General features: G+C 35.8%; 6 protein-coding genes, 1 long non-coding RNA gene and 3 pseudogenes across 19 annotated transcripts; 5 read left to right on the top strand and 5 right to left on the bottom strand.

The window, feature by feature from the left end:
• Nucleotides 1-19,155: 19,155 nt before the first annotated feature.
• On the bottom strand, nucleotides 19,156-27,310 carry LOC126954375 (28S ribosomal protein S5, mitochondrial-like; annotated as a pseudogene).
• Nucleotides 27,311-78,156: 50,846 nt separating this feature from the next.
• On the bottom strand, nucleotides 78,157-99,455 carry NPY1R (neuropeptide Y receptor Y1). Of its 2 annotated transcripts, none has more exons than XM_050791833.1 (3): nucleotides 98,860-99,455; nucleotides 80,050-80,899; nucleotides 78,157-79,948 (listed from the first exon to the last, which is right to left on the bottom strand). In XM_050791833.1, exons 2-3 carry the CDS (start codon nucleotides 80,746-80,748, stop codon nucleotides 79,496-79,498), a joined length of 1,152 nt encoding a protein of 383 aa, XP_050647790.1. In that variant the 5' UTR covers nucleotides 80,749-80,899; nucleotides 98,860-99,455; the 3' UTR covers nucleotides 78,157-79,495. The 2 variants fall into 2 exon arrangements, with proteins under 2 accessions (XP_050647790.1, XP_050647789.1); XM_050791832.1 differs by lacking the exon at nucleotides 98,860-99,455 and adding an exon at nucleotides 86,676-87,791.
• NPY5R (neuropeptide Y receptor Y5) lies at nucleotides 97,844-106,661 on the top strand. 4 transcript variants are annotated; one of them, XM_050791826.1, is made up of 5 exons: nucleotides 97,844-98,553; nucleotides 100,291-100,330; nucleotides 101,833-101,960; nucleotides 102,052-102,124; nucleotides 104,535-106,661. In XM_050791826.1, the coding sequence occupies exon 5, from the start codon at nucleotides 104,544-104,546 to the stop codon at nucleotides 105,879-105,881; it is 1,338 nt and encodes a 445-aa protein (XP_050647783.1). In that variant the 5' UTR covers nucleotides 97,844-98,553; nucleotides 100,291-100,330; nucleotides 101,833-101,960; nucleotides 102,052-102,124; nucleotides 104,535-104,543; the 3' UTR covers nucleotides 105,882-106,661. The 4 variants fall into 4 exon arrangements, with proteins under 4 accessions (XP_050647783.1, XP_050647786.1, XP_050647784.1 ...); XM_050791829.1 differs by having other exon boundaries at nucleotides 104,532-106,661; XM_050791827.1 differs by having other exon boundaries at nucleotides 101,833-101,964.
• Nucleotides 106,662-226,596: 119,935 nt separating this feature from the next.
• Nucleotides 226,597-229,400, bottom strand: TKTL2 (transketolase like 2). Its single transcript, XM_050791806.1, has one exon. The coding sequence runs from the start codon at nucleotides 229,234-229,236 to the stop codon at nucleotides 227,359-227,361; it is 1,878 nt and encodes a 625-aa protein (XP_050647763.1). The 5' UTR covers nucleotides 229,237-229,400; the 3' UTR covers nucleotides 226,597-227,358.
• A 19,430-nt stretch (nucleotides 229,401-248,830) lies between these two features.
• On the top strand, nucleotides 248,831-273,637 carry TMA16 (translation machinery associated 16 homolog). 2 transcript variants are annotated; one of them, XM_050791840.1, is made up of 8 exons: nucleotides 249,021-249,176; nucleotides 256,771-256,868; nucleotides 261,048-261,160; nucleotides 266,846-266,883; nucleotides 268,093-268,177; nucleotides 269,338-269,486; nucleotides 271,493-271,535; nucleotides 273,413-273,637. In XM_050791840.1, the coding sequence occupies exons 2-8, from the start codon at nucleotides 256,836-256,838 to the stop codon at nucleotides 273,591-273,593; spliced, it is 642 nt and encodes a 213-aa protein (XP_050647797.1). In that variant the 5' UTR covers nucleotides 249,021-249,176; nucleotides 256,771-256,835; the 3' UTR covers nucleotides 273,594-273,637. The 2 variants fall into 2 exon arrangements, with proteins under 2 accessions (XP_050647798.1, XP_050647797.1); XM_050791841.1 differs by lacking the exon at nucleotides 256,771-256,868 and having other exon boundaries at nucleotides 248,831-249,176.
• Nucleotides 273,638-278,802: 5,165 nt separating this feature from the next.
• On the bottom strand, nucleotides 278,803-1,107,687 carry MARCHF1 (membrane associated ring-CH-type finger 1). 5 transcript variants are annotated; one of them, XM_050791815.1, is made up of 8 exons: nucleotides 1,106,823-1,107,687; nucleotides 834,627-834,701; nucleotides 591,103-591,251; nucleotides 442,542-442,592; nucleotides 368,132-368,211; nucleotides 339,639-339,819; nucleotides 300,978-301,125; nucleotides 278,803-283,062 (listed from the first exon to the last, which is right to left on the bottom strand). In XM_050791815.1, the coding sequence occupies exons 3-8, from the start codon at nucleotides 591,211-591,213 to the stop codon at nucleotides 282,764-282,766; spliced, it is 870 nt and encodes a 289-aa protein (XP_050647772.1). In that variant the 5' UTR covers nucleotides 591,214-591,251; nucleotides 834,627-834,701; nucleotides 1,106,823-1,107,687; the 3' UTR covers nucleotides 278,803-282,763. The 5 variants fall into 5 exon arrangements, with proteins under 5 accessions (XP_050647772.1, XP_050647773.1, XP_050647769.1 ...); XM_050791816.1 differs by having other exon boundaries at nucleotides 1,107,490-1,107,687; XM_050791812.1 differs by lacking the exons at nucleotides 834,627-834,701; nucleotides 1,106,823-1,107,687 and adding exons at nucleotides 367,087-367,854; nucleotides 720,793-720,884.
• LOC126955373 (uncharacterized) lies at nucleotides 426,780-480,767 on the top strand. Of its 3 annotated transcripts, XR_007725912.1 has the most exons (6): nucleotides 426,780-426,900; nucleotides 437,095-437,195; nucleotides 440,597-440,665; nucleotides 445,671-445,811; nucleotides 478,456-478,569; nucleotides 479,827-480,767. It is a non-coding gene; the product is annotated as an uncharacterized LOC126955373 (long non-coding RNA). The 3 variants fall into 3 exon arrangements; XR_007725913.1 differs by lacking the exon at nucleotides 426,780-426,900 and having other exon boundaries at nucleotides 435,689-437,190; XR_007725911.1 differs by lacking the exon at nucleotides 426,780-426,900 and having other exon boundaries at nucleotides 435,689-437,195.
• LOC126955364 (14-3-3 protein theta-like) lies at nucleotides 667,201-672,039 on the top strand. The gene has a single exon (XM_050791839.1). It carries the CDS (start codon nucleotides 667,523-667,525, stop codon nucleotides 668,318-668,320), a length of 798 nt encoding a protein of 265 aa, XP_050647796.1. The 5' UTR covers nucleotides 667,201-667,522; the 3' UTR covers nucleotides 668,321-672,039.
• LOC126954374 (endoplasmic reticulum chaperone BiP-like) lies at nucleotides 916,758-922,778 on the top strand (annotated as a pseudogene). The gene is made up of 2 exons (XR_007725604.1): nucleotides 916,758-916,844; nucleotides 917,523-922,778. The product of XR_007725604.1 is annotated as an endoplasmic reticulum chaperone BiP-like (transcript).
• Nucleotides 926,153-927,254, bottom strand: LOC126955369 (acidic leucine-rich nuclear phosphoprotein 32 family member A-like; annotated as a pseudogene).
• Nucleotides 1,107,688-1,153,433: the final 45,746 nt, after the last annotated feature.

Genomic DNA, 1,153,433 nt, shown 5'->3' with positions numbered 1-1,153,433 from the left:
TTTAAAAATTAATAAAGTTTTATTTTTGTATCATGAGTAGAAAACTGAATAGGAATACAACAAAGAAAAGCAGCATGAAGAAAAAACATGAAGAGAATTAGAAAAATAAAAGCAGAAAAACCAATTGAGAGAGAGAAAAAACCAGACATAAGAGGAAATCTGGAAAATAAAATTGATTAAGTGGGCTATGTATCACTGCCCATGGTGGCAGTGTTGATTGGTTTCCCACTTAGACCAACCCCTGTGTTCCCTGCTCTCATGGCTCATCCCCTAGGATAGAGATAAAAATTGCCAGATACTAACCTTTGTAGATACCCTGGCAGTTAGGGCATGGGCATATGCCCCAATATTGGCTGGAAAGTCAAGACATACAGAGATATCTGAGATAAACTCAGTCTTCCTGCTTGGCAGCAATGATGTGGAAGATTGAACCTAGCATTTTGGCAGTCATCTTGCATGACTGTTCAAGTCTAAGGATGAAACAATCTGAAAAGAACTATGAAAAAGCCTCACTTCCTCATGACACTCTGTAGCCACTAAATTAACCAACCTTATAGTTATCCAACCTTTGGTTTCTTGCATATATGTATACACACAAACACACACACACACACACACATATACACACACACACACACATATATTCATTGCTTTAGCGTTTTTGTTTTTTTTTTTTTTTTTTTTTTTTTTTTTTTTGATAGAGCCTTGCTCTCTCACCCAGGCTGGAGTGCAGTGGTTTGATCTCCACTCACTGCAACCTCCTCCTCCTGGGTTCAAGCAATTCTCCTGCCTCAGCCTCTCAAATAGCTGGGATTACAGGTACCCACCACCATGCCCAGCTAACTTTTATATTTTTAGTAGAGGCGGGGTTTCACCATATTGGCCAGGCTGGTCTCGAACTCCTGACCTCAGGTGATCCCCCCACCTCGGCCTCCCAAACTGCTGGAATTACAGGCATGAGCCTCCACACCCAGCCTGCTTTAACCTCTTTTAATTAAGTATTCTGTTAGTTGCAATGGAACCACTCATTTTCCCTGTTTTTTTTGTTTGTTTCTTTTGTTTTGTTTTAATTTTTTTTATTTTTATTTTTTGAGATGCAGTATTGCTCTGTCACTCAGGCTGGAGTACAGTGGCACGATCTGGATTCACTGCAGCCTCCACCTCCCAGGTCCAAGCGATCCTCCCACCTCAGCCTCTTGGGTAGCTGGAACTACAGGTGTGCACTACCACGCCCAACTAATTTTTTTGTATTTCTTGTAGAGACAGGGTTTTGCCATGTCACCTAGGCTGGTCTTGAACTCCTGGGCTCAAATGATTCGCCCACCTCAACCTCCCAAAGTGCTGAGATTACAGGCATGAGCCACCACACCCAGATGGAAAGAAATTTTAATGAATACACATATTCACAGCAAATCTACAAGGTAGATATCATCATCACATTTTATATTTAAGAAAATTCAGGCTCAGCAAGGTTAAATTTCCAAAGGTATACAATTAGTAAATGGCTAAATATGGCTATGAGCCTCTAACTCAATATCTGCAGAATTTATGTTCGTCTTATACCGGGCTGTCGTATTAAAAGCAACAAAGACATTGAGAGACAGAGAAATGGAAAGAGGCTCAATGGATTTGAAATGAGGATAGTTCAAGATGATATGGTTAGGTTGTATGCTTCAGAACCTTAACAGTTATTATTAAATATTGTTTAGCCATTATTCAAAGCTCTGTACATTAATAATTTTCTAATGCTTACTTAAAATAATGCAACAAGTGCAGTTTAGCAGCAGACATTATTCTCTGAGCTTCCTGTTAGTTAGAGGAGTATTACCCAGTCTATACAAAATCAGATGAAGGGAAAGGCCAGAACTTTCTGTAGCAAGTTCTCCACCACTGCTGTTAAAATATTTTCAATAATGTCTTTGACTTCAGCAGCACTTATAATGTCTAAAATGCTTTCACCTAAATTACCTGTCTTAATGATCACTGAATAATAAGAGTGAAAAAAAATAAGGCACCAAGAGGTTAAACCCCAGGGCTGTGTAGCAAAGTCAGTGCATACAGGGACTCCCAGTGGCCTTTCCATGTGGCAGGTATTTTAGAGTTGTATCAAATGTCATGTCCAAAATGGAAAATGTTTTGAATCATAATAATCAATTGAATAAAGGATGGCAAAAAGGAGGAGGAGGAAAAGAAAGAAGTCCAAGACTGATGAAATATAAAAGACAATAAAGAGGAAATAGGCATCAGGTAGTCATTGGCACAGAAATGTGGTCGAAGTTGGTGGTAGGGAAAGGCACTCTAGAAAGATCGTTAAGGTCAGGAGGAGTTGATGAGAGACAAATCTGGATAGGCTTGGAAGCATATTTCCTTTCCTCTTTTGGTAGTTTAGCCAAGACCTGGTTCAGCTGCCATCTATAAAGAGATGAGGCTTGGGATGATGTCAGCATCCCTGGCAGGCAAGGTTGTTCCCAGAGCTTTTGGTGGGCAGACCTTGGCCCTTGGTATACATATTGCTTTGTGCTATTTCTGGACATCCCTTGATATCTTTCTTGCTTAGAGAAACTAGATGTTCCCAAGTCCTACTTAGGTAATCTATAAATAGGCAACACAGTGTTTGAGGTGGACTCATTCTCACTGGTGAAAGTGCTCCCCATGGTGTGTTCAGCTTTCTGTCAAGCCTGCTGATCACAGCAAGCGCCTCTCTGCTAGCACCTTGTCCATGGTACATGCAATATATCTAACCCCAGTCTATACTATGGAACAGAAGGGGTTGTTCCATAGCATAGAGGGGGTTGCATGCACTCTGCTACTTCCCTGCTTGTAAGTTTTGGCCCAATAAACCCTATGGTATCCCTGCAACATGTGATCCTAGTGTGCATGTCTGTGATCCCCTTGCATGATAGAAATAGTGACAAATAATAGATGACACCCTTAATATAACATGACAGAAAAACAGAAAAATCTGAAAGCTAGCAAAATGGTCCACATGAGCCTATTGCCTACACTGACAAGTGAAGATTGATAATTGAGAGAAAGTTGACAGAGGATATTGTATTAGTCCATTTTCATGCTGCTGATAAAGACATACCTGATACTGGGCAATTTACAAAAGAGAGAGGTTTAATGGACTTACCGTTTCACAGGGCTGGAGAGGCTTCACAATCATGGCAGAAGGCAAGGAGGAGCAAGTCACATCTTATGTGGATGGCAGCGGGCAAAGAGAGAGAGAGCTTGTGCAGGGAAACTCTGCCTTATAAAGTCATCAGATCTCATGAGACTTATTCACTGTTACAAGAACAGAATGGGAAAGACCTGCCCCCATAATTTAATTGCCTCCCACCAGGTCTCTCTCACAACATGTGGGAATTCAAGATGATATTTAGGTGGGGACACAGCCAAACCATATCAGATATATGTGTATATATATACACACACACACACACACATACACACACACATATACATATACATATACATATACACACATATATACACACACACATATGTGTGTGTGTGTGTATATATATCTGATACTGGGAATAGAAACGTTTAGGGGGTTGCATGCACTCTGCATGCATATGTGTATATATATATAGATCTATCTATCTATTTATATCTGTGTGTGTGTGTATATATATATCTTATATAACTTTAAAAAACCAATCCATCACATGTAACTTCAATTATGTAGTCTATGGTAAAATTAATGTCTCTCTATTTTTATCATAAATTTGAGGAGCTTTACCCTGGTCATTGATAACCCCCATGAATGAAGAAAAGAAATATTACTTTAATAGATATCTCACTATTTCTGTGATCTACAAAAATTCACATGTCAAATTTTTTGTCATCTTTTTGAATACAAGTTTGTTGACAATCTCTAAAGCCCTAATCAGGCCTGTCCTGGTGCAAGAGTGAGATTCTGCTTAAATAAATTAAGATCAGAGTAACTCTTTCTTTCTTTCCTCAGAGTGACACAGTCACTGTCCTCAGGAGGCACATACCCTGGTAGAGAAGACAGACATTAAAAATCAAAACCATCTCTAAAGGCCAGAAGTACAAACCATTACCACAAAATTATGCCAAGAGAACATTTCCTTAATTTGGAACTCAGAGAATGGTGCAGGGTGGTATTTTATTTTCCTCATAGTTTATTCGACATCACAAAATCCACCTTAGATGTGTATTGAGGAGTCTTTTCTTGTTAATTTACTTAATCTTCTTCCTGGGTCTTTAAGCTCTTCGATCTCCCTCAGGATCTTGGATTGTAGTCAATTATTTCTATACTTTTCCCCTCTAGTTGATCTTTGGGAAGAGTAGGTGGATCTTTGGGAAGAGTAGGTCCTTCAAGTCTCTCAGGAGGAAATATCTGAAAGAAAAAAATTCTTTCCAATGTGAACTGCCTCTTGTTGCATAACTCTCTTATATCTGTTAACACAATCTTTGTCTTTTTGCTTTTGTATCAGAGGAAGGAATTTATGGTAGGAGAGGAGATCACTTACCCAATATAAGCATGTATTTCATTACAAATGAAATAAATGTCATGAGGGCAAATACTGCAGAGACCTGACCTAGTGTAGTGGATACTGTAGTGTGGTATCCAGTTACTCTTTCAGGATGGAAGCCCTGGTTCTCCCAGTGCTGAGAATGCTGCTTCATTTGAAGTTGCTATGAGTGCTTTGCTACTTCTCCACAGGGGGAGCAAGAGAGGAATATGATTGGCATTGAGGCAACTCACTTAAGACCGTCTTGCTACTCTTTGACCCAATTTTGATAAACAGTGAAACAGTCACAGCCTGAGAAGGACACAGACCCCACAAGGATGAGTATATGTGTCACAATAGATGCCTCACCATGAGATAGCCTGGGGTGAGGGAATGTCAAATAAATTGTAGAGGAGGGAGACAATGAATATCAGATGCAATCCTGAGACCTGCTGCAGCAGTAGGGACTGTAGTTTGTCACTCTTATCAATTTACTCCAGGAAAAGAGGCCCAACAGAACCTGTATATTAACAAGTGGATAAGATTGACCCAAGAAGTGGTCTGCAGTGAATGCTTCAGTGAGCTGCATTCTTACAGCTCAGTGTTTCCTTTTGCCCAATTCTGCTTCATTACCTTCTCTTATTGTTGGTGAATAAGAATAAACCAAGGCGCTAGAGAAGAAGGGACTAGAATAGTTCAGTCTAAGGCAATGGTTCTGAATAGAAGTAATCCTCTCATTCCCCCATGGGGACATTTGGCAGTTTTTGGTTGTTAAAACTGATTGCTATTGGCATTTAGTTGAGTGGAGGCCAGTATTGCTGCTAAACATCTTATGATGCACCGAACAGCCATCCACAAAAAAGAACTACAGGCCAAAATATCAATAATGCTGAAGTCAAGAAAACTTGGCCTAAGGGAATGATTTATGGAGAGGGCTCTGAAGTGGGAAGGAGCCTGGAACATTTGAGGAATTAGAAGCAGCCAAGTGTATCTGGAATAGAGTATTCCATGAGAATGGAGGGCTGGAAAAAAAAGGTGCAAACTAGGTAGTGTAAAAGGAAGTTGATTTTTATGTTACTGGAAAGCTGTTGAAAGTTTCTACTCTAGTAAGCAATATAATCAGATTTATGTTTTTAAGAAATAACTGGTAATGAGTGATGGACTAGAGAGAGGAGAAGAGAGTGTGAAAATATCATGTGAAACATGGTGGTTTGGTTAGCCTGATGGCAGGGGAGATGGAGAAAAGCAAAAGGATTTGAATGATTTATGAGGAACAAGTAACAAACTTAATTATAGATTGGCGAGGTAGCATGTTATCACATTTAAGTGAACAGGCTCTGGAGCCAGAGAACATGGGTTCAAATTCCAACTTTGCCATTTACTAGTTCTTCAACTTTGAACAGTTATATTTGTTGTCTTCGTGTCCTGGATTTTGACCTGTTGCTATGACTATGACATGAGTTAATTTTTGTAAAGTGCTTAGGAGTACCTAGAGCATGGTTTGTGCTATATAAGTCTCTCAAATTAATCAAATAAATCAGGATGAGAGATGAGACTCTTGTTTTTGTTTTTTTCTTGGGGCCCAGAGGGATGAGCAGGGTCATAAGAGAGGCCTCTGTTACAGAAACATTAGGAAAATTTAGTTGTTAACATGGTCAAAGCTGCTGAGATGTCAAGAAAGATGAGAACAGAATTAGACAATAGTTTTTATAAGTAAATCTTGACTATATTCTTAAAAATTGAGGTCTATACTAACAAATTGAGTTACTTTACTATAAACCAGGAACTACTAGTAAATATCGCTCCCTAACCTTACGTTGCAGTGACTAAGATGTTCTAGGCTTGATTTGTCTTCTTCCCAAGAGGTAATTAAGTGGTGAGCTAATATTAATTCAATTATCTTTTGCCACTTTGTGACATTAATTATTACTTGTCTGTGTCATCAAACAATCTAAAGAAATTCTACCAATAACATTTTAAGAATTCTATGAATCTGAAGACAGTTTTAAGTCTCTATGTTAATTATCTTTTTCTTACTAATAAACAATTGTTTTAATTTTTCCTTTCCTTCAGATGTATAACCACCTTATGTCACAGGATCCTTGGGGTGTTGCTTTTCCAGCCAGAAGCCTCTGTGGCCAGTGGTATCTTTGCCCAAGTTTTGCTCAGGCCCACTGGGCTTATTCTGCTTACTTGGCCTGGTAGGCTGCACTTGGCTTTTGCTACTGACCTGGATCCCATGTCTTCCAAGGATGAGGCACAGAGTAATGAGGGGTGTCTGAGAGAGCAAGAGCAGGGTCCAACCACTGCACATAGCCAGACATGCCAGCTGCTATGGCTGGACCGGCAGCTCCAGGAACTGGCTTCATGCAAGCATGCAGGTGGATCTGATGCTTTGCAAGCAGCTTCCACTATGGGCACCCATGTCTGGACAAGGGGAATGTGGAGGCACCTGGAAGCCTGGAGATGCCAAAAACTGCAAAGCCCCAAATAGAATGTCAAAACCCTGGCTTGGGAAGCCCCTATGTCTGGGCTTCTGGAAGAGCCATAGCTCTTCTCTCCTTCTAGTCACCCGCAATGTAGCGAGCAAGGGGGGTGTATTTCAGCCCTGTTTGTATTATAGCACTTTTAGTCCCCCCATTCAGCAGGTCCCAAGTTCTTGTCCCACTTCCAAGAAGAATGAGGTATGCAGACAACTGGAGGGTGAGCAAGGTGAAGAGGTGCTTTATTGAGCAACAATACAGCTCTCTGGAGACCCAAAGTGGGTAGTTCCTTTCTGCAGGCAGGTTGTCTCAACAAGAGCATCCCTCAGTGGAGAGGAGACATGGAATGGGTAGTGCCTATCTGCAGGCAGGTTGTCCCAACATCTCTGTGAGTCTGGCTGGGGCTGGGGTTTTTGTGGGCTTCAGAAGGGAAGAAGTACATGGTGATTGGTCCATGGGCAACCATGGGTGGGCCTGTAAAAAGCAACATAAATTCTCACTCTGGGCAGTGGACTCCACCCAGAACTGGCAGCCCCAGCCGCTATCCTTCAGGCTGTCCCTGGATTAAAAGAAGGGTTTCACCAAGGACCCACTCCTTTCCACTCAGAAACCTGTCTGCCTCCTGCTGCTAATCAACATGTAGTCTCCAGAACTTCAGCTGTCCATGCTGAGGGGCACTGCAGGCCCACACCCAGCCACCCTTGGAGCCCCCTTGGCCTCCCTCCCATGCTCATTGGTGCCCAAAGTTCAGAAGGGGTTGAGGCGGCAGGGAACTAGAATGTCAGTGCCATGCTGAGCACATGCACACCTGGCCAGGTCAAGATAGCACCCGGGCTCAGCCACAACTTTGCTCTGAAATCAGAGTGGGCAGGTGCCAGGAGCAGGGAGAGGCCAGGGAGCAGGAGCAGGCACTTCCGAACCTGAGGGAAAGGGGGACTTTCTGATCCCTCAAGAGTGCAGGGATGCCAGGGTCCGCAGCCTGGGAGGGTGGGGCTCCTGCACTTCCAACTCAGAAAGGGGCAGGGCTCCCTCCTGTTCCCAGCTCCTGCATGTTTCCAGCTCCAGTCAGCTCCATGGAGTGTGCAGCCCCATCCATACCTTCCCAGCTGCAGCTGGCATCTTCACAGTGGCCACTCCACAGGGTCTGCAGTGGCCATCACTTATACTCTGCAAAACCAGAGTATAATTGTAACCAGTGTATAATAATTAAGTTATACTTATATATAAGATATACTTATATATTATAGTTCTGTTTTAGTCCATTTTCACACTGCTCTAAGGAACTGCCTGAGACTGGGTAATGTATAAAGTAAAAAGGTTTAATTGACTCACGGTTCTGCATGGCTGGGGGGGCCTCAGGAAACTCACAATCATGGCAGAAGGGGAAATAGGCATGTCTTACATGGTGGCAGGTGAGAGAGACTGTGTGAAAGAGAAACTGTCAAACAATTCTAATACCATCAGATCTCATGATAACTCACTATGATGAGAACATCGTGGGGAAAACCGCCCCCATGATCCAATCACCATGAACCAGGCCCTTTCCTTGACTTATAGGGATTATGGGGATTACAGTTCCAGATGAGATTTGGGTGGGGACACAAAGCCAATTCATATCAACTTCTAATATATTTTTTGAAGTATAATTATATTAAGTTATACACATATTATGTATAAGTTATATATAACATATACATGATACAAAAATATTGTTATACATGTATTATGAATAAGTTATATATAACATATCATATGTGATACAAAAGTATTTATTGCATTATTTTAACACGGTACGTTTTAAAAAATTGTGAATCTTTCACCTGGGTGCTTGGAAGCAAATCTAAATGTGCAAAGGTGTCTATCTACGGAGACATAAAACAAAGATAAATTCGAGGAGCAATTATCAAAAATTATAATGCTAAGAACTACTTAAGTAGCCTAATTTCACTTGAAATTTCTTAGCACAAAGAGTTAATAATCCTTATGATTTCCAACTGTTTATTTGGAACATGGTTTTTCAAAGCAAGGTAAAAGATTTATAGGAGCATTGTCTCTAGCTATTTCTTTACTTCAACAAACGCATTTGGTTGATTGCATGATCCATGGAAGTTTTTGTTTGTTTGTTTGTTTTGTTTGTTTGTTTTTAAAGAAAGCCATCAAGGGCTTGGAAAGCTTGTTTTATGTACCACAGCCCTAGAATAGAAAGAAAGAAAGCCCAGTGATAAATTTGAAGTGTTAATTGGGTAGAGAAAAATAGAAATTGTTTTGCTTGTATCAGGAATATAATTCTGGAATTTTGTAAATTTGCACTAGTGAGAAAAAGAAAATCACTTTTAATATCCCCTGAGTCTAAAGAGGTTCATCATAGCACAGGCTACTCATATGTTGATTTTGCATAGATTCTATAGCTTAACAAATGTTTTCATAAATATTATCTTAGTTCTCAAAAGAAACCAATGTTGCACATACAAGTCATTATAGCTACTTTACAGATGTAGTAACCAAGAATCACATGTGAAAGTCACATAGTTTAGTACATATTTGAATTCATTTTAATTTTAGTCCCTTGACTCCAGGGCCAGAGTTACTTCACTCCATTCTGATTCTCATTGTTTGTGTTTTCTTCATTTGATTCAAAAAGCTTGAACCTTCTAAATGAAGCCCAGTGACCCGATTAGGTCACCACCACCAATTCTCCTTATGTTTTTGGAAACATCTCAGAACTAAATGTACTAATCCAAGGCCAGTTTAAATTCATGTCCTTGTGATTCTATTTTCAGATAATTTTTGTTTTCCCAAGTGGCAAAGATACTGTTTACATTTTAATTCATCTTCCAGAAAGATATCTCTACATTGTATATGGGCAACATTTAGCCTGTGATGCAGTACATGAGACATGGTGGCAAAATGTTTCCTTACCAATTGCATGGATTGAAAAACCTATGTCTCAGTCCTGGGCAGGTGACAGACTTGCCACTTATACACAAAAGTCCCGGGAGTGAGATAATGATTATGCAAGACTAAAGTGACTCTTATTTTTAGGGTCATTTGAAAACCTGCCTACAGAGGACAGGGCCGTATCTCCTTTAACATTGCATATCTAAGCTAATACAGTGCCTGGGACAAAATGCATGCTTAGTAAATTCTTGTTGAACAATTGAATAAATGGTTTTAATCAGTCTCAGCAGTCCTCCAGCACTCATAAAAGACTACATAGCCTTTAACATCCAATTCAGCAATCATTCATTCAGCCAGTCAACAAATATGTAATGAGTACCTTTATGTTCCATACTGATACAGGAAGGCTGGGCTCCTGGCCAAATCCCACCCTTAAGCCTGGAACTGTGGTCCTATGTGAAAATAGCTGATCCTCCTTTTCTGCCCAAATGTTGCTTTTTTGGCCTACCATGCCCCGATCCTGTGCCCATAAAAAGACTTCGATTTACATCCATGACTGCATGCATCAGCCACTTGTGTTGCTCTGCCAGCTGAAGTTTTTTTATGGGCACAGGATGGATGAAAAAGGATTGTTCCCTTGAACTTGACCCCTTCATGGGCAGGAACTGGAGTAGCTCATTTCACTCAGCCTGCCGCTGGCCACACCTCACAAGAGGGATTGTGCAAACAAGAGAGTGCAAGAACCAGAGGGAAGGAATGCTGAAAGTGGCTGGTCACTCTTCTCTGGCGGAAGCAGGGTCTATGTGAGCCCTGCCGCAGCATCCAAGCCCCTACCCTCTGGGAACCTGGGTTCTTCTCTGGCATCCAAGAAGAATCGGGTCACACAAACGGATTGAAGGGTAGTGTATGTGAAGGATTTTACTGGGCAATGGATGTGACTCTCAGCCGAATGGGGAGTCGGAAAGGCGTTGGTGTGGGAAACAGGTAACCTTTCCCTGAAACTGCACCATCTGAAGTTAGCCATGTCTATCCATAGTCTCCGATGCCCAGCTGCTTATTTCCCCAATGTTCACCAGCTTGTATCCTCGATGTTAAGCAGCTTGCATCCCCAACCACTTGCATCAGCCACTTATGTGGCTCTGTCAGCTGCAGTCTTTTTATGGGGACAGGACAGGGGTGGCAGTCCAAAAGAGCAGCGTTTGGGTGGAAAAACAATGTCAACTGTTTCACTTAGGGTCGTAGTTCCAGGCTGAAGGGTAGGATTTAGCCAGAAGTCCAGCCATTCTGTATTAATAGTACTTTAGGTGCTGGAATAAATACATGAAAAATAACTCATTGAATTTATATTGTAGTGGCAAGAGGCAGAAATGAATAAGACAAAAATAAAATATTTAAAATATTAGATGATGAAACAAGATAAGGACAAAATAAGTCAAAAGATGGAGATAAAAGGGTTGGTTTACAAGTGATGGGCAGAGTAGCCAAGAACATCTTTAATTTGTGAAAACTATTATTATCTTCATTTCATATTTTTAACTACCAAACAGGGTATCTTAAAATTCACATATATTTCTATTCCATTTTATAGGCTTATAATTGAATGCTGATTTTTAATAGTACCATATACACACAGAAATGTCATAGGATTTGTCATCTACGAACTTCCATTTCAAGGGCTACCCTCTAACAACAGTGAAGGATTTGTAGGACACACATGATACACATTAGACAGACTCTTGATGTTGGGATGGTGTTCAGATTAAAGCTTCAGAAGCTCACAGACCCAAAGAGACAAACCAAACCCTCTGAAAATAAATAAAAGTGGTTTACAGACTTTACAGAAAGTGTTTCAAACATAGAAAATCAAGTCATATAAATGTATCAGATAAAATTTATTTTCTAATTGAAAATCTTGAGCTTCCAAACAACTGCAAAAATAAAATAAAATGAGGTTTTACCTAGTAGTTATTTAGAGCATAGCAATGATTTGGCTGAATATTTCTACAACACCAGCAATCAAACTGTATGAATCTACTTGTTGAATCATTGTAATCAGCAAAAATTGGTATTGTAAGGCAAGTTTAGAAAATAGGACTTGAAAGAGAAACTTACACAATACAGAAAGAACTATATGAAAATATCAATTAGAATAATCAATAAAACAATACTTGTGAGAAGTAGATTTTAAAATATAATATAGCCAGGATCAAAAGGGAGGAAAAACAGATGCCTTTTTTCTTTTTCTTTTTTTTTTTTTTTTGAGACGGAGTCTCGCTCTGTAGCCCAGGCTGGAGTGCAGTGGCGCGATCTCGGCTCACTGCAAGCTCCGCCTCCTGGGTTTACGCCATTCTCCTGCCTCAGCCTCCTGAGTAGCTGGGACTACAGGCGCCCACAACCGCGCCCGGCTAATTTTTTGTATTTTTAGTAGAGACGGGGTTTCACCGTGGTCTCGATCTCCTGACCTTGTGATCCGCCCGCCTCGGCCTCCCAAAGTGCTGGGATTACAGGCATGAGCCACCGCGCCCGGCCAGATGCCTTTTTTCTTTAAGCATTTCTTACTTTCATTTTTTGGTAGGCAAGCAGAGTTGAAGACATTTACTTTACAAATTGGCGAGACAAAGGTTCTTCAAAGTTCTCAACACCTTTATTTATTGACTTAAAAGATTTAAGTGTTTATCTCTCTGTACAAACATTTACTGAATCTTTTCATATACATTAGGTTGAATCATATGAAATAGCTGATATGCAAAAAAGGCTATTTTATACAGGCCTATCCCATACTTTTATAACATGAACATTATAGATTTTTTTAAAAGAACGTTGTGAAAAATGAATATAATGGGCAGTTGTTTGTGCATTCCAATGAATAGTCTTTCGAACTGTATAGGTTCCTTTAGAGTTCAGTGTACTGGACTACAAAGCTTCAAACACAGTATAGGGTAACAAAAACAAATAGTCCAGGTAAGTGAAGTCAAGTGAACTTCCTGGGTTTTTACTCATCCTTTTTTATGTCTACACATCCTTTGCTTCACATATATTGCCTATTGAAAAACACTTCACATATATTGCCTATTGAAAAACACTTCACATATATTGCCTATTGAAAAACATCTTTGCTAATTAAAGAATCCTTCCTAGGTTAGACACATCTGCACTTTCCTCTCTACCCTCACATTTTGTTTTCAGAGAAGGGGGAAAGATCGTGTTCTGCCCGTTACAGCTTTCACCTTTATATCACACTTTTGAAAATAACTTAGATTTGGCCGGGCACGATGGCTCATGTCTGTAATCCTAGCACTTTGGGAGGCTGAGGAGGGTGGATCACGAGGTCAGGAGATCGAGGCCATCCTGGCTAACACGGTGAAACCCCGTCTCTACTAAAAATACAAAAAATTAGCCGGGCGTTTTGGCAAGCACCTGCCGTCCCAGCTACTCAGGAGGCTGAGGCAGGAGAATGGCGTGAATCCGGGAGGAGGAGCTTGCAGTGAGCTGAGATTGCAACACTGCACTCCAGCCTGGGCCACACAGCGAGTTTCTCTCTCTCAAAAAAAAAAAAAAAAAAAAAAGAAAATAATTTAGAGTTTAATTTTGAACAATTTGTTTAATCATTTTGAAGAATTAAAAGTCTTGTAAAAGAATCCAGAACTTGGACCGGCACAGTGGCTTCACACCTGTAATCCCAGCACTTTGGGAAGCTGAGGCGGGTGGATTGCTTGAGCCCAGGAGTTTGAGATCAGCCTGTGCAACATGACAAAACTCCATCATTATAAAAAATCTAAAAAAACCCACGAAAGTTGTGCATCGTGGCATGTGCCTGTGGTCCCAGCTGCTTTGGAGGCTGAGGTGGGAGGACTGCTTGAGTCTGGGAGGTAGAAGCTGTAGTGAGCTGTGATCACACCACTGCACTCCAGCCTGGGAAACAGAGCCAGACCCTGCCTCAATTAAAAAAAAAAAAAAAAAGAATTCAGAATTAAAATTTTAAAGTTCCGTCTTCACTATTCTGTTCATGGTTATTATTTACTTAATTGTTTCCCTTCTAATTCAGGCTACTTAATAAACTCACTTTGATTAGCATTCATGGTCATAATATATAAAATATACAAAAAATTTCAAATGTGTAGGGAAAATTTTGATCATATTGTTTTAACAAAGAATGCATACAAATATTATTCTAGGCCAAATATTATTCTAAGCACTTGGGTTATATGTCTAAACAAAGCAGAAGTTTCCTATGGGATTTCCAGGCCCTCATGGAATGTACATTTCAGCAGGTAATATTTTCAAATAGATTTTAGTAATCCAAATATTTAATGCCAGATGATATTTTCGTTTATTGTACTGGAGACCTGCTTGATAACAATTTTTAAAATACAGCAAAAGAGAAAAATCACCTTGCAAAAAGTCAGGTTTTACTAAAAATACCATGCAAGATATGATGGCAAGATAAAGGAAAATCTACTAAATATCAAAAATCATGTCAATAGGGTTTCAACACAATAAACTAGGTTTATGGAGCAACAAGTATAAAAAAGAAAAAGTATTCTTTAGTGTAGAGGCTCTTCCCAAAAGGCACAAAGAGTATTACAGATTTGGTAGAGATATGAAACAAGCAGGAATTAAATATTACCTTTAAAAATCACTGGACAATTCTAAGAATAACAATGAAGTAGCAAGGGAACCTTTAAAATACAATTTATCAGGGATTAGAAACATTCAAAATGCTTATTTTATTATGTCGCAATGATTAAAACTAAGGCATTCAATCTGAGGGGAGCAAAATTAGAAAGAATAAATTTTTTAAGAAAAGAAAACTTTCCTTAAACTCACGTTGTGTCACTAATAATTACATAGCATTTAACAAATAATAATTGGTAAAAACATATAGTAAATGCCATAACGTTGTGCCAATTTAATTTCTAAACATGGCTGATTAAATAAGAGGGAAATGACCACTTTTGTCAAATGTGTCCTTTGATAGTAATGTGATATAAAATTTAGGAGTTCACCAGAGAAACAGCCCTATCTCTCTACTGGAAGATCCCTTTCCTGGAAGATCTCATCCTAAATGTCTGAAAATCTAACTGCTCTGAAGACCCATAGCACTAGGTAAAACCCACTGGTTAAAAACAGAGAAAGAAAGAAAGAAAGAAAGAAAGGGCATACAGCATCCTTTAAGTAACTTTTCTGAGACTTGCCCTGCAGCCCCAAAATCTCCCTCTGCTTCAATACTATCAATACTATCCAAATATATCTAACACAGACACTCCTTTGATAAACCTATGGTAAGTTGGAAATATCATAAGTTGAAAATGCATTTATTTTATTTTCATTTTTATATATTTCTGAGATAGGATCTCACTCTTTCACCCAGACTGGAGTGCAGTGGTGTCATCTTGCCTCACTGCAGCCTCTGCCTCCCTTGCTCAATCGATCCTCCTGCCTCAGCCTCCCGAGTAGCTGTGACTACAGGTGTGTGCCACTGCACCTGGCTAATTTTTGTAGAGACTGGGTTTCATCATGCTGCACAGGCTGGTCTCAATCCCCTAGGCTCAAGTCATCCTCCCGCCTTGGCCCCGCAAAGTGCTGGGATTATAGGCGTGAGCCACCACATCCTGCTGAAAAGGCATTTAATACATCTAACCTATTAAACATCATAGCTTAGCCTAGCCTGCTTCAAAGGTGCTCACAACACTTACATTAGCCTATAGTTGGACAAAATCATCCAACACAAGGGCTATTTTATTATGAAGTGTTTAATATCTCATGTAATTTATTGAATACCATACTGAAAATGAAATACAGAATGGGTGTGTGGGTATCCGTAGTATAGTTTCCACTAACTGTGCATTCCTTTTGCACTATTGTAAAGTTCAAAAATCATAAGTTGAACAATTTTTAAGTCGGGACCATCTGTACTTGACCAGCAGTATTGCAAACTGTGAAGCACATGTTTTCATGTTTTACTGTTTTCAGATTAAAGAGAACTGTAGGGATGGTGGTATTTATCTCCTACAATTCCAGCTTGTACCAAATGATTGTCTTATTTTATTTGCAGGTTATTAATCTGCCCTTTTTTTCAACTCAGAGCATTTTGTACTTAAAGTAAATATTATAGGGCCTATAACTTTTCATTCTTGAGGGAATTTTAAAAAAATGTTTCATTTCATTGCCTCAATATCTTTTAAATCTTCAAACATCACTCACAATGCTTGCAGTTCATATTCTGAATAGGATTTTTTTTAAAAGCAAAACTTAGAGCCTGCCATATTTATTTGGTATTTTTTCAATTACATATTTTTAAATAAAATTTAAATTTCAAATGTGGAATGATTGGAACTTATTGTCAAATGGAATTTATTTACCTCTGAAACCATTTCTTTTCTTTCTAAAAAAAGTTTGTATGTTTATTAAATTTATAGATGGAGTCCCCCTCTGTTGCCCAGATGGGAGTACAGTGGCACTATCATAGCTCACTACAGTCTTGAACTCCTGAATTCAAGGGATCCTTTACTTTAGCCTCCTGAGTGTCTGGGATTACAGGCACATGACACTATACTCAGCTATTTATTTATTTATTGAGAAGAGGTGTCTCTATATCGCCAAGGCTGGTCTTGAACTTCTGGCCTCAAGTGATCCTCCTGTCTCAGCCTCACGAGTCACTGGTATTACAGGCATGAGCCACAATGCCCACCCCACTTCTTTAGCATCAGTTTATTTTAAAAATAAGAATTCAAATATAAAAATTATGTTGCACAAAGGTTAATTCAACTCTATCTTTTAAAAAGTTCCCTTGGAAATTAGCGAAAAGGAAAGTCATAGCTTCTAATTTATCTATTAGTCACTTGCAGCATATTTTCTAGTGAACACATATTTGAATCTCAGATCATGATGAACAGACAGAGAATTATGAATGAATTAATGAAAAGAATGCACTAAAGAAAAAGTTGTACTTATTGAACACTGAATTTTATACGAAAACTTCAGCCAGGATGGTACCCAGATTGCTTTTAACATATTAGAGGACATTTGGCTCTGTTAGAAGTGATGTATCCTCTGGTGGTGTTAGAACTACATCCAATAATGACTTGTTTGTTATGGTTCAAAAGAAACAGTAGAGTGCTTTTGATTGTGCTTTCATAAATTTATTTTGGGTTTACTTCTAGTAGCACTGCCTTAAATTTTATTTAGATCATCACAGACCTTATATATCTTAAATTAAATTATTTTACTTCTAAATATCACCCATGCCTTTTTACTCTGTAAGGTGTTACTAAAACTGCAAACTTGTCACTTAGGAGGAGTAGGATGACTTCATTTAATTCTATTGAGATCCATGCTTTCTAAACTCCTTTTACATTTTTTTTTTCCCTCAAATTTTGTTGGTTTATGTTTACAAAGAATTCCTCTCGATTCTCATTTCTAAAACTAATAAAGCTAATTCACAAACACTAGAAATACTTGGGTGACTGATGGAGTTTAATTATACCAAAGGAGCAAAAAAAAACCACCTGAAGCAACAGTGGTTAATAACTGGTGAAGAACAGTGCTAGCTGGAGCAGGCAGAGTCTGGGACTTGCTGATTCAGCCGTGTGAGGAACAGCAGGCATGCTAAGCAGGGAGAAGGAGCACAGCTGCAAAGAGCAATGGTGCTGACAACGGATGATTTCAGGTCTGTGCTGTGCAGAGGAAAAGTTGCTGGCGGTCCAGGAAACCCTTGTTCCCACACGGCAGCAATTCCAATCTTCAGGATTATTTCTTGATTAAAATATAAAGCAGTAAAAAGGTAAAAGACATGCAAATTTATTTTTATTTACTGTCTAGTCAATAATAGCTTTTTACCCTGGAGAAAATAAATGTTGACTTTTTTTCTTTGTTTTTAAAGAAAATGGGGAGACAGCACCTTCTACACTGATCACTTTTAGATCCGTATTTTGTGATATTCATCAATGTACCCTCATCAGAGCATCTGCTACTCTGTGGAAAGTTATAAATAGAGTAGTCAATTTCCAGTACAAATATTGCAGGCCATTCTAAGGCGATTTTTTTTTTTTTTTTTTTTTTCAGATAGAGTCTCACTCTGTCGCCCAGGCTGGAGTGCAGTGGTATGATCTTGGCTCACTGCAGCCTCCACCTCCTGGGTTCAAGCAATTCTCCTGTCTCAGCCTCCCAAGAAGCTGGAATAACAGGTGCCTGCCACCATGCCCGGCTAATGTTTGTATTTTTAGTAGAGATAGGGTTTCACCATGTTGGCCAGGCTGGTCTTGAACTCCTGACCACAGGCTATCCACCTGCCTTGGCCTCCCAAAGTGCTGAGATTACAGGCATGAGCCACCTCGCCCGGCCTCTAAGGTGATCTTATCCTATAAACTAATCTCCAGCATTTAACAAAATAGAACAATACTGGTGTATTAGTTCATTCTCATGTTGCTATAAAGAACTGCATGAGACTGGATAATTTATAAAGAAAAAGGTTTAATTGACTCAGTTCAGTAGGGCTGGGAGGCCTCGGGAAACTTACAATCATGGCGGAAGAGGAAGCAAACATACTTCACATGGCAGCAGGAAGGAGAAAAATGAGAGCTGAGCCAAGGGGGAAGCCCCGTATAAAACCATCAGATCTCAGGAGAACTTACTCATTATCACAAGAATAGTATGGAGAAACTGCCCTCATGATTCAATTACCTCCCATGAGGTCCCTCTCCCAACACGTGGGGATTACAATTCAGATTACAATTCAAGATGAGATTTGGGTGGGGGCACAGAGCCAGATTATATCAACCGGCAAAGTATGGCCTCCAAAATAAAATTCCTAAACTTTAACCATGTCCCATTATTTCCATTTTCCTATATTTTCATATTCTTATTTAAACATCAACTCAAATGGTTCTTCCTCCTTGTAGTCCTCTCTAAATTCCCAAGTCAGCATTATTGCTATCCCCGAAGTGTTCCTGAAGCTTAGTTTGCATTTCTATTATAATATTTATTTAATTCTGTCTGTATTATATTATGAAAAATCGACTCTTACAAAAGTAACAAATTACTGGTCTTTGTCAATACCTAAGGTCATTTTCACGCTTGTCTAACTCAAGGATGTTTTCTCAGGATCTGATTTTATTTATCACCTTTGCTCTATATCTGTACTCAACAAAGGCGTGTTGGTAATAAATTGTTTTAGCAACCATTATGTGGTAGTAAAATAAAGGATTGATTTCTTTAAAGCCATAATTATTTATTTATAAACAGTTTAGAGGTTAAACTTTACTCAAACAAACAAAAAACCAGGCGACATTCTGGGGTGTGAGGGGCTGAGTCTCTCCTAGGTGCTGGGTAACACCAGGCACTGGCTGCACAAGGCCAGAGAGGTTACATGGCAGCTCTCTAGAAACCCGACCGCACAGAGCTGCTACATTCCCTGTAGAGCATTCACTTCTTCCAAGTCCAGTTTTGTATGTGGAACCTCATCACCTGGTTCCTTTTTCAAGGTCCCCCTGGGAAGGCAACCATGATAGGCAGAGGGCCACATTCCTCTGGGAATTCCACAATGTGGAAGCCCTTCTTACCTACCAGCTGTTGATGGGTTTCCTAAGAACCCATGGAAGAGGCCCCAGGTGAGGGGGAGCATACTGATGGACCCAGAGACCTTGGCATACATGTCTTTGATGCCAGCGAGCTGGCATATGGTGATGATGGCCCTGTGGCAGCAGACATCATAACATCTGGGTTGTTTCTTCATCTTGATACGTCTCCTTTTAAATCTTAATGAAATATCATGGAATACTGTAGGGTCTTCATATCGTTCTATATAACGCAAATAGTGAATTGCTCTATTCTTTGCTTTTCTGAAAGCATCTTTCCGTTTAGTGGCTTTCCCAACAGCAAAACTTGAAGCTCCTTGTCCATTCCCCACAGCATCCAGGACACCTACCAATCTCTTTCTTCCCTCTTTTGCTGTCCTATTGAAAACATTTCCTACCTCAAGTATCCTGGCATCATAATTATCATATTTTTCTGTGTTGGGACCAGGGTCAGGGGGCTAAGACGGATGCCTTCCCACAAGTTTCCACTGCATCCTTGCTCTCATTTAATCTTCATCTTCCTCTTCCAGTCCCATTCTTCTCTCTGCTGGGTCATGTTGGCCTCCTCCTTCTGTTCTTCCTTACTTTTTTGGGCAATGCTCTGTACTGCTCCATTTTTAATAAGAGGGACATTCAGACCAGGCCACAGAAACCATAAGGCCTTTCACTAATGATCTGACCCCTGTTCAAATCCTTTCTTCTCTTCTTTTTAGTTCTGTTGCCTCTTCCTTTTCTTGCTCCAGCACCAGTCTCTGCTAAAACACCTTTCCACAGCTCATCTGCAGTGGAATTTCCTAGACAGTCACCTAAAAAGCATAGCAACTACAACATCGATATCAAATTCCTGAGGAACTGAATTGAAAACTCAAATAAAACTGGTCAGCAAACAATTATCTGCTCTGTTACGAACAAAAGAAAAAAAAAAAAAAAGGAAGACTGTGATAAAAGACAGCATTTCCAAATCTTCTCATCAGTGTATAATGTTAGTAAAACCACGAAAGCTGATTGTTCATGTTGGAAGTAAGTCTCTAATCCTTGGAAGCAGTACTGACCCAGAAAGACATTTTTGAAAAGACAGCGAGAGAATAAGAAGAAAGAAGAACTTTTGATATTGTTCCAATTGGTGCAGATATTGACTAAAAGGAAGGTTCTTATTTGTTTTGAAAATGCATTTCTAATGCATATCACCATGAATATTATAGATAATAGTTTTATATTTTGGCAACAATGGCGTCATCTGGAAATGATGGCGCTCCATAGTCAAGTAATCTGTATGTGATTACAACTAAGTGATTTGCAGAAATACCATCGTGACAGCTATCACATTCCTATGCATCTTATTATTCTTTCTTCAAATGTTTATTGGTTCCCTTGTATCTAAAAACTGAGGGCACAGGGTGCAAACAGACTGATAAATATATATGCTCCTAGGAGAAGTTGCAGATGTAATCAATTTTGCTTCTAGAGATAGAGGAAAGCCTGGGAAAAGTAGGAGCAGCCTAATCTAGTTTCACGAAAGATTACAGTTTAATGAGTAGGTGGAGATGGGTGGGGAATGAGAGATTTTCCAGACAGAAGAATGAGTGCAAAGGACTGAGGAAGGTAAACATCGGTAAGGTCAGACCTACTGAATTTGCTGAAGATCAATGGTGGGAATTGCAGCTCGGATAAGTATGAAGATGTATCCAAATGTGGAGGGCCTTGTATTTGAAGCTAAGCAATGGGACTTTAACCTGCTGGCTGGTGTATCTCTTTAGTGGGTATAAGAATGAACTAAAGCTTGTTAAAATGCCCAATTCTGAAAAATTCTCATTCAGTAGGTCTAGGATGAGGTTCAGAAAATCATTTTTAGCAAAAATGCTGGGTGACATTTTTTAAGATAGTCTTTGTTCAAAAATTAGCTGGGCGTGGTGGCCGGCGCCTGCAATTCCAGCTACTCAGGAGACTGAGGCAGGAGAATGGCATGAATCTGGGAGGCGGAGCTTGCAGTGAGCCGAGATCGCTCCACTGCACTCCAGCCTGGGCGCAAAACAAAAACAAACAAACAAGCAAACAAACACACAAAAAGATAGTCTGTTCGTACCTTAAGGAAACAGCAATTGTGGGATGTTGAGGCATTCTAACCAGAAGCACAACACTCTGCAAGATCATTTGGGGTGAGGAAAAGAAGGAAATTGGAAACACTTGTTTTGATTGGAAAGAACAGTTTTTTTGTAAAACCCACGGTCTGGGATGAAGGAGACCTGGATTCCTGCTTTGCCTCCTTCACTGATGAGTTCTGTTTCTTAAGAGCTGTTGTCAAACTTATTTGGCTCTCATTTGCACCTTCTTTCTAAGTAGATAAGTATTAAGGGTAAAGATGCTTTAAAAATATTTATGCTACTCAAATGGAGGCTTTATAAACAATGCAAATGTTACAGGCTGACCAGATCTAGGATGTGACCCAAATTAGAAAATACAAAGTATTAGTGGATGCCATGATTTGTGAGACAGCCACTGGAGTGTCCTTCATAGCAGAGCTTGATGTTTGGAATTTGAATATAGGTTCTCAGACCAAAAGAAGAAAGATATGGTTAGAACTTACCCTTGGTGTTCTCTCAATGACTTACTTACTATTACAAATGAAGAGTTAACGTGTACGTAAGAGCTCTTTGCCAGGAACTGTTAAAGCATTTTACATAAATTATCTCATTTAATTATCCCATAGCCCTGTACATATAAATATATCTTAATTTTTTAGTTGAAAGTACCGGCATGAGAGATGCCAGTACTATCCCAAGGAAGCATTAGTAGTTAGAAACTAGAGCTGGGATTCAAACTGATGCTGTCTGACTCCAAAAGCAGCACTTTTAACAACACCTCGCTAAACTAGATGAGTCTCCCTTAATTTGGACATACACAAAAAATAGATTTGTCATAGATCACAGACAGTCACTTAGATTTTGGTCTAATGTGTAATTCTCAGTTTCAATGATCTCTGCAAAGGTAATATTAGTAGGTTGTGAGTTATGCAAATTGAAAATATCATCTATCTCTTGTACAAAAATAAAAGCTTTGTCAAATTTATATTCACACATGTTGAAACAATGCATTCAGAGAACAATGCATTCATTTTATGTGGGAATTTAAATAGGTCCATGTGGAATAAAGATTAGACCGGTGTTCTCATGCACAAATTACTAGAGTAACTGGACTAAAGTCAAGAAACCTGATTTCTCACACTAGCTCTGCCACTAAACACCTGTTGTTGTTCTGAGGTAGCAAGTTATCCTTTCTTTTATTTTACTTTTTTTTTTTTTTAACTCCCTTATAATATCACAGGACTAGACTAGGGAGCCTCCAATATCCCTTTCAGTTCTAAAATTTTATGCTTCAATAATTATGAATAAACATGTTGCCCATCCCTTGAGTTAAACATGAATGATGAATCATCTCACATCTGAAAAATATGGCTTTAATCTTATGTGACACCTCTGGCTCACGGTATCTCAGGAAAGCCCTACCAATCACATTTGGCTGCTTTGCTTATGTAGTTTATGACCAGAATTGGTTTGCTTTAGATAACACACTCTTGTGCTGTGCCACTGTTGCTAAGATACAGTTTTGTAAATAAATGTTATTTTAAATATACATCCTGGTGTGGGGAGAAAGAAATGTGGAAAGCAGTTGGCCAAAGATGTAAGCTAACTTTCGGGAGGACTGAGACAATGCTTTAGATAAACCTTTACAGGATCCACTTTTCACCTCATCCTAAAATTATTTTGCTTGACCCTGAAACTAGGTGAAGGGAGGTTAAACATTTGGGGGAAAGAGTGACCAAGTCTAAGGTTGCTAACAACGATGAGTTGTTTTGTAACCCTAGTGATCTGTCCAGTTTGAAACGACACTGATACTGTTGCTGCAGGGCTCTGTGAGCATATATTTTTTTTTTCCTCAACATTTCTGTCACAACCTTTCCATTGAAAATAAATAAATGAGAGAAACAGAAAGAAAGAGAGAGAATTTGATTGTTATCACTTACAATAGATTTTAAAAGTCCCCATTTTAGGAACCAGTATTGAAGGCTGAAGGGATTCCAACCGGGCGCCCCTGCTCCAAAGAACAGTTGGCATGCAGGCTGCCTAATAAAGACAACAAAGTAAGTCGTTCCCCATGTGCTGAGCTCTAAGGGGGGCAGAAAAGCCTGTCACTCCCTGATAACTCCTCCACCACTCCCTGAAAACCCACCATTAGACACCCACGTCTTAAAGCCCCCGTGACTCCTTGCTTAGGAGCCACTGCTGAAATGTGAGCACCTCCAGAGGAAAGAGGAAGGCATAACCACGCTCCAGCTGACGCTCAGAGGGGGTTTTCTGGGCAACTAGCTGTCAATAGGAGAGAAGGGTGGTGAGAGAAGAGCGGTCTGGAGGGTAGCTTGCTCGCCAGGCAAGGGAGAAAAAGAGCTGGAAGTGTACCGTGGGGTTCCAAAGTCATGTTTTGTCTGCCTCAACCATTTTGTCAAGGCCAGCCTAGCTGGCCTAATTCGTATTTGGTTTTGCAAATGAAGCCAGATCCATTTGCCTGCTTCATGTCGCTTTTATGACTCTAGACAAGATTCTTATTAGCCACATTCAATGACTGTACCTCTTTGCTTCATTTCCCAAAACCGAGCCAACTGTCCTATCTCTCAGCCTATGTATACTCAGGAAATAGAGCTTAATTTTATGGTTATTAATTGTAAGTCCTTAAGCATCTGATAAGCTTCTGTGAGGACACTTAAAGTGTTGCCCTTACTGCAAAAGCCTTGATATGTCTTTGTAACTCTGACTAATTCAGAAGGGCCACACTGAGAAAATGTTCATCATCCGCTCACTCACTGACAGCAGCTCACTCTTCAGGAACTCTTCCACAAACAGCTCTTCTCCTTGCGCTCCTGGGGGTCACTGCCTTCTATTCCATGTCCAACTTCTTCACCAGGCTTTAGGTGTCTGAGTCACAGGCTGGACTTCAACGTTTTAGTGTCACCTCCCCACCTTCCCCATCCCAGACATCCCCTGGTTTGGTCCCAGTCCGTCCCTTTTCTTCTTTCCCTTTCCGCTGACTCAGGATCACTTTGTTTTCCTGTTTATCTCCCTTCTCCAGGTTAGCAAAAGAGAACAGCAAAGAAATTACCCTGCTGGCAGATAAAAATTTAACTTGGAAATTACTGACATCTGGACTGCCTGGTTACTATAAGGACACACAAACCATGTACTTCGCCTGTATGTGTCTGGGGAAAATGCTGAAAGAGAGTATTGGGTATAGGATTGAGATTGTTTTAGAGAAATGGAAGTAAAAACAAAACAAATGACCAGACTATGAGGAATAGAAAGCTTGCCAAAAAGAGACACTAAAAAAACAGGTGAACATAATAATGACAACAAACTCAGGAGTTCAAGGTGTACTGTCTTCAAATAGTCCTATAATTCTGAAGATTAGAGTACATTATGTCTAGCCATTTCTTAGAATTTTCAATAATCCGTATTTTATGGCTATGCAAATTTTAAAGACAATGGTTTGATGTCAGACAAATCTATGGTGGAAATGTTGCTCCACAATTTACTAGTTTTTGTGATTTGGGGATTTTGAGCTCTCTGAACCTTATTTTCCTTATCAAGAAAATCAAAATCAACTTCAAATAGTTATTACGAAGAATGAAAGAAATGAGAATGCAGAGATTAGCACATGCCTGGCACCTAATGAGTAGGCAATAAAGGATAGCTGTTTTACGTGCAATGTAATTAAATGCCTATTGAGCCCTTTAAGTGCCAGGCACCATCCTAATCATTACATATGTATTGCCTCATTTAATATTCATATTACCTTATGAGGTAGAGACAATCATTTGTACATTTCTTTTTCAGATGAGATGGTGGAGAAATATAAAGTTAAGTCATTCACCCAAGGTTACACAGATGGTAAGTGGGAGAACTGGGATTTAAGCCCAGGCAATGGGCTCAAGAACCCACACTCTTAACTACTATTCTTTAAATAAATATGATTGCAAAATCTTAGAAATGAAAGACACTGGAAATAGTTCAGTACAACCGATCATTTACAGATGAGGGACATGGGCTTCAGAGAGTGAGTCTGAGTCATTAGTGAGTGGCAGACCCAGGAGGAGCCACTCTCCTGTCTCTTGTGTCCTTGCCTGTGGCCTCCCTCTGCACTGAGAGAGCTTTCCCCACACATGATAGACACTCATTGGGTTGTCCAAGCATTTTCAAGAGTGCGAACAAAAGAGTATTTATTTTAAGGAAAGGTTTTCATATGATTTAGATAGTTTATATAAACTGATGAAATAAACCTGACCTGTTGGAATTTCATCTGTAGCATTAGAAGAAAAAAAAAAGAATCAACAAAACAGAAGGAAATGGAGAAAAGAGGAAGTTAACAGAATTCAAGCTAATTTTGATTTTTCACCATGTCTCCAAATATGGGAAGGTATGGCCATTGGATTTTCATCCTCAGTCTATCACTTACTAGGACTTCATCTAAAGACAAAAGAGAGGGTACAGGAATGTTTACATTTTGGGACTCATTTTGCCTACATGTAATTTGGGGGATGTGTGTTCAGTTCCCTTAGTTAGTCTCCAGTTGGCTGTGTAATAAGACTGCAAGGGGTCTTTTATAAGAGTAGCTCTGAACCGTTCACATTGTGTAATTTATTCTTGATAACCATCCTGGGAGAGATGCAGTGGACATTAAATTATCTCCTTTTGTTGGAGAGGAAAGTGAGGCTCAGAAAGGGTAAGTGGTATACATGCCAAGTCCCTAAATTGACATTTTCATCTCATACTTTTGGAGGATAGTTTCACTGATCACAACCGCTTTCTCTTTCTCTCAAGCATAGTGGCCTATGCCCCAGGAATGTAGCATAATATCTATTTACATCTATCTCTACATAGGCAGGTGTAGATTAAATTGCTATACAATTGTCACAGCATTTGTCTCCATCTTAATTATAATAAGAACGGAAAACTAATAAAGATGAGAGATTTTTTTCTTCTAAAAAAGACTTTTAAAGTTATGGAATTAGAACATAGAGTTACTGTAGACCCAATCACCACAAGTGCTAGCAATTGTCCATGTATATACAGAGACTTAAAGGCAAATTGAGAGGCAAGCAGTTAATTATTTAAATGCTGTAGAGCTATGTAGCAGCCCAGAGACAAAGGTTAAAAGGAAAGTTTTCAATCACAACTTTATTATGTATGTATACACCATAAGCTACACTTAGACATAATCCACCTTCAGACCTCTGAGCAGCAAATTATATGGGGAAGGAAGGAAGACACAAGTTTGAATGATATCAGCCCAGCAAGCTAGACAGATTCTCTTGGTAAAGTATCATAGATTCAAATTTCAGATCAGTCTTTCTTTTCCTCCAGAGTTCTGAACAATTTTTGACAGAATTGCCCTATTTACTAGTTGCTTAGTTACAGGTAAATAGTTGCTATCTGAGACATCGAGTAACATTCAAGATTGTTTGGGACCCTTAAAATAGTCTTGTTTTAGTATGACAAATTAATTATTTAATTATTATTATAATTATTAAAATTATATAGTATATATTATTATTATATTATATTATTATATATAATTAATAATTATTTAATTTTTATGGCATTTGCATTAGTTAGGTTACAGGCTACATTGTTTTACTATGAATACCTTAAAATGCTTAAAACATTTTCTTATGTCACAGATACTATGGGTCAGGAATTCAGGTGGGAGACAGAGGGGATGACTTACCTTGTTTCAAGATCTCTGTGGCCTCAGTTGAGAAAGCTTGTATGTCTGAGGGTGAGTCAAATGTTGTGGGGCAACCTGGAGGTTTCTCTACTGACATAGTTGTACAGTCTGAGAGGACAGAGGCTTGGTTCAGTTGGAATTGTCAACCAAGCATCTTTATGTGGCCTTGGACATAACACAACAGGGCAGCTGAGTTCCAGTGGGGAGCATCTTGGGGATGAGCATTCTGAGAAAACCAAGTAGAAGTCACAAGGCCTCTTCTGGCCAAGCTATGAAAGTCACATAGCATCACTCTGCTATCCTCCGTTGTATAAGAAGTCACAAAGCTTTTGAAAAAAGAAGACATAGACTACATGGACTTCACCTTTTGATTCCATGTTTTCAAACTTTCACAGGGTCGTTAAACAAATAAACACTTCAGTGGTGAGCATTCCAGGCCTGTGAGTGGTCTTCTTTCTTCATCCTATGGTTTCTTCCACTGTCAGTGTTTTTCAGGCATCAGAAAGCAGAGAGTGCAGAGTAAGCATCCATAAAGAGATGACCAGGAAACTGCATACTTCAGATTCTTTCATACTTCATCAGCTTGAATTTAGTCCACATGGGCTCACATCACTAGAAAAGTGCCTAGGAGAATAGTATGTAGCCTGCGGGGAGTGAAGGTGTACATGTTCCCTTCTGTTACTAAAAGTAAGAAGGAGAGAAGAAATACTGGAAGCAGGAAGCCTCCATCTGCCCCTCTGACTTCTCTCTTCTCCCGAATTCCACACACACATGCACCATTTTTTTCTATGTATACAACACACTCTCCCTTTCCCACCAGTAGAGACAACTCAAGATTTCATCCTGTATCTCCATGCAGCACAAAGTCAGAATTTCTGAGTGATATTCCATCGTCTTCATCAGATCTGGCTCTGGCTTCTTTTATCTGGCAGACTACAAACAAAAACCAAGCAAAATGTGCTGATGGCAGAGCCTCATATTTGGCTCTAGGCAACTCACTTGTGGCTATTATAGACCCTTACATGACTCCAGGCAGGTTTAGGGAAAGGGTCACTGGAATTAGGTTTTATATGAGAACTCTTGATTCACGAATACATTTCTAAATATTTTTTTCAGTGTTGTTTCAATTTTTGAAATGACAACCACTTCTGGCTATTACACAATAGAGAAATAAACTACATTTTAAAAATCCAATACTGTTGTATGGGTGTTTTAGTTTTTTCTTTTTCTTTTGGTTTCTGTTACAGCAGCTTAGCTTTTACCCAAATCAATACAGTATGTATCACAAAATTACTTGAATTTTCTACATGTATTTTAGTTTTAAATTTGAAGATGACTTCTTAAACAAGAATATATATTTGAGCAATTTAGGATTCAGTGAAGCAGAGTCTATTTTGCTTATTCTCACTTATCTTGTTCAATGATCTCAACAGACGCTACAATACAAGCACAAAGAGAAGAGCAGATGGCCTGGAAAAAGAATCAAAGCAAATTTGGCATTCATTGTTACTGTAATTGCCACTTCTTTTTCTTTAAAATGAGAAAGATTATTATAGTTAAGTTTTGGAAATTTTCCTACAGACCCAGTGAAATCCAGGGGTGTTCCAAGACAGAGATTAGAAGAAAATCCTCTTGTCCTTGCCCACTCTTTGTCCCACTAACTAATGAAGCCACCTGAAATTGCCTGTGGAATAATTAGGTGAGGACTTTGTATTCATGAACTAGCTTCTACAGCCTTTAATCTACCCCTGACTCTCTCTCTAGGAACAATCCAGACGTTGGCAACATGTGACTGGCTTAGGTTTATTTTTTGAAAGTATTTAAGAATTTTTTTTTTAATTCTTTCTTTATAAAGTCTTCTTAGGTTTATTTTAAATTCTAGGATCAAAATGATATAGTAATACCTCAGTTAGCCATATTACCTGGGTAAAGGATAGTCCTGTTAACTGGAGGTGTTTTGGTTTTGTTTTGTTTTGTTTTGTTTGTTTGTTTGTTTTTGAGGCAGAGTCTCGCTCTGTCACTCAGACTGGAGTGCAGTGGGATGATCTCAGCTCCCTGCAACCTCCGCCTCCCAGGTTTAAGCAATTCTCCTGCCTCAGCCTCCTGAGTAGCTGGGATTACAGGTGTGTCCCTCATCGCCCAGCTGATTTTTTTATTTTTAGTAGAGATGGAGTTTCAACATGTTGGCCAGGCTGGTCTCAAACTCCTGACCTCAAGTGATCTGTCCACCTCAGCCTCCCAAAGTGCTGAGATTACAGGTGTGAGCCACCACACCCAGCCTGGAGTTTAATAAAATGAAACAGGTTATTTTCATTTCAAAAAGTGTCACTGAAAAAATGTTTAGAAATTCATTAGTGAATCAAGGTTCCCGTATGAAACCTAATTTCAGTAGCTTGCCGTGTGTAAGCTTTCTGTCTCTACTGATGCCTTTTGGTGGCATAGGCATCTTTGTTCTGAGCAAGATGCTATTAATGCTGAGAGTACTAATGCTCAATTTTCCCCACTTCTACAGGACTGTCATTAAAGCCAACCTAGACTAGCCTTACCCTAAACCTACCTAGAGTAGTGTATGGGTCTGTCGCTAGCGTGGTTACGTAAAGCGCCAAGGCTCCTCATCATAAGCAATTTATTCTAAGAAAAAAAAAGGGTATCAAGAAGCGTAGTTCAAGTTCTGAAAAGGAGGGTGTTTCTAAACACAGTCCTCAGATTGTCCTTTAATTTGGTCTCCATGAACACACACCTGAGTCCACAACAAGGCAATTGCAATAAAAATAGGAGAAGAAAGAAAGAAAAAAGACCTGGACAGTGTGGAGCACGTGTTTGGATTTCAAACATGAGACGATGCCAACACCACAGACATTAGCACCCTTCACACTGGCCACCTGCAGCTGCTGCCTGGGCATTAGTGGACATTAGTGTCAGGAAGGACTGCCTTAATCTTTAGAGGATTTGTGTCTAAAAATATTAGGAGCATTTTCTCACATGGAAATTTAAAAAAATAGTAATTCCAAACTGCTAAATACATGTAAGTAAATTTAAATAGAAATTCTGATTTTTGCCATAAAAACTATAATCATATTTTTAAAACAATTAGCATCAAATTATTTACAGAAATTTTTCTGATGCCTATTTTTTTTTAGTTTCCTAAGCATGTGTTTTCCTTCCTATTCGCTAGTCTAGGTTGGCTTTAATGGCAGTCCTGTAGAAGCAGGGAAAGTTGAGCATTAGTACTCGCAGCATTAATAGCATTTTGCTCAGAACAAAGATGCCTATGCCACCAAAAGGCATCAGTAGAGACAGAAAGCTTAGACAGGGCAAGCTACAGCAGGAGAAGAGAAGCTTAGCAGGCACCACAGGTCATCAGGAGTACTAGTTTATGTAGCATACTTGGGAACCTCTCTGCAGTCTACAAGAACTATTCAGGAGGAATTTGTGAGGAGTTTTGAGTTTCTGCAGAGCAGTTGAGAAAAGAGAGAAAAATGGGTTTTTAATAAGAATTGTGAGTCTATTTTTACTTTCAGGTTGCTGTGATTGGGGGCATCTATATAAATCTGCATAAGATATGTGTGTGTAATAGAAGATAAAGTATGTATTGCAAATAATTGAGTCCTGGTGATTGAAAATCTTGAGATATCGTAATCAGAAACCTTTGAACATTGCTTGTATTATAAATTAGCCTCAATGTATAAAAAGAATGCAGAGGTGATTGTATTTAATGTGCAACCTGCCATAATGTTCTGAAAGCTATTTTCTCTTATATTCAATTTTCCATCATTGTGTTTTTGTCCTTGTTGTTTAAGGCTGCCAAGAATATTTCTGGTTAACATTTCAATTCAGTTCAACAAGCATGTATTAAGCACGTACAATGTGTCAGTCAAAATTCAAGGTTTTGGTATGTAGATATGAATAACAAATAGTCTGTATGTTGTAAAACCTCACAATGAAAAGATACACATAAAAAAATGACTAGAGACAGTATAACTAAGTTTAATCATATATAAACTGAACAAGTTGAAGCAGCCACAATAAAGTAGCAACATATAAAAAGAATACTTACTTTACTTGAGAGATGTGGGGTTTCAATGAGAAACTATTTCTAAATGTAGGTATTGATTGATCTGTCCTGGGTGAAAAATAGAAGTCAGCCAGGCAATTAAGTAGGGGGTGGGATCCATGAGACTGTGAACAAAGTGATAAGGGTGTAAAAACATTTGGCCAATTGAGAAACTCAGTGTACCTAGGTGTCATTGATGCGAAGGATGTGTGGACATTTTGGGAGGTAAGCTTGAAAGGGTAAGCAGGGAGTTTAAAATAATCCTGAACATATGAGAAGCTGCTCATATTAGTAGCATATTAGGATTTGTATGTGAGGTAATCCACCTTGCAGTTGTTTGGAAGGTAGATTTTAAATGATAACGAAGACACCATCACAGAAATCTAATCAAGAAATGACAGGCAGGGCGCAGTGGCTCATGCCTGTAATCCCAGCATTTTGGGAGGCCGAGGCAGGCGGATCACGACGTCAGGAGATCGAGAGCAGCCTGGCTAACACAGTAAAACCCAGTCTCTACTGAAAATACAAAAAATTAGCCAGGCGTGGTGACGGGCGCCTGTAGTCCCAGCTACTCGGGAGGCTGAGGCAGGAGAATGGCGTGAACCCGGGAGGCGGAGCTTGCAGTGAGCCGAGATCGCGCCACTGCACTCCAGCCTGGGCGACAGAGCGAGACTCCGTCTCAAAACAAACAAGCAAACAAACAAAAAGAAATGACAAACCATTTCAAGTATGGCCTTGGCACTAAGGTAGAAAGAAAAGAAAGAATTAAAGTATTTCAGAGGTAATGCTTGGGGGAAAGGAGAAAGAAAATTAATTCTCATTTTTTTTTCCTGGCAATTGATGGTTCCACTAAGGGAAAATAGAAAAGCTAAGTGGAAAAGCAGATTTGGGTTTGTATGCAGGCAAAGGCTGGTGGTGGCAGACATGGAAGGCAAATTTGCAAAGCTTGTGAGAAGTCTATGTGGAGATGTCAGAGTCATCAAGGAATGAGCATTTAAAGAGAAGTCTAGGAAGGAGAGCGATGTGTTATTATTGATCTTACTGCATTTCATGTGGATCATCTTACATACTATGATCTTCTGTTATCAAAATGTAAAATTTCCTTACTCCATGGACTATTGAGTATGAAACACTATATCATGCTTTTGTAATATGAGTGAGAACTAAGTAAATGGTATTATAATGAAAAAGTTTGTTTTAGAAGTCAAAAATGAAAGGACAATGGCTGATAATGGATTCTCCAATAGCCGTATTTAAACATAATACTTCCTTAAAAGTGATATTTTCAATTATTCTATGCAGTCTTTTCATTGCTGAAAAGCAATGTTGGATTGCGATTAAGGATGTTTTCTAGAATGAACTGTATGATTTATTCTTAGTTCAGCCTCTTTCTAGTTGTGTGATCTTGAGCAATTCATGTAAGCTCTTTGTGGGTCAGTGACCTCATATGCAAAATGATGTTAATTTGTGGATACACACAGGATTTTTGTAAGAATTAAATGAGATATTTCAGGTTAAACATTTAAGAGGTGTTGGCTTGTTCAAAGTGTTCAATAAGCATTATCTTAAATGATCAGTGGTTTTTGTTGTTATTCTGACATGAACTCCCAGAATGATCTCAGAATTTTTTTCTGTCTACAGCAAGTGAACCCAAAGTTGGTACATGACCTAAGTAGAAACTGCATTCATTTCGAGAGAAGCTTATGGAAGATGAATATGTACCTTTTTTTCTTCTGGATAAATACAGATCTTTTCCAGTGTTAAGAAAAGTAAAAAAGTATATTCAATATTTTTTAAAGTATATTAAGTTAGGGGGAAATTTAACTCTTTGGCATTACGTTGTACGTAATGCCAGCCTGTGATCTGTGTTTTTTCCTGCAATATTGATTCAGTTCTAGTCTCACTAAACCACTTATGTGAAGGATAAAAGGGACAGATCAGAAAATCTGAAAAAAGAAACATTTCTAACTTCAATGCAACTAATAAGCCTTAATTGCAAGAAACTGAGGAAGGCATTTGTTCTTTGGACTTTCTTGTGATGCATTCCTAAGCAGAGCAAATTTGCTTGGAGAGTCAACTCACCATACGCAGGAGAGGATATGGGCAGAAACCTGCAGAGTAGAGGACGGGAAGGGAAATTCAGAAAACAAGAGGATTAAATAACGAAAAACACCAAATCAAAAGTTTCAAGTCAAAAACAGAGAAATAAGGCCAGGCACGGTCGTGCATGCTGGAATCCCAGCACTTTGGGAGGCCGAGGCAGGAAGATCACTTGAGCACAGGAGTTCAAGACCCGCCTGAAAAACATGGTGAAACCCCGTCTCTACAAAAAAAATTTTAAAAACCTAACAGGGCATGATGGCACTTGCCTGTAGTCCCAGCTGCTTGGGAGGCTGAGTTGGGAGGATCACTTGAGCCTAGAAGTGCAAGGCTTCAGAGAGCCGTGATCATGCCACTGCACTCCACCGTGGCTGACAGAGCAAGACCCATTCTCAAACAAACAAACAAATAAACAAACAAAAAGAGAGGAATAGTATCCCGACCCTTTCCCTCTCCTCACCTTCCAAAAATCCCTATTAGTGTTTCTTGTATTAAAAGAAAAAATGAGAACTGTGAGAAAATAATTTAAGAGAAGTATCACCCCTGCTGTGTGATGCTCAGTGCAGCTTCTGGACAGTAAAAAAGACCCACTCCCTCTTAATATTTTTAGATATTTATGTGCCTCCTTCTGAATAGTCAACAATTCTTTCTTAAAGCTTTGTTTATGTCTTATAATTGTCTTGAAATAAGCACTGTTTAATATTACATATATATGTGTGTATATATATACATATATATATATGTAATGCAACAAAGCAGCCACTCACATCATTTTCCTTTCTACATACACATATAGTATGTGTTCAATAGATTTATACCTGATTGAAACTTTACTAGAAAGATATGAAAGATAAAAGTGACAAGGTACAATGTGAAAGGGCAAAAATATAAGAGGACTCTAAAGGCCCATTTCAATCTCTTTAATATAACTTTCTACATAATACAGAACAATCAGATACATATTTTAGAGAAAACAGCATACAAAGCAAGGAAAAGAAAACACCATATTGCACATTTTGCTCCCGGGAAACCACCCACACTCTTAGAATTAAAAATACGCCCTTAGGGCATTTTTGCCAAAAATAATTTATCTTTCTCCATGTTTACATGTTGAAAGAAATATTTCTACTATTTCCCTCTACTTTTGACTTTTGACACAAATTTATACTTATGCAACCTAACCCTAATCTAGCCTCTGTTCTAATGCATTTTTTTTTTTTTTTGGTTGGCAAAATACAAACTTAATATTTATTGTCTGTGGTCTCACAGAAAATTGGTCTAAGTGGAATCAGGGTGTGTTGGCTAAAGATAACATCCACACAGTGACAGCTTTGGCTGCCAGGTAGTTATGTCCTCAGGTTGACTAACATGTCCTTATTCTGACTCCACACTCCTCGGAGAGACAGTAGGATGGGAAGAGCTAAGGTCACGCTTTGGATCCATCCACTTACTGTCAGGGTGGGAGTTGGAGTGGGAAGCATAAGGGGACACACTCAGGACTTGGCAACCTTCAGAAAGTGTGGCTATGGGCTGAGCCACACCTCCAGATTATCTACTACAAGCTCTAGCCAGGGTTTATTTATCAACAGGACAAAAAAGGATTCAGGGAAGGAAACTGTTTAAAGAGATATTCTTGGGATGTTATTTTTTAAAAGAGTCGTGGCATTGCTTTACAGGTTCAAGGACATGGTATTGGGACAGTGACAAAACAGAAAATCCAAAGGTATCTTATCGCAGCTACAGGCTAGATTATACTTTATCACAGGTCAAGGAAAGCCAGGCTTAGCTTGGATGATGTTAGTCCTCTCACAAGACTCCTGCAATTTAAAACAGAAAACAATAGTTTTGAATAACTAGGTTCTTCTATCACATTTCACTGTGCTTTTCTGAGCATGACGTAGGCAAATGTGGCCAAAACAAGATACCATGATTACTCTTTTCTGTATCCAATCTTTCTCAAATAAGTAGCACTGGATAGAAGATACTACCAAAATTTTACATGCCTCCAAATGCTTCATTCTTACTAGCAGATCAATAGTAATGGTAGCACAAATTTAGTTTTTTTTTTTTTTTTTTTTGAGACGGAGTCTGGCTCTTTCGCCCGAGCCGGAGTGCAGTGGCCAGATCTCAGCTCACTGCAAGCTCCGCCTCCCGGGTTCACGCCATTCTCCTGCCTCAGCCTCCCGAGTAGCTGGGACTACAGGCGCCGCCACCTCGCCCGGCTAGTTTTTTTTTTGTATTTTTAGTAGAGACAGGGTTTCACCGTGTTAGCCAGGATGGTCTCGATCTCCTGACCTCGTGATCCGCCCGTCTCGGCCTCCCAAAGTGCTGGGATTACAGGCTTGAGCCACCGCGCCCGGCCTCAAATTTAGTTTTTAATAAAAGTAATTACTGTAGTCTTAGTTGCAGTATTGTATTCTATTGAGTGATGATAACTATAGAAGAGAAGAAATGGAGTATTTTATGCTTAACTATTACTTTTAAATAAACATTCCCAGCATATAAAAATCTATAATAGTGTGAACAAGCTTACTCTAAAATTTATATAGAAAATTATAGGCCTAGAATAGATCATTCAATCTTGAAAAAGAAGAATAAAGTGGAGGAAACACTCTACTTTATATTAAACTTTAGTATATTACGACAACTTATTTTACGAATAGTTTCATAAGCAATTCAGTAGAGGAAGGACAGTCTTTGAAAAAAGTGCTGGAACTATTGAACCTCCATAAGTAAAACAAAAACAAAGCAAACATTGACCAAACCTCACACTTTAAACAAAACTAACTCCAAAATAGATCACAGAAATAAATGTAATACATGAAACTATAATTTTTTTAAAAGTTAGAAGAAATTCTTCAACTTGTTTTTTATCATTTAACAATTTTATTTTCTAACTGTGAAAATATATGGACATACAATTGGTTTTGTATGACTCTGGCATATTGACCTAGCAATATTTATCAATTTACTTATTAATTCTCCATGTAGATTCTTTGGAAATGTCTGTATGTAGCAATCATATGGTCTGTGAATAATGACAGTTTATTTATTTCAAATTTTCATGCCTTTTATTTCTTTTTGCTTTATCATCCTGGCTAAGATATTCAGTACATTGTTGAATGGAAGGGATGTTAGGTGACATCCTTATCTTATTTAAGATCTCAAAGTGCAAGATTTTAATATGTATTATTATTTTTTATTTATTTCAACAGATTTTTTGGGAACTAGTGATGTTTGGTTACATGAATAAGTTCTTTACTGGTGATTTCTGACATTTTTGTGTACTCATCACCTAAGCAGTGTACACTGTATCCAATGTTAGTCTTTTATCACTTATCCCCCTCTCACCCTTTCCCCTAAGTCCTCAAAGTCCATGGTATCATTCTTATGCCTTTGCATCCTCATAGCTTAGCTCCCACTGATGAAGAGATGATGTTTGGTTTAGAGATGATGTTTGGTTTTCCATTCCTGAGTTACTTCACTTAGAATAATGATCTCCAATTCCATTCAGGTTGCTGAAAATGCCGTTATTTCGTTCCTTTTTATGGCTGAGTAGTATTCCGTACCACTCATTGATTGATGGGCATTTGAGCTGGTTTCATATTTTTTCAGTTGCAAATTGTGCTGCTATAAACATGCATGTGCAAGTTATCTATTTCATATAATGACTTCTTTTCCTCTGGGCAAAAGGAGTAGGATCTAAAGATCAACTTTTAGCTCTTTAAGAAATCTCCACACCGTTTTCCATCGTGGTTATACTAGTTTACATTCCCACCAACAGTGTAAAAGTGTTTCCTTTTCACCAAATCCACGCCAACATCTATTAATTTTTGATTTTTTTTATTAGGGCCATTTTTTCAGGAGTGAGGTGGTATCCCACTGTGATTCTGATTTGCATTTCCCTCATCATTAGTGATGTTGGGTGTTTTTTGATATGTTTACAGGCCATTTGTATATCTTCTTTGAAGATTGTCTATTCATGTTCTTAGCCCACTTTTTGATGGGATTGTTTGATGGGATTGTTTGATTTGTTTGAGTTCCTTGTGGATTCTGGATATCAATCCTTTGTCAGGTGTATAGATTGAGAAGATTTTCTCCCTCTCTGTGGACCGTCTGTTGACTCTGCTGATTATTTCTTTTGCTGTGCAGAAGCTTTTTAGTTGAATTGAGTTCCATCTATTTATCTTCGTTTTTGTTACATTTGCTTTTGGGTTCTTGGTCATGAAGTCTTTGCCTAAGCCAATATCTAGAAGGGTTTTTCCAAAGTTATTGTCTAGAATTTTTATGGTTTCAGCTCTTAGATTTAAGTTTTTGATCCATCTTAAATCAATTTTTGTATAAGGTGACAGATGAGGATCCAGTTTCATTCTTCTACATGTGGCTTGCCAATTGTCCCAGTGTCATTTGTTGAATAGGATGTCCTTTCCCCGCTTTATATTTTTGTTTGCTTTATTGAAGATCAGTTGGCTGTAAGTGTTTGGCTTTATGTGTGGGTTCTCTGTTCTGTTCCATTGGTCTATATGCCTTTTTTTATACCAGTGCCATGCTGTTTTGCTGACTATGGCCTTAGAGTATAGTTTGAAGTCAGGTAATGTGATGCCTCCAGATTTGTTCTTTTTGCTTAATCTTGCTTTGAGGGCTCTTTTTTGGTTCCATATGAATTTTAGGATTTCTTTTTTCTCGTTCTGTGAAGAATGATGGTTGTATTTCGATGGGAATTGCATTGAAATTTGTAGATTGCTTTTGGCAGTATGATCATTTTTACAATATTGATTTTACCCATCCATGAGCATGGGATGTGTTTCCATTTGTTTGTGTCATCTATGATTTCTTTCAGCAGTGTTTTGTAGTTTTCCTTGTGTAGGTCTTTCACCTCTTTGGTTAAGTATAGTCCTATTTTTTTTTTTTTTTTTTTTTTTTTTTGCAGCTACTGTAAAATGAGTTGAATTCATGATTTGATTCTCAGCTTTGTTGCTATTCATGTATAGCAGGACTACTTATTTGTGTACATTAATTTTGTATCCTTAAACTTTGCTGAATTCATTTACCAGTTCTAGGAACTTTTGGTTGAGTCTTTAGGGTTTTCTAGGTATACGATCATATCATCAGCAAACAGTGGTGGTTTGACTTCTTCTTTACTGATTTGGATGCCCTTTATTTCTTTCTCTTGTGTGACTGCTCTGGCTGGGACTTCCAATACCACGTTGAAGAGGAGTGATGAGCGTAGGCACCCTTATCTTGTTCTAGTTCACCGGGGAAATGCTTTCAACTTTTTCTCATTCAGTATAATGTTGTTGGCTGTGGGTTTGTCACAGATGGTTTTTATTACCTTAAGGCATATCCCTTCTATGTGGATTTTGCTGAGGATTTTAATCATAAAGGGATGCTGGATTTTCTCAAATACTTTTTATGTGTTTTGAGATGATCATGTGATTTTTGTTTTTAATTCTGTTTATGTTGTATATCACATTTATTGACTTGTGTATGTTAAAGCATCCCTGCATCCCTGATATGAAACCCACTTGATCATGGTAGATTATCTTTTTAACATGTGGTTGGATTTGGTTAGCTAGTATTTTATTGAGGATTTTTGCATCTAGGTTAATCAGTGATATTGGTCTCTAGTTTTCTTTTTTTGTTATTTCCTTTCCTGGTTTTGACATTACGGTGATACTGGCTTCATTGAATGATTTAGGGAATATTTTCTCTTTCTCTGTCTTTTGCAATAGTGTAACTAGGATTGGTACCAATTCTTCTTTGAATGTCTGATAGAATTCAGCTGTGAATCCGTCTGGTCCTGGACTTATTTTTGTTGGTAACATTTTAATTACTATTTCAATCTCACTACTTGTTATTGGTCTGTTCACAGTTTATTTCTTCCTGGTTTAATCTAGGAGGGTTGTATCTTTCCAGGAATTTACACATCTCCTCTAGGTTTTCTAGTTTATGTGCATAAAGATGTTCATAGTAGCCTTGAGTGATCTTTTGTATTTCTGTGGTAACAGTTGTAATATCTCCCATTTCATTTCCAATTGAGCTTATTTGGATCTTCTCTTTTTTTCTTGGTTAATCTTGCTAATGGTCTATCAATTTTGTTAATCTTTTCAAATAACCAGCTTTTTGTTTTATTTATCTTTTTCATATTTTTTGTTTCAGTTTCATTTAGTTCTGCTCTGATCTTGGCTATTTCTTTTTTTCTGCTGGGCTTGGGTTTGGTTTATTCTTGTTTCTTTAGCTTCTTGGGGTGTGACCTTAGATTGTCTATTTGTGCTCTTTCAGAATTTTAGATGTAGGTATTTAATGCTATGAAGTTGCTATTTATGTAGGTATTTAATGCTATGAGATTCTATTCTGCTGTATTTCGAGGATTTGTTTCAAAATTTAGAGCTTCTTTTAGCAGTTCTTGTAGTGCTCAGTATTTGTCTGAAAAAGACTATCTTTCCTTCATTTACGAATGAGTTTAGTTTCACTGGATTTAGTTTCACTGGATACAAAATTCTTGGCTGATATTTGTTTGACTTAAAGGCTACAGATAGGACCCCAATCCCTTTGTCTTTGCTGTGTCTCAGAGGTTTTGATAGGTTGTGTCACTATTATTGCTCAGTTGAAAGAATTTTTAAATTTCTATCCTGATTTCATTGTCCATCCAATGATTTTTTCAGGAGCAGTTTGTTTAATTTTGATGTATTTGCATGGTTTTGAAGGTTTCTTTTGGGGTTGATTTCCAATCTTATTTCACTGTGGTCTGAGATAGTAGTTGATATAATTTTGATTTTCTTAAATTTGTTGAGACTTGTTCTGTGGCCTGTTATATATGTTATGTATTGGAGAATGTTCCATGTGCTGATGAATAGAATGTATGTTTTACATTTGCTGGGTAGAATGTTTTCCACATATCTATAAAGGGTGTAGTTTAAGTACATTGTTTCTTTGTTGACTTTCTGTCTTGATGATCTGTCTAGTGCTGTCAGTGGAGTACTGAAGTCCCCCACTATTGCTGTGTTGCCTATCTCATTTCTTGGGTGTTGCGGTAATTGTTATATAAATTTGGGACCTCCAGTATTAGGCACTTATATGTTGAGGATTGTGATATTTTCCTATTGGACTAGTCCTTTTATCATTATATAATGTCCCTCTTTGTGTTTTTTAACAACTGTTGCTTTAAAGTTTGTTTTGTCTGATACAAGAATAGTTATTCCTGTTTGCTTTTGGTGTCCATTTGCATGGGATATATTTTTCTACCCCTTTACCTTAAGTTTATGTGAGTCCTTATGTATTAGGTGAATCTGTTGAAGACAGTAGATACTTGGTTAGTGAATTCTTATCCATTCTGCCATTCTGTATCTTTTAAGTGGAGCATTTAGGCCATTTACAGTCAGTGTTAGTATTCACATACTAACACTAACACTGATGTGAGGTACTATTCTATTTATCATGATATTTGTTGTCTGAATACTTTGGTTTTTTTAAATCATTGCATTATAGATTAAAATGTTGTTTTATAGATCCTGTGAGATTTATACTTTAAGGAGATTCTATTCTGGTATATTTCGAGGATTTGTTTCAAGATTTAGAGCTCCTTTTAGCAGTTCTTGTAGTGCAGGCTTGGTAGTAGTGGATTCTCTCAGTATTTGTCTGAAAAATACTGTATCTTTCCTTCATTTATGAAGCTTAGTTTCACTGGATACAAAATTCTTGGCTGAGATTTGTTTGGTTTAAAGGCTACAGACAGGACCCCAATCCCTTCTAGCTTGTGAGGTTTCTGCTGAGAAATATGTTGTTAAGCTGATAAGTTTTCCTTTATTGGTTACCTGATGCTTTTGCCTCACAGCTCTTAAGATTCTTTCCTTCATCTTGACTTTACATAACCTGATGGCTATGTGCCTAGATGATGATCTTTTTGCAATGTATTTCCCAGGTGTTCTTTGGGCTTCTTGCATTTGGATGTCTAGATTTCTAGCAAAGCTGAGGAAATTTTCCTTGTTATTTCCTCAAATATGTTTCCCAAACTTTTAGATTTCTCTTCTTCCTTGGAAACACCGATTATTCTTAGGTTTGATTGTTTAACATAATCCCAAACTGCTTGTAGGCTTTGTTAATTTTTTTAAATTCTATTTTCTTTGTCTTTGTCAAATTGGGTTAATTCAAAAGCCTTGTCTTCAAGTTCTGAAGTTCTTTCTTATGCTTGTTTGATTCTATTGCTAAGACTTTCCAGTGCATTTTGCAATTCACTAAGAGTGTCCTTCATTTCCAGAAATTGTGATTATTTTTTATATGTGCTATCTATTTCACTGGAGATTTTTTCATTCATATACTGCATCACTTTTTTTATTTCTTTAAGTTGGACTTCACCTTTCTCTGGTGCCACCTTGATTGGCTTAATAGTTAACCTTCTGAATTGTTTTTCTGGAAATTCAGAAATTTAATCTTGGTTTGAATCCATTGCTTATGAGCTAGTGTGATCTTTTGGGCATGTTAAAGAACCTTGTTTTGTCATATCACCACAATTGTTTTTCTGGTTCCTTCTCATTTGGGTAGACAGGCAAAATTCTTCAAGCTTTAGGCAAAGGTTTCTGAGACTTCACACCAAAAAGCACAATCCATAAAAGGAAAAACTGATACATTCGACCTCATCAAAATGGAAAATTTGTACTCTGTCTGCAAAGGCATTCTTAAGAAGATGAAAAAACAGGTTACAGATTGGGAGAAAATATTTGCAGATCTGACAAAGGACTAGATTTCAGAATATATAAGGAACACTCAAAACTCAACAGTAAATAAACCAAGTAATCTAATTAGAAAGTGAGCAAAAGAGATGAACAGACATTTCACTTAAGAAGATATACACATGGCAAATAAGCCAATGGGTTATCTCTGCAAGTCTATCAGAATGACTAAAATAAAAAATAATGCCAACACCAAATGGTAGTAAGGTGAAAATGAATCATTTTACAGAGAAATAATCATATGTTTGGTCATACAAATGATCAATACAGGGAAAATGGGATCATTCATACAATGTTGGTGTGAATGTAACAAGGTACAACCAAAATGACAGTTTGGCAGTTTCTTATAAAACTAAATATGCAATTACTGTACTACTCACTAATTGCACTCTTGAGCATTTGCTCCAGAAAAAATATAATTTATGTTCACATGAAAAACTTATACACAAATGTTCATAGCAGCTTCGTCTATACTAACCCAAAGTAGGATACAATGCAGATATCCTAAAATAGGTGAACGGTTAAACAAACTGTGGCACATCCCTATCAGAAAATGTTGCTTGATAATAAAAAAGAATGAAATATCAATACACACAACTCCCTGAATGAATCTCCAGGAAATTATGCCTAGTGAAAAAAAAGTCCAAACAGTTATATATTATATGCTTTCATTTCTATAATATTCTAGGAAATAAAAAAAATAGAAATGAAGACTAGGTTAGTGGTTGTCAGTGGCTAGGGATAGGGTAAGGGAGAGTGAGAGGGACATGGCTGAAGTTATAAAAAGGCTACATAAGATATGATTGTGTCATGGAACTGTCCTGTATCTTGACAGTGGCAATGGTCACAAGAATCTACACATGTGTTAAAATACACACACTGGTGAAGTGTGAATATGATTGATGGAATTTCAATGTCAATTTCCTGGTTGTGGTATTATACTATAGTTATGGTAGATGTTACAGTAGGGGTAACTAGACAAAGGATATGTGGGATATCTCTGTATCATTTCTTATAACTGCATATGAATCTCAATTATCTCAAAAAATCTTTTAAAAAAGAATAAAACACATTTCCTCAGAGGAAAATCTATAGCAATGTTCTACCAAAAGAACACAGAAAGTACTTAAATTGCAGTTATACAATATAAGGTGCATTTATATAATAACCAATATACTTTGATAAACTGGGTGCGTTGTATCTAAAGTAAAAGAAAACTCTATTTTTGAAGATATGTAAGTTTTATTTTAATTAGTAATCTTCCTGGTCAAATAGTGAATTCTGTCTCCATCTGTCATTACCACTTGTTGTTTCCACAATAAGTGGACAGAAAGTTTGGATACTAGTAGTCACTCAGAGATTCAGAACCTCACACCAAATAAGAGAATTAGCAATGGAATTATTTGTTCATCGATGGACCTGCCTCTTCATGTGCCCAGGTTCTAACTGGTGACGGGCCAGATGGTTTGTAATTTTTACTTTTCTTTCAGATCCTGGAGCATTTTATTAAAAGTCTCCAAAGTTGGTGCATCTCACAAAGCTCATTCCTGATTATTAGAAAATTATTTTCATCTAGGATGGGGCAGGAGGGAGGAAACTGTCTTGAAACTTACAACTTTTTGTTTGAAAAGTGAATAAAGAATAATAAATGGAGATTTCAAAGCTCAAGGCAGATATTAATTTATTTAAATATTCTGTATTAGAAACTGAGGAAACTATGGGAATGAACACTCAAGGAATTGAAGTATTCCAGTCCGTGTTTGTGTCGGGAGAGCAGAGGAGACAGTGAAAGGAGTGACCAGATCATGTTGAGCATGAATTTATTCCAGAGCAATGCAATTATATTGCAGGGCTTTGATCAGGGATTTGCACTGTTAAATTTGTATTTTAGTTGAACATATTTTTAAAAGATCACTTTGTCCAAAGTTTGGATAATGAATGGAAGAAAGCCAAGAGTGGATGTGGAGGTTTTTGCTGTAATCCTAGGAACAAAATGATGACAGAAATAAAGTGAGCTAGCTTCTCTACAGTGCTTAAGAACTTAGAGGCATTAAAAAAATATATAACTGAACTTCAGTGTTAATACTCAAATAAAAACAAATTTTTTTACTTCTTTTAAGATTTTTGCAGACTAATGTGGTGATCCTTTTGTTTGTCCCTGCTTTATAGAATTGTGCTTACACGGTGCATCTGGCTTTATTTTAAAGGCATTTAAAATAAGCAGTATTTCGCTTTTTATTTTTTACTTTGTAGAGATAGGGTCTCATGTTGCCCAGGCAGGTCTGGAGCTCCTGGCCTCAAGCAATCCTCCCACCTTGGCTTCTCACAATACTGGGATTACAGGCATAAACCACTGCACCCAGCCTGGGCAGTATTTTAGAACATTGTGCTAAAAAACAGTGTTTGTGAAATACTTTTGAAGCATGCAGATTTCATTTGTTACTCTAGGTAATCTTTATTTTATCCCTGACACCTGACCAAAAAAGAAATGTATGCCTGAACCGTAAGATTAAAAGCATTTGTAAAACTGTCCTCATTTACTTATGCTTTTGCTAATGTTCTATATTGAGGAACATGGTAAGAAACAATTTTATGAAGCTCATTGATGAACTTATTTTAAAGATGTTCCTGGAATTGTTGTTTCTTAAAATATGCAGCATCCTTCTTGAGGAGGATGTATTAGTCTGTTCTCACACTGCTATAAAGATACTACCCGAGACTGGGTAATTTATAAATAAACGAGGTTTAATTGACTCACAGTTCTACATGGCTGGTTAGGCTTCAGGAAACTTACAATCATGGCGGAAGGGGAAGAGACGCATCTTACATAGCAGCAGACTAGAGGGAGTCGTGCGTGACAGCTCCGGAAAAACTACCATTTACAAACCATCAGATCTCATGAGAATTCACTCGCTATCACAAGAACAGCATGAAGGAAACCACCCCCCATAATCCAATCACTTCCTTCCCTCCACACGTGGGAATTATAATTAGAGATGAGATTTTGGTGGGGACACAGAGTCAAGCCACATCAGAGGACCTTGAGAGAAATTGTTCACTTTTCTCAGTACAATAAATGAATTTCTCCTAAAAAGTGGTTGCTTTTATTTTATAAACTCTAAATCATAATCTATTTTTACTGCTGGAGATTTTCATGTCTCTTCTATCAAATATACAGAAACTTAAGGAACAATTACAATAATTATACTACTTTCTACTAAGTAAGTGGGCTTGAGTCTGTTTGGGCAGGGATTCCTGAGTCCTGTGTGCCCAGAAAGTAATACAAAAGAAGGGGCATGAGCAGGGTGTGGTGGCTCATGCCTGTAATCCCAGCACTTTGGGAGGCCAAGGTAGGAGGATTGCTTGAGCCCAGGAGTTCCAGACAAGCCTGGGTAACATAGAGACACCTCTTTTCTACAAAAAAATAAAAAATAGCTGGATGTGGTGGTGCATGCCTGTAGTCCCAGTTATGTGGGAGGCTGAGGCAGGAGGATTGCTGGGGCTTGGGAATTCAAGGCTGCAGTGACCTATGATTGTGCCCTGCACTCCAGCCTGGGTGACAGAGGGAGACCTGGTCTGTTAAAATAAAGAAAGGAATGAAAAGAAAGAAAAGAAGGGAAATGGAGGGGAGGGGAGGGGAAGAGAGGGGAGGAGAGGAGAAGGGAAAGGAGGAGGAGAAGGAAGAGGAAAAGAAAGATAGAAAAGAAAGGCAGGCTTGGACTCCATGTGGGCATATTATTTCAGCCTTTGGACTCCTTGCAGTATGGGAGGAGCATGGCTAAAAGAGTTTCCTTTATCCAGGGAAAGGCCTGTTAGCAGCAATGTCCCAGCAGCTAAACGGAATGAGTGCTCCAGTCTTGTAGGAGAGACCGTCTGACTGGCATACCAGAGCATGCACTACAGAAACAGATCAACACCAAAATTTCCAAAACATGTCGTCAGTGACAGAGAAAACAGACTTTCTGGACTAATATCCACACCTCTGAAAACCATGGCAAGATAACATTACTGGTTCAAATCCTTAGTGGAAAATAAACAATGCCTGAAAATCTACGGGACTTTGACAGACTTCCTAATAGAAATCTGAAGCACTTCACTTTTTTGTTTTTAAACCTATTACTTGGATCCATTGGTCTAGGTATTAGGAAAGTAATCTGGATGTAAGGTTAAAAGGCATGCCCTTTAAGAGGTCATTTGTGTTAGAAGTTTGGAACATAATTTATAAATCTCATAATAAGCTCAAGTGGATGCTGGTTTAAAAGGATGAGTGGGTGTATTTAATCCACTTAATGTGAATGCTTAGCCTTAGGTGCATAAGGTAAGTTCGGTGAGAAGGAGAAAAATAGTCCCTCATGCATGAAAAAGAATGAATATAGGCCAGGCATAGTGGCTTATGACTGGAGGCTGAGGCAGGAGAATTGCTTGAACACAGGAGGCGGAGGTTGCAGTGAGCCGAAATCGTGCCATTGCACTCCAGCCTGGGCATCAAGAGGAAGACTCCATCTTAAAATAAAAGAAGAATGAATATAAATGATGTGCAGTAGGTCAGTAGGTCTGTGTTCTTTAGAAGGTGGTGTTCTTTAGAAATGTAAACTAATTTGGGTAATGTCCTACTCCACCACATAATTCAGACAAAGCAGGAAAAGCTAAGGCCATGGATATTTCTACGTAGCCCCAGAAAAGAAAACTAGGGTCAAACAAACCAGCCTCCTTAAAATTTTGAAATAAGGCTGGGCGCGGTGGCTCACACCTGTAATTCCAGCACTTTGGGAGGCTGAGACGGGTGGATCATGCAGTCAGGAGATCAAGACCATCCTGGCTAACACAGTGAAACCCCATCTCTACTAAAAATACAAAAATAAAAATACAAAAGTAACTGGGCGTGGTGGTGGGCGCCTGTAGTCCCAGCTACTTGGGAGTCTGAGGCAGGAGAATCTCTGGAACCCGGGAGGCGGAGGTTGCAGTGAGACGAGATCGCGCCACTGCATTCCAGCCTGGGCCATAGAGTGAGACTCCCTCTCAAGGGAAAAAAAAAAAAAAAAAATTGAAATTAGAGGCGCCCTTGAGATTTCTCATAAAAACCCAGGATTCTCCCTTGAAAAATACACAAGATGTTTATATACACATTCAGGGACTGCTACCTCCCTGGAGCTATTTCCAGGAACTCTTAACATTCCAAGGAGTCCAGTTTGGAGCCTCTGATCATCCATTATCTTTCAATTCGAGTATTACCATCATAATTCAAGCCAATCTTAAAACTCTCCTCATCAATATTATCCTCTCCTAATCTCTTCTGTTGTGTTTATACTTCCTGATGAACATGCCAGTATCCAGCTTAACGTTTTAAACACTTTTCCCTTTCCTACTTCCTAAACAAAGTGCAAACTCCTTAGCCCATTGTCTTATCTCCCTATAAAGCCCACTTTCCTATCTGCTTTATATGTTGGATATACATAATAGAACTTCTCCATCTCCATGCTTGTACTTAAGTTGTTTCTTCTTTCAAACCCTTCCTTTCCATTTCTGCCTATTGAGCTGAAGGCTCAATTCAAACACCCACTACTCTTTAAAGTTGCCTTCATATCTTTTTCATCACTCTCTCTATGCTTCATGGATTGAGTTTATGTTTTTCACATAGTTTGTGGTATATATTTATTTATACTGTAGTCATTAATGCACATGATTTATATCCTTTTAAGACAGGCCAGGCGTGGTGGTTCACACTTGTAATCCCAGCACTTTGGGAGGCCAAGGCAGGCGGATCACGAGGTCAAGAGATCGGTACCATCCTGGCCAATTTGGTGAAGCCCCGTCTCTAGTAAAAATACAAAAATTAGCTGGGCGTGGTGGTGCATGCCTGTAACCCCAGCTATTTGGGAGGCTGAGGCAGGAGAATCGCTTGAACCTAGGAGGCAGAGGTTGCAGTGAGCCAAGATCGCACCACTGCACTCCAGCCTGATGACAGAGCAAGATTCCATTAAAAAAGAAGAAGAAGAAGAAGAAAAGGAAGGAAGGAAGGAAGGAAGGAAGGAAGGAAGGAAGGAAGGAAGGAAGGAAGGAAGGAAGGGAGGGAGGGAGGGAGGGAGGGAGGGAGGGAGGGAGGGAGGGAGGGAGGGGAAAGAAAGAAAAAAAAGATAGTCAATGCATTGTGTTTGGAATGTATTCTTGTGTATCTTTCTTACCCACATTTTATTTAATTAATAAAATTTGATTGATACCAATCATGTTCATGGTATAAAGTTATTAGCAAATTGTACATGGTCCTTGCTATCATAGAATGTACAGCTCAACAGACAATAAATTAGCAAATAAATAAATACAAAATGTAAAATGTCATGAAATAAAGAAACAGGTTAGTTAAAAAAATAACAGAAGAAGAACCCACTTAGAATGATCAAGAAATATATCCCTAAGTAAGAGACGTTGAACCAAGAGCTGCAGGATGAGAGGAAAGCTGCTATACAGAGCTTAGAGAAGAACATTCCATACAGGAGGAACTGCATCAGCAGAAACCCTGAAATAAGTAAAGAAAACTCTCAAAATGCTCTAGGAATGTAATTAGGACCCAAGTGGCTAAAGCGTAACCAGTGAGAGGATAAATTGTACCAGATATTGCAGAGATAAACAAGGGCCAGATTACTTAAGGTTTTACAGTCCATGAGAGGAATTTTTAATTTTATGCTACCTGTGGGGAGCCCAGGGAGACATAATTCAATTTGTAGGTAAAAGCTCAAGGAGGCTCCTATGTGGAGAATGAACTGAAGATGCCATATACAACAGAGAACCAGGAGAACTAGTTATAAAGCTAATGCTCCATGAAGTAGTAGAGATACAGCGGCAGCAATGAAGAAAGTGCATAGTTTTCAGTGGAGGTAAAATTCACAGGGCATGGGAATGGATTTGAAGTGGGGAAGGAGAGAAAGAGGAGAACCCATTATGATTTCTAGAAGCTAGATGATTAGTGATTAACTCCAGTCTTCTGGAAGATAAATGGGCTTGAGGAATTAATAATTCTGTTCTTGGCTTTTAAAAAAGTCACCAGAAGTTTCTAAGAAGATTATGGCTTTAAGATGACTGTCGATGTACTCTGCCGACCTGGGTTCAGCTGCTGAGTGACAGCCTCACAGGGGCAGCTGCTAGAACCTTAGGACAGGAAGGCTGGAGAGTGAGAGTCTGTCCAGGCCCTGCTAAGATCCCAGTTGAGAGTGTTGGTACAGACTTGTTCCCCTCCAGATAGGACAAAATCCTTGAGTCTGGAAATTCTTGGAGAAGATCAAAATGCTGGGATAAAACTATGAACCAAAGCAAGGGGAAGATTTTTTTCTGAGGGTACCTGTGAGTCTCCCTGGCATCTGGGGAGAGAAGAAGAAGAATGTTGGGCAGAGTCCCATCTACCTGCGAGCGTGGAAGAAGAGGAGTGGATGTGAGATACACAAACTGTAGTGTCTACTATGGCAATGAATCTTGCAATACACATATTCAATTTTTAAGTAAGAATGTTATATGATAAATAATGGTTTTTAAAATAGAAAAGTCATGTAAGGGGAAAGATTGACAAAATCAAGACTATGTAGAATTACAAGTATAAAATCACCTCAATTAAAATCTAGGTCATCTAGAATTAAAAGTATCCAACCACCTTAGCAAGACCTCAGCAACTGCACTACTAGTATCTCCATGTTACAGATACAGAAGCTGAGGTGTAGAGAGAGTAGATAACTCGCCTAAAGACACATAGCTACTGCATGATGAAGCTGGTTCTTAAATTCAAGCAAACAAAACTTGGGTACAAATTGTCTGCAGTGATAAAGATGCCCCAGGTTTTTCAGTTATAACTGGTAGCTTTAGAAGGGAAGTCATTTGATCTTGCGAAGCCTCAGGTACATCACCTAGAAAGTGTGGCATGGAGATTAGATGATCCTTTGGTCTCTTCCTACTTCAACATTTATTTCATGGGAAGCACTTATTTATGTCCTTATGTAAATCAACACTTTGTTAAGAATCATGATCCATTTAGGGTAGATTCAATAAAATTAGCATTTCTTAAATTGGGCTTTTTGCCTTCGAATTAAAAACAAAAATTTAGTCACAATCTATAGCATTGAAAAGGATTTGATCAACATTGACAATCTTTAAATGAACCATAACATGTAGAAGTTTTTCTTTTGTGGCTTGAGACTAATGTACTTTTTAAAAAATAAATATCAGGCAAAGTAAAATGTGAACCACTATAAAGGTCTAGGTACCTAAATTCATTAAACTGATACCTACATGTACGAATAATGGCCTAAATCAATGGAAAAATATACTTAGTATTTAGTGAAATTCTTGTGATGCTGATAGTGGAAATGAATGTACCTTGGCTTTCTGATAGTGCTTTACTTAGGCTAAAAAATAGCACATAAAACAGAAGAAAAACACCAGCTGCACACTAATAGGAACAATTAATCATGATATTAGGCCATAAAATAACCTGCAATGTGTGTGTATTATTTTTACTTAATTAACTTCTTCAAGAGTTAGCTTTTAAAAACTATTTGGAAATAATTATAGTTTCATAGGATGTTGCCTTTTAACAAGTCTTCTCCAGTGTTTACATCATGTATAATTATTATACTATATCAAAATTAGGAATTTGACATTGGTATAATGTGTGTGTATTATTCTATGTCTTATGAGTTTGTCTTAAACCTTAGAAAAATACACCTTCAATTCTTTATAAGATGCCTTTCCACATATGCTTTTGGCTGAAATTTTCACTTTGAGCTAAAATTTTATAAAGATAAAGCCTGTGCTTGAATAATGGGCTTACTTCATGCTCTTGTTGCCATATTTAGGACTTGCTTGAGATATTTTGAGCATTAGCTAAATTATATCCTCATTTGTTCAACAGCCAGAAATTTATTCTATTTTTATAGATAAAGTTGCTACAAAGAAAAGAAGTATTTGACAAGTCCATTAAAACATTAGAAAAAAATAGTACTTGAGAATGCACCTACTAAAATCAGAACAAGTGTTTCAGGCCGGGCATGGTGGCTCACACCTGTAATCCCAGCACTTTGAGAGTCCAGGTGGGCTGATCAGCTGAGGTCAGGAGTTCAACATTAGCCTGGCCAACATGGTGAAACCCCATCTCTACTATACATACAAAAAATTAGCCAATCAAGCATGGTGGCACGTGACTGTAGTCCCAGCTACTTGGGAGGCTGAGGCAGGGGAACAACTTTAACCTGGGAGGCAGAGGTTTCAGCGAGCCGAGATCGTGCCACTGTACTCCAGCCTGGGCAACAGAGCAAGACCCTGTCTAAAAAAAAAAAAAAAAAAAAAAAAGGTGTTTCAAATGCTAAATACTCTGATTTTAATTTTTTCCCCTCTAGCTGCTCTTTGATGTTGTCTGCTTTACCATTGTTTTAAACACTTCTTCTGGACACCCTGGTTTCATGATAAGTTGATTAAGCTTATTTTATTATGTTTGGTCTCTAGCTCTGGTAGAAGAGACAATGTCTGAGTTCTCTTCAACATGCAGAGAGGATTGCTGACCTTAAGGTCCCTCCATGGTGTGGTTTGGAAGGACCACAGGCATACTTCAGATCTATCACAGGTTCCTTTCCAGACCACCACAATAAAGTAAACATGACGATAAAATAAGTTGCACAAATTTTTTTGGTTTCCAAGTGCACATAAAAATTATAACACAAGGCCGGCACGGTGGCTCATGCCTGTATTCCCAACACTTTGGGAGGCTGAGGCAGGTGAATCACCTGAGGTCGGGAGTTCGAGACCAGCCTGACCAACATGGAGAAACTCCGTCTCCACTAAAAATACAGAATTAGCCTGGCGTGGTGGTACATGCCTGTGATCCCAGCTACTCGGGAGGCTGAGGCAGAAGAATCGCTTGAACCTGGGAGGTGGAGGTTGCAGTGAGCCAAGATCGCGTCACTGCACTCCAGCCTAGATGACAGAGTGACACTCTGTCTCAAAAAAAATTTATAATACACTGTATTAAGTGTGCAGTAGCTAAAAAACAATGTATATACCCTAATTTAAAAATACCGTATTGCTAAAAAATGCTGACAATCAACTTAGCCTTCAGCAAGTTGTCAGCTTTTCCACTGGTGGAGGGTCTTGCCTTGATGTTGTTGATGGCTGCTGACTGATTAGAGTGCTGGCTGCTAAAAGTGGGAGTGGCAGTGGCAATTTCTTAAAATAACACAACAATGAAATTTGACACCTTCATTGAATCTCTTTTTCATGAAATATTTCTCTGTAGTATGTGATGCTGTAAGTTGCATTTTACCCTCAGCAGAACTTTCAAAATTGGAGCTAATCCTCTCAAATCCTGCCACTTCTTTATTAACTAAGTTTACGTAATATTCTAAATTTTTTGATATCAATTAAACAATGTTCACATCTTCACCAGGAGGAGATTCCATCTCAAATAACCATTTTCTTTGCTCCTCCATTCAAGTTTTGTTTGTTTGTTTGTTTTTTGAGATGGAGTCTCGCTCTGTCACCCAGTGCGTGGCGCAATCTTGGCCCGCTGCAACCTCTGCCTCCTGGGCTCAAGCAATTCTCCTTCCGCAGCCTCCTAAGTAGCTGGGATTACAGACGTTCACCACTATGCTCGTCTGATTTTTGTATATTTAGTAGAGACAGGGTTTCACCACGTTGGCCAGGCCGGTCTCAAACTCTTGACCTCAGGTGATCCATCTGCCTCTGCCTCCCAAAGTGCTGGGATTACAGGCATAAGCCACCACACCCAGCCCTTGTTCAAATTTTCTCATGAACTTGTAGCAATTCAGTCACATTATCAGGCTCCACTTCTAATTCTAGTTCTCTTCTTAGTTCCAACACATCTGCAGTTACTTCCTTCACTAAAGTCTTGAATCCTCAAAATATTCTGTTTACATGCTGTAAACAGAGGTGCTGTCATCCAAGCTTTCTTGTTTTATTTATAGAGCACAGGCAGAGTAGATTTAGGATGATTCTGAAGAGGCCTAAAATTTTTGGAATTGTAAATGAACAGTGACTTTAAGTTAAGGTCACCAGTGCATTAGCCCCTAATGAGTGAGTCAGCCTGACCTTTAAAACTTTGAAGCCAGGTATTGACTTCTCCTCTGTAGCTATGAAAGTCCTAGATGGCCTCTTTTTTCAATAGAAGATTGTTTGCTTCCACTGAAAATGATTTTTAGTGTTGCCATGTTTATCAATTGTCTTAGCTAGATCTTCTGGATCACTTGCTACAGCTTCTACATCTGCACTTGCTACTGCACCTTGCACTTTTATGTAATGGAGATGCCTCCCTTCCTTAAACTTCATGAACCAACCTCTGCTAGCTTTCAACTTTTCTTCAGCAGCTTCCTCACCTCTCTGTCATCATACAGGAGACAGAGGGTCTTGCTCTGGATTAGCCTTTGACTTAAGGGAATGTTGTGGCTAGTGTGATCTTTTATCCAGACCATGCAAACTTACTTCATATTGGCAAAAAGACTGTTTTGCTTTCTTCTCATTTATGTGTTCACTGGAGTAGCACTTTTAATTTCCTTCAAGAACTTTTCCTTTCCATTCCCAGCTTGACTGTTTGGCACAAGAGGGCTAGCCTTCAGCCTATCTCAGCTGTTGACATATCTTCCTTACTAAGTTTAATCATATCTAGCTTTTGATTTAAAGTGACAGAAGTGCAACTCTTCCTTTCACTAGAACACTTAGTGGCCATTTCAGGGTTATTAATTGGCTTAATTTCAATACTGCTGCTTCCCAGAGAATAGGGCGGCCCAAGGAAAGGGAGAGAGACAGGGGAATAGCCAGTCAGTGGAGCAGTCAGAACATGTACAAAATTAAGTGGTTTAGTTTGCCATCTTATGTGAGAGTGATTTCTAGTGCCTGAAAACAATTACAATGGTGACATCAAAGATCACTGACCACAGATCATCATGAAGGATATAATAAGAATAAAGTTTAAAATATTATAAGAATTACATGACAGACACCTAGTGTTCACATGCTGTTGAAAAAAATGGTGCTGATAGACTTGTATGAGGCAAGGTTGCCACAAACCTTCAACTTGCAAAACATGCATTGTCTGTGAAGTCCAATAAAGCAAAGCATGATAAAATAATCTATCCCTTTATATTGGAGAAAGGGCTCAGACTGAAGCTCTAATTCCAACATTAGTATCAGTTCATACTGTGCTACTTGGGCTTTGCTGAGCCTCCATTTCCCATCTTTAAAAATGTAACTTATACATTCAAGGGTTTCTAAGATATGTTCTACTTTCAATTCAATAATTCTGTGTTCTCCAATTTAGCTGGGACATGAAAATTTAATCCTGTAGCCAACAATCCCTAGTGTAGGATGTTATCAGCAGAAGCACAGTTTCATTTATTTGAAAGGATTCAACTGATATGCTCCAGGCATCAATGCTAGCCTGGATGACTGACAAGAGAATCTTTTCAGCTATGACCATCTGGCTTAGCCATGTCCCTGACCTTTGCACACTCCAGGCTAAGCAGTCTTTGCTAGGCTATGAGCTATGTCAGGACATGAAAAACAACAAATTATAATTCCGCTGCTCAGTTGTGAAAAATCTAGGATAAGGGATGATGTGACATGCAATGGGAACATGAGACTTGGAGTCAGACATTGGTTTAAATCCTGACCCACCTCTTACTAGCTTATGTTTATAAATAGATAAGTGGATCTGGACAGAAGGAGAACCAGGGTAGATGAACTCTGAACAGAGTTCTAAGAACAGACACAGAGATGGTTTTACTCCCTGCTCCATTTTAAACTTCCTGGACAGAGGTGCTCCTGGACCCAGAGGTGTGATTTCCAGCCAACAAGAAGCCAGAGGCCTGAGAGCAAATCCTACCCTTAAAAAGTGAAGTCAAGAGAGGATAGGATGACCTCACAGAAGCTGAGTACAAGCAATTAGCACAAATGAGCGTCAGAATCATAGACCTTCAGATTTGGTAGAAAACTAACAGATGTAATTATCAATATCCTACAATATCCTGACCAGTGATGGTCTATTCTCTGCTTCAGTATGCCCAGTGGTGGATAATTCATCCTCTCCCAGGAAAAAAACAAACAAACAAACAAACAAAAAAACCTTTAATTTTTTTTGCCTTCTGAAATGCATTATTTTCTGAGGACTGTTTAACTTTCATATATTTTTCTTGTGCCAGGGTTTGAGTAGGAAGTATAAGAAAGAACAGAAGAAAAAAAACAATAGCATCTCTTGCTGAAACTTGGCCTGATGGCTTAATAGTATCACAGTTTCCTGTGTTTTATTTTCAGGAATAATTTAACCTTAGAATGCATGAATTGCTATGGAGAAGCGAATCTTTGCGAACGTTTTCTTTGAACTTATTTTGAATTTCATCACTTTAGAGAGAACTATTTTATATTGCTTAAAAATTCACATTATTGTGACCAAGTTTTGGAAAAATGCCAGAAAAAAATGGTTTCTTTTTTGTATCTATTTCAAATACATAGTTCAATGTTTTCTCTAAGCTCCTGCTTAAAGTGTGAAATTGTTCCCGCAGCTCTGGTAATGCTTCTTAAATGTCTTATTAAAAACAAAATGCAGAAATATATTGTATGGAAAAAAACTACCTTTAATAAAAATAGCTAATCTTAGATAGAATCGGACCTACAGTGTCTATATAATATTTGCAACCTTCCAGAATAGTTAATGGGAATCATTTTCATTTTTCCTCAAACTGGAGTGCTCTTTAGCATTATTTTCTCTTTTCTTAAACACATAGGACTTATATTTGAGGGCAATTAGAACTATTAGAAATGCAGTAACTGTATTTCATAGGAATAATTTGTGCTCTCTACAACCTGATTGCCACTATATTTTAATATCTAACATACAGTCAATAGAAACTTGCTTTCACTATTCAATTATTCAGTTTTTATATCCCAGAAAGAGGAAACACTATTAATTCTCCACGTATGCAGTTACAAAACAGGGTTATAATGAGGTTGAAGGGTCTTACTCTTTTCTTTTTTTTTTTTTTAAGTTGAAGCCTCACTCTGTTGCCCAGGCTGTAGTGCAGTGGCACAACCTTGGCTCACAGCAACCTCCGCCTCCCAGCTTCAAGATATTCTTCTGCCTCAGCCTCCCAAGTAGCTGGGACTACGGTGCATGCCACCATGCCTGGCTAATTTTTGTAGTTTTAGTAGAGACAGGGTTTCACCATATCAGCCAGGCTGGTCTCGAACTCCTGACCTCGTGATCTGCCCACCTCAGCCTCCCAAAGTGCTGGGATTACAGGTGTGAACCACTGTGCCCAGCCAGTTCTGACTCTTAAGGAATCATCCATCCAGGAAATTAAAAATATTTCAAGAGGAATATTTATGGATACCAGTCTAAACAGTGCTGTTTATCATCGAGTCACACAAAAGCCTACCATTTGAATCTGACTAATTTTTTCTAACAAAAGTGATGAATGTTAAGACAGGAAAACAGAGCAGTGTAGTGTTTAAGAGGGCAGACTCTGGAGCCAGATGGCTCTGAATTTGGATGTTGTCTTCATTACAACTACCTACGTGACTATGAGCAAGCTATTTGGATTTAAACCTAAGCATTTAATTATACACTTAAAGATAAGCCTAGTAACAGTTTTTAACCTCATTAAGTTCTTGTGAAGAATAAATAAGATAATAGACACAAAATATCTTCTATGACACCTAACACAGAGGAGATGCAATAAATATTAAGTGCTGCATTGATCTATTCTTATGCTGCTAATAAAGACACACATAAGACTGGGTAATTTATAAAGGAAAGAGGTTTAATTGACTCTGTTCTGCAGCACTGGAGAGGCCTCAGGAAACTTACAATCATGGATGAAGGGGAAGCAAACACGTCCTTCTTCAAGGGGCGGCAGGACAAAGAAGTGCCGAGAAAAAGGGGGAAAGCCCCTTATAAAACCATCGGATCTCAGATCTCATGAGAACTCACTCACTATCATGAGAACAGCATGAAGGTAACTGCCTCCAGGATTAAATTAAAATCACCGGGTTCTTCTCATGACCCTTGGGGATTATGGGAACTATTATACAATACAAGATGAGATTTGGGTGGGGACACAGCCAAACCATACCAGTGCTATTATGTGATTGTTTAATACTGCATTCTAGAACTATATATTGTGATTGCTATATTCCAGGCCTTGTGAAAGTACTGGGGATATGAACATTCAAAATTCCTGGTTTTATTGGTTCTCCAAATCTAGAAGAGATGAACGAAACATAAACAAACAGCAGTATAATGGGAAAAATGCAATGGCAAAGGGACATGAGTACACTGCCTTGGGGAACCGAGAGAGGCATCACACATAAGATAGTGTTAAGATGCAGAATTTTATAAACATTTCTGATCCTTTTCTAGCTACGACAGAGGCTCTATGGATAAGATTTCTGGGAATAAATCATATGCTTCTAAAATCTACTGTAATTTCTTCAGGCTTTTAAGGATGCTGTCCAGGCATTATTCCAGTGATTATCATCAAAGCAGATGATTCACAGCAATTCCAGAAGTGTCAGGAAATTCTATAGAATCTCTTGGGTCCCTTAGCTGATGGGAGGATATATGTCATCTCACATGATGTAGTGGGTTAAGTGTGGTCTCTGGAATCAGGCTCCTGGAGTTGAATTTTGACTCTTCCACAAGTACCAGTTTGCTGTATGCAAAATACTGAGCTTCTCTACCTCAGTTTCTTCCTCTGTAAAATGGGGAAGCAGAATAACAATTTTATAAAATTTTGTGAGGATTGAAGAATACAGGTAAGTCACTTTCAGATGTTAAGTGATAAATGGATGCTAGCTTTTATTGCATATGATTAAAGAGCTAAAAACTATTCTCATTTCAGAAAAGTTTTCATTTTTTGTTTGGTTTGGTTGGACCATGACCCACTAATCAAAATAAAAAGATGCAACTCCTGGTGAAAAGGAAAAATCTAGAGGTGCTAGAAGGAACACCTCTATTTGTTATTCTGTTCTTTCCTATTTCCCTAGATGGTGAAGGGTGAAGGGTTCTGTAAGTGTCAAACAAGATAAGGGGCTAGTTTCCATTTACATTGTTGTGATAGCTCTATTTTCTGTGTGCTCGTTCATAATGTTCTTATTTAATGTGTCAATATGTTTTAGTCCTGACATAGTGTGCTCTTGGTTTTATGACCAAATCTGTAGCCATGCTGTCCATAGTTTTATTTTTCATATTTTAATAAGGATCCACTGGTTTATCCTTTCATTAGGCTCTTCTTGTGAAAAGATTTATGTAAGAATCAGTCAGAGCTAAACAAACAACCCCCTAGCTACCCAAGTCAATTAAAAAACAAAGGAGCAAGGTCTTAGAAAGGAAGATATGTCATCCATAGAAATATTAATAATAAACTCTGAACACAGGAAGTGGTGGGAGTGTAATTCATACTAAAATAAACATGCTGATTAATTAAAATCTCAGTCACCATGCCCTGCCTGCAGGCACTTCATTGTTAGTGTTACCAGGAGCAAAGCTGTATTGTTATTCTCTGATTTCTAGAGATTATTGTAAGGGATGTCTTACTATAATTGGAAAAGCAGCTCCAGAATCACCAACTGCTCCACACCACATGACAATGAACACACACACAAACACATTTGATGCGTACTAACAATTTTATATAAATATAAATTATATATAATAGATATAAATTATATATATTAATTATATTATATAATAATTATAATATAATTATTATATTATATGATATAATAACATAATATAATATATATTTATATACAAATTATATATAATATTAATTTCATATATAATATGGTATATATTATATATAAATATATATGTAAATATATATAATATATTATATATACCATTTTATATTTATATACCAATTTTATGTATATATACCATTTCAGCAGTAGACCAAACATATTTTGTTTATCCTTTTTATTTCTTAACCCTAAATATTTACCATACTCAAATTTGATAGCAATAAACATTTCACAGGAGGTTTTCTGCTCAAGCAGGCTTTTTAAAACCTGTTCAATATTTTGAGATATAACACAAATACAAAAAAAGTATAAAGCATGGTTGAAGAATGTCATGAAAATTATAAACAGAACACCCAATATGAGAAATAAAATATTGCTACATTCATAGAGGTTTTCTATATCACCGTGTGTCTCTTCCCAGATTCGATTCTTCCTTTCTTTCCCACTTGAGACAATTGGCTTGATTTTACAGCAACCATTTTCTCTATAGTTTCCTAACTATGTGCACATCCCTAGTAATGTAGTTTAATTTTGCATTAAAAAAAATTAATTTGGGCCGGGCGCGGTGGCTCACACCTGGTATCCCAGCACTTTGGGAGGCTGAGGCGGGCGGATCACGAGGTCAGGAGATCGAGACCATCCTAGCTAACACGGTGAAACCCCGTCTCTGCTAAAAATACAAGAAATTAGCTGGGCGTGATGACGGGCTTCTGTAGTCCCAGCTACTCGGGAGACTGAGGCAGGAGAATGGCATGAACCCAGGAGGCAGAGCTTGCCGTGAGCTGAGATAGCGCCACTGCACTCCAGCCTGGGCGACAGAGCAAGACTCCATCTCAAAACAAACAAACAAATAAAAAACAATCAAAAATATTAATTTGAGTGGATACATACAAAATATATTCTTATATGTTCTGGTTTCATTTATTCAATATCATCTTGGAGGATTTTAGAATATGGCCAGGGTTTATTTTATTTTATTGCTATGAAAGTTCCAATCTATGAATATATAATATTATTTAATGATTCTACTGTCTTTGGACATTTGGATTGTTTCCAGTTCAGGATAATTAGAAGAAATGATGCTATAGACATTCTTTTACATGTCATATATTCTGGTCCACATAGGAGGAGACTGTATGAGTTTTATTCCAGGGTTTGTAATTGTAGGATGATAAGATATGCATATCTTCAGTTTCACTAGCTAATTCCAAACTAAGATACAGGATAGATGTGTATTTTGAGAACGCTCCATAGGTGATTCCAATCATTATTCTTGTTGATAATTACTCCAAAGAGTAACTTTCTGACAATGTTAATTTTAAGTGCCAAATCTACCACACATTAGTTTATGACTTTGAAGATGTTATAGAAACGTTTAGTTTTCTCAACTCAGCTGGTTTATACCTTAAATGTCAGTTGAATGAACCTGAACTGATACCTGAACAGGAATGAATGACACCTACCTGAAAGGGTTTATGAAGACTGGTAGGCATCACTAAATCTCTCATCCTCCTTTAATCTGGGTTTTCTGGTCTGTAAAATTGAGCTAATAATTACTTAGTACAAAGAGTGGCCGAAAATATCTAAATAAAGCAAACCATATGGAAGCAGTTAAAGAATTGCAACATATTATTTAAATATAAGTTATTTTCCTCTAAAGAGCTATCAGGTCAAGGAAAAGCTGGGAGCAAGAGATAGTGAATTATTTAGTACAAGGAGTGAATGCAAACTTTCAGGGACTTAGTGTTAGTTTCTATGAGAAACTGAAAATGGCGTCCAGTGCACCTTCTGAGGCACCATCTTCTTGTCAATGTAGCCATTTGTCAGGTAATATAAATAGCAGCAGGAGATATGGGCATGTTATTTTCTTTTCTTTTCTCTTTTCTTTTCTTTCCTTTTCTTTTCTATTCTGAGATACGATGTCACTCTGTCATCCAGGCTAGAGTGCAGTGGCATGATCTGTCCTCACTGCAACCTTCACCTCCCAGGTTCAAGAGATCCTCCCACCTCAGCCTCCTGAGTAGCTAAGACTACATACAGGTAGGTGCATGCTACCATGCCCAGCCAATTTCTTTTTCTTCTTATTATTTTTATTTTTGTAAAGATAGGGTTTCACCATGTTGCCCAGGCTGGTCTCGAACTCCTGGGCTCAAGTGATCTGCCTGTCTTGGCCTCCCAAAGTGCTGAGATTACAGGTGTGAGCCACTGAGCCAGGCCATGATATTCCTTTAGCCCTAACACCAAGTCAACCATTCTATTGGTCTCCCCAGTGCAACTAACTTATAGTGTCTGCCCGCTTGAACTTCACCTAGTTTACTTGGTTATTATTTAGCAAACAAAGTGTCTTGGACAGCAAATTGGAATGGAAAAGACTTGTTGAGCAAAGTTAGGTGCAAGTCAAGACTGTTAGAAAAAATAACCAGCTTCTTACTGACCCAAGAGAGCCTCTTCATTCTGACTAATAAACTGGCATCTGTTTTCAAGGATGATTGTTTGCATAAAAAAGAATTTCTGCTTGAAGAAAATGAAAGCGTACTTGGGTATGACATGTACCTCACCTTCAAATATCTAACTTACACAATAGACACCCGTAATAATACATCTTCCTCAATCAACCTAAATGTATGTAACTGGAGTTTCCAGCACTGTCCTGGGTGTTATTCATGTGCCAATAGCTGTATTGAAAGAAGAAACAGTCCTTAAATAATTGAACTTAGAACCAAAAAGCTAAAAAAAACATGATTCTTAAATGTGGTAATTATTTTTCTAGCACTATGAATATTAGCCAACATTTTATTTACACTTATCTTTGATTAATGTTAGTTCCTTCCTTAGCTAAAATGTTTCTAGTTTTATTGTGTTTAAAAATAACTTTTGATGTGAATGCATAAACTATGTATAACATAGGCAAAGAAAAAACAAGCAAAAGACTAATAATTTTGTTGTATGTTATATGAACTGGACAGATTAAGGTTCTCTATAATTTTTTCTGTCAGGTAGTTGTAATTCTACCTCGTTTTTGAGGTTTGGTTCAGGTGTTTTCAAGAAGCTTCCTTCAGTCCTGTCTGAGCTAAGTACCTCTGAGAACATCATGAATATACATTTAGGGTTATGCTCAACATATGCTACATGAGAAATGATATATTTCTGTAAATTTCCCCCATTGAATTTAGTGTCTGTCCAAAGTAAGGACAGTCTCATTTCACTGCCATCATCTTCCACAGAACTTGGCACCAGCTGGTTTATACCTTAAATGTTAGTTGAATGAACCTGAACTGATACTACCTCTTGCTGTAATCCATTTTTCTGCTTCAGAAAAACTGAGAGTGAGATGAACATATTCTACTAAATAAAGATGGGATGAGAATTCTTAACTTCATACTTTGCTGTTTTTCCCTTACCGACCCTCCAGCCAAGAATACTGTGTTAAACTGTTCAGAAACCCAGCAAAGCTGGCTGGAAAGAGAACATTATGTCCAAACCTCAGGAAGCATGAAAAGGAAATAAAAGAATTTCTCTAGAAGTATAAAGTTGGAAGTGTTAAGATGCCTTGGAAGCCAGGAACAATTGAAATATTTTCAAAGCACAAAGTTTCTGATTTCCTCAAAAGGAAAATATTTGAGTAAGACTTAACTATATTCTAGCTTCTAATATATTAGCTTACTTTATTTTCACCCTGTATTTGGCTGACTTATTTGCAGACATTCTAGTAATAATGAGATATTGAGAGTATTATCATGGCTATTTAATTATACTTTGTATTTTCTCTCAAGATGTGACTTTTTAAAGTTTTTATACAGTGCTTAGTCATATTTAGGCACACGTTTTCCCCTAAAGAAATACTCACATAAAAAATTTTCAGAAAAACTTGCACTTTTTTCCAAAATTATTTTGTGTTCTTTATTTAGTGTTAAATATAGGCTAACCACAGTATCTTGAGATTGAATATTTAAAAAATAGACTAGCATTATGGATGTGCTCAAGCGGAAAGCTACGTATGCAACTTCAAAACTTTCATTTGGCTGTCATTGGAAAGGGTAATATTTTAGTTTTCAAGTAGACATGCTTTGGAGTCACCCAGATGTGGGACTAAATTCAACTTCTGCAGATTAATAACTGAGACTTTAGGGATTCTATGCAATCTCTTTGAGACGTACCTTTCTCACCTATAAAATAATAACACTGTATATATATGGCTTGTTTTGATGTTTTAAATTCTCAGTTGGTAGCTATTCATATACCCTCTATGAAATTGTTTTTGTTTTTGTTTTACTATTCACTTGATGTCAAGGGATTTATTTGTCCATAGGATTTCTTTGTCTGCTTTCAAATTGGATATTTTCTAATTTCCAACCTATTATAGGAAAGACAGATCACTGTCTTCATTTTACTAACTGTCTTACTAACTGCCATGTTTTCAGTTTCCTTCCACCTCACCACAAACTCCTGGCCTCTGTGATTCCATGCATAGTATAATCATTGAATGTGAATTTCACCTTGCGTATAGTCTGTTTGGGTAATTTGCTTTCCTCTCCTCTACTTCATTCATATCCATATACATTTATGAACATCATGTTCTCTTTCCAATTGCAAAATGTCCTTTATATGGCCTTTAAATGCATTGTCCATTTTGAAAATTAGGTGCACTTTCCTAGGCAGCTCCTCCATACTCTCCACTCCTTCCAGCCTGACTCAGTCTTACATATGTTCAGCTGGACTTGGTTCTCTTTGGCCACAATTTCACCTTCTCCATTTTCCCCAGTCTGTCCTTGTATATGTCACAGAGTTCTTCTTACTTTGCTATAACATGCCTTTATATGTTTATTATTTATTTATTTTTGAGACAGAGTCTCACTCTGTGACCCAGGCTGGAATGCAGTGGTGCAATCCAGGCTCACTGCAACCTCCACCTCCTGTGTTCAAGTGAGTATTGTGCCTTAGCCAGCCGAGTAGCTGGAATGACAGGCGTATGTCACCATGCCTGGCTAATTTTTGTATTTTTAGTAGAGACGGGCTTTCACCATGTTGTCCAGGCTGCTCTCAAACTCCAGACCTCAAGTGATCCACCTGACTCGGCCTTCCAAAGTGCAGGCATTATAGCTGTGAGCCATCGCACCCTGGCATTTGTCTTTATTTTTCAGGACACTTTCTCATATACGATTTGTTGTAGGTAGAACATTTTATCTGCATAGAGTCCCTGACCAGGTCTCCCCTTTCTGTTAACCCAAGAGTCTTACAAATTATAAAATTTTGGAGCTGATATCTATCTTAGATGTCACTTAGTTTAATTTCCTCATTTTGCAAATGAGGATGCTGAAGCCTAGAGATGTGCATAACAAACATTGTCTATCTTTTCTTTCTAATTACAATCACTCCTTGAAGGCAAAGACTACATTTTACGCACATCCCCATGTGTCTGCAAAATCTAAATATGCTTTGGTGTTGAGAAAATAATAACTACTATGGAAGGTTTTGATATCATTGTAGAGTCAAAATACCAAAACACTGCACCTGTAATGCTTAAAACCAACAGCAGAGAGGACGTAGACTTTTGCCTCTACCGTATTTCTGTTTGTCCCCTGCCATCTGTTAGGCCCTTGGATAAACTCAATCCCCGTAAAGGACAGTGTGTGTTGTATGTGGCAAAGAGACCCTGGGCTCTGAGGCTGGACAGATCTGGATTGAATTCTACCACTTTGCCAGCTTGTGGCCTTGGTTAACTAACTTAACCTCTCTGGGCTTTAACAAGAACCATAAGGCAAACTTGAAGTGAGAATCAGATACAAATTAGAAAGGCATCTACCACATATGTGCTGCATAACAGTCAGCTATTATTATTAAAGTCTATTTGATATAACTAGGGGAAATACATGCGTAGGATAGATACAATAATCTCCAAACTTGTCTTCCTAAGGGAAATAAGCAGTACAACAAAATGAATGGAACTAGAGAAACTTACTTATTTCATTAATCTTTTGAAGAGCCATAAAATATTAGGGCTCAAGATAAAAATAAAATAAAGGAGGTGGGGTTGGGGGCCCAAAGGTGATGCTATGCCAAAACAACAGAAAAATTCAGTTATAGAAAGCACTTTTCTTCTTTTTTATTTTGCTATTTGGACAAAGCAAAAATATTTTGCATGATTGCCTTTACTCATTTTTTTTCACTAGCAGTTTTGTTTATGTGGAGCATAGACAAAAATAAATCAACTGTATGATGTCATTCAATTGCTCACTAATGTAGAGGTATAGAAGAGAAATCCATGGAATTTGCAGTCACATGGACCTAGGTTCCAATCATCACTTCTTATTTGGAATATTATGAGATAGTGTAGAAATAAAAGCATCTGGCAAAAGAACTTGAGTCAGATACATATTTTACTGTAATTTTCAAAAGATATTTAAATCAACAAAGGCTTCTCTTCTGTTTCCTTTAGGAGTGTAAGATGCAAATGCAAAATCTAACATGGATACAAGTCTGTAGATCTGTGACATTGTCTCCAGGGGGTATTTAGTGCATGCCCAGTAAATGCATATGAGGCAATAATACAGCAGCTTTCACTGGAAGCATTAAAGCATTGCACAGAATTTCTTATTAATTTTCTTTTGATCAAGTTTAGGGAAGTTTAGAAAATAAGAGAGGAAATCTGGTACACTAGAAGTGGCACAAGACTTAGAGTCAAACACATGCAATTCAATTCCTGCTTTGCTTTTTATGAACTCAGTGAGTTTGGAATGCTGTTTAATCTATCCAAAACTGTTCCCTTATCTTTGAAATTAAGATAGAGAAGTGACTTTACAGATGTTTCATGAGGATCAAATGAGATGACATACATGAAATTTTTGGCACATAGTAGGTGCTCAAATTTTAGTAGTTTTCTGGCCTTCTATATCTTTTTCTCCCCTGTAGAAATAATTGTGAAAATAAAATTCATTTTTATGATAATTAAAATACCTCTTACATAAGTTTCCCTCCATGAAACTTATATTTTAAAATTAAATTATAAGAGGCAACCCAAAGAACAAGAGAAAATATGTGCAAAGCACATGTCTAATGAAAGACTAGTATCCAAAATATACAAAGAACCCTAGAACACAAAAGTATCAAGAAAAATAACCCTATTAAAAAATAGGCAAAGGAGTTTAATAGATGTTTCTCCAAAGAAGATATATAAATGTTCATTAAGCATGTGAAACTACGCTCGATGACATTAGTCACTAGGGAGATGAAAATTAACATCATGCTGAGGTGATAACCACTTCACACCCACAGGGATGAGCATAATCAAAATGACAGACAATAGTGGAGAAATTGGAACCCTCATGCATTGCTGGTAGGAATGTAAAATGTGCAGCTGCTTTGTAAAACGGTTTGGCAGTTCTTCAAAAATCTAAACATAGAGTTAGCAGACAACCTGGCAATTTCACTTCTAGGTATATATCCAAGAGAAGGGAAAACATATGTCCACAAAAAAAAGTATGTAAGAAGGTTCATAGCACCCTTATTCATAATAGCTGAAAAAGTGGCAACAATCCAAATGTCCATCAACGTACGAATGGTTAAACAAAATATGGTGTATCTATACATAGAAATACTATTTGTAATAAAAAAGGAATGAAATATTGATATGTGTTACCACATGGATGAACCTTGTGAATATTATGCTAAGCAAAGTGAGGTAAGTTACAAAAGATCACATATTATATTATTTCATTTATAAGGAAACGTTTAGAATAGGCAAATGCATAGAGACGGAAATAGGACTACTGGTTGCCAGGGAGTGGAGGGGAAAAGGAACCAGAAGCCATTGCTAGTGGATATATTATTGTTCGTTGGTTTTTTAAATAGATTTTTTTTCTTTTTTACTTATTTTACTGTTTTTGATTTTTTTTTGTTTTTTATAGACAGGATCTCACTGTATTGCCCTGGCTGTTCTGAACTCCTGGCTTCAAGCAATCCTCCTGTCCCAGCCTCCCAAAGTGCTGGGATTACAGGCATGAGCCACCACACCTGGCCTAGACTATTTTTTAGTGCAGGTTTAAGTTCACAGCAAAATGGAGTACAAAGTACAGAAATTTCCCATTTACCCCTTGCTGCCCCATATGCACAGTTTTCCCACTATCAAAATCCCACACCAGAGTGAAACATTTGTTACAATTGATGAAACTACATTAACATATCATTATCACCCAAAGTCCATAGTGTACATCACAGTTCACTCTTGGTGGTGCACGTTCTATGAGTCTTGACAAATGTATAGTGACATGTATCCACCATCGTAGTATCTTACAGAGTAGTTTCATTGCCCTAAAAATACTCTGCACTCTGCCTATTTGTCCCTCATTCCCTTTACCACTGGAAAACACTGAATTTTTTCCAGTCTCCATTATTTTGCTTTCTTCACAGTGTCATATAGTTGGAATCATACAGTATAAAGCTTTTTCAGATTGGCTTTTTTCAATTAGGAAAATGAATTTAAGGTTTCTTCACATCTTTTCATGGTTTGATAGCTCATTTCTTTTTAGCACTAAATAATATTCTATTGTCTAGCTATATCATCGTTTATTCATTCACCTTCTGAAGGACATCGTGGTTGCTTCCAAGTTTTGGCAAGGAAGAGTAAAGCTGCTATAAACATCCATGTGCAAGCTTTGTGTAGACATAAGTTTTTAACTCTTTTGGGTAAATACCAAGGAGTGTGATTGTTGGATCATATGGTAAGAATATGTTCAGTATTATAAGAACTTCCAAACTATCTTCCAGTGTGACTGTACCCTTTTGAATTCTCACTAGAAATGAATGAGAGTTCCTGTTGCTCCCCATCCTTGCCAGCATTTGGTGTTGTTAGTCTTTTGGCCGTTCTAATGGTATATGGTAGTATCTCTTTGTTATTTTAATTTTCAATTCTCTAATGACATATGATATTGAGCAACTTTTCATATGCTTATTTATCTTCTGTGTAACTTTTTTTGGTAAAATATCTGTTCAAGTATTATACATTTTTACATTGAGCTATTACTTTTCTTGTTGAGTTTTCAAAGTTCTTTGTATGTTTTTGATTACAGCCTCTTATCAGATATGTCTTTTTTTTAAATTTTATTTTAAGTCCTGGGATCCATGTGCAGGATGTGCAGGTTTGTTACATAGGTAAACGTGTGCCAAGGTGGTTTGCTGCACCTATCAACCCATCACCTAGGTATTAAGCCCAACATGCATTAGCTATTTATCCTGATTCTCTCCCTCCCCTGACTCCCTGGCAACAGGCCCCAGTGTGTGTTGTTCCCCTCCCTGTGTCCATGTGTTCTCATTGTTCAACTCCCACTTGTGAGTGAGAAGATACAGCGTTTGGATTTTTGTTCCTGTATTAGTTTGCTGAGGATAATGGCTTCCAGCTCCATCCACGTCCCTGCAAAAGACATGATCTCATTCCTTTTTATGGCTGCATAGTATTCCATGGCATACATGCACCACATATTCTTAATTCAGGCTATCGTTGATGGCATTTGCATTGATTCCATGTCTATGCTATTGTGAAGAGTGTTGCAATAAACATACATGTGCATGTATGTTTATAATAGAATGATTTATATTCCTTGGCTATATACCCAGTAATGGGATTGCTGGGTCAAATGGTATTTCAAAGTGGGCAAAGAACATGAACAGGCACTTCTCAAAAGAAGACATTTATGCAGTCAACAAACATATGAAAAAATGCTCAATATCACTGATCATTAGAGAAATGCAAATCAAAACCACAATGAGATACCATCTCATGCCAGTCAGAATGGTGATTATTAAAAAGTCAAGAATCAAGAGAAACTGGTGAGACTGTAGAGAAATAGGAACACTTTTACATGTTGGTGGGAATGTAAATTAGTTCAATGATTATAGAAGACAGTATGGCGATTCCTCAAGGATCTAGAACCAGATAAGTCTTTTGAAAATATTTCCTCCTAGGTCTGTGGCTTCTCTTCTCATTCTCTCCTTGCTTTTGCTACTTTTATTTTAGGTTCAGGGAGTACATGTGCAGGTTTGTTACATGGGCAAATTGCATGTTGCTGAGGCTTGGTGTATGAATGATCCCATCACCCAGGTAGCAAATGTAGTATAAGTAGCCTTCCAACCCATGCCTCCTTCCCATCCTCCCCCATGAAGCAGTCCCCAGTGTTGTTGTTCCTATCTTTTTGTCTATATGTATTCAATATTTAGCCTCCACTTCTAAGTGAGAACATGTGGTATTTGATATTGTGTTCCTCTATTAGTCGGCTTTGCTGAGAGTTTTTATTATAAATGGATGCTAGATTTTTTCAAATGTTTTTTCTGCATCCATTAACATGATCATGTGATTTTTTAGCCTGTTGATGTGATAAATTACGTTAATTGATATTCAGTTGATATTCAACTATACCCAGTTAATTGATGGTGCTATTGAGTTCAACTATGCCCTTACTGATTTTCTGACTGCTGTATCTGTCCATTTCTAATTGAGGGATGTTGAAATCTTCAACTATAATAGTGGATTCATTTCTTTCTCCTTGTAGTTAAATCAGTTTTTACCTCACATATTATGCTACTCTTTTGTTAGTCATATAAATGTTAATTTTTTTATGTCTTCTTGGAGAACTGACATTTATCATTATATAATGGCCCATTTTATGTCCAATAACTTTCCTTCCTTTGAATGCTGTTCTGTCTGAAATTAACATAGCTACTCCTGCTTTACTTTGATTAATATTAGCATTGTATATCATTCTCTATCCATGTACTTTTCATCTATGTATCTTTATATTTAAAATGGGTTTCTTATAGACAACAAATAGTTGGATCTTGTTTTTTGCCCACTCTAACAATCTCCATACTTTAACTGGTGCATTTAGATCATTGATGTTCAAAGTGATTCTTGATATTGTTGGATTAATGTTTGTCATAGTTGCTATTATTTTCAGCTTGTTGCCCTTATACTTTGTCCCAATTTTTTCCACTTTTTTTTTTTTTGCCTTTGTGGTTTTAATTGTTTATTTTATATAATACCATTTTATCCTCTCTCAGTATGTCAGTCATGATATTTTAATTGTTTTAGTGGGTTTTTAAAACTATTTTTAGTACTGTAGTCTTTTTTTACTATTATAATATTTTTTTCTAGAATTTATAATACACATTTACAACTAATCTAAGCCCACTTTCAGAAACACTATACCACTTGTATTAGTCCATTCTTGCACTGCTATAAAGAAGTACCCAAGGCTAGGTAATTTATAAAGAAAAGAGTTTTAATTGGGCCACAATTTTGCACACTGTACAGGAAGCATAATGACTTTTGCTTCTGGGGAAGCCTCAGGAAGCTTTATACATGGCAGGAGGCAAAAGGGGAGTGATGCACTTCTTACACAGCAAGAGCAGGACTTGTGGGGGAAAAGTGTTCCACACTTTTAAACAATCAAATCTTCGAATAATTCACTTACTATCACAAGAAGAGCACCAAGAGGATGGTGCTAAACCATTAATGAGAACTACACCCACATAATCCAATCACTTCCTCCCAGTCCCCACCTCCAACACTGGGGATTACAATTCAACATGAGATTTGAGTGGAGACACAGATTAAAACCAGGTGATTCCACCCCAGCACCTCCCAAATCTCATGTCCTTCTCACATTGCAAAATACAGTCATGCCTTCCCAACAGTCCCTCAAAGTCTTAACTTATTCTAGCATTAACTCAAAAGTTCAAAGTCCAAAGTCTCGTCTAAGACAAGGTTAGTTCCTTCCACCTATGAGCCTGTAAAATCAAAAACAAGTTAGCTACATTCAACATACAATGGGGGTATAGGCATTGGGTATACATTGCCATTCCAAAAGGGAGAAATCAGCCGAAAGAAAGGGACTATAGGACCCAAGCAAGTCCAAAACCCAGCAGAACACTTATTGAATCTTAAAGCTCCAAAATAATCCCTTTTGACTCTATGTCTCACATCTAGGGCATACTAATGCAAACAGGGGGCTCCCAAAGCCTTAAGCAGCTCTGCCCCTGTGGCTTTGCAGGATCCAGTCCCAGTGGCTGCTCTCAAAGACTGAAGTTGAGTGTCTGCAACTTTTCCAGGCACAGAGTGCAAGCTCCTAGGGGACCTACTATTCTGGGATCTGAAGAATAGTGGCCTCTTTCTCACAGCTCCACTAGGGAGTGCCCCAGTGGGGACTCTGTGTAGGGGCTCCAACCTCACGTTTCCCCTCTGCACTGCACTAGTAGAGGTTCTCCATGAGGACTCTGTCCCTGCAGCAGGCTTCTGCTTGGACATCCAGGTATTTCCATCCATCCTCTGAAATCTAGGCAGAGGCTTCCAAGCCTCAACTCTTCTTACATTCTGCACACCTGCAGGCTTAATGCCACATGGAAACAGCCAAGGCTTATGGCTTACATCTTCTGAAGAAGTGGTCTGAGATGTACGTGGGCCCCTTTGAGCCACAGCTGGAGCTGAAGCAGGTGGAATGCAGAAAGCAGTGTCTAGAGGTGGCGCAGGGCATTGGGGTCCTGGTTCTGGCCCACAAAACCACTGTCTTCCTAAGCCTCTGGGTCTGTGATGGGAAGGGCTACTGTGAAAATCTCTGAAATGTCTTAGAGGCCTTTTCCCTATTGTCTTGCATATTAGCACTTGCCTTCCTTTTAGATATGCAAATTTATGCAGTTTGCTTGAATTCCTCTTCTGTAAATGGGCTTTCCTTTTCTACCACATGACTAGGCTGCAAATTTTCCAAACTTTTAGGCTGTGCTTCCCCTTTAAATATAAGTTCCAGTTTCAGGTTATTTCTTTGCTCATGCATATGAGCTTAGCTGTTCAAAGCAACCAGGTCACATCTTAAATACTTTGCTACTTAGAAATTTCTTGTGCCAGATACCCTAAATCATTATTCTTAAGTTTAAAGTTTCACAGATCCCTAGAACCGAAGCACAAGTTCTTTGCTAAAGCATAACCAAAGTGACCTTTGTTCCACTTCCCAATAAGTTCCTCATTTCCATCTGAGACCTCATCAGCCTGGACTTCATTGTCTATATCACTATCAGCATTTTGATCACAATTTAACAAGTCTCTAGGAAGTTTCAAATTTCTCTTCATCTTCCTTTCTTCTTCTGAGCCCTCCACAGTCTTACAACCTCTGCCTGTTACCCAATTCCAAAGCTGCTTTCACATTTTCAGGTATCTTTATAGCAATGCTCCACTTCTCAGTACCAATTTTCTATATTAGTTAATTATTGCACTGCCATAAAGAAATATCTGAGACTACATAACTTACAAAGAAAATAGGTTTAATTGGCTCACAGTTTTGCACACTGTACAGGAAGCATATTGGCTTCTGCCTCTTGGGAGGCCTTGGGAAGCTGTTACTCATAGAAGAAGGCAAAGGGGGAGTGAGGTACTTCTTACATAGCAGGAGCAGAACTCTAGGGGGGGTGGGGGGAAGTGCTACAGACTTTTAAACAACCAGATCTTGCAATAACTCACTCACTCACTATCACAAGAAGAGCACCAAGAGGATGGTGCTAAACCATGAATGAGAACTACACCCACATAATCCAATCACCTCCCACCAAGCCCCACCTCCAACACTGGGGATTACAATTCCACATGGGATTTGGGCGAGAACAGAGATTTAACCATATCACCACTTCACAGGTAATGTACCTTGTAATAACAAAATAATTTGAATTATTTCCTCCCATCCCTCGTATCATGGCTGTCATTCATTTTACTTGTATATAAGCATATATAAGCATATATATTATATATATACAGAAATTATATATATATAAAATCAAATAAATTTTTGCTATTACTATTTTGAGCAAACTGTTATCTGTTAGGTCAATTGGGAATACAAAAAAATAAAGTTTTATTTTACCCTAACTTATTCTTTCTTTGATGTTCTTCCTGTCTTTATGTAGATTTGAGTTTCTGACTTGTAATATTTTCCTTCTCTCTAAAGAATTCCTTTTAACATTTTTTGTTTAAGGCCTATTTTGATTTCTGATGATTTCTCTGTTTGCCTGAGAAAGTATTTATTTCTCATTCACTTTTGAAGGATAATTTTAAAGGGTACAGAATTCTAGCTTGGTAGGTAATTTTTTCTTCTCAAGATTTTAAATATTTTGCTCCACTCTATTCCTGCTTATATGGTTTCTGAGAAGTCAGATATAATTCTTATCTTTGCTCCTCTATAGGTAACATGTTTTTCCTCTGGTTTCTTTCAGAATGTTTTGTTTATCTTCTATTTTCTAAAATGTGAAATGATATGTCTATATATAGCTTTTTAAATATTTATCTTGTGTTCTCTGAGTTCCTGGGTCTATGGTTTGGTATCTGTTACTAATTTGAGAAATTCCTTATTGTTATTGCTTCAAATATTTCTTCTGTTCTTTACTCTCTTTTCCTTCTCATATTCCCATTTTGCTTATGTTATACTTTTTATAGGTGAACTGCAGTTCTTAGATATTTGTTCTTTTCACAATTTTCTTTCTCTTTGCTTTCCTGTTAGGTATTTCCATGCCATATGTCCAAGCTCAGATACTCTTTCTCAGCCATGTCCATTCCACCAATGAGCATGAAAAGCATTCTTCATGTCTCTTTGTGTTTTTGCTCTCTAGTATTTCTTTTTTATTCTTAGAATTTTCATCTGTCTGCTTGCATTGTCCATCTGTTCTTGCATGCTATCCACTTTATCCATCTGAGCCCTTAGCATGTGAATTATAGTTGTTTCAAAGTATTGGTCTGATAGTTCCAATATCCCTACCATATCTTAGTCTGGTTCTGATGCTTGCTGTCTCCTCAAACTGTGCTTTTCTGTCTTTTAGTATGCCTTGTAATTTTTCCTTGATGGCTGGATATGAGGTGCTGGGGAATAGACTTGCTACAGAAAGGCTTTTAGTAATGTAGTGGGAAGGTATTGAGGATGGGAAAGCATTCTATAGAACTAAGATTTGTCCTCAGTCTTTTAGTAAGCCTTTGAACTGAGAATTTCAGAAGCGCTTCTCAGTTTTCTCTCTCACGAAGTGAAACAGGATGACTACAGGAGGCAGGAATTGGATATTTCTCTTCTGCCAGGTCACTTAAGTGCTAATAAAACTGTAACAGCTTACACTATAGTAAAATAGTGTCTCTAGAGGGCAGACCTGTTAGGAAGAGCAGAATGCTTTGGTCTATTTCAGAGAATTGGTTTCTTTTCTCCTCTCCCTGCCAGAAGCACATGGAATTTTTCTCCAATATCCATTGTGATAATGTAGTTGAACTCCTAGGGGTAAAACTCACAAAAGTGGGGGGATCTCCCTATGACTGGTTTCCCTGGGAGTTTTTAATGCTCACACTTGTCCTGTTGTAGGAACCACTCAGGTCTCCTACTCAGGCACTGGTTGGTTCCAATGGAGGTTTCTTCTTAGGGATTTCTGCTACAGTGAATTGTGATTTTTTTTTTTTTTATATTGGTCTGTCTCTCTAATTTTGGGGGCAGCAGATTTTCCTTCTGACCTCACTTTTCTGAAAGATCTAAGAAGAGTTGTTGATTTTTCAGTTTGTTCAGGTTTTTGCTTGTTAGGATAAAGTGACAACTTCCAAGCCCCTTACATATGAGACCAGAAACCAAAACTTGGAATTTTTTTTTTTGGAGTAGTGAAAATTCTCTGGAGCTAGATAGGGATGATGATTTAACAACTCTGTTAATATTCTAAAAACTACTGAATTATATACTTTTAAAAAGTGAATGTATGTCACTTTTTAGTATGCCAATTGAATCTCAATAATAAAATCATAGAACAGATTAGCCAGAAATACAAATAACATTCACAATTTTCACTCCTGATGACAAAATAAAAAGATGCTTGAGAAATGCTATTTAGGACAAAAGTAGTCCTATAATAAAATGTATTTAAATGCTATGTCAAAAAGCACAGACCATAATATAATGCTGTTAGGTGACAGGGCCGTAGTGTCATTTCATCAATTACTTTGCTTCAGTATGTTTTTTGACTTGAATAAAATAGTGTTCACCATTAGTCAACAATTTCAACTGATAGCCCTTTATGTTATCTCCCAGATAATATTCAATATTTAGAAGTCAGATAGGCAGCAATGTTTATTCTAAAACTGAATTCATAGATGTTTTTCTAGTCTGTGGGCTAGAATATGGGCCCATGTAAAGTAATACTCTAGACTCCAAAGGAGAGAAAGTTGATCAAAACTAGTCAGGTTTCAAAGCCCCAGCCATTTACTGGGAAAATGCTCCCAGAAGATGACTCTGGCATTGACTTGGAAACTAGAAGAATAAGGATGTGTAAACCAAAATGACAGAGAAAATAAAGACCTGCAGCTTTGCAGTGATAACTTTTGGATGGAACAGATTTGTGTCTCAATTCTGCAACTATGTCTAAACAACCATGATTAGAAGTTTGTCTTAGATCTCAGAGGGTGACATTAAAAACATCTCTTATTTTTTTGAAATTATTAAGGCTCAGAACAGACCTGGCCTGCAGATGGGGTCATATGTGGATCCAGTAATGGAAAGATACGAGACGCAGAGCTTGAGGAATTCAGGCAGAGGCTGGCGTGTGGGGAAGAGTTTTAGTGTGTGCTGGTTAAAAACTTATTGTTATATTAAGACTCAGGAACCAAACTGCCTGGATTTGAATCCTAGTCCTATCTTTTACTAGCTGAGTGACACTGGGCAAGTTATATAATCTCTCATGCCTGAATTTCCTTATCTGTGAAATGAGAAAAACAAAAGTACTACTTCGTAGGGTAGTTTGTGATAAGCACTACAGATATAATAGCTTTGATAAGAGATCAAGAAATGAAGAGCAATGAAAACAAACTCACTGTAGAATTATATAGGCCATATATCTATATATACAAATATATATATTCTTAGCCACATAATGTGTGGCCTGTGCACACACGTGTACACAAAAATATATTAATAAACGAATCATGGGATAAACACAATTTGAGAAATCTTACTAATTTGCCCTGGTAAGTCATGTTCTCATTTCACCAGCTGCTCTCACCTGCTCAGACACTTAAGTCCAACATGTTTGAAGGACCATGGCAATAAGCAGACAAAGAAAATATGGAGACTATCAAAGAATTCAGGACTCATTGAGAAACTACCTTAATTCCAGCACAATCCTTGATTGCTGAGGAAAGCAACCCTGGTGTGATCAAACACTTAGCAGTGCCCATAAACTCTGAATTGCAGTAACGACACAAGGCCAGACATTCCTGAAGCCCCAGCTTAAACTGCCTCTTTCCACCACTATTATTGTGTAGATATTTAAATTGTCAAAGTCTCTATTTGACTGTCAACATTTGAAATTACAGTATGTATTTATATTTCCTTGAGAATTTGTGGGATAAATTTCAGTATAATATGTACTTACACTTTCTTGGAATATGTAAAAACGAAATAAGAGAATAAAGTTAACAGCACAGAAATAAAATTAATGCGAATAACGAAATTCTATTTTTAAGCAGAATTGTTTAATTCAGAAAGGGAGATAACGGGTACATATAATCAAAATGACCATTTTCTCTCAACTCTTCTACTTCACTGCATTCCTTCTGCAGCTAAAATCAGAAAGAAGGTAGATGGCAGTGTTACGCCCTAAGATTGTAACTTGTAAAGAGAGAAGAAAATAATTCTTTTCTAAACTGTTGCAGGTATAGTTCAGTCATTAGTTTAGTAGCATTGGACAGACCTGGGTTTGATTCCTGCTCTACCTATTATTCAATGTGTTCCTCATACAGATATTTCAACTGGAGCTTCAGTCTCTTCTTATGTGAAGTGGCAATAACATTAGTCCTCACAGGTACTTAAGTACCTGACACAGTACTTGGCACATACTAGTTTAAATATTCTAGCTATTATCAATTTACTTAAAATTCATATAAGCCATATTGTAATTATACTCTTCTACTAACTTAATTTTTTTTGTTCTTGGGTTTAAGAAAACCTAGTGGTTCGTTCCACAGTCATGTTTAATATGGCCTTTTTTTTTCTTCTTGAACTGCAATGCATCTGTAGCTGACCCTTGACTTTATTAGTAGCTCATCAATATATTTGGACAAAAGAAGAGTTTGATGTTTGGTTCATTATTTATGTGAACTCAAGGAGTCGGCAGCATACACAGCTGAATGAGAATTCTAGAAATGGCCTTTTCAGCAAATGTATGACAAAGAAGCACTTACTTATTAAGATTCTTCCCAAGTAACAACTTGTTTCCATATTATCTAGACAGAGAAAGAAATAAATTCCCATTTGTCCCCAAAAGCAGAAAAAACATCAAGTTGTTCAAAAATTCAGGCTTGGGTAAGGAAAAATTATATTTTCTAATAAGTATTACAAGGTAATTTTATAATTTTATTTTTTTGAGACGGAGTCTCACTCTGTTGCCCAGGCTAGAGTGCAGTGGCATGATCTCAGCTCACCACAACCTCTGCCTCCTGGGTTTAAGCGATTCTCCTGCCTCAGCCTCCCAAGTAGCTGGGACTACAGGCGTACGCCACTACACCTGGCCAAATTTTGTATTTTTAGTAGAGACATGTTTTCACCATATTGGACAGGGTTGTCTTGAACTCCTGACCTCGTGATCCACCCGTCTCAGCCTCCCAAAGTGCTGGGATTACAGGTGTGAGCCACTGTGCCCAGCGGAGTTTTTTTTTTTTTTTTTAATTTGGTTAACTAAAGGACATTCTTAGGCTATAATTTGATTTCATATTACCATTCAATGTAAAAAGTGTGATATTTGTTTGAGTTACAGGACTGATAATGCAAATTTCTAAAATCTAAAATGCCCTTTTGCTTAGTTTAGAAATGAAAATAATACAATAAAAGAGAAAACATCTTCTTGGCAAAGATTAACTTAGGAGGAAGGATCCAAGAACACTGCAGGACATGAGTTCAACATGATTATCAACAAGAAGGAAGGAAACTTGGTCATTAATCATTTGTTTTGGAAATATATTTTGAAAATGCTTCTAAGTCTTTGCACTGTGCTATATGCACTGGGGACAGTCATGTTAAACAATTCTTGCCTTAAAGAAGCTTACGATCTAGCAAGAGAGGGAGACTGAGCCATTAATGGCTATACTACATCAATGGTTATAACCATTGTATAGCCATCGATGGTTATATCACATCAGTGGTTATGTTTCATTAGCAAGCAGATACAGGATGCTTTGGGAACATCATGGGAGGGAAGTCATGGGATGAGAAAAAATGAAACTGAAAGAGACTCCTCAGAAAAAGCAAAAACAATATTGATTTTAATAAAATGTCCCCCCTTTTATAATCAAACACATTTAATACTTTATCTGTATAATACATTGAAGTATGTCTTGTTCTTTAAAATATAGTTTCTCCAAATGATTCTGAGGCTCAATCATGATTACAAGATACATGAAATTAGGCACATTAACATAACACAACTATTAGTAATCTTTACAGTGCATTATTTATAAGACGCCACAAGTCACACAGTTTATACATGTTAAAATGGGCTATATGAAGTATTCTCAGTTTTTGTGTATTTTTTCCCTGCTAGGTGAAGTGAATATTCTTTTAACATTGTACTTGGTGTTATCTCCTTTGAAAGATGGACATTGAAAGTTAAAAATCAGTCACTATATAGGCACTGCTGTAAGGAAAACACCTTTTGTGTTTCTATATATTGTAAGTGGAAATGCCTTTTGAGTACATATTTATGCCAGAAAGCTTGACAAACACTGAACAGTCTGTTAAAAAAAAGAAAGGAAAATCTCTTGACCATCAATTCAAATGAATATAATTTAACTATTTGCAGCAATACTAATTTACTTTATTAATTACTCTGAAATGCTCTTGTTGTCAGGTACCAAAATAGTTTTGAAGTTAGGGAGCTGCTTTCTCTCTTCATTCTTGTGGGTGCCCTAATTCCCTGTAATATTTGCAGCTGAGAAGTACGTATTTTTATTCATTTTTAAATTTTCATTTAAGTGACAATCAATTGGGAGCAAATTAAATCCTCCCTTAAGGTGAAAAAAAAAAACACAAAAAACACAAAAAACACCAAAAATCAGAAACCTCAAACCACTTCTGACTGACTTCAGACCCTCCTTTGGCTCCTGAATGCTGCTTTTGCATACTGTTACTACTGTAACACACTAAAATGATGCCTATCTTAAAATAAGGACGGCCCAATCTATTGACAGTCTAATCTAATCTAATCAAGATGACCCAATCTAATGGCAGTATTGGATGGCAAGTACTTCTGAAGTCGGTTAATAGTAATACTTTAAAGAAATTTCATTCCAATAAGTACAATATAAAAGTCTTTATAATATATGCATAAATTCACAAAAAGCACTTCAAAGATGTCTAGTCAAAACTATTTCCAGAAGACCCCAAAGCCCACACCTTTTGTTCCAAATGTAATTATGACAACTACAACAAAAGCAGTAAAAAGCAAGACAAGAAAATCTTAGTCATTTTCAAATGATTTCAACCCCATTCCTTGGGAGAACAGGTAGTCAAAATATGTTGCAGGTTGTGCTTGTTTTTAAACAGACGTCATCTGGGACCATAGGCTATACGTAGTTTCAGATTCTTTCATTATCATCATTGTTGATTTTTTTAAATGCGACAGGGCTTGCTTGCTTCAAAGAAGTCTTGGAAACATCCGTGTGCATGGTGGACATGGCTATTGTTTCATAATCATCATCCCGAGACCGGAAATCACAAAAGTTAAAGAAGAACTGCAAGTCTCTCTGGAAGTTTTTGTTCAGGAATCCATAAAATATGGGGTTGACACAAGTGGATATCATTGCTGTGAGGTGGCAGAGCAGGAATAACAGATTGTGGTTGCAGGTAGCAATGATCTGATGATTCCAATCAAACACAGTGTTAAAGATGGTAAGAGGTAGCCAGCAGACTGCAAATGCTACCACAATGGAGAGCAGCATGATATTGATTCTTTTGGTTTCACTGGACCTGTACTTATTGTCTCTCATCTTGTCCATCATGTTGTTTCTCCTTTTTAAGCGTATATATATCTACGGAAGAAAAACAAATTTAAATAGAAACACTCATTTGATGAGGAATTCTGTGTAAAGAAGGTAAAAAATGAAAATGATAGAAAAAAAAGTTTTCTTACCTTGAAGTAGCAAATAAATATAAAACAAAGTGGACCAAAATACTGCAGCACCAAGAGGAGAGTGGTATAAGACAACCTATGAGAGTCCGATGGAAATTGATCAAAGCACACGTATTTGTCTTTGTACGCATCAAGTGTTACATTTTGGAACGGCTCATCAGTCATTACTTGGTAGATCAGGAAAGGCAGAGAAGAAGCCACAGCAAGGACCCAAATCACAGCAATACCTACATAAGCATGTCTATTATTTGGTCTCCACCCTCGAGGGTTGATTATCAGCTGATGTCGTTCCACAGCAATGAGAACCAGAGAGAAAATGGACACAGTGATTGAAACACATTGCACAAAAGGATTCAACTTACACATTGCCTCACCAAAGACCCAGTGGTCCATTAATGTGTAGACAAATGTAAAGGGGAGACACATGATGGCGACAAGCAAGTCTGAGAAGGAAAGGTTCACAATCAGGATGTTGGTAACATTTCTCATCTCCTTTTGTTTCAGGATGATTATGATCAAGGCCAGGTTTCCAGAGACACCAAGAATGATCACAGCTCCATAAGCAAGAGCTAAGGTAAATATCATGGCCAAGGGCAGATGACAATCATCATTTTCAAAAGCCAAAAGCTGGGCATTCTTCTCTGAGAAATTAGAGTGGACTGAGTGGTTTTCAACCTGGGAAAATAATGTTGAATTCATTTTGATTGGTTTGGTTGTTATGGATTATTTTAGACAAATGGACAGTATGTTTCTTCAAAGCAGGTCAACTGTTCAGCTTATTCTTATTCCCCATATTGGAATCCATTTACCAAAATTATTCTGAATTCTTCATTCCCTTGAACTGAACAATCTGTAAAGAGAAAATGACCAATTGCATTACTAATTTTATTGAGGGCAGTCAAAATGAATTCTGACTCACAGAACTCTTTAAAGTGAAAACACTGAAATAAACAAAATGTAATCTTGTAAACATCTTTCTAAAATAGCAGAAATAGTGAAAACACACTGAATAAAGAAAAAATAAAATTTTTAATTGGACTTGCTTACAGAACAAGTCTTAGTAAAACATAGTGGTCTATAAGTCAGTGAGGAATATATAAATCTTATGCCCCAAGTCTTACATAAACAGTAACAACAGCACATTCCTAAACATTGTAAGAATATGAATGTATAAAAACCACTTAATGAACAGATTAAAACATAAGAAAAATAAACAAAGCAAAACAAAATAAATTACCTAATTCTTCCATATGCTATAGAAATGGAAGAATTAGTGTCAAGGTCAAGTTGTAGCAATAGCTCCACCATACATACACTGGACTGCTTTTTAGGGCAGATGCTATTCAGCACAAGTATATTCAACAAAAGATGATCAATACAGTGAAACATCAAAAAACTTTGCCATGAATGACTATTGAGAGACTACACAATGTTTAATCTGGAAAATACTTAGTAGGAATGGTATAGATGTCTTCTCGTATTTTAATGGGTACCATGTAGAACACAGCGTTGAGCTTAGAATGTTACATCTAATTATATGTACAAGTTAAAAGTAGGGCCAAGAGGTGTACATTATTTTTTTTAAATCACATCATTATGAGGAACAAAAGTTTAATAAAATGGAATTACATGCCTGGAAATCTAGCAAGTGTTCCATATACAAAAGTTGATAACCACCATATGAAAGACCATTTCAGACAGTTCCTGTACTGTGTAGGAGATTCTAACTTTAAGAGTCTGTTATTTTATTAATATGTTAGAAGCTTTCAAGGATTTCTAAGGTATTATTTATGTAAGTATCTTTCCTACCCACCAGACTATATGTGTGTCCAGTGCAAAGATCTAGGTTTTAGTTGTAATTTTGATTTTTCACAGTATTTTGTGATATATTTTTCTCTTATTAACACAAATCACAGACTTGTAGAGTTTTAAAAAGTTTGACATTATTTTAAAAACTCCTTTCAAAAATAAGTCTGATGTTCCCTAGATTGCTAATATGTGAGACAGGGTTTCTTATGTTAATTAACAGGCCATCATGCTTGTATTAAGAAACTGAATTTCATTCTTTTCTTTCTCAAATAAGACCAATAAAGAAAATCGTGCAGAGTTACTTCCATTGAAAGAAAGATAATAAACTTAATAAGCCAGAAATGCATTTGCCTTTTACTTAATGCCTCTAATGAACCTTTCCTTTAATTTTTTTGCTTTCTAGAACATGTTTTTTTTTTTTAATTTAATATTATGAAACCATGATTTGGCCTTATAAAACTTAAGAAGAATAAAGTAAGGGTTGCTATAATGAAGTCAGAATGAAAATATTAAATAATGGTAATGGAATGATTTCAGGTATGAATGTGATTAGAAACGTGGCTCTCTCTTCCTCTATGCATCAACCTGTAATGACTCCCTAATACTTATGTGATAACCACACTTTTTCTTTCAAGAATTCCAAAGGCAGAGAGAATGATCAGTGATTGTCAGAGTTTGAAAACAATCTCAAAGGAGCAGTAATAACTTCAAATTATTTGGAAATCTCTTATTTTAAAAATTCAAGAAAATTTAGCATCATATTTCCTATTTAAGTTACTAAAGAGATATTAAACATGACTTATGAATTAATTATAAGTTTCCCTTCATTATTTAAAGTAAAACTAGCAGAGCAGGGAAAAGCTTTTTATCCTTGTCACCAAGTACCAACAAGTGAATGAGGACCCTGGTTTGAGACACATGAGAGAGAGAATACTAAGTACATTCCGCAGCCTGACACATTAAGACCTCTGCATTATACCTTTTCCACACTTTACTCTAATAATCCCAATGTGAATGTGAATACACTGTTCTAGGCAGGCGAGTCTGTTCACAGTCTACCAAATATAGCTCTGCATCTCCACCTCTGCCATTTTTATTGCTGGGTGTTCTCTCTCTCCCACCATCAATACAAACTCTACCCATCTTTCAAAGCACCATTTAGTTCCTAGAATCCTTAATTGGCTCCTCTCATTTTTAATATAACATCTTTGATGTAGGCATTGTGCATACTTCATAGCACCTTGCAAGTATAAGATTTAAAATAAAACTGTGTTGACTGATATAACTGATGCATGGTTGGAATAGTAGGTTCTTGGGTAAATTAATCCTAGCATCAATAGCTCAATTCCATCATAGTCCTTGAACATGCAAAATGTATGCTAATCACAACAGCCGTGCTCCTAGGTCATGTATATAGGGGAAAATATTACCCTTTATGTAAAAAAATTATTTCTGAAAGAAAATTTATTCATTCAACAAATATTAATTAAACATTTATTTCATGTTAGGCATGGTTTTACTGGAGAGAATGTAACCTTTTCACTGAGTTTCTAGTCTTATGGGCAGAGAAAGACAAGAAGAAAATTAGTAAAAAATATAGTATGCTAGATGATAATAAGTATTATGAAGTAAAACAAAGCAAGAAAGAGGGACTGGGGTTGGGTGAGGTGGTTAACACCTGTAATCCCAGCATTTTAGGAGGCCGAGGTGGATCGCCTAAAGTCAAGAGTTTGAGATCAGCCTGGCCAACATGGTGAAACCTCATCTCTACTAAAAATACAAAAATTAGCCAGGCGGGGTGGAGCACAGCTGTAGTCCCAGCTACTCGGGAGGCTGTGGCAGGAGAATTGCTTGAACCTAGGAGGCAGAGGTTGCACTGAGCCAAGATCAGGCCACCGCACTCCAGCCTGGGCGACAGAGCAAGACTCCATCTCAAAAAAAAAAAAGAGAGAGAGAAACTGGGATTTGGGGGAGCTGCAATTTATTACTCGACTGTAAAAGATGGCCTCTGACTGTCTGAGAAGAAGGTATGTAAGTTAAGACCTGAGAGGAGTGGTGAGTAGGGAAGCCACACAAGTATCTCGGGGATTGCATCCCATAGGGAAAGAACAAACATCCCTAAGGCCTGTGTGTAACTGGTGTGCTAAGTAGCAAGGAGAAGTGGGATAAATAAGGGAGGGACCCTTAGGAAATTAATTGGGAAGGCTAAAGAGGCGGGTACAGACTTCAGGGCCTTTTTTTTTTTTTTTTTTTATGATCTTTGCCTATAATCCTGGGAGAGCTGGGGAGCCTCTGGTGAGTCTTTGGCAAAGGTGTGAAGTTATATGACTTTGGATTTAAAATTATTATTCTAGCTGCTGTTTTCAACACATTTAAGGAAAGAGAAGAAAAGGGGAGATTCATTAGAAAGTTAGTGCAATAATTTGGCAAGAAATAATAGAGACAGAGACCAAGATGTATACCATGGAGAGAAAGAAACAGAAATATTCTACCCACTGACTGATTTGGGCAAAAATGAATACATATAAGAATTCACACAGACATTAAATTATTGCAAAGTACAGGCTACAAACATAGCTTTCTTACAGATGAGTTCAGGTAAAAGCTCTAGTCTGACACTTTTGAAACGGTATTTAATAGGCATGCCCAATGAGGAAGCATTTTTCTTACTAGGTAGAAGTTAATTTAGCTATAGAGAAAATGAAAACTTTATTTTTTTTAAGGTGTTTTCAAGCCTGTTTTACTAATTGTACATTTGGTAGTTATTCCAGTGTGTAAACCAATTCTGCATTGGATAAAATGTGTATTTTCAGTGTACCTTAGTATAATTTCAAGAAAGAATAACTGTCAGGAAAGAACAATACTAAGAGATAATTTACATACCTTATCTTTGCAAAATAAAATAATTTGGTATTTACTATTGTAATCTAATTTGTAAAATAAGCTATGCAGCTACAGAAACTGCAAAAATTAAAGACTTAAGTCTCAGTGTAGCTGCCATGTGCATATAGAGACAAAACAGAGACATTACATACATCACCAATTGGCAAATTAGCCCCCTGCAGAGGGAAATTTCCTCTTCTTTCTTTCCAATTAGAATGCTGGCCTTTCATTGCTTGCTCTTCGCAGGGCTGTTACTACTTGAAAATACAGCTCCCTGATCATAACCTGCTGCAGACAAATTTTTTGAAATACTCAGGATTGGCTGTTCACCTCACTTGTGTTGGAAAAGAAATGTCAGCCTTGTGACATACAGCCTCCCAAAGTTACTGGTAGCTTATCTAAATGAGTTACATAATTCTCTGCTCCTTCCTTGCTGGGGAGGGCTTGTTCAACAGACTGCTGCCTGAAGACAATAAAGACTAATAAAGTAGTAGTCACCCAAGAGCACTCAGTTTTTAGTCCTGGGTGGGGAACCGGGTCGGGTTAGCTTCCCGCTGCCTCGCTTGCTTCGCCAGAGAGCCTGCCCAGGGTCGAGGACTAACAGCTATTGCTTTTCTGTTGCAGACCTGACAGACAAGCTCCACATGTCCCCTGCCTGTGTGTGCCATCCCACCAGTCATGCCCTCTTATAGGATGGGGAGTGTGGGAAGCAATGCGTGCTCTAATATGTGTGTGTGTGTGTGTTAGTGTGTGTACATGGAAACACTCTCTTCTGCTCCTCTCCTCTAGGTTTTTCCTGTGCTCCAGAAGTTATCAAACAACGAAATGGGAAATGGGACATGTTCAGTCAAAATTCCTGTTGGCACGCTTACCCACCCACCTTTTTCATATTGTGTAACAAGGTGAATCGCCCGAAATTTACTCCATTCCTGACTCCCTACTACTCTCTCTCTCTCTCTCTCTCTCTCTCTCTCTCTCTCTCTCATCAGGAAACCTTTCTACTAGTGATAAGAGACTGGCAAAAGAGAAAAGATACAAACAACCAAAAACAAGCAGATACCAAACCCTACTCAATTCTGTCTTTGGCCCAGTATCAGACCTTAAAACATTCGCATCTCTCCAGTCTACCTGGGAACCAACGGCACACCCTATCAAGTCACCTCCACCTCCTGTGCATTCCCAATCTCCTAACCCAGCCATGTTCCATCATTGCTTTTCTAAAAGAAAGAGCTAAAGAGTTCCCCGATTAGAACTCCGATGATTAAAATCTTCGGGTGTCCACCCGGGCGCAGCTCCACACTCGAAGCGCTCAGTATTGGGGAGCACGGCTCCACTGCAGCCCAGACGCGCGGAATCCGCAAGTGGGGGTGGGCTTGCGCTCTGGGGTCCGCGCCGAGGGCTCCTCCCACCTCCGTCCGCTCCCAGCCCGACGCCTGCCGCGGGACCCGGGCGACGGCGGGCGACGCACCAAGCCCACCCTTCTCCGGCTCATCCCAGCCAGTTACTCCGCGAAAACTCCGGTGCGGCTAGAGCCAGCGCCTCCAGTCAGTCCAAGACACATACGGAAGATGAGCGGGTGCGGGATAGACGAACTCGGGCACCTTCCCAGTGCCTTGACCTTTTAAAGAGAACCTGGGTAGAGGAAAACTTGGATACCCATCCAGAAATTCCCCGGGAGCAGGTGGTGGGAAAGCCCGAACTCCGCGTAGGGGACCCTCTCCTTTCACCCGCGTCGACCCCATACCCTTCGGCAGGAGCCCGCGAACGGTCCGGTGATTTGGAGCAACCTGCGACCTGCTTGCACTGGAGACCACACCTCGGTCCCCCAGAGCCAGTTTCGGACACTGGCGTCGTTTTTCTTCCCCGCTCATCCTTCACCTTGTCAATGAGAGATTTCGCAAAAGTCTCTGGAAAGGCATAAACTCGCAACTTACCCTCTTTGGAATTTGTCTTGTTCGCTCCTGCTTATTGAAGAAGGAAGGGTGGGAATGGAAGGGAGTAGAGAGGGGAAGATCCTCTGGTATCTCTCCTGCTCAGATCCTAAAGATTGGTGAAGCTAGGAAGAGACGCCCCCTTAAAGCCGAACTCCACCTCATCCCGGATCACGTGACGGCGTCCCGCGAGTAGCGCCTGAAGCTCCCCCCGCCCCACAAACACCTCACAAAGGTGCACACCTCGGGGAAGCGTTGCCTAGGAATTTTGGAAAGAAAAGCAATCCAACAGAAGCCACACATTATTCGACACAGACGCCCCGCGCAGGGGAAAGGAAGCCCTTATCCCCACAGTCCTTGACTCCGGGGAAGGGGGAAGGCAGGGCAGTTTCCCAAGGCTTGAAAAAGTCGGTGCCACTGTGGTTTTCTTTGTTTGCAGGTCAGTGCCATCTTGTGGCCGAAGTCGTACCCGGTTGGAGAGCTCGAGCGCCAGCCCAAACCGGGAATCAAAAGGCTCGCTGGGAAACATGAAATTCGCCACAATAATGGCACTAATATTTTATTTTGTGACGCTCAAATAACTCTCACGCCAGTGCCGAGAATTTGTTTTCCTCAGTTTATACGTGAATTAAGAGAAGAGCTTTAAAAAGTCAAGGCAGACAGTCGGCCCTCCTTTCTTTGGCCCACTGAGAAAATGCATTAAGTCAGATTTGTTCCCAGCGCTAAGTAGCTTTTTAGTTTTTTTAGGGGAGAACCATGAACTGAATATTTCCCTGGTGGTCGAAAAGAGTCAATGCAATTTTCTCGGTGATTAGTACTACAGTACTGAACATTATGTAGAAAAAAATAGAACGTACACCGAGTACGTTGAAGGCGGCCAACCCCATCATGGTGCCCGATGATTCAGGCCAGTTACTGACACACTGATCTGAGATGTTTTACCTGATTCTATTCTAGTTTCAAAAGTCAACGTTGTAAAACACACACACACACACACACACACACACACATATTATGTAGACGATGGACTGATGCAAATGAGTAGAACTTCTTCCAAATAAAAGTGTTAAAAATAAGAAGTCTTTCTAATAAAGATAGAGGGCACTGCCTAGAGAATTTATAAAGATTACAAAACAATTCTAATGGCAGTCTTTCTTCTAATTAAAATCAAAATAAAATTCCAAGACAAATGGACTCACCTGAACTTTATACTGTTAAAAAAACTTTTCTTTTTCTGATTGTTATGCTGAATAAACATATTTAAGGTTCAGTATAAGCTCATTTATATAGATAGTGATGAACACAATCTCTGGATGTTTTTCCAAGAAAACTTTCTAAAATATGTGTCACTAGACATATTTTTATATAGTTGGAAAGGGATTGTAATCAAGAATTAAAATATCATGATTATGTAATGACTACTATTAGTGTATAACAACAGATAGAAGCATACATATAAAAATCTCTAATAGTTAAGCAGAGTAAAATGACAACAGATTCATTTATACACACACACACACAAATATATATATATATATATATACACACATACACACATACTTTTTTTTTTTAACCAAGGATGAAAACTTAAGGCCCAATTTAGGAATTTCAACTCTTTCAGGGAACAATAACTAATATTCATTCAGGTTTCTATGCATCCTCTGCCTACTCTATTGCCTGAAGTCACATTCTATTCTCAGAAGTAAGTTTTCCCTGTGGTTTTGATCACCAAATCGGCTATCTTTAGCCTGCTCTAAGAATTACAAATGACGTAATTTAATTCTCTACTAAGAATATATTTTTATGTAGAAACTTTTATTATGTCAGCAAATATTTTGGACTTGAGAATATAATTTGGACTCAGGTGCTATGCTTTCTCTATTTCCCAAGAATACTAATGAAGGCATGTCTGTAAGAGGTCTAAACTATTATGGCCATTGTATTTTATCATTTTATTAACTCAATTTTTATGAAGTGTTCTCCCTAAGGAAAATCTGTGAAACTGCATTCTTGAGTTATTAATATCAAATACCAATCTTTGAAAGATCACTGATCTCAAAGATTCTTTTCTATGACAACGTTATGGTACAAAGAGAAGTTCTGAAATGCTCAATAGCAGCCGCGGGCGGTGGCTCATGCCTGTAATCCCAGCACTTTGGGAGGCCAACGCAGGCAGGCAGATCATGAGGTCAGGAGTTCGAGACCAGCCTGGCCAACAAAGTGAAACCCCGTCTCTATTAAAAATACAAAAATTAGCTGGGTGTGGTGGTGCGTATCTGTTATCCCAGCTACTTAGGAGGCTGAGGCAGGAGAATTGCTTGAACCCGAGAGGCAGAAGTTGCAATGAGCTGAGATGGTGCCACTGCACTCCAGCCCAGGCAACAGAGCAAGACTCTGTTTTGGGGAAAAAAAAAAAAAAGAAATGCTCAGTGGCAAAATTATATAATTCTTTAGAGATATCATGTACTAGGATTCTTTCCAATGTGAAAAATAGAGAAATTAGGAATAGTCCAATGGCCAAATGCAACATAAAATTCTCCAATAATGTGGTCTTATAGAAGATTTAAAATATGCAAAGTAGTTTGAATTTCTTAGAAAATATTTTTTAAAGACTTTCCTCATTCCAATTTTAAGATCATTTATTTTTCTACTCTTAAGTGAATAATCAGCTGCATACTTTCCTATCTGGGATTCAAATTAGATAAAACTTCATCTTTGCTAGGGAGAAGTTTTTCTTCAATCCTGTATATTTCTTTCTGTAGTTTCATAACAGCCTGACCTATAAACCAAGGGGAATGGTATTAATGACCTATTCTCATGTTCTCTTGGACAACAGTCTGGCTCTGTCATATAAACTGAGGGATAGGATCTACTCATTAAATTTCTGTAAATCTGAGTTTTATATTCGAAACAGTGGAACAATATTATGGCCTGGCTCGGACTTTAAATTCCATGATTCAGTAACTGTTTAAATAAAAGTATGACGATATGCTTGCTACTGGAATTGAAACACACTAATTACTTTATTTGTCTTCTGAGGAATTTCTGCTACAAGGGTTAAAGTTTCTGAAATGCTATGAGGCCTTGATACAGGTAAATTATCATGAATTGTCACGCAGAAGAAGCTTAATAGGCATAAATACTACACATGAAAACTAAAATGTAGATGACATTGATAAGGGGGAAATTCCATGGGGGTAGAACTATGATGAAGCATGTCAGTGAATCAGTTCATCTTCTATGAATTGATTGTATGTCTGGATTTTCCTTCTTTCTGTGACTTACCTGCTGCATTTCTTTGGATCTTTGATGCCCAAGAATGTAAGGAGCAATTTTATTGTATGGACCACCAAGAAAAAAAAATGTTTTCAGTAAAGCAATGGCATACTATCAATAGCAAATGAATATTAAAATGCTTTTTAAGCCCACATCTTTTCTGTTTTGTTTTGTTTTGAGACGGAGTCTCGCTCTGTCACCCAGGCTGGAGTGCAGTGGCCGGATCTCAGCTCACTGCAAGCTCCGCCTCCCGGGTTCACGCCATTCTCCGGCCTCAGCCTCCCGAGTAGCTGGGACTACAGGCGCCCGCCACCTCGCCCGGCTAGTTTTTTTTTGTATTTCTTAATAGAGACGGGGTTTCACCGTGTTAGCCAGGATGGTCTCGATCTCCTGACCTCGTGATCCGCCCGTCTCGGCCTCCCAAAGTGCCGGGATTACAGGCTTGAGCCACCGCGCCCGGCCTAAGCCCACATCTTAAAGCCAATGAAATACAGTTGGTAAAGAGTTTTGACTTAATCAGCACAATCAAATAGTCAGTACAATCATTTTATTCATCTGACTTTTGGAGAGCATAAACTAGCAGAAAAAAAAAATGATGATTAATTTAGTTAAAAATGTTAGTATATAAGTGCACAGACAATTCAATGATCTCCTTTGTGCTGAAAACACGCAATACTCTTTGTGGATTTTCTCTTGATCTTGATTTGAAATGTGAATGCCTTTCAGTAAAGTTCTCATTTCACTACCTGGGCTGCATATTTCGGGGCATTTTTAAAAACTCTGTCACAATGAGGCTCTAGACAAGTAGGATCTTAAAATTTAGTAAATAGCCAAATCTTTTTCTGCATGCCTCATATGGTCTGATACCCTTTAGACATTCAAAAAAAAGTGTAATGTTATATTACAAAACCATAACATTATGTTTTTACTATATGAGATAATGAAAGGAGCTTTGCCACTGTTACTATTACTGTTTTAAATAATTATTATTAATATTCCTTTCATATCTTCTTTTGAAGAGACAAAATAAAAATAGTTGGTAAAAAGAATAAGTATGAATGCCACCACCACAGCTCTCATCTTCTGTGAGAAACATCTCTAACTGTTCCTCCTGCCCCTGACTCCCACTCCCCAAAATCTCAAGCTTGGTATTAGGCTTTCTCACAGCACAACACTTCAGATGGCCAATATCAATAGATCAGACTTGGCCTATGAAGAAAAGCTATGAAGGTATAATTTTTTCTAAAGAAAGGAGAAAATTAGGCTGGGTGCGGTGGCTCACGCCTGTAATCCCAGCACTTTGGGAGGCCAAGGCGGGCAGATCACCTGAGATCAGGATTTTGAGACCAACCTGGCCAACATGGTGAAACCCCATCTCTATTAAAACTATAAAAATTAGCCAGGCGTGGTGGCAGGCACCTGTAATTCCAGCTACTTGGGAGGCTGAGGCAGGAGAATCACTTGAACCCGGGAGGCGAAGGCTGCAGTGAGCTGAGATTGTGCCACTGCATTCCAGCTTGGGCGACAGAGTGATACTCCATCTCTAAATAAATAAATAAATAAGGGAAAGTATTTGTTTGTTTTTTGGTACACCTACATAATAGCACAAGCAGGTGCATGCAAAAGTGGTATGAAATGTTCTGAAGCATCATTTTGCTAAGGTAAGTATCCTCCTTTCATTCCTTTGTTTAAGGTCTAGCTATTGCTTCCTTTGCCAAGACACAAATACATCTAGGAAGAGTACACATATCTAAGGATGGTCAGTGGTATAACATGACCCATCTGATCTTATGAGATTGTTTAGCTGCCACTGTCCACTAGCATAGCATGTAGGTTAAAACTCAACTGTGCAGATTATTGCAACTGCAAATTCAAAACCTCATTAAGCCTTAAATATTACCCAGAAATGTGTTGGCTTGGGTGATTACCAATCTCTCTCCTCTTAGAAGCTATTTTGAAATTCCAACCCTCTCCCAGGCTCCTACTTCATACCTTCAGTCTCAATGGATTCCTTCTTTTTGGGATAATTTAAAGGCCATAGGGTATTTACCCCCTAACTTTCAAGTCCTTCCTTTTGGCAATAGATTCTCCAACCCAGCTGTTTCAACCCCAGACTTTGAGTCAACCTATCCCACTGAGGTTTCTCAGTTTAGACCCCAAGCACCATGTGACAGACAAGCTATCTCACTGCGCCCTTCTGAGCTGCTGTCCCACCACGCAGTCCATGAGCATAAAATCCATGAGTTGTATTCCATTAAGTTTGAGGAAGTTTTGTTAAACAGCAATAAAATAACTATAATACCTGTTTAGTCAATAATTCACTTTTCTTAGCTTAGGATTAAAAGAAAGACCAAAACAAAATCGCTCATCTCTTTCTCATAGTAACTCCCTCACTGGAGTCACATCTTCCCTAGCTGCTTCTCTTTCCTGGCAAGCTTCTTTGAGGATAAGGTACATATACTGTCACCTCATTTTTTCCTCAAATATGACACACCTGAAAATGCTTCTGCCCAGGACACTAATAATCAAAGCCAGTGAACACGATTCAGATTTTCTTATATTTATTCTTTATGTAGCAGCGGACTCAAATGAGCATCCACTGTTTCTGGAATCTTTTTTTCCTTTGACTTCATCAACTCCACACTTCAGGCTTTTCTTCATTGGCTGTTGCTCAATCATCTCTCTCAAGATCTACTATTTCCGTCTACTTCTTAGGCGTTTTTCTCCCTAGGATCCTGTTATGTAGATGGGCCAGAGATGACCCATGGGTGATAACCTAACACGGTCCGCATACTGTTTGATTCTTCACAGCAGGCTAAGGCCCTTAGTCCAAAGCCTTCCAGCACCACTTCAAAATCTCACACATCTAATGGTTCTAAATATAGTCAAAAATAAATTAATTTTAGCCCATTTAGAGCCTACCTTCTTAAATGCCCCCATGAAACTCCACCCAACATCTGCTAACGATAGATAAGACAAATCTTGTAGCTGTGAAAGACACCAAACCACAGCTCCCTTCAGAGGTCTCTGACTCAGAGACTCCCCACCTTGTGGCTGAGTGACAGCACCCAGACATGCAAGTCTCCTCTCTACTTTCCCCTTCTGCCCCTTCTAGGTGGTAGCCCCACATCATTGTCTCTAGAAGTTCTCTTGCTAGGAGGGGCTACTCCTGTCATGCAACCTCCTGCAAGTGCCACCCAAATAAACTTGTGCTTTTAGTGGTCCTGTTTCTTCCTTCACCAACCCCCAAATTACCAGAATTCACCAGAGATCCCAATCTGAATCTACTCCTTTTTTTCATTCTTACCACACAGATATACCCTCTGCCATCAATTACGTGCTTGCATGTACATAACCCTCAATCTTCACCAAAAGTACAGACCCCTCTCAGGTTTCCTTGGACAGTATGCTTCTCTTGTGCTTCTCTGCTCATGGATCTGATCAGCAGCGTCATTCTCCCTCAAGCCAGAACCTAAGAATCGTCCCATGTGTGTATTCCCCTCTCTCTCACTCTCACTCACAAATCCAACTGGTCTCAGATTGCCGGTGATTTTATCTCCTAAATATCTCTCATGTGTGTTCTTTCACCTCTATCAAGCTCTACTTATTTCTCTGCTAAATGGTCTAAATCTATCAGCTTTTTTCACAGCCCTCCAGCCATATCAACTTCCCATCTTAAATCTTTTAGCTGCTTTTCATCCAGATGTCTCAAGTGAAGGACCAAAGACATCCTTTTTAATCAACATTTTCAGTATCATCCTCCACCCTATACACTGCAGTCATACGAAACCATTTGCATGATTCTGAATACCACACACTCTCTCACCTTCATGCTATTACAACATTTCTCGCTTCTCCATCCCCTCCATCTGCCTGTTTAGCTCTTACTAACCCTTCACATTTCAGTTCAAGTGTCTTCTCAGCTATAAAACCCTCTGTTACATCCCCAGTTTATTTTTAAGAACGAATTACCTAGGAATATAAATAAGAAATCAACCTAGAGTTTATTTCAGTTGCAGAACTTATCACATTGTATTGCCATTAATTATGTAGTTGCACATATCTACAACTATACTCTGATCTCTTACTGACAATGACTGTTGTTGTTTTTTTTCATCTCTTAAACTTAAGAGCCTGGAAGGGTATCTAACACATCATAGGATACTGAAGAGGTTTTGTTGAAAGATTGAAAAACTAGGACTAGGGTAGGACTACAAAAATTTTGAATATCACAAATCAAGCCCATTTGTTCATCTCAAACATTAAAAAAGTGTCTTCAGCATTTGCAGCTATGATGGATGATTGCTACTTTATGCATATACATTTTATGCATAGTTCGCTTACTAATACACTCCTTCTGATGATCTGCCTCATATTTTTGGATATTCTTATGTGTTAGCTCTGCATCATCTATTAGGTATAAACTTGAATATGGACTCTACTTCCTTTGAAACTGCTTATAATGTCTACTTGAGGAACGGTCTCATATTTTTTCTACCTGTTCAATAACATATTTTAATAGCTGTATTACCTGTGAGAATGGTAAGACTAAGAATGTGGTAACATACATTTTGAAGAGCATATAATTCAACTTTTGATCCTGGGCTTATGCTTTGAACAGTTCTGTAAACATTCTTTTTAAAGACTAAAACAAACCAACATACCAAAAATAAATAAATAAACTTTTTCCCTTTCATTTCCACTTAAATATAGTAAAGCTATATTTAGACTTATAACTAGATTTAAAATATTAACTACAAAAAATAGATAGGAAATGGAAACATTTTAAAAAATATTACAGGATACTTATCTTTTCTCAGAGGAGTTTTGAACTACAAAAAGAAATAATCGTATGGCCTATATATGGATTTACATAATAAAATGTTATATTGTCAAAGGAATCCATGCTCTCTTCTTCTTGTATATATATTTGTGCTGCAAAACTGAAAAACAATATAATTAAAGAATGAAGTAGTGATATGTAAGACAGCCATAACTTTTTGAAATGAATAAATAAAATATAGTTAACAGTAGCTGCAGGGAAGAGAATGTGCCAATAATAATGGAAAACTTTAACATCAGTATTTTCTTTGTAAATTTTAATGTAAAGGGAAAATAAACAATGTCTGTGGCTATCAAATATTTCTGAAGATCTAAAAAGATGGTTTTTCTACACATATGTTTGTAATGCATGCTCATTAATGGCATACAGTCGTAAGTAGTCAGGTCTCAACGGGGACTCCAGATCTTCGATTCAAAATATTTCATTTACAGACAAAGAAAATGAAGACTGAAAAATCAAGTGCCTGTCTAAAGCCACACCACTAATTTGAGATCAAGCCTGGCTACAACTCAGTTATTCTGATAAGTGTCTATTATAAAAATATGTATGTGACATATGAACATATAAAATACATTTGTATCACATCTATGTGTGTATGTATTTTTAACATGGATATTTGCTAGTAAAAAGAATTATACATTCTTTCTGCAAATCAGTCACTGCTTTATGGTCAAATAATTAGAGCATCAAAAGGATAAATAAAGTGTTGCTTAAGGAGCACAGTATTTATCAGAAGTCAATAAAATATTAATGATGCCCCTGTAGGACCTCAAAATTGTTGTTAAGTTTTCTGGGAAATGGACTCAATGTACACAATACTTTGGGCAAAACTTTTTTTCAATAGTTTTTTTTCCCTGAAAGTAATAATAAAAAAAATCATGTATTTTAAGTTCTAAATATTGATTTGTATGACAAATCATTACTATTTCAAAGAAATCAATGCAGCATAGAGCATCATAAAATATTTTGATAACACATCTTTTAAGCATTAAGGATTTAAATTTACCCTGATAGGAAAAGTGGATGAAGAAACATTTACTCTTAAGGAGTACAATGAAATCCTCAGAGAAATAAATGCATGAAGTAAAATAATACTGTTTTCTCTAGTTTATTTACCCATACTTCTTCTATAACTAATATATCAAAATCAAATATCATTGGAGATTATACCAAAGCACTTTAGTCATTGCTTTCCACAAATGGTAGCTGTTATTAAAATGCAACAGTAGCTTTGACAAAAACCACAGTCATGTGCCTCAGCAAAATGTTACCCCAGGAATTGTTGGGCGACTGTTTTATTGTTCAATAATTTTTCTTAGGAGTCCCAAGTGACCTTTAACTTTTACCTTTCTTTCGTAACTGATAATTAACTGTAATAACAGGGCAATAGCCAGTTTAATTTTGTAACATGCACAAAATCCAACTTAATTTCCCAAACGAGCATTTTATAAATAGTGAGTAGGAAAAATACATAAAATAGAGGTGGACATTACTATTTCTGTTCTGATATTCCCCTCCACTTAAAAGTTACTCCATAAAATAAAAATAAAATTATTATGTTCTACAAAGAGTAACGATGATCAGTCTCGAATCCCTCCTGGGAAATTTAAAGGTAAAAGCACCCTCATCTTCATATCTTTCTCTTTATGTAGCATATTGCCTAAATTTGTACATTGATAATGTCCTCAAAACAAAAATCTCTTCATAACTTGTCCACTCCAGATGTCCTTACTACTGTGTATTGTCACATGTATTTAAAGAAGAAATGCCAGCTCCCTTTTTGAGACTTGTTTGTGGGTGCAGTGGGAAGGGAAAATGGTCAGGTTAATTACAATCTCTGTGTCAAAGGCACGTGGCCTTTTATTTTCAATACTCTAATAACAGTAACTTCATCCTAAAGGCTCATATCATCAAAATAGAAAACAAAGTTGTGGAAAAGAAAAAATAAGATTTGTTTTATACTTTTAATATGCAAAAGCCTGTAGCATAGACCAGTGTTTTGAAAGACAGTCACAATGGGGTTCACTTGGAAGTTGTTTTAAAGACAACGTGTATTTGAAGTGTACATGTTATGACTGTGCAAGAGATGGAAGGATAGAAATTTATGTGGCAATTTGTACTGCATTAACCGCAGAGACGGTGGAATTAAGAAAGTCTATAAAACAAGCCTTATTTCTCAAGGTTATTCCTTCTTGACACTTTCATCCCCTGCTCCCTACTGCAGAATCCCAGGTGCCTGCTCAGAAGGCCTATTCTGTTAAGCTTTTGGGGAGAATATATTAATATTTCAGAAATAACACACAGAAGAATAAAACAGGAACTGTGTTTCCTTGAGTTCTTTAAAAGCTCTTGGATGGCTCTTTGACTGATGAAATGGCAATCTATATAGATCCCCTGAGTATTGAATGCTAAAATTCAGCAGAAAGGGCGCACAAAACATTTTCTTTGACCTCTGGTATAACAGTGATGGCTGCCCCAGATGTGAGAATTACAAGTCACAGTGCTCCCAAGGGGTACAGTTCTCTTCGGTTTATAAAGAGCTAGTCCCACAGGACTCTCTACTCAGCAGGAGATGCTGTCTGTTACATAATAGTTCTCAGTATTAAAGGGTACAATAGCTATACCCTTTCTCATGGTAAAGCTATGTCCAAAGACACACAGACCTCTACCCAATCTCTCTTTTCTCCTTTCTCTCTCTCTCTCTCTCTCTCTCTCTCACACACACACACACACACACACACACACACACACACAGAGAGAGAGAGAGACGCGCGCGCGCGCACCTAAAGTACCTGCCAACTAATGATTAGCTAAAAATAAAGCAAACCTGCGCAATACAGATTTGGAAACATTAGAGATGGAAATCATGTTGAGAAGGAACAGAAGGATAGGGTTTTTTCTTCTTCTTTTGTGTGGGCTTTTTTTCCCGTCTTTTTTTTTTTTTTTTTTTTTTTTTTTTTTTTCTTTTAACCTATGACAATTCATTTTTAGCCCTTCGTCTTCTCTTTGCTATTGAATATAGTCTTGAGCAGCGTTGATTTCATTTCAGTTTCACTCCCCTGCTCTTGCCACTTGCCCACACCCACAGCTGCCACTCCTTGGAGTGGGGAAACTTCCCTTCTATTCTGCTGGGCGCATCCCCGCAGACTCCCTTGCCTCTCCTGGACATTGGGTGAGCCTCCCCACCGCCACTCTTCCTTACTTCAAAAAGGTGCAAAGGAGGAGCAGTGTTCTGTTTTTCTTTTTTTCTTTCTTTCTCCCCACCCCGCCCCCGACAATGATAAAATCTGAGACTCGAAGCTTGTTCTCAGGCATACTAAGCACTTAGGGGCACAGCCATCCTCACACCAGTTCAAGACTTCTCAGAGTTCACTACACAGGGCTGGGGGCTGGACTGGCAAAACTCAATTTGCCCATCAAGTTAACTTGGTCGGCCTGGGACCCGAGGCCAGGGTGAAAGGGCGACATCCCGGGGCCCTGTGGCTTCTCCCTAGAGCGCCCAAACAGCGGCGTAGGTCTGGAATGCCCCCGGCCCCCGGATTTGGAAGAGGGTGGCGCGGAGCAGGCGCCCTGGAGCAGGGTCTCGGGGGTCCCCGGAACAGTCACGTGTTCTCGAGACGCCGTTAAACCCCCGCCCCCTCTTCCCCACCGCCGCCTCCAGGTCCTGCTCCTGCTGTTGCCGCCGCCGCTGGGGTACAGGAGCTATCGCGCTGGGCCGCGCTCCCGGGAGCCCAGGGCCTGCAGTGGCCGGGGCGCCCCGAGGTACGGGCTCCCGCCCCTCCCTGCCAACCCCTTTCGCGCCGGGTAGGCCTGCACCCAGGATCCGTGGCGGGTCCCCGCGCGGGCTGCGAGTCTGCGCTGGTCCCTGGGAGCCCGCACCCCTGTCTCTGGTGCCAGGGCGTTGTCGGGGGTCCTAAGAGGGCGGGGTTGGGAAGGTGAAGGGAGTGCGGCTGGAAAAATGGGGATTAGGGTGTCGGAACAGACACTTGTCAGGAGTGAAGAGACAGCGCAGAGGGTACTGGGCTGAATTCTTTCCTACCGAGCAGGTCCCTCCAGTTCCCAACTCACCCGGGTGGAGCAGGCGCGGGCCGAACCCGGGAGGAGAGTGTCGGGGATCTGCGAAGGAGCCTCCTGGGGAAGGGGCGGGGGATGGACAAAGCGCTGCCCCAGGCTAGACGCACTCTTGCTGCAGCCCGGCTGGTCTGGAGCTGGGAACGGCAGCCCGCGGGGTGCCCGGGTCAGGGCTCAGCTCTAGCGGGTCTCTGGCGAGGCCAGGGGCGCAGCCCGCGAGGCGCCACTCAAGCCGTCCAGCTGCCGCGCAGTCCAGCGCTGACCTGAGCCCGGGAGTCAGCTGCGCTCCAAGGTTTGCGCTCCTATTTGCGAGGTGTCTTCATATGACAAATGCGAGAATAGCAAACATCCATAGAACTCGAATTCCAGAAACGGGAATTCTTTTTTCCAAGTTCACAGACCTTTAGTTAATCTTTTAAAGGAACTGAGGCGTTGTGTTGGACCAAAGCCAAAATGGTTTTACCATAGACCATGGAAAATAGCCTAAGGCTCTTTCAGAAGAATCTTGCAGTTCGAATGCAATTTTAGATTTCAGATTTCTCAAGGGAAGAGAAACTCTGCTGTTAGAATTTGGAAGGGAGGGTGGTGCATGCCTGTGTGTTTGTCAGCTGAGCAGAGCTGTATTTATCTTTCCAATTCAAATTGTGCCAGATTCTGGCTTTAAGAACAAACCATGGGAATATTTGAGAACATGGAATCATGCTGCTGTTCCATGAGCACAGCAAAATAGACAATAGTTGATATTGTATCATTGCAGGAGGAAAAGAATTACATATATTTTATTCTTTTGTGTGATTGTCATCCTTTGTGAGAGTGATGTATATTTTCATAAGGCAAGAAATTATTCAAACAAATAAACCTTATTTAAATGTACAAGTCAGATTTTTAATATCCTTTGAATTCCCTGAAGTTCCTCCTATTATTCTTAAGAACACTTTCTTAAAATACTTTCTTAAAATACTTAAAATCTATTCAGAAGGTTTCATTTGTCTAGGTGTCAGATATAGAAGAGTTTATAAGAAAATTCCAGTAAACCTCTGAAAAGACATTATTTTTTATAAGTTGCCATAGTTTAATAAAGAACTTTTATTTTTCACACTTTTTACTCAGAGATTAAAGTTCTGTGTTTCAGCCTGGAAATTCTGATGGTGGGAGATACAACTATTATAAAAGAGAATGAGTAAATATAGTAATTAGGTATGACAAAAATTTCATCCTGTCGATATCAGATTTCTTGTCAAATAATATTCCATGTTAAAATATTCTTTCTCTGGCTATATTTCATAATTTCTGTAGCAATCTGAGAAGATTCACACATATCATTACTTTTATAATGGATGAAATATATTGCATAAGAATGTACAGCACTCATAATAACACTTGTTGAGAAGTAGAGGGTTGTTAAACATATTTGCATTTCCATTGTAGGTCTGCTGACTGTGTTTTTCAGGAAAAAGGAAGGGAAAAGGTAAGTTTAAGGAAAGAAATCTTGCTTTTTTGTTTGTTTGTGTTTTCATTTTAAGAGGGTTCCTGTACCTTAGATTTTCGACTTAAATCTGATTGGACAAAATTTTCCTAATGTTTAAATTATCCCCTGGCTACCAGGAGGCACTTTAAAAAAACTACATATCCACCACCACCCCTCCCCCACCCCTCCTCCGCGCCTCCAGCGTTTGCAGCATTCATCATTTAGTTGTAAGAAAAAATTCTTCCTTCTTTGGAACAAAGATTCACAAACATGCTCATTTTGTGCAGACTATATATTAGGTATTGTATGTGTGTATGTTTATGTGGTAGATGGTGTGGGGTGGGGCTAGAGGGAGAGCAGGAGAAAGTTGACTACAGTCGCACCAAAATAAAATGAATAAATGAATGTGGAATGAATGAATGAATGCTAAAAGATAATTTTTTTAATTTGCTAATCAGTCTATCAGTAGCTACATAAAGTATTCATTATATTCGGCAATAATACAAGTGTCCATGCTATAGTGAAATAATATACTACTGTCAGTCAGGAGAATGCCATTCATTTATTAATTCATTCATCATCCAATTTGAGGCCTTTTACATCTCAGCAATCTACAGTTACTCAGGGTGTGAGCTTGAATTAATCCATCATAGAATATTCTTGGCATAGCACCTTGCATTACTCATCTTTATGCTTAGAGCAGAGCAGAGCACCTAGCAAAATATATGTTCAGTAAATACTTCTTGAATGAATAAAAGAAGGAACAACTAATCATTCTTAGCTATTCATTAATAGAAGGAGTCTACCCTTTAAAATTATATACAAATTATGTACTGTCTTAAAATACTCAAATATTTTAGGGAATGAAAGAAGCATCCTCAGTTTTTTCTCCAGTGTTCAATGAATACTCAAGATGGCATTTATTTCATCTTCTTACTAAGGAGATGTGGTTTTATAATTTAATGCATTCAATATTTTATGTGCATGTATTTAAAATAAAAGTTTTAATAGCAGACTGCACAGTCGTGGAAGCAGATATACTTCTTTTTTCGTTTACATTTTTTAAATGTTTTGTCAATATATCTTGCAGTTTTAGTTTCATGTTGCTTGTGTGATAGCCTTTATCAATGAAGATATCCAAATGAAAATTTAAAGTGCTAAACTCTCTTTGTTGTCTATCTAGGTATCTCCTCCTCATTGCATTTTGGGGCCATTTAAAACATCTATAATTTCAATGGTTCTCTATAAATGTATATATAGAGATACATATACACACATATGTATGTACACACAAATTTATAGTCATACTCTATCCTGAATTTTCCCACATTGTCAGGATGATTCATTTCTGTTATTTTAAAGCAAGGGAAGTTAAATTGCTTTTCTAAAATGATTGGTAATGAATATTTACTTTAGCATCCACTATGTGTAACATGCTTTATTAAACATTATTTCTAGAATGAAAAATAATTAAGACTTTTATCTCCATTCGAATATAATAGAGAGATCTAACCACATGGATTGGAGAAAAATCTGAATTTTAGACTCAAAACTATGTTGTTTCTATTACCACAAATTGTGCTGCATCTTCTCTTTCTTCAAAAAATTTTGGACAGCAATTTTACACTAAGTAAGTAAGTATCATCCACAGTTCCATGATCCAAAAAGGCACAAAGCCACTGTAGAAGGGGCCGTCTAATTTCTCTCTTGTTCTTGCTTAGGAAGTACAAGGAAAGGCTATCAGTAACAACTGGCCTACCACAAAGTTAGAAGAAAAGGATTGATTCAAGAAAGGTAAGTCAAGGGAAGAACAACTAAGCAAGATTGCAGTTACAAGCAGCCTGTACACATGATAAATATAAATAGGATCATGAATAAGCTGAATTGAGCCAGAGGGTCATCAGAACTCAGGAAATTAGGCAAAAGCACCAGTCAAAGCTGTTTTGATTATAAGCTTGCTGACCTATCCAGAGTAGGTGCTGAGAGGCTGAGAGGCAATATGATGAATAATATGATTCAGTAGGTCATGAGAGTCACTTTTGTACCAGGTGTTCTTTTTCACTGAGGCAATATCAATGTAAATTGTTGGCTAGGGTCTAAGAATGAATGAATGCAATCCTCAGTCTTTGAATTAACTTATCCTTTAAAAGGATGTAGTTAGCTTCCAGAAAATAATTTGGTCAACATAGAATCACTTGTAGAAGTTGTGAAAAACTTATAACTTTTCTCATAGCACAAGGATGACTCTGTTATCCTGTTTGAAACTTGCTATATATAGAAATGAAGTTAAACTTACTTGTAATGAATGTATGTACACAGTAGTATTTGCCATTTGGAAATTTATTGAACTAAGACCTATAGGTCCCTCATAAATTAAAGATAACAGTTTTTACTATTAATTTAAATAAATGTATTTTTATAGTTTTAGTATAATTATTCAATTATAGATCTAGAAATAAGTAGATCAACATATATTAATAGGTAACAAAAGTGTTTTTTAAACTATGTGTATATCACAATCTCTATGACAGTGTATTTATTGGAATTAATTTGCTTGCTGGTTTGTGTTTTCTGTAGGAAATTCTTGTTTAAAAAAAAAAAAACTTAAAGTGGCCAGGCACACAGTGACTCATGCCTATAATCCCAACACTTTGGGAGGCCAAGGTGGGAGGATTACTTGAGGCCAGGAGTTTGACACCAGCCTGGGCAACATAGGCAGACCCCATCTCCACAAAAAAATAGAAAGATTAGCCATATGTAGTGGCATGTACCTGTAGTCCTAGCTGCTTGGGAGGCTGAGATGAGAGGATTGCTTGAGTCCAGGTGTTCAAGGTTACAATGAGCTGTGATCACACTACTGCACTCCAGCCTGGGCAACAGAATGAGACCCTATTTCTAAGAAAAAAAAAAAAGTGTTTTGTTTTTTTTTTAAATGAGAGGAAGGGGTCCTTTTGCCTCTTACTGGTATGTTATGGGCAATTTAGTGCTTCATCAGGCAGTAGCATCAAAAGTCTAATATGTAGAGGTAAACATGTAATGCCATTGAGGTATGACATTAATTTAATTTGAAATGAAAAAACTTATTACTGGAAGTTATATTAATATCACTTCTACATTTACGTTTAAGGTATAATGTTTTCCTTGAACAATGAATTGATTGACTCATTCATAAGGCAAAATCTATACACAGTTTTTAAATTAATAAGCAAGTGAAATTTGTTTGTTTGTTTGTTAAAAAAAAAAAAACACCAACAGCACTGCTAGTCCATCAGTGGTTGTCCTAATCAGAGATAATCTGGCATATCCCAAACGATTGAGGATTGGTCACAGAAAGATGTCATCATTCAGCATTGTATCTACACAGTCAACAGTACAGCTTGACAAACAGATTTAATGAGTGCCTACTATATGCTCCTAGGTCATGAGATAGTAATCCTATTCTCAAGGCGCTTAAATTTGAACGTTGTATGAGCTAGGTGATATTTGTTACTAGAGTTTTGTTTGAATATTTTATTCTCTCATAAACATTTACTTAATACCTGCAGTGGTAAAATTACTCTGCCATGTATTGGGAAGGATTCCAAAGTGAGTAAGAGATAGTTTCTGCTTTCCCATTGCTTGTAAATAAACAAGGTAGACGGCTAGGCATTATAACGCAATGAGAGCAGATTATGATATGTAGCATCAGACAACTGTAAACAGAATGTTAACAGGAGTTCTGAAGAGGAGATCATGTCCAGCTGAGTTGACCAGGACAGGTGACTTTTAAGTTTGGCCTAGATTGAGATAGAAATGAATAGAATTTTTATGGTAAGATTATGTGACTATACTATGTACCAGGTATATTGACTTGGAGAATAATATTAATCAGTGATTGTAAAGCATATATCTTGAAGTTCTTGTCTACATTTGCTTTTTCTTTCCTTACGTTATTTACTACACAAATTTTAAAAATACAATCTATTATCTTAACATAAGTTAATACATCTTGGAAGTAATGATAAAATTAAACTTACTATAATCATTATTGGCTGATATTTGCACTGCACTTGGAACGAGTTAAAGATTTCATAAACTTTCTTAGGAGATTAATAAGGTCATGGGAGCCGATTGTAAAATTTAGTTTCCGTCTGAATAGATTAATTTAAAGTAGTCATGTAATTTTTTTTTAGGTTGATGACAAATGTCTTTTTATTCCAAGCAGGACTATAATATGGATTTAGAGCTCGATGAATATTATAACAAGACACTTGCCACAGAGAATAATACTGCTGCCACTCGGAATTCTGATTTCCCAGTCTGGGATGACTATAAAAGCAGTGTAGATGACTTACAGTATTTTCTGATTGGGCTCTATACATTTGTAAGTCTTCTTGGCTTTATGGGGAATTTACTTATTTTAATGGCTCTCATGAAAAAGCGTAATCAGAAGACTACGGTAAACTTCCTTATAGGAAATCTGGCCTTTTCTGATATCTTGGTTGTGCTGTTTTGCTCACCTTTCACACTGACATCTGTCTTGCTGGATCAGTGGATGTTTGGCAAAGTCATGTGCCATATTATGCCTTTTCTGCAATGTGTGTCAGTTTTGGTTTCAACTTTAATTTTAATATCAATTGCCATTGTCAGGTATCATATGATAAAACATCCCATCTCGAATAATTTAACAGCAAACCATGGCTACTTTCTGATAGCTACTGTCTGGACACTAGGTTTTGCCATCTGTTCTCCCCTTCCAGTGTTTCACAGTCTTGTGGAACTTCAAGAAACATTTGGTTCAGCGTTGCTGAGCAGCAGGTATTTATGTGTTGAGTCATGGCCATCTGATTCATACAGAATTGCCTTTACTATCTCTTTATTGCTAGTTCAGTATATTCTGCCCTTAGTTTGTCTTACTGTAAGTCATACAAGTGTCTGCAGAAGCATAAGCTGTGGATTGTCCAACAAAGAAAACAGACTTGAAGAAAATGAGATGATCAACTTAACTCTTCATCCATCCAGAAAGATTGGGCCTCAGGTGAAACTCTCTGGCAGCCATAAATGGAGTTATTCATTCATCAAAAAACACAGAAGAAGATATAGCAAGAAGACAGCATGTGTGTTACCCGCTCCAGAAAGACCTTCTCAAGAGAACCACTCCAGAATACTTCCAGAAAACTTTGGCTCTGTAAGAAGTCAGCTCTCTTCATCCAGTAAGTTCATACCAGGGGTCCCCACTTGCTTTGAAATAAAACCTGAAGAAAATTCAGATGTTCATGAATTGAGAGTAAAACGTTCTGTTACAAGAATAAAAAAGAGATCTCGAAGTGTTTTCTACAGGCTGACCATACTGATATTAGTATTTGCTGTTAGTTGGATGCCACTACACCTTTTCCATGTGGTAACTGATTTTAATGACAATCTTATTTCAAATAGGCATTTCAAGTTGGTGTATTGCATTTGTCATTTGTTGGGCATGATGTCCTGTTGTCTTAATCCAATTCTGTATGGATTTCTTAATAATGGGATTAAAGCTGATTTAATGTCCCTTATACACTGTCTTCATATGTAATAATTCTCACTGTTTACCAAGGAAAGATCAAATGTGGGGTCATATAAAATATATTTATGATAACTATTTATGTATAATAAATAGAAATTTTGTTAACATGAAATTTAATTTATGTGAAAGATTTCTGGATTTGAATGTCAGTTCATAATATATGGAAGATAATTTTATGTTATAGTAGGATTAATTTATTTAGTTGTGTAGTCAGTGTCAATCCAATCTGTAATTTCATTTTAGAAAGTTGTATTACCTTCCACTTCCATGTTGTCTTATAAACAAATGAATTGTATTTTTTGTTGAAACTAAAAGTTATGTGTAACCAACTCAGTACTTTTGTCCAAAAATATAATAAGAAAAAATTTTTCTTGAGGAACTTTTAATTTCAAACTTGAAGAGTATCTACCAGCTATCTATATTCATTTCTACTCCGCAGGCTTCTTAATGTTTAGTTTGTGAAGTACAGAAAAAATTTAATATGCCTAGAAAATCATAACTAAATGACAACTGTATGCCCAAATTATGATTATAATCTTCAACATTAAGTACAGTTTTGAAAGTCCTGTAGGAAAATGCTATTGCCTATTGAGAATTGGTCAAATTGTCAATTTAACTCCACTGTCCTAGTAATACACGAGTAATTTACCATATAAAGAATTTTAAATCCTTTCCAGACTCATTATACAACATTAAACACTACCAATAAAGTTGTTTTCATATACATCTTTTCTATTCTAAAATGTGAAGTCTAAATGGTATCTGTATTTCCAATTATTAAATAATTTTGAAGAATATTTTAAATGTGCACAGATAATTAATTTTTTGGCCAACATATAGAATGATTAACATACTTTATAAGCCACATCCTCTGTTTTGTTCAAAGGTTAGGCTGTCTACTCTGTGGAGTCTTGCTATGCAGTCTTTGCTTTTCTCTGTTTTCCTCTTTACTTTTTATTCTAAGGGATTCTCCTTTTTTCTGCCTAATAAGAATGTTCCTCACTAATATCATCCCTTTTCTCTGCACTGTGACATAGTAGAGCTATGTTAATCAAAGTTTGCTTTTGGAAGGGAAGATTTTATGATTAAAACTTTTTTCTTCACTCAGTCTCACCATGGACAAAAGAAGAAGGGAAAGGGGAGTAATCTGGAGACTAATCTCATTTAAAAGCAATTGGTATTTGCACTTTCACTAGCACAATTAATTTCAAGGTTTGATGTTAGTGGCTGAAGGGAGAAAAATCTCACTGATAAGGGCTAATATAAATGCATAGGGAGGTGTTTTATCCTGTTAGAAAAACTTACATTAGCAAGTACACAATAACTGTCAAACTTCACAGGTTTTATGGCTGTTGATAGATGAGTTTAGTTAAGCTGGATAAACTAATTTGGAGCTCTTAAACTATTGAACTCGAAGCAAGAAATTTTTCTTTCCTAAACAGAAATAACTGAATGTTCTTAATAATTGAAAGTTGAGAACTGTGGATGGGTTGGTGGACAGAAGTCATTAAGATTTGGATTAATGGTTTTAGAAGATTATTATGAATAATGATTTATTTTATAGACACTTGCTTAGTGAGTTAAACAATTTATGTTCATTCAAGTCTCCATTGCTCAAAGGCTGATTATCTTTTTCCTATTCTCTCCTGGTGTCTGACTTGATTACTTGTTCAATAGCATCTTCACAAAAGCATGGCTAGGGGAAATGAGATGAAATTATAAACAGTCACCCTCTTTACTTTTTTGCAATTATTTAGTAATATTTAATTCAGGAAGAGATGTTAAATTGGGCATTAGTGGTTATTTAACCAGACATGGTGGCTCACACCTATAATCCCAGCATTTTAGGAGGCCAAGGTGGGAGAATTGCTTGAGCCCAGGAGTTCAAGACTAGCCTGGGCAACATTGGGAATTTTGTCTCTACAAACATTTTAAAAGTTAACTGGGTGTGGTGGCTCATGCCTGTAGTCCTAGCTGCTCAGGAGGCTTAGTTGGAAAGATCGCTTGAGCCCAGGAGTTGGAGGCTGCAGTGAGCCATCATCATGCCACCGTCCTCCAACTTGGGGAACAAAACAAGACCCTGTCTCCAATAATGTGTGTGTGTGTGTGTGTGTGTGTGTGTGTGTGTGTATTCCTGCCAGCTATGTTGCCCATTACTGTGAATAATAAAACACTAGATTAAAAAAATAAAAAGCTGGCAAAAGCACAAAAAGCAATTCAATTAAATGATGAAGAAATATATATGAGGATTATTTTAACCAACAGATATCTATTGAATATCTAGTGTGTACTAGGGATTCTTTTACATAACAGACCAAAAAGATCCCTACTCATTTGATGTTGGCCTTCTGGAAGGCGGGGAGTCAGCAGTAGGAAGTGAACAAGCAATAGCAATAAGAACAATAAAATGAGATATATAGTAATGATACACTATATAGATACATGTATTGTTTGCAAAGGCTACCAAAACAAAGCACAGCAACATGGGTGACTTAAAACAACAGATGTTTGTTGTCTCACAGTTTTAGAGACTAGAAGCCTGAAATCAGTGTGTCTGTGGGACCGTGCTCCATCCGAAACCTGAAGGAGAGCCTTTCCTCGCCCCTTTCTGGCTTCTGTGGCTAGCTGGCAATCTTTGGTGTTCCTTGCAGCTGCATAACTCCAAGCTCCGCCTTGTCATAGGATGTTCTCCCTGTGTCTCCGTGTTCCAGTCACTCTCTTCTTATGAAGACACCAGTCATATGGGATTGCCCCCCAACCCATCCACACTTTAGTAGAACATCATCTTAGTTGAAATACTTACATCTACCATGTCTTTATTTTCAAATGAGGTCACATTCTGAGGTATTGGAGACTACTATTTCAGTATGTTTTTAGGCAGGAGGACAATTCAACCCAATAACAGTGTATTAGTAGTAATGATTAGAACCTTAATACAATACAGAGAAGGGTCAGAAGTCATGTGCTTGTGGCATGAGGGATAAAAGAGATGGATGCAATTTCAAATGGGATGGTTGCATACTTTCATGGAGAAGATGACTTTTGTGCAAAGACGTGAAAGGGGTGAGGAAGTGAGCTGTATGACTATTGGGGAAAAGAGGACTGCCGGCAGGAGGTAAAGCCAGTGCAAAGACTTTGAAGCAGGAGCACACTTTGAGTGTCAAATGAACAGGAAGGATTCACTGGAGCAGAAGTGCAACAGACAGAAATGAAACAAAGAGCCGATTCAAGGACAGATGTTACAGGTCCTTGTAGGTATTTGTAAGGATGCTGAATTTCACTTTTGGTGAAATGAGGAGTTATTGTGGATATTGATCAGAGAGAAGACATAATCTGACTTACACTAAAAAGATAGCTCTAGTTATGAAAATAGACTGTGTTCCTCTGACTTCATTTGTGATATTCACCACCACGGATGCTTAATGCTGGTTAGTTCACTGGGGGTTGCTAAAATGGTGACGTTTTAATTCTATTATTTCTTTCACATTTATTAGATTAAATACATGAATGAAAAGATACATTCTTGTATCTATTATTTGGTTATGCAATGGTACAGTTCTTTTAGGAAAGACGGAATAAAAGTTTGATACTATCTCTTTATTTACTAATTGTTAGAAAGTGATCAACGCATGGGTGTAAACACATTTGATTGGCTTTAATGCATTGCCTTTATTAGCATTATTGAAGCTCAAATAGTTCCAATTTTGGCTGATAGGAGCCCATTCAAGTTACCTCCAGGTCATTACATTTTTTTGGTTCAGTATTTATAATGTTTACCTGTGGAACAGTCGGATACAGTAGAAGCTACTTAATCATGACAGAAGAAGGAGTCCATTATGTGCATTCTAAATCATAAATGATAATGGGAAAATTTGAAAGAACGAGAGTTTCTCAACTATGGGATTTTAGGTTTCTCTCTTTTTCTCTCAATAGGTTTCCTAAAGGGGTTGAACAGAGCTAGTCAGCATAATATTGAACCTGGATAATCCTGAACACTTTTAGTAATTTTATTATACTCCATATAATTTGTTTTAAAGTCAGGCTAATGCAACAGATGCAGTTCAATGTAAATTAGACACGTTCTCAAAAGTGTTAAAAGCTAGGACTGTTTAGTAGTGGATAATAACTTTTACAGGTGAGATGGTGGCCAGTCTGGCACTAACTACTCTCAAATTCACTGTAGAAGTGTTTGTGAGGATGGTGATAGAAAGGATGACAAGATCGATATTACAATTATATTCTTTTACATTTTCCATGAAAATTCTTGTTCCTAGTATTACATCCTAAATACAGGTTTATAATCCTTTATAAATCATTGCTGATCTCACCTGAACTCATAAGAGGCTAATTATGGTCTTTATTTATCCCACTTGGCAGGTATTGTCATGCATTTTGCTATAGAAACATTAATATTTTTGATTACAGACAGCTACCCCAGACCATACTGGGGGTAGTAAATAATATGTAGCATATATACCCATATTATATTTATATCCAATATGAAGTTATATTAGTATTTTTCTAAATATGCCTCATCTCAGAATTTTAGATACAGGGTTATGGATATACAATCTATATATCTACTACTTACTTATTCCCCATCAACTACACTTTAGTAATTACTTTCTTTGGACTTTTTTATTCCTTGTGTATGTAGGTAGGTATGTATTTTTAAAAAGTATCAGGAGATCTGTCATATAAGTCTAAATTTTCTAGTTCCAAAGTTCATACCATTTTCTTAGATGCTAGCTTGGAAAACCTTCCATCTAAATTCCCTAATCCTTGAGATAAGAGGTCTAGAAGAGCAATAGTTTTTGGCAGGCATGGCAACTCTGATTAGTCTTGGGTGCTTGGATACCAGGTAGCAGGGACTGCAGAGGCCTCTGTGGTCCCTGCAGGTGGAGGTGATATGAATGATGTTCAGTGCCTCCCTGAAATGATGTTCTTTGCCTCTCTGGAGGCAAAGAAGCAAAATCAGAGCAGCACTGGTGTGGACCTTGCTTCAGCCCATTTTCCCATCTAATCCAGGAACAGCATCTAGTCTTCCTCTTTTCAGCAAGTGAATTGAAGCCTAACAATTAGAAAACATTATAATGATGATTGGTACGATACAAATATGAAGTGTTATTTTATCATCATCGTTATTGTTGTCATCACTGTCATCATCGACAATGGAAGCTTATTATTTGCCAGACACACTGAAGGCACTTTATGTGAGTGATCTCATTTGCACCCCTGCCTTCAAGGACAGTGTCATTGGTGCTGCTGTGGGTCAGTGTTTCCTTAGTGTGTTCTTCAGAACTTCGGGTAGCCCATGGAAGTATTTTGGGCCGTTAAAGTCACTAAAGACACCAATAGGTGCTATTTAAATATCCACTAAAATAATATTTATTTAATCTCCCTTCTTTTAACAGAACAGTTTTGAGAGTTCCCATGTGCACATTGAGTGGAAGTTAGGATGGTTAATATAGCCCAGAGAGCCTGCTGGTGACACAGTAACTCAGCTGATAAAGCACTCGGCAGAATGCTGTAAACCACAGTGGTACTTTTGACCATTATACAGTTGGTAATTATTTTAAGACTTAGGCTTAGGTTGTTTAACGTGGACCTCTGTTGAATAGGAAACACAGGGAACTCATTATTAAACTATATTAACTTATTAAACTATAAGTTAATAAAGAGGATGACTGTGGTGACAAATCCGCAAATCTGTCTCAAGATGCTGTACAACAGCTTTAGAAATTCCATTATCTAATTTAAATGTTTATATAGCATATTAAGATACTTCTATACCTAAAAAAAATCGTTAAATGAGAAAATAATTGGGCCTATTTGGTATTTGATTTATTGGGAAAAAAGATTATCCGAATCCACAGTAAAACTTTGAAGAGAAGCACTAACCTGCTAAAATATTGAATCATTTAGAATGGAAATGCAAAAATATTATAAAGTTGAATTTATGAAGTACAAAATGAAACAACCACAAACATCAGATTGTGAAAGTAGGTTTTTGAGGGTTTTTTTTTGGTATATTATTAACTTCATCAATGCTTAGGTTCATCAGAATCTATAGTTTAAAATACATATACCATCAAAAGATACTATTTTTATTTGGGAATTTGTGAAGTTATTTCAATTTATTTTAAAGTAAGTTAAGTATCATGTGTATGTGCAAAAAAAAATCAAAATCTCTCTCTCTCCCTACAGATACAGTGAATATTGTTAAAGGTAAATGAAAATAAGATCTTTCCCCCTAAAATTAAAAAAAAAAAAGAGAATATATGAAACAGCAGCTTGGGCAGTCTCTATAGACACCTTTGTTGTATGTTTGTACATAGTGTAGAGCCAAGAGTTTGGTGGCAATTCAGGAGAGAGAAAAGAAATAGGCAAAAGAGGTTCACTCTGATCTTGGACTTTATAATTATTTGTTCTTGGTCTTTGTTCAAGTCTGCTGACAGCCTTCCCACACTCAATGCTAACCAATTTGCAGTCCTCTTCTCCAATTAGCTGGTCTCACCTCTCTTTTTTCCTAGAGTTAACCAAGCATCTTTCACTGAATTTGTTTTTCTATCACTTTTTGTACACATTTTCCTTTTTTTCTATTGTGTATCCTGATTAAAATGGTGACAGATTATCTCCTACCCTAACTTTAATGATTTTTTTTAAAGGACAATTTGGTTCTTATTAGAGTTTTCTTTTTTGACTTATTAGAACATGATGGTGGAAAGATTTGTTTCTTGTTTGAACCTAACTCTGTTATCATAACAGGTCTCTGTCAGAAGCTTTGCCACTTTTCAGATCACTGTATTTGTCTTCCCGGGGTTTAGGCAGCAGGTGCCTAAATTTAGATTCTTCTTTCAATTCCTGAGTCCTTTAAGTTATATATGTCCACTTTTTCTGCCTCTGTTTTACCAAAACCCAAGTTTTTTTGTTTCTTGTCCTCCCACAAGACAGACAATTTCAGATGCCTATATGTAGCTGTGATTTTCTAATCCTGACATGTAATCAAAAGAAATAGAAATGGGAGACGGAGGGATGTCACAGGTAATTCAACAAAAATATTTAGCTGACTTTGCTATGCCTTTTTCACTTTGGAAAATTTACTTTTTTTGTTATCATATTCACTTAAGTTCTTGATAAAACAGGTGTTTACTACCCTGAATACACACTATTCCAGGATTATAGTGATAAGTGGCAAAGAAATGGTTTCCTAATCACTTAGGTGGGTGATGAAGGGTTTATGGTGGTCAATACAATAAACTGGTATTTTCACTGTATCAATTTCAGGTGGCCACAGAAAGCTTTGAAGTGCCTGATTTTAAAAAGTCATTTCCATTATTCTCATTGTACTCTTATTCCAGCAAGCAGGTGAAGATCTATTTTTTATAACAGCTTTATTGAGACATAAGTAATATACTGTAAAATTCACACTTTTAAAGTGGTTAATATATAGTCACAGAGTTTTGCAATTAATACCCCTCTCTGACTTCAGGTCATTTTCATCACCCCAAATGTCCCTGTGCCCATTGGCAGCCACTCCTCATTTTCTCCCTCTCCCTTCCCCTGGCAACCACTAATCTAGTTGCTATTTCTATGAATTTTTATTTTGTGGACATTTTATATAAATGGAGTCATATAATATGTAGATTTTTATGATTGGTTTCATTCAATAGTATATATTCAAGTTTAATTCATGTGGTAAAATGAATAGTACTTCATTCATTTTTGTTGTCACTTACTATTTTATTGCATTGATACACCACATTTTATCCATTTTCTGCTGATGGACATTTGGGTCATTGGCATGAAGTGGTACCATCTGTAGTTTTGATTTGCATTAAAACTATTTTTTTTTTTTTTTTTTTGAGACAAGGTCTCACTCTGTCACCCAGGCTGGAGTGCAGTGGTGCAATCTCAACTCACTGCAACCTCCGCCTCCCAGGTTCAAATGACTCTCATGCCTCAGTCTCCTGAGTAGCTTGGATTACAGGTGTGTGCCACCAGGTCAGGTTCTTTTTTTTTTGTTTTTTTTTTTTTTGTTTTTTTTTTTTTTTAATTTTTAGTAGAGATGGGGTTTCACCATGTTGGCCAGGCTGGTCTTGAACTCCTGACCTCAAATGATCCCTTACACCTCAGCCTCCCAAAATGCTGAGATTACAGGCATGAGCCACCACACCCGGACTGATTTGCATTTCTCTAACGACCTGTGATGTTGGTGAGCATCTCTTCCTATGCCTATCAGACATTTGCATATCTGCTTTAGAGAAATGTCCATTTATCTTTCCATCGTTGAGTTGTAAGAGTTCTTTCCATATTCTGGATAAAAGTCCTTATCAGACAGAGGATTTGCCAGTGCTCTCTCTCATCCTGTAGGTTGTCCTCACTTTCTCAACGGTATTCTTCAAAGCTCAAAATTGTCTAATTTTGATGAAGTACAGTTTAGCTAGTTTCTTTAGCTAGTTTCTCTTTTCACTTGGGCTTTGGGTATCATGTCTAAGATGCCATAGCCTAATCCAAAGTCACAAATTTATTTCTAAGTTTTCTTCTAGAATTTTAATAGTTTTAGGTCTTACATTTCTGTCTATGATTCAATTTGAGATACATTTTGTGTATTGTTTGGCAGAGGTCCAGCTTCATTACCTTGCATGTTGCTATACAGTTGTCTCAACATTTTTAAAAAAGACTTCTTTCCCTATGGAATTCTCTTGGTACTGCTGTCAAATATTAATTAATTATCAATGTAAGGATTTATTTCTGGACTTGGAATTCTACTCCATTGATCAGCATTTCTACCCTATGTCAGTACCACACCATCTTGATTACTGTAGCTTTGTAGTTAAATTTTGAAACCAGGAAATAAGTCATACAACTTTATGCTGTTTCAAGATTGTTTTGGGTACTTCTATTTGCATATCAATTTCTTGCTCTCTTCTCTCATTCTGGAACTCCTATTATGCCTATATTGATCTCATAGTAAAATGAGTTTGTTTTTGAAAATTCTCTATATTTTAATATATTTGTTATTTTCCCAAGGTCATTTTTCATCTTACTATGAAACGATAATATTCTTTAATTCTAATGCTTTTAAGTATTGTCACTTTTAAAGTCTTTTGAATATTTCCTTTGATTTGTGTGTTAGATAAGCTAGATGTTACAGAAGCATATCATTTTCTCTTTTCTGGTAATCGCAAATAATTGTCATAATCATTTCCTGCTCAAGCCCAGCTTGCTGGTATGATGACAACAACAAAAGTAGCAAACTAAATAATAAGCTCTCAACTGTGTGTAACTTGTGTAGAATTCTTTTCTTTTACTAGGAAAATTAGCCTCTGCTTTTCCCGTACCACAGGAAACTGTGGTATGGGTAAACAACAGCAACTACTACATCATAAAACAGGTGAAGTAACAGGAACTTCCCTGAACTGACCGAAGAACCCATGAAAATTCTCCAGGACCCAGAAATACGTGTTTAGATTTACTTGTTTGTTGTTGTTATTGTTGTTCCTGTTTTAACTCCAACTGTCTTTTATGTTTTTTCTACTACCCATGGTAGAAATAGTGCTTCCTATTTCAATGCTAAAATGTACATGTATAGATCCACTATTTTAAGGTGATGCCATTAAATATAGGGAGTAGCAGAAATCGCCAAAGCCAGTTTACTTCCCTCTAAGTATGAACAAACCATATATTCAAAGAGATGGATGTATACTTTCAGTATTCTGTAGAAATCAGTTGGAACTGTTACACTGACACCACTTATTCTTCACTCTCCTTGTAATTTTTTTGGTGCTAATCTTTTCCTCTAAGATCAGGTTAATATTTGTAAAATGCTATTTGAACATACTTATATATTATATATTATAGTGTCAGTTTTCATTCATGTCACTTTACTACCTAATATTAGGAATTTCTGATTTCACAGTCTTTCCTTACAAAAGAGTTTGTTTCAAGTGATTTTTACATTTGTTTAGGTGTTTTGATTATTTAGATATAAGTATGTAATTCTAACAAAAATCAATTTTCATTCCAACAGAAGGTTTAAAGAAAACTTTTCTTCTTATAGTAATCTGTGGATATAAAGGAAAATATGTAAAGTCTAACCATATAAAACTGCCATTAATCAATCATTTTGACCTACAAAAAATGATCATAAGCTTCAACCTATAAATAAAAGCCTGGAAGGTGTCCAACACTGGTAAGTTGTAGAGGCTTAAGACTATTCTGGGAAGGAGATTTATTTTCTTCTACTTCTTTATATTTGTATAATGTTTCATTTATGTTTATTGGTTATAAAAAAAGTTAAGCTATATTAAAATACTATAGCATTCACTTTAAGAATATGTGTGACAAGATGGAGCTATGGAATCTCTTGAGAGCATTCCACTAAAATGTAATCCCCATGAAGGCAGAGACTTGTCTAAATTATTCATCAGTATATCCTTAGTGTCTATTCTGGTGCTTGGCTAAGCGAGTGATAAATAATTAAGTGTTGTAAGATCAAATCTATGAACAAACATATAACAAGCCTTCTCAAAGAATTAAATATATTTTTAGAATCAAGAGGGTTCATGAAGCACTGGGGTCTCAGTCATAAAATGTTATGAATCTTCAATCTTGGATTCTGCCACTGAGGTGATTTAATTATTGTCCATGTATCTGCTTTTCTTCTGAGTAACTGTCAGCTCTTTATGAATTCGGTCTTCTCTATATATTATACTCTCCTGTTTCACTATTTTCTCCACTTGCTATGACACTCCTCTCTTCTCAAAATCAATTTTATCTCAGGATCCTAAATTTAATATCTGGCATTTCTTAATTGCACCCCCTTTACTTTGCTTATATTGCTAACTGCTTCATTTTGTCACAATTGGGACTAAGCATAGTACCTGCCTAGATAAATGGTATTTTTAGACGCTGTGGGAAGTAAAAACGGTCACACACAAAAATGATGTATCAGACAGTTTTTATGGCCATTGGTCTAGAGATAGGAAGTCCAAAGTGTAAATCCAGGGATGAAGAGAGAAAAAGCTGCCTAGTGGAAAAGTCCCTGTGGCAAGGAAGAAACTTTGGAATAATGATTACACTGCATGGTATTTAGTTTTCTACTGGTGACTGTGCTGTGCTATAATGTTGCATTCCTCCTCAGTATCACCTATCCCATTTTCTCCAGAAAATCTACAACACTTAATAGTCTTGTTTAAGTGGCTGTTTTAGGGGATGAATGAAGTGGGATGGAGAAGGGGTAGCAACTAGAGGAGCCCAGAAAAACGGTGGGAAGACAGACGAACCTGGGAAGCAGTCCTCAGCACATCTTCACTTAGGAGCAGACCTGATGTGCGGGAGAAACATTTCCCCCCACCTGTGAGATGAGAGTGGGCCTTGAAAGAGTTATACTTAGGATTTAGTGCTCCCTGTGTTTATTATCTCTGAAGGTGACACAATTGTACTCACCCCTATGTCCTATTTTGCTTCCACTTGCCCAATTCCTTCTCATTCCTGATGTTCTCATTGGGGAAAATAAAAATAAAATTTTCTGCCAGTCCACTGAATTCTCTCCACAAAGGTAGAAAATAAGCAATTTCATTATTAGATAAACATTAAACCACATTGTAACGCACATCACAGGCAATTTGCTAAAGCAATTGTAAGAACAGAAAGAAGTCACCATTTTATAAAAATAGGCAGATGCTGCCGGGCGCAGGGGCTCACGCCTGTAATCCCAGCACTTTGGAAGGCCGAGGTGGGCAGATCACGAGGTCAGGAGATCGAGACCATCCTGGCTAACACGGTGAAATCCCGTCTCTACTAAAAATACAAAAAATTAGCCTGGTGTGGTGGTAGGCGCCTGTAGTCCAAGCTACATGGGAGGCTGAGGCAGAAGAATGGCATGAACCCGGGAGGCGGAGCTTGCAGTGAGCCAAGATTGCAGCCACTGCACTCCAGCCTGGGCAACAGAGTGAGACTCCGTCTCAAAAAAAAAAAAAAAGGGCAGATGCAACCCATTGCATGTATGTTCTCAAGACAAAGGACAACTTGCCCACTGGTAAGAGGACTTGACAGAACCATTTGCTCTACATAGTTTATCCTAAATTTGCTTGGTACTGTGTGGACATCTGTGTTGGCTGATTGTCTTTATCCAAAATGTCTTATTCTGCTATGCTATGCTATGCTATGCTATGCTATGCTATGCTATGCTATGCTATGCTGTGCTGTGCTGTGCTGTGCTGTGCTGTGCTGTGCTGGTAATTATGACTGAGAGCCAGGAACCTAGTTAAACTCCTATAGACAGGAATATAGGGGTACTATCTTCCCTATGTGTACAATTCAAAGACAGGGGTCCAAGTTTCTTCAGGAAAAACACTCTTGAGTAATAAAACTGTTAGGATGCTTTTAGCTTTTTGGAAGATTTACATCCAAATAAAAAAGACTGAGAAAGAATTTGCAATTACTTGTTTTTAAAGAAAATGATGTAAGAGAAAAGAAGGGATATCTTTCTTTTTGGCACCGAAAAAATCATGTTTGTCGTTGTTTTTGTTTTTAGATTTGTTTTCTCCCTTACACTGTACAACACTGGTTTACAGAAGGAAGCAATTTTGCTCCCTAGGGGTGACTTGACAGTGTTGGGAGATATTTTTGGTTGTCATAACTGGGAGGTGGGAGGCTACCAGCATCTAGTGTGTAGAGGTCAGGGATGCTGTTAACACATCTTACAGTGCATAGGACAGTCCCTTGCAACAAAGAAATATCCAATCCAATATGTCAACAGTGCTGGGATATACTTATATAACTCTTTCAAGGGCCACTAGCATCTCATATGTGAGGGGAACTATTTCTCCCCCACATCACATCTGCTCCTAAGTGAATATGTGCTGAGGATTGCCTCCCAACATGGTCTGTTTTCTGACCATTGTTCTGGGCTCCCCTAGCTGCTACACTCTCTCCATTCCACTTCATTCATCCCCCAAAACAGCAAATACACTTATATTTTTGTTCCAGTCTAATTATTAACAGCACCCACTTTTTATATATTTACATATGTTTGCTGTACAAAATATATATATATTTGCTGTCCCAATGTAATTATTTTATATATATACTACATATATAATATAGTATAGTCATCTTGTCTATAAGCCAATTGCCAATAATTTTACTGTCAAGAATTATCCTCAGAACACTTATGCCATTAACAGAGCCTCTCAGAATGTTCTGGTGAACATTTAAAAAATGACTTTCTGCAGGAGGGTGGGAATGCCCTGACTTGGAGTGCTCGTGATTTATGTAATATACATACTTCCAACATGGTCAATTTCAGGCTATCATTTAAAGTTCAGAGGATTTGAAAACAGGGCTAGTGGTGGCTCTGTTTAAAGATCTCAGAGACCCATTTTCTGCTTTGTTGTTCTGCCATCTCTAGGTGTGGCATTGAGCCTTCGTCTCATGAGCAAAGATGACAACTAGAACTATAGTCATCACTGGGGCAAAGAGCATGAGCCAGATAGCTTTTAAAGAAGACTGACCCATAAGACTTTTACTTAGGTTTTGTGGTAGGTTAGATTGTTGGGCAGCAAATATTCATTACCCATCCCTCTTCATGGGAGTAGTTTATTCCCTTTTCTATTGATGTTGTGCTTGGCCATGTGATATGGTTTGGCTGTGTCCCCACCCAAATCTCATCTTGAATTGTAATCTCCATAGTCTCCACGTGTCAAGGGAGGCACACAGTGGAAGGTGATCGGATCATCGTGTGGTTTCCCCCATGCTGTTCTCATGACAGTGAGTGAGGTCTCACGAGATCTGGTGGTTTTATAAGGCAGTTTTCCCTGCTCCGGCATGCTTCTCCTCTCTCCTGCCGCCTTGTGAAGAGGTGCCTTCTGCCATGATTATAAGTTTCTTGAGGCCTCCCCAGGCATGCAGAATTGTGAGTCAGTTAAACCTCTTTTCTTTATAAATTACCCAGTCTTGGGCAGTTCTTTATTGCAGTGCTGAAATGTACTAATACACCATGTAACTTGCTTTGGCTTCATAGCAGACAGAAAATATTTCTCTGCTCCTTGACTTTAGATTTGACCATATGACTTGCTTTGGCCAGTGAAATATTAGTGAATGTAATATGAACAGAAGCTTGAACAGTGCCTGTGTAATTGGGTTTGTTCTCTGTCTTTTGTCATGAGAAGAACATGCCTTAGAGAACTGCTGGTTCAGGATAAGAGACACAGGCAGCTGACCTGAACCCTATCCATAGCTTATAGCCAAGCCCGGAAGTTCTAAATCAGTTCTATATTAGTTGAATTCCAGGAGACTTCACAGATATGTGAGTAAGAAATGTATGCTTATACTTGTAACCATGGAATTTTAGAGGAGCTTGTTACACAACACTGTTTTGGCAATACCTGACTAATCCTGTTTGCCACATTCAGTCTAATGATTACTCCTATCTACTAGAGAGGCTGTTAAGTGGAAACTTTTCTCTGTCATACACTCTTAACAAAAAATCAGAGTTTTAAAAAATTACTAAAGGAGGAGGGTAATGGATATTTAGGGCAACTAACGATGTCTATTACAATGTTAGACTTTGCCTTTTTAGTAAGCATCTATCCTCCTCATTATTGAGATTCACAAAGTGATCAGAACAGTCTTTTATAGGAGCAAGTGTGTCTGTCTTCCTTGGTATTTTTAATTCCTGAGTAATCTGTTTATTGTCACAATCATGTTTGAAACATCTCTTTAAACTGCTAGTTCCTGGGTTATTCATTTAGTCAAATGATAGAAATAAAATCATTGGATTTAACATTGTTTCCAAAGGGACCTATTAAATCTGCCAGCTTAGAGACAGGAAGAGGCTGCAAACAAGAATGACACACAAGCTGGCATTTGACTCATGGTGCTTGGTTTAATTGTAAGTGTGTATGTGGCAACTGGAGAACACAATAAAGTCATTATACTTTTTTATTGCAGCTCTTGACCAAAGCAGGGAACTGGGGAAATCTAGTTTAGAGTAGACAAAATAAATACAAACTGTACAACCTACCTCCTTGCTCCAGCAGATCCCCACGTCACATGCAATAAGCTGTATACTTTCACAACCCACCTTGGATGGACTTCCCTAATGCTAATCCCATTGAAGAATGGACTGAGAAGAAAACAGTGAAATGGAAAATGTGGAATTCAGAAGTGGAGTTGGAGTAAGAGGAGAAGATTGGGGTCAGTAGTCTGATTATGACAACTAGAAAGCTGAATTCCTGATTAGACAAAGGGCATAAAATAGATTAAAGATTGCAGCTAGTTTGGCAAAAAAACGAGACTATATCTTACAAAAAAAATTTAAAAACTAGTCATGCACAGTGGAGCTTCCCTGTAGTCCTAGCTACTTGGGAGGCTGAGACAGGAGGCTCACTTAAGTCCAGGAATTCAAGGCTGCAGTAAGCTCTGATCACCCCACTGCACTCTAGGCTAAACAAAAGAGAGAGATCTCATCTGTAAAAAATAGATAAATAAGCAAATAAATTTTAAAAATTAAAAAAAATGTCAGCTGCCCAAAGAAGCTAAGCTTTCTTACTCTAAGAGACCTGAAATATGCCAGCACCAAAATCACTTAGTTTATCTAGTTACATAATCCATTTTTAAATTTAGTACACTATGTTTTCCTAATTATCCTTTATTATCAAGAATTTTCTATGGGAAAATCCTCAATAAAACACTGGCAAACCGAATCCAGCAGCACATCAAAAAGCTTATCCACCACGATCAAGTCAACTTCATCCCTGGGATGCAAGCCTGGTTCAACATATGCAAATCAATAAACGTAATCCATCACGTGAACAGAACCTATGACAAAACCCACATGATTATCTCAATAGATGCAGAAAAGACCTTTGACAAAATTCAACAGCCCTTCTTGCTAAAAATTTTCAATAAACTAGGCATTGATGGAATGTATCTCAAAATAATAAGAGCTATTTATGACATACTGAATGGGCAAAAACTGGAAGCATTTCCTCTGAAAACCAGTACAAGACAAGGATGCCCTCTCTCACCACTCGTATTCAACATAGTATTGGAAGTTCTTGCCAGGGCAATCAAGCAAGAGAAAGAAATAAAGGGTATTCAGTTAGGAAAAGAGGAAGTCAAATTGTCTCTGTTTGCAGATGACATTATTGTATATTTAGAAAACCCCATAATCTCAGCCCAAAATCTTCTTAAGCTGATAAGCAACTTCAGCAGTCTCAGCATACAAAATCAATGTACAAAAATCACAAGCATTCCTATACACCAATAACAGAAACACAGAGCCAAATCATGAGTGAACTCCCATTCACAATTGTTACAAAGAGAATAAAATACCTAGGAATACAACTTACAAAGGATGTGAAGGACCTCTTCAAGGAGAACTACAAACCATTGCTCAAGGAAATCAGAGAGGACACAAACAAATGGAAAAACATTCCATGCTCATGGATGGAAAGAATCAATATTGTGAAAATGGCCATATTGCCCAAAGTAATGTATAGATTCAATGCTATCTCCATCAAGCTACCATTGACTTTCTTCACAGAATTGGAAAAAACTACTTTAAATTTCATATGGAACCAAAAAAGAGCCCTCATAGCCAAGGCAATCCTAAGAACAAAGCTGGAGGCATCATGCTACCTGACTTCAAACTATACTACAAGGCTACAGTAACCAAAACAGCATGGTACTGGTACCAAAACAGACATGTAGTCCAATGGAACAGAGCACAGACCTCAGAAATACCACTACACATCTACAACCGTCTGATCTTTGACAAATCTGACAAAAACAAACAATGGGGAAAAGATTCCCTCTTTAATAAATGGTGCTGGGAAAACTGGCTAGCCACATGCAGAAAGCTGAAATTGGATGCCTTCCCTACACCTTATACAAAAATTACCTCAAGATGGGTTAAAGACTTAAATGTAAGATCTGAAACCATGAAAACCCTAGAAGAAAACCTAGGCAATACCACTCAGGACATAGGCTTAGGCAAAGACTTCATGACTAAAACACAAAAAGCAATGGCAATAAAAGCCAAAATAGACAAATGGGATCTGATTAAAATAAAGAGCTTCTGCACAGCAAAAGAAACTATCATCAGAGTGAACAGGCAACCTACAGAATGGGAGAAAAATTTTGCAATCTATCCATAAGACAAAGACAGGAGGTCAGACACACCTCATAATAACTCCCCTCCCTTTTATGGTTCAGATGCAACAACTGACCAGCATTAATGTTAAAACAGAGATCATAAGATTCACAGAGTAGACTCTTTATGGCAATGAAAAACAAGTTATAAATAGGACCTAATGCCATGCCAAGCAAGGGTTAAGTCACACACTCCTACACTTGAAGAATAAACTATGTTCTGACTGCCGCAAGATTTTTCTTTTTCTCTAGAAGTTAAACATGCACTGGCCTCGTGATCAGCAACATTAAAACAATTACAACTCATCCAGTCACAGACACTGACAAACTGTAACCCCTGTTTCATCAGCCATAAGTATAGCTTACTTTGGACAGGAGACTGACTTCAGTCACTTTCTCCTGACCATGGATTGTTTTTTATAAGAAATAAAGTCTTCTTTTCCAAATGTATAAATTGTGGGTGTTTTTTGTTGTTGTTGTTGTTGTTTTTTTTTTTTTTTTTTGTAAGTTGACATACATCAGCGCAGCTTGGTGATTTCACAACTAATATGACTGTCTTATGGATGTTAGAGATTTAACTAACACTTATTTCAACATGACAGTAGGTGTCTGTATACTTGTTTGGAAAAAACACAAGCCACTTTTTTGCTTCGCTTTCACACCACCACCACAGCAATCATCAACACTGAAGACTTCTGTGACCCATTGTGTGGGGTTCTCTGCACCACCAAGTAAGCAACCAATTCTGCAGCAGAAATCAGCTCGGTGGGCTGGGCGCGGTGGCTCAAGCCTGTAATCCCAGTACTTTGGGAGGCCGAGACGGGCGGATCACGAGGTCAGGAGATCGAGACCATCCTGGCGAACACTGTGAAACCCTGTCTCTACTAAAAAAATACAAAAAACTAGCCAGGCGAGGTGGCTGGCGCCTGTGGTCCCAGCTACTCGGGAGGATGAGACAGGAGAATGGCGTAAACCCGGGAGGCGGAGCTTGCAGTGAGCTGAGATCCAGCCACTGCACTCCAGCCTGGGCGACAGAGCGAGACTCCGTCTCAAAAAAAAAAAAAAAAAAAAAAAAAAAAAATCAGCTGGGTGTCCTCCAATTCAATTCTGATTCTATCTACCTGGTGATAGCATCAGATCTGGCAAGTGAGGGCTCAGTCCTTGAGACTGCATCTCACCCCTTCAGACACCAGTCACAAGTCTGGGCTTCCAGAACTTCTGACCCACCAGCTTCCAAGATGGGGTTCCCATAACTCCCTCTTTAGGTTTGATTAATTTGCTAGAATGGCTCACCAAACTCAGGGAAACAGTCGCTTACACTTACTAGTTTATTATAAGGAATATTATAAAGGACACAGTGCATAGCAGGAAGGGCTGAGAGCTTCCATGCCCTCCCTGGGTGCGCCACCCTCCAGGAACCTCCATGTGTTCAGCTGTCTGGAAACTCTCTTAGCACTGCCCTCTTGAGTTTTTATGGTAGCTTTTTCACTTAGGCATGATTGAAACATACAACCATAGGGAAATATGATTGGACAAAAGGGTACGAACTAAACCCAGTAATGCCTGTCGGTGCAGATTCTTTTTGGCCTCTCTGTGCAGCATTTTTTTCTTCTGGGATATGGGGCAGGACACTCTCTGGCAGGTGAAAGGAGGATAGGAGAGCATCAGAGAGAGATTCTTTCTATTGTAATAAGGGTTATGAGAATTAATAAGTGTCTAGTATAATGTCTGATATGAGCAGGCCCCAAATAAAAATTAACTACTATTAATGGCATCAGCAATAATAAGACATGTCTAAATCACGTAATAGCAAATAATGATGAAAACCTGGCTCAGGCTGTATAATCATCTAGATGTGTATTTAAATCTTAGCTACACCAATTACAAACTATGTAAACACATAGAATATATTCGCACCTATGGCAAGTTACTTAACACCTCTGAAAATAAGTTCCCACATCCATGTTGTAGAAAATAATACAAACTTTATCAAGTTAAGATGAAAGTTAAATAAGATTCTGTGTATAAGGAATTTAGCCCAGTTTCCAGCATATGAAAAGCCCACAATTGATGATAACAACTATTGTATTATGACTGTTGTTAGACATTGTAAAGGCTAAGTAAACTAGGGTATAGAAAGCTCTTAAAAGGATACCTTAGGTAGTAAGTGCTAAAATTGCAGCAATCGACACTTATCACCACAAATATAATTACCATCACTACTACCTCTACTACCAATATTATTAAAGATTGACTTAGCAATTCCAAACTTCTAAACATCAGCATTGAACAGATGATTACAATGAGTGGCGGATATGTATAATACAAAAATATTCCCCAAAATTTCTAGTCTCTGCACACTCACCTTCATCCTGTAGACTAACTTCTCATTGACAAATGAATCTTCCCTAAATGCTATTTGTTTTAAGTCCAGATACAGAAACAAGATTTCATATGTTGATCATCTAAAAAATAGTACTTGGACTTTTCTACAAAAAGTTCAAACCTAGCTAAGCAGGTGTTCTTCCCCAAACCCAGCAAGACTGTGATGATTACTATTCAGAAATTCGAAAGCCCACACATCTTTTTTTTCTTCTTCTTCTTTTCAGTATCTTTAACCTGCTGGTGGTCATATTCTCTGGACTTCAGTAAGCTTCCCTGCCTCTTATTGAATAATCTAGGACCTTCACTTCCTGAATAGTAGTAGAAACACATCCATTAACTTCACTCATCAAGAAACACTGAATTATTTTCCTCAGAAGCAGCTAGATTCAGTATCTGAGAGAAATACAGAAGACTTTTTCCTTTTTCATGCTGTGAAACTAAATTCAGTCTTCATGACCAGGAAGTTAGAAAAGGACTCACTCTTGCGAGTGACTGAAGGGGAATATAGCATCCTTTGAAAGAAATAACATATTCCAGAGGACACAGAAATAGTTTGAGAGGTGGGAGATGTAGTTTATTTTTCTGGATCCTACATGATCATCTGTATAATCTGATTTAAATTCTGCACTGTTGATATATGTCATATTATTTTCTTACCAGTATACTGGGATTAATCAGAAACGAAGAAAGAGACAAAGGTGAAGATGAACTAGGTAATTTAACATTTGTTTGCTGTAGTTAATTGCCATAACAACTTAATCAAGAGTTATCTTCATTTTAGAGATAGGGAAACAGTGGCTTATAGGACTAAATTACTCACATATATCAACATCTGGATAGCAGCAGAGACATAATTTGAGACTCTGTTGTCTGAGGTCAAGGTCACTGCTCTTTTTGTTCCATGCTATACTGTCTTAAAACAACAACAATAAAATAACAAAAACAACAAAAGACCTTTGTTCCTCTTGCTCTAAATAAAATAACTGACTTTATCCACCTTTGCCTCTATATACACAAATATTCTTTAGTGACTTTTGCTACTGTTTTTTTTTTAAACTTTTATTGTAGGTTCAGGGGTACAAGCACAGGTTTGTTAGATAGGTAAACTCATGTCACAGGGGTTTGTTGTACAGATTATTTTGTCACCCAGGTACTAAGCCTAGTACTTAATAGTTATTATTTCTGATCCTCTCCCTCCTTCCACCCTCTATTCTCAAAACTTGATAACTGGTATCTAACTAAACTAAGAACTTCTGCACTGCAAAAGAAACTATCAATATAGTAAACAGACAACCTACAAAATGGGAGAAAATATTTGCAATCTATGCATCTGACAAAGGTCGAATATCCAGCATCTATAAGGAACTTAGACAAAAAAAGAGAAAAAGAAATAACCCCATTAAAAAGTGGGCAAATGACATGAAGAGACACTTTTCACAAGAAGATATATAAATATAATTCATTTCCTTAAGGTTTACAAACAGGTGGTAAATAATCCAAGACCACCCTACCCCACTCAACCCCACCACACATGCCAGGGTTACACTATTGGAGAAAAACCCATTGAAACAAATGTAACATCCAGGCCAAAGAGGCCCAACTCAAGCTCCATTTTGTAAGGGCTGTAGTTTAGCTGAGTTGCTAATTCCTGGGCATGAGAATCTTTATTGCTATTATCACTTGAAGCCTGTGTCTGTTTGTAATACCTGGAGGGGTTCCTTATTTTGCAATTTTATGCTATCAACAGAAAAGATTTATTGAGAGGAGCTGTGTGAACCAGACTATAAATTCAGATCCTATTGCTCTACTTTTATTTGATACTCACACAGACAGAAGGCCCTTTCTTAAGCTGAAAACCTATAATGGAAGTTTATTACCCTGTGGGCCAGATAAAATGCACAAGAATACGTCTGGTTTAGACATCATCTTTTATATACCTATCTTTTATATATGAGGACATTCTTTTTAAAAATCCTTTTATTATTAATGAAACATAGTTAAATGTATTACACAGAAAGAATGGTGTTCTCCCTAGGGTGTTCAATTATAATGTTGTCTAGGAAATGGTTTTTAATATTTGTATCAGTTAGTAGGTAATAAGACTTGTGGTAATTTTTTTACTTCTTTTTTTATATTATTTGAATTCTTTAGAATGAGCATGTATTATATATTATTTTCACACAATCCATATGAAGTATTCTATTATAACAATATATATGGGACACACAAAATTCTGTCTCTTAAAATGTGTTATGCTATTAAAACAGTAAGTAGAAATATTATTATCAATTAGATTGCCATGTTATAACTGTATAATAGTAAAACTTATAGAGTACGTGAATGACCTTACATTGAACTGAGAAAGTCCCATTCCAAAAAAATAACGAAGCAGTTGCTTCCAAACAACCCTTCATACATTAGTTTCCTCCCATTTGGGCATGGCTGCTAGATAAATGACGCATGCCTACTGACAGTCACATAGCATCCAAACTCACGTTACAGCAAAGCATGATATTAAAGTGTTTGACTGTATTTATCATGTTAAAATAATAATTTTGTTCGAATGGTTGAGGAGTAATGATGTGTATTAATTTATCTGACAGACTGCCTCCTCCACCCCATACCTCTAGCTCAGGTCTTTATTAACTCACATATGTGCCCCAATCCCTACATCAAGTAGTAGTATTTATTTACCTACTTTTTGTATGAAGCAGAACCTGTACAATGAAGAGAGCTAAGAGGCCGAGTTTATCTACACAATAAAGGGTTGACATGGAGGGAGAAGAAAGACAGAAAACCATACAGGTGGGTTTAAATGAATATTTGGAGAGCATCTGAAAGACGCTGTCTTCATATACATATTACATGTATATGATATATATTTACATATGTAATAATATATATAAATATTACAAAGTACCTGTAAAACATATCTAAACTCAGAGTGGAAACGAATGAGTTTTGGAAGTATTGTTAACTATCAATTTGTTGCCTTTTTTTAAATATCAAGCTTTTATCAAATAAGTGTTAATATTTGTTTCTAATTATTTTTGGCTTTCTGGCCTGTGCCTTTTCTAATACTATTCTATGTAAAGACTGAGTCATATGGACTCCAAACATATCTAACTTCAAATTCAATATAAACGAAAAAGTTTTGTGGTATCAGTAATAGATCTTTTTAAAAAGAGAAAGGGGGCTGGGCATGGTGGCTCACACCTGTAATCCCAGCACTCCGTGAGGCCAAGGCGGGCAAATCACCTGAGGTCAGGAGTTCGAGACTAGCCTGGCCAACATGGTGAAACCCTGCCTCTACTAAAAATACAAAAATTAGCCGGGCGTGGTGGCACGTGCCTATAATCCCAGCTACTTGGGAGGCTGAGACAGGAGAATGGCTTGAACCCGGGAGGCGGAAGTTGCAGTGAGTAGAGACCGTGCCACTGCACTCTACCCTGGATGACAGAGCAAGACTCTGTCTAAAAAAAAAAAAGAGAGAGAAAGGGTAACATAATTAGTAGTGCATAATACCTTTATTTTGGTTCCCTTTAGTCCCTCTTCTTCATTCATCTACTTTGCTAATATTCTATGATGACTGCAATACTCCATGAGAACAGTCACCTTGATTTTTGGCTAATTTCAGAGGCTCTAAAATTTCTCTGTTTATCTCTTATAGTAGAAAATATTCACAAGCCGTTCTTCTGTAGTTCAAAATATTGTTCATAATTTTCTGCTACAATGCTCAGTTTAAGACCAAGAAGGCCAAAAACCTTGTGATTGACAATAATAGTCATTACCAGCCTGGACTAAGAAAGTACTGCGTTTTCAAAGCACAAGGACTAGCCCTTATATCAGCACAGAGGTACCATGACAGGGCTTCCCTAACAGTTTACATTGAAAAGAGAAATAAATTATTTGCTTCTTGTTCTTTTTTAAAAAGTTCTCTCAATGCTGTTTATGGTCATGAACTTTTTTCTCCAATTAATTTCTGCATGGTACCATGTGGAAATCTGTTGATAGTACTCATAGCTAACAATACTTCCAAAACTCATTCGTTTCCATACTGAGTTTAGATACGCTTTACAGGAACTCTGTAGCTGAAAATCTGTGTTTGGGTTTGGACTTTATCAATTTTTGAAAAGAAAAGAGTATACATAGCCATTTCAATAGCTGTTTCTTTCTGTAAGAAATACATAATATAAAGATGTATTGAATTCTGCTGTTTTCTTAAAACCTTGACTTGCAGAATAGGTACTTTTCACAGAAAAAAGGAAAAATACATTTCTCCCTTCATTTACTATTGTTTTCAGGTGATTTTCTCCAGCGATAAACTTTAAGGTTTCATAAAATAAATATTAAATCATACTAATTGCATTATTTTCATTATTTTTCTTTTGAGGCAAATGAATTACCAATAGGGTTTTCAAAGTGCATTCCACAGATGAGTAATATGTCTAACATTTCAATTAAACTATTATGGTTGAAAAATTAAGTATCTAGTTCAAAAGTTCAACAGAACATAGATAAATCAGTTGCTTACCATGAGACTTGTTGCTAAGTGAGGATGTTTTGTCAATTTGGAAAAAGAGAGCATCAACTATTACTCTATTAGAGTTTTCTTGGTTTCCTTGAACCTTTCATCTCAAATTATTCTTGTGCTTTCACTCTTTTAAAAACAGTCCTGCTGGCTTTAGTTCACTTCTTTGGCTTCACAGCTTCAAGGAAGATTTTAAAGACAGAGGTCACATATCACCCTAGCAACCTGGTTGGAGAGAAGCGATGTTTCCTAAAATATTATAAAGCAAATCAAGCATCTGGCTGATTTATTAGATAGAGCTAGCCACTTGTTCTTAACTGGTCATGTTGTCCTGGTGAAAAGTGAACAATGCCAGGTCTTAAAGGTGTTAAATGTGTTTCCTAAAAGCATTATGTGCAATGGCAAGATCAGCTCTTTATTCTCAAAAGAGTACATTAGCAAATAACTATTAAATTAATATGAACTATTTGTGTGTGTGTGTGTGTGTGTGTGTGTAAGCAGGGTTTGGCAAAAATCAAGTAACTGGCAAAATACTCAGGCCGAATGTGAATTGGCACTGTTTGAGAATACGTAAAACATGTAACCTGGTAAAAAGTTGCAAATTGAATAATTATGTTGCAGTCTCAATATGGACACATACTTTCTTTTTTCATTATTAAAGACAACAAACAGTCACCTAAGGTGGCTACACACAGGCATACTCACTACTAATAAAGAGATACCATGTTTTCCTCTCTCCTGCCATGTGTGGGTTTTCCTGTCAGTGAGGGCTTCCAATCCTGGATTAATACTTTTCTTTTCATCTTTCTTCTGCAATTTCTAGATCAACACTGGAACCAAAAATTTTGCACACTTCTATACCAACTTACCAGAAAATTAGAAACACTAAGCACAGTTATTGAAAAGTAAGCACATTTCCCAATGTTGTATATTGTTCTTACTCCTATCTTTTTTTCTCTTTATTATTAAATTTCGGCTTGGTCCAAGAGAAAGAAGTAAATAAACAAAATTCCAAGGCCAGGCTCGGAGGCTCATACCTGTAATCCCGGCACTTTGGGAGGCCTAGGCGGATAGATCACGAGGTCAGGAGTTCAAGACCAGCCTGACTAATATGGTGAAACCCCGTCTTTACTAAAAATACAAAAATTAGCTGGGCATAGTGGTGAGCACCTGTAGTACCAGCTGCTCAGGAGGCTGAAGCAGGAGAATCACTTGAACCCGGGAGATGGAGGTTGCAGTCAGCTGGGATCTCGCTATTGCACTCCAACCTGGATGACAGAGCAAGAGTTTGTCTCAAAAAAAAAAAAAGAAGAAGAAGAAAAGAAAAGAAAATTCCAGATAGATGACAGAGGGGTTTGGGGCTTGTGACAGCCATATTATTGCAAAGCTATCCGACACCAGCTCTCTGGTAGCTCTCTGTGCAAATCATTCCAAAGTGATAATTGTCAAAATTTTCCCCCACTCTAAGGGAAGCATTATGTTAGGGCATAATCTCCACTGAATTCCAACAGCAACTCACTTTTGCCCAAAAGCCAAATGGACTCTTAACCACCATCTTATCTAAATAGCTTCATTACTGATAGAACATGTTAGAAAAGAGGACAATGAGAGACCCACAGAATTTAGCTTATTAATAGTAAAATTTAAGAACGAGTGCCCATATCCTTGCTTTGTAACTGAATGCAGGTTCAGCCGCTCACTGCTTGAGAAGTCAAATAACAAGGACGAGATTCCATAGAAAGGAAGTGACTTTATTTGCCAAAGCTAGCAATGGGGAACTGGTTCAGGCTCCTGCCTTAATGGAATTGCTTTAAACTTGGGGCAGAAAGGAAGAGCTTAAAAAGGGCAGTTTGGCATGAGGGAGATGCAGAAGGGGGCGAGGCAGTACAGGTCTAAGTGACTGGTTCTGATGACATATCTTGAGTTATCGCCCCATCCGCTGAATAGGCTGGTGCCATGGCGGGCACAGCCAGGTTGTAAATTAACCACAACCTTGAAGTGATCTTCTGATGGGGGAGAATTTCATAGGCACCTGGGTTGTTTTAAGATCTCCTCTCTGAAACTTTGAAGGAAACATATAGTTATATAAGCTAGGGGTGTAAGGAGTGCCTGGTGCACAAGGAGCAAAGGTTATAATCACATTCCTGAGAGCTAAGGTGTGAGTACGCGTGAAAAACAAGAAAAGGAGAAAAAAGAAACAACTATTTTTAAGAAAAAAGGGTGCTTGGTTATACTTCTAGGTAATTACAATGTGATTGTTATGATGTTGCAGGTGAGAATGTTAGAAGAAAGATTTTAACAGGAATTCAAGAACATAATAAAATTGTAAACAGCATATAGAGCCTATTTTCTCTGTAATCTAAAGACCAATTGCATGATCTGTTGGACTAAGGCTCCAGTACTCATTTTCTGTCCCTACCCACCTCCCACAACTCAATTTTTTTTTCTCCCATATGTTGGTGTTTTTTTCTGTGACTGATTCTACAAACCCATAAAAATATTAAGTGATGGTTTAAATATTGTCTGATAACTCTCATGCACTTCTCAAAGGACTGTAATACCACAGCCTTGTAGTAGTATAATTTGGCACTATGTTTCAAAAGACTTTAAAAAATTCATTCTCTTTGACCTAGAAATTTTACTTCAAGGAATTTTCTAGTAGGGAAACAATCAGGAATGTGCACAAAATCAGCTATAGGATATCAACTGTACATAATTTTAAAAGTGTAAATGATCAAAATGTCCATCAATAAGAGATTGCTAAAATTAACTCTGATATATTAATACAGTGAAATAATATGCAGACAATAAAAATATATTGTAACAATATAAGGTTATCTCATATTATTGCATGAACAAAACGAGTCATAGAAAAAATACAAAGTATGATTTTTTAGAAATAATTTTTAAAAATCTGCTCTCCCTGCCATCTTGGAACCTGTGGCAGTCTACTGGAAACAGGACTTTTAAAACATTTCTGGAAAGCTATAGTCCAATGCCAAGGCCAGTTTTCTTGACTATAAATAGGGGTTCTAAAACCAAAGGGAGAACACAGCTCTTCTTAAAACTGCAGGTGGTTGTGCCTGAGATGAAACTGAATTCTACTTGGGCAAGAGATGTGCTTATGTATACAGAGCGAATCACAACACAGTGACGTCGGTGGTAAACCAAACAAAACAAAAGTAATCTGGGAAAAGGTAACTTGTGTCCATGGAAACGGTGGCATGATTTGTGCCAAATTCTGAAGCAATCTGCCTATTAAGGGCACTGGACACAGAATTCATGTGAAGCTGTACCCCTAAAGGTTTTAAACTGGTGAAAAGTAAATCGAAATCCATAAAGGGGGGATTTGTGCTCTGGTATTTTTGTTAGGTGGCTTTTAAAAAGTATTGCTCTGAATTGAGTTGTTGTATGCTTAAAATGGTGAAGATTGTTCAGCATTTTCAGAGTATAAGGGAGTCAGAGCTATATGAACTATGTGAATGATGATTCAGGGGTGATTACAGAGATTTAGACGATAACAAGTGTTTTAATGTACCTTAGTATAAGGCCTTATTGCATGGATTGCGGGAGATAAGTAAGCTTTGGGGAAAGTGCAAAGGGGACCGTCTTCCTCATTATAATGAGAGTTAGTGAAAGAAGCTTAAAAGTGTCTCTTAAATTACCTTGTAAGAGTATGTACTTGTTCAATATAGTTTGATTGGGAAACTGAAAAGCAAAAATGGAAATTAGAAATAATTTAAATGGAGATTATATTGATGGTTTTTGGCAGCTCATTTGGATAGGCTAGGGCAAGATATCCTTGGAATTTGTGACTGGACAAAGCATTCCAGTATATGACATTTGACTTGGAATAAGTAATGCATAAACTGAAATATCAAAATAAAACCATATAATTTCATCTCAAAAAATGTACGCACATATATACAAATCAAAGCAGCAATAACTAGAAGAATACACATTCAAAGCCAATAGCAAGCAAAGATTTGGTGAGATTATGGTTGAGATAGATAGCTAGATATGTCATATGCTGTTGTTTAATTTTCCTGACGGAAAAAGCATTACTTAAGTAATCAAATAGGACATTCAGTTGCTTGAGGTTTTATGAGATGGGGTCTCACTTTGTCACCCAGGCTGGAGTGCAGTAGTACGATCTTGGCTTACTGCAACCTTCACCTTCCAGGTTCCAGTGATCCTCCAACCTCAGCCTCCCAGCCCTAGCTGGGACCACAGGCACATGCCACCATGTCTGGCTAATTTTTTTGTAGAGATGAGGTTTTGCCATGTTGGCCAGGTTGGTCTCTAACTCCTGAGCTCAAGAGATCCATCTGCCTCAGCTTCCCAAAGTGCTGAGAATACAGGTGTGAGCCACTGTACCCGACCACTAACTTGCTGTTTTTAAATTAGCTAATAAACATAAGTTATACCTCTTGTAGGTATTTACATTTGAAAAGTTTTATCACCAACACATTACTAGTCCTTGACTAAAAAAGAAAGCAATTATCGAAAGAGATCAAATTCCATCTTATTCACCCTTTGCCTCAGGAAATAAAAAATGAGAAATTTGACCTACCAGACTAGTTCAGAAAAGTTGCCAAATCTTGTTATGGGACATGTAGATGAAATATAATGTATGCTAAGCTAAGGATAAGATTTGTTCCATCCTTGTCAATACTAGTGTCAGAAAATGTAGTTACCTACCTTTTTATTTACTTATGTTCAGGCTAAGATAGTTATATTTGAAGAGAGAGGGGAAAAAAAGGCTCAAATAGAGAGAGAGAAAAAAAAGAAAGCTCAAACCTGGGTAATCAAACTTTGTCTATTCCTAAGAGGCAAATGCAGAATGCCAGGGAAACAAATTATAGAAATATAGGAAGTGATACCACTAAACACTATTAGAATGACCAAAATCTAGAACAATGACAACAGCAAATGTTGGCAAGGATATGGAGTAACAGGAACACTTGTTCACTGTTGGTGAGAACGCGAAATGATACAGCAACTTTGAAAGACAGTTTGACATTTTCCTACAAAACTAAACATATTATTACTATATGATTCAGCAATTGTACTCCTTAGTATTTATTCAAATTAGTTGAAAACTTATGGCACATAAAAACCTGCATACTGATGTACCTAGATGTCCTTCAGTAGGTGAATGCGTAAATAAATTGTAGTGTATTCAGACAATAAACCATTATTTGGCACTAAAAAGATATAAGTTATCATCATGAAAAAACCTGGGGGAACCTTAAATGCATGTGACTAAGTAAAAGAAAGCAATCTGAAAGGGCTACAGACTGTATGAATCCAACTATATGACACTGGAAAAAGCGTGGAAACAGTGAAAATATGGTGACAGAAAAAACATAAATGGTTGCCAAGGGTTAGAGAGGAGGGAGGGATGAACAGGTGGAGCAGAGAGGATTTTTAGGGAAGTGAAACTATTCTATATGATGTTATAACAATGAACACATATCATTATACATTTGTCAACACACATCGAATGTATAACACCAAGAATAAACGTCGATATGAACCACGGACTTTGGGTGATAATGATGTCTTAAATGTAGTCTTGTGATTGTAACAAATGTACCACTGTGGTATGGGATTTTGATAGCAGAGAAACTATGTATATGTGAGTAAAAGGAGTATATAAGGAATTGCTGTACCTTCCATTCAATTTCACTGTCAGTCTAAAACTGTTCTGAAAAAAATCTATTGTATTTAAAAATACGTATATATAAGGAATATTTTACAATGCTGACAGCACGATTTTAATTCTTCAAGTATAAAATAAACAACATAATAAAAAAGAGAAAAGAGATGAGAAAAAATTGAGTTGGAATTTTTCTCCTAAGGATAGATGGTTTCATAACTGATTGTTATCAAATATTTATTTGTTCTCCGAGGCCATGCGTATGTTTGTCTTTGGTGGATTTTATGTTGCCAGATTGCTTCTTACTCATTGACTCATCTTCTTTCATGTTCTTTTGTAGTTTTCCATGTATTCATGCTGCTTTTAGCTTGGCTTGTCTGATTTCTATGTACTTTCATTACCGCTATTCTTCAATATAAAACAAATGGTAAACACAAACTCTGAGACCTGAAGACTTGGGGCATGTGGCTTCCTGGAATAAATGTCTCATTATAAAGCGCTCATAAAAAATCTTCCGTCCAAAATCAACTATAGCTTTAGGTTTTCCAGCACATAGAAAAATACAGAAAACCAACATTACACTCAAAGTAAAAACGACAGTAGTAGTAGTTCCGGCATAAAAATATTTGCTGATGCCTACTGTATTTGTCTCAATGGAAAGTTCAATTCATTTAGCAGGCTATTCTTTTTTAGAAAGCACTAACATGTCAGCTAAACAGAGACTATGATAGTGTCAGAGGTGTTTGGCAGAGCGACTCCATCTTGAATATGAGCTGTGTAAAATAAGGCTGAGACCTGCTGGGCTGCATTCCCAGGAGGTTAGGCATTGTTAGTCACAGGATGAGATAGGAGGTTGGCACAAAGTAAGGTCACAAAGACCTTGCTGATAAGAGGATGTGCTAAAGAAGTTGGCCAAAACTTACCAAAACCAAGGTGTTGACAAAAGTGACCTCTGGTCATCCTCACTGCTCATTATCTGCTAATTATAATGCATTAGTATGCTAAAAGATGCTCCCTCTTCCCCGCTCCCTGCCGTGCCATAACAGTTCAGAAATGTCGTAGCAACATCAGCAAGTTACCCTGTATGGTCAAAAAGAGGAGGAACCCTCAGTTCCAGGAATTGCTCACCCCTTTCCCAGAAAACTCATGAATAATTCACCCCTTGTTTGGCATATAATCAAGAAGTAACTATAAGTATACTTTGTTGAGCAGTCCATGCCACTGCTCTGCCTCTCGAATTGCCATTCTCATGTTCCTTTACTTTCTTAATAAACTTGTTTTCACTTTACTCTATGGACTCACCCCAAATTCTTTATTGCACGAGGTCCAAAAACCCTCTCTTGGGGTCTGCATCCATATCCCTTTCAGGGAGCAATATGATGCTATTTATTACATATATAGGAATAACTGACTTATTTCCTCTTTGTCTAAAAAGATTTTTAAAAAAACCCCAAAGATTTGACATTCTAGACTATTTCACAAAAATTGTCAAATCCTATTATAAGATACATAGATGGGATATAATAACAACTTGGCTATGGATGATAGTTGTTATATCCTTGCCAGTGTGCTCCCATACGTTTGGTATTTGTAGAATATTCAGTGTAATGGTGCACACTCCATCTTTCTGGCTCCCTCTGCCTGTCTTGTGACAGCATCTGCAGAAAGTAAGTAGGCACGTTAAAACGAAGGAATGATCATCAGCACTGAGTGGAGTGAGAGTTGCTATGGACCTTCCTAATACTTTAGAGACCGGCAGACTAACTCAATAAACCCCATGCCAGCCAGTTAACTGTAGACCAAGGGAAGAATCTGAAACAGTCAAAACAGGCAGTATAAACCACTTTATTGAGAAGCTTTAATCTAAAGGACAGTGGAGAGATGAGGCATGCCAAAGGATTATATGGGACCAGAAGAGAATTTTTTCAAAGATGAGAAAAATTACAGCAAATTGGCATGATGATGGGTATAATTCAGTCAGAGAGGGGAAATCACGTAGAAGAAAGTTGAAAGAATTGTTGAAGCAATGTCTTTGAGCAGATTAGAGTAAATGGAATATAGTGCATAAGTGGTGAGGTTAGCCTTAGATAAAGACTCATCTGTAGAAACAACAGATAAATGACAGAGCCTATACAGGACAGACTGAGGCTGGCTACATACTTTGTGATCCAAATACAAAATGAAAATGTAGGGCCCTGGCTAAGGGAAGTCAATCTTTTCCTCAGGAGCTGGCTGTCCCAACTACAGTGGATGGGCATATTAGTTAAGGTTCTACAGAGAAGCAGAACAAGTAAATTGTGTGTGTGTGTGTGTGTGAAATTATGGAGCATAGAAAGTCCAAAATCTTCCTTCCCAGGCTGGAAACCTGGAAAGAACTGATTCTGCAGTTCAAGTCCAAAGGTAATCTGCTGGAAGAATCCCCTCTCACTTGTGGTGAGTCAGTCTTTTGTGGTATTGAAGCCTTCAACTGATTGGAAGAGATGCACACATGCACATTATGGCAGGCAATCTGCTTTAAAAATCTACCAATTTAAATGCTAATTGCATCAAAAACGCTCTTATAGAAACGTTCAGAATAATGTTTGACCACATATCTGGGCATTTTGGTCCCACCAAGTTGACATATAAAATTAACCCTCAGAATGGGTAACCCCTGAAGAGACCACATCTTTTCCCCAAGATGTGCTCAGGACTTGGATTAGGAGTGGGCGAGAGGCCCCTGCCTAGGTGACTGTTGCATGAACTGTCCAGTTGCCATACCAGCTTTCCTTGCCTTGCACCAAGATGCCCACAGGGATGTGCCTGACCCTGACCCACCCTGCACTAGGGCCCAGGTCTTCTTCCTGGCATGGAGGGTGACAGCAGAATTCAGACCATCAGTCCAACCGAACCTGCAGCCCTATGTGGAGGTTGTCAGGGGACGGGAAGGCTGGGGCAGAGATTGAGTGAACAAGAACCCATTTGGGCGAGGCAGAGCAGCAGTACAAGGCAGGACCTGTGAGCTGTTTCCAAGTCCCTCAAGGCTGCTCTGTTGTCATATTGGACTTCACACAAAACACAAATTCAAAGACAAAAGTATTAAGAATTGTTATTTTAAGATGGGATCCACAGAAGATTAAACCCTGAACATAGTGCCTTCTGAGTCTGGGTCCCTATGAGATTGCACTGGTCCCACAGCCATAAAGTGAGTGCAGTCCCTTCTGATTATGGGTCCATAGGTGATTGTGCTGGTACCACAGTCATAAACTGTAACCCAGGCCAGATGGAGATAGGTAGTATCTTAGGGAAGCTTGAGGAATTTTTGATCACTTTTATTTTCTCAATAAAAAGAGATGATCAACTAAAGAAAGAATTGGTGGTGGTGCTCTTAGAAGACAAAAAGAAATTAAATTATTTAGGAATAGTAGAAGAGAGAGGAAATGAACTAGAGAGAACAGTTCAAGGGCCCTATGTGTATTTAAGTCATGAATTTAAAAAAAGACCAAGCCACAAGATGGTGTGATTTTCTCCAGCTACATTCAGATGTGTAGGTGCAGCAGAGAGGGGTATGTGAAGAGTTGGATTTAACTGGAATTGGAATTTTTTCCCCAGGAAAACATGATGAAGGAAAAGAGGGCTAAAGAGTTGAGCTTGTATATAAAGAAGTGATTACAATGTCAGAACATGGCCAAAAATAACCCAAAACCAAAACAAAAAAAAGAAACAAACTCACAGATTTCTTAGTAAATTTCAGACATTTTGTTCCTGATAGATTATCTTCTATCATTATATCATTGATATCATTCATTAGATCATTAATCTTTAAAACATTATTTGATATTGTATTCATTCATTTCACTGAACAAATATTTGTTGAGTACCTATTAGGTGGCAAGGACTTCAGCTTCAGCTGTTGCTCATTCACAGAGGTTTGGACTTTAATGGGGCAGGAAAATCACAATAACCACAAATAAATGAGTAGGAAAATTTCAGGTAATGGGAAGTCCTTCAAGGACAATGTAACTGAGTAAGAAAGTACAGACTGAATGAGGTTGGAAAGGATACTAAATCAAGTGTTTAGAAAAAGTCTTTCTGAGATGACAACTGAGCTGAAACAAGGATGAGAAAATACACACTCTCCAACACACACAAAGTTAATTTGAGCAGAGGATGATGAGATAAGGCTTACATTCATAACAGCAGCTGAAATACAGTGAAGCAGATGGGAGTCATTCACTATACAGTCTATGCCTAGCACAGTCTATGTGAATGGCGCCCTTCAGAGATTTGCAGTGCACAACCTGCACATAGGATCCTAAATTAAGGGAACTTAATGTTCAAGTGGGTGTTATATAGCAAATCCTCTGCTGAATTATCTCATCCAATTGCAAACACATAATTAATGTACACGTAGAAATCACTACTCTCAGCCGGGTACGGTGGCTCACACCTGTAACCCAGCACTTCAGGAGGCGGAGGCGGGCGGATCACGAGGTCAGGAGATCGAGACCATGGTAAAACCCCGTCTCTACCAAAAATACAAAACATTAGCCGGGCGTGGTGGTGGGCGCCTGTAGTCCCAGCTACTCGGGAGGCTGAGGCAGGAGAATAGCGAGAACCCAGGAGGCGGAGCTTGCAGTGAGCCAAGATTGCACCACTGCACTCCTGCGCTCCAGCCTGTGCAACAGAGGGAGACTCCGTCACACACACACACACACACACAAACACACACACACACACACACACACAAGAAATCACTGCTCTCTCTGTATACATAATATATATGATATATATGATATGCTAAATGTAAGTATATACTGAATATCATATATATTTAAATTACCAACAGATGTGGATTTCCATTCTTCAGGAATTGGAGAACTTCTTAACCCCGTGAGGTTAACCTGTTTGTTTCTGTTTCTATCTGGTACCTATTTTTCTCTTCTTTTGTTGCTGCTGCTGATTTGTGTACGTGTTCTCCACTGTTCTGTCACACATGTCTGTGCTTGAATGCCATTTACTTTTAGCAGAAAGCTTATTTAACACTCTGTAAAAAATACCTGGTTTCTACTTCTACAATTACACAAGGTTCATTTTAAAAGAGAGTCATTAACTATTGTATTGTCTGTGGGGCTCTGATTTTCTTCCCTGTGCTCTGCAAAATACCTGTCACCAGTTTTATGTACGAACACTCTGCTTGGTGGTCTCTACTCTGAGTGATGTCTGTTCTTTCACCAGATGCCCCAGTGTTCTCTGGTCTTTCAGCACTGCTTCCCTGGGAAGAAATTTTATCCTCTGTTTCATGATGACAAAGTATAATTTTCTGATTGGATATCGACTGAAAAGGAATCTCCATTGGGCAAAAACATGAATATCATAACAGTTATAATACAATGTAATTATTCATATTCTAAATTATATATTCTCATGGATTTGCCTGTTTAATTCCTTAATGACCATCGTATCACAAAATGAAAAGAACCATAGACTAGGAATCAGAAGGTCTGTGTTCTAGAATTGTTGCTGATGCTTATTACCAAGCTACTAAACATTGTTGATTATTATTTTTTCTCTTTAAACAGGTGTGATGATCCAGATGTAGTCTACCGTGTTCTTCTGAAGACCAAAGAGATAATGTGGGTACAGATGGTTTGTACACCAAAAATAAATAAATAAACAAAGCCACTTTGTAGACCTAAGGCATCATTATACAGGTAATTTTTCTGATAGTGTCTCTGTAAGACATTTATTTTAAGATCATAATTAAGAAAAGTTATAAAAGGATACAAGTGAAATGATATCTCTGGCCAAAGATAATTATATGGAATATTCAAACATAACACTATCACACAAAAGCAAAAAGATTTTGCCACGGAAAACCTTGCCCTTGCTGTCCAGGAGATGGGGTTAAAGATATTAACAGGAATTGATCTTTTTGTGAATATGAGTCATGAGAAATTGAACTGTCCTAATGTACTAATGACTTAAAAGTTTATGAACTGACCAAAATACATTCTTACACATAGACAGAACATTGTGGCCTTACAAAGTACTGAGGTTATGTAGCTACCTTAAAAAACACCCAAGCGGAAGAAGCCTTACTGTCTTGTTTAACCCCTGTTTATTGAAGAAAGGAAGTTTCATTAACAAATTGTTACTAAAATAAAAAAACTTCAATAAAAAATTAATATGGAGAAAGGGATTTGGAAGGATCACGGAGATGACAGGAATTCAAAAGGTAAATAAATGAGTAAGAATAGCTCATTTTAGAAGTGAAGTGATCCCATTAAATAAAATGAATCTAAGAACTTCCATCAGTTGGCATTGATTGGAGAATCAGCAGATAGAAAGGGGTTGCTGTATTCATTGTTACCAATTCTGTTTCCTTGGTTTTTACTTCTATCTGGGATTCTCTATTTTTCCTACTGCCATTAATATGCTGGTCCCCAAGGCTTCCCCTTAGTATACAAACAGCCCTGCCTTGATTCCTTTAGCCTAAATCCGAGTCTATGAAGCCTTAGTCTAAACTGAAACCAGTGTTAAATTTGGACTCTCAGAAATGTCACTCCCACCAGATTTCGTGTTCTTGACACCGTAGGTCACAATCCAAGCACAAGCTCCTAATTTCTCCTCTGACCCATCTGTCATTTCCACTCTGCCTAACAGATCATTCATTTACATGCTAACCCTCTTCACAGGATACTACCTTTACTATCTAGATTTCGTAGGAAACATCTCTCTCCAAAAACACCACATTCCCTGTAGCCATCTAAGCAGAAAATGTCCTTCCTCCCAATCTACCAAATCTACCAAAATATCAAAATGTGGAGAATTTTTAGTCTGAATAAATTAGAAGCCAGAGGGTTTTTAACAGAGAAGTGATATGGTCTATTAAACGTTTTGAAAGAGCCACTCTGAGTGACATAAGTGAGTAAACACAAAAAGGAATATATTTCAATAATCCACGTGATTGATAATGGTCAGTTGGACTAGCATGTTAGTGATTAGAGGTGCTTAAAACATGGTGAGGCCCTGAATATTTTTAAAGGTAGAACTGTCAACATTTGATGTTGAATTGGAAGGGGATGTAAGAAAAGAAGAGGCAAATATGTTTTGTGTGTATGCACACCTGAGTGTGTGTTTATTTCCTAATCAGGAGGGTGAAAGAGGGTGTCATATTAGGCTGGAGAAGACGAGGGAGGGAAGAGGATTATTTAGTAGGAGTGGTGGTAAAGAAGTTCAAAAATTCTGCTTTGGACATGTGAGTTTAAAATGCCGATTCGATATTTATGAAGAGATTGTTAAAAGGAAAGAGAGAGACTGAATTGTCAAATCTGGGATTAAAGGAAGAGTTTGGAGCTGGATACATAAATTTAGAAGTTTTCTGAACAGAGGTGGTATTTAAAGGCTTGAGACTGGAGATTATTCAGAGAATAAATACACCTAGAGAAGATTAGCAACGCAAATACTGTACACACAAATGTAGAGAGGATGTGGTAGAATGACAAAGGATACCAAGAAGGAGCAACAAAGGAAGCAGAGAGAATCAAGAGAGAAAGGCGTTTTGAGAACAAGTGAAAAAAAGCTTCTCAAGCAGGAGGAAACCATCAGTTGATGCTGACAAGTCCAAATGAAGATAAAAGGACAAATATTTCCAGGAAATAGTTCTTTGGATTTAGGAGTTCTTGGGGTGGGCAGTTCATTTCCTGCATTTAATTGAGGATCTTTAGAAAGCCCTGTCACCAGAGAAAGATCAATGTTTTCCAAATTTCCAAAGAACCCATGTTAGATGAAAATCTGAATATGAACAATAGTCAGCCATAACAACGACAGCAAAGATAGATAACATAATTAAGAATAAACAAAATAAGAAAAGTATAGGATCTGAATGAAAATAAAGGCTTTACTGTGGGAAGAATAAGGGCCCTCCAAAGATGTCTATGTTATAATTCCTGAAACCTGTGAACAAATTACCTTGCTTGGCAAAGAGGACTTTGCAGATCATATTTAAGGATCTTGAGATAAAGAGATTATTCTACATTATCTGGGTAGTCCCAAAGTAATCACTACAGTCTTTAAAAGAGGAAGGCAGGAGGATCAGAGTCAGAGGACATGTGACTCCTCTGAAAGAGGGCAGAGGGATATGGGGCTACTCAGAAGGAATGCAGTCAGCCTCTAGAAGCTGAAAAAGATAAAGAAATTTTTCTCCCAGAAAGCTCTGCCAACTCATTTTAGACCTCTGACTTCAAGAACTTCATGGTAATACATTTGTTTATTCTCTAAGCCACTGTACTTGTAATTTCTTGCAACCAACAACAGGAAATTGATACAGATTTTGAAAGACTTGAACCAATAGTAAGAAATCCCTTATCATTCATAGAGAGATATCTGTATATGCCTGGAAAGGTTTTTGGAAAGACTCCCAATTGGGTAGTAAGATTTGGAACAGCCTTAGGGAAGAACATTTTACTTCATCTTTCATCCTCCTGTGCTGTTAGAATCTTTTTTAAAAAAATTAGCCATCTGTATGTATCACTTTTTATACATTTTTTGAACATGCCTCCAATGGGATGAAACTTAAACCAATTCATTTCTAGTCACTGCACTAGGTAGTTTCACCCACCATTAGTGAATCAGAATGCTTCTGCCACTGTGAAGGACAAGAAGGTTTTGAGAAAGAAATGTGTGAACAGTTGGTTTGTCCTGCTGCCCTTAAATGTAAGCAGTCATGTTTTATACCTTAGTATAGAAACATACAAAACCTAGAATCATAGAAAAAATGTAGCTACTCTGCCATCCAAATAATAACGAATCATCAAATGATAGTATTTTCTTATATTTAGAAATTATAATAGCTTTGAGGCAAATTTTGTATATCTACCCGTTATTATTCATTTCCTCCTAGAAAAATGATTTAAATCAGGGAGGAGAAAAGAATGATAGACCAGCTCATGAATAATAGCTCAAGGTTTAGATAAATTAGGATTTTGATAGAGAACTGCTGTTATTCAGTATATGGTATTTTACTTGAATAATAACTGGGTAATGTGTGAAAAGGCATAAATGTGACTGTTTAGCAAGCAGCATGTTTTACTTAATGCAAATCACTAAGATGCAAATCCCTTTTGCAAACCCTCAGCATGTCTGCTTCATTATAAAATGATGCCACTGACGATGATCAAAGCAATAACTGTGTGTATGACTGAGAAGAACAAGATGCAATCAACCGGGCTTTCCTATTTGGGGACATTTACAAAACTAATATTTGCTTATTGTGGTAGACAGTTGTTTCTTGCTTTTTCAACCACAAACTATTCGGATTGCTGCACATTCACTGTTAGGCTACATATTGCTGTTCTTTCTCAGAAGGCCACACATGATATCATTTGCTGTCATACTTTCATGTTTCCTCAGGTTACCACACTTTGGTTCTATATAACAAATTACATAGGATGGTACAAGACTTCAGTCTTATTCAAGAATATCATAAATTTAACCAATTCGCCTACTATTACCTATATTCCCTAATAACTGTTTTTAAAATTCCAGAGCCTAACAAATTCTTTCTAATAAATACAATTTTGGCATTCTATCCTTACACACTAAAATGAACATTTTCTTTCTACATAAAGAAGCTTTATAATATTTTATAAAATTGGCCTAAAATAATAGACATGCTCATTTTTAAAAATGAGAATTTCACTTGAATAGAAAGTACCATGTGCTTCACTACTCTTTCAGAGAATTTAAACACAAAAATGTAAGCTCCTTGGAAACTTAACATGTATATTGCAACCAAAGAATGTCTTAACTCTTTCCTGTTAATATTAATATTTTTCATGTTCCCAGAAGTATTCATTTCTAGCTAAGAAATTCAAATGCTGTAAAGTAGGATTTAAAGGTTATTAGATAATAATGGAACCTGAAATGTGAATTCAGAAGATAACTACTACATAAAGGTAGTGATTTGGCCCTTAAGTGATTGTAGTTTCTTCTTCTTTTTTTTTTTACAGTTTAATTCTGAGAGAGTAAATAAAGAAACTGGTGCCATGTTCACTCGACAGGGATTTTCAATGATGTTCATTTGACTTTATGAATTTGGGTTTGCAAAACAGGCACTTAGTACTTTACCTGTAATTAACAGGTATTGTCATCAGGAAAATCAAGGCTGTGCCACTGATAGCATTTACTATAAAAATTCTACAACTTTATGACCTTGGTTAATAGTAGTGTATAGTAGTCCTCTCTTATTTGTGGGGAATACATTCCAAGACCCCCAATGGATTTCTGAAATTGCAGAGAGTACCAAACCCTGTTTTTTCTTATGCATACACACCTATGATAAGGTTTAATTTAAACATTAGGCAGAGTAAGAGATTAGCAATTATTAATATTAACAAAACAATAATAATACATATGCTTTAATAAAAGTTATGTGAATGTGGTCTCTCTCTTTTTCTAAAAATATCTTACTGTTCTGAACACATGCTTTTTCTTGTAATGACGTGAGATGATACAATGCTCTACGTGATATCATGAAGTGAGGTGAATGATATAGGCATGGTGACCTAGCATTAGACTACCAGTGAGCTTCTGATCATTCTTCAGGAACAAAATCATCTGCTTTGGATGATTCTGGATCATGAAGCCATGATGATGTTGATGGTTGAATGTCAGATGCAGATGATGTTGGTGGCTAACTAGAGGGTAGTGTATATGGGAAGGATTCACTTCCTGGGCGGGACGGAATGGGATGGCACAAAATTTCATCACACTGCTCAGAACAAAACAGAATTTAAAACTCATGAATTGTTTATTTCTGGAATTTTCCACTTAATATTTTCAAACTGCAGCTGACCCTGGGAAACTGAAACCATGGGAAAGTGAAACCATAGATAAGGGCTGACTACTGAATTGTATTTGCAATTTTTGCTAAATGAGTAGATTACAGCTGTTCCTGCCATGAAAAAACTATGTAACTATGTAAGATAAAGATAAGGAATCATCATGATGTTATGAAATACAAAGAGACAAGAAACAGATGCAAACTAGTATGCATCACTAACCTTTTTCCTATCTGTTTGTATTCCATAACATCATGTTTTGTATCTTAGGTATATACAATAAAATTTATTTTAAAGAAGAATTTATATGTTCTCCATTCACCAGTATTAATGAAAACAGGACATTTAACAATTGCCAAATATATAATTTGTCACAAAATGATACTGAAATGTGGAAGGTTTTAAACAAACATGGTTTCAAATGTAATTTTTTCTTAACATTATTATTGCTAATGTGATAGTTAATTATTGTTAATGCAACATTCTATAAAGGTGCTACTTTCTTTCTCTGCTCACTTGAAACAACAAAATATTGATGACAACAGCCATTTAGGCTTCTCGTCATCAATGTATTTATGAAATGTGAGCCCTATGCTATGCACAGTATAATTCACTAAGCATAATTGAATAGTGAATGATACAGAGAGGGGCTGACAGTTTAGAGTCCTCCATGTTAAGGAAACGGTGAAAACTCCACTGGATGTCATGGCTTCCACTCTCACCTTTCATTTCTGTTTGTCTTCAATTTTCCCGGCCTCCAGTGTTGGAGGATGCGATGAGGTATTATCTGCTCTTTTTGCTTAAAAGTCATTTGGCAACTCCCAGTCTAAAGAGACAGCAGGTGTTACAGTGTCCAAGGCCTACTCAGTCAGTTTTCTGGGATGGTGAGCTGTCTTTCAAAGTGAAAAAGAGAGAAAAATAAGTCTTGTGATAAAGCTCCAAATATGTAATCCTGAATGAAGCATGTTGTATTTCTAATCAGAGGGAAACTTTGAAGCTACTTGGCCATTCGTTTAAACTTTAGATCTTTGTCTTTGAAGCTTAAAAGGAAGGTAGTTTCTAATCTATGATGTATTATCCACTTTATTAAACACAAAATTTTACTATATTTCAGTCTTTTAATCAAAATTTTAATCATGTTGATATTTATCAATGTATTCATTCATGCATCCTATCAACAGACATTTATTTAATGTCTGCCACATGGAAAATATTGTAATAGGCACTAAGGATACAGAGTATAACACAGACCTGGGTCCTACTCTTATTAAGCTTTTCATTTTACTCAATTATAGATATTAAACAATTCTGTTTTGCTAGACATAATATTTCTCTTGGCTAGAATCTGCCTTGAACTCTTGAGATGCTGAATCTTTATGACTAGAGGGCAAAACACTTGTTTTCGTTTTTTACTTTTGTTTATTGTAGATGTAGGATCTTGCTCTGTCGCTCAGGATGAAGTGCTGCTATGTGACCTTAGTTAACTGCAGCCTCAGACTCCTAGGCTCAAACTATCCTCCTGCCTCAGCCTCCCAAGTAGCTGGGATTATAGGTGCACACCACTATGCCTGGCTTTTTTCTTTTCTTTTTTTTTTGTGTGTGTGTGAGACGAGGGCTCACTATGTTGGCCAGGCTGGTCTCAAATTCCTGGGCTCAAAGTGATCCTTCTGCCTCAGCCTTCCAAAGTGTTAGGATTATGTCAGCCACTGTGCCTGACCATAGTTTTCTTTATTAAAAGGGTCCCAAAGTAGGGTTGCTTGGGCCATGATGTGTTATAAAATTTAGCTAAGCAGATATTTCAGTACAGACAATCTGTTTGATGGTTCTGATATGTATACATTTCAGTTATTATGGTTTAGTTAAACATTACTAATTTCTATCAACACATTTCATATTTCAGTTACCATGGGATATTAACTGTAATTGCATAAAGCACCAGCTTCACCGCTAGCTCTTTAGTCTACATATCTCTACCGAAATAACAGATGTACATCATGATCAGTGGCAAAACACACCACTCTCAAAGTCTGTTGGTGATTGGTTATGGCACATCTGTTATTTGGTTCGTGTTCAGATAGCAAGGCAAGTAGTTTCATTCCTTCCTTAATTTTCAGTGATAAACACACATGATATTTTACAAAAAAAAAAAAAAAAAAGAATGATTGAAAAAGGGAATGGGCCAATAAAGACACAGGTGCAGCAAAGAAACAAAAAGTGATAATACTGGGAATGAACTTCAAATCAAACATAAGTGCAGTCATAGAAGAATTAGCTAATTATAGACATATTGGCACTGATGCAGTTTGAAAGACTCTAGCTATGTAGCCAGAGGAACTTAGTAAGGTAAATGTATCAACATAAATGAGGAAGGTGGTATGGTGACATGTCCCAGTGGATGGGACACTAGCAACAAACTTTTCATTAAAGAATCTTCCAGAGATAGAAAGCATAAAGAATAGAACGTTGGAAGTTGATTCAAATTTAGAAGGAAGTATGACAATTTGCAAAGGCATAGAAAAGATGCTGGCTTTCTGTCATTATACAAAAAGAAGGCAAGCACATTTCAAACGGCTCTTGCTAAGTTTTTTACAAAGAACTAAAACCCATTACTTCCCAACATTTCTAATGTTTTAAATTATAGTGTATTAAAAAATAATAAATACTAGTTTTACTGTGTTTTTCTTACATATCTGTAACTGACAGTAAAAAAGCATCTTTTAAATGTTTTGATAAAAAGCTTTCAAGATCAAGGCTTCTGCTTGAAGTTATTTTCATGCTCCTGCATGACTCTGTAAAGCAGAGATTGCCTGTACGGTATATACCATATCCCACTAGCTTCACAAAATCTATACTGCATGCAGGGGTTGGTCCAAGAATGGTTTAATTACTGGCAACCAAACTCAGAACCCATTTTCCTCTTCAATGACTAAGCACCAATTATGCTTCTCAGTCCTTCTGCAAAGACAGGCAACTTCACCATTTTAGTAGGCATATGACAAAATATGTCTGAACCATAGAAATGAATACAGTTTAATTGGTTTTCCAGGCAATTCCTCAGCTCCTGTGTACAGATAATTAAACAATCTCAGCCGGTCTCTCAACATTTCCAGTCACAGGTCATAGGAAAAGGACACTGCCCCAGCTGAGATCCTTGGTTTTTAAGAAAAGCTAGCAGAAAGAAGAAAGTTTTCAAATAACACAAAAATGTGATAGATTGCCAGCTATCATTGCAGAAAAGTTCTAATAATATTTAGAGAACAGCAGAAAAATATATTTATTTCTAGGTCCTAAGGCAAAACTATCTTGATTTTTTTAATGTAGTGTAATTAAATAAAAGGAAAACCTAGGCAATACTATTGAAGACTTAGGCATTAGCAAAGACTTCATGATTAGAACACCAAAAGCAATTGCAACAAAAGCCAAAATTGACAAATGGGATCTAATTAAACTAAAGAGCCTCTGCACAGCGAAAGAAACTAACATCAGAGTCAACAGGCAACCTACAGAATGGGAGAAAAATTTTGCAATCTATCCATCTGACCAAGGGCTAATATCCAGAATCTACAAGGAACTTAAACAAATTTACAAGAAAAAACAACTCCATCAAAGGATATGAACAGACAATTCTCAAAAGAAGACATTTATGCAGCCAATAAACATATTTTTAAAAAGCTCAGTATCACTGGTCATTAGAGAAATGCAAATAAAAACCACAATAAGATACCATCTCACACCAGCCAGAATGGCAATTGTTAAAAAGTGAGAAAACAATAGATGCTGGTGAGGCTGTGGAGAAATAGGAACACGTTTACACTGTTGGTAAGACCGTAAATTAGTTCAACCATTGTGGAAGATCGTGTGGCGATTCCTCAAGGATCTAGAACCAGATATACTATTTGACCCAGCAATCCCATTATTGGGTATATACCCAAAGGATTATAAATCATTCTACTATAAAGATACATGCACATGTATGTTTATTGCAGCACTATTCACAATAGCGAGGACTTGGAACCAACCCAAATGCCCATCGATGATAGACTGGATAAAGAAAATGTGGCACATATACACTATGAAATACTATGCAGCCATAAAAAAGAATGAAATCATGTTCTTTGCAGGGACATGGATGAAGCTGGAAGCCATCAGTCTTGGCAATCTAATACAGGAATAGAAAACCAAACACCACATGTTCTCACTCATAAGTGAGAGTTGAACAATGAGAACACACAGGGAGAGGAACAACGCAAGGGTTGGGGGGCAATGGAAAGGACAGCATTAGGACTAATACCTAATGCATGAGGTGCTTAAAACCTAGATGATGAGTTGATAGGTGCAGCAAACCACCATGGCACATGTATACCTATGTAACAAACCTGTACATTCTGCACATGTATCACAGAATTTAAAATTTTTTTAAAAAAGAAAGTCAGCTAAAAAAAAGTCTCTTAGAAGACATACTCTATTCATAATTTATCATGACTTGAATGCATCTTTTGGGGCTCAGAAAATGATATCCCAAAGTATGGTGTTTTGACATGCTGAGTATTTGAACAAAAGGATATCAGAAGACCCCTGAAGCAGCTTCAGAGTCAAGGTTTCTCTGAACATCTCCCGTCTCTCACCCTTCATTCTCCCATAAAGTGAGTCAGAGAAATAAGACTTTCTCTTCCTCAAGGCAGGTCATAGAAACTAGAACCCTTTTTCCCCAAAACAAGCCATAAAACCTAGAAACATTACTCTAAGTTTTCCCTGTCTTTCTGTTTAGGAGCTAGCCATAAAGAAATTCTCTGACTTACCCTTGTCTGATAGTTGTTAATAAGACCCTCATTCCGGGGGTCCTGCCCGATACCCAGGAGGGAGGAATGCTACAATAGAGATGCTAAGAAAAATCTGAACAGACAGGCCTTGTTGAGTTTCCCTCCTTAGTCTGTTAGCATTAGGTCATACCCATTTGTCCAAACACATTTCTACATGGTTGTCCATGTTTCATGGAACCGAATCATAAAAATAGACGGTTTTCCCTGAGTCTTTGTGCCTTCATTTCCAAAACTTCCATGTTATGTAAAACTTTGATTAAATAAATCTCTTATGCTTTCTTTTTGTTATTTAGTCTTTTGTTCTAGAAATGTCAGTTGTGATCCTTATGATAAATAAACACGGAACATGAAAGTAGAAAACACTAATATCTTTTAATTTACATTTCTTTTGGTTAATTCTTCATAAAATGGAGTAAAAGCAACATATTTCTATTCTCTATCTAAAAGACATTCACACAATTCAACTTCTGACATTTCCAAAGATATATCACTTAAAATGGTAGTAAAAACACCATTTTATTGAAACAGTTGCATTTATTTGCCTGATTTTGAATGTGCATTTGGATGTGCAGCCTTGAAACAGATTATATACAAAACAACTTCCAATAGTGATTTGATGGTGGAGGTCACATATTTTAACTTATGAGGCATGTGGCTCATTGCTATACTTTGAGAGGCCTGGAAATGAGTTGTACTAGATGATGGTTGCATACGTAAATAAACAAGGCCAGAGCAGTTCAGCACAGCATCAAATCACCAGTGAACGGATACTAAAAACCTTTAATCACGCAGCTCCAATTTTTCAAAAGCAGCAGCTGGAACGAGCACAAGGCCTCAGGTTTGCTCTCATTTAATATGGAGTAAAGAAGTCTTTTTTTTTTTAATAGTAAGTATTCTTACACTGCATCTTAGGTAATAAAATACAAACCCAAGTAAGTGAGCTATACTTTTGAAACTCCTTTTAATGCTAATATTCTTTCAGAACTGAAGAGTAAAGAAGCATTTGGGATTAAATTATTAAACATCAGTGCAAGTGCAAAAATGTTTTTCAGAATATAACATTTATAGGCTATACGTATTAAACAAATTCTTGTTTTTATAAATAAAAATTAAGATAAAATATGTAAAAGTCCTTGTTTATACTAGCCAAATTCATTACAATTTGAAACTCCCTTTGTTAACAACAGTAGGTAGCTTAAATAAGAAGGACTGTAGGAAATAGGAGCAATAAGAAGACCCAAACTACCTTTCCCACTAATTCAATTTCTTGAAAAAACAAATAAACAGGAATATTTTTCACTAAGGACTTACTTTATGTCAAGCACTGTCAGGCCCTTTGTCCGTACATTCATCTGGTCCTCACAATAATCCTGTGAGACAGCATCTTTTTCTATATATGACAACTAACAATCAGCATCTCAGGGCTTCCCAAAGCATGCAGACAGGGAGTAAGCAGGTACCCAATATTACAATCAAGATGTGTCGTACCAAAGCAAAACCAGACCTGATCAGCAGATAAGTAGTAAAAACAGATATTACTTAAGACTATTACAATAGGGGGAAAGAGACTTCAGTATGAAACTGGGCTCAACTCTGACTACAGCATGGGCATGTGGGAATATATAGTCAAGGAGCAGGGTGGAGGTGACTGGATGAAAAATTACTAGGAGGTAACATCAAGAATAAGGAGAATTCTATCTAAAACAATCTAACAGGATTCTTGGTAAAGATTAGCTTGGGTATTCAGGATATCACCCAGGGAATGATGAAGGATGAAGACCCTGATTAGATATTGAGGATGATCAGCTATCAAGGGTGGGAGGTTCTTGCTAAACTGACAAAGAAAGGTTCTTGCTAAAACTGGATTTTGTAAGGAAGTATACAGATGGGCCTAGGGGAAGGCTCAGAAGCCTAGCTAGAGTTGGTTCAGGCAAAGAAGCTTTGTCAATGGCACTCTAAATACTGTGGCCTTCCCCATATGCTAAACTTTGTTCCTACTCCAATAATCCAAAACACAATGGTTTTTTTTCCTATCAAATCAATTGTAAATACAAAGCCACAATTTCCCTTTTGTCATTGAAAAAGCTCTCATTTCTCACCTATGTTCTTTCTAACACTTCATGCTACTATCACTATTTTATGATATTAGTTAAACATCTATATCACTGCCTTTTGTATTTCTAGGTTACCCTAAGGGTATTTTATTATCATTTTCTGAGTATTAATAAGGCCAATTGAGATAATCAGGATACAAGTGTTTTGAAAATTTAAAGGTAGTAGATGAGCTGGGGTCATAATTATGCTTCCAGTATAGAAAAACAATTTCCTTAACAAATTTTGAAACTACTTTAGAAGAGTGTGTAGCCATGTCCTTCATTCTGTATCAAGAAAATCCATTGTAAAGAAACTATCTGTACACTAATCATCAGGAGATCATCTGCTAAGAGCGTAAGGGCAAATGCAAATGAAAAATAAGAGCCTTAATTCCTCCAGGTTGAAAATAAGAAAAGACATGATTTTTCTCACTTTTCTTAAAGCATTTACTTTAGAAAACTTATCATTGAAACTATATGTAAATTGTTTTAAAGCTAATTAAGCCTCTTGTCAGGTTTATTACTCAGAAATATCTATCTCCAAGACCTGGAAATCATCTCTTTAACATACAATCATCAAGAAAGATTGTGGCCCTATCTCCCTGTTTCTGGGATGGGTGAGAGCTTTATACTTCTACAGGCACTACAGTCTGAGTTGCAAAACTCCCTTGCCATAAAGATATGAAACTTTTACTTTTTTCTTTGCATAAAGCCAATTAGCTAACACAGATGATCACCCCAATTAACAAGTAAATATAGGATTAACTGTGTGTGACAAATGGTGCTGTCAAGTCCTCTTGCTTGAGGAATAGTTATGTTTATTTTGAGAACACGTATGTATGGGTTGTATCTGCTTGGCTATATACGAGTGAGATTTCTTTCTATCTTGGCAATCTCTTTGATGATTGCCTAGGATATGCACCACATTCTGGTTTAATGTTTATTCAATATTACAATTGTATTCTTTCTCTTTCACCATTATATAGAGGTTTCCAGAGTTAGAAAGAGATTTTGTTTTCAATTACATTTTTCCAATAAGAGAAAATATATCCTTCTAAAACTTGAGTTTTGAGCACAGAGAATGAAGACCATAAAGACAATGAACATTTCACCAATGGAAATTTTAAAAGATGGGTGTAACTTACTTGTTACAGGAATTCATGGTGAATTATTCTTTTTGGTATGAAAGAGGTGTGCTTTGTGCCTTTTCAGAAGAATATCAGTTCAATTTTTCCATAAAGCATTTAAATTGCGTGAATGGATGTATTGGTGTGGGGTTATGAAGGGTTACATGTTTAAATACAAAATAGTGAAAAAAACTGGTGATTGACAGGATATAATAAACTAGGGCAGTGTTCATGAGCGTTCATTTTCTAGACTTCTAACCCATAGGGTGTTCTGTTAAAACACATGGGGGAGAGGAGGCAAAGAAGTTTTGGAGACTGCATGTCATACCCTATTTTAAAGGTTCATACTATTAACATATTTCTTGCAGTGGAGGTATTTGTCTCACTTTGTTTGATCTAATTTTCTCTAAATTTACTTTACCTTTGAGAACATTTTTATAAACTATTTCTTAATACCCCCTGATGCTAATGTTATTCCGTAGAACATAGCCCTACGCTGTGAGGAGTCACTGAAGGTTTTTTAAAATATTAAAACCCACTACATCATTGGAACATATTTTGGGAAATGCTGATGTAAGGCCAAAACTGAAAGTTCAGATTTTCCCAATCCCATTTAAGAGTATGGAGAAAAAAGGCACATTTGATCAGTTTGCTTCGGAGTTTAGTGTACGGCAACAGAGCAATTCAAGGTTTTTGGTTAATGAGGATTAACAAACACAGCTGGAAAGCCTCTGTTAATCATTAAGAAAAAGTAATCTGTAAAAACAGTTTTAAAAGTGCTTTTCTTTCCCTGAATTTTTGAATTGTGACTATTCTAAGGAAAATGAATTTAACATTAATCCTTGGTGAGTAAAATTGCCATAATCCTTTTCTATAATTAAGTGAATTATTTTTAAACACATCTACAGCTTATGCAAGCATTTTCCCAAGCTAAGTAGTAAAACATAAAATCCCTTTATGCCGAGGTAAGTTGTTTCCCTGAAAGTTTATAGTCTTCAGAATGAGAGCCAAAGCCCTCTACCCCTATATTCAACCTGGACACTGAGAACTGGATCTACGACCTTATAAACACTTACAATAACATGAGTTTGCTATTTCCTTGTTTTTGTTGGCATTACTTTATTTTTCCTGGAGTCTCTTGCTTAAGCAAAAGATTTTGTTCATGACAGGAAGTTCCAGTGCAACAATCAATTTCTGTTTAAGCTTCCCAGTTTGTGGTATTTTGCTACAGCAGCAGCCCTATCAGAAAAAATATGCCTTCCCCACTCCGCAATACTGCCAGCGTTCTGTGGCATTGGTGCTCTTTCCCGCAGTAAGCAATAAACTCAGCCTTTTCTTAATGATAACTCATGCTACTTATATTGGAGATGCCAGCATTCAGCAGGAGCCCACTGGATTTGCCACTCTTTTAAAATTGTCAAGAAGAACTTTTGAATAAGATACTATGCCGTGATTTTTTAGTAACGAGAGAAATGTGCATGATTCTTGGAAATGCCCAACAGTTACCAGAAACATCCAGAAATGAGGCCCAAGAAATGGTTGGCAGCCAAATATCTGATAGGCTTGAGCCATACTGTGCAGTCTGAAATTTACCCTGAAAGCAATGAGAAATAATTAAAGGATTTAAACCAGAAAAGCAAACAAACAAACTAAAAAAATCCTTCAATTCTATTATAGCTGCCATTAATTTCATTTGGAAACTTTTTATAGTATACCATATGCCTACATATATGAAAAAAAAAGTTTGCCTAAACTCTTTTCTCAGAAAAATTAAATTGTCATGTCTATCTATGTCTCTATCTATCATCTTACAACTCAGGCAAAGTAAAAATGAGCCCCAGGTATATTAGATGATTCAAAATACAGCTCTAGTGAAAATGAGGACACTAAAGTCAGAGATGCATGCGAACAATATGAAAAAATTGCTTTGTAACATGTGAGACTGAAAAAAAGAATTTAGAAATTTATATTACATTATATAAAAATGTGTTCAAACATATATGAATAAATTAATAAATTATATCAAATAGTAATATATTTGAGTATTTTAAGTATTTTATCTATATCTGGACAATAGATATAGATAAAATTTACCTATCAATTTTCAACGTTTCTGGTCAACACTTAAGGCTGGCCAAAAATTTACTTGGAGGGATCTTATCTTTGGGAACATAGGGGATCAGAGTATCACCTTAATTACAGGCTTATGCTATTGGTGGGTAGATACATAGAGACAGACAGATATTAATCACAAATTCTAGCAGATTCACAAATATACTTACTCTATAGGTAGGGTCCTTTATTTCTTTATATCACAAGTGATTCTTCTCTTCCAGATACTGAGAACGAGGAAAATAAGTGAAATTTAATCCAATCTACCTGAAGATTAGTCTATTTAGATTTAACTTCCTTTCTTCAGAGTAACTGCCAAACCTTCCTCATTTTCTACCCCCATCCTCTTGCTCCTCCCCAAAATGGAGTCTCATGTTTGTTTCAGGCAGGAATGTACATTGACACTACGCCACTGAGGGAGAGGAAGACCTCAGCTTTCTGCTAATCTTCCAGGGCACACTGGCTGGTATCTCTAGAAGCACAAGTGGCTTGATCCTCTCCCTGAGTGTTCTGCTAGAATCTATTAATCATACAATTAATGGTCTACACTTCCTCAGGTTGGTTATTTCCCTCTGACCCTTCTTTAATATTTGGCCTCACTTTCAATGTTTCTAACATTGAAGATATATGGTGAACATAAGTGCCCTGGGATATCATTGAACCAAGAGTTAAGAAATCTTGTTTATCTAATAAACAATGAAATAGCCAAAAGATGGGCACAAAGAGAAAGAGTCTGGGTTTAAAAATAAAACATATTTAATTATACTTTACATTTCATAATAATAAAACATTCCCTCTCAATATATTTTTTAAAGCATACTTTTAGTAAGTGGAATAATAGTATGGAATAACCAAAGTGGATCTTTTCATAAAGGAAAATTCACATTACCAAAAGCCCAATGAGAATCATACTATGGAAAGAGGACAGGATTAGAAAACTAGTAGGTAATATCTCATGAATTGTGATGAATATATTTCAAATAAAATTAGCTTTCAAAATTCTGCTGAAGTGCTACTTCCCAGAATATGGAGTGACTGTAATCTTGTTTACAAGATTACTATGTGGTTTACTCAGGAGTATACGTAGGACTGCATCATCTTGACCACTGATAACTACATGGTTGTTTATATGGTTGCTTGAGACTCTTGCAGAGTTGTGCCTTTTAAAACTAAAGAGTTGTTAGCTTCATTTAAAAGAAAAAAAAGAAATTATGTGCAACTCAAAAAGATTTGGAGCAAATATCATGTAAAATATAATGAGGGTCTTTCCTCCATTCCAGGAAATTTAAGAACATTTTTATATTCTATGGTGAGGTCTTCTGAAACTGGAGCCTATAAAGCATTATTTCTAAAGTAGTATATTTCAATAGATGACTTTCTTAGATAATCTGTTTTTGTTTCCTTAATTTTCTCAGTGTTTCAGTACATAAAATACTACTAAATTTATATTCTAGGAAGCTTTCAAAAGTATTTTAAAACATGTTTGACAATTTTTAATGTGAATGATGTTATTTCCTAATGATATAGAAAGTCCTGTTGACCTTGTGATGTGAAAGCACATTATTAGGTTCCAAATTAGTGATCTGTTTAAACTTGATACTCTTGAAGTAGATGAGAGTCTGGTTTTAGGAGGGCCCCAAACTGAGGGCTAAAACTTTACAAATGAGGCTCAACATTAGACTATCCTGGTCTACATAATCCAGTTTAAACTTCTTTAAATTATGGCTTTTCTACATTTCCCCCAAAATCCCTAGGCATATTTCTTCACTTTTAGGTAATGTAAGCATAAAGTAAGGAGAAAATGATATCTTTGGTGAATGTAATTAGGAGGTGAAAAGTCCACCAATGTGTTAAGATTTGAAACAACCTTTATCCAATACATATTTTCCACATTTTGGTATTTTAGAACCTAAAATTCACAAGTAGACACTTGGCAAGAAAAAAGTGACAACATACACTTCCTACCCTAATACTTGGGTATGTAATACATCTTTTGTGCCTTGTACATAATAGGTGCACAATAGATGTTTGTTGAATGAATGAATGAATAAATGAATGAAAACATTGTCTATGTAGGTTTATCCTAACTTGTAGAAAGCATACACTAATGAATTCTACCCTTTCTAGGCATAGTTATATCTCTTACTATGATCTTAGGATCATATCCTTTAAGTGAAATTGCTTTTCTAAATCTAACACAATTATGATATCAAGTGATCAACAATGAGATCTTTTGTTTTTAATTCCATGACAAAATAATAATTATTTGATAAGGAAATAATTACTGATCCTTAATCAAAAAGAAAGAGAATTCTGATTTGGTGAGTTTTCAATAAAGCTTATTAAGTCTACAAGGAAATACGGAGTTGGTGAAAGCTAGAAATTGGAATCTACAGTCAGTTGCCAAAGAGCTTATTTTATCTCTTAATTTCAGTAAAAAAAATGAAGCTGGCAAAGCCAATATTAAACTTGTTATTGAGTCCAAAAATTACTATACAGTGTTCATGAGGAGACTACAGCAATGCTTCCAGACTCAAACTGCTCTTACATCAAATTTCACTGAAGACAGATTCAGCCTAATTCATGAGTATATTGAATTAGCATGACTACATGCTTTATTCAGGTCCCTGAGGAGACTGAATTTATCTGCTTAGTGGGAAGGTCAACTGGATGGGAATTAATTAAGGAGTATTGGAAATGGATTACATTGTAAGCTTCCATATAGAATATAGAAGAAAAGTAAGACCCAGAAGGTAAACATCAATAGGTAAGAGAAAAGGTGCACCAGGTTCTCATGGATTAAAGGTAAATTTTAGTGAAAGAGAACAAATATATTTTCTGAGGAAAAAAGGATATGGAAGTAAATTAAAGTACTTATGAACTTTAGCTAGTCATAAGAAAGATAGGCTCTTGTCTAACGTTTAACTCCATCAGTCTTAGCAACTGCCTGAACACATGAAACTTTACAAAAAAACTTCCATTTCCTAATTTTGGGAACTTGGCTATTATATGTTTTGGCAAATATGATTTGAGACTAGTATTTTAAAATTATTCTTTTTCTAATCTTTATGCCTCTAAGACCAACTATTAATAAACAAATATTACAAACTTAAACAGCTAGTCAAGCCTTTAAAAGCATATATAACATTATTCAAAATAAAAGTATTGAAGAATGAAGCCTGAGCAACAAGGCATAAGGAGCTAATTTAAAATTAAGATTCGGCATCTATGTATAACTTTTGACAGTTTTGTTGTTGTTCTTATTTTTTCTATTAAATACAGTACTCTCTTCCTTCTTTTTTTTTTTTTTTTTTTTTTTTTTTTAGATGGTGTCATGCTCTGTCACCCAGGCTGGTGTACAGTGGCGTGATCTCGGTTCACTGCAAGCTCCACCTCCCGAGTTCTCACCATTCTCCTGCCTCAGCCTCCCGAGTAGCTGGGACTACAGGTGCCCACCACCACACCTGTCTAATATTTTTGTTTTTTTAGTAGAGATAGGGTTTCACAGTGTTAGCCCCGATGGTCTCTATCTCCTTGACCTCATGATCTACCCGCCTCGGCCCCCCAAAGTGCTGGGATCTCTTCCTTCTTTTTAATAAAAAATGGAAATTAGTAAAAAGGGGTAGATTTAGAAATAATCCAAATTTATGAAGAACCTGAATGTTTGAAATATTTTGGGGTTAATTTCGCAGTTAGAAAGGAAATTCAAAGAATAGTTTATAAAATTCAAACCACATTATAGCATAGACTTTAGAATCAAACAGAAATAGCTTTGCATTCTCGCTTCATTACTTAATGACTGGGAAAATTTGTACAATTTACATATTCTCAGTGAGCCCCGGTTTTAAATGGGATATCTTATTGTGTTGTTGGGTAAATAAATATGGGGAAAGTGTATTTAATATCATCATATAAAAGTAGCCCCTAGTAAGTATTTTATTATATGGGGCATCTTGTTTCTGTATTTAATAGAAAGAAAGCTTTAGTTATTTTTAAAACAACTGAACTCCAACAAATTTACAAAAATAACCAACGGAGGAAAGAATATTGTATACCTTAAATCAGAAAATTATTTTAGAGCCCTGTTTTACAATTTTTATGTGTATTAATAGTCTTTTGTGAAATATTAAGTCTCTAAAAAGAATTTTCCATTTTTAAAACAACACTTATTAACATCTTACGGAACTTCAGAATACCCAAAAATGCAGTTTAAGAAAAGCGAATTTTGAACATTTGGAATTCTGCTTGCCAAATGTTACAAAAATACTTAATTTTTAAAATACATATTTAAATTATATAACTATTCCATTGGTGCTTCAGTCACACCCCTGGGAGGAAAAAGATTATGGATAAAAGCAAGGTACTTGAGGATGTTTGAGACTATTAGAGTTAGAGTACATTCAAATGAGTCCAATGAGTGGACTTTTTTACAAAGACATGAGGAAGCTTTAGAGAAATCAGTTAGAGAGGAGTCAGTACCCCACGGCTAGCAATAGCAAAGAGCTATTACCACACCCAGGCTTGAAAGTGCAAGGAGAGGAAGTAGACCCTTATGAACAGAACTAACCTAAGATTACTGAAGGGGAGCCTTTGGTGGAGGAACAAAACCAACCTACAGCAGTCTTAAAGGGAAAGAACCACAGCAATAAGTACCTAAACTGTAATAGCTTCGAACCTGACAGTATCATTCATCGTGTGTCATTGGTTTAACCCGACTAGAAGCCAGACAGTGAAAGACTCCACTGATGCAATCCTTAAGAGTCAACGTCCTAGATGCTAAGCAAGGTGCAAATAATAATAATAACAATAATAATGTAGAATGGATCTATAAAGGCATGAACAACATCACCTCTAATTGTAACATTTCTGTTTTATAGGATATAAAGTTTTGTTTGATGGCAGGGCACAACCCAAATGAACTTGAATAGATGAAAGCCAGAATTTTTTGTTATAGCCCTAAGTGAGAGAAGACTGCCTGGCAAGGCCACATGGGAGTTTGCACCTGGAGAAAGGTAACAGCAAGTTGGAGTCGTAGGGTGCAATTTATGTAGGGTAAGTGGAGTGGCATTAGCTAAGCTCCTGTGGATTGCTTAATTTGAATTATTCCATGGGCTTCAGGGTAGAGGGGTTGTCCATAGTCATGTGGTAATTTTCAAAAATATTTTGAATAATTTGTTATTTATATACTCATCTACTCTGTAAAAATAGATCGAAATGACTAAAATGCAATATAGCGGATCATGAATAAAAATCCATATTTTTCTAGCACTTGTGAGTTTATATTTGGAATTTTTAAAGCACTTTAATCACTATAGAATTGATTTGTAGACTTTTTAACTTGTAAATTATAAACATTTATCTGTAGCATTAAAATGCTTCCAGAAATATTTAATAGTTGTACATATTATTTTGTATGACTTCCCTCTAATTTATTTAATACATCACCTTATTAAAACATTTAATTTAAGTTATTCCTACTTCCTTTGTTTTAAAAAATATAATGCCATGGTGATGCTCTTTATATGTGAATCTATTTGAATATCTTTGATTTTTTATAATACATTTCTATAAGTTACCATTTTGGGTGCTCTTTATTCATTTCAGTATGTCTGTATTTCCACCTTCCATCATTTTCTTTTTGCCTTAAGAATTTCCCTTGACATTTTTTATAGTGTAGGTCTGCTAGTGATGAAGTCTTTTAACTTTTGTATGTCTGAAAAGGACTTTATTTCACCTTCATTGTGATTGGATATAGTATTCTAGGTTGACAGGATTTTTTTTCTTTCAGTTTTTAGGAAATGTCATCTCACTAGTAGCATTTCTGACAAGAAATCTGCTGTAACCTCTATCTTTGTTTCTTCATACACAGCATGTTGTTTTTTGTCTGGCTGTTTTTATTATTTTCTCTTTGTCATCATTTTCTAACAATTTAAAATGAGTCCTGATGAAATTTTCTTTGTATTTCTTGTAAACAGGTTTCATTGTTCTTGAATTTGTAGATTCACAGTTTTTATTAGATTTAGAAAAATTTTGAGCCGGGCGCGGTGGCTTAAGCCTGTAATCCCAGCACTTTGGGAGGCCGAGACGGGCCGATCACGAGGTCAGGAGATCAAGACCATCCTGGCTAACACTGTGAAACCCCGTCTCTACTAAAAAATACAAAAAACTAGCTGGGCGAGGCGGCGGGCGCCTGTAGTCCCAGCTACACGGGAGGCTGAGGCAGGAGAATGGCGTGAACCCGGGAGGCGGAGCTTGCAGTGAGCTGAGATCCGGCCACTGTACTCCAGCCCGGGCGACAGAGCAAGACTCCGTCTCAAAAAAAAAAAAAAAAAAAAAAAAATTTTGGTCATTACTTTTTCCATTTGTTTTTCTATCTCTTGCTTGTACTCTTTCTTTTCTCCTTCAGGCACTTTGATTACATGTGTATATTCAGTTGCTTATTTTCTATAGCAATGTAGTTTTTCTTTAGATCATATTATATTGGGGGCAAATGACTCATTTTTAACTTAGCACTATCATGCGGAATCATTCTGCTTCAGTCATAAATTCTGCTTTGGGATGCTCACATCTTGAATACACTCTCTGAGTGAATAGCAATACTGCAAACTAGGAACACAGGAGAGTTTATAGAATCAAAGCACATTTCCTCCTAGCCACTCAAATTTGATTCTGCTGATGGAGCCCTTCCTGTTAGTTTTCCAGTCATCTTTTTGTTAATCAAGCCAATAAACTAGAGTCAAGAGTATGTCAGTCTTACCATTTGCAAGAAGCTGGAGAACCAGTATCAAAGAGGAAAAAATGAAATCACTTCTTTAATGCTCTGAAAATAGAGTTCTCACTGTGAAATTTCCTCCAACTTAAGGCACAGTCTGAAGGTGAGGCTGAGGAGTAATGTATCTAGTTATTTTTGTGGGGAAAGGGCGTGGGCAGTGATTATTAATAAATATGTGTGAATTATGTTTTCAAAGAAAGAATTTCCTATTCAGAAAAATGTTAATCCTATTTTGTAGCAACCAGAAAACCGGATTTGTAAAGTGTTAGTGATTGATATTTAAGTTAATTCTAAAGCATACCTTTAAGATCCCAGCTAGGTATTTTACCTAAACTTCAAGCTTTCTTGATTTCAACTCTAAGCAGCTGATGGTTATTTATAGTTAATGATTAGTTTGCAAAACTGAGAACAACATTCTTTTGACAGTATTCCTTTATTTACAATTGCCTTCTTCAGGATCATTAAGAAATAATGATTTTAAAATGATATGTTCCTGGGTCTCAATCCATATCATGGCAGTGGGGAGGGGAGGTGGAGAAGGACTAAAATCTTTAGTGTTTTAAAAAGAACCACAAATTATTTTTATTCACCTTAAGTTTTGAGAATTTATTCCTGAGTTTTTGAGATTGCACATATATTAATTTTCTTAGAGAAACATACATTTTAAATCATTTTAAAAGCCAAATAAGCACTATTTCTTACAGTAAATTAAATAACAATAAATTCAACACTGTTTACTCAATTCAGATAAAGACATAACTGTTTCCAATTTTGAAATCTTTTCTCAGAAAGTAAATTACTGAGTTTCTAAAGCTCAAAAATCCACATTGAATATATTCACTAATAAGAATTTGTTTCTCCAGTCTATCCCTAATTAAATAGATTAACTTAGCCATTCTCTAAATTTATCTATCTCTCTTCTTTCTTTTAGAAAACATCACTGTCAGCCTGAGGCTCTCTCGGTAACATTCATCATACTCATCCACTTTGGCTAATAAAATAGGCTTAAATAAAGATCCTCTCAAAAGCCTATGAATACATATTTTTTTTTCAATTACACAGCTTAATAATTATCAGTAGCACAGCTTTTCATTTGAAAAATAAAATAAATTTGTTCTGTCAAGCATGAATCATTTTCTTAGGAGTGAAAAAAGTGATTTTAAAGTTAACTTGATGAATTTTCATTATACTAATGTGAAAACTTCTCATAACTTAAAATAAGTTTCTTCTTACCAAACCTTTTAAAGATGAGCTCCACTCCCATCTTTATAACAAGTAAAATTTGTGTTTCTAGGCAACCTGCTCAAGCTGTCTGGCTCGCTTTGTTCTCTTCCATTTGGGGACAAAAGAATTTGCCATTTTAGTGGACTCTGTGTTATACATTCCCACTTTTCTTCAAGATGTCCCCTCTTCATGTCCAAGGCATTCATTCCTGAGCCACTGGGGACATTGACTGCTGAGGGTTCATAGTTCAGTCTTTTTTAAGAAATCATTCTTAACCATCCTATGTTACACTCCTACCCAAGGTCAGCACTCATTCAATGACTGGGTCATGTGAAGTACAAAGTCCCCACTCCCTTTTCTTGACCGAGGACAAAACTGAAGGGCAACCAGTGTCCATGTCATGTGGACTGCACTGCAGCTTAATTTTTCTCTTATCTGCCCCACCGTCTGTCATCATTCACATTCAGGTATTGTTTCTGAGAGCACATCCCCATAAACCTATGGCACACAATTTTTTTTCCTCTGTTTTCTAGCAAATCTAACCTAAAAACAGATATCTTGTGATATGTGTAAAGATTTTCAAAATAATTGTGCCATTTGTTAGTTGATAATTTTAAACATTAAAATGTCATATTTATAACTGAAAATGGATCATAGACCTAAATTTAAAACCTGAAATTTTTAAAGTGTTAGAAGAAAATCTTTGTAATCATGAATTTTACAAATATTTCTTAGATACAACACCAAAAATATAATGCATAAATGAACAAATTAATAAATTAGTCTTCATCACATTTTAAAACTTCTGCTCTTTAAAAGAAACTGTTAAGAAAATGAAAAGATAAGCTCCAGATTGGAAAATAATCTTTTGCAAGGCAAACATCTGATAAAACTCTTGTACCCAGAATACATGAAGAACTCTGAAAACTCAATAAAAAGAAAATAAAGAATTGTATTAAAAAGTGGACAGAAGATTTGGACAGACATTTCACCAAAGAAGGTATACTACAAATGACAAATAAGCACTCAAGAGGATATTTAACATCATTACCACTAAGGAAACAAAAATTAAATACTTAATGAGATATCACTGCACATTTATTAAAATGGCTAAAATTAAAATGACTGGCCATAACAAGTGTTGGTGAGAATTTAGAGGAACTGGAACTCTCATACACTACTGGTAGGAATATAAAACGGTACAAACACTTTGTAAAACAATTAAGCAGTTTTCTTGATAAGTTAAACATATGCCTACCATATCATTTAGCAATTCTACTCTAGGTGCCTACTTAAAAGACAAAGAAAATATGTCTGCATAAATACTTCTGCATTTGTATTTACAGCATTTTTATTTGTAATGGCCAAAAGCTGGAAACAACTCAAATGTTCATCAACAGATAACTGGCTAAACAAATTGTGATATATCCATAAAATAAATCCATATTACTCAGCAATAACAGCAATCAGTTATTGATACATACAACATGGATGAATATCAAATTAAATAAGCTGAGTGAAAGAAGGCAGTCAAAATATGTATATTTTAGGATTCTATTTATATAAAATTCTGTAAAATGCAAACAAATTTATAGTGACAGAAAACAAATCAGTTTTTTACTGGCACTTGGGGGGCAGCTGCAGGAGAGGAATTGCAAAGGGACACAAATACTTTTTTTGTCTAATTAATATCTTTATTCTTTTGGTTAGGCTGATAGTTTCATGGGTATATACAAAGCTTATCAAATTATACAATTTAAATATGTACAGCTTATTCTATGTAAATTTTACTTCAGTAAAGCTGTTTTTTTAAAGACCATATTTAGCCCTGTGGTCTGCTCCCTGAAGTGTATAATGAATGCTGAAAAAACGTGAAGGAAAAATTCTGCAGTTCTGTGTACTGTTATACTGGAAGAAGTTGAGAGATGCAATTTGCGGTGACAGGTTCAACAAATATTAGAACAGCATGAAATGAGAAATTATGTGGTGAGCAAAAATTGTGTTTAATAACATAGTGCATTAAGAATGGTGAAAATGTTTTAGCCTAGAAAAATATTGACAGATAAAATAAGTTATGGAATCAAAATGTTCCTTCAAAATGTGATCTCAACCCTTTGATAAAGGATTACTGAAACTTGTAACACATTAATTTAGAGTGTCTTATGTAAAAGAAATCAAATACTATTACTTTTAAGGTTTAAAAGCAATAAAGGATACATATAATCTATGATTCCCTTCCCAGAACAACATGGCTAGAAGTGAATATAGTGGACTTGGCCTCAAAGCTTGATTCTGGCCATTGGTAGCTGTATAAATATGAGCCAGTCAGACTCACTATAAACCACAGTTTTCTCATCTATATAAAACATGAGATTAATAAAACCTAACTCAAGGTTGTTGTAAATGTATGTCTTTCTGTATATAGACGTTTTGTTTCATAGTAGGCATAAACAAATGAAATAATCCCAGTGCACTCTTCTAGCTTGGAAAGTAAATATGTGGTGTGATTTTTATAGTGTTAATTTTTTCCTAAATATGTGTTCGTCAATGTAATTAATATTTAGCTTTGCTACAGTCAGCCAATAAGTCTTGGATCTTGGTAACTTAAAGGAAGCAACATTTATTTTACAAAGTCTTATGCAAACACTTTGAGGGATCCAGGCTGCATCCATCTTGTGATGACTAATATAATAAAAAAAAAATTTTTTTAATTTTTAAAATTGGTCTCATGGAGGTGGTGAATAGAATGATATCTTAACACCTGTCCTCTAAGGCCTCTCCAGCTGGGAAGAAGGAAGGTAAAGGTAGGGAGTACATTAAAGTGTTTAGCTTGAAAGGAATTTGCATTAGTTTCTCTCACATTTTATTGGTCAGAATTAGTCACATGTCCTGACTAACTGTAGGAGGCTGGCAAATGGTTTCCTTGCTTGTGTTCAAGAAGGAAAGAACTGGGTTAGCTGGGTACTAATAGTTTTGATCACAGTATAACACTGGGTTTATTTTTAAATGCCAGGAATGCCATTTCTAAAAACCATGCTTATTGGTGTAATGGTAATATGTACACGTCCTGATGCATACAGCAATACGCCAAGACACCAAGTTGCAGCAGAGAAAGAGTGACAATCACAGGACCACCTAACTAGGAGATGGGAGGTGATGTGGTTTTGTTCTGTGTCCCCACCCAAATCTCATCTTGAATTCCACTCCCATAATCCCCATGTGTTGTGAGAGGGAACCAGTGGGAGATAACTTGAATCATGGGGGTGGTTTACCCCATACTGTTCTCCGGGTAGTGAATAAGTCTCATGAGATGTTATTCACTACCATGAGGTGGTTTTATCAGGAGTTTCCACTTTTGCATTTTCCTCATTTTCTCTTGCCACCACCATGTAAGAAGTGCTTTTCATCTCCTGCCATGATTTTGAGGCCTCCCCAGCCATGTGGAACTGTAAGTCCAATTAAACCTCTTTTTCTTCCCTGTATGAAGTATGTCTTTATCAGCAGTGTGAAAACAGACTAATATAGTAAATTGGCACCAGTAGAGTGGGGTGTTGCTGAAAAGATACCCGAAAATGTGGAAGCAACTTTGGAACTGGGTAACAGGCAGAGGTTGGAACAGTTTGGAGGGCTCAGAAGAAGACAGGAAAATGTAGGAAAGTTTGGAACCTCCTAAACTTGTTGAATGGCTTTGACAAAAATGCTGATAGTGATATGAACAATAAGGTCCAGGTTGAGGTAGTCTCAGATGGAGATGAGAACTTGTTGGGAACTGAAACAAAGGTGACTCTTGTTATGTTTTAGCAAAAAGACTGGTGGCATTTTGCCGCAGGGGCAAAATGCCTAGAGATCTGTGGAACTTTGAACTTGAGAGAGATGATTTAGGGTATCTTGGTGGAAGAAATTTCTAAGCAGCAAAGCATTCAAAAGGTGACTTGGGTGCTGCTAAAAGTTTTCCATTTTAAAAGGGAAACAGCATAAAAGTTCAGAAAGTTTGCAGCCTGACAATGCAATAGAAAAGAAAACCCCATTTTCTGAGGAGAAATTCAAGTTGGCTACAGAAATTTGCATAAGTAAGGAGGAGCTGAATGTTAATTCCCAAGACAATGGGGAAAATGTCTCCAGGGCATGTCAGAGGTCTTCAAGGCAGCCCCTCCCAGCACAGGCCCAGAGGCCTATGAGAAAATGGTTTCACTGGCCAGGCCCAGGGTCCCCATTCTGTGTGCAGCCTAGGGAATTGGTCCACTACATCCCAGCCACTACAGACATGGCTGAAATGCGCCAATGCAGAGCTCAGGCCATGCCTTCAGAGGGTATAAAAGCCTCAAACCTTGACAGCTTCCATGTGGTGTTGAGCCTGTGAGTGCACAGAAGTCAAGAATTGGGGTTTGAGAACCTCTGCCTAGATTTCAGAAGATGCATGGAAACTCCTGAATGCCCAGTCAGAAGTTCCCTGCAGGGCAGGGCACTTATGGAGAACCTTTGCTAGGACAGTGCAGAAGGGAAATGTAGGGTCGTAGGCCCAACACAGAGTCCCTACTGAGGCACAGCCTACTGGAGCTATGAGAAGAGGGCCACTGTCTTCCAGACCTCAGAATGGTAGATCCACTAACAGCTTGCACCGTTTGCCCAGAAAAGCCACAGACACTCAACGCCAGCCCGTGAAAGCAGGCAGGGGGGAGCCTGTACCCTGCCAAGCCACAGAGACAGAGCTGCCCAAGACCATGGGAACCCACCTCTTGCATCAGCGAGATCTGGACGTGAGACCTGGAGTCAAAGGAGATCATTTTGGTGCTCTAAAATTTGACTACCCTCCTGGATTTTGGACTCGCATGGGACCTGTAACCTCTTCGTTTTGTCCAATTTCTCCCATTTGGAATGGCTATATTTACCCAATGCCTGTACCCGCATTGTATTTAGGAAGTAACTAGTTTGCTTTCAATTTTACAAGTTCATAGGTGGAAGGGACTTGCCTTGTCTCAGATGAGACCTTGGGCTGTGGACTTTTGGGTTAATGCTGAAATGAGTTAAGATTCTCGGGGACTGTTGGGAAGGCATGATTGGTTTTGAAATGTGAGGACATGAGATTTGGAGGGGCCAGGGGCAGAATGATATAGTTTGGTTCTGTGTCCCCACCCAAATTTCATCTTGACTTGTATACCCATAATTCCCACGTGTTGTGAGAGGGACCTGGTGGGAGAGAATTTGAATCATGGGAGCGGTTTCCCCCATACTGATCTCGTAATAATGAAAAAGTCTCTCGAGATCTGATAGTCTCATCAGGGGTTTCCGTTTTTGCATCTTCCTCATCTTCTCTTGTGGCTGCCATGTAAGAAGTGCGTTTTGCCTCCCACCATGGTTCTGAGACTTCCCCAGCCATGTGGAATTGTAAGTCCAATTAAACCTCTTTTTCTTCCCAGTCTTGGGTATGTCTTTATCAGCTGTGTGAAAACAGGTTAATACAGGAGGTAACCTCAAATGTATTTCCCCAGGGAGTTTGGGGCTAGGGATTTAAAGGATTTTGGAGGGGATTGAAATGTGGAGATTGTTAATTGGTCAAAGAATGCAGAGTGAAGTCATGGGACAGGAAGATGAAGAAGTTATATTCTCGTGCTGATTCCGTACCTCTGTAAGTCTTTAAACTGGTTGGCATCAGCTATTTTGCTGAAATTTGGGATCCACAAAAACACCTTCAGCAACCCATAAACAAATTCTTATGATTCTAATGTCAAAGATCCTGTCTATAAGTACAATGTGAATGCAAATCAATTCTTAAACGGTTTTATGATCCTATTGCCAGCAATCCTACCTATGGGAACAATCAGTATCTAGTGCTACGTGACTTCAGCAAGAAGGAAGTGGGCCAAAGTGCAGTTTGATTAATGTTTCATTATACCTATATTTCTGCCCAGGACCTGGTGTGCAACTCCTGTCAACCCTGTAAGGATTAATTGGCATGAAACAAAGTGTACATGGCTTACGTTCTCTAACTCCTAATAAATCATCGCATTTTTAAAAAAAATTGTTGCTTGCTTAAAATATGAATTTAATCTGTGTCTGGCAGAAAGAGATGCTGCTTTACTTTGCCATTACTGTATTTGCTTGAGTATATCCGGCTATCTTTCAGGGAACACATGGATATATCTACTTCTTACTGTCTCCATGGCTAATACTCAAGTCCATGAAATCTCCATTATGTCTCATTAGGAAGTCGGTAAATGTAACCGAACTAACTATCCCACTTCAACTTTTGTCCCCCAAAGTGCATATGCACAGCAGCCATGGTGACCTTTTATAAACCTAAATTGGGTCATGTCACTCCTCTGCTCAAAACTCTCCAGTTCCATCATACTCAGATTAAAATTCAAACTATTTACTTCAGCCTATAGAATCCTGCATATATTTCAACCACATCATTGTGTAAACCTGCCAACTCCTCTTGCAACTTTCTACCTGATACATGTGTGCTTATATTTGCATACATGAATGCATACATAAATACACACATACTCCTCAAAATCCGTTATTAGTCACAGTTCAAGATACAGAAATTAGAAAATAAATGATTAGATATCTAAAATGGTTTTGTGGTCTTAGAAACTTTAGCAAGAGAGAATTCTCAAATAATAACATTTTATTGTAACTGTGTATTTATTTTGTCTCTCCCAATAGACTGAAAGCTTCCAGAAGTCAAGAACTATGTCTTAGTTGGGCGCGGTGGCTCACGCCTGTAATCCCAGCACTTTGGGAGGCCAAGGCAGGCGGATCACAAGGTCAGGAGATTGAGACCATCCTGTTTAACATGGTGAAGCCCCGTCTCTACTAAAAATACAAAAACTTAGCCAGGAGTGGTGGCACGTGCCTATAGTCCCAGCTACTCAGGAGACTGAGGCAGGAGAATAGCTTGAACCTGGGAGGCGGAGGTTGCAATGAGCTGAGATCATGCAACTGCACTCCAGCCTGGGCGACAGAGGGAGACTCCGTCTCAAAAAGAAAAGAAAAAGAACTATGTCTTATTAGAGGTTGTATAGTGCTTAGCTAAATACTTAAACATGATGGGTGACTAAGGTGAATGATTTAACAAGTAACAAGATATACATTAAAAAACAAGATATACATAAAAAAACAAGATATACATTAAAAAACTGGAATTCTACATGCCATTGGCAATGGTAACATAAAGACTGTAAGGTCTATATCTTTTCAATGACAGGTCTCAACGACCTTTCCTTCCTTCAACATCTGATGAGCAACTTCTGTCTATTCACTTAGTGATTTATTTTTAATTAACTCTTTGTGGTCTAGAGTCCTTAATAGACTGTAAATTTGGGGGAAGAGGAATCTTACATTGTCTTTGTTTGTATCTTGTAAAGCAACCTCCTCTAATGAACATTATATATAATTGCTTTTCAATATCAGTAAATATCAGGTAATTGCTAGGTTGAATGGGCACTAGCCATGCAAACCTGATTCAGAACAAAGTGTAGTCTCAGATAGAGTTTAGAGAGTAGCAAGAAAGCAAATGGGCAGCTATTACAGCTTTTACTAGAAACATCTCCTGAAAATAGAGAACTAAGGCCATTTTCAACAGCATTCAAGGTTCAAACCCCATGGCCAGTGAATTAGCTAGAAAATTTCAGCCTAAATTCAGATTTTCCTTTAATGTATTGATTTATTTTATTTGCAGGCTTAGATTTATTGAGGAAAAAATGTGGGTGTGTAAACAGTGAAATGACTTGATCTGTTATTTATTGCATATAATTGCATACCATTCACTAAAAACACAATACCAAAAGTGCAGTAAAGGAGTTAAAGTCAGGAAAACATTTGTTTTTTAAAAATGAACATGAAAACCTAAGAAAATTATTCCTGGTATGAGTCACGTTTTTGAAGTACAGATTTTTGTCCCATGAAAAGCTGATTCATTTCCATTACCATGATGAGCTAAGGGGAACATGAAATTGCCACGGGTTGATGGTTTCATTTAGGGGTCAATTTTGAAACTAATAGACATAATGTTCCTTTGTCCTTACTCTTGTTAACATTTACCAGTGAACTTACATCAAGTTTTGGGATATATTGCCTCATATTTTATCAGGAAATGACATGTCCATGAAACTGAAACAGAACAAATTGTATGCCTTTGACATATTTCCCAAAAGTAACTAGTGAATACAGAGACCATTTCAACTAAACATGCTTGTCTTCCTATTGAAAAATGTGGCAGAGGCTGCTGGAAGTTTGTTAAAATCCATTGTCTTCTTTCTTGGCACCAAACAAGATTATTTCACTGCACTCGGATTTGGCTGTGTGAATTGGGTTCTACCCAATGCAATGTCATCAAAGGTTAATTAGTCACATTCATTGAAGGCTCATAAAGTCTCCTACATTTGTCCCTTCATATTCTCTTCCCCTTCCAGCTAATAGGATGGCAATACCCTGGGTGACCTTGGATGCAACATGTCAGTGATGGCGGAGAAGCTGTCAGCCTTGTCAGTGAATAATTTCGTGAAGGAAAGGCTCTGACTTTGATACCTGCCTTGTACTGGTATAGGAGAAAGAAATAATCTTCTTGTTCTTTAAATTACTAACTTTTGGAGGTCTATTTTTATTGCAGCTTAGCCTACCCTAACTAATATTAACCTTGGACTTGGTATACAGATAAATGTATGCATGTGTGTGTGCGCACACACGGGCCTATCTTGTATCAGTTACAATTATGAATTGAGAAGAAATGTAATTATTAAGAACTTGAATTGTGAGATCCAAAGAAGAAAATGATGCATCTTCACAAATGACTTCAACTTCTCAAGGGATAGCATCAAGAATAATTTTTTAAAAATGTGTTTTATGCATATATCTTTTGGTTGGCATAAACTAATATAACTTACTTCTAAATATAAGGACGTTAGGAATTTAATGATAAATACTTTAGTAAACTGTATCCATACATTTTCTTGAAATTAAGGGTTCCTTTCTCATTAAGTTCTCTATTTTCTTACTAATGTGGATCCATTAAATTGTGGCAACCCATAAATATTTGATTACCACAGGTGTCAAGCCTCAAATAACACCACTTTGATGTACTAACAATCCCAAAAGAATAACCTTGCTATTACATAATAATAACAGTAATAGCGATATGTTAAAAGTAGGTGTCATAGCACTTGCTACTTACACAAGATATAAATTTACTTTAATCTTCATACTAAGTTGAAGCTTGATATTTTTATTCACATTTTTCAGATGAAAAACAAAGGCTCAGACAGAGTTAAGTAACTTGTCCAAAGCCATACAAAAAGTAAGTGGTGGAACTGGGATTTGGAACCAGACTTTGACTCCGAAGTTTATGCTTTTAGTTCCCCACTATACCATCTCAGAAAGTGAAGTACTCAGAACAATCACTTTGTCGATTTTCCTTGGATGTTATGTTTTATAGATGATTCCATGTTCTATCATGGCACTAATACAACTTTGTATTGCTATGCCATAACTGGACCCTTAAATTCCTAGCTTTATATAAATCTCTTTTAAATCAAGAAGAGAATAGAATAATATAATTGCTTAATGGTGGAGAAAAATTGCCTTTAAAGCTAAGATAATTACACCTTTCAAAATGTTAGAACTGTAAGCTGAAATTCTTGGTTCTTCTACATCTACCATGGAAACCCCATGTAATATTATATCCATTTATATTTCTACAACAATAATCTGAATCTTTATCTTCAACTCCTACTTTTAACCTTGGTTTCATAACATAATTCTCAATATTTTCATGAGTTCCCTCTCGAATTTATATTAAAATATTTAACTCAACAGCTCTTTTATTATTTAACTTTTATTTTAAATTCAAAAGTACATGTGCAGGTTTGTTATACAACTAAACTTGTGTCATGGGGGTTTGTTGTACAGATTATTTCATGATCCGGTATTAAGCCTAGCACCCATTAGTTATTTTTCATGATCCTCTCTCTCCTCCCACCCTCTGATAGGCCCCAGTATGTGTTGTTTCCCTCTATGTGTCCATGTGTTCTCATCATTTAGCTCCCACTTATAAATGAGAACATGTGGTATTTGGCTTTCTGATCCTGCATTAGTTTCCTAAGGATAATGGCCTCCAGCTTCATCCATGTTCCTGAAAAGGACATAATCTCATTCTTTTATGGTTGCAAAGTATTCCATGGTGTATGTGCACCACATTTTCTTTATCTAGTCCACCACTGATAGGCATTTAGGTTGATCCCATGTCTTTGCTATTGTGAATAGTGCGGCAATGAACATACATGAACTCAACAGCTGTTAAAACACACAATTCCTCTAAGAAAATGATTACCCATCCTGACATTTATGTCTCCAATGAAGGAATTGATTTATTTGTTCCTTCATGTTACTTAGTTTGTATTTTACATATACTAGTTATCAAAATTTGTAAATTCTAACTTACTTTTATGCATGATCCACCTCTCCTAGTCACATAAACTATTTTATGGGTGTATTATTTGTTTAGGAGGAATTAATTTTAAAAATTCAAAATTCAGTGATTTGTTTATTAAACCACAAATATACTTTAAGAGATAACGTTCTCTCAGCTAGGTAGGAACCATAGCTCCATATTCATTTTTTATGCTTCCAAAAAGATCTGGTGCAATGACCCAAATTTAACTGGGTCATGACAAATATCTGTCAAGTAATAAATTGCACATAAATCCATTAATAAAGAACGCTAGTACTAATAGAAAAGATAAATTCTGAAACAAGAAAGGGCAATTATGTGAAAAACCTAAAGTGTGCATTAATCAAACCCAGTGGCAAGAAGTAGGTAAAATCCATCTTAAATTATGATTTGGAGAAAATTTTACTGATAATGTTAAGGTGATGAATAATCATCTACCAAAAATATAGCTAATGCACCAAATGATGCACTCTTGGGAACTCTAACATTTTGCAAACATGAGATTGTATGATAACAGGAGTTTTGGAGACAAATAAAGAATAGCGAAAATGAAAAGCATTGAATAAGTATTTGTCAGTGTTTATCCAGAAGGATGCAGATGACAGACACTCTTTACTTATTTGACAGACAAGAGTATTAAAGTCATTTTTAGAAAAATGTTCTCAGTGAGGAGCAAAGGCAGTTCTCTAGGCTTAATCAGGTAAGATTATTCATCCTCCCATGCTCAACTTTCTGATATCTTCTTTCATTTATCAGGTACCTTAATGCTGACAATTAGGTACTGTAACTATTGGATTTGAATATTGGGATCACTGGAAGAATTACAGGTATCACCTTCTGTTGTAATACGTTTATTAGTATACAAACAGGTAGTTTAGTGTGGCGCGTGCTGTGGAGTCCATTTATGTGAAATTCTGATTTTATTATTAAGAAACTATGAAATCTTAAACAACTTACTTAATCTCTCTGATTTCCACTTTCTTCATTTACAAAATGAAGAAATGGGATTAATGTCTTAAATTTATAGGCTTCCAATAATTGTTTTTATAAAAAGGACTGCATTATTAAGTAGGACTGTCACCCTGACCGGTCAAGATCTTTTCTGACAGGCCACATCTTTACTGTGATGTGGCTATTCAAAGGGAAAACTAAACATTTCTTAGGAGGAATATGTTTTTAAATGGTTTGAACTCATTTATTTCTTGCTTACAAGTATTTAATTTGATGCTTATAGTTAAGGAACACATTTCTTAAAATTAAGTTTTTATTCGAAATAGTAACCCGGAATGGCACGGTGGCTCATGCCTGCAATTCCAGCACTTTGGGAAGCCGAGGCGGGGGGATCACCTGAGGTCAGGAGTTTGAGACCAGCCTGACCAACATGGAGAAACCCCGTCTCTACTATTAGCCTGGCGTGGTAGTGCATGCCTGTAATCCCAGCTACTCGGGAGGCTGAGGCAGGAGAATTGCTTGAACCCAGTAGGCGGAGGTTGCAGTGAGCCGAGATCGCGCCATTGTAATCCAGCCTGGGCAACAAGAGTCAAACTCCGTCTCGAAAAAAAAAAGAAATAGTAACCTGTAGGGAAAAGAAAGAGAGATCATACTGTTACTGTGCCTGTGTAGAAAGGGAAGACATAAGAAATTCCATTTTGACCTGTACCTTGAACAATTGCTTTGCTGAGATGCTGTTAATTTGAAACTTTGCCCCACCACTTTACCCCAGCCACTTTGCCCCAACTTTGAACTCACAAAAACATGTGCTGTATGGAATCAAGGTTTAAAGGATCTAGGGCTGTGCGGGACATGCCTTGTTAACAAAATGTTTACAAACAGTATGCTTGATAGAAGTCATCGCCATTCTCTAGTCTCAATAAACCAGGGGCACAATGTACTGCCAAAAACCGCAGGGACCTCCGCCTTGTAAAGCCTGGTATTGTCCAAGGTTTCTCCTCATGTGATAGTCTGAAATATGGCCTCGTGGGATGAGAAAGACCTGACCATCCCCCAGCCCGACACCTGTAAGGGGTCTGTGCTGAGGTGGATTAGTAAAAGAGGAAAGCCTCTTGCAGTTAAGATAGACGAAGGTCACAGTCTCCTGCCTGCCCCTGGGAACTGAATGTCTTGGTATAAAACCTGATTGTACATTTGTTCAATTCTGAGATAGGAGAAAAACCGCCCTATGGTGGGAGGCGAGACATGTTGGCAGCAATGCTGCTTTGTTATTCTTTACTCCACTGACATGTTTGAGCTGAGAGAAACATAAATCTGGCCTACGTGCACATCCAGGCATAATACCTCCTCTTGAACTTAATTATGACATAGATTCTTTTACTCACATGTTTTCTTGCTGACCTTCTCCTTATTATCACCCTGCTCTCCTACCACATTCCTCTTGCTGAGATAATGAAAATAATAATCAATAAAAACTGAGGGAACTCAGAGACTGGTGCCGGGGCAGGTCCTTGCTATGCTGAGTGCTGGTCTCCTGGATCCACTGCTATTTTCTCTATATTATGTCTCTGTGTCTTATTTCTTTTCTAAGTCTCTCATCCCACCTGACGAGATATACCCACAGGTGTGGAGGGGCAGGCCACCCCTTCAGTAATCTATCCTGCAGTTACTAGATTGATACGTCTTCTAATAATAGCAAATGTCCACCTGATTTTCAAGCACAAATGATCATTGTAAGAAACTGTGACAGCTGCCACAATTGTGCTATTGTCTTCCTTTCATAACTTCTTTTGAAAACAAATAAGAAGGATCTCATTCGTTTTGAACAGAAAAAAGAAATTTGGTTCTGGATTTGACTTAGCTGAAACCCAGCTCTATTCCAGTATTTTCCTTGAGTTTAGGTGAACTCTAGGGTCAATATTACAAGTTTTGACTCTATCATGCTCTAGAATAAACCTAAATTTTTAGGGATTTTCAAACTAAGAACCAAATGAAATTAAGTACATTGTCTAAATTTTCTCCTTCCCAACAAGATGTGGATGAAATAGATGTTATATCTGAATAGTTCATTTCACTAGGCTATAAAATCAATTATCAGGATAAAATAAGAAACAGAAGATAGGAAACTGAAATATAAACAAAGGGTAAGCTCAAGACATTTATAAACAACCTCCCAAAAGTTCTTTAAAGAGGAGACTTCCTAATAAATGGTTTATTTTTGCTTATTTATTTATTTTATTTTGAGATGGAGTCTTGCTCTGTTCCCCAGGCTGGAGTGCAGTGGTGCGATCTGAGTTCACTGCAATCTCCGCCTCCCAGCTCAAGCAATTCTCCTGCCTCAGTCTCCTGAGTAACTTGGATTACAGGCTCCCACCACCAAACCCAGCTAATTTTGTATTTTTAGTAGAGACAGGGTTTCACTATGTGGGCCAGGCTTCTCTCAAGCTCCTGACCTCAAGTGATTCGCCCGCCTCAGCCTAAAGGGCTGGCATTACAGGCATGAGCCATCGTGCCCGGCCCAAATAGTTTATTTTTGATGGGCAAAGTCAATTTGCCTACATTCGTAACGATTATAACTAACAAGCAGACTCCTGCTTGGTCTATTTTTGGCTGAGATCCACATTATTTTTCATGCTAGTTTACCCCCGAATATAATACATTATACATTTCACCACTTTAGGCCAGGCATGGTGGCTCACACCTGTAATCCGAGCAGTTTGAGAGACTGAGGATCGCTTGAGCTCAGAAGTTTGAGACCAGCCTGGGCAATATAGTGAAACCCCATCTCTGTTTTTTTTTTTTTAATGAAAAAATTGTTGTTATTTTTGAGATGGAGTCTCGCTGTGTCGCACAGGCTGGAGTGCAGTGGCACGATCTCGGCTCACTGCAAGCTCTGCCTCCCGGGTTCATGCCATTCTCCTGTCTCAGCCTTCCAAGTAGCTGGGACTACAGGCGCCCGCCACCACGCCCGGCTAATTTTTTGTATTTTTTTAAGTAGAGACGGGGTTTCACCATGTTAGCCCGGAAGGTCTGGATCTCCAGACCTCGTGATCCGCCTGCCTCGGCCCCCAAAGTGCTGGGATTCCAGGCGTAAGCCATCACACCCAGTCGAAAAAACTATTAAAGAAAAATAAATTTAAATAAATTTAAAAATTAAAAAACACAACATTGTATAATTTTAAACAATGCTATTGTTTAAACAGTTTTAAACTTCCACTGTAGTGGCAGTAGACACTCTCCTATTCTATAGCATCTCAATAATTAGCTAGAGGGTTGCTTTTGTGACTTCTATATATTTTGTTTAAATTTTCGAAAAATGTTTGCCCATCCCTGTGATTGCATCCCTTATTTCTTTAAATATTTCCAACAAAATTATTCTGTATTCCTGTATTCTATGCCAGACTATCTCAAATCTGTATTCTATCTCTGAAAATTTCCACATCATTAGTTTATATCCATTGTTTCTGGCTTTGTTGACTTTAACTCTGATAAGCTTGTCTTACCCTCTGTCTAGTAATGATTTATTTTAACCTGAAGCAGTCCAACTGGCCATTGTTCCTTCAAAAGTGAACTTAATCCCTCTTTTGCCTCTGGGGAGACTGTAATATGACTTTTCTCAGTGACCATAATTTTGTCTCCTTTTTGTAGAATTTTTTCAAAAAATATACATATATCTCAAATCAATCTCATTTATGCGGCCGTTCTCTCATTATTGTCCCCCTTGCTTGTCTCAGAAAATATCACCTTACAAGTCCCATCTATGTACACTTTCTGTATTCATATCTCATCACAGCAACTCAAAAGCAGAGAATCAGAATCTGGTCCCTGAAGGACTGGAGCCCCTCTGAATATGTTTGGCCCCTAATGAGATTGCTGCTTATGTATTACTTTTCTTTTCCAGTTTCACCTAAGATCTTTAGTTTCCCAAAACATTCAATATCTGCAATCTAAACTAAACATTTAACAAGTAATACAGATTATATAAATAAAATCTATAAAGAACTAATGCTATTAAGATTAACTTAGATGATTCTAGGGTAAGGAGAGCAGAGAGCCGACTGTCTTGTACAGCGCCTCATTAAGATTGGCCTCCCAATCAAGAGAAAATGTAGGCCGGAAAGGTGTTTTTCAAATGTGCAAAATTTCTGGGTATCAAAAAAGATTTGCAAACTTTATTTGTTCCATTCCCATCTCCAGCATAGTGGAGTTTCATTTAAAATTGCTTACATGTGGGCTAAGTATGGTGGCTCACACCTGTAATCCCAGCACTTTAGGAGGCTGAGGCGGGTAGATCAGGAGGTCAAGAGATCAAGACAATTCTGGTCAATCAACATGGTGAAACCCCATCTCTACTAAAAATACAAAAATTAGCTGGGCATAGTGGCACACGCCTGTAGTTCCAGCTACTTGGGAGGCTGAGGCAGGAGAATTGCTTGAACCCGGGAGGCGGTTGCAATGAGCCGAGATTGCACGACTGCACTCCAGCCCAGGTGACAGAGTGAGACTCCATCTCAAAAAAGTAATAAATAAATAAATAAATAAATATTACTTATATATGTCAAACTTGTGTTTAATGTCAGAAACATTATGATCATATAATTCCAAACAATATAGAAATTAAGGTTATAATGGTCTTTAGTTTAACCCCTACTATTAAACATGTTGAAGTGTACAGGTATACTTCATTGTTAATATATTTTTATTAATGTGTTTTTGAACGGCATAAACCCTACACTTGAAAAGAAATTTGGAAATTATAATAGCAGAGACGCCTTGGGATAAAGGGTCTTGACTATGCTGCTCATCCAGGGGAATATAACTTGCTTTTGAGAAACAAGCTGCCCCCTCGTCCATGTCCACTATGCTGAGGCAATCACTGGAAGGTACACTGCCCTAGAGGACAAAGTTTCTCTGGGCCAGAAGTTCCCAACCAGATGATCCATCAACAGGACTGAGGGTGCCCAGGGCAAGCACCAGCTCATGTCATCACCCTCACTGAGTCCCAGGTACATTTAACCATTGAGGGCCAGGAAATTGACTTCCTTCTGGACACTGGCACGACTTTCTCAGTGTTAATCTCCTGTCCTGGACAGCTGTCCTCAAGGTCCGTTACCATCCGAGGAATCCTGGGATGGCCTGTAACCAGGTATTTCTCCCACCTCCTCAGTTGTAATTGGGAGACTTTCCTCTTTTTACATACCTTTCTTGTTATGCCTGAAAGTTCCACACCCTTATTAGGGAGGGACATATTAGCCAAAGCTGGAGCTATTATCTACATGAACATGGGGAGCAAGTTACCCATTTGTTGTCCCCTACTTGAGAAGGGAATCAACCCTGAAGTCTGGGCATTGGAAGGAACAAACTCAAGCTCCAGCCTTAAGACTTGCCACAGAACAAAACTTCTCTTTATACATTACAGAGAGAGCAGGGATAGCTCTTGGAGTCCTTACTCAGACTCGTGGGACAACCCCACAACCAGTGGCATACCTAAGTAAGGAAATTAATGTAGTAGCAAAAGGCTGGCCTCACTGTTTATGGGTAGTTGTGGCAGTGGCCATCTTAGTGTCAGAGGCTATCAAAATAATACAAGGAAAGGATCTCACTGTCTGGACTACTCATGAGGTAAATGGCATACTAGGTGCCAAAGGAAGTTTATGGCTATTAGACAATCACCTGCTTAGACACCGGGCATTACTCCTTGAGGACCAGTGCTTCAAATACACATGTGTGCAGCCCTCAACCCTTCTTCCACTTTTTTCCCAGAGGGTGGTGAACCAATCGAGCATGACTGCCACCAAATTATGGTCCAGACTTAGGCCGCCCAAGAGGATCTCTGTGGCTCACTCCTGTAATCCCAGCACTTTGAGAGGCCAAGGCTGGATGATCACTTGAGCCCAGGAGTTCAAGGCCAGCCTGGGCAACATGGTGAGGTTTGGCCGGGCGCGGTGGCTCAAGCCTGTAATCCCAGCACTTTGGGAGGCCGAGACGGGTGGATCACGAGGTCAGGAGATCGAGACCATCCTGGCTAACACAGTGAAACCCCGTCTCTACTAAAAAATACAAAAAACTAGCCGGGCGCGGTGGCGGGTGCCTGTAGTCCCAGCTACTCGGGCGGCTGAGGTGGGAGAATGGCGTGAACCCGGGAGGCGGAGCTTGCAGTGAGCCGAGATCCGGCCACTGCACTCTAGCCTGGGCGGCAGAGCGAGACTCCGTCTCAAAAAAAAAAAAAAAAAAAAAAAAAAGAAGTCCCCTTAGTTAATCCTGACCTTAACCTATATACTGATGAAAGTTCATTGGAGAATCTGATACAAAGGGCAGGTTATGCCATAGTTAGTAACAGTACTTGCAAGTAAGCCTCTTCCCCCAGGGACCAGCACCCAGTTAGCAGAACTAGTGACACTTACCTGAGTCTTAGAACTGGGAAAGGGAAGAAAAATAAATGTGTATACAGATAGTAAGTATGCTTATCTAATCCTACATATGCTTGCTGCAATATGGAAAGAAAGGGAGTGCCTAACCTCTGGGGGAACCCCCATTAAATACCACAAGGAAATCATGGAGTTACTCCACGAAGTGCAAAAACCCAAGGAGGTGGCAGTCTTACACTGCCGAAACCATCAAAATGGGGAAGGAGAGAGGAGAACAGCAGCATAAGCAGCTGGCAGAGGCAGGGAAAGACCAGCAGAAAGGAAAGAGAGAAAGAGGCAGAAAGTCAGAGAGAGACTGAGAGAGAAAGAGACATACAGAAAGTCAAAGAGAGAAGGAAAGAGAGGAAGAGACAACGAAGGAATCAAAGAGAGAGAAAGAGATAGAAAGAGTAAAGAAAAAGCAGTGTAGCCTATTCCTTTAAAAGCCAGGGTAAATTTCTGTCTACCCAGCCAAGGCATATTCTTCTTATGTGGAATTTCGACTTATATCTGCCTCTCAGACAGTTTGCAAGAAATAACAAGCTCTATCCTTACTCTACAATCCCAAATAGACTCTTTGGCAGCAGTGATTCTCTAAAACTGCCAAGGCCTAGACCTCCTCACTGTTGAGAAAGGAGGACTCTGCACCTTCTTAGGGGAAGAGTGTTGTTTTTACACTAACCAGTCAGGGATAGTACAAGATGCCACCGGCATTTACAGAAAAAGGCTTCTGAAATCAGATAATGCCTTTCAAACTTTTATACCAACCTCTGTGGTTGGGCAACATGGCTTCTCCCCCTTTCTAGGCCCCATGACAGCCATCTTACTATTACTCGTCTTCAGGCCCTGTATTTTTAACTTCCTTGTCAAATTTGTTTCCTCTAGGATGGAGGCCTTCAAGCTACAGATGGTCTTTTAAATGGAACCCCAAATGAGCCCAACTAACAACTTCTACCAAGGACCCCCTGGACTGACCCACTCGCCCTTTCACTGGCCTAAAGAATTCCCCTCTGGAGGACACTACAACTGCACGGCCCCTTCTTCACCCCTATCCCCAGCAGGAAGTAGCTACAGTGGTCATAGGTCAAATTCCCAACAGCAGTTGGGGTGTCCTGTTTAGAGGAGGGATTGAGAAGTGAAGCCAGCTGGACTTCTGGGTCAGGTGGGGACTTGGAGAACTTTTCTGTCTAGCCAAAGGATTGTAAATGCACCAATCAGCAATCTGTAAAAACGTACCAATCAGCACTCTGTGTCTAGCTAGAGGATTGTAAAACACCAATCAGTGCTCAGTGTCTAGCTAAAGGATTGTAAACGCACCAATCAGCACTATATAAAAATACACCAATCAGAACTGTGTCTAGCTAAATTATTGTAAACACACAAATATCACTCTGTAAAATGGACCAATCAGTGCTCTGTAAAATGGACCAATCAGCACTCTGTAAAACGGACCAATCAGTAGGATGTTGGTGGGGCCAAATAAGAGAACAAAAGCTGGCCACTGGAGCCAGCAGTGGCAACCTGCTGGGGTCCTGTTCTAGGCTGTGGAATCTTTTTTCTTTTGCTCTTCACAATAAATGTTGCTGCTGCTCACTCTTTGGGTCTGCACTGCCTTTACAAGGTGTAACACACACCAGGAGGTCTGCAGCTTCATTCCTGAAGTCAGCGAGACCACAAACCCACTGGGAGGAACAAACAACTCCAGATGCGCCACCTTTAAGAGCTGTAACACTCACTGTGAAGGTCTGTGGCTTCACTGCTGAAGTCAGCGAGACCACGAACCCACCGAAAGGAAGAAACTCTGGACACATGTGAACATCTGAAGGAACAAACTCCGGACACACCACCTTTAAGAGCTGTAACACTCACAACCAGGGTCCGCGGCTTCATTCTTGAAGTCAGCAAGACCAAGAACCCACTGGAAGGAATAAATTCCGGATGCACTTTGACTCACAGTCCTTTAAAGAATCTGAAAAGATGGACCTATTCTTCTCCTTAATGAGTATCACTTGCAAACAATCCACACATATTTTCAAATGAGCTTTAACTAACATAAAGGCTTTAAAAATTAGAGTGTATATGAAGTGCCAGGTAATCTTACACTGCCCCATGGTCTTCAGAGGCTGCAGCAAGACTTCCTCCCACTAAGTCATGATTACCAGCAAGAGAGTTGCGTGGCTCAGGAAGCACCCCTCAAAAATCTGGCCTGGTTTCCACCCCCAATTCCCATCTGGCTCTGGATACTTCCTGACTCTTCACTGTTTACAGAGACTTTGAAGTGTTTTCTTTTAGTAGTGCTTTCTCTTCCAGAGTACACTTAAATCAGTGGCTCTCAGCCTTTATTGTGCATAGAGATCACCCTAGGAAGGTTTTCCTTAGTACATTTTTTTTAAAAAAGGAGACAAGCAAACAAACACTTCAAAAAGGAAAGGTAAAATATTACTGCACTTGTGTTCTCCACTCTTACATCTGTTTTCCTTCAAAAACAAAGCCACACACTCTCCTTCCTTACTCTGCTACCTGATTCCCAGACATTCCTGATGACGTTGATAGTTGCTTTAAGGCTTACAAATTGCACACCTTTAGGACTCTTGTGTTATTCTGTTTTTGCATTGCTACAAAGAAATACACAAGACTGGGTAATTTACAAAGAAAAGAGGTTTAATTGGCTCATGGTTCTGCAGGCTATACAGGAAGCATGGTACCAGCATCTGCTCAGCTTCTGGGGAGGCCTCATGGAGCTTTTACTCATGGCCGAAGGTGAAGCGGGAGCAGGCATATCACATGGTGACAGCAGAAGCAAGAGACAGAGAAGCAAGAGAGAGATGCCACACACATTTGAAAACCAGATCTCAGGAGGACTCACACACTATCAAGGAAGGCACTAAGCCATTCATGAATGATTCACCTCCATGAGCCAAACACCTTGGGTGCTCCCACCAGGCCCCCCTCCAACACTGGGGATTATATTATATTTGGATATGGTGGGGACACATATCTAAATTACATCAACTCTGCTTCACATTCTGCTCATAAATGGAAGGGACATAAAGATGCGCATGAATTTTCCTTTAGAGTCACACCATTTTCCAGGTCACACATGATAAACGCACTCCAAACCCACTCTTTGTTACTCACTTCTTTAATGTGGACCTAAGCTCTGGTGTAAAGATGAAAGTAGGGCCTACTTCAGATAGGACCACTGTGGGTCAGGTCTGGTTCTCATGCTATCATTTTCCAAAAAATTAGTTTATCCCCTACTATTTTCCAAAAAAATGATACCAGGAGGACCAAACCTGACCCACAGTGGTCCTAAGTGAGTACTTAAGTACTCACCCACTCCAAGTTTCAATAATATTACTGAACAGATACTGTGACCACAGCATGATTTACCTGCATTCCAATTTATTTATTTTGAATGGAGAAGTTAACATTATCTTGGTCTAATAATTGGAGCCAATTATCTGAAGAGGCTAACCCTTTCCTGATGATTCTGGAAAACTTATAGAAAAATGTTGCTTATTGAGCTTAGTATTATAACCCACAAGGTGAGATATTACAAAGGAGCATCTGTCAAGCTCTGATACTCTCATAAATTGATTTTCTTTATATTAGAGAGAGTTATATCTAAGCAAATGGGACCAACAGTTTCGAATCAGAACACCTCTCCATCACCACAGACCAATTTCCATTCTTCACACTGCCTTTTTGATATTTCTTATCAGTTGATAAGTCAGTATAATACTATCTCATGAACAGATTAGAGTTCCCAAGATTTTATTTTATATACCTTAGTTTTCAGGATCTGTGTTTTCCTGACTTGTAATTTAATCAATCAATTAGCTCACAAGCATGATCCAAGATGAGTTATTTCTGAAAAGTTTCCTAAAAGTAATTCAACCTATTTGTAGTTTGTTGGCTCTGGTACATTTTATTGAGATCACAACTTATTTTTGAAAATTTTATTCATTTAATGCTGCCTCCATCTATGTGTTTAGCCAATCCTTTGGACCTTTTCAACAGAATACAAAAGTAGATAAGTTCATAAGTATGATTGTATAGAATGAAATGACAATGTGATTATCCACCATTAGGGATTTTTGACATTAGAATCTGATATAAGAAAATACAAAGCTTTTTCTACAGTACTAGCAAAATAATTATTTTTAGAAGTAAAATAATATTTGCAGGTCAGTATTATTTGAATGAAAGACAAACCTGGTTTTCTTTGAAAGTTTCTATATTACATTCTTTCTTACATAGCTCAGTTTTTCCCAATTGAAAATATTATCAATTGGGAAAATATTCCCAATTGAAAATATTATCAAAATATTCTTGATAATAATTGAATGGCTATTATTTCTATATAATAAACAGTATAGAAAATACAGGAAAAGAAGCAAATGTATTAACCTGAGGTACCAATGTCCTCCATACTACATTGGGAAAAAGTACTTCTTGACTGTATCATACTGTCTAATACAGTTTTTTAAGTTGGATAATATTAAGAATAAGGAACTCTGGTATCTAGAACTGATCAGAGGCTTTGAAATCAGAATATGCTGTCTTCCAATAATTATTTATTGGATAGACTTGAGCAATTTATTGTATCTCTTTGATTCACAATTTCTGTATCTATTAGAAGTAGCTGTTTTGGTTGTGATAAGTTGTTTAGAGATTGTAGAACATGTTTGTAAAATGATGAAATAATTCTCATGTCTTTGGCGTTTTATGAGATTTTTATGACATTTTGTAATAATGTCTACTGTATTATGAGTATTTAATCGGTAGTGTGGGTCATTATTACGAGATAATGTTGAGACTTACACTGTCCAGGGGAAAAAAAATATCTTTCAGAAGTTAAAGGCTTTTCATGTCTGTGTTATTCTCAAATTTAAAAAATCAAAATATAGATAGATTCAGCAGCAATCACGGAATGATTCTTTTATTTAAATAACTCTACTAAGAGATATGCAGAATAAATAAATACAAAACCAGCATGATTTCCACCTTAGGAAACTTGAGCCATAGAAGACAGAACTCATCAACAGAAATAACTGTTATAAGGTAGAACATTAAATGTCATAAAAGAATATATAAAGGACTACTTAAGATGAAAAAGTGTTTTGGGGCCAAGATCAGTAAATCAAGTTTCTTATAAGTAGACCCTGAAGTTTGGATAGAATTGCAACAGGTACATATTATTGGAAGAAGCATAGCCAGAAGTTAATACCACATTGCAAAGTCATCATTAGAAAGATGATGTTAACATAGGTATCATGCATTGTCCAGATTGATGATCAACTCAACCAATGCCTGGTGAGTTAGGAGAGCTACGAGTCATGAAACAAGGTGGGAAAGGTAAATTAGAGTCAGATTTTGTCAGACATTGTTAGTGAGCTGAGTTAGAAATATTTCCCAAACACAATTGGTCTTTATTCCCACCGAATAGAGAAAAACCTAAACGGTATTATGGTAAGTACTCTCCTTCTGCCTTACCTGAATTGCACCTACTCTGTAGTGAAGAAATAGATTATTAGTAGAAGTTCTCTATCCTGCCCGTAGCTGAGCCACACTCACAATTGTTAATGCTTTCAGGCATTCACTGTCAGTAGGCTCTCTGGAAACTTCCTCATTTCTATAGCACATTGCTCTGGACAGAGTATTAGAGATTTATGTCAAATCTTGAAATCATCTTTTAATTTGGTCCTAATTATTTTCTATGGCACAGACATTATTTAGGATATTCATATGAAATTATAGTTGTTCCCTAACTTCAATGTAGAAGAAGTTTCTCTTCCAGTTTTTTATTTCGGGAATTTTTTTTTGTTTTATTTGATTAGTCTTAGTTTTATTTATTTACTTCCATATGGACTTTTTTCTTCCACTTAAAGTTTTGGTAGTGGGGTTGAACAAATGCACTACTTTGCCATTTTATTTTATTTTATTTTATTTTATTTATTTATTTTTTTTTTTTGAGACGGAGTCTCGCTCTGCCGCCCAGGCTGGAGTGCAGTGGCCGGATCTCAGCTCACTGCAAGCTCCGCCTTTCACGCCATTCTCCTGCCTCAGCCTCCCGAGTAGTTGGGACTACAGGCGCCCGCCACCGCGCCCGGCTAGTTTTTTGTATTTTTTTTAGTAGAGACGGGGTTTCACCGTGTTAGCCAGGATGGTCTCGATCTCCTGACCTCGTGATCCGCCCGTCTCGGCCTCCCAAAGTGCTGGGATTACAGGCTTGAGCCACCGCGCCCAGCCTACTTTGCCATTTTAAATGGAAGTCAAATTTCTTCCTCTTTAATTAAATCTATAGGAGATTTGGAAACATGCTTAGTAAGCTTATGGCTGAGTTTTTATTTTATCAACTCCAAAGCATAAAAGAGAATTTTTCTTTCAGTGTGTTACTTTTTATGAAATGAAGCATTCTCAGAGTTTCTAAGTTAAATTAAGTCAAACTTTCTTTTCTCCCTCTGCATCGGGTCAAAGGTTTTTAATAGATTGCCTAATTAGTCTGGGAAGGAATTATTCCAACAGTTACAAAGATCAGTCGTATAATCCGAAGTGATCTAGCTTTTACCATATCACAACTTACCTGTGGAACACCCTAATTTCCATAGGAAGTGCAGTTCACAACACATCTCACTTCAGGATAGCACTCTCTCCTCTAAAGAAAAAGAAGTTCTGTTTTATTAAACCTGATAACATTTTCCGTGGTTTTTAGGATTTTCCCAGTGTGCAAACCTCTTGGTAGCAACTTTGGTAACTGGGTAAAGAGAAAATATTATGATTAATCTAAGACTCTTCAAGTAAACCTCTCCTTGGGGTAGACTCCTGGCACCATTGCTAAAACTGTATGGAGCTATGTGGGAAACCCTAAAGTGCTATAGCTTAGAGGGGTTTTACATATAACCAACCAGTTACAGTTTGTGTGTGTGTGTGTGTGTGTGTGTGTGTGTAACTTAAATCAGAGAAATTAAATCACCTGGTCAAGATGGGCAATGGCTAATTATTGAAGAGACAAGACTAAAATCCAGGCTTCTGTGCCTGTTTTCATTTCATCACTCACCACTCATAAGAGTAAAATATCGCGCTCACCATTTGAGCCATCTTTTCCCTGGTGAATTCCCACAAAGAGATTAAACATCTTTTTTTTTTTTTTAAGCCAGACATTTTTAAATGTTTGAAATATCTCTATAAACCATGTGAGCAATTTGGAGCTGGTAACAGTGGTTGCTTCTAAAGAAGGGAACTAGTTGACTGGAGCAGGAAGAGATAGGTGGAAAATTTATTTTTGCTGTATACCATCAGCCTTCCATATCCATGGGTTCTGCATCCATGAATTCAACCAACCACAGATCAAAAATGTTTGAAAATAAAACAATAAAATAATAGCAATACCAGTCCAGATGCAGTGGCTCATACCTTTGATCTCAGTGCTTTGGGAAGCCAAGGTGGGAGGATCACTTGAGACCATGAGTTCAAGACCAGCCTGGATAATGTAGTGAGATTCAGTCTCTACAAAATTAAAAAAACAGAAAATGCAACAATTAAAAAAAAATAGTATAACAATGATTTCCACAGCATTTAGATTGTATTAGGTATTATAAGTAATCTAGAGATGATTTAAAGTATATGGGAGGATGCATGGAGGTTATATGTCAGTACTACACCATTTTACCTAAGAGACTTAAGCATCTTTGAAATTTGGTATTGGGGGGTGGGTGTTTGGGTACCAATCCCTCAAGGATACTAAAGAACAACTGTACTCATTTCATATTGTTTGAATTTTGTGAAGTAGTTCCTCACTAACGAGCCGGGCGCGGTGGCTCACGCCTGTAATCCCAGCACTTTGGGAGGCCGAGGCGGGCGGATCACGAGGTCAGGAGATCGAGACCATCCTGGCTAACACTGTGAAACTCCGTCTCTACTGAAAATACAAAAAAATTAGCCGGGCGTAGTGGCGGGCGCCTGTAGTCCCAGCTACTCAGGAGGCTGAGGCAGGAAAATGGCCTGAACTCAGGAGACGGAGCTTGCAGTGAGCCGAGATTGCACCACTGTACTCCAGCCTGGGCCACAGAGCGAGACTCCGTCTCAAAAAAAAAGTAGTTCTTCACCAACATAGACACGTTAAAACTGATACAGAACATGTGTTTATGTGTGTGTGTATATACATATATATAAATAATAAATATATATATAATAATAAATCTATATATATGTGTACACACACACATAAATGGAGAGAAAGGAAGAGTAAAATCCGATCTTGCTTAGCAATGTGCCGGGTACCTTGTATGCATTACCTTCTTTGATCCTCGCAGGAACACTGGAAGATTTGTGTGTGTTGTGATGTGAAAGAGGTTAGGGCACTGGTCTGTGATCCTTTCTTCTTTTGCCTTAATTGACTGGGGGACACCCCTGGGGCAATGAAAAGGGTCAGATGACCCTGTATAATCTCCTTGTCAACACGTTAACAGAACCTCTGAGTAAAAAAATTCTGAGTTAATAATATTGGCCAGGAGGAGGATGTTTATCTATGGAATGTTTTTAACAGGATGTTTCTGGTTAAGTAAAACATGGTAAATAAACCCCAAATCTATAGGCCTGGTCTATGGAAAATGTCACATAAACTGGAATATAAAAATGGAGATGTGCTGTTTGTGGTAAACCCACAGTACTCTACTTTGAAATCTCATATATTATTAGGCATCAGAGAATATGTGTCTGATGCAGGAAGCAAAAACTTGGGGAGTCAATGTGAATATCACAGAATTCTCCCTGTGTTGACTTAAATCTTTCTGCCCACAGGCCCCTTCTCGCTTCAGGGTCTCTCAAGGAAACTTATTAACCACTAGACAGCTCTCATATGAGGATTTGCAAGTAGATATTAGAGAGAACCATCTGGAAATGGGCACTCCTCTAATTTTTAGTGAAAAAGAACAACAAAAAGGGTAGTACAAATGGGTGAGAAATGACAGGAACTACATAAATAAGCACCTAGTGAAAGCTGACCATTCACATCATATGACAAAGGATACTATTTGGTCTTTCAAAATATAAAAAGACAATATTTATTTGTGCATGGCTTGTGAAATCCAAATGTTGAATTAAGACGGATATATCATCATCATTATTGCTGCAGCTTATTAAATTCTTGCTTGAGAGGTTGTAGAATATAACAAATATGAGCTTAGCCCCTGGAGCCAGACTGACTGAATTGGAAAACCTACTCTGCTACTGATTAGCTGTAAACTTGGTCAGGCTACTTAGCTTTTCTGTGCCTCATTTTTCTCATTAGAAAAGTGGAAACAGTATCAGTAGTACTTAGTTCAAAGGGCTGCTGTAAAGATTAAATGAGATAATATATGTGAAGGACTTTGAAACAATGCCTGGTACATAGTGCTTTATAGGCATCAGCTATCATTATTCAAAGTGTTACAGCTGAGGTTCAAGAAGATAAACATCTTGTAAGAACTTGGTCAGTGAGAGTCAGAATTCCAATCCTGCTTTTTTTCCAAAATAATATGTTGCTATAAAATATAATTGTATATTGAAAGATTTAGGAAATATTTTAAAATTAGAACTATGCTTTACTCTCTGATCCCAGAGAGAATTTTACATGTATCTTTATTCCACTTTTGGAATATACTGTGGCTTGGTTTTGTTTTATTTTTCAATTTTCTCTACCCAAACTGTGATTTCAGAGAAGAATTGTAGTACATTCATCTTTGTGTTACCAATGCCTAGCATAGTGAAGGTTAAGAAGTGGTTCTTAATAAACTTCTGCTAAATAAACACTAAGGGTGGCAAATAATAATAAAAATGTACTGTTAGGTCTATAATTTTTCTAATGCTTCAAATCATATTACTCGAATTTTTATATTTTAATATGCGTGTCACACTTTAGCATGTCTTTGATAGAACATTGCCAAACATTTTAATGATATTTAGTGGCAAATACAAAAGACATTTCTTGAGTTGTACTTCCTTCAATCTAACCATAACATTCCTCTTAGCAAATGTCACTTATGACTCCTAAGACACTTACTCAGATTTATCTCTTTGATTGATCAAAGAAACATGTTATCTAATGTCTAATAAGCATATCTTCCCAGCAACTGAGATTTTGAATTCCTCAGCTCTGTTATGGTAATTTAACCAAGGCTGCAACTCTCCTCAAAAATGAAGAAATGAAAATAAACATGGAGATTCCTTTCTTTACAGAAAATGTTCTCATGAAAAGAAAAAAATAGAATATTAATATAGCAGGTTTTATTCGTGTTATTCAAATCTCAAACTAGTCATGGCAGCTTTCTGTTTTATGTAAATTGTATAGGCACATACACAAGACAGATATCCCTGAAAATGTATAGCATTTCAAACTACTAAAAATGGGAGAGTACTGACTCCCTGGTGAAAACAGGAAAACATGGAGGAATTAGATGGCAACTATGTTGGTAAGGACAAGCTAATATGAAATGCTTCGGCATCACAGTTCAACATTCCTCTTACTATTGCAGAGCACTTTAATTCCACAAATTACTTACCTTTTCCACAAATCCAGTAAAGCTCTAATAGTGTTTAGGGGCCTTGATGTACAAAATCCACTCTTATTTGACTCTTATGCCTATAAATTGACTTTCCTGGTTAAACAATTTCCCATAACCTACAATTTCCCATTAACCAGAAAGATGTGCTTATTGGATAATCAAAATATAAGCAAAATCTCTGATTAGAAAGTGTAAGCAGACTCCATGACTAAGTGGAACACACTGATTATTTTAAAGTGAGATAAAAAAAGAACTTTTAAAAGCTCTACAAATCCAATCCTCAAATGTCCCCATATTAAGCCTAACTTGGGCATCAAAGTATTATATTTTGGCCTTAATTTCTGTGTTTTCAGGTGTTAGAAGTATTAAAACATAGTTCAATCTTTCTCTAGTTAGTCATATATATTTAGTGTATGTATCTAGCTATATAAAATTAATCATGTTATACCTGCTTATCAGGGCTTATTGAAGATGGGCTATTCAGGAATAAAGTCAAGTAAAAAATAAAGAACTTCTACTTTACTGGGTCAACACTTTGGGTATAAAAATATTTTTGAAAGGTAAACTTTCAGCCACCTATAAGCCTTTATAGCATATAACCTATTTATTTTGTTTTGGATTGCAAAGACATAAGCTTGCTTACTGTATATAAATGTAAAGAAAATTTCAGCAAATAAAAACAACAAATGATTAAGCCACTATTTCTCCAAAATGCTTTTAGATAGTTTTTGTGCAATAGAATATGTATATCTTATTACTTTAAATCAAATGGAAGCTCCTAGACAAATGTTATATTATGAATCTATAGAAAGCCTAACATTCAGTAAGTATTAAAATTAATGAGACAGGACAATATATTTTAATTTAAAAACAGACAGAAAGATTTGTCACATGTTTAAGAATATCTTACCATCTAATGTTGAGCAGAATGAGTATCTCGTAAAACATGTATACTTTTCTGATAAACAATGTCCACAATCTAGTTTATTTTACTTTTCAGTTAGCTGAATGATAGGAAAAAGTGAATGCAATGAAGAGTTATAGAATAATAACAGGTTCCTTGGCTCATACTGATCAATTGGAGTTACAAACAAAACAAAACACCACACCATTAGCAGTACAATTGAAAGCAGATATTTTCATATCACATAACAGGTATGGCAAATATTATTTATGCCCTTAACTGCCTTGAAATTATTATGGCTACTATTAGCCATTGCAATGATTTTTTAATGCAGTACTTTGAAAAGCATACATTTATTTTAAAATATTTTTATTACTATATTTCAATATTTTAGGTTTCAAACATGATTCTGAGAAGAAAACTACAGGTTTTACCAGACTGCAAAGGGTTCCATGTGTGAAGGAAAAATAGCCCTTCAAAAATATCCATGTCCTAATTCCTGGAACCTGTGGATCTGTTACCTTGTATGGCAAAAGGAACTTTGCACATATAATTAAGTTAAGGATATTGAGATGGGAGGAGTGTCCTGGATTAGTTATCCCAGTGAGCCCAATGTAATCACAAGACTCTAAGAGAGGCAAAACTGTAAAAGTCAGAAAAATAGATATAATAATGGAAGCTGAGGTTGGAGTGATGGACTTTGAAGATGAAGTAAAGGGCCATAAGCCAGGGACTTGGGGCAGGGCTAAGAGCTGGAAAAGGCAAGGAAACACACACTTTTTTAGAGTATGCAGAAGGAATGCAGCACCTTGATTTTGGCTCAATGAAACCCATTTTAAACTTCTGACCTTAAGAACTGTAAGATAATATACTTGTGTTGTCTTGACCACTTAGTTTTTGGTAATTTGTAATAGCCGCAGTAGGAAACTAATATATCATGGTGTCAAAGAGTAAAGAACACCCAAGTGATTTTGCTCGATGCTGAAGGGTAATATTAATTCTCCCATAACTTAGAAGAAGCAATTCAATATTTTCATGCAGGAAGATAGCCTTGGTTAAATGGAATAATACTAAGAACAAATGCTTTGTTTTCTTGGAACCATTTTAGTACCAAAACATCTTTAAGGTTTTAGTAGTTTATATTGGCCTCACACCAAAAATAAAAGAGTAGATATATTTTCTAATATTTGGGAAAAAAGATCACCATTTAGATCTCAAACTGGATAGATCTAATACCTAGCATTTACACAAATGACATTCTTTACTCAAATGCAATTGTTTTTCCTAGAAAACAATTTTAAAACCTTGATAATCATTTGAATATAATTATAACAATTTTTGGCAGCTGGAAAAATTCCACAGTGATTTGATGCTTTATCTATGCTCATTCGAAATCAAAATAATAACTTATGAAATGCAAAGTCTATGACCTGAACTGCCCTTGTCACTCTTTCAAGTACATTGACTAATACATATATAGCTACTTAATTAATACAAACCCACAGGCACCACTTTGGAATAACATATTACTTGCCCTCACCATGGTAATATACACATTATAAATCTATATTGGGTGATAAAATTGACATATTGCTAAGAATATTATTTGTATTTTAGGTTACTTTGCATAAAAGTATACTGTTGTTTTATCCAGTTGATAATATAAAATAAAATCATCAATTGCTTTTACAAAAGCAGCTTGAAGAAATAGGGTAATTTTGATAATGGAAAAGTCCTTGTTTCATAAGCTAGTGTAGCTCTTTATGGAAACAATTCAAAAACAACTCAATTCTTTGTAAACATCTTCATAAGGCTAGAGCTACTGTTGCAATTTAAATCACTTCAAATCACACTGTTTTGATAACTCATTCCTGGTAGCCAAATATTTTTTTTAGTTCAAAATCTAGAAAGGGAATTACTCTTTAATGACATGGGTTAACAGTATGTGTATAGACTTTGAAATCATTCCAATAAATCACAGGTTCCAATTGGCCTAGTCATGTAAGCCTTTTTGTATTCAAGGTAATTCAATAGACCCCAAGTGCACTGTATGGATTCTACTTAGATAAAAGTTTAATTACACCCTTGCGTGGTTTTGTGTCAGTGTGAGAAATCTGGTGGCTTTGGGAAATGTTTGTATTCATAGCCAGACTTCCTAGTTAGCCATTAGTGCTTGAGCAAAAGCCTTATTATCAATTTTATATGATTGTATTTGATCCTTGGTGCCTAGGAATGCATCAGCGCTCTTTATGCAAATTATGAAAACTCTATTAGCAAGGTCAAGCATGGGACACATCAGTCTGAATCATGGAGTATTGATATCAAAAGTAATGTCAGCAATCAACTGATGTTTTCATTTTTACAGATTAGGAAACAAATGCACAGAGGTTAAGAGGCTTCTGTATATGAAACTAGTTAACACAGGCAAAGTTAGAAAGCAGAGTTTGGCCGGGGGTGGTGGCTCTCACCTATAATCCTAACACTTTGGAAGGGAGACTGAGGTGGGCAGATCTCTTGAGCCTAAGAGTCTGAGACCATCCTGGGAAACAAGGTAAACCATGTCTCTATAAAAATTAGCTGGGTGTGGTGGCGTGCACCTGTAGTCCCAGCTACTTGAGAGGCTGAGTTGGGAGGATCACCTAAACCCACGGAGATGGAGGCTGCAGCAAGCCATGGTCATGCCACTGAACTCCAGCCTGGGAGACAGAGTGAGACCTCATCTCAAAAAACAAACAAAAAACACAAAAAGCAGAGTTTTCTGCTTGTGATCACATATTCATTCCATTAGATAACATTAGCTTATCTATAAATCAACTCAGTACAATTTATTTGGTTCAGTATAATCACACACTATTAATATTACTGTCATCATTACTCAAACACTGAGTGATGGAAACAAAAGAATAAAAGATATTACAAACTCTAAGGAGAAAGAAATATGTACATAAATAAATTGTATTTATTTGAGATCAGTGCCATGATAAAAGTATTGGGGGTTCAAAGAGGAAGCAATCAGCTCAATTCAGGCAGGTCAGTGATAGCATCACAGAAAAGTCAATTCCTGAATGGAGTTTGAGGAGAGATCTGTTATTTGTCAAACCCAATGGGAGAGTATTTCTATCAGAGAGAAAAAAGAAAGAGCATCCACTTCAAATTGTTTTTCTCCCTTAATGAGAATATTTTAACAATTAATCACTAAATATGATGTTTGCTGTCATTTTTTCATACATACCTTTAAGAAAATTAAGAAAAATTATTTCTATGTTACTAATAATTTTTCTTACAAATAGCCATTATTTGATTAACCTGTCAATATGCCAAGGTTGAGAACCCCTGACCTAGCATAAGATCTAGAAGCAAAAAGAACATATCCCTTTCTGTGAACTTCTCCTGGCTCCCATACCTCCAATAGCAGAAATTAAAGAGGAAAGCCAGGAACATCTTATACACCAGGTAAATCATCCCTTCTCCTGGCCTCCATGACATAATTGGCAGGAATCAAGTGGGTGTCGCAGAGCCTCTTATAGAAGGGAGACCCAAAGATACAAGACTTTTGAGAAGACTGGCTTCTACCTCACTGATAGAGGCTGTGGAAAGGGGGGCCCATGCTCAGCATGCTCCTAGTAAAAGGGACCCATCCCCAAATCTCATAACCCCAGTACCGCATTCCACTTGAGACAGAGTTGATCATTTCATAAATGTTATGTGACTACCTAAGTCACTACAAGAAGCCCAAGACTTCTGAACCAATCCTCATCCCTTAGGTTCTCATCCTCATGGAGTTCTTTACATCCCCCTCTGGAGCTCATTATGAGCTCACAGAAAAGCCTTTATCAAATGTACCATAGCTAAGTTACACTATGCTGCCGTACAGCTTTTGAAAGATGCTTCTGTCTCCAGTGTGAGAGTGCCAAGTCAAGACCCACAGGTTGAGTAGTGGGGTCCAGGCTGGATTTCAGCCTCCCAGTGCCCTCTTGCATAACACCTTTGGGCAGAGCACAACCCCTCAAACGTATGTGAGGCTTGCATCTTCAGTCATTGTATTAGTCCATTGTCATGCTGCTCTGAAGAAATACCTGAGACTGAGTAATTTTATAAAGAAAAGAGCGTATTTTAAAAAAGGTTTTATTAATTTTTTGAGACAGTCTCACTCTGTCTCCCAGGCTGGAGTGCAGTGGCACAATCTCAGCTCACTGCAACTTCTGCCTCCTGGCTTCAAGCGATTCTTGTGCCTCAGCCTCTCAAGTAGCTGGGACTACAGAAGCTCATGACTATGCCTGGCTAATTTTTGTATTTTTAGTAGAGACGGGGTTTTCCCTTGTTGGCCAGGCTGGTCTCAAACTCCTGGCCTCAGGTGTTCTGCCTACCTCGACCTCCCAGAGTGCTAGGATTAGAGGTGTGAGACACTATGCCCAGCCAGGAAAGAAGTTTAATTGGTTCGCAGTTCTTCAGGGCTGGAGAGGCCTCAGAAAACTTACAATCATGGCAGAAGGGGAAGCAAACATGTTCTTCTTCATATGGCAGCAGGAAGAAAAAGAATGAAAGAAGTGCAGAGCAAAGTGGGGAAAAACTCACAAAACCATCAGGTCTAGTGAGAACCCACTCACTATCAGGAGAACAGCCTGGGGAAACTGCTCCCGTGATTCAGTCACCTCCTAGGAGGTCCCTCCCTTAACATGTGGGGATTACAATTTGGATTATAATTCAAGATGAGATTTGGGTGTGGACACAGAGCCAGACCATATCAGTCATTTTTCTGAATCTTACCTCACCTTCTCACTTTAAGTGACATCTACTGAGGATATTGCTTCTCCTGCATTTTTTTGAGTGCCTGGTTTCCTCTCCCTTACTTTTTGAATAATGCTTAATATTTGCAATAAAGTAGTGTAGATGCTCACCAACTGAAGACCACAAAATCACAAGAATCAAACAAAGTTGGGTTTATTGTTGCAACAGGAGAGACCATAAAATTTGGGGAAACAATGGGATGTGTCATTAAAAGGATATTAGGAGGAGATTGTTATAACATTTGGGCTAGAGTGGGACCAAGCAGGTTTACCTCTGAAATGGGTATTATAAGAAAATGGAGGTTATTGTACAATTGTGTATCTTAATATTTATCTAGGAAGTAAGTGAAATGAAATTAGGCTAAGGCTGTAATTTTTTTAAAAAAAATTGGCAGTTGCTCATTTAGCATGCAGTGTGGCATGCTTAGTTATTTTTGTGGTTTGCTCAGTGTTCTTATTTTTTCTGTGCTCAGACATGATTAAGAAATAGTCTTGTTTTTCTCCCTCAATCACAGTCATTCACAGTGACCTTGTCTGATGTGAGTATTCCATGCAATTGTTTATGTTAATGAAGAAACACCATAGCCTTGCTGTGAGTGTCAGATCATCAACCTAATAGTTGTCAGAATTGCTTCTTTTCTTTCTCAATAGGCATCCTTGTCAGTTTTTTCTCCCTTAATGAGACTATTTTAACAATTCATCACTACGTATAATGTTTGCTGTCCTTTTTTTATAGATATCTTTAACAAAATTAAGAAAATTTATTTATATCTTACAAATAATTTTTATTACAAATGTCTGTTATTTGATTCAACCTGTCAATATGCCAAGGTTGAGAACCCCTGACCTTATATTTCACATAAGATGTAAAATATCTCTACCCAAAAATACCTGTAAGACTGAACAGAGAAAAACTTGAACAGACCGAAATATGTGGAAAGCTCTACCAGTTCATGGACTGTTGTGATGCATATTCTCTCTAAATTGACTTATAGATTCAACAAAATCCCTGTTAAAACTGTGTCATTAAAAACATTTTAAAGAAATAGACAAGTTCATCATAAAAATGTTATAGAATCATAAAAGATCTACAGTAGCTAAAACAATTTTGAAAAAGGAGAGCTCTTATAGTACCAGATATCCAGATTCAAGACTTACCATAAAGCTGTAGGATAGGGTAATGCCAGGCAAATAAACGTTCGATCATTTGAGCAGAATGGAGAGGTCAGTGAACAAAGAAACCCCTTTTTAGGATATGTTACTTTGTTGCAGCTGGAAATCTGTATGGGGAAAGTAAAACAAAGCAAAACAAAACAGAAAACACCAGAAAAGACCCCACTCATCTACTTTTTCATATTAAACATAAAAATTACTTTGATATGGATAATAGACCTAAAGATTCAACCCAGAACCATACATCTTCTAGAAGAAAACAGATTATCTTGGAAACTTAGATTTGGCAAAAATTTCTTGGGCAGGACACAATCAGCATTAAACAAATAATTTAAATTAATTAATTAAATTCCTTAAAAAACTAAAACATCTGCTCTGCAAAGCACACCATTATAAAAATGAATGGACACAGACTAAGGAAAAAGTTTTGTAACACATATGACAAAGAACTTGCACATAAAGAACACCTACAAACCAACAGTAAAAGGATGACCATCCCAGTTTTTATTTTTATTTATTTATTTATTTTTTTTAAATTTATTTATTATTATTGTACTTTAAGTTGTAGGGTACATGTGCATAACGTGCAGGTTTGTTACATATGTATACTTGTTTTTAAAAGAAGTTGAAGATTTGCACACTTTACCATGGAAGAGGTATTAATGCTCTATAAACACATGAAAGTTTAGATATTCAATATATTAAGGTGCTATATTTGGGGATAGCATGTCCTCAACCTCATCTGGTACTTGACATCTTTAGTCATAGGAATCTGTAAGTTAGAACCACAATAAGGTACCATTTCATACTCAGTAGATTAGCTAAAGTCAAAAGGAGTAACTCCACTGCCTATTGGTAAAAATATGGAACAATTAGTAATGGCATCTCAGATTTCCTTGGAAACTATTTCCCTGTACTCTCAGACCATGTGTATCTGGTAAAGTGGAATCTAACTGAAGACTTCTGCAATAGAGTGAAGACTTGGGCCTGACCTATTAGAATAACAGTAACAGATTAAGAAATATTACTTAATGCAAGCTGGCTCAAAGTCAGTACAATCAGCTCTGAGCCTTTGTAATTCTTGGGAAAGAAATGCGGGGATTTTTTGTTTGTTTTTTGTTTTTTGTTTTTTTTTTGTATTGGCACCTAAACTGGTAAATGTAAACCTAGAGCAATTGGTGGTTATTGTGATCACCACCCTGGAAAAGTACTTATAAAAAGAAACTTAGCCAGGTACGGCAGCTCATGCCTGTAATCACAGCATTTTGGGAGGCTGAGGTGGGAAGATCACTTGAGCCAGAAGTTGGAGACCAGCCTGGGCAACATAGGAATACCCCGGTCTCTACAATACTAAAAAAAATTAGCTGGGCTTAGGGTCATGCACCTGTGGTCCCAGCTACTTGGGAGGCTGAGGTGGGAAGATTGCTTGAGCCCAGGAGGTAGAGGCTACAACGAGCCATGATTAAGCCACTGCACTCCAGCCTGGGTGACAGAGTGAAACCTTGTCTTAAAAAAAGGAAGGAAAGAAGGAAGGAAGGAAGGAAGGAAGGAAGGAAGGAAGGAAGGAAGGAAGGAAGGAAGGAAGGAAGGAAGGAGAGAGAAAGAAAGCTATCTCAGAGTTGCATGGCACCAAAAGATGGAAAGAGACAGAAAATTTTGGCCCTGAATCCACCAGTACATTAGCTTGCTATACCCATGTACTCATCAGTTAGGAAAGTCAAAAATTCCCCTTTTCTTCAAGCCAGTTTGAATTTCAGTTTTATTTAGAACTAAAAGAATCTTAATTAAAACAGAAGTAACCAGATTATATTTTTACTTTGCCAGTAAATGACAACAAAAAGTCTAGGATTATGTTGGAACCAATCTCTATACTATATTGTTTTTTTGATGCAAGACTTGAGGGGGCAGGTATTAATTGCTTTCTGCTTTATAAGTTAAATATTTCAAAAGTTTCTTCTTAAAATATATGAGCTAAACAATTATATTTTAACATTCAGTATATCAAATTAAAATAGTCAGATACAACTTTCAGAGCTAAAGTATGATGTTATCCTTGGAGTAAACTAAAAGAACTAAAGTATAATAAATAATAAATAATCAATGATGTTGTCTTTGTAGTAAATTAAAAGAACACATTGGGCTGAATTTTTAATATTAGAACACAATAGTCTTTTAGTTCATTATACATATCCTTTAATAATCTGATACTTCTTTTAAGTTCTAAATCAGGCATACAGGCCCATCTCAGATAAAAAAATATCTTTTAATAGACTATAACAATAATAGCTGCATTTGTTGAAAGCCTATTATTTTTTAAGCATTTATTCTCTTTAAATGCATTATTACATTTAATCCTTACAATAATCCCATGTTATAGATTCATTTCATTGAGGTCATTGTAAATATGAGGAAACTAAGAATTAAAAAAGTTGTATAAATTCCTTGTCACATGCTAAATACCATACATACATGGACTTTGGCTTATCTGACTTCAGATTTTGAGCTTCTAATCATTTCCCATATATAAGTCAAACTTGCAAAAAGAAAAAAAAGAAAAAAATGAAATAAATCTAGGCCCTAAGAGTAAAGTAAAAGATTCCTAAATTTAGGAACTACAGAAATAAAGATACACTGGATGAAAGAAAGCCCAGTTCCCAATTTCTGTAGCTGGCTTTGTTCAGTTTTAACAGATATCTCTCTTAGAACATATAATATGCAAACATAAAATCTTTTAAAATATCAAGTGATTATATTTTTTGCAAATTCATTGGAAGAAACAAAGTTCAATTCTCACTTTAAACAATAATTTTAAAAATCTAAATTAAGGTTTGTTATAAAAAACATCTGATTATTGGAGAGAGTTTTGGAAAATATTTGTACGGTCTTAGATTTAGCAAAACGTGGGGAAAGGTAGACTTTCTAAAACAAAACAGCCCACCCAGAAGTCATACAGTACAAAATAGACATATTTGATTGTATTAAAATGTTCAACCACATTTATTATTTCTTTTCCTTTTTTTTTTTTTTTTGTTTTGTTTTTTTGTTTTTTTTTTTTTTTTTTTGAGATGGAGTCTCACTCTGATGCCATGCAGTAGTGCAGTGGCGCCATCTTGGCTTACTTCAACCTCCGCCTCCCGGGTTCAAGCGATTCTCCCAGGTCAGCCTCCTGAGTAGCTGGGACTACATGCACGAACCACCACACTTGGCTAATTTTTTGTATTTTTAGTAGATACGGGGTTTCACCCTGTTAGCCAGGATTGTCTGCATCTCCTGACCTCGTGATCTGCCTGCCTTTGCCTCCCGAGCTGCTGGGATTATAGGCATGGGCCACAGTGCCCGGCCAGCATTTGTTTTTTCTAATTACGCATTGCTGTTAATGCTTTTACTATCATCTGCACTATAAATGTTTTCCAACTCTATTGTTTGTCTTTTAAATGTGTTTCAATATTTTTAATATACAGAGAGCCTATAAATTAATAATACAAATAGAAAAAAGAGAAGCAAAGGATTCACAAAATACTTCAACAGACAAGTCAAGGAAGATAAAATCCAAACATCAACAAACATAAAATGTTTTTCAATTCTCTGGTAGTAAGAAAAACACAAAATAAAACCATAATGACATAATATTTTTTAACTTATCAGACTGGCAAAAATTAGAAAATGGAAAACATTTTCTTCTGGCAATGGTTCAGAAAACAAGCACTGGGAGAGGGAGTTGCTAAAATCATTTTGGAAAGTAATCTGCCAGTAACTGTTAATATATGAAAAGACAAGCAGCTTTTGATTCAGTAGCCCCATTTTCCCTAATTTCAGTTACAGAAATACAAAACACCTTTATATGAATATATTCATTATATATATGCATATTTTGTATATGTATAAATATATTTATATATAAGTATATGTATATACACACAAAGGTTTTTTTTTTTTTTTTGGAGATGGAGTCTTGCTCTGTCACCTAGGCTGGAGTGCAGTGGTGTGACCTTGGCTCACTGCAACCTCCACCTCCCAGGTTCAAGCAATTCTCCTGCCTCAGCCTCCTGAGTAGTTGGGACTACAGGCACATGCCACCACGCCTGGCTAATTTTTTGTATTTTAGTAGAGATGGCGTTTCACTGTGTTCCCAGGCTAGTCTTCAACTCCTGAGCTCAGGCAATCTGCCCGCCTAGGCAAAGATGTTTTTTGTAGCATGAAAGCACTTGAAAGTTTACCAATTGGAAAATGCAAAATAGATTATGTTATACCCATGCCTTGGAGTATCTTGAAACTATAATAAAAAATCACAAGTTATACTGTATCCATAGCCACTGACTTCAAGAGATGTTTGTAGTATATTGTTTTAAAACAAAACCAAATTAAATTTCATGTATTATATACTAAATAAGAATATCTTGTGAAAAGGCCATTTGTCTGACTATGGAGAAGAACTTGAAAGGAGTAAAAGGCAGTTAACATTGGTTATTACAGAGGGATGAGCTAAAGAAAGGTTGTGATGTGTAAGATCATGAATTTTTTACTAATACAATTCTGTATGATTTTTGTCATTTTAAAATCTAATATAGAAAAGCAAAAAAAAAAAAAAAAAAGAAGCTGTAGTAGTGACATAAGGTCGATTTTAATGCTGAAAATGTCAACCTGACATGTAGCTACTGCATAGTGAGTACAGTGTTGTATGTGACTGCAGAATGAGTCATACAAGTGGCTCCAGGGACCTTGCCGATTTTGCACTGTGAGTGGGCCTGTGGCAACTGCAAAGCATTCAGATTCGAAAATTGTGGAATACTGTGTCATCTCACCTCTAGCTTTCACTCTGAGACCTCCTCGTAAGGAAATGAGTGTTGATATCTTTAGGGACAGAGAATGAATGGGGAAGAGGGAAAAGTGATGAAGCAAAGATGTGGCAAGTCAGTCAGGAGATGATTTGATCAGATCAGGCAGTTCCTAAGGGAAGAGTCTTTAAAAGGGGGAGGGCTGGCTCTTCTTCAGCAATGCAAGTTAGGATGAGGCTCTTCGGTCTACCTTTCAACAACAATAACTGACACATGCTGCTTACTTTTTGGCAGACACAGTTCTGAGAGCTTTATACATTTGACTCATTTAATCCTCCAACAAGCATATTAAATTGGTCTTATCACCTCTGTTTTACAGATGAAGTAATAGTGAGACAGATGAGAGAGAGAACTTAACAGTTTTATAGTCTCAAAGCTGAATATTCTTAATATAGTCTTAATTACATAAAAGTATACCTCAAATATATAGCAGGTTTAGTTCCATACCACCACAATAAAGTGAGTATCACAATGAAGCAAGTCACATAAATGTTTGGTTTCCCGATACATATAAAAGTTATGTTTACACTATAGTGTAGTCTTTTAAGAGTCAAATAGCATTATGTTTAAAAATACTATGTAAATACCCTAATTAAAAAATACTGTATTGCTAAAATACACTAATCATCATCTGTGCTTTCATCTTTTTTCCTGATGGATGGTCTTGCCTCAATGTTGATTGCTGCTGATTGATCAGGGTGGTGGTTGCTGTAGGCTGAGGTGGCTGTGGAAATTTTTTAAAATAAGACAGCAATGAAGTTTGCCACATTAATTAATTATTCCTTCTATGGAAGATTCCTCCGTGGCATGTGATGCTGTTGATAGCATCATACCCACAGTGGAACTTCTTTCAAAATTGGGGTCAATCTCCTTAATTCCTGCTTCTGCTGCTTTGTTAACTAAGTTTATGGAATATTTTAAATTCTCTCTTGTCGTTTCAACAATATTCACAGCACCTTACCCAGAAACAGATTCCATCTCAATAAACCACTTTATTTGCTCATTCATACGAAGCAACTTCTTATTCATCCAAGTTTTATTATGAGATTACAGCAACTCAGTCGCATCTTCAGGCTCCACTTCTAATTCTGATTTTCTTATTTTCACCACATCTGCAGTTACTTCCTCCCATGAAGTCTTAAACCTCTCAAAGTCATCCCGGATGGTTGGAATCAACTTCTTTCAACTCTGTTAATGTTGATATTTTGTCCTTGTCTCATAAATCACTAACATTCTTAATGGCATCTAGAATGGTGAATCCTTTCCAGAAGGTTTACAATGTATATTGTCCAGACCCAACAGAGGAATCACTGTCTATGCCAGCTATAGTTTTACAAAATGTATTTCTTTTTCCTTTTTTCTTTTTTTTTTTTTGAGACAGAGTCTCACTCTGTCGCCCAGGCTGGAGTGCAGTGGAGCCATCTCTGCTCACTGTAAGCTCCGCCTCCCGGGTTCACGCCATCCTCCTGGCCTCAGCCTCCAGAGTAGCTGAGATTACAGGTGTTCGCCACCATGCCGGGCTAATTTTTGGTATTTTTAGTAGAGATGGGGTTTCCCCGTGTTAGCCAGGATGGTCTCCATCTCCTGACCTTGTGATCCGTCTGCCTCGGCCTCCCAAAGTGCTGGGATTACAGGCGTGAGCCACCGCGCCTGGCATACAAAATGTATTTCTTAAATGATTTGACTTAAAAGTCCAAACGACCCCTTGATTCATGGGCTGCAGAATGGATGTTGTGTCAACAGGCATGAAAACATCGTGAATCTCCCTGTGCATGTCCATCAGAGTTCCCTGATGACCAGGTATGTTGTCAATGAGCAGTAATATTTTGAAAGAAATATTTTTTTCTGAGCAATTGGTCTTAATAATGGACTTAAAATATTCAGTAAACCATGCTATCAATACATGTGCTGTCATCCAGGCTTTGTTGTTCCATTTCTAGAGCTGAACAATAATAATGACACAATCTATCAAAACATCTGGGATATAGCAAAGGCACTGCTATGAGAAAAGTTCATGCCTACATCAAAAAGTCTGACAGAGCACAAATAGACAACCTAAGGTCACACCTCGAGAACTAGAGAAACAAGAACAAACCAGACCGGAACCCAGCAGAAGAAAAGAAATAACCAAGATCAGAGCAGAAGTAAATGAAATTGAAACAAACAGGAAGAGATAAATGAAACAAAAAGCTGGTTCTTTGAAAAGATAAACAAAATTGATATACTGTTAGCAAGATTAACCAAGAAAAGAAGAGAAGATCTAATTAAGCTCAGCTGGAAATGAAATGGGAGATATTGTAACTGACACCACAGAAATACAAAAGATTACTCAGGGCTACTGCTACGAACACCTTTACGTGTCCAAACTAGGAAACCTAGAGGAGATGGATAAATTCCTGGAAATATGCAACCTCCTAGATTAAACCAGGAAGAAATAGAAACTCTGAACAGATCAATAACAAGCAGTGAGATTGAAACGGTAATTTTAAAAGTCCAGGACCAGATGGATTCACAGCTGAATTCTATGAAACATTCAGAGAAGAATTGGTACTGATCCTATTGAAACTATTCCAAAAGATAAAGAGGGAATCATTTTATGAAGTCAGTGTCACTCTAATACTAAAACCAGGAAATGACATAATAAAGAAAGAAAACTACAAACCAATGTCCCTGACGAACATAGATGCAAAAACCCTCAACAAAATACTAACTGAATACAACAGCATATCAAAAATAGAATAATAATCCACCATGATCAAGTGGGTTTCTTCCAGGGATGCAGGGATGGTTTAATACATGCAAGTCAATAAATGTGATCCACCTCATAAACAGAATTTAAAACAAAAATCATATGGTCATCTCAATAGATGCAAGAAAACCAATTGACAAAATCCAGCATGGCTTTATGTGTAAAACCCTCGGCAAAACTGGCATAGACCGTACATACCTTAAGCTAATAAATGCCACCTATGACAAACTTACAGCCGACATTATACTGAACCAGGAAATGTTGAAAGCATTCCCTCTGAGAACTGGAACAAGAGAAAAATGCCCATTTTCACCACTTCTATTCGACATAGTTCTGGAAGTCATAGCCAGAGCAATCAGGCAAGAGAAAGAAATAAAAGACATCCAGATTGGTAAAGAGGAAGCCAAACTGTCACTGTTCACTGATTATATGATCATATACCTAGAAAACCCTAAAGACTCCTCCAAAAAGCTCTGAGATCTTATAAATAAATTCAATAGAGTTTCAGGATACAAAATCAACTTACACAAATCAGTAAGACTGCTATACACCAACAGTAACCAAGCTGAGAATCAAATCAAAAGCTCAACCCCTTTTATAATAGCTGCAAAAAATTAAAATAAAACAAAATACTTAGAAATATAACTAACCAAGGAGGTGAAAGACCTTTACAAAGAAAACTACAAAATGCTGCCAGGAGAAATCACAGACAGTATTAGCTAGATTTTCCGAATGATCTGCTGCAGCTTCTATATTAGCACTTGCTGTTTCACCTTGCATATTTTTTTTATTATTATTATACTTTAAGTTCTAGGGTACATGTGCATAACATGCAGGTTTGTTACATATGTATACTTGTGCCATGTTGCTGTGCTGCACCCATCAACTCGTCAGCACCCATCAACTCGTCATTTACATCAGGTATAACTCCCAATGCAATCCCTCCCCCCTCCCCCCTCCCCATGATAGGCCCCGGTGTGTGATGTTCCCCTTCCCGAGTCCAAGTGATCTCATTGTTCGGTTCCCACCTATGAGTGAGAACATGCGGTGTTTGGTTTTCTGTTCTTGTGATAGTTTGCTAAGAATGATGGTTTCCAGCTGCATCCATGTCCCTACAAAGGACACAAACTCATCCGTTTTTATGGCTGCATAGTATTCCATGGTGTATATGTGCCACATTTTCTTAATCCAGTCTGTCACTGATGGACATTTGGGTTGATTCCAAGTCTTTGCTATTGTGAATAGTGCCACAATAAACATACGTGTGCATGTGTCTTTATAGCAGCATGATTTATAATCCTTTGGGTATATACCCAGTAATGGGATGGCTGGGTCATATGGTACATCTAGTTCTAGATCCTTGAGGAATCGCCATACTGTTTTCCATAATGGTTGAACTAGTTTACAATCCCACCAACAGTGTAAAAGTGTTCCTATTTCTCCACATCCTCTCCAGCACCTGTTGTTTCCTGACTTTTTAATGATCGCCATTCTAACTGGTGTGAGATGGTATCTCATTGTGGTTTCGATTTGCATTTTTTTTTTTTTGAGATGGAGTGTCACTTTATGGCCAGGCTGTAGTGCAGTGGCACGATCTCAGCTCACTGCAAGATCCATCTCCTGGGTTTGAGCAATTTTCCTGCCTCAGCCTCCCAAGCAGCTGGGACTACAGGCGTGTTTCACCCCACCCAGCTAACTTTTGTAGTTTTAGTAGAGACAGGGTTTCACCATGTTGGCCAGGATGGTCTCGATTTCTTGACCAGGTGATCCGCCTGACTCGGCCTCCCAAAGTTACCTTGCACTTTTATATCATAGAGATGGCTTCCTTCCTTGAACCTCATGAATCAATCTCTGCTAGCTTCACAGTTTTTTCTGCAGCTTCCTCACCTCTTTCAGCCTTCGTAGAATTGAAGAGCATTAGGGCCTTGCTCTGGATTGGATTTTGGCTTACAGAATTGTTGTGGTTGGTTTAATCTTCTATCCAAACCACTCAAAGTCTTTCCATATCAGCAATAAGGCTGTTTCACTTTCTTATGAACCCTGTGTCCACTGGAGTAGCACTTTTAATCTCCTTCAAGAGCTTTTCCTTTGCATTCCCAACTTGACTGTTTGGTGTAAGAAGCCTAACCTTTGGCTTATTTTGGCTTTTGAAGTCCCTTCCTCACTAAGCTTAATTATTCCTTGTGTTTTATTTAAAGTGAAAGATGTGAAACTCTTCCTTTTACTTGAACACTTGGAGGCCTTTGTAGGATTACTTATTGGCCTAATTTCAATATTTTTGTGTCTCGGGATAGAGGCCCAAGGAGAGGGAGAGAGATAGAGAAATGGTTGGTATGTGGAGAAATCTGAAACCAAAAAACATTAATTGATTAAGTTCACCATCTTATATGGGTATGGTTTGTGGTGCCCCCAAACAATTACAATAGTAACATCAAAGATCACTGATCACAGATCACTATAATAGATATAATAATAATAAAGTTTAAAATACTGTGATAATTACCAAAACGTGACACAGAGGCACAAAGTGGGCACATGCTGTTGGAAAAATTGCACCAACAGTCTTGCTCAATACAGAGTTGCCACAAACCTTCAATTTGAAAAACAAAAAACAACAACAAAGTATCTATGAAGTGCAGTGAAGCAAAGTGCAATAAAATGATGTATGCCTGTGTGTGTGTATATATATATATATATATAAAATGACGTAATATAATATGATAAATTATATATAGCCTTAATTATAGTCTTAGTCTTATAGCTCATAAGCAGTAGAGTAAATTTTACACCCAGATTGTCTGGCTAGCTCTCTCAACAGCTACATGCTTCTTATACTTCCTAGAATATGTTACTTTATGCCTCCGAATCTAAAAGATTTTTGCTTTGTATAGAATATACTTTTTCCCTCATCTAAAATTATCATATTCTTTCTCAATCTTTTTACTGCCTGATTAACATTCATTTCCTGACATTTTTCACAATACCTTAAGCAAAGCTTCCAATATACTACAGCATGTTATAGTCTTAGGCTAAACCACAATAATATGCAATATTTGACTAATTTTGGCCAACAAAAATGGAAATTTTATGTTTTGATTTAATATTTCTTTGTGTTTTACAGATGTTACCATAAATGTATGGTTCCTCCTGAAGTGAGTTCTACCTCAGTGCCCAAATCTTTTTTTTTTTTTTTAATCTCTCTCTCTCTAAAGCCAACAGGGTATTTTGTACATAGTACATGTATTCATCAGATGATTGCAGAGTGTAAAAGTAAATGAATATATGGAGAAATTCTGAAGTCAAGAGGCAGATAAGGTGATAAAAAGGAGGTGTTAAAACACTTTATTTGAGGGTATAAAAATTAAAGGTACAGCTATCAGTGTATAATTTAGCTAAATCCCAAAAAACAGGTGTCAACATTGGTCATAAAGCATATTTTGCTATTGCTCTCTTATGATTAATGGTAAACCCATCTGTTGATTGCTAAGGGATTTATTTTCTATTTCTATTCCAAAATAGCCATGCTGAAGGACACAAGTCCAGCAATTCTAAATGGTTAGGAAATATGTTATACAATCTAATTCAAGTCATTATTTGAAAATGGAAAGTGATACGAGTCTTAGTCTTATGGATGCTTAGAAAGTGCACTTAAGATCAAAGCGAGGACAGTGAAAGGAAAGCTTTTAGGAGAATGCTTTAAGATTGAAGACAATACTGTAGAGCTGTGTTCCATCTTCCACTGAATACATGTATGGCTGAGAAATAGTTTTTAAAAATATTGTATGTGGCTTACCTAAGAAGGAGTTTTAAAGATAAACGTAAGCCAGCACCAACAGCTATATTCCCTTTATTTTATGAGGGAAGAAATAGATTTTTAAGATATAAGTGCAAAGCTGGAAAGGGTCAAGAATGAAGACGACTGATATAATGGGCATAAGTGACATTTGGAGTTCTTAGATTGTGATTTGTAAACTCTACAGTTTATGAACAAATCTGTAGAGTATGTCACCGCTGCTTCGTGGATAACCTGGAGTCTTACACATTTCCTTATCAATACTTCCTCAGTATACTTTCTATACCTTCCTATTCAACTTTCCTCTGTAAATTTAAATATCATTATTATCTTGTTGCTATCTCAAAGCTTCTATGATGTTAATCCTTTTCTTTCTTAACTCAAAGCCACTCCTTCTTTCAATGCCTTCATCTCTAGAAATTTTATAGCATTCTCTCACCATTGATTTCTAAGCCTGTACCATGCCTCTGCCTCCGCTAATCTTAAAAAGCCATTTTCATAAGCCTATTACTTTTTACGGGATCTTCTTAGTAGAAAAAATTCTCAAAAGTCTTGTCATATGTTATTGGCTTAATTTTCTCTTCACTTCCTTCATCCTTAGCTATTGTATCTGAATTCTACCTTCCTTTTGCTATTGCATCTGTTCTCTTGAAGGTTCTAGAAAAAGGAAGGGATAGTTAATGGAGTAAGGTCCCAAGAATATAAAAAGTAATAGAAGCACACACACATACACAAAAATTAGATAGAAGTAAGCCTTGAAAAGGAGAAAGGGAGAAAGTACTGCTGAAATTATGGGATGTCCCTCAGAGAACAGAATGAAGATAAGATGTTGGCCAAGCTGTGTCCAGATCAGAATATTGCCAGTCAATATGCAATGATGCCATATTGGGCAGTAGTACCACAGTATCTGATCTCTGTGGACCCAGCAAAAAGAAGCCCAAACAGCCAATGTCTTGACTGGAAATTCATGAACTTTATATTACACAACAAAGAGAAGCTATTATCGCTGCAACTGAATTTTTTTTTTTTTTTTTTTTGAGACGGAGTCCAGCTCTGTTATTAGGCTGGAGTGGAATGGCGTGATCTCAGCTTACTGCAACCTCCACCTCCCAGGTTCAAGCAATTCTCCTGCTTCAGCCTCCTGAGTACCTTGGACTACAGATGCATATGCTGCCAAGCCCGGCTAATATATATATATATATATTTTTGACCTCCCAAAGTGCTGGAATTACCCGGCCAGGAGTGGTATGTTGTATACATATGATAGAGGACATGTCTTTACGGTATTAATTTCAAGTATTCTGATTGTGTAGAGTGTGGAAGAAAGAATAAAAGAAAGGATAAGAAATGCATGCAGTATTTAAATTGTAGATGAGAGATATTAGACTGAAGGCTCCCAGTGTGTGAAAGCCTCTATTATTTGCTGTCCTGAAGCTAGGAACACAAGTCCAAAATCTCTTTCTGCCAGTTTTCACCATAGTAGCTAAGAACAGGGATGGATATTTTTTTTCTTAAGGACTGTAAATTTATTAAGGTTTCTTGCCTTTCTTTCCACCTGTACCAAGCCAGTTTGCCTGGGAGGACTCCATAGGCATTGGTCCCACAGGAACATTGATCTTTGTTCTTTAAAATATCTGTACTTTAACATACCTGACTTGATAATCACCATTCTCAGATATGATACTCCATATTGGGGTGGATGCATAATTGATTTGTCCAATTATTACTTGATAAGAAGGAGGACAGTTTCTTACCAAATATATGCAACTAATCACCATAAGGTAACTTACCACAAAAAAAAAAAGGAGATCTACTTCAATTTTCCAATTCTAGCAGGAGAGGGTGTCATGAGAATCAGATATTATTTCTAAAATGTTTCACTGGAATTTGTAAAATCAGTGTTGATTAGATAGCTTAAGAAGAAAGAGAAGTAGCTTCCTTATATATCTAAAAAAAAAAATTGTAAAAACAAAATAAACAATACTCCAAACAGATAACCATAATACATTTTCCCCCATTAGTTCATTTAGTCATTAATTGTTGTCCTGAGGGATCATGAATTAGCAGTTACATTATATCATCTACTTCTTGTCTAGAATTGAGTTCTGGGTATCCTGATTCAGTCCACTGATATGTTTGAAAGTTGTCTAAACGATATCTACTCAGAAGTCTGTCTTCAAGAGTCTGTTATCTGGATAGTCAGTAGTTTAAGTACCTAATAGAGTCCCTTACTTAAGTCTCTAAAAGTATTTTTCTTGTTGAAGAAAATATCTCTGACTTTTAGGTTTTGGAGGAGACTTCAGGCAAGCATCAGGTTCAAATGAAAACTGTCTGTGGATGATGGATATTTAAAATGGCTGTAGTTAATTTATTCTTAATAACAGTTAAATTAGAGAGGTCGAATGAGGGTTCAAAACAAGAATAATGCAAGTGACAAAAAAATTGTTTCCGAGACGTACAAAACAAACAACAGCACTCTCCCAAGATCATAGTTAGACAAAAATATTCCTAAGGTTGATAATTAAGCCTATTTTCAAGCCATCGAATATCTCATCCGCTTTACACAAATGTATGAACATGATTTTTATTAAGAGAAAAATTCAAGATATGTGATAGAGTGATTCCAAGACTTAATTTTATAGATCAAGGATGTAAAGCAAAAAAGATCCAATAAGTCCAGAGTAGGGCCTAGACATCTGTATTTCTCTCTAACTCCAAGGGTAAGTCTGATATGTATGCTCAATGGAGAAAATTGAGAACTACTGTCTAGAAGATGTTATATTTGAATTAAAAAAAATTACCATCAATTGACATTTTAAATAATAACTGAAATTATGACTACTATTTATTATCAAATATTGGGCAAAATAGGAAACAGTAAGCTATACAAAGACTGGACAAATATTCCAAAGAGTTTTGATAACTGTTTCTCTTGAGGTTGAAACATATTGTGGACAGTGAGGACATTAACCACTCTCTCTAACCTTCCAAAAAGCATGCAATTTCTTAAATATTGATATTAATAATATTTCACCTATACAAAGTTAGGTCAATGAAGGCTGAGAATCAGTAACTATTCCCATGCAACTGTTACCATAGTAACATATCAAACAAACCAAATGCTTTCCAGTACTTCTATTTATAAGGTGAAAAAAAAAATTATTTTCCAGGTGCTCTTTGGGCTATCTCAAAATATTTTCAGGTATAAAAGATATCCTGACAATTGCATTTATTTTTTATGTATTTAGAATCTGATTTGAGGAATGCAGGAAAGAAAATAGAAGAGGAGATTTAGACACTTGATTAAGATATGGTCTGATAAACAATACTTGGTTACATATTTAATAAAAGTTATAATAAAATGCTTTTAAAAAAATGGGCTCCACAATTAAAAAGAATATTAGTTCTTTTATAATTGAAAATATTTTCATATTGTGGACAAAGGTGTTAATCTATAGCCCAAGGAAGAAGCAAGGCTATAAAAATTGAGCAAACTTTGTAAAATTTTAACACATTTTACAGACTTTTATTCAGTCTCAGGTATGATAAATCAAGGGGAATAAAATTTACTTTCCAAGTTTTCTTATTATGTTTTGCTATCATTGTTTTATTTAAAAAATATATATCTAATGATTATGTATTAATTAACACAACTTTATATCAATGAGGTTTTAAGTTACCTAAAGGTCTTAGAAATTATTTTTATGCTGACATATGACAAAATATGATTAGTCTTGAAACAATGTTTATCAGAATAATAATACAATTAAGGTGCATAAAAACTTACATTTTCATAATCAAGTAAGCCTATTTAAGTTTATGAAAAACAAACTCAAAGATAATAAAATGTAAGTTGGTCTTAAACTTAACATCGATTAACCAGAAGACAGTTTTTTAGTTAAAACAAAATTGTTAGACTGGGCTTATTTGCTTACAGATTAATCTTAAGTTAACTTAGCTTGAATCCTTAAAACATTTCTAAGATAGTTTTTGTAAGAAAATAAATTTTAGGGACAGAAGTGAAAGAAAGAAGCTCAGGAAGGGGTACACAGGACTTCAATGGTAATGTTATTTTTTTTCACTTCTGTCCCTCAGTGGTCACCATTTTCCTCACTTTTGTGTATTTTATTTTCTTGCTTTTCTTTAGGGTTGTACCACATAGAGTTGCAGCTCAACTTATGTTTACTTTTGAACATTCCGCAATTTGTATTAATTAAATAATGCTGTATTCATTGACTTTTATTTTGTTCAACGGTACTGTTGAGATTCATTCAAGTTCTTTCATGCAGCTGTAACTCATGCATTTTATTGCTATGTAGCATTCCACTATATAAAGGTATCACGATATATTTATACATTTTACTGTTGATGAACATTTGGGTTTTTTTTTCAGTTCTTTATATTACCCAGTGCTACTACAACCATTTTGCACAACTCTCCTGGTGCACATGTGCAAGAGCTTCTAATGGTATGTGTGTGTCTGTGTATACACAGATGTGGAATGTTGGGATCTTCAGTGTTATATATATATATGTTATGTGTGTATATATATTTAATTAAATATTAATTAATATTACTTAAAAAAAAGAAAATAAATTTTAGACCTAAAATTTTTTATAAGTTTAATATCTTTGTTTTCTTGAAACTTTAGGAATATTTGATTTATATAAGCACTGATTTATCTCTATAAGCCCATTGAAATACAATTCCTTTAAAGTTACTTATAATCTAAGTTATTAATATTCTCATACATAGGAGAATTTTGGCCATAGGTCAAGAGACACAAGAGACAGAGAAACAATGGGATTCACTGATTCAGATATCAAAAAGCTGTTATTTTTCCTGTTGAAGCCCAACTTCTTAATTTATTTGAGATTAAACTAGGCAAACAAAAAGCACACAAAAGAATTGTGAACTAGTCATCATAGTCTCTAACAAAACAGTGAACATATCTCTATATGTCCATTAATCCATTTGTAGATCTCACCGAATGGTCATATCCATGACCAGCTTCATCCGCGTGCAACCTGTGCAGTAGTGCAGACTTCTACACTAGGTGTAATTCTCTGCTCTTGCTGACTTGAAATTCTTAATATATTTAACAAAGGGTTTTGTATTTTTATTTTGCATTAGGCCCCTCAAATTATGTAGTTAGTACTATTATTTTTCTTTTTCAAAATGTCTTGGTAATGTTCAGGCATTTATTTTATTACAAAAACTTTAGAACCAATCTATTTTCTCCTCATCCTTACCACCCTAATACACCTTACCCACTCCCCACACATCCTTTTGGTATTTTATCTGACTCATTCATTTGAGAAGAATTGGCATTTTTATTATTTTGAGACTTTCCATCCTAGAAGTAGTTTATTTTGACATCTACTCAGATCTTATTTTCTGTGTGCTTCAGTAAAATATTATACTTTCTTACAAATAGAGTTTGTACTTTGTTAAAGAAGCTATTTACTCTTCTTTTCATTATACTTTAAGTTCTGGGATACACGTGCAGAACGTGCAGGTTTGTTACATAGGTATACATGTGCCATGGAGGTTTGCTGCATCCACTAACCCATAATCTACATTCAGTATTCCTCCTAATGCTACTTCTCCCCTTGCCCCCAATCCCCTGACAGGTCCCAGTGTGTGATGTTCCCCTGCCTGTGCCCATATGTTCTCATTGTTCAACTCCCACTTACGAGTGAGACACATGCTGGAGAGGATGTGGAGAAATAGGAATGCTTTTACACTGTTGGTGGGAGTGTAAATTAGTTCAACCATTGTGGAAGACAGTGTGGTGATTCCTCAAGGATCTGGAACCAGAAATACCATTTGACTCAGCAATCCCATTACTGGGTATATACCCAAAGGATTATAAATCATTCTTCTATAAAGACACATGCACATGTGTGTTTATTGCAGCACTATTTACAATAGCAAAGACTTGGAACCAACCCAAATGCCCATCAATGCTATTTACTCATTATCCATACAATCTCCTTACAAATTGACACTTGAATAGAAAAATAAATGCTTGATTCAGGAGCCGGGCACAGAAAAGTTTGTGAAACAGATTTAAGAAAGTAGGGTGGGAGAGTGGAGAGGAAGCAAAGGAAATAAATTTTCTATAGTTGTTTCAGTACAAATTCAATGTTCGAAAAAATAAAGAAAAGCCTTGTTGCTGAAATAGGATGACTTTTATGGGCTGGATTCATTTCCCAAGCCAGCAATTTGTCATCTCTACTGGTACAAATGAGCCCCAATAAACTAAAGTTGTGGAATTAAAATTTTTCTCCTCACATACTCCTAGAAACTTTAAGGTTACATTTAATTTTTAATTATTATTTTAAGGATGTAGCTTTGGTCATATTACTAATGTTTCCTTTTACGATTCAGTTGTTAAACATATTTTATTACATCCAATAAAATTAAAATGGCATATCACATCTGAAAGGGATAAATTAATTCTGACTAAAAGAAGTAGGTTTTCTAAAGTCCAGGGCACTCTGCCCTAGACTGTCCTAGATTGCAATAGCAGTACATTTTGTCCAGTACATGCACTTAAGATTTCTACTATTAAGAGAGCAGTTTTTTACCTAATTTATGGAAATTAACATAAAAAAATAGGAGGGGATATTGGACTGAAAGTAAATATAAGGATTAAAACAAGTATATTGATTGTTATCTTTTAAATGCTCTATACAGTATAATCCACAATATATGGAAGTTAGGTTAATGTAAATCTAGTAAGTTCATGGAACAAATGCACACCATGAGAGATAACCAGGAATGTTACTGATAAATAAACAAAGCTGTGGTGTATCAGTGACAAGTGGGAATCTTATACCCACATGAAAAAATGCACATAGCTGTACATTATCCAGGAATTTTGTCACAAATCAAGAAACAGATGTCTCCTGTGAATCTAAATAAATAGTAGGCAAAAAAGAAAACAATCTACTGGTCTTTCAGAAATACATAGCAAATTTTAACTTCCTCTGTCTTATCATATAAAGTAAAATTTCATACTATAGACACAAATGAATGAAAGTCTTTTTTTTTTTTTTTTTTTTTTTTTTGAGACAGAGTCTCGCTGTCACCCAGGCTGGAGTGCAGTGGCAGGATCTCAACTCACTGCATCCTTCACCTCCCGAGTTCAAGCGATTCTCCTGCCTCAGCCTCCTGAGTAGCTGGGATTACAGGCACCCGCCACCACGCTTGGCTAATTTTTGTATTTTTAGTACAGACAGTGTCTCACCATGTTGGTCAGGATGGTCTTGAACTCCTGACCTCATGATCTGCCCGCCTCAGCCTCCCAAAGTGCTAGGATTACAGGCATGAGCCACCATGCCCGGCCGAGTGAGAGTCTTTACCAGATTTCTTCTCCTTAGTAAGACTGAAAATGCCTTTCCTAAGTCTTGAATATTCCATTTCTACAATTCATAGACAGATAAAGCATAGAGACTTGTCAGAACTTGTAGACTGCATGAATCAGGTGCTACCATCTTCAGTATTCCTTGCTGTTGTTCCTGGCTTTGCTCCCCTGAGATACTCAGCAACAATGGTTTGACAATAGTTGAGTGACGGGAGAACAGACTTTACTAAAGAAAAATTGTGATCATTGCCACCATTCCAATCTGTATGTAGAATTCATAACATGTTTTTATGGGTTAAATTAACTTAATAATTACAGGATTCATTTTTAACCACTATTAGGAGTAAAACAAGGAAAAACACTATGATTTACTGCTGGTTCATAGCGACTTCATTTAAGGAGATTTTGCCAGAACCAATATTTTGAAGTATTGGTTGGCACTGTGACAATTTCACAACTGGCAGTGAATGATAACATTAAGAATGGTAAGAAGTATGCCTTTATTTTGAAAAGTAGAAAGGGGGTAATTATGAAAGACAATATTGGGAATGATGACAGGGGTATTCGCAAACAGATCAATTTTAGAAACGAAAACATAGACTTCAGGACCTGGAAATAGATGCACTTAAAATCTTCCATGCCAACATACCAAGATTCTTCCAAAGTAGACTTACCTCAGTTTGAAGACAGTGAACTTCACTTACTAGAAGCCCTTTAATGAGATCTCTTTAGTTTAACTTCCTATAGGACTTTTAATAGTATGATCTCTCTAAATGGAAGATTAAAAAGAACTATAACCCAGATGTAACAGCATCAAGATGCAACTGAATTTTTGTGGAAATTGTCAGTCTGGTTTTAACATTTATATGAAAATTAAAAGACCAGCAATAGCCAAGGCAATCTTGAAAAAGAAGAACAAAAAGTAGAGGAAATGGAGAGCTTACCTGCTGAGTATTAAAACTTATTATAAAGCAATGATAACTAAAACAGTATAATATGGGCATCAGAATAGGCAAATAGACCAATAGGACAGAAAGAGATCTACACATGCACAGTCCTTGATTTGTGAGAAAAATAACACTGTGGTGCACTGAGTGAAGGTATTTTCTTTAAATAGTGCTATGCAGTTGTGTCAATATGAAAAAAAAATTGCGTCTTGACCCCGACTTCACACCCCACACAATGATCAATTCCAGATGAATTGTAGATTTGTATGTAAAAGATAAAAATATAACATTTGCGAGGAATACATAAGAAAATATATTCAATAACCTTGGAGAAGGCAAAGATGTTTTAAACAGATACAAACAGTGCAAACCAAAGAGAGAAAAATGATAAATAGGACATCAAAATTAACTCTTCTGTTCATCAGAAGAAGCTCTTAACAGAGTAAAATGGAAATACGCATAGTGAGAGAAGATATTTGAAATACCTATATTCCAATAAAAGGTGTATATCCAACATATATATTCATAAAAATTAACAATATACAAACAACCTATAGGGAAAAGACAAAAACCAAATGTTGTGGAGACTGAGTTGTCACCTGAGCTTTTCTTTTCTTATTTTTTGTTATTTATTTATTTATTTATTTTTGAGACGGAGTCTTGCTCTGACGCCCAGGCTAGAGTGTGGTGGTGCAATCTCAGCTCACTGCAAGCTCCGCCTCGCAGGTTCACGCCATTCTCCTGCTGGGACTACAGGCGCCCACCACCATGCCCAGCTAATTTTTTTGTATTTTTGGTAGAGACAGGGTTTCACCGTGTGAGCCAGGATGGTCTCGATCTGACTTCGTGATCCGCCCACCTTGGCCTCCCAAAGTGCTGGGATTACAGGCGTAAGTCACCGCTTTTCTTTCTTTGTTTTTTTTTTTTTTTTTTGAAATGGAGTCTCCACCTGTCATCCAGGCTGGAGTGTAGTGGCAAGATCTCGGCTCACTGCAACCTCCGCCTCCCAGGTTCAAGAGATTCTCCTGTCTCAGCCTCCTGAGTAGCTGAGATTACAGGAACGTGCCACCACACCGAGCTAATTTTTGTATTTTTAGTAGAGACAGGGTTACACCATGTTGGTCAGGCTGGTCTCAAACCCCTGACCTCAGTTGATCCACCCGCCTCGGCATCCCAAAGTGCTGAGATTACAGATGTGAGCCACTGCACCCAGCCTATTTTCTGACATGAGAGTATAAATTAGCATAATGACTATGGAGAAGTTTGCAAGAGTAGCAAATAAAAATAGAGTACCCATTTATGTAAAAACATTTGGCAGTATATCCTAAAGATGAATATATGTATAGCCAATGAAAGTAATTCTCCTTGATTTGTATAACCAATAAAAATAAGTTAATGTGTTCCCCAAAATACTGGTACAATAATGTTCATAGTAGCACTACTTGTAATAGCCCCCAAATAAATATACCCACATGTTCATCAACAATTTAAATAAATACACCATGGCATATTCATCATCTGAAATACTATACAGAAGAGAATATAATGAACGTCAAATATAGGTTACAATATGGAAAATTCCATAAACACTATATTGAGCAAATGAAGCCAGACATAAAATAGCATATACTGCATTATTCCACTTACATAAAGTTCAGAGCCAGGCAAAGATAGTCTATAGAGTTAGAAGTTTAAATAATGGTTATCTTTGAGGAGGAAGGAGGAGGTAATCCACGGACGGGGGCAAGAAAGTGACTTCCAGAGTGCTGTAATGTCATAATTCTTCAGGCAGGTATGAGTTAGATAAATGTATTCACTTGCTGAAAATTCACTGAGCTGTGCACAAATGATTTGTGTATTTTATTGTTTGAATGCTAGACATCGAAACAGTTTATTAGTTTTTTAAATTCAAAAATACATGAAAAGATTTAATGTACATGGAAACAACACCATTTCTGTGAGGGCGGTTTGGTCAAAGTTAAAGTATTCCAACATCTTTGCATTTGTCCAGAAAGAAGGTAAAAGTACCAATTAACCAAATCAGCAAACTTCTAATAAATACATTTTAGTTCTAATAAATAAAATTCACTTGTAGCTGGTTGAATTAGATTTGTAATATAATGAACACCTAACACATATTTGGCATTAATTCCTTACCTAGAGAGTAGTTGCAGAGGTTGGGTATGTGTGCATAGACTTGACCCATGCCAAGGCACTAGAATAAATTTGCATTTGTTCCCTTCCTTTTCCTCTTCTTCCAGAAATTGGTCACACTGGTAAAGCTGGAGCCACACTATTGCTATTTTGTAACAGTTTGTCTTTATAAAATTAGTATTTATACTGCATAAAAAATCTACTTACATAGAAAACACAGTTCAGGGGGAAAATCAAATATGTGGAGGCAAAGAGGTATAGTGGAATTGAAAAATAAATTTTAGGAACAAATAGACAAGTAACATTTTCTTTCTGAGAGTAAGTTTTCTCATATGTGATGATGGGGATGATAATGAAATACATATTTCAAAATTATCGTTACAACTATATGAGATACATAACTTTAAATTCAGGCTCTACAACTTGCCAGCTATGTGACCTTGGGGAAGTTTTGAATACATAATTTATCTGCACTTTGGCTTCCTCATCTCTAAAATGACAATACAGTACCATTTACTATTCATTTAGTTATTTTCTTTGAAACACTTAAGTATAAGAAGTGTGATAGGCCAGGCGCAGTGGCTCACGCCTATAATCCCAGCACTTTGGGAGGCCAAGGCGAGCAGATCACTTGAGGTCAGGAGTTCGAGACCAGCCAGGCCAACGTGGCAAAACCCCATCTCTACTAAAATTACAAAAATTAACAGGATTAACACATATGTGAATGAATGTCTGTGTGTATGCTAAGTTTCATACACATGCTTAGGATACTTATTTACTTTTGAAATTACTAATCTGTAATTCATAATATAGATTTTTATTAATCCGCATATTAAAATAATTTTTAATTGGGAAAATACATTGTGTCCATGATATTGGTTTGACCTGAAATTGTATGCATATCACTCGCCATTTGAAGCCATGAGATATAAGAATCTGGACATCTAAAATAAAACAGTCTTATTTTAGAGAATCCATACTCCAAGTCTAGAGCTCTGTGTGGTCATGCATCTTCAGGGAAGGAAAACATCCTTTCAGGCCGGGAGATTTCCCATTAGGTCCGCACCCATTCTAGTGGTGGCTGCCCATGCCATAGTGGCTGCTGCATAATTTCGAATTTTACAAAATCTACTCATGCCCCTCTTGGAGCAAAGATTTATCCAGGGTGTTGTGCCCCTCTTGGAGCAAACATTTATCCAGGGTGTTGGTCAAAGTGCCTCACCATAGAGAGTGGCAACTTACCTGAGCTTACAATGCATTGCATGGCTGCTTTTCTGTCTTCTTGCAAATAAATATTTGTATATCTGTCAGATTTGCTTCTAACCGTTTGCATTCATTCTAATGTATGACATAGTGATAAGGTTCTCTAAATTTCAGAAATACTTGCATATGCAAAATACAGATACAAGTACAATGATGCACCAGCTTTAACCATGTTCAAAACTCAAGGAACATATAGTCTTCCAGCCAAATGAGAGTGATTTCTCCTCTCTCCTCTGCCCCTACCAACTCTTTTCTGGTCTACAACTACAGCTAGCGAGTTGTAGCGGTTTGGAGAAAGGAAGGGAATAGGAAACTGAAGGCAACAACACATCCTTTCCTGAGGTTCAGCAGCTGCTAACCATAGCTCTTTACTCAGGTGAAGTAAAGCAAAAGTCTTAATATTAGTCAGGACAAGCATTGCTTAATATGTTAAGCTGGACACATTGTAATCACTGAATCCAGATTGGATTTTTGTGACGTAAAGTAGCTATAGCACTTTCTACTACCTAAGAGCAAATGGGAAAGTCACAGGATCTCTCCAACTTTCCATTCAGAACCACAGTAAGTTTACCCACGTTAAATTCCCTTTAAAGGGATAGAGGGAAACAAAAATAAAGTTTTGTTTTAATCTTATCATAAATCATTTTTATGAACTTATTACAAAAATATTTCAATATTACAAATATTAAATTTATAATAGGTAAATATATTGTGCAAAGAATTATGTTTCTTCTTAGGATAACCAGTTTGATTGCAGTTACTCAACTCTGGTATATACAATCACAAAATAGTTTTATTTTTACATTAACCTCTATCATCTGTATTCTGTTGAAACTTCCCGTATCCCACCCATTTTATATAAATTACCTTTAATGTTGTCTATAATTTCATAACCGTTTCAGTCATTTTCAGTAATTAAAACAGCTTTATTGTATTAAAATTTAACTATACACCTTTTAAAGCTACAATCTCAGTTTTCCCTCTCTCCCCTGTTGTTATGACAGTGAGAGTTGAAGAGAGTTTTCTCACAACTTTTCTCCATCTTTCTTTCCAATAGTTTCTATAGTTTCTCCAAATAGATTACTGCCCACTCTCTGTTAAACAACCCTGTGAATCTATGTAAAAACTCAGGAAGGTTTAGAGCCAACTGATCCCAACTGAAGGGTTTAAGAGTAAGTAAATACTCTTTAACAGTTGGTGGTCCTTTTCTGGGGGACACTTTTCTATTGTTCCCAAATTGCAGGCATCACACAGAATTTCTGAGGCATGTACCTCTCTACTCTTAGTGTGGTGCTCTCTGACAAGCCTGCAACCTCCAATCTTATTAACACTCTCTAGTCAAATATAGAGGTGGCCTTGAGGCCTGGGCCTCAAGGGGTGAGCCCTTATCCCCTCCACATGTCTATACTGTCACCCTCATCTCTCCCCAGTGCTCTCACCCAGGGTTTGCAAACCTTTACTCTAAAAAGTCAGGTTGTAAATATTTTAGGCTATGCAGACTATATGGTGACTATTATTACTACTCAACTCTGTCACTGTAGCTCCAAAGCAGCCACAGACAATACACAATTGGATGAGCATCACTATGTTCCAATAAAACTTTATTCATGGACACTGAAATCTGAATTTCATATGTAATGAAATAGTACTTCTCTTCTAATTGTTTCTACCATTTCAAATGTAAAAACCATTCTTATCTTACAGTTATATAAAAACAGGTGGTGACAGATTTTGCCTACTGTCAGTGTTTGCCAACCTGTTCTGCTCCAACCCAGTAGTTCTATCTATTGTCAGGAAACCAAACCCATGTCTAAATCAACATCCAACCTTGCAACGAAATACCTATCTCCCCTTCTTGGTGTTAACGCCAAACCTCGTGAGCAATTCTCTTATAGAAACTCTCCCCTAGCAATGTCAGTAAAGAGAATTGGTTCAGTGCCTCCTCCCCTCTCTTATGGGAGGATGGAGAAGATAGTTTTCCTCTAAGAACAGTACACTCTCCCATTCTACCACAAAAATGTGGCAGGACCTTTCTTCCACATCATGACAGTAAAGGCCACCAAAACCGTTAAATACTTCTCAACTTCTCAAATCAAAACCCTTTCTGATTGGACTCTGGAGAATTTGGTGATTCCTGTAAAGTCCAGCAAACTGAGATAACTAAGACTCAGTGAGTATTTCACATTACTCTTACATAATTTTAAAATCAGAAATATTGAGTCTTACTTTTTAAAAAATTATATTTTTTTCCCAAATAGGGCTCTCCATTGAATTTCAATGTAGCTTAAGAGCCATTGATACATTTAAATAAGGTAACATAAAATCAAAGTTCAGTGTACTGATTCCTTCTTTTGCTATCTCTGAGGGTCATAGATATCAGGAAATGACTAGGGAGCCATTCACCATGTAAATGATCAGTGTCACTCTCAGATAACTGCAGCCTTTAGAACTGTAAACACAAGCAAGGCAGCTGCCGGTGTCCACAGCTCTCCCTGGAATATCACCAGGTTATTGATAATTTAATAGACCTTCACAGCAAAAACAATGAATAGAAGGCCAGAGTTAAACCAGTGATCATGTTGTTCATCAAAACTACATCTTCATAAACTTTAGCAGTCAAGGGTTAGCATCTGTCAGGATGATTCTCTCCTAAGACTCCCATGGACACTTAAAAGATTTCAGGACAGATTCAAAGCTAGAGAACATTCAATATAACAAAACCGGATATGATTCTTACTTGAAGAATTGTGGACATAAGACTCACCTGCTATTTCTTCTCTCTGGAGCTCATAGCCTATGGTTGATAACCCGTGAAACAGAGTCTTTACAGGAGAGATTACTAAGGGCTTCCCCACCCTGCTACAAAAAATATATATAATTTCTGGTGGTGTCTGAGATTCCATTAGACATAAAGAACCTGATACACTGTCATTATTAAAGGTGTGCTTATGCATGTTTGGTTGGAAACAGATCATTTTACATGCCCACTTTCATAGCATGTACAGAACACATGCCAGTAAATACAATTAAATGGATTTTTTGTGTGTGAAATGTGGGGTAAACATATTTTACTTATTTGCATTTTCTAAATTTCTATAATGATTTTATATCAACTTTTTATTTCTATAAAGTAATTTGTAAATCTTATGAAAAACAGAGCAATTTTCACAATCATTTTACAAAAGAGGAAATCAGCTTAGAGAAAACAGGTAGTAGTAGATGAGAAGAGCCTGGTTTCTCTAATTCCCAGGTTAGTATTAATATTTTTTGACTCTATTATTCCTCCTAAGACAATGATTGCTGAGACAAATTTGTTATGCCCCCAAAGAACTTAATGAGGGTAATAAAAATAAGGAAATAATTACTTGACATAGACACAGAGTAATTTTAATTTAGTGTGGAACCTTGGGTCCGTCTGTGATTTGCCTGGACTGGTACTTTCTTGTACTCCAAGCATATATTTACACACTCACAGCCAACAGTCAGGAGTCTGCTTAAGGGATGGCTTTTTAGTCCATACAATCTTCTCTAGTGACTTATCTCCAGCTTCAACCTTTTTCCAGGTTTGCTTCTGGGGGACATGACTCTCTCTGCTTCTCATTTAGACACAAGTTCTCCCTTATTTAGGATTTCATCAGGAAGAAATCAAATCTCACATACACAGCACAGACTAAAGTATCTGATTTTTAAATGCTTTATTACATTGACTTTAGTATCATTAGTAGATGAATATAATCAGATTAATAATCTGGTTTGGCCACAAGGAAAAAACAAAACATTTCTGAAGCTTCACAAAACTATGTGTGTAGTGTGCAAACTAGAACCAGTTATACTTTCATCTCTTCACAGAACACCACAAGCAGTGTGGTGCATCATAAGAGCTTTCACTGCTGCACCATCACCTCCAAACTGTAGAGGGGAGATGAAGGCAAACTTTGGAGGAATTTCCAAGGCAACTGCAGTCAAATATTATTTGTAAAACTGCAGGTATAGGATGGCATTATACAAAAGCTCAAACAGCCTTCAAAACTTTTGACTATTGAAGTCTAAAATTAAATTTCAATTTTTTTAACTTACAAAGAAATCATACTCATTTAAGATATAGTTACCTCTACCTTAATCCTCAACTCAATCAGATATTTGTAGTCTTATCAGAAATATTTGTATTAGATAGTTGTTTTATTTCCTATTCTATTGCTTACAATTTTAAAATCCACATTAATAACTCAGAGTAACATTTATACATAGATTAACAGAAAGGTAAACTTTAATTTCCAAATTAGGAATGAAGAAAGATATTAAATGGCTTTGCTTTAAAAGAAACAGTACAACTGTATAGGTATAAATAATGGTTTTGTAACAATAAGCATGAATTTAATACAAAGATACCAGTGCTTTTGGACCAAAGCCAATAGACTTGACTTTTTAGAAATAAGCTTAGTTTACTTCATTAAAATAAGTGTTACGGCTGCTATAATGTGTCTGGTACTGATTCCAAACATATCCAGCAATTCACTAGTTTTCCCATGTTGAGGCACTCCTGACACTGCCAGCTGATGAACAAGGATATCAGGCTCCCTGGAGACAGCTGCACAAACAGCTTCTCCAATGCCACCTTCCCTGTAGTGATCCTCCACTGTGATAACTCGGCCGCCTGTGGCTTTTGCACTGGAGATGATGGTGGCGGCATCCAGGGGTTTAATGGTAAATGGGTCGATGACACGGACAGAAATACCTTGTTGAGAAAGATGGTCAGCAGCTGCTAAGGCTTCATGGAGAGTAACTCCAGCTCCAATTACTGTGACTTTATCATTGACACTGTGGCGGACCACCTTGGCCTGGCCAATCTCAAAATTTTCTTGTGGGGTATAAATAACTGCAGTTTCTGGTTGGCTGGTTCGAATGAAGCACATTCCTTTGGTATTGGCAGCTAGATAAACAGCATGCTCTGTTGAGATGGCATCACTTGGATAGAAAACAGTGCAATTAGGAATGCTTCGGAACATGGCTAGATCCTCCAGGGCCATTTGGGAGGGTCCATCTTCTCCAGAGGATACCCCACAGTGGGAACCAATAAGGTTGATATTGGCTTGAGAAATGGCTCCCATTCGGAGCTGATCAAATGCTCTAGTAAAAAAGGCAGCAAAAGCACTAGCAAAAGCAATGGTTCGACCACGTGTGGCACAGCCTAGTGCCACACTTACCATGTTTTGCTCAGCAATAACACACTCTATGAAACGCTCAGGATGTTCCTTCCTGAATATCTCAGAAAAGGTGGAGTTCATTGTGTCACCACTCAGAACAATAACTCTTTCATTTGCACGGCCCAGTTTAGCCAGAGCCAAACCATATGTTTTCTGAGTAGCTATCTTGTCACCAACTTTGTAAGCAGGTGGGGAGGTCATTTTTATATCTGTGATGATGATTTGAGGTGAGTCTTCCACAGGCGGTTTTGGTCTGGGATTCTCATTGGTCTGTATCTGACTCTCAATTAATTTGACAATTGCATCTGCTCTTTCTTTTGGCACTGGCTTTCCATGCCAATTTTCTGCATCCTCAATATTTGGAATACCCCGACCTTTGAAGGTCTTGGCAACTATAGCAGTAGGTTTGTTCTTCACTTGACTTGCTTGCCAAAATACTTGGCACAAGGCTTCCACATCATGGCCATCCACTAAGTAAGTATTCCATCCAAAGGCCTCACAGCAATTCTGGTAGATGTCTGCGCCATGTTCAAGGGGTGCAGGGCCACTTTGTCCCAAGCGGTTCACATCGAAGACCGCCACGAGATTGTCCAAGTTGTAGTGGGAGGCAAAAGTGAAAGCCTCCCACACAGAGCCTTCTGAGGATTCGCCATCTCCCATAAGGCAGAACACCCGGTAACTGGCCTTGTCAAGGTACTTGCCAGTATAAGCCATTCCACATGCAGCACCTAATCCCTGCCCTAGGGACCCTGTTGCCATGTCAACAAACGGCAGTCGGGGAGTAGGGTGTCCCTCCAAGTCACTGTGAAGTTTCCTCAGGTTCAGCAAGTCAGATTCACCGATGTCACCCACCTCCACCCAAGCAGCATAGAGGATGGGAGCAGCATGTCCCTTGGAGAGGATGAACCGGTCATTGTCCGGATGTTCTGGGTCTGTCTGTTTATACTTCATCGTGTGGAAGAAGAGGACAGACACGACCTCCGCTGCACTGCAGCACGACGTGAGGTGGCCAGAACCAGAGGCACACGTGGCCCTGATGGAATGGATCCGCAGGCGGTTGGCGGCGTCCCGCAGCACCTGCACAGTCTTCACATCGGGCTTGGCGTCGTTGGCCATGATCTCTCTTTTGTCGGTTTGGCAAAGCAAATGGCGCCGCAGCACCCCCACAACCCACCGGAGCAGTGCTGTCACGTGACCGCCCCGCCCTCGCCTCGCCTCTGCCTGTGCCTGGAGGCCTGAGCTCAGTCACCAGCGGGGGCGCCCACAACGCAGCTTCCCGTGAGACCCAGGAAGCGGAAAGGTCGCGGTCGTCTGCCCCCTCTGAAGTGCACCGTTCCCCCTCTCTGTCCAAGCCCAACTGAATGGATTTTTAGTATTTACTTTGTCACTTGCATGTTCAACATTAGTAAGCATAATTAAATTTCTTTTTACCTTTCCCTGTGTTATAAATTCAAAACTGGACATTTTTCTGTGTATTATAGGAAGCTATTTGTGAGGCTGTACTTTTTAATGCATTAACACTATATCTGAGACATCACTCTTTTACATCAGAACATTAACAGAAAGGATCCAAAGTCACTTTCAGTCTGACCAGCATGGCAATGCTGTCTCAACAGAGACTTTCTCAGAGAAACTAAGTATCTGAATCTCAGACTTATGGAAAGAAATACAATGACTAATTTCACCAAAATGTACAGGAAGAACAAATCTGAAACCACCCAATGGCAGAATAGAATTGCAACTCCAGTGTGCCCTAAAGTACTATTTCTGTGTTGAAATAATTAGAAGGCTAGTAGGCTGAGGTAGCTTCAGCTCACTGAGTTCTTACCTAAGAAAAGGAAACCCAAATCAGTGTAAATGATAAAAAGGAAATTTAAGCTTAATCAATCAGAAACTGCCAGCTAACTTCTAACTAGGGACTTCCCACTGGGATGACCCAAATAAGGCTAGTAACTCCGCTTTAACCAATTAAATATCTTTCCCTTGTTTCCAAATTCACCCTATAAAAGCCTTCTCCTTGGCTTCTTCATCAGGAGCTACCAGATTCATGAATCACTGAATGGTTAAATAAATGCTTTAAAATTTTAATGTGCCTCAGTTTATCTTTTAATGACTGTTACTACAAATCATTTTTAAAACAAAGTTGCTTTAAAAAACTAAATTTGTGGGCCAGGCACTGTGGCTCACGCCTGTAATCCCAGCACTTTCGGAGGCCAAGGCGGGTGGATCACAAGGTCAGGAAATTGAGACCATCCTGGCACAGACAAGGCGAGTAGCTGGCCTTGTCAAAGTCCTTGCCAGTACAAGCCATTCCACATGCAGCACCCCTACGAACCCTGTTGCCATGTCAACAAATGGCAGTCGGGGGGTAGGGTGTCCCTCCAAGTTGCTGTGAAGTTTCCTCAGGTTCAGCAAGTCAGATTCACTGATGTCACCCACCTCCACCCAAACAGCATAGAGGATGGGAGTAGTAACAAATCATGTAGTAACAAATCATAGAGGATGGGGTTTAGTGAAACTCCGTGTCTACTAAAAACACAAAAAAATTAGCTGGACGTGGTGATGGGTACCTGTAGTCCTAGCTACCCGGGAGGCTGAGGCAGGAGAATGGCGTGAACCTGGGAGTTGGAGCTTGCAGTGAGCTCAGATTGTGCCACTGCACTCCAGGGTGGGCGATATAGCAAGACTCTGTCTAAAAAAAAATAAATGAGTAAAAAACTGAATTTGTGCCATTGAACTCTTCTAGCAGGCCAAGGTTATGGTTTGTCATCAATAAAACAACAATTTTTTAAAAAAACTACAATGATAATATATCATACCTTCCCATATTGTGATGTTAAACCTCTTAGTTTCTTGAGCAATAATTCTTACCTTAACTTCACATTAAAATCAGGGCACACAAGAAAAACAATGCCTGGTTCCATCCCAGAAAAAAAGAATTTGAATTTCTGGACCTGGAGTCTGGGAAGCTATGTTTCTAAAATACACCCATTGATTCTAATGTGTAGTCAAGGTTAATAACATAATCTGGATATAGTCTGAGACCAGTGGTTCTCAACATTAGTTGTAGTTTAGATTATCTGGGGAGTTTTAAAAACATCTCATGTCCATGCTGCACTCCAGACCAATTATATCAGAATTTCAAGGCAATAGATCTAGGCATCAGTAATTTCAAAATCTTCCCCAGGCAATTTCAATGTTCAGTCAGGGTTGTAAACAACTAACTCAGGGGATGTTGTTATCTTTATACTTATTATCCCTTGCATTATATCTCAGAAAAATATTTCAAATGTTATTTGCTATTTCAACTAGTTCTATCATTTTAACTGCTAAGGACGCATATTAGAATAAATGGTAATAATATGAAACTAACAAGATTTTAAGATTTGTTGCAGGAATGTTGGCATTGGACAAGTTCTTAAGAGGTCATCGTGTATTCATAACTCCCCACGCGCTTTGCAAATTAAAGCTTGTTTATCTTTTTAGACAAATAAAGGAGGAGAAAATACAAGCAGACTAGAACTAGTAGTAAAGAAGATGAGAATTAGAGAAAGAATAATAATCACAGTAACATAATAGCAAACTACTACAGGCTGACAGGAAAGTAGTTATTATAAACATGGGTAGCTCACTATTATTCTGGCCAAAAAGAACTTGAATAAATCCACACAATTAGTAAACATGATAGCATAAAATGATTTATGAGGCAATGTTCACATGAATAAAAACGTGGGAATGCTTAACATTTCTTTCCAAGTTCCCACAGTCTTTCATTCATTTAAAACATTGCACAGTTATTTCCTAAAGTATTAAATAAAAAAATTTTAACATTAGCAAAGGTCAATTTTATTAAGAGGAGAATGTAGTCTTGGGGATTTAATACCCTAGATAGTATGTGTAAATTTCCTTCTATCATTCTGTGAGACTGTGTGAATTTTTTATACTATATAGAAAATAATATTTTATAAATTATGTGTAAAATACTTATATTCTGAGGTTTTATAAAAGCAATTCTGGAAAGATATAGATATACATATGCTTTCATATATTTATATATAAAAACATATCAATATATGTAACATATATTAATTTTATATAAAATTAATTTTATATTAATATATTATATAAATAACATATAAGCTGTTAAAATTATTTTCTTTAAGCATTTTAGTCTTTTAAATTTAAAATATATTTTAAAATATACAATTGAAAATAACTATATAAATACAGGTAGAGCATCCCAAATTTGAAAATCTGATGTTTGAAATGCTCCAAAATCTGAAACATTTTGAGCACCGACATGTTACTCAGGGGAATTGCTCACAGAACATTTTGGATTTGGGATTTTTCTGATTTGGAATGTTCAGCTGCTAAGTATAATGCATATATTCCAATTTTTTTAAATTGAAATCCAAAACACTTCTGGTCTTAAGCAAATAATTTAAAATAAAGAATACTCAACTTGTTTGAAGTATGCACAGTTTCATAATGCAAAATTACCCAATATGGCTGGGAACACAACTTCATCAAATAAATCAAAGACCTGATACCACCTTCTCCCCTATTTAGAAGAGGCTTTCACTGACAAAAGGTCAGCCAAAAACTTTTAAACCAGCATGCCAAAAATGTAGTTGTCTTGGAGAAAAGTTCATTATTCATTTTAGAGATCATTTTGGAAGCCAGTCGAAAGTGTTCTGCAAATAGGAAAACATTATTCATTTATTATTAATCTTGGTTTATCCAGACAAAGCAGAGATTGGCAAATTCAAGTGCCTACTGAGATAACGAGTTACCATGAGTGCTTGGATGTCAGGTACAAGAGGGTTAGAGGGGCCTGCGTCAAACTGAAGAATACAAGACCACCTAAAGGGATTTAAAATTGAAAAACATGTAAACATTTTGTTGAAAAAATAAAATATACGTTCAGGCTGCCACTTTTTACCCCAACTTTTTTTTAGTCTGTTTAAACGCAACAATTATTTTTGTTTTATCTTTGTTTAAATTTTTCACTTAATTTTCTTCTCATAGTATCTAAAAGTATTCATTATAGTGTGTACTTCACATGAAAACAAAACCTAGCAGGATTACCAATACAAGTGGCTATGAAGGAAAAACATAAATAGTAGCAATTGATAAGTGTAATTTCTACTGGGCTGCAGCAGAGAAAACAGAGCACATAATTACTGATTACTGTGTAGGTCTACACCTATTTGTGAAAATATACGTTTTGCCATGTGAGGGTGAGTAATATTTAGGAGTTGGGAATGCTGAAATTTTACTTAAATCTTATTTAAACTGTTAAGTTTTGTTACAATGGAATTATATAAAATACATAAATGCTGAATTCATCTTTTGTTTCTACTGTTTAAATCTGGTTGGCTTTGGAAGCTAAAGTATGGAGCAAATGAGAATAAGATTCTTGTGTAAGGCAGTAAGTTCCCTGGAAAGAAAAATGTGCTTTATCTTCCTGGATTATTGCTTTGAAAATTTTAACAGATGCTATTATGATGCATCTGTAGAATGCTATCCCACTTTTTCCATAGTTACAAGTCCTTATTTTGGGGTGGGGAGAGAAGGGGCGGAAGAGAGAGGTGGCAACAAATTTAAGAAACTTGGCCCACCTCCCAGTCCCAGGAGAAAATCATAATTAATCTAGGACCAGCATCACAATGCCATTCCCTTTGGCTAGTAATGGGGGTCAGCACGTGTCCCAGTTCTGGCCAGTAAGATGTAGGCAGAAGTCTGCTTTGGGTGTAATAATTCTTGTTTCTTTCTTTTAGAGATGGGGTCTTGCTATGCTGCTCAGGCTGGTTTTGAACTCCTGGCCTCAAGTGATCTTCCTGCCTTGGCCTCCCAGCTGGGAATATTTTCTATTAAAGATTTTCTTTCTGGTAAACAGGAGAGAGTACAAGAAGAACTGTGATCTCTTCTTTTTTTTTTTTTTGAGATGGAATTTTGCTCTTCTTGCTCTGTCGTTTAGTAGACAGTGTTTCACCATGTTGACTAGGCTGGTCTTGACTCCTGACCTCAGGTGATCCGCCCACCTCCGCCTCCCAAAGCGCTGGGATTACAGGCATGAGACACCATGCCCAGCGATTCTTTTCAACCCCTCTACCACCACCACCAGAGGATGTGCTGGAGCTACAGCAGCCAAAAGCCTAAGGATAAGGCCGGGTGCTGTGGCTCACGCCTGTAGATCAATTGTTAACCACTTTTCCTGTAAACCTAAAAGAAATTAAAATAAATAGTGCAGGCCGGGCACAGTGGCTCATGCCCAGCAGTTTGGGAGGCTGAGGTGGGCGGATTGCCTGAAGGCAGGAATTTGAGACCAGCCTGGCCAACATAGTGAAACCCTGTCTCTACTAAGAATACAAAAATTAGCTGGGCAACATGGCGCACACAAGTAATCCCAGCTACTTGGGAGGCTGAGGCACGAGAATCGCATAAACGTGGGAGGTGGAGGTTGCAGAGAGCTGAGGCCATGCCATTGCACTCCAGCCTGGGTGATAGAGCAAGACTTCATGATTAAAAAAAAGAAGAAGAAAAGAAAAAGCCTACAGATAAAAGTTAATGTTTAGTGTGGTAGACTGGAAAAATAGAATGTATGAGTTCTTCATAACTTTGTGGATCCACAAGCCTTGGGACCATCTTCTTCTAGACTCCTTGTTAAGAAAAAAATTAAATATTCCCACTTTATGAATGAGTTTCTATTGTCTTCAACTGAAAACATTTCTGAGAGATACAAAAATAGATCTAAACAAGCTCCCATAAGTCTAGTAATCAGGGGGAAAAAACAATCATGAGGGCTCACAGTAGAAGAGAAGGGGCTCTAGAAAATGTAGTTTACTTAGTATTTTTATTCTCAGTGCCTGGTCCCACCCACACACCTACAACTTTGGTCTTTTTTGTATAATTACTATTGCTATGTTGTTGTTGTTATTACATTGACTATCTCTTCAAAAACTAGGATTTTTAAACTTGGTACATGGGCTTTATGTATAGAAAACACTCAAATGCTTTATCATATTCATTTGCTAGGTGGTTGGGTATGATGGAAATGTGAAAATGATATAGCTGGATTTATTCTCATATAGACTAGCTATATTTTGTGGAGAAAATGCTTTTCCTTCCATCCAGATAATAACCTTGAAGTCGATTACAACCAAATCTCTTACTTTTGAAAACTAAAATATAATAACAAATGATAGCAATAGTAATTTTTAAAAATCCAAGGTATTAGACTTATATTTCTGATTGTAAATCAGCATGATCAACTTTAAATATATGAGAGGAATTTAATTCATTCTATAAACCATTTTTATTAGATACCACTATTGTATGCATTAAATAGTGGATTAGTACTTGCGCCATGTCCCACCTAACTCCTTCCCATCCTCAGGTCAAATTTAGCCCTTTGTTGAGATTTTATTTTGGCTAGAATATTTTAGCAAATGTATTGAGCCACAAGTAACAAACAATAACATTAATAACATTAATCCATTTAACCAACAAATTAATGAATTTTGGCAAATATTTATTTCTATTTAGCTATCATAACAATCAAAATATAACTTCAATATTTCTATCATCCCCAAACATTCCCATATTCTTTTCCATTCAGTTATTCTTCACCCTAGGCCCTACCGATTTGCTTTCTGTCTCTGAGGTCCTGTTCCTTTTTGTTTTTAATTCCTTCCCCTTCTGAACTTCAGTTTGGATAGTTTCTATTGCAGTGTCTTAAAGTTCACTGAATTTTTCTTCGGCAGTGTCTAATCTGCTCTGAAACCCATCCATTGAATTTTTTATTTCAAATATTATACTTTTTATCATTAGAAGTTCCATTTGGTTCTTCTTTATATCTTGCTCTCCTCATAATGTTAATCTCCTTTTAATTCTTCTAGTATATATATATATTTCTTTTCTTTTCTTTTTTTTCTTTTTTTGAGACAGAGTTTCACTCATGTCACCCAGGCTGGAGTGCAATGGAACAATCTTGGCTCCTGCAACCTCTGCCTCCCGGGTTCAAGTGATTCTCCTGCCTCAGCCTCCCCAGTTGCTGGGACTACAGGCATGCGTCACCACACACGACTAATTTTTTGTATTTTTAGTAGAAACAGGTTTCACCATGTTGGCCAGACAGATCTCGAACTCCTGATCTCAGGTGATCTGCCTGCCTCTGACTCCCAAAGTTGCTGGTATTACAGGCGTGAGCCACTATGCCTGGCCCTTCTAGCATATTTTAAAAAGATTTTTTTAAGTCCTTGCTTACTAAGCTTATTATTTTGTCTCTCTGTTTCCATTAACTAATTTTTCTTCTGATAATGTGTTACACTGTCCAGTTTTATGACATATCTAGTTTTTTAATTAAATGCTTGACATTATTTGGGGAGGTTGGATTTTATCTTGTATATTTTTAGAGTGTTGGACTTTGTTCTGACAAGCCACTTGTTCCTTTTGAATATTTTAAGTCTGTTAAGGCAAATGTACGGTATACTTTGCTCTAGTGTTAGTTTAGCTCCCCTACAAAAGCGTAATCTCTCCAGGGTTTCCACCGAATGCCCCAGTGTGTTCAATCCGGCTCCTCCACTCTGACTGGCTAGGACTCAAATGTGGCTTAGCCCTCTGTGAGTTCTGGGAACTGTTTGGTTATTACCTTTCCCAAGTTGTCATTTTCCTGGCCATGTAAGATGTATGCTTTATGCAAAGGTACTCTAAAGATTTCTGGAGATCTTTGTGCAGTTTTCCCCTTATAATCATTCTGCTTTCAAAATGCTAGCCAACATAGGCTTCCTGAGCTCCAATCTCTGTTCCCTTATTTGCCATGCTGTGTGTCAGATGCCCCTCCCTGTAGCACTGTCTGGAAAGGGCTTCTAAGAAGAAAGCCAGAAAGATAGTGTTTTCTCTCTTTCATAGACCACGATCCTGTGCTGCCTGTTTTCCAATATATGAAACTTTGTCTACTTATAAACTTTATCTAGTTTTCTAGTTGTTTATGGCTGGAGGGTAGATCTCATTCCAGTTACTTCATCATAGCCTCAGAACAGCATTTAAAATGTTTTGAATGTTAATACTTTATACTGGGCATATATTCTCCAGAAAACGATATCCCAACTCGCGCTACTCCTTATGTCTAGCACCCCTCTGATTCACACATTTATATTACTTCTTGACCCCAGAAGACTTTGGAATTTCCAATTACACCAATTATTACTAACCTTTATGGAGTAATTTTTAAAAGATGTCCCTCAAAGCATGATCTAATGAAATTTTAATTGTTAAGAACTATCAAAAAAATTTCACTGTTATGGTTAGTTAAATTTTCCAGAGAGATTTAGTACTGCTCTGATAAACCCCCAAACCCTTTGCATTTGATTGATTTTAAATTAAATTCTCTAAAACATGTCAAATAACTGTCCTTCTTCTTATAAAGGGAATATGGAGCATTAACCTTTTCTTTGATGACTAATGGTCATCATTATGAACACTGGCTATTAAACTTTACTGAAATTCAATCAGATAAATCAAAATTACTATTGAGGATGGTGCTTAAGGAAGGTTATTCAAGCATCTTTGTTCAGAATAAATGTTCAATTTTTATTACTCTACTGTAGTGTATTTTTCAGGGTATGTAGCTGTGGTAACAAAATAACAAAAAAAAAAAAAAAAAAAAAAAAAAGGAAGTAGCTCAAGCAAGGTTTAAGTTTATTTTTCCTTCACATAAATGCTCAGAGTATGCTTGGAAGTCAGGCAGCTCTGCTCAAGTGGGTTTTACAGGGTCCTAGATTGTTTTCATTGCTGCCTAGTCATTGACTCACGTGTTGGCCTCATCTGCAAAACTGAAGCCAGAAACCACTTGGGCCACCACAGAATAGAACAAAAAGATAAAACAAGGGGACAATCTATTTCTTTTTCAGGAAGCAACCCAGAAATTGTAAATTTCACTTCTCATTCTCTGTTGGTGAGAACTTACTTGCCTAGCCACACCCAACATAAAGGGAGTTTGTGAAATGAAGCAATCTGGCCACTGCTCTGCTGAAACTTAGGAGGTTATAATACTAAGACAAAAGGAAGAACCAATACTGTTGGACAAGTTATAATCTCCACCACTTATTATTTTAACTTTTAACTTTTGGTTGTGCTTTGTAGACAAATAACCACATAACATTGTTTATTTATAGCATTTACAATCTTCAAAGCAATGCTCTAAAGTAGAGCTCTAAAGCTCTACATGCTTTAGAACCACAGCAGATTTTTTCACTGAATAGTGAAAATTTATTCATTTCTTTATTGCATACTTGATAGATAATAACCTTATGTAATGCTCTATGGAGGAGTTGAAGATGGTTCTTGCTCTTCAGATACTGGACTTTAATAGGGAAGACAAGGTAGGTACAACACATGATTACAGTAGATGCCAATAGGTGCTAAATGTTATACCAGGGCAGAGAAACAAGTGCTTACTCTCAGATAGTGACCCGGAATATGTCATTGAAAAGGTAGTACTTCCACTGAAGATGAGTACAGTTGTAGAATGAGTACAATTTTTGTTAAATATGAGAAGTCAATGCAAAGTTATGAGAATAAAAATAATTTCTAATCTGAAAGGAAGGAAAGATTCATCCTGAGAACAGTAGAGAAAGCAGGAAGATCAATTTTGAAAAGGCCTTGAAACACAGCCAAGTAAGTTGTTTTGCTATGTTCTCTTGCTTTTGGGGTGAGGGTGAAGTACCATGGAAATGTTTTTATCATTTGAGTGTCTTGATCATAGTAGTGTTTTTTAAAATTGTTTTGGTAGTGTTAGGAAAGATAGGTCTAGCTGAGAAAAAAAAGGGAAGATAATTTTATTGCAAAAACACACAAGTCAGATAATAAAAGACTACAGTAGGGGGTTCTTTGTCTTGTAAGTTCCATAAGATTTTTTAAATGATAGTACTGAACATCAAATTTAATGCAAGCAAGTGGAATTACTTGACAAGACTGAGAAGAAGGAGTGAGGAAGGTAGTGGATGTGCTCTGATGAATGTATTGGTTTGCTAGGTCTGCTACAACAAAGTGTCACAAGTTGGATGACTTAAATAACAGAAACTTACTGTCTCACAGATCTGGAGGCCAGAAGTCAAAATTCAGTGTATCAACTCGGTTGGTTCTTTCTGAGGGCTGAGAGACAGATCTGTTCTTGATCCCTCTTCCTGACTTTGGATGGCTGCCTTCTCCCTATGTCTTCACATCATCTTCCCTCTATGCATATCTCTGTGTCTAAATTTCCCCTTTTCATAAGAACATCAGCCATATTGGATTAGGGTACACCCTAATACCCTCATTTTTACCTTGATAACCTCTGTAAAGACCCTAAAAAGACCTCTGTAAAGACCTCCAGATAGAGTCACATTGTAAGATACTAGTGGTTAAGACTTCAACATATCTTTTGGGGGGATGCAATTCAATCCATAACACTTGGCTTGTAGCGGCATAACTGTGACGTTTACATGGAGTTCTCCCTGTGTACATGTGTGAGTCCAAATTTCTTTTCATAAGGACACCAGTCATATTGGATTAGTGGCCTACACTTCTGCATTATGACTTCAACTAATTATATCTGCAATGACCCTGTAAGGCTCTTTGTGACCCAAATAATGTCATATTCTGAGGTACTGCGGGTTAGGACTTCAATATATTAATTTAGTGGGAGAGGTGGGGGAGGCACAATTCAACCTACAACAATGAAGATTCGCCTAAAGTATTCATTACTCTAAAAAACTCAATACATTTCAGGAAAATATATCACTTATTCATGTATTCATAATGATATGTGACTTATAACTCCTTTTAAATATGACAATGAGAGAACAAAAACATTATCAAACTCAATTTTTATTGATTCTGCTACTATGTATATGTGGTTAAGACAAGCTATCCTAAAACAAAATTTAATAAAAAGGTCTTAACAAGAATAACCAAAATTTCCTTCTTTCTACTTCAAAGCTTCCTTTCATTAACATCGCTCTTAAAAGAGAAATAACACTTGCGGCCTGATCTCAATGATCAACCCGTATATTTTGGTTTGCATCAACACATCTCTAATACACCACTTTATTGGTGCATTATTGTCACTGTACTCATTAAATTCAGCTTTTCTCAGTCCTCCTCATTTTAATTGGAAAAAAGCTAAAAAATATATTGTTTTGAAAAATTCAAACACTGTAAAAGAATACAATGAAAGGTCCTTTCCCGAGCTCCCTACCTCAATCCTAATCTCGTAAACTGCAAAGAGCATATTGTAACTCCATCCAGATGTTTTCTGTGCATGAATGGGCATATATATTTCTTCATTCCACATTTTATTGTAAATGGGATTTTGCACATTGTTTTATAACTCATTTTTTTCTACCCAACAATTCTAGAGCATTTTTCCACACAGGTACGTATCAATCTAACTTACTTCTTTAAAACAGCAGCAGATAATTCTTTGTAACATATTTAACTTGTGTAAGGAGTTAAACATGTTGCCAAGGGGATTTGATAGCTGAGCAAGGAAAAAGATACAACCACCAGATGGCACTAGCACACAGTTTATTTGAGCAGAGACTGACAGATTTGACTGGGGGTGAGGGTGGGAGTTGGGGTGAGGACAGGGCCATTTTCTCAGTGATAGCATGATACCTTCCAAAAGATAGGGTGCAAAGGCGACTTTCCAGAAGGGACATAGAGGAAGGTCTGAGGGGAAGCATTTAGAGGGGGTTATGTGTCTAGGTGATGTCACTCAGCAGCATGGTGGGAGTCCCTGGGCAAAGAACTCTGAGAGAAGCCGTGGCCCCAGCGTGTATCTAATCTATGGGACCTATGGCTAGCAGATGTTGGGTGCAGTTTCTCAGGATGTGCAAAGCAGGCAGGCTCTGAATGGCTAACAATCTGCTTTTGGGGGCTATATTTTAAAACGACTGGATGTGTAGAAATGTAAGTTTGGCAGTAGCAGGTTTTTGAGTTAACAAGTCCCCGCCTGCTGTGAAGAAGTAAACAACACAGAGCCAGGGGCCATCTTTAACTCATTTGTGTAACAACTAGCTCCCTATTGAGAGGCACTTTACGATTTTTCCCCAGCCAAAATAAAAAAAAAAAGAAAAGAAAAGAAGAGTCACAAACAGGTCAAAAGAAAAATTACGAATTTATATATGACAAAAGTCTAATTTTATAAGTATAATCAGGACTCATAGAAATAAGAAAAATGATAAATTAGCACAGCTGTCTCCAAAATCAACCTTGAAAACTATAGAAACAGGAAGAAATTGGCTGTTGGAAGTAAAATGAAGATTGCAAAAAACCCCTGAGAAGAAGGGAACTAGTGACTAGAAGGGTGGGAGGCAGCCAAAGACCACAGCAGTCGCATGGGGAGGAGGATGTCCCTGGAAGCTTGGGAGGCTCTGGAGAGGTTGTGTATAATTTTAGCTCTTGTCTCTTGTACTTCACCCGAGAAATGGGAACCTTTGCTGGCCTCCCAGTGTTGTGAAGCACTACCAGAGGAGCACAAGGCCAGGCTAATAAGGAGCTGATAGAAACAGGAATAGGATGAATTGTACCCTGGAATGTTCAGGCCTCCAACTCCTGTCAGCAGAGGTTACTGCTCCCTGGAGCTCTCTCCTCTGAAACTTAACCCTTCTGCTTTCCTCAAATTCTCAAAAAAGGGTTCAGTTGAGAATGTGTCTTTGAGCACTTCCCTAATACACAACACAGAGCAGTATAGCTGATTTCATCAGTAAATTAATGTGATGCTACAGGTCCAAAGAAACTAGGTACCTATATTAGTCCATTTTCACACTGCTATAAAGATACTACCTGAAACTGGGTAATTTATAAACAAAAGAAGTTTAATTGACTCACAGTTCTGCATGGCTGAAGAAGCCTCGGGAAATTTATGATCATGGCAGAAGGTGAAGGGAAGCAAGGCACATCTTACATGGTGGCAGGAGAGAGAGAGAGAGCGCGCAAGCACAGGAAATGCCAGACACTTATCAAACAACCATGTCTCATGAGAACTCCTTCACTATCACAAGAACAACATAGGGGAAACTGCCCCCATGATCCAATCTCCTCCCAACAGGTCCCTCCCTCAACATGTGGGGATTACAATTTGAGATTAGATTTGGGTGGGGACACAGAGCCAAATGATAACATTCCACCCCAGCCCCTCCCAAATCTCATGTTATTTTCACATTTCAAAACCAATTATGCTTTCCAAACATTTCCCTGAAAACTTAACTTATTCCAGCATAATCTCAAAAATCCAAGTCCAAAGTCTCATCTGAGACTAAGCAAGTCCTTTCTGCCTATGAGCCTGTAAAATCAAAAGCAAGTTAGTTACTTCCAATATAAAATGGGGGTACAGGCATTGGGTAAATCTTCTCATTCCAAATGGGAGAAATTGGCCAAAATAGAGAGGCTACAGGCCCCTTGCAAGTCTGATACTCTGATACCCAGCTGGGCAGTCATTAAATCTTAAAGCTCCAAAATCTCCTTTGAATAAAGAGATGGAAAATACAAAACAAAAATACAAAATATAAAACATGATGCAAGGCAGTGTACAGCTTCTGTGGCTGTTTTCACAAGCTAGTGTTGAGTGCCTGCAGCTTTTCCAGGAGCACAGTGCAAGCTGTCAGTGGTAGCAGGAGCACAGTGCAAGCTGTCAGTGGATCTACCTCTCTGGGATCTGGAGGATGGTGACCCTCTTCTCACAGCTCCACTAAGCAGTGCCCCAGTGTGGAAACTGTGTGGAGGCTCCAATTCCACATTTCCCTTCTGCATTGCTCTAGCAGAGGTTCTCCATGAGGGTTCTACACCTACAGCAGACTTCTGCCTGGACATCTAGGCATTTCCACACATCCTCTGAAATCTAGGCGGAGGTTCCCAAACCTCAACTCTTGTCTTCTGAGTACCCACAGACCCAACACCACATGGAAGCTGCCAAAGCTAAGGGCTTGCACCCTCTAAAGCAATGGTCCAAGCTCTACCTTGGCCCCTTTTAGCCATGGCTACAACTGAAGCAGCTGAGATGCAGGGCACCATGTCCTGAAGCTGCACAGAGCAGAGGAGTCCTGGGCCAGGCCCACAAAGCCATTTTTCCCTTCTCACCTTCTGGGCCTGTGACACAGAGCCAAACTATATCTGTACCTGAGGAGAATAATTACAATAAAAGAAGCTTAAAACAAATTGAATAACACATAGCACATGAAGCAGATTTATTGAAAGAGATGGACCAATAAGCAAGTACCATATATATCTGCAAGAGTAAGGAAGGATATTGATGATAGAATAAAGAAATAAGAAATTACTTTTAAAAATTATAAGTATTTATTTTAAAAATGAGATAGTTAAAATGTAGATGACAATAAGTGGGATATACAGCAAGATGATTACATCAAATAAGAAAATAGTAAATCAGAAGATCAATAGAAAGTCTCCCTAGGGCAGCAGAAATAAATAGATGGAAAATACAAAACATAAAAATGAAAAGGGGGCACTAAAAGTTAGGGAGGATAGTATTATCAATGCCCAGATAGTATAAATTGCAAAAGCAAATTGAAAGAGCCACAGATTACCAAAGATGTAACAAAATACCAATACCTAGAAATATAAAGTAAAACTGAAGAAGAGCAAAGACAGAAGATATTATTAAACAATTCCACAAAGCTAAATTATAAAGCAAACACCAAGGTAACTACCACAGAGGTGAAGAAATATTGCTGGCCACCTATAAAAGTATCTGTAAAAAATGTAATGTAATCCATTTTGCCTGATTTTAAATTTTATATAAATGAGATTATACTGTGCATATTTTTGTGCACTGCTTCCTTTACATTATGATAAAAATTTATCCAATCTGTTTAGTGTACTTGTACTTTGGGCATTTCATTGCTATCTAAAATTTACCACATAACACTGTTATTATAAATAACACTACTGCTATTCTTGTATATGTACCCTGAGAGAAGTGTGCCAGAGTTAGTCTAGGGTATATACCCAGGAATGACATTGTTGCCTTAGAAAATGTACACATTTTAACTTTTAGATAATGCCTAACTGGTTTCTAAAATTGTTAAACAAAAGTTTGCTCTTTGAAGTCAGGAATAAGACAATGTTGCCTGCCCTGCCTCCCTTCCTTTTCTTCTCTGTCTCCTTCCTTCCTTCCTTCCTTCCTTCCTTCCTTCCTTCCTTCCTTCCTTCCTTCCTTCCTTCCTTCCTTCCTTCCTTTCCTTCCTTCCTTCCTTCCTCCATCCCTCCCTCCTTCCCTCCCTCTCTCTCTTTCTCTCTCTCTCCTTCTCTCTCTCTTTCTCTTTCTCTTTCCTCTCTCTCTCTCTCTCTCTCTCTCTCTCTCTCTCTCTCCTTTCTTTTGAGATGGAGTCACTCTCTTACCCAGGCTGGAGTTCAGTGGCGGATCTTGGCTCACTGCAACCTCTGCCTCCCAGTTCAAGCAAATCCTCCCACCTCAACCTCCCAAGTAGCTGGGATTACAAGCATGCAGCACCATGCCTATCTGATTTTTGTATTTTTAGTAGAGACAGGGTTTCACCATGATGGCCAGGCTGGTCTCACACTCTGAACTCCTGACCTCAAGTGATCCGCCTACCCTGGCCTCCCAAAGTGCTGGGATTACAGGCATGAGCTACTGCACCCGGTGTATTTCACAAATCTAAAAAAAACTAGGCTTGTAATTTTAACATAGGAAAATATTTTATAATTTTCAAAAAATTAAAAAAAAAAACCACACCTTTGGCTCTCCTGGTCCTCAATTATGTAGGTTTTTGTTCTTGTTTCAATAGTTTATGCTTTTTATTCTATTCTACCTTCTTTTTTGACCTTATTTTGTTTTCTTTTCCCCTAACCCCTTGACATAAGGATGGCTATGTCAGGGGTTTTCAGCTTTTCTTCTTTTCTAATATTTATACTGAAGTCTCGAATATTTATACGAATGGAGCTAATTATTACTTTAGGTGCATCCCACTAGTTTGGGTATTTGTTACTTTTGTTATTATTCAGCCCAAAACTATTTTCTAATTCCCATTATGATTTCTTTTTTAGTTCCTGACTTATTTCGAAGTACAATTTTTAAATTTCTCAATATATGACAATTCTCTAGTTGTCTCCTTGTTATTGGTTTCTAGTTTATTATGAAGTGGTCAGAGAACATATTCTATAGATTTAAATCCTTTCAGATTTGTTTAGACTTGCTTTCTGACCCAATGTATGATCAATGTTGTTAACTATACCACACATATTTAAGAACACATGTATTCTTGTAAGAACTGGAAGCACTATTCTGTGTAGATTTGTTGGGTCAAATTTTGTTGTGGTCAAGTCTTTTCAGTCATTGGTGATTGTTTATCTGCTTGTTCTATTATTTACTGAAAAATGGCACGCTAAGATTTCCACCAAGGCTGTTGGTTTTTCAACTTGAAACTACATCGGATTTTCCATTATATATTTTTGGGCTATATTACTAGATGCACACGAATTTAAAATGGAAACTTTTTATCATTATTAAGTGATATTTTATATCCACCATATTACTTTTTGACCTAAAGTCTATTTCGTATAACATTGATATATGTATACCAGAATTCCTTCAGTTAGCATTCACCTAGCATAGCTCTTTCTAATTATTTTTCTATTTTCGTGTATCTTAGATGTGTCTTATAAACAGCATACAGTTGGATGTTTTCAATACAATCTGATTTTTTTTTAGTTGGGGCAGTTATTTCATAATTACTACTTTATGGATTTAAATCTACTGCCATTTTGTAAAATTTTCCTTACTGTCTTTTATTTCATTTTTTCTCCTTTATTTTCTTAGTTCGAATTACCTGAGTATATTTTAATCATTCCATTTATTTTATTTTCTCTACTTGTGTGTAACCAGTACAAAGTACCCTATTTCTTTTAGTGTTTACCCTAGAATTATGCATTTGTACTTATTGTATCAACACCTAATGTTAATCAATACTTAATCCTTACACATACATACAGCACATACATACACACACACCTCAGTATATTTGTTAAAGTACAGGAAAATACCTCTAAAGATGTCTCCAAATCATCTACAGTGGTTATTGCATGGGGCAAGGGGGAAGTTGGAGGGGAAAAGTGGGGGGATTCATTTTGCTTATCACAGTGGTACATATATATATTAAATAACAAAAAATTAGCCATCATTTTCATCTTTATTCTTACTCTGTATAATTCATGTTTGCATTTGCTACAGTGTATTTTGAACATATACAGTATATTTTTAACATGTCTACAATCAATGTTATTTAGGGGTTGAATCTGAATGAGGAAAATATGAAGATTTATTTTCAAAACCCAACTAAAAATAAAAAATAAAAGTTTCAAATATATGGCTTATTGAGTTGTTGGCATTTTGAAGTTTAGGAATGGGATAGGAGTAGGTGGGAATTTTATGATCACTAAAGCAATCAGTTACAGCTAAAATAGCCAGAAGGAACATTTAATATTTAAAAGATTTGCAGTAACATAGAACTTAGGAGGGTGATCGCCACAGGGCCAGACTAAGGGAATGGGGTAGGGTGGGTGAAAGATGGCTTCACAGGAAGTGGCTGAAGTATGGAGCTAGGGTGTAAATATTCTAGATTAATTGGAGTCTTTCACAGAGTACAGTCATGTGCATGTAACAATGTTTTGGTCATGGACTGCATTACAATGGTGATTCCATGAAATTATATCCTATTTTTACTGTACATTTCTTATGTTTAGATACACAAGTACTTACCATGGTGTTACAATTGCCTACAGTATTCACTAGAGTAACATGCTGCACAGGTTTGTAGTCTAGGAGCAATAGGCTATACCATATAGCTTAGGTGTGTAGTAAGCTATACCATGCAGGCTTGTGTAAGTGTGCTCTATGATATTCACATGACAAAAAAACAAACAGCAAAACCCCCATTGAAACATTTCTCAGAAAGTATCCCTGACCTTAAGTGATGCATGAATGTGCTGCCTCCACAGTATATATTCAAAGGTGACCTTCATTGTGTAGATTCACATGAATGGACTTTCACCCACTTAAAAAAGTCGTGTGAAAATATCTTGCCCCTAGATTCAGGTATCTTCTGGACACACTCTTGTTTACAATTTAAACTATTTCAAAAAATTGATACATCTGTTGATTAAATACAAGTATTTGTGCGGCAGGAGAATAGGGTCTGTAAGCAGGGAACCTAGGACTGATTTGTGCTGACGGGATATGCATAACGGGGTATCAGTTGAAAGGCTACTCCTCTTTCAACCCCTCCCTTTTCTGCGTGGCAGTTGCTGCCTGGCAGTTCCAACTCTTCTTTTTCTGTGTGGCAGTTGAAAAATGAAAGTGCTTCAGACTGGTCCTCTCCCTCAACCAATCACACTTGTGACAGACCAATGGGAAACCTCTAGAAGGTATTTAAACCCCAGAAAATTCTGTAACCCGTGCTTTTGAGCAGCTTGCTACAGCCCGCTCCCACCCAGTGGAGTGTACTTTCATTTAAAATAAATCTCTGCTTTCGCTGCCTTTATTTGTGCGTTTTGTTCAATTATTTGTTCAAAACTCCAAGTACCCAGACAACTACCCTCAACCGGTAACAGCTGCACACACGTATCAAGGCACACCAGCTTCACCCTGCCTGGAGCTTCTTCCCATGCCTAGTTTTCTCTTACAGTTCCGGTCTCTGCTAAATTATCACTTCTAAAAGAGGACTTTATAGAGACCACCATGTGTAAAACAGCTTTTCTACGTGCCCTACCAGCTAATTTTTATTAGAGTATTTATATTATTTGAAATAATATTATTTTTACATGCCTCCCTCCCCTGGAAAATGAGCTGAGTGAGGAATACTGTTGGAGTATCCCCAATACCAGGCACACAGTAGGCATTCAATAAATAGTTTTTGAATGATTGCATTGTCTACGGAATTCTAACATGTATGGGTGAAACAAAGACTCTCAAAGAAAACAAAAACTGGGTTGGCAGAGGCCTTGAATATGAGGAAGTGGCCTTTCCGGATAAAGAAACTAAGACCTGGCAGGGCGTGGTGTCTCACGCCTGTAATCCCAGCACTTTGGGAGGCCAAGGCGGGCAGATCACCTGAGATATGGAGTTCGAGACCAGCCTGGCCAACATGGCCAAACCCTGTCTCTACTAAAAATACAAAAAAAAAAAAAAAAAAAAAAAAAAAAGTAAATAATAATTTAAAAAATTAGCCAGGTGTGGTGGCGGACGCCTGTAATCCCAGCTACTCGGGAGGCTGAGGCGGGAGAATCGCTTGACCCCGGGAAGAAGGAAGGAAGAAAGAAAGGAGAGAAGGAAGGAAGGAAAGAAGCAAAGAAGGAAAGAAAGAAGAAAAGAAAAGAAAAAAGAAAAGAAGAGAAAAGACAAAACAAGAAGGGGGCAGGGCAGGGCAAAGAAAGACTCAATGGGGGAAAGGACTTGCCCAAGGTAATCTAGTACCTGGAAAAGCGGAAGGCAGGAGCCTGTGCCGCACAAGAGCAAGGGGGAGCCAACACCCAGCAGCCCCTTTGAGAGGGTCCCAGCCCCTAAGATGCGGGACACCGCAAGAAGGAACCTCTTGTCTGGAGAGGCAGCTGCGCTCTGGAGTCCTGCTCTGGGACAGATGGGCGAGCTCCGCTCTCGGGGCCGGAATGCTATGGGCCGGAAGCCTGGAGCGTCTGCCAGCCGGGTTCCAAGCCCCAGGCTCGCAGTCAGCGCCAGGCCGAGTTCAGCCTACCGCCGCAAGCTCCCTCCCGCCGTTCCCGACAAGCACGCAGGTGCCGCTGGCCTTTGGGCTAGGGCTTAAAAGCCCAACACGGGCGAAAAAGATGCGGTCTCAGTTGACGGGGACGCTTTAGAGAAACGGACTCGCCTCTCCTGTTCCGGTTGGATCTGCGCCGGCTTCTCAGGCCCCACGTGGGATTCGACCCGGGTGCTCTTGTGAGCTGCTGCTCCTGCGGTCGGTGAGATTACCTGGGTCTAGAGTACGGAGCTGCTCCGTGGCCACGAGGACGTCACCATGGTGGGCCCCCTCCTGCTCCCCCGAACCGCTCGGTTCGTTCCCCGGAGGGATCTTGTTGAGCAGGCACAGAGGGAGGGTGCAGTTTCCAGAACTTGGGAGAGAGGAGGATTCAAAGTGTTTATTTGAGAGAGTGTGTGGGGTAGGGGCGAAGCCTCTGTGAGACGAGCCCCAGGCCCAACGCCTGGACCTTAGAGTTCCGCGTCCGAGTGCTGAAGTGCCCAGATGTCGCCTTGCTCCTCTTTGCCTCGTGCTTAACTTCTCGCTAGTCATTGCCTCCTCGGGGGAAACCCGACACCTTTCCACTGAAACGCATCGGGGAGTTTGGCGAAACTCCGGAGGTCACTGGCCCCACACCCCTCTGCCCCTCTGGCCTAGGTAGACTCAGTGTGGGCTTAGTGGCCTCTTCCTCGGCGTCCTTTCACCTCCCGTTAGTGACCCATTCCTGCCCTTAATTCCGCCTTTACGCCCGCATTCCCTCCAGGGCTCTGAAGCAGTTTTGTTGTTTTTGTTAAAAATTGAGTAGATACAAAAGAGTGTTTCTAAGACACATTTCAAGTGTAAAGATTAGTAGTTTCAGGAAGTCTCGTTTACCCATTATGTAGTTTTAAGAAATAAAACATAGCCTTTGAAAGCCCTGTGTTACCTTCTTTGAACCTGTAACTTTCAGAACCTTAAGAAGCAAACATTATCTAAGTTTTGTAATTATAATTTCACTGCTTTTCTTTATATTTGTATTCTGAAATACAAATGTTGTTTCTTCTTGCCTGTATTTTACTTAATCGTTGTGTTCTTGAGAATAATTCTTGCATAGAAACAGGCTTTATAAATATTTTTCAATTAATTTGTAATAAAAGCAAAATTTAAAACGTTTATAATCTGGTCAAAGGTTATGATACTGTGCCCACAATGTGACCTCTTTCTTTTCATTTTTTCTCTTTTCATTGTACGCCAGTCATTTTTGTCTTACAGTTTGGGTCTTTCGTTGTTTGTTTCGTGAGTTTTTTGTGCTTCATCTATTTATTTTAATGCACCACTGAGGCATATTTTGTATTTTGTTTAGATTGTACACATTTGTGTAAATTCAGTGTTTGCTTGTCACTTTGCTTGTGGAATTTCCAACTCTTTATAGTGTTAGTTTTTTCCCCCTTTTCAGAGTGGAATGTGAAAGCAATTACATCTCATTGTGTTTGAGGGGCTGGGGAGGTTGATTGGTATTTGTAGTTGTCCTTGACTATCAGAGCTTCACCTTTTTATCAGGCTGTATAGTAGAAGTATGTTGCTTTGGCATAGAAGTCAAAAGAGTGGCATATAAACCTGTTTTCATTGGCTCATTTCTGGCTCCGTCATTTTTTTTTTTTTTTGATACAACCTCATTAGTGGTTCTGCTGCATCCTCTTTCAGTACAGCTCAGAATGTGGTCCCAGAGGACAGAGATGGGCACCTGGTTTTCCCTGAGTTGCCATCTTGGCAAAATTACTTAACCTCCCATCTGTCTAATTGGGATAACAGTAGTACCTACCTCACAGAATTGTTGTGGAAATTAAATGTAAAGTGCTTAGTCTAGTGCCTGGCACTTAGTAAATGTTATTGTTGTTAACTTTAGTTATGTAAATATATAGTAACAGTACAGCTTATAGTTTTCCAGCCTTGTTACTTTGCTCATTAATGTTCTCTTATTGTAAATCTTTGCTGGAGCTGAGCAAGTTCATATCTTTTTTATATCAAAATTTACTTTATTATACTTAAAGAATCTTTTCAAATTAATCCATCCCACTCAACACTTCTTTATGCTGCATTAAAAAGGTTTTTAGTGTTTATTATTATTATTATTATTGAGATGGAGTTTCACTCTTGTTGCCCAGGCTGGATTGCAGTGGCACAATCTCTGCTCATTGCAACTTCTGCCTCATTGCAACTTGCGCCTCCTGGATTCAAGTGATTCTCCTGCCTCAGCCTCCCGAGTAGCTAGGGTTACAGGCGCCAGCCACCACACCCAGCTAATTTTTGTATGTTTAGTAGAGACAGGGTTTCACCACATTGGCCAGGCTGGCCTTGATCTCCTGACCTCAAATGATCTGCCCGCGTTGGCCTCCCAAAGTGCTGGGATTACAGGTGTGGGCCACTGCGCCCAGCCAGGATTTTAGTATTTTTAAGTATGGCTCATACTATACTTAACTAGGCCCTGATGGGTATACTCCTTTTTGTATAAACCTGTCATACAGCTTGTGTGTGCTGCTTTTCCTCCCTAGCTAGACTATATACCGTTGAAAAGTGTGCCATCATCCTCCCAGCATTTATCCATGCACATTACTGTGGGGCATTAACTGTTACTGACTACCTTAATGGTAGAGATTGTGTGTTTTGGAGCCTACATCTATAAATATGAGCTACAACAATAAATCAGCTTAATAAATCTCATAGAGATTATCTGTTAGTGAAAACTTGCTCCTGAAAGTTAGTAAAACTAAAGAAAAACATTAATGGAAATCTACCTAGTATACCAAACTTGTTGAGACAATATTGCTTGTACATGGTTTAAAACACTAAGAAATGGTTGCTCATTAAAATTTTATTAGTTTCATATTAACTGCTATAGTAAAGTGATACGTATTTAGTGGCTTAAAGCAACACATTCATTTCCTGAAACCTCTGGAGGTCAGAAGTCCAAAGATGAGTCTTCACTGAGATAAAATTAAGGTGTTTTTCAGGGCTCTCTTTCTTTAAGGGGCTCTAATGAATTTTTTCCATTTCTTGAGGTCATCTACATTCTTTGGCTCCTTCCCTCCTCAAATCCAGCAGCATAGCATCTTTAAATTTTCCTCTAGAGGAGGTTACATTTTCTCTGACAGTGATCCTCCTGCCTTCCTCTTACATGGACCTTTAGGATTATATTGGGCCCACCTGGATGATTTTCCCCATCTCAAGATCTTAATCAGATCTGCAAGTCCTTTTTGTCATATACGGTAATATATTCCCAGGTTCTGGGGAAATCAGGGCATGGATATCTTTTGGTCGGGGGAGGGCAGAGCATTATTTCATCTGCCACAAAAAGACTTTCTCCAACTCTCTTGCCTAATGCCCTGGTTCTGTTGAGAAACAGCCACTATTAACAGTTTCTTAGCTATTGATTCAGATATTTTATATGTATGTACCAGCATATATGTATGTTCCCTAACCTCTCTTTTTACATAAATTGTATACTAGACACCTTAGTCCCTTGCTTTTTTGTCTTACCTGATCTTACAGATCTATGTAAGTACACATAGATCTACTTCTTGCTTTTTAAATAGTGAACATTCCATTGTTTGCTTCTGTAACTTATTTAACCCGATCTGTGATGGACCTTTAAATTGTGTACACTATTTTGCTGCCACAGACATTGCAGTACTGCTGCATTGATTATTTGTCCTCCTTTTGGTACATGTGTAAGTATGTCTATAGAATAAATTAATAGAAATAGAATTTCTTGGTCAAAGTTGACCAAGAAATTGACCAAGAAATTCTATTTTTATCTTGATGAGTACTCTCTTTATTTTTATTTTATGTTATTAAAAAACTGTTTTTAGAGATGGAGTCTCGCTCTGTCACCTAGCCTGGCATGTAGTGGCATATTCATAGCTTGCTCACTGCAGCCTCAAACTCTTGGGCTCACACCTCAGTTTCCCCAGTGGCCAAGATTACAGAGGTACACTCCCTCACTTGGCTAATTTTCTAGATTTTTTTGTAGAGACGGGGTCTCACTATGTTGTCCAGGCTGGTCTCAAACTTCTGGCTTCAAATGAGCCACCCACCTTTGCCTCCCAAAAGTGTTGAGATAAGGGCTATGAGCCACTGTGTTTAGCCCTGATGGGTACTATGAAATTGCCTTCCAGAAGACTGTGCTGGCTTGCACCCCCTTGAACTATGAGATTACAAATACACTCACACCTCCACTCATGCAATGTGAATTATTTTTTATCTTTGTTAGTATTACACACTAGTAATTCTATTTCATTGAAGTTTTCATTTTTAAAGTTTTTCCAGCTTTTAAATAACACTTGTTTTTACTCTTCTTGTAAAGAGTGATATACCAAATTTTTTAAAGATTACTATGCTTTTTACAGTTGTCCCTTGGTATCAAGGGGTATTAGTTCAGGACACACTCGAATATCCAAATCCATGGATGCTCAGATCCCTTGTATAAAATGGTGTACTTTTTGCATATAGTATACTTTAAGTCACACTTAACCATACCTATTACAGTGTAAATGCTGTATAGTGATTATATTGTTTTTTAAATTTGTATTATTTTTATTGTTATATTGTTATTTTTTATTTATTTTTCTGAACATTTCTGTCCTCAGTTGAATAACCAGATGTGAAACCTGGAGGGCCAACTGAATTTATTTACATTTTTTGAGTGCTTGAAATAGTTAATGCTAATCTAAAACTTGAACACACAGCAAATGTTACAAATAAATAAGGAGCTCAGTTAAGCTTTTGTGACCTAAAGGATAAATTATTACCAAATGTTATTTTTTGTCTTATTTTGTTACATAATATACACTTTAAGAAATTTTCTTTTTTTGTGTGTGTGACATCTGCTTTATGTTCAGCACTTGGAACCTAGGCTTGCTAAGAAGTCACTATTTTCTAAATCACTACTAAATCTGATCCAAAAGTACATTTGGAGATCACAAAACTGACTTATGAAGGCTTATGAATGAAACATCCTAATTTAAATACTTAAGAAATGTATATAGTTTATTTATCCATTCTTTCTCTCTGTTTTTTTTTTTTTTTTTTTTTTTTGAGTGGGGGTCTTGCTCTGTTGCCCAGGCTGGAGTATGGTGGTGCTATCTCAACTCACTGAAACCTCTGCCTGCAATGTTCAAGAGATTCTCCAGCCTCAGCCTCCCGAATAACTGGGATTACAGGCGTGCACCACGCCTGGCTAATTTTTGTATTTTTAGTAGAGATGGGATTTCACCATGTTGGCCAGGCTGGTCTTGAACTCTTGACCTCAAGCAATCCGCCTGCCTCAGCTTCCCAAAGTACTGGGATGACAGGCTGGAGCCACCGTGCCCGGCCCCATTATTTATTACTTGATAAGGGTTTTTGAAAGCTGTAGGTCTGTTGGGGTGGTCATGGTGGTTGGTGAATTGACTCAAGACAGTGCCTTCTTTCTTGCTGTATAACTTTGTCAGTGAAAAGAGTGCCTCTGACAGGGACTGGCACAGAGTTTGTGTTCATCTCAGTGTGTAGGTAGTCTACTCGCCTGTTCCTGTTCAGGGCCAGGCCAACAAGAGAGTCTGTTTCTCCCAGGAGCAATTAATACAGTAAACCTGTCAAACTGATTTGAGCTACGATCTTGTTTTTCACTTCTTACAAAAGACCCAGAAGGATAAACATGAATATGTGCTAGAATTCCAGTGGCTGTATGCCTGTACCTTGTTATAGAAAAGATAGAAGGCAAATACTATTGCATTTAAGTTGGAAAAACTGATCTATTTTCTGTGTGACCTAGCAAAAGTTTTTCAAAGTGCTTTTGTTTCAAAGTTTTCTTCAGTCAGAAGGAAATTTTAAATGAGGTAAACATTTTTATTTTTATTGTAGAATTGTATCACTAAAATGGATCAGGCCAATCACCTTTATTTCTTTATTGCCTCCCATCTGAATATCCTTGGGAGACTCTACACTTACCTTTATCTCTGGAAAGAACTTGTCCTTCCTTGATAGTTACATCTTTGTTTCATTATGATCCCAAATATGATATTCTGGTCTTTGATAGAAGTCTCACTTAGTGACATATTAATTTCCTATGTTATTATTCCAGGTAGACCTAAATGGGGTTGCATGTGAGAGGAGTTTAAACCACACTACTTCTTCCTTCTTACTACGTTTATTGTCTGCTTTTACAGGAGTAAAACAATTATAATGTGTGACATCGTCTCTTTAAACTGTTCTTTCAAACTTTGGTTGGGCCATTCTTAGTGAAGTTAAAGATAATTAAAACCAGTCTATGTGTCTCTTTCTACAGCTTATTTTAATGCTTCTTTTTTCATATGTTATTTAGGTTTGCTAGTTCTCACCATTTTGCCATTAAAAAATACCAGTATGCAAGGCAATCATTTTTCAACTTGTTGATTTTAGATGTTCATTGTTTTGTTGCGAAAAGTGTTTGATTATCTGTATCCAGAGATATACAGTGATGCAAGTATTTGTTGATGTTGGATCAAAATCTGTACTGAACAGTATTATTTCATATTGTCTCTTTTGTTCTGGGAACAAGGAAGATATTTTGATTTGATTTTCTGATTTAAACATTAACTTCCATATTAATTAGGTGGTAGATTTATTTTGTAGCTGGGAAATTGAGAAACGTTTAATAAATTTCTTGATTTTTAAATCTCAAGTTACTTTCTCAGGGAGGCCTTTCCTGACTTCCCAGAGTGAGTCAGGATCCTGTGCTTTCGATCCATTTTCTAGCCAGCACTTACTAAGTTAGCTATTCCTGAGAAAACTACATTGTAAACCCCATGAAGGCAAATTCATGTCAGTTTTTGATCTGGAAGCCTCAGTGCTTTTCCTAGTACATGGTATATTTAGTGTGTGCTCAGTAATTAAAAAAATATATACATAACAAATACTATTGTGAGGTTGAGGTGTAAAGAGTGGCAGTAGAGAATGTGGGAGAAGAAGTTTATTCTGACTAGATGTTAGTAGGTAAGTTTGGAATAACATAAGTTGAGCTAGATGTTAGAATCTAAAATGAAGATAAAATTGAAGTCTGCATTAGATAATTATTAACATATTCTTTTAATGTTAAGGAAAGCACTATCATGAGCAATTTTATAAATTACTTTTATATTTTATACCTCACACTATTTTAAAGAACATACTTCATATTTTTAGTTCATAGTAGCCCATTGTACAGTACAAAGTGGATGCTCAGTAAATGCTCACTGAAGGCAGCATCCCACTTTCTTTTACTCTCAAACTGTGGTTTGCAATCTCAGGACATATTTGCAGTCTCAAATGAGCTGCTATTAAGGAAATAACACACAAATGTACAGTTAATGCTGGGCAGTGCAGTACATTATTAGGTGCTGAATGGTAAATGCTACCAAGAGGGAAGGGCTACTGAGATATGAAATTATTCTTGGAACACTTCAAGGAACAGTTGAACTTGACCTTTAAGTGGTCTTTGAAGATTGGGTGGGGTTTAGAAAGTCTTATATATGGAACCATTAAAGTCTTCTTGGAAGCACTAATCATTTGTCATTGACACCTGTCATTGCATCATATCTATCTGTTAAAGAAGGAAAATGCTCACCAGTGCATTTCACTACTATCTTTGCAGTGAAGATTCACTGCAAACAAAATGTGTAGATTTGCTTAGTCCATCCCATTTCCATCATGTCACTGGTGTAAAATTGGTACATCATTTACTGTAATTTACAGTCATTCACGGCATAATGACATTTGGTCATCAGTGGGCCACATATATGATAGTGGTCCCATAAGATTATAATACCGTATTTTCACTTTACCTTTTCTGTTTAGACATGTTTAGATACACAAATACTAACCTTTGTGTTATACTCGCCTACAGTCTCAGTACAGTAACATTCCGGACAGGTTTATAGCCTGGGAGCAATAAGCTGTGCCATAGAGCCTATGTGTGTAGTAGGCTACACCATCTCGGTTTGTGTAAGTACACTTTCTATTTGCATAAAAAGAAAATCACCTACTGACTCATTTCCCAGAAAGTATCCCTGTTAAGTGAGGCATGCCTGTATTTGTATGTTTAAGGGTATATGGTGTTTACAGTATTGCACTATAAGCTTTCTCAGTTGTAGGCATGGGTTTGGTCTTACACTTTAAAAAAAAATGTATCTATGTACACTTTGTGTCCCTCAAGTGTGTTTTGTGAAATGATCTTTTATGTCTCTCCTTTCACTGAGTAGTCTAAATGGCATTTCTGTCTCTGGTTGAGCCTAGACTATGGCTCAACTTGATGGTCTTTTAGGCAAAGTTCTTTTTTGCTACTTATTATTTTAACAGGAATATTTAAAGCGTATTGCCCCTAAAATGACTCTGCTATATTGTTTTGAATAAACTATTTATGTGTTTTTTTGTTACTTCTAGTTATGAATCCAAAGAACAGACTTTCAGACTAAAATTTTTTAAGCAGTCACTAAAGATTATAGGGAAGAGATACTTTTAATGCAGGTTTTCCGACTGGACTATTTCTGTGGTGCCAGAGCCTTTTTATAGGCGTAGGCATTCAAAACAGTCTGTTAATTATTTTATGATAGAGTTTTACTTTAGTTTTTCCCTGTTGAAACATTTTTTTCCAAATTTTAATGTATTGAAAAATATGAAAGTGTTTTGAAATATAGTAAATTTTATTGTATATATTTGTGTCTCATTATATATTCATATCCTGCCTTGAGGCAACCTTTTCCAGAATACATTATTATAAGGAATCATAACTTACAGTTGAGTCAAAAATAAGTTCATTTCTTTATATCTTCTTTTTTTTTTTTTTTTTTTTTCTGAGACGGAGTCTCCCTGTGTCGCCCCCGCCCGGGCTGGAGTGCAGTAGCACGATCTCTGCTCACTGTAAGCTCCGCCTCCCGGGTTCACGCCATTCTCCTGCCTCAGCCTCCCGAGTAGCTGGGACTACAGGCGTCCACCACCACGCCCGGCTAATTTTTTATATTTTTAGTAGAGATGGGGTTTCATCATGTCAGCCAGGATGGTCTCGATGTCCTGACCTCGTGATCCACCCGCCTCGGCCTCTCAAAGTGCTGGGATTACAGGTGTGAGCCACCGCGCCCCATCCTATACCTTCTTTGTACTAAGTCTTGAAGGTTCTTTAGTCAAGATCATCTAAAGCTATGAGGGCATTTTTCTATTCAAGGGATATCAAACTTTTTTTCCCTAAAGGAAGTTTTTGAGTTTTTAAAGGAAATTTTTTGCAGTTTTGAACATATTGCTGGAACTTCATGGCTATGTATTTTCAGTTTTAGCAGCTTCAGAGAGTTTCTATTTTCTTCCTCGGGATTTTCGTGAATTTTTTTTCATATTTTTAAGCATTTTTAAAAAATGATATGTGGGATCAGATCTCTTTTACAGGATGCATCTTTGCTTTCGATTTTTGGTTGTGCATTAGTTATTTATTCCTTTGTAAAAAGTTACCGTAAAATTTAATGGCTTAAACCAATATTTATGATCTCACTGTTTCTTTGAGTCAGGAATCAGGCATGGCTTACTGGGCTCCTCTCCCTCAAGGTTTCTCACAAGGTTGCAGTGAAAGTATCAGTTGGGAGTGTGGTTTCAAGGCACAGCTGGGGAGAGTCTACTTCTTTTTGTTGTTTTTGTTTTGTTTTGAGGCAGGGTCTGACCCTGTTGCCCAGACTAGAGTGCAGGGGTGCCATCTACACTCACTGCAGTCTCCACCTCCTGAGTTCAAGCTATCCTCCCACCTCAGCCTCTCGAATAGATGGGATTACAGGCACATGTCACCACACTCAGCTAAGTTTTATATTTTTAGTAGAGATGGGGTTTTGCTATGTTGGCCAGGCTGGTCTTTAACAGGTGATCCCACCTGGCTCGGCCTCCCAAAGTGCTGGGATTACAGGCATGAGCCACCACGCTTGGCTGAGGATCTACCTCTAAGCTTGCTCTTGGTAGGATTGGTAAGATGGTTCTTGGTAGGATTCAGCTCCTCGTGGACTGTTGAACTGCAGGCCTCACTTCTTCACTAGCTGTTGTCTGGAGGCCTCCCTCAGTTATTTGTCATGTGGCCCTTCCATATGGCAGGTCACTACATGACAGCTGGTTTCCATGAGAGGGAAAAAGATGGAAGCCAGAGTTACTTGATAACCTAATCTCAGAATTGACATTTCATTGCTTTTGCTAAATTCTCTTCATTAAAAGTGAGTCAGTAGGTCCAGCCCACATTCAAAGGGAGGGGATTCCGTAACGGAGGCGTGAGAATCAGGAGGTGGGGTTTATTGGGTCCATCTTAGAGGCAGCCTGCCAAATGTCCTGAAAGGTTTTACTTGATTCATGTTTGCTAGGTTCTTTAATCTCAAAAATTTCTCATTACACCTCCCTTTCTCCTCTGCACCTGCCATGTGAGCAGAGAGATACGTAAGAGTACATATACTCTGTTACATGATGGTTCTACTTATTTTCCTATACCTGTAACCAACTTCCAGTGATAACCCTAAGATTCAGATGTGGATATATCTTCTTTTATCAGAAAGTGAGCAGAGCACTCAATGAATGTTGAAAGAATGAATACATTTGTGAATGAGGAATTTGCGGTTATTTTAAATAGTTCTGCCTAGAAAGTTATACAAAGGAAGTAATTTTGAGCTGCATCTTATCAAAGGGCAAGTAAAGTATTTTGCAGGCAGATGTAATAACAAACTCAGTCTCAAGAAGTTATGAAACAGCTTGGTATGTTCCAGAATGGTGAGAAGTTCAGTAAGAATGGGATGAAGAATCTTTTATAGAAGAGCATGGGAAATAGTGGTGGAGAAGCAGGTTGGGGCTAGATTGTTTCTGTGCTAAAGACTTGGGACCTAACTGTGAGCTAGTGGAGCACTTTAAGCAGGGGAGAGGGACTTTACTATGTTAGTGTTTTATGAAGACAGACTCTGTAGCTTTGCTGAAAAAAGGACTAGTGGGGAGAATCTAAAGACCATCCTGATTATGAAAGATTCTGAGGACTGAATTAAGCAATTGGCAGTAGTTTTGAAGAAGATTTTAGAGCCACTTGGCCTTTTTCTGGACTAGGTATGTTGGAGACTGCCAGCTGTCCCCTAATGTATTCTTTCTGTTTTTCTATATGAAAGGTTCTTTTTCTCACAGAATAAGGATTATATTACTACTCTCCCTTATGTAACACTGTGAATAAATTTTGGTCAGTGGGATGTGAGCAAAAGGATCTGTGACTTCCCAGGTCACGTGCTTAAAAAAAGGAGATGTACCTTCAGATTTTTCTTTTCCTACTTCATACTGGCTTGAGTGTAGACCTGGTATTAGGCTGTAGGTATAGCCTGAGGCTAGCAGACAAAAAAATGGAAGGATCCTGAATCCCTAAGGGCTTTGTGGAACAGAACCTTCAGCTCCTACTTTTAACAATAAAGAACCAAACTTGATCTGGGTTATGCCATTATTTGGGGTTTTTTATTACAGAGAGCCAAATCTGATTCCCAAATCATTATAGGTGGGGTAAGATACAGGATTATGTAGGAATAAAAAAAACCTGAGATGTCTAGTTTAGAGGACCTAATGAATTGTGATCTGATTAACTGGCATAGAGCTTCAGCGGGAAAATGATATGATTTCCCTTTTGGATATACTAATTCTGAGATGGCTTCTATTATTTTCTGTATTCCTAATTTGTACAGGCAATGAGCCCAACTTTGATTTTACATGATTCATTGCCCGCTTTGTTCCATGTGAAACATCTACAATCAAATCTCTACTAGTAATCCAAGTCCCTTCTACCCCCTTAATTTTCTTAACTGTAACATTTCTGGCTGTGAGTCTCCTCACTATCTATATTCCCTGTATCTTCTTTGAAGACGGAACATGTTGTTGAAGAGCTGAGTTTATTGACTCCTTCTGTGCCTTTCTTCTGTCATTGGAGAGCACCTCTGAATATATCATTTCTGTCATTACCATGGCAACAGATTATTAGAATTACTTAATAAATCTGGCTTATCTCCTGATTTTTCTTGTAATGTTTTTGGCTTACTGTATTTCTGTCATATTACTGTTTTTGAAATTTATTTGTAAAGAAGATTTTTGTGACTGGAGGCACTTACATATCTGACTATATGTGTCATGTGTTTTCATACATTTTAGCCTAAAGCACCAAAGGGAAAAAGTGCAGGACGGGAAAAAAAAGTCATCCATCCATATAGTAGAAAAGCAGCTCAAATTACGAGAGAGGCCCACAAACAAGAAAAAAAGGAAAAGTAAGTATCTTTTCATCATTTGTATTATTCATTGTTAAAAAGCCCCTTTATACATTTATCTTTCAAACGTGTCCTTTCGCAATATTGTCTCCCTTTCATAAGTATTTATTGAATGTGTTCTGTATTCAGAGGGTAAAACTGAACAAGGACTCTACTCTTTTAGAGCTTACCTAAAACAGAGAAGTAATTTACGTAGCAGTAGGTGATGAGTGCCATGTAAAATTTAAAAAGTTATGAGATGGAGAGTGAGTGAGAAGTTCTGTTTTACATGGGATAGTCATGGAAGCCTTCTCTGAAGAAGTTATGTTTGAACAGAGTTGAAAAATGTGAGGTCTATATATAAGGCATATAGGTTAAAGTGTCCATGAAACATATAAGAGGAGGTATGGAATGGATAGTTAGATATGTTTAGTCTAGTATTCAGAGAATAGGTTAGGGGTATTGACACAAATGTGGTAGCGATCAGCATCCATGTGGGATTTCAAGCCATGAGATTAGATAAGATCAGTTCACCTAAGGAGTAACTGTTGATAGGGAAGAGAAGTGAGCCAATTACTGAGTCCAGTGGCGTTCTACCGTTTAGAGGTTAGGAAAAGAAGGAGCATTCCACAAGTGAGACTGAGAAGGAAGAGAAAGAAGACTGTTTCTGAGATTCCTTAAAATGAAGTGAAGTTCAAATAAAAATCATCATTTTGACTATTTTAGAATAGCCTTGCCATTTTCGTGAATGTTAGATACATTTGCATACTAGATAATGGAAACCAGTATATTTTAAAATGTTGATTCTTTGCTTAAGATAAGCCTTATATAGTAAAGGTTAGCTGTTTCACAGTGATTTGACTAGAAGGAATTAAGTGTTATGATAGCAGAGTCAAATTTTCTTTATTTTCTCGGGGGTAGTTTTTTTTGTTGTTGTTTAACAAATATTTACTATGATGATAGCAGTTTTGCTTTAGCACGGTAGTTTTCAAACTTCAGCTATTTGTGCATCACTTTTATGATTTTTACTGTATCTTTTTAACATGATTTATTAGTACTGTGATTTTACAGTTTCTGCAGTCATATATATCAGTATTTTGCAAACTTAAGTACATGAAATACATCTGTAGAGCTTATTAAAACTGTTTGTTCCAATCCCTAGAACTTTCTATTCTGAAGGTTTGGTTTCTGGCTTAAGGGTTTCCATTTCCAACAAGTCTCCAGGTAATGCTGGTGCTGTTGCTGCTGGTTTAGGGACCACACTGTGAGAATCACTGACCTATACTATTATTTATTTTCCCTTAAATACCATTTTTTTAAAAAAGGAGATTTTTTTCTCTCTTAAAGTCAAGTAGATACTATTACCTGCTGTAAATGGTCTGAGTCTGAGACATGACTTTTGTATATGTTTGGTGAAAAGATCTGGTGAAGGTTGGAAGAGTGGTAAAATAAACCCACACTTTTGTCCTTAATGTAAAGTGAAAGGATCAAAATAAAATGGAGGTGGGGGAAGTAATTTGCTTACCATTTTATTAAAGATTGTTTAATTCTGTGTCTATGAACTGCTTACCTTACATATAGTACCAGTGATATAATGTGCAATATTTTAGCAAGTAACTGCTTTAGAATATGATTAAGTACTTGGTTCACTGTCATTGTGACCATGAGCCTAGAATGTTTGTATGTTGTCAAGTATATTCAGCATGTTGTGTATTGATTTACAGAATTAGCATTATAGAAAAATTATGGAAGAATAAAACAGAACAACACGCTAATCTGATATATATATTGTCCTAAGAAAATTCTGTTTATTGGCCAAGACTTTTCTTTTAGTAATGCAAAGCAGAAAAACATCAGTTAATTTTTCTGCTTGGACAGTGTTCTAAACAGATCGGATTTTTTCCCTTTTTAAAATTTATTTTCAAAAAGTCACTCTCTTAATAGTGAGTGGCTCTAGAACCAAATACACAATTTTAATAGTACTTAACATTATTTATGTTATGAAATCATAGGCTTAGGCCACCATAAATGTCAGTTTTTTGAGTAGCAGCATCAGTAACCACGAGTGGGAATGTGGTCACAAAAGGCATGTTGAAATGCTGTTGATTCCCTGTCCCATTTCAAAAGATGATTGGTGACAAGATACCCAGATGGTCGGGACAACTTTAAGCAAGGTGATTGAAGAAGGTACCAACAAGACAACTTGAAGTTGGGTACCTGTGGCTTCTTAGAAATGAATAGCAGTTACCAGATGTTGTTTTAGTAACTGTGCTGTGTAAGAAATTCTGCTACAATTTTGCAGCTTAAAACAAACACAGTTTCTGGATTAGGTAGGAATCCCATTGCCACTTAACTGGGTGTTTCTGACTCAGCATCTTTCACAAGGCTGCAGCTAAGCTGTTGTCTGGGACTGCATTCATCTCAGAGCCTGCTAGGGAGAAGTTCTGCTTCCAAGCTTCCTCACATGGCTGTTGGCAGACCTCAGAAAAGATACTGTAGGAGTGGATAACAATGCTAGAGTAAAAGTTCAAGCATATTCTTTATCTTCAACATTTGAAAAGCTCTGATTTAGGACTGTATGACAGGAACTAGGATGGTTTGAAGACTAGCACATTCCGAACAATAAACAATTTACAAGCAGCAAGTGGCTCTTTGATATGATGTGATTTTTGTTTTATGATTTTTCAGTATAGCAACATTTTGGCAAATAATTCTAGATAGCAAATGAAAATGACTCCTAATGAAAGATTAACAAAGGAAACTAAGCATGATGGGTAAGAATCTCAGAAACAACTACCTTTGAGAATTAATCTTACTGAGTCTCTTGAAAAATCATGTTTACACATTGTCTTAAGAATTTTTTCATATTTACATGCAAGTATCATTTTAAATCTCAAATCTCTACTTTTCTTCATTGCAACTGATACCACTGTAAGTTCAGGTTCCCACTGAGTCCATTCAGAATTATTGCAACTTGACTTCTAACTAGATTCTTCCCTCCAGCCTTATTTAAAAGCAGCAAATTCCTCTCAGAAGCATTCTCCAACTTTTTATGAAGTGTTCTTTGTTTTTTAAAATCGACTTTGAGGTATAATTCATATATAATAAAGCAAACACATTTTAAGTGTAGTTTTTGGGTTTTGACAATTGTATACATTGGCGTAGCCACCCTGATCAGTATATAGTACAATTTCATCTTCCTAGAAAATTCCCTTGTGCATCTTCCCAGTCAGTCCTCACCCTCTACCCCTAGCCTCAGACAGCCACTAATTTGCTCTTTATTTTGATAGGTGAGATTTATCTTTCTAATGTTTAGTATAAATGGAATCACGCTGTATGTGGTCTTTTGTGCCATTGTCTTTCACATAGCATAATGTTTGTGATACTTATCCATGTCATTGTATGTATTAGTTGTTCTTTCCTTTTATTGGGAATATTATTCCATCCTCAGGCAATTTATTTATATCCATTCACTGGATATGCAACTTGTTCATCCATTCACTGTCTATGTTCGTTTGGATATATTTTAGATTTCGGCTATTATCAGGGGTCTGCAAGCTAAGGCATTAGCCACCTGTTACTATGAAAAGTTTTGTTGGAAAAATCAATGCTGGTTCTTTTTGTGTTTTCTATAGCTGCGTTCATGCTGTGGTGGCAGAGCTGAGTAATTGTGACAGGTACACGGCCCCCAAAGCCTAAAATGTGACTACTTGACCGTTGAAGAAAATATTTGTCAACCTCTGCTATTAGGAATAAAGTTCATTCCTGTAGAACATTCATGTACAGGTGTTTGTCTGGACATATGTTTTCATTTTTCTTTTACTTCCTAGAACTATAGTTGTTGGGTAGATGTTTGAGTTTATAAGAAATTCAGTTTATAAGACGTTTGGTTAACATACTTAAGATGTTTGCTTAAGTATACGAGAAATTGGGTTTATAAGAATTGCTGGATCATATGGTGTATTTTTAAGTATATATGAAATTACTTTTCTCAAAGTGATAGTACCATTTTACATTTTCACCACCGGAGTATGAGTTCTATTTGCTATATATCCTCTCTAACATGTTATATTGCAGGGGTTTTTTTGTTGTTGTTATTGTTGTTCTCTCTTTAATTTTAAGCAATCTAGTAGGTGTGCAGTGGTATTTCAGTGTGGTTTTAATTTTCATTTCTTGATGACTAATGATGGTGAGCATCATTTTAGGTTCTTTTTGGTCATTTGTGTTTTCTTGATGGAGAATCTGTCCAAATCTTTTGCCTTTTTGGTACTGGGTTATCTGTTAAGTAGTAAGGACTGTTTATATATTCTAGATACAAGTCCTTTGTTATTTGTGTTATGGATATTTTCTCCTATTCTGTAACTTCACAAATTTTATATAGAAAAGGTTTTGGCCTGGTATTGTGGCTTATCCTTGTAATCCCAGTGATTTGAGAGGCCAAGGTGGGAGGATTGCTTGAGGCCAGGAATTTGAGACGAGCCTGGGTGACATAGTGAGACTCTGTCTCTACAAAAATAAAAGTAAAAAAAAGAAGAAATTAGCCAGGCATGGTGGTGTATAACAATAGTCCTAACTACTTGGGAGGCTGAGGCAGGATGATTGCTTGAGCCCAGGAGTTTGAGGCTGCGGTGAACAATGATAGTGCTACTGCCTGAGCTACACAGTGAGGCCCTGTCTCTAAAAATAAGAAGAAGAACAAAAGATTTCATTTTATTTCTCCAGTTTTCTAGTTGAGTAAAATGGGAGGATAAATCTGGTTTGTTTACTTCTTTGTGGATAAAAGCCATGTATACTTCCTGCTTTATACTAAGCCTCCTCTCATGGCTAACATTTTTCTTTTACCATTCCTGTAGTCCCTTATCCTTTTTATTTATTTTTATTTTTATTTATTTGTTTATTTTTTAATCCTGAAAAACTTCTCTGCATGTTCAGGTCTCAGCTTAAAGTTTACTTCTCTGGAAAACCTTCCCAAATCCTAAAACATGTGGTAGGTGCTTTTTAAATATGCTTTTAGAGCTCTGTATGCTTCTCTGTGTTTTTATTGCCCTTAGATTGTAAGGTTTTTTAGGACAGGGACAGTGGATTTTTTGTTCATGGCTGTATCCCTTGGGGCTATCAGAAACTAAAGTCTAGCAAAGACTTGGTATCCAGAGGTCTGCTGAATGAATAAGTCTTTAGAATATCAGTAATAGGAGGCATATATTACCTATATACTCACTTTCTGAGAATAAATGAAATTTTCGTTTGTTGTAATTCTTTTCAAATACATTGAAAGTAACCATTCTGTTTTGTTCTTATTAAAGTTTAAAAGATGATAGTAGGGCCTTTTAGTCTTAGTGGCAGCACTCCGTCTTCCAGAAGGTTCACATTACTCTTGTGCTCAAGTATTCTGCATATTACAGAACCCATCTGAACGTTCATAATTCAGAAAAGCTTTCAGTTGTGTTTTCAAAACCAGCTTGTTCTATAGGCTTCCTTTAGACATTGAGGTGCTTAAAAAACATTTCTGATAAAAATTTTATTCTGGTGATTCAAAAGAGAAGCATGGTATTTAATGTTTCTATTAACAAAATTATTTTCAAATTTGTAAAGAATGATCTTTTAATTAGAGTTCTTTAGGCAGTTTTTCTTTTTGTTGTTATTGTCAGAGTTTTAAACTTGCTTTGGAAATTTTCTAACACATATTTATATACCTTTCCTTCAAAGATTGAAGAATGAAAAGGCCTTGCGTCTCAACCTTATTGGTAAGTGGGTTTACTTATTTGAAACTCTGGCTAGAGTATAGGGCATTTCTGCCCTATACTTATTTTTGTTTTTACTCTTTTAGTGAAATACTGTTTTTATCAGAGTGAATTTGATCAGACTTGATCTAAACAAAGCAAATCAGTCATTAAACTTTTGGAATAAACAGTGTTAATGATTTCTAGCTCAGTTTTCCAGAAACTGTTAGTTTATATTTATCTACCTACTTATCTGTCTACACATACATTCATATCCATCTGTCCATCTATCTGAAGTTTAACTCTACCTCCCTAACCATTAGAATTATGAAGGATTATGGCCTAGGTAGAAACAACAATTCCTGTTTATTTAATGATGTAGACATACACATCTTCAGTTTGTATCTCAGTGTCATGTCACTGTTTTTTTGGTCAGATTTATTGCTAATCATTTTTTACTCACAAGTCTGAGATTTAAATACTGACTGTTAGGCTTTTTGTATTAAAATGAAAGGTATTTGAACCCCCATCAGTGCTTCATCAGGTAACAGAATAGTATTTTTAAATGGGATCTCAGTATACTGGGCAAAGTGATTTTTTTTGATCTGTAATCTTGAGAAATGTCACTGAAAGTGACCCTGATGGTCAGGTTTACTCATAAGGATGAATTTTGTTGGCTTTTTGGTAATATATATCAATTACTCTACACAATACCTGGTAGCTCTTGTGTGCTTAATGTAGGTGCTAGCTTTGGGGCCCTGGACAGGTCATTTAACATCTCTCATCCACAAATGGGGGTAATAATAGTACTAATTCTCATGGGATTATAAAGCTGTTTACATAGTGCCTACAGCTTATTAAATACTCAGGAAATATCATTCTCATCATTAATGGAGTTCTCATTATTTATGACAAGCTATCCTTTGCTTTTAAATACTTAGAAGTTCAGGCTTGAGTAAATAATTACTTTCCTTTTTTGCATCCATATTGGATAAGAAATCTATACAGAAGAGCATCCATCTCACTCCTCTCTCTTCTCTAAATTAAAATCTGACAGTTTAATTTGTGACAGATTGGTTTAATTAGCTTTGAGCCCAAACAAGGCTTTATGTTTAACATTGACGTAAATTTTGGTTCTGTTTTAAACACATTAATATTGAGAATGATAATGAATATTTACTTGCTTAAATGATGACTTGTGGGGCAAACTGTCTTGGTACTTATTGTTTATAGGTGAAAAACTGCAATGGTTTCAAAACCATCTTGATCCCCAAAAGAACAGATATTCAAAGAAAGATGCTTGTCAACTAATTGAAAGGTAAACACTGGGCATATTATGAGCAAAGGGTCAGAAAAGGCAATTCTCCAGCCTGTTTCTTTAAGACACAGAGCTCTGTTATGGATTTTCAGGAGAGCAAATGGGCTTTGTTATCAGGAAGACTTTGGATTCATTTCCTGTCTTAGTCACTATAGGAGGTTCGTAACCTATTTGGGTCTCAGAGTGGTAGTTAGGCCAGTTTCTTGGGATCAGGATGGGCTTCCTGAAGAAGTGTCATCTAAACTGGCAACTGAAAGGTAGGGGTTAGCAGATCGAGGCAAGGTAGTTTGAAGAACCCCTAGCCAGAAAAAAGAGTAAAATGCCCAGAAGTGAGAATAAAGATAACATATTTAGTGATCTGCCAGACATTTAATATGACTAAAATAAATTCAAGGAGGAAAGTGTGGCAGGTACAATAAGTGATAACTAGCTCATGAAAGACCTCAGATGTCAGTCTAAAAGTTGGGACCTTATCCAAGGACATTAGGAACCATAGGAGGCTTTTACAGCAAGCAGCTGAAATGATCCTACTTAACATTAGAAAGGGCACATTGAGAATGAAGAAAACAGACTGAGAGGTTCATGACTCTGGCCAGGAAACCGTTGAAAGGTTGATGTAACAATCTAGGCAAGAAATGATGGTGGCCTTGGCTTGGCTCATAGCATGATAAAGAGAAGTAAAAGATTCCAAAGATATTAAGAAAGTAGAAGTGTCAGTGTTTAGTGAAAACTTAGGATGTGTAGTAAAAGGGATAGAGAGCAGTCAAGGAAGTCATCAGATTCCTTGTCTGGAGAACTATTTCCTTGGATAGGGAACCCAGGAGATGGAGGGGGTTTAGTGGGGGGTAGGTGGGGACAGGGTGATGGCAAGTTCAGTTTTGATGTGCTAACGGTGAAGCCACTAGGGGACATCCAGATGGAGATGGTGGTTGAATGTGAGGGTCTGCAGTTTGATAGAAGGCTGCGATTTGGTCACTGAAGTTAAAGAAATGGTCGTGTTATCCAGGGAATGGGTAAAAGAGGTTTGAGGACCTGAGGAACTTAGAGAAACATGAACATTTAAAGGCCACACGAAGGCTGGATACTTAGTTTTCTGTTAAGTCATATAAGCCCAATACATAGACTTTGTATGTAACACAAATCATTTTCTTATTTTTCAGGTACTTGAATCGATTCAGCAGTGAGCTGGAGCAGATTGAGTTACATAACAGTATCAGGGACAGGCAGGGGAGGCGGCACTGTTCCCGGGAGACCGTCATCAAGCAGACCATGGAGCGGGAGCGGCAGCAGTATGAAGGATATGGCCTTGGTGTGCTCACTGATTTTTTAGTTTGCTTTTACATGACATAGCAGTATCAATTTGTGACTGATTTCAAAGGTTTATTTTAGCTCTTGTTTATTTCGTTTGATTTTCTTTCTTTGATGTCTTTTTCTTTGTGAGGGTTTAGAAAAAATTTGGATTCTTTTTTTTTTCCTCTACATTCCCAACAAAACTACCAAGTTTGTGACAGTGACATCATGTCTTTTTACTGTGATAGTAATACTGATTACTTTCACATTTATCTTATCAACCCTAACTTGTCTCCAGAACTCCAGATTTGCAGTATCACATATGGATTTCTCAAGCTCTCTACTTGCATATCTTTTGGGCATCTCAGACTTGACATGTCATGAAACAAAGGCCAGCTTTTCTCCTAAAACTTGCAGGTTTCTTATTCCTGTCAGTGGCATCACCACCTGCCCAGTTACTCAGATCAGAAACACTTTCATAGTCCACATCCAGCCCTTCAGCAAAGTGTTTAGAATCTGATGACTTTGATGACTACTACTACCACCTCCCACTTCCTTGGTTCAGGCCATTATCATCTCACCTGTACCATGGTAATAGCCTCCCAGTTGCTCTCCGTGCCTCCACTCTTCCCCGCTAAAGTCTGTTCAACATGTAGCAGCCAGATGAGTTGGCAGTATTTATCAGAGCACATCCAAAGTAAACCATTTGTTGGTGATACAGCTAGAACTGAAACTCAGATCTGCTATGCTGCAGTGCTTTTCCCAGAATCAGGGGATGGGTCTGGTGAACAGACTCTGATGAGTTTGCAGGTGTCAATTTCCCTGTAGGGAAATTGTCACCAAATTCTGTTTTGATAAGATTTTGAGAAGACTAGATATAACCATCCCCTCTCCCCTCCTCATGTGATGTAACTATTTCTGATTCATTAAGGTTCCTTTAAAAACTTTTTTTGTGCTTATTTATACCTTTTAACACCTAGCCTCTCATACTGTTATTCTCTGAAACTATTGTAAAAGTCAATATACAGTTGTAGCAAACATGCTTATTTTATCTTCTTTATTACTTGATACTGCATTTCATTTAACATTGTATTGAATTGGCCAGATATTTGCGGCAGCCTTCCAATTTTTGTTGTTCATGCCTCTTGTATTTCACCAATTTAAGTGTGATCATGCATATTGGGTTATGATGAACTTTTGAAATATGGTAAGGAACTACCATATACCTGGTTTTTATTAAAAATGGGTTTAATGGCTCACGCCTGTAATCCCAGCACTTTGGGAGGCCGAGGCGGGCGGATCACAAGGTCAGAAGATCGAGACCACGGTGAAACTCCGTCTCTACTAAAAATACAAAAAATTAGCTGGGCGTGGTGACGGGCACCTGTAGTCCCAGCTACTCAGGAGGCTGAGGCAGGAGAATAGCGTGAACTCGGGAGGCGGAGCTTGCAGTGAGCCGAGATTACGCCACCGCACTCCAGCCTAGGAGACAGAGCGAGACTCCGTCTCAAAAAAAAAAAAAAATGGGTTTAAGTTTTATTGAACTTCTTTAAGCAAAATTTCTTTTTTTAATTTAAAACAGTATTTTTTTCACATTTGGAAAAGTGTGATTTTTTTAAACATTAATTCGTGCACTCCTGAGATAAATTCTACCTTGTGAAGGTAGATTATATGTTTGAAAACATGGTACTTTTCACCAAGAAAAAATATACAACCTGTCATATTATTTTAGTGAATTGATAGTTATACTTTGCCAGGTACCTTTTATTGTTAAAAAAGGACAGGGTTTATTTTGTTAATAGCTTTGTTTTATTTCATGGATTTTATGCTAGAATTTATCATTTAATAGGATTTTTCTTAAGTCATCTTCAACTAACCCCTTTTGCAAATTTTTCATGTTAATTGCAGCAATACTTTGAAATTTTGTTTTCTTTTGGATATTCTTGCTAAAGATTATTATTTGTTGTATATAAAATTATGTGATTTAGAAAACATTGCCTCATGGAGATAAATTATCTTTTCCAGAGATTCCTGACATCCTAAATGCAAGTAATCTGAAAATGTTCAGGTGAGTCTGTCTTGTATTGTTCCCTTGAAGCTGTGTGTAAAGTACTTGACAGTTGAACTTTCTTCCTGGGAGTCTAGACGGTAAAACTAAAAGAAAATCAGGAGTTTCTTTTAACCTTTTCTTTTTTATCAGACCAAGTAAGAATTTTCTGAAGTTGGGCTTACAAACAGTTGATCTGCACCGACCAGATAGTGACCTGGTGTGCTTTTTGTTTTACGAAATGGTTTAAGATACATTGTTATAGTACCTCAAAGTATGTGATCTCACTATTCCTCCCCAGTTCTTATTTTCTTAGAAAAAGAAATAGCAGCAACAGATGTGATGGCTCAGAGTCACATCCCAAGGCTGTTCTGTAGCAGCCTCTTTTGCAGAGAAGATGGTTATAGGAATGACTCCAGGGAACTGGTTAAGTCATCAAGACCCGCTTTGTCCAGTGGTTTCTAGTTGTACTCTTTTGTAAACTGGGAAACTACTGAGTAGGATTTCAGTTTTATAGGTTTTTTTTTTTTTTTCTTTTTTCAACTTTGATTTTAAATTCAGAGGTACATGTGCAAGTTTGTTACAAAGGCATATTGTATAATGTTGAGGATTGGAGTAAGAATGAATCCATTACCCAGGTAGTGAGCATAGCACCCAGTACGTGGTGTTTTTACCTCTTACCCCTTTCGCTCCTTTCGTTTGTATTCCCCAGTGTCTATTGTTCCCTTGTTTATGACCTTGTGTACCCAATATTTAGCTCCTACTTATAAGTGAGAACATGTAGTATTTGGTTTTGTGTTTCTGTGTTAGTTCACTTAGGATAATCTGTAAAAATCCTAGAAGAAACCCTAGTAAATACCCTTCTTGATAGCACCCTGGACAAAGAATTTATGGCTAAGTCCTCAAGCAATTGCAATAAAAACAAAGATTGACAAATGGGACCTAATTTCTGCATAGCAGGAAAAACTGTCAAGGGAATAAACAACCTATAGAATGGGAGAAAATATTCTCAAATTGTTTGCATTCAACAAAGTTCTAATATCTGAAATCTATAAGAAGCAAATGAATCAACAAGGAGTTTTTTAGTTTGTAAACATAGATTCTGTTTTATTAATCATTTTGGTCTTAACTAGACCATGTCAAAGGGTCTTATATTTAATGTTAATTGAAATTAGGTAAATTTAAATCCAGTCATTGTCTATACTTTTGAATTCGTTGAAACTAAATTAGCTTTAATAGAATTCATCTATCATGTTTAAGGTGCAGTTCACTTTTGAGCCTATGTATAGCATGTATTTACAATTTAAGTATATGGAGTTTAAGATTCTTTTTATACCTTAATTTTATTTTGAGTGTAATCTTAAATATATAACTATGCTCTTTATTTCTAAAACAACATATCTTCTACCTCCTCCAAAGACAGAAACAAGAAAAGAGATGAGTATAGCCTTCTGGTTAAGAGTTCAGTTCCCAAAACAATATTCACATTACTTCTAAAGTAATTAATAAAATACTGAGGTTGAAAAACTGAAAATTTTCCATTATAAGAATAACAGTTGATTACTGAAACTTAACTGGGATGTACTTCTGTGTGTGAAAAGGAAAACCTCTTCTGACTGTATTTTGGAGATTTGTCAGGTATGATACAGTTCCTACTTTTGATTGCAATTCTTGATCTGGGTAGCCTGAGAGAAGGAGATACTCAGGTTAGAGAGGATGAAAGAATAGAAGAGCTTTCTAGTAATTTGCGCCTAATATTTTCCTTTAATGCTTTTGAAGTTTTGAATATGTAGGATCCTCAGAGTTTTGAAAATTTATTATCTCCTGGTTTTCCACATTAACTCTTACCAACACTCTGTACCCCCCCCTTTTTTTTTTTTTTTTCACTTTTTGTCTAGGGAATGGGACTTTGATCTGAAGAAATTACCGAACATTAAAATGAGAAAAATTGGCGCTAATGATGCAATTCCCAAGAAGTGCAAGAGGAAAACTATTATAACTGTAGACCAAGATTTAGGGGAATTGGAACTAAACGATGAATCAAGTGATTCAGATGAGGAAATGACTGCAGTGGCCTAATTGTCTTCACTTGAATTGAAAATAAATAATTTGAGAGCTTCAAATTATATTCATTGATTATGGTACCTAATTGTCAAGATACAAGATTTTGATACTGACATTCTCTTATATAATGAGAGTTTCATTTGCAGTTTCAAAAATGGTGTTACGATATTTATTTTAAAATGAAGACTGCTTTTCATTTACATTAAGTTGTTAAAATAGATAGATGTGATCTGCAGAAGTTGTTTAATCTTTTTCATCTGAATTTCGGGCCGGGAGGGAGCAATATAACTAAGGACAAAAAATGTTTTGTTTTTCTTGTGTATTTATGACCACCTACTTTTATGTTTTGTGAAATGGACAGTAACCTGTTTCCTAAAAGATTCCTGTGGGTACTTTTTGAGTTGTGATAATAGCAAAATTGCCTTTCAGTAATAATATCACACTAATGCTTCTTTTAAACATTAAACCTATTTTCCTTTTTTACAAAATAAGGGAAAATGTGATAAGAAGTTTGTATACACTGCCGGAATATAGATTATTATTTATCTTTTGAACCAGAGTTAAATGGTAAAAGAAAAAAAAATCAGTGATGATTGTTGTGTTGATCTCCCACAATTAATTTATCTTTTGACAAAGGGGATAAAGAGTTTCAGTTTACCTCCTTTTAATTGTATATTATTTTTTGCTTTTTTATTGTGAAAAGTGATAGGTTTTATTTGTGGAGAGAGAATTAAAGATTAGAGAACCAGTGATTTTAATTATGCTACTTTTTCTTAGAGATAAGTTGACATATAATTCAGTATTTTCAGTGTCATGAAAAACATGAATGTTGTACAATTTTCTTCCTCAAAAAACTTGTTAAATGCAAGTATCCTTGGTATGTTTTTAAAAGAGAACAATGCAGGTGTATTTGAGTATTTTCAAGAGAAGAATAAAAACATTAATGCTGTATTAGGTTAACCAGATGTCAACTAAGCCTTGTTAACAGTTAAAGTATTATAACTACTTTTTTTACTTCTGAAAATTAAAAATAAAATTTATTTCTGCAATTTCACTTCTTACAGTCCTAATTATTTTTTTTAGTGATGTAACTTACGTTGATTAGTTAGTAATCTGTGTAAAAGTATGTTTTTAGGATTACATGAGTAGTTAATGTCTCTTTAATCATTGAAAAGTTTCCTCCTCTCTTGCTTTTGGCTCATAGTCTTAAAATGGTTGTAAAAACTGAGTCGTAAGTTGCATTAAAGAGAATAAGAACTGCTTTATCTGGACTGACACTTAAAAGTCCCTACTGTTAGATGAATAACTTGTGAAAAATGACAGATTGTCCTCCTCCTTAAACATTTGTTTCTAGTTTCCCCTGTGTTGTCAAAGCAAAGATTACAATTAACAAGCTACACTGCTGGGAAACTAGGATAGGTAAGTATTCGTTGAATGAATGCATTTACCATTTAGGACCATAATAATCATGTCACTCCTAGTTGGATCAAAGCAGCCTCAGAGATAACTTGTCTTTAGAGTGATGCTTAAGATGTCCTTACTCCTTGCCTGTTGAACATGTTCTTTCTGGGGTGATAACTTATGCTCCTTTCATCTAGACCACTTTTAAGTCAGTGGCATCTTTCTATAAGACAACGTCTACAGTTCATGGCCATGGAACAAAGTAAAGGTAACTTATTTTTGTAAACTAGGGACTGGCAAACTTTTTCTTTATAAAAGACCAGAAAGTAAATATTTAATATATTAGGCATTATAGGCCAAATGTAGTTTCTGTTGCATATTCGTGTGCATATGCGTGTTGTTTGCTGCCTTTTAAAAATATAAAAACCGGCTGGGTGCGGTGGCTCATGCCTGTAATCCCAGCACTTTGGGAGGCCGAGGTAGGTGGATCACTTGAGGTCAGGAATTTGAGACCAGCCTGGCCAACATGGTGAAACCCCATCTCTACTAAAACTATAAAAATTTGCCGGGTGTGGTAGCACACTGTTATCCCAGCTACTGGGGAGGCTGAGGTGGGAGAATTGCTTGAACCCGGGGGTCAGAGGCTGCAGTGAGCTGAGATTGTGCCACTGCACTCCAACCTGGGTGACAGAGTGAGACCCTGTCTCAAAAAATAAATAAGTAAAATAATAATAATATAAAAACCATTCTTAGTTAATGGCCATACAAAATAGGCCGGGGGATTGACTTGCTTGTCATAATTAGCTGACCCCTTGTCTAAACCAATGAACTGAACTTCCATGGACATAAGTTAGTGATACATTTCCAAGTTCAGAGCAGCTGACTCACATCTGTGGTCTTTTTCCCTAATATCCTAGTTGCTTCCTTGCCATGATTACTGACAGAGGTGTCCCTTTAGGACCTTGCTTACCTCAAATAGAAGCTTTTTCTATTCTTATTTTCCGTGTGCTTCAGGGGCAGGAGATTGGGTAGGTGTCCTTTTTGCTCTGCTGCCACTTCAGAATAATTTCTCCCTTAAGTTTTTGAAGTTCTATTCTTGCCTCCTTTCCTTACTGTCTTACCTCCCAGAAGAACCTTCTGCCCATTCATAGAATGCTTTAGCTCGTGACCTAGTTTGCTTCTCCCCTGTAGCAATCATTTTAGTGATTCCTTGTGGATGACAAATAGTGGCTGGCAAATATAACAACACTGTGAGTTTTAAGTTTTCCGGTCTTTTTCTCCATCCCATCAGAGGCCTCTCAATGGTCACACCTGGATCCTCATCAGCAGCTCCACTCTGTAGACCTGATTTTGAGTATTCCACTCTTCATTCACTGTCACCGCCCCTCTTCATTGCTGAAGTTCTGCACTTTGACCTCACTCTCATGCATCATCTATCTTGTTGAGCTTAGCTTCAAGTTCATAGTTGCTTCCCTGCATATACCCTCAATTCCTTTGCCCCTGACTCTGTAACAGAGTTATTTCTCTTTCAGAACCCAAACCAAGTAATAGCTATGTTTCCTTCATGCCTGTTCTCAAGCAGCTCAACATCGCTGAAGAATATCAAACAGACCATTTTCATACTGATGTTTGCAAATCTCAAGTGAATTCTCAGTACCGCTTAGTGATCTTATTATGTTCCCCAACTAAGTTCATTTTCTAACTTTGAGATAATTATTTTACTACTTTCTTTAATTTTTTTTCTAGCTTGACTTGAATACTAGCCTTCTCAATGTTCAACCTTTTTATACATCTTTGAGAAAATATGAATTACCACTTTCTTTTGATTTAATGGATATATCTTTTTTTTCCTTTCACAGGCAAATACTCCTACTTATGTTCTGTTTCCCACTCCTTATTTTCTCAGAAACCTGTTTTTTCTAAGTTTTTTCACACAATTTCTCAAGCCAGAAATCTGCCTGTAAAATCATCCTTGATGCCTTCCCGCAATATAATTTAATTAGCGAGTATTTGTGATTCCACTTCCAAAATGAAAATCAAATTGGCCCTTGTCAGGCAGTCTCTACTTTTCATCCTTACCAAAGTCACCATGTCTTGCCTGTCCTATGTGCAGTAGCTTCTTAACTGGCCTTGTTGCCACTGTTCTTGCTCCTGTTGCCAGCACCCGGATGGCCTTGTGTATGTTCACTTGATCCAAGCTGGGCAGGGTTTTGCCGCGGATGACCTGACTGTGCCTTGGAAGACTGTCCTGTATCTTCCCAGAACACGGAGATATGGAGGATATCATTTGCCTCCCGATCTGGGAAGAAGATAGTGAGACAATTTGTCATCACCTGAGTTCTGATGACCTCCGAGACTCCACCTCGAGACACTGTAGCCTAGAGCTGCAGCCTATAAAACTAACGACTCAAGATTGGTGCAAAAGTAATTGCCGTTTTTGTCTTTTTTTTTTTTTTTAAGTAATTTTAATGGCAAAACTGCAATTACTTTTGCACCAGTCTAATATAATACTTAGCTGCAAAATGGACTCAGCATCTCAGCAACAGAGTGCCCTTCCCCTTATGTAGCATTATCAGGTCATCTGGCCCCTGTTCTGTTTGTGTCTTTCTGTAGGACAAGACATATAGGAAGGCCACACCTTTGCATTTTACTGCCTCTGTAAGTACAGTTGACCCTTCCTATCTAAGGGTTCCTCATCCTTGGATCCAACCAAGCACAGATGAAAAATAGTCTGAAAAAAAAGTATGTACTGAACATGCAGACTTGTTTCATGTCGTTATTCTTTAAACAATACATTGTAACAACTATTTCCATGGTATTAGGTATTATAAGTAATCCGGAAATGATTTTAAGTATACAAGAGGATATACATAGGTTATATGCAAATACTACACCATTTTTATATCAGGGATTTGAGCATCCATGAATTCTGGTATTCAAAGGAGGTCCTGGGACCAGTCCTCCACACATACTGAGGGATGACTGTAATAGAGTCTTACAAGGGCTTGTTTCCCTACTGGCCGAATCCATCAGCCTTGCTTGACATTTCCCATTCAGGATTTTGGTACTTATCATTCCCTCTGCCTGTGTTGCCATTCTCTGAGCTTTCGCAAGGCCAACAATAAATGATTGTTCTCTCTTCCTTTAGGTCTGAGCTTAAAAGTGTCCTCTCTATCTAAAGCATCCTAGCCCCACACACTTGCTACGCTTGGTAATCTCTATCACAGCACCCAGTTTAGGATCATTGAACACATAATGGCAGTGGTTAATGATCTAGGAATGTTTGCTATAATTTCTGGTGGTGAGGGAGGGTGTTAAGTTCAGATTTCCAGTTTGGGTGGAAGAGTTGGCTCGTATAGTTAGCAGACTGGTAGAAAGCCCTGTAGATCCTTATAAGTTGGACATTTGGAGAGTGCTTTGTGTTTTGCTATCACCAAGCCTCTTAGATTGTAATATCTTGCTTTTAATGTTTATTATCCATGCAATTATCTGAATCCACTATTAGCTCTTAATAGAAAAATGCTGTTATATTCTTATTTGTCTATATCCAAGACTTATTCTTGAGAAAATCCCTCTAGATTACACTGTGATTTCTCTTAAACCTTTTTTTAAAGCAGGTTTGAAAGTCCACATTGTTTATTTTCATTGGTTTCCCTCTGTTTGTGTATTTATTTCTTTGTACCATGTCATGAGTTAGTCAATGTAGGTTTGCTTTAAAATAATATATGTTCAGACCCTTGTAAAATCTTAAATCAAAAACATGTGTGTTTGGACGTTGCAAATACAAATAGTCTGTTAGGCAAAAAGTGTGGAAACCACAACCAAGGTTTGCATCACTTGTTTAATATACAAAGTCTTTCACAGATAGTTATTTTCTTTTTCTTAATTTGCTTTAGTACACGATTCACAAAACAGTAAATTGTTAATGCAAGAGAATTATGTAAAACCAAAATAGTACAAATGCCTAATTTCAAAAACTGCACACAGTTAAAATAATTTTTCCTTCTTTAATGCAGTATCCAATTTCAAAATGGGCTTTCTTTAGATGTGGAGGAAACACTGCAGCCCAAAATAACAGTACTTCCTTTCAACTGTGTTGATATGTAAAATAGCACCATTGGGCTGACTTAGGAAAGAAAAAAGGTTTTCATCTTTCTTAATTAAAGTATTATGTAACAACTATAATAATAATGGTATTAGTAACTTTTAAGAGCTGTACTCTGTTCCAAAAGATTCATTTTCAAGGCAAGGAAGGGTAAACTATATGGGGCAGATGGAAGAATCTTCCCACCTCAGCCCCAGGGCCCTTATAATTTCCCTTAATGCTGTCATTGCTCTAATGAGCTAATTTTCCTGCCAAAGAATAGATGTTTTAAAGAGTACCCAAGGACCTTTTGTAAAACAAGATAAAATATAACTATGAGGTCGTCTCTCTGGGACTATAATCGCGTGTAGAAGCAGCGCAGAGTGAGATTGACTGCTGGGGTGTTTCGAAAGCCTCCTTCAGTCTGTACCTATCTTCCTGCAGGTTACACATTGCTGTATCAGGTTGTTGGGCTCACTTTAGTTTAGATTGTGTTCATTTTTATTTTGGTTTTGTACTTAAGCTTGCCTTTTGGGCTTTACTTTTAAAAATATTGGAATTTCTTTCTTTTACAGTGTAATCTTTGCTCCTGTACGATAAGAGTGATAGTTCTTTAAAAAACTAACAGCATCAGTGTCTGGTTTATGGTATTGATAATACTGAAGATTCATGATTATAAAGAGCTAAGGTTTTTAACACAACGGTAATTTCATTCTTCAATTTTAGTCCTTTTTTTTCAGTTCCATTTTATTTCTTCCATGAGCAGGTAAACATGCCTCAAAATTGGCATTCTGTAGAGCAGTTTTCCTTTTTGAAGGGTATAGTCAGTCCACAAAAAAAGCACTGCCACGAAGCTAAATCGTTTTATTGTTTGAAAGGGCAAATGTTCCATTGCCACACAGAATGTAAAAATAAAATAATCAACATTAGATTTTAAATGCAGGTAGTTATTTCAGATGTTTGAACCATAAACAACCATTGCTGAAAAGCTTCTTAAAAGCTTGAAATTCAGAACTTCAGGGTTTCAAAAAGTCAGAAGAAGAGCAAAATCAAGTGTTGACTTTTAACCTGCCAGGAAGCTACATTATTTTCTCATTTCAACAATGTCCAAGCCCATAAAAGTTAATTTCAAGAATTTAGATATAGTTTTAAAATCCCATGTCCTCTTTTACTATTAATACAATAATGCTTATCTTTGCTTTTGATTCTAGAAATGTTTTCTTAGTGTTAAGTGTAGCCCTTAATAGATGAGGCTTTATTTTAGCCAATCATCCTCCACTGTGAAATCAACCCTGCAACCTATCTTGTTTAGGTTCGTACAGAATTTAAACAATATTTTCCATATTAATTAAGGTAAATGACTATTTTACTTTCAGAGCAAACAAAAGAGAAATCAACATTTCTTTGTTTGCTGATATCTAGATGTTTTTCTGTAGATAACATATCTGTAAACAGCATGTTGCCATTACTAACCCACAGGGAAAATGGATTAGTAAGAAGCTTGGGACAATTAACACGAAAATTGCATTAAGGTTAATCCCTTGGATGTGGTGCCATGGTTAAATCACCCACAGATTTGTTATTCATAAATATATTTATGTTAAATATTTAAAATGGGAATTTAAGAGGAATTTAATATACAGTTTAATTTAAGGTCCACATGTTTTTTAAAACATTACTTATATCCTTATTTATACAGAATTTTTGGTTAAGTTACCTCGACTTTGTTTTCCCTATGCTTATAACAAGTTTTAAGAAAGATGAGTTTTAAATCTTGTGTTTCCTGACTGAATACCTTAACGTTTTCCCCGCATATATACATGAATACACACACGCCATACACACACACAAAATTGACATTGTTTACCTTTTGTTTATTTCTAGGAATCAAGACTATTTGGACTCAATGTCAGCCACTACTAATATTCATACCATCTTTCTCCTCATTTAAAGGTTTTTTTTTTTTTTTCCTTTTTCCTATGATCTGTGAAGAACAAGCACACTGATAATTACAAAGTGCATCCATGTGATACCCAGATTTGTGCAATGTAATACTCATGCTTTGGTTCTTATGGCCATCATTGCCTTTTCATGTTAATAAATAATGACAGCTAACATAATATGACACCTTTTTAAATGTAGGACATCTTTCTTTGACAGGCTACTATATCTATAATCATTAACTCACTGTAATGCCATTCACACATCAGTTTTACATGAATATGCAAAGAACACAATAATCAACTGTCAAACCTAAATAATTAATTACTTATCACAGAATCTGTTGACTATTTTTGCTTTCTAACTGAGCAAGGGAAATCCTGTCAGCTTTTATAAGTAAGGTCTAGATTCTTAGTCATAATTACTCATCTGTCAAGTTGACACCTCATATGGATGAAATAAGCCTTACACATTTGATTCAATAACAAAAATAGGTAATTTTATTCCCCTATCGTAAGTACTTCATAGTAACAAACAAATTAATTTCACAACTTTGCTACAGGCAGATTATTTTATCTTTCTATACTTTTGGATTTTTACCCTTTAGAGATGTGAACTTCATCTGACTTTAAAATGAGGATACTTAACTTAATTTAGTGCTTTTAAAAATCATAACTTTTATGAGACTTTGAAATAAAAGAAAGAATGAAACTTTTTTGAAATATTCAACTGTTAAATAAAACAGAAGCTTAGTCTCTAATTTTACGGCTGTGCTATCCAATATAGTTAATTCAAGTTGAAGTGTGCTTTTAAATTACAAACTGGATTTTGAAAACTTGATTCAAGAAACAGATGTAAACTATCTCAATGTTTTATATTGATGACATGTTGAAATAACATATATAGTGTTAAATTTTTAAAAAATCAAAATTCACTTTTACATTTATTTTTACTTTCTAAAATGGGGCTACTGGGAAATTAAAAATTCACATATGTGGCCTGCATTTGTGGTTATTGTGTTTCTATTGGACAGCACTGTATTAGAGGAATCAGAAAAAAATATAAGACCTGATAACTGAGTTCTGTGGGTATTTAACAGAGGTAATTACATCTGAACATCTTCCGAAAATCTTTTGTTCATGACTTAAACATAATTCCAAATATCAATGTCTTCAAGTGTATATTGCATCTATTTAAAAAACATGCATCTGTCAAAATAACCGGACTCCACTATAACCATAAAAATCTGTTAGCTGTCAAAACATATCAAAATACGCATCCTCCAAGTTCGCTTCCAATGTGACTTAGGGATAATGCAGACAATTTCAGGCTTAAAACCAAATATGTTTGTTATTTCCAGATGAGACAGTTAACATTACAAGGCCCTAGAAATAATACACATTGCAATTCAAGTCTGTATTCTTGAACTTTTCCCCTGTTACTTTGAAGAGTATCATGGGTCCATTTAATCCTTGATTACTGCCTAAAAGCATTCATTGCCCCAGTAGTTCTTAATTGTCTTAGAAATCATTCTCTGGCAAACTTCACATTTCCATATCATATTTCACGCTATACTTCATGGGATCCTGGGCATTTGGTGTGTTTTCCTCCTTTCCTCTTTGAACAAAGTCAGGAAAAATGTGTCAGTAGGAGAAAGGAGGAGCTGAAGAGAGTAAATAATTCAAGATCACTTCTGTCATTTGTAGTGGCTGAGGGCTAGAAAGATATTCTTCGGTGAAGGAACTCCCAACAGGTTCCATCAAACTGATACAACTTCAGGGGGGCCACCCTCTGCAGATGGCAGTGAATTTGTACCTGTTTGTGATACAGGCACTACCACAGCATCCTTGATGTCTGTGTTTACATTGCATGAGAAGTTCTTCTCCAGTTTTTTGGCAGTGTCTGGGCAATTTTGTACAAAGATCACACGGTTGTAGGCCTTCAGCCTGCGCCACAACTGAACGTAGACTTTACACTGGACGTACATGAAGACAAGACCTCCTGTGAAGCCAATGGCTACCACAACCAGTTTTGTCCAAAATGGCCATTCAAGGACACCTTTGAAATAAAAAAGAGAGAATGTTATCACCAAGTTTTCCTCAGTGGATTTGGTCATTTTTTTTCTATGCCCCTTCAAAAGCCCATGCCTGCCTGCTAGATTATGTTAACAAGGAATATATTGTTAATAACTAGAAAGAATTATAACGTGAATTGCCTTAATTCCTTTTGAGTATCCTACATGTACTGTCAAAATTGTATATCAGGAAATTTTCTCACTGTCAAATCTCTTATTTCTCCTAGCATCAAGTACCTATCATAATTATGAGATAATATGTTAGATTTTGGACATTTGGACACTGACATTTATTCCTTATAGCTAAACCTTTAAGGAAGACTGGTGAACATAATGGAAGAATCAGAGTTTAAAATCCTTTTAAGAGGATGAGGGATGGGTACATGCATGGGTTTGTATGTATAGGTCTTTCCACTCTCATTTCTTTTAAAATTTAAAAGGAAGGAATGGAAGAAGGGAGATGGGGAGGAATGAAAGGGAGGGGAAGGAAAAAGCTGCCACATTTCATCAGAGAGAGAATTCCTGAGTACAAACGTGCAAAATATTTAGGATTTTAGCCATTTGTTTCATAAATCATATTTTATCATTGAGAACCATCACACTTTTATAGATGTCTATATTTTCTCTTAATTTCCATCATCATTACTAGAAATAGGCTTTCTTTTGTAAATATACAGTTTTTAAAATTATTTCACAGGTGTTTCAATGACTACAACAGTGAGTATTTAGGCAACACATAATTATGAATGTTAAATATATGAGGGTCAAGAGTGTTAAATATATGAGGGACAAGTGGTCCTCTTGGCCACATTACGATAGTGTGGGGGACAATAGCTGTCTTCCCGTAAGTGAAAAGTTGTGAAGGAGAAAAATATAGCTCAGTATGGCTCAATACGGTGCACTAGGAATGGATGGTAGAAATGTGTAAAAACCACGGTAATTGAGAGTCTATGATTTGACTTTGGATTTTTATGTACTTATAACAGTGAATAGAGTTATAAGAAATATCGTATCTATATTTTGTAGTAGTGACATTGCTTTATGCTTCTAGAAGCAAAGCAGAAGTCATGCCCTGTTTCTGTCATGATGAAGCACTTTGTACCCTAAGATTAACCAAAAAGAACAGGGTTACCTTGTCAATTTCTGGTCCCAAAATAATGAAACATTGAGTATTTCTTATATCCCCAGACCCCGACAAAGACCATTTTATTCTTGACTTTTATTTAGCTCATGTTGCAAGATCTTTCTGGATATGATCATCATGTGATAAGATTTTGTTTTTTCTCCATGAACAAATTAATGCAAACTTAGTAATCATGGTAATCTTCTTTATATTTTTCTTTAAATACCTGTTATGTTTTTCACTTGCTTGTCCAGCTTTTCTGAAGTCTGACTCTCTTGAACCTTTGCAAGTAAACTCTCTTTCTTTTCAAAATGCTTTGGCTCTGACTCTTCCTTTGAAATTTTTTGGGAAAAAAAATGTTCTCTGATCTTAAAAGGGATTGTAAGAAAACATGAAAAGCCTCTCACTGTTGTTGATGTTTCATTAATTTGTTGCTCTGTTTGGCATTGTCAGTTTAAAATAAATTTCTATGCCTCTTTGAGTAATCAAATCTGAACTTAGTTTTCCAGTAGATTAAATATATGCAATCAAATGTATTAGAACCTTTACCGGTAGCAAAGGTAATTTTTTTTCTAACTCCTAATATGCAAGGACTTCTTTATGACTTGAATAATTCATAATAGTCATCATCTTGAATATTTACTTAATCCTAATGGAAATAATACTTCAAAATATCATTGGCCAAAGCTCACACAGGAGAAATAAGAGATCATTACAGTGGCAGGTGTAATTAATAGTCAGATAATCTAAATATCCCTAGATCTATTAAAGAAATTAAATCAACAATAACCTTTCAGAGCAGAAAGCACCAAGCTCAGATAATTTTACTAGTGGATTCTACCAAACATTTAAAGAAGAAATGATATCAATGTTCTATAGTCTTTTCCAGAAAATAGAAGAGATAATATTTCCTAACTAATCAGGTGAGACCAGCATTAACCAATACTAAATTCAGCAAAGACAATTACTATGAAGAAAAGTTATAGGCCAGTATCTCTCATGAACAGATACAAAAATTCTCAACAAAGTGTTAGCAAATTGAATTCAACAATGTATAAAAACAATTATACACTACAGCCAATAGAGATTTATTCTAGGTATGCAAAGTTGGTTCAACATTCAGAAATCAATGTAAACACATCAATTAGCTAAAGAAAAATGTGAATATATCAATAAATGCAGAAAACACATTTGACAAAATCCAACAACACTCAATCATGATAAAAACTAGGAATGGAATGGAATTTCCTTAATGGGATAAAGAACATAGAAAACCTATAGCTGACATCATAATGGTGAGAAACTAGATGCTTTTCCCCTAAGATCAGGAACAAGACAAGGATGTTCCTTCTTACCATGCCTATTCAGCATCGCACTGGAAGTCCTAGCTAATGCAATAAAACAAGAATAATAAAAGATGATTGGGAAAGAATGAATAAAACTATCTGTTCACAAATGATATGATTATGTATAAAATCTCAAAGAATTGATAAAGTTTTGTTTTTTTTAAATAGGTGATTATGACAACATTGCAGGATACAAAGTTTTACAAAAGTCAATTGCTTTCCTATATATAGCAACAAACAACCAGAATCTGAAATTAAAAACACAAGCTAATTTACATTTGTGCCAACAAAACAATGACAACAAGAAAAACCTTAGGTGTAAACCTAACAAAATATGTACAAGATTTATGTGAGGAAAACTATAAAGCTACGATGAAGGAAATAAAAGAATATCTGAATGAAATAAGATGTTCCACATTTATGGGTAGGGAGACTTAATATTATTAAGATAACTATTCTTCCCAATTTGATCTACAGATTCAATACTATCCCATTCAAAATTCCAGCAAGGTATTTTATGGATATTGACAAACTGATTGTAAAGTGTATATGGAGAGCAAAAGACCAGAATAGCCAACACAATGTCGAAGTAGAAGAACAGGGTTTTTGAAAACTGACACTATCCTTGATTACTACCACTACGGTGATCAAGACAGTGTGGTATCAATGAAAGAATAAAGAAATAAATCAGTGAAACAGAATAGCCCAGAAATAGACCGATACAAATATAGAAAACTGATCTTTAACAGAGGAGCAAAGGCAATTCAATGGAGAAGGGATAGTCTTTTTAACAAATGGGTGCTAGTATAACTAAATATCTGCATGCAAATAAATGAGTCTGTAAACAGACCTTACCTTTTTCACAAAAATTAACTCAAAATGGATTATAGACCTAAATGTAAATTGTGAAACTATACAACTTCTAAAAGATAAGAAAATTTAGGTGACCAAAGTATAATCTATGAAAAGAAAAATTGATCAATTGGACTTTATTAAAACTAAAACCTTTTGCTCTGAGGAAGTCACTGTTAAGAGAATGAAAAGCCACAGGAAAAAATATTTGCAAAACACATTCTGAAAAAAGGATTTGTATCCAAAATATACAAATAACTGTTAACATTCAATAAGAAAATAACCTAATTACAAAATGAACAAAAGATCTGAAGAGGTATGTCATCAATGAAGATAAACAGATGGTAAGATTATTGACATATGTGATCAGAGAATTGCAAATTAAAACAAGATATCATTATATACCTATTAGAATGGCTAAAGTTTAAAAACAGAACACTGAAAACAATGTTGGAAAGGATGTGGAACGACAAGCAGGAATTCTTATTCGTTGCTGATAGGCATGCAAAATGGTACAGTCACTTTGGAAGATAGTCTGGCCGTTTTTTACAATGCTAACCACAAGCTTTTCAAATGATACAACATTATATTTATTCAAATGAACGAAAACTTATGTCCACACAAAAACCTGCACACAAATGTTTGTAGCAGCTTTATACATATTTGTTCAAAGCTGGATAAAGCAAGTTGTCTTTCAATCTGTGAATGAATAAACTGTGATACATCCAGACAATGGAGTATTACTTAGTGATTCAAAAGAAATGAGCTATCAAGCTACAAAAGGACACAAAGGAACCTTAAATGCATACTGCTAAATGAAAGAGGTCAGTCTGCAAAAGCTACACACTGTGTGATACCAACTATATGACATTCTAGAAAAGGCAAAACTGGAGAGAGCAGAATCGGTGTTTGCCAACAGTTTAGGGGCAGAAAGGAAGGGATGAATAGGTGGAACACAGGGACTTTTTAAGGCAGGGACACCATTCTGTATGATTCTGTAATGGTGGACACAGGACATTATGCGTTTGTCAAAACTCATAGGACTGTGCACCAAAAGAGTGAACCCCAATGTAACTGGACTTTAATAATAATGTATGAATATTGGCTCCTCACTGGTAACAAATGTACCATGTTGAGGCAAGATGTTAATAACAGGAGAAACCTTGTGTATGTGCAGGGTGGTATGTGGGAACTCTCTCTTTATCTTCTTTGTAATTTTTCTGTAAACCTAAATCTGCTCTAAAAATAGTATTTTATATGTAATATATTTATATATATATTTATATATATTAGCTCCTTACTTGAGATTAGTTCCATGAATTCATCTCTGTGCCTAGGTCAGATGATAGGATTTCTTCGAGTAAGAGATGGGTTTGTGAGCATTTAAATATTTGGAAATTGGTAATGTATGCATGATATATTTATGGAAACTTTATTGCACAAAAACATTCCATTTCTTTTTAACCATGCCCAAGGGAGTTTATTGTGCCTAAAATTTGCTGCAGCCCTGCACAATAAATGCTCATGACCTATACCTCTATTTATTTTATCGTCATCCTCAGCTTCCTGATTTCTCTCATCCAGTGCCTTTCTTAGTACACTTTTTCCAAAGTCCTATCTGGGTAGCTGTTTTCCAAACACTGCACGCCCTAATACAGGTTCAAGCTTTAGCACATGCTATTTCCTCTGTCTACAGTGCCGCCCTCTTTACAATAAACTTCTACTAATCTTTCAGAACCCACTCCAGGGAGAAAAGGGTGCAGTCTGTCATGAGGTTGGCAAACACAGCATTCGTGCCCTAATTACTGCCAACACTCTTTCCTGCTAATCCCTATGATAGATTTACGGTTCCTAACACCACAATCTAGGTCAACTTCTGGAGTTGGCATGAGAAAAAATCTTTTTGCCATCTGGCCCAGAGGAAGAAGATGCTTTTTTACAATATTGCAAATTCCCTACATCATAGTCCAGGAGAAACCTTATTAATGTTAACTAATTAAATACTGTTGTTTGGAGTGAAATAGAGTAACTCTGAACTTAGTAAAACTAGGAGAAAGACTGATGGTTTCATGTCTCTCCCTACCCTAGTCACTATTTAAAAAAATTAATTAGTGCACCATGGAGTTAAAGTCTTTGAAGGAACAGATTCAATTATCAATAAATACTTAAGAGAAGATGTTAAAAGATGTTAGAAAACAAATCGTCAAGAAAACAGACCTTTGATTTTAGAAACTTTAGAGTACAAAAATGGACTATACCAGGCATTTATCATTAATCAGTGTCTGTTAGTTATATACAAATGTTTCCGTGGTCCCTTTCTCCTATAGACTTCTTTGATCTGAAGGATAGGAATTTAAAAAATAAAAGTATGCTACCTGGATTTGATTTATTTATACAGATGTATTTGCAACCAACACATGTTCGATAACTGTTGTTATCTAGTGATAATAGTGGTTTTTGTATTATGTATTACAATACTCTCCAGAAACATGTTCACTTTAGGATAAAAAATACAGAAATAATTACATAGAATTATGAGATGAATTGCTTTATACTTATTATAAATTTCCCAAGTAACTTATAGACAATCAAATATAATACTTTAAGGTAGTAACAATAATTTTTGACCATTAGTGCAAGTTTTAAAAAATGTTGTTTTACTTTGGCAGCACTAGTTCCTCATCTAAAAATTTGACAGTGTTGTTCATAATGAAACATATATTCCATACTTTTAACATATTCTACGTATTCCTACATATATTATTCATTTTTGGAAAAAAATTGAGGGGCAGTATATAAAAGAATCATTTTTCTTATAAAAAAGTTTTTAAAGAAAATATCAGGCTGATAGAATAAAAATTGTTTTGTTCTTGATTTTTCTGGTGTTCCAGCAAAATAACTGAACTAAAAATTCAGAGTTCAAAGACCTTTAAAGACCATCTATTTCGATTCTCCCTTCTTCTCCCCATTTTGCTATTTCATGCCAAAGGTGAGATTATTACCCAATGATCTTGACCTAGTAATCTCTGATAGTGTTGAAATTTGATTTGTGTATTGCATGGAAATAGCAGTTAAGTTGCTATTTTTGTTTAAAAATACTCCAAGGCAAAGTCTTTATAAGTGATTTAAGGAGTTCTGAAGAAAAATCAGGAATATGTGATGATTCTAATAGTCCCAGGTAAGTGGCAGCACATATTTATACACGGCTGGACTCCTGTGTCCATTTTTCCTGTATGCTAAGTAAAACAGCAGTATCGAATGGTAGTTAGAAATAAAAAGAGCTAAATTATTCTCTACACAGAGAGTCCATGCATTTGAAATATAGAAGGGCTTTTTTTTTTTCTTCTTCCTACTTAGCTGTCTTCATCTACGCAAGAACAATCATCTGAAACACTGACTCAGCGTAGACCATAGGTTCACCACTGGGGAAAATTTTGTTCTCTGGGGGACTTTTAGCAGTGTCTAGAGACATCGTTGATCGTTGTACCCAGAGTTGGGTGCTGCTGACTTTTATGAGAGGCCAGGGATGCTGCTAGACATCCTACAATGCACAGGACAGCACCTTCCAACAAAGAATTATTCAGTCCATAATGTCCATAGTGCTCAGGCTGAGAATCCCTGCTGTGGAAGACAATAACTTACGTCTCTTTATTGGGAAATTTGCAGAAAGGATTTGGAATATGAGCAAGATATCTTGCAGTTCTCCAAATTCAAAAAGGATTTCTGCTGTAAGCTATTATATTAAGCAGTAATTTCAATGTGTTTAGAAAGCTTTAACCACAGACAGGCTGGAGATGAAATGTGCTGTATTTCCCATTTTTAGGGAAATTCTCATGGACTACATCCAGCTTTCTCCTCTGCTTAACCAAACTAGCAGCTGTTCCTCATACATGCCTGGAGGTTTCCCATTTCTGAGCCTTTGTCTACGATCTTCTTTCTTTCTGTGTTTTGCTTCCCTACTTCTCTGTGTCTACCTGTCCGACAAAACCCATCTTAGAGGTCATTTCCAGCTGGAAATAAATTTTCCCACTGTTCCAATTCCATGTTATTTCTCCACGTGCAGTATGAGCTCACTTTCTAACATAAGCATTTTTACTTGGTCATGCTATAATCTTGACGAGCACAGAATCTGTCTGAGCTGGACTTTGTTTTCCATAGTTCCTTGCTCAGTAGATATTTCAAGGACTAATGAAAGCTCTTACAACCCGTCTTCACTGTCAGTAAAACTATGCTTTAGATGGTGGACAACCTAAAGTCAAGTCCACTCACGTTTCACCTCTCTTTCCAGAAACAGTGACCAAAGCACATAATAGACCTGGGAATCTGGGCCAGGGGAAAACAGTTGCCATTTTCTCTGCCCTTTTTGGGAGACTCAGCCTGATCCCTCCACTTTCCTTCACAAGGTATCTCTGAATCAGTTTCCCCTGCCCACGCCATCCTTTACTATGTTCCTGGGAAGTCAAATCTCCCACAAAACCCCTCCATTAAGTTTAGAGTGCAGAGCACCCCAACCCCCACATACAAAAGCCATTTTGAGTACAAACTCACTGTACAAATGACCATCTCTAACAGACAGCCTGCTCTTCCTCTTGCCTTCAACTAAGTGGACACAATTTTTGTTTTCTATGAAATAAATTACTGTTGAGTAGTTATAAGGATTGTATCTCGGAAAACTCACTTGAAGGACATCTTGAGAGGAGATGCTAAAATGGGGCTAAATGGATTTTTCAAGAATGTTTTCATCAGGAAATGTACTTGCCTCCTTTTATTGAGACACAGCCAATTGTCTTCTGACATTCTATTAGACTAATCAGTTTCTATGCTGTCGTTAGCAAAGACAAAAGAATGTACACCACAGAAAAGGACAATGGTAGAGAAAGGAAGGCACTAAATCTTTTCCCTGGGCATCCTATGTACAATTCAAGGTATCCTTCTTCTCAGTCATATATAAAGCTGTATCCTGCACTTCAAAATGCCAGGAGCACAAAGTTGTTTCTATTTGCCAATTTTGCAAAGGAATTTGGAAAATCTAACTTAGGCAATTCAAGCATCTGCTCATTTCTCTCGGGCCCAAGAACCCATCTCTACTGCTCTTTGTGTCTGGAATCCTTCCGCAGGAGCTTCTGTAGGTTTAGTAATAAACTCTCTGCCCATCTTTACCTCTCAAGCATTAAGGGGAAACATTTCTTGGAAATTCTTGGACAGCAATGAAAAGAGCAGGCATTCTCTCTACCACCATTTTCTGAGGAAATTTTAGAAAGCTACTCTAGTCTCTCATATTAACTTTGATTCATTCACATTCTATATTATCATGTTAATCCCACAAGGATGATCAATAAGTGCTCAGTCTCAATATTGTTGTTGATTTAATGATTATTAAAGTAAATTCTTCCAGGGCTCCTTTTTACAGTTGCATCTATGTGATCTGGTACTTGCAGGCTGCGGCATCCTCCAGGCCATTCCAAAACAATCAACATGTGAATAGGTTTTCCAGGAAAGGCTTAAGATAGTTTGTAGTCTTGCCCTTCAATGTGATATTGAAAAGTTCACAAATTAGAGTTAAAGGGATCAAAATGCTGCAGCCTTAAAGTCTGGTGCCACCAGAACCAGAAATTTCAGTCCATAGTTTGTAGGGAAATTTATATTTAAAGAGTGAGTGAAAACACTTTAGACAAAGCAAAGCAGATGGACTTCACAACTCATTCTAGACTCTTGGGAGTCTGACTCTGGACAAGATTATTATTATTATTATTATTTTTTAACTTTTTAAAAAAAATTTATTTATTATTATTATACTTTAAGTTGTAGGGTACATGTGCATAACGTGCAGGTTTGTTACATATGTATATTTGTGCCATGTTGGTGTGCTGCACCCATCAACTCGTCATTTACATCAGGTATAACTCCCAATGCAATCCCTCCCCCCGCCCCCCTCCCCATGATAGGCCCCGGTGTGTGATGTTCCCCTTCCTGAGTCCAAATGATCTCATTGTTCAGTTCCCACCTATAAGTGAGAACATGCGGTGTTTGGTTTTCTGTTCTTGTGATAGTTTGCTGAGAATGATGGTTTCCAGCTGATGCAGCCATAAAAAAGGATGAGTTTGTGTCCTTTGGACAAGATTATTTTTAGCAAGGCAGAGAAGGATACTGGGATCTCCAGGTTAAAAGTGACAGTATGTAAAAAACTTGAATGAAAAGGCAAAAATAAATAAAAAAGTAAAATTTATAATTTTTTTTTTCACACACACACAAAAATCCCCCACATCTTCTTAATCCTGTACTCTATTGGAGTCGGGTCAGGAGACACAGATTGGGTTATCCAAGAGCATTTCCCCACCAGGAACCTGAGAATTAAGCTTTAGTTATAAACAGGACCTGTGCAACAGACTGACTTTTTCATCTCTTTCCTGGCTAAGGAATAGCCAAATCCCCAAATGATTCAGACTTCTGGTTAATTTCTTTGCAGCCCATACCCTAAGAGGATTTCCCTTATTATGGTTAATGACTTCTCAAGAGTGGTTTTCCTGTGCAAAATCTCCCATTGTTTTCGAGGGTTATGGATTTTATTCCGAAGAACCCTATTCCTAAGAATCTGCTGCAGTCTTTACATCTTTATCCACCTAAACTCAGATAGCTGTTTCATTTCCTTGAGGTGTTAGGCCTGCTCTGTTATTTTCTTTCGTCTCAATTTCTTTATCTTTGATAGCTTGTTTCAATAATAGCCCCTGATTGGCTCACGCCTCCCTGTAATCCTGTCCTGGGGTATCCCATCCCCTAATGATGCTGGTCTTGGTTATATGAACTGCTTTAGCCAATAGGACAATAGGAAACACAACTCAATCAGAAACTTTAAATGTGTCTGCAGATGGTGGTTTCATGCTCTCCTGATGCTTTCTTTGTTGAGACAGTCTCACTTTGTCACCCAAGCTGGAGTGCAGTGGTGCGATCTCAGCTCACTGCAACCTTTGCCTCCTGGGTTCAAGAGATTTCCTGGCCTCAGACTCCTGAGCAGCTGGGACTACAGGTGTGCACCACCATGCCCAGCTAAATTTTGCATTTTTAGTAGAGGCAGGGTTTCATCATGTTGGCCAGGCTTGTCTTGCACTCCTGATCTTAAGTGATCTGCCCTCCTCAACCTCCCAGAGTGCTGGGATTACAGGTTTCAACCAACAAACCCAGCCTGGGATGGTTTGTTATATAGCTAAAGCCAACTGATACATTACTTAAAATTGGAGGTAATAGTATCTACCAATTTCATAGGGCTGTTAGTGTGGATTAAACAAATTAACAGTGCCTGACACATAGAAGGTGTAAATGTAAGTTTTCGTTATTGTTATTATCTGTGTGATTTGAAGGCTACACACCTTCGGCTGATTCAGCTGTAGGTTAAGAGCGGAGCTTTCACAGGTGTCTACCAGTGAGATCTTTCTAACTTCACTGTGTTGTGAGTTTAGGGTGTCCCAGCTTGACTGAAGGTAAGCTTCCCTCCAGAATCACAGAGGGAAGAAGTCTAGTTAGTTGTCAGCCAGGCCACTGGCGTTTAGTAATAGTGTGTCTCTGGGCATCTCTTGCAGTTACAATTCCCTTCGTCAGGAGAAATGCTCAGAAATCCCATCAAAAAATAAACTAAAACATCCTTAAATGCTTAAGGAGCAATTATGTATACTGCATTTGTTAGGAAATATTTCTGCCACCTTGCAGACCACAGTGACAATGGCTTATCAGCAGGGTTTTATCTACCAGACCCTTTTAGACTCATTGACTTTCCAGAAATACTGTTTCTCTGAAGATATATTTCCTTTGGTAATAGAATGGGGTTCCCATTCCTTTCCCCTGAAGGCACAGGAGCATACCGGTAACATCTCACTTTTCTCTTTAAGTCAAATTGGGTAAAGCAGGAGCTCCGGGTGGGCATTCAAAATACAGCTGGAGATCAGGCAAATCGCTTATTTCCTCATCTATAAACAGTGATCTCTAAGGTCTCTTCCAGCTTTGAAATTTGATTTCTCAGAGTATTCTGCATATGTTATATAGGAGATCATGCGACTGGAGACACCTGGAGAATGTCTAAAAGCTTTTTTAAATCACCAAGCAGCAGAAGAGAACCTGGTTCACTTAACAGCGACAGTGGCAGTGTGTGTTTGCAGAAAGCATCTCACTGTAAGTTGGACTATTTTGGCTGGGTGCTTAGGGTATGCAGAACTACAAAGTGTGTGTATAAGGAAGGGTGTGTGTGAGTGGCTGTTGGGGCCTTGGGGTCTGCAGAGGGGAGCTGGTTTTCTTCTTTACTTTTATCCTGGTTGCTTCTCTCCAGTTGGGTAGATTATTAAACAACAACAAAATTGTTTCCCATATTTATAACCTTTTTCTTAACTTGTTTTAATGACAATACTCACCGTGAGTAATTACGTGTCATACATGTACATTATTTATATAGACAGGTTTCAATCTGTTTGATGCAAGGTAAAGTTCATGTTGTCTGAATAATAAATCATAGAAAGAACTTTTAGCAGCTACTCACTCCAACCTTGGTAGTTTTGCAAATGAAAAAAACTGAGCTTCAGAGTGATTAATCATTTTATTGAAGATAACTAGGCTGGGCACTGTGACTTATGCCTGTAATTCCAGCACTTTGGGAGGCTGAGGCAGGCAGATCGATTGAGCCCGGGGGTTCAGGACCAGCCTGGGCAACATGATGAAACCTTGTCTCTACAAAAAATACAAAAAATTAGCTGGGCGCAGTGATGCCCACCTGTAGTCCCAGCAACTTGGGAGGCCAAGGCAGGAGAATCACTTGAGCCCAGGGAGGGGGACTGAGGGGAGGATGTTACAGTGAGCCAAGATCGCACCACTGCACTCCAGCCTGGGTGGGAGGAGTGAAATCCTGTCTCAAAGGAAAAAAAAATAAATAAATAACTAGTCAATGACCAAGGGAGAGCTAGAACCCTGGCCTTCTGACAACTAAGTCAAGCCAGCGTCTATTCATTTTGGGTTGTTCTCTTTCTGCTGGAGTCAGTCACAGCCAGTGAACATTTTTTGAGCCTCTACTAACACCAAGTATTTTCTAAATAACAGGCAAGGCCTCTGCCCTGGAGGAAGTTGGAGGCCTGGGAGTGAGTCAGCCATGAAAACAAAGTCAATTTGTTATGCTAGTCCCTTATGTATACATTGAAACACTTCTGGGGCAACTTTACTATCTATATCTACAGTCTCTTTAATATTGTAAATTGTTGTAGCTGTTTTTAGTTTGTATTTTTGTTGTTTATACATGGATAATATACTGAAGAATTCTTCTAGACTATATAAAGGTAAGGCAAGAATAACAACTGTTGCCCAAATTAAACTTAGTGATAGGCTTATTTAGGGTATTAAAGCTCCAAGTACCACATATTTGCTATTTTTTTTTCCTGTCATCACAGGGGAAAGAGAGGTGAGGGCTCCCTGTGGCATCATGCCTATTTAATCTAAAAGAACAACCATTTACAGACATATGAGGAATTTTTTTTCTTTCCAGGATCGTCATTACAGTTCAAAAGATTTTGCTGTTTTATATTCAACCTCAATTCTGGCTGAAAAAGGACAATTTGTTTCTTTTCAAATATTATAAATGTTTTTCAAGATGGATTTAAAATATGTTGACTTCTTTTAAATTATGCAGTTTTTCCCTACAACTTTACAAGTAAATTCAGGATCAGCACTCACAGTCCCAATGCCACAGGAAGATTAAAGAAATAACAATTTATACAGATGCCCACACTCCCCTTCAATATGCACATTGGAAAGCAGGTTTAAATATAATTTGACAGGACATAGGCATGGGCAAGGACTTCATGTCTAAAACACCAAAAGCAACGGCAACAAAAGCCAAAATTGACAAATGGGATCTAATTAAACTAAAGAGCTTCTGCACAGTAAGAGAAACTACCATCAGAGTGAACAGGCAACCTACAGAATGGGAGAAAATTTTTGCGATCTACTCATCTGACAAAGGGCTAATATCCAGAACCTACAAAGAACTCAAACAAATTTACAAGAAAAAAACAACCCCATCAAAAAGTGGGCAAAGGATATGAACAGACACTTCTCAAAAGAAGACATTCATACAGGCAACAGACATATGAAAAAATGCTCATCATTACTGGCCATCAGAGAAATGCAAATCAAAACCACAATGAGATACCATCTCACACCAGTTAGAATGGCAATCATTAAAAAGTCAGGAAACAACAGGTGCTGGAGAGGATGCGGAGAAATAGGAACACTTTTACACTGTTGGTGGGACTGTAAACTAGTTCAACCATTGTGGAAAACAGTGTGGCAATTCCTCAAGGATCTAGACCTAGAAATACCATTTGACCCAGTCATCCTATTACTGGATATATACCCAAAGGATTACAATAATGCTGCTATAAAGACACATGCACATGTATGTTTATTGCGGCACTATTCGCAATAGCAAAGACTTGGAATCAACCCAAATGTCCATCAGTGACAGACTGGATTAAGAAAATGTGGTACATATATACCATGGAATACTATGCAGCCATAAAAAAGGATGAGTTCGCGTCCTTTGTAGGGACATGGATGCAGCTGGAAACCATCATTCTCAGCAAACTATCACAAGAACAGAAAACCAAACACCGCATGTTCTCACTCATAGGTGGGAATTGAACAACGAGATCACTTGGACACAGCAAGGGGAACATCACACACCGGGGCCTATTGTGGGGAGGGGGGAGTGGGGACGGATAGCATTAGGAGATATACCTAATGTAAATGACGAGTTAATGGGTGCAGCACACCAACATGGCACATGTATACATATGTAACAAACCTGTACGTTGTGCACATGGACCCTAGAACTTAAAGTATAATAAAACAAACAATAAGTAAATAAATATAACTTAAACATAAATACAAATGATTCCCTTTATGAAAGTCACTATGGTTTCCATTTGAAATTACCCAAGTTTTAGAGCTGTCCCGCTGGCAAGCAGCTCTACAGGAATTACCACGGACACTGCTGCTTGATCAATATCTTGCTTTCTATTTTGCTTTGGCTCTAAATGCCAAATATAAAAATCATGTCATTTGTAGTTTCCTTTAAGAAATGGACCCTTGATTGTCATTAAGAGTCCACTGGAGGTTACTGTCTGGAATCTCGCACCCACCCACAGCTGAGAAAGAAAAAAATATTTTGAAAACAATTCTAAAAAAAAAATAAGAGGTGGAAAAGCTTAGGTACCAGACATTCACACTTCATCATTCCTAGTACGACGTTGACCGGACTACCTGCCTGGTCCCAGAAACAGTGTTCAGCACCGGGGAGAGGGCGTGGTGAGCCCCCACCTGCTCTGAGCAGGTGAAGGAAGACAGACAATTAAATAAGCAATTGCAATGGCATGTGGTTAAGTCTCACTGTCAGGCAGAGCTTCCCTACCTGCATGATAGAATCATCTAAGGGGTGACTAAGTATAAACCTCTGGGGATAAAGTCCAGCTTTGCAGCATTAGGAACATGACACAGGTAATCTACCATGCAGCAAATGTGGAGAAGCCCTGGGGAGGGTAAATGCAGGATGCTATGTGACCATATGGTAGGGCAGTGACTCTCCATCCTTAGCTGGCATCAGAATAACCTGTCGGCTTCTTCAGTACAAACTGCCATCCTCCACCATCAGGGTTTCATAGGTCTAGGGAGGTAGGAGGTAAAAATATGCATTTCTAGCAAATGCCCAGGGGATACTGATGTTGCTGGTCCCAGGACCATACTCTGAGAACCACTGTGGTAGGAATAGTGATCCCACTTCAGGGAACTGAAGTGAGTTTCCCAGAGGAAGTGATGTTCAAGGTAAACTGCAAAGGCTGAGTTGGGATTAGGAAGGTATGTGAGAATATATGAGTGTTTAAGAGTGTGTGTGGTGGCGGTGGACAAGAGAAGCTGGAAGCAAATGTTTTACACAGACAGGAAAGCTGAGCAAGGGCCTGGAAGTAGATTTGAGGAGCTGAATGAATGTTCGGCCTAGCTGGCTTCAGCTAGGTCACGGGGGCAGCATAGTCCCACTGAGGAATTTGGGTTACCTTTTAATGGTTAAGTGGGAATAGGATGTGATTAGATTTGTGTTTTTGTAAATCTGCTGGGATTACATTATTGAGAATGGGGTTGGGTTGAAGTTGGGCAAAACTGGAGAAAGTCTAGTCAAGAAGCTTCTGCAGTTTTCAAGTTAAAAATACGATAGTTTCCACATGGATGGTAGCCATAGGGAAGGAAAGAAATGGACAGATTCCAGAGGTATGCGAGACAGAGTAAACAGGATTTGGTGGTTGATTTAAGGTAGAAGAGGGAGGAAATCAGAGTGAAAGCTGGATATCTGGGTTTGGCTACTGGGTGTTAGTGGTGCCTTTTCCACAGGTGTTAGTGAGAAGTGGTAGGGGATTACGCATTGCGACACGCTAAGACTTTCAAACAGAATCGTTCAGAAGATCGGTGGATGTATGGGACTGGAGTACAGTGGGAGCTGGAGATGAATTTGGGAACTTACAGCATTGACATGGCAGCTGAAGATAAAATCCAGGGGGCCTACAGAATGAGCAAGGAGACAGAGAAAAATGGAAGAAAGCATAGAGCCATGAGTTTCGGAGATATTTTTATGGCTGAAGTTGAGACCATCATGTTCATTGTGGGGTAAATGATTGCTATTCAGTCACATGCCTTAGAAATGTGGTTGGATAAAATAAATGTAAGAGAGGGGTTTTCTTATGAGTGTCTATGAGGGTCTATGTATAGATGACATGAGATTGCTTCCTCTTCTTACATCTACGAGAGGGGCTCTTAATTTTCTTTCCTTCCATGTGGCTCGAGAAGAGCTCTGCAGTTTACTACAAAGAGACCAAGTGAGGGTGACCACTGGGAGAGCAGAGAGACTACATTACCTGGAAGAAATTTGTGGTTCTCAAATGCTGAGCTCTAAATGTGTCATCTAATCTAAGGGTATCATGTCTGCCCTTGATTGCTAGGAAAACACTAGAGTTCTAGGGTAAGACACTGGGTGAAGCGAGGTGGGGATGCCTCTTTGTTTTTCCATCCATATGTGATTGCAGTATTTACATTTACAGCACACTGTTTTTTACTTGGCTTGGACCAATATCTATATCAAGAGAGGACACAGGATTTAAAAAAGAAAAACAAAGTTCTACCCTCAGGGAACTTATTTAATAAGGATGTAATGTAACATTTTAAAATCAAGACTCTCTGAAACAGTACATTATGTAGTTGCAAACAATGTAGTTTGATATTAATGGTATGTAAATGAGTTCATATGGAATACATAAACACATAAAAACAAGCCACAAAACCCCACCCTACCTGTTTTTCTAGCATTTAGACTCGACACTGTAGTGCTTTCATTTTCTTCCAGAAAAGGACAGTGGCACCTGAAACGCTGTCACCATTCCCTCTCTGACACACATAAACCCCATGCACAATTCCTATCGTGGCTCCTGGCCTTCCCTTTATCCCCGCAGCCGCGTTCGGCTTTTTGCAATGCTCAGAACGGTGCACACTGGCGTGTGCTGCTGCCACCTAGAGGTCGAATGTGAGAATGGCGCCTCCCCTTCTGTGTTTATGAATCCACACACAGAAATACAGAAGTAACCAACCTTTCTGGGTTTTAATCTCTTCCTTACTTTTTCTTTCTTACCTCTTCTCATTCTTTTGTTCTTTCATTTTCTTCCATTTTTTTTTTTTGCGGGTGGAGGGATGTGCAAACATTTTTCACAACATTACAAACTCAAAATGTTACCATCTGAACAATGTCCTTTCTAGAGGCATCAGTGGTTGAATACTGTTTCCTGCCGGGGTGTGGGGATGGTTCTCACTGTTTTACCGCTACGATTTGGGCTGGATAAGGTATGAAAACTTACAGGCGCAGTGAGAAACAGAACTGGGTCCTTTCACACATGAAAATAATATTTTATAGACATTGTGCTTTCTCTTTTAAGTGGCCTATCCATTATGAGAATATGCCTTACTGATTTTGAAACATTTTTCTTTGCAGACTTGACACCATCCTTCACAATCAAACTTCACATGGCTAAAATGTCAAACCATGGTGCTAACCCACTCTATCAAACTATATAGTACTAACTAAAGAGCTATAAAACATTCTCTACTAGAATGCCATCTCCTTCATGCTTTAAAGGAGAGATGACTAGAGTGAATTAAATAAAATGAGAAACCCTTCATTTTCACAGCCATTTGCCTTTTCAGGTCTGGCAGAACTTGATCCTTATTCAGCTCCCAAAAAGCCCGAAGTGGTGTTTGCCATTTGTATGTAACTGCCACTAAGTTTTATATGGATTTGATGAATTTCACATCTCAGCTTGGGACTACATATAGTTAATGCTTTTTAATCAGAGTATTAATCAATAACATGATTAGGGAAGGATCAATGGCAAATACCAGCTTTTCTAGTGTATCATACATGTTGAAGGCCTAACCCGGGGAACGACTGCCTATCCACCTCTGAGAATTGCCTTTAGGATCCAAGAGAGTAAGAAAGAAGAAGATGTGCTCTTACCATTGTCATTGCCTTGCTTGATTTCCTCCGCTGTTCGATCTATCAATACATACAAAGACCAAACCACACAGGTGATCGCGATTACGTGGAATGTGACAGAGCAGAATATTTTCCTCCTTTCACTTGTGGTCATCTGTAGTTTCTCCCACTGCAATCAGAAACCAAGGACACAAAACTGAATTGCAAACTAGGAAATTTTGCTCCCCTTTTATTTACCAGACATTGATCATGAACGGAAGAAAAACAGTAATTATCTGCAATTTCAGATGACACTATAATATTTAAATAAGTCTTCACGTTTAGAGAGATATGAAATTATAACCTAGAGAGTTACATATAGCTTAAATTCGTGTGTGTGTGTGTGTATATATATATATATATATATATATATATATTCCTTACTGATTTTGAAACATTTTTCTTTGCAGACTTGACACCATCCTTCACAATCAAACTTCACATGGCTAAAATGTCAAACCATGGTGCTAACCCACTCTCTCTCTCTCTCTCTCTATATATATATATATATATATATATATTCTTTTTGAGACAGGGTCTCACTCTGTCATCCAGGCTAGGGTGTGGTGGCACAATCTCAGTTCACTGCAACCTCTGTCTCCCAGGCTCAAGACAACCTCCTGCCTCAGCCCCCAGAGTAGCTGGGACTATGGGTATGTAACACCATGCCTGGCTAATTTTTGTACGTGTTTGTAGATATGGAAGTCTCACCATGTAGCCTAGGCTAGTCTCAAACTCCTGGGCTCAAGTGATCTACCCACCTTGTCCTCCCAAAGTGCTGGGATTATAGGCATGAGTCACTGTGCCCGGCCTAACTTAAATACATATTAATTTACAAACAAAAATAATTTTCTATTCTCCAAATGAATTAAATCAAGTCATTTCTGTTTTGTAAGCCTATAGTTTCCTCCTCTATACCAAGAATGAGATAGCTTTAATACTGAACAATTAAAAAATTTCTTTTCAGGATTCTGCCTATCACTTCCTTGCGGTACTAGGTAATACGTAGTAATAAGCAACACTGTCTTCTTGGATTATCACACAACTGGACATAGTGTTACATTCTTGAATGTATACATTTAATAAGTATTTGAATGGCTGAATGATATCTGCAAGAGAAAGTCAACATTTTCTGTTCACAACTAGTCTAGAAAAACAAATTTTATCACTTAGGTGATACAAGAAAATCTGCTGAAGCCTCTTTTAGAGCCACCTTACTTGCTGCTACCGTAAGTGTTGTAACTATTGTGGTGACCGCTGTCCTTTAATCACACTCCTGAGAAAGCTGAGGGCTGCCCCCTCAGTCTGGGAGAGGAAGAAGGCCACAAGGTTTATTGAAGTTATGGTCTCTATAAGGGAATATCTCTCATATTTACTTTGAAGAAATAGCCTCTCAAAATATATTTTAATGTCTTTGTAGCTACAATATCACTTCATTATTATGTTAGGAATTGTATTTTTATTTTTCTTTGCATTCTTTCCATAAAAAATTACAGTAATGTTATTAGAAGTGACCTGACATGCCAAGCTTTTAATAATCTAGGATTCTTTATGTTATTATGCCCTCACTAAAGCAAAATCTTTAGAACTTCAGAAGACCCCATTCCTTTCCCACCCGACCAACACATATGTAGAATTCAATGCGCAACTCAAAAGCAAGATGGTGTACATTGTGGTACATAAAATGCTACCCCTGCCACCAGCTTTGAGATGTGGATAAAATCACACACTCTCTCTGGGCCTCACTGCCTCATCTTCATGAGGAGCAGATTTTGACAGAGGCTGTGACAGAGAGGTGGAGAAGAGTTATTCTTCACTTCTTTTGTTAACAAACTAATTTCATTAGGGTTGGCATCGTGCCCAGCTTAAAGCTGCCTTTCCAACCTTTCTTGGCACAGGTGGACATTGATTACTTTCCAGCAATGAGATGTAAGCCGATATCTAGTGGGACAGTAAGTTTTTGCCTTTTTAATGTAGGTATTGTCCTTTGATCTTTTCTTTCATTTTCTGCTCTTTGCTAACTGGAATTCATAATTAAGTGGGAGAGTGTCAACAGTCATCTTGCAATCTTGAGGAAAAGTCTTGAGAATTAGAGATTTCTCAGCCCAACCAGCAGCTTGCCTTTGGACATCCTGTTGTCTTCCTGATTAAGCCATTATTTCCCAGGTCTCTGCCACTTGCCGTCAAATGCAATTATTGCTAAAAGAATTAAATAGATACTTCCTAGCTTCTCTTCCAGTCTAAGGAGTAAGAGCCTATAATTTCATTTGTAAGAGAGCACAATACTTGAATTCTGACCTTGATGCTCTAGAGCAGTTTAAACATTTTAGAGAAAGATATATTTTATTTACAAACACTATCCCTTCCTCTCCTCCTACTGGCCAGTCATCACATAATTATCCTTGCAGGAGTTTGCCAATTACAAATTCATACTTTATCTTGTACTTTGTTTTTTATCGAACTATATTTATATATTACTCCAAGCATAACAATGGGTAAATATTAATGTGATTAGGGAATAAACAGATGTTTCAATTTAGACTGTATTTTGAATTAATCAATCTTGAACTGAGGAGATTTTAATGTTAATTGAGTTTTATCAAAACCTCATATCTGTGCAAAACTGATTTTTTAAAAATCCTGTTTTAGCTTTGATTTATTGTAATATTAATCTGAATAACACATATAATCATAGAATATTATTAGGCAATAGCATTTTGCAATTTAATAAATATTCCTTGAATTAATTCAGTATTTAATACAGACAGATAAAAAGTGGAAGATGGTGCAGAAAAACAGCTTCACATTTTTAAAGTTTCTGCATTCCAAGTGGATAGAAAACTTGCAGTAACAAAATATTCATATCAAATCAACCCTCAACTATAAAGTTGACTTAAAATACTCTTAAAATTGGGACTTCTTCTATCTATGGAGCAATTTAATTAAATGGCTGGAACACATTATTAAAAAGTAAGGCTCCTCAAATAGAAAAATGTCAGTGGAGCTGACAAGAATGGACCAAATCATTCGTAAAGATTCTCCTAGTTCCAGACAATAGAAGCTCTGAAGTCGTCACTTCTAAATCTCAGTACCATTCTAAGGAGAAATGAAGTGTAAGGGAACCATCCACATTTTCCACTTTATAAATCCTTACAGGAACCATTTAGAAACTCACTAGACAGCACACAAGTAAATGTAATGCCACAGCGCCCTCTTCCTAACGACTACATTACTGCATACAATATTCAGTAAATAGGGCTGGCAGAAATCAATGTACATTATAAACCTTCCCCTTCATATTGTCTTTTCAGGTTTGTTTACAAAATTTCAGTATATTTTGCAAGCCTTACTAAGAATGAGAAATGGAGAAGATAAGGATACAAATCTTAACAAAGCTGTCATGAAAGTGCCTTCGTTTAATGTTTGTGATGCTGAAATTCAGTAGCAGTTCACAAAAGATTTCCTGATAGGCAAGTTATAACCTGTGAAACTTTCCACAGCATTTCTACTCCCCTGTCCTGCTTTAGCAAATAACGTGTGACTTATGACCCCGTTACCAGGAGTATATTGTTACCAGGAGTTATACTGTTACCATGGTTACACCTCTAGAGAAGGTTGTTCCTGAGAAGATCTTCTTCAGGTCTCCAAAGTGTGGTCCCTGGTCAGCCTCAGCAGTGCCAGCCTCACTCAGGCACACTGCAGGCGCCCGCCACCACGCCCGGCTAATTTTTTGTAAATTCTTGAGCTCTACCTTGGAGATGACTCTATGTTAGTTTTTCCCACAGGACCCTCAGAAAATACAAACTATTGGCTTGTCAGTGATGAAGAAAGTTTCTTTTGCTTATTGCTTGGGCCTGAGTCGAATATTTTATCCTCAAGTCTCTCGGTGTTGAGAAGACGTGTCTCTCCAAGTGGTCTCGAGGAAGCTGGTGGAAATGGTAAGACGGCAACTCCCTTTCCCGTTTCCCAAAGGTCAGGGAGAGGGAATGCACGACAACACACACACCACCATACTTTTCACAAATGTTTACACTGCCGACTCCGATCTGCCCTTCCTTAGTCTTCAAGTTCTGCTTTATACCTTGAAGATGGACGATGAGCTAAGATTGGGCAAAAGTAGTTTCACAACATCTTAGCACCTCCTGCATAGGTAGTCCTGAACCTCGCTTTGGACTTCACAGCCCCTGGGTCTTTGCTACTTGTTTTACTGTTCTTGCCTTTGATTTTTTTTTTTTTTTTTTGGAAGCGCCTAAACAATAGAAAGAAATCCAACAGAACTCTAGTATTCACTTAGTAAAATATGACTATGTGTTTTTTCTGAATTGTAGCATAACTTGATGCAAACATTGTTTCTGTGAAATTGTCTATGTGATGAAGCTAAATCAAACTGCATGACAGGGCCAGGTTTTCTAAATCAAATTACCTGCATTATATTCTGTCCTAAAATATACATTTACAAGTACTGCCCAAAGAAAAGTGTTGTTTAAATCTTTGTACCAGTGAAGAATAAAGGCAGTTTATCTGTAACATAAAATGCAGGCCAGGCGCAGTGGCTCACGCCTGTAATCCCAGCACTTTGGGAGACCAAGGCTGGCGGATTGCCTGAGCTCAAGAGTTCGCCACCAACCTGGGCAACACGGTGAAACCCCGTCTCTGTTAGAATACAATAAATTAGCCAGGCCCGTGGTGGCAGACACCAGTGGTCCCAGCTACTCGGGACGATGAGGAGGGAGAGTCGCTTCAACCCGGGAGGCCAAGGTTGCAATGAGCCGAGATCGCGCCACTGCACTGCAGCCTGGGCGACAGAGCAAGATTCCGTCAGAAAAAGAAAGAAAGAAAGAAAGGAGAAAGAAGAGAGAGAGAGAGAGAGAGAGAGAGAGAGAGGCAGGCAGGCAAGAAAGAAAAGCAGGAGGAGGTAGGGACTACTTTGCCAAATCCATTTCGTCTTTTTTTTTTTTTTTTTTTTTTTTTGACAGTTCACCTAGGGGTTCCGCTTCGGTAACAGTTACGTGACCTAGAGTGATCCCTCTATAGGTGACAGACCAAAAAAATCACCACCAGGTGGCGCAAAGCTAGTACAGTAGCTTTTTCTTTTTCTTTTTTTGCTTTTTTTGATACCGCCAGACCCAGGAGCTCCCAGCCGGCCTGGTGTGCAGGTTCTTCCTGTCATTTTGCATAAATGCCAAGCCACATTTTAATTGTTTACATTTTTCTGGCCCTGCCTGTCATATTGGATTTTGCTGCAGACGAGCGAAAATAATACCTGGAACCGCAAGTGTAAAGGTTATCACATTATTCACATGCCTTAGTAAGATATGTTGTGCTAGAGGATAATAAGTAAACCTTTTACAAGTCCTTGGACTTGCTATGCTGGAGAAATTTCTAGAGGACCCAATCATATGAAGCAGTGGTTCTCAGTGTTTCCAGTAGCAGATGCAGCACAGCAGATGCAGCAGCAATCAGGAAACTTGTTAGAAACCCAGTATTTTGAGCCCCACACCAAACTCACTAAATCAGAAACTCTGGCGATGGGGACCCTGTAATGTGCTTTAACAAGCCCTCAGGTGATTCCGATGCAAGCTAAAGTTAGAGAACCACCTGCCTAAAGAATGACACTTAGCAGAGTTGCACAGTGACCTCAGTGGAGTTTCCATTAGAAGTAGTACTTGTCACTCCCTGTCATGAACTAATTAGCAGTCCAGGAAAGGGTAATCAACAAATGAATTTGGTTTTCTGGCTGTGATTTAAATATTTCAGGTTGACTGAAACCAAATTACATAATCAATTCATTTATTTGAACTGAAACGATTCAGAGTTAGCTCATTAATCACTAAAGCAAACTTTCATTTTTTGTTTTACTTTTCAAATTAGTGTTTAGGTAACATAAAAGCCTATTAAAATCTAATTATATTAGTAACAATTTCAAATACTCTGGGAGAGAACTAAACAACAGACTCTTAATTATGAGGAGTAACTCTTGAACATTAATAAATCTTTAAGTTCAGAAGTATGCCTACGGTAAACAATTTCCTTCTTAAAAATGTACTTTAAAAGACCAGCAGAAAAATTTGACCTCTGTAGACCTTTAGTGAAATTTGCTGCAAAACTGATGATAGGGAGGAAACAACAAAGCCAGGTAGGTGGTAGGCAGCTGGTAAAGTTCACTAGTTAAGGCACTCACTATTGGACACAAGTCGGGAAGTGTACCCAGGTGCAAACTTGTTCCTTCCTCAGAACTACAGTGATATAGTGGCCGTGTCCCCTCCTAAATCTCATGTTGAATTGTAGCTCCCATAATTCCCAAATGTTATGAGAAGGACCTGGTGGGAGATAATTGAATCAGGGGGATGGCTTCCCCCATACTGTTCTTGTGGTAGTGAATAAGTCTCACGAGATCTGATGGTTTTAGATCTTGAGGTCTCTCTCTTGCTTCCTGCCATGTAAGACATGCCTTTGACCATCTGCCATGATTGTGAGGCCTCCCCAGTCATGTGGAACTATGAGTCCATTAAATCTCTTTTTCTTTATAAATTACCCAGTCTCGGGTGTGTCTTTATGAGCAGTGCGGAAAGGACTAATACATACAGATAAGCATGTACACGCAGGCTTTCTTACTAAGAGTCAAAACCTCAGATATAATAGCCATAAATTCTCTATGAGTCTATCTTTTCCTTAAAAAATATATTTTTCCCCTAGTTCTCTTCCATGATAGGTCCACCAGTGATAATCATTTGACAGCTTTTGTACATGGCCCAATGTGAGGGGACACTCTATTTTCTGGTTAAGTGCAGCTCCTCTGTCTCTCCTGATAATAGTACAAGAGGAAAGGTCTTGTACTGCACCAAAGATTAGGATCTGCAATCCAAAGGAACTGCAAGTAGAAACAGTGAGGAATGGGCCATGTGTCCAAATGAACCTGGGAGATCAACAACCCAAATATAAACAGCAAATTAACAGCTACCGTCTTGGGACAGTGTGTACACATTCTGGTTTAGAATTGGGGGAAGTAGTTACTGAGACCCAGGTTTGGGTAAAGATACCACTGCAAGCAAGTGGCAGTCTTACTGAAAAATTGTAATAAACAGTTCCACAAAGAGGCATACCTAAGACCCTGAAATCAACGGCTTCATTTTGCTGCCACTCAGTTTGAGTCTCCTTTTGCTTTCTGAACTGACGGGTAGTGGGAGTCTTTTCTAACTAGAAGTGGTTTTCAGTGTTAGCTGTCTCTCAGAATCATTTGGGGCATCAAGTTCCCAATAGACACACTCAGGCCTCGTTGAATCCATCACTGAGGAGTGAACCGTGCAGATGTGCGGTGTATTCTGTCTGTGATTCCACAAGTGATTCAGAACGAGGGCTCTGGGGGCCGGGCGCGGTGGCTCACGCCTGTAATCCCAGCACTTTGGGAGGCTGAGGCGGGTGGATCACGAGGTCAGGAGATCGAGATCATCCTGGCTAACACGGTGAAACCTTGTCTCTACTAAAAATACAAAAATTTAGCCAGGCGTGGTGGCGGGTGCCTGTAGTTCCAGCTACTTGGGAGGCTGAGGCAGGAGAATGGCGTGAGCCCCGGAAGCGGAGCTTGCAGTGAGCCGAGATCGCGCCACTGCACTCCAGCCTGGGCGACAGAGCGAGACTCCGTCTCAAAAAAGAAAGAAAGAAAGAAAAAAAAAATGAATGAGGGCTGTGGGTTCAAATTCTAGCTCTGCCACTAAGTACTGTGTGACCTTGGGTGAGTTATTTTAATTCTCTGTGCCTCCATTTCTTTATCTGTAAAATGGTGATTAGAATAGCACCTACTTTGCAGGGTAGTCTAAGCAACTTAATACATGTAAATGCAGAACACTATCAGGCACTTAAAATGAATTCAATAAATGTTAGCAGTTATCACAACCTGGAGCTTGCAGCACTACATCCAATTAGACTTCAATTGTCCTTACTGTCTACATTAATGCATCATGTTGATAACATCTCTGAGGAATGAAGATGAGATTTGTTCAGGCAGAATTAAGTCAGCGAAAGCACCCGTTCCCCACATCTATTTTCTAATTACAAATATATTTTTCGGAATATTGAGTCTCATATCAGGAAAATACAATCTGTTTTTATTAACTATGTGAACAAAGATAAGAAGGGTTATTACAAAAGTTACTTTGCATATACTAGGTAGAAACAGCTAAAAGACGGCATAATGATAGCTTCATTTCTGTAAGAAATGGAACAAATATCATTATAGGTTTTAATATATGCCCCAGTAACTTATCATTCTTTTTGTCAAATTTAAAATGATATCTTAAGGTTTCATGTTTCCCAAAGACATATTGCTCTGGGTGACAGATTTCACAAAAGGTTAAAGGAACTCAAACATTCCAAATAAACTGAAAGCATGAATGTGGGTATGTGGCTTGGAATTATGTCTTCCATGGGTTTTGCAGGACATGAGAAGCAATCTGACTAGAAACGTCCTGAGACTGCCCCAGGGATGCTATTCTGACAACCTTAGTGACTGCAAAATCCAAGAAGCTACCCAAGAATGGATACACGAAAAAAATTGCTCTTTTCCTCAAAAGCTAATTTACTTGGATCTCTACACATGAAGACTCTTACTTTTCAAAAACATTTTTGAGGTTAGCTGATATAGTATTTTATCAAGAAGAGCTCACATTGCTTTGCAGTATTTAGACTAGTACTTGAGACACACCAGTTGAGTAAAACATAGAGGTGTGATAGTAGGGAAAATGCAACTTATAACATAAATCCAAGCATTGTTGAAATATCATTTTTAAGACTTTAGAGGCCGGGCGCGGTGGCTCACGCCTGTAATCCCAGCACTTTGGGAGGCCGAGGCGGGCGGATCACAAGGTCAGGAGATCGAGACCACGGTGAAACCCCGTCTCTACTAAAAATACAAAAAATTAGCCGGGCGCGGTTGTGGGCGCCTGTAGTCCCAGCTACTCGGGAGGCTGAGGCAGGAGAATGGCGTGAACCCGGGAGGCGGAGCTTGCAGTGAGCCGAGATCGCGCCACTGCACTCCAGCCCGGGCGACAGAGGGAGACTCCGTCTCAAAAAAAAAAAAAAAAAAAAAAAAAAAAAAAAAAAAAAAAAGACTTTAGAAAAAGGTGCATTTACTTAAAGTAACAGTAAGAGATATATATTGTACTGATATGCTTGTCATGTTAGTTTACAATGTGAGGAATATGCTAAGAATTGTGACTCAGTGGTGCTGCTGGATGCATGAGAGAGGTGTTAACAACTGCCAGATGAGAAATTGTCCAAATGCAAAGGTATTAGTAGAGTCAGAGGCCAAGGGAGCATAGAAGATGTTGGAAAGAGCAATGGAGAGCAGAGAGAACTGGGGTAGGAGCAGGAGGCCTGGGGTGGTGGGGAAGGAAAGGAGTGCAATGTGGTAGTTAGGTCAAACAGGCTAGAAGCTGCATGGGCGGAGAGGCATTGGAGCAAAGTGACTAAGAACTCAGACTCCTGGGATAGGGAGACTTGGATCAAAGACCCCTGTCTGACTTGGGTCAAGTAACCTAACCTCCTAATGCCTCAGTTTTCTCATTGGCAAAATTAGGGATGACGATAGTGTCTCTTGTATAGAGTTTGCTGGAATTATATGGGATAATCTAGTTAGTACATAGTAAGCAGACAAGTAAACCAGGCATAAATATTCTAAAGATAGTGTGGTCAGTAAATTCAAAGCTACCAAATTATTTTTATAAAACAGGTAAGCCATTTTATATTCAGTCAACTAAACTATGATTAAGAATTTCTCTACAAATATATGTGTATTACATGTTACATGCATGTATAAATATATATGAGCCTGACGTTAGATTACCAAAATAATTTTTCTTATAAACCTTGTCTTGATCTCTCACTGGTTTCTTTCAAGATTTTCACCACGGATGGGATTTCCTAAAAGTTTCAAGCAAGGTATTTGTAATATAGAAAAAAAGGTGCTGAGTAAAATCATCCACTAGAGGGAGTAATGATATCACACATAACGATGATTTGAATGGAAAAAAGAGAAATGGAAAAATGTTTATTTTATATATCTGTCCTGAGGGTAGATAAAATATGTGGGATTTAGGCACGTTTGCAGTGAAACTGTTGGGATAAAAGTTAAAATTGCAAATTCCTAAGCTTTGTCCCAGATCTATATCTGGGGGTGTGGCCTACGAATCTGCATTCCTGGCAGGCACTCCGAGAGATGTTTATGTATGCTGAAGTTTGACAATTACTTCCCTAAGGAAGGAAAAGTTCAGGGACATATTTTAGAGTGGCATTGTAATATCTGACGGTTTTTCAGAGTGAATATACTTTCACCTCCTTCCATATCCCCCCCAAAACTCACCTAAATCTGAGTTAATATTGCCATGTAAGAACACAAATTACTTGAAAATTTAATTAATAGATGCATTTAAAGAAACTTCCTTTAAAAATATTGAATCAATACTTGGTTGTCTGTTTTCTCTTGGAGGTTATGGTGAAAGATATTTTATCACACACTCTGAAAGAGAAGTCAATATATTACTGCTTCAGGCATGCTGAACCAGCAGAAAATCTACTGAGCTTTGTCCACGAGGATACTTAATTATGGATTGTGGCTTCATAAAGAAAACAAAAGGAGTAATTGGGTTATATTTCACAGTGGCATAGTCTCTCTTCCCTAGAGATTGAAACCCTTGCCAAGTGGACTCTTGGATGACACTGCCGTTCATGATGCTCTCCCTGGAAGCCCATTTCTGTTGTAGGCTCTTCCCCTCTTTCCTCTTCAGTGAACAGCTGTCGCACATGTGGAATCTGCACAGGTCTGTGGTCACTCTCTGTGCCTAAAGCGATCATAGCCTTGCCGTTTAGGAGACAGTGCTCATGTACTAAACAGAAGCACAGACACTGGGAAGATTAAAAGAGAAAAGCTTTCTAAAAGACGCAATTTTACCCCGTCATTTTCTAGTTGAAGAAACTGAGACCCAGAGCACTGAGCTGACTTACCCAGTGAGATACACGAAATTATTAGATTTTTTTTCCATTCAGGAGCTAATTATTAAAGCATCACAATGTATCGGACATTGTTGTAGGATGCTGGGGAAGAAGATAGCCAAGATTTCTGCTTTGATGAAGCTTATATTAGGGTCATAATTGTGGAATTTTGTGTAGTTGTTAAGATAGGGAACTGCGTAATTTTCCATCAATAAGAGATAATAGGTTTTGATTTCATAAGTGCTTCTGTCCCTTTCTAAATTCTCTGTTGTGTGTGTTTAGAAATGTCTTTCTAGAATATTCCTTTGGGTGGCAGCAAATAAAAAGAGGATCTTTTTGGAACCCTCTATTTGTATCTACCCACAGTAAGCTCATCTACTGACAATCCATTGTCGATGCTTATTCTCATGGGTCAAAAAAATTCTTACACCCTATTTCCACCCTTTAATAGCAGTGTCACATCTGAACACTGTATTTAATGTAACTGGGTTGATTTTTTTTTTTTTTTTTTACTCTTGAGAGTCTCATATACACTTGAAATAAATCATATACATATGATTTATATATAAATAAAACAGAGAATATGTATTTATATATATATATATTCTACTCCAGTTTAAATGAGAGCCAGTGAAACTTTAAGTATTGGTTCCAGTTTTGGATATAATAGTCCTTTAAAAAATAATGTTTTAGTTACTATATCTAAAAATCCATTTTATCAGTACTTTGATATCAAGCATGATTAATTGGCTCAATATATTACATTTGAATTTGTTTTTGGCATCATACTGACTCAGTGTTTGTTAAGAATTTTGTCCTAAAACTGAAGATTTGTTTTAAAAGAGAAGATTTTTGGGGGTATATAAATTCCTTAAATTGGTTACAAAATATTGTGTGCATTTTTTTTTTCTGGGGAAAGATCCATGATTTTCAATGGATTCTCAAAGAAATCAGAGACATCCAAGTTAAAATCCTTGCTTTAAACGGCTCTCCCTTGAATTGATTGAATAGTGATAGCGCTGGGTCAGGGAAGGGTTGGAGGTATATATAATCTCCACAGGCAGGAAATGAAACTTGTGGTGCAGGGACTTGATATGTTTGGAAATCAAAAAATGACTTTGCAACCACAACTGGCCAAATTTCCTCATTTACAGCATTTAGGATGAAATCCCAAATGTTGATTCTCATCCTCCTGGGTGATGGGAGAAAGTGTAAACTGCTTATTCGTGTTTACATGGCAATATTCAATTTTGTTTCATTATTTTGCTGTATAAGCTGTCCTATCCTATCATCTCCAAATACAGTTTTCCTCTAATTAGAGAGCAGTTGGTTTGAACCAAAGAAAGCTTCAGGGGGACTAAGAATCTCATTTAGTTCCAAGGATACCAGAATAATTTGTCTGGGTTTTTGGGAGCCCATGCCAAGCGGGTCCGTTTGTTGCAATGATTCCTGAGGCCCTTATGCTCTCTACGTGAAATTTCTTGAGACATAGGTGATAATTTTTCACATTCTAGAACAGATCCCATTTTTCTTCCTAAAGCTTAAGAGTGAGAACAGAACATGAAAGGAACTCATTTAAAAGTTCTTTAATAGCCTGTCGGTTTTCTTTCCTCTCTCTTTGGAAACCTAATAAAAATGGGTTAGCCTTACTTTTTTTTTTTCTACATCCTTCATTCCCACTTATTTACTATTATGATTATTATTTATAAATCTTTATGTTGAATACTCTTTCACTGCAGATTTCTCTGGTATTATTGGATCACAGCAAGGGGTAGAAATTAAATGTTAAACCAATCTAATATTATTCTAGTAATTTGTTCTTACAAAAAGCAAGGAGGTAAGGTTCAGCATTCACACAGAAAACGGAACAGGAAGGTTTAATATTCCCATTTAAACATCTCCTTTCTATTGAAGAACATAAAATTCTTCTGATACTTGAGCTGACCATGACAAAGAGGGGAAAAAAGGAAAAATTTGGGTTCTGTGAAAATACATGGAGTTGCATGGAATAGAGATTTGTCTGAGGAAACTGAGATGACTGTCTGAGCATGAGGTGGAAGGGCACAGGTGAGGGGGGAAGAGTGGGTGGGACCAGATGATGAGGACCCCTGATTACCATCTGGAGCAGGGAAACATGGGGTGTGGAGCAGGCATGAATGGTTCAATGTGCAGGCAGAAGGAGAAACTGTTCTTCCCAGATTTCCTTCATGAAATTCTTTCAAAAGGAATAATTTCTTTATGACTTTTTGGGGTAGAAAGCATGATTACAAGGGACACAAATGTAAGCTGAACTCTTTGGTGTGAGGCAATAGGAAGAGTTTTTCTGTTGTTCTGAGGAGATGCTTGAGCAAGTGGAAGAGATGCTTCAGAGAAGATAGAAGGTTCTCTGGCTTCAGGCTGGGTCTTCTGCTACTCAACTTGGTCAATGCTGAAGTGAGTAGATTTAGGGACAAAAATCTATGAAGTAACTGATCTTTGAACTCAGGTTTACATGAACAACTGAGGGACAGCCTGTATACAGAGAGTCTGCAGAAACAGGACGATGAGCTGCAGGCACTTGCAGAGAGCACGTGACGGGTGTGGATTGGCTCAGGCCATGGTTTTGAAATGTGGGCTACGTTTAAGCAGATCTCTAAGGAGTAAGGTAAACAGTCTATTCAGTTGCCAGGGTTTCAAGAAAGGCTGTTCTTGAGCTGTGTGGAGAGTGCACGAGAGAGAGGGTGAGCAGCTAGGGTCTACAGACCAGAGAATAAAAAGAACTGCTATCTTGACAGTCGGTCTTATTAAATATGACTTCTACTTCAGAGAACATTGATCCTCTCACAGATAAACTCCCTTAACTTCCTGTCCTCAGAATAGATACATTTATAACTGCATCACACCCTTTTCACTTCCTCCTCTCTTATTTATGAGGACAAAATGTCCCTGTACAGTCCAAATTCATCATTCTCCATGACCTGTGATCCTTTGATTATATTTTTTCATTTATATTTAATTTCTTTCTAGCCCTATAGCCCCCTTCTCTTCAGCATTAAAACCTATTTCTATGTCTCTTTCAACTTTTACAATAGCTTTTTTATTAATTGCATGTTCACTGTAGAAAATTTATAAAACATAGAAAACTAAAATAGAAATAAAATTATTCATAATCTCATTTGCAATGTATGTCCTCAATCTTTTAGTCTTTAAGTATACATACAAATGTACTGGAATGTAAATATTCAAACCTTTTTAAAATGAAACTTTAGTTTTTGTACATTTTCATTTCTTTGGGGCACTAGCAGAATGCAATGCAGAAATACAGGGAGTGGTTGGTGATTCGGAAAGTAGAAAGGAAGGTTCATTTTGAACTAAGAAGAAGTCAAAGGATGGAGGAAGAAGAAAAAACCACATCCATGCTGGGAGCCTGGATGATGACAATGAGAAGCTGCCCTAGCAGACCGAGGTCACATTGCTCAGGAAGAACTCGGAGAAGAGATCTAACAAAGAACCACTTTGAGAAACGTAGTTTAAATGACAGGAACCACCACTGGATTTGAGTCACCTCTCAAAGACTGTCCTTTATTTCAGAACCTCTGATTATCTGCACTTATGTCCTATGTCTATTATTCCTCACATCAGTGGGGTCCAAGGGGACTTTAATTTATCTCCATCTGTCACTTCAGTCTTTGGCTGCCAAGCAGGGGAGTGTCCCCTTCCTTGCCATAGTGTCTCTCTCAGCATTAATCTGAATAACAGTGTGGACAATGCCTTCTACAATGCCCCACGACATTTGTACAGATAGGAAGAGTGTCAACCCTGGAAATCTAGTGACATGTCTGTTAAAATGTCTTGCCCATTTTTCTTTGTTACATAGTGTTTTCTTATTGTTGAGTTCTCAGATTTCTTTATTTATGTGAAATATAAATTCTTTATCAGACATATGATATGAAAATATTATTTTCCAATATGTGGCTTGTCAATTTATTATCTTAAAAGTAACTTTTGAAAAGGAGATGTTTTTAATTATGACATAATTTAATATATCAATTTGTTCTCTTATGTTTCTTGCTTTTGGTGTCATATCCAAATATCTTTACCTCACCCAAAGTCATAAAAGTTTTCTCCTTTGTTTTCTTGTAGAAGTGTTTCTGTTCTAGGTTTTATATTTATAGGATACTTTTTTTGAGTTAATTTTTGTATATGGTGTGACATATAGATAATTTTTTTTACATTTATTAAAAAGACCTTCCTTTCCCTACTGAATTGCTTTATCAAAAATCAGTTGACTGTGTATGTGTGGCTCTATTGCTGGATTGTCTATTATGGCCCATTAATTTACTTATCAGTCTTAACAACTATACTACCCTGCCTTGACTTTGGTAGCTGTATGATATGTCTTTAAATCAGGTATTATTCCTTCAATTTTGTCCTTTTTGAAAGTTGACTTGGCTATTCTAGTTCTTTTGCATTCCATTTGAATTTTATAATTAGCTTGGCAATTTATTTTAAAAATTCATGCTGTGAATTTTATTGGTATGGTAGATGGGGTAGAGAAACCCCGTCTCTACTAAAAATACAAAAATCAGTCAGGCGTGGTGGTACATGCTTGTAATCCCAGCTACTCCAGAGGCTGAGGTAGGAGAATCACTAGAACCCAGGAAGTGGAGGTTGCAGTGAGCTGAGATCCCGTCACTGCACTCCAGCCTTGCATCAAAGCCAGACACTGTCTCAAAAACAAAACAAAACAAAACCCAACACTCCACTGTAACTGCTCTTGCCAAAATTACCAATGACTCCTAAATGTATATTTACTGTCAGTCCTGTCTGCAGCACCTGACACTATTGACTATTCCCATGTTTTTTAGATTTTGATTCAAGAGTGTTAGTCTGTATTTGTTCTTTGCACCTCTCTGATGGCTGCTGCTTCTCATTCTCTTTTGCTCCTCTTCTCTACTTGCCCCTGCCTCTCAGTTCCCAGGCCTTCACCTTCATCCCTAGTCTCATCATACTCTCCCACTCTTTCTCATCGCTCTCTTGCTGACTCTTCTGAGCCTGAGGCTTCCAGAGACATCCTGATGACTTCTTTTCTCACACTTCTCAGTCCAGACTCAACCTTTCTCAGATTTACCACTCATCTTGTTGGCTCACAGCCATCCCAAACCCATGTGTCCTGATGGGACTTTTTATGTTATTTCTCCAGATTTGCACACTTCTATGTTCTTCCCCAGTTAATAATTAAACCCTTCACCCCATCACTCAGGTCAGAAAGCTGAATATCATAAACCATTTCCTCCAGCACATCCTTCATCTTTGGCCCTGGCAGTAACTAAACTTTAGCTCAGAAACTAAACCCTGCCAAGTGCTTTTACTCTGTCATCTCAGCTGCTACTTAATTGAGTCCATCTCCTTTTCTAGCTTGCATGTTGTGCCTGGCTCACTCACCTGGACACTTCGTTCTCCACACATTACTGTGGAGTGATGTTTGAAAACTACAAATACATTAATTCCTTATCTAACACCTGTAACTGTCTTTCCATTTCCTTCTGGATAAAGTTGAAACTCTTTAGCAAAGCTTCCTATATAATCTGATCCTTGCTTTTGATTTAACCTTTAATATTATCTGTCTTAATAATATTAATGTTAATGGTTTTATATTATTAATTCTCACAACCTTTCTGTGACGGACATCCTATTATTACCTCCGTTCAGATAAGAAAGGGGTGGCTAAGAAACTTGCCTGCGGTCATCGTTCTCTCTGGCAAAGCCAGCTATTTTGAATTTGTGAATGGTTTATCCTCTGCGTGTTTAAATGTACTATTTTCTTTCCTAGGATGGCTTCAACTCTCTCTATATCACTGGGAAACATCTAGTCACCATCCAAAACCAGTTTCAACTACTCCTCCCCGGGAAACATTTTCTAATACACCCAGGTAGAAACGATCCCTCCCTACCCTGAACCACGGTGGCAGCATAGGATCGTGCTTACAACCGTAGACTTGGACATCACATTGATTTGAAACTCATTCAGCTCCACCAGGTGAAAGCTGAGACCTCAGAAGATTTATTTAGTCTGTCTAAGCCTCAGTTTTCTCATTTGTTACACTATGATGAGAATACCTATTTCATGTTTCCCGGCAGGATTAAATGAGGCTACGTATGTAACAATGCACATACCACAGTGCTTGGCACTAGTAAGCCATGTGTGAATTCTGGCCGAATACTGTAGTCATTAACATAGCGGATCTTAGAATATAGTTGTCACAGTAAATCTGTGCCTTTATCGAATTTACTTAATCATAACCCAGAAGGCAAATTTCCCTAGGCTCTCAGTGACCTGATATCCTCTGTATTTGCCAAAACATTTCTATGGATATACTATAAATCATTTAATTGACCAAGTTTCTGTCTTTGCTTTGACTGTGAAATGTTTTAGAAGCAAATTATCTTCCCACCTAACTATATACAGGACCTGTAGTACACATTGTCCTTATGTTTGCCTTATGAGTTCACTTCACTCTTTTTACCACAACCTCCTTAACCATTCACCTTACTGTTTGGTATGTATTTCTATAAACAGGCTCAAATCTTTTGTGCGTTGTGATGGAGTGCTAGTAATTTTTGGAGGTTATAACAAGAGAGGGCTGAACTCGGCAACCTAAAAGCCTTTGTTGACTGACTGACGTTTGAATGCCTGATCTGTCAAATCACAATAATGGAAAGAAAATAATGCCAATTCCTCAATAATGGATATGATAATTTGTACTATTTTATATGGATAAAATTCTTTGATTTATTGAAATAAGAAAAGCAGCTGAAAGGAGCTGAAGTATGTTTTATCTAAACATATAGAAAGACCCATAAAGAAACTTCACTTAAGGCCACGTACTTGTGTTCTCAAATCTTTAGGAATCATGAAATGAAACGCGGCTACCTTTTATGTGATCAGTTTCTGAACAAAAAGTTAAAAGAAAAAAAAGTCTTGTAAATATTTTAAAAACTAACTGAAAACCCAGACCAATGGGTGAGTGACTAAGAATTACTTCAAATTACCATGTAAGTTAAATGTAGCCCGCAAGGTGCATTGCCAGCATTAGGTTTTAAAAAGCTCTTTCAATCTTCAAACTTCAATAAGGATCTTAAGGAAGCCCAGTTTTCTTGCTAATAGTGAGCCAGCAAAAAAGAGTCAGATGTTTGTTACTATCCTGTCATTGGGATTTTCCTTTAAATCAACCACTCAGCAGTGCAGATCTCTGGGGAAAAACTTTTTTTTTTTTTCATGATATCTATTTCTGAATTCAAGTGTGATACTGTCATAGAGTCTCACAGAATTTTGAAGGGACCCCACTTCCATGGAAAGAACTCCCAAAACTGGGCCTTGACTCTTAAAAAGAAGAAAAATATACAAGTGGGTGATATTAATCTCAGAAAATACTTTGTCTTTCCAGTGATTTAATTCCTCAAACCATGAGAAAGCTGTTGATTGCAATCAATTTACATAGAAATTTGTCAAACTATGCCAACATTACGACTGCAGCTTCAAAAAATATAGCTGCCTGGAGTAAGCAGCCCCGAATCTCCTGTGAATGCAGAGGCAGGCCATCGATGCTATGGGGTTCTTTTAACTTTAATGTTTTAATATACACATCCCTCATGCCAAATTCTTTCACTGTAATGACATGACATCTTATAAAAAAGTAACAGGTTTGTGCATACAGGAGACATATTTCACCCTGTGCGTTTTAAAAGATGATTGTGACTTAAGGTTTGCAAAAGTGGAAATGGTTTTCTAGCGGGGAGACATCAGCGAGGTGGGTTGCCTTGACAACGTGGGTTAGCTGCATCAAGAAATCCATGGCAATACAGGACCTTCTTCTGTTATGTCAGGATTGCAAACAATCTACCACATTAGGTTAAAAGAAAAGGAATTCCACAGCAAGGCAGTATTATCTGACCTATGAAATATTAGTTCTCACTTTTTATCATGAACCTTGTTAGAAAAGATGAAAAAATCTAGGTGAGCAAGACAGTCAGGAGAGCAGGAGTAAAGTGGGTTTCACTCAAAAGTCTGCTCTCCTCTCCTCTAAACCGCTTCACCCCCAGAAGGATTCCAGGAGTTCTTGCATATTCTCCGAAAGTCGATCCTGCTAAGAAAAGATGTATCTTACCCCGATTCTGTTGATTTCCCCAGCAGTCGACACAAAGCTTCTCTCTGGGGATTATCCCTTGGTCCTATTGCATATTCTTAAATAATGAGCATAACTAAGGATTGCCACAACAAAGCTAGTTATTAGTTAAATAGAAAACAAAACCTGTTAACATATGAACCCTGTAGTCCAATTATCCTGGCGGGGCTGAGGAAAGATTTATCTATAAAGCATCAAGCCTCGGAGATGAAGCCTGTTATTGAAAACCTACATTATTGAACATGCTTGTTTCCTTCCCCCAGCAAGCACCCCTTTGTGGCACTGTTCAAAGTTCACAATTTTGATACTCTGCTTCTAAACATCACCATAAAGCAATTTTGAATGAGAGCTTAGATTTTTCTTTTATAAAGGATTCTTTTAAGGAAATGAGAGCAATGCTTTTCTTTGGCTTAAACTGCAGTATGAGTTTCATTTTCAACACTGTCACATGCTGCGATCCATCAGATATTATCAGAGGTGGTCCCCAGTGCAGGAGACATACTGTGTGTCTGGGCTGCCCTTCGCTTTTGTCTTTCCCGGCTTGAAGATTGTGGAAGTGAATTGGGACTGGAGGGACACATATTAGGAGCAAAGGAACTGCCTCTGTAACAACCAAGTTGAGAAGCACCAGGGCAAAGTCCCATGAGTTCAGATAGTATGAATCTGCACACGATGATGGCTCCAACCTGTGCAGGGCCAAGGTAACCTAACTGACTGTGGTGTTGACTATGAAAGCTAAGAACAAAGAGAGTCTTTGTTCTAACTGGCATTTATTTTCTTTCTCCTGGGTGATAGGATGTCTAATAGATGGACCCACCATCTATAATAAAGGCCAGTGTTACTCATCAGATTTTATGTCTGGTGGAAGCACAAACCATCACTCTAAGCCTATGAATAGTTTAAAGGGTACCAGTGGTTGAATGAAAGCCTTGTTTGCTAGAAGTATCTTTAGAAATGATGAGTGAACACACATAGCATCAACAATGGCTCACTGACTATATACCAGGCAGAAAAATAAGCTTATTTGGGAAATTTGCCAAAGAAATAATCATGTACAGCTTTTGGTTCAGTCCTAAATATTAGAATTTCCCATTAAATCAATAAGAATGCAGAAAATCAACACAAGTATAAAGCCATAATTTGTGCTTTACTACATTCTTTTACCTTACAAGTTAATAGGTTCACAACACACCTTGCATACAAACACTCTTAGGGACAACATGAACCAGGAATTTAATCTAAGAAAATAGAACCCATCTTGATGGGTGCAGCAAACCACCATGGCACATGTATATGCATGTAACAAATCTGTATTTTCTGCACATGTATCTCAGAACTTAAAGTGTAATAGTAAAAAATTCTAGCTACAGCATATTCAGTGAAGAATAAAATCTCTTCCACAAATAAATAATAGGGAAGTAAGAAATGAAGTGTGGCAGCATAATTCCATATAAAAACAAAGAACCATTTTTATGCCAATGATGTCTAGCATCTAACTGAGACTTTCTTCTTGATATTTTCAGAATGACTGAAAAATGTATTATTAATCATTCTCTCCCTGAGTCAATGCTACAAAACACGGTCCTGTGCTGGCACCACTGGGAACATGGTAGAAATGCAGAATCTTGTGCCCCACCTTATGCGTACTGAATCAAGATGATATGGTTTGCCTGTGTCCTCACCCAAATCTCATCTTGAATTGTAGCTCTCATAATTCCCGCGTATTTTGGGAGGGACCCAGTGGGAGGTAATTGAATCATGGGGGAGGGTATTTCCTGTGCTATTCTTGTGATAGTGAATAAGTCTCATGAGATCTAATGGTTGTATAAAGGGGAGTTTCCCTGCACAAGTTCTCTTGCCTGCCACCATGTGAGATGTGCCTTTCACCTTACACAATGATTGTGAGACCTTCCCAGTCGTGTAGAACTGTGAGTCCATTAAGCCTCTTTCTTTTGTAAATTGCCCAGTCTTTATCAGCAGCATGTAAACAGACTAATACACAAGACACACAAGACTTGATTCTTTTTTTATTTCTATTTTTTGAGATGTATGCCATGTACCTAGAGGAAAAGTATCATTTTAACAACCACATAGAATTTCACTGTATGACAATCTCTTGCTCTATTCCTCTGCACGCTTCTTTTCCATTATCTCAAGATAATCATTTTCAAGTATGTTAAACAATGCTCCCAATATTTACCTCCATCTTTTTATATAATGGTCTTCTATTGCTATTGACAGCTCACTAATATTACAGCTTTTCTTTTGATCTCATTATTGTTGATGACTTAATGCTTAGCCATACCATTTCTTACTCCCATTTCCCATAACATCCCAATATAAGTGTATGGCTACACTGGTTATATCAATATAAGAAATTATAACTATATAAAATGGCATTCATTAAGTAAATTAACTGTTACTCTAGAGCAGTGCTTTTGAAAGTGTCATCTAGGGACCCTGAGACCCTTTCAAGGGATCTATGCAGTCAAAACTAATAATAATTCTTTGATTTTTATTTTAACAAATTTGGTTAAATTTGGTTGGAGTGTTTCATTGAAATCAACTTAAGCTGGGGTCTTAGTTTCTACTATTTCTCCAAAGTCACCTGATAAGGCCTGTGATTCAGAAATGTGGATGAGGAGGCACTCTACGGAAGACTGAAGATATAGGCTATGTGGAAACGAGGAGATTATTTTTCTTACAGAAATAAATTCCTGAGCTTAGACTTCTTCAAAAGACTCGAGCCTACCCATTAAAGGTGTCTGGAAATATTTTTATGACAATGAGTCTTTGGAGCACACACCTTCTTCAGGAACTGAGTGGCTGAAGTCATACTGAAAATCAGGGGCAGCCAGCCCTTTTAGGCCAGTATACCTTGGGAAAGGAATACTTATCTAGCTGCAGGGATTATCTTCCACATTTAAGGCATACAGTTGCACAAATTGGTCTGTGGCTGTCACAGGGAGCTGTGATCCAAGGAGGACCAGAGACTCCTAGACGTTTCTTTTGGGCCTGAAGCTAAGAATCCCACAGTGAACTCCAAACAGAAGCTGCAGTTGTTCAAGGTTGCTTAGTGCCGGAAAACTAAGGTGAATCAGGCGCATCAGGCATCTAAATTCCAGAACTCAAAAGGTAGTGTCTCTAGCAGTTGGGGCCAAGTAGGTTTCTCCTCCTTCACTGAAATGGTATGCTTTGGTGCTCCTGGTGTCAGTCACTGCTGAGTTTTTCACTTCTGCTTCTTCCATTTCACGGTTCTTGAACCAAATAGTTATCACTGGATCATCAAGGTGGAGGGTTGATACTGCATAGCAATCTGTGTACATGGTCTTTTGGAACACACATTTAAACACTCTAAGCTCTTCCACGGTAAAAATTGGATGACCTCAATGTGCACAGCTTGGTTTTGCTGACATGAGGTTGTTTGGGAATGCTATAGTTCAATCAGCCGGGTCACGATAGCCACACTGTAGTGTCTCTGTCTACTCTGTGTCCTTTTAGTTTTTCATATATTTGAATTCTAAATAAGATTATATTTTGAAGTGGGAGGGGGATTCTACTACCTTAAACAGCTTTGAAAACCACTTGTAATCTCAAAGACACGAACAAAAATTCTAGAACTATCAAAAATGCTAAAAAGCTGAAATTAACTTATAGTTTAGACATACTGATAGTTAATATTTATTCTCATCATGTTCCAGATATGATGCTAAGTGTTTTGCATGCATTATCTTATTTAGCTCTTTTATGAACCATCTAAGGGGGTACATATTCTTATTATCCCCATTTACACATGAGGAAATAGAGGCATGGAGAAATTAAATAGCTTATCTAAGGTTATAAAGCTACAATGACTACTTTTAAGAACCCAAACCTTAGCCGCTGACTCTAGAGCTCAAGATTTAATCATTACACTGGTCATGTAGTAGACTAAAATTATGGGCTATTGGATTACTTTGTAAGAGAAGTCTTTAAGGTAAATATTTTAATGCATATATACAATGATTTATTAGTTTATCAGGTACACTTATACAAATGACTGCCTGGAACAATTAGTACAGCCCTTTAGAAAGTAAGCATAAGATAAATATTGTTCAAATATGTCAGACAAGGCTACCTGTTTTTATTAACTTTTAAAAATGAACTCCTGAAGAGGTTTTGGTTTAACTATTTTTCTATCTTAATCGTGCTCACTTTATTAATTTGCTCAGCAAATTCTTTATAGATAATCTAGATTGTAAACTTAAGCCAGCATAACCCTTATCTGGATGGCCATACATTCTGAATGACTGATATGCAAATTAATCAATGCATTGAACACCCACAATCATCTAGTGCTTGAGAAATAGCTCTTTTAAAATGTGCATGCTACCTTCTTGTTGGCCTTAAAGTGGATTCAATGCTAAATATTGATTTTGTAAGAATAAAAGAATGAATCCGCTACAGTGTTGATGATGGAGGGATGGGAGAGACAATAATACCATTATTTTCTAGGACTCTACAAAGTACTTTTACTGACATCATTTTATTTGACAGAATCCCCCAAAGTTGAAAAACTAGGTATTATTGCCAACCCTCTACCTCCTTTCCCTGTCTTGAAATAAAACTGTCTTAAGTCACAGGACTCACCGAAAGCCAGCAAACAACTACATGGTGGGGAAGGTGAATCCAGTTCTTCCACACACTAAATCTAGATTCTTTCCACTGTATTTTACTGTATTCCAATAAGAAAATATTTGCAGAGTTATACGAACATTTCTACCTCACAGAGATCATACATTCTTGGCCTGGGGACTGAATCTAGCCTTCAGACCTCTTTTCTTTTGCCTGAAGAGTTTTTGAATTTGAATTACTTACTATTATTTTAAAAATGGTAAGAGATTAAATCTGGGATTTTCACTTCGTTTGCAAAAGAGTTTTGGTAACAGTCAACTAGAATTTAGTAGGAACATCCCCCGTGAGAGTAGGCACATCTATTTCAGAATGCTACAGACCTCACCACTCCTTACCGTATCCCTCAGTTCTGTTATCTGCTATTTTTCATCATAAAACCAGATCTCTTCATTCATTTTTATTACCTGTCTGGTTCCTGATATAAAGTAAATTGTCTGTGGACTAAGCAGATCTCTACAGACACTGTTAGTAATTTTCCTCATCCAACTTGGGCAGGGTAATCTTTATGCATCTTTCTAGCCCTGGTTTCCTACAGTCAACAACCTTTTTATCTTAATTTTCTTCATTAAATTGTTCCCCTAATGGAACAGAGAGGCAGCTTTGAAATTGAAGATTTCTTCAGCTAAAAATTCCCACAAATTTCCCTTGTGTCATACTTTAATAGTTGGAATTAGCCCTGTCTGGAATTACTAGAATCATTCCCCATACCATTTTCAAGTCTGTTTCAAATTATTTTGACTAACTCATTTTCCAACTCCCTCCCTCCATCTCTGTCCTGCCAGAATGTAAATTATCTGAGGTCAGAAGATTCTTATCTTGCCCATCACTAAAATCTTAGGGCCAGGTACAATGACTGGCCACATGGCAGGTGCTCAGTAAATATTTGTTCACTGAATGAAGAAGGTAAAAATGATGAATCACAAGTGGATGATACTGGAGCCCTCTCAGTGTGGTCTTTCAGACCTAGTTGCCTGCTGTGTGGTCTTCTATATGAACAGAGTCCTCTCTGCTCAGCAATCTTTTAGGAAATAATTCATTTCCTAGATGCAGAAAAGGATCTAGCTCCGAAATTTCTTAACTTTTTTTATTGATAAAAATACTCCTTCAAAATATCAGTTTTTGTATTGAACTAACATTTACAGAAAACCTAGCCTTTAAGAAAACAGAGTTATCTTTCTTAGGTTAACTAAACTGATTTGCTTAGATTTTAAATCTATACTGGGTTTTGTCTGTTTGTTTGTTTTTTCACTGTGCCAAGTTGAAAATTGCTTTCAGCCCATCCAGCCTCTTTTCTTGGGGTCAAAAATCTTTCATGTATGTCTCAGGGCTGCAGAAGAGCTTTGCTGTCACTTGGTTTTGCTTTATTGTGACCTTTACTCACTAGCCAACAACTTAAAAGGAAAAAAGAAAGTGTAGCGAAGGTACTTACATCTGGCTTGCAGTCACTTTTCAGGATGCCTCCTAAATGCTAATGGCCTCAAACATTTTCCTTCTCTCTCTTCTCTTCTTTCTTCTTCCTTGTTTTAACTCGACTATTTTAATTCTACCTTTTAAATTTAAAAAAATAGAGAGAGAGTCTTTCTTGCTTTTCTCACCATGGTTCGCTTTAAAGGGTAATGAGAGATTAAGACACAGGCTGTTTCTTTGTCACTCAGATCTTGGACTCCCCTCTTACACAGCATCCTATCCTGCACCCCTAAGCTACTGTAGACATGAAGCATTTTCTCTATATCTTTTACAAATTCTTCTGAACATTTAAAATGCATTTGAATGTGAGGTCTCTTTCTTCCTTTTTTTTTTTTTTTAATAAATTGATTCTTCACTTTGCTTTTCACAAAATCACAGGATTTTAAGTTGGAAGAAACTTTAAAGATACCCTACCAGTCTCCTTGTTTTACAGATGAAGAAACTGAGACAAGACTCAAAGCAGTTAAGTGCAGAACCAGAATTAAAACCCAACCTTCTGACTCCTAGTCAGAAGTACTCTTTCCTTTAGTGTTGAAATTATTTCTTCTTTTTATTAAGCTATGCTCCTTATATTTTAGTTAAAAGATGATTTAAAACTATTTATCATTCCCTAAGTGTAGGGCTGTTTGCGCCATGGGAAGGGAGTACAAAGTCCTTGGGAGGAAATTCCTTATAGTAGAAGCACTGTTGTGTTCTAGGTAAACCTATTTTTACTTTGTTTCATATTTCCATGTGGAGGGATCTCTGTCAGAATGACAAAGTTAGCCCATCACTCACTTCTTCACCATCAAGAATGAGGAAAAAATACTGGGTATGCATTCCTCAGCATCTGTCTACCTCCTGCCCTGCTTTTCCCACATATTTTATAATCTCTCATGCTATATATTTCACAGTTCTCCTCTGTGGCTGTCTAGTTTGAAATACTCATATGAAAGATAACAACATTGGAATAATTAGGCTATGAGTAGTATGTTCATGTGGGAAACAACAGAAGTGAAGCCACTGATGGTGCCATTCAGAGAAAAATACGGACCAGAAGGAGGCTTACTTGGGAGAGATTAATTATCTTTTAGCATGAAATCTTTCAGCCATCTGCCTTATTTTAATGTTGATAATCTCACACTTGCATGTTGATGCATGTACAAAGAAGCTAGGCACCATCAGTCCAGACAGATACTATCAAAGTATTTCTTATTTCTCACATACTTATCAATCCAATAGGAATTTGGTTCAATTTAAAATATTATCTTCAGAAAAGCCATGTTGATTTCCACCATCTTACATTTCAAAAAATTAAACTAAGAAGTTAGAGAAAATGTCTTTTGGTATTTGATGTTAAGACTTGAGAAATTAGAAATGTTACTTATTTTGGTACACTGATTTTGTATCCTGAAACTTTACTGAAGTTGTTTATCAGTTCCAGGAGGCCTTTTGAAAGTCATTAGAGTTTTCTAGGTCTAGAATCATTTTGACAGCAAAGAGAGATAGTTTGACTTCTTCCTCTCCTATTTGGATGCCTTTTATTTCTTTATCTTGCCTGGTTGCTGTGGCTAGCACTTCCAGTACTATGTTGCATAGGAGTGGTGAGACTAAGCATCCTTTTCTTGTTCCAGTTCTCAAATGAACTGCGTCTAGCTTTTGTCCATTCAGTATGATGTTGGCTGTGGGTTTGTAGGGCTCTTTAGATGTAGATGGCTCTTATTATTTTGAGATATGTCCCTTTTAAGACTAGTTTGTTGAGGGTTTTTGTCATGAAGGGATGTTGGACTTCACTGAAAGCTTTTTATGCATCTATTGAGATGATCACATGGTTTTGGTCTTTAACTTTGTCTATGTGGTGAATCAAATTTACTGATTTGCATATGTTGAACCAACCTTGCATCCTAGAAATAAAGTCTCCTTGATAATAGTGAATTAGGTTTTTGATATGCTGTTGCATTTCGTTTGCTAATTTTTTTGAGGATTTTTCCATCTATGTTCATCAAGGATGCTGGGCTATCGTTTTCTTTTTTGTTGTGTCTTAGCCAGGGTTTTTATCAGAGTGATGATGTTATCATAGAATGAGTTAGAGAGGAGTTCCTCCTCGATTTTCGGGAATATTTTCAGTTGAATTGGGATCAGCTCTTCTTTGTATAGCTGGTATTATTTGGCGGTAAATCCATCTGGTTTGGGGCTTTTTAATTTATTTTTATTTTTTTATTACTGATTCAATTTCATAACTTGATATTTATCTGTTCAGGGTTTCCATTTCTTTCTGATTCAGTCTTTGGAGATTGCAGGTTTCCAGAAATTTATCTTTTACCTCTAGATTTTATAGTTTGTGTGCACAGAGGTGTTCAAAACAGTCTTTGGACATCTTTTGTATTTCTGTGGGATTGGTTGTAATGTCACCTTTGTTGTTTCTGATTGTGCTTATTTGGATCTCTGTTTTCCTTTGTTAATCTAGTTAGTGACCTGTTGATCTTGTTTATCTTTTCAAAGAACAAACTTTTGGTTGCACTGATTTTTTTGTATGCTCTTTCGGTTCTTAATTTCATTTAGCTCTGCTCTTAGTTCTTTTTTTTCTTCTTCTAGCTTTAAGGTTAGTTTGTTGTTGTTTTTCTAGTTTCTCTATGTGTGATGTTAGATTGTTAATTTGAGATTTTCCTAATTTTTTGAAGTAGGTGTTTAGCACTATAAACTTTCCTTTTAACACTGCCTTCGCTGCATCCCAGAGATTAAGATATGTTGTGTCTCTGTTTTCATTTATTTCAAAGAACTTTTGATTTCTACCTTAATGTAATTGTTTACACAAAAGTCATTTAGGATTAGGTTGTTTAATTTCCATGCAATTGTTTGGTTTTGAGACATCTTCTTGATATAGATTTCTATTTTTATTTTACCATGGTTCAAGAGTAGGCTTGGTATGATTTCGATTTTTTTTTTTTTTTTAGTTTATTGAGACTTCTGCTTTATGGGTCAGCATGTAGTTCATCTTGGAGTATGTTCTGTGTGTACATGACAAGAAGTGTGTATTCTGTAGTTGATGGACAGAGTGCTCTGTAGATGTCTATTTGGTCCAATTGGTCAAGTGTCAAATGTAAGTCCAGAATTTGTTAATCTTCTGCCTCAATTAACTGTCAGTGGGGTGTTGAAGTTCCCTACTATTATTGTGTGGATAAGTTTTTTTCTTGGATCTATAAGTACTTGTCTTATGAATCTGGGTACTTCAATGTTGGGAGTGTTTATATTTAGGATAGTTAAATCTTGTTGTTGAATTGAACTCTTTATTATTATGTAATATCTGTCTTTGTCTATTTGTACCGTTTTTTAAAAACTATTGGTTTAAAATCTGCTTTATCTTATATAAAAATAGTGACCCATAATCTTTTCTGTTTTCCATTTGCATGGTAGATAATTTTCCATCCATTTATTTTGAGCCTATGTGTGTCGTTACATGTGAGATGGGTCTGTTGAAGAAAGCAGACAAATGAGTGTGTTTTCTTTTTTCTTGTTTTAAATACAACTTGCCTTCTAAATGGGGCATTTAGACCATTTACATTCAGGGTTAATGTTGATTTGTGAGGTTTTGATCCTATCATGAGATGGTTAGCTGGTTGCTTTGCAGTTTCTATTGTGTGGTTGCTTTATAGGGTCTGTTTTATAGGGCTGCTTTGTAGGACTATGGACTTAGGTGTGGCTTTGTGGTATCAGGTATTGTTCTTCTGTTTCCATGTTTAAAAGAAACTACCATCAGAGTGAACAGGCAACCTACAGAATGGGAGAAAATTTTTGCAATCTACTCATCTGACAAAGGGCTAATATCCAGAACCTACAAAGAACTCAAACAAATTTACAAAAACAAACAAACAAACAAACAAACAACCCCATCAAAAAGTGGGCAAAGGATATGAACAGACATTTCTCAAAAGAAGACATGCATGCAGCCAATAGACACATGAAAAAATGCTCGTCATCACTGGCCATCAGAGAAATGCAAATCAAAACCACAATGAGGTACCATCTCACACCAGTTAGAATGGCAATCATTAAAAAGTCAGGAAACAACAGGTGCTGGAGAGGATGTGGAGAAACAGGAACACTTTTACACAGTTGGTTCGATTGTAAACTAATTCAACCATTATGGAAAACAGTATGGCGATTCCTCAAGGATCTAGAACTGGAAATACCATACGACCCAGCCATCCCATTACTGGGTATATACCCAAAGGATTATAAATCATGCTGCTATAAAGACATATGCACACATATGTTTATTGCGGCACTATTCACAATAGCGAAGACTTGGAATCAACCCAAATGTCCATCAGTTACAGACTGGATTAAGAAAATATGTCATATATACACCATGGAATACTATGCAGCCATAAAAAGGGATGAGTTTGTGTCCTTTGTAGGGACATGGATGCAGCTGGAAACCATCATTCTCAGCAAACTATTGGAAGAACAGAAAACCAAACACTGCATGTTCCCACTCATAGGTGGGAATCGAACAATGAGAACACTTGGACTTGGGAAGGGGAACATCACACACCAGGGCCTATTATGGGGAGGGGGGAGGGGGAAGGGATGGCATTGGGAGTTATATCTGATGTAAATGATGAGTTGATGGGTACTGACGAGTTGGTGGGTGCAGCACACCAACATGGCACAACTATACATATGTAACAAACCTGCACGTTGTGTGTTTAAATAAATTAAAAAAAAAATAGAACTCCCTTAAGGATCACTTATAAGACTGGTCTAGTGGTAACAAATTCTCTTAGTGCTTGCTTGTTTGGAAAATATTTTATTTGTCCTTTGCTTGTGAAGTTTAGTATGGTGGGATATAAACTTCTTGACTGCAATTTCTTTTCTTTAAGAATGCTGAAAATGGGCCTCTGATACCCCCTTGCTTGTAGGATTCCTTCTGAGAAGTCCATTGTTAGCCTAATGGAGTTATCTTTTGTATGTAATATGACATTTTTCTGTGTCTGCCTTTAAGATTTTTAATTTCATGTTGACTTTGGACAGTCTGGTGACTACATGCCTTGGTGATATTCATTTTATATAGTATCTTGCAGATGTTCTCTGGATTTCTTGTATCTGGATGTCTACCCCTCTAGCAAGATTAGGGGAATTTTCTTGAATTATTCCCTAAATTATGTTGTCTAGGTTGTTTACGTCCCTCCTTCTCTCTCAGGAATGCCACTAATTTGTAGGTTTGGTTGCTTTATATAATTTTATATTTCATGAACACTTTGTTCATTTTTACAAATTTTTTTCTCTATTTTCATCTAACTGGGTGAGTTCAAAACACCAGTATTCAAGCTCTGAAATTCTTTCTTCTGCTTGGTTATTAATACAGCTTTCAATTGCATTTTGAACTTCCTCAAATTAAGAAAAACATCTCTACAGCTGAGAGAGAAATATATTTAACTTAATAAAAATTTAAATGTAAAATTAATTTAAAACTCAATCATAAGATGATGCTTTGGGGAAATCTTTAGTTGTAATTGTGTGTGTGTGTGTGTGTATGCTTCTGACTTCTGCACACTCTAACTTGATGCTTTTTGTGCTTTCCATATAGATCATTGGAATATTGACTTCATCATTTTAAACATAGTTTATGTTTCAAAAACCAGAATAAAAGAAGCTCCATTTTGTGTATTGTTAGTTCTTGTGTATTCTTAGTTCTCGTTAAAATAAAAAACGGATTTTTCTCAGAAGTGGATCTGTATCCTTTTACAGTTAAGAATTTACTTTCATATCTGTAATAGTAACACAGAGTGACATTCTTACTAAGCAAGTGAGGTTGTGTTTTCCCAGCAATAGTTTTCAAAGAAAGAAACAATTAACAGAATTAAAGTAGTGTATCAATCTACTAATAAGGAAGTACTAAAAATAAGTTCCATTTAATCTATCCAGTCAACAATTATTATTCAGCAGTTGTTTATTTAAGGCTACTTTGTGACAGCCTGTATCAAATCCTGCTCTGTATTCCCAATTCTCTCCCCAGTAGTGTCCTGGATATTTAACTGCTAAATAACACTTTTTGATTAGTCCTGGTTTTGTGAAGCACAGAGAACAAAAGAGAGAGACATTAAATTTTCTATGTGTTTATAACATTTTTGGCTTTATTTTTGCTTTGCATATCTTTAGCTATGAATTGTCTTACAAAGATCAAGCATATGATGGTGTACAGCTCTCTCTTTGAATTGCCTGTACCATTTCCTCCGCAGTTACAGAAAATTCTTTCATCTTGTTCCATCCTTCTGCAGTAGACTATATGCTCCCTGAGGGTAGGGTTTTATTCTATCTTGTTCACTACTGAACATGACTGGCATATAGTAGATAATACAGTAAGTTGAGAGAATTAATAAACTGGGCATGATTGGAGGTCTCTCAGAACAATCATTCAGAACATAGTTTGCTGGTGATGTGAACTGAACTCTGACTAGAGGGAGAACTATGTTTATGGATGGATGGTTCCCAAAAGAATAAGCTCTTTTGCTGCCCAGAGAAGAATATTTCTATCTGAACAAGCTACTCTATAATACCAATCTCAGGTGAATTTCTTTGAAATTTCAAAAGACAAATTGACCTACTAGTATTTTATTTAAAGGCAAAAGATACAATCCATGTGATAAATCCCAAGTTCTATTAGAGTAAATCATGAGACACCTGTATTTTTCATCTCCTAATTATTTGATACATGTTGGCATTGTAATCTATTCACACTGGAATATTATCTTAGTTGAAATACCAATTGTACTTCTAAGAGCAAGAATTGTCCTTCTAAGAGTTAAGGAAATAAAACAAATAAAAACATCAAAACAAAGACAAAAAATTAGTAACATGATTAATGCTCCAATCAAGTTGAAATACTTTTAATAATTTTTTGTTATTTTTTAGTCTACTTATTTTGTCTTTTTCATAGCAAACAGCTTAAGTAGCCTACTGGACTCTTCTTTTTTAACGAATGAAGCAGTGAGAAAGTAAAGGGAGGGGCGTTTGACTGTAGACAATACCACCACTGGACAGTGAGAAATTTGTTGTGGAAAATTTATCTGGCTGATTTGAAGAATATAGGTTTGAAAACAAAATCATTTCCCTAGAAATGTTCCCTAGAGTATTCTCAGTCATTTAGACTTCCCTTAGGCATCATATAATAATAGAATGGAAATGAGTATGCATTGTGAATTGTATGAATTTTTTTTTTTTTGCAAGCATTGCAGGAAAGCTTTTTTTAAGCTATACTACGGCAGAAATTTTCATTGCTTTCAGGCTTATATATTTGTGAATAAATGGAATAGCAAATCTGCTCCACAGAATTGGGTTCCTATGATAGGGAAATAGCCTGAAGACATCAAAACTTCATTGCTCAGGGCTTTCTTATCATGTAATCCCAAGTACTTTAAGTAAAATTGAGAATTAATTAAAAAGAATGCCAAAGATAACTCAAAGAACCATAGAATGATTTCAGAATGTCCATGCACACTAAAACTCTTGCCAATGATCAAAAGAACAGAAGTTCATCCAGAATTGTCTTTTGTAGACCCTTATTTATTTATTTATTTGAGATTTAGTCTTGCTCTGTCACCCAGGCTGGAGTGCAACGGCATGATCTTGGTTCACTGCAACCTCCGCCTCCCAGGTTCAACCGATTCTCCTGCCTCAGCCTCCCAAGTAGCTGGGATTACAGGCACTCGCCACCACACCCGGGCAATTTTTTTGTATTTTTAGTAGAGATGGGGTTTCACCATGTTGGCCAGGCTGGTCTCGAACTCCTGACCTCGTGATCCACCTGCCTCGGCCTCCCAAAGTGCTGGGATTACAGGTGTGAGCCACCGCACCTGGCCCTGTAGACCCATTTTTGTAAGCCCTAACTCTTGGTGTCGATGTTGTTTAAAGCAGAAAAGGAGTAGCTACATTAAATGTTGAATAAGGACTATTGGAGAAACAGAAATGACAGCTGATGCTCTGAGAACAGAGAAGAAAGAGAAACAACAAACCCAGATAGAAAGGCTTTTAAAACATAGCAGGATGTAGAAAGCAGAGTGAAATTAAACAGCCTTATATGTATTTCAAGATATAGAAGTTGTTAATGTTTTCCACCTGAAAAATAATTGGTGTGAATACAATGATATACTTGAGATATGAGGAAAATACATTGGGTAAAATATTCTTGTTTAAGAAAGATGACTTCAGAAAAAAATTTTTTAGAATGATTTGTTTTAAAAGACTTCTATCAGGAATGATTTAAGTAAGAATTAAAGTTTTGATGTTTAAAGAGAGAATGTCTCAGCTATTTGGTGGTAGAGTAGCACAGTGCAATGAGAACATGCTTTAGAATCAGGGAGCTTTGAGTTGTGTGATATTGAGCGAGTTTGATATGATATTTTATTTTTCTCCTCTGTAAAAGGGTCTTGATATGCCTACACAAAATAGGATTGTAATGAAAACTGAATTAGTTAAATGATATATGCTAAATATTTGGCCCATAGAAGGAATTCAGTATGTGGTGGTCATGTCAGTGAAATAGCAAATTCCCCTTAATGGTAAGAAAATTATGCATTTTGAATTTATTTTTGTCATTAGGCAACATCATTCAAAGGGTGCAGGAAGATTCTAGCTAGGAATCTGGTCTTATCCCTTTTTCTGTTCAATTTTAAGGTTATTAATGATAAGACATCATTAATAATAATCATCAAATAATCAATAACAAATTTGGGGCAGTTAACCTGCTATGGTAACTTGCACCAGTGCTTGGCTCTTTTGAAAGATGAATGCTACATCAAATTAAGGCAAGGAAGGAATTAACAGTGTTTGTTAAAGATAGTTCTTCATTTTTAAAAATAGGCATGTCAACTACAGCACTGTAAATAATTATAGTGGAAAAGTAGAAATACCAAGATGACTACTTTTTTTGACATAGTTAATTCACACAGAACTTATATTCTACGAACTTTCCAATTTTCAACTATTTTTGATCTACAAAAATGGTTAGTGTATATGGCTCAACATAAGCATTACTAAAGCAAAGATAATTTACTCATTATCTTATTTTATTTCTACAAATGAGACAAGAGATAAAAAGATGCATGGAGTTACATATCCTGTATTGTACATTTGCCAAATAGTTTCTATATAGAAAATAGAAAAAATATATTTGGGGAGATAGAAAGCTATCAGTAGTATTTGCTATCCTCATAAACTTGGTTTCATATTTAACATTTGATTTCACCCAGTCAGGAGTAACTCAAATATGAACTCCATGCAATTCTTCAGCTTCAGAATAGGAAATTAGTTTATGCTTCCTAGTTGATCTTGAGTGCATTTTCCAATTGCACTGAGTGGTCACTATGCTTTCTTTGTGTGTGACATTTTGACTTTTCTGAGCCCTCAGAATTATTTCTGACCCTGGATAACTTAGCAGATTAATGAGACTTTTATTGAGTGTTAGAAAAGTAGCTGGGCTACTGACTTAAAGATGATGAAGATTGCTTTTCCTTGAATAAGCACTTGATTTTATTTTCACTTTAAAGATTGTCTTCTGGAAACATTAAAATACCTTGATGAATTTACTAACTAGATTTTGGTGGAGTAAGAGTTGCAATTAATGAGTTAACATTTTGCTGATATCTTTAGAAACTAACCATTAAGCCCCAAGGTTTGCCTATGAAGATTTGCACCTTTCTATGCAGAATTGTACCTTTCTACTTTAAGAAGTCATTTAATCTAAACAGAATCTCCTGCCTGCATGGCTAATGGCAGAAATTCAACATCATTAGCTAAATTAATTGTTTCATGTGGGTTGTTCTTTAGAATGTTATAAACTGTAATAGAATTACCAAATTGAAGGCAATTAATTGGATGTACTTCAAATATATTCTAACCAAATGCTATACCTAGCATTCTCTGTAACTGTTTAGAAACTACCAAAAGAAAACTGTTGATGAATCTTAGTGCCATCAAAATAGCCCAACTACAACAGTTTTAAAACGCCTCATATCTGTATGGTTTGTATCACCTCAGAATGTGATGACTCAGGTTGATGACTGAGAAGGTCATCACCGTGATTACTGCCTCTTAAGTATTATTCCAGTGCCTCATATTTTTAAAGGAGAAAGTGAGATGTTGGAATACTTCCTCTAGGTTTTTAAAGCCTATGCATCATGGAGGGAGGAATAGAAGGCATGTTCCTCATGTCTAGGACTCATGTGTTAGAAAAGAAGTTGAAGATTCAGATCCCTACACAAGTGCCACAGAGGTACACAGATGAGTGGAGATGGCACACCGTCTCAGGATCAGAAAGAGCGGGAAGGCTGAAAACTGTGAAGAATTTGAAAGCAAGTCCCTTTTCAAAGGGGCTAGACACCACTTGACTCCACTGGTTGTTGTCATATGGGAATGTGGTTCCAGTAAAGCCAGATACTGTGATTTTTCAAATAAATTCACATATATGGAATTGCACATGAAATAATTACATGCTTAAATGCTGGTAACTAACCCATGGCTCAAATAAAATACATCTGTGGGTGCTGGGGAAGCAACCTTTGGATCAGATTCTAACACCCCTATACATATACAAGTGCTATTAAAAACAATGTTGAAATGCTGTCCTTCATCAATGCTTAATATATTGATATATTAATAATCAATAAAAGAAAATTATTATTCAACTTAATTATTCAAATTAATCAAAGAAGATTTTTTTAGAAGAAACTAAGATATTAATCAACAGATAGTAGGTACATAGGTGCCCACTAGATTGCTGTGACACATTCATTATCATGAATTGTTTTTTTTTTTTTTTTTTTGAGACAAGGTGTGGCTCCATCACCCAGGCTTGAGTGCAAGTGCTGCAATCATAGCTCACCACAACCTTGAAACCCTAGGCTCAAGGGATCCTCTTTCCTCAGCCTCCTGAGTAGCTGGAACTATAGGTGTGTGCTACCATGCCAGGTTAATTTTTTTTTTTTTTTTTTTGGTAGAGACAGGATTTCACTTTTTTTTGCCCAGGTTGGTCTCAAACTCCTGGGCTCAAGGGATACTCCTGCCTCAGCCTCCCAAAGTGCTGGGATTCCAGGTGTGAGCCACTGTGCCTGATCCATTATCATGAATATTTAAAAAGATAGAAATATTTGCTGCCTTTCTCTGGTTTATTAGTGTGTTTGTTGAGGGAAAAAAAAAAGATTTCCTGAGAGAGTCGTAAATTATTAGGAATGGAATATTAATAAAGGATGAAAGTTATATTGAAAGGGTATACTAGATACTACAAAAGCTGGCAGTGTAATAAAAAGACTTTTCAAGTTTCTTCTCAGCATCATGTTTTTTAATTAAACAAAAAATGAGTAGTGGTGATAGATACAGTAAAGAAGAGAAAATTAGAATATGTTATTATCCTAGATTGTGGCCCTCAAATTAAAAGAGTGTATTTGACAAAGTTGAAATGAAAATTTCATGTAAATTTAAGATGAGAAAAAAATGAAGAAATATATAGATTCTATGAAATAATTTGTATTTCCCTGAGGACTAAGAAAAGACATTTAGAAAATCATGGAGTACAATATGTCATTTAACTACCGCAGACAGTGTTCAGCATCTGTCCAGCGGACGAAACAAAGGGCAAGGAATCAAGGTCCATTTCTATTTCTGGCATTGACACCTCTGGGCCCTAGAAAAACAGTGTTACCCTGCAGCACTCAGGCCACCCATTGTTAAGAAAAGACCATGCATATCCTAAATGAATTCTATGCGTTATTTTCGATGGCTATAAACCATTTGTAGATTTTAAAAACTGAGGCTACCACAAAAGCAAGGAATGTGATTCTCTCTATATACAATTTACAGAATTAATGAAGAATTGCAATGGTTAGCCAGCAATCAGGTATGTACTAGAATATTCTTGTTTGCATTTCAACTCTGCTCATTCTGGAACCCATTGTGTTTCTTTCCAGGCAATGTCCTATAACTTTTGCTTGGCATTCAATTTAAATAAAAAAAGCAGCTCTAGGATGATTCATTATTTAAACTGTGGTCTTAATATTCTCCCTTGGAAACTGAGGCAGCCGTATATGTGAGGCTACAGTTAGGCAAGAAGATAAATAAGTTACATGCTAAAATCCAGAAGTCCAGCTATCAAACATGAATTATATAAAGTTCATCGTCCTTGTTTGTATTGTTTACAAGTTGTTCTTCAGCGGCTTTGAGTGAGACACTAACTTTGTATCTGACTTACAGTCTTACCTTTTTTCTTTAGAAAAATATAACACAAATGAGGAATTTGAAGACAAACATTATAGATACAAAATACACTTACCTCTCTCTTACAGCCTGATGCACAATATGGAAAATAGTATCTTTTATTTCTACCTACTCTAATTACACATGAGGCATTAAACCAATTCCCAAATAAAAGCAAACATAAATAGTATACACTTTATAGAAGAAATCATTCTCTTCTATTACCTAATAAATAACTTGTAAGAAATTTGATGAGTCGATGTTGCTTAAGGCAATGTATCATGTAACCTTCTTGGGAATTGGCATCCGTAAGCACAATACTATCATAGTTCTCATCAATTCAATTACATTGAATTACAAGTACATTTTGCATGCATATACATATATACATCTATTATGTACGCACACTTTTAAAAAAGCATTGAAGGTAATATATCAATCAGAAGCTATATAAAACATTAGTGCTATAAAGACACATGCACACGTCAATTGCAACTATTCACAATAGCAAAGACTTGGAATCAACCCAAATGTCCATCAGTGACAGATTGGATTAAGAAAATGTGGCATGCATGGAATACTATGCAGCCATAAAAAAGGATAGTTTGTGTAGGGACATGGATGCAGCTGGAAACCATCATTCTTAGCAAACTATCACAAGCAGAAAACCAAACACCGCATGTTCTCACTCATAGGTGGGAACTGAACAATGAGATCACTTGGACTCGGGAAGGGGAACATCACACAGGGGCCTATCATGGGGGGGGAGGGGGGAGGGATTGCACTGGGAGTTATACCTGATGTAAATGACGAGTTGATGGGTGCAGCACACCAACATGGCACAAGTATACATATGTAACAAACCTGCACGTTATGCACATGTACCCTACAACTTAAAGTATAATAATAATAAATAAAAAAAAAATAAAAAAAAAACATAGAAGAAAGGAAGGATTATCTGCAAACCCTTGGATGAATTTTGTGCAATGAGCTCAACACAAGACACGTACCCTTAATGCATATTAGCATATTAGAAGACTCTTACTGGCAAAGGGAATAGATTTCTAAAACAAGTCTGCTTTGCAAATGGTCCCTCCCAAACCAATTCCTATTGATACTGTACCTTCCGGAGGGGTTTGAGCTTGGTCTCCATTATGAAGTCATACTTGCAGAGCTCACAGCAACGTGTATCTGAGCTCTTTATCCACTGGTGGAGGCAGGACTGGTGGACAAAGCGCAGTGTCCCAGTGCAGCGACAGGGTGTGATGAGGGGGCTCTCTTCATCCCCTTCGCAGTGACAGATTCTGTGGAAAGACACAGCAGCCAGCATGAGATTTCCCAGAGAACACTTCTCACCTGTGTTGTTTCTGCCCTTGCTTATACCAGGGCTGTTAGAAACAGCAACCTAAGATTCAGAACACTTGGACATTTCACTCCAACTTTAATGCTGGAACCAAATCTATGACCAATACAGATTAAGCATTCCTAACCTAAAAATCCTTAATCTGAAATGCTCCCAAATCCAAAACTTTTTGAGCACCAACACAATGCCGTAAGTAGAAAATTCCATTTAGTCAAAACATAGCAAACCCAAAGTTTATTCACTACTCCGAAGGGAAAAGTAAAATTACCTTCAGGCTATGTGTACAAGGTATATATGAAACATAAATGAATTCTGTGTTTAGACTTGGGTTGCATCCCCAGGATATCTCATTATATATGTGCAAATATTGCCAAATCAAAAAAAAAAAAAATCCCCAATCCAACACACTTCTAGTCCTACCCAAAATATCTTATTACATACATGCAAATATTCCAAAATCCCCCCAAAACTGAAATGGAGACACTTCCAGCTCCAACCATTTTGGAAAAAGAACACTCAACCTGTATTAATTGACTTTTACTTTTATGGTCATTGCTGGACTCAAATCATGTAATAAGTTGTGCATTACACACCAGCACATCAACAATGCACTGTCATTTCATTCATACATGGAAGTCAATTTTAATAGCACCACTATTGTGCTATGTCCCCAATTTAATCTATTTAATAGGATACTATGTATGCGCTTTCATATATAAAAGTTACGAGTTTTAAGTATTCTAAGGAATATTATAGTTTGGTAAACTTTATTGTGTTACTTCAATAATATCAGACCATGGCATAAAATTTATTAAATATGGTATCTTACCAATGTGGAAAAGTTCTCAAAAAATTTTAAGGTATAATGAAGGAACGAAGTTAATACAAGAAGTCTTAGCTTGAAAATATTACAGATATGTTCTTAGGAAGATGCACACCTATTTGGTCACAACAAATGGTCTAAACTGTCAATAATCATCATTGTCTAAAAAAATCACAAAAATCACTGATCACACAAAATTTGAGTACAGCAAATCTTATTGTTTAAAAATGCTAATAAATACATCTACCAATGAATTGAGTTGAATCAGTTTCTGAACTACTATGAATTCTAGTTTCACAGATTTGCAGTCTAAAATCATTTTATCTCATATTCAGGTTTTAAAAAGTAATTTATTTTTCTCTTTGGATAAGACAAGTCTCCCATAACTTTAGCTGGTGAATTCAAATCTCAGCCCTTTAATAATCTGAATGATGTAACCAGCAGTTAGACATTGTTAATAACTTTCATTAGAAATGTTGCTTTAAATTTGTTAAACATAGACACTCATATGTTTACTGTAGCACTATTCACCATAGCAAAGACATAGAATCAATCCAGATGCCCATCAGTGGTGGACTGCATAAAGAAAATGTGGCACATTTACACCATGGAATACTATGCAGCCATAAAAAAATGAAATCATGTCTCTTGCAGAAACATGGATACAGCTGGAGGCCCTTATCCTAAGTGAATTAACACAGAAGCAAAAAAACAAATACTGCATATGCTCACTTATAAGTAGGAGCTAAATATTGCATACGCAGGGACACAAAGATGGAAACAATAAACACTGGATATTGTTAAAGTGGGGGAGGGTGGTGGGAAGTAAAGTTTGAAAAACTACCTATGATGTACTATGTTCACTACTTAGGTGAAGGAAACATTAGAAGACCAAACTTCAGCAGCATGCAATACACCCATGTAACAAACCTGCGCAGGTAGCCCCTAAATCTAAAACAAAATTTTACAAAATGCAACATTAATGTTCAATGTAACATTTAAACTTAAAAAAGAAAATCTACATAATTACTTTTTTCACCTAAGTTACAATGGCAGACTGGAAGAATGTATGAATCACTGCTACTGTTCTTTCCTTTACAGTGTATAAAGTGTGTATAGATATAGATACATCAGCTCTCTCCCCAGGGGAAATGAAATGGCTGCTCACTCAGATAGTGCAGAAAGATACAGGAACTGAAACCCAACACTCCCGGAGACCTCAAAGTAAAACAGTATGACAGAGTACACCAGGATTTTGAATGAATTTCTTAAGTAAAAATAAAGTGAGCAAAAAGGAACACTGCCATCTAAAGTTCTGGGGTGGAAGTGCTGGGATGAGAACACAGGGAAAGTCAATATTAATGTCCCCTTCCCCCTGAACTAATTTAGGAAGCAGCCGCGTTGGGTGTAGCACTACATATGAAAGGCCAATGTGTTAAGGAAAATTAAAAATTATCTGAGTGCCTATTTTTAATATAATAACCTGAAATAGCTTCTCTCCAAACCTAGGCCTCAGAAACTGGACTTGTTACACTTTGTATCATGCTTGTTGCCAGTTTAGTGTCATAGCATAGATGTTCAGTAGATGTAAATTGAATAGAATTGAATTCAGTCAACAAAATGACTTACTACAAAAGCAGTCAGTAAAAGTAAATAGAGGCGTCTCCAACACTTAAGTTGTAATATTTACTTTTGGAGCCACTAAAATCTAATGAATTATACACAATAAGAGTTTGATATTTCTTAACTCCTTGGACATCCATCTCCTGCCTCCACAGAAAGAAAATCTCTTCAACCAGGGGTCAGTAAACTATGACCCAATTCTGTCCACTGAATATTTTTAATCAATAAAGTCTTATGGGAACACAGTCTTACCCACTGGTTTATGTATTGTTTAGAGCTGTGTTTGCAGAGTAACAGCAGAGTTGAGTAGTTGCTGCAGAGACCATCTGGCTGTAGAAACTAAAACATTTACTATCTGGAAAATGATTCAATTCAATATTTACAATCTGACCCTTTCAGAAAATGTTCACAGATCTCTGCCTTAAAGTACACATGTGATTCTGAGTTAAAGACAATGTATTAATATTATTGACAATAATAAAAACAAATTTTACAAAATGAATCACTCTAACCTCTGCAATTAACAATAAAACTCAAGTAAAGGTACATAGAGAAACACACAATAAAAATGAAAACCCTGCTTGGCCTGGCATTAATTCCTGTTGCTTCCAAGAACAAAATTTCTTATTTGAAAAAAAAAACAAAACAAAACTGCAGTTAATGCTATCAGATCTAAGTTCATCACTAAAAGAAGATTGTGTCAAATGCTCTATAGGTACGAAAAATATTTTGCAGTTCTGATTTTTTCATTGACTTTGAAAAAGTAATTTATTCATAAACTGCTTTAAACAAAGACCCCACTGATTACTGAGTTCAAACTGACCTGACCTGTTTACTTTCATCCAGCTTCTTATGTCTCATAAAGTTGTTTTTAAAAATTTCTGCTAAAACTACTACCTGAAGCACCACTAACAATATCATTTTGTCATAAAATTAAGGTTATTTCCCATAGGGGAAATAAAAAACTTGGTTCATTTTTCATTCCCATTTCACATGATTTATTTTTACATATTTTTAGCATTTTGAAATTTTTCCAAATTATCTGGCTGAAGTTGAACCCCAGGAGTCTTTTCAAACCATGTTGAGATTGTTCTAAATGAATTTAAAAGCTAAATATCAACTTCAAATATCTACTAGAAATAAAAATAATTTGATAGTGCCATTAAAGAGAGAATTAAATAATTCCTAAATTGATATACTTCACAAAAATCACAATCACTGAATTATAAGTGGAAACACAGTAATGAAAACATAAACACGCTTTTCTAACAGAATAATTGTGTAGAAAAGCTGATTTCAATAATGTAATAAAATTTCATTGTGAAATATTCATAATTTTGGTACATTTTTACCTGATGGGAAGTTGGGGCTTGGGAATTGAATGATTCTATAAAATTATTGGTGATCCACATTGGTATCTGTCACCTAGTGACAGTTACAAGCTGAATTCACAGATGTTACTGGCATTTTAGTATTTTACCAGTCTGCTTGCAATCTAATTAGCATATGTTGAGACTTTCACCATTTATGACTGAATAAACTCTTACTTTTACATAATTTCTAGCTATCTGTGAACAGCAGACCACATAATGCTATGCAGCAAATTAAATTTTAGATTGGTGTGTGTGTATGTGTGTGTGTGTGTGTGTGTGTATGCTTCACATCTCTTGCCTTAATGTTTCAGTTTTAAGAAAAGTAGGGTTTTTTTTTTGGTGTTACATATCTTCAAATGGTCTTTAGTATTCCCTGTCCCCATCCTTTGCCAAGGTTTCCTGACACTGGTAGAATCATATTTTTTTCTTCATAAGTTTTTTTTAAAACTCATCACTTAAAAAAAAAAATCTTTGTGAGGGCCATAGTATTATGCAACTCTGGAATTGTTAAATTCACTCAATAGTCATTTCATTCACGCACATTTTCTTGGTTCTTGCTATATGCAAAGAAAATCAGACACCTCAGTGTCTTTCATATCTTCTTCCTTTTCTTCCCCACAACTATGTCTTAGTGGCTTTGAATTGTCAACAGAGACACAAAGTATCTTTAAGACTGTTTCCTTCCATTAGGAAATCATTCTTAAGATATGCAGTTATTTAGATCCTCTTAATATACTGCCACTCTTCAAGAACTCTATCACCAATCATATAAACCCAAACTGCTTCACCTTCTTTTCATATGAGCTTGTACAATTTGAGTTTACCTTACCTATGCAGGCATATTTTCCACGAGTCTCTGACATACAACCACAGTAGCATGGTACAGAGTTTAACAGCTAATAAGCTGTGGGTTTTGCCACAAATAAGTTACTGCTGTGCCAAGATCTTGATTCCTGTCAGCTTAGAGAGCAGTTTTGAGGTCTTGGTGTGTTGTCCGTTCACCCTGGTTGACTCACAAATGTTATCATGTTTTGCATGTTTTAAAAAATGTTGGGAGACACTGGTGTGGCTATTGAAAATACAATTAGCATTATATTTGTTGTTCCGCCCATCTATACGTGTTAAATTACTTAATCTCTGTGTTTCAAGTTCATCATCAGTAAAATGGGAGAATAGTGATCACAGACTGTTAGTAAGAATTAAAGTAAATGATCAATTAAGTGATAATTATTAATAATCAATTATTTCATATGATTATTAAGTGTTGTCATTTAATTGATCACTTAATTTAATCCTTATTAATAGTCTATGACCACTCTTGTCCCATTTTATAGCATAATAGTCTACTAAAAGCAGTCTTTTTTAAAATTAATGGTCAGATGATTATTTCCTGAGTGTACTGCATTCTCTATATTAAAGTCTGTCTCTGAGAATTTCCTCAAGTATGTTCTTCATACCTTTGATATTTTCCCTCCTTTAATAACACCTCATCTAAATTAAGACTCATCTAAATTTCAGACTCACATTCCTAATTAAACAGCCCCTAGTTTTTCCTTCTCTATAATGCTCTCTCCTATTTCTTGAGCTGCCATTGCTCTTAAAGCATATACCACACATATAAACAGTCTCTGTTGTTTGTTAACTGTTTCATTCATGCAAGTTCTGGAATTATGAGCTGAATAAATTCATGTTTAATAATTTTGTGGAGGCAGGATCTTTCTGTGGATATGTATTGATATTCAGAGTAATTTAAGTTATGAGAATGTTAAGAAGTCAGGATAAAGATGGCAAAGCACTAGACCATAATGGACTGGCTTTCATTAAGCTTCTATTTAAACATTTACAGAACATAGACCAAAAAAAGCCAGCTTAGTCAGAGGATATGGCAATTCTCAGAAGTTGTTACCAATGACCAGTGTTTTGTTTATGTTTGGGGAAAATTCACTTATAGTGAAAGTGAGAAATATGTGATCCTTTTATATACCATGAACCCTTTAATTTGCATTTAAGGAACTAAACTGAGGTGTAACAATTTTATACCCTATCTGAGCAACAGAGGAAGTCAAGCAAACTGATCTGCAGTAGAAAGGAGAAGTAACATACTTCATAAACAGAGAACAAGATGGACAGTAGTTAATATCATTCCGACTAACAGCTGTTTCCAGCTACTCTTACTGACATGGAGCCAGCATGCATTTTTGTACTTAAAACAAAAAGGTATTATAAGCCAGATTTCAAAGGTTTCCTTAACAAAAATGAAGATAGATATCCTAGGCCATCATTCAGCCTGAGATTTAAAATACCTTGAAAACTCAAGTTAAAAATACATTTATGATATAAGAATAAAAATATTTTACTAACAGATAATATTATTTTTGTAATCATAAGTTTCATCATTCTGAATATGTACTCTTTTTTTACATCTGCAGATGAGTGACAGTTCTTCATACATATGAGATTTTTAAAAAGTGTTTTGTTTTCTCAAAGGAATATTTTCAACTCAAAAAAGCTGCTACATAGCATGACTTCCTGAGTTTAATTTCATGCCCTAATTTGTCACCATTGACTTGGTCAAAACCTCAGACCATCTGCACAGAGCTGTAGGGAATGATCAACAACAAAGACAATGACATGGCAATGTCCCTAGCTTTCCTAACTATTTCTGGAGCTGATCCAAGAGTCGCAAGTAATCAGCCACATTTTTTTTTTTCCCCCACCAGACATCACAGTGATGGAAAACAGCGGAGAAGAAGATAATGATCACCTTGCTTGGTCAATAATGAAAGCAGAGGAGGCCAAGTCTTATTTGAATTCATAGACATTGAATTCTGAAATGGATTGGGAAGGTGCTATTGGAATTGCTTCCCCTGGGTGTCTCATCCCCTCTGGAGATGGTTCGATGCCACTGATACTAGGATTTTAAATTCTGCTTGGGACTGAGGATTCCCACTGAGATTCTATTCTCATCTAGCCTAGTGGTTCAGTCTTATAGTGGGCCAGAGGCTCTTTGAAGACTTTCTGAGAGGTCTCCATGGGCTCTTGAAATACATTAGATTCCCCCATTCCCTCTATTGACGTGTGTAGCCCTAGGAGTCCCAGTCAGTGTATCTAGCAATAGAATAGATCTTTCTTATTTATCTCAAGATCAGTTCAGACTGTCCAAATCCTCCAAATCAGGAGAAATTAAAAGCTAGATTGTGTCTTTTAGGATAATCCCTTCCCTGTTAACCATCGCTTTACTGCCCTCTCTATACTCATTGGTTAGCTTAGAGGACCATGTATTTCTGCATAAAGGAAATGAATTTCCCCAGTGCCATTTATCTTTCCAGATCCTACCTTACTATTTTGATGACTTGTAGATAAGTAAATAGATAATATATATTGAATGAATATCCGAAGGTTATGATTTTCTCTACATTTGCATATGTCATAAATATTCATTTTGTATCAGCTTTGAGATCTTTTGAGGTATATTTGTAAGACTGACAAAATTAAACTAGAGATATTTCTAAGCAAGTGTGCTTAAAGTTATTAGGCTAAATTTTTGTTAGCTGCATACGTTGAAGTAAAATGGCAAACAAAGGGACAGATAATAAAAACTCATTTGGCTTTAATATGTAGATATAATCAAAGAAATATATGTGGTCAGATACAGAAGAAGGCTTTCATATATATATAATAACAGAGCTATCAGAAAAATTATGCAGTTATAACCTTTTACTCTTTTTCTTTTCTGCATGTGGCAGAAATTCTTAATTCAAACTGATTTTCTGATCTTTTTTTCTTTTGTGATGGCTAAGTCTTTGAATTTTTGTAAGCTCATCCTCAACCATGACTTCCTTTCAATTTTGTCCACTCATTAATCTTATCTGGCTGAGCATTACATCAAAGAAAGTCTCAAGTTGCCATGGATAATTGACAAAGCAGGCACTTTATTTACAGATAACCAAAAATGCATTGAATTAGAAACATGCCTTTGCATATGAATTCTTCTACAAAGGCAAGTAAGTGAAAAACACTGATGTTTTACAGCAGTTCCAACCACATTGAGTGAAGAATGATCAATTTTTATTCATGTATTCACTCATTCATTCATTCACTTAACAAATAATTTGTTGCATATTGTATATATGCAAGGTTTTATAAGGTTCTATGATAAATATAAAGATGAATTAGTTTCAGTCTTTTTCCTTTAAGAAGTTTATACTATGACAGTTTATGCATCAGACAACTGCAAAATTAGGCAGGATGCATTTAAAATGGGATGTGTGCCATATCAAGTGCTGTTATATGCAAAGGAGAGAAAGATCATCTCAGATCTGGGGTCAGGGGAGGGTGGTTAAAGTTTAATGGAAGGCGTGGCATGGGAATTGGAATTGAATTCAGGGTAGAATCATGGCAGATGGAGAAGGATGTTGGTAGAATACACTAGGCATAGAAGATGTTTTCAGCCAACGCTTAGAAGTAGGATTGACTGGGTAATTTGGTAACATTATGTGGCCAAGTATGAAAAGAACATGAAAGTTCTTACTCCAACTAAATACAATATTTAGTACATATTTCGTATATTTCTTTATTATATACAATGGATACCACATTATTATATAATAATATAATTAATAATACAATTTTAATAGTGAGATATCATGCTGAAAAATAAAGATTACACAGAGTCTTGTATTTCCCTCAGCCAGTGCCAACACACACACACACAAACACACACACAAACTAACTTTAATTGTATTTGCTTGGAGTAGGAACCTAACACACAATTTGAATAAAAAATTAAGATTACATTTAAAAAATGGGCAAAGGAACTGAAAAGACATTTCTCTAAAGAAGACATACAAATGGTCAACAGTTATATGGAAAGGTGTTCAAAATCACTAATCATCAGAGAAATGCAAATCAGAGTCACAGTGAAATGTCACCTCACACCCATCAGAATGGCTATCATCAAAACACACACACACACACACACACACACACCCAAACCCAAACAAGATAAATGCTCCTGAGAATGTGGAGAAGTTGGAACCCTTGGACACTGTTAGGAATAAAAACGTGCAGAAGCTCTTTAGTTTAATTAGATCCCATTTGTCAATTTTGGCTTTTGCTGCAAAGAAACTACCATCAGAGTCAACAGGCAACCTACAGAATGGGAGAACATTTTTGCAATCTACTCATCTGACAAAGGGCTAATATCCAGAACCTACAAAGAACTCAAACAAATTTACAAGAAAAAAACAACCCCATCAAAAAGTGGGCAAAGGATATGAACAGACATTTCTCAAAAGAAGACATTCATACAGCCAACAGACACATGAAAAAATGCTCATCATCACTGGCCATCAGAGAAATGCAAATCAAAACCACAATGAGATACCATCTCACACCCGTTAGAATGGCGATCATTAAAAAGTCAGGAAACAACAGGTGCTGGAGAGGATGTGGAGAAATAGGAACACCTTTACACTGTTGGTGGGATTGTAAACTAGTTCAACCATTATGGAAAACAGTATGGCGATTCCTCAAGGATCTAGAACTAGATGTACCATATGACCCAGCCATCCCATTACTGGGTATATACCCAAAGGATTATAAATCATGCTGCTATAAAGGCACATGCACACGTATGTTTATTGCGGCACTATTCACAATAGCAAAGACTTGGAATCAACCCAAATGTCCATCAGTGACAGACTGGATTAAGAAAATGTGGCACATATACACCATGGAATACTATGCAGCCATCAAAAAGGATGAGTTTGTGTCCTTTGTAGGGACATGGATGCAGCTGGAAACCATCATTCTCAGCAAACTATCACAAGAACAGAAAACCAAACACCACATGTTCTCACTCATAGATGGGAACTGAACAATGAGATCACTTGGACTCGGGAAGGGGAACATCACACACTGGGGCCTATCATGGGGAGGGGGGAGAGGGGATGGATTGCACTGGGAGTTATACCTGATGTAAATGACGAGTTGATGGGTGCTGACGAGTTGATGGGTGCAGCACACCAACATGGCACAAGTATACATATGTAACAAACCTGCACATTATGCACATGTACCCTAGAACTTAAAGTATAATAATAAATAAATAAATAAATAAATAAATAAATAAATAAAAGGAATAAAAACAGTGCAGCTGCTATGGAAAACAGCATGGAGGTTTTTCAAAGAATTAAAAATAGAAATATCATATGAGCAAGCAATCCCACTTCTAAGTATACAGAAGAATTGAAATCAGGACCTCAGATAGGTATCTGAACTCCCATGTTCATTGCAGCATTATTGACAAGAGTGAAGCTATGGAAACAACCTAAATGTCCATCAATTTATCAATAGAGAAAGAAAATGTGGTATAAGCCGGGCGAGTGATTCATGCCTGTAAACTCAGCGTTTTGGAAAGGCCGAGGCAGGAGGATTGCTTGACCTCAGTTTGAGACCAACGTGGGTAACACAGTGAGACCCTGTCCTCACTAAAAGTAAAAAATAAAATAAAATTAGTGGAGTGTGGTGTCATATGCCTGTAGTCCCAGCTACTTGGGAGGCCGAGGCAGGAAGGTTGCCTAAGCCCGAAAGATTGCAGTTGCAGTGAGCTTTGATCATGCCACTGCACTCCATCCTGGGCAACATAGTAAGACCCTGTCTCCAAAAAATGTGGTATATATACACAATGAAATATTATTCAGCCTTAAATAAAGAAGGAAATACTGCCATTTGCTACAGGATTGGCTGTTCATTGGATGAAACTTGAGGAAATTATGCTAAATGAAATAAACCACTCACAGAAGGATAAATATCACATAATACAACTTATATGAAATGTATAAAATAGTCAAACACAAAGAAACAGGGAGTAGAATAGTGGCTGCCAAAGGCTGGGGAGAGGGGAAAATGGGAAGTTGTTATTCCATGGGAGTAATTTTTGATTACGCAAGACGATGATTCAGTTCTAGAGATCTGCTGTACAACACTGTGCCTATAGCTAACAGTAAATACCGTACTCCACACTTAAATTTATTAAAAGGGTAAATCTCCTGTTAAGTGTTTTTTTTAACCACAATAAAGATAAATAAAGTATTTGCCCATAAAAAGTAAAATTATTAGAAGGATTAATTTGGCATGTTAGATTAGAAAGAAAAGGGAAAACAGGGAGAGACTATTACAATAGTCAAAGTCAATAACAATGAGAACAAAAGCCAGTGTCATAGTGTGAGAATGAAACGGAAAAAGAGAACAGATATTTTATAAACTTAGAGTTGGTAGAACTTAGGCATCAATTTGGGAAAAGGAAAGGGGACGAGCTATGGAGGAAGAGAGCAAAGGATGGACCAAGCTGACTTTAGGCTTTCAATTAAGCTCCTGGGGATAGATGCTCAAGAGTCATCTATTGGCTGGGTGCTGATGGCTCACACCTGAAATCTCAGCACTTTGGGAGGCCGAGGTAGGGAGATCACAAGGTCAAGAGATTAAGACCAGCCTGGCCAACACTGTGAAACCCTATCTCTACTAAAAATACAAAAATTAGCCAGGAGAGGTGGCACGTGCCTGTAATCCCAGCTGCTCAGGAGGCTGAGGCAGGAGAATCACTTGAACCCAGGAGGCGGAGGTTGCAGGGAGCTGAAATTGCATGACTGCACTCCAGCCTGGGTGACAGTGTGAGACTCTGTCTCAAAAAAAAAAAAAAAAAAAAAAAGAAAAGTCATCTATTTACAGGGCCTCTGAGCATTTGTTTGCCCCCACAATTACCACTTGAAAACAATCATGCTCATAATTTGATTTTTGACTTAGTTACTCAGCGTGGAGACAGTAGTCTTGAAAAGAATAAGGAAGTAGTCCAGACTTTCTCAGAGCTGCTACTCTGTTGGGTTTGAGATAGTTCAATGAATGATCATATTTAAAAGATATTTCTCAAAATAGCAGTAAAATTACAAACATATAATTTGTTAGGTTGGTGCAAAAATAATTGCAGTTTTGCCATTACTTTTGCACCAATCTAATAAAATGTGGTTCCTTCCTCTTTCTAATTTACATTTTCCCAGTGTGTAGGGAATCCAGAATGATTCTGACATAACTTAATTACCCCAATTATTATTATTATTATTTGAGATGGAGTCTTGCTCTGTCGCCTAGGCTGGAGTGCAGTGGTGCAATCTCGGCTCACTGCAATCTCTGCCTCCTGGGTTCAAAGGATTCTCCTGTCTCAGTTTCCGGAGTAGCTGGGATTACAGGTATGCACCACCAGACCCGGGTAATTTTTGTATTTTCTTTGTAGAGATGGGGTTTCACCATGTTGGCCAGGCTGGTCTCAAACTCTTGACCTCAGGTGATTCGCCCTTCTTGGCTTTCCAAAGCGCCGGTATTAGAGGCATAAGCCACCACGCCTGGCCCTTTCCCAGTTATTTACCTTTCAAATAGGACAAAATATAATTTTCTGGAACCAAATGAAAATGCCTTACAAAAATAAAATTACAAAAGCTTATTTATTCAGAATCCTGACAGAATGGAATTTCCAGTTAGGCAAAACCACTGAGACTTTTTTCTGATACCTTTCATTCTCCAAAAGCTGTGTATGAAGTGTAAACTCTGTCATTGAGTGATATAATGCAAAACACAGTATAATCTTAATTTAAAAATTACATTCATGGGAAAAGGTTACAAGGAAACATCAAAATCGAAATAGTGATGCTGCAGTTAAGTTTATATTAAAATAGTAGTTTTCTCTATTTTTAAATTTTATTTCTAGTAAATACAAACTAATAATCAATACAAATATTAAAATACAAAGATTATATTTTTCTAATTCTACTTCACTTTTTTCTCATTCTTTAATTAATAGATTCATGAATAAATTTGATAGAGTTATATATCTGAACGATTTGGAAACATGCCATGAGTTATCAGTAGATACTGAGTTGGGTCTAGTTCCCTTCCTGTCCAGCTTCCAGAGTAACTTTTGTAGCATTTTGTTTCCATAGTAACCAAAAGACTTCTACATACTGTCATTTATGTTTTTACAGAAATATAAACTTGCAGGTGCCAACCCTACAATTAATTTTATATCCCAATATACTTAGTCATTGCAAGGACAGAAAAGTATTTTCTGCTCCCCTCCTCCTTCAGATACACTGATATTCTAGGAATATATTGTATTATCTGAATTTTAAGTATATAAAACATATTTCATGTCAGCTATGGTATACATCTATACTCTATGCAAGTGTGTGTATTTAGACATTCTATTTAGGTATGTGAGATTCTGCTACAGTTTCCCAGAAGATAAAACTGGTTTACCTTATCATCTGCCATTGAAAGCCAAGATTGCACCACTGCACTCCAGTCTAGGTGACAGAGCAAGACTCTGTCTCAAATAATAATAATAATAATAATTGGGGTAATTAAATGATGTAAGAATCATTCTGGATTCCCTATACACTGGGAAAATGTAAATTAGAGGAAGGAACCACATTTTATTTGATTGGTGCAAACGTAATGGCAAAACTGCATCATTTGCATTTTCAAATCCCTGCATTTGTAGGTTTGTTTGACTCTTCTCAACACTCTTCACTGTCTGTTGAGCCTTTTGCAATGCCTGTCCTTCATTTTGTCTCCTTGTCCTTTCATTATCTTTTGACCTTTATCCTTCTTGGTCAAAATTTTTCATTATAAAGTACAGTCATGCCATGCATCCCTTAATGACAGGGATATGTTCTGAGAAATGCCTCGTTAGAAATGCCATCATTGTGTGAACATCACAGAGTGAACACACACAAACCTGATGGTGTAGCCTACTCTACACCTAGTCTACCTGGTAGAGCCTGTTGGTCCCAAGCTACAAACCTGTACCACATGTTGCTGTACTGAATACTGTGGACAGCTGTAACACAACAATAAGTATCTGAGCAACTAAACATAGAAAATGTACAGTAACGACAAGTGTAATAAGCAGTATCCTGTATAGTGCGCTTACCATGAAAGGAGCTTACAGAACTGGAAGTTGTTCTGGATGAGTCAGTGAGTGATGGGTGAGTGGCTGTGAAGGTCTAGGACCTTACTGTACACTACTTTAGACTTTATAAACACTGTACACTTGGATACACTCAATTTATAAAAAATATTTTTCTTCTTTCAGTAATAAGTTCACCTTAGCTTACTTTACCTTTTTTATTTTATACACTTTTTAATGTTTTTAAACTTTTTGACTCTTTTGTCATAACACTTAGCTTAAAACAGAAATAAATTGTTTAGCTGTTGAAAAAATGTACTTTCTTTCTATTCCTATTTTACAAGCTTTTTCTATTTAAAAATTTTTTGGCTGGGCGTGGTGGCTCATGCCTGTAATCCCAGCACTTTGGGAGGCTGAGGCGGGTGGATCGCCTGAGGTCAGGAGTTCAGGACCAGCCTGGTCCACATGACGAAACCCTGTCTCTACTAAAAATACAAGAAATTAGCTGGGCGTGGTGGCGGGCGCCTGTAACCCCAGCTACTTGCGAGGCTGAAGCAGGGAGAATCACTAGAACCCAGGAGGTGGAGGTTGCAGTGAGCTGAGACCACACCACTGTACTCCAGCCTGGGCAACAGAGCAAGACTCTGTCTCAAAAAAATTATATATATATATAAAATTTTAATATTATAAAATTATTTATATTTAATATAAAATTAAATATTAAATATATATATTTAATTTTACTTTTTAAGCTTTTAAAATTAAAAACAAAGACAAAAACATACACATTAGCCTAGGCCTACACATATATGCAGTCTGTCCTTGATGAAAACACACATACATGCACACACAATATACACATATACACACAAACACATATGTGCGTATTTAGTATGTCAAATAATTTTTAACAGAAGCTCAGCAAACAAATGCTCACCTCCTTTATTCTGCTTTGTGTTTTTACTGTCCTTTCACAGATTTGTTAGGTTCCTTTTCCCTAAAGCCCTCTACCTATCCCCATGCACAGTGAACACACTCTATTGCAATTGATTGTTTTATTATCTGTATTCTCTACTTCAGTGGTTTCCAAACTTTACCATGCATCAGACTCACAGGGAGGGTCAGTTAAAACCTAGATGGCTAGGTTCCACACCCAGCATTTCTGATTCAATAGATCTGGATTGGGGCCTCATAATTTGCATGTTTAAAAACTTCCGAGGTGATTTTGATGCTACTAGTCCAGGGACTCTACTTACAGAATCATGGATTTAGAGCTTCCCCCGCAAAGTGTCATTTGAAAATGAATTGCAATTTTCCATACCAATGAGAAATTTGAGGTCATCCCAAGATGAAGGCTGTTGAAAGCCACTGTATTTTCTACTTCCATCAATAAGTGTGTCAAGTTTGAGAACCACTGTCCTATATTTTAGATGGCTTCAGGAGCTGAAGGAAAATAAATTTGTACCAGTTGCTAGCCCCCAGCTTTCTTTTTTGGTGTGTCTAAATTATAAGAGACACACTCAAGGAGACCTCCTGTTCCATATATATTTTTGCTATACACGCACACGCACACACACACACACACACACATACACACGTATCTTTTGGGCATCAATTTGTTCACCTCAGATTAGGCTAGAAATCAGTGGTTCTCAGCTTTCGGTTGCTCATTAAAATTATCTGGCATGCTTCTAAAAATGTACCCACGCTGAAGCACCACTTTCAAGCCATCTGGAGGGAATCCTGGCAGCATTAAAAAAAAATTCCCAGGTGAGTGTAACACGCAGCCTAGGTTGAGAACCACTTGGTGAGATGATGTCTCTGGGCTTTTCTAGCTCTAACTGGTGGACTTTTGAGACTGTGGGATGCTGATTGGAACAAGGAGTCCTCTGATGTGCGGGGCATTTTGACAGTATATATGGCTTCTATTTCATTCTGGTAATGATTATTTTTTCCTTATTCCTCTTTTTTTTTTCTCCATTGTGACCCTCTTACTGTGTGGCAAAACATTTTAATTTGGTTACACCCCCAGAGAGTCATGATCTAATTTAGATAAAAGAGTTTCTAAAATAAAGACATCAGAATTTGTTAAAGTGGGCCTCAGAGGGGCCGATAAGAACAAGCTGGTAAAAATCAGGCAGAACATGGAGAGGTTTTGATTAGCACTTGTTGGGTAACCTTCAGGGAAAGAAGAAAGTTCTCAGTTTAACGTCGACACTAAAATCTATCGCCAAACACAGACACTTCTGAATGATGACATCTTCAGTTCTGCATAAACCTGGAAGTGAATGAAGGAGAACTAATATGCTCCTGGAGTGCTTGTATCTGACAGAGGTGGGAAGGAGGATACTGTGCCGTGTGTAGGGCTGTCAGGGTGCTAAGAGCAAAAGACAACTCGTTGAGGTCTCTGCAAGGGCATTTTAATTTCTGAACCAAATTAGATACCGGTATTTAAATTTACCTACTTAAATACCAACTGCAGAAGATCTGAAATAAATATACAACTACTCTGCAATAGTTATAGGGAAGATGATAACCTAACTGTGGTAATTAGAAATGGAGAAAATGTTCAAGCTACATATAAATTCTCAGCTATATATCCTGATTTGGTAGCAACAAACACTGTACCCAGTATTCATGTTTATACACACAATGTTTATTTTCTGTTTGTATAAATGTATAGGGGATCTAAATTTAATGCACACACAATAGTTTTAAAAATGAATTGTATGTGTGAGAAAAGAGAGAAGGTGTTTCTTTTTTTTTTTTTTAAGACAGAGGAGGAATTTCATATTGCTAAACAGATACAAATTTATTAAAGGAAGCACATAGTTCAATGTAACTGTAATTCTGGACACATATTGTTCTTAAATTAAGAAGTAGATAAACTCTATCTAATTAATAATCCTTCCTCTTCAATATTTTGCACTTCTATATGATTGGATATTCAACAAACTAGAAATTATCAAGGAAAAGATAAATGGAGCACAATATAGCCTCATAACATGTAAATACTGACCCATATCTGAATGAGCATCATACTTCCATCTATTTTTGCTAGAAATTTTCTGAGATTAGAAAATTCCTGGTTGATATTCAAATCTACTTTAATATGGTTTTTAAAGCAATGTCTATTTTTCTTAGTTTCTATCTAAAGGCACCACTTGTTAAATAATTGGCCCTCAGAATACATGCTATTTCTAAAAATTGGAGTGACATGTTTAGCTAAATTAGAAACTAATTAATCAATCCATTTGGTTTTGGTCATGTAAGATAATTTGCCAGTCAAGATAATCAGTATTATTGATGATACTGTCATTTCATCCCTGGAAAGATTATCTCCCAAACTGAAAACAACCAGAAAAAAAAACCTGCTAAGAACAAGGCATATCTTTAAAATATATAAAGAAAAGACAAAATGCCATTTCTACAATTTTTTCAAGTTATTTTTCATAAGTTGTGTGTGTGTCAGTGTCTTAATTCATTTTTTATCCATTCAAAGTACAAATTACTGAGCTGAAATGCTGTATAAAATAATACTAAACATTTATAACATAAAATGTGGCGTCATAAACAATTTTTCTTCTCTTTGTTGGAGAAATGCTTACTCTGCAAAGCACAGTAGCACAGGGTATATCTGAATATCTACTGACAACTGCAGTGATAAAAAGTATTCATATCAAGGAAATAAATTAGTTTGAAAACATTGAATTATGCTAGTAATGTATTCATTTGCAAAGCACATACCATTTTTCTCATTTTATGATCCTATAAATAAAGAGAGAGCCATTTTACCTTTTTCAAGTCTGACCACTCCAAGTAGAAAGAAAAGTTGGAAGCAAGATGTCCTGACTCTACGTTGAGTAGTCCCAAGGAACTCAGCTTTGGCAGGTTACCAACAAAGTTCACACCTATATTTCCTACCAACTCAGATTTTATTAAAATCAACAGGAGAATGGTTGGTCTTTGTTCTGACAAGACTTAGCAAAACCAAGGCAAAAACATAAGAGAATAAATCTGAACTTTCCTAAGAGTCTGTTACCTCTTAGAAATGAATGCTTCATTCGGTTGCTTAGTGTAACCTTTCTCACCTGAATACTGAAGACTGAACAGCTTATCTTTCACCTGTAGAACAGACTTTGACAATAGAATGTCAGTCTCATTTTTGTACAGAAAAAATAATAGGGAGAAGTAACTGAATAAGTAACAAAAGCTGAAAAAATATCTATTACTGAGTGAATATAAATCTAGGACCAACAGGTAGAAAACATGAGTCGGACTGATTAAATATTGGATATTAAATATTAAATGTGACAAAGAACTTTCTCACATTTAGAGACTCTGAAAAGAAAAAGGCTGCCCCAGGAAACACTATGTTCAAGGATGTGATAGATGATAACGTGTGCTACTGTTCCAAGGGTTTGCCAAGAGCCAATGGGAAAGTGACCTAGACGATATAAACTCAGTCTTCCCAATGACTAAATTGTCTGAAAGATTAAGGTGAAGGGAAGTGTAATTTTTTTCTCTAAATAAATGTTGAGAGCAAAGCTACTCATTATAATATAATTTTACTCAAAAATTTTATTTATAATGCACATTTTTCTTTGTTATGAAATTTCAGGTTCATCTGAAGATACACACATGAAACTGGGGAAACAGGAAATCTAAATGTTTTATGATACCACTCCCCTAGATTCATGTTCAGCTGCCTTGCTTGGTTGTATCTGCATTTGAATGATGTATTGCAGAGGTAAATTACACTTCTTGCAGTTTGTGCTTCCATACACCCTTAGTTACCAACCTCGACAGGGCTTTCACCCATGTTTATCTATCTTACTATGTTTAGCATTGCTGGACTTAGCAAAAACATACAGGATGTCCAGCCTAGTTAAATTTGAATTTCAGATAAACAATGAATACTTCTTTAGCATGAGTACATCCCAATGAAAAATTCTTTGTAGTTTATTTGAAACTTCACTGGATGTTTGATCTTGCAACCAACTCCCTTACTCTGAACAGATGACCTTAGAAGGCCATCAAATGGAAACATTTAAAATCTATAGACCTGCATATATCCACATTTTTAATTTTTCTCTTTTACTTCTATTGCAAAAAAAAGTCATACCTATTTTCCCTTCCATGGCCAATCTTTCCACTTTAGGTCCTATACCTTCCTACCTTCTCTGTGGGAATTTAATAAAGAACTGAGCCTCTCAATTTTCCAAATCTTCAACGGCTCTCTGTTTGACTCAAGGGTCCCCTAAATTAAAAACAAAAACAAAAAAGGCCTCTGAATTTACCTCTCCCTCCACTTTTCATACTCTCTCTTTTCTTTGCAGACTCCTCAGTTTCTGTCTGCCTTTTTGGCTGTTCTGTTCCTTCCCTCCGTTGGCTTCTTTCCCCTTCCCGGGGAATATTAAATGCTGCTAGTTAGAGCTCTTCAAGACCACATCTCAGTTTACAGAATTCCCATGGGGGATCTTGACAGTCACCACCTAGCTACTCAAGACTTCCTCATCTTAATCTAAATCAAGATCTCACCTCCGAACTCTAGACCTTGCCTATATCTCCCTCCTGAATATCTCTCTTTGGATATTTGTCTTGCACCTCAAACTCTCACGTCCCAAACTGAACTCATCCTCCCTTTTTAAATCTCTCTCTCAAACAATGTTCACTCTTGATAGTACATGGTGTGGTTACCTACCCAGTGTTCTAAATCAGAAACCTGAGAGTCGATTATGTGTATGTAATTTGTGACCAAATCTTGCTTGATTTAGTTTCAAAAATTTTTAAAAATTCATTCACCTCTTTTTATTCTCATAGCCACTGTCCTCTCTTCCTTGGGACACAGCCATGGCTTTCTAATTGATTGCTTTTGTCTTTGGTCTTGCGTCCACCAATCTATTTTCCAAGAGCAGCCTAAGTGATTTTCCAAAACACAAGTCTGATAGTGTCATCCTTTTGCTTTAAAGGCCTGCAGAAACTTTATTTTTGTTGTTAGAACAAAGTCCAAATTCCTAACTATGGTTGATAAGGAAATCCATGATTTGATTCCCCCACCTCCACTCCCTGGCTCTCTACTAGGCTACAATGAAATCCTCGTATACCATATCTCACTCATCTCTGGGTGTTCAGACAAGCCATATCATTTTCCTGGAACAGGTTACCCCTTCCTCTTTGCTTGGCTTACTCTTACTTCTCATTTGGATTTCTCCGTAGTTATTACTTCCTCAGGGAAATGCCCTAGTAGATGAAAGTTGTTCCTTTAGTTTCATTCACAGATTTTTTTTTTTAACTTTTACCTGTTTAATTACTTGTCTTAGCAACTGAAATATAAGTTCATAAAGGATGACACCATTACTGTCTACTTCCAGCTTCTAAGACATTGTCTTGACACAGAACGAATTAAAAAATAAATAGTTATTTGCCATATAAATGGATAAATAAATGAAAACACAGATATGATGACAGAGCTAGAAGGGTTTGCTTTAGGCACAATTTCTTAATTAAAAAATGAGCTAATATCCAGAATCTACAAAGAACTTAAGCAAATTTACAAGAACAAACAAACAATCCTATCAAAAAGTGGGTGAAGGATATAAACAGACACTTCGCAAAATAAGAGATTTATGCAGCCAACAAACATGAAAAAAAGCTCATAATCACTGGTCATTAAAGAAATGCAAATCAAAACCACAATGAGATACCATCTCACACCAGTTAGAATGGCGATCATTAAAAAGTCAGGAAACAACAGATGCTGGAGAGGATGTGGAGAAATAGAAACGCTTTTACACTGTTGGTGGGAGTGTAAATTAGTTCAAACATTGTGGAAGACAGTGTGGAGATTCTTCAAGGATTTAGAACCAGAAATACCATTTGACCCAGCAATCCCATTACTGGGTATATACCCAAAGGATTATAAATCATTCTACTATCAAGACACATGAACATGTATGTTTATTGTAGCACTGTTCACAATAGCAAAGAGTTGGAACCAACCCAAATGCCCATCAATGAGAGACTGGGAAAAGAAAACGTGGCACATATGCGCCATGGAATATTATGAAGCCATAAAAAAGGATGAGTTCATGTCCTTAGCAGGAACATGGATGAAGCTGGAAACCATCATTCTCAGCAAACTAACACAGGAACAGAAAACTAAACACCACATGTTCTCACTCATAAGTGGGAGTTGAACAATTAGAACACAAGGATAGAGAGGGGAACATCACACACCAGGGCCTGTTGCAGGGTGGGGGGCTAGGGGAGGGATGGCATTAGAAGACATACCTAATGTAGATGACAGGTTGATGGGTGCAGCAAACCACCATGGCACGTGTACACCTATGTAACAAACCTGCACGTTCTGCACATGTACCCCGGAACTTAAAGTATAATTTAAAAAATGAGAATATGCATAACATATATGAAAGCTATAGCATAATGGTACAAAGCATAACCTCAAATTCACCATCCAACCCAAGCTGGAGCTAGAACATTCCCAGGAGTTATCACTTACCTTTGGGCTCTTCCTCTTTTAAAGAAACCATTAGCGGAATTCAATGTTCCTTACTTGTTTTACCCTGTAACACCAAATTCCCATTATTGTCTCCATGGTTTCTGCAAGTCTACTCTGTTAGCATTCACTGATTAGGAAGCTGTCCCAAAAGGTCTGTTTGAGCACTGCCTGAATTGTTCTGAGTATTGTGGAGGGCACAAAACAGACGTAAGACAGGACTCCTGTGCTCAAGGAACTTTTTCTATAGGGAAAAGAGAGCTAACACACATAAAAGTAGAGAATATATGACACTGACTGGAAGAATTATGAGATTTCCAAGAAAGAAAAGATCACTGTGGACCCGACTAGCTTAGAAAACCTTTATAAAGAAGGATAAAAATGAAGTGCATATTGAAGCATGCCTAAATACGAGCATTTGGAGACAAGGAGTGAGACATTTAAGAGGGAAAGAACTACATTTGGTGGTGGTGTAGTTGAGCATTACTGTTTTGTTTCACTTATTTTTCTTGCTCATAATTCTTTTTTCACTTCTTCTGGTACTACTGCAGTTCTTTTTGCTGTTGAAATTTCCTTTTCCCAATTCATAAGATTTAGAGGGGTTGCCGATGGCTACATTTTAAATCCAGCCTTCCTATTCAAGGACTTGGTCCAAGCACAAAACCCCATGCTCCTGGTGACAGTGATTGACTCAAAGATGGGTATGTGACCCAGGGCAGGCTAATTTTATGCCTTCCCTGGGATCTCATGTATAAGTGCTTGAAAAGAACATTTCTCTTTTCTGTTAGGCCACTGCTGATAAAATGTAAGCCTGAAGCTACGTCTGGCCAGACTATCTCTTCCCTCTTCTAAATATAGGAAATTTGCCTGCAGTTGGAGGAAATGACTCTCACAGAGAAGGAGAGAGAGAGTGAGAGAACCACATTGTTTCTGGAGTTCCCGAAGCGATCTGTATACTTTGTTTTACTGTTCGTGTGGTTAACATACCCCTTTCTTGTTTAAGCTCATTTGAATTGATTTCTGTTGATTTTATCCCATTAGAAAAGTACTTAACAAAACAGCTAGTGGGCTAAAAAGTGGATGTGGTGGAGATGGAAAGTGTAGAGAAGGACTGGAATGGGACACTGGAATTGAGAAAGAAAGCACAGATCAGACACCAATATCCGGAGGAAGAAATGACAGTGCTTTGTTGGAGACTGGACACATCCCATATGGAAGGAATAAGATCAAAAATGGAAAATCCAGGAAATTTGTGGACTCACTGATAGAAATGGAAGTAGTTGAAATGAGGAAGTGGATTTGAATGGAAGCAATAACCAAACCATGACATTTGAGTTCCTGGCAGAGGTGGGACTTTGCCAGACTATGGTTTTGGTGACATAACCCATCCTATATTGGTCCGACAATGTGAAGTACAGGAATGGAACCTAGTCATGCTCTGTGTCATCATTCAAGGGAATATGATAAAAAAACTACAGATATTTGGCTTTTCAAATACATTCTTTAGATTCTTTTCTCTCCTTTCTCTTCCTATCTAAAGCATGGGAATGATTTGTAGCCTAGATTAGTGTTTCTCAAAGTGTGGTTCCTGCATCAGAAGCTTCAGAATCACCTGGGAACATCTTAAAAATACAAGTTCATGAGCCTCACCCCAGAGTAAGGGCATCAGAAACTCTAAGGGTGGGTCCAGGAATCTGCATTTTAACAAGCCCTGCAGTTGACACTGATGTTCACTAAAGTTTTAGAACTGCTGGTGTAGAGTATTCTTTCCATGTTGGCTCTACAGCAGGTGAGGCAATCCAACATACAGTGCTATGATTTTGCATCCTAAGAATTATTCCCTTAGAAAAGTACATTTTCCCTAAAGCTATTCATTCAAAAACTATGTGTTGAGAATGTGCTATCTGCCAGGCATTGTTCCAGGTACTTTGGATTTTGCAGTGAACAAATTTGACACCGTTAATAATAATAATGCCTATATTTTAGCAATTAAAAGTTATGCTATGGAAGTGACTGCCAGGGGACCTGAGTGTTGGTTAGGAGGTCAGGAAGCTGTTCGTAAAGAAATGGCATTTAAACTGAGAAAGAATAGGAATTTCTCTGGAGAAGAGCCGAGGAGGTAAGGTAAAGCCGCTCTAGGTCCTGAAAGGGGTACGCCTGAATGCTTTCAGGGAATTGGAAACAGACCAACATGAAAAGGTCATGGTTAATCATGGGTGGTGGAGCTAGAGAGGCAGATCTGATAGAGTGATCAACAGGGACTTGTAAATATTAAAGATTTTGCACCTTCCACTGAGGGCAATTTACAGGCCACAAAAAAGTTTCAATCATAGGCTAACGTGATCTGATTCATGCTTGTTTACCTTTTTAATTAAATGCAATTCCTTTTTTAAAAAAGCAAATACTTTTCCACTGTACTGTGGAAATAACTGTGGGCATAATAGTATGATGAGTTAAATTCCCTCTAAGATATAATGGGCTGATAGAGGTACTTTCTCTGAAAAAGGCTGTGATGAAGGAGGGAAACAGAATAGAGTGTGCCTGTGGGGACCAGATGCCAGGAACAGAAAAGGAAGGCTTATGAACTTCTTTCTTTTTGTGGTTGTGGCTGAGGCTGCTGCTGCTAGTCAGACATAAGACTGCATGCCTGAGAGTGCGAGTTCACAGGCAATTGCTGCTTCTCTCAGGGGTTACTGTTTTGCCTACACAGAAGACCCTGGTGCTCAGGCTGTATCCATTTCTAGAGATCATATGTATCTTTTCTCCTACACAAGATCTTTTATAGTGATTAAATTCACTTTCCAGGCATCACTGCTACCTCCTTGAGAATAATTCCCAAATCTATATGTCCTTCCTGACCTTGAATAGATTTTCAATGTTTAATATCTTTAGTATCCTGTGCTAACACATTGTGTTAAAAAATGCACACATGCCATTGTTTAGTGTCAGGCTGTGTAGAGTTCACTAATTATTGAAAAATTATACATGCCCAACTCTGACTGCTCTTCTGCAGTTCAAGAGCATGTCTCATATTGTCTGCTGGAGAGCTGACCTTGGAATGCCATTGTAACCACAAATAGCTTGCCTGTAATTGAACTATGTCTTTCCTAAATCAACTTGCCTCTGTCTTCTGCCTCTTTTCATTAACATCAACATTTACTGTCGTCCCAAGTTCCAAGATTTGGAGTCATCCTTGACTCCTCTCTATCTTAGGCTCTCACCAAATCCAAACTCTGAGATTGTCCCCATTCACTTGGTGGAATGCTAAATTGCCATTTGTTCTTCCCTTTCCTTATCCATTATTGTTCGAGTATTCTACTCAACATACAGGATACTTCCATCTCCTAAATCTAGGTTCCTTTATCAGAGACACTGGTGACTATACTGTATGTGTGACTTCATTAAGCCTATTTTATTTAGAAAAGGTCTTTCTGTATATACACACACACACATACATACATATATATACACACACACATACATATATATATACACACACACACATACATATATATATGTATGAATAAACAGCTCTGAATATGTAAGTTTTCTTCAAAATGTCTTATTTTAAAGAATTTTTTTTTATCAATGTATGCAAACTTTCCAATCTAGTCATATAAGTTCATGTAGAATTCATACATTCAGGTGTCAGTATTCCATCCCTGTGGTGCTAATGGTATTTCCCCCGCCTTGAGTTCTAATGTAAATTCTATTTTTCTCAGCCCCAGTCCCTCTTTAGGGGTTTTCTAGATCATCCCAGATCTCAGCAAATCTTCTTTCTTCAAATCCTGCAGTATTCCTCTTCTTACATTCATCCTGTACTATCTTATACACTTTTTTTTTTTTTTGAGTATGTGTTCAACCTCTGCCACTTAGATAATAAGCCACTTAAGGGAAGAATCAGGTCTTTTGCTACTTTATATCCTCAGCATCTACTATAATATGCTGCCTGTAGCATTCGCTTAGTTGATATATTTTGATGGTAATCTTTAGCAGGCAATAATACCTATAGACTAATCTATCTCACTTTCATTAATAGAAGTCTAAGTTAAACATCCTGTCTGAAAATGTTTCTTCAGAGTAGTGCTTTTAAGTTAGGAGAACCAGTCATTATGACTTTAATTGCAAGCATTATTTTTCTCTCCAATTACCATTAATCCTACAACTAGCTTCTTTGACTGTCTTTCATTAGATTATGTTGGAAGCTAGATTTAGGGAATGACAACAGATGGTTGCAAGTGGGAAATTTTCCATTCAGACTAGAAAGAATGGCTTAGTCCATCCCCTAACTTTTCAGCAAAGATACATATAAATCATAATCAAAAGATTATAAGAAATTTACATTTATAGATAAATTACATGGTGACAGTTTCTTTGTAAATTTCCTTTAAGTCCTTCAGCACATTTCATATGGCCCTGTACAGTTGAGCCGTCTCCACTTCTCCATCCTTCTCTCTACCACCCATCCCCCCATTCACCACAACCTAGCTGCAACAGCAAGCTTTATATTCCCTGAATTGCCAAGCTCCTTCCCACCTGCAGTGGCAGCCCCTGTTTGGATGGTCTTTCCTGCTTCTTTCCTGATCAGTTCCCATCATCCTTTGAGCCTTAGCCTGCTTGTCACTTACAAAAACTGGGAGTTTTTGTCTCATCTCCCACAGTAGGTTAAGTTTCCTTGCTATGTGCTTTCATAGTTCTTATCATGATTATAATTATATATCAACTGTAAATTAATTTGTTTTGGGTCTCTGTTCCACATTAAACTATAAGCTGCAAGATGTTAGAGACTATACAAATCTCATTCACTAAAATATTTTCAACCTCTAGAATAAAGCCCAATGCATAATAGATGCTTGAATACATAAATGAATGAGGATTTTATGAATGACTATCCGATAAAACTTTCAGAGAAACAAACCATTCTTATATTATTCACACGTAGAGTTTAATTCTTCTCATTCCTTCCCTGAATGGACATGAGCACACTTCTCTGGGTCATGTAATTCACATGAGCATGCATATATATTTTATGAAGTAACTTCTGCTTTTATAAAAACAAAGCAAAACATACCAAGTATTGCGCAGTGAAAATCTTCATTTGCTCCCTTACAGAATCTAAACAGCTTAAATGATTAGGTATCATATGAAAATGTAAAAACATATTGTTTTGTTTGAAATTGTTTCATTTATGCACACTAGCATGGATATTCCTGTAATTCTTTTTATGTAAGGTTATTTTGAAAATGTATGCTGTTGGGTTAAAAGGAGCAAGAAAACTGTCTCATAGCTAAAAAATATCCACATGCTGAAACCTTTCAGTATATGTTTATCAGTAAAGTTAATGTGGTCCCCTTCCCTGCAGGCTCTTGCAACCCCACTGATATGTCCCTGACCTGTTTCTGTGTCCTTTGAGTCTTCAGTTACCCTGCTGAGTGGGACAATTGGAGAACAAATTAAAGCCAACTGCAGAGAAGATTATTTTCTGATACAAAAATCTGACCTTAAATAACTCAAGCCTTGAATATCTTTCTGTCAGGATGCCAGCAGTTCACCAAATTTGCATTGAAAAGTCTAACATTTCACACAGTCTCACTCTTAATTCCCCCCACTATTACTGTCCTAACTAGAATGAGTGCAAGACTCACCTGAGTCGGCCCCCTTACCAGGATAAATCATTATTCAGTTAAAAGGAAAGGGATATCTAATTGCACTTGGTAACAGCTTTCAAACCCATGTTTGTATCTGCATTATTCTTTTCATACCCACCTTTTCTTCTTTTATATCCAATCAGAAAAAGAACAGTGTAAATAAACGTTAAAGTTTTGAGGGTAGGTGTCAAACATGCACCTAACTCAATGCAAAAAGAACCACATTTGGATGACATCAAGTCTTTCTCTACAGTGACTGACCTGCATACTTCTAAATTATCAGACCCATCGTCATAGGTGGCAGGAGGCTTCCGAACAGGGTTATTCACCTGGAGCCCTGCATCATTCATGTCCTTGCTGCCTTCTGGAACTCCCAGCATTTCAGTGCTGGAATCTGTTTCGGAAAATGTCTTCTTTATTATTTCATTTTTCCTAAGACTTTGCAAGAGCTGAGGATCTCTGTGGTGATATCTACCTTTGCTCTTCTCATAATTCCTTGAGGATCTCTTAATTTCAGAGGATCCTTGAGTCAGAGAAGTGCTGCATTCTTGGCACCTTGTACCTTTTCCTCTGCGGAGACTTAAAGAGCAGCTCTCACATTCGATCAGCTCTTGTTGCTCTTTACCTTTGGATCCCAGATCAACAAGCTCAATTCCATTAGGAGTGGAAGACCCAGCTAAGTTTTCACATGGCTTATTATTATTTCTCCTCCTTCTTCTTGACAGTCTGAATTTAACCTGGGCTCTTCTTTTTGCCTGAATCCAACGACTCTCATCTGTGGAAGATGAATCTGAAGAATCTGTGTAAAGCTCCCTCCATCTGGGGCTTGAGATTTGAAGGTGAAAGTCATTTTTTCTTCCTCTTATTTGTTCTTCTGCAGCATGCTCATATCTCTCAGAGGCTTTTCTCCTCCTCCTAGGTCTTTGTTTTACTGATTTCTTACCAGACTCCTTCCTAGCAGAGCTCAGCACCACGACAGGGGTGCAATACTCAAATGACTCTTCTGACATGTCATGCAAGATGGCAGATCTAGACAGAGCAGCAGGCAAAGGATGGGAAATGGGAATGGAGAGGAAAACCATGGAAAAACAGAGAGAGAGAATGATGAAAATGACAGCATGGACCAGAAGTAGATAAATAAAGAACAATTGAAGAAAATGAACTAAATGGAAAAAAAAATAGCCAGTATAAATTTTCTATGGACCATGTAAAGCAGAAGCAAGAGACACACATTCTCAGAACAAAAATCAAGAATACAAATACTGATCCAAAGAATATTGATTAAGATAATTTGTTCAGCACTTACCTGCAGATGTCCTGAGTGGATGGACAGACAGACAACCTTGACTGGCTCCTGGGAGCTGTCCCTGTTGTTGGGCTGCTTGCCTGGAGAAACAAGTTAGATAATTTGGCATCTTGGTTAAGGTAATACATGGTTGATATCTTGCTTTTTTTCCACATATTTAAAAAATTACAACAAACGTGGCTGCTGGTCATGTTGCTTATAATGCAGAACAGAGAATATAGGAAGTTAGAGGTTCGTTTTGCAAAAGTAAAACTTATTTGAGGAACCTGGAACAGCTGAGACGCTGTGCTATTTCGCTGTTACTTCATTTACGAGAGAGGAAGATGATTCCACAAGTTTCTATTCTATTTACTGTAATCATTTGAGTGAAATAGCTCAATTTGCTTTGGAAACAAATGAATAATACTTGAAGACCCTATGACATAAGGACTAACGAACGATTCTGTGACAAGGATATTAACAGTCTGAGGAGTCTAATCAAATAGCTATTAGGTTGTTAGATACTTTCTGAAGCTAACATCAAGGCCCCATGAGATAAGATATTTGAAAATACTTTGTAACATTTAAAAGCCTGAATTTATTGCTATTAAAATTTCATTAATGAAACTAATAAAATATATCCCTTGCAACACTACTGACCTTTCATATCTTTAACCCTATAACCACACTAAGTCTGAGAATAAGAACGCCTGAAACATCAGATTATTAGCATAAAGTTGAGTGCATTTCACTAAAGTCCTACCTTTGAAACACAGTATTTTCTTCATTCTATTTGACTTTAACCTGTTGTGTTTAACATAGATCATGATGATAAATAAAAACCTAGAATGTAGGGATAATTTTCTGTGTTCCAGACGTTGTGCTGTAACTTTATTTACTGTCTCTTTAATCCTACAATAATCTCACAAGTGGAAAGTAATAATAACTAACAGTTTTGAGTGGATAATATGTGCTTATCACTGTTCTAAGTCATTTCCATATATTCATTAATACTCACAATAAATCTTTGCAGTAAATACTATCACTACATACATGTTACAGTTGAAGAAACTGAAAAATTGGTGCTGCTTCTTACTAATAGGTGGTAAAGCTGAGATCTGGACCAGGTATTTGGTTCCACTGTCTGTGGAGATCTGGGTCCAGATTCAGGCCTGCTTGACTGCATAGATGAAATGCACAATTTCATCACCAAGAAAATAACAGTAAAGGTAGAAACATTACCCCAATTTCAAAGTCATTCTAAAAATTCTCATATTAGAAATATATACTCACTATTCTGAAATCCAGAGAATGAGGAACAAATGCTAACTCAAGAGATCAGATAATATTTGAAGAGAAGGTATAGTAGGCTAAATAATGGTCCCCCAAAGATCTCAACATCCTAATCTTTGGATAGTAAATATTTTACCTTTTATGGTAAAAGGGACTCTGCAGATGTGATTAAGTTAACTATCTTGAGTTAAGGAGATTTATGCAAATTATACTGGTAAACCCAATGCAATCATTAGGATCCTTATGAGAGGGAGGCAGTAGAGTTAAGGTCAGAGAGAGAAGATGAAGAATATGAATAGAGGTAAGAAAGGAGGGAAGATACTACACTGATGGCTTTCAAGGTGAAAAAAGGGGAACCCCGAGGAAGGTGGCATGGGGAAGCTTAAAAAGGCTAGAAAATGAGTTCTAGAATTTCCAGAAGGAATTCAGCCCTACTAACATGTTGATTTTAGCCCAGTGGGATCCCTATTTGGCTTCTAACCTCTAGAACTATAAGATGACAAAGCCCCAGGGAAATGCAGATGCAGAGACTACTGGGTCCCAGGTCATGATGTATTCTGGTAGTGGCTCTGCTCTCAAAATGGTGCCATGTTGCAGCAGGTTAGGTCCCAGGAGGTGGGAGGGGGGATCCCTATGATACTAGTTACAGGAAATTAATAAGGAGGTAACGATTCAGCTAATCTTAAGAGGCAAATAGGAATTATTTAAAAAGATTAAAAATATTCAAGGTAGAGGAAACCATTTGTTAAGAGACCTAAAGACACTACCAAAAAAACTCTTGGAACTGATAAACAGATTGAGTAAATTTGCAGGATACACATCAACATACAAAAGTCAATAGTATTTCCAAACCCTGCTGAAACAAAGTAGATGAGAAAGAAATCAAAAAAGAAATCACATTTATAATGGTGACCAAAAAAAAAAAAAAAAAAACCTTAGGAATAAATTTAACTAAGAAGGTGAAAGATCTCTACAACGAAAACTACAAAACAGTAATGAAAGAAATTGAAGAGGAATTAAAAAATGAAAAGATTCTGTGCTCACAGAATGGAAGAATTAATATTGTTGAAATGACCATACTATCCAAAGCCATCTACAGTTTCAATGCAAACTCTACCAAAATATCAAGGAAATTATCCGAAGAAATAGAAAAAACAATACCCAAATTCACACAGAACCACAAAAGAGCCAAAATAACTAAAGCGACGTTGAGCAAAAAGAACTAAGCTAGAGGCATCACACTACTTGACTTCAAAATGTACTACAAAGTCATAGTAATCAAAAGAGCATGGTATTGGTATAAAAACAGACACACAGAGCCATGGAACACAACAGGGAATTCAGAAATTATCCATGTATTTATAGCCAACTGATTTTCAACAAAGGTGCCAAGAACTCACATTGGAAAAAGGACATCTTCTTCAGTAAACAATGCTTAGTAAACTGGATATCCATATATAGAAGAATGAAATTAGACTTCTATCTTTCACTATATATAAAAATCAACTCAAAATGAATTAAAGACTTAAATATAGACCCAAAACTAAAAGACTATTAGAATAAACATGGAGAAATTGTTTCAAGACATTGATCTTTTAGAAAAGATTTTATGGGAAAGACTTCAAAAGCACAGACAACAAAAAAACAAAATAGACAAATGTGACTACATCAAACTAAAAAGCAAAGCTTTGTCCTTGCTTGTGCAAATGATTGTTTCCTCTGCACAACAAAGAAAACAATCAATGTAGTGAAGAGACAGTCTGTAGAATGGGAGAAAATATTTGCAAACCATACATCCAATGAGGAACTAATATACAGAATATACAAGGAACCTAAACAGCTTAACAGCAATAATAATAATAATCTGATTGTAAAATGGGAAAATGATTTGAATAGACATTTCTCAAAATAAGACATACAAATGACCAATACATATATGAAAAAGTGCTCAATATCACTATAATTAGAGAACTGCAAATCAAAGCCACAGTGAGATATTATCTCACTATCCTTAGGATGTCTATTATCAAAAATATAGCAAATGGGCATGGTGGTGAATGCTTGTAGTCCGAGCTACTTGGGAGGATGTCCGAGCCAAGGTGTTTGAAGCTAGCCTAGGCAACATAGTGAGACCCCTGTCTGTTAAAACACACACACACACACACACACACACACACACACACACACACACGGTAACAAAACAAAATTCACCAGAATTTGTGAGGATGAAAACAAATGGAAACTCATACAGTCTGGTGTAACCTGATAGTGCCCAATAATGGGGTTCTGATGAAGAAAGCACATCTAACGTAGAGTAGAACAGGGATTTAATGTCAGCTTGCCAGAGAAGGAGACGCCTGTCCAACACAAGGTGAGTGTGAGTCAAGTGGGGGGTGGCAGTCCAGGCAAGGACAAGGATGTGTCAAAACAAACAGTAGAGAGAAGATGTCTTGGTATGGGATCTACAGAAAGTTTGTAATGACTGGGAGAAAGGTGTTGAGTGAGGTAAGAAGTGGTACATAGTCAAGATGAAAAAGTAGATGGAGGTTTTGAATGTTACATTGACATGTTGGGTTGCATCCTGAAAAGAATGAAAAGTTACTGCAAGTATTCAGCAGCAAATAGAACTGATTAAATCTGGGTACTAGAAAGCTCACTTTGGCAGCTGAGAATTGGAAGGTTCAGGGTAGGCTGAAAGCAAAGAGCAGAGTTAGGATTCCATATATTCAGGATGCAGTGAGGATAGAGAAAAGGGATAGTTTGAGTAATCGAATCCCAACAGGTTGTTTTATTTTAAAATATGGTAAAAATAATTTGAAAGATCAACTGAAAAAGTGACACAGGAGAAAAGATCCAGGAAAATTATTTAATAAAACTCAGTAGGTTCCAGAAATGAGAGTACTTTTACCAGACATCTAAATGTAGTATGATTCTAGAAATTAACAGAATATGAACGTGGCACAGGGAAAGACACATCATTAGAACAGAACTGAGAGGCTAGGAATCTATCTGTCTATATGTATCTTTCTGTTTCTCGGTACAGACAAAGTTGCATTTCTAATCAGTGGGAAAAGGTAGGTTATTAAAAAAATGGTGTTGAAAAAATGACTAGTCATTTGGAAGAATGCAAACCTGAGTGTACTGCTTACAGTAAAGTTTAGGCAAATGCAAGATTTAAATATAGAAAAAAAAATCAAAGTATGAAAAAAATTTATATTTAATTAATGCTTATAATATGGCAGAAAAATTCCTTTACTTATGATGATGTAAAACAAAATGTAATATAGGAAAACACAGATAAATATGATGATTAAAAAAATAAAAACTTCTAATTTATAAAAAGGAAACACACACACCCATATACCGAAACCGTCCTGGACAAACCAGAATTCATAAATAATGCCATATTTTATTACCTATATGATAGCCAAATAGCTAATTTCTCTAGTATTTCGAGATCTTTCGCAGATCAAGAAGGAAAAGTTGATCAGTTTTACAGAAAAATGAGCAAAACAGGTAAGTAGTTCACAGCAAGGGAATTATATATGGCCAAAAGCCCTGTGTAAAAAGATGATCAGTCTCAATAAACAGATAAATGTAAATTCAATTAACAATGGTTTCCATGTTAACTTATCAGATCAGCACATTTTAAAGAGATTGATAATACCCAGTGTAACCGAGGTGGGGAAGCCATGCATTGCTATATATTGTTGAAGTAACTGTAAATTGGTACAACTTATTTGGAGAGATATTTGATAAAGTCTATTAAAATAAAAAAAGTGCTGTAATCCCAGCACTTTGGGAGGGCAAGGCAGGTGAATCACGAGGTCAGGAGTTTGAGACCAGCCCAACCAACATGGTGAAACACCGTGTCTACTAAAAATACAAAAATTAGCTGGTCGTGGTGACACACACCTGTAATCCCAGCTACTCAGGAGGCTGAGGCAGGAGAATTGCTTGAATCCAGGAGGCGGAGGCTGCAGTGAGCTGAGATTGCACCACGGCACTCCAGCCTGGGTGACAAAGCAAGACTCTGTCTCAAAAAAAAAAAAAAAAAAAAAAAAAAAAATTATATGCCATTAAAGTTGGAAATTCTACTTACGGGAATTAATTTTGCTGAAACATTTTTATAATTGTACAAAGATGTATTTACAAGATTGTTCATTACAGCATTATCTGTAATAGCAAGAGGTTGGAAACTACCCATGTTAATTAATTATTTACAATGAAATACATAAGCCATAAAAAGAATGAGGTACACCACACACACACACAGACACAGACACACACACACACACACACACACACACACTTATAGAATATATTTTTAGGAGAAAAATCAAGTTTCAAAATTGTATATAGTGTCATCTTGTTAGGGTAAATAGTGCTTTATTGATAACTGTTTGTGTATGCACAGAAAAAATTTGGAATGGTACACATCTAGCCATTAGCAGTGATTATGTCTGTGAGGTGGGATCATTGGAAATCTTTATTTCTCAGGCTATATATTTCGTAATGTTTAAAATTTCTAATTTAATAATGAGAAAAGTAAGTCCTTGGTTATGTTGATGATGTCATAAATGACAACTACTAACATCAAGAAACAAGATTTGTGTTTTGTTCTCCATTATTTAAGTGATAAACTCTTTGCTTAAAGTCTTTGAGTTCCACTTCACCTTTCAATTAAAGGTAGTCAATAATAACATCAACATAAAAGGATTGTGAGGATAATAGCATGAAATCATTGATCTGACAACTGTTTTGTAGAGTGTCTAAGAGTTGTAATAGGACACTATTCTTGAAATACTATAATTCTTTTTACTAATTCTCAGTAAGTCATTTTTTCTCCCCACACATGAACTCAATGGTATTCTCCTGTTCAGAAGGAAGACATATAACAGCCTTAGACCAGTAACTCTCAATCCTGGCTAAAAATCAGAATTGCTGGGAAGTTTTTAAAAAATACCTTTGCCCAGGTTGATCCTCAAATCTCTGAGGAATGGACCTGCGGCACAACACCTGGATGTTAGTATCCTTAAAAGCTGCTCCAGTGACTGTGACGTCCATCCAGAGTTAGGAACCACGGGTTTAGTTAGATTAAAGGAGATCCTATCCTACTTAGAATTTTGTATTAGGTTTTTTTCCCCTGAGATTTCAGTGAGAGAATATTTGTGAAAGCTGGATTTTTTTAAACAAAGAAAACTATGTTTTCTAAATTCCCAATTTTTGCTTTATATTTCTATAAAAGATCTTGGAGTTCTGGGTATAATTTTACTACAATCTATAGCGAAAGGAGACAGAAGGCATGACTGAAGAAAAATTTGCAGCATACAGGAAGACTGGGTCTCTGCTTGCCACCACTTGCTGCTGAAGAGCAGGACAGGAGGAGAAAAACAAAGAGTGAAATTCCACTGCCTTTAGTCTCCATTTATCCACTCTGGGTTGAATGTGGTTTGGGCAGAGGGTGTCAGCGTGGAGAAGGGTATCAGGAAGACTCACCAGGATATTTCTGGGGGGAAAACTAAGAGCATGACTCTTGTTCCTCCCTTCCTGGGAGGACTATGTGCCTTTCAGGCCAGCTTCTCAGCCAGCATGGGCAGTGCCTATTGTGGCACCAGTGTTTTAGGGTAGGAGTGACTGAGGCAGATGGACCTGAGATAGTTCCCCCCGCCCCCAGCCTGATGGGGGTTTAGAAAATCTAGACATTTTCTTCTGCCTTTCTGGGTTCTGTAAAAGGCAGCTGAGATTGCTTGCCCGGGAAAGTAACCAGGGGTCACCAGAGTTAAAGTTAATGTGACTTTATAACAGAAAGCCACAGAAAACACTACCCGGCCAAGACACTTGGCATTGTCAGTGACAGATGAAATGGGCTGGAAGGCCAGGGCCTGGCTTGACTATGACAAGAGAGCTGGCCACCAGGTCCGCCAGCCAGGAGCACCCTAGCAACAGGTCTGGGAAAAACCTGGAGGGCAGAACTCTAAACAGAAGTCGCTGCTCCAGTGTGTCAGAAAATGGAAGGGGAATGAGAAGAAACCCTAAAATACTGAACGTGATTAGCTTCTAAACTGGTGGAAACAGATCTTTTGAAAAAAAAAATCAAGCATTTCCCACATCTACAGTAATAGGAGCTCAATAAGAAAAGACTGAGATCACTTTTAGAAAATCACATGCTTTCCTTCCTTATGTTGTGCAAAGTTTACCACACTACCCACTGAGGGTCATGTAACATTCCTAAGTAATTCCACGTAGCAGACATCTGCACTGTGGGCTGACTAAAATATTTAGTTGTAGGAGAAAGTTATCTTGATGCGGAGTCTATAATTTTAAAGGAAGACTCAGGCCAGACAGCTAAACATGAAAGAGGGCGGCACGGCAAGTCACCTAATGCTCCTTTTGGCACACTAGAATTTGGAAGGAACCTTAACATCTTCTCAAAAAGGGGAAGCCAAGTCTTCCTTTGACAATTCACACCATTAGGGGAGTGGCTTAGAGCAAGGCTAGGCCCTTTTAGCAGGTCAAATCGGGAAGATGCAACTAATAATGCAGAATCTAGCCTGTCTTGAGAGGCCCTAGAAAGCCAGCAAGTGGCGCTACACTGGTGTGCAGAGGACAAGCTCAGCCAGGAGACATTTCCTGTTGAAACCTACAGTTGGAAACAGAGTTGGAATAATGACTGTCATCAGGGAGGGCGAGGCAGGAAATCTGGTTTGAAGTACCAGCCCATGTCACCTTCTATTTTTCAACAGAAATTGCCATGCATTCCTAGTAATATAGACAAGATCCAAGAGAAGTTTTGTCGGCAGTGCAGACTGAAGCACTGGGATCAGGAGATGATAAAGCTAGTTCTGAGAGCAAGGACCATCTCCCGGGGTAATGATTAGGGACCATTACGCAAAGGAGGTGAGGATGCATTCTAGTACTCAGGCTTCCTAGTAAAATGTAGGCATTCTGGCAGCTAGAGAAACAGATTCAGGCAGTTGTCTCTGGTACCCTGGGTCACATCTTCTCAGTCCACTTCTTGTATGAGCTGCAGCACTGGTGAACAGTTCTTAGTGTCAAACAATGTTATGGTGATAATGTCCTACATTGTATGAGTGCCATTTATCTTCTACTTTTTATTCCTGATTCCATGAGAATCCACGTGTCTGGCACAAGCCTAAATGGGAGGGCATTAACACTTCTAGGGACAACTCTCAATAATGGGGTCTGAGAGCTTGTGGATAAGAGATCCATCTCATTGACTTTCAGGTGGAAAATTCTGAGAGATACTTTGGATATTTCTCAGGCCTCCCTTTGGAACCAATTAACTTCATTAGTTACAATGGAATTAACTGATTACTAAACTCCTTACTAATTTCATTACTGTCTTCAAAATGTACCCTTAAATTAACTTTTTTCCTCATCCTTGTCTCCTTTTCCCTACCCATTCATTTATAATCCCGGGGCTAGTTCCTAAATCCCCTACCTGCACCAATATTCTTGTCACAAGTAGTGCTTTGAGGAGAACCCAAACTGGACAGAGAGGCAGTTGATACCAGAAATAGTGCCAGAAAGCAGATCCACAAGACAGAATTTAGGAGCTAGATCACTCATGGTCAGGCATACCAGGAACCCTTTGCTGTTGGTGAATGGGGTGGTGATAATGCCTCGTGAACTGTAACATCACAATTACTGGGTTGGACAAGGTACAAGTGGGTGGGGAAGCATGCAGTAGCCCAAAAATATGTGTAGGAAGGGCCAATGGTAATTATAAGGCTATGCAGTTGTTAACTGTTCCAAGGCTTTGGTTAACTGCCTTGGAAACGTCTATGAAAGAGAATGGCAAGTTCAGCTGCGCCAACTATCAACCAAGAATGCTCCATGAAACCCTGTGTACAAGTGTAGCCCCAAGTGGAGAGGTGTAATTCCCAGGCAATCCTCAACCAAGAAAGGTCAGGCATTGGAGGATAAATGCACTAACACATTCCTTCAAGTGGTCAATTCTTGGAGACCTTCTTTACATTTCTTAGAAGATTCTGCTCAATCAAGCCCTGTTGCCACATCAGTGACTGCTGCACTATACCCTTTTATTGACTTCTCCTCCTTTACGGTCTCACTGCTTTTTCTCTCTCACTCGTACTGCCTAGAAAACATGTCCCAAATAAACTACTTGTAAAAGTTTTTGTCCCAGGTTCTGCTTCTGTGAGCACATAAACTTAGACACTAGAGGATTAGAGTGAGATGAGGTCCTCAGGTCCACAGGGCAGGGCTTGTGCTGTACATTTGGAGTATAAATTGGTTGACTGTTGCCATCACACCTAATGGCCTGGACTATCTCCTATGCTCTTGTAGCTTTGTGTATTCCCCATTACCTGAGTGTCCTAGTTGTAGGTCTAGTGTCCAACCTCAGTCTCACTGCAAACAGATCCAGCTCCAGAACCTGGCCCTTCTTTCAATTCAATGCATTTAATTGTTGAGAAATAGGAAAATATTATTCTCACAGTTCTCATTGCCTTCAACTTTTCTCTTTTTTTATCTGTACTGAAGATTTCAGAGCTTTGAGATTCATCCTCTGAAGTTACAACCCCAGTCATTTCATTTTGCTTTGTCAAAAGACTTCAGTGGTTTCTCCTTATCTAACAAATTAAATACAAAAAGACCAGTTTGGGATTTTAGAGCCTCTATATTCTGGATCCCATCTACTTTTCTGGTTTTAACTTCAGCAATTCTTTCAAATTCCAGGATTCCAGCAAAACCTAGCTCATTTTCTATTCCGAAACATACCCATTCTTTTATTTTTATGCCTTTACTCTATAGAGAAAACAGTAAGCGCATACTCTTGGAATTTCTCTCAAGGTCCAGTGATGTTTCCTAGCTTTATGTATACCCATTTTTCTTTAACTCCATGGGCCCTTTTCAACTTCTACTATGGTGTTAATCTTGCTCTAGCATTTATTTTATCACCTGTATTACTGTCTAACCATTTCCAAATTGCCACAATGTTTTATAGTTAATCTTCTTTTGTGCTTCACTACCACTTTGAGAAAAAAAGGCCACAGTCATACTCATTTTGGAAATCTTCCTAGTGTCTTATGTGTAGCAGATAGCTAAGAAAGACTTGTGCGGTTGAATGGAGTGTGGTAATAGTAGAATTGAGTTGAACTGAACTTGGTAATAGTTGAACCAAGTTGAACTGACCTTGGTAAATCCTATCCTGATTGCAGTAGAGATAGAGACAACAATCGCATCGCAGCGAACGAAAAAGAAAGGGCTCCACTCTCCTCTGTGGAAGTGGCAATTCTACACTGTAACAAAACAAATGAACTCAGTGCAAAGTTTTATATAAGTCATGAGGCTCTTTCTTTGGACTTCAGAGTCAAAAAACATATCAAACGAAAGTTGGATCTTCAGCTTTCTTGGTAAAATACGAATTTCTATTTAGGAAATACCATACTTTTATTATGTGGAGAAGAGTATATCCTTTAACAATTTTGAAGCTGCAAGGGTCTGTTTAAAAAGAAAACACTGTAATTGAGGATAAAATGAACTAGTGTCTTTTAAATACATGGCCCTATTCAGCAGCAATGTATTGTTTTAATTCACTAGTTGGTACATTACGAGAGCTTGGTAATTTGTTCATCCCTTTAATAGGTGTGAGATTGAAATGGGGCTGGGAAGGGAAAAATAACAATTGGCTGGATGAGCAGAATAATATGTTCTTTGAAATGAAGCATTCTTTGTAATGGATGTTTATTTCAGATGATTACATTGTACAGTGCATTCAAATGGGAAAAACAAACAGGAGGCCAGCTGCACTAATTTTATCAAAGTTATTTATATCAGCAGTATAATTAAAGGCAGTAATTTCAAATTAGGTTTTCTGAGAATCCATTTATAGACAACACAAGGCAACTTGTCTTAGTGGCATCTAGGCCATGATTGTGCTCTAGGGGCAGTGTTAACTACTGCCAATTGGCCTTGGCATTTTGAAAATTAATTATGGTTTCAAAAGATTCTAAAGTGGTTGCTGCCTGGTGCCCTGACCAGTTTAGATCCAATCCACTAGGAGAACTCAATATATAATTTATGAGTGTGACAAAGAATAATCATGCATAATCATTTACAAATGGCTTCTCTTATTTAGTAATACGTTAATTATACTCTGTGAAGAATGATTTTAGAACTTCAGATGGGAAATGCTGCTGCAAAAGCTTCTTTTTTTAAAGCCCCATTAATATCTGTGATAGTTCATGAGTAACAGGTTCAAGAATTAGGTATTAAATGAAATATTAAAACTAGTTCTAGGGGGCTGGGCACTGTGGTTCATGCCTGTAATCCCAGCACTTTGGGAGGCTGAGGCGGGTGGATCATGAGGTCAGAAGATCGAGACCATTCTGGCCAACATAGTGAAACCCAATCTCTACTAAAATACAAAAAATTAGCCTGGTGTGGTGGTGTGCACCTGTAGTCTCAGCTACTCGGGAGGGTGAGGCAGGGGAATTGCTTGAACCTGGGAGGTGGAGGTTGTAGTGAGCAAGATCATGCCACTGCACTTCATCTTGGCAACAGAACGTGACTCCATCTCAAACCAAACCAAACCAAACCAAACCTAGTTCTAGGGAACGGAAATAGGCCAAAAATGATCTGAAAGAGTCTTTTTGGTTGTGAAAAATATATTTAATGACTAAAAAAGATAAATTTTTAGCATGTGCTTATGCAATCTCAGGACTAGATGGAAGTTCATAAAGAGGACCTGGTCTAAACCTCATCTGATACTACTATTCCACTTATAATTATACTATTATCTCATTTATAATATTTTCAATAGGTGGTCATTTGGCCTCTGCTTGAGGCCAATGACAGGAAATTCACTATCATCTGAGAACATCTCTTGCATTTTTAGAATGCTCCTAGTATTTTACTGAAGTCAGTATTTTATCATCCTAGTATTTTATTGAACTCAATTTCTTTGTGGTTTCTTGCACTACTCCTAGTTTGATCTCCAAAGTCACACAGAATCTGCTTAATGTCTAAACTCTTTCTTCTATAGCATAGCCCTTTACTACTTATTAATTCACATATATACCCTATTCTTGCACCCCACACTTGACCCTCTTTCTACCTTATATTAGTTTAGAGTATACATTTGGAGCAGCGAGTAAGTAATTTTATCAGAAACAAAGAATGTGTGTGACAAATTGGTTAAGAAAGATTTTAGAAAATGCTGGGCCTTAGATGTCAGGTTAAGTATTGTTCAACCTTATTTGATATGTAATCAGTGAAGGGTTCTGACTTGGAGATAAAGATGATGACAAGTGTTCTTTAAAAAGAGTAGTCTATAGGAAAAAAAAACCCTAAAAATTTAATTTATAATAGCACTAAAACCATAAAATACATACTAACTCAGCAGTGGGAGAATAGAGTGTCCAGAAATAGATCCACACAATTATGGTCAATTAATTACTACAAAGCTGAAAGACAATTTAATGGGGAAAGGAACATTCCTTTTTTTAAAGATGGTGCTAGAATAAACACATAGCCACATGCAAGAAAATGAATCTCAACCCTTACCTTGCCAGATGTTAAAAATTTACTTGAAATGATTAATAAACTAAACACAAAAGCTAAAACTAAAAAACTCCTAGAAGAAAACATAGGAAAAATCTTTGTGATCTTGGAGTAGAAAAGATTTTCTAGATGAGACACAAAGAGCACAAATGATAAAATAAACCGTTGATAAATTAGGCAATATAAACATTTAAAAAATTGTTCTTTGAAAGATACTATAAAGGAGAAAATGCAAAGTGCACATTAAATAAATACTTTGTACCCAAAATATAGAAATAACTCTTACACACTTATAATTCAATAATAAACAGACAACCTAATAAAAATGCTCTAAAGATTTGAGTATCCATTTAAATATATATGTAATCCATCACATAAACAGAACCAACAACAAAAATCACATGATTATCCCAATAGAGGCAGAAAAGGCCTTCGATAAAATTCAACACCCCTTCATGGTAAAACCTCTCAATAAACTAGGCATTGATGGAACGTATCTCAAAATAATAAGAGCTATTTATGACAAACCCACAGCCAATATCATACTGAATGGGCAAAAGCTGGAAGCATTCTCTTTGAAAACCAGTACAAGACAAGCATGCCCTTTCTTACCACTCCTATTCAACATAGTATTGGAAGCTCTGGCCATGGCCATCAGGCAAGAGAAAGAAATAAAGTGTACTCAAATAGGAAGAGAGGAAGTCAAATTGTCTCTGTTTGGAGATGACATGATTGTATATTTGGAAAACCCTATTGTCTCAGCCCAAAATCTCCTTAAGTGGATAAGCAACTTCAGCAAAGTCTTAGGATACAAAATCAATGTGCAAAAATCACAAGCATTCCTATACATCAATAACAGACAGAGAGCCAAATCATGAGTGAACTCCCATTCACAACTGCTATGAAGAGAATAAAATACCTAGGAATACAACTTACAAGGGATGTAAAGGACCTCTTCAAGGATAACTACAAACCACTACTCAAGGAAATCAGAGAGGACACAAACAAATGGAAAAATATTCCATGCTTATGGGTAGGAAGAATCAATATTGTGAAAATGGCCATACTGCCCAAAGTAATTTATAGATTCAGTGCTATCTCCATCAAACTACCAATGACTTTCTTCACAGAATTAGAAAAAGAAAACTACTTTAAGTTTCATATGAAACCAAAAAAGAGCCTGTGTAGACAATCCTAAGCAAAAGAACAAAGCTGGAGGTATCATGTTACTTGACTTCAAACTATACTACAAGGCTACAGTAACCAAAACAGCATGATACTGGTACTAAAACAAGTATATAGACCAATGGAACAGAACAGAGGCCTCAGAAATAATGCCACACATCTACAACAATTTGATCTTTGGCAAACCTGACAAAAACAAACAATGGGGAAAGGTTTTCCTATGTAATAAATGGTGTTGGGAAAACTAGTTAGCCATATGCTGAAAGCTGAAATCAGATCCCTTTTTTATACCTTATACAAAAATTAACTCAAGATGAATTAAAGATTTAAATGTAAGACCTAAAACCATAAAAATCCTAGAAGAAAACCTAGGCAATACCATTCAGGACATAGGCGTGGGCAAAGACTTCATGACTAAAACACCAAAAGCAATGGCAACAAAAGCCAAAATAGACAAATGGGATCTAATTAAACCAAAGAGCCTCTGCACAGCAGAATAAACTATCATCAGAGTGAACAGGCAACCTACAGAATGGGAGAAAATTTTTGCAACCTATCTATCTGACAAAGGGCTAATATCCAGAATCTGAGGGGGCTAGGGGAGGGATGTCATTCACAATAGCCAAAAGGTGAAAGCAACGCATTGTCCGTCGATGGATAAATGGATAAACAAAATGAGGTATGTGTACGTATATGTGTATCTGTATCATCAATACACACATAATATAATATTTATTAGTCTTAAAAAGAATAGAAATCTTGTTACATGCAACAACATTTTTGAAACTTCAAGGCATTATGATAAACAAAATAAGCCATTCACAAAAAGTCACATATAAGGCTATGATTTTACTTATATAAGATACCTAGTGTAACTGAATTTATATAGAGAGAAAATGATAGCTCCCAGAGACTGGAGGGCAGTGGGGGATGGGGAGTTTAATGGGTATAGAGTTTCAGTTTTTCAAGAGGAGAAGTGTTCTGGAATTTGATTGCACAACAATGTGAATGTACTTACTACTTAACTGTAACTGGTTAAGATGGTAAATTTTACTTTATGTGTATTTAACCACAAATGGGACACAGAAAATCAGAGCAGGAAAGATGAGATTTATTTCTTCGAGTACATAGCTGAAACAGTAATCCATATTAGGTTCTAATTTTTATAGTCCTTGATACAAATAATTATGTGAGTTGAACTGTCCATAATATAAAAACAAGCTGGATAATTAGAAGAAGCACATTGCTGGTACTGTGACCAGAGAGAAGTTTGATCTTTGTGTGATTCTTTGAGAGAAACAGTGATAAACATTTGTGTTCAACATGATTTTTATAATGTGTAAAGCAAGGAGTTTCCAACACATGTCCATTATTATATTTTGATGGCATAATGTCAAAATAAAATTCAGTGTAACAGAAAAATTTTTACTTTGACATTATGCCTTCAGAAAATAGTAATGAACATGTGTGTTGGAACGTTTTTGTTCTGTTCATTATAAATTATGCTTAGCTCCCTTCCCCACCTCTTTTAAAAAATCTTCCCTGCTTGTCTACCAGGTCTTTGTTATACTATTTGGATTTTCAGACAGAGTATACTACAGGAAGAAAGAGAGGTGGAATACATTTCTCTACAAATGAAAAGTTTGGAAAGAAAGTAAGATCTAATAAGGAGAAGAAATATGGACAGAGTGAGACTGGTAGCTGTGATCAGTTTTCAGAGTTTTGTGGATGCAACAAAGACGAACAGCTATTGTGTTGGTGAAGAGTTAGGGGATGGAGATGAGGAAAGTGTATCTTTAGGAATTCTTATGCCATGTTCTTTGGCCTTGATTCCAACTTCATCTTCATCCCTGCCCTCATCTCACAGACCACTCCAAGAAAACCTTCATCAAAGAGTTTGCCAATGCTTTCAGCATAGGAATTGCATTTTTAAAATGAGATTCTGGGTTGAGATTGGACTTAAATTGGAAGCAAGAAGACCTGGATTTACTAGGTTAGATGATTACACATTAAAAAGTGGTTATACAGGAGAACAAACTGTGGGATCTAGAGTTCTCTTTGCTATCTAGCTTAATTCAGGAATCAATTTTAGAGTACAGCAGAAAAAGCTGGACATCAGATAATATACTATAAATACTGTCTCTCAACAGGATTGTCAATAAGGAGTTAAATGAGTTCAGAGTTTTATATGCCCAGTAATATGCTTCCATGAAGTTATATCCATGTGACTAGTTAAGTGTGGAGTTAAAGTCAGACAACTTCTTATGCATAGTGAAGATTCTATCAAAAATGTGCAGTGGCAAATCATGATAAGGAAGTTGGTAAAAGATATACACATAGTCAGGGCTAAGGGCTATCAGAAGAAACTTCTGAGGTCCATACAAGTGCAAAGATAAAAGGACAGTTAAGATATCAAATTTCAGGCCGGGCGCAGTGGCTCATGCCTGCAATCCCAGCATTTTGGGAGGCCAAGACCGGTGGATCACGAGGTCAGGAGATCGAGACCATCCTGGCTAACACGGTGAAACCCCGCCCGCACTAAAAATACAAAAAATTAGCCGGGCCTGGTGACGGGCGCCTGTAGTCCCAGCTACTCGGGAGGCTGAGGCAAGAGAATGGCATGAACCCGGGAGGGGGAGCTTGCAGTGAGCTGAGATCGGGCCACTGCACTCCAGCCTGGACGACAGAGCGAGACTCCATCTCGGAAAAAAAAAAAAAAAAAAAAAAAAAAAAAGATAACAAATTTCAATACTATGGACGATAGCCATGGATACTTTTAGCTTGGAAAAATTTTAAAGTACACCCAATCATATTTCTATCATGTCATACAAAAAAAAAAAATCAGCAAACCAACTACACCTTATTTACCAGCCTGATCCATTCTATTATGTCCACCAAGTTAGATGAATTGCCAACTTCATGCCTAAGTGACTGCATAAATTGGATTCTTATACAGTATTATTGACACTTTAAGTCATAGCAAAGTTTTAATTTTATTAGTTAATGTATTTATCTTTAGGGTAATAATTTAAAGTTGGGCCAGTTATTGGTTAAGGCCACCTTTCGGTTATTGAAATATTATCTATCACAAAGAGAATATTTATTTTCCATTTCAAACACCAAGGGGTTAAAAATTGGCAATGAGATAAAGAATTAAAAAAAGACTCCATAATATTAGTCTCAGTTTTCACACTTCCTTCACTTATAAATTCTGTTTTTTTATGATTTTAACATAAAACTTCATTTTCATGTCAACCTATAAGTGCAGTCTCTGTTGTCTCTAAAGTCATTTTTAACATCTGGCAAATATAATACATTTACTTAATGTTACAATATGTCATTCTTACATTTCTTACATGCTAATTTCTAAATAGTGTCTGCTATCAGAAGCTAAAGAACATTTAATACCAAAGTTGTTACTTTATAAAATCTGTCACTTTTCCAGAATAAAATGACAGTTTGATTTTGATTGGCAGAACATAGGGAGATCAAAGAAGAATACTATATGAGGGAAAAAAGAAGAACTAAAGTTAGTACAATTCCTGTAATTTAGTTCTTATGACTAATAATAGTATAAAAATTATGGATATTTTCAGGGAAAAAAATAAGTTTCTAAGGGAAATGAACTCTTGTGATATTCAGAATATCTTGGGATGTATTTGTTCTGAAAATCAAGCATCTACTCTGTAATTACCACATATAAGACCAGAAGTAGGAAGTTACAAAGAAGATATTAATTCCTGTGTTTATACAGGAGTTAATAAATATATTTAAGTTCAATGCAAAGCAAATATTTGTATGCGAGGAACAGAATGTTCCTTTCTGAAGTGCTAAGAGGAGTAGAACATTTGTTAAGGAACACAAATCTGATGGATATATTTAGCAGTACCAAAGAATTACAAAAGGCAACTTTCTATGTTAGTCTTGTTCTCTTTGATTTCCATTTATCTCATTTCTTATTGTTAGGTTTTATCTTCTTCAGACTGGTGCTAGAGATTAATGAGACAAAGAAGAAAACTGGTTTATCTATGTTGGAGTTAAATATTAGTCAGACTTTCCTAATTTCTTTGTTTTGATGGGCACTGGGTATAACTTCTCAGGATGTTGAACTGAAGGTCAATGTAACACGTATGTCTTCTGTCCACCAATGGAGACGTTGTGTTACTATTTTTGTGGACATCTCACAAACCTCCATCTCCACTCCTACAATGCTAATGCTGCCTCATTATTCAGTGATTGTATGGTTAGGCAAAATTCCTGATCTCTGAGCCAAGATGACAAACAATTAGTAACGTGACTTTGCATTTGGATACATGACTCAACACATTTAACTGAGCTTAAGTACGCAGGTGCTCATAAATATGTGGCAGTGCCAGTGACTGGACTTATTTTTGCCTTTCTCTGGAAGGTAATTTGAGACCTGATTTTAGGTTTCTGTTGCTCCCCAGGGGAAAAGACAGACTTACACATTCTTTTTTTTTCTTTTAATACAGATAATGAAGAGTTGGTTCTTTTTTATTAACGTTCATTTTCTTTAAGTTTCCCCCAATTTTAATAGTCAGTGTTGATATTTTCTGAAGAGTAGTAGATTACCTGAATTTACTTTCCAATTAATATGTGTAATTGTCACTGTTTGCTTAAAAATGTGTGTTTAAAAGTCACTTCAGTTCTGGGTGAATCTTTCTCATTGAATTTATAAATCAATGGCTTGCATTCTAGTTGGCTTGATTGCATATTTGTCTTTTCATTAAGGAGACAAGTTTGCTAGATTTTTTTTTGTAAACTTCTTACCATAATAACTATTACAATTAGATTGTTTTGTATGTTCTAAAATGAAGGGATGGGTGATTAATGAAGCTTAGAGGATATACTATTTATCCTTCTGGTTTGTTCCTCCAGAACTCCAGATCTCCTAAACATGTTTTGGAGAGCTAAGGTACTATGTCTCTATGAGTCTGTCAAAATAATCTTTCTAAAAGCACCTGTATCTATGGAGTGCTACAATAAAAATTACTTGACTACAATGAATGGAATTATTTATTATAATTATTAGGCAATAGAGTGAAAGGATTTAGATTAAAATAAGAAAATAGAAATAAAATCCCCTTAATATGGGATAAGCACTAACTGAAATATTGTATTATCCCCATACATACATATACATATGTGTATGTGTCTGTGTACATACACACACACACACACACACACACATATATATATGTATATATATGTTAAGAGTCAGGGTTGGCCGGGCACAGAGGCTCACGCCTGTAATCCCAGCAATTTGGGAGGCCAAGGTGGGTGGATCATTTGAGATCAGGCATTCGAGACCAGCCTGACCAACATGGTAAAACCCTGTATCTACTACAATTACAAAAAAAAAAAATTATTCAGGTGGTAGTGGTGCACGTCTGTAATCCCAGCTACTCAGGAGACTGAGGCAGGAGAATTTCTTGAGCCTGGGAGGCGGAGGTTGCAGTGAGCCAAGATGGCACCACTGCACTCCAGTACGAGTGACAGAGTGAGACCCTGTCTTAAAAATAAAAAAGAAAATAAAAAGAAAAATATTCAGGGTCTTGCTATGTTGCCTAGGCTAGTCTCAAACTCCTGGCTTCAATGATCCTCCTGCCTTAGCTTCCCAAGTAGCTGAGGTTATAGACATAGGCCACTGCTTACAGTTCCCTACATTTTAATATTTTTTTCTTAAAAATATTAAATTTAATATTTTGTTTTTCCCCTTATTGTTAAAAATGGAGATGTCGGGGTACAAGAAAGAAACACATTTGTATAATTAAATAATTCCCAAATATCAACTTTGAAATAGTCAGTTAAAAGTGAAAACGGCTATTGTTCCTCTTTTTGTAATTTCCTAGGGGATGTTTTGAATAATTAGCAATGACTTCTATTATTTACATTTCTTTAAACATTCTTTCCTTTATTTGAGGAGGAAGAATAAGCAAAATTTTTGATTTTTCAAAGCATGTTTTAGGTTTTTTTGTTACAACAAAAAGAAAATGACCAAAGAAAACATGTGGAAGAAAATTATATATATTAGTAATAGAGGGAATGGAATGGAGACAGGAGTAATGAAGAAAGGAATGTAAGAGTACAAATGACAATATTATTGTGTAATTGTTTTCCTATGCTTTCTTAAACTTCAAATGCATTTTTCTTACTTCAGTAGTGCTCTTATAATGCCCATGCTTCTTCAAAATTTTTTTTAATTATAAAATTAATAACCTTTAGGTAAAGCTAATGTTTTTACATATTTGTTCATGCCACGTTTTTCTAGGCATGTTTTAACCATTTTAGGTAAAATATTGTTTTCTCAAAACCTATATTATTTGAGAAGGATGTTAGAATAGAAGGTCCCCCACTCATTTTCCCTCATAGCAACAATAATTTCCCAGCCATCCTTGGCAAAAAGTACCTTTGTGGAAGCCTTGGAATTCAAGTAGGAGTTTCTGAAACCTCTGTGGAGCCCAAGACCTAGGAGGGTCATTTTGAGGGGGTGGATTCAGACTTAGGCGCCAGATTTTCCTAAAGTGAGACAGGCTTACCCACTTTGGTCTTGACTATGGACACTTTAATGACCCACTAAACCAGCTCCAGCTCCTCTCAGCTATGGTCTGAGATCAGTTCTGCTAACGCAAGGACCTAGAGGGAGACACACCCATCTGAGTCCCTGGGTCAGACTTGCCAACCCTGGTCCCACAGCAGATCCTGAAACTGAATTCAAACCCCAGACCCTCTCTGCTATGGTCAGAGAGCAGTTCTACCTGTTCAGGGATCTGGAGGGAAGCATAGCCTCCATGTTCCCACAGGAAGGCCAGCTAACTTAGGTTATACAGCAGATCCTGAAAAAACCCAGAAAGTCAGCTATAGTTCATCTCAACTGTGGCTTGACAGCAGTTCTGTCCACGAAGGGACCTGAAAGGTCCATAGATGGTTCCAGTGTCCATCATTGCTCCTGTAAGCTGGCCTGCTTAACTTTGGTCCCACTGTACATCTTCAAAAGTCCCTATAATTCAGGTCCGGTTCCTGTAAACTGTGGGATAAGAGCAGACTTACCTTCACAGTGACCTCCTAAGAGACATACCCCAGAGATAGGCTGAATGACTTTAGTCTCAGCTGTAGACCCTGAAGCAACTCTGTGATCTGGTTCCAATTCCTCTCAGTTACAACCAAGGCAGTACTGCTTGCCCAGGGACCCACCCAGTGACATAGCAGAAGCCCTCCCAGGAATGTGGAGGAAGCCACATTTATCCATAAACCTGGTAATATTCCCATTGTCTTCAGACTCTAAAGTGGACCCTCATTCTAGTACCAGCCCTAGAGACCAAGGTCCTGAAGATAGTTCAGTCCACCTAGGAACCATATAGATAGGACCCATCCATGTCCACCAGAACACTGCTAACAGGTCTGCCAACAACAGACTCCATTGCACACTCAGTAGCAACCATGTGACCTGGCTCCAGCCCCATACAACTGCAGTCCTAGAGGCAATCCCATCACACCTGGAACCTAATAGGAGAAAGCCTTAACCTGCCAAAACATGTCTGTAAAGACTAGAAAAGGGTCTTGCTCCTTTAAATGGAGACTGCAACAAAAGAATCTACAGATAATGAAGAACCAAGCAAACATGACACCACCAAAAGAAACACATAAAGTTCCAGCAACCAAGTCCAAAGAAATGGTGATCTATAAATTGCCTGAAAGATAATTCAAAATAATCATCTTAATGAAGCTCAATGAGGTGCAAGAAAACAGGCAACTAAATGAGATCAGAAAAGCAATGCATGAACACAATGAGAATTAATAAAGGTAAATAAAGATATAAATATATAAAGCTGAAGAATAGAAAGACAGAAGTAAAAACTCAATAGAGAGCTTCAGCAGCAGACTCAATCATGGAGAAGAAATAATTAAAAAGCTTGAAGACAGATCATTTGAAATTTGCCAATTCAAGGAACAAAAGAATAAAGATAAAAAGAGTCAAGAAAACATAAGGGTCCTCTGGAGCACAATCAATAATATTAATATACTGCTTTTAATGTTAATTACTTTTGCACCAACCTAATACAAATAATAGATGTTCCAAAAGGAGAAGAGAACAAAAAAGGAGCAAAAATATTATTTAAAGAAATACTGTCTGAAAACTTTCTAAATCTTGGAGGAATATGTAAATCCAGATTCCTAAGCTCAAAGGAGTCTAAAGTTCAATCCAAAGAAAAATACTCTGAGGCATCTTGCAATCAAACATCAAAAGTTCTCATAGAGAGAATCTTGAAAACAAAAGGAGATAAGAGACTGGTCACATTCAAGGGAACCTCCATTAGGTTATCAGAGGACTTCTCAACAGAAACTTGCAATCCAGGAGGGAATGAGATGTTATATTCAAGAGGCTGAAATGAAATTTAAAAAAAACCCCAGAAACCTGGCAACCAAGCACATTATACTCAGCAAATCTCTCCTTTGGAAATGAAGGAGAGATAGACTTTCCTAGACAAAGCTGAAAGTGTTTATTACCATTATATTTGCCTCATCAAAAATGTCAAAGGAAGTTCTTCAAGTAAAAAGAAAAATATGCTAATTAATAATATGAAAACATATAAAAGTTAAAAAGACTCAGTAAAGACAAATATATGGTCAACCTCAGATTACCTCAATATTGGAGTTGTGGTGTATAAATTACTTATATCTCTAATATAAAGATTAAAAGACAAAACAATTAACTATAGCTGTGAGAATTTGTTAAGGAATACACAATATAAAAATGTGTAAATTGTGATATCAAAAACCATAAAATATTTGTATACAGGGAGTAAAAATGTAGTTTTTTATGTGATTGAAATTAAGTTATCAGCTTAATATAACCTGTTGTTAAAGATGTTTTATGAAGTATCATGAAAACAACACACTTAAAACCTATAGCAGATACACAAAAGATAAAGGAACCAAAACATGCCACTGCAAAAAATTATTGTACCACAAAGGAAGATAGCAAGAGAGGAAGAAAAGGAAAAAAGATCCACAAAAAATCTGAAAACAATTACTAAAATGGCAGTAGTTAAGTCTGCGTCTATCAATAATTACCTTGAATGTAAATACATTAAATTATCTGATGAAAAGACATAGTGGCTAAATAAATAAAAGAATAAGACCCTATTCTATGCTGCCTCCAAGAGACTCATTTCAGCTTTAAGGACACACATAGACTGAAAGTGAAGGGATGTGAAAAGATATTCCATGCAAACGGAAAAGAAGACAGCAGGGGTAGCTTTACTTGTATCAGAAAAATAAACCTTAAGCCAAAAAATGTAAAAGTAGACAAAGAAGGTCACTATATAATGATAAAGGGGTTAATTCATCAAAAGCATATTACACTTGTAAATATATAATATATGCACAATATTGAAGCACCTAAACATAGAAAGCAAATATTAATAGATCTGGAGGGAGAGATAGACAGCAATATAATAATAGAAGGGGACTGTAATACTCCACTTTCAACAATGGATAGATCATCCAGACAGAAAATCAATAAGAAACATTGGACTTGAACTACACTTTAGGTGAAATGGACCTAACAGATATATAGAGAACTTTCTATCTAGCAGCATGAGAATACATATTTCTTTTCGAGCACACACAAAATAATCTCCACGATAAATCATATAGCAGGCCAGTAAACAAGTCTTAACAAATTTAAAAAGACTAAAATTGTATGTAGTATCTTTACTGACCACAATAGTATAAAACTAGGAAATTATAATAGAAAGAAATTTGGAAAATTGGCAAATTTGTAGAAATTAAACATACTTCTGAACAACCAATGAGTAAAGGAAGAAATAAAAAGAAAAATAAAAAAGAGTCTTGAGACAAATTAAAATAGAAACACAACATACAAAAAACTATAGGATATAGCCAAAGCAATTCTGTGACAAAAGTTTATAGTAATAAATACCTACATTTAAGAAAAATCTCAAATAAATAACCTATGTTTCATCTCAAGACACTAGAAAAAGAAGAACAAAATAAGTCCAAAGTTAATAGAAAGAAGGAAATAATGAAGATCAGAGAAAAATAAATAAAATAAATATTGGAAAAAAATAGAAAATATAATTAAAATATAAGAGTTGGTTTTTTAAAAAAGACAAAATTGACAAACCTTTAGCTAAAGTAATAAAAAAATAGAAGGTCCAAACTTCTGTTGTCCACAAGAAAGGGAGCAAATTCAGAAAAGCATTCGATAAGTTTTGATCTACAGGAAAGAATATTACCTAATAAAGTTTTTCTATTAACATAAAAATAAAACTTGAGATTTTTCTTCTTTCTATTAGGGATTCAACTTTTTGAAATTTATCATTTAGTTAATAAAAATGTTTCCAGGCTAACTATAAAGAAAAATTATATTTCTTGCTTAAAATATAGGAAAATAAGAGTAAGTAGAAATGTACCTTCATATAGTTCCTAGTTTCAAGATATTAGGCTTGATTGTTAGACAATTAGTGAGACTAATTTTAGACATGTACAGAACACTGTCTAAGGATTAGAAGTTCTGTGTTCAATTTATTAATATTCTGAATGTTGGTGAGTCAGCAATTTTAAGACATTGTTTCTGAAACATTTGAATGAATTTGATGCATAAAACTAGGCAGGTTAAGCATTTTTGCATCTCTTCTAGTTAATTGTGAAGACTTTATTCACCTTGCCATTCTATAGCCTACTAATAGTACCCACCTTCTATAGCAGCGGTAGACAATTATAGCCCATGAGCTAAAAAAAGAAAACTGGAGAGGAAAGAAAATGTCGTTGGGGAAAAAAAACCAAAAAAACAAAAAAACAAGGAGCTGAAAATTATCATGGAGAAGAAGAAGGAGAAGAAATATATAAAATAACAGAGCATATATAAAATTATAACTCTAGTATTAAATAGCAGTTCAAAGAAGAATGGACATAAGATCAAAAAATAACGTGGGATTTGGATATTTGAAAAAACTAAAAGTAAACATGCAAACGCACAATGACAACAATTTTTAAAATCCCTTTCTGTCCTTCCCTGTTATGCCTCCAAGGTATTGCTACAGACACAATCTTTGGGGAAAAAAAAAATCTTAAAGGGGCAAGGAGTTCACTGCAAACTATTTTCCCAATATGATAATGTTTTTTGCTTTTCTAAAAATAATCGTGGTTGTTGAAGGCAAGCTACTATTTAATTTGAATGCATAGCTTGAGATCCAAGGCTTATGTGATGTATTTATTTTTTCTAAAATATGCTGAGCTTAACTTCATTTCTGGTAAATTATGTACCTGATTCAGCACATTCCTGAGAATGAGTTTTTCTTTGAGCACAATATGCTCCATTAAACTGGATATTCCATTAAAATGAATAGATTCTCTGCACTGAAATAGGCTACTCAAGCCCTCACATTGACTTATATTATACTAAAAGGACATTTTCCAGGAGTATTTTTGGAATCTAGCTACTCTAAGTTTACCGTCTTTTAAACCCACTGGAATGCCTAATGCTACACTGAAAGAGCAATTCATAGGCAGAGAGTTGTAAATCAAAACACATTGTACAAAAGAAAGGCTATTGGAAAAAATAATCGGTGATTTCTATGTGTTTTGTTTCCAAATCTATGAACCAGAGAGATTGATCTGGTGAAATTTTAAACAGATTTTAGGACATAAATAGCATCTGCACTGTAGACTCTCAGCCTCGCTTGCCTCCAGTAGCTGAGACTGTAGGTCCATCTGCAGAAGGACCCCAAAAGCACTTCATCACTTCTTAGTCTGATAGTTTTAATGAATAACAATGAAAGAACAAATAAGCAAAACACAAAAAAACCACATGGGACTTTTTCTCAAGTGCAGCTAATTGACCCCTGCCCCCACTACCTTCCATGATGCCCTGTGGAGTCTCTCCTTGTTCATGCCCCGTTCTGTCATTGTGTGCTTGATACAATTGCTGAAAGGCTAAAATCTAGTTTCCACCTCAAGAAACCTAGAGAGGACCCGAGTGAGGGTAAGGGCAAAATGAGCAGCTGAATAAGCACAACCCACTTCCTGATTATTAGGGACAAAAATATGTACTACCATTTACATTTATGAGAAGGTGATTTCTGACTCAGAAGTCCTTTCATAAAGAAGATAAATAAATAGTCCTTGGTAGATCTTTAGGATGTAAGCTCTGATTAATGACAAGGTATGGTAGGTGTTAAAGTTAGTATGTTACAGTACAATGAGTGAGTAAACAGAAGACTTTAGAAAAGGTCATGGCACGTGGTGTTTATAAACACATGTACTTTTTGAGGTCACACTGAGAAGTGTGAAGGTGATATTTAAAAAGCTGTATGGAAATCTCTATAACTAAACATAATCAAGCATTTATGTCTTTTAAAAGTAGTTATTAAACTCATAAACCTAATACAACTAATAAAAAGGATAAAAACAGAAAACAAAGTCACTTTATAAGTTAAATGTTAGAAGAAGTAAATACTTATACAGTGAAAAATACTAAGGTATTCAAAAAATATGAGACTTTGTGGTATGGACTTTGGAGTCTGACAAACCTGTTTGAATTCCTGCTCCTCCATTCACTAGTACTATGGCTCTCAAGACTCCTGAAAGTTACTGAATTTTACTGAGGCTTAGTTTCTTTGTCTGTAAAATAAAGATAATACTGCCTGCATTATATGTGATGATGAAGCTTATATTAAATAAGGTGTAAAGTATCATAGTACATGTACTATGTTAGTTCTCTTCTTAAGATTGTTGCTGAAAATTAAATTCCACAGAAAAATAATACAATGCCAATTAAAACCTTTTCATTCAGTTAATTATTTATTTAATCTGAAAACTGTTATCTAAAAAATTTCATAATAGGTAATTCATTGTCTTCATAGCATTTATCACTGTCTAAGATTACCATGTGTATTTGTTAGTCTTTGGTCAATTTGTCTGTCTTTCACCCTAGAATGTCCCTGAAACTGCCTATTTCCTGCCTTTAATCTCAGAGTCTGGAACAATTGGATATGTTGTAGTTGTAGAAGGGAACACTAATGTTGCGCTTATTGTATGCCACGAGCTTAAAATATTAATTTGATTTTCATTAATGACTAGATGAGGTGAATATGCCTATATTCCTATTTTACAAAAGGGAAACTGAAGTAAAAAGAGGTGCCATGTCCTTCTAAAGCCACACAGGAAACAGTATCCCAGTCTGATACTTATCAGAGTAAGAACTGAAGAAGTTTAGTTTCAAAATCAGTGATGTAATCATCACATTATATTACTCTAATATGTTTAGATGAACAAATGGACAAATGAATGAATAGTTTGTTTTGGGTGCCATTTGAGACCAGGTGAAAGTGGTCCTTGGAGTTCATTGTTATGTTTTTGGATTTTTGTTTGCTAGTCTGTGTACTTAAAAAAATTGCTGTCACTATATTCTATATATTTGTGGAATTTTCTCTTAGAACATGCAAACAATATGATCTGAGGGTTTAACTGCTTCTAAAACAGATTTTCAACCAGTCCTAGTACTTTCTGTTTCACATTTTCTCCTGGTTTCAAAGATCCATCCTTTTACCTTCTGGGAATTCCTTGTAAGCTGAGTGTTTGTTTTCCTATTGCCACCTTAGGTGTCTGCTTTCTCCACTGCTTCTTTAATTCCTGAAGCTCTGTCTTTCAAGTACCATAACTTTTTTTTAAATTTTTTTTACTGCAATAGTCTTTCTTTATACCTAAAAGTTCATTTAGTCACACTTTAGTGGCATTTTAAAGGAAAGTGGAGATAAGTAGATGGGGTCAGTCCCACCATTTTGAACAAAAAAATCTAGATTTTATTATTGATGTCTTTCCCTTTACACTATCTTTACATCTAAGCCATAATTAAGTTTTGTTACTTTTTCCTCCTTAGTCTCATAGTCTATTCACATTGTCCATTTCCACTTTTGTTTTTTTTAAAGTTAGTCCAAGGCATTATTTTTGGACCATGTGACATCAACAGTTTCCTAACTGGATTATTTTCAATGTTACTCCATTTCCCTAAAGACAACGTCATGGCCTTTCACTGTGGCCAACTAGGCTCTATGATCTGGCCCCTGGTCATGCAGCCTCTTCCCTTTTTCTCTTAGATACTATGCCTTACTCATTCTGAACTATTTTTAGTCTCCTGATTTCTTACTATGGGGCTTTTGCACATGCTCCCTCTTTTTAGAATGTTCTGCCATCATCTGCAGATGGATAATGCCTATTTATCTTTCAGACGCCATCTCATCTAGGAAGGCTTCTCTGAGTCTCGGGCTTTTTTAGATGCCTCTCAAGTTGCTCCCATAATATTCTGCATTTACTTCTAATTCAGTGCTTTTCACAACAAACTGACATTATCTGAACAGATGTTGTTGTCTTCCCTAACTAAAACACTTCTATAGCTCCCCATTTTATTTAGAATAACATTCAAACTCTTTACCGTGGCTGGCAAAGATACATGAGCTACGTCTTTGTGATGTCATCGATGATTCTCCCTGTATTCACCATGCGCTAGCCATACTCGCTTCTTTTCTGTTCCTTCAACACACTGAGACCTCTCCTGGAAAAGTGACTTTGCATTTACTCTTTTTTTTCTGACTGTGCTGTCTCTGCTCCAGCTCTTGGCAGAGTAGCTTCCTTTTACTCATCAATTAACTTCATCTCAAGCCCTTGTTATTTGCTCTATCTAAAAGTCCCCGTTTCCAGTAACACTGTGACATATAACCTTGCTTGTGTGCTCTATAGTACTTATTCTCAATTTCTTACATGAGGTCAGGAACCTTGACTGTATCTTTCAACATACCTTTTATTTCTTCTAAATGTTCCATAAGAATTTAGAGATGTTTCACTCTTTAATTAAAGGGGAAGACACCGGGTGATGTCATTTGTATGCACATTTCCAAGTAATATTTTCTCATCCAACTTTTAATGTGCACCAGTTGCCCACCTAAAGTCCAAATGTGTTAATTCAGCAAACACTACAGACATATTTATTGAGCTCCAGTTATGTTCCTGGTGTTATTCTAGGTATTGGGGATATAACAGTAAATAAAAAGGAGTTCCTTCCCTCATGGAGTTCATGTATTATCAAAGTGGGGAAGGTTGGACACAGGAAATTTAAAAAATAGAAACAAGAAAATGCATCAGGTACTTATTATTCCCTAATAAGTACTATTAGGGAAAATTAATCAAGATAAGGGGATGGAGAGTCATTGGTGATGGAGGTCACTATTAAACAGAGTGGCTAAGGAAGGCCTCTCTGAAGAGGCAACTGAAGTCAGGGAGTGATTCATGCATTGGAAAGAGCACTCTAGGCAGAGAGAACAGTGAGTGCTCTTGTAAGTAGACATGAACCAGCCAAGAAGACATGAACATGCTCTGATATGATTGGAGCAGAGCAGGAGAGAGACAGAGTGAGAAGAAAACTGTTCGGAGAAATGCCAGGGGCCAGGTTATGTATATCTTGTAGCATGTGGTAAGAATGTTGGACTATTTTCCTGAGTTTGATGGAAACCCATTGAAGAGCTTTGAGCATGGTAGTGACATGATCGGATTTATATTTGAAAATTTTCTCAATTGTGTAGAGAATAGAGTTTATGAAGGTAGAAGTGGAAACGGGAGACTAGTTATGAGATTTTTGCAACTGTAGCATGAGATATAGGAGCTGCATCTATGGTGATAGTGATAGAGGAGGTGAAAAGTGGTTGGATTTAGGACATATGTTGAAGGACAAGTTTATGTAATTTGCTGGCCAACTGATTATGGGACAGTTTGAATGTCAGATAGGAGAAAAAGAAAGGAAAAAAGGTAGACATCAAGGTTTGGTTCCGAGGAACTAGATGAGTGGATTTAAAGATGAGGAGGACTCAGAGCTAAATGAGGATTTTCTTTGGACATTTGAGTGTGAATATTAGAGTTTGGGTTTGGAAATATAAGTTTGAGATGGCTATTTGAAATCCAAGTAAAGATGATGGGTATGTAGCTGGATATATAATATTGGAGTTCTAAATTTTGGAATCACATTATATAAATGGTGTTTTAAACCACATAATTGATATGACAACCTAGGAATTGAGTATAGATAGGAAAGAGAGGCAAAGATACATCCCAATGCACTCTGATTTTGGAGTTCAGAAAGGTAAAGATAAATCATTAAGAACCACCATGAAGAGAAATCGGTCTGGTGGGAGGAAAGTCAACAGTGTGAGGCCTTGGAAGTCAGGTGACAAAGACAAGGCACTTGGAAGAAAGAGAGAACCATTATGTTAAATATGTGGTGACATAAACACTAATAACTGTTTGGCAATGTGGAATTCATTGTTAACCTTGATCATTGAAACATTATGGTAGAAAGCCTGACTAGAGGATGTTTGAAACATAATTGAAATAGAAATCATGTCAGCAGCTAAAGAGAGTTCTTTCCAGGGAAATCAAAATGGAAAAGTGCAAGAAAAAAGGAAAATTTGGGGCAGACGAAGTTTATGTGATGTTTTAAAGTTCTGCTTTTGAAGCAGTTCAGAGATTGTAAAACCTACTCAAGAACATTAAATTCTCTCATTTTTAAATTATAAAATATATTAGGTATACAACAGGACAGAGGCCTCTATTCCTCTATTTCTTCCTGAAATTTTGATAACTTTTACTCTATATTTTTTAAGACTAGGTTATTGGTGCATACAACTTAAGTATTAAGAGATCTTTTGGGTGAATTGTTCTCATTCTATAGTGTTCCTCTTCATCTTTGATAATTATTCCTGCTATAAAGTCAATTTTGTCTGATGTTAGTATATCAACTCTAACTTTCTTTTGCCATTTATTGACCTGTTATTTATTTCTTCCATCTATTTACTTTTGATCATCAGTGTCTTTCTTAGACTTTAGGTAAGTCGCTTGTAAAATCTATACAACTGAATTTTGCTTTCTTGAGTCACTTTTACAATCTGTCAATTTAATCTCTGTTTAATGACAACCCATTATTAAACACTGAGTTTGATTTGTATACTTAAACTGTGATTAGTCATATAGATTTCTATTTATTTCTATTATCTTTTTATGTTCTTCTTATTGGCCATAAGAAGAATGGCCTCTTTTTTTTGCCTCTTTTCTCTTTCTGCTTTCTACTATCTTGACCAAATTTAATTTATGTATGTCTCTCCTTGTCACCCTCCCTCCCATTCACATGCATTTGGAAGTTATATATTCTATTTTTATGATTTTAAGGCTACTCTTTACATTTCTAAAGGCATTCACTGATTTCTTGCTGAATGCTTATCATTTCAAATCTCTTATTATTTTTGCTACTGTCTTATAATAGATGATTTATTTTTAACTTTACTCTTTTGTTTAAATTATTCATTCATAATTTCTTTTTGTATTTCATGACATTTTGTACTTACTTTTCTTCTTGAATAAACTTTTAAATTATTTTAGTGATAATCTATGTAGTGAATGCCTTCAGAATTCATTTTATTTTCTCTCTTGAAAAATAATTTAACTGAACTATCCTAAACACAGGAGCACCCAGATTCATGAAACAAGTTCTTAGAGACCTACAAAGAAACGTAGACTCCCACACAATAATAGTGGGAGACTTTAATACCCCACTGTCAATATTAGATGGATCATCAAGACAGAAAATTAACAAAGATATTTAGGACTTGAACTCAGCCCTGGATCAAGTGGACCTGATAGATATCTATAGGACTCTCCACCAAAAACAACAGAATATGCATTTTTCTTGGTGTTACATGGAACTTACTCTAAAATTGATCACCTTATTGGAAGTAAAACACTCCTTAGCAAATGCAGAAGAACTGAAATCATAACAAACACTCTCTGAGACCATAGTGCAATCAAATTAGAACTCACAATTAATAAACTCACTCAGAATCACACAACTACATGGAAATTCAACAACCTGCTTCTGAATGACTCCTGAGTAAATAATGAAATTAAGGCAGATATCAAGAAATTCTTTGAAACTAATGAAAACAAAGAGAAAACATACCAGGATCTCTGGAATGCAGGTAAAGCAGTGTTAAAAGAGAAATTTACAGCACTAAATGAACACATCAGAAAGCTGGGAGGATCTCAAGCCAACATTCTGTCATCACAACTGAAAAAACTAGAGAACCAAGAGCAAACAAACCCCAAAGCTAGCAGAAGAAAAGAAATAATGAAGCTCAAAGCAGAACTGAAGGAGATAGAGACACACACACAAAAACACATTCAAAAAACCAATGAATCCAGGAGCTGTTTTTTTTTTATTTGAAAAAATAATAAAATAGACCACTAGCTAGACAAATGAAGAAGAAAAGAAATAAAAATCAAATAGACATAATAAAAAATGATAAAGAGGATATCATCACTGACACCACAAAACTACAGACAACCATCAGGGAATATTATAAATACCTCTATCCAAATAAACAAGAAAATCTAGAAGAAATAAATAAATTCCTAGACACATATACCCTTCCAAGACTGAACCAGGAAGAAGTTGACTCCCTGAATAGACCAATGACAAGTTCTGAAATTGAGGCAGTAATTAATAGCCCACCAACGAAAAAAAGCCCAGGACCAGACAGATTCATAGCCAAATTCTACCAGAGTTACAAAGAGGAGATAGTACAATTTCTTCTGAAACTATTCCAAACAATTGAAAAGGAGGAACTCCTCCTTAACTCATTTTATGAGGCCAGCATCATCCTGATACCAAAACCTGGCAGAGACACAACAACAACAACAAAAACTTCAGGCCAATATCCTTGATGAACATCAATGCAGAAATTCTCAGTAAAATACTAGCAAATAGAATCCAGCAGCACATAAAAATCTTATTCACCATGATCAAGTTGCCTTCATCCCCAGGATGCAAGGCTGGTTCAACATACACAAATCAATAAATGTAATTAATCACATAAACAGAACTAAAGACAAAAACCACATGATTATCTTAATAGAGATGTAGAAAAACTTTAGATAAAATTCAATATCCCTTCATGTTAAAAACATTCAATAAACTAGGTATTGAAGGAACACACCTCAAAATAATAAGAGGCATTTATGGCATACCCACAGCCAATATCATACCGAATGGGCAAATGCTGGAAGCATTCCATTTGAAAACTGGCACAAGACAAGGATGCCCTCCCTCACCTCTTCTATTCAAAATAGTATTGGAAGTTCTAGCCAGGGCAATCAGGCAAGAGAAATAAATAAATAAAGGGTATTCAAACAGGAAGAGAGGAAGTCAAGTTGTCTTTGCCGATGACATGATCATATACCTAGAAAACCCCATTGTCTCAGTCAAAGGCTTCTGAAGCTGACAAGCAACTTCAGCAAAGTTTATTTATACAAAATAAATGTGCAAAAGTCACACCCATTACTATACACGAACAACAGGCAAGCAGAGAGTCAATCATGAATAAACTCCCATTCACAATTGCTATAAACAGAAGAAAATTCCTAAGAATACAGCTAAGAAGGGAAGTGAAGGACCTCTTCAAGAAGAACTACAAACCACTGCTCAAGGAAATAAGAGAGGATACAAACAAATGGAAAAACATTCCATGCTCGTGGATAGAAAGAATCAATATCATTAAAATGGCCATACTGCCCAAAGTAATTTATAGTTTCAATGCTATTCCCATTAAACTACCATGGGCATTCTTCACAGAATTAGAAAAAAGCTATTTTAAAATTCATATAGAACCAAAAAGGAGCTCATGTAGCCAAGACAATCCTAGGCAAAAAGAACAAAGCTGGAGGTATCATGCTTCTGGACTTCAAACTATACTACAAGGCAACAGTAACCAAAACAGCATGGTACTGGTACAAAAATTGACACATAGACCAATGGAACAGAATAGAGAGCTCAGAAATAAGACTACACATCTACAGCCATCTGATTTTCAACAAACCTTACAAAAACAAGCAATGAGGAAAGGATTCCCTATTTAATAAATGGTGCTGGGAGAACTGGCTAGTTATATGCAGAAAATTGAACCCTGGACCCCTCCTTTACATGTTATACAAAAACTAACCCAAGATGGATTAAAGACTTAAATGTAAAACCCAAAACTGTAAAAACCCTAGAAGAAAATCTAGGCAATACCATTCAGGACATAGGCACGGGCAAATATTTCATGACAAAATCAATTAAACCAAATAGCTTATGCATAGCAAAATAAACTATCATCAGAGCAAACAGGCAACCTACAGAGTAGGAGAAAATTTTTGCAATCTATCCATCTGACAAAGGTATAACAGCCAGAATCTACAAAGAACTTGAACAAATTTACAAGAAAAAAAAAATCATTAAAAAGTGAACAAAGGATATCAACAGACACTTCTCAAAAGAAGACATTCATGCAGCCAATAAACATGTGAAAAAAAGTTCAATATCATAAAAGATCATTAGAGAAATGCAAATCGCAATGAGATACTATCTCACACCAGTCAGAATGGTGATTATTATAAAGTCAAGAAATAACAGATGCTGGTGAGGTTGCAGAGAAATAGGAACACTTTTACACTATGAGTGGGAATGTAAATTAGTTCAGCCATTGTGGAAGACAGTGTGGCGATTCCTCAAAGATGTAGAACCAGAAATAACATTTGACTCAGCAATCCCATTACTGGGTATATAACCAAAGGAATATAAATCATTCTACTATCAAGACCATGGAATAATGTACAGCCATAAAAAGGAACGAGATGTCCTTTGCAGAGACATGGATGGAGCTGGAAGCCATTACCCTCAGCAAACTAATGCAGGAAGAGAAAACCAAACACCGCATGTTCTCACTTATAAGTAGGTACTGAACAATGAGAACTCATGGACACAGGGAGGGGAACAACACACACTGGGGTCTGACGGTGAGGGGAATGTGGGAGGAGGGAGAATCTTAGGAAAAATAACTAATGTGTGCTGGGCTTAATACCTAGGTGATGGGTTGATAGGTGCAGCAAACCACTATGGCACACGTTTACCTATGTAACAAACCTGCACATCTTGCACATGTACCCTGGAACTTAAAAAAAAAAAGTATCAAGAAAAGAAAAAAAATGATTTAGCTGGATATTTCATTTTATATTAACAATTTGTAAAATCTTTTCATAATAATGTGCTGTTGTCCTCTGGATTTTATTGTTTTCATTGAAAAATATGGTATTAGTTTATTTAGAGTCAGCCATCCTTCTTCTGTTTTGCTCTTCCTCATTGTCTTTTGTGTACTGCATTCACTACATTTCTCTAGTCTAGATTTTTACTCAGAAGGTAGAGATATTCCTAAATCTAAGGATTCATGATTTTCATGAATTTTATTAAACACTGTTATCTTAAAAGTGTACATCTGATCTTTGACAAACCTGACAAAAACAAGCAATGGGGAAAGGATTCCCTATTTAATAAATGGTGCTGGGAAAACTGGCTAGCCATATGCAGAAAACTGAAACTGGACCTCTTCCTTACACCTTATATAAAAATTAATTCAAGATGGATCGAATACTTAAATGTAAAATCTAAAACCATTAAAACCCTAGAAGAAAACCTAGGCAATACCAGTCAGGACAGGCATGGGCAAAGACTTCATGACTAAAACAACAAAAGCAATTGCAACAAAAGCCAAAACTGACAAATGGGATCTAATTAAATTAAAGAGCTTCTGCATAGCAAAGGAAACTATCGTGAGACTGAACAGGCAATCTACAGAATGGGTGAAAATTTTTGCAATCTACCCATCTGATAAAGGTCTAATATCCAGAATCTATAAGGAATTTAAACAAATTTACAATAAAAAACAGCCTCATCAAAAAGTGGGCAATGGACATGAACAGACACTTCTCAAAAGAAGACATTTATGCAGCCAACAAACATACGAAGAAAAGCTGACCACCACTGGTCATTTGAGAAATGCAAATGAAAACCACAATGAAATACCATCTCACACCAGTCAGAATGGCGATTATTGAAAAGTCAGGAAACAACAACAGATGCTGGAGAGCATGTGGAGAAATAGGAACGCTTTTACACTGTTGGTGGGACTGTAAATTAGTTTAACCATTGTAGAAGACAGTAAGGCATTTCCTCAAGGATTTAGAACCAGAAATACCATTTGACACAACAATCTCATTACTGGGTATATACCCAAAGAATTATAAATCATTCTACTAGAAAGACACATGTACACATGTTTATTGCAGCACTATTTACAATAGTAAAGACTTGGAACCAACCCAAATGCCCATTAACGATAGACTGGATAAAGAAAATGTGGCATATATATACAAAGGAATACTATGCAGTCATGAAAAATAATGAATTCATGTCCTTTGCGGGGACATGGATGAAGGTGGAAGCCATCATTCTCAGTAAACTAACACAGGAACAGAAAACCAAACACCTCATGTTCTCATTCATAAGTGGGAGTTGAACAATGAGAACACATGGACACAAGGAGGGGAACATCACACACCGGGGCCGGGTCGGTGGGTGGGGGTCAAGGGGAGGGAGAGCATTAGGACAAATACCTAATGCATGAGGGGCTTAAAACCTAGATGACAGGTTGATAGGTGCAGCAGTCCACCAAGGCATATGTATACCTATGTAACAAACCTGCACGTTCTGCATATATATCCCAGAACTTAAAGTAAAACTTAAAAAAAAAAAAATGTAATTGTTTGACTTTCAAAAAGTTGCTTTGTAATGAGAAACTAGTTTATGATCACTTGGAAGATTTGTATAGTTTTATAAAACTCAATTAAAACGTCTGTTTCAATGACCTGTATTTTGCCAGACTTAATCACAGATGGATATTAAACTTGTCAGAATTTCTTCAATTCTCATTCAAGCCTGTGAATAAACACCCTGTATGACACTTATTTTGAGCCTATTAAAGAATCCAAATTCAAAAAAATTCCCATTTTTCTCTGACTCATGTTTCTCCATTCTTTCTCACCTATTGTGTAATTTCAAATAGACCTAGGTTATAATTTTTCACTCTGATTCTTCCTCTGTAGACACAACACCTTCAGTTCATTGAGGTATTATATTTCTTTTGGTATTTACACTTTGTATTTCTAAATATATGATAATCTTGGTTTCATTATCACTATTTTTTAAATTGGATGCTGTTTCTTGACTTGTTACTGTGGAAATTAATTGAGTTTTCTTTCTGATTCTTCCTGAACTCTTCCCTTGCCCATCCATCCCTTTCTTCTGTTCTCCAAATAAGATTGTATAATAATTTTGGCTACACAAATATTAAGTCACCTACTATGCTAACTTTTTGCTACTAGCTGTCTTTTTTTTTTTTTTTTTTCTTAATTTTCTATGATCTTTCCTGAAATTCATCCCTCATCTTTCTAGAAGTTATATTTCCTCTCCACATTTGAATACATCAGAAAATCTATTAATTTTATTTTTTTCACAGTACTTTCCTCTGGAGCCTTCTGTTCTTCTGTGATCTGAAATTTTGGCTTTTTAGGCGTGATTTCAAGCTGTTGCTTTGCCCTGACAACTTTCTTTGTCATCATTCTGGGGATTCCCTCTGTGTCTCTCCTATTTTGGAAGCCCTTTTTCCTGAATCCAGTATCTTCATTTTTCTAGATGCTTTTCTTTGTTTTTAAAAAATACAGCTGTCAGTATCAGAGAACGGGATGCAAAATTTTGATACTTTAAAAAGTTTTTAATAGCTTTATTGATGTATAATTGACATGCAATAAACAACATATTTAAAGCATACAATTTAATAGGTTTTGGGAAATGTGTAGATGTTTGAAACCATCCACATAGTCAAGTGAGTGAGCATGTCAATCACCCACAAGTATTCTCTTGCCCATGCAGTGTACCTTCCTTTCTCTCCCTTTTCCCCTTGCAACTGCTAATTTCTTCCTGTTACTTAATACTACAGATTAGTTTGGATTTTCTAGAGTTTTATACAAATCTAATTATATAGCATAGGACAGACTTTAATTTTTGAAAATATTTTTATGCTACCCTGTCATTCAATTGATGGTTGATTGGATATAGAATTCTGGATTAGACATAACTTTATTTCAAAAATGTGAAGTAATTCCTCCTTTTAAAAAAACAATTCCAGGGTTATGAGAAGTTAGGAGCCATCCTGATTCTTGATTCTTGGAATACAACTTTTTTTTTCTTTTTTGGTATGTGTAAGATGTAGCATTTGTTTCTACTGTTCATTTTGCTAGGTACACAGTTGGTCCATGCAATCTGGAAATTATGTCTTTAAGTTTTTGGATATTTTCTTCAATTATTTCCTTGATAATTTCAAATCATGAAATTTCACATATTGTTTTCTTTGTTCTCTCATCCTGGAATTCTTATTATTTCCAGTACTGTTTTTATTTCTCATTTTTATTCATCTTATTTCAAGTATTGATTTCTTTGTTCTCTCATCCTGGAACTCTTATTATTTGGATTCTTAAACTCCTGAATTAATTCTTAAATTTTCTAACTTTCTCTTCTGTTTTCTTTTTGTCATACTTTCTGGAAGTTTTCTTTTACTTTTTTTTTCCTGAAACTTCCAAATTACTTTTTATTTCTGCTCTCATATTTGTAATATCTAAGCACACTCCTTTCTAGTCCCAGAATCTTCCCTTTCAACCCACTGTGACTTTAGTTATCTCTCCTTGCTCTAAGTCCATCTGTTACGGTCTCCCTCTGTCCCTGATAGAAATTTTCCTCAAATATCTGTTGATCTCTGGATATTAGTTGTATTACAAATGAGTCACTCAAAAGCTGATTAGGTCTATGTGCATCTTGGACTAGTGATGGCTTTCCCTCTAGGGTACTCAGGCCGGATTGTTTTTGGGGAAAATGTTCTCAATTCTAAATTTCTGCTGTTATTCTCTCTGTTTTGTCAGTTCACCAAAAAAAAAAAAAAAAAAAAAAAAAAAAAAATCCTACAGTCTCTTGTGTGGAGGCACACAGCTCTAAGGCCGGCGTTCCGAGGCGAATATGGGAAAGAGGATTCAGGGTCTCATCACCACTAAGGATGAGGACTGTCTGCACTACAGTAACCTCGCCCCTTCTTCAGAGGGATTGTGTTTGTTTGCCATGGGTTATTATTGGCCTGGGGAAAAAGAAAAAGTTTCTTCACTAGGGGATTCCCAGGTCATGCAGACAATACAAATTTAACCTCCTAACTGGTATGTAATGTAAGTCTGTGATTACATTACTCAGATAATTTGTTTTTTCTTATATACACAGAATTCAGGCCAAAATAAAAAGTCAAGCTTCTTTTTATCTCTCTGTGTGGATAGTTGGATTTTTTTTCCTAGTGGATACTTACACAGAGACGACAGTATTTTCAATCATTTGTTTTTTAAGTTGAAGGGTGTTCAAGTATACATCCCACTAAGGCCCATTGCTTTATCTTCTGTTTCTGCCTGGGCACTGACACCCATGCCGTTGGACGATCACAACTGACCACCCCCCAGGGCAGCCACACTGTCAGCTCTCAGGCCAATTTCTCTGGCTTATGTTTCTCTCTTCCTTTCTGACTCCTGGAGATTTTTCTCTTCTTTTTCCTAGCACAGCTGAGCATGAATAAGGGCATTTGTTATATTTTTATCTAGCATTTCTATGTTTTTATATTCTGCATGATTTTGGATCATCTTGTCTGCAACATTGCTAGTCTCCAATTGTCTTATTTTCATCTTCGCAATCATGGGTTTTACTGGCAAGGGAGCTGAAGCTTGTGGAGGATAAATGACTAACCCAAGAGCGAGAAATAGGTGGCAGGGCCAGGACCACCTCTCTCCTGGCCTGGTGTTCTCTCCAACATGCTGTGTCCCCAGATCTCTTCTATGTCTGAAACTTTCTGATTTCAACATAGACTAATATGTATTAGCTCATACTAATATCTATGATCACATATTCGGAAGTGAGAAACAAGTATATAAAAACTGATAGAAGCTAAAAATCTTTAGACTTTAATATTAACCTCTTACTACTAGATTGTTTATCAGAACTTTGAGCTATTAACACAGTTAGGTCAAAGCTTTCATGTACTTGACAAAATGGGGTAGCTAAAAAAAAAAGAAAAAAAGAAAAACAAAACCTGAAAAAAACACCAAAAAGCTGACAAATGCAATCAGCTGTGATACACGAATTTGCATTGTCTAACTGGAGGTTGGACACTGAAAAATAAACCAACAGAGTACTCTCACTACCCTATTTTTCATAGGCAATAGAATCTAAAGCCACTTTAAATGCTATAAAAGCCTGACAAAATGTTTAAGAAACCAAACAAGAAGAAGTTAAAAGCAAAGAACATGTGTAAGGCCATCTCTATGTGCCTTTTCCTGAGAAAATAATAAATGTACTCCTGCATGTAATTTTCACAGCATATATAATGATTTTGCTGAGAACAGATTCCTCAGTACATTCCCAGATGTATACAGAAGATCAAGTTAATGAAAAGATACTTTGAAATACAGTAACTGGATACTATTTTAAAATAAATACTATTTTAAAATAAAATTTAAAAATTCATATTAATGATTTCCAAAAACGTTTCTAAGGCAGAGAGGCTCCTTTTTCCAAATTAAACATTACAAAGAATGCTTAAATATAAAACAGATGAAAGTTAAAATGTTTTCTTTGAAGAAGTGGAGGAGACTTCCCCATCACCTTAGCCAGTCAGTGCCCCACCTACAGAGAACTCAGTTGTCTTCAGACTTACTTATGGACAAGCCAGATTCTGTACGGAGGTGATTTGAATCTAAAAATCATGTTTTAAGTTCCTAACATGCTAGAATAAAGACGTTGTATCTGCAGGGTCATTTTATCTAGTGGGCACATTATATACAGGGCTTAGGACAGGATAAATCAGTGTTATAAATAAACTCTCAAAGATCCTTCCCATTTTATTATAATTTGTCTATAAACATATTAAATTACTTTTTAATAACTATAGGCTAGAATAAAGACATTCTATACGCAGGGTCAATTTATCTAGTGGGCAGAGTATGTATAGAGCTTAGGGCCTACGATATTTTCAAAGGCCCAATAAAGTATTTCAATTTTAATTTCTTTTAAAAATTAGAAAAATTAATATAATAAAAATGAACATATAATAATGAACCCAGATCAGATTATATTTAGCTATATGTTAAACTCATCATAAAATAAAATTTTAATATTGTTTTTTGGAGGAGGGGTCTACCAAGGTAAAAGTGTCTAAGGCACACAAAGGTTGTAATTCCCACTGTGTCTATCTTAATGTTGGTTACTGGACACAATGCTATGGCTCTGATTACAGCAATTTCAGAACAGTCCACAGAATTAAGGCAAATTGATTCTGTCTCTGAATTTTAGTATACAGAAAAATTCCCATGTCACTCTTGATGTCATAATATTTAGTAATGTAGACTAAAATAACTATACAAATGCAAATTACAATGTTTTTTAATTACATAAAAGGATCTTTCAAGGATATAATTGAAGAGAGATGCTGAAAATGCTGCTGAAAATGGTATCTTGCTTTGGGTGAGAACTTCATTAGCTACAGCCTACGAGTTCAGATGTTCTTACAGCAGGATGACTTAGAGGATCTGTCTAGTCCTTCCATCTGAAAGAAAGATTTTTTTTCAATGTGCATTTTTAGGCATTAAAGATGACTGATGATGTTCTTCCACTAACACTATAATTTACTTTTGTTACAACAATTTTTACACGTGATAATATTTAGTGTTCATGTGAAGATATTGATGGAGCGTGTATAGCACTTAAGAAAATAAAAAACTGTTAAGGTCAACTGTGAACTAGTCCCTTTTATTCATCCTCTTCCCTTTTGTTGTGAAATTTTGTTTACTTTCATAACAAAGAATAGTGAAACCCTAAGTAGAAATCTGACCACTGCCATCTACTGTCTCAGTCAGAATAAACCAGTGTTATAAACTCTCAAAGATACTTCCCATTTTATCATAAATTTGTCTAAAAACATGTTAAATTACTTTTGAATAACTACAGGCTATTAGTTTTACTACTCCATTGGGTAAACCAAGATAATCTCTCAGAGGTTAGAGTTTTTGGATGAATGTTGAGGAGGATACTGTACCCAGTGGGTTAAAATGTGTAACACTTCTATGCCCCTTCAGGCAATCACTAACGTTCATGCCACATGCAGATATGCTCACTAAAATCTCCTGTGGGAAGTTGAAAATGTCTTCTTTAATTACTGTTAAGCATTTTATATACATCATCACTCTAAATATGGAGAACAAACCTCAATAGAAGGCCCAAGTTATTAATATCATTCCTTCTGTCTAGTTTTAAAGTACTCGGTTAACCAGAGCATCTGAACCATTTGTTCACGAGTCTTCTGAAAACCATAACATGTGTCATTTGATATTCACATGGTTTGGTAAAGTTTTGACCTTGATAACATACAGCTTTATAATAATATATATATATTTTCCCCATTACATGAGCTTCATCTTGTAGGTGATTCTGCAACTGATTTTGAAGGAGTATTTGAGCAGTGAAAAGTGCATTTTATTTTATTGCTCCTAAGCAATTGTTCCACTTTTTAGTTACATCCAACCCCCTCAAAAGTTCCCAGTGTCAGTGCTGTTTAAATATTGCAGCAAGAGGGATTATTTCATGCACTTATTATCAAGAATTTTTTAAGGAAGTACATGTTCAAACAGACCATTTGCATCTCCATAAATTTAAAACAATCATTTTAAATAGCAATAGCTCATTTTTCTTGAGTTGACTGCTGTGTTTCTCTCAATGAATGGATAGAACATTTATCACGGTCTTCATTGTCCAGTTGATTTTCAGGGAACAGTGGGATCAGACAGAAGATGTCTTGTCATGAGAAATTTTCAGATTTTTTTTTTTTTTTTCTGGCCTATTTTCAGGAGACTTCAAGGTTCTGCTTTACACTTCCTGTTTCTAACCACAGTTACATGTTCCCATTTTAAAATGTAATTTAAAAACAGTTTAGAATTCTAGCTTAACGAAGGTAAATAGAAATGACACTAAAACTGACAAAACCTTGCGTTTTTGATGTTTTTGTGTTACACGTGGACTTTGAGGACTCTAATCTTTTTGAGAGAAGGGACCATTTTAATCTTGTATCTATACCCTGCTTTGTTGTTTAATTAATATTTGGTGGCTAAAATAATATGGGAGAAATTTTATCAGCAAGAAATTTGTTCAAGAGCATTTTCTTTTAAAGCTAGTAGTTTGTTGGACAAAAATATTTTCTAAGAAATCCAGCAGTGTGACTGCTCACAGATATTCTGATAAGGCACATCATAAAGTTCTTTTTTAAAAAAATTATTTATAATTTCAACTTTTATTTTAGATTCAGGTGAAAGGTGAAGTTCTTGAACTCCAGGTGGCAAAAAGAAGTTGTCCTGGAGAGTGGCATTATCGTGAATGACTCAAGCTGCATTCTTGGCTGAAACTGCAAGGCTAGAATCACATGACCCACCAACACGTGAAAAGTATCACATTTTTAAATCACTAACTACATTTGATTCTTTTCCTTTACAGTGATGGCTTTGACAACAACAAAAATACCATATATATTAGAAGATGTTGAAAATAGTGTTCTACAGATTGAACATGTGAATCATAAAACCTTTTATCGACATCAAAATAAATACATTTATTTTCCTTAATCCTCAGTTAAGATTGGAATTATGTGAGAAGTCTCTGGAATAATGGAATGTTCTGGGGGAGATCTCTGTCAGTTTTAGGGAATTTTACCTGGTTATACCATTGCATAATGTCCATTATTATACAAACTTTTTTTTTTTTTTTTTTTTTTGAGATGCAGTCTTCCTCTATTACCCAGGCTGGAGTACAGTGGCATGATCTCAGCTCACTGCAACCTCCATCTCCTGGGTTCAAGCTATTCCCCTGCCTCAGCCTCCTGAGTAACTGGAATTACAGGTGTGTGCCACCACACCTGGCTAATTTTTTGTAATTTTAGTAGAGACGGGTTTTCGCCATGTTGGCCAGGGTAGTCTCCAACTCCTGAGCTCAAGTGATTCACCCACCTTGGCCTCCCAAAGTGCTGGGATTACAGGTGTGAGCCACAGCTCCTGGCTGCCAAACTTTTAAATTTAATAAAAAGTATGATTTTTGTGGTCCTGCTTTTGAAAAAGCAAATTTGGAAAGATATGTGTTAGAGTGAATGTGTGCATGGCCCCTATCACAATCTGCCAGCTATTTCTCGTTAGAAACAATATTGGCACTTAGAGATTGAAATATGCTGTTTACTTGACATCAACATATGACCAACTGATCGTGATACAGTTATATGACTCTCTATGATGTAGACTACCATTCTTTGGGGAAACTTCACTGCAGTTTTGTGGGCATAGTCCAAACATCCAGTTTCACAAACTTCACTGCCAAGCTGGCAATGAATTAGTGAATTTCATTCAAGGGAACTGCTGGGATCCTAACCTCAGTGAGGCAGACAGCTAAGTGCTAATAACAGAAAATGAGTAAGAAAGACATAGTAAGTACCTGCCCTCAAGAATGCTCTTATATGTGAAGTGGATATATAAACAATTAATGAAAAAATACTATTTCATAATAAATCAATAGGATCATTGCACATATATGATAGAGACTAACACAAAAGAATGACTCATTCTAAGAAGGAAGAGGAGGAGATGGAGATAGAATGGGCAAGGAAAAGTTAGAGTATATAACAAGTGGCGTGGTCTTTAGGAAAGATCAGGACCTTACCAGATACATGTGGGATGGAAACTGTATTGATGACAGATAAACAGCAGAGCATGTTAATTATTCTTGAATCACAGCATCAAAGAGCTGGGTGGTGGGACTACAGCAGGCTAATCACAAATAAGGTAAGTTGAAAGCATAAATATGGCTTGGGGTAGTGTCTCCAAAAGGCAAATCCAAATATAGCAGAATCCAAGAAAAGGAGCCAAGGACCACAGTTATCAAAATTCCCTTTCCTACCTACTGCTAACTGAGAGACCTCTGGGAGTGATTTGGGAGGTAGAAGAGTCAAAGAAGTCATTATTCTCCAGAGGCATTTGTAGCTAGATGTGTGGGCCGACCAGAGATTCACAGTGGTTTTCTGGCAAGTCCTTGAGATCCATCCATTTCAGTTCTGCACTTCATGGAGTTTCTGAGAACTTCTGGCAAATTACAGCTGCTTTTCGAAGCCTTTGAGAAGCCCTTCTTTGGTGCTTCAAGCTGAGTGCAGTAATATTCAGCGGAAACTTCTCAGATTTTCATTCCTGTGGATCTTCCAGGGTCGACATAAGCCTCAAGTTCTTGCATTAAATACTTTATACCTGGAATACGTACATTGGTCTTTCTTTTTCTGAGTGAACGCTGACTTGGCTCTGGTTTTATTGTCTTGTCTCATTGTATTCCTAGTTATCTTTTATCATTTGACCTTTTGTTAGTAAGAGTGCTTCTCAGAAATAATTTGAGGCAAAGTGAGAATTTAGGCTTGCTCAAGCCAAACAACTAGTACCACTATTAATTCGGAATCTTGTTAATTCTATTCTAGGTATTGAAATAATTTGAAATTTGAAATGTTCTGCAAGTGATGTGAGGCACCAATATTTCCTGCTAACACTTAATCCTTGGGCTTAGGCTGGAAGAAACATTGAAAGCAGGGTATATTTTCCAGGACTCTGAGAGGGCAAGTCCTGAACTCTTACTTCCGAAATTGGTAAACACCTCTAGGGAAAAGTAGACCCAAATGCCAAGGTCCTCTTTTGAGATGTTTGAGATGTTTATTTTATTTTATTTTATTTTTATTATTATTTATTTATTTATTTATTTATTTATTTATTTATTTTTTTTTGAGATGGAGTCTCGCTCTGTCGTCCAGGCCAGAGTGCAATGGCGCAATCTGGGCTCATTGCAACTTCTGCCTTCCCGGTTCAAGCAATTCCTACCTAAGTCTCTCAAGTAGATGGAATTACAGGCACCCGCCACTACACCCGGCTAATTTTTGTATTTTTAGTAGAGATGGGGTTTCACCACGTTGGCCAGGGTGGTCTTGAACTTCTGAGCTCAAGTGATCCGCCTGCCTCGGCCTCCCAAAGTGCTCAGATTACAGGTGTGAGCTACCACTCCTGGCCTGAGATGTTTATCTTCTTATGGATCATTGTCTACTATTTTCTCACCATCTTACTAATTCTCCAAAGCCTGCAAAGATATTATTTTTATAATTTTTCAGCTTTTAAGTTGTCTTTGGAAGGAATCATGATCCAAATTGTGTAGTCTGTAATGACAAGCCACCATCAGTGACTTCTTACAAAGTGTATCTCTTTAATATCATTTATTAAGCACAAATTGCTCATCAGACATAATAATAAATTTCAGTTAGGTTAAAAAGATTAAAATTTAAAATATGATATAAAATTAGTGAAAATTAAAGATATTTTTAGTTTGATAAGTGTTTTTCTAAGTCAGGCATAAAAACTAGAAACCAGGAAGAAGGGGCCATGGGGAGAGAGAGATTTTTTTATATAATAATTAAATATTTCTGTTTATTAAAAAATAACATGAAGTCAAAAGACAAATTATAGACCTAGAGTAAATTTTATATATATATATATATATATGGAAAATATATATGGAAAGATTATTTTATATATATATATGGAAAATTTTATTTATATTCATCATCTATTAATCCCTCAATTGCACTTTTATTTTTTGTATTTTCCTACTTTGTACATTTTTTGCATTTCTTTCTCTTTCCTTTCTGTTTTTTTCTTTCTTGCTTGCCTTCTTGCTTTCTTTTCTTTTCTCTCTTTCTCTGTATATATATATATATTTTTTTGGTCTAAGTTTATTCTTTCTATAGCCTTACATTCATGCTTTATGGATTCAAAGACTTCTTGCCACCTACTGAGGATATGGAATCATTTTCTGAAAGATTATTCACTAATTCAATGCATATTTATTGAATGCTTACCATCTGTCATACAAAGGTTTTAGGAGCCAGGAATATAATGGTTATCGAGAAACATGAATGTTTTTATTTTCGTAGTAAATCACTGTAAGGGTTCCATTTTTTTTTTTTTTCTGAATCTTCAAGTATTTCCTTTTTAGCTTCTGATAGTGCCTAGCAATGGTGAATTTGTTTTTATTTATGTTTATTAATCTTTGACCATGAGGATAGCTAGGCTGACCTAGGAAGTGGTAATGGAAAGACCATGAAATTCATTGATTTCACCTCCTCTGAGTTCATTTGCTTGCTGCTTCAGCCCTTTCCCTTGCATTTGACTGGATAGTGATGGAGGATGTAGCTCCTTGTCCAGTTCCCTGCTTTAGCAGTTGGATGCAGAGGGTATCTTCTCTTAGATCTAATACCTAGACTCATAAATGGATGAGATGAATGAAAAAAAAAACTATTACAATTTATTGTTACAGAGGTCTTGTGCCTTATCTCTTTCTATGGCTACAGCCATTTCTCTGTAAATCTGCCTTTTATTTTCTGGAAAATATAATTACTAGTAAGATGTGCAAAGGCTGAGATGGATTAAGTTGAGTGAATCAGCACTCCGTCTACTTCAAAAGCAGAACACTCACAGCAGAGGAATAGCTGCCAAAATTTCGCTTTAGTAGAGATTTATAATTCGAACAAGGGATCTGGTAAAGGAAGAGTATAATAGCTATCCCACTTACTTTCAGAAAGAGCGCAATGTAAGTGTTTTACTAATTGCATTTTTTTAAAAGTATGATGTTATTCTGATAGATTTTTGTGTCTTTGTAGATACTTTCCTTGTAAGTAGTGATGGAGTGGGTCATATAAATGGCTAACCAGGTGCCATTATCCCCTTAGGGTTAATTTTTAATTTCTTATGCTATATTTTCTTATATGTGTTTTCATTGGTATTTGTAAGTAAATGTATTGGTATTTAAGTATGCGTGTATTAAATTTGCAAAACTCTGAATGGTATGTAATCAAGCAGGTCATGGCATAATTTTGTTCCCAGACAATTACATATTTACATAAAATCCGCATAGCAATCTAGTTTGAAAGACAAAAGGTACTATTTTTTTCTAAAAATAAAATGAGAACAGGCAGTATTTTCTAAAGATTATCTCAACAGTCTTTTAAAACTTTTATTTTCTGTTCTTTTTAAACATTTATTTATTCTGTATTTTAGACGTAATCAAAGATTATTGTTCAGATAAAGAAAAGAAGAAAATAAAACTCACCTATTTTGTACTGTGTAATACGTTTGATTCGTTTACTCCAGGGTTGTTTATACAAAGAGGACCAAGAGTGCAGGCTCAGGGCTCTGATACCCTAGTTTCAAATGTGTCACACTAACCATGTGATCTTGGGCATGCATTTTAACCTCTCAGTTCTATAATTACTTTATCTGTAAAATTGGGATTATATTATTCACCCCATAGAAACAGTTAATTGAGATGAGACGTGTGAAGATCTTTGTTCCCTGTAAACTATGCATTTTTTATTTTAATTTTTTATTTGTAGCTTTTATCTTAGGTTTTGGGGTACATGTGAAGGTTTGTTACATAGGTGAACACATGTCATGGCGGGGGGTAAAAGGGATTCCCCAGCACAGCACAGCTTGGTATGAAGCTCTTTAAAAGTTCCTGGCACACAAGAAGCACTTAATAAATACCAGCTCTTGTTATTTATCATTTCCTTCTTAAAAATAAGTTATGCAACGTTCTGTTTTATAAGACTCCTTTTTACTTAATAAAATAGTATAGATACCTTATATAGTAAAATGCTGTTTTACAACATAATTTTAATGGATGCATAATACATATTGTTTTGGTCTATCACATTTTATTTAATAAACTCTTGTAGTTGATTTGTTTTTAACTACCATTAAAGACTATATTAGTTTCCTATTACTGCTTTCACAAATTACCACAAACATAGTGGCTTATAACAACAGACATTTATCACCTCAAAATTCTGGAAGTCGGAAGTCTAAAAGGTGTGGGCAGGGCTGTCTTCTCTCTGCAGGCTGGAATCCAGCTCCCTGTCTTTTCCAGCTTCTTGGTGTTTCCTGCATTCCTTGATTCACGCCCCTTCCTCTTCAAACTGCATCACTCCAAGCTCTGGGTCTTTTTGTCACACGTACTTTTTCAGACTTTGATGCTCTGGTCTCCCTCCTCTGTTGACTCTTGTCATTACATTGTCCCTGCCCCTCCACTGCCCTCCTTCCTCCCCATAACACAGGACAATCTTCTCATCTCAAGATTCTTAATCACATCTGCAAAATCTCTTTTGCTATGGAAGGCAACATAGTCAGAGGTTCTAGGGAGTAGGAAGTGGCTATCTTTGGAGGGCTATAATTCAGCCAACCACATACATCAAACTGAAATAAATATCTTTAGAGAAACTAATTTGCATGTACTCCATTATTTCTAAGAATCTGTTTCTGGACAGAGAGATACTGATTAAATAACTGCCATTGATTTTTGCTCAATATTAGCCTGTTAAACATTTAGCAAAAGCCTAATTGAGCAAGTATTATCTAATTAAATCTAAGGATGTTGACCAGGATTTTAACGCAGATGCATTTTAATTTAATGTTAAACAGTTTGGAATCTCCAGATCTTTTAATCCGCTTAACACTAGCCTTTTATTTTGTTGTTCTTTTTCTTTTTTGGCTTTTTATTCATTTAGCCATGTTCCAATAACAAAAACAGAAGAACTTCTTTAGTTTTTTATACTCAAACAAAACACTAACAGAAGAAAGAATCCTATTAAATAAGATTTGTTTTTATATTAACCCTAAAATGACCATTTTAGGAAATGCAGGTGACAAAATAGGTGAGATGCTGTAACATCTAAATAAAGAAGAAATAAAGCTGTGATTTTCTACATAAATTAATAAGTAGCTTATCATAGGAGGCAAGAGTTTTCTTAAAGTACTTGCCATATACCACAGACTTGATGTATAAAATACTAATTTTGGAATCTGTCTAAATATAATTCATGAATTGGAGTTGCAGAATACAAACAGTATTGTTTCAAATCAAAGAAACATGAGGAAAAAAAAAAAAAAAACCCCAAAATCAAAACTCCCAGTCCTTTTATGATGATAAACCAGCATGGGTTTGTAGCCACCTCCTTCAAAATCAAACTTGCAAAAATCAAAGAAAGGAGTAGGAACATGAATTCCACGAGTTAACGGAAATAACAAACAACAACCCAACTTGGTCTACCCTAGGCAACCCCCCAGGCCTTGAACTGGTGAATCTGGTAGGTGGTAGAGGGAGGCCCCTAGTGATCTTTAAAATCCCTTCAAGCTCCTCCTCTTCACTGCCTTCAGACAATCTTTACTTTCCCTTTCACCATCAAAATCACCACCAACACCTGGAATATAGTTATTTATGAACAATCGGGGCTATAAAAACATAACAAAGCAAAATGCAAACAACAAGGAAACAAAAATGGGTAAGTTATTCAGGTGATGGATATCCTAAAAGCCCTGACTTCAACACTATGCAATCTACCCGTGTAACAAAACTTCACTAGTACCCCACAAATTTATACAAATTTTAAAAAAAGAAAAAAAAAGTGATGGGCTGAGAAGTTGATGAAGACAAGTGGAGCTGACCAAACTGCAGCAGGTATCCTGGAGCTTGCAGCCTCTTCCTTGGCCCATTAGATTAGTATCAAAGAAGACAATCTCCTCAGTCAGCTCTTTCTTCAAAGCGGAGGTGAAAAGGACCAGTGACTTTGCCTGGGGAGTGGCAGCAAACCGGGGTTATCCACAGTGGTTGGGGGATTGGAGCTTTCTGCCTTGGTGCTCTTCTCCACCCCTAGTGCCAGTGACTGCACAGAGTAACTGACACCTCCAAGGAAACAGGGGCTCACAAATCAGACACTAGATACCCCCTGAGTAATGCCACTATTGGTTAAACTGAACAATATACACATTTGAAGCACAATAATTAGACTTATAATTTAAATAAGTATAATATGTGTATTTATGCTTAGGCAGGAAAGATTAAGATTCCAGCAATATGAAATCAGGAACTTAAATCATATAATTGGTAATATTAAACATTAATATGTTATGGTTGAAATAAAGAACATAATAGAAGGAAAAATACCAGCCTGGATATACTTGAAGAATATGTTAGTAATTTGCAAGATAATGTTGAAGAAATCTTCTAGATGAGAGCTCTAAAGATATAGAAAATATACACAAAATTTAATAAAAATAAACTTAACAAACGACAGAAGGCTCCTCAAGTCGGAAGAGTTGACAGATGCTAAACAAGAGGAAAACAGGAAAACCCTTACCTAGCACATTTAACGAAATTTAAGAATATCAAAGACAGTGAGGATATTCCAAAAGCATTCAGAGGGAAATTACAAATCTGTATAAAAACAAGAATCAGATTGCCAAACATTTTGACAGTAGCAGGATGTAAGAATAATGAAGTAATAATGTTAAAGTATTGAAGAATACCCAGCTGGATAATTCCTCAATTTGAAGGCATAAAATATTCTTAGGCATTTACGATTTCAGAATTTTTGTTAAGCTCACATAATAAAATTACTCTTGCAGTAGGTATTCAAGTAAGTGAAAAATAAATAAACAAATCCCAAAGGCACTACAAATATCAGGGGACCATGGGGTAGCCAAATGCTTCAGCAACATATTGTGGAGGAGAGAGAGCGAAAGAACAAGCACAAAATTGCTAGGACCTGATTAAACTAAAAGTTCATTAATAGCAACCGAAAATTAAGTTCTTAAGTTCTAGAAAATATTAACAAAATTGGAACTGGGCAATAACAAAGGGATATGTCTGTGCTAAGGTAGTGGTTTTATCATAGGGAATGTGTAGATAGATATTAGTAAATTAGTAAATTTAAGTAAATTTGGTCATGATTCGTTCCCATCTTATTTCATTCCTCTCTGTCCCTTTATATATCACATTTTCACCAAACTGGCCTTCCATGGTACCAGCTTGGAAGACACCAAGCTCCTTCTCGCCTTGGAATCTTGGAGTTTACTGTTTCCTGCTACAACGGCTTTCACCATGTTTAGTGCTTTCGTAAGCAATAAACACATTTCTCTTTAAAATATCTCTTCCCTAGAGAAGTCTTGTCAATTCATGCTATATTTAATACAAACAAACAAACAAATAAACAAAGATGCCTATTTTTCCCAGTATCTATCTGTGCCAACATTTGATTTTTCAGCAACACTTTACATCATGTAATATTATTTTGTTTATGTTTCTACTCATCTATGTCAGAAATCAGAAGATTGGCCGGGTGTGGTGGTTCATGTCTGAAATCTCAGCACTTTGGGAGGCCGAGGTGGGTGGATCACCTGAGTCAGGAGTTCAGGACCAGCCTGACCAAAATGGTGAAACCCCATCTCTACTAAAAAAAAAAAAAAAAAAAAAAAAAAATTAGTTGGGCATGGTGGCAGGCACCTGTAATCCCAGGTACTAGGGAGGTTGAGGCAGGAGAATCCCTGGAATGCAGGAGGCAGATGTTGCAGTGAGCTGAGGTCGCGCCATTGCAGTCCAGCCTGGGCAACAAGAGCAAAACTCCATCTCAAAAAAAAAAAAAGAAAAAGAAAAAGAAAGAAAAATCAAAAGATTAAGTAAATATACTATAGTTCTTCAGCTGACATCAAGCAGCATAGCAGCAAGAAGATAATTGTACAGTTTTAAAGTCATAAGAGGCTGTGCATAGTAGGTAATGCCTGTAATCCAAGCACTTTGGGAGGCTAAAGCAAGAGGATTGCTAGATGCCAAGAGTTCAAGGCCAGCTGCGGCAACATAGCAAGACCTTATTTCTACAAAATAAATAAATAATTAAAAAATTAGGAAGGCATGGTAGCAAATTAGTGCAGTCCCAGCTGCTTGGGAGGCTGAGGCTGGAGGATGGCTCGAGCCCAGGAATTTGAGGTTACGATGACCTATGTTGGATCACTGCACTCCCTAGGTGACAAGGTGAGACCCTGTCCCAAAAAGAAATAAATAAGTAAATAAACAAAATGAGAACTAAACTAGGTCTACTGAAGGAAAGAAAATAAAAGAAAAGCGAGAGAAAAGATTAAGTTCATATATAATTAAATAAAACAGATATAGACACTCAGATTGTATTAAAAAAGATTTGACAATAAAAAAGGAAAATATTAACCACAAAAAAGCCAGGGTAGCAATTTTAAAATCGAAGAAAATAGAATTTGAGGCAAAATATCACATGAGAAAACACTGATGTTATATACTGAAAAAAGAAAAAATAGAGTAAGAAGGTATAACATTATAAGAATTTATGTGCCTATAATACAAGCTCAAAACGTATAAATCAAAACCTTTCAGGGAGAAATAAGTAAGTTAACAATTGTCATTTGAGATTTTATACACTCTTGTCAGAAACTGTGATCAAGCAGACAAAAAATAAGCAATTTATTCTCCACATAGAAACTAGAGCAAAAATTTAAAGATGTAAATTAGATCATGTCATTTTCCTATGGAAATTCTATAGCTTCCCCCCGTTATCAGAATAAAATCCAGAAAGTTCTGCAAGTCTCTGTGTGATCTGGTCATGATTTATTCCCATCTTACTTCATTCCTCTCTCTCTCTTTATATATCACATTTTCACCAAACTGGCCTTCCATGGTACCAGCTTGGAAGACACCAAGCTCCTTCTCGCCTTGGAATCTTGGAGTTTACTGTTTCCTGCTACAACAGCTTTCACCATGTTTAGTGCTTTTGTAGGCAATAAGCACATTTCTCTTTAAAATATCTCTTCCCTAGAGAAGTCTTGTCAATTCATGCTATATTTAATACAAACAAAGACGCCTATTTTTCCCAATACTTCTCTGTACCAACATTTTATTTTTCAGCAACACTTTACATCATGTGATATTATTTTGTTTATATCTCTATTTGTCTATATCAGTCTCTCCCACTAGTGTAAAAGCTCTATTGAGGACTATGACTTTCTATCTTTTGCACATTTAAACTCCAGCAGAGTGCTGGACACACACTGGACATGTCAACATATTACTAAATTAGGCAGCATGGCAGAGGAAAAGATGTAGCTTTAGAATACCAGATTTCCAACTTGCCAGCTGTGTAATTTTACAACTCTTCTGGCCTCAGATGACTCATCTGTAAAAGCACAGTTTCTCAACAACTTAGCAAGGTTGGAAGGATGAATTCATTAATGAGTGAATTCATATGAAAAATTCCAAGAACAGTGCCTAGAATTTAGCAGATAAATTGATGATGGTAATGAAGAAGATTGGGTTCTGGACTCTTCCTCCTTAGTTCAGTTGCCCTTGATACAGAGTTATCAGTGCAACTGTAAGCTAAAACTGTCACAGATGGAATTCCTTGGTTCTCTGTTCTTCCCTATGTCTTATACTAAAACATGAGTGTTAGATTCAGGTCAGGAAGACACTTGAACTTCATTTTGATTATTATGACAATGTTATCAGGCCTGCCAGATTAAAGCAATTGCCATCTCGGTGTTGTTGCTATGCCCAGGAAAGTGGATGGTATACATTATGATTAAATAACACAGAATCTGTTCTGCCTCTTGCATAGAATTAATTTTGGTATAGCTTCCATTTCATTAGAGGAGCACTTTAAAACAGGTCAAGTGTAACCAAGACTAAATTGAAAATGCATTATTCTATTTTGGTAGGCCCTCTAAGCTGATACATATTTAATGTAATTTTATAAGGAAGTTCAAATGTCAGGCAGACTCCTTTAAGGAAACAAATGTCTTAAGTCTCACACTAGGTAATTTTAGAATAAACATTCAGTATATCTCCTCTACTATCCTGGTGCATTTTCTGGACAGAAAATAAGCTATTTGTGTGAGTTATGTGGCATAAAGCTGATAGTAGTACATTGAATACTGTTCTCTTCATTGCCTGTGTCTCTTGGGGATTTAGTTTATGCTTTCAGGAATACCTTGTATTTTTCAACATTTTCTTTCTCAGTATTGGATTCTTAGAGTTATGGAGGTTAATAAAATTTAAGTTCCTGCCTCACTGTTTATCCACATATTAACAGTTTTATTTATCAAGTTGTTCAGTCAGCTAGACAACCACAGTAATTTTTCACCAGGTGTAATAGCAACTTCTTGTAGATAAAAGAATTTTATTTGATGGTTTTAACAAATATTTCATTTCCATGAATGTCCTGATTTCCCAAAAATGAATGCATGAACTACTGTGCTGTGTACTTTGGGCATTTGCATTTGTCACCATGGTGTGGAATTTGGGCAAGTGGGATGAAGCATCCAGTGGAGTTGTAAGTTGTGGCCATTAATCATTATTTGCAGTGTTTGGCTCTCAAAACATTCAAATCAGTTGAAAGAGGAGAGGCTGAAATTGTTTCCTTTTCTGGTAGAGTGTTTTGGGAGAATCCAAAATGGGAATTTCTGGACCTCATGTTTGAACTGGTGTTGTGGATCTCAGCAGATCACTAGATTTTTTCAGCAATATTTTACCAGCTAGGAAGACACCTATCTGTTTGATTCTTTTCCAGAAGAAAATCTCTGAGTATGTTCTGTTTTCATTGTTTTCCTATTGCCAGATCACCCTGTCTAGAGCCTACTGCCACTTACTCTTTTTAGCAGCAGATGGCAGCACGTGGCCCCACATCTTCATCCTGGTAATAAAGACAGAAATCTGAACATCATCTTAGTCCTCTCTCTTGTCTACCCCTCAAACTCCAGAGTCTTCAACTCCTTACATGAGTGACCTTTTAAAGCAGGGGCCCCTTACCTCTGAGTCACAGACTGACAAAGATAAAAGGTTGGGGACTGCTGTTTTAAAGAATATCTCATATTTATCTCCTCTTCTAAAACTTCCATGATTCACCTGGGCCAACTGCAATTGCCTGTTAACTATCTCTTGCTTTTTATCTTTTTTTTTTTTTCCCCCTAAATTGACTAACTACAGGGCTCTTACTAAAACTCAAGTCTTTTCACATTGCTTTCTTGTTTTAAATCTTTTAATGTTCCCAATAACTTTCATAGTAAAGTTCTCCTCTTTAACTTAGTTCAAGTATCTTACATGATATGGTCTGTACTTATTTCAGGGTTTCTTCTCTGTTACTTTTCCAGATGCAACCGTTTGATCCAACTACCAGCAGTTCCAGAACATCATGCTCTTTTGTTTCTCTATAGCTTTGCTACATTTCTTGTTTTAAATCTAATATTAATTTATTTTTTAAAACTCATCTTAGGCTTAACCCACCCAGAAACCCTTTTGCGGTGCCACAGCCCAATTTGGATCCCTCTTCTTTGTGACACTGTAATATCTTCCTTGTGTCTTTTAAAAACATTCAGTACTATTTCTTTGAAGTTGTAGGTAACTAGTACTTGTGTCTTTGTCAAACCTAATAATCTTTCTCAGTATGACTCCTCCCTAAGCCTTCTGGGGAATTCTGCTCCCTGGAACACCAGCTCTTGTTGAAACATACTCTCTTTGGTATTCTGTGGCTCATCACTCTCCAGATTTGCTCCTCTCTCTCTTGCCACTTCTGAATTCTTCCAGGCTCCTTGTCATCCTTCCTCTGTGGAAGGAGTGTTTCTTGCCATTCTATCTTTAGACTTCTGAACTTTTTTCCTACATACTCTACCTGGAATATCATTTCTTATATTTAGAACCACCACTTCTAAGGGATAAATCCTGTATCTTCATTTTTAATCCAGACTTGTGTTACATGATGCTTCACTATGACTTAAAACACTTTCACGACACTTACTGAAGTTCACCATTATGTATTTCTATAATTTATTATTGCCTGAATGACTCATTACACTGTAAATCATATGGCTCACCATTGTATTCCTAGTTGCCTAGCACTGTGTCTAATACATACATACACATATATTATTGAGCAACTAATAACATAGGTAATACATTATTACATAATATTAACGTATTTAATAAATATGTTAGATATTATTTATATATAATAAATATGGTGCATTAGGTGCTCATTAGATGAACGCTAACCAGATATTAAAGGGAACTAACTCATTTGTGAACAGCATCTATAAATAGGTAAACAGTATCTCCATATTTTAAAGGGCTTTGCTATCACATGTATATAGGAATTGCTAAGATATCTCCTTTTTCCTGACTAGTTTTCTGACTTTTTTATACCATTAACCATTTTCAGGCTATATAAAGAAGGAAAGATTGATAGAAAAAAGGGGCTATAACGTGTGGTTGGGAGAATGTTTCTATCTATCTCAAGCTAAGTAAGGGAAGCTTTCAGAAAACCTTGAGCAGAGTTTTCAGAACTGACATGTACAGTTACACAGGTAGTATACTGCATCCTAGGGGTTATATTCACATCACAGACTGACATAGTTTGGCTATGTTCCCCCCAAATCTCACCTTGAATTGTAGTTCCCAAAATCCTTATGTGTCATGGGAAGGACCCGGTGGGAGGTAACTGAATTATGGGGGATGGTTACCCCCATGCTGCTGTTCTCATGATAGTGAGTACTCATGAGACCTGATGGTTTTATAAGGGGCTTTTCCTCTTTTGCTTGGCACTCTTCCTACCGGCATGTGAAGAAGGATGTGTTTGCTTCTTCTTCCACCATGATTGTAAGTTTCCTGAGGCTTGCCCAGCCATGCTGAACTATGAGTCAATTAAACCTCTTTCCTTTACAAATCACCCAGTCTCAGGTACTTCTTCATAGTAGTGTGAGAACAGACTAATACAGTAAATTGGTAGCAGTAGAGTGGGATGCTGCTGTAAGGATACCAGAAAATGTGGAAGCAACTTTGGAACTGGGAATAGGTAGAGGCTGGAATAGTTTGAAGGACTCAGATGACAGGAAAATGTGGGAAAGTTTGGAACTTCCTAGAGACTTGGCGAGCTCAAAAGACAGAAAGATGTGGAAAAGTTTAGAACCTCTTACAGAGACTTGTTGAATGTTTTTTACAAAAATGCTGATAGTGATATGGACAATGAAATCCAGGCTGAGCTGGTCTCAGATGGAGATGAGGAACTTGTTGGGAACTGGAATAAAAGTGGTTCTTACTAGGCTCTAACAATGAGACTGGCAGCATTTTGCCCTTGCCCTAGAGATATGTGAAACTTTGAACTTGAGAGAGATCATTTAGGGTGTCTGGTGGAAGACATTTCTAAGCAGCAAAGCATTCAAGAGGAAACAGAGCATGAAACTTTGGAAAAATTGTAGCCTGACAATGTAATAGAAAAGAAAAACCCATTTTCTGGGGAGAAATTCAAGCCGGCTGCAGAAATTTGTGTAAGTAATGAGGGGCCAAATGTTAATCACCAAGAGACAATGGGAAAAATGTCTCTAGGGCAAGTCAGAGACCTTCATGGCAGCCCCTCCCATCACAGGCCTAGAGGCCTGGAGTAGGGGAAAATGGTCTATAGTTGAGTAACACATTATTCCAAAACTTGGCGGCTTAAAGTGATGACAGTTTATTTTGCTCACAACTCTGCAATCTGGACATGACTCAGTAAAGATAACCCTTGGGGCTCTGCTTGGTATCAGCTAAAAATGATTGAAGGCTCAAGGCAGACATCATGTGGAGGCTGGCTCACTCACTCAGTCACTCACACGTCTACCCGCTGGGCTGGGGCTGAAACAGCTGACGCTCCTTGGGCATCTCTCTCTCTCTGGAAACTGTGTGATTTCTCCAGCATGTGGGCTTCAGGGCAGCCAGCATAGACTTTATGGCTCTCAAGGTATGTACCATGAAAGGTAAGAGTTGTATGACCTTTTGTGACCTCACCTTGTGAGCCACATAGTATCTCTTAAGCCACCTTCAGTTGGTCAAGGAAGTAGCAAAGGTTCACCTAGTTTCAAGGAGAAGGGAACAAGGGCCCTCCACTTAATAGAAGAGTGTCAATGTCCCATTGTAGGAGGGTTATATGTTGGGGCAGGGTTATATGTTGGTGTAGCAAGTAAAAGGTGCTTTAGAAGGATCATGAAATATCAAGTGGAATGTATGTTGCCCATGTCAGAAAGAATTCCAGTTTGGACAGTCTCAAGAAAAAAACAAAAAACGAAATAAACAAACAAACAAACAAACAAATAAAACTGCTACAGAAGTGCCTCAAAAGAAAGCCAGCATTTGGCTACATGTCATGCTAACTCCTCAACACCAGATTTTGAGAGGACTACCATTTGTTCTTTTTACCAGGCTAGAATTTTCTTCACAAGATTCATTTCTATTTCATTTATTTCAGTGCCTCTGGGCATTACTCTCTTCCCTTTGCTCCTCCAATCTATCCTATATATTGCTACCAATGAATCTACTTTTTTCTAGTATTTTATGAAATTTTCAAATAAAGTTGAAAGAATTACACAGTAAACAACAGTATATTCAACATCCACATTTCTGAAACTTTTCTATTTTATCACATATTTATTCAGCTATTCATCCCTTTATCCATTCATGAATGTATCTTGTTTCCATGATGCATATCAAAGTAAGCTGCACAAAAAAGTACACCTCATTCCTAAATAATTCAGAATGCATATCAATAACTATTAAACAGCACTGAATATTTGTGTACATTTCTTTTGTTAGATAAAATTTACATATACAGTAAGTCCTGCTTAACATTGTGAATAGGTTCTTGGAAACTGACTTTAAGAAAAATGATGGACAGTAGGTCCTCAAAAAACTCCCTTCATTAAACATCATTTTGTTACAACATTTGTGACAAAAAAAATCTGGTTTTATTATACATTTTTTTTTCATAAAGTTGCAGTTTCCGAGAACATTTTGACAGCAGTTAAGTGAAGACTTAATGTAGTGAAATGCATAAATCTTAACCGTGTGACAAGTTTACAATGCCTCATATTATTAAGCTCCGTTTTAATTATCCTATTCCCCTTCTCAAGAAACCCAAATAGTTTACTATTGACTAGCAAAATAAGCCTCCCAATCTTTTCTTAATACAACTGCATTCATTTTCCAATTGTTTATTTTTGTTTTTATTTTTTTAGACAGAGTCTCACTCTGTCACCCAGGCTTGGAGTGCAGTAGTGTAAACTCGGCTCACTGCAATCTCCGCCTCCTGGGTTCAAATGATTCTCAAGTCTCAGCCTTCCAAGTAGCTGGGATTACAGGAGTGAGCCACCACACCCGGTCAATTCTCCAATTATTTTTAAAATCACGGCCCCATTTTTTTCGATAGTATTGGTCCTACATAATCTGTAATGCCAATTTACACTTCTGTGTGTGTCACACTGAAGAAAAGTCAGAGAGGACTGTGGAGGTGGTTTGGCATGTTGAACTGTGGACAAGTAACTCTGGGAGTACAGCACCTGGTTACATATGCAGGCTCTTCCACTAACTTTTTTTGGGACTGAGGGTAAATTACTTAGTATATAAGTCTTAATTTCATAATCTTCAAACTGTAAAACTATCTAGAGGGATTCTTGTCAAGTTTAATGATAACACGCATACAGTACCTACTGGAATGCTTAACACACAGTAAGTGCTTAATAAATGATATATAACAGATGCTTACTGAATGATCTTATTAATATTAGTAAGACATAACAAAGTTCTAAACTCCAGAAATTTTAAATCCGATTTTTTGTTGGGTTAATAATAAAATAATTTTCAATATCAAATAATGTTTTTACCTCAGATATAATAAAAAATAATTTTATTATGCACTAAGCAGCAAACAAAGCTTCTTGTTATATTTGGGCAAAAAAGATCTATCTACAAATTATATGTTGTTCTGTTTCTTCATTTGGATTCACATGGGAGTGAATAAACATAATAGGGAATAAGATAAGGGGAAAGTTGGATGGAGGGACCAAATTTCTGTTATTAGCTTGATGCAAAAGTAATTGCAGGTTTTACCACTGAAAGAAATGGCAAAACTCACAATTACTTTTGCACCAACCTAATAACATTTTTCTTCAAATCTCCTTTAACTACCTTAAATATATACTTACCAAACTATTTTTATAATAAGCTCTAATTTTCTAAATATCTACTTTGAAAAATTTCATCTCCTAGCTAAAATGTTGAACTCAGTACTTGACAAATAGTATTCAAAAAACATTAAATATTATTACTGATGTCATGTATTTTTCCATTAAAAAACAAGTCAAAGAAAAGACTCAAATGACGTAAGAAAAATGTTCTTTTATACAGTGTAGGCCCATGCAGAAAATGAGTGTGATATTAAAATTAACTCTGCAAAACTTAGAAATACGACAATCAAATGAAATATTTGTAGAGTCATTAAATAATTGCAACAATTTTTGTTATTTGTAGTCATCTTGTTAAGTTCTCAGAAAAAGTAAGTTTTTGCAAAAGAGATCTCTTCTATTAGAAGTCTCTCCAAACCATGTAACATTTACCTTGAAGTGCATAGATTAGTGATTTTCAAATTGTTTTTGGGCTTTTCAGCAAATGTGTTTTATCTAATTTTGTAGATGGGCAGCCACAAAGAGAAATTTTTGTCTTTCATTTTTTCTTACTTTAAACAAAATCATTTAAAAATATTGGAAATATCAAGTTGGGGAATCAAGAAAGCACTTAAATATGCAACTGTGATCATTGAGTTACCTGTCTAATCCCCCAAGTTCAGTGAAAATTCTAAGAGGTAAGAAGTCAGATCCCAGATCCCTTTTTTTTTTTTTTTTTTTGAGACGGAGTCTCGCTCTATCACCCAGGCTGGAGTGCCGTGGCGCTATCGTGACTCACTGCAAACTCCACCTCCCTGGTTCAAAGGATTCTCCCACCTCAGCTTCTCAAATAGCTGGGACTACAGGCCCCCGCCACCACGCCTGGCTAATTTTTGTATTTTTAGTAGAGACAGGCTTCACCATGTTGGCCAGGATGGTCAGAAGTCATATTCTTTTAATGTAGCACAAACCAAGTATAAAAGATCTTTGTTGAAAAAATAAATAATTTATTAAAGATTGGTTTTCTCACTCATAGGTGGGAATTGAACAATGAGAACACTTGGACACAGGAAGGGGAACATCACACACTGGGGCCTGTTGTGGGGTCAGGGGAGGGGGGAGGAATAGCATTAGGAGATATACCTAATGTAAATGAAGAGTTAATGGGTGCAGCACACCAACATGCCACATGTATACATATGTAACAAACCTGCATGTTGTGCACATGTACCCTAGAACTTAAAGTAAAATAATAATAAAAAAGAAAGCCTCCAATAGTTATTTCCTATTAATGTAACTGAAGGATTTTTCTTCTATAACTTCCAAACTGTATAGAATAAATATGTATTGATTTTATAATTTAATAAAGTTTTTATAAGAATGGAAAATAATAAAGATTGGTTAATTTTTTTCTGGTAGATTAAAGACCTGTGATGAACCAAAAAGTAATTAATTCCTATATTTTCATTTTCTAAAAGTAAAACTAAAGAGCCATTCAGTCTGTGAATTTCAATCTGCTGTGAGGAAGTTACCTTTACAGGTTTTAGGTAGAGTGAATACAGAGTTCTCCTAGTTCCTCCTCTCTCTGGTGAGAGGAGGAAGGATGCATTCTGATAACTTTCCCTTTCTTATTTCAGTAGAAAGACACTAAGGGAAACAATGCACATGGTTATTGAATTCCAATTGGTCTATTTATCTGTATTTATTTGTCACTATTTCTTCATATAGCTTTGGTTGTAAATTTTAATTAAATGAGAATTGAATGAGGGAATATATGATGTGACTCTGCAGTAATTAGTGCAATAGAGATTTGACAATTATCCAGTTAATCTGATCAACAAAGACAGCCCAATTGGGTAGTTAATGTCTCAAAGTGGATTTATTTGGCCTAGTCAATCCAAATAGACTATGCACATTAATTATATTAACAACACAGCTGCCAACATTATCCTCACTGTAGGACACATGGAAACAGCTCAAAAATGGGGGGTGATAAACCACACACAAAATAAATATTGGATGATAGTGAGAGCCTCCAAAAGAAGCAAAAAAGCAGGACTCAATTGTAACAACAAAGAAAAAAAAAAGCTGAAGTTATAAAAAATTAAAATTGATCATTAGTACTTAATAATATAAGAAATAAAATGAGATAAGAAGAAGAGATGGTGTAATCCTATGAAGACCATATCAACATCTCATCTTTGGTTTACATGGATTAAAGATGATTTTAAAAACCTTACTTCTTCACTTCTAACAACTCAAACATGCATCTTTAATTTACTTGAGGTATTTGAATTAAAATATGTCCAAGCCTTTGACTGATCAATCTTTGTTGATGATAGATCTAAATGTGGCTTATTGTCATAGTTAGAATACCTGCAAAATAAAATTATTTCTTAAAATGATAGGTGAAAAACTCAAAGATACAACCTCCAAACTACTATGTTAGATAATATGAATTTAAAGAATGTTTGTATAGTTCATCAGCCTCACAGATTTTTTTTTTTTTTAAGATACACCAATTTGGCCTCAGAACAACTTTTCTTGAACGGAGTTTTTAATTCAGAAAATCCAGAAGGAGAAAGTAATGATTGCTAAAAGTATCAGTAGATAGCATTCATTCCTCTCTGAGAACTGTCTCCTATTCCACCTCCCAAAATCCTAGAAAACTATTAATGATGGATAGATAGACTTTGAATGTATGCTCTTATTTCATCAGAGATTCATTATACTGAATTATTGAATATCTGCAAAAATTAGAAATAAATGAAATGGAATCAGTCTCATTTAAAATAAACTCCTTCCGTTGGAAAAGCAACTGCAATAGCAAAGTTGTTTCAGTTTCTGCTTGGGATAATGGCAAGGAATGAGTTCCAGTGGCAAGGAATGAGTTCCATCCCTAGCACCACAAAACCATGTTATTCAATACTTTTGAGTTATTATGAAATCCAAATACTGACCCACATTAGCTTTATTGCTGGTCTGGAAAAACAACTTCCAACATTACCACAATACTACAGTCACAACAATTAGAAATGTTTCTTTAATTCTCTGGGGACCATTTATGGTCAATAGTTTTTAATCTTCAGTATTTCTTGTTAAGAAAAAAATTACCTTAATTCAAGCAAAGCTGAATGTCAAGTATTAGGATGTAAGAACTTGAAAGCATCATCACATATTGTCCAGATTTGGGTTATTTTTCTAGCTGTATTGAAAATATTTAGGCACCATTCACTTCTTCCTAGAGAAAAGTTTAACATATTTTTTAGAGAAGTAGTGTCTGTCTGATAGAACTTTCTGTGATGATAGAAATACTCTATAGCTATATCGTCCAATACGGAAATCACTAAACACTTCTAGCTACTGAACTGTTGAAATGTGGCCAGCACAATTGAAGAACTGATTTTTTAAATTTTATATAATTGCAACTAGTTTGAATTTAAATACCCACCTGTGGCTAATGGCTACCATACTAGATAGTGCAGTTCTAGAGTCAATAACTAACTACTTGTTACTGTAAATTCACCTGCATGGAATTTTTTTTTTTTGCCATCCATCTCCTAAGGCAAATCCTTTTTCATCTTGACCTTCGGGGAGCAGACTCTTGGAGAAAGACTTGTCCCATCATGTACGGGATGAGTAAGAATTATTCACAACATCTGGCATGTTTAAAAGACATGAGATCCTAAATTCATGTCATAAGTCTACTAGATTATATTATAGTAAAAAAGGAAATTACAAAACATATTAAAGTGCCCTATGGAAGAGTTTAAGTTAAATTAAAATGGTCCATTTTATATGTCGAGATTGCCCCTGCCAGTGTTTCTTACTATCTTGGCTCTAAGCTCCTGCTCTGCCTGTCCTCACCCAGTATGTGGTTGGCATGACCCCTTTACTGAGGTTTTTGGGAGGCTGTCCTTGGCTGGGGATTGTGTCAAGAGATCTGAGCTGTCTACACTCCTGGTGATAGGCCAGAGTTCTTCAGCTAAGAAGACACAGAGCATGAAGACTACATGCCAACAGAAATCCCGTGTCCCACTGTGTTTGATTTGTGAGCCAAACTGCAGCCTCGTTTCTGAATTTCAACTCCACAAGTGTAGTTTTTCAACAAAAAGTATTTTCAATTAAAATTGTTTTGACCTTGGACTTCCCTCAAAAAAGAGTCTTCCTCTTGTTAAGAGATGTTTACAGTGTCAATAGAATGCAAACTTATTAAACATTCAAAGAAGTCTATATTTGTCTGTTACAGTGCTGGAGGAGATAAAATGTTATTGATCCTAGCTTCTTCGTGGACATTCTGTTCAGGGCTTTAGTCACTGACAATAATTAAAAGTGGAGTGAAAAGAAGTCCTTAGAAACCATGAAGCCAAATGTCGTTGTTTGAGAGATGGAGCCCTTCCTCACCAGCCATCCAAACATTGTTCACACAAAAGTACGTTAAAAAGTGGTTCCCATTCTTCCAGTTACTACTGAAAGGTTGAAGAAGCTGAATGTGGACTAATGCTGAAAGAAACCAGCAAATAAATAAAGATTACACAATTTAAGGACCATCTTACTGAAGAAAAAAGGAGGGAATATGTTTCATACCCTCCTGTCCCTATCACGGCCAGAATACAACAGGAAGCCTTAAACATAATTTAACAGGCTAACCAAAGCTAGCTAGGATGGTAACAGATTGCTTAACTTGCTAGGCTCCTATCATAAGAAGCTTGAAACGCCAGGCAGCAATCAAAGCTTTAGGTTTATTGGACTCTTATTTTGTTCTCATTTGGGAGTGTTACATCTCCTTCTGTGAACCAGAAGTTATAAACCTGCAGAGCCCAAAGTGCTGGCTGTGGGAAGCGCAGATTCCCCAGGGGGACCACTGGGAGTGGTGATAAGCAGGGTAGCTTTTACCTGTTAGTTCTTGGGCCCAAGTATTATAGGTATATAAGGCAAAGCATCAATTTATGGCTGTGGATTCAAAAAATATGCTGCATCCTGAGGGATTTAGCTCCATTTTCCCAGGTTATCTTTTACAAGCTGAGGCCTCTCAAGCATCTTCAAAAGGCTATAGAATTGTTGTGTCAGGCTGGCAGCATCTGGCTGGTAGGGTATGTGCTAATCCCAGTAAATGCCATGATCATATATTCACTGCCACACCAGGTTTTGCTATAAAGTGAATCCCTGGGTTAGAGACCATGTTAGGCAGAATCCTGTCCCATGTTAGTAGATCAGATACTGAGACCTCAGATATTGGTGCTGGATGTGACAGCATGAGAAAATCTGCCACATAATGGTGACAGGAGAAACACATATGTCCCTCAAGAGATATACTAGGACATCTCTTTCCCTCGCACTAGTGTGGCTGTGAATGGACAAACATAGCAATTATGGCCCGAGAAGGGAATGGCAGCCAGGGACTCAGATTTCTCAGGTAAGCTACTTAGAGCAGCATAAGTGCTGGAAAAGGTGAAAGTAATCTAAAATGAATGGGCGAAGACAATGGTGAGTATCAGGTATGACCTGTGAACCAAATGCAACAATGAGGGCTGTGTTTCATTCCACTTAACCTCTTTTTATACGTTTCCTACAAACTGTAACTAACCAAAATCCTAGAGAAGCTATGTTGAGGTGAAACAATGTGATACTTAAGTGGATCTCAGTGGTCCAAGCAGTCATCAATGGTGGAGGTTTTTCCCCAAGCAGATGTTTACTACTGGCCAGTGTCCCCATTACCCAGCTGCTGTGTGGCTGATGATCATAGCTGCCCCCTTCTCTGTAGAATCACCTTTGGCCTAACAGGAACTTTCTCAGCCAAAAGTCTGCACACTCTCCCACACCAATAGGCCAATAGTTGCTTGACAGAGATGGGGAGACTGACTGCTTTTCCTCAAGAGAGGGTTAACATGTGGTGCAATTTGTCTGGCAGAGCTTCCCTACAGGATCAGCTGAGCTTGTGTGTATTGTAACATGTTCATGGACTGGCATGGCCCAAGGATCATTGCTCATAGTTCACAGATCCCATGTTAAGAACTTATGCATTATAAGTTAACAGAACAAAGCAGTCTCTATTCATTCATTCGACATATATTTGTTGAATGTGTCCTACTTATCAGTCACTTTTCTGAGACTGAGGAAGCAGCATTGAATGAAGAAATAGTTATTGCCCTCATATAGGTTAAACTAATTAAAAATATATAATACTGCAGATTATGAGAAAATTTTTAAAGAAAAATAAGTAGCAAAGGAGATAGGTCCTCACTGATAAAGTGATATTTCAGTAGAAGTGTAACAGAAACAAGGAAACCGATCATGGTGCTGTGTGGGGAATGAGCACTCTGGGCAGCAGGAGCATGATGGGCAAATGCCCTGAAAACAAAACCTGTGCTTGAGGAACAACAGGAAATCAGTGTGTCTGGAGATGAGTTATTAAGAGGAAGAGTGAGAAGAAAATTAGCAAGATACCACAAGGCTGGATTATGGCTCCTTGGCCCATGAAAGAATTTATGTTTTATTTCGAGTAATATAGAAAACTATTAGAGGTTTTGAAAAGCACCAAGATATTACCTAACTGATATTTGGAAAGGATCATTTTGGCTGTTGTATGAAAAATAGACTTACAAAATATAAGAATGATTGTTTCTGCCATATCACCATTTAGCTTCTCGGTCTGTTCCCGGCAGAAAACTGGTAGGTCAGGCAAATGACAGGAGACCACGGCAAATGTAACCAAGTAGAAGCACTAACTGAAGCTGCTGTGTACTGTATGTAATATCTTTACTACAGCAGAACAACACAGTATCTGGCATGTGGTATGAGGCTATTAATCTACTAATGTGTTATTTTCAATATTTGTCATAAATGTGGATCAAAAGCAGTTTGTATTCATCTGGCATAGACATTAGTATACAATCATGGTCTTGCTCCAGGGATATTTTACAAAACAGATTGGAGGTAGATTCAAATGTCCAGTGGTTGTCAAATATCAGAACAGTCCACTGTATTGACGATATCATCAGGTACAATAAGGTCTAATGAGCAGGAGGGGCCAATACTCTAAATGCTTTGTTAGAATATCTGTATCACAGAGAGTAGGAAATAAAATGAACATATCTTCAGGAGCTAGACAAATCAGTGAAATTTTTAGAAATTCTGTAGTCTGCTGCATGCTAGTGCATTTCTTCCAGAGTTAAGACCAAATTTTGCATTTTACTTCACTATCAAGAAGGACCCAGAGTGTTTGGTAGAACTTTTTGAATTTTAAACACAGCATAAACCACATTTCGGAATGATGCCCCTTTATTAGATGACTCAGAAAGCTGCAGTTTTGAGTGGGGCCTAGAATGATAGAAGGTTCTGCAGCAATATCAGCTGCAATACAAGCACCCTTGATGCCAGAGCAATAATAAATGGCAATACTACTAGAGGTACCATGATAAATAAAAATGCAATGTGGGCTCTCTGTCAAGCTTTGAATGCACAACTGCAGTGAAAAGCCTAGTGTTCCGGATCAAGGCCATACTATTGCAGCATAGTTCTTTCACCATTTAGAAAGCAGCTCCTGACAAGCTACCCGGCCATAGGAAGACTGAAGGCCTTTCTGTGGACATCAGTTGACCATATGACTGGAACGATCCCTCGTGAGCTTAATAACACATGTTATATTGTCCAGTAGGCAGAACGGCAATTTACTGAACAATGGAACTTTCTCTTTATTAGAAAGCAGGGCTCCTACTACTTGGGAAAGCAAAAAATATTTTGAAATTTGGGGGAATCCACTGTTGCATATTTTCATTTACCCACACCCAGGTTTAACTTCAAATAAGTGATTACAGCAACTACAGAATGATCAGGTTCAAAGGACAGAGATACTTCACCAGCAAGCCACTTAGACTAACAGAAGTGATCATCAAGAATGAAGAATATTTGGAATGAGTCAGAAGAAGGATATGATGAATCAGATATAACTTTACAGCTGCAAGCAGTGAGAGCCCATTTGGCTAATCAATGTCTTTAAGTTTCTCCTCAGAAACAGTGCCCAATCATCATCAATCCATGACAGGATGAAATGAGTTCATATGGATCTGGGTGGCTCAAAGGATGGACGATAGCAGGTGCTGTGAGTATTCCACCAAAATCCCTTTGGGTCCCTCTCAGTACACATCTCCTTTGACTTCTGTGCGCTTTTGTTTCTAAAGTCCTACTACTGCAATTCTCTTTGGAAAACTGCCCTTTGGCTTCTTGGACAGTTTACCTGCATGTAAAGAGAATCAAAGTGACTGGGAGTTTTTCTCACCCTGAATGACCCTGAGCCAGTGAATGGCAAACACTGGAGGATGAAAACCTTGCTCCCTTGCCTCAAGAGGGGACAAAGTGAAGTGCATTTTACATTCCAGCATCCCCATGCAGGAGCAGAGAACTTCTGACTTCTTTCTCTTCCCTTGGTTGCCTTTCTTACTCCTTGGATGTCTTCTCCTAGGAATATTCTCATAGTGAGTCATTGCAAAAAATTCTCATCTCAGGATCTGCTGTGAGAAACCTGACCTAAGACAGATGCCTATTATTTATTTTTGTGGGAAATTTGATTACCATTTTGAGTCTGGAATTCATGGCAGAGATTTGAGCTAAAAATATCTACTGGATAGTTGTTGGGCTATTGATTATATATAAAGTTATGAAGCTAAATGAGATCACCCAAGGAGTGAGTGTATATAAATAACATGCCTCAGGACCTAAGAAGGTCTCAGACTTTCTTATCTTCTCCCACCCAGACTTCAATAATTAAACTAAATGTATACCCATTTCCTCAACTTTGGTCTCAGGACAGACCTTAACTCAGGCTCTCTGAAAGTTCTCAAATTAGTCCACCTTATTCCTAGTTATTTCCTAATTATATATCCTACTTTACTTCATCAACCTATTAAACCTACCCTCTAAAGGTATGTAGTCTGAAGGGACAGATGATTTATAGGTCCATTGTGTTAGCAAACCAAAATGGATCTCTCAATAAATCAGAACATTAAACACCTATTTAGAGGTGCAAACACTTGGCTCAGGTTTTCAGCTGAAAAGAATTCTCAGTATGTTTTACATATAAGAAACACTTTCACCTTGACCTTGCTGGAAAATACCTTGGGATCTTAAAGACAAATCTGGAAAAATACGGAGAGATGAAGATTAACAGAAGTAAAATTAAAGTATATATTGGATCAGAAGAAAACACCTATTTAAAATGCTGTGAACCATATAATACCTTATACACAGTACATCATCAAAAAATATTTGTTGAGTAAATTGTACCGACTATCCCATGCATCTTTATTTATTTCAGAATTAACTGGTGTGCACATTTTATAAACTTTACCTTAACAATGTGTAAGACATTTTAAGGTAGAGACTAACTGAAGAATTGAAATGACTCTCTGTCATGTAAATGAAGTCTAGTGAATGTAATAGGAAATGATGGAAACTAAGTGAAATATCATTTTGTTAAGGTAGTGGCTTTTGAATATCTTCTCATAAACAGATTAGATTTTGTGAGCTGCTTCCTACACACACCAAAAAGCGAAGGATTTTATTTAAAAGAAAATTCTGTTGACTTGAATTGGAAGTACAAGCCGTTCTTTCCTTTTGACAGTTGGTTTTTGAAAGGTTTTTCTTGTGAGATACATATTATATTGTTGCTAGTTAAATCTAATGATCCTTCACCCTAGAAGAAATAAAAGGCCTGATTTGGCTGACTTTTCTTCTTGAGGAGCCTATTTGTGAGTAATATGTGTGTTAAAAAGCAGTAACAAGCACTAATATGAAAAAGTATTAAAAAATTAAGTGATGGATAAATGAAAGCTGCCTTTTTCACATCCAAAATATTTTGATAATCTCACATATACTGTATTAAACTTATATAACTTCTCTGTAGCTTTTGGATCAACTGTAACATATCCCAGGCACACCAACCTTACTTGAATTAAAAAAAAAAGAGAAAGAAAGAGAGAATCATAGGTGTAACTGTCTTATATTTACTAAGACAAACTAGAAATATAAATTAATAAAAAAGTAAATGTTGCAAGGACAATAAAACTCAAAGTATAATTGCTATTGGATAATATATGGTACAAAGATCCAGAGGTAAAAATTTAGGATATATAATGTTTGATGTTCACTAACAATTGCACATTTATTATTTATCCCATGTTTGGAATTTTTTACTTTCACAGTAGCAAGATCATGTTTATAAGACACAATCCTGAATGACAAAAATAATCATGTTGCATTTTATACATACTCACCAAGAAAAGTCTCAAGGACCTTGATGGGTTCTAGATCAGTTTCTCTATTTCAAAGCCAGATAACACTTCAATGACTGGTGTTGAACACCAAGACTCTCATGAATTTCCCTGGTAGGTGACACTTCTTCACATGTGCTGTCAAACTCACTGAGCTTGACAATCTCACACAGATTGAGGTTGTATGCCTTCTATGAGTAGACTGAAGATAATGCATTCTATTAAGATTCCATCTCAAAAACCTTTACAAAGTATTTTATATAACTTCCTCCTTATGATCTATGTTTTCTAGCTCCCATGTCTTGGACTTATAACCCTTTAAACAGCCTTCCTTGAAAGTTGATCAATTCACACCCATTCTTCAAGTGCCTTTTTACATACCATTCTTCTAAGAAACTTTCTCTGCTGCTACCCTGTCCCAGTTAGATGGAGGTGATGGCTCTCTGAATTCCCATAGCTTCTGTCTCTACTTCTTTTTTAAATAGCGTATTAGGGGTTCCATTCACCAGGCCCAGGCTCAGTGACTTTCTGAGAGAACTCAAGACAGAATATATTCATACTTACGACTGTGATTTATTACTGTGAAAGGATACAAGGCAAAATCAGCAAAGGGAAAAGGCACAGGGAGTGATGGAGTAAAGTCCAGAGGAAACCAGGAGCAAGCTTCCAAAAGTCCATCCCAGTGGGGTGTGCTGGGATGTGCTCAATGAATTTGATGACACATTTGAAGAAGTGTTGCCACCAGGGGAGATTGTAAGAGACTCAGTGCTCAAAGTTTTTATTGGAGGCTGAGTGTGTAGGCAACCACATGTACCAAGACTCCAGACTCCCAGAAGGAAGGCATGTGCTTAGGATAGCTATGTTGTTTGCAGTTCAGGCACAGTGAATCATCCTTAACAGGTAGGGTGAAGCACTACTCATGGAATCTAAGTTTCCAGATGTCAGCCAAGGGCTAATCTTGCCGCAGGCTATTCTCAGGATAGGAGTCTCACACCTGTTATGTGAACTCTTCTGTGCACTGTTAGTTACCCAGTTTCACCGTAAGCTCACTGAGGAATGGGAAAGGAATTTTTAAAATTATTGCTCCATAATTCCCAGTATAGAACAAGATTTTCGATATGTGACACTCAACAAATATGGATGATGAGAAAGTCTGATTCATTAAAGAACTGCAAGAAATGGGCAGGAAAGGAGACTTAGAAATATAAAAGATAATTTTGCAATTGCATTCTAGACGGAGTCCTCTGTACTCTCTGTGATTTTCCTGTGTCTAAGGACAGTAGATGGCATAAGCAGATAAAAGGTAAGGAAGACACCCATTATGAGTAATACTATTACTGACTTAAGACAATCTATTACTTATTGTTAAATATATGCACGCTTTTTATGGAAATAGGAATATGCATTTTTTCAAGGAAATAACTTCAGATTATTAACATCTTCCTTAATCCTGTGTACTCTGCATTTTGTTATTATTACACCTAGAAAACATTGCATATATTATAGACAATGTTCCAATTTATTGGCTTAAAAATATATTTATTGAGCACTTGCTTGAAGCCATCACTGATAAAGAAATATTAAGAACCCCATACTAAAAATAGCTAATACACAGGGCAAACACTGTTCTAAGCACCACTGTAAGAGGTAGATACTAATATATATACTCCTTTTACAGATAAACTTATTCGGGATGTTAAATAACCTTCCTAAGAGTGACTCTGCTATCCATCCAATCACTCCATTATACTGACTCTCACACTCTAAAAATGCTCACAGCCTTCAACACAAGTAATTATTTTGACAAAATTAAGGAAAAAATCTTTGCTCCAATGTTAAAGTTTTCCGTTCCAATACTTTACAAATTAAAGAACTTCAGTATTTCTAGATTTGGCCACTTCATAATTGATAAATTATGTAGTCAATGAATAGTTTTTCACTTATCAATTTATGAAAAAGTAGTGAGGATTCAACAACATATTTAGCATTGTGACTCATTCTGAACATAAAAGGAAAGTTAAATTGGTTTAAATAGGTAAAGTCATGTGCACTGAAATCTGTTTATCCTACCACTGTTTGATGGTTGAATGTTTGTGGTTCGATTTAAGTGATGTTTAAGAAAAGAGTTTTTCATTTCTCTCCAAATGAGATGCAGTTTTATAATTAATTGTCTCCCACACAGAAGTACAATTAATACATACCAGACCCTGAAGAAGAACTCATAGAAGGGAAACTAGACTCTTGATTTTTCTATTTCTTAAAACATTAAAGACTAAAACATGATAAACAAGCTGGATTAAGTAAAACTCAAAGAGCAGTTTAGAAATGCAGATATAATTTCACCCCTAGATCATGAAAAAGCATTTGGTGTGACAAAGGTGTTGTCAGTACTGTTTACAAGTTTTTTGGTCATTACTTATTCAACATTAGTATTCAAGTTGAGACAGATGACAGAGTGCTTTGGTTCGGGCAAAGCTCTCCATTGTGAAACTAGGGTGATAGATATTTGAAAGGCCTTGTTTTAATTTATAACCACTTCAGAAAACCTCCTCCAGGTGACTGATATTATCATGGCCCCTATGTCATAAAAGAGGCAACTGTGTCTCAGGAAGGTAAAGTGAACATCTCAGGGTCATGTAAGCAGGAAGCGACAGAGCAGTGACTTACAGTCAGATCCTTACTCTCCAGAGTTAGTGCACTTAATCAGCATGGAAAGAAAAAGAAAGAAAAGAAAGAAAGAAAAGAAAAGAAAGAAAGGAGGGAAGGAAAGAGAAGGAAGGAAGGAAGGAAGGAAGGAAGGAAAGAAGGAAGGAAGGAAGGAAAGGAGAGAGGGAGGGAGGAAGGAAAGGGAAGGGAAGAGAGGGTAAGGGAAGGGAGGGGAGGGGAGGGAAAGGGAGAGGAAGGGAAGGGAAGGGAAGGGAAGGGAAGGGAAGAGAAGGGAAGAAAGAAGGAAATTATCTCTTGCACACAGCATGGTAAAAGAAAAAATAGTCTCACTCATTTTCTTGAGTAAAATCACGTCCTTTTATCATAGTAAAAGCTTAAAATAGTTAAAACCATGAAGAAATCACATTTGTGTTCTGCTCACAGATAACAATTACAGGTTAAACATAAACATTTATGTGAACTCATGAAGTGTAGAAATCAACAAAACAAGAAAATGAGTACATTTCACCTACTTTTGAAATGTTACTTGATCGACTTGCAGATCTCCCTGGGGATTTTTCATTCTGAAAAATAAAATTGGAAACATTAATTAAAAGCAGGTATGGCACTTTCACCATACTGGACCACTGAGAAGAGAAATCACAGCACAGGGAAATTTGTGAATGCTCTCTACATTGTTTTGACTAATACACACACTGATTGCTTACACAGAATGCTTTTTTCTTTTATGAAATCATATTTCTCTAATATATATTAGTGTACTTTTAAAAATGCTTCAATTAATATCTGAGTATTAATCAGGTTACAAGTATTTGTTTCCAGGAAATAATTATTTCTCCAGAAAAATTTTTGAAATTCTTTGAAACTAAAATTAGACAGTAAAAGTGTAGTCTACTATTTCCCCTTTTGCCCTTGCAACTAGGCACTTCTGAGTAAACTCTGGTTTTCAACATCATTAAATATTTTGTGCTGGGTATATGGTATATACATCCACCTTGTATTCTTCTAAACTGCATTTTATTTATTTTTTGTTATTTTACATCTTTGAAATTAAAACATTTACTTTTTAAAATTTAAGATGCTTCTGGTTATATATTTTCAACTTAAAACTTAAAACTTTTATAAGTATTTATATCCTCAGTTCTTTCCTCTGAAAGAATTTTTATTTAGCAGAAAAGAGGCATGAAAAAAGCTTTTGAAGAAATGTTTTTTAAAAGGTCATATAATTTTAAAATAGAAATGAACCTTAAGTAGTTAGGCCCTCCCATTTGAAGTCCAGAGACATTATGTTCCTGAAAATTATATAGCTACTTTTTCTACTGTGCCAATTATGGTGGATAATCAACTGGAAAAAACAGAGTTTATAAGCATTATGCATTTTACATGTAGAAAGAGATCAAAGATCAAAGTACATCTCTACTTCTGTAGGGAAAATGTTAGAAGAATCATTTCTGAATACTAAACGTTTATAAAGGATCTGACATAACATTGTCGTTGAAATAATTTACCAATGTAAGAATTCCATTTCTTTCCTTTTTTTTTTTTTTTTTTTAAACTTCTGGACTCAGCCCCAAAGTGGGCCTGAGTAAGCAACTGCAATGCAACTTGACATAGGCCATTTTTGAGAACTAAGTTGTTATAACAACCTTTGGGGCCGAAATTGCCCGTGATGACTACTTGAGACAGTTTTAGAGACACAGTGATGACAGGATATGGCAGATGTGTTATTGCAGAAAAACAGTGGCTGCATTCACTGCAAACTGTCACTGTGTCATGTGCAGACTTACAAATATTCCAGCTGAACAGTACTTTTTCCTTTACATGCAACATCCATCTCATACAACCACTGATGTCACTGTGAAGCATGTTATTACAGACCGAGATGAGTCACAACGATATGGTTAGTTACACCTCATAACAGCTCCATGCTCCAGCTGGAGATTAATGTGTACGCTACCGCAGACATTTTTCCCTGATTAGCTCCACTGGTGATGGAGAGAGGCACTTTTCTACTGACATCTCAACTCCTCTTCTAGAGACTAAAAAACAAAATCAATCCATCTTTCCTTCTCAGTGAAATTTAGGATTTTGACACCTTATTGTGTAGGACAGAGTCACATAATATAATAGGCTTTGGCAGATAGTGGTAGCAGTGGTTATTTTGTTACGTTTTCTATATTTACATGACATTTGAGAACATGATTAAGAACTAGAATTGAAAGGTGCTGCCACAGGAATCATGCAAAATAGGAAATTTAATTTTGCACAGGATTACTTAATTTTTCAAACTAAGTGGGACTTCATGGTGTTTTGAGATAAAACAAGAAAGGCCAGATTCACTTTACAATTGTGTGAGTTCACCACAGAGATATAATAAGAATATTATTTCCACACTCTCTGCCAGCATCCACCAATGTAATGGGGGGAAAGCATCTGACTGATTATTTGATACCTCAAAGGATCTTTTAACTTGAAATGGATTGGCTTTATTTTCTCCCAATATAAGGTCAGGCATTGAAATAAACAAACTTAGGCAAAGGTTAACATTTTTGCCATGGCTACATTCTCTGTTGTTTCTATACCAGTACATGGGAGAGGAAAGGGCATCAGAAAAGTTAACATGTGGGAGGACAGTGGTGTACACTGTGCTGTGCCGGCAGTGATGTCAACTGAGAGACTGTCTTGCAATGAGACCTCTGGTGATGTGCTAGCTCTGGCAGGAGTATATTGTTTGACATTCCTGGACTTCAATTTCCTTATTGTAAAATGGTGGGATAATATCTTAGAAATCTGTGTAAGGAACAAATGAGTTATAAATGAAAACATTTTATGAGTTGTGAAGGTATGACATTTCCACTATAATTCAGATGTATAAGAAACACTGAGGCCGGGCGCGGTGGCTCACGCCTGTAATCCCAGCACTTTGGGAGGCCGAGGCGGGCGGATCACAAGGTCAGGAGATCGAGACCACGGTGAAACCCCGTCTCTACTAAAAATACAAAAATTAGCCGGGCGCGGTGGCGGGCGCCTGTAGTCCCAGCTACTCGGGAGGCTGAGGCAGGAGAATGGCGTAAACCCGGGAGGCGGAGCTTGCAGTGAGCCGAGATCGCGCCACTGCACTCCAGCCTGGGCGACAGAGCGAGACTCCGTCTCAAAAAAAAACCAAAAAAACAAAGAAACACTGAATGAGCTTTCTTTAAAAATCATGGTGATCAACATAGGTCACTATACACTTCTTTTTTTTTTTTTTTTTTTTTTTTTTTTTTTTTTTTTTTACATAAATATCTTAGTTTCTGTATCTTTCAATTCTGCCTCTGATTCTGGCACATAAAATTTAAAAATTTAAAGTTAAATCATTCTCTGCCCAGGGGGATTAAGAAAGTTGGTTTGCCTTGCTTTTGACGCAAAGCACCAGAAGCACTTCCTCTCTTGGAAAACATCCAAAGCAATCTGTCCAATTTGCTACTAATTAATTGGGTGGCTTGTCCCATTGCTATTGCAATGTCATAGTCTTCTTTGCAGATTAGTCAATATGGTTGTCATACCTCATTACAATCAGTTTAACTACTTTACCTTAGATTAAATATGAGCTGTCTCAGAATCTCAAAATCTAACATAACTTACTGGCACCCAAATTATAGTGACCTTGTAGGTCAATCAAAGTTGGAAGCAACAAGAGTTCCTAACAAGTCTGCGTGGAATGGACGGGATCATTAAGCAGTAATGTTGGATTTCATCACGTCATTCACAGTATACAGACAGGGAGAGAGACTTCCAGTTTCGTAAGTTTTATTGAAAATATTTTAATATTTTCAAGAAGTTTCTAATCATCGGTTTGCTATGAATATGTCTGATATTAATAGTTCTGTTTTGTGATTATTATTGTTTTTCAAAGTTTATCCTACTAAACATGGTTGGATTCGTTTTACTAGCAAGGAAAAACGATTACCAAATGAGAAAATCATTACCAAGTTTTGTTTTAATGAATTTTTGATGTTATACTCTAAGGAAAGTGACACAGTTCCTTTAAAACGAAGTGGTCTTGGCTGGGCGCGGTGGCTCAGGCCTGTAATCCCAGCACTTTGGGAGGCTGAGGTGGGTGGATCATGAGGTCAGGAGATCGAGATCATCCTAGCTAACACCGTGAAACCTGTCTCTACTAAAAATACAAAAAACTAGCCGGGCATGGTGGCGGGCACCTGTAGTCCTAGCTACTCGGGAGGCTGAGGCAGGAGAATGGCGTGAACCCAGGAGGCAGAGCTTGCAGTGAGCTGAGATCACACCACTGCACTCTAGCCTGGGCAACACAGCAAGACTCTGTCTCAAAAAACAAACAAACAAACAAACACCGAAGTAATCAGTCCTAAGAATACACAACATGACTGGACATGTATGAATCTAGGTATAAATTTTCTGTGTACTATGTCATTGACTGAGGGACATAATGGACATAATAAAGTTTAAAAAAGTTTTTTTTAATGTAACCTGGAAAAAAAAAATTTCTGCAGAAAAAAGACACACTAAGACATTCCTACAGGGACCACTAATCTGATATTATTCTGCAATTTTATTTCCCCCTTTTTTTCAGGTTAAAAATCCCAAGTATTTGAAAGGAGAAAATAAGGTAATTTGGAGGGTCATCTGAAAACTTTTAAGTAGACAGTAGAGCAATTTTTGCTAGGGTAATTATAACTTGGAATAGAAGAAAAGTCTTAAACAATGTTGTTTGTAAACGAAAAATAAGCAAGGACATGGGGAAATTGAATACTGCAATAAAATTTGATTAAAAGATATATAAAACATCTCATGCCTATTAAGTGATAAACATTTAATGTCTATGAAACATTTAAAAATTATTTGATCTTAAATAATACTTTAACAAATATTTCCAAGTAGAGATTTTACAGAGTATTTTTTTCAATATTGAGCCAATACAATTAGAAATCCAATTTTGAAAAGTGACTCATAAGTCTTAATCACCTTAAGATACTTTTATATAATACTTGGTCCAAAGGAATGAAAACTGAAATAGAGCCAGAAGCTATAGAATATATAATATTAAAACCTATAGAATGTTGCAAAAGCTGTATCCAGATAAAAGTTTATAAATGTTTTCATTATTAAAGAACACAAGAATGTAATAAAAGAAACATAAAAGCTAAAACTAATTAAATTGATTTAAGTTAGAGAAAGGATAAAAAGATTTTCTTAAAGAAAGTCTTTGAAAATAATTGCAAAATAGATGAACTTCCTATAAGACTTATTGAGGGAAAGAGAGAAAAAAATATGACATGAGAAATGATACATAATCACAGGCACAAAAAACTATATAAAAAGAATGCTACATGTAACATTATTGTAACAAATATGAAAACCTAGATGAAATACATTATATTTCAGTAAAGCAAAAACTCCCAGAATTTGTTCAAGAAAAAGAGAAAAACATAAGGTAGTTAATCAAGGAAATATTCAAAAAGTAAATAAAAGTCTATATGCTTCTAAAATGAATAAGGACGTTCTGATTTTACAACTAAGCTGTATTTTACTTTAAAGAACACATAATTCCAATATTATGTATACTATTATTGTCACAGAAACATAAATTTCCCTAATCCATATTATTAACATGGCATATATGAAACTTCAGATGTGTTAAGATAGTACTCCCTACCCAGCCAAAAAAAAAAAAACCAGTAGGAAAAAAAAAGCGGGGGGCGGGGGGCGGGGAAGAAAGAAAAAGAAAATTGTGCTCCAATCTCATTTGGAACTACAGATGCAGAAAATCTTTAAAAATAATGTATATTTCAATAGTAGCATATATCTTTGATACATGAGCAGTGTATCACTAAAATTACCAAAGAATAGAATAAATAGAATTTATCTATTTCAGGTTTTAAAAACTCAGGACACCTGTCAACATAATCTATTAGATTAATACATTGAAAGAGACAAACATTATGATTTTATAATTAAATTCTGAAAAGATATTTGACAAACTCTGGCAGTCTTATTCTAACGTAAGCTCTAAGTAAAAAAAGAATTGAAGGAAACCCCTTGTAGTAACAAAGACAATATTCTAAAAAAATACAAAATATAATTCTAATTGTTAAAATACAGAAACTATAAAAATTGAAGAACATCTGTTAGAGCTTCTTGCTATTATTATTCAACTTGTCTTAGAGTTTTTAGCAAATACAACAAGGAAATGGAAAACTTTGTGGAAAAAGTATTGAAAAAGAAGCAATAAAACAATCCTTTCTTATTAATGACATAATATCTTAGAAATCCCAAGTGTCTCTGGTTAAGAATCAAAACTGCTACAGTTAATTAGACTTTAGTAGAGTAGTTAGATATAGGACAATTATACCATGGCAGAGTCTACTAGGTTTCCTAAAATCCATTGTCTTTTGCTTATGCATTAATGGAATAATAACGGAATATATGCCTTCACAGTGGCATTATATCTCCCAGCCTTCCTTTGGTTGTAGGTTGCCTGAGGTCAAATTCCTTCCAATGAGATGTGATCAGAACTAACAACTGTCAATTTCCTGCCTGTCACATGAATCTCCCATACAATTTCTTACATGCTTTTTTCCTACTGCTCTATGCTGGGATGGACACTATCAGGGCAAGGCAGGAAGCCACATATCAAAGAAGGTAGAGCTGAATTCTTGTGGGTCTTTGAGTGACCATATAATGAAAAGCCTTCTGCCAACTTGGAGTATATACTCTAAACCATCATCAGAGAGAAAAAAATAGTGTATTTCTTGTAAGCCATTACATTTTTGATTTATTTATTATAATACTGTGTCTACTCTAATGGAAACACTATGAAATCAACAGCTTTCTCTTAGCAATAAATATCTAGAAATGTAATAACAAAAACAAAAACTGTAAAACACTTAGGAAAACTTAACAAGGACATGAAATTTTATTCGAAAATATATTCTACAAAATATTACTGAGGAGTATAAATTGTGATCAGAACAAATAAAGTACTATACTTTGATGGGAAGATAATTTTCTAATATATAAACCCACTACAAATTGACATATGAATAGAATGTAGCTACAATTAAATTTCCAATAGAATTTATTTCTTGTTTTCTGGAGAAGAATGGAGATAGATAAAATTACCTTAAAGAAGAATGATCTTAAAGAACATATACATAAAAAAATACCTGAGAAGAGCCAAGAAAATAATGAAAAAAAAGGAGAGCTTCTTATGCTAGGCATTGCAAATATTAAAAGTCACTATCATTAAGTCAATATGGTATTGGCATAGAAATTAAGCAAAAGATCAGTGTAATCAAGAATAGAAAATCCAGAAATATATGTAAGAATCTCACATATAAAAATATTTCTAGTCAGTATTGAGGATAGTTGATATAGTAAATGTTGCTGGACAACTGGCTACCTCTGTGGAAGAAAAAATCAGACCTCTATCACTTAGCATGTATAATCATGGAGTCCTGATGGAACAATGTCTTAAATGTTAAAGATAAAAAAACAAAACAAAACAAAAAAACCAACTTCGAAATAAGCCTAAATTACGAATTCAATCTCGGGATGGGCAAGATTTACATAGCTAAGACACGAACCGGAAACTATATGTCATTGGTATATTTGATTATCCTCTGTTGAGAAATATACAAAAAATTAAAGTGAGTAAACAATTGCATTAGTAAACCATGAAACACAAATGACTGATAAAGTTTAATTTCTAGAATATGCAGTGGTTTTGTCTATTCACAAAAGAGGCAACAGAAAGGAACCCAATAGAAAAAATAAATGAGCAGAGATAGAAACAGAAATTCACAAAAAAGGAACTACATATTGTCAATAAATGTATGGCAAGATGCTCAAAATCATGAGCAGTCAGAAAAATGTAAATTAAAGTAGCAACAAGACTTCACTTTTTACTCATCACTCTGAAAAAATTTAAGAGTTATAGCTTCTGTTGCTGATGGCAATAGGAAGAATGAATACTCTCAAAAAATGCTAGTAGAAATGTGATTTTCTTCTGCAATATCATTGAAAAAACATCTGGCAACATATATTGAATTAAAAATATTACTTCATGCAATAATTTCACCCTTGGGAATCTCTTTCAGAGAAATACAAGCACTAGTACATAAAAATATGTGAATGAGGACACTTAATACAACTTTGTTTTGAACTAAAAAAAGAAAAAAAAAAAAAAAAAAAGAGAATCCCAGCAATAAAGATGGGACAGTTGTTAATTTAATGTCTCAAAGCTTTAAACCCACCCTTCTAGCTTCTGTTCTGGGCTAGGACTCCACAAACCACTTTTCTGTTGTGTCATGTGACTCTGTTCTAAGCTCTGCTTATTGGGGAGTGGGGGTTGAGGGGGGTCACAGGGAAACTAGAAGGCTAGAAAACGAAAACAGAATTTGCTCCATCTATTTGATTTCTATAGGCTTCTTGTGTTTGCATCATCCTAGAAATGCTTCTTCACCCTGGGAGTTAGTTGCAATCCCCTCCTGTAGCAGCAGCTGGCAGCTAGATACACAGTTTCTAACACCCCAGAAACAGGCTCATTGCACTCTTTTGAAGACCAGCTGTTGGATTCTTAGAATTCCAAGAGGTTTGAGTTCCAGTTCCATGGGGCCCTCCTCCAAGCTTTTAATAATTTTAATTTCCTTCCCCTGTTCACTCAGACCTAGGGAGGATGGCTGCTTCCTACAACTCCTGCCTTTGCAACGTCTTTGTGTCCTTATTTTTTTTCCTTTCAGTTACCTAGTTAATGATCTTTTACAGCCAGGGAATATATCTTTATACTAAATTATCTGTGTTAAAACAAAAGGCGTCATTTCTCCCTCTTGACTAACAGAATAAACAATGCTCATCAATAAAGAATGGTTAAGTAATTTATAGTAGAGCCAAACATTGAAAATATCATGCAGTCATACAAAATGAATTGGATCTCCGGCATTTGAGAGATTTCCATAAGATAACTTCAAGAGTGGAAAGTAAAATAAGAAGTGATAAAATACGATTCTTTGTAAAACATACCAGGATAGAACTCTATAAGTATATATGCATGCACAGGTTTGTGTTTAGACATGCAGTAGTATATGACTATATAAGCATGGAAAAAGTCATGGAAAGTTATGCAAAAACTATATTAATATAAGTTATTGGGTAGAGAGGTGGGAGGAAGGAAGAGAGTCCAGCAGGAGGGGAATGAAGAAAAGAGAGGAGACGGGGGTCAGGGAATCTTAAAAAGCAAAAGAGAATGTTAAGAGATCTGTGTAAAATTATATATGGGTATGATGTGCATACAGAAATTATAATGCAAATATGAGGTTATATATACCATTGGCAAATGGTAATGTTCATGATATATTAAGGTAATCAAATTACAGAACAACGTATAGAGGACAATTCCATTTCTTTCAAATAGATTATGTATAGAGAGTAATTCCCTTTCTTTAAAAACAAACAGAACTCCTATATATTTCTACATATTTACAGATGTATGTTTGAGCAGAAATATGTTAATCCAATCTTGGCTATTAACACAGCAATCTATGTACAATGGTTACCTTTAGTCCTTAGCATGGTGGGATTGAAGGGAAGCAGGCAGGCTCATGGGAATAGTCTAGCTTTTTCTTTAAACAACTTTGTGTATAAAGTTTTAGTTGTTTTAGGCCAGGCAAGCTGGCTCATACCTGTAATCCCAGCACTTTGAGAGGCCAAGATGGGAGGATAGCTTGAGCCTAGGAGTTCAAGACCAGCCTGGGCAACATAGTAAGACCTTATTTCTAATTTTAGAAAACAAAAATAAATTAAATTTAAAAGTTTACTTCTTTTTTATAATCTTTTAAACAATAAAACATCTAATTAAGAAACTCTGAAAAACAAAAATGGCAAAATTAACCTTACTCAACAGAGTATATATCATAAAGGTATATCTATGTGTGTTGTATGTATGTGTATGTAATAAAAAAGAACTGCAAGAAAGAGGTAATGTTTATATTCTACAAGATGATACAGGACCTGGAATATAAAGGCACAAATTATTTATTTAGTCAAGTGGGATCGGTGGAAAAATCACAAGATTTGTAGTTACAACACTTGCATTAGAATTGCAGCTTCATAACTAACCATGTGATAGGAAGAAAATCTCGGGCCTTCTCTACCTCTAACTTGCTGAACTTGCAAAATGAGTATAAAGACCCTTGCATGTTTACCTCATAGAATTTCTGTTGGAGCAAACATGGTAAACTTTGGAAAAGTATATTTCAAATTGTAAAGCACTGTATAAATATAAACTAGGGTTATTACATTTAGATGTGCTAGAAAGATAAGGACAATCGCTTGTAAGTTGCCGCATTTATTATTAAATTTTGCACTACATAGAATTTTCTACAAACACTCCAAATTGTCTTAAAAATGAACATGTCATTCCCTAAATATAAAATTTAATGGGTAAACTTGCTAATCTCTTTATCTAACTTCAGGATCACTATGAAAAGTCTAGCAATTGTGACCAGAAGGCTATTTTAAACACCCCTTAGGACTTTTCCCTAAGTACAAGGCCAATACTTTGAGAAGTGGTAACCATTAAAAGACTATCTTGTAAAAAGAAGACAGATATCACAAAAAGCCATCTGAATTTTGGTACAGATATTAAGCTGGTGCAAAATAATTTCTGTTTTTGCCATTACATTCAATGGCAAAACTGCAATTCCTTTTGCACCAACATAATGTATTATGCACTTACATATTTATTAATCATGAACATGAATACAAGTTGTATTTATAACTGGGCAGCCCAAACAATTGTATTGGCTAGGAAATAATATAAAAACTATCTAAAGAAGAGCTCCCTTTTCTCCCTAAAAAAATATTATTCAAAAGCATGTCCTTGCTCTACACACTTATAAAAGACTCTCTGCTGATAAATGAGTTGCCATTCTGAACAAGTTAGTAATTGTAATCCCTAGCAGGAGAACCAAAGACTTTTTTTTTGTAAGTTTGCACACTCTTGTACTGAAAATGTTTCAAATGGACTCTAATTTGGGTGAAAAGAAAAAGAATATAGTAAAATGATCATTGGTTAAATTGTCAAAGTACCATAGAAAAAGCCTTGAGGAGTGAATTAACACATCTTTGTAGTTATGAAAGGACAGAAAATAGGCACATTCAATGATTTCTAAAATGCAGAAGGTGATGATTTTACTTCAATTGTTTGTGTGAAAGGGTGATTACTTTTTTTAAAGTAATATATAAAGTCAGGTTGGCATAAGCTTTTAGTGTAACACTTGTTGAACCTTTATAAAGGATGGTATATGAGCAGGTTTATTGTTTTCCCAAAATTCTGTTTTATATGACTATGTTCACATGAGACCAAAAAGCTTGCCACACCTCTGGTTGACCAGATGTAATTTACACATGTAATTTACAAAATCCTTCTTTCACAGTAGCCTTCTTACTTAAGATCACCCAAAGTAAAATCTGCCAGTAGTTTTCATTCCGTAAATTTAATTTTCCAAAACAAAATGGAAAGACCCATTGCTTATTAATTGACTGTTCCTTCCTATAAGTGCTTAACATTCCACTGAGTTTTAAGATCTTTATTTTTTCTGTTGGAAATCCCAGTTTCAGTAATAATTAAAGTATCATGTTCATTTGCATTTCAAATGTTATTTTCACAGGTGTGCTAGATATCTCTTCCACTAGTCCGTGTAGATCCATGTCCCACTGTTCCCCACCCTGCTCTGTGCCCAGGAGGCACACCAGGTTGGATCTCACCAAGGCTCCTTTGCTCCTGGCTTTCAGTTTCATTACACCAATAAGAATTAATCCAGAGTCCGGGTAGGAGATTACAGGAATGGAAGAGGGTGAGTTTAGAGTAATTATCCCTTCCTTGAGGGATCACCACAAGCTGACTTTGTCCCACAAATGAAGGTCTCAGTATTTGTCAGGTAGCTTTCTGCAAAAATGCCTCTCTTTCTCTGGGTTCTGGAAAATGCTCCTTCTCCTTGCTTTTTCAAGACTATGGGTGATAATCACCCACTGCTGTTTCCACCCATGGGGTATACAACTTTCCCTTATATTTTCAATATATTTTGCTCATACTCATTGCAAATTGACTATTAACTCTCCCCAAATTATCCAATTTGGAAATGCCATCTGTTTCTTTCTAGACCTTGATGGATAAAAGTCATCTTCAGTATTGTGTAGTCTTATTGTTATTATTATTTTTTGCTATTTTTGTCACATTAATATCTTAGAAAGTTACTCTGGAGGTATAATTGTATTTTATCAATCAGACTCTGCGGTGACTTAAAAATCTATCAAGTAGGTTTCAAACCACTTTCTGCATAAGAGGTATATTGTTTCCTTCTGTGGGTTTAAGATTGGAGACATATTTGTAAAACAGACCACACATTATAGACCGACCATGTAAAATCCGCTACATGGTGGAATGTTTTCATTAGTATTTTTCATCCTCCATGCTATTAAAAGCACTTTAATGGCCATATTTTTTTTTTTTTTTAAGACTGTCAGGGAATTTGCAAGCTAGGTTTTTTACTAAATTCTGGAACCGGATTTAAAACTTCTAAAACTTTCATGGGTCACACACACAAGTGTGTGCATATGTGCAATGGCTTTCTTATGAAAAACTAAAAGTTGTGTGTCGGTGCCTATCTAGACAATACATCTGTTACCTGGAGGCATAAAATTTAAAAATACTAGATGCTTTGTGATTCAAACAAAATAAATGTTTAGGCAAATTTATGATTCCCATAAAGGGTGGTAATTCATCCTTCATGTAGAAGTGCTTCACTCACTTGTGAGGTCGTTACTTCAAGCCTTTTTGTTCCAGACTCTTACCTGAATTCTCTTCTTGCTTCTCACTCTATTATTCAACTCTTTGTTATTCCTCCCTTATGTCAGTAATATGTAAATAAATGAGATGAAATTTTAATCTTTGGACGTATACATTCTGGTTCTATAAAACAGCTGAGGATACATATGAGAATTTCCTGGTTGAACAAATAGACACAAGGACTTAAATATGGATCAGAACAAAGTGCCAGGAAAGCTGATATTGCCTGTGTTTCAGGTTTTGCCCTCAGTGTCACTCACTTATGGTTGGTCCATTTCTGACAATCCCTTGTTATATAATAATATTGGCCTACCAGGAAGTCTGGAGTCACAAGTCTTAAGACAACATTTAATGGAGCTCTTCTAAGAGCCGGAAAAGCAACCTTAGTTTGCATGAATGCGAATTTCATGCATCATAAAAAATCAACACAGCTGAATTGTTTCTAAATTACGAATCCTATTATTTCGACAGCAGCTTCGACTCATCTCCTTTCCTTTTATCATTTTCTGCCTCTTTTCATTATTTAGAGTATTCCCTTATTAAGCTAATTTTAAAAATAAAAAATCAAATTTAACTTGCACCCTAGATAAGAATTTTAGAATTCTTGTCCATTATTATTGGATTAATTATTGGACAAATAGTAGAAGGTAGGAAAATAAGTCGCCACTTAAGGGCCTAAAGAAACATCAAATTTAATCTTTTTACATATCCGCTCTCTTAGATCCTAGAGGAAATAAATAGGAATGTCACTGGAGAATTATTATTTCATATAGTATTTTACTAATAAATAAAAAATTTGCCAAAATGCCTGGGTCCAAATCCCATCTATACCACTTGTGGTACAACCCCAGGCAAGTTACTTATTCACTCATAACTTCTGTTTATGCATCTGTAGAATCCTGATAATAATACAGTCCTCTCAACGTTGCTGTAAGAATTAAGTAAGTAAATGGGATTAAGTGGTTAGCATGGAACATAATGTGCTAAACAAATGGTAGCATAACTAATCTTGTATTTTATGTGAGCTTTACATCTTACCTATATACAGCCTGTATGCCATTACATTAAAGGCATAGCTGTTAGAAACAGAAGTTCTGAAGGCATTTCTTCTAAATGTAAAAAAATTAGTTTCAGAAATATGCTATAAAATATTTACTAATAAAATTAAAACCACCCCCTTAGATCTCACCTATGGATAGTGAGAGAGGTGTGAGACCCCAGTAGGAATAACGGCAGTGTGGAACAGGATGTCTGCCTCAGACTTTCACCTGGATGATACAACCAAAGGTTCAGTGAACCTTGGTCACTTCTAGAAAAGTCTTCATAAGTTGGCAATATATAATGAAAATATGTGTCTATTGTAAACAGGTGGGAGGAAATGAAGACATCAAAGAGCAACACATAAGCTTATAATAACAAATAAGCATAACAAAAAATTTGCAGTAAGATTGTACATAGTTGAAATTATAAATCAGTTCACCACCCACAGTCTATGAAATCTTGGGCCAGTTGATTTATATTTCAGTGTCTCACGTTATTCTTTCACTGGGTTTTTAATATTTAGAAATATTATACATACAGGGTTCAGTAGGATTTCTGGCACATATTTCTGTAAAGAGCAAGAGTTACAAGAAGTGGCTTGGAAAGGGAATATTTAACCATTCAATATCCAAGAACCCAATTCTCCATTACACACATAGAGACCATTCCAAATATATATGCAATGAAGTTAAAAACGCTGTGTGTGCTATGCAAATTGCTATGCAAATACTCTAGCTCCGATTCTATCTATCTTACTGCACTCAAACTTCTTTTAAATAGAAATCCTGGCTACTCATTGTCCATAAATAGCTATTACTGCTAATGAAATCAGCTTGGGGTAAGTTTATATGTATTATTCTACCACCATTACTTAGTAAACTATTTCTCAATGGAAGAGCCTATATTTCAATTACATTTATTCTCTTTAACACAATACCTGCCTGGAATATCACAGATGTCTCATAAATTAAGTAGGACTATAATTCTATATGTTGGTTTCAGAGACATATTAGCATAGTCATTCTTGAGAATAGTAGGCAGGAAGCATATGACAATTCACATGCTATTTTCTTTTTCTTTTTCTTTTTTCTTTTTTTCTTTTTTTTTTCTAAGACAGGGTCTTGCTCTGTCACCCAGGCTGAGTGCAGTGCATGGTTCACTGCAGTCACCACCTCCAGGTTGAAGTGATCCTCCCACCTTAGCCTCACAAGTAGCTAGGACTACAGGCACATGTCACCTTGCCTGGCTAACTTTTTAAAAAACCTTTTTGTTTTTTGTGGAGGCAAGGTTTCACTGTGTTGCCCAGGCTGGTCTTGAACTCCTGATCTCAAATAATTTTCCTGCCTCAGCCTCACAAAGTGCTGGGATTATAGGCATGAGCCACTGCACTCAGCCTACACACTGCTTTATTCACAAATAATTTATTTGATTTTATTTTTCTTGAAAAAAGTCATATCTGTTTTTTTAATTGTCTAATTTAGAAGCCACAAAGATAAAACACCATGGAATGGATTTTGGTCATAGTATATTATAATCCGGATTTAACATACAATATTATCAACTCTTCCATACGGTGCTATTTATGAATGTTTGACAGCAGTATTGGATTAATCAGAGGCAGTCATACCTTGACCTAGGATGATAAACTGAAATTTTATTTTATTTTATTTTGAGACGGAATCTCGCTCTGTCACCCAGGCTGGAGTGCAGTGGCACTATCTCAGCTCACTGCAAGCTCCGCCTCCTGGGTTCACACCATTCTTCTGCCTCAGCCTCCTGAGTAGCTATCAGCTGGGACTACAAGCACATGCCACTAGATGAGCTGAAATTTTTAAAAGAGGTTGCAAGAACAGTGGCCTGACATGCTCTCAAAGTGTTACCTGAACTTCTAGTATTGTAAGCTATACTGAGTCTGTATTAGTTGACTCTCCCCAGGCAAAGGTATTTTCTTTTGTATATTTGTGCTTCTTTGGGTTTATAAAGTGTTTCTATGATTTCTACCACCCAGATGCAAAAATCTGAAGGAGCTGAATTTTAATCTCAGTGGAAATTACTGAGATCCAATATATGTACATACTATAATAAAAAATTATGAACTAATGACTATTCAAGACATCTGAATTTCTCGTAATAGAAATACTCACTAGGGATAAAATAAAATAAATAAGGCTAGCATATCTGCTGAAAATGCTCTGCTTCAATCTCAAAAATATAAAGGCATTAAGGCCTTTGACCACAAGCAGATTTTTAAAACATGTAACGAATTTTCAAACACCGCTCTACGGGATGAATTAAAATCAACACTTCCTAGATATCTAGATATAATAATACAGTCCAGGAAGCAACTAACTTTCTAAAATCTTTGACAAACATAAAAAACGTAAAGTACCGAATTTTCATCAAGATAATGCAAGAAGATGGATATATGTGCTGTCATCAAAATATTGGTGGTCCAATATAAAGCAGTGTAAGTAAATTATTGTTTATTACCGGGAAAATCCATATACTTATATAACTAGCTTTCTGAAACTCCTAATGGAAGAACAAAATGGAACTTTTATGATGGTTCTGTACTTGGCAACATGTTCCAGGAGGCATCTTAAATCTGGTAAATGTAATTCAATTTATGTAAAAAACAAAACAAAACAAAACAAAACAAGTATTCAATGTGTATGATAATTCGGATTTAGTCCTAATTTTAAAAATAAGTTTCAGAATACAAAATGCACAATATTATGTTTATTTGTACCGAGTAACTTGCAAATTGTTTCTTGAGTATATGCAAGGGTTATTTCATGACTTTCCAGATGAAAATATTGACATTCTTAGATGTTGATGCTAGACAGAATTACAGTTAAGTTAAAATTAGGCATCCCGCAAACCCGACAAATTCATTATTCCTATGAAAACACAAGCAGAAGCTCAACTTATAAACAGGTATAGAGAATTAATACTGTTAAATTATTATTGATATGCTCCTTTTGCCGAGGAGTACAGAGGACATACTGTGGTGTTTGTTATTGTAGTGGTTTTGACTCACTTATACTATAGTAACTCCACACCCACTACTGGTGCTTCAGGGGCCAGTGCAAAAATCACCTGCGGGCAGCTGGCAGGGTTGGGAGGCAGCCATCTGCAAAAGAGGGTCACCTAACAATCAAAAAGCACACAGAACTGTCAAAGTTTGAGTTGGTTGTTGAACAGCAACTCTAGTTCCACAAACTCTTACAAATCTAGAAAGATTTTATTTGTTGTTATTCCAAATAGGCAAATTAGCAATCTTCTTGTTAATTGTTACATAAGAATAAATATTTTAGGTTAATAATATACATTAATTTATAAGGTCTCTAGAAAATCTTAAGTGTTCTAGAGTGGCATAACATTACAGTTTATTTCAGTGAGAAGTTCAGATTTCAAGAATTATAAAAACGGGTGATAAAAATAGTGGCACAGCCCGGGCAACATGGCGAAACCCCATCTCCACAAAAAATATGAAAAAGTTAACTGTGTGTGGTGGCATGTGCCTGTAGTCCTAGCTACTCAGGAGGCTAAGGTGGGAGGTTTGCTTGAGCCCAGGAGGTGGAGGCTGAAGTGAGCTGTGATTGTGCCACTGCACTACAGCTTGGGCGACAAGGTGAGACACTGTCTCCAAAAAAAAAAAAAAAAAATAATAATAACAATGACATAAAAAGAAAATATGAACAAAACAGTATGGTAATATAGAAAGTAATGAATTCAAGTGATAATGAATTATACATTTTCCATTCAATAAGTGCTTTAAAATTAATTTAAAAATAAATTCTGTAGCTTTTCATAGTCTATGCTTATAAGTCAGTATAGAACAGCATGTCAGGGCACAGAATCTCAAGTCAGAAAGTCCGCAGCTGTAGTGTTGGATCTATTATTTGTCAATTAGTTCTGCAATCTTGGAAAACTTACTTAACCTTCCTCTGCCTGTGTGTCATTAGATACCTGCTTTGAAATTGTTAAATGAGATATTTTATGTAGAAGTTTTTAGTCTAACATACAGTTAGTGTCCGTTTTTGTTAATTTTTACTAAACTATGTTTAGGATGACATCTTATGATTTCCAATCATTTTCTAATAATGCAAAGTTGTAATAAATTGATGATAAATATAAGCTACTACTTATCTTTACCATTTTTTCTTTTTAGTCTTTTTTAGAACAGTTTTAGGTATACAGATTTCTCTTATATCCCCCATCCCTACATATATACAGCCTCCCCACTATCAAAATCCTGTCCCATTTGTTACAATTCATGAATGTACGCTGACACATCATTATCACCCAAAGTCTCTGGAGTTCACTTGTGGTGTTGTATATTCCATGGACTTTGACAAATGTATAACAGGTATCCATCATTGTAGTATTATATGTTAATAGTTTCACTTTCCTAAAAATCTTCTGTGCTCTGCCTATTCATCCCTCTCTCCCCAGCCTCTGGCAACCACTGATTCTTTTACTGTATTCATAGTTTTGTCTTTTCCAGAATGTCATATAATTGAAATAATAAAGGATGTAGTCTTTTCAGATTGACTTCTTTCACTTAGTAATATGCATTTAAGTGTTCTACATGTCTTGTCACGGCTCACCAGATCTTTTTTTAGGTACTTAATAGTCCATTGTCTGGATGTGCTACATTTATTTATTTATTCACCTACTGAAAGGCATCTTATTGTTCTTAAAGCTTTGGCAATTATGAACAAAGCTGCTATACACATTCATGTGTAGGTTTTTGTGAGGGCATACATTTTCAACTCATTTGGGTGAATCCAAAGAAGCACAATTACTGAACTGTATAACAGTATGTTTAGTTTAGTAAGAAACTCACAAACTATCTTCTAACTTGATGGTGCCATTTTGCATTCCCACTAGCAATAAATGAGCATTCCTGTTACTCCACATTCTGCTACATTTGGTGTCGTTAGTGTTTTGGGTCTGGTCATTCTATTAGATGTGTAGTGGGATTGTCGTTTTAATTTGCAATTTCTTAACGATATGAAATGTCAAACGTCTCTTCATATGCTTATTTGCCATCTCTTCATATCTTTGGCCCATTTTTTGTGAATTTGTTCATTTTCTTATTGTTGAGTTTTAAGAGTTCTTTGTGCATTTTGGGTCACAGTCCTTTACTAGTTATTTATCTTGCAAGTATTTTCTCCCAGGTTGTGGCCTGTCTTTTCATTATCTTGACAGTGTCTTTTGCAGAGAAGTTTTAAATTTTAATGAAGTCCAGTTTGTGTTTTCATCTTTCATGAATCAGGCTTTTGGTATTGTATCTAGAAAGTCACAACCAAACCCAAGGTCATTTATATTTTCTTCCATTTTATCCTGTAAAAATAGTGGCTGCAATTATCCTGTAAAAAATAATTTTATGGTTTTGTGTTTTACATTTAGGTCTTTGATGCATTTTGAGCAAATTTTCTTGAGAGGTGTGGGGTTTCTGTCTAAATTCATTTTTTTTTTTTTTTGCCATGAAGATTTACAGTGATGCTTGAACCATTTGTTGAAAAGGTGTTTTCTTTCTTTTTTTTTTTTTTCTTTGAGGGAGGGTCTCACTCTGTTGCCCAGGCTGGAGTGCAGTGGCACAATCATGGCTCATCGCAACCTCAACCTCCTTGACTCAAGTGATCCTCCCACTTCAACTTCCCAAGTATCTGAGACTACAGGTGCATGCCACCATGCCCAGCTATTTTTATTTTTTTACTTTTATATAGAGATAAGGCTTCACCATGTTATCCAGGCTACTCTTAAAACTCCTGGGTTCAAGTGATCCTCCCTCCTGGGCCTCCCAAAGTTCTGGGATTACAAGCGAGAAAAGACTACTTTTATTCCATTTTATTCCCTTTGCTCCTTTGTCAAATATCTGCAGCCTGTATTTATGTGGATCTACTTCTGGGCTGTCTGTTCTGTTTCATTGATCTATTTGTCTACATTTTCACAATACCACACTGTAGCTGGGACTGCAGGCACATGCCACCACACCCAGTTAACGTTTTTGTATTTTTTGTGGAGATGGGGTTTCACCATGTTGCCCAGGCTGTGCCACTATTTTTATCACCCCCTTTTTTTATTACTGTCTTGATTGCTGTAGCTGTAATAGGAAGCCCCAATGTCAGGTAGTGTTAGTGCTCTGAATCAATATTTTGTTGAATATTCTTAGAATCAGTTTGTTGATATCCAAAAAATAACTTTCCGGGATGGTGATTGGAGTATATTTAAGCTATAGATCAATCAGGGAAAAACTAACATCTTAACAATATTTTCTCATAATGAACATGGACTATCTCTCTATTTAGTTCCTCTTTGATATCTTTTCAGAGCTTTGGGGTTTTTTTAATATTGACTCCCCCTTTACTTTTGTTATATTTACACCTAAGTCTTTTATTATTTTGGGTGCTAATATAAAAGGTGTTGTGGTTTCAACTTCAAATTTAACTTGTTAATTATTGGTATATAGGAAAATAATTGACTTATATATATTAACCTTGTATCCTAAAACCTCACAATAATCACTTCTTAGCTCCAGCCTTTTTGGTTTTGTTGATCCTTTCAGATTTTCTACATAGACAATCATGTTTTATGAATAAAGACAGCTTTATTTCTTGCTTCCTGATTACATAATTTTTTTTCCTTTTTTTGTCTTATTGCATTAGCTAGGGCTTTCAGTATAATGCTGAAAACCAATGGTGAGAGTGACATCCTTGCCTTGTTCCTAATCTTAGCAAGAAAGCTCTGAATTTCTCACCATTAAGTATGAGGTTAGTTTTATCCCACTGAGGAAGTTTTCTTCTATTCCTAGTTTTCTGGGAATTTTTATCATGAATGGCTATTAGATTTTGCCAATTTTCTTCCGTATCTATTGATATGATCATACAATTTATATTTTTTAACCTGTTGTGGATTATATCAATTAATTTTTTGAATGTTTAATCAGCCTTGCATACCTGGGATAAATCCCACTGGTCAAGACATATAATTCTTTGTATACATTATTGGATTCAATCTGCTTATATTTTGTTGAAGGTTCCTCCATCTATGTTCCTGGTTTGTAGTTTTCTTTTTTTGCTTCAATGCCTTTGTCTGATTTTGGTTTTAGGGTAATGCTGGCCTCATGAAATGAGTTAGGAAGTGTACTCTCTACTTCTATCTCCTGGAAGAGATTGTACAGAATTCGTATAATTTCTTCTTTAAATGTACATTTCACCAGTTCACTCATCTGCTTCTGGTGCTTTCTATCTTGGGAGATTATTTATTATTTATTTACTTTATCTAATAGATATAAGCCTAGATTTTTTGTGTAATGTCTTAGAAAGTTATTAACTATTGACTCCACTTATTTAATATATATGCCTACTCAATTTTTTTTATTTCTTCTTAAGTAAATTTTAATAGATTTTTTTCTTTAAAGAAATTGATCCATTCCATCAAGGTTATAAGTTTGTGGGTGGGCATAGAGTTGTTTATAATATTCCTTTATTAACTTTTTGACATCTATAAGATATGCACTGATGTCCCCTCTTTCATCTGATATTAGTACTTTGTGTCTTCTCTCAGACATTTTGGCATTTGGACCACCAAAATTTCTGATGAGAAATCTGCTGATAACCTTATTGAGGATTCCTTACATGTGAGAAATTGGTTCTGTCTGATTGTCTTTAAAATTCTCTCTTTGTCTTTGTCTTTAGAAAGTTTGATTATAATGTGACTCAGTTATTAGTTGCTGTGAGTTCATTCTACTTAGAGTTCATTTAACATCTTAGATCTTTATATTAATGCCTTTCATTAAATTTGGGAATTTTGGGCCATTATTTTTTCCAGTTTTCTCTGTGCTCTTTTTCTTGATAGTGTCCTAGTTATCCCTTAGTCTCTGTTTACTTTTCTTCAATATTTTCTTTCTGTTTTTCAGACTCGATAATTTTCATGGTCTTATCTTCAAGTTTGCTGATTCTTTCTTCTGTTTGCTCAAAACTGCCTTTGAATCTCTCTAGTAATTTTTTGTTTGTTTGTTTTAGTTCTTGTACTTTTCATCTACAGAATCCATTTTTGGTGTTGTGTCAGATTGCTTAGCTCCATATTGCTATTTCTATTTTGTTTGTACATTGTTTTCTTGACTTTTTCCATTTCTCCCTTTAACTCTTTGAGCATCTTTAAGACAGCTCTTTTAAAGTCTTTGTCTGTCAGATCTACCATCAAGATTTTCTCAGAAACAGTTTCTTATGGTTTGTTTTTTCTTTAGAATGAGTTGTACTTTTTCATTTATTTTTATGCATTCTGATTGTTTTGTTGAAAAGCAGACATATGAGTGTAATTGTGTGGTAACTCTGGAAATACAATTCTACCTTTTACTCAAGATTTGCTTTTTTTGTTTTTATTTTTTGATTGTTGTAAGTTGCCTCTATGTTGATGATCAGCCTGAAGAGTAAGCTAAAGGTCTTCTCAGGTCTTTTAAAAGCTTGTTTATTTTTTCTTCCACATACAAAACATACAAAAATTCATTTCAAAGAACAAATGAATTTGTTCTACTAATTGTGGTTCAGTGAGTTCTTAGCATCACAGATCAATAAAAGTCAATTATGTGTTATTGCTTCTCCCTCTCCCAAGGCCATCCCCTATTTTCACTAACCATTGTAATAGTCTTCTTTGCTAAATTATTCTCCTTTTTCAGATTTCTAAAACTTACAGTACCCCAGGGATTAGCTCTTAGATTTATTATCTTCTCTATGTATACTCATTTGTGGAATGATCTCTTCCAGTTAAATGACTTAAGGATAAACAATAGGATAAACATTTCTTAATTCATAACTCTGATAAACATTATTTTCAGTAAAAAAGAGTAAAGTAAAGCCCCCTATGACCAAGCACATCCCTCTACATATCCAATTCATTCTCTTCATAGTAGCTGGAATCATTTTTTAAAAGTAATTCAGGCCACTGAAAAACAGAAAGCCTTATGAGCATTAGCAACTGCAACATTGCGTAGTCAGCATTAATTGGAAATGACATCTATTGTTGACAACAATACAGCAACACAGGCCAGATTTATCTTCCCATATGGAACAGCTGAAAAAACCAACAAAATATAAGGAACAATGGCTTTCAAGACAGTGTACAACAAAGGACATTGATTCTGACAGATGATAGACAAATAAAGTGAGGCCTACAATTATCCCATCTTGCTGCCTGGAGAAAGTTTCCAGGGCATGGCATAGTGAGGGAAAACCCAGGCAGTGATTAGCAGGTTCCCTCAGCTGAGAAGATAATTTTGAGAGTGTGACAAAACCAAGGAGGCTAGATGTCACAGAGCTTAGTACCACAGAGGACAGTATGGTTCAGTGAGGGAGCTCCAGAGATCTGCAGGGGATCTTCAAATATTTAGCTGAGTATTAATCATCACATATATGTGAAGAAACTACCTAAAGGAATCACTCAAAAGGATTAGTAGACACAGTGCCTAGATATCACACAAAACCAGGAATAGTGTCTGCTATTAATCACCTGAATGGGTAATCTTATAATTCACAAGGAATTGGCTGAAGTATTAAGTTTTTCCTAGTAATGGAGTAAAATGACCCATGAATAAATGCTACCCTGATATGACCTAACAAATACTAAAAGCAAGACCTGAAAGGATTAAACTGTTTTCAACTAACAGCAAAATCCCAGGACAAAGCTCAACAACAGTTTTAGGAATATAAAAATATCTAATATCCAACTAGGTAAAATTTACATTGTTTGGTATCAAATAAATAATCACTAGGTATGCAAAGAAACAGGAAATATGTCCTATGACCTATACTGAGAAGGAAAATCAATCATTCAAAACTTATATATAAATGACACAGATGATAGAATTAATATATGATTAGTTATTAATCATATAATATTAATATATAAAACTAGAGAGATGAAGGAGATAAAAAGAGCCTCACCAAACTTCTAAAGATGAAATCTACAATACATAAGGTAAAAAATGTACTGAATGGTAGCAACAGTAAGATTAGATGTTCAGGGAAAATAATCAGTGAACTTGAAGACATAGTAAAAAACACTTAAAGTGAAACACAGACAGAAAAAAGATGGAAAAAAGAACACTGGTAAACTGGAGGATAACTCTAAGCAGCCAATTACATATGTAATTGGAATCCTTAGTGAAGAACAGAGAGGAGGTAAAGAAAATTATTTTTCAAATTTGATGATAATTATAAATACATTGATACAAGACAGTCAATTAACTCTAAGCACAAAAACATGAAGAAAATATACCAAGGCATATCATAATTAAATTGTCTCAACCTACTAATAAAGAGAATATATTTAAACATCCAGAGGACAAAAGATACATTATATACAGAGAAGCAAAACTAATATTGTCAGCAGACTTCTCATTGGAAATAATGCAACCTAGAAAACAGTGGAGCAACACTTTTACAGTAATAAAAGAAAAAAAAAATCTTTCAGCTATACTTTTACCCAGTAAAAAATATCTTTTAAATATTAAGCAAAATAAAGGCATATTCAGACATACAATAGCTGAAAGAATTCACCCCAGCAGACTTACACTATAAGAAATGTTAAAGAAGCCAGGCACGGTGGCTGCTGCCTGTAATCCCAGCAATTTGGGAGGCTGAGGCGTGTGGATCACCTGAGGTCAGGAGTTTGAGACCAGCCTGGCCAACATGAGGAAGCCCCGTTTCTATTAAAAATACAAAAATTATTCGGGCATGGTGGCAGATGCCTGTAATCCCAGCTACTCTGGAGGCTGAATAGCTTGAGGTAGGAGAATCTCTTGAACCCGGGATGCAGAGGTTGCAGTGAGCCAAGATTGCATCATTGCACTCTAGCCCGGATAACAGAGCAAGACTCCATCTCTCTCTCTCTCCAAATCTCTCTCTCCCTCTCTCTCTCTCTCTCTCGAGAGATGGAGTCTTATATGAAAATCTTCCAAGTAGAAGGAAAATAATACGAGATGGAAATCTGGATCTATACGAAAGAATAAAAAGCACTGGAAATTGTTACTATTTTTAAGGAAAAAAAATCCCAAAAACTTCAATCTAGCCTTCATTTTCTGTTCACGAATTAACTCATAATGAATGATTGCTATAAATGTAAAATCTAAAACTATACAACTTCTAAAAGAAAACAGAAGAAATCTTCGTAACCTTGTGTTGGGCAGAGATTTGTTAGGTGAAATACAAAAAGAATAATTCATAAAAGAAAACAATAATAAGCAAATGGCCTTTATCAAAATAAAGACTTGATCTTCAAATGATACTAGTAAAAGTACTAAAACACTGAGCAAAAATGTATGCAAATCACATATCAGATCAAGAAATTTTGTCTAGAATATACAACGAAATTTTAAAGCTCAATAATAAGAAAATAAACAACTCAATTTAAAGATGTACAAATATTTGAACAAACTCTTCACCAAGAAGACATATGGATGTCTAATAAGCACATGCAAAGATGTTCAACATCATTAGCTAGGAGGAAAATGAAAATTAAATCCACAGTGAGATACCACTATATACCCAGTGAAATGGCTAAAAGTAGAACAAACAAGGAAAGAAACAAAAAGACCCGACCATTAAAGTGTTGGCAAGATAGGAAGAAATAGGAATCCTCACATACTGTTGGTGAGAATGTATAAAGAGACAGATACTTTGGAAAACAGTTTTGCAACTTCTAAAAAGTTAAAGGTATATCTACCATATGATTCATTCATTCTATTCTTAGGTATTTATCCAGTGAAAATTAGAGCATATGTGCAGACAGACTTGTACACAAATTAGCCCAGTAACCTTCTTTATAACAGCAAAACACTGGGGCAAAAACTAAATACCTGTGACATTTCTACACAATGACGCCTTATTCATCAACAAAAATGAATGAACTGCTGACACACAAAATAGCATTGATGATTCTTGAAATAATCATGCTGAGTAAGAAAGCTAGACCAAAAAAGTGCATGCTTTTTGTAATGTTCCAATTCTAGGGTAGGATGGTCAAATTCAGAACACTCAAACTAGTCTACAATGATAGAAAGTAGATCAATAATTGCCTGGGGATAAAGGCAGTGGGGAGGGGAAGGGTAGAGGAATTGTACAGGGAATGGAGGAAAGTTTCTAGGGGAAGACTATGCTCATTATATTGATTGCAGTAATGATTTCACAGGCTTATACGTATGTTAAAATGTATCATATTGTATACTTTAAACATTCGCAATTTGCAGTATGTCAGTTGTACTTCAATAAAATTATAAAAATAAAACAAATCACTCTTCTGCTCATAGCCCTATAACGTTTTTCCATTTGTTTTAGAATAACATTTAATGTTCCTAGTATGAGTTAAAAGATTCTACATGACCTGGCTCTTTGCTAGTGTTTTATACTTTTTACTATTAACTTCATCTAGTCTTCCTTTTGACACTGAACATAAGCATGTTGCTGGTTAAAAACACTTGTTATTCTCTCAGCTGCATAAACCTTCCCTATAGATATTTATATCTTGCTTCCTCATTTTCTTTAATTCTTTAATACAATGCTACCGCCTCAGAGAAGGCTTCCCTGGCCACACTGTTGACAGTAGTCCTCACACACTCAGGACACATCAGTCTTCATCCTTTTACCCCAATCCATCTATCTCCCTGCATCTTAACACCACCTGGTATTACATTAAATCGTTTTTTATTTATTATTCATTTCCCCATTAGAACGTGAGAGCTACAGTTATGGAGAACTTGTCTGTTTTGTTCAGTGCTATAACTCCATCTACTGGAACAGTTTCTAACATATTATACAGTCAATAAAGATTTATTGATACAAATATCTAGACACAGGCTGTCTTAGTTGGTTTGTGCTGCTACAACAGAGTAGCTGAGACTAGGTAATTCATAAAGAACAAAAACATTTCTCACAGTTAAAGAGTCTAGGAAGTCCAAGATTAATGTGCTGACATCTGGTGAGGACATTTTTGCTATATCCTGACATGTGTGAAGTTTCTTGTATAAGAACCTTAATTCCATTAATAAGGGAGGAGCCCTTATGGCTTAATCACCTCTTAAAGGCCCCACCCCTTAAAACTATCAGATTGGCAAAACCTGAATTTCAGGGGGCCGCATTCAAACCACAGCGAGTGCTAACCCTTGCTTCTTGTACACTATTGTACTGGAACAGTCCTTGTTACCATTTTTAAATTTTTCCTTCCATTTTTTTCTTGAGATATGTTGATATATATGTTAGGATTGGAGTCTTAAACTATTGATACAGGGTTCCCTCCTTCATAGGGGATATATTCCAAGATAGTGGATGCCTTTAACTACAGGGAATACCAAATCCTATATACATCATGTTTTCTCCTATATGTACATACTTATGATAAAGTTAATTTATAAATTGGGCAGAATAAAATATGAATAACAGTAACAGTAAAATAAAACAATTATAAAAATATGCTGTTCACAATTTCATGGATAGAAGATTAATTCTTACCATAAATCTTAGCAACCTCCATATATATATATACATTTTAAATTTTCCTATTAAGTAGAGAACTTTCATCATTTTACTTTAAGGAATTATTTTATGAATTCTTTTTGGCCTACCCTAATTGCCAGTATCATTACCCTTATTTTTGGAGGCATTATTAAGTAAAATAAGGGTTACTTGAACACAAGCACTGCATACTACGTCAGTTAATCCGATAGCCAAGAAAGCTACTAAGTGACTAAGGGGCAGGTGGCATTGACAGCATGGATATGCTAGGAAAAGTGATGATTCACGTCGCAGGTGGGATGGAGCAGGACACTGAGATTTCATGTCGCTACTCAGAACTGCAGGCAATTTAAAACCTATACATTATTTATTTCTGGAATTTTCCATTTGATATTTTTGGATCTCAGTTGACTTCTGGTAGCTGAAACTCTTGACACTGAAACTGTAGATGGGGGGGGGGGCAGGGGTGGGGTATTGCATTATCTCCAGCCTAACTTTTTCCAGAGTGCAAAGAATCACACTGAAATGGGTAGTGATACCTAAATCCAGTAGAATATTATGATGCCTAAGACATATAGGGCTAAAGTCCTAAGATAGTTTAAAGAAACTAAGAGCTGTAAAATAAATGTAGATGACATGAAATTATATCACATGTAAGAAATACAATAAAAAGTTATAAAGTATTCACCAGTATGTTTTTATTCTAATATAGTCAACAGATAGTTATTTTATACCTGTGAGTCAGAAATTCTTTTTCATTAAAAATAAAGTCTTGCATAAAATATAATTTACTTTCTTCATACTTTTTAAATTCCATATCATTTTTTAGTTTTCTCCCTTAATACCCTAAAGTGAAAAGCCTAATAAATTTATGATGGTCCTAACACATTCAGGTTCTCTGGTGGAAAGTTCTACCATCAATTGAGACTGATTGAGCAAAGCCAGAAATGCGTCAGGGAAAGCTCATTTGTTTGCCAGGCCTCAAAGTAGAGACCTGGTGTCTAAGTGTCCTTTAATTAGGTGACTCCTATGGCTATGCTCATTTATTTAAGTCACTTCTCAGCACTCACAGCTTTTTTCAATTGCTTCTGGAAGCAGTTTAGGCTTCCTGGTGGTCTGGATGTTGGATGCGTTGAAGAGGACATGGTAGGGTTATATGCTCTTCTGAAATCGGCAGGCTGCCTTGTAGGTCTGGTCCTAACAAACAGGTTTCAGTTCTCATTCTTGTTGCTTCAGAAAGGGCTAGAGGAAAGTCTTCTCAAATTGGCTTCAATTAGTGTGGGCAACAGAAAAATGTAGAGGATACATTTTAATCTAATTTCAGGCACTTGGAGTAAACATCAGTTTTTCTCAGTTTATGGTGGAAGTTTCCACCAAAGAACCAAAACCTTCTTTGGGGTCATTTGAATTACTTGGCAGAACAAAGATGAGTACTTATGGGTTTGGGGCTCTGTTTCCCTCATGCTTTATTAAATCTTAATACATATATTTAGCAACAGAGAGCTTTTGCTATTTTGTGAGAATATTTTCATTATTATTGCCTCTTACGTGATACTACACGTGAGAGCCTACATTTTATGTAATAAAACTTCTACAAAATGAGTAGTAATGTATTATCAGTCACCTGGTACACTCACATTAAATACCAAAATATGCCCGCAATGTCTTTATGTGCCTAATAAAGGGCTATTTTTCTTATTCAAAATTATGTTTTAAGCAACACTTTATGTTGGGTGATTAACATGTTCCCAAATAGCAGTTCTCACTAATGCAAAGCAGAACAGAATTTCATTCTTCTGTTCAGGATTTAGACTGAGTAAAAATACTTCACTGTCATAAAGACAAAAGCCACAGCTGGATAGATGGCAGAAAAGCACTCATTAAACTTTAACACCTAAAGCATATTTTAAACTACAAATTACTTCAAACATCATAAATATCCTAACTTCTTAGGCGAGCAACTAACCTCTACTTCCTTCCTACATTGTTTTTAAATGAGTGGCAGCTGATGCCCAGAAAAGCAAGACTGAAAAGAAGGGAAAAAAATTCCTTAAATCGATGGTTAAAGTTTCAGAAGATTTTATTCTTTTTGTCAAATTCTCTTCAAAAGTTAGCAATATTTGTCTTATGAAAGAAAATATTATTCTGTTATGGAAACCAAACACCTCAATACAATACTCAAGGAAGTATAATTTTATAGCATTTTGGCTTTCATTTATTTACCTAAAAATTTTACACATGGAATACATACTTGTTCATATCTTTGAAATATTTCACAACCTTTTCAACACATTGAGTGGTGAAGGGATTTTATACTCTTCCTCCCACGTGGTATATTATAGAGACTCCTCACAGAGTTGCCAATGAATCAGACAATCCCAGTGAAATACAGAATCACTGGACAAGTCACAAAAGGACATAATAAACTAGTTCAATGTCATTATGCAACAAGTTATTATTCACAAATTATGAAGGCTGATTATTATATACTAGAAAATTCGGTATGATGAAAAGGACATCCCTGCTCTTGACATTTATGTCAGGAAGAATGGTAAAATTGTATGTGTGGTAAGGGTTATAGAACAGTAATTTCAAAGTATGCCATATCTTTAATAAAAGAACACTAAACTGAAATGTCATGAACTCAAAAATACCCTCCTCTTAAAAGTTTTAAAGAACACTCTTCAGTATTTAGCAACTAAAATAGTATAAGAGATAATCATGTAAAATTCGTTAACATGACATTCAGAATAAATTCTGAGGAGGAAATAATTTTAGGAAAAGTTTTCAGTTATATTTAATCACTCGAACTTCTTTTATATGCTAATTTTCAGAAATAATCTTTACTTCACCGTTTTATGTTAAGATCAAGGTACATTTTATTTAAAATATAACAACAATCATCACTTGAGAACTTCACAAAATCTTGTCCTATTGTAAAAAATCTATTTTTCTCATTACACACCTTTCAATGGAGTAAAATTCTCTTTGAGAGGGCGTTCTACCTGTAAGTCAAAATACTTGAATGATGGTAAAAGAAAGTGACAAACTGTGATCCATTTTTTTCTTGTGGCAATCACTTTTTGCCATTTACTTACCAATATGTAAATTACCTGATCATTATAGGCACACTGCATGATTGAACTAAACTTGGTTCACAGTTATTTAAAATGAGAGACTTGATGATTATGCCAGCTGAGAGCACAGTTTTAGCTCTTGATAAGACAAATGGCGCTGTAAAACTACCTGTCTCCATCCCCTGCCCTCCTAATCCCTCAGCCTCCCACTAATTTACTGCTCTAATCTGACCTCATTCAGTGCAGGATACATGTTATTCACCATTATATGCTTTAGTCCCAGTACAGGTCTTAGCTTATATCATCCTTTCTGCTGTCAAGAACTGTGAACGTAGTGAGATTTTACCTTACTTGCAAGCTATCAAGTTAGTCTGCCAGTTTCACTGATGGGGGCAGAGGACACAAGACTCATGGGTCAGAGATAAGGTCAGTTTATTACTTATAGCAATAGCAGTAGCCTGAGTATCACATTGTGCTGGTTCTTCATGGCCCAATCCCCACTGAGCAATGGGTACAGGGCCAGGTGATGTCTATACATTAAGTGGGTTGTGTAACTGGGGGGAAGTCTTGAGTTTAGGGAACCAAGTTAATTACAATGGCCAGTAAGTATGCCTGCCCTTTACTGTGTACTTTGTCTCCCTTCCAAGGATCTTCACTATATAAATATTCTTACAAAGGTAGTATGGAGGACAAACAGATAGCACTATGTTAGCAAGATTTGCAGGAATGTAAAAGATTCACAGAGAACTATATTTCAACATAGTTCCATGTTAAGGTAATGCATTTGAGTTGTTTTTACTGAGTTGGTGAATAGTAGAATGAAGAAACTCTAGAGCTCACAGTTCACATAAAGCTATTCACCTTGCTACTCAAGGGCTATCAGAGGATACATAGTGGCAACCAGATGAAAGGAGATTTTTATGTCATCTGCTGCAAAGAAGAGCCCTTGCCATTTTTAATAAATAATATCTGTCAATATGGACCTCTCCTTTCTTCCACTTACACTCTTCAGGTTGCATGTTGTCCTTCTGTGATACCTTCTCTATTGTCTCCTTATTGTCTATGTGGCTCTTTTATCTACTTGGTCTTCATAGCACAGAGTGTGACGTAAAAATACATAGCTTTTGAGGTCAGAAAACTGGGTTTTAAACTCAATTCTTTTCTACTAGTTATGCAACCGTGGGTAAATAATTCAAAATCACTATCAATTTTCTTATATGTAAAATTAGGGGGCTAAATTTGGAACACTGTTCTGTTACCCCTATTATTCTTTTACTTGTGCTTTTATGGTTTAATTGATTAGGAGTGTTATTGATGTGTTAGTACCTGTATGTGTACAGGCCGAGTGCGGTGGCTCAAGTCTCGTAATCTCAGCACTTTGGGAGGCCGAGGAGGTCAGGAGTTCAAGGCCACTCTGGCCAACGTGATGAAACCCCATCTCTACGAAAAATACAAAAATTAGCCGGGTGTGGTGGCACACGCCTGTAATCCCAGCTACTCGGGAAGCTGAGGCAGAATTGCTTGAGCCCAGGAGACGGAGGTTGCAGTGAGCAGAGATTGTGCCACTGCACTCTAGTCTGGGCGACAGATGAGACTGTATCTCAAAAAAAAAAAAAAAAAAAGAGAAGAAAAGGAAAAAAAAATTTGGAAACCTAACATCAGCGTGTTTAAGCAACTGCGTGTTTGTTTGCCCAAGACCACAAAGCTGATAACACATATTGGTTTCCTTCCAGTGTCACAGACATTTCCCTCACAGGAAATTCTGTCTCACAGGAGATCTGGCCTGAAATAGAGAGGATAAGGAGTGTGTTGTCCTTTTTATGTTATCTATGTTCTTTCTTCTTTAAGCTTCTCTGATATCTCCAGCCAAGTCACAGGGTTCCCTAGCCATTGTGAACTGAGGCAATATTATTTCTACTTATTTCTAACACATTTTAATGTTTTCTATTATAACGATATATATTTATTTATATAAAACAATTTGTTGTTTTAATTTCCTTCACAAAGTTGTGCAACCTCTACTAATTTGCTTAGTCTCACCATCTGAAGTTTTCATTTTTGTGTATGCCTTACAATGTATAGAATAAAGTAGTACAGTAGCATATGCATTTTTAAATGCTCTTTTAAAATATAGGCACATTGGGGGGTATGTCTGCAATTTTTTTTACAATGGTGCGTAACCAAAAATCATGGGGACCACTGGCTTAGGGAAATACTCTATGGTCTTTACCAAATCCACCAGTTGATCTGTGTTCTTCAGTTGTGCTCACTTTCTTCTAATTCCTCTTCCTCAGACTGAGTGATGTCAAACAAACATGACAGTCAATTATTGACTAGAACTAAAAGGGATTAACTCTTCTCCTTTCCCTTTCTCTCCCTCCCTTTCCCTCCTTCCCCCCTCCCTCCCTCCTTCCTTCCTTCCTTCCTTCCTTCCTTCCTTCCTTCCTTCCTTCCTTCCTTCCTTCCTTCCTTCCTTCCTTTCTTCCTTCCTTCTTTCTTCTTTCTCTCTTCTTTTCTTTTCCTTTTTCCTTTCCTTTTCTTTTTTTTCTCTTTTCTCCTTTCCCTTTCCCGTTCCCCTTCCCCTTCTCCTTCCCCTTCTCCTTCCCTTTCCCCTTCCCCTTCCTTTCCTTTCGTTTCTTTTCCTTTCCTTTCCTTTCCTTTTTTTCTTGAGACAGGGTATCATTCCATCACCTAGGCTAGAATTCAGTAGCATGATCGTGGCTTACTGCAGCCTCAACTTCCTGGGCTCAAGCCATCCTCTTGCCTCAGCCTCCTGAGTAGCTTGGACCCCAGGTGCACACCACCATGCCTCCCTAAATTTTTTAATTTTTTGTAGAGACAGGGTCTCATTATGCTGTCCAGGTTGGTCTCAAACTCCTAGGCTCAAGTGATCCTCCCACCTGGCCTCCCAGTGTGTTGGGATTATGGGGATGCCCAGTGCTGGAATACCAAAGATTCTGAATCTAAGATGGGAGATCTAAGATAGCACCTACAAATCTGTATTTTAAACTGTCTCCCAGATGATTTTTTTAGGGGCCAAATGTGGACTGGTTTTTAATTAAAGAATATGTAGATGGGACAAAATACCATTTTCAAGTTGGGAATAATTTCTTCATATTGTCTGGAATTGGATTCTTTGAACGGTTGAAACTAGAAAATTGACATTTGAATAGTCAAACTATTTTTGAATTTTAACATCGAATTTGAACCTTTTAAGTGAAATTAATATAAGAAAAGTATATACTCATTGTAAATGAACAATGTCTACATTTGTTAAGTAATAAAATATATCAATTAAATTTTTGCTATATAGTCTGTTTAGTAATATAAATTAAATGTGTCTGTGGACTATAGAGTAGTCCTCACGTAATTAGAACTATGTTTAGCCTAAATATAGATTCTTACTAGACTCTCATACCCCACTTTTTGAGATTGAACCATCTAGACATCAAGACATGTATTGTTAGCTCTAGCGACTTTGGAGAAAATCAGACGACTCCACGCATGTGGAACGAGTGCTGGGATAGGACAGGGGTTTTGCCCAGAGGGAAGTGGATGCCCCATCCATCTATAATGCTGGAGCAGGAATGACTGTGCCTTGTGCTAGTTCAGAAAAATCCCTCTCCTCTGTCTCATGTTAAGTGGAGAGTTGGACTTTGTACCCTGAGGAGAGTACATGGGCAAGGAGGATTGCAATTAATGGATGTCAACCGAGGAGTGATGAGGTTCAAAAATTTGAAAAGGAGAGCTTTATTTCTCACATAACTTGTAGCATGGTCTTTCTGATAGCCAGGAGTTGGAAACAGATACTTGGGAGGAGGGAAAGGGAATAAAAATTTATGCTGATTGGGGTGGCCAAATATACATATTCAATAAATTATATGAGAAGTCATGATATTTATGAAAGGGAAACATATACATTCACATTTAAGCTTCATGCCCCTTCCTGGATCCCATGTTCAAAAAATGATGGCATTAGCATGATCTGAGGGTGGAGTTATCAGCCCTTTGACATCAAAAGTGAAGCGGAGGACATGAAAACTCTTACTGTGCATTCTCCTCCATAAATTGGCCAGAACCATTCCATGGTTGGTGGTCTCTTCTAAAGCAGAAATGAAGGGTAGCTCCACATAGCTGGTTGTCAGTGGTGGAGTCTTTGAAAGAGCTGGTTTCTGTTTAGCTCTTAGGGAAGAAAGTTGAACTGTGGTTAGTGAGGGAGGGGATATAACAAAGCATGTCTCATCCTCTATCCCGTCATAGCCAAGAATTCAGTTTTCAAGGTTACACTGGACTCCCTTTGGCAAAGAGATAGTCTGTTCAGTCAGTTGGGGGGCTCAAATTTATTTTTACTTTACATGGGAGAAAAATTGACCCTTGAAACATGGCAGCAAGCTGGGGACAATGGAGAGAGATAGTTTCACCTCTGGAAGGACATGGCCAATGGGTTCTAGAAAAAAATATGTGATCTTCACTTTAAAGTTGTATCATTTCTTTCTCCCCTGATACTAACTATTGCCAAGCTCTCAGCAATAAGTGCTATAGCCCAGTGTTGGCTCTGCTTTGAGGAAATAGTAGAAGGACCTATTTCTTTTCAGTGGCTGAAGCAGACTGAGAACTGCAGCCTAATCACGAGTCAGCAAATGATCTCCACTCCCATGCCTTTCTTGTTGCCGCACTCCACAACCTCATTGTCCTACTGACCATTTTCAGTAACATCTTTAGGACTGTTAATGTAGGCATTAGCTCCACAGGGATCCCTTATGAGAAATTCTCATTCATTCCTATGTTCCTGGTGAGCAATTGCACTGTACTTAAGGAAACAGATGGAAACAGTTTGGGTTGGATAGCTCAGCTAGTAAAGATTCAGGACTAATAAAGTCAAGGTCAGGAGATCGTTTTCTATAGTAATCAGGGAGCAATTAACTTAGAAAGAGGAATAATTTTCCAAAGGCAGTGATTAAAGCTGCACCTTGGCGAATGACCGCTGTCATCATGAAGCCCAGGTGAGAGAAGGGAGGTGCTTAATGTGTCCATCAGCAGATCTATTAGTGATAGATGACTTCTTAATGCCTGTGGGGGCCTCTGACAGGCTTAGACAAGAAAAGAAGGAAATAATTAAGGGCAGGAAAAGGAGCAGAAGAAAAAAGAGAAGATAATGAAAGAATCTCAACATGTATGTTTGTGGGAATGCAAAGCTATAATTGACAAGACAATTTGCAATTGACAAGACATTGAAGGAAGAGTACTTCTGGAATTCCTCAGTGCTATCAGTGTTGTGGTAACCTATTATCACTCAGAATGGAGCAGAGAAACAATCATATCCAGATGAAGGTATCTTGACAGTGACATTCACTCCTAGGCAGGCATGTCATAGATTCAGCTCAAGCTAAAAGGGGATTTCTGGAGGAGAAGCCTGAGCAGTATTCAGAAGCAGAAAGTTAAATATGTGAATCAAAGCTAAAATTATCTCCCTTTTTCTCTGTGTGTAATTACTTAAAAATTACAAACAGACTTTTAATGAAGGAAGAATGTGAAAGAATATAATTGTTTACGTCCATGTTTTAGAACAGTAGTGTGCAGAGTCAGAAGGACTGAGTCAACCACCTGATCTGCATGAGACAGCAGGAGCTATTCCTGGAAGATGAATCAGAAGGGTGAGACCCTTTTCTTACTTAAAGATTTCTTACGTATGTATCTCTAGTTCTTCTATTTTCAGTAGTACTTCCTCTGATAAGCTTTCGTTGTGAAGAAAACTAGCCCCATGAAGTAGATGCTATGGGTGATATAATGGTACTTTCATTTGGATCTATCCTGTGATTCCTTCTCTTCTACATAACCATTTGCACGCATGACACACAAATACCTGATCAGTTAAAGACATATTACTCTTTTTGTTGGTTTTTGTTGTTGTTGTTGTTTTTTGAGACAGGGTCTCTGTCACCCAGGCTGGACTGCAGTGCTATGGTCATATCTCACTGCAACCTCAAACTTCTGGGCTCAGGGGATTCTCCCATCTCAGACTCCCAAGCAACCGGGACTACAGGTACGCACCAGTGCATGTGGCTAATTAATTTTTTTTTAATAGATGGGGTCTCACTTTGTTGTCCAAGCTGGTCTTGAACTCCGGTGCACCCATCCTGGGCTCCCAAAGTGCTGGGATTACAGACATGAGTCACCGTGCCTGGCCAACATGTATGACTTAAGCAGACATTACATTAAAGTGATTCTGGTACTTTAACCCCAAAAAGAAAAGTACGATGATAACCACCTTATTAAGCTCACCAATTGTTATTTTAAGTACAGCTTTAAGCACTTGTTTCTGCAAAGCTTATCTGCTCTTAATTATGAAAAATTAAAGCATTTGCTTTAAACAATATCCTCGATTCCAATTTCAGAAGCGCTACTGGGGGAAGAGGACAGAGGCGAAGGACAATCTTGAATCTGGAAGGAAACAACAGTAAAGTCTGGAATGTTGACTAACACTGGATATTCACTATAGGGTCAAAACAAAGATTATAAAATTATCTGATGTGGCACTAAAACTGCCAGGACAGTTCCACTGCTCTTACTCATTCCCAGCTCTCATATACTCGCTACAGATAAACAGACGAGAAGAGTGGTATGAGGTAGAATTTCCAAGCATCTAAAGATTGTTTTCAGGTTAAACACAATGGACAGCGGCAACCCAGTAAGATGTTCTATGACAGAAATGTAATGTTGAGCGTTTTACCACCGTACCTGATTATGGTAAAGTTAATGTATAAAGTGGACACTAATTGCCCACACCTAATTTGCTTCTCTGTTTAAGCAAAATCAATTAAATTAACAAGCAATGGAAAGATGATACACCACCTTGCAGTGGCACGATCTCGGCTAACTGAAAGCTCTGCCTCCCAGGTTCACACCATTCTCCTGCCTCAGCCTCCCGAGTAGCTGGGACTACAGGCGCCCACCACCATGCCCGGCTAATTTTTTTGAATTTTTAGTAGAGACGGGGTTTCACCGTGTTAGCTAGGAGATACACCATCTTTTGCAATGTAGAGCTAAATAATTTGCTGAAATTAGTAATCTTAGATTTTAAAAAATAAATACCCAGAAATTGGCACTGAAATAGATATTTTGTATCACAACTTATACTCTCAATTGTATGACAACACAGTTTGGCTATAGCTCCAGCATCGGTTAAGTGTTTGCAATAAATCACCTCAGTGAGGAGTACTTCAAATGTAGTTTTTCCATAAAATATTAATCTAAATTTGGAAATTGACCCCTATTTTCAAATCAGTTTCTATTTCATTAGCAGGTGCCAGAGGAGTTTTCAAAGTGACTGTATTCAACTTACTCGTAAGGACAGTGATCAATTTATTACCGTGTGCATTTATTTTGCCAAGACAAGAGGATTCCAAGGACCCACTGGATGAATTTTCACAGCATTTTATTTCCATTTTCAAACGAATTTTTTTTTTTTAGGGGAATGTCTCAGGGTGAGGAGGATTTTCATATTTTATTTCCATATTTTGGGTGCAGAGTTGTATTAGAAGTCCACACATCCGTGAAAGGCATGGAAAAATAGCAAGTTATTCATCAGATTGCAATGAACCTCTTATATAGTATCTCCTCATGTCCTTGTCTAGGTATCTGAGTCAGCACCATGTATTAGTATAAGTCTGTATTTTTGAGTCGATCAGAATTTGCAGTTACTTAAGCCCTCTGATCTTCAGTGACTTGTCTATAAAATGGAAAAAAAATACTTAATTTGTTGGCAAATAATGTGTAAGGCTCAAATAAATGTAAGTGTCCAGAATAATACCTGTCAAATAAGGGTACAATATTTATAGAGCACTTTTTTCTTGATGGTGCATTGCTTACATTATAAATTAGAGGAGAGTGAAGTCAGATTTTACACGAAAAGGTTACACCTCTTTTTGTAAAATAAATAATTATCCTTTTACATATGTGTGTACATATTCTTTTATGTATGTGCCTCATTTCACAAAAGATTGAGTCAAGCTGTAAAAATATTTTAAATACAGTAAAGTTGAAAATAAAATAGAGCCAGAAAATATATTGACTAAAGACATAAAAGAGAGAATATGATATAGAAATTATGAAAAATAGACCTTACGTCCATATACTTTTTTCCCTACTAAATAGGCCCAAAAATTGGGCTCTGTGCTCCCAAGGGACCAAAAGCAAAAAGGAAAACAAAACCAGTACCAAACTATAGCTTACTTATTTTAAACAGCTTAGCAATCTCACACCAGAAATGAAACTTTTCATGAAGTGTTGCATGCTAGTTTTTTCTCTTTCTTTCTTTTTTTTTTGAGACAGAGTTTCACTCTGTCGCCCAGGCTGTAGTGAGGTGGCGTGATCTCAGCTCATGGCAACCTCTGCCTCTCAGGTTCAAGCCATTCTCTGTCTCAGCCTCCCGAGTAGCTGGGATTACAGGCGCCCACCACCACGCCCGACTAATTTTTTTTGTATTTTTAGTAGAGACGGGGTTTCATCATCTTGTCCAGGCTGATCTTGAACTACCGACCTCATGATCCACCGGCCTCAGCCTCCCAAAGTGCTGGGATTACAGGCGTGAGCCACCACGCCCAGCCTCCATGCTTGTTTTTTAAGGGACATGTAGTGGGTAACATACTTGACCCCGTTGACACAAACACACAAGGGAAGATCTCTGAATGAGGCCATCATGCTGGAGGAGTGCCAGGGACACACTCCAGCTGGCACTCCAGGTGAGTATACTGAGTCCTGAGCAGCAGCTCTCAAATAGCTCAATACGGATCCCTCTTATCTCCTCACATTTTACCCTCAAACAGTAAAACATCTAATCAAAATTTACATTCTCAAATTGCTCATCCAACAACATGCCATGAGATAACTCCCAGGAGCTAGCAATGTAAACGCAAGTGAGCATCTTGCATGGATGGCATTGCTGCTTTCCTCTGAGGAGTTTAGGAATTTCTTTTCACCTTACAGAAGCTGGGTTGTTTTGAAGCTGGTCAGTTGAGTAATGCATAATCTTATCATTTTAAAAGAAAACAAGATTTTATTTTTTAGAGCCATTTTAGGTTCACAGCAAAATTGAAGGGAAAGCACACAGATTTCCCATATTCCTCTTACTGCCACAAATGCATAGCCTCCCCCATTATCAACACTCCCCAACAGAATGGTACATTTGTCACATCAGTGAATGTACACTGACATATCACCCAAAGTCTATGCTCTACATTAGAGTTCATTCTTGGTGTTGTTCATTCTATGGGTTTGGACAAATGTATAATGACATAGATCCATCTTTACAGTATCATACACAGCAGTTTCACTGCCCTAAAAATTCTCTGTGCTCTGCCTATTCTTTCTTCCCTTCCTCTTAATCCCTGGACACCATGGATCTTTTCACTTTTGTCTAGTTTTGCATTTTCTAGAATAGGTATAGTTGAACTCAAACAGTACATAGCCTTTTCAAATTGTCTTTTTTACTTAGTCACGTGCATTTAAGTCTCCTCTATGTCATTTTATGGCTTGAGAGCTCATTCTTTTTGGTGCTGAATAATATTCCATTGTCTGGATGTACCACAGCTTATCTATCTATTCACCCAGCGAAGGACATTTGGTGGCTTCTAAGTTTTGACAATTATACATAAAGCTGACACAAACATTTATGTGAAGGATTTTTTGTGTGTGTGTGTGTGTGGAAGTAAGTTTTCAGCTCATGCGGGTAAATACCAACGAATAGATTTCTGGATGGTGTGATAACAGTTATATTTAGTTTTGTAACAAACTGCCAAAGTGACTTTCGTGACGGCTGTACCATTTTGCATTCCCGCAGTATCCTGTTTGCACACTCTGGCTTTTTGCTCTCCCTTTTCCCATGCCTCCACTTTCTTTTTCATGATTTTTTTTTTTTTGAAACATACTCTGATAATATATCAGCATGTAATATTTTGACTGAGGCTTTGTTTTCTTAGAAATGTGGGCTAATGTGACTGACATGTATATCGTGCTACCTCTAAGCTGATGGAATCACTTCACCTCATGAGCCATCATCCTCATCATTGTGCATCAGCAGTGGGGGAGTTTTGGGGATTGAGGCTCCTTCCTCAGAGGCCAAAAACTAAATGAAAGCACAAATCCAGAGACATAAGTTGACCACCGAAGCTTGTCTTTGACCTTGAGCACATTTTCAAAGCTGGGTGGACTTGATCAACAGTTTCTAGTACAACACTTTGCTGAGTGAGGTAAAGGGAACAAAGTTCAGGGTCTGCCAATGGTACCGCCAAATAGGAGAGAAATGTATAATCTGCAACATTAAAAGGCTGCACTGCCAGTGTCATGACCGAAAAGAAGTATTTCATGTCCTTTCATGGCACTATAAAACTGTCTTTCACAAACCATGACACTTAGATGAAGGGAAAAATACTCTCCTTTGAGAATTTGTAACTATTTCCAGCCTGAATCTACATTAGCTGACTGGACCAAAATACCTCAAGCTGAGAATTTATTGTAAAGTGATCCCAAGCTGGTAGTGCCCAAGGTACTGGCAGAAACAAATATAAATTTTCTCTGATGGAACCCCCTTTTAGGTCCCAAAATAATTCCCACAGGCACGTTCCAAGATATATAAGCTCACAGTCAAAACTCAAAATTCACCAGAAAACAAGCTATCATATAAGACCTAGTGAATTTACTGACAGCTGAATTTGACATGCAAAGCCTTTGAAATCTGGTAGTGTGAGACAAGCCATATGCTCAAAATGTTTAATAACATAAATGAGGGGATTGAATATATAAGTCAAGAAGGAAAAATTATCAGGCAGATTCCTAGAAAAATGGAACAAGAAGACCAAACTGAACTTCTAGAGCTAAAATAGCATAACAGTATAACAACCGAAATTTAAAAACCCATATCACAATAAATTAGATGCCACTAAGAGAATGTTAGCTGTAAGATATACAGCGAAATAATTTACATAAAATACAGAAAACAGAAAGAAATATAAGAAAGACATTTAGAGACCTGGACGACTGTTGGGTCTGTTCCACAGACCCTGGCCAACGGATGAAACAAGTACTCTGATACAGGTATGTGGTGTAAGAGCAGCTAGGTGATTGTCTGGCTCTAGTGGCCAGAGAGCAGGCCCGAGAAGCTGGAGATGCTAGCTTTTATTCAGTGCAGCTACAATGCCAAAAACCTGGAGCCCATGCAACCTGTAGGTAATTAACGTTTATTGTTCCCCTTTCAGGGAACATCATGTGCCTGGATGGTCAAAGGTCATTTCCTGGTCAACATAAGTAAACAAGCCTGTTAAGGATAAATTCTTCCACATCCCCTTGTACTTACTCCTGGTCCTCTGCCTCAGGGTTATAGAACAGCTACCTTCAGCTATTCTCCCCCTGTGGCTCTGCGGAACCTTCTGACCTTTCAGAAGGTTTGTGTCCTTTCCCTGTAGTTTTTCCCACCACTCTGTCCGATCCCCCACAGATGACTGAGTGAGGACAGCTAACAAATATCTAACTAGACAAAAGAATTAGGTAAAGGCTATATTTAACTATTCTAGATCCTTCATCTTTTTATATATATTTTAGAATTAGCTTGCTAATTTCTACCAACAAAAATCCCATGAGCTTGCTGGCATAATTAAAGGTATTGCATTGAAACTACAGTCATACTGGGGATAGCTGGTATTGATTCACTGTTCCTCAGGTGATCAGGCTGCATGCCAACAGGGAATAGATTACTGCATCATTCTGAGTTGCTGAGAACAGACAATGTGTCTGTTCTCAGGCTCAAGTAATACAGCATTTATGTACCGAAAGAGCAAGAGAGAGAAAGGTTACTAGATCTGGCCCATTGCCAGGTGATCCATCCCTCAGGGCCAGGGATCACCTTTCAAGCCTACGTGAGCAGTGTGGCTGCACACATCCCACTTCCTGCTGTCACAAAAAGATCTGGTTCCCTCCCTGGTGGAAACAGATATAGCAGCGGGGTGGCACAGGCCCCCCCATTGACACATATGCTTGAGCAGAACAAAGAAGTACATATTAAGACTAAAATAACAAATACATCACCAAATAAAGAGATATGCTCCACATAGGTTGTGAGGGCGCTTCATCTCTTTGCAAGGAAATGTTTCAGGCTTGTAGCCATTCATGTGAATGTGTAAGGGTCAAGAGCTACATAGGATTGCCTTTTCCAACAGGTGTTGGTAATATTGCTTTTCTTTAGTCTATAAATGTGGTATATCTTTTTATATTTATTTAAATCTTTTTTTCCCTGTAGTTGCACATTGTTTTCAGTATACTGATCTTGTATCTTTTTATTAAACTTATTCCTGAGAATTTTATATTTTAATGTTATTGTAAATGGTATTGATTTTACAATTTCATTTTAAGTTATTTTATTCTGAGGGTATGAACAGATAACTTTTTTGTTTTTTTTTTTTTTAGACAGAGTCTCACTCTGTCACCCAGGCTAGAGTGCAGTGGCACGATCTTGGCTCACTGCAACTTCCGCCTCCCTGGTTCAAGTGATTCTCCTGCCTCAGCCTCCCAAGTAGCTGGGATTACAGGTGCACGTCACCACACCCGGCTAAGTTTTGTACTTTTAGTAGAGACGGGGTGTCATCATATTGGTCAGGCTGATCTCAGACTCCTGACCTCGTGATATGCCCGCCTTGGTCTCCCAGAGTTTTTGGATTACAGGCGTGAGCCACCTCGCCTGGCCTCTTAATTAACTTTTTGTACACTAACATCATTACTGACCTTTCTAAATTCACTTATTGTTTCTCGTATTCATTATTATTATTATTATTATTATTATTATTATTTTGATTCCTTGGAATACCCTTGCAAACAATCAGGTCATCTAAAAATAAAATCAGGTCAGCTTCTTGTTTTCCAATTTTTATGGCTTTTCTATTTTTATCGCATTCTTGCCTTGGAAATCCAGTAAAATACTGAATATTAATAGCAGTGATGAGGGCGATCATATTTGCCTTTTCTATACCTTATGCAGTTTGCCTTTACCACCATGCACAACATCAGCTGTAACTATTTGTAGATGGTCTTCATCAAACAGGGGGAATATCTCTTTTCTATTCCAAGTTTGCTGATAATTTTTGTCATAAATAGTTATTAAATTTTATCAAGAGTATTTCCTGAATCTATTGAGTTGATAATATGATGTTGTTATACAGCTCCTGAGAGCCTATTTTGTGGAATCAGCCAAGCAGAAGCACTTAACAGTGGCTATCTCAGTAAGATGTTCAAATAATAAGCCAGGTGCAGTGGCTCACACCTGTAATCCCAACACTTTGGGAGGCTGAGGCAGGCAGATCATTTGAGGTGAGGAGTTCGAGACCAGCCAGACTGACATTGTGAAACCCTGTCTCTGTTAAAAAAAAAAAAAAAAAAAAAAAAAAAAAAAAAAAAATAGCCCGGCATGGTGGTGCATGCCTGTAGTCCCAGCTAATCGGGAGGCTGAGGTAGAAGAATTACTTGAACCTGGGAGGCAAAGGTTGTAGTGAGCTGAGATCGTGCCATTGCACTCCAGCCTGGGTGACAGAGTGAGACTGTTTTGGGAAAAAAAAAAAAATTCTTCCTCTTTCTCTATTTAATTCTTCCTGTCCCTCACTCCTCATTTTTGGGAATGAATTGTCTCAGCCTAGGAATCCTAGACCAAAACACTTTTTAACCATTAGGGACACTGAATCAATAAACATACTTGACAGGGCTGGGCATGGTGGCTCACACTTGTAATCCCAGCACTTTGGGAGGCCGAGGCGGGCAGATCACAAGGTCAGGAGACTGAGACCATCTTGGCTAAAATGGTGAATCCCTGTGTCTAATAAAAATATAAAAAATTAGCCGGCTGTGGTGGCAGGCGCCTGTAGTCCCAGTTACTCAGGAGGCTGGGGCAGGAGAATCGCTTGAACCCAGGAGGCGGAGGTTGCAGTGAGCTGAGATTGCACCACTGCACTCCAGCCTGGGCGACAGAGCGAGACTCTGTCTCAAACAAACAAACAAACAAACAAACAAACAAACAAACGTATCAGACAAATAGAACATAAGGCCCAGATGGCTTTGCCATTGAGTTCTTCCAAACTTATATGGGCAAATAATTCTAAGCACACACAAACTCCTCCAGAGAATAACAAAGAACCAGTTTGTCTCATTTTATGAGTTAGCATAACCTTGATACCCACAGTAGAATATTTAGGGGAGAAAAATTAAAGGACAACCTAATTCTCGAACAAAGGAACAAAATCATAAACACAGTAGTGGCAAACCAAATCCACTATCATAGAAGATAATAAAATTGACCATTCTGTACTTCTCTCTGGTATGTAAGATTAAATTAAATGTTTAAAAATGTATGTTTTACCACATTAACAAATTCAAGAATAAAATAATGTACTAAAAGATGTAAAGGAAAAAAAATTGTTGAATTTTAGCATCAATTCATGATAAAAATTATTTTCAAAATAGAAAGATAATAAAATGTGCTTAACTGATGGAAGAATGACCACAAAAAGAGCATATTTATCTCATACTTAATGGTGTAATATTAAAAACACTCCCTTCAAGATTAAGAACAAGACAGAGGTGTCAGCTATTACCACTTTGTGTGTGTGTGTGTTTGAGACAGAGTCCCTCTATATTGGCCATGCTGGAGAGTGCAGTGACTACAGATGTGATCATAGCTCCTTATAGCCTCAAACTGCTGGCCTCAAGCAAATCTCCTGCCTTAGCATCCTAGGTAGCTGGGACTACAGGCATGTGTCCTTGTGCTAGGCTCTATTATCACTTCTATGTAACATCATCCTGGAGTCTGAGCTATGCAATAATACATGAAAAAAACAAATAAAAGGCATAAGAATTGGATAGGAAGGGAATCAAATCACCATCTTTTTTTATCTGTAGAGAATGCAATTTTATACAGAAGAAAATAAAAAGATTATGAAGGAAAATTAATATAATTGATTTAAAAAAATTTAGAAAGTTTATGCATACAAAATCAACATACTGTAATAAAACACAATTTTATACATTACCAAAAATTATAATATATGACCTAGAAAATATTAAACAATAACTTAATGAAAAAATTATAAAAATGGACTTGTAAAGTTTTATCGAAAGACAGTAAAGACAGACTTAAACAAATAGAGACATGCACTTAACATTCCTGACTGAAAGATACAATATTGAAGGATATCATTTCTTCTCAAGTAGGTATTTAGATTTAATGTAATTCCAATAAAATATCCCAACACACATGTGCACGTGTGTGTGTGTGTGTGTGTGTGTGTGTGTGTGTGTGTACGATGAGGAAATTCCCTAGCTGTTTGCAGGATGTGGATGGAAGAAATAAAGACAAAGAGGAGTCAAGGCCATCTTAAAGAAGAGAAATTAGATGGGAGGACTTGCCTTACTGAATAGCAATAACTGTCTTCAAACAGTAGTAATTGAAGTTAGGTGAAATTTGCACAATATAAAAAAATTTCCTTTGGAAGTGAATAGGTAGTTGAGAAATATCTGGACACATGATGAGAAAAAACTCACAATAGGGACTTATAATTCATAGTGGAACTTTTTGGTGAAGACAGTTGTAATAATGTGTCATCTATTTACAAAAAAAATCAACACTGGACTGCTATCTTATATGATATTCAAAAATCAATCCAAAGTAAATGCAACACCGAAATGCAATAGAAAACAACTATAAAATGTTTAGAAGGCAACATAAGAAAAAAATTTTATGATTCTAAATGGGGAAGGATTTTTAAAATTAACTTACAAATGTGAAACCTATGGAGAAAAGAGCTCAACTTGGATGACATTATTCTAATCATTTCTGTCGAACAAGAAATATCACAACGGCACCATAGGAAAACAGTGTAGTATGGAACACAAGCACATAGATTTTGAAGCCAGCCTACTTGGCTTTAATTTTTCATTTCACTGTTTAGTGTGTGTGACTTTAGCCTCAGTTTCTTTGTTCTCAGGCATTTTAAAAATTGTGATAAGTGCTATATAAGCATTAAGCATTATTATTATAAAAAGAAGAGACAAGTCACAAATAGATACAGTGTTTGCAGAATATATAACCAACATAGGATTAGTATACAGGATATTCATAAGTACTCCCAGAATTTTCTGAATGACAAAAACAGTCTGGAAAAATTGGCACAATAGACTAAATAGGTATTCAAAGAAGAAAAATCACAAGTGTTTGATAAATGTTTGAAGCTATTCAACTTCATTTGTTATTATAAAATAGAATCTAAATTCATAGCTGCCATCTTATTCCCAATAAGTTGGTGAAAACTAGAGTTTGACAACATCAAATCTTGGCAAGAATGTATTGCTATCACTAGTACCCTGCTAGGGAAAATTTAAATTTTTACAACTACTTTGCAAAATAAATTTTCACTGCCAATAACACTGAAGCTCTATGCACACTTAGTGGCAATGTTCTTCAACACGATGGTATATGAGGCTTTGTTACCATGCATTCTTTTGAATACACACGTATACCCCTATTTCATGTATATTCTTCTGTATCTACTCATTTTTTAATAGAAGAACAAAATAAAATACAATGACTTATTTGAACCAGATGATCCCTCAGGTTTCTTCCTGGATTAGGATACTATGAGGTTTTAAAAATTTCGAATTTAGCATTTTAGTTATTTAATGTTCCAGGACATGCCTTTTCCTGAACCTACTATTGCTGTTTTTTTCTATTATTATTATTATTATTTGCTTCATGAAAAATATTTTATGAGAAAAGATGATTCCAAATGGTTTTACTATAAGGAACAATTAATAAAGATAATAAATATGTATCTTAAACAATGTTAAAAGTACTATTATGCCCAATTTTAGTGTCTGCTTTTTGAAGAACAATGTACTATTTATTCTTTTTTTTTTTTTTTTTTTTTTTTTAAATCACCACAGCTCCATTGTCATGGAAAGTTGTTGTCTGTAGGAGAGAAGATATTGTCATAAATAGCCTGATGAAGCTGGGATGGGGGTGAGAGAAAGCCTAGACAAGATCAAACCCTTAAACTCTGAGCCTTACTAGTTCATGTTTAAATATCATGGCTGGACCTAAAGACGGGAGCTGAAAGAAGTATTTTTATTAGGGTTCCCATAAGAAGAAGTAACACTGTTTTTATATTCAGAAGACCATTTGTGACAATAGACAAAGAACAAGTAAGGTAGTTTTCTTCTTATTCTATTATAGTTATGACACACCAAGACTCTAGAGAAGCAATATTGTTAGGACCGGTGTTTGCTGGCTTGGGAACACTGAGTAATATCACCCTTGGCATAAACACTGGCATTATTGTGTCAATTCCAGAATGAACAGCAATAGCAGCAGAAGAGCAGACATCACTTAAGGGACCTGGAGCATAGGAAAAGATTATTTGTGAGCAACCAAGAGATACCTCGAAGGACTACCAGAAATAACTAACTGTTTCAGTTCAGTAAGACTCTTGGTTGCAAGGGATGAAAAAGAATTCATTGAATCGTGACTGAAAGGCCTAGTGTTGGGTTGCTTCTGGAAGGTCAACATTGTCATCAGGAATAGATGACCCTCCTTGTTGCTAAGCTTTGTTCTCTTCCATGTGTGATTTCACTCTTAGATTCCACATAATTGCAATAGCTCCAAACTTATATTATTCTTGGTTCAAGCCCAGCAAGAAGAGAAGCTTTCCTCTATCCCTATAAGCCAAAGTCTCCACTCTTATTGGATTATATCTGTGTTGTGGGCATCACACTTTCAGCTAGAAGGGGATTCTCCCTTTTCAGATCGCCTGAACCAATAATGGAAGAGGAGTTTATTCAAAATGAAATCTGTAGCTAATACTGGAAGATAATAGAATAAAAAGTGGAAGGGAAAACAACAAATACCTATTACATAGGGTGAAATTTGCAAGAACAGACATCCTGGATTCTTCAGATGGGATCATATGTCAGTGAATAAATTTGTTATTACTGATAATATGGCCTCCTTAATAACGAAAAGCTGATAAGATGTAGATTACTCAGATTACTGGATGCATTCTAGAGATTTTTTGGGGAGAAAGTTAAATCAATCTTTTTTTGCACCATCCATTCTTCCCGTCACCTAAATCCAAGACCATGCAAAGCCTCAACACCTAAAATTCCACAATTAGAATTTTATTGCTTTGATTTAAACCTGTTAAAAACTTTTTTAAAGATAAAGTGCAAAAATATCACTTTATACTTACACAGGAACAAGAATTCAAAAGCATCGAGGTTAGGTTTTAATAACAGAAGGACAGACAAAGCAAGTTAAAACATGGGACCCTGAAGGCAAATAGAAAAGGAAGCAGTCTTGAGGGGAGAATGAGAAGGGGAGAAGGAAGCAGAAAGGGGACGGCAGAAGGAAGCAGAAAGAGTCCACGGATAAACTGCAATTTTGCCTCTAGTCTCACTATCTATTTAAGTTTTAGACTAATGATTTTCCTAGGCATGATTTTGCCCCCAAGGGGACATTTGGCAATGTCTGAAGACATTTTTAGTTTTCCCATCTTAGTAGGGGTGTGGTGGTGGTGCCACCTAGTTGGCAGAGGCAGGAGTTACTGCTAAATATCTTTAATGCAAAGATAGCCCCTCACAGCAAAGAATTACCTTGTCCAATATGTCAATAGTGTTGCTATTAAGAAAGGTACAGACATTTCTCAAACAGTTTAGATGTCTAACCAAATTTCCAAGCCAATAAAACATGTACACGGAGATTGCTGCCCCTACTGATTAGTTTATAGCAGACAGGAAGTCATATATCACAGCTAATAAAGTTTTTGTTCTTCTTTTAAGTATACCACATCATGAGGCTGGTGATAGAGATTTCTCATGGCAGGTAAAGCCTCCTCCACCAGCCTACCTAAAACATCATAGTTGGTAAACATCAACTTAAGAGATGTTGTATGTTGAATCCCTAACAATACCAGGGCTCTTAATTTTCTCTGTAAATTTAATTTCAAATTTAACCCCAGCACTGAAGACAACTGTCTTGCTGGGTATGACACTAACATTTTGAACAGATCATAGAGAACAAGATAAAAAGTAAACCATAGGGCAAAGATCCTTTCTTTTTTTTTTTTTTCCTGAAGGAAAAAGACCCAAAGTTGAACCTTGAGCTACTGGACATCTGAAAAGAAAAAGAAAATCACCAAAATAAGTATGGAAGCCATGCTGTATTTCTGTTATAATAAGAGAGGTAGCAAAGAATCTAAATTTTTGACAGAAAACTGAGCAAGCTCAATAACACTGGTGCTGAATGAGAGATCCCCTGGAAGATATAGACAACTATGTAAAGGTGTACATGAGCTTTGTCTTCCTAGCGAAGTAAGTGATATTACCAATGTTGAATTATCAGTTTAATTCAAATTACTGGGCTTTATCTACAATTCATAGATTTACTGGTGCCAATCTCACTCCCTCTAAGAAGCAGTGAAATATATTTTCTTCTGTTATATAATTTGACCTTGCTCTGTGTATGTAGCAATTGCCTAAGCCTTCTAAATGCTTGTCATTTTAAGGATATTTGTGACTTTTTCAAAGCAACTCAAATACTACTTAACAGACATAGTAACTTTGATACTTTCACCTACAGTTTCTATTCAGACCATCACAGAAGCCCATGTACAAGGTTGAACATTGAGACCCAACGTAGAAACATACTTTGTCCAAAGTTATAGAGCTGAAACCAGAACTGAATCCTATTTAATTCTTACCCCAGGGTGCTATCTACTACACCAGTATAGAGAGGTCATGGGTACAGAAGGAAGTTAGTTAAGAAAATGACCAGGAAGGCAGGCACGGTGGCTCACGCCTGTAATCCCAGCACTTTGGGAGGCTGAGGCGGGCTGATCACGAGGTCAGGAGATCGAGACTATCCTGGCCAACATGGTGAAACCCTGTCTCTATTAAAAAAAAATACAAAATACAAAATATTAGCCGGGTGTGGTGGTGCGTGCCTGTAGTCCCAGCTACTAGGGATGCTGAGGCAGGAGAATCACTTGAACCAGGAGTTGGAGGTTGCAGTGAGCCAACATAGCGCCACTGCACTCCAACCTAAGTGACAGTGAGACTTTGTCTCAAAAAAAAAAAAAAAAAAAAATGATCAGGAAAAAAAATATTTGGGATGCTAATCTAACTTTCATGTGTTCTGAGAATAATAAAGTAAAATTTGAATAAAATGTTTTATATTCAGGTGTCTAGTATAAGCATCCTGTTTATATTCAAATTCCTAAGATGAGTTTGTTTAGAATTATGGTATTTTGTGATATGTCTAAAAAAAAAAGCAGAAATATCTCAAATGAAAGAAAGCCAGGATATGAGAGAAAAAGAAATGGACATATTTTTTCAAAAGGCTTTAAATTTATTTCTTCAGAAACTTGCTGGCCATACACAAGAGGATGGAGAAAAAATGGACTGCCCATCTTTGTTGTATTGAAGACTTACATGGATTTAAGAATCACACTTAAAATGAAAATGGAAATTGCAATATTTTTTCCTTAAACTCAACTTTTCCTACATCAAAATCTTTGTTAAATCAGTAATATTTGCAAAGTTTAGTCCCTGGGGAGAAGATCATTGTGTAAACTGGCAAACACAAACTCATTCTCAACATTCTTTCTGGAACTAGAGAGGTCATACGTGTGCAACCTTGAGTTTCCGTGGTTGCTTCTCCCATGTCCTGGCATTTTGTTGGTGTCTCCATGTGAAGAGACTTGAAGAACCATGAAACTAGGAAAAAATCAGGGACCTCACCCAAACACTAATTTGTGTTATTGTACAGTTTCTGTGAGTGAATTTCTGAATAAACCTCAGGGAAAATGTGGACATCTTGAACATTAGCAATACTGATTGGGCTACATCCAGCTTGTTATTCAGATCCTCTGCCCATCTCTATTGTGAGTCCATAATAATGATGTCATTTTTTATATCCTAAGAATGCCTGTTTAGGGAAAGCTGAAGAGAATATTGCCTAAGAAGATAAGTAATTTTTTTTGTTTCTTGCTAATAAGCTCAGGAACAGCAAACATGGAACAGAAAAATAGTTCTTTGAAAAAAAATAGAAACGCCATAGAAACACAAAATTAGTCCAATCTTGCTTTTGTAGCTTGAGAAGAAACTATTATAAATGAATTTAAGGGTTCTGTTGACCTATATGATCGTAAATTTTTAAGAATTTATTTCATATTTGTTTGACTACATAATCTTTGAATTAAATAGCCATTTTGGTTCATGACAAAAGAATGGCTGAGTTACACTAAGGACTGGAGCATTTGCATGCCTCATTGTGCTAAGATGTCATTCGTTCACAGGGAGTTTGAGTTCAGCCTATTAATAGGGTCAAAATGATATTTCAGGGTAATCATTTCCATGTAAAAGTTAATTTATTTAGTTCATGACTTAATTTTTCTGTTTATGTATAGTAAAAAATGCATGATAAGATTTTTAGAGATGGAAACGATAAAATAGGAGTTATTAAAGCTAGAAGCTTTATTCATTTTTTAATGCAGTATTTTCTTTTTCTACAAACTGTTTTCTTTTTCATTATTTTTCTCTTTCTAGAATATTTTAATTCTAAAACAAATATTTTCATAGTCAGATTTCCTGGGCCAGTCACTTGGCTGAGGGATGAGAGAGTCTGGAAGGCAGAAGGACCCAGCTGGCAGTGCCATTGCTACTGTCTTGATAATTCCAAAACGTTACATTCAGACAAAGCAGCTGGACCGGGCTGGGCTGGAGGCACAGTGATTTCCAATCTCACCTCTTAGGCATTTCAGGGGAAGACCAAGACAATGTGAGTGGGGTCCAGGCTCCTCATCCCAGCTCCAGTTCAACCAAGGACATTCAACCATTGTCAGCTTTAAGAACTAGACTGTCATATGTGATATTTTATTTAAAAAAGGGGTTAAGATATTAATTAAAATTCAAAAAATTCTTCATTTCTCTGAAAAATAAACTGAGATCCAGAGTGTTTAGGTGTCTTTTCCATGGTTACTCACAGTGCTGTAAAAAGAATCCCAATATCCTTGAAGGACAGAAGCCTAAATTGCAATTTCAATTCAGTCAGTGAACATTTCATGCCTAGGTTAATACACATGCTGTAACTTTTATGAGTAAAGATGAAATGAATAATGAAATGCTGTCCATCTTGATACCTTAAAAGATACACTGAATAATGTGGGCTTGGTTCTGACCTCCTAAAATGCCTGCCTTGCATTTTCTCACAGCCTAAAACTTTTCAAAGACAGATGCCTCTTTTTTTTTCCTTTGATATTGAACATATTATTGTAACTCAATAACTGATCATATATTTTACAAATTGACATTCACCTATAAAATTTGGAATAAGCAAATAAAAGGTTTTTAAATATTAGGAAAGACTTCTTATTACTAGTGTTATTAGTTACTAGAGTTCTAGATACTAGAGTTCTCGTTACATCTTGAAAAGAACTGAATCATCAAAGTAATAAGTTTTATAATATAAAGTTTCATCCTTTCTATGTAATTTCAATTATCCTTTATAGCTCATTAATATTCACTTAATTTCTTCTACTTAAGGATAAATTATTCATGCTGGTTTCTTTTTCAATGTGTAAGGGTTTGGAAAGTAGAGACCTTAAGTGTTTTTTTTAAAGGATGTATTAGTTTATTATTTTATTAATGTATGGAAGCTTAAATTCAGAAGCCATATGACTCTTTTGGAAGTCAATAATATAATACACACATACCAACTATTATTTTATTGTAAAAATATTTATCTTCCAAAAAGTACACGATAATGTGCCTTAGATGTATTCAATACTGGTTTATAAGCTTTTTTTTCATTTGGTCAATAAATGATTAAGAGCATTTTAAGGTTAATGATCTCATGATGTGATCAATCATTCTAAGTTATAATCTGCCACCAGGGTTTCTCATTTTGCTGAAAGCAAATGATTTCTTGATAATGATCACAAGAAGCACATCTGTATGCTGGTTGAAAAGTTAATTAAAATGTGATTCCATCTGGTGGTCCAGTTGGGAATGTCACTATTCGATTTAATCTACATTGAGCTGAAATGAACTTTGCATAATCAAAGGATATAATGCAGTGGGGGACGTGGAGATGTAAGTTATTGTTGCACATGTTAATTTTTTTTCTTCTTTTTTAAAAGACTTTTTAAAAATTTTATAAAAGCTAGAAGCCTGGGAATAAAGAATTTCCTTACGATTTTCTCAGTATGGGAACATTTTCCTTTATGTGAATTTCATCTAACTGCCATTTATTCCTATTTTCTCTCTTCACTTTCGGTAGGGTTGATAACGCTGATGAGCGCACAAACATTCTTTGAAAGCTGCTGACTTCAATCACTCATTTTGTTCTGATATCATGTGTTTTAGGTTCTATTACTGTTAAAACATTTACAAGTAACTCGGTGCGTTAAAACAATACAAGCTTATTATCCTACAGTTCTGGAGGTGGAAGGTCTGAAATGTGTCTCACTGGCTAAAATCTAGGTATCTGCAAGATTGCGTTTCTTCAAAAGGCTGTAAGGGGGAATCAGTTTCCTTTCCTATTCCAGCTTCAGGATACTGCCCACATTCTTTGGCCTGTGTTTCCCTTCCATCTTCACAGCCAGCAGCCAGCATGGCTGATCTGCTCCTTCCCATGATGCTCTCTCTGGTTCTAACTCTTCTGCTTTCTTCTTCTCATTTAAGGACCCCCGCAATCACAGTGAGCCCATCCAGATTATCCATAACAATCTCCTTATTTTAAAATCAGCTGACTAGTCATCTTAATTCCATTTGCAATTTTAATTCTCTATTGTCATAAGATAACACAGTCACAAGTTTTACGGATGAGGATGCAGGCGTCTTTGAGGGCCATTATTCTGTCTTCCACACATAACTAGTTTATTCTATTCCTTATACCTGAGTAGAGAGTGATACATTTACTTTCTTCTTGAAGTAATTGAAAGAGTTTTTCCTTTTTGGTTTGGCTAATATTTACCAGTTTGCACATATGCTGACAATATTTTCTAGTCATAGATTGATAATACAACAAGAGTTTTCCCTAAGGGATGCAGAACTGTAGATACAATTTGCATTAAAAGGCGATTCCCTTGGGTATCATTATAATGTACAATTGAGTACATATAAATTTCCATTTCTTTGCATGAAAAAGCAGTATTTTTTTTTAAACTAACTCAGAAATTCCCTGCGCTCTTATTTTATGGTGTACCTACCTTTTTTTTTTTTTTTTTTTTAATTGAGACGGAACCTGGCTCTGTCGCCCAGGCTGGAGTGCAGGGGCCCGATCTCAGCTCACTGCAAGCTCCGCCTCCCGGATTCACATCATTCTCCTGCCTCAGCCTCCTGAATAGCTGGGACTACAGGCGCTGGCCACCACGCCTGGCTAATTTTTTGTATTTTTAGTAGAGACGGGGTTTCACCATGTTGGCCAGGATGGTCTCGATCTCCTGACCTCGTGATCCGCCCGCCTCAGCCTCCCAAAGTGCTGGGATTACAGCGGTGAGCCACCGCGCCCGGCGGTGTACCTACTTTTTTAAACTTCTCATTTACTTATTATGGGTTGGCCAATATTTCATCTTATAAATTTACTCTGCTCATTTTTCCATTTAAAGTGAAAACTGTTTTTCAACTGGTAAACATATTTCTGCTTAACTTAAATGCGTATGAAGTTACATTTTGCTTGTTGAGATTGTAACATCATGATTATTAGCCCAACTCCAAGTTCCAGACTCCACGGAAAACGTTTAACAATGTGAGTGAAGACTTCTGCAACTAAGAATATACCCAATGAGATACACATAAAACATGACTCTTAGAATACTGACAATGAAAGTAAAATATTATTTGTATTTGTGGGACAGTTATTTTAAACTGAGAAAAATATAAGAATTTCTAGTGCTGATGTTTATCAGTCATATTGTAATCATATAAGAACTGCTAGAATATATACTTGTATATGAAGGGATTTGTTATATAGATTTGATGTTATACAATTGTGAGAGATGGTTAAGTGGTTTCTGTTGTTTTTCTTCAAGCTTTGGTGGAACTTAAAGTCTGCAGGGCAGAAAGTAGAGAAGGGAAGATGGATATAAAATAGTAGAGAGCAAGGATGAGCTCCCAAGCATGAGTTTGAGCCCACGAGAACAGATCACAACCCATATCGTCTCTTGCTGCCTGTGACCTTGAAGGCATTGGCGTCCTGTAGAAGCTGAGATCCACTGTCCTTGAGCCTAGGAGTCATAGAAGCTGAAGAAGGATAATTGAATACTAAGTGGAAGAAGAAGTTGTAGGTCTGGGTGAAGCCTCACTCCAATGAGACCAGCCAGCAAGTAATTGCCAGAATGTATGAATGATAGAATAGTTGCTGCTTCACTGCTGCCCTTCATGAGCCCCACAGTAATCTTCTTGTTGCCCACCCTAACTGGAAACACACAGTGAAGGGAATTCTGGGAAATGTTCTTCAGCCTAGCCAACTTGACACACTACAAAGTCACCACATGGTATGAGAACATTTATGATCTAATAAAATATTTCTCTCCAGTGACTCTCCAACCATCAAATACAACACATCATCTTGCTCTCCTCCTTTCCCTTCTTCACATTCGATTTGAGAACTGAATACATTTGTTTACTGAAATAGAAGTCACATAATTTTTCTTTGAGATAAAAAACAATAACTGATAAAGCCTTTATGTCTCTCATTTTTATTTCCCAATATATTGTCAGATGTCATCAGCCTTTTCAGGCCAAATAGTATTTTATTTTATTTAAGTAATGGAAATTAAAGCAATAGGATAGGAATTAAGCACCCTCCTTTATAGAAATGCTATACTCTTAACTAACTAAATGAGCTAGAATATTGAAGTGATTCTCTGTATAATTCCAGGTTTCTTTGTTTTTTAAGTAAAACCTCTCTTCCTTAAATTGTATTTCTCAAAACAGGGTTTCTTACTTTAAATTATTCACATATTTCAATTTATTCATTATTTTATTTCTCATTTGTATGTGTGATAGGTACGATTAATAAACAGGCATTTTATAAAATCAACTTTCATTACATTGGTTCTAACAATTGGTGAAGTGTTACTTAGGAAACAGGCAAAAATCATTATAAATATGTCTATACAGAAACAAGAGAAAAATGCAACAATTACCTTGAATATGTATAAAGAAATATTATGTGTTTTTAGTTGGATATTTAAGGCAAAAATTGCATTACTTGTGCTACTTTTCCCCCAAAAATTGTCCTTATTGTCCAAATTCCTTTATGCACACAAAGAGTTATGTATTTAAAAGTAAATCTAAACGTAAATAAAAGATTTTTGTATTCCAGAATTTTTTAGAAGAAATTGCATCTTTAGTACCATTTCTTTGACCATTGTAAATAATGTTATAATTACTTAAAATTATACAAATAGCACACTTACCTTAATTAGTAATCAAAAATGTACATAATGTATCTATGATGCATTTGCTGAACATATGAAATCTTGGTACACTGTTTGACTGTTTTAAAGTTAAGTTTATTACTGCATACTTCCCTGATGGTTATTACGAATATGATAATAGGAGTAGGGATATAATAAGAACATAAATGGCCATTTTAAAAGCTTACACTAGCTTTCTGTTCATTATATGCATCTTCCTACTGCACATAACAAGGTTCTAATTATATTGAAATGTTCAGAGGACAGTATAAACCACAGAGGCAAAATACAAGTGGTGTGTTCGTGTCATTGGAATCCTCAATGTTCTTATAGCATTCTGAGCACAATTTTACCATTTACTTTTTATACGTGTAGTAAAAGAGAAACCTTAAATGAGAACACTTTATAGTTCCTATTTCACTATAAATCAGTCAGGATGCAATTATTTTCTGGGATCTGAACCACAGATCTTTACAGTTCACTCTATCCTTAATGAAATCTCTAAGAACAGATATCAAGGAGGGGTCCTAGCAAATCCCCTGGGGAGGTAAACGTGATCATGACCTGTACTCTGTCCTTACTTCTATACCTATTCAGATGTCATTCTCATTCATTGAGCAGGAACATGCTTATTCTCAGGCTAGGACAGTCTTGTCTTGTCCAAGGATTGAATTAACCCTCCCCTGATTTAATGTTGATTAATTTTATTTACCAAGGTTTGCCCAAACTCAGTTTCTCTGGAGCATTGATTTTTAATCTGTAGACTGAAAAACTTCTTGAAATCTCACGTAAAATTGTCTGCTATATGCAGATACTCATTTTTATACTCATTTTTCTCAGAAGTATCCAAGACTTTATACACTTATAACTGGGACTATGACAAACAAAAATGTAAGAATTACTGCTTTAGAGGGGTTTCTGAATGACTTTCCCCCCTTATGAACTTCTAAGAAAACCCCAAACAGTTAAAAAGAGAAATATTTCAGCACACACTGCATATCATTTGACAGTAGTATCTTGTTTGGAAATGTTATGTACTGTATAGCAATGAAGGCTGTGGTAGTAAGAACTCTGATAGCTCTGCTTTCAAATTAATGGGTCATACTGTCATGTTGGCAGTAAATTATTTAGTCCCAAATGTCACTCATTCTATTCTAGTGTGTATTAAGTAAATAGGTAAATTAAATCAAAGAAACAACATTAAAATCTCTTTGTGAATTTTTTTTTGATGATACAACTACAAGGCTAAATGTATCAGCCACAAAACACGCATTTTCCCATATTTTTTGAGATTTCTTATTTTAAATTTTTATTGTAGAACTAAATACCATTCCAATTCTACACCACTGCAGGCAGCTAAAATGAAAAATGTAAACCTTCTCTTTTGCCGCAAGGTCTAGACTAATTGACCTTCTTCTATTCATCTGTGCCTAAGTCAACTTACTGAATGATATATTCATTGAGGGTTTAGTAGGCCTAGGCATTGTTCCAGCATCTTGGATTCAATGAGACTTAGGAAGAAAAAAGACCAGGTCTTAGTAACTTACAAATTGTGAAGAGTGAAGGAAAAATAGGAAATTAGTATGACCTCAACGCTTCTTTTGTAGATAACTAGTAGACAGAAGAGCAATTTAATAAGATAAATAATATGAAAAAGAATATGTAAGGGTAAGAAAGTGTATCCAGAAGCTTGTTGGAGTATTTTCAGTGGCTAAAATGACTATTTCTTTGCATGAAAAGCTGACATTATCTAGCACAGAGGAAAAATGTGTAAGGTTGCTAGATTTGCTAATTCTTTGGAGAAATAGTGACGTACATGCACATCAAAGAACACGATAAAACTTAATAAATAGACAGTTTTTACGTTAAGAAAATTTGTCTTTGTGATGAAAATTATTCACCCACTGGGATTAGAGAATTTTACAGAAATATCCTTGTCTGAATATTATGTGTCTTCAAGGTTTCAAGTTTCCTGGTAACGACTGCAGTGACCATGTAAATGTATTAATAGAAAACCCAAGAGGGATGATAAGGTTAACTCTACTAGACATAAAGGTGAGTCAGCAAGGGAGTATGACTAGTTTCAACCATTTCCCACTTCCATTATTGAGGGTTGTCACTATGATACCATAACCTGAGACCAGTGGCATGCTGGAGCTAGCTTCTACCAGTTCATGAGAGCCAATGGTTAAACCTTGAATATCGTGACTAGTTGTTTGTTAAACACAGCCAATACTCAGAATTCATATGATATAATCTTACAATATATTATATGGAAAACAAAATAAATATTCAAGCTCATTACTTAATTATTTAGTACATTTTAATGTTATCTGAGCTCTTGAGGTTTTTTCATGTTTATTGTACCTGTATGGTGGAATTATTATAAATCAGTGTGCATCCTTACCAACTCTGCATCTAATGAGGTTACATGGGTTCCCTAATGTCAGTCAAAGTGAGAGTCTTTACACCACTGAAATTGGCAAATTCTACAAATTTAGGCTTGGTTTATTGTTTCATTGATTGTTAGAATTAAGATAGCAGAGAAAATATTAATAATGAAGATTAAACTTAAAAGCGTGAAGCTGTATTTGATGTATAGTCATTATATTATAAATACCATAAAAATTGGGAATATAGTCTTCTGATATTCAAAGACGATTATCAATTTACAAAAGAAAACACTCATCACTGACTACTGATGACCAAATAACATTCCAATGTACATTTTCAGTGACTCACATTCATCTTACTGTTAACTAAACAAAACCACCTATCATTACAACACTAATCTGTCAATTGTAGCCATAGGCTAATTTCAACTATATTACATAAATTAAAGCATTTTGTGAAAATTAATGATACAAAATTTACCATAAACATATTTTTTTAGTATTTATAAATTGTGTGCTATACATTCTTGACATCAGTAGTTTATAAATAAATATATAGAGAAATATGTATGCAGACCTTATTTTTTCAGTAAGCACCTGTTAAACACCACTGCCTCAGACATGGAACCAATAGTTTACCACTTTCATGGTGTCCAAGTGTGACATTTTGGGGCTAGCTGACTGTATCCTGAAATAACATATTTATGGAATATTTCCTAGCTCTTCATCTTAAACTGATATACCAGATCATTTTATATATACATATATATATATATAAATATATAATTTAGGCATTTTATTTGCTTCTAATATATCAGTTTAAGATATATGTAATTTATTATATAATACATATTTAATATAATATAATATATAATATAGATGGCATTTCATTTGCTTCCAATATATCGGTTTGATATATTGCTTCCAATATATCGGTTTGAGATATATTGGAAGCAAATGAAATGTTTAATTAAAACTTAGAATGTGATATTTTTATTTTTATTTTTTGAGACAGAGTCTTGCTCTTTCACCCAGGCTAGAATGCAGTGGCGCCATCTTGGCTCATGAAACCTCCACCTCCTGGTTCAAGTGATTCTCCTGCCTTAGTCTCACGAATAGCTGGGTTACAGGCGTGTGCCACCACGCCTGGCTAATTTTTTTGTATTTTTAGTAGAGATGGAGTTTCACCATGTTGGCCAGGCTGGTCTCAAACTCCTGGCCTCAAGTGATCCGCCTGCCTCAGCTTCTCAAAGTGCTGGGATTACAGGCGTGAGCCACTGTGACCAGCCCAAAATGATATTGTTTACATGGCATTTTATTGATTTTGTTTGTTCTATTGTGTTGTATAAAGTTTTCTCAAGTCTAATTCACTTTTAAGAGAGGAGGCTAGAAGAAATATATTTATATGGCAATTCAGTTTTCATATATTTCCACATACCATCTCTTTGATTCACATAAAGTTTGTGAATAGATAGCAAAGACATTCTTAGAGATACAGACACAAGAATTATTAATTATTAGTCATAACAAAAAGTATTATTATTTTAGAGGATTTTGGGTCTTGCAGAAATGGCTTTTGTTCAATATTGCACTGCTATTCCCTATCATAGCTGAGAACTGAACTTAGGTCTTTCAGTGGACCTACTATTAAAGACAGCCACTACCTCTTCAAATCAATTCTCCTTTATATTGTAACTGCTGACTGTTTGCTTAAAGACTTTTTTTTTTTTTTTTAACTCTCCCAGGTAAGATAAATATAATGGAGTAAAATGGAAAATAACAAATAACAGTGGTGAAGGGAAATCTGCAGTGTATTTCAGTGAAGAATTTTTTTCCCTCCTCTGTGTTCTGAATCCTGAATGACAGGTTTAAGATTGCTTTTTGCCTTAATTTATGTTGTGAGTTTCTTTCTATGATTATCAATGAATTCTCACATGAGTATGCAAGCATAATAAGAGTCAAACTCCAGCAATTTCCTGACAAGTTATAAAATAATAAAATACTCCTAAATGGTATATCACAGAAGATGATATTTTTACACCAGAGGTGTGGTGACACCTATAAATCATCTCAGCGCTTCTTTTAAAATTTCTATTCTCACTGGCAGAAACTGAAGGAAAAATGAATAGGGTAAGTGTCATCCAGAGCAAACCAATATAACTTTGGGGGAAAATAAAAGATCCAGAAGTCCTATAATGCTTATGCAAATTAGAGAAGTGAATGCTTCACTCCCTCAATTCTCCTCTCATATTTACCTTTTACCTACATTTCTAAAAGTCTGAGAACTTAGCACATAATATTAAAAATAAAATATAAAGGTTGAATATGGCTTTGGAAGAAATATCTTTATTCAAATATACAGCCTTAGTACAGGCCCAATATATTTGTTCAGACTCCGTTCTACTCCCTAGGATGGCAATAATATTCCATTGGCAGACATGCTATAACATACTGTGGCTGCAGATAAAAATGCCTCTTTCAAAATAAGGGAGGAGTTTGTTTTCCTTACAGGTTAATAGATAATAACCCTTCAATCAATCACAGAAAACACAACACAAAATAAACTACACACCTGATATCAGGAAATTTCCTCAAAGAGACAAACATTTGCTTCATTTTGTAGAGCTAGTGGATTCTTTATCTTTTGATAACCAAAAGACACCCTTTGGTATTATAGAACATTTCCAAACCATAATTTTATGAAGAGCTTTCTTTATCATTTTGCATCTACTGCAAAAATGTTGCAACTTTTACTCATATGTAAAAAATAGTTTCCTCAGATTTGTAAACATTATAGAACTCCAGTCAATACATATATTGTTAATATTGGTGGTAAAAATAATAATTACTATAGACCAAGCATTAGGACATTTTTTTTCATTATCTCATTTAAGTCCCATAAAAATCTTTAGTGTACATACTGCTGTCTTTTTTTCAGATAAGGATATGGCGATGTAAAAAACAAATAAATTTCTTATCCAAGGATATAAAAGCCTGTAGGTGTTAGAGATCTGCTTGACTCTATGGTCTTTTTAGAGATTTCACTCATTCCCATGGGAAGAAAAGGCAATCCAGACAGAAAAACTTTTTTTTTTAATAACCTGTGAAAATCTGATTAATTTGATTTCTTCCTAGTTATCAATACATAACACACATTGCACTGACTTCAAAACCAAAATTGCCTTTTTTTTTTTTTTTTTTTTGAGAGGAGTCTCACTCTGTCACCCAGGCTGGAGTGCAGTGGTGTGATCTGGGCTCACTGCAAGCTCCGCCTCCCGGATTCACGCCATTCTCCTGCCTCAGCCTCCCGAGTAGCTGGGACCAAAGACGCCCGCCACCACACCTGGCTAATTTTTTGTATTTTTAGTAGAGACGGGGTTTCACCGTGTTAGCCAGGATGTTCTCGATTTCCTGACCTCGTGATCCACTCACCTCGGCCTCCCAAAGTGCTGGGATTACAGGCGTGAGCCACCGTGCCCAGACAATATTTCCATTTTTGACCCTCAGAGACACCAAAGTTGATGCTGGCTTTTTCCGCCTTACGTTCTGATTTACCCTCATCTGTAGATTGAGAGATTTTATTTGTTCCCTCAAGTTAACTTTTTAAAATTTGCTTTACTTTTTTTATTGCATTTTGTACTACTATCCTTTAAAACAGCCTTTTCTTTAAAATAAAAAAAGAAAATTTAAATAGCTTAATTTTCTGCACATTTGTAATTTTTTTAAACTTACAAATGTTACCACCAATGACTCTAGCTGTACATTGCTATCATCCAAATTTGTCAAGTAAGAAATTTAGTTTTTTTTCCTGTATGATTTAAAGTTTTAGCTTGAGGGTCTCTGTAAAGAGATGGCCAAGTTTATTTAGAATGAATGCATTTTATATATATATCTTTTTCTTTGAAATGGCTTAAAATGACCTGCCATCTTTATTAAAATGTTTAAGAAATTTTTAAAAATTGAATTTTGAGGTTTGATTTCTTTAGTAGGTCCAAACTGAACTAAATGTTCTCTAAATTGTCTAGGAGCTTACAGAATCTATGATAATTCTGCCTTGAAGCATTTAGCTTTCAATTTAACTTCTCCTCTCTAGATGGAGATCCTCACTCTGATTTTTCAACTGACACATATTCTTAGATTAAAAAGAAATCAGAATTGTCATTATAAAGGGTTTACTTCCTCTCATTGAAAAGAACACTAACATACAACTTCAGTGAGTTATGGACAGAAACATTAATACTTTAAGTTGCCTTATTACAAAGTTATGATCATATGAAAAATAGAATTTAAATTCGTTAGAAGGACAGGTAGTTTTACTCCCATTGTGGCATGGGGAGAAACTAAAAATGTTCTGTCAAACATGAAGATTATTCAGTTGCCCTGAATGAAAAATCATGAACAAAAAGTTTGAAATATTTTATTAAAATCATGCTACAGCAGTTTCTTATTTTTTTCTTAGGAAATGAGTACGTAATTATGTTTTGCAAGAGCTTGAATATATTTCAAAGACCGAATGAGTCATCTACAATACTGTGCTTATTCGAAATTTATTGAGTGTAACCTTTTGCACTTTGTAATATGTTTCTGAAAACTAATCTCTCTGTAAGACCAAATTGAATCTCATTTTTTGGTTTGAGTTCTGGCAGATAGTTAGCAAAGTAAGAACTGTAAGTCAATAGTCATTCAACATAGGAGAAAAGGATTAAATTTCCTATACTTTTTCTTTAAGCCAGTAGCTCTTGAATTGATGTTCAACCATTATATGTCAAATATCTGGACTTTTTGGTGGCTACAATAATGCTGGAAATGTTTAATATGAATCTCTTAAAATGTACACCATGTGAATAAGTCCAGCTAATAATAAGGCCTGTTATTCCTTAGTTAGCAAAAGACTATTGCAGAGAGAGGTCTCTGCTGTGCTTTTTAAAAAGCAGACCTAAATATTGTAATAAGTGAGTTATGACTATAAATTTGTTACCTATATATTAATATAAACAGGCAAACACATTTCTGATATAGACATGCCTATATGCCTGCAAAAGATTATGAAAAACAATTATTTTAATAGAAATAATTTACCAAACAGGGTTGTAATAGTTCTGTTAAATTTGGCCAGAACACTGCTCATTCATTTTCATGGTAATCACTTAGCTATATGTATGTAAGTGACAGAAATATATTAGTTATCTCTTAGATTAGAAGTAATATGAGAGATACTAGAAAATTGAATGTTTTCCATGGGTCTAGCCCTGAGCTAAGCATTTAACATATATTAACTTATTTAATCTTAACAAGAAATCTATAAGGTAGGTTCACACAGTTTTGTGAATGAAGAAATTAAGAGTTAGAGAATTCAAGGTGCCACACAGCTAGAATCAAACCCATGTCTGTCCCATTCTAAAGACCATGTTGTCACATCATTGTGTGATATTGCCACCTTGAATAAAAGCTACGTGACAACTATGAAAGTGAATAAACAGTATTCTAGCCAACTTTAACAGAACTACTATAACCTTGTTCAGTAAATCATTTCTTTTTGAATGGTCTGTGAATTGGAAATATTAGCAGTAGCTGGGCACAATTAATTACAAATGAGTTATTGCACTATAATCACTTACAATGGTACACACAATACAAACTGGGTTACCAGCTACTAGAGATCAATTGTCAGGGAGTGAATGTGTATACAGTTGACCCTTGAGTCACAAAGGTATGAACTACGTGGATCCACTTATATGTGCATTTTTTCCGCCTCTGCCACCCCTGAGATAGCAAGACTAACCCCCACTTTTCCTTGTTCTCCTCAGCCTACTCAACATGAAGACAATGAGAATAAAGACCTTTATGATGATTCACTTCCATTGAATGAACAGTAGACATATTTTCTCTTCCCTATGATTTCCTTGGTAATATTGGCTTTTCTCTAGCTTATTTTAAGAATATGGTATAAAATAATAATCACATACAAAATAAATGTTAATTGACTACCTTGTCAGTAAGGGTTATGGTCAACAATAGGCTATTGGTAGACAAGTTTTTGGGTAGTCAAACCTTATACAGAAATTTTTGACTGCATAGGGGCAGCCGTGCCCCAACTTCCACATTGTTCAAGAGTCAAGTGTATATTTAAAATCCTCCCTTAAGTGATTTGAAGCCGAAACTTGTCTTTAAATGGTCAGATGGAAAAGAAAGGATTGTGTTTAGTAAATAAAATGATTAATTGAAGATACCCACAGATACACACTTGCTTTTTTGCTAGACTGCCTTAAGAATAAACTTCAGTATAAAATATAAGCTCAAAGGAGAATTAGTACTGCTACATAACATAGAAGCAGAGTTGTTAGAATACATTTTCCTTCACTGAACACATACACACACACACACACATACATACACACAAACACACCCACATGCACTCACATATTAATGATGGGGATTTATACAGACTCGGAGAGAGTTTCAAAATCAGGTCTTTTTTATCTGTCTTACTTGTGGAGAATAAAGAGTGGCATGCTATTCAGCAGATATTTGCTAGTTTAAGAAAAGAACTAATAAACTGGATGGCAAAAAGGTTGAGAGGGGTTGGGAAGAAAAAGTTCTTCAATGCTCATGAGATGAGAAAGGTTAAGAAGACAAAAGAAAGTTATTTTTCTTTATAGCTCCTATCAGACAGTTATGATCTTTTAAAATGCAAAAGAAATACTCAGCCTTATATGGGCATGAGTGTTAACAAACAGTAAGTTATTGCAAAATTAAAACTTAATTCAGCAGTGATTGAAAAAAAGCTTCACTTAAATAAGATTGACTCTACTTATATATTTTTAATTAAGCAAACTAAATCATGTTATAACTTTCATAGCTTTTTTATGGATGTACATTTATTCCATTATATTTTTATAGAAAAATAGTGACCAAATTTTGTGCTAACATATGTACTTTTAGTTATTTCTTTCCTAATTAAAGCCTCATTAAGTATCCTTGAATTTAAGAGTAGTTGTTTTTAATTAGGAGCCATTTTGTGGTGTCACCTCTCGGGGCAGCGCTATTGGCATCTAGTGAGCAGAGGCCAGGGGTGCTACTAACATTCTACAATGTATGGGACACAGCTTCCCATAACAAAAAGTTCTTTGGTCCAAAATGTCAATCATGCTGAGGCTGAGAAAGCGGCTTTCCAGTAACCTAAGATTCTCCTGGGGAGCTGTTTTAGTCCATTCAGGCTGCTTTATCAAAATACCATCAACTGGTAGCTCATAAACAACAAGAATTTCTCATGGTTCTGGAGGCTGGAAGGTGCAAGATTGGTGTCTGATGAGGGCCTACTCCCTAATTCACACACGACACCATCTTTTTGCTGTATCTTCACACAGTAGAAAGACAAATGAGCTCCCTTGGGCCTTTTCTGTGAGGGTGCTGCTGATATCATTTACTAGGGTTCTTCTCTCATGGCCTAATCACCTCCCAAAAGGCCCCGTGTTCTAATATCATCACCTTGGGAGATAGGATTTCAACACATGAATTTTAGGAAGATACACACATTTAGATCATGCAAGAGCTTATTAAAAATACAAGTTTCTGAGCACTGCTCCAGCAATTCTGATCTCAAGGGTGGAGGTGGAATTCAGGACAGTACCCAGTTTATTATTTTCCTTAGGTTACGTTTTCCTCCTTTCAGGTTCTATTTTGAGAAACATCAAACAAAGTACTCAGATACTTCAATCAAAGTCAAGTCATTACCAATTGATGATCACTATCTAACGTAGAAATGGTGACTAAAAGGAGTTACCCATTTCAATAGGGCAAGTTATGCAACTAGAAATTCTAGTTGAATTTCATGAATTATAAATATATTTACAAATGTAGCTTTAGATCAGGAGCAGAGGCATCACCTGGGAGTTTGTTAGAATCTCGGGCTCCAATTCAGACCTACAGACTCACAATCTGCATATTCACATCTCTGGCTATTTTACGATTGTACAGCTTTAAATGAAATAAAATATCTAAGTATAGTACCCAGCATATTCAATTCCTATAAGAAGTGGTGGTGATTATCATTAGTAATAATGGTAATGATGACAGTATAAATAGAGCAATAAGGAAAGGCTGAAGATAGGGAATAATGTAATGAAAAGATTCCTTAGAAAAGATAAGAAGGAACCCAGGGTATATTAGTTTTCTATTTCTGTGTAACAAATTGCCACAAACTTAACAGCCTCAAACACCAATTTATTAAGTCACTGTTGTGTAGACATGACTGGGTTTCTGCCCAGGACATGACCAGGATGAAACAAGATGTCAGCTAGCTTGTCTGGAGGCTCTGGGGAAAAATCCACTGCCCATCTAATTCTTCATGCAGGCAGAATTCAGTCCCTTGTGGTTGCAGAACTGAGATTCCAGTTCCTAGACTGCTGTCAGCAGGGGGTCATTCTCAGCTTCTAGAGAATGCCCACAATCCTTGCCATGTGGCACCCTCCATCTTCAAGTCAGCAATAGTTCACTGAATCCTTCTCATGCTTTAGATCTTAGTCTTTCCCGTCTGCACTAGCCAAAGAAAAGCCCCGCTTTAAAGGGGCTCATTTGATTAGGCTAGGGCATTCAAATAATCTCCTTTTCTTTTAAAATTAATTGTTCCATACTATCAACTCACCAAGAAAGCAAAACATTCACATCTCTTGGGATTATGTGGAGGAGGGGCAGGAAATCTTGGAGAGCGTCTTAAAATTCTGCCTGCTACACACTGCCACGGAACTGATGAGCCTCAATGGAAGGGAAATCCCTGTAGTATACGAAAGGAGAAGGAGGTGGGGATATGTGCTGGTCAATTAATAAATCTGGCTGTGGAGGATTTTATTTGTCAAGTAAGTGTTTAGTTTGCTGAAAATGAATGGAAAGTACCTGTCTCAAAGTTCGAAGGCGAGTAAAACAGTTTTGAAACACTCGCTAGAGGCAATGGGGGAGAGAGTTTCACAGAAAAGAATGAAAGGACTGTTGCTGGAAAGTGCAGAGTCCAGCAGGAGACAGGCTGCGCCCCAGAAGAGCATAGGTGTGTTATACAAGGTGGAGCAGTCACTGACTGGAAGTTACCTGACAGAAATGGGGAGAGGAGGAAGGGGCAGACCCTGCTTTTGAGGTCTATCCAGGAATCGGTCTCCTCCAAAGGGAGCCCGGTTACCACCCGGCTCAGCCCAATACCTGGAAGAGAAATGTGCTAAATTTTTCTTTCTTTTTTACTGTGAAATGAATATGAACTAAAGAGGATCACATATCCTTTGAGCTACAGGATTTTAAATAGATGGATGATACCACTGAATTAATTTCTTTCAGGGACTTTTATAAGCCACAGGAAGACAGTTTTATCATCTTCCATGGGCTATAAGGCAAATGCTGTGGTTACTTTGCTAATAGTGAAGACTCTTTTGAGAGATTCTTGATAATGATGCTCAAACAATATAGCACAGAGGGATAGTTATATTATCTTCTCTCACATTTTATTACAGATAAGAGATTGTGAAGTATGAGACTGACAAAAGCAGTGGGTGACACCTCATTTTTCACATACCTTACAGGGACAACAGCCTTGAAGGGATGTTCTTTGTCCTTCACACTTTTTACCCGGGTGCACACAGCGTCACGGAAAAGTGAGCGGGAAAGGTCTCTGGCCCACACCCCACACCTTGCTTCAGAGACTCCGTACATTGATGGTATGCTGTTTCAGTCTGGGTTTAGGTTGATGTTCTGCTTTTACTCACTGAATAGTAATTTTAGAAAATGCCAGATTCTTATTATATAAATGTATTATTAAATCTAATCTAAAAACCTCATGTTTGAGTTAAAAAAAAAAGGTGAATTTAAAGCACGAAGGTATATAATGGTTTTATACACAATGATCTTCTCCCTTAGGCTCAGATTTCTAAGATATTCTTAAGAGTGGTTTTAAGAAATTTCACATAATATTTTGAATAAAAAGCTATCATTTGAGAATTAATCAGTGAGGAAGACAAAGTTCCTACATATCTGTTTCCTTTAAGATAAGTTCATAAACATTTTTACAATAAAAATATATATAATGCCATGAATGGTGCCATTCAAGCCAAATAAAACAAGTCTAATCGTCATTCAAAGAAGTTAGAATCATATCTGTTTTTTATGCTTTTTCTTAAATGCAAATTATTTTCAGTTCTGCCTAACTAGCTTAGGAATGCACATACAATTGTCTCTCTGTATCTGTAGGGGATTGGTTTCAGGATACCCAGCAGATACTAAAATCCACAGATGCTCAACTTACTTATATAAAATGGCACAGTATTTGCATATAATCTGTGCATATTCTCTTGTATATTTAAATCATCTCCAGATTACTTAAAATATCTAAACAATGGAAGTGCTATGTCAACAACTGTTATACTGAATTGTCTAGGGAATAGTAAAATAAAAACATTAGTATATGTTTTAATCAAATATTTTCAATCCACTGTTGGTAGACTCCACTGATGTGGAATCCATGGACACAGAGATCCAGCTGCATAAAGCATAACGAAGTGATTATCTTTGGAATTTTTCAAAAGTTTCCATGGTCACTTACATGTGATCTCAAGAAAAATAATAGAGAAAGATAAAAGTTGATATTGACAAATGCAGATAAAATTATGTTTAGTGCACTCAAGTGTTAGGTTGTTGTTGCTTTTTTTTTTTTTTCCAGACAGAGTGTCACTCTGTTGCCCAGGCTGGAGTGCAATGGTGCGATCTCAGCTGACTGCAACCTCTGTCTTCCGGGTTCAAGCTATTCTGCCCCCCAAGTAACTGGGATTATAGGCTTGTGCCAGCATGCCCAGCTAATTTTTTTCTATTTTTAGTAGAGACGAGGTTTCATCATGTTGGCCAGGCTGGTCTTGAACTCCTGACCTCAAGTGATTCACCCACCTCAGCCTCCCAAAATGCTGGGATTACAGGTGTGAGCGACCACGCCCAGTCATGTTAGGCATTTCGATAACTCTTTATTTCATTATCTCAATTTGACATGACTGTTATTATTATCCCTATCTTCTAAAGGAGGAAATTGGGCCTCCAATATGTTGGATTACTTCAGTAGGATCCAGTAGGAGATTTTCAATTTATATTCAAAGGCTGCTTCAAGATTCCCCCTAAAGAGAAGTCATGTCATGTCACTTCTCTGTCTAAAAACCTAATGGATTCTCCCCTCTCTCAAAGACATCCCAAATCATCAGTATTTCATTCAAGGTAAGTCTTCAGCTAACTCTTTCTTCAGCTCAACACTGAACTTTCCCCTGACTCACTCAGGTCTAGCCACTCTCAAGCAAACTCTAGCTTGTTCTGTTGCAAAAGCAAGCAAATGGCTTTTGCATTGCTGTTCTCTTCTTACTGAATTATCTTTCCACAGATATCATCTTGCTTTGCTTGCTTACTTCTTTCCTATTTTTACTCATATGCCACTTTATCGGATAGGATCCTAATCATTCTCTCTTAATATTGTATTATATTTCCTCATAGTATTTACTTACAAATATTTCTTTACTTGTCATCTGTATGTCTCTCTTTTCTCTCTGTAGAATAGGACTTTTTGCTTGGTACCATGTCCCCTATGCTTAGAACAAAGCCTGTCAGGTAGTAGTAATTTCAATATTGTTGAGTGACTATATGAATTCTTAACTTTTTGCTTGGTACCATGTCCCCTATGCTTAGAACAAAGCCTGTCAGGTAGTAGTTATTTCAATATTGTTGAGTGACTATATGAATTCTTAACTTTTTGCTTGGTACCATGTCCCCTGTGCTTAGAACAAAGCCTGTCAGGTAGTAGTTACTTCAATATTGTTGAGTGAATATATGAATTCTTAACGTTTTTATACATGGAGAAAGAATATGCATTGTGTGACTGGGTCCTGATACTCTCAAATTCAGTTCAGGAAGATACAAGAGGAATTTACTGACAAATTCCTAAGTCAGGGAAGGATGAATAGAGCAGATATTGTTTTCAGGGATGGATTAAAGGGCTTGATTCCCGGATTTTAAGATAAAAATAAGAAGGCTAGGAGTAGGACAAATATTAGCAAAAGTGCTTCGTTTTGGATGAAGAATGTCTTCAAGGAGAAAACAGTGAGCAAACTGATCTGAGTTGAGTGGATAAAAAAGGGGGAAAAAAAGAGCAGACCAGAAATGTGAGGTCATTTAGAGCAGCCAGTGTTGGATGGCCAAGAAGAGGGAGAGGATTTTGTATAGGACCTGAAGTGTTATGAGCATCTACAGGTGATCAAGCTAGAAGATGCAGTGACCCAGTGAAAGTGACAGGTGAGACACCTAGCTGGCAATAGTCCTAAAAGCTTGATGGCAAGGGTGCAGCTTTAGGTTATATTTCTGGCAAGAAGATTCTGATAGACCATGGATTTGAAATCCTATAAGGAGAAGGAGAGAAAAATAGAATCTAGCAATTTGTTTAGATCCTACTACATCTCACATACTTTCTGAACCCTTGCAGACACTGTCTTTAAATTACTACAGATACCCATAAGATGTTACTTGACATCATTATGTAAGTTTTATAAAGAAGAAAATTAGGGCCGGGCGCGGTGGCTCACGCCTGTAATCCCAGCACTTTGGGAGGCCGAGGCGGGCGGATCACGAGGTCAGGAGATCGAGACCATCCTGGCTAACACGGTGAAACCCCGTCTCTACTAAAAATGCAAAAAATTAGCCGGCGAGGCGGCGGGCGCCTGTAGTCCCAGCTACTCGGGAGGCTGAGGCAGGAGAATGGCGTGAACCCGGGAGGCGGAGCTTGCAGTGAGCCGAGATCGCGCCATTGCACTCCAGCCTGGGCGACTAAGCGAGACTCTGTCTCAAAAAAAAAAAAAAAAAAGAAGAAAATTAGGGCTTAGAAAAAATTAAGGAACTTACTTACAGTCAATTAGTTACTAAGCTTCAGGCTTTGTGTTCAAATCCAGACCTGTAACTTTTCAGTATCTGTTCTCTCTCTCTGTCTGTCTCTCTCTCTCTCTGCATGTCTCTTTCTCTCTTTCTCTCTCTGTCTCTCTCTCTGTCTATATATAAATTTATAAATAATAAATGATATACATATATTATTTAATTTGTTGTTGCAGTTTACATAATTAAAATTTACCAGAGTAACATAATGGTGAAAGAAGAAATTTCATAAAATGTTCATCCAAGATAAAGCACAATTTTCCAATAGTGTTTAGCTTTTACTTTCATTTAAATATGTAGTGCATTTTGCCTTTGGTAATACACTTGGCTGGTCTCATGTTTTGATTGATATATGAGATAGTAATACTTAATTGTTTTCATGGTCTCACTATCCATCTATTGGGGGCTGACTGTTTTTCACACATCTCCGTATCTCCAACACTCAGCACATTGTTTTATACACAGAAGATACTCAAGTTATTTTCTGTGGAAAATAATTAAAATTGTATAAGCAAGACAATATATGAAAGTATCTTGTAAGTATCATCACTGCTGTAGTCTTGGCTGGGCGCGGTGGCTCACGCCTATAATCCCAGCACTATGGGAAGCCGAGGCAGGCAGATCAAGAGGTCAGGAGATCGAGACCATCCTGGCTAACACAGTGAAACCCTGTCTCTACTAAAAATACAAAAAAATTAGCTGAGCGTGGTGGTGGGCACCTGTAGTCCCCACTACTCGGGAGGCTGAGGCAGGAGAATAGCATGAACCCAGGAGGTGGAGCTTGTAGTGAGCTGAGATAGTACCACTGCACTCCAGTCTGGGCAACAGGACCAGACTCCGTCTCAAAAAAAAAAAAAAAAAAAAAAAAAGAAATGATTAGTCTTGGGTATGGAATTTAGAACCCCTAAAAATATTTGATTTGAAATATTCAAATTAACAGGTAGATTAAAAAGGTAATTGTGAGAGTATAGAAAAACTTGTGGCATTATTTTCTACCCTTAAGATACAATGCCTTTGTACTCCCTTTACACATTTTTTTTAAAATCTAACCTGTTTTGCTTTTTAATTCAACTCTTTTGCAAAGAAAATCATTTGTAATTCATATTTAAAGAGAAAAGACACAGACTTTCAATCCACGTGATTCAAGTCCGAAAATGTTTTATGATTATCTGCATCTGGGTCAGGACACTGTCTTCTCAGAAGTGTTGGTCAATGAATCATGTTTAAGTTGCATCCTAATCTGCATGATGATAAGGTCATGCCTTCTCTAAAGATGAATGGGTCTTTCAAACAGTAGCTCTGCATTTGGGAATTTTCTGAGAATATAAATTCCACAAAAAGCGATTTTGCTAACGATGGGCCATTTCACTCATTCTTTTTTTGTGATGAATCGTGTATCCACAAATGTAAAACATAGCATAACGTTACATATCTATTTTTCGCTGAGATGTCTGCACTGGAACATTTTAAAGTCCCTTGTGACTTTTGCAGATATTTTGGATTATGCTTCAGGACTTCTATTGTAAGGCATTACATGTTAACTGCAAAAAAATTGTATAAAAAATGGTCAATTGATTCTTTTTTTTTTTTTTTTTTGAGATGGAGTCTCACTCTGTCGCCCAGGCTGGAGTGCAGTGGCCGGATCTCAGCTCACTGCAAGCTCTGCCTCCCGGGTTTATGCCATTCTCCTGCCTCAGCCTCCCGAGTAGTCGGGAATACAGGCGCCCACCACATCGCCCGGTTAGTTTTTTGTATTTTGTAGTAGAGACGGGGTTTCACTGTGTTAGCCAGGATGGTCTCGATCTCCCGACCTCGTGATTCGCCCGCTCGGCCTCCCAAAGTGCTGGGATTACAGGCTTGAGCCACCGCGCCCGGCCCCCAGTTGATTCTTTACAAAACTAATTTCTTAATAACACAGTGATAATCACTGAAAAAATGAGTTTGGGACCAGCAGATAGACTTTCAGTTTTATTTGGGAATTACATACTTATTTGTTTTGACAGGTGTGTATTTTCATTTTCTGAAAAAATTTTAGGGGTATAAAGATATCAGGTACAAGAGGCAACCGTACCCAAATAAATAATAATACTTTTACTTAATGTTTACCTCCTTCATATTTTGTACAGTTTTCCTGTAAGTTTTATTAAGGTATAATTTACATACAATAAAATTGAGCAATTTGGAACATACAATTTGATGAGTTTTGACAAATGTATACGGTTGACTAATCACCAACACAATAATGATTCAGAATAATTTCTTCATCCCAAAAAGTTCCCTGGGGTTTCTTTGCACTCAATCCCCTCCTGACACCCTAAAATTAGTGGCCATTGGCAACCAATGAACTGTTTTCTATGGCCATTGTTTTGCCTTTTTCCAGAATGCAACCTCGGTGAATCATAAAGTATACACTCTTGTTCTTCCAATTAACATAGTATTTTTGAGAATCATTCATGTTGTTGCATTTATCAATAATTTGCAACTATTTATTGCTAAGCAGCATTTGATTACATGGGTATACCACTATTTTCTTATCTATTTAGCAGTTGATGGACACTTTGGTTGTTTCATGAATTGGGTACTATAAATAAAGATGTTATAATTATTTAAATACATGCTTATGTACACATATATTTTTATTTCACTTGGGTAAATACCTTGGAGACAAATTGCTGCATTACGTATTAAATATACGTTTGACTTCATGAGAAACTGCAAAATTGTTGCTTCACATGTTGACTAATGTCTGGCATTGTCAGCCTTTTGAATTGTAGTCATTCTAGTGGTATGTAGTACCATCTCATTGTGGTTTATTCTGTATTGCTATACTGAATAATGAAGTTAAGTGAGCATCTTTTAATGTCTTTATTTGTCATCTATACATTTGCTCTGGTAAGTGTCTGTTCAAATCTTTTGCCCATTTCTGGTAACTATTTGTCTTCTTACACTATTTGTTTTAAAAGTATGAATGGAATCAACCTAAATGTCCATCAATGGGTGACTAGATAAAGACAATGTGGTATATATAGACAATGGAATACTACTCAGCCATTAAAAAAAATTATGTATTTTTATTGTATCATGGATGGAAGAGGAGGCCATTATCTTAAGCAAAACAAGTCAGACACAGAAAGACAAATATCACATGTTCTCACAAGTGGGAGCTAAATAATGTGTGCACACAGATGTAGAGTGTGGAGTAATAGACAATCGAGACTAGAATGAGTGAGAGGGTGGGAGGGGGGTATGTGATGAGAGATTATGTAATGAGTACAATGAGTAAAAGCCCTGACTCCACCACTATGAAATCTAGGCAAGCAACAAAATTATACTTGTATGCCATACATTTATACAAATAAAAACAATAAACAGAAGCATGCAGAATTTCCATAAATTTTTTCATCTCCTCTTTTCAAAAATGTATTGTCTTTACATTAAAGTTGGTTGTCTGCCATTATGTAAGTTTTTATGAACCAGAATATGAAATATGCCATGTGGAGAGAAATGAACTCAACTATGCCTATACTTTTTACTAACATGAGTAAAAAATAATCTCTCCTTCTGTCTTTTTTCCTTAACTAGCTTTTTGTCTTAGCTAATTTGAGTGATATTTTATTCACATAGAATCACACAATGATATAAAAAATTGGAGTGTTATAAGTAATAGTTAAATATATGAAAGAGAAGTCAAGATGGAGTAGAGGCATAAAAAAGCTTCATCCCAGCTGGGAAATTGGAAGTCTTTTTTACTTAGTAGCAAAGTTAGAGGTTTAATTACTGTCTCTTGTACTTAGGACTTAGACTGTATACATAAGGAGGCTTGAACTTCTGTAGAAAAAAATGTTAGCATTTCAGAACAAGCTTGCCACTTCTTATAGTTTTCCATAAACACCTGACAAAAAGGACAAGCCTAAATCTAAGGTAGCTTGAACATAAATGAGAAAGGAAAGAGACATTGCCTAAGACAGGGTGTTTGTGCCATAACCCACAGTACAGAAAAAAAAAAAAAGTGATGGGCTTCATAGAACTTAGGAGGTCAATTTATTTGCTCTAAACTGAAGTTATTATGAAACAGGGAGCAAAGAGGGAGATACTCTTGGGATGTAGAAGAAACCAAAGAACTGAAAGGAGAGATTCATTTTCTAAAATCTACCGTAATGTTCTCTGTCATCCACTGCCTACTTGAAAAAAGAAGAAAAAAAAATACTTATTATACAGATCCATCCCCTGGGCAAAACCTCTGATTGAGAGGCAATTAATATTTCACAATTAACACAGCCCTTTGTGTTGTTGGCATACACTACTGTGAAAGCAGTGCAGCTGAGGGTGAGCTAGTTGGGCAGTGCATCAAGGACACTGCTGAGAAGTGAGGACACTTCGGGAATGAACTCAAGGACCAGGCTTGGACCATACGGATTTGTTTATGAGCCCACTGACTCGACAAAATGGAGAACAGTCAAAAGTTTACAGATACTATTTTTTCCTAAAGACAGGCGAAAAGGGGCCTATAGTTGTTTAACACTTACGGGAAATCTCAGAATTCCAAACCCACATCTTCAAAAAGTAGAATGCAGAGCCCCAAGAAGGGGAATATTCCTGAATGCCTTTCTCATATGTGGCTGTGACAACAGAAAGAAAAGGTGTTCCTGAAGTTTGGTATGGAAAGCTGTCAAATTAGCTTATCAAGGGAATCACTCTTTGCCAGGACAGGAATCCTTATCTTTGTCCAGTGGAATACGTTATATTTTGATTCCTCTTCATTTGCTTTCAAATGTGAAATTTTAAAATTTATATTATCCTCTTTAATACTTTCATCAGTATATTTTGGTCATTGCTACCCATAGTTTGGGTGCTAGATAGCTCTATAGGTTCTCTACTCCTGAGGAGACATTCTGGGCTTGTCAAATAGAAGGTGTCATTATTTGGTGGTCTGGAGCATAAAATTGAAGGTCGTAAGAAAAAAAAAAAAAGAATTTCCTTTGAAAGTGGGAATTATGGCTTTGATTTTACCAGGAAAAGGTGGTGTATTTGAAGGGATAGTTTAAGAAAATCATATTTGGAAAAAAGTGTGCATAGATATTAGGTGATCAGTGAGTGAACCGTTGTTTCTGTTTTTCAAATAAACTTTTCTCCTAATAGCAGAACCATCTCTTCTGTGAGAAAATCATTCTCTGTGCATTTGGCAGAGTTGCCTGCACATGCCCACAGCAGTGTCTGTATGACCCAGGCCCGGGGACAAAGAGTGCTACCTCACACCTCATTGACTGTTGAGCTTGTTGTGAAAAGGGCAAGTGACTGAAGTTAGGTAAGTAAAACTCCTCCTTGGTAATTTTCCATCAGAGCCCATTGAGATGCTTTTTACTACAGGGATCAACATGCTGATAGAATGTAAGTCTTGAGAGTTGAAAGACACAAGGAAAGGACAATTAAAAAGAATAGAGGCTGGGCACAGTGGCTCATGCCTGTAATCCCAGCGCTTTGGGAGGCCAAGGTGGGTGGATCACTTGAGATCGGGAGTTCGAGACCAGCCTGGCCAACATGGTAAAACTCCGTCTCTACTAAAAATACAAAAATTAGTCAGGCATGGTGGTAGGTGGCTGTAATCCCAGCTACTCAGGAGACTGAGGCAGGAGAATTGCTTGAACCTGGAAGGCGGAGGTTGCAGTGAGCCAAGATTCTGCCACTGCACTCAGCCTGGGCAACACTGTGAGACTCCATCTCAAAAAAAGAACAGAGAGAAAACTATTGACCTAGATTATTTCAGACTTGGAGCCAGATATGGCCATTTTCTGTACCTGAGCCCAATTGGTAGTGGAGGGGAGCCTTTAGCTTACAATGGAATCACTCTTGATAAGTGATTTGGGATTATTTGGTATTATTCATTGGAAATAATTAATTTGGAATTATTTAAATGTCCTGACTAATCATGTGAGGAAAGAGGTGGGATAAAAACTAATTGCCAAGAAGTTAAGCTGAAAAGCAGGATTCAAAGTTAGCAAGTGATTTGTGTTTGCTAAAACAGTAGGGAAAGTAAATATTAAGCAGAAATTGTGTTGGGTGCAGTGAATTCCTGCATATCATTTTGTAAAGGTTCAGCATTTTCCGCAACGGGAATAAGGAGAAAACATGGAAAAGAGAAGGAATAATTTAAAAATGAAAACATTTTCTGTAAGAGGGCCACAGGCAAAATGAGTCAAAGTTTGGAAAAATCATATGTGAGTTTTGGCTACTTAGGCTGAACTTTAGTTAGAGATTGCCTTTACAAAGATAATGTGTTAGTATCATCATTAATCTAAGAAAACTGCCTGAGGCATTTTTTTAAAAAGCTCTTACATAGGTGAAGTCAGATAAGGTCAGTGCTTTGTTCAGTCTTACATACGATACATCTTTCCATCTGAGCTACTGTGTATAATAGTCACCTTAAGATCAAACCACTATCAGTAACAGGTTCCCTCATATCAAAGTACAGTTTCTTGAGGGATATATTTAACTGCCCAGAAAAAATATATATATTAAATGGCTTTTTCCCCCAAATCAGGACAGAATAGCTTTAGTATTATACCCATCCTTGAAGAGATGGGAATTGGATAGGAAGAAGCACAAGCATTCTGATTCAAAGATATAATAAACTCTCTGGGAGGAGACAGATGTTCAGGGTGTATCTACCTCTAAACAATGGGAAAAGTCACAAAGCAGATTGACATTATCCAGCAATATGGCAATAGGCAATATACATAATCACAACAGAGTCCTTATTGAAAGGTCCAGCAGGCCGGGTGTGGTGGCTCATGCCTGTAATCCCAACATTTTGGCAGGCCGAGGTGGGCAGATCACTTGAGGTCAGGAGTTCGAGACAGGCCTGGCCAACATAGTGAAACCCCATCTCCACTAAAGATACAAAAATGCTGATTGAACATTTTTGGAAATCTAGGACAAGTTTGTCATGGAGCACCAGGACAATTTATCCAAGTCAGAGACTAAAAATTCAGCAGATCTGTTTCTACCTATGCCACTGACATATATAATATGATAATTCACTTTTTGTTGGCCTGTATATTTCTGGAAAAATAAGAACTGGAAGACAGTGACATTTCATAGGAACTGCTGAAAACAGTAATCATTAAATGCTTGTAATTGCCTAGCAAACAAAATATATAACAATCAATATGTATGCTCCCCTAGTAATTAATTTTTAAATGAAGGATTTTTCCATGCAACTTTCCACAGAAAAATCTGATTCCCACAAAAACATATTCCGCTTTATATATTCTTGACTTACATGTCTCCCAAACACTCTCTGAGAAATTCAAATCCCACATACAAAGATTTCTATCTGATCTTTGGGCCTCTCAACCTCTTTCTTGTAAAACACTGCCTGTTCTCAATCGATATTCTTTTGTACCAGCAAAGGTATTGACTGCAGAATGGAAAAATGTGTTTATAGCCACTGTGGCAAGAGAAATGCTAGAGAGATAATTAATCTTAAATAATGTACACTAAAGTAGTTACCTTTAATTTCATTGAGTACATAAGGTCTAGTGCTGCTAGAAATCAGAATCGCAGATCTTAGAACTTAACGTGGTTAAAATGTAAGTGCTCCAATTTGAAGATCTCCAGTCACAAAGAAAAAAATGACACAAATTGCACTGATCCCCCAATTATAGTAATTTTGCAATTTGAAATTTTCTCCATTGTTTTTCATACCGATGTCCACAGTTTACTCGTTCATTTGTACAACTTGCTCGATTGAAAGTGTGTCACAACCTAAAGAAGCTGGTAGTTCACACCCTGACACACTTAGCCTTTCCTAATATAGATGTTGTTGAATATGAATTTCAAATTATGGCTCTATTGTTCCCATGTAACCAGAATCAAAATAAAATCAAGACAATGACTTTTTTTCCTCTTCACTTTCAAGAAAAATTTACTAATGAAACATTTCAAGAAAAATTTACTAATGTGGGAATATGTAGGAGAACAATATCTAGTGGTTGTTAATGGCTATTGACTGAGGAATAAAAGATTCTACTTTTTTACACATTGTTAGAATAATAAATAATAGTGAATATATTCCCATAGTACCTTTCAAATGATTAAAAGTAACAGTCAAATTTAATGAATGACACAGAAAAAAAAGTCACTCTGATGGAATAATGGCCACCTAAAAAATGTCCACATCCAAATTCCCAACACTTGTGAATATGTTACCATAAATGGCAAAAGGTCTTTGCACATGTGATTAAATTAAGGATTCTGGGATGGTGAAAAGATTCTGGATTATTGGGTGGGCCCAATATATACTCAAAAAGAGGAAGGCAGGAGGGACAGGGTCAGGGAAGATATTATGAGGAAGAAGAGGTCAGAAAGAGAAATGTGCACGTGCTATGATACTGACTTTGAGGATGAAGGAAGAAATCTGGAGGTAGGAAATGTGGGTAGCCTCAAAAGCTGAAAAATGCTGGGAAATGAGCTCTCCCTTAGAATCTCCAGTTGGAATTCAGTCTTTCTGATACCTTGATATTAGGACTCCTGACCTCCAGAAATGTAAGACAATAAACTTGTGTTTTTTTAAGCCACTAAATTGTGTCAATTTGTTATAACACTAAGAGGAAATTAATGCACTCTATGACTCTATTACTTTTTCAAATTTGACATTTTGAAGCATATGAATTAAAATTAAATTGTGTAATCATGTTAACATTTCAACTGGATTTGGCATAGATTTGAGGTATACAGGCACTGAAAATTATTTCTGAAAAATAATCTCAAACTGGTAAGAGAAAACAAGTGCACCTTTTCTCTCTCTCTTTCTCCCTCTAAGTAATGCAGAATAATAAATAATGAAGAATAAGAAAATAATAATGTACATTATTAAACTTGCTTGTAAAACATTGGCAGTAATAAGACATTATAGTAAATATATCAATTGGAAATAGCAAATACATATTTGGTGTTCATAAAATCATGAGCTGCACCAATATTCCTGGAAAACTAAATGTTAAACTTACATATAAAAAAAAAGTTTAGTTGGATGCCACAGTACTCATAGCAATCCACAGATTCAATGCAATCCCTATCAAAATCCCAACAATTTTTCTTTCAGAAATAGAAAAATCATCCTAAAATTTAGATGGAATCTCAAAGGACCCTAAAGAGCCAAAACAATCTTGAAAAGAAAGAACAAAATTGGCAGCCTCACACTTCCTGATTTCAGAATATACTACAAAGCACCAGGAATCCACACAATGTGGTACTGGCATAAACACAGATATACAGACCACTGGAACAGAATAGAAAGTTCATAAGTAAACCTTTGAGAAATTATTTTTGACAAGGATGCCAATACTACATATAGGAAAGTCGCTAGAGTAGATGGTGATGGAAAAACTGAATATCCATTTACAAAAGAGTGAAGTTGGACACTTACCTTATACTATATACAAAAATTAACAAACTGGTTAACAGATATAAACCAAAGATCTAAAACTATAAAACTTCTAGAATTAAAAAAAGGAGAAAAGAGTTCAGATATTATCTTTAGCAATGATTTCTTGAATATAACATTGAAGCAAAGACAACAAAAGAAAAAATGGACAAATGGGACTCCATCAAACTTAAATCCTTCTGAGCATCAAAATGGACAATCAACAAAGTGAAAAGGCAATGTGAAAAAGGGACGAAATATTTGGAAAACATATGACACATTAGGGGTTACTATCCAAAATATATAAAGAACCTCTAAACTCAACAATAAAAAAAAAAACCTGATTAAAAAATTGGCAAAGGATCTGAATAGACCTCTCTTCAGGAAAGACATACACATAGCCAACAAGCACTTGAAAAGATGCTTGACACCACTAATTCTTTGGAAAATGCATAATCAAAACCACGGTGACATATTATCTCATACCCATTAGGATGGCTACTATTTAAAAAAAAAGAAATAACAAGTCTTATCAAGAATGTGGAGAAACTGACACCCTTGTACACTTTTATTAGGAATGTAAAATGGTGCAGTCACTATGGAAAATGGTGTGAGAGTCCCTTAAAAATATTAAAACAGAAAATTACTATATGATCCAGCAATCCCACATGCAGGTACACATCCACAATAATTCAAAACATGATCTTAAAGAAATATCTGCACACCTTGTTCATTGAAGCATTATTCACAATTGCCAAGAGATGTAAGCAATCCAAATGTCTACAACCGATGAATGGATAATGAAAACATGGCATATACAAGCAATGGGATAGTATCCAACCTTAAAAAGAAGAAAAACCTGTCACATGCTACAACATGGATGACCCTCAAAGACAATTATGCTGAACGAAATAAGCCAATCACAAAAGGACAAATATTGTATACTTTGAAGTATCTAAAGTAGCAAAAATTATGCAAACAGAAAAGTAGAAAGTGATTGTCAAGGGATAGGGGAACAGGGAGAGGAAATTAGAGTTTAATGGAAATAGATTTTCAGATTTGCATGATGGAAAAATTTAGAGATCTGCTGCACAAAAAAGTGGATATACTTAATATTACTGAGCTGTACATTAAAAAATGATTAGGAGACAAATTTAATATATGTTTTACCACAATGAAAATAACCACCTTGTTTCGGTTTGAACTAATTTTAGGTTTATAGAAGTTACAAAGATAATACAGAGAATTCTCACTCTAATAACAGCATTTTACCTATGAATAATTTAAGTGAATAAATTAACATTGGTGTCATATTAAGTAAACTACAGACTTTATTCAGATTTCAGTAGTTTTTCCACTAATGTCTTTTTCTGTTCAGGATCCAATCAGGAAGAAAACATTGTATTTCTTCATCAAGTCTCCTTAGTCTTCTCTGATCTAGAGAGTTTTTTAGTATTTCCCTGGTTTTCGTGACTTGACATTTTTGAAGAGTTCTAGCCAGGTATTTTATAGACTGTCTATCAATTTGAGTTTGTCTTATTTTTTTCTCATTATTAGATTGGGGTTATGAATTTTGTAAAGAACCCCACATAGGTGAAGGCCCTTTCTCACTGCATCACATCAGGAGGTACATGCTATCAATAAGCGTATTAGGGGTGCTGTTAACCTTGGTCATTTGGTAAGGTGGCATCTGACAGTTTTTTGCTTAGTCTTCCCTTTCCATACTCTGATAGAAGTGAGCCACTAAATCCAGCCTATGATCCAGGGGTAGGGACATAAGTTCACCTTTAGCAGAAAGCAATCTCAACGAATTTGTGGAAACATGCTAGAAGCATCACATGATTAATAAATATTTTAGAGAAAATACTTTGAGGCAATGCAAATATTCTGCTTCTCCTTAAAGTTTTTTCCACTTATTTTAGCATTCGTCACAAATCTTGCCTGCCAAAATTATTACTGAGAGGTTCTAATGGTGATTTGTTTTTATTTCTCCCATTCTTTCTACATTTTTTGTTTGAAAATTTTCTGCAAGAAAGATTTTTTCTTTTTCATGTATGTATTTATTTAAACATTTATTAATCTCGTTATAGATTTGTGGATATTTATTTTATTCCTTGAGTTATACACCAAAATTGTCATTTTTATTTTGTTGCTCATTAATTTCATATTTTAAAACATGCAAATACTGCAGGATAGAAATACAAGTGACTTAAAGATCATTTTTGCAAAGTATTTAAAATAACTGGGAAGTTTTACAAACACATGGACATGTAGAAGGGAACAGCACACACTGGGGTCTTCAGGAGGGTGGAGGATTGGGGAGGGAGAGGATCAGGAGAAACAACTAATGGGTACTAACTGCTTAATACCTTGGGATGAAATAATCTGTATAACAAACCCAATGACACACATTTACCTATGTAAGAAACCTGCACTTGTACCCCTAAACTTAGAAGTTTTTTTTAAAAAAGAAAACATTTCATTTGTATGTATTGTCCTGTGATTAATGGACCAGTGAATAATGATTGTGAATTGTTGGGATTGTCTTAAAAGCCTCATTTGGCAAATTTTGATTATCCCTTGTCCATTATACACATTCCACCTTTTTTTAATTAAAGGAAAAACTACTCTTGATGTAAAGGTGTTTAATTTTTGCTAATAATGAGTTGGTATTAATACCTAAGTACGTAAACTTTACCATAGAGTAAAAAAATAAATAAATAAAATAAAAATTTTAATAAAGTCTTTTCACATTTAACATATATTAGAGTCATCTGAGGAGCTAGAAAAAGGAGTTGATTCTTGGCTCTATTATGATTTAGAAAGTCTGTGGTGGGGCATACATTTAGCATTTTAACAAATATATCAGATTATTTTGATACATGCCCATGAAAAAGTTTGAGATGTATTGCTTGAAGTAAACATCACTCACTATTGTTTAATATGTGGGAAAATATAGCACTTGGAGTTCGTTTTTTATTATTTGTGAATAAACGGATCTGTAGAAATCTGATTGGATAACCTTAAGGAGAAATGTTTGAAAATGTTCATGTATTAAGTAGAAGTTTCAGAATGCCATAGTTCAATATTATATATTCTATTTATCATTAATGATGCAAGTAAAAGTATAAATATTGTGTCTGTCAAATTTGACAATAATATAACATTAAAGGGTTCTAAGAGCACCAGTTCAGTAAGTAAAACTTACTTAACTCAAGTAGGTTCATGATAAATAGCTAAGATGAGGATAATTTTCATCTTTTCAAATATTTCATTGATTATCATCCATTTTATAGATTTATTTGTAGCACAAGGGATGACTGAAAGGGGCAGTCATATGAGAAATAAATGTATACTAATTATTTGTTCACTGTGTTTAATGAGAACATTTAAAAAGAAGTATGAAGCTTAATCGTGCTTTATTTTCCTACTGCTGTAATCTTTCCCAAAAAGTAACATAAGCCTTTTTTGTTCTTATTTATGAAATCAAATGTCCTTAGCCCAGAAAAGACAAATGGTAGTGCCTCTTTTAAATTACTCAATTACGTGGACAGAAACTAACCACTTGATAGAAGAAAAATGCTGAAATGACAAAAACCTGTGACTCCCATCTGATGTAATTATATAGGGCAGATTTTCATAAGGTCTCAGAAGGCAGAATATTTCATTTGTCTATGCAAATTTCACTTAGGCGCTAATAAGGTCTCTTAAGCTATGCAAAGACCTGAAATAAAAGTCACCTGCATTTCACAGTAAAATCAGATTCATCTTTTCCTAGAAACTAATAGCTGAAAGAAGAGTTCCTAGAAAACAAATCCAGAAAAATAATGCATCTTGACTTTGTATCTGCAGTATAAGCATAATTTTTCCACACTTTAATAGCCCAGATGAACTTAAACTAAACCAAAAATGCTGGGGTCTGGAGGTGAACATGGTGGAGTAGCGTCTTCTTAGGCATAAGTGGAATGAGAAGTGTGGGAATAAAAACATGGAGCTACATGCTCAGCAGTGGCATGAGGGATAAAAACAGAATTCCTATAGCTGCAAGGTGACCTGGTTGAAGGGGTTGTTAGCATGCAAGGAATGTAATTAAGGGGCAAGTATTTATGTCAGGAAGAGTTTCTCATTAAATGCCTCCCTGCAATAATGCGCTTACCATGTTTTCAGTTTCCTTTGACATATTTTTGAAAAAAGAGTAACAAAATGACTCATTGACTCCTATTTGGTTTAACATGGGAGGCTATTCCAACAATGAGTTTAGAATGGGAATGTAAAAACCATAGCACCTTAAGAGTTCCAAGGGCACAGTAAAGAAAATTATATGGTAGGAGCACATTTACTCACTACCAGAACTAAGGCATATAAGAACGTGTTTACTTCTTCTAACTGTAAGTGTACCACACATGATTTAGAAACTTATGATAGGTATGTGGATATGTAGCCATGATTGTATTTTTACAGGCTACTATTACATTTATTCTATTACATATGGGTTTTCATTGTACGCCCATATAAAGTCACACAAATATAGTGTTACTAAAATCTAAAAGAATGTGACTGTGAAATTACTTTCACGACTATAGTTTCATTTAAAGGTAATTATGTATGAGATTCATAATGTTTTAGCAGTTCTGTGCTCTGCATATTATACATATTCATATTAACCTTTCAAAATAATTTGTCAATCAAAAATGAAATGTTTTTATGCAAGAATATGGCATCATACCAATTCAAAACCACCTCTGATTGACAAGGGTGGATACTATAGGACTGCAGAATGAGAGTTGAGGCACTGGCTCCTGAAGAAACTACCAGTCCTTTGTTTACAAAAACAAACGTACTCACCCAGGCATTGCTCCCTTCCTCCCTTGAGCTTACATAACTTTTCCAACTCAATATCACATCTTCAATTTGTTTCCTTCCTCTGATTTCTAATTACCTATAAACAAATTAGATTCTATGTCCAACAAAGACTCTTCCTTGTACCCTGCTGCACTTCTCTCTCTCATCATTCCTAAACTTCAGGTAAGCATTCCATGTATTTTGCTTACATAGCCCGCTAGTCCATAATAGCTTCCTAGCCGCCTTTTGCCCTTATTACATCCATAGAATGGTCTTTCCTTCAAGTGCTAAGATCCCTCAAACTGCCCAAACAATAACTGTTTCTGAGACCTTTTTTTGCTGGAATTAAGAGGGAAAAAGGAATGGATCTGGTGCTAAAGTCATAATGTCACTATTTTTATAATATCAAAATACTTCCTTTCACTTGCTGCTTCATAAATACATCAACAAACATAATTTTTACTTTTTTCATTCCTGCAATTGCCACCAAGGCCATTAACAACATATCGTTATGCCATAACAATTTAAATGTCTCATAAAGTCTATCACAAAGGAATTCTGTCTTTATACATTTGTCTTCACATTATTTTATTGGAGAGAAAATCCTAATAGTAAAATATAAAGGGAGTAAGAGCTACTTTTTAATAAACAGAATATTTAGAATTGAAGAACTGAATGGTCATCTTAATTTTGTTTCAATGGATTGTAAATATAATTCATGCTTGTTCTTTTGCTTTTTGTGAGTAACATATCCCACACATAATCCATACAGATATCTCTTTATGTTCAACAAATACTTGCTGATCTTCATAGTCCAATATTTGCAATTCATATTTAATATTCTATATCTGTAAATTTGAATTATATATAATTCTTTTATAGTGACATAACTAAATCTCCATCATATGTACAGCTAAATCCTAACTACTTAATTGGTATCATCTTCTGAAGCACATGGTATGCAATTAAAGCATTTGAATAACTATTTTAACTGAAGAGTAAAACATAATCAGTCAATCCTGATTTAGATGTAATTTTCTATATATGGAAATTAGAATTAAACATTAAGAACCATAACACTTAAAACTACATATTGCAGTGTACTTACTGGTATTTCACAAGGTGGTTGTCAGTTTTAAGGGAAAGTTAGACTAGGAACCCAGGGAGGAAATAAACCCTGTAGGAGGAAGTGTGATGCAGTGAAAAAGCACCGGCCTGGGAACCAGGGTCACCAAGCTCTGAACAGACCCTGGCTCTATTGCTTTATAACTTTTTGAACTTAGGCACAGATAAGTGCTGAAATTTCTCTGTCTCCTCTCTAAAGTGAATCTTCCTTTCCAGAGTCCTTGGAGGACTAAATGCAGTGGTGGATATAAACAACTTAACTACATGTCTGACATATAGCAGATGTTAAGTAACTTTCAGTTTCTCTCCCTCTCTATACACACTCAACTATTCTTTAAGTTAAAATGCAATAAAAATGTTATTCCTCAATGAAAAGTAGAAATAAACAGGCAAAAATGTCATCTCACTCTAGAGATACAAGTTGCCATGGCAATGCAAATATCATACTACTATTCTCTCTAGTTAGGTAGTAACAGGAATATGTTTTACCTACTGAAAACAGCATTTAGAAAAGTCTCAGCGTTACTAGCGTTGGTGGATTTGTATAAATTCACTCGTTGGGAACTGGATCCAGCCCAAGGCCTGTAATTCTCTTCTGCTGGGAAACAAAGATAGGGCCTCAAAGGAAGGATTCCTCAAATTGTGAGAGATTTTCCTTACTCTCCCTTGAAACACTAATCAGGATATTTCCTGGCTTCAAAGATAAATTTCATTTTTGTGATAGATTGAAAGAAGTGGGTACAAAGTGTTTGGTCAGACTCAGGGAGGAGACCACCCCTCATATTGTCTTATGCCCAATTTCTGCCTCCAAAGAAAGAAGAAGTAAAAACTAAAAGGCAGAAATGAAATCCACAGCAGAGACAGTCTGGCACCACACCCTGGCCCTGGTAGTTAAAGATCGACCCCTGACCTAATCAGTTATGTTATCTATAGTTACCAGACATCGTACAGAAAAGCACTGTGAAAATCCCTGTCCTGTTCTGTTCCGTCCTAATTACCGGTGCGTGTAGTCCTCAGTCACGTACCCCCTGCTTGCTCAATCGATCATGACCCTCTCACATGGACCCCCTTAAGTTGTGAGCCCTAAAAAGGGACAGGAATTGCTCACTCCGGGAACTCGGTTGTTGGAGATGTGAGTCTTGCTGAAGCTCCCGGCCAAATAAAGCCCTTCCTTCTTTAACTTGGTGTCTGAAGGGTTTTGTCTGCGGTTTGTCCTGCTACAATACTATTAAGCTCAGCATTATATTTTCTTTCTAAGTACTTTTTGAAATAAGTGTATCACTTATGCAAACTGTTGAGAACAGTCTCTGTGAGGGAACTGCTTAAGGACAACCATTTGTACTACATTTTAATCACTAATAAATCAACTGAGTAGCAGATGTGGTACAGTGTATTGTGATTCTGACTGACATCAGTGTATGAGATGTGTATTTCCTTCTCCTGTTTTCAGATTACTGAAATTATGTATGTTCCCTACATAGTCTACATTCTCCTGTCAATATAATCCCTCTTGGCTGAATTCTCAAGTTTTATTTCCTAAAATATTGCTATTTTCTGAAAGAATTGCTTGAGCCAGTATATAATTTTCAACTGTGCCTTTTCGTAATAAAAATCTGGTGGTTCTGCAAAGTTCCTAACACATTAAATAATACATTTGTATTGTCAAATAAAAAAGTGTAACACAAACTTGTTACATAATAGGACAGTAATTCTCTAAAAACTTACAAATACACAAGCACACATATATGAGTATAGATAAGATCAGAATGTATGTGACAACATTCACAGTGGCTGAAATTGATGGTGGGGGTTGCAGGGATTTTTATTCATTTCTGCCTATTTCCTGTATTTTCCAAATTTTCTGCATTAAACATACATTACATCTTATGTTAAAATGTATTTTATTGTTAAACAGTGAATAACTATCAGTACAAATTCTATACATATAATTATAAAACATCCTGGGTTTTACTTAGAGCCTCAAATTTATACAATGTGAGGTTTCTAAAAAATTTCATTGTGAAAAAGAACACATGAACATAAAATGCATATAAATATATTTCTGGATTAAAAATAATAAAACAAACATTTTTAAATCCCCCACCAAAACTGAGAAATAGAACATCCAATCAGTACTTGGACTCCTGTCTCCCCACCTTGTTCTGTTTCCAATCTGTCTTGACTATTCTTCACCTATTTTCTTTCTATACACATTTTAGATTCAGTTTATCATTTTTAAGGAAAGTCTCTGCTGATTGGAATTGAATTGTACCTATAAATCAAATTCATAAAAATGTCAATTTGTGAAATTGATTTATCCTAATCAATCACATTTAGTCTTCTTTCAGTGTCTTTCAACACAAGTTTATAACATACTGCATAGATGCTGCATATCTTTGGTTGGATTAATTCCCAGACATCTTAATGATATTTTCTTATCTTTTTTTTTTTTTTTTTTTTTGAGACAAAGTCTCACTCTTGTTGCCCAGACTGGAGTGCAATGGTGCAATCTCGGCTCACTGCAACCTCCACCTCCCAGGTTCAAGAGATTCTCCTGCCTCAGCCTCCCATGTAGCTGGGATTACAGGAGCATACCACCATGCCCAGCTAATTTTTGTATTTTTAGTAGAGATGGGGTTTCACCATGTTGGCCAGGCTGGTCTCGAACTCCCAACCTCAGGAGCTCCACCTGCCTTGGCCTCCCAATGTGCTGGGATTACAGGCATGTGCCACCATGCCTGGCATCTTAATGATATTTTCTAACTATTTTTCACTTGTATGGAAATGCAACTTTTGTTACAGTGTTTGTACTTCTGTAACTATTTTTTCTCTTGAAATGTCTGTCATTTCCTGGCAGAAATGTTTTAAATATTTTCCACTATGATGGGGATTTATAAATTACTCCATGTGATAATGTCTAATTTTGAAAGTTATTTAATGTACTGTTGACCTTTGAACAATGCGACAGTTGGGGCACTGGCTACCACATGCAGTCAAAAATTTATGTATAGCTTTTGACTCCCCAAAAACCTAACAACTAATAGCCTACTGTTGACTGGAAGCCTTACAAATAACATAAACAGTTGATTAAAACATATTTTGCACATTATATGTATTATATATGGTATCTTACAATAAAGTAAGCTAGGGAAAATTAAATGCTATTAAGAAAATCCCAAGAAAGAGGGAATACATTTACTATACATTAAATGGAAGTGAATCATTATAAACATCTTTATTCTCATCTCACATTGAGTAGGCAGAGGAGGAGCAGCAAAAAGAGGAGTTGGTTTTGCTGTCTCAGGAGTAGCAGAGGCAGAAGAAAACCTGCATTTAAGTGAATCCAGGAAGTTCCAACTTGTGTTGTTCAACAGTCAATTGCATATAAATATGTAAATATGTAACTATATACTTCTAGAAAAGTGAAACTCTTTTTTGAGACAGAACCTGGCTCTGTCACCCAGGCTGGAGTGCAGTGGCACGATCACAGCTCACTGCAACTTCCGCCTCCCAGGTTCAAGTGATTCTCCTGCATCAGCCTCCCGAGTAGGTGGGACTACAGGTGTGCACCGCCATGCTCGGCTAATTTTTTTGTAGAAAATTGCAACTTTTATAAGTATGTAGTCAGGCTTTCCCTCTAGCAATACATTTTGGCTTAATGTCTAATTTGTGTGTTATTATTGTAGACACATCAGTTTGATTCGTTTTTTTTTTTTTTCCAGGAGCAGAGGAAGAATAGAGGGGTAGTATTTGCTTACATACTTAAAAAAGCACGACTCTATACTTATTTTTTCACACAGCCTGGCATTTTTTTCTCTTTTAATTGTTGAGTATAATGCATTCATATCAATTATGATATTTTGGATTTCTCCAAATCATTGTTCTGGGATTATTTTGAATTATTCTTTCCTCTATTCTAATGTTTTCTTTTCACCATTTTGGTAATTATATTCATCAGTCTTATTTTTAGTAATTATATAGCTTTTAACCTTCATACTTAATAACATATGCAGTATGCCAATATACTTACCCTTGTCCTAAGTCATAAATGTCCTAAGAATGCTTTAGATCTGACTGTATCTTACAATTTTTATGCCAGCTTTGCCTAATATGTTGGATCTGCTTATTCTTAACTCCACACACAAAAAAGAATTGATATCATTATTTCAATTTTTACTAATTTCCTGTATCTCAAACCTTCTACTTAGAATTAATTTTCAATAACCAGAGACCTACCTTATAATTTTTTTTCAGAGTGGTCTGTTGGTATTAATTCTGGTAATAAATTAATTTGGCAATAAAAATTTCCAATCTTTTTTTTTTCTTTTTCTCTTTAATTCATTTTATTTTTGAGCTGCATTTCACATTTGCTGAGTTGCATGGGATTTTTCTCTTGATATATTGAGTATATATTTATATTGCTTTCAGGCTTCTGTTCTTGCTATCAAGAAGTTGGTAGTGCTTTCTAAGTGATCTTTTTTCTGTGGATACTTTTAAAGATTTTTCTGTCTTTGGTATTATGTACTCTCAGTGTGATATGGTGTGTGTGTATGTATGTGTGTGTGTGTGTGTGTGTGTGTGTACTTATTCCATGTGAGTTTTTTTGGGCTTCCTGATATGGAGTTGGTATTTTCAACAATTCTTGAAGTTGCCAAATATTATCTCTTCAAGTATTGCCAGATTTCTTTTCTCTCTGTTATTTCCTTCTAGAACTCAATATAATTGGTATATGTTAGACATGTTCATGTGATTCTTAGTTTTAATTAACATCTCTTTTATCATTTACATTAATTTTGCTCTGTGCTACATTTCAGATATTTGGTTTGATACTCCAGTTCACTAACTTTCAGCTGCATTTAATCTGTTCTTTAACTTGTCTATTTTAAAATTTCATTTATTATTTTTACTTATTTCTAGAGTTTCATTTGATTCTTTCCAAGTGTGTTGGTCTTTTATAAAATCCATTCTTATTTATCCACAATTTATATTTTCTATTTTTATAATATATTATTGTTATTCAGTATTCTATGCCCAATAATTTCAACGTTTAAGTATTTTTGAGTCTAAGTCTGCTGTTTCTTTTCTCTTGTTTTCTGCTCACACTCATATTAGAGCTTGTGTATTTGTGCTTCTGTATCTGTAATTTTCAAATCTAAGCTCACATTTCTTAGAACTTCAATTCAGAAGGTTTTGAAGGCCATTGTTAAAGGTACAGTCTTCAAGACAGGATACGTATTTGCACTTAGGTGGTGCTATGGACTGAACTGTGTCTTCTTCACATTCCTATGTCAAAACGCTAATCACCAATGTGGCTGTATTTGGATATAAGGCTTTAAGGAAATAATTAAGGTTAAATGAGATCATAAGTATGGAACCTGATCCAATAGGAACACTGGCCTTATACAAAGAGAAAGGAAGAGAAATGTCTCTCTCTCTCTTCCTTCCGGTGTACAGAGGAAGAGCCATTGTGAGGACAAAGCAAGAAAACAACTGCCTGCAAGCCAGGAGTGGAACCTTTATCAGAAAGCAACTGTGCAGAACCCTGATTTTAGATTTTGTAGTCTTCAGAAAAGAAACAAAAATTATTTTTGTTTAAGCTACCCAACTTACGGTATTTTGTTATGGAAGTCTTAGCAGACGAAGACAGACAGCATTATCAACATAATGCCTTTTTAAATTTGATTTTCATTTTGAAAGATTTTTTCAGACCCGGGTTATATTTACAAGTTTTCAGGGCAAATGTAATGTCTCCATTAGGTACCAAATTCTAATCAAGCAAGTTCATTCCCAAGTCATAGTTACACTCAAGATAGAGCATTCTGGGAAAGAGAAGTAATTGTTGAGTAGCCCTTCCCATCATGAATGGAAACAGAAAACAAGAGTTGAAAATAGAAATAAAAGTAAGAAAATAAAGTGCAGTGGATGGAATATTTAGTGAAACAAAGAAAAAGAGTGACAGGAAGGAAAGAGAAAGAATTCTAAATGGAGATCATAACAAGGGAATGGAAAAAAGGCTATAAAAAGTAGTACAGAAATTTGGCACATCCCTAAGAGAGTCAGTAATGGGTACACATTGAGCTACAAGAAGAAAAGGAAGGAAAGTTACTTATGTACAAGTTCTAGTTCATGCCCAGCACCGTCTATGTATATTATCAATGTTAGCTCATTTAGTCTTCTCAGTGGTGTTGTCAGGTAGATATTTTCGTCTTCACAATAGCCCACTACTTGATATTTTCTGAATCTAAAGTACACTGTTAAAAATGATAATGACTAGCCACGCATGGCTATTTAAATGAATAAAAATTAAATACAATGGAATTTAGAAAAATTAGAAAAATTTAGTTTCTTATCTATACTAGCTACATTTCAAGTGTTCAGTAGCTGCATGTGGCTGGCAGCTCCCTATCGGGATAGTGCAGACTGAGAGCATTTTCATTATCACAGAGACTAGCAGGCCAGCATTCGTCTAATGTGGTTCTTCAAATAAATTCTTAATAAATAATTTCTTATAATTCTGGCAAGGTATTGTATCTAGATGTTCTTTAATTTGCAAGTTTTATGCATAGAAGAATATACATTTTATAGCAAGCTTGCAAAAAGTGTTTAGTGTGCTATTTAAAAAGTTAATATACTGTCTTAAAATACTTGAAAGGCATGAATAATTTAAATAAATTTAATTTGTTGCTAAATCAGGTAAGTGAACTAACATGTAAAAAGGCATATAAGCTTAAGTGATCTGAGACAGTAATAAAAAACAAATACACACATATACACACCTACAAATATTTGACAGTTCTCAACCAGATTCCAGAGAAAAGGTAATTTCTTCAAAACATACAATATCTTTGTAGGGCTTAAAAATAAGACAGTAACCATTATTTGTTTCTTTAATGATGAAGAATTCAATAAAGAAAAGTAATATATCCAGTCATAGGATTTCTCGGCTGAATGGTCCAGACTGCTTTCCACAATGGCTGAACTAATTTACATACGTACCCAAAAGAAAACAAATCATTCAACCAAAAAGACTCATGCATTCCTACGTTCATCACAGCACTATTCACTACAGCAAAAACATGAAGTCAACCTAGCTGCCCATAAATGGTGAACTGGATAGAGAAAATGTGGTACATAGATACCATGGAATAGTATGCAGCCATAAAAAGAATGAAATAATGTTCTTTGTAGTAATACATATGCAGCTGGAGGCCATTATGCTAAGTGAATTAATGTAGGAACAGAAAACCAAAAACTGCATATTCTCATGTATAAGTAGAAGCTAAACAATGAGTACTCATGGACATAGAAGATGGCAACAATAGAAACTGGGAATTACTATGGTTGGGAACAAGGGGTGAAAAACTAGCTATTGGGTACTATGATTATACTTGGGTGATGAAATTATTTGTACACCAAATTTCAGCATCACACAATATAGCCAAACCTATACATGTACTCCTTGAGTCTAAAATAAAAATCAGAAAAAGGAAACGTAATAGTTTTAACCTGAATTTTTTATTATTTTTATTTTAAACATTTAATTATATATTATTAATTATAACCAGTATTTTCCCTCATTTAAGTGAGACGTGTTGTCCTTTCAACATCTTTTTGCTTTGCTACTCTATGATATTAAAATATCTAATGCATAATTCCAAAGAATATTTTCTCTTTACCATAATATCTTAAATCAAAGTTAAGAGATTTTAAGGGATACTTAAAGTAGCTCCCTCCCATCTCCTCTCTGTATATTTAAACACAGAGAATTCTGATGACAATAAAAAGATACATAAACATAATTGTATGGTGTTTTCTATGATGAAATATATTTGACTTCCTTTTCACTATATTTAAGCAAGAAACTACAAAGTATCATCTGGTACAGAGGCTTTAGAAAATTATTGCGTCACAGTTTACTTTTCAAACTGATTGTTCAAAAAGAAAGTCTTCAGACTGTACAGAACATCAAGAATCATTACAAGAAGAAATTGCAAACCTTTTAAAGGAAAAAATCATTGTAAACTTCCATCAGGGGAAAGATACTGGGCAAGATGTTGTTAGCGTCTCTAAACTCCAGAGGACAAGGCCAACTCTCATATCAGCAAATAAACAGATAATAACTGAGAAGTTCAAGGTGTCTCTCAAATCATTATTTTCCTCTTAAATCCTGTCGATTATCTTAAATCCTACAGACTACAACGAACTGAAATACTTACGGGGAAGAACATCAAGTATTAAATCTGTTCATGTCTGTAACTGGCATTCACAGAAAACTATCTCTAACTTTATTCTTTGTTTTGGCAATTCTTAAAGAATTTGTGATATCATCATGACGGCACTTGGGAATTGGAGGAAGAACAAAGATGGTGCTTTGTTGCTTAACGACACCATTCCTCTACCCATCCAAACCCAAAACTATGTGTCTTGGCTATTCTTTTTACCAAGAACTTATAAAGGATGAATACTAAATTTTCTGGTTTTAGTCATAGAAAATCTGTAAATTTATTACCATAGTAGGATCTCAAATATACTGTTGTAAATCATCCAAATGCCAATATAAGGACAGACTGTAATACTTTATGCACCAGTTCTTGAAAATACAATATCCCTAGACATCTACCTACATGTTTTCTGAAATTCTTTAAGTAAACTCTGATTTTGGTTCTATTTAGAAAATGCTATATCTAAATACTCCAGAATGCTACGGAAATACTTTGAATTCCACACAGTGATTTGTTTTCACTTTATTTTTATTAAGGTGTATCATAACATCAGTAATGTGTACTAATCTTAAGTATAAGGCACAATGAAATTTTACATTTATCATCTGGGCACCCAGATTAAAATATGCAACATTTTCCGTACCCTAATATGATTTATATTTCCCCTTCCCAGTCAATTCCTCTTTCTAAGAGGTAACTACAAGTGAGACTTCAATCACCTTCCATTAATTTCACTTGTTTTAAAATTTCACCAATAGAATAACAATAAACACACTTTTTGTATCTGGCTTGTTTCACGCAACCTTAGGTTTTGAGTTTCATCCATGTTGTTGCCTATATAAGTTCTTTTTAAAATTTCTGGTAAGTATTGAGTATATTGTTTATCAGTTGGGGTGTTTATTTTTTTCACCCAAGAGATACATTTTTACTTTTAAAATTTCAGTTGTTTTGTGGGGGGGATGCTACATGTTTTTGATTAGACCTCTGATTCAGGAAATCTCACAGACTTGCAGATTTGACAATCCTATTTCAGGCAACTGTTGAAGCATCAATGATAGCTCTTTGCAGAGTTTTGATAGACTTCTCATTCAGTTTAACATGTCACCTTCAAGTTTCTCAAAACTTTTCCTTTGAATCCATCCCTCAAAAAGTTAAGAATATCACCATTCTTAACTAGTAGAAATGCATCCTCAACATGCCAGAGTCTATCTGGTATCAAAGCTATGACACATTGTTGCTTTATCTGTGTTTTTTCCCCACTAAACCAAAAAGGAGGGCCTATATACTTTTTCAATTTAAATTGCTAGTGTGGAGATCTCTGCTAGGTACAAAGCAGACACTCACAAATATTAAAGTGATATGGTAATAAAAATCAAACACGTTTCAAAAGACTGTAATTTACTTCATATTACCTTAATTCATTAATTAATATGTTGAATGGTTGTATTTTTGGATTACTAAGGCTATTTGTGTATTTTACAGAAGTAACCATTTCGTTTTGAATCCTCAAACAGCTTTTGTTATAACTGCAATGTTTTTTACAGGAGGATTTTTAAGAGGCTTTCTGTATCAGAGAGAATATATGAAATTGGAAAGCAAAGGTAACTTTGAATATACATTAGACATATTCGATCCTTGAGAGAAAACCATCAACCAAAATTTCACTTGATTGGCCCAGGGCTTATACTCTGTAACTTTGTACATATTGCTACCAGGGCCTTATTGCATTTATAAAAGAAAGATAGATAACAAAATGTTGTTCTTTCCTGTGGCGAGAATGCTAAGCATAGATCAGTTAAGGTATCTAGGTGCTTTGTTCTAATCACAGTGAATGTTATGTTACAGAGAGTTATTATCCTGGCTATTCTAATAGTGATTTAGAACTTTTCTTTCACATAGCAGAAATGACTTCTGATGGCACACTCAAGTGATAAAGGAGGTACTCATTCACTATCTGACTCACATTTATCAAGCCTCATCTTAAAGAGTTTCTTCTGACTCCCTATATATTTAAATCTGTTGAATTCTTGCTGAAATACACTGGTTGCAATTTCTGGAAGGAGTTGTTCACATGGTTACACACATCATTGGGAAGTTATTTGTGACTATTTAAAAATAATATTGTCTCAATGTAAAACATATTATTATTATTGTTTTTTGAGATAGAGTTTCACTGTTTGTGTCCAGTCTGGAGTGTAATGGCCTGATCTCAGCTCACTGCAACCTCTGCCTCCTGGGTTCAAGTGATTCTCCTGCCTCAACCTTTCGAGTAGCCGGGATTACAGGCGTGCACCACCACACCTGGCTAATTTTGTATTTTTAGTAAAGACGGGGTTTCACCATGTTGGCCTGGCTGATCTTGAACTCTTGAGCTCATATGATCCACACACCGGGGCCTCCCAAAGTGCTGGGATTACAGGCATGAGCCACTGTCCGGCTGTAAAACATATTATTAAAGAATATACTCATTCACTATCCTGAATCCATAGGTATCTTTAAACTTTGCATTTTAATTAAATGCTTTAGCTTTGCAAGCATATTCTCTTTCATGTGATACTATGTACATAGCTCAAGCATAGTGTCCCCTTGAGATTATAATAGTAATAATAAAAAGTAGTAGGGATTTTTACCTACAGCTAAAGTCAATTATTTTTTTCTCTCACTGTGATGGTCTTTTGCATCTTTCGATTTCAATTCCATGTGGATTTGGAGAAGGAAAACAAAAAGAAAAGAAAATACAGTGTTTGATCCCAATAGCAAGTCAAGAGTATACTTTGGCAAAATATTTCTATATAGGTATATTCTTAAAGTTACACAAATATAAGACCATCTTAGAAGAATTGCTTGAAATCACTTGTAAACCAAGCACTGAATTTCTGACTTCTGCAGCTGAAACAACAGCTGCTTCAAAGAGCATGCTCTTAAGACATGTGACATGACAGACATGTTTTTATTTATTTATTTTTCCCAGTATACCCTTTCTTTTCTAGACAAGTTAATGTTTAAGGTTCACTCTTGACTGAGAAAAAAAATAATTCTTGAGATGCAGCTCTTGAGTTAAATAGATCATAGTGAAATGATCTGTTAAAGAACTGTCATTATAGAACTACAACAAAAGTACTCATAGACATCTTCACTTGCTAATAAAACCATATTCCCACAAGTCCCTCACATTTTCACAATAAGCAGCCACCATCTAGAGACATGGTTCACTTTATAACCCAAAACAGAAACTTTTAAAAAGCAAGCACATCAAATACCTCCATTTTCGAGCCACAGCCAATTTCCTACAGCACTGGCTTTCTAAGTGTGGTTCTCAAACCAGCATTAATATAATCTGGGAACTTCACAGAAATGCAAATTCCCAGGCTCCATCCCAGACCTACTAAAGGATTCACAGGCTGGGGACAAATGATACTTTAAACAAGCTCATCGGGGGATTCTGATGCACACAAAAGTTTGTAAACCACTGTTCCATAGAAATATTGAACTAAAAGAATATGAAAATATCTGGAAGAAGAGTCAGTGGTCTATAAGTAAACCCTATATTAAGCAGAATCACCAGATTAAATCAATGTATTTAAAACTTTCCTGTTTGTCACCTCTTGTGAGAAAAATAAAGGACCAAATATGAAAAGTTTTATTTCTGACAGAACTACAGCTGTAATGAAATGACATTCTATGCAAAGCTGAATCAATCATCCATAGAATAGAGAGCCAAAATGTATGCAAATGCCTACTAGGGGTGCATTAAAACCATAAAAATGTAGAAATGACTTCACTTGCACCTCACCATTTTTCAAGGCATTCCCTTTTAGACATCTCTCTATCTTGTCCTCATTTGCATCCGCATGTACAGCTCTCATTGTTCTTAGTCTCCTGTGTTTCACATTCCTCACTTAAAAGACAGAACCCTTTGGAAAATTTCAATGATTACAATCTTGAAATGAGACTACAATAAAGTTATGTACTCGTAAGATGCTTTTAAATAGCTTATTTTTTCATCTTTGGATAGTGGCTCAGATACATTAGCTACCTACATAATCCATGAACGCAAGATAGAAATCTGTATATATGATACATATACGTATGTACCCACATGTTTTCAGATTCAAGTGTTTGGAAAATTAGAAGCTTCTCCTTAACCTGTATTGATATTGACTATAATTATTTTCTAAAATTAAGAGCCCTATACCTACCTGTAAATCTTTTCACCTATCATTTAAACTTTGTATTATTAGTGTTGATTTATAGTTTAGTTATTAATTTTTCTTCATAAGAATGTCATAATTGTGCATGCCTTTATGTTTCTCAGGAAAGGGTGTGTTTGGATGAAAGTAAAAGAAAAATAAAATCTTTCACTGTCCCTAAAAAAAAAAAAAAAAGATTCAACAAGTTTGTGGTTGATACAAGATTAAAAAATGGGCTTTAAAAGACATGAATGCAAAAAACTTTAAACTCAAAACCAAAGTGGTAGCAAACCAAAATTTGGCATGGCACTTTTGAGACCCAAACATTAAATTTAGAAGTGACAGTATGAAGTGGCAGCATGAAAAATAACAAGTGTTAAATGTTAAATCTTAATTTGATTTTCCTAAATGAAAGTAACCATGTGAGAACATCAGGCTCCAAAGATATGTCATTAGGCTCCAAATTTTCCTTATGTTGTAGAAGACACAGATTTGAAGTCATTGTACCATATTGCCCCTTTAAAAATGCAGATGTTGGTGTATTCCATGCCACCACATTAGTTGCTGTTACATGATAAAATGATAATGATCATTGCTGTGTATTTAAATGGTCACAGTATCTACACAAACACTAGGCTCAGCTGCAGAATCCCCCCTCCTCTTGTTCTTCTCTTACCTCGCCAAAATACTCTACTCCAATTTTTTGTGAAGACTCAAGGATTCTTCACCTTTTGTCAACACATTAGATATTCTCCAGAGATCTTAATTCTAGTTTCATTCTACCCACTACCTCAGGAAAGATGTCCTCTACACTTGGATCTGCCGGTTCTTGAGAGGATGCTGGGATTTTCTGTTAGTTCATGTATGAAGCTTATCAAGGAGTTCTGTTCTTACTAGGTGCAGGCCTGAAGCATGAAGGTGTAGGTTTAATTTAGAAGTTTCACAATAAGAACTCAATTGTTGGGAAATAAACATGCTGCTTTCTCCCAAACAACATTATAAGCAATACAATCAATGTGCTAATCACCATCTGTCTGATGTCCTTCTTTTATTTCTCAGTTGGCTCCAAATTCTGGGTAAGAGGGACTAATGGGAGGAATGGGAGTGTGATTAGGAACCCTCATAAATCTCAAACAAGGAAACAAAGTCAAAGTGAACACTGAAGGAAAGTCTCATTTGAAAGGCTCTCATCTCAGCGCCAATGCCTTTCTTTCCATTCAACTTCTTTTCTTTTCTTGTTAATTGTGGGAATCTTACCCTTTTGGATAAATTACTTCCCTCCCCCTTGAGCCATGTGGTTCCAGTGGGGGCTGCTAATACTGGTACCCATCTCTCACCTTGGACACGGGGGTTAAGTAAACCATGCTGTGACAACTGACATCCTTTATTAATAATATTTTATTGGGGAGGGGTTTACTTTCAGGTGGCAAAGCTGTGAAAATATGAATGGCTGGTCACCACTTCCCAAGCTCAAGGAGAAAAAGAAGCTAGCATGCAAGAAAAAGTGATGGGAAAAGCATCCTGGTGGCATCTGGTCCCAGCTACTCTTATCCCCAGTTACAAGGTTTCCATTCTCACTTTTATGGATTAATAAATGTGCCCACTTTAGTCCAAAACAGTGTGATCACTCATGATAGAAAAAAATTCCTGACTAATGAAACATTGCTCAACGAACTACATTCCAGATGGACTAGAGAGATAAATGTGAAAAAAAAAAAGTACTACAAAATGTAGTAGAAAGAAAAAACGTATACTTAACAAATCTCAGAATCAAAGAAAATTTTCTAAGCTTAAAATTAGAAGATGCCACAAGAGAGTATCAGATAAAATACGCAAAATAAATAATAGAAACTTCAGTTTGTCAAAAATCTCAAACAAAATAATAATTGGATAAAAACATAGCACAATATTTGCTGAAGTCTTCACGAAGGGTATACTTTGTAAAATGTTTATAAAATTGGTGAAGAAGAGCACGGAAGTCTCCAGTAGTAAAATGGGTCAATATATAAACAATTTACTAAGAGGAAACAATAAAATGACTAAAAAACAGTTTAAAAATTTATCACTGATAAAAAGAAATGCAAAATGAATTATAACCTTTAGTCAAATGTTTTTATTCTTTGTATATAGACATACATTTGAAATGAATACCTATACTCTTTCTATGAATATGTAAATTGCTGTTTGGGAAGCAGCTTAATACTTTTTTTGAAGAGGCTTTTACAATCTTTATCACATTTACTGTCTTATAATTTCATTTTTAGAAATTTAGTTTAAGAAAATAATTCAGAATTACCAGAAGAATTCATATGGCCAAATATGTCTGTAAAAGTGACAAACTAGAGGTAATTCAAATATATTACAATAAACGGCATTGTTATATAAAATTTGGCACGTCCATTTAATAAGTATGTTTTGCTATTAAAATAATGCTAATGAAAGTTTATAATGAACTTATAAATATGCTTCTGTTTCAATGTAAAGAAGAAAAGTATAATACTTCACATATAAAATTATTTTTACTAAATAAAATTGCACATATAACAAATAATGAAGCTAAATATACCCCCAAATATAGTGGTACATAATTAACTCTGGGTAGTGAAATCATAGGTTGTTTTGTTTGTTTGCTTGTTTCTTTTGCCTCTTATACTTTTCTTTTTCTCCAAGAAGTGTTAATTACCTGTATTATAAAATTGTTATTTGTAAAGGTTTAACACTTTGCTAACACTGTTTTTTAGACTTGTTTCTGAATTACAGAATTGGCTCTTTAGCGATTGATCACAGTGATCTGGGTAATCACAGTACATGTCAGGCTCTGCCTTTATATTCTCTTGCCTCACTCCTACACATATTTCATGCACTGCTACCTTTCTGTTGTGCTATTTTGTGACACAGTATTTTGAGACAAAACCATTACTTACACGCAGATACTAAGTGACATTAGTTTATCTCCAACTGGGCAATGTAATTGCAACAAAACCCCCAGCTAACCAAAAACGAATAATAACTTCTGCTCACATAAAATGAAATGTCCATTTCACTAATCACAGGCTGTCTGGAACCTCTGTTCTCCATGGTAACTACCTGGCTTTCCTAGATAAGCATTTCTGATTCAAGAACACAATTGGCAGGCCTGCCTCAGCTTAATTGACCTAGTTTGGTGAAAGTTCTGCAGCCTGAATGTGACATGTCACTGCTAAAATAAAATTTCAAATGTAAGTATTAATTAAAATGCCTTTTCAATGAATGTTTTTGAATTTTAATATTGGTTAACATGTGTTTTTTTAGAGTCAGAAAAAGCATAGATAAAATGAGTACAAAGGAGGCCTGGGCTCTAGAAATAGTAATGTGAGGAGAGAGACACATGGAAATGCATTGTATTTTATTTTTATTTTATTTTTTGAGACAGAGTCTTCCTTTGTCGCCCAGTCTGGAGTGCAGTGGCACGAGCTCAGCTCACTGCAACCTCTACCTCCTGGGTTCAAGCAATTCTCCTGCCTCAGCCTCCCAAGTAGCTGGGACTACAGGCGCTTGCCACCACGCCTGGCTAAGTTTTGTATTTTTAGTAGAGGCAGGGTTTCACCACGTTGTCCAGGCTGGTCTTGAACTCCTGAGCTCAAGTAATCTGCTCACCTCGGCCTCCCAAAGTGCTGGGATTACAGGCGTGAGCCACCGCACCTGGCCTGGAAATGCATTTTAAGTCCATGTTAGTATTTTAGGAGAAAATAAGATATGTTGCTTGAGTGGTCATCAGATGAGACTGTCTCGTCTATTTCATACAGAGTTGGGGTTTCAAACTCCAGCACCACCTCTACCACTTCATCTCAAACAGCAGGTCCTCTCTTTCCTCCTTTTACCTTTCCTCACCTCTTGTATCTTTGCAATTGATTCCCGGCTTTCAATCCACCTTCCCTCTCTTATTTTATCTAATCCTACCCTGTAAATAACAATCAACAACACACGATTTTAAACTTTAAAATGCTTTGGTATTAAGTCAATTAATAAATATTCTCTGGGAAATTTTAAACAAGGGTCATCATTTGCGTAAGACTAGCATAGCTATGGGTTATGCAAAGTAGCTTACTAATAGTAAGAAGAAAAACAGTTTACCAGAATTTATCTTTACAAAGCAAGAGGTTTCAGAAAAATCCAGCTGAGACCTCAACTTCTAATCCACTCTGCCGTGACATTTGCATTTTATAATGGCATCTATAATATTTCACACTTCTATTTATTTCAAAATAGCATCTTAGTCATAAATACCATTTCTGCTCATCTCTTTGCTAAGAGAAAATTCCCACAAGAATTGAAAATGTTAAATTGCTATTTGGTTCACCCTCTACTATTATGAAGTCCTCCATGATTTCAGAATAAGTCAGAGGAAAAGGTCACAATTTGTATTAAAAGCCAGAACTGCATGAGGCAAATAGTATCTGCTGAGGATATTATTGTGTGCAAAAGATAGAATTTCTTTTGTCTACTTTCCTTTTTTCTAACATATATCATGTATATTATATACATATACATATATTTACACATACATATAAAAGTCAAGTATGCACACGAATATATTTATGTGGCCAGTTTTTAGTCAAACTAAAAATATTTTTAAACAAATACAAAATTTAAAATGTTAAGCACTGAGTTGTATCATCTAAATAACGAAGAAATACAAAGAAGAAATATTATAGATTTTTAATGAGGTTTATCATCTTATACTTTCAGATTCAGTAACTACCACAATACTTTTTTTCCCCTGTCTCAGAATTTTCTTTGGTACTGTATCTTGTAAACGGTGCCATTTGAAAAGTTCTAAGCAAATGTTATCAGATAGAGAGACACTGACAGTTGGAATTCTTTTTTTTTTTTTTTTTGAGACGGAGTCTCGCTCTGTCACCCAGGCTGGAGTGCAGTGGCCGGATCTCAGCTCACTGCAAGCTCCGCCTCCCGGGTTCACGCCATTCTCCTGCCTCAGCCTCCCGAGTAGCTGGGACTACAGGCGCCCACCACCTCGCCCGGCTAAGTTTTTGTATTTTTAGTAGAGACGGGGTTTCACTGTGTTAGCCAGGATGGTCTCGATCTCCTGACCTCGTGATCCGCCCGTCTTGGCCTCCCAAAGTGCTGGGATTACAGGCTTGAGCCACCGCGCCCGGCCAGACAGTTGGAATTCTTGACCATCAAGATACAACTGGGAAAGACCAATACAAGGGGCCTGACAATAAACAAGCCTCTAGGATTGCCCTCGTAAATTTGGACTCTATCCTTGGTGTAGATAACTGATACTGCCGTTGCACAAAATACAGTGAAAGAGGAGGAAAATGAGGAAAGTTCCATGTATAAATCCATGGATGCCTACACTCTGGTCTGATTTAAGTTCTTTAGCAATGTTAAGCTCAGAATGATAATGGTGTTTTCCACAACATGTAACTCAATAATTTTTTTAAATTATTAATCACAGATAAATTTTAGATTGGCCAACATTCATAACTTTCCCATGATGTCTGTTTTTACCTTCTTTTACAAAGTAGCAAATACAAACTTCTATCTAAAAATAATCAGGTTCTACTGCTTCACTGGGACTTATGTCTGTGGGTGAATCTATCTCTTCCTCTCTAGCCGGCAGTTTCTTGGGGTAACAATTGCTAGTTGCTTCCTGAAATTCTTCCACAGTTCATTCATATGACAATAATTGCCATGACGATGTGACAAATTTGTTAAGTTAAACTTATAATTGAAGTCCTCATCCTAAAAAAAATCATGGAGAATGCTGTTTAAATTTAAAATTAAGAAAAACTAAGTAAAATTTTGATTGTTTTATTTTTGTAAATGTGAAGTGTTAATGTTTTAATAAAACATCTTTAATACTTTCTGCTACTTTAGTAGAATATAACTACTAAATAATTAATGAGAATTTTAACGTAACTTCATCCATGGGCAAAAAGTCACTTTGAAGCCATTCTCTTCCACCCACCTTCCACAAAGCTGACTAACAAACCATTAAATCTGCTGGAATAAACCTTTAAGCAATAGTGACTCAGGTGCTTCCGTCAATGCCAGGGAGTGGTGGGTGGTAAATATTGCTGTTTGTGAGAGGTCCTTTTTGTTGTTGTTGTTAAACTGGGGTTAGCTTAAGAAGTTTCACTACAGCAAAAGTTGATCATAATGGAAACCTGTCAGGTTTTGCCTGTTTTTCTTTCCCAGGACACTACAGATGAGACCGTGAGCTTTTCATCTGTTCCTATCTGGAGCTGCTTTTTTTCTTGACTTTTTAAAACTCTCAGGATGTGTTTTGTCTAATTTTACAAACTCTGTTTTTATTTTGTAAACTCTAATTTGTTCCGATTTTATAAACTGTTGATATCTGAAGTGTAAACGATAACATTATCATTTATGTAACTAATACATTAACATTATCATTTATACTTCAGATAGGTCCAGTTTTTAAGACTTTTAGTGCCACTAAACATTCTATTTTGGTGATACCTTAACTGCCAAAATAAAAGTTACTAAATATTTTGTCTTAAGAAAACCAAAACAGCTGAGTGGACACTGTAGTGTTCACCTATAGTCCCAGCTACTTGGCAGGCTGAGGAGGGAGGATTGCTTGAACCCAGGAGTCCAAGGCCAGCAACATAATGAGAAGGAAAAGAAAGGAAAGACAGAGAGAGAAGGAAGGAAAGAAAGAAAGATGCCAAAATAGAGAAATAGAGAGCAGGAGGGAAATAAGGAATGGTAGAATCAAATTTCCGATGCCTTGGCTGAAAATGTATGTTGGGAGGAAAAGGGAATTTCACTGAATTACAGATAAAATAAAGCTTAGACAATTTTATTAGAAAAAAGTAGGCAGGCCTGATATTGAGAAAGCTTTACTATAACAGTAATGATTCAGATTTATTTAATGCTTACTGTTTACTAGACACTGTGAGTTACATGGATTATGTCATTTTATATTCACAACAAATTAGTAGCTCTGTGTGACATTAATTTTATGTGTCCACTTGACTGGGCCATGGGATGCCTTGATAGCCAGTTAAACATTATTTCTGAGTGTGTCTGCAAAGGGATTTCCAGAAGACAATAGCATTTGAATTGCTAGACTGAGTATAGCAAATGACTCTCCCCAATGTGGGTGGACATCATTTAATCTGTTGAGGGTCTAAATAGAATAAAAAGGTGTAGGAGAGCTGAATTTGCTCTGCCTGAATACTTGAGCTCACATATTGATCTTCTGTCTTTGGTGCTCCTAGTTCTCAAGCCATCAGACCCTGGTGTGAATCTACATCATCAATATGGGCTTTCTTGGGTCCCCAGCTTGCAGTTCACAGATCCTGGGACTTCTCAGCCTCCATAATAGCATTAACCAATATCTTAAACTAAAACTCTTCATTCATGGCCGGGCGCGGTGGTTCAAGCCTGTAATCCCAGCACTTTGGGAGGCCGAGACGGGCGGATCACAAGGTCAGGAGATCGAGACCATCCTGGCTAACCCGGTGAAACCCCGTCTCTACTAAAAAAAATACAAAAAAGTAGCCGGGCAAGGTGGCGGGCGCCTGTAGTCCCAGCTACTCGGGAGGCTGAGGCAGGAGAATGGTGTGAACCCGGGAGGCGGAGCTTGCAGTGAGCTGAGATCCGGCCGCTGCACTCCAGCCTGGGTGACAGAGCGAGACTCCGTCTCAAAAAAAAAAAAACAAAAAAAACAAAAAACAACTCTTCATTCATATATCTATATAATATGTAGTTATATATTATATATAAATAGCATATATTACATATATAATACATAGCTTCCTATATATACACATATACACATGTATATATACATATTGATTCTATTTCTCTGGAGAAACCCTGACTAATACATTCAGGTAGTTTTGGAAGCAGAGGCTGACATATGTTAGGTATAAGTCCACAGTGCCTGATTCAAAACTTCTGAAACCAACTAGACACGGTGGCTTATACCTGTAATCCTAGCACTTTGGGAAGTCGAGGTGGGTGGATCACCCGAGGTCAGGAGTTCGAGACAAGCCTGGCCAATATGGTGAAACCCTGTCTCTTGTGAAAATACAAAAATTAGTCAGGCATGGTGGCGCACACCTGTAATTCCAGCTATTTGGGAGACTGATGTAGGAGAATCACCTGAACCTGGGAGGCGGGGGTTGCAGTAAGCAAAGACCATGCCACTACACTCCAGCCTGGGAGACACAGCGAGACTTCATCTCAAAATGACAACAACAACAAACAAACAAACAAAAAACTAAACTTTTGAAACCAAATGAGCTTTGGAAGTCAAAATTTTTGTTTTTCCAGAGTGGAAAATAACCCTTAAACTACCTATCACAGAGGTAATGGGTAGAGGAGTTACAATTCAAACCCATATTTGTCTCAACTCAAAAATACTGACTCAACTCTCAGACTTTGATTTCAATTTCTTTGCTTGTTAGTCAATGTCTTGCCTCAATTCTGCCAAACTATTTTATTATCCTGGTTGGTTCTCTCTAAATAATAATTACTCAGACACTCTCCTTCCGCCCTCAGATTTCCTCAGGACAACGCACAGCATGAATATTTGGGTAACACAACCAGAATGCTGTATTAGAATATTATATACGTCTGAATTCTACAAAGCTTCCTGTCATCAATTGTATTTAAGAGGAAATTAAAGAACAAAAATGAATTATATCTACTCATATTTGAATACATAAATTACCTTCATTTACTTAATTTTTAATATACAGAATCCTAAATATTAAGCAGTATCAGTCAAAAATAAAACTATAAAGTGAAGAAATGAGTTGCAAATACTATACAGCCTAGACACCAATAAGTAACATAGTTTAAAAAAACATTTCTAGCATGACTCTAAAATTGTTTGCAGCCAATATGGTGTTGAGAGAAGCTGAGGCAGGGCTTGCATGCCTGACATAATGTAAAAGAGTGTTGGAAAATGTCCGGGGCCAGGGTCTAAAACCTCTTGTGGCCTTTGGAACACCAAGCTCTATGCCAAAGGGTGGAAGGCTGTGCTGATGCACCAAAATCTAAACCTGGGGCATAAAACCCCTCGTGGCTTGGAGAGAATCCAGGGCTCAAGGCATAAAACCCCTCACGGCCTCTGGAATGTGTCTAGACTTGCTGGATCCTTGCTCCTTGCTCTCCCAGGATCAATTGCATCTTAAGTTAAAAGAACCTGCTCTCCATTATCTCAAGTAGCAGAATATGTTCCATATGCTTCAAAGGAAATGCTAAACTGTCACAGCTGTAAATCATGCACTTGCCCTTTCCACCCCCACATTGTCACCACCTGTTTCTTAGCTTGATCACCAATAAATAGTCTGGGCTTCTGGAGCTCGGCGCCTTCACAGCCTCCATACTTGCGTTGACCCCCTGGACCCACTTTCTCCTTCAAACTATCTTTTCTCATTCCTTTGACTCTCCAGACTTCATTGCCCCCACGACCTGGTGTTGAGTCTGATCACCCCAACACATTGTGAAACCTTATCTCTACTAAAAATACAAAAAAATCAGCTGGTTGTGGTGGTGCATGCCTGTAATCCCAGCTACGCAGGAGGCTGAGGCAGGAGTATCGCTTGCACCCAGGAGGCAGAGGTTGCAGTTAGCTGAGATCGTGCCATTGCACTCTAGCCTGGGTGACACAGTGAAACTCCATCTCAAAAAATAAAAAATAAAAAAATTGTTTGCTGTGGTTATGTATGATTTAGGGTGAAGAAACTTTGCCACATAATGCAACAGAAATTGAGATGGACTAAAAGGCAGAATATGAAATCCCTTTGTTTCCATTTGTGGTTCCAACACTTATGTATCATGTGGCCTTGGACAAATCATTTATTTTCTCCCTAGTTTTCTTGTTTAAGAAACAACCATCAGCAATAGAACTATCAATGTTACAGGATTCTGAGATGTTGAAAATAATAAACAAATCAAGAAATTAATAATATCATAAAATGTATCTCCTTTTAGAATTTCATTACTTATTATAATACAGCAAATGTGTATAAGCTGAATTTTTTTCTAGCATTACTTAAAAAATGAAAATGAAATGAAAAGGCCACAAATGCCAACTTCAGACATATTCATGAGTAAAGAAAATATGCTTGGTGTGTTTATCTAGGAAGTAAAATAGTAATGGCACCATTACTATACCATACAAGTTGACATTCTACCTTAAATCTTACATGAGCACATTCTTCAATACAGTAATAAGAAAAAGTTTAGGTATTTCACTTTTATCATAACATCTCCTCACAATGACTTTTCCATTTAAATTGAGACTTAAAGACTCCCTAAAATCCTAGTGATAATCAATGTGCATAATATAAATGTAGTTTTATTTAAAACTGCCATGCTGCAAATTTTTGAACAAAATTTCTTTTGAAGCAGATCGAGAAAATTGCCAAATAAAGCTACATGCTATATTTTCTTGTTGATAAAGAAAGGCAGAAATGTTGCCTATGCATCTATTATGAGTAATGCACTGTACTGGTTGCTTAATCCTCATTGATTGCATTAAATCATCACAACAGGATTTGATGAGTTTTATCGGTGCTACTGTTAAAAGTAAAGAGGCTCAGAGAGGAAATTCCTCCATGAGGATTACATGGCTATCTCCCGGAGTGGCTAGGATTCCAACCCTGATATACTAGGTCCCCAAACACAATTTCTTTGCATTCTGCTAACAGTGATTTTTTGCATGTGCTTATTCTTCCACCCAGTAAGACCTTTTTCTTCAAAGGTGTCAAAAGATTTAGGGATATCTAAGTCTTCCAAGAATTTTAATAATTTTTAATGCTTGTTCTATATAGATGCTATAAGATACCAGAATATTGTAAGATATTAAAGAAAAGCATTTCTTACTTCAGAGAAAAATCATGGGAGCTACCTGCTTAATAATTAATACAGAAACAGGAAAATGAACCAACCATATGAACATAAAAATGGCATACATCTTTTCCAATAATCTTAACTTCTTTCACTTCCCCTTTTTATGGCTGGAAAAAAGTAAATACTATCTCCAAGTAATATGTTCAAGGGAAATGCACATGTATTTACCAAGAACAAAGTAGTAAACATTGTCTCTATGGGTTACCAGAAATTACTTATTTCACGGCAACCATATTGCACTCAGAGTTGCCTCATTTCTACTAAATGAACAATAAAATCACACTTCTAAAAAGAACGTCTGGAGCTTGAGCAATAACTGTAAAATTAAGGAGACTTCAGCGGGACCAGATGTTTGTAATTACATTTAAACTGCTGCAAAGGCATTGAAAAATTGGCTGAGGGAAGGAAATAAAACCTGAGGCTGATCAATAGTCAGGAGATTACTCTTCATACAGTCCAATGTGAACTTTTTGGCAGATCATTATCATAAATTACATTGATCTTCAAAAAAGCATTTAGATCATATTAGATGAGTGAAATAATACCTTCTTGTGATTTTTTAATAAATAGTATTCGGGTTCAACTAAAACTGTTTACCTTCATACATATTCCTCTCTTGACTGGGTACCCTAACAAAACATCTTTAATGATACTACTACTAATAATCTCTTATTAGTAATACTATTTTATAATTAATACTATAAATTAAATTTTTCCAAATAAATATTTATTGGATATAAATGAATGTGTCAGCTAGGACTATGCATCAGGCTGTGTTCTAAGAGGCATATATTTATCTGATTCTGACCACAGCCTTTTGAGATAAGTGGTGCGATTATCTCCCTTACAGAGGCAAGCTCTGAATCCCAAGAGAGATGAACAACTGCAGAGCTGGGATCTGAACCCAGAAGTCTGGTTTCCAAGCCCATGCTCAGTGATCACACTGCACCCCACCACTGCCAGCAATCCTCTCAATAGCTATGATGATCTTTATTTTACAAATGAGGAAAATGAGGTTCAGCCTAATTTGCTTGGTGAAGGCCCACAGCCAAGAGGTGGTGAATATGGACTCTGTCTCTGCTCTTTCAGATCCCAATTTTATTCACTATCGACCATGCTCTGGCTTTGTCAGTTACTTTCTCAGCAATTTTACGTAAGTTGCATGATATCACATGCCAGGGTATTTTGGAAACATCCATAAGATGAAAAACAATGCTAGACATGTCCTTCCTAATTACACCTCACTCAAAATTATCATATGAGATCTCCCCAATTTTACTACTGCTTGTTTTGGTACCTTTCAGCTCTGGTTGCTCTTCTAACCACACAGCTACATATATGTGTGTATACACACACACATACATATTCATCATGTTTCAGTAACCACATCATCTTTCTTTGGTGTACAATTGTTTCTACACCATATTTCTTTATGGTTTAATGAGATCTACTTTCACACAATTATAAACCACATTTCACAATCTGTTGCACTCAAACGTATTTTCAATGAGACAGCACCCAAATTGAATGTATGTACACTCAGTTAAATTAAAAATCAAATTTACACATAAATTAGGATTTGATAGCATTTCTATTAAGGGTTTACGTATGTTTTGAAAGCCACTTAGAAAGATAGTTATAATGAAATGATTATTTAGATATTTTAGTTTGTTCTAAGTTGCTTCATTTACTAATACTTTATTTCTTTATATTTCCTTATTAAGCATGTCTTAATGTTTTCTTTTTCTATTATTTTATTATTTTTTTAAATTCCAGGGTATACCTACAGGATGCACCGATTTGTTGCATAGATAAACGTGTTCCGTGGTGGTTTGCTGCACCTATCAACCCATCACCTAGGTATTAAGCCCAGCATCCATTTATAAGATTCTGTCCCTTGTTGATTCTGCAGAATTTTGTACACTATATATTTTTGTCCAACTCTCGTGAATCCTGATAGATATAAGGCATGTATGCCATAACATTCATTTTATATTGTCGAAATTGTGGTGAAATAATTCTTTTCTGATCTCTTTATCATTTCAAAACAAGCTTATCATTCCCACATTGCTCTGGCCACCCTTGCCCCGAACCCAGCCTTTTATCTCTCCCTCATTTCCCACACCCTTGCATGTTATCCTCTGGAACTGCCACTCCAAAACCTGCAAATCCCCCATATCCTCAGGCTCTTCTCAAAATATTCATTTTCTCCAGGTTTTAATTGACCTCTCGTTCGTCTCTAAAAGACTCCAGTCTCTCAAGTTGTGGTTATTTTCTCACCATCTTATGAACGTCATGGTCAAGACAGTAAATTGCCATTGAACTTGCTCTCCTTTAAAGTTCCCATATGGTCACTTCTCTTTTTGAAGCATACATCATTACATTTACCACCTTCTCATTGTTAGCAGCAACTGACATCCTGCTCCCTTGTTTTTCTCTGAAGATTATGGCAGAATATTTCATTTGTCTATGCAAATTTCACTTAGGTGGTAATAATGTCTCTTAAGCTATGCAAAGACTTGAAATAAAAGCCACCTGCATTTCACAGTAAAATCAGATTCATCTTATCCTAGAAACTAATAGTTGAAAGAAGAGTTCTCAGCAAATAGATCCAGAAAAATAATGCATCTTGACATTGCATCTGCTGTATAAGCATAATTTTTTCACACTTTAATAGCCCAGATGAACTTAAACTAAACTAAGATTATGGCACCAGTTTCACAGTCTTCTTTTCTAACCCAAACCATGATATGTGTCTGTCCAGTGACAATATTCATCTTAATGATCCATCATCAATATGGCCTCCATACGTCCAATGCTCTTCTTGCCTTTTCCACTTCAACCATCCACCCAGCAGTCACAGCTTGGAGTTGCCATTTTCTCTAACGACCACACTTCCAAATACACCTCTATTACCCAACTACATACTATACACCATTTTTAAGACACACTTGTTCTTCCCAGTCCTTTGTTCTCTCTACTGTTTCCTGATGCATAAGCCTTTTGCTTACTTTGCTTCACTTCTTATCAAGCTGATCATCCATGGGTTTTACCTTTAATAACATACTTTGTGATGTCCCTGCTTCTGTTTTTCTCATTCCATTTGGATGGCTGAACCACAAGCCTGAATGAAACCGTTGCACATCTGAATTCTGTTTCTTTTCCAGAGTAGCAGAGCTCTGCATAAGAAAGTGTCACACCAGGTAACGTTCATTCGATTATAAATTAGTAATTCCCAAACTTAAAAAAGCCCTAAAATACTTTTTGTAAGCCTTACTTTGTCTCTTTGAAAAACTCTCCAATTCACCACAACCATGTGAAAACTTTTCAAGTCTCATCAAACTTCTGACACCCTCCTACCTCTCCAAATCCCTCTCCGAATCCAAATGTCCATATTCAGCAGATGATGTCACCTCCTGCTTTACAAAGAAAATAGAGGCTCCCAGATGGAAATGTCTTTATCATCCTAATGCTCTCACCAATATTCATACAAACCATCTTACAAAACAACTTGCATAGGCACCTACAGTTTCTTTCATCTCTTCTACTACAATAAAGAGGTTATCCCATGCCTAGGTAAAGCCATGCCCACCACCTGAGCTACAGCTTTCATCTCATCCTGCATCCTGGACATCATAAACTAGATGATTCCTTTGCTGAATTACATATTCAATCTCTTCCTTTTACATGATTCCTTCCCATCGTACTTTAAACATCCACAAGTCTGTGCAATCAACATATGAAAACAAATCTAAATCAATAATGTTTTTAAAATACTGATCCTGTGTTCTCCTCCAGCTAATGCCTTGTCTCCTCCACAGCCCAGTTTTGTAAAGGAGTTATCTATAGTCATTGTCTTTATTTTCTTTTCTCTAGAGTATGCCAATCTGGCTTCAATTCCTAATAGTCCACTGAAATAGTTTTTTCGTGAGGACAGTGCTGACTTTACATCACCGAATCCAATGCACATTTTTTTTACTCTTCTTAGCTGACCTCTCATCAGCACTCTGTAATGCTGACTCAGTTATACTTTTGAAGTAATCTCTTTTATAAACTTCCATGTCACAGCCCTCTCCTAGTGTTCTCATTCTCCAGCTGATTGTTCTCTGTCTGTTGTAGAGGTCTAGCCTATCCTTCACTACTTGGCCATTCAAATTTGAAATTCCCTAGATTTTATTCTAGGCCTTTTTATGTTGTATCCTCTTTCACTGGGAAAAATCATTCATGCTCACAGATTCAATGATGTACTCATATGTATCTTCAACCCAGACAATTCTTCAAGTTGCAAATCATTTATTCGAAGTCTAGTTACATCTTACTTAGAATATTCAAAAGGTACAGTTTTATTATCTTTCTCACATTCTTTCCAAACTTAATTCCAGACTACTGTTCTTTATTTCTAATAATAATAACCCATTCATCAAAATATACTAGTTGGAAAGCTATGGTGGTTTTAGAGCCCTCTCTCCCTCTCATTTTACATTCAATCCATCACTAAATTTTGTAAGGTTGGCTTTAAAAATTTCATAAGCAAATACTTTTTTTTTTCTATCCCTAAACACCATTCCCATGAATTCTAGTCCATGTTATCATCATCTTTTTCCTGGGATACTGAAATAGCCTTCTGAGTTCTACCCACATCTGATCTTGTCCCATTTATAATGTGGGCTGAGCTTTTAAAAATGCAAATGTAATCTTGCTACCTATCTGCTTAAAATTCCTTACTGCTCTTAAGATAAAAAGTAAGCTGGTTAACTTCCTCTACACTGTCCCGCATGGTCCTGCTCCACCTCTCTAACTTCACCTTGCACTGCATTTGACCAACTTGTTCTGTTCCAGTCTCCCTGGCCCTCTAGGCTTTTATACATACTTTAATCTTTGCTTATAGTATGCATACCCTTGCACATGATTTCCTCTTTCTGGGGCACACTTCCCTCCCTCCATTGCTCAACTAACTCTTACCCTTCAAATCTCAACACAAGTGGCCACTTCTTCAAGATAGCCTTATTTTCTAATTGTATTCACTTTTGGCCCAACGACCTCTCCTCTGTAGGATCCACTGCAATTTCAATTTTATACTTTGTGTGTGTTTGATTATTTAATGAATGGCCATCTCTCCAATTAGACCATGACATCAATAACCATGTATGGTTATTGCCTGCTAGAGGATTTTCAATAGTAGGCATTCAGTGAACATTTGTAAAATACTAAAGACAAATTTCAGTCATCCAGGTTGATACATTTATGAAAAGTAAAATCACTAACACTATGAGGCAAGTTAAAACATCCTATGAGACAAAAATTAAAAAGTTCAAAGAACATAAACAAAAAATTATTCATAAAAATTTTGTTAGCAAGATTAGAAAGTGACTGCTTTAATTAGTTTTTAGGTTCTAATTTTTTATTTTCCAATTTCATTTAGAAATGATTAATTTCACAAATTAATGAAAAGCTGTGTTTTGTAGAATAAAAGACCATGAAGGTGGAAAATTGCAGTTTCAATTCTAAATCTCTTACGTATTCGCAATGCCCTGGGAAAAGAGTTTTTTTTTTTTTTCTTTTTCTTTTTGTTGTTGCTGTTGCTGTTGTAAAAGAGAGCTTAGAGAAAAATCAGAGAAAACAGACTACTCAATATAATCACACTTCCATGGGAAAATTCTATCTGTTGATTTGGTGTCACAAAACACAAACTCTTTTGACAAAAAAAGCACAAGGTAAGTTTTCCTCTGTAACTTCACCTATACCACTGGAAGCAGATATAAAAGGAAATTCATGGTTTTATGAGACAGTGTAATAAGACAAAATTAATAAAAGCATATCTTTTCTTGATTTTATTAAGTTTTGCCAAAACTTTTAATTACTTTTTATTTATCCTGTTTTTAAACCATGACCTTAACTTTGAATTTCTTAGAGACACATAATTTGCCATTTGATTTCTAAATTGAGAATCTAAAGGGAGCTGTAACAAATGAGACAAAAGGTTTGTATTCCTTTTTTTTAATGAACATTCACTCTGCACATTGGATCACATAATTCTTTTATTACATAGAAGACTCTAAAAGCTGCCTGCTCTGTAATTATTTCTACTTTGTGCAACATTCATACACAAATAAGAAAATGCAAGAGCAATTGTTAAAAACACCACTGCAATCTATGTATTTGCCAATTATATGAATAGTTATGCAAAAAAGAAGTACTAAATTTTAAGCCAGTCATTTAAGGTATAGAGGTCATAGGTGTCATTGAGAATATAATAAAATGTGACTCCTTCCTCTGGAAAAGTACATTTCACATACGATTCTTTTTTTAAAAAAAATCGAGACTATTTTAATGTTTGATCATTCAACATTTGATTCTGTACTGCCCATTACATGAAAAATTTATTTTAAAAATTAATTTTGTTTTTTATTGGTGCATATTCGATGTGCATATTTTAAGGTAATGTAATAATTTGATACATTCATATAATCAATTAGGGGTCAGTGGGCTATCCATCACCTTAATTATTTGTCTTTATGCTAGAAACATTCAAACCCTCTTCTTTTAGCTGTTTTGAAGTGTACAATTTATGTTAACTATACTCACCCTACTGATCTATTGGAAAACCAGGGGGTCTTGTTTCACGTATATATTTGTGCCCATTTACATACAATTCTACAAAAAATGTTAGGTGATTTGTAGCACTCTAAATTCCACTCATAGATATGGGTAAAGAAACCCTGTTATAAACCGTAGACTCTAAGACCATAGCAGCTCCTTAGAGTTCTCCTCTCTCTTTCACGCACTGTTAAATCCATTGTGCTAATAACACAAATAGGCTTACTTCATTTGATTTTGTCTCATACCACCCATATCAACATCACTTACAAAACTAATACAATTTTGGCCTACCAAAATTGGGAGAGTTAGGGATGAATGAAGAATTTTCTTTACATTTCCACATTAACTTAGATGTCTGTAAGTATTCTGATATCTGACATTTGTGTCAGAAAAACAATAGTTACAATTCTAATTGCTTTTCCAGGTATCTTGTATGGACTACCTCACAGCTACCCTAGTAGGGAAGCTATAGATGCTATAGGTGAAAAAACTAAATATAAGAGAATATAAAACAACTTGGCACGGATTAGGTAGTTGATATGTGACAGAATCAGAATTTGTAACTCTAATCTAATAAACTCAAAACACTTTGCTCAAATCAAATCTAATAAAATCTGATCAAATCTAATCAACTCTAAATACCTTGCCTTGTCCACTACTTGAATTTTATCTAATGAAAGACAGAAGGTATGTTTAGAATATCAGAGATTTAAAAGAACTATTACTGTATAATTTGACAAGAAAACCAATTTTTGAATCAAATTCGGGTTATCATAGTGTATAAACCATTATTGTTTTAAAAATCACATTTGTGGCTATTACATTATTCTTAGATGATTAACCGAGTTGATAATGTTCTATCCTGGTTTACCCATTTTATCACTTTCATTGCTAAAGCATAAACATTTACAAAGTAGAATGATCAAAAGCAGTAATTAATGTATGTTAAAATAAACTAACCTACAGAAAATTATTAAGAATAATCAAATAATGTTAAGCCTCCAAGATAATTATGTTTTGTTTTTCTAAGTTTAATAAAACCACAATCAATGTACTTTGAGACGAAATCGATTTAAAATTAAGTTATTTTAAAGATCAGTAATAGAAATTGAGAAAAAATTTATAGCCAGTTTAAAGAATATATTACCTTTTTATAAGAATTTAATAATTACAAATCCCCTATATATCATTCAAGTATTTAATTAAAAGATGGGGGTGCAATATCACAATATCTAGAAAAGTAGAAATAAAGTCAAGTAGCAACTTGAGGTGATGGAATTACAAAAAAAAATCATATAAAAATGATCAAATTAGACAATGAGTGCATATAATCTGTTTTTGATAATTCCAATATACACTTTAATGCCATCTTTCAAAGCTCATATTTATGGTTATTTAAAATTAAGGTTTGAAAATATATATACATAAATTAAGTCCTAGGCTTATTTTATTTTTTATACCAAATCTATCAAAATACCACTTTTTTGATCTTCTCTCTCTTCCCACATTGTACCCTTAAGTAGTCCTCAGGGACTGTTGTTCTCATCTCTGTATCCATATGTAATACACTTACAAGTGAGAACATGCTGCATTTGGTTTTCTGTTCCTGTGTTAGTTCACTTGGGATAATAGCCTCCAGCTCTAACCATGTTGCTGCAAAGAACATGATCTTGTTCCTTTTAATGGCTGCATAGTATTCCATGGTGTATATGTACCCCATTTTCTTTAACCAGTCTAACATTGATGGGCATCTTGGTTGATTCCGTAGCTTTGCTATTGTGAATTGTGCTGTCATGAACATACAAATACATGTGTCTTTATGGCAGAATGATTTATATTCCTTTGGTTATATACCCAGTAATGAGATTGTTGGGTCAAATGGTAATTCCTTTTTAAGTTTTTTCAGTAATTGCCAAACTGCTTTCCACAACGGCTGAACTAATTTACATTTCCACCAGTAGGGTATAAGCATTCCCTTTATTCCACAACCTTGCCAGCGTCTGCTACTTTTTTACCTTTTAATAATAGCCATTCTGACTGGTGTAAGATGGTATCTCAATATGGTCTGCGTTTGTATTTTTCTAATGATTAGTGATGTTGAGCATTTTTTCATATAATGTTGGCTGCATTTACACAATTATTAATCATTTTAATTATTTCTCACCTGATTTTTTTTTCTTAAGAATGTTTACTCATTTTAGAATTTCAGTGAAATGGTAAGATAAATCAGCTACTAGCAATTCATTTTTCACCTCTCCTTATATGAAAACAGGCTTTATAGAGCTAATTATTCATGGCTATCCAGATATTGAAGGTACTCTCTTACACCTACCTCCTACACCCAGTGCAGAGCAGGGAAGTAAAATGGCTACTATACAGCATGAGTAAAATATTTTTGGTCAGTTATTGAACCCGTCCTCTGTATCACTGTTAGATGCTTAGTTTGTCAGGCAACTTTTAAGACCTCACATACTGATAAATAAACTTGCTGATAAATAACTTTGTTTTAGGAGTTGTTAAAAATAACCGATGAAATATTTTATTGTCTAGTTAATGTACTTACCTATTTACCTAGTGTAATCTATTTAGATTATTTTTTAGTAATTTAACAATTTTTGTAGAGTAATTTGTAATGTTTAGTGCAATCTGACGTTGGCAATTTACTTGCCCACTGTAAATCCAACAGTTATTAAGATACCTTTGGAGAGTTTTAAGTGGTCAGCAAGTATGAATAAAGACATTTCTTCCCTTTGGTTTAGAAAGAAGTCAATGTAAGAAGAAAAAACAAAAATAATTATGTTTAAATTCCCTTAAAAAATTTTACTTTGCAATATCCCTGATGAACATCGATGCAAAAATCCTCAATAAAATACTGGCAAACCGGATTCAGCAGCACATCAAAAAGCTTATCCACCATGATCAAGTGGGCTTCATCCCTGGGATGCAAGGCTGGCTCAACATTCGCAAATCAATAAACATAATCCAGCATATAAACAGAACAAAAGACAAGAACCACATGATTATCTCAATAGATGCAGAAAAGGCTTTTGACAAAATTCAACAGCCCTTCATGCTAAAAACGCTCAATAAATTCGGTATTGATGGAACGTACCTCAAAATAATAAGAGCTATTTATGACAAACCCACAGCCAATATCATACTGAATGGGCAAAAACTGGAAAAATTCCCTTTGAAAACTGGCACAAGACAGGGATGCCCTCTCTCACCACTCCTATTCAACATAGTGTTGGAAGTTCTGGCTAGGGCAATCAGGCAAGAGAAAGAAATCAAGGGTATTCAGGTAGGAAAAGAAGAAGTCAAATTGTCCCTCTTTGCAGATGACATGATTGTATATTTAGAAAACCCCATTGTCTCAGCCCAAAATCTCCTTAAGCTGATAAGCAACTTCAGCAAAGTCTCAGGATACAAAATTAATGTGCAAAAATCACAAGCATTCTTATACACCAGTAACAGACAAACACAGAGCCAAGTCATGAATGAACTTCCATTCACAATTGCTTCAAAGAGAATAAAATACCTAGGAATCCAACTTACAAGGGATGTAAAGGACCTCTTCAAGGAGAACTACAAACCACTGCTCAGTGAAATCAAAGAGGACACAAACAAATGGAAGAACATACCATGCTCATGGATAGGAAGAATCAATATCGTGAAAATGGCCATACTGCCCAAGGTTATTTATAGATTCAGTGCCATCCCCATCAAGCTACCAATGACTTTCTTGACAGAATTGGAAAAAACTGCTTTAAAGTTCATATGGAACCAAAAAAGAGCCCGTATTGCCAAGACAATCCTAAATCAAAAGAACAAAGCTGGAGGCATCACGCTACCTGACTTCAAACTATACTACAAGGCTACAGTAACCAAAACAGCATGGTACTGGTACCAAAACAGAGAGACAGACCAATGGAACAGAACAGAGTCCTCAGAAATAATACCACACATCTACAGCCATCTGATCTTTGACAAACCTGAGAGAAACAAGAAATGGGGAAAGGATTCCCTATTTAATAAATGGTGCTGGGAAAATTGGCTAGCCATAAGTAGAAAGCTGAAACTAGATCCTTTCCTTACTCCTTATACGAAAATTAATTCAAGATGAATTAGAGACTTAAATGTTAGACCTAATACCATAAAAACCCTAGAAGAAAACCTAGGTAGTACCATTCAGGACATAAGCATGGGGAAAGACTTCATGTCTAAAACACCAAAAGCAATGGCAGCAAAAGCCAAAATTGACAAATGGGATCTCATTAAACTAAAGAGCTTCTGCACAGCAAAAGAAACTACCATCAGAGTGAACAGGCAACCTACAGAATGGGAGAAAAGTTTTGCAATCTACTCATCTGACAAAGGGCTAATATCCAGAACCTACAAAGAACTCAAACAAATTTACAAGAAAAAACCAAACAACCCCATCAAAAAGTGGGCAAAGGATATGAACAGACATTTCTCAAAAGAAGACATTCATACAGCCAACAGACACATGAAAAAATGCTCATCATCACTGGCCATCAGAGAAATGCAAGTCAAAACCACAATGAGATACCATCTCACACCAGTTAGAATGGCGATCATTAAAAAGTCAGGAAACAACAGGTGCTGGAGAGGATGTGGAGAAATAGGAACACTTTTACACTGTTGGTGGGACTGATTCAACCATTGTGGAAAACAGTATGGAGATTCCTCAAGGATCTAGAACTAGATGTACCATATGACCCAGCCATCCCATTACTGGGTATATACCCAAAGGATTATAAATCATGCTGCTATAAAGACACATGCACACGTATGTTTATTGCAGCACTATTCACAATAGCAAAGACTTGGAATTAACCCAAATGTCCATCAGTGACAGATTGGATTAAGAAAATGTGGCACATATACACCATGGAATACTATGCAGCCATAAAAAAGGATGAGTTTGTGTCCTTTGTAGGGACATGGATGCAGCTGGAAACCATCATTCTTAGCAGACTATCACAAGAACAGAAAACCAAACACCACATGTTCTCACTCATAGGTGGGAACTGAACAATGAGATCACTTGGACTCAGGAAGGGGAACATCACACACCTGGGCCTATCATGGAGGGGGAGGGGGGAGGGATTGCATTGGGAGTTATACCTGATGTAAATGACGAGTTGAGGGGTGCTGATGAGTTGATGGGTGCAGCACACCAACATGGCACAAGTATACATATGTAACAAAACTGCACGTTATGTACATGTACCCTAGAACTTAAAGTATAATAATAATAATAAATAAATAGATTTAAAAAAAAATTTACTTTGCATAAAGTGACTTCCAAAATTCATAGTTATGAATATAAATATCCTAAAGCTGTCCATGAATAGGTTTTATTGAACTACAGAATATTAAATTTATTTTACTAACAATACATATTTATTGAGGCTCTAAACATGTGCTGTATTAAGCCCTACAGACAGTATTTAGCAAAACCAACATAGACTGTACTGAATACTATTCATAGGGGAAACAGACAAAATAAAAGTAGATATGTATATGAATTAAATAATTATAAAATATGATAAATGCTGTAAGGGAGCAACAAGTGTTGAAGTACAGAATAATAAGAGAGGACCTACTTTGAAAGGGTAGAAGGTGACTACACAGATATAACATTTATGCTCATCTCTGTATATTCATGGAAAATTCTGGCAGGGGCTAGAAAGTATATAGGGTTATCCTCAGCAGAGATAAAAATTTGGTAAAATAAGGCACAACAGAGAAATAATATTAGCAAATCTGACTTACAAATGACAATACTGAGGTATTTTCAACAATTTCCACAAAGAAAAAAGCTGGGTTAAGCTTATGGTTTCCTTAAACTTATCTCTGCACAATTAATGACTACAAAATATTGTACAGCCTAAAATTATATGAACTTATGTTCCCTTTGCATAGACCAGCAGTTTCCTTTTTAAAATAAAAAAATCAGTAATGAAAACATCTTATTTTTATGTGTGTGGCAGGTAGTAATGTCTCCTTTTATCTTCGTCTGAAAATAAGATTTGTAGTGATATAGAACTGTTTACTCTTTTTTTGTTGTTTTTTGTTTTTGAGACAGAGTGTCGCTCTGTCGCCCAGCTAGAGTACAGTGGAGTGATCTCCACCCACTGCAAGCTCCGCCTCCCGGGTTCACGCCATTCTCCTGCCTCAGCCTCCCGAGTAGCTGGGACTACAGGCGCCGCCACCATGCCCCACTAATTTTTTGTATTTTTAGTAGAGACGTGTTTCGCTGTGTTAGCCAGGATGGTCTCGATCTCTTGGCCTCGTGATCCACCCACCTCAGCCTCCCAAAGTGTTGGGATTACATGCGTGAGCCACCGCGTCCGGCCAGAACTGTTTACATTTGAACCTCTCTGAAACATATTGATGTTTTATGGAGCTTTAGTTGTCTTTCAATCATCAGATATTTGACCAAACATACTGACTTTTCCTCCATTGGGAGAATCAGCGATAAAGAACGAACCATTTCAAAGACTGAAATCAAGCTGAAGACTACAGCACATGACACTTCTGTAGGAGATTATTCTAACCAATGACATTATGAAAATAAAATCTTAGGTCAAATGATGATTTCTTTAAATGGCTGGATTAAATTTCTGTTTTAATTGACATAAGATATAAATTTGCTGAATAAATACGTTTCACAAAATAAGTGATTAATGTATTATTTCTGAAATTGAATAAAATGTTTCCTTTTAGACTGTAAGTTCCTTTAAAAAGCAGAGCACCCCTCTGTGTCACTTAGCCCAATGCCTGTCACATGGTTAGCATCAATAAGACATGGCTGAACAGAAAAAATCCTTTCCACGTATTGCAGTCAATGAAGTTAATCCTAGATATACTCCAGGGATGCTTTGTAAGTTACAGATAATATTATTAATTCTTTGTACACTATGTATACACTGAACCTTATTTTGCAATTTTGCAAAACTGAAGTTGAACGGACCATGCAATTTGACATGCTGCCAGTGAAAACAAGACCTTTCTTTTTCTTGACGGGAAACTTTTAAACCAATATAGCTAAGGAAACGAAAATCTAAAGTAAAATCAGGTTTCAGTGTAAATGTGTTCATGGACTGCATGTTATGCATGCTGATTCAGTGGATTTAAGATGATGGACAGATACGAACATCCTACCTTCAAACGCGTGCGTGCGCGCGCGCGCACACACACACACACACACACACACACACAATCATTCTCCTCAGCAGTTCTGATGTTCATCCTGGTTGAAAACGTATGCTTTTGGTTTACTTTAAAAATGTTCTTGAACACTTGGTCTTAACTTATAGAAGCATCTTGAATGATACTGTTAGATTGGTGCAAAAGTAATTGAGGTTTTTGCCATTACTTCTAATGGCAAAGTACTTTTAATTGCTTTTGGACCAACCTATAGATGCGTGAAATGAAGCATGAAAAATAACTGTTTTTCAACTGATTTTCATAACTACTTTTACTTTTTACATCATTCTTTCTTTCCTCATTTTTTGATGAAACCTAATGCTTCAGTCTTTATAGACTTTTGTTCTGTGGTTATCTTTCTTATATGCACAAAACTTCTAAGTAATGTAGCTGGATGGAGGGCACATTTCAAAGGACTAATGCTAATATTTTAAAGAAGTTAAAGTAAAAACATAGTCATTAATGTGTTAAGAGTTCTTTTCGGAAAGTAAGTCATACTGATACCAAAAAAAGGAAGAAATAAGGAGGTATTTACATTAAAAATAGAAATAAATATGATTTCAAGTTTCACACACACATACACACAAAGCCTCAAAACAACTTAAAAGGAAAAAAATGTTGATTGGCAAAGCAACTCACTGTGGACCATAAAACAATATTTAAATTTCATCGTCAACCTGAACATTGGGTATTCTGGCCACGTAAGTCTGTGTTGTGTAACAGGAGAGTGTGAGAAAAAGCAAGTTCAATGGACTCTAGACATTTTTTGAAGGTAAATTGATTAAAAACAATTATAACTTTCACCTTTTGAATTTTGTGCTAAATGAAAGCATTCTGCAGGTTCTAGACAGAGGTATAGAGCTGTTTGTCCCCTTGATTGAAGGTCTCTGTTGCTGGTAAGGTCATTCTCTTCAAATGAACATGCAGGTTCAGGAGAGATTCATGAGGGGCAGAGTTAGGGAAGGGCACTTGGCCAGCCAGGCTGAGCATCTGAACCAACCCTGTCAAGTCAGGGTGGTGATGAATATCACAGCCAGAAATCCTTCACACCCAAAAGGGCGAGGGGAAAGAAAACTCAAAAATAAATATATATCTTTAATCAGTGTGATTTGTGACCATTAGGTATATACTTTGTCACTGGCTCAACATGGTTTGTGGACCACCACCATATCTTGAAAAGGGATGGATGGTAAGAACATGTCCATGCCTATTCTGCCATACAGAGACATAGAAAGACTGGAGGTACTGTTTTAGTTAACATGAAAACCAAAATTCAAGGTGCTTGACTAGTCTCTCATAAAACCTATTATAGACACCCTCTATCACTAGCATATTTATGACTATCCTGTTTTAATATATGCCAATTTAAGTCACCCACAGAGCGAGAAAAGTCAAAATTCAGGAGTTGCCAAATCTCCTTACTGCTCTTTCAGTACCACACAGTATCCCTCTCCCTGAATTTCTATGGAAGTGCATGCAGGCTCAGGGTAAAAGGAAGACAATATTGAAGACTGCTTTCCCCCTGGACTGGATGACATGTATGCAAATATTGAAAAAAATAAATAACACTTAAATTTGTAAACACTGTTTCTGCCAGCGTTACTTTTGGCAATGCAAATGTATATTATGAATTTAGATTTTTCTTCACAGTTCTGTACTGAAGGGAATGTGAACAGCTATGTTTATGTGTAAATTAATTAGGCAAACAATTGGACCGCAGGCCCCACTGTACACATGAGATAAGCTTCTCACCTTTCCCAGCAGACAGGTTAATAACTTGGCCTTGCCTGACTTCCTAAGTTTCTGAAACAAATTTTTCAAATAGCAGATAGATATTATCTAGCCAGTCCAGTTTTTGGTTTAGTTTCTAAAACATATTGTGTATAACCTGGAGCAATGTTGAAATCTCAGGATTTTGTGGGTAAATTGCTGTGAACAGTTTAATTAAAACCTCCAAAAACTTAACTTAAATGTTCAAAAAGTTCTGCAGTAGGATTCATCTTACATTTAGCTTTAGTCTCTTATCTGCTTTAGCATTTGAAGAATAAATGCAGACTAGATCAAACAGCAGCTAGTATACTTGAAATTTTTCATAGATTTCCCAGGAATATTTCATCTCTCTTTTTACACTGCTTTTTTCTTAAATATATATTAAACATATAATTGTATAATTACATAAAATATATGTAAATTTATATATTTTATAAATATATATTGAAGATATATACACGTACCAGCACAATCATAGTACGTTGATGGTTCAAATTGGACTAAAGGAGGCAACTCTCTACCTGAAATAAAGAAAATATGGAGAGGAGAGGAAAGAAATGTTGGAGCTCTCAGAGAAGTAGCACAGGAGCTGGGGTGGACAGGATGCTGAGGCCTCTGAACTGGCTCACTCATCCTCTATTCCTCCCTCCTTCTAGATTTGAAAAGATAAAACTGCTTTTCTCAGATTTCCTTGTAGATAGGGTTCTAGATGCAAATTCAGTCCTATTAATTATATGCTCTCCAGCTGGCTGCAGTGGCTCATGTCTGTAATCCCAGCACTTTGAGAGGCTGAGGCTGGAGGATCACTTGAGACAGGACTTCAAGACCAGCCTGGGCAACAGAGTGATACCCCAGTCTCTAAAAAAAGAAACAACAACAACAACAAAAAGAAAAATAAAAAAAAATTATTAAAAACAAAGTGTATGCTCTCCTGAGATTTGAAAAAGCTGAGATGAGTGGAAATGAAGAATTCCTTCTGTTGCTGTGTGGTAGCTGCTACTGGAAACCAAAGCTATGAAAAGATAAGGACGCCCAGCAGCAACACTGAAGCATGTTATCCAATCTTTTAGATTCTGAGATGCAGTTTTGGTGGTACTGGTGGGGGCTCTTGTTTCAAGCATCATCCTAGTAATGTTCTCAGAGTTAATACTTGCCTTGGTGCATCAGTGGGTATAGTTCTGGGAGTCTTCACAAAAAGCTCAGCCAAACATTTCTTCTGCCTTTCCTACGGCTAAATTCCCTTCATAACTGACTCCTTGTGTAGTTTCTGTTTTCTGCAGTGAACCCTGAGTGACAAAGGGTGTGGGGGCCAGATGTCTCTGAACTGAATTTTCTCTCTTTGGAACCAAAGAAATTGTCCAGGTGCAGCCCTCAAACAATCACCAGGTTAGAACCAAGTCTAAAGTCCAGGATTGGCCAGACACAGTGGCTGACGCCTATAATCCCAGCACTTTGGGAAATGGAGGTGGAAGGGAAACTCGAGGCCAGGACTTCAAGATCAGCCTGGGCAACATAGTAAGACCTCATGTCTACAAAAGTAAGAATAAAAATAAATTATCTGTGCACGATGGTATGTGCCTGTGGTCCCAGCTCCTCGGGAGTCTGAGGTGGGGGGATTGCTTGAGTCCGGGAGTTGGTGGCTGCAGTGAACTTTCATTGCGCCACTGTACTCCAGCCTGGGCAACAGAGTAAAGCTCCGTCTGTTAAAATTAATTAATTAAATTTTAAAAAACAAAAATAAAGTCCAAGGTTGGGATACTCACTATATCCAAATCCAAACAGAAGTAAAGGAAAATCAAAAGCCAAACTGCCAAATCAGATGTTTGAGGAAAAAGGAAAGGCAATTCATGACAATATTGGAAGACAATAGAAATGGGTATGGAGAAATTTGTCAGCAGAAATCCAGCATTTCTAATGTAATTTTTGCAGTGTATGTGGTAATTCTTTGCTGTGGCAGAGCTTGAACCACTTCAGGGATTCATGACTAGTGGATATAGAGCTTGAGTGAGAAGGTCCTCATTCATGCACCACACGTAACAAGCTTGGAGTTTGTGTTATAGACAATGGCAGGGCTATTGATGGTTCTAGAGTGCTGGGTTCCATGTATGATTTGGAAAGAAAACTTTCAAGCAAAGCTCAAAACAGATTAGAACTAGTAAGATTTCAAAGGAGATAAACAAATTAGGAAGCCATTACAATGAAGGCATGACTGAAGTCCAGAAAGATTGAAAAGGTATATGAGGCAGAGTTAACAAGGCAATGAGTAGGAGATTGGAGGTACATGACAAAAGGAGATGTTGTTTCTAAATGGGGAAAACAGCTAAATTGTGATGCCCTCTATAGAGATATAGTATATGTGCAGATCCATGGGAATAAAGAACAAATTAGGACTCAGCAAGGTCAAAAGCCAGGAATACATGACTGCAATGCTGGTCTTTTCCACATGAGTTTTACGACCCTTCTTAAATCCCTTCATCTTCAAGCTTCTATTGTTTGTATAATGGAGGTAATAGTATCTATTCTCCACAATGCATGTAATAGGGATGAATATAAAATGAGCTATTGGGACAGTGACATGACAAATTAAGTTGCTTTTGATTGTTATTATAACTCATTATAACTCATTTGGCAAAACTAGAAAGGCCTAGTAAAAACTCAAAAAACTTGACAAATTAGTTTCTTTCATCTAGCTCAGTTATAAGTTGAATCTAAAATATTATTTATTGTTTTTGCCCCCGAGTAGGTGCTCTGGGCTGCTTTTGTGTGAAAAAAGGAATAACGTGGTGTGGGGCATGTCATTTTATTTAGAAAGACAATTGAATAAAGTGGATGTAATTCAGAGATCACAATGGAAATGGGGGCAATTACTGTAGAATAATGTGTTTCAGTTTATTGTGCACACCCTTGTGTAACATCAACCAAAGCTTTTCTGAGGCAATTAGAAGAAAGGAGAACAGAGTGAACTACAATTTCATCATCAGGTCCATGTTCACAAATGAGCAGCAAGGCCAACGGAGAATCCTGTCTTTATTTTTCAGCCATTCTGACAAGCAAAAAGCCATTTTATGTGTTGTCTTGTTATATTTAAAAAACAAATGCAGTTGCAACATGGTTTTGTTGCAAGGAGAAAGAGACAATGTGTTCTCTAACAAAAACAAAACAAGAGAAAAAATTGTACTTGTAAATCAGCACCTGAACTAATTTCATGTTTGACACAGAAATAAAAGCCTGTGAAAAATCACCTTGTTTTGTAGTACTTTGAAGTTGTAACTTTAGGAGAATAGCAGCAGGAATTGGGTGCCTGATAAAAACCTGCCAAAAAAACCTTACTAATTGAGAAATTGTGTAGAATGCTCTTTGTCCTTCCAAATGATTTAGTGGTATTTATAATTAGAAAAGGACATACATAACTTATTATATTTTCTCAATCTCTATAGAGTGTTATAAGGAAATAAAGCTATTTTTCACATATTGGCTCTTAAGTCAATCCCTTTATAATTATACTCAGATCAGTGCAGCTTCCTGGTTGACCTATGTTATTATTATAGATGCACATAATTATTTATTTAATCTTATTTATTTTTTTAGAGATGGGGTCTTGTTCTGTTGGTCAGGCTGGAGTACATTGTTGCGATCGTAGCTCACTATAACCTTGAATTCCTGGGTTCAAGCTATCCTCTTACCTCAACCGCACTAGGAGCTAGGACTAAAAGCACATGCTTCCATGCCTGGCTAATTTTTAAATTTATTGTAGAAATGGGGTCTTGCTGTGTTGTCCAGTCTGATCTCAAATTCCTGGCCTCAAGTGATCCTTCCACTCAGTCTCCCCCAAGTGCTGAGATTAATGGTATAAACCACCATGCCAGGGCCATGTAACTATTTATATTAATTATATTTCGGGGAATAAATTCCATCATAACTACTAGGATAGCATTCTCCTTATCATTTATAATAAATATATAGAAATGGATAAGACCACATTTGAAGTTCTTAAAATCCCAGTCAGGAATCTTTTTAAACAGGCAGTTTAAACAGGCAGTCAGATGAGTTTTAAATCAAGCTTAACCTAAAGCTGCCTCCTTACAAATTTTAAGTTTGGTCTAAAGGTTTTCTGTACAACGTGAACCATAACAAGTGGAGGCGTAGACAGACAGTTGCCTAAACTTGTGCCAATCTCCAGGTTTTGGCCAATAAAATGTAGCCAATAATTCAAATTGTGTTCAAATAAGGCAAGCTCCAAACTGTAACCAACCCAGCTGTTTCTGTACCTCACTTTCATTTTCTGTATGTCACTTTCCTTTTTCTATCCATAAATCTTCTTCCACTGTGCAGCTGTACTGCAGTTTCAGAGCTTACTCTGACTCCGGAGGCTGTGAAATTCGCGAATCGTTCATTGTTCAATTAAACTTTACATTTAATTCGGCCAATTTTTTTCTTTTATCGTGAGGTATGCACTCATATATAGATTTTGGCTATATGTATATCAATTTTGGAATTTCACATGCATTTTACAAAGGTACATATAACCCTTTGATACGGAGAGTTAACATACTATAATTAGAAATGATTGTTTTTTCTTTATTTATTATTACCTGGTTTGGTGACAAGAAAGTAATTTGCTTGAAATGTCTTCATCTCAGCTACTCCAGCTGTAGATAAGGAAAATAATATAACAAAGGGCCCCTTGGAAGAGAAAATGAACCAGATTTAGCGTGGCATGGTTCCTCCCGGCCTAGGCTGGTGATGGGCAACCTAGAATGGTATTAGGCAAGATTGAATGAAGTATGTACTTCTTTTTATAATGCCAAGAATTGTCATGAAGACCTCTAGAATAAACATCTTTCCATGTAATTGGAAGGAACTGGCCTTATAGTGACCCATCTTCAGATCCTTACCTACAGGGTAGTTGTAATTTATTTTTTGATATACATTTACTCTACCTTATATTTCAGGGCTTGTTAAAAGATGCCTCCTAGTTTCTCTGCTATGAGGAATAAAGTTCTACCTTTAGAATAAAGTAGGCAAAATGAGGAAATAGAGGGTCCATCTGGCCAAAGTTAACTGAGTAATAGAAGCTGTAGTCATCAGCAGAGGTAAGTGTGACCCCCAATAAGCAGAGATACCAAGTGCACCATTGGCAGCAAAGAGCACTGAGTCTGCTTGATGACAGGACTACAACAGAAGTATTGTTTCTGATCTCATGTGAATTAGCCCCCTCGAAGCCTCACAGAGTAACTGGAGAAAAATTTGAGGAGGTCTAATTTTAAGTGACCAAGTTGAGGCAGAAGCCATTCTAATGTGTATTTTAATAATTGCTCTGTATATAATATAGGACTGAATTAGAGAAATAGAAATGCATTTTTTGTGAAAATTAAAAATACCATAACCATAAGACAGTTATCATATTTGTATAATCATAAGAAAGTTAAGTGCCTAACATAAATAAAGACACACCACTAATTATTGGTAGATTCAGAATCAAACATACCATTGTCATGAATCACAATTAAGGGAAGCAATATGAGTCAGAAGGACAGAATTTTAGATCCAGTGCTAACAGACTTGGTGAAGTTATTTCAACACTGTAAATCTTACTTGTCTATGGTCACATAAGTAGAAAGTGTCAAAGCTATGTTCAAACTGAAGTAATGTGAACAAAAAAGCAGCTGCAATATAAAAAAAAATAGTACGATGGTAGACTTAAACACCAATATTAAAAGTCATTATATAAACTCAAACTCAAATAAAAGGCAAATAGTTTCAGTGCAAATTTAAAATGTATGACTATTTATAAGCTGCATAAAAGAGATACAACTTCAATATAAGGACAGAGAAAAATGTGTTAACAACATGAAAATACATTTCAAACAAAAACTTGATTCAAAAAGTGACTTGATGCAGCTAAACTACATCAAGGTAGACTTTAAGAAAAGAAACAAAACTATTAAAGAAGAACATTTTATAATGATAAAACAGTCAATACACAAAAGAATATATAAATATAATTTTATGCAACTAATACATAGCTTCAAAATATAAAGAAAACAAATTAACAAAATTAAAAAGAAAAGCCAACAATCATAATGGAAAACACTAACATGTCTCTATAACTACTGAAACATGTAAACAAAAAATCAATAAATGTGCATGATATCAAAAACATGATTGCCAAATTTTAGCTAATTGACTTCTATAAAACACTGCACCTGATAACTGCAAAACGCATTTTCAATTACACATGGAAAATTTACCAAAATTACCATTTTGTGTTACATAAAGCAATTGTAACAAATTTCAAAGGATTAAAATCAATAATAAAATGACAACTAAAAACATTCTTCAAAGTTTAAAAGATAAGAAATATCCTTCTAAGATGGGTCAAAAAATCTTAATGGAAGTACAAGACTATTTGGAACCAAATAATAATTTTAAAACAGTGTATTTCCTGGATCAAATCAGTGATATAGGGAAAGCTATACTTTGATGAAAATTTATAGCCTTAAAATGCACATATAGCCATCCCCACGTATCTGTGAGAGATTGGTTCCAGGAACTCCTGAAAATACCAAAATCTGTGGATGCTCAGGTCCCTGATGTAAAATGGTTTAGTATTTGCATATATCATATGCACATCCTCCCATGTATTTTAAATCATCTCTAGATTAATTACAGTTTCTAATACAGTGTAAACCCTATGGAAATAGTTGTTATACCACATTTTTTAGGGAGTAATGGCAAGAAAAAAGGAGTCTGTACATGTTCAGTATAGACACAATATTTTTTCTATTTTGGCTCCAACATTGGCTGAATCCAGGAATGTGGAGTCCACATAAATGGAACTCATGGATATGGAAAGAAAACTGTTTTAGAAAATAAGTGGCTATTTAATGATATAAGTATATTTATCAAGAAATTTGAAAATAAACAAGTTTTACCCAAAGCAAATGGCAGAAAGAAAATAATAACTCAAAAGAACAAAATAACTGAATTAAAAACAAATGTATAAGGGCCAAGATAATTGAACTGAATTGTCTTCCAAGTTAGTGGCAGATGTTGCTATGATAACTGCATTCATGAAAAAGAATAAATTTGGATCTCTACTTCACACCATGCACAATTAATTCAAACTGTATCATAGACCTAAATGTGAGAGTTGAAGCTACAAAACTCTTATAGGAAAACACAGGAGTAAATCTTTGTGATCTTTGGTTAGGTTATGGTTTCCTAGATATAACACTAACAGCACCAGTAATAAAAGAGAAGACTGGTAAGTTGGATTTCATCAAAGTGAAAAACTTTTATACTTTAAAGGACACCATTAACAAAGTAAAACGACAACCCATAAACTAAAAGAAAATATTGGTAAATCTTGTATCTAATAGGGGACTTGTGTGTAGAATACAAAAATAACTCTGACAACGTAATAATAAAAAGTTGAATAGGAATTTCTTGAAAGAAGATATATGGATAGCTAATAAACACAGGAAAAGATCACCATTATTAGTTAGTAGAGAAATCAAAATCAAAATCATGATAAAGTACTACTTCATACCAGTTAGGATGGCTATAAGAAAAAAGACAGACAATAACAAGTGTTGGAAAAAAAGAATAGAAATGGAAATTCTCATAAATTCCTAGTAGGAATTTAAAATAGTATAACCACTATGGAAAATGTTTTTTCAGTACCTGAAATTGTTAAACATTGAGTTACCATAAGACCAATCAATTCCACTCCTAAGCATCTAACCAAGAAAATAAAAATATAGGTTCACATAAAAACTTGCATTTTGAATGATCACAGCAGCATTATTCACAACTGCCAAGAAGTGAAAACAGCCCAAATAAACTGATGGACAGATAATAAAATGTGCTGTATTCTTACAATGCAATATTATTGACAATAAAATGAAGTGAAGTTTTGACACATGCTACAACAGGGATGAACCTCAAAAACATGCTAAATAAAAGATGTCAGTCACGAAAGACTACATATTGCATGATTCAATTCATGTGAGATGTCTAGATTAGACCCATCTACAGAGACAAAGTAGATCATAGTTGCCCAGTTGGAGGAGGCAAATGCTGGTTGGGAATGGAGGAAGGGCTGGTGAGTAACTGCTAATGCATACAAGTTTCTTTTGGAATACTGAAAACGTTCCAGAATTAGATTATACTGATGGTTGCACAACTCTGTAAATACATTAAAACCACTGAATTGTGTGCTTTAAATGAATCAACTTAATGATATGTAAAATATATCTCACTTGAGCTGTAAAGAAAAAAACAAATGTACAATAGAGAAGATTGAAAAAGCCTAAAGTCTGTTCTTTGGCAAACATTGGTCATAACTAGCAAGAAATATCACAAAAAAGAGACTAAGCAAAATATCAATATTTGAACAGAAAAAATGACATCACTATAGATTTTACAGACATTAAGTGAACAATAGGACCCACTTTATGTTAATAAATTTGACAATCTAATTATCATTTGGATGAAACAGAGATGGCTCTAGAAAAACATGACATCACACTTGATACAGAAATGAAATAAATTATGCCTTTTACATTTCTGAAATTCACTGAAATCTTTATTCACTGTAATGTTTTTTTTCCTTTTTGTGTTTTTATACAATCCTTTTTTTGGAGGTCCCTAGGAAGGGAATGGGATGTGTTCAATCTACCCCTCTGAAAGGAAAGCAGACATTTGTATAGAAAGGAAGTAGAAAAAGGCAGATGATTTGAATGAAACACTTTTACTTTTATTTATTTATTTCTATAAATTCAACTTTTATTTGATTTGGGGGTACCTGTGCAAGTTTGTTTCATGGGTATATTGTGTGATGCTGAAGTTTGGGGTACAATTGATCCCATCACTCAGGTAGTGAGCATAGTACCCAATAGTTTAACGTGATTAGAAGAAAACATCACTTTGTCCCTTGAAAATGAGAAGGTAGAATAAAAGTATGATCGCACTTACATATGGAATCTAAAAAGTTGAACTTACAAAAGCAGAGTAGAATGGCGGTTCCCAGGGGTTGGGAGGTGGGGGAAAAGGGGAGATGCTCGTGAAAATATACAAAGATTCAGTAATCTAATGTAAGCATGGTGACTCTAGTTAATAATGCTGCAATGGATACTTGAAATTTCCTAAGAATTGACCTTAAGTCACCCCTGCCCTCTGGCCACACAGAGATAAATATGCATAACTATGTTAAGTAATGAATACTTTAATGATATTGGTAATCATTTTACAATGTATACATATAAAAAGACATCATGGTATACATCTTAAATAGGTATATATGATTTTTTGCTTTGCAAATATACATCAATAAATCTGGAAAAAAACATTTTTTATGGATAAAAAGTTTTTTAAAGTCTCTGTACTGCATTACCTTTGTATAGCAAACTCAACGTATTGTAGTAACTCCAAGATTAGCACACACTGTATTAAGATTAGGTAAAAGAATGTAATTCTTTCAGTAAAAAAAATTAATACACAGGGGCTAGGGAGGAGGGAGGGATGAAGAGATGGAGCAGAGGATTTTTAGGGCAGTGAAACTACTCTTTATGCTACTATCATGGTGGAAACATATGATTATAAATTTGTCCAAACCCATAGAATGTACAACACTAAGAGTAAACTCCAATATAAACTACGGACTTTGAGTCATTATGACATGCGAATGCAGGTTCATCAACTGTAACAAATGGACCACTTTGGGGATGTTAACAGTTGGGGAGACTATGCTTGTGTAGGGGCTGGGGTATATGAAAAATTTCTACACCTTTTGCTCAGTATTGCTAAGAACATAAAATTGCTATATAAAATACAATCTATTTTTTTCAAAAAAAGAATTAATGTGAGCCAGTAGCAGTGGAACCTAAATATAAGAAATTACAGAAAATATAGTTAATGATATGTTTCTAGGCTTTAATAATGCAGTTATGCATATAGTTGCACTAATTTTTAAATTTATTCTCACATAGTAAGAGGTAATAACGACATCAGCAATGTTATGCCCATTGGATAGTTGTAGTTTGTCTAATTTCCATAGGTGAAATTACTCAACCCATGAAAACAAGATAACCAATTTTTATTTTCAGTCTCATTGCAATATGTGTAATAAAATTTGGTTGGTATGACAATGTGTCTGTGGAAGTTGACAACTTGGTAACTGCAGTGTGAAAAGCTATTTCATTTTTTATCTTTAAAGAATTACTGGATTGTTAAATTAAATTTTATTCCTGTAGGCTGCATCAAACACACAGAAACCAGGTGTCTAAGTTCTCATATCAGCATTTGAGTTGCTGGTTTCTTAATGTGGAATCACAAAGCTGTACTTACGGACTATTTCACCTAATAATTACAGTTGACAATTACTATGGTGATAGAAAAATAATTTAACGGGCCATCAACTAAGAGGTGGCTTTTGGCTTTTAACCTAAGGAATTGTCTTCTAATGTTGAATACTTTCCTGAATGACATTATGCTAAAAAGTTAAAACAAATTAAACCTAAAAAAGAGAATCTATCAAACAACCTTACCTCTTCCTCCAGAAATGTAGTAGATAATTATTTGTACCCATGAGGATAATCAGTCAGCCATATCAGGTATATCTGATATCTATCTATCTATCCAATCTTAATGTGTCACCTTGGGCAAGATGTTTAACCAAAATTCTAGATTCCCATCTGTGAAATGGGGAGCATAGTATCTACATTAGAGGCCTATTTTGAGAATCATGTATCTCTAAGATATATATGTATATGTGTGTATTAGAGAATATTACATATATATGTAAAATAAGTGTTTAGTAACGGTTCGTTAAGCATGAATTTAAATTAAGCTTTTTTTTTTTTTTAATGAAGTCACTATTTGTATCTTTACCTGAGCATATTTTTTGCAGCACAGAAGAGTGTCTTAGAGCATGAATCCTAAACATTGATTTATTTACAGGGTAAACTTTGACAAATTACTTACCTTTTTCCTCTACAAAATGAGGAGTTTGTACATTTCTTATAATGCTGTGGTGGGGATTATGTGAGTTGTTAACATGTCGGGCTCATGGCCCGTAGTATGTATTCAATAAAGGTTAGCAATATTTGCTTTTGTCGTGTTCTTTTTCTACCCTGTGTTTTGTCAAGTGAGCGAATACAAATACACTTACATGTTCTTGTTTCATTCCCAAAGAATTTGTTTGACACACGCTTCTCTTCACTGTTCACTGGGAATACCCATTGTGTCTGTCTTTTTTTTTTTTTTTTTTTTTTTTTTTTTTTTGCCCCTTCTCTCTTAACTTTTATTTCAGGTTCAAGGAAGGCATGTGCAGGTGTGTTCCATGAGTAAATTGTGTGCCGTTGATGTGTGGTGTATGAATGATCCCCTCACCCAGTTAGTGAGCACAGGGTGCAATAGGTAGTTTTTCAACTTATGTTCCCTTGCCCTCCTCCCTCTTCAAGAAGTCCCCAGTGTTTATTGCTTCCCGTCTTTGTGCCCATGTGTATTCAGTGTTTAGCTGCTGCTTATATGTGTGAACATGCAGTATTTGGTTTTGTGTTCTTGGGTTAGTTCACTTAGGATAATGGCCTCCAGTGTCATTCATGTTGCTGCAAAGGACATGATTTTATTCTTTTTCTTTTTTTTTTTTTTGGCTGCATAGTATTTCATGGTGGAAATGTGCCATATTTTCCTTATTCAGTCCACCATTGATGGGTATCTAGGTTGATTCCCTGTCTTTGCTATTGTGAATAGTGCTGCACCGAACAAGGGAGTGCATGTGTTTTTTTGATAGTACACCGTATTTTTCTTTGGGTATATACCTAGTAATGAGATTGCTGGGTTGAATGGCAGGTTTGTTTTAAGTCCTTTGAGGAATCTCCACACTGCTTACCACAGTGGCTGAACTAATGTACATTTCCACCAGCAGTGTATCAGAGTTTGCTTTTCTCTGCAACCTTGCCAACATCTGTTTTTATTTTATTTTATATTTTAAGTTCCAGGGTACATGCGCAGTATGTGCAGGTTTTTTACATAGGTAAGCATGTGCCATGGTGGTTTGCTGGATCTATCAACCCACCACCTAGGCACTACGCCCAGCCTGCATTAGCTCTTTTCCCTAATGCTCTCCTCCTGCCACCTAACCCCGACAGGACCCAGTGTGTGTTCTTCTTCTCCTTGGGTCCATGTGTTCTCATTGTTCAGCTCCTACTTATAAGTGAGAATATGTATTGTCATCTAATTTTTTAATAATAGCCATTCTGGAGTGGTGTGAGATGGTATGCCATTGTGGTTTTGATCTGCATTTATCTAATGATAAGTGATGATGAGTATTGTTCCATATGTTTGTTAGATGCCTGTATGTCTTCTTTTGAGAAGTGTTGGTTCATGCCCCTTGCCCATTTTTTTTTTTCAATTTGTTTTATTCTTTAAAAAATTTTTCTTTTAAGTTCAGGGCTACAAGTACAGTTTTGTTACATAGGTATACTTGTATCATGAGGGTTTGTTGTACATATTATTTCATTACCCAAGTATTAAGCCTAGTACCCATTATTTTTCCTGATCCTCTCCCTCCCCATACCTTCCATTCTCCGAAGGCCCCAGCATGGGTTTCCCACAATACATCCCTGTGTTCTCATCATTTAGCTCCCACTTATAAGTGAGAGCATGTGGTATGTGGTTTTCTGTTCCTGTGTTAGTTTTTGCCCATGTTTTTATGGTGTTTTGTTTTCTGTTTGTTGAATTGTTTAAGTTTTCTGTTTGTTGAATTGTTTAAGTTTTTAAGAGATTCTGGACTTTTGTTGGATGCGTAGCTTGTAAATGTTTTCTCCCATGCTGTAGGTTGTCTGTCTATTCTGTTGATAGTTTCTTTTGCTGTGCAGAGCTCTTTAGTTTAATTAGTTCCTGCTTAACAATTTTTGTTTTTGTTGCAATTGCTTTTTGAGGTTTAGTTATAAATTATTTGCCAAGGCCATGTGATTAGGTTAATGAGGAGAAGGATTGTGCCTTTAAAAAACAAACTGCATATTGGTTGCGTAGGATAGCGTTTGGTATACAACTGATTCAATATAGAGTAGCCAGGTAAATTAATGAAGATATTTTCCAACTGGATGATTACTGTGATTCAAATATTTCTGAATGTGAATATAGCCAATCATTCATTTTCTCTGTGATTCATTTATTCCTATTTTGTTCCATGATAACAAACAGCTATGGAGCCCAAAATTGCAACTTAATGATGTACAATGCCGAATACTAAACAATTCATAAATTAGACAGTACTATCTGTAATGGACCTGGTGGTTGATAGTGGACTTATGAAGCTTGTGTGTTACAGATGGAGAATCAGAATAATTGTGCCAGGTTAAGAACCGTCATGCTATATCATGTAACGGTCTATCAAATATGTACATGAACAAAACATTCTCTATGAAGCAGCATAAAGGACTGGGAAGATATAGGACTCTGGATTCCTGTTTCACCACTTTTCTAATCTTTCTGGATCTTAATTTCTCTCTGTGTAAGAAGAAGGGTTATTACTTTCATAGTTACTGCGAACTTTTAGAGTACACATCCAAATTCTTTGGCTTAGAAAAACCATTAAAATATTATGATTGTATTATTAATTATTGTGTCTTGATACATAAATTTCTTTGAGAACTATAATTTATTTATTTCACTTGTCTTTTACATGGAAACAGCTCTGGATAGTTAAGTCCTATTCTAACAGGTCCCATTTATTTCCAGTTACAATTTTTATTCTGAGGCAAAACCAAGCTGACTCAACAACGATCAGGTTAATCTGTCCTGCCTGCTCCCTTTTTATAAAACATAAAAGCATTCCCACAAAAGCAAAGACAAAGAAGAAACCTTTGGCATCTTTGTTATCTGTGAATGAGGAGAAACAATGTACCTCAGTTACACACACACACACACACACAAACACACACATACATACACACATAGGGCCTCTCCTATTTGAGTGTCCACCCACTGATCCTCTGATAATGAAATTAAGATATTAAAAAACTAAAGTGTTCTAAACACTATACACATAGCAGAATTAAACAACCACTAAGAATTAAACACCTTTCAGAGGAACTAACAATGTCATTTATATCTAAATTAAGCAGACAGACACGACACATTTTGATAAAGAGCAGCTGTGAACATGATCTCACGACTTTACTCCTTAGAGGAAACGATTTATTCATGTAAGGAGCATTTTTAGATCAATTATTACTATTGTGAATAATCATGTTTTGACATTGTTCAGTAACTATACAATTAAAGTTAATACGATACTTTAAGCTGCACAGCTAATGTAATTTTTTCCTCACGGTGTGAAGTTTAAAGCATCAGTCTCCCCTTTGCATTCTTCAATTCAATCTGTTTCCATAACAACCATTGGGATAATTTTTAACGATTTTACTTTCCTACAAAAATCAAAGTTCTTAAAAGGCATTGCATCTTTAGCTTAATTTCTCTCATTTGTTTGTGATGGTTATTCTAATAAAAATTTAGATTTCATTCACCATTGCCTTCGGCAGTACTTAGCAAAGGCTTTGTAATAGCAGTTGGAAAAATAACTGATACATGATTGAATAAGAAAGAATTAAAAGGAGGGAGAAAAATGAGGAAAAAAAAAACACAGCTGAAAACTCTATCTGCTCTGACCTGATTTCTTTTCAGAATGCATTAAGGCCACTGTATAATAAACTGGCCCACTTGCACAGAGACTAAAAGAAATAAGGGTGAGTCTGTTGGAAATAAGGCAATAGGTTTACTGAGAAATTTAATATACTCAACCTCCTCTTTCTGTTTACCATTTATTTGGATTCCAACAGAGGCTATGTTTGCGGGGCAATTCTGGTCCATTTGCTGTAGGTGGATGTATGATTTTCTTTAACCTTGTAATCGACTAAGAGTAGAAGATGGGAATAACTTGGAAGAGAGTCAGGAGGATGTCACTGGTAAATATTAACCGGTAAATTTGGTTTCTTTGTAAGGACAAATTTACGTTTCATTGTCATATGCATTGGAGAAACTGCAATATTCTAGATTCTTACTGAAGGCAGAATTTTAGTATAACAGAATGTAATTTTATAATCCTTTTAGTTTCTGAAACTTTTACATTGTATTTTGATCACAGAAACCACCTCGGACTTGTTTGATTTTTATGATTAGTTCTTCCATATTTTAAGGCATTGCCATTTCTAATAGGCAGAAAAGGTTTAATATACAAGATATTGTGCTTAATAGAGTTTTGTAAGAAAAACACAATCCCACTTTTGCTCAGTTCATGCGTTGTACTCAAGGAATATAATAAAAACTTAATAAAATTCGTGGAATGCATAAACAGCTTGAACAGAGCACAAAGAACTGAGTGAAAGCCAGATCGTTTTCTGTACGATACCCAGAGAATGACAGTGTTTATTAAATAATAAAGAATGGGATTCTAGAAGAAAAAAAAATTCTCAAGTCTAGGGGCTGCTTTCACCCTAGTATTGAAACACCCTTAAAACACCCTTTGTTTTAAGGCTGGTTTAGCTTAAAACAAAGGATAATTGAACGGCCTATGAGTAACAAGAACTAGAACAACAATAAGCTGATAATGATAAGATTACTCAATTAAAACATAAAATTCATTTACACACTTCTTAAAGTCAAAATAAAAGTATATAATTTTCATTCTTGATCTTTCATAAGTTTCATAAGTTTGAAACTTTCAACACATCTACTCTGAAAACAAAAGATTATGACAAAATTAAACTTGATTATTTTTAGCTGCTTGTTTTATTAATACTGAGGCTGTGTAAGAAGGTATTTGATTCAGTAGCTGAAAATTTGACTTGCAAAACATGTATTATCAGTAAATTTGTTTTATTTCTAGAGATTTTTTATGTTAAATTAGAAAAATCTCGGCAATAAAATCTGACAGAACCCAAGCTCAACAGTCCTCCCTTCTTACCTGCTACTACCTTTTTTCTTTATTTGACCTTTTCAAATTACAGTTTTTCTTTTTTCTTTTCTTTTTTTTTTTTTTTTTTGAGATGGAGTCTCGCTCTGTCACCCAGGCTGGAGTGCAGTGGTGAGATCTCAGCTTACTACAACCTCTGCCTCCTGGGTTCAAGCGATTCACCTGCCTCAGTCTCCCAAGTAGCTGGGATTACAGGTAGCTGCCACCACACCTGGCTAACTTTTTGTATTTTAATTAGAGATGGGGTTTTACCATGTTGGCCAGGCTACTCTTGAACTCCAGGCCTCAAATGATCCTCCTGCCTCAGCCTCCCAAAGTGCTGGGACTACAGGCATGAGCCACTGCACCCGAGTTATAGTCTTTCCACTGGTGTTGTGCAAACAACAGGATGAACTTCTCATAATGGGTGTTGTGTATAAATAACCTAAAAATTAGAAGATCTAAATTCTTATGATTTGGAGTATATTGCCTAAACTTTTAACAGTCCTATTTCATTATCTGTTTGAATAACTAAATCTGCATTGTACCTGAGTACAATGGGTTGTAGCTGTAATGAAACGATGGACATAAAGACTGCTTTGAAAAGTTTTATAAATATATGTCTGATTACAAGTCATTTTTCATTTTAATTTCATATATGTGTATTACATACTTCTCCTTGAGAGTTTCTTATCTAGTTTCTCTTCTTTAATTTTTTTCTAGAGCAAGAAGCATCTCATCCTGGAATATAATACACAGGTTAGAAAGTGTGCTCTGATCTGATGAATATATGTTTGAAAGTGGCAACTCACCTCTATCAGACACATAGAATGACACTTTGTTCTTTTTTTTTTGTAACTACAGTCTATTTGGAGCCTCAAAAAATCATCATTGATTATAGGAGTGTAATTTTCTCTGGAGTCGTTGCTGACCATCTAAAATGACACTTTTTTAATCTTCTTGTTTTGACTTCCATGGATTTTTCAACTGTAATCCTCATAAAATGTTTCACCTTCTTACTTCTGATTCTTATGATCTCCTTTGCTCTCATTTTAAATTTAATATTGAAACTCTGATTTGATTCAGTAAATTCCTTAAGGGTATAGTCGGTATAAGATGTTTTTGTTTTTAAAGAGTAAAATCATGTTACGCTAAATTTAAAAGAGAGAGGTTTCTCCCCTGGCTATCATACAAGATGAGGCCACATCCCACCCTTAGGTTACAGTTGTGAGGATATGTGCTTAATAAGCATAATCTTCTAAACCCTTCAAGGTTATTATTCATTATGAAAGATTTTAAGCTCAATAAATATTTTCTGAATTTAAAATGCGGGTAGTATGAATTGCTCTACAGATTAAAAAAAGAAAAGAAAACTACTCTTTTCAATCAGGTCAGTTATAGAGAATTGTATGTGGAAAACGACTATGAGACTAGCTATAAGTCAGTCAATGCAGAGCAGAAAATAATCTAGTAGATATGCATAATCTTAGATTATAAAGGAAATATCCTATTTGTCTTTATGCCACAGTGCAATGAATTGTTATCTCATTTATAATCTTTGTGTTTAGCCAAATATGTACAATCCAAATAATGACTGTCTTCTTCCCCTTAACCTGAGAAAGGCGTGATAGAGTGGCCCTCTAGATTGAGACTGATTGGACTGTTGGATTCCCATTTTCACAAGTTATTACCTAAGTTATCTTGGACGGTTTTAAAATTTCTCTATACCTCAGTTTCTTTATTTATAAAATGGGGGTAATTATCACACTTGCCATACCGAATTATAGTTAAGTATTAAAAATAAGATTATTTGTAAAACACTTAGAAAAGTTCTTGGAACATAATAATCAGCCACCATCATTATTATAGTCATCTTTAGATGGGGTATAATTTGTACTGGAAAGCCTCAACTGCTCTGGATGACAGCAAAATAGTAATAATAAAAGCATGGGTATATAAAATGGAAATGTAGGATAAGCAGGCTACTTACCAAAGAAGGAATGCATTTGTGATATAGGCTGGCTAAATGCTTTCAATTTCCCTATTCAGGTTATATAGGAAGACTGTATTTTTCATCATTCCTAAAGATCCATTAGTCTATGTCACTGGTTTCCCGCCAAAGGTATCAGGGTAGAAGTGATGCATATCACTTCCAAACCTAAACCATATATCTCCATGATTACCCACTCCCACTGTTTCTCTTCTCTGATAAATTCGAAAGCCATATTTATAATATAATAGCAGCAGGAGAACTCTGTATTTTTTTTGTTGGAGTGTCATAGTATCTGTATCAGACTGACCGGTGAGCAAAAGCAAACCTTTGTCATGTTAAGTCTGAAATGTCTGAGTTTATTTATTAAAGCTCCTATCCTTAACTTTCTATACTGTTGCCTCTTGACCCTAAACCCATTTTTCTATATTCTACCTCAAGATCCTAAAGCTGGGAGACTTCAAACCAGATTTCTTCTTTGCCACTATGCTTTTGGTTGGGTTCTGCCAATGGTAGTCCTGAAGACAACTAGAAGTCAGGAGGACAAACGACTCATTCTTTATTCTGTTTCTGTCAGTGTCACTCCAGGAAGGCTTCTTTAGATCAGTAATGGATGTTGGGTACAGTTTCTAAGTTTATTTTACACTTGTTGAACTATCCTTATTGCACCACCACCACCCCAAATGTATAAAAATAGAGAAGTGCATCCTCTTCAGGGGTGTGGGTCCTAGATCCACAGGATCCAACCTCTGAACCCCTGAGGTACCTGTATCTGGGGAGATGCACTCCTCCTCAGAGGACCAAGACACAGTTTTGAGGGGCTTGTCCTCTAGCCTTTCAGGTTCTAACAATTCCAGCCTCCTCCCTTTGTTACTCTTCTGCATGAAGGGTTGTTACTTCTACAGATATTAAACTTGTGAATCTTTTTGACATGTTAGCTTTCCAATACCAGATTAAATACTTTTGCATATTATATTCTCTTTGTTAAAATTGCCTGTTTTCTTTCTGTTTTGCTGACTGTACTCCAATTTTTATACCATTGAAATACAGAAATTTGAAGACAAAGCCTGTGCCACCATAGCACAAATCTAAAATATATAGTATTTCTTTAATGGTTGGGTAACGGGTAGAAAGGAAAGTGATTCAAAAGTAGAAAGCCTTCTAGTTGCATAATGTTTTGTCAAAACTCTTGGTAAAACTGCTGCTTGAATTAACTAGAGAGGCAGACAGTGAGTCTGCTGGGCTGGCAATACTCAAAAGAGATTGGAACACAAAACTTTAATAGTGTATGTTGACTATTACTGGCTACATTTGGCAGGGTATTACAAGAGAAACATGAGTGGCTAGTGTGAAGGCAGATACATAGAGAAACAGAATACAGAAGTTTCCAGGACTTATTGAGCAAAATGGCTGGTTTCTTCTAAAGCCCAAATGGTGGAACAGGACATTGATGAAAGCATTGAACAACAAAGGGCCACTGAAAAGTTCCATTTGTGTAGCAGACTCAAGGCAAACCCTACTGAGATCTCAGGGTATTGTAGTACTAAAATCCCATGATTCCGGAATATAACACTTAAATGTTTAAAACTTAAAATAACTCTAGGTCCCATTATCTTCCCCAAACAGGAAAAAAAATAAGGTAATATAGCTCTCAATAGGCACTTCAAACACGGTTAAACAGGACAATGGAAAAAGAGAAATATCTGAGAAGTCATAGCCAGAGGCTACAGGGAACTATGGACAAGGAGGATATCCCAGGGAGGTGTTCAGACCCTATTGCTGACCTCTAGATTGGGAGACTTTATAATGTCTTTCCAGCAGGATTGTGCCTGTGATTGACACGTGTACCTGATTCTTTATCTAAGTATCACAATTTATTGTGGTTTCCCTTTTCCTATGCTTCTCTTTTATATTAGGTGCATGGGAAGTGGACTGCAAAATGCAGGTAAATTGTTCATGGGTGATTCATTTTCATCATTTGATGAGGACAATGGCTAACCAGAGATCATGAATTTGTGCTGAAATTAGTGACTGAAAGAATTTGAATTGTCACTCGTGAAGAGTAATCATCTCTTTTCAGGAGATAATGGAACATGACATGAATATCTGGTGACCAGTAAGATGGACTGTGGCAGAGATGGGTTATATGCCCATTAATTCCATCTCCTTTTTCTGGCCACATAGAAAGGCAGCCAGCCTCCCTTGCAGTTCTGTTGGGTCTGAAATGGAAGGATGTCCATGCATTCAAGGCTGCTCCATAATGGCCCATGCTCGATGTTCCACACAATCTCTTCCATTTCCTCTGTGACCATGTGCTTACAAAGGCAGCATCAAAAGATGGTAGAAGTCTGGATCTTTAAATCATGACTTGGCAGTGAACCTCCAAGGAGAGCTGGCCAACACACATCAGCCCATAATACAAGGAAGAAACCTCTTATTTTATATGTTAAGAAACTGAGATTTGGGGGTTATATGTTAAAGTATATAGAGGTTACCCCTGTAATACAGCATTAGATTTAATTACTGGATTTCATTCCATTAGTAACTTGATATATTTTTCTTTATATTAAAATTAATTGAATGTGAAGAAAATGTCATCAAGAAACTGAGATTATGAGGTGTAGCAGAAAAAGCATTGTTTTGAGAAGTCCCATTCCTAGTAACCCTTTTATTATTTACTAGATAAGTGGCACTGGGAAAGTCAATTAATTTTCGTGGGCCCCAGTGCATATCTGTAAAATGAAGCTGTTATTAGGTTTATTATTAGGTTACCCAATTATAGGCAGAAAGCCAGTCCAAAAATTTGCTCACAGTTTTTACGGTTTTTGTTCTATGATTCCATGAAGTAGGAGGTACACACTAAAGCACAGGAGCAGTAATTTTTTCTTACTTAAAAATGCTTGGTTATAGTATGGTACCTGATAAAGTACAGCTGTACGCATACCTATTACGTAATACAATGTTTTAGTAGTGTTAACTCATGCCCCACAGTTTTATGCTATCCAAATATAATACATAAGTCATTTCAGAGTGAGACGAGACAATGCAGATGACAATTTCAAAAGGAAACCATTCCCTAAAACTTTGAATACCCAGTAGTTCTGCACACATCTCTCCATATCCTCAGCCCTCCCCTTACAATCTAAGGATGGGATTTAAGCAAGATCCTCACTTCTCTTTCTATGTTTTATCAAGTGAAAGTCTATTCTTTCAGATGGTTTCTCTTAATATCAACTCACTAAGGTTAATTCAAGGTCATCATTTCTATGTAACTGCTAAGGTCTGAATATTTGTATCCTCCCAAAATTCATGTCAAAATCCTAACCCCCAAGGTGATGATATTAGGCGGTAGAGCCTTTGGGAGGCGATTAATTCATGAGAGTGGGGCCCTCATAAACGGTATTAGTGTCATTATAGAACCCTGAGGGAGCTCATTTGCCCCTTCCACCATGTAGGGACACAGTGAGAAGGCACCATCTACGAATCAGAAAAGCAGGCCCTCACCAGACACCAAAACAGCCAGCACCTTAATCTTGGACTCCAGACTTTAGAACCATGAGAAATAAATTTCTGTTGTTCATAAGTTACCAGTTTACAGTATTTTGTAATAGCAGCCCAAACATACTAAGATAGTCAAATAATATAAATTGTAAAATAAAACAAAATAAACAGTAAAAAAAAAATCTAAATGGTTCTTTGTTCATATTTAATTGTATGTTCAACTGCTAATAAATCAGGCTAATCAAAACACTTTCATTCTTATAAAAAGGTAAAACAATAATTAAAATATATCTAATATTAGTTTAAAACCCGGAGACCGAATGGAATTTTCCTCCTTTAAATTAAAATGAAGAATGTTACAGCCAAATCTAAACAAAGACATTTAAAACTCTTCCTAATGAATGCTTTGTCCTAATCCCTGGAAAATGATGGCTAGTTAAAGCCCAGCATTTAAACTTATCGCAGCAAATAAAACATGAAGGACCACATTCTTGAATTGGTCTTCAGATTATTTTTGCAATTGTGTTAAATCACAATTTGTTGTGAAAATTATAATTTTTGATTTTATTATGGAGACATTTTTAGAAAAAATATAGAAAAATACAGAAAGTAGGATTCTGATTTTCTTTAAATCATCTTTAGATGACTGCGTACTTACTTTTCTTCAACTGATTTCATCATGCAGTATAGAATCCAAGAACATAAACTTTAATTTAAATATTTTAAGGTCACTAACATAACAAATGGATGATGTCCAAACTAATAAAAAGAAAAACAACTGTTTAATTGGAATTAAACTCTAATATTATATGTCACAAAGGTGTTTGTGTTAGTTTACTAACCAAATCTATATGAACATATTATATAATACAAATGCAAATACTGTTGTAAACAAGGATAACATTTAGTTATAAGGTCATCCTCCCCACATTTCTTTAGCATTCTATTTACATACAAGCCAATTTGAGGTAAAATAACTTTCCACTCACCAATGTGGAGGTTTGTGAGGTGTCAGCCAAATCCCCTGAGATCTCGGGTGTTCGCGTGTTGTTTGGAATTCTGTGAGGGTTACGGGCTATCGCTTCACACCAGCCCAGCATTTTCTCCTTCCTCTTATCCCTTTTCAATTTCTGAAATTCTGAAAATAATTTACATTCCCTGAAACAGGTCACTTATTTTAGCTGTGTTTTGGAAAATATATATAATCAAAATTAAATCAACAATATAACAAAACACTAATGGAGACTTTTTTTAAAACCAGGGGTTATAAGGAGGAAAAGAAGAATATGCTGATTGTTAATAATATCCTAGAGTCACAGGAGAATAGAATGCGTATACATCTTTTCAAAGGACCTAACATCTTTTATATCTCTCTTTGTGGCACTAGTAGACAATGAGAATTCCTCGTGCCAGGTTCTAAGTGTTATTATCAGAGATCAGCTTATAACAGTAAGTTCTTACTTCGAGAAATAAGAACAGACCTGGTTCCTGATAATATCTACATATTTCAATGACATCTAAAATTTGGCATAACTTTTCAGCTAAATGTCCTACAGAAGCCAAATAAATCAAATACAGGCCAGTGATAAGTATTACTCATTCTGGCAGTGCCATGATTTTCTCTCTCATAAAGTTCTGCCATCTGAAAAAAATTGTTGCAAGTACAATAAATTTAGCATATGACATCTATCACCAGTACAATCTGTCCAAAGCAATAATTTAAAAAAATCCTTACTACGTCATGAGTAGAAATATTCCACAACTCTTTCTAGATTTCTAGAACTTCTTATTTGGGGGAATGTTTTGTCTCTGAAAAAGTCATATCAACAATGACTTCTAACATAATGGAGAAACATTGTTTCCCTTGTAAAGTTTTACAGCCTACTTTTCCACTCCACCACCCTCAGTAATTAGAAATAGTTTATTGCAGGTCTTTAGTTAAATGCATTACACTGTCAATTAAATATCAAAAATAATGTGCAGTAATTATTTTTCACAGCATCCAAAGCAATTAGCAATCTGGTCGTTTGTAACATTTCAGAGATTCAAAACTGCACATTTCAAAGCACTAAGAAAAGTAACATAAAGAACGGTGCGCTAACAGATTGATGAGTTATTATTCTAAATGACAAAATACTCAAGTTAAATGCATCTGAACAATGTAAATAGGAAAGTGATAAAAAAGATCTTTTATTAAAAATGTCTAAGATACTCAACAGAATGGATTTCTTAATAAGACCAGCAATCTAATATGAGTGACTCATTCAATTGAGGTACAGAGAAATGATAAAGGGAACTTGGAAACAATTGTTTGAATGATGTTGAATTATTAGTGCTTGGCCTTTCAAACACATTGCTTCAGAGTTATGTAAAATTGTGATCTATTCAATACAAAATCTGCATACTTAATTTGCACTCTACAGAAAGTAAATATTTCCTCATTCCCAGTAACACTATCTTGGTTACTCATCAGCTTTTAATTGCATTTCTTGAAGTATGCTAAGAGTAAATGAAAATAAGGATCTTTATTCAAAGGCAAGGAGTGAAATGATACATAATGACCAAAACAGTTTAATCAAGTATAAACAAATGTTCTACTTCTAAATCATTTACCATTTTTTTTCAATTTTAACTCTATAATTAAATATCACTTTAGTACTTATAGTAAAATGCTAAATTCATTTATGAATGAAGAACATAATCGTGTGGCCCACAAAATTATGACACCATCAGTATCTATTCTGAGATGTGTTTGCAAAGGTAGCCAACTTCTTATTTCCCATTCAGATTCTTTTTGATGCTGTGGTGGTAGTAGCTTTGTCATTCCTTATTGAGTCAATATTAATCCATAAATATTTATGAAGCCCCTACTATATTTTAGGTACTGAAGCAGGAATAGTTGTCATAAGAAGAGGATAACTTTCATTTTTGATGTGATTTGGGTTCAGTGCAGCGATCTATTCTAGAGAATTTTAAAGTCCATGGACCACTGGGATCTTTCTGATCTCTAATTTTTAGATTTGTACGCTTACTTGCACAACTCTAAGGTGACTGCCTGCTCCCCCTCATCATGTCTTCCTTGAAGCCGGCCTGCGCAAATCATCTTTTTGAACTGTTTTGTTGGACAGCTGTCAACAAATCATCATGACAAAAGCTGTAAACTTTTGGCTACACCTGCTGAAGTATTATAACAAAATGCCAACTGCATTCTAGTTTTCTATTGCATATAACTGTCATTATCTTATTTTAGGATTATTAGCTAGGCTAAATAATTCAGAAAGTTAAAATACATACTTTTAATATAAATAATATGTTAGTAATAATCATTAAATACTATCCATGGACAGCGTACAGACTATTTTAAGAAAGCAGACCAGAAACAAGATACATTGCTATGGACTGGAAAGTTTATAATTCAGTTTGAACTTATAGGAATGTTTATAAAGACAGTTAAGTGTGTGAAATGAGAGACAGCAATCTAACTACACAGCTTCACTTCAGTTTTTTATTATATTAATGCAGAATCTATGAAAACAATAAAAATGTCTGTGATGGTTACATTTCTATATCGGGACATTCATTTCATGTCCAAGAAATAAATTTTGTTTAATGATTTACTTTAAATAATATGCATTTTCTGAGATGTCAGCTACGTTAGAATCACAGCATCATCTCCTGGAGAAGTCAATGTTTGAATAACCTCAAAAGGGGCTGGGCACCATGGTTCATGTCTGTAATCCCAGCACTTTGGGAGGTCGAGGTAGGTGGATCACTTGAGCTCAAGGGTTTGAGACCAGACTGGTCAACATGGTGAAACCCTGTGTCTACTAAAAATACAAAAATTAGCCAGGCGTGGTGGCGTGTGTCTCCTGTAGTCTCAGTTAGTACTCAGGAGGCTGGGGCAGGAGAATTGCTTGAACCTGGGAGGCGGAGGTTGTAGTGAGCTGAGATGGCACCACTGACTCCAGCCTGGGTGACAGAACAGGACTCTGTCTCAATAAACAAACAAACAAACAAACAAGTAGCCTCAAAAGAAGCAGCATGAGTATAGGTGTAAATCAGAAGGGAGAGAGAGAGAGACAGAAACAAGGAGAGACCATTGCGTTACCCCTTAAATTCCTGTTGGTAAGGGAGTGTTACAATTGCCCAATAACAATATGTTCTTTTCTGTTATCACGAAACACTTAAAGTTTGGATCACATTTCAAAAATATTTTCTTTTTTGCATTACTGATGCTAAAATACAGATTCTAAAAATAGTTTAGGTGAGTTGAGAGAACTGAAGAATTGAAATGTTGATTGCTGAGCCTCTGTAGACCAGCCTTCTTCCTACACAGGTCTGGAATACTCATCATATTTTTAGGTGTAAGAATGTGCTGTCAGTCAGAAGGGTAGGCAAATTACAAGCATTTATAATTAACCCCAAAGCACTTTAAAATGTAAGTATCATTAGTAATATATCAAAATAGGAAAGTGGTCATTAAGCACTCATGTTAATTGCTGTCTAGTCATTGAACCAAGCTAATACGAGATGCAGCAATGAGCAACTTATATAATGATCACAGGAAATTGAGATTTAACTAAGCTTAATTTTTAATATGCTACTTGAAGCAGATATTTAATTTAATAAATAGTAGCATAGTGCATTCTCTGTGAACTACATTGACAACAAATTAATATTAGGAAAAAATTCAAAGCAATTATATCTTATGGATAATAATTTACTTTTAATTCAGGAAACATCTAGTGAACATTTTCTTTGTGCCAGACACCGTGCTTGGAACCTTTGGTACAGAGAGAGAAAAGACCCAGAGCTTACAATTAGGAAGGGAAACAGAGAAGAAACCCAATTTTTATAAGACGGTGTGATAACAGCTATGATAGCAGTACACTGAGCACTATGAAAACGTTGAGAAAAGACATTTAACTTAGCATGAGATGCAGGGAATGGCTGATTTTGGAAGACTTTCCAAAGAAAGTAACAATTACAAGTAATTTACATGAAAGTTAAAATTGTTACTATTCTAAAGGCTTCTGTCACTACAAGCTGTTTTGCACAACTCCAGCGGGGGCATCATCTACATTGCAATCCATGTAAATGACACTGTACTCCAAGGAATGCTTTTCACATTAAACACCATGAGAATGGTACGCCTAGAATTGTGCAACCTGGCAGCCCTGCTGGACTGATTTCTCCAAGTGAAGCTTATTATACTCACTTTATTTTACCCCAAGGCTAATGTAATTTAATGTTAAACTCAGAGATTTGTTTGCCACAGGAAAATGCAGTTGCCTACCTCTATTTATCTCTCTGTCTCAACTACTTCCTTCCTCAAATTTGCCCATTCCATATCGTATCTAGTTGTGCAGTTACGACTGAGCTAAATGCTCCCTCTCTTCACCACGTGCATAGAACTGAGAAAGTGCCCACCTTCCTCATTCTCAAATTTGAGACTTGAGAATGGTCTTGTCTAAGAATGTTAAGGGCTTTTAAACGGAACATTTTAGAGATTTTGTGTATTTGTTTAGCTAATGTGTCATTAAGAAACATAAGTATCAACTATTAGCCCGTCACCTAAATAATAATAAAGTTCAATTTCCATTATGAAAGGAACAACTTGCAATTAAGAGAAGTGAAAATGTGTGAGCCTGTGTGTGTTCCAATAGTGACTCAGTATATATTGAGAAAACTCTAACATTCATGCCTGTCACTCACATTTGCTGCTGCTGTGGACCTCTGAGTAGATGTTTTCACGTGCTCAAACACAGTCCTCACACGTGAATTGTTCCTAACGACTTGGGGTGCCAATGAACACTAAGAACTTCTTCTCGGGTTGAATTCTGCAAGAACAGATTACTGTATATGATAAATTTATTGCTATGTAATGGAGATGTGACCTGGAGGTCTTTTTAATTTCTGCGAGTAGGATGTTAAGTTTCTCAAATGGAGGGAGAGGTTCATAGTTGTATTCTAAGATGTGGAAGAGCAACTGAAATAGAATCCAATAAGTAATTGTTGATCATACAATGAATGAGAAGGTAAAGAGTTCTTTTCTGAATAATCATGACTTGTAGTGAAGGCTTAAATTCTTTGGTGCTTTTAGCTTAGACTATTTGAAATATATATTTAGTATAGAGAATTCTTTTAAAAAATTTTGTCTCTACCTTGCAATTACTTTTAAAACCACTAACCTTTCTATGAAGTCAGATAAGCTACCCTCACCTTGCAAGGTGGCATGATAGTGACTGAAGAAATGGCACAATACAAGGAAGTAAGGCTCTCATTCTCTCCTCTATTGAGGCAATGCAGAGAGAAAAGCTTTTTTTTTTTTTTTTTTTTTTTTTTTTGAAATGGAGTTCTTGTTCCTCAGGTTGAGTGCAATGCCACGATTTCAGCTCACTACAACCTCTGCCTCCCAGGTTCAAGCGATTCTCCTGCCTCAGCCTCCCAAATTGCTGGGATTACAGGTGCGTGCCACCACACCCAGTTAATTTTTTGGATTTTTAGTAGAGATAGGGTTTCGCCATGTTGGCCAGGCTGGTCTTGAACTCCTAACCTCAGATGATCTACCTGCCTTGGCCTCCCAAAGTGCTGGGATTACAGGTGTAAGCCACCATGCCCTGACAAGAAAAGCTTTTTGAAAAGACAGTACTGGTAGCAATATAAGCCATTGTCCTAGAGATCCTCAGGAACAGGAAGGAGAGGTTTCTAGGTAGGTAACTTTGGAGAAACTATAACAATAGTGACTCCTCCAATTCTAATTATACTAAGAGATGTAAGTGACCCCAAAGAGAGAATGAAGCTCCCACATAAATAGTTACACCCAGAGATGGGGCAGTTGGTGTTCTTTAGTGATGACTGAAAACCTTCCTTATGGAATTGAGTGTGTTAGTGTGGAACTCAGCACACAGCTTGGGCCAATCTTGTAGATGTAAAAATAAAATGTAGAGACTTCCAGTTTAAGCTCTGACATGTAAAGAGTTTGGAAGTCATAACTCCCATTCTTTTAAAATGAGAAAGCTGCATAAAAACTGAAAATAATTTTTCTTGGACCCATTAGAGAACTGAAGTTGCAGAACAAACCACCACTCCCAAAATATGGAGAGAGGAAAATATAGAGAATTATGGTTGATTTCAGAATACATGGGGGAAAGTTGATGGAGCCCTAACCAGGTGGAAATTCTTAAGATGTATCTTCAATATATTATTGGAGACAGTGGGGATTAGGTTGAAAGTGAGAACTTCCGGGAGGTTGCATTATTAGTGGGGACTCTACACTTCCCTGGGTTTTACTGCTAGGCAACTTATCTATATTTCATAAGAATATCTGAGAAAGATACAATAGTGGCACTAGCAGGGGAAAAGGACAAGCAAACACTGTGAAATACCCCAAACGGTCTTATAAAAAAGGTTTATTCTCCAGGGGAAAATATCTTGCCGAGGTTTACTAACCCACCAGAATAAGGGTCATTTCATCCCCACTCCAGGCTTTTCTACTCTTTCTGCCCTGTCTATGGTGGGGAGGGAAGCTAAGAAACACTTGTGAAGGCCACAGCCCAGAAATACAGGCTCACTAAAAGACTTTGATTGAATCATACAGTTACAGAACACTTCCCCTCTACTGTACCTTACCATGATACCAACAAGGCTTAAGGTAAAACAGCGATGTGTAGCTTAAAGAACTGCAGGATGCACACTCTTTGTGGAGGAGTACTTTGGGAGCCCAAAGGCAACAGGATAGACAAATACTAGGGCACTACAAGAATTCTATAGCTAGAGTAAATATTAAATACAGCCCAACTTCTAGCTGGAATAACACAGAAACTCCCATTACCTCAGTTTCTGTTGCCTGATGTATCATGCTTAGCTTTCTACGACGACAAAAAAACTACAAAGCGTGCTGGAAAGCAGGCAAAAACAGTGAAAAGATATATTAAAAAAGCACTAGAACCAAATCAAATATGACACAGATAATAGCTCAAGGTATTTAAAATATATACGATTAACATGTTAATAGCTATAGAGGAAAAAGGAGACAACATCAGGAACAAATGGGGAATGTTAGCTGAGAGAAGGAAGCTCTAAGAAAGTATCCACAAATGGCTGGAAACCAAAACATTGTAACAATAATGAAGAATACCTTTGGTGGGCTCATCAGTAGTCTGGAAGTGCCCAAGAAAGGTGTCAATGATCTTGATGACAGAGAAACTTCAGAACTGAAATGCAAAGAAAAACAAAGAATGGAAAAAAGAAAACACAGAACATCCAAGAATTGTGGTATAATTTTTAAATTTGTAACATATGTATAACCAGAATACCAGAAGAAGAAAAAAGAAATAATAGCGCAAAAGAAATGTTTTAGGATACAAGGTTAATATAGAAAATCAACTGCTTTCCTGTATACCTTTCCTTATACCTATATACAATCAATGCACAATTAAAATTTGAAATAAATTAATACTTTTTAACAGCATCAAATATTATCTAGGTATAATTTTACAGGATTTATATAAAAAACTGTAAAACTCTGATTTTAAAAAATCAAAGAAAATCTAAATAATAGCAGAGACATACTGTTCATGGATGGGAAGACTCAACTTTGTTAACACATTAATTCTTCCCAACTTGAGCTGTATATTTCATGCAATCTGAATCAAAATCTGAGGAAGATATTTTATAGATAGTGATACACTTCTTCTAAAGTTTACGGAGAAAGGCAAAATACCTACACTAGTCCACACGATACTGAAGAAAAACAAAGTTGGAGAACTCACACTACCCAGTTCCAAATTTACTATAAAGTTACAGTAATCAAGACAGTGTGGTATTGGAAAAAGAGTAAATATATAAGACAATAAAATGTAATAGAGATTTTAGAAATAGACTCATAAATAGAGTCAACTCATCTTTGACGAAGGACCAGAATCAATTCAAGAGAAAGACTAACCTTTTCAATCAATGATTCTGGAACAATTGGACATCCATGTGCAAAAAAAAGACTCTAGACACAGATCTTATACTTTTCACAAAAGTTAACTAAAAATGAACCATAAACTTAAATGTAAATGCAAAACTGTAAACCTCTACAGGGAAACAGAAAATGTGGGTGACCTTGGGTTTCATAATGAGGTGGTAGATGCAACACTAAAATCATGATTCATGAAATAAAAAATGTTGATAAGTTGGAATTTATTACTATTATCAATTTATTACTATTATTACTATTTATTTATTATAAAGTATAAAAGTATCTTTTATACTTTATAAAAGACTCTTAAGAGAATTAAAAGACAAGCCACAGACTGGAAAAAATATTTGCAAAATGCATATTGAATAAAGGACTTGTATTCCAAACATACAAAGAACTCTTAAAGCGCAACAATTAGAAAGTGAAGTACCCAATAAAAATAAGCAAATGATCTGAATAGACGTTTCAATAAAGAAGATGTACAGATGGATATCAAGCATACGAAAAGATGCTCAACATTATATGTCATTAAGGAATTGCAAATTAAAACAACAATGAGATGCCACTACATACCTATTAAAGTGGATAAAATGCAACAGACTGATAATACCAAATACTGACAAGGATGCCAAGCAACAGGTATTCTTTTCCATTGCTTGTGGGAATACAAAATAGTACAGCCATCTTAGAAGACAATTTGGTAAGTTAAACGTAATCTTATCATACAATCCAGCAACTGCACTTATAGCTATTTACCCAATTGATTTTTAAAATGTATGTCTCACAAAAACATGCACACATATGTTTACAGCAGTTTTATTCATAATCACCAAAAACTGGAAGCAACAAACATGCTCTTCAATAGGTGAATGGATAACTAAATTGTGGTACATTCATACAATATCATATTATTCAGTAATTAAAGGAAATTACCTATCAAACCATTAAAAAGGCATGGATGAATATTAAATGCATATTGCTATATTTAAAAAACCAAACTGAACAGGGCTACTTTCTGTATGATTCCAATTATATAGCATTCTAAAAAAGATAATGCTATAGCAGCAGTAAAATGATTAGTGGAGGGCAGTGAGACTATTTAGTATGATGCTTTAGTGGTGGATATGTTACCCTATGCATTTGTGAAAATCTTATAGAACCTCACAGCACAAAGTGTAAATCTTAATGTATGAAAATTAAAACATATCACTTCAGAGTTCAGGGATCCCAGGATGGAAAGTAGGCTGTGAAAAATACAATCTACATATATTACAAATTATAGAACCATCTCACTGAAGATGGTGAGGAAAAATGTGCTGACTTAAGCTAAGTACCTTTAGAAAGGAGTGCAGTCTGAAAGGTTAAAGGCAAAATACATTGTACATAAGCACTGTGCTTTAGTTCATAACATGGTCCCCTGTGGAGGTATGACTTAGCAACACTGACAGTGCTATAAATGCATATGAGAACTGAACAATTAGATAGAGGTTTGGCAGATAGTAGATGACCAGGTTTTTGATTGTTGGGGTGGGAGTTTGCAGATAAGCAAGTGGAAAAATATATGCCATGTAATAATGGGTCGGAGTTGGAGACATTAATATGAACTCATGTTTAGTTTAATATGGATAAATGTGATTACATAATATGTGTACACACTTAGGTTAGTATACATTCATATATCTCACTACTCTGTCACTTGACAGGTCCTGGAAACAATGATACCCTAGTGGCAACAAATATGCCGAGTGCCCCAATTTTGGTTTTTAATGTTATTCTCCAGTAAAAGGAACCAGGGTTGCTTTAATAAATGGCTGATTCTGGGGCTAGGGTAGGAAAAACAAAAGATGAGTCTGGAGAAACTTGCAGTGCTGGAAAGTAAGGAAATGCTTAAAAACAAGACAAAATATGACACAAACCAAACACAATTTGGGAATGTATTAAAGAGACACAGTAGCCAAACAAAATAGCTCCACAATGACCAAAGCTGACACAATTTGAGCAACGAAATAAAGTAGTAACAGAGTATGACCCAAAGTATAACATAAACATCCACAAGTCTACACTGATATAATGAATGACTGAATAAAGAAATAAATGGAGGAGAAAGACAGTCTCTTGTGCAGAATTGTCATTTCTCTGTTCAAAAGTGGAGAAGGAACATAACCTCTCACAGCATTGTGAACTGTACATAGAAACTTCCTTCAGAAGAGTACAATATGAAAAGACAGAAAAGTAACTTGATAGTAGAGAAACCTGAAAAACATACCTTAGCCAGGTGATCAAAATGATATATTGACTTAAGATGAGTTGGAAATGGTACTTTACCTCTATGATTTCCCTCTTTAAAATACATAACTCCAATCTAATCAGCAGAAAAAAAAATCAGAACAATCTCAATTGAGGAACATTCTACAACAAACCTGATCAATAATCCTCAAAACTGTCAAGGACATGAAAAACAAGGAAAGTCTAAGAAACTGTTACATACAGCTAAATGGAACCCAAGGAGACCTGAAAAGTAAATGTAATGCAACCTACATAGGATGCTGGTAAAAATTGGATAAAATGAAGAAAATATGGATGAAGTTTGCACTTTGGTTAATAATAACATATTAATATCAATTCACTAATTGTAATAAACGTGCCACATCACAGTAAGCTGTTAATAATAGGAGAAATTGGGTGTAGAGTATATGGGAACTCCTCGTAATAGGTTTGTAATTTTCTAAGATTGTTCTAAAATTTAAAAAAATATATTATTTTAAAATGTTAATTATATTTTCAGGTCTGTGAAAACTACATATTTCAATATAGAGCTCTAAGCAATAACCTGTAGAAGAGTTTGTGTGTCTAAAGGCTAACTGATGATTTAATAACACTAACAAATTGTTCCAAATTATATGGTTCAGGCATTTATTGTAAGGAAACGTAACAGATAAAGTTAGAAATTTTGAGTGGAGTTATTTTACCTTCTTAAGAAAAATAAATAAATAACTGTAGGAGACTGGAAGAAAAACATGCATCACTGATTTAGGACGGAAAAGTGAAATAAAAGTTGTTTCATTTCTCAAAAGTAATCACCTCTGGACTTAAAATAAGCCAGCTTGCACTCCCATCTCTCTTTAAATGAGGGAATGTGGTATGAAAATAAAAGTCATAGAATTTAAAGCAATGCCTTAAGAATATGTTTTGCTATGTGTATCAGACATACATACTTTCTCACGATTCCATTTCTCAAAGGCACGAAACTATGAGTGTATAAGAAGGGTAAAGAAAAAGAAGCTTGGGTTTCTTGAGTAGCTCTTTATGAACACACTTAACAGTGTCTGAATAAAATATGGGTTTACAGGTTTTTCCAGTGTGAAACATCTTTTGAATATAACAAGTTTAGCAAAGACACTTGACATAATAGTAAGTTTACTTTTTCACATAGATTTCTTAAGAAACTGTGTTGCCATGTGGATTTAAGTTCTGATTGTAATAACTTTGTAATCCATCCCAGGGATTTATGGCCCGCATCTTAAAAGCCATTGGAATGACTAGATATTTCGCATAAAAATTTCTAATATACAGTTTTTACTAGCCACATGGAGTCTGTAAAAAATGACTTCCAGCAAGATCAGTTTTATGTCTGTCATGTTGTCTGAGTTGATTTCAAGAAGATCGCATCACTCATTACCTATAAAATGTGTATGAAAGATCTATGCCTTTATAACAGATAGGCATGACTGATATTTAATATAAATATTTTACATACATTTTATTGTTTCACTTAAAAGCACAACAGCTGGGGCAGGGGCATTTTATTATTTAATATAATATAACATCTAAATAGTTAACATATGAAAATATAAATAAATACTTGCCTGAATGTCTAGGTTTATTTTGGGGATTTCAATCATTTATATGAATATGGTTTTTTCTGGTAAATTTTGCAAAACTCTAAAGATTAAAAAATGTCATGTACAATTTTTCCTTCTGTTTCTGCCCATGGTAAGGTAATATGGATCTCCATTTCTTTCCTTTCCCATATTAACAGCTGAAATTTCTAATAAATTTCTTAGAACCAAAGAGATATTTTTATCTCTTGACACTGTAACTCTTCTAAAAGAGTTATATATTTTCTTCTTGACTTTGGTCTCTAGGGAACTCAGAAATCAATTAACAACATCATTTAATGTTTTTTTTTTTTTAATGTTTCCAGCATTTATGTTTACTTAATGTAATCTTGAGCAAGTTTTAAAGTCTGAACATCATTAGCCATTGGCATTCATCTTTTTTACCTATTTTTAACTATTCCAAAAACCTATATAGTTCTCTCAAAATTATTTTGCAAATGATAAAAACTACACTCAGATAAATACATTTCTAAACTGTATTATACACCAAGAGTCAAATAATTCTTTTTTATGTAAAACAGTAATTTATTTCAGGTTTCAAAATATACATGTGGAATGAAAATACAGAAAAAATAGCATACAAGTTGGGAAAAAGAGACTATATGGAATTAGGTGTTCTGATTGTAACACCTATATTATGAATTATATATTATTCAAATATCAATTATGTAACAGTAGGTAAATCAAGACATATCTAGGTAACCATTTACACAGAGGTAGTCAAACTAAAAATTAAGGGCAAAATTCTCACCTTCACTTTAAATACCAGCCAGAAGCCCAGAGGTCCACATGGTCACACTCACTTCTAACCAACTGGCTATAAAATTTGGGTTCTCACAGCACTCTCAGTTTTAATAATTCACTAGACCAAGTCATAGAACTCAGGAAAGCACAGTACTTTAAATTACAGTTTTATTATAGCAAAAGGAATCAAGTTAGTACTATCCAAAGAAAAGACATAAGGAGAAGTCTAGAAGTCTTTCAAAAGTGAAACTACTATAGTCCTCGAGGACATGTTACTCTGCCAAAAATAACATATCACAATGACCAAAAAGTACTGTCAGCCAGGGAAGCTCACCTGACTTCTGGGGCCTATATTTTTCTTGGGGTTTTCTTACCTAGACATGATTGAGTCATTGCCCACATGACTCAGTCTCCAGGTCCCCCTAAATTGCCTGGAGATTAGGCTGATATCACATGACTCAAATTTCTAATCACATGGTTAGTCTTTCTGGCACAGCCATACTTTATCCTAAGTCACCTCATTAGTGTAAACCATTTAGGGACTCGCCATGAGTCACCTCATAAGCATAAACTATAAGTTGTGGTCTGAGACACCCAACATAAAATCCCCTTCTTCCTTCTTCATCTATTTTTTAAACAATGATATTTACATAAAATGAAGACAAAAAGAGATAAAGTAGTAATGTATTATCAGTTACTCTTGCCATTTAATTTCTTTGTTAGATAACTGGTGATAGTGGTGATAATGACAATAAATATAAATTTTGTGACAATAAATATAAATTTTTTAAACACTAAATATATGGAGGCCTATTTGTGGATTTCCTTCCATATATGAAGTTAATTGAACACACATATCCATAATATAGTAGAATTTAATTATTTTAATAATAAACTTATTGTATATAGTCTAATTAGAATTAATTCCAATGGTAGAAATACAACGAATATGCCATTTTATACTCGGCCCCCTTTCTTCAGGGACACTTTACCTGAATAATGACTCAGATATTGACTACCAAGACTTTCTTTTTTTGCAGTAGGCTAATTTGCCACACACAATTCTTTGCCATTCCCAGAAATTACTTTGTTCAAATTCCAAAAATACTGATATAGATATTCACTAGTATCTAAGTTTAAAATATCACAATTTAATTGATTATAAACAAACATCCAAAATTCAAAGTGATAATGGCTATATCAACTTTCATCTATTTCCTTTTTTTTTTTTTTTTTTTCCTGAGAAGCTTATTCTTCTGGTGAGTAGTCTCCTCTTCTGTATTCATTTCCCCGTAATTTCTCTCCCTGCCTCATACTCTCACACTTGTGGACATGCTGTCTACACTGGAATACTTCATCAGTAGCTCAGCAATATCTTGCCTGGTTACTTACCTGTTTCCCCATCTACGTGAACTCGGTAGTTTGTTTATTCCATCACCAGAGGGCCTTTTGCATTGCATTACTATTAGTTGTTAATTGTCTACCTCCCCATCTGCACTGAGAGTACTCCAAGAAATGGATGGGGGTAATTTCAAATAGGTCTGTTATATCTCCAAGACCAGGAACAGATTATAGCACTCAATAGTGTTCAACATTCAAATATCAAATGTCAATATCAAAATAGAAAGGAAAAATAAACAGTATCCAAATAAAGAAAATATTGTTTCACAAATTAATAAGAAAAATTTATGACCCAATGATGAACACTATTTTGCTGTCTACATGAAAATGTATAAGAATACTATAAAATATAAATTAAAGTGAAAATCATACAGAGAGAAGTTCATTTGTGAGGATATGACAAAAACTGCAAATTTCTTTAAATACAAATAGAACGTTGGCACCAAACTAGTAAATATAAGATATGTTATGGAAAATATTCAACAGTTGATTCTAAAAGAGAAAAACAAAACATAATTTGAATACATCAAACATTAGGAGCTTTAAAAGAGTTCTAATTTCACTGTGTAATTTCGTCATTTCACAAATGTATGTATTTGTGTACATATATCTATTATATACCCATACATACAAATGTGTACTTTGGAGCCGATCCCATGAGACCTAAATTTGGATATATGAATAGTTACTTTTAAAATAACATCTGTGAAGATCCATCTGAAGATAAGTTTGACATTTAAAATATGTTCTGCTTCACTGTGGAGACTAAAGTTGAACTGGTGATTAAAAATTTAAAAACTTTGTTTTTTGACACGATAAAATAAAAAGAGACTTTGCTGGGTTTTATATCATTCCAAAGACTGCCTGTGTGGTGACAAGCAAGTAGTGTACAACTTCAGAAAATCTTTTTTCAAAAAAGATTAATAAGGCCATGTGAAATAGGCAGGAAGTTATAACATGATACATGTTTTCCTGCCATATTCCTGATGGCACTATTTTCACTAATATTTAATAGACCATTTACAATGTGTCTAACAGTCTCTTTAAATTTAATTCATAATACACATCAAAAGTATGAACCTTCAAACAATAACCTAGAATGAGCAAGGTTCTACTAGACACCCTTCCCCCAGCCCCCCAGAAAAAGATCTCTAGAGGAGCAAGAGAAAGCCAGGAATGCATGTGTAGTTCAAAGATTACTTGAGTGAGTTTGGTAACATTTAGGTATCATGCTTTATTTCCCCACGCATAATCTATATCTGTGATAATTTGGACATTTATACAAGTTTAACTATGGCTTCTTAGAAGCTAGGTAGAAACAGAAGGCTGTTCTTTAGGAAATTTGTTACAGAGATGCTCCATGACCTTTGACAGTGGTAAATTCCAATAACAAGGGCAATCCAAACAGATTTGCTGATGTGATGAGCGGACTCAATTTTGCACATCCAGTAGGCTGCATAAATGAAGCCCTGACCCGAGAGACTGCAATTCCAGAACAGGTGTAAAATCTGCCTCAGAGCCATTAATGTCTTGCTTTTTTTGACCTCAGAATTCACAATCAAATAAAAACACAAATTATACGTTGCTACTGTTGAAAATTCCTTCTATATTATCTGTCAGACAACCCAATGGAAATAGAAAAATGCTGAAACAAGAGAACCTTTCCAAGCAATTTACCTCTTAAGGTACATTATAAAAGTCTACTTTTATTAAGACTAGAAAACACTAAGGCAATTAAATAATATTAAACCAATGACTATTTTATATTACATGGAGTCTATAGCTATATTTATGAATCACCTCACAACTTAGGTCAAATTTATAGAATAGTTTGACCACATTTCATACTACCAAAAATGGACACTCTCTTGCCATTAATATATTGTCCATGACCCTGTGTGCATCAAAATCTCAAGCTTATATCTAAGTCAACATGTAAGTGGATTGGTGGAAATAATATTGAAAATTGGCATCTTTCAAAATAGTGAACTGTCCTGAGACTGCCTTTGAATATGAGAGAAATATAAAGCCTAAGAAATGAACATAGTTAAATACTGGTCTTGTTCTAAAATTCTGACACTTAATTACAAAGTCAAAACTCCAATATGTAACACTTCACAAAGTTTAATGGCCGATTCTGGCTAAACAGGATTTCTGTGTACTTCAAGTACAATAATGTAAAGGAAAAAAATAACTCAGAAAAAATATTTTTCAATTCTCTACATTAATTTTTTTTTAAATTGTGTATTATGTTTCAAGTGTCTAATTGTGCTAAATGACTATCATTAAGATATGTCTGAAAAATATTTTCCATTTCAAAAGGCTTATCTTTCAAACTGACCCCATTTTTCCATTACTCTCATTTTTGTCCAAATACATGTAAGATATGGACAAAAAAAAGGAAAGATATAGCATTTCTGCCAAATACACATGTTTTTTCTTTGGTTTGGTTTGGTTTGTTGGCATATTATGAATTATGTTTTATATATCACAGAAAAGACCCATTATTTGAAATTAATGTACATAAAAAAGATTCTGGAGTGCACATTTCTTTCCTAATTGCTATCACATTTACCTGACGTGATTGTAAAGCAAATGGGATGAATTCAGGGAAACTGTCAGTCTAGAGATGATGCTTTTTCTGTTGTAGCTTAGAGAAAGATTAGGATGGCTTAAAAAAGAATAAAATCCTGTCATTCGCAAAAACACGGATGAGCCTGGAGGACATTATGTTAAGTGAAATAAGCCAGCATGGAAAGACAAATACCACATGTTCGCACTCATATGTGAAAGCTAAAAAAGTTGATCTCATAGAAAGAGAGAGCAGAATAGTGATTGCCAGAGGCAGGGAAGTGTAGAGGGAAGAGCATTGCCAGACATTGGTTAATGAATACAAAATTACAGCTAGATTAAGGAATCAGTTTTAGTGCTCTATAGCGCTAGAGAGTGACTATAATTTATAATAATTTATCATGTATTTTCAAGTGCCTATAAAGAACAAATTTTTTATGCTCCCAACAGCAAGAAATGATAAATATTCGAGATGATGAATATAATAATTATCCTGATTTGATTATTATACAGTGTACACAGGTATCAAAATATTCTATACACTATTAATATGTACAATCATTATGTGTCAAATAAAAATAATAATAAAAACAAAACTAAGATAAAAACAGCTAGAAACCAAGAAAGCAGTAAATAAAACATAAATCATCGTCTTTCATATGTGAGAGCCAGAGAAGGTATTTTTCTTTTGTGTTATGATATGGCACTCATTCACAATCATATCTGAAGAGTCAGCACAAAACAGCATTGCTTTTTACATGGTCTGGCACAGTTAAGGTGTTTAATGCAAGGTCTAATTGGGGATATAACCTAATTGGGGAAATAACCCAAGAGTCTCAGTATAGTGCAACACTGAGATTAACATTTAGCTTATGTTATGCCTAATACCATCTATACCAATATCAAAACTCCACTTATAAAGTACCCTCTCACTAAGGGTGCTGTGTGGGGTTCACTTAGAGAACTTTATACACAAGTCTTTGCCTTCATAATAAAAAGTACAGAAAAGTGAAAGGTAGAATATAAGACAGAATTCACTTGCAGAAAGACCCACAAATCTTAAAATAAATACATCACATCTTGTTTATTATATTAAAATATACGTATGTGACTCTATGACACCAGACATAAAAAAGAATGGTTACAGGATATACATCTGATAACTGTACTTATAGCATATGAAAATTATATGCTTATTATTTTATTATGTAAATATATGCTTATTATCTTATTAGGCAATTAAGAAGATTAAAATACATATTCATTTGTTAACATTTCATGCCAGGGATTCCTAGTTAATGAGTAATCCAAAATCAAATGCCAAGAAAATTTGTTTTAGATTCCTTATTATAATTAATAATTTCATGACCTATAATGTCCAAAACAATTGAGTTTTATTTGTCAGTGAAAGATATTTTATACTGGAGTTTGTTATGTAGTTAGTCAAGATGTAGCTTCAAGTATTTAAATTGAAGAAGCTTAAGAGAAAAAATTAACACTACTAATACAATAAATCAGCCAGTAGATAGAGTTGAATATTTTACTACACACAGTTAGTGGAACTAAATTCTACATATGTGAGTATAAGTGACATTTAATTCTAATTCAAAATAACCAGAGGTAGCCTGCATTGCATTGGCCAGCCCTTTTGTCTATGTAATGTGCATATGTTCTGGGGCTATCTGAGCATGTGTATCACCCTGAAGTGAAACTAAGTAGATTGCCTGCCCAAAAGGAAGGCGAAGACTACACTTAAATAGGACGGCATGCCAAAGAACACTTAACTTTTTCATTTAAATCTACACAGTGAACTTTTGAAAAATAGTCAATCTGTACCCACAAAAGAAGATGAAAGTATATTCTTTGGAGAGTTGAAGCTAAAAGCTCTCAGCAAAGGATGGTCTCGTGAGAAATTCGAAAATCACACTTATCTTTTCTACAATAAATAAGTGGTGTGATAGGTAACATCTTTTGCTTTGGAAGAGATTATTTTGTAGAAATGCTGTATCTTAAAATAAAAGATAAACATAGTCAAATATGAGTTACCTACATTCAAAGAGAAGTGTTTTTACCAAACCAAAAATCCATATTTTACTTTCAAGCTGTTCTATGTCAGAATACTGGCGTGTGCGCATGTGTGTATGTGTGTGTATGCATGTGTATAGTCATGTATTGTGATTTTTGACATTTATTTAAAGATAATAAAAATGATAAAGTCATACTTTTGTTACAAACTGGAAAAATAATCAATTTCTTAAGGTTCTTCTTCAGCTAATGAACAATCTCTCTCTTTCCATCAGACTGGTAAAATTGGAGCCTAAGTAGTTTCTCTTTAAGCTTCCGCTCTAGCTAGTTTACACCTCAGTGTACTGGCACTGTTGATTAGACTGTGGGGAGAGAGGACCAAGTTTAAGTATTTAAAATGGAAAGTCTTGTAGAAACTGTACTGGTTCTCATTTATCTGCCATTCCAGACTTCCTTAGCCCCTGAACCTTCGCCATTTGCTCTTATCAGAGCCCTCTGGTTTCCCCTGCTGTTGCCTCATTTCCTAATGCCTCTGTTTATCTTAGCCTCTTTTAACAGTCAGGCTTTTGACAGAGCTGGACTCTGCATGGTATCCACAAGGTTCCTGACGGTGGGAGATGCAGCCACTCAGACAGCCCTGTGTTACCTGATGGTAAATTTACAGGAGCTCTGGCTCCCCCAGCATCTGCTTTTAGTGGTTTGGTTACACAATCCAGAAGTGTGTGGAGATTAATGCCCAGTGTGGAAAACTAAGATCAGTGAGAGATAGAAAGTAAAAAACAATATGATAAAAAATTCATTTCCCTTCCTTCCTGTTCTTGGACTGTTCTGAGGCATAGCAGCTCTATATGTTTTCCCTGGAGACATCTTTTTGTCCAGGCCAACTGCTCATGTCTTCTTGTGAACTTGTAAGCAGAAAGGTAATGCACCACTTTTATGTGTTTACCCTCATGTGTGCTACTCTGGAATCGCACCCCTAAGAAAATGTTGGCATGTAGGCCTTGCCTCAGCCTTGTGTTCTATAGGCTAGCTGGGCTAAGACAGTAATGAAACCCTGATAGTAGTTCAACTCTTATTTTTAAAGAATTTAAAAGAAGTAAATTTAATTTAACAAGCATTAACCTCTAAGTCTAAGACATTGGAAGGCTGTAAACATTAATATAGTCTAGGCTGAGTTCTTATAGAGGTATTAGTCTAGCAAAAGAGATAGATAGAGGCACTAAAGCAATAGTTACCAACAGGGATGGTATCCCAAATATTTAACAATTGGCGGGGCATGGGAACTCACAAACTGCAACAGATATTGGCCTTTTAGTTGTTGGATTATTAGAGATGTTTGGGCAACCACGTGGCAGAAGTACACTCAGAAGGTTAAGGTCTGTGATAATTTGCCAACTGGAGAAGAACTGGAATATATTACCTGTAAAATCAGATATGGTAGTTCCAGTGTGTAGCAGCTCAATATCAGCTCTACACACCAAATACTGTAAGACCCAAAGAGGCAGGAACAAAGGGATATGCAAGTGACTGAGATTTGTATTAGTGGGGCACTAAGCTAGAATATTATATCATGGGTTCCTCCCACACTTGATTATTTTGTAAGTCTACTTAGCCTGCTAGCTATCAAGGTAACATATTTTCATAGCAAGAGAAAATCAAGCTTAAGAATTAAATCAACACTATTCATATTAAAATTGTGTGGCTACAGGCATATACCAGACATGAACTCATGTTCAGAAAATATTCAGTGACAAATGCGTTATTTAATAAAATAGTCATTGGGAATTTTGTTCATTACGGGCTAAGCTATATTTTCTGTGCAATTTTATATATCTGGGGTACTTAAGCTTAGATTTCAAAAGTTTATGAAAAATGATATATTTTTAGATAAATAGAAGCACTGAATTACAAAAATGCCCAGAAAACTTCTGGACTTTATTTACTTGCCTTTGGGATATTTTGTCTTCTTTCAGGCAAAGGTTGGTACCTATTTCCTTTGAAATAAATACAAATTTATAGGGAAAAAACATTTTGCACACACTCTCACTCTGAGGTTTCCTCTTCAACCACAAAGATTTGAGTACTTTTTATGTGCAATGAAATGTCTGAATCTCTGAAAATTTTGACTTCATGTTTATAAAATGTCTCTATAATTCTCTATTTTCTTTAATTCTGGTCAGTTCAGGATAATTTCTGATTGTGGAATTAGCTCAATTTTTCATTGGCTTTAGCTCAACACACACGTTGAACTTTAGTTTGATGCCTGCATTTCTTTAAACACATCAGTAATACTTTTTTTGAAAAAAAAAATTCTTCAATTTATCTTCCTTTAAGTGTGTTCAGATAGTTTTATGACTTAAGCAAGTGATTCCCTGGGAGGCCAGTGATTTTTAGATTTTTAAAAACTCTTTAATTCCAAAAGGTCATTGATGTGAAAAGGCAACTCAGCAAGTCTCAGCAGTAAAATATACGAAATCTTAATAATCTGTCACAATTTCTTTCAGAAATAACTTTAAATTGGTGATGATTAAAATCTCAATAGGAAAGAAAATCCACTCCCTTAATTACATTCCTTGCCACAACATGCTATGAGAACAACTCACAAATTCCACAACTTGCCCTATCTTGCTTGGTGACAGAATGGAAAGCAGTCTCATGAACTTTCTCTTCTGCTTTGCATAAAAGGTTGGAATCTTTGTTTTTTCCCTTTACCATTGGTACTAATTAATGCATGAAAAGTGAATCAATTTTTCCGTGTTTAAACCAAACTATACAAAATCTTTACTGATGTGAACTGCCTAATTCGTATTTTGCAAATTAAGACTCTCATGCAACAATACAACAAGGTCAGGTTAACTCCATTTGTTTAATACACAGTTTGAAGAAAATTGCTCTGGTTAGAGAGGAATGATTAACTGATTCTGATCAGAGGTACCAAAGAGAGAAAATGTAGCAAACCTTTGAAGGCTGAATAATAAATTGATACTTTTAAAAAGGAAGAAAGTAGATTTAAGGCAGAGAAAATGACAGAACTGGAGAACACAGAACCGTAAGGACATATATATTGAAGAGATAAAGTAAATATTAGAGTTGGAATAAAAAACCCTTATTTGATTTGTAGATACAATCTCTTTACTTCAAAAATAAATATTCAGAGAAATTATATCATGACAAACCCTAGAAAGTAAAAATTGATATTTGAATCCTGCATTTTAAAATGTAGCCTTAACTGTCACCAAATTCAGACTTTATTTTCAACAGCCAACTGCAACTATATCCACCTCAATATACTGTACAAATTGTAGATCTACTATATCTAAAATACAACTTCTCTTCAGAACTTGTTCTGTCGTCTAAAACTTCCATTTATTCTTTAGACTTCCCATCCCCTCAGATTCCTAAAACAGAGACTTGGATATCATTCAGTTGATGTCTTCCTAATACTACTAGTGAGCCATGAGATTATAAAGATTGACTTCAGAATGTGTCTCAAATCCTGTTTCTTCCCTCCATCTACTTCCACTACTGACTTAATTCAGTCTTCAACTCTCATTTGGATTACTAAAACAACTGCCTGTTTTCCCTGTAAAGTATGTAGAATGTGACATGCCACTAAATTTTCCATACAAATATGCTTACATGGCAGTTTAAAATATTCTTATGAAACAGGATCAAGGTAAGGGATACAGTTACAAATTTGGTAAGCATCAGGATAGAAGCAATATTAGAGATCATGGAAATAGATGGTCTTACCCAAAATAAGGAGGATGAAAAAGGAAAAAGGGTATGAAATAACCAAACGAAGCAATGTCTTTTTCTTTTTGACAGTCTACTGCTGATGATTTTCTACAACCTTGCATATGTATGTAGAATATACTTTTATTAATTTACTAGGTAAGTCAGGAAATTAACTAGCCTGATTCTCCAAATGACCATAAGAAGAAATATTGGTAGTTGAGAAGGCTATGTAGAGAAAATGTTAAGCTGCTAATAATGATAATTAATAGACCATAATAAAAAAGATAACCTTATGGATTCAATCATAAATGTAATTATATTACAACAGTATTTAATTAGTCCTAATTTGTGGAAATTTTATAAAGTGGAAAGGAGTCCCAAAATCTTAAATCTCCACAGGTTTCTGAATAATAGCTATTAACCACACTTAACTATATGGAAACTGTTCAGAATTGTACTGCATAAATGATAATGACAGCATTATGTTGTAAGCTTCTTTGATCTGTCATCACTTGTGATACCAAGATCGTTATTTTCATCCCTACAGAAAAGTTCTTGATTAAATGTCTAAGTGACAGAGGTACCAGTGATTTAATCTCAATATGTTCACCATTTATCTTTTTCTTTGTACATGTCCAGGGTTTGGTCTTCTCTCTTTTCGACAATGTTTCTTAACCCTCATTGCACATCAGAATTAACTAAAGAGCTCTGAAAAAATTATCACTGCCTCAGTCCCACCCTTGACATTTTTATCCAATTAGTTTGCACTTGGGTGTCAGAAGTTTTTTGTTTGTTTGTTTGTTTTTTGTAATGAACAGAAAGATAGGATTGAGAATCACTGATCTACACTTTCCCCCTGTCTGAAAAATCACAGATACTCTGAAATTTTATCACCCTAATCTCTTTACTTTCCTTATCTATAGATTAATATCTCCAAATCTCCATTCAACATCTCCACTTACTATCTCCAAAAATAAACTCTTGACGTTTCCTCTCTGAATCTTGCTTCTACCCAATTTACTACCCTCCTGCTTACATGCAAAATATGTAACAACTCGGACATGTCTCACCTTCACAGCTACCATCTTGGATCTCCTTGCCCATACTCCGGTCCTCCTATAGTATATCCTTCACAGAGTGGTCACAAAGACTTTTTAAAAGTGTAAATCGAGTAATGTCTGCTGGACACCCTCCAGTGACTTGGTCACACTAAGAATGAAGCCAGATCTCTTCCCATGGCCTTTATGTGGGGGTACAAGGATGCAAACATGGACATGAAAGCAGAGGATAGAGAGAGGGGAAAACAAACACATGCTTTCAAACACGGATTCATGAGACAATTTTCAAGCTATCTGAAGGTTTTCTTTTCTATTTTTCTCACTTTCCCCTTCCAGCCACTTTGCCAGGAAACAAGGAGCCCTCTGCTCCCTTGACTTGCACTGCTTCTTCTTAACTTCCTTTGGAGGAATTATTCCAAGGGCCTTGTAGTTACACACACTTTTGACACACACTTTCCAAATACTGGCTTGCTTCTCTATAACAGTAGATTTTTTAGTCTGGTGGGCAGCCAAAAATGGTAGGTAAGTAGCAGTGGAGGTAAGCAACAGGAGAACATGGCGTTGCTATGAAAAAAAGGATATTTACTCATGTATATGAATCTGTCATTGTTCTTATTTTGATCTGTGCATAGACAGTCAGTAGACTGAATCTGTGCCCTGCTAGTCCATCAAAGAGGTATTGCTTCTGGGTTGTCTGACTTGTAGGGATTTGAAAGACTCTTGAAGAAGTGCAACTGCTTGTCCTGCTATCCTGCCAGAAAGGCTTTTCTAACTTAGGATTTGGGAAACACTCAGTTCCTTCCCAGATTTAACACTGCCTCATCTCTTTGTTCTTTTGGAGTTTAGGCTAAAACTGAGTGCATGACCTTGAATCCAGCAGCGCTAGTAATATGAGTCATTTATCTCTTGGATGGTGAGAAGGAATGTAGGGGACTCTCCCTTAATCTAGTTGAAGGACTCTTTCCCTAAGCCATCAAAATAAACCATCTTCAGTAGTTTGTGGTTCACGTAGAATTAAAAACTAAATTGTGGGTACCGTTATCTGTGTATCATCCAAAGTCAGTTTTCTGTGCCAGCAATTACAGTGTAATTATTTTCTACCAGCAATTGCAGAGTAATTAGGTAAGTTTATTCTGAATGCTACCTGGAGGCCCGTTCTCCACCCATGAAATGTTCAGGACTAGGCCTGGATATGAGTGTGAGAAGCTTCATTTGTGTAGCACTGAGTAATACAGGGACATCTATATATCTGTCCTCTGAGAAATTACAACCAGCAAAGGGCAACCAGCTCCCACAGCAAAACAATATTAAGTATTGAATCATTAATTAAATAATTAACAGTAAAGAATTTTAGACTTCTTGAATTTTAGAAGGAAAACTCATCTTTAAGGCAGTCACGAAAGAGATTCTATGAAGAGGAAGGTTTCTTAAGATTTTGTGTAACTTGTGTACATTGGAAAAGAGTCCTAGAGATTGCTTATTGGGCGGAAGCATGTGGTATCCTGGGGAACAGAGTGGGGCAACTGAGGCAATAAGAGGGAATTCTTGGGTTTGGGGGTGCTCAGAACATCAGCATGGCTGTCAACTAGTGTGGCTGTCCCTATTAACACAAGCTAACTTTATATAACATTTATATAACTATAGCTTTCAGGGCAAAATTACTTATAAAATAACTTTTAAAGTAATATAAATATAATTTTTATTATTTTATGTTTACTTTAGGAAACATTTTTATGATAATAGATTTTAATTTTCTATATTTCTAATATAATTATATATTAAACTTTCAATCCTTTAAATTATTACTATTACTAGATAAAAATTATGCAATATATCAATTGCAACTAAATATTTTGCTGAAGTGAAAGAAAGAAAATAGCTTTTCTTGAATAAATATATAATAATATATGAAGTAGGAAGGTTTTATTGCATGATTCTGCCAACTATTGTTGGTCCATTATTAAGACATAGATATTAACAGCAGTAATTAAATTAATATATCCATAATTTTTATCAATTTATACTTAAAAACATAGCTATATACTTTCTAAAAATAATTCATTGCATAAAGTTATATTTTTTCAATGAAAGCATCTGGAGCATATTAATTTAAAAATGTATGGGCTTTTTAAAAAATTAAATATTTGACATATATCTCATGGGTTTCCACCTGAACTCCTGCCCCAGGGATTGTGTTCATACCCATGTCAGTGGGTACCCATTATTCCACACGCAGGGAATCACCTAAGGAAGACAGAAGTACTTTTAAAGAGGATTAAATTAGGAATAGGGATAAAAGTCTGAGGAGATTGGTAAACCAGCATCATTACAGATGACAGTAGAGGACAGATATGGGAGCTGGAAGTTACCATAGCTCCATCCATTCATGATCTCATCACATCCAAGTGCACATTTAAACACAGAATTCAATTCACATTGTCAAGTACAGGGAATAAAATCATCCAACAAGGCCGGGCACAGTGGCTCACGCCTGTAATCCCAGCACTTTGGGAGGCCGAGGCGGGCGGATTACCTGAGTTTAGGAGTTCGAGACTAGCCTGGCCAACACAGCAAAACCCCATCTCCACTAAAAGAACAAAAATTAGCTGGGCATGGTGGTGGGCACCTGTAATCCCAGCTACTCAGGAGGCTGAGACTGGAGAATCGCTTGAACCTGGGAGGCAGAGGTTGCAGTGAGCCGAGATAGCGCCATTGCACTCCAGCTTGGGCAACAAGAGTGAGACTCCATCTCAAAAAAAAAAAAAAAAAAAATTATCCAACAAATGTAGATTTGGCACCCACTCCATATCAGGCCCTTTGCCATGCACTGGAGGAGAAGAAATTATGACATGTTTCCAGCCCTTAAGGTAGTTCATCTACAAAATAATTGAATGTATAACAGTGGAAAGAGAAAGAGAGGTAATAACCTGGTTGGGATTGGGCTAGAGAAAAGATAAGAAATACATGGAATGTAGGAAATACTATCTAGGAATGTATGGACAGATTCAATAACAGAAACATACCCTATGAACTTTACTTGGGCCCATAACCTTAATAATAACAAAGTCATGTAGATGAGTACTATTTATTAAATCTGACAGCAGCCTGAATTCTACCTGCTGTACATGAGCAGACATGGTAGTCTAATGTTTCTTAACTGTCATTCCTTCAAGAAGAAAGTGCCATGAAGATAAAATATTTTGATTATGAGGCTACCCTAGCGAAAACTATAAATAAAATCATAAAGTTCTTTGTCACTTTATGAAGAAAGCTACATAAATAGTGAATGGTAGCTAGTGTCTGCAGCATCAGCTTCTACTTACTGATTTATTTTCCTTTTCTAAAGGGCAAGAGACTCACTTCTCATTTTAGTTTGGAGAAATACAGTACTTCACAGAGCAGAGATGAATGGAAATTTTTGGATGTCTTATTTTGAAAGTCCTTTTAAAAAGTTCACAATCACAAAAAGCATTTGTCACAGAAATAAACACAGGATTGTGTCTCTGGGATCTGGGGTTAATGATTGGGCCAGTGAATTAGCTTAACCTCTTTTTGCCAAAGCAAAGATGACATAGAAATTCTAACTTACATTATGGAAAGTTACCATAAAGTCTTTAGACAGCCTCAAAGCTCCAGGGTCCAGGGAAGATAGAACCTTAGAAGCTACTAAATCTAAATGCCTGCCTTCAGGCAAAGGTGTACCACTTGAGTTAGGTAGGCAGCTACAATATCAGGAGAGGGATTACAAATGTTAAAATAATTTCCCCTATATTTAAGTTTCATAATTCTGTGAAATTATTTAAATGTTGTCTTTTTATTTAGACATTCCTCAGAACCTCTCACAGAGCCTATTGAAGAGCACTGTTGGCTCACTTTTTCTCATGGCTTTTTTTTTTCCTGTCACTATGATAGCAGATGTCCAATGTTGACACCGCAATAAAATTTTCCCAAATTATTAGCTGGGGACAGTGGCTTACACCTGTAATCCCAGCATTTTGGGAGGCTGAGGTGGGTGGATTGCTAGAGCCTAGGAGTTGGAGACTAGCCTGGGCAACATGGTGAAACCTCATCTCTACAAAAAATACAAAAAATTGTCAGGGCGTGGTAGTGCAGGTCTGTAGTCCCAGCTACTCAGGAGGCTGAGGTAGGAGGATCACCTGAGCCCACAAGGTCAAGGCTACAGTGAGTCATTATCAGGCCACTGCACTCCAACCTGGATGACAGAGTGAGACCTTGTTTCAAAAAATATACTTATTTCATACATGCAGTCTTACATTTCAGAAGAGATGAAATATATGTAACAGCACCTAGGAGACAGGTGTGCAGAAAAAAGGCCACGGTACTTGTGTCTCATACTGTGGCTTATGAGCCAGATGCACGGGAGTTGCTCCCTTCGTTATCATTTGTTCCTGCCTATACAGTTTCTCACCATTGGAAATAAACTAATACAACTAATAATTTATTTATAACTATTATATATATATATATAGAGAGAGAGAGATTACATTTAACTCAATTATTATTGATCCATATTAAACAAGCAAGAATTATATACAGATTTTTTTTCTTTTTGCCCTTTACGTATGAAGAAACAAGGGCTCATAATTACTAGCCATTTAGGGTTCTTAATTGCATTCTTTATTGTCTTTTAAGTTGAAAAGTTCCAGTAGGAGACCCATCTCTTTATTAAGGAGTTTTAATAATTGCTACGAAAAACTGATCAGATATTGCACAATGTGAGAAGAGTACTGAGTGCTAGCACTAGAGATTTTAGAAGGATATTATGGTTACAATATATTTTTCCTGAAGCATATAGATAGGACGGCCAGATAAAATACAAGATGCCTAGTTAAATTTAACTTTCAAAGAAATTTTTTTAGTGTAAGTATGCCTCAAATGTTGCATGGGGCATATTTGTTCTAAAAATTATTTATTGTTTATCTGATACTCAAATGTAACCGGGTGTCTTGTATTTTCTTTGCTGACTCTAACAACACAATCACAGATCACTGATGATAAATATTCAGACAATATACCACCACTTTGAGCCCATTTCTTGCCCTAGCCTGCATCAAATCTAAGGGAATTCAATAAATCTATCACAAAATAGTAAATTGGTATTCATAGATCTTTGCTTGGTGCATGAAGTGACAAACGTGTTTGAATCACACACACTGTGATTACTGACCATCTCCCCAGGATATTAAAATAGTGGGATAAGAAAATAGCTCCTCACATGGTCTAAGATAAAGAAATTTCTGATTTACTAGGCTTTATAAATTGTGTCTGGAAAAGGAGTTGATGGTTGATTGTTAGAGGTGCTAAAACCATCAGTGGCGTAGCTCAGGGAACTAAGTTTTTAGAATGATCCAGCTTAAGTGGCCTTCTGAGAGACCACCCGAGGAGTAACTCATGCCCTGGGACCTGAAGACCAAATTCCTGTTAAATTTTTTTCTAAAAAGAAAGGGGAAGGGAGTCTGATATTAAGCAAATACAATAATTATAAAATAAATATATCTCTAGTGTCACATAAATATAAGCTGTTTCCTTTTTTATCTTAAAATCTATTATAATTTATTACTATATTTGGCCATTTCTTTATTTGTCTTCATAGTCAAAATAAATTAACTTTCAAAACGGAAGTGTCCCCAGCCTCTCTTGCCTCTGAGAGGTCCTGGAAACAAAGGTAAAACAGGAACACTGTCACTGGCTTCTCCTCCTCCTTGTTCCTAATAACATTTAATGAAAGGTGCCATGTCCCTACTTCAAAGTCTCTTGAGACCTAGTCAGGTCACAGATTTTGTTGGGTTCACCAAGTCTTCAAAAACGATCATCACAGAGCTGCTTACTTTCAAATATCCTGAACACATTCAATGAGATCTCTTTTATCTTTGGTCCAAATTGTCCTTCAACTTGGTTTCAAGCTTAAATAACAAGGAAATGCCAGGAGGCAGCCCAAGCCAGAGGACAGACATGACAACCATTTTAGAAATGGTTAGTAACTGAAACCAGTACTTTAAAAACTGATAAATGAATGGATACCAAAGCTGTTTCACTTTTAACGACATAACAAAAATACTTCAAAAGAAAGTTTAGAGACTAAAGAGGGAAATTTAAAGCTAATTGTCCACCATTCAGGAACATGCATTTCTTCCCTCTGCAGATGGTGACATTTTAGGATAAATTGTGAAAAGTATCCCATTTAAATTAGTGGTCTCTAAAATAGAATAAGCAAATGAGGCAGTGTGTAAGACTTAGAAGGAAAAAACAACATGTGTATTTACATACATGTAACTATAAGGAAACTAAGCTTCACTAAACTTTGGTATGCAATGGCTGGCGCCAGCATCCTCAGTCAGCCACACACACCACAGAGGTTCCTTGAAGGCAAAGTATGTATTTCTGGTGAGGGATGGGTGGCCACCTCACTCAGTCATTCACCTTTAGCGTGTCTCAACCTCCCTTCATTTAGGTCCTGTAAAATGGATTTTAAGATTATGTAATGTAGTTTAATAAATTAACCCTCATATCATTTGTTATGGACAAGTGTTTTAAGGCTGCCTTAAATGACACCATCAACCAAAAATAAAAAATACAGTAACACAAGGCACAACTCATAGGAAAAAGGAAGAACAAGATCTTTATTAGGAACATTATAGGTGCAAAATAGTGATCATATAATCAGATCTTAAAAAGAGCCACAAATAATAAGAAAATTCTCAAGATTACTATTTGAAAGATGTTTCCTGTCCTCTATCATCGGCAGTAGGCCTTGACACCTAGGTGCTTTGGGCCTTGTGATAACTGATGATTGTATAAAGTCATCACCATAGACAGCATTTAAAAATATTTTTTTCAGCGTTACCTCACTTTTTAAAGTTTCCAATATATGTATGTTTTATAATGTACACAATATAATGATCCAATATATGACTTATTATATGAAATTATTGCAAAGAAAATATATTGCAGGGGGTGGGTACGGTGGGTCAAACTTGTAATCCTAGTACTTTGGGAGGCCAAGGCAGGAGTATTACCGGAGCCCAGGAGTTTGAGACCAGCCTGGGCAACAAAATGAGACCCCTGTATCTAATATATGTATTTTATCTAGCTATCTAATATATATATATATATATAAATGTACATATTTATGTATCTATCTCTCTATATATAAAGATAAATAGATAGATACTACAGGACACGCTACCATGCCTGGCTTAAAAATGTAGCCTGGTATGACAGTGTACCCCTGTGGTATTTATATACAGATATATATTTTTTAATATATATTAAATTGAAGCAAATGGAATATTTATATCTAGAGAGATAGATCTATAGATATAAATAGATAGATCTATCAATAGATCTATAAATCAATAGATATGAATCTATAGATCTATCTCTCAATATATAGATATATATCTATAGATAAATATATGTTGATATAGAGATAGATAGGTATAGATAGATATATAGGTAGAGGTAGATAGATATATAGATATATCTCTTAATAGACATAGATAGATAGATACATAGATTGATATAGACAGATAGAGATACCTGGGGGGGGGCGGCGGCGGTGGGCAGGGAGATGAATGTGTGGCAATTGCCTTAAACTAATAAAGCATCTCAACCAAAAAACTGTGTAACTAGCATGAGGCAGTTTGTAAAAAAAAAATACTGGTGCAGCATTAACAACAAAAAACAGCTACCAAAATCCTAGGATTAGGTAAGTGCAGTAGAATAACCAGAGAAAAGGAGAGGATGGAGACTTCTGTTAATGTAGAAAAAAAAGTACAGAAAATGCAAATGTAATTGAAGGAAGACAGAAAGACCTTTTGTGTTTGGGGGGAACTTCTATAGAGTTCTCACTTCCAAAGTAAAAAGGCATACTGCATTTTTCCTTGGTGAGATAAGGAAAGATGGACTTTCAGAAGCAGAATACCTAAAAGATCCTTGATAATAAAGTCAAAGCCAAGAGCAACACCAGGTTTCATGCACGAGGAACACTTTTTCTAAAGATGAAGGGGTATTTTTGAAAAATAGAATGAAAATGTCAGATGTTCCCTACGCTTTTGTCCTTCATCCTCTTATCTTCCTGCCCAAATTCTCATGGCTAGAATTTTCTATTTCAACACCTTCAAATGTTATACCTTCTAACCCAGAAATCTCTCTTGATCTCTGGACCCCCATTTCCAACTTTCACTTGTGTTTTTTTAACCTTGATTTATTATTTAATCAACATGCATTTATTGAATGGAATTATCAAAAGTGATATGTTCTCTACCTTTAGAAACTGACATTTTAGTAGGAAACAGACCATAATTACATAAGCATATAAATAAAAATATTACACATTGTGATAATGACTGAAAAAATAAAGAGGTAGATATGATTGAGAGTAATTAATAGGTGTATGATTGGGGAGGAGAGGGGATATTTTAGATAAGATCAAAAAAGGAGGTGTTTATGGGAACTTTCTATTGAAATCTAGAATGAGATGGAGCCAAGCACTCGAAGAAACTGGGAAAACATACTCCAGATATGCAGAATTGCTAGAGTCAATGTCCTGAACTGGCAAAGAATTTTGTTTCTAAAGAAAAGAAAAGAGGCAAGTATCCCAGAGTTTGTTACTCAGACGGTGTTCGGGGCCAGCAGCAGCAGCAGCAAAAGTATCTCCCAGAGCCTGTTAGAGACATAGACTTTCAGATCCTATTCCTATCCTGCTGAATCAGAATTTGCATGTTAACAAGACGCCCAAGTGATGCACATGAACATTAAAGTTTGAGAAGTATTGTCCTAGAACATGTACTTACGAAGAGAGTGCTACAAGAAGACGCGGGAGAATTGTATTCCAAGGTCTGTAGAAAACCCTTATGTACACCAAGAAAAGCAATCTGGCTGTTTTACCAAAATGTGGATATAAACACTAAATTTTGAAGTCAACATCTTTAGTCCTTTACTTTCTTCTTCTACACTGTGCTCTTTCTTTAGTGAGACTCCAAATTTTATAACACTTCCCTTATTTGGTCCCACATTCAAATAGGTACAGACTCTTGTCAAGTCAATCTTCTTAGGGGCTCAAGTATCTATCCCTTCTTTTACTTCCATTTACTGTTCCTTTGCCTATTGGTCTCTTATTTCATAAAGATATTAAAGTGTGTTTTGTTCATTCTACAAGAATCAATGCTTATTCTTGGCTGATGTTACAAAAGGACTATAGGAAAGCATTGACTTAAAATTGTGAAAATAGGATGCCTGTGCTTTAAAACTATTAACCTATGTTGGGTGCCGCAAACCCCATGGTACGTGTATACCTATGTAACAAATCTGCATGTTCTGCAGATCTATCCTGGAACTTAAAGTACAATAATAAAAAAATTATCATCGTATGCACAATGGAGTAAAGATGAAATGACCCTCAGAGCCATAGAATTGAAGGTAACCTGATTAAATGAGTGAATATACTAAAGAAAAGAAGTCTAATGAAACACAGGCACAGGGTAGAGAAGGAATAGAGGCTTATTAGACATGGAAACAAAATAGAAAGCAAATCTCAAAGGCAACCCTTATAGAATTCTGGTGTGATTGGCAAATCCATCACTACTTTGAGGAAAATATAATCTCAACACATTTTAGACAACTTAATGCCCCTGCTTTGAGCTCCATATTCCCAAAGCAATGTTCTGGCACCTTTTTATTCCTTCTGCACATTTGTCTTTAGTGAAAGAAAATACTGATTATTTGCATTTTGAGTATTCTTATTTGCATAAGAGTTATTTCTCACTGTTAACTGATAAATTGCAGTGAGGTTTCCTACATATGTTTAATGAGGTTGGAGTCTCCTCCTGAGAAGGAGATCAACTATTGATGTGCCAGACAAATCATTTTCTAAGCCGATAAGGCTAAGAATCAGAAAAACATTTGGAAATTTATCAAGACAAGCACTCTGAAGGTTTTTTGGTTGGTAGCCAGAGGTCTTCTTCTTGGAGATCATAGCATCTCTCCTATGTCCCTATTATTTTGTGTGCAACAAGCACTGTTTTGTTGTTGTTCTTTAATTTCTGCACTAGATGCCAGACACTTTACTAGATGCTGAGGATTCAAATACATTCAATACAATCCCTGTGAGTGGTAAGCCTGTGTCTAAGTAAATCAATGTGTACAATAAATTATATAAATTATTATTATATGGTAGGTATACAAGAGCTCTTTGAGCTTTGGGTTGACTTTTGAGCTGAATTTCAATAACAAACTAGAATTAAATGAGTAGTCAGGGAATGGCATATAGAAAGAAGGAAAACAGAACTTAAATGAAATATCAAGTTCTAGGGACCACAGTAGTTTATCACATATATTACATTAAAATAACAAGTCACCACATTTACAGAGTCCTCACCATGTGCCAGGCACTGTATTGGGTAGTTTGTTAAGTATCAAACCACTTAATCCATTAACAATCCTACAAAGTAGATACTCTTTTTCACCTCCACTCTTGAGATGAGGAAACTGAAAGGTTAATATCTTATTTAGGGTCACACAATTCATAGTCCTGGAGCCAGGACTTAAACCCAGGCAGTGGGAGTCCACAAGCCTCATCTTTGATGACTATGTAATACGGTGATTTTAAAAGCATTTTTACTAAATTTTAAATGCAATGAGAGCAGGGAAAATTTCGTATTCTTTGGTGTAGTCCCATCACCATGTGGTACAGCCAAACATATTCAATAAATATATCTTACATGGGGGGAGAAAAGAAGTAAAGACAATAGATGCGATTGAGAAAAAAAGGGATTCTGATTAAATTTCTCAGATTATAGTCTCAGGATTGCCTGAGCATCTCCTGCTTAAGTGGTTTGTTCTTCTGTCACAAGCAATGAGAATCATGACTCGATCCTATTTCCCTTTTCTGATATACTTTACAGACTAGAAGCCATTTACTCCTTAGCTGTTGGCTCTGACCTCTGTCACAACCTCTTAATCCACCTCAGCATATATTTTTCTAGCAAATGTTCCCAAGTGATCTGCCAAATCACTACCTGCAGATAAAAAAAATCTCAATAATAAATGCATATACTATTTATGTTAAACTTTAAATGGAGGAGTGTATGCTCTAATTTCTGATGTTTTGTTCCAAAATTAATAAGTAAAATTCATTTCCTTTGTTTATTTCACAAAATATTCCAGGCAGCTTTGAAATATTTAAATGGACTCTCTCTCTCATTTTATTTTTTCTTCTTGTTAGTTTGTTACTTGAAGGACAATAAAATGCCAGCAAATATAGTGTGGACTTTAGAGCTAGACTGACTCAGATCAAACCTTCATTCTTGCTCTCCATTAACTGTGTGACTTTGGGCAAATAACTTAATCAATCTATGCCTTAGTTTGCTCACCTATAAAATGAAAGATAACTATACACCTGTTTCATTATGCTGCTAGAAAGCTCAAATGGGTGAATACAGGTTGACAATCCCTTATCCAAAATGCTTGGGACCAGAAATGTTTCAGACTTAGATTTTTTTTTTTTTTTTTATTTGGGAGTATTTGCATTACATATTTTTGTTTTTATAATAATTGTGTATAATTACTTTAATTACTTTTGGAATAACAATCTGCCCGCCTTGGCCTCCCAAAGTGCTGGGATTATAGGTGTGAGTCACCACACCCAGTCTCCCCAATATGAGTCTGGAAACTTTATTAATCTGGTACAAGTCAGCTTCAGGGGTAAAATTTCCTGCTAGATTTCAAACCTCTTTTTTTTTTTTTTTGCTTCCTAGTATAACAAACTAGTGCCTAAAAAAGGCATAAATATTCAGAAAATTATGCCAGGCTAGTCGGAAATATACTGCTGTTATTCATATTCATTTTATTTTTCTGACTTAACCCTACTTAATATAATTAACCTAAATCTCAAAAACCAGAGGCAAAAGCAAGCTTTAGAGCCCAGGGGACATCATGTGAGGAGAGGAAAGGTCACCAAAATCTTGTCAGGTCGTAATTTTGAGATCTCTATTGTATATGTTTTTGTAATAATTATTGCCATGCTTTTATCTTGGCAGCATACAAACAGTAATTATATTTTCACTCTGAGAAGGTGAGTAATTATCTTCCTGATTTCTTACTTAGGTCCCATGGAGATAAATAACCTCACTAGCTCATAATGGTGAATAATTTTAATACCTGAATTTGTAGAGGAAAATCCAGAATAAAAGGTGTTAACTAAAAAACACATAACTGAGATTTCCAATTAAATTATTTACACAACACTTCATGTTCTGTTTTCTCATTTTAACAGGTTAACATAAACTTCCAACGGATATAAAGCTACAACTTTTTTTTTCCGAATTATGTTTCACAAAGGAGCACTTTTGCCTATGGAAGTTTATGAACTCTCTCAACTCACCAAAATGAAACAACAACCAAAAAACGCTTAAAAAGCTGTCACCATTGCACACAGCAAAAGGAGCTTTCCGATGGGTTCCCATCATAGACTTCACTTTGCCCTAAGGATCTGTATCTCTTTCCCCCTGAATTGAGCAGGACTGTGAAGTAGCGGAGCGTTGATTCCTTTTATCATCTAAGGCTAATCCAAACAGAGCTAAAGCAGGTTACTGCAGAAAGCAAAACAAAAAAACAACAGATTGACCTGGACTTTTCTTTTCATTCTTTTTTTTTTTTAAATACATAATCCTTGATGCTCATCTTTCTCGAGGCAATTAATAACATATATGATGGATCTTTCTTTTATTAGCACATGCTTTTGCTACAAGATTGTGTCTTGCTATGCATCCCACAATCATCAACTAACACTATGTGGCATTAACTTGTTCCTTCTTAACGAGGCACTAAAAAGTGTCAATAGATTCAATAGATTTTTTTAAAAAAAACAAAGAACAAATTAAAAACCTCAGCTCATTGACATTGTAACAATTGAATTTTAAATATGTAGAAAATAAAACATAATTATGTCCAAATAGCTTAATTTACTCAACTAGATTCACATTTCAAGTTAATAAAGGTGAAGGAAAATAAAGCACAAACACCTTACCAGTTAACTGTTTCTCTACTAGTCTACAAATCCTTTAGATATATAATCTAGTGCAGTGCTTTAAACATTATGTTTATGTATCATTTTATTAATTCATTTCTGTTTTCATTTATTTATTTATTGCCTAAAACTTTAGGCAGACCTGTAACATTCAGAACATCTAACAGTGGAGCTGCTATGTTTGAAATGGAAGAAGCAAACCCTTCAAGTTTGTCACAATCCCACTGAATGACCCATCCTGTAGAGCTTAGTTTAAAAACCACTCCTTAGGAAATGCTGCTTGAGTTAGAGAGAAAGATTCTAGAGTTGTCATCGGGTACTCAATACTCTGTCATAAAAATACAGATATAAGAAAAATAATGTTTGGTGGTTTATTTTTAAAGAGTTATCAATTTATGTATTTATGTTTGCCATAAGGAAGATGATGACAGAAGAAAAGCCATTTAAACAGACATTATGTCAAGAGCTGGTAAGGGTCTGAAGGTTCATCTGACTTGCAAGCTAGTAGGAACGCGCTAGTTATAGATGCTGACATAGACAAGAGGCTCCAGGGTTAGAGACAAATGGTTTTATTACTCATGGAAACAGCAGTAGCCAGAGGATTCATATTTGTGCCAGTTCCTTAAACACATATTTCCACAAGGTAATGCAAAGAGGACAAGGTGATGCCTGCCTGCATAGTGGATAGCATTATAGCAAAACGACCCTGAGCTTAGGGAAAACGGAACTTTTATAAAGCACAGTAAGTCAGTTTGACCTTTGCCCCAGAAGGATTTTTTTTTTTTTTTTTAAATCTGGACAGTAAACAAACCTCCCGCCACTCCAGAGGGAGACACAACCTTATATACATTTTTATTTTATTTTATTTTGAGATGGAGTCTTACTCTGTCACCCAGGCTGGGATGCAGTAGGGGGATCTCAGCTCACTGCAACCTCTGCCTTCCTGATTCAAGCGATTCTACCACCTCAGTATCCTGAGTAGCTGGGATTACAGGCGCCCACCACCACACCTGGCTAATTTTTGTATTTTTAGTAGAGACAGGGTTTCACCATGTTGGCCAGAATGGTCTCGAACTCCTGACCTCGAGTGATCTGCCCACCTCTGCCTCCCAAAGTGTCGGGATTACAGGCGTGAGGCACCACGCCCTGCCTGTCTTTTAAGGCTGTTTGCCATACAATCATCCTTGCAAAGATAGTTGAGAACAAAGGCAGTCTGTGTCTCCACTCATAAGATGTGCAGAAATGCAGGATGGCCATGGAAAATAATTTTCTGACACATAAAGTATACGAACGGAAAGGGAACTCAAGTAAATGATTATTAAAAATTTAAATATCTTCCCCATTTTTTGAATAGATAATTACTATTGCTGAAATGTATGTGAGAAAACATTTTAAAATGTATTGAGCCTTTGACGCATACATGAAGCTTAAAAAGTGTCTTTTGAATAAATGCATAAATTAATAATTTTTTTTTTTTTAAAGTCAAGATGAAGAGACATTTAGTAACAACCCTAAAACATTCATGGAAGCCTCATTACAGCCTGCAAGAGTAAGCCACAAAGCCACCATAGGTCAGGCAGCTAGAAACCAACACCATCAAAGAAGCGCCCACAGGTAGCACGAAGGACTCAGCCAGATAAGAAACTGGTTACCTACTCAAAATTTGATCACTGGTGAAATACCATAGGAACACTGGATGTTCCTCAATAAGTTGAATTCAAGCTAACTTTATGATACAATTGAATTGCTTATCCATTTCCTCATTTTCCTTGTGTAATCCCAGAAAATGAAGCAGCATAAAATGATGATTCAGAATTACAAGGCCACTGAAGTCTTAGGGACAAAGTAATATTATTTTCTATTAGGGACAGTGACCTAACTTGTGTCTTCCTTGAGAGCTCAGCTAACTGTAAGAAGAAACCTTCCTTCAAGGCTGGATTGGTTTGGCAATTTTCCTGTTATTACAGCATCCTGATTTAAGCATTTTGCTCTTTATATTGTAGTGGTCTATTTACTTGCATACATCAGCACATGGGGATATAAGAAAATATAGAACAAAAATTGAGCCATAAATCATAGCTACATACCCAATATGCTTAGTACAAAGCTATATAGATTTGTAATAATTACATGTACAATGAGTGAATGAAAGATTAATAAAGAGATAAACTTCAATGCCAGCCTCTGTAAGCATAAAGATGACAGAGTTATATACAGAAGTCACTGTAAAATAATTTTGCTGAAAGATAAGAAATCTACTCCTACACACATGCATATATATATATGCATTCTACACATTCTACAAGCATGCATATAATACCCATGTAAGACATATATGTGTAAAACAATGCACTTGCAATGGCTGGAGTGTTGGCAACTTTTGCTAGGAAGTTTTCAGCAGTTTAAATGATTAAGATGTCTATTTACTCAATTAGGACAATAGTTACTTGGAATTATTTAGCTTCATTATTGCCCTCACTTCTTCAAAATGCCAATTAAACCCCCCTCTGAACAGGAATAAATCATTTTAGCTGCTTTGCTGAGATAGCTACACTTCCTGGATGCTTGATGAACTGGCTGAAAGGATAATGTTTGGCAGATGATAAGCACCATATTTGTTATGGGAAGGCAACTATCTAAACTGCAACATCACACTCTGCAACTCAAACCGGAAGTAAGGCAGAGCATATTCCTCCACAGTGAATTGTTCATGTGGTAAGCCACTGCTCTTCCCACCTCTGAGGGGCATAGTGTGGGTGGAGGCAGAAAGGACGGATAATGCAGTGGAGAGCTTCCTTCTCTAAGGCTGCCTGCCCCACAAACTTAGCGAGGTCTGTTTATGCTGTGAAAGAGGATGTTCTGTTTTGATCAGGTTTCACAGGGAAGCTGTGGGCATATTTGCTGTTAATCTTCTGATTTATAAGTAGAGGCTGTAATTGTCTACCTTGCCACTGGGTGTGCTTAATGAGGGCCTGAGCTGTCACTGTGACATGGGTAATGCACAGTGTCCCTCAGCCTCCTCAGCACTTACTCATGACTCTCTCATTTGCTCAGTCATGCAGTAAGCATGACCCCCCACTGCCCAACAATAAACACAGATACAACTGCAAAATGGCAAATAAAGGATCCTAGCAAAAGTGGCTCAATTACTTCATTGTGAGAAGCATTGATAGACACGTTTAAATCACTGTTTTGTAAAACAAAAATGATATTCTAAAACCAATCATAAAACACTATGCGTAACCATTTCCCTCTGATTATACTTTCATTTTTTTCACTGTGTTCTCTTGCCTTCTGTTGAATTTATGCTAAATATATATTGTGACAAAAAAGAATAAAAATAATTTTCTGTTTTATTCAAGCTCAGGTTTATTAGCATGCAATTAATTATAAAAACAATAATAGAAATGATGAAATCAAGAAGAACAGAATCTACAGGATTCAGTGGGGATTTGGCTGTTTTCTTTCACCTCTGTAGCACTGCCTGGAAGTGAGGAAGTGAGGAATTTGATTCCAGCTCTATCAGGTTGTACTCAGTCATGTGATTTTGATTAATCATTTTATTTCTTTGTGCTTTAGTTACCTGGTTTGTGTCTGGTCAAAATAAGGCATTATCTCCTTACTGTTTTTAGGGATTTCTGAGAATCTAATGATATTCACTCCCTTCTTGAAATTCCTTTCTTTCATAGTCTTTTTCTTGTTTTTTCTCTAATTGTCCCTCTATGACGCTTCTTCTTTTCAAATGCTTATGATTTCTCACTTGGACTTGTATAATAGCATTATTCTTGGCCTCTCCTCTGATTCTAATCTGTTTGAAACATAGTTGGCAGATAAGTTTTCCTGACCTCTATCTCTTATCCTGGCAATATCCTGGTCAAAAATAGTTACTTTCCTCAAGTGCCTGTAAAAGAGAATTGAAAAAAAAAGGGAAATCACCTATTTTACAGGTGAAATGATGAGCCTCTTCTCCCCAAAGCTCTTGTACCACAGAATTGGGAGGTGAGAGTCATCCATGCTCCTCAAAGCTATTTCTAAATAGTTCTCCCTCTTCCTCTCTAAAACTCATCACTTTTAAAATGCATGTCCCCAAACCACAGTATCTATATTAATTCAATTGTGGCTCATTTAGCACCAGTCAACCCTGCTTAATTTCTTGAATATTTGAGCTCTTATCTCATTGCTCATTCTCTCTACTACTCGTGAATAATTCTTTATAATTTTAATATCCACATGGATACATATTCCAACACAGTGGCCTATAAATCTCTTGATCTTCACCCAACTATGGCCAATTTTTATGGAGTAACACTATAGACCTTGTCATTACCAGCAACTGCATTACATCTTTAATCTCAAGATCAAACGCCCAACTCATTGTCCAGCATTTCATAACTTTTCAGCTTACTACCCCAAATATCTGATGTCAACAAATTCTTCAACTTCATTGGAATATACAATTTACTGAACCCATCATCTTTTTCTGTTGCTTGCCTAACATATTCTCACCCCTATCTCTGTCTAACTTAAATGATAGAGCCCATCATTATAATCATTTTCTTCCTCTTACCCTTACATTTCTTACATTCTCAGGATTTTTCCTAAGCAAAAACAACAAATTCAGAGGTATCACACTCTCTGACTTCAAATTATACTACAAGGCTATAATAACTAAAACAGCATGGTACAGGTACAAAAATAGACACATAGGTACATGGAACAGAATAGAGAACCCAGAAATAAAGCCACATACCTACAACCAATTGAACATCAACACAGTTGACAAAAATAAAGAATGGGGAAAGAACACATTATTCAATAAAAGGTGCTGGGAAAAGTGGCTAACCATATGCAGACAAATGGAAATGGACCCCTATTTCTCACTGTATAAAAAGGATAACTCAAGATGGATTAAAGATTTAAATGTGAGATGTGGATCCATAAATATCCTTGAAGAAAACCTAGAAAAAACTGTTCTGGACATAGGTCTATGCAAATAATTTATGGTAAAGGCCCCAAAAGCAAATAAAACCAAAACAAAAATAGACAAATGAGATTTAAGGAAACTAAAAAGCTCTGCACAGCAAAAGGAATAATCAACAAAGAAAACAAGCAACCTACAGAGTGGGAGAAAATATTTGTAAATTATGCCTCTGACAAAGGACTAATATCCAGAATCTGCAAGGAACTCAAACAACAACAACAACAAAACAACCATCACCTAAAAACTGGGCAAATTACATGAACAGACATTTCTCAATAGAAGAAATACAAGTAGTCAACAAGCACGTGAAAAAATGCTCAACATCAATAAGCATCAGAGAAATGAAAATTAAAACCACAATGAGATGTCATCTTACACCACTCAGAATAGCTATTATTAAAAAGTCAAAGAACAACAGATGTTGGTGAGGATGCAGAGAAAAGGGAATGCTTAAATACTGTTGGTGCAAATGTAAATTAGTTCAACCTCTCTGGAAAACAGTGTGAAGATTTCTCAAAGAACTAAAACTAGAAGTAGCATTCAACCTATAGCAATCTCGCTACTGAGTATCTACCCAATGGAAAATAAATCATTACTTTAAAAAGACACCTGCACTTGTATATTCATTGTAGCACTACTGACAATACCAAAGTCATGGAACTAACCTATGTGTCTGTCAACCATTGACTAGATAAAGAAAATGTGGCATATATATAACTTGGAGTATTATGTAACCATAAAACGAATACAATCATGTTCTTTGCAGCAATATAGGTGGAGCTGGAGTCTTTTATCCTAGGTGAACTAACCAGAAAGCAGAAAATCAAATACCACTTGTTCTCACTTATAAGTGGTAGCTAAACAATGTGTCCACATGGACACAAAGATGGAAATAATAGACACGAGGAACTCCAAAAGTAGAAGGGGTTGAAAAATTTCCTTTTGGGTACAATGTTCTGTATTTGGGTGATGGCTACACTAGAAGCCATATCCCCACCAGTATGTAATATACTCATCTAACAAACATGCATATATACCCTCTGAATCTAAAACAAAATACAAAATGTTTAAATAAAAAGTTGTCCATACTCCCTTTTTTCAAATTTGTTCTCCCTCCTTATTTCGATATCTAACTCCCATTAGACTTTTACTTGTACCATTTCATGAAAACATCTTTTTCCAAGGTCACTAATGACACCACATTGTTAACTTTAATGGTTGGTTGTTCATTTTTACTTTATCAGCAGCACTATATATGATAGACTATTCCCTGTCTCATCGAAGACTTTCTTCTCTTGGCTTCTAGGACACAGTATGCTCCTCCTTTCCCTCCTACTTCTGTGTGTCCTATTTCCATCTCCCTTGCCAATTCTACTTCAGTTTTCTTTATAAACATAAGAATAGTCCATGACTGTGTCCTCAGATCTCTTCTTTATACAGACATACTTCTTGGCTGATATCAACAGTATCATTGCTTTAACCATCTAAATGATGATGACTCTCAAATGTCCATATCCTGGGCCTCTCCTTCCTGACCTGACCTTCATATCTATATTTACTATTGTATCTTGACATCTCCACTGGGATGTCTAATAAATAGCCCAAACATAACATATTCATAAACAGACTCCCAGTCTCATCCACTATACACACACACACACACACACACACACACACAGACTCCTCAGTTTCTGCCACAGTTTTCTCTTTCTTAGCAAATAGCAATAAAGTGGGTTTTGTAGTACTCCAAGATATGTCTTTCTTTTTTTTTTTTTAAACATCCCACGCATGTTGCCAAGTTAGGCCTTGGCAATGGTCTTTCCTTAGCCTTAAAGTATTTTTCGTAATATCAACATAGCTTGCTGCCTCAGGTCCTTTGTCTTTGCTAAAATGTCACATTCTCAGGAGAATTTCAGTGGTCCCATCCCCAGGAATTCTTGCTTCCCCTTTTTATTTCTATCCATTGCCTTCATCAAGATTTTATTTATAATCTTTTACCACTAATATTTATTGCTTATCCATTCTCACTGGAATGCAAACTCAGTGAAGGTTTGTTCCCCGAAAAACCTCACATTCAGAATACTGACTGATACAGCAGTCTCCCAATACATATTTGTGAATGAATGAATTTTGACTGGTACTCTGTCAAATTAAAAAAATATTCAAGAAGAAGTGGCAAGCAGACATCATTATGTTCCGACCCACAGAGTATAGGTCTTGTTTAAAAAAAAAAAAAAATCTCCAATGTTTACACATGGTGAAATTTCTTGTCTTATAATTGATCTTGAATCTTGAATCTGTGTCCCAGAAAATGCAAAATCCTTATATAGTTTCGGGCCTAAAAAACTACCTAGGGACTTGTCCTATAGTTGCTAAGTCTAAGAAGGTAAATGGCAAGGAAAGTGTTAAAGATATTTCTTCAATCCAGTCTAACTACTACTGATGTAAACCTACTATATAAAAATATTTTTGATACCATGATTATCTATTTCTTGCAGAGAGTTAACCAAGAATCGTCGTGTGATATCATAATCAACATTGTTGCCACTGGCATGGATGAAAGAGTCTCATTTTAGATATTTTGTCTTTAATTCGGTTTGGTCTAACAGCATATATTAGGAAGCTTTCTTGTACTTGGTATTGTGGTAGGCACCGAGAAAATATTGACATGCTAGCTCTTACAGTACTTTCAAAAAACGGTAGCCATATAATAAACATGTATATTAAGGGACTAATTACATAAATATTAATATATCATTTAACAATTAACATTTTATATTAAGAATGGTTCTTGGCCGGGCGCGGTGGCTCAAGCCTGTAATCCCAGCACTTTGGGAGGCCGAGACGGGCGGATCACGAGGTCAGGAGATCGAGACCATCCTGGTTAACACGGTGAAACCCCGTCTCTACTAAAAAATACAAAAAACTAGCCGGCCGAGGTGGTGGACGCCTGTAGTCCCAGCTACTCGGGAGGCGGAGGCAGGAGAATGGCGTGAACCCGGGAGGCGGAGCTTGCAGTGAGCTGAGATCCGGCCACTGCACTCCAGCCTGGGTGACAGAGCGAGACTCCGTCTCAAAAAAAAAAAAAAAAAAAAAGAATGGTTCCAGGATGACATTACTAAAACTGTTGGCAAAATATCAGATATTTATGGCAGATCCTGGTCTGTCTACCGTAAAACAAGCTAGTCACCACATTGCCATAGTTTTGTTCACCACATCATTTTATGCACATTGGTGAGAACCGTTCCATTGTATATTTTATATTTATTGATTGTAAGTGATGCATACTGTAGAAGCACTAGAATAGTAAAGAGACAACCTGGGTTTAGATTCAGCTTTAAGGATAAACTAACTGAGGAACCTTTGTTCAGTAAACATGCCCTGAGAATCTCACCTTTTTTTCTCTGTCAACAGATGATTACAATATCTCATGGAGCTATAGCAATGTTTTAATAAATTATGGTAAATAAATGGTTTAGTACACAGAGGATTTCAATAGTAGTTATTAGTAGCAGGGCTAGCATATGTCTTGTTCCTGCTGTAATACAGCTCAGTAACCTAATGGCAAACTTTTCATTCAGCCTATGTTATGAATGCAGTTGTCTTCATTCATACTTGGTCACCTGTCTTATAGGCACAGTCCTTTTTATTTCCCTGTGGCTCTCATTAGATTTACTGCCCCTAGGGGTAGGACCAGCCTTCTCTCTTTCTGAAGCTCTATGGAGCACCCAAGGCAGCGGACTTACTGCACACAGAGAGTTTTAATAAGTTTTCAGCCCTGGGGATATTTTGTCAGAGTTAAAATTGTTATAGAAAAGCATAGACTGACAAATGGGTTGTGAAGGCCTGGGCAGTAAAGATTTACAGCAGGAATGACATTTCTCTTCCCAGTAGAGCAATTGTTGTGTTCCACTGCAGATATTCAAGAGTTTTTGCAAAATTTATGGGAACAACCAAGGCATCTATAATCTCCCCTTTTATCCTATCTACTGAAGCACTCATTTCAGGAACTTCAGAATCAACAACAGTACAAATGTGGCTCTGCCTCAAGTGTTTGGCTTCCTTTGTCTTCCTGTCTAAAAGCCCTGGCTCTTTAAAAGTAATACGAAATAAACTCCAAGTATTGTGAATAATGGAATTATACCACAGCACTTAAGAAATTCTGGTATAATAACTGCTGGATGAACAAGAAAACAGTGCCTGTGAGGATCAAACTCTGCTTATTTTTCATTTCCCCAAATACCTCCTCAAAGATGGGCAGTGAAAAATCTATAAGGACGGGGGGTAACACAAGTCAGAAGCACTGTTTGAGATACTTGACAATATTCTACAATAAGACATTAATGAAGTGACATCAAAACAGATCACCACAGCTAATGTCAAGCATACCTTTAGATCCCACAGGGGTCTCTCAATTAGCTGTAGCAGCTGTAATATGCCTGCATTACCATCAGAGAATGCTAATTTTTAAAATCTAATTAAATATTAAGAAGGCAACACACATCCTTTCTAGTGATTTGATACCATAATTAGAGACAGTTGATCACACAGACCAAGAGAATGCTATCTCTGGCTCACAGAGTATCTTAAGTGGCACTAATACGGCAAATGTATCAACCTGCAGACATGAAGTGTTTTATACTTACTGATGTTGGCCCCTTTTTTAATGAGAAAATCTTTGAGACACAATTTACATCAGAATGTAATTTGCATGCATTTGTTAAAACCACCTATTGCATCTTTAATGACTTTTTCCTCCCCTAAACAAAGAGCTTCAGGTAAGAAATTCTCACAGTACTGTCCTAGAAAAGCCCAAACTGGCACATCCCAGATTCCCTGACAGGGAGAAAGTAACTGCAGCTTAGTCTTTCTATCAAAAGGAAATAATCATAATTTCATCTTTGTTTCTAGAAAGCTTCCAATTGCCAGTCCCAATGAACAAATACATATCATTACTACTGCTGCAAATACATGCTTTTTTAAGCCTCCAAACATTATATGTCTTAATTCCTTAAACATTGTATGTCTGAATTCTCCAAAACTACAGCTGACTCCATCACTCCTGTTATATAGCTCCATGGACTATTGTCTTCGTTCTCCAATGTCTGCCCCTTTCCCTTCTGTTGAGAGGCACGTGATCTTCTTCTACCTTTTTGAAGCACAGCCGATGTATACATACAAATATATACGCATATGCGTATATATATTTATGTATACATCGGCTGTGCTTCAAAAAGTTCTAGTTCAGCCTTGGAAACTCTACTGCAGCTTATCTCAAGCTATCTCTATTTAACCTGGGAATTAGAAATGGTTTAGTTTGTGATTTCAGAAATGCTTGTTTAACTCATTCAAATAAAAGGAGATAAGCATAGAGATTTTCTGTTGCAGTTGAAAAGAGATCACTATTTTAAATAGATGACTTGTATCTTTTAAATCTAAAACTTCCAAATACTAGTGATAAACATAAAGTTTTACATAGAATAACAAATGTTTAATCTACATCAACTTTTTTTTATTCTCCATAAATTTTCTTTTTTCTTTTCTTTTTCTTTTCTTTTTTTTTTTTTTTGAGACAAAATTTCACTCCTGTTGCCTAGACTGGAGTGCAATGGTGCAATCTCGGTGAACTGCAACCTCTGCATCCCAGGCTCAAGTGATTTTCCTGCCTCAGCCCCATAAGTAGCTGGGACTACAGGCACCTGCACCACTATGCCAGCTAATTTTTTTGTATTTTTTGTAGAGATATAGTTGACAAGACTGTTGCCCAGGCTGGTCTCAAACTCCTGAGCTCAAGTGATCTGCCTGCCTTGGCCTCCCAAAGTGCTAGTATTACAGGCATAAGCCACCTCACCTAGCCATAAACTTAAATTGTGTTCTAACTGTGTAATAGTTTAAATAAAAGCTACCTAACTAGTGTTTATAATTATTGTACTGAAAACAAGTTGATTCTATTTAAAATGTCCAACTATAGGTAATCTGAATGGCAGATTAGACACACTTATTTTTCATTTAGTGTTTGTCATAAGAATTACTTAACTGTGGCTAATAATATTCCATTTGGCTAATAATATTTTCTGTCTAAAATTATATGAAAAGTATAGCTTTGAGGCAAATCCCTATAGATGTAACCCATTTAAAATTAAGGCCTGAAGTCATAAAATAAACACAGAATCCCCCAAAAAGAAAAGCTGAACAACTTCCAGTTAACCTGCAATTAACTAAATGCTCGAAGATTCCATTAAATTAGAATGCTCCCTGCAACTTAGCTTCTGAGAGTAACTGTGATACTGGGTTATACTAGGGCAGTATTAGTTTTTAACGTTTAAGATCCTTGGAAGTAGACAGGGAATTTTAATGGGACAGGTGCTGAGTGTTAAATGAAATTCACCCAAAAGGGACAAAAGCCAGTGGGTGCCTCAAATACAAAACCTGCAGCCATCAGGAAGATCTAACCAGAGCAATGGATGGTTTTCTAGGAAACTGAGCACAGTTAGAGAAAATCCATACTTAGAGATTCAGCCCTTGGCACAGTAGACATTAGGGAAAGTCCGTTATCAGGTAGCAAGCCTCTATTCTAAAGTAGGAAATATTTAGTTACAATTTCTATGAATAGGTCTCACTCTCTAGGTTTTTTACTTGAAGGAGTTTATATTTTATTCTTTCAGTATGGTTTCCGAGAGAGAGAGAGAGAGAGAGAGAGAGAATATGAATGAATGAATGAATGTGTTTGCATGCACTTATAAAATAATTGTGAATCTCCTAATTCTGGAATTATTCATTGGATCATTACATCCGATTCTAACTTGTATTTCACTTTGCTTAAGGAAAACAGTAACTAAAGCTGGTTCTGTTACAAAAGCAAAAATACTGTTGTGATTATGCTTCATTAAAACCTTTTACAATATTTTATTTAAGATATATCATTAATAAAATTTATGTTCTATGTTTTAGAACAAAGGCATCAAGTATGGTGGATAATGATCCATAAAGGTCTTACTTTGATACCTTGGCAGAGTTGCAATCATTCATTAGAGGAGGCAGGTGTTTCTAACACTACAGATGAAGAAACTGGGGCATAATGAACAGTATTATACTTTAATTTTGAGACAAAAAGTGAAGAAAAGTATAAAACAATCCTAAATGTCAAGCCTTCTATAATTTTCAATTCCATTCAACAAATATTTATTGAGTGCCCAATATGAACATTCATGAACATAGATAATGACCTATTTGAGCCATATGATGAATCTAGAACAAACGTAATATGCTCTGTTAATGATTACTCTCCAGACTATTTATCTACAGCTTAGAGATTTAAACTTCTGAAATAGAACACGGCTATTCCAATATTGAGCTAATTTCAATCTCAAGTTCATTTTGCATGTATTTTCAAGGATATATATCTCAGGTCATATCACAGAAAAAGAGGAAATAAAGCATTGAAAGAAAGAGTTTCTGCTGAAAGCAGGGGAAAGAACAGTTCTGCTATGTAAAGTCCAAGGATCCAAATCCTTGAAGACATTGCTATGGAGGTCCTTTGAGATGCTATAAACCAGATTTAGGCAACCTGTACTATTGTTTTATCTTTGAGCATCTTCTGATGTTAATGATGAGGTGCAGGAAGACTAAGATGATTGTCAGACTCTTAAGATAATCGTTCAGGTAGGAAAGTACCCATATACCAATTCTTCTTCACCTGATCTCTAGAAGAGCAACCTGATAATAATATGGCTGAATGTACTTCTCCCACTGACAATGTATTCCAGTCATACAGTCAGTTTAACTAGTTACTATAAAAAATTCATTTATTCGATCTTCTAAGTCACATAGAAAGTTCAAAAATGTTTCCATACATTTCTCTGTTAACATATGTGATTTAATAATTCAGACTAACTTCATGTCTGTCAGACAAAATAAGATATCAGGATACCAAATTTCTGGTATTCTACAGAAAGCTTAAAATTTACCCAATGGATACATGGAGAAATATTATTATACTTTGCCTTTAAAACACTCAAATGATGGCTAGTTTACTTAGTACGGAAGTGTTAATAAATAAGTAGTCACAAATTGTTCCCTCTTCCACAGGAGGATTAAGAAATTAAAACATAACGTTTAACAATCCTTGCTGATTACTGGCTTTTACTCATCTCCTCTCATTTTTCTCTACTCACAGAAAATTAAGCATTTCCCCAGGCCTTAATATGTAACTGAAGAAATAAATGGGGTATTGAGGAAGAATATGGGAAATGTCCAGGCTCATTAGAATTGACCTTGGGTCTGCTGTAATACCGCTGAGGTTGAAGGGGAAGAAAAGACTAGAATCTGGAAAAGAAGATGTAGATGAAAGAATAGAAAGTTTGTTAGGTATCTGACTATAATTCAAATAATATTTTTTTCAAATTCAACATTTTTTATTTAAATTTCTGACTTAGACAAAGCTGTACACAATTAATGTATACAACTACATGAGTCTGGAGATAAATATATACCCATGAAACCATCACCACAATCTATGCCATAAACCTATTTATCACCTTCTTTTATCAGCTATGTTGCAAGTTTGCATCTTTTTGCATTTTAGTTCAAGGACAAGAAGCTTAATTTTAAATTGACTACTCTCAAAGTCCTATGAAAGTCTTAGACAAATAAAAAAGAAAAAACTGATATTATTTGATAAAGACAATTTAAGAAAAACAGTATCTCTTGTCGTATAGAGACCAGGTTTCTAAGATTTGATTTTGATACCTACACACACACACACACACACACACACACACACACACACACACACAATAACCACCATATTTTATTCAGTGCTAAAGTTATTGCATGCTTTTGATATTCATTGAAAATCAATAAAATATTTTTATGAATATGTTTTGCATCTTTTACAAATCCATTGTCCGTATATTACCATTTATTGTGTTTAATATGTGTGAACATATATGATGCATTTTTTAAACCTTAGTGTCAGAAATGATGGTATTTCTTCAGTAACATGTATTTTATAACATCTGATAATCCAAATTATACAGAAGTCCTTTTTCCATACTTTCCTTGTATTCAGAAGCTCAGAAGTAAATTTTATGCTCAATCACATTAACTGTATTTTCTTATATATTTACATTTCCTAGTTTATATAAATTGTACCCTATATTTCTATTGTAAGGTCTTTGTTTTATAGCTTTCTTCACAAAACAGACTGCAAATAAATGAAATTTTTTTTATGTCTCAGTAAAAGGTTGTTGGTTTTATGTGTTTGTGTAATTTTATCTTGTTTGTTTTAAGAAATTGTAGGTGGGAAACAGATGACAAATGAGTGGCAAGAGTAGTAATAGGTCACAATATAAAAAAACCAGTCATGTATTGAAGGAAAATATAGGTTAGAAGATGGCACCTACCTCATTACTTCCTTTGTCTGTTACTGGCCCCATATAAACAAAGTAGCCAAGTCACAGCAGAATAAAACATTTCATTCTAAACCAGTCATCCACATATTTGTCTAGGGTTTTCAGTTCAAAACATTCTACAATAAGTTCTCAGTTGAATTTTTAATCAAATAAGATAATAATAATGCATGAGAAAAGGAAAGTTTAGATGAGTCAACTAGCTGGAATGAATTGGAACTGCAATTTCTTCTTTGATATGGACAGCCTGCCTTGTCCATTGTGATTCATTTCTCCTATCTAGACACTAGATCAAGCTGAACTATATCAGTTACTAAGAAAGCCTGATTCCTTTATAACTTCACCAAGATATATTACTTTAGGATGATATATGTGGAAAGTTCATGCAAGAGTTCCTAGCACATGACTCCCCCATTATATTTCACCACAAATAGAAATAAAGTTGCTTGAAAATCAGACCAGAGACCTGAAGACTGGTGCTAGAATACATTATTGCACCCCTCTAAAAGTCTCAACTCAATTAGCTACATATAGCATGCTTCATCCTCAAGACACTTATTTTAACAGTAATACAAGTGATGCCTGCACTTGGCACGCATATGAGAAGACATGCAGTATGATGGCTCATCTCACAGGATTAATTCTGCAATATAGGTTGGTAATATCCAGATAAAGAAGGTTAAAACTCAACTACATCCTATCCACACAAAAGATTTTAATCAGCAGCTAACATAAAACCTGCAACTATCTTCTGCATACATCAAAATGAAAATTTACCTTGCTGTAGATACAAGGTTTCAGTCAACAATATTAATCATGTACCTATGACATGCAAAATGTTTGCTTCATGCATTTACTTAATGATATCTAGACACTATCAGAGATAGAGAGAGAGAGAGAGGAGAAAACGAGAGGAGATTTTAGGCTGATTCATATTTTCAGAGCTACAAACTTATAAGCTGGTTAAGAAGAATGCATTAGACCTAAAATATACGTTAATAGAGAAAATATCAATACAATTCCAAGTACATTAAATGCTGAATGAATTGTGATCTATGCTGAATGAGTTGTGATCTATGTAGCTATATCCTGTAGGTGGACAGGTTTGTGCTGGATTTTGAAGGAGGGTAAGAATGTAGATTAGATGCTGGGAATTCTAGAAAGATAGAGTCCCATGTGCTAAATCACTTCCAAACCAAGAAGTCCTATAAAGTCCTATCCAGAATTCAGGATTTCTCCATTAAGGCAATTAGAGGACCAATGGTAGCCCCAGGAGTCTTGGCTAAGGGCTAAAAAGTAATCCTGCAAGCATCTCCCCACCATGACACAAAATATTACAAGTTAAGACTGGATCACTGTCCAGAAATGTTTGGATTCCAATGAGGTATATTTAACACAACGATTCTCTAGTGTAGATGTGCAAGATTAGATACATAAATAATGTAAGATCTGTCACAATAGTATCTACTGGGGACCAATAGGATTCTCAGAATATAGGACTTTCGGTAATAAAATCAAGAGCCCCAGCAGACCAAAGGGTAAAAAATAATCTAATAGGCATCCTTCTATATAATCTTTGTATTTATAATCCTAGAAGCAGAATTAATAGTTTTGAAGGTGATAGATTTTTTTTCTTAAATTGTTGCACTAAACTATATTAAGCAAATATATAACAGTTTATAGGGAACATAGAAAATATAAAACCAGTGGATCAATAAAGTTTATCTCATTCTGCCAGAATATAACATTAAGAAAAGAAAATCAATAACACAACTTCATTATTTTTCTAACATTACATTTTTCCCAATAATATAGTTCTTGTGGAACTTTTAGGATTAAAAATTATTTTTAATGTGTTAATTGATACACTGGAGTATAATATCCTTCTTTAAACAGCCCATCCTGGATTAACTTAATTTAATTTAAATTTTTGAATAATGTAATTAAATTGTGTTCACACAGTGGTTACCATGGAAAACCACCAGCAATAATAGAAACAGTAAGTGTTTGAATGTGAGATGATAATAAACTCTTGTAGCACTCCAGGATTCTGATTTCAGAAGCTTACCATTATCTTTTATATGCATGAACATAAGCATTTCTGTCATTGCAAGCCCATAAATTGTGTCCTACTGTGGTAAATATAAATGACACTTACAATCATCTCATATTATAATTACTCATATTATAATCCATACTCATAATTACCATGCAATGCTACAAAATATTTTCAAGGGAAAGAGAAAAACTTTGATGTCTGTAATTAAAAAGGTTTGCCTTCTATGAGGGGTTCAATAGTCCAGTGGGAGGAGTATGCTTTACAGCACAATGCTAAATCTTATTCTTTTTTCATTAAGCAGCTATCAAAAGTTTTATTCAGATGTCTGAGATAAAAATAGAGGCTTATCTTCCATAATCTAATACATCATACTATTGACGGAACTCTAAATAAATTTTAAAGAATTAAAGCACCTTAATTTCATATAAAATACAATTGGGTAATCCAGCTTAAATTACTTGAGTTCATATTTTTTAATCAATCACTAGAAAACAGTCAGGCTATGTGCATAAATATATTTAAAATACAGATATCTTAGAGTTTGCTTATATGTGATATCAATTAAAATGAGACATGCTAGTGAACAGCTATCCTAAACAATCAGTACACTGAGAAAACACTTCATTAAATACTAGCTACCCAGCTGAATCAACCTTTTAAAACACTTATCAACAAATTTGTTCTCATTAGAGTACACTGGAAATAAAATTATTTAATTGTATTTCACCTAGGACAATGGTTCTTAGCCTAGGTGAGGAGATATTTTACAATATTTGAAGCATAGTCAAACATCTTACATATAAGAACAAAATCCTCGGCTTGTGAAGAAATGTAGAATTCATTAGTTTATATCTGAGTTAATCCTTCCAAATTTTCTATGAATAACTAAATTATTTTTTTTTTAATTTTTTTTTTTTTTTTTTTTGAGACGGAGTCTCGCTCTGTCACCCAGGCTGGAGTGCAGTGGCGTGATCTCGGCTCACTGCAAGCTCCGCCTCCCGGGTTCACGCCATTCTCCTGCCTCAGCCTCCCGAGTAGCTGGGACTACAGGCGCCGCCACCATGCCCCACTAATTTTTTGTATTTTTAGTAGAGACGGGGTTTCACCGTGGTCTCGATCTCCTGACCTTGTGATCCGCCCGCCTCGGCCTCCCAATGTGCTGGGATTACAGGCGTGAGCCACCGCGCCCGGCTGAATAACTAAATTATATATAAATATATAGTACATATTTTAGGCTTGGTGGGCAATTTGATCTCTGTCATAATGATTCCACTTTGTTGTTTTAACATAAACAACAACCATAGACACTACATAAACAATGTGTTGCAGTAAAACTATTTGCCAACGTGAGGCTTATGCCAACAAATAAACTAAATCCAAGTGACTTCAACATTCTCTCAAAGCTATGTTCTCTTCTCTATGCACTGTGACCTATTGCTATAGTATGACATTTAGGTGTCCCCAGTTTCTCTAAGCTTCCCAAATAGTAATTTATTTTATTTTTTTAAATTTTTATTTATTTATTTATTTATTTATTTGAGATGGAGTTTTGCTCTTGTCGTCCAGGCTGGGGTGCAATGCCACGATCTCGGCTCACTGCAACCTCAGCCTCTCGGGTTCAAGCAATTCTCCTGCCTTAGCCTTATGAGTAGCTGGGATTACTGGCACCTGCCACCACCCAGCTAATTTTTTTGTATTTTTAGTAGAGACTGGGTTTCACCATGTTCACCGGGTTGGTCTCAAACTCCTCACCTCAGGGGATCCGACCGCCTCAGCCTCCCAAAGTGTGGGGATTACAGGTGTGAGCCACTACGCCCAGCCTAAATAGTAATCTTCTAAAGTTCCTGGTGAAAAGTCTCTCCTACAAAAGACAGTTTGAGTTACCACCAATAATTTTAGTAAATTGATTTGCTACATGTTCGAGTCCTGACTTGCAATAAGTAATCAGTCCTTAACAGTAAGTTAAATGCAAAAATAACATGAATGAATATCAGTAATAGTAGGCCCATGAAAGGTAGTTGATTCAGCATTACTGTGGGGGAAAATGTCATTTTCCCTTACTTCATGTTTTCATGTGGAGAATTTTTTAAATTCTGTTTTTTTCTTCAACTTTTATTTTAGATTTAGGGGGTACATATATAGGTTTGTTATGTGTATTGCATGACGCTGTGGTTTGGGCTACAGATGAGAATTTTTAATTAGAGTAACACCCTATGTTTTACCATCTATCTTTATCACTTTTCTTCAGAGGATGGGGTGATTAAGTAATTTGATTGGTAGGTTTGGAAGAAGAAACTGCACACATATGGTATTGCATCTTCCAAGTCCTATCTCTTTGTTGGAACACACGAAGCACACTTTATGTTCTGCTCTCTTCCCTGCAATAATAAACTTAGTAAGACAGGCTTTCCCTATCAGAGGGGAGGTGTGTGCCTGAGTTTAGCTGGGAAGTCAGTATTACTGAAGAGAAAAGTTCTACAAGGCCTGAGGTGTCCACATATCTAAGCCAGATAATCTGATCATCTACTTTTCACTAGTAATTATAGCATTTGAACATCCCCTATGTTGTAACCATAAGGAATATATTCTGGTACAGATTAACAAAAAATAAGCATGCTATGGGCTGAATTGTGTCACTCTAAAATTCTTATGTTGAAGTCCTAACTGCCAGTACCTCAGAATGTGACTGTATTTTGAGAAAAAACTTTTAAAAGGTTATTGAAGGTAAAAGGATGTCCTATGGGTGTCATATTTCTTCCTTCTCATAAAAGGAAGAAACCAGCATACTGATATGCAGAGAGGAAAGGCTTTGAAAACAGAAGAAGAAAATGGTCATCTATTCTACTATGCAAGGGGAGAGATTTCAGGAGAAATCAGTCTTGCTGACACCTCAGTCTCAGACTTGTAGCCCCCAGAACTATGAGAAAATAAAGTTCTGTTGTTTAAGCCACCCATTTGTGGTACTATGTTAGGGTAGCCCTAGTAAACAAATAGAATGATTTGATCAAGAGAGATATTTCTTCTCTCAGAAGAAAAGAAATCCTTAGTCTAGGCTGGTAGACCAGTATTATTAAGTCATCAGGAAAGGAGGTTTTTTTTTTTTTTTTTTTCTCCCATATTTTGGTTCTAGACATCACATCTGCAATCCAGCCAGCAGGGAAAAAAATGAGAGAGAGATGAGGGCTCCCTTTTTGTGTGACCATTTTTGCTTACACAGTCATTGTCAGAATTTAGATATCAGCCATACCTAGTTGCTGTGAGGAAGGCTAGATAATGTAATTAGTATTTTGTGCTCCGCTAAATACTTAAGCTTCCCTTACTGAAGGAGAAAGAGAGAATAGACATTGGCAGACAAGGAGCTGCCTTTCAATGGGATCTGAGCCAAGGAAAATAAAAAAAGTGTTATATAATTACTCCCTAAAGAACCAGCAATTTTTAAACACAGATTTATTCAGAGCACTATAGGTAGCTCCATGGAACGGGAAGGAAGGGACACTTGGGATTGCCTTTAAAAACAGATATGAGTGAAAAAATATATTTGCATACAAGAAATTATCCTTGAAATCTGCAAGAGTTGTGTTTTGAGTTGGATTTAAGCATGGTTGATTTGATTATTTTCACCGTTTTCCTGCTTATTACCATTTCCTAGCTTCTACTCAATTATGTGGTGATCCACATTGATCATTTAAGACAGTTAACATTTCTTCTTCTTGTTTGTGATAATGGAAGAAGCGAAGCAGATCAAAACAAAACAATCATATACCGTGGCTGCATAAGAGTGACATTTTCAAGATTGTCTACTGGCCGTAACTCCAGTCTGACAACCATAGAAACCAAAATGTATTGCTGTAGAAATAAGAGAAAATTATTTAGGGAGTTACTATGAATAATTTCACGTGAAATAAAGCTACTTTAAAAAATATGAAGAGCTTCATAAATTGAAAGATAAATTCTTGTAAAGCAAGTTGCACGTTAATTTAAAACATGTCACAGAAAGGCTCTTCCTAGGTAAATGACACATTATAAAAGTTAAAATGTTCTATTATGATTTGTGATCAAATATGTTTTCTTTGTGGAATTCAACCTGTTGGTCAATAGTATCTGAGGAGATTTTTGAGACATTTAAAGTGTACGGCCTTTTACAAAAATTACAAAATTATAGAAACATGGCAGGTCTTATTACTTATGTCATTCTCCTTACCTAGTCAAAGTGCATCAGAACGGCAAAAGCCTCGTTATGTGTCTGCATTTTGTGTGAGCACACATGCATGATGAACTCGAACACTGGCCTGAGGGCTTGATGTCAAATTCTCTAGTTTTGGTGATTATAGAGTTATTGATTAATTTTCTGTGCCCCCAAAGAGGGATCTGCTTTTTTTTAAATTTGTAATAAAACTACCCGGGCTTTTAATTTTAGTTGTTACTCAGAATAGCCTTTTCTGGTGCCCTATCCTAAAAATGTTAGCAATGTTTTATTTTCAGTGCTCAAGTCTCATGTTTAGAACCCTCTTCCTTTATCAAAAAAAGTTTCTATTTTCCCTACATCCCACTACCTCTGTGGAATCCTACATTACTAATGGGAAAATATCAGGAAATTCCCCTCACCCTCATCCATAATTTGAACTAAAATTATGGTATTTAAGCCTGTGTAACTTGATAGTCAATGTTTAATATGTTTTGTGTAAAGAGGAAGATAACTGAGGAGAATGAGCCTTCCTCTGGATGGGCACTCTTGTTATCAAACACATGAAGCTGGCAAAACCCCAATCTACTGCTTTCTGGACACTGGTACTCCAGTATCTTTCCTTCTGACATTTCCTACTGTCACCAATTGTAACTGCCATCACGGTCTGCATGCACAAACCTAGCATATCTTGGGCATTAATAAATGTTCATTGATCAGACTCTTGGCTTTCATTTGGTCCTGAATGATATGTGTCATTAACATTTGCACAGTGGGAGCGGCAGACCACAAAGCAGATGTGAGTCTGACTTACGTCAGGGATGTGACAGCACAGGGATTTCTATTCTTTGTTTTTTTTTTTCTTTGTGTATTCATAGAAATAAATGATCTTTTCTGACAGTTATTATTCAAACTCTAAATAATTTAGATGACGTGGAAAATTGTGATTCTTTCTCCATATAGAGAGCATAGCCTCAAAAAATCATGAATGATGAACAGCATTCAGCTTTGTACCTTATACAAAGTACACTTCAAGCGCATGCCAAATATTCATTGAAAAATCACTCGGATATCAAACCACTGACAATAAAATAAAAATAGAGGTTTATACTACATTTAAGAAGCTTTTTCTTTAAAAATTTTACTTAAAGAGAATGCAAAAATTATTAACATACATTATTTAGAAAATTATGACATTGAAAAACTAAACTTAAGGGAAGTTATCGAGCTTCATTTAGAGGCAAATTTGTCTCCTTAAAAGATTTTCATTTTCGAATGTGTAAGAATGTAAACCAATTAATTAAATATATATTTCAATAAACTAGGAGCAAGTATAACAGACATGAGAAGAGAAAGATTAAAACTTGAAAGCAAAATTAATAAATTAAAAAGAGAAACATTTTACTTTTGTTTAAACACAATAAAAGTAAAATTGATAAATATGTCAGATGGCTAGTTTTTGGAGTACAAGAATTAAATAGACAATATTCTGCCAAGTACAATAAAAAATGTCAAATATTTCCAAATTATTTTATAAATATACTGTAATTCTAATAAAAATACCAGCAGTGTGTTTTTGTTTTTATTTTAAGAAATGATAAGTGTCTAAAGCTCATGTGAAAAACAAGTAGCTATCCAGTTGGCAGCTTCTGTCATATTTTTCCCTGTAGGTTTCTATTACGGATTATCTGGAGATTGAATGTACACTGGGTATTATTAGTGTACATACCTTTACCTATTATTGCATAATAACTGTGTTGAATACTCCGAGCTGCCATGTTTTATAACCAGCATGGCTGGGCATGCTGGGGCAGGGATAGCGGTCAAAATAAGGCTGGAGAAATAGGCAGGGGACAGATCCCTGAGCAGGGCATTGCAAACTAAGGTGAGGTCTTTGGATATTTTATTCCAAGAACAATATAATGTATTTGGGGGGGGGGTTAAACAGGAGCATATCTTGTTTTATTTTTAAAAACTACATCTTGCTCTTATGTAAAGATTAGAATGTGAGAAAGCAAGATTGGAAATGAGTGGAGAAAGACAAAGGAACTTTTTAAAAATCTTAAGTTGTTTTGAAATCCAAAAGATAGAAAGAATGAAAGAAAGAGAAACGAAGAAAAAAATTCTCTCTCAATATGATATGACAAAAATGGCACTTTACCTTGCCTCTGTGATCTCCCCACTCGAAAACCATTACCCCACCTTAATCATGAGAAAAATATAAAAACTCCAATAGACAGGCATCCTAACAGTAATCCTCAAAACTGTCAAGACTGTGAAAAACTGAGAAACTGAGAAATTATCACAACCAAGAAAAGCAAATGGAGACATGATAACTAAATGTAATATGGTATCCTGGATGAAATCCTGGAACAGAAAAATAACTTTAGGCAAAAACTAAAAAATTTGAATAAACTATGGACTTTAGTTAATAATAATGTATCAATATAATTTCATTACCTGTACTAAATATATCATATTAATGTTAGATTTTAACCACAGGGTGAATTTTGTGGGTGAGGGGTATATGGCAATCTTCTGTACTATCTGCTCAATTTTTCTATAAACCCAAAACAATTCTAACAATACAGTCTAATTATAAAGAATGAATATGTGTTTGATCCATATTTATGGAAATGGGTGTTGTTAGAGCAGTCTTGGGGCCCTTCAATAGTCAGGTAGTAAGATCCATCAGCCTTGGCCTGGATCTGAGAGCTCACTGTTTTCTAGTATGTAAGAGCTTTGCTTGATTTCCTACTTGACCAGTGGCTTGATCCAAAAACCTTCCCATTTAAGAACCTGAATATAGAGATTTTAATTCTAGTACCAAATTCGGTAGTTTCTGAAGGATGGCAATTAATTCTGCCTGCTATTAGACGGTTTGGGTCTTCTCATTGAACTCAGTAAGAACCTGATTTGAATCTGCTGTAAACTGCCTCTGGGTGGCCAGTGCATGAAACTTGGAGCCTGAGTGAATGCCAGGGATGAGGCAGGTTGATCTGCGTCTCTGGAAAATGTATGGATCAGTACATGTAACTGAAGTAGACTAGTGCAGGCAGAAAGCAACAATCACCTTTGTAATATAATGCTAGTTTCCCTCAGTCTTTTGAAACAGGGATCTCCACAATTTGTTACACAGGCTAATGTTTGCCCCAGAGCCAGGGACCTTTTTAATTCAATGCCTAGATATCAGAGTGACAAAAACTGGCATCAAAATTGGGTGTTCTCCCACTCTACTACAATAGAAGTCATTCTAAGAATCATGGCAGGCCAGAATCTGAGAGGAGACAGCAGGTGCACAGGTGTGTGAGGGTCTGAGAGGAGCCAGCAGGTGCACAGGTGTGTGAAGTTCTGAGAGGAGGAGGCAGCAGGTGCACAGGTGTGTGAGGGTCTGAGAGGGGAAAGGCACAAGTAGAAGGGATTAAGAGAAAGGTGATTATGAAGATGTGCCTGTGAATAGCCAGGGATATGATCACTGCCTCCCTGGTGATCTCGTGAGTCACTGAAATTATATTCCTAGGCTCTGAGAAACACACCAACTGGGCTACTTCCCTTTGCATTATCAGAGAAATAGTGCCACATGTATCTTCCTTGTGTTTTGCATATATTTTATCAGACTTTATTTTATAGAGCTGTTTTAGGTTCGTAGCACAACTGAGCGGAAGATACAGAAATTTTCCATATTCTCCCTACCCCCACACATGTACAGCCACTGACACTATCAATACCTCATACGAGAGTGCTACGTGAATTTGTTACAATTGATGAAAACACACTGACACATCATTATTACCCTAAGTCTGTGGTTTCTATCAAGGTTCACTCTTGGTGTTGTGTCCTCTATGGGTTTTGACAAATGTATAATAATATGTATCTACCAGTATAGGATCACACAGAGTAATTTTCATTGCCCTAAAAATCCTCTATTCTCCTCCTATTCATCTCGTCCCTACAACTCCTGACAACCACTGATCCTTTTGCTATCTCCATAGTTTTGCTGTTTCCAGGATGTTCTATAGGTGGAGTCATACAGTATATAGTCTTTTCCGATTTCCTTCTTTCATTTAGTAATATGCGCTTAGAGTTCTTCCATGACTTTTCATTGCTTGATGATTTATTTTTAGCAATAATGAATAAACCCATTATAAACAACTGTTTGCAGGGTTTGGTTAGGATATAAGTTTTCAACTCCTTTGGGCAAGAAGCTTGTGGTTTATTTTATGGTGAAGTACATTTGGTTTTCTAAGAAACTGTTAAACTGTCTTCCAACACAGTACTATTTTGTCTTCCAACAATGTACCGTTTTGTATTCCAATAGCAATGAATGGGGGTTTCTGTTCCACATCTTCTTTGGCATTTGTTCTTATCAGTGTTCCAGATTTTGGCCTTTCTGATAGGTGTGTAGTGGTATCTCATTGTTGTTTTAATTTGCAATTTCCTAACCACATAAAATGTTGAACATCTTTCCATATGTTTATTTGCCATCTTCTTTGGTGAGGTGTCTGTTCAGGTCTTTGGGCCACTTTTTTTCCTGATATTAAATTTATTTATTTTTTCTTCAACTTTTAAGTTCCAGGCTACATGTGCAGGATGTGCAGGTTTGTTACATAGGTAAACATGTGCCATGGTGGTTTGCTGCACAGATCAACCCATCACCTAGGTGTTAAGACCCCAGCATCCATTAGCTATTCTTCCTGATACTTTCTCTCTCACCACTTGTAGATTCTAGACATTAGACCTTTTTCAGAAGGATAAATTGCAAAAATTTTCTCCCACTCTTTAGGTTGCCTGTTGGCTCTGATGAAAGTTTCTTTTGCTGTGCAGAAGCTCTTTGGTTTAATTAGATTAATTTTAGCTTTTGTTGCAATTGCTTTTGGTGACTTCGTCATGAAATCTTTGTCTGCACCTATGTCCTAAATAGTATTGCCTATATTTTCTTCTAGGGTTTTTTATAGTTTGGGGTTTTACATTTAAGTCTTTAATCCATCTTGAGTTTATTTTTGTATAAGGTGTAAGGAACGGGTTCAGTTTCAATTTTGTGCATATGGCTAGCCAGTTCTCCCAGTATCATCTAGTAAATAGGGAATGCTTTCACCATTGTTTGTTTTTGTTAGGTTTGTGAAGATCACATGGTTATAGATATGTGGTCTTATTTCTGAGTTCTGCACCATGGACTATTTTTAATAGGTTTTTGCATTTTCTTCTTTTGAGTTGCAAAGAGTTGCCTGTATATTTTGGATGCAAGTTCTTTATTAGATAGATGTTTTGTGAATAGTTTCTCCCCTACCTTTGTTTGTTTTCTCATGCTCTTGACCATGTTGTATTTTTTATGGTGTCTAAGAGCACACACAGTTAGGGAGAGAAATATATGGAGGCATTTCCATTGGATTAAAAGGTATTAAGGTAAGAGCCCAAAATGTGAAAAGAAGCATTAATTGTGGAAATGTAGCCTATCTGATTATGGGGAAAATCCAGCAGTAGGGATTAAGTGATGAGAAAACAAAGTGTGTATCTTCAGGAACATACAACTTCACTTTATAATTACAAGCATTTTTGTTCATTGAAATGCGTGTAATGTTTTCTTCTTTCAGGTTATAGTTACAAATAAATTTATATCTGAAGTCATTTTATTTATTTTTATATAGATAGTTATTTACTGATTTGTTGTGTTTATTTTTGCTAATGTATGGATTAACTGATAATTAATTGGTAGAAATCAGCAGTTAGGAGCAAAAAGAATGCATTATTTTTTCAATGTAAGCTCTGTGAGAAAAACAAAAATGTTTCTGCATCAATTTAATACGTTTGCTCATCACTGTGGAACTTATGTAGGGATTTATATATCAGTCTGGTCTTCGTAGATACTCTTTTCCTCCTGTAGCCTGAACATATGCGAAACTAAGAGAAATATAAATTTTTATTTGTTTTTAGTTTTCTCCTATACTTTGAAATACTCTGACAAGACCGTAAGAGTTTCTAAAGCAAAAGTTTGTTTCTCTTTTATTTATGAAACTATATTGACACACAATCTATGATTGATATTGATTTCTTCTGAAGATTGTAAGCAGGAAACCAGAGAGGTACCATTGACTAACAAATGTTATTATGAGTTTAATTTTATTTGAAAAGCAAATGTTAAAAAATTGTTTTGTTTCCTTAAAGTTCATTGTGAAAATATTGGAGAAAGATGTTAAACCTAGCTAGAGTTGCTGGGAGAAGAGAAAAGGTATTTCAATAAGAGTGACAATAAGACAATAACTATTTTCATTATGAAAAAGATTAACAATAGGAAAATGAATACAAATAAATAATTCATGAAAAGGGAAGTAAAAATGAAACACTTGAAATATTGCATGGAAAATTATAAATTAACAAAAAGTCAAATTTGTATCTATATTAGGAAGGACAAAAGAATTACAATGTCCTACACTGATAGAGTTTATATGTTTCTTTCTTTCTATATTACTGTATTTTCCCTTGTTTGTGAAATTAGCATCCATATTATTTATAGCTGCAAATAGAATAACAAATTTTAGGAATTTTAAAAGGACACATGTTAAAGCACTTCCATTTTTCCTATGATTATGCTCAATTATGTAGCTCACATTACTGAATTGTACATAATAGGAGCATGAACTCTGTTATCTCAATGTATCACTTTTCAAAAGAGGTTACAAAAATGTTTTAATAATTCAAAATATCCAGAGATATTTTAACAGTATCTCAGACTAAAAAACATATTTCAGCACTATGTCTTAAGAACACTTTTGTTTTAATAGCATTTTTCTATTTTAGTCATAAGTGGTCAAGATTAGATCTACCATTCTACAAGAAAGTATATGTCCTGCATCCTATTCATGAATAAAAAGAGCATAACCCAATTTGAATCTGGCTCCTCCTCCTCATTAGAGTGTAATCTTTGTAGGTAATAAAGTCTTCTTGATTGCATTTCCTTACATTAAAATGAGAATAGTATGTAATATCTCATGGGTGTCTTATAAAGACTATTAGAATAATTAATTTAGAATGAGGTAACCACGTGAAAATGTCCTATGTAGGATTTGTCTCAGAAATGATATCCAAAGAATAGAAGCACTTAGTGGCTTCCTGGCCATGTATGAAATGGTAAGTGGTAAGGTTAGAAATGATCTGAGGTCAAGCTCTGCTTTCATTCCCCACCATAAACACGATAAATCCCCTATTCCAGCTGGAAACATAGACTTAATATTGTTAATGTGTAAGAACCCAGATAACCATGAAATTGTTCACCTTCTTGCAAGAATTAATCGTATAAAACTCTCTCGGTTAGTCAAAGATTCTAGACTTGGTATTGCCATCGATTGATGCTGATTCCTTGTAGTTTTTCCTATCAGTATTATGCTTTGCTTTCACCTTCAACAACATGTTAACCTTCTAAAGCCTGCTTTACTTTGCTGTACTTACTCCAGACTTTGCCAATTTCTGTAGAATGAGGTTATGCCCTAGACAGCTTCTCTGGAGACAGACTGCTGGCCGTATGCTCCTATAGCTCTGGTGTTCCTCTTTGTGTGGTCCAGGGAGAACTCTTGTGCACTATGCTCTCAGTATGCTCTGGGATCCTGCCCTCTGAGCTCAACCTGCATTCCCTGCCTCCAGAGGATGAACTGACAGAGACAGATGGGCTAAGAGCTCAAGAGCTGGGAAGGATTTTTGCTATAATTTTGTATTTTAATAGAAATTTTGGAAATATATTAAGCGAAATCAGTTATTGAATCTTCCTGGTAAAATAAATCTGAAAAATAACTATGTCTCTAAGTTTTAGAGTTGAGTTTCCAGAACCTAACTATTTTAAGTACTGTAATCTGAACAATATAAGAACCTCTTACAAACAGAAACTCAGAAAAAAGTAAAAAGCATCCAAGCAAAAGATTGTAGCCAAACTGGCTACAATTCAGAAAATAAAACTTGTAAAGCTTTAGCAATGTAAAATTTGGAAAACCGTACAACTTGAGAGATTTAGCAGGTTCAAATTGAATTATATCAATGCATATTTTTCCAAAGAAACTGATACCAAATGTTTGTGTTTCTACAGAGAGCAAACTAAGGCTAAATAAGTGTAAAATGTCAGATAAGAAAATTAAATGAGAAGAAGTAAAGATAGCCTGATGGAAATGTTCTTTCTTAAACACACATGATGCTATCAATTCGTTATAGGATCTAATTCCCCTGTAGATCTTTGGAAATAGAGGAAACTTCTATTAATTTGGAGTTGTTTAATCATGCCTAAAGATAAGACTAAAAATCTTCTAAGGATGTCATACTTCGATTTTTATGAGCCTATATCAGGAATGGTTTAAATCATCACTTCCAAAAAAAAAAGAGAAGGTATATCTAGAAGCTTATATTCATATTACATGCTTGCCCTTAATCCAATGGTAATGTGTCACAGATTCTAAGAAAATAAAAAATTATTGTGGACTTCGGTGTTTGCAAACAATTTGACTATTACTATGAATCAAAACTTGAAGAGAGTACAGTAAGACAAAATAATTTCTAGTAAGCTAGCAATAGTACACACATACTTTAGGAATTCTTCATTAGTTATATATATTTTTCCCACATTATTACAGCTGTGTTGGATTTAAAATGGCTATGATAAAGGTGATACCATAATAAAGAAATCAATTTATAATTAGAACTGTTTAATTTTCAGGAAATCTAGAATTAAATTTTTGGACGAAAAAGTGATTGTTGCTTCGTTTATGATTATAAGTTAGTTAATAAACTTTAAAGTTGGGAAAAATTCTCAGGAATCTTGGAAATTGGCAAAGGTATTTTGTACCTCTATAACATATTTAAAAAAAATCAACATCGTTGAGGTTTTTCATGTTAGGCCACTTTTCTGTACTAAACAGGAAATAATTTTCCTTTGCCTATTGTACAGTGAATCACATAGGCCTGTTGTACTCTACCAAAATATCTCTGGCAGGAAGGCTTCCTGTAATATACAGAAAGGCTGCTGAACACATTTAATTCATCTATCTGTTACTCACATACAGCCATTGTAATTTACAATTCTGTGAACAATGTGATTACTTAGGTGTTGAATCAGTGGTGTTTGCTTTTATATCATTTGAATTTCAAATATGTCTATCTAATGTATTTTCATAGCTACATTAGATATTTCCGCTAAATAAAGCAAGTTCACTAAGAGCAACTAATTCTCCCTTAAATGCCAAATGACACACGTCAATAGATCTTCTTCACTGAACAAACAACACCCTTATTTCCATTTGATTAATATAGGGTTGTTTCTTTCAACAGATATATAAAAATTCAAATGCATTTTTCTTCCAAAACAATTTTAATGCTATTTTAAATTTTTAGAAAAAAGAATCACCAATAAAGTAAGATTCAGCTCAACCAAGTAATCATAAGAAAATTTTATCCTAAGCAAAGCTATAGAGGTAGAGAAAAAATTGTCAAAGGATTAAAGAGTTCTCTAAATGAACAAATGTCATGTACGTATAACTCTCACAAGACTTGAAAAAAGTCCTGCTGGAAAAAAGGTGTTAAAATATGTGTTTGAAGAGCACACCAATGGTGATCCAGGGTTGCTAAACTCCACAAGGTAGAAAAATACTTAATGTAATTCCTTGGAAATACATTTTGAAAGATCAATGGAACTCACTTCTAATCGTTTTCTGAAATGACAAATGCTTTCCCTTCAAAAAATCAAAATACTTATGCATTATTCCTTTATATATGTACTGTTATGAAATCCATTTTCAAAATGAATCATTAAAAATCGTTCTGAAGATAAGTACCACCTCCTTCTTTTTCAGCTCCCTGTAAGTATTTCTTCATTTCTCTCTACAGGATTTTCCCTTCTACATGTTAACAGCAAGTTAAAAATAAACTTTGTTTTCTATAATTAAGACTTCTATATGGAAAATATAAAGTAGTTTCTTTTTAGATTTCTTATGAAAAATTGCCCAAGCTGAACATTACAGTTTTTATTACATGCCAGTTACTATACTTAGGATAAGCAAGGAAGAAGGATACTATCCTATATGCTGTCTCACTCCAGTGAGCCTAGGATCAATATGCTGTAAATTGGAAAGTAAATCTATCTAACATAAAATCAAACTTTCAAAGATGGCAGTTGCATTTCTTATATTTCTAGGCTAAAATAATTGTATTTAAAATACACCTTTATGCTACAATATTATGTCTTCATGATTTTAAAGGTGATAGAATTGTAAAAACATTTTCCAAAAAAGTAAAAGAAAACTTAAATCATCTGCATTTTATAATGCAGACATAAATACTGTCAACATCTAGAAAGTTTTTTTCAGTCATTTTGTGATAGGTGATGATAGATAGACAAAAAATACATGGATACTTTATTTTTAAAAATTGTAATCATATGGCTTACAGTTTTATATCATCTAATATTTTATCATGACTATTTTGGCCTGCCAATAAATATTCTTAGAACATCTGATTTTTAAGATCAATGTATTCTGTGTTAAAATGTATTTAAATTGAGCATTCATTAATCTATGCAAAGAACTGTGCTTGATGCATAGAGTGTAGAAAGGTTTGCACAACATTTCCAAAGACTTATATTATAGTCTAGGATATGAAATGCCATATTCATGCTGTTGACACAGAGGAAAATTACTTAACACTGCAAAAGGACAGCATGCTTTACAATTTCAGAGGAGGAAAAAATTAAGATCCTCTTTTAGAAAGTAATCAAAGGAGTCAATACATTGAGCTAAGTTGTCAAGGCTGGCTGGACTTTTGACATGTGAAGATGAGAAGAACAGACTTTATAAGTGAAGAGAAAGCATGAGCTAAGGAAAAAAGGCAGATGTGCATGTAAAATGTGGACAAAACATCTCGGAAAGTGTGGCATAATACATCAGGTTCATGGACATAGAAGCCTTATAGAACAAGGAACAGTGAAAGAAAATAATATAGCAACAAAGATAAAGACTATGTCAGTAGTTGAGCTGCAGGTGATTTTCTCTTTTACTTACTTGCTTTCCAAATTTGTAATTTTATTAAAAAATATGTATAGTGACAAGAATTTATCTTATGACCTTACAAACATAAATAACCTTACTCATTTGATCATTTTGACAATACTATGAGGTGGGTGTAAATACTGCAGATGAGAAAATAGGCATAGAGAGGATAAGAAATGTAATCAAGGGTGCACATCTAGTAGATACCGAAGCTAGATATTGAGCCTAGAAAGGCTTAATCCAAAGTCCAAGCTCTTCGCTAAATTTGCTCTACTGTCTCTCTTTCCTTTCTGTTTATAATTAATAATTATAATATCAGGAAAAATAAATTAAGCAGCAACATGGTACATGATTATACAAACTTTATTTGTATAGATACTCCATTTCCATGAACCAATTTATCTTTGATCCAGCCCTATGGATACAGGAATAAAATAACATCAGAATGGCTTTTCTCATGAGCAAACCTGCAGAATCTGTAGTTTAAAAGAGATTTTTAAGATCCCAAAGTAACTGTTGATTTCTAATGGTTCTGAATTTGGTCTCCTTAAGAAAAACTGTAACCATTGATAAACTTCTTTTAGACCTTGTTACAGGAAGTGAGTGAGGTTGGCCAAAGGCTGGCATTTTTGAAATTTGTTTTTCTATTTATCTGAAAATAGTTTTTGCCATACTAATTATTTCCAAGAGAGGGAAGGAAAGATTAATAAGAAAAAAATAACATTTTATTCATACATGAAGCTATTCAGAGCAGAACCCCAGATATACCATATTTGTTTGGAACTCAGGAGTCAAAAATTAACCTCACTTTATAAAATGGTCCATTCCTCAGACATCCCAACTCAATATCTGAATGTTCTATGTACTCCCAAGTGGAAATGCTCTCTAATTAGTGTCTCTAGCTTTAATTACTATTATGCAATAGTTATCTAACAATGGAAATAATTCTTTTAAATCAACCCATTGTTACATTACTACTTGTATTCAGCACAAATGAATGATACTTAAAATAGGTCAAGGAAGATATATTCACAATTTTGTTCAAAAGAAAGAATTGTCTACGAAAATCCTCATGTGCTACCAGTTAAAAGAAGCTTAATGTAAACTAAGAAACATCTAATAATTTTGGTACGAAAATAGAAGATAAATACTTAAGTAGAACATAAGAATGAGAAGGGTCAGATTAAAATTTAAGTAGGACTGACCTTTACTGAACCAAATCTCTTTAGAGAAACTGCTCATTTTGGGTGCTGTAGTTGAATTATTAGCTAATAACATACTACTTACTCTTAAAATATGTGGACAGAAATGTTGACATAATATATGTATCCCGTTAATAAAGAAAAAATTCTGGTATAAAAAATGAAAGTTAATAATTAAAATTTATAAATACTTATCCAAAGTTACCCTCCTTCCAAGAAGTATTTAGTTGCCAAACATTCTGAGGTTTTTGGTTTCTTTTTTTTTTACTTTCTTCAGATGTCACTATGCAAGTAATTAAGTTACATATAAATATATTTTAATACTTTTAAATTGAAGTATTACATTTATGAAGGGGAAAATCTTAATTGTATATACCTTGTTACATATAATGAATTAGCATAACTATATAATTACCATCTAAGTCAAAATACAGAACACCCAGTTAACAGCCGTCTTTGCCCCACAAAGGCAGCCATTATTCTGACTTCAGAAAACCATCGGCTAGTTTTGGTTGTTTTTGAACTTCATACAAATGAAATCATACATCATAGATGTTAGTGACTGGCTGCTTTCACTTAATGTACTGTACTATTCATCTACATTTTTGCAGTCAGTTGGAGTTTTTCAAAAACTTTCTGCATTATATGACTATACTATATTATATTTATCCATTGACTGTTATTGGACATTTGGATTTTTTTTAGTAAAATAACATGACTAATAGTGTTGCTAGGAACATTCTTGTATAGGTCTTTTAGTGAACATATACTCTTAACTGTTGGGCCAATACATAGTAATGGAATTTCCAGGAAAAAAAGCATAGAATTAGATTTAGTAATTATGTCTAATCCTTCTCCAAAATGGTTTTATCAATTTACACTCCCAACATACCATATGAAAATTTCAGTTACTCTACATCCTCACAAACACTTAGAATTATCAGTAATTTAAAAAATGTCATATATTTTGGTGTATGTATTAGTAGTAGAAACTCATTTGAGATTTAGTTTGCATTTCTCTAATACTAACACATTTATATTTTAAAGAGTTTTTAAAGGAAAAAGAGGAATAGTTTACTATTCCTAATCCACAATTTGATCAGGTATCAAGATAAACTATGATAATCCATGAAAATGTCTCCTAAGGAACATAGTTAACTTTATTAATTCAGAGAATGCTAGCAAAATTAAAACAAACAAAATTCTAAAATAGAATACATATGTCATAGAACAGCTAAATATTAATAGAAGTAAAAATATTAGTTTTTATTATTTTGTGGTATAATCAATGCTGATTTTAAGCTATCAAAATGCTACATATGCTTCCAATCACTCCCAAATTAAGACAAGAAATTTGATTTGGGAAAAATATTTCAAATATCACAATTTTGTTGTATTTGAGACAGACTTAAATGTTTGTATTTTCTTTCCTTTTTACAATGAAGCTTCACACTTTTGACATGTAAAATGGAACAGTGTAACTTGATGTGATTAGTGTTCCTGTCTTAGACTATGTCATTCCTACTACTGGTTAGATTTGTATTTCAGATGACTACAAATAAGACAAGCCTAACAAGACTCATAATTCTGGTCTTGCAGCTGAAAAAGTTTCAATTTTAAATAAACTGCTGGCACTATCCTTGTAAAGAACTGGCAAAAGCAGTTACTTTCATTGAAACTAAAGTTTAAGGTGTGAATTTTGCATATTATATTCAGCCAACAAACACTTTCCTGTGAGGAAAAAAGGGGGAAAGGGTTGTTTTATAACAATGAATTTATGCAAATTTTAAGTCATAGAGGTGCTTCCTTTATATTTTCAGTGCATAGGAAGTTTTTATGTATGACTTCTTGATTCTGATATTCATTTTAAACTTGCTACATTCAAGAAATAACTTTTCCAGAACTAAAATGAAACAGGTTGCCTGGTTAGCTTGCAGAATAATTTTAGAGTAAGCTATATACATCGTTAAAACAAATGTTATAGAAATTGTCCTCAATAAAGAAAGATAGAATGTCTATGGACTCTTTTACCTTTTACCTGCTGAGTAAAAGGTAAAATGCACCCAGGAGTTAATGTGTATCCATTTTATAAAAATTCTAAGATGATAGATGAGATCAAGTCTAACTTTTAAGTTAGCATACTATTTGAATATTGAACATGTACACTCACACAAGCAGAGCTTCATGAGCAAGGGGATCTTTGTATGAAGATTTAAATATTTTTTCTCTCTTCCAAATGAAGTATAATAAATGAAGGAATGAAGTTTGTACATTTTCTTTCTGTTAATTTGTTATCCAAGTTCTCCTCTTTTTTTAATGATTGCCCACTTCTGAATTAGGCATTTGTTGTTGAATGGGGTATACATAGTTTACTCCTGTTAGAAAAGCTTCAGTTAGATGTTCAAGCTCTTGAGAAATTCTCTATGTAATTCTTCTATGTAATTGTCTACAGTAGAAAAAATGGAAAGGATTCTTTTATCAACTTCACTCACTCATTTTCACTGATGTACTCTTTCCCTTCATAAAAATTTACTTAGTATTATCTATATACCAATTATTCTGCTGGGCCAAAGGGATTAAAATAAAACAACACATCAACATACTGCCTTTGATTGGAGATGCTAACCTCCAAGTAGCTAGTCAAAACAAAAACATAAGATAAGGCAGAACAACAAGAGCAAGAGGACAGGCAATCAGACAATGGATAGGGAAGAAGAGCTAGGCACGGTGGCAGAGGACTCTTTTTGGCATTTAGGTGGACTTTACAATTATTACAACTCTAGGGTAGTTGGTATTGTGACTTGCACTTTATGGATGAGGAATCTAGGACAAAGAGAATGTAACTGACTTGAGGCAATCTTAATTGCACTATCACAGTGACAGAAAGGTGAGTTGCTATATTCTTTTTTGATTGAAAACTCTGGACAGAAATGATATTTCAATCAAGTTGCAGCAGCCTTTGAACAAAAACATTAAAATTCTGATTTAATTTATATATCAATATTATAAAGACTAAATGTAAAAAAGTAATTCGTAAAGTAAAAATCAAGGAAAACTGGACACACAGAGAGTGGTAAAAAGTCTACTTTAAGGACTAACTTTTTAATTTCTTTTCAATGGGCTTTAAATTTTTAACCACAATGAAATTAAAATATATTATTTTCTTAACATAACTTTTGAAATCTCACTGTTCTATTGTTTTCTATACTGTAGTAATTGTCCTCAAGATACCAATGGGACAAAGGGGAAAAAATGAGACCTATATATGCTTCTATTTAAGAAGCTTTGTAACTTTTAAATAGAAAGAACACATAACACATTGTTTATACCAAAAAATATTTGATATTTAAAATAGGCATAATTCTGAAAAGGAATCATCCAAATATTTTAATAGAGCTTAAGTAGAATACTTTCTCTCATCAAACTTTCATTGTAACTTTATTTCTTCTATATCCAGCTACATTAATCTTGATATTTAAAATTATGGTACAGAAGTTATGAAATTAGACAACTAGGTACATTTCCTAGGATCCCTGCTTCCTTGCTGCACATATTCAAACAAATTATTTTACCCTCCTAAGTCTTTCATCAGTAAAATGGTAGCAATAATAATGGCTGCCTCATAGAATTATTATAGGCAAAGCACTTAAAGCAGTGCCCGTACAGAGAAAAAAAAAAATCAATGAAGGTCACCTACTAATTTTTATCTACAGTTTTATGTACTTAAAATTATCATATATATTTATCCTTTTCTGCTGCAAGAATTCTGGTGCTATAGTGATCAGATTGACTTAACAATTTTTTCAGAAAAGCTCTTACAGTTCATTTTTGCTGATTAAGTATTTTTTTCCCTTCGTCAGAACACTGCTTAAAAATCATGCCATCTGTGGCACCTTCTAATGCCAACCAGGTATATATTTATCAATATCTCAATGATAACACATTTAAGCATATATAGGTAAATTGTATGACAGTATCATAGACGATGAAATTAGAGTTTAGGAGCTATAATAAGTGGTAGAAATAATCATCTACTCCTCAGGTTAAGTGATTTGTTCCAGGCCACATGACATTTTTTGCAGGGCAGGACTAGATCCCATATATTCTGATTTCTACTGCATGGTTGGTTGTTTTAAGCATGGTAATATAATATATTGTTTAACTAAGACACTTTTGTGAAAGAGGGCGCTGTAAAAAACACATTGGAAATAGAGATGATAGATAGATAGATAGATAGATAGATAGATAGATAGATAGATAGATAGATAGATGTTGTCTCAGGCAAACCAGGATTATGGCATACCAGTCATGAATTAATAGATAAAATAGAAACTTTGTCAAGTATTTTAATGTGGAGAATTTAACATGGGGTATTTTTAAGGTATACTGAAATGAAAAAGGAAACAGGGAATACTAAGTTAGTAACTGTAAGAATCAATCCGCATTTCTTAGGGTGGGAAAGCAAAAATAAAGACATTGATATTTTCAGACCTTAAAAGTTCAGAGGAGGACACCAGAGACCTAGAATTAAAATCGTTTGGGGAATGGGTACCAACTGGTCATTGCTGATACCTCAGAAATTCAACAGAGGACCCCAGGAGAATTGGGACTCAGACCTTTGGGGAAGGCATGAGTTCCAGGTGATGATGCTACTTTAGGAGTCTGGAAAAAGGACTTGTGGTTTGGGCCTTTGAAAATGGTGTGTTTTTTTTGTTTGTTTTTTTTTTCCTTGTGTGATGATTAATTTTAGGTATCACTATAGCTGTGCCATAGTGCCCAGATATTCAGTCAAACTTTATTCTAAATGATTCTGGAAGTGTTTACCTATCCAATGCCTGTTCCACGATATTTTGAAAACACAGTCTGTATTTACAAGTGTATAGCTGGAGAGGAATTTTGCCTTAGATAAATCACAGGTTTTGGTTCACTAGGTACATTGTCAAAGAGCATTGTGACTCATCCGTGTATGATTTAGATGATATTTTTGATAATTTTGATAATTTGATAATTTTGAGGATTTTTTGCATGAGACTTTGGACTTTAAAGTTGATGCTGGATAAGTTAAGACTTCTGGGGCTATTGAGATGAAATGAATGTACTTTGCATGAGATAGCGACGTAAGATTTTTGGGGGAGTGGCAGGTGCATAATGTGGACTAAATTGTGCCATGCCCTCAAATGCATATGCAGAAGCCTGAACCCCCAATGTGACTGTATCTAGAGATAGGGACTTTAAGAGGTAACAAAGATTAAATGAGGTCAAAAAAGTAAGGCTCTAATCCCATAGGTTTGGTGGCTTTCTAAGAAGAAGAAAAGAGAAATATCTTTGTCTCGCCATGTGAGGACACAGCAAGAAGGCTAATATCCGCAAGCAAAGAAGACAGCCCTCACCAGAAACTGCATTGGTTGGAACCTCAATCTTGGACTTCTAGCCTCCAGAACTGTGAGAAAATAAATTCTGTTGTTTAAGTCACCCTGTCTATGGTATTTTTGTTAAGCTAGCCTGAGCTGACTGTTTTTTGGGTAATATTAACATTTAAATTGCTGCTGTAATTGAATGCATGTACCTCCCCAAAATTCAAATGTTCAAAGTGTTAACTCCCAAAGTGATGGCATTAGTATGTGGGGCTTTTTGGAAGGTATTTAGGTCCTGAGGGTAGAGCCCTGATGAAAGGGATTAGTGCCTTCATAAAAGAGGTCTCAGGAGGTGTGTTTTCTCCTTCCACCATGAGAAGTTACACCAAGAATATGGTTGTCTTTGAGAAAATGGGGCCTCATCTGACACTGAATATACTAGTCCCTAAATCTTGGACTTCTCAGCTTCCAGAAAGATATACATTTCCATTGTTTATAACGGAATACCATATACTGAGTCTATGGTATTTGTAGCAGCCCAAAAGGCTAACACAACGGTAAGTAAAACAGATTACTTTCCCTAATGTGGGGGTGGGGTTTATCCAATCAGTTGAAGGCTTAAATAGACCAAAGACAGACGTTTCCCAAAAAAGAATTTTTCCAGGAAAACACACTTGCAACTTGAACTAAAACTTCTCCCTCAGTCTACAGCACACTGGCCTACCCCATCAATTTTGGACTTACCAAATCTCCATAATTGTATCAGCGAATTCCTTGAAATAAATCTTTCTGTATATAAAGGCATACCACAGAGATATTTTAAGTTCAATTCCAGGCCATAACAATAAAGCTAATATTGCAGTAAAGCGAGTCACTTTTTGTTTTGTTTCCCAATGCATATAAAAGTTATGTTTATACTATCTTGTAGTCTATTAAGTGCACTAGGCATTATATCAACAAAACAATGTACATACCTTAAATTTTTTTTTAAAAAAAAAAAAACCTTATTGCTAAAATAAAGCTAATGATTGTCTTATCCTTCAATGAGTGATGACCTTTTGGCTGGTAAGGGCTCTTGCCTTGATTTGTTTCTTTCTTTCTTTTTTTTTTTTTTTTTTTTGAGATGGAATCTTGCTCTGTCACCCAGGCTGGAGTGCAGTGGCGCGATCTCAGCTCACTGCAACCTCCGCCTCCTGGGTTCACGCCATTCTGTCTCAGCCTCCCAAGTAGCTGGGACTACAGGTGCCTGCCAGCATGTTCAGCTGATTTCTTGTATTTTTAGTAGAAACAGGGTTTCACCATGTTAGCCAGGATGGTCTCAATCTCCTGACCTGGTGATCCACCCACCTTGGCGTCCCAAAGTGCTGGGATTACAGACATGAGCCACCCACCGCGCCCAGCCCCTTGCCTTGATTTTGATGGCTATTGACTAACCACGGTGGTGTTTGCCAAAGTTTGGGTGTCTATGGCAATTACTTGAAATAACACAATGAGATTTGCCACATTGATTGACTCTTTCTTTCACAAAATATTTCACTATAGCTTGCTACACTATTTGATAGCATTTTACCCACAGTACAATATTTTTCAAAACTGGAGTAAATCCTTTCAAACTCTGCTGCTGCTTTATCAACTAAGTTTATGTAATATTCTAAATCCTTTGTTTTCATTTCAACAATGTTCACAGCATCTTCACCAGGAGCAAATTCCATCTCAATAAACTACTTTCACCCGCACACCTGCCACAGAGAAGATGGAGCTGATCCAGAAGGCCAAGTTGCCCAAGTGCTATGATGATATGGCTACCTGCATAAAGGCCATGACCAAGCAGGGCACCAAGCTGTCCAAGGAGGAGTGCCACCTGCTTTCCGTGGCCTACAAGAATGTGGTTGGGGACTGCAGGTTTGCCTGCAGGGTCATTTCAAGCATCAAGCAGAAGACAGACACCTCTGACAAGAAGTTGCAGCTGATTAAGGACTATTGGCAGAAAGTGGAGTCCGAGCTGAGATCGATCGGCACCACGGCCCTGGAATTGTTGGATAAATATTTGATAGCCAGTGCAACTAGTCCAGAGACTGGTGTCTTCTATCTGAAAATGAAGGGTGGTTACTTCCAGTACCTTGCTGAAGTTGCATGTGGTGAGAATCAAAAACAAATGACAGATAATTTCCAAGGAGCTTACCAAGAGGCATTTGATATAAGCAAGAAAGAGATACAATCCACTCATCCAATCTGCCTGGGGCTTGCTGTTAACTTTTCGGTATTTTACTATGAGATTCATAATCACCCAGAGCTTGCCTGCACGCTGGCTAAAATGGCTTTTGATGAGGCCATTGCAGAACTTGATACACTGAATGAAGACTCATACAAAGACAGCACCCTCATTATGCAGTTGCTTAGAGACAACCTAACACTATGGACCTCAGACAGTGAAAGAGAAGAATGTGATGCAGCAGAAGGGGCTGAAACTAAACCCATGGTGCCATCCTTCTTCCCTTCAATAAAGCTTTTTACACATCTCCATTCCTTATTCCACTTGGATTTCCTATAGCAAAGAAACCCATTTATGCATATGGAATCACCTGTTTATAGTCTTTTCACACTGCAGCATTAGGAAAACTTCATTCCTTGATTTGTCTTGGCCTTCCTGGTGTGCAGTTACTGCTGTAGTCTTAATACCTTCATTTCATATAAACATAAGCAACTTCCAAACACTTAGGTAGAGGACGAAAAATGTATCTGGTATTTAAGTAATCTGAACCAGTTCTGCAAGTGACTGTGTTTTGTATTACTGTGAAGATATGAAAATGTAGTTACTTACACTTTAAAGAGTGTTCCACATAACTTCTTAATTTCTACATTCCCTCCCATACTCTTCGGGGTTTCCTTTCAACAAGCAACTTTTCCATGCTCCTAATATATTCCTTTTTAGTAGGAATCCAGAAGTATTAGATTGAATGGAAAAGCACTTGCCATTTCTGGCTGGAGGTCACAAATTGAAATGCCTCTTATATCACATATTATGGAGGTGTGGCAAGAGGGACTTTCCTTATTCACTCTTTATTTGCAGCTGTTTATGTTGACAACCTCCCTTCCAAATAAAAATTCACTTACACCTCCTGCCTTTGTAGTTCTGGTATTCACTTTGCTGTGTAATAGAATTAGCATGTTGCTGCCAGAATACAAGAATTGCTTTTGGGAATTAAAGTGCATGATATTTCTTAATACACTACAAAGGGGAAATAAATAAAAGTACTCAAGTCCAAGTCTACAACTTTAGTACTCTTCCATGCAGATATGTGCATATGTGAGGGGGAGTCCAGTTTGTCTAGCATTGTTATTTAGAGATTTGGACCACTATTGTGCATTGCTAACCATTGACCATTGTCCCAAAAAAGCCTTGTGAAAATGATATGTCCTATGTAACAGCAGAGTAACGTAAAATACAATTACATTTTATAAACAACAACAAAACCCACTACATTATTTGGTTATCCATAAGAAGCAACTCCTGGCTGAGGCAGGAGGATTGCTTGAGGCCAGTAGTTTGAGACAAACGTGGGCAACATAGCAATACCCCATCCTGCATTTTTTTTTTAATTAGCCAGGTGTGGTAGTATGCATCTGTAGTCTCAGCTACTCAGGAGGCTGAGGTAGGAGGACTGGTTGAGCCCAAGATTTCAATGCTGCAATGAGCCATGATCATGCCATGGCACCCCAGCCTGGGTGACAGAGCAAGAACCCATCTCTAAAAAAATCTTTTTAAGTAAAAAAAGAAGAAAAAAAAAAAAAAGAAGCAACTCCTTGTGTGTTCAAGTTTGATCATGAAATTGTAACAATTCAATCATATCTTCAGGCTCTACTTCTACTTCTAGTTCTCTTGCCAATTTGTAGTAACTTCCTCTCGTGAAGTGTTGAACCACGCAAAGTCATCTGTTAGTACTGGAATCAACTTCTCCTAAATTCCTGTTAATGTTGATATGTTGATCTCCTCCCATGAATCACGAATACTCTTAATGACATCTACAATGATGAATCCTTTCCAGAGGTTTTCAATTTACTTTGCCCAGATTCAATCAAAGGAATCACTATCTATGGCAGCTACAGTACAGCCTTAAAAACTTGTTTCTTAAATAATACCTGAAAGTTTGAAATTACCTCTTTATCTATGGCTGCAGAATAGCTGTTGTGTTAATAGACATACAAACAACATTCATCTCCTTGTATATCTCCATCAGAGCTCTGGAGTCATCTAGGATTTGTTGCTTACTCTAAAGTGTACAAGCAGAGTAGATTTAACATAAGTCTTAAGGGCCATAGAATTTTCTAAATGGTAAATAAGCCTTGGCTTCAATTTAAAGTTACCAGCTGCATTATTCCCTAACAAAAGAGTCAGCCTGTCTTTCGAAGCTTTGAAGTCAGGCATTGACCTCTCTTCCCTAGCTATGAAAGTCCTAGGTGGTGTCTTCTTCCAAGAAAAGGATGTTTTCAACTACATTGAAAATCTTTTTTTAAAGGTAGACACCTTAATTTATTATCTTAGCTAGATTTTCTGGATAACTTGCTGAAGCTTCTCCTTGCTCTTTATATTATGGAAATGGCTTCTTTCCTTAAGCCTCATAAACCAGCCTCTGCTGGATTCCATCCTTTTTTCTGTAGTTTCCTCAGTCTCTCAGCCTTCACAGAATTGAAGAGAGTTGGGACCTTGCTCTGATTAGTCTTTGACTTAAGAGAATGTTGTAGATGATTGATCTTCTAACCAGACCACTAAAGCTTTCTCCATCTCAACAATAAGGCTGTTTTGCTTTCTTATCATTCATGGATTCACTAGAGTAGAACTTTAATTTCCTTTAAAAACTTTACATTTGCATGAACAACTTGGCTAACTGGTAGAAGAGGCTTAGCTTTCAGCCTATCTCAACTTTCAACATGCACTCCTCACTAAGCTTAATCATTTCTAGTATTTGATTTAAATTGAGAAATGTGACTTTTTCTTTTGCTTGCACACTTAGTGGCTATCGTAGGGTAATTAGTTGGCCTAACTTTAGTTTTGTGGTGTATCAGAGAATAGGAAGGTCCGAGGAGAGGGAGAGAGACAGGGGAAGGGCCCGATGATGGAGCAGTCAGAACACACACAACAGTCTTGTGTAGGCATGATTCAGGGTGTCCCAAAACAATTCCAACGGTAACATCAAAGATCACTGATCACAGATCACCATACCAAATATAATAACCATGAAAAATTTTAAAAATTATGAGGATTACCAAAATGTAACAGAGACTTGAAGTGAGCACAAGTTATTGAAGAAACAGTGCAGATAGACTTGCTCAGCACAGGGTTGCCACAAACCTTCAGTGTGTAAAAATAACAAAATTGCATTGTGAAACACAATAAAAGTGAAGCTCAACAAAATGAGGTGTGCCTGCATATATACCATTGCTTCTATTTCTCTTGAGAACCCAAATATATTTGACTAATTCTTGTACCTGAGAAATTCAGAGCGGAGCACACTAGGAACTGAGGCTCAAATCTCTGAGGATGGTGTGATGCTTGGCTAATGATGGTACTTCAAGCTTGTGGAGATTGGACATTGTGACCTGGGACTGAGGCCTCTGGGGAGCAGGCACTACCCATCTGCTTTTGGTATCTGTGTGTATACACATCAAGGCTGGTTCTGGAAATGACGATACCAGCTTGAGATGTAAACCAACTGCAGTTGATTGTTTGAAACACCATCTGCTAGAATGATGTTGATATAAACAAAATTTTTCTCCCCGCCTTTTCATTTTCCTCAGTGTCCCCAATTAGGTAAAACTAACAGCTGAAAAGTAAAGGTAGTTCTCAGAGCCTCAGGCTCAGCCTCTCCAAGAAGAGTACATAAGAGTGGCTTTGGGACACAGTTCATCCTTGGTAGTCATGTATATGCACTTGAACTTCCATTCAAAACAATACCAGTTTTATGCTTCCGTACAAGTTACACGTATAGTTGTATAAATGAAATCACTCTCACCTTCTCCCTAACAAGAGTGGTATAAAAGCTAAGCTCTCACGTATTCATCTCTAAGTGACCATAATTTATACTGGTCTAGTGATGTTCAGTAGTCCTCTACTTCAGTGACAATCCCACTGGAATACTCTGCAACTTCAAGACTAAATCCTACAGTAAGCCACCACCAACAAGCCTCACATAAAATAATAAATGAAATGAGGGACGAGAAAAAGAAATTAGCCAATATATACATATACATACAAACATATATATACACATATATATTCTTAATTACCCAAATATATGATAAAAATATGCATAGTTTTTATTATATGGTTAATAACAAAAGGTATAGTTGAATTTTTAACTTATTCATTTTATTATCAATGTTATATGCCTTTTGTCTTTGGTAAAAAGGAATGAACTCAAATCTTTACTCCTAGGATATCTGAATTCTCAGTGGTTTTACATATATAAATATATAACATATATAAATATAACATAAATATATATATATATAAAACACATGCATGCACCTGTGTGTGCGTGCACGCACACACACATATAATTTTCCATTAACCTTTGCAGTTGGACTTGGAGGCATCCTAAATAATCTTTTGGGTTTGCTGACATATTTGGAGTAGTGACCTAATTTTTCCTTGTAATCAGGATCAATCAAGCCAACCAGTGCAATAACCTGCCCGTTGGTTCAATGGCAAGAGAAGCACAAATTGGCCAAGTGGCCATTTCAACTTATAATTCACTAAAAGTATTATTATGTCTTATGCTGAAAGCACTTTTTCCTTAGGAGGTAAAAAATTGAAACTAGCAGAGTCTAAATTACAGGAAATAAAGCAAAAAAATTTTAAATGGATTATTAAGAAAAATAGCGAGAGATGTGACTCCATCCTCCACCCCTTGATTCCCAGACCCATATATCCTGGCGATAGGACACATAACAGAACATATCGGTCAATGGCTCAAAACATATTTTCCATTATATAAGATAAAATCTCTCTTGTTTTAAAACAGGAGATGATCTTTAAATTGCACTGGAATTAAGTTTTCAATAGACCATTCCACCATACTCTCAGGCCACCTGCTTTACAGTGATAAAGTCCATGAATAAAATCAAATAATTCTCTGAGTATGAAACCACTTGGCACACTTCTTTTAGTGTGACATGACGATCTTGGTCTTAGGAAATGTTATATGAAATAAAATGGAGGTAAATAAGGCCACAGATATTTGTGCTAATATAAAGATTTGAGGCACAAAAAGCAAATGTATATCCACAATACAATCTTGATCTAATGATGACAAATTACTATCTCCTCCCCGTTGTAAGGCGTGCAATCACTCAGCAATGAGGTGACTGGCTGGCCCTCATTAGGAGGGTGCCTTTGAGGGTTTTATACTGATTTCTGTTCTTAAAAGCGTTAGGCATTCAGTAGTGATGGCAGCCAGATATGCATTGGTAAGGAAAAGTGTACACTGTGGAGCTAACTATGTAGCCTCCAGCTCTGCCACCATGACTACATTGTACCATGGCACACTGAACAACTACCTGGATTGCTGGGTGAAAAGAAAGATCCACTTATTCTTTTAACCTGAATGACGCACCTGTATTAGTCCGCTTTCATGCTGTTATGAAGAAATATCCAAGACTGTGTAATTTATAAAGGAAGGAGGTTGAATTAAGTCACACTTTCACAGGGCTGGGGAGGCCTCAGGAAACTTACAATCGTGGTGGAATGGAAAACAAACACATCCGTCTTGACACAGCGGCAGCAAGGAGAAGTGCAGAGTGAAGCAGGAAGCAGGGAACTCCTTATAAATAAAACCATCAGATCTCGTGAGAACTCACTCACTACCATGAGAACAGAATAGAGGAAACCTGCTCCATGATTCAATTATCTCCACCTGGCACTGCCCTTGACATGTGGGGATTATTACAATTCAAGGTGAGATTTTGGGTGGGGACACAGACAAACCATATCAGCACTTAAGGTAAGAAAAAATGCAGATGACCTGGTGCAATCTCCTTTCTTACTAACCCTCTGGTAAATTAGACTGATTATATTTGCTAGTAGGTAGAGACTTTATATTTGAAATGCCCTGAGGAGTATATATCTGGCTAAAGATGACTTACAGTAAATGGAATTCTCAGTCTTTGAGGCATAGCTCCAGGCACAGTTGGAAAACTCTCTGGGATATAAAACACAGATGTGTTTTGTAATTTAAATGTGCCCACTATGTGAGCTGATCCCACAACCTCATGTAGCGACCTCATCTGTTATTCCTCAGCCTTTTGACTTCCTGTATCCTTGATAATTATTTAATAAAGCTAGATACTGGGTAAGATCTTTGATGCAGATGACTCATTTGACAATCCAATCGGGCATGTTAGCTCACTAGGGAAAAGTCTGACTGGTATCCGCAGAACATATTTTCTTGTTATCTCGTTATTCAAAGTGTCCTCTGTAGTGGGTGGTCTGTGATAATCATTCTTCACACTCTATGCTCATTTTGAGAGGCTCATCCACATAGCTCTTCTCCATTGCTCCTTGTTATCAGTTTACAAATGCTGATATTTTTCCACACACCTGACCATCAAACCAACTGTTAGCAACTAATGACAAATATGTTTATCTCTTTTTTGGGGGGTGTATCTTAAGTCAGACAAAAAAGCCAACAATATACTTAGAATATACTATTCCAAGTTCTGCCCAATTGAAAGATGGCCTTTTGACACTGCTTTTCAAGGACATTTGTGGTTGGGATTTTAATTATGCAGCATTTTTCCAGCTGATGTCAGCATAACATGCAGAACTATTAATCCTAAGGAACTGCTTATCATACCACATGTTTGAACTGACTAGAGAATTCAATGCAGAAGAGACAGGTGTTATAGGACTGTTATGGACTGAATGTTTATGTCTCTCCAGAACTGATACGTTGAAATCCCAAATCCTCTAAATGTGATGGTATTCAGAGGTAAGAGTTTTGGAGATAATAAGGTCATGAAGGTGACACCCTCATGAACAGAGTTAGTGCCCTTATAAGAAGAAACAGGAAAGAATTTTCTTCCTCTCTCCACTCTCCATCATGTGATGATACAATGAGAAGATGGCCATCTGCAAATGAGGAAGAGTGCCCTTACTAGACACCAAATCAACTAGTGTCTTGATTTGAAATTTCCAGACTAAAAAACAAAGAAATAAATTTCTGTTGTTTAGCCACTAAGTTTATGATATTCTATTATATAACGGCAGTTTGCAAATGACTAAGAAAAGGAGTTCAAGCCACCTGTCCATGCATTTGTGCTTTCCGTCTTATTTAAATATTCTATTTTTACTGCACTAGTGTTGATATATACATGTATATATTTATCTATTTCTGTAAATATATCTAAATATACCAGAAAGAGGCAGAAGATGTACCTGCTTATACATAAATATGTATGCATATACTAGTTAAATACATGAAGAGTGTAATAAGTTGTGTGTGTGTGTGTGTGTGTGTGTGTCATATGTGTCTCCTCTATGCCCACCATAGGATCTTTGCACACTATGGGAAATGCATCAGGAATAACACCAAAAGTTCAAAAACTACTCTGTTCACAGACAACACAAACTATACAGCTGTTTACTGGGATTCTCTTTAGTTTTATACAATATTTGTGTGTCTTAGTAAAATTGTAAAATAAATATTGAACTTATGAATCAGCATTGAAAAATAAATCAAGAATTAAAAAGGACACAGTTTATATACATTTGACTGATTATCTCTTAAAGGATTTTTCCTCATTTGGAAAACAGGAGTGATAAGAATTCCTACTTCAGAATGTTGCTAAACGTTGCTAAAGGAATAACATGAGATAAATATATAAAGTTTTGATCAGAGTAAACTCTCAATAAATACTTGTTTTCACAATATTTGTTATTTTTTATGTCAAGCATTATGGTAGTAAATTTGGGGAGACATAGAGGTATAAGGTGTGATATTTTCTTCCTCGGAGTTTCCAACCTAGCTAAAGACAAAATAATACAAGGGTTAAATAGCACCCTGCTTAAATTTAGAAGTCTTATGCTTGAATCCTACTCTGCTAAACAGGTTATGTATCCTTGAGAGGGTGACTTGTTTTTTTCTGAAAGTCTATGACTTTATCTAAAATAGAAATAATAATGGATATTTCAAAGATTTAAGTAGTGATCTGCATGACACAAACACTGTAAGTTTTAAGAGTGAAAAGAAGGGCAAACTCAGTCTTAGCTGTGGTTGTCAAGAAAAGCTTCAGAAAGGTGTTAGGATTGAGCTAGGCACTGAACGGACTTGAATAAGTTAAAGAGAAGAAAAGAACATTCCAAGAAACCGTGAAATTGAAAGAACATGAGTAAATGTTGAGGCAGGGATAAACATGACAGATGTGGCACCAGCTGGAAAGTGTAGGTATTGGATTAGAATTAGTTAGGTAGGTTAAATAGAAGTAAAGGATAAATGCTTCAATTCTGGATGAGTCTCCCTGCTTTCATATCCTTGCCTTGCTGTTTACTTTGTGTGACCTTTGTGGGTCCTCCTCAGTCCATAGATAACAAACAACAAAATATGCTATTCCAAGTTCTGCCCAACAGATGGACTTCCCTTTACCCCATCCTTCAGAGACATTCCTCCATTTTCTGGTTTGTCCCTAAATAACAGTATGCCTAGGTACCCAAGTTTTCCCATTTTTGAAAAGGAGATAAGAGAGTTTATATCACAGAGTTGTTGCAGTGGTTAAAGGATTCAATATATGGAAAGTACTTAAAATGGCATATAGTAAGTGCTATAAAATGCTTTAAAATTACTATTTAAATTTATGTTTCAATTTTAAAGAGTGTTAACTTACACTTAGAAAATAAAGCTAGATAAAATAATCCTGTCTCTTTCCGTATTTTGTTTCCCAAGCCAAAAGAACTTTCTTCTCTGTGTTTACTTTTAAGTCCAAGTCAAATATTTGATACATGAAATTGAGTGTGAAGAGGTGGTTAAAGATAAAACACTTTCTCAATAAAAACTGTTGTATTTGGTTTCATGAACAATAAAACAGCATGCTAAAATATTTATTTTCTATTGCTTTACATTGCATCTTTCATAAGTGACAGCCTGATTTTGTAAAATATCTGTGAAGCTGTAAGGTTTCACATCATCATTTCCCTGGAAAAGTGACCAAATCCACCATGCCCAATTGGGAAGTTATTCGCAAAGTACACCAGGTAGCATAAAGTGAAGCAAAGACGTTAGTCATGGATTTTGACTCTCCCTTTCATACGCAGTTCTTTTAGAAGCATACCCTTCTGGTATGAGAACACAGATATTTTTCTGTCTAATTAGAGCTCTTGTCAAGTCTTACACCATGATGATAGGGAGAATTGTTCAATAAGCCCCTTGGACAGCTTCCCGACTTTACACTACATATGTTAACAAGCCAGTGCTCCTAAGAACCCAAACTGATGAAATAGGTGACTGGTTATATGGGCACAGAGAATCATAAAAGTTCATGTTTAAAAGGATGGTTTTCCACCTTGAATACACTTCTGCCTAATTTCCATATATAATGTCCATGCCAAGTAATTTTACAGTGATGACAAAATATACCATGATAAGAAAAGTGAAGGGATATGTGTCTTCACAATAGCCCTGCACGTAAAATGTTTTTTCCCTATTTGTTCCTCCCCATAGAGACTTACAGGAAAGAACTAATTACCTCCCCAGATCTTTTTAGGACAGTTCTGTTTGATCAAAAAGTCTCCCTTATAATAAATTGAAACCATTTCCTCTCAACCTTAGCTTTCTCCTTTCTCTTACTCATTATTTTCTTCATATTCGAGACCATCAACCAATATCCCTCCTTCAATGTGAAACTGTACTTATTTGGAGAAAAACCTCTCTTCCAAAAAAAAAAAAAAAAAAGAACAAAATGGATACACTAGTTTTTTGTTGTTGTTTTTGGCCAGATGTGTGTCTTCTTTTGAAAAGTGTGTGTTCATATCCTTTACTCACTTTTTAATGGGGTTGTTTTCTCTTGTAAATTGGTTTAAGTTCCTTATAGATGCTGGACATTAGACCTTTGTCAAATGAATAGTTTGCAAAAAATTTTTCCCATTCTGTAGTTTATATGTTTACTCTATTAATAGTATCTTTTGCTGTGCAGCAGTTCTTTAGTTTAGTTAGATCCCATTTGTCAATTTTTGCTTTGGTTGCAATTACTTTTGGTGTCTTTGTCATGAAAGCTTTGCCAGTTCTTATGTCCAGAATGGTATAGCCTAGGTTGTCTTCCAGGAATTTTGTAGTTTTGGGTTTTACATTTATGTTTTTAATCTACGTTGAGTTAATTTTTGTGTATAGTGTAATGAAGGAGTCCAGTACCAATCTTCTGTGTATGGCTAGCCAGTTATCCCAGCAACATCTATTGAATACGGAGTCCTTTCCCCATTGTGACCTTTGTTGAAGGTCAGACAAGTGTGCAGCCTTATTTCTGGGCTACAGTGTTCCATTGGCCTATGTGTATGTTTTTGTACTAGTATACCATGCTGTTTTGGTTACTGTACCTGTAGGGTAGAAGTTGGGAGGAGGGAGAGGATCAGGAAAAATAACTAATGGGTAATAGACTTAATACCTGAGTCACACAATAATCTGTAAAACAAACCCCCATGATGGAAGTTTACCTACGTAACAAATCTCACATGTGCTTCTGAACTTAAAATAGAAGTTGAAAAAAAAAGACCACACTTCCATCCTTGGGCTGTTTGTAGAGCCTTCCAAGGAATTTAAACTAGGGCTTAAGGTGGCTACAAACAAGATTCACAGAATGTTAAATGTTGTATACCATCTTATTGTTCACACTCTACCATTAATGCAACCCTTTACTACAATGCACCATTTACTGACTCAGGATGGAAACATATAAATATGCTGTCTTTTAAGGAGGGAGTTGTCTAGCTGCAGTGAGTGTGGTCAATAGACAGCCTCTAGCTGTTACCTCCTTTAGATTTGATTCAGCTGCAGAGAGCCGCTTCACCTGATGTCACACGTTTTGTGAGAAAGTCCACAACCAGTGACCGAGTGAGCAAGGCAACAGGATAAAAGTCCAGCCGCTTGAGCCAGTTTTTGGGTAACTCTGATGTGCCACATTCTTCCTTGAGCTTTCATCCTGGTTGGCCAAGGCTGTGTTGGATCTGAACTGCATTTCAACTTTTCCTCTACTCCATCCCACTTCCTCCCATTTTCTTTCCCAAGTATTAATCCCTAAGAAATATCCTAAAGCCCCAATTCATCTTAACATCTACTCCAGAAAATGCAACTTGCAGTTCTTGGAAACTGAGATAAGAGTAGAAATGTAATAGTCTAAAAATCATGTTAATTACAGGCAGGCATTTCGTTAGGACATGAATCTTTTAACCAGAAAACCAGTTTTCTACTTTTCCATTCAGCCCCATGTCCACAGACATCCATGACACTTTGGTTAATTTGAGTTTTGCAAGCGTAATATCAATTTAAAGTGATTAGATGTAGACATTGGATGAAAACCATAAAGTCACCTGTATCCATTGACTATTCATATTCCTAGGACCTAAGAACTTCAAGCACAGGTTGCTGGTTCATCCTTCAATATCCATAAGTCAGCTAATTGCTGGTACAGTCCTACGGGTACAGGTAAAATACAAACTGATATTGTCTCACACACATGAGCAATACCCACAAAAGCTACATCTCAGGCATATGAGATGCTCCAATAATTCCTATGCTAGCCTCTACTCCCAAAGATTTCGAGAAAATAGTGTCACATATATTATCTATTTCTTTACAAAAATGTCTGGTTTTCTCCTAATTTTCTCTGAAATCCTGGTTGTAGGCTAGACATGGTGGTTTTTTTTTTTTTTTCTTTCTGGGGTTCCTTTTCATAAAACCTTACAAATTATTTAACTATCTAATTGGAGACTAGATGAGTCAATACTACAAGGAGAAAATAAGGTAATCAAACATTTCTGCTGTCTTATAAAATGAGACATTTTATAATAAGTATATATCTTCATAGTTGTCAATCTGTTTGGGGTTGATTATGGTGAGCAGGTGCAAGTAGAGTAATTTTCAAATGGTATCTAAAATCACCACTAATAATATTTCTAAATTAGTGTATCTAACAGTTAAGTGAGTAAAGAAAAACAGCCTAGGTCTTTCTGAATTATTGAACTCAGTTCCAGCAATGCAACAAGTACAGATCTTTAAAGGAGTTGCATAATTCATTATCTCCATAAACTAGCTTATTATTTGCAACTCAATATTTTGCATATTAATTTAATGGAAAATTGCATTTCCTCTGTGCACACCTAATTCATTTCTTGAGTAATCTTGATATTTCAATGGATAAAACATTACAAATACAAAATGGATACACTCAGAGGTTTACCACAGAAGACGGTTAAAATACTCCGCTTTTTGGTCAGGTTAAGAAATAAGCTTTCATTTGAAAAGGGTTCTACTGCCTTGAAGTGTCTAAGGATGGTTCAGCTTTAAAGAAAAGCCTGAACCAAGTCAACCTTCTAATGCTGAATGGAGACTCTAAAGTCTCACAGGTTCCCTACGTTTTAGATCTCTGTTATGGAAAATATCAAACCCAGCTTCTCAACCTGTATTTTTAGTACATTTTTTTAAAAAAACTTAATTCCATATAGCACCAAATTGATGTTATATCATTTATAGTAAAACATTAATTTTAAAGTTGATTTACTGCAAAAATATATGGAAAATAATTCATTCAATAAATACATATCTGGCATCACTCTGGGCACTTGGTATATCAGTGAAAATAAAAGAAAGACAAAAATCTCCAACAATTTCTCTCAACATTGCAAATATATTTTCTACTGTGTGCCTGAGGTAGAGAGAGAGCTTTACACGCCAGGGTTTTGTTTGTTTGGCTGATTGATTTTTAAATATCCTTGTATTGTCAAGCCCAAACTTCTCCACTTGTCCTTAAATGAAGAGTCATTTAACCTGACCCCATAATATCTATCCAAAATAGATCCCATAATATCATCTCTCTATAGTCCTGATTTTCTCTATTCATCCTAATCTTTTTAAAAATCAATTTTATACCTTGGTCCATTGTATTTTTGCACCTATCCAACGCACCTGTATGGATCAATGTAAGAATAATATCTCCCAGGAACGTGTGTTGACTCTTCTAGTCCAAGACAGTTATTTTCATCTCCCAATTTCTAACGAAATTAGTTTATGTGACTATTTCCCTAATCTCCCCCAAATAGATTGGTAGACAAGACCATGCATACATTCATTTGATGTTCCCCTAAAGGCTTCAGATTATGCTGAGCACGAGTGAACAATAAGCTATTTTTCAGTAATCTTGCTAACTTTACACGATTGTGGCCATGCTTTTAAAGGCACAGTGGCATCTCAATGGTCTCCCTCAGCAATTAAAAAGTGATTCAATTTCTCATTATCTATTTTCCATGGATGGACTAGATTATTTATAAGAATGCACCTGAAATATAACTGCAACAATTTGTTAAGATGTTATCGCTACACCATTAGAATACCCTATCAAATTCTATAAAGACATTCCAGATCTGTATTTAAATAAAGAATTCTTGTTTACAGATTTTTTTGAAGTAGGCAGCATTTACCTTTTACTTTTTATACATTTACATTTTAAACAGATTTTTATATTAAATCTGTTTACAGATTTTTTATAAAGTAGGCAGCATTTACCTTTAAAGTAGGCAGCACTTACCTTTTATACAAGCTTGTGGAATATGAATGAACATAGCATATTCAGCAAATAATGAAAAATTATTTGAATATTTTTGACTCAGCAAGTGTACATAGAAATAGTGTAAATGAGAAGTAATATAATAGAAAATTGTATTTCATGGCAATTTTCAATTTGAATTCACTTATAGGAAGGCTTTTCACTTTATATGATAATAACTCAGTTACAAATATATTGTCTAAAAATACTAGATTTTTAATTTTTTGTTATTTTTCCCAGGTCCTTAGAGTAGGAGGATAATGAGCTATGGACCTAATAATCTTAGTAGCTATGGTAGCCAGAATAACGTTCCCCACTGTTGCCCATGTCCTGATTCCTGAAATTTGTGAATATTATTCTCTTATGTGGTCAAAAGGATTTTGAAAATATAATGAAATTAAAGATCTTGAGATGGGGAGATTATTTTGGATTATGCAGGTGGATCCAATATAATCACAGGGCCCACATAAGAGGGAGGCAGAAGTGTCAGAGTCAGAGAAGACTAAGTAACACTGGACACAGAGATGAGAGTGATGGTGGCCACAAGCCAAGAAAAGAACACAGCCTCTAGAAGATAGAAGAGGTAAATAAACAACTCCTATCCAAGAGCCGCTTGAAGAAATAAGCTCTGCTGACCAATTTTAGATTTCTGAACTTCATAACTATATAATAAAATGTGTGGTGTGTTAGGTTACTAAATGTGTGGTAGAAGTAGGAAACTAGTAGAGTGGTCTATATTGTCTAGAAGCCATCTGACTTTGAGGTAACATAGCTTCCTCTTGTGTATGATCTAAGCTACCTTTAGTTTATAATAATTTACCATAGTTTTTCATTTCATGTCTAAGTAATAAAAACTGCTTTGTAGTTATTTTAGTTTCTTAGGAGAAAAATAACTATGTGATGTAACATTTCCATTTCTAGTGGCTATTAGCAAAATTCTAAAGGTATGCAATAATATTCCCCAAAGTAGATTTCTCTACTTTTAATCATCAGCCACCACTACTCCCTCTTGATTAAATGATTTGCCTTCTCACCAATCTACCTTGTTTCTTTGCCATGTTGTGTCTTCTACTATAGCACATTACAAATCTAAGTACAAAACAAAGATCTAGTTGATGACAATAAGGTCACAAAACATGCAATGGCATTTTAAACTAAATAATCGATGTCCTAAAATGGCATCACATGGTATACTTTATGTTTTAATGGTTCATTAACAATAAATTCTCCAATCAGGTAATATCATTAGCTAGACTTTTTTCATATTAAGAAGCAAATTCTTAGAGGTTAAACTAATTGTAGATGTCCCGATATAGTAAAACGAGCACATTTATTCTCATTAGGAGAGAGCAGCCTTCTTAGGAAGAGTAATCTTCTAAGAATTTACTACATGTCCAGTACTAAGACTTTAAACTTTAATTCTTTACATATGTGAAGTTTACAATCAGTTTGGGAAATAGCACGAGCAAGTTAAAAAAAGTAGTATATGATTAGTCATCAGGTATTTCAGTCAATATGATCTGTACAAAGAAAATTAAAGACTGATCAAGGACAGGTTGTTGCTCAGAAAAGCCTATATGTAGACAGGACATGATCTGAGCTTATAATTATGTGCAGGATGCAGTTAAATAGAGGACAGGAGAGAAGCCATTCTAAATGAAACAAATAACAAGAAAAAAGACAAGAAGAAAACCTAAGTGGAACATTTCAATTATTACATAAAATGGAGGAACTATGGAAAATAAGAATAAACAGGAAGGAAAGTCTAATTTAATAGAACAATCAGCAACAGCTTGGAAATACCATGTTAGCTTTAGCAATAAAGTGAATAAAAGCTTTAAAAAGACAATGATTACCATAACAAGTTGAAGGGTGAGAAAGCCACAAATTAGAAACACCAAGTCTAGGGGATTGTGAATGGAGAACAAGATTTTAATCCAGGAGCCATCTGACCCATAGTACTGTCACAGGATCCTTTGGGTGTCACCTTTCCAGTCGGAAACCTCTGGGGCCAGCAGCAGGGCTCATTCTGCTCACTTGGCCTGGCAGTCTGCACTCAACTCTCACTACTGGCCTGGATCCCTTGCCTGCTAAGGGCAAGCCGGGTGCGGAGTGGTGAAGAGTATGTGAGTGAGTGAGCATGGGATCCGGCCACTGCACACAGGCAAGCATGCCTGGTGCAGTGGGGCAGGCAGTTCCAGGCACCTGCACAGGTGCCAGCTCCCTGCAAGGCTGCAGTTGGACGAGGAGTACTGCAAAAGACTTCCATGGCTGATACTGGGGAACAGAGTGCCACCTAGAAGCTTGGAGATGACAAGAAGCACAAAGCTCCAAAGAGGGTGTCACAGCCCTGGCTTGTGAAGCTCTAGGGCTGGGTGCCCCAAAGGGCTGAAGCTCATCTATCCTCTTTTCTTCTCATGATCCACAATGTGGTGAGCAAGGGGCGTGTGTCAGCTCTGTTTGTGTTACAGCACTTTCAGTCCTGCCATTCAGCAGGTCCCAAGTTCTTGTCCCATATCCAGGAAGAACGAGTTACACAGACAAGTGGAGGGTAAGCAAGATGAAGTGGAGCTTTACTGAGCAACAGAATAACTCAGAGGAGACCCACAGTGGGTAGCTCCTCTGTCCAGGCAGGTTGTCCTGATAAGTGCTCAGCTCTCAGCAGAGAGGAGACCCACAGTGGGTAGCTCCTCTCTGCAGGCAGTGTGTCTGGAGTGTTTACAACTCAGCAGAGAGGAAACCCACAATGAGTAGCTCCTCTTTGCAGGCAGGTTGTCCTGTCCTCTGCTTAGCTCTCAGCAGACAGGAGACCCACTTTGGGTAGCTCTTCTAGGCAGGCAGGCTCTCCTGTTGTCTGCTCAGCTCTCAGTAGAGAGAAGACCCAACGTGGGTAGCTCCTCTCCACAGGCAGGTCGTCCCACTGCTGAAGTCTGGCTGAGTCCAGGGTTTTTACGAACTATAGAGGGGAGGATGTGCGTACTGATTGGTCCATGGGTGGTCATGGGTGGGCCCAGGAAAAGCACCATAAGTTCTCACTCTGGCAGCCTGGCTCCCAGGGCACAGGTCAGGCCCAGCCTGAATGTGGGGTCTCGCTGGGGACCCACCCCTTTCTGCCTGGGAGCCTGTCTGCCTTCTGCCGCCATTAACTTGTCATTCACAGTGCCCACAGCACCCAAGTTGTGCTGAGGGGTGCCTGCAGGCTTGCTTTGAGCCACCCTTAGCCCCACCCTTGGACTCCCTCCTGTGCTTGTCAGCATCCAAAGTCCAGAGGGGGCCAAGTGGCAGGGGACTGGCATGTCAGTGCTGCCTCAAGTGTGTGCACACCTGGACAGGTCATGACAGCATCTGGACTATGACACAAATTTGTTCTGAAATTGGAGTGGGTACTTAGAATGGGGAGAGGCCAGGTAGCAGGAGCAGGCACTTCTGAGCCTGCAGGGTGGGGGGCTTCCTGGCCCCAGAGAATGTAGAAACACTGGGTCTGCAGCCCTGGCTAGGCAGCTGCAACTATGTCCAGGATGGTGGGACTCCTGCCCCTCCAACTTGGAAGGGGGCACGGCTTCTTCCTATTCCCAGTTCCAGCTGGCTCCATGGAGCATGTAGCCCCAACCACACCTGCCCCACTGCAGCCAGCATCATGGCAGCGGCTGCTCCAGATGGGCTTCTATATGTGATACTATAAAGTTCTGAGTCCACATAGTGATGCTTAAATAGTATAAATGTTAACTTAGGGAGATCAAACATACTAATTTATAAGATTATTTGTATTTGAGAATGTAAATTTATGAAAAGTACATATTCGAGAAATTAATCTAAAGAAATCCATTGTTCCTTGACGTTAGAAGAAATATCAACTTGACATGAGCTCCACAGAACATTGTTCAGGGCCGTAATGAGCAAAGCAACTTAATAATTTAGAGACCACTACAGTTATTGCCAAAGTATAAAATGTCATAGTATCAGAGAGAGTCAAGTCATGTAAACTGAACAGAGTATCTACCAAAAAATGAGAGCACACAAAAATATCACTTCACTTACTTTAATGTTAGGCTAAAAAATAAGTTAAACTTCAACAAAAACAACATTACATGAAATGAGAAAAACTGATATTAACAGAAGCAAAATAAATTGGAGGGAAAAAGGTTTATTACATCTGGAAATAGCCAGATATATTTGCACTTATCCATAAACGTATCTGTAACTTTATCTTTAGGTCTATTGATCAAAATTCCTGGCTCTTTTTTTCACTGTTAACCCTTGTCCTTAACTCTCATCTATGAAGTAGATTCGCTATCTAGATGCATGTAAGTACAAACACAGGTGTAAGCCTGCAGTAAAGTTAGGGATAGTAGAGTTTGAAAAAAAAATATGCCTATTTAAGTGAACAGGAGGATTCCTTCCTGGTAGAGGATACACAGGCAAAGCCAAAATCAAAGCTAAAACTAAAAGGAAAACGAAGTCTGGGCAATTAAGAGAAATGAGAGAAAAGGTCAGAATGATTGGCTGGAGCTATCCCTGAAATGAAGCCTCCAAGGGAGCAAGGACCACAATCTGAGAAACAAGGAAGATTAAGAGAAATATCAGAAAGGTAAAGCAGGAAGGGGACCAGAGTAATTGTCAAAGGCAAGTGTGTGCTACAGTTCACAGCTGGTTTTCAGAGGCCTTTCTAGAAAGGTCTTGTGGATAAGTCAGTTGACTTTAAAGATCTAGGGATAGCTTAGACTAGCTGAAAGTACACTTTAGAAAGTAAGAGTTATGCTCCTGGTTATAGCTTCTCAAATATTTGTTATCTCAATAAGCTATATCTGAAGGTACCTTAGAATGATATTATCAGAAGCAGACAGTCCCCAGATTACCATTTCAAATATGCTACATACTGTGAATTATAGAGGTCAACATTTTTATAAAATTATGGAAGCATCTGTGCTTCCTTGTTTTTCATTTTGTGATATAACTTAGCATTATAAAGAAGAGAACATTTCTTAAATCTTGAGAAATAGTTATTAGTGGCAACAAAAATTCTATTGATCTTCTACCCCTTTAAGACTCCATGAAAATTGCTTGTTTTTCCCCAAGTCAGCATTAGGCCATGAGAAATATATATTTGAGTTTGATCTTGCAAACATACAGACATATCTTCCATTTCCTAAATCAAAGTTGAACACTGTTTAATATAGTAGATTTTATCTATGAGCGATTCTTTCACACATTCTTTTATTCTTTCTTTATCCTATATAACGATACACACTGTAGAAAATGCTAAACCAGAGACATGTGAAATCTCTGTTAGGGTATAACTTCTCTCATATCATTTTTATAAAATTTACTGTACACTCTAGTGCAAAGCTTCTGTACTAATATTTTCAATGTCTTACCCCATCTCTTTTGGCTATAAGGGATTCTAAAAAGAAAATAATTAAAGCGCTTAATTGTTAAGCATGCTATAAAATATGAGACTGGGTCCTTAAGAGAAAATTGTGGATTGTGTTTCTCAGCATGCATACCATACAACAGAAAGAGGGTCTGCATGAGGTGCCTATTTGTATTAATGAGACATTCACCACTCCATCTATGTAGTAATTATGATCCAGCTCAAATACTGTGACCACATATAATTTGCATATCATCTAAATAGCTATGTGGCTGTAATCTGCTTTGAGAAAGTACAAAAGTCAATGGTATATGAAAGACACAACCCCTACCAGCTATCTCTCTTGTCTTTTATCACTGCACACTGCCAAGCACAATTAGTCAAAAGGCTTACATGGCAATCACCAAAGAAAAAAAAATCTTCTTCTGAAATTTTTCCTAGGGACTCAGAAATGCCAGGTAAGAAGCTCTGAGGTTATCTTTTGAAAATCTGGGCCAAGAACAAAAACAGATAAGTAAAAGGAAGAATGTGAGCCAATCCATTTTCATTAGGCTAGAAAGGCTAACAGTTGTAGAAGCAAAGAAAGATAAAGTCAAGAGGAATGAAATGAAAGACAATGTTATGTCCACTGGAAATTCAGAAGCGGTCATTCACCTGCCATTTTTCGACCTCCATATTCTCTTTAGCTTTACACCCCTATATGTGGATGTCTTTCTCCAACCTCCAGCTACCTTTCAGAATTCAATCTCGAATTTCCAAACAAATATTGCATTATTTGTGATGGTCTCCCTCACTTTCCTATAAAAATAAATATTTTTAGTACCTAGCATGCATCCGATTGGGTGAGGCATGGTGGCTACTGTGATACAATGCAAAATATTTCAGGATTTGGGGTCAGACTTGGATTATTTCTGCCACTTTCTTGCTGTATGACTTTGAAAAGTTATTTAAGGCTTGATTTTTCTCATGTGTAAAATGGTTGTCATGAAGCCATTCATGGGGCTGTCATGAAGTTTAAAAAAGATTAAATATACAAAATGCTGAACACGTAGTAGTTTAATACATGGTAGATTCACAATGACTTTTAGTTCTCTTTGCTTCTCTCTCTTTTGGCCTCTGTTTTTCTTCTCAGATCTACATATACGGTGTCAATATTATAGATACAAGAAATTAGTCAATTTTCTAATAAACCCAGAGTCAATAGTAATCCACTGTTAACATACATTCACATACTCAGTGTCTTATAGCAGATATCAGCAAACTATAGCCTGGAGTCCAAATCCATCCTGCTGCATATTTTGCACAGCCTATGGTTAAGAACGGTTTTTACACGTTTAAGGGGTTAAAAAAATCAAAATAATAATAAAATCACGTGAAATTGAAATTTCAGTGCTCATGTAGTTTTATCGGAATACATACATGGTCATTTGTTTATGTATTGGCTATGGCTACTTTTTTCTTACAATGGCAGAGTTGAGTAGATAAGAGAATGAATGAGACTCAAAACCTAAAATATTTATTATCTGGCCTTTTACAGAAAAGGTCCACTAATGCTTGTCTTCCATTAATACCAATAAAAAACTATGCCAGAATTATTAATGAGCAGGCTACTGTCCCAGACTTTGGTGCTAATTTCCTGATAATAAAAATGGCTGCAACTTAACAATAGTTTGTGTACAGTAAGCTCAAAATAGACATTTTTTAATATGTAAGGAAATAATTAGGTAAAAGACATAGGTCCTGTGAAAGGTAAAACGATTCTTTCATGTATTAAAATTTCCCTTAAAATAAGGTAGGAAATTATAGTTCTCATAAAAATCACATGGAATATTAAGAGAGCATCACTAATTCCCAAGAAATTCAGACTTTGAAAAAGTCATGTTTTTGTTTAGCATACATCCAAATATTTATATGTTATGTAAAATAGTTGGCATTTAAACTCCATGTCTAAAACTTTCTTGGATGATTAATATAGCAAATTTCATTTACTCATTAAAAATACATAATCAGTAGAAGTGAAATATAATGAGATGACATTTAGAGATGCGTAAAAACAATTTTCTCATTTGTCCCTTGGATACTGTTAGGTAAAAATAAAATGCACATTTTAAAAGATTTATAATCATACGCAATGTTCTTTCCTTTATAGAATTTTCACATGTTCATGTTGTCTTGACATGATTTCTTCATTTAAAAACAAATTATAGCCATGATTTTATTTATGGCTATCTCATACTTCTTCATAAAGTGTTTAAAATCTAATAAGCAAGGTCTTAAATTAGTGCTTCTAAAATGTAAATGTGTTTACAAATCACCTGGGGATCTTGTTACAAATTCAAATAACTCCCTGGTGATGCTGACATCACATTCAGTGGCAATATGTAAAGAAGACTGACTTCTCGCACAGAGACGCAAAATCAAGTAGCCATGCTTTAAGAGTTATAATTTTGCCCTTTGCACCTTGTATAAACTCAGAATAAAATTGCTTCATTTGATACTTGCTTGGAGACTTCCACAAACTATAGACTGTTTGAAATTTTTAAATGTTAATCTTCTTAAAAAAGTAACACATTGGTTTGCCTTCGGGAAACCAATTCTAGATTTTAGCCACATTCTTTGTGTTCCTCTACAGTCTGTGGTTCCACCCGTGCCCATCTTTCTTATTTTTAAGAAATACAGGAATTTGGACAATGGAGGTGGAATGTATGTTTTCATGCTTTATACTAAAATTTACTTTTGGGGAGGGATAACTTCTAAAACTGTTTATGAATGACACCGTTAGTTCTAATGGCTTTCCTAATCCTTATTGAACATTAAAAAAATAAAGAAAGAAAGAAAGAAACATAGTGTTCTGGATAAAAGTCTAACAGTCCGGAGTAATTCTCCAGAATGATTTAATGATCTTATAGCAAGCTCTCTCATATAATAGAGGGTAGGATCTGCTTTGAGGGGAAAAAAAAAACAAACACTTTAATGGCTTTCACTACCTGTGACATGAAGTCCACACTTTTCAGCAGAACACACAAGCCTTTTAGAATCTGACACTCCCTGGCCATTGTATTCTCTCACAACTCATGCACTCACTCCACAGACTCGTCCTGTCTGTGACTGTGCTGTGCTTCTCAGGCCTGTGCCCCTGCGTCTGGTGTTCCCTGATCTGAAGTACTCTGATTTGCCTGTCTCACTCACTCACTCTTCTTGAAGAGCTCATCTAACGTGTCCAGTCAGAATCTGGGGCTTTCCTTTATATCTTCCCACTCCTCTGTTACAGCACTTAGGTCATGGCTGAAATTCTTTGCCTGCAATAGACTATGACTCTCTCTAGGATAAGCATATTCCAGTCATGTCAATATTCCAGGGCCAAGTGTAGTGCATTGTGATAGATACTTGATTGAATGTCCAGTGAATTGACAAATAAATGAGTTTTATTTCCATATAATATATATTAGAAACTATAAACATGTATTTTGAACATAGATGCTAAAAACCTGCTCAAAAATTGTCACAAATAGAAAGGGATGGGAGACACGACAAGTAAATGCAATATGGATCCTGAACTCAATCCTGGAATAGAAAATAGAGGTGAGTTAAAAACTGGTGGAATCCAAGAAAAAAAGGTTTGTTGTTAATAGCATTGTACCAATGTTAATTTCTTAGTTTTGACAAAAGTAATATGAAAAATTACAATTATGTAAGATGTTAACATCAGGAGAAGCTGGGTAATGAGTGTATCAGAACGCTCTGTACTATCTTCATAATATTTATGTAAATCTAAAATTGTTCCACAATAGAAAGTTAAAGTCTGCTCAAATCATCGTCTCAAGCTAGATTTCCTGTCATTTAGTCATTCAATAAATATTTACTGAAAATGTCTAACATATAGTAAGTGTTCAAAAATATTTCTTGAATGAACCACTGCTACATGAATAATAGGACATGTGATGACTTTCTTTCTTAGACATGCCATTGTTAATGTCACTGGTAAATTAGCTAACAAAGGAAGCCAGTACTGTTGTCAGAATGTCACAATTTCAGTGAGGGGATCAGATAGCATTCTTTAGCCCACTAGTTAATTAGCACTAAGATTTTCATGCTACTTAACAGTTTCTTTAAGCAACAAATAAAGATGATACTGGGGGAACATTTTCTTTAAGGGCAACAAAATAGGAAAGATATCAGTGAAATAGACCATATTATATGCAAAATTGTAATAGGAAGTGCAAAATTATTTTAAGTAAACAACACAGTTTATGTGTTGAGATAACAAATAAGTGGTTTGGGGGACAATGAACAAATAACAAATACAGAGTGGTAACATGTCTCTCGATACTAAGTATCTGCATTAGCAATTAAATAGTATGTTTATCAATTTCAAATAATAACATCTAAAAATTTGTATCTTCATCAAAAGACTACAAAGCGAAACTTACTGTGATAGTTATACATTCAATCAAAAGAAGCTAAGTGTTCAACCAGCAAGAGTCCCTATTGCTAACCCATTCTCACTTAACCCAGAAGATTTATTCACTTTATATCTGTATAATTATCTAATAATATATTCACTGTATATTATTAGAATCTTCAGAAAATGATTTTTATTTTTCCTCCAAATATAGAGACGCTATGTGACTTTTATTACATCAATTACTATTTTTAACTGCTGAATAATTATATAAAGGTAAACAATAGAATCTGTGTGTTCTAATACATTTTATTCGAATTTACCAACAGAAATTTTCTAGTACAGCTGACAATAACCTTTTCTTTGAAAAATGTTATAGCTGCTTAAACTGTGACACTACATTCTAAATCATGCATTAAATTCTACCATCATCAATGTAATGTGACAAATGTATTTTCAAAATTATTTGTATATGTGTAGTAACTATGATAAAAAATTAACCTTAACAGTAGTTCTAAGGTTTCTTAAGGTTAAGTCCATGCAGCAGAACCAAACTAGTATAAAACATAGTACATGGCCTTGTGTTGCTCAGGAAACTGTATCACCCACTGATTTGAGATTTGCTTTGAGTACACAAAAGTTCTTATCAAGAGTGCTCTGTTTTGCTGTCAAAAGCTTAGCTTTTTAAAAAAAGGTTTTTAAAAATGTGTTTTAGTCCCCAAAAAAGTAATGAAGAAGGGAAGCGAGATATCAAATTGAGTGAGCATCTACTTTAATAGGTGGCAGATATATACATGTAAACTGAACTCTTGGTTTCCTTTATTCTGAAACTTAACTCTGTTCCATTGTCTCCTGTTAAGGAAAGAGCTCTATTTGTCAGTCATGGAATTTCTCATGCCAAAAATATTTAAGTCATTGTTGACAATTTATAAACTTTACACCCAACTTTCACCCCACAAGTGGATCTACTCTACTTACATTGTATATCATGAATCTAACCAGCTCTCTGTACATCCACAATTACCATCCAGGTCCTGATCTACACTTGTCTCTTCACAGGCTCCTGCAATAGCCTCTTAATGAACTCCCTGCTCAATTCATATTTCTCTAAACTTTATTTTCCATGTTGCATTCAGAAAGTCTTTTAAAAATTGGATATTTCCAATCACACTTAGAATAAAAAACAGAGCCTTACAATAAGAGCCCAAAAGACTCTTGATATCTGATCCCTGGACACTTCTCAACTCCCTTTTTTCCCTCACTTCTGCTTCAGCCATTCTTGCTAGAACATTTATAACATTCGGGTCTGAAAGCCTTTGCACAGGAACATCTTTACCTTCAGATGTTCAAATTTTACCTTCTCTGACAGCTATAATTTGACCTTTTTAAAATAGCAAACTTTTGCTTCCCCAAATGACTTTCAATCAAGGTGTGTTTGTGGGTGTTTGGTCATTGCATTTATTATCATCTGACTTAATACATAAATATTTATTATTCATCTCTTTCCACAAAGTTATGGACTTTGTTCATTTCTCAATGGATATTCGGTGTCCAGAAGCTTAACACATACAAAGTAGCAGGCATTTAATAATAATTAGTTTTGTAAATGAATAAATGAATTCATCTTTTTTTGTTGTTTCTTATGACAAAGAACATTGTCATACATTGCTTCCTTATGTGAAATTACACACGAAAGATGTATAATTTCCTTATACATGTAAGATGTTGACTACTTTACATATTGAGGAAAAACCTGGGGTTACACAACATATAACATAAAATTTAGCCTTTGTTAAGTGCAAGATTTAGTCAATTTGAACAATTTGAAGAATATTTTATTCATTCTATCTTCTCACTTGATTTTTTTTATATTGCTTAGTTACCTTGGCTGGTGTTTTAAGATCTACTGTAATTCAAAAGTATACCTGAAATTATTTTAATAGAGATCATTCTTCATAATTTTTTCATTGTATGATGCACAAAATCTCACAGTTGGGATGAATTTGGGAAGAATTTATTTTAACCAATAGAAAATAAGAAAAATGACATTCTGGGACTTCTGAATCCTAGCTTTAAAAGGATTTATAGCCTCCACTTTCACAAAGAGGGAACTCATCTACCATGGAAAGCTGTCTAACCATCTGCTCTCACTGAAGAATTAGAGACATTTAGATAAATGAAGGCAATTTGAAGAAAAACTGAGGCTCCTCAGGCAAATGCCAGCTAGGGACCCCAGAAATGTGGGCGAGGTTATCTGGGAATCTGTTCCCCAAGTTGATCTACCCTACACAGTACCACATGGAGCAGAGAAGAGCTGTTTCTGCTGAACTGTACACAAATACCTGACTCAGAATTGTGAGCAAATACAATTATGGGTGTTTTAAGTGACTAAAATTCAGAGTGGTTCATTAAGCAGCTGTGCTAGTCTGCTCAGGGTGCAATTTTAAAATTCATATGGAACCAAAAAAGAGCCCAAATAGCCAAAGCAATCCTAAGGGGGAGAAAAAAAAAAAAAGCAAAACAAAACAAAAAAACAAAAACAAAAAAGCTGGAGGCATAGTGATACCCATCTTCAGACTATACTACAGGGCTATAGTAACAAAGACAGCATGGTACTGATACAAAAACAGTCACATAGACCAATGGAGCACAATAGAGAGAATAAAACCACATGCCTATGTATCTGATCTTTGACAAAGCTGATGAAAACAAGCAATGGAGAAAAGACTCCCTAGTCAATAAATGGTGTTAGGATAGCTGGCTAGCCACACACAGAAGATTGAAACTGGACCTCTCCCTTGTGCCACATAAAAAAATCAACTTAAGAGAGATTATGGACTTAAATGTAAAATCTAAAAATATAAAAACCTTGGAAGACAACCTAGGCAATACCATCCTGAACATAGGAATGGGAACAGATTCCATAATGAAAACACCAAAAGTAATTGCAACAAATGCAATAAAATTGACTAATGGAATCTAATGAAACTGAGAGTTTCTGCACAGCAAAAGAAACTCTCAACAGAGTAAACAGACAACCTACACAATGGGAGAAAATATTTGTAACTATGCACCTGACAAAGGTCTAACATCCAACATGTATAAGGAACAAATTTACAAGAGAAAAACAACCCCATTAAAAAGTGGGCAAAGGACATGAAGAGACACTTTTCAAAAGATGACATACATGCAACCAACAAGCATATGGAAGAAAGCTCAATATCACTGATCGTTAGAGAAACGCACATCAAAACCACAATGAGATACTATCTCACACCACTCAGAACGTCTACTATGAAAAAGTCAAAAACAACAGATGCTGGTGAGGTTGTAGAAGAAAGGGAACACTCATACACTGTTGGTGGGAATGTAACTTATTTCAACTATTGTGGAAAGCAGTATAGAGATTCCTCAAACAGCTAAAAGCAGAACTACCATTAGACCCAGCAATCCCATTACTGGCTATATAACCAGAGGACTATAAATCATTCTATCACAAAGACACACGAAGACAAATGTTCATTGCAGCAATATTCACAACAGTAAAGACATGGAATCAACCTAAATGTCCATCAATGACACATTAGATAAAGAAAACGTGGTACATTTACATTGTGGAATACTATGTAGCCATAAAAGGAATGAGCTTATGCCTTTTGAGGGAACACGGGTGGAACTAGAGGTTATTATCCTTAGCAAACTAACGCAGGAACAGAAAACAAAATACCGCATATCCTCACTTGTAAGTGGGAGCCAAATGATGGAACTCATAAACACCAAGAAGGGAACAACAGACCCTGGAGTCTACTTGAGCGTGGAGGGTGGGAGAAGGGAGAGGAGCAAGAAAAATAACTGTTGAGTACCAGGCTTAATACCTGGGCGATGAAATAATTTGTACAACAAACCTCTGTGACACGTGTTTACCTGTATAACAAACCTTCATATGTACCCTTGAAATTAAAATAAAAGTTTTTTAAAAAGTACCACAGACTAGGTATCTTAAATAACAGAAATTTATTTCTCACAGTTCTAGGGACTAAAAGTCCAAAAACAAGGTGTTGTCAGGGCTGGTTTCTAGTGAGGCCTTGTTTTCTAGTTTATAGGCAGCTGCCCTGTCACTCTCTTCTCTCTCTCCTCACACAGGTTTTCCTCTGCGTGCATGTGGAGAGTTCCCTGATCTCTCTCGATATTTCTCTTTCTCTCTCTCTCTCTATTTCTCTCTCTCTCTTTCCATATAAGGACCCAATCCTGTTGGATTAGTGTCCCATCTTTATTTAACCTTAATTTTCTCCCTAAAGAACCTATCTCCAAAGATAGTCACATTAGGGGTTATGGAACCAACGGTTTCTATTCATAGGCCTCAGTCTGTGAATTTTGGGAGGGGCACAGTTCAGTCCACAACAGCAGCAATGACTTACACATTCATCTATAGAATAGCTACCAATAACCATTACTCAATTCCGTATTGACCTTCCATGTAATAAAGATGCTTGTGATCTCTACGGAGCATTAATAGTCCTAGAGAAAATTAACACATATGGCATTGCTCTTTCTTACATTTAAAATGAGTCCTAATGCTGTCATCGAAAATAATAAAAGTCAAATATACTTCCTTTACTATTAATCTGTGAAAGTAGCTGAGTCCTGTTGAATTTAAAAAAGAGTTAATTGACTTAAGTGGAAGCAAAAAATAATAAGGAAAAGTCATATGAGATGGTGTCACTATGCCATTCATGTAAACCTTTTCATGTGCTACCCTTCTCCGCAAGCCTCTTGTCCTATCTCGGTTTGCCATGAGCTGAAGCAGCATTATATGATCAAAGGGACACTCAACTGTCATGGTTGACAGACTTGCTTATTATTCGTTCTTAGTAAATGCCTTTGATATTCTCTGATCTAAAATTTTATGTAACTTCTCTTTGACGCCTTTTCCCCAAAGTTAAAAATAAGATTAAAAATACTTTCCTCTGAAACACAGTGAGGCTAAAGGCACTGATGCTCTGAGGATAACTGCACTAATTTTCATGATTATACTTGGAAATCCAGGAAGAAAGGTTATAAGTAGAAGAGCATACTATTATTTTGTAGAAGAGTTTCATTGTGCTGTAATATTTTCCATTTGTTTCATTTACTGTATATGGCTCCGTTTTCTGGGGACAAAGTGGACGATTTTAACATTTGTTTTTATTTTAAAATTAAGAAATAGTTGTCTGTTAAAATGTTTAAAACAGGACTTACTGTAACTTGCAAAAATAGAGCTTTTAATAGTTAACGCTAAATGAAAATTGCTGGCATTTCTGTTGAATTTTATTTCTAAAAACGTTTTCTAATATTTCCCCCCAACCCAAAAGCCAGTAGCCTAAATCTTGGGAAATTTTCCATTGGAAGCAACTGCAATTAACAAACTAATAGACTTCTCCATAATCTAGGTGCTCTTAGACACCAAAAGTGCAAGCTGACATCATTTGGGACCAGAAACAAGTATTTATTGGATGTCTTCATTACCCTAGACCCTGTGCTAGGTTCTGGTAAACAATAAAATAAGTCAGGAGAGGGGCGGAGGTGTGGAATTGGGGGTGGGGCCAAAGAAAGTTTTAAAGTGGAAGTAGCTAGATAAGAAAAATGAAGTAAATCACAAAATGTAGAGGTCCATAGTTCTTATTTTTCTTATTTAAATTGTGTAGGGAATGATTTAAAAATATGCTATGATTATGACCTAAATTTGAAAAGCAGGTAGTTTATTGTATCCATATTGTATACTACAACTGTGAAGGAAATGAACGTTCTGCTTAGGCATTCAAATCTGAATAATACAGTTAGAAACTGTTTAAGGCATAAAATGGAAGCTTTTCTATTCTCCTTAATTTTAAAACTTTAGATACCGTAGTAATATATTTACAAAAATATGTTTTTGGCATTCTAGTAAAAAATAGTTTCATCATGAATTTAGTAAAACTTCAAATCTTCTTAAAATCCCATACTACTTTTTTAAAAATAAGCTTTATAAAGTGATTTTTAAATGATTTAGAGCCTAGAATTTTACTTTGCTTCTTTGGTAAAACTTTAATGACTTTTATATAAGGACATGACATCTGGCTTGATCCCACAAGGTAAGTACTCTGAATAACACATCCTCTATATTCAATACATTCTAAAAAATATCCACATTTATTTCCACTCAACAGGTTTTCCTAGAGGGCACTGCATTTCTCTACAGAACCTTGTATTTCAAAACATCTGGGTCAGAATAAAATCATTATGCTCTTAGGGAATAATCATTTTAATAAAATAAACCTTCTCAAAATCCACTAAAATAAATTTACAAGATACGACGGATTTTTTAAAACTTGCATACACAAATGCACTGATTATACACCAGCCCTTTAAAACATTGTGACACAATTAGTGTACTTTGATTGTAGAGATCAAATTAACACAAAAATGCTTCATCAATATAAGGTCTATATTTTTCTCAGAGGTTTCTAGTGACTTCATAACCTCCAAAAAATTCTTGTTGGTTTTTCTTTTTTGGCAGACCATATTGCTAACCAGTTGATAACAAAATGACATAGGAATTGAAAACCAATGATACTGAGTTAAGATACATTTTACTATTCTCCTTAGTGAATTACAGTTTATAAAGGGAAGTTTTATGGATTATTGAAAGGTGAAGCTAATGTAACATTACTCCAGAGAGCATTAAGGCCAAATATAACATTTTCAAGAGATTGTCAGTGGCGTGTAGTAGCTAGTCGTCAAAGATGGCCCTATAATAAACCATGCTTCCAAGTACTCACACCCACAATTCCCTTCCCTTAAATCAGGACTTGATTTGTGATTAATCTGACAAATAAAATATGGTAGAACTGATGCTATGCTAATTCCAGGTCTTTCAGAAGACCTTTTCTCTCTCTGAAGCAACCTCCATCATGCAATGAAGCACCTACCATAAGATTATTATCCTATTAAAAACTCAAGTCATATAGAGAGGCCCTGAAGGATGAAATACTGAGCACAGAAAGGAAGTGAGTGAAGAAACAGTCATGGATATCCAGCCTAGTCAAACTTTTGGAGATCTCTAGCTCCAGCTACAATCCCACTGCAACAGTAAGAGACCTTATGCAAGAAACTGAGCCCAGTAAACCCTCAGAACTATGAGGAATACTAATAAATTGTTGGTTGTTTTACTTTGGGGTAATTTGTTACTTGGTAATCATTAAGCTAAAGGGTTTTCTAGGACCACAGAGCTTGAACAGGGTAATAACCTATTTCCTAATCATTTTCACAATCACCTGCACCTGTGCTTACCATCACTTTCTCTAAATATCTATAACATTTATTATACAAATAATAATTTGATATTTAGCAAATTTTACTGCTGTATTTTAGCTGTTAATTTATGTCTTCTTTGCCACTAATGAAAGAGTAGAAAATAGCTTTTAAAAAAAATCTTCACTACTAGTAGAAACACATAGCTTAGTAGTTATTTAGTGATAACAATGATGATGTTTTGAAAATTAAGATTCATTACTATTTACTTAATAAACTCAATGTGAGTAATTACTACGAACAGTGTGGGTTAGGTTTTGACAGCTTTTTCCACCTGGAGGGCTTGTTAATACTACACTGCTGGGCTTCATCTTCCAGAGTTTCTGATTCAGAAGACCTAAAATAAGGCCCAAGAATTTACATTTCTAACAACTTCCCAAGTGATGCTGACACTGTAGGTCAAGGAACACACTTTGGGAACCCTGGCTTAAGATAATGCCAAAACTCTCTTTTTTAGGACTGTTGGTCAAAAATCTTGTAAATCAGGTTAAATAAATTTGTCTGTTCTGCTTTTCACTTTCTTATCCTCTGCTTCTCTCTTTTTTGATTCGTTGTTTCTATAACCCTTTTTCCGTGGCAGTTTTCACAGCCATTTCTGCCTTCCCAGAGCCACTCCATCTAAAATTTCTCACAACTAGGACATCCTCCAAGCACACAGAACATGTTCAAATTTTCCAGTGCCTCAATTCAGATTCAGAAATATTGCATTAAATGATCATCTTTGAGCTTGTCCTGGATTGGACTGAGATTGTGCTGATATTACTCTTCCATCAGCAGTGCCCAACACCGTGCCTAAATAAATAGTTGGTACCCCAAAATTTTTAAGTAAAATTAAAGTCAATCTAAAGTATATATTATTGATAGTTTTGCTATGACATTGCATGGCAAGGGTTCTACACAAGCTTCAGAATTATGTCTGTAAATTGAAAACAAATGAAACACCAGTGTTATATTTTTAAAAGGTTCAAAAAACTAAGATCTTACGAGATGTTTATTAAGCACCTATGTTAACTTGAACTGGGAATAATGATAAATAGGACACAATTATAACACTCCAAGTACTCACAAACAGGTGGACGACAAGTGGAAAGGGTGAGATTTTGTTTCAAAATATGGAAATTCTAAGGACTCCATTCAAATGAGGGAAGGATCTCTCTTGTTAGGGATTGAGGCATCAAGACATAGGCTTGTCACTGTGCCAGACGTCCACTACTCTGAGCTCTTTATGTAAATCAACTCACTGAATCCTTATGCATGCTCTACACAGTAGGACTATTATTTTCGGCATCTCCATTTTATAGATGAGGAAACTAATATATATGACTGATATAAGACAGAGAACAAGTGTACCAATGGATTTCAACTCGGGCAGTTCAGAGTCTGGGTTCCTTATGGACTAAACTGCATTTCTCTCATTTCTCTCTTACAATGGGATGGTAGGAGCTCCTAAAGGCAGCATCAAGGACCCAGACTTATCTCTGTCTTATCTCCAGTACTACTGTACATGACATTTTTATCAAAATAGTTGATATGTTCACTTCTCAAATGGCACTGAATTTATATCTGCACTGTATGACTGAAAAGATTATAACATTGTATAGTTAAACCAAGTTGATCTATGTCAATTTTTCCCAAATAAACAGAATCCTAAAACTGAAAAACTACATAACTGGAGCATATAATGTGCATGCTTTGCTACTGAATCTCATGAGTGTGTAACACAGTTAGTGATAGGTTCAATCAGTATGCCCCATATTTGATACCTAAGAATAGGTGCATCATCTCTATGAGGGAAAGGACATACTTTCATTTGTGCCTCTCACAATTTTTAGTGAAATTTATGATATACCCCGAGATTGAGAGATGATAGATACAATAACATAAAAATTATAAAATTTAAGTATATTTGGTATCTGATTCTATGGGTCATTACAAACGGCTACTATTATAGATGGAACTCTTACAAATATTGATTTTGTTTCAAAGAACTGAGGTTATTAATATTTCAATTTATGTCTAATTATACTAAAATGTGCTATGCTACACTATTACCAAAATATGTAATCTTACCATTTATAAATTGATGCTTCCAATGTAATTTAATAATCTGTTGTCTTTACAAACATAGTTATTTTGCATATAAGGGAGACATTATTTCATTGTAATTAGGTTATTTAAATTCCCCACCATTTAAAAAAAAAACAGCTTTAGGGTATTAAGTATGTTTTTCATAGCTATAGGCTGTAAATTTTTACCTAATAAATAGAATGAAAACTGAGCATCCAATTTCACAGTGTTTAAGCCTAATGACCAAAGTAATTCTAACATCAGGAAACATATAATGAACAACTATGTAACATTTATTGAGCTAGATGCTCAGCATTAAAAAATGAATGAGAATACAATAATAGTAAGGGTGATGACAATAAACAATGCCTCCCACGTAACAGGCAGTCAACACATATTTCTTGAGGAGGCAATCTATAAATGAATTGAAGCTAATATATTAGGGCTTTTTCCATATGTCAAGCACTGCCTAAACACTTTTATGTATTAAAGCATTCCATTTTCCTCATATTCCTGTTAGCATCACAATTTTACAGATAAGGAAATGAGGCTTTAGTGAGGGAATAACTTGTCCAGCGCCACACAGCTATCCAGTAGCACAGCTGAGTTTCTATTGACAGGTTTGTTTACTTTAGAGCTCCAGCAGGAAAGTCACACTTGCAAATCTACCAAAAACTAGCGTGATTGTGTGATTGCAGACATGTAAAACAAGCCTTCTGACAGCACAAAGGAGGGAATTATTCTGATTCTATAAGATGAAAAATATTTTACAGCTGAGTTCTCTTTTTAGTTGGGCTTTTAAAAAACCAAACACCAAAGAACAGGAAAATCACATTCCAGGGGGAGGGAAAATATGCCAGTATAGTTGCATATTCAGGCAGTGATGAGTAGATCAACTTCTACTGCACTCAGAGAATAACAGGACCCTAGAGACACTTGGAAGAAGAAATGTCTTTTGGAATCAGATCATTAAGAGACTTTGTATACCACGACAAGGAAATTAAATTTACCAATAAGGCAGTGGGAAGTAATCAAAGTCACTTAAGCAGAGGAGTGATATTGTCAAATTATCTTTCACTAATGTAACTTGTTGACAGAGGTAAGGTCGCTTCTTGATAGTGATCAGTCAGGAGCAGTGATCAGGGGGAATGAAGGGAAGGGGAAATAAGTGATCAGAAGCTGATACTTGATCTCACTGTGCTGCTGCATGTCTTGCGGTCCATGTATTTTTAACTTTGAAGATATGTTTTAAGAAAGGCAAATCACTTTGGCAATTTGCATAACCAGCCCAGTCAAAACATTACAAGAGCAGTTTTTAAATCCGCAGCTGTCAATGCCTTTCCTGCTTTCTTTCTGTCTCATTATCCAGCCAGCTTCTCGGGTTCCCTTTACTTCTATTAGCACATCATGGAGGATCATTCATAGACAGTGGATGACTGTCTTAATCAAGGCTCTCCAGGGCAACAGAAATAATCGGAGTTCTGTCTACTATTGACCCATCTATCTATATCAATATCTATTGATATGTACATACAGAGAGAGCGAATTTGTTATAAAAGATTGGCCCATGTAATTATGGAGACTAAGAAGCCTAAAATACGCAGTGCAGACTCGCAGGCTCGAGGCCCAGGAGAGTTGATGGTGTAAACTCCAAACCCAGTCTGCTGGCAAATTATCTCTTGGCGTGGGGAGGCTGGTCTTTTTGCTGTATTTAGGCCTTCACCTGATTGGATGAGACCCACTCACAATATGAGTGCAATCTGCTTTACTCAAAATTCACTGACTTAAATGTTAATCTCATCCAAAACCATCTTCTAGGTTGATAAAGCTAACCATTACTGTGGTCATTCCTAGATAAAGTTTCAACTTGATGAGATATTAATTAAGAATTCATAAAAAGGTCCCCCTCATTGCTGGCAATGTTTCATCCAGTAACAAGAAAAACCTCTCAGTTGCTGCAGGCATGTTTCAGACACAAGGTCAAAGTCAGGAATTTTTGTATCCATCTCCGTGAGAACCTTGACTGGCAGATAGTCTCTTGTTTACTCATTGGACCCTATTTGCTATACCTAAAGCACCTAGGAAAAAATGAAATTCTTGACTTGGTTTTTTGCAAAACATTTTAAAAACTCACTTAAAGGCACTCATGCTCCATAGGCAGGGCAAAATAAATAAATAAAATAAAGTGAGAGGAAAATTTAGACTGAGATTTCTATGTGGCCAATTTCTAAAATCAGCATTTGGAAATGCATTTCACTACTTGTTGCAAAGACAGTAATAACACACATCATGTCTTTCTCAAAAACTCAGAAAAATCTCATTTATTTTGCACACATTACTGCCATCGAATAATATTTACAGCTTTTAATGAGCATTAATCAAAAACACCATCATACCTTACCACTGTTTGTTGAGCTCCTACTCTATGCTGAGCACTTTATACACACTTTCTGCTTTCCTATGGTTCTGGGTACCTCTTCCCAGTTGGGCACATCATACTATTTGCACTTAAAAGAACCATGGGATTGTAGATGCAGACACCCATATCCTAATACTTGGCCACCATTTCCTTCCTCACTCAGCACCATTCCTCTTCCATCTGCCCTTCATCTAACAAACAGCTCTGAAGTGCAATCCGCCGTGAAAAATAAAATGCAACAAAATAAAGAGTAGACTTCCTGGCTCAGAAATTGTTTATCCAAAATCACTGTGTCTAGACAAAGTGCATTAATTAGGAGGGCTAAGCTTAATTGCTCCCCCAGGCTTATGTAAAGCAGGGAGGAAAACAGGACTTAGAGGTCCTAGAAATACCCTGGATTGCAGAGCTCATAAAGAAGCCACAGCTAAGCCTTGCAGCTAGCCATAGGAACGTGGCTGGGAGGTTTTTCAGCAGATACACAGTAGGGTGGGTTTGGGCAGGAGCTCTCTAGAGTGACCAACTGCTTCTCTTGACAAAAAAGAGGCAGAAAGGCATTTCTAGGAGCAAAATGTAGCTCACACACTGCCAGAGAAAGGAAGATCACATTTTCCCTTTTCATATACACAGCTGGTAAACTCTATTTGCATTTCCGTATTTTGTGCTAAGCTCAATATTTAAGAGTACCATTTCAAGCAAGAAAAATGTAAAAGCAGTATCGTGAAATTCTATATGTTCCCTATGGCATTTTCTACAAGTTAAAGCAAATTTTTGCTGGAATGAGGATGCTTTAAAATGTGTTCAAAGAGATCCTTGTCAGTGTGGTGATATATTTCAGGGAAGATGTCATTCTTTTGGAGGTATTGATTCTTGCCAGTACAGTTGGAACATGACAGAACAACAGGAATATTTTTTAACATGGTTTCGTGCTTTTACAGAAAACTAAATTAGATTTAATGTAAAAGTAAAAATGATTTTTCTCAGACTGTATGTTCATCCTTCCATTATTTACCTCCAGTGATAAACGTAGCATATGTTGTAGTCCATCTGGATGGGCAACAGATCAAAATAAATGACATGAAACAGAAATATATGCTACATGCAACATGCTTCTACGATCCAATTTTCTTAAACTTGATGTCATGTAGCTTATTAATCAATGCATTTATCATTCAAAAAGTATATTACAGTAGAAATATGAAATGGTATAAGAAATGATGCTACTCAATGTAGTAAAATTATTTATTCCATAACACATGTTTTGGGGGAAACCGTAAGGGGAATGACAGCAAACAGAGTCTCAAAATGATCTAAAGTGTGGAAAAAAATCATTATTTAAATAAGCAGGATTTCTATTCAAAGAAACATATTTTTCATGGAATCATCAAAATGACACTTGGCAAGAAGGAAGGCAGAAGAATGATAATAGGGCAAAGCAGGAGTTAAAGCCAGTAGATCTCACATATTCAGAGGGCCCGAGAGAGATACAGCCTCCAATACAAGACACAGTGACTTAGTCTACTCTCACACATAAGAACTTTCAAGGTTCTGTTCATGACATTTCTTTATAGTGTTAGGCACATGGCAGGTGTTTTAAAATATTTGTTTAGAGGTAGTCAACTAGTTTGAAAAGTAGGATGTTGTAAACTTCTATTTTTAAAATAATCTGACTGAAAACAGGGACCTGGCAGTGCTTCAAGTCAAGCAACCTGAGTAAAGAATCTTCAATTTTCCCATCCTCCCATGGGTCCTAAAGTGCCTTGGGGCCACTCAGGCCACCTGGGAAATATGCTGAGTCATCCATTAACTCTTTCAAAACAGATTAGTCATGAATACAGATAGTAACTACTCAATAAATGTTTGATGGAAGAATGGATACATGGATGGATGGGCAGATGGATGGATACATAGATGAATGGATAGATGAACAAACCTTTCAAGTGTTTGAGAAAACAGTAATGTTAAGTGGAAAGGAAGACAAATACAGTATAAAGAACAATGCACTAGAAATAAAGAAGTCTAGATTTCAGTTTTACTCCCACATATCAAGATCTCTAACATTTTGGGTCATATTTGTATATTAAAAAGTCAGGAGTTTATTTCTATTTACCTGAAAAAGAGGAGTTTGATTACTATTAACCTAACTTATCATCAGACTCTTAACACTCAATATTCCCCCAGGTCAGCTCTCCAATCATCTCAACAAATTTTGATTTTATGTATAATCTTTATTCTCTAAGACATACCAATATATGCTCCAAAAACAGATTTTTATGAAAACAAATATTTCAAGTCTCTTCACCTACCTTGGTGGTCCATTTCTTAGAAAATTTTAGTTGCCAACAGTACTCTTAAAATGCAACAATTGGAACTAGGCACAATATCCCTGGCAATTTCTGAACATTACAGACTACAGTGAGACTCTCAATTTCACTAGTTCTAAATAAGATTTCCTCATTCTATGAATATTTACAGCAGGGCTGCAATGTGTCAACACTGCTCTGAGTACTGTGCTATAACTAAGAAGAGAAACAACACACTTCTCTCTCGTACCCTATTATTTGCAAGTAGGAATAAACGGAGTAGGCAATTTCAGATAGTGATCCATATTAATGAAGCAAATAAAACCAAGCAGTGGGATACAGTGCAAGGCAGGATGCTGCAGTATTATTTCAGATAAATTCAGACAAATGGTAGAGCCATCCACATGAAGAGCAGGAGAAAATCATGAATAGGTAAGTAAAAACAGTAATTTTTAACCTCTGAGGCAGAAGTTAGCTCACCTTGCCTCAAACTGAAGAACAGTCCATGGTTATTGCCCATAGAAAACTAAGGAAACAGTTGTGTTATGTATAACTTAACTGTAGTGTTTTAGAGTGGACTAATTCAAGTCATGTTAGATTTGCTAGTCAGGTTTGTTCTATTAGTGAGGGTTCTAAGAAACCAAAGTTAATGGAAAGACTGAAGTGGGAATGGAGCAAGTATTTGAGGCTGACACACTAGGCAAATGTGGCCAAATGGCTTGTCAAACATGGACACTGGACCAGAGTGGAGTTACAGAAACTAAAACTCAATAAATGCAATTAGAAAGCCAGGGAGTGGTGGAATGGACCGAGTAAATACAATAAAACAGAACCTTTGCTCCTGTGTTTAAAATAAATATGTCTCCGTGGTAAGATATATTGGAGAGCTACTAATGTTTAAAGGCCCAAGGTTAGATGAGAAGACTGTCTCTGAAGATATCATCCAAAATTATTAAGCCTTCCAAATACAAGGCTACATACTTAAGAAGTATGGAAGACCCACATGCACATGTATGTTTATTGTGGCACTGTTCACAATAGCAAAGACTTGGAACCAACCCAAATGCCCATCAATAATAGACTAGATAAAGAAAACGTGGCACATATACACCATGGAATACTATGCAACAATAAAAAAGGATGAGTTCATGTCCTTTGCAGGGACTTGGATGAAGCTGGAAACCATCATCCTCAGCAAACTAACATAGGAACAGAAAACCAAACACTGCATGTTCTTACTCATAAATGGGAGTTGAACAATGAGAACACATGGACACAGGGAGGGGAACATCACACACTGGGGCCTCTCAGGGGATGGGGAGCTCAGGGAGGGATAACATTAGGAGAAATACCTAATGTAGATGACAGGTTGATGGGTGCAGCAAACCACCATGGCACATTATACCTATGTCACAAACCTGCACGTTCTGCACATGTATCCCAGAGCTTAAAGTATAATAAAAAAAATTTTTAAATTGATCAAAATAGTGAAATATGAATTAGACAAGGGAAAGAACGCTGCCAAAAGGATTTTACAGTTTGTATTAGAAATTGCTCAAGTTTTAAAAGTTCAAGTACAATGCACTATTAAGTACTATATTTATATGCAAGATATATTTGTAATAAAAAGTTTTAATGTATATGTTTAAAAGCTCTATTAGGTATAGAAATCTAAGGGGTTCAATTTAGAAGAATCAGAATTAGTTACTAACAGTGTAATTGCTATGGTTGTAAAGTTAATTTAGCAGTTGAAATTAATCAATCTAGCAATGGCAAAGATGATTTCTATATGTAAATGTGGTATTAAAATAGATTGTCATATCCTTTCAAAAAACAGTGTTGCAAGCATAAAATCTGAATTTAACTTCTTCAAAGATTATAATAACCAGTTGTACAAATTTACCAAGTATAAAGTCATACTCTATAACAGAGGAAAGAAGCATATATTTTAAAGACCACTGTTATCAGATTTCTGTTGCTATATAACAAACATAGTGACTTTCAACAACTTGCATTGTATTTAGCTCATGATACTTTTGGATTGTTTACATCAGCCTCAAATAATCTCAGCCAGCCTTGTTCATATAACTGCCATCAGCTGGGAGCTGGTTGTTCTTAGCCTCGCTCAACTGTCTGGTGACTGGCTGTTAGCTGGGAGCAACAGAAATGGCTGGGCTACAGGTCCCTCATTATCCAAAAGCTACTCTGGCCTTATCCAATTTTCAAGAAAAGCAAAAGGGCAAATGCTAATTCACAAGTATTTTTTAAGGCTCAGCTTGCATTAGTTTTTAGCTCTCCCATTGGCCAAAGGAAGTCACATATCCATGCCCAGAAATGGTGCTGGAGGGCACTACCAAAGGACTTCAATACAGCGAGATGGAAACAAATAGGAGTTGTTCCAGTAATTAACCTACCATAGCCACATAGAATAAATCCAAGGCTAAATTAAATCTTAATACTAATAAATGAAAGAAACATTGCAAGAAATGACATCAGAATTCTGAGAAACGTAATGATAAACTAGATTTTATGTTACACTAAGAAAAAGACAAAGTCCTGTCCCTCTTGTTCACCAACATATTCTGAGTAACAAGCCCAATGCTTGGCTCTTGTTGGCACAAATGTTTGTTGAATAAATAAATAATTTAATGAAGTGAATTTCCCTCTTCAAGGACTAGGATGCTAAAACACACCTCTGTATAGCACAGCAGGAAAAAATAAGGTAATACAGTAATTTTTGAATATGGCCTCTGAAATCAGACTGCCTGAGTTTACATCCTGGCTTTGCTTCTTATTAAATGTGTGTTGTTGGAGAAAGCACCACACTTTCTGTGCTTTAAATTCCTGAGTTGTAAAATGAAAATAATGAGAGTACCTGTGTGTGGTGGTTTTAGACATGGCTCCCAAATCATTTGACATCACTCCCTTTAAAAGGTAGGGTCTGTGACCCCTAATTTTGAATGGGGTGAGCTTGTAACTGTTTCAATCAATAGAGGATGGTGGAAATAAGACTGCACGACTTCCAAGACTTGTTCATAAAAGGTGATACAGCTTAGCCTTGATTGGTGAAGCACTCACTCTTGAAGTGCTGAGCTTCCATTAGGAAATTAGACTATTCTAAGATCACCACGCTGTAAGGAAGCCAATGACACGAACAGCCATGTGTAGGTGTTTCAGCTGGCAGTCCTATTCTTAGACTCTTTGTAACCCACATACCAGAAATGCAGGTGAACAAACCAGATGATTCCAACTGTTGAGTTACTCTCCAACCTTTGAATCTTTCCAGCTGAAGCCCAGGAATCAGGGAATAGTGAAAAACCATACCTGCTATACCCTGTTTGAATTTCTAATGCACACAATTCATAAGCATAGGAGTATTTGTTTTAAACTACTCAGTTTTAAAGTCATTTGTATATAGTAAAAGAAATTATAATAGATATATGGTGCCTGAAAAAGTGCTATCATAAAAACCCAAAACATCTGCCTTGGCTTTGGGAGCAGGTATCAGGCAGAAGCCAGAAAGACCTGGTGATAGTGTTTATGTGTCAACTTGACTGAGTCACTGGGTAACCAGACATTTGACCAGAGTTATTCTGGGTATGTGTCTGAGGGAGTTTTTAAATGAGATTAACAATTAAATTGGTAAACTGAGTAAAGCAAATTCCCTTCACAGATATGAGTGGCCCTCATCCAATTAATTCAAGTCCTGAATTTAAAAATAAAAGGCTAAGCAAGAATTCCTCCTGCCTGACTGCTTGATCTGGGACATAGGATTTTTTTCTGCCTTTAGATTCAAACTAGAAAACTGGCTCTTCTTGAGTCTCAATCTTGCCAGCTTTTGAAATGAACTCATACCACCAACTTTCCTTGTTCTCCAGCTTGCCAATCTTGGGACTTCTCAGCCTCCATAATTCCATAAGCCAATTTCTCATAATAAATCTCTCTCTCTCTCTCTCTCTCTCTCTCTCACACACACACACACACACACACACACACACACTTCCTATTGTTTCTGCTTTTCTTTCAACTCTGACTAATGCAGACTTTGAGAAGAAATTATTATCAAAGGCTTAACAAAGAGTGAGCATTGTTAATGGGAGAAAGTTTAGAACACTCTCACTTGTGATGGACAAAATAGCTAATTGGATTTCCGGGTTGCATATAAGACACAAATGGAGAGAAAAACTGAAAGAAAATTTCAGTTTTCAACCAAAATTTAGATAAACTATAAGACAGCCTTGACTTGCTGGGTTTAAAAGTAGAAGTATTTACCTTCCTCAGTTGTTACCAGCAGAATAATCTCAAATTAGAAAAAAATGCCTCAAGTCAAATATCAAATCCAGCTCTTTTCAGGTAAGCATCCCAGGATTAAGATGAAATCAAGGGATTGGCTTTACAGCCCTTCAGTAAGAGCTTAGAAAGATTGGAAGTGATGCCTTATAAACCCTTTCAAAGAAACAAAGCCTTCTAAGGATCTTAAGAGCATCTCTGATTGGCCTCCTCTATTGAACAATATGGATTCTGAGAATCATAAGGACCTTAGGTCCAGCAGCCTCACAAGAGGCCAAAATAGAAAAGAGTTTATCTCAAAGAGACTTTGGGTATTACTTTTTTCTAACAAACTGGATTATAAGTTGATATACAGGAAGCCCATACAATGTTTAAAAATATTGGTCGATTTGGATTGGATGGAGTCAGTACAAAATGAAAGATGCCTTTGGAATTGCCACCATTTTGAGCACAAAGCAATATTAAGAGGGCATATTATTTGAAATGCTAGCCATACCTATTTTTTTAAAAAAAAATGCATTAAAGAGAGGAACCAAGAACATCAGAAAACTGTTTAGGGGAGATAAAAGTAGATCCTAGTTGAAGAGCTAGCAACAAGTGCCCAGCTGGATTTCAGAATTGCTATGGACAAGTGACTGCTGTGTGTTTCTTATTTTTCTTTCTTTTTGAACAGGAGAAGCACTGGTGGTCATCTAACAGGGCAAGTGTGTAGAGGACAGATAAGCTGTCTCTTTATTTTAGAGGTCTTCAGAATGAAAGCAACTATACTAGAATTGTTCCTAAGGAAACTCATCTGCAGCTGGAAAATTTAGACATAAAGGTCCTAGACTTGTGTTTGATGACAAAATGAGGTGATACTTTAGAGGTCTTGGCAAAGGATATAATAGTATTTTGTACCCTAGAATACAAAGGAAGAAATATAAATAATTGTGGCCACAAGGCAAATTATGGTGATTTTAAAGCAAGGGCCCAAAATTACTTGACCCAACTTCCATCAAAAAGTAGGATCCATATCCACTCCCTTTGCATCTGAGTAGTTATGTGAGGAATTGTTTTAACCAATAGGCTACTGCCTAAATGATGTTTGGTGATTTCTGAGACTGGGTTGTTAAAACGCAGTGCAACTTCTGATTTGTTTGCTGTAAAACTCACACTTAGAACAATGAGTCCAATTGAAGCCTGACTTCTCTAAAACCATGTTGTGAAGAAGCAAAATCACGGGAGTAGGTCACATGGATGTTTTCTGGTTGGCAGCCTTATTCTTCTAAACATCTCAAATCACGTGTCTGACATCTGAGTCAATGAGGGTTCAGATATTTCTATGCACCGCATTTCAGTCACCGTAGAGTAACAGACTTGGAGTTATAGCCAAACACAGTTAAGCATCGCACTGTGCACTGTTCAAATTTCTGACCCACTGAATTCACGGGCGTTAAAAAATAGTTGTGTTAAGTCATTAAGTTTTGGGGCAATTTATTACACAGAAATAGCAACTGAAATACCATTTCATAGAACAGTTGTGAGTTTGATGAAATGTAAAACAGTGGTTATTGAACACTTCTTCATCAGTGTTCAATAATTATCAGCTAAAACCATAGTGATTATTATAATTATATAAAATATATAATTGTTATTAATATTAGTGTCAGGATTAGAGAAAAGCCACTTTTTACTGTCATAATGCATTAGTTTAACAAGTCAGTCAGGGAAATTATCTGTCAATGCTGTTTGACAAGAATGTATAAGAATAAATTCAAGAAGAGAAGAAAACCTGATCAGTAGCTACATTCAGGGCTGTTATAACTAGGATTTCCACAGCTTAAGGTACCTGGGGGAAATGATCACCTCCCTTGTTGACATCAAAAAAAGGGACAGTGACTGTTTCCTCTTAGCCATCACCTAAGTGTTAACCAGTCCATATACATAAGCCCCTCAATTATCATATTTTGTTATCCTAATTCAAATTCAGTTAAGAGGGTTTTTCTTAGGCCATTTCTATTATCCAAAAGTCATTTTGTGGCTGTTACAAGCATTGATATTCCCAAAGATTATCAAAAGGAAAAAAAAAAAAAAAAAAAAAAACTTCACAGAGCAATTCACATAGAAATGAAGCAGGTCAGGATCTCAGCTAAATGTTGTTAGTACAACAATTTAATGAAGTCATCATTGTGCAGTCGAAGAACATTTTAAGTGCTTTTCAGCACAATTCTTTTTTAAGAAAAGTTTTGGTGCGATTTAGAAAAATGAAAAAAGTTACCATTTCTCTAAGCACTCAGAGATATTCACAAAATAATCCTATAAATATAAACTTTCAACAAACTTTTTCATTCATTATTATTAGCTATTTTAGCTTTTCACAGCATGGCCTGTTCTTTATAAAACCTAGCAAACAATAAAATAAATGGCAATCAAGAGCATTACTACCATAAAAGTGAACAAGTAAAAATAATTACCAAAATAACAAATATTTAAAATGTTCAAAAGCCCATGAAATGTTGAAAAAATAGCATAAAATAAGGATTAGCATGTATTTCATTATAAATTCTTGATTCCAGAAAATTCATGGCTCAGCAATTCTGAGATTGACACCAAGTCAGCAAAGAAAAGCCGTAAGGTTAGATTTCCCTTATCTAAAGCAAACAAACATGGTCTGTTTAAGTAGAGGTCAGGCCATTGGCACACTTCAAATACCAATGTGTTGGTCTTTTTATTATCATTAATTTTATCATAATTACCATAAAAGGCACAATCTCTGGAGCCATGCAACCTTAAATATTTTCTCATCACAATAGAACATATTAATTAATGAGCCATATTCACTAAGAATAATAAAATATGTTGATGAAAAATATAGTCAACATAGGGAATTGACTCCTTTAGCACTTTTATTTATCAAGCACTTAATGGTGTTTATTTTATCCCAGTAAATCTTAGAACCTTAGAGATATTAACTTATTTGAAGTCTCATAACTTTATGAGGTAGTTCTCATATTTGTCATTATTTTATATATGAGGAAACTGAGGCACAGAGATGGAAAGTGACCTGAGTTTCCACAGCTGCAAAGCAGCATAGCCCAAATTTCAACCCAGTCAGTCTTCTTCCAGATACATGCTTTTAACCACCTCACTCTGTTGCCCATCGAAATAGTCATATAACATATAAGTGATTCCTTGCGATTTTTTGTTTGTATTTTTTACTTTTCTGTTGTTGTTGTTGTTGTTGTTTTATTCTTAGAGACAAGATCGCACTCTGTCACCCAGGCTGGAGGACAGTGGCTCATTGTAGCCTCCAATTCCTGGCTCAAGCAATGCTCCAACCTCAGACTCCCAAGTAGATAGGACTGCAGGCATGTGACACCATGCATGGATAATTTTTGTTTTTAATATTTTATATAGACAGGGTACCATTATGTTGCTGATGATGCTGGTCTTGAACTCCTGGCCTCAAGTGATCCTTACATCTTGGCTTTCCAGAATACTGGGATTTGGGGCCCTTTCATTCTAAAGCATGAAGTTCTCTTACAATCTCATGGGGCCACAAAGAGTGCCTGAGTCAGATGGTAAAACTAACAGTCAAAGATGAGTCCTTCACTGTATAATCAGCGAAGTGTATGCAGTAATCACTTCTTCCAAAATCTAAATGAACCCTAGTAGTAGTTTCACATAGTAAATGATCATACAGAAAGTAGTTTTAGGTTAAAATAAAACAGATTGCTCTATTGGAATTTTTGAAGGTTTGTAAAATTTGCAATGACAAATCTCTAACATTTGTAAGTTTTGATCATTAATTTTGAATAAAATTAGAAAGTAAAACTGTGCTACAGATCTAAGTCTGTACACATTAAACATAACAACTTTCAGCCACTAAGCATTCGTAGGCATAGACCACTGTACGGAGCTCGCTTAGAAATAAACCTATTTAGGTTTACAGGTAAGGATAATTACTATAGAATCTGACCATGTGTGAAACTGTATAGCTGGTGCCTCATTTAAATGTTTTACTCTGTATCTCACACATGAGCTTCATTATCTGTGCCCTGCAGCGTTGTGCATCCAGTGGTTTCCTGGTGCCAGAATTGTTTTTCTTCCTAAGAAACTCCCTTTTATCCATGTTGGCATCAAAAGTACAATCCTAAAGAATGCACCATGTTGCTTTGTAGCAGAAAATGTGCAACCTTTGGTTGAGTGAAAGTAAGCCCACTTCATTTGCCTGCTTCACTTTCATTATCCAGATTTGCACAATTTGATGAATGGGATAGTCAAGGTGAAAGATGACAGGCTGAAAGCCAAAAGTCAGACACCCAGCACCTAGAAGCACTTTGTCCTTTTCTTCAGTCTCCTTTTCACTCTTTTAAGAGCAGAATGCTATCACCAGCTCTACCCCCGTGTCATGCCTCTTTCAATTATTTAACAGGGTTGCAGAGACAAGGAAGAGAATGAGAATCGAATAGATGTCATTTCTCATCCTCACCTGGAGGTTATGAAGGCTGCTGCAAGTTGCTCAGGGTGATATTCCTGGGAATGAACTGGGGGGAAAGCAATGCTCTCAGTCTGTGATCCTCCCACTTCAGCAGTATCTCAAATTGAGGGATTCTAAATCCATGCTGGCATTGTCAGTGCTCCCTTTGTGCTACAAAGAATTGAGCTAAATGTTGGCTAATCAGCGAGTTTTAAAAATCCTGATTAATAAAACATGCAGAGCTACACCTGCTCCTCCAATGCTCCAAGACTCTTCCACATGAAGTTTTTGTTCAACAATCTTTCAAACACAATGACCACATGGAGTCTCATTAAATCAGCTAAAAATTCGTAATAAAAAATTGTAAAGTTCTACACCAGGGAGGAGTTTCAACAATCTACCTGCCTAATTGAGGCCACAATTTAAAAAATACTGACCAGGGTGTGACAGCAATTACTAATTGTTTTCATTTAATAGTCTATAAAATGTGTTATTCAGTCTTACTTATTAATGCAATTATCCACAACATCTGTTTTAAACAAGAAAAATTAACGTGAATTATGCTAATTTCATTGCTCAAAGCAAACAATAATATGGAAATTTCCTGATTTTCATTATATAAAATTATTTTCACACTATTAGCATACTCAGTGGAATTCACTCTAAGCACATGGGACTCTAATACTCAATTTAGACTTAGGCAAGTAGTTGGAAAGTGCTCTTCTGAAGAAATGAAAAAGAGAATTAGCCTTTCTACCCCTTGGCATTCACCCTGTAGTGTCAGATTCACACCTGCTAAAAATGCATTTCATTTGGTTAATATAGAGCATTAACCTGTATGCTCTGGGTAAATGGGCTCTCAGCACAGGCTATTCAAAAATTAACGTTTGTGATTGCTTTCCCCAGATCCCAGCTATTTCCCATCTCATAAGCCAGTTGCTGCACAGGTAACAAAGCAGGAAATTATTGCAACTGCCCTTTGGCAAAGTATCATTTAGAGTCCTTAATGTTGTAAGTGTCATAACATTCTACCAAAAATACAGCTTAAACAATAAAGGACATATATCAAATCACTTCATTGGAAAACTGTTTGGTTTTTAACAAGGATTGGTTTTAAAGAAGGACTGATCCACTAGCCCAAACAATATTACCCAGAATGTATTTTTTTCTCTCTCTCTCTTTTCTGCCTATTTCCAAGTCAGCTTCAGCATTGGGAGCATCTGTGGTCCCTTTGAAGCTCCAGCCTTTTCCCTCAGTATATCTCACATGTCCTTATATAAGCCACCCATTAGAAGAAAGCAAGTTTACTTCAGAAGTCTTCAGGACCAAAAGATGTCTCTTCCCAAAAACCATTTTAAAGGTTCAGTGTGTGTCACTGATTCGATGGAATCAAGTATCCATTCCTGAACCAGTTACCACGACAGAGTATTGTGATACACTGATTACTTTAAGCCAATGAAGGCCCATCCCAAACGACATGACTGCGAATGGGGAGGGTTGGTTCTTTGAACACGGTTACCAGAAGTAAATGTGGATGATGCACAGTAATCACAACAGATGTCCATTAGAGGTGAGTCCTCACTACTCAGGCCTATCTTGCCTGAGACAAATATGCATTTGAAGACAAACATGGCCTTTGTGTGCCAAAGTGAAGCATGGCCACATGATCATTTTCAAGGGATAATAGAAGAAAATGAAATCTTATTTTCAAAATGAGATCTAGTGGAAATGTACTTTTTTCTCAAGGAGACAAACTTGAAAGGCTAAGTGAGTTATTTACTCAAGGTTGAGAGGCCTTGATGAAGCCAGGATTCTATTTCAAATATTCTGAATTGTGTCCCAGTATCCTCCCTATTAAATTACTTTGCCCATTATTATTTATTTTTTTCCATATTTTCTGAATTTGAATAAAATGAATTCTAGTTATATTTTAAAATAGCACCCACTGTATATTCCATCTGATCTTACGAGTCATGGGCAGACACCGTAACAAAGAGAAATCAAAACTCCCTTCACTTACAGGTTAGCAGGTTTGGGGGTTACATTAACTCTTCGGGGGTAATAACTTGGTGTCTGAAAAAAAGATTGCTAAATGTAGTGGTGATAGAAAGAGCAGTAGACTGGTAGTCAATGGCCTGAATTTTTGTCCCAAATTCACCATTACCTAGTTATTGACATTGGCAAACTCTTTATTCTCTATGGACTTCATTGGTGGAATGTAAATTAAAATGAATATTTTATAAGGAACTTTCTGATTTTGGGATCCTTTGCTTCTACGAATTTTGCTTAAGTAATGTGAAAAGATTAAGTTATCTTAACTGTTAAGAAATAATGTAAGACTTGAGCCCAGAGTAGCCTGAATACTAATCTCAGGTCTGGCCCTGAGACTAAATATGTTTTTTTAACTTTTTAATTTTTTTACTAAAAATGAGAATGAATAAATCAGTAACTTGTCCATTATTTTCAAAATGAAAAATATATGGTAAAAAGCCATCTTTTTCCAGGTTACTGGAATCTGTACCAAAAGAGATTCTCTAGTAACAGATCTCCAGCTACTTTGAAAACAAGAGATGGCCCATGAGCTATCATTGGAAAGACAAGTAGAAGATCTTAAAAGGGATATCTTAGGAAGAAAAACTAAATATTCTTTTTGGAAAAAAATGTAAAAACTGAGGTAGAGATCACAAAATAATGGCAACAGTGAAAGAAAATGTACATACAAACAAAGGGGTTTGGTTTTTGTTTTCCTCCTAAATCTTTCTAAAGGATGATAACCATGTGTGGTCAGCTTGAAAGTAAGAAGGATCAGAAGCAAAGAACTCACATCTTATTTTTCCCTCTTAGTTCCCTCCCATCATCTACGGTATAGACTCAGTGTGTTGAGAAAGAATATAGCAGCATGCAGTGCAGGTGGTGCCAAAAACAGCTTTGGCCTCATCCATGCTGTATCTCTACACTTACAACTCACAGATGCATTTGCTTACAAATCCCAGGGAAGTATAAGGAATATGTGACAATATTTAGTCAACTAAATACTGGAATTTGTACAATTATTATAATTTCCAGATCTAGAGTAGGAATTTAAGTTACACCTAGAGGGCTAAGAATTTGATTAATAAAATTTACTGCCCTTGGAAGAGACAGATGTCTTTTAGACCCAAATCTCTAATGTGAATTATTTACAGCGTAGTAAGTGGTGTGGACATATCTAAAAAAGAAGAATGAATTAATAGAAGAAATGATCTATTTAGAAAAGTAGGTAAATAAGATATAAAGAGGCTAAACTGTCAAACTGACATTCAAACAGAAAAGAAAAAGAAATCTGGAACTATGAACCATTTTGAAGAGCTATCTTCTCCCAAAGCTTTCCCAAGAATGTGGTTTTCCCAAGGTGTAGGTGAATCTAAACCATTTTATTTCCTTTATCAATTCCATTTACCAAGGAACATCTGATTAGTAATTTCCTTCCAGAACTCTCCTGGAGCTAGCACTCAAACATTCCATCACATATATAGTCTCCAAGTGTAAATTAATTCTTTTGACTACTGTATTATGCTAAATTTTCTGTAGCTTCATAATGGACCAATATCTACTCACTTCATAAGAAGTGAAGTGGTTGTAGTAACCACTCTGGTTGTGCTAATAAAATCTTGTGCCAGGAATGCAAATCTAAGGCACTTCATTTTAACTGCCTAATCAACCTCCAGAGCTGGTGCCTCTGAAAGGTAAACCTATATCCCTTCTCTAACCCTTAATATCAACTGTATTCAAACTGCACATAATATATTATTTTGTGTTTTGTACTTCCAGGGTTATTGACCAAATAGAGATGATTATAATATTATGGCATGCAAAATATATTTTCATTATAAAGCTAGAGGTAGGAATTTTTTTTTAAATCTTAAAATATAGAAGACCTACGCTGTTAAAAAATCAACAAAATAATTTTTAGAAATCTTTTTGTGATATTCTTAACAGGATGGATCTTCTGTATTTCAACTATGATTGACAGTTTTCCTATTTTTTTCTTCATATGGCTTAAGAAATATGATATCAAGCTAATACATTAGTTAGAAGTCACTAAGTTTTGAATGAAGAGAAGTTAAGTTGCATTAAATTCAAATTAGTTTTTAATTTAATTTATTAACTTAAATTAATTACAACTAAATCCTTAATTCTGAAATTAGATCATTTGCCCAATGCACATATGCATGCTTTGGATAACTTTAGGACAAGAAAAAACATTACGGAAACTTCAAGAAAGGATGTTTTTCATTTGCTCATCAGGAAATGTCCATATATGTACAAGATGTATTACTTTTCTTTAGAAAGCATCGCCACTTGAAATTACAGAAATCATTGATTCTTCTTGCTGTCCAGCACACAGGTGTATGCTGTTTAATTTATCCACCTTAAAGGCATTTACAATTCTTTTAGACTATTTATTTAGCTTATCAAAACAAGTTATTCAATAGCCTACAAGATTGACTAATATGTTTTAAACATACTTTTAAAAGGAAACTTTTAACTACATCCTATAGAAAACCAAGAAGCATTTGAAACATTATAAGTGCTTCCCTTTCTGACATTCAGAACTGTATCTCTTTTTAGGAATTATATGAAAGCTCACAGTTTCTTCTGTTTTTCTCCCAATTAACCTCTTCTTTCCTTAAAAATGCCCACTAACTCCCATTGTGACACATGAGAGTGGTTTTTGACCCTGAAAGAAACAAAGCTATACATGTTTTAATAATTCAAGATATTTGTGAAGATGTTTAAAGATGTGGATTAATATCCATATCTGGATAACAACTGTGGCTATTTTTACTTGACATAGAATAATTTCACCATTATTTCTAACATAAAAAATATTTATTTGTTCTTTAAAAATTATGTAAGCCATCTCAATTTATGCCAAGTAGACATCTACAGAAACAGATTTCTGGCAAAGAACTGGAATTGACACAGTGTTTCATTTTCCAAATATTATTCAGATGCTGACCATTCAGATACCAAACAAATTTGCCACCCGATATCTTCACATAAAGTTTTCTTCAACATTATCTTAAATTTATCCAGAAATTTTACTGTGGGTAAGCAATGTATAACTTTTATGAATCTTGCTTTTGGCATTTCTATACCTATTTGCAGAATTGATCAGTGTACCCCACCTTCTCCACCTAACACCAACAAACTTAAGAGAAACCTGTTTCATATTCTAATAATCACATTTCCAAGTCGAAGGAAAGAGACACTCTAGAGAATGTGCCTGAGCATTCTGGACTGCTGAAGTTTCTTTACAGAATGTTTAGTTCTCAGAAATTCCTGCAATATTTGATGTGTTTATCATGAGGCAATTACTAATGTAAAAGTATCTCTTGTACTAACTTAGAAAAATCTCCCAAGGTTATCTACAAATTCTAGCCACATCAAGAACTCATTGCCATTGAATGACATTTTCAAAATCAGTTCAAATAAAGTAGAAAGAGGCTGCAAATACATTTTCTCATTTGAATGTGTATTCGAATTTATTAGTCTTTTCTTTTTAGACACTCCTTGACGCTCCACTCCCATTTCCTTTATTTTATTTGCTTTATTTTTTGTTTGTTGCTCCCTCTGTCTCCAGCACCTATTCCTGATTAAAAGAAAAACATTAACATGTAGAACTGGAGGTAGACAAAGCCCATCTCATACAAAGCTAAGGACACCTGAGGACTAGAAAATAGTTATGTTAAAGAGACAAGAGGATTACAGTTTTTGGCATTCTGTCTCAAGCTCCCTTTTAGGGGAACACAACAACATTTATGACATTTCCACTCAATATCCTTGACTGTGTTCAGTTCAATCCCTTTCTTAAAAACCTTTGAAATAAGTTTCCAGCATATGATCTTTCAAGCAGGTTAACTTAGAACAACTACTGCTAAATTTCCCTGCAAAATAAAGACTCAATGTAAGAAGTTGAAAATTATAACCTGTGTGAAGTTTCAAAAGAAGTCTTTTTTCAGAAGATAAAATATAAATGTACAGATATCAAACAACAGTCATACACAACCATGCACTGCCAATGAATGAAGAGCAAATAGATCCTATGAGGCACTAATTCATGTTATGTATTAGTCATGTTATGTATGTGTCATAACTCGCTTCTCTGTCCCTTTGTTAAGACAGTTATCTTCAAATATCCTAGCTTAATGGGCAGTGAGCAGAATTTGCAAGCATAACCAGTTCCACTGTGTGAAAATGTACCACAGCAATGTCCAGAGCCAACCCAGAACAGCCGGTTGTAACCCACAAGACATAAAAGTCAAAAGTGACTCTGTAGATCGTTTAGAAAAAGAGGCAAAAGTTTCCATCTGTCAAGTAGGAAGTGTCCTTATGGATCTGGCTCCTCTCTTCATTCACAAAATAGAGGTGAAGTTTAAAATGCCCCTGTCAATTACAAGTAATTCTCTTCCAATCTACTGTTACACACCGAGAGCTGGGATCCAGCTGCTCTGAAGCCCTTGCTATGTCCCACGGTGCAGAGAGCAGTGTTGGCAACAGTGGCTTGGCTCTCTGATTTTATTAAATTAAACCTCCTCTTACCTCGACTTCCTTGTTCTTCTCTTTGTTTCTGCCCATTGAATTTCTCCCATTGCTGGCAGTCTCCCGTGCTGGGATTATGGAAATCTGGTGGAGGGGCATATTGGCAGGGCTGCAGGTGGCCAATCCCTGATTGGATGCCTTATCTCTTCACTCGCCCTGAGTAGCCCACCTGCACAATTGTTCATATCCTTGCTTTGCCAAGCTCAGGTCTAAACAAAAAGGGGAAAAATAGTGTTTGAGACACTGTGCAGCAGAGGCCAGAGTCTTCTGGTCAAAATGTTAAACACATTGAAAGGGGAGTTACAAGAAATGCGAGAGCAAATAATCCAGGGAGTACTGCATTCTCCAAAGGACGATTTACTGCAAGTCATAATGGAACTGCTTTGTCACTGGAGCACCCCCTCTCCCCTAAGAGCATTGTGGGAGACAATTCAATTTCTATGGTACCTAATAACTGTCATGGAAACCAAGGAAACCTAGGTCTCACAGGCCCTTATTAGCAACTGCTTCCTTTAATGGCACAGACTCCCAGATTTGCAGCGGCTGCCACTTCTGCTTTTGTTTCTCCTCTGATTCCCCAGGAGTCCACTAAGCACCCAGAGACACTGCATCTTGCTGACTAGGTAAATAAGCAGACGGCTGAAAAGCTTAGTGTCCTATTTGGAGCCAAATCTCTTCCTTGAGAAGCGCAGTTAGCTGGCTGTGTCCTTCATGCATCTACAATAATCTGCTTAGGTCAAAGGATCTGCCTTCAAGTGAAGAGCATCGCATGAGATCGAATGAGGTGTTGAGAGAGAGAGAGAGACAGAAGAGGAGACCTGGAGCAATTGCAGATGTCTTTTTCTGGATGGTTGTAAAGAGGGTTAACCATTCACTGCACCTTTCTTACTGAAACATCAGCAACAGGAGTCAGAAGGCATCAGGTAGTCTGAAGCACAGAGCTCTATACTACTCATTTCAGCTTTATTGCAACTTCTGTGCTCCCTGAAATATATGTTAGAATTAGTAGCAGCTTCTCCTTGCTTTTCCAGAAAGGAAGCAGACTTTACTATTACTGTCCTCTCAATAGTTACACAGTTTGGAAGAAATAAATGGTTAATCAGAACTTCTGCTTTGTACATTTCTAAAAAATTCCTTTTAAAGCATTCTACTGTCTCGGTGAAGTAAATTCTTAAATTACATTAACTTTGTAAAAATAACTTTCCTGCATGATTATTCCCTCTTTTTCAAGGTGTTTGGCACTCTGTCTTTAAAAGGACAGAATTTTCTCTTCTCATTTTGATATGTACATTGTACATTTTCTGGATATTGTGAATAGATCAGATCTCCCACCATTGTTTGTGTTTGTTCACCCTAAATGAAGCATAATTCAGAAAGTTCCTTGTTTTTATATACTCAAGTACTGCTTATAAGTTAGAATTTGTCCCTAATCACAGAGATCTTCAAAGTGATTGTTAATTGCAATTCATTTCTACCTGTCTTTGTTGTATACAGCAATAAAAGCATTTCCATTATGACATTACAAGTTGTTTCAACTCAGGATAGAAATAAAATGTGGAAAAAGATCTGTACTGTTGTTGGCAATAAAGCCAAAAACAATATAGGTAAAGATTGGATTAACATCTTCAACTTAAATATTCACACTGAAATAAACACTTCAATGTATTTATAAGTTTGGTCCAAATATGTTTTCATTTCAACCTAAATTAGCCACCTGCCCATGGTTCTAACCCCTACCATCCATCAAGATCATCTGGGGAGATTTTATAATGCATAGATCCCTCATAGATACATTTTCAGGAGGGCTGCAGTGGAGACAAGAAGACTACAGTTCTGAAGTGGACAGTTAAAAAAAAATTGCAGATGTTTCTGATACAAACCAATTTTGAGAACCATTCCAGTGTATCACTAAAATAAGCTCAGCACAACAAGTTCATTAAAGTTCATATAGAGGCAAATCTCTTGCTTCAAATAGTTAAAAAAAATAGGTGCCTCAAACCTGGCATTTGTTCATCATCACACTTAAGCTTACAGAATGTATTTGTGACATACAAGAGCTTTAATGAAAAGACTAAAAAGCCAACCTTTGCCACAAATGCCGTGTCTACAGTTAAAATTAAGAATTCTTAAATTTTCTGTGGCTTAATGTTCACATCTGTGACCTGTGTGAGAAGTTCCTTACTTTAATAATTTTTAATCCCTCTATCTAGAAGGACTGTCTTAATTAAGAGAATGCTGGAAATAGAAGTCTGTAAATCTAACGATGTGTGACAAATACTAAAATTCAAATTATGAAGCTCTTTAGACAAGTAATATTGTCAGTGTTTACATCCATGGAAAGTTCCCTGAAAAGCCAAGGCAGCTTTCCAGATAAATTCAGACTTCGGTAGTTTTGCTTAAAATATTCATTAAAGTTATAGGAAAGAAGATTTTTAGCTTGAATTAACTAAATGGCTGTCTTAATCCTTTACCTCATTATGCATATGAGGTTATTCTTTGTTTGCTATGAGATTTTTCAGAAATCAGATTTTAATTTTGAGTTAATTTGATGTATGTGGTTGAGTTATTTCAGTTAGCTTTCTCTTATCCTAAAATTTAAAATATAAATTAAATTTCTGGAAAAGTGTATTTATTTCTTAGAGTATTTTACACAGTAAACAAGAAGAGGTTTGTTATATCGTTTTAAGCAAATGTTTTAGCAATAACTTAAGAAAAATTAATAGTCAATCTGTTTAATAAATATTTACCTAATATTGTATTAGGTATTGCCACAAATTGAACTTCTAAAATTTTCCAACTGTATCAGGGGAAAAACATGCTTTTAATACTTTGGACATTCTAATACTTGCTGCCTTGGAACACTGAATACACATCAGCTAATGTCAATGTTTTGCATTTACCTAATACCTTTCCTCAATCAGATTCCATAGTGCTCTGCCAACTAGAAACAATCAGAAATCTCTGCGGTGACTCATTACGTAACAAACCCAAACTAAGAAAACTGTTGTGGAATGCATTTCTCCTATGGGAGCACAGTCCATCTTGTGTAGTAATTAAACCCTGTGGAGTCACAAGGAGCAATGGACCCAGCAACTGGGCACGGACAGACACTGGCCAGAATAATCGTGGATTCAGGAATCATTCAGCTCATCTGCTTCTACATATGTGATCACATTACGTGATCCAGATTTTTAAACTTGATTTTTGTGGAAACCAGGGACTATAATTAATGTTGAACTTATCCTGGAATATTCGCTTTTCACTGAATACTTTTTCCATATACATGTCTAAATTGTATTTGTTTTGCTTCCACATTCTGGCTTCCAGCCCTCAGCTCTGGGGACAGTTTCCTCATTCCTGCCTCTGGCTCCAAAATTTGGCATTTTTATTTATTAACTCTAATACTCAGACCTCAGTTTTCCCCCAAGAGATTCTGATTTGGTGCTGTTCCTTATTCTCAGTGGCCTACATTGTCTCTAGTTTAAAAGGTAAACGAGGCAAAATATGCAACTCTGGTAGCATAAGACCAGCTCGATCTTTGCCAGCTGCAACAACAACAACAACAACAAATAGGCCTCCAAAGCATTTATTTTGATTGCAATTAATCAAGAAAGGAAACCCAGTGTTAGGCCAAGACAAGGAACCGAGTAAACATCTGCTAACACATTAAATGGACAGACTGAAAATTCAATTCGATAAACATTTATTAAGCATCTTCTGTGTTATCTGAACCATGCTAGGAATTAATGGGCAGCAGGTAATGTATAAAATTATGTGGCACAATATCTGTAATCAAAGAGTTTGTTGTGTCATTAGGGAAATAAGATTTAAGGAGGTAAGTCAATTAAAAAAATATGCAGCATATGGCAATTAATATTTGAAAGATAATATAGAATACCGAAAGTAAATATCAAAGAAAGTCTGAGCAACAATAAATAATATGAGATCTAAATACATAAAGAAAGTCTTAAGGAGGAATTGAGGCCTCTATTGGGCTTGGTAGACATAAAGTGATTAAATCATTTCAAGGCACAGAGATGGTGTGAGATTGGCATATGAGAGTTCAGGATGCTATTTTAAATAACATAGAAAATTTGTTTAAGATTATTAATTGGTTTAAGCCATATACAGTTATGAGGATCACCACTTGAAAGGAGAGAGGAAGGAAACCAGACCACGGACCTGGCAGAAAGAAAAAGCCTGTAAGTAATATAAAATTATATTAATTATAAAATATAAAATCATATTAATTATAAAATATAAAATTATATTTTATATTTATATTTATAAAATTATAAATACATTGATACAAGACAGAAAGGTAATAAAGATAAGAACTTTAAGTTATTTCTGAAAATAGAAACAAGGTACACTGAGTTGGCAAAAGAATATTTCATTACAAATCCCTGGTGAAAGGGAGGAAACCTGGTTTGAGTGGGTTTTCAAAGCGTCATTGCAAAGGGTGTCAAATGGCCACTGTCAAAGATTACTGGGAAGAACATATGGATAAGCTATCAGGGCACAAAGAATTTACGTTATCTTGTAAAGGAGAGGGAGAAGAAACTTGAATTTAAAGGTATTGTTACTAGGGAAATTCTGAAGTATACAGTTACGTATTAATTGGAGAGTTAGGGAGCAACGCAAGCTAGCAAAACAAGCTTAGTGGAAATAATGAGTGGGAGTATAAAACAGAAAAATAATTAAAATTTCTGGTTATGTGTTTATTAAAAAATCTACATGTAATAAAGCATTTCTAAAATGCTTGTATGTTTTTTATGGGTTTTGTCTGATTATTGGAACCCAATTGTGATTACATTTAGTATGTGCAAGTGTCTTCTGTAATTACAACATCTTTTTAATGTAAGCATTCTGTCTCTGAAGACCTTTCAGAAGCAACTGGATGATCAGCTTTCAATACCAAATACAGTATAATGGATCAGATGAACTCTTGAGATCTTTGATTCTATTCTCTTGAAATTATTTTTCCAAATTTTGACCACATATACTTTCTGAAGTTGATGCAGATTACAACATAGCCAAGACATTCATTTCAGTCTGTTGGAGAATCCATAGCAATCACCACAATCACATAATATGTGTGATAATTACAGCATGCCCTGAAGAGTCAGTTATACTAGTTTATATGATTTATTTTATGCTCGTGACAAAAGAATATCATCACAAACTGAGTCTCTCAAATAACACCATGGGACTGATTTTTGCTCCTTTCTAATTTTTGAGAGAGTAAAAAGAATCATTTTATTAAATCCTCTTTTTAAAAAGGTAACATGTTAGAAGTAATCAAAATACCTAAGGAAGGTACATGGGTATTAATAATTAGCTTGTGAAAATAATTTAGGGTTAAAATCAAATTTCTATATTCTGTTTTACTTTGTTGAAAAGACATATGGAATTAAAATTTTGTTTAAAAATAAGATTTATTTTGGCAAATAAAGTTAGACTCAGCCTTATTCTCCAAGTAAATAAATGTACAAGCTAATCTTTGTTAATGTTCTCTGTAGCTTTCAAAATATTAGTAAATCTAGCTGAACAAGGCGCAAAAATAGAAAAAAACAGTTTCAGACCGCCAATATGTATTTCTTCACTTATCTTCACAGTCATCCCAAAAGGGGGAACTGGAATCATGGCAGAAGGTCTTTAATTACTGCTTGCCTCAGAACCTGTCCACTCTTATTGCTGAAGAATAAGAGAGAAAATGTGTGTGTGTGCGTGTGTGTGCGTGTGTGTGTCTGTGTGTGTCTGTGTGTGGTGGGGAGGAAGCATTCTCACACATAGCTTTAAGGCTCCTTCCCCTTCCATATTCTGGAACTTCACTGTCAGTATCTCTGAGGTCCTCATAAACCCTGGTATTCTCAAGCCTAGTGGCACAGTTTCTCTAAGCCATTCCATGACTTAAAGATGGAAGTAGTAGTTTCCTCTTATAAGTGTCGAAATTCTAACTTAATGCATCAGAGAATTAAAAACTAAATTTAACAAAGCACTTCCTGTATGATATTAAGGTTCGAGCAAAGGAGACCTGGACCTAACATTCCTAATGTAGCGCGCGCGCGCACGCACACACACACACACACACACACACACACACACCCCCAAATGACATTATTTTGGATTCCTGAAGTTTGTCTAGATGTAGAGATATATGTATCTGCTCAAATATTATTTTTATTCCTTACAATGAAATATCTTACTAGTTTTTCAAGGAAAAACACCCTCAAACTGTGATTTTCTATTTTACACAGAAGACTTCTGTGACTAAATGTGCAGGGCTTTTCCCCCCGCCCCACCCCACATACCAAACAAACAAGCAATTCTGCAGCAGACACCAGCTGGGTGTCACCCAAATTCAGTTCTACCTGGAGATAGTATCAGATCCCACAGGTTCAGGGCTCAGTCTCACCAGACTGTCCCCCAACCTTCAGACATTAGTCACAAGTCCAGGCTCCTGGAACTTCTGACTTCAAATTGGGGTTCTCGCAACTTCCCTCTTAGGTTCAATGAGTTTGCTAGAGTGGCTCACAGAATTCAGGGAAATATTCAGGTGTATGAGTTTACTACAGAGGATACAGATGAAGAGGTGCATAGGGCAAAGCATGTGAGAAGGGGTGCTGAGTTTACATGTCACCCCCAGCCAGGAAGCTCCACATGTTCGGCCATCCATAAGTTCTCTGTATTCAGTCCTTCTGGGTTTTTATGATATGATTGATTAAACCACTAGCTGATGTCATCATTTTAACTTTCGCTCTCTCCCTCCTCCTTGGAGGAAGGGTTGTGCTAAAAAGTCTCAACCCTCTATAATCCTGCTTGGTCTCTCTGAGTGAACAGGCTTCATCCTGAAGCTACCTAGGGGCTGCCGGTCATCAGTCAACTCATTAGTATACAAAAAAGACATCACTTTGGCAATTCTAAGGATTTTAGGAGTTGTATGCTAGGAAAGGGGTCAAAGACCAAATATGTATTTCACAATATCACAAGTCTTCATTTAGTTTAAGGGGAAAATGGCATCATGGAATTTTATATTTCAAAGGCAAATTATAAAGCACCCTACCATTTGACGACCAGTTTAAGTCCTGCGAGACTGAATGTTTTGATATCATTGAAGGCTAGTAGATGGCAGAAACAATGTAGAAAAATTTCCTGATCCAGAGACCCCTGCTCTTTTGTCAATTTCTGACCCAATTTGATGAGTATAAAGCATAGGTATGCTTTAACTAAAAACCAACAATCTAACAAGTACATTTGTTTACATGTTGTTTAGTTACTTTTTACTACTGGGAATAGTTCTGAAAGGAATATATTTTATAATATAATTCTGAATTACATGCATAGCCTCTTTGGAAACTATATTTTACTAAGTTTTTTATATCTGATTCAATTTTTTATTATTCAAGGAATAATAAAGTTTGAGGGCTGACTTTTTTTCATCATATTTTTATTCTCATGGTCCACTGACTATGAAAAATGGCAGGGATAATTAACCTAACATTAGTAATGTTATTATTTTTGGGGATGAGTGATACTTATGACGAATAATTTTTATAATATAATTAGTAACTTGGAAAGTGCTAGAGGAAAAATGGGTCAAAATTCAGAAAGTCAATGTATATATTCTTCTTTCTATAGCTGGTGGATTTTAATAATGAAAGAACTATTGCTATAAAATTATAATTTGTATTTTCTGCTGCTGAATATGCTATATTCCTAAAGTTCCAAAACAACCAGCAGACTTACGAAATTTGGTTAAAATAATTGTCCTGGTAACTACGTATGGGCATAGCCAAATGTCATTATTTGTGTTCTTGGAAGAATAAAGATGTAATTAGCTGACTATAGAAATATTGATTTTCATTTGTTGTTTATAGATATGTATTCGTATATTTTTAGCCAAATCTGATTCAACCTTAAAATGGCATCAACCTTCCCCACCAATTCCTACACAAACTCCTATAGATATTATCTTCAATTTAGAATGGTCTTATTAGGTCTACATATGTCTATGGTATTTCACCCAGAACTCTTCTCAGTCCAACGTAAAAGTTATTAGAGTATATGTTAAATTGGGAAATTTAACAAACATACATACACACATGGAGAACATGATGTGAAGACTGGAGTTACTCTCCCACAAGCCAAGGAACTACCAGAAGCTAGGTCCTAAAAGATGCTTCCCTAGTGCTTTCAGAGTGAGCATGGCTGTATCAGCACTTTGATTTGGACTTCTAGCCTCCAGAACCATGACAATATATTTCTATTGTTTTTGGTACTTTGTTACAGCAGTCTTAGGAAGCTAAAACACTTCCACAGACAGGTCCATTGATTCACTGTTACTGTTAACCCTCTGCATAACATTCAGATGATACCAATGGGCATCAAATCCAAGGGACACAGCCAAGATAGAAAGAAAAGACAGAGGATGACATAGTGAGGGCCAAGAGCAGAGAAAAGCAAAGCCTCAAAGTAGTCTGAGAATGAAGAATATGTACCAGTGTTTGTATTTTATAAGTGTTACCCTGCATGTTGGTTACAGGGGGCTTGAAGGAGCCATTTGAGGCTAAAAAACAGTATGGGAGCAGGTGGTAAATAATCAAAGGCAAATGGTAATCCAGGTGTATTTTGAAACACTAGAACATATACTCCCTAACTCTTGAACATAGTCCAACAGTTAGAGGTCCATCTGAGTCAGTATAAGAAAGGTAATTATGACAATTTTAGCTCTGTGAAAATAAACAAGGGCTGCTCTTGTAGTACCAAACTTTAATGTTCAAGTAGGGAGATATACAACCACTTATTGAGACAATTAATAAATTAATTCAAAAGTCTTTTTAAAGACTGGGTTTAATAATTTCTGAAGTACCCTTTAATTTGAGGTTTCTGTGACATTAGATATTGTGCTTACTCTTTGTACGTAGGTTTCTTGTAAAGAAATGGTCCCTTATATAGAGAAACCTTGTACAGTAATATATTTTACTAAAGAGAACTCTATATGAATAGACAAGGAGTATGCTGTTGTTGATGGTTTACCATAAAGAAAAGCAGAAACACCGAAGAAAAAGGTAAAGGAGATAATAGGTGTCCAATCTTATCAAAGAAGAAGACTTAAATAATCAGCTTCTGACAAAAAAAAAAAGAGTAAGATATAATGGTCTAGTTATTGACTATTTGATTTTCCATTACACATTTGTTATCTATAATTTTAAGTGATTGCCTTAAATACACACACACACACACGCACATGTAGATTCTACATGTAAAATGTCTAAAAAAAGATGTAAGTAACAAAAGAGATTCCTAATAGGTACTAAAAATTGTTTTATTACCCTAAGAAAATTTCACAGAGAAAAAAACATTCAATAAAAAGGTGAGAGGGCATAAAATAAATTATAAAATATAATATAATATTTGAAAATAAGTTATTGAATATTTAAAAGTAAGTACCATTACAACTACTCTATAAGAAAAAAAATCTGAAGATTTATCAGATATTATATCATTTTTATAGACTATTCTCTATCTATACTAGGCCTCTAAAGTCTCATACATTAGAGCATTGTAACAGTCATTCAGATTTTTAAAAACTTTGAACAATATTAATAATCATGTAGATCTTTCAATACTCTAAAGCAGTAAAGTTCTGGTGTGTTCATATTATTTTATATAAATAGCATTAATAGTCATGTTAATTAATATTAGCACAGGAGTACTATGTTAATATTTTGATTAAATACATGAGATAATGGCTATTGAGCTAATTAGCATATTTATTACCTCATGCTAATTTGTTGTAAGGAAAATTATAATCTACTCTCAGCAATTTTCAAGAATACAACATATTGTTATTAACTATAGACACCATCGTGTACAAAATAGATCTCTTCAATCTAACTAAAATTTGATATCCTTTGACCAACATCTCCACAACTTTATCCTCCTACCCTCGGTAACCATCATTCTACTCTCTGCTTCTATGAGTTTAACTTTGTTAGATTTCACATACAAGTGAGATTATGCATCATTTATCTTAATGTTCTCCAGCTTCATCTGTGATGTTGCAAATGACAGGATTTTTTCTTTTTTCAAAGGCTGAATCATTATTCCGTTGTCTATATTTACCACATTTTCTTTATCTATTCATGCACTGATGGACACTTAGGTTGATTTCATATCTTAACTATTGTGAATAGTGCTGTAATAAACATGGGAGTGCAGATATCTCTTAGACATAGTGATTTCATTTCCTTTGGAGATAAAACAAATAGATTGCTAGATCATATGGTAGTTACATTTTTAAATTTTTAAGGACGATCCCTCCTGTTTTTCCTAGGACTGCACTAATTTACATTCCCAGCAACAGTATGCAAGGGTTCCCTTTTCTGAACATCTTCTCCAACATGTGTATTCCTTCATCTTTTTGGTAATTATCATTCTAAAAGACGTGAGGTGATCTCCCATTAGCCATTACCCAGTGTATATATGTTTCAAAACACGTTGTACTTTATAAATAGATATTATTTTGGTTAAAAAAAACACACACACACACACACAAGAAATGAAAATAATGCATGTAAACTCCTTGGTACATGGCTTGTCAAAGAAAAAGTGCTAATAGTTAACCACTCATATTTGAAGCTTAAAATTACCTAATAAAGGCTTTAATCATTTTAAAAGTACTTATCTTGCAAAAAAAGATGGATATTAAATATTTTAAAAATAACGATTGAGTATATTTCTTGACACTCTACTTAAGAGTATTCAAACTCACAGTAAAACTCAGTATCTTTTATGTAAAGAGAATTATTTCCACTAGTTGATTAAATATAGAGACACACATCAAATAGCACTTTTCAAAAAAATAGGAGTTATAAAAAAGCTAAATACCTCACATCAAAACTATAGTTTAAAAGATGCAATTTTTCATAATTGGAGTGTTATAGTATCATTATAAATTTGAATTATTGTATTGAAGAAAATAAAAATGGCAACAGCAATTGCTACTTATTGAACTTATTGAACCAATTACTTGGTTCAATAACTACTTGGTTCAACTGGAACTTATTGAACCAAGCTACTTATTGAACCAACTCATATCTGCCAAATAATGCATTATGCATTTTATATATATACATATATAATTATAATATAATTATGTATAATATATTATATAATATATAAATATATATATATATAAAAAATTTAATTTGTCCCCCAACACAATCTTCCTAGGCATGTTTATTATCTCCATTTAACAGAGAAGGAAACTGAAGCTCTGAGAGTTACATAACTCGCCCAAGGTCCCACATATAGTAAATGACTGATTGATATAAGATTACATTTAACTCTGTCTGATACCAATTTCGTAACAACGTGTTAATAAAGAGTTCTGATGTATAGAATGCAGATCAAATATGATATTAATTGTGTGAGGTGATAATCAGACTGATCCTGGATCCCTGATTACGCTGCCCTTGAAATCCATGCCACAAAGCCAAGTGGGCAATGTATGTGGTATTATTAGAATGTTCTTCTGGTTTTGATAAAAATAACACCCAGATCAAGGCACTCTGTAGTAGTTTTTGCTTTCATGGAATTGGGCAAAATGAGTAAACCTATCATAAGTTTCTATACTATTTGGCCATTTTCCCAAGAATAAGTAGTCACTAGAGTACTAATAGGTCAAAAATCTAAAAGACTAACTTTAAAATAATTGAAAAAAAATGAAACATAGATATGCTACATAATATTTTAGGCCATATTATGATTTCTTGAAAGTCTTCATAGAGGGCAGTTGCCAGGGATGCCAGAAAACAAAATTAATTTACTACCCTCAAATCTTTTTAGGTTTTGGATGGAAAATTCAATAAAATATTCAGTAAATACAAATATATGAGAAAAGAGAAAGATTTAGAGAAAGAACGAGAGAGACTGAGAAACTGCAAACTTTAAGATACTTAAAAAGAATAAGCTGGATTATTTGGGTTAGAACATTTGCTGATACAATTACTGAGTTAGATAGAATGTAATTATTTTTAAGTCACTGTGGAGGTTACATTAAAGAAGAAGGAACACTTGAGCAAAGTACTAAGAAGTACTTATCCACACAATGAAAAATATCTATACTTCGTTTGAAAATAAATTCTGAACTATGACTCTATTGTGAATATTTTACATAATTTTAAATTTGACAGCTTTAAACCACCTAATAAAATGTTTACTATTACATGGAATAGAAACAATGATTACTGTTGTTTCTAATAAAGCAATGAAAACATAGACCTCTGTTTAGAATTTTTAATTATTTGGTGATGTTTAGTCATTAAGAAAGACTGCAATTGTCCAAGGATCATTTTTCTAAAAGTAGCTACTATTAGCAAATGAATAAGAAATTTTAAAATGTGATGGACATTTAGACAATATTAAAATTATTGTATAAAGCTTTCTACTTCAGAACAGATCATTTAATGTAGCCACAATCATATTATCCAATAGTCTACTTTTCCTTTTTAAAAAGAGGTTAATATATAATTTACCCTTTAAATTAATTCCAAATAAAGAAAACCATCCATTAGATAGTGTCTGTAGGGGAATAATTACTAGAAAAATACTTAGTAACTTCACTTGTGGCCTATATATCAATAATTTAAAAGCATGTGGTTAGATTAGATAAGTGTAAAGCACATAGATACATCATGACTCCTACTAGGCACTCAAAAACGTTAGGTTACAAACACCTAGGAACAGAATGGAAATCATAAAATCAGATAATAATACAAGAGACAAGATAAATACCACAGAAAAGGAAGCAGTAGGAGGTTAAAAATTAAGGTTGGAAGATTTGTTCCTCTATTGTTTTCAGGCCTTTTCACACTGTATGCAACTGTAGTTATAAAGTACTATAAAACTAGACAAATTATATGAAACAAATGTTTTTAGGCATTGGACAATAGGCAGCACAGACACATGATTCCTGAAAGGGGGAAACAAGAAGGTAATTCCTACAATATTCCAGCTTTCTGCCTAGAGGCAATTACTTGACTTGTTGCAGAGAAGGAGTCAAAAAGCAGTGCCTGGTTGTCTGTTTCATTAAGGAGATAAAGATTAAGGTGGAGAGTAATAGAGATGCATGGAATTCACACAGCAAAGAACCAGAGAGAAAGGAGCTATAGATAGAAAGCTCCTGAAATCCCTATAACTGTCCTGTTGAGTCTTTGCCTGCACGCTAATTTGCATGGTTATGACGGGAAACTCCACAAATAAAGAAGGAAAAAAATAACTACTTGAGAGTTTCAGACAAAACAAACCTCAGAGTTTACACAGACTTCACGTTTTAGCAAATGAGAGAGAAGATAACTTATAGAATCAAAAGATATTCAGCAGAGATCCCCAGAACACTCATGCCTTATAATAAATGATCTTCTAGACTCTCCCTAAATAAAAATTAAAGCAAGTCTCTAAAGGAAGACATTAAACCTCAAGTAAACTGGCTGTTTACCAAAACAACTTACACTTTATAAGGAAAGATAACAAAATCCAGATTCTCAACAACAGAATATTCACAATATCTGGCATTGAATAAAACATGACTAGATATATAAAGAAGAAGAAAATGTAATTCTAACCTTAATCACGATTAAGGTCAGTGATGTCATAGAGTCCAAAAATAGAGATGATTAAATTAGCAGACAAGCAACTACAACAGCTATTATATTTAAAAAATTAACTTAAAAATCAATTTATGGAAAAAAATAAATGGAAAATATAAAAAAGAACATGGAACTTTTGATATTAAAAAATACCGTATTTGAAATAAAAATTCACTAAGTGAATGTAAAATCAAATTAGATGTTACAGAAAAAGATAAGTGAACTTGAAAACATAACAATAGATTATATCCAAACCATAGCACAAAAAAAGCCTTAAAAAAAAAGTGAATGAGTAACACGTGGGGAAAATCAAGACGTTAAACGTACATATAACTGGAGTACAAGAAGTAGAGAAAAGAGAGGAAGGAATAGGAAAATACATTGAAAAAATCGTGTTTGAAAATTTTCTAAGATGTATGATAATTAAATCCACTGATCCAAGAAGCCCATTAAATCCCGAACTTAAGAAACATAAAGAAAATCAGATACAAGTATACCAAATTCAAGTTTCTGGAAATGTTTAACTAAAAGAAAATCTTAAATAATGCTGGTGAGAAAAAGGCCTGTTTCATAGAAGAGAAGAAAAATAAGAATCCCACCAACTTATCTTCAGTACATCTGAAAGAAAAAAGCCTGTCAGGTATGAATTAAACACGAATGAAAACATTCTTCAAAAATGAAACCAAAATTAACTCTACTAACACATGTAATAATACCAAATTTATGTTAGCATTGCTGAACTACAAAAAATGTTCAAGGAAATTATTCAGGCAGAAGGAAAGAATGAGAGGAGGAATAAGGAAAAATCCCAATGTAAAGGTCTTAGATGTAAAATAGCATGATGTATACTATCTGTGCAATATGGTATAAAGACAGAGGGCAATCAGTTAAATATTAATAATTAAATAATGGAAATCACCATAAAAAATTAAAAAGATATTGCTAATAAGCCAAAGATGGCAATACAACTAAATCCTAAATATAATCCAAAATAAGTCATAAAGAAGGGGAAAACAAAAACAAAAAGAACAAGTAAAAAATACAGCAGGATAACAGATTTCATATCAAAAGTCTTACATTTATGTTAAATGTAAACAGTATAAACACACCAATTCAAGGCAGAAATTGTCAGATTGTATAAATAAAGCAGAAGCAAACTATATGTAGTCAACAAAAAAGTACTTCAAATGTAAGTACACACATAAGTAAAATGTAAAATTATTTAAAGAGAAATATCATGTAAACACTATTTAAAACAAACTAGAATTCAGAAAAACAAATAGTACTAGAAACAAAGAAGCACATTTCATTATGTTAAAATAATGAGGTACCATCTCACCAGTCAGAATGGCAATTATTAAAAAGTCAAGAAACAATGAATGCTGGTGAGACTACGGAGAAATAGGAACACTTTTACACTGCTAGTAGGAATGTAAATTAGTTCAACCATTGTGGAAGACAGTGTGGTGATGCCCCAAGGATCCGGAACCAGAGATACCATTTGATCCAGCAATCTCATTACTAGGTATATAATGAAAGGAATATAAATCATTCTATTATGAAGATACATACATGTGTATGTTTATCACAGCACTATTCACAATAGCAAAGACATGGAATCAACCCAAATGCCCATCAATGATAAACTGGATAAAGAAAATGTGGTATATATACACCATGGAATACTACACAGCCATAAAAAGGAATGAGATCATGTCCTTTGCAGGGACATGGATGGAGGTGGAAGTCATTATTCTCAGCAAACTAACACAGGAACAGAAAACCAAACACTGCATGTGTTCACTCATAATTGGGAGCTGAACAATGAGAAAATATAGACACAGGAAGGGGAACAACATACATTGGGGCCTGTTGAGGACTGTGGGGAGAAATATCAGGATAAATAGCTAATGCATGTGAAGCTTAAAACCTAAGTGATGGGTTCATAGGTTTAGCAAACCACCATGGCACACGTTTGCATATATGTGTGTGTGTTGGTGTGTATATACATACACACACATATATATGCATATACATATATACGTATACGTGTGTATATGTGTGTGTGTGTATATATATACACACGTATCTTAGATAACAAATAGAAAAATAGAAAGAAACCAGGGCAAACACACAAACACACACACACACGCACACACACACAGAACTGAAAGAAGTGAACAAATCTATAGTTACAGTTCACGATTTCAAAACTTAACTTTCTGGAATTGATGGAGAAAGCAAAAACAAGGATAATCTATAAAACCCACAAGTAAAATCAAGCACTCAGACAAACCCAGAATATCCTACTACTGTAATTGTGGTGTGCAATCCACTTATAATTCTAGGATGAAGCCCATACATAAATCTATCAAAAACAATAATAGCTATAGCAACAAGTAAAGAGATAGATAATATACAAATATGTAAGTTGAGACAAGCAAAAGTCAAAACGTGGAGGAGATAAAGTTAACATGTAGAATTTCTTTCTCTGTGTGTGTGTGTGTGTGTGTGTGTGTGTGTGTGTGCGCGTATGTTTGCCCTGCTTTCTTTCTATTTTTCTATTTGTGATCTAAGATAAGTTGTCTTCTCTTTAAAATAACTTGCTATATATATAGAATTATTTTTGTAAGCCTTATGGCAACCACAGCACAAAAACTTATAATGGATTCACTAAAAATAAAAAGCAACAAATTATACTACAAGAAAAAAATCACTTATCCACAAAGGAAGAGAGTAAGAAGGAGGAAAAACAGAGTCGCATAACAGCCAGAAAACAGGCTACAAAACGGCAGAAGTACTCACTCTATCAATAACACTTATCAATAATAACTCTGAATGTAAATAGTCTCGATTCTCCAATCGAAAGGCATATAGTGGCTGAATGAATTTTAAAAAACAGGACCCAACTACATGCTTCATTCAAGAAACACACTTTACCTATAAAGATGCATATAGGCTGAAAGTAAAGGAGTAATACAAGATACTCCATGCAACTGGAAACCAATAAAGAGCAGAAGTAGTTATACTAATATCAGATAAAACAGACTATAAATCTAAGTTTATAAAAAGAGGAGAATAAGTTCATTACATAATCATAAAGGGGTCAATTCAACAACAGAATATAACAGTCATAAATATGTGTGCACTCAACACCAAAGGTCACAAGTATGCAAAGTAAACAGGAACAGATCTAAAGGGAGAAATAGAATGCAAAACAATAATAGTAGGCAACTTTAGCACCACACTCTCAGTAATGGACAAATCATCTAGACAGAAAATAAAAAGAGAAACAATGGGATAAAACTACATGCTAGATAAAATAGACCTAATTGGCATTTACATAACATTTCAGCCAACTGCTGCAGAATATTAATTATTTTCATCACTACATGGATCAACCTCCTGAACAGACCATATCTTAGGCAAAAATACAAGTCTGAACAAATACAAAAAAGCAGAAATCGTATCAAGTATCTTTTCTGACCACAATGGAATAAAACTAGAAATCAATAATAAGAGGAACTCGGGAAATAGACAAACATACAAAATTTAAACAACATACTTCTGAAGAATCAACGAGTCAATCGAGAAGTTAAGAAGTATATTTAAACATTTCTTGAAACAAATGAAAAGGAATATAACATACCAAAATATATGGGATATGGCAAAAACAGTATGAAGAGAGATTATAGCAAGAAACACCTGTATCAAAAAAGTTGAACAATTTCAAATAAACTACTTAATGATGTACCTCAAGGAATAAAAAGCAAATTAGTAGAAGTAAAGAAGTAATACATACTCTATAGAGAAGAAATAAATGAAATTGAGACCAAAAAGTACAAAAGCCAAATGAAACATAAACACGATGTTTGGAAAAAATTTAAAAAGTGGTGAGCCTTCAGCTAGACTAAGAATAAAGGAGAGAAGACTCAAATAAATAATATCAAAAACAAAAAAGAATATCTAAAAACTGAGACCTCAGTAACACAAATAATCATTAGATACTATTATGAGCAACAACACACCAATAATTTAGAAAACCTAAAATAAATAAATTCCTGTACACATACAACCTATGAAGATTTAATCATGAAAAAAGAGAAAACTTCAATCAATTAAGAAATAATAAAATTGAGCCTGACTTTTTAATGATCGCCATTCTAACTGGTGTGAGATGGTATCTCATTGTGGTTTTCATTTGCATTTCTCTGATGGCCAGTGATGATGAGCATTTTTTCATGTGTCTGTTGGCTGTATGAATGGCTTCTTTTGAGAAATGTCTGTTCATATCCTTTGCCCACTTTTTGATGGGGTTGTTTGTTTTTTTCTTGTAAATTTGTTTGAGTTCTTTGTAGGTTCTGGATATTAGCCCTTTGTCAGATGAGTAGATTGCAAAAATTCTCTCCCATTCTGTAGGTTGCTGTTCACTCTGATGGTAGTTTCTTTTGCTGTGCAGAAGCTCTTTAGTTTAATGAGATCCCATTTTTGTCAATTTTGGCTTTTGCTGCCGTTGCTTTTGGTGTTTTAGACATGAAGTCTTTGCCCATGCCTATGTCCTGAATGGTACTACCTAGGTTTTCCTCTAGGATTTTTATGGTATTAGGTCTAACATTTAAGTCTCTAATCCATCTTGAATTAATTTTCGTATAAGGAGTAAGGAAAGGATCCAGTTTCAGCTTTCTACTTATGGCTAGCCAATTTTCCCAGCACCATTTATTAAATAGGGAATCCTTTCCCCATTTCTTGTTTCTCTCAGGTTTGTCAAAGATCAAATGGCTGTAGATGTGTGGTATTATTTCAGAGGATGTGGAGAAATAGGAACACTTTTACACTGTTGGTGGGATTGTAAACTAGTTCAACCATTATGGAAAACAGTATGGCGATTCCTCAAGGATCTAGAACTAGATGTACCATATGACCCAGCCATCCCATTACTGGGTATATACCCAAAGGATTATAAATTATGCTGCTATAAAGACACATGCACACGTATGTTTATTGCAGCACTATTCACAATAGCAAAGACTTGGAATCAACCCAAATGTCCATCAGTGACAGATTGGATTAAGAAAATGTGGCACATATACACCATGGAATACTATGCAGCCATAAAAAAGGATAAGTTTGAGTCCTTTGTAGGGACTTGGATGCAGCTGGAATCCATCATTCTTAGCAAACTATCACAAGAACAGAAAACCAAACACCGCATGTTCTCACTCATAGGTGAGAACTGAACAATGAGATCACTCGGACTCAGGAAGGGGAACATCACACACCGGGGCCTATCATGGGGAGGGGGGAGGGGGGGGAGGGATTGCATTGGGAGTTATACCTGATGTAAATGACGAGTTGATGGGTGCAGCACAGCAACATGGCACAAGTATACATATGTAACAAACTTGCACGTTATGCACATGTACCCTACAACTTAAAGTATAATAATAATAAATAAATTTAAAAAAAATAAAAAATAAAAATAAAAATAAAAATAAAATAAAATAAAAAAAATAACAAAATAAATAAAATTGAGCCACAATAACATGTCTCTCATCAAATAAAAGTCCAGGACCTGATAACTTCCCTGCTGAATTTTACCAAGCATTTAAAAAATTAATGCAAATTCTACTCAAACTCTTTTTAAAAATTAAAGAGGTGGAAATATTTCTAAGCTCATCTCTCAAGGCCAACATTACACTGATACCAAAAGCAGATGAAGATACAATGAAGAAGTAAAACTAAGGGCCAATATCACTGATTAACATAGATGCAAAGTTCTCAACCAAATACTACCAAACTGAAATCAACAACATGTTAAAAAATCATTCACTATGATCAAGTGGGATTCATCCAGAAATGCAAGGATGGTTTAACTTACACAAATCCATAAACATGATATATCACATTAACAGAATCAAGAAAAATCAAACCATGTGATTATTGCAATAGATGCTGAAAAGCATTTGACAAAATTCAACATCCCTTAATGACAAAAAAAAAAAAAAAAAAAAAAAAAACCCTCATCACAATGGGTATGGAAGAAATATGCCCCAAAATAAGAAAGTCCATATATAACAGCTACCATCATACTGAATGGAGAAAAACTGAAAGACTTCATTTTACGGTTTGGAACAATACAAGGATGCCTACCTTTACCACTTCTGTTCAACAAATACTGAAAGTACTGGACAGAGCAATTACGCAAGAGAAAAAAAATAATGAACATCTGCATTTGAAAGAAGTCAAATTATCCTTGTTTGAATATAGTATTTTAGCTTTAGAAAAACCTAAACACTCCATCAAAAAACCTTTTTTTTTTTTTTTGAGACGAAGTCTTGCTCTGTCATGCAGGCTGGAGTGCAGTGGCACAATCTCAGCCCACTGCAACCTCTGCCTCCCGGGTTCAAGCGATTCTCCTGCCTCAGCCTCCCAAGTAGCTGGGACTACAGGAGCATGCTACCATGCCCAGCATTTTTTTTTTTTTTTGTATTTTTAGTAGAGATGGGGTTTCTCCATGTTAGTCAGAATGGTCTCAATCTCTTGACCTCGTGATCCACTGGCCTCAGCCTCCCAAAGTACCAGATTACAGGCCTGAGCTAAAAACTCATGCCAAAAACTCTGTGGCCAGCCAAAAGCTCTTAAAACTGATAAACAAATTCAGTAAAGTTGCAGGATACAAAATAAACAATAAAATCAGAAACATTTCTATGTTGTAGTAGCAATCAATCAGGAAAAGATATATATATCCCATTTATATTACCTACAGAAAAAATAAAATACCTAGGAATAAACTTAAAGTAATGAAAGACCTATATAAGGAAAACTATAAAACATTAATGAAAGAAACTTAAGACACAAAAATATGAAAAGATATTTCATGTTCATGATTTAGAAGAATTAATATTTTTAAAATAATAATACTACCCAAAGCAATCTACAGATTAAATGCAATCCCTAGTCTAATACCAATGTTATCATTCACAGAAATAGAAAAAATAATCCTAAAATTTATATGAAGCACAAAAGACATCAAATAGCCAAAGCAATCCAGAGCAAAAAGAACTTGGAAACATCATACTATCTGCCTTCAAAATTTACTACAAAGCTGTAGTAACCACAACATGGTATTTGCATAAAAACAGACACATAGACCAATGGAACAGAATGAAAAACCCAGATATAAATCCACAAATTTATAGCCAACTCATTTTTAACAAAGTTGCCAAAAATACGCAATGGTGAAAGCAAAGTCTTTTCAATAAATGATGCTAATAAAAACCTGGATAATGACATGCAGGAGAATAAAACTAGACCCCTATTCTCAAACCATGCCCCAAATTCAAATAAAAATGGATGGAAGATTTAAATCTAAAATCTGAAACTATGAAGCTACTACAAAAAAAAAAAAAAAATCTTTGGGAACAGAGTCCTAGACATTGGTGTGGGCAAAGATTTTTTGTGTAAGACCTCAAAACCACAGTCAATAAAACCAAAAATTGACAAATGAAATCATATCAAGCTAAAAATCTTCTGCACAGCAAAGGATACAATCAACAAACTGAAGAGACAACCCACAGATGGTGAGAAAATGTTTGCAAACTATATACCTGACAAGTTGTTAATAACCAGAATATATGAAAAGCTCAAACAACTCAATAGAAAAAAAAGTAACTCAATTAAAAACTGGGCAAAAGACCTGAACACACATTTCTGCAAAAGAAACATATACATGGCCAATAGATATCTTTAAAAATGCTCAATGTCAATAACCATCAGAAAAACACAAGTGAGCATGAAAATGAGATACAATATATCAAAATGAGATACAAATATCATCTCATCCCAGTTACAATGGCTTATATCAAAGAGACAGTTAATAACAGATGCTGGCAGGTTGTGAGGAATGGAAATCACTTGTACACTGTTGGTGAGAATGTATATTAGTACAGCTATTACAGAGTCAGTATGAAGGTTCCCCCAAAAAACTAAAAATAGCACCTTCAATAGGAACCAGAAAGTCATGTGAGGTATCACAGTACCTGGTTTGAACATAATATCGAGGAGAGAGGTACTGAAGAGAGTGGGTAAGACACTCTTGCAATGCCTACAACACACCTACCCTAACTCTAGGCCGCACAGATGGAGAGAAAATGTGTGTTTTGAGGGGAGGGAGAGCAACGTGAGTGTGGAGCACTTCACTGGAACTCACTGCTGCCTTGTCACAGCAGAACACAGCACAGGGCCGAATTCTGATAGCGCTCATGGCGGGAGCACATCTAGACCAGCCCTGGGCCAGAGGGAAATTTCTTACACCAGCGGGAAAAACCTGAGTCCTAGCTAGCTTCACCACTAGCTGATGGAATTGGCCTGGGTCCCAGAATAAATGTAAGTGGCAGTCAGGACACAAGGACCACAGTCCTAAGGCAAGTCCTGTTGCTGCACTGGTTTTGTAGGCAGGGGACTTGGGGTGCAACACCAACTGTGGTGTCCAAATGAATGCCTGTGTCACCCCTCCCACAACTCCAGGCACTGCAGCCTCAGTAAAGATTCCTTCTGCTTGACAGAAGGTGAGGGCAGAGTACAGAAGACTGCATCTTGCAACTTGGGTGCCACCTGAGCCAAAGTAAAATGAAGCATCAGGAAGATTCTTGAAACCCCAGATTCCAGGTCTTTGCTCCTGGATGGTGCTTATAGATCCACCTCTGGTCAGGAGGGATTCCACTGCCTTGATAATAAGGACTCAGCTGAATTAACCAACTGCTGACTAAAGTGGTCTTGGGCTTTGGCTAAATAGAAGCAGCAGCAGCAGCCAGGCAATTGTGGCCACAGGCTTTGAGTGAGTCCCAGTATTTTGTGCTCTATAAAAATCTGGGTGTGACCCTGAACAGTGCCAGTTATGGTGGACATGAGAGTGCCCATATCACCCTTTTCCCAATTTCAGATAGCCCAGGGCCAAGAGAGACTCCTTTTGATTGGGGAAAAGACAGTGAGAGACTTTTGTCTTGTGACACAGGGAATTCTCCCTTATCTTACCCAAGTTCACCAAGGCAGTGTCTATAGAAGGCTGCAGGATTTGCACCATTCATGAGCTTATGGAGCCCCCTAGTGCTGAAATGTTGCAGTGACCACAGGCTTTGGTCACAACACTCACTCCCCTTGGAATTTGTAAAAAGCCCTCTCAAGGGTACAAACAAGTCCAGACTGTGAAAATAAGTTTAAATATATAAGTCTTCCATGCCCAGACATCAGTGAATGCCCTCAAGCACCAAGATCATCCAGGAAAATATGATCTCACTAAATACACAAAATAAGGCACTAGCAACCGATAATGAAGTGATGGAGATATGTGACCTTTCAGACAGGGGATTCAAAATTGTTGTATTAAGGAAGTTCAATAAATGTTAAGATAACGCAGAGAATGAACTCAAAATTCTATCACAAAAATTGAACAAAGGATTGAAATAATTTAAAAATTCAAGCAGGCATTCTGGAGTTTAGAAATACAATTGAGAAACATAAAAATGCATCAGAGTCTCAACTGCAGCACTGATCAAGCAAGAAAGAATTACTGAGCTCAAAGATAGGTTATATCAATATAGACAATTAGAGGAGAAAAAAGAAAAAAGGATAAAGGAGAATAAAGAATGACTAAAAAAATCTAGAAAATAGCCTCAAAAGGACAAATATAGGAGTTATTGGCCTTAAGGAGAATGGAAAGGGAAAGAAAGTTTATTCAAAGAAATAATAACAGAAAATCTTCTAAAACTTGGGAAAGATGTGAATATTCAAGTACAAGAATATTTTAAAAATCCAATAAATTTAACCCAAATAAGATTACCTCAAGACATGTAATAAACTCTCAAAGGTCAAAGATACAGAAAGGATCCTAAAAGTAGCAAAGAGGAGGAGGAAAGAAGAAGAAGAAGAAGAAGAAGAAGAAGAAGAAGAAGAAGAAGAAGAAGAAGAAGAAGAAGAAGAAGGAGAAGAAAGAGAGAAGAGAAGAAGAAGAAAGAGAAGAAGAAGAAGAAGAAGAAGAAGAAGAAGAAGAAGAAGAAGAAGAAGAAGAAGAAGACGAAGAAGAAAGAAGAAGAAGAAGAGGAAGGAGGAGGAGGAGGAGGAGGGGAGGGAAGAGAAGAAGAGGAAGAAGAAGAGAAGAAGAAGAAGAAGAAGAAAGAAGAAGAAGAAGAAGAAGAAGAAGAAGAAGAAGAAGAAGAAGAAGAAGAAGAAGAAGAAGAAGAAGAAAACATATAAATGAGTTCTGATGTGTCTAGCAGCAGAAACTGTACAGGTCACGAGGAAGTGGGATGACAAAGTCAAAGTGCTGATGGAAAAAAAAGTCTTTCAACCTAGAATATTACATTAATCAAAGTTATCCTTCAAACACAAACTAGAAAGAAAGACTTTCCTAGACAAACAAAACCTGAGAAATTTGTCAACACCAGACTTGCCTTAAAAGACATGCTAACGGGAGGCCAGGCATGGTGGCTCACACCTGTAATCCCAGCATTTCAGGAGGCCAAGGCAGGTAGATCACGAGGTCAAGAGATCAAAACCATCTTGGCCAAAATGGTGAAACCCCATCTCTACTAAAAATACAAAAAAAAAATTGCTGGGCATGGTGGTGTGCCTCTGTAGTCCCAGCTACTCGGGAGGCTGAGGGAGGAGAATTGCTGTAACCTGGGTGGCAGAGGTTGCAGTGAGCCAAGATCGCACCACTGCACTCCAGCCTGAAGAGAGAGTGTGACTGCATCTCAAAAAAAAAAAAAAAAAAAAAAAAAAAAAAAAAGAGAGAAAACAAAAAGTCAAAAAAATGAGGACAGGGTGGAATAAAAAAGTGTAGAAGTTTTTAATTTTCTCTTTGTTTTTTTGTTTGCTTTTTTCCCTTTCTTTGTAACTAGAGTTAAGCTGTCATTGGTTCAAACTAATTTGTATAAAATGTTATTTGCAAGGCTTATGGTAACCACAAAACAAAAACTTATAACAGATACATAAAAATAAAAAGCAAGGAATAACATACTAGAGGAGAAAAACACTTTTACAAAAAAGAAGACAGGAAGGAAGAAAGGACCACCCAAACAACCACAAAACAGATAACACGATGGCAGTAGTAGTAAGTCTTTACCTATCAGTAATAACAATGAATATAAATGGACTAAATTATTCAAAAGACATAGAGAGGTGGAACCAATAAAAAACATGACCCAAATATATGATGCTTACAAGAAACTCACCTCCTATAAAAACACATATAGATTGAAATTCAAAGAATGGAAAAATATACATTCCATGGAAATGTAAACTAAAAAGAGCAGGAGTAGCTATAATTACATCAGATAAAATATATTTCAAGAAAAAAACTGAAAATGGTCTTTATGTAATGATAAAGGGATTGATACAGCAAGGTAATATAACAGTTATAAATATACATGCATCCAATGCTGGAGCACTCAGATATATAAAGCAAATATTATTAGAGCTAAAGAGAGAGAGAGATCCCAATACCATAATAGATTGAGGCTTCAACATCCATTTTCAGCATTGGACAGATCATCTTGACAGAAAATCAACAAAGAGACATCAGACTTAAGATTTACTACAGACCAAATGGACCTAGTAGACATGATCTGATTTCAAAGTATACTACAAAGCCATAGAAAACAAAACAATATGGTACTAGAATAAAAACAGATGCCTCAAACAATGGAACAGAATAGATAATACAGTTATAAATCTATCCATTATGGTTGTCTCATTTTTGACAAAGGTGCCAAGGACATACAATGGGTAAAGCACAGTATCTCCAATAAATAGTGCTAGAAAAAATTGGATATCCGTATGCAGAACAATGAAACTAGACCCTTATCTCTCACCATGTATAAAAATCAAGTAAAAATGGATTAAAGACTTACATCTAAAAATTGTAACTATAAAACTACCAGAAGAAAACATTGGGGTAACACTCCAGGAGATTGATGTGGGCAAACATTTGTTGAGTAAGACCTCAAAAACACAGCCAACTAAATCAAAAATAGACACATGAAATCACATCAAGCTAAAAAACCTTCTGCACAGCAAATAAAGCAACTTTTCACAAACTGAAAATACAGCTTACAGAATGTGAGAAAGTGTTTGCAAACTTCCAATCTAACGAGGGATTGATATCCAGAATAAATAAGGATCTCAAACAACTCAATGGCAAAACAAACAAAACAAATAATCTTATTTAAAAATGGACAAAAGATCTGAAAACATATTTCTGCAAAGAAGACACACAAATGACCAAAAGTATATGAAAAAAAAATGCTCAGCATCACAGATTATCAGAGAAATGCATTACAATGAGATATTATTTCATTTCAGTTAAAAAGGCTTATATCTGAAAGGCAAGCAATAACAAATGTGGAGAAAGAGGAGCCTTTATACACTGTTGGTAAGAACAGATGTTACCAACATACAGCAACTATGGAAAACAGTATAAAGCTTCTCCCAAAAAACTAAAAACAGAACTACCATGTGATCCAGCAATCCCACTGCTAGGTATATGTCTGTAAGAAAGGCAATCAATATATCAAAAATATATTTGCACTCCCATGTATTACAGCAGTACCCACAACAGCTAAGATATGGAATCAACCTCAGTATCCATTAATGGATGAATAGACAAAGTAAATATTATACGTATTGTATTAGTCTGTTTTCAGACTGCTATAAAGAACTTCCCTGAGACTGGGTAATGTATAAAGTAAAGAGGTTTAATTGACTCACAGTTCTACATGGCTGGGGAGGCCTCAGGAAACTTACAATCATGGCAGAAAGGGAAGCAGGCATATCTTACATGGCAGCACGTGAGGAGTGTGTCAAGGAAGCGAAGGGGGAAGAGACCCTTATAAAGCCATCAGATCTCTTGAGAACTCATTATCACAAGAACAGCATGGGGGAAACTGCTCCCATGATCGATCCAATCATCTCACACTAGGTCTCCCCCTCAAAACATGTGGATTACAATTCAAGATGAGATTTGGGTGGGGACACAAAACCTAACCATATCACATATACACAATGAAACATTATTAAGCCATAAAAAAGAATGCAATAATATGGATGCAACTGGGGGACATTTTAAGTGAAATAAGCCAGGAAGAGAAAAACAAATATCACATGTGTTCACTAATATGTAGGAGCTAAAGAGAAAGAACTCATGGAGATAAGGAGTACAACGGTGGTAAGTAGAGGCTGGGAAGGATGCTGTGGAGGGGAGAATGAAAAGAGATGGTTAATGGGTACAAAAATACGGTTAGATAAAATGAATAAGATCTAATGCTCAGTAGCACAATACAGAAACTAAAGCTAACAATAATTTATTGTACATTTCAAAATAACTAAAAGAGTGGAATTGGAATGTTTCAAACACAAAGAAATGATAAATAATTGCGATAGATATGCCATTTACCCTGATTTGATCATTATACATAGTATGCTTGTATCAAAACATCACATGTACCCTATAAATACGTACAATAGTTATGTATCTGTTATAATTAAAAATTAAAAATTGAAGAAAATCGCCCATGAACCTAAAGTACAAAATATTTCCAATAATTTTAATAAGATGTATCTAACAATACTTGAAAATCATAATACATCATGATAAATGGAACTTCTTCCAAATAAGCAAAGTTGGTTTAACAATTTAAAAAATTAATGTATTCCTTTATACTAAGGACATTAAAAAAAGGATTAAAGATAGGGCACTCTCTCAACTTGATACAGGACATTTATGAAAAACTTATATCTAACATCACACTTAATGATAAACAAACTGAGTGCTTTCCCTGCAACATCAGGATTGTTCAATCACATTATTTCTAGTTAATATTGAATTAGGGTTCTAGCCAATTCAATAGGGCAAGAAAGGAAGTAAAAACTATGCTGAATGTTAAAAGAAAAGCAAAACAAAATTGACTTTATTCTAAAAACATAATCAGTTATATAGAAAAGCCTAATGAATCTCACAAAAAGCAATTACAATTAATTGAATTAAGACAAACTACACAATTGAAAGCCAATATGCATGTCAATTGTATTTATATATTCTGACCACAAACAATAAGCTATAATTTTCCAAAACACCATTTACAATAGCATCTAAACCAATAATACTTAAAGATAAATTAAAGTATATGTAAGACCTAGTCACTGAAAACTACAAAACATTGCTGAAATAAAGATAAATAAATATATTATTGTATGTTTATTTCAGTATCAATATAATTATGTGAATTCTTCCTAAATATATTTATAGATTCAACGCAGTAACAAGCAAAGTCTTAGTACCCTTTGTATAAAATTTTATACTCTAATTGTAAAGTTTATATGGAAATGCAAAGAACCTAAATCAGCAAAAAGAAAAAGTTGAAAAAGATCAAAGTTGAGGAACATGCGTTATCAGGTTTCAAGATTTTATAAAAAGCCACAGGAATTAAAACTTTGTGGTGCTGGCATATGGATGGACAAATGGATCAAGAGAAATAAATAGAAAGTTTCTGAGTATACCCACACTTATGCAGTCAATTGATTTGTCTACAAATCTGCCAGGATAATTCATCAAAAATAATTATGTATTTTTTAAACAAATGGTCCACTAATATCTGTGTATATATTTGGAAATAAATAAAAATTGAACTTTGCTTCACACCATATACAAAATTTCACTCAAATTAGAGCAAAGATCAAAATGTAAGATTCAAGACTATAAAACTTCTAAAAGGAAACATACGATAAAGTTTTTTGGCTAAGGAAATTTGTTTTTTTTTTTACTAAAAGAAATTCAGATCATACATAAAAATTGATAAATTTTATTCAAATAACAACTACCATGTCTTTGAAAGACACTGTTAAAGAAATGAAAAGGCAAGTTATGACATGGAAAGACATACTTAACATATATGGCAACATATATATGATTATAAATATCTATATATTTATACCTTAACCTCTATATATCTGTCTATTTAAACATAGTTATATATTACAAATATGGAAAAAAGCTGTTATCACTCAATAATAGGAAGACAATCTAATATAAAATTGGCAAATTATTTTAATGAATGTTTCATCAAAGAAGATATGTAATTGACAAATAAGCATATCAAAAATGCCCAATATAATAAATAACCTGGGAAATGCAAATTAAACCATAGATACCACTACATAACCCATTAGTAAAACATATTTTAAAAAGTTATATTATTATGCTTGTGTTTATTATATTCACATACTATTGTATAATTGACATAACTTCCTAATAAATTAAACTTTCCGCCTTTTACTGCTACTTTTGCTAATCATAATAATGCACGGGACTCATCACAGAATGTGATATGGTGGTTTTCAAGTCAACAATTTCCATATGAAGGACAAAGTGCTATTGGATGGCACTTAGGTTATTTTGCAATAACCATCTACTAAGTTAGTTCCTCTAAGTTTTACCTTCAATAACCATAATCCACAACAGAGGTTACTATATTGGCCCTTCTTAAATTGCCTGTGATTTTCTGAAAGTGTCTATGATTTCCTGATCTCTCTTCTATTCTGCTCAACTCTGTATCCTGAGGCTGATCACCATAGACTACATCTTGGTCTTCTGCCTTTGGTTGGGTTTGGTAAGTGGGATGCATCAGCAAAGGAACGAAGAGTGTGAGGTTAGTGAGGTTAGGGTATTAGTCTTCCAATTCTCTGTTTCTTACATTTCCAACAGTACTTGCTTTCCTATAACACCTGTTGAGTGGGTCTTCAATTGCGCTAGGTCTCTCCAGGTGCACTGCATTTTCTTTGCTGTTCCCTGCAGGATTTCCACTACTATAATTATTCACGAAGTGCCTCACTATCCCTTTTTGGTTCACTTAACTCTTCCTTCTTTAAATTATTTTTAGTAAAACCATTTTGAGTATGCCATCTGTTTTCCGCCACAGACCTAAATGATACAATAACTGGTATCATGAGTGAGATTCTGGGATGGGTTTGCTCTCTTATCTGTGAGCAGATGGAAAACCCCATTGTTGAGGGAAATAGAACACTGCAATCTGTGACAAAGTAGCATCACAATTTTCAATTTCTCACTAGAATGATGTGAAATGAATTATTGATTGAGCACAAAGCACTGGGCAATCAATTGTCTTTGACACTTAGTGGATATGGTAAAAATGGTGATTGCAAAATTTACAGAAGGAGGCAAAACTGCTTCTGACAATTCTGGAGAATTTACACAAAGATAAATATATACTTAAAACACTGAGCGCCCAATTCATGTCACAGGTGGAGATCCAGAATACCTTAACAGCAGTTTTAAAACAATCCCTTATTTGGGATCGTATAGGGCAGACACAGCTGAAGACAAAGCCTGAGGCATAATTGTAAGAGTGTAGAGTTGTAATGTTAGTGAAATGTGCAACTTGACAAATTGTTTATGCTAAGAAAAGTTGTTGAGAAAGAACAATGAGATTAGGGCAAAAACAGGCCAAACTGAAAATTTTAATTCAAAAGCCCTCCCATATTGTTTTTGGCAGTGGAAGCAGTTCATCTCCTTTATTTCAGAGAACCAATCTTCCTTACAAAAAACTGTTTTAGTGACTTCACTTTGTGTGCAGTTGGCTCAAAAATAGTATGCTGATTTTACTCAGGATTTAACTTCACCATCTTTTATTGCCTCCAGTTTCTTCATCAGAGTTTACTAGAGAGGAAAGCGAAAAGTCTCTTTCCAAATAAATAAATAAATTGTATATACTGAGGTATTTGTAGGACCTTCGCCAATTTCATTTGTCTAGATCTGGCAGGGGAGTTTTGGGAAATGATCTAGTGATGTTATACCAAGAAAGAGGAATTATGACATTGGACTGTGCTTAAGCTCAATATAGGAATGTCAAGCAAGGATTATGGATAAAATACGAGATGAAGTATCTATGTTTGGCAGGGATATATCTGAATCAAGTTCCCACTGAAGTTTCACACTCCTTAGTCTGGTCCTAGACCTATATCAGTTTACACACCTGCAGTACATTAACTGAGAAGTCTGCTTACTTCGAAAACTTTGTAACATGGCAACAAGTCTACAGAGTATATCTTCCCCACGCCTTCTCCAGATGGAGTTTTTGCCACTTATCAGGGTGAATAAGCTCTGGAAAAGAGTGAAATACCTAGACGTTCTGTACAACATATGATCCAGGTAGGGCTGGGTGCCATGGCTCTGCCTGTAATCCCAGCACTTTGTGAGGCAAGGCAGGCAGATTGCTGGAACCCAGGAGTTTGAAAGCAGCCTGAGTAACACAGAGAAACCCCATCTCTACAAAAAATACAAAACTTAGCCATGCATGGTTGCACACACCTGTAGTCCCAGCTACAGGGGAGGCTGAGGTGGGAGGATCGCTTGAGTCCAGGAGGTTAAGGCTGCAGTGAACAGTGATCATGCTACTGCACCCCAACCTGGGTGATAAAGACCATAGTGACTATGGTTATGGCTTTGTATTTTGTCCGTGTAGGAAGTGCTCATTTGTTGTTGTTGTTGTTTTGTTTGTTTTAATTAAGGAAAGGACAAAAATAGAAGCTGAGTGTAAAGACAGCAGAATTTGAGGGATATTCCCTCCCATCCATTTCTGTCCCCCCTCCCTTTTTTTTTCTTTTAGTGAACACTTGAGAGGCTGACTTCTATGGACCATATTGCCCAGACCAGTTGGGAAGCAAAAGCCAGGTAAATTATCTGCCTCTAACAACCTCTAACAACCTCTAATAAGGTTGTTAGAGGCAGATAATTTATTTCTTGGGCTAACTCCTGCCTAATTGTGGTCTAGCCAGTGGCTGCTTTCCTCATCAAATGAAACTTCTCTTAGGCAGTATCTTTCTTCCAGGATTTTCTCTCTTACTGGATCATGGTAATATCATTTAATTCTGTGAATAAAATGGTGTCCTGCTGATACTAGTCTCAGAGTGCTTCACCATCCCATTTTTTATTTACTTAACCCCATAAATATTTATATTTGTTTTTCCTTGAGCCTTTGAAATTAAGGCTTTGTGAATTAAAAAATTAATTTCTATCAAGTCCAATTTTTCTTTTCTGAGCTTTGCTTTTTGTATTATATCCCAAAACTCTTTGCCTAACACAAAGACAAAAGATTTCTCCTACAGTTTCTTATAGAAGTTTTATCATTTTACATTTATATTTGAAAATATGGTCCATTTTTGATGAGCCTGGCCAACATGGTGAAACCCTGTCTCTACTAAAAATACCAAAAATTTAGCCGGGCTTAGTGGCAGATGCCTCTAATCCTAGCTAGTCAGGAGATGAGGACAGGAGAATCTTTTGAACCTGGGAGGTGGCGGTTGCAGTGAGCCGAGATCGCTCTATTGCATTCCACCCTGGGCAACAAGAGTGAACCTCCATCTCAAAAAATATATATATATATATACACATATGGTCCATTTTTAGTTAGTTTTACATAAGGTGTGAAATACACATCCAGGTTAATTTTATTGTCTATGGAAATCCAAATGTTCAGCAACATTTGTTGAAAAAATATTTTATATGATATTTTGGTAGAGTAAAAGACTTCTATCAATTCCAATTATTCCCTCGTATTCTTTGTGCATTTTTTGTTATATATTTTACTTTTACATATGTTATACAAGTACAATGTATTGTTGTTATTTTTTCATTAGTCAAACCCTATTGATTGTGCTATGTCTCTTGCCAAGAGCCACTAATACATTGTCCCAAGATTTCCTCTTCTTTATAACTGTACTGTCCAATACATAAGCTACTAGCCAAGTATGACTAATTAAATTAACTTAAAAATCACTTTCAATTGAAGACAAGAAGGATGACTGGATGGATGACCAGATCCAGGAAGCACTGCTTCCAATGAGACAGACCAAAATATAGAGTAAACCAACATACTTTGGCAGATATTTGGACAGAGAACATTGACAGTCAACGGAGAGCTGACACAGAAACAAGGGCGGAAGAGAGAGAAAGCTGAAAACCATATGTGGGGTACACAAATGCTAGGGCTACCTGAATGGCTCCTGGGAAACAGGTGAGTTAAGGGAAGGATGGACAGCCCATTCCTGCCACAGACCTCTGGGATCCTAGCTAAAGGTGACCCTGTATCTACCATGAACATTCGAACTGGCAAAGAGATCATCCCAGAGAGTGGGCAGAGATAGGGCTTCAGCCAGCCTGAAGCCCAGGAGCTTTTGTGCATGAAGCTGCTGCAGCGGAGTGCGGCCACAGCTTCCAAAGCCCCACTCATGGTTCCCCATCTCCGTCCAAGTATTTCTAGTCCCAGCTGACAGCTGGTCCAGGAGAGAGTGAGGCTGACTTTTCTTCAGGACTGGGCACATCCGTTGCCTAGACCTTCCTGCTCACCAGCCCCTCCTAGGGCCCCTGCCTGGCCACCCCACAGAAAGGGGTGCACAGCACAGCCTCCACTGCCTAGCCTGGGTATTTTGCTCTACTCGAGGACTTTTCTGGAATCCTGGGAGCACTTTTTGGCAGCTAGAGCATCATTCACAGGGTCCAGAGGACAGAAGTGTGGCCTGGGTCCAGCACCCCAGGGCTGCAGCATGCACCTCAGGCATATTGAGTCAAGATCTGTGGACAGCACTTGAGTTGGGAAAAAGGCCCCACTCTCAGAGCACAGAGAGGCGTGAGACACATGGGTTCACTGGCCAGCATGGGAGCAGGGCATCCCTCCCAATGCAGGGCCAGTAATGAAAAGGTGTGTTCTGTCTCCTTGCTGAGACCTCTTCCCTGGAGAGCCAAGCAATTTGGAACACCTAACAAAAGAAATATGACTGTGTCACCATTGATTGAAGGGGGCTCCCCCAAGGCCCAGAAGTAGACCAGGTAAGGGTGTCATTTGTCTTCCCTGCACACTACAGAGCACTGCTTGCAACACAAGGAAATACAAAAGCGCTGCTAAAAGAAGTAAGAACCCATCTGTCAGCCATTACTCTTAAGCACCATCTACTGGATCACAGCCCAAACTACAATGCTAAAAATATTCTGCCAATATAGACCCATGTGATACAAAGAGCAAGAATCTATAAATAAATAAATAAATAAATAAATAAAATCCTAGACAGAGGGCTGGCCCTCTGAAAATACTTAAAATAAAGATAATTGGCTATATTCAGCTTACAATACAATTAAAAAAACAAAACAAAACAAAACAAAACAAAACAAAACAAAACAAAAACACCAGCTCTCTCAAATGAGAAAGAATCAGCTTAGGAGGTCTGGCAATTCAAAAAGCCAGTATCCCTTTACCTTCAAATGAGTCCACTAGCTTCCCAGAAATAGTTCTTAAACAGACTGAAATGACTGAAATGACAGACATAGAATTCAAAATCCGGATGACAAGAAAGCTTATTGAGATCCAAGAGAAAGTTGAAACCCAATCTAAAAAATCCAAGTAATCTAGTAGAACAACCCAAAAGCTGAAAAATGAACTAGCCATTTTAAGAAAGAACCAAACTAAATTCTGGAACTGAAAAATTCACTACAAGAATATCAAAATACAATTTGAAGTATTATTAGCAGAATAAACCAAGATGAGGAAAGAATTTCATAGCTTAAAAATCACTTTAAATCAAATCAGAATAAAAATACAGAAAAAAAGAATTTTTGGAAATGAACAAAACGTCTGAGAAATATGGGATTATGTGAAGAGACTAAACCTATGACTCACTGGCATTCTTATGAGGGAAAGAGAAAGAATAAGCAACTTGTTAAATATTTTTGAGGGCATAGTCCGTGAACATTTTTCTGATCTCACTACAGAGCTTGACATACAAATCCAAGAAATATAAAGGACCCCTGCTAGATACCATACAAGCTGACCACCCCTCAAGTACAGTTATCAGATTCTCCAAGGTCAACATGAAAGAAAAAATGTCTTAAAGGCAGCTAGAGAGAAGAGTCAGGTTACATACCAAGGGAATCCCCACCAGGCTAACAGCAGATCTCTCAACAGAAACCTTACAAGACAGAAGATATTGGTGGCCTATTTTCAGCATTCTTAAAGAAAAAAAAAAAATTACAGCCAAGAATTTTATATCCTGCCAAACTAAGTTTCATAAGTAAAGGAGAAATAAAATCTTTCTCAGACAAGCAAACACTAAAGGAATTCATTAAAACTAGACAAGCTTTACAAGAAGTCCTTAAGAGAGTGCTCAATATAGACACGAAAGAATGACACATACTAACACAAAACACACTTAAGTACATACCCCACAGACACTAAAAGCAACTACATAATCAAGTCTACAAAACAACCAGCTAACAATAAGATGACAGGATCAAAATCTCTAATGTCAGTCCTAACCCTAAATGTAAATGGTCTAAATACCCCACTTAAAAGACAGAGTTGCATACTGGATAAATAGTCAAGACCCACCCATCTCCTGTCTTCAACAGACCCATCTCACATGTAGTGATAACCACAGGCTCAAAGTAAAGGGATATAACAAGATCTACCATGCAAATGGAAAACAAAAGAACAGCAGGAGTCACTATTCTTATATCAGGTAAAATATATATTAAACCAACAGCAATTAAGTAGGACAAAGAAGGGCATTACACGATAAAGGCTACAATTCAACAAGAAGACTTAACTATACTAAATATATTTGCACCCACTGGAGCACCCATATTAAAAACAAAACAAACAAAAAGACAAGCTCTTCTTAAAATATGAAAATACTTAGCCACAAAATAATAGTAAGAAATTTCAAGACTCCACGGATAGCATTACACAGTTAATTGAGGCAAAAAACTAACAAAAAAATTTTGGACTTAAATGTGACATTCAATCAATTGAATCTGATAGACATCTACAGAACAATCCACCCAAAGATCACAGAATATACATTCTTCTCATCTGCACACAGAACATATTCTTTAAAATGGACCACATATTGCCATAAAGCTAGGATCAATAAATTCAATAAAACAAAATCATACCAACCACACTCTCAGAACACAGTAAAATAAAAACAGAAATTACTATCAAGAAGGTCTCCCAAAACTACACAAGCACACAGAAATTAAACAACTTGCTTCTGAATAATTCCTGAATGACCAACAAAATTGAGGCAAAAAAAATTATTAGAAATTAATAAAATTTGGGACACAGCTTGCCAAAATTTCTGGGATGCAGATTAAGCATGTTAAGAGAAAAGTTTATAGCACTAAATTCTTTCATCAATAAGTTAGAAACAAATTAACAATCTAACTTTGCACCTCAAGAAACTAGAAAACAACAGCAAATCAACCAACCCCAAAGCTATATAAAAAAAAGGGAAGGAACTAAAATTAGAGAGGAACTGAATTAACTTGAGAGGCGAAAATTCATGCAAAACATCAGTGAAACCAAGAATTTGTTTCTCAAAAGAATAAGAAAGATTGATAGATTACTAGCTAGATTAACAAAGAAAAAAAGAATATTTAAATAAGTGCAATGAAAAATGGCAAGGACGGTATTACTCCCAATCCCACAGAAATATAAAAGATTATCAGAAACTATTATGAATAACTCTAGGCACAAAAATTAGAAAATATAGAGGATATGGATAAATTCCTGGAAAGACACAACCTCCCAAGATTGAACCAGGAAGAAGGTGAACCTGAAAAGAACAACAAGAAGTTCCAAAAATTGAATCAGCAATAAAAAGAAACCTAATAACAACAACAACAAAAAAAAATCCCTGGTCAAGATGGATTCACAGCCAAATTCCACCAGATATATAAAGAAGACCTGGTACCAATTCTGCTGAAACTATTCCAAAAAAACTGAGAAGTAGGGGTTACTCCCTAACTCACCCTACAATGCCAGCATCAGCTTGATAACAAAGTCTGGCAGAGATACAATGAAAAAGAAAACTTCAGATCAATATCCCTGATGAATGTAGATTCATAATCCCTCAAGAAAATATTAGCAAACAAAACCCAGTGGCACATTGAAAAGTTAGTACACCACAATCAGGCAAGCTTGCTTCCTGGGATGCAAGACTTGTTCAACAAATACAAATAAATAAATGTTATTCACTACATAAACAGAATTAAAAGCAAAAATCATATAATCATCTCAATAGACACACACAAAAAATCTTTCAATAAAATCCACCATCCCTTAATCATAAAAACCCTCAGCAGATTAGGCATTAAAGGAACTACTCAAAATAATAAGAGCCATCTATGGCAAACGAACAGCCAATCTCATACTGAGTGGACAAAAGCTGGAACCATTCTCCTCGAAAACTGGAATAAGACAAGGATGCCCAGTCTCACAAATACTATTCAACACAGTACTGGAGGTCCTAGCCAGAGCAATCAGGCAAGTGAAAGAAATAAAAGTTATTTAAATAGGAAAAAAAAAGTAGTAAGACTCTGTCTTCATAGATGATATGATTACATACCTAGAATACCTCCACAGTCTCTGCCCAAATGCTCCTAGAATAAAATAAATAACATCAGTAAAGTTTCAGGATACAAAATCAATGTACAAAAATCAGTACCATTTCTATACACTAATCATGCTCAAGCTGAGAGTCAAATCAAGAATATAATCCCATTTGCAATAGCCACGAAAAATGAAACACCTAGTAATATGTCTACAGGAAGTGAAAGATCTCTATAAAGAGAACTAAAAAACACTGCTGAAAGAAGCCAGAAATGACACAAATAAACAGGAAAACATTCCATCCTAATGGATTGGAAAAATCAATATTGTTAAAATGACCATACTGACCAAAGCAATTTACAGATTCAATGCTATTCCAATCACACTGCCAGCATCATTTTTCACAGAATTATACAAAAGTATTTAGAATTACATTTGTAAGCAAAAACAGAGCCCCAACAGTCAAAGCAATCCTAAGCATAAAGGACAAAGCTGGAGGCATCACAATACCTGTCTTTAAGCCTACAGTACCAAAACAGCATGCTACAGGTAAAAAAATAGATATATAGATCAATGGATCTATATCCACAGTAGAAAAACCCAGAAATAATCCTGCTCACCTACAACCATCTGATCTTCTACAAAGCTGACAAAACAAGCAATGGGAAATGATTCCTTATTTAATAAATGGTGCTGGGAAAACTGGCTAGCCATATGCAGAAGAATCAAACTGTACCCTTATCTTTTACCATATATAAAAATTAACTCAAGATGGATTAAAGATTTAAATGTACGATGACAAATTATAAAAATCCTAGAAGAAAATCTAGGAAGTACCATTCTCAATATCAGCCTTGGCAAATAATATTTGGCTAAGTTCCCAAGAGCAATTGCAACAAAAACAAAAATTGGTAAGTGGGATCTATAAAGAGCTTCTGCACTACAAAATAAATTATCAACAGAGTAAACAGGCAACCTACAGAATGAGAGAAAATATTCACAAACTATGCATCTGACAAAGGTGAAATGTCCAGAATCCATAAAGAACTTATCAACAAGCAAAAATTAAATAATCTCACTAAAAAATGGGCAGAGAAGCTAAACAAACACTTCTTTAAAAAAAAACATACAAGTGGCCAACAAACATGTGAGAAAATGCTCATCATTATTAGTCATCAGAGAAATGCAAGTTAAAACCACAATATCTCATACTAGTCAAAATGGCTATTATTAAAATTCCAAAAATAATAGATGCTGGTTAGACTATGGAGAGAAGGGAATGCTTATGCAGTGTTGGTGGGAATGTCAATTAATTCAGCCACTGTAGAAAGCAGTTTGGAGATCTGTCAAAGAATTTAAAACAGAGCTACCATTTGACCTAGAATTCCCATTATTGGGTATATACCCAAAGGAAAATAAATCAGTCTTCTAAAAAGACACATGCACTTGTCTGTTCACCACAGTGCTATTCACAATAGCAAAGACATGGGATCAGCCTTTGTGCTCATCAGTGGCGGATTGGATAAAGAAATACTTCATATCCATACAAATGGATGAAATCATATTCTTTTCAGCAACACGAATGCTGCTAGAGGCCAAAATCTTCAGTGAGTTAATGAAGAAACAGAAAACTAAATACCACGTTTTCATTTATAAATGACAGCTAAACAATGGTTACACATGGACGTAAAGATGGGAACAACAGACACTGCAAACTACTAGAAGGGGCAGGGAAACTAGGAGGGAGAATGGATTGAAAAACTTCCTGTTAGGTACTATGTTCACTACCTGGGTGATGTGATCCATACCCCTAACTTCAACATCATACAATATATCCATGTAACAAACTTGCACAGGTACCTCTTGAATCTAAAATAAAAGTTGAAATGAAAAAAAAAAAAAAAAAAAAAAAAAAAAAAAAAAAAAAACTTTCTCAGTTTACATTTAGCTATTATAAGCTACATTTACATTTAGCTTACAATAGCTACATTTCACATGTATCTACTAGCTACATTTCCAGTACGCAGTAGATACATGTGATAGTGACCATCTCACCACACACTGCAGAATGAATGGAGTATTTCTATTGTCTCAGAAAGTGTTGTTGAGCAGCCTCATTGTAAAAACAGTTTGTGGTCATATATGCTTCAGTATAATAAGCCTTATTGAATTTTACCTTCTTTGTATTGATTTGTAGTAACTTTACAAAGTGATATATTTATTTATTGTTGTTTAAATGTGATACTTGAGGTGATTTTCTTAGTTTAATTTAGGATTTGTACATAGCAACCATTAATCTCCTATGAGAAACGCATAAGAAATATCACGGTTGCAAATTCCATTTTTAAAATCTACTGATTTTCTATTAGTCAGTTCACCCACTGCTATATAAAAAAAATAACAGATACTTGGTAATTTATTTAAAAAAGAGGTTTAATTGGCCCATAGTTCCACAGGCTATACAGGAGGCACATAACGGCATCGGCTTCTAGGGAGGCCTCAGGGAACTTACAATCTTGGAGGAAGGCACACAGGAATGAGGAGCTTCATATGGCCAGAGCAGGAGGGAGAGAGAAAGCAAGAAGGTGCTACACAATTTTAAATGACCAGATGTCACGAGAGCCCACTCATTGTCATGAAGATAGTACCAAGGGAGAAATCTGCCCCCATGATCCAATCACCCCCTACAGGCCCTACCTCCCACACTGGGAATTACAATAACTCATGTGAGATTTGGGCAGGGAAACAGATCCACACCATATCAAGATTTAGTAAAATCCTTTATTTTTCACTGACGTGAGATTATACACACACACACACGCATGCACACACACACACATACACACAGACATATATTGTCATTTTTAACTTCTTTTTGTTTTTTCTTTTTGAGATGCAGTCTTGCTCTGTCATTTTTAGTAGAGACAGAGTTTCACCATGTTGGCCAGGCTGGTCTCAAACTTCTGATCTCAGGTGATCCACCCACCTTGGCCTCCCAAAGTACTGGGATTATAGGCGTGAACCATCATACCTGGCCCAGGATTTTAGCTTTTTAAACTTTGTAGTCTATGAAGAAATTTTTGAATGCTTCCTTTCCCCTTTGGGGATTATATCATTCATAGATAATTTGCAAGTAAAAAATTGACAACAGTCAGTAACAAAAACACCAGATAAAGAGAAAACCAATTAGTGGACAGCTACATTTCTTGAAAAGCAATATGTAATGAATACATATCTGTTAATGTTTCTTCTATTTATAAATAATATTTATCAATACTTTAAATCATCATTTACAAAGGGTTCACATATTTAAAATTTTGATAAGAATATAATTTTAATGTAAAATCATAATAAACAAAAACATTTTATAAAACAAGGAGAGTTTAAAAACACCAAAAGATGTCTTTTTTGGAAAAAAATTAAAATATAGCTTAATATTTTAAAAATTTAGAAAAATAACTCATATACCATTTCCATTGTCTTTTAACATTCAAAAATGAAGAAGCATTTTTAATATTCTTCTTAAAAATGAAGTTTAAACTTTTAATAAATTCTTTTAGGAAAGATGAAAAGCTACTCTAAAAAGATAACCTTAGATAATAATTTGCTATCCACTTTAGCATTCTGCTTCAAGATTAAACTCATTGTTCATATGAATACTTTCTGTGAAAGATTTACCTTAACACAAAAGATTCACTCTAACCATGAATGACATATATGAGGGTGATCACTTTTAATAACAATAAAACAACTTTGTGCTATGTCTACAGAATGTCCAGAATGTTATTAGGCACTGTCAGGTATGCAGGAAGCACTGAAGAAATAGCTTTGTGGCAGAGTTAAGACTTATAAAACAGATTCTATTTAGCAATTAGAATAATACAATATCACACATAAACGTGTGGCATAGATAATAACTTCAACATAATGTTCAGCATGAATGAATCAGTATATTTTGGGGAGGAAATTTTTATTGGGAAGGTGAGATTAGAGTGATGGATTGAAAATGCACAGGAGTTCATTCAAGATTTGGCTCTCTGCTTGACTATTGTTGGTGTATAGGAATGCTTGTGCACATTGATTTTGTATCCTGAGACTGCTGAAGTTGCTTATCAGCTTAAGGAGTGGCTGAGATGATGGGGTTTTCTAAATATACAATCACGTTGTCTGCAAACAGAGACAATTTGACTTCCTCTTTTCCTCTCTGAATACCCCTTATTTCATTCTCTTGCCTGATTGCCCTGGCCAGAACTTTCAATGCTATGCTGAATAGGAGTGGTGAGAGAAGGCATCCTTATCTTGTGCCAGTTTTCAAAGGAAATGCTTCAAGCTTTTGCCCATTCGGTATGATATTGGCTGTGAGACTGTCATAGACAGCTCTTATCATTTTGAAATATGTTCCAGGAATACCTATTTTATTGACAGCTTTTAGCATGAAGGGATATTGAATGTTATCAAAGGTCTTTTCTGCACCTATTGAGATAATGATGTGATTTTTGTCATTGGTTCTGTTTATGTGATGGATTATGTCTATTGATTTGCTTGTGTTGAACCAGCCTTGCATCCCAGAGATGAAGCCAACTTGATCGTGGTGGATAAGTTTTTAATGTGCTGCTGGATTCGGTTTGCCAGTATTTTATTGAGGATTTTTGCATCGATGTTCATCAGGGATATTGGTATAAAATTCTCTTTTTTTTGTTGTGTCTCTGCCAGGTTTTGGTATCAGGATGATGCTGGCCTCATAAAATGAGTTAGGTAGGAGCCCTTCCTTTTCAATTGTTTGGAAAAATTTCAGAAGGAATGGTACCAGATCCTCTTTGAAACTCTGGTAGAATTTGGCTATGAATCCACCTGGTCTTGGGTTGTTTTTGGTTGGTAGGCTATTTAGTGCCTTAATTTCAAAACTTTTTATTGGACTATTCAGGAACTCAACTTCTTCCCTGTTTAGTCTTGGGAAGGTAAATGTGTCCAGAAATTTATCCAGTTCTTCTAGATTTTCTAGTTTATTTGCATAGTGGTATTTATTGTATTCTCTGATGGTAGTTTGTATTTCTGTGGGGTCAGGGGTGATATCCCCTTTATCATTTCTTATTGTGTCTATTTGATTCTTCTCTCTTTTCTTCTTTATTAGTCTAGCTAGTGAGGTATCTATTATACTATTTTTTTACAAAAAACCAGCTCCTGGATTGATTGATTTTTTGAAGAGATTTTTGTGTTACTATCTCCTTTATTTCCACTCTAATCTTAGTTATTTCTTGTCTACAGCTAGGTTTTAGATTTCCTTGCCCTTGCTTCTCTAGTTCTTTTAATTGTGATGTTAGGGTGTCAATGTGAGATCTTTATAGCTTTCTGATGTGGGCATTTAGTGCTATAAATTTTCCACTTAATAGAGCTTTAGCTGTCTCTCAGAGATTCTGGTATGTTTTTTCTTTGATTCATTGGTTTCGAAGAACTTCTTGATTTCTGCCTTAATTTCATTATTTACCCAGGAGTCATTCAGAAACATGTTGTTCAATTTCCATATAGTTGTGTGGTTTTGAGTGAGTTCCTTAATCCTGAGTTCTAATTTGATTGCACTGTGGTCTGAGAGACTGTTTTTAGGATTTCAGTTCTTTTGTATTTGCTGAGGAGTGTTTTATTTCCAATTATGTGGTTGGTTTTAGAGTGTCGTGTGGCACAGAGAATAACTATTTTAAATTCATATGGGACCGAAAAAGAGCCTGCAAAGCCAAGACAATCCTAAGCAAAAAGAATAAAGCTTGAGGCATCATGCTACCTGACTTCAAACTATACTACAAGGCTATAGTAATGAAAACAGCATGGTACTGGTACCAAAATAGACACACAGACCAACGCAACAGAATAGAGACCTCAGAAATAACACCACACATATACAGCCATCTGATCTTCAACATACCTGACAAAAACAAGCAATGGGGAAACGATTCCCTATTTAATAAATGATGCTGAAGTCATTTGAACCTGGGAGGCGGAGGTTGCAATGAGCCGAGATCGTGCCACTGCACTCCAGCCTGGGTGACAAAGCAAGACGCCATTTCAAAAAAAAAAAAAAAAAAAAAAAAAAAAAAAGGTGCTGGGAAAACTGGCTAGTCATATGCAGAAAACTGAAACTGGACCCCTTGCTTATACTTTATACAAAAATTAACCCAAGATGGATTAAAGACTTAAATGTAAAACCCAAAACCATAAAAACGCTAGAAGAAAACCTAGGCAATACCGTTCAAGACATAGGCATGGGCAAATATTTTATGAGGAAATCACCTAAAGCAATTGCAACAAAAGCCAAAACTGACAAATGGGATCTAATTAAACTAAAGAGCTTCTGCACAGCAAAAGAAACTATCATCAGACCTAACAGACTACCTACGGAATGGGAGAAAATTTTTGCAATCTATCCATCTGACAAAGGTTTAACATCCAGAATTTACAAGGAACTTAAAGAAATTTACACACACACACAAAACAAACAATCCCATCAGAAAGTAGGCAAAGTATATGAAGAGGCACTTCTCAAAATAATACATTTATGCAGCCAACAAACATATGAAAAAAAGCTCAACATCACTGATCATTAGAGAAATGCAAATCAAAACCACAATGAGACACCATCTCATGCCAGTCTTAATGGCAATTATTAAAAAGTCAAAACACAACAGATGCTGGTGAGGTTGTGGAGAAATAGTAACACTTTTACATTGTTGGTGGGAATGTAAGTTAGTTCAACCATTGTGGAAGACAGTGTGATGATTTCCTAAGGATCTAGAACCAGAAATACCATTTGACCCAGTGATCTCATTACTGGGTATATACCCAAAGGAATATAAATCATTCTATTATCAAGATACATGCATGCATATGTTTTCTGCAGCACTATTCACAATAGCAAAGGCATGGAACCAACACAAATGCCCATCAATGATAGGCCGGATAAAGAAAATGTGATACACATACATGCACACACACACACACACACACACACCATGGAATACTATGCAGTTACACAGCCACAAAAAGAAATGAGATCATGTGCTTTGCAGGGACATGGATGAAGCTGGAAGCCATCATCCTCAGGAAACTAACATGGGAACAGAAAACCAAACACCACATGTTCTCACTCATAAGTGGAAGTTGAACGATGAAAACACATGGACACAGAGAGGGGAACACCACATGCTGGGGCCAGTTGGCAAGGCCTCTGAGGAAAGGGAATGCTTACACGCAGTTGGTGGGAATGTATATTAGTACAGTCTGTATGGAAAACAGTATGGATATTGCTCAAAGAACTAAAAATGTAGCTATCATTCAAACCAGCAATCCCACTACTAGGTATGTACTCAAAGGAAAATAAATCATTATGTCAAAAAGATACGATGCAACTGTATTGGAGCATTTATGATTTCAAATTTTGATTAGGGATGTTCAACCTGTATTGTCACTATTTTCACTCAAAAATGAGCAAATATACATACATACATATATATATATATATAATGATTACCTGAGCAAATAACATACACACACATATATATAATGATATCCTGATAATAGCTTTATTATTTAGATTTTGGAAATAACAGTTCATTATAGTAAATATCATGTAACACAAAAAAAACTTTATTTTAAAAAAGAAAAATTGCATAGCCCAATATGTGTTTTCTTAATTTTACTTTACCAAGCATTTTGTATGTAGTATTTTTTACTTCTCTAAGTGACTCTGTCATTAGCCCAGTGTTACAGAAAGGATGTTAAAAATCAGATGAAATTTTTACTTTTATGAAGTTTCTCAGATGATAGACAATAAAGCTGGGATTCCCCTACAAGTCTCTTGCTCTCAAATCCAGAGAATTTAAGAAAAATACGTGTTATAAATTGACTTCCACAAATATACTGCTAGACACATGTAATGTATCATATTATAAAGGAGATATCAAAGGGAAAATGCCACTGATATCCATTACTTTTAAACATGTGGATATATTTCCATATTTTAATTATTATTTTTGATCAATGAAAATTTACTTATATAATTTTTATATATTACTTGAACACATAACATTTTATGTCTAATCAAAGAGTTTTATATATCTTAGTGAAATCACATGTTTAAAAGATTTTCCAATGTTGTTCTAAATGTCTTCAGAAACATAACATTACTGTATACCCATAGTAACAAAATAATTCAGTGACAACCAGGTAATCATGAATTAAATCTGTAATTCCTCTGTAGATGTTATGTTTTTCATAAATAAAATTTAAGGGGTTCTCCATAGGTTTGAAAGAATCACAGTCACTACCCAAAGCAAGTTCTTTGGATTATCTCAGTGAATCAACAACTTCTTATAGCTTTTAGAAAAAAAAAAACTACGTACACTTTTCAGTGTAAAGTATACACATATTCCTTATATAGTATATTGTCTCTCTTCTTTTTCATTGATTAGAAACTCATGCTTAAACCTTTTAGAGAAGAAAATATTTGTATTTTCATGTAAGTAAACTACCAGAGATAAAGAAGAAAAAAACAAAATCAGAAACAAAAAATAGAAACATTGACACAGGCAAAAAAATAAATGTTTTTAATGAGGGTACTGAAATCAAACATAGTAGATTTCGTGGTTCCAAGTAAACTTTACATGGATTAAAAACAAACTTAAACCATATCTAATTAATAGTATTTTGACCAGGTGCGGTGGCTCACGCCTGTAATCCCAGCACTTTGGGAGGTCGAGGAGGGTGGAACACCTGAGGTCAGGAGTTCTAGACCAGCCTGGCCAATATGGTGAAACCTCGTCTATATTAAAACTAAAACTAAAAAAAAAAAAAAATTAGCCAGGCATGGTGTTGTACACCTGTAATACCAGCTACTCAGGAGGCTGAGGCAGGATAATTGATTGAACATGGGAGGCAGGGGTTGCAGTGAGTCATGACTGTGCCACTGCACTCCAGCCTGGGTGACAGAGTGAGACTCCGTCTCAAAAAAAAAAATTTTTTTTGATTAACAAAAAAGGAGTTGCTAAAAATGGGTGTGTGAAATGCTATACGTTTTAGTTTGATTTAACAGTAATGAAGTTCTGGGAGTGTAGACATCTACCTCACCCATAAGTAATCCCCTTTAATTATGGTTTCTAAACAATTTATCAGAAACCAATGGCTTATTGACATCTTTTTCTATACTACAATTGGAGATAGAGATCGAATAACTGAAGCAAGCTTCTAGGAGGATCTATGTTTTATGACACAAACAGATAAAGAAAATTGACTACTGTAATTGAGTTGGGAAGCTGTAAAACTAACCTATAGAATTATCCTCTAGTGATTCAAATGCTGTCTGAAAATATGTGAAATATAAATACGTGGAATACAAAAATTGATGTTTTACTTGTAATAAAAATTCAAGGTCTTCAAGAATGAAAATGCACACAATTTGCTTTGTTGTATTTTCAAGTGTTGTTTAAAAGATAAAAGAAAATACAATATATTTATTTTTATTTAATAATTCTCAACATGTGATGCAATTACAGATAATTCATGAAAAAGCTAGACTAATGGTAAAGAGATAAAAATGTTCCACCTCAGTGATCCGAGAACACAAATTAAAATCTGAATGTCATACCACCACATACTCAATAAAAGGGCTAGAATTTAAAAGGCTGTTGGTGAGAATATGGAACAAGGAAAACATTCATACATTTCTGTGGTGGGGGCAAAAAAAAAAGGCATTATCTAATGGTGAATATATGCATACCAAATGACTCAGTATTTTTATCTCTAGTAAACAGATATCTCAGACCAGCGTGTCAGCAATAAGTTGATTATAAGTGATTAGATTTCGGATATATTTAAAGATACAGACAACAGGATTTCATGATTAATTTAATATCAGGGGAATGAGAAAAGAGCAAAACATCATTCTAAGATTTGGGACTTGAACAACTGGACAGATGATATGTTCATCTAAGATAGTGAAGAGTACAGGTTGAGCAGTTCTGAGGGTGGAAAAGACATGTTGAATTTATGATGTCTATTGGATATTCAAGCAGAGATGCTCGGTAGGCTGTTGGATATGCAAGTCTGAATTCAGAAGAGGGGTTTGGGCTGGAGATGGAAATTTGGAGATGTTGGCATATAGGTGATATTTAAAGTCATGCCACTAGCTTAGGTCATCAAGGAAGCAGATGTAATTAGAGACAAAAAGTGATGAAAATCAATCTCTGATTACAATTATAGTTAATGTTAAGAAGTATGAATATATTACAAAAATGAAAAGGTGAACTGATAAGCAATATATTTTAGTCACCTTCCAATGATCTCTTTACCAGCAGCCATAGATAAAATAAATTTCCATAAATTCATACTCATATAAATAAATGATTAACCAAACTAATAAATGAGGAAGATGATCAAATCTCTCAGGCAGGAAAATTCTAAGTAATTTTTCCAGAAACTCCACCCTCAAAGAGATGGAGCATTATACACCACTCTTTAAGTGTGGGCTGTGCATGGTGACTTCAATCCAATGAGTACAGTATGTAAATGGGTACTTTACATTGGAGGAGTCTGAAAAACACTATCTCCAGCCAGATGATCAAGGTCAACATCAATAGTGATATGTCATGTTGATAATATGTACCCTTGATGTGATGTGATGACAATAACCGATACTTGCAACAACTTTAATGACTCTTCATAGAACTACACTGTGTGAACAAAAGCCAATCCCCAAAAGTTACATATTGCATGACTCCATTTATATAATATTCGTGAAGTGATGAAATTCCTGAAGTGGAGAAAAATGAGTTATTGTCAGGGTTTAAGGAGGGGATGGTGGTGGGAAAGAAATGGGTGTGGCCATGAAACTGCACTATGAGGGAGCTTTGTTGTGATGCAAATGTTCTGTGTCTTGATGGTATCAATGTCAATATCATGGTTGTGATATGGTACTAGAGTTTGCAATATGTTACCATTGCAGCTGCGTAAAGAGTATACTGGATCACTCTGTACATTTTCTTACAACTGCATGCAAATTCACAATTATCTTAAACTAAAGCTTAATTAAAAAATAAAATATAAACAGAAATCTAACCTCATGAACTACCTTATTAAAATTTGTGCAGGTGCTCTATAGGCTAGAGGTAGTCCATGGTCCTCTTTTTCTTCCAAGACCAATAGAATATAGTCTATCCCTTGTAAACTTTGAGTGTGGACTGACTGTATTTGGCAAATTCCAACTGATCTCTTTATGTCTGTCTTATATCCACTGTGTCAGCTCCATCCTATGTCTAGAGAACTATGTGCTAATTTATAAGTGGTACATTTATTAATACCATAATTGATTTTATGTTACAAATAATTTCTTATGATCTGAGATTATTAAACCTTACTTTTATTACCAAATTTATTATCTTCCATTATAAGGTTTCAAGTGGAACCCTCTCAATAATTTATATAATTGATGATGAATAATCAAATACAAAATAAAAGGAAAATAAAATGTGATGACAGGAGACCATAAAGCTGAATAAGATAAACACTTAAAGAAAACTCATTAATTTAATGCATATTTTCAAGAGTGTGGTCAATATAAGCTTCTAAAATATGAAATTTGAACATGTAGAACCAATACATGCACCCACGTGTGTAATAGATTAGGGAGTAAAATAATCCATTAGTACCTAGTTCCTAATTTGGAGAAATGAAAAAAGCTCTGTATATTTGTTTCACTTTTAAAATTCCACATGCAGTAACATTTACTAATCCAGTTTTTAAAGATGTTTCAAAAACAATAATAGGAACCACAGGCTTGGTGTAGAACTTGACTCTCCTTGTGGAACTGCTTGCCTCAGAGTAGCAACATATATTGATTTTGACACCCCAATAAAGTTACACAGAAAGAACTTGGGTTGAAATTGCATTTTCCATGTAACAGTAGAAACCTATGCAACAAAATTAAGTGAAAAGTGTCCATGTCCTTAATTCAAGGAATCCTTTCTATGTGCTACCACCACCACTGCCACAAGGCTCAGGCAATTACAGTTAAAAACAAAATGTCTCACCCTTTCCAGTTTATACTGTCCAAGGGACCTGTTCACTGGAATTTGCATTATCAGGAAGAACTGTGAAGAGAAGGCACTCTGAGGTATGAAATTTCATCCATTATTCACTAGAAAAACATAATCTTTTTCTTAAGACATTGTATCTCTCCACATACAGATTAAAAAAAAAAAAGCATAGACATGTCAACTTTCTATTGTAGTACAATGCTGCTTGACAATAGAGTTTTATGAAATAATAAATGAATACTTTGAGAATTCTTGAAGTGGTTTCAGAAAATGAAAGTGGTCTTTACTGGAGATCATTAGAATAGGTAGATTTTTACCATGCTGAGTACTTATAAACATCAGTTCTACCTTGTAACATTTCACACTTACAGAAACAACCAACTAAAATAGTCCAAGAAAATGCATATTCATCTTGGATAAAATACATTTCACCTCATGAAATTTCATGTATATATAAACTACATATGCTTGCATATATAATATACAACTATAATTTATATATGTAAGTATAATTTATATATACAAATTATATATTAGTATATATAATTTATATACAAAGTATATATATGCATATGTACACATGTATAAGTATATTTTAATTATATAAAGGTATTTTAAAAATATTTTATATCCATACTTTTATATAAACATATAACTATATAAATGTATGAATATATATTATAAATATATTCTATATATATTTATACTATATGTACACATGTATATATATAAAGTGTATGTAATTATATATACACTTGTGTGTATATAGACACAAGTATCTATAAGTACATATACTTATAAATAAGTATGTATAAATACTTATATAAGTATAATACTTATATACTTAGCTCTTATACTTACTACTTAAATACTTATATATTCTATATAAGTATTTCTATATAAATTTATATATAAGTATATATACTTGTATATGTAAATATACAGGTATATCCTTGTATATTTATATATATTTATGAATGTATACAAAATCATAGATATAAAAATATTTTTAAAATATATAGAATTTAAAAAATTAAAGTGTTTTTGAATTTTGAATTAAAAAATAGGCTTCTGAAAGGACATGAATGTGTGTTGATGGTTAATAAGTAGATTTTTGGAAGGCATGCAGGATAAATATATCTTAAACATAAACATAGCTTTAGATTTTGCACTAAATATATACATGGCAATGTTTTCCTGTTTCTTCCTTAATATTCAAAATAAAATTTTGTTCAACACCAGCAAATGTTTGTTGTTACTTACTTTGTTTCTGTATTTAAAAGAGTATCTTTATTTTGTGCTTGGAGAGCTTCCAGTATAAAAATCAAATTTAGAAAATAAGGTTGGCCATTTTCTAAGCTACAGATTATAGAATATACTGTGAAATTATGAATTGTTTAATCTAATATAAATCCCATGTTTTATGCTGAAAAGCTACTAAGCTAAAACTGTGTGCATATTTTAGTGAAATGTATGTTCACTACTACCTTTCCTGAATGTGTGTAACTTTACTAGCTCTCGGATAATACACTCAATTTAAATTCTTATATGTAATTATAAAGACAGTTTTAATGGAATCATAATATAACAAAACTGTTACCACATACTGCATTATGAAACTGAAGCCAACCAACCCCACCTCTTAGTATATGGCAAACATATCTAGATATTTGTCACTTAAGCAGATCGAGAATTGCATGGCATGAACAAACAAAATATTTTTTATAGGTCAACAAGAATATTTAGCTATGGAGCTGAGAGGCCTATCCTACTCACCAGAACTTCCATACCCTATCAGTTTCTATCAGAAGTATCTCCCTCTTTCAACCACCATAGCACTATATTTAGACTTTTTATTATGGCATTAGCATTTCTTTCAGAAATCATTGTCCTATCTCAAACAGCCTAGAAGCTCTTTGTGGATAAGATTCACACCTTCCTCATTAATTGATCTACCCAAAATACTAACGTAGTGATTCCTTGGTGAAGATGTACCCTGAGCAATTATTTGTTGAGAGGATAAAGACATTAATTACAGAGCCAAATCAGTACCTATCTTATAACAAAAACCATTATATTTTAGATGAAAATATTTAAATGCATGTTAGCTTCCATTCCCCCAATTAGTTAGAGCTGTAGTTCTTAATGTGTGGTTCTAGCACCAGTAGCCTCAACATCAATGGGAAAATAATTATACATGCTAACTGTTGTGCCCCACCATAGATATGCCCAATCAGAAACTCTGCAGGTAAGGCCTAGAAATCTGTTTGCAGAAAACCTCCTTATGATTCTGATGTAGGGTGCTTGAGAAGCATTGATCTAAAGATGCATGGTATGCTTATAATCTTTCATTTGCTCTTATCTTTGTAGCTATCATCGAACACTAAGTAATCTCATTTCTTAAAATTACCATGAGTATTTTAGGGGAAAAATGATCCCTTATTTAAATGATCCATCCAGACTTGGAAAAGGACACTCGCTTTTCCCTATTCACATTAGTTATAATGCCACTTATTGTCCCAGCTCCCAAGAAATGCCAATACTGTTACAAAATGCCATTGCCAACAATATTCAATTTATTTCTCTATATTAATATTATTTTCTAAAAGACTGAATATGTTTACCATTGTCTTTTATCTTTTGTCCTCAGAAGCTGCTCATCCTGGGCCAGGATCCAAGAATGAGACCTCTCCAGCTTGAGTCTCTCCAGGCTGAACAAGTAGGGATTCATTTCTGTATTAGTCTGTTCTCACACTGGTATAAACAATTACTTGACACTCTGTAATTTACGAAAAGAAGAGGTTTAACTGACTTACAGTTCCATAGGCTTAACAGGAAGCATAATTAGGAGACCTCAAGAAACATACAGTCATGGTGCAAGGGAAAGGGAAAGAAAGCACCTTCTCATGGCAGCAAAAGGGAGAGACAGCAAAGAGGGGGAGGTGCCACAAAGTTTTACACAAACAGATCTCATAAGAATGCACTCACTGTCATGAGAACAGCATGGGGAAAATCCCCGCTATGATCCAATCACCTCCCACTAAGCCCCTTCTCCAATTCAACATGAGATTTAGGAGGGGACACAAATCCAAACCATATATTCTACCCCTGACCCCTCCAAAATCTCATGTCTTCCTCACATTGCAAAATACAATTATACTTGTCAACAGTCCCCAGTCTTAATTCATGTCAGCATTAACTCAAAAGTCCCAAGTCCAAAGTCTCATCTAAGACAAGGTAATTCTCTTCTACCTATAAACCTGTAAAATCAAAAACTAGTTAGTTACTTCCAAGATACAAGGGGGCACAGGCATTGGGTGAATACTCCCATTTCAAATGGTAGAAATTGTCCAAAACAGAGGGTTACAGGTCCCCTGAAAGTCCAAAACCCAGCAGGGCAGTCATTCACTATTAAAGTTCCAAAACAATTTCCTTTGACTCTGTTTCTCACATCCAGGGCATGCCAATGCAAGGAGGGGGCTCCTAAGGCCTTGAGAAGCTCTGCTCCCACAGCTCTGTAAGGTACAGTCCCTGTGGCTGTTTTCATGGGCTGGCCTTGAGTGTCAGTGCTTTTCCAGGCAAGTGGTGCAAGCTGTCAATGGATCTACCTTTCTGGGGTGTGGAGGATGATGGCCCTCTTCTCAAAGCTTGAGCAGACAGTGCCCCAGTAGGGACTCTGTTGGGGGCTCCAACACCATATTTGCCCTCCATGCTGTCATAGTAAAGGTTCTCCATGAGGGTTCCATCCCTACAGCAGACTTCTGCCTGGATATCCGGGCATTTCCATACATCCTCTGAAATCTAAGTGGAGGTTCCAAAACCTAAACTCTTGCCTTATGTGCACTTGCAGGCCCAATACCACAAGGAAGCTGCCAAGGCTTGGGACTTGCAGCCTCTGAAGAAATGGCCCAAGCTGCACCTTTACCACTTTTATCCACAACTGGAGCTGGAGGAGCTGCGACAAAGCAGGACAACATGTCCTGAGCCTGAACAGAGCAGCTGGGCCCTCGGCCTGGTCCACGAACCATTTTTCCTTCCTAGGTCTCTAAATCTGTGATGAGAGGGTCTGCTGTGAAGGTCCTTGAATTCCCTGGAGATGTTTTCCCCATTGTCTTGGCTATTAACATGTAGGTCTTTGTCACTTATGCAAATTTCTACAACCAGTTTGAATATCTCCCCAGAAAATGGCCACATGGTCAGGCCACAAATTTTCCAAACTTTTATGCTCCCCTTCCCTTTTAAAAATAAGTTCCAATTTCAGATCATTTATTTCTCCATGCATATAAGCATAGACTTTTAGAAACATCCAGATCCCATTTTGAATACTTTGCTCCTTAGAAATTTCTTCCACCAGATGCCCTAAATCATCTCTCTTGAGTTCAAAGTTTCACAGATTTCTAGGGCAGCAGCCAGTCTCTTTGCTAAAGCATAGCAAAAGTCACCTTTACTCCAGTTCCCAATAAGTTGCTCATCTCCATCTGAGACTACCTCAGCCTGCACTTCATTGTCCATATCACTATCAGTATTTTGCTCAAAAACATTCAACAACTCTCCAGGAAGTTGCAAACCTCCCCACATATTCCTGTATTCATCTGAGCCCTCCAAGCTGTTTCAAACTCTGCCTGTTACCCAGTTGCAAAGTTGCTTCCACATTTTCAGGTATCTTTATAGCTGTGCCCCACACATAGTACCAATTTTCTGTATTAGTCTGTTCTCACACTGCTATAAAGACTCGGTACCTGGGACTCAGTAGTTTATTATAAAAATGGGTTTGACTCACAGTTCCACAGGCTTAACAGGAAGCATAATTAGGAGGCCTTACAAACCATGGCAGAAGATCAAAGGGGAAGATAGCATGTCCTCACATGGTGGCAGGAGAGACAGAGAGAACGAAGGGGGAAGTGCCACAAACTTTTAAACAACCATATTTAAACTCACCCATTATCACAAGACCAAAGGGGAAATCCACCCCCCATGATCCAATCACCTCCTATCAGGCCCTTCTTCCAATTTGACATGAGATTTTGGTGTGTACACAAATCCAAACCATATCAATATCATAATTAAAATGAATCATTCCAGGGGAGAAGTTTGACTTTGAGGGAGTAGGTGGTGGATGACTGGAATTAATCCTAAGAACCTCAGTACTTGCTTTCTATCTCTCTCGAGTCATCCTATCATGACACTACATATAGTGAGTCGATAGTGTTTATATATATGTGTGGACACTATAGACTCTCTAGTCTAAAGGCACTATAGATTCTCTACATAAGGACACTATATATGGACACTATAGACTCTCTCTATATATCTATATATATAGACATTTCTCTCCCCCAGTTCCAAAATAACTACCATGGTGTCATCTGCTAGAAGCAGACAGGTGATGTAACTCAGACTCTAAGGCTCAGTAAACATAAGAAAGATTATATTTCCAGTAACTCAGAACAATCAAAATTGGAGTAAGAACCTTCTAAGAGTTTTGGGGACAATGAAACTAATGTAGCTCTGGTTGGATATATTAAAAGTCATACAACTATACATTAGAAGAAAAAATCAATGCTATGGCACAATAACTAAAAAAATTAAGATATTTCTAAAATCTCAAACAAAAAAACCAAAAAATTAACAACAATAAAAAAGGGCCCTCTAAAAATTTTAAACTTTCTAAATGAGTATAAATTTCATTCATTTTAAATGAACATTTTATGGCCAGGCATGGTAGCTCACGTCTGTAACACTTGCACTTTGGTAGGATGAAGTGGATGGCTCACTTGAGGTCAGGAGTTTGAGACCAGCCTGGCCAAACTGGTGAAACCCTGTCTCTACCAAAAATACAAAACTTAGCTGGGCATGGTGGCAGTTGCCTGTAATCCCACCTACTTGGGAGGCTGAGGCAGGAGAATCACTTGAACCTGGGAGGTAGTGGTTGCAGTGAGCCAAGATTGTGACACTGCACTCCAGCCTGGATGACAGAGTGAGACTCCATCTTAAAATAAATAAATAAATAAAACAGTTTTTAAACTAAATTTTAAGGACTATGTGCTTCAGGTTTAGTTTAGCTTAGGTTTTTGTTTGTTTGTTTATTGGAGAAATCATGGCAATATAGTCAGGAAATTATTCTGGCTTAGTAAAAAAATAATAGCAAAATATACTGTTATAATAGAAAAAACAAACTGGTCATGTAATACACTTCCTCCTCCTGATTTTCTTCTGGCATTCTCACCTCAAACAAATGCATCTCAAAATGCCTTTAACTATTTAATAGCTACATGAGGAAAAGGATATAATTTATTTCAGTTTTTATATATAGCAAGATACCTAAAAATATGATGTCAAGAACTGCAGAAGATCTGAGATTTTACCCTGTTCTCAAGCAAATAAGCTAGCCTGCTGTCAGTTCATGGAAGCTGGCAGAAGACACAAGATTCCTAAATCAGAAGCAAAAGAGTTTCTTACTCATAGCAATAAGAGTAGCCTAAGTAGGATCATTTTCTTACTTCAATTCTCTAATTTCTAAATTAAAGCCCCAGTTTCCATAGAGCGAAGCAATATGAGACAGGTGATAGCTGGGCATGCAGTGGGTTGCATTACGAGAGGAACTTCAAGCTTAATATCAAATGTTTGGTAATGGGTCTTTGCCCAAGAGGGACATATTATCTTTATCCTATTGGACTGTCAACAAATCTACCTTTTTTCCCAGAGGGAGGCACTATTTCCATCTTCCAAGTCTTTTGCTCTATACAGATTCTTAAACAGATACTCCAGAACAAAAGCTGTCAGTGTCTCTTCTCACAATATGAGCAGAAACACAAAAGACTCATGAAGTATTGTCTCTAATACATAATAGGTGCATACTTCCAGCTTTTGATGAATTGATAAAAATGAAAACTATTCCAATGATAACCATTATTTTACAGTATTATCTGACGCTAATTATTGGTATACTCTTAAATGACCAATGTGAATGTAATAATCATCATCCGTTTTATTCTTAATAACTCATTAAATGCTTAATCTGTCTTTTCTCTATACTTGAAATTATAGCTTATTCCTTGTCCTGTAATGAGTTTTTAATCTAAGATAAGAAATATTAATCAAAACACAAATACATCAGTCCTAAAATACTTGAATGAACATAAAGAACATTATTTTCAGGACATCACTGCATTCTATAAATGAGAAGAAAGTCTAATTACATAATTAGAACGAGGTTTAGTAAAAGCAACTGTAGAAATATGATCACCTAGGACAAGGTGAAGGAAAGCAGCAAGTTATTGGATAAGAACTCAGAGGAGAAGTTTCATGGAAAAAGGATTACTTTCAAATCTGTTTAAGAGAAAGGAACAACGTAGTGGAGAGTTGAGAAATGCATATTAAAGATAGATTAATCTTTTAATAAAAAGGCTAAAAAAAGAATACTAGTGTTTAAACCATAGGACGAAGATCACTGCCACAAACTTGACACACCAAATAAATGGACGTTCCTCAAGAAAATGTAAGCTTGTATAAGTGTTATTATGTATAAATACATATGTTTGAAATAAAGAAAATGTGCTAAGAATATCTCTAAATACATTTTTCTAAAACACTAGTTTGATCATTCTGCTCCTAATCCCAGTAACATCCATAGAAAAGAATTCCCAGCTCAGGCAATGCTTCTGAAAGCTGGGAATGACTTCAGCTGACAAGCAGCAAGAAAAAAGACACTTCAGTCCTATGATCACATGGAAATGAGAATTCTTACAATCATGTAAAGGGACCTAGGACTGGACTTTCCTCCAGGCCTCAGATAAGAGCCCAGACCAGCCAACATCTTGATTGAAGTCTCCGGAAACTTAAGAGCAGAGAAACCAGCCAAATTCACGTGGAATTCTGACCCACTGATCTGTGGATTGTAGATGGATGTTGTTTAATCTATTAAATTTGTGGTAATTTAATAGCAACAGAAAACCAATGCAGTGACCTCCTGTAATGCATCCCAACTTAATTTTGCAGGTTTTCCCACCTTCTCCCATATTTGACCATATAGATATCTAATGTGTTCTCACTTTTTTGTTTTCTAAACATACATATGTTCTTTCACCACTATTAGTTTTGTCTTAAGTTCTCGAGAAAGACCCTTGTGTGTTATTTCTGCTAAATAAGATCATATCCATCCTTCAAGGTTCAGCCTAAATCCAGAGTAAAATGACTCGAGCATGTAGGCTTAAAGAAATTTCTAGTTTAATAAACTTACGTTCATATTATGCAATTTTTTGTGGTTAAATAATTAATATCTTGTATTTGTAATTACATTTTCTCATTTCTTTTCTGCATTTCCCAATTTTGATTTGTAGCTCCATAAGAAATATTATTTTATCCTTCTATATAACCAACATTTTTCCCAAAAAGCAGCATTAGCATGTTCAAAATTCTCTCAGAAGTTTATGGTGATTAATATATATTATTTTTTCTGTTAAAAAATTTAAAGCAAAAGTCAAACCAAAACAAAAGCTCAATACATATATATATATAAAAAAAACATGTTAATAATAAAATTAAATTGTAAGTAAAATAGTTCCTAATTTTCTATTGGATATCATATTCCCTTATCACGTGAACAATATATTACTTTTCAATTCTGATTTTATAAATAGATATTTTTTAATCAGCTTAAACAAATCAGTATTTTTATTATTGTTTTACACTTTAATCATTTCTTCTAGTTTAGAAAACAAAGCGTAGCTCACTACATCACTCATTTAATTTTGCGTAAACAGGCTCTTTGAGGCTGAAGCAAATCGGACTGATTTTCAATGTGAAAATAAAACATAAACACTGTCATTCGAGTTATTTATAAATAGAACATCAGAATCATCTGAATCATCAGAATTGTCTATTTTATAAAAATCAGATTCATCAAATGAATCTTCAGCCAACAACTGCTCGAGAACAATGTTAATATCACATGTGACGTTTTCTAGAATTGGACATTTTCAGCGATTGGGAATTACTATATTTTGTAAACGGAAATACCACTATTAAAAAGAGAATGCTATAAAAGGAATAATGTCTTCGTTTCCAAAGTTGATATACTAGAGTGATACAAAAACAAAAATAAAAGCAAGATATTTTGTGGCAACGTTTTCTCAGGGTAAACTCTGCAGCTACAAGTGCCACTGGCGAGTATTCCTGGGGCAAACAGGAAAAGGGTTAAATCTACTAGGCTGACACTCCTTTTGAATTCAGAGCTTAATTTCATATATTTTAATGTGCAATATTGTTAATAACTCCAATCTAACCCATAAAGTACATTACTGCACCTTACAAAATTAAAATTTAAGAATATTTTATATAAAATAATTTACATAGAAAAAAAGCTAAAATGAATAGCAGATATTCTAACAGATGATGGATGGTAACTTTAGAAAGAGTTTAAATTCAAAACCAAAAAAAATAGCTAAATCACAACATTTATATTACCTGCCAGCTACATTTTTTGAGCATCTCCCATAAAATTACAAGAGCTGAGAGGCAGCCAGAGGTTTATTTTTTTAAAATAATGACATAAGGGATCAGAGAAGTTAATTAATGGGCAGACTTTTGTTGCACATCTAGTCACTATGCCCTGGACAGATAGTTTGTCTTCAGTATTTGTTTGTGTTTTAACATTGTTTCAGAAACAATACAGTACACAACTAACTTGCATGATTTTAAAAAATTACTATATCTCCAATTTTCTCTTGACATATATTATCATTATATTTATGGACCATTAAAGTTTCATTTTCTTTTTTACTTCATTTTTTCTTATCTCATTTCCACCTTAGTGATTTTACCTATTACTCTTAAAAAATTTGCAAATCTCAATTTATCTGGTTTAGTATCTTGCTCTGATTGTGTCACAAAATTGTTTTAAAAACTTCCAATTTCCTTGGAACTTTTGTTCTCAGTTATTTTCCCACCAGAATATTTCAATCAATATCAAAAATCCATTCAAAATTTCTTCCTAAAATTAATTGGGAGAGTAAATTTTTTCATCTTCTTTTACTCAAATATGTTAAATCTCATTATCTTATAGCTGCTTTCATAAAAGATTTTGCATACCTCTATTTGTCATCTAATCTGCCTTTACTTATAAAGGGAAAAAAGCACCAAAAATCAGTTTTATATAATTATCTTACATAAAGCTTTCTAAGCTAGATAATAACTATGCTGATTATTAGAGGTCAATTTAACACTAACAGATGGCAAGAACCTAATATATAAAATATTAGTGATTACTTTAAAAACACTTTCAGGTTTAGTCCTGTATTAGTTCATTCTCATACTGCTATAAAGATACCACCTGAGAATGGGTAATTTATAAAGAAAATAAGTTTCATTGATTTACAGTTCTGCATGGCTGAGAAGGCCTCAGGAAACTTACAATCATGGCAGAAGGGGAAGCAGGCATATCTTACATGGTGGCAGGCAAGAGAGAGACAGCAAGGAAGTGCCACACTTAAAACCATCGGCTTGCAGGAGAACTCCCTCACTATCACGAGAACAGCATGAGGGAAACCACCCCCATGATTCAATCACCTGCCACCAGGTCTCTCCCTTGACACATGTGGATTACAATTCAAGATGAGATTTGGGTGGGGACACAAAGCCAAACCATATCAATTTATCTCAAAAATCTCGGGCAACAGATATTATACTCTATATTTTTAAAATAATGATACTGGAGATCAGAGAGGTTAATGACTAAATTTATAGACCTGTTAAAAATTAGAACAGGTTTCTAATTCAATACATAATTTATTAACCTCTACAATGTACCACACTGATTTCCTGATGACACACTGAAAACATACCCTTGGATACATATGTTTGTCCTTTTTCTAAATAAAATTGACAAAAAAAAAAAAAACCCTAAGAATTATCTGCATCATTTTATCTTATAAATTTTATCTGAGAAATTAAAATGCAGCATGAAAGGAAATGTCACCGTATAATTCTTGTCATATATACTATGCACATGTATACACACACATTTGAGAAACCTAGTGAAATTATAGTTTTATTTTCACTGTTTCCTTGCATTTTATCAGGCAGGCACATATTTATAGTATGATAAAAACTCAAATGTATGTATCTGTCCTAGACCTCTTTCCTGAACCCTGGATTTACATTGTCAAATGTTACTCAGCAGTTCCATCTGGATGCCTAACATTGGCATCTTATGTTTGACATAGAAAATGAAGCCCTAGGTCAGGAGCAGTGGCTCACACCTGTAATCCCAGCACTTCGAGAGGCCATCATTTCCACTTCTTCAATAGCACATATCAAAGGCCTCAAATACTTAATTCGCTCTTCTTTCAGTCTTTCACCAGATCTTGTGAGTTTTACCTTCAAAATATATCAGACATCTATACTTCCATTGCTAAGCTCTGATCTAATCCACCATGATCTCTCATTTCCGTTGCTAGAACAGTCCTCTAACTTTCTGCTACTCAAAACATGCTTTGCAGACCAGCAGGCAGCATCAGCATCACCTGGGAGATTGCTGGACATGTGGCATGTCAGGACCACAGCAAACCTACTGAATTAAAATCTGCATTTTAATAATATCAGCGAGTTGGGAGGCCAAAGCGGGCGGATCACCTGAGGTCAGGAGTTCGAGACCAGCCTGACCAACATGGAAAAACCCCGTCTCTACTAAAAATACAAAAATTAGCCGGGCGTGGTGGCACATGCCTGTAATCCCAAATACTCGGGAGGCTGGGGCAGGAGAATCACTTGAACCCGGGGGGCAGAGGTTGCAGTGAGCCGAGATTGCACCAATGCACTCCAGCCTGGGCAACAAGAGAAAAACTCTGTCTCAATAATAATAATAATAATAATAATAACAATAACAACAACAATAATATCTGGAGATCATAGGCACATTAAAGCTGAGAAGTACTACTATTCTAATTAGCATTCCTACTATTTCTACCTAAATAATTATCTTGAAATGAGAGATTACATCCCTCCTGTGCACACCACAAATTGGAGGACAATTTGGCACAATGTTTCAAAATATTTTAAGATACTTACTCCCTTTAACCTTCCAATTGAATTCCCAGATTTTTATCTTATATATAATGGTGTTCATCTCAAAGGTTTACAGAAAATATATGCAAATTTATGTATGGAAACAGACTAAATATCTGTTAGTAGAATTATAATATATCTACATGATGTAATAATGCATAGCCACTGAAATGCATATTTTTATAGAATATTTAGCCAACTTGATAAATGCACATAATGTACTTTTAAAAGGGAACACTTTAGAATATATTACATACAATATGCTTTGTGTGTGTCTCTGTGTGTGTATTTATATGTTCATGTAGCAAATAAACCAAAATAGTAACTATGATTTGTACCTGGTGGAGGAATCCTATTTATGCTGCTTTTCTATCTTTTCCAAATTTGTATTCTTATAGTAACAGGTAACATTTTGCATGTAACAATCTACTAGACACTATTAAATCTTACAATTTGATGAGATAAGTATTAATATTTTTTCCTTACTTTAAGAGGTGTCTATGACTTGCAGAAGGTAGGTAACTTTCCCAAGAACTTGTAACTAATAAGTAGCAGAACCAGAATTTATCCTAGGTCTAATTGATTCCATTGTCCACATACTTAATCACCATGTGATTCTGTTATGTACGAAGGAAAGGAAGAAGACAATGCATTGGCACTACAGAACTATTTAGAGTTAGAACAGAATTTATAGAGATTTAACTCGATTCCTTTAAAATAATGGAGAATTTTAGAATTCTATACTTTAGAGGACATCATTTCTACTTGCTCCCACACAGCCCCCTCAAAATGCAAAAGAATTTTCATTTGCAGCTACCTAAAATGAATATTGCTACAAGGAGATTTTAGACACTGAATATATTCATCTATCTATCTGACTTCCAAACAATAAACAGCAAAAGTCAAATGACAATAATTGCTATCTTATTTCTACTTAAAAAAAAAAAAAAAAAGTACCAACATTCTGAGACAATTCTGAGGCATTTCTACACATCTTGTGGAAGATTTTTTTTTTTCGTATTTTAAAAATATATATATTTGCAGAGCAAACAGCCTGGAAGTTAGAGATTATGCCTCTCAAATCAGAATAATAGAGATAATGTGGCTGGGCGTGGTGGCTCACACCTGTAACCCAGCACTTTGCGAGGCTGAGGTGGGCAGATCATCTGAGGTCAGTAGTTCGAGACCAGCCTGGCCAACATGGTAAAACAACATCTCTACTAAAAATACAAAAATTAGCTGGGCGTGGTGGCAGGTGCTTGTAATCCCACCTACTCAGGAGGATGAGGCAGGAGAATCACTTGAACCCAGGAGGCTAAGGTTGCAGTGAGCCAAGACTCTGGCACCGCACTCCTGCCTGGGTGACAGAGTGACTTCGTCTCAAAAAAAAAAAAAAAAAGCCTTCCTCCTGGGTAAAGAAAACACAGTTTTGTTAGAAGTCCCCTATAAAACTAAGGATTTTCTAAGCTCAAGGCTACTTGACTCTGACACAGGCATACTGTTTGCACGGCACCCACCTGTATTGCTCTACATCACCCCCATGGAACAGGGAAGAAGAACTGATGCAATTTGAGCTCATTCACCAGCTGTCTCATAAATGATAAAGTCCTTAAAAGTCAGGTAAAAGCTCAAGACTGATGCCACTTCCTGACACCAGGATTAGAAATCATAGTGATACTAATCATGGCTAAAAAGTAATTAGGAGACTTAGAATCGAGGTATTTATACCTCGATTATCTTAGAGTAGAACTATGAAAGAGTTCAACTCAACATAGAACTATCCTACCAAAACATGGTGTTTACATCCAGATGGCTTATTTTCTTTCAGTAACTGTCTCATATAATTTCTTCATTTTTTCTACTTTTAGAGTTTCTTCAAAAGAATATATAATTAAGTCTGATTTGACAGTCAACAACTCAAGTTTTTTTAATAATCAAAGAATATTAAATTCTTCAAAATATGTAGTTAGTTATTGAGGGAGCATATTGATTTAGAGAACATTTTGTGATTTATAACATACATAGTACAGTGAAAAGCTCTTTTAAAACTGCTTGAGAAAAGTTTATTTTAATGCATAAAAATTAGGTATCCTGAAGTTTTTTAAAAAAAGTTACCAATGACCATTTCTCATGGTTTTAAACTACATGAAATCATTGATATTTGAGCATTTTTGACCTACAATGTCGTTTCATATGTGTCAACCCCAAACATAGGAATTGAGAAAGAAAATTAGGAGTCTAATATTTCTCATTCTAAGATGCCATGTTTAAACATAGAAAAAGCCCTCATACAGCTTGTGATGCTAATACACATGAAGGCAACAGTGATGCTTGATTGGGCAACATTTGCTTATGATTGAGAAGGTTAAAGTATAATCAATCTCCCGGTGTAGTACAGCTTTTACCGTGCTTTCCACAGGCTTCTTCCATTAACCCGAATTAGCCCTATTTCAGCCCATATAGAAACAGTTCAAGTACCTCATCAACCTTCTTTATTTCATATTTCTCTTTCTTGCTTTACTATTTTTTTGTTTACATTCCCAAAGATAAAAATGATTTTTAAGGACATTTCATTCAACCTCCTTTTCTAATGCAGGAATCATTTCTTCAACATACAAAACAAACCATTAGCTAGAGTCTGTTTGACAAAGTGCAGCAACGAAGAGTTCATAATGTTCTGAAGAAGACTATATTGATCTGAAACAGTTCTAATTGTCAGAAAATTATTATTTACACTGTCATGCAATGCGAAGGTGGCAAGTGGTTTTCGTGTTATCTAATTCAATTATCTATTTAATCTGTTGGGGGATATGTAAGCAGGGGTAAAAGAATAAATAACTAAGCAAATAAATGAAAAAGATACAGTAAATCAGTGAAAACAACAATGATGGTAATAAGCATGAATAATGTAATAAAGAAATTAGGGATGGGGACCAGGTGAGGTGGCTCATGCCTGTAATCCCAGCACTTTGGGAAACTGAGGTAGTGGATTGCTTGAGTCCAGGAGTTCAGGGCCAGCCTGGGCAACATGCTGAAACCCCATCTGTACCAAAAATACAAAAATTAACTGGGCATGGTGGCACACGTCTATGATCCCAGCTACTCTGGAGGCTGAGGTGGGAGGATTGCTTGAACCTGGAGGGCAGAGGTTGCAGTGAGCCAAGGTTGCGCCACTGCACTCTAGCCTGGATGACAGAGTGAGGTCCTGTCTCAAAAAAAAGAAAAAGAAAAAAAAATAGGAATAGGGAAATCTCTTTGGATTGGACAATCAAGGATGTCCTGACTGAGCCTTTCTCTCCCTGAAAATACGGACTAGGTGCTAACTAAATATTTATTATATGGATAAATAAAGTAAAAACAATAGCCGTCATAAATAAAGGCATATTTATACCAACCTTTCAATTAATACATTTCTCTTTTTGACTTAAAATATATTAAGTAGCATGGATTAGGAAAAGGAATACAGTCCTCAGAGTAAAGGTCCTCTGGGGACCATTGCTTGATTAAATTAATAGTTGTTCTACAGTAAAATGCCTACATATATATGCACACAATACTTTTCATCCTCTTTATTTTATATCCTCATTATCAATTTTGCCAGGTGTGGCTCATAAAAAGAAGGACCTGAGATCTTGAAGATCTTTGTTAGATCATTGCTTTTTGTTTAGATCAATTTGTTCTTCTTTAGTCAAGTCTGTTTTAGTGATGCTGTTCATCTTTGTCACTAAGGAAAGCAGCAAATATCCACCTTGCAGAAATAACTTTCAAAGAGCTTTGCAATGTTACTAAGTGTCTATAAATATTTGCAGGAGAAAAAATCCTACTATAGCCTGCAGGAGTCCTTTAGCTTTGGACAGTTACTGTACACATTAATTGGCGCTTGGGTCACATTCTCCTAGTTCCCTTTACCGTTTCCTAGTGCATGATGCTCTGGCTCTGTGTGCTCTGTCTCCCATAACCAGTACCTACATCTATTTGTCAAAAGGCTCCCTCCAGGCTGCCCAGGCTCACTTTCTCTGTGTGCCACTGTGAGAACAGAAAGTGCTCGGGAATTTATGTCCTCAAGGGTCATTCCTTAACACCGAAAGGTGTGGAGGTATAAAAATATTTCAGCACTCCTGCTGTCTGATAAGGACAACTCAAAAGTGTGACCTACACTGGCTCAAGAAATCTCCTGAGCATTTGAGACAAAGTTTCCATGAGAACTTTTAGATTCTCACTTGGGTTCCTTTACTTCCTGCGCCACTCCTCCATTCTCCTGCCCTGCTTTTCTTGGAAGACTTCCTAATGAATCACTTTCACAGGAACATTCATGTAAGAGTCTGTTTCTGGGAAGTCCAGCCTAAAAATGTTAGTATTGTTATCCATTTCCGACTTGTTCATTTAGATTAATAGATTGGGTAGAAGAACTCATACCCAGGCCTGACTTTAGGGATTGTGACCAGCGATGTCACTCAGGGATTCATGCTCAGAAGGAGACCTCACTTGTGTGGCATTTGGGCTTTGTCTGTGCCTGCCATCTTGACATTCTTAATAATTTTATATTTGAATTGGTCTTAGCTAGTGAAGCCTATGGGACAACGGAGTAAATGCCAAGGGCCTGGAGCTGTGGATCACATATGGCCCTGCATCCTGCCACCTCCCATCTCCCTAGGACAGGCAGGTTCTCAGCCTCTCACTCTCACACTGACCCAGCAACTGCAGCCACTCTTCTCCCAGAAGAGGCTGGAATGTGGGCTCTGGGAAGGTTACATGGCATTGTAGGGCAGGGATCCAGGCACGGGAGTTCCTGTCTCACCCCAGAAAGATCGATAACACTAAACAGCAAATTAAAAACACTGTGACACATGAAGAAAAAGACCACAGAATAAAACAAAAGAGCATTTTTCTTGCTCTTTAAACCAGGAACTTTATATTTTCACACTGCAGAAGGTCCCACAAATAATGTAGCTGGTCTTGCTCATACTTTTTTATAATAATCATAACAAATACTGCAGCACCTTGAATGAAAATTATTCCCATATTCATTTCATAAGAATATCCATCAATTAAGCCAAGCTAAGAAGAAATACCCAACTAAGTTTTTCTGAGCTAATGTGGAAGAAGTTTTAATAAAATTTCCATTTCTTCCTCTTATTCTTGGTAATATATACTTAATTATTTTTCTAAACACATTATTTCATATAATTCAGATTAGATTTTCCAATCTACTTCATGTCTGGATATGGTCATATAACTAAATTCTGGCTGTTAACATATAAGAGTATATGTTTTGTGGAACTTTCATGAAAGCTGCCCCAAAACAGTGGCAGATGTTTTTCTCATTTGTCTTTCATTCTTTTTAGAAGATGCAATTTATGCAACTCAGACACAGAGCATGAGGCAACTATATTGGGTCAAGAGGTAACTTTGAAGATAGAAAGCATGGGCTAAGGCAGTAAAACAGAATCTGAGATCCCTGTTGAAGATACCATACTTCCCTGAATTGTCAACAGCCCCAAACTCCTTTAAGAGGAAAATATAAACTTCTATCTTAATAAGGCACTGTAACTTTTTTCTGTTATGTATAGGCAAACTTACCCTTAGCTGACAAAAGAGGTAATCATTTTTTCTCAAAAAGGATGTTGAAAATTTAATCAATCTCTAGACTGGATTAAGAATTTGTGGCACATATGTACCACGGAATACTACATAGCTACAAAAAGGACGAGTTAATGTCCTCCTCAGAGACATGGATGAAGCTGGAAATCATCATTCTCAGCAAACTATCACAAGATCAGAAAACCAAACACCACATGTTCTCACTCATAAGTGGGAATTGAACAATGAGAACACATGGACACAGGGAGGGGAATATCACACACCAGGGTCTGCAGGGAGTGGGGGGCTAGGGGAGGGATAACATTAGGAGAAATACCTAATGTAGGTGATGGGTTGATGGGTGCAGCAAACCACCATGGCATGTGTATACCTATGGAACAAACCTGCATGTTCTGCATAAGTAACCCAGAACTTAAAGTATAATAAAAAAGAAAATAAAAGAAAATCTAATCAATCTCTTTGCAACATATCCTCTGAAAGCTAATGTCCACTGATGTAGTGGAAAGTTTCTTCAAATTTTATTACATTACTTGCTTTTGAAAAGTTAATTATTCAATATATTGGGCAGAAGAACTCATACCCAGCTCTGGCTTTAGGGATTGTGACCAGTGAAGTCACTCTGCGATTCATGCTCAGGAGACCTCACTTGTGTGGCATTCAGGCATTGTCTGTGTCTGCCATCTTGAAATTCTTAATAATTTTATATTTGAATTTGTCTTTTGCTAGTGAAGCCTATGGGGGAAGTAAATGCCAATGGCTTGGAGGTGTGGATCACACGTGACCCTGCATTCTGTCACCTCCCCATCTCCATAGGACAGACAGGTTCTCAGCCTCTCACACTGACCCAGAAACTGACCCAGCACCTGACCCAGCACACCTCTGTCACTGGTGAAATTGACAACTTTCACAAGGGGAAAAGATTTTGTGGAAAACCATGGTGGAAAACCATGTTGGAAAGGGGTAGTGGAAAATATTTTGGGGGGAATGGTTGGTAAAGTCTCTGATGCCAGTCTTCACAGATATAGAAACCAATGAGTCACAATGATGCCTGTTGAACATCTTTGTTCCCTAAAATTGCATATTCAGAGACATTGCCAAAAACTGCAGGTGCTCCATCTATGCAGAGTAACAAGATTATTTTTCCAGTTAAAGTCTGGCTTGGCATAGACATTTTTCACTATCTGAAATACCAACAGCCTTAACAGCTTGCAAAAAGGGCTCATAGGATAAGAATTCTTTGTTGATGTTTGGTGCATGCACATATGAGCTGGTTGTACTGAAAGAACAGCAGCAGATTCATCTAGTTGTATGCAGAAGGGAAATATAAGCTGCCAATTCCTCCAGGATCTGCTTCAAAATATTAAAAGAAATATCAGTGAGTCCAGAGTAAATGATGTACTGTTATAGAGGCATTGATTCAGTTTGCTTTCTCATAAAGTGACTTGATATTTCCAAGACATATTTCCAGGCATTAATTCAGTTTGCTTCACCAAGAGCATTCCAATGTGTATAGATTCTTTCTCTTAGCAACGTGATATGCAATTTGGTAGAATGCTTCAAGACAAGGCTTTTGGTTGAGGTAAATCTAAGTTTTGATAAAGTTCTAGTCTTTTAAAATTAAGAGCGCTCATTAAAAATTCCATAAAACTGACATGTTTTCAAGATGAATAAATAAAACATGCTTCTTTAGTTTATTGGCATTATATGAATTTATTGGCAGAAAACTCTTACCCATATAGGAGGCATTGCAGCTTTTGTGTATCATCAAACTTAGCAATGAAAATAAAATTAAACAACATGCACTATGGTTATGCTTTCCAAATAAAAATTAACCTGATGCAAATAAATACAGATTTCCATAATCATGATGCTGGATATTTTTAAAAAATTCTTATTATAGGAATTCTGAGTATCATACTATGTGACGCAGACAATTTTTCATCTGATAATTTATAATATTCCCTGACATTTTATACTTGTTTGAAATGAATAAATATTTGATTAGATTTCACCTTAATATGTTTCATAAAGGTAGATAAAATTGAGAAAACAAAATATTTTTGCAAACCATTTGCAGTTTGAGTAAGTAAATAACTTATTTATTTGATTCTTAGGCCCTGCTGCTTAATATTGATATAAACAAGGTCAAGTTGTTTTTACTTTGTGTCTCAGTTTTCTCATTTGTAAACATTTTGTCTCAATTAAATTAGATAACTTAGTATACAAATCAATATATATCCAAATTATTTCAGCTTTCTTTCTGAGTCACAGTCTTCCAAATTGTTGTTTTGTACAAGCAAATGATAATTTTAACAACTAAGTATGGCTCTTTTTTTTTTCTAAAATATCCATATTTTCTCAAATTCGTATACCATGTTGAGAAGCAGAATGTGAAATTATAAGATTCCAGCTGAGGACTGGCACTTTAAACTGAGTACAGGCTGCAGAAACTGTGATTACATATGTAATTATAATATATGTAGGACATACGTACACAAACATGTAAAAGACATATTGGAGAATTTAATAGATATTAATATCATTGGAGAAAGACTTTCTAATGTGCTTTCAAACTATACTAAAAGAAAATAGTTCATGAAATAAAGACAAGATTATAATAACACACTATTCTTCTTCCATCAGATTATATTTCCTATTTGCAGGCCTGTAGTGAAACATTATGAAGTGTATACAAATATTTTATGACTAACAGGTAATAATGTCATTTGATAAATAATTGAGTAAGATAAGGATATTTCCAGGACAAAATGGAAACAATTATCCAATTTTCCAAAAATTGAATAGCTTTTAGTTAGAAAAAACATTCAGCATTCTTTATAGTCCCCTAGGAATAGAACTTGGAAAAATAAGTAAAAATTACAAGGAGACATATTTTCAGTCAATGTAAATAAAAACTTTCCAACAGCTGCAATTAATCAAAGATTAAATGGACTCTAATAAGCAACAATGAAGCTATTCCTTTCTACATTTCTTCTATACCATGCATTATGATTGTTTTCATTCAGGCATCACATTAAGATTTGCTGAATGTGTAAGTAACCTCCCCATACAATTACTAATAAAAATGATGAAGATATAAGTGATATAAGGCTAGAGGGTCATCTTCGAAGTGACATCAATTTATTAATTAATACTCTGACAATTGTTGTGCCATCACTTAGAAATTTGTCCAACTAACCTATCATTTTGCTCTTTTTTATCCATACTATTTGTAAGGTCATAATAAGAGACTATTGCAGTCTTTCTACATCTACAACAGTCCAGTAAATTATGAGTTGAATACAACAACAAAAGACCAAGAGGGCCTAATTCATCACAGATCATTCACATTAAAACCTTGTTGGGTCCACTCACAATGTAATTATATCTGTCAGTTCAGAAACTATTTTAAAAATAATTTATCTTATGAATAGTCATGTTATCTGAGTACTTTGCTTCTGAATTATAGCTTTCCCCACTTTGATTATTCTTGTCTTTCATCAATTCTTTGATTCATAATTTTTCCCCAAATTTTGGCATACCTTGGAGACATTGTAGGTTCAATTCCTAGCCACCAAGAAAAAGTAAGTCACACAATTTTTTTGGTTTGTCAGTGCATACAAAAGTTATATTAACATTATACTATAGTCTATTAAGAGTGCAATAGAATTTTATCTAAAAATGTACATGCTTTAATTTAAAAACACTTGATTGATAAAAATACTAATGATTATCTAAGCCTTCAATGAGTTTCAATCTTTTTGCTGGTGGACAATCTAGCCCTGATATTAATAGATGCTGACTGATCAGGCTAGTGGTTGTTGCAGACTGGGATGACTATGGCAGTTTCTTAAAATAAGACAACAATGAAGTTTTCCACATTAATTGACTCTTCCTTTCATGAAAGATTACTCTGTAGTATGTGTTTGATAGCATTTTACCCACAGAACTTCTTTCAAAATTCTGATCAAACCTCTTAAGCCCTTCTGCTGCTTTATCAACTAAGTTTTTGTAATATTCTAAATCCTTTATTGTTGTTTCAACAAAGTTCATAATATTTTCACCAGAAATATATTCCATCTCAGAGAATCACTTTCTTTGCTCATCCATAAGAAACAACTTTTCATTCATTTAAATTTTATCACGAGATGGCAGTAATTCAGTCACATTGACAGGCTTTGCTTCTAACTCTAGTACTCTCGCTATCTCTACCACCACTATAGTTACTTCTTCCATTGAAATTTTGAATTCCTCAAGGTAATCCACGAGGCTTAAAATTAACTTCTTTGAAATTCCTGTTAATGTTCATATTTTGACCTCCTTTATGAGTTAATAATGTTCTTCATGGCATCTAGAATGGTGACTCCTTTCCAGAAGGTTTTCAATTGACTTTGTCCAGATCCATCAGAGAAATCACTATATATGGATACTATAACATTACAAAATTTATATTTTCTTAAAATTTTTATTTATTTATTTATTTTTTGGAGACAGAGTCTCACTCTATTGCCCAGGCTGGAGTGCAGTGGCGCAATCTCAGCTCACTGCAACCTCTGCCTCCTGGGTTCTAGCTATTCTCCTGCCTCAGCCTCCTGGGTAGCTGGGACTACAGGCACCCACCACCATGCCCAGCTAATTCTGTATTTTTAGTAGAGATGGGGTTTCACCACGTTAGCCAGGCTAGTCTCCAACTCCTGACCTCAGGTGATCCACCCGCCTCAGCCTCCCAAAGTGCTGGGATTACAGGCATGAGTCACCTTGCCCAGCCCAGGCATTATTTCTTAAATATTAATACCTGAAAGTAAAAATTCTTCCCTGATCTATGGGGCACAGAATGAATGTTATGTTAGCAGTCATAAAAACATTAATTTCTCGTACATTTTCATCAGAGCTCTTGTATGACTAGGTGCATTGTTAATGATCAGTAATGTTTTAGAAGAAGTCTTTGTGGTTTTTGCTTGCTTGTTTTCTGAGCAGTTCTCAACATAGGGGTTAAAACATTCAGTAACCCAGGCTAAAAACAGATGTGCGGCCATCCAGCTTTGTGGTTCCATTTATAGAACACAGGCAGAGTATACTTAGTGTAATTCTTAAGGGCCCTATGGTTTTCAGAATGGCAAATAAGCATTGGCTTCAGTTTAAGGTTACCAGCTGCATTAGCCCCTAATAACAGAACCAGACTGTCCTTTGAAGCTTTGAGTCCTGGCATTGACATCTCTCCAGGTATGAAAGTCCTAAATGGCATCTTGTTCCAATAGAAAGCTGTTTCATGTACATTAAATATCTGATCTTAGCTAGATCTGAATAACTTGCTGAAGCTTCTCCATCAACCCTTGCAGCTTCACCTTGCACTTTTATGTTATGAAGATGGTATCTTTTCTTAAATCCCATGGATCAACCTCTGCAAGCATCAAACTGCTTAAATTCATACAGAAACATTTAAATTGAGGTATTCTAAATGGGAAAATTTGTAAGTAAATTTAGTCTCAAGTAGCTCAATTTGTCATCTGCAAACATTATATTATCTACCCCTATGAAGTGGGCCTAGCCCCTATTTCTCTCAACTTCAACGAAAGTAAGAGAGACATTTTCATTGTGCTTGAAATTTTAGCCTTTTATATTCCAAATATTATTCTTGACATTTCAAATAACACTTATGCATTCTATATAAGGAGTATAGTCAGATAAACTGTGTTATAGCAAATATTTTTTTCAAAACATGTAGAATAATTGTCTTTTTTTAAAAGTTTCTGTATGTGGTATAAGAAAGGGGTCCAGTTTCAATCTTCTGCATATGGCTAGCCAGTTATCCAAGCACCATTGATTTAATAGGGAATTCTTTCCCCATTGCTTGTTTTTGTCAGGATGCTTGAAGATCAGATAGTTGTATGTGTGTGGTCTCATTCCTGGGTTCTCTATTCTGTTCCTTTGGTCTATGTGTCTGCTCTTGTACCAGCACCATGCTGTTCTGGTTACTGTAATCCTGTAGTATAGTTAGAAGTCAGTTAGTGTGATGCCTCCAGGTTTGTTCTTTTTTCTTAGGATTGTCTTGGCTATTCATGCTCATTTTTTTGGTTCCATATGAATTGTGAAATAGTTTTCTCTAGTTCTGTGAATCATGCCAATTGTAATTTAATGGGAATAGCATTGAATCTATAAATTGTTTTGGGCAGTATGGCCATTTTAATGACATTGATTTGTTCTATCCATGAGCATGGAGTGTTCTTCCGTTTGTTTGTATCATCTCTCATTTCTTTGGGCAGTGGTTTATAGTTCTCCTTGTAGAGATCCTTCACCTATATTTCTAGATATTTTATTCTTTCTGTGGCAATTGTGAAAGGGAGTTCACTACTGATTTGGCTCTTGGCTTGACTGTTGTTGGTTTATAGGAATGCTAGTGATTTTTGCACATTGATTTTGTATCCTTAGACTTTGCTGAAGTTGCTTATCAACTTAAGAAGCTTTTGGGCTTAGAAAATGGGATTTTGCAGATATAGAATCATGTCATCTGAAAACAGAGGTAGTTTGAACTCCTCTCTTCCTATTTGGATGCCCTTTATTTTTTTCTGTTAGCTGATCTCCCTGACCAGAACTTCCAATACTTTGTTGAATAGGAGTGGTGAGAGAAGGAATCCTTATCTTGTGCTGATTTTCAAGTGGAATGCTTCCAGCTTTTTCCCATTCAGTATGATGTTGGCTGTGAGTTTGTCATATATGGCTCTTATTATTTTGAGGTATGTTTCTTTAATACCTAGTTTATTGAGAGTTTTAAAATAACGGGATATTGGATTTTATTGAAGGCCTTTTCTGCATCCCTATTGAGATAGTCATGTGGTTTTTGTCTTTAGTTCTGTTTATGTGATTAATTACATTTATTGATCTGCACATGTTGAACAAACCTTGCATCCCAGGGATAAAGCTAGCTTGATCATAGTGGATGTGCTTTTTGATATGTTGCTGGATTCAGTTTGCCAGTATTTTGTTAAGAACCTTCCCATCAACATTCATCAAGAATATTGACCTGAGGTTTTCTTTTATTGTTGTATCTCTGCCTTGTTTTTGGTATCAGGATGATGCTGGCCTCATAGAATTAAGGAGAACTCCCTCCTTTTCAATTGTTTGAAATAGTTTCAGAAGAAATGGTACTAGCTCCTCTTTGTACCCCTGGTAGAATTCAGCTATGAATCTGTCTGGTCCAAAAATTAACTCAAGATGAATTAAAGACTTAAATGTAAAACCCAAAACTATAAAAATCCTGAAGGACAACCTAGGCAATGCCATACAGACATAGGCATGAGCAAAGATTTCATGGCAAAGGCATCAAAAGCAATTGCAACTAAAGCAAAAATTGACAAATGAGTTCTAATTAAACTAAAAAGCTTCCACACAGTGAAATAAACTATCAACAGAGTAAACAGGTGACCTACAGAATGGAGGAGGATTTTTGCAAAATATGTGTACCAGTCAGGGTTCTCCAGAGGAACAGAACTAATAGGATATATGTATATACGAAAAGGAGTTTATTAGGCAGAATTGACTCTCATGATCACAAGGTGAAGTCCTATGATAGACTATCTGTAAGCTGAGGAAGGAAGAAGCCACTAGTGGCTCCATTTGAGTTCAAAGGCCTCAAAAGCAGGGAAACCGGCAGTGCAGCCTTCACTCTGTGGCTGAAGGCTTGAGAGCCACGGGCAAACCACTGGTGAATTCCAAGAGTTCAAAAGCCAAAGAACCAGGTGTCTGATGTCCAGGGGCAGGAAAAATGGAAGGAAGCATCCAGTGTGGGAAAAAAATAAGAGCCAGAAGACTCAGCAAGCCAGCTTATTCCACCTTCTTCCACCTGCTTTGTTCTAGGAGCTGACAGCCAATTGGATGGTGTGCACCCACACTGAGGGTGGATCTTCCTCTCCCAGTCCACTGACTCAAATATCAATCTCCTCTGGAAACACCCTCACAGACACACCCAGAAACAATACTTTACCAGCTATCTAGGCATCTTCAATCCAATCAAGTTGACACCTAATATCAACCATCACAGCATGCATCAAACAAAGGTCTAATATCCAGCATCCATAAGCAACATAAACAAATTTGCAAGAAAAAAAAGTCCATTAAAAAGTGGACAAATGACATAAACACCTTTTAAAAGAAGACATATATGCAGCCAAGAAGCACATGAAAAAAAGATCAACATCACTGATCATTAGAAAAAGGCAAATCAAAACCACAACATGATACCATCTAACACCAGTCAGAAAGGCTATTATTAAAAAGTCAAAAAATAATATGCTGGTGAGGTTGTGGAGAAAAAGAAATGTTTTTACACTGTTGGTGGAAGTGTAAATTAATTCAACCATTGTGGAAGACAGTGTGGCATTTCCTCAGAGACCTAAAGACAGAAATACCATTCAACCCAGAAATCTAATTACTGGGTATACACCCAAAGGAATATAAACAATTCTATTATAAAGACACATGTATGTGCATGTTCATTGAAGTACTATTCACAATAGCAAAGAAATAAAATCAACCTAAATGCCCTTCAATGATAGGCTGGATAAAGAAAATGTGGTACACATACACCATGAAATACAATGCAGCCATAGAAAAAAAAAAAATGAGATCATGTATTTTATAGGGATATGGATGGAGCTAGAGGCCATTACCCTTAGCAAAGTAACACAGGAACAGAAAACCAACTGCTGCATGTTCTCATTTATAAGTAGGAGCCAAATGATGAGAACACATGGACACATAGAGGGAAAGAACATACACTGGGGTCCTTTGAAGGGTGGAAGGTGAGAAGACGGAGAGGATCAGGAAAAAAAAATTAATGGGTACTAAGCTTAATATCTGGGTGATAAAATAATCGGTACAACAACCCCGATGACGTAAGTTTGCTTATGTGACAAACCTGCACTTGTACCTCTGAATTTAAAAGCTAAAAAAAAAAAAAAAAAAAAAAAAAAAGTCTGATGATGGCTTTTAGTGCTTTTTACTTTCCTCTTAATACTGCTTTTGCTGCATCCCCCAGAGGTTTTGGTATGTTGTGTCCCTATTTTCATTAATTCCAAAACATTATTTGATCATTACAATGTCCATACGGCCCAAAGAAATTCACAGATTCAACACTATTCCCATTAAACTACCAATGTCATTCTACATAGAATCAGAAAAAAAGTATTCTGAAATGACTTGGAACCAAAGAGGAGCCCAAATAGCCAAAATAATTCTAGGCAAAGCTGGAGGCAGCACACTACCTGACTTCAAACTATACTATAAGGCTAGAGTAAACAAAACAGCATGGTACTGCTACAGAAACACATATGTAAACCAATGGAACAGAACAGAAAACTCAGAAATAAAGGAGTATAACTGCATCTGATCTTCAACAAGGCCAACAAAAACAAGCAATGAGAAAAGGACTCCTTATTCAATAAATGGTGCTGAGATAACTGGCTAGCCATATGCAGAAGAATGAAACTAGATCCTTACCTTTCACCATATATAAAAATTAACTCAAATGGATTAAAGATTTAAATGTAAGACCTCAAACTATAAATATGTTAGAAGAAAACCTAGGAAATACCCTTTTTGACATTGGCCTTGGCAAAGAATTTTTGGCTAACTCCCCAAAAACAAATGCAAAGAAACCCAAAAATTGATAAATGGTCCTAATTAAAGAGCTCCTACACAGCAATGAAACTATCAATAAACAAATAATCCACAAAATGGGAGAAAATATTCTTAAACTATGCATCCGATAAAGGTCTAATATCCAGAATCTATAAGGAACTTGAACAAATCAACAAGCAAAAATGAAGTAACCACATTAAAAATGGGCAAACCATATGAACAGATACTTCTCAAAAGAAGACATATGAGCATCAGAAAAACATATGAAAAAATGCTTATTATCACTAATCAGAGACATGCAAATAAAACCACAATGAAAACCATCTCACACCAGTCAGAATGGTCATTACTAAAAAGTAAAAAAATAACAGATGCTAGTGAGCTTGTGGAGAAGAGGGAACACTTACACACTATTGGTGAGAATGTAAATTAGTTCAGCCACTGTGGAAAGCAGTATGTAGATTTCCCAAAGGACCTAAAACAGTGCTACCATTTGATCTAGCAATCCCATTACTGGGCATATACCCAGAGGAAAATAAATCATTATCCAAAAAAGACACATGCACTTGTATGTTTATCACCATGAAATTTATAATAGAGAAGACTTGGAATTAACCTAGGTGGCTATCAATGGTTTACTGGATTGAAAAATGTTGTACATATACACTACAGAATACTATGCTGCTGTAAAAAAGCATAAAATCATATCCTTTGCAGAAAAATGGAGAGAGCTTGAGGCCATAGTCCTAAGAGAACTAATGCAGGAACAGAAAACCAAATACTGCATATTCTCATTTATAAATGGGAACTAAACATGGAGCATACATTGACATTAATATGGGAACAATAGACACTGTGGACTACTAAAGTGGGGAGGAAGAGAGAAGGGTGTGGATTGAAAAACTATCTTTCAGGTACTAAACTCCCTGTCTGGGTGCAATATACCCATGCAGCAAACCTAAATATACACCCCCTATATCTAAAATAAAAGTTTAAATTAAGAAAATAATTTCCTGTCATGACACAATCTTAAATGTGACAAATAAGTGATACATACAGGCCTTCAATAAAATCACTGTTAAAGTACCCTGTAAAAGTTGTACAGACCCCCACCCCAAGAGATTTGAGATAGTCAGGAATTCAAAAGGATCCTTACCTAGAATTTTACTGGAACGTATATACGTATATGCAACAAAGATTGGGATCATTTTAAAAACTGGCTACTTGGGGATGTGGGAAAAGATTCAATGTGCATTGTTTGTAGAATGACTACATATTCTGATTCACACCAGCTGTCTCACCATCACATCTGGTTAGTTCTCCTTTCCCTCTGAAAAGTATCCCAGCTTAGGTGACAAATTACATGCTCAACCTATAATTCTATAGGTTATTCATTTTGGAAGGATTTTTAAGGGTATGAAGTGAATTCTCTTGCTACATATTAATAAACAATTAAAGGCCTTCAAGGCAGGCAGAGTTACACAGTCTATTTCTATCAGGCTAAATGCTTCAATCCATTCTATTAAAATATTCAAATATGTAATTGATATAGTTTGGCTGTGTCCCAAGGAAAATCTCAACTGAATTGTATCTCCAAGAATTCCCACGAGTTGTGGGAGGGACCTTTGGGGGCCTTTCTCCTACTGTTTGCGTGATAATGAATAAGTCTCATGAGATCTGACGGGTTTATCAAGGGTTTCTGCTTTTGCTTCTTTGTCATTTTCTCTTGCCACTGCCATGTAAAAAGAGCCTTTCACCTCCTGCCATGATTCTGAGGCCTCCCAGCCATGTGGAACTGTAAATCCAATTAAACCTTTTTTGTTCCCAGTTTCGAGTATGTCTTTATCAGTAGCAAGAAAACAAACTAATACAGTAATACAAAAATCTGGTTTGACCTTTTTCAAATGTAAAAAATAGTAAGTAAGCAGCATTTTATCTCCTTTTCAAAGTAAAACATGTTCGTTCAGTTGTATATGGTAATTTTAGTTTATAAAAAAAATGACCACCAATCACTATTCTTGAAAGTGTTGGCATTATTTCTCAAACCCAAAAGAAATAGGAAACAAAAGAAAGAATAATTTTTCACTAGTAGTTGAGTTTTTTTGCATGGTCTATATTAGTTTTCACGAAACTTAAGTGAAAATTTATATTTTATTTATATTTCATTTTGAAACAAAAATAAATAGTGATTAAAATATACTATCGAATATTAAGAAAATGTTACAAACTAGATTTATCCTTAAGAAATACAGCTATATTAATCTTGCATTTAATCAAAATATGTATTCATTTTATATAATACATATTTTTAAGTTAATAGTCATAAAGAAAATATAATGACAGTTTCCCAATTACTCCAGCTTGTCGTAATGAATACTTAAAATTTTGTTTTGTTCCTTTGAGATGTTTTGCTGATCTTAGTTCTTTTTATAAGATGTATCTTTATGTTGTTACTGACAACCCATAGCTTCCTAGTGGTAAACTTTGCTTTTAAAATTTCTCACCCTGCTTTGTGTTTCTGGCTCCTCCTGTAAGTATACACTATATGAAATAACAATTAACATTTTCCTTTCAAAATTCTGCACTCTGGTCCAAAAGAGAAGGGTTTCAATGCATTTTTTAATGAATTTTTTAGTGCAGCAAGAAAGTAGAAATCATATCAAGTAGGTAAACCAAATGTCAATAATAAGACCATGCATCTGTAGATATTTTTTAACACAGAAACCAAAAAAAAAAAAAAAAAAAAAAAAAAAAAAAGGAAGAAGCAATAAAAGCACTTGTGCTCTGCACTTTTAGCTAGTCAAAATGACAATGAGTCATTTCTGACACGCAAAAGTCATGGCTGCTTTGCCATTTGACACATCAAAGGAGACATGCAGTGGGAGTAACACAGAAACTGCTGATACTAGGCCATAATTTGTTTTCTTATAACAAATATTAAAAACATCATAATTTCCCATCGTTTATTCATGTTTTCTAATCAGTGTTGTTTAGTACATAATGTCTTCTCTGGAAACAAGACTAGGTGCAATGGCTCATGCATGTAATGCTAGTACTTAGGGAGGCAGAGGCAGATTCGAGACCAGCTTTGGCACCACGGTGAAACTGTCTCTACAAAAAGTACAAAAATTAACTGGGTGTGGTGGTGTGTGTCTGCGGTACCAGCTACTCAGGAGGCTGAGGCAGGAGGATCACCTGAGTCCAGGAGTTTAAGGCTGCAGTGAGCCAGGATTATGCCACCACACTCCAGCCTGGGTGGCAGAGTGAGACTCTGTCTCACAGAATGAAATAAAATAAAAATAGAAACAGATAGAACTTTAAATGTTCCCATTATTTTCATTTCTCTAAAAGAAAATTTAAAGCATTATCCCCTTTTCAAAAATGACAGCACTAAAACCCTCAAGAAATTTTCTCTAGTGAAAAAAAAAAAAAGCTACATCAGTGTTTTTTTTATATTCTAGATTTCATAGGAAAACACTGATGGATGAAGACATGTGTATTGAGTACCTATTAATAAAGGTTATTAGGTTATATTAGGCAACAGGGAAGATATAAAGATGTGTGAGAAATGTTTGCACCTGCCTGTATTTGAACTGGTCATATAAGACAACAGGAACAATTAGCATATGATGTCAAATTAATAGTAGTGATATCAAGTGCAATACAATTTCAGAGGAGAGAGCCTCATGGTAACTGGTTTTAACATAGAGGATGAAAATGAGTGAGTTTTAAAAAATGGTAGGAAAAAAAAATGATAGAATTCACATAGTCAGAAGGAGAGAAGAAATTCCAGAAGAGGGGAAAAATAATGTTAACAAAGTCAGGAACAAAGTTTTCTTGAAGTACAGTGACTTGTACAGACATTATAAATAAGTTGTAATTCATGAGCCGAGTTAATGAACAGACAGATGAGTATTGGAAGTGTGTGTTCATTGTGGCACTGTTTGCAATAGCAAAGACTTAGAACCAACCCAAATTCCCATCAATGATAGACTGGATAAAGAAAATGTGGCACATATACACCATGGAATACTATACAGCCATAAAAAGGATGAGTTCATGTCCTTTGCAAGGACATGGATGAAGCATCATTCTCAGCAAACTAACACAAGAACAGAAAACCAAACACCGAATGTTCTCACTCATAAATAGGAGTTGAACAAAGAGAACACATGGACACAGGGAGGGGAAACATCACACAGTGGGGCCTGTTGGCAGGGGCAGGCGGTGGGGGTCAAGGGGAGGGATAGCATTAGGAGAAATACCCAATGCAAATGACAGGTTGATAGGTGCAGCAAACCACCATGGCACATGGATACCTGTGTAACAAACCTGCACATGTACCCCAGAACTTAAAGTTTAATAAAAATAAACAAACAAATAAATAAATAAATAAGCAAACAAACAGAATATAAAGGCCTCTGAATACCAGCTAAAGGTGTTCACATCATCCTGCAGGTAATTAAACACCACTAAATTTTGATAAATGGTAATATGCTGAATACACTATTTTAGAAAGCTTTTGTTGTTGTTGTTGTTTGGTTTGGTTTGGTTTTTGAGACAGAGTCTTGCTGTGTTGCCAGGCTGGAGAGCAGTGGCGCAATTTTGGCTCACTGCAACCTCTGACTCCCTGGTTCAAGTGATTCTCCTGCCTTAGCCCCTTAGCTAGGATTACAGGCACGCGCCACCATGTCCAGCTAATTTTCATATTTTTAGTAGAGATGGGGTTTCACCATGTTTGTCAGATGGTCTCAATCTCTTGCCCCAATAATAAGCAGTATTCCCTGAGATCTTGCTATATATCAATTGTTTTGCTAGGAACTTTCCATAAGTATTTCATTTTGAAAGTAATTTTTGAAATAAATAACCACAATGCAAATTAGTTAGCATGCTTCCAACCTTCCCATGCTAATAACCTGTAATCGGGTACCTGAAGCCTTCCCTTTCCTTCACTACAAAGCTTTTCCACTGCCTTTAAGTCTCCGACTGTCTTTGAGTCTCTGCCAAAAGCAAGGGATGGTGGTTATTCTCTTGCTGCAAGTTCTGAATAAGTATCCCGTGTTTGCTCTCATTCAAGAGGTTGGTTGTCCATTTCCAGAGTATGTAACAGGTACACCATTTTAGAGTAAAAAACAACAACAACAACAACAACAAAAACTGTATCATATCCTTGAAAATGGGAATAAATGTTCATTGATTCACTCTAATTCAGGAAATTTATCCCCAGGAAATTAATATAAATAGCATAAATACTAATCTAAATACTTTTTGTTTCATTATTTATAATATTGAAAAATTAAAGCCAACATATCTAAAAACAGGTAGTTGGTTAAACAAATTGTGGTAATAAATAAAATGAAATATCATGTAGTTATTTAAAAGTATGCAGTAAAGGAGTATTTATAGACATGGAAAAGTTTGTTACATTTTGAAAAGAAATGAAAACAGGTTATGTACGCATGCTAACAAATGGGACCATTATTAGTTTTAAATCGATCTTTAGTGGTTTCTTCTAAATGGCTTTGGTTAGATAAAATTCATGTTTTCTTCATTTTGTAAATATATATACTATATAAAAATTCATAAAAAACCATTTTATCTGAATATAATTTCTTATAAAATATATTTTATAATTATAAAATAATTTCTTATAAAAATGTCACCCTGGACTGTACTTATGTTTGGTACAAACAATTTCCTGGTTTGTCATGCTGACACTATGTGCACATTATATTTGATAACATCTGCCTTAAATGATAAAACAGATCGGTAATTATATAACTTTCTTTAAAACACGAAATCCAGGAAAGCAGCCTCTGTTATCTCAGGCTTTTTTATTTGAATAATCTATACCAAAGGAAACAGCAAAAGTGTTAGGAAGTTAGAAACAATAAATTTAATAGCATCACAGAACTGACAAGATAGTAAGAAATTACTGAGCTTCATTCAATTGGAAAAATACTTCCATTCTTCAACCTAAACTATATCCACACCCTTTTGTCATGTAGTGACCTCCTGCTCTAGTTCTGGTTTCACTATGCAGCTTGCTTCAGGCCAATGGGATATTAGCAAACATGTTGTAAACAATATCTTGAAGGATACTTGTATGATTGGCTTTGCTCACTCATGTCCTCTATAATCGCCAAGAGAGGGATTCATCCAGGCTAGTCCTATGGAGCCCCAGGGTGGGGATGACAGCCATAAGGAGCACAGTCAGATCACCATCATATGAGCTGAGGCCATCCTCACCTGACATCAGACATATGTGCAATATATGCTTAATGTTGTACATCATTAAGGTACCATGGTTATTTGTTATATGGCATTGTTATGGTAATAGATAACTGATACCTAGGTCAAAGTCTAAGTGATAGTTGAAATCCTGATGTTAATTGAATCTCTGAGCTCTATTTGGTCTTTAGGACATTTGCCAAACTGAATTAACGTATGCTTTTGTTTTAATATGCCCAAGGTAGGGTTGTAGTCTAAGATGCCATCTCCCCTTAGACCTAAAGCCCCAAAAGTTATGTGCTGAGGCTGAAATGAACTCATGTCATGAACTGAACCTATCTCCCTCTAGACACGTATGCATATAGGAGCCTATAAGAAAAAGTTACTTAAGTGATAAGCAGCATAGATACAGCCACTGACTGTATATCATATAGATTTGAACCCAAATTCATGTCAACAGGATGCAATTAACTTGTAGCCATGAATGCAGTTAAAAGTGTTTCCTGAAACTAGTGATATAGGTTTTTGGTAGGTGCTTAATAGAAGTGCTTGGTCAAATTCCTCTTTGAAAAAAGACAACTTTTGTTCTAGGACGCAAAGATTTCAAACAAATAATTTTCTAACAGCAACAATAATAAGCAGCCCATCAGAAAAAACAAACAAATTGGAATCAAGTACATTAGAAAATAAGGAAGAACGAGCAAAAAATAAAACATTAAAGTGTGTAAGAAGACTTTGAAAAACACAAAATATTAGAGCTCAATGAATCAGATTGAAGAAAAGGTCTTCGATAAAATTCAACACCCCTTCCTGCTAAAAACTGTCAATAAACTAGTAAATGGAACATATCTCAAAATAATAAGAGCCATTTATGACAAATCCACAGCCAATATCATATTTAATGGGCAAAAATTAGAAGCATTCCCTTTGAAAACTCCATAAGACTAGGATGCCCTCTCTCACCACTCCTGTTCAACATAGTATTGGAAGTTCTGGCCAGGGCAATCAGGCAAGAGAAAGAAATAAAAGGTATTCAAACAGGAAGAGAGGAAGTCAAATTGTCTCTGTTTGCAGAGGACATGGTTATATATTTAGAAAACCCCACTGCCTCAGCCCCAAATCTCCTTAAGCTGATAAGAAACTTCAGCAAAGTCTCAGGATACAAAACCAATGTGCAAAAATCACAAGCATTCCTATACACCAATAACAGACAGAGAGCCAAATCATGAGTGAACTCCCATTCACAATTGCTACAAAGAGAATTAAATACCTAGGAATACAACTTACTAGGGATGTGAATGACTTCTTCAAGGAGAACTACAAATCACTGCTAAAGGAAATGAGAGGACACAAACAAATGGAAAAACATTCCATGCTCATGGATAGGAAGAATCAATATTGTGAAAATGGCCATACTTCCCAAAGTAATTTATAGATTCAATAATATCCCCATCAAGCCACCACTGATTTTCTTCACAGAATTAGAGCAAACTACTTTCAATTTCATATGGAACCAAAAAAGAACCTGTAAAACCCAGACAATCCTAAGCAAAAAGAACAAAGTTAGAGACATCACGCTACCTGACTTCAAACTATACTACAAATTTACAATAACCCAAAGAGCATGGCACTGGTACCAAAACAGATATATAGACCAATGGAACAGAACAGAGTCCTCAGAAATGATGCCACATATCTGCAACCATCTGATCTTTGACGAACCTGACAAAAACAAGCAATGGAGAAAAGATTCCCTGTTTAATAAATGGTGTTGGCAAAACTAGCTAGCCATATGCAGAAAACTGAAACTGGACCCCTTCCTTACACCTTATACAAAAATTAACTGAAGATAGATTAAAGACTTAAACATAAGACCTAAAACCATAAAAACCCTAGAATAATACCTAGGCAATACCATTCAGGATATAGGCATGGGCAAAGACTTAACGACCAAAACAACAAAAGCAATGGCAATGAAAGCCAAAATTGACAGATGGGATCTAATTAAACGAAAGAGTTTCTGCAGAGCAAAAGAAACTAGCATCAGAGTGAACAGGCAACCTAAAGAATGGGAGAAAATTTTTGCAATCTGTTCATCTGACAAAGGGCTAATATCCAGAATCCACAAAGAACTTAAACAAATTTACAAGAAAAAAAAAAAACCCATCAAAAAGTGGGTGAAGGATATGAACAGACACATCTCAAAAGAAGACTTCTATGCAGCAAACAAACATATGAGAAAAAGTTCGTCATCTCTGGTCATTAGAGAAATGCAAATCAAAACCACAATGAGATACCATCTCACACCAGTTAGAATGGCAATCATTAAAAAGTCAGGAAAAAACAGGTGCTAGAGAGGATGTGGAGAAATAGGAACACTTTTACACTGTTGGTGGTACTGTAAACTAGTTCAACCATTGTGGAAGACAGTGTGGCAATTCCTCAAGGACCTAGAACTAGAAATACCATTTGACCTCGCCATCCCATTACTGGGTATATACCCAAAGGATTATAAATCATTCCACTATAAAGACACAAGCACACATATGTTTATTGCAGCACTGTTCACAATAGCAAAGACTTGGAAACAATCTAAATGCCCATCAGTGATAGACTGGATAAAGAAAATGTGGCACATATACACCATGGAATACTATGCAGCCAGAAGAAAAGGATGAGTTCATGTCCTTAGCAAGGACATGAAACTAGAAACCATCATTCTCAGCAAACTAACACAAGAACAGAAAACCAAACACTACATGTTCTCACTCATAAATGGGAGTTGAACAATGAGAACACATGGACACAGAGAGGGGACCATCACACAGCAGGGCCTGTTGCGGGTGGGGGCAGGGGGAAGGATAGCATTAGGATAAATACCTAATGTAGATGACGGGTTGATGGGTGCAACAAACCACCATGGCATGTGTATACATATGTAACAAACCTGCACGCTCTTCACATGTACCCCAGAACTTAAAGTTTAATAAATAAATAATTTTTTTAAAAAAAGAACAACTATGTTTGCTGTGTTCAACAAAGTAAAAGATTTAAAATGTTATCAGTTAACAGGAAACTATAAAAAATAACCTAACAGTTTGTAAAAGAACTATATAGAACTTCTAGAAATACTAGAACTGAAGTTAAAATTTCAAGAACTGGCCTAACAGCAAAGTAGACATGACTATTTAACCTTGTTTATTAAGAGATGTTTTTGATATATTTATGAGCATAAAATCCTGTATTGGATTTTAGAAATCACATTTATAATCCCGCCAACAATACATGAGCCTGCTTTCTCAAAACTCTTAACAATCTGATGGATGGTAAATGGTATCCTATTATTACTTTACTTTGCATTTTCTTATTTTTATGAAGGTTCAGCATATTTTTCTCCATTTATGGCCTTTTGCATTTCTTTCCCTGTATATTGCTTGTTCATATTTTTTCCTCTGTGTTCCTACTGAATTATTATCTACTTCTTATTCCATTGTAAAGTAGATTTTATACTATGATATTAGCACTGTGTGTTGTTACTTATGGTAAATATTTTCTCAATGTGTGTTCTTTGTCGAGAAATATGGTTATACTATTTCTGGAAGACCAATATTTTAAGAAACACAGGGAAGTAGTCACTGAACACAAATGAAAAAGTTTGTATTTTTAGCCAAACTGAAAAATGAAAATGGAAATCAGATGATCACAATAAGTAAATTTAACAAAAAGTAATAAACAAGTGTAGTGATTGCTGAATCGAGTACTTTTATAGAAACCCTACCCTTACAATGTTAATATGTTCATTTTCTTTATTATTGTAATGTATTTATCGAGACAACATCTCTTCTTATTTAATAGAGTTCACATACAATTGATACCTAAAAAAAATACTAGAAAATATGCTTAAGGACTTATATAACTCCTAACTTCTAACTGCTGAATAGAATATAGCAGTTCAATGAATAATATAGTCTACAGGTTTTCCTAGGTATTTACACTCATTCTTAAAACGATTTGTGTGATATTTTATTTTTGGTCAATTTTATCTACTTGTCTATTTCTATTTATCTACCTTTTAGTAGTCATAATTTGACCATTATCAAAATAAAATGAAATTTCAAAACACATATATTCTAAAAGATGTAGTTATTTGCATTTTAAGTAGCACAGTGTTCTGTAATATTAATATTACTAATTTATTACAGAAAGAATGAATAATGCTATGAACAAAATACATTAATATCAGTGTGACAGCCTACTACACTGTTAGCTCCCAATAAACCATACCTCACTATTCATGCCCCAGTGTAATCTAATTCCCTTGATTCTGGGCTGTCCTGTGGCTCACTTTAATTAATACAATACAGTTAAATTGACGATGTGCCTATTCTACACCTAAGCCTTAAAAAGACCAGGAAGCTTCTACTTTTGTGCTTACATCAGGTAAGCACTCTGGCTATCTGGCTGAAAAGACCATGTGGATAAGTCACATGTAGAACAACAGATCCTGAGATCATATAGAATAGAAAAGATTCCCAGCCTTTCAAGATCTGAGCTGACACTAGGCTTTAGCTAACCTATGAATTGGCTACCGTCTTACGGCTGACTGCTGGCGAGACCAGCAGAAGCAGCATCTGAGCCCTGCCCAAGTTGCAAAATAATGAACAAATAAAATAGTTAATTTATTTAAGCCACTAACATTTTGGGGTGTTTAGTTATACATTAATAGATCATCTTTATTGTACTTCCAAATATTCATGTATCTAGTTATGTATCTTTATTATATTTCCATTATTATATAGATGGGGATGGGCAGGTAAGAGGAAAAAAATAGAGCATGGACTTTCACTATAAAAAATTCTTGAGTCATAAATTAAGCATATTCACAGAATCTCTTCCTTAATTATTTTTGGTATACTATAAATTTCTTATAAAATTTGTTTTTTATTATCTTACATGAATTCCAAAGAAATCTAATAGTATTCTATTGTGTGTGTGAGTATATATATCCTTGCAAAAAATTCACTGAAAAGCCAAAAGTAAAAAATATATTTTAAAAATGTAAAAAGCATAAAAGTCCCTAAATCCTCAGATGATTATATATAAAATTCTTAAGTTACTTTCAGGGGGAAAAATAGACAAAGTCAATCCAGTTATTCTTGGTAAATTTTGTACATGATGATTTAAGAGGGCTAACCTAGATAAATATCTTGAGATTAAGAAATGTTATTTGCATATTAAATTACCAAAATCAGAAATGTTCATGTTTCAAAATACCACACAATATAATTATGTCAGCAGATCTTGTTCATTGGTTCTATTTCAACTTGCTATGGGAAATAATACTGTTGTAATAAACACTTTTTGGAATAACTTAGCAAAAAAACAGATGTTTGTAAAACAATTTTTCTGACAAAGCCCTACATAAAAATAGTACCTATTTCTCTTCCTTGCTCAAAGGTACAAAAGAAGCCCGGTAAAGAAGAGGACATTCTCCGAAGCCTGGGAACTCCTGGGGAGAGAGGAATCTACACCCTATGAGTGCTCCTGTTTCTTCACCCAGTAGCATGACACAGGGCCTTTCCTGAGCTGTGTGACAAAAGGAAAAAATGACTTTCGTGTAGCTAAGTTCTCCTAACGTGGTTTGGGAATTATGGGGAAAACATGCACATTTGCATGCATACACACACACACACACACACACACACACACACACACACACACAAACAAATACAGAAATCAGATCATTGGTCCTTGTGAGCTCTTGGGAAATTTGTTCACTAGACCTTTAGCTACTTAAGTGTTTTGCCTTTGGCTTCTCCCCTATATGGGCACATTTTATCCAGGACTCCACTATAGCCATTCTACACTAATAGTCATGTTGACTAAGAAGACTAATACAGACATCATCTAAGGACACTGTGCTAACAAACTGTCTCGCACCATCTGGCTGGCAAACGTACACAGGCCTGTTCTGTGCATGTAATCCTGTCTACCTTGCCAACTCAGTCAGGCAACTTACTCATGTATTAGTGTTTTCCAGATTGCAAAAACAGCCAGCCCCAGGAGGCCACTTTCCCCAAAGCCTTCTCCTGCCCAAAAATGCAAATGCATATTCACTGCAAATATCAAATTCTCTCAAGAGCACACAGGTTTGTTTTTCTCCAGTGAAGCCTGTCTTCTTATTTCACCTTTAGTAGTCAACAGTTTCTCTCATTTCAATAAGGCATAAAATTATCTATCAGTGAAGCAAACTGTCCTCAAGAACACTAGGGACGGATGCTTCATTTCTTACTGTCATCAGCTTAGATACATCAATTTACAGGCCCCATTACACCTTTTACCAAAAAATCTGCATAATAAGAAATGATGCAACAGATGAAAGATCTTTACAGTAATTCTTATCCCAACCTTAGGTCGTCAACATGGCTTTGAGCTAGTTTATAATTTAGAAGATGCCAACTTCACAAGAAATAAAAAAGGAAAATAAGCAGAGAGAGTAAAAATTTCATTTCATTAAAGATTTACACATTTTCTAGAAAGCATATATACAAATGTTATCTGTATTTTAACTTAGTAAATTATTTTGAGGCCTCTCCACAAAAGACATCAAGTAATTGGGCATCATATTCTTTTCAGAGAAATGGCAAAAAATGTATGTGCTAAAAACAGACCAATTCATAAATTGTGTCTTACTTTCAAACCCACAAAGCAAGCAATGTGATCATTCCTGAAATTAACCTTTTTTAGTGCCTTCATCCTCACTTGCAATCCATTTTAAGCAGAGGAGAAACCAGATTTTAATGAAGCACATCTTCACAAATCACTGCTACAAATCAGCACCATCCATGTGGAATATTGAAATTTGAATCAACATTAAAAACTCATGTTTCAATTATCATTCTCCGGATCTCAAACCTCAAACCCCTTCTCACATGTTGGAATGTTTTCTCTTCTAAAGTATTTGTTAAAATCTGTACCACCCAATGTTGCTACAAAATAAATGTAAATGGTGGTTTTGACAGGGAAGGTCTACCCACTTACCACTCTTCCTTTCTTTCTCTTTCTTAGGGCACATGACATTTTAGCTATATCATAAGGAAACGAAAGTAGTTGCCAAGGTGATGCCTCTTCTCTGAAAACTAAAAAGGACCTCAGATGGCTAAGAGGTGAGAAAGTCTTGTCTATGGTCTCTGCGGGGTAGTGAAATAAAGTCAGACGAGGGTGGATATAGACAACATTTAAAAGTTACTGAAAGGTTTTTTCATTTTTTATTTTTTAATAATCATCTGGCTTTCTCTCAGACCAAGTATCATAGAAAATTAAACAAATATATGGATGACTCATCCTGTTACATGTTTTCTAAAGAAGCATTTCAAAGGTGAGTGCTGGTGTGATGGCTCCATTCCTGGCTCATAAGGAGACAACAAGGAATTGGTACCAATTTTTTTTTTCCATGTTGGAAAGGAAAATATCCAAAGAACGTACGTTTCCTTTACGCAGAAAACAAGGTCGATTCAATAGCTAGAAAGATTTTTCCAAAAAGAACATACTTTAAAAAATGAAATAGAATGGTGTATTTCACAGCATTCCCTCCAAATCTATGCTGCCTCTTGATCAGATCTTTGAAGACACAACCAGCATTAGGAAATGTTTTGTATGATCTCAGTGCTGAATTCTAACACTACCCAATTCTGCTTCAGTCACGTTTTCAAAAATCTGATTCCACACTTCACAGAAGAATAAACCTAAATTGACTCAATAGTAACTTCCAACACTACACTATTATACCTGATGGCACGAAAACAGAGGGAGAAATAGAAATCATGTGTAGTGTATATACTTCCTATTTTCATTAGCCATACTTCTTGCAAACTATTTTAACCTAGAGATGTAATTTTTGTTTTTGTTCTTGTTTTCAACCTATTTTAGTTTCTATGATATAAACACTCTCTAACTTAGTGGCAAGGTCCCTAAAAATCACTAAGCATTTGATTCAGTATGCTTATCCCATTGCATAATCATTGTAATGAATATGTGATTTATCCCATTTCATAGGCAGGATTATGAAAACTAGGATATTTTAATAACTTAGGTCTCACAGCTAATAACAGAAGCTGGGATTATGGTTTTTCTCCTATCAAATTTTTCATAATAAAGAATTTCTCTCTTAAGAATGCTAAATTTGGAGTAGTAACTTATTTAGTATAATTTGTTTGACTAATGAAACCATAGATTATTATTTATTACTTTCCCCAGCTGTACTAATTCATTTCTTGAATATAAAGGTATATAATAAATATTTAGTGAATTAAATAGAATTGCATTTTCATGTTTTAAATGAGGTATATTTTAGATACCTAACCTTTACTTTTATATAAGGCATTTGAATAAGAAAAGTATATGAATTTTCACATTTTCCGTGTTTTAGATTAAAAAACTTTTTATTTGTAGAATAATGTCATTATATAAATGTAATAAGCATTGCATAAACAGTAAAATAAGCAATTATAATTTGCTAATCTAAGCTACTATTTTATATAAATTCTAAATTTGCCAACTCCCACTGTAAAGTAAATGCTTATAATTTGCTATTTTAATGCCTCTATGAATCATACATTTGCAGACTTCCAAAATTCAAGTAAGAAATACTACAAAGTAAGCAATGTTTTTTCAGTGTTCTAGTTCGGAGACATATGTTTCTATCACCACTATTAATGTCAAAGGAACAAACCACATTGATGATTTTATCACAATATATAAAACAACAGTGTTGTTATGTAAGTGGAAAAGCTGAGTTTTAAAAAAGTAATGAAATAAAATAAAACAATAGTCATCTGTTTATATTTTATTAAATAAATTGACTTTTAAACCCACAAAGCCCATAAAAAATATTTATTATATCACTTTCTATGTTCTATAGCTTGATTTCATAATCTCAACCAGTCCATTTAATAAGTTTTCTCTTCACTTCCTCTTTTAGTATATTTCTTTGATTTACATAATCTAAGTTGACATATATCCCAAAGTACAGGATTGGTTTTCAAACAATTGAAAGGCTTTCTGTGTAGTGGATCTATTATTTGAATTACAGCAAAATTCATATTTAACAATTCTATTTATAAATCTTCATATCAATCTCAGATTTACTTTGATTTATAATTTATTTTAAATCCCTAGATAAGCCAAAAATATTAGTTTTATGAGACTTTGCAAGCAAAATGAATTGCAAATATTTAGCCCAATTTAAATTTGCTTTTACCTAAAATGAGATTTTCAGCACTTCAAAAAACATGCACTTAAGGGAAATGTCTTATTTTCCTCACTATATAAAGTGCCATAATGAAACTAAAGATAAAAATTAAGGTTCTGAACACTTAGATAGAAGAAAATTATTTTCTCCAACACAATAACACAAAGTAGTAATAATGCCAAGTCATATTATGTTCTCAACAATAGCACATTCCCTTATTGGCATTTCATTTGCCAAATGCCCACTGACATTAAGGCACAGACTGAAGAAATAATATGTAATTTAAGTGTTTTTGTGCATTATAAATAATTCATGGTTATCACAAATAAAACCCTTAAGTACTTAAAGAGAAGTCTCAAGGGCAAATATCGATAATCATTGTAATGGTTTTTCACAATATGTCTGCAACAATTGTGTAGCGGAATTCTAAGTACTGTCTTGGTGCATAAAAATAATTTATATTATGATTACGTATTCTGTACTACTTTTCTGAATAGGCATGAGAGAAGATAGAATACTTATTGGAGAAAGTACAATTTGAATTATGAAAAATTAAATCTTGGCAAACTTCCTGTTTTTTTCAGTTATAGAAATTTTTGTACAGAAATTGGGGGTTATAAGAATTTATTACTTTGGTTAATAAAAATAACTATAAAAAAGAAAAGGCTGTTAAAAACAAATGGTATACATTCTGGAAATCAAATCTTCCCAAATAATGTTTTCCTGGCTGATTTTAAATCTTGGAATTTATAACATTATTGAGAGATAAACATCATTAGCGCTGAGGAAAAACAAAATAGTTTTTTCCCTCTAAGTAGGCTTTTGTTTTTCAAGTGTTGGTTCAGTTCAATATACCAGAGTACATTTTTATTTCCTATATCAAAAACCACTACACAAACTTCATAAATACTGGTTAAAAATATACATTGCCATGGAGATGTATCATTAATCTTTTCAAATGATTATCATTAGAAAAACACTGTGTCTTATAATTTGAGGGAAACTTTTATTTCAAAAATATAAAACAATTTAATGATATATAAATTGCTAATAGCAACTAAGATCCTTCATTCATATAATATATTTCATGTTTCATCATGAAAAGTTCAGTATGTTTCACCACTGTATATACCAGTTATTATGAGTGATATTTATTGAACATTATTAATTGTGAATCATCTCACTGAACTCTTTGTTCTACCCATCTTCCATATTAAGGACTTAAATGTTTAGATTAGTAGGACCACATATCCAAAATTGGTAGAGTTAATATTGAAGCCTAGAAAAATTCACACTCTGTGTTTTTAATCAATAAACCACACTCTACTTAATTTTAAGAAATTAATGGACATCAAGTGAAAATGGTACTTAGGGGTGTCAGTTATTCCCAAGAACTCACACATAATCTCTGTAAACAATTTCTCACTATGAATGTGGACAGAATTAATTTTATATAATTTTGAGAAGATAGATGGTGTCTTGAGAGGAAGAAAACACCTGTCAAGTGAATGACAGGAAATATTGTAACAATAATTTCAAAATGAAAGATACTAAAATAAAATAAAAGCTAACCTTAAAAACATCTTTAGTAACTTTCATTTTAATGAGGCACCTAGTACAATGCCTGGAGCACAGTATGTGTTTAATAAGTGTGTATTTAATGCACGTAGGAGTAATTGAATATGTTTTTGCAATCCTAGGGAACAGACCAGTGCCTTGCGGGTGTTGCCACATGACTTTGCCTCAGAGATGAAGCACAGTTAATTCAACCAATTGAATTTTGATGTTTTGGTCAATTTACTGAAATTTTTATTTTATCTTTCTAAAGACTTAAGGATGCTGAAAAGGTGACACTAACTATTCAGGCAACACATTTTATGATTGCAGGAATCATTTCTTCAAGAGGGCTGAATAAATGATTCCTTTAATCATACAAATGTATTGTCTAGAACTATCCCTTATAGTGTGTACAATATTATTCACAAATATTTCAATGTGATATTGAATGATCAATGTCCATAGTGAAATTGTTAATAAGAAAAATTTTTAGTCTTTTCAACAAGCAGTTATAATTGTTATGAGCAAAAACACGAAGACATAGAAACACAGATGGACAAAGTACAATATATAAAACATAAAATAGATAGTCAGGAAAACAGATTAGTGTGGACTCTCAGAGTAGCAATAAGTTAAGTTTTATCCGAGGATTAAAGTTAAATAAACACATGGAATCAATTGAAATTATGTAAGATGAATGTGCTCTGTTCACAAACAATCCTTTGCCAATTCCATCTTCATCCCAGGTTCCCAGCTACATACACACTAGCCTAGACTAATTTAATTGTCTATACTACAAATCTAAGAGATATTAGACAAACAGCCCTCTGTTATCATCAAGGAACTCAACAAATCCTCATTGTATTCCCTAATTGATAACATTTTTCTGTGTTTTTCTTTTTGGTTCCTGATAGCATTTTTCTGTGCATTTCCAAGCTAAAATATATAAAACCCAGCTGGAATCTGTCATGCTTTGTCTGCATCACTTCAATAATTCCAGAGTTGCTGCTACACTTGAAGGAAAGGATGACTGACATTGAAATAGAGCAGAAATTTCAGTAGAGACATTAAATTGAGATATGACCTAAAAACGGTCTTCAAACATATGAATGAGTATTAGACAGATGAAAAGTATTTTCCTCCCTGAGAACCATAAATCATGAATAAGAAGTAGAGTTAATTTAGACATTTGAAAATGACAATATAGTGAAATAACGTTAAAAATGGGTTTGTGTGATTCTCCTCACGGATTTACTCTCTAAGATAGATACTGGAGGTTTTTCAGAATTCATTATTTATACACTTATCACAAAAATAGAGGTATTACTCTAATTTGAGATTAATTGACATTCAAAGGTTCCCTTGAGAGTAATTCTACAGTTAGGTTGAGAAGCTTACATACAAATTTTATAATTTGATGCCTTCCTTAGTCAAGAGTATTCTATAAGTGTTTAACACAAATATTATTCATAATTTAGGGTGAAGGCTCAGAAAGCATCTGCTTAAAGTCTATAAATCCAGTGGCCAGGTGTGGCAGTTCACGCCAGTAGTCCTAGTGCTTTGAGAGGTCAAGATGGGCAGATTGCTTGAGCCCAGGAGTCCGAGACCAGCCTGGGCAACATGGCAAAACGCTGTCTCTACAGAAAATACAAAATTTGGGCTGGCATGGTGGCGTGTGCTTGTAGTTCCAGCTACTAGGGAGACTGAGGTGGGAGAATCACCTGAGCCCCAGGAAGCTGAAGCTGCAGTAAGCCCAGATCACACCACTGCACTCTGGCCTGGGAGACAGTCAGTCTCTATCTCAGAAAATTTAAAATAAAATAAAACAAAATAAGTAAGCAAATAACTGAATAAATCCAAAAGACAACTTAATAAGATAATCATAAAACCAGAACAATAGTTTTTCAGGACAAAGAAGCATACTTTATACAATAGGGATTATTTTGTTTTAAATTATATGTAAGATATATATGCTAAAATGGAAACCAGTTTGACTTACAAACATATGGATAATTCTTATTTTAGACTCGATGTCACAGACAAAGTTTTAAGCTTCATGAAAACATGTATCTAACCTAGAATGATCCTTCACATGCTCCTAAGATTTAGCTGAGAGCTTTACATATCTTACAGTCACTTAAATTGTACTTAACTATAAAATGTATTCTCTAAGGCAATATCATCCTTTACTTGTAAAATGCAAATAGTATTCATTAAAAAGTATTTTTCTCTTGAGAAAGAATAAACTAAATAACAAAATGTGACATTGAATATTGTCATGAAAATAAATGTTTTTAATATTTTTTGGTGTACATCTCCAACAATATGAAAGAGTTTTAGAAATAAAATATAAATTGGATTTGTCTTCATACCTGTACTCGTGGAAGATGAACACATACCAATTAAATATAATTCCTAATAAAAATTGTGCACTTCAAAATTTGTTGAGGTTATTAGATCTCATGTTCAATGTTCTTCCCTCAAAACAGAAACAAAAACAAAGGAACACAAGAAAATGTTTGAAAGTGTTGTATACGTCTATTACCTTGACTGAGGTGATGGTATTTAAAATGGCCGCATATGTCCAAACTCATTAAATTATACACACTAAATATGTGCAGTTCTTGGTTTAAAATAAAGAATATTCTAGAGTTGATGCTATAGAAACTTAAAGGAACTAATATTTACTAATCTACTAATCTACCAATATTTCATTTACCATATGGTTACAGTGAATGAAAAACAGAAGAACCACATCTTCAAGATCCAAGAAAAGCTATTTTGATTCAGGAACCATAATAATTGTGAAAGGGTTCATCCTCAGAGTTATCTAGAAAGATAAGTAAGTAGTTATGACTCTTTAAAGGTTTGGAGGAATTCACTTGTGAAATCATCTCAGCAAGCTTGCTGTATTTTGAAGGATGCCTCTTTATCAAGCTTTTTTACTTCTTATTAGATTTTCTCTGCCTCCTTGAGTAAATTTTAGTAAATTATATTTGCTTAGAAAATTTTAAAATATATATATTTCCGCAGAAATATAATAAAATAATGTCTTAGAATTTATATTGAACTGGAATATTTATTGATAAGACATATTCTAAAAAGGCAACAAATAGGCAAAGCATGTACACATAATTCACCAAGTAGAAACACAATGAACTAACAAAATGTGAAGAAAGTACAAAAATCACTAACCAATTAAATACATGTAAATCAAATTAATGAAGTATCACTTTTGCCTTGCAATTGGGGAAAATATAATTTAAATAAAAATTTCAATACCGCTTTGAAACAAGGACTCTCAAGTGATATTGATATAAGTATAAAGTGATTCAAGCTATTTGGAAATAATATCTATTAAAGGCTCAAAAATGTTCATACCCAATTACTCAGTCATTCTACTTCTGTGAATTATTCTAAAATAATTTAAAATAGGGATTTCTAAAAATGTCTTTATTGTATTTGTGATGATTAAATTTTGAAACAACACTATTCAAACAATAAGTGAAGGGTATATCTATAAGACGTTGTAGTATATATCCATAGAATTGTTGTTTGTAGATTTTTGGTTGGAAAGATCATCTGTTATCTTCTGAATCTCTTTGTATAGCTTTGCAATAACATTATAAAAATATTAAAAATGCAAAACTTCATGACAGAAAAAATACATTATAACAAAGTAGTCAAAATCCGGGTAAAATTTAAGTAATCTCAAGATTAATAGGATAAGATTAAGAGATCTTATTGAGATAAGAAATCTTATCATCAGTGGCCCACCCATCAATAGGCATTCAAACAGCAAGACAGACACCAAGGTGGCAACACTAAGAGAAAAACTAATCAGAAAGTTTATGAGGCTTAGGAAAAGCTGGTAGAGGAGGAAATAACTGCATTTGAACACCAGGAGTAAAACACCAGACTTAAGGGCGGAGAGAGATCCTGAAGAAAAGGTGAAGGCTATTGTCTCCAGGAAACGCCTTTGATTGAAGTGAATCAAAGAAATCACCTCATTTCAAACAACAGAGCAACCTTGAAAATGACTGTTGAACGAGAAGCTAGGAGAATCTCTGCCCTCAATCTGTACTTGTTCTCAAATTTTAGAAGCTAATTTAACTGGTACCTAAATGGACTGTGAAAGAAATAAGGTCACACCAAATACCAATCTGGTGGCATATATCAGCTCTTGATAGAATGGGAAATTTTAACACATCTCTCTCTCTGTCATTGACAGATCCTGTGGATTAAAAATTTAAAAATAAAATACAGAAAGTGTTGAGTGATATCTTCTTGAATTAATAATTATGCATTAGGTTATATATTCCATAACACATGCACATCATTTTTAATATTGTTAAATATTTGAAACATAGTTAAGGTCTTTTAAAAACCTTTTTATAGTGAAAAATTACAAACATGTAAAAATAGGGAGAACAGGGGATAATTTTCACCAAGTTTTTTATATATATATTATATATATATAATGAATTGCACATAGTTAATGTGTACAATGTGTGCACTCAGAAACACAAATCACTTGAAAATTAAGAATACATAGTTTCCTAACAGGTGAGTTAAAGAAAAATGCAAATATTAAGTCAGAACTACTTGCAATCATTGTCAGCAAATATTGGCTTGAAATACTATATCTCAAATACAGGTTACAAACTGGAGATTCAAAAATAAATAAAAGATCACCTCTATAAGTAGTTTGTAGTCAAATTGGAAATTATGTTCAAGAGGCAATTGTAATATTGTGTTAGATGTTGTAGTATGACGAAATACTGGATATGTAACAAAAAACAGCATTTAACTAATTTTTGAAATTTCAGGGAAATTTGACTAAAGGAAATATCTAAGCAGAGTAATGATGTGCTAGTGAAGTGGGAAGTATGTGTATACTTTTGTGTGTGTGTGTGTCTGTGTATGTTAGTTTATATGGAGGATCCCAATAATTAGGTTTAAAAAAAGACCCAAAATGTGCATGTCTGGCATCTTTTTTCCACACTTGACTCCAAGGTACAATGGGTACAGAGTTGTCATGTTGCCAGGCATAGATGCAAACAATCAACAACAAGGTCTCTTCTCACCGAGGCTTACTTGGCTACTGCTGTTGTTGCATATCTAACCTGCCTACAACAGGACAAGTAATGAAGCCTCAATGATTGTACCAGTAGTCAGCTGGGGGAACCAGCCAGCCACTTGGCAGCAGGTTATTTACATTAAGTCCCTCCCATCATGATATGAACAGAGAGTTGTACTTATTCTGTATTCACAGAATAAGTGAATAGACACTTATTCTGGATATGCATCTGTCTTCCCTGACAAAAATGTTTCTGCAAGCCTTAACATCTGTGGACTCAGGTAAGGCCATATTCACTATCATGTATCCCACACAACACTGGTTTCAACCAAAGAACAACATGTACCCCAACACTCAGTGGCAGCTAATCTGACAGAAGGTTGGGGAGCTGACTGAGGGCTCAGTTAAGGCATTCTGTGAAGTTGGAGTCTAGTTCAATGGGATATGATATATAGAGATTAAACAGGTTTATAATGCTGCCTATTCTATATCCAGAATACTTGGGTCAAGCATACAAGGGTGTAGTGGAAGCTGTTCCTCTCTCTATTAGGCACAATAACCCACTTACAGAATTTTACTTCCATTTACCAAAATGTTTGTCTTCAGTAGTTCAGAGTTTTTCATTCCCAAGAGTTTAATGTTTTCTCCAAGAGATGAAAATACTGTTTTAATTTAATTGGATATTGAAATTGCCACCAATCTACTATTGTGTTCTCATCTTATTGAACCAGTGGGTAAAGAAGAAAGTTACTTTACTGGTTAGGTTGATTGATCTCAATTATCAGAAGTAAATTGGTTTCTTGATCTACACTGGAGCAGAAAAGATTATGTCTAGAACACAGGGAATTTTCTAAAACTTCTCTTATTGTTCCACAACCAATGGTAAGAATTAAGGAAAACTTAGATCAATCCTATGAATAGAAGACCACAGAATTTAAAACCCTCTGTTAATGAAAGTTTGGGTCACTCCACAAGTAAAGAACATTGGTAATTTGAAGGTCTGGCTAATAACAGAGTAAGATGGAATGCATGCTAGAACAATGAAGTAATATTGAAACAGAAGTGAGGCCATTAGCAGATTTATATAATTTCTTCCTTATTCATCTGCTTATATTAACTTACTTTTTCCTCTTACTTTCTCCTATTGTTTTACAGTAGAAGTACTGGAGATAGTATACCTTAAAATGTGGTTTTTAAATTACAGTAGACCCAATTGGATATTACTAAAACACAGGAGGAATTACCATCCCTAGAAATTAATATGGGGACTGATGGAACATTTTTCTTCCTTTTGGAGAAGAGAGTAAGATCCTCTTCATTTTTATAAAAATGGATTTTATCATACTAAGTAGAAATGTCAAACACAACCAATACCATTGTTGTGTAGAATTTACACATGGACAGAAAGTTGCAAATAGACACTGAGAAATGAAAAGTAATAACTAGATTAATCTCTCGTATCTTTGCTCTCAGCCTCCATTCTCACTCTTCTGTGCTCTGTTACAAAGAGTCTATGACACCACAAACTGTATTTCCCAGATTCTCTTGGTTAAGTTTTCAACTGGGGTTGAATATTAGAACCCAAGAGAAATGGAATAGTGACTCCCTTCATTTCAGGTTTCTGGCAGCGTCTCTCACAGGACAGTTCAGTAGAATTTTTAGCACTGAAGGGGAGGACAGCGGCAGTGAGGATCCTGGTGGTTCCTTCAGGCTAGCATAAATTCCTGGGCATCTGTGTTCCAGCAACGGAAGCCTTCTTAGCACAGCACCCTTAGTGTATGAGTAAAGTTCATACATCTCCAGCCCAGAAGAGAAAAACCAGTAATGAACTCTTGAGTTGCTTTATCTTTTCTTCTCTTTTGCCCCTTATATTTCTCTTTTGTTCCTCCAGCTCTTCTGACACTGTTGTAATCAATATAATATTAATATCATACGTTTTTTGTTTGAAATAACTAGAGTTATTTTTGTTATCTGTTTAGCACATGTCCAAATTTCACCCCTCTAGGTTTCAGTACAAACAAGAGTGGCCCTAATACTTAAGAGAAATATGTAAAATAGAGAATTTCATTTCAGATCAACATTTCTTTGGGTCTGTCTTCTGTCTGCTGTGCAGGACATTCCTGTAAGAAGAGGACGGACATGCCAGCAAAATAAAAAGGGCTGAACTGTACGGTCAGAAAAAGAAGAGGAAATAATTTAAACTCTAATCCGCTCTCAGTTACTAAAGGTACCACACTGATTTTGAAGCCAGCAGCCTGCCATGAGCCCGGGTTAGTAAAGGGAGGATAATGCTGTAGCGCAATACAGGTACAGGTCAACTAAACTAAGACTGAAACAGCAAGGACAATACTGAATTACATTATGCCCTCTAGTTCAAGTTGGCCCAAAAAGAGGCGCTAGTCTCCACCAAAGTCCGGAAAGAACGGAGTAAGATTTGAGCAGCGGATGTCAGTGGCCATGGACCTGCCTCCATTGCCTTAAGGTTATGTAAGCCCTGTTTTCGTATCACTCTTACCCAAGCAAGAAAATAGGAATGCAAGTGCATTTACAAGTATCCCCAAAGACTGAAAGTTATCTAATATGATTGTGATATAAAAACCTAACAAATATTACACAAATATAAAGATAGTTTAAGAATATGAAACCAAATATTCAAAGCAAACTTCAGGAAAATTGAATTCAGAAACATGACTAAGTGTTGTTTGCCACTGGACTGCAAATTTTTTTTTTTTTTTTTTTTTTTTTTTTGAGACAGAGTCTCGCTCTGTCGCCCAGTCTGGAGTGCAGTGGCGCGATCTCGGCTCACTGCAAGCTCTGCCTCCCGGGTTCACACCATTCTCCTGCCTCAGCCTCCCAAGTAGCTGGGACTACAGGTGCCCACCCCCGAGCCCGGCTAATCTGTTGTATTTTTAGTAGAGCCAGGGTTTCACCGTGTTAGCCAGGATGGTCTTGGTCTCCTGACCTCGTGATCTGCCCGTCTCGGCCTCCCAAAGTGCTGGGATTACAGGCATGAGCCACCGCGCCCGGCCTGGATTGCAACTTTAAAAAACACAATGATTAATCGATTGGATGCTTATCAAAAAATATACCTTCAATTCAAAGAAAAGAACAACTGTGATCATCTGACTGCTAAAAGTAATTTAACTGTATTTAAATATTTCTGAGAAACTAAGTTAAATAGAAATATAAGAACACATCTTTACATTATGAAAAATAGCTGTATCGTAACAATAAAAATACCATCCAAAAACCTATTAACAGTAAGCAAACCAAAAGCAATCCCATTAAAGTCTGAAGTTGCCCATTATCATCACTAATAGTTAACAATGCTTAACAATGGCCTAAATATTTTAGTTGATGCAACAAAATGCTAACCACAAATAATACCTATAGTTGTTAGAAGGGAGAAAATAGAATTATGAGAGGTCTCCTTGAGTATAGAGAGCTCAGACTTCAAGCCCAGAACAGCCTGGATTATACTCCAGGGCCTATTGCTCACTAGCCGCCACTCCATAGCATCAGAACTTCAGATAGTTACTTAACCTTAGTACCTCAGTTTACTCATTTGTAAAATTAGCATAGTAATAGTACATATGACTAGTGCGATTGTGAGGATAAATGAGGTAATAGAGTTGAAAAAAGAAACAAATGCCTGAGAAGTGGTAAATGTGTTTGCTATATTTGACACACACACACACCCCCCCCCCACACACACAACCTTATTTAAGTCATTTTCACTCATTTTGATTAATGATTTTTGTCCATAAAATGAAAATTGCCTTCTCAGCATTTATGGTGTCAAGAGTATGAAATAAAATGATGTATATTTAAGTGATTTTTGATGCTATTGCATAATATAATTATAATAAACCATAATCACTAATTATAGTTTCATTACGAACTGTATCTGTTACTGTAAAAAGAAAAACAAATTTTCATATCTATGTCTGAAAGTATTCTAAAAGTGTAAAGCAAAACCAAAACTCAACTAAAAAATTTAAACTTTTAAAATTTAAAATTTGTGCCTCAAGGACATGGACACTTCTCAAAAGAAGACATACAAGCAGCCAACAAACATAAAAAAAAAAATCAACATCACTAATCATCAGAGAAATGTAAATTGAAACCACAATGACATACCATGTCACACAGTCAGAATAGCTATGATTAAGAAGTCAAAAAGTAACAGATACTGACGAGACTGAGGAGAAAGGGGAACGCTCATACAGTGCTGCTGGGAAAGTGTCTTGTGTTAATACACTGTGGAAGGTGGTATGAAAATTTCTTAAAGAACAAAAAATAGAACTACCATTTAACCCAGCAATCCTATTACTGGGTATATACCCAAAGGGAAATAAATCGTTCTACCAAAAAGACACTTGCACTCATATGTTCATTGCTGCACTATTCACAATAGCAAAGACATGGAATCATCAATTGGTGCCCATCAATGGTGGATTACCTAAAGAAAATGTGACACATATATATTGTGGAATACTGTGCAGCCTTAATGAAATCATATCTTCTGCAGCAATATGGATGCAGCCAGAAGTCATTATCCTAAGCAAACTAACACAGAAATTGAAAACCAAATATTGCAAATTCCCACTTATAAATGGAAGCTAAATCTTGGGTTCCTGTGGACATAAAATTGGGAACCATAGACACTGAAGTCTCCAAAAGAAGGAAGAGAGGAAGGAGGGAGAGGGCTGAAAAACTTCCTATTGGGTACTATGTTCATTATCTGGGTGATGAAATCAATAAAAACCCAAACCTCAGCACTATGAAACACACCCTTGTAACAGACCTGTACAAGTATTTCCTGTATCTAAAATTCAAAAATAAATAAATAAAGTGTGCCTCCAGAGTCCTTCTCTTTGTAAGGAATACGCAAGAACAAAGAAGGTGAGCATAAAGTAAAAGGAACCAAAGTTAGAGAAAACACAAAAACAGAATGTAATAGAAATGTGTTATTCTATACTAACATTTAAGATTAATTCACCTTGTACCCATATGACAATATCCATTTAATAAACTGTGCATTATCATTTTTTAGGCATAAGTATCATATAAATTGAAAGAAATTTATTTGAAAACATTTAGTGACTGATGCTCAGAAGCTTAAATGGTGCTGTTTTACTAAACCATGAAGAAATCACTGAAGCCTTTACAGCAAGAGGGAAAACCCCAGGGAGCCTACTAACAATTTAGCACTGCCAATTCTTTTGGTAATGTTCATTTTACTTTTCATAGAGAAGTACAGAAGAGCTGTTCACTATAATTAAGACTTTAAAAACTGTAGACATGTAAAAAAATAATGTAAGGCTTGGTATACTATAGACATCATTTAGTACGTAATGCAAGTCTCACAACACAGCATCTAGGCCTCATGTTTTTTGAACTTACTGCCTAAAATAAGCATATTTTAAAGATCTTGGTAAATATATTTCACTAAGAAAGACTGTGACACCAAGGGAGAGCTTCTATCCTGGGATTTACAGATCCTATCTATGGGTTCCATGAATAGACTTCAGATGATGTCATTAATCTCTAACTGAAACTGATCATCTCTTGAATCCTTAAATTATGACTAGTCAGCAAACCACAATAATATTAGCAATATCTTTGAAATTTTCAGTTGAGAAATTATTTCATATCATATTTTGGATATTATAGATATCATAAACTATGATTTATACTCATTAGAGTTTCAAAATTACTATTATTATTAAAACATATGCCTAGACCTTCTTAAGTTTACCTATTATTATGGCACAAATTTGATTTCTCATGTTTTTGATCTCTGTTTCACAATAATTGATTTCTTGGGTAATGCTCTATATTTAAGAATATGTATTAAAAATATTAACAAACATTCGGAGAGGGAATGCATAAACTTCACCAGACTTCCAAATGGACTTATGGCACTGTGGTGATTCTTTAATGGGTCAACTGGGCTAGGATCAATTACATTTTCCAGAATCTTCTTCCCTGTCTGATTCAGGCAGGTTGGGCCACATACATTTTGTGAAATTTGAGGGAACAAATGAAGCAACATCCATATTCCCTTTTATTTGGAAGGCTGGGCAGGGTCAACCACTGCCTGTGTAGGTCATACCTTCGCAGTTTATCCTCTGGCTGGCTTCATGGTGTGACACAGAACCTGGACTTGCCACTATTACACCATTTCCTGTGACCCCTTCAGCTTCTCCTGGCTAGACAAGTGTTTAGCTCTGTGATCATGGGCACTAGATTCTACCGTGGGACAGCTCTATAATCAAGGTAGAAAGCAGTGATAAGTGAGAGCTGACATGAGTTACAACCCATTTGGTTCATTTCAGCTCATGCTTGCAGCTTACCACTTGCTCTTTCCCACTTCACTCCCATCTAAAACAAAATTTCAGATTATCATAATACTAATCATAAGGCCATAACATTAGCTAATGTTTATCCTAGGTTTATTCTAATTTTTAAAGTAATTGTTGGCTGGTATTTTCTGGTTATGTAAATATATGTAGGTTACCTTCACTATATTTGTTTAGCTTTTCCTAAATCTAATGGTTCCAGGACAGGTATGTTAGGAAGACAACCCTGAAATAGAGAACAAAAAATTCAAGATCACTGGAAAGTGTTCACTTCGAAAGACAAGAGGAATTATTGAAGAGGTGCCCTAAAATGTCATGATTCAATTCAAGGAGATAGTTTAATTCTACTCTAGTTGAGTTCATGGTGTACTTCAGTCTTATTTCATGCTGTGACATTCAGCCTTACACTTCAGTCTTATTCTAGGATTGGTATTTTAAAAACTCTGTGTGATTTGTGTGTCACAGTGCAAGTGATACAGCAGCATCACCAATAAATTGGTATGTATTCCCAACTATTTTAACAAAGAATGAAGATCTTTTCATGATCTATTTAGTCACAGAAGAGAGATGTGCTCAGATCAAGGAGCCCTGAATGTGATGTGAAAGTTATTTTGGCTGTCTTTATGCAATGGTTAAAGGGCTGATCATCTATATTCATAACTCTTGTCTGACCAACAACATGACTGGTAATGCATTTAGACACATGACTGTCTTGCCTTTAGATTAAAAATACGGAGGAACTGCTCATGCTAATTTAGAAAAGGGCCATGTAAATGCTCCAATTTTTCCCCCGTTGGCTCTGAAAAACATATAATTTTTGTCACCATTGCAAAGCAGAAAAGATTACCTTTTGCAGATTTATTATTTCAAATACAGTTAATGTTGAATTTGTGTGGAAAATCATTGAACCTCAGTTAAATGCATGTGTATGTTATCACCAAAATGTTTTGATTCACAATCTCTGCAAAATTTAACAGGATGATTGAAATCGGTTTTCTCAGCTGCATAAATAAACAGTCTGACTTGTATGGGGTGCTTAATCCACAGGAGACCCAGAGAATGTCAAAAATGGGATACAATCTGGAAAAGTCAGGATATTTCAGCAGATTGATATTTATGTGCAATCATGCTACCATGTAAAGTTGTGAGAGTTATTTTCACTTATTTAATAAGAGCAGGTTAGAATGTTAGCACTTTCAATGTTTGAGAGATTTTAGGTTATGTGGAAAAATACTATGTCTGTCTATCTATATACTTTTTCATTTTCTATAATTGTACAGATTTCTTTGTCAAAACATCTTCCATTATATTCATAATGACCTCACTGAAATAAAAATCAGTTTGAGATAAACTCTATTTCCTAGAAAAGTCTCCTTTGTTGCCTCAGATAAGTATTATATAAGCTACTGTAACAGGACTGATTACCTGAGGCATATTAGAAAGCAATGAAGCATAAAACTTCTTTTCAATATCAAATTCAAAGCATGACAAAAGGTGAATTCACTAGTGCAAATGTTAAAACAAATGAAATAGAAAGTCACAGTTGTTAATTATGCTGGAAAAACAAATGAGAGTTTGTCACCCTTATAAAACCCTTTTAAAATATATTATTAAAAAGAAAATTTTGTTAATATTGTTCTCTGAGGTCATAATATCAAAAATACATGTATAAATGCTTTCAAAAGCTGTGAAAATTGAGAACCTAATACTTTTAATTTTGTTATATTTTCTATTACAGATGCGAAAGTTGCAAGTGATAATAATTATGAACAAGAAAGAAGAAATAAGTGTATCTCTTCTAATCAGGAAAGAAAACTGCCACAGTTCATGAGAAGGAATAAATAACATTCTGTCATTTTGGTAACTAATGGTCTCTGTATTGATCTCTATTCCATACATGAATGTCTCTAACTGAAAAGAAACTGAATTTTCCTTTTAAAGACTTCTAATTTTTACACTTATTCATTCAAACTCATGTTATATAACAAACATTTCCTCTTTAGAGGGGTTAAGAGCTTTATTCCAAATAATGAAACTTTCATAACTACCTAGTGTAGAACATAGGTTAAAACAGTAGCAAGAGAAATGTGCACATTTTGCATAAATCTATTTAGTAACCATGTTCACCTGGCAGATTAATTACAATGAAGTATCAAACTAATTAAGAGAGTCAACTCAAGGTTTTACTTCTGATGGTATGCGGTATATCTCCAAGACCTGTCCAAATCTTCTCATAGACATATCCAACTTTTAGATAGCCTTTTAGCATTCATTTAAACATTTAGAGCTCCTGCCTGACAAAAACAAATTTAATCCTGCACACAGGTACCTCAACTTCTGGTGATAAGTAGAATTACCAGCAATCCAGGCTAAATAAGAATACGTGTTGCCTAAATGAACAAAGGCATAGCCTTCAACTTTCACAATGAAATGGCTTTGTTTTCAACATGGTTGATATCTAACGCATAGAGGTGCTTTTTCAGTCATGAATGAAAAATGCCTGCCTTTCACATTCTCATTAAAACCTCATTTATGAGTTGTCTGCCCTAAAACTCCTGTTTTAAGCCTGCTGGAGGCAGTTGATATTCAAGATAATTGTCTAAGGAATAAGCTGCCAACCATTTACTCCTTAAGACTCTTCAGACTTTTTCCCTGTGTTTTCAGATAATCAGAATGCTGTCATAATCACTTTGGTTCCCAGAGTAATTGCATTTAAATTTTGTTCAAGGTGTCTATCAAAGGCTGATACAAGAAACAACCATATGCAGAGGACCATTCCTATAGTTTACAAAGTTGTATTGAGAATACAGGCTATCATGTTGTTTAAATGCATCAGCATCTTCATAAAACCTAAGGGAAAAAAGTATTTCTCTTGATGAACTGCTATCCTTTCTTTTAGACAAGGAGAGTATAACAAATACAAAGCTATGTGCTGAAATGCTATAGCTCTCTCCAACATGTTTGCTTTATTTTGATAGAACAATTATCTAATTTTGTACTTCCCAAGTTAGTGCCATTTGTCACATATCAGTGGTTTTTGACTCACAGTATACATTTTTGTTATCAATCACCACAATTTTAAAATTGAATATTTAACAACATTAAACATATATAATGATATATTGAAAAGACATAATGGTAAAATAGGTCTAAAATAGGTTATGGGATATTAATTTCTTTTCTTATTAACTTTTAAGACAGAGTCTCACTCTGTTGTTCAGATTATAGTGCAGTAGTTTAATCTTGTCTCACTGCAAACTCTGCATCTTGGGCTCAAGCAGTCCTCCCCACTCTGCATCCCAAGCAGCTGAAACTACAGGCAAGTACCATCATGCTCTGCTAATTTTTGTATCTTTAGTAGAAAAAGGGTTTCACCACGTTGCCCAGGCTGATATCGAATTCCTGGGCTCAAATAATCCACCCATCTCTGTCCCTCAAAGTGCTCTGTTTATAGGCATGAGCCACCATGCCTGGCCTGAGATATTAATTCCTATTTCTCTCAACATTCCAAGACTCCTGTTTATTCACCTAAAAATTCACTTTTAGATAATCTAGAAGTGCAGTAACAGTATAAAAAGAAACAGAATACAAATGAACCATTTGTTTTACTACCAAAATGTCAATAATACAAAAAAAGAGAATAGGTTTGAGATTAAAAGTTGTAAAATGGGAAGCCATGGAAAATAAGTTCAGGATATTTCAAAAATTGGAAAATATCACTCCATGATTCATTCACACAAACTACCCCCTCCACCTCCTCCATCCTCTTTCTTAATTTTTATATTTCCATGCATCAGTTCACTACATATTTTTCCAGTTATTCAGAGTCTGAAGTTTGACATAATCTTTGATTTCTCTTACCATTTTTTCTTACATCAATTTATCGGAAAGTGATAGAATACCATTTCATCGAACTCTCTTGTTACTATCCCTACCACTGAACAAAGTGTAGGCTGCCTAACATGGAATTAAGACTTTTTGTGGCTTAAAGCAACCTTATCTCCTTAGCATTGCTCCCCACTATTAATAAAATTCTCTCTGATGAGGATTTAAATACCTTTAAAGCAGATATGTAACATTATATACAAAGTTGTTGTGGAAGTCAGGGACCCTGAACAAAGGGACCAGCAGGAGCCACAGCAGAGAAACATAAATTGTGAAGATTTCATGGACATTTATCAGTTCCCAAAATTAATACTTTTATAATTTCTCATGCCTGTCTTTACTGCAATTCTGAACATAAATTGTGAAGATTACATTTTAATATGGACATTTATCAGTTCCCAAAATTAATACTTTTATAATTTCTTATGCCTGTCTTTACTTTAATCTCTTAATCCTGTTATCTACGTAAGCTGAGAGTGTACGTCACCTCAGGACCACTATTGTACAAATTGATTGTGAAACGTTTATTTGAACAATATGAAATCAGTGCACATTGAAAAAGAACAGAATAACAGCGATTTTCAGGGAACAAGGGAAGACAACCATGAGGTCAGACTGCCTGTGGAGTCGGGCAGAATAGAGCCATATTTTTATTCTTGCAGAAAGCCTATAAACGGATGTGGAAGTAAGGAAGATATCGCTGAATTCTTTTCCCAGCAAGGAATATTAATAATTAATACCCTGGGGAAGGAATGCATTCCTTGGTGGGAGGTATATAAACAGCCGCTCTGGGAGTGTCTGTCTTATGAGGTTGAGATAAGAACTGAAATATGCCCCTGTCTCCTGCAGTACCCTCAGGCTTATTAGGGTGGGAAAAAAAATCCCACCCTGGTGAATTTGAGGTCAGACCGTTTCTCTGCTCTCGAATCCTGTTTTCTGTGGTTTAAGATGTTTATCAAGACAATATGTGCACAGCTGAACACAGACACTTATCAGGAGTTTTTGATTTTGCCCTTTGCCTTGTGATCTTTGCTTTGCCGTTTGCCTTGTGACCTTTATTGGCCTCAGAAGCATGTGATCTTTTTTCTTCTTTTTTGCCCTTTGAAGCATGTGATCTTTGTGACCTACTCCCTGTTCGTACACCCCATCCCCTTTTCAAGTCTTTAATAAAAACCTGCTGGTTTTGCAGCTCAGGTGAGCATCACAGTACTACTGATATGTGATGTCACCCCCAGAGGCCCAGTTGTAAAATTCCTCTCTTTGTACTCCTTCTATTTCTCAGCTGGCTGACACTTAGGGAAAATAGAAAGAACCTACGTTGAAATATTGGGGGCAGATTCCCCCAATACTAAGTAAATTCCTAAGTCAAGCCTGCTGTTTTTATTTTATTCTATTTGTAATAACAATTTTTTACTAAGTTTTATCTGTATGTTATGTTCAAAATTTAATCGCATTATTCTCTGAATGACTGCAGCATTTCATTCATTCATTGATTTTTTTTTTCTACATTCCTTTGAATAAACACATGACATGCAAAGGATCAGTTTAAGGTGTTGTGAAAGAGCAAGACTTATAACATAGTCTGCACTTATAACTAACTGCAATCCCACATTTAATTTTTATATAAATGAATTTTCTCCACAATGAGATTACAACAATTTAGAAGCAGTGGTCATATTTTGCACTTCTATTCCTCACAGTTTTTGGCAGAAATATTCATTTGATTGAATTTCTTAAATTAAAAAAAAAACTTGGAAAAATATAATGTTAATTTTATCTCTACAAAGTTTCTGAAAAAACAAAGTCTATAAAATAACTAGCATTATCACCAGAAAGTAGAATTATTTCTAAGCTAAAATTGCTTATTTAAAATACAAGAAAAATAGTCTCTTTTTATAGGTATTACCTTATGAAGTATAATCCTCTCTTAAGAGAATGGAAATAATGGGCTGCATAAGATAGCTGTGATTTTTAAAACGTGTTTGTTAAAACATGTGTTTAAATCTATTCTAGCCAGAGGAAATTAGTTGAGCTCCCAGAGCAATTCCCATTCCAAAAGCAGGGGGTCTATTTTGATCATCTCTTAAACCTTTAGAGAGAACTGTACTAATTCTCCATTGAAAACTGGACAATTATTCGACTGGGACCATTGTGGAGGGTGAGATGCTTTGTTAAACCAGTTACTCTCTCCTCTGTATGGTTCCAGAAAAGCAAAGCCACTGTTGATTGAAGGGATAAAAATGACCTATTTACAGAATGTAAAACAGTAACTAATTTCTGATCATATAATCCTAGGTGTAAAAGATTTCATGCTGGATTAATGAGCACTTTCGTCCCCCAGACAGTCCAAGATAAGATCTATTTTACTTTAAAAGTTTCTCAAAAGAAGGGATTTTCAAAGTGCTATCTTCAGTTATTCCTGTGCTTAAAAACTCTCACAGCTTGAAAATCTACACTAATAACAGTCCAGGTTTACTATACATTTTAAAAAATAATTACAAAATAAAGAATTGGCCACCTTTTCTATAAGACCTCTTCATATACAGTACATGAAGAATAATAATTATCTCACTATGTTTTCCTTTTCAAATGCAAGTATTCTATTTCCTTAAATTTTTTATCAGAGACGTTATTACTGAGAATTCTTCACCATAATTTGTATTTATCCTTGCACCTTTCCCACATATTCCAGATTCTTCATTAACTGACACAACCACAAGCATTCAGAGTAATCAGGAAGAGCATGACCAAAGCAAGAAAACACTTCTTCTTGACTTTTAAAAATCGTTCCTGGATTTTACTGATCTAAGCTCTAATAACACCTCCATGATACCCAACTTGGGTTTCTCAGACCTGTAGAGAGTGAATGCAGTAAAGAAGAAACAGAAGACTTGTTGTGAAATCCTAATGATGATCTATACAACAAATCCCTGTGACAAGAGTTTCCCTACATAACAAACCTTCACACATACCCCTGAACCTAAAGTAAAAGCAAAAAAAAAAAAAAAAAAAAGAAAAAGAAAATGTAAATTCACCCCTGATAGAACTGCACAGGTCATATGCAACACCAAATCTCTTTGCCATTGTTCACACTTAGGAGCTGATATATGGACACATTCAACAGAAGTTTCCTATTAATGTAAAATTGTTGAAAGTTTTAATGTTATTTGAAAATTTAAAAAAACCTATTGGAATTGAAGAGATACATACATAGGTAGCTAAATGATTACTTATTTTAAAAATTGAGAATTGATTATTTTTATTAAATGAGGTTTCTTTTTAGGGGAAAAACTCGATTATTTCCTTGGGGAAAAATAATAATGTAAATGGTAGAATTTGAAACAAAATGAAACCACCGGGGCACCATTTAAGTTTAAGATAATTATTATTATTATTATTATTATTTTTATTTTATTTTATTTTATTTGAAATGGAGTCTCGCTCTGTGGCCCAGATTGGAGTGCCGTGGCGCAATCTCGGCTCACTGCAAGCTCCGCCTCCCGGGTTCACGCCATTCTCCTGCCTCAGCCTCCTGAGTAGCTGGGACTACAGGTGCCCGCCACTATGCCCAGCTAATTTTTTGTATTTTTAGTAGAGCTGGGGTTTCACCGTGTTAGCCAGGATGGTCTCGATCTCCTGACCTCGTGATCCACCCGCCTTGGCCTCCCAAAGTGCTGGGATTACAGGCGTGAGCCACTGTGCTCAGCCAAGATAATTATTTTTTGTAAATCTCCTACATAATCTTTATTTTTGCTTCACAATATATGTTAAAATTTGTCTTTCCAAAGTTTTCCCTTTTTATGTGATTCTTCACCAATTTCAAGATATTTTTGAACTAATTTATGCCCTTGGAATTACTGGAAAAGTTTCTAAAATCTGTTCTAACTCTTAAGTATGTTCTTTATGTTACCATACACAGCACTTAAGTTGTTCAAAATACTGGGATAATAAAAATTCCCTGATGAAGGGCACTTGTAATGACTATTATGCCACTGAATTCAGAAACTTAGACCCTTTTTTCCATCTAGTCGATCCCTCCATTCATTTACTATAAGGGGATACAGCCATGATTTTTTCTGGTGTGAAAAAAATCTGCTTGAAGGAAAAGCCAAAAAAAAAAAAAAAAAAAAAGCTGCAAGTGTCTAAATAAATAACCTGTAATACAGGTCTCTTAACCTACTGTGTCTGTCATAGAAAACTACTTATGGGCAAAGGGACTATTTTATCTCAATATCAGAAGGCAGTTTGTAAAAGAGGGGAAAATCTATTTGCTTTATATTGTGTTTCAGAAACTGAAATAGCAAAATTTCAACTTTGAGATACTGAAAAGGATTATAAATTTGAACGTTTAGGAAACATTCAATTTAATGTCATTCATGATTTTCTACATAATAGCCTTTGGTTGCTCTGGGTCATGCGAAATAAATAAGTGTTATATTCTAATCCATCTAAATCATATAGTGCAAAAAAAAGTTATAACTTAATACATCGAAATCATATAGTGCATATCTCATCATGATGAATATGATAATCCTTGAATGTATAATCTAAGTATTAGTAACAAGATAAAATTACTCTGTATCCTAAAGATGGGCAGTATTTAGCTACTTTCATAAAGCCTGGTAAAACCAAATGTATTTGTTCACTGAAATGGAGGTACTAAAATTACCAATATATTTGCCAAGGTCAAGTCAGCATTACTGATAGCACTGCCCTTTTACCAAATGATAAGATTCGTATCACAAGCCATTAAAATATTATCCAATAGATACAAGGAAACAGAATTAATCTAAAAAAGAAATGTCTTTTCATTATTCATTGAAACTGAATAAAACTAAGATAAAACAAAGTTTGAAAAAAAAAATCAATTAAGCCTTCCATTAAAACAAAATTAGACTCTAATTCCAAATGAGAAAAGGGATTTTCTGCAGCAGAAAGTGTTCTTTATTTAAAGAATAAAGATAAAAATAGATGAACTTACAAAATACAGCAGTCTTGTTTAATCACAGCAGGACAGTTGAGTATATTCTCTCAGAGTTCTTTTGGGGTACATTTCCTGAAAACAAAAATTAATGTTAAGGCCAAGCTTAAAAATAACCATAAGGAAACTATGGTTTTTTAATGGAAAGATCACACAAATGTTGTAGAAATTTGGGGCCTATATAAGTAGTCTTTAAAATATAATATAATACTGTTCTTAATTTCATTTCTGCCAATATTCAGATCATGTGAAAGAATTTATATAGATTTCTATATGGTTACAAAATATCTACATACTTCATAATAAGAAATAAACTGAAGTTTTATTTTCTAATAGAGAATTTCAAAATAATCTCTTCTGGCATAAGATAAGAAGGGTTGTTTGTGCCATTTATGTGATGCCAAACAATGTAAGACACTCAGGAACCTCTCCAAAGACAGAGGCAAAATTTTAAAAGTCAAACTAGAATATCTGGTTTCAACTTGATCCAGTTGTTTGATAAAATACAGTCTGAATTTGCCTCAATGTTTTGAACATAATGAGGATGAATAAAAGGATGCGGTGATTGAAGGATCAGCAACAGTTTCACTTTTGGATCCTTATGAAATCTAAGCAGTACATCGGGGGAAATATCCGCAAGTCATGTACTTCACTACCTCTATTATCCCTCTGTATAAAACAACGCCAACTATTTTATCTCTTGTTTTAGGATCCACTCCAATAGAAGACATACGTGGCTACAATACTAAATTGCCTTTGTTTAGTTGAAAGGGCTAAGGATACAATTGTGTGTATAATGAGCTGGCATCTATATCTTATAATCTCTCTATATTCTTTTTTTTGTATGTAGGATGATCACAAGAAGGTATCTTAACAAACTAAAGTAATAGGGGATATTATTGATCATTTTTTCAAAGAATGTATACAGTAGCATTGTAGTTGCAGAGAAAATATGACATTTTCATATCAGAGTTGTATCTGTTTATGAAGTCAATGTACATAGCATTAAAGTACAAATTGTATAATAGTTATTTAAAATGAGCTTGTTTATAGAATTAATAAGTTGATATACAAAAGTCAACTGCTGACACTGGGAACACACTGTAACCACATAAGGTAAGAAAACTAAATTCAAACTGTATATAACACATTAAAAATCAGATCAGTCAGAGAAACAACAAAAACAACAAAATATTTCTACAAGAAAAGAATACATTGCATAGAACCTTAAAAATTTCCATTAATTTTTAGATGATTATCAACTCAATTTTTTAAATGGGTCATTGTTATTATTTCCATTTCCACTGTTTTTTAATAAATTATGTATTATAATTTTTGAACAAATTATGTATTTTCAAATTCTGAAAATAAGATATTACCAATCAAATACCCATTAAACAATTGCAAATAAATTTGACAAAGTAAAGAATGATATATTTCATTGGCTCAGGATAGTGAGGCCACTGTATTCCAGCTTTAACTGTGGCTACCTGCAGTTTTGCTTATTTAAGCTGAATAACTTGGAACATTCTCTATTGCAATGGATTTTATTTTTACATATTATATAGTTTAATGAAATTTATATATTAAAATCCAAGTTCCAAATACAAAGTATTATGAAATATCATTGGGTGCATTAGCATAATGAAAACAAACAGGAACAACAAATCCCAAACATTATGTTGTCATTGGTTGGATGAAAGAGATTAGGATTATGTATTCTACTGCTTCATGATTTTAGGTTTCCCACATGGCCTTTTGAAAGCTTAATAACTTGATGCTTTCTCTCTACATAGGTACCTTTCTAACATTTACATCCTTTTGTGTAATATGGCATGAAAGACAATAAAGAAAGAGAGAAAGAAAGGAAAAGAGAGAGGGAAGGAGAGATAAAGAGAAAGAGGAAAGAAAGATGCATACTTATGTATATGGGGAAAGGAGGGACCTCTAAACTGTGGTCAGCACTGGCATTCTTACATATTTGGGCATTTGGTGAGATAGGTGCCACAAATCTCTTTGTATGAATGACTTAGGTGAATCATGAGAAAACTCTAATAAATAATTGTATAGGTACATCTATCCCAGAAATAAATTATTCAGGGAGGGGTAGGGGGGATATCAAAATTTAAGCAACAGATGGTGCATAACCATTAGACATGAGATTTATCTTTCAACACAATCTCCCTAGACTCATTGCATATTCTTTTGGAAAGAACAAGAATGTAAGTAAAAAGTGAAATACTGGACTGCTTTGGTTATTCAAATCGAGCATAACACTTCTCAGGGTGGCCCACTCATTTTAAACATCATTTTAATTTTTATATAAAAACCATAACTGTTTAACCCAAAGTAGGAGACTTGTATATTTATTAAAACAAACTTTCCAGTAGAGGGGATAAAGCATTCCATTATAATAGGGTCATTATACATTATTGCACTGGGGCTTATAAAGGAGGGAAAAGTTGGTAAACTAAATATTTGTGAATCGAAAACCAGTGTTGATTTAATAACATACATGATAACCTTGGCTTCTGAACAAGTAGACTGAGGTTCAAAAAATATGTTTATCTACATGGCAGTCAATTTATCTATCCATATCAATAAATCAAATGATTAACCAATCAACCAATCTGTTGTTATATGTATGTACACATATATGTATATATATTCATAAAAATAAAAACATCTCTCATTGAACTTAATGCACTGGTTATATTTAATATATTTTTATTGCAATTCACATTATTTTCTTATTGTTTATTGTAACATTAAGGTTTTTCTGAGTTCCCTGTTTAAGTAAAAGATGCTTCCAATTTAAAGCAGTGTGTAGAGGGAAATTTATAGCACTAAATGCCTACAAGAGAAAGCTGGGAAGATCTAAAATTGACACTCTAACATCACAATTAAAAGAACTAGAGAAGCAAGAGCAAACACATTCAAAAGCTAGCAGAAGGCAAGAAATAACTAAGAGCAGAGCAGAACTGAAGGAGATAGAGACACAAAAAACCCTCCAAAAAATCAATGAATCCAGGAGTTGGTTTTTTGAAAAGATCAACAAAATTGACAGACCACTAGCAAGACTAATAAAGAAGAAAAGAGAGAAGAATCAAATAGACGCAATAAAAAATGATAAAGGGGATATCACCACCGACCCCACAGAAATACAAACTACCATCAGAGAATACTATAAACACCTCTACGCAAATAAACTAGAAAATCTAGAAGAAATGGATAATTTCCTGGACACTTACACTCTTCCAAGACTAAACCAGGAAGAAGTTGAATCCCTGAATAGACCAATAGCAGGCTCTGAAATTGAGGCAATAATTAATAGCCTACCAACCAAAAAAAGTCCAGGACCAGATGGATTCACAGCTGAATTCTACCAGAGGTACAAGGAGGAGCTGGTACCATTCCTTCTGAAACTATTCCAATCAATAGAAAAAGAGGGAATCCTCCCTAACTCATTTTATGAGGCCAACATCATCCTGATACCAAAGCCTGGCAGAGACACAACAAAAAAAGAGAATTTTAGAACAATATCCCTGATGAACATCGATGCAAAAATCCTCAATAAAATACTGGCAAACCGGATTCAGCAACACATCAAAAAGCTTATCCACCATGATCAAGTGGGCTTCATCCCTGGGATGCAAGGCTGGTTCAACATTCGCAAATCAATAAACATAATCCAGCATATAAACAGAACCAAAGACAAAAACCACATGATTATCTCAATAGATGCAGAAAAGGCTTTTGACAAAATTCAACAGCCCTTCATGCCAAAAAAGCTCAATAAATTTGGTATTGATGGAACGTACCTCAAAATAATAAGAGCTATTTATGACAAACCCACAGCCAATATCATACTGAATGGGCAAAAACTGGAAAAATTCCCTTTGAAAACTGGCACAAGACAGGGATGCCCTCTCTCACCACTCCTATTCAACATAGTGTTGGAAGTTCTGGCTAGGGCAATCAGGCAAGAGAAAGAAATCAAGGGTATTCAGTTAGGAAAAGAAGAAGTCAAATTGTCCCTCTTTGCAGATGACATGATTGTATATTTAGAAAACCTCATTGTCTCAGCCCAAAATCTCCTTAAGCTGTTAAGCAACTTCAGCAAAGTCTCAGGATACAAAATTAATGTGCAAAAATCACAAGCATTCTTACACACCAGTAACAGACAAACAGAGAGCCAAATCAGGAATGAACTTCCATTCACAATTGCTTCAAAGAGAATAAAATACCTAGGAATCCAACTTACAAGGGATGTAAAGGACCTCTTCAAGGAGAACTACAAACCACTGCTCAGTGAAATCAAAGAGGACACAAACAAATGGAAGAACATACCATGCTCATGGATAGGAAGAATCAATATCGTGAAAATGGCCATACTGCCCAAGGTTATTTATAGATTCAATGCCATCCCCATCAAGCTACCAATGAGTTTCTTCACAGAATTGGAAAAAACTGCTTTAAAGTTCATATGGAACCAAAAAAGAGCCTGCATCTCCAAGACAATCCTAAGTCAAAAGAACAAAGCTGGAGGCATCACGCTACCTGACTTCAAACTATACTACAAGGCTACAGTAACCAAAACAGCATGGTACTGGTACCAAAACAGAGATATAGACCAATGGAACAGAACAGAGTCCTCAGAAATAATACCACACATCTACAGCCATCTGATCTTTGACAAACTGACAGAAACAAGAAATGGGGAAAGGATTCCCTATTTAATAAATGGTGCTGGGAAAACTGGCTAGCCATAAGTAGAAAGCTGAAACTGGATCCTTTCCTTACTCCTTATACGAAAATTAATTCAAGATGGATTAGAGACTTAAATGTTAGACCTAATACCATAAAAACCCTAGAGGAAAACCTAGGTAGTACCATTCAGGACATAGGCATGGGCAAAGACTTCATGTCTAAAACACCAAAAGCAACGGCAGCAAAAGCCAAAATTGACAAATGGGATCTCATTAAACTAAAGAGCTTCTGCACAGCAAAAGAAACTACCATCAGAGTGAACAGGCAACCTACAGAATGGGAGAAAATTTTTGCAATCTACTCATCTGACAAAGGGCTAATATCCAGAACCTACAAAGAACTCAAACAAATTTACAAGAAAAAAACAAACAACCCATCAAAAAGTGGGCAAAGGATATGAACAGACATTTCTCAAAAGAAGACATTTATACAGCCAACAGACACATGAAAAAATGCTCATCATCACTGGCCATCAGAGAAATGCAAATCAAAACCACAATGAGATACCATCTCACACCAGTTAGAATGGCCATCATTAAAAAGTCAGGAAACAACAGGTGCTGGAGAGGATGTGGAGAAATAGGAACACTTTTACACTGTTGGTAGGATTGTAAACTAGTTCAACCATTATGGGAAACAGTATGGCGATTCCTCAAGGATCTAGAACTAGTTGTACCATATGACCCAGCCATCCCATTACTGGGTATATACCCAAAGGATTATAAATCAAGCTGCTATAAAGACATATGCACACGTATGTTTATTGCGGCACTATTCACAATAGCAAAGACTTGGAATCAACCCAAATGTCCATCAGTGACAGACTGGATTAAGAAAATGTGGCACATATACACCATGGAATACTATGCAGCCATAAAAAAGGATGAGTTTGTGTCCTTTGTAGGGACATGGATGCAGCTGGAAACCATCATTCTCAGCAAACTATCACAAGAACAGAAAACCAAACACCGCATGTTCTCACTCATAGGTAGGAACTGAACAATGAGATCACTTGGACTCGGGGAAGGGGAACATCACACACCAGGGCCTATCATGGGGAGGGGGGAGGGGGGAGGGGGGAGGGATTGCATTGGGAGTTATACCTGATGTAAATGATGAGTTGATGGGTGCTGACGAATTGATGGGTGCAGCACAGCAACATGGCACAAGTATACATATGTAACAAACCTGCACGTTATGCACATGTACCCTAGAACTTAAAGTATAATAATAATAAATAAATAAATAAATAATAAATAAATAAATTTTATTGTAAAATGCAAAAAAAAAAAGATGTTTCCAGTATGATACAAATTACATAAATGCAATTAGCAATTACCCATTAATAATTCAAAACTAAGTATTAATGAAGGCTTAACGATTTTTATATAATGATCCATTCTTTAAATGACAGGAATTGTTAATATTTAGTGCAGAAATTTAATCAGTATAAAATTAAATGCTGTGCTAAAATTTGCTTCTTCCCAGTATAAAAGTATTATGTGTTATTATGTTATATTTTGCTATTTTTCCTAAGTACTATAAGTGCAATAAGATTTACAATTAAACTGTCAGAAGATAATTATTGAAACAGCTTATTTTATTATGATAAATAGTATTGAGACAAAAAATAATGGTAAACTACACACACACAATAAAACGTTTGGAACATTGCAAAAATTTTGGAGAATTCAGAGTGAATTACCAAAAAAAAAAAAAAAAAAAAAAAAGGCAGAGGAAAAGACTTCAGAGCTATTAACTTTAGCAGAATATAGTACAAATCGTCACTGATGGAACAGCAGATGAAATTATCTCCCACTGCCATGTCAACGACTACTGACCTTCTGACCTTCAAGAAAATCTAGGAGACAAAAACAAATTCTGAAGAATCATCAAATGAAATGCATTCCCTTACAATCTCAGAAGGTGGACATATTTTTAAATATTCAGCAATGAGCCACTCTTGCTGAAGATTTTGAAACTTACATAAGAAAGTTTAAATTTACGAAAGACAGAGCAGGAAGGAAGTTTGAGGGTAGTTATTTTATTCTGATATTTTTCAGATAAAAAAACTCATATGTTCTGGTTACTACATGCAAAGGGTCTTATATTTCTTTTCAATTTCTTCAGGGATAAAAAACATCAACCGTTACTTAAGAATGGACAATAATCAGTCATGAGCAATGAGGAAACGTGAATAAAATAAACGGGACAGCAATCACAGTGTTAGATATTTACAATGAAAATCTAATTTGGAAAAATCAGTAACTACTTTTGTTGAAGAATAGAGACTAAATGAAGATATGGCATGTTGTTGTTGAATATATAATATACATAATTTTGATTTTGGCAAGGCAAATGTGTTCAGAAGATCATCCAAGAAAGTTTATGAGAGTGATAATGGAAATTTTCTGCATTTGGCAGAGACCACAGTAAAACTTGATAATATTGTGAAAGAATATTTATTCAGACTACAAACATTGGCATCAAGTAATATGACACAACATTTAAGAAACTATATACAAAACTGAAGAGACATTGCAGAAATGAGTCAAGTCATTTTCAATAAAAGAAATGCTAAATGTTATTCAAATTATTTTGGATACAGTTCATGGAGTAAGTTTGGTATAACAAATTATAAATATTGTGAATTTGATAACTCAAAATTTTCAATACCTTAAAATAAATATTTCTGAGAAAATTTTCCAGGAGATGAAACAATAAGATACAATTTTTATGGATTCTTAAAATTCAAAATCTAGGAATAAAATAATTCAAAGATTTGGAAGATGCCATAGTTCCCACAGATATACACAGAAAGCAAAAGATTTCAGTAGAAGGTACATAAAAGACAATTCTAAGGAATTCCACATTTGAAAATTTGCTCTCCCATCTCTAATTACGAATACTTTAGAATAGAGAAAAACTTTCTTTGGCTATCACTGATCTTTTTTTGTAAGGTTTAAAATCTAAATAACGTATCTTTATTTCATCAAACTTTAGATGATATTGATAATTTATCAACCATAAACATGAAATAAAGCATTATCAATAGTTAATGGGAAAGTTAAATTAAGGCCTTCGTATCTCCAAAATCTCAAAACTGTCATGTAAAACGTTTACAAATTTCTTTTTTTTTTTTTTTTAATTTATTTATTATTATTGTACTTTAAGTTGTAGGGTACATGTGCATAACGTGCAGGTTTGTTACATATGTATACTTGTGCCATGTTGGTGTGCTGCACCCATCAACTCATCATTTACATCAGGTATAACTCCCAAATTTCTTAATAGTAACCCATCATCATAATAAATGTATAAATTCTAGAATGCTAGAAAATAGCATACTTTCCAAAATATCTGCTTTTAAATTTATTTCCTAACTATGCATGCTGTACTAAACAAAATTAACATTTTAGCACAGGAGTCTGCAAACTTTTTGATAGAGGGCAAAAAACCATTGCACTGAATATTCTTTTTCATTTGCATGTGTTTATGTGCACAAGTGTGTGCTTGTGTGTGTGTGTGTTTACAATCCTTTAAAAACAGAAAAATCATTGTTAGCTCAAGGGCCATATAAAAGCAGGCCATAGTCTCTAGTCTCTGTTACAAGAGTTTTGTTGTCTCTTACAGTAGCCACTAGTCACATGTAAATTTAAATTTAAGTAGTTAAAATTAAATCAAAGTTTAAATACTCAACTTCTTAATAATTACAAGTACTCAGTCACTTGTGGCTAGTAGCTATCATCCTGAATACCATACAGAGAAAGCATTTCCAGAAAGTGCTATCAGACAACACTGTTGTAGAGAAAAATATACATGAGAACCAAATGTGTGTGTATGTATGCATACCCTTTAAATTTATTAGGCAAAATAAAAGCAAGAACGGGCTAGATCTCTTGACATTGATGCTAACTTATCCCAAGTAGAAAATGCCAAAACTAAGAAGACGTAATTGACTATGAATTCCGTTGTTACTATCTTTTATACAAAGTTAAAATCCATATAAATATGCCAAATCAATGTCTCTTTTAAATAATAGAATAGGCCGGGCATGCTGGCTCATGCCTGTAATGCCAGCACTTTGGGAGGCCAAGGCAGGTGGATCACTTGAGGTCAGGGGTTCGAAAACAGCCTGGCCAACAAGGTGAAACCTCATCTCTACTAAAAATACACAAATCAGCCAGGCATGGTGGCACATGCCTGTAATCCCAGCTACTTGGGAGGCTGAGACAGGAGAATCGCTTGAAGCTGGATGGCAGAGGTTGCAGTGAGCCAAGCTCGCACCACTGCATTCCAGCCTGGGTGATAGAGTGAGACGCAATCTTGAAAAAATAAATAAATAAAATAAATAAGTAAATAAACAATAGAATAATTTCTGCTTTCATATAAATTTTTGTAATAATAAAAGATAATTTTCGTCTTATTTTAGGTCAAGGCTTATCCCTTTTTAATGGAAACACAAGTTATCTAGGAACATTTTAAAAGGTGAATTTGGCCTCATTAGATCTGAATTGGGCTGTAAATTCTGCATTTCTAGTAAGTTTCTAGGTGATGCCGAAACTTCTGTCCATAGACACAGTATGCATAGCAAGTTTCAGTATGATGCATTCAATTTGGTGACTATAAATGAAGCTATGTAAAACACCCAATTGATATTTACTAAAGTTTATAAAAATATGTATTAATGAGAAATCCGCCAATCAGGAACTAAAAACATTAAGTGATTTTTTAAAAATCTAGCATGACACTTACTGAAGTTCTGTAAAATATTTATAGTAGTAATTTACCAAATACTTCAAAAGTGTTTCTCAGAATGTACTCAAATGTCTTCAGTATCACTTGCCAAATATAATATACCTTCTCAATACTGAAGTTACGAGAAACAGCTGTCTGTAAAAAGACTATCAAATGTATCAACCTTTAATGTAGAAAATTCAATCTAGAACATGTAAGCATTGAGGCTGTCATAAATAATTGAGTTACAGATTTCTGATTTCCATAACAAAATTTCAGTGACTTAAACCTGAATCTCTTTCCAATGAACAAAGATCAATAAGAATATAAAATAAAACCATCCATATTCCATAGCATAATTGTGAGATAATTATTATAAAACATTCAATAACATATGAATGAAAATGTAAATAAACGTTTAAAGTCAACACTGAAGCCAGGCGCAGTGGCTCACATCTGTAACCCCAGCACCTTGGGAGGCCAAGGCAGGCGGATCACTGGAGGCCAGGAGTTCAAGACTAGCCCGGCCAATGTGGAGAAACTGCATCTCTACTAAAAATACAAAAATTAGGTAAACATGGTGGTGGGCACCTGTAATCTCAGCTACTCAGGAGGCTGAGGCAGGAGAATCACTTCAACCTGGGAGGTAGAGGTTGCAGTGAGATGAGATCCACACTGCCCTCCAGCCCGGGTGACAGAGCAAGACTCCATCTCAAAAAAACAAATAAAAAAATCAGCATTGATAGTTATAAGTCTATTCAGAGGTAAATTTAAAAACATATAAGTAAAATCAGTGAAGTGATTTTTATTAATGATAGAAAATGGATAACATCAATTAGTGCTCATAATTGTAAGTACAGAAAAAGAAAGTTTAAGCAAAAAGATAAAAAGGAACAAACAACCCAAAATGAATATAATCGAAGTAACTCAAAAAGTCACTAACAAAAAAACAAACAACAGAAAAGACATAATATTTTAAATAAATATTTCAGTCAAATATTCCAGAAACTAAAAACAAATTCTTTTTATATGGAAAACATCAACTTGTACTTGGGAAAACAGTAAACCCCAAGACAGAACTTAATATTCTATTAAAATCATTAGATTTTGAGGATTATAAAAAATCTTATGGGCATACAGCAAAAAGAAATGATTAACAAAAAATTAAAACTGATCACAGATTTCCTGATAGAAACATACAAAGTTAAAAGAAAGTGGAAAAGATATAAATATATATTTATAAAGATATTATGTATATAAACATATAAATAAACTGCAAAATTCGGTAAATTTTATCAAATTTTATCAAAAGAAATACAAAATAGAGCAAGGAGAAACTCTAATATAGAAAACAGTAATATGTAATATAATACATTCATTTACGCTTATAAGACAAAGCTCAGACCAAATATATCATATCCATCAAATAAATGTCGAGTTTAATATATCTTTTTTCAAAAAATAAAATTCAATTCTACTCTGAACACAAGAGACATAGCTAAACAATATTAAGAAAAGCAAAATATGAATATGTATGAAGGTATTACAATAAATGCAAATCAAATTAAATGCCAAACAAATATAGTAGCTTTCAATTGTGAAATAAGAAAGTAAAATTCAGGTCCAAAAACAGTAAAACAGGTAACAAACAACCACTTACAAAGCTAAAAGAAAAAGTCACAATAAAGATAAAAGAGTTACAAGTATCCAAATAATATAACACCACAACTACCGATAAAAATTACAAACTCAAGTAGATATGAGAGTAAATTGACTGAAAAAATATAATACAGGACTCTCCCACCAAGACACAAGTGGGAAAAATGTATTAAAATATATAAGGATAAAGATAACCTAAATAACATCATTAAGGTTTTTTGCATACCAAAAATAGAAGTTACATCTTCTTCAAATAAATAAGAACTGATTACACATTAGATCCTGAAAAACCCTTAGTAAATATTCTAAAGTATGAATGACACACAGTATTCGCCAGTCACAATGCAATAAAACTAAAACTTAATAGAAAGCTTTTTAAAGTTTCCTTCTTCCCCAAATTTTAAAAATTTCTTTTGTACAATTCTAGATTTGAAGGGATAATTAAAATCAAAATTAAAATGTCTCAAAAATAATGATAATGAAAATTTAGACTGTTAGAATCTATAGGATTATAGTATAAGCAATAATCAACAGAAATACATATATTTAAATACAAAGGTCAATATAAACGAAAAAAATCAAAATAAATGAGTCAAATATTAAATCAAAATTTAGGAGATATAGTAAACCAAAATAAAGCAAAAGAAATAAAAAGTAAAGATAACACAAAAATTGAGGTTAAAAACTTTTTAAAGTAATAATTATGTTTAGTGACAATTAATAAAAACATGAGCCAAACTAATAAATAAAATAAATCAAAATGACACCACTGAGAATTAACGAAAGTGGAATAACCTTTGAATCTTTGAAACTAATAATGTTTTTAAAATCCTAAGACTTTTTGAACAAGTTTATACAAATAAATTTGAAACTTAGACTGAAGTAGGTAATTTTATAGAAAAATACAATTTACAAAAGCTGTCCCTAGCAGAGAAAAAAGCTTAAAATGGGTCAATTTTCAAAAAGAAAATATAAAAAGTTATCAAATAAATACCACATACAAAAGAATAAGACTCAGATTTTTACACAAATGAAATCAATCAATTATTCATAGACCTAATAATGTCAATAATATTTAAATTTTCCCTGATAACACATAAAAGATCACTTATACGTTATTTTTATGAAGTGAATATATAACAGATAACTAAATTTGATTAAACTGCACTAATAAAAAAACTACAAATCAACCGGATATGTATTTATTTATGAAAAATCATAAATAAAATATTATCAAATAGAATTTAACTCACACATAGCTGAAAATAAAGAGATAAAGATATTCTATGCCAATGGAAACCAAAAGAGAGCAGGAGTCGCTACACTTAGACAGAACAGACTTCATGACAAAACCATAAGAAGAGACAAAAAAGGTCACTATGTAATGACAAAGTGGTCAAGTCAGCAAGGGAATACAACAATTTTCAATATATACGCACTCAACACTGGAGTACCCAGATATATAAAGGAAATATTATTAGAGCTAAAGAGAGAGATAGGGCCCAAAACATTAATAGCTGGCAATTCAACAATCCACTTTCAGCATTGAACAGATCTTCCAGATAGAAAACCAACAGAGAAACCTCAGATTTAATCTGCACTATAGACTAAATGGATCTAATAGATATTTACAGAACATTTCATCCAAGAACTGCAGAATACACATTCTTTTCCTCAGCACATGGATCATTCTTAAGGACTGACTACACATTAAGTCACAAAACAAGTCTTAAAACATACCAAAAAAAAAAAAAAAATGGAAATAATATCAAGCATCCTCTTTTACCACAGTCAAATAAAACTAGAAATTAACAACAAGAAGAATTTAGAAAACGATGCAAATACATGGAAAGTAAACAATGTGCTCCTGAATGACCAGTGGGTCAGCAAAGATATTAAGAAGGAAACAAAAAATTTTCTTAAAACAAGCGATAATGAAAACACAACATACAAAAACCTACGGGATACAGCAAAAGCAGTACTAAGAGGGAAGTTGATAGCTATAAGTGCTTAGATCAAAAAAGAGTAAAAAACTTTAAATAATCTAATGATGCATCTTGAATAACTAGAAAACAAGAGCAAATCAAACCCAAAATTAGTACAAGAAAAGAAATAATGAAGATCAGAACAGAAATAAATAAGTTTGAAATAAAAGAAATAAAAAATATCAAGGAAACAAAAAGTTGCTTTTATGAAGAGCTAAAAAAAAATTTACAAACCTTTAGCCAGATGAAGAAAAAAGAGACAAGATAGAAATAAAATTAGAAATAAAAAGGAGATATTACAAGTGATACTGCAGAAGCTCAAAGGATCATTTGTGTCTACTATAAGCAGTTATCTGCCAAAAATTGGAAACTCTAGAAGAAATGGACAAATTCCTAGATGCATACAACCTACCAAGATTGAACCAGGAAAAAATCCAAAACCTGAACAGACCTGTACTCTCCATTCTCACGCTGCGTTAAAGAACTGCCCAAGACTGGGTAATTTATAAAGGAGAGAGGTTTAATTGACTGATAGTTCTGCATGGCTAAAGAGGACTCAGGAAACTTACAACCATGGTGGAAGGGGAAGAAAACACGTCCTTCTTCACAAGGCAGCAGGAGAGAGATGTGCTGAGCAAAGGGGGAAAAACCCCTTACAAAACCATTAGATCTCATAAGAACTCACTCTCTATCATGAGAGTGGGGGAATCAGCCCTTATGATTCAATTACCTCCCAATAGGTCCCTCCCAGGACATGTGAGGATTTGGGGAACCACAATTAAAGATGAGATTCAGGTGGAGACACAGCTAAACCATATCATGCCAGTAACAAGTAACAAGATCAAAACTCTAGTAAAAAGTCTCCTAGAAAGAAAATCGCAGGATCTGTTCTCCTCACTGTTGAATTCCATCAAAAATTCAAAGAACTAATATCAACCCCACTACAGCTATTCAAAAACTAGAGGAGAGATTACTTCCAAATTCATTCTATGACATCAGTATTATCCTGATACCAAAACTAGACAAAGACGCATTAAAAAAACAAAAAAAAAAAACAAAAAGAAACTACAGGTCAATATCTCTGATGAATATTGATGCAAAAATCATTAACAAAATACTAGCAAACTGAAATCACCAATATGTTAGGAAGATATTCATCATGACCAAGTGGGATTTATCCCAGGGATGCAAGTATGTTTCAACATACACAAATCAATCAATGTGATATATCATGCCAACAGAATGAAGGACAAAAGCCATATGATTATTTCAATCGACGCTGAAAAAGCATTTAATAAAATTCAACATCTCTTCATAATAAGAATGCTAAAAAAAAACTGGGGATAAAAGGAATATGCCTCAGCATAAAAAAAGGTTATTTATGACAGTGATACAAGAGTTAAGAAAAAATCACTTAGACATATAGTGAGGTTATGGAAGTCCTCAGTAAGATTTTCCTTTTAATGAAAAGCAGCCCAACTTATTTTCCTTTCTAACGAAGAGTGGCCTGTAAATTCAAGCTGCAGACATAGATACTGGCATTTGGTCCAATAATGTTCAAGACGGCATCTCCATCTTTCCTTCTGTCAGCCACATGTATAGTAAAGAGCAGACAAGGTAGTGCCGATCAACTGGAAAGTTCATTTGCATAATAAGATTAGGGCGGGGCGGGCAGCCTTCCCGCACGCTATGTAAACATCATAACCGATAGAACCAATCTATGAGCCCTATATAAATCAGACACTGCTTCCTCAAACCTGACTACAAAACCTGTCACATCCACCCGCCAGTCTTTTCTACTCGGAGACCCCTCCTTCTCTACAGAGAGAGCCCTTTCTCTTTCTCTTCACTTCTGCCTATTTAATCTCTGCTCCTAAACTTCTTGCGTATGTTTGTGTCCTAAATTTTCCTGGCGCGAGACGATGAACCCCAGGGCATATACCAGAGACAACATAGCCTCTTCAACAGACCTACATCAAGTATGGTACTGAACAGGGAAAAGCTGAAAGCCTTTCCTCTAACATCTGGCACATGGCAAAGATGCCAGCTGTCACCACTGTTATTCATCATAGTACTGGAAGTCCTAGCGAGAGGAATCAGACAAGAAAGCAATTCAAGAAATTCAAGAATTTCAAGAAAGAAATAAAGGGCATCCAAACTGGAAAGGAAGAAGTCAAATTATCCCTGTTTTCAGATGATATGATCTTATATTTGGGAAAACCTAAAGACTCCACAAGAAAACTATCAGAACTCGTAAGCAAATTCAGTAAAGTTGCAGGATACAAAATCAACATAGAAAAACCAATAGCCTTTCTAAATGCCAACAGTGAATACTGTGAAAATGAAATTTTAAAAAGTAATCCAATTTACAACAGTCACACATAAAATTAATTACCTAGGAATTAACCAAATAAGTAGAAGACCTCTATAATGAAACCTGTAAAACACTGAGGAAAGAAGTTGAAGAGGACCCCAAAAGATGGAAAAATATTCCATGTGTATGGATTAGAAAAATAAATATTGTTAAAATGCCCGTACTACCCAAAGCAATCTACAGATTCAATGCAATCTCTACCACTGTCATTATTCACAGAAATAAAATTTAAAAATCCTAAAATTTATATGCAACCACAAAAGACACAGAATACCCAAAGCTATCCTAAGCAAAAAGAACAAAACTGGTTTAATCACATTACCTGATTTGAAATTGTACTGCAAAGCTATAGTAACCAAACAACATGGTGCTAGCATAAAAACAGACATACAGACCAATGGAACAGAGTAAGGCATGCAGAAACAAATTTACACACCACCGTGAACTCGTTTTTGACAAAGATGTCAAGAACATACACTGAGGAAAAGACAATCTTTTTAATAAGTGGTGCTAGAAAAACCGGATATTCATATGCAGAAGAACAAAACTAGACCCTTAGCTTTCACCATACACAAAAAATCAAATCATAGTTTTCTATTGGGGAAAATCTCAAGGACATTGATCTGGGCAAAGATTTCTTGAGCAATACCTCACTAGCATAGGCAACCAAAGCAAAAATAGACAAATGGGGTCACATCAAGTTAAAAAGCTTCCATATTGCAAAGGAAACAATCAACAAAGTGAAGAGACAATCCATAGAATGGGAGGAAATATTTGCAAACTATGCATCTGACAAAGGATTAATAACCAGAATATAAAAGGAACTCAATCAACTCTATAGGAAAACATTTGTAATAATCTGATCAAAACTGGCCAAAGATTGGACTAGATATGTCTCAAAAGAAGACATACAAATGACAGGCATATGAAAAAGTGCTCAACATCACTGATCATAAGAGAAGTGCAAATCAAAATTACAATGAAATATAATTTCACCCCACTTAAAATGGCTTATATCCAAAGACAGTCAATAACAAATGCTGGTGAGGATGTGGAGTAAAGGGAACCCTGGCACACTGTTGGTGGGAATGTATATTAGTACACCACTCTGGAGAACACTTTGGATATTCCTCAAAAAACTAAAAATTGAGCTGCTACAGGATCCAGCAATCCCACTGCTCTGTATATACCCAAAAGAAAGAAAATCAGTATGTGGAAGAGATATCTGCACTCCTATGTTTGCTGCAGCAGTGTTTATAGTAGTTAAGATTCCGAAGCAACGTAAGTGTCCATCAACAGACAAACGGATAAAGAAAATGTGTTACATATACACAATGGAGTACTATTCTGCCATAAAAATGAGATCCAGTCATTTACAACAACATGGTTGGAACTGGAGATCATTATGTTAAGTGAAATAAGCCAGGCATAAAAAGGCAAACATTGCATGTTCTCACTTGTTTGTGGGATCTGAAAATCAAAACAATTGAACTCATGGACACAGACAGTAGAAGGATGGTTACTAGAGGCTAGGAAGGATAGTGTAGGGTGAAGGATAAGTGGGGATGATTAGTGTGTACAAAAAAAAAAAAGAATATATACAAAGAATGAATAAGACCTACTATTTGATAGCACAATAGGGTGACTATAGTCAATAACATAATTATATATTTTAAAATAACTTAAAGAATGTAATTGGATTGTTTGTAACTCAAAGGACAAATGCTTGAGGGGATGGACACACCATTCTCCATGATGTGCTTATTTCATATTGCATGCCTGTATTACATGTGCCCCATAAATATATAGACCTGCTATGTACTCACCTACAAAAATTAGAAATAAAAGTAAATTTTAAAATAGAATTCAACTGAATGATAAAAAACTGAAAACATCATTACAAACGTGGGAGTTTATTCCAGTAAAGTGAGAGAATGCCTCAGTATCAGGAAATTGACTACAAAATTTATTAGGTAAATATACTTATGGAGAAAACTTTCATGATCATCTCCATAAGTTCTGAAAATTTTTGCCATTTAACATTCATTCTTAATAAAAACATTATGAATAGGACTCAGTGAATAAATACTCAACATAATAAAATACATTTGAGGGGCCGAGGCGGGCAGATCACGAGGTCAGGAGATGGGACACTATCCTGGCTAACACAGTGAAACCCCGTCTCTACTAAAAATACAAAAAAATAGCCAGGCATGGTGGCAGGCGCCTGTAGTCCCAGCTACTCGGGAGGTTGAGGCAGGAGAATGGTGTGAACCTGGGAGGCGGAGTTTACAGTGAGCCGAGATTGTACCACTGCACTCCAGCCTAGGTGACAGAGTGAGACTCTGTCTCAAAAAAAAAAAAAAAAAAAAAAAAAAATATATATATATATATATACACACACACACACACACACACATATATTATATATATATATATATACATTTCACCCAAAACTCATTGCACCTCCCACTCTGCGTTGGAAGTTTGGAATGGGAATCAAGCACATGAGACAATATATTTCATTCAGGACCAAGTTTAAGTTAAGAAAGAATGTAAACTAGGAAGCCCAAAATGTACATCAAGAGGTCTTATGAATCCCAGGCCACAACTTCTGATATCCAAAATCACTCCTGAAATGATTATTGTTTACATATATACAATTCCAGCTACCTGGTACAAAGTGTTCAACTCAGTACATAGTAATCTTATTATAAGCTCACATTTGTGTTGGATCTACTATCCCAGCAGTCCCCAGCCCCTAGGCTGTGAACCAGTACCAACCTGTGGGCCTGTTATGAACTGAGCTGCACAGCAGGAAGTGAGCAGCAGACAAGGCAGCATTACTGTCTGAGTTCTGCCTCCTGTCATATCAGCAGGGCATTAGATTCTCATAGGAGCACAAACCCTGCTGTGAACTGCATATGCAAGGGATCTAGGTTGTGTAATCCTTATGAGAATCTAATACCTGGTGATCTGAAGTGAAACAGTTTCATCCCGAAACCATCCCTGACCCCATTCTGTGGAAAAACTGTCTTCCACGAAACCGGTCCCTGGTGTCAAAAAGTTTGAAGACCACTGTATTATACATCTATGTTCCGTGAGTTAATGTTGTAAGTTTGAACAAGGTCAAGTCTCAGTCATTCCTGGGGTCAAATGACTAAGGTTCCAGTCTTCATCCTTTAATTCTAAGCAACATCATAGTTAATAATGCTATAGTCTGAAGGCTTTTGTCCTTCCAACATTTGTACATTGAAATCTAATTACCAATGTGATGGTATTAGAGAATGAGACATTTGGGAGGTGATTATATCCTGAGGGCAGAGCCCTCGTGAATGAGATTAATGATGTTATAAAATAGACCCAAGGGAGTTCTTTCTTCCCTTCCACCACGTGAGGACACAATGAGAGAGAAACATTTATGAACCAGAAAGTAGGTCCTCATCAGACACCGAATCTTCCAGTGCTCAATATTGGATGTCCCAGTCTCCAGAACTGTGAGAGAAAAAAATTCCTTTTGTTAATAAGTCACTCACTTCATGGTATTTAGTTAAAGCAACCCAAATGAACACAAACAGAAAAATTGGTATGGAGGAATGGAGGTGCAACTGTAACAAATGGCTGAAAATGTGGAAATGACTTTGGAACTGGCTAATGGGTAGAAATTAGAAGAGTTTTGAAATACATTGTAAAAAAACCCTACCTTGCTATTAACGGATTAAGGGTGGTACTGGTGAGGGCTCAGAAGGAGAAGAGGATTTCTGTAGAGAAGTCTTCAGTCTTCTGGAAAAAGGCTTGAGTAACGCTGAGCAAAATGTTGGTAGCAATGTGGATAGTAAATGCCATTCTAATGAGGTCTCAGAAGGAAATGAGGACGGCGCGCGGTGGCTTACGTTTGTAATCCCAACACTTTGGGAGGCCGAGGCAGGCGCATCAGTTGAGGTCAGGAGTGCAAGACCAGCCTGACCAATATGGTGAAACGCCAGCTCTACAAAAATACAAAAATTAGCCCACCGTGTTGGTGGGTGCCTGTAATCCCAGCTACTTGGGAGGCTGAGGTGGGAGAATTGCTTGAACCCAGGTGGCGAAGGTTGCAGCGAGCCGAGATAGTGCCACTGCAATCCAGCCTGGGAGACAGAGTGAAACTTCGTCTCCAAAAAAAAAAAAAAAAAAGAGGAACATATTAAACATATTATTGGAAACTGACCTGGAGGAACAGTTATCCTTGTTATAAAGCAGCCAAAAACTTGGCTGAATTGAGTTTCTGTCCTCGTGTTTTGTGGAAGATAGAACTTGTGAGTGATGAAATCGGTATCCAGCTGGTATTTACCTGAAGCTACATCTGAGCAAAGTTTTGAAGATGTGGCTTGTCTTCTCTTAAAAGCATATAGTAAAATGCAGGAAGCGAGAAAAAATTTAGACAGTTTTTTTTTTCTTTTTTTTTTAAATCAAATGAGAAGTAGAACTTAAAATTTTAGAAAATGCTCACCCTGTCCATGTTGAAGGAAATAAGAGCGAGGCAGTGGTTTTCCCTATGCTCACTTGTGTTAGATTTATTAGTCAAAGCAGTCACATAAGAGAAAAGAATTAGATATATGAGCAATGGAAAAAGGGGAAAATTATACTTCCAGATGATAAAATGTATTACATGGCATATTCAAGAGCTGAAACAATGCGGAACCAAATATTAAACCAAAAACTGTAGCAAACTAGAAAAATAAAAAATTGACATTCAAGAATTGAAGATATATCATGAGGGGGAATAACTCACCTATTATAGAAGCAATGAGAACAATAAAATGATCAAAGAATTAGGAATAAATTTATCAAAAAAATAAAATAATTTATGTGAAGAAAGCTTAAAAATACTTATGAAAGATGCAAAGTAAACAATAAACATAAAACAATAATTGTAATCCAAGGTAAGACATAAATTTTAAATTATTCCCTCAACATGCTAAAGTCTTTTCTTCTAAACTCTAACAGATTGACACTAAAGTACAAGTGGCAGAATCAACAATGGAGAATTAGCGAGCACCTCCTGAAAAAAAAAAAAAAAATGAAGGGGGCTTAGCCCCAGCAAACAGTAAAACATAATATAAAGCCTCTGTAGATAAATTAGAATAGTACTGGCTCATGAATAGACATAGAGTAGAAATTGAAGAATTAGACTCATCAATATAATTCTGAAGAATATTAATTTTCAAAATAAAAATGTGAGGATAAATGTGTAGCTATTTGGAAATCAATTAAAATTGGATCTAACAACACAGACCAGAATTACTTTAAGAACATCAGACATCAAATCTAAAAAATAAGAGAATGAATACACAAGAAGAAAACATGGATTAATTCCTTATAATATGGAGGTAGCAATAAAAGAAAATGCACACATAATCATCTATATATATTTAAAATACAGATTTTATCACATTTTTTAAAATGACAAAAATACAACATGCAAATTCAAAAGATGAAACTCAAAAACTCTCAGAAAACAGTTATTAATATTCACAATGCTCTTAAAAATTAAGGATTAAAAAAACCTTAAAATCACACAGAAATAGCCAAATATATGAACAGAGAATTCATAACAGAAGATATACAAATGATCCTTATATATATGAAATGATGCTCATGAACTCATAATGAAAAAAAAGTAACAACACCTTGAGATACTATTTCTCATCTATCAGGTTGGCAAAATTTTTTAAATATTGAGAAGAAATATTGGCAAGTTTTATGTTGTAAGGAAACAATGGTTACATATACATACATTGCTGGTGAGAATCTCCAACATTATTAGTGGATTTACCCATTGACTCAGCACTCCCACTCTATGCTGAAGATGTCCTCTGCAACCATGAAATAACATGAACAATCTGCTATAATCCGCTTCTCCGTGTGGTCTTCTCGTTCTACTGGGCACCAAAACCCAGTACTGGAGTATCTGCTTTACAAAGCCACACTGGTCATCTCACTCAGACTCCAATACCTCCTACCAAGCCAACACCTCAGCAGGTAGGCTCCCTCTTTACTCTTCTTGAGTTCTATTTAACAACTGTTTCGTTGTCTGGCAGCTCCAACTCCCTTCCCCACCACCCATACAAGTGTCTATGTTGCTCATCCCACCTAATGGCTTCTGAACCAGTTTGCTTATGAAAGTGAAGTCAGGGAAGAAGATAAAGAGTACAGATTTTGATTTGTAAATACCTCTCCTTGGAGAAATGATTGAGAAGCCGAAAGTGTTATTTTAGCAAACGATAAGTTCATCTAGAACTGTGGATTTTTTTATGGCTTTTCTCCTGTTGCAGAATAATGATTAAGATGGAAGAAGAAGGAACTTTCATCACCTCAAATGCAATTTGTCATTTGGAAATATGATCTCATAATTATAAATCTAATTTATTTTAGAACTTATTAAGGCAATTTTATAGTGGCTTGGTAATAATCTTTAAGAAAATGTTTAATCTGAAGAACTGATTAAGAAAATTGAATTAACATAATATTTTATTCATATGAATTTGTATTTTCCTATTCTATGTGGTTACAGTTAAGCAAAAACAGAAAATTATTTGAGACCTTCCTTCCACTTTTAATGCTAGAATCAATTATTTGAGAATAAATTATCAAAAGGGATGGCATAGTCTCAGAGAATTAGTCATTAAAGTATATTGCTAAGCATTTCAAGCTACATATTTTTTTTGAATTAGTAGATTATATAATTTGCTCATGTAAAACAAAAAGTATTGTCTCAGTGTAGATTGTTTCCCATAGTTTATTCATATCAATAAGTACAATCAAGTGTGGAATTTTTTTAGTAACACTGTTCTAAATAAATTTTGCTGAACAATATGGACACATGCCAGGGAACAATGTACACTGGGGCCTGTCGTGGTTGGGGGAGGGAAAGCATCAAGAAGAATAGCTAATGGATCCTGGGCTTAATACTGAGGGAATGGGTTGATCTGTGCAGCAAACCACCATGGCACACATTTACCTATGTAACAAACCTCCACATCCTACACATATAACCCAGAACTTAAAAGTTGAACAAGAAAATTGTCCTAAACAATCACATTCACTTTTTGAAAATAAATCCTATGTTCTGAATTTTCATCAAGAATATCTGTAATTTATGACTCAGATTTTGTAAAAGTATCTGCAATAAAATAAAATGGTTTGAATAAAATTCCTTAGAATGTATAAAAACCACACTACTTTATAAACATTATTATTCTAAACTTAAGAAACAATGATTACACCCAGAAAGAGAAATGGAATATTTTAAAGATACACATAAGCACATATGGATTTTAGTTTCTTCATAGTGGTTTATTATAATGTTAACACGTTTTTCAAAATAATTATGCTTTGAAAATGGTTTTAAAAGTGTGGATGTGTATTAAAAGGTATAAAAGCAATTTTAAATTGAGATACTGAATGTTAGGGAATAGAGTGCTTTGATTTCTGAAGAAAGGACAGATTATTCAGAAAGCAGTTTACTGTTCCTTTTTCACTCCTCAAGATTCTAACGGTATCATTTCATTGTTTCAAATAAATGTACTTAAAGCTGCAATATCATTATATTTTCATTGTGTATAGATGACACTCGCAATAAAATACCAATTTAAAGAGTATAATAATAAACCCTGCGCTAAACAGTGCTCTGTCCTTAACAAAGTGTTTTTATAAGAATCTCATATTATCTTCACAACACCCTGAGAGGCTTCACCCAGTTTCTGATCTGGAAAATTGGGTCTTACAGAGATTAAATGACTTCTCTAAATATTATGGCCATCAGTGGCCACACCTTGTGAACAGATCCCAGCTCTGCTGGTTTTGGTTCACTGTTCTGTCCAGTATATCACATTTTCCCCAGCATAAATTAATACATTGATTGATGTTGTTATGTGTTACAAATCTGAAGTACATGCATGTACCTGAATTTTTCTCTTCCCATTACATGTTTAAACATTATAAGCTTTATTTCAAGTAACTTTATAGTATACAAGACATCTTTTACGTTGATAAAAATGATTATCTGCCATTTCTTTGTGATTTTGTAAAATAACTTGACTCATTCCTCTCTTTGGGATTTAAACATGATTCACAAACCATGTGAAAAATCAAGTATTTTCTTGGAAGCATAAAGAAATGTGTATGTAACATATATATCCTATCACAGAAATTGTGGAGATAATTCTACCAAACCAAACTCCCTCCAAATTAATGAAAAACGAGCTTTACTTGAGGTGCTAAGGTGGTTTCCCTAGGAGAGATGAGCTCAGTTGGGAGACGTGGAGCTAAAATGCCACTGGGGGTTGCCATGGGATACAGTTTTATAAAAGCATGTGCAGAGCAGATGGAAGGAGGCTAAATAAAGTATATGCAGGTATGAAACGAGAAGTTTTCTGTTTAATTTTCCATAAACAATAGAAGAACTTGAAATGTTTGTCTATGTGAAAAAATCCCTTCTGTCAGAGCAAATTACATGTGGCATTTGGAAATACAATCCCGTAATTGTAGACCTAATTTGTTTTAAAACTTGAGAGAGCAGTTTTTATAATAGCATTGTAATGTGCTTAAAGGAAATAGTTTTTGAGAACTATTGAGAAAAACAAATTAATATCATATTTAAGCAATATAAATTTATACCTCTTCTTTTGTATGATTATAGGCAAACAGAAATAGGAAACAATTTGTGACTATCCCAGGATCTAAAGCTTTATTAAAGGGAAGAGAAAATCTTTTAAAATTCTAGTGCTGATGGCCCTTTTTGCAAACTTGTTTCTTTTACCTGCTGCTCTAAGTAACTTACAGATATATTATTAAACAGCCACCACATTAAATAAATTAACTCCTGAGAAGTCTTCAGTGAATTCATTAGCTTTACATAGAAATGCAATTTATTACATGACGTCTGTGTATTGAATACATATGATACATGTCATGTAAATTTCTATTAAAAAGGCAAATATATTTTACAGAAATACATTGACATACTAGTCCTCTCCAGAAATTACTTGAGAATATTAATGTATGAATTCTACATATAAATAAAAACTTGAATTACTACTTGAAAAGTATTGATTCTTAACAGTAAGAAATTAGTCACAGAACAGCCAATGGAACAACATAAAGCAAAATAAACAAAAACCTGTAGCTGCGTGTTAGCTAGTAATAAAAATGTTTCACACTTCAAGAGGGACAAGTTGTTGTAGTAAGAAAAATAATGACAAAATAATCCTTTCTTTGCTCCCTTTCTTCCTCCCTCCCCCTCTTCCTTCCTCTTTCTTCCTTTCACTAGGATCTTATCAAGGCTTATACATTGCATTTGTTTGCTTTTAGCCTCTTCTTCTTAATTTTTTTAAACAATCACTTTTTTTTTGACAAAAGAGTCCTGTCCTGTTTTGTTTTGTTTTGTTTTGTTTTGATTTGTTTTGTTTTGTTTTCTTCCCATTCCAAATTTGTGATTTTTAACACTTGGGATCATTTAACCTTTCCTCTGTCTTCTATATTCTCTTTAATTAAATGTAGATGTTTGATTAGATTATGGTTGACATTGTTGGCAAGAATACATTAGAGGTGATTTTCTTCATATTGCATCACTGCAAAAAGTAAAAAATTACCACCTTGTCCCACCATTAGTGATCATCAACTATAAATGTAGTTATTTAGTTAAGATGGAGACTGCAAGTTCTGCTATTTTAAGTGTACATTTTTCCCCCTTGCAATCTGTGTTGGATTCCTTTGCCAACATTTGAATATCCTGTTCTCCACTGACCATCGACATAATGGCTTTAGTGTTTACCGATGACACTTAACCTGAATTAATTACAAATGTTAAATTTCCAGTCTTATCATTCTATATATCTTTATAATCTAGTGCATCTTGCATAAGAAAAGTGTTTTTCTTCTTTCTCATTTTCATATTTGTGTATCTATGTATGTGTGTGTATATATATATATTTATTTTTAAATTATCATTAGGGTCCATGGATTTTTTAATATATATATTATAATCAATTCTAGACAGTATTTTGTTTTCATGCTCACTGTGTCATAAATTTATCCAGCAAGAACATCTTCAAGCTGGGTTATTTTTCCTTTTGACATGATTCCATTAGTCTTTAGCTTCCTTGCTCTCTGACGGAATAAAGTATCCCAGACACAATTTGTACTATAGTTGCCCCACAGCTGAAATCAACTTTCTAAGGAGGAAAGGGAGTAAATTATCTGACTGGTGTATTTGGGAGAAAAAAACAGACAAAATGGGGCTCAGTCTCTTTAGGGTCTTACTCTTTATAAGGATAGCTCAGCAGAATGCACATATTCTAGAGTGCTCTCAGACAGGCAGTAAAGGACCTGCCCCTGTGGGGAAAACGTGTGGTTGCCCAGCTGCTCTAAAGACTGAGTGGAAAAGTTTGCCTAGTTTAAAATTGAAGGACATGTCCATTATTACTGCACATTGAAGCCATGTACTCCAATCTAGCTTTTATCAAGAATAAAGCTCACATTTTGATCTTCTGTCATTGCGATTCCTCTCTCTCTGAATTGGTTGTGAACTTGCACAAGAAAAATAGATTATCGTATTATTTAATTCAAAACCATTATAAAATTTATTTGAAGAAAAGTCTCATCACATTAAAATATAAGCACAAATATAAACACAAATCTACAGTGCAACAGAGAATGAAATCTTACCTAAAGAGAAATTATATATTTGCACCGACATGAATTCTAATGACCAAAGACTAGTTATTGGTAACTTTACCAAAAATAAATTACTAACCGAGGCTGTTGGTAAGTGCTGATAGAAGCACAGCCCAAAAAGAGAGCTAAACCTCTTAAAATGTGGTATGTGTTAGCAGAGCATCTGGCTGATGTCAGTAGTGAGCATTGCCCATCTACCTGCTAACTGCTAGCAGTCCCATTAACCTAGATGACCTACTGCACTTTGCAAAAAAGACAAAGAGTAGCATAAGTCTGAAGAGAATCTGATTTACAGAGTCCACTTAATTCTGTCTCATTTTCTAAATAGATACTGTATTAGATGAAGATTATACTCTTTGCATATATGTCATTGCTTAATTATACTGAAAATTTCTCAGTTATTTTATAACCCCAGCATAGTATCTTGTAAGTAGTAGGTATTCAATAAAGTTTTGTTTTCAAAGTCATTCTTACTTAATAATTAGTTACAACTTTTGCCCTTTTGGTGCCATTATATATTTTTTAATCTTTCTAAAAATCTTTTTAGTCACGTATTACAAAGAAATTTCATAAATAGGTCAAAGAAAGCAATTTCTCCATTTACCTCCAAACTGTTTTCCAAACACATTCCTACAAGAGGGTAGTCATTGATCTTGCTTTGCAAGAACAATTGATTGGTTGCCGGTGTTTCTACAATCCCAAGTGTTATTTTAAAACTCAGGTAATTTTCATTATGCTAAAATGCATTATCATTTAAATTTCTGTTGGCTGCTGAAAGCAGTACTTGTTAAGAAAAATTTCATTTATTTTTCCTCAGAGAATACATGCATACTCGAAGAATATACTACATTTTCTCTGGTATCTAAGTCATTCTCTGGTGGTAAAAATACTGCTTAGTAATATTAACTCATTTAGGTTACTAAGACATTCTTTAATGCATGTCTCCTGCTAATTTGAAACCAAGGGCATTTCCTGACCTGCATTTATTTATATTCCTTCTCACATCACACTTACCCTCACTCCACAATATTCAATATACTCTGGAAATACACTTAAGAAATAGACACGCCTGATAGCATTTGCTTCCAAGGGGAAGAACCCGAGGACTGTGTTTTGGTATAAAAGAGAGAATTATTTTTGTTTTTCTCTCCTTTTTTTAACTCCTTGAGCTTCTTTTAGCATATGTTACCAACTTAAAAAAAAAATAGGAGATTCAAAGCACAAAAACAAGTATTATGGAATCGTCAGAGAATCAGTCTTAGTAAAAAAAAAAAAAAAAATTGTTTTTTTCTTGCTTAAGTTTCATTGAGCAACTATATCACTAACCAAGTAAAGTATGGAGAAAGTTGACCTGCATCTGGACAATATCGTCAAAATTAGGCAGGATAATGGGTATCCATGATACTTCCTTTACATTTTATTTTGTCCTTTGAAGAATTTGCTTTGATCATTGCCTTTAAGATCCTTTTATTTAAATAAAAAGACATAGTCCTCCTTGTTGCTGGAACTTCTTTATTGGACTCACAGACTCCCACAAAGGCACTCTTGTCGTGGGTGATTGTCCAAATCGGTGCACTGTGTCTTCTTTCTTACTTCTATTTTATGCAGAGCCTCCTTAGCTCCATGTAAATCAGAAATACTGGAGAGGCACTATGATTCAGTTAAAACTATAGAGTTCTTCCTTTTGGAAACACTACAGCAATAGAGTACAGTATACACAGAAGAATTAGAGAGCACTGCCTTTTAAAAATATTTGATGCTGTTTTAGCATGACAGCCAATCTATAATTCAGTGAAGGATTTGCTTAAATTGTTAAAGCCATTGTATTAGTCCATTCTTGTGCTGATATGAAGAAATACCCAAGACTGGGTAATTTATTTAAAAAAGAGGTTTAATTAACTCACAGTTCCACAGGGTTGGGGAGGCCTCAGAAAACTCACAATCATGGTGGAGGGGGAAGCAAACACATCCTTCTTCACATGGCAACAAGAAGGAGAAGAAGCATGAGAGAAGTGCAGAGGGAAGGGTGGAAAAGTCTGTCACAGAACTACCAGATCTCGTGAGAACTCACTCACTCTCATGAGAACGTGGGGAAAATGCCCCCATGATTCAATCACCTCCCACAAGGTCCCTTCCCCAACCCGTGGGGATTACAATTCAAGATGAGAATTGGATGGGGACATAGAGTCAGACTGTATCAGCCATCAACAAAAATAAGTTACTTAATGCATAACTGCATTTGATACTGATGGAGATAATTACCATTTAAAATATTCAAAGATGTGGTCTAAGAAATATCCACACCAGGATTATTGGAATTCCTTGTGAAAATGCAGAAACTTAAGTTTTTCCTCAACTCAATAAATGAGAATGTTCAGGGGTCCACTTCAGGGATCCAGATTCTTCTAAAGGCCCAAAGGTAAATCTATTTTATACTTAAGCCATAGAACAATAACTTTAGAAACTTTAGATAAGAAAGACTACATCAATTTCTAGATAGAAAAATGATAAGAGATAGAGAAAAGATATACACATATTTTTTTCAATGATCAAATTTCCATTTTTTTTTCCTGTGCAGATCAGCATCAGTTTAAATATATCCTAACTGGGAGAGTGATGTTGGCATGATGGCAGCATAGTTTACTATCTTCTCACAGTGCACCGATTTGGACAATCACCCACGACAAGAGTACATTTATGGGAGTCTAAGAGTCCAATAAAGAAGATCCAGCAAACAGCTGAAGTAGAAAAAAATAAAAGTCAAGAATAGATGCATTGAAGAGGTAAGAAAAACAGTTTCACTTCACTTACATTATGTCTCCTGCAGAGGGCCCAGCTAAGTGCCAACAGATATCCCTTGTCCTGAAACTCCTTCCACAAGGGAAAGTCAGAGCAGAGTGAGTGAGTAACCTGGCTTCCCCAGATATGTAGAACACTGCTCAAGAGCCACCTCTTTCTTGCCCCACCAGAATCCTCAGGGGCTCAGCATAGCAGATTGGCTGAGAGCAGAGAAGAGAGTGGGGTATTGAAAGCACTTAGGCCTCCTGGAACTTAACAAAGGGCTGTGTGTCTTACTGAGCACTTCAGGAACTCCATCAGAAGGCTGCTTGGGACACCTCAACCGCGGAGCCTTTCAACTGGCCCACCAGAGGCTGCAATGCTCCATGTCACCTGGTGCCCCGCCCAAGGCTGGCTTCCCGTGAACACACCTGGAATGTGAAGTTGAGAGTTTGCAGACAGAGCATGAGCAGTCAACTAACTCATGTTACCTGGGACTGTTAAAGTTATGTGTTTCTCTGACTATAATTATTCCCAAAGAATCAATGTGGTATGGAAGACAAGAGGGGTAGGAAGAATGCAGTTTTGTGACATAGGGGTAGATATATCCAAAAAATTACACCAGTTCAAAGCTTAGGAACACAGATGCAGACTTTTGACACATCCCTTTCCCATGTATGAAAAAAGGATATTTTAAAGTTTTGTTAGACTCCAAAGGATTAAAAGAAATGAATTGTCTAAACAATTCATATCTAAAGGGAAAAAAAAACAGTATTTTGAAATTTGAACATGACAAGCTTTACCTTAGTCAAAAATATTGCTACTTTAATGTTGTCTTTCTATTCAATTCAAATTCACTGTTCTTATTATTTGCCTAATAATTATTATAGTTTTTTATCATTGGTATCTATCTTATATTAATTCTGAAGCATTTTCTAACTTTAAAATTGACAGGACTTTCCTAAAGACTTTTCTTCTCCTTAATAGACAGCCTTGTTGCTTACTAGACTGAAACTCTAGAATATGTCAAAAGGAGAACTAATCTTAGTAAAATAATTATGTTAATATATTTCTATGATAGTAGGATAATAGAACATGACAGATAAAACTTGATGATAAAATATATGGTAACATATTTCATGCAACATCAATAGAGTGATTTTTTTTTTAAGAGCAGCAAGGAAAATTCAGCTATCAACCTGTTTTCACAATATTAGTGGAAAATGCATTTCAGATTTTTCAGCCAAGTGCTATGGATTAGGTTTATCAGGTTAATATCTAATAATAAAAACTCTTTGTGCTTTTTCAGGAAATATGAGAATATGTTTTCCTGGTAAAACATGTCATATACAAAAAAGAAACACATTAACATCTTAATTTGGGGAATTACATTTAATAAAGTACAACATTAATAAAACGGTAAATTCCAGTATTGTATCTAATCATTATAGAGTTTCCAGATTTCTGGGGAATATTTTCCCTTGTTATGATAGAATTAAAATCTTTAAGCCATCAAAACAAGAAAAAATACACATAGAAATGATAAAAAGTTGGTAAGAAGAACTGATAGCAACAGATTTATTGTGAGGTTCTTTTGAGCAAGTTGACCTGAAACGAGCACAAAGTAAGGGCCATGAAACCACATTGTTCCCTGGTGGTAATTTCTGAAATTTATTCACTCCTTTACTCCTTGGCTGTTACGTTCTTCCAGGTGTGTCTCACTGTAGTAATGACAAAGCCAAGGAAAGCTGTTAAGGATCAAATTATCACAGTGGCCCCAGCAGCCAGTGAGCAGTCCGGAGCAGTGAGAGTGTTTATGTTTACAACAGGACTTATGGGGCCAAATAAGACATTTTCATTTATTAAGTACTTTTTCATCTGGTTTATTTTTTACTGATCTCTAGCACTATCTGGTTTTTTTTTTTTTTTTTTTTTGCAATTGTAATCTTAAGTTTCTTTTTTTTTTTTTTTTTTTTTTTTTTAATCCTGGAAAATAGAAAACTTCTAAGACTGTGTCAGCTCATTCTGTGGGCTACTTAAGTTTGGCAGTATACATACCACAAAACTAAATTTTCATTAGCATTGGCTAGATAGTGAACATTTTTGGTATATTTAGTTCTCCTTTGGCTTGACTTAAAGAGATATTGGTCTTTCAAATTACTAAGATAATGTTAATAATAAGAGCTAACCTTTCCTGAATATGAACCATGTGTCAGACACTGTTCTAAAAGCTTTACATAAATTAATTTCAAATAATTTTCATAAGACACTATTAGGAAGGTCCCATTAGGAACCTCATTTCATGGATGAGAAAACTGATGCAGGGAGTGAGGTAACTTGCTCAGCATCTGCCTCTAAACTTTTACACACATGACAACATTGCCTCGGCGCCTCTTTATCAGGGATCACGAGCATTAAAGGTAATATTCCAACAGCTTTAAGAGTCTATGAATATTTTTTCTATAGGAACCATACAAACTAAATTAAAACATAATGCAAGACCCTTACTCTTAAGAAACAATGACACAAAAGGACATGTTGGGTAGTGTATTAACCAAGCATGGAAAGGAACACAGAGATGAAAATGATCTTTGTCTCCATCCTCACAGTTTACAATATGGTATAAAAACCAAGGTACCTAAATGATTAAAAAGCTAGCAACGCAAGAAGAGAGTCAAAGTGTTGTACAGAATGTCTAGGAAAGAGGAGATTATTTCTGAACGAAGAGATTGGAAAAGTCTATATCCCTCCTAACAGCTAAATTAAAAAACACACACATAAAATATAAGTGTGTAAGATACTTAATTTTTTGTTTGTTTGGGTAGTGAGTTGCTAACCTTGAGGAGAAGAACCTGTAGAGGAGCATTATTTTTTCAAGAGATGAGATGTAGCTATGTTGCCAGGCTGGTCTCGAACACCTGACATCAAGTAGTCCTCTCATCTGAGCCTCCCTAAGTACTGGGATTACAGACATGAGTCACCATGCCCAGCCACATGATTTTCAAATTGTAAGTAGTTTGGGTTATACTTTTGGTTGGCTCTGTGAAATTAGTCTCTTCTTTAGATCTGGAAAAATAATTTGAAAAGGCTCTTTATTATCTAAATATAAAGAGAGTCATCTGCCATTTTTCCTGGAGAAAGCATTAACCTGACTAACCTGAATGCTTCTTTGAGAGAAGTCCTTATCAGTTCTGTATTATCTTAATATTTGATTATTGCTTCTGTGTGTGTGTGTGTGTCTGTTGAGAGGTTACACCGAAAATCCTAAACTGAGCCCCCTTAGACTTTAGACAGATGTTCAGAAAGATATTTGTCAAAAGAAAGATATTTGGGATTGTAAACTAGTTCAACCATTATGGAAAACAGTATGGCGATTCCTCAAGGATCTAGAACTAGAAATACCATATGACCCAGCCATCCCGTTACTGGGTATGTACCCAAACGATTATAAATCATACTGCTATAAAGACACATGCACACGTATGTTCATTGCGGCACTATTCACAATAGCAAAGACTTGGAATTAACCCAAATGTCCATCAGTGACAGACTGGATTAAGAAAATGTGGCACATATACACCATGGAATACTATGCAGCCATAAAAAAGGATGAGTTTGTGTCCTTTGTAGGGACATGGATGCAGCTGGAAACCATCATTCTCAGCAAACTATCGCAAGAACAGAAAACCAAACACCGCATGTTCTCACTCATAAGTAGGAACTGAACAATGAGATCACTTGGACTCGGGAAGGGGAACATCACACACCGGGGCCTATTATGGGGAGGGGGGAGGGGGGAGGGATTGCATTGGTAGTTATATCTGATGTAAATGACGAGTTGATGGGTGCTGACGTGTTGATGGGTGCAGCACACCAACATGGCACAAGTATACATATGTAACAAACCTGCACGTTGTGCACATGTACCCTAGAATTTAAAGTATAATAATAAAAAATAAAATAAAATAAAAATAAAAATGGTCTGGGCTTGGGTAAGACCAATCAGCACTATAAAATTATTGTCGTATATATGGCCCTGTTTAAGACTGCTCAACTACATTTTGGAAAATGTGTTGATGTGACATAGACATGTACATATACGTCAATGTTACATTGACATAATACACGAAGACATTCTTTTAGGAGACATAAAGGGTTTCAAGTGTTTGTGAGCCAAAGAAGAGTGAGATCCTGTGACCAGAAGTAGGAGAAAGGGAGCTAGGCCTGACCTTGGACTTTGAGATCGCTTCCAAGAAGTAGGGCCTGGACTTTGAGATATAGGTGGTCTTGAAGGACTTGCAGTAGTAGCAGGTTTTGAGCACTTACCAAATAGGAATATACCAGGAGCAAATTAAGGAACGGGTATGGACACAACTCAGATGAAATGGTATGGACAGAACAGTGCAGAGTGTTAATGCCAGTAGAAGCAAGCATCAGTCATTATCCCTCCTCTGCTTGCCTTGGTGATCTCATGAGGGCTAAGAACTGAAGAGGGAGATTTCATCACCTTATGTGGAGGCTTGTCCAGAGTACATTAAGTGATAGCTCCTTGCTAGAAGAGGTTTTCGGCAATGAGTAAGACTATCTCAGAGAAATTAAATTTTTGTATAGGCAATTAGGTATTTGAAAGCTATCAGGGCTAAACAATTTGATTTAAAAAAGTATTCTGAAATACTGGGTTGGTAAGGCATGGACTCAGCCATGACGAAATTGCTATTATAACAAAAATAAGCTAGAATTTATTTTTTAGTTATCTCATTGTAACTACGCACTTGGCTTTTTAGAAATTGAATTTTGCATATGTAAAATGTGTATTAAAGCAATAATTTTGTTTTGGTCTCGTACATGAAACATACTCAAGAGTTCTGTGAAAGTATAAAGTTCTGTGGTAAGATGAGTACGATATTTTGCAAAATTTGGAAACTTAGCTGGTTAATAACACAGAAAATCTCGGAGAACCTGACAATATTTAATAATAAACACATACGAACATCATGTACCAGACAAAATGCAGGGTTCTTTACTTTAAAAAAAAATCTTGAAGGATACCAGCAAGGTGCCCAAACTTAAGTAGAAAGCTCTGACCTTTAAAAGGTTTTCAAAATCTCATATTCATTAACCCCATCCTTTTCATGTAAGAAATGTTGACAGTCCAATAGTTAGTGACTTCCTGTGTCACTTCCTGTGTCAAAAGAAACAAACAAACAAAACCATGAAATGCTGATTGGCAGCAGCAGCTGAATTACCTAAAGTCAAAAAAAAAAAGGGAAGGGAAGGTAGGGGAGGGGTGGGGAGGGGGAAAGGACATCCTTCTGTCAGCAAGGGGCTGGGAAAGTAAAGTTATGTGGTAGAGTGAAAGAAATGACCTGTAGTATTTATATGAGAGAAACCCAGATCTGAGAGGAGGAGCTGCTCATCCCTGCTTTAAGAGTTGCTTACTCAGCACAGAAGTAGAAAATGTCTTTAGTTTGAAAGTTCAAAGACACTTTAAGCAGAATGGAAAACCAATGCTAAAGAACAAAAATTTAAAGAACACTATATGCAAACATGTATATTTAATGGCTATTATAAATGCTAAAAATAGTGTTTAATACTATTTATATCATGAACTATGTCAACCATTAGGAAAATAGAGATAGTAAATTAGATTTTGACTCACTCAAATTTCTGGGCAATTGATGACATCTTTTACTTCATTTTTCTCTCCCAACCCCCAATAATAAAGGCTTGTTAATTGATCTATTTTTTCAGGTATAATCTATGTAATAAATCTAAGGAAAAGTTAACAAATTAAGACCGCTATTTCTGGATTAAACCTTTTAACAGGTTTTTGGGATTCTAATAGCACCGGTATTTCTCTCTATATATGAGGTAAAACATACCCTTAGATACTAAAGATACATAGGCACACACACACACACATGCACACACACACACCATGTTATGTATACACACACACTATATATATGTGAAACTGACCCAATTGTCCTATAGAATTGATGTTTATCATTTCTTTTGAATAAACAAAACAAATCAACCCTCAAAGCCTTGGGACTTGAGAAATTCACATTTGTCTTACCTGAGTTCCTTTCTCAGGAAACCAACCAGCAGGCCTCCCAGATAGTATCGAGGAGCTGAAACTGACCAGATCACTGCATTTGGACAATAAGATGCCAGACCCTTCACCCACAGATTGCCTAACGAACTACCTGCTTCCTGTTGACTAACTCCTCTTCCTTACCCCTCACTAATTCCTGTTTTTCTGCATGTAGGTACATTTCTGCTATATAAACCCCTAATTGTAGTCAGAGAGATGGATTTCAGACTGATCTGCCATCTCCTCGGCTGCAGCACCCAACTAAAGTCTTCTTCCTTGGCAATACTTGTCTCCTTCATTTCCTTTCTGTGCGGCAAGCAGCAGGACCTAGGTGGAATCCCCAATGTTTTGGCAACATACACACACAATACATACATACACACACACATATACACATACATACACACACACACACACACGCGCGCTAAACTCAGTTGTCAAGAGTGACTCATGCTACACCTGCATGCCTATACTCTTATCCACAAAGGACATCTCTAACTAATCATAACATCCTTACTCAAGTAACCTGAACATGACCTCCTAAATTTCCTCAAGACAGTGCTGCAAGAGGTCTCTAACAATCAATGAGGGTTAGCGTAAGAATGGAAACCTATTTTCTACCCCAAGTGTTGAGAGGTTCTCTGAATAATAGCACCCTATTTTCCTATCATCTGATGGTATATTCTCAATGGCAGATTCTGAAATTGGCTTCTAACAGTAGATTACTTGGTGAGTTTAAGTGGAAAGAGAAAACTGGGGAGAACTGATCAGCAGCTGCTTCTCCTGGTTGTAGCAGCAGGTATCAGTGACTTCCTTATCCTTCCTTTGTGGCAAATGTATGCCACTACTGATATTTTCTAAGGATGGGGGCTTCTAGAACTTTTTCTGTCAGCTAATATTTTAAGATCACCATGGGTCTCTGACATAGATATTGGTTTCTTTTTTATGTAATCAACCAACGTCGACTTCTATTTGCTTCATCTAAAACCCAGTTCCAGCAGGTTTCTTTTTAGCTGTCTTTAGACAACTACTTACAAAGAAGAGTCACATACTAAAACTTAAAGACAACATCCTCCCATCATTTCTATTAAAATTAACAAGTCTGTTCCACACCAAATCAGGCTCTTAACTGTTCCTTGGTCTATCTTTGGTCATATTTTTATGACTTGCACCTTACAACAAGATTAACACTCTAACTGAAAAAAGAAGACATGCACCGCTACAAGTTGCGACATAGAGCCCATGATTTCACCTGGCAGTGTGTAAGCTTTGGGGAGAATGGCAACTTGGTAAAAGTATAAATTCTTCACATACCCTCTTAAAGGTACTGTGCAGAAATAACTGTTGAAAATCGCCTTAATAAAAACCCTGGTGCCCCAAATAATTACTCAAAGAGTGCAAACTATATTTTAAAAGTCAGTTAAAATTACACATGTTAATCAGCTTGATTTAGCCTTTCCATTAAAAGTCTTTCCGGATTTTAGATACATATAGCAAAGTATAATCTATAGAATATTCAAATTTGCTAAAATTTGATAAAGCAAAATACATTCATATTTTATTTTAATATCCAAATTCAGATATTAGGAGTCTAGTACTCAGTCCTTTTCATTTCATATTTCCAAAAATACATTATGGCAATAGCTATCCAGTTGTGATGATCATGAACCTTGGTTTAAAAAAATAACAAACACACACACACACAAATGTAACCAAGAAACTCTATGTAACAGAGGACCAAAAAGATATTGGAACTACAATTACTAGTAGGGGATGTTGACATGATGCCAGTTCACAAGATTTTGCTCAATTCTTGAATACAATTCCAAAATCAATCAGTGTCAAAATAAACACAAATGACATCTGATAATTCAGACTCTTGAAGAAATTATCATATCTAAAAATCCTGGTTAAGTAATCCTTTACTGTTAATGATGGCTGGCCATGTTCTCTTAATTAATCTTTACCCCATTCTACCATTTCTTTATCCTTTTCCTAGTTTCTTTGTTCGTACTTTGCTTTCCCTATAAATTTTCAGTCTGTAAAAATCTGTAGGTGAGCACGGTTTCTTCTATTTTGCTTCTATTTAAGCCATTGACTGAAAGTGAAGTTCCTATAGCAATGAAGGTCCTCAAATAAAAAAAACATTTATTGTTATAAGAAAAATTCTGTTTATCAAGCTATTGTTAAGCATGTGCCAAGTCCTTTAGAAAATTCTGGCTAATTGACCACTGTGCCATTATAAATATTACTTTTTTAAAAAAGATTAATTCCTATAAGTAATTCTAGAAGATTCTAGCAAATGTTGCTTATTCTGCCTTCAAACCACCCATAACAATTAACATGGACAAAGACACTAACATGTCTCACAAGTGCTGTCTACTAACATGATATTTAATTTCCTGTAGGCAAGGATATTGTTATAGTTCAGATGTTTTGTCCCCTACAAATCTCATGTTGAAAGATAACCTCCAATGTTGGAGGTGGGCCTAATGGGAGGTGTTGAGATTTGGCGGGGGCAGGTCTTTCATGGATGGGTTGGTGCTGCCATTGCGGTAATGAGTGACTTTTTACTCTATGTGAAATCTGATTGTTTAAAGAACGTGGCATCTCTCCTGCTCCCTCTTGTCACATGATATGCCAGTTCCCCTTTTGCCTTCTGCAATGACCATAAATTTCCTGAGGCCTCACCAGAAGCTGAGCAGATGCTGGTGCCATGTTTATACATCCTGCAGAACTGTGAGCCAAATAAACCTCTTTGGGTTACCCAGTCAGTCATTCCTTTATAGCAATGCAAAATGGACTAACTCAGATATATTTAGTATGGCCTATGAACTCTAGCTCTTGTCTAAGATCTTTGCATTTGAAATGTAAATTCTTATTAAATCCAACAGATAACACTTCAGAAATCATCAGAACATGGAATATATTGTTCAGAGAGTGGAGTAAGAAGATGTTTATATGGCACAACAACCAGGGAATAGACAAAAGCCTAGAAAAGTTTATCATAACATATCAGCTTTCTCGAGAAATGACTGCCTTTCAGAGGTTTTCTTCTTTTTAATCAATACATTTTTATTAAACGTTGTCTTTGTTTTCCAAAGCTTGTTCCTTAGCAACATCTTCAAGGACTCCTTCAGTAAAAACAGACATTTTTAGATTTGGGTCAGTAGTAAAAATTCCTGGTTTTGGTCAAGAATGCCATGAATCCACACGATTTTGGATATACTTAAAGTGAGATAAATGAGAAGATTCTAGAACATAGATGTTGGATGAATGATGTAAAGAAACTTAAATGGTTTGTTTGAGGAGTGTATTAACTTATGAATGTCTGGATATTTAATAAATTTATGTTGAATTTTCAAACTACTGACATTCAAACGTCATTAATCATGACATTTATTGCAGCCATTAGTGTCTAGTTCAGGGCTGGCCCACATGAAAAGTAATCTGATTTCCTGATTTATTGATGAAAATCTCTTTGTTATTCGATAGGATAAATTATTTGTGCTCTGAGTGTTTCTATTTAGACACTATATTATTGCCTCATAAAACGATGTGATGGAACAGTTCCTGCCAAAAACAGTATAAAATAAGCAACTGTTAGGTTTTATGTGCACACAATTAGAAAGTGAAATTCCATTACAAGTTAATTACAGAGATAAATTCCAATTTAGAATCTGTCACAGAGGTCAAATACATACATTTTATTATTAGAGTTTACCTGGGGAGATAATAATGAATTTCAAGTAATTTGTTACGAACTTTATTTTTAAAAACTTTGGGAGTGCCTGAAGTGTTGTGTGCTTTGCAAAAGTAAAGCACTAATTTCAAGTTTTTCCCAGGGTATAAATGCTTCCACTAACCACAGGGATTGTACCAAAAGTCACTGCATATAAACCCCTCTTTGAAACTTCTGTGTCTGCAAATAGGTCGTTACATATAACAAGCAACGTCATTGCTTTCTTCTCGTGGAGAACAGGTATTCTTCAAAAGGGCAGCAAAGTCTAATTGGAAAAAATAAATTTCAGCTGTGAGTGTTCTGACCTTGCCCTACTCTGGTGGTCTTGAGCTTGGTCCTCTTTAAGCTTGACTCTGCTCTGGGTACACCTTGACCTTGGTTCTTTTTGAGGAATAAACTGACCAGGAGTAAACAAGAGTGTTGATTATTTTCTACTCTAGACTTGGACCATTTCAACAAGACATGAAAATAGAATAGTTCATTTCTTGAAATACATGTTTATAAAAACCACACATTTTCATAAAGAAAATATATCTGTAGACGAGTAGCTGTCTCCAAAAGATGTTCTTGTTCTAATGCCCAGAATCTAGAAATATGTTACTTAGCAAAGGAGAATTAGGGTAGCAAATAGAATTATGGTTGTTAATCAGCTGATATCCTGGACCATCTGAGTGGGCCCAAAGTAATCACAAGTGTCCTTGAATGGGAATAGGAGGTCAAAAGTGTCAGTGGTGGAGAGCTGTGATGTGAGAAAGACTTGACCAGCCATTGCTGGCTTGGAAGATGAAAGAAAATCACAATCCAAGGATCTTTCAAAACTGGAAAAGGAAAGGAGATAGATTCTTCCTAGAGCCTCCAGAAAGAATATGATGCTGACATTTGATTTGAGCCGGAGGAGATCCACTTTGGACTTTTGCCCTCCAGAACTGTAAGAAAATAAATGTGAATTATTTTAAGACAATGTGTGCAATAATTTGTAGTAACAGCAATAGAAACTAAGTCAGTGATGAATAGGAGAGCTAAGATAGTTCTAAGGAGAAAAAAACACTACAGAAGCTTCTCTATTTGAATTTTGAAAGACTGGTTGCAAGTTCATTTGTTCTTTAAGTTCAAAATTACAATATGAAAACTACCACCAGTGCCACCAGTTGTGTGGTGACAGGGGTGATATCCTTTGTTCTCAGACAGAAATTATTCTTATCTATGAAATTTTATAAACTGAAAGATTGAAAATAGAGGTACTTTTTAATGTTACAAACAATAGTCCTTTCCTGGAGCAATACTTCCTATGCTGTACTTGTCTCAGACTAAAGAAATTGTGCTCAGAATTGGGCATATTCTTTATCTCCATTTCTGGGCTTGCAATGCTCACAGGATTTGACTCTGAAAACAGCTCCATCATATTCCCCAAGGGCTCATCCAAGCACAAGAGCAAGCCTCTCCTACTCCACTGAAGCCACTACATGCAAAGAAGGCACTGAGTGCTGGCCGAAATGCTTTTCAGGTTATTTCATGTTGTGACTTTATTTAAAATAGGAAAATAAAATTAAAAGTATCTCTTTCTAACTCATTCCCCCCCCGATAAAAATATTGGCCAACGTCCTAATTCCCTAGCCTCTAAACACCTTAAGCTTTTACTTCATGTGTTTATAGAACTGCAGCTTTCTTGGCGTTTCCAATTATTCAGTTTTTATTGACCTTTGCCCTTCACAATCTTACTAAGAATTTCTTGCTTGGGCAGCTCTTGTTAGCTTCTATAATTCTAACCATATCTATACACTCATTCATTCTATATATTTAGTGCCTACTGTTTGCCAAACATTATTCTGAGTCCTGCAGTTGCAATATGAATAAGAATGATAAAATCCTTGCCCTTATGGAATGTTTATGTTCTAATGGAAACGGGGGAAGATAGAAAATAAACAAATAAACATGTACCTACATATATACATACGTTAAGGATTGTGATTTCAGGTGGTGATACTTGGTGTAAGTCAAATTAAACCACGGGAACCAGAGTGATGTAGAGGAGATTGCTTTAGCTAAGATGGTATCATAATTATTCTGAATTTTAAAAATATATATTTTATTTTGTCATTTTTAACTTTCTGCTGTCCCATATTTCCAGATAATCAGAAATGAGGACTAAGCTCTGATTTTTTATCTTACCCAAATTCCTACCTAAGGGGTCTAGAGAGTCATGTTCTACAAACCAGGAATTCTCATCAGATGGGTTTTATTTGATCCTATATATTGTGACATACTTTTCAGTCTGACTCTGGCATAACATTATGAGACAAGGAAAAAACTATTTAACCCCAAAATACATTTCCTTGACATACCTTGAAATTGCCCTTTAAAGTCTCTTGTGGGAAAAATCCATGTTCTATAGAGAATCCTCTTCCCCCTTTGTTTCCCTTCTTTCCTTCTCAGATCCAGGAGATAATCAACTAAGAGCCAGGCACCCTTTGAAGTTCGATAAAAACAATTTACAAACTGCTCTCTCAAAAGTCTGCTATCTAAGAGCTTATCTGCACGATAAAACTTGGTCTCCACAATCCTTTATGTTTAACCTGAACATTCCTTTCTATTGATCCTAGGCCTTTAGACAAACTCAACCAATTGTCAACCAGAAAATGTTTAAATTTACCTATAGCCTAGAAGACCATCCCTACCCCCTCCACCCAGTTTGAGTTTTTCCACCTTCCTAAACCAAACCAATGGATTTCTTAATAGTATTTTATTGATGTCTCTTGCCTTCTTAAAATATATAAAACCAAGCTGTACCCCACACCTTGGGCACATGCTCTCAGAACCTCCCGAAAGCTGTGTCATGGGCCATGATCACATATATTTAGCGCAGAATAAATCTCTTCAAATATTTTATAGAGTTTGACTCTTTTCATCAACAGATATATAAACTGGCATTTTAGGTGAAAATAATGATTACATTGCATATACTAATGCACACAAACAGAAACACACAAATCTTCACTAACCATCAACCACTAAAGCAGTCACTTAGACTACCTTAGATTTACAAATCTGTTAATTTTATTACACCTATTTTCTTTTTATTGACTTAAAAACCATCCCTACCCTTTCAAACAATAAAACTTTCTAACACATCTTATAGAAGGAATAACTCGAACTCAAGTACCCATCCAGGTGGAAAAACAAAGAACCATTGAGATAAAATCAAAATATATAAACACAAGTTGTTAAATTAAATTTGAAATGTTGAAATTAGTTAGACTATTACTCACACAATAGCACTTGTATGAGAATATAATAATAATTTAATAAAGAAAATCCACCCACATGGGAAAAGTAATTTGGCCAACTTTGATTAAAAATGGATTAACTTTTTACAAATTAGCACTTAGGAATAAATGATACTTTTATGCAAAAGGGTTCTCCATAGACAAACTATGCTGATTTATATATCATACAAATAACCAAAATTAAAAATTAAAAAGAAAAATTCATCACAGATTAAAAAGCTATCTCTTCTTGTGCATTTAAAATATAATTTGACTTTTTAAATCTTAATTTATGCTTTTAAAACAAATATGCTATTAACAAAAATCAGAAAAAACAACATGTATGATATATACATATATAACAATATATACAAAGTATGATACATTAAAATATTAAGGACTTTTCTTTGAAGTCTTAAGTTTATTGTTAATGACAGATTCAGAAATAGCTTTCTAAACTGTAAACAGCCAGAGAAGTGTGATTACTCTATTTACCTTTTCTATATTGTCTTTTCTGCCACTCAAGAGCTAGCCTAAATGTAAATTGGGTACATTGCACACATTTTGGGTTATATATGTGAAATATTTTTAAACAAATATTATTTCAAAAGACAATATAATTAAATACATGTACTTATGTGTGTTTTATGAAGTAAATATTAACAATAATAGGCTTCATAGATAGCTATTTAAATGTGAAAAATATCTTGCCATTTGCCATCAGGTCATTTAAAAGGAAAAGAAAAAATTTCTACTCATGCTGTAAAATTTGGGCATGGATGCCTTGAAAATCCCTAAGGTAGAATTAGATCTTTTAGAAATGGAACAAATTCTAAAACTCATTTAGCCTCTATCCACATTATATAGATGAGGAAACTGGTTTACAGATATGTTAAGGGTTTTGATTCAAGTAATTCAAGTAATTAGTGACACCGTGTGATTAACTTCATGACCCAAACTCTGAGCCTGGGTCTTTTCCAACTTCGTCATATTTTGCTGTACTCATTGTGAAACAGGAGAGTTCCCTGACCCCCCACCCTTGCAGGTCATACAACAGGGGTGTGGCTCTCTGTTCAGCCACCACAAGCTCAAACCCCTTACAGGATGGGAAGCATGCAGATGGGCAGGTGCTGGAACTGAGGGGAGCTCTTCTGGGCTCTGGCCCCACAGCAGCCTCTAAGGGTAGGTGTCTGAGACTCCCAAAGCCCAAGTGGGTGTGTGTTACAGTGAACTCTTTTAGCCTTGCCATCCATGGATGCCTTAAGGATTAACCAGCTCAGTGGGCCCTCCACCTTTTTGCAAGGGCAGGGGGCCATTGTGCCAGTTTCTGTATCCCAAGATCTTGTCCAGCCTCCCAGAAGACTCGGGTCACACATGGACTTGAAGGATGAATGTGGGGGTTTTATTGAGTGGTGGAGGTGGCTCTCAGCAGGTTGGATGGGGAGCTGGACAGGGAATGGAGCGGGAAGATGATCTTCCCCTAGAGTTTGGCCATCCAGCAGCTGATTCTCCGACTGTCCCCAGCCAAATTCCTCCCAACATTCCTTTGCTTCTCATCCTCTCTGCCACACCATTCTGTCATTTGTCTGTTTGTCTCCTTGTCAGCTTCTGGAGCCTGGGGTGTGGGGTTTATATGGGCATAAGATGGGGGTGTGGTGGGCCAAAAGGCAACTTTTTGGCTGTGACAAGAGAAATGCCTGTTCTTACTTAGGGCTGTGGGTATCCAGGCTTAAGGGTGGGGCTTTTGCCAGGGAACCACTCTCTTCTTCCCAGTATTTCCCTGTGTCCTGTCCATATCAATTGGAAATCTCTTACCTGTTCATTATAATTTATCAAACTAAACTTTCAAAAAAACAAGTGCATTTTTAATTTTTCATATAGTTAGCATTACTCAACATTTCAAGAATACCAATAATTTATTAAAATTCCACTAACTTTACTGAAGAGCTAATAATGTGATTTAATTTCCTGAGTTCAAAGAAAGATTTTGATGCAGCAAAATATATGTTCTCTAGCCTTGGTTCTCTACACACTTAACAGTTCTTGTTAGGGCTGTGGATTTAGGAATTTCTATTAAAAGAATTTTTTCAAAGAAAATCGAATACCACATGTTCTCATTTACAAGTGGAAGCTAAATAATGTGTATACATTGACATAGAGGATGGAATAATAGATGTGGAGACTTGGTGGGGGGAAGGGATGAGAAATTACTTAATGGGTATAATGTACACTATTCGGCTGATGGTTATAGACTTCACCACTGTACAATGTATTCATGTTAAAACTGAACTTGTACCCCTTAAATTTATGCAAAAATTTTTAAAGAGATTTTTGTGTAAAGCAAATCTTATTATCCATAACCTGTTTCTCTTCATCTTACTTTCTCCCTCAAAAGGCCATCTTTCAGTTGCATATATCAAGTAGCATATATTAGTAGCATATATTAGTAGCATATATTAGTGATAATCAAGTAGCATATATTAGTGATAATAAATCATAATTTTGGGGGAAAGTGTCTATTTCTGTAATGAAAAATTATCAAAAGACTTAATGGACTGTTTCAATCAGCTTTAGGTCATTAAAATCAGAGGTTTTTTCAAAGATGGTTTATAGACTATTTACTCTAGAATTACCTAGGGCTCTTATTGAAATGGGAAATCTGGGTCCAATTTTAACCCTACTGAATTTAACTTTTAAAGGTGAGGCCCCCAGTTCTACATTTTTAACAAGAACTCCAAAAATTTTTCTTGCACAAAACTATTGAAGTTTTTGAAGACAATGACAGCTTCATATTTGTCTTAGATCTTCATTGTTTATTAAAAAAAAGTCTAGCACGTAGTCCCAAACTAGTATTTAATTAATTAAACAAAATTAACTCTGACTTCAGTAGGAAAATGGGGGAGGAACGGAGTCCATAGAGAAATGGGAAAGATAAAACTCAAATTCTTCGGTTTTTTTATTTTTATTTTTGGAGACAGGGTCTCACTCTGTTGCTCAGGTTGGAATGCAGTGGCACCATCTCTGCTCACTGCAATGTCTGCCTTCTGGGCTCAAGCCATCCTCCCATCTCAGCCTCCTACGTAGCTAGGACCACAGGCACACACCACCACATCTGGCTAATTTTTGTATTTTTTAAAGAAGGAGTTTCACCATGTTGCCCAGGTCGGTCTCGAACTCCTGAGCTCAAGCAATCCACTCACTTTGGCCTCCCAAAGTGCTGGGATTACAGGTGTGAGTCACCATGGCCCGGCCTTAATTCTTGTCATTTTATGGGAGATGAATAATGTCACATATATCCCATCCTAATTCAGGAGTTCTCCATACTATGCCCATGTATCTGTTTATAGGCCCATTTCGAGTACCTATGATATGGAAAAACTCCACCAGCTGGAGACATGCTGCTCATTTGATCTTCAAAGCATCTCACCACTATACTAGTTTTTTCAAATGAAATAATTGAGGTCTGTTCATGCATTAAAGGACTCGATTACATTCTGCACCTAAACAATTATGCTAAGACTAGAAATCAATTATATTTGAACTTCAGTTTAAGTATTTTTCCTCTAACTTTGCTACTTCTCTCACTCTTATAAATTGCTTTTTGTATTTCTGATATATATGCACATTTAAATGTATTTATTTCTCCATAGGTGGAAAATCTTAAGAACTAGAATTTATAAATGTAAATATTTACAATATTAAAAGATATTATGGTATATATTAACATGTTTTCATATATTTATATAATTCATATTTATTTTCAATAAACCTAAAATTAGCACATTAGAAAATATAGTTATTTAAATTGATGTTAAGGTGGCTATATTAACATCTTTAAAGACAACTTCTGGCCACAACATTATTCAGGATTAAACAAAATATTTTTCCTTAAAAAAATAAAAGGAGGCTTCATAGTTTGTGAAAATAATGCATATTGCTCTGTGTTGAAAAACTGTTCCATACATCTTATTACTTTGCATACTGTATTAGTTTCCTAGGGCTACAATAATAAAATACCACAAACTGAGTAGATTAAAACAACAGAAACATACTGTTTCACAGTTCTGAAAGCTTGAAATCAAGGTGTCAGCAGGGCCATGCTTGCTCTGAAATCTGCAGGGGAGTCCTTTGTCTCTGTCTAGCGTCTGGGTATTTCTTGACTTGGATCTGTGTAACTCCAGACTCCGTCTTCATCCCGGCATGGTGCTCTCCTTGTGTGTGTTTGTGTGTTCCCATGATCCTCTTCTTAAAAAGACACCAGTATACAGGATTAGGAGCCCACCCTATTCCACTATGACCTCATCTTAACTAATTACAAATTTCCAAATAGGGACACATTCTGAGGTACTTGAAGTTGTGATTACAACATATATTTTTCTTTTCTGAGAGAGGGATTACAAGTCAACCCAAAATACATATGAAAAAACAGCTACAACAGCAGCAACTTCAATGGCAATTCCAGCAATGGTTTTCCAAAGCTGTTTTTGATGATTCTTCAGAAATATGTTTTAGTCATTACTATTCTTAGTAATTGCTTCTACTTTCACTTGGCTAAATTCATCAGTAGCACACAGGGAAAGTATTTGCATGCACTTGATGCTATATTTGAAATAAAACAGAAATGACAAGTTCTTACGTTAAAAAAAAAAAAAAAAAACTTCTGTTTAATCAGTGGCATGCTTAGATATAAGTCAATGTTCTAATTAGCTAAAAAAGACTCTTCCTATTATATTTCAACACCTAATCAAGTAAGTACTGCACTTCATGGCCAAGAACTATAAGTACAATTTTCATGAGGACAAATTCATTTTTAAAGTGATAATGCCTATGTATTTTTCCTTTAATAAGGGAAATTTAAACCAAATATGTGAATATGAAGAGTGAAAAAAAGTCAAGTGTGGTGGCTCATGCCTGTATCTCAGCACTTTGGGAGGCCAAGGCAGGTGGATCACCTGAGGTCAGGAGTTCGAGACCAGCCTGACCAATATGATGAAACTCCGTCTCTACTAAAATTACAAAAGTCAGCCAAGTGTGGTGGGGGGGCACCTGTAATCCCAGCTACTTAGGAGGCTAAGACAGGCGAATCACTTGAACCAGGGAGGCAGAGGTTGCAGTGATCTGTAACTCCAGGCTGGGTAACAGAGTGAGACTCAATCTCAAAATAATAATAAATTAAAAATAAATGAATAAAAAGTGAAAGAATTGCTTTAATTCTAATCATCTCATTTAACGGTTCCACAATCCTCCCCCCAGCCAGACTGACCTGTGTGTTGCCATATTTGCTATTTCTATTACCACATCTGTTTCCAACTATGCTCCACCAAAAATGTACTTTTTAGCCTCCATTCCCTCTATTCTTCCTATTCTTCAAGGTGCAGTTTAAATGACATCTTCAGCATGGACATGTCTACTTCTGAGAATCATTCTCCTCCTAAACATTCATCACAATAATAGTCACAGTAGTTAGAAATGGTACATGTATATTTCTAGAAATACTTATGCTTTTTCATGCCAAGGTTTAGTGTGCTTGAGATTCCAATAACAGCACTGTGGTTAAGAACACAGGCTCTGCAATTAGACAAACTTTTCTATTTCACGATTGACTAGTGTGGCAATGGCCAAATTACTTAATCTCTTCAAGTTGGTTTTGTTCTTGTACAAAATGGAGATAATAAAGTAAACTTGTAAGGCTAATATAACAAATACTGCACATGCTGTTGCTGCTAAAACACGTTAACTTGAAACTGGTGGGCATTAGCAATTATACACAGTCATACAAATATTAGGTTGGTGCAAAGGTAATCGTGGATTTTGCTTTTGTACCAACCTACTATTTATTTCATCTCCGTTAAATAATTGCACAAACTATTAATATCATATATAATTTTCTTTACCACAAAACGTCTATGTTAAAAAATTACAAATTTAATTTATTTTCATTTGTTCTTTGAATAAATGTTTCTCTCCTTTTTAATAAACCAATGGGTAAAAGACACAATTGAGGAAGAATTGAAAAATGAATGAATTCACTAGAATTTTGTTACTGTACTTTACTTGACAATAGGTTTTCTTAAGTGTTGGAAATGAAGAGGAAAGTAATGTTAATAGGATTTTCCTCATGTAGCAGATCATTGCAGCACGTTCTCAATATGAGCTTCTGCATTAGTCCAGGTGATACTTGTAAATTTGTGCGGAAACGTTTTTAATATTAGTGTAAAGGAGCTATGAAGGAAATATTTATGAAACATTTCTGGGGAAAATTATTAGCGATGGAAGGAATGTAAGCTAGCAGGAAATCTAGTATAGTGGAAAGAGAAGTGAATTTAGACTCAGCATTGGAGCTAAACTGCCACTTAAGAGCTGCCTGACTCCAGTAAATTGTATCTCTTCTCTGGACCTCATTCTTCATCTGTAACACTAAATTTAATCACCATGGTAAATATATGACAGTCAGTGTTTTGACCTATAAAATGGCTTTAAAAATCACCACTTATGCCTTTCCTACTGAACCAGGACCTAGCTTTAGCATTTTTTTAAACATACTTAAGACACACTCTATTTTTTTATTATTGTTAGATGCTACAAAGTGTTAATTTTATTAGCTGCCCTAATCATGGATAAATTATAAAGGTTCTATTACTTTTCAAATTCCATATTTTTATTAGAAATACAGCCATGTGTCACTTAACGATGGGGATATGTTCTGAGAAACACATCCTTGGGTGATTTCCTCATCTTGTGAATATCAGAGTGCACTTCCACAAACCTAGGTGGTATAATCTACTACACACCTAGGCTAAATGGGATAGCCTAGTCCTCCTAGGTTACAAACCTTTATAGCATGAATGCTGTAGGCAATTGGAACACAACGGTATTTGTGTATTTAAGCATATCTAAACATAGAAAAGGTAAAGTAAAAATATGGTATTATAATTTTATTGGACCACAATCACATATGTGGTATGTTGTTGACCATAGGTCATCATGTGGCACACGAATATATGCTAAAATTGCACTATTATAATATGACTTTAGATTTCTTGTGTGAATATTGGCTTTATAAAATGTTTTACATTAAAAAATCCATAAAATATCCATTATCAGAAAATAACTTTGGATATAATTTTTATGTGCTACTTTTAAAATAAGAGGTACAGCATGATACAATATTAATGTATGAATTCAACCACTGACAGTAGTGCTTTCTCTTTCTCTCATTACAAAACTCCAACTGACAGGTACACTTTCATCACAACTCAGCTTAAGCTATAACTTCTCCATGAAGCTTTTAAAGATTAAGCCAAGTAAAAAATTTTAAAGATCAGAAAGCATGTAATAAGATAACAGAAGACAGACCACACAGTTAGAAGACATGAAATCTCAGATTCAATAAGAGTAAACTTAACTCTATGCTCTTTACAAAAGACATACCTAATACAAAAAAATGACAAAAATATAAGAATAACATGATAGTTTTTGATACCAGCACTTTGGCTGACAAGGTATATTAAGTGATTATTTAACTGAACCCACTTACCAATTGATATAGTTTGGATGTGTGTCCCCTCCAAATCTCATATTGAAATATAAACCTTAGTGTTGGAGGTGAGGCCTGGTGGGACGTGATTGAATCATGGGGGCAGATTTCTCATGAAGAGCTTAGCATCATCCCCTTTGGTACTGTCCTCATGATAGGGAGTGAGTTCTTCTACGATCTGTTTGTTTAAAAATATGTAAAACCTCCCTGCTCACTCTATTGCTTCTGCTCCAGCCATGCGATGTGTCTGCTCCCCCTTCACCTTCTGCCATGATTGTAAGTTTTCTGAGGCCTCCCCAGAAGCCAAATAGATGCCGGCATCATGCTTCCTATACAGCCTGCAGAACTATGAGCCAATTAAACCTCTTTTCTTTATAAATTACCCAGCCTCACGTATTTTTAATAGCAATGTGAGAACAGACTAATATGCAATGTTGGATACAATTTAGGAAAGCATATCTTTAAATCTTTCCATGTGATGTTAAAATCATCATCATCATCATCATCAGACCAAAACCTAAGTGAAGTTGGAAACCAAGAATGAAGCACTGATTACAAGTTTCATCTTTAGGGTAATTGTTAAACCTCATAAACTTAAATTTATATCTTCATAGTCTTATGCAACTTAAATTTATGTCTTCATAGTCTTGTGTAACTCCTGCAAAATCAGGAGTCTTCTTCCAGAAGAAATCCATCTTGCAACTCTAGGCTCCCAATTGTCTAAACATACTGTAAATATGAATTAGATACAGCCACCTTGCTGCTATGAAACAGTAATAATTATTAGCCATCCATTATGTAGTCCAAATTCCAATATGTTATTATTTATAGTGATCCTTGATACATAGTTCACTGAGGGACCTGGCAGAGGAAAACCCAATTATTAGGAGAAACCCATGTTTATTCCAGGATTTAGAAAATTCCCATAAATGAAACTCCAAGGCATATAATCTCACATTCATAAAAGCACAGAACACTAAAAGAAATAGAAAAAAAGACAACAAAAACAGCTATTTGCAGACCAGAGGCATGAAGACTTCAGATACAACCACTATCAGACAGCATATAAAAGAAATATGTTTTGTATGTTTAAAGACACAAAATAAGCAGATAAAATATAAAATAAAAACACAGAGTATAATAAATTACAAAACAGATTTGATAAAGAGCCAAATAGAACTTCTAGACTCCAGAAATGCAAAACAAATCATTACAACTATAGAAATAAATTCTGAACTGGAAGATATTACATAGAGTATAACACAGATGGACATGGAGACACCAAATATGAAAGGCAGGTTAAGTGTCATGGAAGATCCAGTGAGAAGGTTTATAGGCCTAGGAAGAATAGGAAAGGGAATATGACAGAATCCAGAGAGAGCAGCTGTGAGGAAAGAGCTGCCTGACAGGAGCTGTGACCTTCAGTAAATGACCAATCAGCCTGGCAAAGAGGGATTAATGGAAATCAGTGCCCAAACTCACTGTCTCATATTATTTGAACATATTTGGAAACCAGAGGACAATAGAGGTCACTGACACAGTCCCTACATGTCATCCTTTTAGGGAAAAAGTAAATGAAGAGGATTCAAAAAATGATATCCAGAACAATATACAACAGAGGTTCCAGAAGAAAATAAGGAAGACAATGAGGCAGGAGAAAAAGTAAAAAAGAGAATTATTGAGAATTTTTCAAAATAGATGAAAGATTCAATTATCTAATACAAGAGCCCAGGAAATTCAAAGCAGACTAAATAAGAAGAAAACAATATTTAGTGAAATTATGAAAAAAAGAGCAGGACATACATGGAAACAAGTATGATTTAAGGGAAGCTAGTCAGGAAAATACATCATCTTTAAATAAGCAACAGATTTACTGACAGCTAACTTCTCAAGAGCAACACTGGAAGCCAGAAAATGGTGGAACACAATCTTCTATCTCCTGCAAAAAATAAAAGTCAACCTGGAATTCTACACTCAGTGAAAATATCATACATGAAGGAAGACAAATTAAGAAATTTCAGAAAAAGACAGAGATTTTGCCATCAATAGAATTACTCAATTAAAATAGTAAAGAATGCACTTCAGGCAAAAAATAAAATTATCCCAGATAGAAGATCCTAAATACAGGAAGAACTAAAATGCAAGCAAACTGTTATATGTTTGGTGATATTTCAATAAAAATAAGACTATAAAATTATCATAATAATATTTCAGGAATTAAAAACTAAGATAAAACTAAAATACAAAATAAAGATAGCATACAAGTAAGATACAAAATAATTGGATATAAAGTGATTGAAATTTCACTGCAATGTTTGGAAGAAAGGTTGAAACCCTGAAGAACTTGCTCTTGATATTTGAGTTTAAATTTGACATATTAAACGTTTAGAGTAAATGCTAAAATAATGGTACCAGGGTGTATAACTTTCAAACTAGTAGAGGAAAATATCAGATTAGAAAACCAACCAATTAATACAAAAAAGTAAGAAAACAAGAGATAATTAATATAAAAGAGGACAAATTGAAAGTTTCAAAATTCATAAAGCAAAACATATGACTGGAAGAAGTAACAAATCTAGAATTACATTTAAGGATTTTAATACCTTATTTGAATAAATGACAGAACAAATAATTAGAAAATTAGTGGAACATGAAAGCAACAATATCAACCAACTTAAAGTAATTGACATTTATAGAGTAATCCACTAATTAATACCAAACTATATATTTCTTTCAAAAGAATATGTAATATTTACCAAGATAGACTATATTCTGGGTCACAAAATAAATCTTAAAAGATTGACAGTAATACAAAGTATATTCTCAGATTATGATGAAATTATATTAAAAATCGATAGTACAAAGATTTCTAAAAATCACAACCATTTGAAAACTAAATGACAGAATTCTAAATAACACATAGTTATTTAGAAGTCAAAAGGGAAAATCGAGTATATGTTCAACTAAAAGAAAATGAAAACAAAACATTACAAAATTTTGGAGAATCCTACTAAAGCAGTTCTTAAGAAAGATTAATGCACTAAACATCTATATTAGAAAAGGGAGAAAAAGGTCTCAAGTAAAATATTTCAACTTCTTCCTTAAGATATTAGAAAAAGAAAGGCAAATGAATCCCAATGTAAGCAGAATAAAAGTAATAATAAATTATTAGAGGAGAAATCAATGAAATAGATAATTGATTTAAAATTCATTAAAAGCCATAGACCAAAAGTTAGTGCTTTAAAAATATCAACAATATAGATAAACCTTTGTCCAACTTGTTCAGGAAAAAAAAAATTGACAGAAGACACACATATCAATATCAGGAATGACAAAATGGGATAACAGACACTACATATATTTAAAAGATGAGAATTTTATGAACATTATGAAATCTATTAAGATCTATGAATAAATATTCAGACCCAGCAAGTAAAGGAAAACCCTGATAACTTCTAGCCATATTCAGAAATGATATAAACAAGTTAGCTACATAACAAAAAAATGCTGAATGTGCACAATTAGGTGACTGTAATTGGTGAGTTGTACACGTTACAATGTCTATGCAAATAATTTGTTTCAAGTATGTGCCATTATGCTGGTGTAAGAAAACAGTGTTTCAATGACTCTTTAATTTGGTGGTAGAGAACCTTCATGGATTGTGATAACAATCAAAGCTTTGAATGCATATGAACATGGGTTTGAATAATAACTCCACATACATACATATCTGGAAGCGATTAACCTCATGTATAGGTAACTCTATCATGGTGAATTTATAAAATAAAATGAAATAAAACAACAATGAGCCAAGTAAGACCCTCCTCAATTCCTTTTCTCCCTGAGCCACTCAACCACTAGAGGAAAGCATCTAGGATCATAAAATAATCAGCATAAGGAAAAGAAGCTCAACTTCAGCAAGAATTGGATTCACCTATTTCAGTGCAATGTAGAGAAGGCAGAAAATTACCTACAGAAGGGGATCAGATATCCATAAGTGCAAAGAGCACATGTCAGATAGCCCAAGCGTTCTGTGAATAAGAGAGAGAGAATCTCTGAGCTGTGGTTCTGCCTATTTTTCTAGTAAAAGCTTTGACCCAGAGACAATATTGTATCTATTGTTGTGGACTGAATAGTTGTGACATAAGTTGAAGTCCCAACCCCCAATGTGACTATATTTGGAGATAGGGCCTTTACAAGAAGTAAATAAGTTTAAACGAAGTCATGAGGGTGGGTCCCTAATTTGATAAAAATTAATGTTTTTATAGGAAGAAACACAAGCATGTTTTCTCTCTCTCTCTCTCTATCTCTGTCTCTGTTTCTCTCTGCCACATGAGGATACAATGAGAAGATAACTTTCTGCAAGACAGGAAGAAGGCTCTCAACACAACCAGACCATGCTGGCACCTTGATCTCACAATTATACCCTACAAAATTATGAGAAAATAAATTTCTGTTATGTAAGCCACCCAGTCAATGGCATTTTGTTATGGTCATTTGAGCTGACTAAGATATGTTTTTATTATAAAGTTTTTATTTTCATTCAATTAAGTAGTTGGTGCCTGGTGAAGGTAGATTACATATTGAAGGCCTCTTGCAGAGCAAAAACACAAAATGTACATTCACTGAAGATTAGATTAATACAGAGGCTGCATTTTAGATTAATACAGAGGTGGGCATTGAGGGGATGTGTGTTGAACTTGCTGATGACCTTAAATTCTGCTTCTATCATTTTTTAAGATTATAATTTAAGCTGCAGTGTTTCTCCCTCTTAATTCTCTTCTTTCTCTTGCCTCTCCTACTCTGATACAACAAGTAGTCAGTGGGTCACCAGAGTAATTGTGGACAGTGGAGAGCAAAGTGAAAGAGGAGTGAAATGCCATTTCAGTTGCTTTTTTTTTCATTTCATGTTTGCTTTAATCTAATATAAAAGTATAGAGGCTGAATATGCTCAGCAAATGATGTAGCAACTCATTTTCAGAAAACTTTTAAAAATTAATTTATGCCAGGAACAGAGACTGATAGGCTCAGCTTTTAACAAGATACACTCCCACTGGAATTTGGGATAAGAAATTCAAATAACTTTATGCCTATCAAAAATCAACCTGGGGATAGAATTCCATCAGCCTAATCAGGCTTCTTGCCTTTGAAGTGCTCCTTTTGTTTCTTCATGCCTTTTCCTCTGGCACCCTTATTTCATGCACAAGATGATAAATATATAGGCATGTTCAGTGACCTTGTTCAGTCTAATTATATCAAAGTCCAAATGAAGTGTGAAGCTAGTTAAAGGCTTTTCATTATTTCTTCACTTACATAATGAAGTTATCCAAAAAATCTTACATTAAAATGCTGAGGGTTTTTAGAAGACTTTGTATTTGACAAAGTGCAGCATCCTTTCTTGATAAAAACTCTTAACACTTTAGCTCTAGAAGGAAAATATCCCAACATATTAAAGTTTATTTATTAAAATCCCACGATTAACATTATAATCAGCAGAGAACAACTGAAAGCTTTTCCACTAAGATCTAGCACAAGACAGGGATGCCCACTCTCACCACTTCTATTTAGTATAGTACTGGAAGTACTAGCAGGAGCAATCAGACAAGAAAAAGAAATAAAAAGCATTCGAATAAGAATGGAAGAAGTAAAATTATTTCTATTTACAGATGACATGATCTTATATGTAGAAAACCCCAAAGATCTACCAAAAGCTGTTAGATATAATAAATGAATTCAGTGAATTTTCAGGATATTTCAATCTACAAAAATCAGTAGTATTTCTATACACAAATAATGATCTAACTGATAAATAAATCAAGAAAAAATTTATTTTTGGTAAAGTAAAAAAAAAAATCAATGAATAAATTTAACCAAAAATGTAAAGATTTATAAATGTTTTGTACATTGATGAAAGAAATTGAAGAAGATACAAATAAATGGAAGGGTATATTATATTTGTGGATGGGAAGAATTATTAATATCATTAAAATGTCCTCCCCACCCAAAGCAACATGCAGAATTAACACAATTCCTATCAAAATTCTAATGATGTCCTTCACAAAAATAGAAAAACAAATCCTAAAATTCATACAAAATCACAAAAACTTGAAATAGACAAACTAATACTGAGAAAGAAAAGCAAAGTTGGAGACATCACACTTCCTGATTCCAAATTATATTACAAAGCTATAGTAATTTAAAAAGTATAGTATTGTCAAAAAAGAGACACAAAGGCCAATAGAACAGAACAAAAAGTCTAGAAATAGATTCAAACATATAAGGGCAACTAATTTTCAATAATGTCACCAGGAGGACACAGTGGGGAATAATAATCTCTTCAATAAATGGTCTTGGAAAACTGGATTTCCACCTGCAAAAGAATAAAAGAGGACCCTTAGCTTATATCACACAAAAATCAACTCAAAATTGATAAAAGACCTAAATATAAGACTGAAACTATAAAACTCCTGGAAGAGAACATAGAATTGCTTCTTGACGTTGGCCTTGACAATGATTTTCTGGATGTCACATTAAAAGCTCAGGCTACAAAAGCAAAACTAAATAAATGGAACTACATCAGACTAGAAAGCTTTTGTACAGCAAAGGAAATACTCAAAAAATGAAAAGCCAATCTAGGTACAGGGAAAAAATATTTACAAAACAAACATCTTGTAAGGAGTTAATATTTAAAATTTATAAAGTATTTTTACAACTTGATAGCAAAAAAACAAACTGATTGAAAAATGGGCAAAGGATCTGAACAGCCATTTCTCCAAAGAAGACATAAACATGGCCAACATGTATATGAAAATGTACCTAACATGACTAATAATCAAGGAAATACAAGTTAAAACCACTATGAGATATCACTTCACACCTGTAAGGACAACTGCTATAAAAAAGATAAGAGATAGAAAATGTTGGTGTGGGTGTGAAGAAAACAGAACCTTAGTATATTGTTGGTAGGAATGTAGATTGAAACAGTCCCTAATTAAAAATAGAGCTACCATACAACCCAGTAATACTTTTTCTGGGTATACACCCAAAGGAGATGCAATCACCACCTTGTAAATATATCTGCACTCTCATATTCATTAAAGCATATTCACAATAGCCAAGATCAGGAAAAAATTTTAATGTCATATCTGTGTGCATACATATATATACAGTTTATGTATACACACACAATAAAATTTTATGCTATTTGCCACATCAATGATGGACCTGCAGAACATTATGCTAAGTGAAGTAAGTCAGACACAGAAATAAAAATCTTGAGGGGGGCGGAGCAAGATGGCCGAATAGGAGCAGCTCCAGTCTCCAACTCCCAGCGCCAGCGACACAGAAGACCGGTGATTTCTGCATTTTCAACTGAGGTACTGGGTTCATCTCACTGGGGAGTGCCCGACGATCGGAGCTGGTCAGCTGCTGCAGCCCGACCAGCGAGAGCTGAAGCAGGGCGAGGCATTGCCTCACCTGGGAAGCGCAAGGGGGAAGGGAGTCCCTTTTCCTAGCCAGGGGAACTGAGACACACAACACCTGGAAGATCGGGTAACTCCCACCCCAATACTGCGCTTTAGGAAACAGGCACACCAGGAGATCATATCCCACACCTGGCCGGGAGGGTCCCACACCCACGGAGCCTCCCTCCTTGCTAGCGCAGCAGTCTGTGATCTACCGGCAAGGCAGCAGCGAGGCTGGGGGAGGGGCGCCCGCCATTGCTGAGGCTTAAGTAGGTAAACAAAGCTGCTGGGAAGCTCGAACTGGGTGGAGCTCACAGCAGCTCAAGGAAACCTGCCTGTCTCTGTAGACTCCACCTCTGGGGACAGGGCACAGTAAACTAAGACACACAGACACCTCTGCACAGACGCAAACGACTCTGTCTGACAGCTTTGAAGAGAGCAGTGGATCTCCCAACACGGAGGTTGAGATCTGAGAAGGGACAGACTCCCTGCTCAAGCGGGTCCCTGACCCCTGAGTAGCCTAACTGGGAGACATCCCCCACTAGGGGCAGTCTGACACCCCACACCTCACAGGGAGGAGTACACCCCTGAGAGGAAGCTTCCAAAGCAAGAATCAGACAGGTACACTCGCTGTTCAGAAATATTCTATCTTCTGCAGCCTCTGCTGCTGATACCCAGGCAAACAGGGTCTGGAGTGGACCTCAAGCAATCTCCAACAGACCTACAGCTGAGGGTCCTGACTGTTAGAAGGAAAACTATCAAACAGGAAGGACACCTACACCAAAACCCCATCAATACATCACCATCATCAAAGACCAGAGGCAGATAAAACCACAAAGATGGGGAAAAAGCAGGGCAGAAAAGCTGGAAACTCAAAAAATAAGAGCGCATCTCCCCCGGCAAAGGAGCGCAGCTCATCGCCAGCAACGGATCAAAGCTGGACGGAGAATGACTTTGATGAGATGAGAGAAGAAGGCTTCAGTCCATCAAATTTCTCAGAGCTAAAGGAGGAATTACGTACCCAGCGCAAAGAAACTAAAAATCTTGAAAAAAAAGTGGAAGAATTGATGGCTAGAGTAATTAATGCAGAGAAGGTCCTAAACGAAATGAAAGAGATGAAAACCATGACACGAGAAATACGTGACAAATGCACAAGCTTCAGTAACCGACTCGATCAACTGGAAGAAAGAGTATCAGCGATTGAGGATCAAATGAATGAAATGAAGCGAGAAGAGAAACCAAAAGAAAAAAGAAGAAAAAGAAACGAACAAAGCCTGCAAGAAGTATGGGATTATGTAAAAAGACCAAATCTACGTCTGATTGGGGTGCCTGAAAGTGAGGGGGAAAATGGAACCAAGTTGGAAAACACTCTTCAGGATATCATCCAGGAGAACTTCCCCAACCTAGTAGGGCAGGCCAACATTCAAATCCAGGAAATACAGAGAACGCCACAAAGATACTCCTCGAGAAGAGCAACTCCAAGACACATAATTGCCAGATTCACCAAAGTTGAAATGAAGGAAAAAATCTTAAGGGCAGCCAGAGAGAAAGGTCGGGTTACCCACAAAGGGAAGCCCATCAGACTAACAGCAGATCTCTCGGCAGAAACTCTCCAAGCCAGAAGAGAGTGGGGGCCAATATTCAACATTCTTAAAGAAAAGAATTTTCAACCCAGAATTTCATATCCAGCCAAACTAAGTTTCATAAGTGAAGGAGAAATAAAATCCTTTACAGATAAGCAAATGCTTAGAGATTTTGTCACCACTAGGCCTGCCTTACAAGAGATCCTGAAGGAAGCACTAAACATGGAAAGGAACAACCGGTACCAGCCATTGCAAAAACATGCCAAAATGTAAAGACCATTGAGGCTAGGAAGAAACTGCATCAACTAATGAGCAAAATAACCAGTTAATATCATAATGGCAGGATCAAGTTCACACATAACAATATTAACCTTAAATGTAAATGGACTAAATGCTCCAATTAAAAGACACAGACTGGCAAACTGGATAAAGAGTCAAGACTCATCAGTCTGCTGTATTCAGGAGACCCATCTCACACGCAGAGACATACATAGGCTCAAAATAAAGGGATGGAGGAAGATTTACCAAGCAAATGGAGAACAAAAAAAAGCAGGGGTTGCAATACTAGTCTCTGATAAAACAGACTTTAAACCATCAAAGATCAAAAGAGACAAAGAAGGCCATTACATAATGGTAAAGGGATCAATTCAACAGGAAGAGCTAACTATCCTAAATATATATGCACCCAATACAGGAGCACCCAGATTCATAAAGCAAGTCCTTAGAGACTTACAAAGAGACTTAGACTCCCATACAATAATAATGGGAGACTTCAACACTCCACTGTCAACATTAGACAGATCAACGAGACAGAAAGTTAACAAGGATATCCAGGAATTGAACTCATCTCTGCAGCAAGCAGACCTAATAGACATCTATAGAACTCTCCACCCCAAATCAACAGAATATACATTCTTCTCAGCACCACATCATACTTACTCCAAAATTGACCACGTAATTGGAAGTAAAGCACTCCTCAGCAAATGTACAAGAACAGAAATTATAACAAACTGTCTCTCAGACCACAGTGCAATCAAACTAGAACTCAGGACTAAGAAACTCACTCAAAACCGCTCAACTACATGGAAACTGAACAACCTGCTCCTGAATGACTACTGGGTACATAACGAAATGAAGGCAGAAATAAAGATGTTCTTTGAAACCAATGAGAACAAAGATACAACATACCAGAATCTCTGGGACACATTTAAAGCAGTGTGTAGAGGGAAATTTGTAGCACTAAATGCCCACAAGAGAAAGCAGGAAAGATGTAAAATTGACACTCTAACATCGCAATTCAAAGAACTAGAGAAGCAAGAGCAAACACATTCGAAAGCTAGCAGAAGGCAAGAAATAACTAAGATCAGAGCAGAACTGAAGGAGATAGAGACACAAAAAACCCTCCAAAAAATCAATGAATCCAGGAGTTGGTTTTTTGAAAAGATCAACAAAATTGACAGACCACTAGCCAGACTAATAAAGAAGAAAAGAGAGAAGAATCAAATCGACGCAATTAAAAATGATCAAGGGGATATCACCACCGACCCCACAGAAATACAAACTACCATCAGAGAATACTATAAACACCTCTACGCAAATAAACTGGAAAATCTAGAAGAAATGGATAATTTCCTGGACACTTACACTCTTCCAAGACTAAACCAGGAAGAAGTTGAATCCCTGAATAGACCAATAGCAGGCTCTGAAATTGAGGCAACAATTAATAGCCTACCAACCAAAAAAAGTCCAGGACCAGATGGATTCACAGCTGAATTCTACCAGAGGTACAAAGAGGAGTTGGTACCATTCCTTCTGAAACTATTCCAATCAATAGAAAAAGAGGGAATCCTCCCTAACTCATTTTATGAGGCCAACATCATCCTGATACCAAAGCCTGGCAGAGACACAACAAAAAAAGAGAATTTTAGACCAATATCCCTGATGAACATCGATGCAAAAATCCTCAATAAAATACTGGCAAACCGGATTCAGCAACACATCAAAAAGCTTATCCACCATGATCAAGTGGGCTTCATCCCTGGGATGCAAGGCTGGTTCAACATTAGCAAATCAATAAACATAATCCAGCATATAAACAGAACCAAAGACAAGAACCACATGATTATCTCAATTGATGCAGAAAAGGCTTTTGACAAAATTCAACAGCCCTTCATGCTAAAAACGCTCAATAAATTCGGTATTGATGGAACGTACCTCAAAATAATAAGAGCTATTTATGACAAACCCACAACCAATATCATACTGAATGGGCAAAAACTGGAAAAATTCCCTTTGAAAACTGGCACAAGACAGGGATGCCCTCTCTCACCACTCCTATTCAACATAGTGTTGGAAGTTCTGGCTAGGGCAATCAGGCAAGAGAAAGAAATCAAGGGTATTCAGTTAGGAAAAGAAGAAGTCAAATTGTCCCTGTTTGCAGATGACATGATTGTATATTTAGAAAACCCCATTGTCTCAGCCCAAAATCTCCTTAAGCTGATAAGCAACTTCAGCAAAGTCTCAGGATACAAAATTAATGTGCAAAAATCACAAGCATTCTTATACACCAGTAACAGACAAAAGGAGAGCCAAATCAGGAATGAACTTCCATTCACAATTGCTTCAAAGAGAATAAAATACCTAGGAATCCAACTTACAAGGGATGTAAAGGACCTCTTCAAGGAGAACTACAAACCACTGCTCAGTGAAATCAAAGAGGACACAAACAAATGGAAGAACATACCATGCTCATGGATAGGAAGAATCAATATTGTGAAAATGGCCATACTGCCCAAGGTAATTTATAGATTCAATGCCATCCCCATCAAGCTACCAATGAGTTTCTTCACAGAATTGGAAAAAACTGCTTTAAAGTTCATATGGAACCAAAAAAGAGCCCGCATCTCCAAGACAATCCTAAGTCAAAAGAACAAAGCTGGAGGCATCACACTACCTGACTTCAAACTATACTACAAGGCTACAGTAACCAAAACAGCATGGTACTGGTACCAAAACAGAGATATAGACCAATGGAACAGAACAGAGTCCTCAGAAATAATACCACACATCTACAGCCATCTGATCTTTGACAAACCTGAGAGAAACAAGAAATGGGGAAAGGATTCCCTATTTAATAAATGGTGCTGGGAAAATTGGCTAGCCATAAGTAGAAAGCTGAAACTGGATCCTTTCCTTACTCCTTATACGAAAATTAATTCAAGATGGATTAGAGACTTAAATGTTAGACCTAATACCATAAAAATCCTAGAGGAAAACCTAGGTAGTACCATTCAGGACATAGGCATGGGCAAAGATTTCATGTCTAAAACACCAAAAGCAATGGCAGCAAAAGCCAAAATTGACAAATGGGATCTCATTAAACTAAAGAGCTTCTGCACAGCAAAAGACACTACCATCAGAGTGAACAGGCAACCTACAGAATGGGAGAAAATTTTTGCAATCTACTCATCTGACAAAGGGCTAATATCCAGAACCTACAAAGAACTCAAACAAATTTACAAGAAAAAAACAAACAACCCCATCAAAAAGTGGGCAAAGGACATGAACAGACATTTCTCAAAAGAAGACATTCATACAGCCAACAGACACATGAAAAAATGCTCATCATCACTGGCCATCAGAGAAATGCAAATCAAAACCACAATGAGATACCATCTCACACCAGTTAGAATGGCAATCATTAAAAAGTCAGGAAACTACAGGTGTTGGAGAGGATGTGGAGAAATAGGAACACTTTTACACTGTTGGTGGGATTGTAAACTAGTTCAACCATTATGGAAAACAGTATGGCGATTCCTCAAGGATCTAGAACTAGATGTACCATATGACCCAGCCATCCCATTACTGGGTATATACCCAAAGGATTATAAATTATGCTGCTATAAAGACACATGCACACGTATGTTTATTGCGGCACTATTCACAATAGCAAAGACTTGGAATCAACCCAAATGTCCATCAGTGACAGATTGGATTAAGAAAATGTGGCACATATACACCATGGAATACTATGCAGCCATAAAAACGGATGAGTTTGAGTCCTTTGTAGGGACTTGGATGCAGCTGGAATCCATCATTCTTAGCAAACTATCACAAGAACAGAAAACCAAACACCGCATGTTCTCACTCATAGGTGGGAACTGAACAATGAGATCACTTGGACTCAGGAAGGGGAACATCACACACCGGGGCCTGTCATGGGGAGGGGGGAGGGGGGAGGGATTGCATTGGGAGTTATACCTGATGTAAATGACGAGTTGATGGGTGCAGCACAGCAACATGGCACAAGTATACATATGTAACAAACCTGCACGTTATGCACATGTACCCTACAACTTAAAGTATAATAATAATAAATAAATTAAAAAAAAATAAAATAAAATAAAAAAAAAAAAAGAAATAAAAATCTTGCATGATCTCACTTTTATGTGGAATACACACACACACACACACACAAACACATGTACACTCCTACAGTTGACCCTTGAGCAATGTGAGGGTTAGGGGTGCCAACCTCATACACAGTCGAAAATCTGTGTATAACTTTTTACTTCCTGAAACCTTTACTACTGAAAGTTTACTGTTAACTGGAATCCAGTAATATAAATTTGATTGTGACATCTTTTTTATGTTATATGTACTGTACAAAGAACTTAAATACAGAGAGATAGAAAAATTAACAGTGGTTACCATTACCACAGGGTGGGGAGGCATGGTCAACAGACATAGGTCAAACGATAAAAAGTAGCAGCTATGTAGGATGAGCCGGTTTCGAGATCTAATGTACAATATGAAGATGAAGTTAATAAAACTGTTTTGTATTAAGGATTTTTGCTAGATAAGTAGATTTTAGCTGCCCTCGTCACAAAAAAGTAACTATGTGAGATGATAGATATGTTAATCTGCTTCATAATAAACATTTTACTATCCCTTATCATCATATTGTAAACCTCAAACATAAACAATACAATTTCTTTAAAAAATTAAACTTAAAACATCAACCTGGGGTTAGAGTTCCATCAGCCTATTCTAGGCCCTTGTCTTTGAGGTGCTCCTTTTGTCTCTTCCTGTATTTCTCCTGACACCCTTATTTCATGCACAGGATGATAAATATATAGGCATGTTAGGTGAGCTTGTTCAGTCTAATCCATCACAGTCCAAATGAAGTGTGAAGCCAGTTAAAGGCTTTTCATCATTTCCTCACTTATATAATCAAGTTATCCAAAAAAATCTTACATCAAAATGCTGAGGGTTTTCAAAAGACAGACCATAGATTACCAAGAAAATAACTAGTTTCTAAATGTAGTCTTATTTTAAAATGTTTTCTTTTGGGATAATTGCAATTCATAAACCCCCAAAAGAGAAATATATACTTTTTTGAAGTATGTAATATTAAATAGTTATAGAAGCAGAGAGCTTTCAACATATTAAAAGCTCTCTATAATTTAATGGTTTTAAATTATTTAAAGTTGAAAGTTATACAAAACCATGACCACTCAGGACTGTGGACACTGGTGCCATATTGCTGAACCATGAGTAACTTGACCTTTCCTGGTTACCATCTTTACTTGAGAGAATGACTCACTCACTTTATACCTTATATATCATCTTCAGCCAGAAAAGACAACCATGAGATTTAAATCCACTTGGTGAATTAAAAATGTATCACTTTTGCAAAATATCCATTTACCCTTCATTTAACAGCAGTAACTCATGCCATTTTCTGGCCAGTTTTTCTTACTGGTCTCTGTACTTCCAGTCTGCTTAATTGGACTCAGGTGTATTTTGAAAGCCAAAATTCTGAGCTATCTTCCCACAAAGGCAGATGTACAGGGAAACCAACAAAAAAATAAAATAAAATAAAATGGAAGGATGACACCTTAGGTCCTATGAATATGATCCAGCTCTTAGAATGAAAATATGAATTTTCTAAAAATTTGATGAAAATAGTAAACACATCTCAAAAAAATTTAGTGTGCCATTCTAAGAGCATAATGAGTTGAACTACACTGTGATGGACACAGAGCTTTAGCATATTTTGCAAGGGTCTACTTTTTCATGACGCTTAACAGGTATTAACTGCCTTTAATGAACATATCTTTAGAGTTTGTGATAAATGGGCGGTAGACTTCAAAACTTGTTTTAGCTTATATACTCTCAGACTTATGAGGGACATTATTATTGTCATCAATAATATTATGAATAAGTATTTATTGAGCCTGCATCAATATAATGAGATCGCATTATCTTTTACAATCACCATGGTTGTAAAGATTAAATGAGACAATATATGTGACAATGCCAGGCACTGAATAAATGTTTACTAAACCTTAGCTTACTTAGGGTTCCTTCCCTCAAAAAGCAAACAGTCTGTTAGGGTTGCCCAATAAATTCTTGACCATAGTGAGATATTTCTATGATTTTGGTGGGAGAAGCATTCCCAATGATGCTATGGGAGTAGGGAAGGGCAGAGTCTTTTAAATCCAATTAGAAAAAATTATACTTAAAATAAGTTTTGAAGGACATATAAGAGTTAAATAGTACAAAAAATTTATTCAAAACTAATGAATGAAATCCCTGTGGAGGTGAGAAGAAATGTGATCAGAACGCTGGAAAGAAAGCCATTATAATATCTGGTTGGCATGTTACTCATGTTCACAGGTCACAAATACTCATGGGTAATTATGATGGCTCCTATGTGTGTTAATAAAGGCATCAAAGAAAATCTGACAAAATTAATTTAAAATGGAATAACTAGTTACCGTTGGTTACTTATGGAGACCCCACATTGGAAAAAACATGTTTTTCATTTTATAGTAACCAACATATTTAAATGTTCATTTTTTATCATTCAATAAATATTGCAATTAATTAAATGCTAAGTATAGACTACCAGAAAAATGTCTTATGCATGTATTTGCACTTAATAGTACTTTTGTCCTTTTATAAACATCTTTATTTTACTATTTATTCAAATAATTCCTTTCCAATGTGAATACGGAAAGCCTGTAAATTCCATCATCATAAGTGATACAAAGAACATGTGATTATTCATGAGCTTGAGTGTTTCCATTACCATAAGTTACTGTTAACTTAGAAAAATGACTATATCACTAAGCAACATTAACAATAATAATATAGAGTAGTAATATAATATATATTTGTTTATGTCTACCCACTTGATTTGAAAGTGTATGGCTCTGTGCCATTAAATTATCAAATGTTTATATTACTATGTAATATTAAGTGAAATAAGTGATTAGAAGATTATAGGAATGATTATTTCTCAAATAATGGTTAAAATTTTAAAAATCAAAGCTATTACACCATTAAAAGAAAAAAGTAGGAATACATTATTTTTTCCAAAGGTTATTAAGGAAGGCACACAAATTACTAGAGTACCAAGCCTAAAATGAATTTAAGTACACTTTTTTGGAATAATAAACTAAAAAAATAAAACATCATCAAGGTCCTCAGTATACTGACTTTTCTTGTCATCCAAATGCCTCATCACATTGCAAACCGGGCTGGGGAAGAAAAGGCATTCAGCCTTTGAAACTTTGGTTCAGGAGATTTCTCAACAAATACTGAAATCTAAAGTCAAGGAAACAATAGTGATATAGCAAATCCAATATTTCTTTCATTTTTCAATTAATCTATTAAGAATGACATTCCGATTTGACCAAGTTTAGTCCATTCTGTTGGGTAAAATTTATAGTGGGTGCTGTCCATCTGGCCGGCACCTGATCACTATGTCATAGCCCGTCTCTCCAACAGTCTTCAGGCTCCCATGGGGTAGAATTAAGATGTCAAACCACAACCTCTGTGGCCCAATATGGAGTCTTTACCCTAATCATGTCTATTTACCCATCCCCAGATGCTCCTTTCTTGTCTACTCCTCATTTTCTCTAGTCTATAAGAGTGGAAACTATGACATCATCTATGTGGTTTCATTATTTCCCTAGTGCCTAGAACGAATAAGATGAGTAAATGTGTTTAATAACATAAAATGAAACCCCATAAACAAATTAAATTCTTGTTTTTGAGATTATAATCACTTTATAGGTGGTAAACAAGGTATACCTTTTCTCATAAACAATAATTTGCTTATAAGCTTCAATTTTATTTTATTAACTGAATTTCCTTATCTTACCTTCTTTATTCTAAGCACCAGGGAAACAATGAAGCCACTAGACGATGCTATAGAATATTGAATTATAGACAGAAAGATCTTTGCAAGTTACAAGTTACATAAGTCTCCCCTTTTTAGTTACATACACAGAGATACACAAATTCATTATCTTGATTCCCACACAGGAATTTTTTTAAAGAAAAAAGATAAAAATCAAGGTAAAATATACATAAATAAATATCTTAAAGGGATTTTAGGAAGTTTAAAAGAATGTGTGTGTGTGTGTGGGGGGGGGGGGGGGGGGTGTCAGGTTATTATAAAAGGACACTTCTAAAAAGTCACCATACGCTGGGGGCGGTGGCTCACGCCTGTAATCCCAGCACTTTGGGAGGCCGAGGCGGGCGGATCACAAGGTCAGGAGACCAAGACCATCTTGGCTAACACAGTGAAACCCCGCCTCTACTAAAAATACAAAAAATTAGCCGGGCGTGGTGACGGGCGCCTGTGGTCCCAGCTACTTGGAAGGCTGAGGCAGAAAAATGGCGTAAACCCGGGAGGCGGAGCTTGCAGTGAGCCGAGATCGTGCCACTGTACTCTAGCCTCGGCGACAAGAGAGACTCCACCTCAAAAAAAAAAAAAAAAAAAAAAGGCACTATAATTACTTCACAGAATCACAGAATTCTTAAAACTGAAATCTAATGGAGTAAAAATCTGATACACTACAATGTGCAAGTTTTGAGTACAAAAGAAACCAAATACATATTTCCAAATATTTAAGTTTTGTATTTAAATCAACACTTAGACAAAACTATGTGTAGGGTATTCCTTTCCTTTGAGTCTTATTCTTTCTAGAACAATTAAACACACATTCCAGAACAGATTTTTTATCCTGGAAAATAATTTATTCTTGAACACTGATGGCAAATATAATTTATTTAAAAGATGATCAATAAAACTAACAATTGGTTATAATTTGGGCAAACCAATTTTATTTGCTTCAAAATGCATATGATGACTATTTTTTCCAATTATTACTTTCAAACCAGATGGGCAAGGTTGACTACTTGTGCTGAATGTCACAAGTACAGATTACTTTTATAATAACAAATCAGACAAATTGTTAGATTAAAATAACAATGGCAGATGCAATTTAGTATTGTTTGGATGTGTTTCCCCTCCAAATCCCATGTTGAAATGTAATCTGCAATGTTAGAGGTAGGGCCTGGTGGGAGACGTTTGGGTCATGGGGGTAGATGACTCATAAATGGCTTGGTGCCATCCTCTCAGTAATGGATGAGTTCTTGATTTATGAGATCACGTGAGAGCCGGTTGTTTAAATGAACCTTGCACATCCTCCCCTTTCTCTTGCTCCCTCTCTTGCCATATGACATGTCTGCTCCCACTTTGCCTTCTGACACGAGTGGAAGCTTCCTGAGGTCCTCACTAGAAGAAGATGCCAGAGCCACACTTCCTGTACAGCCTGCAGAATCGTGAGCCAAAATAAACCTCTTTTCTTTATAAATTACTCAGTCTCAGGTATTTCTCTAGAGCGGTGCAAGAGCAGACTAACACACAATTCCTTTCCTTTCTCATTCTTAAAACACGTTTCCCAATTTTATAACAAGTGCCATTCTATTGTTAGAAAGTATAGTCAGGGAGGTTTTGTTTGTTTGTTTGTTTTGTTTGTTTGTTTGTTTTGTTTTTAAAAAACAGGTAATTACTCAGTAGAAATTGTTTCACACTATAAGGTCAACAAACCTTCTAAAACGTGTCCATTAGAAAACACTAGTCAATATTTCCTTCTGACTTAAAATAAGAAATTTCAAAGATAATAAATGTATTCTTCATGGCTCAGGACATGCTGAGATTCAATGTGCAATCTTGGGCTTTATGTGTGACTAGTCCATAGTGGGAGATGGGAAAAAACAATAAAGAAAAAGAAATAATCACCTGCATCAAAATTGACAAGTTTCACCATAACCTCTCAGCGTTTTGGTTGCCAATTACACAAGTAAAAGAGTGTTATATAAGTAATGGGATTGATTGAGGTGAAGTAAATACAGAGCTAAAAGTGAGCATTTCTAGAAAATATTGTTTCCTTCCTAGCTTCCTTCCTTCTGACCTTTCTAAAATTATTTATTAAGCACTGTGCACCAGATGTGTTATTCGGCATTAGAAATACAACAGTGATATTGTTCAGAAAACAGAAAAGACTGCAGAGTGATTGTGGAGTACAAGTGAGGAGTGGTATGAGATTAGGAAGGCTGGAGAGCAGTGCAGCCTGATGGTTGTGTCTATTGAGATTGTTTCTCCCGGTTTTCTTTCTCCAGGTGCTAGAAAACCTCAGTAGTCAAGCGTTTTGATTAAGCTTATAGGGATTCATTTTTTCTACTTGGTTAAAGGTGCAAGGGAACGTAATCTTATGTTGTTCTAATGTATTTCTCTTAAAATAGATACATTATTTAACAGTAGCAGATAGTTGTCTAGTTGTGCCTAATACCCATATAAACCTCTTAAAAAATACTGACCACAAAAACTAATTCTGGTAAATTATTAAGATAAAAGAGTCATGCTTTTTATAAGCCATTACTAATTAGCTAATTGTTCATCATTTGGGGAAGAGAGATTTTTTTTCATAAAAATTGGCTATGAGATATCTTGGGTTCATCCACATGGTGTATGTAAGGACGAAAACTGTAAAATCTTCCATTTAGGATATATTTTGAACTGTGAGAAGAGCAAAAAATCATTAAAACATACAGTAATTATCCTGGTTCTACTTCTTACTATCGCTGTAACCCTACACAAACCTCAACCTATTTAAGCATTAATTTTCTCATCTTTATAGTAGAGATAATAAGTGTCTAGATTTGTGCAAATGAAATAACAAACGTGGATTCCTTGATATAATGGCTAGTAATTAATTCGCTGCAATTATGATTTTTTATTACAAAATTATCCACAATTGAATTAGCCACAATTGATTTATGCATCTATAAAGCTAAGAAAATTTAAGCCTTCAGGGTATAAGTCTAGATATAAATATCCACAACCTTGGCCCCTGTTTTCCCGTAGGTGCTCACATTTGTTCTAATGGTAAAATTTAGGTCTTCTCAATACTATTTACTTTACTTTTTTTTCCCAAGGCAACATAATTTCTATGTAAAATTAATGTATGATAAGACTCCATTATGATGCTTAATTCTGTGTATCAACTTGGCTAGGCTACGGTACTCAGTTGTTCTGTCAAATCCCAGTCAGCTGTTGCTGTGAAGGTACTTTGTAGATGTTATTCACATTTAAATCAGAAGACTCTAAAGTAAAGAAGATTACTCTCCATAATGTAAGCAGACTTAATCTCATAGGTTGAAGGCCTTAGGAGAAAAGACTGAGGTCCGTAGATGATAAAGGAATTCTGCTTCCAGACTGTCTTCAGCCTGAAGACTGCAGCACTGACTCCTGCCAGAACTTGCAGCCCACCACCCTGCCCTGCAGTTTGGGGCTTGTTAGCCCCAGTAACCACCTGAGCCAATTCCTTACAATCGTTCTCTTTCTCTTTCATCCCCCCACTCCCCAACACATATGCATTATCTTGGTTCCATTTCTCTGGAGAACCCTAACACACCCCTGTAATCTTTTTAAACTGTTTCTATTTGGGCCTCAATAATCTAGCACTATTCCAAAATTTAGCAGTCAGTCCTCATCAAGTCAATCATCAAAAAAAGGCACCTATATTTGCTGGAATATGGGGATAAAAATGATTTTAAATATCAATCTATTGATAAAGAAATAAACTCAAGACCTAAAAGTTTCAAAAGACCTTTGAATATCAGAAAGTATTATTAGTATGGCCTGAAAATCCCTCGTAACATCTCACTTACCTCAAACTTTTACAGTTACTAAGGCAAACCTGACTAAATACAATCATTATGACAGAAATGCCAAGGGTCGCATGCAAGAGAGGTAATCATTTTATACTTGGTCTTCACTAATGTAGTGTTAATTATAATATAGTCATTGGTGCTTGCCACATGCACAGACATAGAAGCAAAATAGTGGCAAATATTTAGCATCATACAGCGCTACCAAAATGTATCAACATATTTGCTATGGATTTTTTTCTGTTCAGACTGATGCATATCACAAGGGAAAAAAATAGTCATCCCATTTTTAAATGACTTCAGGTAATCCCAAACCCCTTAGCAATCCTAATATTTAATTGGCCTAAAATTAACTCCCTAGTGACAAAAAAGATACAGGAGTACAGAATTATGAAATCAGAGAACCAAATAATTATCAGAATTAATATGCTCCTGCCCTAAGAATTTGGGAATCTAAGATGCAGCTTTTCTGAGAAGGATAGAGATAGCTCGTTTTTGTTCTGCTAATTTTATTTTTTTTCACACAGCTGCCTCGTGGAAATATCACCATTAGATCCACTAGCAAGGGCTTTAATTTTATAGTCCTTCTATGACACTAAATAATCAAGCGATAAGTTTCTCAGGAAACACACTGAGTGTCTGAAACAACTTACTCTGTGAATAGCCATCAGGCCTTCTGATTCCTTAATTTTATTCTTAGATTTTTCTTGATTTTTTTTCTTAAACTCAGTTTGATACTTATCTGAGTACCTTGTGCCCTCTCTATATATATGAATGGTAGAAATAAGCATGTTTCTTATTCCCAATGGAAACAACAGCTTAATTAAATGATTTACACAGCCTTTTCTGATATTATTCTTAATATAGCCCTTAATAGTTTCAAGTGTACTGCAGTGAAGCTAGAAGGGAGTAGGACATTTGTGTTCTTTTGTGCTGTACCTCTGGCATCTGGAACAATACTGGCACATAGAAATGACTCATAAATCCTTATCAAGTGATTTGATCAATGAATAATCTCACATGCACTATTTTATACAAGTAACTTTCTTATGGCCAAAAGAGAAATCCTTTTTTAAATAATAAGACCAAGATTTAAAGAAGTAATTTACCAAAATCACACAATAAATAAGGGACAGAACTGAACATCAAATCAAGGTTCTTTGATTTCTCAGCTGGTGCAATTACCATGCACGGAGAATTGCACGGCTTGTAAATGACAAAGGAGATTATTGTGGAATGAAGTCAGTGTCATCTACTCTTTCAGAGACTCAATATAGTTTTTTTTTTTTCTGCTTTTAAGGTAAAACTAAGAACAAGTTCTTTTTCGTCTAACAAGGTAGGTTTTTTAATGGAGAATGCAGACTTACTGGATATGAGTTAAACAAAAGCAAGCCTTAATATTGATAGTAGTAAGTGACATACTTAAGAAGAAAAATGGATGGTCCCAAACCCAGGGAAAACTAAGGGTTACAACTTTCATAATTTCAGGTAAAATGTCATGCAAACTTGCATGCAGATTTCTCTCTCTCATCTCTCTCTCTCTCAATCTCAGTGTGCGTGTGAAAGAGAAACACACACACACACAGAGAGAGAGAGACAAAGAAAGACAGAGAGAGAAACAGAGAAAGAATGTAGCTAAAAGTGTACTTCTGCATCTGTCAGATCACAAGAAGCACTGCATCTGCTTTGGTCTGAGAGAGACAGTAACTCCACCATCATGAACTTAGGTATAACAATCTGCCAATCTGTCCTACACAGAATGTCACTGAAACGTGCTCTTTTATGGATCTATAACAGAGTACTGATGTGCAGTGATGGTCTTATTTTACACATAAGACCTCAGGTTTCTGAAAATACAGCCTTGAACCCAATCACATTCCTAATTCAAAAAACAGTACATATATCTAAATTCAAATAACTTCAATATAATAAAGTTACATCATCTTGCCGGTAGCTTTGGACCTATTGGTGTCAATGACTGTGTATTGTCATGTTAGGAAAGGGATAAAGTCTTTGTACCACGTAACTTTAGTTTGGAGATGCCTAACTCCCCACCTGCTCAACCTTGTGCAGCCAGAAGGGACAGAAAAGCCTCTGGACAGAGGTGACTCTTAAACAGAGGCCTGACTGAGGGATAGATAAACACAAGGAGAAAGTGCAGGAGCAAAATTATGTGTCCAGTAAAGATCTGGGCTCTTTGGAGGAATATGGCAAAGTCAGTCTGGTTGCAGGAAAGAGTGCAAGTTGGATATAATGTAAGTGAGGTTTCTTCACCTCCCTTAACAATTTTAGTTAATGAGGTAACAGAGAAACAATTATAATTGGGTCTGTACTTTCCATCAGACCTAAGGAGTCCAAGCTCCTAGATTCCATCACCGAGTACTGATGGTACCATTGGTATATGAATACTTAAATATCACTACAGTGTTAATTACTATGCTATATTTGGATGGGTTCATGTTTTCTCTGTTAAAATGGAGCTTAACATCTAATAATAATAAAATTTTGACTTATTTCAAACATGCTGGTATATTTTACTATAGTAATTAAAAATATGGCTTGAGGTTAAAAATAAACATATAAGAAGAAGATAATCATACAAAGGCCTAGGGAAAATGAAAATTACCAAAAAAAGGAGAAGCCTTTCTCCCATGAGTTGAAAAACCTGGCATCACAGCTGCTGATCTTTCTTGCCCTAGAACCACCACAACCCCGAAATGAAATGATACCACCTAGAGAAAAAGTTCAGGGCTGCAGTTTATAGAGAACACCATGTGGCACGCAGACTCTCCCTGAGTTGGTGGGCAGTGTGGTTGTGGGATGAGATTATGTTCTCCTCCTGATACTGTTGCTGGGAGTCTTCTGATTCTATAAATGGTTTATCAATGAGCACTGAGTTTGCCAGGGGCATAATCCCAGGGAGCAGAAGGAGCTAGTAATGAGATAGAGGGAGATTATTTTTTTCCACCTTTTTAATGGAACTATGCAAAGGAGAGGCTGTGATTTCCTCTCTACACCAGTACGGGATTCTGCACATAGTAAACTCTTATTAAGCTAAAATTATTGAAAAATAATAGACACCATTTGTCACTAGCTCTGTATTGTGATTTCATTTGGAATTTCTTATAGCCACATTCTTATGACAAAGTATGTAATACCTGAACAAAGAAAGGAAAATAGTAGTAAGTTTATATGGATTAGTAAATAATATACTAATACAATAATATTGAATAGTTTCAGAAACACAGTATGTTCCCAAAGTGCTACAGAAACCACTGGAAATACAATTTTCCTAATTAATGTCAGTTGATGTAATAAACATCACTTCAAAAAATTAATTACTTGTATTTAAAATACACACGCACATACTTATAGAGGCTGGAAAGGGTACTTTAATGAGAAAACTTTGCACATTCATCCTTTCTTATAGGCTAATATGACAAATATCCTTTTTATAAGATACTATTAATATGTCTTCTCATTTGTAGTTAATTATTCTCCATCTGGCAAAGTCTCCTTTTTAAAAAAAACAAAATGTTGATTTGCATAAAAACAATTAGATGACCTATAACCTATAGTAATACTAAACAAGTCAGGAAAAATACTGAGAAGAAAATTTTGCTCAGTCTAAGAATACTTTAATAATTTCCAGAGGGAGAATTTGAATACTGGCTAAATGTTTATGGCAAGAATATACTAGGAAAAACTTAACTCCATACTAGATGGTAAAACTTCTGATGTTGGACATTTAGGTTCATTCACCACTGACTCTCTGGCAGTGACTTATCTTTGTACTTTGCAAATGCTGATTAACTGTTTCTTGACTGAAATTACAGGACATTAATAAAAGTCATATCCTTTAGTAGTAAAAGCACTGAATTAAAACGACAAAATTTTCCCAATGTTTAATTGTGAAAAAATTTCATGATTAGGCACAGAGTTATATATTTTTAAATGCAGGAATTTATATTGAATTATGGCTTCTGTGCTGGTAATTTTACTGGATATAATAAATATAGAGTTATTAGATAAATTCAGCATGTGCTGAATTTAAAGAATTTTATGTCACTTGAACTTTTGCATAAGTGTTTGTAAAATACTCTTGCCTAAGATGGAAGATTAGTGCAACTAACCTTTCAAGAAGGTCAATTATATAAAATTGCTACCTAATAGTATTCTAGCTGTCCATTTAATATTCATCTAATAACTTTAAAATTTATTTCAGAGTTGCATTGACTGAAAATTATATGGAGCTTGGTAACGATAAAATATTTCAAGGCTTAAGTTTTATTAAAATACGAGAACTGGCATGGTGCTCCTTTATAAAGGGAGGGATCATGCAGCAGAGGAGACAGTGATATATCATCTTTAAGCAGATAATGTTTTATTTATGTCAAGACAGCTGAATATGAGTCTGGGCATCCAAAATTCACCCTAATCCTCAGAGACATTTATGTTAATAATCTCTTGCAAGGCACTCTAACTCTTACCATTTTGTAAGATTTAGTAAGTAATAAGTAATACAGTTTAGACCAATGTAGAATTTAGTGTTTAAGGAGAAAATGTCATTAGAACTGCTACGTCCACTTGCCATCTTTATCTCCATTGCTCTAGTCCAACCTGCCATCTCTCACCTGAATCATGCAACAGCCTTCTCACTAGGCTACTTAATATCCATTCTAAACAACATTTACCTTCCTAAAACTTGTTTTCAATTCTGCAACCAGAGAAATCTTCTCAAAGTAAAAGTCTCATCATCTCATTTCCTTATTTAAAATCCTGTTTTACTGGAGTCCCACTGCTCATAGGACAAAAACAAAATCTTAGTCTGTCTTGCAAGCTCGCAGTGTGGGGTCCCCGTAGCCTCTCCCACTTTAGCCACCTAAGCCTTCTTTAGCTCCTCACACCCACCAAGCTTCTCTCTCCACAAAACATTTGTGTGAATACCTCTTCTGCCTAAATACACTGACCTTCTTTGACTAATTAACTCCTACTCTCCCTTCAATTTTAGCTCCCAAATTAGATACAATTTTTCTTTTTAAGGCTTTCATGGTCTTGTATATCTTTTTGTATCTCATATACAATGTGTGTATCACATATATGTGCATACATATACACAAGACACACACAATCATATATATATATACACAAAAGCACACTATATACACAATGTATATCTAATTTTTAGCACACACTAAGGCATAACAAGTTATATTAACTATGTTCAAGAACTATAAATAATTTCATGCTAGGGAATAGAGAAAGAAGGTCTCGAATTTGAAGACACAGAAGAGGCATTCTCATAAAATTCTAAAATCTTACAAAATAAAACCCCCCAAAATAGTACCATTCCAAGTTATTTATTTCCATGACAGTTTTTTGATAACTTTTCTATAATGAACAGTGCTAAATTATGATGCTTCTTGGGGAAGGTGATTATATTTTTAGTACCATCAAATAGATGTGTTAAGTGCTGCTTAGAACATGACAATATAGTCCTAGCTCAAAGATTTTCTATAAATAATTCTTCCTTAGATTTATGATCTTCTTTTTATATTGTGGCAACACAGTCCATGAACTACTGTTATTTTTAAATTTGGTTTCAAGTTAATGTATTTTAGCTAAGGACTATGCCACAGTTGCTTGAAATTCTATTTTTAGTATCACATTATAAATTCTCTGAATGTAGACAAAATTAAATCATTTGCCAGTGTCAGCTTTTTCTTTTGGGACTCAGTCATGCATACAACCTATAATAGACAATTCATGCTGTACAATTAGAACTTCAGGTAAAAAGTATTTTTTTCTCTTCATTTTCTCTGAAATACATTAACATAAACTAACGAATGAAATACACAGATAAACATTACATTGACAAACAGCTATGATTAATAGCTATGAAACACTAATAGGTTTTTCATAAAGACATTAATATGTAGACATAATCTGGCTCCCTCTATACCTCCGTGCACTTCTCTAGACCACATAGTGTAATGGGAGCCTGCCGCAGATCAATACAGTGAATAAAGATAGAATAATTTAGAAAATATTTAAATATATAATCACTAAACTTGACTAATAAATATATAGCAATTTTTAAATATTTCTATAAAATATTTTCAAAAATAAAACTGACCTTGTTAAGGTTAAAAAGCAAGAGTTGTACAGAATGTGTTTTCTAAGTTAGGTATATAGGTATCAGAGAAAGCAAGGCATATTAGTAAGTGAAAAAAGCAACTTGCAGAGAAATATAAGTTCATTTTTTTCAAAGAATATCATCTCTCTCCTTCCTTCCTTCCTTCCTTCCTTCCTTCTATACATGTATCGATAACATATAATATATACACATTTTTAGTGTTTACATGTACATTTGTAAAAGCATCTGATGTATGTGCAAGAAAAAACAGTTAAAATACTGTTACACATATTTTACAATTGTATATTTTAAATTAAATAAATAATTCTAAATTAAACAAAGAGGCTCCCAAAGTCAGCTACATAGCGATGCTCAATATATGCAAGTGAAGACTCCTGTTATTAGAAATTAGTAATTTGATATTCTTTATAGTTTTCCAACCTCATATTTTTCCTCTGAAAATTTAAGTTCACATTTTTGTGCTATTCTTAATGGAGATAGAAAATATCTAGACATAAGACTTCTTATTTTAAAATAACCATTCATGTCAAATGATGGAGTCTCAGAATTTGAAGTGACCAAGAGATCAAAGTGTGAATCCCTTATTTTTAAGCTGAAGCATTTAAGCTTAAAGACTATTACCAATTTAGCCTTAACTTCCCTGAGCCTAATATTTAAAAGTTCTAGTTCTTATACTTGCCTTGTATTTTATATTTTTACAACTCTTAACTTTTTCCATTCTCCAATTGTTTGATCACTAAATTTTAACAGGTTATATGACTTCAGGATTCAAAAAGTAAAATGTTGAAAAGCAATGTACATTAAAAACTCACCTCAAGGTTCTATTTCCACCTACCCAATCCAATTCAATTCACTCTACACAGTCACACTGATTATTGTCAAATGAATGTATAATTGATCTTTTAACTTTCCCAAGGTAATGCATCAAAAGTGGTATTTGAGAATTATCTGTTCAAATCTTTACTTTTGATCCACTGAGTATTTGGTCTATTTCTTTATAATCTTTAGTTTGTGATAAGAGTAGAAAATCTTTTCCCCATTTTGTCATTTACCTTTTGACTTCGTGAGATCTCTTGCTATGTAAAAGCTTCTAATTTTTATGTGATCAAAAGCATCAATCTTTTCTTTCAGTTTTCTTAATCTTGAATGCCAGAAAAGCCTTCTCACTCTGTGGTTATAAATAAATATCCTACGTTTTCTTCCAGAAGTTTTATTGCTTTGTTTAAATGTACGTTTTTAACTTTTGGAGCCAAAATTATTCCAGGCTGATACCAGATACCACGCATAGTGCTGGGTGATGCAGCATTGACAAGATAAGCAGGTAACCACCATCATGGAATGTAAAATACAGCAGAAGAAGCAGCCAACCATAACCCTGATTCAAATAAAGTGCAATGGAATTCATGAGACAAAAAGGTCAGGATTTTATGGGAGCATATAACAGGGACATTTAATCAAGTCTAGGAGAGACGAAAAGAAAAAAATCATCATAGGAAAGTGACATTTAGGAAGAGGTAGGAAAGAAAACTACTGGCCCTTAGTCCACTGAAGGAGGAAGCAGAGGAAAGAGGCAAGAAGAATGAAAGTGCTCCAGGAAGAGGTTTCCCTTTAGAACATGCCAGCCTCTTGGAGTAGAATCTTCATTGGAGTATGAAATCTATAATTCCTTGGTGGGAGGGAGGCAATGATGGGAAATCACAAGAAATTTTTTTAAAACCCCGAGGTTCAGATATAGGTATTCTCAATACAACAGTGGCAGAAACTCATAAAGTGTAAAGCTGGTTTGCTCAACACCGCAATATGAGATTTTACAACTTTTTCCCTATATAAGTCTTCAGTTTTCCATTTACAGTTTCTATCCCTTCACTCACCCCATTGATTATAGCTACAAATTTACAGTATTTGATTTGAAATAAACTGACAAAACAGTACCTCCCTCAAATATTATAGATATGCTTTTGCCATATACCTCTTATCAACCTTTCCATATCACCTATTTGGTGAATAGTTATCCACTTTTAGCTTCCACATTGAAGAGAAAGTAATTATTTCTACCAAAAGAATTACATGTCCATTGTTTCACACACAAAACACAAAAGGATACACTCTGCACTGATGGACATGGATTGTGCCTGAAATAGAAAGGGTTACACCAGTTAAATAGTAGCAAGAAGTTTGCCTAGCCTATTGATAGAAAACAAACCTCCATAGAAATTAGTTGATAAAGACTCATACAGAATGATATACTTAAACAGTAACATAATCAAACATGAAATCCCTTGGTGGTATGACCCCTAAAGTAATGATCAACTCCCAATGTTGACCTGACCATTTGAGATACACAGAAAAGGCCCAAGCCTTATCAGACCTGTTCGTGTAGTCTCAGTTAGCCATAATGCCTAAATGTAATTCCAAGATTCTTAGTGATTATAAATAGATCCTAATACCCACACCTACATAGAGTATGTTGTCTGAAAATATTGGTACAGCAAAATGAAAAGAGTTCTTTGGATGGCTGGTAGTGAGAGTGGCACAACTAAGCGAATGTACTTAATGTCACTGAACTATGAAAAATGATTAAGATGGTAAATTTCATATTGTTTATATTTAATCACAATTTTAACGAGACATAAGGATTTAAAAAGCAAAACAAAATTTTAAAAATGTGCATTAATGATATAAAGTAGGTCATTCTAGACAAATCCATTTTATTTTCCCCACAGAACTCTTGAAGAATTACATTTTGATGCCCAGGATGGGTGTTGGGAATGGGCAAAAATATCAGTAAACCTCAACTCTGATGGTTATTTCTGTATTTGCTGTATGTTGCGTTAGCATACTACATTAGTTTTAGTTAAGACTCTAATACTAACATTTTCAGATAAACATTATAGCACACATAAGGCATCTGAGTGAATGGTTATATTTGATTGAATTTAGCTTTTATTTAAAAGACAAAAATATTGCCATCACTATTTCCAATAACTTCATTAGGAAAATTCCTTTCCACACTTAACCAATCTTGGGTCCTGTACACGTCCAATAAGTTTTATCTGATATGTTACCATACACTAGCAAAACAGATTTTATTATAGGATAATATATACTGCCAGACAACATTAAGTACTTACAGACATAAGGATTGTTGAAGAGCAATTTATTTCTATGATTAAACTTCATGTTTGTTTTCATGACATCTGAGGCTCAGTTGATCTAAAGGAAGAGCTATTAACTAAAATATTTGCTGCAAACTCTGGAGCGTTTAAAAGAAAGACTTTTTTTTCCTCATTGAGATAAGAAGATACCTATATGATCTATACAAAATAAATTACTTATTTTCAGAAAAAAATAAACACTAAAATTCCTTCTAAATTGTAGAAGATATTAAAACTAGTCACACACACACACACACACACACACACACACACATTTCAAGCCAATATTTAAAGTTCTTTGCAAGAGTCTATTATTGTATTGAGGGTTTAATAAGACAAATGCCGATTTCTGGTTTGTTTTGTTTTGAGATGGAGTCTTGCTCTTGTTTCCCAGGCTGGAGTACAGTGGTGTGATCTTGACTCACTGCAACCGCTGCCTCCAGGTTCAAGTGATTTTCTTGCCTCAGCGTTCAGAGTAGCTGAGACTACAGGCACCTGCCACCACAACTAGCTAATTTTTGTATTTTTAGTAGAGACGGGGTTTTGCCATGTTGGCCAGGCTGGTCTCCAACTCCTGACCTCAGGTGATCTGCCAGCCTCAGCCTCCCAAAGTGTTGGGATTACAGGCGTAAGCCACTGTGCCCAGCCAATTTCTGGCTTTAATAATCTTTGAAAATGCAGTAATTCTGAAGCCCCATAGTCACCAATGTGAATAATGTGTTAAATTCAGGATCTCCTTGAAGGTAGAAAAATTGCTTCAATTAATCATTACTTTGGTGTATGGCTCTCCTTTTTAAAAAACCTGTCATCCTCAAAGAATTGATATCATTTAGCCACGCTCTATGTGATTCTATTTTGTAAAAAATTGAGAACCAATACACTGCTCACTTCTAACTTCCTACTACTGACTTTTATTCAAGCAGCGATGCCCTCTATGAGCCAGTGCAATCTTTTTGGCTTCTATTTGGAAGGGTGCCTTTTGTGTTATCTGACCCTACTGTTCCATTCTTAAAAGCAGAAACGGTATGATCTGAGGTGAAGAGGAAAAGCTCTTCCACTCTCAGTTAAAAATTCAGATTTGCTCAGATCTGTCTTTCTTTACTTTCTTAGTGACAGAAGCTCACATGAATAAATGCCTCAGGGCAATGTTGCGCTATTTGAGAACTCTTTAAGTTTTGAGCTAAATTAAAGACCCCTGAAGAGTTCTTATTCTTATCTCCTACCATTTAATTAGCTAAATATTATCAGGTTCTTTATAATATAAGGGCTATTCTTAAGTATGCTACCTGTGGACAGAGCCTTGAAGGTGTGTGACTAAATCCCAAAACTAGAGAGGAATGTATCCAAAGGCTCCAGGCTAGAGCAAGGATGTCTAAGGTGTCAAAAGTAGTTTCCATATTTGTGAATCAATTATTTGTAAGTATGATTATCATTAAAAACAATATGACTTGAGATGGTATCAATTGCCTTCAACTATGGCTGAAGCAATCTTTTTTTTTTTTTTTTTTTTTTTTTTTGCATGAAATGCACATAATCTTCTGATCTTGCTCAACCCTCAAAGCCATTTATGGGCACTGGGTACACTTGTGTGTTGGGGAGATAGTCTCCAAGGATTTGGTATTTCTGCCCATCCTCTAAGCAAAAAACTTTGACAGCTTTGTTCATGGAAATCTACAAAGCTGCTGTGGGGGCAGGGAGCAGATTTGCTTATGCACCAGGGTCATAAAACTAGGTCTCCCTCCTCTCCTGGAGATGTTTCAGGGTGATAGAGAAAGTGTCTCCCTCTGGATCAGAGGGCAGATTGGTTTCCCGACCCATAAAATATGAATAATGTCTCTCTCTAAAGTGGAGGATGAGCAGGTTTGCTTGAAGTCCCCTTATAAGTCGGGATTTCCAAGACTCCTCAGCCGTGGCACAGACCCACCATGTGTATAGTGTCTACCCAGGCTTCCTCCACATCGCCCCCATAGGACCCGGGGGGATGGGGATTTGACGTGAACTTGAAGCTCATGCTGTCTGCTGTGCTGTGAGTAATAAACAGCTACATCATTCGGGTGCGTTGTCTCCTCACTGGCTCAACCAATGGAAGCTTGGCAAGGACCACCTGCACCTGCAATATTTGCTGCTGCTGAGGATCAGCTTGAGTACTTGACAACACGGACCCCAGTTGTAGGTAAATGAAGATAAATCAATACAATGTTTTTAGTAATAAAGTATAGCCTTTAAAAGTGACTAGTCACAATTGTTTTATGCAATGATAGGAATTATATTATTTATAACTATTTTTGCCAACATAGGTCTATTCAGCCTTGATGGCAGATAGCTTGTTTTGTATGTTATTTTCCCCATCTTTTTTGACTCTTTATATCTCAATTTAGAAAATCTAGTAAACCTATAAATTATTGTAAATGGCAATTATTTCTAACACTGTGAAGCCCTTCGGAATACTCAGATTGAACATGGGCTCAGAAATTCTGAGTGTTTTCTTATAATTTTCCATTAAGGGCCATTTCTAGCACTCGTTCAAATGCCAAGTCAGTGAGCAGGGCACAGTTAAAACTTGAAAGCTGAGGGCAACACAGAGAATCCAAGTCTGACTTTTGACTGCCTACAGTCCCAGGAAATTATTTCTCTCTGCTTTTGCCACATTTGGTTGTGGTTTTTACACACGATCAAGTACATATACAAAAATACTTTCTCAACCCTGGCCAAGATAGCACAGACAGAAGACCGATTGGGGTGTTTCGCAAATGTGAGAGGTGGGTAACCACACTGCACTCCTGTGCTGCGGCCCGTGGCTGCATTGCCTGCAACGCCCTGCCTGCTGCTGCCTGACTGGTTGGCAAGACGAAGCTCTCCCTGGTGGCCGCGTTGCTGCTGCTGCTGCTTGGTGTGGCACGTTTGAGGAGAAGGACAAGAAGGAGGACGTGGGCACGTTGGTCTGCGTCAATCTGGGGACCACCTAGTCCTGCGTCTGCGCGTGGAGATCATCGCCAACAATCAGAGCAACCGCAACACGCCGTCCTAGGTGGCCTTCACTCTTGAAGGGGAGCATCTGATCGGCGATGGCGCCAAGAACCAGCTCACCTCCAACCCCGAGAACACGGTCTTTGACGCCAAGCGGCTCATCGGCCGCACCTGGAACGACCTGTCTGTGCAGCAGGATATCAAGTTCTTGCCGTTCAAGGTAGTTGAAAAGAACTAAACCATACATTTGAGTTGATATTGGAGGTGGGCAAACAAAGACATTTGCTCCTGAAGAAATTTCTGCCATGGTTCTCACTAAAATGAAATGAACCGCTGAGGCTTATTTGAGAAAGAAGGTTACCCATGCAGTTGTTACCATACCAGCCTATTTCAATGATGCCCAATGCCAAGCAACTAAAGACATTGGAACTATTGCTGAGCTAAACATTATGAGGATCATCAATGAGCCTATGGCAGCTGCTATTGCTTATGGCCTGGATAAGAGGGAGGGGAAGAAGGCATCCTGGTGTTCCACCTGGGTGGCAGAACCTTCAATGTGTCTCTTCTCACCATTGATAATAGCGTCTTCAAAGTCGTGGCCACTAATGGAGATACTCATCTGTGTGGAGGAGACTTTGACCAGTGTGTCATGGAACACTTCATCAAGCTGTACACAAAGAACACTGGCAAAGATGTCAGGAAAGACAACAGAGCTGTGCAGAAACTCCAGAGAGAGGTAGAAAAGGCCAGACAGGCCCTGTCTTCTCAACATCAAGCAAGAATTGAAATTGACTCCTTCTGTGAAGGAGAAGACTTTTCTGAGACCCTGACTCCAGCCAAATTTGAAGAGCTAAACATGGATCTGTTCCAATCTACTATGAAGCCCATCCAGAAAGTGTTGGAAGATTCTGATTTGAAGAAGTCTGATGTTGATGAACTTGTTCTTCTTGGTGGCTCTACTCGAATTCCCAAGATTCAGCAACTGGTTAAAGAGTTCTTCAATAGCAAGGAACCACCCAGTGGCATAAACCCAGATGAAGCTGCAGTGCATTGTGCTGCTGTCCAGGCTGGTGTGCTCTCTGGTGATCAAGATACAGGTAACATGGTGCTGCTTAATGTATGTCCCCTTACACTTGGTATTGAAACTGTGGGAGGTGTCATGACCAAACTGATTCCAAGGAACACAGTGGTGTCTACCAAGAAGTCTCAGATCTTTTCTACAGTTTCTGATAATCAACCATTACAATCAAGGTCTATGAAGGTGAATGACCCCTGATAAAAGACAATCATCTTCTGGGTACATTTGATCTGACTGGAATTCCTCCTGCTCCTCATGGGGTCCCACAGATTGAAGTCACCTTTGAGATAGATGTGAATGGTATTCTTTGAGTCACAGCTGAAGACAAGGGTACAGGGAACAAAAATAAGATCACAATTACCAATGACCAGAATCCCCTGACACCTGAAGAAATCAAAAGGATGGTTAATGATGCTGAGAAGTTTGCTGAGGAAGACACAAAGTTTAAGGAGTGCATTGATACTAGAAATGAGTTGGAAAGCTATGCCTATTCTGTAAAGAATCAGATTGAAGAGAAAGAAAAGCTGGGAGGTAAACTTTCCTCTGAAGATAAGGAGACCATGGAAAAAGCTGTAGAAGAAAAGACTGAATGGCTGGAAAGCCATCAAGCTGCTGACATTGAAGGCTTCAAAGCTAAGAAGAAGGATCTGGAAGAAATTCTTCAGCCAATTATCAGCAAACTCTATGGAAGTGCAGGCCCTCCCCCAGTAGCAAAGAGGATACAGCAGAAAAAGATGAGTTGTAGACACAGATCTGCTAGTGCTGTAATATTGTAAATACTGGACTCAGGAACTTTCCTTAGAAAAAAATTGAGAGAAGTTAAGTCTCAAATGTAATTGGAATCATCACCTCAGAGTGGAGTTGAAAATGCTATAGCCCAAGTGGCTGTTTACGGCTTTTCATTAGCAGTTGCTCACATGTCCTTGGGTCGAAGGCAGAAGAATTGGCCATCTTAAAAAGCAGGTAAAAAACCTAGATTATGGCATGTGTTCACCTTCAAAATGTTCTATTTAACGATTGGGCCATGTGCATCCGGTGTAGGAAGTTTCTTCTGCCGTAAGTGACACCAATAAATTTTAGTTATTTACACTGGTCTAAAAATACTTTCTCAAAGGAAAAATTTTTAGAAAGAGTATCCGAGAATGTCCAACTTTTGACTGTTGACTTCAATCTTCATATGAAATCCTGTTATATTTGCATGATAGGAAGTTTTTCTCCTTCAGCCTTGAAGCAATAGTTTCAGACTTTTTAGGACAGAGGACACATTACCGAGCTAGCCACTTGGGCATGTCCCTTGAAATCATGGGTACTCCTTTTGTGTTTTTAGTATCAAGAAGCAATTGTTTTTATTGTTGTTTCTTTGTTGTTATTGTTGTTTGTTTGTTTCATTTCAAACACTCAGGAAATTGTCATTCCCTAAATGGTCAGCTGACCTCAGGATAGATAAACAGAACTCTGTAAATCTCTTTGCATACTGAAAAGAATGGCATTGTCTGATAGTGATTGGATCATAATCATAATTTTCATCATTTTCTTCAATATGCAATGTAAACAATACTCAGACTATGGATTGAAAGTCAATGCAAAGTCCTTTTAATTAAAGTAAATTTGTTATTTCTTAATCCTCATATAGCTGAAGTTGAATCACCATTGCATACCTCCCTCATGCTGTGTTTGCACAAATGCAAAGAGCAAATTCATACTCTGCACATTAATTAATACAGCTATAAAATAAAGTATCTGTTAGAATACATATTAGAAAGTAATTACTTTTACAGAATATGTCATTAATTCAGTGTGTCATCACGCATTGTTATTTAACAAAGAAATGTTGCCAATAACTCATTTTGTTTTCTCTCTGGGTATAATATTTGTAATTATCTCTGCAATTATTTCTACAAAATTTTTGGAAATAGTATTATTTATTCTTCTTTTTGCTTTGAGAAATGCAATTTTGAATGATGACCCTAAAGTTGTGTGCCTTCTCCACGAACAATTGTAGAGTTAATCAAGTTTGTACAGGGAAATGTAATTTTGCACTTATTCTGAAAAATCACAATTTGGAAGTTTTATAAGTAATATGTTAAAAACTAGAGGCAAATGGATTGTTGGAATCCAATATAGTCTAGTTTTCTGAGAGTCATATTTCTTATTTGCCCCATTTTTAAATGGATTTCTTTGAAATCTCTACAATAACACTTGCTGACAGATACATATTCACATCCTATATTTTTATACTCAAATTCTATTCATGATAAATATTTACTATATCCTATGTGTTGTAACATTGTGTTTCTATTCTTATCATTGTAATTATGACTCAGGAATTGCTTTTAGGTAATTAGTTTATTTGGAGAAACTAGTAATAGAACACAACCAATGGTAAAATATGACAACTAAAAATTTGATAAGCCTACATAAACCAATGACAAGAAAAATCTCAAGAACAATTATACCTCTAAAGTAAATATTAGGGAGAAAATTGACATTGCAGTACATTCCTAACAAGTAAGAGCATAGTCATTACTAAAAACAGAACAGAATTTCTATAAAGATTATCTTAATTTGTAAATTGCTAAGTATAGGATTATATTTATTCATATTTTACTCTAAAAGTTCATAATGTCTGTAACCAGGAATTTGTGGACTATATTTTAAAACAATATTCTTTTAAATTCATACATCCTTGCTTTACTTTTACCTTAGGATTTACTGTTTACTTATATAAGTTTAGGAGAATTTAGCTTTTAAAACCACAAACTGAATGATTAATTATGTTCAGCTTCAAAGTAAATATTATGATGCAAAGTCTTCCATCATGAGCCCTCATTAGAGAGTCAATCATTCAGGTAGCCAATACCAGCAAAGTAAAAAGTTAGCTATCTTTGATTTTCTTGTTTCCATCATTCAACAAGTATTAACTGCGACTTTTTGGACAGTGTAGAATAAAGTGGGTTCCACTTGTCCAAATGTTTCAAGTGGAAAGTTACAAGTTATAATACTGGAAATTACAAGAAGGAATTAAAAACACTTCAGTCACTCTTGAAGCACCTGGGGCTACTTCTGCTGGATTCCTTCCCCCTAAACAAGATAATAAAACAATAAATCATAAAATTTGAAAGTATGAAACATTTATAAAATTTTTAGCGGTACATTCAAGTTAGGCATGCCAGAAAGTCCTCTTCCCCTTAAGAAATTACTCACAACACCGTACTGGGAACTTGTAGCTGCTATGCCAATGACCTTTGTCTTCTACTAGGCACTTTTTGGAAGAACATTCCTTATGAAAAGTTCTAGGCACAATTTGAGTTTCTGAGACTAGTTAGAGGGAGGATACTGTTACCCACTGCAGTGCCTATGTGACTTATCTGTATCCCTACCTGGCTCTTGTTGCCAAATACCTACGCCTGTGTGACATAGCTAAATTTTTACTGAGCTCTAACTCTGCTTATTTTTAGGAGACAGGATGTCTGTGGTCAGAGGCTATCTCTTAGGCAGCTTATTTGACCTCTGAAGGACTCTAGCTTCATTATTATCCAATTTTCACACTAAATGACACTCCCACTGGTGCCATGACACTTGACAATCACTGTTAATCACCTCTTTTGGAAGACGCCAAAAAAGATCAAAAAAGAGGGCTGGCCTTGATTTCAAGCAAATCTCTGTCCCCTTCCAAGAAAAAGCATGACTATTCTTCTGCTTGTTCTTAATTCCCCACACCTTCATTAAGGATACCCTATATCTGTAAATTCCCAGTTCTCAGGAGCCATGAAGTTGATTTGCGAGCTATGCTCCCACTTCTCCAATTCCGAAGCCATTGGACTAAAGCCTGCACTGCTGAACTCTCACTTTTGGTTTTATGTATTGGCTTCATGACACAGAACATGAAAGAGCTTCTTCTGGAATAATGAGGATCTTCAGTAACAGTGACTCCTTCACTTGGATTTGTTCAATTGAGTACGTGGAATACACTTCACATGTCAATGTGGCTGCTGGCTGCCCGGGCATTGACAATCCAGTGGATGTTCTATGAGGGCAGTTTCCTAGTCTGCTCATTATTTCATCTTCGGTGCTAGAATAATTATTATGACATAAGAAACATTTTAAAAATGAATGGGTAAATGAACAAATGCTGTCCAAAATCACCCTGCATCTGTCAACTAGAATGCTGCAAAGATCTACAAATTTCAGACCAGTAGTCCAATGTTTGTCACATAATTTCCAAAGACTCTTGTAGTAAACAAGGTGTCTCCATAAGAAGCAATTGGCTTTTGTTAACTTACCCTAAGAAGTTTCATTTCTGTGGTTAGAAGTTATTAGTAAGTGGCTTTAATGTTCTAGGCTTTTAGCACATTCTAGTCTAAAACTCATTTTAAAGGTCTTGATGACTATGGTTCAAGATTAGCAAAAATGAGCTATCTCTCTCAAAAGTGGGTAATGTCGACCAGAATCATCACCACATAAGAATATCAGGAAACTGAGGTAGAAACACAATAAGGTATAATACTCCCACTGCATTATAGTGAATCATAAATTAAAATTTTGTCCTCATGACTACATTACACACAAGCTCCATTTCTTTTTCTGTGAAAAGACAGAAAGGTAAGAAACATAATTTTAATTTTAATTGTGTGGATTTTTTTCTTTTAGCTTTTTTTGCCTATAGTGCCAACAAAGTATTAAACTTTAATGCCACAGCAGTATTCTAATTTCTAAAATTACTTTAAGAAACAGATTAAGGGCACGGCAGGTGGGAAAGGCACGATGACTTCACTGGGAGCATAATGCGAGAACAATCATGATGGACGAACAAATCCAGCTAATGGAAAACATCCCATTTCACATTTCTTACCATCGTAATATAAAATAAAACATAATTAATTTTTTTTCAAAAAACTATTTTCATTTTAGTGTTTAATTACCTGGTGTCTGTCAAAATCTTGCAGTTAATTAACTTTTCACACTCACAGCCTGCATCTCTTAATTGTATGCTGTCATTTTACAATACAATTTAGCAGCATAGCACTGACTAATATCAAAATGTTAAGGTCAAGTTCTATGATGCATTTAATGGATTTTCAAAAGCGAGAAAAGCATGGTGTTAACTATTTGATATCAAATAATAACATTCAAAAATTTAATATTTCAGAAATTCTAAAATTAATTGTGTTATGCTAACTTCTAACACATCATTATAGACACCTGAAAACTTCACTTAGTATGAAAAGTAAAATTATTATTATTTTTATTATACTTTAAGTTCTGGGGTACATGTACAGAAAGTGCAGGTTTGTTACATAGGTTTACATGTGCCATGGAGGTTTGCTGCACCCATCAACCCGTCATCTACATTAGGTATTTCTACTAATGCTAAGCTTCTCCTAGTCCCCTATCCCCCAACAGGCCCAAGTGTGTGATGTTCCCCTCCCTGTGTCCATGTGTTCTCATGTTTCAACTCCTACTTATGAGTGAGCACATGTGATGTGTTTGGTTTTCTGTCCTTGTGTTGGTCTGCTGAGAATGATGGTTTCCAGCATCAGCCATGTCTTTTATTTTTATTTTATAGTCACTCATTAGCTCTAAGTTCTTTGAGGACATGATTTATTCTTTACCAAATCTTTGTATTCCCTCTAAAAGACCTAGAAATTTTTTTTTCTTGTAACCAGCATTCATATGTTTACCAAATAAACAAAAGGAGAATATTTTTCCAAATGCAATTTTACATGTAAGATCTCAGAATTCTATGGTACTATAAAAAAGGATTAAAAAGGAGAAAATTTATTTTTTACGTTAATGGGAAGTGTGATATTAGGATATTATAAATATTTTAAACAAAGCTATTGGGTAAAATATAATCAAACTAAGTAAGATATATACCTCAAATTCTCTAGAATCTTTTTATACCAACAGTTTCTCAGACAAATGAAAATAGAAAGTTATTCTCACGTTGTGCATTAGAAGGGACCTGCACATTGTGCACATGTACCCTAGAACATAAAGTATAACAATAAAAAATAATAATAATAAAATAAAATAAATAAATAAAAAAGAAGGCACCCTGGATTACTGTCTGTGCCCTCATTCTAGCGCTATGACTCCCTGGATTGTGCTTGGGACCTAGAATTGAAACCCTGATAGTCTCACTTTCATGATCTATAAAATAAGGGAATTTCTAACTAAAACAGACCAGGAAGATCATACAGACCAGCAATAAAGTTCTACAAACGTAAGCCATTGACACTTCATATATGGTCCCTAGCTTGTTGGACACCTTAGAGTTTACTCTTACTGGGTTTTGAATTAATCTAAAATTATAAAACATTTTTTGTCTTTACTGAAATTCTATATGCTTTTATTTTTATACATGGTATTAGTTAAGAAAGTTATTAGAACTAAAAAAGTGATACTAATAACTACTTTATTACTATAATGTATTGAGGTCTCCAAATCTGTGCTAAAAACAAAGATCACAATTAATGCTAAAAATTCAACATAAATATACTTGAAATGCTGCAGTTTTCTAGCAATCATTATATTCATGAATGCCTTGACTGATAAAGGTATTATTGATGACAGCATTTAATCACTGCTCTTTATTAGTTTTTAATTATGTTACTATTAGTTTCATTCCGGTTATTTGAATTATCGCTGGTTGTATCTTTCAATGTACAATGATAGTTATTTGTCTCAATGCATTTTTACTCAGCTTTTAAATAAAAAATTTATAGATTCACAGTCTCTAAGGTACAATATATATTTTTCAAACTGTTTTACCAAAGTAACTATATTCATAATGTCCCAAGGTATGCTTTATTATTTATTTGCAATGATTTTGCATGATTTAAATAATTTGCAACATGCTATTAAAATAAAGTTCTGAGATATTTGAAGCTTATACATCATTGTTTAATATATAAAATCAAGTATAAAGTGCATTATTATTTTTCCAAAAATTTGCTTTAGCAACAAATTATTTTCTTAGTAATAAATTTAAAAAATAGAATTTGCTTTAACAATACATTTACTGTAATCTGTTTTAAATTTTTAGCAACATTTTCGTTGTAAATATTTTCTTTCCCCTCTTTCTTTTAATCATGGAGCTTATTTTACTTGAACGTAGTAGCAAGCATTAATAAGTGGATTGTAGTGTCTTTTCCTTGGACTGAAAGGACTATACTTAAGAGAATGTGTAAAAAAAAAAAAAAAAAAAAAAGAATAATTAATAGAAATCATTCTACAAAGCTAGTATCCCAGTTAATATTTACAAATATTGGTTTTTTTTGGCAGTAAAAATAGTATTTTAGTCCACCCCCTCCTGCCCTCCCTCCCCTCACCACCCCCAGTACACTTTTCCCCTCTTGTTCCCACAGCAACGTTACAATCAGAAAAAAATAAGTTTCAGGGCACAGGATTGGATGGGGGGGAGGGGATATGAGTAAAAACAGGCAAATCACAATAGGAATTTTTCAGAATAGGTTATTCTACTTAGTCATCATCTTCTCCCTCATCTTCAGGTTCTCGTTTTCGCTTCTGACCCTTTTCTTCTTCACCAAACTCTTCTTCATCTTCCTCGTCATCTCTCTCTCCATCGTTATAACCTTCTTCATCCTCCTCCTCCTCTCCACTCACGTCCTCCTCTTCACCTTCCTCGTCCTCATCCTTGTCCTCATCTTCCACTACCTGAGCATCTTCATCATACTGCTCCTCATCCTCCTCCTCCTCCTCACATCCAGGCCTTCCACGTAGCCCTCAGCATCCGAGTCAGGGGCCTCCTTGTCGTCCCGGTCATAGCCGTGGAGATATGTGAGTTGTGAGAGGAGTTTGAACACATTTTCTCGGGAATCGTTCAGGTTGGTTACCTCGCAACTGAAAAGGTCTAAGCTCTTGAGGTTTTCTAACTTTTTCAGTGGCTCTATTGTGCTGAGGTCTTTAATTTTGTTGCCACTTAAATTTAGATATGTGAGGTTTGGACACTTTTCTGCCAATACTTCCAGGCACCCCGAGACTCTTAGTTCAAGCTTCTTAAGTTAGTTTAACTTTGGTAAGTTTGAGATTGAGGCGAGGCCTACGTTGATTGTACTTAAGAATTCCAGTTCTTCAAAGTCATCTGTGAGGCCTTCGAGTTTGCCTTCATTCGACCGACTGCTGTCCAGGACAAGTTATTTCACATCAGAGGACGCCCTGTTGCGCAGCGCTAAATGAATCCTTCTGCCCATCTCCAATGTCTTGCGCGCTCTCTCTGCAGAGGCTCCTGCACCGGCGGAATTCAATCCATAAACCCCGAACCCATGGTCACACGTTTTAGGGCTTTGAAGGCTCAACCAGCTCCGCTCGGTTCTCGAGCCCCAATACTTACAAATATTATAATAAAGGGATTGATAAGTAACTTGGGTCAAGAAGAACAATTTTTCAAGTTTGTAGATCTTCCTAGTAAGAAGGTAGGTGTGTGTGTGACTAAAGGAAATCTTATCTGATTCTCTGGTTGATAATTTGTGAATACACAAGGCACTCCCCTCTACACTACTAACTGTGAATCAGCCTTCACAAGTACCCATTTTTCTTTTTGCTTTTAGAGATCTGACACAGGATATCTTTGAATCTATAGATTAGGTGTAAAGTAAACTGAGAATATGCATCACAGATAGTAAATAACACAGTGAACCATGAAAGACATATTTGGTGAGAGTTCCCCTCAAATGAAAGAATAAAATGCCAAAAAAAATCCTGTAAAAAGCTAAATCTATCTTTTATTGGTATCATAATGAATTATGAATTTTCCACTTCTGACTCACAATGTGATCTTGGTTGTATCTGTTCTATCAGATTATAACTAAAACCAAAGTATCTAACTAGGTTTAGATATGGCAAATAGTAGAGGAATAAAATTTGAATGGCATGTATGTTTATTTAGAGAGGAATAATTTTCTACTTTCTGAGACATTTATATTTTTAGTGAGCAAGGAAAATAATATGTCTAGTGTTAATTAGTTCTTACACAGGGATCACGAGATGGTTTTCAGCAGGTACTAGTCATATATCCTACATTGACTAAATATGGTATATTAAAAAATAATATTTCCCTAAAACAATCTTTTCACAGGCTATAGAATTTATGGGAAAACACTCAGGAAGAAATGAAAATATAGCAGCTCTGCTGGAATTTGCAATTTATAGGGAAGAAAAACATGCAAAAAAATATGCTATTGTTTATGAGAATTACATAAGAAGAAGTTTCAGTATGGGAGCCAAGGAGCTTAGGGAGTTGACCTTGATTTGGAGATCAGGAAAGCCTGCCCAAGAAAACGTCGTTACATTTGGATAATTTGAAGGATGAACAGGCATTGTCTAAGCTAAGGAGATGGTGGAGGGAGAGTTCCAGTCAGAGGACATAATCTACACCAAAACCCAAAAGTGAGAGAATGCAGTAGATATTATGAACTATAAAATGTTCCATATGACTGTATCTTAGAGTGTAAGGGGCAAAAGTGGTGTGAAATATGGTTGCAGAGGCAGGAAGAAGTTATGGAGTATATTGGTAAGGAAATAAAACACTTAAAGCAGAAGAGTGGTATAAAATAATTTGTATTTTTAAAAGACTAGAATGTGTAAAATGTTAATTTTCAAAAAAAAAATCCTCATCAGGCAGATTTTGTTATTATCCCCATTATATATGTTAGAAAATCAAAGCTTAGGCTGTTTCAGAAACCTGTTCAAGGCATAGCTAGTACTCAAACCAGGATTTAAGTCAAATTTGACTTGATTAAAGTCCATGCTTTTCCATTACACCTCGCTGCTTTATAATTTGTTAGTTCTTTCCGATGTATCTACACAATGGTAGTCATAGTTCTAGATTAGTTCCTACTATTTGCTCATGCCATTTCATAAAACATAAAAGCATCCTTCAAGATACTGGAAACATGAATTTACTTCTCAAGTTATAGTAACTGTAGTGGAACAATATTTTGAGGTAGTAAATGTAATGTTTATTCTCTTAGTTCCTTTTGACCTATATCCATCCACCATTAAACCAAAATGGTGAAACACATACAAATGTACACACACACACACACACATACACACACACAGATAGAGAGAGAGAGGGGGAGAGAGAGAATAAGAGAGTAAATTGAGTTTCTGATTTTGGAGTTGTTCACCCTCTCTCTCCTTGATACAGACAATAGTAATGAAAGCCCTGGATTCAGCCTAGAATCAGACACCCATTGGGATTTTATGGGATTTTTAGAGCTTTATTGTAAAAATCGCGTTTTAAACATTGGCAGACTCAAACAAACAGCTTATATTAACCACAGGGAAGGAAGGATGTATAATAATGGAGCAGTTTTATTGGACATTTAGGAAAGAGAAAGAAGGGGAGAGAGGGATGGGGGACGGTGTGTGGCTGTGTGTGAGAGAGAGAAAGAGAGAGAGACAGAGAGAGGGAGAAACTTATTTTGCTAATTTGGCTCATTCTAGTGTGGAAGACTGGTAAATCAAAATATAATGGGGTTGCCTGGTAGCCTGCAGGCTCAGCAAAGAGTTGCAGTGCAAGTCTAAAGGCTGTCTCTTGGTCTTGTTCGTTCTTACTCCATGGAAGATAGTCTTTTGTTCGATTCCATGGAAGACAATCTTTTGTTCGATTGCAGTCTTGAACTGATTGAATGAAGCCCACCTACATTAAGGAGGTTAATCTGCTTTACTCAAAGTCCAGCTATTTCAATGTTAATTTTACCACCCTACCCTGGGCCAAAAAATAAAACAAATACAACTTCATAGAAACATCCAGAATAATGTTTGACCAAATATGGGTACCATGACCCAGCCAAGTTGACACATAATATATCCATCACTGAAGGACTTTGAAAATAGTGGAGATTTGCCTGACTTTCAATCTGGAGTGTAGGGAAAACACCCTCACTTGAGAGTAGGCATCATTGTGAAGTAACCTCAGGAAGAAAATAAAAGAAACAAAAAAGCTGAGACGGAACTAAAAATGGGAAGTAACTGGGTTACAATTGTAAAGTGTGTTTTGTTCTACTATCATGTTTAAATACAGATCTACAGAAAAGTTAACTTCAATGATAAGGAATAAAAATATGTATTTATACATCTGATTTACATTTGTAATTCTAAAATTGTGACTTCATTGTAGTGTTCTGGGCATCACTCTACTAGTACCCAGTCCCTCTATTAGAATTGTTTGGATGTGATTTCTTTTTTCCCTACTATATATGAGAAACAGGCTTGATTATGTTTATGTGTCTAAGCATGGTTGGTTGATAGATGCTAAATTGAAGTATGTGGCATGAAGTCTCATCAAACGTCAAAAATTCTCAGATTTAATATCATCTCATCAAACTAAAAAACAGCAAACTGATAGTTCACCATTTTGAACATGGTTAAAAGTAGAACAAATATTAGAAATTGACATATAAGAGCAGTCAAATCAAAAAAACTGTTTTTCACTTACAAAAATTGTTTTGGATGAGTAATGTTTTCCTTCAAATTTTAGACATGTACCTCCACAAAAGAATCCATTTTTTAAAAAAATCACGACTTTAGCTTTTGCTCTTTGAGACAGCCAGGCAAAGGGAGAATAATATGAGCTTTTTACATTGTGTAAGTCACATTTTACCGTAAGTACAGAACATATTTTGCCAGTGAAAAATGACATTAAATGTGTCATTCCTTGCTCAGTAGCAATGACCCAGTTACAGCTAACCATTTTGTGTTAAAAACTTTGTGCCTAATGAAATATGCAGGAAGCTTGTCTGATTCAGAAACCCTGGAATCCTGAAAATGCATACTATGACAGGCATCAGGAAGCTGGTAATGGTTGAGGCTGTGAAAAGAATGTCAAAGGTAATGCTGAAGATGTCAAAAGACAATTCAGAGCCAAGTACTGAGAATTTTCTCTGCAGTGACACTTCCAGCCTTATTCAGTTTCATCAGAAGGTAATTTCTTCAAGGCCTTGTAAACTTAAATGGGAGCATTAAATATTTAATTTTACAACTACAACATGAAATTCTCTTGCCATTTCAGCATTTTCATGTCTCTGTACAATCAAGAGACCTAATTTTTTTTAGTATAAACAGTTAAATAAAATAGTATTCAATTATTTTTAAACTGAAATGATCCAAATGCAGTGAACATTTTCTTTGAGAAAATGTCTTAATTTTTATGTAGTGTTTTACTGTATCCATTCCTTTGATTTACTGACTGTATATCTACTATTCTTATTTTAATTCTATATAAACACTTTATTCTTAATCCTATATAAAAGATTGATACCTAAGAATTAATTTCATTGTTAGTAATTGACAGAAAAGAAAACCATCTACGTATAATGATTACATTCTGCCGCTAAGTAATGATGAGAGCTTGCTTATGTTTACTGAGCAGTCAATATGTCCTCCAACTGTGCAAAGGACTTTACTTGATTATTTACTGTTTATAAAACACAAAAGTATAGGCACTATTGACACTTGTATTTGAAAAGCTAAAATAAGGCTTATGTAGGATAAGTTCCCCAGAGTCATATTGTGGAACCTGGGTTTGAACTCTGGAAACTCCAGTGCAAACTCGCTACTATAAACAGTTTTGCTGGGGAATAAACTGACAGGAAACAGGCATGTCCATAGTCTTCAACTGATTGCATAAGAAAAAGACAGATTTTAAAGTTTCCTATTTAATTTAAAATAATCAAAATTGTTCTAAATGAGTAATCAACATAGGTTCTATCCTATCTGCCGATTATCAATTTAGTGATAGTATGAAGATATAATTTTTGTTTGTTTTCTTTGAAATACTTGCTAGAAATTTGAAACATTTCTGTTATTTCTTTGCTCTTACTACCCAACGTTGAGCCACAGTTCTCTACTTTAAAAAAAAAAAAACTCTCTAACTATTCTGGAATTTAATTTAACCTAGAGTACCATATCTCTATAACCATAAAAAATAGTGAAAAATAATCTGTAAGGTAGCCAAAGAAAGGAAAATCTAACTGAACTACACAATTTGATAAAATTTTTCAGAATGAAATACTTCACAGTAATATCTTCTGATCAGTATACAATTAAACTCAAACTTCATTGACAATGACCATTAATAATAGGCTCAGCTTTAATAATATGAAACAAAAACTACATTCAAAAAATACTTGAAACTGTAAATGACCCACTCTATTAATCTATTCTATTCTATTTGGTATTCTTAGATTTCTACTTCTAAAGACTAAAAGTAACATGACATCCCATCCTCCACTTATCTTTGTTAAAAAGTGAAAATGAAAAATAATAAATCTTATTTTGACCAGGCGCAGTGGCTCACATTTGCAATCCCAGCACTTTGGGAGGCTGAGGCAGGCAGATCACTTGAGGTCAGGAGTTCAAGACCAGCCTGGCCAACATGGCAAAACCTGGTCTCCACTAAAAATACAAAAATTAGCCAGGCACGACAGCGGTTGCCTGTAATCCCAGCTACTCAGGAGGCTGAGGCAGGAGAATCACTTGAACCCAGGAGGCGGAGGTTGCAGTGAGCCAAGATCATGCCATTGTACTCCAGCCTGGGCAACAACAGTGAAACTCAGTCACAAACAAATAAATAAATAAATAAATTTTATTTCATAATACACAAACCGAACTAAAGCTTTTTACTATATTTTTTAATTGAATGGGCCAGAGTTGTTCCATAAAACTTGTTCATTAAAACACAAATTAAAAGAAGCTTCAGTTTCTAAAATTTGAAAGTGCTTTGTTACATCAGACATCAAACTAAGCATTAGAAATGTAAAAAAGGAAAAAAATTCTATCCATTGACTTACTGTAATACAGTCTCTACATTCACCTTTGTTTCAAGTAAAAAAGGAAGAATATTTCATTTTCAAAGACTATAAACCTGACTTTGAATTGGGCCCTCATTCCTTTGAAAATTCCTTATTACTAATGATTAGGCTAAACTTTTTTATACAAGTAACTCTAAGATATTCAAATATATATTGGGAATTAGTCACTATATACTTTTATTTAATAATTGTTCAAGCTAAATATAAATCAATAACAAAGGAAAAACTCTGTAAACAGTAGAGAAAAACCAAGTTTTGAATTATCATTAACAAGTATGATAATACCAAATAAAAATTGTATTAATTTGATCATAAAATTTACCATGAATACTAAATAAAAATGATGATATAATAGTAACAGGGGATATTGACTGAGAATTTACTAGGATGTAGGCCATGTTCTAAGCATTTATTGTATAAACTCTTTTAACAATAGAAAGTTATTTTCCTCATTGATTTTTTTTGCAAGTGAGGAAGGGGTAATAGAAGCCATTATTAAGAAGTGAAGAGTAGTAATATATACAAAGATAAGTCTTCATTATTTTGTGTTTTACAATGCATAAAAATATTATTTCCTGATATGTCTGTATAACATGATCTCTTGGTTACAGCCCTGCCAATTTGGAAATGTTTAATCCATTGTGGGCCAATAAATTCAATAGGTTTTTCAATTTTTATTTTAAGTTTATTTATTTATTCATTTGACAAGTATTTCTTGGAGGCCTACTATGTTACAGGCACTGGCAATGAATCCAGATGGGAAGAAAACAGGCAGTATTAAACCAGTTACCACAGCAATAAATTTATAAATACAAATTGTGATCGTTTCAATAAAGGTAAAGCATATTTTATTAAGAAAACATTAAAGAGAAACCAGTTTTGACTGAGTCAGAAATAGATAAAACCTCACTGAAGGTTTGGAGTCTACTGTGCTGGGGGGACTGAGGTGAGGCAGCCGCAGCCTAGAGCTAGCAGATGAAGGGGTGCCTGCCTCCCTGCTGGTGCTCACCACAGCAGCAGAGTCAAGGCACCTGTAGGAGGAACGGGGGTCCCCTGCTGAAGACTGTGTGCACTGTTGCACTGGAGTTGCTTTGGGACCAGGTATGGAAGCTAAATGATGAGAACACATGGTCACAGAGAGGAGAACAACACACACGGAGGCCTTTCGGAGAGTGGAGAGTGGGAGGAGGGAGAGGATCAGGAAAAATAACGAATGGATACTAGGCTTAATAACCTTGTGATGAAATAATCTGTACAACAAACCCCCATGGCACAAGGTTACCTATGTAACAAGCCTGCACCTGTACCCCTGAACTTAAAATAAAAGTTGAAAAAACAAAACAAAACAAAACACCTCACTGAATGAGGGATATTTAAGCAGAGCTTTGAGGATAGGAACTGCCAGGCAAAGGTTTCAGGGAGAAGTTTTCTAGGCAAGGGGGATTGTGTATGAATCCCTGATGTCAAAGAGCTCTGTATCTTCAAGGGATTAACTCATCAATGTTGCTGGAACAAAATAAAGGAAGCTTGAGAAGGGACTGGAGAGGCAGGAAAGGGCCCAGGCCTGCTAGGTCATATCAAGACTGTGGAAAGCAACTCAGGTACAATGGAAAGGTATTTGAAGGGTTTGATGGAAGAGAGTGACAGAATTTAAATTGCATCTAGAAAAGATCCTCTCTGCTGACACTCTGGGCTGGATTCTTTCTTCCTGCCTCCCCTACCTCCCTTGTAAACTGAGAAGGATGAACTTTATGTAATGCACAGCCCTAAGCATCTAAAGTGAGTTTAACCCAACGCTGAGTATTTGTAGACAAACTGCAGAAGTTTGACATTTTCCTGAGTCTTCCCCGATGCCATCTAAAGTTATTTCCCAAAAAGAAGTAGTAACCTTTGCCTCCTTACTTGGATTTGTCTATAGAAGGAATAAGTGTCATTCCTCTCAACATAGATAAATGATCAAGCAAGAGAGAAAAGAAGATTCTTTACAAGTAGTGTCAGACAAAGACGGGGCTATTTCAAGAGAAGAAAATGAGTGAGAGCTCTGGATATTGAAATGGGCATTTAAAAGCTGCATTGTGGGAAACTGGTTAAGCTCTGGGGTTCAAGAACAGCCTGGGCAACATGCTGAAATCCCATCTCTAAAAAAAAAAAAAAAAAATTAGGTGTGTGTGGTGGTGTGAGCCTGTAAGTCCCAGCTTGCTGGGAGGCTGAGGTGGAAGAATCACTTGACCCCAGGAGGTTCAGGCGGCAGTGAGCTGAGATTATACTACTCTAGCCGAGGCAACAGAATGATACACTGTTTCTCTGTCTGTCTCTCTCTCACTTTCTCTCTCTCTCTCTCTATATATAATATATATACACACACACATATATATTTACATATGTAAAATGTTTATCTGTATAAAATAAAAGTTGCCTTGTATTCTAAACATTAATTGAAAAAGCCAGTGAAACTAGTTGTAATTGTTTTGCATTAACATTAGTTAAAACAATGCTCTTGACAGATAAAGAGGAAAAATCTCAGTGGCTTAACATATTAGTTTCTCTGCTCAATCAAGAACAAAATGTGATGCCTGATCAGAAGACTCTCCTCCAAATAGTAATTCAGGAATGATTTTCTTACAATTTATAGGTCGGTCTACCACTTGGACAATGTATCTTCCAAGATCTCCATCCTCATCTATACTGTATCCAACTTTGGGAGGAGCATGAGTTTCATGCCAGGGAGGTTCTTATGGCCCAGGGCTGCAATCTTCTCATAGTGCACTGGCCAGAACTTAGTCATACTTAACTATAAGTCAATCTGGAGCACCCAACAAGAGGAGGAGATGGATTGATTAGAAGTTAGGTAGTCTCTGAAACTATAGGGTGCCATATGACATATGTGTTCAAAAATCCTGCAGTGCAAAGCAAATAACATGATAGCAGAGAGATCCAGATTTATGGAGAAAAAGGAATGGCCAAAAAGCAAAACAAAACAGGAAATATTTAATATTATGCTTTTATACATTAAATAATGTTGTCCTCGTTGTATAAAACAGTGTTACAAATTGCCTTTCCCTTACTTGAACCACCAGCTTTTCTCATAAAATCAGTCCTCTTCATTTAACATGCATTTGTATAATTGGAATATTTTACTAATAGGATAAAAATCTCTTAATTAATTTTACTAAGTGGCCTCTAGAAGAAAATTTAGATTTCATGGAAATTGTGTGTACTTTATAATTAATGATGAGAAAAAGCCCAACATTAAAGGAAGAAAAAAAAAATTTTAATGCAGTGAAAAGGGGTAAATAATTAGGCCTTATTGGCTAATGAGTTATTTGAATAAACATCTTGGTTAGGCAGTTACATATAATTAAATGTTTTCTACCTTTTTAATGAAATTATTCTTATTGAACAGTACAAAAGAAAGTTCTGCTATATTATTCTAGTTTTCAGTTATAAATGAAAAAGCATTTAAACACAAACAAATATCACTCTGATTACAGTATGGAATATTAATTGGAAAGAGGCAAGAGTGTGAATAAACTGATTGATAAGAAAACTATGACATTTTCCTAGGTATGAGAGACTTTGGATCATTTATCAGCATCTGTGAAGATGAGAAAAAGCTGACGGCTTAAAGCTGAAGAACATTTTAGAGGTAAAATTGACACAGCTTCATGGCAGATTATATAGAGAAGATGCAGAAGAGAGAGATATCAAAGATAATTACTCAGTGTCTAGCATGAGCAACTCGAATGAAAATTCAATTAACCAAGAGAGGGAAAATCAGAAGATAAATAGATATGGAAGAAAGGTCAGGAGTTCAATTTGAGGCATATTGAATTTGAGATACCTGTATGTTACCCAGCTGGGTAAGTCAGACTGCCGTAGATGCGGGCCGGAGCTCTGAGGATCTGAGTCATCTGGACGTATAAATATTGGCATTCCTTGGCATATAGATAGTGTTTCATGTTATGATATTATATGAATGAAGCTAAGAAATGAGTGGAAAAGTTCAGTTAAGGATCTCAATATGTAGCAGTTATATTAAGAATTGGAGCCAGCAAAGTTGACTGAGATGCAGTCAGAAAGGCAGGAGGAATCTGACTCCCATATTCATTTCTACATTATTGGCAATAGCCAAGACAAAGCAATCTAAGTGTCCATCAAAGGACAATGGATAAAGAAAATGTGGCATATATACACAATGGAAAACTAGTCTGCCTTTATAAGGAAAGAAATACTATCATTTATAACAACATGAATGAATCTGGAGGACATTATGCTAAACGAAATAAGCCAGGTATAGAAAGACAATCACTGCAAGATCTCATTTATACGTGGAATCTAAAAAAAGTAAAATTCATAAAAACAGAGAGTAGAACAGTAGTTACCAGAGGCTAGGAACATGGGTAGTATGGGGAGAGGGGAGAGGTTGGTCAAAGGGTATAAAGTTCCTCTTAGACACGAGAGGTCAGTTTTAGTGATTTATCATGGAGAATGATGATCATAGTAATAATGCACTGTATATTTCAAAAGTTGCTAAAATATTAGATTTTAAACATTCTTACTCCCAAAATAATAAGTAGTTGAGGTGGTAGATATGTTAATAAGCTTGATTTAATCTTTATGTGTGTGTGTGTGTGTGTGTGTGTGTGTGTGTGTATATATATATATACACCACATTGCAACCCATAACTGCATGCAATTATTATTTGTCAATAAAAATAACATGAAAAGAACATCAAATGTGGTTTGGCAAAAGTCAAAGACCCAGTTAAGAGACTGTTTTAAAAATAGGAAATAATGCTAGAAGTTCTTATGAGAAAAAGACAGAAAATTGTATCCATTCATTCAACAAATATTTATAGACTGTTTGGCAACACAAGGCATATCCTGGGTACTAAAACTGTAGGAGGAAACAAAAACTCTTTGCCCTCATGGTCTTATATTGGCCTTATAGAAACTTGACAATGGTTAAAGACCTTAGAAGAATCGGTGTGGGTAAAGTAGTAGGTATGGATACCATCTGGGAATGAGTTGAAGTGGAAAGAAGCAAGCAGAAATGACATGTTTAGACAACTATTTTGAGAGAGTTTGCATTGAAACATACAGGGATAGAGCAGTAGCCAGAGGGAGAAGTAAATTTAAATGAATATTTTTAAAATATGGAGGATGCTCCAACATGTTTGAATGCTTATAGGAAAGAATTGTTGAAAAGGGAGAGATAAAGAAAACATTGTGAAAAGTCATGGAACAAAGTCCCTGAGAAGAAAGAATACTATTATGGGGTCATGTAGCATATTATTTCCTTTGAAAGAAACTAATAATTTACTCTCAAAGTGATAATGATGATGATGATGATAATAATAAAAAGTGGAAGAGGAGGAGGAAGAAGAAAAGAAGAGGAGGAGGAGGAGAAAGAGGAGAAGGAATAGAAACAACAACAAAAACAATAACAACTATTTAATACAACAACCATCAACATTCATCAAACATTTGCTTTGTCCTAAGCATTATGCAAAGCTCTTGGCACACATTTCTCTCATTTAATCGTCATGATAGCCATATGAGATGACATTATTTTCCCCACTTTTCAAGAGAGAAAAATGAGGCACACCAAGTTATCTTGTTTATGCAATCATCCAGCCAGTAAGCGATGAGTCAGACTTTCAAGGTGCCAGTGTTTCTGTCTTCAGAGCTTAGGCTCTGAATTATTTAAAGACATTTTTCTATTTTGCTATCTTTCCATGGATGTTAACAGACTTAAAAATTTTTTAAGTATATTTTCTGTTTTTTCATGTGTTTGAGGAGAGAAAACAAAGACACATGTGTTTGTTTCAACATCTTATTTCATACTCCACGTATTATTTTTTACTCAGAAAAAAAAATATGCATGTATATGATCAGCTTTCAATATCCATGGGAGATTGGTTCCAAGTCCTTAGAAGATAAGAGAGCAAGATCCACTGACTCTCAAGTCCCTTAAGTCAGTCCTATGTATCCATGGGTTCGGTATCCCTAGAAATTTCCTCCAAGGTTGGTTGAATCCAAGATGCTAAGAATTCTCCCATTTAATCATCATGCTAGCCATATGAGGTGCCATTATTCTCCCCGTTTTACAAGAGAGAAAAACGAGAAACACCAAGACATTGTGTTTATGCAATCATGCCACCGGTAAGTTGCGAGTCAGACTTTGAAAGTGCCAGTGTTTCTGTCTTCAGGGCCTCCAGGGCATAAAGATTGACTGTATACACATACTTTTATATCGGTGTTTTGAAAGAAAGGACATAACAGCAAAGGGCAAAAATGTAACTAAAGCAAATGGGTAAATGACAAACCAGCATATATATTACATATATATAGATGTGTGCTTATGTTATATATGTATTTTTATGTCACATAACAGTGCCTATTGTAAGTAATTCATTTCTTAAATTTTCAATAATGCTTTTAATTACTTTTCTCTGGGCTTTTATTTTCATTTTATTATTATTATTATTATTTTTTGAGAAGGAGTCTCGCTCTGTGGCCCAGGCTGGAGTGCAGTGGCGCAAGCTCTGCTCACTGCAAGCTCCGCCTCCTGGGTTCATGTCATTCTCCTGCCTCAGTCTCCCCAGTAGCTGGGACTACAGTTGCCCGCCACCACACCAGGCTATTTTTTTTTTTTTGTATTTTTTTTTTTTTTTAGTAGAGCCGGGGTTTCACCGTGTTAGCCAGGATGGTCTCCATCTCCTGACCTCGTGATCTGCCCGCCTTGGCCTCCCAAAGTGCTGGGATTACAAGCGTGAGCCACTACACCCGGCCTGGTATTTTACTTTTAAAACTTCTACATAACACATTGACTATAGACAACAAAAAATGAATATTAATAAAATAGGTATATGCTAATAGAATTAGGTCATCAATATATTTAAAAAATTAAAACTAAAATGAATTTTTAAAAATTTAAAATGTATCTATTATACATGAGATGTCCTTTAGACAATATAATAAAGTATAATATCTTCAAATGTTATTTTTTTGTCTATTATATAAATGAAAGTACATTTAGAAATTTAAATATATAAATGAACAATAAAAATCTTATTAAAATCTAATTTAGGGTTTTGGAGTTTGAAACTTCAGGCAAAATGTTAATAATCTTCATCTTAATAAGAAGTTACATCATACTACATTTTAAAACAACTAAAAGAGTATAATTGGATTGTAATGCAAAGAAAAGATAAATGCTTGAGGTGATAGTTATACCATTTGCTCTGATGTAATTGTGATGCATTGTATGTTTATATAAAAATAACTCATGTATATGTTTATGGGTAGATATATACACCTACTATGTACCCATAAAAATAAAAAAACCAAACATAGTCCTTGTAAATATATATTTTTCTGTATTCATGACACATATAATGATATTTTAAGTAAATAATTAATGAAAAAGTAAAAAAAAAATTATATTAAAAAAAGAATTGTGTATTTTATGTTGTTTCATATATTTTTGAGTGGTGGTCACTCAGCTTTCTGACCTACAGAACTGTGAGACAATAAATGAGTATTAAGTTACTACATTTATGATAATTTGTTATATAAATTCCTAACTGCTTCCTATCTGGTTAACATGAAACCATGTTGTGATTGCAAGTCTACAATCCATTTGTCACTATAAGTTGGTTCTAAAACACATCTTTGTTTATGTTACAAAGTTTATATAACTTCACTTCATTGAATCCCCATTATTCTAAAAAAAAAAAAAAAAAAAAAAAAAAAAGCCTCCACTTTGTAAATGCCTAATATGACATGATAATATATTATCAGGCTAAGATCAAAGATTGTGTAAATGGTAGACATAGATCCAAATCATAGCTTATTATAGTAATGTGTCATTGGACAAGGTACATAAAATTCTGATCTTCAGAATCTCTGTCAGTTTAGAAGCCAGCTCACAAATTGGCGGATTTTGGGGTGACTGTGGTCAAGGGTCTTTGGTAAGCAAAATATTTTTGTATATTTAAAAAATTATAATTCCTTTTAAATTATAATTCATTAATGTCTACAATGTGGGGCACACATTTTACGGTTTACCACAATCCCCACCATTTCCCTTCTGTCTTAACTTCTCATCACATCCCCATTACTATCTGACACTTGAAATCGAAACGGGAAAAGTTTCCTTGTTCCCCCTTGCAGGGCGTGCGATGGGGCTGTGGCTCGCTTCTTCAATGTCCCCGCTGCTCAAACCTCACATGGGCAGGCTGTGGGGCCCTGATCCCATGGTAGTGGCTAGGGATGAATGTTGACAGCTGAAGCCCCAGTGGGCATATGTTACAGGGTGCTCTTTTAGTTTAACTGTCCATAGAGTTTAGCCTTCCATAGTCGGCTTGTGTTCATCAGCTCAGTTAGACCCTTCCTTATCACAGACGGCTTTCTGTATGCTGGGGTTCTTGCCTTAGTTTACCAGAAGAATTGGATGACATGTGGGCTTGGAGAATGAGTGCAAGGTTTTACTGTGTGGAAGTAGCTCTCAGCAGATGGGGGACCAGAAGGGAGATGGTTTTCCCCTGGAGCATTCGCCAAACCCCGCCTCCTTCTGCAGGTGGATAGCCTGCCAGCATTCTGGCGTCTGTCGTGCTCTTCTGCTGGCGTGCTCCCCTTGACGTCCAGCTGCTTGTCTTCTTCCAGCGATGCGTTCCTCTCCATGTCCAACTGCTTGTGTATCTGTCTGCTAGAGTCTTGGGGTTTTTATAGGCACAGGATGGGGATGTGACAGGCCAGAGTGGTCTTGGGAAATGCAACATTTGGGCAGGAAAACAAAAATGCTCGTGTTCACCTAGTCTGTGGGCTCAGGCCCCGGGGTGGAGTCCTAGCCAGGGACCATGCCCTTCTCCCTTCCAGATCATTTAAAGGGACCATGCCCTTCCCTTCCCAGCACATCCGTATCAAAATCACGTCATTGCTTCAAGAACTTCAAGCAACAAAATTAAGTAAGGTTGAGAAAGAATTTGAAATTTGAAAGATTTAGGAGGGGGGAGATGAGGCCAAGGTAGAATAGCCAGAGCACAAGGACGAAAGCCAAACAGGTTGACAACAGTCCTGAAGAACTATATAACATTCCCAGTGATGATTTGTGAGGTTGAAATATACTTTTCTATATTAACAACAGTAAAAACAATTTTCCATTAACCATGCTAGAGAAAATTCGGACCTATCTTATTGTTTTATTTAAAAAGATAAAATTCTTTAAATATATTCAGAAGTGACCAAAGAATATACAATGAAAAAAGTAGGAAAAATATTATTTCTGCATTTAAGTAGGTTCTCACATAATGCCTATATAATTCTTGAGGACACCTGGCCTTCAATTTTGCTTAGAGTCAGAGACATAGGAAATGTTTCCCAATAATAGAACAAACCTAAACTGCATTGAAAGTCTCTGTGAAACAAACAAACAAACAAACAAAATCTGTCAATAATGAGACCAGCATTTGAACTCATGAATGTACTTCCCTTTATGGTTTGGCCATTTCTTTGCCCTTAACCTTTATCCAAAAAAACACCATGAGTATAAATGCTGGCAGTTGATTCATTTGTTTAGAAATGAAAATGTCTTTTAGGAGAAACTGTCAGGTAGTCAAAGTATAAATAATGTGCAGTTACAGCTCTTTATTCTAAATGTCTTGGAAAATAATATTGTTAAACATTATTTTAAATCTGCAAGTCTCATTAGTACTTCATTAAATCTCTGAATTTAAGGTGAAAGGGTATGTGTGCTAATAAGGGAAGAGAAGAAAAAATATGCTTTACAAGGAATAGCAGTAGATTGAAAAAATAATTATGTGAAAATTTAATTAGTTGGAACCCAATCGCAAACAAAGAAATGATTTAGTTAATTTTTCTATTAATAAAGCAAAGTCATTTCTTGGATTAGATTAATTACTGATGAAGAAAAATATTTAAATTTTCATTATCCTGAGCCTCATGATAGAATACAGAGTTCATACTCTATGCTTTTACCAATTTGAAAAACAAAGGAGTTATCTGTGGCCTACAGCTGTCTCATTCCTTGAGAAAACCATGTGAGAACAGGGCTCTACTGGAGTCTTTGTTACTGCAGGGAACATTCCTGACTTTACAAACATAATAATATTTCCATCGTTCTCTGTTATCTGCAAAAGTCAGTATGTACTGTAACCCAAGAATACTTTAACTATTAAATTTTAAATACAGCTGATTACAATTCACCAAATTTACTGATGTAAATAATCCAGGAAAGTAGGATATTTTACCTTAACCAGTGGCATGAAAACAAATATAGCTGGAGTACCAATGTAGAATTAGAACTGTTAGGACAAAAAGAAATTTAAAAACCTATATAGCAATCACCTCTCACTCTTATTTACTAGAGATGATAATTTGACAATGTTTCAGCTGCTTGCTAGTGATTTTATCCTGCTGTTGACCATAATGCAGCTCTCTTTAAAGTATTATTACTAAATTACCATTCACTTATGAGTAACCTATTTTTCTAGACATTTTCATTCAACTAGACCAAACAACTTCCCCAAACAATTTTGAAACAAGTGTCACGTGGCTATATCCAACTAGCTAGGATTCTTATGTAGGCTTAAATTGATTTAGCCTGGGGTAAAATAAGACTTCGATTAAAGGTAAAAGTTTTGAGACATTGTTAAACAAACAAACAAAACAAAATGATTCTGTGTATTCATTCATTCATTCATTCATCAAAAGCTAAAAATTCTATATAAGCCTTTGGGAAATGTGCCTGTTAGTATTATTAAGGATTGAGGATGGCTTATCAGGAGGGGAAGATAATGTTTACCCCAAACCAGTCATTTTAATCACAATGACATAAATAAAGGCCATGCTCCCACAAATGACTTATGTTGTGACACCCTGGATGATAAAGACTCTTTGTCAGATGCCAGCACTGATGGGCAATTCCTGTCCCAGGAGCACATTCTGCCCCCAACCATTTATAAAGTCTATTAAACTAGAACTCAAGAGGGAAGGGTAGACTCCTGTGCTCCAGAACATGAGCATCCCCAGAAAGCCAAACTGAAGCCTAAAAGATGCTCCCCACTCATCAGTCTCCCTGTTCTTTTTGCCTATATGGTAAGAAAACAATTACAGAATAGGCTGGGGAATTGCCCTCACCCTGAGTATAAGAAGGGTTTTTAGTGGAGGTATTATTATAACAAAAAGAGAGAGCGAGGAAAAAAATTTTTTCAAAAAAAAGATGGCCTAACTTCTGCTATTTTGTGAAAGGGAACTATTTCATCATAGAGGTCTTAGACATTCTTTAAAATATTTTTAAGGAGTTTTTTTTATTTAAAAAGGCAAGGCTCACTGGACAAAGACTATGAGAAACATTTAGACAATGTGCTAAATTTCGCTGCATAATAAGGTAAAACTATAACTCTTGGGATAGGAGGTCAGAAAGAGGGAAATAAGTATTTGGTATTAAAATAAAATAAAATTATAGAGAAGTATCAGGAGGTAATGGAGAGACCTTACTGGAAATACCTAGTAGAAAATTACTCTTCTATAACAAGGAGGGGACATAAAAGCCTAAGAATTGTAGTGTTGAGTATTCAAACTTAAGTGGCATTTTTGTTCTTTTTCATTATGGAAATGGTCTTACTCCTAAACCTTCATGAATAGTATTAAATTCATAGTGTTGCATTAATGAGGTTAGAGAATGAAAGAAGGGGAGGCGGTGACAGGACAGTAACCACAGGAAATGAAGCAATGAGCCAGAGAAAGGAGTAGGTAAAGAAGTAACAGTACATAAGGAGCCTTTGGGAAATCCTTGCAAGAAAATTGGGCATGAACCATTTTATATAGCAATTAATGTAAAAAGTATCCCCAGGAGGCTGAAATACCCAAGGATATATAGATGATATTGATGTAGGTTACCACAACAATTACTTTATTCCATTATTTCCTATGGCTTAGTTCTTTCTTGAGAAATACAAACTTAGCTTTGTTTTGTAAGAGTTGTGCATTTTGTGAACATCATGCTACACATGAGTGTTCCTAGCAGCTGCCTCGGTTTGGGCATTCATCAAGGAAGATTACAGTGGTGCTGAAGTCTATTGTTATTATTAATCATGTGGAAGACATATTAAAATTAAATATTTAGTTATATAGTGATCATTATTAGTGTCTTAAGAACAACAATAAGATTTTTCAAAAACAACAGATTCATTAATAAACAAAATGTATCCGCTTTCCACACTCACTAGTTGCTTCTTACCCAATTTTCAAAATTCAGTTTTAAACTTCAGATGTTATTTTTCATCTCAGGTAAAACCAATGATCTTCAAATGAACCTTTCTTCAAAGTGGTAATATATGGTATAGGGAACATACATCATTTGAATCATAACAATGAAGAATCAATTATAATATAAAACTTGAAATTCCAGTGTGTTTTACATTTATGTCAATCCAGCTTTTCTCTTTACGAACTTCAGAGATATGAATCCTTCAATATTTCAAACCAATCTCACTGATGAAATGTTAACACAGAGTAGAAGAGTATATCTAGTTATGCCTTCATAACAGTAAAATGATTTTAAACACAAGAGCTGTCAAGCCTGGAAGGGAGCGATTTAAAAAGTCGGTTCCTCTATACATTTCTAAAGTTATTAAATGTCCAATGACTCTGATCAGCTCTCTTAAAATTTAATCAAAATTTATAAAAAGGATAAAAAAATGATGGGCAATATGACTTTTCAATGCTACGCTAGGACATTATTTAACAAACCCACACCGGAATTACTTGTTTCTAAGAGAACATACATGTGTTTGACTTTGTCATTTACTGTTTATTTATAGCCCTGGCCCCAGACACGGTGAAGTTACATATCAATTTACAGATTTCTGTCCTGTAGATATTATATCCCCAAAGTTTATGGTTTTATTGCCTTGTAAGACAATAGGTCACTTTGTATGTATCTAAACTAGCAATCTTATTCTAACATTTTTAAAGCCTTTACAAATGGACTATCTAAAGCCCTCCTTGCCAAATGCACTCAAAATCACATTTATCGTATCTGTCTCTACGTAATTAAACATTTGAATGAAATAGCTATCATCATGTATTTGTGTGAGATTCATATATATATATAGTCCTATATATGTGTATATATTCCCATATATATATGGAATTTTATTATATATATGAATTCCTAGATATATATATTCTCATATATATTCCATTCCTATATACACAGAAATTCATATTATATTTTTGGAAATAATACTTTCTGAAAAGTATTTAAAACTTTTAGAAAATTGTACTGTCATTCCTACACATCAGTTATCATAAATAAAATACATTTATTCAAAAAAAAACAGTAGTAGACATTGAATAATGTATGTTAGGGGCATTTTAAGCAAAAATGCCTCAAATCATTTTTGTTTGTTCTGATCTTCATCCTAGTGAAGTCTGAAAAACGTGGAAAAGAAAGAAGAACATAATCTCCCATTCCTTTCAGAATTGATTTTAACCTTCAAAACATGTATACCATAATGTTTATACACAGTAGTGAGCATTGTCACATTTTGTGCACTAAATTTAGGCTGTTTAAAAATAGTCGATGAATGCTGAAGAATTGTTGACAATAAGGGCATCACTTCTACAGTGAAACCATTCTTGAGAACATGTTGGAATCATCCTGTGTACTATTGTTTCAAATGCATAAGTTAAAGCAAACATGGGATAGTGTCCCAGTGTTCAAAACATTAGAGAAATCAGATATCTAGTGGATAAACCAGACATTAAATAAGAAATTACACAAATAAAATAAAAATTACAAAATGTATAAGGAGAAATACATACAATAGTGGAGAACTAAATACTCAGAAAAAGCAACTGAGATCTAAAGAAAGAGTAGAAAATAAAATTCATTAAAAAATTAATGTAACAAATTCTCTACATCCACATAAAAGATAAATAAAAAATATAGCATCAACTTTGCATTCATTAGAAATTATTTGGCCAGGCGCGGTGGCTTAAGCCTGTAATCTCAGCACTTTAGGAGGCCAAGACGGGCAGATCATGAGGTCAGGAGATTGAGACCATCCTGGCTAACACGGTGAAACCCCAACTCTACTAAAAAATACAAAAAATACAAAAAAAAAAAAAATAGCTGGGCGAGGAGGCGGGCACCCGTAGTCCCAGCTACTCGGGAGGCTGAGGCGGGAGAATGGCGGAAACCCGGGAGGCAGAGTTTGCAGTGAACTGAGATCCGGCCACTGCACTCCAGCCTGGGCGACAGAGCGAGACTCCGTCTCAAAGAAAAGAAATTATTTTAGCTAAAAGTAAAAAAAAAAAAAAAAAACTAAATGTAGTAAATTAAACAAATAAATTTCTTTTTTAACATAGACATTTGGAGCTAGAAATTCAGTAATGCCTTCAGAAATACAGGATCTTTTTATCTTTCTCCTTCACCATCAATATTTTGATGATTTTTATACTCTTCCCTGTTGCCTCATGGTCACAAGACAGCTGCTGCTGCACCTGGGAACATCAGTGTTCCCAGTGGAAAGAAGAAAGGGTAAAGGGTTATGCTAGCCAGCTGACTGGTTACATTCTGTTAGTCAGCAATGAGTCATATGTCCACTCCAGACTAATCACTGGCCCAGCAGAGTGAGCTTACCATGCCTAGTTTGAATCAATTATAATCATTTCCTGAACCACTTTTCTTAGGTTCAGGGGATAACTGCCAGTACCTAAAGGAATCAGGGTTCAGGTCGTGAAGAAAAAAATTGCACCTGGTGTGACAAGATGATGGGAAGATTACATCTGGTGCCTGCCATAAATGTCCTTCAGAAATTAACCCTATAATTTAATAAGAAAGAAGAATGGAAATTTTATGTAGGTGCTTTTCAAATTAATTCAACCCACTAGGTAGGAACACTTTCTTCAGCAGCATAAACGTAAACTGTTTTCTTGTCATTTTAGTATAAAAACATATAACACCACCTGTTAACATCGTTTTTTTTTTTTTTTAGAATAACAGTTGATATTTTTAGGGTCAACATGCGTCTCTTTATAATTCTGTCTTCCTGTTCATTTTGATTATGTTTCTTATGTTTTAGGCATATAAGGAAATTAATTTACAGGAAATATTTCAAAAATACATCACAGAAACTGTGATTTCATATATATAAAAAATATATGTTTTGTGTAGATTAGAAAGGAAAGGAGCCTGGACCTATGTAAAATAATTTTATAAAGGGAAAAATGGCTCATTAGTGTAGACTTGTAAAAATGATAAGCCCTGTTAACACATGCTAGCAGGATACACCATTTTGCCCAAATTTTCATAAATGTTTTCCATAGGCAGTTCTACAGAGTCGGCCAAATAGTGAAAATGGAAAGAGAAAGGAAGGGAGAGAGAAAAAGGATGGAGAGAGGGAACCAGTGAGAGATAGAGAGAAAGAGCTCATTTGGAACAAATGTCTAAGACTATTCAAAAGCAGTAAGGATCGATTATATATTTTGATGGTGGTTTTAGAAATAATGAGTAATGATTTCCCAGTGTTTATGATATGTATTATTTGATAGAAGACATGAACTATGTATCTGATAACACAGAAGGAATAAAGAATGTCAGTATATTAGTCTGTTCTCACACTGCTGATAAAGACAAACCTGAGACTGGGTAATTTATAAAGGAAGGAAGTTTAATGGACTCAAAGTTCCACATGGCTGGGGAGGCCTCACAATCACGGCAGAAGATGAAGGAAGAGCAAAGGGACTTCTTACATGGCAGCAGGCAAGGGAGCTTGTGTAGGGGAACTACCATTTATAAAACCATCAGATTCTTGTGAGACTTATTCACTACCACAGGAACAGTATAGGGGACACAGCCCCCATGATTCAATTATCTTATCCTGGCCCCACCCTTGACACCTGGGGATTATTACAATTCAAGGTGGGATTTGGGTGGGGACACAGCCAAACCATATCAGTGAGAATATTTGAAGGAAAACTTCAAATGAAATGTTGTAGAGTTGAACCAATCGTGAAGTTTTAGAAACTTAAACTGACAGCAAAAGATCATATATAATTTTATTGTTTTATTCCAAATTAACCAAAACTGCGAGGGAAGAAACTAGAAGCTGTCATGCAAACAAATATATATATACATACATATATAGTGACAATTGTTGTGGTTAATAGCAAATTTTGAAGATGAGCAGTTTTTCAACCAGGAAGTTGAAAGTTTGAATAATGAGTGCAATAACAAACTTATTGGAGAAGCAAGTGAAAAATATCGATTGCCTTCATTCTTCAAGCAATGGATATTTATGTATTCTAAGTCCAATGTTTCAGGCAGAAGATCCAAAGAGAAAAAATTTCACTATTTATTGTAAATGTTGGCAGATATGTTCTCATTTCACAATGCCTTCATGCACTATTGGATATAAACTACTAATGTTCTCACCAGTGATTTTCATGCCCATCAAACTGAATTCAAATTCCTTAGTAATCAAATCCTTACTGTCTTTGCCTACCAGTTTTCAAAGTGTGTTTCCTGAAATACTAATGCTGCTCTTTTAAAAAGTGTTCCTTAGTAAAATACACATAGAAAACCCTACATATTGTAGTATCTTCTTAGACAATAGTCATTCACATTAACATATTAACGGCTTTGAAAATTCTTCTAAAAACCTGTTTAATTTGTTCAATTGTTACATTTTAAAATTTATTTATACCCAGAGCACCATCTAGTATGACCTGTTAGCACCTAAAGAAACTAATATTCCAGGAAATTTTAGTCTTACCTCAGTATACATTTCTAGGATTCTCTTTTACAGCGTCTTTCCGTATACTCTACCCTCTAGTCCAAGCTTATCTAACCATAATCCACAGGCCGCATGTAGCCCAGGACAGCTTTGAATGAGGCCCAACACAAATTCGTATTGGGCCACATTCATATTTTACACCATTCTATTTTGTGTCTGCAGCAGTATCTACCATAATGTATTTTATAAAGTATATATTTAAAGTATCATGAGATTTTTTTTGCGATTTTTTAGCTCATCATCTATCATTAGCATTAGTGTATATTATGTGTGGCCCAAGACAATTCTTCTTCCAATGTGGCCAAGGGAAGCCAAAAAATTGGACACCCCTGACATCAAAATGGAGTTTTATACACTCTCCATGTGTGTCCTATATTTCTTACCTGTCTTACTATTTGAATTTAACTCTCTTCTTTTTTAAAAAAATCTCTACCCAAACTCCTACCTTGTCTTTCATCCATCTACCTACATCTCGCTAGCATGAAAACTGTTCACAATCTCTGATCTAGTAGTCTATGTCCTAATAATCTATTCTAAAAGAATGTAAATTACAGAAAAGTGCTTTTACATGAAAGCATTTTCTGTTTGTAACTTATAATAGCAAAACAGAAGACATTACCTAAATGTTTTATAGAAGAGGGCTGGCTCAGCATTTAGGGTATGTAGAATGCTAGAATAAACAGTTAAGTTTGTAAATTTTTTAATATAGTGCAATTCTTAGTCATTTATTTATTTAAATAATATCGCATTAACTTTAGAAAGCAACATATAAAGTTATATGCATATTATTTTCTCAAATATATGAAGGAATACAGAAAAAGGTGAAAGAGAAACACGCTTCAATGCTGAGTTTTTCTTTGTGTGGTAAAAGTTTAGTTTTTTTTTTTAAGCATCTGGATTTTTAAAACATTAATTTTATGACTAAAAATCAAAACAAAACAGACAGACACGCATGCATTCTTCAGGGCTGAATTGGTTTCTCTGTTGTCACTAAGACTTCCCTAATCTCCCTAACAGATGTCATTGCTTCTGCTTCCCAACTCCAGGGCTCTATGGTGTACGCCTCTCATGGTACATTTCACAATCTACTTTGGACCAGAGATAATTGTATAATTGCTTTATCCTGCACGTACCAAATTACATTCTATTTTGTGTCTGCATCAGTGCTTAACATAATGTATTCTATAAAGTAGACATTTAAGAAACATTTGTGCAATGAATAGGTTTTTTGTCTCAAGTATATCCTCTTTTGTCTAATGTTTTCATAAAAAAAATTTATAAAATAAAATGGTGTATGATTATACAAATTCAAGTAACTCCTCTAACTGCCTATTTCTATTTTCCTGCAATGTCGAAACTACCTGTGACAAGACTGATATCCTCTAAAGGAGGATTTTTTTGTGTGGGGGAGGGGTGGTTGGTGGGAGATAACTGAAATTGAAGGTAGTAAACATGGAAAGAACTTGGAAAAATGCACTTCAATAACTTAGACCTAATTATTCCTTTTAGGTCATCCTACAGTGCATTAAAGATCAAATGGCAAAGTGCACCTTAACTGAATAGGAAGAAGTCCTACTCACTTTTTGTGAGTTATTCACATTTTTGTATTTTCCACTACACTCATACTAGAATGGCTGAAAATTTCAAAAATTAAAAGCTGACAAATGAAGTGCTAGTGAGAATGTGAAATACCTGGAACTCTCATATATTATTATTGGGAATGCAAAATAGTACAACCATGTTGAAAAACAGTTTGGCAGTTTCTTTTTTCTCTCTCTCTTTTTATTTTATTTTATTTTATTATTTATTTATTTATTTATTTTGAGATGGAGTCTCGCTCTGTTGCCCAGGCTGGAGTGCATTGGCGTGATCTCAGCTCACTGTAAGCTCCATCTCCTGGGTTCATGCCATTCTCCTGCCTCAATCTCCTGAGTAGCTGGGACTACAGGCACCTGCCACCACACCCGGCTAATTTTTTGTATTTTTAGTAGGGACGGGGCTTCACCGTGTTAGCTACGATGGGCTCGATCTCCCGACCTCGTGATCCGCCCGCCTCGGCCTCCCAAAGTGCTGGGATTACAGGTGTGAGCCACCGCACCCTGCCTGGTAGTTTCTTTTTAATTAAACATCAAATTATTCACCAAGTTTATCAGGCTTAAGTACTCATTTAAAAGATTTCCTACTTGTTTTAATGTCTTTCATAAATGTAAATCACAACTATTGTTTTCTATTTTAAATGTTTTCTTAACCTGTTCAAATTTCAGTCATTCCAATTTGCAGAGAAGTAACTGATGGCAATATTATTAGTACATCAAGAAATGGGAACTGCAGGATTACACAATCAACTGCTGCAGGAAGAATTTTACACAATCAACTCACCTTCACCATTTATGATCTTCCAGTTATTTTATTTTTTTCTCGTATTCTCCTTGGAGAACATCTGATTGGATGTTCTCAATCACCAAAAAGTTGATGAAAATTAACATTAAGAATAAAAGAAGCCTCACTAACCCATTTACACAAACAGCCAAATTTCACAAACAGACTAATTAATTACTGAAAAATAAAGTGGACAAATGAAGCAGAAAATAAATAAATGTAATAGATATTCTCAGAGATATTCCAAGGGGTATCACCTCCGTATATCAGCAACAATAAATTATTATGAGGGAAAAATAAGCTATTAGAGTTGTTTGAGAGGATTGTTTACACAGACAAAAATAAGTAAATGAACAAACAAAATAGATTGGATAGTAGACCAAAGGCAACTGAAAATCACAAATAGTGAGATGAAAGATTGACACAAGGAAACCTCACAAAATGCAGGAAAAAAAAACAGAAATAAATGAAAAGTGGGAGAAAATAGATACAACACATAGAAAACAGCATATGAAACTTTGTAAAATATGTCTAATAAAACATATATCTATATACTTTTATATACATGTTTGTATGTGTATGCATAAATATTTGTGTATGTTTGTGTATATATATAATATTATATAAAACTTTGCACTAAATGTATAGAGAGTATAGATACATTGCAAACAGCCATGGCCCATTTCAAATGACAGTATGTTCTTCCCTTGCCATGGCTCATCCCCATTTCTCTCATTATCTTGCTTCCTAGTGAAAGGTTTTTACCCATAACAGCTGAATCAAAGTGTAACCAAGGAGCCAAGGAGATCTACTGATGAAAATACCAAACTGCAGGTTTTATTTCAACACCATGTCCCCCAAGGAATTGGTGGATTAAACCAAAAGTAATTAGATTATCAGCAAACAGAGATTTGGGGGTGGTTTTTATTTTATTCCACGTTTTTACAGCATCTTACAACTGAAGAGTACTGAATAATAAATTTGCTAATAGTGATCCAAAAACTATGGCCAAGAAGGTTGAATTAGTCCAGTCTCACACTGCTATGAAGAAATGCCAGAGTCTGAGTAATTTATAAAGAAAAGAGATTTAATTGACTCACAATTCCACATGACTGGGGAAGCCTTAGGAAACTTACAATCACGGTGGAAGGCACCTCTTCACAGGGCAACAGGAGAGAGAATGAGTTCAAGCAGAAGAAATGCCAGACACTTATAAAACCATTGTATCTCATGAAGCTCACTCATTATCACAAGAACAGCATGGGGGAACCACCCCCACAATTCAATTGCCTCCACTGGTCCCACCCTTGACACATGGGGATCATGGGGATCACAAATCAAGGTGAAATTTGGGTGGGGACACATAGCCAAAACATATCAAAGGCCATGACATTAAAAGGTTTGAAGAATATGGCATTTGCTGGTATTGGATGACAGAGGCACTCATCATATTGACTATGCTAAAGTTTGGGGGTGGAGACAAAGGCAGGAATGTTGACAAATATCTTGAAACTAGCAAACGTCTTTCTATTTACCTCAGTGTTATTTTATCAAAAATTTTAAACAACAGTGTGGGAGAGGAGGACAAGAGGAGCACCCTTGTAATCTCAGATATTTCCCACCATGTGCTTCTTGTACCTACTCAAGGTTGTTAATTCAAAAAAAAAAAAAAAACTACATGTTTACACTCAACTATTTTAGGACTCCCTTTGCCAAAGGTTTGAGAAGAGAAATATTTCATTACATTGTGATGAATTGTAGAGGCAGTATAGCTGGTAAAATCAATGTCATCCATGGGGGAAGCACTGTAATATAACCAGAGGATGATACAGCCTGGTGATTAATAACATAGAAAATCCTAGATTTTATTTCCCTTTATTGCTTCCCAGAAATGTAACCTTGGACAACAAGTCACATAATCTCTCTATGACCCAGGATTCTCATTTGCAAAATTGAAATATGAAGAGGAATTATTTCATAGATATTTTATGGTTAAATTACAGAATGTAAGCAAGATATTACGCATCGAATAAGTTCTCAATAAATGTGAACTGATAACGATGATGATACTGATGATATTGGTGGCAACATAAGCACCTGGGGGGAAGCACTGCCTCAGTTTACTAAATTGTGTAGTCAAGATACTGCAAAGTTTCCAGCTAAGGTTAGAAGTACAGACTCTCCCCTAGATGACAGTGGGTTAAATTTGCTTTGCTCTCACCATAATTTATTTATTTGTCCCATTAACTTAAAAATTCCTAAGTCTATTAGAGAACACCTATAGATTGAATTAAACACGAGTTGCCCTAATTGAGTTAAATGGAATATTATAATAAGTAGCTTTATTCTTGGTTGATTATTATGGTTAAAAGCCTTTACTTTGAAAAGTTCTTTTTAGTAGTTAATCTGCAAGTGGAACCCTTTGGTGTACCATGGAGGTTCCTCCAAAACAGCATAAGATTTAATGACGGTAAAATGCATAATGTTGAGAAAAACATATTTTTCTAAATTAAGGATAAACCCAACTGTATATCTGACTTTTTAAAATCTTGGTGATCATGAAAATAAGAATATATGAGGGAATTCATGGCCCTTTACAATTTACTTACCCTCAAACATTAAATTGAAGGGAGGTACATTTTTATTTTCTAACCCCTTTGTCCAGGATTTCTTGACAAAGTTTAGCTCTTGTGAACAAATGGGTGAAAATCTATTGGTTTTCTTGACAAGGGAAATCAAACAAATGTTTCTAGGACCAGTGGACCAAATCCTAGTCGTAATAGAGGAAGGAGAGGAAGACAAAGTAATGCCCAAATAATGATCACATTATAGTCTATAATGAAATCAACAGATAAAGAAAATTCGGTATTTAAATCAGGACTGTAAAAGAAACAAAGGGAAAGGGAAAGCATAGCTTTGTGAGTATATGCTAAGGCAGGGTATCTGTATCAGGGAAAATTGGATGTTAAAAGAGAAGTTACATAGACCTAACTTTGTGCTCAAAAAGAAGGATCTCAAATATATAGAAGGTTGTCACTACATGGCAGCTATTATCAACAGAAGTGTTACCTTGTAGTTTTAAATGTAGTTTTAAATTCTTTGATACATCTCCCTTCAAGAAGCAAAGCCTGATTACCCTCCTTTTGCGTGTGGACTAGACTTAGTGTATTGTTTTTAATGATGAATAGGATAAGGTGGAAATGCTGGCTGCAATTTCAGAAGCGCGGTTATAAAAGCAGCTTTGTGCCTTCCTTTGTGTGCTCTCTCTTTGGATCGCTCATTCTAAGGAAAGTTAACTGCCCTCTCATATGCAACACTGTGGAAATGTCTGTGAGACCAGGGCTTGAGGCCAGCTGCCAATAGCCAATGGGGGACTGAGGCCCTTTGGCCAATAGTCACGAGTGGTGCTTCTTGAAAGAGGAACTCCCAGACCAAGTTTGAAACAGGGTCTCAGTCTGTCACTCAAGCTGGAGTGCAGTGACACAATCATGGCCACTGCAGTTGAATTAGTCCATTCTCACATTGCTATAAAGAAACACCTGAGAATGAGTAATTTATAAAGAAAAGAGGTTTAATTGGCTCATGGTTCTGCAGGTTGCATAGGAAGCATGATACTGTCATCTGGTTGGCTTCTGGGGAGGCCTCAGGAAACATACAATCATGGCAGAAGGCAAAGGGGGAGTGCAGATTTCACATGGCCCAAGTAAGAGCAAGAAGGAGAGCAAGAGGGTAGTTGCTACACACTTTTAAACAAGCAGATATCATGAGAACTCACTCACTCTCGAGAGAACAGCACCAGGTGATGATGCTAAATCATTCATGAGAAACACCTCCATGATCATGATCCAATCGCCCCACACTAAGCTCCACCTCCAACATGGAAGATTACAATTCCACATGAGATTTGTGCAGGGACACAGATCCAAACCGTATCATCAGCCTTGATTTTCTGGGTTCAAGCAATCTTCCTACTTCAGCCTCTGACGTAGCTGGGACTACAGGTGTGTGCCACTGTGCCCAGTCCCAAGTTAAGCATCCTTTTAAAAACATTGATATAAGGCTGGGTGCAGTGGCTCACACCTGTAATCCCAGCACTTTGGGAGGCTGAGGCAGGTGAATTACTTGAGGTCAGGAGCTTGAGACCAGCCTGACCAATATGATGAAACCCCATCTCTACGAAAAATATAAAAATTAGCTGGGCATAGTACATGCACCTGTAATCCCAGCTACTCAGGAGGCTGAGACAGATCACTTGAACCCAGGAGGCAGAGGTTGCAGTGAGCCAAGTTCGCGCCATTGCACTCCAGCCTGGGCAATAAGAGCTAAACTCCATCTCAAAAAAAAAAAAAAAAAAAAGAAAGAAAGAAAAAGAAAAAGAAAAAAAATAATATAACATAGTTATATATATTTGGGGGTAACATGTAACATTTTGATTGATGTATATAATATGTGATAATCAAATCAGAATAATTGGGGTAACCATCACCTCAATTATTTATCTTTTCTTTGTGTTGAGAACATTACAATTCTTCTTTACTAGCTATTTTCACATATATAATAAATTATTATTAACTATAATCTCCCTACTATACTATCAAATATTAACACTTATTTCTTCTATCTAAGCCTCTGGTAGTCACCATTCTACTATCTACCTACAGGCTGACATCTGGACTACAACTGCATTAGAGGCTCTTAGCCAGAACCACCCAGTTAAGCCACTCCTGAGTTGTTTTGACTTACTAAATTTGGAAGGAATTTGTTATGCAGCAGTGAATAACTACTACATGTCACTATTATTATTATTATTGGTAAAGGGTTAGAATGTGTATTTGCTTTTATTGTGCAGTATACTGATTTCTGAGACAATAATTGAAATTTCATAATCCCCAGAATGTCAAAATGATCCTGTTCCTGAAAACATTGCTGCCTAGAAATTCTGGGAACAATAGATATGTAAAAAGTAGAACACAAATGCTCAGGAAATCCTTTCACCTTGCAACTAGCAGAATCCTCTCTTATTAAATAGGATGTGGATGGATATAAAGGTCCAGGACTTAAAGTGAGGAGTGAAAACAACTGATGTATTTTCTTCAGTTCATCAAATTCTGTCTCTACCAGTAGAGACTATATTGTTTTGGTGAAGAAAGAAAAGGATAAAAATATTTTTAACAAAAAATAAAAATATAATAGTAAAATGTTTTAAGGTGAAATAAAAGCACATGTCACCCAATCTGACCTCCCACACAAATTTCTTTCACAATATTTGTTCCTGACAATCAAAATATGGCTTCTTTCATATTTCTATTGATAGAGAAATGGCCAATTTATTTTTTTACAGCATGCTAAAACTTAGAAATGCCAATTGTTATATTCTTGATAGGTTATAATCTTCTTTTCCCCTTGGACATATTTCTGCAATCTGGATCAAAACAGAACAAATCTAGTGTGTAAAATTGTTCATATTTTGAAATGGTTAACATGACATCTTTTAATTTTAGCAGAGATGTGTGAAAAGAACACTCAGAAGTGCTTGACACACACATTACTAAGTGAGAAAACAGAACGAAAGAGTTAGAAATGAGTATAGACATTTTGATATGCAGTGGAGAACTAAGAGCTCAGAATCAAACCTCATGGCTTCAGAACGAAGGGTCCTATCTTTTGCTCTAGTCTTTCAGCCCAAATTATACATAAATAACCAACATTAAAGTATCCAAAGAATGCATTCTTTCTATATACTTTTCTCTGAACCTCTACTATCATAAGAAAGATTCATAATGGTAAGTAATAAATTCTGACAGAAAAATATAAGTTCTTAAATCTATAACCATTTCTACTTTCAGGCCCTAATGACTAATTATGGACAACTTACATGCTTTGACACTATAATTGCAATTAAAATGATTGAATTACCCCTAGTCATATCACAAACAAATTCCTTGAGTTAATGCCTATAAAGATATTATAAAATATTTAATAGGGTGATTGACCAGTAAGAAATTTTGCAATTAAGCCACTGTATTATTTCATTTGCATACAATCTTTTCTAAAGAAAAGAAGGCAGTCACTCACATGACAAGCTTGATTAGTTCACAAAGAACAAAGTCAGTACTAATTTTAGTAAAACCTAATTTTAATCAAGCAACATCATTTTCATTCATCATTTCTTGGTTCTAATCACTGCCAAACAAAAGGGATTGATAATTTTTGAAGGTTAATATAGTTATCACACTACATTTATGCCTATTACTAGAAAACACTGCAAATCCCTCACAATGAATAAATATTATTCCTGGGACTATCACTGGATGTTCTTAGGTGTCTTTGTGTTTATAAAGTTGTATCACACACACAGATAGACATAATGACCAAAGAGTATCTGAAGTCAAGGGAGCATAGAATGCCTTATATTAAGTATATAAGACACTGAACACTAAGAGCAATGAATGATAACCAATAACCAAAAACACAAACCCCTGTCTCCCTATCCTGAAGATTAGAACTACTATTTCTAAACTATAAACTCATCCTTGGCCAATATGCAGTCACCAACTGATTTACAGCTTCTTTGGTAATAATGTATTTCACATGTGGTTATTCCTTTTAATCATAAATAATATGCTTAATGTCATACATTAAAACTCTATGCATCATATCAAAAATGCTTCCTAATATGTTATATTGAATTGTGACCGTAAAATAAATTATCCTTTGCTTGGCTGGTTAGAGTATTTAAATTAGAGAAATTGTATATACACACAACTCTGTATCTTCAATTTCAGTGTAAGATGCAATAGTACTTACACAACTGCAAATGCCACAGACAGAAACACACAGACACATGCTGTATTTTTGTCCATTTTATAAAACTTCTTCAACAGTGAACATGAGTTTTTCTCAACACTGTAACTACCTGTATAAAACCGCCTACACAAAACTAGCTACAACCGTTACCTGTGCAAAACTTCTCCTGGAACCCCATCTGCAGGCTCAGCTGTTTTAGAAGTAATTTCAGCACCATATAAGAGGCTTTTAAGCATCTAAAAAGTAATACTCTTGGACTCAGAATTATAACACAGGATTTGGTAATTAATAGTACCCCATATGTATTTGTTGAATAAATAAATAAATCCTATCAGCAGTTTTACTCTCTTAACTCTTACTTTGTAGTCCAACTCTTATAACTGGGTTTCTGTTTATTTCATAAAACATTACTCTGCTCTTCAAAGTTACTGATAATCAGATCCTGGTGTTATTTACTTTTCTGGAATTTCTGTCTTATTAACCTGCCCAATGACATAATTGTTTTGAGTATAAGGTCCTGCCATTTTTCTCAATGCCCCGAATCCCCAGAGCTTGGCTTTAGTTAAAATTTAGGGTCTAAGATATTACCACTGACTAAAATTTGTCTTCATGGCTGACTTCTTGACTTCGCTATTCATCTCCCCTCTTACACCCCTCAGAGCCTTGGTCTGTTTATATCTCATGACAAACCATTATCCTGGACTAAACTACTCTAGGCCAACCACGGGACAGGATTGGTGGCTGTGGATGATATCCACGCCTTTAAAACCATGGCTTGAGTAGATTGTCTCCCCACTAAGTTCCAAATTGTAGGTCCTATCCTCCAAGATGGCCCATTTTCTCTGCAACTAGCCTAGGCAAGAAGGATAGTCAATGACTTATTACTTTTATGGTCAGTGCAAACTGTTAAAAAATGAAGGTCTCTTTCATGTTTGTAAATTGAATCATGTAAATATTTTGGCAAAATTTAAAGGATATACCAACACCATCATCACTACCAAGAAAGAAATTAGTGACATGAAATCTAAATGTATTTCTATAAGGTCACTTTAAAATATTTCAGTTTACAAGAAAACCAAGTTTTTCTTATAATTTAGATGCCACATGAGTATTATCAATTAAAGTTCAAATCAAATAGCAAATTATTTATGAAGCATTTTTAAATAAGAATTTATGTTTATCCATCATTTACTTCTGAATTGTCTCTATCAATTGCGGTCTATTTTGACATTTTGAATTAAGATGAAATAGAGAACCTCTGGGAAAGTCACAGTGGAATTGCTACCTATCTAAAATTACTATGAAGGATAATTACCTTCTGGATGCCGAATGATTTAACAAGCTACGGTTATTAATATCCAGGTAAACAATTGAAAAATATTTAATTTGACAATCTTCTGAAAACTCTTTCAAAAAGGCTTATAGATTCATGTATGATATGCTGAATAATTGCTATACAATAACTATGTATGGTCATGGCTAGAAAGGTATAATGCAATGCCTACTTATCTTTTCTATGATTTATTTAAACATTTTTTAATAAGACATGGCCATAAAACAACCATAAAACCTTTAATATATAAATATTATATATTATAATTTATAAATTATGTTATAATGTATAATACATAATATAATTATAGATTATAATATAAATATAATATATTATAGATTATAAGATAAATATATTATAGATTATAATATAAATATAATATATAATAAAACCTTGTTTTATTCAGTGAAATTAATTTACTGATACTCCTATGATAGAATAAATGATCAATACAGGGTTTCAGCCTACTTGTTCCCATTTTTCTTTACAAAATTCATTACTGTAACACATTTCTAAAGGAAAGATTAAAAGATAAATGTGATGAAATCTTATAATGGATTGACTTGGGATCCTTTTTCAAGCTTTTTCAAGTTACACCCTGTTATCAGAACTAATTCGCCTTAGTCTCTTAAATCCACAGAAATGTACAATGAAAATGAGGTGATTTTGAGGCATCTTAACATCTTAAATCAAAGGCAGATATAAAACTTTTTAAAAGATTTTCAGTCTCAGCAGACAAGATGAAAAAGGGTTTCAGTTAAACTACCCTAACTAGAATCCATATTTACTTCAGCACCTGAAGCGGTGCTATTGATTTACACAGATTCTGATAATCTTTGTTGGGGCCTGATGAAAAGAAAAAAAGTGATTTCACACCAAAATAAGTTTTATTACAACTTCAATCAGGCTAAGGTATCCATACTTTTGTCACACTTTATTTTGTTTCTCCTGCTACAATTTAGTTCCAATTTCCCTTCCTTTATGTCTCTTTCTCCTCACATGCGTTAAAGAAGGGTGTTCTCTAAACGTTTCCCCAGGCCTCTTCTTTATTTCTTCCAAATCATTCACTTCTCATACGTAATTATCAACTTTTCAAGAAAACATTCTTGATTTTATCCAGCTTAGTTTCTGTAGTTACACACAAGGACTATGGGAATAGTCCCCATTTCCTTGTATCTCAAATTTCAAATTCTAAATGGTGCTAAATAACAAAAATATACAAAATTATCTACTTATTCTTTAGAATATTAAATGTTTTCTTCATGTTAGATCTAAAGTGTTTGAACCATTATAAAAATAAATATGTTTCAAAAAATTATTGAACTCAAACTGAAATTTGAGTTCTGTTGTTTTAGTCCTGTTGTTTTTCCCTTTCTATAAGTGCTGAGGATTCAGAACCTTCTCAGATAAAGTTGAAGTTGTCATTTACTTCTTAAGTTCTAGTTTAATTTCTCTTCTACTCTTCTTTCTCCAAAAAAAAAAATCAGGAACTATTAGTGAAGAGCCTGGTTATATGCAGAAATTGGCATGGCAGCAACTTGGATGGAGCTGGAGACCATTATTCTAAGTGAAGTACCACAGGAGTGGAAAACCAGACTGTATGTGCTCACTTATAAGTGGGAGCTAAGCTATGAGTATGCAAAGGCATACAGAGTGATACAGTGGACTTTAGAGACTCAGAAGGGGAAGAGTGGGAGGAGCCCTGGGGATACAAAACTACTACACATTAGGTTCAATGTATACTATTCAGATGATGGGTGCACCAAAATCTCAGAATTCACCACTAAATAATTCATCTATGTAACAAAAGACCACTTGTACCCTAAAAGCTATTGAAATAAAAAGTAATAAAACCATGAAAGTTCTTTTGGCCTCCTTTCCCCTAGTTCACATCCTTGACTTTTATACAAGGAGAGGCCACATTGCTTAGGTGTTTGTGTGCTATTTTCAATGTATGTACGGTCTCCTGATATGTCGGAAGCAATACGCTCAAGAATAGAATCTTCCTGATGTCCTAAGGATTCTAATTTTTTAGTACCAAGCTTATTTTAATCACATTTCACAAATCACAATGAACAATAAAAGACACAAATTTTGTCAATCCCACTAGTTTATGCTCTATAAAGCCACTGTCAACACTAAATTAGCAAACATTGAACCATTGCTTTTAGGGCGAATACTGGGTTAGGTTTCCACAGTAGCTGGTTGCAACATTTCCATTAATAAATCAATATATAACCTTGTTTTATTCATGCTTTTGTTGAAACACACCTTATATAAAATATGCTGCTGACTCATTAACACTGAACTCATAGGCAACAGGACTCATGCTTGTCCAACACACATATTTTTTTCTGTAAGACACATCGCAGCCTTCTTGCACTTAGGAAAACTAGACAGCACTTTGGCCCTATGATGGGGCCATTTTAAACAGTGAAATCACCAACAAAAAGCACTAAAATGGGAAAAAAAAAACATGCCACTAAATAGACTGCCAAAAATATGCTTGTTCACGTCATGAGATCTGAAATAAGAGGGCAAAGCATTGTCTTGTTTAACCTCAGGTGGGAACATGTGCATTGAACATCTCAAAGTTTTTGCCACACTGCACGTATCTGCAAATGACCACACAAGTGCCAAGGGGTTTTGGGGTTACAAAGAATTTAGCAAGTAGTCAAATTCACAAATAAAGAAGTTGAGAATAATGAAGACTGATTTTATATAACCCAAATGATTAATAATGCTCTATTTGTAACACCTTTCAAATAGCAGCTTTGAAAACTAAAAAATATAATTTCTCTCTGACCCCTAAAAACTGTGAAATTTATATATTTCTAACAATGCTTCCTCTGATTTGAGCCTTCTTCCACTTCTCTGCTCATTGTCTATTTCTGGTAACTGCACAACAGTAAAATCCACCTTTGCTTTCAGCAACACAGGACTTGACTCTACCTTTATATCTATCATTTGGTTCTTCAGATTTTCAAATCCAACCACCTCTTTCAAATACACCCAATTTTCTACCATTTTGCACACTTTTCCTTGACCATGCCATGTCTTTAAATACTATTCATTTTCTTTCTGTTTTATTTGGAAATCTTTGAATAAATCACTTACACCTGATGACATAATTATTTCCCTATCAGTCCCAATTCTTTAAAAAATCTGGCTGTTACATACAACACCCAAGTAACATTGCATGCTTCACTAACACCAGAAACCTTTTTTTCTGTCAAGTCTGATGGCTTTGTCTAAGATCTCAGTTAAACAAGAGGCACTTAATGCTATTTCATTTGATATTTTTGCCCATTCTGTGTATCATGCTTTTCTTCTTTGTTTGACATTGTTCTATGCTGCTGCTTCTTTCTCTCTGCTAACACTATCCTTTCTCACTTACCTATTATGTGTAGGCATTTTTAAAAGACCGGGAACATTCAAACACTTGGACCACAACCCACATAAGAAATACATTTTATATTATGACTTAGTACATGCACATATACACACACAGACAGAAATATGAACATATCGGAAATAAAATTTACAAAATAATTATATTTATTGATTGCAAAACACTCTGATATTGCTTTTTATTCTATGGAATTCATTTTCTTTTTAAATATTAATGCTGCTCAGAAAGTGCTTCTTTCTGAACTTAAACTATCCCTCCAAAATGCAGCGTAGTTCTTTGTGTTTGACCTAGAGAGGGGTTTTAAAGTTGAAATGAAAACATAAATTTCAGGCATGAAGTTTTTTATCATCATTAAAATGAGGAAATTAAGAATATGCATTCTTAAACAGACTGGATACAACCTAGTATCTGTATTAACAAATTGCTAAAAAAACACTTGGGAAAGAACAATTGATTCATGTGACATATTTTAATGAATATTCAAGAAATTTAAAAATTATTGATTTATCTATACCTGGGAGGATGTTATTTCTACTTTAAAATTAAAAACAATTAACCTAATATAATTCAATGATTCTGGAAAACCACTAAAAGGAAATACTCCATTATGAGCTTTAAGTAGAAATCCATATAGAAGAAATGTATTTTAAATTATGTAAACATTGGTAATTTCCCAATTTTTAGAGAAGAGCTTTCATTACCTTTTCTTGAAAGTTATTTCCACTGAGTGCATAACTGTCAGTTTAGTTCAAAAGCAAATTTAGAAACCCTGGGCACTTGGGAACCCGTTCGTCTCTATCATAGCGGTGAAGTAAATATTAGAATAGACAAAGAGAATCTACAGAGAAAAAACAATAGTAAATCCATTAGAAAGTTGAATCAACAATTGACTGGGCTTATTCATACTGACATTTTCCAGATTTTGCATACCAAATATTCTGCAAAATTCAATTTGCATGACTTTACAAGAAAAGAACTGAGTCCTCCATAACTGTACATCCTTTGAAGGCCTTATATTTTAATCACTAATGTAGTAAATTTATATTTGTTTATTTCTTTAACCTTCCTTGGAGGGTAGATTTTAAGTTAAATATTATCTAAAAAGAGATAAAAAAGTCCATTATTCCATTTTATTTTTTAACAAATTATGGTTATTTTTATAGTAGCTATTTAACATTGAATCCAGAAAAGAGTTACTGAGTTTCCTACAATAGAAGAAATTATGTTTAATAAATAATATGTATTTATAAATATATGAAATAAAACCCTAATTAACTAAATTCTTGTCAATTTTGCTACTTATTTTTCTGGTTAAATAAATTTTCTATGAATATAAAACCTCTTTTTAATCAGGTCATTTTGGATGAAACTATTTTTAAAATGTCTTATGTATTTCTATAAGGTCTTATGAATAGAAATAATATACTTGACTTTGTTTGGATAATTGGAGACCCTGATAAGGAAACCTTATATTCTGTTTTACTTAGAGTTAGGATCTCAAGGTTCACAGTTTCTTTGGGCTTTTCACCTGTATAGTGAATGCCTATGGACCACCATTGTCTTTCAGGTGATTATAGGGGTATTTCATTCTTCTCAGCTTCTTGATATGTTACATTTCATCTATTATTTAATCACTTCATATATATATATACATACACACATATATATGTGTATATATACACGTGTATATATACGTGTATGTATATGTGTTTATATACACATATGTGTATATATACACATGTATATATATATAAAGTTTTCCAGCATCCTTCATAATTGGTGGTCTTAGGTCCTATTGAAATTGTGTATCAAAGAAAAGTGAATAGTCTCTGAGTGAGGGACAAAATAGATGTGTCATTATCAAAGTATAGTATATTCACTTTACAAGAACTCTGAAGCATCCATTATCACTGGATAAAGGTTTAAGTTTACTTATTTGATAGTTCCTACCTGTATGGCAGACACTTGAACTATCATTATAGTTTTAAAAATTTTTAAATAATTTACCTATAGATAATTTTTATTAAGAGACTTTTAGTATTTGGTAATTTTTTAAAACTTTAGTATCCCTAGAGATCTTCCTAATCATGTAGTTTGACATTATTACAGACACACAGTCCTTGACAACTTTGATTTTCCTGCTGGATTATACAGTATTCAGACTGCTTTGTCAGGGAGCCCTACAGTATGAGTAGTTCAAACATACTTTGAGCACAAGTAAGTGTTTTGACAAAATTTGAAAATGTCTCGTACTTAGGAACTTTGCTTACCGACCCCACCTAAATGATGGGCGCATCAACATTTCCAGTAATTAAACCATGACACCTTAAGTAAGCATTGATGTTAAACCTGATCATCTCTCAAAAACTTGAATCCCCAAAAATAATTTTTAAAAGAGGATATGTATATGTCATATTCTTCTTTTCATTTCTTTGACTTCCTCCGCAATTTTACAGAACATAGTGTTGATTTTATACTTATGAAAATCTTTCTGACAGCAAGAAACCATTTTTAATGTAATACTATGATTATTTTATAGAAAATATGTTCTTCTATTTCTTGCATTGATAAGTACATGTTTAAGTAGAACAAGAGAGCATCTTGCTTTAAACTTTCACAGTGTGGTCACAGCCATTTATTAATTCAATAAACAGTCATTACACATTTTCTAGGTGCTAAGCATTGACATAAACTGGACTTACAGGACAAATGAAATAGACTTGTTCATCTCAAGATCTGTATGACTTCAAGGGACATGTAAATAAGAACCAGGAGACCTGGATTCCAGTTCTAATGAGCCATGAGACTGGAATGTTCCTTTATTCTTGTTTTGTCAATAAGCCTCTTCAAGTTCACTTTCAGTTCACAAATTCTAGAATTTTTCTATTAGCCTATTAGTAACAAACAATCCATTAGAGGTGATCACAAAGTACCAGCACGTGGGAGGGGCTTGACTACGTTTTATTTGGCTTCACTTTGAAATAACCTTAGCCATCTTTTAGAGATTGCTTTCTGCAATGTATATTGGTGTCTGGATAAGCTTCCAGGACCAACTCCAATGGAGACTCCTCATTCCTCATCTTGCTGTATGTCTGCGTCATTGGACCTCTGCTCCCAGATTGTTACTCCCACCTGGGTGTCTCCCACCATTCCAACTAATCCTTTATCATAAAAGCGGTCTCTTCTTCCTCTGCTTGTCCCTTAAGTCCTCTGAAAATAAGTGGTCCTCAGGCATTCTTATCTTAGGTCCCACCAACTGAAACCGCCTTTGCAAAAATTGTAACAGTGAGAGAATTCAGACCTAACTGACTCTATCTTGCTTCTAACCTCACAAGCTGACTGCCTTGGCTCATTCCTGAGCATGGGCCAAACTGACTATGGGAGAAATTTAGTTTACAGTTTAAACTTAAAGCAAGGATTTCAGTAGCTATCATCCCATTCTTTGTTGGGGGAAATTACCTCCATTCCTTGTTAGGGGACTGAAACCACAATTGTAAAACTAATAAAAAGCCACAGGGTTAGAATTATGAGAGAGGGCTGGATTCTGTTAAGGCCTATGCATATTTAGGCAATAACCAGCTGTTCTTCCCTAGCTTGCTTACTGCTCAGGACTCATTTAGCCAGAGGTCACAAGATTGGGGACTTTTTCCCAATTACTCCTATAGATAAGATCGCTTTTGTAAAACCTAAGATTGGTCTTTCAGAGATTTTTTTTAGACTTTTGTGTCAAAGCAACCTTATCTGACCTCACTGGGATCCATGAATCGTATGAAGGAACTGACTCAATTGGTCCTGTGACCCCCTCACCCAGAAACTGACTCAGCCTGCGAAGACCATTTGGACAGTCCTATAATTTCATCCCCAACCAATCAGCAGTATCCATTCCCTAGGACCCTGAGATTATTTTTAAAAACCCTAGCCTCAGAACTCTTGAGGAAGTGGATTTGAGAAATACCTCCAGTCCTTCCACTCAGCTGCCTTGCAATAATTAAGCTAGATCTTTGCTGTAACACCACTGCAGTTTTGCTACTGTGGCCTAGCAATCACTCAGCACACATCGTTGTCCTGAGTTCCTAGATTTATTAATATTTTAATTTTTTTGACAATAGTTCGCTTTCCCTTCCCAGTATACAATGATAAGTCTTTGTGGTTTTGTCAAGAGGCCTAAAATCAAGAAATTTCTCCTTTCTGTGTATATTATAATGCACTTCCCAGAAAGCAGAACAGACACATATGCTATTATATAAAGAAATGCAATCCCAGGCAATAGGAAAGAAGGACAAGAGGAATGAAATATGGCAGCAGAGATATTATGTCACTGTTTTTTTCAAACTGATCATGGCTAAATGTAACTGAGATCTTATGCAACTGTCTTCTGCATAGCCAGATAAACTCCATCCTGGAGCATTCCATCTAGCGTGGGAAAGGAGATATTTGCATCTATCATCTGCCAGTCTAAATTTCAGGGGAGCAGAATTAGGCTTCCCTTTCTGACGAGGAATTGGTCAAGTCGCATTGCTTAAGAGCTTGAGAATGTGAGATGTTGTTACAGCCATATTGGAAAATACAATCTACCACATTGTCTCATAATACTCTACACTTAGTAAACATGGGAAGCCATTGGGGAACAACATCACATTCTTGAAGATTATAAAATTGAAGTTATTTTCTTACAACCACACAAAAGTTAGAACCTAGAGAAAATCGGGACCTATACTATACCTGAAGTACTGCTCCAAGCCTCAAATTGCAACATACAACTTTTTAATTAAACACTGACACAACAATAAAGTTATTTAGTGACCAATATACTAGAGCTAGTCATGTGGTTTCATGAGTTCTTTCCGTAATTCTGTTATTAATTTGTGACTTGGGGTAAGTCTCTTAGCAGCTGAATTTAATTAAAAAATCAAAATATATGCACCAATCCCAAGGTGCATTGTGAGAGTAAATGTCCCATTGTTAAAGCCTCTTAGATATCTGCCTAGTAATGGCTACAAGATTATTATAATGGGGATGGTGACAGTGATTCTTGGAGAGAAAAGGATTATAACGATTCTCTTAGAAATTTATTTTTGTACCTCTCACGGTTTTCCTCCGTGTTATCAAAGGTTTCAACATATTCTCAAGCAGCTTCTGAAACAACCTAAATTTTCATATCCACAAGGATTATTTTATATATTCAGAGGAATGTAAACAGGATGAGAATAAATGAATAATGTTTTAAAGAAGTTCAGTAATATATTCTCCATTGTGTTCTAGGGATAAGTTGTTCAATGTTTAGCACTGACCACGTAAAATTAGGAAAACAATTGTAAAACACAAAAAAGGAAAATATTAGTGGCAACATCTCATCCTTAATTATTTCTCATTTCTTTATATTTATTTCTTCATATAATCAGAAGGATTCAAGACAAAAGATCATAAAAACAATATACTGCTTCATATAAGGGCCAGGAAATTTTAAATTTCATAATTCATTCACCGGAATATGTAAATAAACCAAACATGAACCTCTAAAGCGATGCTTTATATTTACCAAGTGTTGCTAGAATTTCTGCTTACCAAAACTTTCCCCCAAGTGTTGCCGGCATTTCATTTATATCTATTTATTTATTCAACAAATAGTTATAAAGTTCTAAATAAAACTATTTATTTACAATCCCTGGGTAGATACCAACATGAAGAAGATAAAGGTTCTGCCATCAAGGCTCTTAAAGATTAACAGAGCAAGAAGACATGTAATTAAGGCAGAAGGTAGTGAAACATACAAGTAAAGTGGGAAGTTAGGTGAAGAAATGATTGGATCACTTGAAGTGACTTGAAGTCACTGGAAGAAAGGAAGGCTCTGAGCTGCACCTTTAAAATATAGGTTTGATTTTTGATGTATGGGAATGGGAAAGACATTCTGAGGCCCTGAGGCAGAGAGGAGCATAAATAAAGACTGAGAAATGAAAATACGTGATGTATATGTGCAATCAAAGCAGTTTAATGTAGGGAGCAGGGGAAGTTTCCAAAGAGTAGGCAAGAAAGAAAAAGAGAGATGCCTAGATTCCCCATTACTAAGGGTCCCAAATCTAAAATATTGTAAGTTGAATTTTATTTTGTAGATATTGGGGAATCCCTTGAAAATTTATTAGTAGAGGAAGGACACAATAGGACTACATTTCAAGAAGTTTTTTCCTAGCAGTGTATAAGAATGAATTAAGAAAAAAAGTGCCAGGGGTCAGAGAGAACAATAAAAGCCAGCTAAAAAACATGACCCATGCAATTAGATTCCAACCTAGAACACAGACGGTTAGGATTTAAAAAAAAAAAAAAAAAAAAAAGTCTTAAGAGAGTTCATACATTTGATGTGGGAAGCAAGGAAAAGAACAAACTGAAAAATGATTATTTGATGATTAGATAGAGCTTCCCTTGACAGAAATGGAAAATACAAATAGAAAACTTTGAGAGAGGAATTCAGGGACAGAAGAGTTGGAAGAGCAAACAATTACTGAGCATCTCCATACACATTTCTATGCATATTGCCAGTTTTATCCTATTTAACCTCATGATAGATGGTGGCACTGAGGTAGTTGAAGTTATCTGTCCAAGATCACAGATAGTAGCAGGTCTAGAGAAGACAATCAGTTCAGTTTGTGTCATGCTAAGTTAGAGGAAGAGGTGGAAAACCTGGGTGACCACATGCAGCACTGATTGGAGCTCCAGAAACAGAGCAGATCCTCCAAGATAGATTTGGGGTGAGTTATGTGCATGGTTAAAGTCATGATGTTTCAGAATGTCAGTGGAGAGAATATGGCATTAAAACAAAGAGGCAGGAGAGATGGTCAAAGAAAATAGAAGGCAACACTTTTTCAGTGTAGATATTCAAATTAACTGTTACATCTCAAGGATTTTCATTTGTCACCAGATTTTAGAATGTTTCCCCACAAAGCCAACATAGAAGATGCTCTGAATGTGGACACTGTGGAATATAAACCTTGAAATTGCATGGTATAGGCCAAATACTTTCAGTACTATTTTGATCTTATTGTGTAAACTGGGAGATATAACTAGGGGAAAATTAAAAATCTTTTAATTTTCCACTTCAATATTTCTTAATTAATAAAGTTAACATCACATATATTATACTAATAAATGATGTGGCATTTTAATTATATTTTGGGAAGTTATTTCTCATCCCAGGTTGATTAAATAAATAATTGATAATTGATCATAAACCTCATAAAACATGATAAATTAGAGTTTGGATCTGTTACAACTAAAGCAATTTAAATTTTCTTAAATTACTAGAAGCTATAAACATAAGATGATAAGTTATTTTAACAACATCACCTAGAACAAGAAAAGGATACAAATATAATGGAAAATGGAAATCAAGAAGAGGAAGCCTCCATTAAACCCTTCAAATCTATCAACCAGAAATATCTGAATGTATGCTCTTGTTGCTACTTTTCAAATTGGACTAAATTACTCCCCGCCTCTTTTTGGTTTTTGATTTTGGTGTTGGTTTTCATTTGGGTCAGGCAGTATTGAAAATACTTGAGTAATGTCCTTTCTTCCTGATATTTAATAGACCCACAACAATAATAAAGAAACATATTACTATGAACGATTATTATTAGCAGAATGATTTAACATACATAATCATCACCAATGTGCTAGCCATTATGTAAGATTAAATATTTGGTATAAACCTTATGTTCTTTCCTCTGAGTTTTTCATTTCTGAAATATATTTCCCTAACAAAACCTCTTTGAATTTGCTCTTTCCTTAACATGGCATAAAAAGTCACTTTTTCTATTGTTCAAAGGCATAATACCATTTCACACACAGAACATATAATTATACTGAGCAGATTCAAAATCACAATGTTTTACTTTTATTTCATGAGATGGTAAGTAAGCCATGAGGTTGAGAACATTTGATAATGCTTGTGTGTAATGAAATATAATGTTTGCCATGGCAGCCTTTCTTCTTTGGCACTTCTAGTAAAATCCTGTATAGCTCCACAGATGCCAAATTTTAGCCTCAGGCCAAATAGAAATTCACATGGAAACAATGATCCCTTTAATACTTCAAATTTTGTTTTTACAAAGTATGTAAACGAATGTGGTTTTGCACTCTAGGTACTAGGATGATGGTAAAGGCAAATTACTTCATGTATTGATAAAACAAAACTTTTTTATTGCTGCCTCCTTTATAATTCACAGTGATTTTGAAAATTCAAGGCCTGGCTTAAGGGGAACGATTTCTTCATTACCTTATTAACCCTTCCAGCAGAATCCTCAACAGAGAGAACACATCACATCATAGCTGCATGCTAATAACTAAAATCTCGATGGGTGAAAATAAAACTAGACAAAAAAGATACATTTCAAAATTAACACCATAATAAACTGACGATTCAAATTTAAGAAAGATTAAAGGAAAAGTGTAAAAAATAAGTAATTGTATACAAAAAGAGCACATAGCACCAATAGATTTTAAAAATAATTTTTATTTGATTATTTAAGAAAATAATTTTCATCTTAGATAAATCACAAAATAAAGGCTAAGGGAGAAAAACTCTCAAATTACTTTCAGAAATAATATTACTAAACTAAAATGCATTAGAATTTTTAAAAATCTGCCTACATATGAGTATTTTAAAAAGTCCTAAAAGAGATGATTAGCCTCTATAACTTGAGCCATACAATTAAAAGGAGAATTTACTATATTGCCAAGTATGGCTTAAGCCAGTGTTACTGTGAATATATCTAAATATTTGGCTTATTTAAAAAATGAGGCATATGCTCAAATCTTCCCCTCCTGCATCAAACCAAAGAATAGGTAGAGCAGATATTTTTAAAAATGTATAACTATATGTCTCTCTCCACCACCAAAAAAAAAAAAAAAAAAAGGAAAGAAATCACTAGAGGAATGGGAGAAGACACAGAAAGCTTCACACAAGACAGGAAGCCCTGGAAGCTGCTTCCCAATATAGCCTCCTTCTAAAGTTCCTCCATCCCCACAGCTGTGCCTCATGCTCAGCACCCTCATCAGTAACAAAAAGCAGCCACAGCTCAGGGAGTTCAGCCTCAAAACAAAGCCATCTGGGAAGCCAAAGCTGAGAAACACTAATACCATAAAAAAGAATCAATGAATTTTACATAGTAAAATCCTTAGACATGGTAAGATGAATCAATCAATCAATCATTTACTTTAACAAGTTAATATCCTCAGAGAAAGGAGGAAAATGTTATCAATCTGAAATAAATGTAAATGGTAATATAACAAAAATCTAATAGTAATAAACATGATTATAAATAAAAATGTAAATATTATCAGACAAACTCAAAAAGTGGCAGTGGAGAGTGATGAGGAATATAGATTCGGAAGTTCTAAGATCTATTTCTTAGTAGTCCTAGAGTGGACAAGAGAGATAATGTCAGTGATAATGTAAATTAATCTATATTTGAAGAAATAATGCCTGAGAATTTTCCAAAGCCAGGAGTGGGTGAAGAGAGGACAGCCAAATTCTCCAGCTGAAAAAGTCCAGTGTATCATGAAAAGGATTAAAATAAAACAACAGGGGTATAACAATAAATTAAAAATAAAACTTGAAAAAAATAGACATGAAGAAACACCCAAAAACATTCAAATAGAAATTATAGATTACCCCAAAATGAAGGAAATATAATACTTCAATCTTGTGATTTACAAAATGAAATACAAAAATGATTGTAAAAATGTCTTGAAAATACTGTGTGAGAAGAATTTAAATCGAGAAATCTTGAAATAGTTCAACTTCCACTCAAAAGAGATGAGCTCAATAAAGGCATTTTCAGACATTTGAGGACTTAGAAAGTGGACTACTCAACCTTTTTGAAGTAAAACTATATTCCACTGAGAAGAAAAACTTCAGAAGGAAATAAGCTGTAAAATAAAGTAAGCTCAATGAATTAATAAAATCTATTGTAACATTTAAATAAGTAATGATTTTAAAATGCTTTTAATAACAAGTCAGAACTAAAATAACAGACAATAGGAGGGTAGCAGTGGATTACAGCAAAAATACAGTCTGTTTAGTATACTCAGTTTATTGATTTGCTTGGGGGAAAAATAAATATTGATTAAAGCTAAGCTTTGTGTATATATCTATATCTTCTTATATTTGTTTATTTAATATTGTGTTAAAATGTTAAGTATATACGTGGGCATTGACTCTAGAGACATGAAAACTTACATTCATATGAAAATGTATACACAAATGTTTATAACTGGTTTATTTGTTAAAAACCAGTTATTTGTTATAAACCAGTTTATTTGTTTATAACCAGTTATAAACATTCTAGCCTGAAACTAGAAACAACCCAAATGTCTTTCAAGGAATAAATGGATAAAGAAAATCTGACACATCCATATAATGAAATACTACCCAGCATGAAAATGAAACAAATTACAGAACACACAAAGTTTAGATGCCAAGGGGGAAAAAAGCAATCTCAAAAGTTTGCATACTGCATGATTCTATCTATATAACATTTTAGTAGTCACATTACTATAGAGAAAGAAATCAGATTAGTAGTTGTCGTGGAAGGTATGGAAGGTAGTGCTACTGAAAAGAGGTTGTGTGAATGAGTTCCTTTGTGGACAGAGCAGTTCTGTATCTTGACTGCTGTGTTGATCATACAAATTTATATTTGTTATGAATTTTTTTTGAGAGAGTCTCATTCTGTTGCCCAGGCTAGAGTGCAGTGGCATGATCTCGGCTCTGGGTAGCTGGTGTTACCGGTGTGTGCCACCGTGCCTGGCTAGTTTTTGTATTTTTAGTAGAGATGGGATTTCTCTATGAAGGCCAGGTTGTTCTCTGTATTAGTCAGGTTTCTCTTAGAGGGACAGAATAGGATGTATATATCCTATATAAATAGGGTATTATATATATAAACTCCCCTTTATATATATATAGTTAATACTTAATAAATTCCTATATATAATATATGTAGCTATACATAAGGTTAATACTTAATTATATATGGGAGTTTATTAAGTATTAACTTAATATATATGTATAAAGGGGAGTTTATATATATATTATATATGGGAGTTTATTAAGTATTAACTATATACATACACAAACGCATATAGTGTGTATATATATGTGTATACATATATAGTTAATATTTAATAAATTCCCATATATATGAAGTTTATTAAGCATTAATATATACCTATAAAGGGGAGTTTATTAAGTATTAACTTATATGACTACAAGGTCCTACAATAGACCGTCTGCAAGCTGAGGAGCAAGGAGAGCTGGTGCAAATCACAAAACTGAGGAACTTGGAGTCCGATGTTCAAGGGCAGGAAGCATCCAGCATGGCAGAAAGATGGAGCCTGGGAAGCTAGTAGGCCCATCTCTCCCTTTCATGTTTTTCTGCCTGCTTTATATTTGCTGGAAGCTGATTAGGTTGTGCCCACCAGATTAAGGGTGGATTTGCAGTCCCCAGCCCAATGACTCAAATGTTAGTCTCTTTTGGCAACGTCCACACAGACATACCCAGGATTAATACTTTGTGTTCCTAAATTCAATCAAGCTGACACTCAGTATTAACCATCACAATCTTAAACTTCTGACCTCAGGTTATCCACTCGCCTCAGCCTCCCAAAGTGGTGGGATTACAGGCGTGAACCCCCACGCCTAACCATGAATGTTATAGAACTATATACATACACATATGTAAATGAGTCATGCCAAAACGGGTGAAACAGTAGCCTATCTAATTCTATATAACAATATCAATTTGAGGATTTTTGATAATGTGGTGTAGTTATGTAAATGTTGCCATCAGGGAAAGCTGGATGATAGATACATAAATATCTCTGTTCTCATATTGCAGCTTACATGATTCTCTAATTATTTCAGTATATGAAGTTTAAAAAATAAAGAACAGAAACAAAAAATAAAGAATTGCCCGTAAAATAACAGAAATTATAACTGCCCAACCAGTGAAGGGCAAAATACAATGATCAATGAAAAGGCAAGAAAGATGTAAAATAAAAATCAATGAATGAACAAAAAAAAGTAGAAAAGAAAAAAGTAATATGGTAAGAATAGGTCCAAATTCTTCAACAACACCATGCATGAAAATGAGATACTTACCAATTTAAAAGATGGAGAATATCAGAGATAACAAGATCCAACTTACGCTTTACAACAGATCCACCTAAAATCAAGTGGCACAGTAATGTTGAAAAGAACAAAAAAAAAAAAAAAAAAAAAGGAAAAAGTAATGACAGACAAAATGTAATAGTTGTTGAATTTTTAAAATAAAAAAGAGAAAGTTTTCAAATGAACAAAAAAAGTCAAATGACATAACAATTGGGAGTCTTTATGTACCTTGTAGAACAGCCTTAAAATATATAAAGAAAAAGTGATGCAATTTCAAGAAAAAGCCAACAAACTATAAATCATATTTGATACTTTGAGATAACCCTAAGAAATTAATAGACCAAATACCTAAAAAATAAGAAATGTATTGAGGTTATGAACAACATAATTAATAAACTTAATTGCTTTGACTCAAATAAAGAATAAATCTTCTAATCAAACATTGAAGGAATATTTATAAAATCTGACCACCTAGTAGATCACAAAGGCATTCACCCACACAAAAAAAATGTTGGCCTGGCATGGTGGCTCATGCCTGTCCCCCTAGAGCTTTGGGAGGCCGAGGTGGGAGGACTGCATGAGGCTAGAAATTGGTGACCAGCCGGGCCAATATAGTGATACCCTCTCTCTACAAAAATAAAAAATAAAAATAAAAGAAAAATATGTTTAAATTGTATCATAAAAGTCACTAAGCACTGATCACAATGCAATAAAATTAGAAAACAACAAGTCAAAAATCTAAGTATCTGAAAATTTTATGTATTAGACGTTAAATAAAAGAGAACTGTGAACTACTTCGAACTGAATAGAAATGGTATCATTATTTTCCAAACTCCAGGAAATCTCCACAGTGGTGCTCAAAATAAAATTTATAGCCCTGAATGTATTTGGGTGAAAACAAAAAAACTAAAAATGTGAACTAACTTGTAGCACAAGAAGCTAAAAAAAAAAAAGAAAGAAAGAAAGGAAGAAAAGAAAAAGAAAAAGAAAGATTATAATGAAGACAGTGAACTAACAAAATAAAAAGCATTGGCTTTTTCCAAAGAATTAATTGAATAGACAGGATTTTTTTAAAAAAAAAAAAGAAGGGAAAAATAAGCAAAGTATTATCAATGAAGAGGAGACATGAATACAGACAGAAAACTTTTAAGCATCACGGGAGAATATCAAGAAAAATATTATGAAAATAATTTTGACAGTTTAGTTTCTATGAACAGCTTAAGAATGTGTACAAGAATAAGTTGAAAACATGACTAGACCAACTACTATAAAATAAATCAAAAGGAGGCTTTAGTAGCTATGCCCAAAAGCATATACTTACAGCTAGGAACATAAATTGGTAGTCAATTTGGTGTGTATTCTGGTCATTTTTTTAATATAATACCATATCACTGATTAATTCTATGTCCAAGAATACTTTATTTAAAAAGGAAATATTACTCTAAGATGGTGAAGCTGTGGGGAAGCTGTTATACTCATGAAGAAATTATAGTAGTGTAATTGTCACAATTCTGTAGACAGTCATTTGATGATACATTTCAAGAACCAAACCTTTCCATAACCATGGAATTTATCCTTACGAAGAACTCAAAAAGAAAGAAAAGCTATAAATAAACTGTTCATCACATAATATATACAAAATTGGAAACATTAAAATTGATGGTTAGTTAATTCTTAAAATTAAAATGCAGCTACTCAGTAAAACTTTGAAATGTGATGCAGCAGCAAAAGGGTGCCTGTTCAGAATGTAAACACAAACATATCTACACCTAGGCTCATCTATGTATCTGCTTTTCCTTTAATTTTATCTTAATTTTTTAAAAATAATTGGATAATTTTTCTTGTTTCTCTTATGAATACAATACATTTTGTAAGTTAGATTTTTCTTTTTAGTGTGACTCCAAAACCTTAGAGATATATTGGAGGCCAAACCATATAAAAAATAATAGGTTAGGTAGTATGATAAATTGTCAGTTTTGTTTCATCCTTTTTTTCTAACACATTTGTTTCGTATTTAATTAGGCTAAATTACATTCTGATCTACTAACTAGCTGTAAGATAAATTTCTTTGAAAAACCATGAGATAGTGATAAAATATATATATATTTGAAAAATATAAAATATATAACATATGATATATAATGTATATTTTTTAATGTTTAATAAAACATGAAATAAAAACCATAATAAAATCAATAGTGTGGCCAGGCGTGGCAACTCCCGCCTGTAATCCAAGCACATTGGGAGGCCAAGGTGGGAGCATCACTTGAGGTCAGAAGTTCATGACCAGCTTGGCCAATATGGTGAAACCCTCTCTCTACTAAAAATACAAAATATTAGTGGGTCATGGTGGCAGGTGCCTGTAGTCCCAGCTGCTCTGGGGGCTGAGGCAGGAAAATTGCTTGAACCCATTACTGGGTATATACCCAAAGGAATAAAGTCATTCTGTTATAAAGACACATGCACACTTATGTTCATTGCAACACTGTTCACAATAGCAAAGACTTGGAACCAACCCAAATGCCCATCAGTGATAGACTGGATAAAGAAAATGTGGCACATATACACCATGGAATACTATGCAGCCATAAGAAAGGATGAGTTCATGTCCTTTGCAGGGACATGGATGAAGCTGGAAACCATCATTCTCAGCAAACACGAGAACAGGAAACCAAACATTGCATGTTCTCACTCATAAATGGGAATTGAACAATGAGAACACATGGAAACAGGGAGGGGAACATCACACACAGGGCCTGTAGCGGGGTGGAGGAACAGGGGAGAAATAGTATTAGGAGAAATACCTAATGTAGATGACCAGTTGATGGGTGCAGCAAACCACCATGGCACGTGTATACCCATGTAACAAACCTTCACATTCTGCACATGTATCCCAGAACTTAAAGTATAATAATAATAATAACAAAAGACAAAACAATGGGAAAAAATCTGTGTCTTAGTTTCTGTTTCACATTTAATTATGGGTGTGGCACCCTCTTCCTCATTCAGAGCCTTATTTTCTATCTTAGGGATTGTAGGTCATTTTACCTTTCAGTCTTGGAGTTCTTGTCCCAGTGAATGTAATTGTTAAAATTAGTTTCTGCCATGTGTAAAGAATCACAATATCAAAGAAATGTACTTCAAGGTTCATGTTTTGATCATTTTATGCAGACATTTTATGATACATTTCCATCTTGGGCATCAAAATAAAGTGTATCTCTTTGATTATACATATGTATTCAAAGAATACTTGAATTTATTTTTTATCATTCTCATTGCTCACTTTAGTAGCTCTAGTTTGATTATTCTGGGGAATTGTTATCTTTAGAGTCTAAGGTGTGTTTTAATGATGAAAAACAATGACATGTCAGAATTATAGAAATAAATACTTTTGGGAACCACATTCAGTATTTATGTGTCAACAAAATGAGATTATAAAATCAAACATATATTATAGTAACTGAAAGTCTGTTCATAGTTTATATCAATTGGCTAATTCATTTTAAAAAACACATAAAAACTTCTGAGAACCTATTTTACTGTAGGCATGATGTTTATAATATTTAGAGATAAAACAAGTATTTTTTCAGTAAAAGATTTAGCAGTAAGCAATAAATCTGTATTACACTGAATTCACTGAACCTCATTTTCTATGCTGAAGAGGCAGATCACACTCCTCCTAAATTCATTCCATCCCTATGTATCACCAACCCATCAATACAGTTATTCTGTTATGATTAATTCAGAAGTATAGCCACAACTGGGTCGGGCACAGTGGCTCACTCCTGTAATCCCAGCACTTTAGGAGGCCAAGGTGGGTAGATCCTTTAAGGTCAGGAGTTCAAGACCAACCTGGTCAACATGGTGAAACGCATCTGTACTGAAAATACAAAAATTAGCCAGGAGGTAGTGGTGTGCACCTATAATCCCAGCTACTCAGGAGACTGAGGCAGGAGAATCACTTGAGCCTGGGAGGCAGAGGTTGCGGTGAGCTGAGATCACGCTACTGTACTCCAGTCTGGGCAATAAAGTGGAATCCCATCTCAAAAAGAAAAAAAAGGAAAGAAAAGAGAAAAAAAAAAAGAAGTATAGCCACAATAAATATTAGGCAGACAGCAATTCAGCAGTTTATACTATTAAGCTGTTGTTTGGGGGAATGGCAAACCGATGTGACCCTTGAGGTAGGTATATACAGGTAAATTCTATGTGTCCCTTGGAATAGGTGTATGACACAACTTCTGACATCTACATGGATTTGGTTACTCTAAAGTAGCCATGAGGATTAAGATAGTTCAGCTTTTTGGGGATAAGCTAAACCATTTGCAGTTGTCTTTCTACAATTTGCATATCCAACAGCTATCACTGTTATTACTGAATGGCACAGAGAAAAATTCTGGTCTAAAGTGGTTCTCAAACCTGGTTGCTGGAGGGCCACCCTCAGTGATGATGATTTAATCTGTAGAAGGGTAGAACATTGATAGTTTTTACATATCTCCAGGTAATGTTAATACATAGCTGGGGTGAGAATCATTGACCTAGTTGCAAGAAGGTAATATTCAAGAAATGTGTAGATAAATAATTTTCTTCTTGACATTAAAAAAATCTAATAAAAAGTTTATTCTTTTCTCCTAACTCAGGGTCATCAGCCTTCAAGCTTCAGTCTCTGTGTGTTCATAGGTGCTGTAAACACACACACCACTACCAATATCCCACTTCAGCACTATTGCTGCTCCCAACACTCTAGGTATTTTTAACCTTATAAACCTTCAGAATAATGAGACCACTGGGTTCAGTAAATTGCTTTGTTTTGAAGCAGTGTTAGACAAAGTAGGAGACTAGAAGATAAATCTGCCAATGACATGTCCTTTAAGACTACTTAGATTTTGTTGAATTTGTGGATCATTCCTTACTTGAGCAAATGGTAAATTAACTCTCTCTTTTCTCTCTCTCTGGCGGGCACACTTTTTCCAGTAGACGTGCTACTTGGTGTGCTTACTTATCAACTGTCCTCCAGGGGCCTCACATTAGATGTTTCTCTTGACTAACCAAACATGACACACAGCTGAAGTTGGAAAAACCCGACTGATAACTTCACTCAAGCTATTTTCCTTCATTCTGACAATTTACTGGAGTACACTATTGTGACTATTTTTAGCCATAGGAACTCCTAGAAAAATCAACTTCATTAGGCCTACAAAATCAAATTGTGTAACCGTATATGCAGTATGTGTATGAATAAAAAGCATTTCTCAAATATGCAGTACTGGATTTTGCAAAAACATCTTACCCTTAGCTATAAAGGAGTGGAAAACACAAAGATGAGTAACTGTACCTTTAAAAAGACTAGAGCTATTCCAATAATACAAAGGTGTAAAGAAATAATGATGAGATGACATAGTCTGAGTGTTTTCTATTTGGAAGCTATGTTGTTGAATTATTTATGTATATAATTTCATGCAATCTTCATGTTATGGGGGTGTTCTAATCCAGTATGACTGTGTCCTTAAATAAAAGGGAGATTTGGACATAGAGACAGGCACACGGAGAGGATGCCATATGAGAATTCACACTGTGCTGCCACAAGCCAACAAACTACTGGAAGCAGAGAAAGAGGACTGGAACAGTTCCTTCCTTAGCACCTTCTCAGGGAGCCTAGCCCTGCCAGCTTCTTGATCTTGGACTTCTCACCTCTAGAACTGTGAGGCAATAAATTTCTGTTGCTTAAGTTACCCCGTTTGTGGTACTTTATTACAGGAGCCCTAGGAAAATAATTCATTATATAATCTGCTAAGGTAGATATGATCATTGTCTCCAATTTCCATATGAAGAAACTATGCCTCAGGCATTGTGTCAATTGTCCAAAATCATACATTCCTGACTCACTTCAACGAATTCTTCATTCAGCAAAATTTTTAAGGTACCTTAAAAAATATTTTAAGGTACCTTAAAAAATATTTTAAGGTACCTTAAAAAATATTTTAAGGTACCTTAAAAAATATTTTAAGGTACCTTAAAAAATATTTTAAGGTATCACAAATTATGTTAACTCTTAGGTCCTTGCTTTAAAGCTTCAATGGGCTTTTATTTTCCAAAGAATAAAATCCAAATACTTATGCATAGCTCTAAATGATCTCTTTCCTGGCTATGTCTCTGACATCCTCTTGTACCACGCTCCTCCTTAATCATCCTGAGGTTACACTTTAAATCCTTTCTCCTTGCCATTCCCACTACTTGGAATGTTTTACCATCAACTCTTCAAAGAACTGGCTCCTTTAAGTATTTGGTCTCAGTTCAAATGTCACTTCCCTGTAAAAGCTTCCTGTCCGTCAAGACTTCTTTACACACTCTATTTTATTTTTTCATGGTTCCTACAACAACTGAATATAGTCTCAATTGATTAACTGTTTTGATGACTACTCCCTTCCATAAGAATGGAAAGAAAATGTGGCCAGGTGCACTGGCTCACACCTGTAATCCCACAGGAGGCTGAGGCAACATGGCAAAACCTCTTCTCTTCAAAAATGTTTTTAAAAGTTATCTGGACGTTGTAGATGTGTGTGTGTGTGGTCCCAGCTACTCAGGAGGCTGAGGCAAGAGGATCACTTGAGTCCAGGAGGTCAAGGCTGCAGTGAGTCATGTTTGCACTGCTGCACTCTAGCCTGGGTGGCAGAGCTATAGTCCCTATCTAAAAAAAAAAAAAAAAAAAAAAAGAACGGAGAGAATGCTACATGAGAGAAAGGATCACCTCCCAAGAGGTGAACATATCCCCCAAAGCCTGATACAGAGAAGATGCTTATTAATATTTAATGCATGACTATGTGCAGACTTGGGAGGAAAAATATGCCTCAGTCTATCAAAATTGGATCCTTAATAAACAAAGGTGCTTTTCCATCATTTCCCCACAACACCAAACAAGTGTGGCTCACTTTGGATGTTTAAGCAAATGCATTGTTCTTCCAGTTATACATCTGGTAGAGATGAGGTCACTGATAGGAATGGGAAGCAAATCTCCTTTTATTTTGATGACCCAGCATGGCTGAACACTCAGTGACTGCCACTACACTTTATTGTACTTTGAGCATTAGGGATGCCAGCCCTATAGGATATAAAACAGGAACATCTAGTCCTCAATTATGTTCAGAATTATTGAAGTCTTAGAAGTACCACTTGTCTTTTTGCAAGGGAGAGAAATGCTCAAGTGATGGGCTGAAGTGAAGGGAGGGAGTCAGTCACTCAAACGGTTCCCTTAGGCTGTGTGGATGAAAACAGCATTAGACTCTGATGCTGACAGTGGGAAATGCACTGGAGACAATGATTGGCAAAGCTCTCCTTTTCTCCCCATCCACTTTAGATACTGACACCAAAGGGTTTGTCACAATGACAACTATACACTCCCAATATCACAGAAGAAGGAGGAATAAGTGGGTATATTATGAGTGACTGAAGTTTAGAATAAATCAATAAATACTGTGTCCCTCATCCATGGAAACCACAAAGGTCCAGTAATGCTAAGGATATAACAAGAAGATAATATGAAAATTTGCTTCCCCTTCCTAGTGTAATAGAGTAAGTTACAAACGGCTTCAGGAAGGGAAGACAGGAGGAAGAAGAATGGATGAGATACATAAGAGTTCCTCAGGGCTAATTTTATGAAAGCTTTGGGCAGTTTTAAGAAAAAGAAAAGCTATTTTTCAAGGTACATGTGTGTATGTGTGCGTGTGTGTGGTGTGTGTGCGTGCGTGTGTGTGTGTGTATGTATGAAAGACAGGAGAAAGAGGGAGACCTAGGAAGACTATGAGACACTAACAGAAAAGTTAGGTAAAAAAGACACACACTTAGAAAAACCCACATAGCAATGGACACGAGGGAGGAGGTTAAGACATTTTACTATGTGCTGTGAATGGAAACTATAAAACATATTTGATAAATGCAATATATATACACATATACACACATAAACATATATATTTAAAGATTTAAATTACATTTTCTCTTTTTTTAGAGATGCGGTTTTGCTATGTTGCTCTGCCCAGGCTGCAGTACAGTGGTTGTTCACAGTCATGATCATAGCACATTATGGCCTTCAACTCCTGGCCTCAAGCAATCCTCCTATATTAGTCTCCCCAGTAGCTGGGATTACTGGCACATGCCACCATGTCCACCCTTATGCTTTTTAAAGTGAAAAACTAGGCTAAGAATGAGGCAGCTCAACTTAATAATAAAAACATTTCGAATGTAAAGAAATTTACAAGAGAAAAACAATCAACCCCATTAAAATTGGGCAAAGGCTTCCTGTTCACTCTGATGGTAGTTTCTTTTGCTGTGCAGAAGCTCTTTAGTTTAATGAGATACCATTTGTCAATTTTGGCTTTTGCTGCCGTTGCTTTTGGTGTTTTAGACATGAAGTCTTTGCCCATGCCTATGTCCTGAATGGTACTACCTAGGTTTTCCTCTAGGGTTTTTGTGGTATTAGGTCTAACATTTAAGTCTCTAATCCATCTTGAATTAATTTTCGTATAAGGAGTAAGGAAAGGATCCAGTTTCAGCTTTCTACTTATGGCTAGCCAATTTTCCCAGCACCATTTATTAAATAGGGAATCCTTTCCCAATTTCTTGTTTCTCTCAGGTTTGTCAAAGATCAGATGGCTGTAGATGTGTGGTATTATTTCTGAGGACTCTGTTCTGTTCCATTGGTCTATATCTCTGTTTTGGTACCAGTACCATGCTGTTTTGGTTACTGTAGCCTTGTAGTATAGTTTGAGGTCAGGTAGCGTGATGCCTCGAGCTTTGTTCTTTTGACTTAGGATTGTCTTGGAGATGCGGGCTCTTTTTTGGTTCCATATGAACTTTAAAGCAGTTTTTTCCAATTCTGTGAGGAAACTCATTGGTAGCTTGATGGGGATGGCATTGAATCTATAAATAACCTTGGGCAGTATGGCCATTTTCACGATATTGATTCTTCCTATCCATGAGCATGGTATGTTCTTCCATTTGTTTGTGTCCTCTTTGATTTCACTGAGCAGTGGTTTGTAGTTCTCCTTGAAGAGGTCCTTTACATCCCTTGTAAGTTGGATTCCTAGGTATTTTATTCTCTTTGAAGCTATTGTGAATGGAAGTTCATTCATGATTTGGCTCTCTGTTTGTCTGTTACTGGTGTATACGAATGCTTGTGATTTTTGCACATTAATTTTGTATCCGGAGACTTTGCTGAAGTTGCTTATCAGCTTAAGGAGATTTTGGGCTGAGACAATGGGGTTTTCTAAATATACAATCATGTCATCTGCAAAGAGGGACAATTCGACTTCTTCTTTCCCTAACTGAATACCCTTGATTTCTTTCTCTTGCCTGATGAACAGGAAACCTACAGAATGGGAGAAAATGTTTGCAATCTACTCATCTGACAAAGGGCTAATATCCAGAAGCTACAAAGAACTCAAATTTACAAGAAAAAAACAAACAACCCATCAAAAAGTGGGCAAAGGATATGAACAGACATTTCTCAAAAGAAGACATTCATACAGCCAACAGGCACATGAAAAAATGCTCATCATCACCGGCCATCAGAGAAATGCAAATCAAAACCACAATGAGATACCATCTCACACCAGTTACAATGGCGATCATTAAAAAGTCAGGAAACAACAGGTGCTGGAGAGGATGTGGAGAAATAGGAACACTTTTACACTGTTGGTGGGATTGTAAATTAGTTCAACCATTATGGAAAACAGTATGGCGATTCCTCAAGGATCTAGAACTAGATGTACCATATGACACAGCCATCCCATTATTGGGTATATACCCAAAGGATTATAAATCATGCTGCTATAAAGACACATGCACACATATGTTTACTGCGGCACTATTCACGATAGCAAAGACTTGGAATCAACCCAAATGTCCATCAGTGACAGACTGGATTAAGAAAATGTGGCACATATACACCATGGAATACTATGCAGCCATAAAAAAGGATGAGTTTGTGTCCTTTGTAGGGACATGGATGCAGCTGGAAACCATCATTCTTAGCAAACTATCACAAGAACAGAAAACCAAACACCGCATGTTCTCACTCATAGGTGGGAACTGAACAATGAGATCACTTGGACTCGGGAAGGGGAACATCACACACCGGGGCCTATCCCGGGGAGGGAGGAGAGGGGAGGGATTGCACTGGGAGTTATACCTGATGTAAATGACGAGTTGATGGGTGCTGACGAGTTGATGGGTGCAGCACACCAACATGGCACAAGTATACATATGTAACAAACCTGCACGTTATGCACATGTACCCTAGAACTCAAAGTATAATAATAATTAAAAAAAAAAAAATTGGGCAAAGGCAATGAACAGACACTTTTCAAAAGAATACATACATGCATCCAACAAACATATGGAAAAAAAGTTCAACATCACTGATCATTAGAGAAGTGCCAATCAAAACCATAATAAGATGCCATTTCACACCAATCAGAATGGCTATCATTAAAAAGTTAAAAAACAACAGATGCTGGTGAGGTTGTGGAGAAAAGGGAATGCTTACACACTATTGGGTGTGCAAATCAGTTCAACCATTGTGAAAAGTATAGTGATTCCTCAAAGAACTAAAAGCAGAGCTACCATTCTACCCAGTAATCCCACTACTGGGTATATACCCAGATGAATATAAATCATTCTACCATAAAGACACATGCATACAATTGTTAATTGCAGCACTGTTCACAATAGCAAACGTATAGGATCAACCTAAATCCCCATCAATGACAGACTGGATAAAGAAAATGTGGTACATATACACCATGGAATACTATGCTGCCATTAAAAATGATATGTCTTTTGCAGGAATATGGATAGACCTGCTATTATCCTTAGCAAACTAATGCAGGAACAGAAAACCAAATACAGCATACTCTCACTTATAAGCAGGAGCTAAATGATGAGAACTCACGAACACAAAGAATAAAACAGACACTAGGGTCTACTTGAGGGTGAAGGGTGAGAAAAGGAAGAGAAGCAGAAAAGATAACTATTGAGTACTAGGCTTAATACCTGGGTGATGAAATAATCTGTACTGTAACCCCTGTGACACCAGTTTACCTATGTAACAAATACCCCTAAACTTAAAATAAAAGTTAAAAAGAAAATTAAAATCTCCTTATCATCTACCTGGTAATATTAAAAATACATATCTCTCATTCATTCCTTTCAAGTGATGAGGAAACCAAGGCATTGGGAGTTAGTAAAAGCCCAAATTGAGATATAAGACCCACTACTGGCTGTGTGTGGTGGCTCATGCCTGTAATCCCATTACTTTGGGAGGCTGATGCTGGAGGATCATCTAAGGTCAGGAGTTCAGGACCAGGCTGGCCAACATGGTGAAACCCCATCTCTACTAAAAATACAAAAATTAGCTGGGTGTGGTGGCAGGCACCTGTAATACCAACTACTAGGGAGGCTGAGGCAGGAGAATCACTTGAATCCAGGAGCCAAAATCACACCATTGCACTCCAGCCTGGGCAACAAGAGCAAGACTCCGTCTTAAAAAAAAAAAAAAAAAAAAAAAAAAAAAAAAAAAAACCATCATTTTGCAAGTGTCACCATTGTTGTGGAGCTCAGAATTGCTCTTAAACTCAGTTAATATTGTAGAAGTATTCCTAATTATGATTTCTCTGTATTCCTAATTGTAATAGGTTTGTATTTGAAAAATTATTGATTCATACTCCATATGTTATTTTGTATGCAATGACAACAGAATATATTATCATGCTCCTTTTGTAAATCTAATTCATAACATAAAGTATAAATTTGTGATTTTGCTTTAATTCGAAATATTAATTTCAAATATGTCATCACAATTTGATACAGACTATTGACAATAAATCTGTATATTATGTAATGTCTTAGTAGGTATTGGGAAAATTTGAAAATAGTAACATGGAGGACTATTGTCATTGTTTATTTCAAAGCCAATTAAAATTCTGCAAAGCAGTGTAAATAAAAATAATTTGAAGAAATTTATAAAATACCAAGATTATGGTGTACATTCTTTAGATTCTTTGCTTAAGAAATTCGGCCACTTTGGAATATATGCTTCATTCAAAGTAGCTAAGGGCTGTACCTGGCTAATGGTAGGCACCTAATATTTGTTGAAAAGGAATACTGAATATATTTAACCTGTATTTATAAAATTACTGTTTAGAGATAAACATTTGATGGAATCATGCTTTTACTTTCTGCTTATGACTCAATTGTTTGCACTGACATTAACATCCCAAATCCTTAGCATGACCTACAGGGCCCTGAGCAATGCGGCACCTGCTGAAGCCTGCTGCCTCATTTAATAACTCTTTGTCTCTTTCTCAGATCCAGCCACTCTGACATTTTTTAGTTCCTGGACCAACACAAGCTCTTCCCAGATCCTGACCTTTGTACCTTCTTTATTCCTGGAGTATTTTTCCCCTGACAAATTACTTATCATCTGTCATAATTCAGCTTAAATGACACTGACTCAGGGAAGGCTTCCATAACTGCCTCCCTCCTCCAACCAAATCAGGAACAATTATATGGCCATGTAGTGTCGAATCAAATTTATAATTTTAAAATAATTGGGAGATTTTTTTGTTTAACATTTGTTTTCACTATAAGACTGTAATTACACGCAAGTAAGAACCATGCCTGTTTGTTTACTACTGCCACAGTCAGAATAGTGCCTGGAATATACAGTAAGGGCTGAACAAAAACTAAATAAATGAACAAGTGAACAAATGGATATAGTCTCGTTTTTAGAACAGAGCACTAAATGGATCATGAACACTATCCGGTATGTCACGTAGGTCATTTACAAGAGATACAATTTCCGTTCAGGTTTACCTTTTCCTGGATACAGGTCTTGATAGGTCTCTTGATGTCATTTCACTTCAGATTCTTCTTTAAAAAACTTGGACAATAGCATTTGCTGTCTTGTCTAAATTGTTATTAAGAATCAAGAGACATATCTGACACGAAATGACATTGGAAATGACATTAAACATGATTGAAATAATGCTAGCCAATAAGGTTATTATTAGAAACCAATTACATTTTCAACCTAAAAATAGTAATACTCATTTCAGACTCAAATGTGCTTATTCTAAAACAAGTAAATGTTTGCCTGTGGTCTCTGCGATTCTAATCCACGGAGTTCTTAGGACCCACGTTCATCACTAACATGTACCAGTGGGCCTCATAACCCACCTAGCCCTGTGACTTTTCAGGTTCACTTTTCTAAATTTGTGAATTAAATATTTATTTTCTTAGTTCAGAAGAAGAAACAAAACTCCTGTAATTGTTGCCCATTTCAGGAGAAACTGTGTGTATGAAAACAAGAGATAAATATACAAAACTGAGATCTGTGGTTTAAACAAAATCTTGAGAATGTTGTTTGACCTTGTACATTTGTGTTTTAGTATAACAAAATAATATAGACAAAGGTAACTTTTAATATAACCAGTCACTAAATTAAAGAAATGACAAATTCTTCTGCTTAGCTAAGCAACGGAGAAGGTAAAATACTAATTCAATTCATCAATTCAAGCAATACTCATTGAGAGCCAAGTATGTGCTTACTGAATAAGCTGCTACGGTTTGGTGGTTACACAGGGTGGGCTGAAATGATGTGTACATCACAGACCAATATTCACAGAGTTTAGAAACCTACCAAGAATCAAGACAGACACAAATATCTAACATAAACATTTGTATGTGGTAAGAGAGCCAGAGTACAATTTAGGAGAAGAAATTGTATGGAAGGAAGGGTCATTTCCATTAGACCAGAAAAGACAGCACATTTGAAGGCCTGAATATGAAATATTCTGGATAAGATATGGTGGCTGTTACCAGAACAGCTCTTGATGATCTCTACCTCTTGGTATTTACACCATCATATAATCTCTTCCCTATAGTATGAGCTGTCCCAGGTACTTGTCTCTATTGAATAGAATAGAACAAAAGTAACGAGATGCCACTTCTGAGATTAGGTTATAAGATACTGTGAAATTCATCTTGTACTCTCTCCCTCTCTCTCTTTCTCTTGTCCTCTCACTTGAATGAAGCCAACTGGTATGTTGTCAGTGGCCCAGCGTAAGTGCTGTTACAAGAAATTGATGATTGACTGTAGCCAGCCCTAAGTGAAGAACTGAGGTCCTCAGTCCTGCAAACAGAGAGAAACTGAATCTAGTTAAGAACCATGTGAGTGAGCTTGGAAGAAGATCCACCCTCAGTCGAAATTTAAGATGACCATAGCAGCAGCAGACATATTGAGTCACACTGAAAGCAAGAGAGCAGGAGGAAACAAAGCCAGGGTCATACAAAGAACACAATTGATTCTGAGATTCTCACATAAGTACTATACCTTCAGTGAGCGTATGTACTAGAAATTTAAAAAATAAATAAATAAATCTGCAAAGAGAGCCCGCAAATAAATTTCCCTATGGTCTCAGTTCTGAGTAGAGAGAGAATATGTTCCCTGTAGAGTTTATAGCCAGAATTCAGCTCTCAAACAGGTTTCAGCCTGAACTCACACAATCTGTGTGGCTTCCAAATTTGCAGGCTGAGAATTTAATTCAAAGTGGTCTCAGGTGGATAGCAGTCCAAAATGCTGGGTAGAAAAAAAAAAATCCTCTCTGGACAAATACATCATCAAAGCAAACTCATAAGATCAAGTTTCAAAAGTCATGAGCTTCTAACACACACACACAAATCACACACACAAAATGGGGGTAGCCGCAACATGGGTAGCATATTCAAACTTGAAAAGACTTTAAATATTTTTATTATTAGATACAGATTATGAAACAAACATTTTAATGTGGTTGTTTTTTTAAGGAATCAAAACTATGAGAAAAGACCAAGAAAATTGTGCTGGATGGCCAACTTCCACCATGGCTCCCCTCCTATTTAAGTCTGGGTACTGTGTCACCCAAAGTCTTCAGACATATTGTTCCAGGTTTGAGTTTGCCTGTGAAAGAAACTCATGAGAGCTGGAAGTGAGGAGTGAAGAGGAGGTCTTTATATAAAGCAGGCTTAAGGATTAGACATAGCAGGTTTGACAGATGTGATGGCTTGCAGAATTCTTTATGAGCTCCCACTGTCCATCTGGATGAGATTTACAGACCCTTCAGAAATTCCTATAAGCTTGAGTTCTGTGCCCACACTCTAGACTGTCAGGCTAAGATCTCTGATATAAAGCATACCTCTTCTGATCTTGTCTAGCTGCTTTTCTAATATCTATTCACCTAGCTCTTCCAATAATAGTGTAAGGCCCTAATTAATATTAAACCTTTATCATTGTAATATATAGGATGTCTTCTGCTTTCCTGATCAAATTCTGACTACTGTTAAAATATAAAGAATTGTCCAGAAAGATATAAAAAAGAATCACACGTTGATCTTCTTTAAATTAAAATATAACAATTGTATGGACTAGGATGATTACAGTTGTTCAATTCTCACTGTTATTTGAAGAATAAAGCAATAAGAAGCCTCAACAACTTAACAGAAGGAGCTGCCATTTACTAGGAGAAAAGATTGTGGATGAGAGTATAGCAAAGGTCAGAATTCTGTGAAGCTTGAGGTGCCTATTATAATGAATTATCTTTTATAGTCATTACAATTTCCTAACAATTTGGGGGTTTATATTTTTTAAAGAGACATACCTTTAATTTTCTTTCTTTGTACTATTCTTAGGTAACTTTAATGTGCAGATTATACTACAGTGAAAGTTGCCAATGATAAGGCAAAGTCACTTACATCAGACCAGAAGCAAAGTGGAGCTGGGTCACGAAAAAGAGGATCTTGTGTGTGTACAAGATAAGCACGATCACAAGGACTTTCTATAAACTCACAAGAAATTTGCCCACCCAGCACACTCTGTTTGTCCAGCTCATCCTGTAGGTGTATCTAAAATAGGACCTATCATAAAAAATTCCTCAAGACTGCAGAATTTTAGATAAGCCACCCTCACAAGAACACTTGCCTAGCAATGGCTGTTTCTGCCATTAAGTTAACACCAGCTCCCGCATCAGGCCCTATGACCAGTGATGTTTGTTTCAAAACAGCTCGCATAGACTTCTTTTTGTCTTTAAATGTTTTCCTTACCTCAACCTCTTGGGATGCACCTATGATTCATCATATAGCACAAATATCTCAGATTATAATCCTTGTTTATTTCCAAATAAATTTATTTCTTTGGAGATCCACTTTTTCTGTTATTATACATTGACATTGTTATCATGAAATTAGTTGGGTGATGTGTCTTATTTTCTGGTCTCCAGAAGAGTTTCTGTAACAGTGCAATTAAACATTCTTGGCATATTTGCTAGAACTCGCCTGTAAAATTGTCTGAGCAACCAAAACCTGATTTTTGTGTTTAGTTTTTCTTTTGTGATTGGGAAGGGGGATTTATCGTACTGATTCAAGATGCAAAGGTAACATTATTTTGATTTTCTACATGTTCTTCAGTCCATTTAAGCACGTTACATAGCGTTATTTGTTTGTTCTTTTCATGATATTCTTTACAGCAGCCTCCTAAATGTTTCCTCTGCTTCTGCTATGGGCCCCTACAATCTATTTTCAACTCAGAAGCTATAGAATTTGTTTAAAATATATGATGCCTCCTTTCTTTCTGTAAAACATCTCATGGTTTCTCATAGTATTTATAGTAAAAGTGAAATCTTTATGATGACTTGAGAAACTTTTCCCATCAGATGTCCAAGTGCTGGTCTGGTCTGATCTTCTCATCTTCCCTTGGCTGATTCTGCGGCAGTCACACTGGCCCCCTTGCTGCTCCACAAAAACTCCAGCATGCTCCTACTTCAGTATATTTGCCATTGTTACTGTATCCACCTGGAACCTTTTCTCCCATATAAACATAGCGATTGCTCTTGCATGTCCTTCAAGTCTATTCTTAAATGTCCCATTCTCTGTGAATCTTTCCTGCCCACCCTATTTAAATTACAGACTTCACTCCGAATTCCCCACCTACTTTAAGAGTCTTCATTTATCATTCCTTGACAAACTGTAAATATACATGTTCACTTTTTTTATCATCTGTCTCCAAATACTGGAATGTTAAGTTCTGTTATGTCAGATATTTCGGTCTGTTTGGTTCACTGGTATATTCTTAAAGCATGTTACATACTGGGTATACTCAATGAATATTTGTTGACTAAATATCACATTGGGCTTATCCCAGAAATTCAAGCTTGTTTCAATAGTTAGAGCAATCTACAAATGTAATTCATTACATTAACTAATTAAAGGAGCTAAATCACATCACCACCACAATGGCAGAAGAAAACATTTGATAAAGCTCAATATTCGTGTTTGACTAACAAACATCTCATGATATTAGGAAAAGAGGAAGGGATATATTATTTTCATGTATTAAACACTAACCGTTGTAGCAATGCCAATATACCCAAAATTCAATGAAATTCCTATCAAAATTGTAGCATTCCTCTTAGTCCTTAACAAAGCATTTCTAAAATGCTTTGTATTTTAGAATACAAATGTATAGAAGACTAAAGGGCCAAAATAGTCAACTTCTGAAGAAGTAGAAAAAGAAAGTTGAGGAAATCTTAAAACATGTTATTGAGTTTAAATTTGCAAAAATAAACTCATGTACCATAATTCATGAGTAGAAAAATAAACTAATGGAATAAAATAAAAATTAAAAACAATGCTTATATAAAATGTTGATAACTGATTGGGATGTCATTAGAAATCAGTAAGTAAATAGATGGACTATGTAATAAAAGATGCTAGGCAAATAATGTGGTAGGGAGAATAATAGCCCTCAAAGATGCCCATGCCTAACCCTGGAACCTGTGAATATATTACACTGCATGGCAAGAAGGGCTTATCAGATATGATGAAGGATGCAGACTGAGATGGAGAGATCTTCCAGGATTATCCAGATGGGCCCAGTCTAATCACATGAGTTCTTAAAAATGGAGAACCTTTCGAAGCTGAGTCCAGAAAGAGATGTGACAATGAAAGAATGGTCTGAGAAATGTGACATTGCCAGCTTTAAAAAGAGAGAGGAGAGGCAATGAGACAAGTAATGCTAATGTGCTCTAGAAGATAGAAAAGGCCGAGATATGGATTCTACCCTAGACACCAGGAAGAAACATGTCCGTCGACAACTTGATTTTAGTTCACTAAAATTGATGCCTGATTTCTCACTTGTGTGGATTGTAAGATGATAAGCTTGTGTTATTTTAGGTCACTTAGTTTGTAGAAATTTGTTACAGCAGTAATAGAACAAGTGAGGCATATGAGGCAAATTAGATTGGATACCTATCTCCAATAGAAATCAATTCAAGGTGAACTCCAGGAAAATACTTAAAACATTTAGATTAAAAATAAATGAGAAATTTTGTTACCTTTGGTAGGTCATAAAACCAAGAAAAACAAACATTAAAGAGGAAAAATGAACATATGACTACATCAAAATATAAAGCTTCTATATTTGGATGATATCACAAGGTGAGAAGACAATTCATAAACTGTAATACTTGTAACATACATATGAGTGAATAAATGTATATTTAGAATATATAATATATGAACTCCCAAAAATCAACAGGAAAAATAAGACATAGAACAAGCAAAATGCATAAACAAAAGAAGGCAAAACAAAAATAACGACTCACAATTATATGAAAAGAAGCTCATCTTCATAGATGAGCAGATAAATGCAAATTAAAACTACCCTGAGATGCTTTTTATGTCCATAAGCCTGATAAAAGTTAGAGTCTAAAAGTAATAATTAACAAAGATGGGAAGTAACAGAAAATCTTGTCCATTACTGGTTAAAGTATAAACTGATACAGCTACTTTATAGAATATTGCATTATAATATGAAATTGTGAGTATGTATATGCAGTAACTCAGCAGCTTCATTGCTAGTTTGCACTGAAGAGAAACTTACAGGAGTGGACCAGGAAGCAAATACAAAATGATTACAACATTGTTTGTGATATCAAAAAATAAAAAAAAAAAACCACCCAGTTTTCCAGCAAAAAAAAAAAAAAGTAAAAATAAATCCTGGTCTATTTTAACAATGGAATGATATATAGCCATTAAAATAAATCAATTATTACTGTACATATGAATGTAAGTATCAGCAAAACATATTGTTTAGTGAAAAAGTAAGAAGCTGAAGAAGAATATATACAACATGGTTACATTTATATGAAGTCCAAAAACTTGCAAAATAAAGAAATGTATTTAGAAATAGATTCACATGTGAGAAAACTAGAAGAAAATTAATGAAAGGATAAAAGGGGTATCATTAATTCTGAGTAGCTGAGGGTATTTCAATTGGAAAAAAAATAGTATTGTATTCTTTAAGTCGGGTAGTGGGTATTAGCATTTATTTTACCATCGTTCTTTATTCCTATAACTACATTATGTATTTTCTATGTATTGAATGTATTTTTTCATAATTATACAATAAAAAAGAGAAAATAAAAAGTAGAAAATTATAAATAACACATAACAAGGAAATGGAGAAAAAATTATAATCTAGTTGAGTAATGGTATATTGCATAGCTATTTTCTTAAGTAGATATAAGTACATGATGTATGCAAGATTGTACATACATGTTCTTAATTATATATAAATGTATATATACATATTTCTAATATAAAATACTAAACAAAGTACACCAAAATATTAGCTCCTATATTAGTGAGGTAATGTTTTGACATTTTTGTGTTTTAAGTTTTATATAGTCGGTGTATTTGTCTGTTTCCACACTGTTATAAAGAACTGCCCAAGACTGGATAATTTACAAAGGAAAGAAGTTTAATTGACTTATAGTTCAGTATAGCTTGGGAGGCCTCAGGAAACTGAAAATCATGGCGGAAGACAAAAAGAAAGCAAGGCAGCTTCTTCACAAGGCAGCATGAAGGAGAAGTGCTGAGCAAAGGGGAAAGAATCCCTTATAAAACCATCAGATCTTGTGAGAACTCACTATCACAAGAACAGCATGGGGGAAACTGCCCTCATGATTCAATTGCCTCCACCTGGTCTCTCCCTTGACATGTGGGGATTATGGGGGCTATGGGGATTACAATTCAAGATGAGATTTAGATGGGGATACAAAGTCTAACCATATCAGTAGGCATGTGTTGAATTTTAAACTCAGAGAAAAATACTAGTGTTTTTATAGGATTCTTACTAAAGAAAAACCAGAAAGTAATAAACCATCTATGCTAAGATATAAAATTCAGTTGTTTAGTTACAAGATAGAATATGGCCTTCTATGAAAGCAAATTGACTTCTAACATACAAAGCCATAGAGAAGATTCAAGTGACTGACGGATCTTAAACAGAGCTATTATTACAACTCAAACTGCAGTAAAATATCCTCAGCAACGCAGACGTATGTGTTTCACTAGTCAGAGCAATACAAATTTAATGAAGCTCCATTGGTGGTGTTTTTAATCAGACAATTTCTGAAGATGTCCTGGCTTATTCAAAGATGCAAGCCAAATCTCTGTAGGAGTACCATAATAAGAAAAAAAGAATACAGGCAAATGAGAGCTCTTCCAAAGTTCAGGGAGTTTTTGTAAGGAATTAATAAATAAAAATGTTCTTGAAAGAGAGAAATTAATATTCAGTTCATACTACCAGAATTGCAGGCAATTTATCAAAGGCCCCTAACCCTCCAAAATCACTGTATTTTTTGACACACACTTTACAGTACAGAAGAAAATGTCTCTGGTAATAAATCACAAAGTTAAAATTACCTAGTCTACAATTAACTAGACAGTGATGGTAAATCATTTTCTACCAAAAGAAAGAAATGTCTTGTTTATTCAGGTTCTGCTCTACTTAAAAGTTTTCCTTGTTGGTAAGCAAGTGGTTAGAAAATCATACTTTGTACACACGCGCAGCTTAACTATCATTCAGCTCAGGAAGGTAACCAGGTCTTATCCATACCTTCAGGTTTGCTCTTAGCAAGTAATTGTTTCAGTATCTATATCAAAAATGGCGTAAGCCTGCAACATGTTTCTGAATGATTAACAAGGTGATACTCAGTTCTTCATTGACTCCTGGATGGTTTATTTTTCTTAATAAGAGGAATTCATATGAATCAGCCAGAAAAAAAAAAATGATTAAGAGGAAAATCACCTTGAAAATTATTGTATATTAGATGCGAGATCATTTCCAAATTCCCCAGTGTTCATATTTGTTAGTGCAAGTAAAGAGCCCTGGTGCTGATTAGGTTTGAAGTATCACCATCTGGCCAGAATTTATGCACTCTACATGTTGCTTGATGTGTGCTTCAGGGTACACTTTTAAGCAGAGACACTACTTTGAAGGTCATAAAAGACATAATAAGAGATAAGGCTAATTCCCTTTAATAAAATAATAATAAATTCCTTTAATAAAAACATAAAGGAGTAATATAATAATTTTCTTTAATAAAATAAAAGATAAGGCTAATTTCCTTTAATAAAATATACTAACTACATGCCAACACCACATTCCAAAAAAAGAAATGGAGAGGAAGGGAGCGTGGGTCATTAATCTTGTCAAAATACAAAATTATATAAGATGAATTGGAAATGATTTTCCTAGAAACTGTTTTCCTCATCTGCGGCCATTGTGCTGCTGCTACAGAGACTACTACCACAAGCAGCCCTTCACACCCTCCTCCCAGTACAAAGCTAATTGACTTGTGAGAAATGTTAAGCTTGGAAAAACCAGTATCGCTGCACATATTTTTTATTCTGCTCTGACATTAGAATAATCCTTGAGTAGGGGAAAGGTTAAAAACCCTTCTGGATAAGTGTTACTAATTAATGATGATTGTTCTAAACAATGTTAGGGTAATTTTTCCTTGTCCCTTGACATAAACTTGATAAATAACTGAGAAGTGAGAAGGAGATTAGTGGGTTGATTAAATTCCATTCAGGTACTTAAAAGTTAGCTCCAAAAATTTAGCTATTTATAAATTGTCATGCATTGTTAATGTATAAGAGATGTAGATTTCATTTATCTTTGGTGGAGCGAGATGAAGCAGTGAATCACTGAAGCCAAATACTAAACTGAAAGAAAGTAAAAGGCCTTTTCCCTTTTCCTTAAGAAGAAGCATCATTAGTTTAAAATATATTAGCTGATACCAGAGAACTATATTTAAAGGGACAGCAATAAGCAAATTGATTACTCTGGTGACTATTGGAGTGACATTGCCTTTTAGTTGTACTTCCACAAAAATTCACAATATTTGCCAAAATCAACTTATCCATTACACTATTATTAATTTGTCATTCTTTTGTTTATATAGTCAATACCTCTATCTCAATTGGATCTATCTCAGCTGCTTCTAAACATGCCACCATAGTCTCTCCCATTTCAACAATCTCTTCCAAGTACTATTTCATTTCTTCTTTTCATATTTTTGAAAACTTTTGAAAAATTACCTATTTTCCTCCTCCATTTCTTGTTCATTCCATTCTAGTGGACATGGAATCTGTTCCTTCTCCAAAACAGAATTTAGTAACCCTTAAATTACTAAACCCAAAATAATATGTTGAAGTTTTTATCTTGACCTCTTAGTGACATTTAATGATAAGACCACTACCTTCTTCTCTTTTACCCTTCTTTATTGAATTCAAACAACATACTTACATTTTTCATCTGATTCCCCATCTTAGAAACCACCTCAGCTTTCTCCATTCAGCCATAAAATTGTGCTTTTCCTCAAAGATTAATCTGCCTCTCTTCTCACTCTATACTATCTCTGTTAGCTAATTTTATTTTTGCACATTGCTTAGATTATTGTGCATTATATACACACGTGCATGTGTGTACATGTGCACACACACTATATATATGGACATGTATATGTGTGTGTGTATATATAGTATATGTATAAATTACAATGATATAACATAATGGTGGCATGTTAAATTAGTGGAAATTACCCTGATTTGATCACTGCACATTGTATACATGTAAAGAAATATCACTCTGTATCCCAAGAATACGTACAATTATGATTTGTCAAATGAAAAAGTTCATAAATTGAAAAAAACTACAATTGCTTCATCATGCCTGCTTGCAATTACAGGGATTTTGAACCATTTGTTCACTCCTTGGATTTCCTCATTTTTTCCAGATTCTTGCTTAGAAGTCACTGCTCTATGGACCTCCTCTGACGTATTAAACATTGCAGTCCATTATAAGCTGCAAGAGGACAGGGATTTTTGCCTCTTTTATTCCCTACTGTATCACCAGGGGCTACAGCAGTATCTGACAAACAGTGGGCATGTAATGAATATTTGTTAAGTGAAGTAATAAATTCAATAAAATCACATCACCTGTTTAAAGCACTTCACTAGCTTCACAGTGCACTTAGAATAAAGAGAAATTCTTTTTATACAATGTAAGTTCCTGCAGAATGCAGACACTTTCTACTTCTCCAGCCTCTTTTCAACTCCTCTCCTACTAGCTTCTGTATTTAAGCCACATTAGACCTTTCTTCAGTTTTTTTATACAGACTTTGTTGCATCACATCTCAGAGCTTCTGTACATGTTCTTCCTCTTGCCTAGAAAGGATCATCTCTCCACTTTCGCCAGCTAATCCCTGCTCAACTTTTAATCTCAGCGGGAGGCCCATTCTCTCTGGCAATTCTCTGGCCTCTAGACCATTTATTATATGCTCACATGTCAACATGTACTTTGTACAGCATGTAACACAATTGCACTTTTATATTTTAACAAATTATATTTCCCATATTGAACTGTAAGTCTCCTGAAAGGAGGAATTTTGTTCTTGCTCATCATCAATTTTTTCAACATCCAGTGCACCATTTAGAATTTATAGTCAATACAGTGTTGTAGAATGATAGAGGAAAAGAAAGAATTAATAATGTTCCTTTAAATTAGGATGGCAAAGATCATATATAGAAAATTGGCTAAGTTGTGGTCCACTCATGTTTGCTCCCAATTAAGGAGCACAGCTATGAAAAGGAAGGCTTCAAATTAATAACCAATAGATTTTTTTAAAGAAGAAAACTGGCCAGGTGCTGTGGCTCATGTCTGTAATATCAGCATATTGAGAGGCCAAGGCAGGATTACTTGAGCCCGGAAACTCAAGACCAGTCTGAGAACATGGCAAAACTCTATCTCTACAAAAAATACAAAAATTAGCCAAGTTTGGTGGCATGCGCCTGTAGTACCAGCTACCTGGGAGGCTGAGGTGGAAGTATAGCTTGAGTCTGGGAGGTCAAGGCTGCAAAGAGCTGTGATTGCATCACTGCACTCAAGCATGGGTGGTAGAGCAAGACCCTGTCTCAACAAAAAAGAAAAATCACTAAGCAAAATAAGACATGTGAAGGGTCATGTTAAAGGTAGGAAAAATTAGGGCAACATTAAAAGCTTTCTTCCCAAGCCACTAAATCAACTTGACTAACAAAATTACAACTTGATTTAGCATTCAGAAAATTACATTACATGTCAAACATATACCCATTAATCAAATAGTGAAGTAGTTTCTGAGTTAAATGGTATGATGTTAGTTTATGCCAGAGTTGATCTTGAAAGATTGTTCAAATATGGCTCAGTGTGATTGAAAGTTCTGTGTGAATATGTTTTTGTAAAGATTCAACAGCAACACCTTAGTGTATGTTTTTGAAATAAAATGTATCTGAGTAGCAGCAAAGTTATTCTTAAATTTCAGTTTTATAGCCAGAAATGTTATACCCTAACATATATGATAGGATCCAATATAGATTAATCCCTTTTAGAAGTCAATCAGGAAGAGAAGGACAGTTAAAACAGTCGCTTGGCTTACAAACATTAGGACAACTTTCTTATTCACACCATCTGATTATTGTATTTCATTTTTTCCCCAAGATTTAGACTATACAATGAGTTAAGAATGATAAAAATAAGCTCACCAATACACTATGTACATATTTACCAAAATCTGTGCATGTCTATGCATATAAAAAAGCTGATAATTTATTAGACTCATTTGTACTTTTTGTCACTATAGACCAGTTTTTTATTTACATTGAAGATTAAGAAATACCCTAAATTTCTAATCTGACAAAAATTCACACAAGATTTAAATATTTTAATGGAAAATAAAACAGAAGTAATCATTGAAGAAGTTATAGAAAGGCAACAAAATAAACAGATTATATGGAAGGAATTTTTAGAAGATAAGTAAATAAATTAATATACCAGGAAAAAACAAGGGAAATATAATTGATAAATACAGATGAGAGTTCTTTTGAAATAATGATAAAATAGAAAATCTCTGTCAAAACTAAAGTGAAAGATGCATAAATATATAAATAAATGATAAAATGTTGTTGCATACATATGACATTTTTCAGAATCAAAAAATTTAAACTTCTGTAATAATAAAATTTAAATGTTTATAAATTTTAAAAACTAGAAGAAAGAATGTTGAATGTTCACAATACAAAGAAATGACAAATATTTGAGGTGATGGATATGCTAATTATCCTGATTTGATCATCAGACATTGTATAAATGTATCAAAATATCACTCTGTATCCATGAATATGTACAATTATTTGTCAAATTTAAAAATTTCATAAACTGAAAATTTTTAGATAAGTATCAAACTGTCTCTGAAACTGTAACTGTGAAATGTAACTGTAAAATGTTTAAAAAGTAACTACTACATTGTTTAACTATTTCTAACTAGAAGAATATGAAACCTCTCCCTAATCATTATGTGTAATTTAATTACAATTACCTGATACTAAATATGGCAAAAGATACAAATCAAAATTATAAATAGAATATTATCAAATTAAGACCAGCTTTATATAATATGAATGAAATACCCAACTAAGTATGTATTATTCTGGAAATTTTAAAAAAACATTCATTTTTAGAGAATTCATTAAAATATTTTATCACATCAATAACTTAAAGGGTAGAATTATGTATTATTTTCAATACATGGCAAGAGCATATTTGATTAATTTTCAAATTCTAACCCTATTTTATAAAGGTTAAAAACCTCTACTGGTTATATTAAGTGACATATTTTATATGAATTATTTCAGTTAATACTCTTAATAATCCTATGAGAAGGATATATTGTCAACTTTAATTTATTATTGTTCCTATTTTAGTAATAGGTTTACAGAGATCTTTTCTCAAAGTCATGCATACAGCATAAAGCAGAATTGAAATGTCAGCCTAAGTCTATACATCTTCAAACACTGAACTTTTAACAACAAATTGCATATTCCAACACAATAATAGAAAAATCAGTGAAATTGCATAGAAAGAGTAGCAATAGACCTAGTTAAATAAATTACAATGGTATAACGTAATGGTGGCATTTTAAATTAGTGGAAAGAAATGAATTATTCAAGAAAAGGTGTTGAAACAACTGGCTAACCATTTGGAAAAAGAATAACATTGATTCCTACCTTGTGACATAAACCAAAATAAACTCCAGATGGATTATAGATTTATGTTCAAATATTGAAACCAAATTTATTCCACATGCCAACTAAACCCAGAAAATAGAAGGCTGGTTGGTTTTCACAAACTTAGGTACATTTCAGGAACAAATATGAGGCACTTTAAAAATGGAAACTTCCATTTTCCACTTCAAATTTTGGGAAATTCTTTTTTCTAATATTATTAGACCTTTTATATTAAGTGACTAGATAGTGAGAATGCCACTGGATATAACTAGAACACATATTTCTATTTTCCTATTCTTGACCTCACACCTTCCAGGTAGGTAGATATTAGTTGTAATTGTATAGTCCTAAAAATTTGCCTGATTCTATTAGAATAAACATTTCTGGTTACAAAGAGAATGATTGAGCAATTGTACAATACTTTAGGGAATGAAGAGAGGACTGAATGGAATGTCTTCTAATTTCCTCCATAAAATATGGAAAAATCCCATATTGTTTACAATCAACTTGAATACTCAAAAAAAATTTGATTCAAATATTTCTCAGTGTTTCAGTTATATTCTTGTTATATCTGTTATATCTTGTTATATCTGTTAGGGTGCATGATCTTCAGGTATGTAGGCATCATTTATTGTTCTGCAAAAATAGATGCATGACAGAATCATGTGATCAATCACCTGAAATAGTCAAGCAAAAGTTTGATTGTGTCATGAACATTTTAATTTGTTCAGTTCATTCATGCTACAAATATATATTGAATAACTATAAAATGCCTCTCTTCTAGGGCTGGATATAGAAGTCATACTGCCTTCCATCAAAGGGCTTACATTGAAAGTCAAAGAGAATGAATGTAGTATATTAGGCACTCTGATAGGAGTAAAATACATTGCATGAGCACCTGTGGATGGGCAGCATTGATAACAATACTGATGAGTAAAATGTTTTCCTGGGGGGCTGATATTAAAGTTGAATCATGAATGAAAACTCTAAGTGTTATCCAAAAACAAAGGGGGCTGGAATGAGAAGAAAAGACATTATCAAGTAGGAGAAAAATATGTGTACAGACCAGAGGCAAGAGAGACTATGGAGAATTATAGGGGAACTAAGAGTGGCTTGGTAGGGCTGCAATGCTGAGAAGTGGCAAGCAAGAAAGCTAAAGGGTCTGGGTCTTGAAGAACCTGAATAACACATTAAATTCAAAACTTTATCATCAGGGCGACATGAAGCAGTTGACATGAGACCATTGTGGAGCCATCGCCTATAAAAGAGAGCACTAGTGTCTACCATTCAGGCAGCCCATCATACACACCTTACTGCAGGCTGCAGAGCCAGTCAGCATGTCCACCTTCTTCTAACAAATGACCTGAACTCGTTATAAAATGTCCGTCTGCAAAACTCAGTCATATCCTTTAGGCTAGGATTTTCTGGCTTTCAATCCCCACACCAGTCGCATGCATCCCTCATCTGGCCCAATGTCATATTCAGGCTTCATTCCATTCACCGTTTCACTCTACCCTATAGACCTCTAGCATCGACCTTATAAACTTGCATAAATCATTATATTCTCTGAATATGAAGCTTGCTTTTTTATATTAACTGAATCCCATTTACATGGAGTTTGCTTCTTCTCCCTCACATCACACATCTCATGGCAATATATTCCCTGCCCTCAACTACCATTTCTGTATCATTTGACTCCTTTCCGTATCATTTAACTCCTTCAAGCCCTACCATCTCCAACACTCAAACCATCTAATTTTACCACTGCCTTCACCAGTATTATCTCCAGATTTTTAATTTACAAACAACTGTGACTTTGCTCAAAACTTTCAACTTTATCAACCTACACCTGGACCCTCAGTTCCTTGAACGCCTCACCTGTATCCACCTCAGCCACCCACTGGCATGATCAAACCTGCAACCTTATTATCACCAACAGTTGCATCATCTCCAATACCTCAGTACTGCCACCTCATCCACTGTTCCAATACATTTACCTATACTACTTTCTCACCATTCATCACCACTGTCTTGCTTCACTTGCCATTATAAATACTCCCTTACCACACACTCTCAACTCCCTTGCCCCTATTTTACTCAAAAATACTCCATTGGTCTTTTCGTCAGAATGCTTTTTGTTACAGGTGGAACGATTTTACCCACTTGAACAAAAAGGAAACTTTTCTTGTTCCTCATAATTTGGAAATCTGAGAGACCAGAACATCTGAATTCAGAGGTTCAAACATGCTCAACAGGCTCTGCCTGTCCAACTCTTCGTTCTATTTCCTTCCGTGTGATCATTATTTCTAGGCAGGTATGATGACTCCCTAATAATAGACTTAAGTAATCTTTAAAACCAATGACCTTAGAAGAAAGGAGATCCAGAATCTCTAACCGAGCACTTATAAATGACTCTGACCCTACTTGCAGTATATACCTGCCTCTGCATCTACCACTGTGGACGCGTAAATTGGGTAAACTTGTTTCCCTTTTTAAGATTCAGGACTTCACTTATGGTGAAAGAAATGAGGCAACAGTATTAACTTCATAGCTCCACCAGATTCACAAGATAGAGTAGTTTTCATTTTTCTTTTCTTTCTTTTTTTTTTTTTTTTTTTTTTTTTGAGACGGAGTCTTGCTCTGTCCCCCAGGCTGGAGTGCAGGGGCGCTATCTCGGCTCACTGCAAGCTCCGCCTCCCGGGTTCACGCCATTCTCCTGCCTCAGCCTCCCAGGTAGCTGGGACTACAGGAGCCCACCACACCCGGCTAATGTTTTTGTATTTTTTAGTGGAAATGGAGTTTCACTGTGTTAGCCAGGATGGTCTCGATCTCCTGACCTCGTGATCCGCCCGTCTCGGCCTCCCAAAGTGCTGGGATTACAGGCGTGAGCCACCGCGCCTGGCCAGATAGTGTAGTATTCAATGAACAAAAATACCAATCCTTACTACATCCCCACTGAATACAAATCTTATTCAGGTTTGTATACACAAACTTCTGAACTTAGAGAGAAAAATCACTTAACCTTGCTTAGTGATTGCCATTTAAAATCAGCAACATAAAAATTCCAATGGATATTCACTGTTGTCCAACAAGCCTACTTCTCCTCTTTAGTAATTTTATTCACCCACTCCCTGGGTTCAGTATGTCATTCTTTTCCTCCCTTCTCAATATTAAACACACCTCCCCCACCACATTCACAGCATATATAAGCCACTGTAGAGTAATTTCTTACCTGTTCATCACAAAATATATGTGTTCCTAGCCTGCCTCAAGAAAGATGCCTGAAAAAACTGAAAAAAGACAGTAATATTCACTAACAAATAGAACACTGGAAAAGTACAAGAGGGAGGTCTGGGGAACAACCATGATGAATCCCCTTTGAGACATTTTGAGTATCCAAGTGAGAATTCCTGGCAGTGCTAGAAGCTCAGGAAAGTCCTGGAAACTCATCAGTATGTGTGTACTCATTAAAGGCACTGTGGTTGCCAGTTAGATCAACCAAAGAGATTGTATACAATAAGAAAATAGCAGAATGGAGTCCAAAATTACCAACAGAGTCATTAAACAATCTCGCCAAAGAAAACCAACATAATAGAATGAAGATGGAAGAAAATTCAGGAGGGAGTGCATGCAGAGGGTGGTGAAGAAGGGGACATCATGGTAACCCAAGGCAGAGGAATTTTCAATTCTGCTCTGGTCTAATGTATTCTATTTATCCACATGAGGTCATTTTATTATCATGAGAAATATCAATAAGCACTTTCAGTTCAGAGAGAATTATTAAATGTCAAATGGTACTTGTGGTTAAGAGAATGATTTTAAAAAGACAACTGTATTTAACAATCAAGGTTAATTTCTGACATTTTAAGGTCAATTCCATTGGAGCAATTTAAGCAATGAATTGGAGGTAAAAGATACTGAAACTGAGAAAGCTTAGGTCCTGAGATGCTGAGGTTTGCTATTCAAATCACTTAATGGGTAGGCGGAAAATACATATTTTTAGTTTGAATGTGATACTGGATTGTTTTTGATAATGTATTAATTTGAGGATTCCTTGGATATGTAAGTATAGGCCAAATGAAAAGGTATTTAGGAGGTGGCTCAACTTGTTTTTAATCCAGTCCTTAAGCTAAAGAAAGTGAGAGAGTGAGAGAGAGAGAGGGGGAGAGAGAGAGAGAGAGAGAGCAAGAACAAGCTAGTCTGGCTCAGTTCTCCAGAGTAGAAAAATTATACAGGAAATAAGATGCCCTATAGTGTTTTGGTGCACATATGCCTTTATAACGTATTGTGGCAATTAGGTAAGTAAGGATTTGAATATTCAGGTTCTAGCTACATATCTTTAAAGAAGCAATCAACTTGAAAAAGCTGAAAAACTACTTTGCATAAACACTTTTAATTAGTTTTAAATAGCTCCTACAGTCTTGTAAAGACACAAAACTAAGAACAGACTGGTCTTAGTCTTGATTTCTAGGTTGTTCTTTATTGCTAGTCTCTTCCCCTCACAGATGCCTAATTAGCTACCAGAATTTACCTTATATGTTGAAAGACAACGGGTTCAAAATCACAAAGGTATTTCTCCATTGCAACTATCTCTTTTTGACACACATTGAGAAGTAGCAAGTACTTCAATACTGTATATGTTTAGCACATATTTTCAATACAACATGAAAAAAAATTAGATACAAAATAACCCAAATACAGTTGAGGTTTTTTAACTTCCAAAGAATTAGGTTTCTCCCAGGAAACTTAGCTAAAGTACACATGCCTTTATAGTGGTTGATTTTGTTTTTCTTTCATGAACTGATCACAGTAATAAATTAAATGTCAGCCTCTTCAGCAATGGTTTATTTTACAAAAGTAGGTTGACTACTATAGGTGTCAGTGTAGAAATATTTTAGAATAAGAAACTACCTGACTCTGCTGAACAATTACATACCTATCTAGTATTGTAAATTTTAAGAATTGTGATCACTTTAGAACAAAGACAATTATAATAAGACATGTCACTGGAAACTGTTATTTTCAATATAACAAAAGATCCTAAAAATTAAACTACAATTGACTATTGAAGATATTTGGTCTGAAGCAGTGGTACGTGTCTGTAGCCTCACTACTTAGAAGGCTAAGGCAGGATGATCGCTTGAGCCCAAGGATTCAAGGCTACAGTACATTATGATTCAGCCTGCAAATAGCCACTGCACTCCAGCCTGGGCAACATAACAAGATCCCATCTCTAAAAATAAAATAAAACAAAAATGTTTAATTTTATTTTTTAAGTTGAATATCCTAATAAAAAACTACCTTCTCTGTAGTTTTTTTTTTAATAGCCTAAACTGAAGCCACAAATTGTATGAAATAAAAATTAATGATAACTAATGCCATATATATTTCTCCCAGCAGAACTTCTCATAAAAATTTATGATCTGGACTACCTCGGGTCTCATCTTACCCCGTTAGCATGCCTGGGAGTGAGTAAAGAGTAAGCACACCGGTAAAATAATGACATAGCAACAGAAAAATCAAGATTTACCTGATAGGATCAATAAAGAAAATACTCCACAAACCAAAATAGCTCCAACAAAATGGCTATAGAACATCTTTTAGTATTTAGCATAGTAGTCTACTTGTGTTCAACTCTCAAAAGATAAAGGGAAATTTTAGTTACATACCCTGGTGGAGTGATTTATATGAAACTTATATTTAGACCGGCAACCTTACACAGGAGATCAGCATAAAACATTCCATAGACCTGTTTTTAAAGTCAAATGTTTCCTGCTCTGTATGAGGATTGAAAAATTGAATACAACAATCAATGAACTGTATCATACTTTTAAATCAATTCTCAACATTTTTAAAAATAACTATAAATCTATTTTTAAACTACTCATAAATCTATTAACATATTTTGGCAATGTTTCGTGCTAATTAATGTATAATTACTGAATCATTCATTCCAATTATTTTCACAAAATACTATGTTTCTTCAGAAAAAAATATAAAGTTATAGGAGCAAACAGAAAATTGACTCAGTTTCCTTGATACTACAAAAGCATGGAAATGTGTGCTTAGAAAACACATATTTTCTTAGAAGCCATGGGAATATCTGCTAAAAATATGTACTCTGTGTGTGTGTGTGTGTATATATATATATATATATATATATATATATATGTATACATAGAAGGTAGGAGATGAATGAGCTTCTGATAATGCTTAGGAAAAAGAAAAGACTTTCTTGTTCAAACCATTATATATATAAAATATAATAATTTTATATTTTATGTAATAAATCAATAAGCAGAGAATCAGAACATACTGCAATGACTTAGGTTAACATAAATTGTTTTATGACTTAGGTTAACATAAACTGGCCAGGAAACATACATATGATTTAAACTAAGGCTGCTATAGGAAGTTTATGAGGATTTAAAAAGGAAATTTTTTGTGGGTATAGGGAGCAAATAGAAATGTTACAGGCAAAGATTACACCCATGTTGCATGTGGTTGAAAATCCTGGGTTGCAGTTCTCAAGGAAAGAGACTCAATGCTGAGGTCTGAGTATTCCTAGGGTTCAGATGTAGCCAGTGACACTGTGCAAAGGATTGAGAAAAAAGCAGAAGAAAAAAATAATTTTATATTAAATATTTATTTTTTAAAAATAATATATTATATAAATATGTAAACATATTTTTATATAACTATAGAATTTTATATTTTTATATATATATATATAAAATAAATGAAGTCTGAATTAAAGGTCATTTGTCTCTCAGGTCAAGGGTTCTACAAAGTCCATTGTCATTAGTAGTCAAATTTGGGTTTTCATGGAGTGGAAAGAAGAGGAAAACAACTCATCCTCAGAGAAGGTGAACTTGTCACGGACTGCCTGTCATTGTTTTTGCTATTTTGTTCCTTGCCTGTCACTCCAAAGGACAGCCTCCAGGATAAATTAATGGCAATACAGTTTAAAACAGTTGCCATGTTGTAAGATATCGCTCAGTTTCACAACAGTGAAGATGTCATGGAACATCTTGATTAAAAAGCTGTACTACAAGGCATTCCTTAGAATCACTAAGCTGAATTTTTAAAAAGTCACCAAGACTTTATCGCTCTTCCTAATTACTTTGTGTGCAACCCCAGTAGGATTTAAATGAAAAGTAACCCTTCCTTCAAACTGAGATCTTCACAATATCTCTTACTTCAGGAGGTGCAAAAGAAAATCGTCTGTTTCATCATTGTGGTAGAAGCAGTGCTGGGATGCCATGAAAACTAAACTAATATCTTTGTCTTCATAAGAGATTCTGGAAGAATAATTTAGAATAGAATAGTTGTTTAGAATATTCTCTAGAACTGAATAGTTATTCTTTAGAATAGAATATCTATTCTTTAGAATAGTTAATGCCTGATCATATAATTACATAAAGTTTTGCAAGTGGAAATAAAATTTCTTAGATATTCACTTAGAAAACCATTAGATTACAGAAATTGATTTCTCAGAGAATCAGAACATACTGAAATGAATTATATGACTTAGGTTAACATAAGCTGGCCCAGAAACATAAAGATACAATTTAAACTAAGGCTGCTATGGGTAGTTTATGAGTATTTAAAAAGGAAATGTTTTGTGGGTGTGGGGAGCATACAAAAATGTTACAGGCAGATTACATCCATGATCCATGTGGTTCAAAATCCTAGGTTGCAATTCTCAAGGTAAGAGAATTAATGCTGAGGTCTGGGTATTCATAAGGTTTAGAAATAGCCAGTGATACTGTGCAAAGGATTAAGAAAAAAGTAGAAGAACAAAATCTTACCGCAAAAGTTATAGCTACTTGGAAAACTTTAAGGTACATTAAAAGTCAGAATTGTGATCTTGAAATTAATATTCTTAGTAAGGGTTGGAAAAGGGAATCCATTGAAATTAATTGCAAGAATGAAGTGAAAAAAGAAAGGAATGGTGGCTAGGGCTATTAGTGATAGACACATGAATCTCAAAGATTTATCTAAATGATGGAGATTCAATTCTGTTACTGTATTGTATTCATAGGGAAAGAATAGCTAAACGAACAAAAACTAAAAAAAGGAAATCAGCAGTATGAGAATTTCTATTAATAGGTATGAAAGCAAAATTAATGAAAAACTAATTGTGAGAGAAAATGGGAAAAATTGAAAGTCCTCAAGCTAGATTAAATGCCATACTAGTAGATAATATAATAAATAACATAGAGATTTCCCTCAAATACAACAATTATAATTATCTCCCCATGGTTATATATTATTATGTAAATGCCAGCCAAATGTTCATTTTTCACCACATTTCTAGAGACCTACTCGACACATGAGTGGGAGTCCTTTTGAAACATGGGGAAAAAATTCTGAGGTGAGAGTTATCTGACTTTAATCTCTCAGAAATCTTTGGCATTTGCTATTGACTCTCAGCAAGGTATATACGTTTAGTTTCTCAATCAATTAAAACTTGTAAACAAATTTTATTACTGGGAATTCTCTTTTATTCCTTGTCTTTCCAAATGGTTTAATTATACTTGCTAGAATTGACTATGTAAAAATTCCTTAAATCTTGAAAGCTTGAGCTTTGGAATGTTTCAGATAAAATATTTTTTCTTTTCCTGGTATTTGCTACACTCATTTTTCCTTCAACAAATTTAGTAAGTTTCAAGTTATCCTAAGTAAGCTGGTGTTCTCATTAGTTTACCATAGATATTTTCTGGCTGGATGTATAAATGTTCATTATAAAACAAACACTTGTGTCTATGGCATTATGTATTAGAGTCTAATGATAAATTAAAAGTGGTTTCCACTTTTGATGCTGTATGATATCAATCCTAGGAAGATTGTGAACCTCTGTTTGTGGCTTTGATCACTGATATAGTCTTAGCAGTAATTTCTAGTGTAGTTTAGTATTCTGTGATTTTATAGATGGTTTTAGATTTTATTGATATCTGGATTTTGAAGGTAATGAAACTAAACCTGAAATACATTAATCATCATATGGATTTTCATAAACATTATGAAACAGATTTTTTAAAGTTGAATTTGACTTGCAAATATATTTTGTTGATGTGGCCACTTTTCTGTGAATTAGAGGAGGTGAGTTGTCACAGCAGGTAGGAGTGAATGAGCTGCTAGAAATGCTTAGAGAGAAAAAAGAAAAAGAAACCTGTTCAAACCATCATTCCCCAGATTTAAGCAACAGCGGTTATACTTGGCTGGTCCAGCTCCCTTCCCTCACATCTAATCAAACCCTCACAGGCTATGAGTTACTAGTCTCTAGTCTACCATTCCACCTTCAATCAAGGATTTTTCAAAAATCTGATCATACCATACATTGTTTTCTTTTGGTTTATCAAAATGGCTTTGATCAAAGATCAAAATATTCAGCTCTTTATGCTCTAATCCCAGTCTATCTTTCAAGCTTCATCTCTACCACTTCAGTCCTACTTCTGTCTACACTTCAGCCATGTCTACTCATTGCTTCTTAATTATTCTATGCCTTCATGTATTCCCCTAAAGCTTCTCCTACTTCACCTCCTTCTCTGAAATTGTTTTTAAATCTCCAGCGCGCGCGCACACACACACACACACACACACACACAGACATTTATTTTCCTGTGCCCTGACACATCTCATATATGTCTGTATAATAGCATTCAACACTGAGTTGTAACTATCTATCTTCGTATCTATTTTACCACTAGAAATGTACTCTTTCCAGAGACTGTATCTTATTCATCTTGTATCCTTGGCACTTTCAATAGTCCCCACAGCTTGCCAGTAACTCAGTACAAGTTTGATGAATGGGTGAATAATGATGTTTCCATAATTATACTAAAAAATCAAAGAGACCTGTTCATTAATTATCATATTGTTTGAAATTTCATCAATTGAAACAAACAAAAAGACATTTCATTGTAAGAATGTTATATAAACAGTTGAGGTTTACTAACTTATTGCTTTGTGAAAGGCAGGCACTTGTATTCAGAAGCATTCCTAAAATTCAAAAATCGATACCCTCCATTTCACAACTTTGGTGATGTCACTAAGTTAGAATCATGAATGGAAAAAAAGAAAAAAATTATTTCAAAAGAAATTAAGCACAGAAGAACGTCCCCTTCCAAATATTCTTAATTACTTACCTAATTCATTTTTGCTAATAATATATTAAGTGGGAATTTCAATTATGTGGTTTAAAGATAAAATAAATGAATATTTAATTTATACTTAATTCAAAGAGGGAAATACTTTCAAATAGTAAAAATCATTTGAAAAGTGTTCATACTTTAATGAAAGATAAGAATTTATTTTATGCTAAATACTTCAAACTGTCATATAAATAGTCTGTGAAGGAAAGATCATGGAAAAGCTATCCTTGAAATCTATTTGCGTTTACCTTCTAGAAATAGACACATTTCTCCAAGCAAGGACAAAGAAAATCCAAGTAACTATAGTTACAAATATACTACTACTATCTTATTTAAAATCTTTCAATCTTTTAACTTTTCTTAACTTATTCAATTTTAAGTAAAGATGTTTTTTAAATTATGATGCTTACCTGTAGTATTATAACTGTTTATTATCTTTAAGTTGAAATTTCAAAAAAACTTCACACTACCCCAGAGACTATGACTAGAGGTCAAACTCTGCAGATGACAAAGCATATCATCAGATTGCAAATTTAAAATACTTGATAATTTTTGAAAATTTGGGTATAGTTTTTCTATTTGATTTTATAATTTGACATCATAAAGCAGCATTTTTGATGACTCAAACAAATTTGGATTGAGTAATAGGAGTCTTTTTTTGGAAAGGACATAATGTGATTGATTTTTAGCTATATGCAATTAAAACCATTTATTGCATGTCATTTCTAGTGCTATGAATTCAAATGCAATAGATTTTCCTTAAACTAACAGTTTGCAGAATGGCTAATTTAGTAACAAAATTATCTCATTTGTAGAGAGTGATGTCTGGACTAACATTTCACATGCCATAAGACATAATTATCATTTATTTGAACTTTATTCAGTACAGTCATATGTCACTTAATAATGAGGATATATTCTAAGAAATGTGCCATTTGATTATTTCATCATTGTACAACCATCAAAGAGTATGTGCATTTCCACAAACCTGGATGGTATAGCCTACTCCACACCCAGGATATATGGTGTAGCCTATCACTCCTAGGCTACAAACCTGTACAGCATATTTCTGTACTGAATACAGTTGACATGTATCAAAGACACAGACAACTGTCATACAGTGGTAGGTATTTTTGTATCTAAACATAGGAAAGGTATGGTAAAAATGTGGTATTATACTCTTATGGGACCATCCTTGTATATGGAGTTAGTTGTTGACAGAGGCATCATTATGTAGGCCATGACTGTATTTCCTTAATGACTCAGAGGTGCTTTTAAAGTGTTATATTATCTCAGGAATTTAATATTATCTATAGTTACTGCAATATATTCATTCATTCATTCATTCATTCATTCAACAAATATTATCGATGTTGTCATACATTTTGCTAAAGTCACAATTAATTAATTTTGGTTTTCATGTTGTCAGCCAACAGAGATTTTTTCATACTTTATTGAATATACAATGCTATCAATTATAAATGTTGCATTATTTTATGTACCACTAAAGGAAAACAACACATTTGCTATTTAAAACTCTGACACTGTGATTTCTTACCACTTAGAACACATATTTATAAAAAGGGCTCTTTTAGATTTATTTATATGTAGATTTTTACCAACTCATCTTGAAAAATTTATGCAAAATAGATTAAGTGTATCGCTAAAACGTTTTTCATAATTAGAGTCTAACTTCTATGAAACACTTCACAATTCAAAGTGATAAATGTTTATGCATTTCTTTTTTTCATACAGAATTTTCTTCCAGGCCACCAAGCAAATTGGTGAAGCAGCATTTCTCAAAAGAGAGTTCCAAGTTTCCTATACCTATACAGCAGGTTTTGAAGCTGATGCTTTCTTGATCTCACAGATGTTAATAAACAGTTTTCAGATAACATGTAAAAATCATATTCCCATTCCCCCGGCTGGGTGCAGTGGCTCACGGCTGTAATCCCAGCACTTTGGGAGGTCGAGGCGGGTGGATCACGAGGTCAGGAGATCTAGACCATCCTGGCTAACACGGTGAAACCCCGTCTCTACTAAAAATACAAAAAATTAGCCGGGTGTGGTGGTGGGCATCTGTAGTTCCAGCTACTCGGGAGGCTGAGGCAGGAGAATGGCGTGAACCCAGGAGGCGGAGCTTGCAGTGAGCCGAGATCATGCCACTGCACTCCAGCCTGGGCGACAGAGCGAGACCCTGTCTCAAAAAAAAAAAAAAAAAAAAAAAAAAATCATATTCCCCCTTATGTGGTTTTCTCATGGTTTGTTTACAGAACTACCATAGTGTTGCAGGTTTACTGTCATGCCACAAGGATTAACAACAAAATCTCTTCATGTGAATGCAATACATAGTGTCTCAACTACCACCTGGACAATAGCAAACATAATTTACCACCATCTGCAAATTGCATATCAATTTCAGAAATGTTAAAATGTATAAAATAAGTGCATCTTACAATCAATGAAAAACAGTAGCCATAAATTCACATTAATATTGGTAACTGACTTTTATTTTAATATATTTTGTTAAGTCATAAAATCAAGATTATGTGAATTTTGTAGTCATTTAAAATTTCCTTGACAAGATTGCCTTCCCTGCAGGTTGGTATATCAACGTGATTCCTCCCTAAAATATTCTACTAATGCTATAGATTTCAGGATACTATATGCCACTTGCTTCTTCTAACCAATCATTTGACTATCCCATCATTTTTCTTTAACAACACCCATGAAAGTCACATTGGTTCATAAAGTGTCTTCTTGTTCTTCTTACCAATGATTTTTATTGTTTCTGAGTATAAGAGAGTATTCGAACATGAAAAACAAAATCATAAATTGCTATATAATAGTAATTGTTAAATTAAATTTAGTCTAAAACTTGAATTCCTGCATAGCTTGTATCTTGAATTCCTGCATAGCAAACTGCAATCTAACTTAGTATGTGGAAAAAAAAAAAAATCCCTGCAACTTAAGTGTATATTCTTGTAACAAATAGCAGTGTCAGCCAATCACAAGCAACCAAGCTTCAGCCAATCACAAGTTGTCAACTATTCAGACCATCTCTATGTAAGGCAAATGCCTCACAAATCCATTCCCAAATAAGGCAAATGCCAGGCTATAACCAATCAAACTGTTTCTGTACAACACTCTATTTTTCTGTCGATAAATACTGTCTCCCAATGTTGCTGGATGAAACTCTCGAAAGTTCTCCTGGCTCTGAGTACAGCCTGACTCATGAATCATTCTTGCTCAAATAAACTCTGCTAAATGTAATTTGTCTAAAGTTTTTCTTTTAATACGATGATATTTTAGTGTTCATTGACTGAGAAAGTCTGTACTAACAAGTAACTACTATGCATGTAATAATTTTAGATTTTTTTCTGATTAAAAATCGCAATAGCTAGTACATACACTTAAAATTGCTAGCACATAGAATTGAGTGACTCTTTGTTATAAAATAAAAAGACTACATGTCGTGCCTATAGGCATGAAGGATTCCACGCATTAGTTCCTCTGCTCTATGCCTATGCAGCATTACGAATCGTGGTAGTTAATACTGAGTGTCAAGTTGATTGGATTGAAGGATGCAAAGTTTCATTCCTGGGTGTGTCTGTGAGAGTGCTGCCGAAGGAGATTAATATTTGAGTCAGTGGACTGGGAGAGGCAGACCCACCCTCAATCTGGGTGGGCACCATCTAATCAGTTGCCAGTGTGGCTAGAATAAAGCAGGCAGAGGAAGGTGGAAAGAGTAGACTTGCTGAGTCTTCCAAGCTTCATTTTTCTCCCACGCTGTATACTTCCTGCCCTCAACATTGGACTCCACTTTCTTCAGCTTTTGGACTCTTGGACTTACACACCAGTGGTTTGCCAGGGGCTCTTAGGCCTTCGGCCACAGACTGAAGGCTGTACTCTTGGCTTCCCTAATTTGAGGTTTGGGGACTCAGACTGGTTTTCTTGCTCCTCAGCTTGCAGACAGCCCACTGTGGCACTTCACCTTGTAATCATGTGTCAATACCCCTTAATAAGATTCATTTTAATTCATAATACCCCTTCAAATATACATTCACCTTATACTTCTAGAGAACCCTGACTAATACACAAATCAATTGTATCTCTCTTTCCTTCTGAGTCCAGCCATGGATTCAGGGACTTCTCACACATAACTCCAGCCACACCAATGGACTGGAGTTTATGCTACAAGTAAAACCTATTTGCTATCCCAGCTCTAGAATATATTTTTTCACATGCTGCAAAAACCACCTGCTTCCTATTTCTCTCTTTCACTCCTTTACAACCATTTTCTTTTTCTCCTGCCTCTATGAAATCTTGTCAATCAAGAAGATTTTTGCCATATTCATATTGTCAATTAAGATATAAACATTGTACATATTATACATTATAATTTAATGTTTATTGAACTTCTACTTGAAATGCACAGCACTGTCATAGAAACTGTGAATACTAATAAAATATTGCAATGCTTCTTGGCCTCAAAACATTTACAAACAAGTAGGGAAGGCATTAATGACTATAAGTAATTGCAATATATTATAATTTATTTATAGGTGTCACTTCTGAAATATATCCTATTGTGACCATACAGAGGACGCTAAACCTCAGTCTAGTTGAAAGAAAATGGTTCTCCAAACTGACCAGTATTTTAATGGATGCCACTTTACCTCTACCTAGGGTCTCTGGCTGGGCCTGAGAATTAATTTGGCATAGGTAGATTAACAGGAGAAATACACACGTTTACATAAGTTTTACATAACATGGGAGCCTTAATAAGGAAATAAATATCCAAAGAATTGGCAAAACCTAAGTGTGCTTTATATTAGGTTGAACAACGAGATGCAATTGTAGAAAAATAACTAAACTATGGGGGAGAATAAAGGAAGATAAGAATCATCTTAACAAAATCTGTTTGTGTACAATTCTCTTGGCTGTGACTCCCTGTAGAAGAATGTTTTTCTCCTGGCACAGGAAGGGTATCTTTCACATGGGAGTTTTTATCTCCTGTTTTCAGAAAGAAAGGGGGAGATTAGAATGCCCTTCTTACATCTGCTGGTTTTCAAGGGCTTTTGGCTCAAAATAATTCTTACAACTAAAGTGATATATGTTGGGGTGATATGTTCTGAACTTCAACACACACACACACACACACACACACACACACACACACACACACACAATGTACATTCTGACTACAGAAGTAAGCCATTTCCCACAAGGAAACTCTATGCGAAGAGTCACGGAAAAATTAAATCACAAGATTTTGTTTGAACTAAAGTAAGTTTAATGTGGGAGTATAATATTCAGGAGGGCAATGGCTGCAATTAACATAGAACTATTAAATAGGCTTCAAATTTTTAAGCAACTTGGGCATATATCTTTGCCTCTCAATTCTGCATATAAGATGGCACTGGAATTTGTAAGCACAAATGTCACATCATGATGGTGTTTCCCATAGGAGAAAAGAGAAAGAGAATGAAAGTAAGAAGACCAGGTAAACTGCTGCATTTGTTAAAGTAATGGAAGAAGATGACCTAAACTAAAACAAGAGGGGTGAAGGAAGGCGGTTATACTTGAGAGTTAGTTACACTAATAAGACTTGTTAATTTAGTACATAGAGTATGAGAGTATGAAGAGGAATTAATGGTGAATCTAAAAGCAAAAACAGAATAATACACACACACACACAAACCATCAATTAAGGAAGAGAAATTTGTCTGGCATTTCAAAACAAAATAGGAATCTCTTAAACGGAAATTCCCAACCTTGTTTCTGTATAGATTCTCAATAATTGTCTCAAGAATAATTTTGAAACTTTCAAATAAAAAAATTTTACCTTAATTTAAAAAGTAGTAATAACACTAGTTTATTTTTTCTATGGCTCAAAACCAGTGTCACCAAATCAATCAAACAAACATATGTTAGTTCACTCAACAGGCTGAGGGCCACTGGCTTTGTGAAGATGGGTCATATTTCTCCTACATCTGTCATAGCTGTTGCTTTTTTTAACTCATTGGATAAATATTCCATTGACAATCAAAGAAGTTTTAACTGTTAGAAGTACTCAACTTATTTAATTAATTAATTTTTCTGGAGACAGAGTCTCGCTCTGTCACCCAGGATGGAGTGCAGTGGCATGATCTTGACTCATTGCAACCTCCAGCTCCCGGGTTCAAGCAATTCTTCTGCCTCAGCTTCCTGAGTAGGTGGGATTACAGGCAGATCCCACTATGCCCACCTAATTTTTATATTTTCAGTAGAGACAGGGTTTCATCATATTGGCCAGGATGGTCTTGAACTCCTGACCTCAAGTAATCCGCCCGCCTTAGCCTCCTAAAGTGCTGGGATTACAGACATGAGCCACCATGTCCAGCCCAAACTCTTTAATTTAACACTGATGCCCTTGTACATAATTACTCTGTCATCCTCAGATCCAACATCTACCTTATATATGAATGCATATCACTTGTAATATGGTTTCTAGAAAAGGTGAATTTTCAGGTTACATATGTTCATGCCCCAAACATGCACCTTTTAATTAAGATGGAACCAAGAAGCCAGGAAAAAGAGTATGTGAAAATTTCTCACCAGCAAATTTGATAAGGTTTGGGATGTCTATTAAGGAGGCGGTAGAGCCTAATAGTTAAAAGCAAGTGCTCTAGCACCCAGCAGAGTTGGATTCACACCGTTGCTCTGTGTGACAATGGTCAAGTTGCTTAATCTCTGACACAGTTTCCACATCTTTAAAATAAAATAATAATTTTTATCTCATCGATTTATAGTATTAAGAAAAATGATTGATATATCATGTTTAGTACAGTAGACTGACTATAGAAAGCATACAAAAATGGTAAGTACTATTAAAATTCTCAATGCAAACAATAAGAAAAATTCATCCACATATTTCCTAATTCATTAAAAATGGAGATGGAGCCTCGCATGGTCAGCAGGACTTAATGACTCATTTTCAAAGAATAGAGTATGAGAAGGTCTGAGAAAGGCAACTTCATAGTGGAGAAATCTCGCAAACAGTACCCTGTTTAGGTGATTGAGATTAACCTTATTGGCAATAAATCATGTTGAGAGCATGGACCCCTGATGTGAGCCTATGAGAAGAGCAAGTCAGTCTCTAGTATTCTTCCTCATCTAATCATGAGGAAAACATCAGGCAAACCCCAAATGGGAGATACGCTATGAATAGCTGATCAGTACTCCTCAAAGCTGTAAAGGTTATGAAAAACAAGGAAAGAGTGAGAAATTCACAAACCAGAGGAAACTAAGGAAAAGATGACTAGACATGGCATAATATTCTAGGTGGGACTGTGGATTAGAAAAAGGGTATTAGTGAAAAAAGCCATGAACTATGAACAAAGCCTGCAGTTTAACTAGTAGTAATGCAGCAAGAATTAATGGTTTCTTAGTTTTGATAAATATACCGTGGTTATGACTGAATGAATACAATACATGAATTGTACTACTATTGCAATTTTTCCATAAACCTAAATTTAAAACTATTCAAAAATAAAAAGCGTTTTAAAAGTTGGAAGGTAAGGGGGAGAAGAAAGTCAACAAATGTAAAAGCCATAAGACTCAATTTACCTAAAGTAGACTTACTTAAGTATTAAATAGATATCATGAATGTCCTCAATTTAAAACCTTATGATTTTTTATTGTGATATAGCTTCACAAGACAAGTCACATCTTAATCCACACCTATCTAATCTAGTTATATATCTTAACACAACACCAAATGTTCAGGGTGAAAAAAAAAATACCCAAAAAGAGTTTTAAGAGACCCTGAGCATAATCGCAATTTTTACTCGTAAGTAAAAGCGCCTGGATATTTCAGCAGAAATGTACTTTTTCTTTACAAACTGCCCACTACTAAATAGTATTTTTATAGCAAATTCAAATATGGAACAAGTACATAAAAAGAGTTTTCAAAACTAAAACAGATTAAAATAAAAGGCTCCTGCATAACTGTTCTACAATGCTAAAAAGAGAATAAATATATAGAACAAATTAATTAACCTTAAGTAGCACTTCTCTTCCTAGGATGTAGGTTACAACAAAAAAACCCTATGGCCCTAAAATCTTTCCATAACAGATACTTTCTACAAAGTCTGAGCAGGGAATACTCATGTAAAGTAACCCATTACAAACCTAATTTATAGCTCAGAATGTGGACAATTCCCTTTTATATATTTTAAACAATTTTCATATTTTGCATCACATAATGTGATGCAATACCTTTACATGGATTTACAGTTATCTTTTTAATATTAAGAATTGGTCTCTCTAGAGGCCTTTCAGATTTGTTTTCTACAAGGGTACACTCAAATCCTACCAGAGATTAAAATAAGGTTTTCTTTTAGGATGATATGTCTAAGGTTATGGACAATATATACTGTTTCCATGGACAAATGGCACTCTGGTTATTGGAAATAACTGCTCTTCTGAGAGTGTCTCTAGAAAGAAGATTATATTTTATTATTCTATAAGTTAATCTACTACAAAGATTGATGCAAAGTGAGGTACTTTGATATGGTTAGAGGAAATTAAGTGATAGATAGATAGATAATTCACTTCCTTTTCATGTGTACTCTGTAGGGTAGTATGATTAATTATTTTTCAGGACAAAAAAAAGGTCTAAATAAAATAGAGGTGTATAAAAAGTACGTTTCCAGTGTATTTTCTTTAAAAATCATTATATTTTAAACAAAATACATTTTAAAGTATGCAGTCATACTATCTCAATACATATTCTCCTCACATATACATACTAATCAAATACCTGCTCAAAATTAATATTTTAGAAAACATTAAGCTCTTATTCATCTGACAAGTATTTATCAGGTGCCTACTATGTTCTGGGCTTTGCACAAGGAGGTAGTATTATGTTCTTTCCATTAGAGCTTTCTTCTCTCCATTAAAACAGGCTCCTAGACTTAATCTCTTAAATGTCCACAATAACTTGTAGTTCTAAAAATCTTTGTTTTAATGGAGGAAAAAAAAACCTAGCACTAAAAGTCCTGACAACTTTGACACATTAAATGGAAATCTTAGAAATACTGTAATGGAAGGAAATCATTGAATCCAAAAGCAGCAGGCCTTTAAAGAATAAGATGAAAATTGAGAGATTGCCTTTATTCTTGAAATGCGGTATTTGATTCATTTAAGGAAAATGAATCAAGTAATCAAAAGTACATAAGGCACAATTTTTGAAGGTTAAGGAAGTTGGATTTTTTCCCACCAAATTAAATCTGACAAATTTGGCCAAAGCAATCCAATTGAAGTTGCACAGACCTTATCTGCACAGAGGAGAGTTATTCTATTTGGTACAACTGAAACTACCCAGACCATAAATATTGTTTCAACCTATGTTCCATGATGTTCTAAAGTCAGTCAACAGTTGAATGGAGTGGGTTCTGACTGGGCTCTGACTCTAGGCAATGCTACATTCAACTCTTACAGAGGAAAATATCTTAGAGAGGTGGCACTAATACAAAAACAGGTAACTTTTATGTTACTTAGTTTTCTAAAACAAAGGTAAGCATGATTATGGATTCTTTTCTATAAATTAAATTACATTTTAAAAACCCAAGAATACTTGTTCAATATGAAATATTTCAATTTGCAGTAGAATTCGCTAATTATCTAGCAGAATTCTATTAGCAAATGTGTTCAGTTAGAAGAAAATTACATGAATCAAACAAATACAAACCCCACATAGAGCCCTGGGACCTGTAAATAATAGTAACCAAAGCCAAAATTTAAGACATCTAAACCTATTCTAGAACCAGAACACTTCTAAAACAATAGGCACTCAATTCAATTCTAAAGTCTATTCCTCTCCATCCTCCCTACTTCCATCACTGTAGAACATCATTATCATCATTATTGCTGAGACTAATGACCACTCTTAGCTCTCTGCCACAATAAATACCCCAGCTGAAGCAATTTCTCAGACAATAAATCATACACGTGGCTGACTAGAGCCAATTGGTATATACTTATGGCAGCTTATTTCTGGTCACAGTGAGCTTTTAAGATACCCATAGATCCTACAACCTATGCCTAGGATTCCGATCTAGCCATGACTATCTCAATATAACCTAAAATTCCAAAACTGTACCCTAAACCTCCCCTATAGACCCTTTCCAATGTTTTGAACAATTTCTACCATTGAATTCATATTTTGCAACTGATGAAGGAAGACATGCGTGAAATCAACAGTAATACTAGTTAGTTGTTTATTTGTTTGTTTGTTTAGATGGTCTCACTCTGGCACCCAAGCTAGAGTAGAGTGATCTCAGCTCACTGAAGCCATGACCTCCTGGGCTCAAGCAATTCTCCTACCTCATCCTCCGACTAGCTGGGCCTACATGTGTGTGCCACCACATCCAGCTAATTTTTGTATTTTATCTAGAGATGGGGTTTTGCCATGTTGTCCAGGCTGGTTTGGAATGCCTGAGCTAAAGCAATCTGTTCACCTCAGCCTCCCAAGTGATACTAGTTTGAATGCAACAAGTATGACAATGCACCAAACACTTACACGCAAATGGTAAAGAGGGAGAATTTACCCATTTGCCCAGTCTCATTCAGGGTGGCACCAAAAAAGGAGGTGACACTTAAACTGATCATTACAGGATAAGGAAGAGCTGAGTAGGTGGAGGAAGAGAAGAAAAAGCTGAAAAACAGAAACACAAACACACGTCATGTTTAGGTTGCCTAGCCTAGGATCTTCGGAAAGATGTTATTTTTTTAAAGACACTATAAATTAAGATAACACCAGATCTTAAAGTGCCCTTATGCATAATTAATGTATTTAATATGGTGAAAACGAGAGACATTTAAGTTTTACAGAGGAGTAATAGGTACCATGACCATGTGAAAAAATTCTAAAGGAGAAAATGCGTTAGAGATTGGAGTACCAGATACGATAGCAGAAGCTATGGGAATGGCTAAGTAGCAACTGAAAGGTAGAGATGGAAAAATAAACTATTTTGAAGATAAAACTGCTAGGAATTGACAAATGAGGAAAATAAAATGAGGTCCTACCTATTTGTTTTCTAACGCGGGTTAAAGAAGCCATCAGTTTACACAAGGAACACGGGCTAATTGTAAGGCTGTCTTAAGAATGCAGGTCTGGATCTAACCACACTGAATTTTACAGGAAAAAAAGAGGTCGAAATATCTACCAAATAGAAAAAGAGTTCACTTTTTGCCCAGGTGCCCAGGAGAGTGGATAGGGCTGGGTTTGTACATTCGGGAATCATGAGCACAAAACTGTTAGCTAAACCTTGGGAGTACGCAAACTTACCCAAGAAGAAAACGCTGAGCCAATAAAAAAGGCCAAGGTCAGAAATTTATTGAATTCATATATTTAGGGAGTGAGCAGATAAAGTGTCAAAAAATAAAACTGACAGAAAAATAAAAAAGAATGTCAATGGTTCATATCATATACAGCAAACGGAATAAGAGTGTACCAAAGTGGATGGAAAACCATTCTAAAAGGACTGAATGCTGGAAATGGTCATGAATTTGGCTGACTTTGACAGAAAAATCAAAGCAAAGTATGGAAGAGAAAAGTTAATTGCCAGAGGAAGGCCATGAGGAAGGGGGAAGACAGAGGGTGCCCTAAGAAAGAAGACAAATGATGGGCTAGGACTCTGGAGGAGACAAAAGCAGAGGGCATTGAGGACAGGTTAGTCCAGGAGAGGAGTATGGACTTATCAGTCTCTGAATTAGGAGACAGATACTGCTGACATAAGCAGGAGCACGTCCCGTTTGACCGATGGGGCATTCAGAACTTAAACGGCTCTTTTGGAAAGCAGTGATGGCAAATCTAGCCACAAGTGACATATATAATTGAGACTGATGATGCTTCAAATGAGCACTGCAGAATAGAAAATTCCTCTTTTCCCTTTCTGAAGAGCTTATCAAAGACCCTCTGGGAACCCCAAAACATTGGGTTTCTTATGGGCTATTGTCTTTCATACCTGATTCATTAAACACTTTACATAAATACATTGTTCCAATACATGACAAGTAAAACTTACAAATGACATACTGGAATTTTAACATGTCTTGATTTAAAAAAATAACTTAGTAGTTTAAAAATCTTAAAACACATTTTAATTTTTCAGACCTTTTTTTTAAGAAAAGGGTAAGCTTTACTAATCCCGGGGTCATGACTAAAAGGTTGAGAAAGGTTGAGAATTTTAGTTACAGAACATAAGGCTGGGGAAAGAAAGCCTAATAACATGTTTCAAATGTTTGTAAATTCTATTATAAAGAATAATTTGGACCAGGCACTGTGGCTCACACCTGTAATCCCGGCATGTTGGGAGGCTGTGGTAGGTGGATAACTTGAGGCCAGGAGTTCAAGATCAACCTGGAAAACATGGCAAAACTCCATCTCTACAAAAATTAGCTGGGCATGGTGGCCCACACCTGTAATCCCAGTTACTTAGGAGGCTGAGGCATGAAATCACTTGAACATGGGAGGTGGAGGTTGCAATGAATCGAGATCATGTCACTGCACTCCTGGGTGACAGAGTGAGAGACTGTCTCAAAAAAAAAAAAAAATCCTATTTCTCATGCTATTAAAGCCTGGAGAAATAATAAACTCTATCTGCAGGATGAGAGAGTTCAGATAGACATAATTGCAAGTATATTTTCATGTTTACAATTATAAGTCTTCCAAAATAGATCTTTAAAAAATCACTAATAGATGTTCCTCTTTCTGGAGTGGTTGGACACCATTACTTCCACAGGCTCACACTGGGGTCTGTAATTTTATTTCTGCTCCTTGGGATGGTTCATGGTTTCCCTCTAGTGTGGAATAAGACATGCAAATATGTGAACATCCACAGTTTCTGCTACTCAGCTCAATTTTGTTTTCCTTCTTCTAATCTTATGACCCATGGAATATGGAAGGCTTCTTTCTGATTTATAATTTGTGACCAAACTTTATGACTTATTCCAGTGTAATAAAGGCAAGAAACTTGATTTTTCTCATAAGAGTGCATATTTCCCTTTCAAGACATGAAAAACTCATTTGTGGTGGGGAAGAACACTTAGCAAAAGTACCAAAAGGAAAGGAAGCTAAACTATTGTACCAGCTTGGACAAGTGATTTAACATTTTGGAGCTTAGTTTCCTCCTCCTTGTCTTTGATACTTCAAGGATTAAATGAGGAATGAATGAGATTGTGTGCATAGAATATCTTTCATTGTGCTGGCACAGAGTAGATACTTAACAAATTACCATTCGTTTCTACATGAAATTATACTCATGCCATTATTGTGTCACCTTGTAATGACTAATATTAACTAGCCATATAGCTCATGGGGTTTAACTTATTCTACCACATTCTTCCCACCATGACCACTGCACCCATACACCCCAAACCCCATCCCCTCCCCACCAACACATACACACACGCATGCACACACAAACACTAACACGTACACACACCTTTCAGCTCAGGGATCTTAAGTGAAACTTCATGAGAGACAAAATAAAGAGACATTTTATTTTCTTATTTGTTTTTAGGAAAGAGAAAAGTTATAGCCCCTATGGGCATTACTGGGTAATCAACACCCCCAGTGATGAATCCAAATAAAAGCTTCCCTATCCCTATTCACTGCATGCATTTAAGGTATCAAGCTGATACTCTATGCAATCCCTTCCAAATAGACTACTGCAAGCTATTTCTTTCTAAAACACATTCTTGAAAACAATCAAATTATAAATTAATCCTTAAAGATTGGAAGACTGTAAGCCATGAAATAGTACAGAAGCTTGCAATTAAGATCATAAGCAGGAGATTGCCGAAGAGATGCCAGAAACTATGTTACATGATTAGCTATAACCAAAGGGAGAAAAACAAGTATATATGTCCCTGAAGGTAATCCATGAACACAGAACAAGTTACAGGGGCAAAATGCAAACTGTGAGGCCTCTAGCAACAGTCTATTAAATGCTAAAGAAGCAAATCAATCCAATAATGTAAAGTGGATATTACTAACTAGTAAGCTAAGAGCTTTTACATTCACTACAAGTGCATTTTGCAATAAATGAGAAATCATGTACAGCCCCTGGTGTATTTCCCTCCCATTCCTTCATATTTGCACTCATTTTGAAACTATTTAGAGTAAGAATATAGCACTACAGCAGTGGTCAGATCTGGCACAGAATTCTTTAATGATAATTTCTAAGAATGTACAGTATATATATATTTTAGAGTTACCTAGCCTGAATTTTAAGTGTTGAGTTGCTCTGGCAGAAATACCTTATTTTGAAATAGATTGTGGCAAGTCATGTAACAAGAAATAAGTTATTTCCCCAAATAACACTAAAAACACCTTCGATCCTTAACCTCTGAATGCTTTCTGGTAACTAAAATGTTTACACGAAAATTTTGCATTACCGATGTATCCATTGTGTTCACATGCTACACTTTTATAAATGCCCATAAATACCAGGGCTGTGTTTTTCACTACAGGGTCCACAGGAGGTTTTTACATTTGTTCGTTTTGTCTTTGTTTGTGGGAAGAAGGAAGCAAAGTATAGTAAATAAACCATTCAAGTTTTATTTATTTTTTAGAACAGTTGCTTTTAGATTTTCAGATATTTTATGAATCTGAATGTTTTCATCAAATAAATTTATGAGCAAGACATACTCTAAGTTTCTGACATCATTTGTAAAAACCACAAACACATTGCTCTGGCCATAGTGGACCCACTCACTCATCTAGTCACACTTTAATTTACTCATTGCAAATAAATGCATTGTACCATGTGTCAGACACATTACTAGGCACTGTGAAATGGGAGAGTGACCCCCAAAATGGCAAAATCCCCAACCTATAATGAATTGCATCCTGGTTGGAAAGCAAATACTAACCAAATAAATGCAACACACATATAGATACGAAATTACAAATTATTAAGTACTATAAAATAAAAGTGCAGAATATTTTGAGAAAGATTAACTGTCGAGTGGTGAGTTCAAGATAAAGGGCATTTAAGCTTAAATCTAACTTCTAAAGAAGTAGGAGTGGGGTAAAAAAATTAGATGCAGGAGAGAATTGAAAGATGAACTGGAGTGAATTATATAATCAGCAAAGTGCTATTTTAGAAATCAGAACACCAGAGTCCTAATTAACAGCGTGACCAAATGAGGAGATTAAGAGTGAGGCATTGTCTTATTCTAAAACTCTCAAATTTTTGTAAGTATTCTTCTCTTCAAAGATTGGTAAATTGGTGTTTTTTTAAAAAAATAAAATATCATTTATTTGAAGTATTTATTTTGTATAGACTATATTTAATATTTTTACTTACCAATGACTAATAGTGAAAACTTCTGCATATTTTACACATGCAGCTAGAATTTTATAATAACAACACACAATATTTTGAAAAAGCTAGAAGAGAAGATTTTGAATGATCACAACGTAAAGAAATGACAAATGTTTCAGGTGACAAATATGCTAATTAGCTTGATTTGATCATTACACATTGTACCCATGTATTGACATATCACTCTGTGTCCCCAAAATACGTAAAATTATTATATGTCAACTAAAAATTAAAGGGAAAAGTCACACAAAAGAATAGTACCCTGGCATGTTAAATAATAAACTCACTTCAAATCATTGATAATACCTTGAACTTTTAAGATGTTACTGATTGTTACAAATAATTCTCACTAACACATATATGTCTTATTTACAAATAACTATATTAAAGTGAAATTATATTGTCTTTATACATGAAATAAATCTGTGAATAAAATTTTAAAAAATAGCTAAGAACATTAATTCCCCAGAATTTGTCATTGTCAGGAAACCTCTCATTCTCAAGGATGATAGTGCACAGATTTGTTCACCTTTCCTTAACATGTCAGAAAAATTATAATCATTAAAAAGTAAGTCAACTTATCAATATCAATACATTTTTCTTCAGTTGAAATTCTTTACCTTTTATTAGAATTATATAATTCTATGAAATCTTGAGAAATTATCCGCTAAAATCAAACCAGCCTCATTTCTATCAAGGTCACACTCTGAGTTAGGAACAGGTCAAAGCTTGTTGTGTTGTTGCTAAACTCTTCCCCATATTTGCCATATCATAATCATCAACCTCTTGCACAAAACTCAACTTCAAATCATTTTTTCCTCACTGCAATAAAATGATTTGTTTCGAAAAAATTATTAGTAGTCATTTGTGTTCAGGCTACCTCCTAGGCCCTCCTCTAATATTCCTTAATCTTAGATCATAATCTATGTCTGCTGTAACAAAAGGCAAGATATTCCTTCTAAAACTAAGATAAACAAACAAGATGGAGAAAAGATAAATGAGAGTCCTAATGTGATTCAGTACACATACAGAACATTTGCATTTTTTGAAAAAACTGGCTCTTTTGTGTTTATTTATCCCTGATCTGGAAAAGAGAGCCCATATTTAATTTATATCAAAAAGGCGATATAAATTTAGCCTCTTAAACAAAAGATGTTAATTAAAAGGTAGGTATTCAACATGCCATAAACTAATCGTCATCAATGACATCTATTCCTTATATATTTCATTTTAAATGCTTAATTACGTATTTGGAACTATTACACGCATATTTTCTATATTTTTTACATTGTGGCACTCTAGCTTGTAATGATTTCCTTCTCATTTTTTAGCTATATAAAGTTAAAATTTACTTTTAAACTTTTAACATTAGGCCTGGAAAAATACAACTCTTGCTTGAACAAAAGATCTAAGATTAGGGGGAACACAGGAGAAGCAGAAACTAGACTTCCTCGCCACCCACACCTCATTTCTTGCCCAACTAGATACAGATTTCCTGCACAAAGGACAGGACCCTCAGATACATTTGATATATCTAAAGAACAGGAGAAAACAGACTTATGCTAGGGAATTTGGAAAACCTCAGTATTTACCTACAAAGCTTTACAGTTTCTTACAGCCCAGCATAGTAAGGGAGTAGCCAAATTATTTCTGATGCATTAAAGAGGATGGAGCTGATAGAACTTTGAGGACAAGAATGAAGGACCAAACAGCAGCAACCTGTTTACTCTTCCGAGGCTGAAATAAATGTGTCAATAGCTGATAGGTGGAGATGTGGCCAGTAAAATCCAAAGTTCGTCTCTTCCCAACCCTATGTAATCCTTGTGCTATCTCAGCTTACCTCTCACATCTCTGCTCCCTGGGCAAAAGGAAGAGAAAGCCTGAATTCAATGCCATTTCATTTTTGCCATGCCAAAGAACAGAGACCCCAATTACAAATAATTCAACAACAACAAAAATGATCCTCCTGTGGATTGTCACCCTCTACATAAGAGACTTTGCCAAATGCTAAAGGTACAGATAAATTTAAGGAATAATTTATGCCTTAAATTCGTGTTACAGTTTGTTAGGAGACAGAGTACAGGTACAACAAAAGTAAATAAAACTATAATGCAAGTTGTGCAATGTAACAAGACCAGGTAAGCCATAAAATGGCCGTAGTCCCCTATTTTACCTCCTTTCCAGAAGAATAATGAGCTTAATGTTTAAGTCTTCAAAACTGTGGTGCTGTAAATGCTTTCTTTTTTTTTTTTTTTTTTTTTTTTTTTTTGAGACGGAGTCTCGCTCTGCCACCCAGGCTGGAGTGCAGTGGCCGGATCTCAGCTCACTGCAAGCTCCGCCTCCCGGGTTCACGCCATTCTCCTGCCTCAGCCTCCTGAGTAGCTGGGACTACAGGCGCCCACCACCGCGCCCGGCTAGTTTTTTGTATTTTTTAGTAGAGACGGGGTTTCACCGTGTTAGCCAGGATGGTCTGGATCTCCTGACCTCGTGATCCGCCCATCTCGGCCTCCCAAAGTGCTGGGATTACAGGCTTGAGCCACCGCGCCCGGCCTGTAAATGCTTTCAAATCATGTCTCTTCATTCACATTATTGACCCCTTGAGCCCACTAAACACGTCAAATCTTAAAGTTGTCTTATAGTTACATTGAGTCTTTCGTATCTGCCAGACAGCATAACTATACACTAAAGAATATAGACCAGTGTATGGGAGAGGCTGGAATGATAAACTAGAAAATTTGCCTTTTTACCCAGAGCCATGAGATCAAGCATTCTTTCAAAAACCACTAAACTTGATGTGATATATTTCGTTCTAATTAGGAAAAAAAAATCACAATACTTATGATTTGTACATAATTCAGAGGGTCTTGATATTTCATTAAAACCTAGCATTGAATGTGAGACATATCAGCGAACATTACCTTAGAAATTATATTGAACTAAAAACAAACATTTGTAGGAAATAACCTATCTACTATTTTCTTCTCTGGATTCCAGGACAAAGAAATCATTAACTGATAATAATCATATTGTTGGTGGGATCTATTGATTTTAAATCACACTCACTGTATGATCTGTAAACAAGATCATTTTCCTTTTTTTGAATCATCAGTAAGATAATTTTCTTAGAAAATCAGCTCACTTTGCACTCCTTGCACTTCTCTACTTAAGCTCCAGAACACCACAACTAATTGTGTGAGTTTATTACAAATACTATTTGTAAAAAATATCAAAATTAAAAATAATTTATAGAATTAAAAACTTTAAAAAATTAGAACTTGAAAACCTCTTAAAATGTTCACACAGGACAAGAAATAATGTTAGAGAAAAATGAGGGTATATGCATACTCTCACTTATAAGTGGGAGCTAAATGATGAGAATTCATGGACACAAAGAGGGGAACGACAGATACTCAAACCTACTTGAGGGTAGAGAGTGGGAGGAGGGAGAAGAGCAGAAAAAATAACTATTGAGTACTAGGCTTAGTACCTGGTTGACGAAATAATCTGTACAACAAAGCCCTGTAACACAAGTTTACCTAAATAACAAGCCTGTCCATGTACTCCTGAACCTAAAATAAAAGCTAAAAAAAAAAAAAAAAAGATAAAGGAGGACATAGCTCAGTGTTACATAAAATTTTGCATCAGTAAAAAATAGAGGATAGGTACGTAGGTAGATTAGATAGATGATAGATAGATAGATAGATAGATAGATAGATAGATAGATAGATAGATAGATAGAATCCATATTGTGCAAAGAGAGTGCTAGGTATGGAGAAAAATTAAGCTGCAAGAATAACTAAATATGCAAAGTTTAAAAATATAGAATTACTTGCTCTGGATATTTAAAAATAAAGTCTATTTTACCATTTGTGTATGTGGCCAAAAAGAAAAAAAAAAAAAGGAATCCTTTTCAGCACTGTAACTCCAGGCAACTCCCAAGTGTTGATTAATTTCTAACCAGTATGTGTGTGTGTGTGTTATTGTGGCTTTCTGCTTTTGTCTGCATGTCTGCTTTGTCCTCCCTGCCACATTTCAGAAAGAGGCGATGATAATGATGCCCAACTGACAGAACCCTTCCTGTGAGTCCCTCCAGAATTACTGGCAAGACCACAGATGGAATATTGCTGGTCAAATGCTCATCTCAGGATCTAGTACAACTAGCAGAGCATTCCCAGTCACGGGGCTGAGTGCAAGACAGTATTATTTAGATTAGAAGAAGTGACTGTGGTGGCATCATGATTTTTATTAATCACTGAAAGATGATTTCTACTTTTAATTATAAATGTCCTAAGTACAGGGGCAATTCAAGCCTTTCTGTTTTCTTCTATTTCTATATTCTGTTTATCACAGTTCAAGAATATAGTAACCAACAAATAATTAGTTGTGGAATTGAATCATGGTCAATGGAATAAGACATTTTAATCTAAGATTAATATCCAAAAATATTAAGAGCAAAAGGACTAAACTAGACAATTGAAATTGCTATACAATTACCAAGTAGTAGTAATGCTATTTTTTTTAAAATAACTTAATGGTATGTCAGAAATAGCAGTTATATTACGCGTTCTTTTTCTGATGCCTCAGAGTTTCCCTATCAAGAATGATGTGTGAAACCAAGCCCATGTAATGCAAGAATTGTCTTTCATGACAAATCATGTTTTGTTTTGTTTTGTTTTGTTTTACTTTAAAAAAAATCTGTAGGTACATAGAAAGTGTATGTATTTATGGGGTACATGAGATTTATTTTATTTTTATTTGTTTATTTATTGAGACGGAGTCTTGCTCTGTCGCCAGACTGGAGAGCAATGGCACCCTCTCGGCTCACTGCAATCTCCACCTCCCAGGTTCAAATGATTCTCCTGCCTCAGCCTTCCGAGTAGCTGGGACTACAGGCGTGTACCACCATGCCCAACTAATTTTTGTATTTTTAGTACAGACAAGGTTTCACCATATTGGTCAGGATGGTCTTGATCTCTTGACCTCATGATCCGCCCATCTTGTGCTCCCAAAGTGCTGGAATTACAGGCATGAGCCACTGTGCCCAGCCGCATGAGATGTTTTGATAGAGGCATTCAGTGTGAAATAATCACATTTTTATTCAAAGAAACAAACACATAAAATAATGTTCCTTTTAAATCATTTTCCAAATCTTTAGGAAAAATGGTATTTGAGTTTTATTGAACTACTAGGAGAAAAAAATCATTTTTATACAGGACATGTAGATTCAAGAAACTATTAAAACCATTCTGTTTACGAAAATGTGTTTTTATGTTCAATGCAAAGTTGAAATTTATTTCTAGTAGTGAATAGTAATATTTATGATTTCACAGTGTTTCATCCTTTGCTGTGCATAACAATTTGCTCTGGGAGAAATCACATAGCTGCTTAAAGCCACTACTCATAGCTCCTTAATTTAAATCATTATAAAACAACAGAAATACAGTTTCATAAGGAAACTGAGAGATCAAATAAGATAACTGGAAAAATATAAAAACAATTCATTATACACAGTTTAGAATTTTTTCTAATAATGATAGTAGAGGATAAATATTGATTTTTCTTCTCCATTTAGTGATTAGTGGGTCAATATTAAAAATTAAAACAAGCTCAATGTAGAAAACCCAGTTCTTAGATTATGTGCTCCAATTTGCCACTAAAAACATTTTCCTTCTTATGATGCTCTTAGAATTCATCATAAAGAATTCCAAGGAAAATAAAAAGTGGAACCATTCTAATAGCATTGTAAATGCTGAATTTGCCTCCAGAAATAAAGTAGTTGCTTTTTAAGGTTTATTTAGTATGCTAACAGGTGAGTGCACTTGAAACAGTATTCTTTTTAGTTGACTGTGCTCTATACTGAATTGCAGACAGATATGTACTGATCTATTGTTATGAGGATTATTACTCATAATACCCAAGGTTTTCTTAAATAACTCTCAGTTGTTCTCCAGGGTAATACTGGGGGAAGAAAAGGAAAATAACTATGAAGCTCAGTTACAGAAACATCTTCTTTAGTTTTATGACTTACCATGAAAATAAAGTTAAACATACTGGGTTTAGTTCCAAAATGAGATATGCAATTAGCTGATGCCTCTGCTATGCAAATTTTGAGGAAAAATACATTTTCTTAAAGATTACTATTCACTGAACAATTCTATAAGAAACCTTTCCACTGACCATCTGTCCAAACTGTGTGTTGAAGTTCTGAAAAGCAATAAGACATTTAAAAAGAAATCTGTGTAGTTAGTTCCTGGTTGCTACGAAACTAAGAAAAAAAAATATGGTTCTAAATATCATCTTGAGTCTTATTAATCTTGGTGATTATCTTTTTTTGTGTGAACATTTTTTCCATAATCAAATTAGATAGTATTTGTGAAGAACTTGAAATCCCATTATTCTATTCACAAAGTATTATTGGTGTCAGGTGTGTTTCACATAAGACTTAATTATTTGCATGGAGACCAAAAATTAGGTTGTAACATTGCATATGCATCAAATAATAAAGATACAAAATAATCTTATTATTTATGCCATGAAGTTCTTCCTGGGATGGAGGAAAGATTTATGGCTTTCTATTTAATGTTTTGAACAATGATTTTCTCTCTTCTCTTAAATTTGGGCTAATTTTCTTTTTCATTTTGCTTCCCTTTGATCCCCAAGTTTCAAAGAAGACCATAATGACCACATATTACTCATTACTCTCTATGCATGTCAAAAACTCCTTTTTTATATGTGGCACTACCTTTGCCAGAACAGAAGATGGTATTAATTTTCTTGCTACCCCAGACTCAGGTGAATCAACTCTCGTAGCTTGCAATAATTCTCATGTATTTTCAATCTTCTAGAAATGGCAAATTCAAATTACAGAATACAGATATCCCAGAAGCTTCATGACAATGAATAGGTCGCATATGGGATGTTTTGCTAGAATTACACGTAAAGCAACTGTACTTTAGATACTAAAAGCAAATGAAGCACCTGTGAATTATTTTCTTTACACTAATCTTAACTATCTAAAATTGGGGGAAGAATCTGTGATTTACATAAAACCCACAGAGGTTCTTAGTCTCATACCGCTCACAGTGTTTCTTCGTATGGAAGGAAAATATATATATATATAAATAGATTTTAATAACCTTCTTAAAACTGAATTCAAGATGCTTGTTAAAGAGGAAGATGTTTTACACAAGAAAAGTAGTAATTGACATATGGGGTCAGCCTGCATGAGCCCTGTGTCAGCACTACGGATCCACAAACTTCCAAGTTTGCATTAGAACAATAAAGCAACTGTAGAACAAGCCAGGACTTCTCTGAAGGTCAGTACTTACACTCTCAATGCTAAGGATGTTGGCACTAGATGCCTTGTCTTTGTCTGAAAAAAAATCAAGAAAAATAGTTCTTTAAAAATGTGTAGGCCGGGCGCGGTGGCTCACGCCTGTAATCCCAGCACTTTGGGAAGCCCAGGTGGGAGGGTTACGAGGTCAGGAAATCGAGACCATCCTGGCTAATACAGTGAAACCCTGTCTCTACTGAAAATACAAAAAAAAAAAAAAAAAAAAAAAAAAAAAATTAGTCGGGCATGATGGCGGGTGCTTGTAGTCCCAGCTACTCATGAGGCTGAGCAGGAGAATGGCGTGAACCCGGGAGGCGGAGCATGAAGTGAGCTGAGAGCGCCACTGCACTCCAGCCTGGGCGGCAGAGAAAGACCCCGCCTCAAACAAACAAACAAACAAACAAACAAAAAGTGTAGATTTGCAGTGATCCCCTTTTGATCAACTGACTCCTTAAACAGCAGAACTTTCCATAATGACCCCCCAATATCTAAGCTTATCGATAGAGCTGGGCCAAAGCGTAGAACATCTGCAGGGTAAAGACACACTGCTTAGATATATTTTAGAAATACAGGAACGAAGGCTGAGACATGCCAGGCAGAGCAGTGAAGTGGGTATGGTCTCTGCCAGGGCTCCAGCTCCCTCTCTCTCTTCTTTCTTCTTCCCTAAATAACAATATTAGCAGTTTTAAATAGTTACTAAAGCTTAATGAATTTCCTTTCCAAAATCATGTGCATTTAATTAAAAAAAAAATCTCCGAATAAGTGAATGCATCATCTTCCCAAAATACCCCTCTCCCTAGATTTCCTAACTTAGTGGATGAAAATTAAATCTACCCAGTCACCCATACTAGCAACCTGAGGTTCAGTCTGAGCCTCCTTCCTCTCCCACATTCAATTCGTTACCAAGCCCTGACGGGATTTTGCTCATAAATAATTCTCAAATCCATGACTTCTATATCCCAGCTAATCTGCTCTAGTTCCTATCTTCATTATCTGCCTAAAAAAGAAGTCTCCCAGCTTCAGCTGCATCTCTTTTACTACATTTCTATTCAGATGCCAAAGGGAGTGCTCCAATAAATAAATCACATTCTGAGACTCTCCTGCTTAAAATCCTTTATTGTTTCAAAGGTAGAGCTAAATTCCTTCAGCTTTTGCAGAAGCCCCTTCATTTATGCCCATTCAGCATGTTCTGCTGATTGTCTTCTCTATCTCAAATTGCTCTATGGAATTCTCTGCTTTGTGTCCGAATGGATCACTTCTTTCATCATGACTTCTGTAAAGAGTAGAGAAAGTACACTTTCTGTCTATATTTAATTACTCAAGTTCAGACTTTAAGACGGAGTGTTCGTCACAGCTTGTTACTTATTTTTTATCTTAATTGCTAGCAAGAGAGATCCATATAATGCTGGAACCAATTAAATGAATCTCGTGCGTCACACTTCTCTAGGGAATGACACCTGGGAATAGCTGCTCTCTCTTACCACCCAAGGTCCAATGTGAAGGCTTTCACTGTTAATTTTACCTTAAAAATTTTCTCAGCTCCACATAAGTCATTGACTCTTAATAATTCCTCCTGTTTTACTTACAAATATCACCTTTACCACAGGCAACGTGACTTTTACAAGTCAGTACTCCCGCAGGCATACACTTGAAAGTGAGCCAGATTTTAACCCTGGAAAAATCCAAACTAAACCAAAACCAAACTAAAATACTCAGATATGTTAAAAAAATTTTTACCATATTCTTGAGAATACAAAATATACCATTTCTCAGTCATATAAAATTTTAAATAAATATTTGTTAGGAATTTATTAATGTGGCTCTTGCCTTTCATCACCACTAACTCCTATTATTTCTTAGTTGTATATTTAACATGTTTCAAATCTCTACTGTATGTCAGATACTATGTTCACTAAGTTTATAATGTGATGACTTTTATTTTAATATATTAAGTAAAATAAAACCTCCAGGTCCTATTCTTTTTGTTCAACCAAGAAAATATCAGAAAATGTATATCATGTGATTACGTTCGCTGAAAACTCTTATCTGTAACAGTGACAATCCAACAACATTGCGAAATGATTTTTAAAGTCACTTGCCAGGTGAATGTCAAACAGAGTAGATTAGTAAAACAGAAAAGAGTTATGCTATAGTTTACTGGAGTATGGCAGAATACTAAGGAAGATAACCAAGCTACGTTTTACGCATGAAGCACCAAACTTGTTTATGCTCCATAAAACACTTCGGATCTCATTAAAACCAAGTGAACAATGCCAATAAGAGTAGCTAAGGCCAACTTTAGATTTCTTTTGTATTGGGTTAATTTGACCAAAAAAAAAAAGAATTCCACAGACCTTTAACTTTCAATTACAATGCCATCTTGTGGAAAATGCAGAAGCAATGAAAAGACTCACAAACATCTTGATGCAATAGTTAGCAAACCACTATGGAAACATGGCAGATCAATGAAAACTTAATACACCAATAGACAATGTTTGTATCAAAGTTTTCTAATTCTGCAAGGTAAAAATCACTTCAATATGCAGACTATATTCCATATTGTAAGGATCCAGCCAACTACAGTATCATAAGAAAGGGAGGGAGATGTACCCTGTATCACTATCAGATGGAAGCAGGAAAGAAAACATATGGAGGCAAAGTTATCTACTGTCTAAATTAATAGTCCATTTTGTGAATGATTTAGAACTTGCTTTAGCTGCCCCAGGCCAGCTGATAACCTCTATCAGGAAGCTGAAGGTTTTGAGTCGCCTCAAGAAATTCTGTTTTTCACAAAGCATCTGGCTAGAGCATTGAGATGTATTGGGAGACTGTTAGTTATATGAGATCCCTATGGATCATAACTAGGTCATATATAATAATAATAATCTATTTACACTATGTTAATCATAGACTCTTAAATATATCAAAAGAATTGACTAAACATCAACCTTATTTTAGAGATAAGTAATTGGTATATAACGGTTATATAACTTAAGGTACAGAGTAGAGGTTATGAGTGCAAGATCTGCAGGTAGACAGGCTGAGTTTTAAGTCTAGCTTAACTGTAATACCTTGGATGAATAACTTAATCTCTATCTAAAATTCCTTATTTGTAAACTGGAAGTGATAACAAATACTCTTCTCAATGGGTTATTGTGTTGACAAATGAGCTAATATATACAAAGTGATAAGACAAGCATCTGCCATATAGTGAGGAGTGAAAAATGTTAGTGCCTATTATTACTCAAGGTTATTCAACTCATTAGTAACAGAATCAGAACTGCAAGTCAGGTTTACCCACTCCCAAACCAACTAACCTCCCAAACCTAGCATGCCATATCAAAAGTCGCAATGACTTCTGTGTTTTGAGAAGAGGGATTTGGTAAAAATAAGCATGAATAAGTCATACTAGCAACTACTTTTTAGAGCAATGAAAGGCAGATTCTGCTCATCAGCTAGTAAGTATTCAGATCTCAGCTGACTCATTTTAAGAGGGCAACAAATTCATTAGGGGAGATGGGAAAGGGTAGAAATGAAAGTTTTGTTTAGATATCGGTGCTAACATTGTGCTTTTTATAAAAAGGATAAGAAAAAAGATGAATAAAAAGACACAATAACAAAAGTCTACCTAAAATATTTTTAAATATCCAAATCCTATGCTTGTCCATTGAAGCAGCAACGACAACACATTTTCCTAAAAAAGTGAGGTACCAATTTTTAAGAGAACCAAAGAATATATTTTTGTTTAAAAAATACTTTTATGCTAAGAGTGATATGGTTTGGATTTGTGTCCCCTCCCAAATCCCATGTCGAATTATAATCCCCAGAGTTGGAGAAGAGGTCAGTTGGAAGGAGATTGGAACGTGGGGGCGGATTTCTCCTTGCTATCCTCCTGTTAGTGAGTGAGTTCTCACATGATCTGGTTGTTTAAAAGTAAATAGCACCTTCCCCTTTGCTCTCTTCCTCCTACTCCAGCCACATAAGATGTGCCTGTTTCCCTTACTGAAACGACTATAAGTTTCCTGAGTCCTCCCCAGAACAAGATGCCTGTATAGCCTGCAAAACCATGAGCCAATTAAACCTCTTCCCTTCATAAATTGCCAAGTCTCAAGTAATTCTTTATAGCAGTGTGAGAATGAACTAATACAAAAAGTTATTCTGTTATTGCCTTGATCATTATACTTTCTAGCAGATAATGTTTTGAAGATGTGAAAAGTGACATAAGTAAATACATTTGTATTTCAAAATAAGCAACTAACTGTACGTACTCTAAATTATATTATGTCCAAATTATTATTAACCAGCTTACCTGATTTGGTATTGTCCTTTAGTTCAAAACCCTTCTACTTAGAGTATGTGTCAGTTAACTTCAGCTGTAAAATACAACATCTAAAATAACAGTTGCTTAAACAAGACAGAAGTTTAATTCTCTTATATTTAAGAGAAGCCTGGAAGTAAGCTGGTAGAGTAGCACCTCAAAGTTGTACTCAGATTCAGGTTCTCTCCAGGTCACCTCACAGTTGTCCCTGGAGGACAACTGTCTTCGTGGTCTGTGCTAGTGCCTACACATACAACTGTAACATCACATCCACTACCTAAGCAAGAGGGTGAAAAAGGAGACTAAACCCCTTTTTAAAAGGGATTCCCTAGATACACATCTGCCCTTGTCTCATTGACAGGAACTCAGTCACTGAGTCATTCCTAAGAGGGAGAGAGGCTGAAAACTACATTGGCTGAACAGCACTTTTACTCAAGAAAGAGGAGTGAGTATTGGGAGACAACTAGCCATCTCTGCCTGAAAAAGAAATCAAAGAATAGAATAGAGTAGAATAGCCTGTTGCGAGTGGGCAAGTTTTTTGTTGTATTGGCTGTGAGTTGGTGGGTAAACTGTGGATGAATGGAGGAGTAGCTTTGTACAGGCTGAGGGCCTACTAAATATGTGGAGATACCAGCCCACGTATTTGTTATACTCAATGTAAATTAGGTCAATTGTGTTTCAATCCTCTGTTTATTTGTTCCTTCCTGGTGAGGCACTTTTATCCAGGCTAAAAACAATTTTCAGGATTTGGTAACCAGTGCAGACTTGAGATCCTGATTGCTTGGATCTCAATCCTGGTTACTCTTTTAACTAAACGTATGAATTGGACAAATTGTTTAATTTCTCTCTACCTCAGGCTCCTCATCTATAAAAATGAGGAAAATAACAAAATCTACTTCATAGAGTTGGTGTAAGGATTAAATGAATTGATAGAGGTAAAGCATTCATAACAAGTCTTTGCACAGGGTAATTGTTCAAAAAATGTTAGCTGTTATCAACTGCAGACTTGTGTTCTAGAAAAAGACAGTGGACTACAACCAGCAATCATACAGGTGATAGCCAAAAAGTAAAATCCACAGTAAGGAAATGTTTGATGTTAACGTGAGAAGTAAGGGGGTTGGTTTTGTTATACTAGATTTGGAATCAATTCTCCCTTCTGTAGAGAGAAGTTCTGTAAAACGTTCATACTGCCACACATAATTCAGAAATGGTCAAGTGAAAGTGACTGACCATAATGGCGAAGGACACAGATTTAGATGTCACAGAGTAAAAGCACCCTACAAAGAGAGAGAAAACATTATAGCACAAAAGAGGTGGCAGGCGTTTTAAGAATTGGTAAATACAGAAGGAATTGCTTCAAGTCTCATGCAATGAAAAAGAAGGATAACTGGTCTATAGAAATGAATGTGAATGATGACTGCCTAAAGTACCCTTGAGTACTTTCACAGACTGTGGATTCTATGTGGCTATTATTAAATGCCTTGAAGCAGAATGAAATGTGTGTAATGTAGGACAAAGACAAGGTTCATCAACCCTGACCTGGATTATGAAGGACTAGCCTTACATTTCACTTAGCCACAAAAGTACTTTTTATTTTAAAAAATGAATTTAATATGAGAATACTAATCTATATCATTTGTAATATGTTTATATATAAAACACACATATATTTCTATTTAAATTAATCATGTAATTTTCAGTTCATTCTGTGACTTGATAATACTCAACTTATCTGGTTGTCCTTATAAAGTACAGAGTTAAAGAACCTCTTCAGGTTTTGTTCTGGATATCTGAATTGGGTGGACCCCCAAAGACAATCACAGTTGGCTCTCTGTATCCATGGGTTCCACATCCATGAATTCAACCAACCACATATTGAAAATATTAGAAAGAAAATGGATAGTTGTGCCTGTATTGAACATGTACAGACATTTTTTCTTGTCATTATTCCCTAAACGATATAACATAGCAACTCTTTACATAGCATTTAACTTATACTAGGTATTATAAGTAACCTAAAGATTATTTAATGTATACAGGAGGATGTGTACAGGTTATTTACAAATATTACACCATTTTATATAAGGAACATAAGCATTCATGGATTTTGGTATCCACAGGAGTCCTGTAACCAATTCCCCATGGATACCAAAGAATGACTGTACACTGACCTGGTACCCATGGCAAGCAAGATGAGCAGCAGCCCAAACAGAATGCTGCCTTTACCTGACTAATTCACCCCAAACTGTGCTGCATGTAATATTTCCTCAATGAAGAAGCAAGAACCATATTTTAATTAAAAATGTCCTATTTTAATAAGCCCATGTGGGGTAAAAAGGTCTTTAAAATTGTCATTGATAAGGAAAGAATGTGAAAAATGTCAGACCCCAATACTGTATCTCATGTTTCAATTACTTTTCCTCTTTATTTCAGATAATTTATTTAGTTAGTTCAGTTTAATTTAGTTCAGATAATCAGATAGATCCTTTATTTTAAAGGGGAAAACAAAGATGTATTTGACATAGTGGTCTTTGTGAATGACTTACACATAGCTGGGGGCCCTGCTGGTCGTATTTATATCCTAGAATGAGAACAGCAAAGCAATATGCAAAAATGTATGCATATTTTTAAAATAACCACAGAGAATGGCAGAGAACAAATGTAAGATGAGCAATATAATAAACCTTTAAGCCCAAGTAGTTTATGCTACATTTCTCTAGACATTTTAAGATTAACATATGTATAATTTCTTATACTGTAAGAGGGATAATATAAACACAATTTTATGCTTTATGCAGATAAGAACAATCTCTGTCATGTTTTTCACACATCCATGCATCTAATTGTATTATTAAATCCAATTTTCTATTCAAAAAACATTTGCCAGCATCTGCTATGTGCCAGGCACTATTTTAGGTGCTGGAGAAATGATGGAAACTAAAACAATATTTCTATCTTCCTGGAATTATGCATTCTACTTAATTTGCCCAGTAATCATGAAAATTTTCTAATAAGGTAGAATTCATTCATTAGGGAATTAAGTCCAAAATCCTCTGCCAGGGCTGGGCGCGGTGGCTCAAGCCTGTAATCCCAGCACTTTGGGAGGCCGAGACAGGCGGATCACGAGGTCAGGAGATCGAGACCAGCCTGGCTAACATGGTGAAACCCCGTCTCTACTAAAAAATACAAAAAAAAAAAAAAAAAACTAGCCGGGCGAGGTGGCGGGCGGGCGCCTGTAGTCCCAGCTACTCGGGAGGCTGAGGCGGGAGAATGGCGTAAACCCGGGAGGCGGAGCTTGCAGTGAGCTGAGATCCGGCCACTGCACTCCAGCCTGGGCGAGAGTGAGACTCCGTCTCAAAAAAAAAAACAAACAAAAAAAAAAAAAAATCCTCTGCCAGGTGATGGTTCCCAAGGTAAACATTATTATCCAAAATCTTTCACGAGAGGGGAGCCCTTGCAAAACACCAGAAGTAGGAGAAGTTGGAGAACTAAGGAATTACTGCTCCTCAAATGATAAGAAACAGTGGGCAAGGCGACTAAAGTCACAGAAGTGGCAGCTCTGGAAGGAAAGGGACAACTGTTTCTCACTTGCCAGTCTCCATACACAAGCTGAGAGACACAACAAGAAAACACAGGCTTCCTCTCTACTGTGCATTTCATTTTACCGCGCCTACAAATGTATAGCCTTTGCCATCCCAGATAAACATGTACATCATACTTATAAGCAAACACACAGAGAAGACTGAAAACAGAAAACCCGTCAATTAACTATAACATGGGATGACCTAGGAATTCATATCCTTAAAAGAAATCCAGATGCTTGTAACTGGTGACCCCTCCAAAACAAAAGCTTCCCTTAAGTAAAACTATAGATATGTCCTTAAAATGCGATAAAAATGTGTGTGTGGGGAGCAGGGCTGGGGGGTTGTAGGTTGGGAACTGAAAATTCTGGGGAGGTGACCTCTGCTCCGCTGTTCCAAGCTCCCATCTCTCCGTCTTTCCCAAGTCAAAGACCAGAAAAGTGTCAGCAAAGCATTGGCCAGAGTCTCGGAATGGAGATCTGATACGGCTTTTCTCAATTACAGATGGACTGAGAGCCTGAGACAAGCATCAGAGAGTGATCTGGTGAATACAGAGGATCTGATACTTGTGACACAATGGCCACTAGGGCTACAGGCTACTCCAACAGAGATGATTTTTAAAGTAATATAACAGAGATGATTTTTAAACCAATCACTGACAGAGAGAGAGAGAGACAGAAAGTCAAAACAAACACATGCTGGTGATAGAAAACCTCTGTAGAAGATAGCTGATGATTTAAGTAAAAATATATCATCAGAATACCTGAAGCAATTACAAGTCCAACACAAAGAAAGGACTTTCCGGAGTAAACAGCATTAAACAAAGTAATTTTAAAAATTAGCATTTGCAAAGTAAATGACTCAGTGGATGAATTTAAAGAGTGCTTGGATTCTGTTGAGGTCTCTTATAGTAGACTGAAAAATCAAGTAGAAGAAATATTTTAATAATGGAGAAAAGATACAAGGAGATAATAAACATCATACATCCTGGCAACATGCCTGAACACCAAGGATTTAAAAAAAAAAAAAAAAAAAAAAAAAAAAAACTATTCCACATACAAGGAGTACATTATGTGAAAAGGAGAAAGTTATCAGACTTACATGTAATTTCTCACCTGCAACACCAGATGAAAGAATTTAATGGAAAAACATCTAGAAGATCCCTGAAATTCAAGGACTGCAACCCAAGAACCTAGAACCATGATAAGGTGTCATTCATCTTTTAGTGTTAAAGGAAGACTTTTGAGAACATGCAGAGTCTGAGGGTATATTACCCATGTACCCAACTTTTTAAAAGATAGCACAAAAGATCTAAAGACAGGGAAGATAAAGAGGAAAATAAATAATGGCGATCAACGCCTCTTGTATTTACTAGCAGATAAATGTACTAGCGTAATCTAATATAATTAATTATAAAAATCATAGAAATTAATACCTACTGTGGATTCTATGTGGCTACTGACTGCTTATATATCAAAGTAATGCTTTAAGCATTTTTCATTTAATCCTCATGAGAAAGTCATAGCTATTATCACAGTGACTTCAAAACTCAAAGTTTTGAGTGAAGGAAATAAAGAGTAAAATGTCTCAGCCTAGGAATACAAAGAAAAGCACAAATATTGTAAATTTCTTTCAGATGAGTGTTGGGGGAGGAGAAACACTTACGGAAGGACAGTTTCTTTTAGAGAAAATGGTATCTTTGAAAACAATAAAACTGAATATATTAGTCATTTACTAAATTATCGATTAGATGATAAAAACTGAATTAAAAACCAAAACTGTAGCCAAGGAGTAGTGTTGGGTAAAAATACAAAATGAACAAGGAAAAAACTCAGCTACAGGCTATTTAATAAACTCACTGAAATCAAAGTGATAAAGAAAGACAATATATACTAATTTCCTTTCTTTTGGGTATATACCCAACAGTGTGATTGCTGGATCACACGGTAGCTCAATTTTTAGTTTTTTGAAGAAAGTAGTGGGACGCTGGGGGGAGGTGGGGATGGTTAATTGGAACCAAAAAAACAGAAAGAATGAGTAAGACCTACTATTTGATAGCACAGCAGGGTGACTATGGTCAGTAATAACAGCTTAATTGTAAATTTTTAAATAAGGAATTTAATTGGATTGTTTGTAAATCAAAGGATAAATGCTAGAAGGGATGGATACTCCATTCTTCATGATGTATTTATTTTACATTGCATGCCTGTATCAAAACATCTCATGTATCCCATAAGTATATACATCTACTATGTATTCACAAAAATAAAAAAATTAAAAATACAACATAAAAGGATTAGCAAGGCAAAATGTATAAAACAGAAAGAATGCAAGAATATCAATAATATTATCAGCTCAAGTGGAATTTTAAGTTTACCTACACAGGTAAAGTCATATTAGGTCATTATAATTTATGAGTAGACATGAGATCCATAAACTTGAAGATACCTAAATATGATTGCTAAATGTGTAAAGTAAAAACTGTTAGAAATCAAAGAAGAAGCTGATAATTTAAAAAAATAAAATAAATTATAAATGGCATTCAAAGATACATAGAATTTCACTTAAAAAATCAATCAAATTAATTTAATAGCTTTATATAGAACCTCACATTTCTCCATTAGAAAATTTACATTTTTTGGTACTTTTATGAAACACCAACAAAAATAAATCATATACTTGCCCTCTAAGAAACCTTGTGTTGTTGTTTCTTTTTTAAGATCTTACAGGTTAGCTATTCTGATCATATTATAATAAATTTAGAAAATGTGAGCCATTTGACCCAGCCATCCCATTACTGGGTATATACCCAAAGGATTATAAATCATGCTGCTATAAAGACACATGCACACGTATGTTTATTGCAGCACTATTCACAATAGCAAAGACTTGGAATCAACCAAATGTCCATCAGTGACAGACTGGGTTAAGAAAATGTGGCACATGTACACCATGGAATACTATGCAGCCATAAAAAAGGATGAGTTCATGTCCTTTGTAGGGACATGGATGCAGCTGGAAACCATCATTCTCAGCAAACTATCACAAGAACAGAAAACCAAACACCGCATGTTCTCACTCATAGGTGGGAATGGAACAATGAGATCACTTGGACACAGGAAGGGGAACATCATACATCGGGGCCTATTGTGGGGAGCGGGGAGAAGGGAGGGATAGCATTAGCAGATATACCTAATGTAAATGACAAGTTAATGGGTGCAGCACACCAACATGGCACATGTATACATATGTAACAAACCTGCACATTGTGCACATGTACCCTAGAACTTAAAGTATAATTAAAAAAAAAAAAGAAAAAGAAAATGTTTGATAATCGTAGCCTATTTCAAATTAATAAACATACTTTTAAAATAATCCCTGGATCAAAGAGGAAAGCAAAACTGAAGTATAAACTATATAAAAAGCATATATAAGAAAACACTATCTGAGAGTAATTGAAACATGGCAAAAGCTGTACTTGGAAAATATACAGTCTCTAGTGCCTATAATATTAAAGATTAATGCATATCTTTAAAAATAGTCCTCATAAGAAAACAGAAATAATTTCAGTTACACTTATTTTAACAATTGGAAGATGAAATTAATGTAAAATATCAAAGCAGAAATTATATAAAATTAATGAATATAAGTTCAAAACTTCTATGAAGATACCAATGAAGCAAATAAGCCACTGATTAAGGAGAGGATGAGTAGCAAAAAAAAAAAAAAAAAAAAAAAGCAGCATTAGTACTGAGAAGAGGGGCACATCATTTACAGAAGACATTAAATTTAAAAAATTATATTTGAAATGGAAAAATTATAATTGAAATTACGGCAGTATATTTTAAAGTGACAGGCAATAACATATTTCTTAGCAAAATCTGAATTACCAAACTGGACCTAAGACATGGAAAATTAGTACTATATCAATTAGCTAAAAAGAGATCGGAAATGTGATGAAAGATATACTATTTGAAAAATAACCCGAATTAGGGGGATTCAGAGCAAATTCTATCTAGCCTCTAACTTTTAAGGAACACATATTTTCAAAGTTATTTAAAATAGTCAACAATGTAAAACCTAAAATGACATGGAAAATTATTCGGTTGATTTTAGGAAGACAGCATAACTTTCGTGTCAAAACCTAATAAAGATCAAACAAAAATAAAGACCAATTTTAATTATTTCAATGAAAACTTTAAACTAAAATATGAATAAATAGAACCTAGTTCTGTGTAATAAGATTAATATCCCATGACCCAAGTCTATTTCAGAAAACCTGATAACATAATCAATTACACAAACAAACAGAGGAAGAAAATCATACGATTATAACATTAGAAGTAGGAAAGGCATTTGACACATTTCATACATTCCTAAAAGAAATTCTGAATAAAACAGAAAAAGTAAAACACTGCTGACATATATTGGCAATTACTTAAAAATCAGCTAATGTTAACCCAAATATTGAAACACAAAAACCATTACAATTACAATTGGAAATTGCACAGGGAAACACACTATTATTGAACATTGATGTGAAGATTCTAGTAAATATAATCAAAGAAAAATATAAAATTGTATAAATAACAAAAAAGAATATATAAAACTTTCTTTGATGAACGTATTATACAATTTTATACTTTGAAAACTCGAGACTGTAAGTTTAAAAATCTCTATACTCTGTAATAATTCAATAAAGTTCTGAATGTAAGAAGGTAGAAGAAATCAATAGTTAACCTCTGTTTTAGCAATAAGTGAAAAACTTCTGCTTACAATAAGGAAGAAATAAATATTTATTCTCTATGTTAGCAATAAGTAATTTAAAAAGAAAATAACAAAAGATATTTGCAAGAGCAACAAAACATAAAATCTTTAGAAATAAATTTAACAAGAAAGTCTCAGATCTATATAAAGAAAACAAATGATTGAGGAAGAGATCAAAAGAAGTTGTAATGAAAGGGAATACATTCTATTTTCTTGGATGATTTATATAATCAAAGTAGAAAGTCTTAAAAATTTAACAATAAATGCAATTATAACTAAAATATCAATAATTTTAATTTAATAAAATGATATGGAAGTTCATATAAAAAATAAATTTCCAAGAATAACCAAGAATAGTACAATAAAGGAAAAAAAGAATATTGAGAGTGGACAACATTTATTTGCCTTATAAGATATTACAAGATAAGTAATCATATTGATATTTTATTAGCATAGGAATAGGAGTAAACAAATAGATCAGTGGAAATAAATAAGTCTATATTAAATGTATATGTGTGCATACTGCATATAAGTAATAATCAAAGATACAGGTAATAATGAAAGATGCAGGTAATAATCAAAACAATAAGAGAACACATGACTCTAAAGATAGTTGCTAGCAAAATTGTGGCTACTGGACAGTGAAGAATGCTGTACAAGAGAAATGGACAAGGACCAGTGAGTTGGTAGACAGAAATAAAAATATATATGTGTGTGTGTGTGTGTGTGTGTGTGTGTGTATAATTTGCACAGACATTTGTGAGAAAACTACATGATAGTCCAATACAGTTTTTTAAAAGATGAATTGTTTAGAAATAATACTGAAATAACTTGCTACATACCTTAGAGTATTAAGTTGGAACCCTTTTTTACTTCATATACAAACATTAGTTTCAGATGATTTAAACACACTTATTTAAAGAAAAGGTAAAACAAAACTTACAAAACCAATATAAGAAAACTCATACTAAAACCTGAGATTACAAATACAAATAAGACTTTAGTGATTCGAGAGCCTGAGGCAGGAGAATCGCTGGAACCCGGGAGGTGGAAGTTGCAGGGAGCAAAGAGCACACCACTGTACTCCAGCCTGGGCAATACAGCGAGATTCCTTCTCAAAAAAATAAAAATAAAAAAGACCTCAGTGCTCAAGAAAGAAAACCCAAAATGTACAGAAATATGATAGAAACATTTCACTATGTTAAAATCTTATAATAGGCAAAGATACCATGCATGAAATAATTGATGCCCAGAGGCAAGGGGAAAAATAAAAATAAAAATGAAAATAAATTTAAAATAACATTGTGCATTAAAAACATAATACATGAAGCAGTGGCTATAACAGACACTCAAGCTGCAGCTCACTATTGTACATTTTTATGTCGATTCCAAAACTTTCAATTTTAATAAGTGCTTTAAAACATTTCTTAATAGTAAAATATTCTTTGTGTTTTTCATTCTAAACTCCCAAACCAGCAGCATATTGTCTCATCAAGGAGTAAAGAAAGTTTGTTATTATTTCAATTTTCCTACTATTTAAAAAAATCTTGTCTTTACTAGAATTGCAGCTCTCCACTGAGGACATAATGATCGAAATAGCAAGTTACCAAATGGGGTTAAATGCAATGTAAAAGCAGCATGGGTGTGGTCCCAGTTGCCAGACAATGAGATGCAAAATGACTAGTTCTTAAGATCCACATCATCTTCTGATCTAGGCATCCATCCAGTGGTCTACATCATCTTCAAAAGGAAATTAAATTTTAATGAATGAAAAGTTGTAATATCAAAGATATTCTTCCAAAAATAAGAATTAATTGGATGCCAAGAGAGATACAGGTAATCATCAAAACAGGAAGAGAACACATGACTGTAAAGATAGTTGCTAGCAAAATTGTGGCTACTGGACAGTGAAGAACATTGTACAAGGGAAATGGACAAGGACCAGTGAGTTGGTAGACAGAAATGAAATCAGGAATATAGCAAAGTCACTGTAGAAAGCGAGTATTTGCTGCTTTGTAGAGCAGAACTATATCTATCTGACAAATTCAAAGTGCTGTTAATGAAGCTGTATTTATATAAACTAGATTTAGCAATAAGGTAACTAAAACTTTTCTGAGGCAACTAATACGTTTTCAATTAAACTACAAACCTTACTTATTCACAGATAGTAGCTAAGAGCATAGATTCTGGAGCCAAACTAAAGTCTTCCTGTAGCCTAATTTCAGATTTTCTGCTTATTTGTTGCGACCCTAGGCATTTTTCTTAACTTGATTATGCCTCACTTTTCTTATCGGTTCAATAGGGGGTTAATAATAGTACCTACCTCATAGGTTTGTTGTGAGGATTGTGTGTGTATATATATATATAGGACTTAGAACAATCCCTGGCAACATATAAGTACTAGTAGGTATTAGCTATTATTATCTTCTATTCAGTCAGCAAAATATATTTATTGAGTGTCCACTATACTCCAGATGCTATATTAGCACTTAGAACAAAAGTAGTCATCAGAAATATAGTCTTAACTTCAAGTAGTTCAATAAGGAGATGAACAAGTTACCAACAATTTCAAGTCATTGTAAAACAGCTCCAATTAGATATATGCAGTCTCCTGAGGAAACAGAGGGAGCAGCGTTGCTCAATGAAACTAAAAAGTCAACACAAACCCAATTCTAGATATGACTATTGAGATGACTGTTAAAGAATGGAGGAAAAGTGAAGAGCACAGCTTGTGCAACTGATGAGAGAATGAAGCATTATTATGTTAAAAGGAGAATTACAACTCCTTTTTGCAACAGTTGGAGCTAAAGTCGGGGCAAGGGAGAGGAATGTGGTGAGGTGATTGTGGTCAGGTCAGTGAAATGACACGGGAAAGAGATTTAAAAAAATATTGTATGCTTGGGAATTTGAACATGACCCTAAAAGGCTTTTAAGTCAGGGAGTGACATGCTCAGTCACCCCTGCACTGCAAGTCCAGGTTGGCCTGGGAAGAGTGACACTGGAGGCTGAGAGGCCACTTTCGATGCCATCACAGTAATTCAGGAAGAACTGATGATAGCCTATTCTAAAGCAATGTCAGGAAGGAGAAGGAAAAACATACAGCAATGAAGGAAATCAATCTTTAATAGTTGGTTTCTAATTTGGTGTAGGAATCTGGGGAAACAAAGGAATTTACAATAACATTCCAGCTTGTGTAGTTTCCAGCCCCTGCAGCTGGAAAGCTGGTGCAGCTATTCTTTAAAATAGAAACAAGAACAGATTGGGAGGAAAGTCCAGCATGAGGTATGTCATATGTAGGTTGTCTGTGGGACATCCAAGAAAACATTTTTAGTATGCAGCTAGGCATCGCACCTGAGTCTCAGGAGAGATATCTGGGCTAGGCATATAAAACTGTGTGCCATCACAACCTGGGCTATATATTATCCTATACCCTCAGGGAGAGTACACAAAATCAAAAGAGCAGAGGGCTAACTGTGGATCATGAATTTTTTTTTACTTTAAAAATATCTGTGGAGAAAATTCTAAAGTTAGATTTAGACCAATATTTTAGCACATGACGTATTTTCTCATATCTAAATAAGTAAAGAAAAGCATTAGGGCAACAAATTAGGTGTGTTCTGAAAGATGCTGAAACATGAACATGGCAAATATTTACTTTTTGACATGCAAACAGCAGAGTAATCTTTAGATGTATGATTTTGATTTATTTATACAGTTCTACAACTATATATCAAAAATAAGATTATATAAAATTTTAAAGCAAGAATGTATTTACCAACTCAAACATGAAAACTGTTTCAGTGTCAGTCTGTATTTCTCAAATCAGTCAAGTACTAAATATAATGTGCAACTAAAGAGCAGAGACCAAGTGGATAGTTGAATCAGTGTATTGAGTCATATGAATTTTTTTTTTTTTTTTTTTTTTTGAGACCGAGTTTTGCTTTGTTGCCCAGGTTGGAGAATAATGGCGCAATCTAGGCTCACTGCAACCTCTGCCTCCTGGGTTCAAGCAATTCTCCTGCCTCAGCCTCCCCAGTAGCTGGAACTACAGGCGTGCATGCACCAGCATGCTCAGCTAATTTTTGTATTTTCAGTAGAGATGGAGTTTCACCATGTTGCCCAGGCTGGCCTTGAACTCCCGACCGCAGGTGATCCACCCACCTCAGCCCCCTAAAGTGCTGGGATTACAGGCATGAGCCACCACCCCCGGCCATATGAAATATTTTTAAACAAATTAAATGTGACTTTATATATTTCACAGGATAACATGGCTGGAGGCATACTAAATTACAAAAGATTCCTAGTTTAAGCATTCTCACCACAGAATCAACTTTCAGTTAAGACTTTTTTTCCTAGGAGGAAATAGATCACCAAATGCATTGTATAAAATTAATGATTTACTAAATATCTCATTACTGGATTTTCACTCAAAAGAAGATCACACAATCCACATTATCATCAGAAACTAACAGATGGCACTTTGGCAAAAGTAAACTGTTCCTGTCCCTTGACCTCCATGACAACCTAATGGAAACTACATTGGTTCAAATAGATCACCAACCTAAGTATACATGTAATGCATTGTATAAATTAATGATTTACTCAATATTCTACATCTCATTACTGGAGAAGGAACTTTTCACCCCAAACAATATTCAATCATTTGACACTTGGAAGAAGATTAAAAACTGCCAGAAACAAACACAATCCACATTATCATCAGAAACTAACAGATGGCACTTTGGCAAAAGTAAACTGTCCCTTGACCTCCATGACAACCTTTTTCTTATGGAAACTGTGACATCTGGTTCCTTTATAATTCATCACCCTCTTCTGCTTAAAGTGTTACAATGGTAATATATACTGTACATTACATCCCTACTCTTTGAAGCAATAATGGAAGTTCAAATGTTACAATGTGATTTTTGCACATTAATTTTGTATAGACTTTGCTGAAGTTGCTTATCAGCTTAAGAAGAGATTTTGGGGCTGAGACAATGGGGTTTTCTAAATATACAATCATGATACCATCTCACACCAGTTAGAATGGCACATTTCACCACATCTGTGATTTAAAAATGAAAAGGAAGAAATAAAGAAAAAAAATCAGAAAAATGTAACAAACCTGAATGCACATGGAACTTAAAGATAATAAAGAAAAAAGAAATAAAGAAAAAAAGAAAAAGGAGAAAGAATGAATAAATGAAAAAATGGAAGAAAAAAAGATCATGCTTATATCAATGCTCAAATTACAAGGGCTGAGCCCCATCTACTCACCATATTTCCATCACTTATTCAGAGGGTGTATTAGGCCATTCTTGCATTGCTATAAACAAATACCTGAGACTGGTTAATTTATAAGAAAAGACGTTTAATTGGCTCACAGTTTTACAAGCTATGCAGGAAGCACGGCAGCATCTGCTTATGGGGAGGCCTCAGGAAGCTTCCAATCATGACAGAAGGCAAAACAAGAGCAGGCACATCACATGGCGAAAGAAGGAGCAAGACAGGGAGAGAATGGACCGGGAGGTGCCACACACTTTTAAATGACCAGATCTCACCAGAACTCAGAGTGATAGCTCACTTAACACCAAGGAGATGGCCCAAGACATTTACCAGGGATCCACCCCCATGATCCAAACACCTCCTACCAGGCCCCGCCTCCAACAATAGGGATTACAATTTAACATGAGATTTAGGCATGATATGCAAACCATATCAGAGGTTCTCTGTGTTTCTTCAAGCCCTCATAGGGATGTCTCACTTTGCTCACAAACCAATCTGCCAACTGCAGTTACCAGATAGCATCTGTTCACTTTTCCTCTTTTGCTCACTATCTCCCTTTGGGTGACTATAGCAAAATACTCATTGTAAGAATGCCAAGTCCATGCCAAGGGCATTCTCACCTTCTGCTTCTAAAGCCATCTGACCAAATTCAGCTTCTGTGAAAGAAGGTTAGAAAAAAAACAAAAAGGCCTTTTCACCTGCAAACCTTATTTCATCACCTAGACAACACAGCAGTGTTGTGTCTGCTCAGAGCCCACACAGTCTTTAGAGAAAATCAGTTTATTAGGTTGCTGTCTCACTACTCTCTTCCTATAGGCAACCAAACCCCATTTACAGGGTGGGGTTAAGAAGAAATTCTGAAGTTTGTCATGTTTTCCCCTCCATCACTTGATCTCTTGAAGCTGCCACTGCTGCCAAGAGCCCGGTGCACACACACAGACATATGTCCATAAAACCCACCTTTAACCACAAAATGAAAGCTCCATATGCTTCAAACTGTGCAAGTTGCAAACTTTGGGATTATTAAGTGTGTCATTTAGAAAATAAAACAGATTATTACAATTTCCCTTGAAAATACATGAATAGACAAAGCCAAACACGACAATGTACTAAAGCTGCTGCAAGAACATGCCGAGGAACATGCACATAGCTGGTCCTCTGCATGAAGGCAGTAGGGGGCCTTCAAAAATGCAAGGCTAACTGATACAGGATAGGATTATATTGTGCAAAATATCAAAATCCTACCTAGCACCAAATTTCTTATATTAAAGATTACAGAATAGCACTTGAGATTTTACCACATTTTTGGAAATGAAGCTGTTAACCATTCATGCTACACCTATATTTATTGAAAAATATAAATCACAGGTTTTTCAGGGGTAGACCCAGATATAATGATGCTCCAGTTCTGTAAAAGTGATTTTGAATGGTACCTACAAATACATAAAAGCACATCCATTCCTGAATTAAAGCTTTATATTTTTTGTGTGAGTAGATAATTAAGTTGCTTGAAAGCCTGAAATATTTAGCCATTAATACCATCCTGATGAAAACAGTTTTCAAGTAATTTCATTAATCCTTTTTATATTATTAGTTAATATTTCTCTTATCTCCTTTTATTTAAAAATAATAATAAGACTTTCTCTCCTAAGTGAATAGCATTACCTTTTATAATCTTAGAGCTTTATTAAAGGTGGAGACAGAGGAAATAGAAAAGTAAACAGTGGCTCATTCAAAATAAGTTACATTAAAAGGAAAGTATGAAATGCAAGAATTAATTACGATGCTGAATAACTAAGGTCCTGTATGAGAAAGAAAAGAAAAATGGTGGTGAGTTAAAGCATTCTTTCAAATGCTTTACAAAGCAAGCTGTTAAGACAGAATGTTTGGAAGAGAAAGAATGTAAGTGTACTTCTTTGATTTTAGACACCTCATTTGTATATAAATGTTGGCATTTTAATTTTGCTTGTTCAGCCTTTCATGTTTGTATGCATACATGCATGTACATTTTAGGTAATAATATAAGGCTATTAAAATGCTAGCAGAGTTCACTTCTTTCTCTTTAAAATTGTGTGTCTTAACAGGTTGTTTTATAAGATATTTATAAGAATGCTTTAATTTATCCCATTTTCCTTCCTTTTTGCTCACATTTATATATAGTAGAGTATGTATGTATATAAATACATCCACATATCTATAATAATTCTCAAGATAAATTTTATGTATGTTGATAAAAAGAAAATCTCTGAATACTGCTCAGTCTTAAGAAGCTCATTTTCATCTCTTTTATTTACAGTCTAGCTTATCTTCATCTTTATGTAAAATTTCAAATATATACAATAACAGAGAAGACAATAAAAGAACTTCCATGTGTTTGTCATTTAGAAATCATTTTAATAACTACATGGATAGTCCTAGTCCCAACGGTTTTGTTCATTAGAAATATGTCAGGATCCCACATAGTTCAGTGCTCCACAGAGCATTCATTTCCCTTCTGGTTTCCCCCTTACCTCTGTCTTTCTTTCTACCTTATATTCTTCCCTTACTACTTAGTTTTTCTCTGATTCTGTCTGTTCCTATTAAAGTTAAGACCAAAACGTAATAATAAGTATGCAAATAGAAAGAGAAAAAGACAGAATAATGGGCTAGAACTTGTCTCCATCAGGTCTTTCTTATTTGTCACTTTCAGCACACCCAGAGCTTACCTATCACCCAGACACACAAGTGACTGTTGTTGCAGCTTCCATCTCCTCTGACCTTCCTGTTTCACCTGCCAGAGCCTGTTATTAAAAATAATGCCATGGTTGCTTTTACAAAAAATGAGTATTTCAGATGCACGGATATTAGACATAATATCACAAACATAAATTAGTATGAGTTGCTCTTCTACTAAAATTTAGCTCAGGAAATGGAGCTTTGAGAGAACAGAATATTGTATTGCTGATGGCAGTCAGGATTAAAACTAGATGGTGTGGTAGCGGGCAGCACTGTGGAGCAGGGGAAGATGCTGGGTTCTATGTCCTTTTGTGAGTTCTAGGGGCAACATTCATGAGACAGCTGGGTTCCTGAGAACAGGGTGCAGAAAAGAAGATCAGCTTTACTGTATTTCAAAATTTACTTTAGGGCTGGCCTTGAGCAGAGAAAAGGAGAGCCCTGATTTAAGCACCTAGAACTCAATGCAACTGGTGTTAAACCTTAACTGTATCATGATTAACTGGGTATCTATGATATAGTCTAAATACCAAATCAGCAACATAAGATTATAATTGTGGGTGAAAAGTTCTGGAAGAAGACTTAGAAAAAAACACATTAACATAATTAAATGTTTAAAAGCTGCCTATATTAAATATACTTTCATTATTGCTAAATTTTAGGGAATATTATGGTATTGTTCAATTGTTCTTATATTTAACAATATATACTCAAAGATTTATGAATGATGTGAAATGTCTGGGATTTATTTCAATATAATCAGAGAAAATGAGAGGAGTGTGAAAAAAAAAGAAATAAGAATGCCATGAGTTGGTCATTGTCAAAGTTGAGTGACAGAAACATGAGAATTCATTTCATTGTCCTCTCCACATGTGTTTCAGACTTTACATAATAAAGATGAAATATAAATAATAGATTACAAAATTGTATATGTATATAAATATGCATATATTTTCCATATGTACACAGATGTAACTCATTTTATTATACTTCACTTTACTGCACTTTACAGAAACTGTTTTTTACAGATTAAAAGTTTGTGACAGTCCTGTGCTGAGCAAGTCTATCAGCGCCATCTTTCTAAAAGTAGGTACTCATTTTGTATCTCTTTACCACATTATGGTAATTCGCACAATATTTTACATGATTTCATTATTATTATATCTGTTATGGTGACCTGTGACTAGAAATTTTTGATGTAACAATTGTAGTCATTTGGGGGCATCATGAACTGTGCCCACATAAGATGGTGAACTTAATCAATGAAGGACATGTCTATTCTGATTGCTCTGACCATTCCTCCATCTCCATCCCTCTCCTCGGACTTCTCTGTTCCCTGAGATACAACAATATTGAAATTAGTCCAATTAATAAGCCTACAATGGCCTCTTAAGTGTTTAAGAGAAAGGGTCACTGTCTCTCACTTGCAGTCAAAAGCTACAAACAATCAAGCTTAGTGAGAAAGGCGTGTTGAAAGCCAAGAGGCCAAATGCTAGGCGTATTGTGCCAAACAGCTAAACAAGTTGTGAATGCAAAGGAAAAGTTCTTGAAGGGAATTAAAAGTGCTACTCCAGTGAACACATGAATGATAAGAAGGTAAAACAGACTTATTTGAGTGGTTTGAATAGAAGATCAAACCAGCCACAATATTCCTTTAAGCCAAAGAATAATCCAGAGAATGGCCCTGATTCTCTCCGTTTCATGAAGGTAGAGAGGTGTGAGAAAGCTGCAGAAGAAAAGTTGGAAGCCAGCAGAGATGAGTTCATAAGGTTTAAGGAAAGAAGCCATCTCCGTGACATAAAAGTGCAAGGTGAAGCACCAAGTACTGATATGGAAGCTGCAGCAAGTCATCCAGAATATCTAGCTAAGATAATTGATGAAGGTAGCTACACTAAACAACAGATTCTCAATGTAGATGAAACTGCCTTGTACTGGAAGGAGATGCCATTAGGAGTTTCATAGCTAGAGAGAGAGGTCAATCAATGCCTGGCTTCAAAGCTTCAAAGGACAGGCTGACTTTTTTGTTAGGGGCTAATGCAGCTGTGACATTATATGGAAGCCAACACTCATTTACCATTCTAAAAGTCTAGGGTGCTTAAGAATTATACTAAATCTACTCTGCTTGTGCTCTATAAATAGAACCAAAAAAAACCATAATGACAGCACATCTCTTTACAGAATGGTTTACTAAATATTTTAAGCCCACTGTTGAGACCTACTCCTCAGGAAAAAAAAAAAAATCCTTCAAAAGTTACTGCCCATTGACAATATACCTGATCACCAAGAACTCTGATGGAGATGTACTAGGAGATTTATGTTGTTTTCATATCTGCTAAGACAATATCCAGTCTACAATCCATAGATCAAGGAATAATTTTGATTTCAAGTCTTATTATTTAAAAAATACATTTCTTAAGGCTATAACTTTCATAACTGGTGATTCCTCTTATTGATCTGGGCAAAGTAAATTGAAAACTTTCTGGAAAGGATTTGCCATTCTATATGCCATTAAGAACATTTATGATTTATGCAAGGAGGTCAAAATATCAACATTAACACGAGTTTGGGAGAAGTTGATTCCAACCTTCATGGACTATTTTGCTGAGATCAAGACCTCAGAGGAGCAAGTAACTGCAGAGGTGGTAGAAATAGTAAGAGAACTAGAATTGGAGCCTGAAGATGCAACTGAATTTCCGCAATCTGATGATAAAACTTAAACAAATGAAAATTTGCTTCTTATTGATGAGCAAAGAAAGTGGTTTCTTAAAGTAAAATCTATTCCTGGTGAAGATTCTGTGAACATTGTTGAAATGACAGCAAAGGATTTAGATTATTACATAAACTTAGATGAAAAGGCAGTGGCAGGGTTTGAGAGGGTTGACTTCAATTTTGAAAGTTCTCGTTTGGTTAAAAGCTATCAAAAAACAACACATACTACAGAGAAATATTTCACAAAATGAAGAGTCAATTGATGAAAAAAAAAATTCATTGTCTTATTTTAAGAATTTGCCTCAACCACTCCAACTTTCAGCAACCAACACCCTGATCGGTCAGCAGCCGCCAACATCGAAGCAGGACCCTCCAGTCACAAAGAGAATTATGACTTGCTGAAGGCCCAGATGATCATGAGCATTTTTCAGCAGTAAAGTAGTTTTAAATTAAAATAGGCATATTTTTGGACGTAATGCTATAAATATAGCATAAACATAACTTTTGTATTCCCTGGGATGCCAAAAAACTTGTGTGACTCACTTTATTGGGACATTTGCTTTAATACGGTGTTCTAGAACAATATATATACTGAATATATGTACTCTTTCAGTAATCAATCAGGCAAGCTTAGTATGTTATCTATATTTCCAACAGAAATATTTCTCTTTTTTTCACCAAAAATAAGTAGCTGTGGAAAGAACAGAAATGTCTGATAGGAGTTAATGAACTTGCATTTACTGTACCAAGAGACAACATTAGTATCAAACCCACGAATATAAAATGCTGAAGCAGAAGGTTCACAGCTGTGAAAACGAAACTTTTCCAACCAGACCACCAAAGGGGAAAAATTGCTGTCTTCTTGATAGATGAGAGATGAAACAACCAAATTGGCTATTCTGAACACTACCAATATTCCTGAAAGACAGCCCATGTCAGATAAACATCCTTAGTAAACATTAGGAAGTGGTGTTATGGTGGTAAAGGAACATTGGTATTTGGTTAAGACAAAAAAAAAAAAGGAATAAAGGAAATATTAACCAGATAGAATTTTTCCTTTTGGACTATGTACAAAATATGCAATATCCATTGAAGAAAGATTTACCAGCCTCAAAGAACTCAGAGGTCCCTAGCATCATTTTATGCAAATCAGTTTCTTTGCTCCATTTATTTTACAATACATTACAAAAGTTACACGCTTTTTCTATTGAAGCAAATATTCATATTTTAAAAAATGCATCTTGGAATCAGTAACCAGTGTATTGAAAGAATACCTTCTTTCACAGTAGGAGTTGCTTATACTTATGTTGAGGATAAATTTTCTTTAAGAATAAAAATCATGAATATTATCCGTATAAGCATTGCTTTTATTCTCACCCTATTTTGTAGGTGTGGCAGGCAACAATTCAAAGGTTACTACCAGGTTGTAAATCTTTGTTCTTTAGTTCTTGTTAGTATTAACAGAAAAAGATCTGTCTCATCACATGAAAGAAATACGAATAGGGCTGGCATGTACAAAAACCTTTCTCTCCTACAAGTTAGCAACAAATTTATATACACTGGCATTTTAATGACTGTGGAAAATTTTATCCATCAATCTTTCAAAACCTAGTGAGGATAAGATAATCTTCTAACTTCCAACAGGAATTAGCTTTATCTAAAAGAAGGAAGGAAAGAAGAAAAGAAAGGTAGGAAGAGAGGGAGGGAGGGAGAGGGGAAAGGAGGGTGAGGAGAGAAAGGAAAAGAGGAAAAGAAAGGAAAAAAGTAAACCTGTGGAAGTGTAAGTTTTAGAGTACTTGTCATAAATACATTAATAGTAAACTATTCAGTCGAATTAACAAGAGGGTAAAATGGGAGTTTTCTGCCATCATCATCCTGCAAAAGTATCAATTTCGACTACCAGCTGTGGATGACAGTAACTGTGGGATTTGGGTGTCCAGCAAAGAAGTTCCACCAGACTGTTGGAGCACAAAAATCTGAAAATAGATGCATTTAAAAAGGTTAAAAAAATTCACTTTACCTGCGGCACCTTACCCCAAGGCAGCGAGGCTCAATGCCAAGAGAACCTGCCCTGGGCTCTGCTCACAGGGAAAAGTGACAGTGTAATGAACGAGCACCTGGTTCCCTCAGCTATGCAGAATGCTGCCCAGGAGATCCATTATCTTTCTCACTCACCCAAAATACTAAGATGATCAGCATGTATGAGTGAATGGCTAAGAGAATCTAGGAGCAGGAAAAAGTGGTCACGGTCCTTACTAACCAATCTGTGGACAACCACCCAAAACCACTTGGGATATCTGGCATGTGTACACCTCCTAACTAGCCTACAGACACCCTCAATGGTCCACACACCTTACACCCCTAACTCATAGCCTGCTCTCCACATAATACCCAGGTGGTGAGTATGAGTCTTGCAGACAGTTTATGACCACATGCAGCCAGCTGGCTTAACTCTGTGGATCAGAAGAAGGCATACAAACTCAAGCATGTCAATGTATTGAGTTTCCCTGGGGGAAAAAAATGAAAGACTATCAGCACTTGACTTGGCTTTCTTGGATCAAGAAAAGGCACAGAATCTTAACAATTCTCCCCCCGCCTAAAGAAGGCACAAGAGGAGTTGAATAGGCACTTTCATAGAAAATGCCGAAGTACCTCAGAATCCCTATCCTGGCTAACTAATATGTTGCTCTCACAGAACTCTAATATGAAGGATAAAAACAAAAGTATTTAAAAATAATTGTAAGTATAATAATTTGTTAAAAAATTCATGATATTAAGGGATATAAATTTTGACATTGAAAATCTAAACTGAGGGAGTTTAAAAGTGTAGTTTCATGTGCAATTAAAATTATGTTATCACCTAAAACTATAAGACTCTTATAACTTATAGACTGTTATAATGATAAAGTATTTTACAAAATCCTCATGGAAATTACAAAGCAAAAATTATCATAGATACACAAAGATAAAGAGAAAAGAATCAAAGCATACCATTACAGAAAATTATAAAATCATGAAGGCAGCAAAAATTGTTTAAAAGAAAACAAAGAATATGTAACTCAATCATAAAAATAATCAATAAAATGATTATAGTAAGTCCTTGCCCATCAATGATTACTGTGAATGTAATTGGATCAAATTCTCAAAAGACAGGGTGGCATAATGGATTTTTTAAAAAAGAAACAACTACATGTTGCCTATAAGATACTTCAGCTTTAAAAAAACATAAAGTGAAGCAATGAAATTTCATTCAAATGGAAACAAAAAAAGAACAGGGGTAATTATATAGGACAAAACAGACTTTAAGTCAGAAACTGTACCAAGTGATGAAGAAGGTCATTATATAAGGATAAAGAAGTAAAATCAGGCTGGGTGCGGTGGCTCACGCCTGTAATCCAAGCACTTTGGGAAACCGAGGTGGGTGGATCACCAGAGGTTGAGAGTTTCAGACCAGCCTGATCACCATGGAGAAACCCCATCTCTACTAAAAACACAAAATTAGCCAGGCATGGTGCTACATGCCTGTATTCCCAGCTACTTGGGAGGCTGAGGCAGGAGAATCACTTGAACCTGGGAGGCGGAGTTTGCAGTGAGCCAAGATCGCACCATTGCACTCCAGCCTGAGCAACAAAAGCAAAATTCTGTCTCAAAAAAAAAAAAAAAAAAAAGTAAATTCATCACTAGAATAAAGCATTGTAAACATAAATATGCACCCAATATTACAGCACCTAAATATATAAATCAAATATTAACAAAACTGAAGGGAGAAATGAACAGCAATACAATATTAGTAGGAAACATTAATTCCTCACTTTCAACAATGGATAGATCATCCAGACAGAAAATCAGTAAGGAAACGTTAGACTTGAACTACACTTTAAACCAAGTGGACCTCACAGACATATACAGAATATTCCATCCAACAGCCGCAGAATACACCTTGTTTTCAAGCACATGCTAAACATTCTCAAAGACAGATAATATATGTTGGGCCACAAAACAAACCTTAACAAATTTAAGAAAGTTAGAATAGTTAGAATAATAATATCTTTTCCAACCACAATAATGTGAAACTAGAAATCAATACCAAGAAGAAAACTGGAAAACTCACAAATATTTAGAACTTAAACAACATAGGCCGGGCACGGTGGCTCAAGCCTGTAATCCCAGCACTTTGGGAGGCCGAGATGGGCGGATCGCGAGGTCAGGAGATCCAGACCATCCTGGCTAACACGGTGAAACCCCGTCTCTACTAAAAAATACAAAAAACTAGCCGGGCGCGGTGGTGGGTGCCTGTAGTCCCAGCTACTCGGGAGGCTGAGGCAGGAGAATGGCGTAAACCCGGGAGGCGGAGCTTGCAGTGAGCTGAGATCCGGCCACTGCACTCCAGCCTGGGCGACAGAGCGAGACTCCGTCTCAAAAAAAAAAATAATAAAAAATAAATAATAAATAAATAAATAAATAAAAGAAATTAAACAACATACCCCTGAACAACCAATGATTCAAAACTAAATTTTAAAAAATGTTAAAATGTGTTGAGGCAAAAAAAAATTAAAAACAACATAACAAAACTTATGAGATGCAGCAAAAGCAGTTCTAAGAGGGACGTTTACAGGGATAAATGCCTACATGAATGAAAAAGAAAGATCTCAAATAAACAACCTAACTTTACACCTTCAGGACTTTTTAAAAAATAAACTAAGAATAGAGTTTGTATAAAGTAGGAAATAGCACAGATCAGAACAGAAATAAAGAGACACTAGAAAACAATTTTAAAAAACGATCACTGAAACTGAGATTGGTTTTTGGAAAAAAATAAACAAAATCCACAAATATTTAGCCAGACTAAGAAAATAGGAGATAAGACTCAAATAAAGGATAAAATCAGAACTCAAAGATGAAACATGACAACTGGTACCACAGAAATACAAATAATCAGAATATTATTAACAATAACTTGCCAACAAATTGGATAAGCTAGAGGAAATGGATAACTTCCTAGATATACACAATCTACCAAGACTAAATCATGAATAGTAAAACGGACCAAACCAATAATGAATAAGGATATTGAATAAGCAAACCAATAATGAGTAAGAAGATTGAATCAGTAATCAAAAACCTCCCAAAAAAGAAAAAGCCAGGATCCGATAGCTTCACTGGTGAAGTCTACAAAATATTTAAAGAAGAATTAACATCAACCATTCTCCAGCTCTTCTAAGCAACCAAAGAGGAGGGAATACTTCCAAACTCATTTTTCTTTTTTTTTTTTCCTTTGAGACAGGATCTCGCTCTGTCACCCAGGCTGGAGTGCAGTGGCATGATCTCAGCTTACTGCAACTTCTGCTTCCTGGGCTGAAGCTATCTTCCCACCTCAGCTTCCCAAGTAGCTGAGACTACAAGCACAAGTCACCAGGCCTTGCTAATTTACTTTTTCTTTTCTTTTCTTTTCTTTTTTTTTTTTTTTTTTTTTGAGACTGAGTTTCTCTCTATCACCCAGGATGGAGTGCAGTGGCACAATCTCGGCTCACTGCAACCTCCACCTCCCAGGTTCAAACGATTCTCCTGCCTCAGTCTCTCAAAAAGCTGGGACCACCCCACACCATGCCTGCCTAATTTTTATATTTTTAGGAGAAACAGGGTTTTACGACATTGGCCAGGCTGGTCTCAAAAACTCCTGACCTCAGGCAATCTGCCCACCTCGGCCTTTCAAAGTGCTGGCATTACAGGCATGAGCGAGCATACTTGGCCATTTTTTCATATTTTTAATCAAGACGGGTTTCATCATGTTTCCCAGGGTGGTCTCAAACTCCTAGGCTCAAGCAATCTGCCTGCCTCAACTTCCCAAAGTACTAGGATTATAGGTGTGAGCCACTGTGCTGGGCCCAAATTCATTTTTCTAAGGCCAAAATTACCTTGATACCAAAGACAGTTGAGGGCACTACAAAAAAAAAAAAAAAGTAACAGGTCAATATCCCTGATGAATCTAGATGCAAAACTCCTCAATAGAATACTAGCAAACTGAATGCAACAGCACATTATAAGTATAATACACCTTCAGCAAGTAGAATTTATCCCTGGGATGCAAGGATGGTGTATTTGTATATCTCTAAATGTGATACACCACATTAAAAGAATTAATAATAAAAATCATTGATCATCTCAAAAGATGCAGAGAAAGTATTTGACGAAGTTCAACATTTTTTCATAATACAAACTCAACCAATTAGGAATAGAAGTAATGTACCTTAGTACAAGAAATGCCATATATGGACCCGGAGCAAGATGGCCGAATAGGAACAGCTCCAGTCTCTAGCTCCCAGCGCGAGTGACACAGAAGATGGGTGATTTCTGCATTTTCAACTGAGGTACCGGGTTCATCTCACAGGGGAGTGCCAGACAATCAGTGCTGGTCAGCAGGTGCAGCCGAACCAGCGAGAGCTGAAGCAGGGCGAGGCATCGCCTCATCTGGGAAGCGCAAGGGGGAAGGGAATCTCTTTTCCTAGCCAGGGAAACTGAGACACACAACACCTGGAAAATCGGGTAACTCCCACCCTAATACTGAGCTTTACCAAGGGTCTTAGCAAATGGCACACCAGGAGACTATATCCCACCCCTGGCCGGGAGGGTCCCAAGCCCATGGAGCCTCCCTCATTGCTAGCACAGCAGTCTGCGATCTAACTGCAAGGCAGCAGTGAGGCTGGGGAAGGGCACCCACCATTGCTGAGGCTTAAGTAGGTTAAAAAAAGCCACCAGGAAGCTCAAACTGGGTGGAGCCCACAGCAGCTCAAGGAGGCCTGCCTGTCTCTGTAGACTCCACCTCTGGGGACAGGGCATTGCTAAACATAAAGCAGCAGAAACCTCTGCAGATGTAAATGAGCCTGTCTGACAGCTCTAAAGAGAGCAGTGGATCTCCCACCACAGAGGTTGAGATCTGAGAACAAACAGACTGCCTGCTCAAGTGGGTCCCTGACCCCTGAGTAGCCTAACTGGGAGACATCCCCGACTAGGGGCAGACTGACATCCCACAACTCACACGGTGGGGTACACCCCTGAGACGAAGCTTCCAGAGCAAGAATCAGACAGGAACACTCGCTGTTCAGCAGTATTCTATCTTCTGCAAACTCTGCTGCTAATACCCAGGCAAACAGGGTCTGGAGTGGACCTCAAGCAATCTCCAACTGACCTACAGCTAAGGGTCCTGACTGTTAGAAGGAAAACTAACAAACAGAAAGGACACCCACACCAAAACCCTATCAGTACATCACCATCATCACAGACCAGAGGCAGATAAAACCACAAAGATGGGGAAAAAGCAGTGCATGCAGAAAAGCTGGAAATTCAAAAAATAAGAGCACATCTCCCCCTCAAAAGGAACACAGCTCATCACCAGCAATGGATCAAAAGTTGGATGGAGAATGACTTTCATGAGTTGAGAGAAGGCTTCAGTCCATCAAACTTCTCAGAGCTACAGGAGGAATTACGTAACCAGCACAAAGAAACTAAAAATCTTGAAAAAAGAATGGAAGAATGGATAACTAGAATAATCAATGCAGAGAAGGCCATAAACGAACTGACAGAGATAAAAACCATGACATGAGAAATACGTGACAAATGCACAAGCTTCAGTAACCGACTTGGAAGAAAGAGTATCAGCGACTGAGGATCAAATGAATGAAATGAAGCGAGAAGAGAAATCTTAAGAAAAAAGAGGAAAAGGAAATGAACAAAGCCTTCAAGAAGTATGGGATTATGTGAAAAGACCAAATCTATGTCTGATTGGGGTGCCTGAAAGTGATGAGGAAAATGGAACCAAGTTGGAAAACACTCTGCAGGATATCATCCAGGAGAACTTCCCCAACCTAGAAAGGCAGGCCAACATTCAAATTCAGGAAATACAGAGAACACCACAAAGATACTCCTCGAGAAGAGCAACTCCAAGACACATACTTGGCAGATTCACCAAAGTTGAAATGAAGGAAAAAATGTTAAGGGCAGCCAGAGGGAAAGGTCGGGTTACCCACAAAGGGAGGCCCTAACAGCAATCTCTCGGCAGAAACTCTCCAAGCCAGAAGAGAGTGGGGGCCAATATTCAACATTCTTAAGAAAAGAATTTTCAACCCAGAACTTCATATCCAGCCAAACTAAGTGTCATCAGTGAAGGAGAAATAAAATGCTTTACAGACAAGCAAATGCTTAGAGATTTTGTCACCATGAGACCTACCCTACAAGAGATCCTGAAGGAAGCACTAAACATGGAAAGGGACAACCGGTAACAGCTATTGCAAAAGCATGCCAAAATGTAAAGACCATCGATGCTAGGAAGAAACTGCATCAAGTAACGAGCAAAATAACCAGCTAATATCACAATGACATGATCAAGTTCACACATAACAATATTAACATTAAATAACCAGTAATATCACAATGACATGATCAAGTTCACACATAAATATTAACATTAAATGTAAATAGACTAAATGGTCCAATTAAAAGACACAGACTGGCAAATTGGATAAAGTGTCAAGACCCATCAGTTTGCTGTACTCAGGAGACCCATCTCACATGCAGAGACACACATAGCCTCAAAATAAGGGGATGGAGGAAGATCTACCAAGCAAATGGACAACAAAAACAAGCAGGGGTTGCACTCCTAGTCTCTGATAAAACAGACTTTAAACCATCAAAGATCAAAAGAGACAAAGAAGGCCATTACATAATGGTAAAGGGATCAATTCATCAGGAAGAGCTAACTATGCTAAATATACATGCACCCAATACAGGAGCACCCAGATTCATAAAGCAAGTCTTTAGACACTTACAAAGAGACCTACACTCCCATACAATAATAATGGGAGACTTCAACACCCCACTGTAAACATTAGACAGATCAATGAGACAGAAAGTTAACAAGGATATCCAGGAATTGAACTCAACTCTGCAGCAAGCAGACCTAATAGACATCTACAGAACTCCTCACCCCAAATCAACAGAAAATACATTCTTCTCAGCACCTCTTCACACTTATTCCAAAATTGACCACATAATTGGAAGTAAAGCACTCCTCAGCAACTGTAAAAGAACAGAAATTATAACAAACTGTCTCTCAGACCACAGTGCAATCAAACTAGAACTCAGGACTAAAAAACTCAATCAAAACTGCTCAGCTACATGGAAACTGAACAACCTGCTCCTGAATGACTACTGGGTACATACGAAATGAAGGCAGAAATAAAGATGTTCTTTGAAACCAATGAGAACAAAGATACAACATACCAGAATCTCTGGGACACATTGAAAGCAGTGTGGTGAGAGAAATTTGTAGCACTAAATGCTCACAAGAGAAAGCTGGAAAGATCAAAAATTGACACTTTAACATCACAATTAAAAGAATTAGAGAAGCAAGAGCAAACACATTCAAAAGCTAGCAGAAGGCAAGAAATAACTAAGATCAGAGCAGAACTGAAGGAGATAGAGACACAAAAACCCTCCAAAAAATCAATGAATCCAGAAGCTGGTTTTTTGAAAAGATCAACAAAATTGGTAGACCACTAGCAAGATTAATAAAGAAGAAAAGAGAGAAGAATCAAATAGAAGCAATAAAAAATGATAAAGGGGATATCACCACCAACCCCACAGAAATACAAACTACCATCAGAGAATACCACAAACACCTCTACGCAAATAAACTAGAAAATCTAGAAGAAATGGATAATTTCATGGACACTTACACTCTTCTAAGAATAAACCAGGAAGAAGTTGAATCCCTGAATAGACCAATAGCAGGCTCTGAAATTGAGGCAATAATTAATAGCCTACCAACCAAAAAAAGTCCAGGACCAGATGGATTTACAGCCGAATTCTACCAGAAGTACAAGGAGGAGCTGGTACCATTCCTTCTGAAACTATTCCAATCAATAGAAAAAGAGGGAATCCTCCCTAACTCATTTTATGAGGCCAACATCATCCTGATACCAAAGCCTGGCAGAGACACAACAAAAAAAGAGAATTTAGACCAATATCCCTGATGAACATCGATGCAAAATCCTCAATAAAATACTGGCAAACGAAATCCAGCAGCACATCAAAAAGCTTATCCACCATGATCAAGTGGGCTTCATCCCTGGGATGCAAGGTTGGTTCCACATTTGCAAATCAATAAACGTAATCCAGCATATAAACAGAACCAAAGACAAAAACCACATGATTATCTCAATAGATGCAGAAAAGGCCTTTGACAAAATTCAACAGCCCTTCATGCTAAAAACGCTCAATAAATTCGGTATTGATGGAACGTATCTCAAAATAATAAGAGCTATTTATGACAAACCCACAGCCACTATCATCCTGAATGGGCAAAAACTGGAAGCATTCCGTTTGAAAACTGGCACAAGACAGGAATGCCCTCTCTCACCACTCCTATTCAACATAGTGTTGGAAGTTCTGGCTAGGGCAATCAGGCAAGAGAAAGAAATCAAGGGTATTCAGTTAGGAAAAGAAGAAGTCAAATTGTCCCTGTTTGCAGATAACATGATTTTATATTTAGAAAACCCCATCATCTCAGCCCAAAATCTCCTTAAGCTGATAAGCAACTTCAGCAAAGTTTCAGAATACAAAATTAATGTGCAAAAATCACAAGCATTCCTATACACCAGTAACAGACAAACAGAGAGCCAAATCATGAATAAGCATCCATACACAATTGCTTCAAAGAGAATAAAATACCTAGGAATCCAACTTACAAGGGATGTAAAGGACCTCTTCAAGGAGAACTATAAACCACTGCTCAGTGAAATAAAAGAAGATACACACAAATGGAAGAACATAACATGCTTATGGATAGGAAGAATCAATATCGTGAAAATGGCCATACTGCCCAAGGTAATTTATAGATTCAATGCCATCCCCATGAAGCTACCAATGAGTTTCTTCACAGAATTGGAAAAAAACTGCTTTAAAGTTCATATGGAACCAAAAAAGAGCCCGCATTGCCAAGACAATCCTAAGGCAAAAGAACAAAGCTGGAGGGATCACGCTACCTGACTTCAAACTATACTACAAGGCTACAGTAACCAAAACAGCATGGTACTGGTACCAAAACAGAGATATAGACCAATGGAACAGAACAGAGCCCTCAGAAATAATACCACACATCTACAGCCATCTGGTCTTTGACAAACCTGACAAAAACAAGAATTGGGGAAAGGATTCCCTATTTAATAAATGGTGCTGGGAAAATTGGCTAACCATAAGTAGAAAGCTGAAACTGGATCCTTTCCTTACTCCTTATATGAAAATTAATTCAAGATGGATTAGAGACTTAAATGTTAGACCTAAAACCATAAAAACCCTAGAAGAAAACCTAGGCAATACCATTCAGGACATAGGCATGGGCAAGGACTTCATGTCTAAAACACCAAAAGCAATGGCAACAGAAGCCAAAATTGACAAATGGGATCTAATTAAACTAAAGAGCTTCTGCACAGCAAAAGAAACTACCATCACAGTGAACAGGCAACCTACAGAATGGGAGGAAGTTTTTGCAATCTACTCATCTGATAAAGGGCTAATATCCAGAACCTACAAAGAACTCAAACAAATTTACAAGAAAAAACCAAACAACACCATCAAAAAGTGGGCAAAGGATATGAACAGACTTTTCTCAAAAGAAGACATTCATACAGCCAACAGACACATGAAAAAATGCTCAACATCACTGGCCATCAGAGAAATGCAAATCAAAACCACAATGAGATACCATCTCACACCAGTTAGAATGGCAATCATTAAAAAGTCAGGAAACAATAGGTGCTGGAGAGGATGTGGAGAAATAGGAACACTTTTACACTGTTGGTGGGACTGGTTCAACCATTATGGAAAACAGTATGGAGATTCCTCAAGGATCTAGAACTGGAAATACCATATGACCCAGCCATCCCATTACTGGGTGTATACCCAAAGGATTATAAATCATGCTGCTATAAAGACACATACATACGTATGTTTATTATGGCACTATTCACAATAGCAAAGACTTGGAATCAACCCAAATGTCCATCCGTGACAGACTGGATTAAGAAAATGTGGCACATATACATCATGGAATACTATGCAGCCATAAAAAGGGATGAGTTTGTGTCCTTTGTAGGGACATGGATGCAGCTGGAAACCATCATCCTCAGCAAACTATCACAAGAACAGAAAACCAAACACCGCATGTTCTCACTCATAGGTGGGAATTGAACAATGAGATCACTTGGACTTGGGAAGGGGAACATCATACCCCGGCGCCTATTATGGGTTGGGGGGAGGGGGAGGGATGGCATTGGGAGTTATACCTGATGTAAATGACGAGTTGATGGGTGCTGATGAGTTGATGGGTGCAGCACACCAACATGGCACAAGTATACATATGTAACAAACCTGCACGTTGTGCACATGTACCCTAGAACTTAAAGTATAATAAAAAATAATTAATTAATTAATTCAAAAAAAAAAGAAATGCCATATATGACAAAGCACCAGCTTACATCAAAAGTAAAAAAAAAAAAAAAAAAAAAAAAAAAAAAAAACAGCAGAGTGAAGAGAAAAAAGCTGAAAGCTTTTCTTCTAAGATCAGGAATGAGACAAGAATGCCCCCTCTACCACTTGTTTTCAACATGGCACTAGAAGTCCTAGCCAGAGCAATTAGACAAGAAAAATAAATAAAAGGCTTCCAAATAAAAAATATAAGTAAAATTATCTCTGCATGTTAGTCCATTTGGGTTGTTAAAACAAAATATTATAAATTGGGTAGCTTAAAAACAGTAGAAGTTTATGTTGCACAGTTCTGGAGACTGGAAAGTCCAAGATCAAGGCAGATTTTTGTCACTCGTGAGAGTCAGCTTCCTCATAAATGGCATCATGTTGCTGTGTCATCATGTGGTGAAAGGGTTGAAGGGTCTCTTTAGGGCCTCTTTAATAAGGGTACTAGTGCCATTAATGAGGGCTCTGTCCCCATGACCTAATTAGTCCTTTAAGGCCACATCCTAATACCATCATGCTGAGGTGAGGATTTCAATATATAAGCTATGAGGGCACATAAACATTCACACTATAGCATCTGGTTTGCAAATGACATAATCTCACATAAAGTAAACTCTGAAACAAATTCAGTAAAGTTGAAGGCCACAAAATCAACATTCAAAAAATGTGTTGCATTCGATACACTAATGTCCCAAAAAGAAATTAAGGGAAGAGTCACATTTACATTAGCATCAAAAAGAACAAAACAAGAATTTAACCAAGGAGGTAAAAGATTTTACACTGAAAATGTTTGCAAACCCCATATCCAATAAAAGTTTAACATCTACAATATATAAGAAAATCACAAAATTCAAAGCAAAAAAAGACATATAACCAGATCAGAAAATGGACCAAAGACCAGAATAAACATTTTCCCAAAGAATACATATGAATAGCTAACAGGTAAATTAAAAGATATTCAACATCACTAATCATCAAGGAAATGTAAATCAAAACAACAATGATATATATTACCTCACACCTGTTAAGATGGCTTTCACTAAAAAGTCAAAAGATAACAAGCATGGGTTAGGGTCTAGGGAAAAAGAAACTCTTACACACTATTGGTAGAAAGGTATAAGCTCATACAGCTCTCATGGAAAACATGGAGGTTCCTCAAATAATTAAAAAATAAAACTACAATATAATCCATCATTTCTACTTCTGGGTATATATCTAAAGGAAGTAAGATCACTATCTTGAAGAGATATCTGAACTCCTGTGTTCATTGCAGCATTATTCCTAACTGCCAACATACGGGAAAAAAAACAAAGTGTCTATTGATGCATGGATAAAGAAAATATGGTATTTGTATATATATAAAAACACACACACACAAACACACACAATGGAATATTATTTAGCCTTAACAAAGAAGGAAATGTTGCAATGTGTGACAACATGGATGAATCTGGAGGAAATTATGCTAAGTGAAATAAGCCAGGAGCAGAAAGACAAATGACGCATGATCTTACTTATATGTGGAATCTAAAAAAGTGAAACTCACAGAAATAGAGAAGGATGGTTACCAGGGATTGGAGATGGGGATAACGAGGGAGAGGCTGATCAAAGGATATAAATTTTCAGTTATAAAATAAGTAAGTCCTGGAGATCTAATATACAACTTGATGTTAATAATAATGTATTTTTTACTTGCAATTTGCTAAGAGAGTAGCCCTTATGTATTCTCAGTACACACATTGAAAAAACTGGTAACTATATGATGTGATGAATGTTAATTGGCTTGACTGTGGTAATCATTTCACAATGTATACATATATCAAAACACTACTTTGTACACCTTAAATATATACAATGTTTACTTGTCAATCATATCTCCACAAAGCTGAGGAAATTTTTTTAAATAGTCTGTTCACCAAAAGCAATTGCAACAAAAATAAAAATTGACAAATGGGACTTAATTAAAGAGTTTCTGCAGAGTAAAAGAAACTGTCAACAGAGTAAACTATCAACAGACAACCTACAGAATGGGAGAAAATATTTGTAAACTATGCATTCAACAAAGATCTGGTATTCAGAATCTGTAAGGGACTTAAACAAATTAGCAAGCAAAAAATGAATAACTCCATAAAAAAGTGGGCAAAGGACATAAATAGACTTTTCATGTCTCCTTTTCAAAAGGAAACATACAAGCAGCTAACAGCCATATGAAAAATTGCTCAATATCACTAATCATTAGAGAAATGCAAATAAAAACCACAATGAGATACCATCTCTCACCAGTCAGAATGGTTATTATTAAAAAGTCAAAAAATAACAGATGCTGATGAGGTTGCCGAGAAATGGAAACAGTTATACATTGCTGATGGAAATGTAAATTAGTTCAGTGATTGTGGAAAGCAGCATGGTGATTTCTCAAAGAACTCAAAACAGAGTTACTGTTGGACCCAGCAGTCACATTATTGGGTATGTACTCAAAGGAATATAAACCGTTCTACCATAAAGACACATACACACATATCTTCATCACAGCATTATTCACAATCACAAAGTCATGGAATCAACCTAAATGTCTATCAACAGTAGACCAGATAAAGAAAATGTAGTACATATATACCATGGAATACTATGCAGCCATAAGAAAGAACAAGAGCATGTCCCTTGCACAGCATGGATAGTGCTGGAAGCCACAATCCTAAGCAAACGAACACAAGAACAGAAAACCAAATACCACATGTTCTCACTTATAAGTGGGAGCTAAGCACTAAGTACATATGGACACAAAGAAGGGAACAGCAGACACCAGGACCTACTTGAGGGCGGAGGGAAGTAGGAGGGAGTTCAAAAAACAGTGTATCTGGTACTATGCTTATTAGTGGAGTGAAAAAATAATCTGTACACTAAACCTCTGTGACACAGGTTTACTTATTTAACAAACCTCCATGTATACCCCTGAACCTAAAATAAAAGTTAAAAAAAAGTCTGTTTATTGATCAGTCTTTCCTTCAGAAAATAAGAATATGTGTGTTTGTGCTCATGCACGTGTGTGTGTGTGTGTGTGTGTGTGTGTTTTTGGTCAGCACTTTTGAAAACTAAAGTGAAGACTTTATTTTCACTGATAAAATATGATTTATTTTTTATATTTAATTTTCTGTGTCAACACTCTGCTGTGTTACTTGGGTAAGTGAAACCAAATGATAAAAGTTTAAATTTACTGAGGATCTAGAAAGGCAACTATCCTGAAAGGACTAGCATTCAGAAATTAACTTGGAGCTTGTGAACTACTTTTTGTCCTGTTAATGCTACTTAACTATTAACTTTGGCAAAAGCTAACCTCTCTGTCCATCCATTAACATACACACATCAGTGACAGACTGGATTAAGAAAATGTGGCACATATACACCATGGAATACTATGCAGCCATAAAAAAGGATGAGTTTGTGTCCTTTGTAGGGACATGGATGCAGCTGGAAACCATCATTCTCAGCAAACTGTCACAAGAACAGAAAACCAAACACCGCTTGTTCTCACTCATAGGTGGGAACTGAACAATGAGACCACTTGGACTCGGGAAGGGGAACATCACACACCAGGGCCTATCATGGGGAGGGGGGAGGGGGGAGGGATTGCACTGGGAGTTATACCTGATGTAAATGACGAGTTGATGGGTGCTGATGAGTTGATGGGTGCAGCACAGCAACATGGCACAAGTATACATATGTAACAAACCTGCACATTATGCACATGTACCCTAGAACTTAAAGTATAATAATAATAATAATAATAATAAAACATACACACAAAGAAATAAAACTAAAAATAGCAAGCAATGCCCCCATCCTCAACCAACCTACCCAGCATTACAAATTAAAGAAACTGAAGATTAGACTAAAGACGTCTTTTGCTCTTTGTATCTAAAAAGTCTTATTCTTCATAACCAAAATCAGTTCATTCATAGGCTCATTAATGAAATTTTCTCTTTGGCAAATTGTAATTAAACATTTCACACATTCTAAGCCACCATGTTAGTCATTAAATCTACAATTAGTAGGCCAAAATGTTACAGCTAAATAGGAAAAATAAGTTCTAGTGCTCTATACCATTGTAGGATAACTGTAGTTAATGATAATATATATTTTCAAATCGCTAGAAGGAGGATATTAAACATTCCTAACACAAATGAATAATAAACGTTTGAGATGATGGCTATGTTAATAACCCTGATCTGTTCACCACACATTATGTGTCTTAAAACATTACTATGTACTCCATGGATATGTACAATTATTGTTGGTTAAAAAAAATAAAATGTATGGCTGGGCACAGTGGTTCAGCCCTGTAATCCTTGCTCTGTGGAACATCAAGGCCAAAGGATTGCTTGAGTCCAGCAGTTCAAGACCAGCCTGGGGAATGTGGTGAATCCCTGTCCTGTCTCTACTAAAAATACAAAAATTAGCTGGGCGTAGTGGCGCATGATTGTAATTCCAGCTACTTGGGAGGCTGAGACATTAAAATCACTTCAACCCAGAGGCGGAGGTTGCAGTGAGCCAAGATGGTGCCACTGCACTCCATCCTGGGCAACTGAGCAAGAATCTGTCTCAAACATAATAATAATAATAATAATAAATTTAAAAGAATAAAACTTAAAACTTTAAAGTTTTTCTGTAACTAACACATCATGCAAATTTGACTTTGCTTAATACCTTACTGTGAACTCTTGACAATGTTAAATACTGTTGTTGGACCTTGTCTTCACTACTAGATATAGTTGTGGTATTTTATCATCTGCTGCTGGTTTGTTTTCAAAGTTGTTTATTTTTTTCTAATTTTTGTCAACACTTAAGCACTCCTGAATTCCATAACTTCATAATGCATTGTAAATACTGGAAGCTTTCTGAAGAATTTAATAAGAGATATACTAAAGCCCATTTTAATGACTCATAATAAAATCATTCATAATGCCTTTATTAGTAATCGACTAAACAAGATCAGGCATTTACATAAAGTACATTTTTAACAATAAAATGAATGTTTTTCAGGCCAATGGTTTGATTGCTACTAAAACAAGTTCACCACTCTGGTTAAGAGCTGAGATGGCAAATGTGCAGCTTATGACCACATATTTCTTTGGTTATCAGAACTGAGACTTTATTCTCATTAGCTCTGAGTAAACGAGTTAAACAGAACTAAACAGATAATGCCCTAGGTATATCAGGATATAGAAAATGAGTCTCTTAGGAGTTGAGTCCAAGTAATAAAGAGACAAAGGACATACTGGAATAACTAGAATTTTACGTTCTATAAATGTACAGAAGTCAAATGTTATTAAACAGGTAGAACCACTGACACGGTAAAAATAAAAACCTCTATGCTTTAAGAAACTGTGATTTGATAATTCTCTACAATCCACTATTTATTGAAGAGCAGATAAATCTGAGTTGCACTGGTTGCATATATTTAGTATTTAAAGAATACACCACAATTGCTAGACTGAAAGGCCCTGGAGGCCAGGTCTTCATCTTTTGCCTCTTGGTATCTGTAGTACCAAACCCAGTAATGAATGGACCCGACAAATGCTGATGTCCTCAAACCTGTATGTATATGTCCATATGCTTATTTATAAACACTAAAACATGAAAAAATGCTTTTTTTTCATTTCAGAGATGCTGCTGAATTAAACAATGGCTTTATTGTGCAACACCTAGCATGAGCATCAGTAGTACAGTTATAATTTGTTGAATGAATGAATGAATGAATGAATGCAGATTGCAGAGAGCCATATACTTTATAGTGATTTTCATCATACCTAAATGAGTCAGGAGTATCCCTCTTTAAACAAGTTTAGGAAAAAATGTAAATGTAAATACAATATATTTGAATTCTTTAATTTAGAAAATTCCCTGTTTTTTAAGATTCATATATCAGCCTTCTCATTTCCAGACTAGATTTTTAAAATTCATTGTATCCTGGCATTCACAACTGGGACTCCCCTCCAAGTGAGTGTGTGCTGGGAAGAAATGGACCCGTGCTTATATACTGATGCTTCCCAAACACATTGAACTGAATCTGGCCATAGTTGGTACTCCACGTTTGTCAAATAAAGAAAGAACATGTGAAAAAAAAATTGTGAGGAACCACTTGAATTTGCACTAAGCTGAATAAAGAAGTGATGTGCTCTTCTAGAAAACCTCTTTTGAATATCCTTATATTTATTTAATCCATCATTTTTCATTGTCAGAGGTACCAGATTTTATTTCTATGTGTCCTTCCAAACGCTGCTGAACTAGGACTGCCTCTGGTGACTTGTATGGCTGAAAAATGGCCTGCAGAGCAGGAACAATGAACAATCAGGTAAATTCTCTTCTTTGCCAGAAACAAGTATCTCTTTTAGATAAAGGGGCCAGGTGTTCTCCTCTATTATCCCACTCAGTCAAGGGGCTTGACGTACCCTCTGCATCATGTTAAATTCAATGTTTATTCCTTTGACTGTTCTTAGCTATTTTTATTTTCTTTTAAGTTATCATCTTGCTAAAAGCCAACTTGTTCCATTTCCCAAACTGGGCTAATTATTTAGTTCTAAGATATCCACTGTGCTGCCATTTTTTAGAATAATCAAAACATTCCTAATCTTAGTTCTCAAAATAAAACATCAGTTAAAACTCTTAATAGCTCTTTAGTGGAGAACAGTACTGAGGAAAAATTGTTATTTGTGAGTTCTGCAGTCACTAAGAGGTTTTATACTTCACGGACATTAATTCAGGGATTGTAGGGTAAATTGGAAACAAAAACCAAGAGGCTCAAAGAAACAAAATGAAAAATATCTATTTTAGAGCTATTTAAAATGAATAGAAAATGTTTGTTTTCATGGTGTTTAATGCCATTTATTATATATATTCATTTTGTCAGTACATAGCATTTAAGAAGTGTATCAGTACGTAGCATTTAAGAAGTTAACTTTTTCCTAATCCTATCAGACTTTAAAAATTTAGTTGAGAAGCGAGGGCAGGCAGAATTAAATGATAAGCATAAATCAAACGAAAAAGAATTGAACACTTGCTTGGGGAGGTGGTGGCAATCTGACATTTTTGCAATTTTCTAGAAGCAGGTGAAAAAGGGAGAGAGAAAATCTAGACATGTTTCTCAATAATTGGCATCAAAAGAGTATGCTTCTTTTTTTTTTTTTTTTTTTTTGTAGAAGATCAGGTCTCACTTAAAAGCACAGAGTTTGCTCAGCAGCCCATAGTGCATTTTAGCCAATATTGATTTATAAACTTTCTTTTGGGAGGAAGGAAGAAAGGAAGAGGAAAGATTCATCCTGATTTGCTTCAAAAAGAAATGAGGAATAGAGATACAATATTTATTGAATTTTTATGAACACGATTCTTTCACTTCTACATTAATGTTGGAATTTATCTAATCCAAACCTCTTTTGACTCTCACAGCTTATTCCCCTGACCTGGAAGTGCCAAAGACATAGATATGACATAGCTTGTTTGTAAGTAGATGTTGCTCTCCTTGGTGCTACATGAAGAATCCAAATGACAGAGAACATACTGATATTCTTTCTAAGAAGCCTTAGAGACAGATCTTGAGAAACATAGGGCTCTAAAGTCCATGGGAAGTTAATATCAATAATCATTTCTAAATAGACATAAAACTATGGACAGAGAATGAATTAATAATAACAAGTAAGCATTATGGAAAAACAGCAAAGGAAACAGGAGATACCATTCTTGCCTAGAAACATGGTCTCCTGGACTTCAGTCATTAAGTGACCACGGCAGGGGATGTCTGGTCAATTCATCCATACACACTCAGCGATTATTTATTGAAACACTACTCTTCCAGATACAGGAGATACCACAAAGAATTAGCCAGATAAGCTCCCTGATTTAGAGTGTCTCATACTCTAGTGAAGACAGTTAATTCATAATCAACAAAACCTGCTTTGAGGTTCTAAGGGTAAACAATGCTTTTGTATACCCAAAGAATCTCCTCTATCTGGGAAGGCTTTACTTTTCCCACCAGAGAAAAGTGGTACTGATGCACATAGAACAGTATCAGGTAATGATGGAGAAGGGAAAACTAGCCCTTCTCCCTACCAGATCTGTGGAATCCATTCTGTCTATCAACTTTCAGTTACCAAAATAGATCTGCACTGACTCATAAGTTCATGTTTAGTTTCATGGTATATAATGTATATCCTCTTAAAATGACACAAATGAATTGAAAGTTAATTCTACTTCTCAAAGTGCTATGAACTCCATGAATGTTTTCTGCTCCATATCCTGAATAGAAGTTAAATCTAAAAAAAAGTTACAATACCTCTGCATTTTTATTCCTCTCATCTCCAACAGTATTGTTAAAATAAAACATAAATATCAAACCATCATCTATTCAACAGCTCTCAATTTTGAAGTATTTTTTTTATAACAATCCCATTCAGAACTATCAATCTTTATATAAAAAGACTGGTGGTATTTTTTTCTAGTATATATCCTTTTCAAAGTACAGTACTTATTTTCTAGTATTTGTCCAATATTATAGTTTTCATGTCCTTTTATGGGAATGCTTCTGGAATTAATAAAATTTTGGGGAGTAAAAGTTTTCATAAGACTTCAAGTACTCTATAATTTATAGGACTTGAATATCATAATCAAAATCACTATACTTACAAGGATATTTATCAGCACATAGCAGTTACCTATAAAAGAATGTAATATAAAGAAAGAAATAAGGAGGAAGACGGAAAAATATTTCTTCAGCACTTGAGGTAAAACAGGAAAGTCACATGAAATGATAGCATTTAAACTTATCCACTCAAATTGTTCAAAAGTTGTCAAGAGATTTCAAACATACAGAAGACAATACAACATAGTGGTTTTTAAAAATTTGACTTCTGAAGTCAGAAACATGAAAGCTGGAATTTCAACTCTATCACTTATGATTCTATGATTTTGGTCAACTAAACCTCAGTTTCTCCATTAAAAAACTGAGGTCATAGCACATATTTTGCATAGTTGTGAAGATTAGTTTGTAATGTTCATAATGCACATAAAACATATTCCAGTGCATAAGAAGCATACACATTTAAACAAACATACATATTTTTAATAATCCAAGAAAAGAAAAATGTGCTTTACTCTCATAATCATGGTATTGTATACTGATGTGTATGTATATGTATATGTATGCTGACTCACTGTGCAAAACGTCTACGTTTAAAATCAGGTGTGCCATCAGAAAAATAAATACTATACTTTCTTACTCTTATGTAGGCGCCAAAAAAACTTGAGTTCACACAAGTTCAGAGTAGAATTGAGGTTAGTAGAGTGGGAAGGGTTTGGGGGAAGGGAGGATAGGGAGAGGTTTGTTAATGGATATAAAATCATAGCTAGATAAGAGGAATATGTTCCAGTGTTCTATGACACAATAGGATGAATATATTTGATAATAATTTATTGTATATTTCCAAAAAGCTAAAAGAGAGGATTTTGAATCTTCCCAACTCAAAAAAATAATAAATGTTTGAGGTGATGGATACGCTAATTACTGATTTGATCTCTACACACTGTATACATGTATCAAAATATCATTCCGTATCCCATAAATATGTACAACTATTTCTTGTCAACTGAAAGAAAAAGAGAAAACAACGTGTGCCAATCTAGCTTCATATACCAAAGCGTAGTAAAATGTTAACAATAGTTAACAAATAGTTACTATGTGTTAACAACAGTATTGTTAACACTTATGCCCATTGTATTAGTTCTCTATTACTGCTCAAATTAGAAAAAAAAATAGTGGTTTGTCATACTCTCACTTATAAGTGGGAGCTAAATGATGAGAACACACGGACACATAGAGAACAACAGACACTGAGGCCTACTTGAGAGTGGAGACTAGGAGGCGGGAGAGGATCAGGAACGATAACTAATGGGTACTAGGCTTAATACCTGGGTGACAAGATAATCTGTACAACAAACCCCCACAAATTTACCTATATAACAAATCTGCATATGTATACCTGAACTTAAGTTTTTTAAAAAAGAAAAAATAGATAAATAAAAATTTAGTGGTTTAAAACAACACAAATGCATTATCTTACACGTCTAGCGAGTCAGAAGTCCCAAATCAGTTTCAGCAAGCTAAAACGTGACCGGGGCTCATTCATTTTTGAGACTGTGAGGGGAGAATCTGTATCTTTGTCTTTTCAGCTTCTAGTGGCCACTTAGAGTTCTTGGCTTGTGGCTCCTTCCTCTATCTCCAAAGCTCATCACTTCATTGTCTTTCTGCCATCACATCTCTTTTTCTGAGTTGGGTTCCTCCGGACTCCTTCTTATAAAGACCTTTGTGTTACAGTTTGCCATATCCAGAATCATCTCCCCATCTCAAGATCCTCAATTTAATCATATCTGCAAAGTCACTTTAGTTAAATAAAGTAATTTTCATTAAATAAAGTAACATGCACAGGTTCAGCGCATATGAGATGAAAGTTTTAAATTAGGAGGGTACTATTCAGTCTACCACACCCATTTAAGATAATAAGAAATGCTAATTTTAAAACATTGTAATGCAATAGAATACACTTAAGAGAATAATTCTGAGTATAGTCAATTTTCAAGGTAGAAGAAAATCAGAATCTTATAATGATGAAGGCATTGTAAAAATGAATATTATTTTATAATGAGTACTGAAGTGTCAATTGAGAACAACTAAAACAGCTTCTTTCTGTCCTCCCCAATACCGACAACATCAAACCTTTAGCTAGGTATTGTTTGCACAAAACAGATTTTTAAGAAATAATTTTTCCCCAAAACATCAGGAGAAAAGGAAAACATCCATTTTCTAGAAAGATATATCGTCAGAAAGAGTTTCAGATTATCCCACAGAGCTGTAGATTTTCAGTGATCAGGTGACAGATGACAAGGAGAGAAACACAAGAGAGGCAAACTCTGTAGAAATGATATACTGTGGCTATTTTTTCCTAATAAATACAAGATGAATCACTCTTTAGGAAGGTGAGAAAATTCCCTCCACAAAAACTTGGAGATTACCTTCATCAGTCCACATTATGGAACCAGAGCCCAGCGTGAGTCAGAGGAGACTTTGTAAAGCCTCTTCTGCTAGGTAAGATTTGCTCTCAGACTGACCCCAGGGGGTAATGAAGATTTAGATGTGTACTAGGAGGCCACAGCATTTTCTTGGAATGCCTAGAAATGATAGAGGTCATAAAGGGGAAGCCTTGAACTTGCCAATGTCACTGGGGGACATAAACGCTACAAAGAAAGTCACTAGTCAACTTAATTTGAATATGAGCCATCCAGGGAAGTTTTCTTTGCACCAGAGAAAGAATTAAAAGATAGAAGAAACTTTGGCTCAGTTTAAGAAAAAAAAAAACTGAGATAAAAAAACAGAATAGCAAGAATTTCAAAATGAAACGTACTAAACAGGATATCTGAAATTCGTTTTACAGAAATAAATGACAATTTCAACATGAATTTTGCTTTGGTGACATACACAGAATGAAAAGCAAGTGAAAGGAGGTATTACTCTGGGTAAATGGTAGTTGATAGACCTGGTTCACTTAAGTAGTTTATTATTTAAGTAGCTATCTTTAAAGAAGGAAGTCAGTGAATAAAATCATCAGGTTATAATTGGATTAATATTATCAATAGTATCCTAAGAAAATGAAATGTGGTTTCTATTAAACCAAGTTCAGAATAGTTCATGGAAGAGAAATGTTATAGGGTAACATTTATTATTTTAAGAACTGGGTTTTTCTGACTACTGATAATATTGGACATCAAGCAACTGGATTTTTTAAAAAAATGAAAACATAAAAATGTAAAAGGAAGCTCCAAAGGTCATCATTTTTTCATGTATTTTTATAGCAATGATGTTTTTCTTTAAAATATGTGGAGAAAAATATGATAATATATTATGATATCTCCATCCATTTAATAAAGGTCTTTCTCTTATTACTCCGAAAAAACTAACAAATTACAAAAACAAAAAATTTTGTTTTATTCTGGGGATTCAGAGTAAACATTTCTCTTGCAATAGATATATGTAATAGGAAAGCAATTCTGTTGCTGTGCACCAAGCAGTTAGAGAATGTTGGGAAGATGTGGCCATTCACATCATGCTTTAAGCACTCTATTAACGCCAGTGATGTGTGTCATTGCCTGTGTGTGGTGGTTCTGAGAGATAGTACTCTATTCATGAAAGAATGTTTGGGGAAGAATTTGTTCTTTCTCTCATTTGCCACTGTTTTCAGCATTGTTGTCTGATGCACTTAAAAGTTCTGAACAAACTTCAGCAGATCTGTCTGAAGTGAAATCCTTCCATCAAGCTACTATTTCTGCTACACTTCAAATAAATCCCTGAGCTGCTTCCTCTATTGAGAAGAAAGACACATTTTCTATGGTATGATGCTCAGTTAAGCTCATCTGAAGTCCTTCCTTCTGATATGCTGTATGTACCTAATGGAATTTCATCATCTGTACTCTATATAGGAAAGTGAATATACATTGTAATCAACTACAACAGAATATTCAAATTGTTTTTATGCTGCCATCTCAATGTGCTAGCTTTAATAAAGTAACTAAGGCATCCTCCAGAGCTTAACTATTTATTGTTATTATAGTAAGTTCTCTGCTGTACCAATGTCTATTTTTTAATGTCCTTATAAATACTGACAGTGCTGTAACATATGTGCTTACATTTTAGCTACCACCTGTAAGTCCGTCTCTCCGGTAAACACAAGTCTCTAGGAAAATGACAAGCTGTGTTCTCATTTAAACTGTCAGAACCTCTGGGAGTAGGGCCCAGAAATCTGATTTTTAGCAGTTCTAAAGGAGACTGTGATTCACACAAAAATCTGAGAACCACAGATAGAAACTTTTTAAATTAAAAAATGACATTATTCCAGAGAGGGTCACATTCTAGTAGGTCGTGTGAACACCGCCCCCCGGAACACTCCATGCAATCAGCATGCCGGGCAGGTACTGCGCACCTATTACTGCAACACTTACCCCAGCTTATCTCATTCATTGTCCTTGTGTAATCACTAACAAGAGCATCACAATAATGCTGAAACCCAGCAGAGCCACTGGCTTTTCTCCCACCAGGTTTGTCTGCAAGATAAAAGCTTCCAGCTGGATCCACTGGCAAAAAAAGAAAAAAAAAATCCAGATTTTGCAAATATTTGATACTGTAGGTAGCTATCTTGTGATGTTTCCCAGGTACAGTGGTCTCTTTGGCATCTGACTCCCTGTTGAATGAAGAATGGAAATTCTAGGTCTCCAAAAAATCCATAACAGGCATTCCTACTATTTGTAGATTCTTATGTCTCTATTATTTTTTTTTTTCACTTTAAAATAGTTAGAGGAAGAAGTGGCTGAAGAAAACTAAGAAAATAAAAAACAGTTCCTACTGCATGGCCATGGTATGTGTTCATATTCGAACAGGAATAAGCTTTATTCCAACAGTGTTCTATGAAGTTGTAGTTTGTGGTACATACGCATCACTCAGAGAGTTAAGTGTTGATTTTTCAGCCCCACCCAAAGAGTTCTTCTGAGATGGGGCACCACATTTTCATAGCCCTTCTAAAAGATTCTTACTCAGGTAGTCCATGGATATGCTTGGAGAAACACTACAGTAAGTGGCCTGCAGCACTGTTCTCTCTGCTACAGTCTCCAAAATTTCTATTGCTATTGTCGTTTTCATATATCAATTTATAATAATAGCTAAAAAGATTCTCTAACTCAGAATTTTATAGTAAAAGAAATAATCAGTGGAGAATACCTGAACCCGTCATTGGTAGTAAACTATTTCTATACTATTTCTAAATTATCTTAGGCAAATACACATAAAATGAACCTACTGATATGCATGAGTTCTGTGTGCAGAATTTTAAAATTACATACACTGCACTGTACCATAATGACCCTAGAGCCCTTGAGAGTCTAGAGCACTCGATGATCCAGGGTCATTATGGTACGGTGTACGGTGCTGTGTACCATAACACTGGTCTTAATGATAGTTCATCCACATGAAGGACTGGTGAAACACTTGGCTAAGCAGGACCAAAGCATATCAATTTTAAACACGACTGTACTCTTTTCCTCTTCTGATGCTTTATTAGTTAATTCTCTCCTCTGCCCTGCTATCTTTTAAGTTTCACACTTGCATTTAAATATAGACATTTCCTTTTATCAAACTTTTATATTAATTACAAGAATTCTTATTCTTTTTGCCTATAGTTATTCAAAGTTCAAGTTAAATTAGACCCTTCAGTAACCGCCATCCTCCTACAACTGCAACTGTTGTCACACTTCCTAATTTGCTAATGTATGAATCAGTACAATATAAATCTATAAAGAAATCGGATGTCATTCCATTATGGGCCTTACCAAAGACCTGCAGTATCTACTGAAACTGCTGTTTATCTAGAAACAGAACAGTTTCCTGGCCCCCCACCTTCTCATCTAGACTCTGCCTCTGTGGTTTTTCTCTCATTTTTGTATATATTCATGCAACTCTGAGCTTCGCCTGTCTTTTACTACCACTGTAGAAAGCTGTTTTTGATATGAGTGATAAAGTATGCCAAAAGAATCCTTCACCATGAGAATTTATTGTAGCATAATCAATATACTACATGCTTTTCTGAGGTTTTCATTTTAAACATGTACACTTTTAAATGATAACTTACTAAGGAAGGACTTAATAAATGTGTAAGTATACAAACTTCTGGAATAGATTTTGAAATTACATTTACAACACTGTACCATAATGACCATAGAGCACATGATTTAATTTACATTTCATTTACAGAAATGAATGCAAACAATTTTAATCATGTATTTCTATCTAGCTGGCCCAAGTATTACAAATCGAGTGTTTGGGGATACACTTAAGCTCATGGTTAAATTATGTATTTGTAGATTTCAAGGTTGACTCTTCATATTTTTCCCTTAGGAGACACCAAATGTTTTATCAACAAAAAATGTAGTTTAAATTTAAGTATGACTGGGGTATGGAAGTAAGAGATGTAGTAAGTGAACAAATAAAGAAACTGGCTTGTATAGAAAATATTTTCTATAATGATTAATATCACTATAGACATTTGTGTGTGATTATATCTAAGACAGGGACACATACTTTAAAAAAATTAATCTTTCAAACTTGTGAATAATTCTGTTTTGTTTTAAAATGTCCAACTTTCTATTACTTGTACTGTTAGAGAGAAATAGTGATGTACCCCAAACCAGAAAAATCTAGATGATGAACAATGATTTTTATTAGTGAAAATGTCTGGGAGACATGAGTGCAGGGGGTACATGATTATGTGGGTGAAGATCAGGGCCATACAGGGAGCTAGAGGAAGCTCTGCCTTGACTAGGGGCCTTGTACCCCATTTACTGACACACAGACGCCCAAGGCTAATTGGACTAGAAACCAGCCACGCTTTACTACCAAGAAGTGGTCAGGAATTTTCTCTCATAAAACAAACTAATAACTGAGGTTCAAATGGTACACACTTTTGTTACTAGCTAAAATTTAAATAGTGATCTATGACTTAGACAAGCGAAGAAAATAACCAATACAAAATCACAAGGAATTTGCATAACAATTTTTAACATAATTTAGTGAGGGACAAAAACATAAATTTTTGCCATGGCTAGAAAACTCATTTACAAATAGTATCATCTATAAATAGTTGTTCCTCTGTTCCAATTTCTCATTTTGATATTTTATGATGATCCTCCTAAACTGCCTTATTTGTCTTTCAATTGTTTTTCTGGAAAACTATTTCTCTGTAATATATAATTGTTAAGATCATTTCTCACAATGTCTAAAAAAATACTAATTAGAATACATAAGCTCTTGTTGCATACATAATTGCCATAGTCTGCAACAATCTAACAACCCAGAAGCTAAAAGGCTTATTAACAATAAACCCACAAGAAAACAATTTAGTATACCTAAAACGTACATATGTTCTATTCTGTTTCAAACTTCAACATGGCAGACTTTTATAGAATCAATAAATGGTATAAGAAAAGATATATCCATAGGATATAAAATAAAAATGTATAATTATAGACTGAATCTGAGAAAAAAAAAAAGGGCAGAAACTGGGTAGACTAAGAAAGGCCAATTTTCTTTCTCTGAAGAAGTAAGAAAATGTGAATATTTAAATATTTAACCAACAGTTGAAACCAAACTATAAACTCCTTCTTATCTTTGTGAGAGAATTCCAGGGTACCAAAACTGTAACTGGCAGATTTTCTCTGAATAGCTAGAAATAGAACAGAGGCCACTAGAGATGTGGATAGTGTCAATTGACTAAAAGGCATCCACAGGACCCTACGAGTAGAAAAGCCAAAAAAGTTCATCCAGATAGCTCCTGGCCATACATTGTTTTGGGGAAAAAGAACAAAACAGAAATAGGGCTACTCAAGAAGTAAAAGAGTTTAAGGGGATCAACTGTTTCCTTCTGAACCAGCAAATCTGCTGTAAACAAAACTGTCATTCAATGTAAATGCCCTGCATTGTATTACTTAACATTACATTATTAACAAGAGCTGTGTGTGTGTGTGTGTGTGTGTGAATGTGTGTTTTCTTACATACTATGGATCTACATCACATGCCACCTCATTAGTTCTCCTATTGAGTAGACAATATAGGGGTCTTCTGGTGTTATCAGTAATGTACAATTCAGCAAGCACAATGATAGGGCTTCTAATACAAAAGAATGCTTTCCTTTGTATTAGAAACCCTAATCATAATAAAAATATACAAAAAGAATGAATATTTTCCTTTTGTAACAATTTTCTGTGGTTCATTATTTAGATTTTATCTTCATTGTATTGTATAAACCTCTAGAAAAATTAGGAAATGTAGCCGTCTTGTTTATCAAAGGAGGGAAGGGAGAGACCAGACATCTTAAATCAAAAATTAGAAATGATTTTAGAACAATCGTTTTTAATCATCTTTAGTCAGAGAAAAATTCTGGTATTTCTTGAAAACAATATGTTTGTGCACTAGACCATTTCATTTGGATTACAGACAGACTATGTGCAAGTTCATATAGTCAGTAAAAACGTGAGTAAAGGACTAAAGGTTCCTACCAGAGCCCTCGAATATCTGATTTATTTCTGAAATTTAGAGATCACTTCTGAATTTAGCAAATCTTAAAAATACATTGATTTTGTGAGCTGTAATGGTAAAGTAAGTATCTGAACCAAGATACAAATAAAAACCATTATCTATCACAAAAGAAATTGTTTAACTCTACATTTTAATGATGAATCTACTCATTTATTTTTATGCTCACATTTCACATTGAACATACCTTTTACAACTCTCCATATTCAATTTGCCACCCCCTTGTTCTGATTTTTCTTCATTTTAATGTTTCCTTGAGAGGTTTCCCATTTATTCTTAAGTTAAATTTTTCAATTTCAAATTTTTTTAATGTCTCTGTAACCTTGTCTTGAACAATTTTCCTTTTTTTTTTTTTAATAAAAATTCCTTCTTTTCTCTTAATCCTTGTATTCACCATTTGATGTAGGTAGTTTAACCCATTTGGGGTTTTTCTTTCACATATTTCCCTCACTATTTTTTCCTTTATCTTTTCTAGCCATTTTTTATTTTTGTAATTCTATAACCTGTAGAGTCTCTATTTATCTTTTCACAGCTGTTCCTCAGGGTAGAGTAACAGACAAAATGTTCAATAAAATCATTCAGTTAATGAAACCCAGTAAAACTGAAGATTCATACCACAAAATTTAGAACATATGAAAGGTATTTTTTATCCCTCAAAATTGATAATTATGGAATTATTATTAAAAAGGAAGTCGAGTTGACATTCGGTTAACCAGGTTGATTACTATGTCTTTGTTACTCCCTGCAACGAATAGAGTAACAGATTCTTGGACTGCATGCAATCACTGATACTTCCTAAATGTATAAAATAATTGCACCTTAAAAAAAAGAAATGCCTTAGAAATGCTCACATGAGAAATATCTATCTGGACTCATATAAAAAGTGAATTAGAGAAAAATGCAAATATTTAGTGAAAAAAGCTTGATTCAGATTGGTTTTCACGATGCATCATTTCCGTTCTACTTCCATTCGACTGTTTTAAATTTTATTTGGCATTAACAAGACTTTGCTTTCTTAAGTAGAAATTGATACGTGTTGGCTAGATCTTTCTTGTTTCATAAGACAGAGAAAAATCATAAGGTAACAGAAAATAAACATAACTGTAGATTGTGTTAAGAAAAACCAAGCTTCTACCTAATCTCCGAAAAACAAAATTTAGCACAGATGTGAAGGAAAATAAATGATAACTATAATAAGAACAGTTAACAATGACTAAACACTTATGTATAAGGCCTTTGTAAGCACTAGTTTATTTAATATAGCAATCTTATTTACTTAGATATTATCATTCATACTTTACCAATGAGAAATTTGAGGATTAGAAGAATTAAACTATGTTCCCAATGTCAGAGGCTAATGAAAAGTTGAACTAGATTTGAACTCCTGTTTGTTGATTTCAGTTTGTGCATCAAATCATCACATTTTGACAGGTTTCATTAACTAGGGAAAATCTTTCTATTAACAAGTATATACTCTAATATTATTTTGTATGAACGTTATGAAAGACTTTGAGAAGAAAAATATAAGGCGTCTAATCTTGATCTCCCCCTCCTCCTGTCCTTCACTTCATCATGATGCCTTCCCAGGATCCTAAAGTTTTGATCACCTCTCTCCCCTCTGAAACACACACGTTGCATACATTTGTTTTGAACAAGAAGTTGTAAGATTCTCTGTGTATTTTCTATTGTTATAATAATTTGGCAAATTATTACCAGAAAAAAAGGATGATATCATAAATGGAACTATGAATATAAAATCAGAAAAGTTGTGTTAAAATCCTGACAATATTTAATGGGACAAAATCATTAACCTTCCAATATAAGTTTCTCATTCAAGGGCATATAAATAATACTACTGCATATTTCATAGGGCTTGTCCATTCCAATAAATAGACCAATGGGCATACACATAGCAATGAATTGTGGCTAGGCTATGCAGATAGTCCTGGCTCTTATAAAGCTTATACTCCAGGAGAAGGGCCAGCATAGAAAAGACTGTAGTGATCACTGAATTGAATAATGTACGTGCATATAATCTTTTGTAAAATTAAAGAATAACATAAATATAAGTTAATATTGTATTATTTTCTTTTTCTGTGTTGCATACATTCAAGTTCCTAGGAGGCAGCGGCTTGTCTTATACTGGCAGGTTAAGACCCTGACCCTTCTACATAGACATACAACAAATACTATAATTTTTAAAGCATTTTGTTGAAAATATGATTTAACAATATTAAATATATTTTTTGAAAAAGGAAAAATATCAGCATAATTTTATCATTTTGACAAAACTGTTGCATTTTTCCCTCATTTTTTCCAGTGAGCTATATAATTTTATTTATTGTATATGCATTTTAGTATGTTTCAGCATATTAAATTTTTATATTATACCTTTTTTATTATAAAAGTTTTATACATGTTTATTTATATGTACCTGTTACCTACATTTACAGTAAAAATTAGGGTAATTTTCTTATTTCTAAGTGTTTCAGAACAGTTTAATTCAAAATAATTTACTCATTATTTATGTCATTACTAAGTACCAACCTCATAGCATTTTTACCTTAATTCAAACCACTGCATTATTGCAAATTTGCATCATTTAGTTCATAACACAAGGCCTAAGTTTCTTCCATTCTTTTAGGTACAGTGTAGTTACCAAAGGGAGAAAATCTTGTTACAAAAGTGACATGTGTTCAGAGGGCCCAAGCACCAGAGAGAGGGAATTTTTTCACAGAAACTACTACCATACAAGTATAGTCATATTTCAAATATTGACAGACTTGCCTACTCATGTCCAAATTTCTCCTTATTACATTTTCTTAGCTTGTAACGGGCACTTCCAGAAAAAATACTAAATAGTAATGGTGATCATGGAGAGTCTTCTATTATTCCTAATCTTATACAGACAGCATACTGAAATTGTTACTCTAAGCATCAGGTTAAATATGTATTTATCCATGCTAAGGAAAATTCCTTCTATTGCTTTACTAATGTGTTTAAATCAGAAATGCATTTGTATATTATCAAAAATCACTTTAACATCTATTGAAAATATCTAGTAATATATACCCTTAAAATATTAATTGGATGAAATATATTAATAGGTCTTCTAAAGTTAGAAAGTTATTCCAAGAAATAACTTCATTTTTATACTTTATTGTTTTAATATAGTTCCATATTCCTTTTCTTGATATTTTTTCCGGAATTTTGACACCAATATTCACTTGGTAGGAATGACTTAGATTTAAAGTTCTTCCTTTTCCCCTTCTTTTTTACTTTTATTTTCTTTTTCTATTTTTCTACAACATTTGTGTTTACATTATGCATATTTCTTAAAAATTAGAATGTTTTTATTTTTCAGTATTCTAAAACAATTGAAATTGAAATTTCATTATCTTTTCTTAAAGTTTTAAATAAATTCACCTGTGAAATTGCATGAGTCCAGTGCAGGAAGATGTAAATTAACCTTCTTAGAGTCATTTTGCTTTTGTTTAGTATCTTTTGTATCTCCATCATCTCTTAAGTCCAATATTCAAACACTATATGTATATCAAAATTTGACAACATAGCTAAATTAGTATATAGTGTGAAAATACACCCCTTGAAGTACACATCAGAAAAGATAAAAATGTTAATGAGCTAAGAATTCAACACCAAAAAAAGTAAAAAAAGACAATAAAAGATTAAACCCAAAAAATTAGAAAGCAGAAAAAAATCAGTGAATGAACTAGAAAAAAAAATACAAAGAAATGGTTTTCTTTAAAAAACCGATTTTTCTTATACACGTTTAAAAAATAGCCAAATCCTAGATGAAAAAAACTTTGGTAATAAAAATAATATCATAATTCTAGATGAATTCGAGATTTTTTTTAAACCTAAAGATATATTATGTGGAATAATTTAAGAACAAATGAAAAATGAAATAATTTTCTTAAAAAACATAATAAAAATATAATTCAAAATAAATAGAAAACATCAGGAGACTTATAATGATTATTATCTTGAATTAGTAACTTAAAATGCACTAATACTAGAAAGTTTTATAGGCACGTGTTGCTGAACATTCAAGAAAAAAGTATCTCTCCAATCACACAAGCTTTTCCGTGGAAAAATTCACTTTTATAGCTAATATAACCTTATTATCAAAGCTAGACAACACAAAAAAGGAAAAATACGAGATTTCATTTCTTGATACAGCTATAACAATCCTAAAAAATACATTTCAAACCAAATTCAGCAATGTGTGCACATAATGACCAACCAGGATTTATCCTAAATATGCAGAGACTGTTTATTATTAGAAATTCACCATATGAACAGATTAGAAGCTAAAAAATTATATTCGTAACACTTGAACATCAGCTCACAAGAAAATAAATATGACTTCCACAGTAAGGAGAAAAAGAAACCTATTTAAATTGTGAAATATTAGAAGTTGTTTACTTTAAACCAAGGAAAAGGCTATGATACCAACCTTGCAACCTTACTGCAGGTTGGGGTCACTACAAGCAGATGCTGTGAACAGTCATGGTACAAAATGTCTGTTAGACACGGACACTTTAGAACGCACAGGAGTTCTGACTGGACAGCAGGAGAAGCTGAACTGTGCTGCAGGCTAGCAAAGTCTCATTCCATCCATCCAGAGCAAGGGTCCATGACTGAACGTTTATATCAGCTCCCTCTCTCTGAGGTAAGTGGGCTGCTCCAGGGATGAGGGGGGTGGTTTAACCAGGGTCTAGGTGACTCTTGGCTCTGAGACAGACCCAGAGAGGCTCACAGCCAGAACCTTCCCACTGAAAGCATTCCCTTCAGCTGGGCAACAATCCTTGAAGGGGGATTGGGTGGTTCTCTGTGTCTACATTAATCCCTTTACTACAACTTTGTATATGAGTTCCCACTACTGTGCTATGGACAGAAAAATAGGCATAAGATTTCAAAAGATAAGACAATTTCAAAATTGGACACCATGATTTCAAGAGCATCAAAGTGAACACGCGAGTTCCAATCCTGCACCTGCCACTTACTAACTCTATGGTTTTCGTCAGATTGGTTCATATTTCTGTGGTTAGATTTTCTTATATAGTATATGAAATAGTAATAACTGCCAACTGCATGCTGTATTGCCTTTATCAAGTTGCTATAATCACTGAACCTCTGGGAACCCTTCTTCAAAAAAAAGTACATATATACATATGTACATATGTACTTATATACTAATATATGTACTTACATACATACTTATGTACTATAAGGTACCTATAAAGTACTAATGTTCTCTAATGTACTTATGTACTATAATAGTACCTCTACCATAAGATTGATTTGAAGATTAAATAAACTACCCCATTTAAAGCATGTCTTTCAAAAAGTAAGTTCTAAATGTTATACACACACAACATGATTATCTATCTAGCCTATACAATAGAACCTCAAAAGCAAACTGTGAGAAGAAATCAAATAGTTTAGTAAGGTTGCTGGATGAAAAATCAAGATGTAAAAATCAATATGCATCACCAATAAACATTTAGAACATGTATCTTTTTAAATATTTTATTCATAATTACAACAAAAACAATAATAATCCTGGGAATAAATCTCAAAAACCTAAGCAAGATTTTCGCAGAAGACATTAATTACATCATCATTGCAGCACATTCAAGAAGAGTTAGATAAATGGAGTTATGTAACAAATATATGGACAGGAAACTTCTATCATAAAAATGACAGCTGTCTCAAATTGAATAATAAACCTAATTCCTTCCAGTCTCAACAGAGTATATGTCAGAAGCCTTGGAGGAAAGAGATGTCACATCCAAAGGGACTAAGACAGAAATGTGGTCAGGGTGAAAAGAAGAAAGTAATTATGTCTACCACCCCTACTACAACTACCACAACCTCTCAGGCCTGCTGGGGGAAAGGGAAGAAACAGTATTATGGAAATCTAAATTGAACTGGAACTTTGAAATAGAGGAGCCATGGCCATCATCGTATGCATTCACTTCTACACCTGCTAAGAGGCAGCGAGGGACCAGAGGAATGAATTCCCTTACCATTCTCTCTCACCACAGTCTCCTGGTAGTGTCTCACATTAGCCAAATCCAACTAGAAGTTAGAAGCCAAAGAAGTACAGGAGTTGCAGCTCCATGGAGAAAGGCTCTAAATAAGCAATGAAAGAATATCGATCACATAGACTACTTCATGGAATTTAAAAAGCAAATTCTGGCTGGGCACAGTGGCTCATGCCTGCAATCCCAGCACTTTGGGAAGCTGAGGCGAGCAGACCACCTGAGGTCAGGAGTTGGAGACCAGCTTGGCCATCGTGGCAAAACTCGGTCTTTACTAAAATACAAAATTAGTCAGGCGTGATAGCGTGCCCCTGTAGTCCCAGCTACTTGGGAGACTGACACAGGAGACTCTCTTGAGCCCAGGAGGTGGAGGTTGCATTGAGCAGAGATCTTGCCACTACCCTGTAGCCTGGGTGACAGTGTGAGACTCCATCTCAAAAATTAATAAATAAATAAATAATATAAATATAAATATAAAAAGCAGACTCTAAGAAAAAATGGCAAAGTTTGTGAGAACAGCCAAGAAAATTTTAAAAAGTGAGAATGAGGAGAATTCATCTTAATAAAGTTGGTGTATAATGTTAAAAAGATTGAAGAATCAAGTATTAAATTGGAAAAGGATTAGACAAATCAATGGAACATAATAGAGAACCAAGAACAGATATAAATATATGGCACCTAGATATGCCAGAGTTAGCCTCACAAATCAGTAGGAAAAATTAAACTGGAACAGTTGGCTGTACATTTTGTGGTGGGGGGATAGGTTACTCCCTATTTCCAAAACAACCACAAAAATGAAATCCGACTGGGCCAAAGACCATAATGCTAAACATGTTAAAGCTTTAGTAGAAAACTGAGTGAAGATTTTTACAATCTCTAAGTAAGAAAAGACTACTTAAACAAGAAATACTAAATTTGGAAAGGAAAAGAATGATAAAGCTGAACATAATAAAATTTCAAAATCTCTATACAAAAACACATAGTAACATAACTTAAAAACAAGGGACAGAATGCAAGAAAATATTTCAATGCATGTAAATGACAAAAAGTTGGTACTTAGAGTAGACAAAAAAAAATCTTAAAAATTCATTTTAAAAATTCAAACCAATGAGGAAAAATTAACAAAATTTAAGACAATCTGCAAAAGAGAAGATTTAAGTGAAGTCTTATACACATGAAAAGATGCTCAATAGCACCAATAAGTGAAAAAATCAATAAGACATTTAAATATATGCATGGAAAACCAAAAATCTGATAATATGTTATACATTACTGATGGACATGTAAATTGCTATAACCAATATGGAAAGATAGACAGATCTGTAAAGATTTGCTGAAGATAGAAACTGCTCTCTTAATACCACTACAACATTTTCACAATTTGATTCTTATTTAAGTACCTATAACTAATTTAGAGAATTACTTTTTGTTTATAATATTTGTAAAAGTGATGTATCATTTATACATTACAATTATCCTTTGTAACTTTTTTTGCTCAAATTATATTTTAAAGCCTCCTCCTGGAGGCTGTGCCAGGAGAATCACTTGAGCCAGGAGGTCGAGGCTGCCAGTGATGGCACCATGGCATTCCAGCCTGGGTGACAGAGGCAGGCCCTTTCTCAAGAAAAATAAATTTAAAAAAAGAAATTATAATTATATTTCACTCAAATGATGATCAATGTTGACATGTGAATTTTAGTTCATTTTAACTTCTGTATAGTATTCAATTGCATCAAAATATCATAATTAATGATTATCTAGAATCTTTAAATTAATGCGAATGGCATTGCCATAAATACATGTCTCTTTGGGGCTACATACAAAAAGTTTTTCTAGAAATAAATTGCTGATCACCTCCAGAAATGTAATACTGCACAGTAAGTAGACTGTATTGACGTGAAAAAGACAACAGAGACTCCAAAAAGTTAACACACAGCATATTACATATTTATTGAAATGTTATAATCTAATATATATTAGCATAAATATATATTTTGGATAAATCTCTGGAAATAAATCAATATTCTTTAATTGGGAGAGAATGGAAGGGGAACATTCACTTTTCAGTCTTAAGATTTCTATATTTAATTTTTTATAATAAACATATTTTACCTCAGTTTTACAGCTATAAACCATTGAAAAAAATCCACATTTTGTTATTTTATCCTGTGTTGTGTTTATTATCCTACTATAATATGATAAAAACACCCTCAGCTATCAGAGTGAATGTTTGTGTTGTACATGATTCATAAACAAATAATTATACAATTAACTTATTTTTGAAATAAAGTTTCCTTTATATTACCATTATTAAAGTGATAGGATCTCAGTACTGAAAATTTTAAAAATATAGGAAGAGAAAAAGGAAAAATAAAACACTCACTACAAAATGATACTAGTCATTAATATTATTTATTCATTAATTGATTCATTTATTTATTTATTCGGTTGGTAGCAGTGGTAGTGGTGGCCACCTTTCCTTAGTTTCTTAAGCAAATAAATCTTCGCGTTTCCTTCGTGTCTAAAAAGTAACAAGATAACTAAATAAAACTCTACATTTCCTTCATGTCTAAAAAGTAGCAAGATAACTAAAATCTTAAAATGTATAGCATATATCTTACAAAAATGAAACCATGCCTGAGAATTTAAAGAATATGTATATTTGCTTTAATGATGGTATGAACCCATTACTTACTATTTATTAGGGAATTTTCTTACTACCTTTAATCCTCAAAACAACCTTGCTACTGAGAAAATACTATTATCTGCATTTTGCAGATAAGGAAACCGACATTGTAACAGGTTAAGCAATTCAACCAGTGTCATCTCACTACTGAGTGGAGATTTCAACACAGCTGAATGTGGCGTGGAGTTTGAGCTTCTCCAACTATCACTTCTCTCTCATTCTTCCAACAGAGAAACTGAATCTTCCCATTAAAAATTAATGTGCAAAACCGCTTTATTTGTTTTTGTGTTGTTTTGTTTTCGGTGGTTTTGGTTTTTGTTTTTTTTTTTTTTTTTTTTTGGTTTTTTGTTTGTTTGTTTGTTTGAGACGAGTCTCACTCTAACCCAGGCTAGAGTACAGTGGTGCCATCTTGGCTCACTGCAACCTCCACCTCCCAGGTTCAAGCGATTCTCCTGCCTCAGCCTCCCCAGTAGCTGGGATTAAAGGTGTGCACCACCATGCCCAGCTAATTTTTGTATTTTTAGTAGAGATGGGGTTTCACCATGTTGGCCTGGCCTCTGGTGACCTGCCTGCTTCGCCTCCCAAAGCACTAGGATTACAGGCGTGAGCCACCATGCCAGGCCCAAAAATTTTATATAACAAAAAAAATTCCTAAGGAAATTATGATAATTTTCTGGAATCCAGAAAGATCCACCATAAAAATATTCTGTCTCTAAAGGCATGCATCTCCCAGTAGCCATGTGGTGATTACACCACACTCACTGCTAAATAAATAGGAGCCCAAGAGAGAAGGAGTAGCTTGTCAGTTCACAGCCCATAATCTGCTGAACTGTTCCCACCACGAAAAAAATGGGAGGTAAAAATGTAGATTACTCATTCATCACCATGAAAACACACAAAAGTAAAATTTAGCTATATGAACCATGAAACTGTTCTCTGTGTTGTTTATAAAAAGAATTTAGTTCTAATAGTTGATAATCAACAATTTCTTTAAAACAATTTATCAGCATATGTTCTCTCTTACACTGTTTTGAGGGAAATTTTTCAAATAAATTTTCACATTAGGTGTGTTGCCACAGAATATAAATTAGCATGAAACTGAGGATTATTTTCACATCATTTTTTCCTCTACATATAATTTTTTATTATAAATAAATATATACTCAGAAAACTATTTTTTAAATTCACAAGAAAACTAATTAGATTTAACAGAAGTCAACATTTTTAAGTTTTGCTTTAATTTCATCTTTCAATTTAATAATTATTTAAATTATTATGATAATAATTCAGTCTTATTGTTATTAAAAGTCTTGGGGAAATTAAAAAAAGCAGGACAAAAAGCTAACTATAGTCCTATGACAACTATTAACAGTTGAAAATTCTTCCTATTTGTAAAATAAACATTTCCTTTATTTTTGACATTACTGGGTAATGTATGTTTAAAAAAATTAAAGCCTTCTGCATCATTTTTAACAATTTCTGAACATTGACAACTATGGCTCATCCTCATAACAAAAGCTATAGAAATAGCATCTATTATCACTTCTGAAGACTCATCTTCTCTACAATGAGTGTCATAAGGAACAAGCCAAAAAGTCTCAGACTTTTTTATTTATACTTGTCACTTAATATCTTAATAATCTGTCAAATTGTTCCCCCATCTCTTTAATTCTCTGCCATTGTTCATGGCACAGAATCTTTCTTTCATGTGGTAGTTACTTAATAAATACTTGTTTGTCCATTTATTTAGTAAAGGTTTCTAAAATAAGACTTACTCATGAGGTTAAAAGATTTCATAAAAGATTAAGTTTAAAGGTAAGCTATAAATAAACTAAGTTATCTTACTAAAAGGAAAGGTAGCTGGCAAGGACTTATTATATACATTATGCTAAATATTAAAGGGTCATTTCACAGGGTGCCTGGGACATGACTTTGGGTTCCATGTAAAAAAAATTGCTAAGGAATATTAAAGGAAATAGAGCTCTAAGTGGAAAATAATTTGTCTCTAATTGATTGAATTTCAAATTTGGGAGAAATTAGCAGAACCAAAATCCAAACTCATGTGAGTATAGAGGCAATTTAACTTCATTAAAAACCTAAATACAAAAGCTGATTCCAGAATGAATAATTAAATGTGACTATGGGCCATGCTTCAGTAACATCTAAGTAACATAAAGACCTTTGTGTGTTACACTATTAAAATAAATCTTGAGGAAAATTTTAATTGAAATGTTATACTTTTAAAAGAAAAAATCTACCCATAATTCTGCCACTCTAAAAATCAATAGATAACTAGCAAAAATATATAAATGTTATAACTATTTAAAAACTACTTAGTTATATGGAACTTAAAAACTTTGGAGGTAGTCAAAGTATCATCACCATGAGCTAGAACAAATACAGTGAGCAATAAATAAATAAATAGCTCATTCTCCTTTCTTTCAACTCTATTTCTTTAGAAGTTCTCTAACTTTAAATGATAATTCCTACAAATTTTATTTGATTCAAATGTTCATAACTCTTAATATTTGCTAGGCTGCATATTTGATACAGCATTCTTCGCAGATTCAAACATTTCTTTTTTGCCAGTAGATGGTCTGTATTTGTTAGCACCTTTTTACTTCTCCCCTACTGCATGCACATACACACGCGCACACACCTGCACAATTCATTCCTTAATATGGAAAATATTTTGTGACAGTTCCTTATGTTTGGTAGATCTCTTCAGCCCACTTCACACTCTCTCTGACTGTGAGTCTTTCACGCTTCCCCCAACAATAGGAGCTTGAACACACTTCATTTATCCCTTTTATCTTTTCTCTCCACCTAATTAACTCTTCCTTCCTTCAGATGTCAGCTAAATTGTCGCTTCCTCAAGGAGGTTTATCCAGACCTCCCTGGTTGAGTCAAACTCCCCTCTAATAGGCTTCCCCATTACTGTGCATCTGGCCTTCATTATACTCACTTTGGCGTATGTGCACTGGCTTGTGTGAGTATTTAATTAATTTCGTAGAAATAAAAAGCTCCAAAGAGGCAGGAATCATGCCACATTTTTCACTCATCATTACATTACCAGGACCTAGCTGAGTGTTGAGCATAGAGTGGACTGCCAATAAATACATATTAAAGGACAGTAAAAAAGGAAGAAGGAAGAGATGGAAATTAATCATTATGTCAACAGATGACCTCATAGTTACTAGAGAAATTATTTAAATGGTCTCACTTGTGACCTGAAAGATGACAGATTTGTAAATAAAATACCTCTGAAAATACATATTTTGTCTTCTTTCTTATTTTCTCTCATTGTAATGGATGTAGCTTATGATTTAGTCCTGCTTCTTCTTCTTTCTCTTATTCATTTTTCTCTAGAGAAGGAAAGTCATAAATCTTAGGCCAGGCTCTCTTCAAAAGCAGAGTCTGAACTAAAAAATTATGCACAAATAATACAAGGTGATCCGGAAATTAGGAGTGAGACACTGGGTAAAGTGAACCAGGGAGAGAGTAAAGGCTAATACAGGTGCATGCAGTTGGGTCACTTCATGGCCGGTTGAGGCTCCTTCTCACCTGGACCTTATGAGGAGCTACAGAGTGCATCTCGGAACTCTCCACCCATTCCCACTGACTGCGAGGCTCCACGGTGGTGTTAGCTCCTCCTCATTTCCAGGCTGCATGGACCATGGTCAGAAGCAGGGGGAAAGATATGATATGCCAGTAAAGTCACAGAGAAGAAAATGAAAGATACTCAGCGCAAGCTTCAGATGGGAAATGGCACAACTGAGTCAAAGGCTGCCTACAATGATTGCCCGAGCCAGAGCCAGAAGCAGATGTGAGGCTGACAGGACATCCGGCAGGGCCCAAAAAGCATGTGATATACTTCATGAGAATCAGATCACTGCTCACCACAGTCAGCCCCAAACAATGAGCCTCAGTGTCAATACCTAATTTATCACTCTCACCAAGCTTCCATTTATCTCCTAATGTGCCTCAGGACACTGAATTGAAGGCAGGCAGAAGAATCTATTTCAGGCATTCTCCGACTTCCAATCATTGTGTCCCAAATAGTCAGTGATTTCTGGAATATGTTATCTGGAATATGTTACCTGGAATATACAATTCACTCAAAAATAACATTACATATAATAGTTCAACATTAGTATCCATCCATCACTAGGCAGACTTAACAAAAATTCTAGGTCAATCCACAAAGCACAGTTAATTTAAATCATATATCTCTAACAATCTACTTCCGGTATAACTTGAATTAACTATATTTCCGTGAACTGGTCTAGAAATACATTCTGAGTTTTATCCATATACCGATAAGAAAAAGATCAACATAGTACTAGCTTGTTAACACTATTATCTGTATATCACAAGAAATCAGTCTGTATCAGTTGCTTTTCAGAGCAACAGTTGGGAAAATAGGACAGTTGTTTCTAAGAAGAGGGAGATTCCAGACTTCACACATTTTTCACTCCATAAATGTAGTGCTTATTTGTAAGTTAGAATGACTCATTAACCACGGAGTTCTTGTGTTCAGAAAGGAGCCTTACTTTTTCATACACACACACACACACATATATATACACACGTGTCTGTGTCTGTACTTTTGGGTGTGTATTAGTCCTAAAAGAAACAAAAGTTTTACCAATTTCTTATGTTGAGTTACCAATAACTTGAATCTATTGGCTATTTCAATCACTGGTCTTAAAGATTTACCTCAAAATTTAAAACATAGACAAACCGTCTGAATATAAAATGGCACATAGTATATTAATAGCTGTTTAACAGAATCTGGCTTCTTTTTATATCACTTTTAAAAATATGTTTGGAGTTAGCTGTATTACCTAGGAAGCTGTGGGATGGGACTACTGACTCCAATTTTACCACCAAGAAATGATCTTTGATCCCTGTACATCTATGCTTATTATCAGTTAAAAATAATTACCCATTTCAGCTGATGATTTTGGTCAACAATAACTAGAAATGCCAGATATAAGGACAAAATTCTGATAAAACCTGGTGGAGAGCTTCAGAAGAGGTCAAGACTAGAAGCTTCAAGATTCCAGATGGTAGAGGTACCAAAGATGTAAGGTGACTTTTCAGAATGTGTTTTTCCCCCCCGGGATGAAGAGGTGGGGGCAACTGCCAATCTGGAAAGACAGTGAGAGACTAAGAATATAGGCTTTGCCTGAGCAGAGGACCACCGATGTGAGACAAAGAATCTAGCAGAGATTTTGGCAGTCTTGAGGGGCTGGAGAGACAAAATTAGATATGAGGGGCCAAGAGCCCAGTGAGAAATAAAAGGTGTAGCACTCAGATTGACACATACTTGATTTTACCTACATGAGATTTACTAAAGCCTGAAGTTACACATATGTGTGGAGGCCAAGACACTGAGAAGGAAGCTTCTGGAAAGAAGAGCAGGATTCTCAGGAATCTTGTCCTGCCTTGTGTTGAGGGCCTGTGAATGCACCAGTAGAGGTTTAAGACATCTACGCCTTGGCATCTGGGAGCCCAGAAATCTAACAACTCACGACTTAGCTCAGTCACTGGGTGGATTACAACTATTGGCTACCACCCATCGTCTCTGTCTAGCAGAGGAAATGTTGACACTTTTTTGGAGATGTATAGATCATCTGGAGCCTTTATAAGTTTTTTTTTTCTTTTTTGAGACAGAGTCTCACTCTGTCGACCAGGCTGGAGTGCCGTGGCATGATCTTAGCTCGCTGCAACCTCTGCCTCCCAGGTTCTAGTGATTCTCCTGCCTCAGTCTCCCAAGTAGCTGGGATTACAGGTGCCCGCCACCACACCCGGCTAATTTTTTGTATTTTTAGTAGAGATGGGTTTTCACCATGTTGGCCAGGCTGGTCTCGAACTCCTGACCTCAGGTGATCCACCCACCTTGGCCTCCCAAAGTGCTGGGATTACAGGCAAGAGCCACTGCACCTGGCCGAGTCTTTATAATTTTTACATACAATAACTAAAATTAAGAGTAAAGATATGCTGAAAAGAGGCTTACAGCAATACAGTTGACATTAACAGACTTTAATCTTAGAATAAGTTTAATATGCTCAAAGTCATAGAAGAAAAGATGGAGAAAACAGATAAATTGGAATCTATAGAAAAAATCAAATGTACACTTGGAAATTAAAAAAAATAATTACAGTAATAACCTGTGGATGAGCTTGGCAGTATAATAGGCATAGTGTAGAAGAAGGTTAGTAAACTGAAGAGAAGATCAAAAGAATACTCAAACAAGCACAGAGAGAAAAAAAGTAGAAAATAGTAAAACAAGTACAGGGGGCATGTTGGGTACAGGGAAATCATCTATTAAACATGTAACTCAGATCTCAGGAAAAGAAAACAGACACAGTGAAGTAGAGCTATATATGAGAAAATAATAGTCAAGAATTCACCAATAAATTTCACCTGATGAAAGATAACAATCCACAAATTCAAGAAGCTCTGAAAACATGAAGGAGGATAAATCAAAAAAACCTATACCTAGCAATATCATAGAAAACTAAAGAAAATCATGGCAAATGAAAAATCATAAAATCACCCAGAGACAAAGACACATTTACCCTCATAGCAACAATACGACTGACAGGTTTGATGGAAGTGAGAAGTCAAAAGAATAACAAATGTTGGCTGGGCACAGTGGCTTATGCCTGTAATCTCAGCACTTTGGGAGGCTGAAGCGGGCAGATTGCTTGAGTCCAGGAGTTTGAGACCAGCTTGGCCAACATGGCGAAACCCCATCTATGCTCAAAATACAAAAATTAGCCAGGCATGGGTGCTAGTCAGGAGGCTGAGGAACGAGAACCACTTGAGCCTGCGAGGCAGAGGTTTCAGTGAGCAGTGATTGTGCCACTGCACTCCAACCTGGGTAACAGAGTGAGGCTCTGTCTCAAAAATAAATAAATAAAAATAGCGTGTTGGAAAAAAAAAAACTGCCAAACAAAAATGCTATACTCAGCTTTAAAAATTACACCTATTTAAAAATATTTTCAGACATACAAAAAATGAGTGAATTTGTTGCCAGCACGCTTTCAATAAAAATACATAACCACTAACTTCATAATTTTTATGAATAAATTATAACGAATGAATTGGCAAAAATGCCACAAATTTAACATACCAGATATGCTAAAACCACAATTACTTTTGCAACAACCTAATAAAACAGAAATCACATATTAGATTCGCCTCTATCAATTTACTTCTTTAACTGAAACTAATTAGAAATTTAAAAGTGATTAAGTTCACTAATACATAATATTTGTCAGACAGTTCCTCCTATATTTTCCAAATCATTTTTGTACACTAGTTCATTTGCTATGCACTGTCCCTCATGAGAAAGGCAAGGCAGATATTGTCATCTTTATTTTATGTAAAATGAAACTAATGTTTACAGACTCTGACCCTTGTCCTCAAGTACAAGACAAAGTCAAAAGTAGAACATGTATTTCCTACCACTGTTCATCCTGAAACACTAGGAGGTAGAAATGAATTAATAGTATCATAGGGAAGTCATAAATTGCAAAATGAACCCAATATATAGCAAAGGGATAATCGTGGCTTCAGAGAATGTCTCAGTTTTTTAAATTTTATTTTTAAAACTACATTAACAGCATTATTTTAACCCTCTAAATATTAGATCATCACGCTCCTAAATATTTTCAGCAACACTATAACCGTTGACTTTCACTGTTGTATTTCCAGAAAAAGTTAGGATGCAAAAACCTTTCAGCCAAGGTTTTACTGACCAATTTCCATATTGAAGGCCTACAGGAAAGTGAAAGCAACAATGTTTTGTGATCCATAAAACATCCTTAAGCAACAATTTGAATTACACCATGAAAAAGCCCAGAAGACAACGTCCTGATTGAGTTCAAGACACAATTTTGCCTCAAGGAGGGTAAAGGAAGTTTTGCTCTATCATAGAGGTCCTAAAGTATCTGTTAAATCACGTAACTGGAACAATGAAAGCAAGAGGTCATCAAATAGCATAAACTTATTCTTCACACAGGATATTTCCATGGATACTTCCCAGTGTCCTGACATCACGTTTTTTTCGGTGACCTTGGAACATCACTACTGCCTGCCCTGGGCTTTGTGCAATGGCTTTATTTTTGTCCTATAATGCAACTTCCTCCTCTTTCTCACCTTGCCCAGTTAAGAGCCCTTGTGCAACAAAATAGGCAAAGTATTTGTGAAATACATTAGAGAACATTAGAAGAATACTCTCTAGTTCAAGGACACTATTTTACTTCATGTGGTTTTAAAAATAATATTATACTGGCTATCAATCAAATTATATCTATTTATAATATGCTTATACATTCTGAGAACTTTTCTCAGTATTCTAGTGGAATGTGCAGTGAAGAATCTGTGTCTTTTGACCTTCTTGGATAAAATATTTTTGAAATAAAATTAAAGATTTCATATATAAAATATAATCTGTTCTCCTCAATGTACATTTTTATTTACTATGTAAAGGAGGTAAAACATCTTAACCACTAAAGGTAATATCATTTGCCAAAAACCATGAGCCAAACACCACGGTACCTCTTGTTGATCATTGCCAGCTGACTACCCGATGAGAGTTATACACATATTGTATGTAAATGTAGATTTCTATGTAGCGTACACCCCATCATGTAAGCACGTCAGAAGCTCGTACGTTCACAAGTCTATTTCACAAAGAGCTTTTGCTATTCCAATACTTGAGGAAAGTAGTCAACATGAGCAACAGGTTCCCTAAGAACCTTAAAGTAAAACCCCATACACTTTATTATAAAAACATGGTATAACAAAGTTAGAAAGAAGACGTTGGATAAAGCAGGTGGAGCCTATTGTGACAATTAGTCAAGAAACAATGAAATAAAAAATTCTGTATCACAGAAGAAAACGTTGCTGACAACCCCATAAGTCCTAGATTAAAACAAGCTCTTTGCTCATAACATTGGTCTCTCAACATAGCGTGGCATAATCAGCCATATAATTATGCACTTCCCAGGAGAGACAAGCATGTAAAAGCTACAATGAGCTTTTCCAAAATCAAAACTGACACAGCACCTTCTGATAGTCCCACCATTCATATTTAGTAAAGCCTCCCTGTATTATCTCACCCAGTTTCTTTTTTACTTCCACCACATTGATTATTCCAATAATTTTCTATCATATCTGTTCTGAAAAGACTCAAACTTTATCAAAAGAGCAATCTCTGAGAAAAATTATTTTAATCCTGTTTTAGAAAAGCTTCATTAGAATCATCTATCTTTAAAGAAAAAAAAAAGACCATCTGAAAAAAAATTAGCCTCTTTCAAGAAAAATAAAATAACTCTTTGAATTGTAATTGTGATTGTTACTTTCTTATGCCATAGCATTATGTTAGATGCTGGGATACCAAACTTGTATACCAAGAATCTCCTTAATGTTCAAGGATTATTTACATTTAATATACATTAAACTCATAAATACAAAATGACTATCGAAAGTTTTAATATTTTCGATTGTAGTGGATGGCAAAAAAAAAAAAAGAAAGGAACTGAAACCCAAAGTAGCCAACTTTTGCTTCTTTCCTTCTTTTTCACAAGATATTTCTTCTGTAAACACATTGACATTAGAAACAGATGTTCTGATAGGTACCACCGCTTCCTTGTGATCTGAAAATTGAACCTCCTAAACAAGGAATTCATCAATAAAACGTGTGTCCGCCAAGCAAAAAGCCAGGGGGGTGGGTGTTGGCATGTTGACTATATAGCACTTATAGGCGAGACAACTCTAAACTAAGGTACCTGAGCAGGTTCAGAATCTTTTTTCGTTAAACCTACAGAGCTCTATAATAGAAAACATTCTGACCTCAAAAATGTTTAGCAGCAAATCCTTTCTGGAACTACTGAATAACAAAAAGAATTGCCAGGAAAACGTGAGGCTCTCTAACTACATATTGGCCATGCCTCTGACTCCATCCACCTGTCACAAATCTCCAAATTCAGCACTTCAGAAACCAGAGAAAAGAGCGAGAATGAGTCTCCCTAACTTTGCCATTTCCCTCAAACCACTTGGGGATAAAACTTGGTCGTCTCTCAGCCTCGACTGGCCACTCCACTTCCTGGAGCTCCAGAAGCTCCCTCGGCACCTGGATAACTGCGACACTCACCCGTGAGCGCAGGACCCTCCTGGCGTCTTAAGTCCCAGCTCTCAGTCCCGCTGGCCGCAGGAACACAATGACATCCCTCGCCCAGGAGGGCGGTTGCAGGGAACCAGAATCGGACCCAACAGTTGCAGTCAACCTGACTCAGGGTTGAGCGCATCAGCGCTAAACCCAAGACAAAGGCTGCCCTGTGTCTTCCGTAGTGAGCGCTCTCCTTTGGTAATCTGTCCCTGTCCCCTTCAAGCCCACCCTGGGAGCGCGTGAGCCTGTGAAGTGGCTGTCATCGATTCCGCGCTTTGCGAGGGGTGCGGCTGGGTGACTAGTACCACGCCGGTGTAAACAGCGCGCAACGCACTGGGGATCCGCCAGAAACGGCGCGCGCGCAGAACGGGCGCTGGGGGCCAATAGTAGCAATACCCCCCGCCTCTACTCACCAGAGAGGCGCCTATCGGGCTAGCCCGCCGCCAGCAGGTTGGGTGGCAGCACCCGCCGCGAACCCCCAACCACGCTCCCCAGTGGACCCACCAGGCAAAAGCACCTGCTGCCTGCCCTCCGGGGCTGATGCTGTGCCAAGCCCCGCTCGGGGTCAGGGACAAGCCGCCCAGGACTACCAACCGGAGAGAGGGGACTCCCAGTAAGGCTGATTGAATGAATGATGTTTTCAGTCACTTACCGGCGGAGGGCGAAGTGGCTCAGGCGGCCGCCAGGCTGCGCGCGGCCGGCATCCCGGGGCGCGGGCTTTCTCCCATCCTTTGTCAGATGCGGGTGGAGCGCTCCTCCCCAGCTAGCGGACGAGCAGCCGGGTGGCAGGCAGCCCGGCTCTGGCTCCGCTCCCCAGTGCTCTCCCCTCCTCTGCTCCCCCTCCCCTTCTCCGTCCCCCTCTCTGAGCCGGCATTCACTGGGCTCCCATGATGTCATCCGGTGGAAATCTGCCATGCTCAAAGACTGGAATAATCCAGCGCTCACGCGGGGAACGCAGAGCAGGCGGAGGCGGCAGCAGAGCCTCTAGGAGTTCCCAGAACTAGCATCTCCAGGTTAACTGGAGTCAAGGACAGGACAGAGGGGTAGTCTGCGGAAAGGTGGCTCCGAGGGTGTATGTGGGCTGGGTGGGCGCAGTGGGGATGGGGCCGGGGATGAAGAGCCTCTTCTTTGCCGTAGATTCCTAAATCAGTAGTTAGACTGATGGCAGATGCCAAGGGTAAGGAGAAAGTTTTTTCTGGCTGCTTAGTAGTTCAGGTGTCCCATCTCGGTGATGGACACCTACACTGCAGCCAGGATAATAATTAGAACCCCTGGAAACCTCGGAGCCCTAGTCACAATGAGAAAGTTTAGGATGTCTGACCAATGACAGCTTCAGTGATGAGCAGCTAAAGTGAGGGAGAAAGATGTGTACTGTTTACAGGCGGGAGTCTGAGGCAAAACATTAACGAAGGGACCTCGACAATCTATGACCTGAACATGAACCGCTGGTCTGAGGCAAGAAAGCACCAGCAGGAATTCACTCCTAGCCTTAGTACTGACTTCCTGTCCTCCTACCATATGCTAATGGACACTCGAGAAGTGACTCCCTTGTGGCCTCACCCAAAGACTGTCATCAATGATGAAACTATGTAAATCACAAGGTTTATTGAAACTCATAAAAGGTTCAATGCCAAATCTTTTGCTCAAGATTCTATGTAATATTAATAGAAGTTTTATTAGAGGAATAGACAAACAGCCTGAGTATTTTTGAAGATTATGCTGTTTTCATGGAAACAGGCAGATACACCAGATCTGAGATCCAGCCCTACAGCAATCTAGAGCAGTTTCATGTCACAAACTCTCCTGCTCAGGGACCAGATTTCAACAGCTCATGGTTTGTGCTCTAATCAGTTCAAGCTTCAAGGAGGCTCTTGAGTTCCCAGGATTACCTACCACCTGTCATTCCTGGAAGAGACTAAGCTTGCAGAGAAAAGTACCAGCAGCCAGGGCTGATTAGGCAGTCTTCAGCGAGAGTGCTAGGTGGGAACGTGCAGCCTCTGCCACTGCATTCATCACCATTATCCTTTAGAAGTGTGAAGACTAAGAATAACATTTATTACAAGTGTTGATACGGTTAGAAACTCCTTAATCTTTGTAAATACAAAGAGAAGTACTCAATATAATAATAACAACGACAACAATTTAAAGGCTACTCACTATCAGACAGGCTTCTTATTGTATTGTGAAATTGTGAAATCCGATGGGACTTTTCTGAGGAAAAATAATAAGTATGAAAAAGCAGCGTCAGAAATCATTTTTAAAAATAAACTATCAGTGTAATGGATAAAGAAAATGTGGCACATATACACGATGGAGTAATATTCAGCCATAAAAGAGAATAAGATCCTGTCATCTTCAACAACATGAAGGGACTGGAGGGCATTACCTTATGCAAAATAAGCTGAGCACAAAAAAAGACAAACTTTACATGTTCTCACTCATTTGTGGGAGCTAAACATTAAAACACTTGAATTCACAGAGACAGCGATTCAAGTGATGGTTACCAGAGCCTGGGAAGAGTAGTGGAGGGTGGGGCAGGGAACTGACATAGTTAATAGGTACAAAAATATAGATAGAATGAATAAGATCTAGCATTTGATAGCACAACAGTGACTACAGTCAACAACAATTTATTGTACATTTTAAAATAACTGAAAGAGTATAATTGAAATGCTTATAACACAAATGATAAATTCTTGAGGCAATGATACCCCATTTTCCCTGATGTGAGTATTACATATGGTATGCCTGTATCAAAGTATTTCCTGTACCCCATAAATATATATACCTACTATGTACCTACAAAAATTAAAAACTAATAAAATAGAGTATAGAAAAATTGTGATGCATATACTTGGAAATAATGTGTGAAATCTGTAAGTGTTCACTTTCATTTATTTTCAAATTAAAATATTTTAGGTATCACTAGTATTTATATCATTATATAATAAGCAAAAAATAATGTCAAATCATTGAACAAATTTTAGAAACAAATATTTTTAAATACCAAAATAATAAAGATTTTTTAAAATCAGGCCAAATGGGAAGTAAACTAGGAGAAAAGGTAACAATTTGGAAATGTAAGTAATGGCAGTCTTTGAGAATAGGAAAACAATCTAATGGCTTGAAAAAAGTAATTAGTACTGCTAATGATACTGTTCTAAGTGCATCAGAAGGTCAAGTTGTAAACCTTCCCTCCGATATTGGTTCTTTGATGCCCCGTCTATCTTCTTTACCTCTGTTTATCTTCCTGTTCTTCAGCATTCTCTGGACTAATTCATAAGAATGGAGACAAGAAGAAGGTCATAGTTAGCAGATACGTGGAATTTATAATAGTAGCCATAAAGATCAGAAAATGCATCCTTCAGCTTTGTTTTCTTTTTCATCACTGCTCTAAGGAATTAAAGCGAAACCTAAATCTCTTACTTTAAAGAAAAAATACATTCATACATGATAATGTATTTGGTTCTATAAAAATGTCTTCAGTGTGTGATTTGGGACTTTTTTGGGAATTAAAAATACTGTGCTGTGGCAATCACTCAGGACCTTGATCTTAGTTAGCAAAGTGAATTTACTATACCTCTACAGTAACTTCTTTCCTAATGTGTCCCAACCTACTAATACCTTTGCCTGTGCCAATGACATTTTCCACTACTACTGCATGCTTTTTTATTTATTTGTAATTCTTAAAATGTGGTGTTCGAATATTTCAAAATATTTTTATCCAAATGGATAGCTATAAATCACTAAAATAAAACATCTAATTGTTATATGAAAATGTAAAAGTATCATAAATCTTAGCCAAAAAAAGTCTGAAATCATATTTTACAAACCTAACTTACATTTGAATCATATTTAAATGGTGAATATATTAAACCTTGGAATTGAAGACTTAGAGTAGATATATTATTTCTGCCTGAATTATTGATGCTCTACTGTCCCATTTTCATACTGATACATGAGTCTCTTCACAAAAGCAGCAAGTGCTTTGGTGGGAAAAAATAGACATATTTTAATATGTTTTCTTTCCAAATTCCACAGAATATAAACTTTTTATACTGTGGTTTCATTTAAATTGATAGATTCATTTATAGCTAGTGACTTTTATTTTTATTCTTATTATTTATTTATTTATTTATTTATTTATTTATTTATTTACTGAGTCAGAGTCTTGCTCTGTCACTCAGGATGGAGTGTATTGGCATGATCTCACTCACTGCAACCTCTGCCTCCTGGGTTCAAGTGATTCTCCTGCCTCAGCCTCCCAAGTCGCTGGGATCACAGGCGTGTGCCACCACACCCAGCTAATTTTTTTTGTATTTTTAGTAGAGACAGAGTTTCTCCATGTCGGCCAGGCTGGTTTCAAACTCCAGAGCTCAGGTGATCTGCCCACCTTGGCCTCCCAGAGTGCTGGGATTACAGACCTGAGCCACTGCGCCTGATCTTGACTTTTAAAAATAAGTTTTCCTACACACCAATTTGTTAATTGTTGATACATAATACACAGAAATAATATTAATAAGCCCGTATCATGTGCCAAATACTGTGCTAAGTTATTATATGTTACTCCATCTGCTCTTCAAATCACCCCATGATATAACTGTATTAAACTCTCTTGAAGATGAGGAAACAGAGACCTACAGAGGTTACAAAAATTGTCCAGGCAACTAAACTAGTAACAAATCAAATTTAAAATTTGATTCTATCAGCCTAAACATATAAAGTCTGTCCTCATAACAGCATACTTGCAACTTTTAGGCATTTTTTCACTGAAAAAAATGAAATATGAAAAAATAAAATGCTGTATACATACATACATTATATATACATATATATACACACATATATATTCTATCTGATGAAGTAAATAATATGATTTTGTGAACTTTTCCATCAGGTAACAAATTCATCACTAATTTTATTTCCATTATCCCTGCTAATGAAATGCTTTCAAAGTTATTTATGAAGAAAAAGAATCTCAGACTACCAAATAAATTTTGGTTTTGGATTTATCCTTAAACAGTTTCATAAATAAAGCAAGGTACAGTGATTTTTGAACTTGAAGACAGATCATTGCAAAATGAAATAAAAAAGAAAAAGAGCCATAAACCATTCATTTAAATAAAGATAAAGACTACCTCAGCAACTATTTTCTCTGTACAGTTAATCCATTAGTAGCCCTGGGAGAGAAAACTACATCACCCATCCAAATGAAGGCTTTTTTTCCTACTGTGAATATTAACAAGGAAAATAGATCACTTTACTTATTGGACCTCAAAGGCCCAGTATGTTTTTTATCATAGAAAGTAATATTACCTGAGCCCAGATATATAACCAAAGCTTCTTTAAACAGAAAGGTTTAGTATAAACTTTTTCAAAGTCTTTTTTTAAATTTTATCTTGTTTCATAATTGCTGATGTTTGGCAACTCTGTTAATAAGGGTTATTTGAGAGAATGTGTGAAAGGGTTAAAAGGTACACATAACAACATATCATTTTTTCAAAGTATGCTGCTAACTTGACTTTTTGAACTACTCATTTATGATATAAACCATTTAAAAAAACAAGGGCTACCTTTGTAGTCATTAGATATCTTAGCAGGTACAAATTTATTTATTGCATAGTTGTGATCTAAATATTAGTGTTATTTTGACTTTAGTTCCAGTACGTTCTTCTATCATTAAATATCTTTATTTGACAGGACAGGGGACACATCCCATGGCTTTAGTTAATTTTCCAGCTGCTTTGTCAGTTATGCTGGTCATTGGCATGAACATGACATGGAAGAGGTTCTTATATTAATTGCTTTTGTTTAAAGGTAGAGGAAAGGGGGGTGCCCTAGATGGCCGAATAGGAACAGCTCCAGCCTCCAGCTCCCAGCATGTGTGACACAGAAGATGGGTGATTTCTGCATTTTCAACTGAGGTACTGGATTCATCTCACTGGGGTGCATGGGACAGTCAGTGCTGGTCAGCGGGTGCAGCCCGACCAGTGAGAGCTGAAGCAGGGTGAGGCATTGCCTCACCTGGGAAGCCCAAGGGGGAAGGGAATTCCTTTTCCTAGCCAAGGGAAACTGAGACACACAACACTTGGAAAATCGAGTAACTCCCACCCTAATACTGCACTTTACCAAGGGTCTTAGCAAATGGCACACCAGGAGATTATATCCCACACCTGGCCCAGAGGGTCCCATGCCCACGGAGCCTCCCTCATTGCTAGCACAGCAGTCTGAGATCTAACTGCAAGGCAGCAGTGAGGCTGGGGGAGGGGCGCCCGCCATTGCTGAGGCTTAAGTAGGTAAACAAAGCCACTGGGAAGCTCGAATTGGATGGACCCCACAGCAGCTCAAGGAGTCCTGCCTGCCTCTGTAGACTGCACCTCTGAGGACAGGGCATAGTTAAACAAAAAGCAGCAGAAACCTCTGCAGATGTAAATGTCCCTGTCTGACAGCTTTGAAGAGAGCAGTGGATTTCCCAGCACAGAGGTTGAGATCTGAGAACAGACAGACTGCCTGCTCAAGTGGGTCCCTGACCCTGAGTAGCCTAACTAGGAGACATCCCCCACTAGGTGCAGACCAACACCTCACACCTCACACCTCACACAGTGGGGTGCACCCCTGAGACGAATTTTCCAGAGCAAGAAACAGACAGCAACACTCGCTGTTCAGCAATATTCCTTCTTCTTCAGCCTCTGCTGCTGATACCCAGGCAAACAGGGTCTGGAGTGGACCTCAAGCAAACTCCAACAGACTGCAGCTGAGGGTCCTGACTGTTAGAAGCAAAAGTAACAAACAGAAAGGACACCCACACCAAAACCCCATCAGTACGTCACCATCATCAAAGACCAAAGGCAGATAAAACCACAAAGACAGGGTAAAAGCAGTGCAGAAAAGCTGGAAATTCAAAAAATCAGAGAGCATCTCCCCCTAAAAAATGAACACAGCTCATCGCCAGCAACGGAACAAAGCTGGACAGAGAATGACTTTGACGAGTTGAGAGAAGAAGGTTTCAGTCTATCAAACTTCTTAGAGCTAAAGGAGGAACTACGTAACCAGCGCAAAGAAACTAAAAACCCTGAAAAAAGAATGGATGATTGGATAACTCAAATAATCAATGCAGAGAAGACCATAAAAGAACTTATAGAGATGAAAACCATGACACAAGAACTACAAGACAAATGCACAAACTTCAGTAATCGACTCGATCAACTGGAAGAAAGAGTATCAATGATTGAAGATCTAATGAATGAAATGAAGTGAGAAGACTAGAGAAAAAACAGTAAAAAGAAATGAACAAAGCATCCAAGAAACATGGGATTATGTGAAAAAACCAAATCTACGTCTGATTAGTGTGCCGGAAAGTGACAGGGAAAATAGAACCAAGTTGGAAAACACTCTGCAGGATATAATCCAGGAGAACTTCCCAACCTAGTAAGGCAGGCCAACATTCAGATTCAGGAAATACAGAGAACGCCACAAAGATACTCCTCCAGAAAAGCAACTCCAAGACACATAATTGCCAGATTCACCAAAGTTGAAATGAAGGAAAAAATCTTAAGGGCAGCCAGAGAGAAAGGTCGGGTTACCCACAAAGGGAAGCCCATCAGACTAACAGCAGATCTCTCGGCAGAAACTCTACAAGCCAGAAGAGAGTGGGGGCCAATATTCAACATTCTTAAACAAAAAAATTTTCAACCCAGAATTTCATATCCAGCCAACCTAAGTTTCATAAGTGAAGGAGAAATAAAATCCTTTACAGACAAGCAAATGCTTAGAGATTTCGTCACCACCAGGCCTGCCCTACAAGAGATCCTGAAAGAAGCACTACACCTGGAAAGGAACAACCAGTACCAGTCATTGCAAAAACATGCCAAAATGCAAAGACCATCGATACTAGGAAGAAACTGCATCAACTAACGAGCAAAATAACCAGCTAATATCATAATGACAGGAATAAGTTCACACACAACAATAATAACGTTAAATGTAAATGGACTAAGTGGTCCAATTAAAAGACACAGACTGGCAAATTGGATCAAGACTCAAGACCAATTAGTTTATTCAGGACCCACTGCACATGCAGAGACACTCATAGGCTCAAAATAAAGGGATGGAGGAAGACCTACCAAGCAAATGGAAAAAAAAAACAAGCAGAGTTTGCAATCCTAGTCTCTGAGAAAACAGACTTTAAACCATCAAAGATCAAAAGAGACAAAGAAGGCCATTACATAATGGTAAAGGGATCAACTCATCAGGAAGAGCTAACTATCCTAAATTTATATGCACCCATTACAGGAGCACCCAGATTCATAAAGCGAGTCCTTAGAGACTTACAAAGAGACTTAGACTCCCATACAATAATAATGGGAGACTTTAACACCCCACTGTCAACATTAGACAGATCAACGAGACAGAAAGTTAACAAGGATATCCAGGAATTGAACTCATCTCTGCACCAAGTGGACCTAATAGACATCTACAGAACTCTCCACCCCAAATTAACAGAATATACATTCTTCTCTGCACCTCATCGCACTTATTCCAAAATTGACCACATAATTGGAAGTAAAACACTCCTCAGCAAATATAAAAGAATAGAAATTATAACAAACTGTCTCTCAGACCACAGTGCAATCAAACTAGAACTCAGAACTAAGAAACTCAATCAAAACTGCTCAACTGCATGGAAAGTGAACAACCTGCTCCTGAATGACTACTGGGTACATAATGAAATGAAGGCAAAAATAAAGATGTTCTTTGAAACCAATGAGAACAAAGATACAACATACCAGAATCTCTGGGACATATTTAAAGCAGTGTGTAGAGGGAAATTTATAGCACTAAATGCCCACAAGAGAAAGAAGGAAAGATCTAAAATTGACACCCTAACATCACAATTAAAAGAACTAGAGAAGCAAGAGCAAATACATTCAAAAGCTAGCAGAAGGCAAGAAATAACTAAGATCAGAGCAGAACTGAAGGAGACAGAGACACAAAAAACCTTCCAAAACATCAATGAATCCAGGAACTGGTTTTTTTGAAAAGATCAACAAAATTGATAGACCGCTAACAAGACTAATAAAGTAGAAAAGAGAGAAGAATCAAATAGACACAATAAAATATGATAAAGAGGGTATCAGCACTGATCCCACAGAAATACAAACTACCATCAGAGAATACTATAAACACCTCTATGCAAATAAACTAGAAAATCTAGAAGAAATAGATAACTTCCTGGACACTTACACTCTCCCAAGACTACACCAGGAAGAAGTTGAATCACTGAATAGACCAATAGCAGGCTCTGAAATTGAGGCAATAATTAATAACCTTCCAACCAAAAAAAGTCCAGGACCAGACGGATTCACAGCCGAATTCTACCAGAGGTACAAGGAGAAGCTGGTACCATTCCTTCTGAAACTATTCCAATCAATAGAAAAAGAGGGAATCCTCCCTAACTCATTTTATGAGGCCAACATCATCCTGATACCAAAGCCTGGCAGAGACACAATAAAAAAAGAGAATTTAGACCAATATCCCTGATGAACATCCATACAAAAATCCTCAAAAAATACTGGCAAACCGAATCCAGCAGCACATCAAAAAGCTTATCCACCATGATCAAGTGGGCTTCATCCCTAGGATGCAAGGCTGATTCAACACATGCAAGTCAATAAATGTAATCCAGCATATAAACAGAACCAAAGACAAAAACCACATGATTATCTCAATAGATGCAGAAAAGGCCTTTGACAAAATTCAACAGCCTTTCATGCTAAAAACTCTCAATAAATTCGGTATTGATGGAACGTACCTCAAAATAATAACAGCTATTTATGACAAACCCACAGTCAATATCATACTGAATGGGCAAAAACTGGAAAAATTCCCTTTGAAAACTGGCACAAGACAGGGATGCCCTCTCTCACCACTCCTATTCAACATAGTGTTGGAAGTTCTGGCTAGGGCAATCAGGCAAGAGAAAGAAATCAAGGGTATTCAGTTAGGAAAAGAAGAAGTCAAATTGTCCCTGTTTGCAGATGACATGATTGTATATAGAAATCCCCATCATCTCAGCCCAAAATCTCCTTAAGCTGATAAGCAACTTCAGCAAAGTCTCAGGATACAAAATTAATGTGCAAAAATCACAAGCATTCTTATATACCAGTAACAGACAAACAGAGAGCCAAATCATGAATGAACTTCCATTCACAATAGCTTCAAAGAGAATAAAATACCTAGGAATCCAACTTACAAGGGATGTAAAGGAACTCTTCAAGGAGAACTACAAACCACTGCTCAGTGAAATAAAAGAGGACACAAACAAATGGAAGAACATACCATGCTCATGGATAGGAAGAATCAATATCGTGAAAAGGACCATACTGCCCAAGGTAATTTATAGATTCAATGCCATCAGCATCAAGCTACCAAAGAGTTTCTTCGCAGAATTGGAAAAAACACTTTAAAGTTCATATGGAACTAAGAAAGAGCCCGCATTGCCAAGACAATCCTAAGGCAAAAGAACAAAGCTGGAGGCATCACACTACCTGACTTCAAACTATACTACAAGGCTACAGTAACCAAAACAGCATGGTACTGGCACCAAAACAGAGATATAGACCAATGGAACAGAACAGAGCCCTCAGAAATAATACCACACAACTACAGCCATCTGATCTTTGACAAAACTGACAAAAACAAGAAATGGGAAAAGGATTCCCTATTTAATAAATGGTGCTGGGAAAATTGGCTAGCCATAAGTAGAAAGCTGAAACTGGATCCTTTCCTTACTCCTTATACGAAAATTAATTCAAGATGGATTAGAGACTTAAATGTTAGACCTAATACTATAGAAACCCTAGGAGAAAACCTAAGTGATACCATTCAGGACATAGGCATGGGCAAGGACTTCACATCTAAAACACCAAAAGCAACGGCAACAAAAGCCAAAATTGACAAATTGGATTTAATTAAACTAAAGAGCTTCTGCACAGCAAAAGAAACTACCATCAGAGTGAACAGGCAACCTACAGAATGGGAGAAAATTTTTGCAATCTACTCATCTGACAAAGGGCTAATATCCAGAACCTACAAAGAACTCAATCAAATTTACAAGAAAATAACAAACAAACCCATCAAAAAGTGGGCAAAGGATATGAACAGACACTTCTCAAAAGAAGACATTCATGCAGCCAACAGACACATGAAAAAATGCTCATCATCACTCACTATCAGAGAAATGAAAGTCAAAACCACAATGAGATACCATCTCACACCAGTTAGAATGGCAATCATTTAAAAATCAGGAAACAACAGGTGCTGGAGAAGACGTGGAGAAATAGGAACACTTTTACACTGTTGGTGGGACTGTAAACTAGTTCAACCATTGTGGAAAACAGTGTGGCGATTCATCAGCGATCTACAACTAGAAATACCATTTGACCCAGTTATCCCATTACTGGGTATATACCCAAAGGATTATAAATCATGCTGCTATACAGACACATGCACACATATGTTTATTGCAGCATTATTCACAACAGCAAAGACTTGGAATCAACCCAAATGTCCATCAGTGACAGACTGGATTAAGAAAATGTGGCACATATACACCATGGAATACTATGCAGCCATAAAAAAGGATGAGTTCATGTCCTTTGTAGGGACATGGATGCAGCTGGAAACCATCATTCTCAGCAAACTATCGCAAGAACAGAAAACCAAACACCACATGTTCTCACTCATAGGTGGGAATTGAACAATGAGATCACTGGGACTTGGGAAGGGGAACATCACACACTGGGGCCTATCATGGGGAGAGGGGAGGGGGGAAGGATAGCATTAGGAGATATTCCTAATGTAAATGACGAGTTAATGGGTGCAGTACACAAACATGGCACATGTATACATATGTAACAAACCTGCATGTTGTGCACATGTACCCTAGAACTTAAAGTATAATAAAAATTTAAAAATAAAAAAATAAAAGTAAAAGTAGAGGAAAAAATGAGGAGATTTTTTTTAGAAGGAGAAACTTATTGCAGAATGGACATACTGCTTGTGGAAAGCAAAGGAATCTCTTTGTATGTAGACACATTCCTTCACAGCCTAATGCTATGAAGGAACATGTATATATACAATTTTCTCCTAAAATAAAAGTATTTGAAAAGTAAGGATGCAGATTTATCCTCTTAGACTGGGATTTTTCTTAACAAAACGTTCATATTATTCAGCTGTAACAGTAGTATTAGTGATCTGCTTTCATTATTTCCACCCTGATCCTGTGGCCATATATATTTCCTCAAATTGCTTCAGTTACCTTGGTTGACCCCATTTATAGGTATAGAATTAAAGATAACACAGAACCAACTACTCCCAACAGAAAGATAATTTTCTGATTTTTTAGTCATAGTTCTTAATCTTTATAGCATGTGTTTTTCCCACAACTGTATCATCTTAACTATCATGGAGGAAAACACTGACAAATACATTTTCCAAGGAAAGAGTCTAATAGACTTTCCTTATTTTCCAAGTCAACTTTAATTTCTGAAGTATCCTGAGAGTCGAATGGAAGAGCTCAGAGTACTATAAACTTGCTTCTAAATCTAGTTCTCTTAATGATGTTTTTTATGACTTAAGTAATTCATTTCACCTAGCCACCTTACCTTCTTCATTTGGAAAAGGAAATTAATGATATCTGCCTTACGTATCTCTCACTTCAGAGAGTTTTATGAGTAAAGAAAGTAGAGTGGAAGTGTGATACAAAGGGAGTGTAATAGTTCCACAGATCTAAAGGCCGTCTTCTGAGCTACATCCCTTTCAGTCGTACAGGACACTCAATTATGTATAGCTGATTGTGGTGGCTAGAACAAGAAGGGAGGAGAAAGAAGAGGAAGAGTGGGGAAAAAAAAGATCTATTCTGTCGGGGGTCTTTTTTATTTTTTATTCATTTAGACATAAAAATGGAACACTGGAAAGTGCGGTCTCTGAAAAGTTTTGAAGCCCAGCTTACCATTTACTATAACTTAATTAATATATTTTAATATCTCTGAACCTCACTTGTTCCTCTAAAATACAGGTAAAGTTATTTTTTCCTTAGTTTATTTTAATGTTTTGAAAATCAAGGTATGTGTTCATCCACAGTGTGCTTTTAAGGTAGTACTACTTTTCATCTCTGCCAAAGTTATTTTATTACTTGTAACAAGGAGTAGTAATGTAGACTTAAGGAAATATGATGCTATCTCAAAGAGGGAAGGAGAAATTAATATGTTTTGTTACTAATATAACCAAGACACTTTAAATGGTTCCTGGAAAATATTGGTTGAATAAATGAATGTATGATTGGATCATTGTGATGATTGAGTAAAATAATGGAATATAGACAACATCTAGTGCTATGGTCTAAATATTTATGTCCCTGCAAAATTTGTATGCTGAAACCTAATCATAAAACGTATGGTATTAGGAGTTAGGGCCTTTGGCGGTGATTAGATCATGAGAGCAGAGCCTTCATGAATGTGATTAGTGTCCTTTTAAAAGAAGCCTGAGAGAGCTTCCTTGCCCCTTCCACCACATGAGAACACAGCAAGAAGTTTCAACTATGAACCAAGAAGTGGGCCTTCACCAGACTCTAAATTTGCCAGCATCTTGATTTTACACTTCCCAAGCTTCAAAACTGTGAGAAATATGTTAACATTGTTTATAAGCCACTTACTTTAGAGTATTTTGTCAGAGTAGCCTGAATAGACTAAGACACCTAAGATAATACCTATCAATTGGCAGCTGATCAATAACTAATATAACTTGAAATCCTGGATTCAGGGCCAAATTGCATTCCAAAGGTTTTCATTCATTGGTTTTTTAAAAAGGGGAATATAAGGTGTGTACTGCATTTGTGTAGTATCCCACTGTTGTTTGGGGCAGCATCATAAAATCAAACATAGTGATACATCTGCAGTGAAATATATATTCATGCTGAGTGTGATAAAAGGAGATATGATTTCATGTCAGTTTTCTGCCAAATGAGTTGTGAATTTTTTTTTATTTTTTAGATATTTCTAGACATTAGAACAAGAACATTTATTGAACATCTACTATATGTCAGGCACTGTTCTAAGCACTTTACATGTATTAATTTAAGCCTCATGCAATGTTCTAAGGTAGGTAATCTTAGTTCCATTTCATATTATAGTAGAGAAAACATGCTCAGAAAGGTTAAACAACTTGCTTTATTTGGGTTATAAAGTAAAGGAAAATGAGTCTGGAAATATTTGTGTTAAACATTATAAAACTAAATATAAACTTAAAATTAGAAAGAACATAAAGATAGATATTTATGACAGAAAGAAAGGAATTTCTGAATTACAAGCAATGAAATAAATTACAGATAAAATAGTAATATATTTTATTAAATATCATATAAAGTTTCAGAACACCAAAAATATTACATATAAATTTAAAGTTTAATAAACTAGAATAAATTTTTGCAATATTTGGTATATTCAATATATATGCAAATCAATAAAGTACTAAGACCTCAGTAGATTTCTTAAAAAGATACAAAGAAATCACACAAAAAAAGAACCACTGGCAGAAAAGAACTAACATTGAAGTTTAAAATTCAAGTTTAGCCTGTAATCCCAGCACTTTGGGAGGCCGAGACGGGCGGATCACGAGGTTAGGAGATCGAGACCATCCTGGCTAAAACGGTGAAACCCCGTCTCTACTAAAAAATACAAAAAACTAGCCGGGCGTGGTGATGGGCGCCTGTAGTCCCAGCTACTCCGGAGGCTGAGGCAGGAGAGTGGCGTGAACCTGGGAGGCGGAGCTTGCAGTGAGCTGAGATCTGGCCACTGCCCTCCAGCCTGGGCGACAGAGCGAGACTCCGTCTCAAAAAAAAAAAAAAAAATTCAAGTTTAAAAAATCTGAAATACAATTTGTCAAGTATCAAGTAAAGATTTTTATAACTTGTAATACTTTCTTCAGGCAAAGGAAGAGTTGTATATATTGTAGATATAAACATATGTTCGTTCAAGCTTTCTAGAAAACATTGGCAGCACATGCCAAATGCTTTAAGGCTTCCTATAGCCTTTGAGGTAGTGATTAAATTTCTTTGGGTTTATTATAGAGAAATAACCAGAGATACAGGGAAAATGTATTTATCCACAAAAACGTTCAGTAGAGAGTAATTCATAATATTATTTGTAAAAGGAAACCAGTGCTTTTAAGGGCATGTATATAAAACAACTTCAAATAAATGAAGTAGGAAAAATTGTTTGAACTGACCAATACACCACTTTTCAATACACTGCTGAGCCTAACGGAATATGTGATGTTGTAAATTCATAGCTTAGTTTCCCAATGTCACATGAACAAGCCCTCTAGAGTTGTCGCCAGGGAACCTGAGACTCTGAAGCCATATATATAGGCAGGAGAGTTTCTCTACGGCTGTCTTCATCCAGGTAAGAGGGTGATTTTCACTGCAAAGATATTTTTTCCACAATGAGTGATGACAACTTGTGAAATTGTTATGCTCCACTGTGGACCCGTATGCTCTCCCTTTCTCTGAATCAGTTGTTAATACTATAACTTTAGGGCAGTATTAATTTTTAAGCCTCTGGAAACCAGATTAACCCAACTAGAGTCAAATAAAATAGTCATTTTAGCCACTAAAGGTGAACCTCATGCAACTTATTGACTTCTTTTTTCTTAACTCCAGCTCCAGCTCTTCTTCCTCCCTGCTCTCTGTTTTGTAATCATTTTCTTGGTAAATATTTCCAGCATTCAATCAGGTTTCCAAACAAGGAATCTAAATATTACTGGAAGATATTTCCTCTCACTTGTACCCCATTTGAATAATCAATATTTCATATACTACTACTATACCACATACAACTATTTCTAATTATTTTATTTTGATTAATTAAATATTAGATTTTAAAAAAAATGAGTGGCATCATTTTGGTGGTGACATTGTCACTAAGATCTTTGCATAAAAATATCTTGAGTTGTTCCCTTGTCCATATTCATTGCAATTGTACTCATTTAGACCCTTTTCACCTTGTGCTGGCCTATTATCTTTAGCCACCTTAAATTTCACTCCAACCTGGGTGACAGAGAGAGACTCCATCTCAAAAAAAAAAAAAAAAAAAAAATTTACCCTATACCCTTCTTTCTCTTTCTCTATACCCTAAAGAACCATCCTCTTTGGAGTTTTCCTTGCCCTTTGACTTCTGGTTGGGTTCTATTTGGAGACACCAGAAGGATTTAGAGGGTGAGAAGAAGGAGAGCTGGGTTTGTATTTCCTCGATTTCCTCCATGCTTCAGTGTGGTTCTAAAAGATGCTATTTTGCTTCATCATAATAGATTCTTCCATGTTTTCAGCCATCAGCCAGGCTTTCTTGGGACCTTAAGCTTAGTAAGGTTTAAGGGTAACCATGGCTTCCCACTCTTGATAGTTCTAATCTGTTTTGTTGTTGTTGTTTTGTTTTGTTTTGTTTTTTAACCCTACTCACATATAAGTATTTTCTTTACTAAAATGTACATCATTAAAAAGTCAGGAAACAACAGGTGCTGGAGAGGATGTGGAGAAATAGGAACACTTTTACACTGTTGGTGGGACTGCAAACTAGTTCAACCATTGTGGAAGACAGTGTGGCGATTCCTCAAGGATCTAGAACTAGAAATACCATTTGACCCAGCCATCATATTACTGGGCATATACCCAAAGGATTATAAATCATGCTGCTATACCGACACATGCACATGTATGTTTATTGTGGCACTATTCACAATAGCAAAGACTTGGAACCAACCCAAATGTCCATCAATGATAGGCTGGATTAAGAAAATGTGGCACATATACACCATGGAATACTATGTAGCAATAAAAAATGATGAGTTTATGTACTTTGTAGGGACATGGATGAAGTTGGAAACCATCATTCTGACCAAACTGTCACAAGGACAGACAACCACTGCATGTTCTCACTCATAGGTGGGAATTGAACAATGAGAACACTTGGACACAGGGTGAGGAACATCACACACCAGGGATAGCATTAGGAGACACACCTAATGTACATGATGAATTAATGGGTGCAGCACACCAACGTGGCACATGTATACATGTGTAACAAACCTGCACGTTGTGCACATGTATCCTAGAACTTAAAGTATAACAGAAAAATTAAAACAATAAAAGAGAAATCCCAGTATATTGTGCTATCTCTTTTCTGTTAAGATTCAGAGTGGTACACACTCCTTTTCCCTATCACTGAAATGACCTCTATTGATTTCATGCCTATAGTCTTACCGTCACCACACATTCTGTGTAAAACCTCCTTCAGCCATTGACAGAATATCCTTTCTCAAATGCAAACCTGATAGTGCCATTCTATCCTCAGTACACTCCTCAGTGTTCCCCATTGTCATCAGCAGTAGTTTCCAACTAGAGAGTTGTTGCTAAAAATCCTCATCACCCAAGGATTTTCCATGAAATAATCAAAGTCTTGTATTTGCATATACTACTATTTTTAAGAACCATGCTACTGTGACTAATTAAATGCCTGCTCATTTAAAACATGACATGCTTCATACTAACTTTATCATTATATGTTTCTGCAGGTAATCAAATATTCCATTGTATATATCAAAATAATCTTTATATGCAAAAGATAAAATCTAGATTTCAATTTTCCAGTTTATTCTTCTACTACTCACCCACATGCACTCTCTGCATCTTCACTTTCATTAATCTTTTTCCTATTTCTGAAAGGTACTCATCCATACTCAATAACCCTTTCAGGGCAAATTCTTCTCATATTGTTAATAGAGATATTATATTGAATGTCAATAGACTAGATTTTTATTTAAGTATTTTATGTGCATTATCTCATTTAATACTCTTTATAATTACTGAGGTGAAGTTTAGGAGGTTTGTACAAGTTTACAAATGATAAAGTGTAAAATTAAGACTTGAAATCAGACCTGATTTCATATCTACACCTTAAAATGTAAGACATATTTTCCAATAAGATGCTAATCCAGAAGATAAAAAGATTACATGCTCTGAAAACTCTCTTACATGGCCACTCTCATTTTAATGCCCATGCCACTTTGGACATATTTCCCCATACTATACTGCCATTATGTGTTTGCTTATCTTTCCCACTATGCTAGGAGATCTTTAAAGATGAAAACTTTTTCTTGCATTCTGTTTGTTCGTCTGTTGTTTTACTTTGCTTCCAGAACTTAACAGGGTATCTGGGTATCAAATATACAATAATGTGTCAATAATATTAATGTTTTATAAAGGAATTATACTACTTTTAATACTAAAATGAAGCAATGTTTATTAGGAATTATTGCACTGCAACATTTCTAAAGTGCCCATTTAGTTTATATCCTTGATCCAATACCAGATAGATATGTACATAGTGTGGCATCTGACTATCTCACTGTGACAATTGTGTACTTTATTCTGGTTTCTTTATCATCTAAGTTACCCAATAATGATTAATTGACCATATGTGTCAAGAAACACCAATTATTCTGTTAACTTTAATTGACTTGTTACTTGTATGAGTGCTGATAGTAGTTACTTTTTTGTCGCCAATATTATACATTGTAAATTATCTGCACAGGGAAAAACACTGTTTACCTTGATGTCTTCATTTGTAATGTTTGTTGTTTCTAATTTACTCAACTATATAGACCAAATTTAGAAGATACATATAGGAAACAGAAAAGCAGTCAAATCTTTATATTTCAACCATAAAATCAATACATGAGAAAAAAATAAATATTTAAACATTGTTGTTTAGCTTCAGAATATTTTGTGAAAGATAATAAAGTTTATGACAAATCTAATTGCAGTCTAATTAATTCCATGAAAACATGCAATAATGATAACTAATATTTATTGGGGTTTGTTAAATGCAAGGCATTGTCTGAGTGATTTACATGCATTAACTCACTTAATCCTCACAACAACTATGTGCAACAGACATTGTTATTTTCCTCATTTTATAGGTACAAAAATTGAAGTGAAACAAAGAAAAGCAACTGGCAAAGGCTATGCAATGATGTCCCAAGTGGTATTTAGAACTCAGGTAGTCTAACCTCTAAGATTGCTTAATTACTATGCAATACTACCTTTATTAAACAAACTACTAACTGAATTATTATTATGGAATAAAAAAAATTGCATTAGAAATCAGGGAGTCCCTTTGCCCATTTTCTTGCCCTGACTGGTTCTACTTCTACTATAGTAAAAATGAGCTCAACGAACCATCATAATTAATTGCCATTAAGCATAAAACCATATCAATAATTTTTCTTTACTGTAACCTTACAAGGTAACCTCTGCATATAATTTGATTTCCCATGTAGCAGGAGTATATTGTAGTAATTGAAAGCATACTTACTAGAGCCAGTTTGCCTTAGTTTGAATTTTGGTTCCACCATTTTCTAGTTGTTTATTTCAATTTCTTCACCTAGAAAATTAGATCAATAAAAGTATTGATTTTATAGGGTTGATGTGATGATCGCATTACTTCATATATATGAGGCACTTTCAACAGTGCCTGGCACAGACTCAGTTGCTAGTTATTACTATTTTCTTACTAAAAGTAGATTATTTATATGTTTGTTGATAATTCATTAGGTAGTGCTTTGTGGAAATTAATAAGCCATTATTCCAATATATAGATTAGTCTATTGTGTCCTTTATTCACAGGAATTCCCTTTAACAGGTTCTGAAGCCCATATAAGGCTGAGACACATCATTAGACTTGCGTTGACTAATAGGTTTTAATTTGAGAACCATCTGTAAGAAATTGATAGTGGTTGCTTGGGTAAGCAGTTGAGATTCTTGAGATCACGTAAGTACTCAGCGGGAGTGTTTTTATTGGATTAATGGTTATTCTGTGCACTTGGATCAGTAAGCTTGAGTTCAGCACCCTGGACAGCACTTTGCCTATCAATAATCAGATAGCAGCAGCAGGAGCAGGCTGTGTAAACAGATATGTTGGGACCAGGCACTATTTAGAAATTGGAGTAAATATACACACATGTGTATGTAACTCAATTTATCTCTTACATTCATAGGATTTAATTGTTCTATTCACAAAAAAATCAAGATTATTATGGTAGCTAAATATGTCAAGCAAAGTAGAGAAAAAGAATAGCTAAAATTTCATCAAGGCTATATTGTTCCTGTCCTTCTCGCTGCAAAAGAATGCATATTGCTATTTTCCTAAGTTTTCTAAATCATTACTTAATTTATTTTTATTCAATTGACACTTATGGAACCTAAAGTGTTGGAATTTATAAGATTGGTAAATGTTGGCAATGATGTTTATAAGTCCTATTTTATTTAATAGAAACTTATGCACTGCAAGGGAGTTGTATTTAAATAAAATATTTTAAGAATACATAAGTGGTTTTTCTCCCTGGAGGATAATTCCAGTGTCAATATATACTTTCTTCTCAAAACATATTAGTACTATGTTTTTCAATATTTTACCATAGAATTATAAATTCTCAGTGTGCTTCTACTATCGTGGCAGAATTAAGTTTAATTCTGTTTCCCTGCAGTTAAAAATAAGGCAAATTAACTTCTGAATTGACCTTAATACTTAGTAACTTCTCTTCAAGGCACTAAGTTCCCATAGCAGGCAGTTGGCTTTCCTTGACAAAATTTTTATCTTCACACATGTCTTCCATTTCTAAATTCATTAAGCCCTTCAAAATTCCTTTTTTCTTTTCCTTTTTTTTTTCTTAGTAGTTGTCTCATACAAAACTTATTCACCATAGAATACTAGCCAGCTATAAAAATGTATGAGTTCATGTCTTTTGCAGGGACATGGATGAAGCTGGAAGCCATCATCTCAGCAAACTAACACGGAAACAGAAAAACTAAACACCACATGTTCTCACTCATAAGTGGAAGGTGAACATGAGAACACATGGACACAGGAAGGGGAACATCACACACCAGGGCCTCTCGGGTGGTGGGGGGAAAAGGGAAGGAGAGCATTAGGACAAATACTTAATGCATGTAGGGCTTAAAACCTAGATGACAGGTTAATAGGTGCAGCAAACTACCATGACACATGTACACCTAGGTAACAAACTTGCGCGTTCAGCACATGTATCTCAGAACTTAAAGTAAAATAAAAATTAAAAAATTTTTAAAAACTTATTGTTTTAGCTTTTAAAATACTGTTTATTTTTAAGTTACTTGATTAGGACATTTATTTTCAGATTTTTTAGGAATGCATTTTACAGAAAAAGATGTAGATTTTCAAGAAAAAGATTCCAAGAAAATAAAAATATTGTTAAGTGGTGGCTCGTGGAAAGAGAAGAGGAAGTAGACCCTCCTAGAATTTGATAAAGATGCATCCTTTCCACTAATGGTAACTCAAACCTTCTGAAGGACAATTGATTGCCCTGTGCTTGATGGAACAAGGAAGAGTCAGGCTCTGCCAGATTCACACAACTCGTTCCAAGCCCCAAATTTTAGTTTCTCTTTCTATGGCAAACTGTTGCCTGGAAGAAACCAAATTTTTTTTTTCAAATATTTACTTTTATTTCTTTTGTATAACTGAAACACTGTACCCTATGACCAACACATCTCCATTCTAACCACTGTCCTCCGGCGTCTAATAACAATGATTCTATTCTCTGCCTCTGTGAATGTTTTAGATTTTACTTATAAGTGAGAATATGAGATATTTGTCTTTCTGTGCCTGGCTTATTTCACTTAGCACAATATCCTCCAGGTTCATCCATGCTGTTGCAAATGACACATTATCCCTCTTCTTAAAGGCTGAATAGTATTTCACTTTGTGTACATACCACATTTTATTTATTCATTCATCTGTTGATGTACACTTAGGTTGATTCCGTACCTTGGCTATTGTGAGTAGTGCTGCAATAAACACGAAGTGCAAATATTTTCTTCAAATACTAATTTTATATCCTTTAGACAACAAAGCAGAATTGCTCAATCATGTGGTAATTCTAGTTTTTGAGAAATCTCCATGAAGTTTTCCATAAGGGCTATATTAATTGACATTCCTACCAACAGTGCACAAGGATTCCTTTTCCTACACATCTTCACCAACACCCATTATCCTCCATTTTTTATGTTAGTCATCCTGACAGTTGTAAAGTGATATCTCATTGTGATTTTAATTTTCATTTTTCTGACGATTAGTGAGATTGACCATTTTTCATGTATCTCTTGGCCATTTGTATGTCTCCTTTTAAGAAATCTCTTTTTGGGTCCTTTGCCTATTCTTTAAATTGGTTATTTATTTTCTTATTATTGAATTGAGTTCCTTACATATTTTGTATACAAACCCCTTATCATCAGATGTATGGTTTGCAAATATTTTTTCCCAATCCACAGGTTGTCCATATTACTCTGTTAATTGTTTCCTTTTCTGTGCAGAAATTTTTAGTCTGAAGTAATCCCATTTGTCTATTTTTGTTTTTGTTGCCTGAGCTATAGAGGTCAAATCCAAAAACCCATTGCCAAGACAAATGTCATAAAGTTTTTTCTCCTGTTTTCCTCTAGTGGTTTTACAGTTTCACATCTTTACATTTAAGCCTTTAATCCATTTTGGGTTGACTTTTAAATGTAGTGTGAGTTAAGGACGCAGTTTCTGTTTTCTCTCTCTCTTTTTTTTTTTTTTTTTTTTTTTTGAGTTGGAGTCTCGCCCTGTCACCCAGGCTGGAATGCAATGGTGCGATCTCGGCTCACTGCAACCTCCACTTCCCAGGTTCAAGCAATTCTCCTGCCTCAGCCTCCCAAGTTGCTAGAATTACAGGCACATGCCATCATGCCAGTTTCATTCTTCTGCATGTGGATATCCAGTTTTCCCAACACTTTTCATTAAAGAGAACTTCCTTTTCACATTTTGTGTTCTTAGCACCTTTACCAAAAATCAATAGACTATATAAATATGTGGGTTTATTTGGGGCCTGTTTGGTTTCATTGGTTAATGTGTCTATTTTTATGCTATTCGCATGCTGTTTTAATTACTATAGCTTTGTAGTGTCGCTTAAAATAAGATAGTGTGATGGCTCTAACTTTATTCTTTTTGCTGATTTCTTTGACTATTTGGGGTTAAAATTCCTTTTTTTTCTTGTTTCCATCTCTCACTCTCTTTGATCCCTCCTCTAGATTCCTATAGCACTGTATTGCTGCCTTTTTGTAACTTTTACATTTTTTGCACTTCATATAAACATTTCTTACTCTATTACACATCAGCTCCTTGAAGACAAAGATTATATCTTCTTCACATTTGTAATTTTAACATCATTTAACATATTACACATGACGGGCCCTTAAGGAAAGTTTATGAAAGAATTCTCAAATATTTTGGATATCAACTTGTTTAAAGGAGCCTGGACTGGAGGGTGCTTTGTGGTAGGCAGAACATTCTTCTTTTGATAACTTTTAAGAAAAATAAAAAATTATGAATTTTACAAATAATTTTCAAAAAAGCTCAAGGGGCAGAGCAGAAGGACTTTTATCAGCTTAGGAAAAAATACCATGAAATATGCAGAAATATTTGGCATATAGAAATATGAATTTTACCTTCAAGGACAATAGTCACATTGTTCACCATAGTCAGGTGTCCATAAGCCTATCTTTAGTATGTTTTTTTAGCAAATGTTTGCCCACTCTGATGACTTAAAGAGCAGTAGTTGAATTCTCTGTTGAGGCAGCAATAGTCACTTAAGTTTATTTATCACATGAGTGCACTATCAACATAAAACTATAGGGTGACAGTTTTCTGAGATCTTATAGGAGTAATTTAAAGGAAAAGAAAGAATCAGTATCATTGTGCTCCCTCTGCTAGGATTTTTTTCACACTAACTAGATTTTCAGAGTTATCAAGAAAACGGGTACAACTGCACTCCTCAGTGGATTCTAATTAGAATTTTCATGACTAACAGATCTCTTTTTTACATTAACCTTTTTCTGTGTACATTTACCCATTTTTTTGACTATGCTGAAATGTAAAACTGCTCTCATCAAATTAGACTAAAGAGATAAGAATGATAATTTTTTGAGCTATATCAAACTATGGAAAATGCAAAAAAAGTAGATACTTCTGTTCCAGGTACAGTCTTACCACAGAAAAAGTACTGATCATAGAGATAAATTTCTAAAACTTGCAGAAAGCAACATTTTCTTGTTTGTACATTTCACAGACTGGGTAGCACGATTAATAATCATCAAATATAACAGCTCAACTAGTTTTGCTATGTCCATTAGTCCTCCTTTAAAACATTTTCCATTATTAAGAAACCTATCACAAGGTAAATACTTTGATGCAATAATATCCTCCGAATACACTGGCAGGCAAAGTCCCAAAGGCCACAGAGCAAAAAGGTTCACACAGCAAACTAAGATATTCAATTAATTGATGTATATAATTAATTAAAATGTACAGTGAGCTACAAGCGGGATAAGATGACATAGTTGGCACACTTGAGATATTATGCGAGTGGAGTGGAAAACCGTACTGCCTCAGTTCCAGACTGTGCAAAGCTCATGTTCATATCTCTCTTCTCTCCCTTCATCTTTCTCTCCATCTCCATCTCCACCTTGATCTCCCTCTTTCTCTTCTGAACCATACTATCTTACTAATGGTATGGCTGCAAGCACCAGAATTGATGTTTCAGTAAATAACCCCAACAGCACAAGAGACCTGGGACCAGCACACACAATTGCTTTACCAGAGAGATGCAAGGCAAATAGATCAATTGCTGTACGCACCAATTAGCCCTATGGGAAGTTATAAATTTTATTTGTATTTCTTGAGTAGGAGACATATGGGGCCAGAATTAATGTTACCAGTGAGTAACTACATGAAAACTTTAGAAACACCTAATGGCTTATATATATTTAGTGCTTCATGAGTAGTATGTGTAGTATGTGTTTCATATATATTCAGTGTATCATTACTATTAGATGTCTTGATGTCTCTATCTTTTTTAGCTATGTTCAACTTATACCCTGCTGACTACCTCAGTTATCTTTAGTGAGCATCTTAGAGATTCTGTCTACATCTTACAAGCTCTTTGTTTCTACTGTGTATATACTTAACACATGAGTTTTGCCTATATATTACCCTTCTATTATACACTCAAATATTTTAAAGTCATTTATAACAAAACCTTTGTAGCAATGTTAAAATTGTGCCACTAGGTTAAAAATGTATGACACATTTAAAACATTCAAGTAAAATAGAAAAATTAGCATATGTGGCAAGATATATATATATAAGTATATATAGATGCTAGTATATATATACTAACATTAGCATCTATATATATATACACACACACACATATATACACACATGACTTGCAGTAAGCCATATTAGTAAAAGATAAAAATTCTTTCAATTGAATGAACTAGCACTTGAAGGGATTGGGGTTATATAGACAAGAAAGTTCAATAAATTCAGAGATAAATTTATTTGCTATAATGGTCTGAATAGGCTAAGTTATGTTGTCTTTATAAAACCCTCAAAATCTCAACCTTAAAATTACAAAGGCTCATTTCTCATGCATTCTTTATGTTCGACCCAGGTTCAGAAATGGGCGTATTATAATAATGCCACCAGTGCAGTGCAAGGTTTTATGGTTTATCATGGCAAGAAATAAGTGAATGAGGAAACTGCACTAGTTTTTATGTGCTTCCATTCAGAAGTGCTTCATTCACATTTTATTGCCCAAAGCCAGTCACTTTGTCACACATAGTTTCAAGGAGGTATGTAGCAAGAAAGGAAAACAGGAAGTATGGAAAGCACCAGTAAAGTCTTCCACAGTAACTATTAACATGAAAACAGCAGAACCTCACCAAATTGAGAGTTATCATTGAAGAGTGAAACCTGTATTTATATGTGTGTGTGTGGGGGGGTGTATATATATATATATATATAAATGTACATATATACATTTGTACATAAATCATCAGGATGAACTGAATACAACTACATTCCTAATCAGCAGAAAGTTTGGAATCAAAAGAATTGGTATTAGAGTGGCTCCTCCCTTACTAGGTGGTTCAGACTCATTCATAGCTGGTCCTTGTAATATAAACATATAGCTTGTCCTTGTAATATAAACGGGCTCTGTAATTTTTCGAATGCTCCTTGGAACAAAGAGGTCAAGATGATTCATTCCAAGACAGAACAGTCCAAGTAACATTAATATATAAATGTTTTCCCCGTGCAATACTACCCTGTGCAGACTTTGAAAGAAAATTTATAATCACCTTGGCAAGACATCATGATTTTAGGAAACTTGTGAGGAGGGCAGCAGCAGCACTTGCTGAGGGAGTGCGGGATACTGAGCTAGCATGAGAATGCCCACCAGCTCTAAAAAAAGAATCCACCCTGTTCTCCTAAGTACCAGGAATGAGTGATCAAAAAAGCTCCACTCAGCCTCCAGATTGAGGCTGAAATGCTTGAGTTAACGAGACTCAAAAGGGCACCTTTGTTCCAGGGAAAAGATGGAGAGGTAAGAGGGATGTTTGCCTTTTAATTATAAGAACTTTTCCCTTTGTAGAAAACAGGGAAATTTATTAGTACAGTCCACATACTTGGTTTATATTTTTGTATAATATAAATCTGGTCCTTCTAGAAAAGAACTGTCTATTTTGTTCTCAGGAAAGCTGTCCTCAAAAAAGATAGTGTTTGATTGCTGATCCTCTTGCAAGTGTTTTTTTTCTTTTTCTTTTCTTTTTTTTTTTTTTTTTTTTTTTTTTTTTGAGACAAAGTCTCACTCTGTGGCCTAGCTCAATGCATCCTCTGCCTCCCGGGTTCAAGTGATTCTCCTGCCTCAGCCTCATGAGCAGCTAGGATTACAGGCACCCGCCATCATGCCCAGCTAATTTTTGTATTTTTAATAGAGATGGGGTTTCACCATGTTGGCCAGGCTGGTCTCGAACTCCCGACCTCAGGTGATCCACCTGCCTTGTACGCCCAAAGTGCTGGGATTACACGCATGAGCCACCACACCCGGCCCCTCTTGCAAGTTTTTAAGCAAGATGAAACTGAAAGAACTCTAAGCCCTTCAACCCCATCTTTGAGGACCGTGAATGAAGCTACCATCATTGACCAGCAACTGCAGACTACTGTAGACCTACACATGACTCACATAGCTTCAGTGATGCTAAGACTGAATCTCCTGCTTTTAACATTCCCCCTCACACACACAGAGTCCATGTAAACACTAGAGAATTGGGGCAAGGGAGGGGTAACTAATACATCTGCATTACTTGTAGAGCCTTAAAAAAATGGCTCTCTCACATTTTCTCATCTGTAAAACAGAATGGTAATATCTGCACTGTTTTCTTTACTCTTGAAGTGTGAAGATCAAATGAGTAAGTGCATATGAAAAGCCTCTGAAAGTGTCAATAGCTAGTTTGTCATTAATAATCTGTTTATAGTGAGTATTTACATCAGGTAGTCTTAATTTCTATAGACACTGTTCTTTTCAAAACAAGTCATTTTCTAGTGGAAGAATGTTTCATCTGATATTTGGATTATGTATTTAATTCTAAAGGTGAACATATCTCCTGGAAGCACACTTATTTCAGATCTCCCTTTATAGCAAGGTATCCCACCTATAGATTTAAAAGTAATGAGAGGGTTTATTTTAAAAATTAAATCATCTAAATCAACTTAAGAGAAAACATAATACTAACATTTTAGTGGTCAACACAACAGTTATTAAACAAATCTCAGCTGATAAATGTTTATACTTTATTATTACAGCTATTAACAACACAACCTGTACAAAATTGTAATAACCCTGTTATCTATTTTTTATTAAAAAATTTTGGACATGACTTGATAATTTTATAGAATTTTAGGATGTTAAACTCAAATGGTTCTTATAAATCATTTCAACCATGTCTGAATTAAAGAAACCAAGGCCAAGAAAAGTTACGTTGCTTTTATAAGATTCTATAGTTTACCATTGGCAGGATTGTAACTTTAACTTACAGTCACATTACCAAATAATGAATTTTTACAACCTTTACAAAGAAACCATCTTCATTTTACATAGTAGAGAGAATATATACTGCAGTGATTAATGAATAAAAAGAAAAGTTTTTCTTCAAAACTAATAATTTAAATACAAACATATATACCCATAATTAGTCAAATGGTGTCCCACTGAGCATTAAATATGAATTAATTCCACAATGTACCAAAAAACCCACAATTTTAAAAATAAGCATGCAGTATATGCAGTGTATTAAACAGTACCTAAATTATTTGAATTTAGTTTTAATTCAAATACTAATTCTAAAAGAGAATTAATGAAAATTATCTAATAACGGATTCTAAGACCTCCAGAAAGTATCAATTATGTGTCTGTGTATTCTGTAAAATATCTGAGTCTTTACAATTTGGTATATACCATGAAATACTATGCAGCCATGAAAAAGGATGAGTTCATGTCCTTTGCAGGGACATGGATGAAGCTGGAAATCATCATTCTCAGCAAACTAGCACAAGAACAGAAAACCAAACACCGCACGTTCTCACTCGTAAGTGGGAGCTGAACAATGAGAACACATGGACACAGGGAGGAGAACATCACACAATGGGGCCTGTCGGGGGTTGGAGGCTAGGGGAGGGATAGCATTAGGAGAAATACCTGGTGGAGATGATGGGTTGATGGGTGCAGGAAACCACCATGGCACGTGTATACCTATGTAACAATCCTACACATTCTGCACATGTACTCCAGAACTTAAAGTATAATAATCTAAAAAAGAACAAAAAATCTGAGTCAACCTAAACTATGTCTAAGGTTTCTTTGAAATGAAAACTATACTACACTTATGAAAATAACTTTTAAACATGGTACTTTACAATTTAAAATGTGACTATATTTTAAGCTACTAGATTTCTAGGACAAATTCTTATTTCTTAACCTGACTCTATACGTGTTCAATGCTTTCAATAGAGTAATTTTTTTCTTCCTTTAGATAATCATCATTAATCTGCCACAAAATCATGTTGATGGAAAAAGAAGGATAGTAGATGATTCAATAAAAGCAGTTATAATCTTAACAAGATTCTAGTTCAATGGCACTAAAATAGGAATTGGGCATTCTATGTAGTAAATTACACAGGATAAAGACTGAATAATATATATTGCAGGAAAAGAAATTTGTTTTCAATTTTTATTCCTTGGTATAAAATAAATAGGAAAACCTCTTTTAGGAGAAATTCACAAAATGTGAATCAATTTTATGATGTTGATCTAAGAGGCCATAAAATACTGAGTTGAAATTTATCATCAAATTCTACTATGTAGGGAGGTCAGCATTCAGCACTACATTTACTGACAAAGAAATAGGAAATTATATGAGTTCTATTATCCCCTTTGAGGGACTGGTGTGAGTGGCATCAAGGGGACCTCAACCTCTTAGACTAAATAAAGGCACATGATAAAGCTATGGCAATGCCCAATACCTTATATGCCTGGGGGGGTGCCATGCCACGACTGGTATCATAGGATGACTGGATCATGTTGGGCTTCTGTCCTGTTAGTCATCTAAAACACCAGGCTTTGATGTAATCAGGAGTGTAAAATATCTGTAGCTCCCATAGGATTTGAACAGAAATTGAATGAGCTCCAACATCTGTACAAAACTCATTTAAGGTACTTGATATTTGAAAGCTGTTTCATAATGGTTGTGTTTATTACTCAGTTAATAGAAAGGTGCCATGTTCTGACCTTGCTTTGAGCTTGACCATCAGGAACAAAGTTTCCATACAACTTTATCTCCACTTCTCACAGAATTGCCTTTGCTTGGTTTTAATTCAGTGTCAAACTCTCTATTTTTATGGAGGATTAATTACAAAAATGAATTGTACAGGCTTTCCTTACTGGTTATAAAACTGTGCTTAAAGATACTGTACCTTCTGTTGCTTAATGTCCTCTATCCGAGGACACACATGATCAATTTGTGCTTTAGTTTAGTTCAACAACAACAAAAAAATCATCTTTGTAGATGGATGTGCATACTTTCATTTGTCAGGAGATGAAGGCCATGTTTCTTTATTTTTTTTTCTTTTTAAATCTTAGCCAGATGAAAACACAGCATCAAATTATTTACCAAATACTGTAATTCAATTCTGGTCCTGAAAACATTTCACTTTTTCTCCTAACTGTATACTTTCAATCGACAGTTTTGAACTCTTTTTAAATCAGTAAACTTCCTTAAAACTCTCTTTTCAATCCTGGCTGCTTCTGCTCCATTTATTTGCCATTCTCTTTGCCTTTAATTGGAAGGCCAATCCCATGCAGATATCGAGTCTAAAGTGACCAGGAGAATGAATACATTGGGAAGCCTCACCTAATGAGAATTCCTGGTCTGAGAAAAGATGATGCAGTATTCTGTGAACTGGGATGGATCACGGATATCCAAATCCCCACTTACAGCAGGTTTCTCTTCTTCATCTTTTTTTCTTATTGTGAATCCAGTCTGGAAAACTGTGTTTTTGCCTAAGTGTCAAAATAAGCATACCATGTTCCTTTCTTAAGATGGAGTCTTACTCTAGACACAACTGACTTTGTTAGAATCCTGATAACAAGTGTAATAGACAATCTATGTTCATACAAGGAAGATTCTGAGGTCTGTATCCCCAGGTGATGACCGATATCCTCCAAATCAGAAAATTACTGAGGAAACTAATGTAGCTATTTACTCAAGCTTAAATATGATTGCCACTAAGACACCACAGCTGCCAGATTCCTCACCTGCTATACTGAATATACTTGTTTATTGATGGCTCAAGTGTATGATTTGTCATTTCTTTTTCAGGCCATTCCAATCCAAGTAAACTTTTATTACTGCCTATAATCCTAGTACATTTCCTTAGTCAACTCATTCTCTGACTTCCTCAGGCAATTATTTCCTATCTTCTATTCTTTCCTGAACCGCTGAATATCCTCTCCCACTTTCCATGCACATGAAGACATTCTCATTAGATAGCATCTTCAACTTCACAAAATATATCATAGTAAACCTATTTTTACTAAGATATCACCTCCACTTGCACCTTAGATCCCATTTCTCCTCCTGCCAAGGTCATTCCCTCTTCAAGTATTCTCTCTTTACTGGATCTTGTTGTAAGCACACAAATATGCTGTTGCTTCTTCCATCTTAAAAAATATTCTTTTGAGATCATTTCCTTATTTTTCTATTCTCTTTTAAAGAAAAACTTCAATTGCCCACACTTCCTGATTCTATTTTCACACTCACTGGCTCTGTCTGGAACTCACTTCTATCCAGGATTTCATCTCAGCCACTTTACTAAAACAGCTCTTGTCGAGTTAATCAATGACCTCCACATTACTTCTAATGTTTCATTTTTCATGTCTTCATATTATTTGACTTCCTGGAACCTTCTAGACATTCATTTGCTTTTTCTTGCATTGCCTCAGTTGGTCATTGGTTTCTGGAGCACCACACTTCCCTAGTTTTTCTCATACCAGACCATTCTCTATCTCCTGTGATGAATGCCATTCCTTCCCCAACGTATAAATATGGAAGGACCCTGGGACTTACGCCTAGTAACTTGTCTTTATCTCTGTTAACTCCTTAGATGACCCCATCCAGTTTCACTGGCTTTAAATACAATCTTTACGCTGAAGACTAAAATTTTACTTCAGACTCAACTTCTCCCATAAACTTCAGACCTATATGCAAAGGTCTTCACTTGAGTGAGCTTCTTTAAACAAAATCATTACAACCATTTCTCCCTTAGGCTTACCCATTTTAGTAAAGAGCACTGGCATGTGTGCACATTGTTCTTAGTGTCTCACTATATATCACATCCCACGTTAAGTCCATCAAGAAGTTTTGTTATCAAATAGTAGGTCTTATTCATTCTTTCTATTTCTTTGTACCCATTAACCCACAAAAATTAAAAAGAAAAAATAAGTTTTGTTAAAGCAGCACATAAATTCTACCACTTCTGGTTTCCTCCTCTGTTATTGCCCCATTCCACACCACCATCATTCCCTAGAACAAGGTCACAGCATGCTAAATGGTTTCCTGCTTGTTCTCTGGTCATTTCTTCATGGAGCAAAAATAGCAATCCCTTTAAGACATTGAAGATAATTATTCTCTGTTTAATACCCTTCTGGATCTTCCCATGACACTTAGAAAAATATCCAAAGTCTTTTTTCTAAATGTACAGAGTTCTACAATTACTTGGGCTAGCCTAGACTAACTCTCCATCTGCATCACTTATCACCTTCACTCTGATTCACTAATTCCAGCTACCTTGTCCTCTGGCTATTTCTGTCATCAACAAGCATACCCTTATCTCAAAGCCTTTGCACTGGAGGTTTCCTCTTCCTGGAATGTTCTCTCTTTAGGTATCTGCTCCTTGACTTTATTCGGACTTCAATTCAAATGTCACTTCCTTCAAGATGCCTTCGGACATAGAATATATTCAACATTACCTCAAAACTCTCTGTAGAAGACATTAGGTGAAAATGTTCTAAAATACAGTATGCAAAACTCACAGTAGTGTTACCTGGGAAACTGGCAGATAGTTGTCAGAGAGAACAAGGGTGTGCCTCTCACATATGTTAACATATAACTAATAGTATTCTCAGATGCTAAATATCTCATTCCAGATATACTCACCCCACTGACATTATTTGGAGACTATTTGTTGGAAATTCTTGCATTTTATGGTTGAACTCATAAACAACTTGGACAGCATATCAAAATGCTCATATCCTTTTGCTCTTGAGATAGGTGTTACAGAATAATATGTGGGGTCCAAATACAATTTATAGTGTCTGTGATCATGAGTGACTTGTTCAATGCTATATCCTCAATGACTTCATCGTTAAAAAGGAAAAAATATACCTAATAAAATTGCCTGAAAACTAGAAATTTACGAGTAACCTAAGATGAATCTTGACAAATTTGATACCATGTTTGTCGGGTACAAATAATGACATACAACTGTCAACAACTATTTAGGCACAGGTCATATATCAGTTACTTTACTACAATATAACACTATAGAATTCTGGAAGGGTTAATATATTCATCAAGTTCTTACTTTACTACCATATAGGAAAGAAATAATTTTAAAAAGAAAGAACTGTTTCATATTCAAAGAATATAAGCTGTTATAATAAAATAAATCTATATGGTTATTTATTGGCATAAAACTTTCCTTGAAGTAATTTTAAAATTCTGATATTCATGTAGCAGTTACATCAAGCTAATTCCAAACTAGTAAGCAAATAATTCTTGTTTCACATTATTTCATTGTTTCGTTGCTTATAGTCCAGTTAATGCCTGTCAATTTTTATAAGTTACATGATAAATCAATGATAGATTAAAAATAAAAAGAAAGAAAATAATTACAACTCAAACATAAGTATCAAGACTGATTTAATTTCTCAATCACTTTTAATGCTAATATTCTTTTTAAATGTTTTTATAAAATGAGTGTATTTAAGTGTTCTTCCAATCTTGAATTATTTATAAAAAGATTTTAAATGACCCCAGTTAGTACATTCTATTTAATTACCTGAGAAGTAGCAAAATCATCTTATTGCTGAAAGAAAATGATTAAATGTTAAGAACTACTAAACGTAATATTAATTCTTGGAGTATACCATCACAAAGCCAGCATAGATGTGGTTAACAAGAGAAATCCTTACCTTCTAGAATGGCTCATTCAAGTGTCCAGTGGCACAAATGGCATAGTACACCATCTGTGAGACGACACCCAAGGATTCTTGGATCTGGAATAAACCCCTTCCTGTTTTTCTCTCAAGGGCTTTCCTTATCGTGGACTATAAGAAAGTTTAACAACTCAGCTAACATGGCCTTTGTACGTTCTGGTTCAGACTTTTGGAACAGTCCCAGTTTGACCCCAGGAACTTTCTCTTTTTTACCTTCCTTTCTTCCTTCTCCTTCCCTCCCTCCCTCCCCCCTTCCTTCCTTCCTTCCTTCCTTCCTTCCTTCCTTCCTTCCTTCCTTCCTTCCTTCCTTCCTTCCTTCCTTCCTTCCTTCCTTTCTTCCTTCCTCCCTCCTTCCCTTCCTCCTTCCCTCCCTCCCTTCCAGCTTCAAGCTAAATCACAATTATTTTAAACACCCACTTTTACTCTTTCTAAAAATTCTTAACCCTTTAAAATTCTTACACTTTCATCTTTCTTGTTTTCTTGCATTCTTGTTTTCAAGAACATGGATTTTCACTGGGCTGTTCCCTAAGTTCCTGCATTTACCCTGGGCTTACTCTTGATTTCATGTCATTTGCAGAGCAGAGTTGGTTGACATTCCCCAAGACCAATCATGGTAAAGCCATTCTCTGCTCAGATTCCAATTTCTCCTGATACCTCAAATGTTTCAGGTGCCATGCTGAGGGAAAATGCCTTTCAGAATTTTAACTAATAAAATTTTACCACAGTTTCTACTTTACTTTTACATATCAATGTATTTTTCTCATTGGATTTCAAGAAGAAACCTACAGAAAATATAACTTTGCTTTTTTCTTTCTTAGATCATATTGTTTACTGTCTGTATGCTACCACTTCCCTTTTTTTCAAAAATTAAAAAAAAAAAAAAAAAGCTCTCTATTTGAATGTCAACTTAGCGAGCATAAGCTGAAATGTTTAGTTTCTGGATCCAGCATATGTGCCTTAAAGAAATGTGTACAACTCTGGGCCTTCAAACTGTTTAAGTGAAAGACATTTGTAGAGGAAAATCACATATAAAACTGGATCAGTTAACTATTGCTGCATAACAAACCATCCCAAAACATAGTGGCTTTAAACAAGAACCATTTACTTGATCATGAGCATCGGGCTTGAGCTCTGCTGGGTGGCTTCTCTGCTGATTTCTCCTAAGATCACTCATGTGGCTGCATTCATCTGATGGCTCAGCTGGGCCTGGATAATCCAAGATGGCCTCAACTATGCACCTGGAAGTTGGCACTGAATGTTGCCTGAATGAATGTTTTGGTTCTCTTCCATATGGTCTCTCATCCTCCAGGAATCTAGAAAAAGATTCTTCATGTAATTTCAGCAATGTTCCAAGAGAATGAAAGTGGAAGCAGCAAAAATTCTTAAGGCCTAGGCTTGCAAGTCACACAAGTCACATCATTTTGCCAAAGCAAGTCTCAAGGCCACTCAGATTCAAGGACTATGGGAATAGATACCATTTACTATGGGATAAATGGCAGCATCACACTGCAAATGAATCAAGGCAGTATAATTTATTGGAGTTCATTATTAAAAAAACAAAATGATTTCTGTCTTAATAAGAACTATCATACTTTTATCCATAAAACACAATTATGACTTAAGTGTATTCTTCCAAACTAGACTGTAAGCATATTAAGGGTTAACATCCTACCCTCCACACCTTGGGGCCCACAGCATTTAGATGAGCATCTTCACATAGTATGAGTGCAAATATTAATAGTAATAATAAAAATATAGTAGTAGTACTAGTACCAGTAGAAGTTATAGCTAATATTTATTATTTCACTATATCTTTGCCCAAATTACTTCATTTAATGCTTACAACAAGACTCACAGGAAGGTGTTGTTTTCAGTCAAAAGATAAGAAAGCTGAACCTTAGCAGGAAGAAATAACACAGCCATGATTGTAACAAGCAAAGGTGAGATTACAAACCAAGTCTGCGTGACACTGAGCCCATCATTTTGACCACTACGTTACACTGCCTTAGTTGAAGACAACTCTGGGACTGTGACACAAATTGTTTTGTCTAACTCCAGGCAGAAATATTCACATGCCACAGGTATACTTGAGTCTTTTATCTACTACTTCATACATTTTTCCTTAGTTATTAGTTTAGATGTTGCAAGTCCTGAAGGTGTCCAAAGGTGATTCATTTCCATTTCAATTTCAACACATTTTGAGTCATTTTATCCATCTATGGGGAAAACAGATTGTTGTTTTTATTTTGATTTTGTTTTCTTAAAAAAGAAAACGTGGTTTACTAGGTAAAAATAACATAAGTATTTGCCTGGGGACATCTCCTTTGGCCGACAAGCTGTTTGTAGAGTTCAATTCCCATCAGTTCAGCAGTTGAGATTAATGATGTGGGAAGGGTTTGAACACTCCAGGTAGGAGAACGGGTGATTTAACAGTAAAGCTGTGCAAATCAATCTACCTCACATCTCACAGTCATCTTGTGAGTTTACAGAAAAAGAAAAGGTAAGAAATAAAAAAGGGATATGGGGAGAAAAAAATAATACTTATTTCAACATAGGGAGTTATATGTGATATAGGCTTACTTTTCATATTTATCTTTTTATTTACTTTTATCACAATATGTATTTGTTACCAAAAACTCCACCATAATGTACCCACCACTGATGGGAATTTGTACCTAACACAGATAATTCCCTTCATGTTCAGAGCCCTAGTTCTAAATGAGAGGTAGGCTGAACTTCTAGCTGTGGGCAAGAAATAAGAGGAAAAAAGAACGATGCTAAATACGATCCTCCGGGCAATGAAAACTTGGAGCAGGAGAGGGTAAGGATGGCTTCCTCTGTTCTCAGGATTTGGGCAGCCTAATTTTCTCTGATAAGACCAAAAAAAAAAAAAAAAAAAAAAAAAAGTGGGAGGGCTTCCATTTAACCTGAGTATTCCTGAAAATAAGACATTCTGGAAAACCCAACCAGGCACAGAAGGCAGAACTGTTCCCAGACAGCACCAAGGTGGATTTGAATCATATGGTCTGACTCCAAAGCTCAGTTAGCTGCTATACAGGCTCACCTTGGTCATCTTGGTCTTTTTGCACAATGACACAATCCTACTTTTTGGAAATTTAGAGGGCATTATTTCTCAAGTTATAAAAGAGTTGTACTTTATATAATTATAAGGGAAGGTATGGGAGAAAAATATATGGGAAAAATATGTGTTAGTAATAGCAACACAAACTAAAAAGTGTCTACTGTGGTGAAGACGCTAGCTGTGCCATAATGTCCTTTTTTGTCTTCTCCCATGCTAATAGAATATTAGTCAGTTTTTGCTGACTCATAGCTTCCCAAAATAAAGGCAATATTTCTCAGGTTCTCTTGCTACTAGGTATGGCCATGTAGCACCTTACTCTGGACAAACGGATATAAGAAAGATATAAGTGGAATAATTCTGTATTCATTTCTAAAAGCTTTCCCTGTAAGACACCTGGATGTTCTCCTTGCCTCTTTCTTGTTTATGGGGATATGAGAGCCACCACTCTTGCAGTTATATCAAATCTTAATTACCAGAATTGACACCTTAAGAGACAGTAAGAAAATACAGAAGGCACCTGGGACCCTGAAGACTGTGTGACAGAACTATCATACTAGCTGTTTGTGAGACACTGTCATGTGAGAGAGAACTAAATGTCTTTCATGTTTGAGTGACTGTCATTTTGATTTTCTTTTGCTTTCAGCCAACCTAGTTCCAGGCAATATACCTAAGAATAAAATTAATAAGAAATGATGGACATACATGATTATCTGAATCAGTAGAGAATCATGCTGATTTTTTTTTTATAATTTCAACTTTTTTGTTAGGTTTAGGGACTACAGGTGTAGGTTCGTTACATGGGTATATTGCTTAATCCTGAGGTTTAGGATGTGAATGATCTCGTCACCCAGGTAGTAAGCATATTACCTAACAGATAGTTTTTCAAATCTTGTCCTACTCCCTTCCCCTTTACTAATAAAGTGTGTCCCCTGTGTCTATTGTTCCATTTTTATGTCCGTGAATACCCAACATTTGGCTCCCACTTATAAGTGAGAACTTGCAGTATTTGGTCTTCTGTTCCTGCATGAGTTGGCTTAGGATAAGACACTCCAGCTGCATCCATGTTGCTGCAAAGGACATGATTTCATTCATTTTTATGGTTGTGTAGTGTTCCATGCTGTATATGTACCACATTTTCTTTATCCAATCCACCACTGATGGGCACTTAGGTTGATACCATGTCTTTGCTACTGTGAATAATGCTGCAATGAGCATAGAGTACATGTGTCTTTTTAGTAGAGTGATTTATTTTCCTTTGGACATATACCCAGTAATTTCTGGGCCAAATGGTAGTTCTGTTTAAGTTCTTCGAGAAATCTCCAAACTGCTTTCCACAGTGGCTCAACTAATTTACATGCCTACCAACAGTGTATAAGAATTCCCTTTTCTTCACAGCGTTGCCAACATCTGTTGCTTTTTTACCTTCTGATTTTCTGGTTGAGAAGACTCAGTATTACAAAGACATAAGTTATTCCAAAATTGACTTGTAAATTCAATTCAAACAAAAATCTCAATTAGATTTCTTAATGAATCTTAATAAGATCTATTTTTTGGCCGGGCGCGGTGGCTCAAGCCTGTAATCCCAGCACTTTGGGAGGCCGAGACGGGAGGATCACGAGGTCAGGAGATCGAGACCATCCTGGCTAACACGGTGAAACCCCGTCTCTAATAAAAAATACAAAAAAAACCTAGCCGGGCGAAGTGGCGGGTGCCTGTAGTCCCAGCTACTCGGGAGGCTGAGGCAGGAGAATGGCGTGAACCCGGGAGGCGGAGCTTGCAGTGAGCCGAGATCTGGCCATTGCACTCCAGCCTGGGTGACACAGCAAGACTCCGTCTCAAAAAAAAAAAAAAAAAAAAAAAAAAGATCTATTTTTTAATGTGATCCATTAAAAAACTTGCAATTCTGAATTATGTGGAAAATTAAATGTATAAAAATATCAAAAAAGGATAATAAATAGAGATTTGTTTTTTATTATATTAAACTATACTCTAGAATATGATAATTAAAATAGTGTATTAGTGGCATAAAAAGTACAATATATCAATGAAACAAAAGTACATAACTATACATCTGTATGTTATATAAACATATACTATATACATAGGTAAGCATGGATATTTCATATATGTTTAATACATATATAAAACAATATAGTATATGTATGTAAAGATATGTAAATATAACTATATGCTTAGTATTTTTTAAAATAGGAGAAATTAGAGATGTTGAGGCAATTAGCTGTATATTTGGAAAAAACTAAGTTAGATATTTACTTCATATAATTTTCAAAAACAAATTCCAAATAGATTAAATATCTAAATATCAAAAACAAATCTAAAAAAGTAACTAGAAGCAATACAGGAAAAATTTTTTTGATTTTTTTTTTAAATTTTAAGTTCTGGGATACATGTGAAGAATGTGCAGGTTTGTTACATAGGCATACATGTGCCATGGTGGTTTGCTGCACCTATCAACCCATCATCTAGGTTTTAAGCTCCACATGCATTAGGTATTTGTCCTAATGCTCTCCCTCCCCTTGCTCCCCACCCCTGACAAGCCTTGTTGTGTGATGTTCCCCACTCTGTGTCAAGATAGACTGGATAAAGAAAATGTGGCACATATATACCATGGCATATTATGCAGCCATAAAAAAAAAGAATGAGCTCATGTATTTGCAGGGACATGGATGAAACTAGAAGCCATAATTCTCAGCAAACTAACACAGGAACAGAAAACAAAACACTGCATGTTCTCACTCATAAGTTGGAGTTGAACAAGAAAAATATTTTAAAATATAATTCTGTGTTGGAAGAGCTCTTCCAATAACCTTCAACAGTCATAAGAAAGAAGTAACTGATTTCATTATATACAAATTTAAAACTTCTTTTCAGTGAGTGTCATGGGAAAATATCAGCAACAAATTTTGAAAAATTATTTTTAACATATATATGGCTTGTTGTAACAAATAAATGATATATTTCTATAATATGTAAAGAACTCTTATAAATCTAATACAAATGGGCAAAATTTCCAAGCAAAGATTTATCAGAAAAAATACAAATAATTTATAAATTTAAAAATAGACAAATATACTTAAAATATATAAATACACTTAAAATTTAAAAGAAGAAATTCAAAAAATATATATAAAATATCAAGTTTTGGGGTATTAGATTGCACAATATTTTAAAATTGATAAAATGTTGTTTTAGAATAGGTATCGATGGAATTACGTGAAAGTGATCTGGCAACATCTTTTAATACTTAAAATATACATATTTTTGGCCCAGCAATTGTACTTCTAGGAATACATTTCACTCACAAAACAGTATCACTCATGTACACAAATATATGTGTAGGGATATCTGTTGCATCATTGTTCATAACAATCTTAATAAAGATTGAAATTCTATTTATAATAGAGATTTGTATAATTTTCCAAAAACGTGAAGAAAATAAACAAGAAAAAAAAATCAAGTCAGCAGAATATGTATTAGGCTGTTCTTGCATTGCTATAAAGAAACACCTGAAACTGGGTAATGTATAAAAAGATGTAATTGGAACACGGTTCTACAAGCTATACAAGTATGAAGCCAGGATGTGGTTGGCTTCTGGGGAGGCCTCAGGGAGATTTTACTCATGGTGGAAGGCAAAGTAGGAGCAGGCATGTCACATGCCTAAAGCAGGAGCTAGAGAGCGAGACTGGGAGGGAAATGCCACACACTTTTAAATGACCAGGTCTCTCGAGAACTCACTTGCTATTGTGAGGACAGAACCAAGCCATGAGATCCACTCCCATGACCCAAATACCTCCCACCAGGCCCCACCTCCAACACTGGGATTACAATTCAATATGAGATTTGTTGGGGACATATATTCAAACTATATTAGACTATGAATAAAATGTTCCCATATATGTAAACAAGAAAACTAAACCTCCACACCAAATTTAGGAATGAAGTAAGAAGAAGGAAATGTGATTAAAGAAAACATGTGCTTTTTACATGTGCTTTCATCTTATTTCAATTGTTCTGATACTTATTACTCATGTAATTACATATATAAATGCAAACTTTAAAAGTGTTTAAATCTGAATGAAAAAAGTTCAGTAGGATATGGGGATTAAAGGAAAATCTACAATTTTAGAAAAGAAAGATGCTGCATGTCAAAAAGCGATCCCCAAACTACAAGCTAAAGTTTGGCATTTCCTACTATAAACATGCTGCTCATGTGGGCAGTCTCGGGGGCTTTGTGCTGCTAAGGAACTCCAGGCCCCACCTGACTATTTTTAAAGGTCTAAAACCCATTCCCCTCCAAATGCAAGATTTATTTATATCCTCCTAAATGATGTTATCTTAACAAAAGAAACATTCCCAGTGCTGATAATGTTTTGAAGTTAAAGAACAAGCTTGGCTAAGAGTGTCAAGAAATATCTTAAGATTAAAATAAATCCAAATGACAAAAAAAAATCACAGCTTTAACTGTATATAGCATTGTTGCAGTATTAATCAGTGAATTTAGATACTGGAAAAACTGAAAATTCCATTAGCATATGTCCTAGTAAAGTATATTGATACTGTAAATTCAGATGAATGGCTCAATTTAATCATATGTAATAAACGATCACTTATTTTATATATCGGAAATAGCAGAACAAAAATGTCTAAAAGCTCTTAGCAAAGGTTTCAAAATAACTTAACTAAAAAATAAGAACATCAAAAAGTTAATTCACCATGATCAAGCAGGCTTTATTCTTAGGATGCAAGCTCAGTTCAACATATGCAAATCAATAAATGTGATTCACCACATAAAAAGAATTTTTAAAAAACCATACAATCATTGCAATAGATGCAGAAAAAGCTTTGATAAAATTTAACATCCCTTCACGATAAAAACCTTCAATGAACAAAGCATCAAAGGAACACATCTCAAAATAATAAGAACCACCTATGACACACCCACAACCAACATCATACTGAACAGGCAAAAGTTGGAACCATTCCTCTTGGGAACTGCAACAAGATAAAGATGCCTATTCTCACCATTTGTATTCAACATAGTGCTGGAAGTCCTAGCCAAAGCAAAAACATGAGAGAAAGAAATAAAAGGCATCCAAATAGGAAATGAAGAAGTCAAACTATCTCTCTTAATTAACAATATGATTCTATACCTAGTAAACCCTAAAGACTCTGCCAAAAGGCTTCTGGAAATGATAACCAATTTTAGCAAAGTTTCAGCATACAAAATCAACATACAAAAATTAATAACATTTCTTATGCCAATAACATTCTGTCTGACAGCCAAATCAAGAACACACATTCATTTATATTAGCCACAAACCCAAAAACAAAAAACCTAGTAATATATTTAAAGAAAATGAAAGCTCTCTACAAGGAGAACTAAAAGAACACTGCTGAAAGAAATTAAAGATGACATAAATAAATGAAAAAACAACCCATGCTCATGGATTGGAAGACTCAAGATCATTAAAATTGCCATACTGCCCAAAACAATTCATAGATTTACTATTATTCCTATCAAACTACCAAGATCAATTTTCACAGAATTAGACAAAACTGTTCTAAAATTCATAAGGAACCCAAAAGGACCCAAATAGCCAAAGCCATCTTCAGCAAAAGGAACAAAGCCAGAGGCATCACATTACCTGACTTAAAACTATACTACAAGGCTACAGTAACCAAAACAGCATGGTACTGGTACAAAAACAGACAGACCAATAGGACCAAATAGAGAACCCAGAAATAAAGCTGCATTATCTGATCTTCAACAAACTTGACAAAAATATGCAATGGGGAAAATATTCCCTATTCAATAGATGATACTGGAATAACTGGCATCCATTTACAGAAGAATGAAACTGGACCACTACCTATCACCATATTCAAAAATTAAGATGGATTGAAGACTTAAATGTAAGACATCAAACTACAAAAATCTTAGATGAAAACCTAGGAAATATTGTTTTCCATGTAGGCCTTGGCAAAAAACTTATGGCTAAGTTCCCAAAAGCAATTGCAACAAAAACAAAATTGATAAGGGGCCCTAATTAAATGAAAGAGCTTCTGCACAGCAAGAGAAACTATCAAGGAAGTAACCATATAACCTATACAATTGGAGAAAATATTCACAAACTGGCATCTAACTAGCATTTAATATCAAGAATTTATAAGAAACAAACAAATCAACAAGCAATAAACAAATAATCCCAATAAAAAGTGGGAAAAGCACATGAACAAACACTTCTTACACACAGCCAACAAACATGAAAAAATGCTCCCCATCACTAATCATCAGAAAAATGTAAATCAAAACCACAATGAGATACCATCTCACACCAGTCAGAATGGATATTATTAAAAAGTTTAAAAATAACAGATTTTGGTGAGGCTGCAGAGAAAAGGGAACATGTATACACTGTCAGAAGGAATGTAAATTAGTTCAGCCACTGTGGAGAGTAGTTTGGCAATTTCTTAAAGAACTAAAAGTTTCACTACCATTTGACCCAGAAGTGCCACTACTGGGTACATACCAAAAGGAAATTCTACCAAAAGGAGACTTGCATTTGTATGTTCATTGCAGTGCTAATCACAATAGTAAAGATATGATATCAACATAAGTGTTGACTGGGTGCAGTGGCTCACACCTGTAATCCCAGGACTTTGGGAGGCTGAGGTGGGAGGATCGCCTGAGGTCAGGAGTTTGAGATCAGCCTGGCCAACACAGTGAAACCCCATCTCTACCAAAGCTACAAAAATTAGCCAGGCATGGTGGCACACACCTGTAGTCCCAGCTGCTTGGGAGGCTAAGGCAGGAGAGTCACTTGAATCTGGGAGGCGGAGGTTGCAGGGAGCCCAAATCATGCACTCCAGCCTAGGCTCCAGAGCAAGATTGTCAAAAAACAAACAAACAAAAACAAAACAAAACAAAACAAAAACATAAGTGTCCATCAATGGTAGGTTGGAGAAAGAAAATGTGTATGGTACTTGTCTACCATGGAATACTACACAGCCATAAAATGAAATGAATTCATGTCCTTTGTAGCAACATGGGTGTCACTGGAGGCCATTCTCCCAGGCAAACTAATGCAGGAACTGAAAACCAAATACTGCATGTTCTCACTTACAAGTGAGAGCTAAATATCGGGTACATATGGATCTAAAGATGAGAACAGTAGACACTGAGGACCACTAGATGGGGGAGAGGACTACTAGAGGGAGACAAGGTCTGAAAAACTACTTGTTGGGTGCTATGCTCACTACCAGAGTGATTGGTTCAGTCACACCTCAAACCTCAGCATCACACAATCTACTTTTGTAACAAACCTATACATGTACCCGTGATTCTAAAAAAAAGTTGCAATATATATATATAGATGAAGGAAAAATTATTTAATTATTTTATTACTACAATAGACTATTAGTCTTTTAGACTGCTTAATGAGATCTGTCTATAACTACTGATTATTAAAATATTTTTCATGTCTTATGTAAGAATCTTGCAAATGTTTTATCTGATCTAAACATAGAGTTTCAATGACATAGAAAAGATATTTACTTTTTCACTATATAAACATGGAAACTAATGCTTGACAAATAAAGCAGTTATTCCATTACAGACACACCTCATTTTACTGCTTTGTGCATGATTGTGTTCCACAGGTATTGCATATTTTACAAATTAAAGATTTCTAGCAACCCTGGGTCAAGCAAGTCTGCTGACAGCATTTTTCCAATAACATGTGCTCATTTCATGTCTCTGGGTCACATTTTGGTTATCCTCCCAATATTTCAAACTTTTTCATTCCTACTGTACCTGTTATGGTGATCTGCAATCAGAGATCTTCAATGTTACTATTGTAGTTGTTCTGGGGCAACACAAACTCTACCCTTGTAAGATGGCTAATGTAACTGAATATGTGTATGTTGTGCCTGCTCCACTGGCTGTTTCCCTTATCTCTCTCCCTCTCCTCAGAGGAGACAACATTATTTCTACCTACATAGATAGAGAATCTACTATTCTCAGAGACACAACAGTATTAGTATTAGGCCAGTTAATAACCCTATAATGGCCTTCAAGTATTCAAGTAAAAGGAAGAGTTGGGATGTCTCACTTAAAAACAAAATCTACAAATGATTCAGCTTAGATAGAAAGGCATGTTAAAAACTGAAATACACTGAAAACTAGGACCCCTGTGCCAGACAGTTTACCAAATTGTGAATGCAAAGAAAAGAAAGTGAAAAATGCTACTCCAGTGAACATACGAAAGATGAGAAGTGAAACAGCCTTATTTCTGACATGGAAAATGCTTTACTGGTCTGGATAAAAAATCAAACCAGTCACAATATTCCTTTAAGCCAAAACTTAATCCAGAGCATGGCCCCTAACTCTTTTCAACTCATAAAGGCTAAAGGAAGTGATAACGTTGCAGAAGAAAAGTTTGAAGCCAGCAGAGGTTGATTCATTAATTTTAAGGAAAGAAGCTATCTCTAAAACATAAAAGCACAAGGTGAGGCAATAAATGCCGACATAGAAGCTGCAGCAAATTATCCAGAAGATCTATCTAAGATAATTGATGAAGGTGGCTACACTAAATAACATATTTTCAATATAGAAAAAATAGTTTTATATTGAAAGAAAATGTCATCTAGAACTTTTATAGCTAGAAAGGATACCTGAATTCAAAGCATCAGAAAACAACCAACAAAATGCCAGGAGTCAGTCCACACCTATCAATACAAACCTGGAGGGTAAACAGTTTCAATTTCCGAATTAAAAGACATAAACCAGCTCAATAAATTTTTTAAAAGGACCCAGCTATATGCTGGGTCTTACAAGAAACTCACTTTACTTGCAAAGACTTTCTTTTCTTACAAGAAACTCACTTTACTTGCAAAGACTTTCTTTTCTTACAAGAAACTCACTTTACTTGCAAAGACTTTCTTTTCTTACAAGAAACTCACTTTACTTGCAAAGACATACATAAACTAAAAGTAAATGAATGGAAAAAGATATTCCATGCAAATGCAAATCAAAAAAAAAGCAGAAGTAGCTACACTTATCTCAGATAAAATAGTCGTTAAGCAAAAAACTGGAAAAAGAGACAAAGAAGGTCATTATATAATTATAAAGGGGTAAATTCAGCAAGAGGATATAACAATAGTAAATATGTATGCACCAAATATATAAAGCAAATTTAATAGATCTAAAGGGAAAGATATACTACAATACACAATAATAGTAGAGGCCTTAAATACTCCACTTTTGACAATGGATAAATCATCTAGGCAAAAGTCAACAATGGATAGATCATCTAGGCAAAAATCAACAAAATAATTGGAGGCAAATGATATTCTAGACCAAATAGACCTAACACATACTTACGGAATATTTTATCCAACTGCTACAGAATACACATTCTTCTCATCAGGAAATAGAACATTCTCCAGCATAGACCGTATGTTAGGCCAAAAAACTAGAAATAGGATATATCCCAGCAGTAAGTTTGCTAGTTCATGTGATCAACTGCCACATGATTCAGCAATGTCATTGCTGGAATACATCCAAAAGAAGAAAACAATCAGTATATCAAAGAAATAGCTGCATTCTCATGTTGATTACAGCACAATTTATAGTATCCAAGATGTGTTATCAATCTGTCTATCAACAGACGAATAGACTTTTAAAATGCGATACACATTAGAATATTATTCAGCCA

This window comes from Macaca thibetana, chromosome 5, assembly GCF_024542745.1.
Source record: "Macaca thibetana thibetana isolate TM-01 chromosome 5, ASM2454274v1, whole genome shotgun sequence".
Taxonomy (NCBI): domain Eukaryota; kingdom Metazoa; phylum Chordata; class Mammalia; order Primates; family Cercopithecidae; genus Macaca; species Macaca thibetana.
This window is presented reverse-complemented; position numbering and strand designations above follow the sequence as displayed.

Bases quoted from the DNA above. Each gene is read 5' to 3' on its own strand.
- TMA16 (XM_050791840.1), top strand. From the start codon at position 256,836: ATGTGTGTAGTAGGCTACACCATCTCGGTTTGT. The intron at 266,884-268,092 runs GTAAGTGGGTTT...TATTGTTTATAG, and splicing joins CTTGCGTCTCAACCTTATTG to GTGAAAAACTGCAATGGTTT. The intron at 271,536-273,412 runs GTGAGTCTGTCT...CTTTTTGTCTAG, and splicing joins AGTAATCTGAAAATGTTCAG to GGAATGGGACTTTGATCTGA.
- TKTL2 (XM_050791806.1), bottom strand. From the start codon at position 229,236: ATGGCCAACGACGCCAAGCCCGATGTGAAGACTGTGCAGGTGCTGCGG.
- MARCHF1 (XM_050791812.1), bottom strand. From the start codon at position 591,213: ATGCTGGGCTGGTGTGAAGCGATAGCCCGTAACCCTCACAGAATTCCA. The intron at 339,820-367,086 runs GTCAGTCACTGT...GTCTTTCCACAG, and splicing joins GATAATTTAGAAGTATGCAG to AATCTGTCACTGCGAAGGGG. The intron at 301,126-339,638 runs GTACAGTATCAA...TTCTGATTGCAG, and splicing joins AGCTCAAACCCCTCCGGAAG to TGGGAGAAACTACAGATGAC.
- NPY5R (XM_050791826.1), top strand. From the start codon at position 104,544: ATGGATTTAGAGCTCGATGAATATTATAACAAGACACTTGCCACAGAG.
- NPY1R (XM_050791833.1), bottom strand. From the start codon at position 80,748: ATGAATTCAACATTATTTTCCCAGGTTGAAAACCACTCAGTCCACTCT. The intron at 79,949-80,049 runs GTAAGAAAACTT...TTTCTTCCGTAG, and splicing joins TATTTATTTGCTACTTCAAG to ATATATATACGCTTAAAAAG.
- LOC126955364 (XM_050791839.1), top strand. From the start codon at position 667,523: ATGGAGCTGATCCAGAAGGCCAAGTTGCCCAAGTGCTATGATGATATG.